This window comes from Temnothorax longispinosus, chromosome 12, assembly GCF_030848805.1.
Source record: "Temnothorax longispinosus isolate EJ_2023e chromosome 12, Tlon_JGU_v1, whole genome shotgun sequence".
Taxonomy (NCBI): Eukaryota; Metazoa; Arthropoda; class Insecta; order Hymenoptera; family Formicidae; genus Temnothorax; species Temnothorax longispinosus.
In genome coordinates this window covers 7,858,353-8,960,809 of record NC_092369.1, presented here as the reverse complement: position 1 = coordinate 8,960,809, position 1,102,457 = coordinate 7,858,353, and the positions used below count along the sequence as shown (strand labels likewise).

The 1,102,457-nt window shown below is 38.2% G+C and overlaps 27 protein-coding genes and 6 long non-coding RNA genes across 73 annotated transcripts; 19 read left to right on the top strand and 14 right to left on the bottom strand.

Moving 5' to 3' along the window:
- The first annotated feature begins 2,466 nt into the window (after nucleotides 1–2,466).
- LOC139823372 (juvenile hormone acid O-methyltransferase-like) lies at nucleotides 2,467–8,917 on the top strand. The gene is made up of 8 exons (XM_071795847.1): nucleotides 2,467–2,743; nucleotides 2,830–3,001; nucleotides 3,861–3,993; nucleotides 4,121–4,268; nucleotides 7,593–7,764; nucleotides 8,149–8,281; nucleotides 8,409–8,556; nucleotides 8,657–8,917. The coding sequence occupies exons 1-8, from the start codon at nucleotides 2,557–2,559 to the stop codon at nucleotides 8,836–8,838; spliced, it is 1,275 nt and encodes a 424-aa protein (XP_071651948.1). The 5' UTR covers nucleotides 2,467–2,556; the 3' UTR covers nucleotides 8,839–8,917.
- Nucleotides 8,918–11,522: 2,605 nt separating this feature from the next.
- Nucleotides 11,523–14,535, top strand: LOC139822726 (trypsin-1-like). The gene is made up of 6 exons (XM_071794679.1): nucleotides 11,523–11,645; nucleotides 12,281–12,395; nucleotides 12,623–12,785; nucleotides 13,014–13,222; nucleotides 13,295–13,546; nucleotides 13,817–14,535. Exons 1-6 carry the CDS (start codon nucleotides 11,523–11,525, stop codon nucleotides 13,936–13,938), a joined length of 984 nt encoding a protein of 327 aa, XP_071650780.1. The 3' UTR covers nucleotides 13,939–14,535.
- Nucleotides 14,536–15,547: 1,012 nt separating this feature from the next.
- Nucleotides 15,548–26,649, top strand: LOC139822725 (transmembrane protease serine 9). Its single transcript, XM_071794678.1, has 14 exons — nucleotides 15,548–16,015; nucleotides 16,544–16,640; nucleotides 16,745–16,907; nucleotides 17,972–18,174; nucleotides 20,182–20,384; nucleotides 20,642–20,814; nucleotides 21,849–21,876; nucleotides 22,061–22,222; nucleotides 22,507–22,588; nucleotides 23,224–23,389; nucleotides 23,499–23,704; nucleotides 23,801–24,003; nucleotides 24,110–24,167; nucleotides 25,266–26,649. The coding sequence occupies exons 1-14, from the start codon at nucleotides 15,953–15,955 to the stop codon at nucleotides 25,385–25,387; spliced, it is 1,929 nt and encodes a 642-aa protein (XP_071650779.1). The 5' UTR covers nucleotides 15,548–15,952; the 3' UTR covers nucleotides 25,388–26,649.
- A 556-nt stretch (nucleotides 26,650–27,205) lies between these two features.
- On the top strand, nucleotides 27,206–30,887 carry LOC139823369 (trypsin-1-like). The gene is made up of 7 exons (XM_071795844.1): nucleotides 27,206–27,259; nucleotides 27,368–27,416; nucleotides 27,827–27,992; nucleotides 28,404–28,612; nucleotides 28,807–29,000; nucleotides 29,373–29,430; nucleotides 29,578–30,887. Exons 1-7 carry the CDS (start codon nucleotides 27,206–27,208, stop codon nucleotides 29,700–29,702), a joined length of 855 nt encoding a protein of 284 aa, XP_071651945.1. The 3' UTR covers nucleotides 29,703–30,887.
- Nucleotides 30,888–32,878: 1,991 nt separating this feature from the next.
- Nucleotides 32,879–35,464, bottom strand: LOC139823368 (uncharacterized). Its single transcript, XM_071795843.1, has 4 exons — nucleotides 34,003–35,464; nucleotides 33,570–33,602; nucleotides 33,313–33,482; nucleotides 32,879–33,221 (listed from the first exon to the last, which is right to left on the bottom strand). The coding sequence occupies exons 1-4, from the start codon at nucleotides 35,171–35,173 to the stop codon at nucleotides 33,072–33,074; spliced, it is 1,524 nt and encodes a 507-aa protein (XP_071651944.1). The 5' UTR covers nucleotides 35,174–35,464; the 3' UTR covers nucleotides 32,879–33,071.
- Nucleotides 35,465–35,521: 57 nt separating this feature from the next.
- On the top strand, nucleotides 35,522–39,732 carry LOC139823371 (glycerate kinase). The gene is given in 5 exon segments (XM_071795846.1): nucleotides 35,522–36,640; nucleotides 37,005–37,566; nucleotides 38,214–39,082; nucleotides 39,332–39,553; nucleotides 39,556–39,732. Coding segments are annotated over 5 exon segments (2,058 nt in total). The 5' UTR covers nucleotides 35,522–36,412.
- Nucleotides 39,733–41,372: 1,640 nt separating this feature from the next.
- LOC139822943 (uncharacterized) lies at nucleotides 41,373–42,207 on the top strand. The gene is made up of 3 exons (XR_011734649.1): nucleotides 41,373–41,534; nucleotides 41,794–41,884; nucleotides 42,011–42,207. It is a non-coding gene; the product is annotated as an uncharacterized lncRNA (long non-coding RNA).
- A 7,608-nt stretch (nucleotides 42,208–49,815) lies between these two features.
- Nucleotides 49,816–122,385, bottom strand: LOC139823375 (uncharacterized). Its single transcript, XR_011734760.1, has 4 exons — nucleotides 122,141–122,385; nucleotides 121,755–121,892; nucleotides 121,386–121,433; nucleotides 49,816–50,064 (listed from the first exon to the last, which is right to left on the bottom strand). It is a non-coding gene; the product is annotated as an uncharacterized lncRNA (long non-coding RNA).
- On the top strand, nucleotides 84,632–88,624 carry LOC139822873 (uncharacterized). Its single transcript, XM_071795030.1, has 5 exons — nucleotides 84,632–84,792; nucleotides 85,676–85,762; nucleotides 85,967–86,233; nucleotides 86,626–86,784; nucleotides 87,400–88,624. The coding sequence occupies exons 1-5, from the start codon at nucleotides 84,723–84,725 to the stop codon at nucleotides 87,546–87,548; spliced, it is 732 nt and encodes a 243-aa protein (XP_071651131.1). The 5' UTR covers nucleotides 84,632–84,722; the 3' UTR covers nucleotides 87,549–88,624.
- Nucleotides 88,274–91,017, top strand: LOC139822872 (uncharacterized). Its single transcript, XM_071795029.1, has 5 exons — nucleotides 88,274–88,416; nucleotides 89,333–89,419; nucleotides 89,677–89,943; nucleotides 90,329–90,487; nucleotides 90,696–91,017. The coding sequence occupies exons 1-5, from the start codon at nucleotides 88,344–88,346 to the stop codon at nucleotides 90,845–90,847; spliced, it is 738 nt and encodes a 245-aa protein (XP_071651130.1). The 5' UTR covers nucleotides 88,274–88,343; the 3' UTR covers nucleotides 90,848–91,017.
- LOC139822803 (uncharacterized) lies at nucleotides 93,753–96,838 on the top strand. Its single transcript, XM_071794834.1, has 5 exons — nucleotides 93,753–94,218; nucleotides 95,142–95,228; nucleotides 95,486–95,752; nucleotides 96,154–96,312; nucleotides 96,520–96,838. The coding sequence occupies exons 1-5, from the start codon at nucleotides 94,146–94,148 to the stop codon at nucleotides 96,669–96,671; spliced, it is 738 nt and encodes a 245-aa protein (XP_071650935.1). The 5' UTR covers nucleotides 93,753–94,145; the 3' UTR covers nucleotides 96,672–96,838.
- On the top strand, nucleotides 97,796–100,384 carry LOC139822806 (circadian clock-controlled protein daywake-like). Of its 2 annotated transcripts, none has more exons than XM_071794842.1 (5): nucleotides 97,796–98,042; nucleotides 98,555–98,641; nucleotides 98,897–99,130; nucleotides 99,381–99,539; nucleotides 99,952–100,384. In XM_071794842.1, exons 1-5 carry the CDS (start codon nucleotides 97,970–97,972, stop codon nucleotides 100,098–100,100), a joined length of 702 nt encoding a protein of 233 aa, XP_071650943.1. In that variant the 5' UTR covers nucleotides 97,796–97,969; the 3' UTR covers nucleotides 100,101–100,384. The 2 variants fall into 2 exon arrangements, with proteins under 2 accessions (XP_071650943.1, XP_071650942.1); XM_071794841.1 differs by having other exon boundaries at nucleotides 97,801–98,042; nucleotides 98,897–99,163.
- Nucleotides 101,046–109,707, top strand: LOC139822804 (uncharacterized). 6 transcript variants are annotated; one of them, XM_071794835.1, is made up of 10 exons: nucleotides 101,046–101,205; nucleotides 102,444–102,530; nucleotides 102,755–103,021; nucleotides 103,228–103,386; nucleotides 103,861–105,212; nucleotides 105,913–106,065; nucleotides 106,672–106,758; nucleotides 106,998–107,264; nucleotides 108,805–108,960; nucleotides 109,463–109,707. In XM_071794835.1, the coding sequence occupies exons 6-10, from the start codon at nucleotides 105,990–105,992 to the stop codon at nucleotides 109,609–109,611; spliced, it is 735 nt and encodes a 244-aa protein (XP_071650936.1). In that variant the 5' UTR covers nucleotides 101,046–101,205; nucleotides 102,444–102,530; nucleotides 102,755–103,021; nucleotides 103,228–103,386; nucleotides 103,861–105,212; nucleotides 105,913–105,989; the 3' UTR covers nucleotides 109,612–109,707. The 6 variants fall into 6 exon arrangements, with proteins under 6 accessions (XP_071650936.1, XP_071650937.1, XP_071650938.1 ...); XM_071794836.1 differs by having other exon boundaries at nucleotides 103,861–105,224; XM_071794837.1 differs by lacking the exon at nucleotides 103,861–105,212.
- A 6,659-nt stretch (nucleotides 122,386–129,044) lies between the features above and the next one.
- Nucleotides 129,045–134,791, top strand: LOC139822724 (uncharacterized). The gene is made up of 3 exons (XM_071794677.1): nucleotides 129,045–129,114; nucleotides 133,077–133,117; nucleotides 133,622–134,791. Exons 1-3 carry the CDS (start codon nucleotides 129,045–129,047, stop codon nucleotides 134,789–134,791), a joined length of 1,281 nt encoding a protein of 426 aa, XP_071650778.1.
- Nucleotides 134,792–142,123: 7,332 nt separating this feature from the next.
- LOC139823356 (uncharacterized) lies at nucleotides 142,124–440,260 on the top strand. 4 transcript variants are annotated; one of them, XM_071795806.1, is made up of 16 exons: nucleotides 142,124–144,560; nucleotides 363,291–363,479; nucleotides 364,824–364,987; nucleotides 373,650–373,696; nucleotides 392,696–392,838; nucleotides 421,295–421,456; nucleotides 421,811–421,867; nucleotides 425,596–425,662; nucleotides 427,329–427,497; nucleotides 427,679–427,907; nucleotides 428,611–428,871; nucleotides 430,739–430,837; nucleotides 432,562–432,900; nucleotides 433,227–433,439; nucleotides 435,214–435,364; nucleotides 435,801–440,260. In XM_071795806.1, the coding sequence occupies exons 1-16, from the start codon at nucleotides 144,060–144,062 to the stop codon at nucleotides 436,547–436,549; spliced, it is 3,540 nt and encodes a 1,179-aa protein (XP_071651907.1). In that variant the 5' UTR covers nucleotides 142,124–144,059; the 3' UTR covers nucleotides 436,550–440,260. The 4 variants fall into 4 exon arrangements, with proteins under 4 accessions (XP_071651907.1, XP_071651909.1, XP_071651908.1 ...); XM_071795809.1 differs by lacking the exon at nucleotides 142,124–144,560 and adding an exon at nucleotides 226,658–226,917; XM_071795807.1 differs by lacking the exon at nucleotides 428,611–428,871 and having other exon boundaries at nucleotides 142,127–144,560.
- Nucleotides 394,304–466,645, bottom strand: LOC139823360 (uncharacterized). Its single transcript, XR_011734754.1, has 10 exons — nucleotides 466,522–466,645; nucleotides 465,922–466,004; nucleotides 465,257–465,352; nucleotides 464,737–464,861; nucleotides 464,437–464,477; nucleotides 459,738–461,236; nucleotides 459,372–459,483; nucleotides 459,045–459,096; nucleotides 395,509–395,552; nucleotides 394,304–395,401 (listed from the first exon to the last, which is right to left on the bottom strand). It is a non-coding gene; the product is annotated as an uncharacterized lncRNA (long non-coding RNA).
- Nucleotides 466,646–467,447: 802 nt separating this feature from the next.
- LOC139822676 (uncharacterized) lies at nucleotides 467,448–468,948 on the top strand. The gene is made up of 4 exons (XR_011734574.1): nucleotides 467,448–467,540; nucleotides 467,960–468,051; nucleotides 468,219–468,330; nucleotides 468,609–468,948. It is a non-coding gene; the product is annotated as an uncharacterized lncRNA (long non-coding RNA).
- Nucleotides 468,949–491,832: 22,884 nt separating this feature from the next.
- Nucleotides 491,833–495,982, bottom strand: LOC139823358 (lipid storage droplets surface-binding protein 2-like). 8 transcript variants are annotated; one of them, XM_071795820.1, is made up of 4 exons: nucleotides 495,582–495,982; nucleotides 494,608–494,982; nucleotides 494,209–494,494; nucleotides 491,833–493,898 (listed from the first exon to the last, which is right to left on the bottom strand). In XM_071795820.1, the coding sequence occupies exons 2-4, from the start codon at nucleotides 494,908–494,910 to the stop codon at nucleotides 493,657–493,659; spliced, it is 831 nt and encodes a 276-aa protein (XP_071651921.1). In that variant the 5' UTR covers nucleotides 494,911–494,982; nucleotides 495,582–495,982; the 3' UTR covers nucleotides 491,833–493,656. The 8 variants fall into 8 exon arrangements, with proteins under 8 accessions (XP_071651921.1, XP_071651919.1, XP_071651918.1 ...); XM_071795818.1 differs by having other exon boundaries at nucleotides 495,586–495,982; XM_071795817.1 differs by having other exon boundaries at nucleotides 495,673–495,982.
- A 582-nt stretch (nucleotides 495,983–496,564) lies between these two features.
- LOC139823357 (lipid storage droplets surface-binding protein 2-like) lies at nucleotides 496,565–500,247 on the bottom strand. Of its 3 annotated transcripts, XM_071795811.1 has the most exons (5): nucleotides 500,127–500,213; nucleotides 499,196–499,233; nucleotides 498,004–498,341; nucleotides 497,439–497,688; nucleotides 496,565–497,345 (listed from the first exon to the last, which is right to left on the bottom strand). In XM_071795811.1, the coding sequence occupies exons 2-5, from the start codon at nucleotides 499,221–499,223 to the stop codon at nucleotides 497,089–497,091; spliced, it is 873 nt and encodes a 290-aa protein (XP_071651912.1). In that variant the 5' UTR covers nucleotides 499,224–499,233; nucleotides 500,127–500,213; the 3' UTR covers nucleotides 496,565–497,088. The 3 variants fall into 3 exon arrangements, with proteins under 3 accessions (XP_071651912.1, XP_071651913.1, XP_071651914.1); XM_071795812.1 differs by lacking the exon at nucleotides 499,196–499,233 and having other exon boundaries at nucleotides 500,127–500,247; XM_071795813.1 differs by lacking the exons at nucleotides 499,196–499,233; nucleotides 500,127–500,213 and adding an exon at nucleotides 498,802–499,178.
- A 1,591-nt stretch (nucleotides 500,248–501,838) lies between these two features.
- Nucleotides 501,839–504,965, bottom strand: LOC139823039 (lipid storage droplets surface-binding protein 2-like). Its single transcript, XM_071795308.1, has 4 exons — nucleotides 504,821–504,965; nucleotides 503,517–503,866; nucleotides 503,157–503,370; nucleotides 501,839–502,704 (listed from the first exon to the last, which is right to left on the bottom strand). The coding sequence occupies exons 2-4, from the start codon at nucleotides 503,826–503,828 to the stop codon at nucleotides 502,442–502,444; spliced, it is 789 nt and encodes a 262-aa protein (XP_071651409.1). The 5' UTR covers nucleotides 503,829–503,866; nucleotides 504,821–504,965; the 3' UTR covers nucleotides 501,839–502,441.
- Nucleotides 504,966–507,777: 2,812 nt separating this feature from the next.
- Lsd-1 (lipid storage droplet-1) lies at nucleotides 507,778–513,245 on the bottom strand. The gene is given in 9 exon segments (XM_071795306.1): nucleotides 507,778–508,309; nucleotides 508,520–508,618; nucleotides 508,985–509,242; nucleotides 510,138–510,307; nucleotides 510,540–510,738; nucleotides 511,033–511,218; nucleotides 511,354–511,496; nucleotides 513,067–513,184; nucleotides 513,186–513,245. Coding segments are annotated over 9 exon segments (1,347 nt in total). The 5' UTR covers nucleotides 513,231–513,245; the 3' UTR covers nucleotides 507,778–508,180.
- A 2,772-nt stretch (nucleotides 513,246–516,017) lies between these two features.
- LOC139823038 (uncharacterized) lies at nucleotides 516,018–519,034 on the top strand. The gene is made up of 2 exons (XM_071795307.1): nucleotides 516,018–517,656; nucleotides 517,848–519,034. The coding sequence occupies exons 1-2, from the start codon at nucleotides 516,806–516,808 to the stop codon at nucleotides 518,254–518,256; spliced, it is 1,260 nt and encodes a 419-aa protein (XP_071651408.1). The 5' UTR covers nucleotides 516,018–516,805; the 3' UTR covers nucleotides 518,257–519,034.
- Nucleotides 519,035–519,323: 289 nt separating this feature from the next.
- Nucleotides 519,324–621,668, bottom strand: Slo (calcium-activated potassium channel slo). Of its 10 annotated transcripts, none has more exons than XM_071795296.1 (28): nucleotides 620,012–621,668; nucleotides 581,998–582,059; nucleotides 581,615–581,711; nucleotides 581,013–581,276; nucleotides 580,411–580,578; nucleotides 572,464–572,555; nucleotides 559,096–559,206; nucleotides 557,055–557,160; nucleotides 554,072–554,224; nucleotides 553,670–553,825; nucleotides 553,064–553,200; nucleotides 545,045–545,200; nucleotides 544,503–544,579; nucleotides 541,675–541,743; nucleotides 538,982–539,032; nucleotides 536,629–536,649; nucleotides 534,274–534,336; nucleotides 531,981–532,013; nucleotides 531,658–531,790; nucleotides 529,824–529,883; nucleotides 527,995–528,391; nucleotides 527,114–527,297; nucleotides 526,930–526,995; nucleotides 526,529–526,665; nucleotides 526,259–526,371; nucleotides 526,017–526,178; nucleotides 525,372–525,465; nucleotides 519,324–525,161 (listed from the first exon to the last, which is right to left on the bottom strand). In XM_071795296.1, exons 1-28 carry the CDS (start codon nucleotides 620,312–620,314, stop codon nucleotides 525,081–525,083), a joined length of 3,546 nt encoding a protein of 1,181 aa, XP_071651397.1. In that variant the 5' UTR covers nucleotides 620,315–621,668; the 3' UTR covers nucleotides 519,324–525,080. The 10 variants fall into 10 exon arrangements, with proteins under 10 accessions (XP_071651397.1, XP_071651403.1, XP_071651396.1 ...); XM_071795302.1 differs by lacking the exons at nucleotides 541,675–541,743; nucleotides 553,064–553,200 and adding exons at nucleotides 543,939–543,974; nucleotides 549,800–549,912; XM_071795295.1 differs by lacking the exon at nucleotides 572,464–572,555 and adding an exon at nucleotides 562,718–562,809.
- Nucleotides 621,669–625,177: 3,509 nt separating this feature from the next.
- LOC139823032 (uncharacterized) lies at nucleotides 625,178–628,643 on the top strand. 4 transcript variants are annotated; one of them, XR_011734675.1, is made up of 6 exons: nucleotides 625,179–625,416; nucleotides 625,935–627,493; nucleotides 627,595–627,697; nucleotides 627,765–627,944; nucleotides 628,252–628,381; nucleotides 628,467–628,643. It is a non-coding gene; the product is annotated as an uncharacterized lncRNA (long non-coding RNA). The 4 variants fall into 4 exon arrangements; XR_011734674.1 differs by having other exon boundaries at nucleotides 627,559–627,697; XR_011734673.1 differs by having other exon boundaries at nucleotides 625,178–625,416; nucleotides 625,935–627,697.
- A 2,129-nt stretch (nucleotides 628,644–630,772) lies between these two features.
- Ca-alpha1t (Ca[2+]-channel protein alpha[[1]] subunit T) lies at nucleotides 630,773–680,641 on the top strand. 5 transcript variants are annotated; one of them, XM_071795503.1, is made up of 35 exons: nucleotides 630,773–632,123; nucleotides 646,865–646,976; nucleotides 647,524–647,657; nucleotides 648,072–648,169; nucleotides 649,215–649,386; nucleotides 651,676–651,714; nucleotides 655,950–656,053; nucleotides 656,305–656,480; nucleotides 656,971–657,063; nucleotides 657,350–657,528; nucleotides 657,665–657,831; nucleotides 658,166–658,509; nucleotides 659,178–659,399; nucleotides 659,479–659,608; nucleotides 659,930–660,231; nucleotides 660,401–660,552; nucleotides 660,853–661,068; nucleotides 669,127–669,283; nucleotides 671,131–671,286; nucleotides 671,534–671,671; nucleotides 672,170–672,454; nucleotides 672,732–672,880; nucleotides 672,963–673,109; nucleotides 673,326–673,494; nucleotides 673,647–673,993; nucleotides 674,238–674,430; nucleotides 674,551–674,700; nucleotides 674,936–675,316; nucleotides 675,577–675,769; nucleotides 675,873–676,134; nucleotides 676,266–676,546; nucleotides 676,639–676,931; nucleotides 677,018–677,279; nucleotides 677,406–677,671; nucleotides 677,969–680,641. In XM_071795503.1, exons 1-35 carry the CDS (start codon nucleotides 631,744–631,746, stop codon nucleotides 679,019–679,021), a joined length of 7,902 nt encoding a protein of 2,633 aa, XP_071651604.1. In that variant the 5' UTR covers nucleotides 630,773–631,743; the 3' UTR covers nucleotides 679,022–680,641. The 5 variants fall into 5 exon arrangements, with proteins under 5 accessions (XP_071651604.1, XP_071651605.1, XP_071651606.1 ...); XM_071795504.1 differs by lacking the exon at nucleotides 669,127–669,283 and adding an exon at nucleotides 664,160–664,280; XM_071795505.1 differs by lacking the exon at nucleotides 651,676–651,714.
- A 1,743-nt stretch (nucleotides 680,642–682,384) lies between these two features.
- Nucleotides 682,385–684,113, bottom strand: LOC139823156 (klaroid protein-like). 2 transcript variants are annotated; one of them, XM_071795516.1, is made up of 5 exons: nucleotides 683,744–684,113; nucleotides 683,252–683,367; nucleotides 683,030–683,197; nucleotides 682,777–682,869; nucleotides 682,385–682,672 (listed from the first exon to the last, which is right to left on the bottom strand). In XM_071795516.1, the coding sequence occupies exons 1-5, from the start codon at nucleotides 683,871–683,873 to the stop codon at nucleotides 682,556–682,558; spliced, it is 624 nt and encodes a 207-aa protein (XP_071651617.1). In that variant the 5' UTR covers nucleotides 683,874–684,113; the 3' UTR covers nucleotides 682,385–682,555. The 2 variants fall into 2 exon arrangements, 1 of the variants encoding a protein (XP_071651617.1); XR_011734716.1 differs by having other exon boundaries at nucleotides 682,385–683,367; nucleotides 683,814–684,113.
- Nucleotides 684,114–685,291: 1,178 nt separating this feature from the next.
- On the bottom strand, nucleotides 685,292–690,579 carry LOC139823152 (tetratricopeptide repeat protein 39C). Of its 3 annotated transcripts, none has more exons than XM_071795508.1 (11): nucleotides 690,446–690,579; nucleotides 689,477–690,324; nucleotides 689,007–689,144; nucleotides 688,482–688,683; nucleotides 688,067–688,268; nucleotides 687,546–687,746; nucleotides 687,053–687,221; nucleotides 686,589–686,787; nucleotides 686,266–686,517; nucleotides 685,890–686,098; nucleotides 685,292–685,818 (listed from the first exon to the last, which is right to left on the bottom strand). In XM_071795508.1, the coding sequence occupies exons 2-11, from the start codon at nucleotides 689,624–689,626 to the stop codon at nucleotides 685,708–685,710; spliced, it is 1,833 nt and encodes a 610-aa protein (XP_071651609.1). In that variant the 5' UTR covers nucleotides 689,627–690,324; nucleotides 690,446–690,579; the 3' UTR covers nucleotides 685,292–685,707. The 3 variants fall into 3 exon arrangements, with proteins under 3 accessions (XP_071651609.1, XP_071651610.1, XP_071651611.1); XM_071795509.1 differs by having other exon boundaries at nucleotides 689,477–690,003; nucleotides 690,103–690,568; XM_071795510.1 differs by lacking the exon at nucleotides 687,546–687,746 and having other exon boundaries at nucleotides 689,477–690,570.
- Nucleotides 690,580–691,151: 572 nt separating this feature from the next.
- Nucleotides 691,152–692,826, bottom strand: LOC139823154 (soluble calcium-activated nucleotidase 1). The gene is made up of 4 exons (XM_071795514.1): nucleotides 692,063–692,826; nucleotides 691,770–691,973; nucleotides 691,549–691,706; nucleotides 691,152–691,469 (listed from the first exon to the last, which is right to left on the bottom strand). The coding sequence occupies exons 1-4, from the start codon at nucleotides 692,685–692,687 to the stop codon at nucleotides 691,257–691,259; spliced, it is 1,200 nt and encodes a 399-aa protein (XP_071651615.1). The 5' UTR covers nucleotides 692,688–692,826; the 3' UTR covers nucleotides 691,152–691,256.
- A 1,137-nt stretch (nucleotides 692,827–693,963) lies between these two features.
- Stet (stem cell tumor) lies at nucleotides 693,964–1,059,037 on the top strand. 2 transcript variants are annotated; one of them, XM_071795513.1, is made up of 10 exons: nucleotides 693,964–694,079; nucleotides 698,566–698,807; nucleotides 699,091–699,114; nucleotides 699,202–699,366; nucleotides 912,505–912,617; nucleotides 954,022–954,139; nucleotides 1,025,413–1,025,555; nucleotides 1,034,625–1,034,737; nucleotides 1,047,032–1,047,187; nucleotides 1,050,661–1,059,037. In XM_071795513.1, the coding sequence occupies exons 2-10, from the start codon at nucleotides 698,628–698,630 to the stop codon at nucleotides 1,050,900–1,050,902; spliced, it is 1,254 nt and encodes a 417-aa protein (XP_071651614.1). In that variant the 5' UTR covers nucleotides 693,964–694,079; nucleotides 698,566–698,627; the 3' UTR covers nucleotides 1,050,903–1,059,037. The 2 variants fall into 2 exon arrangements, with proteins under 2 accessions (XP_071651614.1, XP_071651612.1); XM_071795511.1 differs by lacking the exon at nucleotides 693,964–694,079 and adding an exon at nucleotides 694,409–694,960.
- LOC139823157 (uncharacterized) lies at nucleotides 728,025–764,591 on the bottom strand. Its single transcript, XR_011734717.1, has 5 exons — nucleotides 763,822–764,591; nucleotides 762,348–762,460; nucleotides 734,639–735,009; nucleotides 734,031–734,276; nucleotides 728,025–728,298 (listed from the first exon to the last, which is right to left on the bottom strand). It is a non-coding gene; the product is annotated as an uncharacterized lncRNA (long non-coding RNA).
- Nucleotides 1,059,038–1,061,145: 2,108 nt separating the features above from the next.
- On the bottom strand, nucleotides 1,061,146–1,076,213 carry Slf (C-type lectin domain-containing protein slf). The gene is made up of 4 exons (XM_071795515.1): nucleotides 1,075,945–1,076,213; nucleotides 1,074,512–1,074,647; nucleotides 1,064,264–1,064,443; nucleotides 1,061,146–1,062,269 (listed from the first exon to the last, which is right to left on the bottom strand). The coding sequence occupies exons 2-4, from the start codon at nucleotides 1,074,645–1,074,647 to the stop codon at nucleotides 1,061,887–1,061,889; spliced, it is 699 nt and encodes a 232-aa protein (XP_071651616.1). The 5' UTR covers nucleotides 1,075,945–1,076,213; the 3' UTR covers nucleotides 1,061,146–1,061,886.
- Nucleotides 1,076,214–1,088,296: 12,083 nt separating this feature from the next.
- Stam (signal transducing adaptor molecule) lies at nucleotides 1,088,297–1,093,305 on the bottom strand. 2 transcript variants are annotated; one of them, XM_071794937.1, is made up of 10 exons: nucleotides 1,093,052–1,093,305; nucleotides 1,092,352–1,092,512; nucleotides 1,092,028–1,092,273; nucleotides 1,091,648–1,091,723; nucleotides 1,091,337–1,091,549; nucleotides 1,091,120–1,091,239; nucleotides 1,090,828–1,091,016; nucleotides 1,090,529–1,090,743; nucleotides 1,090,218–1,090,450; nucleotides 1,088,297–1,089,962 (listed from the first exon to the last, which is right to left on the bottom strand). In XM_071794937.1, the coding sequence occupies exons 1-10, from the start codon at nucleotides 1,093,092–1,093,094 to the stop codon at nucleotides 1,089,848–1,089,850; spliced, it is 1,611 nt and encodes a 536-aa protein (XP_071651038.1). In that variant the 5' UTR covers nucleotides 1,093,095–1,093,305; the 3' UTR covers nucleotides 1,088,297–1,089,847. The 2 variants fall into 2 exon arrangements, with proteins under 2 accessions (XP_071651038.1, XP_071651037.1); XM_071794936.1 differs by having other exon boundaries at nucleotides 1,088,297–1,089,965; nucleotides 1,093,052–1,093,304.
- A 266-nt stretch (nucleotides 1,093,306–1,093,571) lies between these two features.
- Nucleotides 1,093,572–1,095,540, top strand: Zuc (Mitochondrial cardiolipin hydrolase zuc). 2 transcript variants are annotated; one of them, XM_071794938.1, is made up of 5 exons: nucleotides 1,093,572–1,093,762; nucleotides 1,093,934–1,094,027; nucleotides 1,094,146–1,094,444; nucleotides 1,094,552–1,094,736; nucleotides 1,094,867–1,095,540. In XM_071794938.1, exons 3-5 carry the CDS (start codon nucleotides 1,094,188–1,094,190, stop codon nucleotides 1,095,103–1,095,105), a joined length of 681 nt encoding a protein of 226 aa, XP_071651039.1. In that variant the 5' UTR covers nucleotides 1,093,572–1,093,762; nucleotides 1,093,934–1,094,027; nucleotides 1,094,146–1,094,187; the 3' UTR covers nucleotides 1,095,106–1,095,540. The 2 variants fall into 2 exon arrangements, with proteins under 2 accessions (XP_071651039.1, XP_071651041.1); XM_071794940.1 differs by lacking the exon at nucleotides 1,093,572–1,093,762 and adding an exon at nucleotides 1,093,849–1,093,873.
- Nucleotides 1,095,541–1,102,457: the final 6,917 nt, after the last annotated feature.

Here is a 1,102,457-nt window from a genome sequence, read left to right as displayed (position 1 = left end):
GCGCTATTGCATCGTTCTATCTTTATCGCTCATCAGGTGTAAAACAAGGATAGAATAAGCAAATAGCGCTAATAGCGCGCTCCCCAAACGCAGCCAAGTAGGTCTAGTCATCATTCGTTTACATCGAAAGAGACCTAAAAATTGACGGGATCGTATTTGGGATCGCCCTGAATTGCAGCGAATCCGAACAAGCAAATAAAGCTTTTCGGACGCGTCGCGCATGATCGCGCGTTACATCGCAAATGATAACGGGCCTATTTCAGGTCGGGTCACTAAAATACGCGGCTTGACCTGAAGCCAGTTCCGGTCGCCTATCAAGTGTTTACAGCAGGCGGGCTAAATAATTTAGGTCAAATTTGAAATATAGGCCGCGGCCTAAATTCAGGGTGTAAACGTAGCCATTGCGTAACAACACCATGTTATATGAATATTATACCAAATATGTATATACTTGTTTATTTATCACTTTATACCTTATATGTTTTCACTTCATATGTTATATAAATATAACATACAATATCTTTAAGGCGGGTCGCATACCAGAGCGACATGCAATACATATCGTGAGACAATTTTTCTGCAGATCAAAGTGTTATTTTATCATTTGTTGTAGTACAGTCGTGATAAATTTTTTAAGTAAATAAAACGTAGTTCCGACTTACTTACGAGATAAAGAAAACGAAAATATTGGGTACATCCCTAGAATTTTCATAATGTGCATCATAGTTCTGCAATGGTGTCAAAAGAGCTTGCAACGGATTTCCACGCAAGGCCCATAATGTCACATTCTTGCTGTACTCTCTTAATATATAAACATGAATTCCATAAACATGGATGTTCTTCAATTGCTTTTATAAATTTAATTAACACTGGGTCTCCCTTCATCCTTGCACTACGGGACATCGCGCGGGACGATTTGTTAAATAAAATCTAATCACATGAGACATGTATATGCTACTTATTTAAGGCGGGCCGCATACCCGAGCGACGTGCAATAAATATCTTATAAAATCTTGAAAGAAACTGTTGTATACTTTAAACATTAGTGCTGATCTACAACCTTGCTTTAAAAGGTATTTAAGCCGTAAAAAATTGACCAATACTTGACTGTGATTTCTTATCCGTGTCCGACAGCGTGAAATTACAGGTACTGTCTGCATATGGTGCACATTAACGCGACGGCAACGGTCGCGTCCTGTTCCATAACCGGGTAGCAAAAGTGGTTGAAGTGGTTGAAGAAGTCGGTCTCCGAGAACAACTTCTCGCAGCTGCAGCAGATCAGATAGCACGAACCCTTGAAGGCGTTGTAGAAATCCTCCACCGAGGAGAACGCCATCTCCAGAACGCTGTACTTCTTCAACCTTAAATGGTACGACAGCCTCTCCGCCTGGCCGAACATGCCCAGGTAAACTTTTCTCGTGATGTTGAAGTTGCACACTGGAATGTGAGGAGAATACTCGACTGTGATTGGTCAATTTCTTACGGCTTAAAGCTTAAAAGGAAAGCAAGATTGTAGATCAGCACTTAAAGAACGAAAAGTGTATATTTTAAACATAAAATAAGGAGCCTGGTAAAATACGGTATAGTACCTATATTCGTAAATCGAAAAGAATAAAAGAACTTTCTTTTCACTTTTTTTGCGGATACACGATCGGTCTCGCTGTTGCATGAACTTGGCGCGAGATAATCGTGTCTCTTGGGTTGCATTCGGGGAGTGCGTTATCAGTGCTATTGCATCATTCTATCTTTATCGCTCATTAGGTGTAAAACAAGGATAGAATAAGCAAATAGCGCTAATAGCGCGCAACCCCGAATTTAGCCTTAATCACAAAGTAAGATAAGAGAAGACAAAGTGCAAAAAAATGCAGCATGAATGGCATAACGGTCTTATTTTATCTTGCGCACTATTAGCGCCATTCGCTTATTCTATCCTTGTTTTACACCTAATAAGCGATAAGGATAGAATGATGCAATAACGCTAATAATGCACTCCCCGAATGTAACCCAAGAAACACGATCACCTCGCGCCAAAAGTTTATGCAACAGCGAGGCTGATCGTGTGTTTCTCTGCAAAAAGAGTGAAAGAATTATTTCTTTCTTTTTGGTTTATACGAATATATTATTTCGTATCTTACTAGGCTTTTCATTTATTTAAAATATACAACTTTTGTTCTTTAATGTATAAAATAAACAACAGTTTTTTCAAAAATTTATTACAGTTTTTATTTATTTATTACATTTATAACAGTTTTTTTGCAAAAAGTTAAATTTAATATATACAATAGCTTCTTCCAGGGATTTAAAGTATACAATAATTTTGCCCAATCATTTTTATGTATGACAGTATTTTTCATATGCAACAATGTTTCTTGATGCCTTTCTTGTATCTTTAAAAAAAATGAGTCATATGATTTCATTTGACGTGAGTTCTTAATTTCCCGGAAAACAAAGTTCTTGGGCATCCCCACTTGATACCGTGAAGTATATAAGCTTGCTCGGATATCACCGCAGCACATTGCACATTAAACCACAGTGGTGAAGTGGGGAAAGTCAGAGATGGGAAGTCCAAAAGACTACATTGCATCTAACAAACTACAAAAGTCTAAAATATTGCCTATAATCGACGAGTTTAGTGAAGATTTAAAGGATGTACGTGGAAAGTGTATGGACATTGGTTGTGGTCCTGGAGATATAACAAAAGATTTTTTGTTGCCAAATCTTGGCTCAGATGCACAAATAATTGGTAAAAGAATAATAAATTATAGAAATGTAATAGCAAATCAACATTATAAATAATTATTTAATTCTCTAATTTCGCATTTCGTGAAGGTACGGATATTTCGGAGAGCATGATCAAATATGCGAATAAAACACTTAGCGATGAAAAACGGCTCCACTTTGAAGTATTGGATATTCAAACTAAAAATCTACCTGAGAAATATATTTCTGAATTTAATCATATATTTTCGTTTCACACTTTGCAATGGTGCAATGACATTCGGTAAGCAAGATATTATATAAAATATAATTAAAACTAAAATGTATTTCAACCCTTGTGTTGATAAAATAAGCCTTATTACTAAACTTTTTAAACAATGTAAATTAATTTTTTCTTGCAAACGTATTGTGCATGTGTGCTTCACTTTTTGAATAAAACAAGTGTTTTAAATTTATGCACAATATTATTTTACATTTTGACGTCTTTGTTGTTCATAATATTTCTTCACACACACATTTCTATAATATATGATAATATAATAGCATAATTTGAAAAACGAGAAATACACATAAAAGTGAAAAATATATGAATATATCACATGTTTTATAGAAAAACGCATTTAAAAAATATACTATTAACAAATCTATATATATAAAATAGAATGTCTGTATGTATGTATGTATGTATGTATGTATGTATGTATGTATGTATATGTATGTTCTTTATACACTCTTAAACTATTCGACCGAATTTTTACCAAAAGTATATAAAATAGGGGTAGAATTTTCCGGGGAGTGTTATAGAGTGTATAGTTTTTCGTTACCGATCTTTTTGAGAACCGGTATCCGAAATTTTTCCAATTTTTCGGGAAATAATTGACCGAATTTTAAAAAATTGTATACAAAATAGGGGTAGAATTTCCCAGGGAGTGCCATAAACTGTATAGTTTTTCGTTACCGATTTTTTTGGGAATTGGTATCCAAACTGATAAAGGAATTTTTTTCGATTAAGGATATTAAAACACAAATAAAGTCGTTTGAAGAAAAACGACTCCCGGGCGAAGCCCGGGTAACCAGCTAGTATTTTAATAAAAGTACGCGTTTTAATAAAATTAATTACATTTATTTGTTTTATTTAACAGACAAGCCTTTAGGAATATATATCAAATGTTACAACCCAATGGAACTATACTTTTGTATATAGTAGCATCTCATGATGTATATGAAGTTCTCAGAATTTTGGAACGGGACATCCGCTTCGCACAATATATACCGGTATACATATTTTCAAATTTTAATTGATATTTGATTTGCTTTCTCATTATTTATTTTTATTACATGTTTTATTACTTTGTAATTTTTGCACTATAAATGGTTAATTATTATTTTTATGTTTATATAGGATATGATGAAAAACATTTCTCCGTTTCAAGATTCAAACGATGCTCGCAAAGACTTAAAAGAATTACTTCAAAGTATCGGATTTACAATTCACCATTGCAGTCTTCGGGAGGCGAGCTATTCTGAAGAAAAATTGAGACAGTTTTTAAGTAAGTCATAGTAAAAATATGCAAGAAGTAATAATTTTAAAACATTATTATAAATTATGTATACGTTAATTTTATAATCATACGTATATTATTTTAACAGACTCGATAATATCCCTCTTAACATTTCTTGAAGACATGCCACAAGATCTGATGGAAGAATACAAGAATACATTTATAAATGAATATGTAAGAAGAAAAATTAAATATAAATCAATATATAATAATCAGGAACTTACATTGGATTTATATAAAGCATTAGTAGTTTACGCACAAAAGATATAATAATCTATAACAATTGCGTAAACATATATATCATATAATAAAAAAACTAGAAGACAGAATTTTTGTAGCACTAGTTCTTGTATCATCAGATACTTGTATTTTGTATTATCAGATACTATGATTAATAAATAATTATTAATTAATAAATAGTTACTAATTTATTCCACATCTTTTATCTAGATTGATATATGCATCTGAAATCAAATTACTTGCAGCAAATAAAATGATTACATACCGTGGGTAATACCAATTCTTAGAAAGGACATTTTGTATTGTCAGTAGTTATGTACAATAGAACTTATATTTATGAATAAAAAATTATAATAACAAATATAAAAATTTATGTAAATTAAAATCGCGTAAAGATACACGGTGTGATCTCGCTGCGCGTATATTTGGCGCGAGACACTATATATCGTGTCTCTTAGAAGATGATCTTATCAGAAAAAAATTGCAAAATTAATTGTAAATTCATACTTTGAAATAATTACTTTAATTATGTAAACATAAATTTTAGTAAAAATATACTTAATCGTATGCGTACATTGTTATATAAGTAAAATAATGTACAAGGATAAAAGCTGTTTAATATTACAATATGTCATTAAACTCGTGAAAATGTCAACAAATTAATAAACGGCTTACATTAGATTTATATAAAAAGTTATTAGTTTATGTACAAAAGATATAGTAGTCTGTAACAATTGCATAAACATATATGCAGTCATATAATAAAAAATCTATAGAAGACATTAAAATTTTTGTAGCACTAATTGTATTAACAGATACTTATGATTAATAAATAATTATTAATTAATAAAATTATCTAATAATTTATTCCACATCTTATATCTAGATTGATAACCTAGATCCTCTTATATCTAGATGCATTTGAAATTAAATTTTAAAATATAAAACTTTTTATACACGATAAGCACAATGTGCATTGTATGTGTGTGAGAATTTCTTACATATTGTTTGACAAAGAACTTTATAATAAGATTTATCCAAATGTAAAATTTAATTTATGTATTATATATATTTCTAAAGTATTGGGTTGATTTATAAATAAGATCTGTGTAACTTATCAAACTGGATTTTTATATTTAAAAAACGTTAAAACAATATAAGTACTGATTCATAAATGATACACGTATAATTACTTATTGCAGTAGATAAAATAATTGCATACCGTGGGTAATACCGGTTTCTCAGAAAGGACATATTTTGTATTCAGTAATTATGTACAACAGAACTTATTTATGAATCAAAAATTATAATAACTAATATAAAAATTGATGTAAATTAAAATTGCGTAAATATAGGGGAGCTTGGGGCACAGTGGCTCAAGGGGCACATTGGATCATTGGTTATAACTACGCTACTATCAGTTCTAGAAACTTGCTTTTTAACCCTTAAATGCCACCCGGGGTCCAGCGGACCCTCTCTACATCGATATATTTTCAAATGTTCCCCCCAAAAATGGAGCTCATGCTCCCATTGATGATAGTTGAGTGATTGACCTACCCGTTTGTACACTTAGCAGTACTCAGTTTACTTAATTTTTTATACTATGTTGAAATTGAAATTTTAACAATATAAGCATTTTATTCTCTTTTCTAAGCCTTGAACAACATTGAAAATAATTTTCATACCTAAATATCGAGTAAGGAGACATTTTTCATGCTGGGGTCTTTTAGACCCCATGTGTCATTTACGAGATTCTTGAGAGGTGTGGCATTTAAGGGTTAAGCACATAGATTATGGTTTGTGTCACTACTTGTCAAACCAGTGACCGATACGCTACCGATGGGTGTATACGTGTGACAGAGGTCCTGTAGTAAAATAAGTAGAAAACTTTTTTTCAATATTGTATTTGTTTTGTACTTTTGTATTATTTTTGTGTAAATTCTAATATGGTTTAGCATTTTTAATGTCTTTACAGATTTGTTTACAAGTGCGTGTACGTGAATTCGCTAGATATTTCATATACAGACGTTACACGTTAGACGTAAGACAATTTTGCTGCACACAGCGATAAGACATTTATCATTTGTCGTAGTACAATTGCAATGAGTTCTGTAAGCGAAAGAAAACGTTATGGCTTAACTGGTTTTTGAGATAAAGAAAGAGAAAAAGAAGATATTGCGTACATCCCTATAGAATTTCCATAATATGCATCATAGTTCTGCAATGGTGTCAAAAGAGCTTGCAATGGATTTCCATCCGGACGTTTCGACACTTTCTTTGTGTCATCTTCAGCGTGTAAACAAAATTAATATACATGAAAATTACAAAATAATGCATTTTTCAGCCTGCGTGTAATAATAATGATCCGTTCACTCGTTATCGAGATCTTAACATCTCGGGTACTCGCAACCCGTCGCGTCGCGTAAAAGAGTCACGGTCGGTCTCGCTCCGCGTATACTTGGCGCGAGACACTACCGTGTCTCTTGATAAACTAACAAGCTTGTAAGTATAGGCTATCCTGATTAAATCAAATAAGGGATAGTGAAAGGCAATCGGAGCCAGGCGTGGTAATTATTGCGCAATCAATAATTAATAATTAATAAGCGTGGCCCCGATTGCCTCTCTCACTATTCCCTATTTGATTTATTCAGAAAAGCCTATACTTATTGTTAGTTTATCATAAAAAGAATTCTTGAGCATGCCTACTTGATACCGTGAAGTATATAAGCTTGCTCAGATATCACCGCAGCACATTGCACATTAAACCACAGTGCTGCACAGAAGTGGGGAAAGTCAAAGATGGGAAGTCCAAGAGACTACAGTACATCCAACAAAGTACAAAAGTGTAAAATATTGCCTATAATCGAAGAGTTTAGTGAAAATTTAAAGGGTATATGTGGAAAGTGTATGGACGTTGGTTGTGGTCCTGGAGATATAACAAAAGATTTTTTGTTACCAAGTCTTGATTCAAATGCACAAATAATTGGTAAGAGAATAATAAATTATAAAAATGTAATAACAAATCAACATTATAAATAATTATTTAATTCCCTGATTTCGCGTTTCGTGAAGGTACGGATATTTCGGAAAGCATGATCAAATATGCGAATAAAACACTTAGCGATGAAAAACGGCTCCACTTTGAAGTATTGGATATTCAAACTAAAAATATACCTAAGAAATATATTTTTGAATTTAATCATATATTTTCGTTTCACACTTTGCAATGGTGCAATGACATTCGGTAAGCAATATATTATATAAAATATAATTAAGGCTAAAATGTATTTCCCTTATTGATAAACAAGCCTTATTAAGGCTTTTTAAACTTTTTAAACTAGTGTAAATTATTTTTTTCTTGCAAACATATTGTACATGTGTGCTTCACTTTTTGAACAGAACAAGTGTTCCGTTCAATTTCTATAATATGACACACATTTTCATAATATAATATAATAGCATAATTTGAAAAACGAGCAATAGACATAAGAATGCAAAATATATAAATATATTATGTGTTTTTATATAATTGCATTAAAAAATATACTGATATATTGAAAAATATTTTAATAAAAGGTGTTTTTAAAAAAATTAATTTAGATATACAATTATTTGTTTTATTCAACAGACAAGCCTTTAGGAATATGTATAAAATGCTACGACCCAATGGAACTATACTTTTATATATAATAGCATCTCATGATCTGTGTGATGTTTACAAAATTTTGGAGCGGAACATCCGCTTTGCGCAATATATACCGGCAAATATATTATTAAACTTTAATTAATATTTGATTTGCTTTCTCATTATTTATTTCTATTACAGGTTTTGTTATTTTATTACTCTTGCACTATAAAATGTTAATTATTATTTTTATGTTTATATAGGATACGATGAAAAACATTTTTCCGTTTCATGGGTCAAATAATGCTCGCAAAGACTTAAAAGAATTACTTCAAAGTGTCGGATTTACAATTCACCATTGCAGTCTTCGGGAGGCGAGCTATTCTGAGGAAAAATTGAGACAGTTTTTAAGTAAATCATAGTAAAAATATGCAAGAAGTAATAATTTTAAAACATTATTATAAATTATGTATACGTTAATTTTATAATCATACGTATATTATTTTAACAGACTCGATAATATCCCTCTTAACATTTCTTGAAGACATGCCACAAGATCTGATGGAAGAATTCAAGAATACACTTACATGTGAATTTCTAAAAAGAAAAATTAACTATAAATCAATATATAATAATCAGGAACTTACATTGGATTTATATGATGTATTAGTAGTTTACGCACAAAAGATATAATAATCTATAACAATTGCGTAAACATATATGCAGTCATATAATAAAAAAACTAGAAAACAGAATTTTTGTAGCACTAGTTTTTGTATCATCAGACACTTGTATTATCAGATACTATGATTAATAAATAATTATTAATTAATAAACAGTTACTAATTTATTCCACATCTTTTATCTAGATTGATATATGCATCTGAAATCAATTTACTTGCAGCAGATAAAATAATTACATACCGTGGGTAATACCAGTTTCTTAGAAAGGACATTTTGTATTGTCAGTAATTATGTACAATAGAACTTATATTTATGAATAAAAAATTATAATAACTAATATAAAAATTTATATAAATTAAAATCGCGTAAAGATACTCGGTACGGTCTCGCTGCGCGTATACTTAACGCGAGACACTATATATCGTGTCTCTTAGAAGATGATCTTATCAGGAAAAAATTGCAAAATTAATTGTAAATTCATACTTTGAAATAATTACTTTAATTATGTAAACATAAATTTTAGTAAAAATATACTTAATCATATGCGTGCATTGTTATATATGTAAAATAATGTACAAGAAAAAGAACGACCAATACTGCGGGCCCAGATGGAATCTTAATCGTTACGTTGCCAAATATTATGATTGACACGAAACTCTTTCTCAATGTATGACGAGTTCTTGCTCACGAATTTCTATATAATACTTACGTAACATTTAGGTATGTGATACTTGGTATACTCTCTAACTTAACTTAAGTCTCATCCCACGAAGATATATTTAGGTAATAGTTTTTTTCGGGATATCTTCTCAACGTCTTTTTGATATGCTTGCTGTGTGAGATGTTTATTATAATATCAGATGTTACACGTTAGACTATCGCAGTTTCCAACGATATCTCAAGAAAACAAGAACTGCCAATGACAGTAACAACGTTTCAATTTATTTAATATAAAAGCTATTTAATATTATAATATGTCATTAGACTCGTGAAAATGTCAACAAATTAATAAACGGCGATGCGCGAGTCAGGCTTGAATTTACGCAGGCTGAAACGTGCGTTTGTAACTATATTATTAACAGGTTATTGCGATAAATATTACCACATGCCATTTTCACGAGTCTAATGACATATTTGAATTGTAAAAATATATTAGATAAAATCATTTAATATTAAAATATTTGCATAAACGTGTAATAAAGTAAAACCAGGTCAGCGGTTTGAGATGTTTTACTTTCATCGATAAATGTGGGTTAGTGAAACCGTTAAACCGTTACCTGCACTACGTGATTCTTCCCAAATTAAAGTACACTAAATATATACTATAAAAAGAAAAACAATTTTATCTACGGACTCAATAATCTCAAAACAGATTAAATTATGTTTATTAATACTGATAAATGTCAAAAGACCACATTATACTTATGCTTTTTCGGTTACCTTATAGTTTATTCTTAATAAACATTATTTGGCCTCTAATCTTTTAGATATAAATTAAAAATAATGTATTTCTATGGTTTATGTTATCTTTATGGTTTATACTGTTACTTCAACGAAAGTCATTACTTATGTTCAGTATAATATAATTGTCCAAATTAGTTTATCCCTCACTATCGTTGATAGCTTATTTGAGGACATTGTCTGCCTTCTTTCCGTGACATTTTTGCCGTTGAAAGAAACAAATAAAATAATAACTATTTAACTTAAGAAACGAAGAAAGCACCAATATTTTACATTAGATAACAACTAAAGTTTTGTTATAAATGTATTATGGACTATTTCAACAGAACTGTAATGAACTGAATGTGTCTTTTTATAATGGTATATATCTAGCTCTGAGTAATCCTTGCATTTTGAAGAAGAAGAGGGTATAGAGAGTTTAAACTAAAAAAATATTATTATATAGAAAACTTTATATCAAATGCATGTTGATTATTTACAAAATTGATTATCCAGTAGAATTAGTTATTAAGATTGTACCATAAAATTTTGAAAGAATGATATAAAAAGCATTAGTTCATGCAAATATGTACATCTTAAAGATATACATACGTACTTGCATAAACGTGTTTTTTCCTCGTTAACTCATGTACAATACATATTATATCATTAGGGCTTAATGGTAATCCAAAATTATTCGAGAAAAACGAGAGAGATTAAGAAAATTGTTAATCACATAAGAAACAATATGAAGTGGCATTGCGTACGGCGAAAGCTTCCATTGACGTACGTGCTTTCCATTCTTACGTGAAAAGGAAGGACATTAATGATTCCAAATTGAGAGAATTCACCACGTTTATGCCACGTGTACTGAATGGGACCGGCGATGGTGGCAGGCGCGAGAGTGAAAGAAAAACTTTCTTCGCAACCATAAAGACCGGCTAGCTCTCGGTCGATCAGTTGGACTTCTTTGTGGAGCTGCGGTGAAAGCGTGCGCGAGCAACGGTGATCTTCGGCGAAACCAGAATCCACAGCTTCTCTGTAAAATTCACGAAGGCGAAAAGAACGGCGGGGAAGCCGCTCCGACAGCGGAGAACGAAATCGTGGCCGAATGTTCGTACGGGCTCAATATAATGCATGTCGGTCGTGGAATCCAGCAAAACACGTGGTGTGCGGTGCTCCATCGATGAAAGGAAGAACGCATCCGTGATTCAGAACGATACTTGTGCATTTCGTGAACAACAAATGGGAAAATGCCTTTACTCGTGTCTCGTAGCAAGCTCTCTATCCTAATCTTGATCACGACACTTATAATATCCATACCAATTGAAGGCTATAGATTTCATCGAAAGATTAAAATGGCTCCAGCTACATCTGTGAGTATACTGTAAGATATAATTAGATCGAGACATCAAAGCAAAGTTAGCTTACAAAGTACAAGAATATTAGGCTTCTCTTTCCTCTAAAATTTCAATTGTTAAATTTATAGCATGATATCTAACAATTATATATTACTAATTTTCATTTGTGCACAACAAATATTTACAAAATGTATAATACAATATATATAATCCTTAAAATAACTTTTATTGTGTAACTAACAACAGTATTACATGTTAATAATATCGTTGATAATAATTTAATAATCATTGTAAATCCTAAACAATAATGCTTTTAATTTCAGAGTTTAACGTGCTTTTATTTAAGATTTTCTGACGTTATTTAGCATACAACGACACTATGTTATACGATCTATTTAATGAGATAAGATGTGTGTTTTAAGTAACGGCTGTAATCAATCAAACATCAGAATTAAAAGATTCATGTAAACATTACGTGCACGCAACACTTACGCACATAAGATATTTAGTCAGTATCGAGGATAATTTAACAGCTTAAGGCCTTGACCCATTATTCTGATCATGGTTACTTTCTCTCATCGTTTATGTCGTATTTGCAGTGGAAAGTGAGCGCACTTGAATGGCACTAGGTAATTACGTATTTCTTTCAGGAATTTTTTTCGAATAGTTCGCAAATTCGTACCGGAAGGTTTTTATTTGATGAAATATTCGGTATCGACGTTATCGATAATAGTGATTCAGACGAAGATAGGCTCTGCACGTGCGGTAAGAATTCCATTCACAAATTAAATTGTTCTTATCCTTTTTTATCGTGATTACTTTATTAATTTTAAGAATAATTGAAATTTTTTAATATATAATGTACATTTAAATTGTTATATTTCAACTTATGTAACATATTTTCTATTATCTTTTTTACTACAGAAGTAATCATTGGTTAAATTTATATTTTTAAACAATAAAAATATTTAAATGTTGATATTGGATTATAGAATGCGGTTTATCTAATCAAGAGAATCGAATAGTGGGTGGACGTCCTACGCTACCGAATAGATACCCCTGGGTCGCAAGGCTGGTGTACGACGGTCATTTCCACTGTGGTGCTAGTCTGCTCAACAACGATTACGTAATCACCGCTGCCCATTGTGTACGGAAGTATGTCTCTACCCAATAAGTTTATAGATAATACAATGGATAAAACTATAATATACAACTATTGAAATTACAAAATTACTATAAATGTGTCATAATTATTATGAATGTTATTAAGTATTTTGCGGAAATTCTGATATAAACTTCAATATTAAAAATATATATGCGCCTTATTCATATTTTGATCTTATCGAATGTGTTATGACGATTTAATCGATATTTTTATTTTAGTTTAAAACGATCGAAAATTCGAGTAATACTTGGTGATTACGATCAATACGTAAATACTGATGGAGTTGCCGTTATGAGAGCAGTGAGTGTTGTGATACGTCATAGGAATTTCGATATGAATTCCTACAATCATGACATAGCCTTATTAAAATTACGCAAGCCCGTAAAATTTTCAAAAAAGGTTCGACCAATCTGTTTACCTCAACCAGGTAATGCTCACTGAATTAATCAATCGTCTTTTCTAAGATATTAAATATTGTATTTTATATATATTAATGCAGGAATCGATCCTGCCGGAAAAGAAGGGACAGTAGTGGGATGGGGTCGTACTTCGGAAGGAGGCATGTTGCCTGGGAAACTGCAAGAAGCGCAAGTCCCAATATATAGCTTGGCGCAATGCCGAAAAATGAAATATCGAGCGAATCGAATTAGCGATAATATGATTTGCGCCGGTCGAGGTGGCAATGACTCTTGTCAAGGAGACAGTGGCGGTCCTCTTCTCGTTCAAGAAGCCGATAGGCTTGAAATAGCAGGTGAGAGAAACATTTATATTTCGTTATAATAATAATATAATTTTTTAAATAATATTTAATTTACCATTACTAATTAATGTTTCTTATTATTTGAATAAGCATATTGTATAAAGTATATCTCCGTATATCTCCGTATATCTCCGTATATCACTTTATATTTACACAAATGTAAAAATTCGCAGAATCCACCTTACTGTACTTATTTCGGAATATTTGTTTTACGTGAAACTTATATGTGTGTGTGGTGTGTGTGTTAAACGTATCTAATAGGTATAGTGTCTTGGGGTGTGGGATGTGGTAGACCAGGTTATCCCGGAGTTTACACGAGAGTTACCCGATATCTCAAATGGATCCACGCGAACATGAGAGAAGGCTGTTCGTGCGCCAATTGAGGACCTGCTTTCACCTCCGCCTTGTGTACATAAAATTTCACATGTTATAATTGTAATTAATCGGTACGACGAGCACGTTTTACGTTAACATTCATAAACGTCTTTTTTGGGAACTGAGTACAATTTTATATTAAATATAGAATTATTAAATATAGTTCCTTGTGAATATATAGAGGCCATTATTATTGCTGTTAATTAGCTATCGGCTATTGCTCATACATGTAATTGTAAGAAATACATCTTTGTAAGAAAATTTAATTTAAGTAAAATTTAGAACACAACTATAATTAGTTTGCTCCACACGTTTCTATCACCTACAACTGTACGAATAGCGGTCAAACGTTTCCGGAATAATTAGCAACCAGTAACGGTTCACTGTCGAACCGGGCTAAAGTTGACGCATGCAAATGCACTCCGCATGCAATAGCATCTTTGTATGCGCAACTAGTAATTTGTACATAATGGAAGATAGTGTAATTTATGGTAACCAATTACTGATACTGTCTGTTACATGTACATAATACGCGTGTATGTGCATTATAAAATAATATGTACAAATCTGCAAAAGATCAAAAATGTGTTAATAAATACAAAATACTTAGAACAATAAATCACTGCACATTCTATTATTATAAATAATACAGTAATTGTAACGTAAAAAATTCTATATACTTGTAAAAATAATTAAAATTACATGGATAAAAAAATCTTATTATGTTACGCTTTATTTGTCTCTGTTTCTAAAATAATCATTATTTAATTGTATTATAATCCAACATTGTATCTGTATGCGTAACACTAAACGCACATATATCTTTGTTACTTTATCTGATATTTGTAAATTTAAGATTAAAATACAATAAGTGTATTATTTTCTATCTCAGCGTAACTGTCTCAGTATGGCAATGTATTTTTACAATAATATTAGCAATAAACAAAAAAAGTTTAAAAAGTGTTACTCTTTCTAAAATTGAATTCCTGTAATCTTCGTAGAAATGTAAATAGATGGTCAATAATAACGATGACGAACTTGCTAAACCTGATCCTTCAATCGAAACTAGTTCTAAGGAATAATACGATATTAGTACGATAGCGATCAACAAAAACTTCATTACAAATTCTGGTCAAAAATGAAAATAACAGGATTTAACGAATATACTAATAGGACTACTTTTTTTCTTCCAAAACTGGTAGACGAGGTGTTCATTTATAACAATTCGTTCGTGAACTGTGTCTACCAAACGGTACCAAATAACACACCAACCAAATGCGTATAATAAAATAAATGTGCATATAATAAATAAAGATGAGCACTTATTCTTATTACAATGAGTACGACGTTCTCTTTCTGTACTCTCTTCTATTTCATTATGCATTCACACGATGAATAAGCTGTATTGCAAAATTGCACAAAGATGCTTCAATTAAATTTAATTAAAATTTTATTTAAAAATCATTGTTTTAAGAACTAACGTTAATATTTGGTTTGTCGTATATCTTTTTTTTACAAAAAGATCCATTTTTATACTAAAAAAAGATATATTGCGTGTGTATGTGCATACTTAAAATAATTAATAAACTTATAGCGTTAATACCAAATAAAAAATATAAAAGTGTTATTTTTGCATTTTTATTGGTGCAAAAATTTATAGAAACGTAGGTGACAATATCGAGACAACTCTCTGGAGTATAATGATTTCTCGTCGCGGCCCTGATGACGGTCAATAACAGTCACCCGTGATTCGACCCTGAACATGAACGTGAACTGGTCAGGTACCGGCCGGCTCTGGCTGTGCCCGCCTTCCCTTCCGGAATAGCAATTACCTCTTCGACCTCTCAGTCCTCCATAGTCGGCGTAGGACGCCGGTGATAGCTGTTCTCAGTCAGGGACATGTCCATGACTCGTTCCTGACGGTGCCCGTGTGGCAACTCTCTCATTCAAATATCCACAAAGACCTTAATTAAAGTAGAAGTGTATAATTATCGGTGCAACAAGTTACCCAAGTCGTAAAACATGAAGACTTTGTGTTACTTAATTTTATTATTCATTCTACTCTCGACAACGAAAAATTGTCAGGTAAGATTTTTCTTTGTGAATATTGTCTATTAGTTTCCTTGCCATGTAATATTGTTACATGTATGTATTTCTTAGAAACTATCGTTAAAAAAATTTCTGAGATGTATGATATTGGAATTTTTTAGTTCCCGTAACATGTTTTTAATTTTAATGTTAGAATGGGAGTAAAGTAAATTATAAGTTAATTTAGAAGCTATCAATAAAACAATTAAAATTGAGGTCTATATGCGACAAAATGCAAACATAAAACTTGAACTGTTTTGACAGTTCACCAAAGTAGAAAAAAAATTGTACATGTGATAAAATTATAAAAATAATTTTTCTCAAAATAATAATGCATCGTAGTAATTTTTCATTTAAATTTTTAATTATTATTGTATATAAGAATAATTAACCTGTGAATATGATATTTATATATCTTATATTTATGCTTCACAAAACAAATAAAATTATTGATCATATTTTCTTGAACATTGTTTAATAATAAAGCACATAATTCGTTAAATAATCTAATTATTTTGATTTTAGGCCGGAGAATTTAACGAGAAAATGAAGAATTTCTTTGGACTTTTTGGTAATAAACCACCTTACTCCACTACTGATTCACCTGCGCCCTGCTACTGTAGTGTGTACTTTAATATGCATTTTTTGTTGAGTTTTATTTTTATTAGACGTAGTGTCATAAAAGGCGTAGAGAAAATGTATTAAACTTCGATCATTGCAATCTAGGTTGTGGGTTGCGGAATGAAGAAAGTCGCATAGTTGGAGGTCAAACGACGAGTATGAATGAATTTCCGTGGATGGCTAGATTATCGTATCTAAACAAGTTTTATTGCGGAGGTACACTTATAAACGATCGTTACGTCCTCACAGCTGCACACTGCGTGAAGGGGTAGGTATAACTAATAAATATCGCACACTTTGTGAAATTGTTAAATTAATATTAAAAACTTAACTCTTTTGTTACATAATTTTCGTCATTAGAAGTTTTATTAATGCTTATACATTTTTTTAATTAAAACGTTCCTAAAACTTTAGCAGATATTACACTAATAATATAACAGAAACACAAAATTTAACCGTAATAATAATAAAAAATAATACTACGTGAATCTTAACAGGAGATAATGTCTAATTAATCTTTTGGCATAAATAAAATTGTTGGAAGTGCGCGCGAAATACTAAAACTATTTTCATGAATTAACTGTGAGTATAAAATCGCTACAATTCGTGCTGTTGGCATCATCTACTCGATATGCAAACAGGTCAAACTTCATATTTGCATCCTTGATTAATGTCATGCTACAAGGAAAACTTTTAGTTACCGTTAGCCCCTCTATACTGAAGTGAAGGAGTGCTAAATTATTTCACTGTTGATGATTGCAATTTTTAGTTATCTGCAAACAACAACGTAAAGAATCTGTCACTTTAAAGCTGTTTGTCCACATATTTATTCTAATTAAGTAAATAGTTAAAGCATAATTTATTGTAAACATAAATATCGTTTAAAAAATTCGTTTACGTGTCGTTAAAAATTCAATATGTTAGTAAATAAGAAAGAAAGCATTCAACACTCAAAAGTAAGAATTTGAAATATCATTTGTAGCATTTATCAGTACATCTTATGTAGCACATTCATCGTGTACATTATCTCATCTATACATATATATCTTTCCTAAATAACATAATTTACAATCTATTTATAATTTTATTTATAATATAACTTTGTTTAATGCAATCATTCAAAATAGTTAAATTTTATATTACTGATGTAGATTTTAGAACATATAATTCAGTCGATATAAAAACAAATAATAATCGAGTAATTACTAAATAAATTAATTCGGGAGATTTTCTCTTACTGTAGGGTTTATTTTTATTCATTTTAACTAAGTTCCCCCATTGCAATCTCATTCGCCAGGCGAATGTGATCAGTTCTTCTAGTCTTATTTTCAGATTCATGTGGTTCATGATCAAGGTTACTTTCGGAGAGCACGATAGATGTATCGAGAAAGGACCGGAAACCAGATATGTGGTACGTATTATGACTGGCGACTTCAGCTTTCTGAATTTCGAGAATGACATTGCGCTGCTTCGCCTTAATGAAAGGGTACCATTAAGCGATACAATACGGCCGATATGTTTACCGTCAATATTGGGTAAGTGCATTTTTTCTTCTTTCTTTATAAGGGTGTGATAAGATAATGATATTAATGTTTGATAGAAACACTTTTAAAAAGATTGGATCACCATCATGTGAATGTACTTATTTTCTCTTTATAAAGACTTTATAAAACTGTAACAAATATTAATAATAATAAAAATTATAACTTTAAACTTATATTTTTTATTAGATTAGAAATTATAACTGATAAAATGTTTTTGTATAAATACATATATTAAAAAGATGAACAATAATAGTAATAATAATGCATATACTACATACTCAAATTTTATTTGGCGTAGGGAAGACCGGGGCTCGTTGGCGCCGTTTTCACAATTTCGGCATTTGAGTTTTTATACAACTAATTATCATGATTAAACATTACTAATATGATAGAGAGAACCTTTCTCTACATTTTCATGCCAGGAACGCTCCTGTATACTGTATAGTTTCTTTGTAATAAATGAAATATGAACATGCTGCATTGTAGCCAACTTGCCCCGATAGTAGGGTAAGTTGGCTATGCGACAAAAGTCCATGTTAAATTAATGAAAACGTAATAGAAACACAAAACGGGTAACAGATACGTACCTCTTGATAAAAATTGTATCTTTTAAAGTTATTTTGTAATGATCGAATAGCAAAATACTGTTGCAGAAAAACAATTGTAAACTATTTTAGATGTAGCTTTCTTCAACATAAAAATATTAATATAAATATACATCTAGCTTCTATCGACATTGTAAATAGCAAATCACATGCTCAAACAGGTCTCACGCGCGCGGCAACAACAAGTCAAGCTAAGCGTGTCTTGATATGAGCCAACATACCCCATCCCTAAATACGTTTTATTTCAGCCATTTATTACAATAAATTACTGTTGTTAGTCAAAATAACATGTCGTATAGTAACAGAAACTTTTCTTTTAACTAATGATACGTCACTTTGATTTACTTCTCAAGCTGCAGAACATTAATACGATATTTTGAAACGCTCGAAAATTTACTGGCCACCTCTTAAATCAGAGTTTTCTCTTTTTCTATTGTAATACTTGTTTCATTAAAAAAACTAAAAAAAAATAAAACTTTGGGAAAAGTACCTATGTCATATAAGAGATATTTTGTGATAAATGAAATTTCCATTGTTTTTTTCGTTATAAATACATAAACGGAACGCATTGCCAACGAGCCCCGGTCTCCCCTACTATAACATGCTTTGTTAATAATTTCTCTTAACAGTTTGACAGAGATAAAGTCATAATAAGATTTACTAAAGACATGCTACCGCTGCAGCCTTAATCTAATATGTCGAATAAATTATCGATATCCATTTCGATATCCATTATATCACATACAATTTCATGCCCTGTCGATATTACAATAATGAATTTGCGATTATTAATTTTGGCCAATATGTTTTGCATAACCGAGCATAATATTGAATAATATTGCGCGATCTGCGACTAGCCATCATGTTTATTATGCGACGATTACGCGATAGCGGAGTCATAAATTAGTCAATATACGGGTACCTACTCTCAGTTATTGTAATGTCGCGACGCACATAACTGCGTAATAATGAAGATTTCTCTGAAATCGGGGACTTCGAATTTGCATTTCGAATGCACGCAATAATCTTTCCTGAATTTGTTAACGCAGCATGACATGATACACTTACATGCCCTGTTTTCTGGTAATATACAGCATATTCGTATTAATAATGTACGCATAGAATAGACTTGTATTCGAAAACTTCTTAACGTTCATCTTTAAGTAGTTTTCAAATCTTTTATTTCTTTAATAAAACATTGATTACTTCTAAGATTTTTTCAATTAGACTTATACCAATATATTATTGCTATTAAATCTATATTTAAATTTACTTAAGAAAAATATTAAAAATAATATTTTGCTAATTATTTCTAAGATTATTGTTGCTGCAATTACCAACTTTTCGTGATTAATTATTTATCATAATATATAGTGGCAGAATTACGTTTTAGATAACGAATATGTGGGATCAAAAGCAATCGTGTCAGGTTGGGGTACGCTAAAAGAGGATGGCAAACCATCTTGTCTTCTCCAGGAAGTCGAAGTTCCAGTCATGAGTCTTCAGGATTGTCGCAATACTAGCTACAGTTCTCGAATGATTTCAGACAATATGCTATGCGCGGGTTATCTTGAAGGGCAAAAAGATTCATGTCAGGTAATAATCACTGCAATATTTGTATGTGATAAATTAAAAATAAAAAATTACAATAATAAATGAAAGAATTATTAAAAAATACACATGAAAAAATGTGTCTTACATTAATGTAATTCGTATTATCTAATAGATATAGCGCATTTAAACATTAAAAACTTTATTATATATGAATATATGAATATTATATATGAATATAAATATGTTATTCAATATTACTGAATCAAATGCGCGAACAATAGGAATCTTTTGCATTACAGGGAGACAGTGGTGGACCCTTGATAGCGGAGCGCGAAGATAAGAAGTACGAACTCATTGGTGTGGTGTCTTGGGGTAACGGGTGCGCAAGACCTGGTTACCCAGGTGTATATACGAGAGTTACACGGTATATGGATTGGATTTTAAAAAATTCAAAAGACGGCTGTTTTTGTGAGCATAATTAATTATGGTTACCCGGTGATTCTTGCTGGGAGATATAATAAAAAAAACAAAGAAGATGATTTTTACGTACTACAGTATGTATAAGCTCTCTGAATTCTCGTGCTAAATATGTTGTTAAATATTTTCGTAACGATTTTTTACGCATAATTTATATATTTAGCAAATTTGAAGTGACGCTGCGCCGGAAAACTGATGAACTTAAATTGCTCAAACAATTTGAATTTTTGTATATTATTTTCACATTTTATCTATATTACATATCTGTATTACATTTATTGTTATATTCTCCTATTTAATGTCTATACAACAGCAATGAATGAATAAGTATAGAGACGGTATTACAAAATTACGAATAGATATGATATTATATGATGTCATCGCAGTATTTTTTTTATATTGTCAAACATTTGCAAAAATAATATTATACCATGCAATATTTATTTATCCAATAATATTTCTTGCTATTGCTGAAATATAGCCATCAAAGGCTATATTTACAATAGGTACTTAATTTTATTGCCAAGGAAATTGACTATAGTGAGATTAAGATTATATATTTAAGCTACCAGTATGTGTCATATCTTTCTACAGAAAATCTTTATTATTATAATACTTTATACAACAATATAATAAATTTGCATAAAGTAGCTCCTTTCCCATATACGTTTTTTAGAATGTAATTTATCATGTTCTGCGATTTTATTTCATATTTTAAGTTTTACATTATTTTATACTTCTGCTAATTTTGAGTCTTATTTAAAAAAATTTTTTAATAGATATATATGTATCTGATATTTCAAATATTTTTATAATTTTTATAACAGTATTTTCGAAAAAAATATCTCTTACGAAACTAAATATGTAGCTAAAAATAAATCACAAATTTTAATAGAAGAAGCATACAGAATTAAACATGGCATAAAAATTACTATAAACAAGTAGATTTGCACTATTGCAATTATACTCAAGAATTTATTCATAAATCTCAAATATCAAAGATATCAAACGAATTTCGTTGATGTTAAGTGATATATTGATTGAGATTCTGAGAAACGTATATATGTATAACGGGACGGGCGAACCGGTTACCGACTTGCTTCTCGTGCCAAAATGAAATATAAAAAAAACGAAACGAACACAACGGTAGAATCAAATGCTTGAACACAAATGTGAAACGTACGGGATATATTCAGAGATATTACATTCTTGAGAGTGTCTCAGGATGCGGGCAATGATAGTCCCGCTATATGACACAAACCAGTTGTTTAAGTGAGACCAGTATCGCCTCGACTACCGACAGAAAAGTCATGAATCTGCAAGACTGTATAAGATTCTTAATTTGTATCTTGGTGGTGAATTTTGGAAGAACTGACTGCAACGAACGTGTCATTGATGCCGCCGTAAGCTTCTGCATATCAATTTTGCCGTGTTAATTTCTACCGCAATGGGCTACTTTGACGATTTTTCATATAGTTTTATCAATTAGTATATTTGACACGTGTAACAAATTTTTCTATTTTAATGTTACTACATTTCCATTTTTCATAACATTGCACTGATATTTGTTATTCTTTCTGTATTTCTATATTTCTAAAAGAAGGTTAGAAAGATTGAAGATTATTACTCGAATTATATTTAAAAACTTGTTAATGTATAAAAATTTGCAAATATATTTGTTGGATAGGTCGATGATCAGATTGAAACAAGACATAAACGCGGCGTTTTAGATCTTCTTTTTGGAAGGTTTCGTACCTGTGGTGCTTGCTGTAAGTAATATTATTAATATATAATGTATGATATTAATATACGTATGTGTAATTATTACAATTAAATAATGAGTACCTATGATATAAGCTATACAGAGAAAATCATAAAAAATAGTATTACAGAAACTAGAAAAACAATTTTGGCAGACTGATTCTTATTATAAATATGATCTTAACTATCATCTTTTAATTACTTTTTTTCTATCATGCAAAAATATCAAATATATTTTAAAACGATAACTACACACACACACACACACACTTTCTCGGAAGTTTTTAGCAGCTCATATTACCTACAATCAGAAACGTTAACGTCCGCCCGCATTTACAAGGAAACTTCATATCATAGCAATTCACCATATTTTCACTCTTTCACAAAATAACATAATGAGTTGTATTAGTTACATTTAATACACATTATGTGAAATATGAAAAAGATATCTTTCTGGAATATCATAGAGAAATTTGATCGCAACAAATATTAATATGTTCCCGATTGTTAAACATTTTGTATATTTTATTAAAAATATTTTTTCTTTATAACTTTAACATAAATATTTTTTTGTTATATATGTTTTTATCTCAATTTTTAAATGTATTTGATATAAAATAATCGATACTTTATACACCTGTAGTATGCGGCCGATCAAATCGTAATGCAGCGCGATTATTGGGTGGCGAATATACAGAATCGCATGAATTTCCCTGGCTTGCGAATATTCACATAAAGTCCAAATTGCTAGTTAGTGGAGCATTGATAAACGATCGTTATGTTATAACAGCGGCTAGTCAACTTGTTGGGTTAGTACAGACTGAAATCTTTAATATTATTATTAAACACAATCAAACCTTAGTAATAGCGAAAAAGACTAATTGTAGAATATTCTGTAATTAATATTGTTCTCGGCAGAGCAACAGCACATGAAATAAAGATATCCTTGGGAGAATACGATCGATGTACTTTAGATGTCTCATCAGTAAACAACAGCGTCGAATCTGTAACTTTGCATCCAGAATTCAATCCGGAGTCGAGTACTCATGATCTAGCTTTAATTCGTTTGAGTCGACCAATCAAATTCGAGAAAAGAATATCGCCAGTATGCTTACCCAATCCAGGTTTGTTTCTTTACGTTAGCATAAATCTAGAATATCTAACAAATATGATAATAAAATGTAGAGCTACACATCCAAATTTTCTTTTCTGAATTTTAGGATCAACTTATCTCGGTCAAGTTGGAACTTTAGTAGGATGGACGAGGCACAAAGACAAAGTTGATGTTGAACTGTGTAGGCCTCGAAAAATAGGACTTCCCATTCTGGGATATAATGAGTGTATTAAATCAGGAATAAATCTAACATTAAATGATGATTACGGATGCATTGGGGTTGTGGGTACAAAATCTTTGGTGTGCAGTGTAAGTGAATTATACATATATATGTCATATTATATATCTTAATTTAAAAAGAATTTAAATTACATATTATACTTAATTATATCGTAATAATGTTGCATATTTACAGAATGACGTCGGAACTTCTGTGCAATATCGATCATACATCGGAATTTACGACCTTATTGGTAAATATGACCATTTGTCAAATTAAAGCTAATTTAATATCCAAAAATAGCTGCATACCAAATTTATATTAGTAAGAAATATAATGATTTGATAATAATGTATTTTTAAAAATGTAGTAAACATTAGGAAACTTAAAGAAAGATATATCTTGTTCGAATTTGAACCTCAATTTATTGAGAGAGATTTTAGCGATTATATATATTTACGATTAGTACACATGTAAATTGTTAATTGCTAAAGCTAAAGAAATATATTACTAACATAATATATGGAGCATTTCATGCCAAATCGACTAGAGTTTGACCCTCGACCTTTCGGATTTGGTCGGCGATTTTTTATGTTGTTGTTCCACCTCTAAGATGCACTCTAAATTTTCTTTTAGATTTTTTTTAAACAATTGATTTAATTATAATTTTTTAAACCGACATATCAATGGCCACAATTTAAAAATCTGAAAAAATTCTCAAAAATTCTGTGTCAAATATCAACATTTTTAAGCTTAGGCCCAAAGTGGGCAGGCGTTTGCTTTTAATTTTTCCGAGCTTTTTTCGCGTTTTTTTCAAAAAAAATATTGAAAAAGATTAGAAGCAGACGTCAGTCCACTGTAGGCTGTTGCTTGAACATTTTTGTATATAACACAGGATTTTTGAGAATTTTTTCAGATTTTGCCGACGCGATTTTTTTTTATTTTGGAAAATTATTTCAAAAAAATTTGAAAAAATTCTCAAAAATCTTGTGTTGTATAAAAATGTTTAAGCAACAGCCTACAGTGGACTAACGTCTGCTTCTAATTTTTTTTTAACTCAAGAAAATAGAAGCAAACGCCCACTTTGAGCCTAGGCTTAAAAATTTCGATATCTGACACAGGAATTTTAAGAATTTTTTCAGATTTATAAATTGTGGCCATCGATATGTCGGTTTAAAAAATTATAACTAAATCAATTGTTTAAAAAAAAAATCTAAAAAAAATTCAGAGTGCATCTTAGAGGTGGAACAATAACATGAAAAATTGACGACCAAATCCGAGAGGTCGAGGGTCAAAACCCTGGTCGATTTGGCATGGAATGCCCCATATGTATATATCATATATATTATAGGAATTATTCCAAGCGTGAATGAATGCGACGACACTCCTAGGCCAACTGTTTTCACGAAAGTAGGACCACGTCTTGACTGGATATTACAACATACTAAGGATGCATGCTACTGTACAAAATAAAATACAGGCAACCTTTCTCTCAGTAATTCTATGAAAATATTATTGCATATATATGATACTGATAATTACATTTATTTCTTCTATTATAATGTTGCATTTTAAAAAATGCATAAAATAATTTTAAATATCAAAATAAACAAAATGTTATTTGCATAAAATGCATATATATATTTTTTTACACTCGTCGCGCGTCCGCTGCACAATCATACGTACAATCACTCACGCGCGACGCGTATTCCGGCACTCGCACAGAAAGAGATAACTCGATATTGTAAAAGAAAGGCGATTCACGATTTCACAGCATCTACCGGGCGACTCGCATGAGCGAACGACACGGGCGCACAGTACGGGTGTAACAATATGTATATATATATATATATATACATTTTCTTATCATTACACAAACATTAAAAATATGAAAATTATAACATATAAATACAAATCATGTATTTCAAAATAAAAACATTTTTATTGCATTATAAAATATAAGTTATATCACAATTCCAAGTTGGCACTGATATAGCTGAAACAATCTTTCAGATCACGTAATCAAATAATCATCATATATTAAAATTTATTGATAAGAGGAGTAAAGAAATAAATAAATTTCACTTTATTTGTCTTACAAATGTACAATATATGACGTCAATATTCTTGCAAATTTACCAATATTTAATTACGAACTTTCTCATGATATATTGAACGTTTATCAATTGTTGTACCACATAAACCTTGTTGTCTATATCTCGTAAACTGCAGCAATACTTATTTGTACTTGATCGTCGGCAAGCGTCCATGATACGGATTGCAGAACCGGACTGATTTATGTGCCAAGGCAACACCAATAAATGGCGATACACCAATAAATGTTCAATGTTCAATATTCAATGAATGTTTAATTCTCTTTAATAGCCATAATATTTACATTAAAACTATTGTCCAGGGCAATAATGCTGTTAAAACTGTAATTTTATTTATCCTGATTTGTATGATGTAATTCTACTATTATTCGTAAAATTACCCTTATCATACCCTATACACGTTTTAGATTTACATGTTACAAAGAGGCTTATTCTCTGATCTCTTTTTTATGAAAACGTAAGTTCTCAAATCATCATCTTCTTCTTCATGCACTGACTTTAGTCACAGACACAATTGCTAGAGGAAATCCTTATAAGAATTTATCGCCCATATACTACCCTAATACCTTTCCTGCCTTTCTAAGAGTAATTTATAACACTTTCAAGGTGAGGAAGAGCAGCGACCCGTAAAATCTGCCGACCCATCTTGAACAGGATAAAGTACATTCTTCACATGGAAGGACAGATAAAATTCAACAATTGAATATGTATATTAATTGATTATAAAAACATATGTAAAATATATATCAACAAATAAAAAATAATTTCATCTAATTTTTGTACAAATTTTTCGTGGTAAAATTTTCTTAAAAAATTTATATAATACAACTTTTTCTATACAACTAGCTCATCTACTTTATGAGGACTTCTGATACTTTAAAATCTATATTTCGATTTTATAATTAATTAATTCGGACCATGGAGATTGCAGCGTATTTTGTGCTACGTGATCATTCGTTAAAACTGTCCAAGTGTTAATGAGAATAGCGATTTATTGGTACACGTTCCTCGAGATATAAAATGCCTACGAGGTGATATGCTCGACAATGATGCAGCATCGAAATTGGTTACCGTTGTTATTCACGGTTCGATATAGAAGAGAGTGTTCTCTGTGCTGCGCTCAGTAGTCGCCTCGTGCTGTTTTCAGAAGGTGAAATCTCAACAAAAGTCGCGCATCATGAAGCCCCACTTAACCCTGACGACCGCAATTGGCATTCTTCTGACCCTAGACGTTCGTTGACAGAGTAATTAAATGAAATTATCACAAGGGCAAGTCGAAATGGAGCGCAAGTAATAAATCACTATTTACCGTTATAAATTGCATTGTGCTCATTTTCAGGCACGCGCGCAGAAGCAGCGTCTACACTTACGAGTAAATCCAAATTGCGGTAAAAATTATATTAAAATTCACATATATGCGCGCGACAAAACTCATTCACATAAAAGCGTATAGGAATCAATATTAGATTTTTTTTATTCTGGAATATCCTGTTAGTAAACATTTATTTTTAATTCGATTAATTTCACTTGTATTAATTGTACTTTATAAGGGTAATAATATGAGCAAAATATATCAAGTCAAATATACAAGACATATGTTACGGAATAAATAAAAATTGACAGAAAAAGATCTTTTTTAATCAAATTTTCTCACTAGATATTAATATCAAATTTTTAAAGAAATCTATGGAAAGGTATCGTACAATACGTATAATATATTTTATTATTTTTCGTTATACTTTATCTCTGCATATATATGAAATTTTACTCAATTTATTAAATCTCTTTCTTGTAACAGAATGTGGGGAAACAGGAGGGATATCGAATCGCATCGTCGGCGGAAAAATAACAATTCCGCATATATTTCCTTGGGTCGTCGCAATACTCAACAAGAGAAGTCTTCATTGCGGAGGCACATTAATTAATAATCAATACGTGTTAACTGCCGGACATTGCGTTAAATGGTATCTTATCTATATCTTTAATAGGAAAGGTTAAAAGTGCACTTAATATGGTATATTTTCTTAGAAAACTCATACGTAATACATTTGCAAGATCAACGACTGTTTAATAACATATAAAATTTATTTAGCAAATCATTAAAACATTTAAGTATATTCAAAAAACATACATAAATAACATTCTAAATCATAATGTTAATTTGCAAACTTTAAGAATATTAAAGTCTTCATACAAATATTTAAAATAATATCATCAACAAAAAGTAATAAATTTTATTAAATATATCTATTATATTGTATATTATTATATATTATTATTATAATTAAGCATTTTGGTGGTAAGAACAAGTATCATTGTACGTTATAAAATATAAAATATTTTATAATTCTCAAATTTTCTTGCGACTTGCATAGGACGAATCATGCCGATCTCTCGATTGGCGTAGGTATGCACGATATCCTAAATCCAAACGAGGGATACATAGCTGCAATCGATGAAGTAATTTTACACGAAAATTTCGAGAGTGATTATCTCCATGACACAAATGATATTGCCTTGATTCGATTACGGCATCCGGTTAAAATCAATGAAAATGTGAGACCTGCTTGCCTTCCACATAAAGGTCAGCCTTTTCATAATATTTAAAATATTCAGTTAAATTTCAATTAAAAATTCGATAAATTAAAAGACACTTGGAATATTAAAGTTTAAAAAAACTAAAGGTATTTATTTGTATCTCTCTTATATTTTTACACACGCATATCAGTATTTTTAAAATATAAAAAAAGAGCAATGTAAATAAGTCTTCAATGATAGGTTCTGATTATACGGGGCAATACGTCAAAGTTACTGGATGGGGACGTGTCCAGGTCGAAGGAGAACCTTCTCAATTTTTGCGTCAAGCAACCTTGAAAGTAATGTCTTTCGCAGTCTGTAAGAATACTTCATTTGGAGATCATCTTACGGAATCGATGATATGTGCTTACAACGATAATACTGATGCATGTCAGGTATTGTGTCATGATCATGATCAATTTAATCTTCCAATATACTTTGGGATCAAAATAATATTAAACATTTGTTTTATTGTGCATACATCAGTAAAGATATTGACTTCCTAAATTTTCTTTTACTATGTATTCGACAGTTTATGTTGCACAAGTAATATAATACAGAATATTTCAGGATGGGTTTTTTGGGACAAAAATTAATTCTCTTGGTAACAGAAATAATTTACCTACCACCCTACCCCATAAAGTTTGTTCCATGGTAACCTGAAATATTTTGTATAAATCAACCAATATAAGATCGAAACACATCTACTTCTCAAATATATACATATATGCTGCATTTGAAGGATATTAATAATATTAAAATTTCAGGGTGACAGTGGCGGACCTCTTCTGTATGAAAGAATGGATGGAAAATATGAAGTAATTGGTAAGAATATCGTCAGTTTTACATATATATTTTTCAATCGTGTTTTTGAAATCGAATATCAATTGTTAATTTAAAAAATTATCAATTATGCTATGAATTTTATAGTTTTGTTTTCAAGTAACATTTTGTCTGTTATCATTTTAATAGGTATAGTTTCCTGGGGTATTGGATGCGCCGATCCTGGGATCCCAGGTGTATATGTAAAAAACACGGATTATTTAAACTGGATAAAATATCACAGTAGAGATGGTATTTATTGCGTGGATAGATAAGCTTCCATGTAACAGATACTAAGAAATAAATGTAAATTTAAGATAAAAAAGTTTAGTTATCTTAATATAAACATTGATTAGATATATATTTTTAGATAAATATTTTGTGAAATAAATATTCAAATTATGAATCTTAAAAATTGTGCTATTTGTTATTAGAACGATTATTTCAAATATCTTATATGTATATAATCGTTTATATTCACAGACTCCCAAATACAATATCTTATCAATGTATAAGCCAGCAGTTCTTTAAAACACGATAAGCTCGATATCATCAGGTCACGTAGGTAATACCACAGCATGAGTATTTCATGGTGGTATGGATATGAATACGATCTAAAACAATCATAATTCTTTCTACGTCGTTAACAAATCACAGTGAGCGTTTTCAATTTTATTTTATCATGGACACAATTACTTTTGTTGTATTAGCGATAACGCTTCGATCGTTTGATGAAACAATCAGAACTGATTATGACCTACGTGTCAACATTATTATAACCGGCAATTCTATAATGCTGTTTTAAAAGAAATATAAATTTATGTAACAGCTTATTTTTTTATGGTTTTTGTTATACTATTATTATTATTATTAATAAGCATATTAATTTTATATATAAATATACTGAAATAATTTGTATATAATTGTCTAAAAAAACATTTTCTTTAATATCTTATGAAATATCTTGTAATTTTTAAATAAGTCATTTTAGCATTTGTCTTGCTACATTCAATAAATTTTAAATTGGCATTGTGGCCAAAAATACCATGAATTGATATGCTACCTAAAATGGGATAAATGCAATTAAGAGTAAATAAAATCATGACAGGTAATTAGATCCATTCTTTTATGTCCAGGCATTTACAATTTTCGAACTATATATTTGCAAAATTAGAAACAGACTAAATTTGTCCATAATATAATTAAAAAGATAATTATTATACTGTATCATAAACTATTTCTAAACAAGATAAATGTATAAGTAAATATATGTGATAACTAGATTATATAAAATTCGTCGTATGTATTAGATAAAATTAATATAAAAAAATATATTCTAATGTATTTTTAATTAAGTTAACATATTCATAACATTTATATGTTATTTTAAATACCATAAACGATACAGAGATAATTACATATCATTATATTATATATATAGAATCATACATGTATATATACACATATACATACATATGTAAATTATTTTTTTGTGGTAATAATAATAATAAAGTACATTAAAGTTAAAATTACGTGCTCCTGGAAAAATATAGTAATTGGGTACTAGAGAATATAGTATAGATGCATCTTTTAATTAAAAATCTAATTTGCCCTCTGGTACTATTTAAATTTTATATATTATTATATATCATGTATATTAAATTCATTACAAATAGCATATAAAGATTTACAAGATTAGCAGTAAATTTTAATTGAATATAATTGGACGGTTCTTTTTTGCTAGAGAATATAGCATTAATTAAAGAATATTAATACTATAGCTTCTTAGTCAAGTAATCCTTTTAGCAAAATTTCAAGATTTAAAATTGTGCATTGATATAGTAAATTATGCGTACTTAAAATCGTATAACAACATTTTATTCTTGTAAAAAAAAAGAAGATATAAAAAAAGTGTGTAATAATATAACTCTTGCCGCTTTAGCCGCATACAAACGTTACAAAACTGATCAAATGTCTCACAATCAGTTGAACGTGCGATTAAGTTTTAAAATAGACATTCAATAAATTAAAAAAAAAATGCGTAAAGAAATAAAATATATATGTGTCATAAGAACAGCATAAGAACTCACATTTTATCTGTAAGTCAGAACGCTGTCAAAAATAAAGAGAACCACCGTATTATACATTTTTAAATTTCATGGAAGACAAAGTAACATGCCAATAAGTTTATCGGCGCCACGCATGCAATTCTTTTTACACCCGTGACTATCTTATGTCTATTTCTATCAATGCAGATTAACTTTAATCTCGGTTTAATTTACTTTTTATTTTTGTTCTAATTCGTAGAACTAAAATGGTTGGGAAAAACGGACATTCGGGTATCAACGATATTTTGTTTTAACTATCTGTGTCGTCAGGATGACTAGATTCGTTTTTAAGTACCTCAAATTGATCCAAATTTATCATAAAACTTCGTGAAATTTCACTTTTTAGAAATAAATTAAAAAACGTTGATGATAATAATATAAGTAACATACAACGGTTAGATTAATTTATAATTATTTAAGTGATATAGCGTGTCACATAGACTAATTAAAAATAAGATATTCATTATTCATTACTCTTACTCATATTCAATACTCATATCCATTAAAAATAAAATGTAAATGGATAAGAAATTGTGTGCTACGTCAAATGATCAACTATCATATGTGTCATTAAATTAATAATTATAATTAATTAACAATTAATTATAATCGATAGATTGTCCAATATTGATTTGTGTTAATAATTAATTAGTCATGTTTAGTGTGTCATATTTTGTCATAATTAATATATCGTATCTTTTTTTCTGTAAATTGTTAAACTCCAAATATGTATTATATATATATATGTTGTTTTATATTATATGCAATGTAAATCTCCATGATAACATCCTTATTAAAACGCTAAGAAATGTAATATATTAAACAAAAATTATTAATCATTTTCTATTTACTTGCTGATTATAATTTCTAAATACAAATAAAAATTAAAAAATTGTGTGGATTCTTTATCAATGCATACAACCAAGTCTGTCAAAAAGAGACTCTGCAAAATGTTGTTTCAAATTTTGTCGACAGAAATATTACAGATTTAATACAATTCGATCACGATTGCCACTTCTCTGGTTTTCGACCAAAACTCCAAGTTTCGAACAAATTTCGATAAACATTTTTTTCTGCCAATCTGCTATCAGGTTAAGTCAGTAGGCTTTATCGACAAAACATGAGTTTCATATAAACACAATTAATGCCAATTTGCCAACGATTTTTAATCAAATTTGTTACTAGCATTACAATATACTAGATAATTTGTTTACTGGAGATTAACTATAATATAATGAAAGCTTTATAAATTGTGAAACATATATTGAACTCGATAATAAAATATCAATTAATTATAACATAAATTGTAATATAAATTGAAAATATAATTAGATTCTCTGATATCATATTAAACATTATATCATGTATTATTCATAAATTTTGTTACTATAATATGACAGATCGCTTCAATGCTAAAATATAAAACTTTTTAGAAAATTAAATAATATTATACTGAAAATATGCTTAAATACAAAATATATTACACTTGTAATACTATAATACAGGCATTATAAAATTTATGATACTCTACTCGCATTAATATATGACATGAGTAACGTTAGCATTACATTGCGATGTAACAGCTTCTTCAAGTGTACAATCCAGCTTACGATAGCTGGCTGTGCTCGGTCGTCGTCTTCCACGATTATTCCTTGATCTTCGACCCTCTAATACAATAGCAAATATCTGAAATATAAAACAAATTATTTTACATATGACAAAGTCATTGAGAATAATCATAAATGTCTGCAAATAAAAATGCATAAGTTAAACTAACCTTCTGTTTATTGTGATAACCTATGTATCCAGCAAGACAAGCCAAAGTGATCACAGTAAAATAAGTGAAGAAATGGGAATCGTCTTCCGTTCTCATATTAGAATATTCCGTTAGTCGAACATTATTGTTCTTCTGTTCAAAAGCTTCTTGCACATTTCCATTTTGATTTCCTTTCAAACAATGCACATGTTATAAATATATAGTTATTAGTTATATGACAGAATTAATACGAAACAACTTTTATCAAGCATTCTTACCTGTATCTGGGTGTTGAAGTGTATCGCCTACATCTGAAAATTATGAACATATAACATTTATTTATATATATGTATGTGTATAAGGCTAAATAAATTATATAAAAAATATAGAATACATTACAATAACATAATTTGTATATATCTGTATATATTATTTTCTTTCTTCTTATATTTCTTTATAAAAATGCATCTATAAAAATATTTTATAACATGAACATAATTTATATATTTTATTCTTTTGTGCCAAAAAATACGACAGAATGTAAAATTTCGGAAAAATATGCAATAAAGTTCATATTTGTTTTTATTACTTTTATTCAAGTTCATATATTTTTTGAAAAACAAATTAGACATATACACATACAGACAAATACACATTAAGAAACATTAACTACAATATACATTATAAATGCATATTTATAAGTATTAATACCATCTATATCATTTTCCATATTTTCTTCTGGATTTTCAGCATCATAATGATCTTGCGTATTTTCTGATATTGTACTGGGTTTTATATCATCAATATCTTGTTCTTTATTAGGTTTCTCTGCGTTTCCTTCATTTACAACGTTTTTTATAGCTTTATTTATTGATGGAGCTTGTAAATCACTGTTTGGAGGAATATCCTTTATAGATTCTGCAACTTCAACATCAGTACCAATATTCTCTTTATTTTCTTTAATTATCGAAGGTGCTGGCTTGTGAGCTTGTGTCTCGAAGGTATTATTAATTTTCTTCTGAATGTTGTTTGTTTTTTCAGTATCAGATTTTTTTTCTTCGTCAAATTTTACATCTGCAGGTGGCGCATTGGCAGGCATATTTAAGTTACCTTCTTTAACATTATTACTATTGTTAGAATCTGTTGTAACTTTCTGCTTTCTGTTCTGTTCTTTGGGGTCTTTTGTTTCTATCTTTTTAGATTCAACTGATGTAATTTTATAACCCATTGTTCCATCCTTTGACTGACTTACATATGGTTTATCAGTTGCAACAAGATCATGTTTTGTTTCCACCTTCTTTGCACTTTTCATCGTATCTTCAATGCTCTTGATCCAAGCAAATACTGCGCATAGTGGATGAAACTTATCTTCGAAATCGAAGCATATCCTTACGCATTTGTGAGGTGTATTAAGACTTTCGACCAGTTGTTCCCAAAGTGAATCTATTTTCTTGTATAGTGGTGTAAATCCTTGTAGACTGTTACAAAAATCTTCCTGGGCATTATTTTTATTAGGAACATATTTCTCCAGATATGAATTAAATAATGCTGTACTATTGAGAGGAATTTGTAACTGACTAGAATATTGACAGATCTTGTATGCTGTGTCATAAACTCCTAAACACAGATAATCATTTAATGTCTCTAAATTATAGTTCCAAGGAACAGTTGGATATGCCATAGACGCACAAGGTTTTGTATATTCTGAATCATATAAAACATTGGATGTCAAGCATAGTTTCGAATCATTCTTCATAATGTCTATGATACTTGGCCTCACTGGTGCGCTTGTCACTATCGTCACTCCCGTGAAGGAAAGAAATAGGACAAAACAGTTTAGCATAAAGATGACGCGAAATAAATTGGTGTAATGGTTTTCCATTATTTTTCTTTTTAGAAATGATCTTTCAGCCTCTATCGTGCAGACTAGTAAATCCACTGTCGCTCTATCGGTTGACGAACATAATTTTATTTTGATAACTTCAATTCTTCTCCGACATCGATCATTTTCTAAAAAGTCTTAGAAAGTTCTCACTCGCACAATTCGTGTCGTTTTAGAAACGCAATATCTCAAATAAGTTACTTTTATCCAGCATAACCTCTCCAATTCAATTCTCCTACATTCGCTAGACAGTAGAATACTCAATATGTGTTCACGTATGTCGTGTTCAACTCCGTCGTCGACATACGATAATCGCGCCACCTGAAATGTTCTTATTTTAGCAGATAAAATTACCAACAGTAAATAAGTATCCATCATGCAATAATAGCGACTACTGAAGTATTATTATCGCTTCAACATAAAATTGTCATTAATAAACAAATTTTAATTTAGTAATTACTCTTTATGCAATAATTTCACCATTTGAAATATGTTAGCATCGTCATCTTAATATAAAATTACCAATAACAAATATCTATTAAATATTAAATCATAATTTTTAAAATTAAATTAGTCAAAAACCTTACTATAATTGTAATTGCTCTCGACTAATTTAAATTGTGTAGATATTCATGATTAATTTGCAATGTAATATTAAAACTTCTCAATTCATGCATGCTCAATCTTTAACACCGACGAACGGTCATATCAGTGTTCCTCGAATATTCCTGATTTCCTCCGTTCATTTGCTGGCAACGAAGTAAATTAACTTGCGATTGTCGATATTTTAACAATGTTTCGTCAATGATTAAGCATCTATATACATATTATTATCAACAAAACTAAAAGAAATCCCGTTAATAAAATTATCTTTGCGCATTATCACAGAATTAAAACTATAATATATACGAACAATTTCTAACAATGATCGCTGTCGCGCATCAACCCATTTCTTAATATTTCTTTAATTAAAAATTTTAATTTAATGTAATTTTTGTAATGGTACATTAAAAAACTTTAACAATCATATAAAATTTAACAGATTTTAGACAAATATTAATACTTTAAAAATTAATATTAAAAAATTAATTTAGTTCCCACGTGATTAAAACAAAATAACTCAAAGTAACTTGAAATTATATTCAACTTAGTAACCTAAAATATAACATCCAATCACATCACAATATCCAACTAGTTTTGGTAATTTATTTTATAAAATCGTGAAAGTATTGTTAAATCATGCGACACGAGGAGATACAGAATGCGATTGATTCATTGAAACAAGAAGAAATCGCGACGATAAAAGCAAAGAAACAGGAAGTCATAAACGACGTAAAACTTTCTTTAAAGCAAAGACAATTTGATAAAATAGCGATAGAAAATGTGCATTCCGATATAGAAATAAGCATTCGACAGAAGAAAATTAAGGATACCAAAAAATTACAAGGAGAAAAAGCCATGTTGCAGGTTAACATAACATTAAAGATATCTAAACTATTTTATGTTATGTGAAGAAAACTGTGTTTTATTTGACTAGCATTATTTTACTTTATCGGCACTCTTTCATATTAATTCTCAAGGAAGAGGTTTTGTTTTGCAATTTTATACGCGATTATGTTTGAGTTGTACTTGAGATTGTGCGTACAGGACGATAAATCAGTTTTGGGATAAGCAATATTCATATATCATTTTTGTATTAGTATTCTCATTAATATATACATACAAATGTATATATAGAAATTGTATAATATCCCGAAACTAAAATCCCCTTTAATATATAAACTTTAAGTAATTTTCTTAATTTTTAAACCAAGGTCTTTAATAAACGCAGGTCCGTCAAGATCTCAGTGCTATCATCGAAGCCGGTATAAAATGCATTTACCCGTCAGCAATTATTCCTAAGAAGATCAAGTATGACGGTCGTACAACGCTAATAATTAATGATGTCAAATATAAAATAAATAATAACTTGCATATCATTGGCTGGGGCAAGGAAGTAGTTATGATGAGCTCGGCATTCGAAAGAATGGTTGGCAAACAATTGAAAAAGGGATTTATTGTAGTACCTCGCAAATCGATCTCCATAATGTGGAGATTCCCGAACGCTCTTCCAAAGTTAGATAGTTGTATAACTTTCGTTGAAGTCGGGACAGAGGGACAACCGGACGAAAAGGCAATTGAGATTACACGAAAAATCGCGAATTACTGTAAGCGATTGAAAAAACGCGATCTATTGATAGTTATGCTATCCCGAGATCTAGACAATCTTCTGTGCTATCCGCATGATACAATTACATTGAAAGCTAAGTTAAAGGTTCTCAACAGGTTAAAAGCTGCTAATGCGACTCTGGAAGAGATCAATATCGTGAGAAATAAACTTTCTGCGATAAGAGGTAAATGGTTTAGGTGCAAGAAAATTTTATTAACTACTGCTTCTCTGAAACTTATATATATATATCTCGTCACTCGTCTATCTTTTTGGAAATCTATACACAAACACAATCCTGTTAGATAAATAAATGTAATATAAAACTAATTTTGTCACTTTCACGACTAAATCGCATTGCATTTGATCCTACAATTAAAACTAATTTGTATCTATCAGTAAAAATCTTATTTTACAATTAGATTAACATCGAGACATTAACGCTTCACATTAATGTCTTGAAAGGAAAAGCATAAGTCTGTAATAGATAAAGATAATATGTAATAGATAAAATTCTATAATATTCTGGCTATCATTACAGTTTTCTTATAATGTTTTTGCAAGAAAATATAACTCAAACGATGTGTGTGTAAATTTAAATGGATTTAATTTTATTTAATTCTTTCTTTCTTTTGCTAGTAATATTATATTACTAGAGAAAATCTCAAATTGATATAATATACAGAATTAATATAATAGAGCCTATACAAAAATACTTAACTCTTCATATTTATACAAAAAAGTGTAAATTGTCTGAAGCTTTTTTGCAAGCACAATCTTTTTAATAATAAATAAAAATTACATATATAAACAAAAGGTATAAAAAAATTTTAGGTGGTGATTTGGCGCGTCTGACATATCCGGCCAAAATCATCACTCTCTTTACGTCTGACGTGTCAGAACCGTCAACACAATTGGGCGGTGATCCATGCATTTATGATCCGAAGGATCAAAGGGCCTTAACTATTCTGACAAAATACAGACTTATTGACAAAATATCGCAAAATGTACGCGAGCTGTTAAAAGAACCCAATCCTCGGACAACAGCGGCGGACGCCCAATTAGACGAAAAGAAAAGGTACAAGTTCGTGCAGCAATACGTGATCGCATGCAATGCCGACGCTGTAGAATGTATGGCGGCGAATGCTCTTAAACTGGGACTGTCCCCTTTGAAATTAAACTTCACCTGTGGCGGAACCGTCGAGGAATTCGCGCAGGAGTATGTGAAGATCGCGTCGCTAATGATCCTGGCAGTTGAGAACAAAATTACTAAGTTGGAGATGTACGAGCAAATGAAGGAGAGTCCGGTATGCCCTCTGACCGACCGGGAGGTATGGGAGATGTTTCCCACAAAGGACAAATGGGGTCTGGGACTGTGCCTTCTGCTGGGTGGTCGACCGACCGTTCATCTCGGCGAGCATCCCGGGAAGGGTGGGCCCAATCAGGAGCTCGCCCTTTACTTCTCCTTATATTGGTACATGCGAACGAAGCAATATCCAATTTTGCAAGGATACACCGTCTGGTTCCTCGGCGGTAGCTCTTACGGGAGAGACGGTAATACCAACGCAGCTGGCGCATTCGGATACAAGAGCCTCGCTACTGACGTTTACCCGGAATACGAAAAAGCGAGGAGCGTGCATGAGGCTGCCTTCCTGAAATGGCGAAAGCTCGCTGAGGATAAACAGAACGAATCGGAGATCGCGGTAAGAACGCGGCAGTGATAGCCCACTTTATTTTTTATTGCGCGCATACAACCAAATAAAGTCGGAGCGGTGAAATATTGAAACATCACTGTGGAAAGTCGATGATGTTACTGGTCAGGCGCGGGTAGAGAAGGAAAGAAAGGTCTTTCGATGCAAAGTATTTTGTAATAGTTTGATGCATGCAACTTTTGACCTGTATCATTGCGGCTGAGATCCGTAGCGCGATCATTCGTGCAAATCTTTTTACAGGAAGCTCGCCAAGCGGTGGAAGACGCGGAGGAAACAATGAAAAGATACGCCGCTATTCTACCCGAACGAGTTCTAAAGGAAAACAACACGAATTTGTTTTTCTCGAGTATCAACGATGGCGACGAGTTATTGCAACTGAGGAGCAAAAATTATTACGCGCTCGTGGACGTCGGGGATCTTCACGTTATACGAATCGCGCGCTTTCAGTGCAACTGCACCACGGCACCTGTCACGGAGACGTAGATAGGATATATGCCGATAGAGACTGACCTGTCAATCGCACGTTATCGGCAACGGTAGTCCCGGTGTTACAATATTGTTGTCGGATCGAAGAGCCGTTGATTATTTACGACCCTGTTGTGTGCCGGATTTTGCGATGGATTTCACTCCCTTCGTTCTAAATTTATACGCAACCCGCACAAATTGATTTCTTGTTTTAATACATAGTTTAATACATCTCATTTTCCATTCGATATTATATTAAATATTCATATGCTGTTTAAAAAACAGATTTGTATTAATAACATTTAATTAAACACAAGAAGTATAGCTATCAACCGCAGTAAAAATTTAAAAAAATTCAATAAAAGCAATAGCGTAAAGTAAATTTTTATTACGACTTGAAGCTACAGTCATCGCAGTGAATATTTCTAAATTTTGACACTTTTTCTGATTCGCGTTTGAATATTTCATCACTTACAATAATAAATTGAGCATTTTGAAAGTAGATGCAACTTTACGTTGAGTGTGCATACCATTATTTTTAAAAACCTAAAATTTATAATGATACAAATGTATAAATTAGAATTCCACTGTAATTCAAATAATTGTTTAGGCTAAATAAAACACACCAAACTTATATTTTGGAGAAATTACTTGCGGTGAAATATATCACGAGAAATATATATCAGTCTATTCTGAAGAAAAACTGTTACAAAGTGTAAACGCTTGAACTCTAGTATATCTTATCATTCCATATACAGTTGTCTTCACTATTGATAACTTATTGATTCTTATGTGACCTCTTATGTAATACATTTGGCGTCGTTAGTTTATACAATTGGTACCATTCCGTGCCAAGTGTCTAATTACTAATGTTATACCTTTTATGAAATTAATTATGCTCAAAACAATCGTTAAATTTATTTTGCAAATCAAGATTCATGGTTAAAAACGAAATAAATCCTACTGAATGATCGGCTCATCGGACGAATGAAACGAAAGTCCCAAGAAGCTCATTCCGCCTTTCCTTGACATAATAGAGATCTTGTAGCTCGGTGTGTCCCTTGGGCTCGGTACCAATCCCGTTCAACAAAGCCTTGGGAATAGACTCAGCTACCTCAACGACATATCCGCGGTACAACACAGTTCTGAGTGCGTTCTCTCTTACATTTCTTCGTGACCAAGTCCAAAATGCCCCTTGAGAATACCACTTACAGAATGCGTGCGCGAACTTCCTTTATTTAATATTACCCAGCTTAATCTGATCGAGTTTGTCTGATGTAAAGAAAATTATAAAGAACATATTAGTTTCATTAGTAACAATAATTCAAATTATCAGGTAAGGGCAAAAAGATGAATTTAGAAAAAAAAAAACGCAATTAACTCGAATTAAATCAATTTTTAATTCTAAACTTTATAATTGGTAGCTTTTAATTTTAGAAAAATTTAATTTTAATAATACGCGTACAAAAATTAACTAAAATTAGCGAAATTGCAGATATGTATCAAATTATTTTTAAAAATAATATTAAAAATTGTTCATATTAACAATTTAACAGATAACATAAAACTTCGATAATTTTGATATATTCTAACATGATAAAATACATTTCTTATATAATGCATGAATTATTTTTCTAAATTATTATTACTTTTTATTTAATTTTTGAATTGCATAAGTTAGCTTAGTATATGTATATATACATATATGGAAAATCCCGAGCAAGATTATAAAAAATTATATCATATGATAAGGCAATACCAATACGTAAGACACAAACTATTTTACAGTCTTATCTTCATTCCTGACTTTGCATTTCTGATGTGAGATACTCTATAAATTTAGTTCGATATTAGAATCCTTCATAATAGTTTATTGAATCTCTCTCGTGAAGCAACATATATTACATAATGAGACGTTTTGCGTTGTTTTGCATTATTCTACTATTTGTGGATTATTCAGTGCAAGTTCCGCAATATGGTACGTAATTTCCTCTCTCTCTCTCTCTCTCTTTCTTCCTCGATATATAATAAAATAATTTAAATAAATTTGCGGAGAAATTATCTTGTGTTCTTATGTATTTATTATTAACCTAAATTTATTCTTTAGTTATTTGGAATAAACAGAATGTATTATATAAACATACACAAACACACACACACATATACAAAAGAATATATACATTTTCTTTTTTATTTTATAATATACCTACATCAGCTTATCACAAAAATTATTATAGAGAACTGTCTTAGCGAGGTGCTTCCTGAAGGAGATCGGCAAAGATGTGTAAAAGTAACATGCACATCGCAGAATAAGTTTAAAGTAGAAGAGTAAGTTCAATAAATTATATAATAAAACGTAATACTTTTACATTATAACTAAAAACTTGCATATGCATTGATGAATTGTTCGATTGTTGACACAAAATTAATGTACACCATAATTATTTATTTTAGGTGTAATTGTGATAAGAATGCAGGACAACATCTTGGAGACCGTAATTCTGAATATCCTGTTTGCTGTCCGCGGTGTAGCAGAAGTAATACGAGACATTAGAAATATAATATAAATTTCTATATTATGAATATATGTGTAAAAATTATTATCAGTTATATAATATAACTGATTATAAATAAAGTATCATATGCATAAATATCTAATAAAGTTACATACCTATATCATATTTTCTTCCTAATAAAAATAAAACTTTAAAAGGTCGATGACATAATCATAATTCAATAATAGTAATATCTTCTAATTGATTTTATGGTAATTTTATCTTAACAAACATTAGACTTTTAATAATAAGAAAAATAGGAAAAATTTTTTATATTAATAATTTAACATTTGCGTGAATGTGTGTTAAACATAATTTCCGTAAGATTTATATACGTATATGCGTATATTTTATATACGTACACACGAAATATTATAAATATTGTGTTTCATAAAATTACAAAAATTTTTGGTATGGGAGCGTACATAGGTATATCTAAATATCGCCACTGATTTTTTTTCAAAACAAAGCGATATACAATTCACATTAATAACACTATCAACATATCAAAATTTAATGAAGAATACAATTTATAAGTGTTTTGCTTACTATTCTATTATTATAACTCAGCAGAATATAAAGAAACAGATTTTTAATATCCTTTATTTTGCGTTAGCTTCGCACTGATGCATATTATTTTGTATAAACGTATGTAGAGACGCAATAAATGATAACAGAAGTAAATAATTAAATTTTATAAAAATACTAAAATCAATGTAAACATAACTATCTATTATGTAAATCTTGCGCAATTGATTGCAAATGTTGGCTGATTATACTGTTACAAATACTCTTAAGTGTCCGAGTTCTTTACGGTTGGTACTTTTACCTTAATGTATGCGTTTTACTGATAAGATTCGTAATATTTTAAAATTTAAAAATAAAGAACTAGAATCATAATCATAAAACAGTAACTATAAAACTGTAAATTTTACAGTATAATTATCCAATACTGACTAATATTGACGTTAACTAATGTTAATCATGTGCTGTATTCAATAAACATTTGCTGTCTTAAATTAATATGTGCATATATAAATGCTCAATATATCTGCAAAGACTTTATTTTAAAAAAATCTGCATGTATACTTTCTCGTTATCTAATCTTTTTAGAAAGACCAAAGTTCAAAAGACATATGCCAAGAATGTATATATTGAGAATTGTTCCCGCATCTCGAAACTGTGTCTCGAAACTCATCTCATTCAACGTAAACCAGCAAGATGAAACACTTCGGAGCATTGTGCATACTTCTCATCTTGTTTCATTTCAGCACACAAACTCCAAAATATGGTACGTATTCACATTATATATTACATTATGCATTTTATATTTATTTCCATTACTTAATCTAATGTGGTAGTGAATAAAATAGGATTGTTCAAAAGAAATTATTTGATTTCAATGTGAAATCATGCATTATAACATATAATTCCATCAATCGGACACTAATTTACATGTTTTTCTTTAAGATAGTATACTTTTGATAATTAATTTGTAATAAATTGAAAACTTTATACTAAATGAAAATCAAGCTCGTATTTACAAAGCAATGTGGAAAGGTCGTAGGTCAATAATGAGCGATAAGAGGATGTTATTTCATAAAATATAACATAATTTCTTCTCTTCTAATAAAAAATTACTAGAATATTTTTTAGTGTACTAGCCATAAAATAAATAAATTAATAATAATTACGGAAATAAATAATTAAATTACACAAAATAAATAAACAAGTAAATATTATATATAGATAAATTGACATGTCATAATTAAATAAAAAATAGAATATAAACAAAGTACTATACAAAAATTACAACGGGTCTGAAAGAATTTACATCGAAGTTAAAAGCGATTATAACAATAAAAGATTTAAAATATAATTAATAAATAGAGTCATTAAAACATCTACATAAAATCAAAATATTTTTATTTAATAAGGGATGGAATATATTTTATGTAGATATTCTTCAATTGAGAAATACAACACCACTACGACATTTTTCATTTGACGCAATCTGCACGTTCTAAATTATACGCAATTTAATATAATTATGTTTTTATATTTACAGAGAATTGTCCCGAACATATTGTAAACGCACAACCGGCTCAATGTGATTGCTGTAAAGTGACATGTTATTCAGATTCAGAATTGAGTATGTTAGGGTAAGTTAAGCAATAAGCGAAGGTTAGTGCTATATAGATCAGATGTTAATTTTCTATAAATTTTAGATGCCCTGCATTTCAATGTCCCCTAGGGATAGAATATCACGAAGAGAATAACAATAAACAGTATCCAGACTGTTGCGGGCATATGTCTTGCAAACAATAAAAAAATACATGTTGTACACATATTATTGCAAGAATAAAAGATTTTACATGTAGGTAGTATTGCATAAGTGTATAAGTAATTACAACTCCCTAATAATCTGATTTTTATTTATTTATTCTTTTAAGTTAATATTATTTTATATTTCATGGTTAGTACAAAGAAATAAATGTTTTCTCGAAAATTTGATGAAGACAATAATATTTATATTAATAATAACAATAATTTATTCATAAATAAAAATAAGAAAACAATTTTTTTTAATATAGTGAAACTAAAAAAACATAATATGCAAATTTAAAATCTTAGATGGCTCTTTAGCTTTCTGCAAAAACAGACACTCGATTTTTCTTATAATAATCATTGATATGTTCAACGATCTATATTATTTTAAGAATAAATACTATATAATTTACAAAATAATTAAATAAAAAGTAATAATATAATAATAAGCCATATGTAATTCGAATCAACGAAAAAATTGGTATGGGTATGTACAATACATACAATATATTTAAATATTGTAGAAACAGTAAAAAATCAAAGTAAAAAATTTATGGAAAAATATTATACTCTCTTTACACATCGCAGATTTGTCAAAATGCAAAACTTTATGAAGAATGGTTCTCCCGAGTATAATGGCCGGCGAAATCTTGATTAAGCATGAAGCGGAGTATATTTCACGTGGTATAGAGGCAACCAACCGAGAGGAGCCATCGCTGTACATTTGCATGTCTCTGCAGAGAAGCCGCGGCTAAATATGCACCGCTCGTTACTTAACCAACCACCAAGCAGCGTCGGCAAAGCTCTGCTTCTGCAGCTATAGATCCACCGCGAAATTCTACTATTCTTACATGCGCTATGCCGTTTTGCGCGATTTCGCTCGTTGAAGCAACTTAATTTAAAACAGTTTGATTAATTACTGCTTGACATTTATCGCGCACGTAAAACAATAGATGTTCTTATTAGATTTCGTTTTAGTCTGTTTTAATAAATTGCAAAAATTGATCTACAAAGATTCGACAAATTTGAAGCTATCTACAATTAATGTTGAAATGTTAATGAAAAACCGATATATTATATATAACAAACCATGAATGACGTTGCATTATCTAACTAAAGTTCTGTCTAAAAAATCTCGATATGCTTTTTCCGGTTAAATCTGCAATGCAAATCGAATGGCGGATAAAAATGCTCGCGAACCGAGCTTGAAAAGACGACATATGCTGTATAGATACATTTTTTCAACCCAGAGATCTCCAACTAAATACATGAAATATAAGAGGAACGGCAAATTTCCATATAAATCTCAGCATTGTTCTTTTGCACCGGAAGAACTGACAGACTGTGGAATAAGCGTTAGCAATGATATATCGCCCTAAAACAGATTAAACTAGTTAGTCTGATACCGGGTTATGATGCTATCTAAAGGATATGCGACGTGAGATTTTTCTTCATTAAAATTGCAATATCAGTATGCTAAACAAACGTTTGAACGAAATTTATTCTACTAGAATAAAAAGCTTCTTCCGCAAACGTTTTAAAATCGTAAAAGAAACTGCCTTCCACGTAAGATTCTTAAAAATTTGCTAACTTTATAGTAAATTTATATTTATAAAATAGGATAATGTAATTTTTACGCAGCATATCTTAAAAAAGCAATAATTAATAAAAACGACTTAACATAACTATCGCAAAAAATATATTAAATTTTTGTATAAAAGACTAGTAATCTTAATTTATCAAGCATGAACGAGATTACCGATGTAATTAAATTATGTTTATGATCTGTAATGAACGCGCACAGTACGGATCAGACAGCGTCTGCCCTATTGGTTGACTGATTACGGAATAATTGGATTGGCAGACAGTAGCAATTCTGGTCGATGTCAATGCAACGTCATACATTCTGGTGAGTTTCATGAGTGCGTGGAATTAACGCAAAAAAATAAAATTGCGGAAACTTATGAAACTACATATATAACGTACAGACTTTATCGCGTCTGAATGAATCACGTGTCTTATCGATGCTCGATGTCAATAATCTAAACATGACAAAGTAATGCATGAATACGAGTAATAATTCCTATGAAAATGCTCTCAGGAGAAAAGAACAGGCTGGGGAAAAATGTAAATTGCGTGGATGGAAAGTATCTTGCGCATAGTTCCGCAAATATGCCACGCTAGGTGGATCTAATTGCGAGCCGCATTTCATCCCCAGCTGGAAAAATCTCCAGAGACACGCGACAAAGGTACGTACATTCACGATATACGCAAGTATTCACCGCGGCATTTCGTAGTGAGACGGCTTGAGAAATGATGTAAGAGATTATCAACCCTGAATTAATGGCCGCGAAGGACGCACTAGTACAGGAGGAAATCTCCTGTTTATGAAAAAGTGAGTCATTAATTCACAGCACGCTGGAAACTGTAAGCAACTGTATAAATTAAAAAAAAGAAACGATACATTGAATTACGTAAAAATTGCAGCCTGTTCTTTTTGCCGCGTGGAATTTAGTTCAAAGTATCCTATCTAAGACAACAACATTATTTATAAAAAATAAAAAGACTTGAATGTAGGAATTTAAATTGAACGTCACATATAATGGCATATCTTAAAATATATGAATAATAATAATAATGTAAAAATTGCACTGTAACATTATATATAAATTATAGCTTATAGTATACTATGGTAAATAAAATTTTATTTTAATTTTGTCTAGGTTAATTAAATTTTCTTTTTATATACAGTTCAATCACCATCAATTTGTGTTTTCAAACTTCTATTGACAATTGTACGGCCGACCGCTCTGGGTTAAGAAGAATAGGATTATAGCTTAGGTCAGCGATTCTGACTTCTCCAGATTGCTTAAATTCTTGAGAAAACAAACTGTGGACCCCATCTCCATCCTTTACGTTTCGGTTCCGAGAGACACGAGTTCGATCTTTCTGATTACACACATATTTACTTGCTCGTTTATTAAAATTGAATAAATGGCGCTTTTGTTATCAAAAACCTTTGTTATAAAATATATGTATTGCATAGCTATACACAATGCGAGTTTAAGATAAATATTAATCTATAAAATTGCTTTTATTATATAAAAATATATTCGGTCATGTAAAAAATGAAAAAGATATTAAATGTATGCAGCTATTAAAAGTTTTTTACATGTTTTAGATACATGTGATAATAAAGATACGAAACACGTTTCATTATACAATGTAAAATAACCGCGCAATTATTATATCATCAAACAGGTAATTAAAAAATATTTTGAAAGTATAAGTAATAATATATAACAGCTTCATCGAAATACAACTCATATAAAGAAGATGTAAAGCTGTATAATTAACAACATATAATTTTTCGTGAAATTTTGGATAATGGCATACAGAGAATGCATACATTGTATGTATTATTATCTTGTTTATTATTAGAACAAATGTTTATGTTACATAATTATGTAATAATGTAATAATTAATGCTGAGGTCACACTATTTCTCTTTATAGATCTTAGTATTCATGTTAAATTTTTCTCTTCTTAAAAAAATACCTGAAATGTATCTTCCATTTGATATATTTTATTAGTAATAAATTATTTATTTCTTTATTTAATATATTATTTGTAAAAGTTATTGCATGACCCTTCTATCTCTATTTTACAATTTTTCAACGTCATTTCTAAAAAAAAAACGATTTTCCAGTTTATACAAAGGATACGAATCAGCTCTATATCCTCTGGAGATTCTTATATCTATATTCCGTTTCATTTTTCATACGTGAATTTAACATCGTATTTCTTTCTCTCTAACCTTCTTATTCTGTCTTCTTTTTTCTCTTTCTTTCCCTCTCTTTCTCTATTCTTTTATTGAATTATGCACCGAATTCCGACCTATGTTGACACACCTTCGTTATAATATCTTGTTGTATCTCTGGTGGCGTTTGATTTCCTTAGGGCCGAGAATTTAAAAATTTCTCGAGAATCATGTTATGCCCCTTCAATTCACATATCGTAGTTTAAATTTGCTTAACAAATATCGTTGCAGTAAAATGATTTAATAACATCGTATTTGTATAAATATTGACGAATGGATTTATTTGAATATTAAAATGCGGCTCAGTGTAACCCACAAGGTAGAAGCGCAGCTAGAAATACAAGAGACGTTTGTCAATAAACGTAAAGTCACTCGATTCGAGCTGGTATGTTTCAGAATCAAGAGTGACACTTTTTTATATTTGCTCGAGTCTAGAGCTTCGAATTTTATGTTTAATAATCGGACAATTTATCAGTTACCATACGGCATGCTCGCGAGTTTGAAGGTTTACATGTAGGCAACGCTATAGTAAATATCCCGGATAGTCTATCGCTGCGCGGCTATTCAATATTGACACACCGTAGTAAAACAATGGAAATATGTTGCCCGGCCACAGTGTCGAGGAGAAGCGTAAATATCGAGTAAATTAGCATTAATCTGTTGGCGTTCGCATCGGCGCTGTTCGACGGCCGGCTGTTAACGGTTTGAAAATCACGGTAACCGAGTGTCACGTGTAGCCGCGTGTTTGTCGTCCGCTTGAAAGCCCTCTAACAGGCACGCGAATCATTTTTGAAGTCGGCCTCTGAACCTGAAACAAACCGATCCGATCGCATGCCCGCCACTTTTTGCCCGCGCGCGCGGGAGAGACGGGATGGTATCTCTTTGCTCGACGAACCGATAACGCAAATATTTCGACATGTGCACGAATGTGAATTTGACGACAAAAACGTGAAAACGCTCAAGTCAGTATTTATCTCACGTTACTCATAATATGTTCAATGATTAGTATCCGGTTGTAATCCTCATTGATTATATTACCACGCCAAATATTTTTATTAATGTTATTTTATCGAAAGTATCTAATAGTATTTCTTTCGAATAGGCTACTATAGTGATTAAAGAAATATCATTGAAATCAAAAACCTCTTAAATTAAATTAAACAATAGTAAAACACATTTTTAATCAAACAAGTCACCTTTCAGCCACAGGTGATAAAGACATCAATTACATCTCGATTGTTATCAGGATCAATATAACTCTTTAATTATAAAATATTGACAATTAAATAACTTCGTCGAACTAAATTCCAATAATATAAATAAATTACAAAATGTTAGCCGTCGCTCTAAACGAATAAAATACTTTTAATAAGAAACCGTTAAGTTTATGCAACTTTTTAAAGTTCTGACCGAGTAACAAAAACACAAGACATAAAAGCATTTATTGGCGACAAAAAGCTCGTAAAATAAGTACAACTTTGACAATTCCGTGACCCAGATAACAGTAAATAAGCTAGTCTTTCGGGAATCTCATAATTCGTTGAAACGTCCGTGATTCGACGGCGGATACAGCCATACAGCCGAAAATTCGAATTCCGGCGACGAAACCTGTGGGCTGAAACATGATTGACATCTTACCCAAGTTGGGAAGGTAGATCGCGCATAGATGGGGCGCGCAGCGCGAATGACGTAAACTGTCAAACGTGACGGCAGAGGAGAACAGATTGGCCTTAGTGCGCGGTACGTGATCAGCGTGGGTAGCGTCTTCTGATTTCTCCGTGGCCACAGAACGTGAAAGAGACATTCTAGAAAGGAGAATAACGTTTAATGCGCCGGGCGGGCAGGCGGGGATAGAGCGCCGAGAGAAAGATGGAAAGATCGCGAGAGAGATCGGACGTGACGCCATTTCCATTCCCTAAAATTTATGGGCCAAGTTTTGCTCGCACGTGGTTCCGCTAATTACGCGAGAAACGCGGCAGGCAGGTTCGGGAATAACGATCGCGCAACGACCACTGGCTGAAATGAAAGGAAGACGTAGAAAGGATACAGTAAGCGGTAAGCGCGTTCCAATGCACGTTCGGATAGAATCGTTTATTAATGAAGTTCGTATATGGATGAGTTTTATATCGTGACTTAAGGAAAAAATAACTGACGCAGATTTATTTCAATATCCGGCCAAACAAAAAATTGATTAATGTAATGCTGATTAGCGAGTAAATAAAATATCTGCATCTTGAAAAATATATACTTCTTTTATTTATTTATCTCTCTTTCTTTCTATTTTACGTTGTGATATTTTGATAAGCATTAATTTAATTAAAGAAATCAATATTAATACAAACTATATTTGTAATTAACCTTTTGCCTCATTTGATACAACTTAATTTATTTTTGATACAAAAATTAATTAAGAATAAAGTAATTAGGAATAATTAAAAATATATAATTATTATAAAGATTGATAGCATCAATGAAACAATTATTTTAGCTTGAATTACTTTAGCTTTAATTTCATGGAATTGAAGCTAAATTGTCATAAAAAAATTTATGATCGCTAAGATTTATTTTTATAATGTAACAAAATGTAACAAAAATGAATAATTTTGTTTTTGTTCATTGCTACACTTATTTTTTACGTAGTGATAAAGATCCTATATGTTAGTGGTGTATATTTTTGTCAATTTTATGTGTATTCTAGATTAAACTGCGCACTGCATCAATATCTAATAATAGCCTCACTAGAACGTACCGTCAAGAGTTTATTCGCAAAAACTTTACCCGAATTTCTGCTAATTACCGTCTTGTTAATTACGCGAGATCAAGAAGCAGGTTCATTCTTTCACATGAGGCAAAGAAAAACAAGCGTGCAATTCCTATAAAAAAGAAATTGAATCATACTGCTCCCTCGTACTGGAGCTTCACTCACTGACCGAAGTGTATAGCAAAGACAAAGTTCTGTTCGATTAAAATCTTATGCCAAAGTGCCGAAGTTTCAGATTATACACGTTCCGTAATGCAGTTTCTCGAATCTCGAATAGTCTACCGTTTTCTCGCCACTAAACACTTGCGATCCGCGAGCAGCCTGCGTAAAATTCGTAGCCGTACATATATAAGTTAATCATACGTAATTTTATTAAAGAATCTCTTGAATACCTCGCAATTAACGCCACCTTTATATCAATATCCACGAGTGTCACAACTAATTAATCGCTAAGTGAAAATTTTCATTTTTGATCCTGCGTGAATTCAATATTTTATGCTTTTCTATACAAAATATTCATTTTTCAACAATAAAATGCGCAAAATATAGATCTCGTCTTTATTTTATGTAAAACATGAAAATAAAGCGATGTATTGTTTTCTCTATTTATAAATCTGCTATTCGTGTGATTATAATTTGGAATTGAAACTGTGATAATTTCTGTATAAATTCAATGTTTAATGCGTTTTTATCGTTACAACTGCATAGAGAACATAGAGAAAGTCATATGTATGTTAAAATGTTATATAATACTGGGTATTTATATACCAATCGATTTTTACTTCGGATGTTGTAAAAATTTCAGTGTATAATATTTTTTATTACGTTCTCAATCTCTGATCGTACATTCTTATTAAGATCCTTCAAAGTGACATTGTACAAACGTGTGTGTGTGTGTGTGTGAATTAGCATGCATATATTCTTCTAACGACATGAAACCGAAATTTCGCGTGCTACATCGTGTTATTCTGACGCTTGTCGTTCGAAGCAATCACCATTATAACTGCCGACGGGAATTGCAGAACTTTATCACACAGTCTAAACAATGCCGGATTTCGCCGTGATGCCAACACATATGATGTCACGTCCAAAGTCAGTTTATCAATGACAACTAATGCAATGGATGTTCATTCTAACGTATCCTCCGTTATCGCGTTGAGCCATGCTATCGTCGTCCTCGACTATACCGATTTCATGTCAAATAAAAGAAAAATACATTTTCCAAAATTTTCGTGAAACATGAAATTTCTCCTATTTGAAGAAATCGATGCATTGCTATCAATGTATCAAATTATTCTCGCCGGAAGAATGCAATTCGATAACAATCTGCAAATCTTCGTAAATATATTATAGGACATTTTATTAAAAACAACGAATATATATATAAAATATATAGTAGATTAAAATAATTTATATTTTCAATTAGACTGAAAGAATTGATTAAACGTTAAAAGTGTTAATTTCGATATTTATATCAATAAGATACGCATAAGAATTCCAAGTTCTATAATATATATTGAAAAAATCATATCGAGGAAGACTAATACAGAAATGTCTATTCATTGCTTAACATTCGAAGCGATATCCGTAATCTATTTCGCGGTCAATCATTCGCGTTTTTATCTGTCACCGACATTCATAAACTAATTGTCAACGCCGGACAGTTTTAACGTGATGGCCACGTCCGGCAAAGCTGTGCCCTGCGCATAAAATCGAATTTCAAAAGATTCGTGGAGGAGTCGCGGGTGCGAATGGTCCTTATCTATCGATCAATCTGATTGACAATCGTTTTGCCCGAAGGGTACATGAACATTTTCGATTATCGTGACTCAATACCAACCAGCCGAATTCCCTGTTGATCTGATTGACGCATCTGCGTGCCAGTGGAGCGTAAACGCGGTCCCCGCGCCGCGTACCATCTCGTAATGGAATCTCGCAGAGCACTCGGGGAAATTCGTGGGTACCTCCTAGATCGGTGCCTCCTTTGAGATCTCGTTTAGCAAGCTGATATTGAAACGGGTAAACGGCGTTTTCACGATAAAGAGAAGGGCGTTCGCCGGGTTGTGCGTGCGGAGATTACTGCCGTTTTGTTTATTCGCGCACCATGCACACGTTACGGGAATACGTTCTCCCAGAACGTACGAGCGAAACGAGCAGAAAAAGACGAGGCAGAGGGAAACTGCGGAAGAGATAGAGAGAAGGTAGCAATGGAAAGCGGAAAGAATAAGGAGGGTGGCGAGATGGGAAAATAGACTCGCCGCCGTCGAGGGACATATCTTTCTCACATCTCAATTTGTATAAGTATCTCGCCAGTTATCCTAGAGTCCCGATACCGAACACGTGCCATCGCACACGCGTGGGCGGCCTGACGCAACCACAATGACACGATACAACGATACATGTATATTTCGTTGCCGGTGGGAGAACGTATATCTGCTGTATATGAATTGTACGTACGCTCGGCGAGGTGCGCACATTCTCGCCTCAACACCACGATTGTATACGCTAATAAGTTTCTGTGGGAATACCACGGCAGAGCGACAGATACTTTATTCCGTTTCACGTCGCGACCGCACAGGATTACAGCCGAGGCGGTGGAGAAATAATTCCCCGGGAGGTCGTGCAACACGATCGTGCGAGAGGATGGGTCCTGATTGTCCTCCGAGCAACGCGGATAACTGGCAGGCGGATGTCAAGTTGGTGAATATTTGATGTCTCCACATTTACCTGAATATAGTGTAGATGCAAAAAGCGAAAACTACACGCACATTTAACGGAGACACGAAAGGTTTCGTGTCTTCCATTCACAAGCACTACTCTCTCGCAGCGCATTTAAAGATGAAATAAAGATGCATAGACCAGACATAAAAGTTGTCAGAACTTATATATAACTTAACTATAACTTTATATATAACTTACATATATATGTAAAATATATTACACAAGTAGTTGAGAGAAAAATAGATAAGATGTGTAGCGTACATTAAACATTATATAAAACATTTAAAAAGCGTTAGAATCTGAAAGGCTTGGATCTTTTTATCAATAGCAGATATTATATATTTTAATATAGTATATATTTTTATCTAATGCTTTACTTTTGTGCCTCTAATCTTCATTTTATATATAAATTAGAAAAAAAGTGGGGCTTAATGGAGTGGCGCGAGAAGAATACTTTTCCGGACATAGAACACACATATGACCGAAAGAACTCAAGGAGTTGCGCTGGAAAAACACGATTGAAACTTTCGCTTCTGCGGTCACGATCAAAATTCTGCAAACTCGTAATACTGCCGCGAGTTTGCCGGATCATTGCCGAGCTTATAGCATAGGACATTCTTGGTTTTTCAAGCGGACGAACGGGGCCATCCAGACGCGGGGCTATCCTCACTCACTACGCTAACAGCTTGCAGTCTGAATAGGAAACTTTTACGTAGGAAATACGTAGGAAATACGTAGGAAATCCCACGATTGACTTTCGGCGAGCGCCTATTTTTTTGGAAAGACACGGTGACGGTGGGTAGATGGAATTGACGTGCTTCATAAAGTTTTTATGGGCTATTCGAGGGAAGTTGCTTCCTCGCATGCTGTTTACGTGTACGTGAGTTTTTACGAAAATTGTTTTGGCAAGAGAACCCTCGTGTTTGAAATGTAAACGTTGTAAATTTATTTTCTAACATTCTCGATTGTCGATCGTATAATATTTCAAGATTGCTTTTTAATAAGATATTATAGAATTGCATGTTATTAATTAAAAGACTTCACAAAGTTGTATATTAAAGAGAAAAAAATATCAATTTTATTAATTTGTTATTGAAATAAGGCTATACTGACTTTATCTTACTAATAAAATAGAAAATATAACACTAGATATTATTTGTATATGATGTATTTAAAAAAATTGTCTTTATTCAAATAAAATTGAAATTATTATTAAAATATTTATTAAACACATATTCACATTGTTGAATTAAATTCGAAGCAGATTGTCTAAATATGGAATTACAGGCACGCTTGCTCCAGACATTTTGCTAATCGATACGCTCGATCTAATTCATCTATTTGGACTGCCCGCAAAAAAAAGAGGATAAAAAGAATCGTTAACCCGTAACAAAATTAAACATCTGATTGTATCTATCAGAGTTCCTAAATCCCCTATATTTATTTCTTGCTGACACATAAGTCGCGAGGTCGCGAAAAACCAATCAAATATTGCGAAAGCAAAATAAAATAAAACAATCTAAATATACGCTATTTTTCGCTTATTTTTCAAAATATGAAGCATACACATACCTATATAAATACATATAATACATAAAGTCAAATTTTGAGATATTGCAAAAGCAAAAATACATATCCTACACATTGTAGTCTCGTATTGAACATCTTCAGCAATTAAAATCTACTCGTTCAATGTTTGCAACAAATAATTTACAACAAACAAACGATTCCAATAGATGGAATTATATTTCCATCGATGTTTACTATTAGATACTTTACATGGATTATATTCTCCATCGGATTGTATTTACTTAATTTTCAACGTGAAATTCAATATTCAGCATTCAGAGTCGGATAAATTATAAATAAATTTTTTGAGATAAATGTTATATAACCATAATTTTATATCTATTTGATTTGCAGTCTTTTTCAGATATATTAGTTGTGATACAATTAATAAAAATTATACTTCTATCAGATCATTATGATTAGTATCCCAGCAGTTTGTCAACATCATAATTATTAAAAAAAATTTTGATTGTCTTACCAAGATCTTATTAATTATTGCTATTTGAAATAAAATTTAATGGCAATTTTCTTTTAATGAAAAGAAACTTTAATAAGCACTCGTAACTTCTATAAGAAATGGAATTCATTTAATTTTAATTATTACTTTTGTTACATTATTCATTCAGTTTTATGGCAAAATTGTAAAGTCCATAAATTTCTGTAGAAATATTACTATGATTTTAATAAACTTTACATAATTACTATATACGACGAATTGATTTCTCTTATTTATTGATGACGTTGAACAGTTATTTTTACAATAATCTATAATTAATCTTTCTTATTCAATAAATATTATTAATTCAATTATATAAGCACATTATAATAAAAATTCAATAATGATAATAACGTTCTGATTCCATAAATTAACATCTTTTTAATAAAGTTGACGTACATAACATGTGCTTATTGTTATGAGTATTTTCCCCTACGGTTGTAATTTGATTTAAAAGTAACGATTTGCACATGTTTGCCTAATTATCGGACCAAAGTGCGTGCCACTGCGTATTATTATTAAATCAATCGCGCGCAATGCTATTGTCACGCGCATTGAAATAAATGTGCGAAATATTTCGTTGTTCGTAATTTGCTCAACATTTCATCTGAAATTTCATTAATACAGACATAGTCATAAATATACAGTTCTACTGTGAAAAGTGGATGTGACAAGTGTTTTTAAAACAAATGATTGAAATCATAAAATGATAATCGAGAGACACGTCAATGATAGCAAATTTAATGAATATATTCATTTGAGTCGTGATAATAAGGGCGAACTCGAAGTATAACAGTTTCAAGAGATAGCAAAATGCGTTTCTAGATGCAGAGTTGATATACAGTATGTATCTACGCTCCTCGTTGTCACTGTATATACGTTGGCTGCAGACTTCTTTACAGAAAGGAGGACAGGAACCAGGCCAATAGGGTTGCCACAGAGTCGCCTTATCAGCGGTTTATGTGGTACGACGTAGCATGGACTACCTCGAGGCGATTTCTATGTGAACAGTCCTTGTATGAGCATATACGTGGCATCTACTGTCTATATATCGTATACATAGATAGTTATGTAATCTCCAACCATTTAATTCCCAATATACATATAGGTACTGGTATCGTCGAATAAACCAATGGTCCGATAAAGTGTAAATCGAACAACATGCTTTTTCAAGTAACATACATCGAATGCTGCATTATTTATTTAACTATGAAATTTACAAATTTAACTTCTGTGTATGTTGTAATATGTCTCAGAAAGGATAATTTTAATTAACACAACTATTGTCATTCTACGATCTGCGTTTAAGAAAAACAGCATATTTACATATCTAAGGCCTGCTTTTATTTTTAAGCCTTATTTAAGTTAAATTAATAAAAACACTTGAAAGTTGTGGAAATATAGTAATCCATCAAATATTTGTGCAAAACAAAATTATATATAATAATTAAGAAATTTCTAGTTGAGAGATTATGTTTCTGTAACATTCTATGTATAACTATATATAAAGTATAGATATTTAGTATGTACTATATACTTATTTCATACAAACTGTTTTAGATGGTACCTGATTCAAATTTTATTTAAATCTGATTTTATTTAAGTCTGAATTAAAATAAATGTAGGGCATCCTTTAATATGTAAGAGTCTGTAATAACGTCTGCAATAACGTTTGTTATTTTTATTCCACCTTCAAATTGTAAATCACTGATAGAGTACAGATATTTTTATGTATATGCATATTTCGTACATTGCTTCAGATGCTATCTGCTTCAAATTTTATTTAAACATATCATGTGTCTGGTCTGATTTAAAATAACTGTAGGGCATCCTTTAATATATAAGCAATGACATCTTATTTTTATTCTATCTTCGTATAAACGATCGATTTTTAATATAAAACATTTATGATTGGAACTATATAATAGACTGGAACATCCATATTTGTTATTTTAATTAAACACAATCAATTGCTTAAGTAAGCAATGAATATTATATTAATTAAGTACATTTGCTTATAAATACGCAATTATATAATGATAATAAATGTATCTTTTTTATTTATAACATTAATAATATCAATATAATTATTATGCTAATAATAATAATATATAATTATTAATAAATTATATATATACGTTTATTTATAAAGTATTCTTGGTTTAATATAACTTGTTTACTTTTTTCAGGAACATTAAATCGTCACATTATGAGCATTAAAAGATACATTTTGCACAGTTAATCATGAATTAATATCATTTATGAGCGCTAATTGATCACTAGTGATTATTGGACCTCTGGTTTTTCAATGGCAAATTATACGTAGACACTTATCAGCGGATAGTTTACCCTCTCGTTCACCGTATCACCGATACAAATGGATCTCCGTAATTCCCGACTCATCACGGCGTCATAACGTCACCGCAACCGTGCGTTCAATTTGTCTGCCGATGGTCAGACGCACATGGGATATAATATCGCCGATCGTCGGCTCTCTACGCTACCGATTTCATCGTATGTCCATTTCATCGTATTACCATTTCCAATGTTCCATGCTATTGCTCTCTCGCGACCGTTATTATCTTTGCTTAACGAGGTGCCAACATTATTTCAAACCCTTCCCCGAACCAGGTCTTGTCGATCGAGTCGAGTCGCGTGTCGCTCCTACCACTGTATTTTCGCACAAAGGGTTAAACGTCGATGAATACGTTTTCGCTCGTCGTTGGACCATTAGGGACCAACGATGGAGACCGATGTACCTCATCGATGCATCGAATGGGCAGTGTATTATTAACGGCTCGAATGGTTCCGCAACGACGACCTCGAGGGGAATTGGCGCTCGGATGAGAAAGCAATCGAATCGCTGGCAGCGTCCAACGGCGTCGCGATATTCTCCTACGTCGGGGGAAGTAGGCCGTAAATTTCGCGACCTTATTCAGGACGGGGAAAAGGTGGAACGACGCGACCGGTAGAACATGAAATGGCAGGACGATCCGCGATTCTTTCATGAGACGCTGACTTCCTTAGCTTCTCCGTACCGTGAGGCATCGGCGAGCGCTGATGTGAAAAGAAACACGGGAAATGGTGGACCAGTCAGTCTCCGGAATAACGATTTATTGCAACGCGATACGTTAAAAATTCGAATTTCTGCAACTTGGAAATTGCTAAGGTTTTTTTATTAAGATTTAGTATAAAGAAAGCGATAAGTGCTACAATTAAGAATTAAGTAATAATGTAAATATAATTTAATTTATACAGATTATGTCATATGTGTCATGACAGAAGTACCACGTATGGTTAAAGATGAATTTAAAAATTTCTATTATATTATCTTATAATTATATATATCTTAGTATGCAAAAATGTATATATATGTATATATCTTTTTTTTTTCTTTTTTTCTGTTACTGTTGAATATTATTACAAATATCTTAGTTTTTCAAGACCCATTGCTTAACCACTTGTTTCGCGAAAAACAGTGTTCCGAAAGAGTGGTTGCACAACCGCGATTCAATCTAATCGAAATTATTTTCAACGACACGCGCTGCCGGAATCGAAGTGCGGAGTAGGATTTAATCGCGCGAGTATCTTAATCGGCGCAGTCGGCAAGCAGACAAATAGTGGCCACAGGCTATTGGCTGGCGGGCTTGTAGCAAAGCTCTGATATAACTCAAGCCACCTGATAGTTTCATTACTACAGTAAATTTGCCGGCCATGGTGAGCCCCTTATACGTTCTGCATCGTGTATGTGCGAGTATGTGTTAAACGGCCAGAAGGCGAGAGGCGTGTAGAGGGCGAGAAAAAGGAGAGGAATAGGAACAGGTGGAAAGAAAAGTGGCAAGGGATAGTTTGCGCTGTTCGAGTCACAGTAGTGGTGGTGGTTGAGATGTATCAGGATCGGCTACGATCAGTAGAAAGTTTGGTCGGGAGAACCATTCCATTTGTTCTGGCAAAGGAAAACACACGAGGAACGCGTTCCGCGGCTAACGACGCGTTTCGAAAGGTGCCCATTAGATGAAAATCTTGTGAACTTATGACATCTTTCGTCATGGAAAATATATCCATGGATGTATATATGAACCAATACATACTGCAAAATGATTTGTTTACTTATCAAGTAAATTATCGATGAATCTATAGTAATGACACTAATGGCAGAATAAGAACTGTTGTTTAAAAATTTATTAATTTAAACTCACACGAAAAACATTATTTTCAAAAGTTGATATTTACATACTTTTACATCTTAACGTAATAGAACGAAAACGTCTACTTTAGCTCATCTTTCGCGCGGTGAGCACTTTTCAAAGGTGGCAAAAACGCACGACCGCATCGCGAATTACGGCGACGTGCCTCTCAAAAACGTAGAAAGTGTTAATTCGCAGAGTAGTCGGTGCGCGTTTGACGTGCCCTTTTGAAGCGCTTTTGCGCGTAAAGCCACTCATTCTCCAATTTATACCCGGAGATCTCCAATGCGCGCTTCTCACACGCACTTCTCGCCCCGTGATGTAATCACGGCATATAGATATAATGCTCGTTAGACAGTTCGTTTGATGTGGCTCAGCCCGGCTTCTCCGCCGGCACTCCACGTCGCTGGAAAATGCTGAAAAACTTTGCCCGCGCTCGAGATAGCGTATCACAGGGACGGCATGCGAATAAGCGCAGACGCTTTTAACGCGCCTATCCGTCCGGACGCGCGGATAGACCGCGCGCGGAAAGTTTATGAAAATACGAATGCCCTGGGTTTATTTTTATTAGAGAGTCCCTCTTTTATGCGGGGGCCGCGCGCACACGGGGGTTCCCCTTGCTGGTCCCCTTTGCGAGCGGGGGCGGGCGCACTTTTCCATCAGAAAATATTCCGCCTTTTGATGTTCGAAGCCACTTCGCCCCAACGAATGACATTACGGAAATGGGAGGGTAATACGCCGCATACCGACCGGCATTTCAACGTTCTCATTCACCACCTTCAAGCCCATGCACTGGAGCACCTCGGATACGCGGTATACTCTTCGTACGTGGCTGGTGCACCCTCTTCTTGAAAACTTGCTCGAATGACTGTCGACATTCGCAAGCAAACGCGTCCTCGCATCGCGACACTCTCAATTTTACGTTTTCCCGGTGACCTATATAGCCGATTAAGTAACGATATTTTTTTGAAACTAGCTTTCACAAGTATATCCCAAATATTGGACCAAAATATCTACTTTTATATCTCGTGCTACGAAAATACTACCGCGATACTTTCTCTTTCCTTGGTCTAGCAAATTTCATTTTGTCTGTATAGTTTAAAATGTTTAATATAATGTATCGCACATTTATTTTTTTTTCATCGACGTTAAAATTAATATAAAATAACTTTCATAAAACATTTAGAGTTATATACATGTAATAAAATTATACTTGTATAATTTTAACAATGGAGAGATTTGAGTTAGATCAAACTGCATATTAGATTATTATTATACTGAAAAATATAATATATATCGTAAGAAGAAGAAGAATTTATTAAAACTTTAAATATATATATTTATGGCATTCAAGCATTGCGCTTTGCATTTGTACTCAAAGTATCACTCTTCAATGAGTAATTTTACAGACAGTATAAGCAACATATGTTCCTGGATTTATTGATTGCTTCATGAGAAGAGTCGGTCAAACTGACAATGAGTAACGTTCTCTATTAAAATCGTGATATATGTATTTTATAAAGATTTTAATGAAAGCACGTTATAAATGCCTATAAAATGCTTCAGCGACGCGTGATAAGATTTATTTTATGGTTCTATTTTTCGACAACGGCGCTAAATTCATTATCACAAACACTTGATACCAGCGCACGGCCGCGATCAATCGCCAGGATTATTAGCGAAATTTTATGTAATACACGAGACCGAAAACCGACTTTACAATTAATTGATTCGCCATGCACGCACACGACGATTGACGTATTGTTCGTAGAAATGTTATTATTATATTATTGTATTAATATGTGTGACATTAATCTATTAATGTTACCATGCATGATATACCCAATATGGTTTAAAATGAGACAATACTGCGGATTGAATTAACGATCGCTTCATTGCGTAGTCGCACGTTATTGAAGTACAGTTTAGTGATCTTGCCATTTTTAACAGCGGTTCAACAATTAACGGTCCAAAATCACGTATAAGTAAATGTGGACAAGTTGTAATGTAAATCTTGCCTATATCAGGGATCTTGATACTAATCGAAACTAACTATGTAGCTTAATCAAAGTTCAGATAAACTTATATGACAACTGCGACTGTTGTGCATAGGTAATCCTGTCCAAAGTTACACAACCTCGACACGAGAGATACAAGTTGGAATCATCTTTGCGGCAGAGTAAGACAAGATAAAATGAAGCAGGTTGCAAGACAATTACAGAACACAAATTCAAAGAAAAATAAAAAGCGTATCTAACGAGACATCATAGGTACACTAATTTCTAAGCTTGTAATTACAAATTGTATAACAAGGAATTAATATTAAATAAATTGATTTTACATACACATGCATAAAGTTACATCATGTGTCTTTATATAGATTTATATCTAACACCAATTATACCAGTAACTAATAAAATATTAAAACACATTTGCAATTTCGACATTCATACTTACTGTTATCGATAATCTGATGTGTCTACGAAATTTGCAGTTTTTTTTTCTCTCAATTGTCTTTGTTGGCAAATTAACGAAAATTGTGAAGACTCAATATACCGCGTGAAAAGAACAATTCGCGAAAGAACTTCTAATACGTTGAGTCACTCATGCTTTGCTAGTTCGCGAACTTTTTACTTAGAGTTTCACGAAGACGACGTAAAAGCGAGTCGTAAAAAGTCGTGCAATCATGTTTATACGACGTACGTGAATGCAAATTTAAGTTTGCCTCAGGAAGTATATTGTGCAAGCATGTGATAAAATGGTTTACAATTAGACAATGACTTAGAACAATTTAACATGAAAAATAATAGATGCCATTATTTTTATCGCTCTCTTGATTTATCTACACAAAAAGTAAATAAATTAAATGTAAATACTAAAAATTAAAGAGCGCAAATTTAATACACGCGAATAAGAATTATTCAATTATTTATTAATATCGTACTCTCAGTCTTGAGAAAATTCACACAACATTATATATTTTAAATATCAAACAGAAAATTGGTTTTTAGAATCGTTATGTCCAAATTAAAGTATTGTAATAATATTGTAATCTAATGAAAAATCGAGATGACATAATATACTATAAAATAAATAAAAATTTCTAGTTAAAGTATTATCAATATCATCAATGTTGTTACATAATTATAAAATATTTCTCAATTTTACATATTGTAGCTATGTTCCTCTTAAAATTTTCTTTTGTTGTGCAAAAATAAATTATAGAAACCAAATAACCAGTCACGCTTCGTGTGTTTCCTTATTTTTCAAATCGCAACGTTTAAACCTTTCTTAGCACTTCCTTCGTTTCAGCAAATATAATACTGTGCGACCGACTAATGCAACGAGCTCATCAGTTTCTGTAGACGCTCAAGCCGTTCTACTGCTGTTTTAGAGAATAGTCGAAATGAAAAGAATCCGCGTCGTCTACGGGGAAGACATTCAGCCTCCCTTAATGGCGCCCGCGCAAAGGGTGCTCTTTTAGTCGAGCAATGTAACCGGTCTGTGAAGCGTCAAAGGAAATTTTACAACTTCGCGATATATTCGCGTCTTTCATAAATATACATGAAATCCTGTAGTGTTTGTCATCGCGCGTTGATCCACTGCAAAATAAGAATGTTCCCGTGCTTTTCTTCCCTTTTCACATTCACATCCACGTTACTCATTCTCCCTATTGAATTTCAACGAAGCGTCAACCTTTGAGAAGTAATAGAGCACTGTCGATTTGACGATAAGGTATGTTAATAAGCTAAGCAATTTTAATTTAAGCAAATATTGTTCCAAATTATGCCACATATATGTTGCGACTGTTATCGAATAACATACCACTTGCACGAACTCCATGGAGATAACCGTAAAATATTCACATACACGAGAACATTGCGCATATATTATTTATAATACCACGTTCTGTTTCTGTTTCTATTAGACGTGTGTCATATTGTGTAATATGTAGAATGTCATTATACGCATGACATACATACAAAATGTAACAGCCATTATATATATATATACAGCTAACATGTTGTTATTACAATGCAACGAGAAACGCAAAGTAAGAATAATCTTCTTGCAAATTAATAGCATGTATAACAAAATTAAATATTCATATATTGAATTATTCATCGAACAAGAAATAATACACAAATATATCAATTTAATAAACGACACAAATTTTGTTTCTTTATATCAATACGTTATTAATTTTTACAAGAATATAATTAAGTTGAAAATCAAAAGAGGACAAGAGTTTTTACACATTACCCATAAAAGTAACAAAGTGGATATGTATCAAACTTTCAATATTTGTTTTCTAATGCTACTATCATAATCAATGAAAGAACTGGCCTAGGTCCTAAAAAAAATTACTCTTTGATAACACCAAAATCAGAAAAGTGAACATGTCACATTGTATCATTGTGCTATTTCTACGTCATAACAAAAGGTGCATGAGAAAAGCATGTTTCCATTGCAAACTTCGTTGCTCGATCGAGGAATCTGGACTTTGCAAAGGTCCAAGGACTTTTTCCTGTCGCCGTGACCTTGCATGCACAACCGTCGAGCTCTCTTCTATACCTTCGTATCCTTCGTCCCTTACGCGCGGCACTACGCCTCCTTACCTACATACGAGTTTACTCACGTACTTCGGTAGTCCTATTACCCCGATTTCTTTGCTTTCCGACGCGATACATCATCGAAGTGGCTTTTCACCCCGTCCACCCCATCCAACCTATCTTGGCACGTACGTGCTTCTTCTATGCCGCCACTCGTCTCACCCTTGCCCATTATGAGCGTTCCACCTTCATTCGCTTTCTTCAGACGCAACCACATATTTTTGATCCACACACAAATGTACAACGTATACATGCAATACAATTATCGATACTTATAAATGTCTATTAAATATCAATTGCAAAATTATCTACATATTTAAAGACATATATAAAATCGTATAAATGAAATCACATAAATAATAATTATAAATTTTCCGTTATAAGACAATGAATGAAATAACTGGTATTGTTAACATTACATCAGCTTTTGACCAATTTATCATATATTATTTTATCAACCATTAATTTTATTTTATCACTGGAAATATGTCGGGAATAAACTTTGGAATTCTGATGATCGAAACATTTATAATACTAAAATTATACATGTGGCATAATTTAAGTTCAATTTATATCTATATCTCTCATTTGTACGTGAATGTACATGCGTAACGTGTTCTGCTGATAAGTAGTTTGTAAGCAAAATATTCCAACATTGACATACATTTTTCTTTGCAATATATTTCTCAGTCGGCATAAATCATATTTTGAATCTACGTGAAATTTTCACGTACCTAGTACCTTGTGATAGATTCCCCAGAGATCGTGGTTCAGTTCACAGATGGAGCAGGGAGTTGTGGCTATATCTCTCTGCGGAGTTGGACTACCATTACAGGAACATCGTAGTTCGACGTTATTAGTATGCATATTGAGTTTTTCTATCGGTCCGCCAATAGTCTCGTGACTTTTTGATGCAACGGATTACAACCGCACCCCTTGGTGCAGTCATCGTTAATTTAATATAACGCCCGACCTTTATAGTTTCAAAGCAAAACCGATTATAGATCCATCGCGTTGGAACTTCTAAATTGCAACTATCTATAGTGTAAGATTGCCCAGAATTTCGGCAACATGAAATAGATGCACTATATGTGTGTGTGCATGTACGAGTAATATTACTATCTAAACTTTTATTGATAAGAAAAATTTTACCGAAAGCAATTTATATATATATATTTATTATTTAGAACACGATTAATTATTTTACTCTTTATGTGAAATAATGTTTACGGATAACAGATAATAAGATAATAATTAGTTTTTTCATTATTTTGTAGTAATTGTGTAATAATGCGCTCTATATTCATATACACGGCATATAATAGTAACATTTAATAAAAATAATAATATAAACTGCAATTATTTTTTAATTCGAAATTGTAAATAACTCGTGCAAATTCTAAAAGGAGAATTAGGAAATAGATAGAACATTCATTAAATTTAACCGCGTCGCGTAATAAAATCCTTTACCACGTAAAGTGACTTCAAACATCTATGAAGATTACAATCGATCGAATGTTAACAGTATAAACTGCGACGAAAACCAAAATTAACGATTATCCTGATAGCTGGAAAATTGGCTTGTCTAACGAAAAGTTACCGCGCGGCACATGAAAGGCTGGGAATGTTCGGCAGTAACCTTTGATCCGTGAACTATGCGGCTATGTCATACCGCTTCAGCGGTTACGCAGAAAGTAATTTAGTTAAACCATCCCATATGCGCAATAAAACGACTCTCTTGTGCATGTACAGTATGCGTCATATCACAGGGGTGTAAGGTCCTAAAATTCTATAAGCATGCAACGATGCGTAGCAGCAATTTCTACTGAACTACATAAACTCGCGTGGAATTTTAACATATTTTACCCTATTTACATATATATTATTGAAAGCAATCTAAATATGATAACCTAAATTGTACAATATATCGATGGAATATATATCCGCGATATATAATTATTTAAACAAGAAAGTAAGATAAAATCTCCAATTTTGAAAGAACATTATTCTAAATCTTTTAGCCAACTGTTAGGTGCTAAAAGCAAAATTAAAAATAATAATGGTTCACTTAAATTAACAAAACTAGTTTCTGTAAATAATTCAATACAAAACCATTTTTAATTTTTGAGAAATATATATAATTATTGGAATATCATATTGTTAATTCTTAACTTATATTACATTATAACATTAAATATTTTTGAAAAAAAATCTGATTGTTAATTTGCTGAAGCGTCTCATCATATATGTGTAATACTTTTTAATAAAACGAAATACTGAACTACAAAATTGCATTAAAGCTGACGTTCCAAAAAAAAAATTGAAAAAACATTGTCCTTCGATGCATTTGGCATGCTGTGAGTATTAAAGCTTCGTAAGTGCATAATTCATTGCACACAACATTGACAGGTTTCAAGCTTCCAATATACACAAAATTTATGCGCGCATTTGTTAGACACTTTGAAAACACGCGTCGGAATCGAAGGATACTAAAGCGAAGGGTGCTGTTACGTGACACGCTGCGGAAAATTGGTCGTAGTCTCTTCCGCGTCCCTTTCTCCCCGTATAAAAGTTTCTTTATGCAAATATCGCAGGTCGCCTCAAGATTGACAACAACTTATACCGCTTCAGCGAAACTTCCCGCTGTTCTTGTTGAAGGGACAAAGGCACACGATATCACGAAGGCAGGCATTTCACCGCCACGTGGAACTTAAGCTATTCGAGTTATTTATCCTAAAGATTGCAAAGTATGCTTAAGTACGCAACGCATCATGTACTAATCAATACGACAAACTCGAAATATAACATAATGATATATTTCTTTATAAAGCAATACTATAATATTAAATAGTATCGATCATTTTATGTGATTTTCTTATACACATCTAGTGGATAATAAATTTCGTTTATTCGCAATTTATTTTTCTTAGCAATTTTCAGACAAAAGCATAATACTCATTTTTATTTTTACAGAATTTTTAATTTATCGATTTATTGAAACTAAGTTTTCTATTTGTTAAAATAAATAAACGCAAAATAATATTTAAATGAGATAAAACACGGATTTTGTTTCAATTTTATAAAATAAAAGAAAGAGAAAAAAGAAAAATAAATTTAATAAATATTTCAAAATATAATACGGACTGATATACGGTAGCTAACTTAAGCTTTTTGTATTTTTATTATTTTTTCTGCAACAACCATTTGTAAAAAATAAAAAATTATTACTATTATATTAGAAAATTTATATAATCTCTAAAAATATGTATGTTTGAATTGTATAACAGATATTATTCAATATTACGTTATTATGTAATTATATCACGTTTTAATATTTATTTACTTGAAATATCTTCTCATTGTAGAGAATTTCAATAAAACATAAAATATTGTCGTCGTTTTACGAGTTTGCCTGCGTATTTTCTCAAATTTTCTTCCAGCTGAACGGATATTACATATAAGCGAAATGCAGCTATCGTTTGCGTTTAAGTGCGCAATTGTAATTTTTCGATTTCATTTACGAAGAAATACCTTAGTGGATAAGGCGGACAATGGCAACAGTGGGTATGGCAATTTTCACCCCTGTCCTCTCCACCTCGCCCCGTGCGAACGTAAAGAAGTGTTAGCCCCGCAACCAATGTTGTTCACGGTCCAATACATCTTATCGACTTTACTTCGTATCCTATCTACGTGGGAAAACTCTCATTCTTTCCCTCTGCCGCACCTTCTGTCCTTCTTTCGTCCGTCTTCCTGCCATAGTTTGCCTCACCCTGGCCCCCGTGCCGCCACTTTACCATCAGCTTTCCTTCTTCCTCTTTCTCGAGATTATTTTTGTCTACGGCTTTAAATCTTCTCTCGGTACTTTCAAATAAAGTTTACGGTAGCGCCGGAGTTGATTTATATCGTGAGAAAAAAGGAGAAACGCGCGGGAGAGAAGTAACTGTGTCCGCGCAGCTATATATGTGAACGCGAGCGCAATAGTCGCGGCATTCCGCGCCTCTGAATTGCAGCTACACCCCGCAGCCTAACTCCCCCGATGCCCGTGTATTCTACGGACAACGCTTTACGCGATATTAGCCCGCCACGACGTTTACACTCGTTTCCAGGTTGCGATTCTCCGTAAAGTCACATTGCCACCGGCGAGCACGACGCTCAATGCTCTCCTCGGGAGAACCGCGCATTTATCTCGTTTAGATCGCGAGCATGTCGGGAAAACGATCGACAATTCACATTTGTCCCGCATTTAGTGATTTCTATACTACGCCACGTGTGATGAGATAAACAGATGCCGCATGCCGGTTGAAGAGTAAATAAAATTTTTCTTAATTTTATTCTGCGTTTCAGAAATGTGCAATAAAAGATAAATATTACGTCTACACAAGTGTCTTATAGCAACATATTTTCTTTTTCTAAGAAACAGTGCATTATCGGCGTATGTCATGTATGCAAAAATAATGTGTAAAATTAAGTTTTATTTTTTATTACAATTAATTTTATTTTCGGAACGTTCTTATTAACTAATTTTTGTTCTATATTAATTTATTTTTGTTCACAACCTACAATTTATGATCATCTTTACAAATCAAAATATTTAAACAATTATACACGTACCTATCCCAGAGAAGAGAGGCTTCTGAAAAAATGTCTTGTTCTTTTTAAATGGCAAACAATAAATTGCAACCAATACCTAACTGCAATGCTCTTGCCAGTTAAATTAGCTTGCGTTAAGTGCGTCTCTCTTGGCCTGCAATTCCAAAGTAAACCGTGAATCTGGCTCTGCGCGTTGCAGAGACCCGGCTGCGAAGTCTTATCGTAAGCTATACACTTCACGGAACAAGAGGGAAATACAACGACTAGTCTATCTATAAACTATTACGCGGGGACTGCACCCTCGTTACTGCCTCTGCGGTTCTGTAGATAGAGGAAGAACTTGATTTATCGATACTCCGTTTAATTTCTGTTTCCTTCTCATTGCGCGCGAGGTTGATTTCATTTTACGCGTGAAGAAGAATTAATTGCTCATGAAACTTATGTATTACCATAAAAAACAAGATTTTATAATTACGTTTAAAAAATGACAATATTACACATGTACCATTGTAAATAACATAACATTCTTAATACAACTAATGTGTCAATTGTTATTTAGAACACGATTAAAAATCTGGTTAATTGTTAAGACTTTAAACAATACTATAATTTTTTAATCAAGTAAAAAAGTTTATTAAATATTATCGACATAAAATAAATTAACAATTTCTTGTTTAAAATTATAACTTCAAACTGAAATAAACATAATAGTCAATAATGTATTCGTGTTGCATTGCACCCAAATTGATACAATAAATTGTTACTGTAATATTAGTTAATATTTTATTTAAAGCTTCAAAGTTTTGTTTTTTAGGTATAGGCGTTACAGTTTATTCTTTATGATTTATACGCTGCGGTTAAAAATATCGACACGACGGATGCAGCGGCTCAAACAGCCGCGAGTGTGACAACATTATTGGATAACCAATGTTACACTAGTCATACGTCTCACTAATACTACTAAATCTCTGTAATGTGGGATTTTACAGCCTGTATCCAGGTGTGAGGCAACGAGGTGCACATCTGGCGGCAAACCACGTGTTCACCTACACACGCTTAATGCTCAAATAGCGTGTCTGCCAAACTGGAAGAAAACAGCGAAATCTGACATGGGTGAAAACGTACATGCCAGCTATATTACACACATGGATCATACATAATTTCGATGAGCACCAAGCGCACGCGCAATTCACGTAATTGGAAGGGCCGCGTCGGTCCTCCCCAAGAGACAAGAAAATTAATCTTCTCGTATGATATGCGTGCAACACAAAATTAACTTGGAATACATATTTACAGCGTATGCGCTGGAATCTATTCGGAGTACAAAATTGCACTTTCTGTTAGGAACAATAAAAGAGAACGAGTCAGATTTGACCGATTTAAAATTCGTCTAATATTTGGAAAATCCATTGAAACTCAATTTACGTGCGTTAAGATATTACCTTTCTAACATTTTTTTACAAGATTTCCGCAAATAAGTATCATGAGGCTGCTATTGGGTACGGTCGGTCGTGCGAAATCTTACGAAAAATGTAAAAAAGACATTCCGTGATTATCAGCGCGCGCGCGAACGAAATTCGTTGGCGGAATGCTAAAAGGTCCCGCCCTTTACAGAAACTGTGTAACGCGACTGAATTCCGAAATCTTCAACGTGAAGGATCGTTTCGTATTCCGAGTGGCGAAGATGTAAATTTCCTCGCGGCGCGGCGCCTTCGCGCGTCGAAAGACCGGCAGAAAGACAAGCGATGTCTGTCCGTAACGTTCCATATCCCCTTGCCCCGTCCGCAACTTCCTTAAGGTATTTCGCTCGTGTTTTCAATACGTAGGCACTGCAGTATTTTCGTAGGTTACGGACAAACTTTTCACTTAAGTTCCTTCATTTAGTCGGCCGCAGCAGTATATTGGTTCGGTAAGTTGTACAGGTCGAACTTCCGGGGCTTCGCTGCGCCAGCTTCCCCCGCGCCTGTCCGCGCAGTTTGTTTGTATTTACTTACGCGCAAGCGGAGAATGTTTTACCTCCCGGTGGCATGAACACTTAGAAAATTTACGTCTCTTGCGTTTCTTGCCACGTTGCGTGCAATTGAAGAAATTACCGGTGCACGCGGATCTACCTGAAACTCCGCGGCAGTTCGAGCTGTGCAATTCTTTGTGCCATCATAGTTATCCTAGGAGCGAGCTCGTTTCAAATTAATTGCAAAACTTTCATAATTATAAGTTATAATTTATATTATCTGTGCAAAAGGCTTTGACTTGAAACACGCGGTTACATGATTGCATTATACGTACGTCTTATTTTAGATCCGTAAGAAAGTTCTATCTCTTGTAATATACAAATATAATACATTTTAGCATCGTCCATGTCCGCTTGTCCTACTTCGGTCAATCGATATTGGCAATTTAATTGAATCTCTTAAATATTTATCAAATGTATTTTATATCTTATATCGGAGAAAGAGAATTGCCGATATTTGTAAATACGATTAATCAGAAAGTTATGTTTCGTGAACCACCCCTTTGTAACAAATTTAATGTAGCATTGTAGTCATTAAGGGTAACCTTGTACAATGTGAGATTCATAGGAAGGAAAGTAATGATAAATGCAACGTGAAAATCTTTGTTAATTATGCGTATACCACAAACGAGAGAAGTCTTTGATACAAATTTCAAATAGATTGCGCGCGTTTGTCGAGAGACAACCCATTTTTCCACGCACTCTTTGACTTAGCCGTGTAATACACGCTTCTCGTAATGCGTGGCGCATTGGCATTTACATGAATATGACCTGCATATGAATATGCATTTTAGTCCATGTTACCCATCCATGATATCAGATGCACATCACATGCCAGGCGCGCACGTTGCTGTACCGCTATATGTTCGGACATATAGAACCAAGAAACGCTTATAACGGATGTTACCACGAATAGTGGTGTAGAAGCGATAGAACAATTCTTTTTTGCTACGTTGAAAACAACAGCAATATTTCTTACATTATGCGTACCTTGGCATTTGTCAAAGGCGTATACTTCAATCGTACCCTTTTGGGAGCGCGAAAGAAGGCAATATCTACGCTTGCATAATTCTATGTTAAACCACTGTAACTTCCATTTCGTTCATTTTCCGCAAATTAAATTGCGCGGTCGGCTAGTTGGAAATAATGTTACATTTTGCAAATATTTAATTTAACATTTACTAAGCTCGCTTTTGCAGCCGTCCAATTCTTCTTTTCAGATCTTTAACATTCTGATAATGAATACAATAGTTCTAAGAGAGTATCTTATAGAACAATGAAATAAATTATGGAAATATGAAATGAACTATAGAGCCCGTGATAAAAGTTACTTATTCAAGAAGATAATAGAACTGATAGATTGATTGGATATTTTACCGCGTGTCTCTATACTTTCTTTCTTTACCTCTTACTTATATTTCGCGCGAGTTATCGAGTTTCCCTTCGAGCCACTTCTGAATATATCTCGCCGTTTATACGAGAAACGCGTGAAAGTCCAGCGGCAGCAACAATCACCGGTGTGCCTTCAACATTGCGGAATCATGGCGAAAGGGCGAGTAAAAGTAGACATCACGCGCGATTCATGAAAACGATGCACCACGCTGCGATGCCGCGCGGTCGAACGAGCGCGGCGCGTGCACCCGCTGGTGCATGAAGGTCCGCGTTATTCCGTACAAGTATGCGCCCATAAACGCGGCAACTTTCGTTATTTATGGCTGGGCGAGCGGCGTAACTTAGCCGCAGCTACTTTTCGCCGATGTATTTATTTGTTATTCCCGCAACGCAGCTAAAACTGGGACGGTCGCACATGTACGTATACGCCGGCGCGCGCGGCTCGAAGACCGTTATTTACCGTGGCCCACGAGCCACGACACGGGCCCGGTAGCGGCTGTTTCGCAAGCTGGCAATAAATATGCATAATGATATGAAACGGGACATTTCCCTACTGGTCATGCGAGAAAAGAGCGCGGTGTCTTACCCCCCGGCAATGTCGCAACGTAACGAAGCTCGACGTTCTTTTTCTCTACGTCGACTTTACATGCAACCGCAATCGCGGTTGCGACATAAATGCAGAATGCAAAATTCGAATCTACCTTGGTCTTAATACCCGGCACAAGTTTATCGAGCGGTAAGAAAAAGAAATATTCAAAGCTCAACAATGTTAACGATAAAGAAGAAGAATACAAGCACTCTGATGCTATCCAGCTTTATACAGTTAAATGAAAAGTAAATAAAAGAATTAAGTAATTTTTAGATTTTGCGATTTTGTAATTACAATGAAGAAATATGTGTTTTAAAAATATTTGTAAAATTTCTCTTTCTGAGATATCGGAAATCGATGCTAAATGGTAATTAGTTTGTAAAAGAGAGAGCATTGCAGATATGCATTTTCGTTATTTATAAAGAACGTTCAATATTTTAGTGATTCAAGTTGGATCTTAAGAAGAAACCTTAATGATTTTTGCTGGCCTTAATTATACCATAAATTTGCAATATGGAGCATAAACACGGGTAATGGAGTCCTGTCCGCCATTAAATAAGCATTTGAGAATATTGCATGCGATACTCCGGTATAAGAGAGAAAAGATTGCCCATATTTTAGCACATCGACACATTTGTACTTAAACTGTATTTAAAATAAATATCTTTTGAAAATAGAAATTTTAACCGCACAAGCTATTACAAGTTTATCAGTACATTAGTTGAGTACACAAAGTAAATAGCGTAATGACTAATTTACCGGAACTTATTATAGCATTTATACAAATGTAATCATTAGGTATATATTATTTCCACACAAATCGATATTGAATAATGAAACATTTACCTATTTAAATTAATTATAACATTATAATCAAATTGTTCATGATATATTATAAATGTTCTTATGCCTTTGTAAACACGCAGAATTGTGTAAAACGAAAAACGTAAATAGATGGAAAGAAAGAAAATAGCATAATTATTCTATTTTATTCAAGGAATAGAAAATTTGTATTTGTTAAAAACGCACGCTATTAAATAAATACTGAATAACAAGCCCTATCCATTGCTTAGATTTTTTCAGGAAATTTTTATAAATTATTAATATTTTTTCGTTTTGACACAGCATTTATATCATAGAAAAATTGATTTTCTTAAAATATTTTTTAAGTCCTAGAAAAATTCTGTCTCTTTCTAAAATTCAAGACATTGAAATATCCAAACTTTGTGTCATTTTTCTTAATACAGTTATCATTTATATATCTAACCGATGTTAATTAAAATATAATATTAATATAAAGATTTAGTTATGTTTTATACATACATAAGCTGCTTGCAGAGAGAAATAATAAGTTGTATAAATTTTCATAAGAACCGCATTTTCTTAGAAAAGCAATGAATATTCTATTATCTCCCTATGGAAATCTTGGAGTATAATCCTGCGCTTTCGCGTAGATGCTTGATTCCAATTTGATGAATTATTCGTATGAATGACTAAGGCTCACCGTGGAAATCCTATTCGATGAATAATATCGGTAATACGGATGGTCGGCGCGGAAAGTGGATCGTCAGGCGCCTAAGCACCGCCGCTTATCGCCATTAAACTTCGCGGCGCGAATTCTTGAGTACGAGAAAGGCGAGAAGTTAAGGGTGTAATCGCTGTTTAGTCAGCTCACCGTGGAAGATTATCCGCTCGTTATCGCGTTATCCGCAACGCCGTCACACCGTCACGTTTCTATAGCGATTTCCACGAACGAGATCAGTCGAAAGGAAAACCGGCGGCGTTTACCGCGACGAACCTTTCCCAGGAGATAACATTGTGCTTGTTTTATGCTACAGCGGACAAGAAAAAAGCCACTCTTGTCATCATTTATTACCCCATCCATACCGAAAATGTTTTCGTTATATCGATATAACAGCTTATAGGCTGTTACATTCTTCATAATTATTTTTTAACTTATCCATTAATGTTCAGTTGAGCGTATAACCCTTTCAGTATTTTAAATAATCAAAGGCATGATAACAAAAGAAAAAGAATACGATCAACAAAATATATTATTTTAAATAAAAATATCCCCTATTGGATATTTATAGAAATCACAACTTTGTATTAATTAAATATTATTGTTACTTAAAGTATTAAATAGTAGAGAATTGTTCTTATGTAAAAATGGATACATATTTTTATAAGAAAGAGGATTCTTTCCAAATACGAATGTTACCGTGATGCTATTTCTTGTTGTTTAAACAAACTTGAGTTAAAGCAACGTTAGAATATTCGAAGATATTAAATATAAAAAAGTACGGTGTATGCATATTATAATGATCCAGGATTATCTCCAAGACGGGGACAAATAATGGATAACTGTACTCCGATTGAAAATGTTCTGTGCAAAGGGTGCAAAGTATAATGCACGCTGAAAATTGAATCGCAGTAGAATAAAAAAGAAAAACGGTTATCGCCGGCGCGCGGCGCAGATTAATAAAATCGTATCGTCTACGATCGATTCGTTGATGATTTCAGATTGACACGGCAGCCACATTAGCATAGCAGCTTTACGGTGCCAGCTTACGGTGCCAAAACGTCATCCACAGAGAGGTTGACGCCGTCAATTTGCGCAAATATGCGAACGCGTAGTCTCTCGCGCTTCTCCGCGCACGCCACATATCCGTTCTTCCAATAATAACATGTTTATCGAACGATGATGCGACTATTAAGCTAAACGTAGGGTTTGGGTAATTATGCGGCGGCCTATCAGGAGGGAAGCATGGCTCAGTTAACGTCATTGATATCGATGAAGCGTGCCCTATCCGTACTTCCTATATCCCTTTCCCCCTTACCCCTCCTGTACGTGGTTGTATACCGCGGATCTGGGCCACCCAATTACACGCTCATCTATGATCCGGGATCTAGGAGACGTACAAATTGATCTGTCTAGGTCGTCTAGGAAGTATCGCGGTATTCCAGTCGGGGGGATATGGTTATGGGCGGTATCGGGACGGATTGGACGGAGCTCTCTGCGCTGTACGGCGCATCGACCTCCTAAAGGCGGAAATTACGGGTACTGCGGATATCCCCCAATTTAACAGCCATCGTATAATACGATATGTCTTCCCAGTGATTGCCGAGATATACTGCGAAACAGTAGATAATTGATCATTGCTTTCCTGAAGCTTCAATCGCGCGACGCGCTCCTGTTTTCTTCTCTATATAACAATAAGAACCTTTATTCTTTTCTCAAGAATAAGGATCGTTACGTTTCCGTTCAATACGAAAAAAAAAACATATTTTAAACCACACGATTATTTGATATATAAGAAATATATGTAGAAACTTTATATAAATTAATTTGTACACACAATTGTAAGAGAATAAATGTTAAGCATTGAGCTTTTTTTGACAACAAAATTATTATGTTTTCTATATTTGTTATTCCATTTTTTATCATTTTTTATCATCGTATCTCTATAATTCCTCGTTCTCTCTTTAGCTCCGATTACACGATGTTTGTCGCACGTCAGCTACAACACGTCCTCAGACATGAACGAGTTAAGACAATCGCGATTTCGACGCTTATTTACGATCACGACGGAGGTGTTCGTCATTTGGTACTAATGGAAATTGTCGTTTGTTTACGGTCGCAGTATCGACATCGAGCAAATCATGGCTAACTATGGTACTGTGTTTGTATTTTGGCAGAGATACATTGCTTGCCATGTATGCGTACAGTGATTAACTTACATGGTCTTATGCTTCGTTTGTGATTTTGGACTATTATTAACAACGTCATCCTCTCTGTTCTCAGATCCAAAATGATTGCTTGGTCATCGGTTCAGAAACAACTTTTATATTTTGACTTTACGTTCCTGACTACGTTTCATATAAATTGAATTGAGCGAGATATTACACAACTTTTCTTCGTAGTTGCTAATTTATTTACACAACAAAGTAGTTTTTTCTTCATTAATAGTATGTGTTATTTCGTCATACTGGTGAGAAAAGTTTATATCGTGTACCGAAAGCTTCTATATGTTATTCCCATCATCGTTTTTAATTCGCTTTTCAAATCATAAATAAAGCCAGTTAATAACAATTAAACAAATATAGTTGTTCACATTCAACTAGCAGTTAGTCAAAACAATTAAAAGATTTTTCAGAGGAGTGGTAAATATTAAAGTCGTACTTTTCTCCGAAATTAATGCGTAAACTATAGACTTGGGATAAAACTCAGAGAACCTTCTCAAAATAGCATCTAATTTGCATATCAATCAAACCGATAGAAATTATTTTTAAGTGCTTAATGGAAGTTTGAAATGCGACATTATTGAATTGAGAAAAGGACTCGCCGATATTTTGCATATCAAAGGAACACTTTGCTCGTAACATAAGAATTATATTGTATTCATTATAAAAAATACTCTGAGAAATTTCATTAATTTCCGTTTCATGTAAGACATTATTAATGTATCGTTCTCAATTACATCATGCACAAAAAGAATCGATCGATTAATTAACAAACAGCTATTTTTAAATGTCCGTAGAAATTGTATGTGAAGATAAATTTTTCTATTTTTCTTCAACATATACATAATGATGTAAGTATAATAATGCATTATCTTTTGAATAAGTTAATAATTTTTAATAATTATTTATCAATATACTGTTTGTATTACTTGTTCTACTCTTTGGTCTACTTTTTAATCTAAAAGATTAAAGATAATTGTAACTAATCATTTTAATTATTACATTACAGTTTAATTTATAAAATAAACCAATTAATTTGTAAGCCATAAAATACAATTCTCTTTAAACAAAAAGAAATAGAGAGTCGGTTTTTGACATTTCTCAGATCAAAGATAATTATTAAGATATTTATTTATAATACATTATGGATGTGTATATATTATGGAATCAACATCAGCATATTTGCAACTGTTTTCAGCGTACGTCTGCAGTAATATTTCCTTCCAATTTTATTCGAGTTATTTAATTGGAAAAGTGTCGCCAATTAAATTTTGTGAACAAAGCTTTATATGTAGCATCAATTATATTTTCAGATCGCGATTTACAATCAAGCGAGCACGGATATTTAGAGAACATAGTATCACTCGCCTCCTTGACTTAGTATTAATAAGAAGTGAGAAACTAATGAATTAATAAAGTCTCAAGTTTACCGGAAGCGGAGTCAAGTCTCTTTCCCAGCACCTACTGTGCAAGCGCACACGTACGCTCCGAACGACGGCTTGGTGTACCTAGCATATATACCGCCGGAAACACGACCGCAGTATGACATGCAACTCCGTGCTTGCGCGAAGAGTCTGGTGCAAGCGCAAGGTGGAAAGCGCACCTTCCGCGTGCGAAACGACGAGACTTGGCTGCTGCTGTAGCAGAGGTCTCGGGGAAGTTTCCCATTATAGTCTCCCTTAACTGGTGCTAGCTCTCCTCTCCCCACCGATATCCCACCTCTCCTCGGTCTCCTCTCTACAGCTCCACGCCCGGCGCCTCGTCCTCATCTCTCCAACCTCTTGCCTAAAGTACCGTACACCTTCGGTGGTAAGCTATGGGCTCGAACTATTCCATCGTTACCGCTATAGTTTAGTTAAACGTGCCCTTTCGCCCTGGTCCCCCGGCTCGCTTCTTGCTCCCCTCTCCGACCCTTGTCACATAATCTTCCATCTCATTCTCCCTCTCTCTCTTTCTTTATCTTTCTCTCTTTCTCCTGCTCTCTATCTCTCTATGCATCTCTCGGACCTAAGTCCACAACATGCAAATTTGACCCCTGCCAAATTTGCTCGAACCAGCCAATCTTCGTTGTTCGGCAAACTGCGGCAATGGGCCGAGCGACACGGAGAGTCGGAGAGACTACTGTCTTCGTTGCAGCCGGCTTCGTCAGGATCGACTTGGAATTTCGAGGACGCGTCGCCGAATTAGGCGAATTCGATTAAATCGGATTCGTGTAAACAGCCACACCGCACGGTGGAAAGTTTGGCGCGGGTTTGCTGTAGCTGCACGCGACGCGCGTAGAACTATCGGGGGTGGTTTCTCACGGGGAACTTCGAGGGTGCATGTGACTTCAACGACGTTTCCGGTTAGACCTCGCCTTAACGTGAGCTTAATTAAGGTTTTGACGCGTAAATAAATATTGTCCAAATGTGACTGATGGTAATTAACAATCTTTGTGTACCATTTGTAATAGATAATTAGTCTAATTAAAGTTCGCTGTAAAGCAAAGTGCATTGAAGAAACAAAAAATAATATTTTTATTTTACTTGCACCATAGTATATAGTATATCACATTCCAATAATAATATTTATTTAGCAATTTCTGTACATTAATTTAAAATAAAGTTAACACAGTTAACTTAAAGCTAATAAAGAAAATGCTAAAATTAATATTATTAAAATTTTGACACTATCATTATTATAGTGTAAAATTATCATTCTATCAAAAAAGCTGAACTAAATCTCTTCTGCATTAATGCAGAATGGAAGTAAATTAAATTATTAATATCTATTTTGCAGATTATTTAAAATAGTCTTAATAATTTAATTAAATTTAGTAATAAATAAAGCTTGTCTTGAGAGAGAATTATTAAATCAAGATGTTATATTAAGACGGAAATTAATACCTTAAGTTAATTTCTTTAAAAAAAAAGAAAAAAAATCGAGTAATTTATGCTCAACTATATATATAACTACGTAAAAATATGGAGATGAGATAACAGTAGACTAAAAAATAGATTTCGAATAAGTAGAAGATAAGACAGGATTAAATATTACTCCGTACAGCCTTCTAAAAAAATGGCAGGGTGTAACGAATGCACACAGCCGTTTCGAAGAAAGACGTAATTCATCAGCACGATGTGTAATGGGGAGCGCGAGATACAATCTTCCCGTTATCTTCTTAATTAGTTTCATTTGGTAATCTCCGCGAACTCCTACAACGTTTGACAAATGACATAAGGGGTTCTTACTGGAGGGATCTTACATCTTATCTACCTGATCATAATAGATAACATTTTTAATTAAGCAACGTTTCTCGGCGGATATGCTAGTAGAAGAATATTTAACGATAAGATTTTACCGAAAAATGTCCTTTGTCGAGTGCAGCAGACAAATTAATTCTTTAGGCATGACAAGAATGATCTTGTGAGAACCAATAAAGAAAAATATTTTTATATAATTAAATTGGTATCTTTTGAAATGTTAAAGCAAAATATATTCATGTAAATAATAATCATTTATAAAAATGTGATATGCTTTATATACAAATTTAATGATTCGCAATAAATCCTTAAACTTATCAGTTTATGAAAGTCTTAAATCAGGTAACAGAAGAATGCGTTATTCATACTAATATATGGAGGGATAAAAACCATAGTGGTGCAAATCAAATTTTTAAAAATATTTTCTCGTGTACATAGATGCAATTTATATATTGTACAGATTGCATCTATGCACACGAGAAAATATTTTTAAAAATTTGACTTACACCACTGTGGTTTTTACCCCTCCATATATACTCTTTAAATCTGAATCAGTGAATATATAGTCACTGATTCACAGTACTATTTACTGATTCAGATTTAGAGAGTAATATCTACACATTACATAAAAATGTAATACCATATTAGAATTCTAAATATTTTCACTTTTAGCAAAAAGATATAAAGTTCCCAAAATATTGATCCGATTTAAATAAGTCATATTATTATATAATTGTGTCCTTTAAGACATATGTAAATTTAGACCTCATCCAGATCAACATACTCAAAGTACATAAACTAACGTACAAACTGTGCATCTTGTTCCACAAAATTTATACTCATCATAACGTAGACCGATCAAAATCTTGGGCAGACTGACGGCAAGTCGAATAGCTGTAAATAGGTCGGGAGAGTTCTGTCCGCTTTGCGAGCAACATGCACTGCCGAGCGCCGAGTAACGCCGCAGGTCCTCAAATATACATGGATAGACTTCGTATCGGATTTCCCTAGCGGGCAAGAAAATCGGCTCCGTCGACGGCACTTCTCCTCGCGCGAATAAGAAGTTCCTTTGGCGACGCGTCCCGTACACATCCCGTTTGTCCCCGAAGTTGTGACGTAAGCTTGGCAAAAGACAGACACCAAGGCTTCGCTACCTAGCACAGGTCTCCGGCGAATCCGCGCGCGAATATAAAAATCTTCTGAATTGCAAATTACATATGAATCGCCGCGAGAAAAGCGGAACTCCCAAACGAGATACTTTCACATAAGAGTGGCGAGTGTCGCGATTGAATGATTCAATCCCTTCGACACGCTCAATTCCGCATACGGAAAGTAGTCTAAATTATGAGACCGTACTCTCGCTATAGTCGTGTGTTTTCCGTTTCCCGGTAGGAAAATCCGACAAATAAATCGTATCTTAAGGGAATTTTTTGCATTTAGTTTCTCGTGAAATTCCGTAACTTCATTTACTATGCGGTCGTCGGAATTACGAAGAAAATTATCAATATATTTTAAACAAAAAAGAAAAAATTAAGTAACACAATATAGTAAGAAACATATGTTGCTATACTGATATTTTACTTAAAAAATTTAGTTTTACGAAAAGTTTTATGACACGGATTCTAACTTTGTAATGCAAATTCATTTTGTATATAATTATCATCAAATTAATATTATATCGAGCAATACTAAGCAAAATTAAGTAAGATTTGAGGTAGTTTATTTGATTGCTGTGTAGGTATTGCGTGGAGTACAAAATAATCTACTAAGTGGTCAGCTCTTAAAGCTCTTGTATTATTTCTGAAATAATATTCCTGAGTATGTTTTTACTCTGCATCTCAGCAAAGAAAATGTAATCTTTCCCCTACTAGTTGCTAATTATATTAGCAACTTTTGTGTAATTTGGCATCTTTACAAATTATTTTTTACTAATATAAATTATATTCACTAATGCAATAATACATATACAAGCATTTATTTTCAACTATTTCTAATAATTCTATGCACACGACGAAAGTTCACATATTATTTGTCTTCACATAAATGATAAAACGCGCCTCTCTTTTTTCAGCCGCTAAGAAACTCATCGTTTATGCATTTATCACTTCTCTCCAATCCCAGAAAAATGAATCCTGTCGACACGGGAGACGGTTTTAAATCATTAACTTTGCAGGACTCTACAGGGATAAAGCGTGGCGTTTAGCGGTCGTCGATAATACCGTTGTGGAGACATCGTGTATCCCCTAGCCCTTATAGAAACGGTTTGCCATCTCCTCGTTGGTCTTTTCTCTTTGCAATCCCGTGACTCTATCCCTCTCTCCTGATTTCTTTCTCTTCCTCGCCCCGTCTCTGTTCGGTTACCAAGTTCCTATGGGATTCCGGAAACCTTGCCGTTCGCAAATCCCTTTCCTTGCCTCGACGGAGCAAGAAATGCAACTCTCCTTGGGGAATTAATTGCGCCGTAAAACGTAGATTCAAATCCGCGCTTCAAAGAAGAGAAGAGACGAGGTACGAGAGAAAAAGATAGCGGTACCGTTTTCCTTCTCTTCCGTCGTCCGAAAGATTTTCCCAAGATGGTTCTCTCATCTCGGCTGCAATCAGTGTCGTAAATTGCTTGCAATCGGTCCTGCAATTAATTCCGGCTCATCCTCAAGGATTTATTATTCTCAATAATATCATATTCTTAGGTGACCAGACAGTCCCTCCCCCCTCCCCAGTTTTCGCTGCGACATTTTCTTTCAGCTCTGACAAAGGCAGTCTTTCATACGATTTTACGTATGGCGCATTATGCATTTTTTATTCTACAAAATTTAAAAACCAAATTATTTAAAAATTAAATTTAAATACACTCTAAATATCTACGCTCAATGTGTTCAACAACTATTAAACCTACATTTATTATTGTGATAATGGAAGCTTAATAGAGTGGGCGGGATATGTATCTCTCCTGTGGATAAACTGATAAACTTCATTTTAAACTTTGCTTCCGTGTCTCTGCGTACGCAAAATAAATAAATATATCATTTAAATTATATTAATTTCAGTATCTTCTCTTACTTGCTTTATTCTTAGATATGCAATTATCTAAGAATAAAACAATCGAACAAAGATCTAAAAATAAAAAGCTAGAAAGCGCTGAAAAGACTTCTCGTTATTATGTTACATCAATTTCTTTCGTTGTTACCTAAAGATCGACTTGCAGCAAAAACTTAGAGCATCTAAGGTCAATATTAACATCTCATTTTCATGTACTTTACATATTATGTAAGAAGAACAAAGTGGTCAATCCTCTTGATCTCTTTTTTGTTCCTCTTATGCATTTTGCTAGCATTTTCATTGACGTCGTTTAAACAAACTGTAATGATTATTTATATGTAACGATTATTTATTTTTCATGTTAAACAATTAATAGCAAATTTCTTTCTTTGTTCGATTGGCATACATATTTATATAGAACAAGAAATGTATGTATTGCGCAGTCATTTTATAAAGGATTATGGAAATAAAATGTGAATCATATGACATCATTAAAATAGTGAATAATAACTTAACTGCTGAGATACTGACTTTTTTGCGTCTTATATGAGGCATACTGACTTTTTATTCTATTGACGACAGTGTTTACAATTCCTCGAGGCATTTGTAAAATTACATTAGAAGATGATATAGTACCTACTTATTACATTCAGCGTTGCGATTTTTGCATTATGCGCAGCGGAAGAACAAACGCTTCAAGAACATTTTTTATATATTTAAATAATATTATGTCATGTACTAAATTTTGTGTCAATGAATATATTCTTAAAAAGAATTTATTGTACAAAATCGATATAAAACTGCATGAAGATGAAATCAAACAGAAGTTATTTATAAATAAATAAATGACAGAAGAAAAAATGTATCACAGTCTCTGGAATGTGCGAGTATCTTGATCGATTATTTGAGATTTTTTCCGTTTTTTGAAATTTGAGACTTTTCTTCTATAAAATAATAATAATTTGTAGATAATTATATAGAGAGAATTATATAGAAAACTTTATTCTATTTTTTTATAACAGCAAAATCAATTAGCAAATATTCTCATGTATAATATTTGCCGTGTAAAACAGGCAAAGTTAGTCATTGAAAGATTATTTTTCTCTATATGCTAATGATATACTCATATCTACATATTTACATAAGCATCTTAAGATTCTTCACGCAAATATTATTATGTAAACTACACTGTGTTCGATCTCTCTCAAGAAGTATAATAGCACATTTGTTCAGAATCAATTTCTAAATAAGTTTCTAAATAAGTTACATATACGTATCCAATAATATGATGTATATGTATACAAGTGATATATGCATTCTTTTAGAAAAGCTATAAAAACATTATTTAATAGTAGAAGTAATATACATTTAATTCTCTTTGACTTTAGCTACTTTATCGTTCATATATCTATGCTAATTAGCATTCAATTTTATTACGCGGCTTAGGAAAGTTATATAAGGTTCCGCATTCATAGTCAATCGGACTATTCGCTAGAAAACTAAACAAAGAACATGTTACTCTACGCTCTTAGTATATTCAGTGTCACGACATTTGGATTCTCAGCTGCAGAATCTATGCTTCGTAAGTCCTTTAAGAATTTTTTGTTATATTTTTTTTAATGATTTATTGTGTATTTTTATTGCGTATCCGCGCCTGACAGGTATTATTTAATCACATAAAGAATTTATTATACTCACAAAATCAATATGGAACTGACATAAAGACAATTTCAAATAAAAAACATATAATATTTTTTTAGGCAATGCATATACAAGTGAAGGGATATTCTAACATTGAATTGTTGTACGTCGTGATCAGTTTCGCTGAAATACTTGAAGACTTTTATAATAATTGCTTTTCTATATTCATAAATCATTTCATTCTAAAGAGAATTATTTTTTCGTATTAAAAATTTATTTCGCTTTTCTACATGTTTTCTTAAACAAATAATATTTTTATTTATACTTGCAAGTAATAGTTCCTATTTTTGAATATCATGAATTATGTGCGTAATATTAAGCCCGAACTACATCTATCATAATGTTTACCGTAAACGATTGTAACAACTATCGTAAGCTCATCGTATGAGTTGATTTAACTTGAACTCTTACTTATACGACGCTTGTCTGGCATTACATAACCTAATCTGTCAGCCTTCTCGACGTGCGAAGAAAAGTGTGTTTATAGATATATTGGCATAGGTTTACGACAACTTTTTTGCTTACGACCACGATTAAAGCGTTACGATAGATGTAGATCTGGTTTTATTTGCCGTAGAAAAAAAAAGAAATACAAAAATCTTCTTATCATGTTTATATAAATATTTGATAATATACACGTATTTGGCATAAAAATAATCATCTCCTGTGTATTATATTTTACACTATATGTTATTATTTAAATAACTGCCATATTTTTATATTTTTACTACAACTCCATTAATTTTATTTTTAATCCTATTTAGCTGTAACCACCTGCAAACGGGATTCAGCTGATTTTTCCGCGTGTTTAAAACACTCTATAGAGGAAGCATGGCCACGAATTGTTAAAGGTATTTCCAAAATTTTCAAGTTTTTATTATGTATACTATACAGAATTACTGCAATGTTAGGAATGTTCATATATAATTAATCAATAAACTTCCTTAAATTCATAAATTATTTAAAATTGCACTAAGAGTAAAAAATTTAAAGTTTTTTTTAAATCAAATTACTTTAAAAGATGGATATTAATATTAGCTTGTTCATATTCGTAGGACTTCCAGAATTTGACTTTCCGACTTTGGATCCATTAATTATCGAACATGCTACAGCTGTAATTAATTTAGGCGAGATACGTGGGGAATTAACTGTATCAAATCTCACTACTATTGGTTTATCGAAAATTCGTTTTCTTGACGTGAGAACGCATTTTCTTGATGACGTCTTTCGTTTGGAAATTGACACGGAAGTACCGTGGTTGTTCACAGATGGTTTCGTGGAAGTAAATGGCACTATAAATATGTTCAAAATTACTAGTAAAGGTAGGATAATAAATTCTATTCAGCTCGCAAGAGCAAAGATAAGTCATATATTTTATCCAATATACTCATTTACTATAATCAAAGATTAATTATATTTGTATATATCAAACTGTAAATTCCCTCTACTAAAATCTGTTTTGTTACAATCACATTATTAGTCAATTAAAATAATTATAATAGATTCGAAAATTTAGTGCATACATATAAAAAATATATACACATATATAGCACATAAATCTAATTTTAATATAATATTAATTATTTCTGCTTTATAAGTCGGCCATTATTAAAGAAATAGTTATGTTTTTTAAATTATTTCAATTTGATGAAAAATATTCCATAATTAACAAACTTTAAATATATATAACTGTATAACATAATTTATGTAACAGGTTATTATAATGAAACTCTAAATGATATCAAAGGAACATGGGATTTAACAGGACATGTAGTGAATGACACGTGGATTGTAGAACATTTTCGTGTGGCTCCGTCAATTGGAAAGTTTAAAATGTATTTCGACAGTATGTTAGAACAAGGCAAAGAGTTTAGTAAGTATTAAATTAATTTGAATATAATTTTATTCTATTGCTACTTTTTCTAGTACACGTCGAATTTACTGACAGAGATGCATAATTTATTATTTAAACATATATGATATAAACCTAGTCATTTCAATAAAGTTTGCCTAGAATAATTAATTACAAATTAGTAAATAATCTGTAATTCGTATACAATAAGATATTCATACAAAGTTAAAAATAATTATTAGAATTATTGTGATACACAATATTAAATTGAAATATCTGCAGTATAATTAATTGTTGAATTTACCATTTTGAAATGTTACACTTTTAAAAGAATTTCGGGATACCTTGATATTATATTACAAATAATAATAACGAGATAAAGTCAATCATAGTTTTAAAAAAGAGGATAGTTAAAAGCATAAGATTACTTTATACTTTATAAGTTGTAATCATATTTTATTCTAGTTTATCTTAATATATTTAACATTTTTTGCCTATTTTTGCAAATATAAGATCACAAAACAAAAGTAATTATTTATGTAACTATAATTAATATATTCATATTGCTTTCTTTTATGTTGATTTATTTCTTCCTACAACAATTCTTATAATATGTATGTCAATTTTTATTTTCAGATGACTTTGTCGTAAATTTTGTAAACGAATACTGGCCAACTTTATATCGAATATCATTACCAATAATGACTGATATATATGACGCTTGGCTGATTGACTTTCCCAATAAGATATTCTCAAAAGTCCCATTCTCAGAAATATTTCCATAAAATTTATATATATATATATATATATATATATATATATATATATATATATTATATATATAATTATATATATCAGTAAAAAGTCAAATTCTTTAAAAGAATGAAAACATATATTCAGCTTTATAAACGTAGATATGTCAAATATGTTTCTAAAATTGTGTAGTTTAGTCTTTATATTTTAACTATTGTTTGTAAGCAAAATAAAAAAAATTACTTAAAGTATTAATTTCAACGCAAGATTATTTTTCTTCTATTTTCTTGTATTCTTCTAAATACCGTAAGTAAGAAAATTATGTTCAATTATTTTAATCTACATTTTATTAAATGTTCAACAGCATTATTACGGACGATCAGTACAGTTGACTACAGTTTACTACAGTTATCAAATACTATCATTTTTTTAATACTGCGGTGACGAAATAAAAACAAAATGCAACTTTCTTTTCTGCCACAGTAAAATATCATTTGCGAGCTGGTATAAACACATTATTATTGGTAATGTCATATTTTTTTAAATAATTTTTTTGGATGATGTTTTATATGATCACGCTTTTGATATCATCCATTTGCGTGCCGTGACAAGTAGTATATAAGTAGTATATAAGCAGTATATAAAGTGATACAGCGTTGTGTCAACTGTAGCCAAAGTGTTAACTTTTTTCTATTAATGTATATATATATATACATTAACGTCGTTCAATTTTATTATGTTGCTTAAAAGGCCTCGAGAACAGAAATGATATAAGACTAAGCGTTCATAATCAATCGAACTATTCGCAAGAACATTAAACTAAGAACATGTTATTCTACGCAGTTAGTGTATTCAGCGTTGTAGCATTTGGATTTTCGGCAACTGCAGAATTTACGCTTCGTAAGTCTTCTTTAAAACTTCTTTGTTATCTTCTTTTTAATAATATTATTTGGGTCTAATGTTAGTGTATCGATCGTTTAAATTATATAAATAAAGAATTTACTCTACAAAATTAATGTTAAGTTCTGACATAAAAATGATTTTAAGAGGTATATGATATATTTTTAAGATAACAAATATGCAAATAAAAAGATATATATTAATAATATTTTAATTAGTATTAGCATATTCTACAGAACAAATCATTGTGACCAATTTCACTGAAAAATATAAAGACTCCTAAAACAAATAACTCTTCTGTATTCGTTTAATCTATTGTAAAGAGTTGCTATACCCCTTATTAGACGCTTATATTTCATGTATTTCTTTCTAAATATCTACACAAAAAAAAGAAGTGTCAAATCAACATTGTTTATACTCATATATACGCAAGAATATATAATCTTGAAATAAGATTATACTGCAATAAACGAAGAAAACTTGCTCGAATGAACTCATTCATTATATAGTTCAACCAAAAAAAAATGTTTAAATAAAAAGTTAAAATAAAATGTTAAAATTCTTATAAGAAGATTATCATAATCTTGCGTATATACGAAACAATCTACATCTTTTTATAAGAATTCCAACTTTTTATTTCAACATTTTTTTCTTGGTTGAACTATATGACTTCATTCAAAAAAATTTTCTTCGTTTAACGCAATATAATCTCATTTCAACTAAAGATATTTTTCAAATAAAAAATATTCCTTTTTTTCTGTGTACTAATTACATATTTGCGAATGGTGGTTTTTATGTGCACATGAGTCGAGAGCATTGTAAATCATATTTTCAATTATGTTTTATTATTAAAACACATGCTCTCTTTTTATATATTTTTACTACTATTTCATTTTATTTTACTTTTAATTCTCAGCTGTAACTACTTGCAAGCGGAATTCAGCTGATTATTCTGCCTGTTTAAAACGCGCTTTAGAGGAAGCATGGCCACGATTTATTCAAGGTACATTCTAAAAATTTGTAAATTTTTATTATTATAATTTATTTATTTTGTAAATAAATTATATGCATCATTATACAATTATATTACTGTAATGTTAAGAAATAGTAAACATTAAGAATAAATTAATTTACTTATTGTTAGCTTTATCAAATATTTAAATTTTATTTAAATTAAAGGAACAAGTAAAAAGAGTAAAAATTTCTTTAATCAAATTATTTTAAAATATGGATAATAATAGCTTATGTTTATCTTAATAGGACTTCCAGAATATGATTTTCCATCTTTGGATCCAGTATTGATCAAACATGGAAAACTTTTATTAACTGCAAACGAGCTACATGGAGAAGTAACTGGATCAAATATCACTGCTATCGGTTTAGCAAAGACTCGTTTTTTTGATGTAAGAACGCATTTTCTTGATGATGTCTTTCGTTTAGAACTTGATACGCAAGTACCAAAGGTGTTTGGAAAAGGTGCTGTGAAAATGGATGGTGCTGTGAATGTATTCAGAATTCTTGGCAATGGTACGATATTAAATTTCACATAATCTGCACAAGCAAAGAAATATTATTTATTTTGTTGAGTGTATCTCTATTTATAAAGATCAAAGATTAATCATATATGCGTATCAAACCATGCGCGTTTCTCTTTATGACAGATCAACAAAATCTGTTTTGTTACGATCTCATTATTAGCTATTTATTATAAATAATAGTTTCGTTAATTAAAAAATATACAAAAATATACCATACAAATGTATATGTATAAATCTATCCTTAGCATAAAATTAATAATTATTGTTTAATGTAGCCATTTTCATAAAACAAGCCAAAATTTTTATAAATCATTATTAGTTTGTCGAAAAATATTGCATACTTTTATCATCATAGTAATTTACTTTTGTAACAGGTCATTTTAACGTAACCGCGGCAGATATTAGAGGAACGTGGACTTTCATAGGACATGTAGTAAACGATACATGGATTGTAGAACATTTTCTTTTCCTTCCAACGGTTGGAAGCTTGAAAATATATTTTGACCTTTTGGCAGAACAAAGTAAAGAACTTAGTAAGTATTACATTAATTTAGTTATTTTTAAGCTCAAGTCGTATTTTATTATCTTTTATGAAATATTTTTATTAATTTTATGTCTATTTTTACAAATATAAATCAGAAAATAAGAGTAATTATATATGTAACATTACGTTTATATTATAATCTTATATTAATGTCTTTTTTCTGTAATATAATACTATATGTTCATTTTTATTTTCAGATGATCTTGTCGTAAGTTTCGTAAACGAGTACTGGCCGCCGTTATATCGAATCATATTACCAATAATGGCCGATTTTTGGGACCCATGGTTGGTTAATAACATTGCCAATAAATTCTTCTCCAAAGTTTCCTTCTCAGAATTATTCCCATAAAACTCATATTTATTATACTAATTGTAAGTGCAAATTCCTTATAAAATTAAAAAAAAAATTTATTTTAAAAGTAATATATATGTGAGCTATTTCTCTGAGATTCTATAACTTAATTTTTGTTTTCTAACTACTCCTTGTGAGCAAAATTAATAAACAACCTGAAATATTAATTTCAATTTATTATTTTTTCCCGTTTCTTTAATTCCTAGGTACCATAGGTAACCAATAAGAATAATCAACATTATATCTTTAGGATACATTTAACAAAAAATAGTAAAAATATATATAGGAAAGTTTATCATCATTTTTTATAAATCATCAAATAAGGATTATTTACACATATTCACTAACAATATAGATATAGCATCAAAAACATATTTATACACACGTTTTAAGATTCTTCATATTAATATCATTTTGTAAATTAAGCTTCGAGTTTTTCCTTGGTATAGTAAAATATTTATTAAAAACTATTTTCTAAATAGTTTACCTGTGACAAAAAAATGACATATACGTGTAAATTATATCATACTAGATTTTTTGCCCGCGCTTTGCGCGGGTTCAAAATCTATTTTCCTCTCCCCAAACTCACCCATTAATTAAGAGCAGCAATAAAACCCCATGAAACCTCCCATTTTTAACCCCATAGTAACCATTCCCATAAAAATTAGTAATCTTTTGATACCAGTTTCATCAAAATCATCAACAAAAAATTAGAAAAATTTTAGTACCGGTTTCAAGAAAATCGATCCATTAATAAAAAATTATTCATTAATAAAAAATTAAACTTATCCTCTAAAAATTAAAAAAATTTTGGCACTGGTTTCAAGAAAATCGGTCAATTAATACTCATTATTTCTCGAAATTTGAATAATTTCCAAACTGGTTTCCAAAAAATCGGTAATGAAAAATTATCCATAAAAATTATCCATAAAAAAATTCAGTTTGATATCTCAAAGTTTGCTGAAATTGGAGCAATCACGTATATTTTTTTTTTTTAACAGAAATCGGAAACCCCTTTACTATTAGCAATTTTTCTAATTCTATTACATTTTTTAGTTCTTTATACCCATATCTATATATATAAGTATCTGACGTCTGTATGTCTGTTTGACCGCGAACTACTTGTTATTTCCCAAGAAATTAGAAAAATTTCGTAACCGGTATCCAAAAAGACCGGTAACGAAAAATTATAAACTTTATCTCAGGAAATTATAAACAATCCCTGAGAAATTCTACTCCAACTTCATATACAATTCTTTGAGATTCAGTGGCAAAGAGTTTAGTAAGTATTAAATTAATTTGAATATAATTTTATTCTATTGCTACTTTTTGTAGTACATGTCGAATTGTAAGACAGAGATGCATAATTTATTATTTAAACATATATGATATAAATCTAGTAATTTCAATAAAGTTTGCCTAGAATAATTAATTACAAATTAGTAGATAATCTATAATTCGTGTACAATAAGATATTCATACAGAGTTAAAATTATTATTAGAATTATTGTGATACACAATATTAAATTGAAATATCTGCAGTATAATTAATTGTAGAATTTACCATTTTAAAATGTTACACTTTTAAGAGAATTTCGAGATACCTTGATATTATATTACAAATAATAATAACGGGATAAAGTCAATCATAGTTTTAAAAAAAGAGGATAGTTAAAAGTATAAGATTATACTTTATATAAGTTGTAATCATATTTTATTTTATTTTATCTTAATATATTTAACATTTTTTGCCTATTTTTGCAAATATAAGATCACAAAACAAAAGTAATTATTTATGTAACTATAATTAATATATTCATATTGCTTTCTCTTATGTTGATTTATTTCTTCCTACAACAATTCTTATAATATGTATGTCAATTTTTATTTTCAGATGATTTTGTCGTAAATTTTGTAAACGAATAATACTAGGCCAACTTTATATCGAATATCATTACCAATAATGACTGATATATATGACGCTTGGCTGATTGACTTTCCCAATAAGATATTCTCAAAAGTCCCATTCTCAGAAATATTTCCATAAAATTTATATATATATATATATATATATATATATATGTATATACTCTATCTATATCTATACTATTATATAAAATCCTTACGGGTGGTGTATGTTTGAACGTTAATAACTTGAAAACTATTGGACCGAATTTTTACCACAAGTACATGAAATAGGGCTAGAATTTTCCGGGGAGTGCTATAGAGGGTGTAGTTTTTCGTTACCAATTTTCTGGAAACCGATTTTTTTAATTTCTCTAATTCTTACAGGTAAAAGAATTAAAAAAATCGGTTTTCAGAAAATAGATAACGAAAAACTATACACTCTATAGCACTCCTCGGAAAATTCTACCCCTATTTTATATGGTTTTAATACAAATTCGAGGGAGAGAGAGAGGGAGAAGGAGAGGGAAAAGGAGAAAGAGAGGAAGAGGGAGAGGGAGAGAGAGAGAGAGAAACTATTGAGTGAGATTATTTGCGTGTATTATTACACATGTCCTCCGGGGCAAAGCCCGGGTAACCAGTTAGTTATATATATAATTATATATATCAGTAAAAAGCCAAATTCTTCAAAAGAATGAAAACATATATTCAGCTTTATAAACGTAGATATGTCAGATATGTTTCTGAAATTGTGTAGTTTAGTCTTTATATTTTAACTATTTTTTGTACGCAAAATAAAAAAATAACTTAAAGTATTAATTTCAACGCAAGATTATTTCTTTTCTGTTTTCTTGTTCTTCTAAATACCGTAAGTAAGAAAATTATCTTCAATTATTTTAATCTACATTTTATTAAACAGCATTATTACGGACGATCAGTACAGTTGACTATAGTTTACTACAGTTACCAAATACTATCATTTTTTAAATACTGCGGTGACGAAATAAAAACAAAATGCAACTTTTTTTTCTGCAACAGTAAATTATCATTTGCGAGCTGGTATAAACACATTATTATTGGTAATGTCATATTTTTTTAAATAATTTTTTTTAGATAATGTTTTATATGATCACGCTTTTGATATCATCTATTTGCGTGCTGTGACAAGTAGTATATGAGTAGTATATAAGCAGTATATAAAGTGATACAGCGTTGTGTCAACTGTAGCCAAAGTGTTAACTTTTTTTCTATTAATGTATATATATATATATATATACATTAACGTCGTTCAATTTTATTATGTTGCTTAAAAGGCCTCGAGAACAGAAATGATATAAGACTAAACGTTCATAATCAATCGAACTATTCGCAAGAACATTAAACTAAGAACATGTTATTCTACGCAGTTAGTGTATTCAGCGTTGCAGCATTTGGATTTTCAGCAACTGCAGAATTTACGCTTCGTAAGTCTTCTTTAAAACTTCTTTGTTATCTTCTTTTTAATAATATTATTCGGGTCTAATGTTAGTGTATCGATCGTTTAAATTATATAAATAAAAAATTTACTCTACAAAATTAATGTTAAGTTCTGACATAAAAATGATTTTAAGAGATATATGATATATTTTTAATATAACAAATATGCAAATAAAAATATATATATTAGTAATATTAATTATAGTATTAGCATATTTTACAGAACAGATCATCGTGACCAATTTCACTGAAAAATATAAAGACTCCTAAAACAAATAACTCTTCTGTATTCGTTTAATCTATTGTAAAGAGTTGCTACCCCTTATTAGACGCTTATATTTCATATTTTTTCTAAGTATTCTTCTAAATATCTACACAGAAAAAAAGAAGTGTCAAATCAACATTGTTTATACTCATATATACACAAGAATATATAATCTTGAAATTGCGTTAAACGAAGAAAACTTGCTTGAATGAACTCATTCATTACATAGTTCAACCAAGAAAAAAAATGTTTAAATAAAAAGTCAAAATAAAATGTAGAAATTCTTATAAGAAGATTGTAGTAATCTTGCGTATATATGAAACAATCTACATCTTTTTATAAAAATTTCAACTTTTTATTTCAACATTTTTTTCTTGGTTGAACTATATATTGACTTCATTCAAGAAAATTTTCTTTGTTTAACGCAATATAATCTCATTTCAACTAAAGATATTTTCAAATCAAGAATATTCCTTTTTTTCTGTGTACTAATTATATATTTGCGAATGGTGGTTTTTTTACGTGTACATGAGTCGAGAGCATTGTAAATCATATTTTCAATTATGTTTTATTATTAATTAAACAATTGCTGCCTTTTTATATATTTTTACTACTATTTCATTTTATTTTACTTTTAATTCTCAGCTGTAACTACTTGCAAGCGGAATTCAGCTGATTATTCTGCATGTTTAAAACGTGCTTTAGAAGAAGCATGGCCACGATTTATTCAAGGTACATTCTAAAAATTTGTAAATTTTTATTATTTTAATTTATTTATTTTGTAAATAAATTATATGCACCATTATACAATTATATTACTGTAATGTTAAGAAATAGTCAACATTAAGAATAAACTAATTTACTTATTGTTAGATTTATCGAATATTTAAATTTTATTTAAATTAAAGGAACAAGTAAATAAAGTAAGAATTTCTTTAATCAAATTATTTTAAAATATGGATAATAATAGCTTATGTTTATCTTAATAGGACTTCCAGAATATGATTTTCCATCTTTGGATCCAGTATTTTACGAACATGGAAAACTTTCATTGACTGCAAACGAGCTACATGGAGAATTAACTGCATCAAATATCACTGCTATCGGTTTAACAAAGACTCGTTTTTTTGATATAAGAACGTATTTCCTTGATGATGTCTTTCGTTTAGAACTCGATACGCAAGTACCAAAGGTGTTTGCAAAAGGTGCTGCAAAAATGGATGGTGCTGTAAATGTATTCAGAGTTCTTGGAAATGGTGCGATATTAAATTTCACATAATTTGCATAAGCAAAGAAACATTATTTATTTTGTTAGGTGAATCTCCATTTATAAGGTTCAAAGATTAATCATATACGTGTATCAAACCATGCGCGTTTCTCTATATGACAGATCAACAAAATCTGTCTTGTTACGATCTCATTATTAGCTACTTATCATAAATAATAGTTTCGTAAATTAAAAAATATACAAAAATATACATTACAAATATATATGTATATTACACATATGTATAAATCTATCCTTAGCATAAAATTAATAGTTATTGTTTAAAGTAACCATTTTTAATAAAATAAGCCAAAATTTTTATAAATTATTATTAGTTTGTCGAAAAATATTGCATACTTTTATCATGATAGTAATTTACTTTTGTAATAGGTTACTTTAACATAACCATGGCAGATATCAGAGGAACGTGGATTTTCATAGGACATGTAGTAAACGATACATGGATTGTAGAACATTTTCGTTACCTTCCGACGGTTGGAAGCTTCAAAATATATTTTGACGTTTTGGCAGAACAAAGTAAAGAAATTAGTAAGTATTAAATTAATTTAGTTATTTTGTAAGCTCAAGTTGTATTTTATTATCTTTTATGAAATATTTTTATTAATTTTATGTCTATTTTTACAAATATAAATCAGAAAATAAGAATAATTATATATGTAACATTATGTTTATATTATAATCTTACATTGATGTCTTTTTTCTGTAATATAATACTATGTTTATTTTTATTTTCAGATGATCTTGCCGTAAATCTCGTAAACGAGTACTGGCCGCCGATGTATCGAATCTTATTACCAGTAATGGCCGATATATGGGACCCATGGTTGGTTAAAACCATTGCCAATAAATTCTTCTCCAAAGTTTCCTTCTCAGAATTATTCCCATAAAACTCATATTTATTACACTAAGTGCAAATTCCTTATAAAATTAAAAACACATTTATTTTAAACGTAATATATATGTAAACTATTTCTCTGAGATTCTATACCTAACTTAATTTTTGTTTTCTAACTACTCCTTGTGAGCAAAATTAATAAACAACCTAAAATATTAATTTCAATTTATTATTTTTTCCTGTTTTTTTAATTCCTAGGTACCATAAGTAACCAATAAGAATAATCAACATTATATCTTTAGGATACATTTAAAAAAGAATAGTAAAAATATATATTATAAAAAAGTTTATCATCATTTTTTATAAATCATCAAATAAGGATTACTTACACGTATTCACTAACAATATAGATATAGCATCGAAAACATATTTATCCACACTTTTTAAGATTCTTCATGTTAATATCATTCTGCATACTAAGTTTCAAGTTTTTCCTTGCTATAGTAGAATATTTATTAAAAACTATTTTCTAAATAGTTTACTTGTGACGAAAAAAAATGACGTATACATGTAAATTATATCATATATGCACACACTTCTAAAAGCATTATAAGAAAATACTATATGTTCTTTGATTATAAAAACAATAAAAGATTATAAAAACAATAAAGATGTCTTCAAGAAGATCTTTTTTATTTCTCATATGTCTATACTCTATTCTACGAGAGAACATTAATTCTCCGCGCATAGACGCGTGGGGAGAGCGACAAAGTAGGGAGAGCATGGCGCACTTGTCAGTGCCGTAGGTATACGTAAATATGACACACTCGGTCCTGGGACTATTGTGCTAGTCTACATCGATTGTTTGACACGCGTATCAAATAGTGTATTTAAGCTGATCTAAACTAGTTATATTTACTATTTAATATGCGTATCAAACAAAAGACACTTTAAACTTTAAAACTACAGCCTTTGATATACTACAAGCAAATTAATAATTTTTATTCATTATCATTAACCAGGCCTTGTCTGTTTTCTTTAAAAAAGACGACATTTTAATATTTAATTTCTGGTGATGTTTTGGGAAGGAGCTTAGTATCACTTGCTCGCGCTGGCACTGGTAAGCTATACATCTCAAGCAATACGGCAGTGTGGAAAAGGAAGTTTTCTGGGCGTGACCTGCGCGGACCAGACGAGTTTTCGTCCGATCCGACTAATGTTCTCTCGTGGAATAGAGTATACATGTGTTTGCGTCATTCGATCTTAACAAAAGACCTTAAGTGCTAAAATTATATAAAACTCAGCCTCTATATTCCATCGAGTTATTCGCAGGCATACTAAACAGAGAATATGTTGTTCTATGTGCTTAGTGTTTTGAGCATTGCGGTATATGGATTATCCTCAGATACAGGATTTAAGCTTCGTAAGATTTTTTAAAAGAATTTTTTGAATCATATTCTCTTTACCAAATCTCAATATATAATATTAATTGTATTATATGCATAAATAGTTTACTATGCAAAATCTGTATTAAATTGACATAAAGCTAATTTCAAATAAAAAATTATAAGATATTTTTAATAAATATACAACAAATGAAATGATAGTTTAATATAGAACAGTACAATCATTCTGATTATTTTCGCTGAATTACCTAAAGATTTCTGTAATAATTGTTTTTCTGTGTTCGTTCATTCTATTATAAAGAGTTGCTTCCTCTTCATTTATTTCGTGTTTTTCTAAGCAAGTAACCCTCTCATTTATATTTATAAGTGATTTATATTTTTATGAATCGCTGAAATCAACGCATCGTATGAAGCATATATAAATAACATTATTTATTATATTAGAAAAATGTCCTTGTTAATATAATAATTTATATATTTCTATATTTTTACCACTACTTTATTTCATTCTATTTCTATTTCTACTCAGCTGTAACCACATGCAAGCGGAATTCAAATGACTACTCTGCCTGTTTAAAACGCGTTTTAGAGAAAGCATGGCCACAATTTGTTGCAGGTATTCTTTTTAAAAAATTATAAATTTTCATTACTCTGATTTATATATCTTTCAAATAAAATATATGCATTTATTACTTACATTATAATGAAGTTATAAATGAATTTATAAAATTATATATAATCAACGTTAACAATAAACAATAATAAATCCAGAAATTGTCTAAAAAAGGAAGATTCTACTTTATTAATTAAAATATTCATTCAAAATACTTTAATATGGACATTAATATTAATTTATTAACGTTGATCCCAGGATTGCCAGAGTTTGATTTCCCACCTTTAGATCCATTATTTTACAAATACGGTAAAATTATATTTAATTCTAACGATATACATGCTGAAGTAATTAGTTCAAATCTCTCTGGCATTGGTTTATCGAAGACTCGTTTTTCTGATGTAAGAACGCATTTTCTTGATGACATATTTGGTTTGGAAATCGACGCACAAGTACCAAGAATAATCTTAGAAGCTGCCGTGAAAATAAATGGTACTCTAAATGTATTCAGAATTGTTAATGAAGGTAATAGATTCTATACAAGCTGAGCGAAGATGCGTCATTTATATGTATATGTATACATTGCATGCATTATAAATCTATCTATAATATAAAATTAATAATTATTGTTTTATAATTGGGCAATTTTTAAAGCAATATGTATAATTGCAATTTTTTTAATTACTATTATTTTATCCAAAAATATTCCGTATTTATATCATTGTTATAATTTATATACCAGGTAACTTAAGTGTAACTGCAAATGATATGAGAGGAACATGCAATTTAACAGGGCACGTAGTAAACGATACATGGATTGTTGAACATTTTCGTATCGGTCCGTCGATTGGAAAGTTTAAAGTATCTTTTGATAATTTATTCGAAGACAACAAAGAACTTAGTAAGTATTAAACTAATTTAGATATAATTCCATTTTTTGCTATTTTTCCAGCATTAAATTACCTTAATGAAAACTCATATCTACTGCCCAAATATATATAAATCCCATCATTTTGATAAAAGCATTCAAAAACTTTTTTGCGATGTCTTTGTATTACGTTACGAATCATAAGAACGAGATAGAAACAATAATTATTGATTTAAAAGAAGAGGAAAGTTAGAAGTATATTACTTTGCAAGTTAAAAATATATTTTGTTATCTTAATAATTTTATTTATTTATTGCGTCAATTTCTACAAATAAAACATTATAAAACAAAAGTAATTATCTATGTAACTATATAATTAAATTAAATAGTAATCTTTCAATGATTTATGTTTTACTGAAACACATTGTTAAATATCAATTTTCAGGTAATCTTGTCATAACTTTTGTAAACGAATACTGGCCGATAATATATCGAGAAGTATTGCCATTCTTGTCTGACGTGGCGGATCCATGGTTGGTTGAATTTACCAATAAGTTTTTCTCAAAATTTCCCTTCTCAAAAATATTTCCATAAAATCCATATATTTATTATATGTCAGTGAAATGCTAAATTTTTCATGAAATTAAAAACACATTCAGTTGCATTTAAATATAAAAGGTATATGGGCTGTTTTTCTGGAAGTCACAGCTCAAACTTTGTGCTTTAACTATTCTAAACAAAATAAATAAATAACTTAAAATATTAATTTTAATACAAAATTATTTTTCTCCTGTTTGTTTATATTTATAGAAACTGTAAATTAGTTCATAAGAATAATCAATATTATATCTCCAAGAAATTTTCTATAATTTTTTTTTTAATAAAAAAAAAGAAACACATTAAAAATTATAAGGATACAATAGCGCGTGCAAGGGGAAAAGGAGCGTGTGCGTGCAGAAGAAGAGTAGAGTTAAGATGGCAATGTAACGTACACGAAGTTTTGTAAGCGATACAGCGTGCTGTAATTAATCGCAATAGACGCATTCACATCTGTATATAAATCGTCTCATGAATCATCGATTAAAGATTACTACCACGTGCAATAAAAATTTAATGAAGTTAATTATCATTTTTCCCCCATTTACTGCATCAACATATATACATACTGAATTAATATCATCTTCTTCTATTAAAAAAAAATTAAAATTAAATAGAGTTAAACTCTTTAAAATAAAGTATTAAATAGTAAAGAATTAGACCAACAGACATGTGAAAAATTTCAATTTTTTTCTTTTTCTTGTGCATCATCATCCTTGATGATATTTCAAGTTTAAGCAATTATAAGACCTATGATTTGTAACTACAAAAAGTTCTCATTAATTAGTATATAACTAGTATATGGTTTATATAAGCAAATTACATGTGCACATACACACACTTTTAAAAGCATTACAACAACATAATAGAATGGTTATTATCGAAATAGTAAGAATTATATCTGCGATGTTAAGCTATTTATCAGCTTTACTTGGAGGTCTTAATAAAAGACCCTGAAAATTGCAGTTATATAAAACTCAGTTTTCATGATCAATCGCACTATTCGCAAGTATATATCAAACAGGAAACATGTCTATCTACGCGCTTAGTATATTCAGCATTGCGATATTTCGGTTATCCTTGGCTGCAGAATCTGAGCTTCGTAAGTCTTTTTATTTTAATTATTTGATATATTCTTTCAGAGATATTATTGTGCCTAATCTTAATAATATATATAAATTATGTTATATGCGTAAAGAGTTTATTGTGCAACATCAATATAAAGTTCATATAAAGATAACTTCAAAACAAGAGATAATATAATTTTAACAAGAAACACATAACGTAACGATGAATGAATAATCCAATATAGTATAATAGTACTTAATTATTTTTGCTATAATACCTGAAATTTTCTACAATATCACAAGTTATAGCCAAAAATTATTTTAAATTAGACAAAATGTTATTTATAGACTTTTGGATGCTAAAAATAATACCGCAAGTCAAATTTCATCACTATCTATGTCAGATTTCCGAAACAATTAAGGTTTAATGCATTAAAAATGACTTCCGCAATATTTCAAATTTTCTTATACGAAAAGTTAACGTTATCTTGAAATTTTGATCTTTTACTGTTTTTCGCATAACGTAAGTATTTATGAAATTTGGCTTGCGGCATCTATTTCAGCATAAAAAATCTATTTAAAAACGCCTTGTCTAATTCAAAATAATAAAAACAATTTTTTATAAAGTTGTATAAATGTTCTTCTGTATTCGTTAGTCACTTTATTATAAAGAGATATTTCCTGTTATTAGAAAACGTTTATTCCCTATTTCTTTAGACAAGTAATACTGTTATTTATATTTGCAAGTGATAGCTTTTATTTTTGCGAATTGCGAGTATTGTGAATTATGGAAATACAATTAAAAGAAAATAATTAGAGAAAATGCCATTTTCGATTGGACCGGATCTTGATAGCACAATATAATAATATTTCTGTATTACTTCATTATTTAAGTAAGTGGATTTATTATTCCAATAAGAAACTGTGTTTTAAGATTAATAAATAAGTAAAAGGCGCGCAGTTCACCAAAAATGAGTTTAAGAAAAAATACGAAATTTACTAGGCCTCCAACCCGACCGAGAATAGCATTTTTTTCTAATTAATTGTAAGATCTCATATCGGTTTAGTATCACTCAACATTGCATTAAAAAAGTAAATTAAAGAAGAATCCGCTTTTCGTGTTCGTAACATAAACATCAGATAATATGCACAAAATTAAAAAAGTAGTTAAATGTTAAATTATATATCAAAATTATATATTCTTAAAACAATTTATGTATTTCTCTATTCTTTTAATACTACTAAATGTTATTCAATTTCTACTTCTATTCAGCTATAACCACCTGCAAGCGAAATTTGGTTGATTATTCCGCCTGTTTAAAACACGCATTAGAGGAAGCATGGCCACAATTTGTTAAGGGTACCTATTTCAAAAATTTATAAATATATCCATTATTCTAACTTACATATTTCTAAATAAAATATATGTATTACTACCTACAATTATCAACAATAAAAAAATTAATCCACAGATTCATACATTGTACAACTTTTATTTAAAATAAATGAAAAAATGGATTAAACTTTAATTAATCAAATTATTTTAAAATATGGATATTAACATTAGCTTATTCGTGTTAATAGGACTTCCAGAATTTGATTTTCCATCTTTGGATCCATTATTTTTCAAATACGGTAGAATTCCACTTAATACTAATGAAATACGTGGAGAAGTAATTGTGTCAAATGCCACTGGTATCGGTTTAGCAAACACTCGTTTTTTTGATGTAAGAACACATTATGTTAATAAGGTTTTCCGTTTGGAAATTGACGCACAAATACCGAGCATATTTCTAAAAGGTTCCTTGAAAATAAATGGTACTCTAAATGCATTCAGACTTGCTGGCGAAGGTATGATAATAAATTCTCTCTCAAATTATGATTTAAAAAAGTGTGTGTGTGTGTGTGTGTGTGTGTGTGTGTGTGTGTGTGTGTGTGTGTGTGTGTGTGTTGCACACATCTATATGAGTACCTAGACCGACCTAGACCTAAATTAATAATTACTATTTTATTATTTGACAATTCTGAAAGAATTAACGCCGTAATTTATATAACAGGTCCATTCAATGTAACCGTAGATGATATTAGAGGAACGTGGGGTTTTACAGGAAATGTAGTAAACGATACATGGAATGTAAAACATTTCCGTTTCGCCCCGTCACTTAAAAATCTTAAAATTTATGGCGATAATTTTTTCGAGAGCAATAAAGGGCTTAGTAAGTATTAAACTAATTTAGATATAACTTATATTTTTGTTATTTTTCTCAGTATGCATTAAATTACCAGAATGAATACATATCTAATTTACTGATAAAAAAAATATACGTAAATCTTAACATTTTGATAAAAATATAACTAGAATAATTAAATAAATACTGATAAACAATAATTTATAAATATGTACAAAAATTATATTGTATACTGTAAAATATCAATATAATTGAGAAAATGGACTACTTGAAAGAAAAGAGAAATTAAAAGTTCATTATTTTACAAGTTAAAATTTTTTTATATTTTATCTTTTATCTTAACAATTTTCTATTAAGATTTTCCATTCACCATTTTATCTATTCTTTATAAACATATATAAAATCACAAAACAAAAATAGTTACTTATATAAATATAATTATATATTTATACACAACATTTACATTAATTTGTTTTTTACTAAATCAATTTTTATTTTCAGATAATCTTATTCTAATTTTTGTAAACGAATATTGGCCGGCGATATATCGACCGTTGTTACCAGTTATATCTGACTTCTTAGATACATTGCTGGTTGAATTTCCTAATAAGATCTTCTCGAAAGTTTTCTTTTCAAAAGTGTTTCCATAAAATTCTTATGTTTAATTGCTCGTCACATAGGAGTGCTAGGTTCTTCATAACATATTGAAAAAATATTTAGCTTTGCAAAATATATGTTAGAAATATCTTTGATTCTATAGTTTAATTTTTTCGCTCTTTAAATATTATTTGTTAGCAAAATAAATAATTAAATTAAAATATAAAAATTTCAGCATAAAATCATTTTTCTCCTGTTTTTTGTGAAGTTTTAAAAGACAACCGAACGGCTCTCTAGGTCACCGAGTCTATATATAGCCCACACATACCAGTCGATAACTCCATCCCGCATTACACCATCACCTGATTCAAGAACAATCAGTCCTCGGTTCATTAATATATACAATCTGTGACAAAGACAGTATTCAAAGCGAATTTAAAAAGCTAAGAAAACTCCAACAAAACGCTACACAACATCACAGATAAACAAAATAATGAAAAATCACCAAACCAGAGCAACCTCAAATACATCTTCAAGAACAAACAAAAAAAAAAAATATTCATCACCTTCCTTCCATACTTACAGGGAGTCACAAACAAAATCGGCAGAATCCTGAACGAACTCAACATTAAAAATATCTATAATAAGCCACCAACAAAAATAGAACAGTTCCTCGACAATCCAAATGACAAAATACCGTCACTAAACACGTCAGAAATATACAAAATGTTTATGCTCTTGTTCCTTGTAATTTTGTTCCTGCGGCAAAGTCTACATAGAAGAAACCAGGATAATGATAAGCATTCGCATAGAAGATAACATCAAAACGCAGTTAGATTAAAACATACGACACAATCAGCAGAACACAACTTAGAAAGTGGACATAAAATCTTGTTTGACAAAACTTCGGTACTAGCCAAGACTAATACTTACATTTTTAGAAAATTTAGGGAATTAATGGAAATACACAAGCATCCTAACAATTTCAACAGAGACAACAGACAGAAGATCAGTATAATTTGGTAAACCATCCTCCTTGACTTTTAAAAAACTGGTTAACCAACCAAAGTTCCCCTTTCCTCTCAATCACTAAGTATATAAAGGGACGCTTGGCAAGGAGCAACTCAGTGACAGGTGCTTCTCCTTGACGAAGTGAACTTGAAATGTTCGCGAAACGTTCAGACGCGTCGGAATCAAATAGAAAGTAGACAATTCACGTGGCTTCAACTCGGAAACCAAACTCAATAATATACGTAGTAATTACTGTAGTTAGTCTTTAAGCTATTTATTCGTATCTCTTATACTTATTAATCTTTATTTTTAGTTTTAAATCAGATTTTAATAAAATGTAAACAAGACTTTAATTATATTTAAATTTAACTAAAATTGATCATTTATGTGTTGCTTCGAGGTTTTCGAGATTTGCACTTACCCTTCATAAAAATAATAATAAATTTAAAAAAATTATTAAAGATTTTTATATATGGATTTTTTCGCTCCTTTTTATATTAACATAATGGCACATAAAAATTAATTAACGAAATTCCATCCTACAATATGTGTCGTAGACATAAACAAAATAACCAGTAAAAAATTGTTCACTTTGTTATGCTATATAACGATATATAAATAGCACACACAAAATATTTATGTAAACTCTTGAGACTATCCATACTAATTTTATTCATACATAAGTTTGATTTTATTTCATATAATAAACATTTTCAAATAATAATCTTAAACTGTTGGCCTATAATGTATATAGGTACACATAAATACAATGTGTATATACTAATAATACAATCACACCATGTTTAAAAGACTATAAGAGCACAATTCATTCTTTAATCTTTAGAAATAGCGAACAGTTTAATTCTCTTTAACTTTTCTAGGTACGTCTTATATGTCTATATATAGAACGTTGCTCAGTAATTATATTTTCTTATGTTGCTTAAGAAGCCTTGAAAGCTGACATCATATAAGTCTCGTCTATAATCCAATCGAATTATTCATTGAAGTACTACACGATCAACATGTTAATCTACGCACTTGTTAGTGCATTCAGCCTTGCAGCATTTGGATTATTCACAACTGGAGAATCTACACTTCGTAAGTCTTCTTCAAAAATTATTTGTTATATTCTTCTTAATGAGTTTACTACATATCCGCTTCTAACAGCAATCCATCCATTGTTTTAATCAATGAAGATTTTATTATACAAAATCAATATACAGTTAACATAAAGATGATTTCAAACAAGAGACATATAATATATTTTTTAAGTAATAGAAGTAAAGAGAAATAAATATTCTGACGCAGATCCGTATGATTTTCGCGATCAGTTTGCTGAAATATTTACATATCTAAATATTGTAATATTTATTATTCTGTATATGTTAATCGTTCTGTTATAAAGAGTTACTTTCTCTTATTAGACGTGTATTTTTTCTAAACAATTACAGCTACTATTCTCATTTATATTAGTTTTTATGTGTGCGTAAGTCAAGAATACTGTGAATTATAGACGCAATTTTAACGTTACAGAAAAAGAAGTGGAAAAAACATTTTTTGCAATCACAATGTAAACATCTGATAACGCACTTGACGAAAATATAGTTTTAAATTGTGTTTTAAATTATATCGTATAGTAAAAACAATTATTACATTTTTAGTTTTATTATCTCTCCGTTTTATTTCATTTTTATTTCTATTCAGCCATAACTACTTGCAAGCGTGATTCAGTCGATTATTCCGCCTGTTTAAAACACTTTTTAGAAGAAACATGGCCACGATTTATTATAGGTAATCTTATTAGAAATTTATAAGTTTGTATTATTTTAATTTATATACCTTTCAAATAAAATATATATTATTCTATACACACAACAAAATATTACTGCAATATTAAACATTAATAATAAATAAATTTTCATAAATTTATAAATTGTTTAAATTTTATTTAAAACAAGTATAAAAGATTAAAATTTTTTAATCAAATCGCTTAAAATGTGGATATTAATATTGGCTTATTCATTTGACAGGACTGCCAGAATTTGACTTTCCATCTTTAGATCCATTATTTTATAAGTACGGTATAGCTGTATTTAATTCAGGCTTGATACATGCAGAAGTTATTTTATCAAATACTACTACTACCGGTTTGTCAAAAACTCGTTTTTATGATGTGAGAACGCATTTTCTTGATGACGAATTCCGTTTGGAAATCGACGTACAAGTGCCAAGACTATTCATAGAAGGTGCCGTGAAAATGGATGGTACTCTAGGCCTATTCAGAATTGTTGGTGATGGTACGTCAGTAAATTCTACACAGCAAAGATACGCCATGTATTACATATATCATCATTTACGATAATGAAACATTAGTCATATGTATATACAATACGTTTACGAGGATGAGTCGTCAATAATTATATTATCCGCATTATTTCTAAATTTTATTAGAACAACAGTAGACAATATATATTTACATCATTTTTTAAACATAGTCCCCTTGCTATTTAATGCACTTGTTCCAGCGTTCCACAAGCTTGCATACACCCTAAAAAAAATGTTTTTTGTTTATTTTTCTACTATGTATGTATCACTTTTTGCATATGTTGGTTATACCGTTGCATAACAATAAATGTCCAAATACTGCTGTCCAAATAAATACACTGTTCAAACGCTATACATAATATCTGTTTTTTATAGCTGAACTAATGTACACTCGCTGCATTTAAAGTGAGATAGGTATATATTTGAAATTTGGCGGAAGCAAGAAGGGAAGTTTTAGTGCAGTCCAGTGTAGCAAAAAACCTACATGTATAGTCCAGATCTAGCTCCCTCGGATTACCATTTATTCGGTCTACGGTCTACTTAAGGAGAGAGCCTCATGTAACCGATAAAAAAAATCGAAAAAATTTTTATTGCATAAATCATTAGTATAATATCTCTGTAATATGTTTCCAAAGTTCCAGAGCGAAATTCGAACTTGAAATAGGCGTTTTTATACCTGAGCATTATGCAAGTAAAGCGTGCGCTTCGAAAACTTGAAACTTTAAACGCGTTTTTCTCAAAATCATGTTTTTCAAATTGGCGTGCAAGATTACTCATAAACTATTCGACCAATCGACTTGTCCTTTGGCATGCATGTAGATAACTAAATACCATTGTATGTAAACCTACTTGTTTAGTCATTTTATCAAATTAATAACTTTTATTGCATAATTAAAGCCAAAATTTTTTCCGTAAAAATCGAATTTTTTTTTAAGTCCTGTTATTTTTTCAATTTTGCATTTTTTACTGAACAAATAGGTTTACCGACAATGGTAACTTATAATAAAAGTAAAAAAAATTTGTATTTTTTATTCAGTGATTATATACATATAATTGCAGGCGCAATGCTGCACGCCAATTGTGAAATCTGGCGCCGCGGCCTTTGAGAGTAGGCTTTGTTGCTACTTATAAATAAAGAATTTTGCAATAAACAAATATTTTTTTACATCTACAAATGTTGCTAAAACCATTACCCAAGTTTCAATAAGTTTCATTTTAATGTCTCTTTAAAAAAAATTCCAGAAAATTGCCTTGTTTTCAGCATTTTACTATGGGACTATGTTGAAAAATGATGTAATTAAACGTTCTCTGCTGTTGTTCTAATAAATTTTCGAAATAGTGTGGATAATTGTTGACTCACCTTTGTATATATCCAACTGTAAGTTCTCTCGGTAAAGAATTACTAAAATATGTTTTGCTATATACAATCTTATTATTAGTCAATTATGATAATTATAATAGGTTTTTAATTAATCGATATGTATATGTGCATCACTATAATTTATGTAACAGGTTATATGAATACAACCGTTGATGATGTCAGAGGAACATGGGATTTAACAGGGCGTGTAATAAACGACACATGGATTGTAGAACATTTTCGTACCGCGCCTTCAATTGGAAAGTTGAAAGTATATTTTGACAATTTATTAGACAACAAAGAGCTTAGTAAGTAATAAACTAATTCAGATATAATTCTATTTTTTTACTGTTTTATCCAACATGCATCGAATTATTCGAGTGTAATTAAATACGTGTAATTTATTGTTTAAATATATGTAAGTCTTGTCATTTTAATAGAAGTTTGTCTAGACTAATTTAGAAGAACTAATAATCTGTAATTTATATATGTATGCGATTAAGAACAGTTATATGTTACTCTTATGTCATAAATTAAAATATATATAATTAAATAATTAATTGACTTAAAACCTAGTAGGATAGAAATAATATACTTTATAAGTTAAAATCATATTTTATCATCTTTTATCTTAATGTTTCTATTCACTTTGCTATTTTTTTTTTAAACAAAAGATATTAGATATTACCGAAAAAAAATTATTTATTAATTACGTATTTAAATATAAATATATTTATAATTACACTTTTATGGTAAGTTTATATTAATCTGTTACTTATTACATTGCTACGTGTCAATTTTTATTTTTAGATGATCTTGCCGTAATTTTTGTAAACGAATTCTGGCCGCCGTTATACCGAGTGATGTTGCCAGTAACATCCAATGTATGGGACCCATGGTTAATTAGCATCGTCAATAATATCTCCTCGAAAGTTCCCTTTTCAAAAATTTTTCCATGAAATTCATACATTTATAACACATTAAGATTAAGAAATATATCAACGATATGGATCACAGAAAAATTATATCATGTAATAAAAAGCAAGCTCAATTTATATTATATAGAAACTTTTTTTTAAGTTTCCTATATTATAAACTTTATAAGGTGACACGGGAGAGAAAAGTTATATTAATTAATGCGGAATATTAATTTTCTAAAATTGATTTCTCTTATATATAAGCTTTTAGTTTTCCTTTACGTCTTAATTACATAAATTTTTTGCCAATTCTTTCATTTAATATCACGAAATAAACTCTTCTGGAAAATACAAATTAAGAATATGAAACAAATTATAAGTGTTAATTTCTGCAAAGAATGATCAATCCAATGATAATCATATGTCTCACGCTATTTTTTTCTTCTCGATTAATTGGTTACAAACGGAAAGATCACGCAAAACTTTGCTTGGTCAATTTACACTTAGACTCCGATATACATATACAGACGTAAAGAATCGTGCAATTTTCAATCGCAATAGGGAATCAAGATCTTTAGATATAACTCCATATTCCGAACGCGTTAATATTTATGTCACTGTATCTCCAGAAAAGATTCGGAAGAATGAAGCATATGTATATGTGTACGAAGAGAATAGAATATACGACAAATCTGAAGGGAAATAGAGAGGCGCCGAATTTGTTGCGGACGGATGTCAGGAAGAGAAAGTTAAAATACGCGTCAAGAACGCGAGAAGTTGTCAAACTTTCGCATCAGAGAATTCTTTCCGGGTTTCCCGGAATATCCGTAATAAAGTTATAAACTTTTAGGAATAGCCACGCCACACCTTCGTTGTATAACTGCTTACTTCTAGTTTCTCGTAGCGCTCAACGACCGAGCTAAATTTCGCTTTTTTCGAGCACCGATAACTGAATCTAAGATTCAATGGACAAATTTCTGCAACTTTTTTATGAGCTGATGAACCGATTTAATTACGTAATGAATTTGTTAGTACCTAAAAGATAACCAATTCACCAAATGTTGCATGCATACGAGACTGGAAACAGATAAATTAACATACGATTTATTTATAGCACACAGTAATTTTATGTCTGTCATTTGCCTAAATCCAATAATATTCACATACTATTTTAATAAATAAGACGCTATATTTAGTACGGTTAATTATAATATAGATTCTTAATATAACATTGTTGAATTTCAAGAAAATGGACTATTGGATTATCATATAAAGCCGTTTTTCCAAAATTGAGCAATGAACTATTCTAAAAAATGGAAAATGGAAAAGTCTTCTATCACAGAGAAAATAAATAAACTTGAAGCTAGATTATTAGGTTAGTAAAAATCGTAATTAAAAAATTAAGGAATGTTTACTTTAACAGAAGAAGTTTCTCTAATATTCTTTTTATCTTGAAAAAATTAATTTTTGTAGAACTTTCAACCTTTTTATGTTTTATTATTGCTCTTTACATTATTTTTTATTTTATTATAAAACAATAAATAAAAATAACAAAAATATGTTAAATTATAATACACAAGTTTGATTTCATTTCATATAGTAGACATTTTCAATTAATGATCTCAAACTGTTAACCGGCGATGTGTGTATTGTATACACATAAATACATATAATGTATATTCAAATAATACATGGACTCTCTGTTTGAAAGACTATAAGATCATAATTTATACTTTATACTTTATATTAATTTATACTTTAATCATATAGAAGTAGAGAACAGCTTAATCCTCTGACATTATCTGTCTCATGTCTTAGAAGTCTATGCATGTTAATGTTCATAAAATTTAATTTTATTACGTTGCTTGAAAAAGTCTAAACTTTTTGGTTTATTTTGACCTAGAAAATATTTCCCTAAAATAGTGCCGTGCAATTCTGAAACACCCTATATATTCACATATATAATAATAAGATTAATCATATATCACATCGTACATTATTTCTTCAAAGATTTTTAATCTATTCTGTTGCAATCTCATTATTAAGCTAATTAAAATAATTAAGAAAATCAATTGAAACGTAAATTTAACATATATACCTACATATATTGTGTACGTGTGTGTAATACATAATTCATATATACAAATAATACATCCACACCATGTTTGAAAGATTATATAAACATAATTTATTCTTATCGTGAGAAATAGCGAACAATATAATTCTTCGATTTTAACTTTTTCAAGTCTAACGTTTATGCATGTAGCGTCATTAGACTCTTTTTGCGTTGCTTAAGAAACCTTGAAATCTGACATTATGTAAGGCTCCATGTCCATCAAATCGAACAATTTATTGGAATACTAGACGATAAACATATTATTCTACGCACTTCGTGCATTCAGTCTTGCAACATTTGGATTATTCACAACTGGAGAATCTACGCTTCGTAAGTCTTCTTTAAAAATTATTTATTTGTTATATTCTTCTTAATAAGTTTACTGCATACCCGCTTCTAACAGCAATAATCCATTGTTTAAATCACATAAAGAGTTTACTATACAAAATCAATATAAAATTAACATAAAGATGATTTCAAACAAGAGACACATATAATATACATATATATTGTTTGAAGTAATAAAAGTAAAGAGATATTCTAACACAGATCCGTATGATTTTCGTGATAAGTTTGCTAAAATATCTAAATATTATAATAATTCTGTATAATTGTTCTATTATGTGTATAACAATACATATTTAAAAGAAACTTGGTGTAGAGATATAAAACGGAAAGTTATCAAGTCTTTTTAAAATCTACTTACGCATGCACACGCATGCTCGTCAAAAGTTATAAATTTTTGGTTGGAAGTTTGCGCGTTACCATAAATTTTTACGTTCAATCTCGTGACTTCGAACTTTATAGACTTGAAATGCTTGAAGAGAGCGCCAGCTTTAGTAGAAATCATATAACGCCTCCGGTTCATGTACAGAAACCGGTATATACACGCACGAAGTTACAAATTTCAGCGCGAATGGCAACCCACGGCCATCAATCTTCACGGGCGTCTGAGCGACTTCAAATTTTAAGGTTCTCAAAGCGACTTGCCGTCAGCAAAAACTCGTGCAATTCGATTCGTCGCGTCGGTCTGAAACTGTACAGCTCCACGAAATTACAAATCCCGATATGGATACTATCCCATCGTTACTATCGATTTTCGTCATGCATCGCGATATTTTTAGGCTTTTATGGTGCGAAACTAATTCGATGACAAATCTATCGATTGTATAAGTTTAACTAATCCTTATAAAAATGGATATATAAATAAAGTACCTTTTTATATACAAAATTTTATATATCAAAATAACTATATAAATTAGGTATTTATTTCTAGAAAAATAGAATAAAAATTGTAAAAAAATTAAATGTTTGTACAATAAGTATTGTGCAAATATCTTCATCGTGCAAATTCAATGACACGACAACACTTGGGTCCTATTACATCACTTTCGACAAGCGGAGCTCAGATTAACAAAACCGATATTCCGCCGTGATGGAAACCGTCAAGTTCCGCCACGCAACTGAATAAATCACAAATACACGACTACCTGTGGAGACCTGCGTTAATGCCCGCTACGCGTGACGAGGTGCAATTAATCCGTGATAAGTGCAATTAATTTAGAGTGATTTTCTTTGTACGGTAACCGCATCGAATTAAATCTGGCGCGATTCATCACACTGACAGGAAAAAGAAATAAAAAGACAAAAATATGAAGAGAGGTCAAGAGAAAGGGAGAGAAGACTCCGCGCGTATTTCCCTTCATCGGGCGAGGCAAACCAAAATGCAGAGGTGCGCACGTGGACGGAAACATCGATCGTGTGTCGGCCGGCAAAGTCGGTAGACGCGTGAATCTCAATTTGCCGCCTGGTCCCCGTGGACACGTGCCTCCACGTGTATTCGGCGAACATTTACATAAGATACGCGGTAACGCCGATGCGCTCCCTCCTGCGACGAGAGAGACGCAGTATCCCATCCCATCCACTTTTCGAGAGATTAACTCTATAGCTCAAAACAAAACACAGTTTATGCTTAGATTTATGCCTAGATTTATGCTCAATCTTCAACTAATGACGCAGAATTTTAGCACTAATAAGTTCTAATTAAATATTTGACTTTTATTAAAGAAATATTTATTACTATTATTTTATAAAATTTGAAATGAGGAAGAAATATAATTCGCATATGTTACATAAACGTCCCTTTTTTTTGTAAGTTGCTAAATGACATCAGTTAATTTATTCTTCTGAGACAACCCAACTGGAGCGAACGCTCAGCTTCTTTCGCAGAGTGTTATCTTTAATCACTTAGTCTCTTCTCTCCCTTCAAGTTTTTGTTTGTAAAATAGTAGTTAAAGAATTATAGGGAGAGATGCCGACGTTGCAGCAATATTCGATTGGTCGGGGTAACGTCACGAAAACTTCGGCACGGCATCGCGGCATGGCTAATTAATCAAGCTTTTATAGTCGTCGTTCAGTTGAGCTCTCGACCGCCGTCCAGTTTACCGGTATTCTATCTCTCTCTCTCTCTCTCTCTCTCTCTCTCTCTCTCTCTCTCTCTCTCTCTCTCTCTTGCTTTTTTGTTGATCCATCTCACTCCCGGATTCATGCTTGACCTTTCACGGACCATCGACGGAAGAAAGACAGAGAACACGCCATTTGCTTTTGTACCATTTGCCGAGTTGCTCGTGCGATCTTGCAACCGCATAAATTATTCATGTCGCGATTAATGCGGTTAAATATTTAGGTACTCCGTTATTCTTTCACTTTAGCACGTCGCACCTCCGTGGGTGCGAAGCACGGGGATTACCACGGACTGCCGCGCCTCGCGCAAACAAATTTCCGCGAGAAGTCGTCCCGACGCACAGCCGGCGACGTTCTTAATTGGTGCTAATTAGACGGTTATACGTTAAACGCGCGGGCGTCGCGAACGCGCTTTCTCCCCGCGCGTAAAGAGAGTACACCGATGGCGTTGCTACATTTTCAATGAATAATATATACCTACGGTATAAAAATTTCTTCTAATTCTCTAACGCATTATTCTTTATTCCTTCAAATAATTATTTCTTTATGAGAAGCAACGAATAGCATCACGCGTAATCTTGCTATATAAATTCCTTCGATAACCAGATATATATTATGTGCAATTTTAAATTTAACATGTAAAATTATTATATGGTGTATATTCTATAACAGTTGCTCGTTTCCTGAGATTAAGTATCATTCATCTGAGCACGTTGTTGTTAGTTAATAAAGAATGGCCTGCTTCATATCGCGCGTACACATATCAATCCTTCGCTATTACAAATCATCGTATAGCCTCGATGTTCCGCAGGTATCTTGGAAGACTTGGATGATATACATAAGCGCAAACAGCTATGTGAACACGGAATAGATGGGCTGCATGTTGTGGCAGGGATATTCTCAGGAAATTCACCATTTTTAAGCTTATCCATGGTACTTATTTCTCGGAAGATACGGGAGGCCCAGGGCTTCACCCTGCCAGCGGGCGGAAGGATACAAAACGAGCACAAGCTCGCCAGGCGTAAAGGATGAACGTGTTTTCTAGCCGTAGGAACGAGATACGTTCTCGGAAAATCGGTGACCACTTTAGTACGGGGCAAACACGATTATCGGTATTACCCTTTCGCTTTGTTATAATAGAATTTTGTGTAACTCGATCGCAGTTACTCGTTTACCAAATTTACCACTATTTAATGTCTTTAATGTCTGCCTTATACATATCTATGTGCTATTGTTAAAAAAATATCATTTAATTAGTCCTTCCACTTCTTTGCAATGTTGTCTTAAACATAATATCCTAACTATTTACAAAACACGCGAAATTTAAAAAATGTATGATAAATGCAAATTTTCATCTTTAGATTCTTTCCGTTATAAAGATTTATAAAGATAATTCTTATGTCGAATAGATATTATGCATATACATGTAGCAAGGAGGTATCTCATAACTTCTTTTTGTTTTACTACAATCCGTCTATAAATTAGTCAAGGGTGAAGGAGTGCTACTTAACCAGCGACAATAATTCTTCGCTGCGGGAGCTCGGTTGAACAGGCGATATGCGCCCCTATGAAGGATGACAACGCAATTTTCTAACAAAGAAGATTTTGATGATTTGTTTCGGGATAATCTTAATCCTTGGACATTTTAACAAAGTCTAAACATTCATATATGTATACGAATATGACAACAGAAATTTCCTATTACCTCTAATAGAACAATAGCATAATTTTATATATTAAATTATTTTATAAAATTTACATAGTTAGTACTTATCTGTTAACATGGTTTTATCGCAAAGCATCTTATATATGTGTAGAAAACTTTGTTAGTTTTATTTTAAGAGAGAGAGAGAAAGAGAACGCGATAGAAAATTGAAATTATTTTTCTGTGAATTGATTAAATTTTATTTATTTTTATTTTATTCGTAATTTATCTTAGTATACGATAATATTTGGTATATAGCATATAAATCAACTTGACTTCAAACCATTTTTATCTGGTCTCCACCCTTCATAATAGCCACACACACGTATTTCACCAAAAAATAAAACTTTGTTCAGCAGTTTGTCTTTGCCTTTTTTTATTCTCTTTCTTCACACCCTGACCTCCCTGTGCGGATAACCTTTACGATACTTTTCCGACTTGCTGTGCACGTGTTCGATACTGTGGTACTCTGACAAACTTATATGGAGCCAATTCATTTTCACGAATAAATTCGCTATGTCGTACTATTTTCCATTTACATTTTTCCACACGGGGAATATAATGACATTATCCGTCTACAGCGACTAAGAAACAAATTTTGAGGCAACTGGGAATGGTTTCAGCTTTTGATTAAATAAAAATCAATTTTAATCTGAAATTATAATTTATTATTTCCGAGATTTCACGTAAATATTATTTGTGCCGTTTAAACGGCGGACGAACTTTTCTGATACTGCAGATGTTGATCGCCTTGAACTAGGAATTCGAAATACTATCGAAATCCGTGTGTGTAATCTTGGGCAACCCGTGAATCGTAAAAATCTGACGTAAAAATTAAGATTGCCCTTAGGCCGTAGTGCGAAAGAGTTGGTAAGTTTATGTGTGTTTCGGAATCCCAAGGTTGTAAAAGATTCACGGTTTCGAAAAGTAGATGTTAAATCCTTCGGGAATAGAACATGTTCGATAAGTTAAACATCAAGGATTCGCGATGACTCCCTCCCAATTACTGATTTATTAATTCTGATTTATTGATTTAAAATCGTTGTTGTCTAGCGAACAGTTGTAAAAATTAATTTGCAAATGCGAAATAAGAAAAAAAATTGTGTAATTAATTAAATACACTGTTTTCAAAACAACAAGCTGTACGTGTGCGCTATGTTATTAAAACTGTAGAGAAGAATATAAGGACTACAACAGTAGCAATTAGTATAATAAATAAGAAAGCACCGTCGATGCGTAGAGAAACGTAGTTTTTTCTTGGTACTTTCATGTTTGATATGTCTGTTTATTATACGCAAACGACGCCTAGATTAAATTTCTCGCGCATTGACGTTGTAACAAAGCGGTGTGTACCATTGTATAACATATAGCGTTACTGACGAGAATCGCAAAGAACATCTCGCAAGAGACATCTGAATATTCACATATCATTCTCTCCTTGCTATTGTAGCTTTTATTTGCGCACTCTACATTTTCCTTTATCCCGTTACGAGCAGTTCCGGGAAGAATAGAGTACTAAATCATAGAACAACGAAACTGATGAAACGCATTTCGAAATGTGACCCTGGGGAAAAGCGAGACGACATTACTCCGTCCGAATCGATATCCTCAATGTAATGCATTTAAGCAAGGAATTACTTAATATTCATATAAAAATCTTCCGTTCGTATAGACACATTATTACAATATCGATTTCTTTTCTTTTCTTATTACATTAATATCAAACTGTACTATTGTAGTCGTAATCGATACTGCACTTATAAATCTTTATATTAGTCTTGTAGTATCACATCAGGTTCAATTTAATTATATAATCTATAATTACATTTAATATTACTTTTAGATTTTAAGTATCTTTAGTATAAGCAAAACAACCTAACTGTGTTGTTTTATTATTTTAATAAAATGTTTCTAAGACAGAAAATCGTATTGCAAATTACAGCATAGTAAATGTACTTAATAATTAAAGCTAATTAAGATCTATATTGAGATTTCAACTAAAATTTAGCTTACAAGCTGAGTAAAGACAATTTTAAATTAAAAAAAGAAAGTAAGTGAAAATAAGATTAAAAGCGCGCACAACAGAGAAGCTGTAAGATAGTCTGTAAGAATAACTACTTTTTAATAGCCAGTTAGTAATGTAAGCTTGAACAAATGCAAATGTGATAAGGAGCGAGTTTTTAATTCGGAATCCAATTAATCACCCGATCTCATTAACCCAACGTTACTGTTTGCTTTGAGAGAAGAAACTGCAAGTTACGTCGCAGTAAATCGCGGATCAGCAATAAATTAGAATTACCGTAATATGAACAACCGCTAATCAATTAGCCTCTAATCTCATTTACTTGCTTCTGAATGATTTGATCCTTACAGATTTGGACGCACAAACGAACCTCGACAACAAGCGCATGAAGAAACATTTTGCAGGTACCATCGTCGTCATAAATGTAATAAAGATTTCAAACATCCGCGCGTCTTACAACCGTTTTACGTTCTCTATCGATTCGCCGGAACAAACGCATTAACCGCGAACCGCGAACCGCCTAGTCTCAAAGGAGCAATGTGGCTACTGCACTCTACTAATGCAAAGCCCTCCACTGTCCCGGCCTCTCCCAGTCTATCCTACGTACGTACGCGTACTCCCCATTCCCTCTTTCCGGGCCCTTTCTCCCCACCGCACGGTCCCTTGCACTTCATCGAGGGCTCACGGCTCCTAAATTTCCTACCCTTTAGTAATAATATATTTGTCCCTTGGGCGTCGCTGAGGAGTCCACCTCTTCCTACCCAAGACCCCACGTGCGACTATTATCTTATATATATAACCAAGCCCGAATCCCCGAGTTTCCTACCGAACAATCCACGAGGTCCAATCCCGTGGCGTATCTTTGGGCATTGCGAATGTATCTTTAAGATTGCACATCCCTGAAAAGGAACTCGTGCTAGCGCGTCTTCATGCCCACCGTGCGACTACGATGATTACCTTTGAAGGAACCGAATAATGCGTAAAAAGAAAGGGGACACATCACAAAAATAAAGAAACGGTAAAGAAGATATTAATGAAAATTACAAGGAATGAGTTAACAATGAAAAAGCAAGGACATTTTTAAATTAATCGAATATCTTCGGATAGAACAATAGGGTCCGGCGTTTGATTTTACACAGAACATTTTAGCTTTATTATAGCTGTTTTGTTTTTATTGAATAAAGCATGATATTTTTCAAGCTATAAATTAACGCTGGATTCTCAGTAGCTTGATATATTATATACATATAAGAAATCAAGCTAAGAATTCAGAGTGTTAAATATTTTAAATTTCAATTACTTTAAAAATATATTTAAAAAGAACAAAAAACACTATTCAATCTTTATACTAATCTAAAAGGCTGTAAACGACCAGAGATTATTATTATTAATTGAGCATTATATATATATATATATATATATATATATATACATATTTTTTTTAAGATTATTGCTATAAAATATTTATAAGAATATTCGATCTTTTTCTCTTTAAGAAATCGATTATTTCAACTATAACAAAACATGAACACTTTAAAGAAATTTTTATTTCAACGATCTTGGTAAATATTTCTTTGTACCCGGAAAATAGCATTCCACCATGAATAACATTGTTATACCAATTTAATATTCTGTCAGTAAATGTACGAAAGAAACTGTTATGCGCGTGTTTAAAAGTAGCATATTTTCTCAGAAATTACCGCTGGCCATTTGTATGTTAAATACGTTGACAAAAGTAATAACTATGACAATTCATACGCTGAGTAAGAACATCCGCGAGACTCTTATGTTTTGTTACAGTGTGAGTATCTCCTGGGAAGCAGCATTAAAAGATATTTTTGAATTTATCTCTGACATGTCAAGTCGAGAACATGAAAGTTAAGTGAAAAATGTAACGAATTTGCGGAATATGCAATAGAAAGAAACTCTTTCTCGCGTCCTGAAAAATCCGTAATGTGACAGAACATACTAAAGTCTTAAACATTTAATGCGTATGTCCTTCTCTCTCTTGCCAATCTTCTCCTTTTAAAAATTATTATTGTTAGTATAGTTAAATAGTGAATTTCATTGAACATTTCTTAAAAATTCGGAGAATAAAGAAATAGGCCAGTATTCATAGTCGGTTCTTATATTTAAGACCGTCTTAAGTACAATCTTAAGATGTCATGAACCAATCACAGAGCCGTATTAGCATCTTAATACAACACTTAAGACGGTTTTAAAATAAAAACCGACTATGAATACCGTCCATAGATTTATCAAATAAGCAACTCTTAGTAATCTAACGACACATTATTCTGCCATTTAATACCTTATTAATTTGAATTAAGTTAATTTAAAGAATGTTGTGATTTATAAAAACCCGAGGAAAAAACCGCATGTAATTTCCATTCACCAGGTGCAACTGCATGATTTTAAAACAAGGGTTCTATATTTTTGCTTTCTGCTTGTAATGACTTTTAATTACACAAGAAACTTCAGCGCCAGCCAATTTTTGTTAAGGAACTTAATAACATACGTCTCTAGAAAAAGCTAAGTACGTAAAAAGCTAAGTAAGTAAGTGGTAAGCTTCGCTGAGCTCAAAGTACATTCATACTTTTTCTGAGTTACTGCGTTATTCCTCGAAAGATAAAGTCTTCACTGCTAATATTACTACAACCTTCGTAATTAATATGCTAATATTAAAAGTCGTAGTAATATTAGAAACAATGACTTTGTTTAACGCATTCGCGGTTTTATCTCCTATAAATTAAATTAAAATACTTCAGAGTCGGCATTTTCTTTTTTTTTAAGGCCGAAGCTTTCCGTGAACACTTGCGCTTGTTATCACAAAATTAAATAACTCCCTGCGCCACTGTTACGATAAAACATAAAACCAAGAAAAGTATTTTTATCACAGTAGTAAAAACTTAGTGAATACTGCGTAAATAGTCGCAGGTTTAGAATAAATTTTTCGAAAGCATTTTTTGTACTTTAAATGCCATAATATTTACAAATTGTGCACAGAATTAATTATTAATTAAAACATATATAACTACTATTACTCAGATTAATAATCATATATGGATTATATAAGGATTAATAATTGTGTCTGAATTAATATGTGATTATAACAATATTAAAATAAAATGTAAAACTCAACCTGGGACTCAACCATAAATAAAAAATTTTTCTTATTTTTATAATTACGTCCCACGACAAATAAAATTGTGTAATTGTCATAATCAAAAATTTGTCAAATTTTAATAAATCATGAAAATAAAATTTAATTATATATTAATTAAATCTTGTACATATTAATTATTAATTAAAACTGTACAAAATTTTGCATGGCACTCTTAATATTAATAGCTCATTTTATATTAAATTTTTTATTTATCCAATTTTATTGTAATTTGATACTTTATATGTGTTGAGATATATATAATGTAGATATATTTATACATATATAGAGACAAAATAATTGTCATAAACCCATTACCTAAATAAAAAAGTTTCTAATTACTCACCTACTGCTGCGCAGCAGCGGAGTTATCTGCTACGTTGACTGCGTTGATCTGTAACATATCAATGTAATATTCAAATTATAAAATAGTGCAATGTAACATTCAAATTGTAATAGCGCAAAATAATTAATATTTTAATAAATAATTATTACGAATTACGAGTATCAGATTTTTTATTCTTCTTTCAAATAAATATTTATTAAAATAATTACATAGTTTCAGAAAAAGAAACTTCATAAAAATGATTTTTTTAATTAAAAAAATTTTTTTCTGTTATTATTTTTATACCATCAAGATAGCTGATAGATCAATCGGAAGGAACGAGAAAGAACGATTAATTTTTAAATAAGAAATAATTCAAATAATACTCACCGCAAGGTTGCTCCGCCGGCGCCTGATGTCCTTCCCAGACCTCCTCCTCCTCTCAGATTGTCTTCAGGCACTTGCACAACACTCGCGACACTCCAATCATTAGAATACGATAATTGCCTGACACTTTGCACGGTATTCCTGAAACACAATGCGCATTTTATTAAATTGTGGACAAAAAGAAGGATCGGAGACCGGAGTACAGTCCGTTCAATACTTGCGACATTTCATAAATTAACGAAGTTTGAATAACGAATTTCGAACGAACAAAACGTTTTAATTAAACTATCGATGTATGTACAAGTGCCGAATTTATGCGGTTGACAAGTACGAAATACAGATTTAATTACAGCTACATTCATCGCCGCCGCGTAGCGGTTACGACATACCTACTATTCGATACAAAGCTCTCGCCAACAGGCTTGAATCATAGGAGAAATTTGATCACGTAGCGGATTATCAGCAAAGAATCGTGTTCGGCGTCTCCCCTACTTGTTACAACGATTGCATCTCGAAGATTAATGCGACACACAGACAGGCGTCTACATGCAATACCAGACCGCCGACATCTGTGGACGCACAGCCGAAATGCGTGACGGGAGACGGGAGGCGCGGCCATATTGAAGTGGGTCACTATCGGGTGTCGCTATCGAAATTTTCCTATTTCTCGTGAATGCTGTACCAGTATGAATAAACTCTTTCTTTCAGAATCTGTATATGTATATCTTGCCCTACCGCAATATGATGACAGGATTTACCCGTGCATCACAGATCACGGCCGAGACGCCTGTTAGCGCGGTCTAATAATGTATAAAAGTCTGTGACGTGTGCGACAATATACGGAGGCATTCGCGAAGTCGCCACGCAGATTGCCGCGCGAATAAACACTTGCAACAACGCTATACGTAAAACACTCACCGAACGATTCGTTACCGCCGTGAACTGTTTAACATACCGTTAAATAAAGATACGCAGAATATTCTGCTCCTTGAAAATTATATTAGTTATATTAATGAATATAACTAAATAAACGCGGAATTCTCCGTCTTACTCAATCTATATACATATCGTTTTATGTATTACCCTAGATGTAAAAATAAACCGACCATAATACGAAAAATCGATGAAAGATTCGAAACGCGATACGGAGATAGTCAAATTCGAGCATTGTTAGAGAAATAATTAAAAGTAATAACTTATAATTCCCGTCTCATACGCTTCAATTCCTAATTCGAATGACCAATTACGAGCTTACGAGTCGTTAAATGAGGGAATTAATTACTCTTACGGACTGATAACTTTCAGTTGTTCGTAAAGACATGCGTTTGGTATCCCACGGTACTTGTCGCGATCGCATCTCGAAAAGTAATATGGTAATACACGGAGAGCGACTCGTACCATTATACCTATCCGTTCAACGGCTCGGACACGAATGACGACGCCCGCGCCCCGCGCGCCCCGCGTCCGCAACCGCGCCGCGCGACCTTGTTTTTGTTTACATGGCTAGCGCGGCTGTACGCCGGAAAAACAAGGACCAAGGCCGCAGCCGAGTTGTGCGTATCGCGTCCAGATATAATTTTATAAGATACATTGACATCGAGTATTTTTGGACGTGCTAAATATACTCTACGCTTCGCAATAAAAATCCGAGCGCCGAGCTCCACCGTGCGCTCATCAATTCGTCACCTACGACATATTTTATTATATTGCAAAATCGATACTGAATATTCCGCGCTTCTTGCAATTCAAATTAATCTCGGCGTATAAATATTCTCCCACATTAAATTTGACATTTAATTGAAGAATAAAATTTGTCGCAATTTAATCAAAGAAGTATTAAAAATTACTATGTAATTTCTTTAGACACATTAATATTTTATCTCTCTTTAATATATTTAGAATGCGCTATTTAAAATATTGTACGTGGTCGTACAGAATTTTATTGCGTTTATAATTTTTATTTAATTAATGACGCACGAAAAGTTAATTAGATATGCCAATTATCCTGTCATGTCCAAATCGTTCAATATCAATATCACGCTTGAATTTTATTATTATATATATTAACGTACATGATAAAGCATATATCGATAATTATATAGAATAAAGATGATTTACCTAATCCTATTAATTATATGTTCGAGGTTGGTTTCTATAGAAGCTATTATTATGTGACCAAATATGCAGTGTAATACGCGCGGTCGATCCTGCTGTAGACTACGAAACTATGTGACTGTCGGTAGGTTCTGCAAATTATGGAGATTACTTTCACAAATTATGTGGAATTCGTAAAGTTCCGCATTTCGGAGATCGATCACACATAGATATCTGCTTGCACTTTCGATCATTCGCTCTTTCGAAACGAGTTTTATGCGCCTTATCCTTTTCCTTCCTGTTCTTTCAACATTGTCGCACTAGAATTCTATGATAAAAAAATTGTTAAATAATTTCCAATCATTAAGAATATCTAGTTTGACAATAATTTTTAAAAAGAAATACCGCTTATCTTTTCAAGTGTAAGTCAAAGATGACTAATCGACGTTTTATAAGCACAAAATAAAAGATTGATAACTAACAAGTCGTATTCTTTTTTAAATTGTAATTTCTTGTCCACAAAATTTTATCTATTCTATGCACTCACGCAATGTTGCCCGTATCTTCACCGCGACACGAAGTAAAAGTTGTCTCGATTTATCAAGACCCATTACTATGGATCATTTAATATTCCTGTGAATATTTATTAGCCCCATCTTTCGTGCACGTTTTCTAGAGCTCGCAGAAGAAAATTAATAAATTAGCTACGAGACCTAATATAAAACGAGCTCGAAGCTCGTTCGTGATTTCGACAATCTCAATCTTCCCGATAAATATAAATATCATGTCGCGTTTTACATTTAATTAAAACTTTTTAATAAATATAATCTACATAATTAATTTTGCGTTGCCATCGTATTTAAATAAGATCGGAATTCGTATTTCGTATTGTAAACAGGTGCTTGATAAATGTTGAAACGCTCTTCCGGCGTATTAATGATTGAGAGTTAGCTCTGAGCACCTTAACGATCGACAAATGGTGGAAGCAATTCTCGTGATTTAGTTGTTATAGTGCGAACGGCATTATTCCCGACAGTTAATGCAAGAGTAAATTCATGTACGTAGTAAGGCAAACCAGTCTGTTCCTGCCTGGTAATTGTACGCCATAGAACGCGTAATAGATCGATGAGAAAAGGAAGCGAGGCAGAATGGAATCATCTGGAGTGTTAAATGGAATTCAAGTTAGTGTTGTCTGTGCGAGACTACGGTGAAGCATGGTATATAGCATTCCATGTAATCTTATGTATTTCGTCTCTTGTACCTGCGTTCAAAGAGAAAGAGAGGGAAAGAGAAAGAGAGATCTCGACGCTCCTGTTAGAAACAAAATAGTTGAATCGTTTAATTGTGATTTCCGCAAGTCGCGCTACAAACGTACCCAGAGTGACGCGATTACGATTTTCGATTAAATCTATAACTGTGAATTTAATTATTTAAGAAGATGCCTACTTTCTTTTAGAAAATATAAATTTTGCATAACGCGCCAGTGACTTCGTCTGACGATTTCATTCGAGACGTCGAGTTAGGAGCACATAGAAAATTGGGACCGAGCGACTTGTGCATTTTCGTTGACTAATTGCAAGAACACGCGCTGCTACGTTCGCGCGAGAATACTTACGAGTTATTTGACACCACTAGACGGTGGAGGAAAAAAAAAGAACATCGGCAAAAAGTTTGGCAAGATCCCAATTTTCTTTTGACCGAGCGGTATAACGTTCCTGAGGGCATCGCGCAGCAATTAGCGGGAAACGTAATTACAGGCATTTAATTAAAACGAGTCGTCGTCGCGTGACGCACTTCCCCTATTTCTTTAGACCCCACAAATCCGTAAAGTTTACAGCCTAAATTTCTGTATTTTTTCTTCTTTTTGTTGCATTTCTTTTTCGTCTCTTTTTGATAAGGGATACTTTTAGCTTTTTAATTATGCTTCCGCGAATTATTTTTCTTGCTCTTATTTAAATGGTTAAGAGTACGCTAAGGATTGCACTGAAATATAAAAAGCACAAATGCTTACATCATAATTCGAATTTATGTTGGTACTATGCGTATGAAAAATGCAATCGTTATTTTTGTATAACGAAGGTAATTCTTTAATATAAAAAAAAACAAGAGATATATAAGCTTGTTACGTTTGCTCTTTACAGTGTTTTTATATAACCGTAAAAGCAAATTTATTTTATGCTTTGTTTGAAAGCAATCATGTTAAATCTTGTCGAATTATATTTCATCTTCGTACTCATTTATATTTAACAATTAGCACACCTGTATATATAATATAATTTTACAAGATAGATATTCTCGGATTTATTTAAAATTATATTAAACTTTAAATTTGTATAACGCGTTTAATATACATAACATATTTATATATATAATATATGTGTAATTTTTATATACATATATAAGGAAAGATGAGAATATTGTTAAAATTGATATCTGCTTAATATGAAAAAATTGCATATCTATAGCGGTATTCATAGTCGGTTCTTATATTTAAGACCGTCTTAAAAGTACAATCTTAAGACGTCATGAACCAATCACAGAGCCGTATTAGCATCTTAAGACATTACTTAAGACAGTCTTGAAATAAGAACCAAATATAAATACCGGTCATATAATGTTAAAAATTATTTTGAAATAAGCGATTTTAACTTTCTCTTCTTATACATAAAATAATTATATAGATACTACTTATATAAGTTCTTTTGACAATGTGATTAAAGATACCAATATATTTCGAATTTTATGCAACAATAAATTATCATATAACAAGCAATATTATGAATAGTTTTAAAAATGCTTTTAAATGATAGAATATTTCATAATTTCAAGAATTACTTTAAACAATAAACTTTATTTATTGTACTGTATATCAAGAGTTCACTTTGTTCTAAAAGTAATAGAAATAGCATTAATCATTTGGAAATGCTATTATAAACGTTTAATTCATTATTTAGTAATAACTACGTTTGAATTCATAATAATTACAGTTGTATTAAAACAAGCGCGGAATTTGCAACGAATTGTGTTGTGTTACATGCAACATGTAAACTAAAAGAACAAGTAACTGTTTATACATCTCAATAATTATTAAAATTTATGTAAAAATTACAATATAATTAAGCGGAATTATTTATATATTGCTAACACCAATCTTCTAGCATCAGAAATATCAAAACGAGATATAATGCATTGCAAACATTACTTCATCATGTTTTAAGATTTCAACGACTCTTGGTACGTCCGTGCTCTAGATAATGAGTCGAGCGTCGCAAGGTAGAAGTTAAACGTTTATACAATTAATTTCCCCCGTCCATCTTTCCCAAATTCAGTAGGTAGCAACACCTCGTCGAATTTGTGACAAGTTTGGAGACGGGCGTTGGCTCGTACTTGCAACAACGAGAGAGAGAGAGAGAGAGAGAGAGAGAGAGAGAGAAGAGAGAGAAACGAGGAACGGCTGAGAGAAAACGGAGTATGTAACACTCCAATTAAGCTGAGGCATCAGTCCACGATGTCTAGGGTGCAGAGCTTGACAATGAAGCTCTCATGATGCTGGATACCGTAACAAGTTGTAACGGTATAATGTCGGAGAGAGCAAATGCGGGCTCGCCAAAAGTTTCTCAAATTTTCCCACGAGCTTCTTCTTGCTCGTCGCAACGGGGAAGAAGTTAACATATATTAATGTAGAATGTAGTACACACAACCAATTATGGAAGACCAACAATATCGTAAAGATTTTGTAATGTATAATTTATGAGCACAAATAACATATCCTCTCTCTCCCTCCCTAACTTCCTCCCTCCCTCCATATCTTTAAATGTGCCGCTTTTATGATATTAAATTTAATCGAGCAAGTTGAATGTATCGGAGATCGGTCTTTTTATCTTATTAAACGTACGTATTGCTAAGAAAGATATTACAGAAATATTATTTCACAAGAAATGCTTCTCTTTGGCCCCGGTTTAGACGATTAAGGAATCAATATCCGTCTTTATGTACTTCTTTTTATCGAGTATCGGCGGAGTCTCGTTTGTAAAAGAATATTGAGGGCTCTGTGCTACGTAAAATAAACTGTTTTTTAGCGATTCGTTTCGAGGATTAACGCTCCGTTAGTCACGACGGATAAAACGACAAGCGCCTCCGCCACGACGAAATTTCTGAAAGAAGTCCTCAGGGCGAACTCAAAGCGAGCGACTCTGTCGCTCTTCGTCGAGGCTCTCTCCTCCATTATTTTCTCCCCTCTGTCTCCCCCGCCATCCCTCTTTTACCGCCTATTCCTCTCTCACTCCCCGACCTCTTTACGCGTTACCTCGCTCACGAAAGTTTCGATCTTGGGTGCTTCACCCCTTTTAATACGATTACCAGCCGATGCGAATTCGCGTCGCGCTCTACATCGTTGTTGCAAAGCCTGCAGCATCCTCCCCAATGGCGACGACGCTCTAGAATTCATTTTGGTTATGGGGCAATTTCACAAGTCGTTGGTAATTTACGAAAACTTCCCAGAACGGGGCCGACCGATCTACGATGTAGACCTGATAAAAAGCGGAATGGAAGTATTTACGTGCACTTCCTACAAATTGCTCGCCATATTTACCTATACAGATATTATACTGATGTACATATGTATTCCCGCACGTAAGGATAATTCCGAGATTTTTAATTGCCTTGAGATAATTATATACAGCTACAACGATATTCTCTCGAATCAGTCTGTCTATCGAAAGAAAATCAGCATTGTATTTAATGTTTAATGTTGAAACATAAAAAGAAATATCTTCTTTATAAATTGTAGATACTGCTTTCAAATAAATTTATAACAATTAAAAAGAAAAATGGAATATTATACAATAATAGCAGACGCACATATGTAATAGTCAAATTTAGAGGAGATACAGACAATATAAATGTAAATCATCTCGTATATTCGCAATCTAGACACCAATAACTTTTGTTTACACTTCCGCGAAACATCATTTTATTACGCTTCAACACACACACACAGTCCGGTTTTACTATCGCCTGCGATTTTTACAACCGCGAAAAACCACGTTCGATTCGGGAATCAAATTTATACGCTAACATTTCGGGAACAAGTAATCGCGGTATAAACTACTTTTAGATTTCGTCGATCCGAACGCGAGTTTTCTCACCATCGTCCTTAGAAATTCGTCGCAAAAATCATTTCGCCGAGGACCCCTCATCATGAAAACGGGAACGTCGAAACGGCACAAGATTGCGGGATCCCTCGCCGTTTACGGTGTTTCGCGCGACGGTAAGTTTGATTGTCGACGGTTGCAATTTGCGCGGAACTGTCAAGATCGCGAGGACTGTCGCGCGAAAATACGCTTGAGATTTGTGCGCGGCGCGAAAAGCCAGGCGAGAGAAAAGTTTTTATTTCGGCATTTGCGAAATCGAGTTCTTCCCGTCGACTTTCTCTCCTCGTGCTCTCGCGCCATCAGCACCGTCGTTCTGCGTCTCGTCGTCTTTGCCATTCTGAGATGCCGTAAAACAATGTCGACGTATGAATCCGCGAAAGAGGTTTACGAACTTCTGAGCGTGCCCGAAAGTGCGTTGTTCATGACGAATGGAAACGTGTCAAGGCACACGCAGACGTATTATGCAACAATATTTTGTCGCGTAATCTCATTGAATTATAAGACGCATCTTTATTTGAAAGTTTACAAGCATTTTAATTTACCGGCGAATCAATTTATTCACACGTTGTGATTAAAAGTAAAATTTCTACAAGCCAACATTTGTTATTATCTCGATACTCAATCTGTTATTCATAATTTTGGACGCTAGTATAGCAATTCAAAATGGACTATATTTTTTAATGATTACAGCTTGAGAAACATAAAATATTGTTTCCAAAAATTCTAGTTTAATTTACTTTCTACTAAATTCTGAATATCACCAAAATTCGTGTGTGTGTGTGAGAGAGGTTATATAACTCTTCCTAATTCTACACATGTATGCTGATTTTACGATTTGTACATCTAAATATGAAAACATCGGATAGTTTTACAAGCGAAATCGCACTTAAATTACGGCTGCATGCGAATTTCACGAATGACAACGCAGTTTGTTCACTGTTTTAATTAGCAAGATCTATTAATTATTCATATATTATGGCGAAGTCGGCCTTATTGGGAGAAAAGAACAAGTTTGCAGGTGCATATTTTCGATTTCCTCGGGGACTGGTTTAGTGAAAGTAGAGAAACACGAAAGTTTACGATATGTCTGCCGGATTTTTCGATCTGAATAGAATAGATCCAAAATATCGTTCAATGACCAGAATTTCCGTTTGTTTTAATTTAAAATAACAGATTCACAGACGTGCTACAACGATATCTTTTATTGCATTTAAAGATAGCTAGAAAATCTAATTAGGTATATTTCTCGAATGTTTAATACTATAAATATATTAATAAAAGGTCACACAAATTAAATTTATTGTCGATTACAGTAAATTGCAGATGAAATAAACACGGTTTTATTTTGTGTTTATATGCCTTTAATTTGTATGAGAGAATCTTTTAATTTCAAATATTTAATATCTACAATTATGCTATAGACAATTTTAGCACAGGAAGAATTGTCTGAATATTAAAACGAGATCATACAGTGAGCAGAGAAAAGGACAAGATTTTTTCCGCGTTATATTGTTACTAGTGCATAGCACATATACTAGCTTCTGGATAGTAACGGTAAATGCAAAAGGGAACTTGATCACGAGGAAAATAAGAACCGCGGAACCGCAAAATTTTCCATAAAGCTGTCGGCACGCATTCTTTCCGCGGTCGCTTCCGAAGCTCGCGCTCGTGGGAGCGGTCGTGAGAAGAAGAAAAAGGCAACAAAGACGCAGTATTTATAAAGAATCCTAACGACTCCGTAATTAGTGTAATTACGGAGCCGTGTCTTGCGCGGTCTTAATGCTCACGTCACTCGAAACGCGTTCTCTCTTCGTAATTCCTTCTAATGTATCTGCCGGCGAAAAAGGGCGGCTAGGATCCAGCCCCAGGACCGGAGGAGGAAGGAGACCTCCGGCGCTGCGACAGTACGACTGCAGTATCTAGATCGAAGCTGTGCTCCGGTTGCGAACGAGAAGGATCCTCCTCGACGATTGCCAGCCGAGAACGGATTACCTCTAATCTCTGACATTAGCTCCCGCTCTGCATCGACCGTGCTTCGCGCGCTCCTACAGGAATATGTCTCCATTTACTTTCTGTTCTTTTTCTCGGCACCTCGCTCGTGAATACCCGAATAAAAAGGATGACGCGGATAAATCTTGGCGGCGCCTGCTAGCGGACTCTCAGTGGAAATCCTTTGGAAACTGCTAATTATGAGAGGGCGCCTGGCCAGCAGCTAAATACGCGCTTTACCCCGCTTTCAAAAGCGATAGCCCGTTTGAATCGCGTAGCTTTAAGAGAAAGCTCGTTTCTCTGTCTGTGTCCATGCTGTTTCTCTGAGTATAATTAACACTTGTAGTAATGATATTGCTATTCTTGAAGCGCGTAATATTCGACAATCTTGTTTTTAAGAATGCAAGTAATTCGAATTTAATTTTCTTATTTCTTCGCGTTAATTAATCATGCATATATTTAAATCATTCTTTATTACTCATCATATATTTAAAGTATGTACTTACTTTCTGTCATATTTAATAAATTTTATTGAAAGATATTAATGCAACATAGCATTATCTGTTTGGAATTTTAAGCTTAATTTATTAAGATTTTTTATTACAACCGCAAATGTTTTAAAGAATCGAATATTTTAACAGCTTTAGTAAACTTATTTGCATTGCTATTAAATTTTACTGTCACTATTTTTATTACGAACGATACACAAAAATAGACTACGAGCAATGCGTCATCAACTCTACAATTATGCTATTTAAGCAAGAAATCACGCATACTTCGCAAGAATCGTTGTACGATGAGTCCAATTAATTCTCAAGTAAGGAAATTAGGACTGTGAAACGGCGCGCAGTTCTCACAACGCGCTCAACGAGACGTTGCTAATTGTCGCCGTATGGTTACCGATTTATTGCCCCAGACTAGCGTACTACTCCGATGTCTAAACTGTAAGTAAAAGGGCAATTAACGGTTGACCGCGACAAATAAAGCAACTAGAAAGGTATTAACGCAGGTGTCTGTTATAGTGTTAGGTAATGCGTCTCCTGTGCCAGTCACCGGCAGATTTATATGCATGCGTCGTCGCTAAAGAAATTTGTGACAACTTCCTTGTTACTTTCTTTTCATGAAATAATAAAGAAGTAAGACGCAATGAAAAACGTTACTTTTTGATCTTTTATAGATGTATAAAGAACTTTATATCGTATAACAGTATATGATTTTTTAATTATATCGCGTCTTGCGTGTAATAATTTAAAAACAATATATAGCTTAAATATAAATTTGTCTCTATTAATATTCTATTATTTACCTGGATATATATGTACATTTCGCTAATTTTCGCTAATCTAAATAAAAAAAATTCTAACAATTTGCATTATATTCTCTTCTCTATTAAAAGTACATTAGTCGATAAGATTGTATAATCTGGAGCATGATTGTGAAGCATATTTGCCTTCTACAGATATATGCATGGACTGTTATATCTCGGACGTTGAAAACAATTGTGTGATATGGAAATGACATTTCCAGATACTAGAAAAAATATCGTTGGTGATAGCGACTCTACAAGTGCAGTTCAATTAAAAAAAAAAACTTTCTATGACGGCCAACAATGGAAACAATAAATCTTTTCACTTGCATCATGTTAACAAACGTACAGACAAGAGCGTTATTTTAACTTTAGCTTACACAACATTTTGATTCTATTTTTCGAGATTCGTTTATTCTTGATTTCTGTATGTATTATAGAAAATTGTGTAAATCATATTTTGCATAGCAATTATTTTTATAAATATATTAAAAATTCCAAAGAAGTTTGTTTATTAAATAAATCTTATATATACCATGAGAGAATAACTTAGACTGTCAGAAGATAACTTATGAATATTCTTCTGCGCTGATCTACTTAGCGAATTGCCTCTCGAATCTTCCTTGCATGATCAATTGCATCATTGAGGAAGTTTGGGAGTTTTAGAATGTGATGGGTCCAGATCAGAGGGCGTGTTGCAGCGAATATCTAGTGAAAGTAGTTGTGTCGTCTGGCGTCGCCGTATAAAAACCGATGAATCTCGATGATATGAAGCACATTCAGACTCATCTCCTCACAGCACGTTCACCATGAGGGCATTCTTAGTAAGTAGTAAAATTTTTCGTCAAACTTCTTTTCTCCGGATATCTTAATAGCCGCGAGTGTACCATAAGAAAATAAAGTTTTACTGTTTGTCATAAGTATATTAAGTAAAGAGGTATAGTTTTTCAACTTCCACAATTTTTTTTATCATTAGCGGATATAAATTTTTTTTCTTGTGTTGTAACATGATTGTGTCTGACTATATTTATTAGAACATTAAGAACAAAGTATAATTTTGTTTAATATTATGTCTTGTCTAGATATTGAATTTTTAGTTAATCACTTGCCATTCTCAAATCTATATCTTAATCATGCAAATACATGTCTGTGAATATAATCCCTACTTTCCACAAATTACAATATGATGCGTCGCCATTTATTATATTAATAGAATCGAAAAAATTAATGTTACTGATTTCTATAATAAAATAGGCACCTCGTTACCAAAAAATACAATCTTTTTTCTTAATAACAGACACAAATAAATGACAAATCATTGCTTACAGATTTCGTTACTGTTCGCCGCCGCCCTCGCCGGTGATGCGTCAGAGAAGAAACATGACAAACGTGGCCTTCTACACGGAGGATCACCGATATATGGACATGGCGGTTACAACTCCCACGGTGATGCTGTGTTGAATGGAAACAGATATGGAAATGGAAATGGATATGGATATGGATATGGAAACGGATATGGAAACGGATATGGAAATGGATATGGGAACGGACATGGACACGGATCCGGACACGGATCCGGACACGGACCCAATTACGGACCTAATTACGGACCCAATTATGGATCCAATTACGGACATGGACCCGGTTACGGACACGGACCCGGTTACGGATATGGGCCCGGTTACGGATATAGGCCCGGAGGAATTGGTAATGGAATCGAATTCATAGGAGGAGTGCCGAACGGTCACGGAATATATGCACCAAGTTTCGGCATCGGTGCGGGACCCGGTTACGGACACGGACCAGGTTACGGATACGGACCAGGTTACGGATACGGACCAAGTTACGGATACGGACCAGGTTACGGACACGGACCTGTACACATTCACAAAACGATCGTGAATCGCCTGGTTCCAGTTCCCGTTCCTGTACCTCAGGCCGTTCCCGTCACTCGCAAGGTCCCTGTGCCGGTCCCGCATCCTGTACCCTTCGAAGTAAAGCGTCCCGTCCCCGTTCCAGTGCCCCAACCAGTTCCAGTTATTGTCACCAAGGCCTATCCCGTTAACGTACCTCGCCCGGTTCCAGTGCCAGTACCTCATCCCGTGCACGTAGCGCACCCGGTCCCAGTTCCAATCGGTCCGGTCCCAGTAGCAATTCACGCACCAGGCTCATTTTCAATCTCTCAATCCATATCTGATCCATATCACATTTCGGGGGTATCCGCTCAACCAATCGGTCCCATCCAATCAATCGGTCCTCAACCCATACAATCGATCGGTTCTCAACCCATACAATCAATCGGTCCTCTCGGGATTGAAGGAGCCAATGGAGGAGCCGGCGCATTATTGGAAGGTGGACAGAGTACTGGATTTAGCATTTCCGGTGGCATCATAAACGGTGGTGATGACTTGGGCTCCATAGGCTCGGGACTCCAATTGAGCGTGGACTCCGACAGCGAGGGATATTCTTACCCGGTACCGGAGAAGAAATTCTTTTAAGCGAAACATTCAAAAGAATCTGTTACAGGCGACATCTCTGATTTGCACGCCGACGCGATACATCTGCCGTTTTCGAGACCTCGGATGTACGGTACGCGGCTGGCCCGAGTCACGCCACACCCATTAATTTCGCGTTTCACTTGATATTTATGGATTCGCACACTGCGGAAGGTCCGCGCGCGAGGTCGTGACCTCGATTAAAATTCCGCCTAAAACCGTAAAACGAAAAGGATCGAGGTGCATAAATATATTGGCGTTTACTTTCGTGTTTTCGACTAGGGAAGGAGAAAGTGTTGCATTTTGAAGACGTGAAAGTAACACGATGCGAAATCCGAAGAGATGAATAATCATGCGAGCGCGCGATAGATAAGAAATACGACGATCTGTTTGATATTTCCTGTTATGGTAATCCTACGTAGGCAGGAGAAGATTGCTAACAATTCTTTCAAGATGTATCGTTCGCACGTTTACAGTTGGATCGTATTCTAAGCATGACGCAACCAAACATTTGTAACTATTTATTCGTCTATCTTATATCTATGAGGATATACAAAAAGTATATCTCCATTGTATATCATGGAATACATTCAGGCAATTATAAATAAATTCAAATAATTATAGATATAACTACAAACTGTTTTATATGTCTGTGAAAAGAATATACTTTGAATTACTCGACTTGTTAATTTAACTAGCACTGATTGTTTCCTTCTTGATACGATACCCTTATACCAGAATCCTCTCGTAAAGCAGCAACTACACGCGATATGGATCCTGCGGGTTCGAGATACGCGAGTAGATTTACCCCGATTCGAAAGTGATTAAAGTTGCTACCTCCTTACCCGCATCGCATCTCAAATTGCCGAAACTTTGACCTTGTGCTTTAGCAGACTCGACAACCACATAACCGTTTCGTACAGCCTCCGGCTGTGATCTCAGCTCCGTAGGTATTCGGGTGCCCAATTCGCCATGTTTAACTTACGCGTGTACGAGTATCACAAGAAAAATATAAAGCGAGAAAGTAGTTTGCATAGAATACTGATGATGTTTTAGCAACGTTAATAAATTAGAGCAAATTTGCTCTTACTCTAACTATCTTATTCTTTCTCATTATCGACGTCGATTATTATATAAATTAAAACTTTTAATTTGAATTACCGTAAATTCGCTTGCATATGTGTAAAAGATATATTAACATTCTATCGGTAGGACCTTCGTGTTTAGCAAACCTTTCCTTCGTCTCGCATTGAAAAACTTGGATGTGCTGTATATACTTTTTCAGTTGCCTACCGTCATCTTCGTAATGGTATCTGTAGTCGTAGAAGACGTACGTGCCTCGCTCACAGCAGAATCCTACCCTCCGAATTCAAGGTAAGCTACTAGTCCTTATGTATATAAGGCGTCTCAAAATAACCATATTTTAATAGGGCTTAAAAATTTGACGATAACTTCAATATAAAAAAATAAATAATTTTTTAGTCCAGTGAAGATTAAAAGAGATATTTTAGCGAATTAAGATTCTAAAATTTTAAACAAAGTTTTGCTCTTTTTGAAATATATTTCAGTAAAATTTTGACGCATAAAATTTTATTTATTAAGATATTTAATAATTTAAAATTAGATTTAGACGAAAATCATGATCTGCTACATTTTATTTAAAGTCTTCAAATAAGCCAAAGAAAGATAATATGATCAAGATACGTGATTTTCTCTTTGAGACATCCTGTACAGAAGGGCAAGTACAGATATACACGCAGGTTCCCTTAAAAAGCTCCACCTGCTTCGCAAACACATCCACTTGTAGTTACGTACGTATGTGCTTCCTCCTCCTTTCCCTGCTGGAAAACCGGCAGTCACGCACTATTTTACGACTTTCGCCAGGCCTCTGAATTAACCCGAGCTTTTCCGGGTACACGGATGGTCCTTTATGCACCCTCCGTCCAGAAATGAAGTGCATTCCTTCTATCTGCGGTGAGGGTTACGGTGTCGTTAAACCACCGTCACTGATATCACTCTGAAATATCTCTCTTACTGTCCCCAGTAAAGTAATGCAGTACAGAGAAATCTTATATTACGATACTACAAACTTACATGCAAGAGTCTGCATATTAATGTTAAAGCTTAATATGTAAATAGTCACTTTAACTCTTCTTATATTTAAAGAATTAGAATACAGGCGAGAATACATAGAGAGAAAGTTTTAATAATGACGAAACGAACGTTTCTGTTAATTTTATCGTTTCTTCGCATCCCGTGATAAAAGTTATTTTTGTTCGAACAATGTACAAAAGACAGAGACTATTGTATTAGATTAGTATTAGAAGATTATCAAATGACCTAATTTATGTAGAGCTTGTTAATTACCACAGATTTATTAATAGCACGCGCGTGCATGTTTGTGATCATTTAGGTAATAATAATTAATGCATACAAGTAAATCGCAGACAATAAACGGACACCTACTCTCGCGTGCAATTATAACAGCTGCAATATTATTTAATTACCAAAAACGGCACAGCCTTCGCGAATTCGAAATGCGCTGAGGGCACAGCAGGAGCGGAGCTAATTGTGAGCATTTATCTAATGTGAAGGATTTACAGACGATGTAAATTTATTCGCGAGACCCCTCGCTTAATTACGCAGATTCCAAGGCATCTCTCGCAGCACCCCCTCGCGCTACGTAAGGCGCGTACCGAGGAAAAACAGAAATTAGTCTCGTATTACCGCCGAGATGTTTGCAGCAAATAACGTTCTCGCAGAAATGGTCCCGCTATCATTATCATTTACGGTATGTTCTTTACGATCCATCATTAAATGTATCCTATAGCGCGGAAATTCTTTTCATGGGCCCGCGCTTTATAGTACGCTCTTATTGTTTGATACATATACGCGCTTTTAGATATACACGAAACAGAGCTCCGCGTTCGCTTTGTTTACGAGCGCGCAGCCTTGAACGATAAACGTCACGAAATTATTCGTGGAAAGGCGATGAGAGAGACCGTCGGGATCCGCCGGACTCGCGGGCGCCACACCGCGCTTTTTTTTTTTTTTTTTTAATGAAATATCGGTGAGACGATAAATAGCGTACCATTCAGGTTTCGCAGCGCGAGTCGCGTAATGTAGCAGAACGGAGCCGAAAAATTGTTGCCGCGATGCCGCGACCGGGGCAATTCGAGCCGGCAAGTCGTGCACCGTAATGTGTTAATGACACGGGATGAAAACGACTCGTCTAGCGGCGATGAATCATTCTGAAATACGAGGAGCTTCGTCTATTTAATTACGATATCGCAATTTACCCGCGTAGCAGAGCGTCCAACAGAGCGTCGCGCGAGAAAGGGAGAGAAGCTCGCTCAAAATCTTTTTCCTTGAATTTTATATCGGTAGTTAACGCGGCTGATATATGCACATAACGCTTATAAAGCCATGCGATCTGCTGCTTTTTTTCTTGTTTTTTTTTTCTAAAAACGGTTGTCTGCCTTAAGCTCGCCCGGGCTCGTTCGGAGTTTTATGTCGGGGCGCGAACCCGCTATTTACGATCGCCATTTCGCAAGCATCGGACGCAGCGTTTTTCTCCACCGGACTCACAGTCAAACGAATCGGCAGTTAATGTCGATATTTTTGAGCATCTTGGCTCCAGCTGACTTTTTATCGCGACGTCGACCTCGGACACCGAGACGATAGCCGCGCGCGACTGCAACGATGGCGCGAAGCCGCAGTTCTGGTTGCAGCGTCGTAGGCTGCTCTCGGCCGTCGATATGGCACATAGCGACGAGAAGCGAACGAGAAGTGCCGTTTTATTGGTTGTTTTGAAACGGTAAAACACACCGTAAACACGCCGTCGCTGGACTCGTAAACAATGAAACGGCATACGTATGAAAGTTACAGGATTAAACGCCAGCCGGATTATCGATTAGAATTTATACGGATCGTTATACGGCCATAGAATATCGTGTGTCGCTGACAAGATGATACACTGCTTCTCGTTTTGTAAAAACAATGAACAAGAATCCTGAGAACGGATTGGAACGCTTCGCCGATTTTTCTCTTTGCAATTCTATAGCAAGAAATTGACGTTAATATTTTAACCTCGATCAGTTGCTAGTTCCCTAACTCGAGAATTTATTTAAATTATATTTGCGATCCTTTATCGTTATATAATATATGCATACATCAGCAAATTGCAAATTCTTGCTAGCGTCATGTCTTGTCGACGCACCGATTAAAGATAAACCAAGTACCTAACCAGAATCCGACAGGACCCTACATTTATCCTGCTCTGTATGCGGTAACCATCCTGGGAGGGCATGCTTTATCATATATTCAGCAGACAATCGTCGGAATGCTAATCTTCCGTATCCCCTTATTCGTAAAATTAATGACCTGTTAATGACTAATGTAATGATTTGATTTATATGTCATTTGGATATGAATTTAATTTTGATTCAATTTTGATTTAGCAAATTAAAAAAGTAAAATTTAGCAAACATGTATAAAATAACGTTATTCTCAAGCTCTCTCTCTCTCTCTCTCTCTCTCTCTCTCTCTCTCTCTCTTTCTCTTTTTTCTTTGACACGTCGTACTGGCTGTCACAATGTTTTAATTTTCTTTAAAAATATTCTTGATTACACCATCTGAAAAGTTATTAAAATATCTATGTATTATGATAATGTATCGGAGTTTACACACACACACACGCACACACATCGCAGCCGCGCAAAATTTCGCTGACGTATGGAAGGTTTTAATGCAGTCTATCGTAACGTTTGACATTAATAACGAACTCAAAGAGACCTCGATAATATCATTTATTCCGTATAATCAGGAATATCCCGATACCACATTGAAATTTGTTGTACGTTTATAAATATTTGGCACATCTGAAACAGTCCGTGAACGATGGAAGCTTTATATCGCCGTTTCATAATAATTCGCAGCATTGCGGAAACGAGTTAATATATTGACAGGTGACCCGTCTTCCAATCTCATCCCTCTGCTTCGAAAGCAAATTACTCGACCAAAGCGAGGAAATAGCGAGGGTTGCATTGAAAGGGTCCTTCCTGTCCACGACACGCAATGTCATATCACGTTATTGAGAGCTACTTGTCACTCCCTGCTTTGCCGTCATAGCAGGACGGGTACGTCCATGCCGATCATTCAATTAATTCGGACCTCACGCATATATCGGCGATCATCGGTCGCAAGCTCCGCACGACTAGCATTGTCATTTAATAGAGATTTCCCAAGAGTAGTGCTTGCCATCGGTTTCGCGCTCGTATTTCTCGAAAAGCAAATGCGGCAGGTGTTTTACGGCGAATAATTAAAATAAATAATGCTGCACATCTTTGCTAAAACGAATATAGATGATTAACGAATATAGAAATCTTGTTATCTAAATATCACATTGCAACAAGGAGCTAAGAATGTATTTTATGCATTACATTTTGTACATAATAATAAATAATATTAAAATTATTTTGCAAAACAGTATTAATTTGCAGTATGAACTGCAATAATTATTTCGATGTGTGAATAATAATGATCAAAACATTAAATTATTAATGAATATTTTTACTTTTTACTTTCCATCCAAAAATTTCGTGTGGATATCTAATAAAATTTTGTCGCTTATTGCGATAAAATAATATACTGAAACTTTTCTCGAAACTTATCTTTTTAATTCTAAGAGATTAAGCAAAATCTTTTAATAAATAATCTCATTGAGGAACAATTATTTTACGCATTTTTATTATCCAATATATAATTGTATTTATGATTATCTTACGTAGTTTTTTCATTATTTTCGAGAGGAGCTGTTCCTTAAGGGATACTCAATTTCTCAATTCCTGCTGGAAAAAGGGAGGAAGTGGCCATCGACGTGACCCTCGAACTATTGTCGTTCCTATCGCATTCACCGCTCGATGCAGTCTAGTTTCATACGAGCGTGATATAATAGCACATAGAGAGCTGAACGTGCCGGCCGTTTGACTGGCAGCAGTGCAGATTATTGGCCTCGTGGGTCACAGGCCTTGTACCATTGCCGTTAGGCGTTCATTTATAAATGTCGCCGTTCTGACAAAGAAATTGATTACGATTGTCGTAGATAATCATCGATACTAACTCTCGTCCAGTGACCACAGTGTTTTCTGAACGATCACGCAACGCGGACGTTATGGAAAGAGAAACGAGAGTGTACCTAGTTTTTTCCGCTTCTTTCTTCCACGCTTTTCGTGTGAATTCAAGAAACCGTTGTCATTTTAATACAAAAACCGATAGCGATAAGCGGATTTCGTCGCTGTCTATATTAAAATCTATTTTTTAATTTGATCCTCTCTGCGCGAAAGTCGAAGTTGAAATCTACATAATAAAATGCGATACTCGGAATTTTAATCAAATTCTGGAGCAATGTTCTCGTTTAATTTATTAACGTACTTCAAAGTAGAAAATGTCAATATTGTGTAACAATGTGCAATAGAAATTCTGTAACTTACATACCATAAAGAATACCATAAAGACTTATTGTTATATATATAGAAGCAGAATATTATAAAAATATTCTCATATTAGGTGATCGGTATTAAAAAACATTTTCTTTCGTTAAAATATCTATGTCAAATATTAACAAAGTCCATTTTAAACAATTTTTAATTTGTGGCAGAATTTATAATAAAATTCTATCTATGCGTATATAATTTTATGTGTCGTGTAACAGGAAAATTATTTAAAACACATGAATATTCTCTCCCAAACCACATATTTAAATACATATATTCAAATAAATTGAATACCTATAAAATAATAAATGGAATTCTATCTTGAAATCCGACACGCAGATTTATGGATCGTCTAAAGTGGGCTTAGAACAGAATCCCAGAAAAGTGAGATAGAATCTTTAGAAGTCCGGAGCGCGCACATTCGGGGTTTAAGGGGGGAAAAGTCGCTGAAGTTTTCAGCGAAATTCTGAAATTTTCGACGGGTAGAGGTTCGGGTCGAACAGCCGAGTTTACCCCGTCAGGGTTCCGCATCCGCTGTCGCAAGACCGAGAGACCGATCCACCCCGACGGCTGGTGTTGCATCTTGCATCCTGACCGTAGTCGACGGCCTATTCTCGCTCTCGCCGGAGTCGCCGGTTGAAATTGCACGTTCCGTTCCGTAGTGCGTACGCGATGCGCGAGACGATGGGGGGAAGGGGGGGGTGATCGAGAAGTCCCGCTGGTGGGGAGAGGACAAGGCACGCAGCGGCAGCGCCGGCGACGCCGGACGCCGGCAGTCGGCACGGGCGTGGAGAGGGGAGAGGCAGTTCGTGAAGAGTAGTGGGGGGGACTCCCTCTGGTGAGTGTCTCGTATCAGTCGAGCCGTGTGCCGCGTCGCGGTAGTGTCGTACTGTGGTGCATCGTCTCGCGCGTTCCGTCGAATCACGACGATGACGTCTTCCTCGGTTTGACTGTGTGTGACGCGCGTTCATCGCGAAGATCACCGGCCACGTTTATCCCGTATCCCGTCGTCGTCGTCGTCGTTCTCGTCGCCGTCGATCGTCTCGATTCGCACGCGGGCCGGTCGGGCAAGCCGCGCGTCAGGGATACCAACGGACCCTCGCCGTTCGTTGCCGCCGCCGTCGTCGTCGCCGTCGCGTTTTTTTCGGCCCCCTTCGAAATCTCTCGATCGCGTTCTCGACCGGACGACCGTTTTCCAGTGCGCGTCGCAGTCCCGCTCGTGTGTCTGTGCGCGAAGGGGGAAACTTCAACGCGTGGAATAGCCGGCCGTGACCGTCGCGAGTGACTGCACGAGGTTTCTGCGAGGGAGAAGCCGTGGTTTTCGAAGAAATTGTCGGGGCGAGCGATCGCGCGCGTCGTAACGTCGGCCGGCGGACGCGTTCGAATTTTTGTCTTCGTCGTGCGTTTGGTGCGTGTGCGTGACATTCATCGGTGGCGAGTAACCGACGCGGACTCGTCTCTACCTGTCGCGTGAACGAGATTCCAAGTGACTGTGGCGCGAGTTTCAAAGTCGCGTCGGTCTGAAGCGAGCGACGAGTCGCTCTCTCCGCGCCGACTTCGCCCGGTGGCCAGCCAGTGCTCTCAACGGAAGGATCCGTCCACGTCGTTCGTCTTCGGTGATCTCGACGTCGATCTCGCCGTGATCCCACGGTCGTCTTCCAGCCGAAGAGGACTCGCTCGCGGACTTTTCGCGGATCGCCCAGATTCATCGCCGTCGGAACGAGAGACTCGCCGGTTTCTCTCACTTCGTCGCGACAAGTGTGGTGTGAAGATAAGCGCGTTCCGTTCCCGCATCGATTGACGATCGCGCGACTTTGGCGAATCAGGTGATAATCTCTCGCGAGTGCGCGATGTAATTCCAACGACTTTTATTTGAATTAGAGGTACATCCATCGCGCGCGCGCGCGCTCGCTCGCTCGCGCGGCGCGTAAATAACGAAAAAAGTCGCGTCACCGAGCAGCGGCGTGCCGGATTAGATTTCGTCGGTGACGGGCGAAAGCAAGAGGCACAGAGCGCAAAGAAAAGCGAAAGGTGCGGGACGCGACGGGATTTATCGAGATAACCTCGGGGCTGCTGTCGTATGTGCGCCGGGAAGGACTGACACTCTCGTGTGTGTGTATATGTGTGTGTGCGCGTGTGATCTCTCGAAAATTTCCCCAAATCTTTCCGCGCCTGTGTTTCTCGCGTCGAAAACGAGATTCTACCGTCGGCCTTTCGCCCTCCGGCTTTTGCGTCTTGTCGGAAACGCGGACGGGAGACGCGCGTAAGCTCTCGGACACGTCGGCGAGACGACAAAGAGAGAAGGGAGAGCGACAGCGATCTCGAGTCTGTCACCCGTGTATCTCGCGATGAGCCGAGGAGCGGTACATGTCGAGCGGCGAGCGTGACCGCCGCAAACTACCTTTCTCCCCCCGTCGACGCCCCGCGTGTTTCAGGGTCGCCGGCGAGACGACCCTCGTTAATACCGCAGCCGATCGTGGGAGGAGAATGTCGCGCTAGAAGAAGACGGCAGACGGGGCCTCCGATTTACTCGCTAAATCGACCGAGTGATTACATTGGACGATCCTCGCGCGCGCCTCGATGGACGTTACATCGTCGTCTGGGAGGCGGCCTCGCGGGATGGTAGTAGCCGCCGACGACGACGAGTGCAGCGGATAATAAAGCCGAGCTCGTCGCGACGAGGAGCGGGCGCAGGAGGATAGGACGGTTTTGAAGAGAGGCGAACGAGAGCGGGGGCGTAGTCGGAACCCACGCGTGAACAACGTGAGAGCATCAAGATGACCATGGCAAGTAACATCGTGGTCGAGTGGCTGCGATCGCTTCATCTCGGCCAGTACTCGGAGTCGTTTATCGACAACGGCTACGACGACCTTGAGATCTGCAAGCAAATCGGCGATCCGGATCTCGATGCGATCGGCGTGTTTAATCAGAAGCACCGCGCGCGCCTGTTGCAATCGGTCAAGACCCTGCGCGAGGAAGGCGCCGCGAGCGTGTACTTCACGCTGGAGGAGACGACTAACGACAACAGCTGCGACAATATCAGCTCCAAGTCGTCGAGGACGTCGTCCGACAGGCCACCCAGCGACAAGGAGGCGCAGCGTGCGTCGCCCACGGCCAGCTCCTCCAGCGGCGGTCAGGAGCTGACCAAGTTCGCGGACGAGTACGAGGAGGGCAAGGCCGAGCTGGTGAGAATTCCCAGGATGCAGCTGAGAATGTTGCTGCAGGAGAAGCTGAGACACGACGGCATCAGGCTGGCCTGCCAACCGTACACCACACCGGTAAGTCAATTTACTTTGTCAATTTACCTTGTGGAGCCAGACGAAAATATCAGTTCGGTTTCGGTTTCGGTTTCGGTTTCGGTTTTCTAGTTAACAAAAGTACCACTATTTTGCAAATTATAGTTTTTTCCGGTTCCGGTTTATTAAAATTTTCTTATTAAAATTTTTATTGAATTAAATTATTTACATGCATACTGCGTTTGTGGATATGTGTGTACTTATAAGTTTTAATTCCTTCCTGAAATTTTTGAAACATGATTTTCTTATATACTTATACTCAAACGCCACAAATGATTCTCGTGCCATATTTGACGCTTGACAATGATTTATACATGAGATTACAAATATCAAAATTTCTATTGATTTACATTTTGCCATCCGTTTTCTTTTCCTCGGACACTGTCCTCTTTTGCAGAGGGTCCGGGGAAATTTTTCAAACATATCCGGCATAATTATTAATGTCCGGGATTGATCCGAGGTTTAAGGAAATTCCCAAGGCCTTAAGTAATAAATCTAATAATTTCAATAAGAAAATTTAAACCAAAACCTATTATACTTTTCATTGAGTTCCGGTTTACCAATATGCCTAAACAAGTTTAGCATTACATTCGTGACGTTTACAGACTGACGTTAATAACATCTCTCGTCTCTCTCAAACCGATCTTATTTCCTAGGTTTATTGCTTTTGTTTTAATTATTTGCGCGATAAAAGCCACACGCCCTTCCGAATATCAAGCGACTGTCTTTTCATCGTCTCGCAGTACGGTTAATTAACAAACGTGGATATACGTGAGGAGGCATTACCGCGCGTGTTCTCTGACTCATTAGCAACAAAGCGGAGCTTTAAACTTGTTTCCAGAACGATAAAGCTCCGCGGCTTTGTAACTCTGATAACGAGCGTATGACTAATCATTCTCGAAATTGTCACTCGACGCGTTTACTTTTATTCCCGATGGCCAATTAATCGTGCCCGTATTTTATGCTGTGTCAAATAATGAAGTCAGGGACCCGGACCGGACGAAAATATCGGTTCGGTTTCGGTTTCGGTTCATTAAAAAGTCCATTACTTAATAAAGGTTTCGGTTTCGGTTTTCTAGCTAACAAAATAAGTACCGGTATTTTGTAAACTACAGTTTTTTTTTCGGTTCCGGTTTATTAAAAATTTTTTATTGAAATTTTCATTGAATTAAATTATTTATATGCATACTACGTTTGTGTGAATATATACTTCAACAAAACACTCGTCACGGAGTTATACCTAACACCACTTGTCGGAAAAAAAAATTGTAATTGTATTTTGATATTAAAGAGCTAATGTTTTTACATCGCGTGTGTATTCGTTGTCATTATTTTGTTGAAATATTTTATAAAATAATTTTGTTTACTGAAATTTTTCATAGTGACTGCAAATCGCTGCGTAACTGAAGCCCGCAATTGGAATGCATTGCGAATTTTGCGAGTATGCGCGGCGGTTTTTATTTTTACACATCGTCGATGTTTATTTAAATTAGTTTGCAAACTTTAATTTATTCCTCTCGCGGAACGCATGATTTCGCAGAAACACTGCTCTGTAAACGAACCATTGAACAACGGAGATTATGGCAGGACAAGCGTTTCGCTTGACAATGACTTATATATGAGATTACAAATATCAAAATTTCTATTGATTTACATTTTGCCATCCATTTTCTTTTCCTCGGACACTGTCCTCTTTTGCAGAGGGTCCGGGGAAATTTTTCAAACATATCCACGGCATAATTATTAATGTCCGTGATTGATTTGAGGTTTAAGGAAATTCCCAAGGCTCTAAGTATCTTAATTTAAGATTTATAACAGGGACCCGGACCGGACGCAAATATCGGTTTGGTTTCGGTTTCGGCCCATTAAAAAGTTCATTACTTAATAAAGGTTTCGGTTTCGGTTTTCTAGCTAACAAAATAAGTACCGGTATTTTGTAAACTACAGTTTTTTTTGGTTCCGGTTTATTAAAAATTTTTTATTGAAATTTTTATTGAATTAAAATATTTATATGCATACTGCGTTTGTGGATATGTATACTTATAAGCAGGGACCCGGACCGGACGAAAATCTCGATTCGGTTTCGGCCCATTAAAATACTTAATAAAGGTTTCGGTTTCGATTTCGGTTTTCTAGCTAACAAAGGTACCGGTATTTTGTAAATTACAGTATTTTTTCGGTTCCGGTTCATTAAAATCATCTTGAAATTTTCATTGAATTAAATTACTTATATGCATACTGCGTTTGTGGATATGTACTTATAAGTTATAAATCTTAATTTTTGATACATGTTTTTATTTTTTAATTTAATTTATACGGATTGTATGAAATACATAATAATTAATATAATAATTAATAATATATTATAATGAATGATGATATTTCGACGTAGATGTCATTTCTTCATTGTTTTCAATATTTTTATTTTCTGATCTTAATTTTTTTGAAGATACAATGACTTTAATTAATATAAAATCTATTAATTAAGTAGAGAAACTATATTGCAACTTCTGTCGAGACAATAATGTTTGTGTTAAAATAGTTTTTCTTCATATATCGCTATCCTTTTGATAAAAAAATAAAATAAAATTTGCATTAATGCAATTTGTATATAAATCATCATACATAATCTTTGCGTTGAAAAATATAAAGATCAAAATTATCGCATTTTCTGCTATAAATTATATGATAATATCCGAGCAAATATAATTCTTAGCGGATAATTTTTTTATCCGATCCAATGTTTATTACAATTTCTTTCCGATAATGTACAACATTCAATATTTTTTCTATGATTAAACTTCAATATTAAATTTCTATAAAATTAAATCTCTCTGCACAGGAATATTTTTCAATACATTTTCCTGCAACGTTACGTATCTTCTATTTTTAAAGTGTCGAAACCAAAAGTGCTACGATTGTTCCCGATACGTAACAACAAGCGCAAAATTGTGGTAATTAAGCTGTCAGTAGTTTAGATAATCCTTGTATGTTTTTCTGTGTAAACTTCAAGCGAATTTCTGAAATTAATTCATTAAAGATCGAACAGCTATAAAAATTGCAAATTATAGTGCAGAAAAGTTTCTGCGAGTTGCATGGAGGGTCATCGAGTGCGATTACTCATGCGCGCCGATTCATTTATGAACTTTTGAGTGGACCGAATGATACTCGCTTTCATTTACGTTCCCATGTACCAATAAGCGCGAGTGCACTTTCCGTGTGCACTGTTTATGAAATTTTAATGCGGCTGGTTCAGCGGTACAGACCAAATGATAAATTTTCTATCTACAACTTTGCTTTTCAATATACAACTCGCACCTCTAATACGATTCTTTTACATTTTACAAGAATCAAACAGGTTTAGCTGATTTTTTACTTTTTTTTTAAGGATTTGAGATTTTTCCTCTTGATAAATATAATTTCTTCTTTTTGGTATAAGATATTGATAATTTAAATTCAATAATTTAAGAATATACGAATTTGTTGAAAATCGGATATTTCATTATCCATGTAATATCTTTCTATCTCAATGCAAAAGATAATGAAACCCGCAATAACTTCAACACTTTTTATTTTTAAATTTAAATATTCTCGACGTAAAATATCCCCTGAATTGCGTCATGCAAATTATCAGTGTGTCATCATAACTTCATTCGACAGAAAACAGCGACAGCTGAACTGAATCGTGACGAAGTTTTTATATATTCTATCTGACGTTTCGTAAATTCCCTAATTTTCGACCACGTGTGACTCGCAAATGTTCAAAAGCGATTTATAACTAGCAGGGAATAAAAATTTTACAAAATTTACATATAATCGTTGCAAATCAAAACCACGTTCGTGTTGCGCTTTTGTGTTACGCGGATAACGATAACAGAGTAACCGATATCGACGCGTGGTCTGTGATTCGTGATCGAGACAATCATGTGTCATCACTGTTGTCTCTTGGCTTTGGTGAACAACGTTATGAATAACGCGACTATACGGCTGGCCGTCTTCACGGTGGACTCATTCGGTATTTTATACGCCCATATGTTACCTCCTTTTTCGCAGGGAGCACGCATACACGCGAGCAAATGACCGCGAACGCGAAGGGAATAAAAAATCCTGTTTCTCTCAGAGCACGGTGGTCTGGTCGTCACCTGCGTCTTTCGCCTCTCGGCGCTACGAAATATCTTTTTTTTTTTTCGTTCTCCCATGCGTGCACGCGCGACTACTGACCTGACTGTTGTCAAAGTGATACTTTCCATTTCGAAACCATGCGTGTGCGCTCCTCTCATCGTGCGCACAATCGTGCACACGTAGAAGATACGATTTGTCCGCGTCGTCTCGACTAGCGCATACTTCGCTAATCAACATTCCAACCGTAGGGACCTATGTACAATTACGGTACTCGCGATACAATCGCCGCCAATACGCGCCTATTTATCCGTAAGATCGTTGGAGCGTAGCCCACGACGCGGACGGTGCAACACCTCGTGAAAATTGCACCGTGAGCCGCGCACGTTCACCGAGTTGCGGAAAACACATCGCTCGAAAATTTCACGATACATTCTCACGATCGGCAATTTATCGTAACTGTTTTCCTCTTTCTTTTTTTTTGTTTTGTTTAGTTTAGTTTACCGCTCATTACTCGCCACACCTTTTCGTAATTGTTGGTTGGAACAGCTGGCTGCTTGCGATAGCTCCAAGTTTTTGAAGATGTAATCTACGTTAAGCGAACCCCTTATGAAAAGCGACCTTGCTACGATCCTATTAAATTAATCAGATAAGTGCGACAGATACCTTGTGGTTAAGAGAAACATTTAACTGATAAATGTAGTGAGACAATAGGCCTGTTCGTTTTCGCTGCACTTCTGAACTGGTGCAATAAATTGGAATAAAACAAATATATTTTCTTTTATTTTAACTTATTACACTAATTCAGAAGTGCAGCAAAAACGAACAGGCTTAATTGTGCATATACATATTTATCGGACGCGCAATCGCGATATAACAACGAAATATCTAACCTAGTATTCATTTATCGAATACGATTTCGTGCACTGTCACTTCCGTTTCTCGATTTCGATTTCGCTTTGTCGTACATCGTGCTTGTCGGTCTGTCGATTGACTTCGGTGTTTGTCTCGTTTTGATTCAATTTGTACTTACGTCTCCTCTACTACTCACATGCTATTGCGAGTACGCCAATCGGATTAAGCAACCAAACTGATTCAATATTCGACACTACGGAATAGTTCAAAATTTGTGCTTACGTTTATGATTCTACAACCGAGATCAATTAAATCAATAGAGTACTGTTATTGTCTTTGTCTTACGTGTAGCAATATTGTTACATTATTTAACAACATTCTTGAGAAAAAACTTTTATACCTGCATTAACATTTTTAATATCGGTTATGTACTTGACGAAAATTTAAATAATATCTTCACAGAGTTATATCTGTTTTAGAATTTTGTGAAGCGTGATTTTCTTATAATTAATCATTCGTATGATAATTTATTATCAACAAAAAATTTCAGATATAACTCATTTCAAAGTTTTAATAATAACATCGGCACGTACGGAGATCGAACCTTTAAGATTGGCCGACGCACGTTCTACCATGTCGCAAGCGAATAAATCATACTTTCGATCACGCCAAAAAATGCGCTTCGAAAATCACTTTTTCGTAGACTGTCATTACGTGCACGCATTGGTGGTTCTCTTAATTTTCCAGACGACTGGTTTCATCGATAACAGTCGCTATTAATTAGTTTACTGCACTCTCACGCGGCGTAATTTGCAGCAATCGAACGCTACGCACTTTGTATCTCGGCGCACGTATCCCGCTGACATTAATAACGGCGCGGTTCATTCGAGAAGGCCATTAGTCGCTGTCTTAGAGGACTAAGCCACTGCGCCAAAGGGGGTAGAAGGGATAGTTGGCTGCGGAGTCTGTCCCAAAGTCGCGAGAGCCCGCTTCGTTACGAGCGGATACACGCGGGATAGGATTTTCCTTTCTCAAGGATTTCACAGGCTCCTCTTTTCCCTTCTTTTCCCTCTCGCTGTCTTGTTCACCTCGTTTCCCTCCCACGCTTCCCTTCTTCCTTGTGTACTCCCTCGACTTCGTACAAGCCGCATCGGAGCTACTGCTTCCGAACTTTTCGAAGACGAGGGTTCGAGTCTCGATTAAGGGTGACTGTAGGTATAGTTGTTAGGCTCGGCGTCTCTCTGAGCAGTAAGTAAACCCCACCCTTCCTGCCTGGGATTTCGAGAATAGAGGAAATGCCCCATGACGCTGCATTGACCTTTTACGCTTTCTGCGAGAATGCCATTCCCAATGCGAGAGAATCATGATACATTTGGCTCCAAAAAAAGTTACAGAGGATAATAAATGAACTACATGCAACTTTGAACATTAATTGCGAACTTGAGCAAAATTTAATTATCTTATAATGCTCTTTGAAGGCGTCTGTGAAGTTGGCACGACATTCTTTGAATTTCAAAAAAATACTAACATAAGAGTTCCAGTAGCACTTTTCATAGTTCTACAGTTCCTGATAAAAATTAAACAGAGTTCAGCATTCCTTATATTAAAAAATCGAAATTGAAAAAATGTGCTAACTTCGCGAATCTAGCATGACACCCTCTCCTCTAAAGTACCAAAATGCGTTGAATATTATCAATTTTGACAAGAGTTCCCGAAAGTTCTGTTTGAGTTACACACATATATACAATTTCAGATCGATATTTCACCAATTCCACCAATTCCAATTTTTAATAATTTTTTATATCCGAGCCCAGCACACTTAGTGAAAATGTGTTGTGCTGATGATTTTCCGAAGTTCTAACGATTGTTTTCGATAGTTTAACAAGAGTTCTATGGTTTAGAATTAGTTTTAAAAAGAGTTCCGGTAATTAACTATTTTTTAAACAATTTTTAACAGATACGTCCAGCACGACACTTAGTGAAAATGTGTCGTGCTGAAGATTTTCGGCAGTTTTCGGTTGTTTTCGACAGTTCTATAAGAGTTCTAACCTTTAGGATCAATTTTACAAATAGTTCCGACCATTTATAATTTTTTAAACAATTTTTAACACTTACGTCTAGCACGACACTTGAAAATCATGAGCACGACACATTTTCACAAAGTGTCGTGCTGGACGTAACTGTCGAAAATAGTCGCTAGAACTGCGGAAAATTATCAGCACGACACATTTTTACTAAGTGTGCTGGGCGCGGATATAAAAAATTGTTAATTGGTGGAATATTGATCTGAAATTGTATATATGTGTGTAACTCGAACAGAACTTTCGGAAACTCTTGTCAAAACTGATAATATTCAACGCATTTTGGTAGTTTAAAGAAGAGGGTGTCTGTCGTGCTAGATTCGCGAAGTTAGCACAGTTTTTCAATTTCGATTTTTTACTATAAGGAATGCGGAATTCTGTTTAATTTTTATCAGGAACTGTAGAACTATGAAAAGTGCTACTGAAACTTTTAGTATTTTTTTGAAATTCAAAGAATGTCGTGCCAACTTCACAGACGCTAAATTATGGGCCCCTGACCTTATCTGTTCGAGTTTTTTTTTATTAGGCATGCATAACGCGTGAATATAGGTTGGATCTAATCTCTGATGGTGTTTGATATTTTGAGACGGACACACTGTACGACGACCGACCGACCGACCGACGTATCCTATAATATAACTATAGTGCATCGATGGTAATAGCTTTTAAATATTTGAACGAATGTTCAATCGATATACCTATCCCTTGGCCAAGCGCGGTCGTGGCTCTTTCCTGAGTCTTCCATTCCCTGTTCTCCAGTCTGTTCTAACCCATTTCTTTCCACCTAGCAGTCGGCCTTCCGAGCACGTTTTCATGAAATATCGAACACATGAAATGAGATTCTCTTATTCCGTAAGGGGGAATGGCGACCGTGGAGAAAGAGCGCGGCCAAGTAGAGTCGGTGTTACAGCCCGGAGGGAGCAAGAGAGCACGGATCGAAATGGCAGTTATTACGCGTCGCTCGCGACGACGCGACCGTATGATTGATGCAAGACAGTTACGGGTCGTGTGTGGCGCGTGTAGCTAACGCTGTCTCTGTATGCGCATGTGGCGTGTGATTATTATTCAAATTTTCACGATAGCGAGCGCCCGTCGGGCTTCCAGCGGGCAGTGCCGATTGCCTACCGAGATTGCCCCTGGTGAATATTTATTAAGCGCGCCTCTATTTGTTAATTGTTGTCTCGCGCCACCACTCGCGCGCATCGCGAGACCGGATACGCGCCACTTCGGCGGCTTATCATCGCGCATTTTTCTCGTTTCTGTTCTCTTCACGCCGCGTCGGTTCTATCCTCATCGTTCCTCGTAAACGGCACGTCAGGTTTGAGGATGTAATCAAGGAAGGAGAGTCTGGAAACGTCATGAGGACGCATCGAGTGCATGAACACGGAATTTATGGTTCTCGCGGCAACCATCATTAATAATCCCACCTTTGTCTCTCTTGTCTTCAGCTTCCTTTTCCTCCGAAGGATCCGTCTTACGCGATCCTTCCATCTTTCTCTTTCTATTTCTCTTTTCCTCTTCCTCTTTCCGCGCCTTGACAAGACGCCAAGATTCCGTCTCTCAACATTAGCGTGTTCGTACGTTTCCTAGCTTCCTCTGACCGTTTCGCTTCGAAACTCAACGAAAACGATACGCCGCGCTATCATACCTGCAGAGAAGTGAGTTTGGAGTGGCATTAATGAAGAGACATCGTCGCGAGTCGTTGTGATAAAACGAGGAGCCGTTACCGTCGCTTTTAATTAAGCTACCGCTTTTAACGCGCCAATTATGAGAGCGAAGAATTTATACGCGTTTAACCTGAAAGTACCAAGTAGCTATGACATCGATTACGCTACGGTGCATCTATGCAAACTAGCCTTCTCTCGGATAAAGTTCTCTCGTGCCCTTCGTACTCGCAGCGAAAGAGAAAATTATGCTCTTCGCGCGTTAAACTATGCGCGTATATACTTCGATCATTCGTCTTTAAATTATTCATCTTATGCAGCAAATTGTATTAGACGAATCTAGGTTTATATTTTCAAAATTAGAACTTGTATAAGGTCAAAAACCCCGAACATTTTGCTTGTAACCCCGGACGCATACAAAAATGCGAATAGGTTAGCAAATTGGTTATAATGATAAATGAACAATTATTTTACATCTCGTTTTTATTAATAATACTTAGAGTAAAATGAATAAAAGAATTTAAAAGTTGGTCAACTGCATTGATTGGTTATCGGATTCAAATCCGTGACAAATGAATGATGGCATATTGTAGAATCATTATTGAAATATCCAACCATAAAAATTGATATTATCTACTCTTCACTCGCTCGCTTTACAACACACACGCACATCACGTTTTACGCATAAAAATAAAAAAAAATGGATTGATAATGGTGGTATTAAAGTAGTTGTAGGTATATGATATAGTTAATTAAATCGAAAATGCAAAATATTTAGGAATTTCCTTAAACCTCTCAATCCCGGACATTCATAATAATTACCCCGGACAAAACAATATTCTAGTTTTTAAAGACTTGTGCCAAGATATTTGAAAACTATTAGTAAGACAATATTTTATTTGTTGTAAGAAAACTTACTTAAAAGAAATAAAATAAAATAAGTAAGTGTTTTCTTTGGCTGTAGAATGATTATTTTTGTCTGTAGCGACGCCTCAATATACATTGATTAATTAGAAATTTGTCTAGGCTTGATATGAGAAACACGGAGATACAGAGATACGAATATAAAGCAGAACTATTGGATAGAAATTATCGTTGAAGGAATCAATAATTCTATTAGCTCCAAAATCCCGCAATCGACTTCATTATCTTTCAACCACAAATTTAACTAATTTTAAGTTAAAATTGTTTCTTTTACTATTAGTAATTGCTAGTAAATGTATTATTGCCATCGTTTTAATATAAGTGAGTTTATATTAATGAATCTCTCTCTGATATCTTCAAATTGAAACTTCTTATTTTGTTACTTAATATTTTTAAAAGGAAAGAAAACAAGTTGCCATCGGTTTATTTCTTTATATGGAGGGGTAAAAACCACAGTGGTGTAAGTCAAATTTCTAAAAATATTTTCTCGTGTGCATAGATGCAATCTGTACAATATATAAATTGCATCTCTATGCACACGAGAAAATATTTTAAAAAATTTGACTTGCACCACTATGGTTTTTACCCCTCCATATGTATAGTATATTATCTATGTACATTTTTAATTGTCTATATATTATAATATATTTATATATTATATATGAATCTTTTTCCGTTTAATATGTCGTGAATTAATTCAATACTAAATATGCTGTTTTAGTCGAAAGATATTTCACGAAGTTCGTATCATATTCTGTCTCAGTAATCAAGTAGGACAAGTACGTACGTCTCTAATCGATATGAAGCATCGCGCTTAAAGATATCTGCGTAGATATATTTTTCATTGCTTGCCACTCGATATAGACGACTGCGCGAGACCCTTTGACCCAAGCATTCAATAACGAGTTGTTCAATTTTTTCCTCTGGAATTGATGCGAAGCGGAGAGAGGTGATACACATTCAAGGCAAACAAGTTAGATAAAAATAAAGCGTCGAAAACTTTCGCGCGTATAAGACGAAAGAGAGCGTCGGAAATACTATATGATCAAATCGCGCCAGATAGATATTCTATGATGAGATAATGTGTCCGCGAGAATGCGAGACGGTATTAAATATCCGACGATTATGTGGCGTGCTGCTCACACGTTTCCACCTCGACTTGCAACGGGAGATAGGAAGAGTTCCATGAGCCCTATAAAGCGATCGAACAAGCACCTCTTCATCCTCAAGGCGTCTCTAACTCGTCTGGCGAATTTCCATTTTTTTTATTCAGTTTACATTTCCTTCGTATTCCATAATATTATTTTCACGATTTTAATCATTATCGTGGTTCAAGGAGCGTTATAAAATAATTAAATTTTGCTCAAGTTCGCAATTATATAATGTTCAAAGTTGCATGTAGTTTATTTATTAGCCTCTGTAACTTTTTTTTTGGAGCTAAATGTGTGTATGTGAAGCTGGCGTCTCATTTTGCGGAAACTCACAAACTATTGAGAGTTCTGGTTTCCTTTTCAATAGTTCTAGAGTTCCTGATAGTTTAAACAAATAGTTCTGGCTATTAAAACCAAAAAACTCAGTCAGTGCAAACTGAGACGTCATTAATACATATAAATACATTATATGTCTATCACACATTGCAGATTTATGTTTGATTAATTTATATATCGGTATTTAAACTAGGTCGATGTACCGGAGTCGGCCAGTTTCTTCGAAAGCTTTTCTCATTATCCCGTTTTATTCCGGAAAATATATTATACGTGCGAACAATCTTCGTAAAATAGGCCAATTGTTTAGAATTATATTTATATACAGGAATCCACATGAACTCTGCTTTGTTTTTTGCGAGAACAATGAAACAGGAAAGCGAGAAAAAGAGAGGGAGAGAGAGAGAGGGAGGGGGGGAGGGAGAGAGAGAGGGAGAGAGAGAGAGAGAGGGAGGGAGAGAGGAGAGAGAGGGAGAGAGAGAGAGAGGGAGAGGGAGAGAGAGGGAGAGAGAGAGAGAGGGGTTAGGAAGGAAGTTGCCATCGATGAAATTTATTTACCGGTCTGGTACTGCTCTGGTATTTCGCCGGTATGTATGTACTTAAGATGCATTATGTTACTTTTCCATATCGAAGTAGAGAAAGGCCTCGAAATAATCAAACTGTAAACTTCGTGCTATTTTGTTTTTTAAATAAATTGAAACACTCGTGGTGCTCAGGATTCTATATATGCGATCAGCGTACACGTACAAACATGTACGCACTCGCATGAGTATTTATGCACGCGCAGGTAGAGTACAGTTAAGTAAACGCATAAGTAGACGCATTAGACCGCGCTCGTGGTATCCCCTCGTTCTAGGTCTTCAGTCGGGTTGGCACGCAATGCACGCCGCGCGCTATCTAGCCGACATTAAGGACTCGCGAGCTGTATTACCCGTTTGCCGGGTAATAAACATGTTTAATTGCAACGCTAATGTCAGGGTGGGGGTTCTGTGCTTCACGGGAACAACCCTTTCTGCGCGGCAACATCAACCGAGTTCCGAAACCATTCGCAGCGCTTTTGTGCCTTCGCACTGCACAATACCGCCGTTATCGTGACGTGAGACGTGAAACGAATTGATGCGATGCTTGCCCGAAAGGAGCCCGATAATCGATTACATTGATGATTGGCCAGGATGGAAAATGCAAACCGATCGATTTACGCGCCTAAGAGCCACGGCCGTTCTGCATTCCGCCCGGCTTCTGTTATCGACGTTTATTACTCACCGGAGGCGCCTGCTGATACGGTATTATGGACCAGCTGGCCGGTTGACTGGCTGGCAGGCGATCCACGGTATTTTGCGTATCCGCGATAGATCGTGCGTCTTCCCTCTTGTCTTTCAGTTTCACCAAATTAATTACGCGCTTGTCTATCGCGAACACAATTGCGACTCATCGATCGATTAGCGCATGGCACTTTGGATATCCTGCTTGTAGCTTCTCCGCGATGAAATCGATAGTTATCCCTATGCCAAATATTGTAACAAGCGACAGTTAAGTTTTCGAAAACATTCGTGCTTTGACTTCGTTATTAGTTAAATATATTATAGCCTTCTTTGTAATAAGCTTGATGGATCTACTTCATAGTTTATATTAAATTAAATTATTTTTTACTTTAATGTTAGTAAAAAAAAGTTTCTGGAATTTATTTCCATTTTTATCAGAAAGATATTTACATACATGTTTTCTTTTCTTATGCGATATTGATCTTTGTGGATAATTCGAGCAAAAACGGAAAATTCGATTAACTCGCTGTCACATGACATTGATATATGGCACAAAGTGGACGCGATAATTTCTGTCATGTTACGAATATCACGGCATCTACTCGCGCCATCGACGCATTATGCGACGCATTTTGATTAGCGGCGATAACGGGTCTCAAGCCACGCTACAACAAACTCGTCTTTCTTTTGAAAGTTAAAAGAAATGCGACTTCAAGTGATTCCGCGTTATAACGCTATCACGTCCGGTATATCGGTGGCGTTGTACACCCCAAAACGATAAAATCGTCGGCAGGTCTGTCAGTCTTATCAGCCCTAACCGATCGATTGTTCGAGGGTAGCGTGTGGGTCACTGCTACTAGTGTCAGAGTACGGTATGAAACAAAGGCGCAGTCTCTTGTTACCGGGGATTAAGCAACGCCGTCGAAGGCAAAAAGCTTCGAGGGCTAATACCGGCCGGTCTGAATTCTTTGGGGTAGTGAAACATCATGGAGTTACGGTGCGGGTTAGGACCCCGTCGAGGACTTTTTGGCTCATAAGTGTTCGGTCTGTGAAGTAGTTGTGCATGGAAGTAAAATTATTTTTCCATTGTTAAAAGTACGATGTATTTTTTATAATTTCGTCGTTTATAATTGTACGTTGGGAAACGGCAAGTAGCTCGTGTGCGACCAATACGATTTTTGGTAACATATATTTAGCCATCGGTTGAAGAGCAGTGAGAGCCTCGCCAACAGTTTGCTACCCTCTTTAATCGCACATACACTCAAAGGCCCGCCCTCTTGAAATAGGTCCTCAAATGAATTTTCAAATATCAGAGTGGCCAATTAATCGAGTAGTGTCGACCGAAAATCTGAATATCGCATATTCAACCCTAGCGATAATCCAGCAGTTGGTCCGTATATATTCGGACTAACGATGTGTTCACATCGAGAATTCGCTTATTCTATCTCTGTATGGATCTGACAAAATTAGACAATGTACATGTCAAGCGTGGATCTGAAACGTAATAACCTGTAATGACGTAGTTTAACTGCGCGTGCTAACGTTTGAACTGATTTGGAATCGTATTGTGCAAATTATAACTAATAATAGCAAGTAAAATTATGGACTATTCGGTTACTTGAGAATCTATTTGTTTGTTATTGAGTCACAGTATTTCGATTTACTAATCTGTTTTGTTCTATAATAGGAGAATTTAATGCGAAAGTTCATATAATTACGAAGCCTATTTTATAGTAAAAAGTATAATAAAAAGTATTTATGTATATGAAGAGTGGACCTTAAAAATTACGCGAACTTATTGAATAAATTATTAATTATTTTATTAAAATCTTATATACTCGATCGTATTACATTATAATAAGAAGCAATGAAGCTATCAAAAATGTATTTAGCACGAAATCGATAGATAATCTATCTTCCGTATGTTCAAGTTAATAATAGAATCGTTGATATCAGCACGTAACGTAATCTTGATCTATGTTTTACGCAATCTGGACGAAACAAACAGTCTACAGTTAGGTAGACACGAGACATATTGTGACTCGAGTACCGGTATAAATAGTCATTTCCAATGGCACGCTATATCGCATCGCGAAAGGCGTAACGTATTATACGCAGCTCGGGTTGGCAGGTGGCAGCGTATAAGGACCGCCGTAAGTCAGGAATCTTTAATGCTGTCCCGTTAGCCGCACGACCGGCATGACTTATTACCGTTTCCGGGTAACCGGGCGCGAGGCGTGCGATATATCAACCGTCTTTAACTCCGCTTTGTCACGACGCGGGGGAAAGAGTCGCCGAAAAAGTCGCCCGTTCTCTCACGCCGGCGGCACCAATCCCAACCAATCCTCGGGAACGGGCACCGTCACAACCTGCCTGCGTCTGGATATACCCGGACGCAGGACCCAGATCCCATCCGATTTGCGAACGAGGCAGATTTACTTTCGGCCGCCGGCTTTGGAAAAATGGCGCGGCTTTGCCGCGGAGATCGTTGCCGGTAACCGTGCCGCCGTCGCCGTCGCCGTCGCCGCCGCCGCCGCCGCCACTTTTATCGCCCGCGACAACGAATTCTGAGAGACGAAGCGAGGCTATTACTCGACTTCCGGCGCGCAAGAGCCTCAAGGTGTCTGATTACTTCCGAGAGTCCCTCGTTCTCCGTTAAATCTCCGTTGTCGCGCCAGTTCTCTTTCGCGCGACATTTATCGTCGTGTCTTTCTTTCCCTTTTCTTTTTTTCTGATTATTGAAACGAGGCGAATATGTCGGCGAGAGCATTAGGAAACGGTATTACTTCGTGATAGTAGTAGCGAGTGGCGTACCGCGTTATACTTCGTAATAATACCGGCAGTGCCCATAAGATCTCGTTTCGATCGATTCTGTAATGTACGGAATGCCGCGGCTTCCCTTCTCCGCAAAGGCAACCGGTGGCTCGATTATATTCAGCGCTCGCTATCGCGCGCTACTCTCCACGCTCTCTTTTTATTCTCGTGAACGATCGACAAAAAATGGTCGATCCGTTTTGCAGGCGTGCCACGCTGGCGAACACTATGTATTTCGCGAGAGGAATAACGTACCGTAAACATCGCATACCTATTGTGACATAAAAAGAGGCTTTTATGAAATAAATCGTGTCACGTTGTATTAATTATTTATCGACAAAGAAATTTAATAATTGTATTCCCGTAATAACAATTGCGGTATCTCTAAAAGTTTTCAGGCAATCCGAGAGAATTTATAACACATGTTTTATGCTTAAAAGCTTGTCATCCTTTATAATAGTTTAATTATTTAGCAACAATATACACATAAAAAGATACTTCACAGTACGCTGTAGACGAGCTTTTTATGCTGTTGTTAAATAATAAAATAATTATTAAAAATAACTACCTTTTAAATATAAAACAGTGTTACAAATTTTAAATTCTATTTGTTTACAATGACGCATTTATTTTGATTTATGGACTGTCGTGTGTCATCTTTATGAGTTCTTTTACGAATATATGTTTAATTTATTAATTACGTAACTTTTATAATCGAGCATGCAAGACTTGCAAACGTACTGCACGCTTGTTACAATAGCATAAACATTATATAAATTACGTAATATAAAATCTATGAGATCATTGTTAAGTGATTCATTTTTGGTCTCGAAAGAGTTTTCCTGGTACAATATGAAATTTAAATGATGTGGTGGATGGTATAATGGCGAAGTGGAGCATTAAATTTCTTTAGCGTCCAGTCGAGATCATATATTTCTTTGAAGCAACATCAGTACTGCGGAATCATGTAATGCAGCATGCTGAGCAGAATGACTGCGATGGTGCTCGTGACATGTCGTTATATTACAAGACTCGGTTGATGTTTATTGTGCATGTAATGGAGATGCATGATTTATTCGAATACAGAGTTCGCACATGCAAAGAATTAAAAATTATTTGGAAAGTATATCTTCCGATCGGACATATATATCTTCCGATACTTTTTGTTGCATAATGTAATGATATAGTAGCATTTTAAATCATGGACATTACTTTTAATGTAATATGCAAAAATATTTTAAAAATTATGCAGCTATTGTAAGTTAATTCTTTTTTTTTATCCTTTTGCCTATTAACATTATTAATGTTAATAATAATCTAATTTTAAAATCTAACATTTAAAAAATCCTAATTTATTTTAATTTACAAGTTTTTATAATGTACTTACAGTCATAACAAAATCAGTAAAAGTCCGTGATTTTTTTTTAGATAACAGAATGCAATGCAATACAAGAAATTCAGATATACAACACAAAGTATCGGTAAATCGTCAGAACGAGTTTTCGATTGTATCTTTCTCGCAAAGTATTATTCTCGCAGGTTTTCCCAACAGCATCTGTCGATCCCTCTATAGTGATTCCGAAAAATCCTAACCTGGATTTACGCCGGAAAGTTTCCCAGGCTACAAAGCTGTCGGGGGCGGACGGTTATTTTGCGCGCGCCCTATTCTTTGCCGTACGAATGCGCGCTAGTAGGTATACCTAAAGGCACAATTATTTCTTGTGGAACGCTTTCACATTTTCTGGAACGAATTGGCACCCTCAGCACAAGCAATATGACATAACAAGAATAACCAATTAATGACGAGAGTCGATAGGTTATTCTGTGAAAACGAGGAAAGAATGATAACATTGATAACCAAACGCTTGCTATGTCAAACGGAATACTTTTGCCGTTTTTCCACTTACAAAAATGATATACATCTTAAGCATATATTAATTACAAATTACTAGCAAATTAATAATTTATTATACATTTTATTATTTTATGAAACTTATAATAAATAAATAAAAAATTATTAATTTACGAACTTGCTCTTTTTAATATTTAAAATTAAATGACACAACGGCAAATCTTAAGCTCGACATTTCTTTATTATTTTCTTTTATTAAACAATCGAATAATTAAGCTGTAAATTATCGTTCGAAATAAAAAAGAGAATAATGTTTTATTACATCTTAATCGGCTTTTGGTTTTTATTCTTGAATCGGTAATTCAGAATCTATTAATGCCTCATAATTCGAACAAACGGTATTCTTCTTAGTCCGATTTGCTATCTGTACTTGAGAGAAAGTGCGCATGGTCCTCGGGGCTCTCTCTACACGTATGCAGGTAGAACGCATCCGTTCCACGGCAGGTGTTGATTGCGCTTACGGCAACAGAAGGGAGAAACCCAGAGGCCGGTTTCGCGCAGGTATTGTGCCCGCGAGAAGGCGGTAATGGCCCTTTAACCTATAACCCCAAGTAATTACGGAGTTAACCGATGCAAATTACAATAATTTGCGCCAAGGAAGTGGCCGCCTTTACCGCCCTCATCGCCTTAACCCCATCCCGACTTCGCTTTCCAACCCCGCGCCAGTCATTCGTTTCGGCGCTATAAGCGAGTTGCTTCCATGCGCCTCCGTTATCTGCATTTTTTATGCTTCTTAAAGTTCTCGTTCGTCGTTCGCGCGTGGATGAACGCGCACGTCCCGAATACTCTTCTCATATTTTTAGCGCATATCACAGCTGTAGAGACTCACGCGCCATTAAGGCTTGACGTTTCTGTGTCGGCGCGCAAGTGATGTCGATGAGCGAAACATTTATTGACTGTCGACACTTTTTTCGTCAGACCATTTATTCCTTGATTTACCCAGTCTACGTATAAGAGATGAGACATCTTATTTAAGGATACGCGAAATTTATCTTTAGAGCAGTTACGACAGAACTTTTAACGGCTCTTTGCGCACTCATTTGAAAAGCTGTCACTCAGCAAGCTTCGTGATAGGATAGCGAGAGAGCTCGCTGGATTTATCTCCATCTAGTACTTGAATAGAGACATAAAGTGGACATTCTAATAATACTTCAGTATACCATTCTTCAGTGCGTATAGCATGGCAATGTAATAATTACATACATGCGAGCCGAGTTGAGATATCCCGATCGATTTATCGCGCAAAAAGTAACTGGAATAACACGGACGTTAATCATAAAATAGTACGGTATGACCGTATACTAAGCATAGAGAAAACACACGTAGAAATAATCTATTAGACGATAAGGATATATTTAATATAGCCGATCACGGCGTGTCAGCGTGTGGAGCAAACATACCTACCATATTTCTGTATATCTTATAGAAATTTAATATCGCGTGCGTTTCGTGCTTGCTATACTCGACCACAATTGATATCGTTTATATTTTACGCCCAATTATTTCCATCTTTAACAGTCCGCCGTTCCATTGCGTCACGCACGCTCGATAACCCGTATAGAGGGGACGTTATCTCGATAATGCGTCTTTAAAGGCGATAATTCGCGAGCCTGTCTTTCGTGAATGGCGCATTCACGTGGATGCAATACGTGTCTCGGAAACAATGGTCTAATACATTTCATCCCGTTTGTACTAATACTTTTCTACATTCTCTGATACTTGGTATACGCGATACCACGCTCTCGCTTATATTATCGTATCGATAAATCGCGTTTTATAGCCGACACGTATACAGCGCGCGATAGCTTCCAGCGACGCGCCGATATGCGAAAAATGTTTGCTAAATAGTTTGTTAGATCGATCGTAATGCTGGTGGGCGCGAAATAGCCAGGCTGCACGAGTATGGGGGAAAATTTATATATTTCTATTCGGATTCCGTTATATCGCCTGACGTTGTTATATGGCATTGATAATTCCACAATAGCCGCGATCATCGAAACCATCTTTTTCAATTCTCTCATTTCTGCTTCTGCTGAATAGTCAGTGTTAAAAATAGGATAATTTATATAAAATTTCTCTACTGTTTCTATAAAATAAATTTAATTCATTTAAAGATAAATTTATGTTGTTGAATTTTCTAATTATCTTTGAAATATTAGAAATATGAAAATATAAAAGAAATACATATATAATATTAGAAAAAAAATTAAATAATAATTATTTTTTACAACTTGTGACTAAAAGGCTAAAACTAAAACGTTTATTCAAATATAAATTTATTAAAATAATAAAATAAAATAATTTATAGCTATTTGTCGAAAGATTTGAAGCATTTTTTATAGAGTAGGCTTTTGTAGTTTTGTACGGTAAAAGGATCCTTTTATACAGTAACGCTTGAAATTACATCGCGTGCTATCTCCTGGAAATAAAAGCGTGGAACTATTTGATTGCGCGCAACCCTACCGACGATCGATCCTCGAAGGCACAAAGTCACGTCAAAGCCGCAATTTGAGTGAGACCGTCGATCGCTTTCGCCCTTCTGAAACCTACGTCAATTCCTTTTGTACGCATTTCGACCTCGGCGAGGAACGCGCGATGTGAAATGACATCACGTTTGATATGCGCCACGTAGCGTGTGGCGACGCGACTGCGACGCAACGCGCGTCTGCTGGAAGCAAAGTTTTCCGATGGCATGTGTCGAGAGGCAGGTCCCGATGGTTATGCAAAGGGATCATCGTGGGCGAAGGGAAGGATCCCGGGCGCGCTATGACAAATGACAAACCCGTCAAGAATAGGGCGGGAAACGACGACGAGAGGTGAAATAGCGGCAGTTGGAGCGGAAGGGTGGTGACAGAACCGGTTCTTGCAGAATACGCCGAACGCATCCGATGTTGTTTAAACTTTGCGGTTTACCTGTCCGTTGAACTTTACACTTACTGCAAGTGTAATAGTTTGCCGGATCGCTGGAAGCTATCGCGCACCGGGCGGCGCGGCGGTAAACCAGGGGAAGAGAAGGGTACGCGCCGGGTCAACGGAGGTAATTAGCGTATATACGCTGGAATATAAATCATGCCGGAAGGGAGCCGCGAGCGGCACCGTAGACCGTTTATTAATTTGTAATTGCGAGCCCTCGATGTGTAGCTTTTCGAAAATTGCAGGTCTTGCTACCGCGACTCATTGCTACCACGGAGATTTAGCACTAACTAGATATTTTCTTTCGGTCATCTGCGCGATTGTCTTGTGTTCATGTATATGTAATATTGAGGCAAATGTCGGTCTCCTATGTTAGAGCTTTCGCACGGTTCCGTAGGGATCTTTGTGGTTACCCGTCGATCTCGTTCCCATGTCGTGAGCGCGCCAGCGCTTACATCGACGAGCGTTTAACCGAGCCGTTCAGACGTGACGACTTTCATGCTTCCTGATTGTTACATTCGACATGCTGGTACCCAATGATGGAACGAAGGGAAAGATTGCGGTTGAGATTGGCAGGTTATAATCCTTTTTTCGTTAATCGTATAGTTAAAAAACATTAATTAATAATCAAAGATATTAATTATATTAAATATACTTTTGGATGGATAACTAATAAAATACATTGCTTTCTATTTTAAGTAGAAACAGCGTAAAGAGCTAGCAATGCGTGTATAATGACATAAATGTTAACGCGAACATCACCATAAGCGTATGTACATAGAGCTACAGCTCTAAACGTGCAGCTCGATAACTCCAAGCAGTTGCTAATATAATTAATTGCTTCGTCGTACAGTACGTAAGTATCTAAAATAGGTTTCATAGACAGCGAAGAGACATCGAAAAGGATAGATATTAATTTTCATACGATTGAATAGTAGAAACGAATTTCGCGAAAGCGCAGAGACCTTATCGTTCCCTTATCGTACCTCGCCATTCGAGCAAACGAGGGTCCGCGATGAGTTTTGGAAACGAGGTCATGCCAGAAGAACGCTATTAGCCCATCTGTCTTCCTTGCTAATGATTGCGCGGCCACGTGACGCTGCGCAGTTTCGACACCGGGCAACCTTGCACCGACCTACTCATCGTTTATTTCCGGAATCGGCGGCAGACTCTTTTTGGGATGTCGATCCATCTGATAGAATTAATAGACATCGAAATCGGGAAAACTTTGCCACTTACCGGCTCGACGGTTCCTCGTGTTTCTTCCGCGGCTTCTTCACCCGTTATATAATCTATCAGCTTTCCACACGACGGCTCTGACCTGCCTTAAGTCTCCTATGAGGAAGCTTCACCTCCTCGCCAGACCTACCATAATTTATCGGTCCACGTGATGGAGCCTAGACGGGGAGGTTTCCATCTATCATTATCGTGAAGCGAAGCCATCTCTTTCGCGTCTTCAATCTCCTTTCTCGTCTTGCCTCCTTCATCGACGTGCAAGAAAACACTCTTGTCAGTGTCTCAGCATCGATCTTGCTCTGCTTTCGATGCTCTCGCGCAAGAAGCTGTTGTCGACTGTATGTGGAATTATTCTTTGAAAGAGTACTTCTTGTTTGTCCGCGGTTACTGTTTCAGTAGAGCGTGTAAAGCAAAAACTTTTGCAAGCGCTAGCGAAATAGTTTCTGTTTGCCTTCCAGGACGAGCACTATAATGGAGATTTGATGACACAAATAAACAAGCATGTAAAAGTAAACATACATTCACAAATGGAAATTGAAATTTCCTTCATTCTGCTCACGCAAGGAAGCTTGTGCCTGAAATAGTATGATAGAGATTGTAGATTTTTAATTAACTTTGAAGCTATCGCAACGCATATAAGAGATATAAAATACATTGCAAAAATCCAAGAGTTTAAAAATTTTGATTTGCTATCTCAATTTTTTAAACACATTTATTAAAGTAACAGAGTTTATAATTCAATCTTTATTGCTGATTTATTGAGAGAATATAGATACGATATCGATATCAAACTTTTCTACTATCTATTTTTTCAATATTTTATCTTTAAGATAACCAAGTTCTTACGTTATTGTTATGTGCAATTTCGTTGCTATATGTATATTGTTCCGCTAACTTAATTTTTCTTTAGCGAAACAGCATTTTTTTAAGAAAGCTTACAGAGCAACAAATTTTTTTCTTTGGCAACTTTTTAGCAACAAATGAGCAACAAATAAAAATATTAGTTAGAATTGGTTCTGCTCACTTTGTTCCGCTAACTTATAAGACGTACCTAAACAATATTGCAAAACAATCATAAACTGTCAACTCTGTAAATTTATGAAAAGAAGATTATTATTTTACGAATGTATTTGTACATTATGATATATTAATACTAACATTGTTATCAACCTAACAAGCATGTTGCATTGTTAATAGTGTGTCGATATACAGGTGTGTGAATATCACCGTGACGTTATTACCGCGGCAGAATACATCTCTATCAATTCTCTATTGAGAAATTCAGATACACGCGGGTCAGTGGATGACCGAAATCAGCGAAGCGTGGTGTATAGGAACGGTGTGTATGTGCACGTGTATGAAAGACCCTTCCATGCGCGTCTGTACACCGTAATTATCGAGGGTTCACGCTAAGGCGGTAAGCGATGTCGATTGCCATGGGCCTTGACCAACGTTTATGTCGATAACGACAGTTTGAGCGTCGTTTCGTCGCCCGCCGAGACTGCGCCGCGCCGCGCCGTACGATAACGCAATGGCATCGAGAAATTTAATTAAGGACTGGCGTAATTTCTCGCCGACTCTTACCGTTAACGACCTCCTCGCGACGCCCTTTTATTATTTGTCGGCGTATCACCGCGAACGACTCGACGAAAGTGTCGCCAACAGCAGCACTGTAGCCGACGTCTTCCACTTCGCCCGGACTTCATCGCCGCATTTACCCGGCTTAAAACGCCCGCGCCCTTAATTTTGTTACTAGCGCTCTCGTCACGTTATGCCGCGATAACCGCGGGTCATCTGGGTTAACGACTCGTTGTGAGAAGATGCCAGCTATCGTTAAAGCGTCGTCGTTTCATGATATCCGTTCGCCATTCCTTTCTCCTCAGCGTACTTCTCATCGGGGGGAGTCTTCCCGAGGGCAACCGATATCATTTCTGCTGATCGTTGTTCTCGGTAACGATAGCAGGAGCTGTCGTTTCGATCTTGCGCCGGACTGACGGACTGGATACACTCTTTAACAGCGATGCTTTACTTATCTTTGTGTGTCGTGGAAGTGCAAGGCATGCAAGGTTGATACGTAAGAAAGGATTGTAGTCTCGGTGCATGACATACGAAAGTGCAACGTACCGCGAATACGTCGGTTATGAATCGTAACGATGGAGATTCCGCGCAGACAATGTCGACATTTGTTCCAATATGACGCAGACAATTTAAGACATGTTACTATTGTTATCTGTACGACAACTGGCTGGAAAATATCTCGTTTATTTAGATATATCGTTTATCTCAATCCTCGGCTTATCATATGTTAAATAGCCACTTCCATCGCTGAAGGTACTTTGCATCCAAATGCACTTCTCTCATTTCTTCGTTTAGTATCACTTAGCATTCATGCTTCGTGTATGACTCATCGTCAAGCTCTTAACATACGTATTACCTCTCTTCACTCTACTTTTTGTACTTTCCTCTGAATCTTTATCAAGTTTTACTTTTATATAGATATACTAATCATTGTTGCCATTATATTTTATATACGTTGGTAATAAGCTCTTATATAATTTAGATAGCATAGTAATTGTCAGTGGAAAGCAACAGACCTCAATTTAACGTGTAGTGAAACGGCATCTACACATGATATATATACATCAACTTCTATTGCAATTTCTCGCTAATGTACCTACCTGGCTCGTAATCGCTGACGCATTGATATTTCGCGTTATCATAGCACTCATTCGGATTTCTCGAAGCACTCAGATCACTCGACTGAGATAACTCTATCGATTAGGTGCCTAACTATTTTACCACACTTTGCTTCAATGTCTACGGAATGACGTGACTGATAGATAGCGTTTGTCTTAGCATTATGGTAAATTGTGAAATCGATTGCTGTTTTACAACGTGACGTGATGTGCTATTTTATTGACATAATTTTTTAGTAACCGTAGAAAATGGCACAAGAGAAAACATCATAAATTAAAGTAGAATTTTAAACAGAATTGAATTAATCTGTTTCTATCAAACTGTTTCTATTTTTTTATGTTTAAAATTATTTTAGATTACTTTTTTTATATTATTTATCTTCTATAGTGGAAAAATAAAAGACTACTTTTTTAAACATTTAACTCGTGATTTATTAAACTCAGAAGTTATATTTTCTTACGCGTTTAATGTTAGTAACTTCAACAACCATGTTGAAGGGCTTTACGTTTCTGATAGCTCATCGAAATTAATGCCAGCTTTCCATTATGTTCCTCGAGATTAGGCTCACCAATTCAATTTGCCCGTGACGCAAGCACGGGCAATGAATTACGAAAGGTTATTCGCGGTTAAGCCTTGCTTATCAACGGAGAAGAGGGATGCGCAGGCGTTGATTTACGATCACGCGTGCGACTTTTCAGGCATGGCTTGGACAAGAAAAAAAATTACATTCTCTATCAAGCAGCTAGGGGTCGTACAGTAACGCAGGTGCAGGGTAACAGCTTGCTTGCTTGCTTCTTAGGTATACTGGACAGATGCTACAGGTATGCAGCCGGCTACCTCATCAAAGACCACCACTCGCATTATGACTACATCATAGCCGGGAATTACTTCCCGAAACTTGCGGCAGTTGTTCATCCTTTTGTCTACCGACGACAGACTTTATGGACACTGCCACTGTCATTGACAGTGAACGATGAATTTTTGAGAATATCAAAAACATATATACTTACATTTTTTCTTAACACATTTTTATAATATAATAGCATTAAATATTGTTTTTTAATGTTTATAAAAATTTTCAAATTTTTCAATGTTGCGAGATATGTTATTGAAGAGGAATACTTGACATACATATTATTCCGGTCGATTCATTGAGCGAACGAAACGAATGATCTACTTTTCTTTGTGATTTGCATATTGGTTTTGAGTGATATTTGACTTGTTCGTATAGCATAGCGGTCGATAGATTTTTCTTTGAGGCGCGTGCATGTCGAGACCTCGTTTCCAAAGTGCGTTGCTCTTCTATGGAGTCGTTCAAGGCTGCGTGAAAAGAGAGTCCCGAAACGAGATCGTGTCGCCCACCAAGGCTGCGCCAAGGTGGTACAAATGGTCGGTCGTCCTTTCAATATCCGAGTCACTTAATCGGAACAGATCGACAAAGTGCAATCAGCCGTTTGACACTCGTGACCAATGATGTCCTTTCTTACCATAAGTTACGGAGTTTTCATACGGAAGAAAAAACACCTAACGCTTGTTTGTAAATGTAGTGTCGCATCTGCGCTGACGCGAGTCATTTATCATTGTCATTATTCTGCGTGTATTACTTTGCAAAATCATAAATCCATTAATATATAGATAAATCAAAAGCATAGAAGTATTATCAATAAAAAGCAATCGCTCGCTATTGTTATCATACATTTTTAAATTTTTATAATTAATAAAGAAGTTACGAACAGTATTTACAGAAAGTAAAGTTAAAATTTAATTTTTTTTTGTTAGACACGACTTCGTAAACTAAATATTTTTATATGGAATACTCTTTCTTTAATAATTTAAATTCGTAAATTTTAATATGATTTTAATGTTTGATGAAAGTTTGAGTAAGAATTTTATTTTTTATTTAACATCTATATCAAGTTTACTGAAAATTTTATTTGTAAATCATTAAAATGCGCATGAATCTTTTAAAATTAATAATTAAAATTAAAATTAATTATATAAAGATAAAATGTGAGATTCAATTTATATGGACCATATGGGAAGCAATTCTATTCTTCAAATTACGCTTAATGGCGCATATTCCATCTCTCTGGAGAACGGTAGTCTTTCCAGAAGATAATCTTTAGATGTCTTTAGAAATATTCATAGTACCAAATGTTATGTCATCTTTTATTACACGTATCAAGTATTACACGTTCTATATATTTTTGTAATTAAATCTAGTTTTAGCAAAAAAATCGCAAATTTGTTTATTTATTTTTTCCATACAAAACATATAGATGAAACCTAAAGCTAAAATAAAAAACAAAAACTACTTGGTAAATAAAATAACCATAAAGCATTTTTACAATCCCTGTATCACTCGCGCACATATTGAGTTATGTTTATTTAGTCTAGCTATATCTATTATATCTAACTTGTCTATTTTTAAATCATTTTTAACAGATATAACATCCGCGATTTTTTGCAAGCACTTTAAAATGTTTTAAAGTTAAAGCGTACAATGAGCAATTTATCAAATCTAATAATTTAATTTTTATTAAATAAAATCATTAGATTAGATAAATTGATAATAAAATGTTACGTGATATTTAACGTGAAGTTGAAACGTTACATTTAATAGACTGCATTGTTCTTGTTGTAATCCCGTTAATAGCCGTCACGCGTATCGAATGAGAAAAACGTCGTAAAAGTGTTATATCGAACAGGTGAGAAGGAAACACCGGAAGATCCTTTCGAGCGACCGCACGTGCGTATAAGTGCTTGGGATGAACGGCGTCTCATTGCGGTTCTCCTGAAAACACCTGAGTCGTGAAACCGTCAGTTAGGTGCATTAGTCATGTCTAAAAGGAATGCCACAAGCATGGCCGTGTAATCTCAGATCTGCCTTTGTCCCGACATGGTCTTTGTTCGGAGCAAACTGATGTAGTCGTTGCCAGTCAACAGTGACAATGTTAATCTTCTAGCACGCAATTCGTAGAGCGAAGCTATGACAATAACACGATTTGTTTAGAACCTATCGATACTGACAACGCTTGGTGTTACGCAAATATTAATTTCTGTTTGTTTTGTACGTAAAATTTTGGATTAGGAAGATAGAATGTTAAATCATATCTAAAGTTGTTTTTATGATATTGAGGAACAAAACAATTAAGTACAAATTGTCCGTTTTTTTTTCTTGATTAGTATTGTAATTTGAATTTTGCGTCGGAAAGCTCTAAGCAAATATTTCGTCACAATTATATAAAAAAATTTACTCTACAACTGCATTCTGTTCACACATTTTGCGAGCTTATACGCGGAAAGAACAATTGCGAGAAATGCATGAGAGAGCACATTAGTTTATAACGTGGCACAACGATTTGCAACCTTTCACGAACAAAATTCTTTCCCTCGAAGGCGGCAAACGACGTGCAACACGGTAAAACTTGGGCGCAATTGTAAACGTTGGAAAGAATTGTCCTGGGCGAGAAAATTTCAGTTGCGAAATACTACTTCTCTAACGAGGTATTTGCGAATCGACCCCTCACTTCCATGTACAGACTGACCCGTTTTCCTTCGGCTGAAAACTTCACTGCCGGGCGATGCAAAGTTTCCTCTTAAAATAGCACGTTGCTCGTCGGCATTTGAATAAAGACCAGAATTAAAGTCCGACCTTAATTTTGAACTGCAGCTGGACGAAGTCGCGGAGGACGGAGGCCGGCGCACGTTCGCCACAAAAGAAGCCTCAACGTGCGGGCGTTTCGCTGCGCTTCAAGGCTTGTACGGGGCTCGCACGAGCCGCGCGCGTAATATACAATTAAAATTCGCGGATCATACTTATTAAAATTAATGCCGGCGCATTACAATAAAGTATACAATCTCGTTTGCGCTCTCTGTGTTACTTCACGTTACTTCACGACTCCGGGCGTACCGTATAATTTTTCTGTTCCGTTTCTTTTTACTCGCGATCGTCGTTGATGCAAAGGAGGATTGCGTGCCGCGAAGATAGTTAGAGGGTTATGGGGGGCTTTACCTCGCCGGAGGAGGCGAATGAGGGTGCAAGAGCCAGAGACACGTGTATGTAAGGAATATGTTGCGAGTGTAGGAGAGACCTCTTGTGCGAGAGCCTCGCCCTCGGGGACCAGACCGGATCACACTAATTAAATCATACTCAGAGCCACCGTACTGCTAAGCTATCACGTAGCATGTGCTTTTGCACGCTCTTTGATACATTCCAATCCGTCCCGTATTTTATCGACTTACGAATTTGTAAACATGTCTTGCCGTGAGATAGAGGTGAGTTACGTTCCGTTGAAAATTGTTCGGCTATCATTACCAGCCGCAGTAAGCCAAGCAAGTTTATTGAACAGCCTTCGAAAGCCTGAAATTACCATCGTCATCGACGAGAAGCGCATACCGCGGTCAGAAGGTGGGAGGGGTATACTTTATTCGCTGCGTCCACGCGTTCGTCGTTCTGACTTTTTTAATTAAAACGTCGCTGCAGGTAGCGGTTGAACGACCTATGCATCCGCTCTCATCCGTATCCCCCAGTCCGTCTTTTTCCCGGGCGTTACAGTTGACTAAAATCGAGTAACCCAAATTAATTAGTTTTAATAATTCATGAATCACGTTTGACTTGCGAGCGCGAGGCAGTTTGCTTCGTTTCTACGAGTAAATAACGCGCGGACGGTGGTACCGGAACATTTTTCTCTTGATTAAGCATTCATATCGCAAAGCGAGTGATGCTCACCTTTTGCTGTGTCTCATGCCCCCCCCCCTCTCTCACCCTTTCTGCATCTGTTTCATGCTCCCGTTTTGCGCCATCTCGCTTGCTCCAGAAATGCGTTTAACATTGGTACTTTTCTGGCGTCGAGTTTTAATGGGATCGCAGTCGCGGGATGACCTCGACGAGCAAGGTAACATGGGAAAAACTAATCCCTTGAAAATCCTACTGCTGTGTAGTGCGAGAATTACGTGGTCAACGAAGCGTGCCGAACGCACTCCACTCGTATTTCCATTCAACGACAGAGCACCAGTTCCAATTACGGGCGCAATTGCACGCGCCAATTCGTGTTAAAGGGACATTCTCGTCTCTCGCCAAATCGACGATGTAATCAAGATGTATCCGTTCCTGGACACTTCTCTTCGAGAATTTTTAAGATACGTATATCGATGCACGTACCAATGCGTTTTATAATAGTGAGAAAACATTTTGTCGGACATGGATTTCTATATTTAATAAAAAATCTCATCAATTTATGATGCATATTAACTATATTAATGATTACTTGTAATTTTTATACAGAATATCCAGATCTAGATAAGCAGATGAGTTTGAAATATTATTTGATTTCGGAGAGATCTATTTTTTGGATGGAAAAATATCGTAATATCTCTCTCTCTTGATATTTGCACATATAGACGAGTAATATTTTTCATGAATACACATCCGATATAAAAAGCTACGTGAGTCCACACTTCCCCTCCTCTGACCTTATTCTCAAATATTACGAGACGGAATTGGACACATTTGCGCGTGTTGATACTAAAGCTTAAGACAGTCGCAATATATCGTTTAACACGCACAGCGATCTGTGACTTACATGTATAAGTTTGTATATGAAGGCATGACGGCATGCGCACCGGGAATTCGGTGACCTGGCGAAATGTCTATCGTCAACGACGGACGTGCACGAGGAACGCGCAAGAAAACGTGCGGCGGATTGCGAGCGCAGAAAGCTGAAGATATAGAAGACGGCACGGAGAGACTGTAATACGATAAAGGGGGAACGATAGAGAGCAAGAAATAAATGGACTGATTGAAGGGAGAAGGTGGTATAAATTTGAGACGTGGAGAGAAATGGTGATATAGGAATTGTACACAGGACATACGCCAAGGTTACGGAGGAATTTTTAAATCATGAATTTCTTATGTAATTTGAAGTTAGATGGATGCAGCTTTCTGCTCTCAATAATCCTTATATTAATTTTGGTGTTATTTATGCGCGACGATAGAACTATGTGGCCAATTTTTCGTATTTTGCAACGTATTTTGTAAAACTGATTATAACGAAGTCATACTTTCATGCAATATTGTCGAAAGGCGATCGATTTTGTCACAGTGTCTCGTCTAGATGCTTCCCAAGCTCGCCTCCCTGGAATGCCCCGTGCGGGAATGTCTAAGGCGCAATATTGTTTCTTTCGACGTTTTAATTGCCTTCCAGATACCAGCAGCCAATCTGCGGTGGAATCCATGGCCCGTCCACCGTCGTGCCATCGGCGGTAACATCCCGCCACGGTATCTGGGCGCGCCGAATTCCACCTGCAAACTCATCTCTCCCCTCGACTCCCGATACACGTGGCCCGAGAGCGAGTCGCGTTCGTGTTATCCCCTAAGCGGCTCTTTAATTGGTCCAGATACTCCTTTGTAATCCGGCGCGTGGAACTCGCCGGTCGTTTCGATGCGGGCGTTCTCCTCGCTCCGGTTTCCTTCATCACAACTCCCTTTCGATACCGCGCGACTCTCCTCCGCGATTTGCACGGAACGGGAGACCGCGCGTGAGAAAGAGCGGATCCCGTGATGCGTAGTGGCGCAAACTTTGCGTACGGTATCGTGTACCATGGCTCTTATTACGGCTGATGTGGCATTCCGTTATATTTCTTAACCCTTTCGCCCGAGGAAAAGGAAATAGTTTGGGAAGTTGTTTGCTGGCGTTGGTCGGCGGTTGTGCCCGTTGAAAACTAGTTAGGAAAGATAATTAGCGTATAATTTGAATTAAAGTATCTTAAACATTCTGTTGATATTTATGATAAAGTTAAAGATGCAATCACAGATTAATAGGAAGTGTGAGTAAATATGCATATCGCAATACATCAAATAAAAAACATCAGATTTTTCTGTTGAGTTTTCTTATTTTATTGCGAGCAGGGCGGCAAATTATTTGTCGGATTTATTTCGCAGAAATCGGTGTCGATATGTGCACATCGATATATTTCACGAAAACGATGGCTACACTGTCGTATTGCCAGGTATCACGATAATTTTTCGCGTGTTCTTGGTTCTCGATCCTCTTCTCCTCCTAAGGATGGATCGTTTTCATCATCACCGTCGTTGTCGCCGTTGCCACCGCGATTCCTTCTCACGTTCGGCCTCGTCGGGAACACGATGCGCCGAAGCTTCGGTCCCCCTGGTCGTTGCACACGGCGCTCGACTTCGTTTCAAATAAATCACGAGGCCTAAGGAATCTCGCTTACGATCTTGCCTTAATGCAAACCGTCTCTCGTTCCTCTGGCCCTCCCGTTTTCTCCTCTCTCTTTCTCTTTCTCTCTTTCTCTCGCACCATCGTCTACCACCGTCTTCTCTTCTCCGCCAGATCCTCCATCTCCTTTTCTCTGCTTTCTCGCCTCTCGCGACGCCCGGACGCACCGTCTATATTTCACCAGTCGGCTGGGAAAGAAAGATAAGGTGCTAATGTCAGATACTATTTCAATATAACTGCGTATTCGCAATCGTGGAAGCGACGAGGAGCCGACGAGAGAGCGGTGAGGAAAAAACGAGATTCGCAGAAAGCTCTATATCGGGGTCCAAGTTACCACCGCGGACGCGCGCATTTCTTCGCGTACCGTAAATGGGGGACGTCGTGCCGAGGTGGGCGAAGTATAGACGACGACGATGACGACGATGATATCAGGTTTTGCGCGGGTATACGCATTGCCATCGTCTCCATCGTCCGCCTCCCTCCGTCTTTCTCTCTTGTCCCCGTCCTCCACCGCTTCCTTCTTCTTTTTCCTCGTTCGCTGCCCCCTCGAGAGTATTCCCCTCGACTCGTTTCTCACGCTCGCCATGGGTAGGTCGATCGCAACATCGGCCGATTCGGCCCTCCTTCGTTCGTATACCTACTCGTATTCTCGATCTACTTCGCCGTGCAAAACTGAGCGGGGGAAAGGGGGAGCCGGACTTAAGCCCGTTAAATGGAATTAATAAGCTTTACTATGCATGCACCAGCCCGTGAAATACGATACCGGCTGGCGGGCTCGTTAGGACAACGGGGGAAGGCTTTGTACCTTCAAGGCTAACCCCTCTCTCCCCAATCGGTCGCTCCCTTCTCGTCTCTTCTATCCTCACGTATGCCTACCTTTCTCAATGCGGATGACCGTAATTTCACCTGCATCGCCTATTATCGTTGATGATTACGTTTCTTATCCGCGTTATTAAAATACTTCCTTATGCGTGAAATGGTCATGAATGAACAAAACTTATGATTATCAAATAGCATGAAATGTTTCCGGACAAACGATAACACTTAATCGGCACTCGAACATGAAAATAATTCGTAAGATGCTTAACGAGTTAAGTTGTTTGAGGAAAGGCCTTGTGCCTACAAGGCTAAGCTTTCTACTTTCGTCAGAGTCCTTTTCTCTCTCATCCCCATGCATATTATCCTCTTTCAATCATAATTTCACTTGTATTGCTTATTAAAGATAATGACTACTTTTCTCAATTTCGTTCGTTGAATTTGAGTGGTTGTGAGAGATGAAATTTATGTTAATTAGCTTTACTGTAGCGTGGTAAATGAAATATTTTCAGCAGACGATAATAATCACCCAGCACGCGAAAGTGAAATAATTCGTTGCGTACGCAACTTAGATTTGTGGAAAGGCTTTGTGCCTCCAAGAGACTACCTTCTTTAACTTTGTCGGTGTTACCCTCTTCTTCTCTTCCATCCTTGCCTATATCCTTCCCTTCTCAATGGGTACAGATGGCCATAATTTCACCTGCATATAGCCTATTAACGTTGATAACTATTCTCTTACCTACATTAATTACTTTTCTTATTCTCGTGCAGTCGCGGGAAATGAAATTTACGTTGTCTACTTTTATGTGACGTAGAAAATGGAATATTTTACGACGGCACGACGATAACAATCAATCACCGCATGAGCGTCAAATAATATATGAAATATTTGGCAAGTTATAACAGTATTGAAACTTCGTTAAAAAAAAAAGAAAAACTGTGTGTGCGATTTTGGAGTTCCGTTATTTTCCGAAATTCATCTTTTTTACAACAGCGTATATTTCAACCCCTTTGTAACTGCACTCGATAATTTTTTTTTGGCAACTTTAATTGGCCGTCTGCTGTGACACGATCTCGCGTCGACAATTAAAAGCCAACACAACAGTGAACTGCGTTTTCGTAGCGCTCGATTTATTTATCGTGAAATTTTGCCGAGCAACTGGGAGACTCTTGTCCCGTTAAGCCGAAATACCCTTAATAAAATCGCATTGATTTCGGGAGAAGATAGATCCGAAAGTGCAAGTCAAATAGCGAGGCACGCCGGCGATTCGCATTACCGCAAGATTACGGTCCGAACAAATGTCTTTTGAGTCTAAACCAGCTTAGAAAGTTTTCTCATTCCATAGCACGGCGCGGTGCGGCGTACCGCGGCGAACTTTCTCGGGCTTCCCGACCCGTCCGAGTTTCATTCGCTATGCAGTCGGCGTATTTCAGTTATCCGCGTGACTTCGTCGGTACCACCCGTCAGGCTCGCCGTCGATTGGTGGTGAGAGGCCTCGCGGATTTTCGTGCTATACCTTTGGAAAAGCCTGGGGTCGACCGAACTTCACCTGAATTTACGCAATCCCGCCGCCGCTCCGGGAGCGCCGGGCGGCCTCGAAAGTTCGCTCGCGCCTGCGATTCGAAGTCACGTCGCGATCCCATCTCGTCGAGAGACGAATCGTTTTCTGAGCTTTTTGCGCGGCGGCCTGCCTCGCTTTAGCCTCCCTTCCCTTTCGTACCCCTCGCTTTTTATCGTTTTCCTGCGCATTTCTGCGCTCTCCGCTGTTCTCCCGATTGCCCCTCCCCTCCCCCTGTGACCCCTCCGTCCCCGTCCAGCCCGTAGACTCCGCAAAGTTTTTCTCTGCCCCCCCCCCCCCCCCGGTTGCTCGCGTTGCGATTCGTGCCGCGATTTGGCGCACTACGCAAAGAAATAAAAAGAAATAGGCGTATGAAAATATACCGGGCGAAAATAAGGTGATTTTTTGGCGAATTCGAAGTGAGTCGTCGGAGAAAGACAGGTCGATAAACTTGAAGCATTAACAATTTCGCGAACCACACGTGCGTGTTGCGACTTTCGGCTTTTTTGCTCAAAATCGTTACATTCGCAGAGAAATGCACGAGCGACGGATTCGACGTAACGCTGCAACATATGGTTAGAGTCCTCTTGACGTGTTTTTGTTGTATTGGACCACAAGGGAGCGTGCGTCGTTTTTGGAACAAGCACTTGCTTTGCTTTTTGTTCCGATTCAATAGACGACTTTTTACTTTTTTTTTCCACGATGCGCGTATCTTTAGTTTCGCAGCGCGAATGAGAATGTATTATATAGGAATAATTCCGTTTTTCTGGACATTGAATATCACGATATTGCTTTTCAAATAATGTTCAGAGGGAATCATGGCAAAAACTTATTCCTTTCGTCAGTTTCTTTATTGCATTTTTTATGTAATTCCATAGATCGCCAATACCTTTACTTTGATAATAATAGCATATGAAGTTGCAATTCACAGTCGTATGAAATCGTAGGAAATTGTGCATTATCTCTTAAACATTATAAAACTATATTTATACATTAGTCAACAATTGTCTGCGTTAGCCGTGATTGAAACGAAGAAAATCGGAATCTACGATTTCCTTGTGTAAACTCTACAAATTTTCGAATGGATTCGTAATACATGAATATACTCGTCATTTATGTATAGCACACGTATGTACGTAAGAATTTTACTTGTTTTCAACAAGAAAGATATTTAATCTGATAAATTACAAGCATCTTTTATGTAAAAATACGAAGCATGGAACAAGTATGCGATAAAGATATGGGAAAGGATGGTAACATGGCAAAAATACTGCTGTACTGATTCCCGCTTGCCACCGCCTTGCTCGATACTATCGGCTTCACCCTCGCGCGATTGTATCATTTGCATTTCTAGTACCGAGCTGTATCTTGAGACGCAGCCATGCTATTATTTTCAATATATCCGAATATATCGATCAAATAGTATTACTATATACTTAGTAATATACTAACAATAAGTGACGAAAAATTGTAGTTTTTTTTTAATTTTGATAAAAATCAACAACTACGAAATATAAGATAAATGATAAATTATGGTATATTTTATTATATTATTTTTATAGGTAATTATATATATGTATATAATACATTCTTTTTAAATTCAGTTTTATCACCATCAATTAATTTTATCAATTAATTGTATCTTGACTTATAATTTTTTGAATTTAACATTACTTATAAAAAGAAATTAAGATGACATAACATAACGACATTACGAACAATTACATTAAGAATTAAAATTTATTTGCGGCAACAGCATTGCATGTTAATCACTTTGATTTAATTCCAACTTGTAAGAGATACGGCTTTGCATGTAATCAGATCTCTCGTGCATCTTGTGTTTCTATCACAAGGAGAGAAGTATATCGTGACGATGGACCGTTTGCTGAACCCGATAACCCTTTCAGCGAATCGAAAGACTTAATCAGTTGTCCGATGCAGGTGTGGATGAGGTATGGGTGCTTTCCTTTCGGTATACCGAGTACGACTTAAAACTCGTCGCCTTTTAATGCGAGACAATGCGATGTGCGCGGACTGAGTCGCGTGTTCGAAGCAAGCCGAGAAGGAAAGGAACGCGCCGCTACATGCTCACCAATAACAATAACTCGGATTCCGGTTATTTTGCATACTCGAATAATCGGATGCCATTCCTGGCCTCCCTCCCCTTCCAGGTTTTATCGTCGGGGTGCTGAGCTTGAAGCCAGAGCTCGCACGCTCCGCCCTGAAGCTGACGCATCTCGCTTCGCTTGGCAAGTTACCAGAAATTTATTTGCTTGCCAACGAACTCATCTAAGTCCATTGATTCCACCTCCAAAGCTCCTTCGAGGCTCGAAGAGATTTACCTACCCGCCGTTTACTTGAAGTTGCTTTTGATGTTACTACTATCGACCGGCTTCGCAATCAGATGACCTCCCAAAGCGAATAGCGCTAGTAATCTTATCTTTATCACACATATCAATAGCTTCAATAGTTTGATACTAAACATCTAATGTTGAGGATTGCTTGTCTGGATTGTGTAAGGAAAGAGGAAAGTTAGCTGTAGAGCCTTTTTAGTTTTTTCTTTCGAACAAAGATAGAATTTTCTTAGCTTAAATTCTGATTACACGAATCATCATTTTAAAAAAGAACTATTATTATTTATTTATTATTTTAGTTTTGTCTTTGGATGGATGATGTTCATAATATTCGATAATTTAATTAACAAACGGCTGAACGAGGAAGCTCGACTTTATGCTCTTTTAACGCTTAATAAGGCGTTTGAACTAAAAGGGTTTATGACATTTACGCGAATGAGATAACCTTTTATCTCTTATAATTTGAGAATTCTTTTCAAGCGTGATAGTCTGAAATTTCTGCGGTATCGATCGACGTCATGAATCTGAGATGAACCTTTTTTTGTAAGTGCCATGAGTAACGAAGCGAATTATAATTGAACGAAGATATAATAACGATGTCATAAAGTTATTAGCTGTCGCGTGACGAGAGATCTTTGCACGAACTTTGAGATGAAATTATTTTAATTCAGCAGTGTGTTTCCTATTCTCCGAATATCCTCGAATATTATTTTCAACATAAAAGCACTCGTATTTATAAGATTCTTTTTAATTACGAAATAATTAATTGTTTCTCGTTCTGATCGACAAATTAGGATTAATGGCAGCAAATAGACACTGTGAAGTTCTATGCAGAAAATTATTGCTGTTAATCCACCTTAAATTTCGAATAATGACGAATTGTTCTTAAACAAACATCCCATGTCGCGCTTGGCTTCGTCAAATAAAATAAAATGTTCGGCTATACCGCGCATCCTCACGTATAAATACGTGCTGGTGAACGCAAGCATGCCGCGCCGCACGACATCCTCATTCCCACGCGATCGCTCGTGCGCGCGACTGAACGCCTGCCGCTAATTACTCTGACAACACTCGCACGAATCGTAATTAAAATTTCGTTTTGAAGCGAGGCGACGCGTAATAGCCGCAGATCCGGTATCGCGGCGTTTTTTAACCCGTCGAATCGCCGCGCGCGCTGCCGCGGCAGCTGCCGACGCGAACTAATTAAGCTCTCGTTTAGCCGCAAACACGGTCGGCGTTTTAAGCGATTACTTGCCGGTCTGACATTTCGTATCGCGGCATTTCTCGTATTATCGAGCTTGGAATCTCTCGATTTCTCGCGCGGCCAAGCTCCGTCGCGTTCGCAAATGCGACGATCGCGAAGTAGAATCTCGAAAGCGTTACGCTTACTCCACCTGGTATTTCGATAATATTGAACAAATATTGAGTTTACGGATTGTCGTAATGTGTTTATAATATGCGCGCCTCGGGAGAGTTGCTCGATCGAGCGATATTTAACCGCCGTTACATTACGGAACAGGATAAATGGGGATGCGCAGTGGCCGCGTTAATGATCTATTACGATAAACCGCTTATTACGGCTCCCCGAAATGGGAATCGATATCCTTCTTTGTCGAGCTTGCAAACTCTCTCGATCCTAAATGCGCTGCTTCGCGTTTTCCGTAGAAATTGCTGAGGCGGAAGGAAGAGATTCTTCACAGTAGATACGTTTACGGTTTTGGTATATGTGTTTCGTATGTCGATATATTGATACGATTGCGAACGTGAACGATGTCTCGCCAATGATACTTTATAACACAAACAAGCAAACAATTATATAACAAACAAAGAACGTTTTTCTTGTTTTTTTAAATATTAGCCGACTGTACATACCAACGGCATGTTTTATCAAATAAAGCTATAAAATTAATCTTTGTTTTTAGAGAGAATACGAGTGATACATTGTTGTATCACTGAAATACACGATATTTGGGGAGATGCTATTGCAATGCGAAAATGAATGTCACACAGTTTGACGCAAAATCCCCTCTTAGCGCGAACGTGCTTATACTCCGAACTTTCGAAAGGGGGTTTATATCGTCGTCGGCTTATTATAACGCCGTACCATTCTTAAAGTGTCAAAACACAAACTGCAGAGTCCCAATAGAGCGACGAGTCGTAATGAGATTAACGTTTCCGCACACGACGAGGAATGGCTCCGGGTTTCCGGGGCAAAGGGGAGATCTCTGCGGGTTGGGATACGGGATTCGCGCGGGTCCCCGGACTTTTTGACAACGATAAATAATCGGATCAGAAGCGCGATCGGGGACTTTGTGAGTCATTCCCGTCGGCCGCGTCGGGGACAATCAGACCGTCGGGGTCATTGTGTGCCGAGTCGTTCCTCCTTCGCTGCATTCTCGCCCCGTTTGATCCTGCCTCTCCTGCGCGCGGGGAAATAATAATGAAGCCGCACGTGTCCCGATCTATCTGTGACTTCAGTCGGTGAATGACGCGTTGTCGAAGGGTGCGCTTTCGATTGAAATGACAGACGGCGGTTAGTCTAATTGCACGCGCGTCTATTTATCGCAGGCCAATTTGACGCTCTGTCGGAATCATTCTCTTTTTTTTCCTAATCCTAAATCTGCAGACGTTTAAAAAAAATGCTTTTGGAAGCGATTATATCGATGATAATCTTTCAAATGACGAGCACTTTAATTTTTACCTGTTTTTAAATATAATAAGATGGAAAAATTAACAACGATGGAAAGAAATGTAATATAAATATAAAATTATATTGACATGCAATATAGGTAATAGTTGACAGTCGATAGTTTGTAAGTTGTGCAGAATGGTTCAAAATAGATCATTAAGAACGGAAAAAAAAATTTCTTATATATACCTTTATATTTTCCAAATTATGCTTCAAATCTCTAGTAGTCTCTCTCATCTCTATCAAGGGAATTCTGTTGAATACAACGCAAATAATTGCAAGGAAATATTAATGGAGCAAAGTGAATTAAGTAGCGTAGACGTTGTACTATTAATTGTTACGATCTGATTGTGCGTAATTAATTGCTGCGAGATACTATCTACGGAGGCGTGCATTATAATCATATACGTGGTTTTATGCAGAATGTCTCGGAACTGTCGCTGCATTATAAAGGTTTTTCTCAGAGAAATACAAACGACGGAGTAAGATTTTCATTAAAGATGTATAAGAACTTCCTTTGTTCTCTTTTCCTTAATATTTGTCGACTGCAAAACAATTGAGAATAAAATCGATTTAACAAGTTAAATAACTATAATGGTGTAATTATATAAATAGATGTTTCTTTTTTATTCGTTTTTTAATTTAAGGAAACTTTCTATTAACATAAATTTAATTTGACGTTTACGCCCAGTATATAATATTAGACAAAAATTAGAAAATTAGCGTATATTCTAATAAATTCTTGTCTGCTAAGAAAAATTGATGACAACTCCATTAAAAAGTCAATGATGAAAGAGTTATGCACACGATACCATCTTGTATAATTACAGATAAATGAGGGAGAGAGAGAGAGGAGAATCCCACGAATAAAGATCTTATCTTAAGGAATAAATCGCGCATTAAAATTGAATGAACGTTTACATTAATGCATTTGTTATTTCGTTTACGGACGCAGTTACCGCGATCGGTCCTAATTAAACGATGTAATCGCGTATCGCTTATCCATTATTATAGCCATTTATTATAGCGGCGCTCTTATACACTTGGGCAAAGTGCGCTTGATGCTCATGTCGGATTGTTAGGTCTCGTAGACAATAGGCATAGGTCGAGTACGAATTATCTATCTGGAGCATTGCCGGTGACATTTGTGCGACGGCCGATGCTGTGCTTTCAACCGGATATCGGTGATGCTCGCTGCGTGGATTTTGTTAAATATATGTATAAAAACCACTTTGTTTTAACCGACAGACTGATATGCACGCCGTGAGAACATTTGTATAAAACGATTGAATTGATAATTAATATGAATAAAAATTCATTTTACTGCTTGGAAAATTCGCCCATTGAATGGAATTTGCCTCAACTGGAACCAATAACCGATACAATTTTTTTACACAAATATTTCTTTGACATGCGCTATGAATCAAAACTAAAGCACTTTCTTTAGAGTTAGAAACGGTATTATTTTGTTTTAGATTGTATATGTAATATTGATTATATATAATATTATATGTCGTATAAATTTAAATTTTATCACTTCAGATTTTTTACGTATACAGTTTGCAAAATTTTTTATTCCTTCGAGTTTCGTGAAACTTTATTGCAAATGGTATAAGAGTACGTATGTAAAGGAAAGAGAGAAGAATATAATATTTATAGAATTATGTATATGTATGTCTATAAAATTGTAATCTCGGTCGATCGTATGCCGTATAAACGAGGGAGGAATTCTTTCTTTTTATTTCTCCATCTACTTTTGTGTCTTTTTATTTTTCGTCTTTTTTTCTAATTTCTTTATTTTCTTTTTTGTGATGCCTCGAGATTCTCGCGAATCTCTGCAGTGCTATTAGTTACGTCGCTACCAATTATTTTATACTAACAATAAGCTTTATTTTTCAATGAAAATATCAGATTTCCTTATTGTATAATAGTATAATGCACGGTATTAAAAAAGGAATCTTAAATTATTTATCGATTACTTCGTGAATGAGAGTAATTCTAATGGAATCGGCAAATAGTGGAGAAATTGTGCTAGTGCACGTGTCGTCATCATCCCGTCATCTTTATTAAGTCGCAGCCATCGACAGAACGATTTATCTTCACCTACCGTGCCGCTACTCACGCATCGCACGTGTCACGTGCTACATAAATGTCACCGGTGTAACGGCATCGTCGTCGAATCTCTACCGATATCTCGTAAAATGTGCCGTGCGGCTTTCGGCCGTGTTTCAAAAAGCTATACGTCCGTCCGTATCGTGCAGAATAGCCGCGGCCTGCGGGATCCGCTATCGCGATCACCGCGTGCTTGACGCGGCTCGTGGTGCAGCGGGAGAATTCGCGGGAGGCAGAGGTAGGAAACCGGTTGTGCCAAGGGGGCGATGAGGGAGGAAGCGGGGCAGCACGATGCGAGGTTATATGGGGTGTCGTCGAATCGTCGCGTCAGTGCTGCGTGTTTTAATTTGACGTCACTCAGCGCGTCAGTTCCATCTGGTGTTGCGAGGATTCTCCTCGTCTCGTCCAGGACACGCCAGTCACCAGGATTTAATATCAAACCACCCCGATCGTTCTCGCGAGCGTGAGCGCTCTTTCTGTTTCCCCTCCCCTTGCTGCACGCCAGGGTATCCCTTCGAAGATGGATTTTCCACTCGTGCGAACTGATGACGCGTTAGTCACTATCGCCCGGTAAATCGAAGCGCATAATCGCTTATCCGTAATGGAGTGATAAGATATAATCGCCTATGATAAGGTGCGATAATGCCTTTCAACTATATTGACCCGCTGTTTTAGTGTCATCGTGATCTCTATTTATGAACGTGAGAACGACGCAAAATGACATACTCGTAAAGCTCCTAAATGTTAAGGGAAGGAAAGTTTAATTAGAAAGTACTGCTCATTAATTAAGATTGTATCAAGTAATTTTAGTGGAGGCACAAAACCTTATCAATGAAATTATAACTATTGTGTTCTTATAATTAGTTTTTCGCATCAAAATTCAGTATTTTTAAAGAAATTTCGAAAAAAATGACATTTATATGATTTCTTTTCGTAATATATCTAGAGAAAGATTTTTATCCAATGGGATATAAAGAATTTTGATTAATTTTACAAGTTTAACGATACTACCGTTTGTTGCATCAGTCACAATATCGAGATAAAACGTTTGTTAAATTATATGCAAAAATAAACTATCTCTCCTATAATGCTATTATAGAGATAAAAAACGGTTTAGATTCTTTTCTCGGCGGTAGAAGGATGAAGTATTGATAAACTTCCGTGAGGCAAACGATAGTTCGAATTTTGAAAAAGGAAGCTGACGCCGGACACGCGGGTGGCGTGTCAGTTGCACGTTTCAATCCAATCACAATCTCTCGTACGTGCTGTACGGTCCCTTTGCACTCGCGTCTACGGTCGAATTGGCCTAAATGCTCGCATCTCGGTTCTCTCGCGTGAAAGAACACGCGCAAATCGAACGCGGCGACGTACGCAGTATCGTGACCCGAGTTGACGCGCCATCGTTTGCCATCGTGCCTTTTTTTATTTACTGGCATGTTCTATTTTCGACTACGTGGCATTTTTCGCTCTGCCCGTCACCGGACGTCCAGAAATGTCTCGTGTCGCAGTAATCCGTTGGGGTTACTTTTTTATTATTAGAAAAATAAAGTTTATCTTTGTTTTGTTCGAAAAAACTATATAAAACACTTAAATGTATTTTATTTTGCATTTCTTCAGAGCACAGTGCTCTGAATGTTAACGTGAAGAAATTCAAACAAGCGCGGGTAAATGGCGGGAGTAACTATGACTCTCTTAAGAATTTTCTCGCTGAAGGAGCTAGAGAGAAGATCGAGAGGTACAAAGACATCATCAATTAAATTAAAAACGAACTTTAATGTCCGCGATGCGAGAGTAGTGCCTATATTGTAATAGATTCCAGAAGAGCACTACCCAAGAGTGCTGGAATTTAAAGGAACTTGACATTAGAAAATCGGATTGGCTCACGATGTCGATGATAGCTCTACGGAGCTCGATTTGCGAACTCATTCATGGACAGATAACTGTCTCACGAATCTTACATGTTGGCGCTGAATGACTTCCACTAAGGGTCCCAAGCCCGTTAAGGCAGGGGACAATCATTGTCTCTATACCTTAGCCGGGGATTCGAAGTTGGCCGGCCTTGCAACGTGGGAGAAGCGGACGTGATTCCCGCCACCGCTGCGAGTCGAGCCCCGGCGCCGGGCATGCTTAAGCCTGTGCATTCGTTGACACGGATGGATATCCATCCACGAGATAAATTATTCTTATTTATTCTATTTATTCTATTTTAATTCTATAATTTAATTTGACATGGCTACTGGAGGCCTACTCCGGGAAGTCCGCCCGATCATGGGCGCAGGATTAGCCAAATGCCTCGTCATCTAATTAGTGACGTGCATAAATGGATTAACGAGATTCGCACTGTCCCTATCTACTATTTAGCGAAACCACTGCCAAGGGATCGAGTTTGGAAAAATTAGCGGGGAAAGAAGACCCTGTTTTGAGCTTGACTCTAGTCTGGCACTGTAGCAAATACTTCAACGCATTAAAATTGGATCTTGAATCAGATTTTGCAGTAATCACCTCAAGTTCTCAGAAAAATGTTATAAGATTAAAAAATTACAATATCAAATAAAACATAATAAAAATTAAAAATATCATTAACTTTCAAGATCTGCACATTAAACCATATTATATCTTAAGATTTTAGTCAATATATAGATGTCTTTGTACTTCTTTAATATATACGATTATACAGGTGTAAGATATTATGCACGATTTTCTGCTTCTGAAACTATAGTAGTAGCAATTCTTAAACAGAATTTTAAGAAAAGCAATTCTAAAGTACAATCTCATGAATGAACTCCGCCTTTTGCCCGCAGCAGTCATCATACGAGTTACATATAGCCCGCTATCCTTCCTATCGAAATCGAGCGTGTCGAATGACGTCGTATAATAGATTTCGCTCGATTGACTTTATGCAAACGGCCACTTTCCTGCACTTTCGCCGACATCACGGAAACATAAAGTCCTCTGAAATTTTATACGTATGATCTATTTTATACGTATGCATCTATTTATTTCGAAAACTCGCAATGTTAAAATAAATGCAAATTATATATTTAGATTTACATTATATTCCTATAATATATAATAAACGCTGCATTTTTTTCTTTATAAAAATTGAAAAAATTCTTTACGTGTCATAAATTCAATCTCAATATCGCTGCAAAATATCGAAGATTCATACTTTGAAATGTATATTTACGCTCCAAAGAAGCGTACGAATTTTTATAGATTCCTGTATCGGAATATTTAGTGAATACTTCAAATTATGCGACCAAGTGAATGTTCTCTTTTACTGCTGTACTTTTTCGTTTAGGTTTCTTTCTCTTGTACATGCAACGGAAACTCTTTGATCCGCGATGTGCGCTCGCACTCCGAATTACATCAATATAAGTCTCAAAACCTCAGGACAGTATGGGATTTTCCATGTAAATGCTTTTCTGAAGGAAATGGTGGATATTCAATCAAAGCGCGGATATTTTGGTAAATTATCACTGCCCCCAAAAAATCAATATCGCGAGATGAAAAATTGAGAAATCTTATAATTTTTAGAACAAAATTTTTGATACTTTTTGAAAACATTTTTATAAAAAGTATAATCGTCATAAATTCATGTAATATTTAATAATATTGCTGCACGATGAAACTATATCTTTTCATATTTACGAAACAAACACTTTCGAGATGTTTCGTGCATATCATTGTATAGCTTATATCATAAGCTATTATAAAATTCGAGAATTTCGTAAACATATACGAAGGTAATTCCCCTTGCAAAATACTGCTAAGCGATCTACGGGATACAATGTAGACTAGAATTAGCATTCAACGTAATAAAGAGAAAGATGCGGTAGTATATTCAAATATTAAAAATTTACGTCTTGTTATAGACTATTGTATGAAAAAATTCTTTAATCATCAATGCCTCATATTCAATAATAAGTAAAATATAATATATATACCAACGATCCAGTACTTAGTGGATAGATTTAATATTAAATAACATCAAAACTAATTAATTAATTAATAATTAAAATTAAGACAAACTATAGCTAATTGACAAGTGAGAAATTAAAATATGTATATACATTTTTAAGAAATAGATATAAAACAGAAAGGTTAAATAAATCCTAAGTTGTTTCATACTTATATCAGCAGTAGCATTCAAATATAATTTATAAATTTATTTAGTATATGTATAATCGCATATTATTACATTCAAACTATTTACTGCGATTATCAACTATTAACCTTGTTTCGCTATTAACAGTATGATACTATTATTCTCCTTTTTTTTAACATAAAGGTATTTTTATTTATTAGGAGCTAATTATTTGGCAGTACACGGTAATGAGTTTTGTCACGATCTCGTTGCTACTCACGCGAGATGCATAATTCACGCAAGATGATAATCCGCGCAGTTATCCATACAGATGTTTGACATCTTTGTAATAAAACCACGTCTGGCTGTACAGACTGCCTTCAATCAAATATACATTAAGTGTAATGTCCTTTGCAAGTGAGTCATGAATATTAATTATGCCTTACGAGATTGATCTGTAGCCGATAAGGCTTCGATCATTAGAGAGACAGAATGACGACAGGTTCATGCGCACATATGCTGACAAACCGTAAAATATGAAATTGTCTATTGCGATTGACTTTTATTTCACGTTCACGGTTATTTCCTTGAAAAACGGCAGCTATAAAATCCATCTTATGCTCCGAGGAAACAAAGAGACAGAAAAAAGAGAGGGAGAAGGAGAGGGAGAGAGAGAGAGTGAGAGTGAGGAAAGCGACAATTAGACCGAAACTTGATAAACCAGACACGCACTTGCAATTTTGTAGATATCGAGCACGGTTCTTGTTTTCTCATGCAAATCTATTCTTTCTCACTATCTTCATCTATTCCTGCAACAACTTTATGTAACTTTTGATTAAGATTGCACAAAAGAGGCTGTAATCCATACGTCGACAATAGGAAAAAAATATTTATTTTCCTTTCCATTTAATTTTATTCATATATTTTTCCCACTATAAGGTATACCTATACATACATAACATACATTTATACACATATCAATTAGGATACAGATAACAATATTTCCATTTTGAAACGCTCTCTCAATTGAATGGAATTAATCGTTATTTTAGACGATGCTAATTAATCCATAAAACAAAGCGCATATGTGCAGAAACAGCAAAACAAAGCACTTTATGTACAACAACTCATTTATTAAAACGTAAGAAATAAAAAATATTTCGTGTTGTATTTTATAAAACATTTAAAATATTTCGAGATAATTCCATTGAAGGCACGGCCTTGGTATTCATTATTGCGGCATAATGTACGGTGCGTTGTATTCATGCAAGGTCGCCGAGCTATCATTCGCTCAGTGATAGAGTTCCTTTAATCAGAGTCTTGCTATACATCAGTAGCAACTTTTGATTGGTTCGCCATTTCTTGGCTTGTCTAAAGCAAGAGAACAGAAAGAGAAATAGATATAAGAGAGAAAGAAAAAGCGATATGAATGTATATCGCTTTCTTTTTCTCTCTTATGTCCTTCTCTCTCGCAGAATTTTGCCAGAACTGCAAGTTGGCCAGACTCTGATTAGAGGGACTCTACTCACAATCAGTCAGTGAGATTCAAGCTAGCAGATCGTGGCGCGAGCCACTCCGTGTGTCGTCGTACATTGTACTTCGAAATACGGTCGCGACAAGTAGAAGATAGTATCTTCTAGATATTAAACGTCATCAAAGTTAAGTTAGAATGGGTTATTGTTCGTCTCCGTAATTAATTTATAATTGAATTGAGATGACAATTGCTTGTCACGAAGCAGATGTTTCGCGCGATTTATTTCATTCGGAACAGAAAATCGGAACAACGGAGAATGGGAATTATAAATTATTATTTCACGATACTTATGGACGATAATTAATTACGTACCGCTGCGGACTTAGCGAGGCTTGGATTCGAATGTATTTCATATATCACGTTTTAAACTTTCGTTTAATATAATTTGAGCGTTTAAATGTAATTTGCCTACCATTTTGATAACGCGGAATAATACATGGAATCGCTGGATCAATTAAGTAACGAGAAGCCGTGTATTATCGTATCCTAATCGATCATATATTAACAACTAGTTTGAAATGGAAGAAACAGAATATTCGGTGGAATTATTTTATAATACGTTAAATATTTCGTATCGGTGAGACTGGGTTCGTGTACGGCCTTGGTATTTGTTTAATACACAAGGTCTCGTGTTATTCGCGCGACGAGACTCGAGTCGGCAGCACATCCATATGTCGCGTCGCATCTTACTTATCGAAACATCGATCGTGTCGAGTGCTAGAAAATATCAAACGCGATTATCATTTATGAATAATTAGCTATTATCAACGCACATGATCAATGAACTCTCGCGATCAGTGATTGTAAATGCATTGACTATTTATCAAAGCAACTATTTCGCACGATTTACAGATTCTGTTTTACAGAATCGAAATAATAGAGGGTGGGAATTATACCAATTATTATCTGCGTTTGTATATCTGTACAACCACTAATAATTTCTTTATCGATTAGATCTTGCAATGTACTTAAAATTTTTTGCTGGTTGGAACGTAATTTACTCATTACTTTTGGATTGAAAGCGTGGAATAATATACTAATCACTGGATTGAGTAATTTAAATAACGGAAATTGATATATCTCATTGCATTTATACGAAATTATATTACGACTTTATTAATCGCACCGTATTAATGCTGCTGGAGCGACGCGGCGTCGGGATACGTTTAATTAATAAAGTATTATTGTAATTAGGTTCTCATTATAATATTTATTAACACGCACAGCATAAATTGACGTGATTGTAAATACATATCGTGATTTGTTAAAACTCACAACTGTTTGACATTTTATTCGTGCTAATTTCGTAAGATTCGCGGGTGTCAAACTGCATAATAGAGTTTAATATTTTTTGATGTTTTGATGTTTTGATGAGATGATCGATGAGATTCCGTTGAGATATACAGGGTGTAACAAAAAAATGAGGGTAGACTTTGTGTGCTTGTAGGGGAGGTTTGATATAAGTAATTTGAGTATAGAAATGCATGTCCACTGAAACCTCGTTTCCGTGTTACACGGCAGTGAAATTGCCTTTTCTTGTGTAGGTAAAATGCCTTTTTCGGTAAAAGATAGCGAAAAATTTTATTTGAGAATGCTGTTAGGAATTAAAAATCAGATCCGTATATCAAAAATCAATCGGCCTACTTTGGTGTTTTTGCTACCGTGTCTCTTGATATTGCTTCCTCATAGATAGAGGAAGCTTTGTTTTCGTATATGGATCTTTGATCGCGTATAAAGCTAGGTCTAATCAACCTTTTAAAGAATTATATATGAAATAGGGGTAGAAAAGACTACAGAATTTAATAGAATTAGAAATAACCCGATATCTTCAATTTGCGGAAGTTAGAGCTAACACAGATATTTCTCAAAACATTATAGACCTTTGATCGCGTATAAACCTGAGTCTAATGAACCAAAATCTTAAAAATTTATACATGAAATAGGGATATAGAAAAGACTGAAGAATATAAGAGAATTAGAAATAGTCCGATATCTCAAAATTGGCGAAAGTTAGAGCAACCACAGACATTTCTCAAAAAATTCTAAATTTTCTAAAGAAAGAACCCCTTTACTCATCACCTAAATTATATTCATCGTTTCGATGGGCAATAGGGAAACTCGCTTCTCGTTATGCGCACCTTTTCATTCGCGCAAGATAAATTCTATCCGATATCAGAGGAATAATAATAGCGGGCGGTGCAACGATAACAACTGATGTTTTCTCAGCAACGATCGCCTAGCTCTCTTTGGTTGTTCGCGCAATAGCAATTGTCGCATGTGGAGGTAGACAACCTCATTACCTCGAACCTTTGACTATCTCCAATCCAACCCGGCGAATGAATTTGTTTTCGCATACGTGTTTATCGATAAGACGCCGTCGTAAACGCGCTTTGCCTCCGGGTGTTTCTCCATTCAAGAGGATTACCGTTCGAGCTTTCGTCGCGTGGTAGCGTGTTCGAGTGGAGCGTCACGAAAAGCCCGGAATAGCGGTATCATCGATAGTATATCGCGACGTGGCGATCGGCCACTTACTTCGTTCCCGAGGTATCGTGATCGATATCACCCGGCGAAATCGCGACGCTTGAGATTCCGACCTGTCGTCGAGGCTTTATGGAGGGTTTACAGAGTCAAGACGCCGGTAAAAAAGCCATGTGGCGAAAGAGAGGGGAAAGGTAAAGCAGCCAGGGATGGAAAGGCGAAGAAGACGAAGAGGCCGACGCAAGACGGCGCGCCGAAGATAAGGTTGGCGGAATAAAAAGAGCTCGACCAAGTGTATGGACTATGGACGTATACGAGAGCCAGATATTACGACGTGCAGGCGCGTGCATGATGTTCCTTTTTACGGGCGCACCCACTCGCGAGTGTGTCTCCCATCCCTCTGCCCGTACCCCCATCGGAATCGCCTTAGCGTGCCTTATACACTCTCGTTCGCCGCACTCGTTCTTCCGCTTCTCTCGGACGGTCCGTCGCGTCGTCTCGGTTACTTGAACGTTATGTGAGACTGCTTCTATAAAACCGCATTTTTACAGCGGCACACTTCATTCGTTACGGCCGTCCGGTTTCCCTTGGCCTTCCCCCTCGGCCTGTCCGTTGCTCGTTTGCCACCCACATTTTATGGACCCGCCTGCGCCATCGCGTAAGGGCGCATCCTGCGGTGTCCCGTTGCATCCATTGCGGGTTCGACTTCGAACACGCGGGCTCGATATATTGGTTCGCGTGTACATATATAACGCCAGAAAGGTACGCACTCGTCGAAAAGGTAAGCACGATCCGCATTTGAAGCATCCGACTCGGAGGAGATTTTTACGGGCTCGATTTTATGCGCGTGCTCGCTACGACCACGGCGAAATTGTCACGCCCGTAGTTGCAGTAAACGGCGCGGTAGCATTATTTCGCGCAGTAATTACGACGATACGATAAATGAGGTAGCTCGTTTCCACGCGAATTAAGCCCATCTATGTGTGAAATCCAATTGCGAGTTTTATCGCTTTTGAAGGTAACGAGGATGCAGCTTAATTTAAAACGAAATGTTGCAATCATTTTTCAATTGAGGATATATCTCTTCTTTGATATAAATAATTATTAATTTTTTGAATCATCAACGATATGCGTTTGTCCTAAAATTTAATCCGGTCTCCAATATAAATCTCTCAAAAGTACACGGAACAAAATGATACATATATATTAACAGCATTAGCTAACAGCAGTTTAATTGAAAATAATCTTATTAATTTAATAACGGTATTATAACAACCAATAACGTTTTATTAGAACAAAAGCATGACGTATTTGGTTCATTAATATTGAATTAACAAAATTATTTTCAATAAACTGCTGTGTTAATCGTGCTGTTAGTATATTAACCATTTTTTTCAGATGTGTATTATAGATACAAAATTTATTTCATAGACTTCATGTTTGCGAATAATTGCAGACCATCAGAAAGATGCCTTTCATATTATCGCGTATAATAATAACGCAGCCAAGATTACATCGTCGGAGACAATATATTTAGTGAACACATACGGCGCTTCACGATTTTAAACAGCGATTTAGCAAGCTGACAAGACGACGGGAGTGCATTTCTTTAGCGCTATACGGTGACGCACACGCGCGCACGTCTTTTGCGAAAAGACACTCGGGACCCTACCAGCCGCTTGCGGATACACCGCAGCACATCTTTATTCCTCCAGAGAGGAGCGAAAGTCGCTCTCGCGCGACTACTGACTTTACATTCTCGGAAGCCTCGCACTACGCATCTTCTTCTAGCAGAGGTAAGAGAACGACGTTGCAACTGGAAGGAAAGACGACGACAACGGATGCGTTGCAACGACTTTAGACATCATGGGATTAGTTGCCTTGAGACGAGAGTTTAGAGACCGGTGAATTCGGCTTGACTACGATATAAATAATAATTCCTCCCCCTTCCGCTCGTCTCGTATCTTTCTCTTTCTTTCCCTCTTTCGCATTCTACGTCTTTTTTTTTACGAGGGGAAAAATCCGCACGGATACCCCCTCCCCCGGGCGGGGAGGGCGGTTATGTGGGACTACAACCTACTAAAAACCCCCCGGTTGTCCCTCTCGGCACGTTTTACCTGACGGTGCCTAGATAGACGGTGCCTAGACAATGTCTAATATGTATACTATATTGCAATTTTGCAATAGATTTGAGAAATATAAAATGTCTCAATGATGATTTAATTGTTTTATATTCGTGACAATAGTGTGACAATAGAGATTTCCTTGTCTTGTTGAGATTCGTTTTATTAAGATTTTTCTATTTTTTTCTTTGTTCTGTAAGTTAAAAGACACGAACAAACATTGCAGTTACGAACACGCCTTACATTAATTAACAACTCAAACACTTTCTGTAAAATAGTTTGTTAAAAATTAACAAACTTGATATAATCTGCAAAAGAATGCCAGATATACTTCATGTTAGCGTCAGCTTTGTGAAAACGATTAATTTAGAAGTTGTATCAGATAAGCCGTTTAGAAGTAAATAGCATTACAGAATATTTTAAAACGTATGAAATTTACAGACATTTTGTCTACGTTTTTCTTACAGAAAAATGTATCGTGTTCTCTTTTCTCACTTATATCTATCTAATTTAAACATATTGTTTTAAAATGAAATAAAAAGCTATACTTTGAAAGTTATATAATATTATGAATACTTATCTTTACTGATTATAATACTATTCAAGGCAAAAAGAAAACAAGAAAGAGAAAAAAAAAGAAAAAGGAAGGTATATATTAAAAATTGCAATGCATTATAAAAAAAATCTATTAAAAACACATATAGATGCTCTTCTATAACTACTTATTTTTATATACAGTCGGATCGTCTTATTTTTATATACAAAAATTTGAAATACAAACTAAATTTATTCCGCACTATATTTATTTTTCTTTTATTTACACGGAGCTCAATATATTTTCGGCATCTCCCATACATCCCTTTCCGAACAGTTGCACTGCTCCACTCGTGTCTTGTTCAGCAATTGACACCGTCAGGACGACGTTATCGACATGCGAGCTTGCGTCGCTGCTTCAGGATAGACAAACCCTGTGAATAATTCAACCAGCTCCGTGAAGGGATTTCGTCGCGGTTTCGGATTTCGTCTATAGATCCTTGTGCGCGGACCATTTTAGAATTGCATCAGCCGTTGTTGCGGCTGCGATGCCTGCATTTGCACTGTGCGAATAATTATGGCAGTACCGCGATTATTCAGATACATAAATGTGAATCAATTTTATAATTATCATAATATAGTTTTAAAAATTATTAAATTATGGTTTTTAATAATATTAATGTATTTAATTATTATTTAATCGTAAAATAAGTTTGTAAGTTTTATAATATTGTCTTTTAATCTCAAAATATATGAAATTTTTTTTTAATCTCCCAGTGTATTTACAATCTGTCAAAGACATTAAATAAATCGAGTAAAGTACATACAAGACCATGTAGGTACATTCCCAGTGGAATGTGCCCCTTACATTCACAATATTGTGTTTCTGTCTACTGGTTTCATGTGAGAAAATTTAAATTTAAATAAATCTGTTAACAGAGTCTAATGGTTTGTGACGTTTTAATCTTCTTTCCGATAACAGCCTTGTTGCTAGTTGGTTTGGATGAGAGTCCAGTCTCAGAACGTACTTCCCAGTATGAGCTGCTATTGTTTCCTTTACTGTTTTGATATTTAGATCTCTTCGTATTATTTCATTAGTTACATACCATGGTGCATTTACTATTTGGACTATTTCACTTGACTTTTCGTAACTATTGCTGATACTAATTGACTTATTTAGCCAATAATCTTTGATGTTTAGTTGTCTTTTATTGGTTGTGATCGTATCTGGGCTGCCTTTCGCCCTTTTTTTATTTCCTGCTGTTTGCTACTTAGATTCTTGAGCGGGCATAGCTTCTTGTTGACTTCCTTGTGGATGTTGGTTTTGCATACTATTAATTGCTGTGTTTGATCAGTTCATAAATGCCTCCCAAGTCAGACACGCGCTACTTTCCAAGTGCGCCTGCGCGCGCTCTGCTACCCGAGGCCGAGGCGACTATGTTTGATGTGTCCACTATTTAGGTTAGTTTGGCGAGCAGCTTATCGTGTTAACAGATTTTGGAGAAAGTAATGAAGAAGAGGCCTCCCCAACAATGTGGAGAAAGGCCCTTAGATAGCCAGGCCAAAGTATCTGTGTATAAGAAGTAGCCCATGGGGGGCCAGGGAAGGCAAGAATCAGCTCTTAATAAAAGAATTATACTACACGTGTAGCGCTCTTACTCACCGAACCGGAAGTCCATATATGAAATAAAACTCAATTATTTTATAATGTTTTATAAAAATTTGTAGTATTAGAGATCGAAAAGCAACATTTAGAAATTTTTAAAATTATTTTATGTAGGATGTACATATACATATACATATACATTAATGGATATTTGGGAAATAAATAAACTTTTAATAATATTAATAAAAAGTATGCGTTATAATAAAACCAGAATAAGGAATATGCTATATGGTGTTTTGAATAATAACTAACGCCAACGTGACTAATTTTCCTTAACATGCGAGGCGCTATCAAACATCGCGTATAATTTCTACTACTATTATAATTTTGGTGTGAATTTCGTGGCAAGCGCGTATGCCGTGTGATTTAATGTATGCTTCCTCGTGCTTTCGCACATATATCGCTAATAATACAGAATTTATCTGTATTTCAATGCTGCATGGTTTCTGAAATGGGCGACTTGTTGCTATGAATAACGTTAGTTGAAGTTGATATATGAATATACATTTACATTAGTGGATATATTTCAATATAGTTGAATTTGAATATGGTTATATATATATATTTGTTAATAAAAATGCATTTTAATATAAATATGCAACAAAATACAACTTTGTACTTTTATTCGATGATAATCAGATCAGAGCGAGCACGTTCAATTTTACTGAATTATTAAATGATTACTTCAGGAAACATATTAAATTTTAATATCCCAGTATATTTCATTACGCTCAAATAATTGCTATAAATTATAGCTATCATAACATTATTCATACATAAGCATTTAGTAACAAGATTGTTTGTATCTGTATTTAGTATTTATCAAAGGATCATGCAGTTCAACTTCCGGGCGTTTCCTTTGACCTGCAATATTGGATGTTAGATGCCCGCCTGTATTGACATAATCGCAAATCGATTGCAACTGATCGCGCGAGTAACTGAGAGGAACGGACGAGCACTTTGCGTGAGACACGTTTGTTGCGACACGTGTTACTTGCAGCTCGTAGACGTTGGTCGTACGTTAGTAACTGTTCGTGCAGCAAACATGCGTATAATTACGCGTTCAGGGAGAATTTGAATAACCTGCATGCTCTCGCCCGGCCACACACAGCCACGAATTTCTACGTGAGAGACGTGTGGCGCGTCTACAGAGTAGACACAGAATAGCGTCATGCAATTAATCGCAATACGTAGGCTGCGTTCGGAAACATCACCCGAGTGCACACGAGTATACTTCCTTCTCTTTCTATTTCAGCGAGTTAACGCAAATTAACTCAAATTTGCTGTATATATCGATGTACTCATTTGAGGATATTAGGGTTTTCTTTGTCGGCTTATATCAGATTGACGATATTATGTAAGTATCATTGCAAAATATAAATAGAATAACATGATTTATGAATCGGTGCATACTGAAATTTTCTATTTGAATATTAAGAAGAAAAAAACAATTTTAAACGTAGACGATATTATGAAACGTTAATTTTTTATGTTATATTCTTTTATAAATGTTAAACATTATTAGATATGATATAATCACGACTATTAAATGTGAGAATAATGATGTAAAGATCTAGAAACTTTGAAGATTAGTATGTTAGTCGTCAGCCCGTTATATGGTGCTTAGATGGCACTAGTTTTCAAGTAACATTGTCATCGCAAGAAAACAAATTGCCGAAGTTAGAAGTTGTTTGGTAAATAAATTATCAACTTTGGCAAATGTAGGAAAGTTAGCGTGTTTGTGGCATATGCTACATATTATATATACTCTTGGTACAATGAACTTAGAAGTTCTCGATGTAACTGTATCTATTTTCATTGGAAATATTTCATATTTAACCTTTAAATGAAGGAATCTTGTTACATGTTGCACATTTCAAAAATGCACGTGCATTTTTATTATTTACCAATTTTTTATCTTGTGTATTTTTTGTGTATTTTTATATAGATTTTGTAATTTTTAATATTTAGATGAGTTTTGTGTAAGTTGTGCTTTTATTACACTTTTTTATTTTCTTGATGACATTAAAGTTACAATTTTTTCCAAGATTTGTGGTACAATTTTTTTATTGTAGCAAAATTGACGGATCAATTCTCTGCAAAATATAAATGGTCACGTACAAGGTTATTATAAGTCCGTGATTTTATCGACGTGAAACGGTTTCAATCATCTAATTGTTTGTTTCGAAAGCCTCGAAAGATGTCAATATGTCGTTCCGTGAAAAGATTTTAAAAATGTTATACAGATAATGATATGTACTGATCAATTATAGAGTGTTCAGTTCTAATGTTCGCGGAAGAAAGTTGATCTAGTGCGAATTATTGATTACATTCATTAGATATACACGTACGTTATAGCAACAATTGGTATTTTGATTTACGTGATGTAACTTGATGCTATAGTCTATGCAAGGATTCATCAAGAGAATTACCACAGTTGTTGTCTTACTGTTATTTTTACTCAATAAAACGAGTACCTATCGATCACATATTGTTCGAGTAGAATTTATAGTAGAAATCTTAGAAATCTTGCATCTTAATCGCGAAAGCTACCGAGATATTTGGTTTATAGATATTTTCCTTTCTATTCAATTTTATCCATATATTTTTTTACTATTATATATAGTAAATTAATGTGATAGATCTGTGAGAAAATTTTGTTAGTATATAATACAAATATATTACATATATCATGGTACAAAATTAAAAATACAAGAATATGAATAAATTTAATACTTTATAAAATTCTATTACCTTGAATTGGTTATAAAAGATTAGTACCAATATTTAATCTTGTTAGATATAATGTACTTGGCGCGAGACACTACCGTGTCTCTTGATTAATGTTGAGCATATATACAAATTCTCAAGCACAAGTAAAATTTCCGGGAAACAACTGAAATCTGAAGATATAATATCGCTGCTCGTGTCGCGGGCGCTTGCACACTATCGTGTCTCTTGATATTAATAATCTTGAATGGTTAAAAATTTTCTATTTAAAATTTTTGTGTTAAATCAATTACCAGCATTATCTGTGTATAAAAAAAAAATGATCTGTAAATATGAACTTATCACTAATAGGACACAGAGACTGCGAAGTAAAATTTTAAATTTAACTCGATATTCGTACAGTTGAAAAATTAACCGAGCAATCCTCGCTGCGAAATAATATAAATTTTTCGCTCAACTGAGGCGTTAAACCAGTTTTCACGCCTGAAACGAGCTTTAATTAAAGAGCGCCCGCCGTAAATGCAGCTACATCATATTTTTTTGAATGCGCCTTTGGGTATCACGTATTACGTAACTTGCAATCCAGTTTATTTCGTTCCCGAGAACTGCCGGCCGGTGTGTACTGCTCTATTTGCACGATCTCGCGCGAGGAGAAACGGGAGTGGCAGTCCGTCGAGAGGGCTTATCGCGCGAGGGCGAATCTAGCCGCCCGCGCCGCAGCTCTTAGGGTTCTCGAAAAACGATGAGCTATCGAAAAAGCGTGACCGGTTCGTTACGCGGATTATTGCGCCGCTGCATCTCTTCCACTTGAACGCGTCGGGCTCCTCAGTCTCGCTTTATTGTCGGCAACAGTCTTTTCACTCGGTGCGCACGTTGCGCGGTCTCTTCGCTGCCGCTCGTTGTCTTTTAATTTTTACGTCATGCATCAACGTCAGATACTCGGCCATCCGCCTCAGCTGCCGCTTGATTCTGCCGTTGTTGCTTCTTCTGCCGCTCGGCCCGTTCGCTTACTCGTGCGTCTCTTCACGCCGGATGGACCGGCCCGGTCTGCCCGCATGCCATCCTAATAACGGGACTCGCCGAGAACTAACGACACGATTCTGGATTCATTGCCGGCCATATCGCGAATCGATCCGCAGCGGCGTTGACTGAAAAACTGCAATTTTTGACATTTGTCAATTAACGCTACACTCGTGAGAGACATTGTTATCCGAACATGCACTCCAAAACAGTGCATGAAAGATTTCCTTTATATTTTCGGTATGTCGTTCGAATATTACGCTGTACGCTCTTCTCGTTTATCTTGTTCATTCTATGATCTATTTATTTTGTAATCCGAGTTATTTTGAAAAGATACTCAGTTTGAAATCTTCCTTTTCGCTAACGATATGTAAAATAGATAAGCCGTGGGAGATTAATTACATTAGTAGACAGGAATAATCAAAGGCATGAGACATATGTAGGAATTATTCAATCGGTGGTACGGTACAAACCAGTGTGCTAGCTCTAATTAGCTCTGCTTCTAATCGGACCAGTCTATTCCAATTCGCGTTATTACACGTCAGTATAGTGTGAATAGGTTGTTGTTACGACCGCGTAACAAGTGAATTGCAGAACGTGTAATCAGTCAAAGTTTATACGGTTTATGAAAGGGTCGAGAGACCATGAAGGAAAGACATTCCGCTCTCATAGGAATAGGATGACACACGAGGACTGCACATAGAATATAAATGTCAGAAAGAGAAGAGCATGAAGTGAGAGAGAAAATACATCTTTTTATATTAGCAATGTCATTGTATTAAAAAAAAAAAAAACATCGTGTTTGTTTGAAAAGATTTTAACAAACGAGATATTATTTTTAAAATCCTGAATTTTTTTTACTTTATAAAGAGAATTGAACATTCCGCTTCTATATTTCCTGCTCCAGAGAAATTTTTTATTTGACGAGATTAATATATAGAAAGTAGAAAAAGTCGTATATACAGTCGCGTAATGTGTAGAATTATATTAATGAAAGATTTGGTGATATCAGAATGAATATATATTTACTGGTGCGATTATACATATTTGCTTAGCTAATCCTTGATGTTGGTTTAACGGCTAAATTATCGTTCGGTTGAGGAGAGGCGGACAGAGAAAAGAGCTGGCGAAGGAAATTTCAAGCAATTTCTGGCGAGAAACGAGGTAATCGCGTTATTGGCCGTTGAAAGGGACGTCGGGAGCGACAACGAAAACGACGGTGTCGACGACTCGACGAACCGCCGAGAAACTCATTAGACGCATCATGCTTCGTGGACGCCGGGAATAATGCGATGGCACCGCGACTGGTTTTTGTTAACCTGCCTTGGCACTTAAATAATGGGAAATAAAACGACAATGTGGCCTGAGAGAACCCATAAAATACGCCGTACTCTTCTGGAGTTTGAAGAGAGTCCTTCATCCCGTCCTCTTTCATTCATCTCTCTATCTCCTCTTCTGCTGTTTCTATCTCACTTTCTGTCATAGCCGCTCTGTCCACATCTCTACTCGCTTCCTCTCACACTGTCCGAAGAAGCCTACTCTACTCGCTGACCGGCTACGCGGGTGGCACTGCGGTCTCCCAATGGCCCTCGACCGCAAACCGATACGGAATCGACGGTCGCTTTCGTTTTCGTAAGATTATATCGACGTCGAAGAGCGCAGCACGAAATGCATCAAACTGACATAGAAACTTGGTCAATTCGGTGTATCTTGAGAACGCATAGCTGGTGACAATTTACTTCACTATTTGTCAATTTAAAAAGATTAGTATGAGATATATATTGTTCAGGTAAAACAGATTGTATTCGATTCTTCTATGCTATTTTATTCGTATACATTTTGTTACGTTACATTAATCTTTATAAATATTTGCAATTTATATCAGTTGATCGAATATACGTAATGACGAAATAGGGTTAATCTAATCGAACGACGTTATATATTATCCATTATTTCTTATTATTATCTTCCAATGATATTTTGTTCAGTTCATCGAATTTGAACGTGGACGAAATTGGATATACCGTCGCATATTGCATCAAGTTCTTGCCAGTGTGAAATTTAGCTTCGACGACACAATGGTCCATGATCTTTAGTACCTTCCATTTTTATACGATATAGAATATCCGTTCCCCCTCTGCTTCTCTCTCTCTCTCTCTCTCTCTCTCTCTCTCTCCCCCCCCACAATAGTAGCCCATCTACGGATTCGCCGCTGCGTGAAATGCGAACGTAAATGACCGTTATGTGAGCCTGTGAGTTTTGTCGTTTTCTGAATTTCCGGATGTCCTCCGATCCTCTTTTCTCCAGCCATCCATCTTTCTAGTATCATCAAGATATTTGATTGGTTCGTTTTCCACTAGGCTTAAACCTTTTCTCGTTTATACCTATCTTTTTCTCTATTAACTCTCTATTAAAAATTATTATTCACGATTTTATTAGGGTATTTTTATATGACATTGCTCCATATTTATACGCGTTTTACTTTTTATATATTACAGATTCTATTTTTATATTAATCTAAACGTCGATCAAATATAAATACCAATAATTTTATTGTTTTATTGTGTATAAAGTAAAAATTTTAAAAAGAGACCATTTTTTTCGTAAAAGTAAATTTTACACAGGACGAAAAAAATGGTAAAATAAATGATAAAGTGACATTTTCGGGAACAGAACGAAGATAATTGGATGGCTGGATGAACCATATGCTATGTATGTTGTTAGAGATGGCCTTGTCACATAAAACGTGCGACACAAATTGATTCTGTGTTGAATGGTGACAGAAAATCGAATTCTCGAAAAAGTGGAAATATGGCCCTTTTGACATAACTGAATTAATTCTTTCACTATGTTAGAGTTAAATTTGAAACTAGTGGAAATATAAAATTGGTATAGAAAGAGAGCTCGTTTATTGATTGTGAAATAGTAAAATATGTGGATAAAATATGTGGATTACACACAAATCTTATAATCCTATAATCCTTGACATTATAATTCAATACATAATACAATATTGGTTTTTATCTTTTACATCTTACTTTTACTTCTGTTTAGAATGGGTTGCAAAAGATACGTTCCTATTGCTAATAATGCTAATATATATAGTTTTTATAATAAATTTTAGTAATATAGAAATCCTCAAGCAAATGATGGAGTGTGCACATTGGAATTCTAGAGACGACTACCTTGATGAATAACGTACGTGTTTCTTAAACCCCCTGGGATCTTGCTGGATCCCTAATTCTGAGAGTATACACACATACGACTCTCCAGAGATCTCGTGCTTTATTCGACCAAAAAATTTATGAAGTAACGCCCGATTTTATCTTTTATATCAGTTAATCCCTGCCTTTTTACTTTTAATCATTTACTTAACAATTTCGCTGTTTGGATGTTAATTTTTATAATTATGAATTAGTAAGAGTTTAATTCGAGAAGCATAGGTAAGTTTCTTATAGAATGTATTTATTGAATTATATATGAAATCACGTTATTGAGATTTTTTTTCTATATAGACATAGGATGTTAAGTGAACATATTGAATTTTGCTCCGTTATATTCTTAGAGAAACATTAAATAGACTGGACGATATTAAATATTTTTCTGCCCATGTTCGGTTTGCTGTTTGGATTGCGGAAGCAATCCAGCTAGTTAATCGCGCAGCAATATTTGCGCTTGCGGATTAAACATGGGATTTTGCGTACATCTAAAAATAAACGTGCGGCTTTCACACCGCCGCGCCGCTCTGTAATATTTGCATGGAGCACATCCGATATATCTATCGCGTTGTACCTATGCAGTCGCGTAGGTATATGTAGCGCGGTTACCACGAGCCGCAATTACGACGCAACGGTGTGTAATTCGTGCATGGCCATTCTTGTCTCTTCTCTCTCTCTCTCTCTCTCTCTCTCTCTTTCTCTTCCTCTCTTTCTATTTCGCGCGCGTCTTGTTCCACCCAGTTTTTTTTCTTGTATGCGTAATAGCCTTTACACTCCTATATAATTGCGCTGGCAAGCCGATAGAGTTGAGGTACCCATAATCACAATGGCGCTGTCGCAAAGAGCTAGAGACCAGACGAAGAACCTTTCATTAAGGTACAAGCAGGTCTTCTCTTTGACCTGGCCGTACCGACCATACAAGAAGAGTCCCGTGGCTCTATTCTCCTCTTTTTCTACAAAAGAAGTTAAGGAGTTTATCCTGAGGACGACTGCAGAAGAGAGGTCAGTCACGCTGCGACAATACACTCAGGAACTGAAAACCAGAAGCATGACCGGCAATGAAAAGAACAATCGCGATCATTATATCTGATTGACAAAAAAAAAAGAGAAGAATAATTCTAATTTTTCAGTATAGATACTTCTTTTGTTGTCGAGATACAATAACTGAATAGTCGAATATATCTATCGTAGAGATTATATTAGGGATTAAATTAGGAAAGTAGATCAAATAATTTTATTATTTTATTATTGTATATAATGGTTATTTTTGTTTCATCTGACTTTTTAACAAACTTTCTCCCATCGCTTAATATTTAATAAGGTAATAATAACATATTTCTTATGGAAAACTTTCAAACGTTTCATGTTCCTGTCATGTTACGTTGGTGTTTCAAGTTAAGTTAAACTTAAGTGTAGGTAATGTGTATTTAATTCTTGTGCGTATATTACCCTAATGCGCTTCGATATTCCATTCTTGAAGCTATAGTGACATATTTTAGATGACTTTTACGAAACTCATGGAATATTGATTTCTCGAGAACCAGCTACGTCACGAATATTCCCGTAGGAACTTCAGGTACACCTCTAAAATACGCATAGTTTCCACCCACAGCATAGTGTCACATAGTGACACTCCCGTTTCGAAACGCGAGTATTACCTCGAGAATAAGTTACGACATATTTCACGTGCTTTCAAAAATAGAGAAACGTATATCTGAAGGAATGGAATGGTACACTTTCTTGGTTGATGGAGTAAGGAATTGAATACAAAGTTAAACATTGAATCAGTAATTTTTATTAATAAATTATTTATTAAAAGACCTTTATACTGCTTAAAAAAACAGCTAGAAGAAACTGGTTTGTTATAAAGCACATTAAGCATATAGTTAACGTTAATTCGCACTCGTTAAAGTAGGTTTTTAAAAATTCGTTTAAAAGCATAATTCTGCACGCGAGCGTTAAATTGAAGTAAAAGAGTATCACGGGTACATTTGGATGCAGATATCTGTGCAAGATGTCTCCACGATGATTAATTTGTATCGGTCAATTCAGATTCCATTATTTTTCAAATCGTAAGGGTCGTATAATTAAATTAGATTAAATTTAATTAATGAATTTTAATTCAACTAAACTGGATTACAACAGTCAAATCGATTATTTTTTCCTTATATATTAAATACTGCTGTCACGTATCATTCTGTAACGTACAGAGAATTTGACTAATGCCTCTGTACGTTTAATCTAGCTCGATAAACTCGTTTCATAACTACATGAAATATAAAAGCATTCGCTCTCGTTCTGCTGCAAAATGTGGAATGATGGCTCACGATTCTGTTGGGAAAAAATAAAATAAAAATAGGAACGAAAGAACATTAAAAGGTCCTTTCACATACAGATTCTTTTGATGAACTAAAATATCACAAATGGATTAAAATCCGTAGAATTATCCAAGCGATATTGACTGATGCGAATCCTACAGGAAAATAAAGTTTATGTCTGTGAGCTTTCGCTTGATCCGAGTTTTTATTTAAAGCGGAATTTTACGAGCAATCCATAATGGCGAGTTCCGCTCGTTTATCTAAATCCTCTCACGATGGATAGACGGTTCCCGACCCTCACGGGCGACCGCCACGAATGACCACCACAAATGACCGCTGTGACTGGGTCGTGTGGATCAAGCTGGGATGGATAGCCATGGGTGGCGAGGATATACCAAGTTCACCATTTCCCTTAAAGGCACGAGATCTTCCTCTCCAAATGGTTCTCTGTATACAGGGGGCACACCGGCTATCCCTTACTTACGGTATATGATTGCCTATGTACGCTCTCGCCCGTATATAACGATGTCACAAATGTGTATGTGCATGTTACACATTCACGTAGTGACGCATCGGCACGCTATGCCGGTATGCGGACAACCGATTTCGAATCTGCGTTAATCCCCTCGCATAAAAACACATCGTTACACAAAAGGGCTCGGACATAAGCCTTTTGCAGTAAGCGTGCGTCAATTCTCCATAGGTAAACGTTTCATTACACAAATATATACATACGTATATGCGCGCGATGTCTATTCGTTTGTACACGAGTGAAGTCGCCAGCGTCTGTTTTACCCTCTAACAGAGGGGCGCGTCGCCGTAAACTCAGCGTACACGTAAATTTATAAACGAGCACATATGCACGCGACGTGCACGTGCGTGTGTGTGCAAGCTGCGGTTTGTACGCGTTGCTTTCTCCATCTTATACACGCCGTGGGGGTCACCTGCCTCCAGAGGCCAAGAGTCGTTTCGGGAGGGCCTGACTCTCTATTATGTATAATAGGGATACTTCAGCTCCTCGGTGAGACTGTTTTGTTTGCCGTCTACCTGTCTGGTGTTTCGACCCGCGGAATGCCGCCGTTTATGTCCACCCGGGCGCGGTATGTTGCGTTTAGGTTGCCGGGCACGAATACGCCAACCGACCGTTTTATTGTGCACGCCGCTTGCTCCCTTGCCATTCATGCCGTCACTGTCGGTGGACCGAGATGGTTGCACGTCACCCACCTACTAAGACGTGATCGAGGAGAGAGAGCTTACTCTCCGCCTTTTAACGCGAAAGCCTTTCCTTTACCACTTCTTCCGCTCAACTCGACGCGATCCGATTCATTTTTTAGCGGGACAACCCGTAAAGACGCCGGAGCTTTTAGTACGCCTTTCCTCTTCTTTCGTCAGACATTATCGTATTATTATAATTTTTAAGACTCATCGCGAAACTTTTGGCCCACTCTTTGCACGTGGTGTAAAACGAGCTGAAGGGCGAAAATGTTTGCGTGCTTTCTAGTTAATTGACAAGTGTGGAAACGCAAATTAAGCTAAGAGGTTTATATAATTTTGTAAAGTAACATGCATGTGTACGGCTATCCAGGTTACCGCTTTCCTTAAATAAAAAGAATAGCATCAGCTCGCCCAGTTGATGTTTTGAGAAATTTATAGTAAAATCTATTTTTATTAAAATTTAATAGAATATCAATTTTTCTAATACTTGATATTCAGTAACGGAGAGTAACGTATCCGACAAATAAAATTTCTTAGAAAATCTATTTAAAATTGGTTTAAAAATTCACTTGCCAGTTAATTATTTTGATCACTAAAGTTTAACCGTTACAATTTTTTAATTAAATGACTAAGCTTTTATCAAATGTTTAAAATAGTACGTCCCTTAAACAGTAACATTCGTAAATTCTGTAAATTATATTAGTTAAAGTTTACGTACAGTAATATTTATCTATAATCGCAATAAAATATTACATTTTTTTTATATTTATCATTAGGACCATCCTTGGTTCATCCATTATCGGCGATATTCACTGCAGCATCGTATCGGGAATGTTAATAGTCCAACGTTCCATTTATTAGAAGAGCAATTTTCCGGTCGATCAACTTTTCCCGCCACTACCGACGCATTCACCGCCTCGATAAAAGACACATCGCCGCTTTTTCACGCGTATCACAATTATGGCGACACGGTTATCAAATCAATAGATCGGAGCGCGTGACTCCTTTGTCCGAAACAGCTGATTCGTTTAGAACAAATTATTTCTTCTGGAATTCCAATCGTGCTCCCGCGAGCGTTTTATCCGGACTTAGCAATGACGCACGATGGTGGTAGCTTCTTTCCACCCAATGACGCGTCTCCCCTTCGAAATAGAATGATTCGCACCAGTGGAGAAGGCCCGACAGACGTTTCGCAGAAATCAATAGTTCCGCGAAGGACGACAAACATGAGGGTTCGGCCCTTTTTGCCTTCGCATCTCTCCAGGTACTAGCAAAAGTTAGCTGAACAATTGCGACGTGTGAATAGCGCTAAAATGTGGGAGACATTTGGTTTCCCCGATGGATGGAGGATATTGAGCGAGAACGGTATCGGACGCGTTGACAAATTTACAATCGTACGTGGAATCTCGAATTCCGGCATCCCATCGACTTTCGCTCGCCCACGTATAAATACGTACGTATGTTTCGTATAAAAGAAAATATCCACGTGAAAAAAAGCTTTGTGGTCACGATGGAATGCGAGACGCATGCAACATAAAAGTGAAAGCTCTAAAACTCGATAATTAAAAGCGATGGCTTCCTCGTTCGGTCGTTTACGAATTCTAATGAAAAATTAACGTTGGGAAATATATTAAATTCCCCGAGGATCAAGTATTCTCGTGGTGATATACATTGCTCGTTTTAAGAGTAATTTTAAATACGTTGTTTTTTTATTAGGGAGATGATAAGCTTCTCTCTTAGTATAAAAATTCAATTTGTCTTTCTAAGTGTGTCAGCAAGTGTTTTGTGAATGATTTTGTACTATTGTTAAAAAATGTGAAATTGATATATGTAGATATTTTTTATATGTGTAACAATTTACAATATAAAATTGTTATATTGTAGAGATGTTCTTTATCAGGTTTGTTTTTGTAGTTTCAATAGTTCCTCAGGAGAACTTTGCATTTACTTCATTAAGAGATTAGTTTAGTTTTTCGTCTTCACTTTTTGAACCCTTTTAGTAAGATACAGTTAATGATGTTTAAACTTTTCTAATTGCCATCCGAACTTTATATTGGGGAAAAACGGAGAGAGTCTTTAATTAAACTTTCTAAAAGAAGACGAAATACCTTAAGTTAAGATTAGCGCATGAAAACTCGGTCAAGTAATTAACTATTCAGAAAAATCTGTGTCAGAGAATTAGTATTCCTAATTTGAATTCTACATTTTTCATCCATTATATGAATTATCAATAGAAATTGCACAGAGATCTTATCTGCATATTTTAATTTATATGTTTCCGCTGCAGCTTTATAGAATTGAACTCGACTGATCGATTTTTGTATTAAAAATTCATCATCACTGCTGTGTTACGTTTAATAATAATTATCGTTATATTGAGAGGGTGCAACGCGTTAGGAGTTTAAAATGTCTTTCTCACATTTATAAAATTGTTCTTTTCGATTAATTTTTCTAAGCGCATGGTGCTCACTAATGAATGCATCAGCCGGCCGAATTTATGCACTCGTCCGTACGTCGCACGGTAGTATAGCGTCCTGTCAGACAGCTTTCAGAAAGCGACATCACAATGGCGAAGGCGTAGGCACGGACGTGTTCGCGTATCGTCGCTGCAGGACCACCCCGCCTGCCCTATTCTCGTTTCTTTCTGAACCCGACAGAAGGAGCCCATGGATACGGAACATGTGTTTCTCTCGGGTCGCCGGACATCTGAATACAATGACGACGGGACATAAATTTTTTACCATAAATTAAAAGGCAGGCAAGGGAAACGCGCCCACCTCTCTCAGTCGCCCCATCCTTCTCGCCGTGCCCCGATGTGTACTCAAGAAATAATTGTCATCCGAGAAGACCCACCTATCCTTCTTTCTTTGTCCACATCACCTGTACCTTATTCGCACCTTCTTTTTAATGTGGAATGAACGGTGTAAGTATTGCAGAGAGCGTCCCTTTACTTTCATCCATTACTTTGCTTTTCCTCTCTTCTACACTACCCTTCGACCCTTTGTCTTCTCTTTTATCATCATTGGTGTAGCAGTCGAGTATTCTTTGACCAATGGTCTTCAAGGTGCGACTCCGCTTTAATTTATGCCGCTTAGGCGCCACTAATTAATACGACCAGCTTCGAGCCGCTCCTCGAGTAAGTAGATACGTTTGTTCGAGGGTGTCGTGCAGACACAGTTGCGTCATTATTTTTTAGCGTGTTATTTTTTGCTTCTTAGACTGAATTTCAGTCTGTACAGTAGTTTATGCGGTCTACGAATGGTATTAAAAATAAATTAATATGAAATTTATTTAAATTTATTTTTTGCAAATTAAACTTTTAAGAAGCTTAAATAGATAATACAGACTTATTCTTCAATTTATTTCTAATTTTAAATAAATTCATTTTAATAAAGTTCACATATCTATATTTATATAATTTAGGAATAAACATATCTAATTCTGGATTGAGGACAAAAGTGGGAAAGCAATAATGCCGCGTGTTTTTAATGTGAACATCTGGTATTTGCACCTGTTGCCATAATGCGATTCAAACCTAATCACTCTGTTAAACACGATCATTACATTAAAGTTGAAACATTGAACTGTCCTAATCGTGTCACTTATTTTTCGTCGTACAGCATTTCTTAAAAGTGTGTGAGCCTCTTTCTATACAACGTGTTTATTGAAATTTGGCAAATTGTATAATCACAGGCTGAATTCCTAAGTAAATACGAATTAAGCTGCGTGTCGGAACAAATGTGTTTATCGATAAATATATAGGCTTGACCAGCCAGACAACATACAAGCAGAATTTCGATGCGTTTTGCGCATCCGTCGAATAAAATATACTCTTTTCGGTACAATCTGCATTTCGCGGATCGCGACATAAACACACGAAGCGTGAAGTGCGCGAATCCACTATTTCCCATCGTTTTTCGACACATCGCTGAAATTCGTGCCGAAAAAATCGGATTTTTTCCCTCAGCCCTCTCCGCTTCTGTTATTTGATTTACATCGCGCGATGTGGTCGTTTTCGGCGGTAGAGAAGACGGCGAGGCTAAATTCGAGCGCGCACCATGCTTTATTACAATAACTTCCTCTGAAAACGGATATATATGGAGACTGGCAGGCGAGCTAAATCCACGAGGAAAAATTCTACGCACCGTCGTTTCCCCCCTCTTGGGAAATGTGTATGTGCGGCGCCAGTGTTATGCGAGTCGAGTCGAGATAGCAAAACAGAATTTTTCTCCGTCCGCGGCAGAAGATTTTATGATACGTCTTAAGGCAAATAGTTCGGCGTACAAGCTTGTGCGTGGATGTAACGAGGATGAAAGTTGTACCTGAGACCATTGTTAGGTTTCGCTATTTACCATCATTGTGTTTCCTTCACTTACATGTACATAATAATAATTCTTAAAGTTTTCTTGACTCGAAATTAAAATAAGACACGAAAAAGTGCCTGCTCTTGGCATGTTTTACAGACTAATTTTGCGTGTAAAGGGGGAGATGTGTGTGTATTTATAATATATAAGAAAATAATTGATTTCTAAGTTATACAGTATACTGAAGTAGTTTTTTTGTAATAATTCTTAGATTGTAAGAATTTTTAGAAAGTTTACTCTTTGATTATTTTGTCAAAAATCATGTTATTTCATAATTATTCTTTGATTTTTATTTTATTGAGAGAAATAAAACAATTGTTATCAATAACAGAATAAATAACTCAGTTTACATCGCGCGGAATGGTCTATTGCAAAAAAATTTGAATTAGTAATCAGTAGCAGTAGAATATTAGTAGCAAAATGTGAAGGTACACACAATTTGGCAAATCCACGTAACATGCTTGTTTTTTCGTTTATTCGGAAGTCGGGCAAATAGCTATTCCACGCGAATGGTTTCCGGTTTCTCGTACCGGAGCATCGTCGAATCTCTGGCAAAAATCTTTTAGCTGCTCATCGGGCATTTCGGTGTTATTCCTTGCAAGAAAAACAACGAGAACGCGGATCTCGGCCGATCGCGAGGGGCGACCGTTTTTCGCGACGGTAAGTCGCGCGTACGTATATGTTTTGCGAATGCAGGGCCCGTCATCCGTGGGATTTCAATAACCGTTCCATAAATAGCTCGCGGGATTTCGCGGTCCCTCCGCTCGAAAACTCTACGTTCTCCACGTCCCGCCTTCGTCTTTCTCGTGTCCCTTCCCGTCGGGTCTTCATCTCCCCTCGACGTCCCATTCTGGCAGGGCGCCCATGTAAATGAAAACAAATACTTTCCCTGTGCGCGCCGCTTTTATTGCCTCCTTGATGCATGCCTTTATAAGCGAAACGAATGGTTATTACTCGGCCAACTAGGTCTATACATACACAGTGCGCATTTATACGGCGAATTCGTATACCGCGACGGCTTCATCATGATGAGTTCGTGAATTTCGTTGCCTCGTGTCAAAACGTATCGCAAGTGAATTGTTATATATTTTATCACGATGCTTTCCACCAGATATCTTCTAAAAGCATACTAATAACTGAAATAGTGTTATTAACAGCGCAATATGAACATTAACTAATATTATACATTTATATAAATTAGATATATATTTCTTATAAAAATGAAAAATTTTATTATAAGTGTTACACTTTTAAGTAATAGCAATTTCGTCATATTTAAATATGGTATAAACTTCTCACAAGTCAAACTAATTAATTCGATGAAATAAAAAGTAGAAAAAATTATAAATTAATTAATCAAGAAGATTAAGAAATTTACAAAGAATGTAGTTGACCAATGTAGCTTCTGAAAGACTCATATAAAGGTGTATGTTCTCAATATTGACATCGACAAATATTAATAATAACCCGAATGAAAACGTATAGTAATCTTTCGAACTGACACCAGAAAGAGGCGAGTTAAATTAATACCGGATAAAATTTTATTGGAAAGTGCGCGAAGCAGCATGAGATATGAGCTATGGGTCCATGGATGCCCTCCGCAGACTTTCTTCCAATTTTTCTGTAATTTTATGTACTTCCTGATGGTACATTAGACTTAATGGCTTTTCTCAATCGAAATTTTCGAGTTATAAATGGAACTTTTGGGGTAGTAGGCGCGGTATGAAATCTCGTCGCGAAACGGTGCCTCTCTTCCTGCAATTATTTCCGTGGCGTAGATTATACCACTTTGTTTATTATTTGCTTTATCGAACAGCAATCATGCCGGACTGACCTCAAATATCAAACCCTTTAACCGTAAACAATCTAGTTGCCGCAGGGATTGATGTTTGATGTAGCTAACAGTGAGCTGATTCGATATATGCACTTTGAGAATCCTAAATCTAAATTCCAATTAAACATACAAAGTAGAAAGCAAGATTAAATAATGCATTAGCTTTTACGTTACAAGAATCTTTAAATTAACGTTAATTTTTTTTAAGTGATATTTAAACAATTAACTTGACAAGGTGATTTGTTCTTAGCGAAATCTTGATTGGGTTTTTGCTTCATAATTTTTATTTTTGAATATTTTGATAATCAACTATTGTATTAAAGAATACTGTAAAAATTTTAATAATTATTGGTACTCCCACATATTTGCGAAATTTTCATATTTGTTCAAAAATACGTAGGCAAGAAAACGTGTATAAAGCTAGGAGGACGTTACATCGCAGTTTTTTTCTTCACATAGGCAACAATAATGGTGAGAGAACAGACAAGTACTTTTTCAAGTATATTTCTTCTGTCCTGAAACAGATCTAGGCTAGCGTCTCTCGTTTTGAATCGTTCGAGCCAAACTGTTTACCCGAGTATTCGCATAAACAAAGAATGCCTGGAAGAACTAAAGCGCAGGAGAAACACGTCCGACATTTGTATGCCACGGCTGGCGAGCATATTTAGTGCATTGTCCCATTTCGTAAAGCCTCCTCTCTCGTAAAGTAATGTAATACGGACGCTTGTCGAGAGGCATGCGGCCCAGGTTGAATAAGGTTGGGAAGGGGGTGAATTACGGCCGTGTACATTATATCTTCGATGGTTGCGAGCAGGTTTGAAGACACCTTGGGGCACCTTAGGCCGTAGAAGAGCACTATCGCTAATATCTTTGCCACTTCGTTGTCGCGTTTAAGAAATAAGGCAGAGCTAACGTTAAGTTTGGCTATTTAATCGCGTCATGTATGAGTATCACGAAGATATAGAACGTATATCAACTATCTGATATTTCAGAACCCAAGATGTGAATTTTTACATTTTGATTTTTGTATTATATATAATATATATGTACATAATTTTGAAACTATTAAATTATTAAAAACTCGCTTTACTTTGCATTTATCGGGTTTAATTATACAAAAAATGCAGAAGACAAACGAGACACTTACGGAACATGTAAAGATACCTATGATTATAAGATAGCGTATATGTTCATTATCTGATCGGAAACATAAAAAATATAGGAAAAATACATAAATATATGAAAAATAATAGAACATAAATGTCCTACTATTTTTCATAGATATTCCATGATAATAGCTTAATATGCATATAAGAAAGAAAACCACAATTTGTTGGAATTTTTTTGGTAAATTTCTGTCAGGCGTTTCTCTTTTGTTTCACACCGTTTATAGTCACAGGCTTTTGTTTTATGGATCAACCGCAGATGTTTCTGCTCTAAAAACCGAATAAAAATGGTGACGTTTAATGCTTTTGTCTTTGATAAATTTTTATTTGACAGAGTGCGGATAACTGCATACACCAAGAGTGTCGAATTGTTTTTCTTTATATATTGAAGAAAACTTATTCGACACCTTTTATTTTTATTTTGATACCGACATGATATTTAATTAACAATAATAAAAAAATATTTGTCAATTAAATAATAATCTATATTTTCTCTCGTGTTTATTAATATTATTATTTGCCTTGATATCAACGTGATACTTTTACTCTCTAAATTCTCGGAGATAAAAAATTAATATTATGAAGCTGTATATATACTTTATATTTATTTTTTGTTGGTATAAATGATTGGAACAGAGGTATCTGTTAAATCTGACATTTTTATCGCTGTATGTAACACTGAGCAACTAGCTACTTTGTTAATTCTATATTTTTATGGAAGTACCTGGAGGCAAAAAATTGAGTAAATATGCAAATAAAAATGAGACAGTTATACATTTCAACATAAATATTTTAAAAAGGGGTATTTGAATGATTTTATTAAAATTTACTTTGAAAATTTTCTTGCAAAGATGAAATATTAAAGGAAAAATTTTCTGTAACAATATGGAAAGAGTAAATATTTCCCACGATTTGTTATTTTTGCATAATTTAGATATTAAATTTGCGTTACGTTCCACGCGTCAATTCGATTTTCCCTGCCAATTAAACGAATCGGTGTGTGGGTGTGTTCCGCTGATTTTTTCTTGATCTCACTTTAAAACCTTCGTCGTTGCTATACATCTCGTTCTGTGTGTGGACGTACGAATTAATCGATTAAATAAACCATAGGAAATAGGGAAAATTCAATTTGACCTACGCACTATCGGTGCCCTGATGTGTTCTCTCTTCCCTGCATCTTGTTCTTTCTCTTTTTTTTTTCCATTTTCCTCAAACCCGTTTTTAATATTGCTTCACCCTGAGTTCGTTTATACATATGTATGAAGAGATTTTAATGTTCTTCCGACGTGCGGGCTGCCGACGCGGCACACCAACATTATTGCACCTAACGCTCTTCGGTCTGATGCACGTGGTGCACGGTTGTTCCTCTCTCTCTCTCTCTCTCTCTCTCTTGAAAGTCCCACAAGTACTCCTATATATTCCCCCATACTTGACTACCGGTCCCCTCGATCTTATTATGCTGTAGTAGCATAGATTGAAAACTGATCTCCTGACGGAATTGACGACGAAACGCTGCTACTTTTTGAATATAATTAAAGGTTCTTTGTATTATGTAGTATCCAAACCAAAGAAGTGTTAGGACATACAATAAATTTAAAATATAGCAAGAGAGACAATTAGAAGTAACTGTATTTCGATAGATATGAACATAATATATTTTTTTATATTATAAATTTGTATTATATTATACACACTAACCACGTTATATAATATTTAATAATATGGTTGCACAGAGAGTTTTTAGTTTTTAAATTTATACATTCCGAATATTTTACAACAGAAACTTTTGAATAATGTAATTATTGATTTGACTAATATAAAAATTTAATTTATGACAAATTAAATGACTTTACTCACTCTTTTGCTTTTAATAATTTCTTCTGTATTACTTCCGTTATTCTTGATACTATAATAATAGCGATAATAGAGACTAACAAGATGAAGATAGTATATTATGTCTTTACTGTATTGTCAGTCTTAATGCAACGGCAACCATAACTATGTCTTAATTTAATTTATCCTATTGTGCATCGGCTCTTTAAAGTATAATCTGTGGCGAAGGTTATACGCGCGAGACAGAGAAGTAGGAAAATGCATTCCCCAGACGAAGTTTCGATTGTGGGAAACTGCGGCCTAGCTACGCGCATAAGCTAACGGTGGCGAATAGGCGCGCAGTAAAGGTACGGATTTATAGGACGGTTAAGCGATGTCACGCGCCGCGTGATTTATGCAGCGGCGTAAGTCGTTGGGTATTATGTAATTAGCGGTAAATCTGGTAATGCTCGGCGCGGCAGCAGCCGAGTGCCGCGGTCGCTCCAATTCCTGAGCCGCGAACCAATCGCGTTAATGCCGTATGCGGTACTGCCGTGCGCTGCATCCGCGCTACACTTCCGTACCGTACAGTTCGCCCACTGAAGATATTTAAGTGGTAAACCGAACCTAACTGGTCCGATTTCAAGCCACTCGCGTGCATGCTGCCGATTTCGATTAACCGCCGACAGATTGACGGTCCCGAGCCATTCTTGCGCATTATATCTGATTTGTTGATACTTTATCCCTTCGCTTCTAGTCACGATAAAGAATCGCGAGTTCGTGCCACAATCTTCTCTACCGATGGCTCATCGCCGTCTCGCGCACGTTGCTCCTCCTGTTCTCTCTTGCTCTTCATCCTGGCAGGTGCTAACAGTCTCTCTCTTTTCTCCTTTTTACGATCGTACGTCGGCAACCCCTTGTTCCGTTCAGGTTTCTCGCGCGTAGACGATTTATTGGATTCTCATTGGCCGAGCATGCCTCCACGAGAGCCCCGTCTAATTCGAATCGTTTCCGACGCACGAACGGACGCCAGGATTAATCGCTTTCATGAACAGGTGGATGCGGTTGCTGTCGAAGCTACCTCAAACTCGACCGCGCCCGTCTCGCTTTCTCTTTTCTTTCGACGCGAATGCCGCGCGTCGCGTCGCTTTCTCGGCTCGTTTCGATAGGATTGTCGACACGTTTATTGGTCGCGACAGCCAGGATTGTATCGGGGAAAAAACCGATCATCCTGATGCGCCGGAAAAACGCATCTGCAGCAAAACTGCGCGTTATACAATTGAAAAGCAACGGGTGATTTGTTGCGCTCGATAGTACGATGGCTATGGAATATCTTTTTCCTGACAAATGGATAATCTTCTTTTACTGTAATATTCGCCAATATTTGCCGTGGAATCTTTTTACATACGGTATAAACAAATATCTCCATGTTTTCTATGTATATATATATTTTTTATTTTTATTTTTAACATATTTTTAATCGGCAATATCTAGATTTTCATTTATTTAGGAGGAAGGGAAGAAAAGAAGAGGAGAGAGTGAGGGAGAGAAAGAGATAGAGGAACCATATATTATACATATATTTAAGTTAGATGTCAATATCTGTCAATATTCGGTTAACGAGCGACGAAATATTTTGGCAATTTCCTTGGCATTGTAATCTGTACAAATTATTGTGCAGATTACGTCTCACACATTAGTCGTTGTTCAGTTTCTATCAAATGTGTTTAGTGCTACACTTATTGTTAGCATCCCTCGCTATTATAGCTTTTACCCTCAGTAACTCGGTTTATTATAGTTCCCATTACTCTGTTTCCGTATGTGTTAACGCGATGTGCCGCACAATGGATGCTCTTCTTGAGCGCCGCTAGTGCTTCGTGCACAAAGGATCTTTCAACTCTTTTCCTCTTCTGAGCTCACTATGTTCTTACGTAGCACCAGAAATTATAAAGGATAGCTGATGAACTGGAAAGGTTGTCTCACTGCCGTCTCCTCCTTCAGAGACGAGAAGACGCTTTCTCTTCGCGTAGTAGAAATGGTAACGCACAGGCGTGCATCACCCTTATCTCTTCTTAATGACATAGAACTTAATTGGTGCAGCACTCAACACTCTCGAATTTATAGAGATCCCTGTTGGTGTCGTCATTAATATGATGCATTACCCGCTCCGTCCCGCCTCAGACTTCTCCACTTCAACTCGGCGCAACTCCACTTCATTCTACTTCACGTCACTCCGTATATATGGGGTGTCCCAAGATTACCGTTCTTTTATCTTTAATTCTCGAATTATTTTATCGATATGTTTTTCGAAAATTATTTTTCTATTTTTTAAACAAAATTTTATAGTGCTCAACATAAATCTTAGCGTTTAAAAATGATCGAGTTATTTAAAATAAAGTGGTTTTAATTAAATTTGTATGAATAGTCAAAGTCTGTACTTTAATTAAATTCATTTTAAGTTTCAAGTTTAATTGTATTAAAATTTTGATAATAAAACTGAAAAGATTAAGATTTATAATCCTATGTATAAAATTATATATATGAATGAGAGAATTTATATGTAATCAAATTTTTTCTCTCTCATTTAGAACTCAATTCTAAAATTGTTTAAGGAATTAATAAAATGTGAATCGTCACAAAGTTTGATAATTTTGGAACACCAAGTACATTTGTTAGTTCCTACTTGACCCTCGTTTACAGTGAGAACACGATCTCTCCTGAAGGTTGTCTCACTGTAAATCGTTATCACCTTGTCCACGAATCATTCCTTGTCAAAGGACTTATTCTTTGAGATTGACAAGTACAATGAATATAGTGATGGTCAATTTAAATCACGTCTGGTCATCCAATAAGATATAGAGGCATTAATACCATGTTCTACTGATAAGAATATTCTAAAATTATCTATGTCCCTGCACATAGCGTAAAAAAATGTGTAACGACGGAAGTACTTGACATAATATTACACATCATTTTGTCTTAATAGCAAAATTTCTTTTACGAAGTGTCTATAAAATAAAGAAGAACGAAAAGTCGGTTGAGATAAGTCGTAAGGAAATGAGATCGGTGTGTGAATTAAGTTTTTCGACTCTCTTGTCGTAATTCCTAAACTTTTAAATCTACGCCTCGATAAATTCCCAGAACTTTAGTAAGGATGTACTGTCGCGAGAACGGTGCTGGAAAAAGTCGAAACTTTCGTGCGCTTGGGAATTATGAGAAATTAAGAATTTAGACCTAAGAATTTAGGTGCTAACCTACTTATGTGCAATTCAAGATTTCAAGAGAAAACGTTTAAAATGCGATAAGCAAGCAAACTCGCGAGTTTCTGCATTCTAATGCGATAATCGCATTTAATGAATATGATAATTGCATTATATAATTATTTACTGAAATTTTCTTATATTGTGTTATTAATTTACATTATTCCTCCTGCCAGAATATTTGATGAACATTTCGTATCTTCGAAATTCCTGTTTGGGATAAATAGGTCGTTTAATAGCAATTCGCTTTTGTCGATAATGCGCATTAATATGTCGACCGTTATTTGAGCTGATTCATACTCGTAATTGCATCATCGTTTAAATCCGTTCTCTATCGATTTGGCAAAAGCCGTCCAGATATGAACCGTAGCCAGATTTGCGGTTTACCACGAAGACCGCAGTCCCATCACAATTTTTACGGTGACAATGGCCACACTTCGCGGTGTTTAATTATCCTTTAAAGCAAACCGCCGCAATATGCGAATATACGGCTGTTATTTGACATGCAAAATACATATGTTCCTTGTATCCTATTTTATCGTAATTTACTACAGATAACAACATATATGATTTTGACATATTTTACCATTAATTTCCTTGGTTTATCTACAATTTCGGATTTTGATGAAGACTGTTATCGATAAACGATTTTCTATGATTTTGCTCCACATTCGTTCGTTATAGAGTTGGCCACTCTTCTGACGTCAATAAACCCCGTTCTTGTCAGGAAGAACTTACCGTTGGTATGTGAGATAAATTTATACGATGAGTGTCTATTCGACGTTGTTCTTTTCTATTCTCTATTTCTCTCTCTCTCTCTCTTTCTCTCTCTCTCTCTCTCTCTCTTTCTCTCTCTCTCTCTTTCCTGTTTCTACTCCTTGGTAACTTGAAGGATCGACCCGTCTTACGGAATTTCTCCTTCACCCCGACAGCAATGCTTGTTTGTCTGCTTGTCACGAGAAATGGACAGACCATGTCGGTAGCTACTCGACGCGACTATGGAATTCGTACTGATGCTTAATTTTAGACGATGGCGCGGCTTTACACAGTGGACTCTCCTTCTAGCGCATTTGGTCGCGCTCGAAAGCGGCCGCAAGCTTTACAAAATGTAGATGCGTGCGAGTCACGTGCGACGGATGTTGCTTTATGATATACATTATTCTGCGAGGAGTGAATTAAACAACGTATATAGTACAAGACACTTTCTACTCCCCAAACGAGTCGCTCGGCAAATTGTCTCGACTTTTTAAATGCACTGGATATCCCGTAAAATTGTTGTGACACACGTGTTTATGACAGGAAGATTATAAACAAAATTTAATTCGGTTGTATTTTAGCTTTGTATAAACTATACATACACATATAAGCAAAATAAATTAATTTTATTTCTTACTCCTACTCTTACTCTTACACTTACGCTCGGCCAATCAAGACTCAACAGACTGTAACGCTTAATCTTGTCTACTCTTACTCCTTACTCCAGGCTTACTCCACGTATTGTAGACCGGCCTTAAGTACTCGGCACTCGGACCGTATTAATTTATTTGAAAATCATACAATATTACTTGTGCCGGGCTCTTTAGAAAATGCTTATGTATGCTCAGAACTATACGAAAAATATTTTATATAAGCCGGAACTTTGAGATTTCAACTGGCGTCTCAACTCGGTATGATTATTAAATTGTAATTTTGTCTTTATTACTTTATAATAATTTTTTTTGCTTTTATATGGCAGAACTGTTTATTCTTATAGATCTCACAAAATCTGACAAGATACAATGAGAGCTAGCTTCACACACACCAAATTCGCTCATTGTAACGCGAAAGTCCGTCTCATGGTTGCGCTCAACTGATTTCTGCGAGTCACTGTCGTCCCAATGAGGATCCGCGAATTGCACGTGTAAGTGTTTCTGTCGGTCATGAAGAGTAGTTTCGGAGTTCGAAGACGCCGCGCCGCGCCGGCGACGCGACGGCAATGAGTCTTGAATAGTTTTACGACTCCTGCTTCTCGCAATGTTATACTTGGCTCTCTCTCTCTCTCTCTCGCTCTATCTCTTCCCCTCCGTTGTTCGCCATTCTTCTTCGCATTCTTTGCCACGATCGTTTTCCTTCTTTCTCGACTTGTTAACCGTTCAAAGAGACGTTAAACGAAAGTGTGAATGACCCATCATTGCGAGCCACATTGTGATGGATATAATAATGTACGTTTTAATTACATATGTCAGTTTTTTGGCTTATTAATATTATGCATTTTTATCAAAATTGTATATATTAAAAGCAATAGCATAAAAGATCAATATAAAGACAGGCCTGTTATAATGTTAAAATCTATTGTATCATTGTGTACTGTATTGTACATTACCATATAGTTACAAAAAGATCATATCTCTTTAAATTGGCAATATTCTATCGCAAACCGGACGAAAAGAGAATAGTGACGAAGAAATGGATAAAGCTGGGTGAAACGTGTGTCACCTCGTTGCACAAATCCGCGATAACGAAACCCGCTCTCACTATCTCACGGCAAGTTCCCTTCCTAGTAATAAACTCGCCTAATTCTCTCGACCGCAATGTCGAGTCGAGCGACTTGGCACGGTCATTTCTTACTTCGTTGATTCTCGCTCCGTTATCTCCCGGAGAGATCCTGGCTGCAGACCTGTCAACGTGCGTCCGCGGGATAATTTGTTCTCCTTGCACTGCATCGGAGACAGCGCGATCGTCGCGAGAAAACTTTTCGCGCCAAGTTATGTCCGTACTTTCTTCAACTGTGTCATCAAGTCTCGAGAAACTAAAAAGAATGTTAATCTGTGTGCTGTTATCGTTGGACGGTGAGAAACGCGGTTTTTCTTAATAAAAATAGAAATGTCACAGAGGGGGAAAGATTGGAAACGGAAAGCAAACAAAGTGCAGATCTTTCGCAAAGTTTTACACTGAAAGAAGATTACGTCATGTGCAAACTTAATTTATGTTCCGTACATAACAAAAACCGAATGCTTTTGTGCAGTTACAGCAAAGCTCGTAGGAGAGAAGAAATTTCACGTTGCAAAAAAAAAAAAACATTAATGTTACGTTTCAGTTAACGCTCTATTTAGAATACAAAATATTAAGAAATGTTGATTAAGTCGTAACAAAACTACCGCTTTCAACTTTCAACAACTTACGTATAAAAACAGATTTGTTGACCGTGATTCTAATCTAGTCAATCGAGACATAATCATTATTCAGTGAAGTGACGATTCATCATAATTAAATTTTACAACGTCTCATAGCGTTAGAATATCACTTTCGCATTCAGCGCTCATTGACCTATAAATCCAGCGTTAATGCCGGGCATTTCCAAGGATCGCTTTCGGGGAAAATCCTGTTTAAACGGGCCGCGACGCGGATTGGAACGCATAATAGAAGGCATATCGCGGAGAGCTTGATTGCCCTTAGAGTTCGCCTCTGGGAGCTTCCCCTAATCGTCTACGGCCGACTCGCTTGATCGAGCAACCGTGTCGAATTTTCCGCTCGAGGTAGCCGGTGCTCCGTAACCCCGCCTCCGAAATCTCCTAGGATTTCGCAGGCAGGCGCTACGCCGAAAATTCTCGCGGAAAATAGGAGAGACACGAACTTTCGATCTGATATCCAACCGAGCGTGCACACGTTGGTTCTGGAGCACGCGTAACTCTCTCCGCCGAAAAGGGTGTCGTGTACTACGTTCACGTTCGAGTCTCATTTAAACGCGTTCGAAAACTTTCTTTCCCGGATTCTATCTGCGAAACAGTTCTATCACGCGAGAATAGAGCGTCTCACTCTATTCTCTCGAAATTGATTTATATACTTTATTATAAAGATTGATTACGATTTTAGAAACAATGTGTTCGATTCTTCTTTTTTAAAAGACAGTTGTGCAAAGAGTTGTGCTCCGCGATTTCACGTCGTTTTCTATTCTTCGAATTCTTTCAGTTCTTCGAAATATATTGCGTTTGTCATATTGCTAATTCGAAAATGATTCCTCGAGCATCGCATGTGTTTTGTCTACGTCGCAGTAATCTCTTTCTTTTTTTTCGGAAGGCACGCGTCGCCGCACTCGCCGATGGCGAGCCTTCCTATTACCTACGTTTAGAAATTCGGTAAGTGATTTAGTTGTATCGCGGTGACAGCGAAACTAGACGAGATAATTTATTGCCCCGCGATCCGGCGTTTTTTACATTCAGCTACATGGAACCGTCGCGCTCGGCGTACCGCGCTTGTCTTTTGCAGCGTTCGTCGCTTGTCCAAAGCAATTTTTTGTTTTTTTTTGTTTTATCTTTATAATAAAGATTAGAATCTCTCAAAAGCCGTACTCGAGTCACACCCGTGTTTCGGCTACGTCGCGGCTATTTTTTTTTTTTTTTTTTAGACAGCGGCAGCGAGCCATGTGTTTCCAATTTTCCGAATTCGGTAAAGTAATTTAGTTATATCGCGGTGACACAGCGAAATTATAGATGAAATAATTTATTGCCTCGCGATTCGGCGTCTTTAAACATTCAGTTCTTCGAAATTCGTCGGCGACGTCGGCGTTCGGCTTGTCTTTTGCAGCGTTCGTCGCTTGTCCGAAGCAATTTGTTTTTCTCGGTTTTATTCTTATAATAAAGATTAGAATCTCGAAAGCCGTGCTCGAGTCGCGCCCGTGTTTCGGCTACGTCGCGGCTACTTTCTTTTTTTTTTTTTTTTTTTTTAAGACACCGCACATCGCGGCGTCGGCGGCGAGCCATGTGTTTCCAATTTTTTAAATTCGGTCAAGTAATTTAGTTTTATCGCGGTGACAGCGAAATTAGATGAAATAATTTATTGCACCGCGATCCGGCGTCTTTTACATTCAGTTCTTCGAAATTCGTCGGTGACGTTGACGTTCGGCATGTCGCGCTTGTTTTTTGCAGAAGCGATTAGGTTTTTTTTTTTCGTTTGGATCTCGAAAGCCGTGCTCGAGTCTCGCACACGTGTTTCGCACACGTGTTTCGGTTACTTTTTTCTCGAGATAGGCACTAGACGCTCGTTTCGAAATCTCCCCACCATTTCCCCTTCCTCCAATTTTTCTCCTTCTATTATTTCCGCATTGCATTTCAGTTCTATCGCGGAGACACGGGCGCGAGGATGTATTTTCTCTCCGCGATCGCGCGTCTTTTCTGTGAAAGTGAATATCGCGTATATCGAGTGTCAGGATTGTCGAATCGAACGGTGACCGTCTATTACTTTCTACCGTGTTTTTGATAAATGACTACGAGAGAAACATCAGATGTAAAGTAGGTCGCATTTCGGCATACGGCGATTTAATTCGTTAGTGATAACAAAATAGCGATGCGGCTCGGTCGAAACGAGATGGGGGGGCGGGGGGAGGCTCGCTCAAAAGAAGAGCATTCGTGTGCACACAGTGCCCCGCGCTAATTGGCTGCTCACTCGTACGAGTATCCCCTCATTCCCCTCCGTGGCCGCGTACTACCCGGCATCGCTGAGTTTCCCTCGTCGCGCGACGATCTTAACCCGCGCGTCCCGAAAGTTTCTTCCGTGCGGTTATCATTATTCATTTACATGTCTTTCGTAAACTTGCGTCTAATGAACGTTAGCGTTAACCGTGTGTGCGAAGGCAGGACGCGAGATCAGATGGAAGGTTCGCGATCTCCGCGTTTCGTGGCGTCCTGTTCGAATCTTTCGTTCAGAGTGTGTCGTGCAAATGGCGTCGTCGGATCGCGGTACGCGATCTGCGTTTTTTTTTACGCGATGCGTGTGACGTGTGTTCGAAGAACTGGAGTGACAATGAGAGTAACGGCGTCAGGACAGAAAGCGACGGACCGAAGATCGAGGAGTGATCTTTCGTGAACTTGCGTCCAACAAACGTTGATAGTAACCGTGCGTGCGAGGCAGCGTTCGCGATCTCCGCGTTTCATGGCGTTCTATCTGAATCTGTTATTCTGTTGTTCCGAGTGCGCAAAAGGGAACCATTGGATCGCGATCTCCGCGTTTCATGACGTTCTATCCGAATCTTTCGTTCTGAGTGTGTCGGATCGCGCTACGCGTTCTCGCGATCGGTCGTGTGGTGTGTGTGCGAAGAAACAGAGTGAAACGGAGTCAAGACGGGAAGCGACGGACCGACAGCCGAGCATCGAGAGCTGCACGAAATGGCGGGTGATTATCGCGTCGCATTATTTCGATTCGCATCCGGGGAGAGAATGAACGTCCGAAACAATAGAGCAGTCGGCGACGTGACAATGACGGCGCGTCGACCGGTGAGTGAAATCATTTCTTACATTCGGGGAAAGCGATGCGCACATATCGGAAACTTATGTCATCGACTTTATCATGTTTTTCTATCAAGAGATGGAACATGATTTTATCAAGTCTATTTTATAACCAAGTTTACAGAGATCATTTAATGATTCATCTTTGCAAAATAATCGTTCTGATTGCTCCCCAATATGCAAATAATATTTAAATAGTTTGATTTGAAATTTTGGAGCTCCGACGTTCTTATGAATTAAAACAGTACGCCAAATATAGGGTAATCAAAATTTTTTCCACGTATTCCTACATACGTTATATACTGTTAATCTTTAACATGTGATAACATTAATCTTGAAGCTGAAGAATATATATATATATATATATATTATTATACACAAAAAATACAAGATACAGTTGTCAATATAAATTTAATTTTAAAACATATACATATAGCTGTTCCATTAGCTGTGAGAAAATTTAATCTCGTTTTCTCGAATCGTGAATCGCGTAAATTCTGTTATTTAATTTTATAGTCTTTATAAAATTCCTGGAATATTGAAACATTCTCTATGAAATTATGAGCTTCAAGATTAATATATATATATATATATATATATATATATATATATATAATATATATATATATATGTTTGATATAATATGTCATAATGAGCCTCGTTTATGAGTGCCGTTATACTGACTCATTTTTTGTTCTCTATATTGACATATAAATACGTGTGTAACTAAGAATAACATTTCTTGATGTTTGATGACTCGGTTCAAGTACATAGACCAAATGATATTTCTCTATCTCTCTCCCGCCCCTTCTTCACTCTCGATTTTTATTTTTGCCTCTCTCATTTTCGATTTTCGTGTGCCAAAGCCAAATATGATGCCGGTCGGTCATCATTGGAGCTAGGTTTCGTGAAATCGAAGGGTATATTAAACTCCATTCCGTGCGGATTGTAAAGCATCGGGAAGTTCGTCGCGCAATGGAGAAAGCGAGCGAATGGAAGTGGCAAGGCGGGGAAACGAGAGGTGGGAAGATCCTTTGATAATTTAGGCCACGCTACGAGGAGGAGCGGGACCGACGGTATTATTACGGTAATGTTATTAAAACTTCGCTTCTTCGACCCCGATGCCGCGCCGCCCCGCGCCGCCGTCACGCTTTCGTCCTTAATTAACGAGTTAAGGACGAAAAGTTAGGGCCTGTAAACCTTGAGGAACAACGACGGGGTGCCCGCGGGACGCAACGAATGACGAAATTAACGACTCGTCCTTCCCACTCCAGCGAGTCCCGTTTCCACGCGAGGCGAGAACTTTCGGTTAACTTTCCGGCTGATGCCTCTTCCCCACTCGATCGATTCTATGGACCGAAAAAATAGGGGGTATTCGCTCTTTTTGCCTTTTCACCCTTTCATATTTCCTTTTAACGTAGACGTCTAACATAGGGATTCACGGGTCCTCTCGAACTGAATCGGGACTTCGCGATTAATGTTTCATCAAACCCGTTCTCGCTTGCAACGATTAAGGTGGAAGAGCAGTTTCGTTCAAAGCAACCCGAAAATTGATATACGTATTGTATATGTACATTTTACGTATAGATTAAACGTTTATTTCACATGCAATTGTATAATTATTGCATGACTAAAATTTGGAACAAAAATGAATTAAAATATTATTTAAATAATAGTGAGAATAAACGAAAACATGATTTAAAAATGTATTCCAAGATCGATGAAGAGCAGTACATAGTTTCAGCATTTAATTTTTCAGCGATATTTGTGCAACAAAATTTTGAGGTTTTTGTTGGTGAAAATAATTTATTTTTAAAATTTTTATTTATATCTTGCCTTTTAGTTATATCCACCTAAATTATTTTCTTCATTATCGATGTTACAACCACAAGCTTTTAGTATATACTTTATAGCCCTATTACAACCGTATTTTAGGACGCGAAGTAGAATAATATTGACTTAACTTTGCATTTAACGAAGTATTAATGTGACAAATAATGGAGCAGCGAGAATGAAACTATTTTTCTTTTAATAATATAGATCTGAAGTACGATTTTTAAATAGAAATAATGAATTGCAATAGCTATTACTGCTCAGTCTTGTTAGACGTAAGATATATATGAGGTAATAAACTATTTACAAATCATGTGCATGCAGGTAATGTTAGTAGACAACTAATTAAAACAACAATACGTTTACAGTAATTATATCTTAAGTCACGTCAATATGCCCAAGTTAATTGCGTCACATGCTACGAAGGGTAAAAAATAGCCTAATTGAAACAAATGTAGTGTCTCCGAGTTTTGAAGCACTTTATCCACCGTATTTGTGTGTAAATACCGACGGGCATTAATCTCGACGAGCTCGGTAGTTCCACGCTCGCTCGCATAAAGTCAATATCAAACCGTGTTTTTGGCGCGATGGAATAAGAGTCGAGCCCGGGAATATAATCTCATTGGCCGATTCCTATCCGGCGCGGCGCTGACAAATGACTCCTCGGCTTGATTACTGTTGGGATTTTAACGCGAGCTTAATTAGACGGTGTAGCTCCTCGTGACTGATCGACCGAGCCACGAAATGATCCTCTTTCTCTCCCTTCGCGCTGGTGTCGATGTATCAACATTAGTTCGTAACGAGCGAGCACCTCTCGGAAGGATCACCCAAGGAGCGGTTCCTCTTTGCCGATTTAAATCACCAGCTATCGCAAGCCCGTGCTAATTAGAGGTATGCCGTTACTCTTCGCCAGCGGATCTCATCCTTTTACTTTTTCTTCCATTCTACCCGTGTACAACCGATGCTAATATTTTTATATGTTGAAAGTAAATTTAGTCGGTAATCAGTTTTTCAAAGCTTTATAATACATTTATAGGTAAAACTATTTTGTAACTTTAAATACATTTTATAACATGCAACAATTTGTACAATTCGATATTGATAATACATTTAAATTTTTGAAAAGAGAATTTGAATTTTCTACGACGGTTTTTGTTGATAATCGTTCCGACCACGCGATCGTAGTTTGCAGCGCGTATCACGCTATTTACGTAATAAATAAAAATCCTCTGCGAAACGCATTTGCAAGCGTACTAAATTCCCGTTCATTTGAACACCGATTATCCGAAACGATAATCATACGAGGCGGCAATTAATACATGCGCGAATTAATCGCAGTATTTAGCAAGGTACACACGCGGTATTTCTGCAGTCGTAAATAAATAACGCGAAAATTGTATTCCCACATTAAATGGATAACCGGTGAAATTACAACCTTTTCCAAAATTGCACCGTGAAATGAAAATTAGGCGACGAAACAGGACGATTGAAGTTCATCTTTAATTAAAAATTAACGGCGGCGCAGCCTCTAATAATCTTACTAGTCACTTCGAAAGTAAATTCCTATTAATTATCATGGGGTAATTAAAAGTTTAATTGGACGTTTAAAGAACTTTTAAAATTATTATCGACGCGTTCTTTGGCTAGGAAACGGTTCCAAAGTTTCGTTCGGAAATTAGCAGTTACTGTTATCGCATTTCCATAAGGTTTCCCCGACTCGCTACGCCAATTTTTTACTGCGTTGGGAACCGTCAACTGTTACGTGAAAATCTGCCAACGCTCGCTCGCGATATGTATATATGTGTAACAGGTGTTCCGACACGTATTATATATTTAGATTTAATTCGACAAATTGTACATTCAGATTTGAGGAGGCCCTGATGTACGAGAGCTCGATAGTCCCTGTCTCCCTCTCACTCGACGCGCTCCTGCGAGTTAATTACGATCCTTGAAATTAATCAAGGGAGCCGCGTTATAAAAGAGATACTTCACCCCCAACTGTAATACGACCTTTCCTCCACGGCTGGTTATTTGTTCTTGTCTCGCAAGAGCGCTCTCCCCGGATAGATACGTTCGGCCAAACAAGAATCTTCATTATTCTCTCGAAAGTTTTTAAACAAGTTTCATTTACCCGTAAGAAAGTTAATTTGCGCTACGCCAGTGGCACGAATGATTTAATTACTTAATAAACTGTGACGCTTTACGAGTCCGGAGTACCGCGGAGTACCGCGAAGACGAGAAAGAAAGCGGCGGGCGAAATAGCTTTTTCATTTTGTTGCAAGTTTGCAACAACAGATTTCGACTGTAACGTGGTAACAGTTTGAGAGAGTAAATCGGAAATCTTAGGGCCCGGCTACATCTATCGTAACGCTTTGATCGTGGTCGTAAGCAATGAAGTCGTCGTAAACCGTATATCTATGCCAATTTATCTATAAACACATTTTTCTTCGCACGTCGAAAAAGCTGACAGGTTAGATTATGTTGTAACGCCAGACAAGCGTCGTAATTGTAAAGAGTTCAAGCTGAATCAACTCATACGATGAGCTTACGATAGCGATTACGACGAGCGTTACGACCGTTACGACAAGCTTACGGTGAACATTACGATAGATGTAGCCGGGCCCTTAGATACAGGTGCGACGCGTTTTTTCCGTCGTATATCATGATAATAGTAATTGTAAGTTGACAGAGAGAGAGTAAGATATAATTCGCACATTTTTTTAAAACACGAATGTTATTATTTGATGGTATTATTACAATAATTTGTATAGAATCTTGAAGATAAATTTTACATTGCGACACACTCATTGACGGTCACGGCTGAATATTTTGATTACCAGCAAATACAAATTATAAATATATCGCGTCGTTCTTAAATACAGCATTCCGGAGCTCAATATGATCCGTATTGCAGAACTCCACACTCTGGCAAATCATCATCCTCGACGACTGACGATCGCGCAAACATTTGCGCCCGAAACTTTCGTTCCGCAGTAACCTGGAAAATTTCGAGGCGATAGCGCCAAGTCTCGAGCGCGGGCTGATGATAATTACGACGGAGATTAGCTCTCGCGGTAATGAATATTCCGGCAGATTGGCACCGCGAGACCGGAGAGACCGCTGTGCTCCCGCAGGCGGCGTAATTCGTGATCGATAATAATTATGCCAGGCACCGTCGCCTCGCGTCACCTCGCGCAATGCCTATCTGCACACGGCAATGCTTTCTCTCTCTCTCGTTCACTCTCTCCGTCTCTCTCACTTCCTCCCTAGTTTCGACCGTTATTTCGAAGCCGGGTGTACATACCTGTCGGCGTATAACGATTCGAGGGGAAAGGGGTCGGCCGGAAAAGCGAATTTCCACTGCGCGCGTCCCCGTTTTGCTCCCTCCTGCCCCGGGAATAAAGTGGGTTAACTTTGCGCGCACGGCCCAATCTCGTCATCGGGGGTTGCACGAGTAAAAGTAATTGGAACATCGGAAACACGCTGCCGTTTCGTTTTCACGATTTCTGTCTGTCTCTTCCTGCCCTTTTCCGCGTCCTCCACGTGTACACTAGCTAATTTACCTCACCGTTCCTTTTTGTATCTCTTTCCTCTCTCGAGCTGTTTTTCGTACTTGGATCAACGTAATTCATTAAACATAGGGTAATTAAATTGGAGTCAGGGAATGTTGAAGAATCGAAACATTATAATTAAACAGAGAATATTCGATTAAAAATCTGATCTTAGTAGGTTTTTTAAAATGATACTTGCACAATTATCTTTTTTAATTGAGAACTCTAAATTTTACAGAATTTTACTAGCAGCTTCACTCTTAATTTATTTTGTGAATAAATGAGTTTTCTGCCAGCTAGAAAACGGTTTTAGCGATTCGAGACAAATTTGATATACTGCAATAGGACTAAATGAAAGTTATTAATCAATACTTCGAGCACATTCAATTTTGCAGTGTAGAGTGTTAAATTATTATCAGTGCTATTTTAAAAGCACTGAATATAAACTTTTTAATGTAGTTTATAGTGGCCAGTTATTGCTTGTATTTAATTAATATAATAATTTTCATTATTATGATGCTCTATTTTATTAGCTACATGAGAGCATATTTTAATAATAATTATCTATAGGTACACATATCTTTCGATGAGATGAGTTTTTTTTACATCTTATTGATACCTTTTATGTTAATACATATACATATATGAAATATGTAAACTCTATTTTTTAACAAATGGCATAATATTAAGTTGTTAGTCAAATTCAGAAATTTAAAAATTCGAAATTATATCCACAGACTTCTTTTTTCCTTTGTACTATTTTGATTTAAAAAGAATATACGTTGCATCTGTATTATACACTTCTATATCGTCACGTTAATCTAATGCATGCAATGGTGACCCATATCATCTGGCATTGCGATTTGCAGTTTGCCTTAAAATTTCGCGCACGAAAAACTCGGCGACATGTCGACAGCAAACATAACTAAGGGAATGTGCTCGAGCCACATGGGAAATATGTGTCCGACGCATACGCGTGCGAATGCATCGAGGGTCACACGAACGTGCGCTGTCCAGTACAGTTTGTCTATCTCTCGATCATCATCCACCGAACCCCTCGGCACTGACCCCAGTCTCGAGGAAGTACGCGAGGGTCGCGCACATTCATCCTCGACGTCGGACCTTGCCAATTAACGCGCAACACTCCGCTCTCGGGAGGGTTGAAAGATATTTGTACTTGGTACAATTTCGTTACTAATGGCATGTCGTCGGAGCGAACGCTAGTTCCAGTTGAATCCATTATGAATGTAAAAAAGAATTGTTCCGTATATATTTAATAGCCATGCGGAAACTTGACTACGAATTAAGCGGAATTGCGCGCTTCTGCCGTGGATACGTACCGTCGCAACTATTTCGCTTGAATTTTCAATGTAACGATCGTTACCCCGTTATTGATTTAAGCAGTCGTCAAGTTTCCAGTTTGAGAATGCGTAGTTTGGCCCTCGAGGCTTTGCAAGGATTCACTTTCTGCCCGTACGTTCACGGGTGATGATTAAAGTCCGACAATCTCTCGGTTTACTTCGGCGCGAGATATTTCCACGGGAATTAAAGACATTTCTACTTATCTGAAACACAAAATTATACAAATTATATTATTAATCAATAATAAACTATAAAATCAATAAAACTGTTAAGAAAAACTTAGGCCGGTATTCATAGTCTTCAAGATCGTCTTAAGTAATGTCTTTAAACGCTAATACGGCTCTGTGATTGGTTCATGACATCTTAAGATTGAACTTAAGACAATGTTAAATAACTATGAATACCGGCCTTATTTTCTATAATATGTATACACTCATTTTCAGCATTTTTATGCTATTTATTATACATATGTATTATACATTGCACGCATTACATATGAATCTCATTACATATGACACGAACATAGCGGGTTTGTCGCAGCGTTCCACTTGTAAGAGAAAATGAAATCGATATATAAAAGAGAATTAAGAATATAATTATTCGCGAAGGCGATTGTCATATCGATTCAAGTGTTAGAAGATTCACTCGAATAGATTTCGTAACATAGGATATTGATAAAATCTAAAATCACGGATAATACTTGATGAACTCTCATTCTAAAGATTGAATTTGAACTAAAAGAAAAATATCTTAATGGAATAATTGGAAGAGAGCATAACATTTTAAAAAGCATTAGCAATAATCGTAAGGTAAATGACATCCCCCCCCCCCTCTCTCTCTTTCTCTCTCGCATTATCAAAACTACTTAAACCGATTCATATTTCACTTTCTCTTATTACATCTCAATTACTTTTACAAGGTTTTAAAATTTATTGCACTCGGATGTTACAATGTAATATATAAAGGTGCCTACACACTTGCAACAGAATATGAAAGAAGAATCGAGAAAGAGAAAGAAAGACAACTACAAATAACGGCAGGTACAGCATAGTTGCGTACGTGTCACGTGAAATAGAGTTAAAGAAGACGAAGCGAAGGTAAAATGAGATAAAGCAAGAGAGACGCAGACCGGATGGCAATAGGGGTGCGAACCTGGAAAAAATAGAGACGAGAAGAGAGTGCACGAGAACCGTTTTTATTAAGGACTCGCCGAGGAAGACTGACGGCGCGTAACCTGTTGATAGCGAGAGCGACGGTCCCGTAACCATTGCTAATTGCGAAAGTGGGACAATAAGACTGAAATTACGAGAGCGGCCCCGGGACGGTATCACCTGGATTGCCGGATGCAGGCTGCAGCTGCGAGAAGTTCAAGCGCGCGCGTTACAGCTGCGAAACGGCAATCTCGGAATGGCGTTTACGATTATTACGACGCTTCTCGGAGCGCTGGCGAATGACATCCCCGTAGAATTCTCCGCGACGTAAAAAGCGTTCCTACCCCTTCCTGTCCTCTCGGTCGATCCGTTTCTCCCCTGGTTCCGCGGAAGGTGATGATCAAAGTTCGACAATCTCTCGATTCTCTCGATTTACTCAGCGCGAGATATTTCCACGGGAATTGAAGACATTTCTACTTACCTGAAACACAAAATTATACAAATCATTAATCAATAATAAACTATAGAATCAATCCGATGTGGCGTTCTCCCGCCAGTCAGCAAAAGTGCCGAATCCACCTCCCTTTTTATCGGTTCTTTTGTAGGTTCGAATCTCGAGGGGTTCCTAGCAGAAACTCAATGATGTTCTGCGAGAACTTCGCGTTCGATGGAATTCGCACAATTGCGTGATAATGTCGGGGTGCCATCCCATTCGATCGGGTAATATCTCTCCGAGCGCGCAAAACGAAACGACACTCTTCGCCCCATTTCGTTTTTTTCCTTTCATGTAATGTAAAAAATATATAGCTTGTATAAATGCTATATAATAATACTATCATTCATATTATCTTTTTCAAGAAAACCAAACGGTGTCAGTAAAATGTAATATTCTGATATCTATAAAATTATATTTCCAATATTTTCGCGAATAGATATCTCATATTTCGCGAATAGTTATCGCAATAAATATGTTAAAACCGAAATTCATTTATATCTCGGCGAAGAGGTGCAATATATGTTAAAGTTTCCGTTTTTTGAGCTGTCGATTGTTTCGTCCCTTCTTCAACGTCGTTTCAAAGATATAATACGCGATATAATTGCATTCCGGCGGAAAGAGTACAATTGGGAGAAGCGTGACTGATAACCGATGTTCGCTTGCAATACGATTGATATACTGGCTTGACTTTGTACACTCTGAAATTCATTGTATCGTCCCCTTTCGGCTCTCGCTCCGGAAACGGTATTAATTACCGCACGCGTTTCTGAACTTTCCGTATCTCGTGGCTTCCCCGTCTCGCTTGCTTTTGCTATCGATACCGTTTGCATTTGATATTTTATGCGCCATTCGAGAGGACGGCCGAGATGTGGTGCATTGTACGGTCATAACATTTCGCGTGTGTATATCTCGGAAGGATACGCGCGCCCGCCCGCGCGCTGAGCGTTTTGATCAGTGAAAAGCAGTTATGCTCGTATCACAGTAGCGATTGGCGATTGCGTTTACGTCTTTTGACCAATCAGAACGGAAATCGCGAATCGCAATCGCCAGCAGTTATTTTTCTGATTGGTCAAGAGACGTAAACGCAAAGGTTATAGACGCAATCGCCAATCGCTAGTGGGATACGGGCATTATGCTCTTTCGCGTGGATAAATGGCAATCGCCGACGTAGCCGTCACGGACAGATTTCGCTCGTAGCCGTTGTAGCTTAATACGCGGAAGTCACGTGCGGCATCGCGTACCGTGTTCCCTTTGAACGACGCAACCTGTATTCACCACATTGGAACGTATACTTCTAGCGCGCGTCTCTGTTCAACCATGCTCTTTACGCTCTTTACGATCAAGCTAAAATTGAAAAAGGTTGGTTATTATTTAATCGCTTTTGACATTCGGCGAGAAACCTTGTCGAGGAAAAACATTGCCACGTCTGTCTGCTGATAAATTTATTTTTATTTTTATTGAAGGTCCGATTTTATCTTTTCGGTATGTTTGAACGAACGTGAATCTGGCATGACTATACTCTCTCACAAAGATCGCGCAATTTCTCTCACTACTGTTTGTGAACGTCAGTGACTTAAATATCTTGTGATTTATTTCTGTTTCACACGTTAAAATGGCAAATGCGAAAGGTGCATCGCCGTCGAAAAACACAATTTTTCATTTTCTATTTTTCTTTTGTTTTGTCGGAAATGGAATGAAAATATTCGATTTTTTCTCCTAAGGGCGATATCTGTGAAACTCGGCGTAACATCTCGCGCTTTAGATGAGACGTCTTTTAAAAGATTTACGATATTTTCATATAATTTCAATGATTAATTATAAAAATTATTTTTTTTTGTATTACTTCTCGAGCTCTGGGAGGATTTCTTGAGACTTGCACGACGTTTTCAAGGCGTACGGGTGTCTCAAGACGGATACCTGGAGGCGCTCGTTTTACGACAGAGTCGAAATTGAATTCAAATTCGCGAGGCCCGACTTGTGTTTGCAGAGCAAACATTACGTCACGGTGTAATAGACGCACAGCGTCGAATCGCAATCCACGCGTGCGTGTTTTCCCCTCTTGACTTTCTCCCCGCAATCCTCTTGACAATCATCGCCGAAGCTACGAGCTGCATGCATCTTCTGCCGAGTACATCGAAGACGTGCCTATAGGCGGTTTAAGTAATAAAGACAAACAAGATCGCGCTAATGCTCCGCGAGCGCCGACGTGGGTGAGGAGGTTGGCGAAGGGGTTCACAAACTAAGAGGAGATGGGGTCTCTCCTGTCGGGATGGCCTGATGAGAAAGATGATACTAAATGTGAATGCGATGGAAAACTGCGCGAGATTGAAATAAAAAAACGATAAACTGGAGAAAAGCGAGGAAGAACGAGTATCACGAGAGCAGGCGAGTACAGAGAGAAGGACAGATGACGAGGAAGACTCCTGGGACCATCACGATCGTTTTATCGCCTTGCTCCAATCGGGGATATCGACTTCGTCGCTCGATAGCGTTCGCCGCTTTACGAGACACTTCACCGTTACACCCTTTCGCACGACTCGTTTGGTCTCGATGAACTCTACCGGACCAACTTGTTATCCGCTCGACCGGTGTCTAATTGCCGAATTATTAGCCGGGATTTATCTCGTCGCCGGATGCGTTGTCTTTCATCGTCGTCCGCGCAGTTCAGCCATTCGTGTTTAAGGGCCGTTAAAAAGCGGGTTACGTTGTATAGAGACATTTCTCGCGTCAACGGCGAGCTCACTCGACCGAAGCGTGATTTTATTTATCGGCAAATTCGCCCCACAATGAATAAACTGCATTTATACCGCGTGTAAATATTTATAGAAATACACGGAGGTGGCAAATTTCCGATTGCACATGCGGCATCACGTATCGTAAAAGATATGTAGTTCTGCGGCGTTCCATGAATGTAGGAAATTCATGATATTCAGGAAATATTTAAATTCTCTCTCTGTGTTAATTCTTTTATCTTCGGAATTCGTCAAAATTTGAAAGCTATAATTTATAATTGGATATTTAAATTATTAATTACATTGAGATTATTAATTAGAAACTATTTGCGATAAAGATAAGTATTTATTATTAATTTTAAATAGGATATAATGTAAATAGTTATCTGATTTAACATTTTATAATGTAATTGCACTTCGTGAAAATATAATTATCGCACGTAAAAAATTCAAGCAAGTTTGAATGTTTTTAAAACAATACAAATTACGGGTCACATTAATCAATAGCTATTTTATATTTATGCTCGCACATGTATAGCGACTACTTATTGATAACATTCATCTCAGATATGCAAAATTCCATAATATGTTCTTTAAATCTGAAAAATAGAACAGCATACAGAGAAAATAGATTATTCTGAAATGTCATTGTGTCAGATATCATATATCTTGAAATAACAGAAAGTATGGATATACCTAAAATCAGAGTATCGGAAAGCGAGTTTGACATCGTTCTCAATTTCCGTATATTTTATAAAAGAGTCACCATTTAAAATTGATGTATGGTTATTTTCAATATGGATCCAGATTATTCACATATTATTGCATTTCCTGTTTATCCATTTTTACTTATTTTTTTTTATTAAGATTTATCTTTTAATAGATTTTTCTACAAGCATCAGTACGTTTGATCCTTATTGATAATTAATAACAGTATTTTTATAATAATAATGTGCTCTTGAATCGGGGTATACAATACTAGAACATCGTTTGTTATTATTTTTACTTAGATTTAAAAATAATTATTATGGGAAAAGAATATAGGTACAATAGAAATTATATGTTTAGAAAATGTTTATTTAAAATGTAAATCAAGTATTTTTTTTAAGTACATTATGAATTTTAATACAATATTCAAGTATAAATATTTAAAAAAAATATTGAATTAAGAGAAATAATCGAAAATATGTATAGATTTTGTCTCTTATTTTAGCAAATTTTTGTTGTCTATAATATTTTAAAAATAATCAATTTTTATTAGCAAAATAATTCTTTGAAATATTATTCTTAGTTTAAGTATTTTGGATATATGTTCCCCATTTCCAATTAATTTTTCCGGAGGTTACGTATCCGCCATAAGTCTTGAATTCACGTCTATTCTTGGCGATGACCGCGACGCAAGCTGACTTTTGACGTGATTTATCACGAAAAGCGATGGTGTAGAATGCGTGGACGGAAGGAAGCGTCAGTTTGGTTTATCTTTGCTGATAAAATTGATTAACACCGACGCAACGTTAAATTTAACTCGATACACGGTTTACCATTATTAGTGATAAATTACCCGGCAGGTCCCGTTTACGAGGGGGGCGTCGACTTCCTAAGTGGCGATGGTGTTGGCGCGGAGAACCTAAACGCGCAACGCCGAGCGCCGCTTCTGCCTCGGTGTTCATTTGCGTTTCTCGCTTTTCTCGACGAGAGCAACGCGTACCGTGTCCTCGCCTTTTTTTTTTGCCATTGGTTCTCGAAGGAAGAATAAATGAGGCGGCGCTTGCGACAAGACAAGGCGCATGCCGCTTTGAAGTTATAAAACACTTTGCCGTACGTTAACACCTAACCCTTGCGCCATTAATTGTCTTCTCAGCGGTATTCGCTTATGTAAAAGCTTCTCGTTCTGCTTTGCGATATATAATAGCAAACATATATATATATTTTTTTTTGTTAAAATTTAATTGCAAAATGAATCAAAAATTATCTTTAAAATATAATTTTATTCAATTTTATATGATATTTCTGTTCTTAAAACAGAAATTTGGTTATAATAATCTTACGGAGACTGAACATTATCATGAAATAGTTTGCAGGACACTTCTTGTTCTCGTTATAGATCAGCTTTTCATTACGCAGGCGCAGCGAAAACGAATTTCTTGAGAACTTCGAACGAGATATTTAAATGTAAAATATTATTAAAATCCGCACAAAGAAAACCAGTCGCTTGAGGCTATATTGCAAATGAACCATCTGATGAACCGTGACTTCCAGGCATATACACAAATATCAAATATAAGTTATTATTTTTTAATATCTCTACAAGATTTATAATAACACTGAAAGTATTCTGATTCGATTTATCTGAAATATTTGCTCAATGAAAAGTTTAAATAGACTTTTATTACATATGTAGAAATTTTATATACAAGAGAATCTCTCTCTCTCTCTTTCTCTCTCTCTCTCTTTCTCTCTCTCTCTGCCCAGGTTTATCTGATTACGTTTACAGATATAAAGTTTGATACAATAATATCTATATTTGTCATACATTTCTTGAAATTTATTATAGGATACTTTCTTTTTCGAATTTATACGTTACCATAGAATTATTATAATACATATATAATGTTTTATATTAAGATTTATATATTAGCACTCTTCAATGCATATAACCAATGTTAACCATAGTTTGTGTTTCCTTTCTTAAAGCCTTCTTGCCCAGTTTGTATCGCACAATGCCACGTTTCTGATATTTATTGTATTTGAACATATGAAGGCGAGCGCGAAAGAGCGACCAAAACAAATCCGAGACATTCCTTGTGAAACGAGCGATAAACGATTTCTATCACGACGTGATGCATTTGGCACTCGATTGAAAATTTACGAGGCCACCTTCGGCAACGTTCTGGGAAAGGGTCTTCCTGCCGATGACCGACAGGAATGGCGCCTTTTATGGGAATTATCATATTCTAATTTTATGGTAGCCTTTTTCCTTTACGATGAATTTGCCTTCACACGTTTAAGTGCCAAAAGTAAGCTTTTATTTTCCATAAACGTTAGGCTCCCGCGCAAAATAGATGCTGGATCGTAAAAGAGTAGTGGGTATATTGAAGCATTAAACTTCTTCTCTTCGTGCATGTGCCGATAACATCCTACCTATAAGTTCAAAGTAAATTCTTACGTGAGGTGTTTTCTCTCGTGGGAACATTTTTATATATAGCTTGATAAGTATTCTTGGAACACGCAGAAAATAATGAACTTTGATGTTTTTATTGTTTCATATTTTTGAATATTTTTTTTTCCATTAGCAAGAATAATTTTATGAACTGGACGTGTTTTTTTCATATACTTTTAAATTAGTTGGATAGAAATGTGTCAATGGAGCAAGAGTTTTATTACATTTTCTTCGAATTTCAGTTAAATTCTATCGACTTAAATTGAATTATATATTCCGAAAGAGATGACAAGTTATTATTTTCGTATTTTTATATTACATAAAACTTGTCGACGAACGAGTGATTCCGCTACAGAAATTGTCAATATGATTTCTTCATCTTTTTATCGAGAATAAAATGAACATCTTCAATTTCAGAATAAATTATAAGTACAAAGTAACAATCAAATAGAAGTATCTCTTTATATAAACTTCATAAACTTTAAATCTTTAATTTAATATCTACTTTGTTAGTAACGTAAATGTGTATGCGTGCCCCATACATCATGACTGAAAAAATAATCGAGAGGAGATCTTAAACGCAAGATGCGTTTGTTCGCAGGCTTTCGTCGCGCGTAAAAGAGAATAGGGTATGGACGTGCGTGCAGGACGGATTATTGGCTGGCATGGAAGAGCGAGGCTTACGGCCTCGCAATACGGCCGATTATGCGCATAAATTAGCGACCGCTCTTACGATAGGGTGGCGCGAACGGGACGGGTTATCGGGCGGAGACGTGCGGTGGTAATCCGGCATCGGAAACGCATTAACAAATGTCAAGTCGCGCAGCACAGAGGGGGACGCGAGAACGGGGGTGGCTCGCTTCCCGTAATCCACGTAGTAGCCGGATGCTACAAATCAAGTTTCAGGTCTCCTATCGTGCCAAACTTCAGCTTGATTTCTCCCTTCTGCGATTTTACGTTTCTTCCATCCGCCGCGCCGTGTCTTTAGTTTCGCTGTCGCCGCAACCGCGGCAGAGCCGTCTGTTTCCGCGCAGCATTCGACGCACTTCACAAAAGTGCGTGTACACGGTTGCTTTAAGAGCCGAGAGATGCATTCAGTCTGCATTTTTTTTTTTTTTTTTTTTTAAGAGATGTGATACAATATATATATATATATATATCTACGACGACTGTCGACGCCCAGCGGTTCTCAATCTCGTTTGCGAATAATTTCGTTCGCGAAGCAATCTCCGTCTCTGTGAACGCTACCTTTTTGTCTTATTCAATAATTACGTGCTGCTGCAAAGAGCGCGGATTTTTTCTATGACGAAATATTTTATAGTATTATTTCATTTACATGAAGTATAATCATATTTTAATTACATAAAAAAAGAAGAGCAGGATATTTTTGCCTTCTAATGTAACATCTTCTTTTGTTATATTTGCCATTTTTAATAGAAAATTATACATCAGCAACTTTTGTATACTATAAAATATAACTATAAATTAGTTATATTGAGAAATATGACATTTACATTGGTTACTTTCTGTGTATGATATAATTAGTCGTATGCACATCTGAAATATGTACGAAGTACATATACGATTAGTGTATGACAAATATTCATTTGTTGATGGTATGTTCGTGCATATCTAAAAAAGAGAGGATGATTTATCATTTTAACAATATTAATATGCAAGTCTAACGGTAAAAAACTCGCATTGTTTCATACGGTTCTTCTAAAAAGTGAACAAAATAGGTTTTATGAACTGTGATGCATATACTATACCTATATTATTTGCATGTTATTTTTGGAGCTTATTCGTCAAAGAACTGGAAATTGAAGTTTAATGCAAAGTTTAAGAACATACAGTTACTTTTCATATACAAAATAATGTAGAGCGTATAATATTTTACATTATGACGCTAATGAGATATAGCGACGTAGGCCGTTTTAATTATCACACGTTTCTACTTAGAACGATTGCGCTGATTATTGCGTTTAAAACTTTAATTCAACCGCATCTCAATGTCTGGATCAAATTAAATTATATATCGATTGCACATTTTCCGGTGCTGATTACGTATTTCACGCTCAGGCATTTCTCACTTGGTTTTGCGTGGAAAGATCGATCGCGCCTACGACAGCAATTTTATTTCAAATTTAATAGTAAAGCTTAACTTATAGCTCGTAACAGACTGTAACGACGTATCGCCGTTGTAATATTCATGGAGTATGCGTGCGTGAATGGAGGTGAGGACTCACGAACGCTTGTTGCCACAGTTTCATCGGGGTATCTGAAAGTCGCATTAATAATGCATCGATTAATTATCCGCTCACGCGAAAATATATACACGCTCATGCGAAAAGCACGTGAGCCTGATCGATTTCGTTTATTTTGCAATAAGTTAATGTCTTATAAGTTACCGGAACAAAGTGAACAGAATTCTAAATAATATTTTTATTTGTTGCTAAAAAGTTGTCAAAGAAAACAACGTGTTGCTCTGTAAGCTTTCTTAAAAAATGATGTTTCGCTAAAGAATTAAGTTAGCGGGACAATATAACATAATAGCAACGAAATTGCACATAATAACGTAAGAATTTGTTGTTAATTTGTTGCTTACAAAATATGCTAGTCCCGATTTGTTGAATTATCAGTCGCGTCGTATCCAACGCGTGCCGCACGTAGAGGCCGCAACGCTCTTTCCGTAATCCACACATATGGCTGAACGGGATCACGAAGCAATACCCCCTCGCTTCATGGATCACCGTAATAATTGGTAATTACCACAGAACCTCGGGCTCGTTCGCTTTCTCTTCCCGATTCTGTTCCCGTTTGTGTTCGCCTCCTTTGAGCTCCGCTGCGAAATTGTAGAATATGAGGTTGCGCTATAAGGCAAACGCTATCCGTTTCCGCAATGGCCCAGGACAGCCCTTTCTTGCCTACGCTTGCGGTGAGATGCTGACAGTTATGTACCGTTATTTGCTCAAGTGTCCACTTAAATCAATCGCGTCCGGATGCGAGAGCATTTTGCCATTTTGTATACGTGAGCATTTCGTACGCGCGTGTATATTTATATACGCGCTAACGGTGTGGTCCGCAAGTTTCCATTAACTCGTGACGTTTCGGGCATGCCGTTGCACGTGGTTCACGGTGTTTCGTGAGATTATAGCCAGTCGTGATTATTCGAGATGACGTTAGAGGTTTAATGGTACATCCGTTTTACATGCATTTTCGCTTGTCAAGTAACCATCGCTAATAAAGCACGAATATGCAGAATACTTGTTCTTGTATTAATATAACTGTTAATCCATTCGTCATTTTAGAAATAGTTATTTTAGAAATGCTTTAACATTTAACCCAATATGAAATAAGCAAATAAAATAATTCTCTATTTTCAATCTACGTTTAATCGATTTTTTTTGCTTTCTATTGAAAACTAATATTATTTAACAAAGTTTAGATGTATTATTAAAAATTTGTTAGCTCTGTAGAAGTAACGTCTGCGATATTGAACGTTCCATAATGTCATTTAATATTACAGTATCAAATGGCCTTATGAATTAATTACATAAAACTGGTAAGCTCAAGATTTGAGCGAAACAAAGCGAATGACTCGATTTCTCATTTACTCGTATAAATGGAATTAAAGTAAATTACATTTATAAGCGCGCGACGCAGAGAGAAGCTGCATAAGAACATTCTACATTGATATATTACAGAGAACAAGCATTCTTTTGCCATTTCTATCCAGTTTGATACGTTATCTAACATTCGAACCTGGTGTATCGTACCATTGAAGTTCGCTTTAATTCTTCCGTGTGATTGTGCATTCGACAAATGCACCGCAATGCTAATCCGAGTGTCTGCAATAAAAATCATACGGTAGACGAAGTCGAAATCCGGTTAAGCCCCCCCCCCCCTCCTTTCAGCTAACCCCTTGCTCCGGCTTGCGGTATTTCTCACGAGGCTCTCCGCGCACTCGATACTTCATACATACATACAGCGTCCCGATCTTCCCCCCCCCCCCATCTCGTTACTCTCCCTCACCACCTCGAATCTTGATCTGTCGGATGAGATCAAGGTCGTCTTACGTATTCCTCGATCAATTTGAAGAGTCTCACGCGCAGCTCGGAGAAAGAGCCGCGCGAGAACGAATCTGTGAGAGCGGAGACAAGAAGGCGGCAGCGCTCCTCTTTGTCTCGCATCTCCGGCGAGAATTCGTGCGCGCGCGCGCGGACTATAATGGAAACAAATCGTCCCTGGGTCGCGGGAGGACGATGGTTCCTCCCTTCTCGCACTCGCCGCCGTTCTCTTACGTCGTATTTGATCTCGGTTGAATTGACGATACAAGGGATGCGGGCGGTCGGCGGCACCATCAGGAGACGAGGAGACGAAACGCGGTCTTAACGAGCGGAGAGTGAGAACATAAGAGACACGAGAGAGAGAGAGAGAGAGAGAGAGAGAGAGAAAGAAGAAGGCGAGAGGAAGTGGATACGACGTGCTACGGAAAGCAGGGGAAAGAAAGGGAGAGCTTGCGAAAGCCCCGAAGGGATTCATCGTTGCTTCACGATGTCGAAGTTCACGAGGGGCTGTCGCCTATCGAAGGATGGACTTTTCGTTACCGAGCGTAGAAAATTGCCGACGCGCTGATCTTCGCGAGTATTTCCTTCGGTTGTAAATGTGCGTCTTATGAACTTTCATTTTTAAACGGACACAGGTACATGAGTTTATGTTCAGAGACGGATATTATCCTATTATCAAGTTTCATGGACACTTTGTGCTTGAAGTTTATCAATTTTTTGAGTCGGATATTATCCGGATGCTACATATATATGCATCGTGTATTCTTAATTCCATGATTTATTAAAATCATTCTCTTTCTCTGAGTAATAAATATCAGGAAATTTGTCTTTCATTTTTTTTTAGTCGAAAAGTTATTCGTGACAAAGATACGAATGGATCACATCTAAGCTTCCACAGAGGAATCGCCGACGGATAAATAAATAGAGTCGAGACGTTTGCAAAACGAGCGTGAAACGAGCTTTCTATCCCTCGGCTTTCAGGAGCGTCGAAGCCCGCTAAATTAAAAGGGGTGGCTGCTTGATCCGGCTAAATCCTTTTGAGCAAAACACTCGAAACTTTGCTTGCCACGCTCAAAGTTGGCGCATACCTTCGTGCTAACATTCACAAAAAGGTTTTATCTATTGAATCACCGGATGGATCAATAAAAGGGGAAATACAGGCTTCCGATAGAAACAAATATTAGAAAAAATTATTGCACGTTACATCACATTATGTTCTTTAAATGCGATTGCGCGTAATGAAACTTTAAAATATTTTCTCGCAATTAAAATATTTATTGTTTACGTTTCAAGAGATATAAATTACAAGATAGAAACGCGATTGCTGTAATTAAAGCAGCGATTTACCGTGAAATATGTAAAACAAAGATATTTCGTTGCTGGCTTTTTAACGTTGCATCAAATTTTGCATTAAATTTCCCAGAAGTATAATGCCATTTTTATTTAAGTACAATGAACGTATTTTTGTGCTAATTGTTGTTCCTGATCCTCTAGAGCCCGCGGCTAGATATTCCTCTCGCTCCTTTTGTCGATGCGCGTCTGGCTTGTAATAGCTAAAAGCTTTTCGCGAAGCAGCATGCAGAATATTCCCTGATAAACGATTGGTATATTCGCGATATCCATTTAGCTGCTTCAAAAGAAAACCGGATATATCACGCTACAAGAGAGAAAAAAAATTCCATAAAAGTTAAATGATCGTTTACGTATAGCATTGCCGCGAACCGAAGAGCAGCATACATGTAAGTTAGCTTCATTTTGGACACCTGTCATAAATAACAGTAACAAAAGTAGAAAAGTAAATGAAAAAATTACCATTTTAACTCAATTTAGTTAAAAACCATTCATAAAAAAAAAACTACTTTGTTTGCGCCAAATCTGTTTGCATTTATATAAAAACGATCGTAGTACGAATTTCAATTTAAACCGCAAAAATCGAAATTTCTATTATACCGGTATATGCGTAGACCAGTATAGACCAGCTCAATTGATTTCGTTGTTGTGCTGAAATGCGATAGTTCATCAAATTCATCACATGTTCCACGCACGAAGTATAAGCGCACCATCGCCGCGTGATAAACCTAAACCGTCACATTATCATGGGAAATGTATTCCTCGCATAAGAGGCGTAATAAAGTCCCACGGGAGAACGGCGGGACGCGTATTTCCCTATATTACAATAGTCTGAAGATGATTCTTCCGCGCCATTGAGTTATTGTATACCTTCGTATGTTCGTTTCAAAAACTATTCTCCCTTTACGCATCTTGCTGTCTTAAGTTTCAAAATATTTACTACCCTTGCTGCCCTCTCTCCTCTTTTCTCGTCGTTATAAACGTGACAACTTTATTGGAAAATATGTTTCGAACACTCTTGTTATCATAGAGACCAGTGCTGCGGTATATTTTAATTTACTGTAAGACGGTGTAAAACGCGCGCAATAAATTTATTAAGTTTTTCTCGAACAAGAGTGTTATGTGTGAGTGATACTATGGTCCATTCACGATCACGTGGTTACGTATGTTGGATGTGTTAAACCCTACGATGTACATTTAGAGTGACAAAAATAATTCGCACCTTAATCTTTCAAATAATACACGTTCTTCTCTCTTTTTCTCTTTATTCTTATTTTTAATTCACTTATTTCAAATGCGGATTTCAAATGCTTTAACAAAACACAATGTTGCATTAGAAATATTAACATATTGCATACATGGTAAGCATTTCTCATATTTTCGCTATTAAACGAAAGAGATGAGCTTGACAGATCATTGCGTGCCGGAAATGTGTTGCACAGTCCGTATAGCGTCGAAATACGCACCATCTTAGATTTCTCGACGGTCTTGGCGGCAGTTTTGGACGAGTTTAGATTAGTTTAGTTCGCAACGAGTTTCGCTCGGCAATGCCGCCGCCGACACCGCCGCGATTAATTCGCCGCACTTGGATTTATGGTTTGGTCTAGCTGGTCATTTCTCTTCGTCAGGTACGCACCAACGCCGAGCACGTATCCACTTCCGGCTGCGTGCAAACTGTGCGAATTCGCAATATCGGACCCCCTTCTTCGGCGAACAGCGCAAACTCTTGACCATTCTGATTTGCGATGGAAATTACGACAGCAGTATCTATTGTTTCTACAGATAACACTGGTTATTTGATAAACAGAAGTACGTATAGACTTCAAAGGAGACATTTTTCGAAGACAATGATATAAAAATCTAGCTCAATAAAATTTTCTGTTAAATAAAAATATAAAGGTTACTGTTTCTTCTTATTACTCACAAGTGTTGAATTATATAAATATTTTTTAAATCTCAGTTTAACATCACGCTGTGTATAATCCGATTTACGTAATAATAAGCGATTAATTTTATCGCATCGTTAAATATTAATTTTATTTCTATGGTTCAACATTCAAATATAGATATAAAATAAATAATTGTTTTTCCTACAATGGAGAGACGAGTTCCTTTCGACAAACATTTTCCCAAACTCCTTCCGCAGTAAAACTCGGTCGAAGTCGGCGAACTTTGGTCGTCGCAAGCCGGAGAACGTTATCGAGAACTTCTGGTGTCTCTTATCGACGCGACTTTACTAGATAGCTTCAGGTGCAGAGTGCAAATTGAAAGACTTTGTCGTCTTAATAAAGAACAAGAAGACCGGTATATACGTATATATAATACGATCCACCTTGTCGTGGTACAAATTAACTTCGTTACTTTGTCGAGAACGATAGTGCGACGGTGACGCGACGGTGCTAAATTAATGAAACATTTTCCACCTAGCCAGCGTATAATAGGTACGAATCGTCGGAAATAGCTGATAAATTCTTCGCCTTACTTCGAGCGAGATATCCGCAACAAAACGCGTCGAACACGGATTACAGGCGGAAATCGATGAAACCTCCTCAGGGATTCGTTAAGACGGAATTCGTAAGAAGGTCTGACGCGGCCGAGGATAAGATCGAGAAAACGAGACGGAAAAACCGCGAGGGGTTGCAAAATAGTGAGGAGAGAGGGAGCGGAGAAAGAGGGGAAGAGAGAGAGCTTGCCTAACGACTCGGATAGAGGACACTTGATAAACGGCGATCATCAGGGTAGGCTGTTAGATACTCGATGGAATGCCGTGGATGTCGAAAAGGCCGGGGTTCCCCGGGGAGTGGTACACGGGCGGGTTAAGTTTCCATAAATAGCCGGCCAGAATGCCCCAGCGAAATCCTGGGATTGACGTTTCCGTCCTTGCCCGTGCAACGCGCGACCCCCGGGAGGGATCCTCCCCGACATGCGTCAGGAACGCGCGTACATTTCTCTTCGTACATTCAGAGCCCGATTGCACATTGCGCATTCGAGGCGCTAACACAATGCGCATTGTGCGCCTGTTGGAATCGCGCGGCACCAGCGCGCAAATTCTGCAGCACGGTTTTAACGGTAATTGGAAACTGCATCGCGCGACACGTATATCTGAATAACTATTCGGTTATTTCGCCGGTTCTTTGCCGTTTCTACTGTATTTCATCAACATGTTTTCTTCACGCAAAATGTAATCAACATGCAGTTTCATCTGAATACACGGAAAATATTTGTATTCTTGATATTAATCGTGCCCGCTTCATGAACGCAAGTTACATTTCAAAATATTCTATACTTCTATTATATCTATGTTTTTCGTTAATAATTCCTTCTTGGTATATATAGATTTGTAAATGTTATGTGGTACCTGGTCAAGAGATGTGATAATAACATTAATTTTACACAAATATTTTTTTCAAAAAAATACAATTTTATATAGCGATTATCTTGCGTTCAGGACTTGTCAATTACTTTTAATTTGTTTAAACGTGTAGATATCACATTTATTAACATATAGTAAAATTTTCAAATTTTTCTTATGAATTGCGATTTACGGACTAACTACCTTAAATTTCTCTAAAATTTTTCGGGAAAGTAGCTTTAATCAATCGCCTTGTGTCGTCAATATTTTAACTTTAGTAGTTTGTATTTTTCGATTTGCGACATTTTGCAACAATATACATGCTTCTAAACGCATTTAATCGAGTGAATTTATTCATGAACGTTTTCAAAAATCGTTCAATTTGAATTGAAATTTTGGCATTAACTTATCACTGATACTGCAACGTAAGATACCCAATGAATAATCGTTGCTTCGTAAGCGAGAAAGATCTCACGTTTACTCCTCGATTCATCTCGAGCTTTCCGTTTGAATTGCGAGGGTATCAACGGAATGACACTGAAGAACTGTTTCATTCTCAAGTGCTCTCCCCGCCTGACACGCAGCTCAACGATCGCCCCGGAAAATTACCTACAAGCTTTCTTTCTTTCCACTCCCCTCACTTGCACGATCCTCACTTCCTCGCTCGCGTTCTTTCTACGTAAACCCCAGAAGAAGTCGCTGCGCTTCGACTATAGGGAGGATTCATGCGCGTAACGTAATCGTGGAATCAAGGACAAGCGCTGATGCGATCGCTCGGTAGTGTAAGTTATAGGGTGTATCTTGCAGTCCCCAAACGGCACGAACGGCGACGGCTCCGGCTGCTTCCTATAAAGCCGGAGCGTACGTTGGCCATACGGGCGATTCGAGTCTCTGATTGCAAAATCCGATCGATTCCCTTCGATTGGCCCCATTCGTTGTAACGTCCGATGGAAATCGCTTCTGCCGCGCCAGAATCGCAGCTTGCCAATCTTCGTCGTTCCGCGGGCGATGCCGGGAGAACGAGATATAGGGATTCGATGCGCTCGCGCTGACAAATGGGCTCTCCGGCCTTTGGGAAATGAGTGGTGACTCCGTTGCATGATCGCAATTATGCTCACAAGCTTATCTACGATGCTCGCGTTTACTTAATCAGTCCTTCGGGATACAAATTATTTTTGCTGCTTCCATATACCCAGCCGATTTACGTTTAACTTGATGAAATTTGCGGATTGTGACATTCGATTTTATCTATTCAGATGTCATTTTTCAATTATTATATCCGAATGTAATAATATACACTTTTATCTCTTTCAAAATTAATGCAAAATTTTGAAAAATTTAATGCTTTTAGCTTAAAACATGATATTATATAGAAGACTAGCGTGCGATAAGATAATCCGTAGCATATTCTTGTTTTTCATATTTTATTATACATTTCATATCTTATTACAAATTTTAAGGTAGCCATACTTGTTTATTCACAAAGTTGTACGTAGCTTTGATGATTTACCTTTTTTAATCGTACCAGCCAGATGTGACATCGACTTATCTCACTTTACATGAACAATAAATGTGATTCCCTACCGTGCGCGAGGACGGGATTTGGTAAAGCACTGAGAGGGAAAATACGAATAAATTCCGTCTTGGAACCTTAGAAATATGCCGGGTTACGTTTAGAGAGATGTTATATCAGGAACAGTAGGACAAACTGGATCGACCCCGATCTCCTTCGCCACCTGCTACTCATGTGCCCCGTTTTCGTATCTACGATTCTTCGTCGAGCCATGCAATTCACACGCGACACATTCTGTTATTTCTCGTCGTTCGATACGGCGGAATAATAGAACGCTCCTGGATTCAACAGGATTTCTGTATGCTATATATGATCGTAAGAATAACACATGCATCGATTGCGCCGACTGAGACATGTTCGCGTAAAATTCAAAATGTAACATTTGTAGCTAAATTTTGGTTTATTCACATACATATGTATATATCATTGCATTTTTTTGCGCTAGAAGAGCAACTTAATTAAATCAGGCGTCTTGCGTAGTTTCTGGGGTAGTTTTATTTTTTATTTATTACATGACGGGAATTATATAAAAAAAATAACTATAATGGCAATGGATTTTACTATCGATAAAAAGCTTTGTTGTAACGCGACAATCTGCAGCAATATCAATCATTTCATGATATGTATTCAGTATTATTATGAAAAGAGATGACTGCGCTTTTTTCAGGGTAAATTTTAAGAGAAAATTCTCTCCGTGTCGATTCAACTTTCCGTTTCTGTATTAAGTCTCATTATTCATAATATAATTGATCGAGCTGTAAACGCGACGGTAACAGTATGTACGTCGCACTTATGTATGCAGCCGTTCGTTGGGCGACATAATTAAAGAATAACACAAAAGATCGGGAGGATGTTATCATAGTGAGATCTGACGGGACGAATAAAACCACTAAGGATGCAAAACGTGCATCCTTACCATAACGTTGGCAAATCCTTAATTCATCGGTGATGCCTTGACAAGGGGTTCCAAAGGGAGCCACTTTACACTAGTCTTGCGCGTACACGAGCGTGCTGCGATAAATCACGTCGCGGTGTCTTGATAACGAGAGAAAGAAGAGTCAAAACCTAGAAGAAGAGGCAAAGAGAAAAAGAAAGAGAGAGATAGCCTTTTTTTGTCTGGAAAGTTTCTCTTAAAGCTAATAGTATGGAGTCTATGTGAATAGAGTAAACATTTGAAATCTATTTTAAACATCAAGCTGAAGTCGTGAAGTGAAAATGTAAATTGTTGGCGCGATAAATTAATTAAATTAGATCATTAGTGATTACGATTCACCATCTTTTTTCTTTGCAGTATGTTAGATTAAAGAAAACAGACGTGTTTGGAAAATTTACTTAGTAAATCAATTTTAATTAGAAAAAACGAACGAAAAAAAAGAAAGGAAGGAGAAAATAGAAGAGAAGAGAAAGTCGGATAGTATTTGATTTATTCGAAAAACAACTGTACGATTTCTTCTTGTGAGGATTGTTCTTGCTCTTCACCTTCACTTCACGGAATCACGACAAGCAAGAAAACGAAAGGAGTATCAGTCGAGCAAATTGGACGATTATTTATATTCCTATCTCTACCTGTGTCGTATTCGAAGTACTCGTTTCCGCTCATGTTCTTCCCCTCAAGCCCTCCCTTATCGTGATTCCTGATAAATCGATAGGAAACTTCTAATGGCAACGATTTCACGAAATGGCATAATAAAACGTATTTCATTGTATCCGTCGAACTCGTTTCGTACTCGACTGTCGCGCCGAACTGAAAATGTCATCCGATTATTTCGGATCGCTGCACATCACGGGATTAAAGATACAGTTTCCGATACTCATCGACCAAAATTTTTTCGGGCTTCATGCAAGATGTGAAACTTGCAATAATGATAATAGAGAAGATCTGGGACAATCCGTGCTTAAAATCAGAATGGCTCGTTTATTGATTTCTTCTCGTAATTGTTTTTTATTTTTTTCAGAGACGTACAATCGATAAATACCCCTTTCTTACGAAATTTTATTCACGTATGCTCAGCGCTACGACCATATATTAAGGTAGATTGCCAGCTAACCGGTTAAGCGCGTGAAAAAACCCGGCGAGAGAAGGTGACAATGTGTTTTGTTGGTTGTGTCGCAACAAATTTCTATCTCTCGGTCGTATGTCGAGTGCAGCGTATCGAGAAGCAATTAACGTGCGTAGAGTTGTATACGGAGCGATGCACTCTAGCTTCCGGAACGAATAAAAAGCTCCGACGATTGACGCGATCAATAAGCGCGCCTTTAACACGGCACGTTCTCTCTTTTCCCTCTCTTTTTAGTATCAGCGAATATACGACTTTTTAAAATAGTGTTTTTTGAAATTTGCGGGGAAAATTGTGACCCCTTAGTCATGAATACTGAGAATAGCGGAAAGGAGGGCTGAAGGGGGAAAAGTAGGCCGTGGATATTGCATGTCTTGAGCCACCTAAACGTAAATCTGACATTCAAGAACCGCCGTTAAATCCACGATAATCAAATGCCTGTTATCAGCTAAGAAAAATTAAAAACGGAACAAATTAATTAATTAGATTCTTGACGTGGTTCTTAAAAAATAATTTTGATTTAGCTTTATTTTTGCTTTATAACCGTTAAAGATAGAAAAACCAGTTATAAAAATATAGGTTTATTTCACAGTGTAAAAAATTTTTTAATGGTAATATTTCTAAAAAGAATAAAACGAGTTTGTTTTTCAAAAGATACTTTTTTAATTATATTTCTGAAAGCTTTACAAATTTTCAAATATTTTTTTTTGTATTTGATTTGACCAAGTTTATGTAAAGAATCGTAATCGATTGCGAATAAAATTAAAATTTTTCTTTCAAGTGAAAAATTTTATTTTTTCACACATTGCGATTTTTTACGACTTACGCTAATGCAGTTCTTTTATTACACTGTCGATTTTCACATTTGCTTGCACGAATTTCAAATCACATGAACCATAAAAATATCGTAAAGGTAAAGAGATATAGTAATATTCCGCAAAAGAGATGGGACAATGTCGAGGTAGGAAAAAAGCTTTCAAGAATCCTTTTCAAAAGAAGGATTTTATTACCGTTATATGATGCCCAACGAATTTTAAACGACGAGAGTCTGCAGAAAATGTCGCAGTGAATTTTAACTTGTCATCGAGAGGTGCTAAAATTCATCGACTAGGCGATTTAAAGACAATTATCGACGTTTTATTTTTGTCGTCTCAAAACGAAGTACATAATTTCGTAGGTTAAAATGCCTCATAGTCTACGATGAGGGCTATAATCCTCTCGCTATTTTTGCTGCTCTGATAAAGTGAAGTGACATTGTCTGCCACCATTACAATTGATATGTTATAAAGCAATCTATCCTTTTAGAAATAGTTCAATATCTTTTTTCATATTGCCGTAAGTCAAATTGACGTGGTTCGATTTCAAATATATAAAGTAATTAATTATTCTATATGTATATTCTGCACAATATTTTTCGTGCGCGTTCGATAATTTAACACGGTCTATTTTACTTTGCCCACTCATCATTTATTTGATATGAATAAAAGTAATGGTGACATCGATTTGACCGTAAAAAGTTTATCTTATCTTTTGCAAAACTTTGCGTGGCAAACTCTTCTCACAAAGTTATCTACGTACGAATACTTATTTTTTATGTTAATTAATGTTTTATTCGCTCACTTGTGAATCTTTTACGGAGGATAGTTGGTGTAGCGTTGAAAGGTTCGTAATTGCGAGTTCATAATCGCGCTTTTCAGAACGGCGGGGTCAATTTCTTGTCTAAGTTTCTTGCGGTGTCGTCAAACGGCTACAGTTATCTACGCCACTGTCGTTGGGGGTGGCGAGATCGAATAGCCAGTGAAAATGGCTCGGTTGAGCTTCCGTGCGGGGTAAACGGGAACCTGGCCGCTAACTTTATTCCCAACACGTGAGATTAACTCGACTCCGGAGCCGGTGCCTTGCACTTACGCTTCTCTATGCCCCATCCGCCTCTTAACCTTATTAAGCTCCTGAATCGGGTGAGTATCCTTTCGAGACCGTTCGAGAAATTGGGACGGCGGTGAGCCCGCTTCCGGAAGTTCGTTAAGCCAAAACCACCTATGAGCGTCCACGAAATATAATCTCACCTTTCCTTCTTTCAGTTTCTTCTCCGTCGCTATTCTGTCTGTCTATAATCATCCATATCGCTTATATTTTCAACATATTGATATTTTTGTATATTATGCAGCGTACATGCTGATGCGAATATCCGGAATATAAACGAATACTTTTTGTACTAACAAAAGTATATGATGTGTGACAAGACGGTCGGGATTAACGGGGGGAGGGGGGGGGCGATGGGATATGTGCGTGTATGCAGTTTTTTTTTCAAGTACTTCCGCATAATGCATATAAAAGGTCGTTGTAAAACGCGATGTTTTATGTTGACTTTTATGTTACTTTTTACGTCAAGCTCGACTTTGAACTACACGAAAAGTTAAGAAAGAAACTCGAAAGTAAAAGGAGGGAGATTTTTCTGATACGAAACGTACATAAAATTATCCATATGATCAATTCATGAATGTGTCTAATAACGATTTATGCGTTAGGAAATCTAATACTAGATCCGATTCAGATTAGAAGTAAGAATAGCACTTGAAAATAAGAAGACAGGTTATAGCACTATGCGTTATATAACAGTACAGGTATTCCCAATTTTAATAATATATATATCTTCTACATATATATTGTACATGTAAAGAAAAAAGTTGAAAGTAGGATAAGAAAAATGTATAAAGTTTTTATGTACACGACGGCGGCCTACTACTGGTGAAAAGCCAAGCGTTATGAAAGAAACATGACCACACATCGCGGTGGTTATACCTCAAAGTTTGATCTGCGGACGGACTGCCAATTTGCCGGTGCGGTCGATGCAGCCGATATCCAATGTCCGATCGTTACGATTAAAGATTCGCGATAACGCAATTAAGTGCCTGGCCAAAGACGCCTTTCTACCCTCGTACTTGGGATTTAAATAAAATCAATTTGCGCGAGCGTAGGCAAATGTTGACTCAAGGCATTTCAATGTGGCTGACTGCACGAGAGAGGGCGAGTGCTTTCCTGCCGCAAAACGGAGGGAAATTGTAGGTAGGAACGGTTCTGCCTGGCGTTTCGAACCATTTGCAAACCAAATTGCCATTATTGATGGTAATAACCATACAGTCGAGACCATCTCTCTCCCGTATCTCCGCCTCGTCCCCCTCGTCTCCGATTTTGTCCCTTTCTTCTCCGGTCTGATCCTAGGCAATCCGCGGCGTACTTGACTCATCGGCGATGTATCGACGGCTGAAATGTTAACTATAATCTTTTATGTCAATACAATCCCCGTCGAGCGTGGCTTTAACCCTTCTTCTATTTTTTTTTGCGTTCGTTCAGCTTTCATTCCCGTTTTTGTTGGACCGGTCTCTATCCGTCTCTTCGTTTGTACAGCAGATTTTCGATTTTCTACTTTCGCATGAACGAACTGCATGTTCGGCCCGCTCGAAAATCCGTATGATTGCATTAATTAACGTACTAATCGTCACGACGCGGCAACGCGACCAATATTCAACGTTATCACACGTTTCCATAAAACAGTTATCCCTTGGAAAGCCCGACGGGCATGGATTGTTAGTGATTAATGTATTATTAACGGTCCATGAAGAGAATTTTTTGTTATATTTTACCCTTAAATTCATTACATACTTGGGACAACTTGGCAGCCAAGGAATTTTTAAAATATAAAAGATTTTTATAAACAACGTGATAAAAATTACCAAGCAGATTGGTAAATTTTGAAAAATTATAGAAATGTCCTAGATATATTTTAGTAAAATTAATCAAACATAATTTATATTAATATTTTTTATTATGGTGGATATTAATCAGAATAACTTGCATAAAATTCTTGGTGGTACATGTTGTCCCACAACTACGTTTATATATAGGAAGTGAATGTAATAAAGTTTTTGTTTCAAGTGTAAAGGTATGGCTCAGGTGCGATCAGCAAGCTATTAAATTGCAATCTAAGTAGTCGCGCTATACCAACCGCGATAGTCAATGCGCTATCGACCCGACGTAATGCGGCCATTGACGAAATAACAGCAAAACTTGGTGACAATCGGATACTCGCGAGAGAGAGGACTCGCCCAATCTACCCGCTTACGCTCGCTGCTGCTTGTTCCGTGCGCCATTATCGTATATTCCGCACGGTATCGAACTTCCCCTGCAACCGACCGCACATGACAGTCACCGATATCTACGGTGGATGATACTAACGAAGCAGTATCGCACTCATAAAATGTTCCCCTCATGGCGGTTCTTTTTAACTGCGGAAATACGCGCGTTGTCGTATCAGTCCGATACCGACGAAACTCCAAAAAAAAAAAAAAAAGGTAGAAAATGATCGCCGAATAGCCGAGCGCGCACGGAGTTACCTATTATTCCTGATTTTTTGTTGCGAGTGAAACGACATAAATGAGATAAATACGAATCGAATTTCATTTATGCATGCACGCACGCACACGCGTACCGCGATATTCCGACGTTGAAACTGCGGCAGCCTTTCTGCTCGTGATAAATGGGGCGCAAAATTTGCAGTGATGTAATAAATGTTAAGCGTCCGTGACGTTTGCACTTGTCTGGTATGTGTATGAGACATGATTTATATTCTATTTATTTCTCTTGAACTTTTTACTATATGAATTGCCGCAACGGCACGATAATACGCGAAAGTGTTTAAGCGCTGTCGAGAAAGTTTTTGATTTTTTAGATTTATTTATTACGAAGGGGGATATATAGTGAAAATACAATCGTAAGAGTGAATAAGTAATCTTCCACGCGTTTTTCGTTTGACGGCATACACTGAGTTTAGAGCTTTAATGCGCACATTCTTTGTTCTTAAACATTATATCTCTGCTTACATAACAAATTCACGAGATAAATTCTTTGATGTTATTGTAAGACTTGTGTGATAAGTCGGAATAATTCTTTCACGTGTAATTTATTACTGACGGAATCTCGCTACCCATTTTTATGGCCGGCTTCAGGTGGTTAGCGGAAATATCGAAGGAGGTCGGAAAACCCAGGAAACTTTTCATTCCGATTTCTACTGGAACACGGTACGCGTACCGCTTTCCGGCCTCATAAATCCTGCCAACTTTTGCTTCGCAACATCGCCAGTGTTACACAGTGGTGAAATACCTACTCTCAAACCATAGAAATCGTCGACGTATATACACGCGCGTGCAACCCCATTTACTCGAGTACCTTGATTCAGGTGCTTTTCAAATTAACACCTTTTTTCTGTTAATATTGTTGAGCTTATATACCCGACATTTTCTATATATGTATATTGTCATTTGTTGATTTTTGGAATATTCTCGTAAAATTTTCATAAATTGTAAGCGATGAGAATAAAGAACTTTAATTAGCACTTCAATGCTAATTAGAGCTCTCTTTTCATTCGCATCAATTTTTTTAAACAGTTTCTTCGTAATTTTTTTCCAAGTTACAAATATACTTTTATTCGCGGACGTTGTCACCAAGAAATTTCTGTTTACATCAATTGCGGGGCCTTTAGATGCCGCTGCACTTGGGTGTAACGTTCCTTGACGCGTTCATTCGTTCAGAGGAAATCTTTATTCAGTGAAGTTTCCCGAATCCTGTAGCTGCAACGTAGCAGCGTGGCAGTCTTTTCACCGGACGAGCACTATTGTGCACTATTCCGACACGTATCCTCATTCGTACGAGTGCGCTTTTGAGACGCGTTACAGAAGGAGAGGCCACAGAGAGGATGTATCTCTGAACGACGTCGATACTGATCCTCTGACGCGGGGGAGCCTTAAACGGCTGGCGAATAGAATCTGACGAAGCGAAGAAGAAACGACGTGCTGAAACAGAAGTCTATACGTTCGACGTCGCGGGATCAGTCGTTTGTAAGTGTATACGTATGTGCGTCCGTGTAGCAGCCGACGTAACGTATCTTACCTATGGTCTGGTGTTATCGTGGTTGCGCAGCTTTCTCTATTCCACGGCTACGAATACCTAGTATCTGGTATGCAAATTTATCGCGAGAGCCGCATAAGTTTAGCATACATTTCTTGTTTTCGGGTGAGCTATAGAGAATCACGAGTATAGAAAGAGAGAGAGAAAAAGAGAATGCTAGGTAAACATGGAGAGAAAGCAGAAAGGAAAGAGAACAGATACAAGCAACGGGACGGTGGAGTAGTAAAGAGCAAACGATAGGGACAGAACCACGTTACTTGAAGTGGTACGAACTCCTGTGCTCCTTTTTTTTCGTTTCCAGTCTCCGCTTTACAACGACTCGTACCCGAACTGGCGACTGGGAGAAAGATACATGACAGGAGGAGGACGAGGCCGAGAGTCGTGTATATCGTTCCTAGTTTTGTTTATAGTCTCTGCGCGAGGGTGGCTCATAGCGGCCAACGATGCGTTGAAACGGGTGGTCCGGACCGTGCCGGACTTTGCAAATGGGGATGCAAACTGGCTTCCCTCCTCTTGTTCGTGAATCTTTGTGCGCGGATAACCCCGCCACAGGCCAGCGGTCATTTAAAGGGGGCGGTCATTTCAAGGTACCATTGTTATTGCCCTTTCTGTCGTGTCTCTCGACATAACTCCTTCTTCCGTAAGTCACGCTAATACAAGTTCGTATAACCGAAAGGACGAGTTAGCCGCATTAATTCGATTGTTCTGAGAATGCGTTCCGATATGTAATTCAATTAAATTACAGTAGATTTATACTATTACATGAAGATATTGAAGATATTGAATAAAGAATTTATGATAGTTTATGCTAAACGGAAAATGAGTTGCAGATAGTGCAGTATATGTTAAAGTATATTACATATCTCGAAATATTTTTCTAAAGACTGGAATTGCGGTATTCAAACCAGGAAGATCGAGAAATCGCAAGCCACGATTTGTTATTAGATAATCCTCTTGACTCTGTCTTGCTTCTTTTTCTTCGGAAGATTAAGAGAACGGCACCGTTCGTTGTAAACCTCATTGAAAAATGAAGCGCCGCGGGGTATACTCACACGAGACACGCGCGCTCTTGTTCGATCGCCTCGCATGATCGCGGGCCGTAAATCAGGCTAGTGATTAAGGCACGCTTGTACATACACACCTACTGACAATCCAGCGATCAAGTGTGCATGGATGGAATTTTCGCTTGGATGAAGAAAGAGCTAGCGCCGCCGTCGTCGCGGCTGGGGATAGTTTACTTCCGATACTGACTACTTTCGGGGTTCGATACCTTATTCTTCATGTTAGTTACTTATCGATACTCATATGTCGAAAATATTACATGGAATTTTTAGCCTTAGAAATACCTACACAATAGACTATACAACGTTCGATTACTTCTATTATATCCTTATTTTTCTTCTTAAGAAAGATGTCCAGATTTTCGCAAAGATTATAATAAATTCAATGAAAATTTAGAAACGTCTTGAGGAAATTAATATTGCACATTTTAAGGTATTTATGTTAGACTGCAGATGAATATTTAGATTACTGCTTTTTGCTAATTTTTATATTACTTCAGAGACATCCAGTGTTAAAGCCCCTTGCACAATAGGCGATAGCGATAGCGAAAGCTATACCTCTGTCAGCAACTTTGTCGCTATCGCTATCGCCTATTGTGCAAGGGGCTTTACACATTATTTATCAAACATCTCATAAGTGTTAAGTATCTGTAATAGAGTATTGGTTTTTCGACGTAAATCCTTTTCAAGTTTACAACGTTTGACTTTAAATTTGCGCTTCATTATTTCGCTAATTATCAACTTACCCGATTGTGCCAAAGAACGCGTTACCCACATTCTACTAGACAGCGACGCCGTTTTACATGCTATGAAAAGACTCGCGCGATGCTCGAGGAGAAAAGGAGAAGTCGATTCGTTGAGCGACTTACACTCGCTGCTTTTACCGCATTTACACATGCATACGCGACTTCATTACTCGACTTTTCCCGCGCGACACTCGCGTCTAGCATTTGTTCCTTGATTAAACGAGAGCTTCGTCTTTTCCTTCGCTTTTTGCAGGATGTTGCATCGTGCGCATTCTTGGTCCCATGCTCCTTTTCTCTCCTCTTCACATTATCTTCACCTGAATAAATCGGTATTTCCGTGCGGTATTTACGCGCTTGCGTTCACGTACCTACGCGCGCGGTTTTAATTAAGTGTAGATTAATTGCTGCATTTTTTAAGGAACGAGAAACGAAGATGATGAAAAGTCTCGATGTAAATGGAGAGTGTTTATTACGTCATGGCCCCTATTACGAACTTTGCACCGTTGCACTTATATGTATCTTCGGAGTAATTTAATTGACGGGTGTGATATTTAATTTGCCTGGCTGATTAAGACACGAATTTGTTCGTAAAAATCAATGAAATACATGGTATATATACGTTGACGTAGTTAAACTTAAATAATATAAATTACTATAAAAATGTTATTCTAAAGTATAGGTATGACTAATAAATATCTCATAAATTATTCACAAATAGTGCATCAGTTATGTCTCTTTCCTTATAATTTTTGCCGTATTTTCATATATAAAACAGCACACTATCGAATAAGTTTTTGACCGAAGGATTGTAGCCTAGAGCATAGGATATCAAGTGCCTTGTCCTGTTATTAAGAGGACAAGCGACCGTCTCGCATGTCGATCGACCATCGCGGCACAGCTGTCTGCGTCGCGGCGATACGGCCGGTTCTCGTGATATCGTATTCCTTCCTCGACACGAATTGCGCAACAAAATTACCACTCGAAATTGGAATTATCCTAGAATTACCATCGCCCCTGGGGTGATCGCGGGATTGTCTGTGTATCGATGTGTACGGAAGCGAAAGCAGTGCCTCCACTAACGGCCCTGCGGCACGCACAGGTTTTCGCGGACTTTCTCGTTCGTCGACGGTCCGGGTCCGCCGAGTAAACGCCAAACGTTTTGTATTCAACGCGCCGCAACGGTCGTGTTCGCGTTTAGCCACAGAAAGAAGCGAACAAGAAAACGTGTCGCACACACCGCAATGCAATTTTCGACAACGGGTGGAAGAGACCACCTGAGAAAATACGCGAATTAATGGACGAGGTAATTGTTATGAAATGTTACTGCTCATTTGTGGGACAATGCAACCGCGGGGACGATTATTCTTCATGTATCAAATTTTATTTATAAAATTGTTTATATATTTTAAAAATGTTATAAATATGTAAAATATATAAACATATTTTAAATTATATAATAAAATATATTATAAACTGGTCTTTAGGAATGACCGATATTATAGAGTTCTTTTCAAGATTTAATTTCTTGTCAACAATAAAATGTTACCGAGACTGAACATCGTTATCCAATGATACATTTGCACGCATTTCACCTTTGCAAATTGTCAATAACATTACCTGAATTTTGTTTACTATTAAATTACGTGCAATCGATTTTGATCATCGCTCTCTTTCAGCTTAATTTGTACGAATAAATTCATCGGAGTGTTCGAGCCACAACGCCCTCTCAATAGATATTTGATCGTAAAAAATTCGTATTGGAATTGTGTAACAGAATAGCCGCTTAATGAATCTCCAATATCAGCATTTTGATTTCCATCGATTTCACAAAATTTCAATGAACGCCACTAATAGTTATTAGTGATGTCATAATTATCCTCAATTGTAAAAGCACAAACGATTTTCTTTCTTCCTTTAGGTGTAATTAAACTTTCTTCACATTTAGATTCATAATGCAAAATTTATTTTGCATTACGAATCTAAATATATCGAAATATATGTGCATATAGATCCACGTATTGGCAATTCGTTCAAATAACAGAGCCTGTCACAATATATCGCTCGTTTAAATATTGGTAACGACTATTCCCAAATCAATTTCGATTACAATATATGAAACATCGGAAAATGAATGAGATCTCGTTCCCTGACCTTACCGGTACATCGATATCTTAGTTTACCATTCGTAGAATCCTCTATAGAAATCATCAGTGTGCGAAAGTAGAGAATTCTTCTTGAGAAAATTGCTCGACGCGCGATGACAATTTATATACGTAGCACCGAATCTGGTAACCGTGATGTTGAATTTGAATACAATACGAGTTTATTCGATATAATTTGACGTTCAACATGCGAAAAAGAGAGTATTGACATGGCTGCAAAATAGGAGATAAATAATTTATCAAGCGTAATCCTATTAAACCTATAATAAAGATCACTAATACCTTCTAGAGCCGTATTATAATTTTACACGCGATAAACAATTTAATATTATATAAATTTACTTCATGCAGCGATATTTTTGAATATTTCAATATTATAAAATTTGATAACAATAACGTCTATAATTACAATAAATATTAGTTTACAAAAATTTAACTCAATCTTTTTTTTTTCTTTTAAAGTTGCACAGAAACTATAGCTTCAGATAGCTTCAAATATCAATTCTCGTAAAGTTTAATTCGTACTTCTAACAGTTTTATAGAGAAAAACTTGTAATATGGTGTTAATAAACAAAGCTTTGCAAATGTTACAAAATGACATTTTTCAATTTTAAATGTAGACAGGAGTACGAATTCGAAAATAGGAATTGAAAAATGCGAGAATATTAATTTTTCTACTTTGTATTTTGTACAATATTATTTCGTAGTGGCCTCAAATTTGCAAATATGTTTTTAACACGTTTGCGAAAGAGAAAGAAAGATTAAATAAAATAGACAACGAGAAAAACTAATAACGGTGGATATTAATTTGAGTATATTTAAAAGTACAATTTTTATTAACAATTTCGCACTCTATTCTTTAATAATAAATTCTCTGATATGTATCATACGTGGTAAGCTCAATATACGTATAACAACTTCGTTTTAATGTCTATTTAATATATTATTTTCGAAAGTAAAGAAAAAAGGAAAAATAGCAATACATTTATTACTCTAGAATCGAAAAATTTTGTAACATTGTTAACTTAGCATTACTGAAATGAAAATGTGTGCACTATAATATACTAAAGTGAAATTTATTAATCCCTGCAGCTGCTTTAAGAGTTTAACATAATATTTTTAAAATATTTTAAACTAAGTTTGGTCTTTAGAGCTAGAGTACATCAATAAAATTTATTTAAAATTATTTAAAATTTTTTTATTTCAATGACAGAGTAATTGTGCAAATAACGATATGTTTATAATCTGTACATCTGGGATAATTTTTCTCTTAGTAACGTCGGGTTGTTATATGTTATTACAGCAGAAAGAGTAATGGAATATCGAATTGCAAACGCAGTGAAAATACAAGTACTCTGATTGCTAATAAAGCAGAAACTCTTAAAATAAAAATAACATACAGTCCAAAGTGAACTAACTGTATATAACTGAGAATTATTCTGTGTATAATGGAGTTTGATAAAAATCACATATGAAAGTAGATTTGAAGAAAACTGTTATGTTTAAAAGTAGACGTCAGGCGATGAAGAAGAGATTAGACCAGTGGACAAATTATAATACATACGATCTCTTACTATTTTAAAAAGAAATTTTCGTATATCGAAAAAGAAAGTAATATTAATTTATCTTCTAATTTGTTTTCTTTCTGATCTATACATATATAATCAGCAATATTTTTATTTTATTTGAGTGAAATATAAAGTATATAAATCCGTTTCTCGTCTTAATTGTGTATATACAATTCCGCACTTTGTTTGAAAGAAACAGATAAAATGTTCACATGGAAGTGAAAGGTCGAATGCAACGAGGAACAGGAGAAAGAGAAGAAGATGCAACTAATATAATTTTCCACGTTTTTTGTAAATGTCATTATCTGTGGTCATTATGCTGTGGGACACAGACTGCATATTTTAACCGTATTTATAATCGATCGCAATTGACGTTAATTAACATTAATGGTGATGAGGTCTCGACCTCGTTTTCCCCTCTCGTCAACAGTTTATCTTCCTCACTCTTCTTCTTTTCTACTCCGATTTTACCTATGTGCCAGTCTTTCTTGCTAATTGCATTAGGCCGCTTCCCTTCCTTTTAATTCGATTTAATGGCTGATCTCACGATTACTTTGTCAAACTTCGAGGGTAGTGTCGTTTAAACTAATTTCAAAATTTCATTGCAACACCGACTGATCGATTCGCACTTTCGTTACTTTCGTATATTCATATAACTTGATGTCCTATATAATTACAATACATACTTGGATAATAAATTGGTTTTCAATAAAATTTTAAAGTAAATATGCCGGCTAATGATTACGAATATCGCGTTTCCTCGCATTCGTCACTACGTGATAAAATACATTGGTATGACAGCGTGTGAAAAGAGAGACTCATTGTGCACGCCGTACGGCTATTGGCTTTACTAACTAATTAGCACATTCCTGTTAATTAAAATTGTACACCCGCAATGACGTACGCACGTCCTCGCTGACAGGCGGATAATGCTACCGGAACAAAGTTATCTACATAGCCTCGCGCGTTTAATGGCTCACTGTTTAAGCCGACGATGTTGCCAGTTTCACTTTAAATTTTCAGTGTGCATTTTTAAGCGAGATACACCGTGTGCTGTAACGCGAGCGATCGTCTTTTGTAACACACGCTCGCGTCACTTTGTTAGATCATGTTATCTATCAAAAGAAAGCACCTAGGAATCGCAATTTGCTGTAATGCGCCTCTCTTATCTCTCGCGACAAATCACGATAGAAACTGTTCCTAAAAATGTAATTAGCTTGTTGATACGCAAGGTTCTGTTATCTAAAGCCTAAATAACAAACTTGCTGAAATACCGCTTTGCAACGATTACTCCCATTAAATCCAGGAACGTCAGGCGTCCCGAAAGACTGCTTTCCAGTTTTTAATTACAATAGACGTATATTTCACAGTAATTTTACTTCAACACACATCTATTTCTGGCGTCATTGAAAAGCGTGAATATCGTTTTTCGCAAATACATTCGGCTCTCACGGCCGATACCCTCGGCATTTAATGGCATTTCGAGAGGACGAGTAAGTGAAGTACCTTTGGCGCGATTGCCTTTAACTGGAATTACTTTATTGGTGGTTTCAGCCGCGAGCTACAATTGAGAACGGACGAACGTACGAACGCGAGAGCTAACCTGTCCCCTCCCCTCCCCACCCCCATGGAATTCCCTCGTAGACGTCAATTCAGACCATCCCTTTTTCCTGAAAATTCAATTAAAATAGACCGTTTGGCCGTAGAGATTGGCCGAGTAGGGGTGAATCGAATGAGAATAGACGATATATCTGCTGGTTTAGGCGCCCACCTTCTCCGTTTAGATGAAACACCTATATAGTAGAAGTCTGAATTTCCTCGTGACATTATAATCGTATCCATAACATCAATCGATTAAAAGCAACAATTGATAGTTGGACATATTAGAACAAATTAATTTTAGTTTCTCTCATGATATTGATACTTTAAATATTTGGTAAGAGTCTATATACTCTCCAAACTGCATTGACTTTCGGTAAAAATACGAAAATTTATTTGATAGAGATCCAAAAGGGTTCAAGATGCAAACCTTGTAGAAACTTTTAGAACACGAAACGAAAATTGCGCGGCGGCTGAAACGTCTACGGCGCGCAGGCTGAAAGCTCTCCCCGAGATAACTCAACCCGCTTCGCCTTGCCTTTCGTCCGCCTGTCCTTAACCATCCTTTACGCCTGATCGAACTCACCGCTTGCTCTCGAACTCCGAGAATGAGTCCGCGAACTCTCGGAATCAGATATTTCGTTGCGTTACGCACTTGACTGACGGCCTTCCTCTCGCAGCCTCGCGAGAACACCTTTTTCCTTTTTCCCCCGCTCTCTCAGTGCTCTCCGTTCATGCGATTATCCACTTTGTGAGTCCTCCCGGGCAGAGAAAACCCACCATTCCAGTGCCGTCGGTGCGAAAAGTTAGCTGGGAATTATTTCGTCGGTTGTATTTTCGACGGAAGTTCTCGTCTCGCGAACAAGTCTCGGCGAGGGACGGACGTGAATTTCCGGACGCGGATAAATGTGTTCGTTCGCGAGGAGATATAGCAGGTACGAATTAACGGGAATAATGACGTGCGCTAATTCGCAGTTAGTTTAATGCCCTCGCGTGACATATGAATATTGATACTACGATCGTATCATGTTTGCGGATGACAACGACATGAGGCGCGTGTAATTAATAAATATATTAATTATCTCATGTTATTATCGTAACAAAGCAATACATTGCGCTTAAGATCAATTTGTATCTTTTTTTTTTTTTAAATAACAATAACGTTGAAGCAAAAACGCATATCGCAAAATCAATTCCCGAAGCTCGTTTATTTCGTTTATGAAATTTTTCCAAAACGACCGTTTGTTCTAACGTACAGAGAGAGCCATGGATATATATTCGATTTAAAAGTAATGAAATACTTGTAAATTTGGAGATAGTCTTTTCGATAGCGATAGTGTTAAATATTATTTAACAGCTTCGTATTTTAGCGTGACAATATAATAAACCGATTGACTGATTTTTTCGCACCGCGCTCTTTGATTATAAAAATTGAAAGCCCGTCGACAAGCGACTTGCTTTCCTAAGGCATCTTATAGTCATCCGCCGCGACAAGGCGCTTGATAAGAAGAGAATCGTGAGGAAGTTGCCATTACCTCTTTCCGAAAGTGTTGTTCCAAGCGTGTGATATCGCATCGGCCAGTGTCTCCGCGAGCGAGATAAATGAGCCAATTTTCCAAGGCTTAAGTTAGAGACAATATTGCAGGGCAGGCCGTACGCTTTGCCGCCTCCACGCTTTAAATCCGACAAGACAAGATAGGATAGGACAGGGGCTGAACTTTTCGTCTTCTTGGACGCGCAGTAACGTTTAACGTGCCTCTTCTAATGCGGCCGGTATATCTCTTTATCCACGGGATGCGCATACCGCGTTGCGGCAGCGTGCATCGTACGTTTCACCGGGTACACTCTCGTCTTGTGCGGATGAAGCGTAGAGCCGCCTCGAGGGAATGGGGATGAAGAGCGTGGGATAATATTATGGTTTCATTGGTGCACCTGAGTCGCGTTACGTTCGCGCGCACGTCTCTCTTTCTCTCTCTCTCTCTCTCTCTCTCTCTCTCTCTCTCTCTCTCTCTCTCTGCTCTACTCCGCCAATTTGTCTAGTTTGCACTCTCGAGGATCTTTATTTCAGATTTATTCGCCACTTGAGACCTATACGCTGGGGCAACGTTCTACGAGATGTTGCACGACAATGACGTTCGCTTCCGTTGACCGAAAGTAAACGCGATGGTAACGTTATCGATTCATGTGCATACGATGCAATGAAATTCTCTATGAAATTCAACGCACACACTTGATTTAAATGACAGATAATAAATAAATATCTGTGAAAACAGTATTTGAGAAAGAGATTTGTGTAAGTAATTGATAGCTCGATACTCTAACAAGGAAAATGTTGAAGTTGGAGGCAATGACAGCTGGCTTTCATCGACGCATAATTATTACCGCTGCGCTTTCAAGATCGTAGAAGTGCGCTGTGTATCCAGATCCGTGTATCTAGAGCTCGCATTTATCAAAGATGTGACGTTTCAACTGTACAGATTAAATGGGGCTAGATGTTACATCTTTGATAAATGTGTGTTCGGAATACGAGCCACTGTCACAGGTTGACCAGATTGCATCCCGGAGGATTTATTCGCGATCATATAGCATTGGCACAAAATCGCTGACGATATAAAGGAAAACAAGATAACTGCGACATTCGACGAACTTGCTCCGTGATAGTTTACCAATATGATAAATTCGAGTTTGAGGCGACACATCTTAAATTACAACGAATAAAATCGCATAGAGATTGAGAGAGAAATCTCACTTTTATCTCTATAAAGATACAATAAAAAAGTTCGCATTATATAAATATAAAGAAATAAAATAAAATAAAAGTTACACAAAAAGTTACGTAACTTAAATAACTTATGGTATTTTTCAAGTGTTTACTTGTATAAATAAACTGATAAAATTTCCATGACTTAATGTCATTTCCATCATTATTTCAACTGAATAGAATAATTCAATTACGCACATATTTTGAAATACAAATTACATGAAACCGAGAACAGTCATTTTCCAGTGCTTAATAACGATTTAGCGGAGCAAATTAATTGCGGGCTTATATCCATCGTACTTTAACTGAATTATACTATTAATGGTTCTATCATAGTAACACGCATAGTATAGTAGCAGTATATAACAAATCCTATCAAATAAAAAACGCAAGCGGCCCGATTATTGTTTTCTCTTTTTAATATTTGAATATTACATATAAAACAAAATCATATCTTCATGCGCGAAACGCGAAGTATCCAAAGTGAAATGTGCACGGACGATTTTGCCATTTGCCCTCTCGGTTTCATCGCGCATATTCATGATTCGCACAAATGACATGACGTATGGCGGGCACGAGACGTATGCCATATATATTTTTAACGGAATTAAATGGCGCGCCCGGCGATTTATCGGCGATAAATGATCGGAGTGCGCCAGTTGAGGATTTACGCGTAATCCGTTTCGTTTCCGCGAAGCGGACATCTCCCCTAACGGCCGCCGGACCTTCCTCCTGTCCGGCGATTGCCGAAACGCTTTCTCTTTCAGCGATCCGATTTCGCCGGCTATTCCGGAAACGTCTCTTTCCACTTCGTCCTTACGTGATTGCGCAGGGATGAACGAGATGAAGAGCGTCGGATAATATTATGGTTTCATCGCGAGGCACCCGAGTAGTCACGTTACCCATCAAGGTGTTTCTCAGTCCGCAGGTGCGCCGCGTTTTGTTCCGCCACTCGGTCAGATTGCACCTTCAAGGATTTATCCGGGATCCGATTCCAACTCCTTCGCGAGGATATATTCCATCTCCATGGTTATTTCGCTTCGACTTTAGCCGCACGTCTCGGCGTGTTCGCTCGCGTGATGCTCGCAAATCTCTTCTTTTAAAAATACGAGTGGTCTTTCGTGCGGCTAAACACAAAAAATGTAGAGAGAGAAAGAGAAAGAGAAAAACAGCAATGGCAATCGAAGAAAGAACTTTATCGATGTTTGCGAATCTCTGTAGGTATTATAGCCAAGGCTCGACGTATCGCTTTGGCATTGAGAGTACTTCCGATATCGGATCGGTGCAAGATCTTTGCGCTGTCTTACGCTTCTGATGTTCTCATATCTCATCGTGTACACGGTGAGTACACAACACATAGTATGCACATATTATCAAACGCCCCTCTTCCTCCCTTCTATACTGCAGACGCACAGACGAGGAGTTAGCGGTAAGGTAGTGTTATGGTTTCGCTGAATCACTCGAGTCACGTTACCAGCTGCTTCCGGAATCGCGGGGAGCTTTGTTTCACGGCTTCGTAGGATTGCGCCCTCAAGGGCTTATCTCGTTGATCCACTTCTTCCTTTTGCCGCCTAGAGATATTCTCTTCTTATTCCTTCGATAATTCTTTTCGCTTTTTTTTTTTATATCTTCGCGTTCCCGCTTTCCATCTCTCCGTATCTTATATAACACCGTTCGACTTTATTCGCGCCGCGAATGACTCCGCGGTATCCGTCGCGAGTTAGACTCTCGGCTCGTTTATATTACACTTTACAGCGAATGCTGATTCGCGCTGGCTCAAGATGCGGTTCATTTTTCATACCTCGAAAACGTGACTGGTGTGTTCGCCAATGCAGATTCATTAGAGAAAAAGATGTAAGTCGATGAGTCGTAAAATTAATGTGCCGTTACAAAAATTCACAATAGCTCAGATTTAAACGCAATAGGTATAGTCAAATGTGGTAAAACAAAAGCAGAAAATCTTCTACTTTTCTAAAATGTCAAACTAGCGACTTTATAAATATAATATGGTATAAACATTAAACATACATTAAAGGTCTATTAAAAGATATAATAGTAAATTTTTGTAAATAGTACCTATAATTGTGTGAGTTATTAGCTGTCACATATAATTTCGATATTATCAGATAAAATAATAATAATATATGTGGCTTTGATTTATAATTGCTTCTTTCTTTATGAGGGAATATTGTAGATTGATCGGTAAAATAATAATTAACCGTTTACGACTTGCTATTACCTCGTCAGTCATTAGGAATCTTAAAGCGTATGCCCGATACCTCGTAACGATAACACGTGTCACGATAGCATGCGGGAACGCCAGGAATTTCTGAATATGTACATAATGAGCACTTCTTCTCCCGAGCGCGCGCGTCTTCTTAACATTCCACAAGTCTGTTTTACGAGCCGCGGTTACCGGCGGAGTTTTTTCAGAATTGTCAAGTCCGTTCACGTAGAACTCGATTTATTTCTCCCGTGTAATCGAGTCGCGGCTGCTACGCGCATGTAAAAGACGAACGCGCGGGGGCCCGCTGGTGGAGGAAGCGTTCCGCTGAGGTAACGGGAGAGCGCGCGCAGGAGCGCCAAGGTAGACCGAGATTGGACGTATGTCTATGCGTACGTGTTCGTTCCTCTTTATGAAAGGCAAGTAGCTAAACCGCTTTCGATTTGTAATCCGGACAGAGACGCATTCGCGTCTAGATTTACAGACGGCGTACGTTCCAGGCAGCGTACGAGGAAAGGAGAGGAAGAAAGAGAAAAAGGTATTCCCTCTCGCTCTCTGATAAAGGACGAAAGGAACAACTAGAGAGAGAAAGAGGAGGAGAGAACGCGGGAAAGGGGAAGAGGGATGAGAACGAATCGCCGCGGTATTCCGATTCAAAGGAGCAATAACGGGCGAATCCGATCTGCTTTTCAGCTTCCCCTTTGGTCGGTGGTGTTTCCGACCACCCTCTTTGCCACCGTCAACCACGTCGCTATCCTGCATGCTTATCGGGTGAAATATCGGCCGGGGTGTATATGTACCAGACGTACGGATAACAAATTCCGCGCCTACACACCTTGTTACGCGGAGCGTTTCTCTGCGTATCCGACTGTAATCCGTCGCGCGTAACGCAGCATCGTTACTCCGTCCCTTTCGCCGCCGCTCTCATCGTCGTTTCGCGCGGTTGCGTCGACGTTTGTTTAACGCACACGTTTGCCGGCTTCTGCTTGTAGGTACGCAAATTAAAATTTCGAAATCTCTCGTTGCGATCCCGCGAACCGCGTCGAGAGATGCATAGACGCAAAGTGACGCTCGCGACGCGAGTGAGAACCGATGACGTGATGCCACAACAGCCTTTCAATTTTCGACAGAACGTATCGTAAGATGTAGATATCAATGATCAAATTGTATTCATTTATTTGACAAAATCTTATCATCCTTTAGCATTAAGTATTATACAATAATCAAATGTCAAATCAAGTTTCTACGATTTTGAGAAATAAATTTTCAATATTATTTATATTTAATAATATTCTTAAATTTATTTTTTATTTAAAATTTTTAACGTTAAATAGCTTCATAATTATATATCATATATTTATAGGAAAAGAATTCGTGTCCCGTGAGATTAATATTTCGACCTAATGAGGTTATTAATAAGGCATATATATTACTGATACACACTTTCCCGAAATTTATCGAATATATAAATATTAATATTCATGAATATGAAATACGATAATAATAAATAATGATTATTTATTCAACTCAGGTTTTATCACGCGTTGCCTGAAATTCGATTATTCTTAATTTCAGAATTCAGTACGTTTCAATCGTTATTGAACTGTTTCTCTGTATATTCGTAAATTCGAATATACGTGAAATCTTTTTCCAAAGCATTCTCGCTCTTCGATTAGCGCTGGAACATTTTTTAACTCGCCTTTTTTAACTCTGTAAAATTGCGTTTTTATCTAGTGATAAAAATAACAAATGTGAAATTCTGAATAATCCAGAATGAAACAAGCATGGTTCTTGTATGTCGTATTTCGTATCGAAATTTAACGCAATTTACTGGTTTAGCAATAAATGGTAATAAATGCAATCATCGGCTTCCAATATATCCGCTCCCAATTTTGTTCGAGTCGATTCATTATATTATGCTTTCAGTAATTATCGAAATGTTCTTGCTCCTGACAAAAAAATTGTCATTCTATTTGGCCGATCAATTCATTGTCTTAAAATGTCACAAAAGTTTATATTTATTATGTCTCAATTTTAAAACTCAATTAAATTCAATTTAAGAATTTTGTGAGAATTTAGACAGCAAGTAGACATTAAAAAATACAATTTATTGTTCTTGAAATTTGACAAAATTACCTAACAATTGCAAGCCGACAGATGTACTGTTCGCGCAGAGCAAATTGGGGTTCAACAGTTTCCTGTCCAACGGGAAGAGACCTGTTTCCTATTCTGAGATATCGTGGCAGTTTTATAGTCGGTACTTCCCACGTACGAAATAACGTTTTGTACGAAGAACGTGCCGGAACTCAGCATTGCGATATCAAACGGCACAATTCAGTGTCGGACAGAACATCGGTGCTCTCCTACGATTGTAACCTATTTCAACTGGGCAACGTAGATCCACCGACCCTCTATATCACGACTCGATCCGAACACGTAATCGTTTGCGATTTGTAGCAGCTGCGCTGTAAATGACTTCTCTTTTGTCACGTACAGAATTGTATGTAAAAGACGGGCATTTTTAAAGGTTGTTTTTACTAGATTGTCCATACAATGCGCGTATCACTGCGTATGATGGTTTTTTCCTCTAAAGGAAGAGAAAAGAAAACACAAATTTATTTGTTTATTTTTCTATTGTTATTCTGTAGTTTTATGCATTGATATTTATATTATCGTTTCTTCTCAGAGCTACAGCAAATTGAAATTCAAAAAACAAAAAGAATTGTAGGAAAAAGTTGAAAAATTAACAGATCAATCAGAAGATAAAAGCCATTAAAAAATTGTCTTTTTATAAAGTTTTATTCAGATATTTAAATACATTTGATAAATAGAAAAATTTAAGTGGAGTACATCAATTCTTTCAAAAGCATTATTAAATTAATTGTTCAAAATTTTTAAAAATGCATTAATTGTTATAAATATTATAAATACAATTATTTTATTAACAATTATATGTTAAATTATACATGATTTATAAATAATAACGATTATAAACACGCAAAAATTGTTTCCGCGCGACAATGCTGAAATTAAATGCACATTACGATCATTGATTTGTGTTTAAATTTAAATGCAACAATGATTTCATGCTCGTATTATTGAAACGCGTGCAATTTTTCGTGTATTATGCATAAACTTAGTGAGCTTTTGCGCAAAGCTGCGTACTCCATTCATGAATTACGAAATAGCATACGCAACGCTACCAATCGTCGATACGACCATGTCTACCGGAGAATATATCCAGCATCCCTCGATGCCGGCCTCGATATTAGGCCATATTTCGTCAATGCAGGTAGTGGTTGGCCCGAGTCAATTTAATCGAGGTGCTACGTGTAGGTATATGTACTAACGGTCTATCTCCTGAGTAAACCCGCATGCAATAGATACGCTTGTTTTCTATTTTCTATGGCGAATGCGTTGAAATTGAAAATCGCGCTACCATGAAGCCGTCGATTTGCCGATGACTCTTTCAGAAAAACTTTATTGTTTTTTGGTGTTTGATAACATATATATTTTTTAATATTCGCCGCGTTGCATCGCTATTTAACATATTAAATTATGATACAAGGTCAATCGTCCTGGCATAGAAATTATTCTTGTTTTATTTTATAAATTAAAATATCTTCCCTTTTTTTCATTATATGTATATACCATCTCTCTTTGACATATATTTATATGTTAATTTTTTTAAATTTATTTTTAACAAGATAGTACTTTTATTGAATTAAAAATCGCCATGTTTTTTTAAAAGTATATATGTCACGAAATTATTATTTTTACTTTGTGTTTTATGGGAGTACATAACGTGATATTATATTTGAATATCAACTAAAATTTTCTTATTTAAAAAAACAGTTACGTAAGATATGGCCGGAAAAAATCGATCGTTAATTGAACGTTAATCATGCAGAACGATTTTTGGCGGAAAGGGTTTGGGACGAGTTTAAGCGATTCGTGATTGTCGTTTGTTACCTTCGATCTTTTTACGCCATCTGACAGAGGAAAAGCTCGCGATGAAGAAAGATCGTTCTGGACTTTGGCAACTCCTTCGAAGACTTTCTTAATTACGAGCGGGACGCGATAAGATTGGGACGGGAAAAAGAGGTTGGACGCAAGACTTTCATCTAAACGAGGAAAGTATCGATTCCTTATACTTCCACGAAAGGGAATCTGAAAACTTTTATCTTAATTGTCATAGCTCCGTTAAAGTCTATTGTTCTATCGTTTCCGTCTCTACTCTCTCGTTTGACTCACCATTGCTCGATTAATCCACGATTCTTCTTTAAGATTTTTCGAATGGATGCAACCCGTTAAAATGTTTATCATTTTTCGCATGATAATTTTTATTTACTTAGAGTAGTTCAAAAATAAATCTACAAATTAGTTACCAATTTAAGATTACTTTAGCTAATATACCGTAGAACACACAGTATTTAATTAAATTCAAAATTATGATATTCAAAGTTTAGTGTAACTAAATGCGTTATCTTTAACATATCAAAAAAATTTGCATCTTAATGATTAATTGCCTGTTAACTTTAAGAATATCACATTTCTTGTAATTGCATAAAATATCGAGCCTTGTTATTGAAGAAAATATTTCTTACCCGCAGCTATTACAAATGATAAATATACAATAAATAAATTGTAACGGAAAAAATATTGTAAAAGATTTTATTAATACTTTACGTATATAAAATAAATATTATGGAATATGCGTAGTATATCATGCTATGTGGTACGAACATATTCGCATATTACATCCATTTAGAAATTCGCATCTCCGAATCAGTTTGACAACTCCGCGCGGTTAATATATTTACGTCTATTAGCTTATTTGGTTAACAAGCAGTCGCTGCGGTGACGGAAACTCGCGGCGTGCGCGTCAAACAACTGGCACACTTGCTGAGCACGAGTTAGATTCGGCGGCGTGCAACCGCTTTAAACGCGGGGAAACCTTGGAACCGTGCGTTTACGCCCGTCGTGCGGAAGTACTCGGTGGCAATTTTGCCGCGGCGTCAAATCTGGCGAATCTGCTCGCCGCTTATCACGCTAATGCATTATAATCCGGGACGTAGATGGAAGTCGAGGAATCGCGCGCGACGGGTGTTAACCGAGCAACCGTGCGCGTGGATGTAAAGCCTCGAGAGCGTCATTCCTTACCCCGTCTTTCATCGCCGTGGAGCGATCCACGGAACAACGACGTGAGATATCTCTCATCTCCGAAAGTGAGTCGCAATTAGCGACAACGCTAGTCGACCAGCGCGAGTCGGTTAATCACAATGACGACGACGTCTTGTATATAAAAATATTTGCCGGTGTAATAAAGTATTTCTGAGAATATATATTTTCCATTCAACTTTCTTTCGGAATTATTGAAGCGCGTTAAACTATGGGTGCTTCCGAAGAGGCGCTCGGGGTTAGGTTTTGGTATAGTGCACGTAACAATGCTATATACCAAAATCTAACCCCGAGCCGGGCCCGAGCGCTTCTTCGGAAGCACCCTTATGTTTCGTGGACAAGAAAGATGAAAATAATTTTAGCTATGACAAAAACTTTTGATTATTCTTTTTCTTTTTATTAAAAATGAGACATCGTTGCATGTGATTCAAGATACGACATAATACATTTCATACAAAGCATTTATATTTTAATTATCTTTTCTTGAGAGAAACATCATTTTCGTAGAACAGAGGTGAGTCAATGTATCACAGATAGTGTCGGCTGCGATGCATTGCTTGTCCGTGGTAGATAATTGCGGCTCATTAAGCCGAGTATTGGCTCATTAAGCAATAAACCTAGCCTAGCCGACTAATTGACGAACAGCTTCCTCGCTTCCACCTTCTCCTTTTCTTCTTCCGGTTAAACCTAAGCGATGATCGGAGAATTCCTCTCTGCTGTCGGGGGCCAATCTCCGAACCGTATCACCCGCCACGAAATAGGCCCCTCATTAACTTCTTCTTTGCGTCTCGTTTTTCTTTCTCTTCTTTAAATCTCTTTCTTTTTTTTCGGCGACCCTCCACCGCGCCACGCATATGGCAGAGGATGCTAGCGTTGAACGGAGCGGATATGACTTCCTCGAAGCGTACCCGAAGGATGCAAATTAGACAGGCTGTCGGACTGGGCACGGACGCTTATCTAGGCCGCCATTGGTAATCCTTTGTTCACGTGGCTGGTTACAAGGGATTTGGTTTCATCCGATATCCCTCTCGGTGTACGTGCCGCGACCACCATCGTAAAGCGACGTCGCTTAAACTCGCCTCGAGTCGAGCCGCGGCGCATCTTTTTACGCGATCCGATACGGTGCTTATTAGGTCCTGCTCTTTTGCGGGAAGTTTGCGAGCTTTGAGGCAGCAAACGACGTGCGTGATTAAATTGCTAGTCTCGAAACTTTTGTTGGACCGGTATGTACGGAAAATCAAGATTAGGAATAGAAAAAGACTCGTGGTCCATTCATTGTAACCGAAGCTCACCATAACAAAGCACTTTGCTTTACCTGGGAAGAAGTCTAATAAGAAAGAAATATAACATTACCGGTTGGCGGGTGGCGAGTGCACGTGACATCGTGCTGAAAAGTTAAAGCTAAAGGGATAAATTTCCATTTCCGTGCCGCAACGCACGTAGGGCGGATCTATTTTACAAGGAATTTCTATTTGCCATAGTTTGTGTGCCATTTGTGTTTATTTCCACTTTTCGCTCACTGACTTCGGAAGGAGCCGACTCGAGTGGAAAATGGAAAGTCAAACAGCCAAGCTTGAAGAACACGATTCCCGTACATGTCTAAGGGTAGGCAAACTTCCCGACCCCTTTCGTTTTCGGGCGCGTTAAACGTTCTCGCGCAATCTGGCATATAATTTGGATTATTTAGAATGCCGTTATCTGCGTCGCGAGCCTGCGCGGAATGTCTTTCGGTAATATTTAGACGGAGAATCGCCGGAAAAGGAAAACGAATGCAGAGAAAGGTCGATTTTTGCTCGAAACTTAGGCAGATGCGCCGTGTGCGTCCTCAGGTGTAAGTTAAATACATCTTTTTGTCAAGTATCAAGGACACGATAAAAAGCGTTTTTCGATTATATATTGCCGCCGGCGCGGCGCGGCGATACAATGGTATGCGCGGCAATTACTTAAGAAGGTTGTTGTACGGTGTTCGACTTTCGTTGCACATCGCGCGAGAATGGACTTCCACGAAAAACTTGCGTGCACCTAGTTCGGTTGCAGGTGTACGCCGCACTGCAGCTGTCTCTCTGGTGCGCGCCACATTGTCTTTTATTTATATATCTTCCGCGATGCACTGCACCTTCGTCCTCCTTTCTTTCTCTCCGAAAGTTGCTCCCGTAGTGAAGATACATTATTTTTGTCATGATTACGATAAATAATTCATGACAATCAGGTATGCGTATGCTGTATAAAAAAAACATTAAAAATGTATAAATTCATCTGTTCAATACTAGTAAAGAAACTCGATAAAACGCAAAATGGGAATGAATCTAAATAGGAATAAAGTAATACAAAAAAGATATAAAATAGTTTCTAATTGCACAATCGCTATATTGAAATAATATAACGATTTAATAAAAGTCGAACGAACACATATTATTGTCAGTAACGAAACTTAAATTTTTTTCTTTTATTCTTCTCGGCCATTTCTTCTCGGCACTCTTCATGAAACAACTCGGTGGGCAATGTTTTATCAGAAAAGATTATATGGTAACGGCTATATGTATTACGATAAGATACTCGTACTAGGAACCTTGAGAGAACAAAAGTCGCATTAGTCTCGATCGTTCGCTACCATTCAATTCGCGCCCCAAGAGATTCGCGCGCAAGCAAACTGGAGATGCGCGATAAGGCACGTTGTCGGCATTGCGCGAATCGCTTTGTCATCGAAAACGAGTGTACGTACCGTCGCGGATGCGAAATTCACGAAATTCAGTTCACGTCAATTATGGGAAACGCGAGATGCGTACGTGCGTACGTGCCGAAAGGAAACTCCTGTCGAATTCTCGCGCAGCTACCTATACTCGCTGAACTACGGAACGCCGTTAAAACACGCGGAGTGCGAGCCGGATGTAAAAAGTGGATTAACTAGCCCGGCAAGCCGCCACCTTGTTTCTTTCGTCGCTTACCGAGCGGGACCCTCGTCTCGTCCCTTGTCGGCTCTTCTTACTCTTCCGCTCGCATGCTCGATGGTTGTTTTTTTTTTGTGTCTACCTGCAAGTTCCGCTCTCACGAATCATCAAGGATGGTTTCATGCTTTCGAGAAAAAGAGGACATTTACGTAAAGCTAGCCTTTAACCTTTAACTATTTGTATAAAACAAGCTCAAGAGTGCTCATTTTACTTAAACTATATATTTTTCGCGAATGAAAGAGTTTTAAAGAAAAGATTGCTAATTTGTCAGACGTGATAGTTTAATAAAGAAATATTGCACAACTTGTGAAAATAGTATAATGCTAATGGCTAATATATATTAATATCTGTTGCACAAAAATTTGTTATACGAATAATTTTGTATTTTAATATTGCATATAATCCGTAGAATATTTTTAAAACAATATTTTGCTCATGCTTAGTATTATATCTTATGCTTATTTGTATTATCATTAATCTGTTTTTTTATCAACGATACAATGTAAATGCAGACTCGGTTTTGAAAATATTTTAAATTGCTTCTGACGCATCAATTAACATCATCCTTATTTTACGTTACGTTGCAAAATTATTGTTGCCCGAAACGGTGGCTAGATGCTTCATTAAACCTTGCCTCTAATCAAATGCGCGATTTAGCGTGCAAACGAAAACTCGGCACGTCTGGAACGCACTGCAGTCGTAACACGTAGCTTCACTAGGGAATGTTAAACAATTCGCTTATTACTTAACTTGAACCAGCGTAATTTGCTTCAAGCGATGTACTTTCGAGATGCATCGTAAATCTCAAATCGAGGAGACGACTTATAAAACTAGTTTCATTTCACAGGATCAATTGTAAGTTTCTGAAACATCTTTGGAAGGTGAGAGGTTGCATCTTTTTACTCTTGCAAAGAGTTCATTTCTCTTCAGAAATTTCGATTTAATTTCTTTTCGAAACAGATAACTCGGCGTTTCTCGTCAGAGAAACAAAAATGCACTTTACTTAATCCTAGCGGTGCGAGGAACGATGGAACTGGAAGGTTTGTCGACTCTCTTCTTTGAATTGCATATGCATGCCATGGCTTAGCGAGGTATAAAAATACTTCTGCGCGAACGACCGACGTCTCGTTGATGATGCTGGGAGCAGAATCTTTATGAAGTCGAGACTGGGATATTTTTCTTCACTCGTTACGGTTATTACTACCGTTCCTGTTTGTCGCCTGAAAGAACGACAAACGTATACATATTCACTCGAGCGTCTGAAAGTTTTATTGCCCGCGTGCGCGACAAACGATCGAGAGAGGAGAGATTCTGGGAGGACCGCGGGCATAGTCAGCCGCGATAGTGTACAAGTGAATATTGTATCTTCCATTCGCTCTCGGGAAAAGCAGACGTGTGTGCCCTATTCCCGTTTCGGGAAATAGACCTTTGTCATTTGCCGCGGCGTGGAATATAAGCGGGTCGATTTCTACAGAGATGACGGCGGGACGACGAACTTTGATCTTTAGCGGAATATGAAATACACAAGCTCTCTGGCGTAGTTACGCGAGCAAGTTTAGCATTTTGGATATCAAGTAACTAATCTAGAGCAAGGTTATTTCATCGCGCTGGTCAGGCTGAGAGTACATGCGAAAACGCCGGACTCGTTACCTCTCGTGAATGAGAAATTATGGATGAGACGGAGAGACGGATATATCTAACTAAAAGCACACCGTGTTACATATGATCGCCGTGAATACGAAAATGACCAGAGACACCATTCTGCTCTGGGCATTATCCGTGACATAGATATTTCATATGATATAATCGAAGTCCAGTGATTAGATATAAATATACATACACGTATAAATCTTCTCGATGTAGTCTCCGTGAGAAGCCCGAATCATCACCATGCCAAGATGCACTAAATCCTACACTGATATAAATTCTCTCTTACATTTATTAGGTTACATATACTGTCGCAAGAATGTGAATCAAATGCAACGATAATTAATGAATTCGAGTATTTTAATTATAAAGAATGTTGTAATTTAGAAACATTTTCATCAATTGCGAGTACACATCATAGATAAAACTGTATATTTTCTTGTTTTTTTTTTTTGTAAATTTTTGTATACGAACATTGCATAATAGTCAGTCAAATTTCTAAGATAAAAACGCGAATGTACTCTATTTTTGTACAACTACCTACATATTAATCAACTGCGATCTTGTGTATACCTATACATATGCAGCGAGTTAGGGAAGTGGAACTTTCGAACAGATCTGTGAAACCAATTACGTTTATAACTATCGTGTCTCGTAGTCCCTTTTGTTCTATTCTATCTGTTAACAGCGTAACATTGACGACCCCGCACCCGAAACGGTACCTTCAGCCAACGATTGCTTTGGCTAGGAGCTCGATTGAAACCGCTAATTAAGCGCATTCTCTGTCACGATCAGACGCGACCGGTGTGTTATGAATCAAACATCCGCGGGACAACGACGGTGTCCACGTTCTGGAATTCATTCGACGATGCGCTCGCTTGCTCCCTTCGTTTAACGACTGACCGCCGCCACCGGTAATGGTCGACGAGCGCGTGTAGAATTAAATTTTACTACGCAAAAAGGGGGTGGAAGAACTGACAACGAGCCGACGACGGGCAGCGGGGCATCGTTCGATACGCACCGCGTACGAGCGAACGAGCGAGCGAGCCCGTCGAACAAAATGCTCGAATAGCGCTTTCACTGTTTAATTAAGAGTTTCGGCCGATAATTTAGGGAAAGCGACGATGCGCGCTCGATGAAAATAAACCGCATTTACAGGGCCGCGCTCGCCCGCCGCCGGGATCGCGATGATTATCGTTATCGATTATTTATGGATGTAAAGAGCTGTAATTCGCGGACTACCCGACCCGAATGCGAACAGGCCGATCGTGCCGCTACATTTTCATCAGCGCTGATCGCTAATTATCATGTGCCTCATTAAGTCATTACTTAAACTCATTTAACGAGATAAATTTTAATTCGCGGAGGAAGTTAATTCACATTTTAATATCTCCTTGATTGTCCCCTGCAATTTACTTATATAGAAGCTGTTATTTTGTATAAAATATAATAAAAGATATGTATGTTTTTGATCGGATTTTAAAAATAAAAAATAAAAAACGTAAATATGACTAGTGCAACATCGATTAGCAAGGCGCGCGCCTACAAAGCTGATTGCAAAAATCATTTTTTTTTACACGTGGATTTGATGGGGAAACAGGTGAAAGGAAACATTGTGGGACGGGATTTGCGTTTATATCGTTATGCATATAGTATGGAGGGATTAACAAGAGTTTTAATGGGAATTGCGTGTAACTATTTTTCAGTATTATATATATCTTTCCATCATATGTGTCATCTGGAATTCTATGCATTTAGTGCGCTTTAGCTGCACGAGACCCAATTTATCAAATTTCAGTGGTTTCATTCCGGCGACATATATTATTCTTAGTTTGAACATATGCGTTAGCAAATCGTGCTTTTAATATTCGCATTACAAGATTATTGATAGACATATGTTCAAGAACAGAATAAGATTTCAATTATAAGCCATCAATAACAACGTTTAACAGACTCAACAGTCCATCACAATTTTATTGGCATGTATCGATAAAATTAATCAAATTTAATTGATAAGATTCCGATGCCCGAATCGATCTTGTGCGTTTAATTTAGATTGACAGGGAATATCTTTCTTTCAATTAAACTTTGAAAAGGCGTGGAAGGAAGAGAAGAGAGGCGAAAAGGGGGAAGAATAATTATTATGGACTGAATGTGGTAGATTGTTCAAAGGGAAGACGCAATGAGGGGTTTGCACAAAGAACACCGTAATTCGACCAGAATAGAATATCTGAAATCCGTCGGCGCGTCATCCAGCTGAACAATTTACACGTTAATATTTTTCAGCGAGACACTCCGTCCACGACGGCGACGGTTCAATCGGCCTTATCGGCTGGATTAGAAAAAAAAAAGACCGCGCGTATATGCGCAGCAGCCCAATCGCGGTTTATTCCTCGGCCGAGTGATTTGCAAGTGCGCGCCGGTGACCACTTGCCGACGGACGTCCCCTTGTTTTTCATTTTCGGTCGCCGCGGTATGGCGCACTCTCCCTCCCGCGCATCCGTGGACTGCGTGAAATTCCATCAATTTTTAGCCTATCGCAATTTTCCGCCCCGACAGGCGGTTTACATAAATCCTCTTGCAGTCGACGCGCATTTTCGGTGCAGCGCGACGTGGCGGCGGGGTGAACCGAGGAAGCGGCGCGGCGGCTGCTGGGAGGAGGTCGCGTACTACGGCGAGGAAAAAAAGTGTCTCGCCCGATACCTCCGCAATTTTCTCGTAACGTCATGAATATTCCCCGCGATTTAACAGGGCGTTAAACAAACCTCGACGCGCGTGCTCGTAAATTAATAACAAACTATGCGCCCGGCGCGGCGCGCGACGTCGGACACCCTGGGCGTCGCACCCTCGGCAGTCTGATCGTTGCTGCGGCCACTGTCAACCCTTCTCGTTATGTGCAAACTCGGCCGGAATCAAATAGCTATAGGCGTGCGAAAGCGGCACACGTTTCCTCCACACGCATCGCTATCTAATCAGCACCTATAATCGTGTCGTGAATTGTAGATTCCTCGATTATTGAATTTGATCACAGTTCATGAATAGAGCGTATTCTTTTTTCACTTCTCAATTTCACAAAATGAGACACAATTTTTATTCAACGACACATATCAAGAATGGATATTGTGATGAAGGAGTTTGTAGCTCATATTTTCCTACAATACCGGCAAAATGTAATGCATTGGTGAAGTTACACAAACAAGTCAGTCCAATAACGTGACATTTATCTTTCACCATATGTTCCTGCAGTTCACCTCTTTCCTCCGAGTTTCCTTTAAACATGAAGCATGGACAACAATACGCGTCGCATTTAAGATACATCAAAGCGATACGGCTGACAAAGGGAGCATCGCGAAATAGAACCGAGTGGTAATACTGGAAATAAAGCGAACGCCGCGGACAGGTTAAACAGGAATTTTGAGCTCTTTCTTTGTGCGACAAACGCCGCGAAGTGCAAACACTACTGATTTATAGGTCAATCGAACGCAAAGAGGGATGCAGACAAACAAAGTGAGTACGGGGGTGTGGAAAATGAAGTCAGAGAAAGAGAAGGGACTGATTATAATCGCTATGACCGAGCTGAAAAATACACGGGTGTTCTCTTAATCGTTACAGCCTCTCTCCGTTCGCTTTCTCACGTTATTTTAGATATATATTCACAAATGTCTCGATTTTTTTGTTCACCTGTAATATCGTATACATATATGTGCACGTTATAAATATATTTGGCAGTAAATAAAACGCGAAGATTGCTGACTAAAACGAAATTTTATGTCTTATGAGAGATGAATTATTAACTTTTTGTCAATTTTACTGCACGGAGAAAAATTATTTTTTTTAATGCTTTTTATAAAGATTTTAATTTAAGAAATCTCGCTATCAGTAATTTTATATTATTATATACATATATAATTTTGATTAAATCATTTATTTGTGTGTTCTCAAAAATATCTTAGAATTGAAATTGATCTTTCAACTAGCTTGTATAAATATAGAACAGATTGACAGATTTTTATTTTTAGTTTTTTATTTATAATAGTCTGGTTTTTTCTGCAATGGTAATAGCATTTGCATAAATTACGATTCTCCATTTCAACGCTTAAATATTGTTTTTCCAATATAAAAGCGCATTATAAATTTTGCGTGAATATCCCGCAAGTAATGGCAATTAATTTGTGCGTTGATATGCGATTGTATTAAATTACTCATGCAAATAACTTTCCTTTCACGAAAAATACGCGAAGCTGTAGAGACGAGTTTATCTGCACTTCATTATATTCACAGTCGATTCGCGCTCTTTCCATGCACACTTCGTATTCAGAATTTACTTTTAGGATAGTAAAACGCAGGCCGGGATGTAATATGAAAACTACTGGAGGTGTTAATACAGCATAATGTTTATTCAACGGTGTTATAAAGCGGCGTCGATCGTGTTCAAGACGCGCGAGCGCGCGTAACTTGGAATAACGATCGGTCGTCCCTGCAGCCCGTAATATCGGCGCTTCGTTACTTTGATTACCGCGGTGCTGCGGAACAGGGGATCCGGTAACGTGATAATTACATGAGAGACGAGAAATAGGAAGTCGAGCCGATAACCGGGCGCGGCGCGGCGCGGACTTCCTTTATATAGTAGGACTCGAGCGGACTCGAGACACGACGAAAGCGGGCATCTCGCATGCATCAGGCCTCCAAAGTTGTTGGCGCTATCGCGTGAGGCTCATTTGCATTGCACCCCGGCCCGTATCTATCATCTGAAATTAACACTGTCAGCTACGCTTTCCCAGATCGGGCCGCTTTCGTGCGCACATATGGGGGCCACGATTAAGTCGCCACCGCCACTGATGTACACATCTGCCCGCCTTAAGTATGTACAAAGTACCGTAAGCACTCTCGCGTGGAAAGGAAGGACCCATGCGAGCGTGCTTCTTTATTGCCGTTGTAATTAAGATTAACAAAGTAGTTCGGGTATTAGGTCGATAATATCGCTTGCGCCGCTTGATCCCGTATTACGCCGCGTATCTGATCTTGGAGGACCTCATTGTGCTGAGGTTGCTTAACCGAGCTAACAGCGCGGATGCGGCGCTCGCGTCGTGCTGTGAATGAGTCTTTTCGAAACTTATAAATATTAAAGGGGCTAGAGCTTTCCTTCTCTCTCTGCCTTCGGATAATTACTTTCGCATGTAGGTCCCCATGACCTTAACCGTAGGTTATAACTGACTCGTGAACGACGGTTTTGCGATCTTGAATCATTCATTATAAACAGCTTTCAATTCGCTTGATGGTACATGCTTGTTATACATATGCGAATAATATTTGGATTGTGCTTTTGAAACATCTTGAATATATTTTAATAATTAAAATAACGTATATAATTATGTGAGCTTGTAACAAGTCATCAATGAATAATTAATTTAATTTGTCAGAACAACAAATTGATTTAATTCTCTCTCTCTTTCTCTCTCTCTCTCTCTCAATTTAATTTAATATTTTTAATTTAATCTTGTTACAAAAATTTATCACTTATTTTATATGTTATATCGGCAATTTTTTATATTATTATATTGGATAGCAGAATTAATAGATTATTAGTTTTACATAATACTATAATATTACAATATTGGATTAAAGAAAAAAGAATGGAAGTTTGGTGCTAATATATAATATGTTCACTTGCATACGCATTAATAAATATAGTATTCAGTTCAAATGTGAAGAAAAACTTTTACATAATTCAACATTCTCTAAATTATTCTGAAATACTTATAGAGAGAAATCTGCTAATGAAATCAATATTTCTATTATTATCTTTTTATATTCCGCGTGTAATATATAAATGAAGCATCGATTTTCTGCGAAAATGGAATGGCGCGGCTGGAATTTTCCATAAGAACCGCGATTGCTTAAAGCTAAATAATCGAGGTTGACATATACACACGATGCATCGTGGAAAATAAGATTTTCTCGCATTTTCGCGCGCAATCGTAAGCGAACTATTCGGTCTCGAAGATCGGTCTCTCTCTCTCTCTTATCGTCTCTTTCTTGCTCTCTCTCTCTCATCTTCGCGTCTTGACTTCCCAACCCTTCACAAAATGAACCCGTAACGAGTTACCTCTGTTACCGCTTCACCGCCCAGTATTAACATGGGGCACGTACCTCGCGGGGATTTGATTCCGCGAAGGTAATAACCTTGGCAAAGCACGTTTACCCCGCGAAAGCTCACGACTTACTTCTCGCGCCTTCATATAAGACCCAAGATACGTACATGTGGCACACGGTACACGTGGCCACATACGTATAAGTATCCACCTACGCTCCACGTCAACTCAGAGCGACGATGTTGCTACGGCGATCGTAAACCGAGTTAACGTCACTAGGCTGGCATCCTAAGTGAATGAAGGGGTTTTAGCGTCTCAAAGGCCAAACTAACACCATCGTAAACTTTCCGCATTCCTTTTTATATTAATCTGCGAGACATGGTTGGCCAACGACGTGTCAAGGATTCATAATCCATTACGCCATCATGTACAGTAATGTTCGATCATTAATTATTAACATTAAACTCTTAAAGTGTACACCTCCGATAACCGTAAGATATCCCGCTTGTTTCTCGAAAAATAATTAGTATGCTGCGACCATAATATTAATAATAATGGGTATTTTTCTATATAATAATTAAATTGTGTCACAGAAAATTTTACTATTCGCGTAATTGTAAGTTCGCACCGTTGCTATTGGCGCCGCACTGTTCGGAGATCGATATACTTTTCCAGCGCCATAATCGCGCCGGACAATTCCCACTGCGAGATATTTGTTCAGGAAATTGGTGCCAGCTTTTTTGCCGCTTTCCGTAGTCGCCATTAAAGGTCCTACCACGTCCACGAAAATTGGTCCAAGTAGTTTCACGCGCGGTAGTCTAGTGCAAAATCCCGAGCGGATGTTTATACCAATGGAAGGACCGTCAACGCGATTTCCATTTAGAATCGGATGCGAGAAAGCGGTTTACCTTAATCACCATGAACTCATTTTAATCATTTCGTTAATACTTTTCTGGTCTTTTTATTTTTATAGTATAATCAAGATGATATAATATGGCTTTCTGTCTTAGTTTGCTTATTGTTAGATTATTAAAATATAAAATGAGAAATATCTTTGTCAATATAATTTTAATATACGAGAGTATTTTACAAATAAAGATGAGTATTAATTATTTACATATTTTTGTTTTATTACTGACATACTAAATAAATTTCAATTATTGAAGTATTATAGAATTTTGCTAAGTGTTCTTAAGATACGCCAATATTATGTATGTGTGTTAACTTAAAACGAGTACCATGTGTGATGTTAGTTTTGTCGCAGATGTATGAGTAAACAGTTTGTTAATTAAATGCATCGGCATATGAATGGGACAAAATGCGAATTCAGGAAATTAAGAACAACACAGTATTAACACCGGTTAAGTAAATATCGCTGAATAGATAACGCTTCATACGTTATAACTAAAGTTTCAGCAGCGGGTATTCCCATCCAATTATGGCGCCGTGGAATCTCAGTAATTGTATTTGCTTTAACGAACGAAATTCCGTGTAATGCGGCGCTGCAAATTGTTCAACTGCGACATTAAATTACGCCATAAAGCCTATAATCCGGCGCAGTAAAATGCGCTGCAGCTGTGTTTCATACCAATGACTTTCGACAATAACTCATTTTGGTTTTTCGAAAATTTCCGTGCATTTTAATCGCCAAAATGATCTTCGACGAGCGCACGAATTTAACGACAAGCGAAGTGTCCGTCCGTTAAACCATTCTGCTGACTGCAAACAGCATAGTATTGTCTCGCTAAAGTCCACGTTAACTTTTCATGTGATTAACGTATTACAGATATGATCAGCATTCAATTTCGATCATCGAATATAATGAGGAGGAATTAGGAGACTCCAATGCATGATTATTATTCTGTTATCTCACGCACTCGTCACAATACGTGTTGCTATACTATAGAAAACTTTAATTAATCCTCTAATTAGAATACTATAGAGAATTCTCCTATAATTAGAATAACAGATATTCTTAAATTATGGAAATATTTAAGAAATTCTAGCGAGACATTTATTACTCTCTGTACTATCCACTAATATACGGAGAATCTGTTTATCATAAGATTATTTATAAACATTTTTTATAAATTATAATATAGTGATACGAATAGATTGTATTCACTTTAATATATCTTATTTAAAAAAAAAATAGATTAATACATTTTTTATTAAACGAAATACATTAATGTAAACTGCATAAAAACAAATTATATTCTATCTACAGCTTTTATTGTTTGACATGTTGCCTTCTTAATTTCCACGTTCCTTTAATAAACGAGGAAAAGTTCTCGTAAATACCGAAGGCGGAAAAATCTGGCTGTCCTCCCCTCCGGATCTTTAAGAAGCTTTTGAGACTCTCGAGGGATTCTGCCGCACGATCGTTTTATCGGATATCGAGACTCGAGATTTCAACCAAAGTACACAGCCCGTTAGGAAACTCGTGTACTCAACGCAAACCGATCTTCCTGATCGCAGTTCGATACTCGTAAACTTCATGTCTGAAACGCGTACCGTTTATCTAACCGACATGACGAAGATAAAGTTTGGCTTTTGAGGCTCGCTCGCGGCACCGTGCATTTAATAGAGTATCGTGTCGAATCGGTCCGCCGAGATATCTTTTTATCCCGATTTGTCCCAGTCGAGTATTTCGCTTTAGCGGATGTAAGCACTATATATATAAGACAGAGCGCATCTAATACCGTACGCTGATCGAAGTATCCTGAAGATCTATAGATACATCGCGATCAGAGAAACTCGGTTTCGAGGCAGAAGACGTTGTGTGCCCGTAGATTGGAACCTAAGCTCGTAATCGTATCAATTTTACGGATATTTGCTCGTATCCGACTCCGAAATCTCAAAGCGGAAACGACAAGTATTTATGGTTCCAAATACTTCGGCTTTCAACAGAACTGGACGAAGGTCAAAAAGATGACGTATTGAAATATTTCTCAATTTACAAGACTTTGAGAGAGGAAATGCATTATGAAAAAGACCGATTTAGAAAAACGCTGACTGTGTAATATTTCACGAAAAATGTGAGAATATAAAAAAGCATTCGGAAAACACGATGAAATAGTACAAGTTGAGTGTAATTTGCCAAAATTCCTCATGTCATGGTATATACGCGAATGTTGGTCAAATTTTTACGAAACAATAATCTAAATTAAAAAAAAAATTCTTGGTAAATTCGCGAGATGCATTTTAGTAGGTGCAATAGGTTTTTTTTAAATATTTGATTATTATTACCAATTATAATAATAATAACAAAACATTTTGTAATAATTATAAACATTTTAAAAAAGCAAATTTTGCGTTTAGTTGAGCCATCTAAATTATGTAGTATTTATTATCAAACTTATTATCAAAGTTTCGTGAAAATTACTCTAGTAATAATTAACAAACAGTTTGATAATCAATACTAAAATTGTCTTAAAAGGCCTTATCTGATTGGCTTGCTGTCACAGTTACTCAAATATTTAGTAAGCAATTTGATTACATTTATCATTACTTGGTAAAAATTATCAAACTTTGCCAATATTAACCAAATCATTTCAGGTTTTGCTAGAATTATTTGTTAACAATAACCAAATTATTTCGTCGCAATCACCTATACGTTTAGTTGAAACTATTTCACCAAGGTTCTTGGTAACATTAACCAAGCCTGAATTATTACAACTAAGCCTTTTTTCGGTGTAATTACTCTATCTGTGTAGTATATTAATAGAATATTTGTTGTTGGAAAGTGTGTATATAATTGCAACGATTCCATAAATACCTTCGTAAGCTGAATGTCTTGGAAGACATTCTCTTGCTGGAATGGAGATAGTTAAGCCTAGACCGGGCAATCGATCTCCGTCAGTCTGTCTGTGCCGTACAGTCACTCAACAGTTTACCTCAAACCGTTTTACCAAATATATAAAAGCGCTGCGGGCTTCTCTCTTTTGGGATCGATGAAAGCAAAACATTCTTGAATGTGGGCAATTTTTCTCTTTTGCAAATTCCTATCGACATTAAAAAAAACCGACTCTAATGTATCACTAAAAAAATTTACAAATATTACCGTTTTACGAATAAAAAATATGAAATGTTTCTGTTTAATGCAGCAGTGATAAAAAAAGAATTAGCAATTATGCTTGACCAAATATATGCACTTAGCATCGTGGGATTTATGATTATCTCGAAAAGTTTGCGAAAATCTTTGATCTGACATATATTCGCGCGTTTATAGACATTTTTACGTGAATAATTACATATCTAAAAATGCGTAAACAAGTGCCACCCAAGATATTCAATACATTCGAGATTCAGGGAATCGCACATATATTATCGTTATTAATCTCCGACGCAAAACGAGGGAGCTTGCCGTCGTTGGGGCCTTACCTGATGAATCGCACCGGCCGATTTACACGATTCTGCACTTTGACTGCAACTTTGCTCGTTGGCGGAAACCGGCTGCGCTGCACAGGCATACTTACGAAAGCGCGAAGAACCGTGCGTGACCCTTGAAACTGCTCTCGTTGCACTGCACTTTATCGGTAGTCCGCCATTATCATCCATCGTAATCAGTGCCACGTTTCTTCTCGAAGCTTTCTACGTATCTTAAGAAACGCTGTCGAGAAGAAGGACGATAAAACATAATTTTCTCGCCCATACGTGAGCCCCAAGATGGATCTTCAGTGGCATGGAGACTCGAGTCGCGGCTCCAATATTTGCCAGGCTATACTATTTCCAAACGAATATTTTTAAAATTTGTCAAACAACTCAAATATTTTCTATTTTATCGCGATTGATGTTGTTTTGAGAATATTATCATTTAGAAAATATTACTGAAATAAAACCTATGATCCCTTTACCCATACGATTATCATATTAATCATATTAATATGATGATCGTATTAATCATATTAATCATATTAATTCTCTCTTTCCCAAAATGTACCTACAGAGAGCAATTTTATCTAGAAATACTGTTTAAATCTTAAAAAAAAAAAAAAAAAATATCACGATTATGTAATTTTATACAATCTTAATTAACTTTTTCAATTTTAATTTGTTTTTTAATATTGTAAAAAAAACATTGTTACAATAAATTTTCAAGTAACTATAAATAGATTGCAAGGTAACTTGAAAAAGGAAAATAGCGATAAGTACGAGATAAGATGTATCGCAAAATGTTCTCGTTTCTTTTTCCTTAGAACTACAGATGCGCGAAAAGATATAGCATTACGGAAAGCCGAGCTCATCTCCTTACCAGAGTTTTCTCGATAATGAAAGAGCAAGGAAATCAGAAATGACGAGAGAAGAGGACAGAGATGTGGCAATCAATAACAGAACACGATGATTACTTATGTCAAACGGAAGAAATGAATAATACCGATACACCGCAGATGGTACACGTGGTTAAGCACGTAGATTGCGGTTTAGAGAAATCACCATAATTAGAAGGCAGTTTGAATAGCTCGCGTTACTACTTTGCCGGGCGCACGTACGCATTGCGATATCTCGACATCGTTGCAACATATCTTGCCAATATGAAATGCAACAAATGTTGCCAATAAACGTGCCACATCCGACACAACTGACATGCAAGTGTTCGAGAAGTACAGTATTTTATCCTGTAAGGATAGTCTCTTGGCTGTTTACTGTATTTTAGATTATTGTTAAGACTGTTGTTTATAGAATTATTGTTCCTCTTGCGCGAGAATTTGCAAGAGAGGTTTTCAACTTAAGATATCTAAAAAGCCGGTGCCTAATTTCTTTTCTATCAACCATTAGATAATAGATACGCCTTTTCTACAGACCAATTTCTTTCAATCAAATATATTTGTTCCTTTATACTCTAAGAAATCCAGAGCAATAAATTCAAACAGCAATCGCCATATGTTACACATGATGTTGCGTGAATCTTCGCGGGATTACAGACAAAACGGCCCAACCGACCGCCGCGGCCGGTCACTACGGCTTATGAAAATATTACAAGTTTGTGCATTATGATTGCATAAAGTTTACTCGAGCGGGGCGAATCTGTAAGCATAATTTCCGGCTATAATAATTGATGAGGCTCGCGCAGGGCGAGCTTCTCTACACGTGGCCGTGGAAGGAAAGGTTTATCAGGCGAATCCCCGGGCTATTGCAGAGCTTTCTCGATTCCGTCGCTCTTGCCAATTTCCGCGGCTACTCCCTTCTAATTAGAAGATTAATTATAACAGAAACGTCAGAGACGAGGATGTTTAATATCGGTTGCCCTAAGCACGATTCCATTTGTTCTCTTCTCTCGGCTATCGTTTCCTGCTCGATCCCACTCGGTCGTATTACGGAAAAACAAGTCCCCCATTATTTGAACGAAACGAAGAGAGATCCGCTAATTACATTCTCCTCGTCGATAAGCGTTCGAGAACGCGTTATTGTCGCAAGAAACGTCAACGCTGCACGTCGAGCGATATTTATTATTCCGAGCCAATTTCCGGAGGGTTATGCTCGGGGTCTTATTGAAACTCTCAACGCTCACCGAGAGAGATTCCAGCGACATTATCGGAACATACTGCATGTACAGACCGGTAGTAGTTATTCGAAGGATCGAGGAGAGCCGTCGACACGAAGGCGACGTCATCGTCATTTGCCCAGACAGCCCACTCGATCACGTTTTGCTTTCCCTAACTGCACTCGCACGTACGGCACTTTGAATACTCGCATCAGCCGTCGCTGGATCGCATTTATACTTCTGCGAATAAAATACGAGCGTATACACGTACATACGACTGCTCCAACGATCCATAGTGAAGCCTGACTTTTCAACGAGAAGTATCGATTTAATAATGTAAATTCCTATGAGAAACTATCTCGCATATGGTTTTCATTTCTAGCGAAGCACGTTGCATTTCTAGAGCGAACGGAAAGTGGATTAAAATTTATACTTGTATATGATGAAATTAAAAGTACCTAATGCACGAAATTAGGCATCTAAATTCTCAACGTTATGTAGATAAGACTCGTTGATGAGAAAAATGAATAAAATTAATAAGAGTACCATGTACGAAATTAGGCATTTAAATTCTCAACGTTATGTAGATAAGACCCGTTGATGAGAAAAATAATGACAATAATTAAAACACGTCTTCAAACTCGGATGTTTGTCATTCACATTTTTGAGACGTTAAAATATAGGTATACAAAATTAGTAAATACGACGTCGCAAGTTGCACGCCCTTTATGTTTTTACTAACGGGCACACGACCAGCTTTTCCCAGCGCATCGTTTCCCGGTCGTGCTTAATTTGCAAGAGGGTCGTCGGTTTGCCTGATGCAATCGTACCTGTTATTTGTTCCGCGCGTGGAAGTGCGCGAGTCTTCGCAGGGGTAGGATTTACGGTGTGTGCATAGCTCGGGCAAAACAAATGCCCGTCGACATTTTCATTCCCTCGCTGCAAAACGTCAGCTTTACCTCCGTTTTTGGGGTGTCATGGCGAGCTTTGCACGCTTCCTCGTAGCAAGGAAAAATAACGGACTATCGACAAATTATTTGGCCGGACCATTCTCGACGTGTCGCGCGTTTAAATCTCATTTTTATTATGGAAAAAATCACATACGTGAATAATCAAAGATATTTCGAGCAATACACGTTACAATTCTTAATGCTTTATTAAGAAATATTCAATTTTATAGCGTTAATATATTATTTGCTAGCGTTTCTATCTGTTTGAAAATTTAAATCATTAAACATTATACATAAGAATAGATCATAATACGTTAATGCTAATGACAAGAGAAATCAGAAAATGATTGCGGGGGGTCCATCTGTTAATAATCACCGAGATTTTCCGGACAGTCGACAGTCAAATTGTCATTAAAGTGTACATTGTTTGCAGATTTGTATCAGATTGTCGCGCAACCACTTTAACCACTTGTCGAGCTGGTTCCAATTCCACACGCACCAGCGACGACCGTTCATTTCGCGCACACGATAAATTCTCTACTTCCGACAGGCGTCTCCAAACAAAAAAAATCGCTAGAAACTTACTCGGTACGCTAATTCGCGTTAGTGTCGATTCCGTGCTGCCTATCGGCAGCCGGCGAGCCAGCCCGACATATACACGGCATTTCAATCCACAAGCGCCGAAAGCAGTTTATCGCTATTTTCTTTTTTTTTTTTCACTCCTATTTTCAATAGCAGCTAACCACGACGCGTGTACAACGCGAGTTCCGCGCGGATACGCCTGATAAAACGGTTATTCCCAGGTGAGCACGTGGCGCTGATGGTGATGTAGAGCGGGAAGAGAGCCGGTTAGCCAGACTCGAACGGATGCGGAGCAGATTGGTGGGATGGGGCGATGATGGGCTCGACAGTTTTTTTTCTTTTTTTTTTTAGAACGGAAAATCGGGAAGAAGCTTTCGTCGCCAATGCAATGACGAATCCTGTCTGTGGCCATTAATAGTGTCAACGTGATCAATTGTTCCTTGTTCTCTCGCTCGCTTGCTCGTCGGTCTCCCTCTCTTTCCCCTCCGCTCTCTCTCTTTCTCTCTTTCTCTTTCATTCCCGCGATATATTGTGCGGTCAATTTTCTGGTTTTTCCCACGGGTCGAAAATAACTGGCAATAAGCCGCCTGTAGTACGCGCGTGAGCCTTTCCACATATTGAACCCGAGACTCGCCGAAATTTTCGGCCGACGCGCGTTGAAAGGGTGCCGAGCAATACCTGAGCGAGACGGACAAGAATCGCCATCGGAAACGTTGTTTCGATTTTAGTCGATTGGCGTGAAATATGAATTTAACTGTCTTCTGTTTGTAATGGAAGTGGTCGTTTCGCTTCAACAGTTGGTGAGTGATATAGAAAACATTTAAAGTGTTACTAACAGTTGATTATACAGGCGATTTTTGGCTTGGTTTCCAGATAAAGGGATATTTGACGAAAAGTAATGTCAAATTTTTTAGTTCTTTTGGTCTCCGTAGGTACGAAAAAGTGACTAGAGGACGAAATTTGGGCCTCTATCTTACATAAATATTGAATTTCAATATTGAATGTAAAATATTGGTCTAAAACTTTTTGGAAAAACTGTAGAATTTAGTATCATAGAATAAGCTCCAGTGACTTTTTAACACTCAAAGCTATTTATCGACAATATGTTATTGATGATCTCGCAGATAAATCAGTACAAACAATAATGATTAGAGAATGTAGAGGAATTAATTATCGAGATATGCAAACATGAAAATCATATACACGTGTGATTTCATATCGAGTAACCATTACACATAATTTTCTTGCATTTAATAACATATTTAGCACATCGGGATTATACACTCGTGAAACTACGATAAAGTAATATCATCATCATCATTGTAATGATGATAATAACCTGTTTATCGCATTAATTACGTTATGCAAATAATGTCATAGTACGAAAATTTTCATTCGATTACAAATTACTTTTTATAAATACTTATATACGAATAATATTCGTAAAAATAGTATTTAATTTTATTTAAAATTTAATACGAGGCAACTCGGTTTTCGAACAAAATCAAAAGACACGGCAGTGTCTCGCGCCAAGTACGCGCGGAGCGAGACGCACCGTGACTCATTTACGCGAACGCACAAGTTGCGAGTATACTCATTCACTTTACGATTTTAAATCCAAAAAAATCAAAAAATAAAAGAAAATTTAGAAAATTCAGGAGTCTATTAACTAAATTTTATGTGCGTGTATGCATATTTTTATCTATAGCTTTTTTGTTAAAATTTTATTCCAGTTTTTTGTCGGTTAAAAGAAATAGGAAATATATGTATATATACTGATTTGAGGAAATACGAAGGTAGATTTCGCTTTATGGGCATCGAAATTCGGAGGTCGGATCCATTGCTGATCTTCTAAATTATTAAATGCAGGTAGGAGCCCCCAATATGCATGTATATACATCAGTCTGGGCTATCTGTCTCAAGCAGCCACTCCGCCTCTTTCTCTTTTCTCGAAGGCGGCAGCAACACAGCAGCGAGACGGCGCGGCGTCGGCGGCATCTCTCGAGGAAGAGCATTGTTTTATTCCGACCGCGTAGCAGACGCTCCTCATCCACCTTCCCTGATGCCTTCCCGACTGCCACTCTCGACAATTTAGCTCCATCTTTGCCCCTCCCTTACCGTCCTTCGCGCCGGTTTTCCATTCATCCCCTCTTGCACCTTCTGATAACGCCGCGGCTTAATGACTCGTGGCTGCCTCAATATTACATTGTCCGAACGTATTCCCAAAACGTATTGCCGATCATAGTATTCTACAATAACTCATATATTTGTGACAATATCTTAGCCATTGTTTGCTTCGAAAAATGCCGCTCTCAGCTTTCTCGCGTTTTTCGCGATACGTTCGATGTGATGACGGTAGTGCTGAGACTGCCCCACCTCTCAACTTCACCCAGGACGGTGTGTGCACTCAGTTCAGGTGATGGACTGAAATGAGGCTCATTCGAAAGCTCGGCGGACAGTTAAGAGAGTACACAGTACGCCGGTGGTCGTTGCTTTCCAAGGTTTCTTCATCTCTCCGTCGCGTCTACGACTTTTCTAACGTATCCTGATTTAGCCAGCTCGTGTCTATACATCGTCTCGCCATCACGACCACCCCCGCCGACGTTACCTTACAATCGCCGGCAACGGCACCGTTACTCGCGTCGTTGCTTCTAGTGACGACGTTTAGTCGACCGCAGCGAGAAAGAGATGCGTGCGTTGAAGAACGGAGGTAGGAGTTGACGCGCGTAGAGAGAAGACCGCGAGGTAGAAAAAGTGGAAACGACGGACGCTGTATTCTTTATTCGTTGCGACGTGGTATCCGGGGAGCAGCTGCCACAACCGGCGCCGAGCGCATAGCGCAAAGTTAGCTTGGCTTTCGCTATTTTTCCATGCCATTAACGACCGACTCGAACGACCTCTATCAATGGCTTTATGGCGGTTAGCTTTTATTCCCTCTTTCACAACGGTATCCTCTTACTCCTCACCGCGCGAAACCCCGCATCTTTCCATTATAGCCCACGACCTGCCGACGTTGCGGTGTATAAGGTTCAATGGCAGCTCCTCTCTCTTCCTTCCCGGTGTTCTTTGCCTCGTCCTTCTGTCTAGATTGCACGTTTGTCTCCTATTGTTCGCCGCGCCACGCACAATACGCGTAACAATACTCGCGGGTCGAATCAGCGGATGAAAACGTTGATTTGATGAGATTCTACGTTAGATCTGAGAACGCGGCTAATGAAAATGTACTTGTGACAAAAGCAGGGAAGAGAAAGACGGGAAATTGTCGGAGAAAGTTTGGAAAATTTTCAACGAAAAAAGCTATATTCTCAGACCATTTAATCAACAGTTGGATATGATGAAAAGAATAATCAAATGGAAACGTTCTGCTCTTTTTTTCGCGAGTCAATGCTTTTACTTCTTATCTTTCTCTTCTGTTTATTAAATTACTTCTTTTTCCTAAATGTTTGATAAGCTTGCATTATCTATTAACTTTTAAACGCAAACATTTGTTAAAGCAGTTCAAAGTTCAAGTAGTATTTCATGAATGAATCGGCCAGCTTGTAAAGTGCTCCGCAAAATCACGAGAATACAGGGACGTCATTTATATCCGAACGATTCGTCGAATATGTCTGACAATGAGGCGTGTTTATCGGGAATAAAGAAAGCCGACTATTTTTTCTTTATGACGGTGTACGAATCGTCTATCTAGTAAAAGTTATTAATAATAATGACAATTCAACGCGTCTATATTTCACGTAACAAACTGGAACGAATGGACATCTCGAAGACAAATTAGAATAAACTGAAAACTCGGTTACGACTTTACTTCAACTTCACTTCCATTCGCTGCAACTTCTTTCGTTAACTTTCCTAGTTTCCGGAAAACAATTTCTATTACGCCGTAGGATGTAATATATGTGATGTGTACAAACGAGATACAAACAAGACGTTTTTTAAAAGTTTCAGCAAGGAAATCAGTGCGATATGTGCGGTATGTAATAGGCGACTTAAGGTTGCTGAAACGTTAAGTTTGTTCGAATCTCTCGCGGTAATGGTGCTTGATGTGAAAGACCTAATTTAGGCTTCTGACATTTGCACATCATTGACTAAGAATGAAAGCGGCGTATTCTGCCTACCGCTTGCTCAGTGTAAAAACGAAAGTCATGGAGGGTAAATAACGGGGGAGTACAACGTGCATTCTTTTAAGTACCACCCTTCTTCGGATTTACGGTCGTGCGTGTTTTAGCGATGACAGCCCCGTATTATTCACGTACGGCTTTTGTAGCGGGGTAAACTCATCGCGTTGCACGAATTGCGGAAATTATTTTCGCAATAGGTCGCGAGAACAAAAATGTTAATCTTATGTCATTAAGACTAATTTTTAACATCGTAAATAATATCGGAATAGGAAAACCAGCCTTGTCTTGGCGCAGATTAAAGGTGTAATGTAAAGAGATCGGAAGGGACAAAAATTACCGCGAAACTCGTTATAAAATACATTGTCGGAAAGTCGACCGTTACTAGCAGAGAAGGACGGTGGTATTAATGTAACTACTTACTTGGGAGTTTTTATGGATTCAAAGACGGTTGTAAGATTCAGTATCCGGGGAGAGAAGGAACCAGAGGAGAGAATAATTGGTCTTCTTTAAACGCATTAAAAAAGCTTACGCCATTTAACGGCGCAAGAGAATATAACTGAGATAGAGACACATGTTCGGATAGATTCATTCATTTGGAACTTAAGTGGTGTTAATCTTGCCTATCATGTCCTTTATCAAGGAAGCGATCAATCTTGATTCGCTTTGCCGACCCATCGCCTAGCTTTACGTAATAATCGCTGCTCATGCGTGGAGATCTTCCACCTGTAATATCGGCTTCATTAGCGGCACGAACATATTGGATCGGCGGTATTGTATCCATTACATGTTGCAGAGAACTATTGCACACACCTCACGGCGATATTTGCGAGATACCTATTGAATTTCTCCGACTGTAATCCGAACCGTTCCTCGTCGTCTTACGAGCTATAAAGCCGCGCGCGATTGCCGTGGTCCCTATATTTGCACGTCGTTGCACGAAGAAAGGAATGTATATATAACCGCGCGCATTTTACTTTCACGGCAAAGGACGACGGCGTTATATCGTAGGGACGGGCGTGAGGAAATGAGTTACCGTTCAGCTATTTAACTACAGTTCTTCCACCCGATTTACGAGCGTACGTGTTTCAGTCACGACACCTGCGTACGCCGCGAGCGGAACGAATCGAAAAGGAGGAAAGACTCAAGAGAGAGAGTGAGAGGAAGAGAGGGAGAAAAACGGAATGAGATGAAAGAGAGCGAGATGGCCGACGGGGAATGAGGAAAAACCGCGAGATGTAGCTCGCGGCACGAGTCATAACGATTATTCCCGCGGTGAAGTTTTTCAGGCCGCGAAACGATCGTGTCGTGCCGCCGGCATGATCGCGTTGCGGCCGGCCAACGGATCGACCGCAGCTGCCGTGTGTGCGTTACGTATCGAAAGCCGCCACCACTGCTCGAGAGAGGTGGTTCCGTACTTTTGCTTTTCTCCCCTATATATGTAGCGGTACGAAACACGGGTATGAAACAACGAGCCGGCGCGGCGCGGCGCGATGGCGCGAGCGCGGTAGCGAGAAATTGCACGCACGTCCCGCTCGCTGTTACACCGCTCGGAGCAGCGCGCGATAAAATGCATATAATTTGTGGTCGAACGCGCGGCGGTGCTGAATTACCGGAAACCATTCAGGCGGCTGTATCGGTATCGATGACCGCGGGGAAAGCCGCGGATCAGCCCTCGTTAATGTCGGGGCGCGAGTAGAGCACTGATTATGGGTTAACCGTGCAAAGTTCACTTTGATTCTCGAGTTACGCGCTGCGAGCCTCTCCGCGGAATCTGTGAATGATCGAATTGAATGTGCGACAAAGGGTTCAGACACTGTAGGGTGATATCAACGATGATCGATAGCGATGTTGACAAGAGCATGCGGAATGATTACTAAAGACATTGAATTAATCGAGAATATTTATCAAAAAAACTTTATATTGATGTTGAGATAGGGTATATAGATAATAGGACGCTTATAGTGTTTTTTTTTTATGTATTGTTTTTATTCCTGCTCAAATTGTTCACAATCTTACATATCTCTTACATATCTTTGGTAAATATTTGAACATATATAATTATACCTATTTAATAGAGATATAAAAATATGTATAATTATAACGATTAGAAAGTTGCATTGAATATTAGCATAATAACAAATGATATCTATACATATATCTTTTATATTCTTATAGCGTGTGATATACAATTATATTTTACATGTCAATGCGATGAATATTATTGTAATGTTCAACATATACATATAGTGCAAGAAGGACTTTATTAAAGGTCTGTTTTATATCAGTTATACTGGGCAGCTATGGCAGTTTTGTTAAATAGCTCAACTATGGAGTCGACCAGTTTGTGGTATAACGGAAATTCCATTCTATACAGTTTCAATGTTACAGTTTCTACTTGTGCAATGCGATCATAAATCCACAACGAGACAGCTCACGGTCCGGAGTAGCTCGCAAAAATGCAAAGTATCGCGCTAACATTAATTCGTAAAGACTCGGACATAATTATGGTAACGGTACCGCGTTGAATTTTACGAACGCTACTCCCTTCTTGTATTAATTCAAACACCGTGCGTAATCCCGAAGAGGAAGATTAATTAAAATGGAATTACCCGCGTAGAAGATTAATTACGTTGCTACGCCTGCCGCAACGGGATAGTTCTAACACCTATTTTTAAAGTAACGCGTTTCCTGAGGTGTACACTATCGTTTATCATGGCAACGTGATTTATTTGCAACTATATTTTTGGAAGCGGTTAAAGTGTTTACGAATGAGCAGTGCCGAACTAACTCGTCAAGCAGGCCGGTCAATATAGTATCGATAGATGAGCAGGTAAGCCGCAGATGGCTGCTCGATGATTTTGTGTCAACAAGAGAGAAATAATCCAATAGCTTGGTCAACCGTAGGGACAGCTACGTTACGGCCGACGAAATTCTACAGGGTTTGCACCTGCGTTCTCCTGAGCTGCGACTACCGCAAATCTAGTCGGGAATACGTGAAAACGGGGGGAGGGGGGATCATCCTCGCAAACGAATCATGCTGGTTTACATAAATTATTCTGATCCCAGTGAAAGCGGTAACGCGCATCGGAAAAAGGTTGCGCCGGCATTTCACTCTCAGACAAACGTGCAAAAACATAGTCTTTTTGACTTTTTCAGCGAAGCTTTTCTTTGTAAAAAAAAACATTGTAAACGGTTGTGCTAATTGATTGTTTTTATTTGTATTATATTCACGAATATGGTGGTTAATATCATTTCGTATTTTGATACTACAAGCGATATGTCCAATATGTGTCTGCTGCTTTAGCTGAAGTGCACAATAGCAGTGATTGATCCATCAACTCCGAGCTACAGAACAACAATAGTGTAACTAACTTTGTACTATTGACTGGCAATAGTTCCATATCGAATAGTTAGAACGTGAACACATATCGCGCAAAACCTGAAAATACAGAACAAACGATTACTGTGTGTATAGCCTAAATAATGTACAATGTTTTCGAAAATTGTACTGTGTATCTTCGCATACGATGCTTCGGCGTGATCAAGATGATTCTTCAATGGGTGTCTGTCTCACGATTGTCGCCTTTTGAAAGGTCGAGATTTCTAATCCCAACCGGACCAGGTAAAACTGTATGCGTAATGTCTACGCGCGAGTGCGGCAAAACTCGTTGGTCCCGATCGTAGATTACCTTTACAATTCCCTCCGCGATGAGACACCTCTCAGCTTTTCCTAGAGACGGGTTGTCGAGTCCCTCTTCGTTACACACTTTCCCTTTTTCTCTCTCTCTCTCTTTTCTCTCTTTTCCTCTCTCTCTTTCTCCCTCTTCTCTCTTTTACTTACTCACACATTTTGTCTTTCTCTCGCTCTCGTATTCTCGCGAATTCCAGCGAGCGCTGCCTCGACAAGTCGTTCCTGGATCCTAATCCCACCTGGTCGTCGAATCACACGACCGTCGGCTTACGACTTCATCCGCGGCGGGTAACTGGCTCTCCTATTCACCGTCTGATCACGAACACAGCGCGTGGAGGATGAAGGTTTGGGGGCTTATGGCACGGCGCGCAATAATGTGATGGCTAAAGGTGTAAACGCGAGGCAAAATATTGATAAAACGGATCACCCGGATCAGTCGGACGAGACACCGTAAGGCGGTATAGCCCCGTGTAAATCAACATATTCACTAAGCGTATAATAGTCCAGTCCTTGTCTTCGCGGACATCTAATTTGAAAGTCTGAAGTAAAAGTTAACGGTAGAAGACACACGTGCCTTTATATAATAAGTGTGAATAGATAAAATATGATTTCTAAAAGTAGAAGTACATAAATAAATGTTTTTTTTTTCTTTAACGGAATAATGAAAGTATACAAAGGTTGATGACATTGAAATAAGAAAAAAATTATTAGCTTGTGGAGTAAAAGAAATATTTCATTCAATTTTTATCTTTGTGCAGTATACGTAAGTACCATTAATTCCTGTCTCTATTTTAAATTTATTATTTTTTAATAGTAGCAACCAGACTTGTAAAATTCTTTCAGCGAAGATTTATTTTTCACGATAAAAACTACAAATAGGAAGAAGTTGGAATCCTAATGCGATTGGTAGTTCGATTCGCGTACTTCTTATCGATGACAAGGACTATAATCATCTCTCGAGGAAAATATGACACAAGTAACTTTCAAATAAAAGATGAAAAAGATCGATGCATCGCAGAACCGAAAGCATGTTTCTACGATGCCCAATTGAGCGTGCAATAATAGCTTTATGGGAACGGTATAACCGTTTTACCTCTAATTTAGAAGCGTATGGATACCCGAGTCGATATCTATAATTCCATGTTATTGAGTTCAGGAAAGAATATGTGACGTTTTGCAGAATAATTTGCAAGGCACATTGACGAACTATTTTCTTCTCGCTCCGCATTTCCTCGTTTTCCAATCGCGTGCAATCCCCGATCGATGCAAATCCAGCAGCCATCGAGAAGAATGTCGAGAACAGCTGCTAAATCATCACGGATCTCTCCGGCGCGATCGATACCGTACGTATATCGAGATAGCTCCACTTGGAGTAGTAGAGAACCCAGGATTACATTCTTGGTGGCCCATAAATCATATTATCGCCGTTTTATATCACGCAATATCGCCGATGATTATTATCTTCGTATGAAGGGGGGAATCGACGGGCGGCGTGAAATCCCGTCGCTCGGTCTAATAGCTCCTCGCGTCGCCGCCGTCGTCGCGCGCTGACGAACCAATTTCTCCCTTCCCTCTATTCCGGCTTTCCCGGCGCCGTTCTCCGACGATCGAGAGGCATGTTCGCCTCGATGATCACGGGGATATCTCCCGGGGGCGTGCGTATATGCGGCGCGGCGCATCGCGAACGCGGTAACAGATGTAGTAATTCAGCGAGCTGTACGCGTTTACCGTCGCCGCCACCGCCACCGCCGCTACCGCCGCCGTCGCATGCCACGACTCGTTAAAGGGGAACTCGCGTAAACGAGCGCGCCGTCGCGACTTGCTTTCACCGGCCACCCTTCCTGCCGTTGCCTCGTCCTGGCTCCGTCTAAGCCAAGCCACTATCTTGCATTATCCGGAGATGTAATGCGGTTTGATTTATTTCGAGCTTTTTTTGCGTCAGTGTCGGACAGCAACATTTTTAGACGGCTTCCCATTGGGGTGGGTCGCGCGTCTTTTCCTTCGCCCTCTCCGTTTTCGCCTTCTCCCGCGTCGTCTCGTACTGTCCTTTCCTCTTTTTTTTTTTTTTTCATCGTCAGCCCGTTGCCCGTGCCCGGCAATATTTCACAATTACGCGGCTTTATGGGCCACCATAAAGATACGCGGTGCGTGTCGGTCGCATGATGGCCGACCCGCGTGAATTTTTATTACGGTCGCGAGCGGTTGATTCGAGCGCGCGCGACGCGAGAGACTTATCCCTCGTTGAGGGCCACGCTCTCTTCTCAGGGTGGTCGCGCGTACGCGACGAAGTGAGCGGGAGCGTCGCCGGGTTACACATCTCCCCGACATGAGAAATTTAGATTACCGGGCCGGCCGTCCCACTCCATTACCTTCATTCAGAGGCGGCCGCAAGCTTAACGAACTGACTCTACACCCGGTAGACCTACCGGCTACCAGAAGGGACTACTCTCCCTTTTGCCGTCAAAGGACCACGCGCCACCGCGCTACCACGGTTCCATCGAAAAATTCGGGATGGAGTGTTCTGCCGAGACTGAATTTACGTCGTACACGTAATGCTGCCCTCGCGTTATAATTTAACACCATATACGGGAGTGCCACGGGAATTAAATACGCGAATGCTCTTTTCACTCTAATTAAATCCGGTTTTTAAAGTGTTGATTATTACAGTAGTTTAATATGATTAGGCTTGCGATATTCATAGAGTTTTATGTAATGCAATTATAAAAATTTTACACGTGCACAAGTGCTTGTATTGTTTTTTCATAATTGGATCTTGATGATTGATATCATTTATTTAATGGTAAAAAATTTAATAGACAGATATTTTTATTTTACTTTTTCTAACATATTACTGTGCAATTACTTGGGTCGATTTATTCTCACTGGCAACAGCAGATGAACATAATCGTGCAGCATTACTGTCTTATCAATCAACGTAGTTGACGTACACAATGCTGTAGTCGATCTTACTCCCTGATTATAATGGGAATCCGATATATTACGTGCATGGTCGTACGGTTAACATTGATCCTTTAGCAGATGATATTAGCAAGCAATCGACGGCAGACAATAGTTTCACACGCGATGTATCGTCGCTCACAGAACGTTATGCATGCTAACTACTTCAAGCCAATCGTTAGTTAAGCAACAGTTAGGCTCATGTCATAATTTAAAGGAAAAGTGATTTCCGTTGGAAAGCTTATTTAATAAAAGATTCTTGTCGATAGGAATAAAAAAATTTCTATTTTATTCTTACGAAATTTTTAGGAAGCGTAAACGATCTCGTTTGCTCGAAAAAATAACTTTTTAATATTTGTATATTATACAAGTATACAAAAATGTTGTTGAATATTACTGTAATTTTTAATGAAATTTTATCACAGTTGTAATATTTATATTAAATATTGTATTGAAATGACATGACTAGTTCATACGATACTTTAGGTTAATTGAAGATATCGAATAATCAAGGAAATTAAATATGATAAAAGTTATGTAACATTAGTTATGGGCGCTAAAACTCCATTGCCGTTTTATGTAAAAAATTTCAGACACATGTGATATGAATTTTTTACGAAACTGATCTAATTAAGTAGAACCGACAAAGTATCCGGTTCTCGTTTGTATCAGCTCTTTACGCGTATACCTATATCAAAGCATCTAGTTATCCAGATAAAGGTTAAACAACGATGTACTTAAAAGACGATCCCCTTATGAGATAATAAGCGATCTAGACATCGCGTACCTTACACGAGGAACTTGAAACAGGTGTGTGTTTCGACGATACCGTGGCATCGTATTTCCTGATCATTATTGCACGCCGTCGCCTCGCTTCTCCCGTGTTTATCGCTTAAATATTACTCTCGCGATAGCGGCCACCGGTAGAAAACGCGGCAGCCGGTATTCACGCCTTGAATTGCAGCGCACTCGCAGTTTTGTATTTATAAAGCCATACCCGTTAAAAATACACCGGCTTGTAAAGAGAGAGCCGTAGTAGCGCGGCGGGCTTCCTAATAAAATATGAGAAACACTTCCAACTCTGTTTGGTTACTGTCGATTCTACTTGCCTGCAAGCCCAAGCATTTTAATGTTTAAATCACTCGAAAAGAATATTGCGTCTTTGTTTCTTTCTTATCTTTTGCCGCGCGTTTCATTAAATCTTTATCACAAGATACGTTTCAAGGAGCATTTCCGTTTTTACTTTGTTTCTACCACGACTGTCGCGTTTGTAACGCAAAGCATACCTAGACGTTCGAAATCGAGCAGCAAATATGAAAGCATCTCATAATTTTTTTTATATATCCTTTTACTTATACTTAGATCTATGTTCGATGCTTCATTCAAATTGTGTTAATATAACAGTAAAGAAAAAGAACAATTTATAAACGATTGATGAGTACGTTCAACGAATATCCAATTGGGAAAACTATTGCCAGAAGAATCAATGTGCATTCTTGATCACATATTTGCGTGAAAATAGTGCAAGAAAAATCGATATTATTCGTGTAGCTGTATCATTATCAGTTTAAGATATAACTTTTAGTTCGTCGCGCTAACTACTATACTGATTCGAAAACATGACTTCTTTTTAGTAATGCCTGCGCTAATGCACGCGAGCCCGACGTTGTCGCTTTCAGGATTAATTGAGTTTACAGTTAATTTTCAACGAACCTTCCACTTTAATCCTCGCGTGTTCACTTTGCGCACATAGGTGTATACCCATATACTTGCTGAGCTCGCACTCGGCGCCGCGCTGCACCCCTTTATCGTATCTCTTCCCCCGTCTTTCGCCTGTCAGGACATCCACCCGTTGCATTTGCGTAATGTGATACGCGCGTTGCTGCATTATGCTTTAATTGCGTCATTATAAAACGAAAATTTCCTCACGCCTTCGCCGAGGCTGGGCGCCATTGTACGCAAATATACGCAGGCAATTTAATTCGCGACCGCGAGCGCGTTACTTTGATGAAATTATTCTGTGTCGGAATATTTGTCTGGTGTCTATACATTTCGCGAAATGTAACGCAATCCTGTGACCTTTGAAGTAGTGAAGTGACACTTGAAAGACAAGCGATTTTTAAACGTATAAAAATAACAGTATTTTATTGTTTTAAGAAATATTTTTTATTGCATGGTCTCTCTTTTATATTTTAAAGAATATTATACGTGTTCCTAATTATTACATTAACGTACACTCTATTAGTTTCTATTTATCTACTAGATCTATGTACATTAATATGAACTATACAACAGCGACGTGTATCGACTAAAGTTTGTAATCAATGCAGTAGTAAAGTCAATTCGTATTAAACAGCGCTTTAGATCAGAAAATAGCCGCAAATCCTGCGCTATAATATGCGCTGCTCTCATAATACGCAGGATTATACGAACTCGAAGCAACCCCGTTTGCCGATGGTATTTCCCACGCACGAAACTCATTGTCGTAATATCAATAATGTACAGCAACGCATTATCAGGATTATTCGTATTCACGGCTTAATTTATTACACTATTGCATAAAGATAAGAATACTGGCCGCTAACAAACAGCGGCCCAGACCTCATTAATAATCGATCCGCGTAGCGGCTTCATCAACTTTATAAGGGATAAAATAAAGAGATGGAATAAAAAATTTATTCACTTTCTAAACGCAGATGTTTATTAAAGAGCTCGTTTAATTACTGATGCATCGTTAGTACTTTTATCAAAATTAAGGCTCACAAAAAAATTTGTTTATGTAAAAAAAGTCTTTGCAATTAAAGTGGTTTGAAATTTGCCGGTACAGAGAGAGAGAGAGAGAGAGAGAGAGAGAGAGAGAGAGAGATTCTTTCTGTAGGAAAACGTCACTTTTTCAGATTATTGAAATTGTTTAAAAAGTGCAGAGCCGCTACTCTACGCCACGTTCTTGAAATAGTTTCAGCAATACCGAAAAGTATGATTTCGCTCTCTCCGGCTGGGGCGTACTTGCCCTAGGTTATACCGTCTGCCTTGCGCCCGCTTCCGTCTTTATCAGAAATTCCATTTAGAAATTTTCCCGAATTCCTTCACTTATCGTCGAGCTTATCGTCAGGCCTGGTATTTCCCTGTTCCTTCCGCTTTGTCGTCCCGTGAAATCAACTAACGAGACAATGGAACAGGGGGTTGAGAGCAAAAAGAGGAGGGGAAGGAAGATCGTGTAATTGAATTTCCACAATCTCCAAATGATACAACCGGGCGCGTATGTTCCGTCGCTTGACTTTTAAGCAACGCGAGGACCATCGAGGCGCGAAAGGTGGTGGTGCCGCGATATACGAAATCAATTCGGGTCATCTGTTCTGCGCCACCGTTGGGGCCGCCTGCTCTATTTCTCCAAACTGCGCGTCTATCTCGCGCGCGAGATCGTCGGTAGCAGACCTAACGGAAGAGAATATTTATTGCGCTGTCTTATCGTCACATGGGAAAAGCGAGCAGCGGGAGAGAATTCTTCACTGCGCCGCGCCGGACGTTCTCTCCCCAATGGAATTCCTCTCTTTTTCGACTTCCTTGAGCGTTACCCCTCTCCTTTCTTTTCTTGCTCCCTTTTTCCTACTTACTGTATTTTCCGTGACCCGACTTGCACTTGTCTGCCATCCTACGGAACGACTCGGACAGCATGCGGATACTCGTTATACGGTTCGGTAAGAACGTCGAGACCGGAAAGACTGCATGCATCCCGAAGAACACGCGGTCAGTTGGACTCTCGTCCGATAATCGAATTGTAGCTCGAAAAGCTCACGAGGGTGATCTTCGCGGAGATCTGGCGCAAAGAGATTAGAAAGAAGGTCGCTGAGAAACAGACGAGGTTTAAGCTGATAGCGTAATAAAAAATCTCTGCGAAGCAATTTCGCATTCTGCCGGCTGAATTATACACTTCGCAAGATTGCGCGAGCTCATTCTTTCCGTGTAAACTCTGCCCGTTGCGCGGCGATTCTCGTCCCTGTCCCTTTCCTCACCGATGCCCGCCGCCCCTCGCGTTCGTGTCGCGCGGCGAACGGAAGTCGTATTCCGACGCGGACGTCCGTCCTCGCCGTCGACCGTGGCCCGAAACGGCGTGAATTATAACCGCGAGCTAACTTCGTGGCTTTCAGAAAATTCACGGGAACGTAGGAGAGAGCGGATGGATAGACGGTGGACAACCCCGCTGGGGGTTGAAATCGGTGATCCATGGCGACACCGTCCACCATCGCGTCTCTCTCCATCTCTTTCTCTTCCTCCTTTCTTTCGGACGTGAAAAATTCTCTTCGCAGACTTATTCGAGGAAATCATGATATGTGGAGGTCGCGAATCGTCAACGGATTACAGGGAATATTTATGAGAGACGATATAAACTTCAATGGCGGTTTGAATTTGCTCGGATTAAAAAGAAATTTTTAATCTTGGCTGCTCTCGCTGCGCTTCCGCATGTGAAACATTGCCACTTTTGATGAAAGCTATACGTATTATATAATCGTGTAAATGTATGTTAGCAGTACGCATTATTTATCTAATTGTAGTTTGTGTATTTAGTGTATTTACTGTATGCCAGATCGTCGATTCATTTAGATTTAGAATATAGAAATTAGGGGATGTGAAACGAGGGAGTTCATCAGCACTTTATACAATATTCACGAAGCTGTGTGGTCCTCGCGGGCTGCGATCAAACCTCGCGATTGGTCATTCGATTGGCCGGTCGATGGATCGACGCGTATGGAAGTTGCATATTGCATGAATCCTATTTATCTCGTGCGCTAATATACGTGAGGTAATACTACTGCCGATTGTGGAATAAAATTGCGCGCGCGAAAACACTGAAAATGCAATTTCGGTCCCCTTTTATTACGACGCGGCGCACCTGAGAGGTGTTTTGTCAGCGGCGGCGGGTAATACCACTGTGTTGTCGTGATACGGCACGCGCTTTATTCTTCACCATATCACGCAATCTCGCAGACTTCTAAAAACCCGCCGGCGTAACCCCTCGCCGAGCCGCGCGACGAAATCGGGAAGAGAGTTTGTGAATCTGATGTATCGGCAAATCCGCGAAGGAATCGTAAAAATCGCACGGGGCGTTTCGCGCGTAGCGTCGCGCACGATAAGGAAGGGTGAACTTGAGGTGAGGAGACCCCGCAGGAGAGAGATGCTTCCCCGAAGCACCGCCGGGAGCTTTACGTCTCCGGAGCTTCGAATCGACGTCAATGGAGGAAAGTAAGGCAAGAGAGAAATCCTTCAATGGCTTATCCGCTTGGCCAACCGCTAGATTCCCTCTCCACGCATTCTTTCTTCTGTATCTCGTTTCTATCCCGCTCGTCCTATTCGCCCTTTTTGTGTTCGTTTCCTCCCCTACTCCTCTCCCGTTACCGCCGTATATATCCTTTCCCTCTGTCGACGCGGCGCACATCGTTGTCTCTCTTTCGCCATCCGTCTCTCGATGGACGCGCTTGCAAGGCCAGCCACTCGTAAACCTAATAATCTCGGCCACTCCTGACAAACGACGCCGTCAAAATGTAATTCCGGCGCGTTCTCGCTCGCCCTTCCTCGTCTCGAATTCCAAGTGGTACACCCGATGGTTGATGCGATTTTGCACATCCCACCACATCGTTTGCCGGCCTCTTTCTTTCTCCCGCGTCGTCCCTCAATTTTATTCTGATTTTCTTTTCGTTCGCAGTTTTCGTACATCGTCGACCTTTCGCAGACACCCCTCAATCGAGCCGCTTACGACGGTAAGATTTGACGAGCAGACGTGACTCGCCGGTAGCCCTCTCGCATACATCCGGCACCGTGTGCGCCTGCGACAAAATCAATGGCAATTTTCTCGTCCGTCACACTCGCTTCGCGGAGGGACATTGCGATCTTTATCCCCGGACGACAGCAAACTTTGGCTATCGGATTGGCGGATGGACGGATATTCGTGAAAATATCGTGGGCGATGGTCGGATTTCGCGTCGATTCGGAATTCGAAATTCGACGTGCAATGCGCGCGTGTGTCTGAATTGGTAAGTGTATCCACTGCTTGAATGTAGTCGGCTCCGGACGATACGTGTCCGCTCGTCAAATATTCGTTGAATCGACGAAAAAACGTACCGCGAATTTTACTGCATTGTCACGTGCAATTATAGGACTAAAAATTGTTGGAAGCTTTCCGATGTCGGTGTTCTTTGATATTCAAAGAACGTCACTGTGAAATGTGTGAATTATAAATTGCAACTATTTTAAGTAATAGTTTATTACAGACGAATTTTATCTCGAAACAATCAAATTAAATTACGAACAACTAAATTATAATTATAAAAGAAACATTGTTTTATTTAAAGTGTCTCCTCTTGTCACGCGCTGTTATTTTCGCATAACTCAAACTGCGCAAAATTATTTAAGTTTATTACCCAAAGGCCGAAATGTACAATTGTGGAATTACAATATTGCCAAGCGGACGTATATTAACTCACACATATACGATAATAAATTATATCAGCCTGGGGGCCAATATTTATAAACAAGACAAATGAGTTGTACGCACATATGAACGGACGCATGCCGGAAGAAATGCGAGGTAGCCAGAGTCTGACAGAGAACACGTAACTGTTTAATAGCCATTAATTATCGCGACTTAATTTCTTTACGATAATCATTGTAATAATGCGCGCTGAGAAATACAATTTTGCGTGAATGCAGCCAAAGCGATGAATATAATTCGTACTGCGGCTACGATCATAAGGCCTCGGAATACGGGTAATTTGTAACTGTTGGCGCAAAGCCGCGCTTAAAGCGATATTTGCATTTGAATCCGCACCATCTCCAAACATGTTAAACGCCGTTATTTGTACACAAATTTATCTCGTCCGTGCACGTCGTGCACGGTGCGGTTTCGCAGTATTGGGACGCTCGAATAATCCACCCAAGACGACCGATATTACGCGCCACGCTTAGCGCACCGTGCCGATCGATCGAGGCTGAAAGTCATATCCCGTCGTAACGGGGAAAAAGAATACGGGAAGTCATGCAGTGTATTATGTTGAAAGAACATATCGACAGCACACGAATATCAAGGATCTTCCGAAATTATAATGATCTCCCTCTTTATTCGTTCTTCCAGCTTGATACCCAAGTCACCCTGAATAATGCAGAGTCGTGCTCTTTATGAATTTTTATGCGTACCACGGAATGGAATACATTTCAGTTTGTTTCAATTCATGTAGATCCGACGGATACTCTCTCGCAATCGCCCCTGCGATGGCTGTATCTGCTTTCATACTTTACTTTTCGTTCGTCCGCATTTATCGGCCATAAATCGGGAATATCCAATCGATGGGTCAACGTCAGAAGATTTTTATGCTTAACTGAACAAGTTAGCCATAACTTGTCCGCAGTATGAAATCTGTTTCACAAACCTTTGCATAAATTTTTTACAATAAACACTTTACTAAACCATAAAAGATTTGAAAAGAGTATTAAAATTTCGTTAAGTATACTTTATGGTATCCTTATTTTAACGCGAGGCGTACATTTAAAAATAAATGTAGAAAATTATATTGTAATTTGTGGAAAAAAACTGGTTTTTAATTAACGCGAACATTAAATAAGGTTGTTTTTAATGGTTAATTATGTTAATTTAGCTCTTCTTTCGTTATTTGTCTCAAAGAGTAAGTACGGATACATAAAACACGTTGTGCAATGGCGCATGCAGCGTCTCCACGTTAATTACAAGTGCATTTCTCAGAGCTCGCACGATTAATGTCATGGCTTAAAAACCGTAAGTCTTAAACCTTTGTGTAATTATCTTTTTGTGATGAAAGTTACGTTATTATAGAACGTTATTATAGGAAAGAAAAAAAACGACATAGTCTGCAGTGAAACGTGACATTCCTGTGTTAATAGACTCGAAATGGATTGTTTTCCGACATGTGTATAACTTTCTTGGCCCTGTTATCTTTCTTATAGATACATTCATAGAAAACATCAGTGCACTCTGTGCCATTTGTGCGCTGTAGTATATTTGAAAACTAAACATTTTTGCAAAAATTCGTACGTCTTTTTTTTTAACAGCTGTGTACACAGTAGCCCTTTCAATTTGAAACCGGGGTCGGCGGAGCTTTCGGCGCGGAAGATGTGCGAATAATGTTAATTGAAATGGTCACTCGTCTGGCCAAACTGCAAATAGTTGCTCTCCCAACACCCGGTAATCCCATCGAACGCCAAAGGTCGCCGGCATTGCCGCAGAATTGCATTTGCGCGAAATTGCATTCGCGGAAAAGTATTCGCCTTTTATTTGTAGAAAATATACTCGCCCGATGAAATGTGGGGAAAACATGTTACTGGCTATTACCGCGGTATACACTTTATTTAATCGCAGGCATGTAGTCAATTAGCTTGTTCGCTATTTGCGTGTTGCATCACGTGAACGTGTTCGGTGGAATCCGATTTTCGTGGCAAGCTAACATTTTTGTTGCTGACGAACGTACATATCAGAAATTTGTATACGAAAATGTCATCCATAGTTAATTATACTTTAGACATTTCAATTGATGTTGACGTATCGTGCTTTTCTATAAAGTCGCATGTTGTGCTTAAGTACTCCTAAAACGATGGCGACACAGGTGATTGCTTACATGCATAAAACCGCAATTCATATTTCTTTCTGTGTATGATTATTCATTTTATTGCGATAATAAATTAAAATATTATTTAAGGAAACTTCTTAAGATACAAGAATGAAATTTTTCAATCCTAGAAATTTTTATTTTAAAGTTTCGAGAATACGAATAATCCGATATATATTTTTTCTATTTAATTTCAAATAAATTTTATCCAACGGAGTTTTCTCTTCTCTTTTCTAGCAGAAAATTGAATATACAAAAATTGCAACTGACCAAAACAAATTTTCCCCAGGGAAAAGTCAATTTTAAATTGGTCCCCGAATCTATGGATGAAAAACGGGAATGCGAGACATTGAATGCGCTCCACGTGTATACTGACAATACACCGCGTCGCAATTCACATTATCTCTCTCGATATCACGTCGCACGTTTCTGACCGCATACGAACAAGTCCTCACATGAATTTCAAGACCTAAACGTGACTGTTAAGCGAGCGCGTTAGGATCGCGAGCGTTCGCGTTTCGAGATCTCGCCACGACACACGTTTCGCCTGTCGTGCCACGTCTTACGGGGCGCGAATCTTTTCGCAGAACCGTGGCCCCGGCTGTCCTGCTGTACTATTGCCGTAGCCAATAAAGTTTAACTGCACCCTTTACACGGAGTTTGCGATAGCGCCGCCGTAGTTCTCATGGTAGGCGGGACGACTTGGAAAAGCTCGACAGCGAGTCCTTATCTGACCCATCCCTGCTCCCTATCACCTGCCTTTCCCCCAACTCTGCCGCCGTCGCTCCTTTTCTTTATTCCTTTCTCCTTTCATCTCCTTCCTTCTGCTCTCGTTTTGCAGCTATTGTGATAACCATTTACATAAGGAATCCCGGAACTACGGGCGGCAGTTACCACAGACGGTATACCCGGATCTCTCTCACTACCGCGGGGTTTGAGACGAGCGGGGTTCAGTAAGAGGACTATGCCTGAAGCCGGAGCTATTTATGCGCTATTGCGCGCTCATATTAGAGTAAGCAGTGGGATCTGTGATACCGAAATCATCCGCAGAAAGCCGCGTAGACAATGAAAATAGATGTACGTGGATATGAACATAACTACCATATAGCCTCTGTATTTCTAGAACGTCGTAATTATTAGGTTTCTCTGTGTAAGTAAAGATCTTCGTAACGGTTAATATAATTGAAGGATCATAAGGAGGCATAACAGAAAAATGAAATGATAGTTCGAGAAGAGATTTATATATTTTTAAATAGACATTTATTGTTTTAACATTGAAATTAGAAATAAATTTTTCAAGTTTCTTAAATTATATTTGCTCTTGTAAGTTCTTCGTAGCGTTGATTATCTCGGAAAGCGTATCGTGCCAGGCGCAGCTTATTGTACGTGAAGCTTACTCTGTTCAATGATTCAGTAAGACGCTACTGCATTATCTATCTTTGACCCTTCGTTCTTTCCACCTTTTCTCTGGAAAACAGCTGGGAGAGGATGGTTAGGGAACGTGAGATGTCTTCGTCGAATTCAATACCAACGATTTTACAGTGCTTGAATCTGGCTGCCGCAGGTCAGTGTAGCGATTGTACTCACCGCTACCTGGCGTTTTCGGGCTTTCGTATCAACCTACTTTATGGGGAAATCCTCTTAGCCCCGATCTTTAATGAGGCCACTCGTGGTCGCTACCGGGATTTTAAGCTAATTGAATAATTTCAGTTTTGAGCCCGGTCGGGGTTGCCGGGCGTGTTTTGTGTCCCAAATAAGTTCAGCGGCACCACCTCGCAGCCACCGGGACGACGCGGATGCAAATGTAATGACCGTCGGAACGATAAGAGCTTCGTGCACAGAAGCGACGACTTACTCAGAGTCACCCGAAGCTTCGCCGTAAGAATTAATCCGGAGAAATTCAAGAAATCTCTGGCCAGGTGAGGTGGGAACGCTGGCTCTCATTCCGTTCTCGTTTTAATAATAACATCGTTGCGTTCCTGCGCTGTGACCCGTACGGCCCTCGATGTGGAACGGCTTGTAATTGTATTTAAACGACCGCGTCATGCCGATCGGCAATGTGCAACAGCGTCGCCTCGTACACTCGCAAACCTCTCGCGAACGACTAAATCGAATGTGTTCATTACATGGAGCATGGGTTACATTTGCGATCGGATTCATTTGGCTAATCGTGACGATATATTCCGAGCTTAAACGCGTCCGACATAATTGTATCGGCTACGAAAACTTCGCTAAAATTTGGTGCAAACCGTTTACTTTTAAACACACCAGATTTTCCAATTTCTATAGGGCGCTTATAAAAGTTTACGAGAATGCCGTCTGAAAAAAATGTAAAAAGTAGATTTTTTATTGATTTTCAATTCAAACACAAAAAAGATCATCTTCACATTAAAATTTTACTATATGTTTATTATTTTCGTGTTATCGGCTTACATTAATTATTTATTTTAATTTAGATTAAATTTATTAGATAATAAAAAATTGTTATAAATATGTAGCAGAAACTATATTTTAATTTTTTATTGTCTTAAATTACCGATGATACATAGAATTTAAAAATTGCAATTAAAAATTAATAATATAAGCGCAATTTTTTTGAAGGTTATACGATTAAGAATAATAAAATAATTATTACTGCTTCTATATTTATACTTATTAATAATTCAGTGGAAAGCCAATATACCAACGGTCTCGTTATAAATTTTATTATTCTAATATTCATTATACAATAAACTATCTAAAATTCTGAAGGAGAAACGATCGGATAATAATTTCCTGGGTTGGAAAACGTATATTTGTATTGTGATCTATTGGTAGTACAGACCGCAGTCCTGATTGGGCGCCGGATAAACTTTCTTCCTTCGGACCGAATCTCGCCGCTGTGATTGCGCTCGCTCCACCTCTACACTTCTTCGCCTCCTTCTCCGAACCTGTCAGCTCAGTCAATGTTTATTTAGCCTCCCCTGTTTGCGGGTCGAGGGGTACAAATTAGAAGCAACGCCGCTGATGATTCAGAAGGGTTCCCCCGCTACGTTCGATTATCCTCGACGGGCCGCGCATTCGCTATTTGCCGTCTTCCTCTCTTCGTGTTGTTTCCCTTCCGCTATCTACACGAGCTTCGCTACTTTGATTCGTGACATTCCAATTGCTTCGCACTACCGATCGTACAGCAAACTCGAGAAAACTTGCACGTGTCTTCGACGTATTGGAAAATCCTTGTTAGTTGAAATCATTTACTTTATTGAACTGTTTCCGTTTCTCATAAATGCTAAGTGCGAAAATATGAATATAAACGATTTAGACTCTTCGTCAATTTTTTAATGCAGTTATTGAGTACAAATTATGGTTTAATAAACAAATGCATGATTCAATAAAAAAGTTAAAATATAATTTTTGCTATAGGTATACAATGTCCTGTCATAATTTTCTACTACTTGATGAATTTGATTTAAGCTAGATCAAAAATTTAATGCAAATCACTCGTGCAAGCTTGTTAATATTGCTGTGTATAATTTTCACTTTTCGATTCCATCTATCTCTTGTATAGATTGAGCGAACTATGATCATAATCGGCATGGATTTGATGCATGGCGATAGCAGAATGTCAGCGATGATTCGAAATCCACATTGTTCAAATGTCATCTATGGAGTGTAAATTGTACGAGAATAAGCTTGTCGACTGCGTGTAGATCCGGTTGGGTTGTTTCCCCCAGTAGCTTTGAACAATCGCTACTTATTAATGAAGCGTATATCCGTGTGTTACAGAGATCTCTATCGTTCTGTTGTTGGCTGAAAGGTATGCTTGGTGATAGCTATTGCTGTTTCCTTGCACGAAAATGCGAAAATATAATAATGGCATGAAAAAAAGGTCTTTTCTCATAATACTATTTAAACAATTTAATTTTTCTAGGACGGCTTATTTAGTTAATGTTTTTAAACCACAAGCTAATTCCACTTAATAATTTATATGTAACAAGTTGATACAGTTTTCTATAGTTCTTCTTTACATAGTAAATTCATTAACACAAATGATCTATTTATTAATTTCCTCATTTTCTTATCGCAGAAATATAGAGATGTAGAATTATCTATCGTGCCAAATGTGTGCTAAACAGAAATCAGATTTAACTCGCCTTTTCAGAACAAAAATACGACATGCACATTAAATTAATTATGTTTTCACGATGCTTCGATTTTCAGCTGGTCGATGACGCGCGCAATAACGAAATCGCTCGCATGGCCGTAATTTCGATAGCGTGGGCGCGGTGTCGGGTTTCGTATGACTGACGACACACCACGTTGCGCCCATAATTCGTGCGACGGAGTGTCGTATCCGTTTGCTTCGGCTGCGCTTGGTGGTGTTAGCACGCACGACGGTGGTCTCGGTAGCGTGTGTGGGTGGTCCACGGTGGTACGATGAAGTTTCCGCTTTCTGTATAAACAGGCTGCGGTACGTCCTGGCGCCGTGATGGCTCCGGGCCTTGAGACACGGACACGGCGCAGGCGCAGGCGTTAAAGCGGTATCAGTAATTACCACCGTGTCGGCAAACAGGGAGTCTGGCCAGTGTGCCAGGGTTCAAGTGCTACCGAGCCTCTTCTCTTGCCGCTTGGCAGAACGCGTGGCGCGAGATATTCAATAGACAACGCCGCGAGCGACAACACTGTTCGTCGCTGTCCGTCGAGATTCAACGCGAGATAATATTCCAATTTTATTCCATTACCCAAATAGAGAATAATCTCGAATACAAATTTGTGCATTCGTTACTCCAGCCGCTGTTTTCACTTATTGTTAGATAAAGCGAAAGTGGCCGCTCCTTCCAATGAGATACGATCACGTAATCTCGTCACGGGAAATCGCGGGAACCCGTGACGGAAAGTAAGAACGCTACTTTAGAAATTAACCCGTTAATCGACTTATAATCTCGCAACTTATCCGTCGCAAGAAACTACCGGGATACCGCGGCGCTATGATTTAAAGATACGTCGATCATATGGAACGGAAGCAACGGCTTTCCTCGGAGTGAAAAACGAGAAGCCCGTTATCGCGCTTTCGACGACGGGGCCGTCGGGGCGATTCACGTCAAACGCATCTATCACGTACTCGTAAGCGAAGGATTTCAGGGGAACAGGAGGGAGAACGTCCGTTTCTCCGTTCGACGGAAACACATGACATTCAAGTGCGAGCGAGCGCCGTCAACAAATTTAACGGTGCTGCACACCTAGAATTCTTTTTTATCACTTTAGTATTTCCAGGACCGGAGAAAGGTATCTTTGAAACGGTTTCAAAGGCTGCTTTCAGAGACGATACCGATGCTGTTGCAAGGAGCTCTTCGTTGAACCTTTCTCGAACGGAGAATGACCAATGTTGACGATAAGTGTGCTATTTCTCTCGAGTTGGATGCTTTTTTTTTCTTTTACGTTGAAAGCGTTTCCGTTCTTTTACAATGTCCAATTTACTGTGAGTGTTACGAGATTTTATTGTTCGCAATAAGTATTCATTAACCTTCTGCTAATAAATTAATCGACTAATCTTTCTGAATTAATATTTCATTTTTTATTTTAAATAATAGTAATTATTAATACTTGTTATTTTCATATCTTCATATGTTATTTTTAAGATATTGATAAAACGGTAAATTTTTATTATCGTGAAAATGATATTTAGATTGCTAATGTATGTGAAGTATAAACAGTAAAGCATAAAACCAATTAGATCATAGATGATATATACTCGATATATTTTTGGTTGTCGTAAATTGTACAGAAATCGTGAGACTATTTGACGCAAAATCACTTCGCTCTGTTATCCATTTGGGAACATTCTGGCGAGAGAGAAACCGCAGAAGGATTACGCGGCATTAAAAATTGTCTCGTATTGGACTTTTCATCAGCATTGGTCCATACACGTAACCGTAACCGAATGAGCGAATATGTACGGCGATAAAAGGAACGCGGATAAAAAGTGGCGATTCCGCCGATCGAGTTGGTTGTTTCGATCGTATCGAGTTCATTGGCTCGAAATCGAATCCGCTTATCCATTAATACGCGGACAAAGTCGTCAACGCAACGATCGCGACTATGACGAAGACGACGGACGGGGAAGAATGAAACGGGAGGAACAGAGAGAGAGAGACAAGTGGAAACGGTAGGCACGTTGCCAGCCCACCAGCAGACCCAATCTTTTTTAAACGGCCCGCTCATTCATCGCGGCCAGACAGTCTCACGATTATAAAGCGCAAATCCTTTTATTTCACCGTTTCGCCCCGCCTTCGCTCTTATTTTTTGCCACTCGTTTCCATCTTCTCTTTTTCTTCCTTTCTTTTTCTTACGCTTTTACACTTCCATGTACGTCTTCTCTCTTTCTCTCACTTTTCTATCTATCAGTGTTATCGCGCTTTGATATTATTTTATTATCCTGCTATTCTCTTTTTTCATTTGTTTTACAAAAGACGCCATTACTGACGAAGAATATCGGGAGAAAGAATGGAATAATTGCTTAATTAGCAATCCACCTACAAAGTCTACCTCCGTCGTTCTTCGGCTTTTGTCACGAGTGAGAGGCAAAGCGGAAAAGCGAGAAGAGGCGACAGATACAGCAAGTTTAAACGAAACGCTGGTCGAAGAAAACGCGAAAGGAAAATAGCGCAACATCGCGTTTACGTCGCATTGGCGGCTTTTCCGCGTCTACGTGAAGTCAGCTGCCGTCGCTAATCCGTAGAGTCGAGCTGCAGAGATCGCCCTTTTAATACGTTTCTTCCGGCCTGCATACGCGAATTACATTGCACATAAGCGCATTTACATAAGCGCAAAGAAAAGTACACAGAGAGAGAGAGAGACAGTTGGGATTAACTTACCAGAATAATTTAGATGCTCACGTTTAGATATTTAGTCATAAGACAACGCTGTAACTTGACTAATTGGCTAAAACGTTAATGTTCATTATTGCGAAAGAAAATGTTAAATTTTTTAATATAATATATGTATAACGAAAAATCACATGGGTTTATACTTTTTATTTTTCGGGATTTTAATGTGGTATAATAGTTAATATAATGAAAAATCAGTTAGACCGCCAATATGTTGGAAAAAGTTAATATATTCTTCTTATACAAATTATTTGTCTGATTAAAAACGCGTGGTATATGCTTCTCATTTTCATATTTTTAATATGAATTTTACGTATCATATGCTAAAATTAATTCATATAACTGTTCTTTAGTATAATATAAATTGAATCTTTATATATAAATTATATATACATATCGCAATACATACAATTTATTCTGGAAAAAAATCGTTTCGGCAATCGCGTTCTAATCATCATTCTTTCCGTACGTACGTAAAATGTAGGTAGGTGTAGCCTTGGGGGGTGTGCTTAAGCACACGAAGGGGGAGAAATACATATTAAACGGAACGCGGAGAGAAGCTTCGACCACAGCCGCGCGTAAAGCACGTGAACTGCCAAGTCCCTGATAATATTTACATATAACGAAATGCATTTGGGTTCTCTAATTATACATTATTAAAGTAAGTAGCCCGCCGCTCGTAATTCTCAGGCTACGTCTGTAGCTCGGGAGAATAATCTATCGCGTGAATGCCGCGTACGCCGCCGCCCCCGCGATAATTTAGTTTCCTCTTACGAGTTTCCGTGGCGAACGCACATATTATATTTACTACGGATATATATGTATATGTATAGACGCGCGCGCTCGCGCACTGACGTCACGAAGCTCGGTGGATGAGATTTCACACCCGACGTTTACTTTTTACGACCAGAGGGTTGAAAGGAGTAGCTTACCGCGCGGCAACATGTTGTTCTTTATCTTTTATTTCCCCCTACCCTCACGCGCGAGTAGAGCAGAGGCGGAAGGATCCAGGCGGAAAGCATGGTTTCTATATACATATACGCGGAGGTTCAGCATATTTCGTCTATCCATTATTCATTGTGGGCAGCCTTCCCTTGTTCTTTTGTTATGTGCTTCCTGCACCGGGGCTGCTCGCGACGCACCGACTACCTTTCCCTACTTCCCTTTTCGTTTTTCCTTTTTTTCTTCCCGTTTTTTCGCCCGTCGCCGAAGCCTACGTAATATGTATACATATGTATATTCGCCGCGGAAGCCGAATGCCTATCGTTTATCGAATTACGATCGTATATAGGTTTACGCGCGAGATCGTTGGAAATTCATCGAACAATTTTACGGTCGTAACATCGCAGCGCTATGGAAACGCTTCCACCTCGCGCGCTCGAGACGACGTCGTCGTCGTCGTGATGGCCCGCGAAAGCACGGCACGGAAAGAGGAAGGATAAAGCGAACGATTGACCGTCCTTTTTCCCGATTGTCACATGGCTATCTAGGAAGTGCGTTTGAATTATTCATGCCCCGGCGAGCTTTCTCTCGACGGAGAGATATTTTTACCTCCATGTGTACTTCCATCGAGTCCGCGAACCTTGTAAAGGCACGATGATGGAGACGAAATTGTTATGCTGATCTCTGCTTACTAAGACGGCGGATAAGGTCATGTTATTTGTCTGCAATCCTTTAACAGAAGCTATGTGCGCTGTCGCGTTGTGCATTATTAACTTTCACGAACACACTAACGTAACTTTTTTATTGTCTCTCGAGACACGAGAGGAAGTTTCGTCATCTCCGGCTTATAACGTATGAGCATTTTAAAATGACAATTTTCTGACGTTTCGTCGATTTCTGAATAGAAATGACAATCCTTTTTTCTTTAACTATATAATAAGATAAAAGATATATATATATCCAGTAATCGAATTACGATTCTTGTTTGAATTTTATTTCACATTAAATTGAAATGTGTCGATATCCCATTTTCCTGTGATATCTTCCTCGAGAGGATTTTCTAAGTTTAGCTCTGATTGTTGCCGTATGTATGTATGCCGACAGCTCAGTATGGAATTACAGAAATCCGATATGATCGCATATAGGCACATCCGCGCATAAACCGATAGCACATGCTGAAATAGTCTCGAGAGCGAATTACAGAATGTGTTCTATTAAGTTACACGTGTGCGTGCGAACGTAATAATAACTCGACGGGAAACGCCGAGAATGTAGCGCGCAACCCGCATGAATCGTCGTACGAGTTTCGTCCGTCCAACGTACGTAAAAAGGAATTGTTTAAAAGGAAATAGGCGGAGAGATGCCTCTTCGTGGACGGGTTCAGCGACGGGAATTTCTGTCGCTCAGAGGTACTGCTCTCGGATTTCTTGTTTCACATTCTCGTTGCTGTCGTCGTATTAGATGCAAAACTGCGCGCACCCTATAGATCTTGAAATATATAAAGAGCCGACTCTCTCGTGCGCGCACGCCGACGACCTTCCCTTCCGCGGCGGGCGGTGCTTCGCAGATTGCATCGAAAATTTAAAGTCGCGGCACTCAAAGGGGATTCGAGGACTATTTTCCTCTATCATTGAAATTGGCTTGAATCAGATTCGGCCCCGGAATCGGCCCGAATCGGGCATAGAGATACGTGGCTGTGCGCACCGCCGCATCGCTCGCGATGACGGGCGAAGGGAATAAAACGGGTTTCCAGCACGCGAGAAGATTTTCGCTCGCCCCCCGTTTGGTTAGCTACGTCCTCGGAGCTCTCTTACGGGTCACCATAGTTCACATCGATCAAACTTTAACGAGAACCGTTTGCCATAGCTATATTCAGAATATGAGCATGTTAGTGGACTTAGGAATAAGTTCTTGGCGTAGCAATAAAAATACGAGTATTTTTGGCAGTTTTTAATTTTATTTATTTGCTTAAGAGTCGTTCACAGAATCAAGATGTTGATTACGGATGTTGATTTGTGTGCATGGAAGAAACTTATTTTATTAATGATATAGATATGTGAAAATACAGGGTTCTCTTCCATTAGATTGATTCTGATGCATTTCAGTATAAAATCGTTTAACAGTGTATTGTTCATTTTTATCTAGCGTACCTAAAATATTAATTGTACCATAAGCTAAATTAGCTAATAATAGTTTTAATAGTATGCTTTTACTCATGTTTTTATGCGCGCTTTTATACATTAGCGATATGTCGACGTTAATATAAAAATATATCTTTAAAGCAACAACTGTTTGAAAAATCCATTACGAGAAAATTTTTATTACAAACAGAATATCATAATATCTGGAATAATTGGAAAAAAATACGAAAAGCTCGAAAAAAATACAAATATTCAGATTAATCGAAGAATAACGTTGCACAGTTTGATTATCACTGGTATTTCATTTATCTCGTATAAACATTACATTTATTGTCATTTTAACATATTTGGTTCGAGATTGAAGATTCTCTTCGCGCGATCGCTATATATATAATTGCAGAAAATTAAGTATTCAAAAATTTTTTTAACCCATGCAGTAAACGCAAAGAGGGGGAAATTCCGCTTCTGTATCGCATGTAAGCTCGCCGATTCGTATCTACTGTTGCGCGCATTCGCGTATTGTTGGTACGAGAGAGCAAGGTTTCCGCCTTCCCCGGAATTCCCCGAAGTCCAGGTGTGCAAGAGCGCGTTCTTCCGTCGCGGATCAAATGGCGCCACACCAACACGGTTCGCTCAACGGCATTATCGCGCTTCCGCGACCGCTACCCCGCTCGTTGCTCATGGATCATGGTCCCCGCTCATTACGCGGTGGACGTGGCCCATTTGTTATTTACTGCGAGTGCGGATTCGCACGCTACGCAACGGCGGCGCTACGCCGTAGAACTGGGGTTGCATCGGCCCGATGAACAATAGGAATTGCCTCGAGATTGCGAGCAGAAACAATTGCCGAATGCCCGTATAATCGCAGTCGCGTTTCTCTCAATCATGCACAAGAGGAAGAAGGCGTGGGGAGGTCGCGTTTAGAATCTACAAATCATTTTTACGTGGTCGTTCGGACGCTATATTACTCCGCAATTATTGTTGCTATTACCTCGCGACTCGACCACGGCGTTCCTTGGAAAACGATTCTTACTTCATTCGGCGTTGCATGGGAAATAATAGGGACGGGAAAAAACACGGTGGATTAGTTTCCCAACGAAATTGGCTTTCTTTTTCGAGGAATAATGCAACAATCACGGAGCTAACTGTTGCCGACGAAATGCACGCACGATTTCAAATGTAAGGACGCATATCGAACGAAAAACGAATGGCAAAGAGATATGAAAGAATTGTAATTCAACAATGATAGAATTAATTTTTTAATGACATTTATTTATTTTGTAATAATACAGGCTTGTCGAAAAAATTTATTTGAAAAAACGAATTATTTTTTCCAACCAATGTATTAATTTTTTCTATTGGTACCTAATTTGGCGAGACGTACAGTCCTCGTACCAAACTTTCATCTCACTTCCATTCTGATGAAGATATTGCACACTACCGGCGCGCGGGGGACTACTAGACTAATACGGATCCGCAAAAGTAGTCGTGTGGCGGCAACCATAAATCCAGAGGACCAATATAACAAAGAGAAATCCGTGGCGCACGCGAAACGCGGCAGAGATGGCGCGAAGGGCGTTAAGATTACCACTCGGCTCATCGAGTATTAATTACATCGGGTCAACGCGCAACCCCGCAACGCGATCCCTCCGTCCCCGAAAATCGCGCTACAGTCGAACGCGCTATTTGTACGCGACCCTTTCTTCAACGAAGGGCGCCGAAAAGGGTAGGGGAATGTAAGGGAGTCGGGGAGCCGAAAAGGAGAAGGCGCGAGAGGAGGTAAGTCTCAGCGCCTGCGGTGGTTGCAGCGTTAATGACTGTCTGGCTCAAAGAGAATTCGTGGATAAATTCCGACAAGCGTAACGAGAGAGTCTCGTAAACGACGACGACGACGATAGTATGCCGTTATGTATATTAATGTATCTGTCTCAGCGAGTTTTTTTCGTGCCGCGCCACACAGTTCGCACACGATTCCGACTTCTTTCCCTCTCTTTCGATGTAGACGTTATTCGAATTTCGACATCCTTTCGACTTGGGAACTCGTGGGAGCTGAATCGATTACACACGTCACGTTACGGCGGTGGACTTTCGGCTTTTCTCCGAACCAGCGAATTACGGTAACGAACCTGTATCGAGGTGCACGGAAATCGGAAGCCGCCACTTCGCTACTCGGAGGTCGTAACGACCCGAAGATAACCACTTCGAGCGGATAATGACAGAAAACGAGCGGCTCGTTTTGTCGGAAGCTACCGATCGGAAGTGTTGGTCCAAGTCTAAGAGGAAACGCGTTCGTTGAAGTATCTTCTTTGCTCAGAATGAGAAAGAGAATGGGAGGATTCTTTTGTCGGGCGCGCTCTTTTAGAATTAAAGAGTATTGTCTATAAACTTGCTATATCTTTGCATTGTAAATTGTGAAAATATCGCGTGTTCCTTGAACATCTCTTCGCATAAAGGCGTTTATACAGGGAAGATTACATCTCATTTGAAAATCATACATAAAATATTGGAATAAAATGGTACTTATATTGGTATTAAAGTTGATGCATTATCGTAAAAAGTTATACCGGACATCTCCGCAACCGCTGTACTATCGCTTTAATAACGTATATACGGAATATTTAAATGATCTCTTAAGACTAAGTAAAAATATAATAAACAGTAGATACGGCGCGTTTTATTTTCCGTCTACTTAAATTGGTAGTATAAAAAATGACAGTTCAGACGTTCCACCAGTAGAAACGCCACCGTAGTAGCCCGACGCTACATGCACCGAATGCACGTCCGCATTTTCCGCACCATCGCATCTCTCGCCGGCTCGATGGTTTACGGCGGTAATGTAGGCAATAAAAATGTGGCCGATAAAAATGTCGGGCGGGCGTGGTGGAACGCCGCGGCGCCGCGACAGGAACGCGCGCCGAAATGGCCCGAAGATGGTGGAGAAAATAAAAAGCCCCGTTAATTGTCGCGGCAATGACGATACTTCTCGGCGCGGTCGTGACGAAAGCGCGATAAGTACTAAAACCTATATAACCTCCTAATAAAACGCACTATACGTACCGGCGAAGAGATCGTTAACACGCTCGAACATTTTATTAGCACTTTGTGTCGGACACTCGCATCAAATCCATTGATGGCCCGGTCGTCGATTCGGTGCGTCCCGGACCGGCGATCAACCGGAACCGATCGACAAGTCGAGTGTTAAACTCCAGCCGATTGAGCGAGCACGAAATAATTATTTCGCGCCAAACGACGTCGTCGAAATTCGACTACGGAAAAACATCCGTATGCTCCGACCGCTTTTACGACCTCGCCGTGCATTCGTCAGAGTTTAAAGTTTGACATGCGATTTCCTGCGCAAGTACGCAATACTATCCTACACAGGTTTGTGAATAAGTGAAAAGAGCGAAAGAGATTTCGAAACTTAAATTTAAACCGATCGCGCATACATATACAGATTCACGTGAAAATACATTACGTCCTAAAATAAACGTGTCGATCGATAAAACGGTTGATGTAACTTTTTTCATGTAATATGGTAAATTGTATTGGATGTTCTGTTGATCGACTGACGCTTGTGGGCGTCATAAACATCATTTTTGCGAGGAATCATACTCAGTGAGCTTCATGCACAATTGAGCGATAAATTCACGTTGGCTGAAAATAAAGCCACCAAATTTCTACGTTTGACAAGAGAAAAGAACTCCACAGTAATCTTTTTTTAACAGGCTTATTCAGCAACACTCTAATAATGCAGCTCAGTAGTTATGCTTTGATTATGATTGACATAAATTGAATGTAAAAACAACTTAACTTGATTATTTGTCGATTGCGGTTATTAATTTATACACTTAATTTGTTCAGATTTCTTGACTTGTGACGAATAGTAGCAGAAATAAGAACTGCTTAATTTTATTTGTCATTTTTATAAAAACTTAAAACTCAATAACTTTTGTTTATATCTGGACGTAATAATTTGTTACAGTTTTGGCGCATGAGTTTTTTCTGTTATCAAAGCAGAAAATGGCTGAAAAATGTCTTGTTTTCAGACACGATAGCCTGAATGATGCACCATCCTGCCTGAAAACTTGTGCTTTGGTTATATAAGTTTTCCATATCGTAACCGTCGGAATACGGATGATTAATCTTTACTGCACGGGCACGAGTTTCTAAAACGTCATCTAGTTAGACAAGATTAATCGTATACGGCCGGGGTAACAACTTGTAAATTTATTATTAAGCCGTAAAAACCATTATGTGCTATTCGCGAGATGCTCCGCGACACGAAGATGGATGCGCAATATCAGGGGGGCCATAGAATTTAACGAACTTTATTCACTTTTCAGTCAGCGAGATTTTAAGACATATCGCAGTTGCAAAATTAGTTTGACATGATTAATAACTATTAAATTGAGTTAATATAATTAATATAAAGACTCGATGAATATTTTTATCTTTACCACGGTAGCCGCTACATTAATCGCTCATAGAAGACACGTTTAAAAGCAGCCATCGTATTCATATACGAATAATGACCTTATTTTTCTTTTATTTTATATAATCTACGTATAAATAATGAATATGAATAAAACAGAGAGTGAAGTCTCCTTTCGCATAAAAGTTTTACGCTATTAATGGAAATGTAGACGTCACACCTGCGTACGAAGAACACGAGGGTCGACGTGTTCATAAGTTTTAATGAATGAGGTTTCAATTAACTCGATTTGATTCGCATATAGATTCGCAATTAGATCCGGAATTAGTCAAATGTAAATGCGCGCAAATTACCACCGCGCGTGCACGTCACGAGAGATTAGGGAGCAAGAAAGTGACGAGGGTGTCGCGCATACAAGTGAGTATCAATTTAATTTACAGCACATTCGGAACGGACTTGATATCGCAACGCAACGCCAGCCCTCTCCGTAGGGCTTCGAACATAACATTAACAAGTGACCGCCATTCGGTGCCCTCGTCGTTCATCGTTGCTTAAACCCCTGAATCTCTCTCTGTCTCCCTCTTGCCGTCTGTCGTTCTCCTCGCCGTCCTTGGCCACCCCGTGCGGCCGCCAACATCGTGCACCAGCAGCCGCACCCCTCGCATTAAACTGTCTCGGAATCGCAGGAGCCAGCCTGGTTGGCCGTGTAATGGGCCTGCGAGAGTTCCCTGGCGTGGCGGTATTTTCGGTCTGGCGACCGTAAGTAACTCGGGTTATTTACGAGCGTGCGTAAGCACAATACGCCTGATGATTCCTAACGCTTTATCAGCGCGCGACAGTCCGCCCCGGAGACACGTCCTTCCCCGAAATTTCGGGCACCCACCCTCTGCGACGCCGACGCTCTTTCTGCGAAAGATTTAATGTTGCCATCCGCGCGCTACGGCCGCGCCATTCTAAATGGAGACGAGGTCGTCTTCGCTCAATTAGAGCGCCAAGCTTACATCAAGCAGTCATTCTACAAACTAGAAACAGTTACATGCGGATTCTACGTATTTAATGTAAGACACTGAGATACATTGAATACATTTTAACAATATTGTATTTTGGCGCATTATCGTAATTGATTGATTATTAGCGCAGATTATCTGAGGAACTAAACAGCATTATTTCTATATTGTATTTGTGTGGGCTATCGTTCGAAATAATATTAGATAATACGTGTAATAAGGACTGCCAACAATAGATCCGGGTGAGATTGTCAAATCTACACACAGGAGTAGATTTGTACTGTACTGTACCGTACTGAAATCACGTGAATAAAGATAACCCGGGGACTAAGTTCGTACGGCTACCTACCTAAGCCCGTGGTCCACAACTCTACATTAAGATAATCAAATGAATTAAGAGGCGCGGGTCGCACCGTCGACTCTCTTGGCTGCTATTCATACAGCTACACGTTATACCAAATCCGGCATAAGAATAGACATAATAGCGGTTGTACAGAATAATCGACTCGACAATTTAATCACAATTTATTTCATTCTTCATTCAATTGATTATTTTCTTAATGATCATAAATATGGAATCGTGATATTTTATTATTTTCATTGTTATATTTCATTTTATTATATTTTCACACAATTCAGCTTTAAATTACAATTCTATAATTAAAAATTCCGTGTACTTTGAAAATATCAGAGTTGAATGAAAGGAGAAACATTATATCTCGTTATTTTTGCACTTGTTGCTTAATTTGCATTAAAATATTTCGTAATTATTGGTATAAGGTTAAAAAATTAATATTAAAAAATATTAAAGATTTATCGATGAATCTGTAAATAAGAGGCGATGACACTGTTACGTTGTATATACTTTCGCATTCAGCGGTCATACGTAGAAAATCAATATCTCCCTGCGCTTTCCTTGACAAGCACCGCAAACAACTTTTTTATCTCGAGAATGACGAAAGGTTTTTACAACAATGTGCTTTTTCGCTTCTCCATACGCCACACGTGTATTCGAGACACTGCGAGAGTGACAAAAACGAACCGATCCATTCTCGCGTTACACTTGCGTCATGCCTGATTATGCACCCCTTTCAGAATGCGCACACTACGTTACATTGACGTATTGTACCCCTTTGTGTTCAACATATCGTTCTCGATACAAACCAGTTTTGGGCAATTAGTGTTATCATTACAAAGTATCCAGAGCGCATACCGAGTTTGTTTTATTATAAAATCTACATATAAAAAAAATTCCGTAAATCTATTTAGATCGATTATTATGATATTGATTTTTTAAATTAAAGAACGAATAAAGTCCGTTATTCATCAATTTTTGTTATTTTTTTCAATTTCAACGAGGCTTTACTTTAATGAAAGTTCAATTTAGTGAATTAGTTATTGGAATATTTAATGGTAAAAATACATTAAGAGATATGGTATATATACAATTCTGTTTTCCTATAAAAAATTGATGAAAAAATATGTGAAGTTTTTTACTAAATACTTTTATGTTGCGAGATTATAAGTAAAGGGATTAATTTGATGAACAATCATCGTGCCTTAAAATTCTGATTTTTGTTTACAACGAAACAAGGCGGCTAGGAAATTAACGTGACAACGCGTGCCACAAATGAATGCAAACGTGGTTGGCTCGTTTTGAGAGAAGACGTGCTATTCCAAGAGCGCGTTCGACGGACACGAATTGAATAATAAAAATTACGAGAGGAAAGCTTTGCGCGCCGGAGCTAAAGCTGCGAAATTGCAATGACGAGGCAGCCAGAGAATAATTGAAGATAAACTCAGCTGCATTATTAAAATCGCTGCAATTTGCACCGACGAACGATAATGGCCTAGCAATTATTTCGGTGAATCATTTAAAGAATAATGCGGCTCTAAAAGCTCGCTTTTCGCGGGGAGATCAATTTGGCATCTCGTCGATCGGCCGCGAATTCGCGCGAGAAAGCGCCCCGATCATCATTGATTCGTCACATTTTCCGTGACGGCTGCGTGCGAAGGCGCCGTTCATCATTCGAGATTAATCGGCCTGACGTACCGCGCGCAGTTTGCTCCGCAAACAAGAGCCCCGCGTGCCGCGGTGTAAACGGGGTACCCGAACGAACATTATTCATTGTTCATTGAGCGCGTCGCTACGTTACCCCGCATCTGACCGTAAATGCGCCGCAAACTTCCTTGCGAGACGGCGGAAGTTTTGCACCTGCATTAGACGCGATACGCTATTTAAAGTAAGCTGGCCGTCCACCGATGACGTGCTACAACGTAATTATCCTGCGCGCCATTGTATTGGCCGCTGAATGTAAGGGAAAAATTTTCCGAAATTAGCGATTGTCTCTTTCATCATTGTCCTAATTCATTCTACCGCGATCGTCGCTAATTTCGCGTATAAAAGTGCTAGAAGTATTTCGCTTTTATCAAGGGATGAGACAAAATTTCTGCGCAATGGAAATTCTGCCAAACTCTTGCGATAAAAGGGAAATAATAATAATAATAATGATAATGATAATACTGCAAGAGTATAAAAGAATATTTCGCGCTCGCTTATTTAAGGTAACGAGCCGAGTTAAATAGAGTTCTTACCGTGTACTCTATAGTGAGTATAAAGAAACGCGCACAATCCGACACTCGCTTATTTATATGGCAATCAGGACGTACGAATAGTCGGATAGGCAACCTCAACTGCAACTTGATACTCCGAAATGTGTGGTTCATGGGCTCGAGTGATATACGATTATTCGACAGGAAACACAGCCGGTTGAGTTCGTATGTCTAATGGAGATATCATGGCATCTGAACCCGGCGCTGCGTTGATCGAGAATGGAAAATTTCTGCTCGGCTCGCGGCACCCGCCGTCGGGCGCGCGGAGCCGCGGAATTTAATGTTACCGACTCGCGACTGGATGGAACGTGGAAACGTAGAAACCGTTAACCCAGATTCCACGCTGCATGCCCGGTCACGTTGTGTGCGCCGTCGTTCGGTGTCATGATTCCGCCATTAACGCCCGGTCCAAGAACCGCCACGGCCAAACCGCTTCCATTCCTCTTTTCTTCTGACCCGCGCCAGAATGCACCGCAATTGTGTGCGGTGCGATTTCAATTGGCCGCCGCCGCCGCCGCTTACTTATACATCGTAGATTCCTCTGTCCCATCTTTTATTCGTCACTAACAGCCTTCGTTGCCAAGTTGATAAAACGTAGAGCACATTTCCTTCGTGCTCTCAAGTGCCTTTTTCAGATCTACAATTGAATTAATCAATTTGAAAACGCGATTAGAATTGATGTTGTCCAGAAAATGGAGAACGATATATAAGAAATATATAAAATACGGATACATTATGCTAAAAATTGTTATTAAACTGTATATTTTTATATAGTGGTTTGTCGATTTGTTTTTATTATAAAACATTGTTTTTACGTATGTTTATATTAGAAAATTATGGATTTAATTACGAACTATTCGGTTCAGTTACAAAACTTGTAATAGCAATATACTAAATTGCATGAATTAATATGATATAAAATATTTCGATACGAAAATAACTCAAAAAGATCGAATTAATTGAAATACATTTATGTAATATAATTCAGCGATATAGCCGCATTTGAATTACCATGTATTTTATATTACCCGCGCAGAAAGCTTTCTCGAACACACTATAGGAATAACATCGCTGCTTCCGAATCTCTGTGCGATTCTAACCGGAGCAATAAATTTCTGCTGTTTTCGACAACTTCGGAGTAACTTCTAGACGCGAAAGAAAAACTTGTCACGAAATGATCAGTAGTACGTACACACACCTTCCTCTTTCCTACATTGGTAAAAATCCAGGAACTTTTTCGAGATAATGTAAATAGCACACCGCGAGAGTAAACTTACAACGTCCGTTGGTTTACAACTTTCCGTTCGGGTTAGTCGTGAAGCGCGTTATCCATTTTTCACGTATACGCGCAGAAATTCGTTGAGTCGAAGATACATAATGTATCTATCCTCGGTACGAACCGTAATACGGCCACCTACTGTACTTCCACGGGATCTAAAATTTTACTCGCTTGTAATAATCGTAAAATATACCATATTGGCTGCTCTCCGCATCGGTTTTGCGACCAGTTTGATGGCGTTATCGGGAACTAAGGGCGCTATTTAAATCATCGTGAACAGTGGCAGTGCCTTTAACAACTCGCTATATTTTTAATGCAAATATCCTTTCCGCGTTGAAAGAGTTAAGACACACGAGAGTGCATTAGCCACAGGAAAGCTTCAATGCGTTACAATTTACATCATCCGGCGGCGGCCATGCGGAAGAGAAATTTGCCCCGGACCGGGCGAGTAGGGCCGTTGCCGAATTACTATAGAGTTATTTTTGCCGAGGTGACGAGGCGATTTGCATTTAAACAAGCCGGGCGTATCCCCCGGGAGCGACGGCGGTGATGGTCCGTCTGTCGTCACCTCGAAACGAAAGGCAGGATCAATTTGCCAGGTATCGAGCTTACTGCGGTTTTATTATCCTGTTTACCGTCCTCATCCCTCTCGCTTCTACCTCCCCTCTGCCTTCTCCTCTATCTACTTTTCCCGACCGACTATTTTATACTCGCCGACCTCTTAATCTATATACGTGTATTCGCGCAGACGACAAAAACGAAACCGACTTCTTATGCATTTTTATTGAGCCATTTATTCTCCGTAATCTGAATCCATCGATGGAGCCGCGGCGTGGCGCGGCGCGGCGCGGCGCTAGACACTACGACGGATATATAACGGATAAAGCAGACGTCGTTTCCACGCGAAAGCATGAAATAAAAAGACGCGACGATGGGCAGGGAACGGCAGAGCGGTTGTGTAATGTAACGCCGCGGAAAGATCGATATGCAATGATCGAGAACGCGTCGAGCGTAGCGCAAATTTAATATTAACGTCTCGATCTTCTTGCCTTTCTTTTTAAACCGGGAAACGAGAAACTTCGGAAATATCGCGATGACGCGGCGCGCGTTGAATATTACATATATATTACGTAGAAAAGGAAATAGATAGGTGGTGAGGCGTAATTCGATTACGGCAAGCGTATCCTGAAATTGCGCATCACCGCAAGTGCGCGGAAGGGAAAAAAAAAAGTAAATCACGGCTGGTGCGTAATTAAACGCCGAGGCAAGCGACCAGTCGCGCACGTCGTAAAGCCGGAAACGTCGCGTCATGACGCGTCGCGACGCTACTTGGGTGGCGCGCGGTATACTAACGTGTGTAGGTACGTATTATCCGCGGAAATGCAACTGTGGAATAACGCGTCGCAGACGGCTTTTATTCCTCGTTTTACACGCGCCCTCGCCTCTCTCTCTCTCCTCTGCTCTGATGTATCCCTCGGTTATTTCTTTATTCACCGCTCGTGACAAATAGTGAGCGCAAAGTCGTTATACTCGACACGACGTCGTGCATGCATCTATTAAAGCACTGTGGTAGAAGTACCAAATTTTTTTTTTGCAGTAAGAATTTTAAACAATATGTCATTGTGTGTGATAAGCTGTTGTGAAAGGTAGAAGACAAGGAGCGGATCTTTTTTGCGAAAAGTGAAATCGTGCAGAGTGGTTTGACGATAAAAAGTGCTTTTTGGGCCGAGTAATTCTTGTCTCAAGATATGTAACTGGACAGAAGAATAAAAACGTTATATGAATCGTTTCTTAATTTATCGTAGAAATTCTCGTGAACGCATGTGTTGCGCCTGACGATACAAAACGTTTTGATACTCGCCACGTTTCGCGCAATTATACATTCTGGACTGTGAAACACAGTGTTGTATGATTAACGATAATCCGTAATGCCGGAAACGAATGCGGCGGACAGTGCTGGTACTTAAAATACCCATTTTGCAAATTAATAGACAGCCAGGGGAATTAGTATTGGTCGTGACCGTCTCTACCGCTTTAATGCATGCATCTGTAATTTCTGAGGTGGTTATGCAAATCCGGATGGAGAAGTTTCCGGGCATAAAGCTGGGGAGTCGCCTCGGAGCGCGAGCGGCAAGCACATCTCCCCCTTGCTCTCCAGTTAATTATTATAACGACACGTCGTATACAATTTGTGTCCACAATACGTTGCCGGAATAAACTGACGGACCCGTTAAATGTCGCCGTACTCGTCAGCGCATCTCTGATCCACGCCAGGTCTTTCCGCGCTTTCCGCTTTCATTATTAATCTACTCCTTTAATAATGGAATTATTAAGCGGTTGAAGGTCTTATACGAAATACGCGCAAGAGAGTAATTAAGAGGGATTAAGACTAGAATATCAAATTATTCGCAAAAAGCTTAAATATGAGTTATTGCCATTATTATCGCCGTAGACATATTCATATGTCGGCGGTAACAATAGCAGCGAAAATGAAATTGTGCCGTCATATATATCGTTATAACGTATTGCTTTTAGTGGAATTGTGTGACACGTTTCTTTAAATGAGCTCAATACAGACGGAGTGTATAGGAGAATATTTGTGAACTCTTATTTCTAGAAAGCACCGTCTCGTTCGGCGAGACGAATAAGAAAGCGTTTTACTCGAGATAAAACTTGGGCAAACTATTTTAAAGCTATGATTGTAACATACTTCACATATGAACACTGTAATTCTCAATTTCAGCAACGCGATTGTCCGTGGGATATCTAATTTGGCTGCGACAGTCGGGGCGAACAAAGTGGTAACGCGCAAGGCGCGACAATTCTCGGCGACTGTGCATGTAAATATTTTATTTACTTGTGCGCACACGTATGTATTTCCGGCAGCGGCGGAGGACGACGCCCGCGTAAATTCTTGGCTATTCTTCCCGCGCGAATTAGTAATTAAGAGCTTTATTACCGACCGCTTGCCCATTAAACTCTGGCCACCGCTGGCTGAATATATAACGGACGCTTTAATGAATAATCTAACGACTCGACGTAGTGTGCGCGTAGCTCCGAGAGACCGGGAGAGGCTATCCTGCCTCGGCCACCGGCCGAGTGGTCGCCTAGATAATCTGTTTTGCATATTTTGTCCTGCGCGCGTACGGCGCGATGTAAATGCGTCGTGCGGTGCTCCGCCAAACGTTACACAGGCCCACCCGAAATACGTCGTGCCTCGGCCACTAATTAAGTCGAAATATTTCTCCGTCTTGATGCACCGTCTACGCTGTCGGTCAACTTAACGACGGCGTCCCGCGTAAATGCATCTCCATCGCACGCCGTGGACGCCGCGATATCGTCGCAAAACACGCGTACACAAATTACCTTTGGCAAAGTGACCGAGCAAGTTAGCGGGCTACCATCCATCGTCTGTTTGGCGCACCCAAAACTTATGCGGGTAATATAAATTAGGACATTTACGGTTTAGAACGAACCACGGCATAAATGCGGGCGTAATGTTTGAGGCGTTTAAGGCGTTAATAAGTTACGCGACGTGAACTTTACTCAGTAAGACCAATGCGAAAATGTAAGTCATAACGGTCTAATTTTATGCACTTGAACTTTTTGATTAGTATATTACGAAATAATATTTTTCTTCGTCAATTGAAGTAAATTAAAGACTAATGTATCACTAATACAGTATATGTACAAACTATTGATTTGGCTTTTATACAGAAAGAATAGTTTTGCCGAAATGTATAAAAACTAAATACAAAGTTTATAATTAAATATACGTTAAAACATGCCAGCACTTTTTCGCAAGTATATTTGTCTAGCCACGAGACAAATATAAACTTAATGGTAGATAAAAATTTGAGGAATGCTAGTGGCGAGATCGATCGTCGGTCGGATGAGGATAGCTGAATATGATGGGACGAGTCGAGCAGCGCTTTTAGTCGCGACCACGACCCCCATGTACTCGACGTCGTCGCCCGCGGCCTTCGTGGCTTTCATCCCTGCCGGATATATACGAAAGTCAAGATCCACGAACTACTTAGTAAGTAGCAGCCACCTCAAAGGATGGGATAAATTGCCCCGTCCGACAAGGGAATTTGCATCTTGATAGTGAATTAAAAAGTTTCGACTCACCACGCGCGAGCGCGTCTATTTAATGTTCGTCCGCCCGAGGTGAAGGGTGCGGCCATTCCGGAAGAAAATCTCCCTCGTCCCTACCCGACATCGCATTCATCAGCGGGACCCAACTGGAGCGGAATGTCGTAGGGCCGTTAAGGCAGAAGATGCATGTGTGTGACATCGTTTTTTTTTTCTTTTTTTTTTTTTTTTTTCTTAAAAAACTTCGAGTTAATTGTCACATATTTATGCTTTCGTTTCTGTCAGGATCTGTTGAATGAACAAACGGTCTAACTTGATCATTTTGTGTCTTCCATTGTTTATCTAACAATAAACAGAACTTTTCATCTGAGCAAAAGAAAAGTTAATTTCTAAAACTTTCTAACTTGATCATTTTGTGTCTTCCATTGTTTATCTAACAATAAACAGAACTTTTCATCTGAGCAAAAGAAAAGTTAATTTAATCTTGTAATTGAGTAAACTGATAAATTTATGTCTGTCTATATTCTATTATACATTTCTAAAACTATTTTTTTAGAGTAATATAAATCAGAATGTTTTTTAAAAATGCATGATACATTTAGAAAAACAAGTTTTAGGAAAATGTCTGCTTCATAATTTTTTACATATATAAACATGAAATGTGGAAAGACAAATAGATTTCTGTTTGCATCACACGATCTTGCCAATCTAACTTCGGCAGTATCGAATCTCGTAATAAGAACGTCACGAAAACGTAACGCGACCGTCCATAAACCGTCGGAGCCTCCATTACAACCCCATTACGTCGGGGCGATATCGTCGTCGCGCGTTATCGTGCGAAAAACCCCCAGACGTGGAAAAGTATCGCAAAGAAACATTTCAGCACGATGAAAGATACAGCTATTATTCCACACAGCCGATCTCCCTTTGATCGTAATTTCCCCTCGTAACATCGCGCACCTTTCGGCTGAATATCGGATTTCCCTTTTTACGCCGCCGGGAAAGGAAGTTTCGTTCTTGTACTACCATCGATGAAACGGCTGTTTCCACTTCTTTTGGATGGATTTCGTTGAAAAGTATCGATGACGAGGTTACCGTTCCTTTGTGAACGTGTCTTTTCTCAGCGGAAAGGTGAAGACTAGTAGGGTGAGAGAGGAACACCGTTTGCGCGAATTTTGCAAAGGCGAAATCGTATGCGATGCGTATCGCTCAGTTCTACGTGTCGTGCGAATATGGAATGGCCTCGCGCTCGTTTAATAAATAATTATAGATATATTATTGAAAATCTGAAATACGTCTGCCAACAATGGCGAAACAGCCAATCGATATAGCGATATAATCGTATAGCGAAAAATCAATGTCACATTCCCCGGAGGCTTCCCCAGGGTTAACTGCAACAAACACGAAAACTTCTTGATACATCCGATCCCTTTCACATGAAACACACGTTTTACTTCTTAGTAGGATAGGAAGCTTGCGCTCGATTTCGCCTTTTTAGCCGCAAGCGGATTCGCGTAGAGAAATTATTGGGTGTCTCGGGAGGCTCGTGTGTTCAGGTTTCTTCCTGGCACGGCTTCGATCGCCCTTAAAGTAAACGCTTTTTCTATGTTTAGTCGACCGGATACAGTTTCCTGATCTTTTACCGCTATTAGTCGTTCATATATAAGTACAGTTATATTACTATATCTTATCTTTCGTAATATTGACTCTGTTTATGTATATAAAAATTTATATATCTCAGATTTAATTAATTCGAAATCAATTACATTAATGGTTCGATTATTATACCTCTATTAATTACATTAATGTAGGACCGCATATATATTTTCGTCTTATCGATTAGTCGAGACTCTGTTTACGATCTTGGAATTTCTCATAACGCAAGAGGCGCCTTCTTCCTCCGCCGTCAGTCGCGGAAGCAGATTTTATTTCAACCGAATCACTGGGACTGACACTTCGGCAACGTCCCGGGGGAGAATCGGCATAGTTACATACAACTACGTCCGCGCAATTCACCAGGGAAATTCAGGCGTCTATTCGAGCAGTGTCGGACGCGTAAACTTTCGCGAAGGATCCCCATTCGCCGATCCGAGGGAAGCAAAAGAGGATGGCAGGGTGGGTAACTCGGGGGCGCCGCGCCGTGGGGTTGAACGGGATACATACCGATGGCCGATAGGAGTTGAAAAACCCAGCGGAGAGCTGGATTTGCAGCCGACAAATATATTTCGAGCGCGTCTGCTCACGCGAATTTACTGTGCGAACAATAGACGGCTGCAGACTTTTATCGAGCCATCGATCTGCTACCGCGTTCCCCTGCTTGTGACAAAATGACATCCATCCGTGACAATTTAATAGGAATTAACGGGAACAAAGAATTAATCTATGTTCTGGAATCTTGTCATGGTAATGCTTTATTAAGTGTAATACAAATTTTATCTCCTTTAACCCCGTCAATCCGCTAAAACATATTCATGAAATTAAATATCACCGATTATACATATAAAGGATATTCGTGGATTCCTTGAGTCTATTTGCATGAAATGAAATAGAATATCAAATTTATTCTGAGATCTCGCGTTATGTGTTATGAATGACAATAATTTATACATGGATTTATACATGGATTAGAATAATACGTAGCTTATTTTCGCACATGTAATTATTACATACTTATGTAAAGTTGACTTACTGAACGAAGTATTCGTACCAAGTATTGCAAAGTAAGTTTTTGTTCGTAACACGGCTCTTTTTCACTCTCTCCCATTTTGTTCTAGATAGTTTGCTTTTTTCTTTCGCCTACATTCTTTGACTGTATTACATTCCTGGCGTACAATACCGCTTATGCCGAAACTGCTTTTCGCAGTCTGCAACGCTGCATAATATTAGCATACGCTTCTGCTTATCCATATACTTTTCGCCAGCTGATGTCTTTTTTTTACGGGCGGACATTTCATTTCTCGCGCGTCACAAGGCTCCCTTGAATCCTATCCTGTTTATAATTTTTATGCGATGTGTAAAACTGAACGGAAATATTCTTCAAACAATCCTCATCCAAATTTATTTGATATGCTTTGTGTCAGTATATGCTTATTTAAATTATCCGTAGTTTAATTTTTATTAAGAGAAAGAGATGATTATGATAAACGAGCAAGAAGATAATATTGCCTATTGCTCGAAGAATAGGTTCCAAAATATATTCTTGATATTCGATATCAAATAATCTTGATATTGATATTCGATTTCAGGTATTGTGTTTAAACAGTTATGATATAATACTCATTAGGGAAATATGTGCATTTTAAGCGTGATAACGGTTTACATTTCTCAACATAGTATTATAGTATGGTTAGTATAACATCGAACCTGAAAAGTAACGTGACTAATTGTAAGAAATATAATCAATCATAAACTTTATGAAATATTCCAGTCACGGGAGCTAGTTTGATGCACATTTTATATTAATATTATTTATATTTAACAACAGGAAATAAAATTGGAAGATGAATAGTTAAAAAATGTACTTTCAAATTGATGTATGTGCTTTAGAACACTCCGTATGTTTCTCTCGAAAGCCACAATTGATCGCTATAACCTAGGTTGAGATTTATCGCACTTTCGGGTAGCGGTGTATGTCACAGCTATCCGATCCGCGCGTTATACGTCGACGTGCCGTAGAAGGATCACATCTGGATTGATGGTCCTGATACCGTGACGACCGCACACGTTATGAGACTGATCCGCGCGCGAACCGCAAAGACGTCGGACCTCGTAGAGATATCGCGACGCTTGCGAAGTGATTTCGGATATGAAACGAACGTATCCTCACGAACGTATATTTACCCGAGCAAACTCCCTGTGTGGTGCTTGACGCGACCGTTCCACCGGAATTCCTGCCATGAAGTGTGTATCCACACGAAATCCACTTTCCTTCCTCTGCGAGAAGAGCGACTTGTCTTTATCCGTTGAGGGGAGTCTTCATTCTTCTCCGCCATTCGGTGACGAAACCCTTGTTTGAAATATTCTCTTTCGTCGCTTGCACGACGACGGATCAGACGTCGCTCATCAATACGACGCGAAAGTTAAACTTCCTTCGGCGTCCTCTCCCTTCGCAATTTCGGATTCCGCACTTCCACCATAATCTCGTTAATTCCATGAATGATATTCAGAAAGTACATTCATGGACTCTGCAAGTTTGTTGTATGAAAGCAAGAGATTAAGAAAGAAAGAGAGTATGAGAGAGAAAAACAGAGAGAATGATTGTTGATTATATTACTTCGTACAACTTGGACCGTAACGAGGTAACATAATTGAAACAAAGTAGAATTAAAGTTTCGTTTATTTAATGCATATTATAAAAGAATTAATATATTTAAACAGATTGCAAGAATTTGCTATTGTTAAAAAAATTTCAGTAGCAGAAGTATTAGAAATATAACGACGCAAAAATTCGCCTTTCTTCTTTCTCTCTTCCTGAAAAATCCCGTGAAATATAAGAGAAATTACAATTAATGTGATAGCGTGGAATGCTCGTTTTTCGCGTTACACGGAAGCTGCGCGGTTTAGTAAAGCGGCGCACTTGAAAAAATCGCACGACTATTCGATCGTTAGTAACACCGGTGCCGGAACGATAAATATCGATAAAGAAGGTTGGTAGCTAGAAGTGCAGCGCTTTTCGTTATTGCGGATTCTTGTTAGCGGGAGTCAGGATTACGAAAGAAAAAACGAGGAAACTTCTTTGTCGCCAAGAAAGCGGCTCCGTTCGAGAGCTATTAATCGACCCGAACGGTCTTCAAGGCGCTTTAAAGTCATCAAAACTTCTTCGCAGTCTCAGCGTCGAGTATCGTCGGACGGACTTCCGTTAATCGTTCATCGTTCTTAATTACTTCCGAAGAAAAACGTACTCGGGCATCGTTAGGCCTATTTCATTGGAACGGCAAATTCCCATTGGATGAAAACTAGTCGAAAATACATCGCGATGGAAAAAGTAGAAAGTAGACGAAAAACAGAAAGAGACAACAAGAAAGAATTGCCAGGACTTAAGGCGACTACGATTTTTTTGTGTGCACTGCAGAAAAAAACTAGGACTTCGTAATTTGGGAAACAAGAGTGAAAATGGGACATATATAATTTTTTGTGTACGATAAATATACATCAATATATAAGTAACGAAACTAAAAACAAAACAAATATTATAAATTTTGTGACAAGACATCTTAATTTTAAATGATTTTACATGATTTACAATGAAATCTCGAATAAAATTGAATTATCCTTCACAGACAATGTTTGGTTTGTACATCGTGATTTTATTACGACAAACTAATAAACGAATTGAAATGTTTAAATCTTAACGCGAGTATATTCAACCGGGACAAATTTATAAGAGTAGATATTGTCTTTTCGAGGATACCTAAAGACAAAGACGTATTTTCGAAAACGGACGTCAGGGTCACCCCGTCTAGGTGAAGACTAAAGCGACAAAGAGAGAAAATCTAGAGAGTGTGAGAAACGCGAGCTTATTGGGGATGATTAAATACCGCGATAACTCATGCCGCGCTATACCCGCGGGGTGATATTTTAAGATTGTTGCCTCCAGTGGCTCAACCGCCCTGGGCTCCGCAGGACCGATGAAAGAAACCATGGCACGAAACGGTAGATACCGCCGCCACATCGTCGTCGCGATAGGAAGCGGGGAAAACGCGGGGGCGGTGGCGCGAGATAGAAGACGGCGAGAGAGAAACGGATGACGCCGGTCGGGGGGAGGAAAAAAAGAGGTGAGATAGGGTGCGCGGTGGCGCGCGGCGGCACCAACCTCTTACTCGGCAAGCCAAATCTCCGAGGAGCTCAAAATGCCGAGGCTATTCTACGCACGTATCATCGCTCCCGCCTACGACCGCCCTCGCCATCGCCCTCGCTCTCTCATCCACCACCCCGGCCTTTCAACCCCTTCCACAGAAGGGCGAGGAGACGGATGGAAGGACCGGGGAAGGTCCTTCCTCGCATCTTTCTCTATATATACTTCGCCTCACCTATCAGTATTCTCGTTGCTCTCTCATTCCTCTCGTCCCTCTCGGACACGCTCTTTTCCACCAAAAGGTTTTCTTCGTCTCCTTCGTGTCTCAGACATGAAAACGGTCGATCAACGCACCACGGAATGACTGGCGGCCTTTTAAAAAATGCACTCGCACCTTCCGCCAAACCTTCTGCGTCTCTCTCTCTCTTTCTCACCGCCATCCGTTGCTCGCGCGCAACTCTCCGGGGAAAGTGTTTCAGACCTTGAAAATGCACGATATCCCGACTGCGCTTCGGGGCGAGGCTCGCCGAATCGATATCCACGCATATAGAGCGTGCAGCATCCGTATGTGCGTGTATATATGTACGTCACGTCGCTGTTGCACGTATTGGGTCGGTGAGCGATGGGAATTTCTCTATGAAAGACGTGCAGATAAAAGCAACAAGGAACAAAGACGAACTATCGTTGTTGCTATTTTTTAATTAAATATTTTGGTTGTCCGGCGTTTGGCGATTTTTAATTGATATCGATTTACAACCGTCAGTTGTGATTAACGAAAATTAATTCGATTGGTCAAAAACGAAGTCATTATTTTATCGAAATGTGTGATAAACCTGATATAAACCTGATATTATCCTGTACGGATAATTTTAAGTATGTAAAATTTCTCGTTTTATGAGATTCATGCATATAGAACTTATTTTATTTAGAATATTGAAGTTAGGACCAAAGCACATATGACAGTCATAGTCGTGGACGTAAGTAACGCACAAGCTTTGGCGTATCCTGATCTGTCAGACCGTCGCATATCGCTACGCCATGTTATGTGCTTTGGCCCTTACACGGTTGTTTCAAATTAATAAATTGTTTAATAAAACGAAACACGAGATTTATGACAATGAAGAAACGGGTTTGTAATATGTAATGAAAATACATGCTGCAACATTAACAAAATCTTCTCAGGCAAACTCGTGTAAAAAGATTTTCTCGCTCACGCAGCACTGTATATCACGTTTATAGCTCGGAGTATATATTGTTAAAATTGTGGATAGAATGCACGGGCACATACATATAACCGGAATGACGTGTCTGTGCGCGTGTTGCGTGTCAGGTGAGTGAGCGATGAGAATTTCACTATGAGAAATATGCAGATAAAGGCCATGGGAGATAAATGAAAGGAATAGGACGGGCTTGATCATCGAAATTTGAATTTGGTTTTCAGGAAGACGGAATTATGAAAAAAATAAAAGTTTTGACATAAAAAATATTTTTTAAAAACATAAATGTAAAATCATGTGATAATACAATGATTGATTACAATGTGCGTTAAGCGAGTCGCGTTGACATTTTCATGAAAGCTAGAAAAATGAAACGGGGTAACGAAAATTGCGAACGTATTGAGTGCTTTGAAATTTTTATCTCTCATAAATTAATATCATAGTTTGGATAAAATATATAGATAAAAGCGAGTGGATAAAATTTTTACTAAAAAGTATTAACGTATATTTAGAGAATTATGATTTTTTGTTGAAATTATCGCGAGCGATACGACTGTACTGTTGTATGTAAATGCTTGAAAAAAAGAGGGAAGAATTACGTATAATTCATGCTGGTTTGTGATACTCGACGTTTTTATCGACTTTCGGACGAACAGGATTACTTTGGACGAATTGTGATTTGGTTTACGATACATGCCGCTCTTTTTTACGACAGCTACGTGCTTCATTCGCTCCAGCGAATATCAAACTTTAAAGCCTCGATAGCCGTAACTGCGTCTGGGTTGATACTTGAATTCACAAATATCTTTTCTGTTAGTAGCGTGCAAATACTTATTTAACTAAATATATTTATTCTAAGAAATCTTGCTATCAATTCTAATTACATTGTTAAAGTTTAGACTTTTTTTGTATAAATCAATAGCTGAAAAAGTAGAATCTGTAATTCTGATAATGCATCTATGATATGAATAGAAAAAATGTATTCAAATATCTTCCATTCGCGATATTTAATCAGCTTAATTAATGTTAATTAATCTTAGATCTCTATATTGACGAAAGTGTAGGTTAATCTGAATCTGATAAATCAGATTCGTATATTTAAGGTTGTTGAAAATGTATCGTTTCCCGTTCTTCGATAGACTCGTGTTGATTCCGTCGTCGTAAATAAAGACAAATGGCGCAGCCGGCGAGAATGTCTTGGCAAAACATTATTCGAGGACGACACCTCAACTGGGTTAATTTGTAATTATCTATCTCGTCGGTATATCGTGTAGATAAGTTCTTATGCGGCGGTGCAGCAAAGAGCAGTGCAATTAAGGAGATAATTGTATAAGTGGGATAGATCTTACCTCGGGAATACGAGGAGAAAAACGCGACGCTGTTAATTCGACCGGCTGCATTTTCCTTCGACTCCATTCGCTCTCGGGGACTGTGAATTTAAAGGCGTTCTTTCGCGAGTTCCTTAGAAGGGAGAAGGCTTTTTTCGTCGTCGCTCTCCAAGGCGTCCAACTCTAGATTACAGAAGACGTTTGATTAATTCGAGCGAGGACGGCGCTTGCTCCCTTTAATCGAGTAAAACGCGTATAAACTGAATTACTTTATTTTCTCCAGCTTATATGACATTGACCGTTGTTACACTTCGCCTTAGGTTAACTTGAGTCAATTTGACATGCTTATCTTTCCGTAACAATTTAACGTATAAATTGAGCGTATTAATTGAGAGAATATAATACAAAATATTGAAATTATAATTGTTTCATAATATATTTAACAAAATAACCCTATCTCATATTATTGATAAGGATAGATATATTAAAATGACCGGATTTGAGATTATCAATTTGGAAACTTATTTTTTTTTAAATAAACGATATAAATTGTACTGTTGATTACTAGATAATTACTTTGAAATCTAATTATATAAAGTGCTATTATTTTTTTTGTTTTTATGCATGAATTACTGTACCAAGAAAAGTGCCAAGAAAATCGCTAAACGACAAAAAACGCCGGGAGCGTTTAAGTCAGTAGATAAAATGAAAAAGAAATCGGCCGAACAATGGCTAATTGCCGGAACTTTCGGAAATCTTTGTATTTCGCAGCGAAAAGGCGCGTTTGCCCGCAGAAACTACGGAAATAGTCGTAGAAGTTCGAGGATTCGAACAAGGGGTAGGATCCGCGACAGAACGGGAGTGGCTTCGGGGCGACTCCCGCGGACAAGTTGGGGCAGAAGTTGGAACGGCCGTGGCGCCTTGTGCGGGCGAACGAAGTTGGGTAAAAATTAGCGTCGCGTGATTAACTCCGCAGAATAAATTTGCGGTAAAGCGACTGGTACCGAGCGAAACGGTCGCGGCGGCGGCGCGGCGTCGCGACGCCGCGGGCCACTTTGCGGCGCTCGGTGGATAGGTGGATAAGCGAGCAAAAATTGTGCGACCGTGAAAAATAAACTAATTCGAGGATGTCCCGCTGCGTAACGAATGTACCTTCAGATACACGCTCGTCCCCCTCGTTTCCCCCCGAGAGAAAATAGCGCGAAGTGCTTCTCTCTTCCGCGCCGCACGCATTTTCGCTGCCAACCTGCACTTCATTTCCTGCGTTTCCTCCCGTTCGATGGACGAATCATGGCGGGGTAAGCGAGGTGCGCGTTCGTTTCACGAAACGAAATTACTGAACAGCTTCCATACTGAATGGCGCCTATGTTCATTCGCGCACTGTTGCGTATATCTGCACTCGCCGACACGGTGAAATATCACGCGGTGTTGTCATACACTCGTATTGCTCAGCTGGGAAATTCCCCTCGAACGAATAAAGAGAGAATGGCAGAATTAATGCTCCAGTAATTCGTGCTGCTAATGCCATCTCCGCCTCGCATCAAACGCGAACGTATTTAGCAATACCGTGACAGGAGTCTAGAATGGTATTAGAGAAACATACATGAGAACACAATGCAACGTATAATCGATATTATTTAAGGTACAAATGTGTTATATGCTTCACGTATGCTTTGCTTCGCGTACGCAGTTTCGGAGCGAATTGCTCATTCATATTACGGGAAACGAATAATTACACGGAGAGAATTTTTTGTTATATATTTTATCCTTAAATTCACTACAAACTTGGGACAACTTGGCAACTAAGGAATTTTTTAAATATACAAAAGACATTACAAACAACGTGATAAAAATTACCAAGCAGATTGGCAAATTTTGAAAAATTATTGAAATTTCCTAGATATATTTTAGTAAAATCAAACATATTTTATATTTTAATGTAATAGATATTAATATTTTTTATTATGGTAGATATAAATCAGAATAGCTCGCATATCAAATTCTTGGTGGTACATGTTGTCCCACAACTGCCATGATTTCAGGGTAAATTTTAAGAGAAAATTTTCTCCGTGTACTTATTGTTAGTGATATATAATATTAGTTTCTTTTTCTCCCTAAAATTAATTAAAATTGTATAGACAGCCGAAGGTCTGAAGACTTACCGTGATCGATCTCGCATTCGCACACGTGCTCTCGTAGCAGGGCGTGTATGCGTAACACGTGACTAGTCCATTCAGTTATTCCACGTCGTTTTCTCCTCCTCTCTTTTCTGTCCGGCTTTCCTCTTTCTTGCTCGCTCACTTGGCTCGTCAAACAAGCGTTGAATTGCATTTGCCACGTCGGCATCCTGCAACGTTCCGACCAAGTGTGGAGCTAATTCACATGCCTGTGTCTTCCCGGCCACGCGCCACGTAGTTCGTCACGTTCCGCTATCGTGCCACTCGTTTAGTGTATCTCAGACAAGTTTTACTGGAAAAGGTGTCGTAAAGATAAAGACAACTTTACGGTTGACATCGACTAAATACCGCGTCGTATAAAGAAAGATCGTATAACAGCTTCCGGATATAATGGTATTTAATTATTGTTATATTGTAGTTTAATTGCTATAAGTTTACTTAATATTCTATAATAATTTATAATCAAGGCTGTGTTTAGTTCGCAAAAGTGGCACAGTTAAAGTTGGAAAGATTTTTTTATGAAATACGTATTTTCTTCTGTGTGTAATTAACTAAAAAAATTTTATTTTATTCTATTCCCAAAATTATTCATTAAATTAACAACTCGAATAAAAAAAGACATATGGAAATATTTCTGATTATTACATCAATTCTAATTAAATCATAATTATGGTAATATATGATGAGCGTGAGATATCTATAATAACATTTCCAATTACATAATCTTTAATTTGTATTTGTGAGGGGCGGGATTAGAGTATTAATATATAATGTCACACACACACACACACACATCAACGTAATTAGTTGTTATTGAGTCATCGAATGGAAATGACATTTATGGCTTGGCGCGATAAATCGCGACATCAAGCGCACCTGTGAAAATGTTATCGATCACGTTTTGCGGAACACGTGTCGTACATCACGTAAGAAGGTAACTCTCCAAGAGCATAAGAACCTTAACAGGTGATATACCACGTTGATCACGATTAACTATCGTTTCCTCGTCGCTAACAGCAAGGATGGAACATTGCCCTCGTTGTCGTTGTCGCCGTCGTCTTCGCCGTCATCGTTGTCGTCGTTCTCATCGTCGTCGCCGTTGTCGTCAACGGCGTCCCGCCCTCTTGAACGGGGGGCAGAAATCCACACGTGAGTGTAAATACAACCGCTGTCTCGAACCGTCTCGCTACAAGACGAGGAAGAGAATTCTACCCAAAGGTGGCGACCATGGTAATGGTATTAAGGTGCACAATCAACGGGACCGACCTGCAAATTGAATAACGGTGCGCTGTTGGTTGATATGTATCGCATTCTCAGCCGAACCCGATTGCACTCTCGTCCACGGTTGCAACACAACTCCCGCGTCTGTCTCTCTTTCTCTCATCGCTGTGCGCGCACGCACACACGTGTGTATACATGTACGTACAACACATACATTCACGCGCGCAGCTCTTTTTCTCCCTATCGGTTCACACCAACTAAAGATACTTTCCTTTACAATCCAGTCGCTCGCGCCTTATTCTCCTTGTACGGAGACGTGGTACGGAATACCTACGTGACACCGAAACTGATTCGCTACAACTTTACTGGCCGCCTCCGCTCCTCCAGCTACCTCTCCTCTCCTCCTTCATCGCCGAGCTGTCGGATTGCCGGTTGGGCTCTCCGTCTTACCGCTGCCTCGACTGCCAACCAGTCAGCGCGGCGCTACCCTGCTCCCGTAATCGGATTCCCAAGATTTTCCCAACTTTTCCTTAAATCGCGCACCACCCTCTTTTTCCCGGTTCTTGCTCCTCTTTCTCTCGACCGCGCGCGTCGCGCGCGCGTGTTGCCTCGAGGAAAGCAGGCTCCCGCTCGAGGAACAATCGGCCGGCGAATGAGAGACGGCTCCTCCGCCGTTGATTCTTTCTCCTCAGACGTTCCTCCGATCGCGTTATTTCGTTGCGAAGGATCGCTCGAGAGACTTAAGAAGCTCAATTGCGCTTTTATCGTAGACTATCTAGGATCGTGCTTGAACGTGAGTCGGAAACAGCCGGCCCGGCTTTTAAAGTACTCGGTTACATTGACTACCATACACCTATAAGATCTCTTCGAGTAATGCGATATAATTGAACGAAGTAAGTTTCGAGGAAGCTCTTTATTCAATGAAAGTTCTAACAAATTTGTAAATCACGCTATTTTAGACGCAACAAAAGTCTGTATAACACTCCAGATATTTGCATTTTCCTTTTTTTTTTTAATATTCTCTCTTACCATATATATTATATTTTCTTTTAACTTCTTTTGTCAACTTTACTACTTAAATTTCTAGAAGCATTATAATTTATATTGTATTTTACTTATTCATACCATTCATTAGCATTTGCATTATATAATGTCTTCAATTTCTTGTTAACTATAGACGCTAATTAACAATAAATAATTCTCCGTAATATATAAAATGTTTTTGTTAGCGCATTTTCATTACGCGTACTTTTATTGACACAAACAATATTAATAACAATTATAAACTTGATTCTACTGATAATCGTATATGATAAAATAACTTCAATCGCGTGTAATAGTCAAATTACGAAATTGATATTATACGTATATTTGGACAAATTGCTATTAATTAGGCTGTTGACAAAATGGCTGGTGAAATCTTTTAAGCGATAAAATATTTCGGTATGTATTCGTAAATCAGTCGTTAATCATCACATCTTTCTTAAATTACCACGTAATCTGTTTTCATTATTAATCGAACTGCAAACTGCAAGCTCAATTTAGATTGGTTAATAATTGGGTACTTTGCTTATTACAGCGTGCTGGATTACTCGAGAATTAATAATACTCAACACGCGCGCTGGTCAAAGCGTGCTCACGATTATGGAAGCTTTTCCTTTCATCATTTTAGGACTAAATTTGCTTTGTTTTACGCCAAGAACGTTTATGTAGCTAGAAACAAGCACCTTTTCTCGCTTCCTATAAACGTTGTTATTATTTCATAAACTCTACTAACTGTTATTCTATTGTTGTGTAATAAATAAAAAAATATTAAATAGAGGTATAAAGATCTAAGCGAAATTATTATTTCGTAATTTAAAGTTTATAAAATAATTTATTTTAACGTGCATAGAATTGAAAAGTTTTTGAATGTCTAAAAAGCTGAAAAACGACGGCTCCTTTGAAGAGATACAAATATATTTATAAGTAGTTGAAATTTTTTGCAAGCATAAAGTTGCAAAGTGCTATCAAAGCGTAAGGCAAAAAACCGCGATCGAGAGCGAGGGTCCTGCGATCCTGCGGCCGCATTAATTGAAACGTTCGAGGCTTTTGAGCACCCGACTCTCATTGCCACGCCGCGCCGGCGAACATGGCGAGCGAGGGCGCGAAAGAAAAAGGGCAAGAACGAGAAAACGCCGTCGCAAAAAAAGGAAGTATGACCGTTATACGCGGTACGCGCGGAATTGGATTTTTTACTAATTAAAATTTCAAACTTGACACCTGAATGTGCCGTCTTTAATGAGACGGCGTCTGGGGTGGGTTTTTCTCATTATTCTCACGGGTGCCGGAGTTACAAAGCAAGATTATATACACTACGAGGGGGGGGGGGGAAATTAGAAAAAATAGAAGAGTCTGATATGTAGGGTGGATACGTAAAAGCGAGCACACGTGGCAAGAAGCTAACTGTAAACTCCATCTCATTTTCGCGAAATTTCTTTAAATTTTATTACGGGAAGATATTTGAGTGAGAAAATAAAAAGTCGACAAATTACGTCGACCTTCGACGGGGTTAGTTCTCGTGGTCCACACGTACCTACCCGTCGTGTGGTTATTATCGAACGCGGACGACGTACACGTGTGCCGTTACTCGTTCGCCGAACGTAATATGCGCGTACGCGTATCTCTCGTCCTCCTTTTGCTAACATTGTGTATGTTAATTAATGTTTGCATTACGCGGCGTCTACAGGTAATTAACTACTCGGCGCTCGTCGTTAGATTTTCCGTCTTATTAGCTCCGATACCGAACGGCACCGGGCTCGTCTCTGCCTCCGCGACTCGTCGTCTCTCATCTTTCGCGTCTCTCACTCGCGAATGTCCCCTAATGACTCCCTATCTCTTTTACGACGTAGTTAAGCTCGCGTAGCTCGAGCGCGAGCGCATCGTTACGCGATGCCGCGGAACAGCCGCTGTGCGCTAATGGTTATTGAACTTTTCCCTCGTCGCGATACGAGAGACAAGATCGGGCCGCGGAGATCGTAACGCGGTTTACCATGTGTGATATAATCGACGTTCGTTCTCCGCGCGCTCTTAATGAATTTGTAAGGTAATGGAAATTTGCGGTGTAAACTTAAACATGATTTTTCACGAAGCAAGTGGAAGATTTATTGACATTGTTTCCGATCTCTTTTTTTTTCTGAACGTGCCACGGTTTTTTTTCCGAACTATATTAAAAGACTATTTATAATGAAATATTATTGTGACGCGAAACCATTTGATTAAAGATACAATATAATTCTATTTTTGGAAGTTACATTTTCGTACATGTAGTACAAATAATAGCATTCTATATCGCACGAAAAACAACGATTTGCTAATACGAATAATTCGTTAAAAAATATTTTGGACATTTGATTAAAGATTTTACTATTTTGCGGCTTTCTCGCACCAGTCCGTTTTATTCTTTCGACAGAAGCGTTTGTTTTATTTTTATTCTTTTAATTAACATGTCAGCTCGAATAGAACGAGTTAAATGATTGACGTATCGGCATGACTGAATTACAACTCAACGCTTAACAGAACTGAATGAACAGTATGTAACAAATGCACAATAGGGGAGCACGCGTGTCGCCCATTGCCTGTCGGCGCTTTGTGTCGTAGTTTGATGATACTGGTGTCACACTGATCATCGCGAATTGCCTTTGTTGATGCGATACCTGTACCTACTCACCCCGTGCCATTAATTCGCGCTTTACAATAGAAATGACCGTTTTAAAATACTTCGTCTCCGCCGTTTCCAGTACACTAGAATGTACTAATCAACGCCTGTGTAAAAGCTATACGGGTAAATATAGGTGACAGTATGAGAAAAATAAAACGTTATTTACACATTAAAGGAGAAATTTCATGTCAAGGTGGTTAAATTATTGAATTCGGTATTAAAAGCATTCGTGCATTATCGTGCTCTGCTTTTTTAAGATACGGAGCACTGTATATCAGCAAGGAAGACTCGGTATCCTGAATTATGCGTGTCTTCTTCCCTCTGTATAAAAATTTGTAGGAGGATCGCGGTTTATCGGCCAGAAAAGGCATTTTAGCAATTCAAATCTTGTCCCTTTGCTCTTTGCGCCGCCTCTGTGCCACTCGTAATTCAACCATATACCGACAGTCGAGTGAAAACCAACCGTAGCGGATGAGACGATTCAGTAGCCGCAAGCCACAGAGATTGCTCAAAGGGTCGGCCTTTGAAAATAAATGAAATATACCCACTTCCAGATGTGACGAGGGTCTAGCGTTACTTCAGTGATTACGGCCGGAAATGAGCGGACTTGTACGCCTAATACTCGGTATGCCTCGAGGCTTATTTCCGCAACAACTCGCGCCACAACAACGAAAAGGCTCCGTGCTCGCCACTCAATCAGATTTCTGAGGCCCAAACCTAAATTAAAATTGTCTTTTATTTTTTTCGTCCACTTCCCTCGAGGCCTACGAAATTGCATAGTTTAGATAACTACGTGATTCAGTTTGTGAACACTGAAATACGGTAATGAGATATCAAGAAGAAATATATTTAAAAAATTCTTAGCGTTTTTTTTTTTTAAGCAATAGAAAGTCAAAAATATCAGGAAGAACAAAAGTATAAAAAATACTGAAGATATAAATTAAATTATGTAGGTTAAAATTAATAAATCGTTCATACATTTCCAATTAGAAAAATTTCTCAATTGTTCAAAATTAGCAGCACTGTTTTTGTAGTGTCTTTCATGAGTATTTACTAGCGCATCAAAAAACATCGTATAATCTCAGTTTGCTTTTGTGTTAAACGCGATAACAAAACCAGTTTTTACATTTCATGTGAGAGAATTGAAATAAAGAATAGAAAGAATAGAAAAGAATAGAACAAAGAATAGAAAAATGGAAACAGAAGGGGCGTAAATTATATATTTCCAAGCACTGCGTTTTGTTGTGCATGGTATATCGACAACAATATAAAAATTGTCCCGAGCGTTCAATGACGATATTAACAATCACGTATTAAGCATTATGTATATGTATTATAGACATCATAAATTTCACGAAAGCAAAAAATTAAAAGTTTTCGAAAAGCGAGTATAACATTTAATGCAAACAGGTAGCAATAATTTTATTTTTATTACTATGTTAAGAATGATGTTATTGCTAGTTTTTTATAAACTCACGTGATGCACAGGACAGTTGAAAGAAATACGTTTTCCGTCTTTTTCAAAAACAGAAAGGTATATTAACAGCATAAAGATGCATCATGTTTCTATATTTGAGACGTAGCTTTTATCTCATATTAATATCACAGTACAAGCGGTCGTACGATGTCGGAAATGTCGTCGACAAGGAGCTTTTAATGTTGGAAGTCTCGTATGTTGGCAAAACGCGTATCGGATAGGAAGGGGAGGCGGACCCAGGGGTGTCTCACGAAGATCGAAAAGAGGACGACGGAATTTTTCGGAAGTCCGTGGCGCGAACAGCGAGAAACGACGCCGTGCGTTAAAGTGACAATAGCGGTATTTTTTTTTTCAGGGCCGCTTTCGTGCATTTAACAATGCTACAATTCATTCGTGCACGCATACACCGTTCTCCGTCCTCCTCGTTTCTCGCCGTCGCTGCCGCCGTTCTTTCTGTCCACCGTCAACCCCTTCTATTGGCGTTTCTTTTTTCGCTTTCGTCAGGTCTCCGTTCCTCTCGATCCTTCCACTGCCTTCCAGTCGTTTCCACTCGAACGTCGAGGCACCTTTTCGCACCCTTTTTACCTCTCTCCGCAACATATCCATCCACCGACAACAAGCGTCGTCGTCTACCCCCGTCGTACGTCCTCGGAGCCACCGACAGTCGGCACAATGCAATGCATTTTTGTGATTAAAATTTAGTAGACGCCGGGCTGTGTTTCGAAGTGTGCGTACGTGTGTATTTGCTCGGGCATGGGCGGAGAATTCCCGCAGGATATCAGGGCGTCGAGACCTTCGGCGAAACTCTTCTGGATAAATTCGTCTGCCGCGTCCCCGCGAGAGATTTGAGGATAATTTTTACAAATGAAATTGCGTACCTTCCATCAGTGGTTTTATAACAAATTTGATTTTTTTTAATGGAAATTCTAATTATTATTAACTGTGAATGAAAATCATGAGGATTTATTTTTATTTGGTAGCGTATACATATATATAGTATTACGCTTTGCAAATTACTCTCTACAATTTTATGAGATATTGCGAACGTCAATAAATATTATACGTAAAATGTCGTCAAGATATCTTAATATTTTCGAGAAAGGCAGACACGATTGTAAACAGCCGGCGAAAAAAGCGTCCCCTCGCAATCCGTGCTTGCGGGAACGAGCATTTCGAGCGACGCACACGCATCACTTCTCACACAATCTCCATTTAGAAGAACTCTCGCCGCCTCCAATGGCACCAGCCTTTGCTCTTAGCCGCCGTTAACTTCCGGGTTCCGTAAACATTCCATGGTCCTTCTACGGTCAAAATAAAAGTTGAGAGAGGAGAGGAAAGGCACATGGAGCTTTACCGCGAGACGTGCTTCGCCGTGGCGGAAGACGGGGCCCGATGTTGACGGCGACGACCACCGGTAAGGAGGATGAAAGTCCGAAAAGGAGTGAGACGCAGAGAAAAGACGACGGGAGGGATTGTGGAGTGTAGAAGGCTGGTTGGGCAAGCGGAGATTAAGGCGGCAGCTCTTAAGCCTGACGCCGAAATCCTGACGTCGAGGCTTTCGTCGAGTCTTGAAAAGGGACGAAATACCAACCATCCACTACGCCATACTACTCGTGGACTAGTCTGCTGCGCATTACTCGCCGACCTCTTGCCTCTTAGCACTCTATCCTCTCCGTTATTCCGTTTTCCTCTTTGCTCTCGCCTCACTGCGGTACCGAAAACTACGTGGAATGCTTGCCTTATCGAATCTAACACAGCCTCATCCTAAGAAAAACTCCCACACATTTGCATTAAGATTTATTTATATTATTTTGTATACCGTTCATTTCGAAACGAGAAAACTTTGTTTATATGATCTCTCTTTACGATTTTCTCACTTGATATACTTTTCATCTATATTTACAATTGCAATTGCGAGCAATATGCTGTGAAGTATTATCGGAATTCTTGATTTTATTATATAGTATTAACTAATTTTTTACATATAATTATAATTGCTCAATAATTACAGTCACATTTAATCGAACGAATCGAGTGGTTGCCGATTTGATGAAATGTTATTTTCCGTAGTGCCATTAGCGCATTTATAAATTGCTATATACATATATGTATACATTGAGAAGCCATATTTGCATATGCATTTGTGAGCCGTTTTATATTATATTTTATTATTATATATTATATATATTTTTATATTATATATATATATATAATATAAAACGGCTCACAAATGCATATGCAATTAAATATGGCTTCTCAATGTATACATATATGTATATAGCAATTTATAAATGCGCTAATGGCACTACGGAAAATAACATTTCATCAAATCGGCAACTACTCGATTCGTTCGATTAAGTGTGACTGTAATTATTGATCAATTATAATTATATGTAAAAAATTAGTTAATACACATATAAACACACACACACACACACACACACAATATAAACTACATCTATCATTAGAAATAAGCAGAAAAATATGAAAAGAAGGAATATGAGAGGAACGTGCATTAATAGTGTACGAGGTAATAGTCTCTCAGGATTGACAAGCGACACGTTTTTAACGAGGAAGTCTATCTCACCCGACGCGTTGCTTTTAAACCATACCCGATCGAGAACAATGAGTACGTGATTTCGCTCTTCGCTATCAACCGAGGCTCTCGATCGAGCGTGAGTCCGGAGAATGTCTGGCGCGAGAAGATCGTGATTGCCGCCCCACCCGGCTTTTCGCGGATTACATTTCGTCGATGGTGGGCCGACGCGCGTCGGTGGGACGCGAAAGCGAGTAAATGAAGTATATGTAAATAATGAGGGTGAGGAAACGAATACCGCCGGGTGCTGCTCGGCCTCCGCTAATGGCAGGTGCAATGCCCGTTGGAGGGGCCACCCGAAAATAATTCCGTCCTCTATCGCGCCGGGAGAAGGCAGTGGAGTGCTCCACGGGCCGCCCAATTATCGTAAAACCGCCGTCTACTTCGCGCCTCGGAGTTTCAAGCGGGCGAGAAGCGTCGTTCGTATATGCGAAATCGATATGCGCCTCTACGAGAGATGGTTCATTTCCGGCGAATGCTCACGGATGCCGCATTCTGCCACCAGAAAACAGCGCAATGGAATGACCATCACGCTGCATGATGGGGGCGTTTTATTTACATGAGGGCTTTTATTTATCGAATACCTTGCGCTCGAAAATCTTTGACGAACGTTAAAAGCGCGGTACACTTCCGAGTATAATTTTTATCAGGAAATATACTATTATACGATCATTGTTACACGACATTTCGTCTGCAATCACATTAGTAACCGTTGATGAGAATTTTTTCGAATCAGTGAGCGAAAAGCGTGCTTGTGACATGATAAAAAAATGAGATGTAAAAGAGCACAAAGAGACAGAATACCGCGAAAGAAAAAAGAAGACGGTGAATCATCGAGAAATGGAGAGGAGTATATAGAGAAAGAGAAAGAAAACTGGAGGTATAGGTGGATAAATAGACCGATATAAAAGGAAGGAGAAGTAAAGAGAGTAAAGCTCGTCTTGCAGTACGCGGTTAAACTCGAGCACGTCGATAGGACGAGGGGGGAGCTTCTTGACTTTTCAATTTTCTTCCGCTCTTCTATCTCATCTCGACCGCTTCCTCCCTCCCTCTACTTCCTTCTCCTCCTCTCCTCTTCACTACCCTCGCTCCTTCTCATCCCGTAACCTCGTCGAAGCGATCGCGGGCGAGTCAATAGGGATTGCCTTCGCCCGGAGTAAAATAATTTTCCGGAAAGTTGTGCCGCGCGCTCGGCAATGTTAACACTCTGAAAGTGGGTTTGCCTACTTCAAAGGAAATATGAGAACTGACGGACGCGCTTGATTTTTCGATCCGTTCCCTCTCACATCTTAATGACTAACGGTTTTCGCGGGCTTTATCCTCTTGAACGAAAGCGGATCACGCGCGCATCGCTGACCACTTTGAATTCCGACGGTGCAGGCGAGGAAAGAAAGAAAGAAAGAAAGAAGGGACGCGCCGATACAAAAGTTAACCGAAGGAATCGCCAACTCCGCCGCGAGCGGAAGCGAACGATAGATAAATAGGGCACAAGTATATTTTATTCTCCCGAGTTCGCTTTCGATCCCCTTTTCGGAGCGCGATTCCGATTTTCCGTGATCCATCCGCAAAACGGAGTCTCGGAAAAGTGCAACGAAGAATTCAAAACGTTATCGACCGTCAAACTTTGAGCAGTTTACTCGTCAATTCAACGTAATCCTTTCTGCAAGTGAGATAATATTTCACGCGGAAAAGTCCGTTTCTGCGTTGCTGATCGCGCTACAAAAGCGCAGCAGTCATTCCCACCCGTAATACAGAAACCGCGCGCGTACGATATTCCGCGGAAAATTTTAGCACGGAAATATGCGATAGCAGTCACGATGCTTTACGGGGTGCATTGCGTAAATGTTCGTCCGGGACGCATTAGCATTTTTTTTTCTTTTTTTTTTTTTTTCTCCACGATCTTTTTCATTCCCGCTTTACCCGGCGGTTAATGAAGATCCATTTTAACAAAAACTTGACGGACGATAAGGTATACGTACCGCATGTATGTCGTAATAATGTAACGGCGTCGTTTGTCATGCCGAAACTGTCTTTATTATCCGTAAAATTCTCTCGGTCAAAGGTAACGGCAATTTCTCAAATAGCAATGTGTGTCGTGTAGTCTCACGGAAAATCTATGACGGGGGAGGAGACGAAACATAATTACAGTGCGCGCCTTGTTATCGAGCTGCTGAGGGGGCGGTTGTCGTTGGGCTGTTAGGATGTCCGTCCAAAGCGTCGACTCGAACCAGGTAGCTAATGTTGTATACCGCTATCTCGTTAGAATGAAATGGTTTCTGCCGGATAGAACGGGTGGCGCGCGCGATAGAATGGTAGCGCAGAAAATTAACTTTTACCTTGGTGCGGGTACTTAGCTCGCGCGCAGAAAAACCTGGTGCGCCAACTGTTTTTGCTATTTACAGAAGAAATCTTATTGTCCCTTGTAAAACCCGGCTAATCGCTGAAACCCGGCGTGCTCGTTAAAAATAGCGCGCGACACCAGTGCAATTATGTTTCCCGCGGTAATTCTCTATTATGCAATTATATACAAGACACCGGAAATACATCTTTTCTAAAGAATTGAGAAATTCGGATGCGCGCGTTGAAAGATCACAGAGTAGTCAAAAGGAATGCTCTCGTTGCGTGTTTTATATTTTGCTAAACACTCGTTCGGCTTGTCTTTTTTTTTTACATTGAAAGTGGATTGCACGACGCCGAAACTTTGTAATCATATATTTAATATATTTTTATTTGATATTTATTATGGATTTTTATGACAAATATGGACTATTTCTTAACCGTTTGCGATAAAAAAAGATTTGTCGTAATAAGAAACGAGTTTCAAGCTTCAGGCTGTTTTAAATTATTTTTCGAGCACAAATAACATAAACGATCGCGAAGGTTTTTGATGAAACATCAAAACAGAGCGAGATAGGAGTCTTGCCGACCGCGAGGACATTCCTGCAGCATTTCGCCAAGCAGCTTGGCAAAATGAACGCTTTAATCACTCCTCAATTATCCGTTCATGGATGAAATTTTAATTTACGACACGATGAAGTTCCAAAGAGTCGTGCCCGCGCGTGCAAAATTCGTTCGCTTTATGCGCCCTCAATTTGAAAGTTTCAGTTTGACCGTTAAGCTCGGTGGGAAATAACGGGGGGGGGGGCAAACGGCAGAAAAGAAGGAAGAGGAGGTGGAAGGAAGAGGTTGGAACTGCGGAGGAAAGTGTTGGAAACGGCGGGGGGGGAGCACATCGTATTAAATCGGAAGATTGGAATTCTAATTAATACTCGCGGATTATCGATAAAGGGGCGAAGGAAACGGGCACACGAAGGGGGCGGGAAGAGGGACGGGTGCCGGAACGATGACTCGTTCCGTTCGTTTCATTCTTCGCGCGTCTTCGACACTCGCCTTAATGTCTTCTCTAACTCGTCCCGAGGTAGGACCCCTCCGTCGGAATAGATTATATCGTAATGAAAATCTTGACGTTTGACGTTCTGCAATTGATGACTCCATTCTCCCATCGATTCATTGAATATCTGTGGCGTTACCGATGCGTATTACGTGTCACGTGTGTGTTTACTACAGATTTGATCGGAGTAAAATGGGTTTTAAGCTGATTGATTATTTGCGAGAGCATTGAAGAAAATACCGGAAATGATTCGTATGTTTATAGCTACACAAATTCAACTTCTTTTATATGATCGATTTATTAGATAGATATTTTGTAATAAAAATGTACTAGAGATTTTCTTTAATAATTTATTATGTTATTGCCAACGAACGTAATTGTTTGGTGTACAACACATCTTATATTCCATTACATTGCACGCAGAAAAGATCCTCTTTATTTCGCCATGTCACCGTCGGGGAATTAAACGCATCCCGCACTTTGTCGCGAAGCTGCGTAAAGCCTGTCAGCGCCTTTCGCGAAATTGGAGCGGGCGCGCGCGCGGAAGATGAACTGCTTTTTCGCGTCAGGCATAATTCCCACGTAATTCACTCACAGCCGCGAAGGGAATATTTACAAATGGGATTTAAATCCGGGGGAGACGACCGCGCTGGTAGCCGCGGAATATCGTTTGCCGGCACCTAGCGGAGAGACGACAGCGCGCGGCGACGGCAGCAGCGGAGGCAGACGATAGATGGAGGCCGCTTAAAGTGTAAATAGGAGGCGATTCGTGCCAGACAAAGCGTTCCCGTTTCACGATCCTCCTCCTGCACCCACTATCCCCTCCGCTTCCTTCTCGCGGCCATAAAAGGGAAGGACGTACACGTCCTCTCACGGTTACTACGAGCCGAGAGAGTCGAATCGGAAAGCGACGGAAGTGGAATCCTGAAATATTAATGTGACACCAACCTTCGTCGTACGCCGATCCTTATCCTCGGCTTTCTCTTACTTCCCGTTGTCCGCTTCTCCTTTTCTTCTGGACCGTACGTCCTCTCCTAGACGTTTGACTTTCTTTTCCCTTTACATCCGCCCGTGCGCTTACCTTGTTGAATCATACACCATTGCGCCGGCTTGGCTCGATTCGGGAAAACAGGCTGTATGTGTGTACACACATTTTTTATGCGCGAGAAAACATCTCGAGAATATCAGTTTGCTTGATAAGAAATGCTATCGATTTTTAATGCAATATTATCAACATTGACATAAAAATATGTTATTTTCAGAGTCTTTCCTTACAGTACTTTATAAATTTTCGTCATTTTAAGTTGCGCATATGTTACGCAAAATATGCAAGTAATATCTGCCAAAAGAGAGCATATATGTGTCTAATTAATCTAATATACTTATAATATTAAATGAAATTATTTAATAATAAATAAAATTTTAGTATAGTAAATAAAATTATAATTAAAAAATCAGTAATAAGAACAAAATCGGTTTGAACATATTACGATTGCGATAATGTAGATCCAAGTGTATTGAAAAACTATACGTGCAACGTGATTATCCCATTTACTCAGATAACATATTTATCATTCGTTATTATTTGCAACATGTGGGAAAATCCCATATGCTTTTGTCAGCCTTCATTAATAAAGGACTCAATAATTAATCTAATTCGTTCCATATTTCCAACGTGAATTGATCTTATGACGGTTGCGTTCAAAATTGTATGTACAGTCATTTATTAATTTATCAACTAATGGGAAAATTTTAACGCATTTTATACAAATTTACTTAATCACACGCAAGTGATTTTTGACACTGCAATATAACAAGAAAAATGTATTTATTATTCAGCGATTTGATTTTCGATATAATGATCTTTTAATTAAACAGTACGAGACCGATAATTTTTTACAACTATCGTTGCGGCATCTTTTTTACGTTACACGTAAAATAATGGACATGTTTATGTGCACAAATTTTACATATATTGCGTTTATTATATTATTTGCGGCAACTTCTAATCATTTCGATTCGTTGCATGTTACAGGAGGGTGAGAGGGGGTATTTGGAAGGGCTCGCTTCAAGATATGCAGATCTCTTCAGGACACATTACGGGGATGTCCTTGAGCCGCTCGAGGAGCTACGCCGGCGAGAAACAAACTCTTCCGCCCGAATCCCCAACACTCAGCTCACCACCAGTCATTCACAGCCCATTTACGTGCCCGGAAAATACTCGGTGAGCAAATCCCTCATATTCGCTTTTATTTGCCCCTTCCCGGGCGTCGATTCTCTCCTTTTATTGCTTCCGCGAGCGGCATAATGCGGTTATAGGGTGACATATAGTAGCTTGTCTATCGCCGCGATTTCTTCTTATTACTCTACTCCCCTGACACTTCGCCAAATTGCTTTCGAAGGGACAGAACTCGCGAGAAGAACGCGTCCAGTTGATTCAATACGAGCATTTGTCTCTCTGTTCGACGGACGGAGACAATTTTGTCACAGAGAAAATAGGCAATCGCGTATATATCGAGCAATCAATGAAATAAACGTATTCATAAGGTTAAAATTACCGTTTCAACAATATTCGCGACGAGATATATAAGTATGTGTCTGACAAGAGTAATTCGATCGGTAATAAGTAATTGGTAATAAATAAAAATCCTCGTATTGAGATAGAAAGTTTATTATTATACGAATTGTAATTGCGTAGGTTTAATATATTTTTTTAAATATGCTGATTATAATATCTCTTTAATTAATATCTCTATGTTTTATATACATGAACGAATATGTTTAGCAAAAGAGAAATTTAATGAGAGATTCTTCATTGAAGTTTCAACACTTTGCGTTTGTGGATTCGTGGCTTCTCCATGAGTAACTTCCTAAAGTGCTTTAAGGCGATTAACCATGTAGACTCTATCGATTCCAGTTTAAATCGGTTATTGTTCGTTACTCAGTCTTTCTCCTCGCGGCTAATCGAGTTTTCAAACGTGAGCAATTGATTGACTATTAAGGTCAGCCTGCTTCGAAGATCGATGATATGTCGATTTGGAAAACTTAATATAAAAATCACTCTCTCCGGAGTATTTTGATTAAACGCGAAAACGATTGCTCGATTCTTTCACTTAAACAGTCGAGTCTCGTTTAATAATTTTCTTTCTCGATTTCTATGCGTTATGCCTTATGTTATTAAAATTTTGTGTTTCCTTAATTATATACAACAGAACAATAATCTCGCGAATATTTAAAATAGAAAAAGTTAACCTTGTTTGCAAAAATGAATACATTGTCAATTTTTAACTTGTATAATCGCAGTTCTATAAAAAAAAGAGGAAAATATTTTCAGAGAATTTATTTGTTGTTTTTAATAACACGATTATATTGATCTTCACGTCCAATTAAGCCATCTCTTTTTTCACAAAATTCACAACAAGTTTTATGTAACGAGTCCTTAATACCGTGCCCGTGTCTCCTCCCATTTATAACGTAAGTGGTAGCCAGTACTGCTTCGCAAGCAAAACCTATACCGTCCCGTATAGATAGAGCAGGAAAAGAGCGAACGATCTCCATTTTTGCGCAGCCCTCGAGCTGCCTCAGCGACAAGGAGGAGGACGAAATCTATGGCTTCGGATACGGGGTCTTCAGCAGGCAGATGCTCCAACATCGACAGCAGAAGCTCGCGCTCGCCACACAAAACACGACCACCGCCGTGACACCGGGTGGACCTCAGGCAACCTACCAAAGGTAAGAAGTCTGTGTAGTGTGTGTGTTGTGTGTATGTGTTTTATATACATATTTCAACGACTTGTTTGTAAATATGGTCTGGTTCTCAAGTAAACGGTAATATGCATTTTATGTTAAAACTGAAAACCTGTACCTGCACATTAAGGTGTAGAATGTAAACTGTAGACCAAACATGAATAAACACAATTGCAGGAACAATAACGCAATGATTAGAAGCGTGTCTCAGTATAATAAATTAAAGTTAATTATAGAATAAACTAACATTCTAAATTTCTAAAAAAATATGAAAATTGTATATTTGATTCATTATTTAAATGATTCTACTTATTCTAATATTATATTATTGCATATTAATTATTTATTCTACATATATTATTTAGTTTCTAAATATTACACAGTGTTTTATATTTAGTTTTAATTAAATTGTAAATAAATGAGAGATGTACGACTACTGCAAAACTGCAAAACTGCAATTGCTGCTACTTTACTTGAACGCTAGACTTGTTACGGTAAGAGAAAACCAGCGCGGCGCAATCGATCACTCGCTCAAATCGCGATCAGTAACGTCCGACATCGAACACATTCGTCGAATACAGCAAATCCGAGAAAGCTCGAAACAAGACGATTTTCACATTTAACTGGATTCAATCTGGACAGTCAGATAACGAGCGCGCGCGCGCGCGTGTGTGTGTGCAGTACTAGGGAATAATCAAATATTGATGTTAATGGTTTATCCAGTTCGATATTTTGAGCGTGCCGATTAAATTAATCTATTTTGAAATGAATGCAAAATGATTATCGCGAATGTATCCTCGAATTTCCATGTTCATGAAGCGCTGGTATTTTTGCGGTGCGCTCGATATTCGTTTTGTAGGAAGAAATATGACATATACGAATATATCAGATTCAAACCACGGTCGATTTGAAATTGGGCTGTCAACGCAAAATAAATATTTCGCTCTTGAGTTGCTATTCTCTTAATTCTGCGCGTTTTTAATTTTAAATCTTCCATTGTTAAGAGTTTTAACCTTAAACCTTTTTGTATCAATTTACCATTATTTTAATTTTTGGCAGAGATCTAAAGAGAAAACTTTAATTTTCCGACAATATCGAAAATTATACTTCATGGTATTTTGATTTTTATGCATCTCTGCACCGTACAAACGCTATACTCGGCTTCCCGGACCATTCGTACAACACGCCACGCGCGCCGTTCGCTGCCGCAGTCGCGCAGTCTGTTTATTATCCGTAATTGCCCATTGCTAACTGCTCTAACTGATCCGAAATACCATCTGCGTGCAGTCTCGTGCCGGCTGCTTGATATTTAATGGCTAATTAACCGGCGAACCGAGCCACTGCCACTGAGCGCGCTTGGCCCGACATGCCCGTGCACTTGCTCAACGCCGTGCCGTGCCGCATCGTTGCGAGGAGGAGAAACTGAAAGACGATGAGGGCGAAAAGGAGAGAAGGGCACCGAAACAAAAGAGAGAAATAGAGAGAGAGAACGCATATCGCATTATTAAATTCCATTATCGCGCCGTGGCCATCGACTGTTTTCGTGCACGCGCGAATAACCACGGCACCGAACTCATGAAATTGCTCTCTCCTCTCACTGCCGCGATAAGCACGCTCGTTTTTGCGAATGAGTACACCTCCACGGGCCGTATCCGCGTACTCCGGTACTGTGACTCGGTTCCATAATGACACAGCGCGAACTAATTCCACTGAACTCTCATGAGACAACCGCAAGTTGCTGCAAATCAAGCGGATCATGATAATGATATTTACGAAGCTGTTAAAAATAATTCTCGAGTTTATGTAGAAAAAAGGGCAGATGGTTCTTTTTACCAAGTTACAGTTTCTACTAATTTTTCAAATGCTAATTAAACGAAAGTCTTTTACACATAAAGTTTAAACATTTTGTGAAATTTAAATACCATACTGTATAGATATTGACACGCCAATTCATTATCGTCCAATCTAAAAGTAGTACTAATTTGCGGCGACCATAAAATTAATTGCTTGGAAATAACGATCGATTGGACGAAGTTTTTTGTGGATTTAATTGGTGTTCTGTCGCTGTAAATAACGGGAATCGAAAATAGCGTTCTTCAAGCGGCTCTTGTCTATTACTCTCTTAAATTAAAAGAATCGAAAGATACGAGCGTATAATAGTTATCATAATATAAAAAATAATGAAACCACAAAATAATCCCGGCTATAGAAATAAATCAAATTGATCGTAAAACGATTAAATTTGAAATCAGTAAAGAAAACTCGAGAAGTGCTTATTTAATATAATTATGTCTCTGTGTTATCGGTGTACGAGCAATTAAATCAACTGTCCAATTTTATATAGTACAATTTTATATAGTCAGTTAATTGCTTTCTTTATCACGTGACATTTTACAACATAGTTATCAAGGTAGTCATTGGCGTCAATGGGATGGAAATAACAATAATTGAACAACGATAATCAGCGAGAAGATAAACATATCAGAGAGAGTATAACATTATGTCTTTATTGCGTATCATTGAGAACTTATCTGCCTACACAAAAATTTCCGCTTCCCAAAGGACATTAGGCGGGAATTTTTAATGGGGTCATAAATTTCATCGCAACACTCGGCAAGTTAGTACAGTGAGCCCGCGAGCGCAGTTCTCTCTCCGTTACTCACATACGCAAAAATAATTACCGACTTCACGGTAATTTATCGCGGTGCTATAAAGCATGTACTACGTGGTATCGTAACAAGACAGGCTTGCAAAAACACTGAAACAGCCGACGGGGTACGCGTTGCCTTTCATGCTTAATGTTTCAACCGAGGACTTTCACGCGATAGACGTAACAATTTCTAATAAACTCACCGCGATAATGATATTCTCACCGTAATGGCGAATCGCACAATCAAACGAGTTGTCTATCTACGAATAAACTTACTGCATCTAGGACGTATTAATAAAATAAACATTTTTTTAAGTAATAAATTTCTGCAAAGTACTTAAAATAAATATACGATTAGTATCTATTGAAAAAAAAAATGAATATTGAGATAAAATATAATCTGATTGTTAGAAAAATTCCGAGGCAGAGAAGTATACTCTGCAACCGATCCTGCACGCAACCGCTTTTATCCGGTCTCTCGTGCGAGAGAATCCCGTCGTGACTGCTGTCGAAACGCGCGTCGAAGCGGCTAGACGATGATCGCGGAATTCATTAGCAACGCGTAGATGGATATCGCGTCCGATTGACGAATGGATCGCTTGCATTAATTATACGCGGTTGCGCACATGGCCGACGAACCGCCGGCCGTTTGTCACACGGTCGATGATGCGTTTAACGATCACTCGCCGATGATGCAACCGACTGGCCTGGCCGGCCAGTCACGTCTTTCCACCCGAGGTATTTGCCCGCGCGAATGCAACATCATTATCATAATGCAGTAGAAGACCAGTCAAGTTCTTTTTCGGACATGCGCGTCTTATTTCGTTTCCTGCGGGATTTATCTGCCAATTCGTGCGCATGAACCGTACGTCGTGATGATAGATATATTAAACCCTTTTTACTCAGGTCTTATTCTGATCGCATATTTATTCAAATCTTTTTTCACGAGACTGCTATATTTCTGTATGATTTATATGGCTCTTGATTTTTCTTTTACACTTGGTTCTCGGCTGAGAATTTTTATTATCTTTATCAAGCTGAACGCAGTGCTTTATGAAGCACAGATCGCTGTGTATATGTCGCTATATCACTTTAATGATAAGGCCCTCGAAATAATTTATATAATAGAATTCATTGGCTGCTTGACGACAGGCCAAACGGCTCAATCGCGTGTGCCCGGTCGTCGGAACATTCGCGTTATAAACAATCGCATGGGTCGTGGTCATAAATTAATAAACGGACAATAACGCGGTGAAGTAAAGCCTGACTGACGTGCTGACAGCCACGGCCGATGGTCGGTTTTGTCGTGTCGACGGCCAGGTAATCCTATCGACTCGTCGGCGTATACGTCGCGCCGCGTCGCATCGCGTTGCATCGCGTCGCGTCGCGTCGCCGGAATGCGCGTGCTCGATTATCCGCGCCGCGAAACTCTCGACCTCGCGCCCGTTATCCCGCGTGTAATCGCAGTTTTAGTCCTTTGCCATATTTCGGCGCTCTCGCATCCGGCTCGCCTGCGATTGTGTCGGGCCGCGTTCAGGCCGATCGATTTCCCCGCAGGACAAAACAGATTTTTTGATCCCCCGCGCGCTCCTCCACCCTCCTCAATCTGCCGGATGAAACTCCCGGGAATCGCCGGAACCGTCGTTGTCTCTCGCACGTATGACCCTCGCGTGCAGATGTATTTACACGCGGCGCCGGACGCAGAACGATTCCAAATGTAGCAGGATTTGAATTGTACGCTTAGCCTGATTATTCGAAAGGATGCTTCATTATTTCCTTTGCGAAGCTGTTTGTTATTGATAATATATCGAGTGGACGATCATTAAAAAATTATTTCTATTATTACTGTCGCTGCTATGATTATCGTTAACAATTATGTGGCTTATTTGAAAAATGTTTCACTTAATAAAAGAACATTTTTTTTGTTACGTATAACAATAAATGTATTGTGAACACATTAGACAATAGAATTAATAATTAAAAAAAAACTTGTTTTAAATTTTATATAATTTTGCTGCTATTATTTTATATACTTATTAAAATACTAAAATATACTAATACATATAATTATAATTTATATATAAATTGCAACAGCAAGATTACATAAATTTTGTATTCTAGTAAAATCCCAGGGCCATTGTTTAACGCGGTTATGCTTTCGACTCGAAAATTTATATTTTAATTACATTCATATTTTAGTATCAAAATTAAAACCATATTTGCAATTATTTCACCTCGCCGTATATGTTTGAATCTTGTTTCTGTGTCAAAATTGTGAAACGCTGCATCAGCACTATATGTGACCGTGAAGCGCTGATGATTAGAGATTTCATTAAATTTAAGGCCATTGCACATACCAATGTTTTAGTTGTAATCGTAAGGCCGTAAGAAAATAGACCAATCACAGTCGATTATTCTTCTCGCGCTTGAAGAATAATCGAGTGTGCGTGGTCTATTTTCTAACGGCCTTACGATTAAAACTAAAACTTTGTTACGTGCAATGGCCTTTAGATATTTATTACTTTTCGTGCGTGAAAGAAATCCGATTGTTAAAAGCGTAATCCAATATCGTGACGCTAAATGTGGGTTTCGCGGTAATATGCATTTTATATGAAACGCGAGATTATTTTTGTCAGACAAAAACAGCAGACTTTGTTGAAATTTCAACGAGAATCGCGCTTATGAATAACGACGAGAACTGCTGTTCTCTCGTAAATTCATTCATTATTACAAATGTATCGCGCGTGATTATACTGGAATCACGTTAATGCAGCAAACCGGATACGTGCCGTTTCTATGCCCTTCTCGCCAACTGCGCGCTACGTATTCGACATCAACCGCAAGCATGTCTTCACCCATAAAAAATGCTGAATCTAGTTTGCAATTTAGCTAGTTGCCATGTTTCATGCCACGTAAAATAAACCTTCCCGTATATCTTTTTTTTTTCCAAAAACATGAAATTATACAATATGCGTTTTTGCTATGGATGCAAAAGATACGAGACCATTTTTACTGCCTCACATCAGTTTCAAATAGTTCATGAGGAGAGATATGAGAATCATAAGTCATTACGACAGTAACGATAAAAAGTGTCTTTTTAAGTATAGGTACATTAAAATATCAGAGAGTTTATCTTAATAAATCTTCCTAATTACTTTAGTTACTGATTTTCTGAATATCAGTTCGTGAACTAAGAAGCTTTAAAAAAGAATACGATAATATTTCCAAAAGAAATGTAAGATGCATAAATAAGTTTGATAAGACTCCAGGAACATTTCGGGGGAAAAACGTTATATATAAGTGAATATAAAATCCATCTCCTGGAGAAACTGCGTGCAAGAAGTGAGAAATAACACGAAAAATGCAACGGTCGAGAAATGCTTGCGCTGGCTGCATCGGAAGAATTTACATATCCGAGTGTTCTCGCGAGTCTCGACACCGAACAGGTCCAGAAGCGAGTGGAGCTTCCTGCAGTTTTCAATCGCATACACGAAACATTCACGATATTGGCCGTCTTGCATATTTTATATTAGCTTCCGTTTACTCTCATTTCCGCGGCTTCATCAGGATTCTCCGCGCGGACGGCGGAAACGTTTTACCATCCATTTGTGTCGTTCAACTCGGAAGTACGGGCGTCCTTCCGACGACCACTCTCGCCGTGGTAATCATGACTCTTAACAGCCCTAAATCGATTGCTACTTGGCACATAGCGACGTTCGCCGTTATCTAAGAAAGAAGCAATCGTTCCTTCTAAGTCTGGAATGCTATAAGCTTAACAAGGAAGGAAGCCCAATACAGTTGTATACGTTCGAATCGACGTGACAAATCGGCGGCGATCGATTTTGCTACTCTCGAGTAAATAACTCTCGGGTTTCAATAATGCGTAACTTAATAACTTTTCGAAGATTTAATCGCGTGGAAAGCGAAAAATTCTCTACGTTTTGCTTCTTTCATACAAGTTCATTAAACTGCCAGCAAAAATTTTGTTATCTCTCGTGAAATCGACGTTACGAATAATAGCTAAGCTATATACCTATTGCGAATTCCGAGCGCGGTGCCGATCTTTGAGAGGGATATTCTTCGTTTGTACTGTGTTGTCGGCGGAATCTATTACGAATCCATTGAGGAGAAGAGGCCACTCTAGGCAATCGATTCCGGATGGACCGTAGATGGAGACAGAGGAAGAGAAGGCTGGCCGCGCCGCGCCGCGCCGGCGAGAAGGCCGGGAGTGGCCCGACCGGAATTGCAGCGCGGTTTACCCGCTGAGAGATGTTAGCTTTTCGTCAAAGGATCCTATTAGTATGCGGTTAGTATTACGGCGCGTTGTATCAGGATACATTGAGGCAAGATACGACGCGCTATTACCGATTCTCTGGCACGTGAACTACCGACCTCTCTTCGCCGTTCTCCCTCTCTCCATCCCTCGGGCTATCGTCCTTCCCGCGTCGTCGTACCGTCGTACGCAATGTGTTTGTACCCTTCGCGACACTTCTCGACTTCCTACCGTTGGCGTTGGATCGCTTTGTGCAGGACGTTCGATAGAAACCGGGAACGTTGGATCAGCCAATAAGACGATTAGTGCGCGCTCGACCCTTAACATTGGAAACGCCGGAAATCGCCGCGCGCGCACATTCCGGCGTGATCTACCGTAAGAGATCGACTGCGCTCGGGGAGAGATACTTGGGATACTTCGGCAAATACCGCCATTTACGGCGACACGATGCTTCACGTGTCCCGAGACGTACATTGGAATTTACGCGTACCCTTCCGTACGGTTAAATGGAAAAGGATCACCTGTGTCATCACGTTGGTTATATTTCAATTACTCGTTTGTCAATTACTCATATGCAGTCAGAATTCTAGAAAAAGAATGACAACTCTAAATTTTGTTACATATAATAGAAGCAAAAAATAGTCATGTTTTTCCTATTATTTATTTAGAATAGCCTCTTTTTTCAATTTGCAATTAAATAATCTGGTTGGTTAATCTTGTAAATCAATTAATATCATTAGCTCGCAAAGCCACACATAGGTACTATTTTTCTCTCTTTATTTGTTTTTTCATATTTTTTTTACACGACTTTAAACATGAACAACATTTGCGGAAGCAAGATTTCTTTAATTGGAATTGTTAAAAAAAAGCGATCATAATTATTACTAAATCTACTGTTGCATGATGATTTTGGTATCTCGTTTCATTCATCATAGTCATACATAGAGGCACATAATAAAAAAAAAATACGAAAGATTACTGCATAAAGAGGACAATTTTTCCATTTACCGTTATTATATAATGCAATATTATTTAAGAAATATAAATATCGAATCTTTTCACCCTTGATGTAAATTGAACTTATCAACTTCAACACAATTTGTATTATTAGTCAAAGTAAAAATTACTTTGGATTACAGAATATATATAAGCATTAAACAATTTACGCAAAATATTGTCAAATAATTATCTTAACTTTCTACTTTTTTCCTTTCTATGTTTCGTAGAAGATAGTCATCGTAGGAAAATATGTTTCGCGAATAATTCTCACTACTATTTCACGCATTACGCAAATGACTGCGTTAAACTCGAGAAGCCAAATCGCGCCGCTATAATACGTATTAAATTGAAATAATACGTATTAACTAAATTGAAATTAACCCTGTAAACACTGGTGAATTTATTATCGGCTTGTAATAGCATCGAAATGCGCGCGCTGGTCGATCCATTTCGCGTATCAAAGGAAGTATTAAATCCCGACGACCAATCACTCTATTACGCTTAACATCGATACCCGCGTCACTTCGATGCGACCGGTATATTGACCGTGTTTGTTCGGTAAGCGACGGTAACCACGGCGAAATATCGCTGCGGGTGAAAACGAATGGGAAACGGAGCGGAAAAGCGCATAGACGCCCGGGCGGTTTGCCAAGCGGCGCGGACGCCGCGCCGCGTCGTTCCTTTAATTGTTAGCATATTTTAACCGTAATTTTCCTCTGTTACAGTTGTCTGAGCCCGAGATCTGCGTTCTTCTACGAGTTCCCTCCTAACGGTAAGTCGCGCCTAGACTTCGCAGCTTCATTTGTCTCTGCTTAAGATTTAAGAGGCGCAAAGGAGAAAACTTGAGCCTCTCCGCCTGCGCCTCGTCGGTCGCTTCGTCGCTTTGTCCTTTCATTTGCGAAGCGAAACTGGAAACAGGAAACTGGAACGCGTGTACACGAGTTTACAAGTATTGTACCCGCGAGTGCGGCCGACATATAGCCATCTGGGTACTAATGCGCGGGTTATTAACGTAACGTTGTTTTTTATTCGGCGATAAATTCAGATATCAAGATATCAAGCGACATAGATACATTTTATATCGCCATTAACACACGAATAGGTCGTTTGAACTATAAATAACTCCATTGATCGTGAATTACCCTACTAACCGTAATTAGCCTATGCGCTTTAATTACTGAATAGTAAAGCAAGGTACTGAATAGTAAAGCGTTGCAATTAAGGACGTCTATAATAAACGTACGTATATTTTGTCATTACTCTATTACTGTTATCATTAGGATCGAAAAAATATTATTTTTGGTAGCTTATTTTTTATGTCTCGTGCTATTAAGAATGTACTTTGCATAAAAATGTTATCCTCATGACTGATTTAATCGCAATAGCATTAATAATATTGCGTCTACAGTGTCAGAAAACCAATTATTTCGTTTATTACTTCCATACTTTCAACTTTCCATGACAGTGCAACATAAATTACGCCGGTTAATAGAGGAGCATTTTGAACACGGAGTCCTCAATTACGTTCTTTCGCTTGATTTATTTGACGTATTCGCGGTGTAGAAATCATTTTACGGGAACGCAGTAATTCCGTAATGGATTGAGAAAACTATACACCAAGGTACGCGAGGCTTACGAAAGGAGCCAGGCTACATCAGATTTGAATGCGGGAGCTTATTTAATGCATCGATTGCATGCTTTGCACGATTCCCGCGGCGAATGCATGCATACGATTCCCGCGGTACGATTTCTAAAGGGCCAAGGCACATCGTCTCTACCCACATCGCATTCGTGCACGTCTCTACCAATGAAACATATCTAAATGGTCTAACAATGGAGCAATCGCGAACTGACATTGCTTGCCTTCCTCGCTGTTGCGATACGCAGCGAATGCTGCGTCGTTATATAGAAATATCTCGCGCCACGCGTCTTGGCAATTGATAGTCGATCGCCACTATTTTTTTTTTTTCCAAGCTGGTATCGTCACAGTACTTATACTGTGATATCGTGTTGTACGCATCGGATAACGCCGTTGTTCTGCACCTCGTTTATTATGTAAAACGCGGATAATATCGATCGAGGAACATATACCTGTAATCCCATATTCAAACCGGGAGAAGTCCGTCGATGGCTTAACTTGCGGTTGCCCATAGCTTCTTAAGCTTCTTAACATCGTCAAGAATGATAATGTTATTATTCGTGAATCTACTTATAGCAACGAAAACTTAAGAGATTATTTCCATGCAATTTTGATTTACACAAAGTAATAGGATTTTATTGAACTTGAACGTAATTTGAATTTGATGCGTAAAGACGAAGATAATACACAGAATCTTTAGTTCTCGTGATATTATATAATATTTACTCTATCGCTTTCAGCTGAAGAACTTAGGAGAAATAAGTCTTGAAACATTTGTCTTGAAGTTACTTGTTGAGTTATATTCGCAATCACAATTCGATTGAGAAGATGAACTTTGTTTTAAGACACTGTCCGAGTTTTATTTCTTTCAGTTCAACAATTGATGATTTTAAAGAAATTATATGTGTATGTTAATATTGTTTAAATCTTGTAACATTTTTTAGAGATGAGAAGAGAGTTTGAGAAAAGAATGATTGAAAGTAAAAAAAACTTGATTTGAAGTCTAAGAATGTTTTTAAAGAAAAAAAAACAGAATATTTGGCGTAGTTATTTCATAAAATACGTTAAAAAATATTTCGTGTCGATAAGGCTGGCTTATGTTCGGCCTTGATATTTATTTTGATACGCAAAGCCGCGCCGTGTGTGTCGCGCGACGGGATTCGAGTCGACGAGCGCGTACTGTTTCGCATTTACCCATCGAAACGCAATCGTGTCGAAAGCCAGAAGAGGCCTCATGCGATTATTTCGAACAATTAGCTACTGCCAACGCGCGTGATCGATTAACTCCCACGATTAACGATTGTAAATGTATTGACTGTTTATTAGACCAAGTATTTCGCGCGATTATAAATTATACACGATAAAATATACTATTTTATCGTGTTATTTACGGGCAATAATAATTTCTTTGAGACTTGTTGTTAGATTTCATTGTACCTCGCATCGCGTTTTTGTTAATTTAAATGTAATTTGTTCAGTACTTTTGGATTAGCGTGGAGCAATACGCGAATCATCGGATTAAGTAATTAATGTAATGGAAACCCGTAGAGATATTGGTTATTTGTTAATAATACATAGATTTTTACATTTAAAATATACTGCGCTTGCAATTCTATTCTAAATTTCACGGGAGAGAAATCGCGCGCGTATTACTGTTCACATTTAGTTGAGTACAATCTCAATTAATCTTTAATTAAAATGTGACCATTGAACTGTCTGTATCTTTGAAACTTTATTCTGAGTATCTCATCTGATATGCTTTTCGATACGAAATTCGCGTAATTTAGATATCGATTATAAATACAAGCCTTATTCACTAAGGCAATATAATATTTTCGCATCTACTTGTACGCGATTGCATTATAAAGATGACAATAAGGCATTTTTGAATGAATATTTACTGCCATCTGATATCATTCATATATCGTATCGCATGTAAGAAATATTCGACGTTACGATTGTATTTTCCTCCGGGCGCGACGGCGCGGCGCACGGGTCCACCACGATTTTCACCGGTGAGATACACGCTCGAGAAGGTACTTATATTACTAGAGCGCATGCAATCGGCCTCGCGCCTGGGAGAGAAGAAATAAAACCAAGACGAGGAATGCGCGCCGTGGCGCGGCGGAATTTTTCGTGATATCGAAAAACACTTTAGATCCCGTATTGGAAAGGCGGCTGAGAGAAAACCGTAGGACCGACGGGGGACCTAGCGTTGATATTTCATTTCTATTGACTTCTACCGCCACTCTCGTGCGTTATATTTTTTCCAACTATGAATACATAATTGAGATGGAGTTTTTTCTCTCTCTCTCTCTCTTTTCCTCTCCTCCCTCCCTCTCTTCCCTCCTTTCCTATCTCCCTTTTTCCTTGCTTCTTGATGATATTCTTATCTTAAACACTAACGTGTTTTCTACTTTTGTCTCCTTTCCATTAAAAAGTTCAAGTTCTTGATTATTTATTTAGTTGAACATGATTAGTATATTTGCTAAACAGATCTCGCTTTAATTGAATGTTTTATATTTTGCTTCTACAAATTTTAATCTTAATTTTTTCTGCAGGGGAGAGTGTGAGCTCGATTTTACAAAAGCATTATTTTGATCATATTTTTCATATTTATTCGATCAGCATATATGTTGCCAATTCAATTTAATTGATTTATTGGAAACATATATTTTCCATTTAATTTTCTGAAACAAAAGATGTATTGTCCTCGTGTGCACTCCTTAAATATATATATTTGTAAAAAAATATTTACTATTGTTGCCACTATGAAATGTTCTAAGCCATAAAAATGCTTTGCATTCATACGGAATCAAATATGGAGGGAGGAATCTACATCGTAGCGGAATAAATGCTACTGTGAATGATTCCCGTAACTCTTGCTTAAATTTCAAAATTCCTCGAGTCGACGTGCCCGACGTTCAATGGCGAAGTCGTTGACACCCCTCGACTCGTCTTCCGGCGTTCCTGACCAGCGACGAGCTGATTCTCAGGCGCCCTCGTGAAATTCTCGATCCTGCCCCTCACGGTACCGCACGGCACGGCACGGCACGGCACGGTAGAGATACTCCGTTGAATCGTAGGGACTAATCAGTTTAGGGCGGAAACGCGCGAAGCGGCGCGCGCTTAACAGTAATTCCGTGTAAGAGACGTCGATGCCAGGATTGCTTGCCAGCACTTAGCAGTTGTCGCGTAGTACACAACGGCGGGGAGACCAACCGAACCGGAGCCGAGAGAGCCAGAACCGAGCCTGAATCTCGGTGGGGGTTGCCGGGATACGCAAATACCCTCGCGCGAGTTGTGCTTGCTTGGCGAAACGCGCGGACTGTGAGAGAGCAAGCCTGTTTGTCTGGACTGGAATCCAAGTAAGAGGTGGGCGGCTAAGCAGAGGCGCGGCGATGAGAGACAGAGACAGAGAAAGAGAGAGGGAGAGAGAAGTTGGGGAAGTGCGCTTATCCTTGCATAGCGTGTATATTCTACCCTCCTCGGATAGTAATGCGCACGCTATACTAGTGCCGGTATCCGCACCGGGATGAGTGGTAATGAATGTATCGTACGTTTGCGCGTCGTACATCAAATTCGAGATATCACGTGCGTGTCTTCGCTTTCCGAATAGGAACAGCCGACTAACAGTTTATAACTCTTATTATAAATATCTGTATAATTGAAGATAAATGATTTATATAAAAAAAAGGTTAATTGCTGATATTGTTTTTCGAAATTTTGTTAAAAGTTGTCACATCTTAGGAAGATTTTTTCCGTCAATAATCGTTCAAATAATTGATAGTTGCTTCATGATAATGGAGTTTATTGTGATTTTAACGTAATTATACTTTTTTGCGCGCTAAGAAAGGAAAAATAAATCACTGCGCATTGCCATACACATCGATCTCGAACAATGTTTGCGGGATTATTGTAGCAAAAACATTGAACGTTCTTTGGTGTCGAAACTCATCGCTCATACGGAATGGAAACCAGCTAGAATGACGCGTTTATCCTTCATGCAAGTGCATTTCGCCAACGTCACGTTCCGCTTACTGTGACGGTCGTGCCGGAGCCGACGATAGTGTATATCGTCCTCCTCGCGTCTTGAAGCCGCTATGAAATTCCGTATGCGACATGCAAGCACCTGTTCAAATAAAAAATACCAATGCGCGTATCTTCGTGAAACACAATTTTTTTTCGTAAATATGTAACTGGTACTAGAATTTTATCTCAAAATGGTTATCTTAAAATCTCCCGAAGCGGCACTAAATGACGTGGGAAATTTGCAACTAATATCAACAAAAATTTTATGTTATCCCACGTTGTATATTGGCACTGTTATATATAAAAAAATTAATTTTTATTTAAAAAAAAGTTATAAAGACACGTAATGCATTGTACAGTGCGTAAATTGATAGTCGTTTGCAAATTCAATTGCTGGAATGCTTACTCGGTGGATTGATTCCTTGGCCATTGATTGCTAAATACGCATCTGCGGGAAAGCAGATCTGGTCCGTCTGGATCGGAATCCCGATAGGGAAAGCCGCATTTGTGTACCTCGCCGCACATTGAATTGCACCAACATACCGAGCTTTCATCTAAAATCCAAACGGCGGCGATTCCGTTTGTATTCCGTGACACGCGGTTAGATTTGTCGCGTCGTATATAAAGTTTCATACATACGTACGGTGACGCACAGAGAATCAAGAATCAGTAACTTTTGAACGTAAATGAAGGGAAAGATATAATAGAAAAGATACGATTTGAATGAAAGATATGAAAAGGAAACCAATCTAGTTTCAAAGAACTTTTCTACGTTTTTCCGTACAACAATGCAACGAAATGACGGTTCAGACAAACTGGTAGGTATCAGATCTGTTGTGGAGTTTAACAAAATTTAGCTTTTTTTCACGTCAATCTCTTGAAAGTGACTCGAACAGAAATATATTTTTCTCGTTAATGCGATCAGACTCCTTTTCAATTATTTTCCCCTCCTCTTTTGTCGTTTGCTATGTGAAAGATGTGTGATCGACCCTCAGGCGTCTGGATAACAACGCGGCGAATTGCAACTCCATTGGCCGTTTTTTGCAGTCTAACTAAAGGGTTCGATCGAAAATACATTCGGTAAGAGGAAAGGGGAAAAAAGGAGGTAACGGAACGCGTTTTCTCGAACGACAAATCCAACGGCAAGGCTTTTTAACGCGATTGCTCTCTGACGGCGCGCGTCCCGGCTGTGTTTCCGTACGAGCAATTGAATCACTGCCGGCAATCAACAGGAACTTTCGCGCAAAGAGGAAAAAGCGAGTCGCATGGGCGCTCTGCAATGATTGCCGTAACGCGATTTGTCCGTCGCGATTCGCGGCCCAGTTATTGTGCTTTTAGCGACATTGCTTTGGCCGATTGGCTTTTCATCTCGGACGATATAGCGCGGGAAGGGTGGGAGGGTATAATAATCTGAAAATGTAGCGGAAAATAAATATTATTTTTGAGTCCCGTTTCGTTCTCATAGAATAAAGTAATTATAATGCTTATTACTGACTCGACAAAAGTGACCAGAAAAATCTTATATCACAGTTTTATTACTCCATAATGTCAACGCTTCGATTGGCGATACTTTATGGCCATTACGCAGCGTCGCGAAAGAAGCTATTCTTAGAGGTGCTTTCACGGCGGAGAGGAATTAAGCTCGATATATTAAAGCCGAGTCGAGTCTCTTAGCGCGATGTAGGTGATAAAGCGGCATAAGCTTAACTTTCTTAGTGGTACATCAATTGAATGATGAAGGTAATAAAAAGATACGAGTATATGCTTTCAACGCCATCATACTGCTTTACGACTTATAGCGCTCCACCTTTGCGCAAAGCTCGTAAAACAAAGCACCGCAAATAAGGAAACTTGGGTAAATAGAGCAGTTCGCGCGCGATTCTTCAGCACATCTCATCCTTCTGTATTTCGCGAACGTATGGTTTATCTCCAGAGTTATCGTATTGAGAGATTTTTTTTGAAATTTGGAAGAATCTGGGAAAAATTTTGCGCGAAAGTAACGGGGAAAACGTTGATGGAATTTGATGAAACGTTGGAAAATTTTGAGGCGTGAATGATTGATAAGCGAAAAATTTCAAAAATATAAAAGTATTGAAATTTATTTGTTTTGCTATTATTGTTATCAAAGTTGCATGATAAACATGTGTATTTTAACATCGCTGAGATCTTTTTGTGGATATAATTCTAATGAATTTTTATGAAATTTATTAATTTGGAAAGTTTATTGAAAGTGAGACTTCTACTTATTTAAATAGCGATAAAATATAACTGAGATATTAATCTTTACAGCAACGTTGTCGGAAATACCGATGTCGGTACCGCTTATTGTATAGTAAACGCGAAGATTCTCGTTATATCGATATTTATTCGTCGGAATATATGTCTGGCTATCCGATCAATCGCGCAATGACCAAGCGATTTGCGTACCTGCGGTGCTTCACGGAGCTGGAAATATTTTATTCAAGCTCGCGCAACTTTCCCCGTGTCCTTCGCGAAGTCACGGAGCGACCGACGTGCTGGCGAAGGGATGCGCTCGTTAACGAAACGGACGGTGACGTGGACGTGATGGGAGGACGGTATAACGTAGTAGCGCGCGGACGGAAATTAATAACTTCGATACGTTCGTAATAGCCGCGTTTCCTCTAACAGCTACTCGAGGCCGTTGCTTTTCACGACGCCGTGTCGCAACGGAACTCCGTCCTTCCCTCCGCGGACGTTTGCCATTGAAACATCTCCATTTCAAATGCCGCCAGGGGGAAATATAACATCGTAAATCATCGCCCCGAACGCTTGCGGAACGAGCGCGCGCGCACGCCAGTAGGGAATGCGTTAATCTAAGAAAGATTGACGTCCTGCTTTCCTACAAGCAGGATATAAAGCACGACGCCTCGTTTCGCGTCGCGTTCGCGATCATTTCTCCGTTGTGCGCTTCGCGCACGTTAATCTTTTCCGCGGTTCCGCGATTAACGATAGGATACTGTCTTCCGTAAATGATTGATAATGATAATGATAACACATCTCTTTCCCGTGCCGCGTTTTATCTTAAAGGTAAAAATAAATCAAAGGACCACCATCGCAGAAGAATAGACTCCGACGTAGGTATTAAAAAAACACATTGATAGATATTAAAATGCATCGACGTCTCACGGGACGAGAATGTTCGTCACAATCGGGCTGTTATTTCTTATCGCAAGTGTTTACCCTGCGTGGCTACAATTTGCGGCTAATTGACACCGGTTGCAATGCCGATAACTGCTTTGCCGTTGAACATTGACCGCCGCGGCCGTCCGGCGTACAGGCAACGGAATGCAATCGAATTATCGTGAGCTCATCACTGGGCATTTCTCTCTCACTCCCTCTCAGCCGGCGCATCCTGTCCCTTGTCTCTCGCCTACACGCAGTCGTTCTCTCCCATTAAACAATACCTTTATGCAAATCATTCCTGGCTTAATTGCGACTGCTTTGCATGCGTGGGTTATCCGCGTGACAATCACGGTATCGCGATCGCCAATAGTATCGTTCGCGGGCCGCGGGGACCTACCCACGTCGTTTCCCGTATGCGCTACCGTACGTGGAATACAATGGCGTTTTATACGAGGCACGAAGAATCCCCGACGATTGCATCCGCGGCGGCGTTGCTACAAAACATTCTCATTATCCCCTTATCCGCATTCCTGGCTTCCTCAGAAACGCGCTCCGCCGGTATTATTATTGTCATTATGCGTCTTCAGAAATTAGGCACGCGTATTGTTCGGCGCGCAACGATTTAATTTTTGCGTGAGAAGAGGGGTCCGGGCAGGTGGAACTTATTCTTTGCGGCATTTACCGGAACGCGTAGCAATTTAGAATGAAAAAGAGTAATAACTTCCTCCGTAAAGCGTATACAATTAAGATACGCGATCGAGGATCGTAATCTCTCTGACAGAGTCACGCATCGACAATACTTGTATGGGAAGCGCTCAGAAATAATGGGATTCCGTAACAGAATTGGCTAGATAAGAATAAGGTGATACATGATAATGCGAGTGATTGAATGATTATTATTCGCTATTGTAGATTAGCTTTTGCTGTAATGAGGTACTAAATTGTCAGACATAATGCTTTATCTTATTAAATGTTCCATCAAATCCTGCCTTATCTTTTAATAATTATAAAACACGAACGACTTAGTACTTACGATATTTCCTCGAGATTCCCAAGGCATCATCGTATTCTGTGAACGTTCCTTGTTGAAATAAAAAGCGTTTCGCTCCCAATTAAAACAGTAGACAGACATGAATTGCAGAAAAGAACGCAGCAATGAAAAGTAATCGTTTTGGCGACGTGAACTCGCGTATACGTATCGCTGTAACCCCTTTGCAAAGAGCACAAGTGTACCTCGAACCTCACGTCACCCCGTTGGCGGACACGTCGCGTCGCGTCGCCGCAAAAAAAAAGAACGGGCAAGGTCTGATACTTTTGTGTACATACATACGCACCACCTTCGCCGACGCGAATGGTAGTCATGACAACGACACAAACAGAGAACAGAGCTCCGACCGGGCGGCGCGAAGCGACGCGGTAAAAGCGTGACGAAATAGGGAAGAATAGACAATGACGACGCAACCGCACCCGGACGGGGGAAAGGGAGTAGTCTCTCGACGTGATTCTCGACGTGACGCCGCGAGAACCGCAAGCCCGTGCACGTGACACCACTTGCCCGCATGCCTTGGAGCACATCCAGTTTTCGCACCCTCCGCCCTCCGCCCACCGCTCTCTCCGTTTTCCCATCTGTTTTCGTGTCTCATCCGGATTCCGCTCGTCCATAAAGGGCTCGAAGTGTTCGTCGAACTCCTGATATACATACTCCTTGGACGCTCTGCGTCGCGTACCTCACTCTTGCACGTTTTGCTGTCACTTCCGGGCCGGTATAAATACATTGCAAAGAGATGAATTAATATGTAGCGATAGTTGTTTGGTTAATTCAAGAGTGATAATGTAGGCAAAAATTGAATGAAACTCTCTTTTAACTGCTTATTCGTATATTTGCACACAATCTTTATTACGCCGAAGAATACTTCACATTTTGTGGTATATCAAAAAATAAAATCCTAGAAGAGAAACTTATAGAATGGAATACTAGGTTCTAATAAGTGATTTATAGCCATCTTATCTTGCTCGCGTATAAAAATTTCTGACTGAGATAAAAGCTTTAAAAAAAAGTCTACAACATGTTGATGCATTATATCTGAAATGATGCACCCCAATGATCTGCAAAAATAAAAAATCTGGAAATTATTACTCACGATTTGCAAATAAATTTGTAAGTTATTCTTAAAAAAAATTACGTAATTATTATTACGTATATCAATTAAATAGTTGAAGTTAATTAGTTGGTTGAAATTAAAAGCTGCAGGAATTCTAGTTTTTTAAATTGTTTTTTCAGGTAATTTGTCTTGTAATAATATTTAGGAACTGCACTCTCGTACGTTTATGTAACCGTGTGAATAAATCTCGATAGAACATTTAACCCTCCCGTCAGCGTGAGGCGGTTCACGTTGGGACACCGTTCGCTCGCATGCCTTGGAGCGCATCCAGCTTTCGTAACCTTCGTTACCTCTCTCCACTTCGTATCTATACCAATCGTATTTCATTGGGGGTACTCTCACTGGATAATTTCACTTAGCATTGATTCCTCCAGCATCGGTTAACACTAATCTCACAATTAATTTCCTTGCTTTTACTTGCTAAATCTACGTTATAACTCTCATAAAAAAAGACATCCAGCGAATCATAAATTCGGCGTTAATCGATGCAGCGCACGTGATGGGAAAGAAAAATACTCTCGACTTTTTCTCGTTGAAATATAACATTGACTCAACGTGTGTTATTCGTCGAATCGTTAAAAGAAATAATAGGATACAAACCTTTTAGATATACAGTTGTTAATTGGACATCCATGCAATTACTGCTTATTCCCGACACATCAAGCTTTATACGCTCACATAATTGCTCGTTAGAACACAGTGAATCTGCTTTTAGCGTGGGACGCGTGTTATTTTATTATTGCATACATCGGACGGTGCAATATTGCCAGCGGAGAATTTTAGATTTAAATCGGGCTCCGTTCAGCTTAACGATATTGATCAAATATTTTTACTGATTACAACCGTATAATTAATTATTCACTTCTCGGAGGCCGGCCACGTTCCGACACGAACAATATCGTTCGAGTGAAAAATGGATCGCCCGATAATATCGGCATACTCTCGTCATTTATCTCGGCCCTGGTCCATTTATTTGACGCCGTAAAAAAAAATAGCGAACTTTAAACCGATATTGACCCAACTTTGCCGCCGCGGGGGCCGTGGAGAGGCTGCGTCGCGAAAAGGACACGCCATAAACCGCGAAGATTACTCCTTCAATATTCATGTACTTCCGTCATTACCATAGAACTACCTCTAAAACCGGTCGCCCGACTCCCCCGGGAAGGGGGTAGGCTTCAAATAATTTATTTCGGCATCGCTACCCGCGCAGATAAATCGCCCGCCGACGACAGGTATAAAGCTGCTGATACCCGTTGTCAAATAGTGGGATCCAGATCCTTGTATAAAAATCAATAAAATTTAAACTTTTTTCTCTGCTCTCTAAATTCCTCATTGTCAAATGAGTGCCACAAGACAATTGTATAAATCGAAAATGTTTATCAATTTTCAGTGTCGCATATTTTACAATCTAATAGGCGTAGAAAATACTTTTGTTGCTTTTTTCTTTTTATTCTGTTTTTTAAAGAGATATTTTTAGAATTGTTAGTATTAATACCCAAAACGTGACTATTTATTCCTGGCTATTTCTGATGTCCAAGTAATTCCGTTCAGCGATAATCGACCAATTGCTTCTTTGGGCTATCGTAGATCTCGTTCCGTGCACCGAAAGATCTCGCGCTGAATCGCATTTATCGAATAACCGACGCGGTGAAAACAGGAAGAACAGCCGCGGGCTTAGATAGAGAAGCGCTCCGAAGTAAATTGTTGAGGAGGAAGAAGAGAAAGGAGAAGAGGAATGCCATTACTCCGCCCGCGAAGCCGAACCTCAGCGCCTACCTGGGGCAGGCAGGAAGGAGGGAGAGGCGTTGGATGGGACAGGTGCAGGAGGGAGAGGGGGAGAAGAAAGTGGATTTTAATACCGCTTATTTTATTCATGCTTATAACCCGGCTTTCGCCCGCTAAGGATTTTCATAATAACGGACTTGTCCTCCCTCTGCGAGGGTCCGCAGGCGTTATAGGCGAGAAAGGTAGTCGATGTCGAGCTGACGAAAATTCTCCCTGAAAGCAGAATTACGCCTGTGGCTCTCGCAAATGCAATATTTCCGCATATTTTCTTTTCTAAGATGCGGAGAAGGGATTTGATAATGTGAGAAACGTAATGCGCGCGATGTTACGAATCGAATTTAAAAGAAATACATGAAAAAGTTCGACAATTATCTGGAAAATAATAGGAAAAAATGTTACAATACAAGTTTATGTTTGAAGGAAATGTTACAAACGGCAAGGAACTTAGCGAGTATCGCGATGATTACAAATTCTCCATCGAAATGTTAAACGTTATCGTTATCTGGCGAACTTTACGTCATCATCAAGATCACCGCGGAAGGACCATTTACGAGGTGTCTGGCAGCATCACGTACATCTTATAGAATCCCGCTACTCCAAAGTAGTTCGTGTTTGCGAGGTTTTACGACCGTCCCCCCCGAGGGCCCCCTCGAGGAACATTGTCTTTCCACTATGTAAGTATGCTCTAGCCGGATTGCCAGCTCCCGTCCCCGTCTGAAAATCAAATTTGGCACGCTGGTGGCACTTCTTCCTCGACATTTCACTTCCGGGGTACCGACAAACGTTTCCCCAAGTTGCATCTTCGCGACTTTATTATGCGCGTCACACGCGAGGCACTCGGCGGCAGCCACTTTCTGGCCGCGAACTTCCGATTTTTCTGGCCATAACTCGGGCGTGTAAACCTGAGCTTGCAGAATACGTAAGACGCTTCTTGACCCCGACATCTCCTTTTTACGCGGTCGTGCCAGAGGGAAGAATGTTAACTTCTCCCCTTCTCTCCGTGAAAAGTTTTTCCATCCCCGCCCCCTCTGTTGTCCTTCTATCCTTCGCTCTCCTCTTCATTCACTCGCGTCGACTTCTTCTTCTTCTTCTTCAGGTTGCTCTAAAACAATTCAACGAAGGAGCCAACGAGAAAGTTTTGCCCGGACGCGCATACCAGACAGCGAGAGCGAGAAAGGGGCAAGGAGCGAGAGAGAATATGAGGAAAGATGGGGTAGAAAATCGCAGACTTTAATAACGCATTTCCGCCGGCACGTGAAATTCTTCTCGCGTTGAGGTACAATGCGGAAAATCGAGAACATCCCGCCGCGGAAAAGGGCGCACGAAACTCTCCTCGTAATTTACGGGGGAACGTGCCGGGAGTCGAAAACCGGGCAAATATCATTGCCCGCTTCTTTTTCCCCAGTGGTCCAGTTATAATCAAGGGGTACCCTCACAAGGAACCAATTGAATTTGTCGGCAACCTTCCGCACTATTCCCACTACCCCTCGCAAAGAACTAATTATTAGACCGCGGAGTTTCAGTTACACGTGCGGCGCTCTATCTGAACTTTTATTATCGAGCAACGAAAAGCTAATTGAAATGGGCCAAAAACAACCGGGCACTTCCTGTTTATTATGTGTTTTATTCCCCGCGCAATAAAATTACGATGGTTTTCGAACTTCTCGTAAGTTCTTTAAATCTAGAAAAGATAGAGATACCTATTCGAACGTACTCCGGCATTCGAATATTTATGTAGTAATATCTTAATGCTGATTCAAAATGTATATATCATCAACGTAATAAGTCGTCACCAACTGTGATATATCCATTTCGCGTGCATTGAAATAATATTAATACATCAATAAAAATTTTTAAGAGATATTTATCTTGTCTTGCGTGCTCTTTTCTTGGTAAGCTCGTATAATCGCATCGAAGCATGTTATTAAAACGAACAAAGAGATAAATTATATTTAAAAAAAGAAAAGGAGAACAAATAAATTATCCCCGTTGACGTTTAAATCCACGCTTGAGGGAAAATTCGCTACCGGCGCGCGAAGCCAAGACGAAACGCGTTCTAAGGCAGAATCTCGGGGATTGGATAATTTTTCGTGTCCACCTTCGCGCAAGCTCGAGGGGTACGTACTTACAATTTAGAGTACGTGTCGGGAGGACAGAGATGGAGGATCGGCGGCCTCTATAAAACGGAAGAGGAATAAGAGAGGCGAGATCCAGAGCCAGGCGTAGAGAGTGTCGCGCGCGGATGCAGCCAGCTGTAACGTAACCGACTCTGGCGCCGTATTTGTCTTTCGGTGCAGCTATTCTCCCTGTGTCTCACTTTACTCTCACTTCTGCATTTACCGCTTCTTTTGTTTCTCTCTATCTCTCAACATCGCCGCCGGAACGGCGCGGCGACGTATGGAGACGTTTATGTCCTTGCACGAAGGAAAGCAATTTCTGGAATGTTATCACTAATCGTTAATGTTAATCATTAATCATTGCTGGAGAAACTTCAATATATGATAACAGAAAGAATTGCGAGATTATTTAATGCACAGTCTTTTAGCTGAGAATATTAAATATTTTTTTTATAACTATTCTTGGCTTTTCATATATCAATAAGATGTGCTAAGTTGAAGTTAATCAACGCTCGCGAATATTAAATTTGTTTGTTCTAAGTTATATTAATTTTAAATAAGAAATTTATTTATTAATAAGGCATTTTTGCTGAAAAATTTGTTGAAAAATTAACTAAATTAATCGCTTAATAATTGCTAAGCACCAAATTTTATTCTATTTGGTGCTTATAAATATAATTTTTGTGGAACGACAAAAAAGACAATCTAATTACAAAACGTGCTGCAGTAATTGAAAGTATTATTTAAAATTGACGGCAACATTTGCAATCAAAATTTTGTGGAGCAGTGGAAACTTGGTATTTTCTTCCTTTTCTGGGATCTCCTTCCCGTTTCCTTCTCGTCTCAATTTCCCGCACAGCCCGCGTCAGCTGTTACCCTCGTCGAACTTGCTTCACGGTGGGAATGCTCGCATCTCGACGTCGGCAAGATGGATGCGCGCAAACATATCGATCGACATTGATCGCTTAAGCAGGAAACGTCGCGAACGATTATTACGACATTCCGCGAAATTTCATGAGAACGCAAGCGAGAGTAGAAGGCGTCACTTTCTCATTGGCGTTTAATTCAAGAGCGCGGGAATTTTATCACGAGATAAAGTATTATATTAGGCACTTTTTATCACGTGTTCCTCTCTTTCATGCGCTAAGTGCCTACCGCTCGAACGCTTCGTTTCGACTCGGAGCGGGCGTCGACGACAACGACAACGACGACGACGATGAAGAGGGTGGAACTCGGCTCGGCCGTTTTATCGCGGCTCGCCGCTGAGCAAGCAGGGACTCCATCTCTCACGCAACTTCAGGATTTGATGCATGTGCCGCCGGAACATTTGTTCGATCCCCTCTCGAGTTCCCCCGCGCCTCTCACGCTCGTTCCCTCTTCTCGGCTGTCGGGCTCTTGGGCCGCCTATACCCTCCGGGAAGCGGCGGGTCTTCTCTCTCTCCTCTCGGTGTCTTTCTCTTCCTCGAATTTCTTCCTCCACCGCGTTTTCCGCCCTGTTCACCCGCGCGTAACCCGCGCCACGGCCTTCGCCGCGCCGCGCCAGTGAGGGTATTGGACCTTCGCCGTCTCCACGGTGTAGGCAGGTTTATTTTTATTCCATACGATTCATTCGATTGAACATGACTTGTGGTTACAACCCGGGCGATATATTTCCGATATTACGGGACGACATTCCAACTCCCGTTGGTCCCGCGAGTCTCTTGTATTCTTTGCCCATATCGCTCGCGCGCTGCCGCCACCCGCCGACCGCTGGTAAAATACGTACGATCCTCTCTAGAATAATAGTGGCTTCCGGGGGATTCATGGATGTATACCCCGCCCGCTTTCTCGCGGCGCGGGTGAGGGAAATGGGCGCACCACGGTCGTTGCAGCTGGTTCGATTTCGGAAATTAGCCCCCGGTATTTCCTGCAGCTCTTGGAAATCCTTTGTCAAGTAAGGATCGTTCGGATGCTCTCTTTGCCGCGTGGTGGTAATCCGTTAACCCGCGTACAGAGATGCACTCGAGTGCAGCAGGAGATCCTTGTAACTCGTCTTAATTGCGGCCCCGAATAATTGCGGTCGGAGCGAATCAATTTTCGTGATAGCAATAGGCGATTGGTTTCCCAATCCGTTAAAAGTAACGCTATCTATATAAAAATTATTTGGATATTATTACTCATTATCAGTTATCTATCTCGTAGCCTGATTATGTTTAATATTAATAGCAAATGTTACCAAAATATATTACCATATGAATCTATTGCAATCAAGTGTCAGTCTTAACATCGTGGAAGCGTAATAATGCAATAAATACAGTACGCAACCACTCGATTATTTCGCTATTCCATTGATCTTACGCCGATAAGAGCTTATCATCGACTTATTGGCTTAAACACGATGCGATCAATTCGTCCAGTACGTGCTTCGCAAAGATACTGATGAACACTATTAGTATTAGTCCAATCTACATTTTACAGCCGATTATTCGATTGAAGACACTTTCAAGTTAGACAAAACTATCTAGATGTTCATTGATAATCTCGTTATATCACGGCGCAGATGAGTAGTAGTTTCCGTTCCGTAGCCGGCATAGCGCGCCGCGGCGACGCGAATGCCATTATTGCGGAAACAGCGGACGCGCTCGCTGCAAAATGCGGGCCGTAATAATTGCGCGGCAACGTTAATTCGTTTCCCTCCTCGCGCGAATAATTTTCTACGTAAATACGTGCATGCATAATGGCGCGCCTCTCCTACCCCCACCGCAGCCTCCTAATTAACACGTTACGCTGTCCTAACGCGTCGCTTCGCGCTCGAAATCGATACAGCGCGGCATTAATTATTGCTTTACGATAGTCCTTGATTAAATCACGATATCGCTGGTTATGTCGACTCGGATGTCGTAACCAATAGTAACCATCCGGTAAACACTTTGTCGCCTGGTCGGGGAAAATTTAGTTCGCCGCCCGCGCATTAACTCCATTTTGCAATACTATCGCTATCGGAATATTGTACGGTTAACGATACTGTTGTAATTATGCGCGTGCCACTACATAACTAGTGCGATCTCAACGACATTAATACCTTTATTGGTTTCCCCGCGACATGTTTTTCGCAAATATGCGTGCAATTTACCTTTTAATTTCAATGAGAGCTTTGTCCGAATAACACGAACATGAAATTTATATTAAATATATTGTGTTTTTAAATCGGAGAATTGAAAAAAGGAAGAATAGCGCGACGCGAAGTCAGAAGACTTCTATGTAATGATAAAAGTAATCTGAAGTCATTGTCCTTTAGGTCAAACGAGGTTCCTCTCGTTTTGAACGAAAACAGTTATACTGAGTGATAAAAATAAAATAGATTATTTCATCGCGATTTATTTTAAAGTATAGCATATTTTAACGAACATAGATAATTAAGCGTGTGTCGCTCAAACAGTTTTCTCGAATATCGAAAATGCCCAGCAAAAATAGTTAATTTTCGTTAATATCTGTTCGGTTTATAACGTATAATAGTTAATTTTCGAAAGCCTAGAGATACTTTGATGATAACCGTTCGGTCGAAAGCTCGATAATTCGTTTCAGCTACCGTCCGCGTCGTAAAGGTTGCTAATTAGGCGGCGCTATGACAGTGCTAATAAACGGATGCGCTGACACTAACACAATATATCGGTGTTGTGAGGGGGCGACCGGATAACTAGCGGCACATCTGAATTATCCGTTAATGAATAGCGATGTTGTGGGCAACCCAGATTTATTCGATTATTTGCGAGATTAGTCGTAGTTCGTGGCTACTCAAATTGGGAATTTCGGAAAAATCTTCACGAATCGGTCATTACGTGTCAATTAAAGCTCGCTCTTGTCCGATATTATCCGCGAATGCTGGCCGTTAAAGAATGGTAAAAACAAACATGGCTATAAACCGCAACAATCGTTTAAAAAATTCAATATATAGATATATAAGCGTGTATTTATAGAAATTTATCCATATCGATTTAACAGCCGTCTCTCATCGCTTATCAATAAACGGACGAGTCTATTCAGAGAACGGCGGAAATATAATTTATGAGAGCGAATTATGTTCACGATATGCTTCGCTGTCTGATATAGGAAATTTAATCAGAGCATATATTCGTATTTGGGACTTTCTGATTCTGAAGCATTTATAATAGAACAATTGATATACCGAAAATAGAATTACGATAACAGAAATTAACAGATTTTATAATCTGTCTGCAGAGAAGATTGAAAGTAATAACGCATGGGCAAGTAACTTAATTTCGTAAATTAATTCCCATAAATTAATTTTGTTACTCCGAATTGGTAAGAAAGTCTTTTTTCTAATTTATTTCGAATTACTCAAACCTTTATTGATTTCGTACGTCTTTTGTAATATAAAGTAATTCACAAAATAAAAACTTTTGCAAACATCAAAAGTAATTAAAAATTGTATTCTGACAAATAGACCTCTGATACTTTGATATTGTAATATTCAACTAAATATTTTTTTATCCTCACTACGGCGCTAAATGTAATATCGTCGATTCTGTTTGTTCAAGAATTGGAATGCATAATAATCGAAATATAAATTTTTATTTGCGCGTACGATTCTTGATCAATCGCACTCTATAGAATTTTGATCAAATGAATAATATGGTTTTAAAACGGTATCGGTGAAATCGATTGATTTATATTGCAAAAGGATAATTCTTCATTTTAATATACGGGAAATCAAACGAGAGGCTGAAATAAATAAATAAATAAATAGAAATCGATGAATAATTATTGTGCGTGATAATCGAGAAAATATTTGCTTGCCTCTGCCAGTAGATATCCTATTAAATCCACATAATATTCCATTATTGTTTTAAAATTTATTCTTTAATAATTTATTCCGTTCCACGTTGTTACAGAGCAAGGACAAAACACGAGCAAAAAGAAGACAACGTTTTCGAGATTACTACGAGGATTGAAGACGCACAGAAAAGAGAAACAAGGCCAGCAAGCACAAGGCTCTCCTAGGCATGGTCGCGCAAGGATGGGCGTTCCACAAAGAGTAAGTGTTATACATTCACACAATATTAAAAATTATTTATGAAAATATAACGACGGTGTCTCATTAGACTGATTCGTGCTAAATTCAATTTAGCATGAATTTAACATAAATCCGAAATTATAAAATATTTTGCTCAACGCGGGATCAGATTAATGCGCGGATTGCACGACTTTCAAAATTTCCCAGAACTCTCCTTTTATTATAGCGCTTTCGTTATACCAGATGTACGGCAGACGAGGTAAAATTGCTCTCCATTGCGCTCGGCTTGATCATCGTGCGCGTACCATTTCAAAGGATCAGGTTTCATCGCGTAAGAATAACTTTTTTTTAGAAGCAAACTCACGCGGCACTGTTTAATCCTACTTCGCGGCTCCGCGGTCGTAAACGCGTGCGCGTAAATCAATGTCACCGTAATTGCGTGACCGCACGACATTATCACGTACGTGAAGCTCCTGCGTGAGAGATTTCGCCGACTAAAAATTAAACCCCGCGCGTACTTCTCGGCAAGATTATGCACAAGTTAATTTCCATCATCATTTGCTGCCGCTCGTGCTTTCATTAAGCACCTCTGGTTCAACTGACAGCGAACTGCCGACACACAAATGACAGAACTCAAAAGAGTTCAGACTCTTGTCCATCTAGTAAGTATGCACGGCTGATTTTTGGTACGCTGAACGCATTTTACGCATTTCTTGTCATTCCGAAAAGTCCAACGCGGTATCACTCGTTTTTCGAGTTTTCAAATTATGCCGTTCGACCAAATGCAAACTCAGCTTTAATATATGCATTACGGCGATTCGTTTGTTTGATATTAAGCTATCCCGTGAATTACTGCACACCGTATGCATCAAATGAAATAACTTTCATCTGACAATGAGTCAGGAACATCTCTATACTGTTTAATAATAATGCTTAGAATTTAAAAATTACTCTCGAGTTTTGGAATAATTTTTAATATTCTTAAGAATTTAAAAATTACTTCTGAGTCTTGAATGCCATACTTATTGAAAGAAAGAAAAATTGCAAGGTTAAAATGTACTTTGACTGCTTCTGGAGTTTTGCTTTAGTTTCTTCAACTGTGGAACGATGGGAGAACAGGAAAGTTGTAAAAATATCGATCTTGATACCGTAGACTTATTGATGGCACAAACTGATTTCTATTTCTATTCTATTCTATTCTATATTCTATATTGATATTCTATTCCATTCTATATAGATTAACTGTATCACATTTGAAGATCTAATGACTTAAGTTATTGACATAAAATTTATATTCTATTTGCAATTGTATTTTCATGCAAAATATAAGTTAATATTAGATTAAATGCATAATATATTAGGAAAAATATTATAGATAAATTATATTATGTTCAAAATGATTCTAATATTGATTAAAATAAATTCACAAGAATCTTACAAAATTCAACGTGCTAATTTAGAAGTCATAACACAACTTTACCTCTATATACTAATTATCTAATTCATGAATTTAGCGAACATTATATCTTATTTTTATTTGCCAAGAAATTTATTCTCTACATTGATCCCAACAATAAAGATCGCGACAGCTGTAACATTTATTTCTATGGCCGACTGGTGTTTTATTCAACGAAATGTTTTCTATCGTATTCCACGAAAATATATTCAATTAAAAAAAAATTGCTGTTAATCGTTTTGCGGCGCATGATGCACGCGCGGCACGCGTAATCCTATACGGTTTAACGATTTGATTTATCGCGTTCATGATACTAGGGCAACCCCTCCATTTTCTCTTTCTCATCCATTCATTCAATCTCGATAACAGCGCAATGCTACAAATCGCGATTTATAAAAAACATTGATGAAAATCAATCGTATAAATTTCGGCGAACAGTCACTCAACCAGAGAAGAATAGCTCTCTACGCGGTTTCAGAAATTCCATGTTTCTAGAATTCTTTTTTTTTATGTGAATGTGTTACACGAGACTTGTTTATAGGAAATTGTTGTAATAAACTGCAATTGTTATCATAAGGGGCCCATTTTGCGGATTGTAGTGAATTATTCAAATGATCAATGTCGAATATAACATCAATTACTACATACATCATTGCAATATCGTTATCTTTAATAATCTATTTCACAACTCGTATTATGTGTGTGTGTGTGTGTGTGTATGTGCGTGCGTGCCCATACTACATATAAATCTTTCATTCCTCCAGTGCATCAAGACATTATTTAATGGCAATTATACGCACATACCGCACGTGGAAGCATTTAAATTTTGAATTGATTGCGAGAACCTAGAGAATGGAAATAACGTGCCGCGGCACGTGGGAAATTCTATACATTTCCGACGCGAAAAGAAAGAGTCCCATGCATCCGTAAGTACTGCTGAAGAAGTAAAGACACCTAAGATTTCCCATGTGTCGCCAATTTGTTAACCTCCGTCGACGGCTTCGCATCCCACGTGGCCCGCCCGCCGTCGCGGGCGCATCTAATTTTATCCGTAGATTAGTCGCCCGACATATATATATATTCCGAGATATCGTGAAATAAGCTCGGGGACTGCAGTTCGTATCGTACCTATAATGAAATTTTAGTCCGGCCATCATTTACGCCGGCTTAGGTATTACTTTTAATGCGGCTTGCCGCACACCGCGACACGATTAGTGTAATTAAATTATAGTCACCCTTATCGATCCTGAAACTCACGAGCCATCTCGATAGCGGAAACCTGAAACAACGGAAGTGGATATTTTAGGTTTCAATTCGCGGATGCAATTTCGATTAAAAATTTTAAATGCAGCTGCAGACAAAATGTCGCGAAGCGATTATTTCTGTAATAATTTCATACGGCTTTTATGGAACAGTTATTATTATCGGCATTATCTGCTTCCCGATATGATCGGAACCAGAAATTTGAGAAAAAAAAGGTAGCTGAATATTTTATATTGGTAGTGTTGCAAATAGTCGAAAGTAGAGATTTGTCGATAAATCACAATCGTTGCGTAGTTTTTTTATATTGGTTTTTTTTCCCCAAAAATTTCGGCAAATTTCGATGTAATATTTCGTATCATACACGTGTACGTACGTATTTCCTGAAACGCGTGATTTCTGTAAATTCTCGAAGGTAAACAAAGCTTAAAATTATAAACCAGCAACGAGTATCGGATGAAAAGTTTCCTGTAAATGAACATTTCCCGGAGGCACGCATACTGATACACGTCCGGTAGCGTCGCTTTCGTGTATTAACGGCAAACAAGCCGAGGTTGAGTTGCTCTTGATCTCTGTATGCGTATTCCGTCCGCATGCACGCGGCCTGTATCAATGTGTGTGCACGCGCTTGCACCCGTGCATAATGCGGGCAGCCGGCGAGCCTGCAAGTGCCAGCAATGAAATTCCCACGCTTGGTTTAAAATATATACACGTGTGTATGCGTGTCTGTGTTTGTACGTGTGCGTTTTGTATTTGTGTGTGTGTATATGTGTTCACTATCGTGGCAGTATTGCAGTATCCGAATTTAGAGCGTAAATGCATCTTCGAACAGGGAACGTTAACTCGTTGACCCGCGCAGGTAAATTTATGCGTATGCAATTCAGAAAAATGTGTTTGCGTTACGCTCGTCGGCGATAAAGTGAACGGCGTATTTTTCAGCGCCGCTACGTACCCGTATGGATACATGAACCAAGGAGGAAATGGATTTTATCTTCTTCGCCAGTGCGGAAAGAAAAGAAACGTGGCGAGAAATTTGCGAAGTTTTCACAATATACGTACGAAAGCGCTTCTGTTTATTATGCAAACACCAAAGTTGCCGAAACAAATAATAGTGAAATTTAATTAAATTTTCCTGTCTTTTTTTCAAATTTTTTATCGCAATTCTTTCAATTATAATAAACGGGTTGAATGCATAAGCGATTTCGAAATTAAATCTCAGAGAAATTGCATAACGGAGCCAGTTTTCTATCCGCAACTTTCTGCAACTTCCCATTTCTAAGAAAGATTTTTGTGAGTTGGCATTTTCTTAGCCAAGTCTAAATACAGATGGACGTTTAACATGTGAATGCTTTCGTACTTCTTTAGTTGACCGCGTGCATTATTTTAGATTAAATGCGGCCAGCTTCAATAAAATAACTTATTTATATAAATGTCAAATGAAATGAATAAAGTCGTACGTAATCAAATATAAATAAATCTGGAAAAATTTAAACAAAATTTAAAAAAACTGAGATTTTTATGAATTTGTATATATATGTATAAATTTATAAAAATTTAGTTATTTATACATGAAGATGTAAATATTTAATTACGGTTTGATAGTTTGCTCACAGCTGACACTAAAAAAATTTCACGTTCAGTATTTAACTGATTTATCATTGAATTTCTCATTGAACAAAAGATACATTCTACCTTTTCTTATTTTTCTAAGTGAACTTACTTTTGTAACATTTTTATTGTCTTACCCTGTCATACATTTATTTTCGCATTCTCTAAATATTCCCGGCACGAAATCGACGACCGTAAAAGTTACGCGAGCCGGGCAATGGAGTTTCGATATGGCCTTGTACGTACATGGGACGATTTCAAGAACAAAGGCAGAATTTATAAAAGTCGATAGGTCTTTATTCATGTTACAAAGTTCAAGAGTACCAATTCCGCCGTCGCTCTCTTTTATCCGCAGCCGGAGTACAACAGGTATGTCGCACAGACGGATGTATGCAACGTGCGCGTCTGCAGAAACTCGCCTCTGAAAAAGCTAGAACGTCGATAGTACTTAGAATGAAATTTTCTCTCGAGAGTCCTCGGCTGTAGCCCCAGCCGCTGACCCGCTCGCTCGCTCGCTCTCAAGGAGCAACGATCTCCTCTCGGAGTCACGTCGTTTCTCTTCACGGCCGGGCTAGGCCGCAGGACTAGACCGCGCGCCGCGAGTCGATGCACTCGGAGACGAAAAGAACGACGAACGGCGGCGAGACGAACTGCCGGCATCCACCGTGACGAAAATTGAATTATGCCGGAGGGCACGAAGCGCGGCCGATACATGTCGTACACGGGGGGGGGGGGGTTCGTCGCAGCCGCAGCGAGACTGCGGTTTCCACGCCGCCGCAGCGATTTCAGAGGTGACGGAGGAGGTGGCGAAGGAGAAAGAGCGAACGAGGAAAGAGAAAATGAGATGAGGGAGGAGCGAGAGAGACAGACCGCGAGTGAGATTCGCCAGGAAGCGAGAGGTTGCTCAGCGGTAGCGGGGGATCATCTGAGTTGGTCAGCCATCGCTGCAACGGAGAGGTCGGACTCTCCATTTGACATGCGGACGGGGCTTTGATCATCTCTCTTGCCGCGGCCCTCTCTTCTTCGGCCTCTATTCTCTCTCTCTCTCTCTCTTCGCCTCTTCCTCTTGACGTGGACCACCGTGTCTGGTGGTTCCACTAGCCACAGCGGCTGACGAGAGTGAGCGAGTGAGTGAATGAGAGAGAGAAAGAGGAAAGCAAGAGAGAGAGAGAGAGAGAGAGAGAGAGATAGAGTGATCCATTGCTCCGCCGCGTATCGCTACCAGCAACGATCGCTGCCCGCGACTATGATGGGTCAGCTAGCCACGTCCGACGAGTTCTCCGAGGATGCGATTCCGCCAGATGGAATATCGCGGCCTGTCAGCGACCGTATGAGCCGCGCTTCTCCCGTATCCGCCGACCCGCGTATCCTACGTGCCTCCGTCCCGTCGCGACTGCAACGTCGACGCGACGCGACCGACCGCACCGCGTCATTCGTCTTGTTTGGGCCTGACTGCTGTCAGTATAGTAGTAGTGCGCGCCCAGATGGGAATCTAATGGCGTACTCACCGCGAACGCGCGCTCGCTTGCTCGCCGAGAGCGATTCGCGTGACCGCAACTGCAACGCCGAGAGCGCGCCGCCGTGTTGCAGCTGTCGGGGGGTTGATAGGTCGTTCCGGCGACCGATGACGTTCGGATACTTTGAGTACTCGTCGCGCGATGTTCGTTCAGGGTCGCAACAAAATTTTTTTATTTTTTCTCAATCAAGAGATTCTCTCGCTGATTAAAATTCGTATGGCCCCTATCTAGTTACGAAAATAACTGCTTCACACAAAACATAAAACTTTTTTTTTAATTGTTATCACTTTTTTAACTTTCTTTAAACTTTCTTTTAACTGTGTTGTATCTAAGCATTGATTACTTTATCATTAAACGTCATAGTATCACACTGTTCTGCAAACTAAGGAGAAGACTATCCTCCCAGGATTAAAGATCCAATATATTTTATCGCGTTTGGTATTGGGATTGTCATAAAATGTTTAATGGGACGTCATAAATGCAACACGATTGAGGTGTAGTCTTGATTCTACCTTCGAAGGAAACGTTTATGAAAGTATTAGAAGTAACATTTTGACAGCGCAAAAAAAAGTCTTCGCAAAGGCTACGTCAAGACTTTCCGAAACCGTTATTAAAGACTCAGTCGTGCTTGCTTGTCAGAAGGGGAAATTCGATGTTGGATCTGGCAAGAATTAATATGCGTTTCGTGATTGACGTGAACATAAATCTAACCTGGTAGTCTGGTCACGTTTCAGGAGATTGCGTTTCAAGCTTAACACGTAAGTTACTACATTCTACTCAAATCGGGATAATATTCTACAAAGGAAAGTATGAGGGCGAGCGGGGTAACGCAGATAACAATACGTATTTTCTATATTTTCTTTAATCGTTGTGTTCTCAATGCCACGATAAGCATATAAACGTATAAATAATTGTCTATCAGAGCGAAAGGAATTAACCAAGCGGAACTACATTTATCTCCCTCGTTGTCTTGTTCTCTTATTCCGTAACGAGCACTTGCGATGCAGCTTGCGAGAGGACATAAGAAATCGCGATCTTTACGAACTACCGAAGCGATTATGCTTTTCTTTTTTTCAACACTTGAAGAATTCGCGTCGAGTATTCCTAAAATTGATCCTATCCACGCGACTGTATTCTCCCCGCGTTGATCCAACGGCATGCCCATTGCGAATGTACGTATTATCGCATCGCTGATTCGCGTTTCCGCGCCTCTCGTTATTAACCCAGTTGCGATGTCATCGTGTCCGCGGTGCTGAAAATTGCATCGTCGAAATGCGCTACGAGCCATTATAGCAGGGGGAACGGGCGCATTAACGAAAATACGCGCGAGGATACATCAGGAGTCTGTAAAGTAGGCATGGCACTCAAAGCTCGTTCGCCTCTTTCTTGAACGCTTTCCATGGATGTCGAATATTATCGTGAGATTTGCCGCGCGTTTCTCAGCCAAAAGGAAAAAGACAACAACGAGCGATGCGCTTTTTATTATAATGGATAGCGTGCTCTCGATGAGTAAGCACGCGATGTACAAAGGCCGCCGGCAAAGATATGTAAATTTAAAGTGGTTTAGAGCGAATCGAGAGTAGCTCGTAGCTACTTCAACCTACTTCCAGTGTAGGAAGAGAATAGCGTGTTCCCTTTTTTTTTAATAGAAGCTTCATATACAGAGTGATTGGGTCGAAAAACATCGAAACATGCAGTTACGTGTAACTATATACATATATACATATAATAAAAATCCATACTTAAAAAAGTTTGTGAATCTTATGTTAAAAGCAAAGTATTCAACAGTGTTTTTTGATCGTTCCTAGCTATGCCTCATCCATAATTTCGTGCTCTCAAAATTATTATGATAAAAATAGTATAATATAGCGGCTAAATGGACCCGCGCTTAACACGTACGAGTGCTTTAGAACTTCTTTTTAAGAATAACAGCGGCGATCAAAGAGAGTAGATTCTTAAACGGGGTAATTATTCGCGGCCTGTAAACATTCGACGGAAGAAGGTTCCCAAACGTAAATAAGACGAATCACCTCGCTTTATATGCTAATCTAAGATCGGTAGGGGCGTGAAATACAGTCAGCTGTTAACCTCGTGACCCTAGCTATTGCATTAAGAAAGTATTTCCTTCGCGACAATAGCCCCGTTCAAATAAAATAGGATTAAACTGGATATCTTAAAGGAAAATCACACTTCTTTAATGTTCTTTTTGTTAATAAAATATATTAAATACGTGAAATATATGAAAACACATACACACAAATTAATATTAAGAATATTTACTAGAAATAAACGAAAGAGACAGACTGCAGTAAAAGTAATATCAGTACTCAGATAAGACGAGATTTATTATATCCATTATTTCAAAATACTTCTTTATTTATTTTTGCAATTATATTTTTTCCTAGTACATCACATACCTAGTAATATATATTGTTTAATGTATATTGATATTAATATTATATGTACATTATTATTATTCACATAATGTACTGGTATCAATAATATGAGCCACTTTATATTATTCGCTACATAATAAAATACTCACGATTCCCGTAAATCACGACTAATGTTCGCTCTAATTCAATGATGATGCATTTTCATTTTCTTCTAATGAAGAGCACTGCAACCGAGGTAATCGAAGTACATCAGCCGTAATACGATTCATGTCGATAAACTTAGCAGACTCCGCCACGCACGGGAAATATATCCCTATGCTCGCCTGCAGTGAACCAATCCACTCTCACCGACTCGCACGACGGCGGCGGCGGCGGCGGCGGCAGCCAGACATCCTAATTTAATTTCGGGCGTACATCATGGCTTACGGCGATGGCTCGAAAAGTCGCGTCACGTGGCGCAACACGCTTGCGGCTTCGTTCCCGCAATGAATCCCTCGTTGAATCCTCTTAAAAGTGGATCGTCGTCGTGGCCCACGATGATTCTCTTATTTTCTTTTTTTATTTTGCGAACCTCATTCGCCCGCGAATGACGAGAGAAGTCTTCAGAGTCTCTCGCTTGTTATTATCGTAATCGTGAAGCGAGAGAAATACATTCGCGCCGGCGAACGGCGAAGCCATGCCATTGCATGCTGAGCGTAGAACTGTGTAATGCCATTAAGATAAAAAATATACCCGGACCTCTTCCTCTCCCTTGAGCTTTCCTAACGCTTTAACAATAATTCAGTTCCCTTTCGACTCTGTCCCTTTTTCCCGTCCGCCCTCATTCTCTCGGTAAGGGCTACTTTACCTGGGATAGCGCGTATATTACTTACTAACGGCATCGTCAACCGTGTCTTTCTCTCTCTCTCTCTCTCTCTCTCTCTCTCTCTCTGTTGGCTGAGTGCATTACGGCATCATTTACATCGTCGGTACGGTGCCGGGACATCGCGCCTGCCGGCACTCGCAACTGCCGCTGGTTATACGGCGCCCGAACGGGGCTACGCTACGACGGGAATTATATCAGCCGGCCGGAATGTCGTTAAGGCTGATTTTTCGCGAATATAAAGTGTCCGGCGAGAAAGAGAGAATGCGAAGTGAGGATCAAATCGCTTTCGTTGAAACGAAAAGTTAGCGCTCTTTCTTTCTTTTTCTATTTTTCTCTCTCTCTTTTTTTTTTAATTCTCTTAATTACGTATTACGGAAATGCGACGAACAGAGCACGCAATTAAGCCGATTTTCTCGCAGCATTTTTGATCCAAACTTTTTGCGCATACCGATATCTAGAGCGATATAGCCGACCGTTTTTTTGCTTCTGGAACGTTTCGATACCTGCGTACGTAGGAAGCTTCGTATCGACTGAAAGTCGAACTGCTTTACACAGCGGGCACATAGCAATGCCGCGCGGCCGAGGCAACGAGGTAGTTCGAAAAACTTACGGGCGCAGTTAAGTAGATCTACGACAGCCCAGGGTTAACCGGTAATGCATCTCGAGGCACCACACCCCCGTTTGAATTTGCCTCGGGATAAAAGAGGGTCGGAAAGAGCGAATGGGGGCACGATCGACCTGCGGCCTACGCGTTTCCATAAGCAAATCCTCGGGAAATTTGAAAGTCCGAGGTAGCGATGGAGAGAGTTTGAATAACCCCGGCGTATGGTTAAGAGAAGAATAACAGCTTCGCCTAAAAATAGTTGCGTAAAGAATTAAACTGTGAATCAAATGTGAATGAAATTTTATATTTTATCTCTTAATTAATTTTATATTCGGCAAATAGATTAAAGTTATCCCGTTTTATTTCCTTGTCTATCTATACGACTTCTCTGTGCAGATTTTATGGAAAAGTGTAAAAAGATAATAGAAGATTTATCAAATTTATAATTAAATTTTCTGCACCAAAATAACTTCATGAACTATTATTGGTTCCGATTTATTAACTCTCTACGTTAAGAAATCGAAAAATCTTATTAATTTATTAAAAAATTGAAATCTTTTAATACGCTTATTTTAGCTTTATCTCTTTTATCATTACATATACTGTATTAATTATCTATGTAAATATTAGTATTAACGAAACAAAAATAATTTAGAGCTCGTTGCGTGATGTGCCTAATCATAAACTTTTGATTTCCTTTTCTCGCAGATATTTAATATTATATTGTACATATAATTGCTGTATGTCGTTAAAATTTCTCATTTCTGTGTTTCCCGACAGATTAGCGCTATCGACAAGATTCACGATTCACAATCGCCCGATTTATTTCGTTTGCCAGCGCGCGCGCGCGCACGCGCGCGACACGTCTGGCTAGGGGCACGTTCCTCGTTTCAGGAATCGATCGCTCTTCCCCTCAAGGCGACGTTTTTCGATCGTAAAGCGAAATTGTTTAACCGGCAGGTACGTGCCGCTGTAGCCGGCAGCCGTTCACCGTCCGCCCATCACGAACCAACGCTTCGTCCCAGCATCCGACCGCCCTGGGGAGCGCGTCGCCATCGCGCGGACGATAGAGCTTTATGCGGATACACCAGCGAGATGCGCGACTTTATGGTCGTAATGCAATCTTGCGTTATCGGTGGCCCGCAACCGGCCAATAAAGCCGACAAACGCGCGAACGCCGCGTCGATCTTATCGCCGGAACGTCGGAGCGCCAGGCGTTCACATACGCGTCCCATTTCGAGGGCGATCGTATTCCTGGGATAGGTGCCGCGAGCGCCTATCCCATACGGCCCGACAGTGCCCGTCGACGACCTGCAGCAATGCATTTCAATGCACCAGCCTCCAATGCTTCCCCTCCCTCTCTCTCTCTCTCTTTCTCACTGTCTCCCTCTATCTCTCTCTCTCTCTCTCTCTCTCTCTCTCTCTCTCTCTCTCTCTGGTCTGGCACTCTGTGTGCACCTAAGTGATTCCGGATTGGCGCGCTAATGACTGTTTCATATTCATTGGCCGCGGTAGTGTGCGACCCGGGGCACCTCTGTTACATCGTCTAATTCACTTCCCCGCGCCACCACGTTATGGTTTCTTCATCTCCGCACGATCGCTTCGCTTTCTGCCTGACACAAGCGACCAGTTAAGCGATTCACTATTTACAGATGGTTAAGTATTGATCAGTGAACAGTTAGGTAATTATTCTCTCGTATCAAAAATGTTCTTCCTTGCAATCAGTTCATATTTCGATATCAATTTGGCATTTTCTACATCTGAATATTGTTTACATAATAGTTTGCATTACTGATTCTAAAACTACATATTTTTTAAATTATTTTAAATTATTATCTTTTTCTTTATTTAGACAAAAAGCTTTGAATTTATTATAGTTTCTATTTGTACGTAACTATGCAATCACTTTTGGAACTATCCTGCACATTTTTTGATGAACTTTATATAATAATTATTGTTTGGCATCGCATATCGTGGTATATAGCATACGATGTACATTGTAATTACCGTGAAAGCCGTAATACAAGTCCGAGAAAAGAACCCATTACGAAGGATCCCTTCAAGCAGGATCAACAAGAAACTGACTTCACGAGAAATTAATTAAACTCGATGGGGCTTTTTAGCCGGCGTTAAAGTTGCCGTGTAACTTATTCATTCAGTAATTCCCGGGACAATTGGATGTCGCCGGGTTCTGGTGTAAAGACGCGTATAGGAGCGCGTAAGCGCGGAACACGCGCTTACGCAAACGCGTCGTGACGCACGTGTGAGGGGCGCACGTGTACTGTGCGCGGCCGACGGGTACGAAGGGCGTTAAAAAAGGATACCTGCGACGCGCCGAGGGCCGATGACGAGGGTGAGCGAGAAGAGGGAGACAGGAGCCCCGAAGGGTTACGTGGAAAAGAAAAGGGAAATGAGCAGACCGCGAAAGGTGGATGTTTCAGGTGCGATCGATGTAGCGCGACACCCTCGTGTCGCCACCCTTGAACTTTTGCTCGCTCACCACCCTTTCGAACATTACCCTCGCGCGCAGAAAAGCCCCTCTTCATCTCACTTTCGCCTTCCCAGTCGCAGTGTCTCGCGCCGATGAAAGCCTCAATGTCACGGCTTCTGCAATTTTCTTGTCTGAGTACTGACGCGCGCACCGAGAGAAGACCCGCCGACGATTCTTAGGTCGTTTCAATTAACGAATGTATATCCATGTCAGCCCGCGAAATAATAATTACGGAGAGCGTATAGGAATATATATCTCTCTGTCTGTCCCTGAATCAGCACCGTAACATCTTCAAACGCTTGCCAAGTTTTTTTTTCACTGATATGCATTGTATGAATAAGAACCAACGATTCGTTGAAATAACGCCAGAATGCACACGCGATCTCATTCACGCGACGTCGCGTTCACGACGGGATTTTTTCTGAAGTGCAATCGAGATTCGTCTCAACTTATCTATGTTTATATGTGTTCATGTCACCCTTTTCGTTTGCAATAATTAGCCTCAGAAATTGTCGTTTGCGACGCCGCGTTAACTTATTAAGCGCCATGAAAATGGCATTTTAAGCGAAGCGAGTGTATTCCGCTACATAAATCATAAGAACGATTTTAGACGCGTTAAATCAAAATTTCTCTAATGCAATAATAAACAAATGAATAAATAAGCACGTAATTCTATTTTTACATTCTGATTTTACATATGAACCAAATTCGAATAAAATTTAAAGTAAGAATGAATTATATATGCTATTAAAATATTTGTATCCAATATTGTGCTATTATTTCTAACGTGTTAACATTTCTAGTTGCTTATTGTTAAAATACCAGTGATAAAATAAATAACGACAAAAGCAGCAACCGATATACATGACGTGACATGCGCAAACAGATATGTATCTCTGCGTTCACCTGCTGAAAGTCATTATATTTCTGCCATCGTTCTTCCTACATTTCGGACGAAGATCGACTGTTCCCCCTCGTTCTTCTCCGCGACCATTCGTGGGTTCGAATCGTTAGTGTCCGCGCCTTTCGTTAACTGTGCGGACCCTGGGCGCCCTGCCGTTGCCGCAGCAGCCACGGCAAACAGCATGCGGCCAGTGGCGGCACGTAATTAGAACGAAACACGTCGCCCCGCTTCTCCCCGACGATGCTTTTTTTGTGCTTTATTTTTGGTCCTCGTTCCGCTCGCACGTACCCACACTGGTACGTGTCTGTGCTCCCCTTTTCGATCTGTCTCTTTCTTTCTCTCTTTCTCTCGCGCGCGCAATCTCTGAGGTGACACGATACACATAAAATCAGTATATATACACACGTACACGCGGGACCCACGGTGTTTGTTAGCGCGAAGTCGAAGGACCACGAAGCAGGAATAGGAGGAGGAAGAAGAGAAGAAAGGGAGGAGAGTGAAGCGAGTGAATCTCCTCTCCACTCACCGGTGGACCGGTGGCGAGTAACGGCCGCTGCAGGCTTTGAAGCCTCACAATGGGTCGGCTTCTTACCACGACAAGACGCCGCGCGCTTTGGAGTTCGCTTAATTAAACAAGATATCAGTGCACGCGCACCCCGGGATCCCTGACCGGAGTCCTTTTCAGTCCTTCCCTCCCTCCACCACCGTTCTCCACCGGCTATCCTGTCGCCGCACTATTTTCGCCGAATTCCTCAGCGATCCTGAATACTTAGACGGACTTTTCATGTACATGATGCTTTCTTAACATCTTTTTTCGCTTTTTCTTTCTTTTTTTCTTTCTATCTCTCTTCCAATTTGTCCAGCTCTTTTTTCTTTTTTATTTTGTTATGCTTTCTTTCGATTACGCGTATCGCGACGTTGAAATCTTTTTCTTTTTGTGTCGACGTTCTTTAATAACGCCAGCTTAGAATTGACGTTATCTTAACTTAGCGATCCTCTTAGCTTTAAGTTTCTTCCTCACAAGAGGAGAGAGAATTCTATAGTTGACCGTCCGTGTTGGAGAAGGCCCCGAGATATCTCGATATCGCCCGATACATTCGGGCGATAAGTATTGCGTGCTTTGTGATTATGATGTCTCCGGAGTTAACTTTGTTCAGAAGTTACTACAGCGTTACGTCGGCGTACATGCGCTTCCGTAGCGCGAAATGTATATAAAAGTTTCCTCGTTAAAAATGGGCGGGTTGTTCAATCAAACGTAGTATAATATCATGTTGATATCTCGGCAAGTACGGGGTGTTTGAAACGAAAATAATGGTAAAGTATTGGTATAGCACACAATTAATAACAGAACGACTCAGTTTTTAGTTAATTTTAAATAAGGCTTATTATATCGGAGAAATCTGACGCGTTAATCGCTAGGACGCTGAAAATCGCGCATAATTCTCTTTTTGTCCCATACTTTTTTAAAAAAATATCGAATTAAAGTTTTTCAAGAATTTTATCGATTTTATCACTTCTATTTAAAATGGTATAAAACAATATTTTCCGAAATTAGAATAGTCATGTATCGGCTTTGGTGTATCTATCGATTTTATCTGCATGCCATTTTATTTCGAGAGAAGATATGGAAAATTAAACGGATACAGAAACTCTCGTGGAGTATTAATGTGTTCATTCGAAAAAGAGAGTTAACAATATTCCAATTCTATTTTAGTGCTTTAATCTCTTTATAAATTTTTAAATTTTCCATTACAAATCACCTCGAAAAATATTTCACATATCACTCATTCTGTAAGTAATACTTTTTTATTTATTTAAACACTTTTAGTATAAGTTAATATAAATTTCTTTCTAATATAATAATTAAAGTTATATCTTTACAAATCCGTGTATATACTATAGTACAGAGTGTTATTAACATCCAAAATGCGATATTGTGCAGCATAATATCTTTATTGTCTTTTCGATAAGTTTAAGAAACTTAGTTATTTAGCACTCGTTTCTCCTGAACTATAGCATGCAATGCCGACAGTAAATAACGACAGACACGCACTATGCCGCAAATGTTCCTGCCATGCATTGGTTTTATCGTCGCAGAGGGCTTTATCTCGCAGTTCGTATTATATCGCATAAACTTTCTCGAAGTTGTACCATCTTGCAGCACTAATTGAAGGCAAGAAACATCGACGTTTGGCTTCCGAGATGGCAGAGAATTCTCGTTATATCTTGAAACGAAGTTTTGTCCCCGCATTATGTATCGTCTCGAACTTGAATCTTTAACGCTTTCTGATTTGTGCGATATCTCTCTGCCGCACTCTCTATTACTAGATTAACTAGTTTCCTTTTATGAATGCGAAAGCATTGTCGCGATAGAATACAAGCATTACATTTGACATTGTTCGTGTTTGTATTATTGTAATGTGAAACAAATAGCAAATTAATTTTATAAAGAATATCACGCGAATCTGGATATTATTCTTTCTAACAATAAGTAAGATATTGAAGCGTGTAATATGAAAGATTGCGGATTGCTCTAATATAGAAAAGTTAATGGCTTTATAAAAGATTTTATAAAAATTACAATATCGTGTAACTTACCAATGTAAAAATCATGACTATATCTATCAAATATTTATAGAAATATCTATTAAATATTTTTATAAATCAAAGAAAATGTTGGCTGAGAAGGAACTATTTATCTTTCATATTTTCATAGAAAACATTTTTACAATAAATTTTCATTGCATATATGTAATATATATTATATACACAGAAGGTGTGAAATTCAATCTAATGCGCCGTGAGCTATATTTTAATTGGAAAGCACCAGCTGCTTCTCTTTTATACGCAATTGAATTTTTAATTTTTCGGAAGTTACAGAGCGGAAGCTAAGCTATAAGCGCGGCACACGGTTGAAAAGAGTTTCGCTCGAGATTACTCCACCTTTTATGCGATACAATTTCGAAACGGATATTTACGTCACAAGAGATGATTACTGATAGCTTTTCAGACTTGTCAAGTCGTAAAAGATAGCGCGAATTCATGTCGGGGCGCATATACCGCGTATCAATTGTACGCCGTCATTCGACCGCGTAGACACGACTTTTATGGACTTGTGCATGGGGCATTATTCCGAAACAACGACCCAATTCAGGCAGGACGTAAACGCTCCTTTTTATTGCCACTAACGAAATTTCATATTACGTTTCCTGCGCGCACGATCGCGCTGTGCACCGCGTCACGCCGCACCGGCGCGGTGCCCGGCGACGCGGCACGAACATTTTCGCCACACGCGAGGATTAAACCTAATCGCATATACGATCCGCATAAATACCGGCACGATGTCCGGCCGGCTTTAGAAATTGCGCCGGAATCACGAGAGAGAGCCGCACTCTCGTATCGTCGGAATACCTGCCTCCGCGCGAAAGGCCATCGCCTCGTTCTCTTCGAGTCGTCCGAATTATTGCCAACCGGAGGAGGATGGAGATCGTCGCCACGGCACCGTGGGAATTATTTCGACGGCGCTCAATGCGATGATAATTTATTATCGAATTGCGTGCAGTCGGAACGCCTCCGTGTCGATCGCGTGCACGCATAGACCAAGTACGGCGATATCGATTTGCCAGGCGACCGCGAACCAGCTGCGCCGCGTTGGTTACGTGCGTACGCAAACGAGGGTGGCGATGCAAAAAGATATTTCGAGAAAGCCGCTTATCGAAGGTCCTTGCTCGGATTAAAGCTGTTTGCCCGCAATTCATAAACATAGCTGAGCTCGAAGAACGACTTAGCGCGCGCGCGCGACCATCACCGGTTATCTCTTAAACTCACATTGGATTTGCATTTTTTTTTCTTTCTCGAAATAAACTTAATTCTCGTTTAATGCGGTGAAAAATGTTGCACCGATACCGCAGCCCCTGGATATTATACTGATAAACATTTGTTTTAAATATGGTGTATGCCCAGTAATTTATTTAATCTTTATTTCTTTCTCTTTTCGTATAATTTCCGTAGCGGGAAAATTCATTTTTAGTATATGACTATGTGACTATGAAAATCGCTTTTTATATCAATATTATAGAGATTATTGATATGATTAATTATCGCAATTAAGTCAATACATAATTATAGCTAGAATGATTTGCATTTCATTTTTTTTTGTATGATATACCTATCGCCAGGTCCGAGATAGAAAAAAGTTATGCTTATGACTTTTTTTTTTATTATTATTATTTAATTGAGATTAAAACAATTAAGCATTATTCTGCAATTATATCGCACGAGAATAACACTCAAAAATCATTAAATTATATTTATCAATGCAAACAAAAAAAAAATATTCCTACTCTGGATAAATCACCGTATTCGATGGAGCAAAAATTTGTGAAACAAAAGCGTGCCAATTTAAATGGTCGAAATTTAATTAAACTAACGCATATCATTATCCACGCGAAACGAGGATGAACTCGTGACGTCGGAGAGATTTTACTGTGTGTGGCATATGAGATGGAAAAAGTCAGGACAACGGACGTTGGCACGCTACAGGAGGAAGAATGGCCACATTTCGCACGCAATGAAATCCGAATAAACCACGGGCGGTTCTCTCTCATTATCATTAAATTAGATCGCGCTCGGCGAAAAGGGATGGGCGGGCAAAGACCGGTGGGGCGAATACAACGGTGGAAATTGCGTTTTCTCTTACGTGGCGAGAAAATTTTACGTGTTTCGCGCGTTGATGGCAGAAGAAATAACCCTCGTAATTAGCCGGGCGAGCCACGAAGTTTCCGCACTCGCGGAAAAGTCCCTGCGCGAAGCGAATGACGGTGGATGGTGTACCTTGACTGCTCCCCGAAGCTACTTGCCGCGAGGGTAAATTTGCATGAAATATGATTGGCATGCGGCACACATCTATGACGTACACCTTCTGCGCCGCGTAAAACATTTTGACGAGGGCCATGGCTCTTTTCACGACTTCGCCGTTTCATTTGCATCGAACGATGCACCTCCTCCACCCTTTCCCGTGCGTCCTTTTCTTGCCCTTGTCTTAAGGAAGAAGCATTTCCTTTTACGGTGGACATGTCGCGAGAAATGTGAGGCATAATTTGGAACATCTTTGGGGAACCCCATAAGTTATACAGAATATTCTGAGGCGTATATGAGCTTAAATTACGCGGTGACAATTTTAATAGAATGATTCGTTTATAAAATGAAGGTATTTATTTATAAAATAATCTGACAAAAATAGTGACAACCTTGTATGACAAAATTTATATCTACTACAATTTATTACCATGTTATATATATATATATATATATATATATATACACTGAGAAAATTTTATAGTAAATATTACTATGGTGTCGCACTAGCTGCGGGCCATCAAGACGCACAAGTTTAAATGCTATAGTCTTATAGTAAAATTACTTAATGCTATAATTATAGCATTAAATGCTATGAACATAGTAATTTTACTATAAGACTATAGCATTTAAACTTGTGCGTCTTGAAGTCTTGATGGTCCGCAGTTGGTGCGACAGCATATAATAAAATTTAATATAAAATTTTCTCCGTGTATATATATATATATATATATGTATTATACATATATTATATACATGTATTATACATATATATAACATGTATAATTACCATTAAAGTAATAAAAGGCTTAAGATAGTAATACAAGCGAGGATTATCAGCTGATATTTATTCAATGCACAAAATAGTTTATATGCACGATAAATATCTCGTCTGCTAAAAGAAACGCAGCACATTCTGTATAATGAGTGACAAGAAGTTTGTCTTGCAAATTATTCCGCCCGTATCTACAGACAGTACAGTTTGTAGGAGCGAGTAAGGACGTGGATTCACATTCATAAGTACTGCTGTTAAAATTCAAATGTCCTACGCAGACGGACTCGGATAACCTTCAAAGATCTCGCTGTATCAGCGACGCTCAAAACGATGATAAGAAATACATTCTCGCAGATATTCCGATTATTTTCGATCGTAGCCCGCAGACAATTTTGACAAATATTATGCGAGTCGTGGTGTTATATAGTGATGCAAACAAAAAGTTACGCGTCTGGCGTGATAATAATTTGGTAATAGTCTGGAATTAAAGCGGAGATCGGGCAACCACTGGTACAAGCGACATACGACGATTAGCGTACGCGTATTTTCCAGCTTGCACTGCTGGTGTCCATTTACTTTCGTTCGCATATACTTGTCCCCGACTTCCACCGCAGGTGTCGTCGTTTCAACACATAGCACTCGAGACATAACCACAGGACTCGTTTTCTCTGTCGTTAGATGCCAGCGGCGTAACGGCCCATCTCGTTAGCTAAATTTTAAACGAAGTGCAGTCGGCTTGATACGCAAGCCGTCTCTTCTTGTTTCACCAGCGCCAGCGCTATCTCCCTCACGGTTAATGACAGTCAGCCGGCGACGTTTCAGAAGCGAGTGCACTGCTTTCGGAAAAATCTTTGTCGCGGGCCGTGTCTTTTTCCTTCTCCATTTTACACCTTATTTCCGTCTATGCCATTCTAGTGTTTAAATTAAAGACCACAGTACAATATCTGGATGGAAAGTGCAAATAACTTTCCTAAGAAAAGGAGAAACTTGAGGGAACTTTTCGAGAAATTGGATAAGGAAAATATTTGCATGTCACATTTTCTATTCAATTCTTATAATTCAACAAGTACGTTCGGTGCTTTTTTACTTTGTTCAAACGAGGAGTATGTGTTTTACGGCAGAGATATTTTCGTTAATCTATATACTTTTCATAACTCTGTATCTTCTACAATTTTACATGCATACATGTAATTCTTTTCGTGTAATAACGTCATGATACATTTTTTTGTACACGTATCGTCGTAATGTGCTTCACGCTGCGCATATATACGCAACTTTTTCTATTTTAACAATTTATTATAATATTTGTGCCGTCGAGAATTCAACTTCCATCATTATTATTTACACCGCAGCGCCTGCATTCGCGAATATAGTACTTTACGTCGTTATTATGTATGTATATGCTATGCAGCCGAGTTTGCCGGCGCGCCTCCTGCCATGTTCCCTCCCAGCTGCCACGAATACTTTGTCAGGGCAAATGGTCGCGCATTCTCTCGCAAATATCAGCATTAAGATTCAAATGACCGAATAATCGGGCGAATCTCGCAGGACCCGTTTCTGCGCTTAAACAAGCACATGCACAGATGAGGCGCGCGAGAGCTTCGACGAATCGTTTCTCTGTACCCGTGTCTGCTATATAGGTATGCCTTTATTATGCCTAAACGTGCAATCCGAAACTGTACGCATATCATATTTACTACTAATGTCTGCTGCGAGATGCCTTTACGACGTCGCCGTTACCCCTATTTTCGTTTTTCCGATAAATTCTTTTGTAAATTATAGATCGTATGAAGCTGCTTTATGAGTCAAAGGAGCTCCAAATTGTTAGGTACTGATATAAGTTAATAGTACAGAACTGTATACCTGGTTAATTGCACTGATTTCATATAATTTTTTGAAGAAATAATTTTTTAACATTTTTTAAAAGAACTTGAAAGAGATATTTTAATAAAATTACATTTCTTTATAGAACGTAAATCCTATATTAGCAAATTATTTTTTAACAATCTGAGAACATATTTTTTTAAGTACATTTACTTCGATTGATTTTTTTTTCTTTGTTAAAATTGTATTTTAACTGCTAGATATTTTGTTTAATTTTTTGTTGCATACAATTTCGAGCATTATCTACTTTTCTTTATATGCTTGTTTCGCTTTTCGTGAAATATTTGACGCAAACGTATCGGAAGTCCAACTTTCGTTTGTTCAGTTAATTAACGCGCGATTCTATTTATTACAGTTACGTTTGATTCAGCAATTCAGAATTAACGATCTTTAACTAAATAATTTTTTTCGACGAATCTGAGATTAATTCTAATAAATTTTTACTGATAATTTCAACAGAATAATTGATAAAGATTTGCTTGTTTAGGAGTTACGTGTATACAGGTCTTGAAACTTGGAACTTCCATTTTAGAGCGAAATGGATGGCATGTGTCCAAGTATATGATGTTAATCCTTTCACTTCTGAGACACAGATATGTCTCACGCGTTACAAAGCCTACTTTGGGAAAACTTCCCGCATGAAACTAATATTGTAAAGTGCTCGTAAAAGATATCGCCCTTCCAAATGATAACCGAGTCTGTGTCATCGTGTTAAGTTCACGTTGGAGAATAATAGTACAGGTGAATATTTGAGCGAAGTGTCCACGACAAGACATCTTTTCAATTTCATCGTTCGTTCGATGTTACTCTCACGAAGCAGAAATCCTTTCCTTATCGATCCGTAATTGTTAACGTTATCAAAAATCTTTCCACCTGCATCATCATAACCATTCATATTGCGAGTTTACCGAGTTTCGTGCCGCACAACCGAAGTTTCTGCGCTGACTAGCTCATAAATAGCAACTTCCGCAGCACTCTCGAGCCATGTAGTTACTTGCAAGCTCCGCTTACCTCCTTTCCTATGTGCACAATGATATTATTGCAGCCGACGCTACTTTTCGAGATAACCGCAGCTTTCCATCCTTCTAACATAGTTTTCGCTAAGTATCATGATTATGCTTGTGAACGAAACTACTCGCTCAAAGTAATTCTATATCGTGTAATATAAGATAAGCATGCTGTTCTAATTCACATACAGAGGGATCAATATTTTATCAAGAAACTTATACGTGTATATACATGAGTGTGTGTGATCGACATTTTATGAATGAATAAGTATGCATATATGTATGTACGTACGTATATATGTTCGCTGCTGTCAGCGCGATATATTTGTCGCGTGAGATGTGCCTCGGGATTGAATTTTATTGAATAGTTCCAAATTTATATAATGCACCGTAGATTTTGCGATGCGCCAGATAATCTCGTGCCGCTGCTCCGTTCGTAAACCTTGCCCAAGATTCACTGCCGTGCAGTTCCCGCAAGCTCCATTTATCTTCTGGCACGTGATATGTGCGATATTGTACGCAGTTTCCAATACTTGTCGGAGCAACCAATCCCGTTTTGGAATATCTCATCCGAAACAAATAACCGGAATATTATGTATAGTTGAGCGACGTTTATAAGTTAATTAACACAAATCGATTTCTAATGATGCGAGCGTATTATAATCTTTATTAAAGAAAGAGTAACAAGCATAATAAGATAAATCGATTTTAAATGAAAATTTATCATGGTAGTTACTTGGTTAATTATGTTTGAAATTGGAGCGTACGAATGACTGATAAAAAAGAACCTAACTCACCTGAAAATAGTGTTAAGATCCGCTTTTTATATATGTAGAGCCACGTGAGACTACTTTTCTTTGCCGAGAAGCATGGAAAAGATAAACACGTCCCACTCTTACTTTTTCTCAGTTACTTTTATACGTCGACAACCTTTCCGTAGTGCCAATTTTCGCAGCGGACAGAAGGCAATCTCATTTCGTTTAACTGGCACCATCATTTCCGTGACCCGAATGTACCATTTGATTGTCAACGAGTTCGACTACGAGGTCAGAGAGAATTAAGTTCTACGCGTGCCATTCGATATATATATATTTATTCGAAAGTTCACAACTTCCCGGGTCACGCTGATAATACAAGGTCATCCTCGGTCTAGACATTCGATCAGTGTCAAATCCGACGACGCGTGTGCGGTCGGTCGCGAGGAAAGCGTCTGCGACCGCGGCACGTTTTACGTTTCAATTACTTCGATAATAGCCGCCCGTCTATGCGGTGGTGCACGCCGCGGTTTCGACGTGTTCGAAGTCGCTTCGTCCCATCGATAAACAGCGACCATTGGCGGCCACCGCAACGTACCCGCAACGGAGGTTCCTCCGGCTCCTCGCTTGCGTATGTATGTATGTGCACATTGATTCCGCGCCAGAGACCGTTACGTTTCTCTCTTTCTCTCTTCGCGGCCACCGCGCGGCGACCTCGTCCGCTGGGTGTTCGCTTTTACCTAAGTACCGTGATTACGCCCGTGACCGGAATCGAAAACTGGGTCCACCGTCACGTCGTATTGCAGTACGGAGTATGGAGAGTTGGGACTATCGCCAGCCTTACTTGGACGGAATTCCAAACAAGATCGGATCTCTTTCGCGGCACCATGTCTGTTTATCGAGACGGTCGTCGCTATTAGAATCGACGCAAGCTGAGAACTATCATGGATATCAAAATATAAGAAATAAAAAGCGTTCAAATTGTCGGAGATAGTCGCTATTGATGGCGTTTTCACGTTAAGAATAAATTATAAATATTTGCGAAGTGGTCGGTATTGATCTGCGATATCGATTAGCGAATGTCTTTCAGGAAAAGAAGATAATTTAAACTGCTAAAATTATCAATTTTTAAAAAATTATATTATTACATATGTATATTAACCAGAGTTGCAGATTTTGCAGAAGAATTAAAGGAGACAACCGTAGCCATAGCAACTCTCGTAATGTTCGATCTCGCGCCGAATAAATTTTACATATAGTAAACTCTTATCAGAATTGGATTGATATTAATATGTAATACGGGAGAGAGAAAGAGAGAGCGATAAATTAATATTAATTCATTAAATTACCTTTAAAAGCTGGACGCGATCCTGCATATTAATATACTTTCATAATCAAGTTATTTTAGTGATCCATAGCTATTTTAATCGAGCGCGCATGCATGTTCATTACACGTAACTTCGAAAACGATATTCTACACGCAGCTCCGTAGTTCAATCCGGTAGTAACCTTATTCGCGGGTTCTATGCCCTCCGGCGATCCGAGAGGATCCCACAAGCAGACGGATGAGCAAATTGCATATTATCCTATCCACGAAATCGCAAGCTGTATAATCGCGTTTTGCGTGTTATAACTTATAATTACTATATTAATAAATCTTCGACGTGCCTATTGACCGTGAACTTTCAGTGAGAAATTTAATTTTCTTCGACGGTCTTTTTAAAATAAAGTTGCGAAATTACAAAAGTCGTTTTATTAAGTTACATTGCACACAAAAGCTTACACAAGTTTTATTAAGTTACATTACACAAAAGCTTATAGTTAACGGCGCATTTTTCGAGAAGGTAAATTCAATCGCGCGCCGGTCTTACAGTACGTATACCTGTCTTTAATGTGATTTGAGAAGAATCGATAATTTGCATTCTCATTCACGTAAACCGCCGTAGGTTCCCGGGCTGTCCGCTTCTCTAACGCCTGAAACGCGATTATCGTGTTTCTCCGCGGAACGCGGCGTTATTACCGGGAAACAAATCGCAGCAGTTTAACGTCAGTGCCGTTACTCGACCGACCCGTGTTCGTAAATCAGGTTCGAATCCTGATAAGGGTCGCACGGCGATCCGGCAGAGGCGATCCCGGATGAGTCCCGCCAGCCCGCTCCGACGGGGAACCGACCACTGTCGTTGGGGCCGGCCGGCCGGCGAACGAAGGTCTCGAAGGTGCATTCCGTGCAACAGCCAGCGGGCCTGTTACGGCGATCCCGTGCCGCGGGGCGTTCCCCGGTAGGAGTCTACAGAGTTGGCTAGATGACCAGATTACAGGTTTCTCTCGGTACAGGAAGTCGTGAGATGCTTAATTGCGTTTGTCACGACGCTACGTGGCGGCACATCTGTCTCTCGGGTCTCGAGCGAGGTGCGGCGGCTCTCCTTTTCTTTTTTTCTCTCTTTTTCTCTCTCTCCGAGGCCACGTTGGGGCAATAACAATGCTGGGATAAATTAACCGGTAGGCGGCACGGCGCGGCTGACTGAGAGCGGCTATAAACCGATCCTGTAAGGAGAGTCCGCCCCAGGTGGCCAGTTAACTGCTTAGCCTTAAAAATATACACGCTGCTCTGACCCTTCTCCACCCTCGCGTCACCTCCTCCGCCTTTTCTCTTCTCGTGGCCTCCCTAACTGCTCATCGCGTTCGATCGCGCGCGAGCGGTCCATCCCCTCGAACACCATCTTTCGCTCGAACGAGCTAACACAGATCTTCCCGGCACGCACGCCGTACCGTTCCGCCATTTATCCCGAACTGTACGGACTGCGACGGGTTTATTGTGATTTACGTAACGGCGAAGGAGAACGATCGCTTAATCTTTCGCGCCCTACGCCGCGCCGCGCGCCGCTCCGCGTCGTCCTCCCGGAAGGGCCGGGAGAGTCGCGCAGGTCGGACGCTAACTGATGGAAATCAGCTGCGTACCAAGACGCGCGTTCGCGTACTCGCAATCGCAACATTTATTTCCAGACGAGATGTATTACCGTGTCGATCTCGCTGCGGTAGATGAATGGGCAAAATTGTTTCTCGGAGCGACTGCTATTTGTATCTGTACTACGTCGCGCGCGCTCCTTAGCTCGCGACGAGGCTTGGATGTAGGCGCAATGGGGATCTCCTCGTTATTATATGGAGTATTCGTTGCGTGTGATGATTAGCGTGGGAATCTGTCAGGCAGTTTAATATCTGTTCAATCGAGAACTCGTGCAAATTTTTGCGACGTTAAGCATCATTTTAAATTGTCTTGAAATATTTAAATTTTAGATTATAAATGCATAAATGAATATATTATGTTAAGGTAAATGTATCTATGTCTGGACATTTTTATCATTTTAGTCCTTAAATAAGTTATAACGTGAATTAAAATCAAAGAATTAAAGATAAAAATATTTTTCTTGTATTAAATTTTTATCTTTGATTTTAATTCGAGTTATACTTATTTAAAAACTAAAATGATAACAGTGTCCAGACATAGGTCTTAAGTGTTCCGGCATTGGTACATTTACCTCACTATCGAGTAATTAGAAGGAAAATAATAGCGTAGAAGAAAAGAGATATCGTAGTAAGAAAATGATCACGATAAATTACGAAACGCGGATGGTAGCGCAATGATATCAAATTACGGCACAATTCTAAGATAACTTTGTAAGACAAAGAGACATCGCGATATTTACTCATCTCTTCCATAGCATACCTATCATAAGAGACAATAATCCGCGATAACATCGTCGTATCATAAGATTACATATAGACTACCGTGAGAGATTCGCGGATAAAAGATGCGTTTTAAAAACGCATCTTCAGGGTTTTGGGATTTTCTTTAGTTATTCCGCCTCTTCGCCGTCCGCCTCCAGAAGAAAAAGTCAACATCACGCCGGTAAACAAGGGAACGACGTAAATTCTCAGCCTTGTCTCTAGGTATTATTCAAGCTTAGTGGATGCTACAGCCACGACCGTGGAGGAAGCTCAGTCTGCGAGCGCAAACAAACGGTTCTAATCCGTTTAACATAAATACCACGTGGTTTAATTAAATCGCGCACCGCAAGGTAATCGTCCCGGCGTTGTGTCTGCGGAACACGGCTTTTTCCTTCTTAGGCATCGAGATTACCGCGCGATGAGTCGATATTTGTTCGTATAACGGGACACTTCATCCGATGAAGGATATAAACTTGGAACTACGAAAAGAGATAGAGCTTAGAGAGGGAAAAAGGATAACTTTTTATGTTGACTTCTTACAGTGAAAAAAGAAACCAAGAGAATATGTAATTTTTCCAATTATAATAGATGTATAACCGATCAAATAACCGCTTTTTAAATAATAGAATATGGAATAGAGAGTACACTGCTTAGTAGAATTATTGGATTAACTCACAATCAGTTTTGTTTGCAAGTTAAGCAAGGTCTATATCTTTCTTTTAGCGCCTTCATTATCCGTATTCACGATATTCTAATCACGACTCTATTAACCACCTATAAAAATCGATAACTCATTAATTTCTAACGAGATACGTGAAGCGCACTAGTTTATACGAGTTCGTCTATATTAGCATATTAATACTTTTTTATGTGACTTATTCACAAATTCGTAATTTTAAAGTTTTATATTTAATTGATGAATTTTATGAGAATTCTACATATACGTAAATCTTTTAAAAAGGAATTACAAGAAACATAATAAAAAAGAATAGGTACAAGAAGCTGAGCCTTGTTAAAAAAAAAATAATTTTGTGTGTAAATAAATTAATAATGTTCACAATGCTTTACAATTTTAACTTTTAACGCACATTTTTAATAAGAAATATTCAATAATATAGAATTGTAGTGCAATCGATATTACAAACAAATCTTCTCGGTTATCTCTGTACCACTTCAGTATATAACAATGTCTTGAAGACACTGTGTGAAATAATTTCTAGGCCGCATTTACAAAGTGTCAACGCGATAATTTTCATCTTTAACCATTCCTCTACAGCGATGGTTCGTTGTAAGACGATGTTACAGCAATAACGAAAACGACGACGACGACGACGGTGAAGACGCGCTTAAAATAGTAAGGAAAGGGAGATGAATTTCCCTACTCAGGCTAATCTCGTAGAAGAGGTGGTCCTTTGTAAATACTTTGAGGGCTTTGTCTTCAAGTTACCGCGGGAACGAAACTCTCAGGCTTCTACTTAATCATTCGACTAACGCAGCGCTCGTAATATCGCCCGTTTCGCCCGCACGATTAGAATCTCGCGTTACGTTTTTCCAAAATACACGACGTCGTGTATTTCCTCTTTTTCCCTCCCTCTCTTCTTCTTTCACTCTCATCCCGCGGGGACTGAAGAACGAGAAATTGACGATCTCCATGGCGACTCTCGCCGCGTCCTGAATATCTTATGCACGAGCCCCATTAGCGACAGGAACGTCGCGAGAATAAATGGCAGCCGCTTTTAAGGAGCTCGACATTCTATAGAATAGGAGATGCTCTATGAAAGGGAATGCTACATCTCTCTACGAAAATGTATCCGCACGGAAGGAGGATTTGCGCGACGATCGCAGTGAACTATTGCGTGAATCTCTACAAACGATCATTTGTAATCAATGTGCTGACTGCGATTATGACTCTCATCATTTTACAACGTTCGCATAAATTTAATTCTCCGCGTAAATTTGCGTATGATTACATTGTAGAGGAGGAGATGAATATACAGATAATAGATAAAAGATAAAAAGGGGCAAAAATTTGAGAGAAAAAGAAAGTCACTGAGATGTGACTTTAATTTTTTCCAGATTAATATAAAAATTTTTAATACGCAATATCTTTTTATGTAAAGTTTTATTTATAATACCGGTTTATATATTTTATTTGCTTTAAAACCTATTAAGCAAAAAAACAACTTGTGTGTTTTATATGTTTCTATCTTCTCTGTCTTATATATAAGATAAAACAGGAAAAAATTGAATCAGATAATTGGGAAATATTATACTCTTTGACAATATTCAGTTAATTAATGATAATCACGTTACAGTAATAATAATCACGTTTGCCTCAATAATTTCAATTGTGCTTTATTTTCTTTTTACAGGTAGACACACCTGACAGTGTTCTGCAAAGCGGTTTGGGTCTCGGCCCCGACATGGGACACACGATTCTTCGTTCGATGGTGGATCCTCGAGATTACGATCGACTAAGGTACCTACAGATGAACGGCGGTCAACCAAATAGTTTCGAAGAAACCATTCACAGGGTAAATCATATTTTATTTCATTTTATTTATATTTTGCAAGATATGTCGTTTAAAACCATTAAATATATATGTATTTATTTAAGTAATAAGATTTAAAGCATTTTTCTCGCCTGTTATTTTCTTCAGTACCCCAGATAACTCTTAAATATTTTTTATTAAAAAGTAAAGATGGATAATACATAATAAGTTTCCGTTCGAATTCTTGAGCGAAAGCTATGCTTGCTCTTATACAATCGTGATTCTTGATTTTACTTGGAATGCTTGGAAGTCACTCTCGCGAGAAAGTCGCTTTACCGTCGATAAAACCTTTTTAAACGAAACTTAAGAACGCTTCCATCCCCTTGCATTTTTCAGCTGAAAGTTCAAGAGGCGCTGCGAAAGAAAGAGCGGTTTCACAAAGAGCACGAAGAGGTAAGTGCACATCTTGAATCCATCTCTATCGCCCAATTCCATAATGAAATTTTTGTCTTTGGTTTTCGCTAACAAACTTATTTGTAATTCGCGGGAGTGGGAGGACACTAATGCCAAAAATTGCCAACGTTTGCAAATGGGGAGAGTTTTGTTCTCGTTTCCGTTCCTTTTAAATTGCCAAATGGCGCTTCCATGAAGGATATATCTCACCGCATTTCGCGCGAGCACTCACGTCCCGCGTTTCGCGCGCGCGAGCGACAATTTTCGTTATCGTACGTAGCCGATCGCGATAAGGACGCGGCGCGGTGTCTTATCGCGATTAAACCAACCCGTGCGCGCGCGCCACGGCACGTTTATTTTCTTCCCGCAATTCCCCCCCTGTACGTTGCCTGGATCATCGGCAACCCTCTTCTTGTCGTTCGACTGATATTGGCCCTGGGAGCCAGTGGCCTTATCCGATACAATCCTGCCTCCCGCATCGGAATTCTCGCAGGACGAAATTTGCATGTATGTGCTATCACCAAGACCTCGACTCTCGCCCTACGTATCGTCGTCGACCCCCACCGTTTCACATACGCGCGAGCTCGTCCTCCCCCCCCCCCCTCACGTCGTATCCTTCGCTATACTAACCCCCTTCTTCGGACTGTCTTTCGCCAACTCGATACCTCTTATTATGCAAAGTAGCCAGATCAACGTGATATCATCATAATCGTCAATGCGTACCGTGCACGTTGCGTCGTGAATTCCTTATGCACGATCTCTCGCGATATACGCGTACGGGTTTTTCGTGCTTTTCTTATTTTCCGCCGCGTGGTTTCGCATCGTTATGCCTGTCCAACATGAAAATTTCTGCGTCATTTCTTGCTTTGTGTGTGCAATCGCCGATTTCGTCGTGTTTATAATGTAGTTTACGCTATTTATCACTGATAATATTTGGTTTATAGTTGCTTAATTAAAATAAAGCAAAGAGTAGTTAATTAATGCGCGGAATATTAAACGATGAAATTTGATGAACGCTGGACTTGAAGATTTCAGTAAAACGTAGAAAGCTGCGAGAATGATTAAGATAGAATAACTTCTCGCGATAAAATCGATTAGCTAACTTTCAACGAAGGGTCTATGAAAATTTTAATAAACAACTCTTTTCATTATTCTTTTCACGATCTGATCTCTTCTAAGATTAACTTTGATCAATAATACCCTTTCCTTGTCGATTTTTAATAATAATCCTCGGAGAAGTATTTATCATCGTTAATTTATCTGCGGTATAGAAATATACATAAAGGAGACAGGACAGACTAAATTAACTACTTGAAAGGGACACTCCGGGGTAATGTCGCGCGCGCGCGGCTTTATTAAAAAATTAACTCCGTTAAAAAGTTAGCCGCACGTGTCGTATAAAAATTGAAGTCTTCTCTCCTCAGTTTCTCTTATCTTCACAGTTCATCTTATCTACGATGCTATTATTTGCTGGTCATGTTCTGGTCATCGCAATTTTTGATAAGAGAATTGAATTTTTGACAGCTACGCAGGGATATAAAAAATTTTTATTGCTATTTATAAGGTGTATATAAATGCAAGGGTATATCTTGAACATATAGAACTTTTCTCTAAAATTAAGTTTTATGTCGGTAAATAACATTCTTTTATTCTTTTCCGAATTTGAAATAAAATTCATTTTAATTTTAATTTTTCATTAGTATCAAGATATTTAATGTTGTGTTTAGTCAAATTTTTACTAAAATAAAATAGACTTGAAATTGACCGAAAAAATTTTCTCTACGTAGAAAATAACACGTACAACAGACACGGAATATATCCTGCAAATTCCAAAGATAAAAAATTCTCCAAATTCCCAGTAATGAGGGAAAAGTGGCGGTTTCAACGTAAACGGGACCGTTTCGATGCAATCATGTGTATTATACGCGCGGCTCATGCATAAGCGGGCACACGCGTTGCTTCACGCAAGAGAATACTCGAGCATTACACACGCCCCGCACGTAACAACATCGAGAGTAACGCCGCAGCGTCGCAGCGCAGCTTGCAGCTCGTTACGTGTGTCGCGTATCCTCGAAAATCTCTCTCCCCATATGAAAGGATACTCTCTCTCTCCTTTACCATCGCAGCTTGTCAAAAACTGCCCATTACAGGGAAGGTCGCGCGCGTAAAAGTGGACGGCGACGGCGCGAACGTCGTAACTAGGCGCACGAGCCGGGAGTTTTAATTACGCGAACGTAAGCTTCGCGGAATTCTGCGAAAGTTTTAAGAAGAGGGGACGCGAGAAAGGATTGCTTGAAATTGCCAAAAACCGGCGGCGTCACGGACCGCGCAGCGGATCGGGGTGAGAATGAGAAAAGGGCGGAGATATCGGAGGAGAACCGTTGGAAGAAATAAAGCGGCCATCTTCCTTTGAGGCTGCGAGCAATATGGAAATAAAGGTCGCTATCCGTGTAAAAGTTTTAGTGCCACCTCTACCTTCGCGGGGGTTTATTGCTCTCTAGAGAATCTCTTTCTTTCTCTTCCTGGCCCTCTCCTCCTTCCTGTTCTTCTCCCTCGCTTTGGCCTCTACACTTCGGTTCGGTAAGGACCGACACAGCCGCGGGCGACCACCTCGACAACCTCCTCCTCTTCCTCATCTTCTTCCGCCCCGACTGCTATTCCGGTCTTTTTTCTCGCCCAGGAAACAACCTTCGACCGGGCTGTCCCCTCATCAGGACATTACGTCTGCAACATCCTGACCGATAATCGCTTTTCGTTTTATTCCACCGATTATCGAGGACTCGCGGTCGTCGACCGTAGAAAAACGACGCGCGATATATGTACACAGTAGTTCTCTTCGCTTTATCCTTTCTTTCATCTCTTCCCCTCTCGCCGTACGGCCGCGCAGATCTCAAAAACATCGATGGTGGTCCAACACGAGCCGGATAACGGCGATTATCCACCGTGAAAGAACCCGCGCATGTAAGTTCCCGGTAATACCATTTAGATTACACGTGATTACGCTACCGGTGTGGCAGGGCATCTCCCGGTATGAAATTCAGTTCCTTAGGCGCGCCATTACTTCAATTAGTTACTTACGTAGAAACGCAATTTGCGTGGAAGCGATACTTGAACGTACTACAAAGTTTAATGAAAGATTCTGACTGTATTTGAATATAACATTTTATAGACTTCATAGTAATATGCACGTCGGAGACTTCAGGGATTAAATTTAATCATTGCACTTAAACTTTACAAACTTAATATAACAAGAAGACGTAAAAATCAACTTGCAAGTATTTTTGCGTGATGAGAGAAATCTCAGGTAATGAGATCCTTCTGTATCGATTATATATCGGACCATTATTTTCGTTTAATCATACGAACCATCATATACCTTCATATAATATAATCTTCAAGAATATCTAAGAGCGTGCCTTTAATGGCAACTCGAAAATTAATAGCTTCCGTTCATTTCTCATTAGATAACTAATGAGAAGAACACATTTTCCAATAATATAAAATTATTTTGTCCTAGCACGATTTTTAAATCGGCGATTTAGCGATGTGTATATTCTGCGATCAATTTTTCAAGCGCCTCTATAACCGTCGATACTCGCGAGACCACGCTGAAATCGACGAAAGCAATTCCGCGGTATGCAAACACCAAAGCGAACGCGGCTAATAGCAGTTTTAATCACAATGCCGGATAAACGTTTACTCACGACGTCGACATTGTACTGTTTCAGATACTGAGGGATATCCGGCAGGGTTTAATGCAGCTAGGACGAGACGGACGGGGTCAGCTCCCTGGGGGTAAGTACATCAAGGACTAACCTCCAGCTAGTTGTCGCCTCGTCTCCCCGCGACCTGTAACCCGGCCCTTTCTTACACCCTATATATCCGTATAGGTCTCGCGCGTACATATACCTGCGCGCGGCAATGTGCGACCGTGTGCGTGAACGTTGAACAAAACGCGCACGTGCCAGCTGGTATGAGAATCGACTCCCAAATGCCTGACACCTCGTATGTGTAGCTGCTCCACTCTCTCGCGAGACTCATTTTGAGCATTCGTTTCCTGATGGCTCCCCTCGTAGTCTTTTTCACGAAATCTCGCTCCCCGTAGCCTCAGCAGCTTTTTACGATAAAACGGAGGCGCACCGGAATGATACCCACGCCTCCCAAAAAGGCGCTTGCTCGGGAAAAGAAGAAAAAGCTTTTTTGCTACACGGTTTGTTGAATTAACATTGAATGTTGAAAAAAGAATAGAATAAAATATAAACAATAATGCGTGTTGAAATGCAATAAGAAACATTAGATATCTAAGAGGCTAGATTGCATGTAAGAAAATTACATGATTTATGTTATTACTAAAGAAAATTTATTAAAATGTAAAATGAAAAATTATTCGATTGTATTTAACTATTATGTTTATTAAATACACAGAGGATAATTACAATTAATTCATTATTATTTTTTTTAAACGATAATATTTGTTAACGTTAACCGTATGTTTATGTTACATTAGTTTATATCCTTATTAGTTTTTAGCCTTATTAGTTATATTATTATAACGAAATATATGCTCGCGGCAAAAGGAAATAAATAATGTAATTGTAGTAAAAGCTTGTTTCATAACACAATATTGATATTTATTTATATTGTATTAAAAATATCGGGGAAATTCTCAAACGTTTAAAATTGAACAATGAAACAAAGAAGTACTTATGAAACTAATAACGTATGAATTTATACAATAGAGAATAATTAAGGATAGAGGGTAATTACAATAAGCCGCTAATGTAATATTTCACATATTCCAGCATGAATAGAAAATGCTCTATGCTCTTTATTGTCGATTTATCATCACTGCGGTTTTATTTCCTATATTTACAAAGCTGCTATGGTACGATCGCGTCGCGAAACCCCTCGCATACGCGAGCTAATCTCGTTATTGTTAGTACCCGCCATCTTCATTTTCCCTCTCTTTGCTACCTCTGTCTCTCTTCCTTCACATAATCGCATGCACGCTTGTCATTCTCAAGTTTCTATACCAAAAGAGGATCTAAATTCTTCAGTCTGCTATCCTTAAACGTAATTTAACTCAGCATTCATGATTAATATTTAATATCCGATCCTATAATCGCCAGTATATTTCCGAAGATTTTGTTAAGACGTAATACACAAACATTCATTTATCCATAAAAAATTGTTTAAATCTTGCAATATTTATTTTTTTACGATATTCTTCTAATATCTTCGATTTAAAATGTTTTCTTCTTTATATATATATATATAATGCTGTCTTTTAACATTATTAAATTCAGAATTATCAAAATTATTCTATCGCTGAGTTTTTGCAAAATTTAATGAATACCATACGTACAAAAATTAATGATGTTTTCCGTTATTTCAATTTTTAATCGAAAATTGAAAATGTCAATTTCAATGTTCGCAAGTCAGAGGACAATACAATTCACAGATGATACGTACATGTATGACGAAGACGCGCGATGCGGAGGTGCAGGTGGTTTAGGTCCCGGACCAGGCGGTCATTGGTATGACGAACCACCTTATGAATCGGATCCCGAAGACTTTCTTATGGGGGCTAGTGGCGGTCCGGTACCTACCGCGACCATCCAGAATGGAAGGTAACGTTTTCGTAATTTAAAATAAAAAAAATGACGTGAAATCTTGGCATTATTACCGTGGATACAAATTTGAGCCTGATATCGTTTGACAGCTTATTGTCAGACCTAAGCATAGTAATTGTGAATCATGAAAAATATATAGATTTTTCCATTACGATTAAATAATACGATCGAACATCAGGGTGTGTTTCACGCTGAATATGAGGCCGGAAAATCGAGGCGAGGGTGTAATCTCTCTTCGAACAGCCGGCGATATCAGTTTGCCACGCGATCGTTCGAGGAAAGGTGCGACGTCGACGATGCGGGGTCTCATCGTTCCTCAGGGTCACAATAATCCGCCGACGATTATACCCTTAACGCATTCAAGGGCTTCTCGTGAGAGCGGAGATTACGCGAGTAGCGACGTGCAGGTAAGTCCACCGTCATCGAGCAACAATCCGGGCAACTATCGCGCGCATCACTTTGTAAACCTTTGCAACTGCAAACATTGTCGTGTTGATGCGGAAATTCCTTTGCTGCTTGCACAGTCAAGTTATATACCGTCTTACGTGCTTTAATATCTTAGTACAGGCGACGGAAAGTTTTAGTAAATAACCAGCCAGCCAATGCCTTAGAGATAAAGCTCGGTGATATGTTTTGTGATGCGTTTTTGTAACTTCTTATTCACGTAGTCTTGACAAAGTGAACAAAATAACATATGCTACCCCGCCTCACGATTCTGTCGCTCGAAATTACCGAATCACCGTGCCCCAAAGTAAGTCACGAACCTCGTTAAGTCGCGGGTAATATTATTGCGACGAGGCCGTAATATCGAAGGACCGAATCCAGTCTGGATAAATCCCGTTAGATCGTAGCCGTCACTCCATAACGGAATTACATTAAGTCACTGCGTTGCGATAAGCGCACCACGCAAGAGGACGCGCGGGTATTGTCGGGTTCTCTTAGTCCCTTCGCCCAAGTTCGATCTCCCCCGTGAGAAGCGCAGATCCGACGCCGCTCGGATCTCCCCATGGGCGTACATCCCGGGGGGGTTGGAGGGGAACGGTCGGGGCGCCTATACCTTCTCTCGCGGGCGTACGTCACGGCGTGATTTATTTAATTTTGGGGCTGCAGAGTGTGAGCTCGAGACTGTCGACTGTGTCGGTGGACACGAGTAGGAGCGACCAGCCTCCGGTGGGCGGTCGCCACCCCGATCGGCCGGAGCATCACCACGAGCACCGTCACAACCATCGCCATCATCACGAACATCACCACTCGGTCTCACCCCGACCCAATCAGCGTCACCCCGCCGCCACTAGCACGACCGTTACCAACACCGTCACCGACGCAACGTCACCGCAAAGCAACGCGCAACGCCGCCCGGTTCCCAGATATGTTCGTATCTGCCGAATCTATGGATGACGTAGCTCTCTCCCTATCACCTCTCCCGCAGGCACCACCCAGGCGTTTCCATAACTACTAACCCACCTGTGTGTACGCTTGTCCGGCGCGTGACGTACGCGCTCGGTTCGTATTACATTTATGCCGGGCATCTTCGGAAACGGGAGACGGGAGAGTATTCCGGTTGATTAGATGCGGCGAATGTGAGGGTACTCGTATTCGTGAATATAGATTTTTCGTTCGGTTTTCTTACGCGCGTCAGATAGCGGGATTTCCTCACGCAGGAATCGCGTCGTGATGGCCGATCACTATACGTAACGGCTGCTACACGTTTGAGAGAGATGTTGCTGTTCTCCGGTCAGTTTCCGGTGTGTTGCCTCGGTGAATCCAGGCACCGAGAGCCACTCGATCCATACGGATCCGTCGGACGGGCGGACAATGAGAATCCGCGAGATTTACGGATTGTTTGCGAGGAATCGAGTGCGACGGCTCGACGATGCAGCGGCTGCGTTGAAATCACGTCGAATCTACCAGTTTCCTCGTCCGCCGAGCAAACGTTATTCTTCGTCGACTTCGCAAACTTGATAACGATCGGATACCACTTTCGCGGTAGAGCCTCGGCATTTACCAGCATCTTGTTTGAACTGCCGGGATATGTGCTTTTTTAATAATTCTTTCTCGTTCTTTTTCGTCGATCGATGTTTATACGTATCATGATAAAGATAAAATATCGCAGCTTATTATTGTAAAAATATATGAAATATATAAGAAATAGAAATTTTAAAATAAAGTTTGTGGTACAGAGATCAATCGTTAAGATATTAAAAATTAGAAATTACATGAGATTGTATTTGAAAATATTTAATTTTTTTAAATTTATAACAAAAGGATTCTTGTCACACAGATCTCGAGTTCTAATAATATTATAAAAAATAATTGAACGATGAAAGTACGATTCTGATAAAGATGACACCTTTAAAAATTTTGTCGAAGCATGTTTGCGCTTTACACACGTCTATATATATCATTTGTATCTTTACTGTAGTTCAATCGTGATAGTTGAGCGTGCAACATTATAATAATCGTGCTTGACGTTTAAGCAAAAACTGGAGAACCTCATAATCTGATCAGAGGCACCAGAATAAGGTGCCTCATTTCCTGCTCTGACGCCTACACAGCACTGACAGCCTCTATGTGTATAAATAATACTCACACACTGACACGCCAATATTAAGTATATCACTAACCCATCTAAACCGGCGTAGCCTGCATACGCTATTTATTTTCTCATGTAACACGCAACCCCCCGCTCTATTGATATATCGAGTGTATAACGTCGTTAACACGTCGTGTGTTATACTTATATACTTAACTGACTCATGTATATCTGCTGCTACTATTTAGTTTATCGCGAAAGTTGCCTCGAAAAAAATATTAAACACAAAATAAACTATGTGCATTTTTTTATATTTTACAGATAGCCTAACGTTAATATTTTGAAAATTATTTTATCTTGAAATTGTTCATATATGAAGTTGTGATATTGTTTGCATCTAGTTATCTCTACATCTAAACACCAATCGCACATTATATAAAAACACTTTCGAGGCGGCTCTCGCGCTTGCACGTACGATATAATATTTTTTACATTGGATACTGCGTATCTTCATACCTCTGTGCCTCTCACACCTGCTCTACCACCGGTGACAGTCTCGTGTCCGATATTACCTAGCGATATTGCCCGTAACCGTGTTGCCCTGTTTAACAGCATCCGCGCGCTATTAGATCCATCATAGTATGTCCGCTTTTCCCTTTCGTATTTGGTCATTAGAACTGTTTCTGCGAGGTGTCAATATTTTAGAGTCGGAGTAGCGGCGAGGAGGGACTATCGCCGAGCCAGAGTAGCGACTATGAGGATCAAGAAGAACTCGAGAGTCAACACTCGGCCGCCGTGCATACAGTACGTAACGTATGAGAGTAGTCCTTTGAGAAAACGTGCAGATTCTATTTCCACTTTTTTTCCCCGTCCGCACCATTTCCCCTTCTTCGCCAGTTCTACGCGTATACTCAGATGCATGGCACTCCTCAGTCACTATTATACGAGTAGATACAGGCGGCGCGTCCAAACAGTACGATAACCAAGAAAAACATGCCTGTGCACACAACTGTCACTGACGGGCAATTAGTAAAATTACGAAGTATTGCTTTGTCCTTCCGTTCTTTGTTCCGTCATAGAAAGATATTTTTCTGCGCCCCGAGTACTTGCACAAAATAAAATAAAAGTATTGAGAAATATTTTCTGCCTTGAATTTCGAGAAACAAATGAATAATAGATTTTGAGAAAAAGCATCCTTTAAAATGCAAATATAATAAATTTCTCTGCCGTTATTAATGAACAAGTAATTTAACGAAATAATTTTTACAAGGATGATAAAATCGATTGGGAAATCTATTATGTATGAAAATGTTTATATTCAATAGAGAGATGTTTATTGTGAAATCTTATCATATTTGATTCAATCGCGGATACTTATAAACGTTTAATAAACTTCAATACTAAATATTTAACATCGATAACGCAAAATCGAGTTCATCGATCTTATCCGACGACTAATTTACATTTACATTAAAGCCGCAGTTACATCGTTAATTGTCTGTCATAAGTGCCGGCTTTGGTACGCCTCATAATGAGTATGTCTATCACTTGATAAACGCGTCGTTTATAACAACGACGCGTAATATACAATCTGCCGTTGATAACGGGGATAACGGGATAACGGCATAGCATTACCGTGATGTCATTTTATTGCAATTATGTAAGTCAGTGGGAAATACACGGATGTATATACATATAGATAGAGGATCACGTCGTTCTAACAGATTGGATTGCATGGCAATTTACGCAAACGAAATTGGCGTACTCCGTCTTCATTCTTATTTCGAACGCACATTGATTTCCTCTGAGAATTTCACGCTCGCACCATTTACCTATTCCGCTTCATTAATGCAGCATGCTTTCGAGTAGTGTCTCAGAATTGCGAAAAATACCCGAGCGCCACATTGCACCCTCCCAACAAATTATGCAACCGCAACACGTTGATCTATTCCACTGACAACTGACGTCAACTGACGTGTAGATACGGAGACGAGAATAATTCGCTTCTATCAAACTACCTCATGATCGTTTCCCATGCATACGTTGAACCCAACAAAAAAATTATGTCTCAAGTTGTCGGTCTTTGAAAAGTTAAGGAGTTACGTGGCAATATATTTTAAAAAAAGGACAAGCAATTAATTGTAATAGAGATAAATGTTCATATGCAAGAAAGGTTAGCGATTAATGGATGATAGTAATTGCAACGTTTATTTCTTGACGATGTGCAATGATTTATGATTATTTAATGTAAATAAATCGTCTCTCCCCAAGATGTGATCAAGATGATATACTTTTCACGTCAGGCATCGCCCTGCGCGCAACTCTCTATCGTGTCACATTCCAGAGCGCCATAAATGCATTATTGAAAACGGCTCGGCCAATGGAGATCCCTATTTCACATAGCTCCTCGATTTAATTAACGCGCCACCGGCGCGTCGCCGGTCGCTTTTCCCGGTGCATTCGATGAAGCACGTATTCCGGGCACGGTGCGACCCCGATGTTCTCCAAAACTCAATTAAAATTTCCAGTCGGAGGCGAGCGCGCTGCTCGAGGGCGACGCCAGAGCGGGTATCGCAGGCCGCGCGAGGAATTTGAGGCACGACGTGCAGCGAAAGATCTCGAGGCTGCGCCAGGATCGCGCGTCCTCGGAGGCGTTCCCGTGCAGCGCGAGCAGCGTCGAGAGCCTGCCGAGCGGTAGCGGCTCGAGCACGCAGGCTCTGGTACGCGCGGGCAGCAATCACAGCTCGATATCCTGCGAGGACAGAGATGCGGTCAGCCCGACGTCCATCGGCCCCGTCCTGTGTCGAGCGAGGGCACTCGTGGACTACACGCCCAGTCCTTACGACAAGGACGCGTTAAAGTTCAAGGTCTGTCTTCGTGATAATCGATCTACGACCAAAATTCCACGCGAAACTCTGTAACCGTTAACGACGCGACAAATTCGTCGTAATTACCCGCAAGCACGACTTGTATAATTGACGATGTACCTATGTTCGTTACTACTCGCCATTTTTTAATTTGTTTTAGTGGAAATTACATTGGAATCCGGGGTGTCTTTCTTTTTCACGCTTTTTATCGGCTTCTGTTTTTCAAGCTATCTAAAGAGGAAATTTAACGCGCGATTCGATCGAACGTATCGAACGTGACAAAATGGTTTCCCTTTACTAATGCTCGCGTGGCAACGTTGTTTCAGAAGGGGGACGTAATCGACGTGGTACAGATGAACAAGAGCGGGCTGTGGAAGGGCGTCGTGCACAACAGGATAGGCCACTTCAAGTTCATAAACGTCGAGATACTGAACGACAGGGTGCCCAGACGGGGGGAACCAGAACGGGGCAAGTGGGGTCAGAGATACAGGCAGAAGCCGGGTTCCGTTCAAGAGCTCTTGCAGAGAATGAATCTTCAGGTAGAGAGAAGGAGAGAGAGAGAGAGCGAGAGCGAGAGTAATATCTCGCTGCAGCGCTCGAACAAACTGATTCGCATTTGCATGGCGTCGAATGCAAAGTAGAGAACTTGCTTTTATATATTTCTTTATTCGTTGTCCCTATCGCACTCTCGTTCCCCGTTCCCTGTTCCCCGTCATCCCTTCTCTCGCGTCCTCCCGCACCATCGCTTTCCAGCTTATACTTTATACAACTTGCAGGTCCCGCAGACCGTGACGAGTCCTTTTTGTTCAATTTCCTCCTTCCTATTCGTCTCCTTTTCGCTCTCCGTCTCTCGCTCCTTGTCTCCGCCTTGCTCATTTTTATCCTCACCTGCTATATACGTCCCGATATTTTCTTTACCTCCTTTTGGTTGTTCCATTTTCCTTCTGATTTATCTCCGACATTTTTTATGTACGGAATCTCCCGAAAATGCATTGAATGTTCTTCAAATTGCAAACAAAAAATGAAAATGAAAAAATTGGCGATTTTTTTACATCAAATTATCAGTGAATCACGATCACTGTGTTGTGAGATTAATAAATCTCAAGAATCTAAATGGATAACGAAATCTTATTTTTAGTTCATTTTTATTTTAAAACTATTTTTATCTTAACAGAAACTTTACGCGTATAAGACTTAATTATATTAATTATATTAATCTTAATTTATTATATATTTAAAATTCAACAATACTAATTATATTGACGTCAATTTTATATTGCATGTTAGAAAAATTTGTAATTAGTGCTCGCGGTTCTTTTTAGAAGAAAAAAAGAATTGACTTTAAATTTGTCACAAAATATACGACTGAAAGCACATCCGGTAATTCACTCGAATATTATGTATAGTCTCGCGATTTGACGACAGATTAGACTTGATCGTGATTCACTGTCAAGAGGCGTGCCTCGCAGAGTCTCTAGAGTCGAAGGTACGGAAGCGACAGGAAGGGATGGGACGAAATGATAGGGCGAGGAGTCGCTGTACCGGAAACGTCGTTTCCGATTCAGGAAGCCGTGCCACTTAATTAAGCCGCTATGATCGATCGCTTAATGAGCGTCGCAGATTCGTGTGCGCCTTTTCAGCGTCCCGGTATACACTTAATTGAAGCCCGGAATGGCCCTCTGTGCGAATTATATCAGCGGATGGAGATCCAAAGTATCTTCTTCCCGGCTGATTGCTCGAGACCGTCATTAAATCTCGCATAACTGTACAGTCCGTCTGAGATGTTTGATTATGGAACATCTAAGAGATCACGCGGTACTTTAGATTCTTTTGAAGCGAACCTCGTCATAATTATGATGCCCTTCCGTACTAAATTGAACTCACTGAGATCTCTCGTCCTATTATTTGGACATAGTTTCATCGTATTGAGACATGCATTTTGCAAAGAACGCTTTTTTCACATATGTATTACAAAGGCTAAATAAAAAAATTACATTACGGAATATAAAAAAAAAAACACTTTCGGTTTCTCTCTGAAATTTATCTTTTATCGAGATTATATCATTTTCACGATGCGTTATCCATTTTCAAATCATGAAGATATAACGTTTGGTTCGATCCTTTCCAATCAAAGTGTGAGAAATGTTGCTGAGAAAGGAATTCCGTAATCTTCTTAAGGATAATTTTATAAGAATTCCATAAGCTTCTTCCAAGTGTATTAAACCGCGAGCGCGTTTCATTGTACAAGTGAGCTACTCAAAGCTCCGTTAGGATGGGAGTAGCGTCTCAAAGATGAATGTTTCGCTCGCGCAGGAACATATTCCAGTTTTTGTGCTGAACGGATACGAGGATCTGGAGCTCTTCAGGGAGTTAGAGGCCGCGGATCTGGACTATTTGCGTATACATCAACCCGAGCATCGTGCCAAGATACTCACCGCCGTGCAACTCCTACACGATCTTCAGTGTGAGTATACCGAACGTAGCGGCTACATATGTATTATTCACGTCTCCCCAAAGCCCCTTTCATCATCGTTGCTATTTGTCTTGCTGCATACATCATGTTACAATTAATACAAGTTATACATCTTTTAAATCACGTTGTAATTTCATGTAAATGGGATATCTCTTTTATTATTTAATTTATTTAATACAAAAGAGATTAAAAGTGCGATAACTTCAAACTACTAAAACCGCAGATACACTCCTCGCTCTCGGAAAGTGATATAAAAATAAGAAATTTTGAAATTTTATTCAATTTTATATATCTTTAATTAACTTTATTTATTTAATTTTTTTATTTGTTTTTATTTGCTTTCCAAAAATAGAAATATTTAAAGAGAGATCGAATCGGTCATAAAATCTCACGCACGCACACGCTCTTTTCCCGCCTGTCCTTACAGCGGGCAGCGAGGGTGACCTGGCCTCGAGTTCAGAGGGCGACGAGGTCAGTCGTCTGGTCTTAACCTCCGGCCAGACGTCTGGCCACTGTTCCCCGTTTAACCGACGCCAGTTCCCACGGGACTCCGGCTGCTACGACGCGCACAAGAATACCACCAGTCGACGGACCATCAGCCCGGAAACAACTACGACGTCGACGAAGCTGTCGAGGGAGAACAATCTAGACGGCGCAACGGCCGCCACGAAGAACACCAACAGTACTGTCGCTACGGATGGCGGTCTACCTGATCCGAAGGACGACTTTCATCCCAATATACCGATTTCCGGCTCGGTGGCGAGCCAGAAAGAAGGCCAGTTTGAGAAGTCGCCGTTACTGCGAGGTGGCAACGTGCGGTACATCGCGAAGAGGGGCAATTTTGGCGACACGGTGGTGATCGAGGACGCCTGCGAGAGCAGTCAGAAACTAGGCGGCATGGTCAAGTACATGGTCGGTGGTACCAGCGATCTGGGCCTTGAAGGCACCGGCAATGTCACTGGGCTCAGCCAGCGCGGTTGCCTCAGCGAGAAGTCCAGCGACTCCGGTGTCAGCTCGTCTAGCATTAGCTCGGCACCTCCGCCCAGGGACAAGGTACTCGCTACCGCCAGCGCCGCGTCGGATTCGCCGACCAAGAACTTCGGTAGCTTTAGCAGAGCGTCGCCGACTTCCCAGGGCGGTAATAAGAGTCAGAACAACGACGGAAGTTACCAATGAAAAGAGCGGCAATAAATCGGTAGGCCGGCAAGACGCGGCGCGACTTTAGCTCGAAGATAAGAGGTACAAAAATAAGGGGATCGCGCAATTTTTACCGACAATGGAGCGGCCTTAGTTCGGATTTAGAGGGTTACGCGATCACAATCGTCTTCAGGCTACGGTGCCTACGATTCATCCACGAGATACTTGGGCAATATCGGGATCATGAATATCTCGTACATTTTATATCCAACGAGAAATATCGTTCCCGAATAAGCGATCCTGACGAGCGTAATACTTGGTAATAAGATATTTCTTCCATTTCGGATGACTCGCGGAGTTAAAGCAATTCTAACGAAATTGCTAATAGATAATAATTGACAGTTGCCGCTGTGTCCGCTCGTTGCGACGATTAACGTGCGCTCAATCGCATCTCGACTTGAAATATATCTCGCAAAACAGTATCTCATTTTCCTTTTATTGTTGTTGGCAAAGTACCCCGAGGGTCTGTCTAACTTTATTTGATAATTTTTGTCATGAGCGCGAATGGATCTCTCCGATATTAATGTCGGGGGGAACATTTTGTTACTCCGTGTCTTTGGACGCGCGATGGGAAGAATTTCGCGAAACGAGCGAAATTCTAGCAGTTGTAACAAGGGCTCCCCGGAGCATCGGCGAAGTTTCTTCGCGTCTACGTCCGCTTTCGGTCCAAGCGAGATGCATTTCGAATAGCTCTCGGCATCTTGAAACCGCCAAGTCACGCATCGCGCCTACATATAGCCGTGTAATTAACAATAAGTGAATACTATGTGATACAATAGCAATATAACGATCGATTAAATTCGAATAGGTAGAAAAGAAAAGGGAGACACAACGGCCGGTGACCATCCATTGCGTTGCGCGAATCGTCGTCACGATCCCATTACGTACAATAAAGGAAGAGGAAGAAAAAGAAAACACGAACGAAGATTCGATATAACGTTATGCGTCCGTTAGTTTTGATTTCGCGTGCGATATTATCTGTCGGTTTCATCTTCGTCTGGGACGACCTCGCGATTAATCACTACAAATACTATATAGCTCGCCCGACGAGCGTTCGTCAAAAACTGCCAGCGTTATCGAGTTCTCGTCTCTCGTTGAATGGCGATCTCTTATCGTATATTTTGGACTCGCTCTTTGTACGTTTGTTCGATCTCGTCGCGTAGAAGACGCGCGCGAACGAAATAGTTACGAGTCATCCCGAGACAATTTTTCGCTTTTACACGGCGCGCAAACTCGTGAGGATCCATCTTATGCGGTAATAGAGAAATAACGAATTCGATTATCACAGGATGCCTTACGAGCGTTTTTTACTTAGTTTATTTACGCGACTTTTCAATAAAACCCCGGTACTCGAACTTGCGAGGAGATATCCTCCCACTTACTTTCCACTGTTCGCATATATAATTTTATACGGAATAGTGCGAGAACCTGAAGTCTCCATGGAATGCGGCGCCGATTACGCCGCATTCGTCACTCGGACTTTGCGTGCTATTAACGACGGACAATCCCCCATCGTCGATGCGACTCGTCAGTTTCTTCGATACGATGGTAAACCATGTACATGTGTGTATATTGACCACGCCACGGGAGGAAAAACGTTGAAAGTTACAGAGATTTTGTATGTACATAGATAAATATTACGCGTAGGACTTAACGATGTTTTGTATTGACCTTGCCCGTTTGCCAAAACTTAAGACTATAGACTATATACATATACGCGATATACACATTATATCGTACCGTTGGATCTTATGTACATCTCTTGTATAGTGTAAAATCATAGATGAATTTTATGAGACGCGGGAGCGCAATCAGAGAATCAGGGCTGCGAGAAACAGGTACGGGAGAGGCCAAGAAGCCCGATGGGATAATAATAAATCTTAAGTAATAATTTAAGCTGTTACGAGACGCAGCGACGACTCGACGAAGCGCATTATTAATTAAAATAGGAGAAAAAAAAGTTTAAGTACACGAGAGAGGAACGCGCGCCCGCCGCGAACGTACGATCGAAACAATATCGGCGCGGATAGCTTGCGGAAGCGATCAGTGCTATTAAAGAGTTATCGCGATATCGTATTACGATAAACGCTACAGTCACATATTGACAAATTAATTGAAAAAGTATCTGAAAGAACAATTGGTGTTCACGATTTCAATTATCTTATATGATCAAGAGATAACAATCGGCAAGTGTTAAGCAAGTGTATGTATAGCTTCAGAAGAACACGAATGAATAAACTAGATGGCATTAATTAACATGTACTGGAAGTGAGCCAAGCACGGCGATATTTCCATATAAATTAAAGTGATCGATAATTCGAGATTAGGAAGCTGCCGCCGTGACTTCGATGTTTATCGTATCTAAAGTATTATCGCGATAACGAGCTATTGAAACTGAAAGTGTTTCGCACGACACACGTACACTTTTTACACAAATATCTCGCCATCCACGTAACGTAGAGCGTGCTTCTTCTGCAATGTCATCGCGCTGTCGATCGCGATCCACAAGGAGCGAATCCGAAGGAGGGACAATGAAATACCCAATCGGCCCGGAAATCGGCTGTGATTAGACCGAACGAGTAGAGTCGCAAGTTGCTTCCATCAACGTCGAGATTGATTAATGCGATTAACGCTCGATCGCGGCCGCAGCGTACGATTTTCGTGCCGAGACCGAAGTTTCGCAATATCGAGATTTACGTCGCGTCCCGCCCGCGCATAAGCTCCATCAGCGGGCACTTTTTTTATCGAGTTTGTGCGATGATCCGACGATCCGAAAGAGAGGGAGGGAGGAGGACGTATCCGATAAACGGTACGTCGATTTCGGTGATGTCTGCTAGTTTATCCGTTCCATCGAGAGTACCAACATGTGTAGAGAATGAGTGAAGTGGTTGTTATTAAAGGAAGGGCTGAAACAGGAGGGATGAGAGGGTTGATTGAAAATTGAGTATGCGCGTATGTGTGTGTGCGTGTAATGAAGGGTATGTGTGTGTATGAAAGAGAAAGAAAGGGGGAGAAAAGGTAAAAGCGAGAGGGACGACGCGATGTTAAATTTAGTAACGAGTTTATGAGAGTACGAATAGACACGATAGTGATTTTATTTAGCTCGGGAGAAAAAAAAATACGCAGCATTTGATGTAAAGTAAAATTCATTCTAATCGTAGACCCAAGGCGCAGTAATCGAAAAAAATAGATAATTTAAGCGTACCTTAAGAGGAGAAGCGAGTCGTTGAACGAAAGAAGGCCTATGGCGTCGCCTCGCACGACCCTCCGAGACGGCGAAGCGCGATCGCTTAGATAAATTTATTCGTCGATCGAGAACGCCACGAAGCGCGGCGCTTAGGGTCGAATGAGAAATTAAGCGTTTACGTAGCGGTCTAGTCCATTCTTCTCGCGTGATTAACGAATATAATGTACATAAAGTAATAAAAACAAAAATGATGAAGAACACAACAGATTCTAGAGAACGGCGAGACGCGGGCGCGAATTAGCGCGCATCGCCGTTACCTTTTTATAAGCTGATTTTGTATTTATTGATTAATTGCGGGGTTTATAGAGATGGTCACACACAAATCACACGTAATTCTCATCGTCCCTCGGTTCTCGTAATGATTTCTAACGATAAGTGTTAATTTATTGACTGTGAATAGAAATAAACGATGGAAGAGATTCAAATGAGAATCATCTCTCGTATACCTGCGCGTATTTCATTTCGCGAAAATCACGCCTGGCAAACTTCCGAATCCATAATCCGGCTTATTATCCCTCCAAGAGACAAAGGAGCAGCTACGCCAGTAAACGGTAAGTGCTTCATTAAGATAACATGTATAGCGTATTCTCAAAATCCTAGCGCACTAAGCAACGCTTAATTGAGTGCAAAGATTTTAAAACCAAGCCGAAGAAAGGCATTAATAGCGTAATATGTGATTAATGCGTAAGTCGTTAACAAAATTATAAATATTTTATATCGTTATTTCACACGAACAAGCACTCGTTCTCTGTTTCTTTATAGTTTCTCGTAACGATTTATATTAGACTGGTGTTAAAAGTTTCTTTTTCTATCAAGCTTTGTATTAAATAAAATTAGAAAATCGAATTCTTCAAAAAGGGGATTGAGAAATTTCTTTCTGGAAGGTAATTTTCTTTTAATTTCACTGAATTTTTTTTAACTTCATAGGGCAAATATAACAAACTTTTTGCACTAAAATCTAATAATGGTATGGTAACTTAACGGATTTTACAACTGCGCTCTTTATGTGACGATTTCGCACATATACTGAATTAATCGGCGAAGGGCAATCGTGCCGTTTGGTTTTAAACAATGCAAAGCGAATCGTGGAAGATTCACGGCGGCGCGGCGGCAACGCTCCTTTTTGCGGCCGCAATTTCGGGAAATACCCTCCGCTCAAACGGAATAATTAGACGGTTTCTTACTCGATTAACGAGCTTCGCTGACATTAAGCGTCGCGATGTCGTTTCATAAAGTACGCGACACCAACTCCCGCTTTAACGCTGCCACGCGGTGCCATTAGCGGGAAGAAGTTCCGGATGACGGACGACTCCGCGTCCGCCGCTGGTAACTCCGCGCTCTCGCAAACTTCGCGCTTTGGTTATCTGCCATTACTTGGAAAGATCCTCTTATTTAACTATCCGCCTGCGCTCGCTTGCTCGCCGTTGCTCGTAATGGTGGAAACTCCGGGAGAGAGCAGAGAGAGACGCAGCCGTCTCTCGCAGGCACTGGAATGGTCCGGACCTAGGGATCGTTATTCCTCATCGCTTCTCATGGATTAAATTAAATTATAAATGTACATTTTACGCATCGGTCCGCAAAGAGCTTGCCCGCTGTCTCTACGTGCAATTAAATATCATCGTCGCCCCATGCCTCCGTACTGCTAATTGGAGGTAATTAATGGCAGAATCTCGCAATCTCATTAATTCTCGCATGCATTAATTGACGTACAAAATTGTTTCCGTTTAATGTCACCGACACGTTCTCTGGGGCAGATCGTGCCGGAAATACGTCACCGGCATTCGAAGTTGTTCGCGTCCAACGTCGGCGTCGGTCGTGTCGTAACGAGACGATCGCACGAGAGACAGATAGGCAATCTTTCCGAAGAAAGTACGATAAAAAGCATTTAGTAATGTATGTAAATGCACCCTCCGAGAATCATTCCGAGTGTTACGGCGTGTACGTGTTCATTCGTAAGCTTTATTTCGTACCTCGAGGGACAGCGGGGGAACTTTTAGTGCGCTAGATTATGGCGGTAATAACTCGACGAGTTTCTTTGCCCGCGACTCCGCGGTCCACGTGAGCAAATTCTTCATCCCCCGGGGGTGAGATCTAATTTAACTTTTAGGGTCGCGCGTCGCGTAATCACGACGGTTTCTGGGTAATTCAGCCCGGCCGCCGTGAATTCAGTTACGTATCTTGTATTACCCGCTTCGTTACATCCCGTTTCACGCGAAAAAAAAAGAAATCTTTTATTTCGTGATACATTGCTCGACAATTTATTTACGACGTTAGATGCTGCGCTGTTGTTACAAATATGTTCGCGATATCACATATTAGTTACTCGTACAAAAATCAACAGATGTGAAAGCGATGCTGCAAATTTCTAATCGATTAAGTCGTTACGGAGAGACGTTTATCTCAATCTCATCCGTTATCTCAATCGCGTGGAATTGACACGCGATTCATTGCCTTAATTTTAATAATATAATCGAGTCCCGCCGACTTCGCTGTATTTTCTTCAGCGAGATTTATCGCGTGAAGGATACGCGCGCCGGAGTATTGCGCGTATATATTGTGGCGTGCCATAAATCGCGATCGGACATCCACCTCCGTCCGTCCACTCCAACCGATCCCGGCGTTATCAGTTGCGCGATCGGGCAAAACGATCGGTTATACTTCGCACGGGGACTTTTGTGCTTCTTGCCCGCCCATAACAACCTTAATTACTGTCCACGCTAATGAATCAAGCAAGGAGATATCGCTATCGGCACCGCGCATAGCTGAGAGCCGGATGAAGGCTCCGTTGCGAGAGATTACTTTACACCCGAGGCGAGATAAAACCAGAGCGTCCATTTTTTTCTTCTCTCGCTGTCTCTTCCCTTTCCTCCCTTACTCCCCTTCCCCCTTTTCACGACCTGCGGGGCGTTATGTCGAGAAAGCTGCGATCAGTTCATCTATTTCTATATTAGAGCCGTCGAGATGGCTCGTAAATCACGTCTCTGCGTAAGCCTGCCGTACGTGCCACCCTAAATAACTATATTCTCTGTGGCATTAATGAAAGCATTCCGATCGCCACAGATTGCCAATGGAGGTAGCTAATATCCAGTAATTGCAGATCGCCTTCTGTAACGACGATAGCCTCCGGGCATGCAATATGATTTCGCGATGCGATGGCCGTAGATCGTAGTTATAAGTTACAGACGATGCGATTAAGTGACAGGAAGACAGCGTTAAAGCATGGCTCGTGTGATAGCAGCTATTTCTTCATAACACTTGCAGATATATTTTGCCTTTGGATCAACGCACATTTCTATATTTAAATGATATGTGTAAAATAATATCCTATAATAAAACATATTAAAATTAAAAGAGGAAATAAATTTAAAGTTAAAAAATTGTTGCAAACGAGATAGTGCGTCTCTATTGTAAGACGCGCAAGCTGTTTAAATTGCAAATTAATAAAATAATACATTTATCTAGAAAAATTGCCGTAAAAATTATTTTCTTTATCCTGATACACTTTTATGCATGTCTGGTCTTCTTGCTACAAGTACATATATTTTAAAAATTTGCAAATCGTAACATTAGGTGGCCTCGGGCATTTCTCGGACAATACCACGCGTATTATTATATATATATGTGTACCTGCAAATATTTGCTTGTTTAGTGTCTAATTCGTTATTATCGGACTTGGAACTATCCACAATAAGTAAGTACCTGAAATTTGCATAGCTTGCCGACTAATTGGACCCTCAAAGGCGGAATCCTGGTAAACTTTGATAACTAGCCGCACCTTGTTGAGCAACTATTGTTCTGCTCAGTTTGCGAGCAACAAGTTGGGCACTGATAATTAGACAAGTTAAGACAACTATGACCGTCCACAATCGTTAGCCGATAATAGGATTAAACGTACTTACAGGAAGTGCCAATATAGGCGACAAACTATTCTCCACATCTCCTTCCTATATATTATAAATAATGATTTTAACCTTCCACCCCGGCTACTTCGGAGATATCATTCAAATGCATAACATAGAAATAAATGATTGGGGTCAGGACATGCGCCTAGAAAATCTTTAGTCTTACTTAAAATATTAATGATTGATAATGTTAACTCAGAAACGTTAAAGCGAAGTTTTGCAGACACAATAACTCATTTTCGTTCTTTTGTACTTCTTGAAAAAATTTAGCTCTTTTTATTTAAACATGTTTTCTATTGAAATTTGTTAAAAATACAATTGTTAATTTTGTTTTGACAATAAAGCGACGTGGAACATCCATATTCCTATAATAATATTGATTTTGTTCCACGTCGCTTTATTGTCAAAATAAAAGGCTTTTATTGTAGTAAATACAAAGCTCTAAGCACACGACAACAGAGGACGTGTAAACGTATGTAGCAAACTTGACACTTGAAATATCAATCATATGTACGCCGCGGCTCATCATACATCCGGGATGTCTCTTGGCGCATCCAAAACGAAATTCCACATGCGTTGAATCATGAGCGAGGATTATATTTACTTACGGCGTTCTGTCTCATAGTTTCTCGTTTCTGACAGAAACAACATCCCATTAATATCGTGATAGAAACGTAAGGTCGTCGCGCTACGACGGATAACGGGGAAATTCGGTGCTTCGTATCATATGTACACCGCGTTATCACCGCGATACGCAAACCACGGTTGTACAGATCTAAATTAATAGAACGCTAGATAATACTACGCTATACGTCGGTCTCTACGAAAGTTGGTATATGCACGCTCTCGGCGCATAGCGCTAAACTCATATAAGAAGTTAACGCGAGACTTGTATCTTCTTTAGGAGAGCTTGAAGTTTCGCGAGTTTCAGAAAATACTCTTCTCTCCACAATCCGATCCTCTAAGTATGAAACGCCCCGCATAGTTTATTCTTATTTCCCTTTCTCATATCCAGCACTGTATACGTTTATAGAGTATATGGTAACTCCTTGCGTCGCTACTTCCTGCGGCGAAACCTAGCGCAGCGGGATGTCTACGCGATACACTGCATTTTATTCTATTTTATTCGTCCTATCAGATTTTTCCCGATGTGCGTCACGTGACGAGACTGCTGCTGAGATACGAATGTAAAGTAATGATATCCGGGTTTCGCGGAAACGGAATATTTGATATCGCAGAGAGAGAGACTTACGCGTGTATACGTTTTTTATCCGATCCCGTGCCGACGATTTGACATTTCTATCTTCTAGCTATTTTTTTCTGGATTTTTTTCTGGAATTACTATTTTATATCAGACTCGCCCGGCGTTTTCACGTGTACCGCGTGTACGCGTCTGCAACGTCGAATGTAAGACAATCAGGAGCGCACGGATACGAAATCAGCGTATGCATAGGGTTGCGAGTGGTTGATTTCCAACGCGCTATTATCGCGAAACACTCGAGACGCGGAACGCCAAGAATGATACTTGACTTCTCTCAGCATTGTTAATTACATCCGATCTACGTTAATTAGTACGCCGCGGGTTTTAATTCCGGCCGGAGTGCCGATATCTACCGTGTCTGGCACACGTGAGTATTGTTCACGATTGAGAATTCGCGACTCTAATTAGGACGTCTGAGCTGCTGTTTTATTCCAGACGACTCGCGCTGATGTTGTATTTAACGGCAAAAATCGCGATTATTAACGGCAGGTATTTTTGATATACACAACTTTAAATTAATAATATCATAGGGAAAAAATCTTGATGTCTAATTAACTTTATTGTCTAAATTATTTATTTTAAAAGTATGAAAATATATATATATAGAACAAGTTTTCAAAATTCTTCTTAAAAATTTGTTTATTAAAATCGATCTATTTTGCTGCTTGTCGAATTTTAGGTTGAATTTACCGACATTCAATGGTGATGAAAGTGTTATAAAACGGCAAGTATGCAAGGAACTCTTTCAACATCTTTCTACTACGTTGCTGAAAGGATTCCTTCAAAAGAAAATTATTAACGTTAAAAAAATCATCGCAACGCGATAGGTCATGCGTTCTAGTTTCGCGTCGAAGCTTCCAACGAAATCAATGGTCGGTCAATAATAATTTCATCTTCTATCGATACGGTCGTACTATAAAGAGTACGCCGCGCGTTAAAAACAAACTAGTCATTAATAACGTAGAACGTGGCACCTTTAAGGATCGCGACCATAAATTCCGCGGCCGCGACAGGAATGGCAGTTTATCCGCGGCACTCGAAATCTAATTTATTTCACGATGCGAGCATATAACGCAGTTAATAGTGCGCTCCTGGGTAGCATGTGCGTACGAGAAACAAGAAGATACAATATTTATTGAGCGCGTTCAGTCTCGCATCGAGATGAAATCGCACACCTTGCATCCGCCCTTGAATCTTCTCTCGCAAAACTTGTCGGTCACGTTAATAAAGCAGGCGCGTTTTCCGCCTAGATTTTCAATCTACGCTCGCACTTGAAAGCGCGGCGGCGAATCGCGCAGTAACTTTCGCTAAGCACGAAGAGCACGATGTTCCATCAACATGAATAATTATCCTCGCGCGCAGATATAATAACGTTCCATGAAACTTGCCGATGCGGTATATCAACTGCAGTTTCGCTACACCGATAGATCCCCGCATGGCGCGTGCTTGGTTTGCTAATTAATTATTACGTTTTAAGGACGGCACTCTGACATTTCCGGAATACAGTCAGCTCTCGCGCGCGCATACGTCCGACCAGTCACGCTGGTGCGACTAGCACGACAAGCACGTACATCAATCTGCGCATTGTAATAATACAATGTGATATCCAATATGCAAAGCTCGTCGAATACTATACGAGCGTGCCATTATAGTGCCATTACATCGACGAGACGGTAAACTGACAGCGAAATAGAAATCTTTAATGGTATACGTTCTGTATCGCGGGATGGAGAACGGACACTCCGTCTGTACCCCTTCTGACAATTTTCGTTTATTCCCCGAACCGAGGCGGATACCCGCATGTGCTTGGGGAACATCAAAGGGATTGCTACGATACGAAGCAGATGCGAAGGGTGCAGTCGCTGGAAAGGATGCCGAAGTATGTTCCTTATGTCATTTCGCGGGACAAAATCGTTCGGGGAGAAGGAAACGATTTAGGAAAAAGAGCACTCTAAAACGCGCTGTATATGCGTTTTCCATTTTTCGAGTGAGAACTAATTTTCGCTTATAGACACTCGCCTCCGGTAGAAACGATTGAGAGAGAAAATCCGGTAAACGAAGATTGAATTCGAGAGTTATCTATTATTATAAAGCTTTGCTCGTTTTAAAATCGAATGAGACACGCAAACTAGAGATATATTTTAAATCAGAGTGTTAAATGGAAATATAAATGGATTAGAGCGTACAGATATAAATAAATACTTACAATTTCTGAAATTATATTAATGATGAACATGGAGATAATTTAGAATAATATGATATGATTTAATATGATATGAATAATGTGATATGAGTAATTTGGATTTATTTTATCTTTATCAGTCAATGAAAACTAATTTTATTATTTTTACAAAGTACATATATTATCTACTGCAATTAAATTACTCAACGTTTAATATATTTTTCAATTACACTTATCTATCAAGAATCATTCTTCTTTTTACAGCTAATTAATTTATTTAAATTTTTCAGTATCTATCACGCTTAAAATAACAGCTTGAAATTACTTTTTAAATTAATTAAATTTAATTTTTTCTGTAGAAAACTTTTTTTCCAATAAACTTTGTACTCTATGAAAATTAACGGGATGGTGTCAATATCAAAGCTAGTTTTAGTATAAACAGCAAATTAGCCGAATTATCGATCTCGTGATGACGGCTCCCGGATGCGAGCACACATAAGCATTAATTAGTAGGAGCGAGAGTTACCGGAAGTGCGGATGAGCCTGTCAATGAACAAGCAGTCTAATTCGGTCATGCTAGCGCTTTCGGCTACATACGTGCGACACACTCGTGCGAATTTCCCATGTGAGCGTAGACACAGAGCACAAGTGTACACAGAGCACGTAAATGATACACAGCGTGAAAACGGACGCATTCGCGAAAGGACAAATTTGTAGTACAAACTTCCAGTTTCGTGTATCGTAAAAGGGGAATTGCAACTGTAACTACCTCGCGTGGGTACAGAGGAAAAACAGCGAATATTCTCAACAAATTGTAATAAAAATGCAGATTAATTCAATTCAAATGATTCCGTTTTACAATAATTCAATTTGATACCGTTGATAATATAAAATTTTATTTGATGCATAATTCAACTAATTTATCTAATTTGCGATAATACAATATTTACCTGGAAACTGACTTTTCCATCGGTACTGTTGAATTAGCGATTTGCGTTACTATTTGAGATGTTCAAAAATTAGACTGGATCGATATTGAATTAAAGTGATGAGAAAATATGACTGAAAGGACATCTACAAAGATAGTGTATCGCGTGTAATGACAGTAAAATCTATTATCCTTATATCATGCATAAAATAAATAACCCCATAAAGCTTATGTTAACTTGTCTTATAAATCACTTCGATGTAGCGATTATGGTATATTCATCGACCGAAGGTGGTGCAAGAAAATATCGATATGCCTTCGAAGCAAGCGATTTATATATCTTAGGATAAGGTAAAGACGATTTTTTCATCTATAGGAAATCCACGGCTGGCGTCGATAACCACTTATCTCTCAGAGGAGTTTGGCTTCAAGGTGATCCGGGATAGCCAGGTCCCTTGTGATACGCGCGCATCTAAAACTACCAATATTGAGGCAGGCTAAGTCCTTGGAAAATTGCTTTAGTTATCGCGTAACATCACACCTATTATATGCTATCATCAATCGGATAACTCGGCGTTTAAAGTAACGAGACTTATATTATAATTTAAACGCAAAAGCTATAATTTTATCAATTAATTAGTTTCTAATCATAGGTTAATTTAAATCTTTTCTAGAATGCTAGCACTATTTGCAATATAGATGAAAGAATATTTAATTTACAACAATTAATTGACATTGATGAAACGCTTAATTGCAAACGATATATAATATACCATTTAAATCATAATTTATTCGCATGCGTAATTCTTAATTAGAAATTAATTAGAAAAATATTAAAAAGCGGATTGCATATCCTTCAGAATGAATTGTATCACATGTCGAAGTAAAATAAAGTTCTCACGAGAAATCGTGGGAATGATATTCGCTTCTTTGTAAGTAACGTTAGATTACTTTGTTCATTTCCGTTCTTGACAAATATCCCGTATCTTTCCGGCGACTTTTTATTAACTAAACCCAGAGTCTCAGTGGACGAGAGTACGACAAAGCGATCCCGTAATATCGTCAATTGAATCCTCGTGGATAGAGTGCAGCGATTTGTAACGGGATTTTGAAGCGGCTGTCTTGCTCGGGCCGGATAATGGCGTACGGATTTTTCAGACTGACTGAAATCAGGCAGTACTGAAAGGAGATTTTGAAAAGGGATCGCTGGAAACGTGAACGAAATTGCGGGGATTGTGAAGACGGCGATAAAGGAGATGAACCATAGTATCCTGTAGGCGAATGTTTTATCTAACAAGCCAATCCATATAGATGTTTCTAATATCTTTTTGATAGTAAGCTTGAATTGTAATTAATAATACATGTCTTGTCGAAAATTTGAACAAATGATTGACAGGTAATTTTAGTTTTTAATAATCATTATTTAACAAATAATGACTCTCATTGCAAGAAACAAAAAATATATAAATTGTTAAACTCGCGTATAATATGTATGTATATGTTTCCAGATAGATTTATCATAATAGATTTATCTGAATAAGGAAATAACGAATTTTGTAAAACCCTCTTCAATAATTTTAATGAAGAAAACATAATAATAAACGACAAAAATAATGATGATAATAATAATAATAACAACGTCATCTCCAAACTGATTAGTAGACAAGACACACCTGAGAAGAGCACTCGTGGTGACTTTGTGACTCAAAATTACAGCTGTAAGAGACCCGGCGGAGGACGATCGACAAGGATTCTAACAACCACGCAGAGTACCCTTCGTAACCACGAGAGCTTTTTAATTAAAGCGCAATTCTACCGGCCTCGAACCTCCACGAATTTCAGCTTACGTGACTGGCGAGAGAGGAACGAATGGAAAACAAGGTATTTTCACGAGAAGTTATCATAGTCGATGTATTGAGGAAAGCATCCTTATGCGGGAGAGCGCCTCGAAGCATGTCTGAGGATCTCGAAACCGCTGTGTCATTCAACCTAACTACATTACGCCTTTTCGTTATACTCACAACAGAACTTTCTCCTTGGCTCGTTCTTTTTTGTTCGGAGAAGTTTGATCAACGACAAAACCGATATAAACTCCCCTCTAAAGACGAGGTTTCTTAGCCAACGTTTGATTAATTTTTTGTCGTATTACAAGCGAAGACATGAAACTGTAGGATACCCAGACTACACGCGTATCTAAAAGATATGTCAAAGACGCCTTTTTTTAGGATGTCTTTAAGATTAGATTGAAAGATATCTTCAAGATTTTCTAAAAAATTGAGAAATTATTTTTTGCGCGTAAAACATTTCTGCAGCATGTATAGATTTTATATTATCGAGTGCAACATTTATTGATATAAAAGAACATATGATGGCATTTAAAAACGTAATAAAATCTGCATTAATGAAACACTTGTGTGTCTTGTAAATAAGAAAGTTTCTCCACAACTATTTCTATATATATGCTAAATTCTCGTATATTAAAATATAGATACTAAATACTCATATATTAAAATCCCATGAACTAAATTAAGAAAATTTTAAGAATTGCAATTCAAACATAGAGATTTTATTATCTAAAACTCTATAAGCATTTTATTTTCTTAGAATTTCCTACATTTCCAAGACTTTTTTAAATTCTTTCAACAATACAATTTCGAGAATTTGAAATTTTAAATTGTAAAAATTAAAAGAATATCTACAATCGACAAAATTATATAGATTTTGGTTAATTAGAAAATATATTGACTAAAACAATATAAATTGAAATATTCAATATAATATAAAAAAAGTAATAGTGTTAGGTACGATTATATAATTTTACTTGTAAGGAAGCCATAAATAAACTTATATTATAACACATTTGTTTAATTTTTATAAATGGTAAGAGCTAATTAGAAGAGAGCGATGGCATCTCATCCTACAGTGTCAGTGCCATATGCGCATAAATCACCGTGTGCTCGCTCGTCGCTGTTTTCCAACAGTTTTCTGTGACGAATAAAAACGTATTTTACGTCAAGAACTGTACTGCTTGTTTGTACGTGACAACTAGTACGATTCCGGTTGTTGCATGATCATAGCGCGTCACCATGGCGTACATGCGACATTTTAGCAGTTTATACGACGCTCTTGCTCTGCCTCAAAACCGAAACCTAGTCAGGTCGCGTGACCTGTAGTCACTAGTCTCTCAACTCCTTCAATGTTGCCTTTCGAACAATGCTCGTTAATCACTTATAACTTTCTTAAGTAGTTGCAAATTGTTACTGCATTAAGGGTAATTTATACGTCGCGTGTAAATTAACTCCTTGCGTTAAAATTTCACGGGAATTTCACAATGTTTATTTAATACTATTAGGATAAGAGCAGAAACGTCTCAATTCCAAAGTGCTATTTTAAAAATATATTACATCACATAATTTTTAAGAAATAGACAAAATAAAAAGATCTCTTTGCGTTTAAAATTGATTCACGTCATTTTAAATAATAAAGTTAATATACATAAAGTTGAATATACGTATGATTCTAATATACGTGACATATTTATACATACATATGTTATTTATAACTTAAAAATAATAAAATGCATCTTAAAGTTATAACAGCTATAAAAACGTTACATAAAATGGTTGAGAATTAAGATATTATTTCAAGCATAATAACTTATCGCCGATAGAGTTTTTCGTGTAGCGTACAAATGCCCAAATAAAATGCTAATCGGCTCGTTACAAACGCGACATGGCTGTCAGCGGTAATTTTATGCGGAGTCCAAATTATGCAGCTTTTTCTATCGTGAAGCTGCCAGGGAATATTAATTATCTCACGGCTTCTGGGCAGTTTTGAAGCTGCTTAAACGTCGTCGCGGCTCTAACGCAAGTTGTTATGAATTTCTCGCCGTTTACAGCGGAAAGAGAGAACCGAGGTTTATAGGCAGGGAAAACTAGAGAGAAAGAACAAATCAAAGAAGAAGCTTGTAAGAAAGCGACCGTGCTCCTAGTCATCAAAGAAGTAATTAATACAACCCGATGACCCGGTTATTCAAAGTTAGTTTATTCAAGATTTAACCGGTGGTTGAGCCCATTAACAGGTTTCCGCACGTAAAACAAAGTTGTCAGTCGCGAGAGTCCTGAGCGCGAAAGACCAATGCACGAGATCGCGATAACCTTCGACCTCGCCCTTCTACCCACCTCCGTATATTTAACTCGAGAATCTCTCGGATAGTCAACTACCGAAATTCCAAGCGGTGCGCACCCCGAAATTATCAGGTTAATTGCCCGCGAGGACGCCGAGGACAATGCCGGTGCGAAATAGTTAAGGAACACGTACGATTAAGGAGAATATTTATTTTGATGATTATTATATATTGTCTATTATAATATAAAAAAGCGATATTTTGTGATAATATATAACGATCTTGAGAGAGAGAAATTGAAAGAATTTCGAAGAAAACGCTGTTTTGTAGATTGCAATTTTATATTTAAAAATTGTATTGTGAATATAATAACTGCATTAAACATAATATTTTACTATATATCAGTTTTATGTGTCTTTTACATATCTTTTATATTTAGATAAAGAGGAGTTTTTTAATTATCTTTTTAATTTTCTTTTGCGACATAAAAACATTATTACGCTATATTTTAAAATCAACCATATGTCGATGTTTGAAGTTGTAATTTCAATCTTCCCGTCATTGTAAGAATTTTAATTTATTACTTCGAAAGGGTTTAATTAAAAAGCCACTATATCATTGAGTTTGTAAGAAAAGTCCGTTGGAAACGGTAAAATCAGAGCGAGCTATTTCTGGATTAAGAGAATAATTACTGAGAGAGGAAGTGAGATCAGCATACGATCTTTCCAATGTAACTTCTACAAACAGCCGATCCACGATATTAAGGAGAAAAGATTGAGTGCTTGCTGCAACTCTCACTCTCTTCGAGGCTTCCTTCTACCCGTCTCGTCCTAAACTACGCCGAAGGGAAAGGAGTGCTTTACAGACAACGCGAAGCGAGGAAAGCGGACCGAAGGAAGATAGGAGAGAAATGAACCGAGAAGAGGAAGATCGTGCGGGGAGAAAGAATCAGCAGTAGAACGGAGAAATCTATTCAAGGAGTCGACTCAGTCTCGAGGCTGCGGGTTTCTCAGCAATTGCCTTTGATTCTTCCGGTTAATACGAGGAATCTGAATTCCGTGGGTTCTGGCCAAGGGAAAGAACAATAAGGGAAAAGTCTCGTCTGCGATTGAAGGAGTACTCATGTGTTTTCAACGAAACACTGGTTACTTCGCCCTCCTTTTTCACTCCCTCGCTGTTTCTCGTCCCGCTTGTCTTATGCGCTGAGCTAAGTGATAAAAAGGCCAATCGAGAATTTAGTATAGCGTCGACCAAGGATGTCGCGGAACGACGACGACGGCGACGGGACATTTACGAAGCGGAGAGATTCAGCAACGTCCATGGAAATATCTCACCGATCGCGTTTGAGAAAATGTTTATTGCAACGTCTTCGGTAAAACGTATTTCTTCCCGTCGGCGAGCAATTTTTTTGTCAACGTGCGCGAAGTCGCGTCCGGCGTTCTTTGTAATTTCGGAAAGTGGGTGAGCTAAATGGATTGCGAGGACGTCTTGCGGACCTGCGGGCCTCCTAAAATGAATGAATCTGTCAGATGGATTTATGTGATCCTTTGAAACTCGTTGCCCCTGAAGATTTGTGTCGCCGTGCAATAAGAAGCTCTTACCGGCACATAATTTCAGGAACGCCCGGGCGCTCCCGTAATCGTTAAGGATTATCCCGTTCGACGTGTTCGCACGCGGATCGATAATCGAATAGCTCGATCACGTTTGACCGAGCAACGTTGAGCTGGCTGGTGTAATTGTATAACTGTGGCGAAGAACTAGCTTCTAAATCTATCTAGAAAGTCCGCAACTAAGGAAATAATCGACAAAGTAGAAATGAAACACTCGTGGACATTGAAGCTGATAAACTGTTTTCCTGTACGTTTAACGCTCTTCAAGTTCTCTTTGCTATGCAAAGTTGTGTTAACGTGCTTTTATCCGATTTTATGCTACTTGGGGATTATTCAGTGACAGGGAAAATTCCTGAAATCGTCCGACCTATATTGAAAGTAGAAAACAATGCCGACAATTACGAATAATTTAACTGCTTCTAAATGCTTTCGGGACGCATTGCATTTTCGCTGAAAAGCTCGCTTCAAGCGGATAATTAGCGCAAATTCGTTCTGACGTTAGCACGTGCTCTCTCTACGGGACAGCTGCAGAAAAATTGAACTTGACATTTTGTCACTGTTTCGCACGGTTTCTAGTGACAACATAATTCGCGCGATAATCCGAGCGTCAAAAAAGGAAACTCATCGTTCAATCTACGTCCGGGCGGATAATCGTCATTTTAACGGTCCGTGCTGTTAACAAATGGAGCAACGAAGAAAGAAGGCGCGCTAAGTTCCCTTTTGCCGGGCGAACAACTTCCGTCGAATTAGTACGTGCGATACGTCTTTCGGGATGATGGAAGAGCTAGAGAACGATTTTCGGTTCTACTTACAGCCTTCGACCAATTTGCGCCAAAGTTACACGTCTATTCCGGAGTTCTTTAACGTGTGCGTATCTCCGGCGATTTATGAGATTCTCCGGAATGAAGAAAAATGTGGCACACGTATTATAATCAGTACTACCGTCATTGTTTTAAACAGATGTTTAAAAGATCGATGATACATCGTCTACGTGATAACGTTTCCTGCTCCTTTGCCGAATAAATTGCGCGCACATGCGCCTTTTGTTAAGAATTTTCTCACGTAGAAATTATTTCGAACTTTTATACAGCTAGAAATATATAGCATTACTGTCTGCAACACACAAGTGCCTGGAGATGCACGAAGATGTTCAAAAATATCGAATTTCCGATAACTTACTATTAATGTTAATTGTTTTTTAGTGCAATGCAATTTATCTTTTAATATTTAATAAATATTGAAAGGCAACAAGTATAAAAATATATAGATTAAATATTATTGTATATATAATATTAAATAAAGACAATACTCTGTATGTACAATAATTCTATGCCTTAAACATTGTAAAATTATTATTGTAGAAAATTGTATCTATGGTTATTATAAGAAGCGATATTGCAAGATATCGATATTCTTAGCAAAAATATCCGTGCACGTTGCATATCAATATTTTTTATACATATATACAGTATATGGTATATGACTTATGGTATTGCGAATCAAGAAGATTATCGATTTTCTATTAAAACATAAGCGTCTCTAACACAGACACGCACCCATACATGTGTATGTATGTGTTTGTACATACATGTTGAGCCGAAACCGATATGAAAGGCGCATATGCGCAGCCCGTGAATTCCATGGGGGAATTAAGAGAAACCCCTTTCTTTCCGGATACAGCCTCCCCCTTTTCCGCCAGGCTGTGTGACCTTATAGTCTCGGTAGATGAAAAATTGCCAGCGGTCGCACCGCGCGAAATTAGCGACAGCAGAATGGAGGTGGCGAATGTGATTAATGGTACCGTAAATTAGCAGAAGCCATCAGCTGGCTGTTTCTTTTTCCGAGTTTCTGCAACGCGTCCCACAAGGGCTGCGAAATGAGGGTGAACTGCCAAAAGCAGCTTGCGGAAATGCGAATCCTCGCGAGATAAGAACGTGCGCAGATCAATAATCCCGGACTGTCTCCTCTCTTAATTTCCGAATGTTTTTTCCTCTCGCGATACAACAGAAATCTATCGATACATCGTAAAGCTCCTAAGTTTACTGAAAGAACGTTTTAAAAATAAGCATTTAATAATTGAAACCAAACGTGCATTCATAACACTTAAATCATGTTGTTTTACCATTTTCCTATATATTTAATAAATAAATACTTTATTACTGTGATTTTGAGCTGCGATTTAAGATCGCAGGCACGATTTTATGGTCGTTCTGCATTAGTCGTAGTCGTAAGAGTCGTAAGAAATTGACCAATCACAGTCTATTATTCTTCGATTGCAAGCAGACTAATAGACTGTAATTGGTCAATTTCTTACGACCCTTACGATTGCGACTAATGTAGAATGACCATTACATCACATGCGATTTTGCGATTGAAAATCCAATTGCATATATCTGGGCTTATCGCATTGCGATTCAACAAAAGCATTCAACAAAAGGACGAGCATACAGTAACAAATACTGTATGGTCGTCTTTAGCATGATTATTATTTTACATTCTAGCGAATAGGGTATTGATATTTTTGGCTACGTTCGAAAACTTTACTCGGGTGCACATTTATGGATGCACGACGAAGAAAAACTTTAAATCTTTTATATAAAGTAATAAAAATTAAGATTTATCCAATAAAATGTCTCCGTTTGCGCATGTATTTCATTATAGACATATATCTAAACTATTTAAATGCTTAAAACTTAATATCTATGTTTTGAATCAGCTGACTCCCACGTATCTAGAAATGGTCTTTAAAAAAAGATCAAAAATTAAAGAAAAAAATATACACGTTTATAAGAACTATTCGAACAAGATATATCGACAAGAACGTGTAAACTGATTCTTGATTTGCATTTATTCTCTTAATGGTCTATCGTTAAATCCATGCATATTTTACTATTAATGAGTGTCATCATTGTAAAAATAATATTAATATTACTATTAACGGGAAAACATTTAATGAGAGAAAAGTAAAATCTTCTCTTAGAATATAATAATTAATTTCATGATTATGAAACATGGTAGTCGTCATTGACTTATTGCAAAAACTATACGACTTCAGAAAACCGTCAGGAAAACGCGGGATTAAAATTATAAAAGGAATTAATTTTCTTTCATTGTAAAATTACACCCCCCCCCACCATTTCTGCCTACCCGTATGCTTACTTATTCGTTCCTTACCTGAATTTTTAAAATTATAATTAATTAAATGTTCTTCTATTGTCGAAAATCACATACCTATATCCCTATACCTACCCGTACTTTTACTTATTTGTTTTCCTACCTACCCAACTTTTATCTAATTTTTACCCATATTCCTATCTACCCGTACCTTTATCCAGTATACCTATGATACGACCGCGATTACCCGAAATCAGAAAAGCGTGCGTATACTTAGTTTTAAATCGGAACCGTTTACAAGTTATATTGGGAGTTAAATTTAATTTACGCGAGATAGAGATTTCTAATTCGAGACGGCATCTTTTCCGTCTTTGATTATGTGCAGTATACAAGATAACCTTACATACGGAAAAAAAGGAGTCGCAAAATGTGGACAACTAATATTTTTTTAGCTGCAAGAGCTATATTTTTAGCAATAGTCCAATAGTAGCAAAACTTGTTACTATTGCTAAAAATATAGCTCTCGCAGCAAAAAAATGTTAGTTGTGCATATTTTACGACTAGATTTGCTACGGCAGCTAATTTTTTTCCGTGCAGGTTTATCTTTACCTGTTTTCTTTTTAACTTTTATTGGTGTAACACACCAACCTACCTTGATCCTCTTCGTTTTCTTTCTTCTGGCCGTATTCTGGCTTCATATAACCAGAGACTGGCAGCAAGGAGAAATACTCCTGCTGCCGGCTAAGCATCGCTATATAGCAATAAGCGATAAGATTTTACGCTTTTGCTTGATGCGCGAAACACGAACGCGTCGCGAAGAGGCCATCACATTAATTAAATTAATTAAATACAAAATTAACAACAAACAATAACAATAATAATTCCATCAATACGCGAATTAATTGCGCATTTATTCTTTACACGCGTTTATTCTCTCTCGTAGCAAATAAAATATATTTCCAGTAATTAAAATACATAATCGAATTGGAAACAAACCGAATTTGAAATAAATCTCTATGCCAACTTGTGTTTTGATTCGAAGAGATTTGATCACGGTTATGAAATTTATTATTATATGTAAACTTTATAATGTATAGGTACAATAAAACTTTAACTTGAAAATAAGTAAAAATTGCTAGACGCGTTATCCAATAAAATCTAGAAGGCCTATATATGCGTATCGATTCGAACGGTTTGTTGCTGAAGCTCATCTCAAAAGCATGCAGAGATGAGACATTCAGATGAATGACGTAAGATCCGAGAGAGATAATAAATTTCACACACAATTAGAATTGATAAAAATCTCTCTTTGTAAATACAAATTATTAAAATTGTTTTTCATACAATATATCAATTCAAAATTATTTTTAAATAATGTTCGAAATTGATTGATTCTAAAATAATTACTACAAAAAAATCATCTATTTTATAACAAAATATATATTGGATCTTACGTCATATTACTACTTTAACTGGGATAAAATCCAGTTATCAATTACTCTACGCATGAATAAGCTATAACAGTTTAGACTAAAGTCAATGCGTTAAAATAAATAATATTAATTAATAATTGTAAGCTTGTTTTTATGAAAAAAATCTATAAATTATATAAAATATGAAATACATACATGTTACCTAATACTAAAATATTTTTTATCATTTTATTATTATAATATGTATGTATTATAATATATATATATATATATATATATATATAATCGTGATGCAAATATAAAACATGATGCAAATTGAAAGAATGTCTTACAATTAGAAAACAACATATATTATATATATTATTTTTTTGCACCGACTTATATAAAGTTTAATCCTGGATACATTCTCGTTTGACTGAGTATATTCTCGTATGCACATTAAATTAATCAATAAATACACATTAAATATATTAAAGAGACGTCCAGGATTAAATTTATCCTAATCTGTTCTAACTGATCCATTTTAAAGCAACGGATGTATAGAATGCTACTTATGTGTAGACCTTTGTATTGTTATCAAATTGAATACATTTATCTAGATATGTGGTATGTATATTTGATAAGTTGCCACACATCCGTTACCTCAATAAATATGTTAATTCATCACTCACCGACCCTGATTCGCAACAGCGGAATTATATCTGCCACGTAGCTACGTTGAATCTGTAACATACAAATATAAAATTCATATTAACAGTGTTTAAAAAAACCTAATGTTTTAAAATATAATTCCTACGTGCATCGAACTTTTTATTATTCAATTAGATATTTATTTAAGTAATTATACATTTTTCGATAAAGATTTTTACAAAAAACAATTTTTATAAAAGATTGAATTACTCCTTTTCTTCTAACAATTATTTTTAAATCATGGTAAAATAAAAAAGCTTAAATAATAAACAAAAAAATTACTCTTACACAAAATAAAAAATATTTACCGCAAAGTTGTTCCGCTGGCGCCCGATGCCTCTTCCAGGCCTTCTCCTCCACTCAGGCTGTCCTCTCGGGTGGTCAGCTCCCACGATGCGACACTTTCCGCGTCGTTATCTCCTGAAACATATAAATAAATGATTTGATATTAAATAATTCTTATGCGCATCAAACTTCTTATTTATCGTTCAATTAGACATTTTTATTTTAATAATTATACATTTTCCGAAAAAGATCTTTAGAAAAATAAACTCTTATAAAATTTTAAATTATTTCTTTTTAATTATTATTTCTAAATCATTGTAAGGGAAATAAAACAACTCAAGAATAAAAACAAAAGAACTACTTTTACACAAAATAAAAAATATATTTACTGTAAAGTTGGTACGTTGGCGCCCGATGCCTCTCCCAGGCCTCCTCCTCCTCTCAGGCTGTCCTCTCGGGTTGTTAGCTCCCTCGATGCTCGACACAACTCCACCGGCATCACACGTATACGCGGATAACTATAATCGCGCAATATTTAATACGTCACTCCCGAAAACGTTACGTAACGACCGAGTTTGTTCTTGGAAAAATTGCCCGCGATAACCGCGTTATCTCAACGCGTTCAGAGCCGGACAACTGACTCGATTTGCCCGATTAAGGACTTAGCCCCGCGTGGCCAGTTGAATAGTGTTCGACAGAGAGAAGAGAAATCCTCGAAAAGTAGAAAGCGAGCTCTCTACAATGAGGATCATCTCCCCTCGCCACCGACACGTCATGGTAGCACCCTTCCACGCGCAGTGAAGTCAAATGATCTGGGCAGTTCTTGTTATGCGATCCTGGCACCTTTCCGCACAGGACCACGCACGAGACAGCCGTCACGTCTGAGAACGTGGAAATTGACGCAGTTATATGCTAATTATTAAAAACCGATATTTTACGCGACGATCCCGAAACGCGAATTAACGCCCGATTATTTCCGCGATAACCGCGTTATCTCGACGCGTTCAGAGCCGGACAACTGACTCGATTTGCCCGATTAAGGACTTAACCCCGCGTGGCCAGTTGAATAGTGTTCGACAGAGAGAAGAGAGATCCTCGAAAAGTAGAAAGCAAGCTCTCTACAATGAGGATCATCTCCCCTCGCCACCGACACGTCATGGTAGCACCCTTCCACGCACAGCGAAGTCAATGATCTGGGCAGTTCTTGTTATGCGATCCTGGCACCTTTCCGCACAGGACCACGCACGAGACAGCCGTCACGTCTGAGAACGTGGAAATTGACGCAGTTATATGCTAATTATTAAAAACCGATATTTTACGCGACAATCCCGAAACGCGAATTAACGCCCGATTATTTCCGCGATAACCGCGTTATCTCGACGCGTTCAGAGCCGGACAACTGACTCGATTTGCCCGATTAAGGACTTAACCCCGCGTGGCCAGTTGAATAGTGTTCGACAGAGAGAAGAGAGATCCTCGAAAAGTAGAAAGCGAGCCCTCTACAATGAGGATCATCTCCCCTCGCCACCGACACGTCATGGTAGCACCCTTCCACGCACAGTGAAGTCAAATGATCTGGGCAGTTCTTGTTATGCGGTCCCGGCACCTTTCCGCTCAAGGACCACGCACGAGACAGCCATCACGTCTGAGAACGTGGAAATTGACGCAGTTATATGCTAATTATTAAAAAAGAACGATATTTTACGCGACGATCCCGAAACGCGAATTAATGTTCGATTATTTCCGGCGAACTCGGACGGCAGAGAAACGACGGAATTCCGAATAATCCGACGACTTCGAACGACACTCGCGAAAGTAAAACGCAACGAACCGTTGTTTATACAATCGGCGATGATTGAATTTAGTTTCCCCGTTGTTCGGTAAAAGCCTGTAAAAGATAAGATTACGCGTACGTTTAGGTCGGTGCACTTGGTTGAGATATATAGGAATACAAGTACGCGAGAATAGAAAATATACGAGAATAATATATATATAATTAAAAGGAATGTATATAGAAATATGGGAATAATTTTCTTTAGTATGTGTGCCGTAAAATTATTTTTAAAAAACAAATTGAAAAAACAAATCAGAGTAGAATATTACATGTTTTGTTTACATAATTTTAAGTGATTATTAACAAATTTTAGTTCGAAACTATTCCTAAAGAAACTATTTTTTTCAGGAGCTCATATTAGTGAGTACGGGAGTTAGTCTTTTCGAGATACCTAAGCCAATGTCTAAAAATTAAATATTCTCTCATATCACACTGATTAATTTTATAACTCGATTTTTGAATCGAAGAAATAGCATGGGCGTTGTCGCCAACTAATGCCGAAATAATTGCTTTCAGAAATCCGAGTTTAATACATTAATTCTGGTTCTGCAATAGGGACCATTAATTTTTAAAGAGGCGGTAAGAATTACCCATGTACGTACAAAGATCGTTACGATTCATCGCCCAGCTATCGCTTCCAAAAACGGAAATAACATGGTATTTATTAAATATTGCACAAAAAAATTCAGCATTTAACAAATATCTAATAACATAGACGCAGAGAAAATTAGCGCAGGTTAGAAAATTATCCTTTAAATAATTTACTACCGTCGAACCAATTTATCAATGTGTATTTAAGTGTAAGCGTATGTTTTCTTACTTATACTTTCAGCCAACGTATTCTAATGGGCTGGAAATATAGATAAGTAAAGATAAATAGTTTCATAGATATCAGAAAAAATTATGGAAACAGTTAATTCTTGGTTACATTGCTGAAATGATGAAGAAGGTATAAGAAAAATTAAAATTGTATTAAAAACAAAATATTGGCACTTGAAAAATATAAAGTTTTTCTACAGATTTCACAAAAAAAAAACTAATACAGGATATTTATACATATATGCAAAATAGAAATAAAGAATTGTTTTAGATAGGGAATAAGTTATTGAATAAATTAGGCATGTGTTTCCTTTAATCCTTTCTCCAAATATTCGTTCGAGATTAGATATTTTATACATTAGTGCAATCAAGCTACATGTATATCTATATGTATATAAAATAGAAGTATTGTAATACTTCTATTTTATATACACATATTTAAAAATATATTTATATATATACGTGTAGCTTGATAGAACTAATTTACAAAATATTTAATCTCGGACAAATATATTTGAGGAAGGGATTAAAGGAAACACATGCCGAACTTATTTAATAACTTATTCCCTATCTAAAGACGATTCTTTATTTCTATTTTGCATGTATAAATATCCTGTATTAGTTTTTTCCAAGAAATCTGTAAAAAAGCTTTATATTTTTAAAATGCCATTATTTTGTTCTCATTACGATTTTACTTTTTCTTATACCTTCTTTACCATTTTAGCAATGTAACCAAGAATTAACTGTTTCTATAATTTTTTCTGATGTCTATGCGGAACTATTTATCTTTAGTAAGATACAACTCTACATATAGATATAAATATTTCATTTTTGTTGTCTGAATTCTATTGTCCAGGAAAAAAAACTTTACATTCTTTTAAGTTAAAACATTTAATATATTATTTTTAATAATATTTAAAATAAGTATAGTTTAATAACTTTAAAACGGGTCTTTATTTTAATTCTATTAATAAAAATATTAATAGAATTAGATTATCAGAAAAAATTATGGAAACAGTTAATTCTTGATTACATTGCTGAAATGATGAAAAAGGTATAAAAAAATTAAAATCGTATTGAGAACAAAATATTAATCAAATATGTCATTAGACTCGTAAAAATGTCAACAAATTAATAAACGACGATACGAGTCAGGCGCGGTACGTGGTGCGTAAGTAAAGAAATTAATAGTTACAGAAATAACGAATTACAATGTATATAATATAATACATATATATTCCAACTTAATAAACTGCGCGCCGATTATTTGTCGGACTTGAAACACAGCTATTGTAACATTAGGCTAACTGTTAGGTAAATCGCGCAGTTTATTAAGTTGGAATATATATGTATATTATGTACATTGTAATTCGTTACTCCTGTAACTATTAATTTCTTTACTTACGTACCACGTACCGCGCCTGACTCGCGTATCGTCGTTTATTAATTTGTTGACATTTTTACGGTAGCATATACATAAAATAAATCAGATGCAATATACTGCGTTACTGAAATATGTATTTCTTGTTTTCATAAGAAAGATAATGCTTCTATTTATATACACATGTTCGAAAAGTATTTATAAACATATACTGCTTGCATCAATTTATAAGATATTTATCTCGAACGAATATTTGGGGAAGGGATTGAATAAAATACATGTCTAACTCATTTAATAACTTTTCTTTTTAAGACAATTCTTTATTTTTATTTTACACATACAACATGCTGTACTAACTCTTTTTGTAAAAAAAAAGTGTAGAAAAGCTTAATATTTTTTTAATGCCAACATTTTATTTTTAATACAACTTTATTTCTTTCTTATTCTTTTTTCATTTATTTTTTTTTCTTTTTTTTTTTTTTTTTTTTTTATTTATTTCATTTATCAGCAACTTCAATGTAACCAAGACCTATTTATTTCCATAATCTTTTTCTGATATCTATATAACTATTTATCTTTATGAATTGTAAGATACAACTCTAGATATTAGTATCTTTTCCTTATTTCTATTGTATGAGTTTTATTGTCTAGGAAAAAAAAATTTTACTTTTACATTCTTTTAAGTCAACAGATTCAATTATTATCTTTAATGTATTTGAAACGAGTATAGTTTAATAATTTTTAAACGTATTTGGTCCTCATTTCGATTCTATTTTTATAGTTAAATAAATAATCATTACTCTCTATTTATTCTTTTTTGTATACCTGGGCGAGTGCAGTCTCAAGCACATCAGAACACCAAATTAATAAGTAACGCAAAACGAGTCCGAGATAAAATATCTGTCATAAACATTTATAGTTTATCCATTTTAAGATAATGGATCCATGAAATTCTATATTTATTTTTAGTGTGCAATTATAATTATACGTAAATATAATCTCATACAATTTTCACAGATCCATTACCTCATTAATAATGTTTTTTGTCACTCACCGATTGACAGTGGAGTTGTCAGCCACGTAGTTACGATGATTCTGTAATACAAACATGATTCAAATTAAAACGGCGCTAAATAATCAATGATTCAAAAAATAATTGTTACATGCATAGAATTTTGTTACGGCTTTTTAATTAAATATCTATCGAAATATAATTATAAACTTTTCAAAGGGATCTGTGTAAGAATAAATTTTTATACAGATTATTTTTTTTTCTCTTTATTATCTTTAAATTATTATCTTTAAATCTTTACAAAATAAAACTAATTTTACGCAAGTAAGCGATAATGCTTACCGCAAAGGTTGCTCCGCCGGCACATCGATTGTTCTCATAGGCCTTCTCATCCTCCTCTCGAGTTCTATCATCTAGACCTTTTTTTACTTGCATTACACAATAGACGAGTTATATACAAGACTGATCTGTAACATACAAAAAAATTCAACTAAAAATAATGTCTAAAAAAATATATGGAAGAATAACTTTACACTCAAGTATTACTTTATTCGTAATTTAAATAAATATTTAATAAAAGAATAAGGTCTTAATGAAAATGTTTTTTAGATATCAATTACTTGTTTCTTTTTAGATATAATTTAAACTATTATAAATTTGAATTATTTAGAAATATTTTATATATTAACAATTAATATTTTATACATATTTATTAATATTAATTTTGTCCATAAGTAATTTATTAAACATACAATACACTATTATATTATACAGTAATCTGAAAACAATAGATACTGCGCAAATAAATATTTATTTCTATCAGTAACAATTAATAGAAGATTATAGATTATGAAATGCTCACCTCTCTCGCTATTTGTTACATCTGGTCCTCGCTTTCTCGGCTCCGGCTCTCCCCTTCTTTCCGCATTGTTATTTCTCCGGCACTCACATCTGTTTCCTGAAACAAGCAAAGTATTTATTGCAATTAAACGCGATTAAAGTAATCACTAGAATACAATCATCGCGCAGGGCTTTGCCACACTTTGTGCGATACTCTCGACATTAATCAGACGCGACGCGTACTTAATTATATTGCGACAGCGGAGAAAAATAAAAGTAGAAGATGGCACTTTCGACATCAGCGATATTTATTCAAATAAAAATGCAACGAAATGTATTTAAGATGGCGGTAATGCGGTAAATGGTTTCTCGTGCGATCGAATTCGCACACCAAGGCTACGTTCGGAAATGTCATCCGGGTACACACGGGAGTGTATACTCCCTTCTCCTTCTAACTCGCTAAGATAGAAAGAGAAGGGAGTATACTCGTGTGCGCTCGGGTGACGTTTCCGAACGCAACCCAAAAAGCGACGGCGGCGTCGCTAGATTGATCTGCGCGATGGATCTTCGACCGAATAACAAGGCTCTCGAAATACGCGTTCGAACGGATTATCAATATCCGAGCGTCGAATCTATACTTGACGATAGATATTACAATGAATACAAAGTTTATGATGTTATACTTACCAATTAAATGAGTCGCGACGCCACTCGTCACGGAGTCTCGTTCCGGAGCCGATCCGTCTCGTGCATTCTGTCCGTCGCGCGTTCTGTAAATGGGAAGGGGAGGGGACGTAATACGTCATCAACATGGCGGAGGCGCGGCGCTTCGTTTCTCGCGCGGGCAACTTCTCACGCCAAGAGCGTCACGGCGCCGCGGCGTCACGCGTCGCTACGCGTCCCGCTCTGAACTTCACGATTTACGCATTTTCCATACTTCGAGTAACAAATACTGTATGCTCGTCCTTAGCATGATTATCATTTTACATTGATATTCTTGGCTGCGTTCGAAAACTTTACTCGGGTGCACACCGCGCCGTTCTATCTTTTTGTTATTCACTAAAAGTTGAACAAGGACAGAACGACGCTGGGTGCATCCGAGTAAAGTTTTCGAAAGCAGCCCTTGACACAGGGATATCCGCAATTGTCCGCGCGATGCATTTTCGACCGAGCAACTACCGCGAAATACGTATTTTCAAGAATCATTGATACCCGAGCGTTAAATCTGTATTACGCGATAACTGCAGTATATAACAAGCGTGCAAGGTTAATATATGTTATTATTACCAGTTAAATGAGTCGCGACGCCACTCGGTCCGCACCCGACCCGTCATCACAGAACATGTTATCCGTCCTGTGTCCGCCGCGCTCTGGAGACGATCGAAGGGAGATCGTACGTAATCAATATAGCAGAGGTGCTTCGTGATTCGTCCAGTGATGCCAACTTCGAAATGCTGCCTGACGTGTACTGGGGGGGAGCGCGCACATCTCTAGCTGCACGGCGTGCGCGCTCTCCCCCTGCACACGCCAGGCAGCATTTCGAAGTTGGCATCACTGGACGAATCACGAAGCGCCTCTGCCATATTGATTACGTACGATCTCCCTTCGATCGTCTCCAGAGCGCGGCGGACACAGGACGAATGACATGTTCTGTGATGACGGGTCGGCTGCGGAACATGTGGCGTCGCGACTCATTTAACTGGTAATAATAACATATATTAACCTTGCACGCTTGTTATATACTGCAGTTATCGCGTAATACAGATTTAACGCTCGGGTATCAATGATTCTTGAAAATACGTATTTCGCGGTAGTTGCTCGGTCGAAAATGCATCGCGCGGACAATTGCGGATATCCCTGTGTCAAGGGCTGCTTTCGAAAACTTTACTCGGATGCACACCCAGCGTCGTTCTGTCCTTGTTCAACTTTTAGTGAATAACAAAGATAGAACGACGCGGTGTGCACCCGAGTAAAGTTTTCGAACGCAGCCAAGAATATCAATACCCTATTCGCTAGAATGTAAAATGATAATCATGCTAAGGACGAGCATACAGTATTTGTTACTCGAAGTATGCGTAATCGTGAAGTTCAGAGCGGGACGCGTAGCGACGCGTGACGCCGCGGCGCCGTGACGCTCTTGGCGCGAGAAGTTGCCCGCGCGAGAAACGCCGCGCCTTCGCCATGTTGATGACGTATTACGTCCCCTCCCCTTCCCATTTACAGAACGCGCGACGGACAGAATGCACGAGACGGATCGGCTCCGGAACGAGACTCCGTGACGAGTGGCGTCGCGACTCATTTAATTGGTAAGTATAACATGCATAAACTTTGTATTCATTGTAGTATCTATCGTGAAGTATAGATTTGACGCTCGGATATTGATAATTCGTTCGAACGCGTATTTCAAGAGCCTTATTCGGCCGACGATCAATCGCGCAAATCAATCTAGCGACGTCGCGTCGCTCTTGGCGTGCAAAGTCGATCGCGCGAGAAACCTTTTGCCAACATCTTAAATATATTTCGTTGCACTTTTATTTGTGAAATATTGCTGACATCGAAAATGCCATCTTCCACTTTCATTTTCTCCGTTGTCGCAATATATTAAGTACGCGTCCCGTCTGATTAAATTCGAGAGTATCGCACAAAGTTTGGCAAAGCCCTGCGCGATGATTGTATTCTAGTGATTACTTTAATCGCGTTGCAATAAATACTTTGTTTGTTTCAGGAAACAGATGTGAGTGCCGAAGAAATAACAATGCGGAAAGAAGGGAAGAGCCGGAGCCGAGAAAGCGAGGACCAGATGTAACAAATAGCGAGGTGAGCATTTCATAATCTATAATCTTCTATTAATTGTTATATATATATATTATCTTTTTCGGAAAATGTATAATTATTGAAATAAAAATGTCTAATTGAACGATAAATAAGAAGTTTGATGCGCGTAAGAATTATTTAATATCAAATCATTTATTTATATGTTTCAGGAGATAACGACGCGGAAAGTGTCGTATCGTGGGAGCTGACCACCCGAGAAGACAGCCTGAGTGGAGGAGAAGGCCTGGAAGAGGCATCGGGCGCCAGCGGAACAACTTTGCGGTAAATATTATTTTTTATTTTGTGTAAGAGTAATTTTTTTGTTTATTATTTAAGCTTTTTTATTTTACCATGATTTAAAAATAATTGTTAGAAGAAAAGGAGTAATTCAATCTTTTATAAAAATTGTTTTTTGTAAAAATCTTTATCGAAAAATGTATAATTACTTAAATAAATATCTAATTGAATAATAAAAAGTTCGATGCACGTAGGAATTATATTTTAAAACATTAGGTTTTTTTAAACACTGTTAATATGAATTTTATATTTGTATGTTACAGATTCAACGTAGCTACGTGGCAGATATAATTCCGCTGTTGCGAATCAGGGTCGGTGAGTGATGAATTAACATATTTATTGAGGTAACGGATGTGTGGCAACTTATCAAATATACATACCACATATCTAGATAAATGTATTCAATTTGATAACAATACAAAGGTCTACACATAAGTAGCATTCTATACATCCGTTGCTTTAAAATGGATCAGTTAGAACAGATTAGGATAAATTTAATCCTGGACGTCTCTTTAATATATTTAATGTGTATTTATTGATTAATTTAATGTGCATACGAGAATATACTCAGTCAAACGAGAATGTATCCAGGATTAAACTTTATATAAGTCGGTGCAAAAAAATAATATATATAATATATGTTGTTTTCTAATTGTAAGACATTCAATTTGCATCATGTTTTATATTTGCATCACGATTATATATATACATTCATATTATAATAATAAAATGATAAAATAAGAAATATTTTAGTATTACGTAACATGCGTATGTATTTCATATTTTATATAATTTATAGATCTTTTTCATAAAAACAAGCTTACAATTATTAATTATTATTATTTATTTTAACGCATTGACTTTAGTCTAAACTGTTATAGCTTATTCATGCGTATATAGAGTAATTGATAACTGGATTTTATCCCAGTTAAAGTAGTAATATGACGTAAGATCCAATATATATTTTGTTATAAAATAGATGATTTTTTTGTAGTAATATTTTAGAATTAATCAATTTTACATTATTTAAAAATAATTTTGAAGTTATATATTGTATAAAAAACAATTTTAATAATTTGCAAACAAAGAGAGATTTTTATCAATTCTAATTGTGTGTGAAATTTATTATCTCTCTCGGATCTTACGTCATTCATCTGAATGTCTCATCTCTGCATGCTTTTGAAATGAGCTTCAGCAACAAATAACCGTTCGAATCGATACGCATATAGGCCTTCTAGATTTTATTGGATAACGCGTCTAGCAATTTTCACTTATTTTCAAATTAAAGTTTTATTGTACCTATATATTATAAAGTTTATATATAATAATAAATTTTATAACCGTGATCAAATCTTTTTGAATCAAAACACAAGTTGACATAGAGATTTCTTTTAAATTCGGTTTGTTTCCAATTCGATTATGTATTTTAATTACTGGAAATATATTTTATTTGCTACAAGAGAGAATAAACGCGTGTAAAGAATAAATGCGCAATTAATTCGCGTACTGATGGAATTATTATTGTTATTGTTTGTTGTTAATTTTGTATTTAATTAATTTAATTAATGTGATGGCCTCTTCGCGACGCGTTCGTGTTTCGCGCATCAAGCAAAAGCGTAAAATCTTATCGCTTATTGCTATATAGCGATGCTTAGCCGGCAGCAGGAGTATTTTTCCTTGCTGCCAGTCTCTGGTTATATGAAGCCAGAATACGGCCAGAAGAAAGAAGACGAAGAGGATCAAGGTAGGTTGGTGTGTTACACCAATAAAAGTTAAAAAAAAAAACAGGTAAAGATAAACCTGCACGGAAAAAAATTAGCTGCCGTAGCAAATCTAGTCGTAAAATATGCACAACTAACATTTTTTTGCTGCGAGAGCTATATTTTTAGCAATAGTAACAAGTTTTGCTACTATTGGACTATTGCTAAAAATATAGCTCTTGCAGCTAAAAAAATATTAGTTGTATACATTTTACGACTCTTTTTTTTCCGTATGTAAGGTTATCTTGTATACTGCACATAATCAGAGACGGAAAAGATGCCGTCTCGAATTAGAAATCTCTATCTCGCGTAAATTAAATTTAACTCCCAATATAACTTGTAAACGGTTCCGATTTAAAACTAAGTATACGCACGCTTTTCTGATTTCGGGTAATCGCGGTCGTATCATAGGTATACTGGATAAAGATACGGGTAGATAGGAATACGGGTAAAAATTAGATAAAAGTCGGGTAGGTAGGAAAACAAATAAGTAAAAGTACGGGTAGGTAGGGATATAGTAATAAACAATGTGCGGATACTTAAAACATTCGATACAAGTCGAATGGGTACCCTGATATTCGATTAGTCTAGACTCTAGATGATGAAGTCTAGATAAGTTGAATTTAAATGTTATAAAGAAATTGATAATTGATAAGATATATATTATAAAATATTCATATATAAAATTTTCAGAATCTATTATCGGGTTCGACTTGTCTCGAATTGAATTGGTACCACCAGAAATAAAATTATTTATATTTGCGCGTATTAAATTTAAGATAAAGGCGCATGTATTTCATTATTCTTCCATGTACTCGTTTGTAATCACTTTTCCGTGAAAACTGTTCTATTCATGTATTTTTTTTACAGGAAGTGAGATATATAAATCTCGTAATAATGGGAGAACATTTTCTCGCACAAATTTTTATTTCGCATATTATATAGAATGATAAATATCAATTAAAATAGATTCGGGAATTGTATTGTTAAAAAACGGTAAATGTCATTGACATAGTGCGCTATATCTCCCCATACGCCTGGCAGAGAGCAGCGTTTCAAAATTGACATTACTACTCTGGATCATGTGTGCGTGTCATGAATGGTGTTCTCCGGCGAATAAAACGACATACAAACAAGACGAACGTAGACGAACGCGTAGCGCCGTTTACGGGGCACGATGCGCTCTGATTGGATTATGTACAATGCAGAAGCGCATGTTCTGATGCACCGAGTCAATTTATTACCGTGTTACTCAGCTCGGCCTCGCCCGGGTTATATATAGAGTGCTCTATTATGCGCATAATATTTAGATCGGGACCGAACCGCCCCGCGCGGGAAAGGCAAATTCATTTATGTCCGCCGAAACGCTATAAAAATGGTGATGCAGCCCTGCTGCGCGTGCAAGACTCCGCGTCGCGCGCAAAACCCGATCGACGTTTTCTTCCTCGTCTCCTCGATGAATCGGTCGATGTGTTGTCTACGCGAAGCGAACGCACGCGTAATCCTATCACGAAATAATGAATAATTTGTGATCTGGCAAATGGAAAATCTTAAATTAAGCAGAGAAATGGGGAGATGGCAATGCGTGGAATATTTGTATTGTATAAATTTTATGAGCCATTAATAATTCTCGCACGAGCAACGGATTAAATATTCTGCAATTCATTAGAAACATAAACTGATACAGCATTCGATAATTGAATTATTCTGTAATTATATAGAATAATATTATGTCGCAGACAATACCTTTCTGTGTATAGTATAGGAAATAACGCATTAAAATGGAGCAACAGTTTCAATCGCGTTCATAATGATAATTTATTAACCGCTTTAATAATTAATAAATGAAATGCGATAAGTGATTATTCTTTTCAATATGGTTAGCTATCTCGAAAATATTCTATATGTATCATGAATATAATTTTCAAATATACATGGGGGATATAATAATCGGACGCTTATTAATCATTAATCGTACGTACTTCATTGTAAATCTGTTAGTACCACACAAATATAATACGCGAAATGTATAATGTGCACAAATACGTAATATGACAATAGAATAGAAAATAATGTTTTCATGTATATATATAATAACAAGAGGGATGTCCTGTATAAATTGTGACGTATGTACAATTTTTTTGCTAAATAACGTTTTAAAATAGAACTTGTGTAACAATGAGAGACAATGAAGAACTAATGAAACAATTCGAGATAAATGCTGGGTGATTATACATATATCATTTTCTGCACTATAATCGCGCGCAAGTAGCGATGAATTATTCATGCTATGTAACTGTATTTACGCCCAAGTTATAAGGCTGCCTTATTTGTCGTCGCGTAATTAACTTCTCAATCGCTGCTGTGCTGGGTGCCGTACGCTCGCAAACAAGAACATAATTACTTGTCGAGCTTATGAGAATTACTAATTTGATGAACTAGAAGATAAAATAGCCAAAGTGGGCTGCATTTAGGAGAATTTCAAAGAAACTAATAATAGTCCGGCTTATATCATCGCGTTTCTAAAGAACTTATCGATATTTAAAAAATTTCAGATTAACAAACAGAATAATATTTTGTGCCAATTGCCTAAAAAATAATATAAAACTTTAAATTTACAATAGTCCAAATATATATATATGTATATATATATCTTTAATTTAAGATTTAAATTTGCATAAATGATTATAACAAAGATAATTCGATGCAAAAGATAAACATTTCCACTTTAGTATATAAAACAAAAAATTAGATAAACCAATAAAATTACAACAAACTCGATTTAGAACATTGATAGCAACTCCGCACTTATTATTATGAAAATCGATATGTAATGTTTGAAGACCGCGCGTGTATTTACGTGTATACGCCTGCGAGATCGAATTACGCATACATCCATCCATCCATCGTCGTTCATTTAAAATTCATCGCAATTCTCAAAAAAATCGCGAGATTTCAAATGCGCTCAAATTTCCTACGCGTCGTACGTTCACGCATATCCTCGCATCGTTTCTTTCTAACTTGACAGAACGCCACTTGGTGCATTATGGAATAATGGGAAGATCCTAAACTAACGCTTGATCCAAGCGAATATCCGGGAGGAAATTAAATATCGGCTGAAAACTAAAACAACGAGTCATCATCCCGTGACGCCCTAGAGCTGAAACAAGATTAATAATAAAGAATTCGGTTTTTTATCGGAGAAAATTATATATTGACGAAACGCAATAAAGAATATAATAATGTAATAATAAATGTATTGCAAAATTTCAAATTCTACTTTGCATTATACAATACAACGTATATAAAAATCATATATTATGCTACTTAATATTTGTATATTTTGCACAATTATTTAATATTGACACTATTATTTTTTTACGCTAATAGATTTGTGTTTTAGAAAAATTTTTGCTCAGACTTTTAGCCGGTATTTTTCACATATCGTTATCTATTATCGATTCTCGTAATATCTTTTATAGTATAACACTCCCACATCTCATATAAAGAGTATTGACGAACTTGGTTCGAGGATATCGAAGCGTAAGGGGACGAGGAGTACGAATCCATCAATCTTCAATAATCCTCTCTCATCGTGACGTTTAAATGCAGGCAAAATCCTGCTAATTAAGCTGCACGTTGATTTTCAAGGTTTTTTTTATCTCAATCCTCCTCTTTTATCAATTCACCCTCACATCTCATGATCATGTATGCATGAATTGTTCTACCGCCCTCCGCAGCCCCCTTGACGGAAATATTTTCTTTTCTCCTGCGCATCTGACTGATGTTTTCCCTGGGGCATCGGGAATCGAGAATTTTGCGCGAATACCGAGGAGGAGAACTACCATAAAATTTGGTATTGAAATATTGCCAAGGAATATTGAGAATAATCAAATTTCTTCAAACGCCAAGCAGTAATAATGTACCTTAAATTTTAAACTGCATGATACATGATATATATCTGATATTCTTAAGCGATAGGGAAATAAATTACTCAACTTGTCTAATATATATATATATAGAGAGAGAGAGAGAGGGAGAGAGAGAGAGAGAGAGAGAGAGAGAGAGAAGATAATGACATTTATAAATTGTAAATTGTAGATAAATTGCAGATGTTGATAAAGTGATTTAGTTTGTAATAATACGACTATGTCATATGCGACTAAAATTATCTGATAAAATCATATTGTGCATAATTGATAGTCTACTGTATTTCATTTCCATTTTATATTAAAGATATTGAATATTAATTACAGCGCTTAATCCGTCATTGCAGTCGTAGATTTCCATGCCAGAAGAGAGAAATGATATATAATTAATTTCACGCAGTATAAATAAATTAATTGTTTTGCGTGTATAGTTCACAGTAAAATATGACATTTTCCTTTACAGCGTGAATTGGTCAATACATGTAGCTATAATTTTTAATCAACCGTGTAAGATAAAATGCGATATTTAACAGGCGTGTAAAATAAAATGCGTAAAATAAAAAGATATTTTCAATCGATGAATCGATGAATACATAACTATGATTTTTAATCAACCTCATAAAATAATAATTTATTTTCGGTGAGAAACATCTGCAAATAAAGTTACGCTAAATTAAATTATACTTTGTATATGTGTGTGTAATTCGTAGAGGTTTCTAGTTTATTAAATTTATCAGATTTGCACAGCCTAGATATATTATTCTAAAGATTACTTAATTTTCTGTATAAACACTTATCCTAAAAAATGAAAAATTTCGTTTACATTATGTTTCTTATCGATGATGTTACATTTAACTGAACGTCAAACAACAACGTGCCGATATAGATTCAAAGACACATCCTAATTATCGAATATACTTATCACACATGATATCCACAAGTTGCCGAAGCGTCGCTTTGGTTCAAAGTCCGAAACTGAAAGGAAGTAGCTAGTGTCTCGCGACAGTTATTCTAGACTGGGGACGACGGGAACAAACGGAATGCTGACACAAGCGCTCCGACGCTCACGGCAAGAATGGCCCTTCGTCCCGGCGCGTTTCCACGATCCATCCCCGCGCCATTCACCAACACCAAGTCCAAGCACCGATGTGCTCGGCGGGCTGGCGCATATACCCGCCAAGATGCTCGCGCGAGTTTGCCAAGGCGCGCGTATATACGTGCCTACGTATGCACCGCCGGCGCGCCGCAGCCCTGGCTCAGCCACTTCTCAGACACCTCGAAATTAACGCGGTGATTTCGAGTACCCGGGGGAATTCTTCGGCCCGGTGCTCTCCACCGTGTTCTCCTTTAGCGGTAACGGCCGCACTAAAGGTTTATCGCCCTGTTGTTGCTTGTGCACCACTCGCGGATCGAAAGCGAATCGGGAATCGCGGTCTTCATGCGACCACCATCTCGAACTCGCACTGTCATGCGTTACGTTTATTGTTTACAAAAAGGAAAATTTATTTACAAGCTGTGCAATATTTATCAGCAATTGCCTACATGCTCTTGCACTTCATGGCTGGATTAATTCAGATTCCTCACAAAATTTAACTTCATATATAAATGCATATTAAATAAATATTTAAAAAGAATCAAGTATAAGTTTATTGATTCGATTGTTCATATTTATATGAAGTAATCAATGTAAAATTGAGAGTTTACTCAAGTGAAATGTTGCAGCGGCATATCGCGCAGCGTTGTACAATATTCATGATGAAATATTATCGCGATGCCATCAAACTTCAACACTTACGCATACAGCATATGCGCATGCATGTCCGAATGTGCGCGAGAGTATGAATTGAAAATGGTCAATTACAGAAGCTACAGGACATTAAGCGGGAGCCACGTATGATTATTTCATTGTGCATGAGCCACGCGAATATGTAAAATTTATGAAAGGAGATTTTACAGCAAGAAACGTCGAGAAAAATGACGGCAGATTTTCGGTGCCTGTAGAACGGCGCTTGCTATGAATAATGTAAAATACTACGGAAATGGCCTGTTTATAAAATCTACTTTGGACGTCGTTCTGTTACAATTGGCAAACGCGCTAAATAGCATATTTATCCAGTATATAGATATAGATAGCGCGACCCATGAGGCTATAATTAACAATGAAGTTATTAAGTTTTTCGTTGCCTGTCGTCACCTCGGACCGTAATGCTGCCATTTATACACATTATCGTACGTCGATCAACAAGTCATATTTCATGAATCCGCATTATTATTGCATAACATTATTACACGATTTATATGCAAATTAGGCGAATACCGGCGCAATTCGTGCTGTATGCTAAACTCACAGCGGTAACTGCAAACACGTTAATCCCACGCATCCACACACACGTACATCATGAAATATAATTTCCTACATTTACATTGCGCATACCCCGCTTGCGGCTTCCGTATTAAATTCAGGAGACGTATGTAGAAAATTTCCTCCCGCGCCGTTTTCATGGGTTAACGTAGGCGAAATGTTAATTGGAACTCCATAAAATTATGCGGGAATGCACGATATTACCCTACATGAAATTAACGTCGCGCGGATTTATTTTTAACTAATTAACTTTCTACACGGCGACGTGCATAACAAAAAATGACTCGAGATATACGTTTTATCCTTTATTCTTGAGAAATTATAACCAGCCGACTTGCGCTCCGTTCATCTATCTTTATTAATTTCTTTCATATTTGAGTACAAAATGTACTAAGTTATTTTTTGTCATAATTTAAGATAAATAAGTGACCGCGTTGAATTGAATGACTTGCATCCTTTTCTATCGACGTTTAATTCGCAATGCTTTACGAGAAGCGCGATGTTGGTTTGTTTTGCGCGAGCACAAAGACTCAAATCCCAGACATATGCTGCGCGGAAGAAAGGGACATGGCGAGTACAGGTGCACGTTAACGTCAACTTGTGTACCGTAAAGGAACATAATCTCCAGGATTTTTATACGTCAGCCTGTGGCTCTTTATACATCAACGCGCGGCAGTATTTTTAATAAATATCCGAGAACGTCATCGCTTTAAAACAAGCTCGGATAAACCCGGGGGCTCTCGCCGTTCGTGAAAGACGCATCGCGTCGCGATGTCTCCGGGGCGTTAAAGCCCGGAGTAGAGATGCGAATATTCACGGAAGGATGGAACGAGGTCACGATAGACAGGGGAAACGAGATCGAACGTGGTATCTAAGATAACGATCAGGACGACGATAACGAGCCGGATATTGGATAGGCTCCAATAACGTTGCAATCATCCGACGCGTTCTCCAAGATCGGGCAAGGTACGCGCTATCGTCCTTCGCCTAGAACGCAAGCAGCCACGGTGTCCCAATTTGAAGCACAAGTAACGCGCTAATGCACGGAAGTTACCGGTGTAAAGTGGAAAGTGATGGAATTACGTGCGATATATTGGGAAATGGTAGTAGTACGAACGGTGATGGGAGTAAATCTAATTTACGCGATGAGTTATATACACCGTATTCAGTGAACTAATTTTGTGTGAAATACATTGTGCATACAATATTATGTCGTGTCAACTTTTTCAGATTAAAACGTATATCTCAATGTCAATATCGCCAATTAAAGTAAGAAACGAGATCCATGATGGATATATATCATTTAATTTGAGAAGCTTACACATAATAAAAAAAGTTTTCAACTGCTTTTTTTTAAATTGAAGAGCTACTTTTGTTTAATTTTATATAACATAACTGATGATTAACTCTATCCGGCATACATTGCATTATAATTAATATTTATTTATTTTAATATTTTTATGTAGCGCAATTAATTCATATTCTAATAATTTTGCTCAATAACCCTGTTTTCTTCGTAAACGATTTTATCTAGCTCGTCAGTCGTTAGAAAATTTATAAAATCTTAAATTTGCTCTACAATGTATACAGCTCCTACCGTTTTATCAGTCGGGACCAGGGATGGCCAAATATACGCTGACCGCGTCTTTTACTCCGGATTGACCCACTTTGAAACAGCGCGACCAATTCCCCTGCTTCGCCGTTATCGCTACCACGAAGAGGGATTTGTTTGCCGGGCAGTAACTTTTACAGACGAGACCCCATTTGGACCGCAACTAACTTTCCAATCGGTGTTTACCTTGATACGTGCACTCGTCCCCCCTTTAGTACCCGACGAGCCCGCCGCACCAGCCAACTTTCGAATTTCCTGCGGACGCAGGAAGTTCTTCGCAATTTTGAAGTTGTCGCTGACAATTGAGAGAGCGATTTCTATGGTGGATAAGTCGCGGGAACACGCCGGTGTTCGACCCAGCGCAAACTACGCGGGGTGAATCGAGAATATAAAGCGTGTCCAAGAATGGATAATGGAAACGGCGCTGCATAAGTGAAACGCGAAGGAACACTCTGCACCGCTTCACGCTGCTTTTATTAAGTAATAGCGTGCGATACGAGACTCAATTTACGACATTATCATGGAAAATCAAAGTAACTTTTATAATATGTATTACTATAATTTTATCAATGTTTTATGATTTTATTTATTCACATTAGTTAATCTCTAAAGTCCTAGAGCAGGTGATGCACAACGAGTTTTATACACACAATATTAAAATTTTACTTTCGTGTTTAATATGCTGGAATATATCTTGATATAAATTATTTATATGTACAATACAAAATTTGTGTACAATATTGATCAATGCTGATCAATTAATGAAAAGTATTATATGAAACATACATATGTCGTTTATTGATGTTTACCGCTTAAAAAGAATGACTAATTGGTTGAACAATATTGGAATTATAATCTCCCGATTCTATCTTTTTTCTTTTTATTTATTAATTAATTAAATAAAATTAGGACTAAGTAATATGCATTTATCACGGTTGTATAATTTACATAATGGTAAATATAAAGAGTACAACTAATTTGTAAATATTTATTGGTTAATTATGCGTTAACTCTCTAGTTACTTCGCAACTTTCTGTCCAAACAACGGGTTTCAACAAAATTTCCAGTTAATTAAAACTTCGGGCTACATAATGGACTGTCAATTAAAGCGTGACGTTAATCCATTCGTCGTTGTATGTTTTTTTAGTAATCAGCGAGAGTTTTCCTTCGCAAAATAGAAAAGCCTCAGAAACATAAATTACTTCGCGAATGTGTACTTGTAACTAATACTACCGTCTGTATATACCGGTCATCAAGGATTAATTACAGTAAACTTATAATTATGAACGTGTTGACTTAAGGCAAGATAGACATGCCAGCGAATCGCTGAAACAGTCTTAGTTTATTCAAGCTTGATGCGCAATTGCTCGATGTATCTGACTGAGTATGAGATGAAAATTGCTAGTGCTGCATATTAACACGATTAAACGAATCCTGTAATTTTTCGGGACGAGACGTTCAGCAGTCGTGCTTTAAGTTCGCTCAATCCGCACGGAACTCAAACTCATCCACCGTTCGTAGCGCAGCGTTAATCCATTCACGGGCTGCCATATACGAACGGGAAACGACACGCAGGCTCAATATTGCAAAGCGCACCGGTGGATAACGCTCGAAGCGATATTGACCGGTCCTCCAGCGACGATACGTGGCGAAACGACTGTTCGGCAACGGCCGGCATGAAAATTTCAGAAGCGGATGCGCACAGCGACATAATAGGGACACCAAGGCACACGAAGAAGAAAAAGGAAGAGAGAACGATTCGCCGGTGTATGTGCTCGCGGGCCAGCGATATCTACAAAAAAGAGATAGAAAGGGTGTCGGGAAAATAGGAACAGAATATGCGAGACAGGAAGCGAGACCGACGAAAAGAGGCAGCCAGCCGTGCACCATTCGTGAAATCCGCCGCAAACGTCTGGCTCGCATTTTTCGGCATCGAGCGTTGCTCTCTAATAAAATAACGCCGCCGACAATTTCAAAATTGACATGCAAGAGTTCGCAAGAATTAATAATGAAGCATGTAATCTATAACCAATTTTATCGTCTACCAATATTCACAATTACATTGATCCTTGAGAGCATTGCATTCTGCTGCAAGATTGTGCGTTACTTATTTTTTAAATTTGAAACAAATGTCTATTTGTTCAAATAAATAGAGAAACAATAACAGTTTTAAGTTTAACACTTTTTACGTCGTGGATTAAAAATCAGCAATATGTTTAAACGCTGCAAAATAATAAAATACGACTAAATTCGTTTGGTATATCGATGATTCCACGCGAGATGCATTACTTTTCGTTTCTTGTGAGCGCAAACAAACTGTCCGCGTGTTATTCGCGTCGGGAAATTCATGGTGCATCGAATGGAGCGCGAGACGACTTGCTTGACGAAGCTTGGTTGCAGTTTAAAGTTTAATGAATAATAAGCGAGTGTGAGATACAAGCTGTCGAGAGATCCTATCGGTGCCACTGTCAACATCCAACTAATATCACGTACAACGTGGCGGGTTAATTGGAACGGGCTCTGGGCTCTAAGGAGTATTTTGTGGCATCTAAATCGCGTTCTCACAGTAGCCAGTAACTTCCGGCACCGCGGCGCGTCTGCTCAACAGCAGGGACCTGGGAGCCTTCCGTTTTCCCTCTCGCTTTACGGGGGCGCATGGTAACCGACGGTATCCAAAAGAAGAAAGAACGCGCCGCATGACTTGAGGGAATAGAACGGCGGTATTTAGATTTTGTTTTCGTCGTGTGATTTATGCTGCTCGCGTGCGACTTCTTACGCGCGCGGTATGTATATATCGGTTTTCCTCCCGTTGCGACGATGCATCATCGCTATATATCGTTGAACCGTAAGTAGACATTTGGCAGAAAGCGAGATCTTGTTTATCCGAGACAGTCATTGTTATTTCAACATGCAGACATATCGATCGCGCATTGCGATGCATGATATCGCATTTTGTTATATGTTCGGGATATTCTTGCATGTTTAATAAATTATGAAACCTTGGATTGTCGTACGGCAAAGTGTACGTAAAGTGATGTTATTAAATAAGTAATCTCCCGCAGCATTTAATATTAAAGCAGAAAAATTATTAAAGCCGATAAAATTAAGTCGATTATTGAAAAGAGATAGAACGCGAACATATAAATAGTGTATATCTCGGTTGTTATCAGCTGAATTGTCCATGTTCTGATCGTGGGTAGTAAATATTAAGGCGCGGTCTGAGCCTAGTAAATTGACGGTTCCCAAATTGATAGATTATGATTAATCGCGTATCGATCCGAAACTAACTAGCGACGGATTTTTCAAGGTATTCGTCGCGTCAACGCGCTAGACGCGAAGTAAAGCAAGAAGGAAAGCGTTATTGAAAATGATGAACGATGTTTGCCATGAGAGAAGGGTGGTTTTTGCGGTCGCCATAGATCCAAAGCACACGGGGAATCATTATATAGCCACGTGGACTATATGGATTAATGCGTCTGATATAATCATCGTCTTGTTCTACTTGGTTGCTTCTCAAACGTCAAGAATAAACGTAAACGGAAGCGTAACGTATAAATTTTCTTAAGATTGCAAATGACTATTTCTAACTTCTATAGAAGCGCCGTGACATTAATTGTAATTACATTCCGTAGCGCAATGTATTTCTCACACGTATTTATCAACTCTCGACGGAGTATTTAGCGCACAAGCACGTACTTCCATTGCCATTCGTTCTAAAAATTTTAACACACGTGGAAAGATGTGTCGCGAGAGTAAAATAATGGATACATTTTGTGTCTTTTGTCGCGGATATGTATCAGAATGCGGCAAGAAAGTAGGAATCCGTGTTTCAGTTACGCGCGCGTTACAGGCACGACTATTCTTCCGAGATTAAGTACTAATAAAAACGAAGATGAGACGGTGAGCTGGTGTAATAATCAAGCGAGATTAAAACTTTTATATACCTTGCGGCGAATAATTATAAAAGATGAAATGCGCTTTTGTATGTACGCGGAGATTACCGAGCGATAGAAACGTTTATTTGTTTAATCCACTTTAAGACATTGGTTTACCTAAATCCTACTTTGTTCTTTAACAAACCGCTAGTGTTCGGTACGGAGCAATTGCGTAATGTCGACGCGTGCTTCGAAGCGTTAAATTTTCTTCGCGGCTGATTCGCAAACGCCGCGAATAAATGCTCGCAAGATATATCGTTCAAACTCTTTCGCGGTGCTAATGGCTTTAACGCAATCTATGTAAATCATAATATAAACTGGTTACGTTTTATTACGCGTCGTAACTTTCTTCATCGTAGATACCTGAATGAAGAAATGTAATTTATTACGTGGGATCGTAAATGTTAATGCGCGTTTCTTTTTCACGGGCTTTTGATATCAGCGACGGTGTGGAATAAATATTACATTTTGGAGCGTGTAATTACAAATTATATATAATAATATTACATACGTATCACGTAATTAATAAGCTATCATAATTTTTACTTTTATGAAATACTACTTATTAATTCTTATAATTTCAAAATCTTTCAAAATGATATATAGAGTGAAAAACGGGAAGAGGGAAGAATAAGGCTTACAAAACTTTAACTACTTTAATAAAATTACAATTTAACACTTCTTATTCATATTCTTATATATATTTTTTAATATATATAATTGTAACAATATTATTTATTTAATTCTAATCTACGTAAAATAATGTGATGTATTAAACAATATTTTGTTTAATACAGCAATTCTAAAAGTTTGATGTGCCTTCTGAAAATTTATATCTATTTATAAAATACTGGTTTTTCGACAATGAAAATCATCCCGCCTTAAATTTTCCGTGCGCGTACAATTTCTAATTTCGTGAAAATATTGGAGAAGAGCCATTGGATCATTAAGTAAGTACCAATCGTGCACTGGCAAGTGATTGGACGCCTGGCAAAAATAGAAAACGGCGAGATTCGCTCTGTTCCCTATCGATCGGCCAGGTACACTAGCTAATGGCGAGAAAGTGGAAATCGTCGAATGCCTTTGCCGTCTCCCGGGCTCTTCGGACTTAATTTCGTAATGCAGACTGGTGCGCGGAGAGCACCCCGGTATATAAGAATCAAGAATAGCGTGGAAACAGCGGGAGGATGAAGCAACGCGGTAACGAGACGCCGGCCGCGCCGCGAGAATATTTCATCGGATCGTTGTTTCTCGCCGAACGTACCTCGGCTTGCTACGTGCTTAACGACCGTGCGTCAAAGAGCCTCCATCACGAAGTACATTGCGAAGTATATACCAGGAACTATATATCGTGCTTCGCACGAAACTTGGTAGTTCGACAAGAGGAATCAGAGGAAATGTTCGCTCGCGCAATCGCGACGTAGCGCGTAAAATCGAATTTATACGGTTCTCCCTGGTGATGGATCATCTTAAGACAGATAATTCGTTTGAAACCTTTTCACAGAGCTATTGCAGTTTTAGCGGATGGAAAAAGATGATTTTGCGAAAATTGAAAATTTATCGTTTTTTTTTACGTCAAGTACTACCGGATCCAATTCAGTCGAATCGCGCGGGAGTTACCCGCTCAGCAATAACAGTTTTGCATCGGCGGGATTATAGGAGCACCTGGAAGAAGTGGTGTCTAATCCTGGGCGAGATGCTGGCTCGCGCAATCAAGCGTGCTGTCTTAAATAATGTAGCCGGATGCGTATTTCCTTGGGTAATACGATTAAGAAGTTTACGCGCCATTCTTGCGGGGACTTCTGGTCTCGCTGTAACATTACTTTTTAACTTTTCCCCGCGTAATTGCTCTCTCGCGCCGCGGATGAAATTTTAATGCCGGCCGTGGATCCCGAGATTGGAAGTGACGGGCGAGAATGCGGCGCGCGTACTTGAGTTTTGCGTCGATAAATAAAGCTAGCGCGCCCGCGCGCGATCCGCGTAAATAAAATTACAGTCCGTTATTGCGGCGCGTTGAGTCGTTAGAAACCGTGATGTTGTAATCGTATCCGTGTATTGCGAACTGAGCGGAATTGTACCTTTTGAAAAATTACTCTTGAAGCAGACAATTCCACAATACGAATGAAATAAAGCAAGTTCTTTGCATCTGTTTGTCGAAGTAAATATTCCAAACAGATGTGACAATAATGTAGCTTTTCTCAATAATAATATTATAAATTATTGGACGTTCTTCCCTCCCAAAAAGAAAAATTTGATAAACAAATTATCAATTTATTTAAGGAATAAAGCAGCAACATTAATTGTTTTATTAATAAAATGTTTCAACTAAATATAATAAAACTAATTAAATAAAAAAATTGTATGTATGATTAACACTACAAATTATTTAATTAAAACAATATTATAAATAATATGACAACCGCGTCAATAATATTTATTGCACTGACACTATTTAAGAATTAAATATTAATAAGATCAAACCCAGATTTTGTTCATCTCAAAAAGCTTTTCTAATATAGTATAAACCAGAGTAAAATCAATCGGATAAAATCTCGTTCGATGCTGAAAGGGATGAAGGTCGAAACATATAACCGAAGCTATACGCGCCTTTGATATCCGTCGAAGTTATACCACGGTTTCTCCGTTGTAGTTCGAGTTCGGTGGTTAGGGGGTGAACGACGAAAGCCGTCAAGGGTAGCTTTAGTTTCCCAGGCTTACGGTTTGCCTTTTATTCCTCCTCGTAGGTCGTCGGTCGTTGCGCGCCGCGCGGTGTCGAACGGATGCCGGACATAGTCCCGTTGTTCCAGCAGGACGCTTTCGACGATGTTATTTCTCACATGGTCCCGGGGAAAAAGTTTGATCGTTCCGACCGGCCAAATAAATTGTCTGCGGAAATGCTCGCGGCCATCGTCCGAACTTCTTCCGCCGACCCCGCCGCGGTAGCTTCCATCCGCCCCGTCCCCCTTTCGTTTTTTCTTCTTCTCCTAAAAGCTCTTTCCGCCGCGGTCATGGGAACAAATTAATACAGGCGTCACTACTAACAGACCCCGAAGGCCCGTTAAAGGTTTCCGATAACGACGATGACGCGATACCGCTTCCATGGAAACGCTTCCGAATAGGAGAGGCGGCAAAAGAAAGTTTCTCCTTCCTCGTCGGTTTCGCCGTTGCGACTTTACGCGAGTCGTCGATCGTGAGTTTTTACGCGCGGAAGTTCGCGCCCGACTAAGTGATAGCAGCCCTAATAACGTTTTTAACGTTGCCCCGAAGTTGCGAAGTTGAACGCGGAAAAGCATCATGCGATACTCCCGTTCAATGCGATACCCCGGGAAACTATTAATCCCATAATGTCGGAATTTTATTTCCTTAGATACAGAGAGCCAAGTTGTAAATCAATTCCCGATTGTTAAAGGAATTATAAGAGAGACGAGTTGTTAGAAACGAATAGAGTTCGAAAACTTTCTGACGTTTCCCCGGTTTTCTCGGCCGGTAAACACTTTTTGCACGCCTGATACGAAGTTAAACGTAATTACAAAGTTTATAGAGAAGCGGCAAATTCTAAGCAAACAGAAGACAACATTTCAAATAAGATATTGGAAGAGAAGAGAAGAGAAGTGGCGGTGAAACGATCTTCAAACCGACGATTGCTACGCTTTTTATACATTTTTGCGCCCCGCGAACATGTTGCGTCGCGCATTAATCGCAAAATGAAAGCGGATGGAAAGCGTCGACGTGACCATAAGCCCAAGTCCATGGAAAAAAATGTAAAATTCCGTCGACGCGGCGAATGTCACGGCGGCACAGAGTATCGCAGTCGACGTCGACGTTGCGCACACGTGGAAACGGGCCACGACGAATATTTGAATAAATAAATATTAAATAGCAGAGGGGGGGCGTAGGGGAGCGGAGGGTTGCATACAGAGGGTTGAGAGACGTCTATCGATCCTCACAATTTGTCGCGGTGAAAGTACGCGTATAGCGTCGTCAGAACGCAGACATGAGATATGTGTATGAAAAACGGGAAGTACTTTCGCAGAAGACTAAAAGTACATACATTCTCTAGACTCCATTCTCTAGATCTAGATAATGCGTGAAACGTGGAATTGAGTGCTACTATATAGAAAAATCAGACTCTCACATTGGCATTAATCATGATGTACAATCAGAAATTAATTAACGATGACAGCTATATGCATCTTTTGTATACTTATTACAGATTGCACTTTTCGCAATCGACAAACAAACCACCAAACGCAAAGTTTTTAATCATCGCTGTTATTCAGTATACGTCCAACGGGTGTTTTCCTTCCTTTTTGTTATCGTAAACTTTAACGATGTTTATCTCCTAGATCCCGGACGCGCGCTCGTATTCCTTTCGAATTCAAATTGGAACAGCTGCTATTTCATTTCCAGTGCATTAACTGCGCGCTGTTCGGAGACGAGCTGACGGCGACGGCTTTTATGCTGGACATTTTGCATGATTTTACGTGTCGGCGGATTCCCCACGTAATAACCGCAAGCTCGCGCAAATTTTAATTACACATTCACAGCGGGATTAAACTACCCCCCTCAAAAAAGATCGCGGAGAAAGCGGGTGAATCTCTCGCAGATGAATAGATTCTTACCTTAGCATGATGTTCTTGCATCTCACAGAGACATATATATAGCAGATTGAACGTTACATATTTGCAGGCTAATGCATTGATTGTTTATGTAATTAATTACTTGTCAAATGTTTATAACGTTTGAAATTTTGTACCGCATTGAATCACTTTTCAGTCATTCGATAGAATTCGAGAAATATTACGATTAATTGCTGGTAATTAAGGCATATGTGCAACAAAACAGGAAACGTAATTACATTAATTAATAACGTGGAAGCTATGTCACGTGCGGCAGAAATAGGCAAATTAGATTTTTTTGTATCAAAGCGAAACCAAAATTAAATCTGTCTGCGTAAACAACAAAACGTGCCATATTTATTAGTAAAAAAAACCGTAATTGCATTCAATCTTTAAATTGAATTTATTCCTCTTTTAATTCAAAAAATGTTTCTTTACTTTTTTTCGTTACGCGCATGCGTTTCAAGGAAAATTATTTAACATTAGTTATATTTAAGATGCAAATTTGTTCAATTTCACAATTTTCATAAAGTTTCGTTATTACAGCATGCTATTTCTACAGTTTAAATAGTGCAGGTTCCAACAAAATGATTGATAATGTTACAATGCAAAAGCGCGCACTCACGCAGACATATGTAACCGGTGCCGGTTTTCTTCGACGTTATCGAATTCGCATTACTGCGTTTGCGAAAAACACGTCGGAGATATTACCGGATCTGCGGTAAAAGCACGATAGGATATCGATTCTAACTCCGCGAGTGACTTGGTCGTTGCATTCAGTATTGATCACACGGGAATAAACATAGTATGCGCGTCGGCACTGGAAAATAGCATATTCATAAGTATGGCACTACACAACCGGCGTCTTTGAGCGTATCGAGAGATGGAAAAATATGGTAGGCAGAATATGGAGTATAATTGCCGACAATAACTCTGTCGTGCAATATATTACAATTTTATTCAATATATATTCACGTGTATAAAAATGCGAGTGTAAAAGAAATATTCTTTGCGTTATACGGAAACGTATACGGCACATAAATCAATGCTGCAGAAAAGTAAAAGAAAGTATTCTATAATATTCGCGAGATAAAAAAATATCTAAAACTTAAAAATGTTTATTTATTTTTCCGATCACATAAGAGCTTTTAAATTATTAACGTGAAAAAAAATTAATATACCTACGCAACAATGTGCAACTAAAATTTCTGAATAAGACGGACCAATCCGGGACTGCAGAACGCCAAGAGTTGCAGGAACACGCGTAATCACGATAAAGTACTTTGTGCACGTTCTCACGGAATACGGATTGTCGATGTCCGTTGAAGATATATACGGGCATTCTTACTTTCCGGAAGCAAGCGTCGACAGGCTTTGCGGTTCATTAAAAGTTCGGGCGATGCGAAAAATTCTCATCTATTAAAATTTTACCGGGCGCTTCCAAGCGGGCCGGCAGCTAAAAGGACAGTTTGTGGAAGCCGGCAATCCCGCCCCGGCGGCGTTGCACGGGCGTCCGTTCGTTTATCGCCGCCCGGCTTTTTCTTTAAATACGACTATTTACCGCGAGCTTCGCGGTTTCGCGCTACGCGCTGGGGAACCAATTTCTCCGTCCGTCCCTCCGTTGGACCCTGTCCAAGAACTGTACCCGGCACTTTTTGAGCCGGTCGTCGTCGGTCGCGCCATGGCGCAAAAAGGAGGCTGCCGGAGCGAGAGCCTCGATGAAATACCCGCGTTACGTGCTTACGGTAAGGTCGACGGTCGGATAAAGAACGCCACAGGTTGGAAATTGCAAAAACTTTTTTTATTTCATCGCGCGGCACGTGCGATAAATGACACTGGTGCCGCAGGCGCCAGCGTATAGTCGCGGCAATGGGGAAAGAATGGCATGGCGAACTGAAAGAATCCAGTGGAAGATTAGCTATCTTACTCTCTTCTTTGTTGGAAGTGAAGTGACTACGGATCGCGCGCGAAAGGAGTGACTTATTTCTTCATCCGATATCCCAGATACGGCTCTAAGAATTATTCAAAGCGTATCACGTGAAATCTTTCCGAAAGACATATTTCTAAATTGATATCTGCGGCGCAACTAAATATACGTGTGCGAGAGACGTGATCCACGAACGATAAATATCACTTTCGTATATAAAAATCAATTTCAACTCGCTCAAGAAGATCCATCAGCGTACTTGTTTATCCGACGTACACGCGCATCCGTATATCGGGGTATAAATAGCTGTATACGCAACGTAGTATATCTCGTGACGTATACACCGTACGTATAAGCGCGCGATACGACCCCGACTACCGGGGGTATACGGCGGAAGAAGGCATCGACCTGCGGCTTTTATGAAGATAACATCTCTGCTTATGAAGCATAGCTTATCTGCCTCCCCGCCATAGATCTTTCAGCGGGTACGGAAGCCCTCCTTGCCGCCTGTATAACCAAACCACCAGTCGGGCCAGAGACCACCTTCCATAATCCATTATAGTTTCTAAAACGGCCCGCAACCACCGAGAGAACGCGCGTACCCGGCGTATCCTCGGCAAGAAACTGTTTACGAGGCCGCGACGCGACCAGCGAAAATTCGCGAACACGTGCGTTCGCAATCCGCGCGTATATCTTTGCCGGGGATATACTGATGATTTACTCACGCGCGAAAACCGCTACTTGTTCTCGATGTTTTTTAGTACCGATGTTCGTTCATTGAACCGTGGACCATGTACGCTGAGTGTCTGCGACGAATAATTAGATTGTTTTGTGCTTTCCTGCCTTTACTTCGCGACATCATATATCTTAAAGTGCACTAGAATAGAGAAGAAACGTTAAAATATTTCTCTCGTCTCTATTTATATTTTACAATATAAATCAATGTTTTTAAAACGTTAAAATCGTAATCATGTTGTTTTCATCGTTAATTTTAATTCTGTACAAGTTGTTGAAATTTAATTGTACTACCCAGCTTAAATAATAAATTAGACAATCCGGATGATATTAATATTTATAAGCAGTACATGAAAGAATTCTTATCGCATCGCACATACATCGAAAATACCTTGAGAGTTTTGTAGAATTGTTTGAAGTCTTGCGGATATTGATCCCTAAGGAGAAATTAAGAAAGAAATTCTTAACAAGTAACACACTTTGAAATTTCTGTAAAGTATCGATGGCGCAAGTTTCGACACATCTTGAAAGTCTTCAAACTTTATGAAGGTCTAAGAATTTATGGCTACATGAGCGCAGTAGCGCGCATTCGGAAGTTCTCGCGTGAACAAAAGGGCTTCAAAATCAATAATTTTAAAACTATCGGAAATATTGAAGGCAAAAGGAAAGATCTAAGAAAAAGTCTTGAGACCACTTCTGCAATTGTTACTTTTAAACTCCAACAAAATATTATTTTATTTAGAAACTAGTCATTTTGTTGGTACTATAAAATTTTTTTATGTTGCCCTTATATACACATTTATAGCTATTCTTTGTTTATTTTTTATAACAATTAAAACTTTATTTATATATACATATTAATTTTAATAACTTTTTAACATTTAATAATATTTACTCATACACTAAAATATTTATTCGCATTTTAGAAAGTAATCTACTAATTTTACTATTGTTTTATCTTCATTTTTACAAGGAAAATTATATTTGCTTTGAAGCTAACATAATATAAAACTTAAAAGAAACATTTAAGATTTATGTTCATTTTTATATAATGGTTGTGTTTGAATTTTATTTGCATTCGATATTCAATTATCACTTTATTGAGAGAACCTTGAATTAAAGGAGATAAAATTTTTATGTCTGTACTTACTTAAATTCTGTGATAAATTTGTATTTAAAACGATTGGCGATTTTTTAAGTATTAACCAAGCTGGATCGGAAAATTTGAGAGCCTCTGGCTTTATGGTTCAAGTCCTTATTTCCAATTTTTTGAAGTAACCTTCGCATACATTACAACTCAGTGTAACGCGTACATAAGCATCAGAGGCTTCAACATTAAATGGTCATTTCTTTCTCTTTTCGCAACGCTACACCCATCAAACCGCATTCCTCGAGAAAGTTGCGGCGCGCATCGCATGCATCCAAGCAGTAGTAGTACGTCAGGATTATCTGCGAGCACGTTAATGAAAAGACGTCCGTCCGTTCGCAAATGCACACGCTGTGATGAGGCCGGCAGGAAGGATGACGTTTTAAGAGGCATAGAGAAACGCGCGTTGACTCCCGATGATTAATGTGACGTTATATTGTCCGTTATGCCTAAATCACGGACATGCCAGTAACGCGTTTTACACGACGTAATAAAGAATAAACTTAAATGAGTAAATGATGAGCAAGCGGATGCATCTGGCATAAATACCTGTCAGATGTATTGTATTTTATATGGATGTTACCTCTTAGATAAATGCTATCTCTGGTGAGAAGAATAGAAAGTATTTGTATTTTTAACAGGTTTAGACGTTTGACGAGTAAAACCTTTGAGTTGGCGAATATTTTGTTTTGGAATCATTTATCTATCAGCAAATAATAGATCAATAATCTCTTAAGTATAGAGCTTGATTATTATAATACTTGAAAGTCTATTGTTACGTAACACAGAAAAAGAGAGAAGAGGAGTACACAAAGAAAACTGAGGAGTACATTAATTTCGCTCAAATAAGACAGACTTATATAATTAAAAAATTCTTTATGGCTCCCATTGCTTTTCTGCCGAGATATGAAGTAATCTTTTATTTGATGAAAAATGTTCGTGGCAGCTCCGCGCTAATCTCGACTTGATCATATTCTTCCGAGGCTTGTAACAAAATTAAACGTGAAACGGGTACGAAGAAAACCATGATGAAGACGGCAAAAGCCCCGCCATCGTATCGCTAGCGACTACATGGGCGCGTATCTTCTCTCTCGCTGCGAGTTTGCTGAATACTCACGTATACGATGCCATCGCCATCACTTCATCCCGGTTTTCCGCGGGACGGGACGTGATAAATGCTCCGGCACTGACATCAGAAAAATATACTCTCGTTTCTTCAACGCTCGGTGCTCCGGCGCCGCGGCGTGCCCCTTATCTCGCGGCTCGAGACCGACTCTCTGAGAAATGGGTTGTTTTAAAAAAAAGCGGCCACGGTCGGATTTTTATATCGACTGTTTACATCTATTTCGCCTTAACAATCTTAACGTTGACCGCATGTGGATGTTAAACGCGAGCGTCGGCAACAGGACTACGTGATAAGCGCGAACACGGGGTAAATAAGTGTATTTCAATGCCAGTGTCTTTAATATACACATTTTTATATGCAATTATTTATACAAATGCGTTAGTAAGTACAGAAAATAAAAACAATTACAGGTTCGTGTATCGTTAATGTGAGTACAATTATATGCAGTCTGCCCGCTTTATAAGTCACTTGTCGCTTAGTTATCCGTAGAGTACGGAAGTTTGTGAAGTTTTACGAGGAGTTATTTTAAGCTAAAGTGCATTATGGGTGGTTATTTTTACGTTTGCCATTTATTAAACTAAACAGAATCTCTTCTACTTTTTTATTATTAGCGTCATTATCATTATACAAGAAAGAGGCAATTATTTAATTTTAAACAACATATAGACATTTATAAAGTAAAACTTCACAAATTTTTGCACTCTAAAACTCTACAAACCATTTCGCTCTTCAATGTTAACATATATATATTTTTGTTATACAACTTTCTTTTAATATATTACCAATTGTGCAAAATCTTATATTTATAATGCTTAATTTATTCACATTTATCTTATCCAAGTCAGAATAACACATGATACGATATGAAATGGGAATAAATTAGAGTCATTCTTTTCATCACAGTCGTCACAGTTAAAATCTCGATTTTCAACTTGTTTTAACATTCGTAATTATTCCTAGATACGTATTTTATTATACACTCTAACATCTAGAGTAAGTATACGTAAAATGCTATTATCTATTCGGGATCGATTTTGCTCAAGGGTATAACAATATTTTAAATAATCTTTTTACGTAAAAAAACAAACCTTATATACAAATCTAAATAAAAAAAAAATGGTAAAAATAAGATATTATTAAGCGTTCATGTAATGTGCGAGCACCACGCTTTTCGAGTACGTATGCCTGTCACATGATAACAGGGTCCGAAAAGCGAAGTCATCTATGAACACGGACAAATCTTTCCACGAAAAATATCGTACTACATTCTCAAAATAAGAACAACGATAACATCACTTTGATGATTCGTCCTCGCGAATATACAGTCTAATAATCCGACCAGCATTACAAACATTATTAACTAGATTAAAAATTTGTGGGTGTAACACATAGTGGTTAAGTATATATAAAGATAAATGCTCAAACGGAGATATTTTTTTCTTATTTTTAGTCTACTTTGGATTTAAAACACAATAAAATAAAAATAAATATACAGGATGTTACGTATGTAATGTATATACTATTACAATTATTTCCCTTTTGATATTAAATATTTTGGTAACTAAGTTTAAATTAAAATGCTATTTCACTAATTAATTTATTATAAATTTTTGATATTTATTTGTTTAATGTACAAAAATTAATTATTAAATTTTAAATTTTAAAATTTTAATTATTTAATTTTTAATTGTTAATAATTCAGAACTTTAATTCTTTAAGCTGAATAGAAATTATTTAAGCTTTAGTTAAATTTACGAAACAGAGAAAGCGCGTTGGAACATCCTGTATATTTATCGTCTCTATAAAAAATCAGTTTTTATTTGGGGATTTACTTTCTTCTTAAAAATAATTGGATAACTTTTTTTAACAAACGGCAGTTGGAAGATTATTTAAAAGGTCGGAAATGTGCAAATGCGAAATATCATGAGAAACGTTGCCGTATATCATGGCTGAGAGCACAGTTTCTTTTTAATCTATTTTGGACCGTGAAATTATTCCGCGAATAGTCACACGTTTCACGATGTCCGCATTAAGTAAAATTCGCCGTTTGCAAGTAAAATATACTCGTGTCGGGCATAATTTTTGTGTAAAAATGGCAAAAATAGTCTGATTTTTTAAGTGCTATCGCATACGCGATTAAAACGGACTAGAGCGTGTTTCTAAGACGAGAAGAGGCAGTCGCTGAATAATTTAAAAATGAAACTCACTACCGATTCCAAGAAATTGATAGCCTGGATAACCACAAGCGCATGTAACACCAAAATAAGTATTTCTATCTTATACATATGCTGCAACCTCTCCATTAACGCGTAGTAAATACGTCTGTATGCTCGAGTACTGAATTCGCTCAGTCTTTCCATCGTATGATGCAGCTTAACGTGTTCGCTACATAAATACCGCTCTGTAAACATAAATTAATTAAATTAATTAGAGAAAACATATTTTCTGATTAATTGATTGTGATAAAGTTGTCGTATAATTTTATGTACATGTGTTATGTAAAATTGATTGCAGATCGCAGGAGCTTACATTTATGACATTTTAGAAAGAGCATGCCTTTTTCAATTATCACATATTTTGTATGTGCGACAACTTTTTCTTTAAGTTACACTTAAAGTTACACTTTTCTTATGTATTCCACTTTAAATAAGAAACAAATTTTACTAGATAGATTTATTTTTAAATCCGTAAAAACAAAATGTGCACATTACCTGTATCAGTGTGAATTTCCTCTTCCGGAGGAGGTAGATACTTGTCCAACATAACTTCAGCAAAATCAGTCGTATTGTCAACAGTCTTTAAAATATTGATACCAGTTTCAGTTGACATGACCTTGTCGGCTTGTTGCCAGCTATAGATACGTAAGTAATGAACCTTGTAATAAGTAAGTAACGTCATAACCCTTACTCTCTGCTTGGTTTCCTGCTTTAAATCGGTAAAAGTTTTAACTGCAGGACGGAGACGTTCAGATACCATAGACTTGGTGCGATCTAATATCTAGAAAAGGAAGAATATAAAAAAGTGAACATATTTTAATATAAGTCTGAAATCAAATAAAGTAAATAAAAATCCATATTATGGATAGAAATATATGTTTGTGTATGTATCACCTGTTTGGGTTCTTCTTTGATTATCGGTAGATTTACTTCGACGAAATCGATGCCTTGACACAGTGTTTTATCCAGCGTATAAATTGGTTTCTCCATCAATCGAGCAACTGGCAGGGACTTCTCTATCATCGTATTCACCACACTCTCAACAGTGTCAAAGGCCCAATTCACAAATGTGTTTGTGCCTTTTACACGTTCGTATACCTCTGTAGATTTATCCCATAAGTAGTTCACGCTGGGTATTTTACGTGCGCGATCGACAGCTTGAATTCGATAAGACTGATCCGAGAATTCCGTATCCATGGCTGTAATTGAATAGAGATCTCCTTTTCATGGATAAAACGAATAACCTCTCGGTTCTGGTGACTGCACAGTCTGTGAAAAGATATTAAAGTTATTCTAACAGCAATTAAATTCTTAGTAAAACAATTTTAATAAAACCAGCGAGATGAAATTTCGTGAGAAACTGACTATAAATTGAATTGAATATTTTTCAACAAACTCCTTTACTTCAGGAAATACATGAGGAGACGGAGAACGACGCAAGTGCGCGTTAAAAGTATAAATTGTGTACATAAATTATTGACGTAGAATGCAAATGAACAAAAGGATAAATAATTTACGAACGTAGAAGCAATTGTCCTTTACTCCGATACTTAACACTCAATGAGACATTCTTTACCATCGGCATTACATCATAAGAGTCATTATTACATTAGGCACCCCATGACTTAATAATAAATATTCAGATTCCATTAGCGCATTCCCCTTATACATGAATTGCAATTTAAACAGGACATACACGGCGTTCGCGAAGCAAAAGTACGTTTAAACACACTGAGCGAGAACTAATAAATGATTGGAGCACAAAGCATCAGCGAGCGCCGTAGGAATGCGCGCGGCTTACTACGTCTCATTGTTCGCTCCGATCGATGGAAACGTGCGAGCGAGTATAGTTATAGACATGTACGTACGTACGCGTCTCAAGATCAATGCCACGGCCGTGAATTGACAAGGTGGTCCGACCGATACGTGATATGATAAAGCGAAACCGTTGACACTTACTCGACGCGATCGTCGCGACTGGACGCCAGCAGGCCTGCTGCCCTATGGCAGCTATGGCTTTGTATTCCTCCTTCTTTGTTACTCTTTCTTTCTTTTATTCTCTTCTCTCACTGTCCCTCTCCACATGCATCGGAGCCTTTGTACCTTGATCCCTGACTCATTTCACTACGAAATTTGTTTATGCGGACGATTGCGAGTTCAATTATTTATACACTCTTACGTAGTAGCAAATAAGTTGCTCCGTTTGCTGTCATTTTTCATCACCCGGTATTGAGCGGAAATATGGTTGTCACGAGATGCCACGAGATTACGCCGCTACTGTCAAGTTCTCGATAGTAGTCTCATTTCGGAGCGTGCGTCGGTAAAGACTGAGACAGTCTATAAATATTGATCGAAATAAATTTCTAAATAAAAATTTTTTTAAATTTTGTTAAATTTCATGAAATTCGCTAAAATCTTATTTTTAAAATTTAATAATTTTTACATTTAATTAAAATTTAAAATAATTATTTAACTTTTCATTATTTGCATAAATATTATTTGAATCCAATAAACTAATGTCCAAAAAAAATATAAAAGTAAATGAAAAACAAATGACGCATAAAAAGTTATTGTACTAATTTTGGTCTTTTTCTTAATATTTTTATTAGAAAATATAAGATATATCAGTTTTATCGCCTTTGTGAAATTATATGAAAAATAAAGAAATGTAAAGGGAAGAGGGTGGTAACTACGTACGATATAGATCTTCCTTTTTATCATATTAGATGAAATAATCTTTAGGAAATGATCGTTATAGTTCATTCTTTAACTTTGTTTTAAAAAAATTAAATTTTCTAATGTCAATTTTTTCTTTTTAGATCAATCAGGATGATTAATAATACAAGAAACATTTTCTCCAAAATTATATTTTAGCATGCATCTGCATAATACTTTATAAAATATATATTTAACATTTATTTCTCATAGTAGTTTGTAGTTCATCGTAAGCGTAGGAAATGTACCAATACCTGGACACGTACCTGTGTCAGTTTACTTCAATTCATCAATTTACTTTTTATATGTTTACTTTTTATACTTTTTTACTTTGTAAAAATTATCTGATAAACTAGGTTTAAAATAAGTTACCTAATGTTTAATAAAAACGAAATATTCACATTTATTTATAGTTGCTCGAATTAAAAACATTACTTCTTTGTATCGACATATTTTTCATTTTTAACAAAGTGCTTTCGTTAAAAAAAATTATTAAAAAGTCTTACCAAAAATTTTTATACAATATTTTCAACTTTGATACAAATACAAAATTTTTTTTTATACATTTTTCTTCATAGTGCGTAACAAATTAATTAAATTATGCTCGATTTAAACGCGTATGAACTCATCGAACAAATAAAGCGTCTTTAAACTTTCGGTTTATTTTTTCTCCTCGTCCTTGTTCTCTGTCGGGCTGTTGGTTTCCTTCTCATCCGTCTGTTTCTGCCCAAGGTTCAAATATTGCGTAAGATGGAGAATTTCCACTACTCTGGATATGTACGTTGCTACGTCTTCCTTCCTTACTGTCTTCAATTGCGCGGAAACCGAATGGTAAACACGATTAGCGGTTTTCGATGACAGCTGACCAATCGTTTGTACCGCGTGAAGCACTTTGTTCTCATCCGCGGAGACGGGACCTGTAATAACATCATCATCATCATCATCATTAAAACGATGCCAGTCAGTTAATCAATATAATACGAAAGCTAATGAAATTTCCGAGAACGTACTTGGCGCATTCTTTTCTCCTTCGACCGGTGGGAAGTAATGGTCCAATAAACGATTGACGAGCACGCTGGTATTGTCAACGCCTTGTACAGCCATGTTTCCGTATTGCGTGCTTAAGAGCTCGTTCGCTTTAGTTATACTGATCTCTTTCAGCGTAGATGCCTGTTGCGTGGCTGATTCCTTTGCCGTGTTAAGTTTCTCGATGGTAGGCTGTAGGGAGCTGTTCATAACCGCTTTGGCGGCGTCGTATATCTGTCAAATGCCAGGAAACCATTAATTTCTTCTCATCAACTTCACAATTAATTAAACAAGTGGTACATAACTCAGATTATTTCAAATTGTTTATCTTTACTATTTATTTAATTTGTATATTATATTAATTGTATTTTGTTAACATTAAAAAAAAATTTAGAAGCGTAATAAAATTAAATTTTAATAGCCAGGGAAATTAATTTGTAAATAAATTTGGAAAAAAAGAAATTTTTCTAAGTTTAAATACACTCAGATTTTGCGTAGTTATCCCACTGTTCGGGGACTGAAAGAAGGCAGGTTTCCTTTAGCGTTTACCTGCTGAGGTGGTTTCTTCACGATCGGAACTTTTTGTTCGACTATGTCCAATCCTTCGCATAGCTTCTGATCGACGGCATTGATCTGTCCTTCGAATTTCTTGGCCAAGGGTGCAGCAAGCGGTACGGCGGTAGCGGTCGCATAATCCAGCCCTGCCTCGGCATAGCTCAGAGCCCAATTTACCAGATGATGAGAATCCTTAACGTAAGAATATGTAGATCCCGTCTTCTCAATCGCCGAATGGACCACCGGAATGTTTTTCACTCGATCTAGCACCTCGAGGCGAGGAGCATCGGTGGCGGAGTTTGCTGTTGCCTTATTTACGTCGGCCATTCTCTCTATACCAAACAAAATAAAATTTAAAATTGACATTCATAACGCTTGTTTCGAAAATGGCATATATCAAACTTGGCATTCTTTGTCAATAAAAATACATTGTATTAAAATATATTCATATCTAATATGTGCGATTTAAATATATGTGCTTTTTCAAATTTATAATTCAAATTTCACGATTTATGCCATTTTTATGAATACATAGATTGATAAAACAGTGCGATATAAATAAAAACTATAATAAGCTGCGATCTCACGTTAACAGTGCGTGATGATATTATGCGGATTTAAATTAGATTCGTGGCAACGCTGAGTTATTTGTGCTACACTTTTTACAATTTTACGTAAGTGGCTGTATGACGATAATTATGTGTATCGCTCGATTATGCACGTATACTCGTATATTTTAAAGATAAATGCGTACGATGTGGCAAGCAAATATTTTTCCAGAGATCTTTGTACCTTAAATTCAGTAGCCGGTGAATAAAACTCGTTATTTATCTCGTTATCTAATTATGTGTCAAGCCAGACGCGTACTTTGATACCGTTGTATATATATATATATAGCTCAAAGATCAAACTTCCTCCATTTTTTCCTAGTAAATCTACATATGTGCGATTGGCGAATTAAAAAAAAACAAAAGAAGAAGACAAAAGAAAATATACCGGTAAATAAAATCATTGTGATACATGTAGATTGTAGTATGTATGGTATACGTATGTACTATAAATGTTCAGTTTGGTGTTTCATACATTTATCTACGGCATGTGTAAAACAATGCCGAAAAAAGGAAACGTAAAATATAAAGCAAAATCAAATATTTAGATTTTCATTACACGAACTAATATACTCAACTGATCATTAGATTATGAGTGTAATACATGACTCATCCGCTGGAACAGACGAGGAAATAGTAAACTATTCTTCATTGCTATTGAGTCGCTATTGTATGAAATGCACACAGTACGTTTGGAAATAATGCTCTCTTTGTATTTCACATCCTTTTTAAAATATCGCTTTTAATGAAAGAGACTTGATTTTATACCTTCCTTGTAATAATTCAATTTTATTAATTTAATTAAATTAATTAATGTAGTCTAATAATTTCTTTATAATCTTTTAACAATCTGATTTAAAATATCGTTTTTAAATTATAAAATTAATTATTTCAGATTATCTTTAACAATGAATTATTACTACGCAGTTTCTTTCTAATATATCGCGAGAATAAAAGTGCTAATATTCTATGTACGGGGATCATCCATAACACAAACTTTCTCTTGTTCGAGAAGACTATTGATGTTTCTTATGAAATATTTACTTTAGCTAGGTCAAGTTATAACGTACAACTCTGTGTTTACCCGACGTGAAACCGTACCTAACATTCCAAATACAGATCAACACAATATTATAGTAAATTATTATTACATGAGTATAAATTATTGTATATAATGCATATGTAACCTCACATTAGTTGTTCAATAAGTATTTAAAATGCCAAAAATTATTTGTTAATACAATTATAATTACTAATATTTATTAAACTTAATTAATATAAAATGCCAGTTCATTCACAGTGGTGGTCATGTTAAAAGATGTAATTTTAACATAGAGGATAACACAGTAGTACTAGTTATACTTTCTTGCAATATGAATTATACTAAATATAAATACTTATTTGTATTATTTCAGCAAAATGTATTATTTTACATAATATAAATTTAAAAATTGATATCTTATCAATCTTAATGTTTTCTTATTTCACTTTATTTTAATATATACTTACATTTGTATATAACTTGCTGAGGAGAATTACTTGATAGGCAGATGCGTACAACTGATTTATACGAGACGCCGGGTAAGACTGTCGTTATATCTGTGTTAAAACCGGTAACCTACGGGGGAACGTCATTAAGTGGGGAGACCGGCACAGTACCGTCAGTTAGACGGGCGTCAGATACCCTCCTTTAAAAGAAGGTAGAAATAGAAATAATTTTACACTCGTTTTGTTTGCAAAGAGAAATTTTATTCTAATCACAAGAAATTGAAACAATGAGAGATAGATATTATTTTATACTTTTATAATTAGTGGAATAAAATTATTCAATTTTATTATAAAAATCTTAGGAAAGCAATTGATGATAAGATTTCTTTGATTTATGTTATGTACATCTTTTTTTTATACCTGATATGCTCGATTTAAATATAATTTGGAAAATCACCTAATTTTTTATATATTATTCTTTATTTTAATTATTTGTTATTTAGTCATTCAATATTTCAAAGTAACAAAAGCAATCTCTTAATTTATGTCTAAATTTTAAACAATGTTTCTTGAATGAAGAGACTCGTTTTTGAAAGATTATTTTAATGTCTCATTTAAAATAATTCTTGTAATTTTTATTACACGTTGTTACATCGAATTATAGTTCGATTTCATCACACGATAGTTTATCTGATGTGTCTTTACTTTGGGTTCCACGTAACACGAGTACGTCTGTGGTCCCATTTATGCTTCTGCGCAGTGAGGAAAGAGAAGGTCTCGTAACATCCGTGACGTGGCGGTCATACACTTCTTTTCTACGCACTTCTATAAATATACGTGGAGAGCGAATGAACAGTCCACGAAGTTGACCCTACGGCGAAAAATGATAATTGGAAATAATGTTGATGCCGTTTAATGAATCATGAATCTGACGCAACTTTTTAACGTTCCGAGATATTTGTCTGTCATGCTCACCCTATCCCTGTGGCTTCATTGTTCATTAGCTTCATTAGTTCAAGAAATTTTATCATACGCGATAGTATATGACCGAGAAATGTGAAGAATTATGATCATTTATTGCAATAAGGAATAATCGCAATGAGTATATATATATATATATATGATTATTTCGATAAGTTCCTATTGTTCATTCATATTGTTCTAGGTAACATGATAAGAGCAGAAATAAATTGTTTCTTCAATAAATATTACAGACTTAAGAAAAATAATAAAAGTAGTGAAGTATTTTCTATTAAATGTCGAATTTATCATTTCCAAGCTTAAATTTCGTCAAATTTTAATAAATAAATGTTTATAAAATTATAAAATAGTATAATTTAGATAGTAATAATAAAACACTATTGCATTTTTACCTACACACATTTATTAGATTGGTATATTAATTAAACGTACGAAATAAAAATTTTCATTGCAATTATATTTGTTATATATTTGTTACATTTATTTAGTGTACAAAATACATATCAACATTTAGTTTTAAAATGGGAAAAAATATCCTTTTTTTTGTCAATAATAATATGTGAAAATTTCGTATGTAATGATTAAAAGAAGATTACACAGTTCGAAGGATCTCAGTATAAGGCTTTGAATCGTTAAACGGAGCATTTCTATTTATATACGTATAACATATATACACATATATATTATATATATAAATATAAAATTGTATAACATATGGAATTATATTTATACATGGTACTGAGATCCAATAATTATCTGAAACCTCACATTTTTCGATTTTATTCAAATTTATGCACAACTGAATTATATAAAAAATATACATATATTTTTAATATATATCAATATATATTATATATAACAATTATAGTGTTTGTAGGCCATTATTTTATTTCATTTTGGCTAATATTTATGGTGGAAATTTCTGAAGTTTATTGCGTTCATACCTTTCCTTGTCTTATTCATCTACTTTCGCACATTCATGGTAATACAAAATATATAAATAAAACTTGTCTGTACACAATTCTATATCTCATTTTTACAATTGCATTTTTTTTTATATTTTGTATTTAGAGAGTAACATAAAGGAATATTAGCGCTCCGTTGATGCAGAATATTTTCGCATGTCGATTGCTTTTTCGGTTGCGAGGAATTAGCACATGCGATCACGATATTTCAATTCTTAACGATATTCACAAAACATATTCACCGCAAATAACAATTATATGCGCATAATTATTAATTAAAAATAAATATAAACGTTATTTCCAGTGATAATTACAAATGATATTTTTCAATGGTTATTAAATAACCATACGTGGAGATATTTCGAGAAAAACGGGATGGAAGCAGTGCTTTTATTCGCTCTTTTCCTTTTCATCCTGTGGCTCTTCTTTTATTTCACCATTAGCTTGTGGCTTTTCGTTGACAGTGTGAAGATATTTCGTGAGTCGAAGGAACTCGACTAAACTGTTGACATAAGCCTTCAATAAACCATCCTTCTTGATCGTGCTCAGGTGGTTTATTATGTTTAGATACACACGTCGAGCAGCTTTATTCGACAGGTGACCGACTGTTTGTAGAGTATGTAACAGCTTGTCCTCCTCAGCTGTGTTTATGTCTGTAATCAAATGTTTATTATTAAAATAATATATTTTAAAAAGTATTTTTGTATATTTAGGGATAAATCTGGACAGTTATTTGATCTAAATTTTATTACTACATTTTAATAATAAAAGACATTTTTATTATTAAAAAAGAAATTAGAATTAAATTTTAATAATAATGAAAGAGAACGGTAATTTGGTGGCTATTATAATTACGACGATAAACTCTTATTGTCATGTCAGTTACTTTCACTAACTTTCTCGTTGACTCGTAACTCGCCGACTTTCATTACGTTCTAGTATTACTTTGCTTAGAATATTCTGGTATACACTTGGCTTAGAATATTTTAATATTTTAAAAAATAAAGAACTTAATTTATACATACTTTTTATAGTTCCTAGTTATTCAGTAATTTAGATAAACCATTTTAATAAGTTGTCAAAAAATAAAAAATATACACTTTACCTATCGGTTTTTCTTCTTCTTGTGCAGGGAAGTATCTGTCAATGAGCTTATCAACGGCAACGGCCGTGTTATCTATACCTCTCACGGCCACACTGCCATAGCGTGTATCAAGTATTTGATTGGCCGTATTCCAGCTGATGTCTCGCAAATTCGTCGCTTGTAGCAAAATCATATCGTTTACATGCGAAATTCTTGATACTGCTTTCTCATAAATCTAAAGAAATATATCCAATATATTAATGTACTTATTTTATCAGTTTCAACTTTTAATTTATCAAAAGACATACGGATGCGAATACAAATCGATAAGCTAATATTCATTAATTACAATTATACAGTAGAGAGAGATCTGTCACAAACCTGTGCGGGTTTCTCCTTCACCAGCGGCACTTTTTCTTCGATTTTATCGAGACCGAAGCATAACGTGTGATCGACGAAATTTATGGGGCTCTGAAGTTTTTTCGCGATGGGCACGGCGATGGGTATTGCTTGTCTCGTCGCAATGTTTATGGATGATTCGGCGGTACTCAGAGCCCAATTCATCAACTGATGCGAACCCTTCACTCTAGAATACGTCTCTGCAGATTTGATGACCGCCAACTCAACGATGGGTAATTCCATCACGCGATCAAAGACCTTTAGATGGGGAAGTTGCGCCACTTCTGTCGCCATGTTTCCGGATAAGTTTGTCACGCGTACGTCGAAAATATCTGTTTAAATAAAAACACATTTTTGCAAAGATGATTTATAAATTTATCAAAGTGACGATTGTGAACTTATTAAAGACATTTCGAAGAAAGTATATTGCAAAATATATTTAAACGTATGTATAGAGAGATATGGCAGATCATGTTAGAGCAAACTATATATATTCGATGAAAAGATTAGATATATTTAAATAAACTTACTGAAGAGAACTATTCGTATTATTATATATTTAATAATAAATAAATAATGAGATTTTATATAAAACTTTCTAAAACTTCTCAGCAAAAATATTTTTCGCATGTATTCTTTTGCATTTTATATAATATTAAATTAAATAACAATTTAAACAATTGATTTGTCGAGGCACTTTACTAAAGCGCTGAAAGAGCAACTCCGGAAATCGTCTTTTATGACGATAAATGAAGAGACGTAAATATCAATATCTTTGAATACGAGTAACATAATATTTTCGAGTTCGGCAATGTCCTTGAGATGTCGATAGAATCTAGACATATTCACGATTGCGTCGAATTACTTAATTATTTTTATTTACCGTTAAATAATCGTAACATTACTTAAACAATTTTAATGCACAGGTTATCGTAGTAAAAATTAAAACTTCATAAGAGAATGAGATGCGAGATAAATTTCGCGGCTCCAAATTGAACAAACAATTTACCTAAACAACTTAATGATAACTTTGTTGTGTAATGTGCTATATAACAATATAACTTTTTATAAGACACACAAGAATTCTCGACGATCCACACGTACATGCAACAGCAGTAAAATGTTGCGAAAGAACTACTGTCGTAACTTTCAACTTGAAATTTTCGTAAATCTAACAGTTTACTGTAAAATAGAACTTCTGTCTTGTATCAGTCAAACGTACGGAGATAAAATTTCGATAAACAAGAATTTGAAACATCACTATCTTGTCACAAAATAATACTCACGGTCTCGGATTAACAGTCGATCAGCAGGTAGTTGTTCGCCGGTGTGACTCTCGAACGCGTCTGGTGCCTCGACACGAATGCTGACTCCAGTCACGCACGTTGAACACTTATAACGTGGAGAATCGCCTGCGCAGTGAACGCAGTTTGAATAAGCCAATACTGACCGACGTACGACATGTGTTAATGGTTACCAGATACGAAAACGTCCTCACGGTCAGATTCTTAGGTACCTGCTGTTCATCCCTTGATCTCGTGAGAGCAAAATCGTTTTTAACTAAGAATTCAGGAGGATTCAGGAAAGAATAGAGAATATATATACATATATGTACGTGCTTGTCAAATCTATATATAAGCATTAGTTCTTATTTTATTCTTTCTTTAACTGTAAAATTATTTTTTCTTTATTATACACAAACATTAACTTTTCTATTCTTTAACTATTCTTCACAAAATTATTGAAATTTTATCGCGCAGATGCGATATTTTAAATAAAATATAATATAACTGTTTCTCTCTAATATGTAGAATTGTAGACATTCCTTTGGAGCTTCCAAATAAAATTTTTTTTAATTATTCGTTATACGTACAACATTCACTTTCGGGACCAACTTTTAATGCATTTTACGCAATTATATCGTCCAACCGTGGCTAGATAATACATTATTCCTTTCAAAGGAAGCAGAATGCATAACACACGCAAAGGTCAATCCCATAGAATAATGTAATGAGCTAAAAGTGAGAACGTATAAATGTTTTGCCTTCCTGTTTTTTGTACATTAGTACATAATATACAATATTTTTAGTTAACTTAAATGAACCAAAAAATAAAATATTTTTGTCTATTTTTCTAATATAGGTATGTATAATCATGGAAAAAATATATTTTAATTACAATTTATACATAAACCGCAAATTATTAAACAATATGTGAAATAATTTGTACCCCTCTAAGTCTAAGCAAAATAATAGTTTTAGGAAAACATTATTAATTTTCTTTTACTGCTTTCCCATGCTCCCTAATTATTATGCAGAATAGATATTTCTCATACAACATATATTTGTAGTATAGTGCTGTGAAATGAAAAGGGGACATAGTTCCTCACTGTCCTTTTCCATAATCATGTCTTCTCTGTACAAAGTCCATTCCGTCTACATCGTCAAATAGATAATTTAGCTGTTATCATCGCTGATGTGATTGTCGTATAAGCGGATAGAGACGGCTTAAAAATTATCGAAAGAATCCAGACACGTCCGGCTTCCGTAAAAAATATTTTGACTTCAAAATTCTATTATTTAAAAGATTTCTTAAACGGCAAATCTTTGAAATTAGCTGTTTACTTAGGAAGTTATAATCTTTTTCATCATTGATATAGCATTAATAAATTATGCAATATATGAAATTCTATTATTGTTAATTACTACAATTATGTTTCCTTTAAAATATTTCCGCTAAATAATTATTTGATTAGCATCACTAACTGACCTATTCATGACAGTTTATAATCAAAATTTACTATAGAAATTGAAAATTTAAAAATTAATGAAGCAAGAATTTATATTATTTTTAAATTATTATTTCTTGTTCTCAGTTTTATAATAATAATACATGATTAATTTAATACAAGTTTTACGATTTGCACAGATAATTGATAACAATTTGTTAATATGCTTTGATTTTCTTAAATTATTCCATTTTTTTATAGGAAAATAATCAGACAATTAAAAATTATAAACTTTGATATTATAAACTATGAACAAAATTTATCTGATGGCCAGTTTAAGGTTAAACTATATAATTATCATAAGAATCTCATAATAAGAAGCAATTTAAAGTTGTTCCTATATATTTACTTGATTAAATTCCAAAGTCCACAGACATATAAATACATACACATGCAAATACTTTCAGCTAGACGGTGCGATTTATAGATAAACTTTTATCACGCGGCGCATGAAGTACTGCGTGAACTTCAAATAAATGTGATACGTCTTGTTCATCTGACCTCAATCGTTTGAGTAATTCTTTCAAGAATTTCTTGATTTCTGAATTGTGATCATAGTTCAACAAATTAATACGTAAATGTGTGTTAAATTATTTAAAAGTGATTTAGAAATATATTATTAGCAATTACGAGGCACTTTTTAAGATCTAATATACTTTATACTAAAAAAATCTTAAAACACATTATAGTTAGATGTGTTTATATAAAAATCTGTATAAAGATCTTTGATATATATTATAATAAAAGAGATTATTATAATATTACATATAATTCTGCATTAGCATTTTGTTAATATTAGTATAAAACTATTAATTTGGAATTATCGATAATATTTAATAACAACAAATATATATTTAATAATGAGAAATATTACTTTTTAAACATAATGTACATATATTATTTTTAATGTCAGTATTTAATTGAAAAACTCACCATTTTATCTGCCGTTATTATACGTTGAAAATGTGCATTGTGATTTGCTTGAGGAACACAGGAAGATAGATTAATCCTGGAAGTAACGAATTTCTCCACTTTCACTGTGGAAAGAAATCTGAAGAGAACGTCACGTTAACGGTATGTTAGTGTGTGACGTCTCACGATCTTTTCATCTGGGTGTCAAAGTCCAGGATTCAATATTTTAAACGCTGCGCAATAAGTATTCGACTTATCTGACTTATAATATGCACATTCAATAATATAATATATACTCTCTTTAATATATATTTGCGATATACTTTCTCCGAGTGTGATTGCACTAAATTGAGAAATAAAGAATATTTACAACGATAAATAAAAATGCAAAAAATATATATTAAATTTAAAAAAAAATTATTATTATAAAAATCTAAAAACTAGGACATTTAATTAAGTTTTTATCTATTAAATACATGTGTTATCGTCGTTGCTTTAAATTTTTTTTAAAAGGATAACGTAAGGGATAGAAATAAACTCAAATTTTTGCGTGATGTCACAATTAAGACGGCCCTTTATTTTTTTACTTACATTTAATTATCGTAGGAACAATAGTTTTGACTATATAATAGACTATAATAGACTATATAATAGATTAATGACTAACTTGAGAAGCACAAAATGAGTATGGCACGGGTACACTGTGCCACTGATAAAATATATTCGATTGTTACATTATTGTATTGTCGTATTGTTGTATTACGTGTCACGAATACAAATTCATAAAAAATAATGATGTAGTCGCGGTCGATGAAATGTTATGCTAATCAATGAGCGGCGACTCGGCGTGATTTCTATCCTCGTGTCTTTGACCTTGTAATTGAAAACCATACCAGAAGGGGAAAGAAACCCGCACGTAGCAGTTTTCAGGCGAGTAACTCGCTCGTTACTCGATACCATTTATTGGAGGATTAGAAGTCGCCGACATGTGGTTGTTGTGGTTCTGCTCGTGGTTTCGCATGCGTGGTGCCTTTTGAGAGCTGGGACGACCAGCCAAGAATGTAGCGAATTTTTCCTGCAATTTTTATCATTGTATATATTTGTCGTGAACAGATATCTGTTTAATTTAAAAATATTTTGCGCTAACTGATTCATTAATTTAAGATGGTAAATATAACTTGGATATATATAACAATAGAAGTAGTATTTTCATAAGCCTGTTTTATTTCTCTGCAAATAATACATTGATAATTTCAAATAATTATACTATAAGGAGCGTGCTTACCAATAGTAGATTCATAGTCGAACTCAACCTTTCAATACCAGAGCGTATGACAGACACTTGTTCTTTTGCTGCACTGCTCTTACCTATAAATGGCGTCATCTGCAAAATAATATAAAACGGTATAAAACTATTATTAAAATAAATGCAATGTAAAAACTTTGACTTACAATTAGACACGTTAAACTGTCTACTTCAATTAATGCTTGTTTTTTTTTAAATAAGCATTAATTAAAGTAATATAAAAATAATATTTTATTATTCCTATATCTCGTTCCTTAATTACACAAGGCGAAAACTTTAAGATGAGTAAACATCACTCTTCTTAAGTTTTCATCAACCTATGCGGTTGAGGAGAAAGTGCTTTTCTATAATTTCTACTGTGTGCATCGAAAATGTCGCTCTCTTAATATTGATTGAATTATATAAATACGTCAATTCAAGCCGAATCAGTGAAATTGATGTAACCTGCAATGAGGCGTCCGCGATGGCAAGTAATTGATGAGAAAGCCTGACAAGTAGATGACCTAAACGCCGCGGAGTTTTAGCCGCCAATGCCGCGGCGCCGTTCACCAGGTGCACTATACGCCGTGCAGATTCGCGCGTCAAAAGCACGAGAAGCTGTTCGAGTGTATCTGGGCGCGCCTGATTTTCGGGTTCATTCAGACTCAACGTGGCCCACAGCTCCTTTGTCTTTTCCATCGCCAATTTTGGGTCCGTGACTATCTGCGCATACATTACAAATCGATACTTACATATATGTTCTTTAATATACATATTTCATATGTCTCTCAATCAATTAAAAGAATACAGTAGTGTTTCGCGCCAAGTAGATATACGCGAAGCGAGATTACATAGACACTACGTGATCATACCGAGATCACGATAAGATTCAGTGATCATCGCGTAGTAAATATTTGTATCGGGATTTAACTCGAGTTTCTCTTCACCTGTATTTGTAAATATTTATCACGCTAAGATCACTGAACGTCCTCGTGATCCCGATCACGCATCTATCTGCGAACTTATTGAAGCTTTCTTGTCGAATACGCGGATTTAAGAAAAAAATTCTGAATTTTAAGATACGGGAAGATATGAATGATACAGTTAAAATATCCTGTCTGTTCTCACTTTGTTAAAGCATAAATGTTTATATTCCATGGTATAATCGTGGTTTATATTGAAATGAGTTTTCTAGAATTCCAAAAAGATTTCATATAAAGGTCGTAGAAAGATATGTCTACACGATATGTGCAACCGTTGCTTTCTAGGAAGAATATCTGACATAAATATTTATAATTATTATTTTTCCGGGGATAGAGTATGTGAAAGATAAGTTATTCAGCGTTTCATGGCATATTCCTTTGTCAGCGACTATTTCGCACAAACATCTTCCTAATCAGTTGTAGCAGATATGTAAACCCTTAAAATAACTGTTAAAAAATAAAAATGTATCTACATGATATGCGTGTGTATGTACAATATAATGCATGAAAAGCTGAATAATTTTGCGCAATGTACATTTTGTGCGCCGCAATATACAAATTTTTGACATAATTTAACCGTGCATGAGCATGTTGACAACTGATAAATGATAAATCGTAGAAATATCGAACCTTACCAATTCCACGACATATAGAAGAACGTGAATGCACTCCGTTCCTTGTTCCTTGAGTGCGCGGGCCTCGACCAAAGTGCGTCGTGTCAATCTTTTTTGTAGTTTCCGCGAGAACCTTGCACCATGTTTAATCGTTCGTGACGTTTTGCTCATTTTTTCAGTAGGGTTGGCTTCTAAATCACAGATTGCCAAATATTTGATATTTATTAATGTTGTTAATGTCACACGCAACGTTGTATATATATATAAAACGTATTATATATATTTACATATATGTATTAATACTCTACTATCGTTGGGCATTGTTTAATTCTATGCAACGAGATCAAAAAACATAAAATAACGCAATATACGTATTATTACATACGTGGAATTTTATAGAATTTTGAAAATTTGATATATTACCGCATTTATTATCTACTTGGTCGGCTGGATCTGCTGGCAAGTAACGATCCACATACTTGTCTGCAATCGTTAATGCACCATCCAGTCTATCAGCGGCGACGTCGGCAGCTTGACTACCGATGTGCGTGACACTTCCGGCACGCATTAAAACCGGCTTCACGATCTTCTTATTTACATAGTCTCGCGTGTTCAAATATATCTAGAGCGTGAAACAGGAAATAAGTATTAATTTTCATATGATGATTTAATCAAGATTAATCTGTTTACGCGCGAGACAGCTAATTGTTTCAATTGATTTTCGCGTGATCCATTTTTCCGTCCAAGTTTTATTTATGGTAATAATAATAAATAAATGTTGCTACAAGCACATATATGTAACGATACATATGTAATGTTGATGTAACAATCCTCTTCCTTACGAATACATCTGTGAGGATAAGTATATCTTCACATAAATTTCGCATTGTCCTGCAGAAAATATTAGTAAACTTACAAGATGAGGGGGAAGATGCACTGCTGGCACTCTCTGCTCAACAATGTCGATACCTTTGCACAGCAGCTGATCGATTGTCGTAATTGGTCCATTGAATGCAAAAATTGCTGGTCTTGCCGTCGCCGTTGCGATTGCCAATGACTGCTCTGCCGTATCCAAACTCCAGTTCATTAAAGAATTCGAACGCTAAAGAAAGAAACGGTTTATTGAAAAGACCTTATATCTTTTCGTTGTATCTCATTTGAATCTTTGAAAGCAAAACTAGTTTTCCAATATGATGACATTTTATATCATCATGTATAACATTGTTTGTAACAATACCTTTATTTTTCTATACACATTACCAGCGATGTGTATACCGCTTTCCACGATGGGAAGACTCGAAATCCTAGCCACAGATTCAAAATGCGGCAAATCCGAGTGCCGCCTCCTCACATTTGCTCGCGCCATATGGGGAATAGTCGCTGCAATTGACAGTTATCATTAATGCTAAATTGGGCAAAAAAATTATCAATGCAACAACAATCTACACTTTAACCTGTATGTGTATTTTAATATTGTAAACAATTTCCACATTTTTACGATCGCTAAATATTCATAAAAATGTTTTTCTACAAAAACTAAATTTTTCTCATTTTGCCTACCTATCTTCGGATTATGCGTCTATATTCTCGAAAGAAAAATGCTTTAAATAATATTTATCAATTGTATATACTGGAAAATAGTTAGAAAACGTCGCTTACAATTCACGTTAAATCAACATATATATTCAGCTTTTTCTTATAGAAAAGTATATTCCCATTTTATGCAATGTGTTTTATATATCATGCTATATATGACTTGATACTAGAATGCAAGCAATTGCATCATATTAACCGGTTAATATATTTAATATATCGCTCTCTATGTATCATATGTTCGGTTCGAAATAATCCCTGCGTTCGTTTCGATTCGGTAAAATAATTTCTCTCCCTCTTTCTCCCTTTCAATTCGAAAAATTAAAATCTTATCTACGGACAAATTCCCCTCTCTCCAATTGCGGCCAATAAAGAATATTATAGATTATCGCTAATACACCAGTTCGTAGAAAAAAAAACACGTGTTATCTTTGGTAAATGTAAACGGCGCCATATGTCACTCAAAAGGAACGACTTGCTCAGCATCCGCTCGATGAACCGATAAGGGAGGTCATATCGGGAGGGGACGGTAAAGATTTTGCTTCGTGGTTAATGTCGAGGCTATATACATGCTCTCTTTTGCGAACATCAAGTAATCCTCTCTCAACCGGATGATATGCTAGATTGATCGCGATCGATTAAATTCGCCGATGGCGATAACACGAGACAGGGACATTCATTAAACTCATCGACGCTTCAGTCGAAACTATCGGTGAGACTTTCACCCGAAGGAGTTCACTACGATGCATGAGAATGACAATCGAGCTGAGGTGGAAGCTCCCTCCGGTGAAATCTCTCTGTGAGCGATTACGCTGATGGACGGCTACTTTCTCGTAGAGGTCAAACTTTCTTTATGTGCACAACACATGCATCGCAGGGTCCGTCGTCCGCGAGATTCTATCCGCAAATTCTTGCTCTCGTATCGATGTATTTATTACGTTTTACTCAAAATTACACCTGCAGATATTTCTATGATATTTTAATGATTCGGTGTTCTCTTCGCTTTTATCTTATTTCTTGAGATACTTTATGCCACTATTGCGTCTTTGATTAAATTCTAATCTGATCTGTCGCGTAATTACCAAATTACCGATTATATATGTTATGCACTAAAGTGATGTTTAGGCAAACTCAACGCGAAAAATTTCTGCTGATTTCGCACAGGGATCGCGCGTTACTCCTTTCTTCTTTTTACTTTGCTCTCGGTTCGACTGTACAATCAGCTATACACATGCCCGTGCAAATATAAATATGCATGCATGCACAAATACACACGTATATATGAGTCACGAATCGGATTAGATCCAAATCTGTGGAGACCGTAGATTAGTATCATAGTTACGTCGGGGACTCTTACCTGAGAGCAAAGGCGAGCTGCCTGCGGATTCTCTGCGAGATACCGTGTAACCGGGCCAATCGCGTTCGAATCCGGCGGCCGGATGAGACGACAGAAAACTCGGCGTTTCGACCGAAGAACCGCGCCGTTGACTGCACGATGGAGACTGCAAATGGGTATCTCATCGGTTTGACCTATGACACATCGATTATATACGGACGCGGCGGACGTAATGACGCACGAATAAAAATCTTTTCCTAACTTCTCTGCCATCTCTCCGTGCATAGAAATCGGAAAGAAACGTAGATATTGAGTGCGTTCCGTTTTGCACATTTCTTGTTGCTTAACATTCGGTGACAACAAAGATAAATGATGCATTATGCGCATCATGCGTAAAACGGAATGCACCCAACTTGCTGAGCCAACTTTGCGTACGACAATGGGTTGCTTTCACAGATAAGGCAGGTTATTGTCGAAGTTTTGATTCTATATGTTAAAATTTTTTGAAAGAAAATGTTCTTAACTGCTAGGCATTCATGCTTCGAACATCTCTCTTTTCTTCAAAAGTCCTTCATTGAAAATTATAAGTGTAATAATTACAAAACTACGAAAACATTTATTTCATTTTTATCAGTTGTGACACTTTTATTGGTCCTCCAAGTTCTTCCCCGAGCTATATTTAAATTATTATTGTATCCACCTTATCAAACAAACGTTGCGGCATACATTACATGACAACGATATTTAAGATATCAATTAACATACCTTTAATCCAATTTTTAAACAATTTTTCAATTTTTTATTGTTTAGAAAACAAATTTAGAAAATATATTTGTAAATATATAAGTGCAGTTTAATAAATAATCGCGTTTGTCTCGTTCTACAGGATTATCACGTCAAGCTTTATGCGTCGAATGAACATAATTGCAGATTATTACTCCGAGACGCTAGACATCACGTGAAAAGGTAAAGGAGCAAAAAGAAACAATATGAAAAACTCGAAATTATCTCTGGCAGACGCTCTTAATTACCATGCAAAGTCCACTTCGCAATTCTATCTCTACAAAGCTGGAATATCCCATGGTTGTGTTTCAATGTAGACTTATTTTTCGCCAATTTGTACTTATCTTGCCCTGTCTACTGGCCCTGATTTTACTTATCTTCTTGTTAGAAAAATTTGTTCTTGTCTAATCTAATTCTACTTCTCATTAAATAAATTATTCGTTTAAGTATAATATATGATTAAATGGAATGTTCCGAAAGAGAAAGTAATAAATCGATACACTTTCCTTGTCTGCATTTATTTGTTTATAAATATGAAGCGCAAGTTTTCTTGTAATAATCTTTTAAAATGTGCTTTTAAAGAGACTAGAATTTTCATAGACTTAGATATTTTAAATAATCAAGACACCGTAAAAGCTGAGTTAACAAAAATTTAAAAATTTATATAAATTAAAATTTTACTTTTAACACATTACATTTTTTGAAAATCTAAAATACAAGTTAAAATCTCGCAAAATAAGTAAATATCGTGTATATCGTTATAAGTTTAATTTACGTAAGTACGTTGATAATATATTATGCACGGATATCTTTTCCGATACTTTTAGCCATCATCTTTTCAATGAAAAGCTGTCAACGTACGCGTCGTAAAAATATGAAAGGGCTGAAGCTCTTCTCATTCATGATGGCGCCATATAACGTTAGATATAACGCAGTCAAGATGATATTAAGTACAGTATTTATTAGTTAACAAAATATAATGCGCAGAAAATATAATAAATATAATTTTTTAATATTTCTAAAAAGTGAAATTAATTGTATTATGTATAGATCTTAATTAATCAAGCAATTAATTAATTTTTTGCAAAGTTATGATTATATATATCTAATCAATTGTAAATATAAAATATATGTGTCCATTTTAATTAAATAATTAATTTGTTGTTTAAATAATTAATCTGTTACTAAATCTTTGTCTATATTTTCTCAAGTAACAATGATAAAATTTATAAATTTTCTTGTAACATCAATAACAATTTATTCCACATTGTAATAAATGAATATTATATATATGTATAGTATTATTGTAATTATATAGACATAGAATAAGCAAGAAACTAAATAGTTAGAAATATTATGCAATTTGTAAGAATTTAAAAGGTCAAATTGATAGATCAACTATTTCATTGCTTGTTGAGAATAAAGTGTCGCTAAATTCAACTAACACTAGTTCAATCAGAAAATTGTCGATATTCATCGTCAGAAAAGATGGCTTTTCAATGAGTGAAAATTGCACATAATTTTTATAGTAAATTAGTAACTGTATGAATAAAAATGATTGAGCTTTAGTAATTAATTTGTTTTAAATATATATATATATATTTATCTACACATTTATGAATTTTTACATGCAATCTCTTGAGAGAGAGAGAATAACAGAATTCTACTAGACAATTATTTAGCGTACGTTAATAACTTTTGAGTAGACTATCAAAGAAAAATACGGTAGGATAACATACAAAAAGATAATATCATGTAACATTTGAGTTGCTAAAAATAGCAATCTGCCCTATTTGATTGAGAACTCATCACAATTAATATCGCAGTACTTAATTTCAATATGATATACAAAAGATTGCTGAAGCATGTAAGAGAGGTTGTTGGTTTAACACGTGTAACACGTGAGTCTTTTCTTGCTCAATGGACTGAAAACACTTTTAATGGACTGAAAACACACAGCATCCAACACCTCTTCACCCATGAGCGTACGCAAGAGTATCTCTTACATAATTTTTTTACGCCAAAACCGCAACATAAATTCCACAAAATTGTTATTTGAAAAATGTTCATATAAATCACAGGTTTTATTACAATTTTTTAACATTTGTTTTTATTATTTATGTTATCTTTAACATGATGCTTGATTTTTATTCTAATTAATCTGGAAATAAAAAGATATCAAATCCTTTTCAATGTTTTTGTTATTTCAACATTTAATTATTCTTACTCTTATGCAATATAATACTTTTTATTCCAAATGTTAACCATTTTATTATTAATAATAATTAAAAAATGTAATATTTATATACAAATATGTACGTGACTTTAACAGTAAAAAATGGATAAGGAACAAGCTCTTTCTCTTCTTTCTTGGGCTGTACAGACGCCCTTGTGCACCAATGACACTTCACCATGTGTATACACACATGGTGATTATCGATCCACACTAAGAATATCAATAAGAAGTCATTCGTTCCATTTGCACCGTTATGCAGAACGTGTCACGTGCAACGTATCTAATATTAGCTTCAATCAGTGGCAATAAAGAAGAAAATAACGTCACGAATACACGTGCGATACTTCATCTTGCACATGTGACGATTCTCTTCGCGAATATATAAAGGTACCTTAATCCCAAACGATGGGACTCGTCTACTCGCGCGAACGCGTCGTCGTCAGCTCACGAAATCTGTTGCAGTTCGCCGAGAGTATCGTAAAACTGTAACGCATGACATTGGCCAATACACGCAGTAAGACATTAATTCACTTTAACATTTTTTACGACGACACTATTATGCATTTCTGGTTAGAAGCGCACATTCTTTCGCGATAAATAGCATCGCAATACCAATCGGTTTTGCGATCGGAATGAGGCAACGCTCGGAGTGCGAACCACGTATTTGAAGGCAGAATAAATCGATATTTCGAAAAAGGCGAAATTATTTCTGTTCTCCAAATATTCGCTCGTGTGCCGACAATGCGCGAGATCGAGACTCAGAAGGTTCTCCAGGACGAGCAGTGCTTCGAAATAATTCGCAAGAAGCTGCGACAGGACGCGATGGATAGCTTCTCGCTGGTCAACTTCGAGATCGTGCCGATAGACGAAGTGAATGGTTTCTTAGGCCAATACTTTACTCTAAGAGCCACCGTGGCCTGTCCGAAATCACCGCTGGAGACGAGGAACATCAACTTTTTCACAAAGGTGCCGCCGCCGATCAGCAGCCCGCTTTATGATTTAACTCAGGCGTACGGTACGTTTAAGAAGGAAGTGGCTCTCTACACCACGGTATTCCCGGAAATGCTGGGCGGTCTTGACAAGGGATGCATCCCGGAATGTTTTCTCGGGATCGAGAACGACGTGATCGTCCTCGAGGATATGGCTCATAGCGGCTATACGATGGCCGACAAGACCACGCCTTTCGACTTTGAGCATTGCGAGATTCTGATAAAGATGCTCGCCAAGTTTCACGCGAAATCCTTCATCTTTGAGCAGCAGTATAAGAAAACTTTGCACGACGAATTTTCTCATTGCATGCACGAGACTCTCTGGCCGCGCGCGGACGACAAAGCTAAGGCGATGGTCGACGCCGCCGTAAAAGGCATCGTCTCGATGATTGACTTACTACCTGAATTAAATGATGATCGGCGCAGTGATTTTAAAGAGAAAATCGTGAAATTATGTGCAGATCACACGGACAGACTATCACCGTCGGTGAAACACAAGAACGTGCTATGCCACGGTGATTTATGGGCAAACAATATATTGTTTAAGTACGATACCGATAAGAGACCTGTTGAATGCTGCCTCATTGATTTCCAACTGGCAAGGTAACTATGTGTACTTCTTGAAATATAAAAAAAAAGAAATAAGTTTTGTACTTGCGTAAAAAGTTTTAGATATAAATCTAATTTTTCGATTAGCCATAATTTTGTAAATTATCATTTTGGTAATCATAAGAGTATATAAGAGTAAAGCAAAGATGATTATAATTCTTATTAATTTTTTACATCGATGCAAGGTACAATCCACCAGCGCACGACATATTGTGTTTCCTCCAATTCACAACTACGCGGAAGCTACGAGAGGGACATAGCGAGACGCTTTTTAGACTCTACCACGATTCTATGGCGATAGTCATGAAAGAAGCTGGTCTCAATATATCAGAGATTTTCTCTTGGGACGAATTTGCTGAATCCATTCGAGATTTACATATAATGTGCCTAATTCACGGTATACTAAATACACCGATCATGCTGCTGGAACCTAGCACGGCCAGTAAATACTTTGCCGAAAAACCGGAGCTCCTTGAGAGTGTTCTGTACGTTGACAGAACGCCACTCATTTGCGAGCAATTCAAGGAAGCACCGAAATATCGTGCCCGTATGACAGACAGCTTATTAGAATTGTACGATTATGTAACTGATTAACTACCACACGACCATAATCGAGCTGTAAAAGGATAACAAAAAGTAGTCAAACTTCCTCACTAAAGTATTATCAGACGTAAAGCTCAAGAAAAATGTATTTTAGATTTAAGACAAATAAACAGAAGGTCTTGATATTAATAGATATTCTTCAACAATAATAAGATAGACATCTTGACATTAATATTTTTCAATAAAGTATAATAAATGTAATGTTATACATGTGCAACATAAATAAAGCGTAATCATCGTGCTTGACTTCCAAATATAAAACATTTTTTTTTAGATTTATAAAATTTTGAAAACATTTATAAATAGAGAATAATGATGATATTCTAGAATAACGAATTTTATTATTGCGTTAACATGATTCTGTATAGTGCGAGTACTTACTTTTTACGTGTAAGGTTTCAAGCAATTATTAATAGCAGTTATATCAGTAATTTGTTCCACATGTAGTGATAACTTTGCGACATTGCAAACTAACTCTGGATATTTGTTAAAATATTCTATTAACAAATTTTGAAATATTTTCAATAGTGACGTGCTATCTTTTCTTATTTTTAAGAAATTTTGATTATTTTAATGTCGTAATTATTGATCATGAGCGTGTAAACATTTACGTATACTTTCTTAAATGTAGATTGCATGTGATATTATTAATAACTGTGATATCTGATAAAGCATATTATTATATGGTTATCGTATAGAATAAAACTAAATCGATGTTCTTGTTGACAATAAAAATGAAAAACATATATAAAATTTATTTTATACTTACCTCTTAAATTTTATCATTGCTTTCAAATGTAAAGAGTTGATACATTAGCTTCTTAATAAAATTTATATTTTAACGCATTTAATAGATGCATTTAATAAATTAAAATAAGAGTCAAAAAGAATGTAGAATGTCCAATCAACAAATAAATCTGCTGAGTTAATGCAGTATCTAGCTGCATTAGAGTAAAGAAGTTATAAAATTTAACTTTTTCATACAAATTATTAAAGATTTTTGTAAATCAAATGCATCTATATAATCTTAATTTTTCAGGAAAAAGACTTTCCATAAATAATAATATAGAATATATATTTAGGTACTTTTACTTTGATCTATCAACCGTTAGAAATATTTAATACAACATGCTAATAAGCAACATGCAATTCGCCAATAATAAAATAATTATATATTGCAATTCCTGGTGGTAACTTAAAAATAATCCTCTTTTTAAAATTGCAACACTTCTTCACTGAACTATCAAATTCTATATATATATACATAGCTATATAATCTACGTGACAAATACAAATCGTGAGCTCACGGATAATCCTGCCGGCATATCAAACAGACAATCCGAAAAGAAACAATGCTATCGGATTGTAGTGGAGGCACTTTAACGACATTTTTACGGCACGAACGTACGATGAAACGATTGTTATGCCGACAGTTTCATCCTGCTCAACACAGGTTTGTAAAGTACTTGTCCTTTTATTACAAAGTGACGTGGATCCGCATATCGAAACGCGAGGCATAGGGGGACTCTCTGGGGGATTTACTCTTTTATGTATATAATTATTTATATCATCAATTATAATGAATATATAGTTATGTACAATATTGAATCTCATTCTTTAACAATAACATCAACAACATGATTAAACAACGTTCCTCATTGGTACACAAATTGTAAATGTACAGATAAAAAAGCATTAGATGAGGTCAATGAGGTGGCGTACGCTCAGCGCGCCATTAATTTCCTCTTCTTTTTTTTACATTTTTTTAAATCCCCATATATATATACTTATATCTTGAACCACTTTGAGTTCTTTGTTCGATTTTTCATGGGCTTATATATATATATATGTATATACTTCAAAGTATATACTTCGTTTAGACACACACGTTCCACATACACACAAATGCGTCAGATTTGCTCCGCGCGACGCAACGAGAACATGATGACGGTTGATGATATCGATTGAATCGGTGCGTGATTTAATCCATAAAGAGAGTGCATGAGTGATTCGCGACGCGCGATTGGCCAGCCATAAATCTCTCGCACAATTTGCAAATTTGCCGAATAATATAACTAATTTATTTTAAAATAATATCGCGAGGATTATCGTAATTACGAGGAAATCGCTTTTCCGGGTCAATTTATAATCTTCCGTATGTCAAAGAGATATAGTAAATTATGGAAACGTTGGCAGGAGTAAATCAACAAGTGTCTTTTAAATTTTGTCATCTTTTTTAACTCGGCTCGCCCCGCGCGACGCAAATCTCGACCAATCATCTAAAACTCTACACAAGGCTCCAACGAGTTTTCTTTTTTTTTGTCGCTTGATAAACGACTTCCACAAAATCTAACGCACGAATTTGTATTATTTTCGTATAGAATCGCATCAAGGCGAGACAGAGCTGCCGAAACTCTCTCGTAGCTCACTCCGGCGCTCAAAACGCGAAGGACTCGCTCATATTCTCATAGTTCACCGACAAATGTTCCTTCGTCGAAAACTTAAGAAAAAAAAAGAGAAAACATCGGACTTTCTTGAAAATAAAAACGATATGCATGAATCTGATACGTGTTTATCAATCGAGATTTTTGTCTTACAGCTTTCTCCTAGCCAATTTTTCTGTCATTTATTTTGGTGCATCGATCGTGGTCTATTTAACGAAAAGAAAAAACAATTTGCGAATTTGCAAGAATAAAAATTTCTAGCATTCGTTCTCGCAATTTCTTCGAGACAGTTGTCACATTTTCAAAAAATTTCTCAAAAATTTAACAATGGAAAACGCGAAATTTGTCTACACAAAGTGCACTTGAAAGCTTGAAAGATAACTTTTTGCAATAAATTTGTAAATAATTTCTCCTTAGTAAAACTTTGAAAAGAAATTATTATTCCGCTCTAAATAGCAAAATTTTAATTATGAAATAAATGTTTATATTTCCAATAATTTTTTATTTATCACAATAAAAAATATCTAAAGCAATTTAAAATTTAAACTCTTACAATTTAAATGTTCAAAATACTTGAACTTTGCGACACTAAACTTAAGACCATTTACGAAAATTGAAGAATATTTCTCTCCTAATTTCCATTTTTTAGATACATTGTGTACTTGGCATTCGATAATCATCAAAGCTTTCTTATGAAATTTATAAAAAAAATTCCTTTTACTTATTTTTAAAATTTTCTTGATGCAAATAAAAAACAAATTTATATATTAACGAGTTTTTCATTCTGTTCTTTCCTATCGCAATCTCTTTCTTACTCTTCCGCCTCCTGTTACTATGATTGAACGTTTTAATCTCATTGTCTCAAATCTCGATTTGAGATAGGCAGCTGGAAGAAAGAGGAAAGACGAAAATATAATGTCTATTTATGTGAGTACAATTCCTCTTAAGCTAAATCAGTTCAGAAACGTAATTCTGCAACCGTCGTTCGATGTCACAATATTTTAAAACGAATCTCAAATTCCATTATTTTAAACTTAAAATATTTTGAACATTGTGAGAGAAATTCTGTACTACGAATGTATGTATATGATATATTTCATATCATTTTTTTTTACAAAAATATTTGCTTTATATAGATAAAACATCTCATGAAAGAGAAAATCCGAAACATCTAATTGCAAGCCGAACTGAATTAACAAATGGAATTATAATCGTCATATAAGGATCTAACAATGAATTTACATCTTCCTCTGACATATACCTTATGAATATACAGAATTCTATATTCTTTGAATAAAATAAATTTTATCCCATATTGACACATCAAAACTTCGAAATTTTGTAACTGACTAATGTATTCCAGCGGTTCGTTCCGCGGTTATAAAAAGTATTATAGAATATCAACTTTGCAATTCAAAGAAACATCTCGTTCGACGAAAACACACACGCTTCAAAAAGAGTTTTGCACCATTCAAATTTCTAAATTTCTAAACTGTACATGTAACCATCCTCTGAATTGCACGATCGAAAAGATAATCCATCAGGTGAATTAATTAATAGCAAAAAATATCAATTCTTCTGTCTCATTGTCAGTACATGAATATGGCGTAACAGGTGGTGCAAAACTATATTTGGTTTGTGCTGACAACGAAGTATTTTCACAATACAGCTTCGCGTAATCCGGCGACAAAAGTCAAATATTCCAACGACAAGATACCTTTCTCGCGCGAACCGCGAGATTTTAAGACCCTGCGTGAGCAACAACCATCGGACTAGTTGCACCGACATCGTCCAGCGCTGAATACAATTAAGTTATTTAATTTTCCTTATCATTACACAAGCGTTTCGCGACTTTTACTATTCAAGTTGTTAAGCTATTCATCTCCGTTCGCGTTATCAATGCCTGCCTCTACAGAGGAACGATAAACTCGTCGACCGGAAATTAGCCCGTTCGGACTGTCAGTGCAGCTCAGCCCTGTGCGACCGGCGCTATGTGTCCTTTTGTACTTGACAGGGTGCGTGTCCACTCGCGCGCCTCGCCTTGCTTATCCTTTTTTCTTTTTTTTTCTCTTTTTTGACGCACTCGAGCTATACATAGAAAGTTATGTACAACGATATTAACATGAACTGCAGTGGCAGTGAACAGTGCACGTGGATATTGCAAACAGCAGCAGTAGCAGCAGCAGCAGCAACAGCAGCAGTAGCGGCAGCAGCGGCGGCGGCGGCGACGCCGATGATGACGACGACGACGACGACGAGGACGACGACGACGACGACACGACGACGATGATGACAATTATACAAGGTGTATGCGTAATACGAAACACGGCAGCGACTACCACAGCTAGTTTCTTAATCTGTCTGCTTCGCAATTCCCCTTTTCTCTCTCTCTCTCTTCCTCTCTCTCCCTTCTACTGCTTGCATCTTCAGTTTGCGGGCATCCGGTCTGCGATCCTGTGGTGATCAAAGCGCGGAAGATCGCTGTCTTGCGGCGGCCGACACGTAGCCTGTGTCGTTTATCGTCGTCTCGAATTTTTCGCTTCATTTTTCGTTTATCGCTTTTTCCGTCTCTATGTTGCCACTTTTCTTCCGAAGAACAGTCCCACGCATATGCTGTGCAATCTCCGATTTAATTCTCAACTTTGCATGTATGTGCATGTATATATACATATAGAAAGAGAGAGAGAAAGAGAAAAAGGTAGAGGGAGAGACAGAGATGTTTGATGTGTATAAGTAAGTACATGTATGTAGGTCGAATTGTGGATTCATGTGATTGCGCGTACGCGATGATGTACATGTCTGTTCTCGTACGTGTTCGATTACATGTGCGTGTTTCTTTTCAAGTATGAGCGATAGGATCCGCGTTGTACGCGCGCACACGTATGTACGTGTAGCAAGAGAAAGAAAGATAGAGAGAGAATGTATGAAAGTCAGCGAGAAGAATGTACGTGTGTGTGTCTGTGTATGAAAGGAGAGATATAGAGTATTTATGTATAGGTGTGTATCCGTGTAGTTCTTTTACATGTATATTTTTCTTCCTTCTTTATATATATATATGTACGTCCGTATATATACACACACGTGAGTTTCACAAAAATATATAAAAGAGAGAATGTCTATGTGTGTATACATATATATATATATATATATATATATATATATATATATATATATATGTGCATATATACCTATAATGTATATATACCGATATATAGACGATTTATACTTAAAGTTGTGTGGAAAAGGGTATTTTATCGTAGTTTTAACTATATGTATATATGTATACGTATATATACATACATATTTATATATATATATATATGGAGCCTGTAGAAAGTGCTTGATTGAGATTTTTTTCCTTTCGGTTTTAGTCGTAAAACAAGACACACGAGGTAAAGATTGCGCGTAGTAGTCCGGCACCGTCCACGAGAGTCCGACGCGAGATCGGGACGAGAGGAGACTCTTCGATGAGGGACATCGACGAAATCGTGTCTAGTTCGCTGCACTCCTCCCCCTCCTTCCGTCGTCTCGTCGCCCTCTCACAGCACGTTGAACGACGGTGTTCTCAGGGTTACGTATTATATACATTAACACGTGCCGGAAAAAAAAGAAACCGGAGACTTTTACTGTGACGGCGATTGTTTTTCCGTTTTCCACCGCGCAGGATACCGCAATTCCACAGCGCTCGTCGAGGCTAAGCCACGTGCTAAAACTTTAAGCTATATGTTCCTTTCTCCCGTCCACTATCCTCTTTCCCAGCCGCAAAAGATCGATAGGGGGCTTAATAACACAGTGTTACGCTTTGCGAAATGTCTGATTCAGTCCTTATAGAATCATCTTCGAACGAAGATGATTATCTCGAATAAAGAAAGAGAGATGTGTAGCTACCCTCGGACCGCATAGCATCATGCCGTTTTCCGTTGCCCCTTCCATTGTCCTCCTTTTCTCGCACATCCTTCTTCATCCTTCTCCTCGTTTCTTCGCTTCTTTGATAACTTGTTCATTAGGCTTCTTTTTCCCGAGTCCTCGTTCCGGCGATTGAGCATCACTCTCGAGATATTCAATGACTCGGTGAAAACGATTTCCATGCGGGGCGAACGAGGTAAAACTTCTTAGGAGTGATCGAATCGGCGAATAAGCGTTGTTATGCACTGTCGCTGTATGTATCGGTCGATCGAGGAAATGGATATGATTGCAATCCGCCTTGTGAACGATAACTCGCGATAACTCGTTGATAATGCGCGACATCAGACAGTGGTGTTCGTCGACGAAGACAGGACAGTTGTAGGGACGACGGACTGCACGATGGTTTCTAATGCATGATTAGATGTAAGAATATGGTCCATCGGTGAGGGCGCTACACAGCAACAATCAGGAGGAGTCGTCCTTCCCTCGGGCACCTCTGCTCGGCCTGTATTCAAGACCCGGGTCGAATTGCATCAACACGAAAACCTGGCAAATTAAAAATAACGAATCGGTAAAGTAATTCGAATTGCTTCTTATAGATTAATTTTGAAATTGTATACGATATTAAGTTACAGAGCTAGTAGTTACTATTATAAATTGTTGGATTTCTATATTTTCGCTGTTATTAAATATTATATTAATAAATTCATTATAAATCTTAAAAAATACGTAATGAGATTATCTAAAACGTGATACCTGATCTGTGGGTAATAATGTGAAGTCATCGGGTGGATTTGTGATCACGTATCGTTTGGAAGAGGCGTCGCACGACGAGCTAGTGTCTCGAAACCTAGAAGATTCGAGTTAATGTCAGCGAATAAGAAAAGAGATAGCAGTGAAACACAAGCTGAACTATAGACACCAAGTGTAACTAATAAACTAATCAAAATTGAGCTAAGTTAAGCTAAACTAAAATAACTAAGCTAAACTTAATTAAACGTATGTGGACCGTATGACGAACAACTAAATGCTAAATAAACAACAAGATGATAAAGACAGAGAAAGAGAAAGAGAGAGAAAGAGAGAGAAAGAGAAAAAGTAGTAAAATGATAGGTATTTTTTGGATGAGGGCAACTTACAACTCGTTGCTTTTCATTACTTTCTTTTTTCATGATGCTTTTCATGATGCAAAAACGCAAAATGTAAAAGGTGTGCGGCAGAAAATCATAAGTTATATAATAAGTACGTGAATAGTAAAAGGTAATAAACGGCGGTACAATAATGGCAGCAATCGGAGTGGTCGCTGTTTTCGAACGGCGGTAATATGTACAAATGTATAGAAATATATGTGCGTAGGGTAATCCAATAAATACCATCGAGATAGGGAAAAAAGTCCAATACCTGTACCTGTACAGACCAATGCACAGCATTCCGTACGACTTTAATGCTGCGACAAAGAGGTCACCGTACTTGCCTCCCTCGCCATATTGAGCCAATGGCCCGTCGTACAACGCGATCTGACCAACACGACACCGATCCCTATTAGACAGGCTATCTGCCGTACTGCGAATCAGACAAAATATCGCGTTTAAATATCGTTGAAAAATTCTCCACATTTGGATATTATCATTCCAAGATCTTACCTATACCCTCCCCTTAAGCCTGCCCCTTCAGCCAGGATCAATTCCAACTCAGGCGTAGCTCCACCGGTGATCAGTGACCGAATCAGAGTCAATGCATTTTGGTTGAAGTATGTCTGCAGAAATACGTAAAACTTTCGTTATGGCTAGTAACATCTCGAGGAACGAGAACGTCAAAAAACTATTAATGCGAATAAATAAGCCTTGTGAAGTATATTATTGACCGATACATACATGTATACACACGGTCCCCGAAGCATTTTTAATACTGACCGTTGACATAAGGGAATCCAATACGCTGACTGCAAAGGCAGTACCGCAGGCAAAAGGTTGAGTGAGGTAGAGTTCCGTGTCCGGGTCATCGTCGTCGTCCTGGTCAAGGAACTGCACGTTGCTATCATTCACAAGTTCTGGAATAGCGACAAAAGAACCATGAACAAAAATAAGTACAGCTATGTTTGGCATTCAACACGAAGATATTCGTGACTCTATTCAAGACTCTAATCAAGAAATACAAAATAACGACGATTTTTTAATAAAAAATAATTTTCTTTAATACTGTAATTAAAATGTCTAATTATGATAGCATTTAGCAGTCTTCGTTTTTATTAGAACGATACTGAACACGTAGAAATGTGATCCTGAAGGTGGTTTGATAGGATCTCTCCCGTTACCTGTGATCATTGGCACATTCGCTCCATAAACGGATCCCCGTCGCTGCAAGACGATCGGGCTGCCAACTGCGGTCAAATTATCTTATTCATTATCTGCTTTAATTTGCACTTTCAATTTAACAGCGCGGTTTTAACGGAGAAACTAGAGCTCCGCTTCCCACGAAGGACAACCATAATATCGTACCTTGGCTAAGCACGCCGATTGTATCGTCAAAAGTCATGGCCTTGATATTGAGGGATGCGAGGATGGCCTCCTTGTCGGCGAGGGTGGGGTCATCATTGCTAGGCACTTTAGCCGACAGGATGCAACACATGTCGCACAGATTCACGTTAACGGCACGCAAATCGGCTCTACTCAATGGTGAACCCTGCGAAACGTTATTCAAGCGAAATAAAAGCTGCAGAAAAAGAATTCCCATTGCGAAATTATTGCTCATTATGTTGATTTCGCGTTAGCAATCAATTCATACCGTAAGCGATTTTCGTGACTTTCATAAATGCTTCCATGTTCGAATTTAATAACATTGAATACGCAAATCTTGTTTAATACGCATTTGAATGATAATATACGGTAATATTATGTATAATATAAAGTATACATAATGTCCCAGATTTATCATGCACCTTTCTAAATAAATTAAATACAAGAAATATAACTACATAATAAATACATTAGCTGTGCAATTTCGTCTTATCTCAAGCCATTAATAAAAAAAACTGTAAAATTATCTTATTTATATCAGAATAAATTAAGATCAGAATAACTTGTCAAATTGAATTTTTCAATATGTAATATTTAAGTAATTATTCTTATATGATCTTTTTAATTTGCGACTCAATTATTTAAATATATAATAAATTAAGAAATTGTTACAAATAATGATCTTCAATTACATTTCCTTAAAAAGATTTACTTCTAAGTTCATTAAGAAATCTAGAGCAGGAAAAAAACAAATATTTTATTTGTAAATCTGTAACGTCCTGTATTATACGACAATAAAAAAAGTCTACGTTATCACGCGGGATAACGCTGCGATTTAAACGAAACGAGAGCAGCCTCCTCACATTTAGAACCGATATCTTCGGTAGATTCTGCAGCATTTTCCATTCGCGGCGTATGTAGTCCACCGATCCAACTATCACTACGTGTTTAAGCTCGTGATAATGAAAATTGGAAGCTCGTAATGGCATGACAAGGTTCCTCAGTCCGATGAGGGGCGAGTCGGGATCGGCGAACAGGCAGACAACGACGTGCCCGTTAAGAACTGTCATCGCCGCCTGATTACGATCCAGTATGCAGTCTTCGAGATTACGGGAGGGGCTCCAATGAAACATCCCCGTCGAATCGTACTTCATCTCGGTCTTCTCGAAATCGAAATCTTTCGCTTGATCGTCAGCGATCCCGACCTGAAGACCGCCGTTGTTGTTAACGTTCGTGCCACCCGAGGCTCTGCTCGTTGGCCTGAAAAAAAAAACCGTATTACGATTATATGAACAAAGTTACAAATATGACACATCTTTGTAAATGGTAACAATAATAATCTTACATTTATCGGTAGAGAAAGGTAAATTGGTAGAAAATTGGTAAAAAAAAATATTAATGAAAAGAATCACACTCGAGATTTATCTTCAAGCTCTTGTAAAATTGATCAAGACCGTGAAGCCACACTTTCGCATGCATATCGTACGCATCGCATCATTTTCTGTCATCTAGCACTACTAGTGTTGTTACTTTATATCTCAGGACGAGTGTAAATTGGATAACAAGTAACTTGGAATGCAGCAAGTATATCAAAGAAGAAAGATATAGAAGAAATGTTCGGAGATTAAGCCCTCGTACTGCATGCTTGTAAATACATTGTTTGTATGATAAAGGTTTAAGTAGAATTGTTTGTTCCGATTATAAAATTTGCAATTTTTATTTAGAAATTTGTTAAAACATTACGAAGTCGACGTTTATTGCGTTCACGCGCGCATCTATTTAAATCTATTTTTAATCTATTGCGATTTCACACTTCTTCCGTAATTAATTCAACTTCATGATTAATTCGAATTATCTAGAGCAAGAAAAATGTCAACGTAATACTTTTCCTTGAACGCAATACGCGATTTTTCACGCATTCAGGTCGAGACGTAAACGGCCATCAAAACTCGCGTTTCCCACATGTGACACCCACGTATTTTTACGAGCGTCATTAATGCCAGTGTGGCGCATGTTTTCTGAGATTAAGTATCTTCGTAAAACTCTTATGGACTTCCATACTTTTCTTTTTGCAGTCGCGCTACGTGACATGTAATTGCAATGCAGTACGCAACTTCGAAGACGTAAAGATAATGTAGTATGCAAAATTTAACACGGAAAAAACTGCCCGCGCTTGTGGTATTTATGCCCGGCTGTCGTTACTAATTTATTTTCTCGTGAGACTAGAAATACAAAGATTGACTATGTTGTACATCTAGTAGGTAGATTAATAATTGGATAGTTTTATTAGATAAATTATCCAATTTTAATCCTTCTGACAAATAATAACGAAGTAACATTTAATTTGACAAAAATAGTAGAGCTGATAAAATGTGAAAAACATTAAAAATTGATTTTGTAAAAAAAAATTAAACACATCGAAACGTATAACTGTTACTACTGACATCAGAATTGATTACATCGTGGTGATTAAAACCTAAATATTAAATAGAGTATACGTAACGTTCTTAGCACGTCCTTTTTCGTAAAAACGAGATGCGTATTGGTTTAAGTAAACATTCTATTGTAGATTATATATCGAGAGCATCACTTGACATGCAGGGAGCATGTTCATTATTATTACACAACCGTGGGATAAAGCAGTCGCATAATCACGTCACAGTACAAGGTAGCGTTAACAACAGAAGCGTACATGAGCTTTTTGACTTCGTAGGCGAGATGGTAGCCAGCGTATGCGGACTCCTCTTGCGATCTGGAATCAGAAGGTTTGCGTAACGTTGGATCTGTTCTCAGATGGCTCTCTCTCTCTCTCTCTCTCTCTCTCTCTCTCTCTCTCTCACTCTCTCTCTCTCGCTCGCTCTCTCTCTCTCTTTCTGATATAGTCCAGTTGATGAAGGACATAATGATGACAGTGATGAGTGATTATTCGGCAATTAAATCAAGATGATTGTCCAATTAAAATTATTTAAAGTGTGAAAGGAAATATTGCGACTTAACACGTCACGCGATCTTGTATCACTTAAAACGATCTGGCTGTAAAGGTCCAAGTTACGTGGCAAAAGGCATCAAATCTTGGAATAATAACAAAGAGAAATTGCAGAAACTAATCTAGCGGACGTGTAACAGGTTCATCGGAAAATGTCAACGACCACCTGTAGCCTGTAGTTACTCGCACCATCCGGCAGCGTAGTAGTACAAGTGGCTGTCGTCCTCGCGCGATTTCTCTCGTGATATATGCGAGCCGTTTGTCGTTCAAGTTTGCGGCGCCCTTTGTCAACAATTGAACGAAACGCTAGAAAGCATCTATCTCTTTTGTTTCCGACTGATATACTCTGATTCTGCATCTCATATCATTTCATTACACGACGTTAGCACGTTAGAAACTATACATATCCGATCAGGCTTATATGTCCTTTCACAAGAAAAAAAAATTACACTTTTAGAAACGTAAGAAATCAAATAAACGATCAGGAGTCAGCTAATCGATTTACATGTCAAATCGCAATCTTCGCTAATATATAAATATTGAAATTATTCTCTCGATCGTAGATTGGATGATTCTGGATCGCATCGAAGATCTCTACCGAGAATCGGCACGTTAAACCTTGGCGGGTTGTATGGCTTGTATGTTCGACAGTTTTAGGAACATGCTAGAAAAATGCTAATGCGGAGGTCGTTGATACATTAATGTGCAGATCATCCTAGTGCACTCGATCAAAGTGGGACGTTGTCTTATTAATGGATTAATATTATTTAGCTGAAAAATACACGCATTTACAAAAAAAAAGAACATTACAGAAAGCGCATATTTAAAACTGTACATTTTACTTTGCAATATGTATAATTAGGTTATTCAAAATACGTTGCCGATTCGTCAATTAGAGAATATTGCAACATATTATAAATACAGGAAAGTTCTCACGCAAGACAACTTGGTAAAATTCTGTCTTGCTTAGGTACCGTCCAATTCGAATTTCGTTACAATTTGAATAACCTTTGCACAATACGCGTGAAAAAGTCGGTGTAATTCTAATCGTGCAGCTATATAGAATACATGTAAGCTTGTAATTGAAGTAAAATCATAAAATGTAAATTAATAACGTATATACGACAGGGCAAAGAAAGATTAAAGCGTACTTTAGGAAGATATTTACGTTCAAGCGACTCTCAGAGAAGAAAGCAATTCTCACTGTTTAGAAAATACGTGTCGGTATCAAATGTCGAGTGCACTGTAAGTCTCACCATAAAGTGATAAAAAAAAAACTATTAAAAAGCCCGGGCATTGTTGTGGGAAGATCGCTTCTCGCCTTCTTATTGTTAATTCTCAGTAGCGAAATTCGCATATATTGCTTTGGTTGGGTGCAAAACAGAGGCGTATCATTGAGTACTCTGGTCAGCAATGATCATGGATGAAGGTATGCCTTCTTACATATAATGGCGATGTGCGATGTAAGTGATCACATGTTTTTGAATGCGTATATGTCAGGTGATGATGAAATTGTAATGCGCTACGGATAATTAGGTACCTCTGATTATACTGCTGATTCGGGCTGGACAGACTGTCGTTCGTCGCTCGATTCACGTTCGGCTTCACCTTGTTGACCTGCTTCGTCGAATTTATCAAGGTCATCCCAACGGAGTTCCGATGATTTCTCATGACTGCAATGTAAAAAGATTATTTATTAATGATTTTATTGCTGCAATAATATTAATGATACAAATTTCAAATAACTTGCAATTCAATTGCAATTAATTAACAATTAATTGTTGTAATTAATTAGCAATTAATTAATTAACAAATTAGTAAATTTAAATAATTAACATTATACATCTCGCAACTGAAACTTACCATTCGGATCGTCTCGTTCGCGGCTAATTTCACCTAAAATGGATAGAACAGTGTTAATTCCAAATCTGAGCATCCTATTTACCGTCGATGGGCAAAGCAACAATGATTAAGACAATTAGAGTGTCACACTGATCGTGACCTAATTTCCCCCATGACAGCGCATATTATTTTCGTGATGATGAGCCTACAGCCCCATGCTTACAGGCGCGCATACTTCACCCAACACATGTATTTTGCATATGTCAAAAAATTAATAATTAATAACGACGATCAAGTCAGAAGTCCCTTAATTGCGAAGTTTCCAAATTGTTATAAATACATTAACTTTCTTTTATAAAAGAATATCATGAATTTATGCAAATAACTATCTTAGGAAATCGACTCTTTCTGCTCTTATTAAAATTTAATCACAATTTTAAACATAATGTAAAGTACTCTTTATAAAATAATGATTCCAAAATTTTTTGTTATAAAATGTGGCTATAAATTTATTATAAATTTGCATGTATAAGAAAAAAAGATATAAATTCGTTTGTTATAAATTTTATTATAAAGTAAATGTTGAGTAATTGTTTCCAAAAATATATTACCTTCTTTAAAGTATAAAATTAAAGACAAAAAGAAAATTTTATTCAGAGATTTACATTATGTATGTAATAAAAGCAATATTTGCTTCAGAAATAATTGCAAGTTATTGCGGCGCTATGAGTGAGAATTAACGAGGGACAACATATGGCGCCTGTCGCGGTAGTTTCTTGAACAACCATTTTCTGCAATGATGAAACGAAATTATAAAGTGGATGATGTACACACATATTCGCCAACAAACACAGATGTTACCAAACTAAAACTTCCATATATTAGAAACCATTAATCTACCGTGCTGTGTATACAACTATAAATCCATCTTCACAAAGTTGAAAGCAACAAGATACTACCGATTTGAAAAGCGCGTTTCAACAAAGTCAACGACTCAATGGAATAGACATTCTAAATGTATGAGAGAAAAATTTCTATTTACGATACACAAAATTTAAGGGGAGAAATTAATTTAGCAAAAATTACTTGAGCTAAAGTAACGTTTCTCAGACTTGTGTTGTCAAAAAGTAATTCGGCTCGATAAAGTAGTATCTAATTTATATGATCATATGAATATTACGTTAGAATAGGTATTTATTAGAATGGAAGAGAGAAGAGGATTTCGGCATGAGTTTGCATTTTACAACACATTTGTACGTACATTTAGTTCATAAATTGACGTGAAAGTATGAGAAACATTTATGTGATCAAAAACAATTTACTACTTACGCAGACGAGCACCAATAGATATTCCGAACATTTTAATTACGCGATTTTAATTTTTCAATAACTTTGGCATTATTACTTTATATTCAAAAAGATTCTTTAATATCGCACCTTCGAAAATTTTTGCGACTTTATGAAAAAATTAATTTACTGCAAAATATATTCTACAATAATCGTTAGTTGAAGAAAACAATTGTGGATATTACGTTTGGGAAAATTGCCTGTTCATTCGCTTTTTCGTAAAAACGATGATATTTATGAATACATGATAAAGCAAAATGAATAAATAATATTAAAAACAAGTTTTGTAGGACTACCGAATGCTATTGCAACTATACTAAATTGTGTTTTGTGCAAACTAGTTCAGTGAATTTCAGAAGATTTGAAAATATAAAACCAAATAATTATCTGACTTCTTATAAATCATAAAAGATAGGACATAATTTTATGTAATAAAGACAATAGTCATTAAAGTAACGTGACATAAATTTATAACTTTAAATATACACTACACTAGAAATAAAATGACGGAAAAGTATGAACAGGTATCGAATCTATTAAACAACTTCATGCAATGCTGTCAATAATGGAGAAAGTAGTACACACGAGAGCAGTGCATTAACATACACAATCATAATTAGAACAAAAGGCTGACATTTCATTACTTATCAGGTTTTTTTTTCACTTTCTCCAATGTTTCAGCAACACAAAATTAGCGCGTTAAACTTCAATAAAAGAAAAAAAAATCTTAATCGAACACGACGTATCAAGAACCTATCGCTCAAGCGAGTTTTGACGAAGCGTATCAAGTGCGGAAGATCAAATTTCCGATGTCAATCGAGAGCAGTAATTTCTTTTTAGGATCGTCGTATCTACTAATTGTCAAACACCTTCTCGTTAGTGTATATTCGTGTCGTATTGCCAATCGAAATTAGAAAGGGCAGCTTGCGAGACTGTAGCATGGTTTTTGATTGAGGTGTAACTGTACCTCTTACGTGAACCATCTTGGGCAGTTCTGGCGGAGTGAATGTGGGGGGAGGATGGTGGTCGTCTGTAACAAACCACTACACATGTTAGCTACCCTAACTAATTACCTAAGGCCTAGTCGCTACTCTATCGCGTTGGACAGTACTAAATCTGCGTTAATAACTAGAAGCGAAGTTCCGTTTCAGCGTCGCACGACAATACTGATAATTCGGAAATCGCGTCAGAGAGATTTTATTATATTTACTAAACAAAAATTGTAAGAAGAGTCTTTCCTTACCTTGCGCTAAAATCTAGGAGAATAACGAGATATAAAAACATCAAAATTTGATCATTATATACATATGGAGGGGTAAAAACCACAGTGGTGTAAGTCAAATTTTTAAAAATATTTTCTTGTGTGAATAGATGCACTTTATATATTGTACAGATATTGCATCTATGCACACGAAAAAATATTTTAAAAATTTTGACTTACACCACTATAGTTTTTACCCCTCCATATATGTATGTAAGCCATTGACTAAAAATTTATTTATATAGATGTTAATATATATTAAATCGATATATATAATAATTAAATGTAAGATATGACGTTTACGATATCAAGCTGAAACGGCCTTTCAGTATTGCGCTAAGAACAAAAAAATAATCGTAAAGAAAATAACCACTAAAATTGTATAAAGACAAATGTGTAATTTTCAAATTCTAACAGCTAAAAGTACGGTTCGTGGACAACATGGACGAATTAATGATTGAGGTCAAACAGTTTTTATGAGAATTTTAATATTAAAACAGACTTCGTCCATATTGCGGGAACGTTATACAAGACAGGTACTAAAATCGATCCTACGATCATAAACGTGCGGTGTGCCCAAAACATTCCTAATTCATGCCGAAGATGACGCAAACAGAGAAGACGCGATCGATATCGAGCAAACTTGCGTACGTGGCGAGTTTTGCTTATTTCCAATCAGCGTACGTGAATAAAAACGATCCGTCGTCTCCGCTCACGTCAATAATATTATATCTCGTCCTAAGCATGCAATAATGTAGCCTTACGGAGTGAATATTTACTCGGCATTGTCAGTGCGCGCTTTGCATCCTCCGGGAAAGAGAATTCACGTGCAAAACGACAAAGACTTTGCGAAAGCTCAGGAGGAATTGAAAGAGTGCATAAAAGATCATAGAGCTTGTCTACTGAAAGCGCAAGGAGAATTCTCTTTTTGGATTCCGACGTGAATTTCGCCGTCTGCGGGACGGGACGAAAATGCGCCGACGATTGCGACCCTGCGTTTCTGTTTGTTACAATTGACATTATCTCGAGGCCGACGGTGTGACACGAGCGAGAATAGATTGCGATTCATGCGAAATTCCCCCTTTACGCACTTACTCGAGGCCTCGCTGAGCGAAATAACGCCACGCTAATTAGAAACTGTACACGTAGCGACTAGCGACTGTTCGTCTTTACTCGGAGAATCAAAGTATGTCCCCTTTGACACGTTCCTTCCAAGGTAGCGTTCTCAGAAATTGCGCAAAGTGTAATTCCCTGTTTTCCTTTAATTATACCCGAGATTGCAGAACTCCCCGGCTTTCTTGGAAAGATGATGTAAACGGGGACTAATAAGCAAATAATTAAAGTCGCCAAATCGAGTTGATGAGTGAGATATATTGCGCTTGAAAATAGCGTCAGAAAATTATATTCTCGCAGTCAAATCTTTAGATGCAAAATACAATAAAAAATATCACAAAATTTTCACTGCTAAATATTGTAGACAGAGCTGGCCTGAACTTGACACGCTATCTTTCCCCATTTAATTCAACCCATTCTTATTTGACCTGAAATTGACGTGATATCTATCGCAATGTTTTTTTATTTGAAATCATTATTCTTCAAATTTTGTTTGATTCCTGCACGACGCTCTGTGTTTGAGAACATACATAGAGCATATTTCGACCATGTTCGATGAGATACAATAAGTTTCATCTCGTAACTCAACCTGTCGATCTGACTCGTTTGCTTGTCAGATCAGGCCGGTTGGAAAATGAGGGACAGTTCCAAGGCGGGATGTTCGAGTAAATGTGCAAAAGGTAAGTACGCTTCATCGGCGATAGCGCCTGCGGTTGTACAGCATCGCTGCGTAAACCCCGATGAATCTCCGCGTTTTATTAGCCCCTACGCATATCTATAAGAACGCGTGGCAACGCGTTGTGCGTGCGTATCGCGAACTAAATTACGCCTTCTCGTGAACGCGACCGCGGCCGGGGGAGATTGTACGTGAAATTAAATAATATGTACAGGAAGAGAAATGCATATATATAAATTTTAATATACATCCGCGTTTTTCGCTGGACTTACTTGCGTACAAGAGGTCTTCACCTATGCGGAGTGGTGGAGGAGACGAGGAGAGAAGATAGATTCGGACAGATAGACACATATAGAGAGTTAGTTAAAGAGTCTTTGCTTGCGGATCTCGTGTTCTGTCGTGAGCCCGTGCGCGCGCGCGCGTGTGTGTGTGTTTGTTATTTCTCGCGTGTAAATTACGTATGCGTGTATGTGTGATTATGTAAGTGCCTATACGCGTGTGTGTGTGTGCGTGTGCGTGAATGTGAGTGTGTGTATTTTGACATTTAATGCGATTGCTGATGCGCGCGTGTTTCGTCGTGTATAATATGCACGAGTCGTAAGATGAGTGTGTATAATGCGCGGCTCTCGAATGAGCGATGAGAGGTGCCAGTGTGTGTGGTATATCTTGCGTTAATTAATTGACGTCTGTCGCGCTTCTCTTACGCGCGCATCGCTCACGTGTACACGTCTATCTAAACATCGTGAAGATGTGATGCTCAGCCGGCAAACACCGATCTGCTTCCGAAAGAGAGGGAGAGGAAAAAAAATAGTATGGCAATCGGAGTAACGAACAGAGGTTTGCACCAACGTTTTCATTGATCATCTCCGCGCTGTTGGCGAAATCAAATTGTCCGCGAGGTCGCTCCGATGGCCAATAATTTTTTTCATGGGACAGAACACTCGTTGATGTCGTGCGCGACAGTGCGTTTATTGCCGTCAATCCAAGAGCGACGTTCATCTGACCGTTAATAAAGTGAATGGCTATCGGTGGTGCGCTAGCAATATCAAGCGTGACGTTGACGCTGAGAGACTCAAAGAGTGTTCTGCGAAACTTTCAAAACACACAGGTACTCCATATCCAGCGGTAAAACACTCATGTGTCGATCACGAAACATTTATGACGTCGAAAATATTTTAAAGAATATATACCGAAGCAAATATCAAGTTACAACGACGTTAGTTTCTTTGCGGTATTCAACGATCGTTGCCCCTGCCACAGGACGAGTAAAAATCCACGAGTATAATAAAGGGCTAATTCTAAAGTATCTCTAATTACACGTCGAGTTATTAAATATCGAACACCGATGCAAGGTTGATTGGAGGTAGTTTAATACTTTCAAGGCAATCACATCACCGCCGGTTCTCGATTACGATTAATTTCATAATTCACTCACAACAATAACCATTGAGTAAACACTGACAAACTTTTAGGAAAACTACATTCAAAAACGACACTGATAGTAGTGTAATATCAGTTGCAAAATAGTTAAGAACACCACACCAATAGGGACTCAAACACTAACGATGTTCTACGCTGGAGCCATTTATCAATCCGAACGAACTTTGGGAGATTAGCACAACGACATTAATTTTGTTATGAAAACTTATCGCGAAATTATGTAGACCAAGCAAGGATAGAGTGAATATTTCGTATTAGGCGTACGAAAATTCTGTGACACGTTTCGCACGTTGTGCTAGTCTTTTTAAACATGTAAATGGTAATTTTCTTTTGTGTTCGGTAATCTTTCGTTTATATAAACCGCGTGAAATTTATCGATAAAATAGGTCTTGACGAGCAATTTATTGGGTAGAAAAGAATTTATTTGATAAAAAAAAATTAATAACACATTTAATTAAAGTTTATCATTAATTCGTCGTATAATATAAATTTTATAAACTATTGTAAATACAGAAGTTATGAATACATATATTAAGTCTTCATAATCGTCAAGACCTCGAATCGAGGTACAGTGACTAACTTTTCCAGATTAGAAAATTTTGCCTTTTGCATAATATACTCGTCAAGCAATATAATTATATAACAAGCGATATAATTATATAAAATCGCATATGAGACCATTTATTTATTTACCATTATTTATTTAAACATGACCTTTGAATCGATCTTATTTGACGTGAAAGATAATAATCCGATAATATTAAAACACAATTAAAAATAAAGTCCTCAATTGATATGCCAAGACATTATTATATGTAAAATTGTATTGCAGATTTATTTAGATGTTTTTAATAAGTATCACAAATTCATTACTTTCATTGCTTTGAAATAATTACAATATCACATCACATACCCTTTGTGCATCGTATAAAACGAAGAAAGTTTCTTTTTATTTATATATATATCATATATAATTAATTAAAATTATTACTTTGTCATCATATAAACGTTGATGTTTTCTCGAGTCAAAGGCCATGCTGCTCTGTCCGGAATATTATGGCTTTCTTTTTCTATTTTTCACAATCACACTTCGTTCGATGAATTTACTTAAAAAATCTCCGTATTTCCGGGATTAAGATAAAAGAATGACGTTTGATACACAGTCTACACACGGGGGATACGTACTTGCTCTTCCAACCATCTGAACAGCTCGCACGCCTTTCCGGAATGTGGCCACTGCCCGAAGGGAGGAGAACCAGAGCTGTTAGTTGTCACAACCAAAACAATGTCAACCTAGATGCGGGGGTCTCAACGGGTATGGGATCTAAATCCGTGGTCCCGATCGATATGTCACGTTTAGTGCGATTTATCAAGATTAGGATATCACAGAAATTTCCGTATTTTCTCTCTGTTTTTCGATTTAACTCTCTTCTTCTCGATTAAATTCAACTTCAAAACGATATAAAATGTTTTATAAATTACATTCGAGACTAGTTTTAATCAATCATACGTGTATGATTTTAACTCGTGTGGAAATCGTTCAAAAGATAAAAGATTGGATTTCGAAACAAAGATCTAGTCAAATGTCACTAAATTGATATTTAAATCGCAAATATATATTCCAGCTTTGGCGAAAACGTCGTGCAGCTTACTGTAACGTGACCTTCGATGGAGAGAGTCATTATTAACACTGGTGTTACAATGCACAGTTTACTTCGGCCTACTGTGAGGGTCGCAACATATAGAGATTATAATTATATATCTGCGCTGTGCGGTTATATTATAATATAAACCTTGTTATATATTCAGGGAATACGTATTGAAAAAGGAACTAAATATTTCTTCAGAAGTCAATGTCGGTTGCAAAGTGTCGGCGTTATTGTTGTGATGTTAGTGAGTGGTGTCAAATATGCTCGATATGTGAGAGGGAAATGAGGTATTTTTAGCCGATGTATTCGATAAACCCTGGGCATCGATTATCATCGTCCCTGTAAGCTGTTTAAGCTCATGGTTAAGCTTATACGTCTTGGTGCTCTTTCTGGTTGCGTGCCGAATTCAATTAATCAACCCGCACTTAGCGACATTGAAAGTTTATCACGGAAACGGAATTCCACGTGCACTAGCAAATCAATATCATACTTAATAACGCACTGCTGCAGCTTTTCTTAGCTATTAAAACATTTTTGGAGTTAAAAATAAGAAAAAGAGAGACCATATCATATGTATTATACTTGAATTACTTCTTAAATAATATTGCTAAAAATTTGACATAAAATATATGTATGGAGTTCTAAATGTACCTTTAATTAAATGCAAAAATAATTATAAATGCATATATTTGAACAATCGCACAACATTCTCGAGACGAGCATCTGTAACCATACTTTTAATTTCGTAATCATTATTTCAATTAGCATAATAAATTTAGACCAAAATTAGCACAAAAATTGCTGCAATAAAATTTGATTTCATAACGATTAATTATTTCTTATGTAAGTATGGGGCAATAAGAAAACGTTTTTCGCGAAAGTCAATACTGGAGAGAATGTTATATTTACTAATATTGATACTTATTCATTAATTTCTAAATTTATAAGTGCATAGCTGTATGATTTTTAGGACCACAACTTTCACGAAAAGCGTTTTGTGCAGAAACAATGCAAACTTTTACATGTTAAACATATATATATATAAGGTGACCCAAATTAATAATGTTACTTATGTTCAATTATACATGTAGACGAAACCTAATATTTTATATACGTTTAACATTGGGTAACCTTATACATAAAAAGAAATTCCAGTTCCAAATCGTCACGCTTATTGTCGCAACAATCGAAATGCGTTCTTTCAAGAAAATAAATCGGCCATCGTATGCGCGTTACACGAACGAGATGCGTGACAATATCTGGAACTGGTGAAACATATGAATTACCAATAAAAGTCCACGTAAGCACACTGAAACAACAGTTAAGAAACGATAATCGTTAGCAAGCCTGAAATACGGTATGAGCAAACTCGTCGACTGGTGTTAGGTGGCAGCCATTTAACGTGAAGACACAAAATATATATACGACTCGGCAACGTGCAAGAATGCGTTTCTGCGCGAAAGCGGCCATTGTATCGCACTTGTGACGAATGAAGCTAAACACAATACGCAATAATTAATCGATTTTTGTGCGACGTATGACCATCCGACGTATGTCCAACCGGAGTGCTTGTTACTGTCGGCCCCCGGCCTATGTGTCGAAGTAGGAGAAGAAGCGGCGAACAATGTTAGTGCTACGTAACGTAACTGTATGCTACTATTAGAGGGCGATGCTCGATAACTCGCTCAATGCCATCAGCTCTAGCGAAAGCCCAACGATAAACAGTATCGGATCGTACGGATCCGAGTGGCAGAGTATCGTATACGGGGTACTGTGGAGTAAGTGCACGTGGTAAGTGAGACGATTAAGTCCGTCGGTTTGGCTGTTGTACGTTCAGTATCACTTACGCCATCTTACCTCATTACACAATCAAGGCCAACCTGATTCTGCCGGACGCCGAAAGAAGCATTTTCTTAATTTCGCAAACGAAACGATACGCGAATATTTGCTGCGACCGCGCGATTTCCCAATACGTGAATATAAAATTACATGCCGCGCGCGTCCGGCAGAATGCATTTTGTCAGGATAATGAACGTGGATCGAATATGCTGACTATTCAAGCGTCGACTTTAAGGAATCGTCTCTTTTAAAAATAAAAACTCAATATTGTTAATTGAAACCAATCGATCTGCCTGCTTTATGCTGACAAATTCTCGCAGAAGCTGCGACAGGTGGATATGCGTATATGGATACAAAATGGATGGAGGAGGAAACCGGCAACAGGCATACCGTCGAGGTAACTGCTGTAGGCAGTGTTTCCCTTCACCATGCCGGTCTGCATCATCATCATCCCCACATCTGCAAAAATCCAGCGATCGACCCGGACACGGGTTTGTAAGTTACAAATAAAATGAACAGACACATCATATATACATGGGAGAAAAACGTGAACGGCTTCACGATGCACTTTGTTTCTTCTCTCTCTTTTTTATTTTTTAGTAATGTATAGCTTTTGCGGAATTCGTATGTGCACGTACGCGCGAGCAGAATGAATCGTGCGTGTGTGTCGTATAACGTATGCAAATACTGTAATCCAGATACTAATCACACGAAATTTAGGCAGAAATTTGACGAGTAAAATTATATATATAATTTCGTTTGTAACATTGCAACGTAATCATCATATATGAGCTAATGAAATAATATAGTGACGAGAGGATTATCGCGATTCCGCGTTGGTTCACGTACGAATTCAAACACGGTATTAGTCACAATATTTACGTTCAATCACAAATGAGAATACACTCGGTACATCCAAGGTATGCAACACTGGAAAAAAATAGAAAATAAGCTCGCTCATCGGGCAAGTTACCTTTCCTCGTCCCCCACCGAAATTCTTTGTAAACCTAAAAATTAACGTTGATCGACATTGCGGATCGCCCGGTGCTCGAGCGGGGCACGAGCACCGGGAACGTTGATTGCCCAGGGTTTAGGGTAAGTTTACCGTTCCTGTATATGGACAAGACTGATCGTGCGATCAGTTAAGCGTAAGTCACTACTCGGGGGAGACTCGTGTGGATATGGTCGTGTACGTGGTCGTGTACGAGTGTACGCCTGATGCGGTATGTCGCGTGTGACATGGACGGAATTGTCGGACAGAGGTGACGCGTGGCCTTCCCCCCGATATGCCTTGAGCGGCATCACCCGGCACGGGGATGTCTCGACGTTTGTGGAGAATGGATGGGGTATGCTCCTGCCATTGGCGCACCACCGGTCGGCGATCCAATTTCACCGGTGATTCAAGAACGAGAAACGTTCGGCGAACGTGAGAACGCGCGTGAATGCGGTGGAAGACGCGCGGCTCGATCGGGCCGATCGATCGACCATGAGGTCTCATCGATAATACAGCTAACACGTTGAGAGAGAAAGAAAGGGAGAGCGAGAGAAAGGGGGAGAGAGAGAGAGAGAGCTGGCAGACGATCGAAGAAGATAGTTTTGGAATGGAGACAGCGCGAGATAGAGAGAGAGAGAGAGAAAGAAAAGAAAGAGAGAGGGTGAAGACAGACAGTGTTCGAGAAAGAAGCTGTCATTACCATTATGGCGAAAACAGGTCCAAATCCGGGAACTATTCATGCATGCAAGGCGAGCGAGAGGGTCACACACTAGTAGTGCAGGCTATAGTTTTCGTTCTCGGTCAGGTGGACATGCGCCAACTGACTGGACTTTCGGAAATTACTGTGTTGAACTCGGTACTTCATTTATTTTTCACGTCATTTCTCGCGACTGGAGCGAGCATAAAGGTTTCCGTGAAATGAAATTAATTGATCATGCTCGTCGCATGGCGTGGCACATAAAATCACGACGTTTGACCTATTCGTGCGTAGGCGCGCAATGAATTTTCTATGTAATTTGTTGTAAAATATGTTCCGCTCTCGCGGTAGCTTTTACTGTTGGTCGCAATTCCAAAAATCGTCGCGCATCGGTAAATCTTTTCTAAAAAAAAACAACGAGAGACGTGACGGTGAAAAACGAACAAGTACCCGATTATATAGCATCGCCTTGGGGATTGTGTCTTGCAATGAAGATTAAAAATGCAATCATCGTTGTGCTGATAATCATCGTTATTATGATAATTATTCTCATAATCATCATCTTGGCTTGCAAGAGATCGATTAATGTCGGAGGCAATATATGTATCGATAAGACACAAAGAGAGAGAGAGACAGACGGAAAAATACAGACAAAGAGAAAAAGTGATAGAGAAAGACAAAAAGAGATAGAAAAATAGAACAGGAGAGAGGCAAGGGAGCAATGAAGAATGAGAGTAACTTAATAGAAAGACAAAATATCGCAAGGCGCGGAACAGAGTTTTAGTACAGAGGCAGAAACAGTAGACATGTACAATCAAGTTGATGTTTGGCGAATGGAAGGATTGGATCAAGAGCTAGATCGTATACAAAAGGGCAAGAAGATTAAAAAATAAGTGATTAAGAGATAGTCACAGAGATGACAGTAAAGTATCAGACTTAACGAACGAGTGTGAGAGACGTTACCTAAATCCCGGCCCCAGGAGCGCTGCTGCTGCCCCACTAGATCATATATCACAATAGGATGGTATCACAACCATGTCACTTCGTTAATAATCGCATTTATTACTGTTATCGCGCTCTCAAGGGCAAAGGGCAAAGAGGGTGAGCCGGCAGAAACCGGGGTGAGTGTGGAAGAGGGAGAGGGAGAGATAAAGAGAGCTTCCTATGTCATCCGTTTGCATTTATACGTTACTTTACGTCGAGACGTTATAATTTTGCGAGTCACATCAAAGGCACGCTCCATCAATATCGATTGACAGAGAGAGCAAAGAATGAAAGGTAAATAGATAGATAGAGATAGAAAAAGAACGGGGAGAGAAACCTCGTGTGAGACTCGCAATCTCTATCGATAGATCGAGCGCGTTCTATGTACAAAATACATCTGTGTACAGTTTATATGTTAGATATATAGACATATGTATATATATATATAATTGGCAGAGAGAAGACCGGATGTCATTTAGCAGAAAATTTGGCAAAAATCGAGAGAAAGGCTGTTTAAAGGATCACTGGGCCAGAAAGACTTACAATTTTTGCACTTGCACTTCTTGATCAGAGTCTCGTCTTTAATCTCGTCGTGGCATGCTTTGCAATAGAACCACGCCCTGGAAATGAAAGCATAAGAGAGACACACAATTATTATTCATATAAATTATAAAAGATTATTTAGATATTTTTTTAATTAGGGAAAAAAATCAAACAATAAATCGGAAAGTACAGAATTACAGATTAGTTACAGGAGGTGATTGTATACAGTCTAATTAATAAAATATTATAAAATAATGGAAAAAAGGCAATAAACGTATTATGTCGTAAAGAAATTTTGCAATACATTGCAAAAAATTGCAAACCTTTGTTCTAAGCTATATTACATAAATTATTGTTGCATTTTGACATTAAATATGTAGTCTTAACTAGTTCGAACCTCTTTAGCTTGCGTTGAATATCGCCTTATTTAAATAATTAGCAATCCTTAACAGAGTTAAGCAAGAATGTGGGTTACCATATTTAAATAAGCTCTTCCGCTAAAATCCTTTTAGCAATATTCCGAAATATTCGAGGATTCTTACCGCTTTACTTCGTCAGCAGATTGAGCAATGAAGAATCCCTGAGTATTTGCAGCGATCTTGGCACCACGTGGGTTAATCGAAATTTTACTGTCGGAGCCTCCTTCGCCCTTTATCTCGATAGCCAGCAGCAAGAGCTTCAGTTTCGTGAAGCACAACCTACGACGAAGTCCATACGTAATATTCAATGTCTCGATGCAATTAAGTATTAAAATAACAAAAAGCTTAAATATATTTTGCTGTGTTTCAATGCGATACACTTATGAATGTGGCAACATTGTATGCAAAAAAGTGGCCAACAATAAGCGACTAGAAATACTGCAAAGATATCATCATGATAATGAGTTGTGTTTCAACAAATATATTAATATGCAATAATATCTGAATAACGTTGCTTATAATATAAAAATTTTTACAGCAATAATGTCAGTATAATAATTACAAAACATCTTTAACCAAATAGAACATTAGAAACAGATAGTTGAGAACAACTCAATATCGTTCGTGTAAATAATAAAACTTGAATTCGTAAGAAGAACTTCTATTGCTCATGTGAAACTATTTTCGTTTTAGTTTTATTATAAAAGAAACATTATATAAAAATTAACGGTATAATTCTATAATTACTCTAATAATTCTGTAGTGTAACTACTATACAAATGTTTGCATACGAATGCAAGCTTTATTCTTTGCACGGTAAGATTTATTCAATGTGAATGCAGCATAAAGTATTGTCAGATTGTATTTGTGTATATTTAAAATGCATAATATAGAACAAGATAAAACTACTATATTTATTTAAGATTTACATTTTTTCATTTAAAATATTACAGCCTAAAGAAAATAATATATAGAAATGAAACTTTATTTAGTGTTCATTATTTTATTTAATGTAGGTATATATCTAATACAATAATTTAATAATATATAAATGTTTAGTTATTTTTCATACTTTATGCGCTTGGTTTAGCGAAAAATACACAGCGAAAAATGTTAGTAAGATATGTGTATATACACCCACAGAGTAACGGGATACTGATCGTGCAGAGGCAAAGTCTTATTTCAAATATCAAAGCATTTAAATTTACAGCGTTTATTTATTTTAAAAAAATTAAGCCTTGTTTATACCTGCATGTATCATCGTCCCGTTATACCACCTCGGCGATAACTGAACATTAAACAATCATGCAGACGATGCAACATGTATCGATGAATTAATCCAGGCGATCATGCAGGAAAGTCTTACGATTATTACTTATCTAATTATATGAGCCGAGAAACATGCCAAGATAAATCGAGAGTCTCTAGACTCCACCCTTTATAGACTATCTATTACGTTCTAAGTTCCTAATCTACTTCAAAGTTCCAGGAGGCATTCGGGAGGTCCAGTCTCATCCGTGTAAGGATCGAACGGATTAGCTAATGTTCGGGAAGCATTACATGTATATAATATACGATTGTATACAATATACGGCATAGAAAAAGATGATAAAGATAATTAATATTCATAGATAATAAATATTCATAACGTATTTCAATGTGAAGACCGCTTCTTGCAGGAATAGATCTCTCACACACACAAACCAAATGATGACGATAATCCAAGAGTGCGCATAAACCAAAAGAGAAAACTCCGAAGAATTGTAGCTCTCAGTCGCGCGAATAACGATGCAATTCACTGATTTCTGTAGAATATTGCTATGCCAGCAATAGGAAACTTCTATGGATTTCCTTAATATCATCTTTTTTGAGAAAGTATGCAGTAGTAGCGAAAGTATGACTAATGAAGACATCATATAATATGCAGAACGTTTAAAATTTTTCTCAATCCTTTTATTTATAGATACTTCGACCAATACGAGACCATTTTTCTTTTTCAATTATTCAATTGCCTGCCATTTGTTGTTACAATTTCTTAACATAAGAGCCTTAGATATTTCTTTCATTAATCATCAAGTATAAAGTCTATTGAATTAAAATCTATCCAAAATTAAAGAAAGAATAAAGGAATAAAAATATTTACATTTTTAAAGCTAAAAACTATCGCTACTGATATTTTTGCAGATAAAAGTGTTGACAATCTGTCAGGATTAAATGTTATCTTAAAAATAGAAAAATAAAAAAATCACAGAAATCAGATGATGCAATCTTACTAGGCAAATATGTAACGGTGCAATTCAGACGGCTGAGAAAGGGTATTAAACGACGCGTTTATTTCGTCCTCAGATATTTCGTGATTTTTTCTCGATTATTTATTAAAACTATTTATCGAATCGAATTATTTATCGATATTTATTACGGCGCGATATATATAATAATATTTATTTAATTAACGCAAGGCAATATATTAATATATTTTTACTGTGCTATATACATTCTTTACGAACTCGTAGCGACACAAAAAGAAGACGTGTTCTTGTTTTGATAAATACATATAGTTCTTGGTTAAATTTATTTCCATAGTTATTTGCAATAAAAAAATATAAAATGATGTAAGAATTACGATGTACATTTCTGATATATTTTCTATGTTAGTTCTGTGATATATATCTATATTAGTTCGATTTTTATAATTAATGCATGTATTTTATCACAATTTTCACTTTTGTGGAATAAAATTCAAGTATGCTGGCGAAAAAAATATAAACTGCCTTTTGTGCAAAGTATATGCACACATTCCATGTATCTTATATCACGTCGTGATTATAAGATCATCATGTGACTAATTCCGATTGCAAGTGACTATATATATTTAACACTTTAATCAATTTTTACTGTGTACGTGTCATAGTAGCAACAAACCGATATCTGTACAATAAAATTAATGTTTGTAGGAAGAGCGGTATCTCCCCTAAATTGCTCCGAAAATTTTCGCAAGAACAGAATTGCGAGCTCGATTAAAGTCCGTTAACGAACAGGGAGTGTACTAATACATATTTATGTCTAATCGGCAGCCACGATCGATATCCTTACACTCCTCCAATAACCTGTGTCAATGTGTTACGAGAATAAGTTTCACATACTTTTATGTGGTAAAGAGCAGCAGGCATGCGTGTACAAAGAACGCGCTTTTGTTAAAATAAGATTAGAACGCTACATTTAAGAACACACACCATGACAAGGATACGGACATATTACCGACATATTACCGACAAAAAAAAGACAAAAATCTCGCCCGTTACGTTATATCCAAAAGTGTTCGTATAAAACCCCAAAAACGATTTCTGTGTCGGGATTCCTTTTTCCTTAAATAAAAACAGAATTACGCCGTTTCGCCATTTCGGAAAGAGGTCATAGGACACGCGCGCGCGCTTCTTTCTCATTTCGTCTCACGTTGCGCCGCAAAAAAAAACTGTGATATTGCCGAAGCGGGATGCACGATTTACCGGGACGAATGCGGATCTTGTGAGCGATTCTTGCAACGCGCGTCTGATTGCAACTAGTTAAGATTTATTAAGAATGACCGCTGGTCACGTTATCCCGCGACACGATATTGTGCGCGCCGATTTAAGAATAACAACATTCAAGGCCGACAATCAAGTAATTTTCATGATAATTAATGTCACGAAAATGAACGTTTTATTTACTTCGTTTTATAAGTCTTTTAATAATTTTCGCAACGGTTTCTACGCAATGATGGAGTAATCTCAAAACAGACAACTTAACTGATTTAATATAAAAAAGAAGAGAAAAAAGAGAGAAATTTTTGAGAGTGAGAAACGCAAGAAAAGAATAGTGCGTCGAGTAAACGAATCGAGTTGCAAAGAGAATTAAGCAATACGCAGTTTTCAATCTCGATATCAATTGTTCCGCGAAATAGTGTTGGAGTACGAGAATTCCATTGCGTCTGACGGTCTCGACACGATCGTAATGCTCGACAGGAAACATTTTTAGAATCGCGACCAATTGTACGCGAATCGCCTGGGCGCCCGGTGTTTCCACGAATTTCCGAATCCGAGTGCGGGTTTGAAACACTTTCGTTTCCACACGGGAAATATTGCCGATTCCCCTGTTGCCAATCGAGCATCCCAATTATACCGAGCACGACCGACCGGAGGCAATCGCCGGCAAGCAAAGTCCGCATTTGTCCCCGGTACGTCTCTCTACTCTTCATTTCTACGCAATTCACAAAGAAATCTGTGCAGAATTTCGAGCAGCTCGAAAACGAAAATCAAAACTGAATCGGAAGAATAAGAGGGAGACACGGCCGAACGGAGGCAAAAAGACAAAAAGAGGAAAGGGGAAAAAAAGGAGAGAATAGACTCGTACAGCTCAAAACTGGACTACTCTACGCAAAATCCAAACAAAAGTATATAGACAAAAAGACGAATATAGTAGAGTCTAGTAAAGAATCGTTCAAAGGCTAAGAGACCGAGGTGAGGGGCGATATATGTATATATAAATATATATATGTATATATGTTCTCAAGTATATAGATATATGTGGTACATGTATGTCTCGGTATTAGGATAGATAGTTCAGTGTGTTTATTCGTGAAACGAAGATGAGACAAAGAGATAAATAGAGAGAAAGAGAAAGAGCTAGAAAAGAAAGAAATTCGTAACCGAGTGTACGGTGTGTGAATAGAGTATTTCTGTATTTGTATTCCTCTTCTTTCTTTTCGTATATGAATGTTGTATGACGGTCCGTATGATTGTCAATTCTGTATATACGTGTTGTGTCGCGTGACTCGTGTTGTAAGAGTATCTGTTTATGATACGTTTACGTGTGTGACAGCCGTTAGCAGCGAGGACTTACTCGCTGGCTTGGGGAAATGTCATCCCGGTAAAGGACGGGGAGAGGGTTTCCGTGTACATCTCGCAGCCCGTGCCCTGCAGGTAATCATTCTGCCACGCCTGTGTGTCCGGCGACTGAAACACCAACCAACCAGGCCCCACGTCATCAAACTTTCATGATCAACGTCGCGTGTGGACGCGCGGGCGGAAGAGCATCAGCTACGTGCGAGCTGCTACCCTTCCCGGAGGGAGACAACTGGAATGGGAACATTTCGTACATCGTTTTGCAAACAAGGGTTTGCCCGCGAGTCGTCCGACCGATGCGTCCGTCTGAAAAAATTTACCTATAGGACGCAGCGTCTAATGGTCTAATCTTTACTCCTTGAACGTGCGAGCTCTGTAAAAAAAGTCTGGTTACGGTCTGGTTTTTTACGAGGCTCGGAAGTCTCTTAAGCCTTTTTCCCTGGACAACACGAAAGTGTAAAAGACATCCGAGAAACGGATTCTTCGTCTGTGACCGATAGCGGCGACATCTTTCCAGACGTTTTTATGATTAATTGATTTTCTTTTATACGTTTGTGTTGCCGGAGGAAACCGTTTTTGGCCGGAGACAGAATGTAGGCCAGGACACGCTCGGGATGCCGATCCCGAGCGACGCGGCCCGCGTCGCGTCGTGTCGACCGCGACGCACGGCGATCATGCACGATGATGCATTTCGCAATTATGGCGACCGACCGGGGTGAGAGTTATTATCACCGTCAGCGAAACGAACGAGCGCCGTTAACGATCAAATTCCAGAGGCCGTAATTCCGGGGGCGAGCACGCGCACACACTCACACTCACTCAGACACACCTATGTACACATTTCGGGGGCACATAGAGCGCTTGATCTCTTCCAAATTCTCTGTCCCACCCCACCCTATCAATCTCGGCAATTCGTCGATCGATCGAAACCTGACCATTTCTCACATTTTCCTTCCCCTGGCTACACTTGCACGTAGCTCTTGCACGCGCAAGCTCTTCAATTACGTTGATCTCTTCGTATAGTGTGTATATATAGTATATATAGTACAAGTCTAAAGTCTGCAAAGAGTGCTCTTTCATTGATACGAACGACGACGAGGACACATCTTCGATTTACTTCTCGAGCTAACATTTTTCTAGATGATAGGAGAAGATGGTTTTCAGAGTTCTAGATTCGTACAATATTTTGACTGTCATGTTTATTCTTCTGGAAATCAATTTACCATCAGTAGTTTTGCAAAAATAACACGGTGAGCACTGTTGCTGAAGAAATTGATTGCTTTTAAAAGATATTTGGTTCTCTATTTGACTTTTATTTCGAGAAGCATTTCGAAAAGAGATTTCACACTTTCACATCTCTCTATCTTTCCAAAATAGCTATGCAACCGAAAATCCTGGATTATATGCCCGTATGTTTGTCTTCGTTGGGTAACCAGCACAACGGTAAACACGTTGTTGCAGCACTGGCACCAAAACTTGGATCAAAGGATTGCTTTATGAATCTAGCAACTCCACCGCTGACGAGATAGAGATTTGACCGTCGTATTTACCCACCCGCCGCTATAGTAATTTTATAGAAAGTCTGCAGAGTTTAGTCTGGTTTAGAAACTCTCTAGCGAAAATCGGATCAAAGGCTGTGAATGCTCTACGATTCCAATGACTCTAATCGAGGCCGAGACTGTGTCGTCGTCAGTCGTTCCTTCTTCTTTTTCTTACTCTGTTAATTAATGTTATTGTTACAAGTCCTTCAAAGTTATATATATATATTTATATCAATTGCAGAGAGGGGTGAAAATAACAGGTACGTTACTGAAGCGATGAAGGGGTGGTTTACATCGATTAGGTGTAGCACAGATATGGTTTTGTACAATATAATAGACACGTTCATGTATTATGTTGTAATATACACACATATGTATATATTGCACAGAGGCTCGCGCGCTCCGTTGTACATGTGTATATTTACGTATATATGTATATATATATATACGTTTACGTTTATAGCGGAGTGGAGCGTAGTGAGAGACATAGGCGAGGCGAAGCTTCATCCCTTTCTTTTTTTCCTTCCGATTCAAGAGACCGCGGACCTTCCTCGAGCGACTTTGTCGTCGTTAACATGATCGCGAAACGGGCCTGCAAAATATATGGATGGCGGCGATTTTCACAAGTAAATCTCACTACTCAAAGGAATTCTTCGCTCGAGTATCCCTCGAGATTCCATCTGGATGAGCTATGCGCGGTGAAACCCCGAAGAGTTTCATTCGTGTCTCACAGCAACGAGTAGAAGAGCCATCCATTTTCCATGAACTTTTTACATGACCGCAGAGAAACTTAAGTCGACGATAAGTGGAATTATTTTAACTTAGTAATTGAAACTCATAAGTTTGACGTTTATTTACTCTGTAATTACATGGCTTTTAAAATAACGTATTTGCTCCCAAGAATTTCGTTAGATTTTATTTAGTAGATTCAACGGCTTGACCAGCGTTTATGTCCGAATATATCCGTTCAAGTTCCGAATATATTATATAAAGTTATTTATCGTGTAAGTACACTATTTAAGTTTATAACATTTATTCTAATGTAAGTAAAAATTGTATTATTCTCTAAATTTATCTCTATTTCTTTCAACTTACACGATTGTTTGAAAAGAGATATTGATTACTGTTTCGATATCGATAATCAGGCTTTCCTTTCATAATTTAATCACTACTGGAGATACGACGTAACAAAATCTAATATAGAATGATAAGAGGAGTTTAGCTTGCGAAACTATCTTATCTAAGCTTCTAATTTTGAATCCCTCTGCGGCATAAAAACGCAATACACAACGTAAAAAGTTCATAAAAATAGCGAGAAAGATCAGGTCTCCTGCTTTTCCTCGTTAGACGACAAAATCGATCGCTACGCCACGTGTTTGCTGCGTCACTGATTGAAGAAGCATGAATTAAAAATAATCACACGCGCGCCACAACACCATTATTGATATGGAATTAGCGGTTTGTATCGACGTTTCCGTACGTTTCCCGCGGGCGGCTTATCACGCAGCCGCGCAACGAGAACGAAACGGACATCACTGTGATGAAGCAAGGGAGCACAGGGGTAAACGGACACAGCGTAGACACGAGATCAAACACGGTGGGCAATCAGCGATGGCGATCGAACGAGAGATCGCTCCCGATTGAATCGCGGTCCCGTCTCTTGAATCAGACGTATATGCGCGTATCTGCTGGATGTTGGATTGGTCCATAGACCGACTTACTCAGTGGCTTTCGCAAAGGGCATTCCAATGAAGGTAGGGCTCAGTGTCTCGGTGTACATCTCCATTCCGGTTCCACGCAGGTAGTCATTCTGCCAAGCCTGCATATCGGGCGACTGGTACCAATCAACCAACCATTTCTAAATCACACACGCTCCTATGCATGTACGGATTGTGCGCGTATGTCCACAGTGAGGTGCTCGTGCCCGATTACTTCCGGTTAGGTGACGCGACGTGACGTGATGCGAATCTCAACTTCGCTTCCCGCGATTCACGTGACGTTGTAACAGCGCGCGCGAATGAATAACGATTTGCACAATTTGCGAACCCACGTAGGTAGGAGTCGTCGGGAATAATCTTTTGAAATGACGATGTTCGAACATCTGCCATTTCGTAGCTAAGGAGCGCTGTGCGCTCGAACGTAAGTGATCGCACGATTGATAATCGATTTCGCGAAAAGGAAAATAACGGCTGATGGTGTAAGATCTGTTTTACATACGCGATCACTGTGAACAGTCCCGTAACAAAGACCTATACGAGGAATTGCGTATTCAGACATGCATAGACGAGACGGCAGGGTGCACTGCCGGAGAACGACGTTTTACTGACCGTCTTAAAGGAACGCATCGCGAAGAGATTAGCCATCATTGTGCTGAATCCAGGCGCGAGGCAGGACTGCGCGATAAAGCCTAGTTTCAACTCGGCCAGGCATATGACGTCGTCACCCTGCTTCCAGTCCCACGATGGAATGTTTAGTAAGTAGGCCTGGAACACAATATGGTCAACAGGATAAGAAACAATCGTCAATAGAAGCATATTATCTCGCAACGGAAAGAAAAAAGTATATCTAATTCTTGGCAGACACAAATATAATCAGACACCATATGAATCGCAGATACAAATCTCGATAAATGAAAATTTTGGAAAAACTTAACGTCATTTTGTACCCTCACTTTCATTCCGTTTGAAGTTAGATTTATCGCCGAGCTTCGTTTGCTCGACGATAGTTACCTTGTTGTGATACTGCATTAATTGTATGATAACGCGAATGTCATCCGAATAGTTCTTGATGGAGATGACGCGCATGATGTTCGCCGCGTCTTCCGCGTCCGGGTCCTGGCAGTACTTGTTCGCCAGTACCAAGCACGCGTCCGCGTCGTGTACCTAAAAAGCATTGAGATAATCCGTTTTGTGCCATCCGTTGTTCCGTTCTGTAATCGATTAATAGGCGGGAAAAATGTATATTAGGCAGGACGTTGGTCTCAAAGCGATAGCAAAATAGAATGGAAATTGTTCCACGAGTGTATACTCGAAACCAGTGTAATAAGTAATTTCGGATAGACAATGTTATTACACCTATTTGTAATTAGTATGTCTATTCTCTTAGAGGGAAATACACATAAAAGCATCGTGACATGCATTTTCAAAAAAAAAGATTATCAAAAGTGCTTGAGTTTTGTGGATTTGATGTTAATATTAAAATGTAGTAAAATAAGATATATTTTCAGTACCCGATATTTTTCATTACCGGAAAAAAATACAACAAAAATTTGGATGAATTGACGCTTAATTTTAACAAAGTGCTCAACTCTAAATTTGATTCCTTAGAAAACTGTAAAAATCACCTCAAACAATAATTGTTAAAAACATCTGAAATTACTTATTACATAATTTAATAGAATGGAGCGAAAAGATAAAACTATCGATCGATCAATCAATAAAATCGCTGTAATCAATAAAATTGTTTCCACTTAACAGCAAAGAGAAAAGCGACTGTTTGGAAACGCGTCGCGATCGTCGAAATCAGTACGTTGTGTGTAAGCTGCTAAATCTACGGATCGTCGATCTACAATTGTACTTGGAAAATAACGACTTCTTCTCATATTTGTACAAATTTCTTTTTTTTTTCCAAATTGGAAAAATTTTATATCATGGATACAAAGAGCATCGTCGAAAATACAACATATGAAATAGAAGACTCTTCGATATAAAGGGAATATGCATCTACAATATAAAAGTCATATAAAAGCATTCAATGAGACAACAATGGCTACTTAATATCGAAGATTCGCACGGCCAGTAGAGTTGATCGCTTCACAAAATAGATAAAAGAAGTCAAGTTAATTGAATTCATGAAAATTTAGCATCAAATCTGAATTTCATTATTTGCTTCGTTCACGTGATTTAATTGCCAATTATTATGCAAGTAGCATGTCTACTAATGTTTTTAATTTTTAACGATTTACCACTGTCATCAAGTTCACGCGTGATAAATTTTATCTGAAAGTTTATAATTCTTAAATTACATGTAAGATTAATTACATGTAAAATTAATTAAACATATTAGAATTGAGAATATCTTTGACAGTGGGAAAATTTGCTCTGATATGAAATGAAATTTGCAAAAGCAGCGAAACGTAGAAATGTCTCTGAAATCTTCTTCGTGCGCACCTTCGACGCAGTCGCACGATTCGAACAATAATCAAAAATATGAAAGCGAGCCTCTACGGCACATTCCTTGGATATGCAAACATCATCGATCACTGGGGGTGGATCGGTCAGTCGGTTCGTCTAGGGGTTCTATACATCTGGATAATGGAGAAGCGCCTCTATCTACATGCTAAATCTATCGGCTAACAAGATGTTGGCATTAACCTCGGTTGTGTAAAAAGAAACTACACAAACAGAGAACGTACCGTCCCGTCTTCGTCAGTGCAGGATCGATACACTTAACAGATACCACGATCGACTCTATTCCACCAGATACTAAGTCTCTAACAGAAACTACCGTCTGGAAAATAATCGGCTGGTAAACCAGTCTCTCCGCGAGAAATACACGGGCACTTACCCACTCGGGTCGACAGCAGGCATGGGTCTATCCAGTGGAGGATGCAATACACAACCTTAAAGGGACTTTTCTCACGTGGGTATGCATAAAAGTGTCTCCGTGTGCGTGTGCGTGTACGTGTCTATGTGTAGGGGAAAATTTGACGTTGCTTTCCTCTCGGATTTGCTGCCGGGTATGTATAGAGAGAGGGGGATGAAATAGACGGAAAGATAGATAGAGATTGATAGACAGACAGATAGACTTTTAGATCGGGACGACGTTACTCAGGCGAAATAGGTGGGGTCGAATCGGGTTTTTTTTTATCGTGGGCGTTCTCTCAGGTCCGCATCCCCGATTGCTTCGTATAAAACCTCGCAGATAATTGATCGAATCCGAGACCAGCCATCGCAAATTCACGAGACACGAAAGCGGACGGCAGTATATACGAAGACGCGCCGGTATAGGGATATCGTGGTGTAACATCGTCAATGTGTACGAGCATAAAGGGAAACATACAGGCAACAAACATCCTGGAACAATAGCGTTTGTTATCCGCACAACGTCATTTCCCGAACGTCTACCGATCGCCCACGGTAGCAGCTGTAACATCTCGCTACTTTCGCGGCATCGATTTTTCCAGCAGACTATACGAACACTCGCGGTCTATATCACGGTCTGCAAATGTCGCGTTCAAGCTTTCGCGAATTTATACAATATATATATAAAACGGAGGCGACATATGTGACACGTATAAATATTTATTTCAAAACGTGTATAGAAGTACTCGGAATTTCAACTAAACGCTTTTCTCTCGTTGGAATATGTATTACAAGATAAACTCGGAGATACAGAAAATTCTCTCGTATAACGTAAAACAAAGAACGACGATAGACCTAGATTAATACAATGAGTTTCAGAACAACATTCTGAATTGATTAAAGTGTTAATTACGCGGCAATAAAGCGCTGGTACCGTGCGCGCCAAGATATCCGATGGGTCACAGGACGTCAAACATAGAGAAGGAAAGTAGAAATATAGTAAGAGTAAAGTGGGGACCGTTATATGTAACAGGATAGAGCTGTTTATAAAGTATATATATATATATACATATATGTATATATACTTTCTTGTAGGACGTAGATTGTTCGATCGTGGTAACAAACTCACCTTAACCCGCTGTAGGTCAATCGGGTTCATGATGGTCCCCTGAAAGAACTCCACGGTGGTGAAGTGCCGCTTGAACAGTCCTTCCAGTTCGAGATCAGGCGGTTTCCTGAACGGATCCGACAAAATGATATGACTCCTTTTATAAATAACATTCACCTCAGCTGTCGACGGTCGCGTCCTTTTTTGCGAGAATATCGTCGAGCAGTAGCCCGACAGAGGAGTCGGTGAAGATTTCGTTAGAACGTAAATGAATAATACAAATTCGTCGTACGTGCTCGCGACTTTTGAGAGAAAGCCATATATCGCACTGTCTTTGATTCGTTTAAATTCGTTTCAATAATTTTCATTCTAATCGAGCCAAATGCACGATAAATTGATTAAATTGTACGAGCTTATCCTCAAAAGAAACGAGTACGCTGATATATAATAATAATAAATATCTAAGTAAAGTCTCTACTGCAGCTGAGTCGGCTCCATAGCTCAATACAGCATACCATGCAGTCGCAGGCGGTTGCTTTCTACGTAAATATATATATATATATATATATATGTATGTATATATAGATACGTATGTATATCTTTCACCGTCCGGTGCCGCATCGTTTTTGTATTCACAAGGTAAACTTGAAAACGTCATTTTATGTGAGCATATTGCGAACTCCAGTACAGCAAACTTGAACAATCGAAATCCTGCAGCGGAAAACCGCGGGAAAACATGTGGCCGACGAAACAAACTGTTCTCGTTCTCAAATCATGCCGCACCGAACGTTTCGACAGTTCGTGAAAGAAGAGAAGAGAGAGAAAGAGAGCGAAAATCGAGAGAGAAAGAGAGTAAATCTAAAACGTAGCGAGCATTCGGTGTGATCCGCGGGCGTATGCGTACGCACGAATCACCAGATACGAGAAATTCTATAAGAAGTAACGGTAGCGATATTATATTAACATGAGACTGCATGACGTGTGACATAAATATATATGTATGTAAATATAGATAATCTATATATATATGCATTAGAATAAGTAAATATATATATGTATATATATATATATAATATATATATATATATATATATATATGTATATATATTGATCGACCATCACGGCGTGTTATATCCAGGCGAATAACCGTGTAATAACCTAAAGAACTGCAAGAAAACAAGAAGCACGAGCGGCCACGTGGAGGGCATTGATGGAGGGTTGGTTGGTTGATGGAGGTTTTCGTGTGGTAGTTGTTCTAGGGTTCAGGGTACCTTGACGCGCTCCAGGTCCACGGCATTCATCATGGTGCCCTGAAAAAACTCCACGGTCGTGTAATGCCTCTTCAGGAGACCCTCCAATTCGAGATCCGGCTCTTTCCTGAAAAAAAGCAAACCAATCCTTGCAACTATATAGCGATCAGACTACACGGGCGACCGTGGAATGCAGCCTTCTCACTTATCCTCCACGTTACTGGATAATCCGATCTCTTGATGGAAAATCTTTGTTTTGTAATTTGAAACCTTGCTGGAGGATAACGAAATTTTTACGGTCGATAAAACGCCGAGCTAATGGAGTCTGATCGCTTTAAGTCGCTTGGCGACGGGAAATCTCTCGAAGGGCGACATACTTACCACGGAGTCGCCAACACAAAAAATAAAACATTATTTAGTATATGAGAAAAACGATGAAGAAATAAGCTAAAAATGAGAAACTGAAATCAAGTTGTTGTGATAATTAACAAATAACAGTTTTGTTTGTGTACGAATGAACAGTTGCATGTTTTATTAGAGTAAAATGTATAAAGTTTCTATTTCCTGTAAAAATATAAATAGAGTATATGCTTCAACTAATGATACAAAAAAACTGATTAATGACGTAAGATGATCAGATATGCAAGATGAAAATTTCATAAAATATATTCACACCGGGAAATAACCCTTTCGAGACTATCCACGATATCAATCACGAGATACACGAGACACACATTCTGATAGCGTCGAAAGGGTTAAATACCGTACTTGATGCGAGCTGGCAAAAAGTTTTACAAAAGCAGCGGTCATACCTATGCAAGAAGACAACTTCTACGTCGACGTCCTCGCGATCCTCGTGTAGGAAATCCTTGAGGAAGTGCGAGACCGATTCGTAGGTGATGTGGCCGCACACGACAATATGTCTGCCAACACAACGAGCAGATTAGATGACATTCTTAAAGAGACGATATTGGTGAATAGGAAAAGAAAGGGAAACTCTCTCAAGCACAACTACCATGTACACGCTCTAACAATAAGTAGTATATGTATGTCAACTACGGACCCATATTATTTAAGTTCTAATTATATAAGTTCTTCTCTCTCACGCCATATACAACCTTTATTCACTTTAATATGTTCTTTCCGTTGAATAAGCTTTTTCGAAACAAACGCACATTTAAGTGTTTAGCAAGAATAGCGAAACAACGTGAGAGAGAAGATAGAGGAACCTTAATGCTGATGGAAAATTATTTTTTTCTTTTTTCTCTTCGTGCCATTTTAGTCTGCTGCCACAATAAGATTAGACCTGCTCTTTGTTAAAAGTTAATCTATTTAAGATTAATTATATTTATCAATTCGGTATAGCTTGAAAATAAAAAAAATAAAACATATAAATTGGTATTCTTTAAAAAATATAATATTTATGATCCATCGTGAAATCGATAAAGAACTCATTTCAAGAAACTTATATGGTCATAAAATAATAAAAAAGATAACAATTATTCGGCACTAGAGTAATGCGCGTTCTATTCGAAAGAGTAACGCAAATATCTATTTGATAATAAATAATAAATCAGTAAATCATCATGGGCTGAACTTACCAAGATTGCGCTAGGAATTGGAATAATTTATTTTAACCAATTGACTATACACATACCTATGTGATAAGTTAGTAGCACTAGATATACAATGTACATACACAGGTCAATGCTGATAAGTGTTAGATATCAAATACGTACGAGTATACAAGCTCATTCACGTGTTAGTCGTCACCATGTGTATGTCAAGAACAAAACTCTCTTCTACGTGTGTAATTTCTACGTGCTGTGTGTACATATATTAATAGTGAGAAACGTATTCCTATTCCTAAGTGTCACATGACAGATAAGACTAATTGTAAGTGATGCCCAATAATTAACGGACTCACAAAGGACAGATAGCGGAGTTCGACCATGATCATTCCATGCTTAATGTTATCTACTCGGTGATGTCTGACTTTCGGCTCCATCATGAACTCAGTAGCCTTCCCGTGTCGCGCGATTTCCTTTATCACTTGCACCTACGCGGGTGTGTCTCTTTCACACGTGGGCCGCGCGACAGGCGCTACTGGATTCAATGCGAGCCAGATAATATCCAGGATTACTGGTTACTTTTACTCTAAACGTAAAGGGGGCCGACGTCGTGTGCGTGTCGAAATGTGAGCGTGTGTCATGGGTATAATGAGCTGTTGCAAGTCGTTTTCGTGTGACAACCGTTGCCGGATCGGAAACCAGGCGTGAGTAACGCGGATCTGCCGAAAATTGGACGCGCTCGTCGTATCTCGACCTCCGACTGTCCGCGCGAGAAAAATTGGATGCTCGTACGCGTTCATGCAATGAGAGCCCGGATTCTCGTATCTTTTATTGCATGACGTAAGATTATTCACGTTCGTTCCGGTATCGGAGCATGCCTCTATGTACTCGGAATGTTTAATTTATTAAGCCCGCTTGCAATGCCATTAGGCAAGTGAAGTTGATTCATTAGTTAGTATCTGATGACCAGTATCAATGGGTCGATGAGAAACGGCGCGCAGCACGGATGATACACGCCGTGAAAGACGGCTAAAAATGACAACGGTAATTTCCGCGAAGCATTTATCATCATGACAAAGCTCTTCTGGGTTATTACTATCGTGTGCGCGCGGATATACGCGTATATATCGTTCATCGATCGTAGGGCACACGTATTCATCACGTATTTGGATAAGGTGCTCGGAATGATGATGCGATCAGCAGCGTGTTATTGTCGTGTAGCTCCTTCTTACGAAAGATCACAGCCACACTTGCGCTAATTGTGAATGACAACTGAATAGCTGAATCGGAAAGAAGCACTGAGTTATCCCGGATCTACGTTGTTCATTTCGGCCCACCGAGGATGTCCTCAACCAGAATCCCTGAGCTACGTATGAGACCAGCGATCTCAATAATATACACATATTTATTTAGGCAGTATATCCTTCAATTTCCCCTCTTTAAAGTTTACGCAAAAACGATCATTAATACTGTCTAAAACATCAAGATTATTACACTGAAGTGGTACAACATTAGATTATATGGAGGGGTAAAAACCACAGTGGTGTAAGTCAAATTTTTAAAAATATTTTCTTGTGTGCATAAATGCAATCTGTACAATATATAAATTGTATCTATACACACGAGAAAATATTTTTAAAAATTTGACTTACACCACTATGGTTTTTATCCCTCCATATATATATAGATATATATGTATGTATATTATAATATATGCATTCAATTGTTCGGATAATGCAGGGTGCATGCTGGACGTTAACCCCTTGCACTCGGAGAGAAATACAGCTCGACATATCAAAACGCGCGGTTCGTTTAATGATGATAATGAGATCATTCGACCGCGCGATGCTTCAACGTACATCGAATAATTAACTCAAGATTCGTTATGCAAGTTTCTGCGGCTTGTTAGTGCGACGCATAATTGTGCCCGCTTTTAGCGCGAAGTTGTCACATCCGTTTACAGCAGATTACATAGCTTTATCTCTGTCGTCTCAATTTGGATTCCCCTCGAGAACGCGGTTCACGGCCGGCGCAATGATTGTGATTAATTAAGCAGAAGCACTAAACGAACAAGTTGATCTGGACACGACACATCTTGTTAAAGTTCACTTAAGATCTGCGCGATTTATTTGCGAAACGAGAAACGTAGAACATTTGATGCAAAAATTGCAATTAATTTTTGACGAAATAAATATCTCGAGATTTTTCAACAAAAGAACTTGCTAATTTTCTCGTGAATTTTCGTTTGTTCCACGTTCTATATTTTATGCGTTATTTTATGCGTAATCAAACCGTAACGAGCCGTATTTGTCCCAAATGCGAACGGTGTGAACAAACAAGCTAACACCAGTTGCTGAGTGTGGTGAGTATAGGTCTGTGATGGCAGACGGGCTGGCTGGTCTATTGAGGGAAAGAGGTTTTATAGGAGCAGGCTGGAGTTGAGGAATGTTTTTGGGGTGACGGCTGCACTAAGGCCGACTGACAACTAGTGCAATGAGCTGGTACGGAACTGCGGTTTTGCGATGCTAACACTGACCTCTAAATATATATAGATTTATAAGAGAGGGATTTATCGGAATCGGGATTTTTGTGACGAGGATCGACGTTTATACGTGCTTCTATCAGGAGATTGCATTCACGGGAGCGGGACCACGGAAGGAATCAGGAGAGAAACCGGAATGTCGTTGTGTGCGCCCGTGTACGTGTGTCGAGAAGTAGTGTAACAGAGGTGTAACAGATAGATGCTGTGAGATATGATGGAAATTACATAGCCTTTCGTGTATAGGAGGACATCGTGGGCATGGTGGCAGTCGGGACTGGGGACTCAAATTGGGAAAGCTAATTGGTTGGTTGTGTCTCTCACCTGCGACCTCGCTCGTTCTTCAAAGTGCCGCCGTACTTGTTTCGCGTCCCGATCAGGTCAATTATCTCAGGGATACAACTGGCGAATATGGCCTACACCACGTAATAGAACAGAACATAACACTCGCATCAATACACTTGTGTGATAGGGCTGGCAATAGTTTGCTTTTGCTTTTTGTTTTGCTCTTTTTACATGTATTTCGTTCGGTTGGTCGGTCGGTAGGTCGGTCGGTCGATTTTAAATTTTCCGACGTCGTATCGCGATGTCGGAGTGACTAGTAATCGTTATACGCTGGTTGCACAGTACGTCTTTTCCATTAATCGATGGGAAGGCGAGGGAACGAGGATATTTGCATTTATGAACGAAATCAGATTTTAGCTCGATTAGCGCGGCTGCTGATAGAGACACGATTATCAGTGCTGTACCGCTAAGTCTTCGATAATTAGTGATGTGTTGGAAACAAAAACACGTTCTCCAGATAAAAGGGCGGGGCACAGATAGACTACCTATACTTATAAGTCCTACACACCTATACACCTAAGCCTAACGATACTACACGTGCCGACACGTCTGCCTAATCCACTGATAGATCTGTTCATGTCCACGTTCTTTCATAATGTAATTTCGTGCGCTCAATGTATTATAATCGCACTATCCTTCTTGAGGATTTTTGTATCTGACTTTTTCCGTTTCTTAAATGTACTTATTGTACAATAAAAACACATATGTACATTCATTAGTATATTTTCTTGAAAGAAATCAAGGGTTACTTATTGCGATTATTAATCAAACAGATATCATTTATAACAATTTAGTTGAAAAATTAATCCCGGTATGACAATTTTGTAAAAAGCAAATTTTTGGATATTCATCTGAAATATAAATAAATAGATATTAACATAAAATTAATAAATAACGAAAAATCTATGAGCATTTAGCAAATCTGGTTTTTTCCAAATAAATCCTTTAAATATAAAAATTAAGAAATTGTCAAAATAAATATTATAAAAATTTTTACTTTACAATGTTTAATTATAGAGAATAATATTGAAAGCTTTATATTTGTACGATTATATAAAATCTATATATTTTAATAATATCAAACAAAAAAGTGTGACTGGTATTCAAAATCAAAATCGCTTTGATTATGAATTATTTTAATTATTTAGACACGTCTTGTGTCAACCTAAATAAATCAATTGTATAATTATATTCAGTCATAAATAATTAAATTAAAACCACCGCTGCAAATGTGTATCTTCCGACTATCTTCCGAGTACCTCCTTCGCAACGGAATAAAGTGCCGAACTCTTATTAAAAATTTAGTTAGCGAGCGGTGTTAGCGTCTGGTTAATGTTAATCACTCATTCACACTAACTCACGATACAATCGACACAAGACATAATAAACGCAAGATTATTACATGTATATATATATTTTCAAAATCTCGAATAAAATATATGTACATCGTTTAATCACGTTTAATCACGATTAATGATGGATCAATGAAGCTATGCTACAGCACACAAATCAATGTCGATCTCTTTCTTCCTCCTCTCAAAATGAACATATGCGACACTCGCTGTTCGCGTAAATATATCGGATATGTAAAGCTGTCCCTTTTGAGCGTACCCTGGAATACTGAAAATCTATAGAGTGACGTCTATCATCGATAGACTATCCAAAATTAAACATAACATGTCACGCTATATATGCGCCAAATCTTTTTTCATTTTATTACCTTCTAAACTCGCATTACTGTCAAATGGTAACAGTAATGGCAATACTGTTGTTAGAAGTAAAAGCCAATCGACAATCTGCCGAACGATGGAAATCTAATCGCGAGAAGCGGTGCGTCTGCGGCAACGAAATCTGTGAGCGCGTAATTGCGTTACAATCATCATTGCGAATTTACAAACTAGAAACGGCTAAGCGGTTCTTGCCGAGAAGATGCGATCTCGCGGCGGTGTTCCTCGAGGCAGTGTCAACCTATATGTGTGTATATGTGTATATTGTGCTACTCTCATCTCGCAATTTGTGGCGACACACGTAGCCACGTAGCGCGTTAGAAGGCTAATTTGCGACTGAGGCTGACCGAGAAATGATAGGCGGGTGCATATCCCTTTCGTCGATCGCCGCGCATCAACGTACATCGTAATGCGTGTATAACACGCAGAACGTTCATGATCGCGCGTACGTATCTCCACCCCTCTCCCCCCCCCCCCGGCTGTCTCGGTATGCGCCTGCACATGTCGCGAATATGTTACCCGCGTGTCACATGGAATGATGTGAGGTATGCCCGATGTTACCCCAAGCTAGACTACCTGTATGTCTGCAACAGTAGGATCGTGAGTCGGCGCTTCACGGCGAACGACGGAGAAGACGAGACCGTATAGATCCGATCAATTTTTTATTCGCGTCTCTCGGTCAAAAGGTCATAGACGCGCCATTCCACTGCACGTCGGCTCGATATTTTTACCTGTGCCGGCGACATAATAAAATCCGTTAACTCGGACAAGGTGGCATAATTGAGTCCACACGTACGTACGCTATCGTATCACTCATATATCGTATCGCTCTTGTAAGTGAGTCGAACCGAATTGAAAGATACTGAATTTACGAAGTTAGTTACATTACAGGAACAGGAATTGGTACTTGGAACACATTTTCAAATTCTTTCATATTTTCTATTATTGTTAACATATTAACGTTATAGAGCGATATAATCAAATGTTGTGATAAAAATTGTTCGGATTTCGTAGGATTATCTATTTTAATTCGATTTTTGAGAAGATACATGATCAAATATTTCAATTAATTTTAAGTAGTATTTTATCAGATTATAAGTGTACAAATCATCTTCGCCGGGTTACGTCGCTCTGCGCCGCAAGTGAATACAGCGTCGTATGTCGCAGTTTATAGACGTGCACAATTTCTACTGACAGAACCCCTAAAAAGAGCGGCCGTATGTGCCTACGTCTGCACCTGCTACTGCGCTATTTTAAAGGCCAAAAACCGTGTATATATTCGTGTATGTCAAGCCAAGAGGGAATCTCGCGACTGAACCGGAGACGACCGCTCTCCTCGCTCGCGCATCGAACGAGAGAGGGTTGTTCTCCCTCTCTAAAGGCCATTCCGTACTGAGGGGGCGGTCGATCGCCTTTCGACAATCTACAGACTAGTATCAGAACGCTATCGCATGCCACCAAGAAACTCAATGTGGAAGAGAAAGTGGAATAGATAGATGTATTAGATATGTATATATAGATGGGTAAATAGATAGACAGATAGGCAGAGAGAAGAAGAACGAGAGAGAAAGTAACAGAAGGAGAAAGAAGAGAAAAGAGAGGCCACGATTTGCTGGCACTCCCTTCTGGAAAAAGAATTTAGCCGTGATTGAATTTCCTTCGCTCACATAGAAAAAGTAATATTGCTTCGTCTTGACGTAATGTCGCGCTGACGATTCGTTTTGAAGATATCAAATATAATCTTAAGGGTATGTCGAGGAACATATCAGCATCCTCCGCAACTCGCTGCTTCACGGCTGCTTCTATATTTTAATCATTCGGCATTTGTGATAAATTGTTGGGAGATCTGTGACATATATTCAATGATACGTGACGCTGCATAAAAACCGTTCGTTATATCCCTTGAGGGATGACTCGCCCTAGATAGCGTAAACGAATGTTTTGCTCGTTTATCAAGCAAATGCTATTCTGTGCAACTAACAGAAGAGCATGTTTTGTTGAAAGACGTCAATATAAATTTTACTGGATAAAAATCAAAAGGCAGCAGTATATATAATCGCGTCGCTACGCGAATTAAAATAAAATATCTTGAGATATTCACTGCGTAAATTTTTATAAATGGAAAAACAACTATTTAAACGAAAGGTTGTCTTTTGTTCCGCGATTTAACTACTAATACAACGCATACAGAACATTAAACAAAGGATATGGGTTTCGATTACCTCTTAATGATGCACGTACGTACAATATACTAATACTAATTGCTTGACAGACAAGAACCTACATTAACATGTAACTCGAGCATCTTACGATCGGCTAGTTCTCATATATCGATAAAATCAACATCACCCACGCGTGCAGGAAACGATGACGTTATATTTGACGTTCAGCATCGATATTGCTCGCATAATGCAGTATACGTGTAATGGGGAAATAAATAAAATGGCGCGACCGTGTTGACGTGCGTTCGCTAGCTAATCTCTACACGGTAACTAGATTACCGAAGTACATTATACATTATACGCGATGTAAGTCAACTCTCCATACTTAGGCAACCACTCCAACCTACCTCTAATCTCGTTGTGACGGAAAGCAAACCCGATGCGAAAAATATGTACATATCGTTAAGCGCCACAGTGGGGAAGTAAAAGATACATAATGTCAGTCAAAACAAAGATAACTACTTTAGTAAATGTATACCCACGAGAATCTCATATCTGTTCCTGATACCCAGGACGTATTTGACGAATTAACAAAAATGATATTTAAGAAGAACTACTTTTCGTGACCGTGCGATAAGGCAATATATATTACAATGTATATAGATATGTGTATATAAATAGAGAAAGAGAGAAGGAAAGAGAGATGCAACAATTAATATATTTGTCTCATCTACTAACGTGTGTGGTGTATGTATAATAATAAAAACTCGTGTGTTTCTTTTTTCACAAAAAAGTCCAAGCATATACCAGTACGTGTTACCAAAATATCTGCTAACTGGTAAAAAATGGATAAGAAAAGCGGTGAGAATAGGGCGTGTTAAAGAAACAGTGAGACAAGAGGTGATTAAAAAGAGGAGAAGATTGTGGCACGAGAAATCCGGAATTTTTCTCTAACAGTCACGGATCCACGATAATAATGTGGGCCGAGAGGATTGGGGAGAGGAGAAGGGACATATTTACTAATTGGAGAGTAAGTTCGTCGCAGATAGCGAGAGTGGTCCCGTTTGCTTGAATGTATATTATACAAACCCGGGCAAACAATACAAAATTTCTTTTAGTTTCTCGAGAAAAAATCAAGCCACGCGCGTAACGTTCGACCTTACCTCTCTTTCTTCACGCGAGAAAAACAATATTACAATCGGAGAACTGGGTCGTGCGCACCAACGATAGCGCAATCATTAAGATATACGGATTTCGTTACGCCATACCATGTTTATCCAGCTTCTCTCATCCGTCTTTTCTTGTTGCGCCGAACTTTACCGCTGATACGACGATAAAACAGGCGAAAACACGCGGAGAACGCGTTGACCGTTCGTGATAGAGATTTGTCTTGCGATTCGTCCAGCCCCCGTCCTCTCTCCTAATTAAAGTGCCTCTCTAATTGCGAGTCGCAGCGATGCTATGATTACAGTGATGCCGAAAGCACGGGGAAAATCATGATGAACGCCGGCGCCGGCATGACGAGACCACCCGCTATCCAAGGGCGATTTCGCTACATCTCGTATCTATATATGACTACTGTGAGGGGGCGACAACACGAGGGCTAAATTTCAAAGGGATTGTTTCATGGCTGGCTTCCACGTAGGTGGATTTCTGGGGTACCTGCGTCCACGCTCGCGGCTGTACTGGCCACCGTACTTGCTGCGATTCGCGGCGAGCTCCGTGATCTCTGGGATCCAGCTGGCGAACACCGCCTACACACCCACAATCATCCGTTGCCGTCAGAACAGACCCCTAACCTGAATCTTTTTGTATTTGTATTTTTTTTTGTTTTCTTTCTTTCTCTGTTTGCTCGTGTTCCAGTTTCGCTAAGTCCTGATCGTTTATTGTCAAGCGGTAGAGTGTAATAAATCGCAAGAGTAAAAATGATAGATACGATCAACCGATTGAAATACGTTTAGAATCATAGTACGATGCTCTTTTAAAGTTGACATATATTTTGCGTGATTGAATTGAATTGTGTAGACTATTTTAATAGCGATAGTACAAATAGTTACACAAAATCAATTAATTATTCTTTGACTCTATTTTAGCGTAAAAGTAAAAGTAAAAGTGTATCTAAAAGAAATGTATTAAATACTTTTTTTCACGTTAATCACTGAATTCGTTTTTAAAAAAAATATACAATTATATTTTTATGCATACAACATTTTTATGCATACAATATTTTATACTAAAATTCTTCAGTTTGTAAAATGTTAAGATAACAGTATATTCTAGTCGAATTGCAAATTCTAAAAATAGGAAATTATAACGCGAAGCAGTTCAAACTTTGGAAACAAAAAATATAGAAACTTTTGAAAAGGTAGATCTTCACTCTGTTTTCAGTTGTCTCTAAATAATCCAAAACGCTTTCCAGCAATTGTCAACTGACAAAATGCGTTCTGGACTTTTTGAAACAAACCCTTATTTGTAGTTAACTTCTATATCGCTGCACTATATTAAAAAAACATACGAGATTTTTTACTGTATACAACAATATACAATAATCACTTCTTCAATCGAATTTTTAATGGATGAGATTGATATTCGATTTTACCGAACACAAAATACGGAATATATTTCAAAATCTTTCACCTATTATGATAATACGTCGAAAATATGATGAACAACGATACGGAGCATATATATAACAATAAAATAAATTTATTCTAATTTACATATCCTCCCGTTTTCCGATATGCATTACAACTTGCTCAAATTTCCTTAGTCTTCAACTGTTGCTGCATTCAAAGCTGCTCATTCAAGCGAATAGGATAAAAATTCGAATTATTTATAAACTAACTGAGCCTAAATTACTTATGCGAAAAATTGATAAATAGCATCGAATATAATCGTGCCAATGTGCTAACACGCCCATGAGACTTCGTTAGATCATATTAACTGATGAAACTACATGTTAGCACGACGTAAATTGTGCGCATTATTAGATTAGCGATGCGCAGCCATCGTAGAGAATTCAAGTATCTCGTAGCGCGAAGAATAACAATTCGTTTCTGTAATCTTACGAATTGATGCGAGTCAAGTCAATCGTTCCATGAAACACAGTGCCGTTAGTTCCCCGTTTTAGAAACATGCATCATGATTCTTGAATTAGCCACTCATCAAGTGGTTAAGTAATGTTAATTAACTTCGGTCATTCCGCGTATCTCCTATTACGAGGAGCAGAAAAACAAATGCCGTCATCTTGTGCAAAGTGTAAAAATAAATTTAACAGCATGCAAACACTATTGTAGCATATGATGCCGGCAATTTCGACCAATCAGCACCATTTCGAACACGGTGTCACCTATACTTTTGAAATGGGTGCCAAAGAACACTGCTTTGGAAACTAAAAAAACTCTACTAATTTTCCTCTAATTTCCTTGTTCTTTAGGAGAATCGGGAAGATAAATAAAAATTGGGATTTCTAAAGTGTATTTCGCGATTGGTTACGTTTTGTAATAATATAATCAAGTGTATATATGTATCTTTCGTGTAAAACAGATAATCAAATCATGCAAGACAATTTACGCATAATTAAAACCAATAAAATTATATCTTCAATATTTTTTGAACAATATTACCAAATATTACCGAATCTGTTGCGATCATTTTACATGATTTGATTTCAAGAATTATGTATTCAGTAATAACTCGAATATTAGATGTATCAAGAGTTGCACTGATATTTCGTCCTAATGAATGTGGTGCAATATAATAAGTAACATTGTATTCCTGTATATGTTTATATAAAGGTAGCAGACTAAAGTGGCAAATCATGTAATTTGTTAAAAAAGTGTGCTTTTGATAAACAATAGTTAATGTAACGGCGAAGAAACTTGATGGAGTTAGAAAAAAAATTTAGAAAGTGCTACTATTCAGTTAAAATAATCAGATATGAAAAAATATGAGATTTTTCAAATTATTTGTTTGACATTGATTATTTTAAAGACGTTCACAAATTTTATCACTCTTGAGATTAAATTCCACAAACACGATACGGAATCCATCAAGTCATTTTCGCTCGCATTATTTTGTGAGCCATATGATATAATATCATCTTGTATATTATATGTACCTATATTAATATTATAAAAAACACGGATGCTTGTTGCTTCGTGCCATAGAAATAGAACGATAATCGATATATAATGAAAAACACCACTTCTTTGATAGTACAAAGTACATGCATACGACAAACTTACTAAGCATAGCTGCTTCTCTCGTCATTTTGGGCTTACACGCAGTCTTCACTCTCATAGTCATTTTTTCTTTTTTTTTTAATTGACTTGGCATCACACGGTGAAAGGTCATTGCACTCGTTAGAACGTCAAATCATCATTAATAAAAATTAATTATTTAAATAATTTTAACGTCTAAAGATTCGTCAATTTGTTTCAAAAACTAGTATAAAAAATAATTAGTAACTTGAATGGAAAATAAAATGTGTACAATTATATCCTACTACTATACCTCTTGTATAAACATGTATATTATTTAAATTTAAAACTATCGAAAATTAAAATGCTGTGTGATACAGAGCAAAAATTAGATCATTGAAATATTCCTTAATAAATATACTCTATGCGAATTGAATTTCAAAAATATATAAAACAGGAGAATGTGACTCAAGGTAATGACGGTACTTTTGTTAGTGCTTATGCGCATACCAATTTAAGTCACAGCTGTGCTTTATCGGCTTTAATTCGAGGAGCTACTTGGACTGATACCAAAAAATGAAATCTACTTTTGGTCGTCGCAGATGGCTCAACATTTACCTGGTCACGGGTGACCTCCATTCAATGTTACGGTAATAATAAAATCGATTTACACTCTTACGACGATCACGTAGCTAGTACTTACTTCGAATATCTAAACTGATTCTGCAACAGCTTTGACATATTTCTTCGATATAGCATCAATAATTCCAAGATATTTAATTCAATTAGTATAAATATTTCATACAATTTTAAATTAGAAAATATATAGTATTCTCAAGAATGTAGAAAAAATAACTGCACAGTTTATCGTATTTACATAAATATTAAGCTTCTGATTTTTTAATATCAACAGTTTTAAAATCACGCCACTCAAATATACGTTATCACCATCCGTTATTTTTTACTCTGTAAAAAATGATAAAAAATAAATTAAAAATGCACATTTATAAATCGCAAATCATACATTTTAATTACGCTTTTCACAACGCAAAAATATACCCCGCTGATTCAGTGCTCGTTATACACGAGCAAATATGCAGTAGCCGCGCGAATATCGAGATTTTTTATTCCAAACGCTTCCACCGCTTATCGGTGAAACACCGCTCGCCCATGTCGATCGTGAAATTCTTTCCTCCTCGTTTTATTCGACCTTTCACCGTGGACGGAGAGCCGTTTGATTCATTGGGAAACGAAAGGGAACGCCAATGACGCTTATACGCGCGCGGTCGTCAACTCTATACTTCCAACTGCTGTAAATTTTCATGCATTCATCATGGGATCCTGAGTTCTTGACGTTCTGCATTAATGTAGAACGATGACGGAACGATGATGAACGTTATCACGATGGCAAACGTGTATGCGAGTGCATCGCGTGCAAATTGCGCATCGTGTGTGTGTGTGTGTGTGTGTGAGTGTGGGTCTGCGTGGGTGATTTATGTATTTTGCGCGTGTACGTTCGTTAATTCTTACGAGTATAAGTATAAGTATATACATAGACATACTGGAAAAGGAAAAATAAAATTAATAGAACAAGAGACAGAGGGTTTTGTAGAACGTAAATTTGATAGTAATACCTCTTTCCATGCTCCCGCTTGAACTCGCCGCTGTACTTGGACCTACTGCCTACGAGCTCTATTATCTCGGGTATGCTACTAGCAAAAATTGCCTGCAAATAGAAATCATAACTGGAAAACACTATGCGACTACGGATCGTTGAGAAAACAAACTGGGTCAACTGATGTACGGTTGCGTCTAGCAGCAGTGCTTTCGCGCCGTATTATGGCGTAAGTTAAGTGCGTGTTTCGCGTCGGGATGATGGAAAAAAAAAGCGGAAACAGAGTAGAAATGCGACTGACGAGGCAACAATTTATGTTCTTACGTTTCGTGTTCGAAAAATGTGCTTGAAAAACGTGTGCTTAAAAAATTGACGAAAATTGCGATGCTTTTAAGTATATCAATATCATGGAACGTGTCGATGCATGAATAATAAAGCGTACAATGTGAAAAGTACCTCGTTGGTAATTATGTTAGCAAAATTTCTCACTCAAGTTTCAGTTTCTATCAGAAATAAATTAATTCTGCTTTTTTTTTCTTTTCTTTTCTTACAATACCGTATCCGCGAAATATTAAATAAAAATGTTAGAACATATCTTTTTATACGTAAGCAATTGCGCATAAAATATATATTCTGCAAAACCGTTAATTCTACACAAAAGCATCAATTTAAATTATAATTCAGATAATAATTATGATGTACAATGGAACACAGATTCGTATAAAAATCATTTGTAATTTTTAATATGATTTGGTATTATATTCTGATGTTAATGATTTAAGTTTAATCCAGTTATTATAAACAAGTAACACGTATTAAATCAATATCGATAGATAATTATTTTATGCTGCTATTCAACGCATAAAAATAGCATAAAATAGATCAAAATCGATTTTAAAAATCCAATAATTTTAGTGAAATATTTTCTATCACAATTCTATTTTGTGCCAAAAAAGAGATTTTATTACAATTATATCATGTATCGGTATACTTACATCACGAAGATTTTGTTGCAACCGCGTATAGAATTATCCATTGTGTATGTTTCAGTTCTTATTTGTAGATATATGTGCGTGTCTACAGTATAGTATAGTAATATTTAAGCGTGTGAACAGTATGAGTAAAAACAGTATAGTAAGAAAAAGATAATAAAGACAGAAAACAGCAGAAGTCTATTCGTAAACATTAAGATCAGTATTTTTATTTGTAATAAATAAATAAATTTTCTAATTTTTACATTCAATAAGTTAATAACAAAATTGTGTGACTAGTACTCTGTGTTATTTGATTTATTGTTAGATTATCTGATAAGGTAATGATATTTAATACCAATCTTGTAATTCAGCTGTTTACGGATAGAATAAAAATTGTATAAGATAGTAATATAACTTATAACAATTAAAAATTAAAAAGCAGAAGTGTGTGAAAGATGCAAACAGTTTTAATGAACGGAAGCAGAAAGGAAATTTAACAAATCGATCTTGCTTCGTGCGCGTGTAAAATGAAGGAAGCGCTATTATGTAAATCATCTATAATGCCGGGTGCTATGAGAAAGATATGATCCATCATAAAACGATCAATAAAGTCGTGCCGTGTCGTGTCACGCCACGTAATTTGCCATTTAATATAGGCGTTGGAAGAGATCCGCGATTGTTTGCGTCGCGAGCTTTATAGATACCAGGCAACTAAAGACACTGCGATCAACGAAATCATCGTAAGAGACAGAACAGCGAGAGAGAAGTGTGTCGACACTTTGCGCTCGACATGATGTACGCTCTCAAGAAACAGCCAGGGATAAATATCCTGTAAAGTAGCATGGCGAAGCAGCGAATTGTACGACCGACGATCACTTCGCCGTACGTCAAGTATACGCGGCGAAGTGACGAGAAGTCGCGTACCCGGAGCTCAGAACTTCAGTGATAGGTACTTAGCGAAAATATCACATATTCTGAAATTTAGCAAACAGTATATTAACGCACAATCCCACGAATTGTAATAAATAATGTCCGCGAATAGTTGTAGATCAGTATTTCAATAATAGATTATTCTGAAAGAGAAAGACAGAGATTATTGTACTTGAAAATAAAAATTTAACTCTCACTTGCACGAGCCTTGCAAATAAGAATTTATTTGCAAAAGGGTTTGTAACCGAACGGCTGTTATAAACGGATATTTGTAATAACACTATAACGCAAACCGTGTGAATAAATTAATTTGATGACCCAGCATTTATGAGCAAAATTCTGTATGGATGCATTTGAATGCGTCGCTCATTTGATACATCATTCTAGTATAAAATTATGTTGGATTGACCGTAAATTAGAATATGCATGTATACCATTTGCGATAATTCTCTATCATATGAAAACCACATTTATAAATTTTAAAACAAGGATACTCAATACGATTATATAGTTCAAATAACCGTATCACATAATTGTTCTCATCAAAAGGTGCTTTTTATGCTGATAAATGGATCAGCAATACACAATATGAATATATTAGCAATACACAATACATAAAAAATATTATTTGAATATATATATAAAAACTTTAAGTTATTTTAAGGCTAACATTAAACGTGTGTATATGTATGACTATAAAATCTAGTTCTTTTCCTTTGTAATCCTAAAAAGTATAGTCTTTTCTTTTCATCCCTTTATGCAATCGGAGACAATGCGCAACTTCATTTCTGTGTTACTTTTAGGTACTCGCGACCGGGCCCGAACTCGCAATGAACCGGGAGTCTATCGATCTTTTAAGCTTGCCTGAGTTGGTTTAATTTACGACCGCGCGTTGTCTAATTTCGGATTTATTACCGCTCGTGTCTCTCGGAATATTATACCGAGTTCGGTTAAAAGAGTTCCTCGCCCGTCGCGGGACACAGAGACAAGGTATCACACTTTCAAATGAGTGCCAAAGCGTTTTGAAAGCGTTCCAAAAGAACCTTCCCCTTTAAATGTGTTACAAGGACATGATTTTTCACTCCCAGCTGACTAATCAACAGACCAACGATTCGGTTACAAACCTCTCGGTGCAATACACGAAAATATAATGGACAGGACATACCACATATTCTCCAACACACTCGATATATTTCAAATAATAGATAATAAATGTACAAAATATTAATTTTTATATCCAGATATAAAATGCGTAGTAAACAGAAACTTATATAAATGTAATATAGATTAATGATTTATTGAGGAATTTAATGAAATAAATTGGAATAAAAAATGTAAGTAAATTCGATTGTATCTGAAATAATAATGACGCATAACTTCATTCAAAGTTACATAATTAATAAATACAAGCTACAATATTTAAGTGTTTTATAAAATTACTTTGTAAATTAATAATAAAGTATAATCTTTAATTTAATTTATTTTAAATTTTTATAAATAAAATGTATAAGTTTGTCGGATTGAGAATTAAGCCTTACATTAATTATTTATTCGTATAAATAATTTAAGATATTTGATGGGAAAAGGACATAAATTTTGTTCCGTTTGTATTCTGTAAAGACGATTCAACTCAATTTTTTCATTATCACTAATATGCCAATTCGAGGGAAAGTTTTGAAGTAAATCGTGCGGATACTCCATCTCGAGAAGTTCCATCTCTGTTCTCTAACAAAGTTTACAACGCGCCATTTAAAATCGATAGAAAGACAAAGTGGCATCTCCTGTCCTATAATACAATAAAACTATATTACTTGTGTGTGCAGCTATCGCTCTTTATCGATTGTGGGAGCGAAAACGAAGTGAACGTTCCAGTAATATCGAAACGGATAAACATTGCTTTGATTAAGTCTCGCGTTCACCCTTGATATCTCATCGTAATTGGAATTTACTACTGAGAGTACCATACGGCCGACAATTCCAAAAAAATAAAATAAAGTTCAAGCGGTCAGAATAATATCTTCCGTCGTAATATGAGCAGCGTATCAGCGTCGCAGAAAATACACATACAGACAGAATGTGGACAGTTAAAGATCAAGCGCGTACAGACACCAATACTTTGTCGAAGCCACTGGGCCTCGTGCTCTTCGAGAGAGATACGATAAGGTTGATATAAAAAGATTTATATAATAGTAATGAGTACCTCGAATCTTTGACCGTGGAGCAAGAACAAGTTAATCGTGTTTCTTGTGTTACTTCTGTGAATTTTTTTTTGTTATCTTAAACTTTTCATTCTTTTCAAATCAGATACTCATCTAACCAAACATTGTCATAAAAAATGAATTAATCTCAAAATTTTTACTCTATTCCTTTTTTAATGAGTAAAAGTAACTTTTTTAAGTCTCAATTATAAAATAATTAGTATAATTACGAAACTGGGTTTATTCAATTTTTACATTACACACAAACATAAAAAATTATTAAGCATTAAAATATTTATGTGGCTTTTCAGTAACTTTTCTCTTGTAATAAGAGCTCTTGTAAATTGTTCGTGAGTTTTATCCGTGCACTTCAATAGTATAAAACGGGATTTCCGATAGAATTCCATAGTTTCAAGTTTCGAGGCTTCTCATGTAATAAAAGTACTTTCAATACTCGCTAACATTGTGAAAAAATAAGTTCGTAGCATTATACCGCAGCATTCGCATGACAAGCCGAATCGATCGTACCCGAGTAATCGATTCGCCGCATTATTAGCTACAAATGACTTTTAGATCGAAGAGAAAAGATATAGACAGTGGCTGTAGCAAAACTCGTAGAACCAATTTAAGCCGTAAGGTAGAGAGAAAGATAGATAGAGATAGAGAGAAAGAAGAAAAGAAAGAGAGAGAAAGAGAGAGAGAGAGAGAGAGAGAGAGAGAGAGAGAGAGAGAATAAGTAGTATATGCTTTCAATAACTACGATGTGTCGTACAAATACGCATGGCCGCAATTATTTCTTTCATCATCTCACGTAACACCGGAATCGGGAGGCTCGAGCGTTCGCAAATATAGCAAATTAACCTGATGCGAAACACGATTCGATGTAAGCGAAATGTTTTGACTAAATGCTAAATGCCTCAGCTGCGTTTTTGGAAATTGTGTCTATTTATTAATCGTTTATCTTGATTAAAATATTGTTAAACGTGGTAACAAAAATTGAAATTTTTGCGTCAAAAACTCGAATAATATATTGGAAGAAATTATTGCTCTAATCTAAAGGAATGAATAATCTATCTTATATCGGCTATTAAGTCTTTTGTAGTCGTCAAGTCGTTAAAATAGATCGTGTTCATAAAATCGCTCGATTATAACGTGTAGATAGAAATGTTTTAAATAATTCTACATATACAAAATTTTATCATTTGAAAACGCTCTCTATGCATTCTGATAATCTATTATTATTATTACTATTTTATTAGAAGCCTTATCTTTTAATTATAAAATATAAATGTGTAAAAATCTCACACACTTGCTAACGAAATCCATCGTGATTTTCATATATTGAGGTTCCGCTCTTAATAATTCTATGCTCATTAATAATACAGAGTGCTTCGAAAAGTTTTTCCTCAAGAAAATTTAAATCAGATTACAGAAGCACAAATGGATATATATTTAATGTTGGAGATAAAAGATTTTTCTATGGTGCTTTAAACCCTGATTGTGTGCAAGTTGCCAGAAAAAAAGGTATTGACCGTTAAATGTAATCTTTTTGTTTTGATAGAAATAATGTATCCTAACACATTTTGGAAGTTCCAATAAAAATGTGATATAATGGATATTGAGGCATAAGGCTGAGGTACCCGATATCTTTGTCTTCTCGTCTCTACTGTCATAGCTAACATTTCAAATCAAACTTGTCCAAGTTATCACAAACTTCATATAATAATAGGAATTTTTTCTGCGTTTTCAATGTACATACATATATAAGTTACAGGAAATAGGGAACACGTTTTAAACAAATTTTGAGCGATATTCAAGAAAAGGAGTGAAACTCTTGAGTTAAATTAGTCTCTTTACGTTCGTCGTCATACCGCTATAAAGGCTTAATTCGCAACAGTTGCTTTAACTTTAATTTTTCAATCTCTGATATATTGATGAAGTGTGTCTAATTGAATAACCGCCAATTGCAAACTAAGGAGCAAAATATATTGTATAATTACATATCATATTTTCTTCACTCGAAAACAAATAAAGTAATTAAAATGCAATTACTCATTTAGGACATATCACATTAGCGAATTGTTTTGTAAAAAGTAAAAGGAACTCATTCCACGTGAAACGACTTAAGCCCTTATGCGCGAGCAAATCAATTCTGTATCAGAATTTCATGTATGTCAAACAACCGTACTTTCAGGATATACTCTTTAACTCGATAATCAATTAATATTATCTATTAATATTCTACGGTGAGCTGCGGACAACAAACATTAGCTTGGATTTTCGATGGACGTTTGAACGGCGATGCTCGCGTTTTAGAGGAAAAAAAATGCGATGTGCGTCTTCAAAGAATTTCAAGAACAGGTTGTTATTCCCAACCAAGTCGACCCTGTATGTGCGCAAAGTTCACATGAATCGATAAGCCGCACACAAACATACGCATAATAAGTACGCATGAAAGGCATGCTCGCGGCAATGCGCGCATCGACGTTCAAACGAATCGATCGATTCGGTATAACGAGCGGCACCGTTCTCCACCGTTGATTTCTGCCCCAAAAAGCCATTTTCGCGTGACATCGACGGAAATTTTATTTCAATAGTGCTACAACCACGTTTCCCTTTGTCTCGAGTTGCGAAGCCAGAAAGTTCAAGAAGTTGGGTAAATTCGCGATAAAAGTTCCAAATATGTATGTCTATTCAGAAAACATACTTATCGTTCAAGCTTTATCTCTTTGGATACGCATGAACCAGCAAAGTTACATTAATGTTTACTGGTAAAACAAAGTCTGCATATAGACCGTCGACAAGGAAAATACTTTCAAAATGTTTTCAAGGCATAAAAATTTGGCTAATCTAAAAACGTCACGATTGTATCAACGATCGAAAGCAAAGGAGTTTTCATCTGGAGAGCTCACGTATCTTTTATATTTTTAATAACTTTCAATGCCGAACCTAAGATATCGCAAGATACGAAATTTAAGTGTCGTAATGAAAAATTTCGCAACACATTATAAACAATTTCCTACTGAATACCACCGTGAATTGTTTCCCGGTGCTAGCGCGATGCAGGAGGATCAACGGCCGGAGAACACCGTACACTCGAAAGTATTCACCGTCTCGCGACTCGGGGGACACGTAAATTTGAGGCCGCTCGTCTCGCCGATCGTTCCGCTCTGATATACGAGCCTTGGCAAAACTAACGGAGCTCCAGACGAAACGAGCTATGCGAAACGCCAAGTAGCAAGCGGAATGCTCTGCGGCGATACTTCGAGATTTCTCGGGATAAGAGATGAAGATATGCGCGATCGCAGCGAAGACTTGGCGGAAAGACAAGTCAAGCGAAAAAGCTCTTCGGATGCACACGAAATCGATAAGAAAGAAAAAAAAAGAATATCCCGGACCGATATAACAAAAGAGTTTCGTACGTAGTTTTACAAGTTTTCGACTTTTCTTCGCGCTGTATATTTACTGTATATTTAAAGGGATCAATTTTCGATGAAGAAGAAAAGACATTTCGCAAAGCTCGCATGTTTATTTATCATAAAAAAAAGAAATCCATAAAAAACGCAGTAAACATTTTTACGAGAACAAAGATTCATTTATTTACACACTTTATGTAAAATTATACTACATTCTGCATTTCTTAAATTATAACCACTGTGGCAGAGAGTTTAATCATGCATATATCCACGAAGTGGTTTCGTTCTGCCATAAAAATGCAACTGCGATTATCTATGGAAACGCGTTTTTTAGAATCATGCCACTCGAGGGGCATGTTATACGCGGTATAGAAGGCTCTTTAACGGACGTACGTAAACGTTAATGTGACTCGATTTTGTTTGAGAAGAATACACAGGAATAACTTACCAAACCGACGAGTAGAAAAAATACTAGGAATGTGCGGCCGAGGACCGTCTGGCAGTAAACGTCGCCATATCCTACCGTGGACATCGTCACGATCAGAAAGTACACACAGGTCCAGTATGAAAGCTGTTGTGGGTTCGTGAACTCGAAAGGATCCCCTGAGTTTTCAAGCTGCGGGCACAATGTTATTACGTTTAGGATCGTCCTCGCGTGGTGTCAAGAGTGAAATTGCGGTTTATATTTGGTAGGGTTATAACCATAAGCTTTTACTACTGCGCAATGATATAAACGCGGAATGTTCAAGAAACGAAGCTCTCGGATTTCTGGGCATATGGCGTCCTGGGAAATGTGAGGGAGAGTTGTGAGAAATACATATTATCGAGTAGTAATGTAAGATTATATTCTTCTTATTGAGAATATTCAAATCATAGAAATTATAAGAGACAAGATGTTAAATATTAAGATAATAGCCTCATTGTTATTTTATTATAATTTTTATTATAATTATTATATATATATATTTATATATATTATCAAACCCAAGATAACCGGTTCAATATTTGTAGTAAAACACTTTTTAAATACAAAAAGAGGATAAGACTCACCAAATGAATGATGCCAGCAGCGGTTAACCATACCGAAATGAAGATGGATACGAGTTGGGCGAGACGAATAGAGCTCGATGTCTTTAGAATGTTAAGGTACTGGAGGATGTCAGGGACCGTCATCAGTCGTAGGGCTCGGAGGAACCTCAGTCCGATCCACGTCCGATCGAGATATATCGACACGAAGGACGGTGGTATCGTAAAGTAGTCCACGAACGAATACATCTCCAACATGAACCACAGCTTGTCACTGGCGGCGATAAACTGCGGGAATCGCATAAAAAACAAAAACGTATATTTAAATAAAAAATCAGTCGAATATTATATTTCACGAAAAAAAATTCCCAAAAAATTTCTGTAAAACGCAAGTCAAAATGCCTCGTAAAAAGCGTATTTATTCATAACTTTAAAATATTTCATAAATATTATAAATTTTGGTGAGATTCTTGTATAAATTTTCCTTTTAAAGAAATTTATCGAAATAAAAAACAACGTCTATATTTTTATGTGACAGAATTTTGTAGCAAACTTGCATTCTATTTAATGGTCTTAATGCCAGCCAGAAAGTTCATTGACAGACAGAACGGATGATCTTTACTTACGCGTATAAAAAAGTAGACCATAAAAAATATATTGAAAGCTAAGTCTATCTGCTGAGTAATGTTGTTGCTCCACTTCTGGCAACGCTCCACCACTTCGCTGTAACATAAAAGCACGGGATTGCGGATGTTAGGTCAGCATCTCTTATGAACTCACGCGAAGGTCTCGGTCTTAAAAAAAGCAACGCTGAAAGGGCGACTAAAATAGCAGCGATTAAACTAGCAGCGATTATCGCCGCGCCCTTAATTAAACCGCAAGAAAAAGCTACAAAGTGCTGTTATAATATTACCAATACTGCGCAAGAATAAAAACAATATGCATGAATGTTTGTGATAAACTTAAAAGCCACGCATTATAACACCGCCATCGAAGTCTTGTTACTCACCTGGAGGCATCGATGAAGTATATTATAAGCGATGCTATACTGAGAATGAAAACTAACACCACCTGAAACAGACAATAAGTCGCATCATCAGAAATCTTTCCCGTCAAACATTCTTTTTAAATACATGATGTATCATTAAACGTATAAATAAAAATAAATGCTTTATAGTTTTTTATCGCGCATTGCAGGTTTTTTAATGTTTTCCGAATAATGTAATTTTCACCATTTCAAATAATCTCTTCAAAAAATATGCCATGTCTTATTTCTCGATTAGTTCGCTAATTTGATGTAAAGATATTGTGATCGCCGTAGCAAAACCTAATCAAAGTTACACTGTCAGAATAACATTCGCAAGAGCTCGCAATTTGAATGTCTCATATATTGTCATCCTCGCGATCTTTTATCATTAAATCGTAGTATCACTTTATTTTCGATATGACACGCGCCAGTGTCGTGTAACGCAAAGTCTAACCGATAACTGTCAGCAAATGTGAAGTAACGTTTACGACAAGCGCCAAAACACCCCATACTCGACACCGTGTCAAAGCATACTGGTAGTTACCAGTGAATATTATTAACGATCGCTATAACGTCAAATTACCACTATGTAACGACTTTAAAGTTGCGCAAAATTTTCGCGCGAATAAACGCGCTAATGACCTGATTAAACCCCTCGTTAGACGACTAGTACTGATCACCATCGTCACCGAAGACAAGCGGTTAATTAAATGACCGAAGTAATTTGCGCAGTCATCAATTGTGGTGGCAATTCAATAACCCATCCACTGTTTGAGCAAAAATATTCGCGGTACCGCAAATGATGACTTATGTTATATAAAACGTATAGCACATGACGTGTATCGGAAAATAATATTGCACCGAGCAATCGAAATCCGGTAAACGGTCTGCCGGCGCATAGGAAACGCACATACACGCGTCATCCAGGTCCGGTTGTATCTCAACCATTCGAGAGTCTATTTCTCGTACACGAAGTATATTTAGGTATGCATTGCACAGACACAAAATTGCGAACTGCGCAGCCACGCCTGTACATAATTATTGTAAACAATGGCTACGGCCAGCTCAATGATCGTATGCATGTAAGTACGCGATGCATGCGTCAAACACAAGATCGATGAGCGTCCGTAGTCCGTATACAGGATTGAATGTGCTGCGAATCCATTAACATATCGGCGATCCTTATTATCCCTGCGTTAAGAAGATACCTAAAACGACAGCTCTCGATGTTTGATACCTAATTCTGTTAAATTATTGAGACAAATTAAATAATCGGATAAAGAACGCGATATTTTGCGAAGGATTGATTAACAAATCGATCAAATAAAATATTAATTAATTTACTTATATATATACTTTGAAATATTATATTTTGGGAATTTTTCTAATATTACACAAGAAAATTTGTCGGTACTCGTGGTTCATCTTAAATGGAGAAATAGCATATAATTTCGATATTATATGAGAGATGATAATACCTTTCTTACGTACGATTATCGGTACCTACATTTTATATGACAGCATATTTCATCCTTCTTATATCTCTCTTATATTATAGATTCTTCGCTTTTCCCGAGAGAATAAAACGTTCTTATTGCCAGAAATATAAAACTTATAAAGAAGATGAAATAGTAAAAGTAAATTTCCAGATTATAAAAAACGCATTCAAATTTAATATTAAAATAAAAATGACATCTCAGTTAAAATTATTTGCAAAAGTTAATGTTAAAGTTATCTACGTTAAAAATTAATAATTTATAACACTCGTTACAATATCAAGAGCTATATAAAAGAAAGATATTAGTTTTTCAGAGAATATTTTACTTTGCACACTCTATTAGATCAACTTATCATATAGGGCATCTTTTCAGAAGTTACTTTAAGAAAGACGATCTTCCAACGGCGTGTCAGAGTTTAGCACGTGTAATTTCCCTATCAGTCTACTTCGCAACTATTTTATAGCATCCACGTAACGCTCTTCTTGTGAATCTTCCTTTACAAATCTGTTTAAAGGTAGAGACAGGAAGAGATACGCGTCGGCGTAAACTAAGTAAACAAAGAGAAAAAGGAACACAAGGGAGAGACGACAAAACAAGAGAGAGAGACAGAAAGATAAAGCGAGAAGTAGGACCTAACCAGCATACCGCGTGATATTCCTGACGCGTCTCGGTCTCATGAGAGCGAAACTCTATACATAGACACCGCTCGAAAATAGACAGTAGGTGCGGTCCTCGACGGAATGATATAGAGAAGAAACAAGAGAAGTGGTCACGGAAGAAGAACGAAGCAGTGACAGCGGGACGAAGAGCGATCGGTTATAATGGCGAAGAGATAATCTAATAACAGCAGCCAAACAAAAGCGGCGAAAGAGAAAAGAGGAAGGAGCGAAGCATCCGAGACAGACGAAAGGACGACGACCCCGCGGAGTCGATCTCATGAATTCGCATGAGACGATACTCGAAGTCGCGAGCTCCCCCGGATGCATTTCTTTTTTAACGTCGAAATTATTTTTAACCCGGCCCGTTTTCGCCGCGTCGCTCGCGGAAACCACGTGGAGAACAGGCCGGGAGGCCGAGGCTCGCGTTTCTGTGCTAGCTGGCAGGCGAGCATTAAAGTTCAGGGTTATCGCGCCTAAAGACCGTAATAAGAACCCCGTACCCGCCTCTCTCCCTGGGAGCCAACGAACTCCCACCTCGTCATCGATTTAAGCCCTTATCAAACCTGTCGTGCTCCTAACGACCATTACAGCAAATTGACTTGATAAACGGCTGCACCACGCGAAATTACTAGACGGCGGCGGTGCTTCCTGGAGCAACGCGTACCCGCCCTCGCCGCGAACTGAACAATTCCCTGGATGCCGCGCTAATAACTCGTTTGATATTCTACAGGGTAATGGCTAGTATCATTATTATGATAAGAATATTTCATGTAGAGATCGTTTTCTCTCCCTCCCCGAGAGACCATTTTCTGCGGGATTTTCGATATGCAGGACATCCATACACAATTTTGCGTTCTTTTTTTCACGAATAACAGAGTCCACGTTTAATAAAACGTCGATTCGAAGCGTGCGTGACTGAAAAACATAAATTGCTGACAAGTTTTGCATTGCAAGAGTCCAAATAAATAACAGAGCGTTGAATTCAACAGTTCTTTTAGAGACAAGTTCCATAGTTTCTTTTAATTGACATAGTTACATATTTAAAATAAGTTACTCTCTTCTTTGTCGACTAAGGAGATAATATGCGTAATATTTCTTTGTTTAATTAATTAAAAAGCGAAATTTTTATTAATAATTCCAAGGCGTTCAAAGCAAATTACTGTGCACTTATTTTGCTATTGAAATATGAATTGTGTTCATTTTCAAATTAACAAAATATAATTCGAGAATTAATTGTCACTAATAAGAACTATAAATATCGCGATAAAAGATGGCATATTCAGCTTTTTCTAGAAACATTCATATAATGTGCAGAGCTATATATTCTACCTATAATACTTCTATTCACAATATAAGTATTCTGTCATATATTTTAATTTATATTTCATGTTTTATATGTGTATTATAAAAGTTTGTAACAATTTTACGCTGGTTATGAAGTAACTTAACGTGTTCCAAAAAGAACTAAACTAAAGTAGGACGAACGATTAATGGCTTTTATACTTCATCAATACTGCTGTACAACCTATTGGTACAAGAAACAAATATTTCCGCGCGCTGTATACATAAATACATAATATTCATCACTAAAGTATTATGGCACAGTTAATAAATTAAGTAAGTTACAAGAAATTAAGAGTTTTATCATGCACCCGAAATTACAATGAGCAAACCAATACTTGCAAAAGAAATCAATAAACCATTAACACATATCGTTTTATAATATAAAAAGTAAGAAAGTATTTAAATTCTTTATATAGAAAATAATTCTGTGCTCTTTTGATTTTGAATAATAGAAATATAAATGAATTTAATAGATATGAAAATTGTTTACTACAAGATTTAGTTTTAAACGTTGTATATACTTTTAATAACTTCTATTCAATTTTTCCTAATACAAAATAACCGCTATATTATTTACTAGTTTGATATACCCGTGCTTTACTACAATTTGCGAAAAATTCTATAATTCACCCCTGAATCTAGATTTGTCCCTTTAAAGGTTGATTAAGGCAAAATCCTGAATTATGTTTTTTGTATGGGTAACCGTTGTAAGCAAAGGCCAAGTCGATATCTCATCGAGTCTAAGAAATATTAAGGAGAGAATCCGTGAAAACACATTCTACCCCTTTTCATCCCGTTAGGGGTCGAATTTCTAAAAATCCCTTTTTACTGGATGCTTACATCATGGAAGGAATACACTCCTCGAATTTCATGTTTTTAGGTTTAGGGGTTTGGACTGGACGTTGATAAGTCAGTCAATCAGTCAGGACAATTGTTTTTATATAATAGATAAAATATAAATTTTTACTTTTCAATTAATATCTAGTTCTATTTTACATGAACGAAACAATTCTAGATTAAATTAACAAGATACAGAAGTAAAATTGGAAGATAGCGATTCAGACGGCCTTCTATGAAATTTCCGTTAAGCAGAAATCGATTCCGAATTTATTAAAGGCTTTGACTCGATACGATATCTCAGATACTCCGTGCAGGGAAACCAAGTTTACGGATTTACGATCTCAAACTTGACGAGCTCGTATAAACGGACACCGTATCGAACTCTCGGACACCGGATTTATGAGAAACTTTTATTATGTTTGAGTTTTGAGAGAGAGAGAGAGAGAGAGAGAGAGAGAGAAAATATCCCGCTGGCGGAAGATCCGTGGATGGGCGATGGCGCCAAGAATGCACCGGTGTAAAAATAAAGACTGTTACAGAAAAAAAGAGGAAGAGTGAGAAAGAGGCATCTCTCGTTTTCTCCCGCATTGCCGAACAGTAAAGAACGTAGAAAAATTCGATTGTGAAAGGCGATTGTGACGCGAAGTCGATGTGCCACCAACCAAGTGGTCGCACGTAAAATGCCGCAACTTGTTGGCCGGGGACCCCCCGTGCAAGAGGGCGCGAGTATGTGGTACACGTACACGTAGCATAAATAAATAAAAAGGCGTAGCTTATGTGCCCTGCCGGCCGATCGATTTCGCCGGTTGGCTTCGTTCCAGATATTCCCTCGTTAGATTTTCGAACAATTTCACTGTGCGTCGCGCGAAACTACCCGCCTGCCCATTGCGCTTAAAACGAACGCGGGGTCATCCTCCATTAACAAAAAGCGGGGCTAACTCTCCGTTAACCGAGAGAAAAGTTTGACCCGACGCCGCGACGAGTCAAGACTCTGGACTTGTGTGTAAAAATCGTCACAAAAATCACTTTTCAGATCCGTCACGGAAATTTGTTTTCGTACGTTAGTGTCTCTTCACTCTGTTGCCCTCAATAGTATTAACGTCATTCGGACTTATGAAACACTAGTCGCTCGTTTTTATATATGCTGCTATTTTTATCATTTCGTGATACTTGATAATGAGCACATTTTAACAAAATATTAACTGGATTCGATTATATTTGACGTAAAAATAATCGGACATTTTCGGATAATTTCCAGATCATGTTACATTACAAAACTTAGTTTTAAATGCGATGAGATTCATGTGTAAATTTTTTATATTTCGTTTTATAAGTAATATTTTGTAATATTCCATGGTACGTTTGTTCTGCTAAAAATTAGCTTCAAATTTATACACTGTATAATATATTTTCTTCCTTAAACATCAATTAATTACTTCATGTACAAAACTCGATCAAAACTCGACATTTAATGTTAGCAGTTATTTGAAATAATTAAAATTTGTAGTAATATTTCTATGATCAACGTTTTATAAAAATTCGTGTTCCAAAACATTATTAATTCCTTTCTATAGTAAACTGATTTTTAAAATCAATTTAATGTAGCCACTAAAAGATGTATCAGCCAGACGCCTATTGTTCTCTCGTCAGGGACATGGTGACCCAAAAAGAATTGAATTATTCTAGTACATAATTTCTCAAATTCTCATACAATAATAAAGTGCACGCTTTACTCTCCTCTATCGAAGGAGCGCGAGATATTCTAACGGAATAATTCAGTGTGCTCCGAATGTTGCGCTACAACTCCCCCCGAAATTCGAAGGATGTCCTACCGGAAATTCATTCGACATCCGGCAGAATATGTTCTCCGCGCGGTAAGAAAGTGAAGCTCGCCGGCGGGCGCCGTGTCCAATTTCGCGAACGCCACGTCTTGCGTGCACGTACGTATGTTCCACACGTGTGTTCCAAACGTCCGCAGATGCGCACGTACACGCTACAGAAGTACACGGCCCGGGGTCTCCGGATGCATCGTTCCAGCATGCGGTACTACGGCCGGCGTGCCGCTGCTGCACTATGGAAGATCTGGGTCATTCGAAAACGGTCGCAGGGGCCGTGCCGAGGGAATTTCCCGTTTCGTTTACTCGGAAAAATCATGCGGGCGGGACGAGAGATACGGACCGTCTTCGCGGAACGTCTTTCGCAAAATTCAACGAATTTGCGAATCGGCACAAAGGAAATTCGAACGGACGAATCGTCTAATACTCCGAAAAATTCGCTGGCGGGTAAAGTGGGTCGCGCGCGAAGTAAAAATTATTACGCTGTCCGGAAAATAATAAAGTGCAGCGTATAAACGGATATAGCGAATATATCCTCTACATTAAATTGTCACGAGTGTTAAATGGTTTTACCAGTGTCTCCTCGCTAATTCTTATCGCGCTGACTTTGTAAAATTTCAAATATATTTAAAAGAGGAAATATATTACTTGAAATTTTATTTCTTCTTTTATAAGAATATTTATCGATGACAATAGCCACTTATTACTGTATGAGTTGTATATCAAAATCATTTATTTTATGAAAATAACATCTACACTTTTTTTAATAAGAACTAAATAAATAAACTTTAATTTTCGGTACAAATTACATCTCGAGATAAACGATTTATTTCTCTCTGTGTAATTTTTATATCTTAATTTAATAAGAGGACATTGGAAAAAAAGATAAAATTGTGTACAATATGCGCGCAGCAATTATTATTTCGGACATGTAAATTGGCTGTTGCAGTTAATTAGTGTTAATTAGGCTAATACTTGTAGATACGTATTGCCATGATAAAGACGAAGAAATTGTAGTAAGTGACTGTCAGCTACATAAACAACTTACTACGTACTGGTGACGGATACTATAAACAGTCCTATCGCATTTTACTCATTCTATGCAGCCGATTAAATATGGATCCCTAGGATAATATGTCGAGAATATTGTGATTCCATTACGACTGTAACAGACGCGAGGATGGATACCTTCCGAGTATCAGTGCCCGAGAAACTGTTCCGAGTGTTCTCGAGTCTCGGGTCAAATCATAAATATTCAATCGTCGTCTCGTGAGACATCAATGGCAAATAATATTTTCTGAATGTTAAAAAGATGGTTTTTATTGTTACAAGCGCCTGGCTTGGTTAATTTTTTCCCATATGAGAATAAGATTCCTTCGTTCCGGCCGCCACCGACCGCAATAGGCGACGCTGAAAATAGTGCACTACTTCATAACGCAGTGAGTCACGCGTTGATATATGTATATTCAGATCAGAAATTCGCGATACACTTCTTGGTGCCTTCGCGCGACGAACCGTGTAAATTCTCGGGGAAATTGCCCACGTATCGCTCCGATTTTTCTTCTTTTTTCTCTTTTCTTTTATTCACATCAGGTTCTCAAAAATTCCACATGCTTGACAGCGCTGTGGGAAATTACTCGTATTGTGAAACATTTTTTATTTGAAGTCCAGACATGACGACATTTCCGGCTGAAAGAACGTCATGACGCGTCATAAGTACGTATAAAGACACTACTCTTATCACGTATCTATAGCGTCACCCTCGTTCGTCTGGGCGAGTAAAGCCAGGACGCGTGCTTTTAGCGCAACCCTAATCAAACGAGCGGCTTACCTCGCCATCCCCGGGGTGGCGGTTCATTTAATTAAACGCCCCGTTCCACGCAACTTTCTATAGCGTCGGAAGGAAGTTTATTTCGCTAAAGCTACATCCCGCAGCTTCGTGCTAATCAATGTAAGGTTGACACGACATAATTAACGGTTCTGGACAACACTGGATTGAATAGGTACACGAATATTTTCCGCTTCATTACAATATGCAGATCTAAAGAGATAGTTTTATCTTACTTTGGCGCAGATCGTTTACATTCTAATGAAAATATACGGATTCTTCGTAGCGAAAGGTAATTAAGCTTCATAAATATTTTCAGAAATGCGAATTCCCTCGCACAATGATATATAAAATCACGACGGCCATGTAATCCTCGGCGGATTAGCGTGCTTAAATGATATATCTCCGCTCGCGTTTAACAGTTTTCTTAGAATTTCTTGGTAATTCCGCTCCCTGCCTTGATGCAAGCAACCCAGATCCAACATCGGCAAGTTCAGTGACGATGAGCTAAGTGAGCGCAACACAATTCTCATTAATCACGATGTAAACTGCAACGTACAGGTGCTACAACGCACCCCGCTCCGCGCTCCTTCCCGATTTTCTTCTCCAGCGTCGTTCGCGCGGCTGAGCCTTGCGCACTCCGCGAGGGGAGTCTGAGTCGAGGCTTGCGTAACATGGCGCATAGTTTCGCGAACGAAGCCCGCGTCGACCTGGTCTTACCTCGATGGGCTTGCCCTCGTTACGGCGGTAAGGGCCAGGTGATAATAGTCGTACGCACCGCCGCGCCGGAGGGGGCAGTTATCATCGCGTGACCGGTATCGATTCTAATCCCCCCCGGCCCCCCCGATCCCCCTTCTGCGACTGGCCGTACCGACGGTGCGAACGTCACCGGGTTAACGGGGTGCAGCTGTACCTGTGACGACGACGAAAGCGGGGAGAGAGAGAGAGAGGGGGGGGGGAGAGAGGGAGGGAGAGAGAGAGAGAGAGAGAAAGAGAGCGAGGAGGAGGAAGAGGAGGAGCACGGAGAGGGCGAGCTTGCGTTTGAACTTGCGTTTGAACCGGCCACGACGAGTTCTCCATCCCCCTTTTCGGAAAAACGGTCGAGCGTTCGGCTATCCACCACCGTCACCAGCTCGCTCCCACCATCGACTCGTTTCCGCGCGGGAATGTGGGTTACTGGGTTATCATCGCCGGCGGTGGCTCGTCCTTCTCCGTTGCCGGAAACTTTTCCAACCAATTGCTCCTGCGAAAGGACAACGACGAAAACCAAGGAGGACCCAGAACCACCCGAGAGTGTAATTCTTCTTCGGCAAGCGTAGACGTCTCGGTGAAGATTGCCGATACGAGGATATCGAGCCTTCCACAGAATTGGCTACATCGATTTTTCAGGATGTCCAGGAGAACCGTATATCATGCGTCTCCGTTGTTTGTCATTCGGGATGAATTTGTCATGATTATATATGTGTGAAATAATAAATTATTCCCGCTTCTCAAAGCGTGAATATTTTTAAATTAACCTTCTCTAATTATTCCTTTCTATGTCATGACAGGTAGACGGTACAACCACTATTTTTAATGCGAAACAAGTAGAGCAACAAAGTCCAAAATAAATTAATAAGATAATAAATTAGTAACAAAGAAGCATTAAATTTCTATTTTTATTTGAGTAGATTGTGTTAAAGCCATATCAGATTAACAGACGTCATAAAAGAATTATTTTTACTAAATCAATTTCCGAATGGATTATTTTAAGGATTACATTTTCTTAAGATAAAATAAACTGTTTAAACTTTATTTCTCCTTTCTTCCATTGGTTTGTTCTATGTAAATCTTTATATCGTTTTTTTTTCTTGGTCGCATCGTATTATGTTCTTATAACTAAATCGTAACTAATCTCTTTTCAATTTCCAATTAAGTATGGAATATGATTATTCGTGTCCGTAGCTTACGTCGCGATGCTTATGATCATGTCAAAACGGAGTTAATATTACATGCAGGATACACGATTCTAACAGCATCGAGTTATTAAGCACCGATATTACTACACGTACTCACTTTTTACACCTGCAAACCCGAACGGTTGCAAGTGGGCATCCCCGGCAGATCCTTATAATCTGCTTTACGAGAGCAATTTGAATCTACTCATTAAAGACGTATCGCGCGATTCTATCCCGGATTAATGTGTCAGGTGACACGTAATTCATATGACGTTCGTAATTCAGATCACGAACATATGCTAATTAGTCTGTTCGACACGAGTTGATGCTAGACTGTTCATGTAATTGCACATACCCTTGGACAGTGCGTATTATATCTTATGAGTTATGCTCCTTTTCATTCCATCGATCTTCCGGGACACAAAGCGTTCCTTGATAGACTAAGAGAAAGGATAGAATGCAATATATATGTATATCAAAACAGAATTGATTACGGAAAAAAAAAATTATCTTTACTAATCCCTTTATATTCTGCGAAAAAGATTTGCTTTATTTATTTGTATTATCAAGTACTAAATATTCTTATTAAAAGTTTCTTATATAACACAGAAAATTTCTTAGAAACGTGTTAGTAGAAATTTAAAGATTCAATGTATATAAGTACCGTTAATTTATATATTATAAAATTGTAAGAAAAACGTCAGTGATAAAAGCATACAATAAAAAATTATTTTTAATGTATTTAAATAAAGCGGATTTGTTTTTCCTTTTATTAGATAAGTTAACGTAAAATAAATTTAGACGCGCATAAATGAGAAATAAAGAGTTTTTGTATATTACACCATATCGTGAAAAATGCATCATAATGCATTGTATGCATCGGGGAGCCATCTGATTTGCCCTGAAGGCGGCAATCTGACCTATCGTACTTCACTATAAATAAAGATTGCTGTTCTTATTTTAGCGTGCGAATTAGCGTGGGTCTCGGGCAGACTCGTCACGAGTTGCCCTCGCTATTTTCGTATCGCGAGATATGTAGCCGAAGTGTCTAGCGAAAGCATGAACAATTTTCGATCGAAACACTCTATTCATTATCTGTTTAAAGAGCAAATCTGGTAAAAAATATTTAGTCGCTTGTAAAACAGATTAGACGAAACGTACGTTCGTCCAAGACAAATGTGATAATTAATATTGTTATTCGATTTGAGAAGTATACTACGGTGATTAGAAAGATATCTGATTTATTTCAATGTCCAAGGCCAAAAACACATAAATATGCATTATCGTCTGGATGTCCAATACTAATTACTGAAACGTATAAAACAACTCACGACGAGTCGTGCCATGCAATTTTATATCTCGAGATGGCATACTCCCAAGTTTTCGCCGTTTCGCGCCAACGGCAGATTCGGCCGAGTTTTTCTCGCTATGCTATTTATACGGAGGAAATAAGCCCCGGAAATCTATCGGCCGCAAAACGAGATCGTTCGTTGCGGAAAAAGGGGGCCAACCGGAGGCACGAATTATCATATCGCTAACGTTATCGTGTACCGCACATCTTTAATTGCCCGGCGGCTGCCAAATACGATGTTAACTGTAAGTAGAAAAGTCAAGCGATTTCAGTAACGACGTCGATAATTTTGACAGTCAATTTATACGAAAGGAAACTCTCGGCTGCGGAACAACATTAATAAGCGATAAAAGGACTGGCAGTACTTTTTTATTTAATTACATCTGCAAAACATAGAGCATTAGATGATTAATATCAAACTGTAAAGGCTTTTTAGCAATATCGGAATTTATTTCTCTTTAGAAAATAATTTTATAAGTAATTTAATTATAACATAAAGACACAATCTTATAGATTTTGCTTTTCAATCTGTCCTAGAAGAGAGGATGAGATAAATCAGATTCTTTTAAATAGAATTCTTGTTTTTACTATAAACAATTAGATTCTCGCGTTTTCTCGATTACGTTTGCCAATGTAATTGGACTACACATTCTATAAACAAAGCTAATCGCGTTTTCATGAGTATAGTGGATAACAGCTCGCGGGTGTCATTTCACCTTCTTCGGTCATTTCTTATTTTGATATTTTTATTTTCTTTTGAAAGCAATCCGATGCAACCGTTCTTTTCTTCATGTCAAGTATTTTAATGCGCAGAGAAAAGAAGAATAATACATGGACTTGAATCGTGTTCAATGAACGACTTTTTTCAGAAATGTAATACTATTATCTCAATGCGTCTATAGTAAATGAAGAGGATTATAATCAACTCCATTATGCTTTCATAATTTTTAACCTTGCGGCGATAAATCTGTTTTGCAATCGCATTATAGTAGGCGAGGTAAAAATATCACGAAGAAGCACATCCTCTCTCTCTCTTTCCTTCTTTTTCTGTCTCTCTTGGCTGGTTAGCGGACTTTGAATAGCACAAACACCTGTTATTTCTTCTCTCTCGCGGAATGGCTGAACCAAAAAATAAACTTGATCGAAAATGCAGTACGCGTGAAATAATATATATTCGTAATATAATGTGAAATTTTAATCATGTGCAAAACAAATGAAAACGCTTTATATGAATTCTGTTTACCATATTCAAAACACGAAAACATACTACATATAAATATTTGCTTGCAATTGCTGTCCTTCTTAATTATTCGCGTTATACTCATGTTATATTTGTAGTATAGCCACATTATATTTCAAAATAACCATGCTCCTCATTTACACATACTAAAAAAAATTAAAAAATGATAATAATTGTTTTTATGTCAAAACATCAACATTTTGTTCAATTTATTGGAAATTAAGAATTTGGTAAATTAAGCTTTAAAATTAATAAGTCTTATAATATTTTTACAATACATGTATATTGTTTTCTCTGACCAATATTCCAATATATTATATAGATTTTTTTACAAAAGAAAAGTTTAATTTCTGAAGTGTGTTTAATAAAATAAAATAGATGCATGAAATATATAAAGTTTTATAACTTAACTTCAATATTGACCCTTATTTATTAAACTCTTATAAACCTCATATAAATCTTTCTTTCTGGCGCTCGCAACACTTACCCTAAAAAAAACTTCTCGATCGAGTGTACTACAAATATTTATACAAGCTCTTGTATTAACACACTCCAAAAACGAAACAACATACCCGAGAAAAAAAGTGGTTATAATATGGTTAGATGAAAAATACATTATTAGATATAAAAAGATCTAAAAAACATGTAATTTTATACGATTATATATAATCAGATCCGAAATTTTGCGCGATATGATCGTATAAAATTACATGTTATTTAGATTTTCTTTTCATATCTAATAATGTATTTTTACATCTGACCATATTATATCCACTTTTTTTCTCAGCATGCTAACAAGTTTTAACTGTTCCAGCAATTTGCCGAGATAAGTCCACATAAATACTGGAAAAACTTTTAATAATTTATTTTGAAACAATAAGGAATAAAATAAAGAGTGCATGCACGTTTTGTCTTGTTGGTACAATCCGTTTTCAATTATACGTTATTTGATAACAAAATGCAGTGGACGCAATTTTGCGCAACCCTTACGCAATATAATCTTACAAATGGTATTTACGTTTACGGCCATCCAGATTGTGGTCGGATATGTAACGAGCATAAATTATCGGTTAGTTACAGGAAACTGCAGTCCGCTTACATTGTGGATCAGGTTTATTTGTTATCCCAAGCTTTGACGTTGTTGAGTTACGCTTGTCATTCATATAAACCATAAACGAACCGCGTTCCCCATCGTGAGGTACTATATGAAGAACCCGGAAATCTTATGAAAACAGAATTAATAATGACATAAATAATCTCTTAGAAACGTATTATGCCTTGTTGCATTCTAATAATATCTGCACACGTCAATATAAGCATTATACTGCTATAATATAAAATTGGAGAAACAAATATTAACTTGTTTCTTTCTTTTTCCTACAATTATCTTATAAATTATAATTGTTCAAAAAAGATTTTAAAAAATTGTTTTCTACAATCTATCAAAGATTAATTTTTTTGTTATCTTGATCCAACATTTTTATCATTTTTAAAATATAATACAGATCTCTCGTTGCCTACAAAAATTTTCTGACAATACATCAATTCGTAATTATTATATAGAATTTTTATGGCATCGTCGCCTGCACTTTTAGAAAAAAGATGCACGATAATTCTTTAATATAAAAAATTTTTTTACAAAAAAATTAATTAAGATATAGAGACAATATTTTTTTGCAATTTGCACTAAATACTCTGATTAATATGTTGAAAGTTTTCCTTGTCAGTTAATTTTTATGCAAAATTAACTAACATTTAATTTAAGATATAATTATCAAAATATTTAATAGTAAACTGTATAAAAACATGCATTCAACGCTTATTGAATAATTATAGCAATTTTAATCATCTCGTGACACGTACTTTATTATCGGTGTAAATCATCGTCACGTAAACCTGTAGCCTATCACGTTCCATAACCAAACTATCGGTTTTCTAATGAGCATCTATTGCACGATTATTGTGGAAACACGTTCTACCAGCATAAATGAGGATAAGGGTATAGATTAATAACCACAATCGAAACATACGTGTTATATCTCCGTTGCATTATCCTATTTGTGGTGCTAACGGACTGCAAAATTAAATTTCAGCTTCAAATATATTATAATATTCAAATAACAAAAAAGATAATACGTAAATATTAATAAGAAGAATATATTTAGTTGTTGATTATTTTTAAATAAAAGTGACCATTTTGAAATACCATCTATGAAAACTATAATAAAATGCCTGATTTTAATATATTCACACATTTAGTAATACACGTAATAAATTAAAAATAATATGCGAGAATCTTTAACAAATTCAGAATACATTTTCTTTAATAAAAATGTTAAAAGAAGCCATTATTTCGTACAACTTTTTAACTAAATAAATAAATAAATAAATAAATTTTTTGCTATGTACGACCCGAATTAAATTTCTGTTGATAAAATGTCGACTTGAAATTGACTGAAGAATAAAGTTTTATTATCTATTTACATGTTTGATATTTAAGTCGTAAAAAATCCTCTATATTTTCAGTGCAAAATATCATATATTGATTTTTCAAAAAGTTCTCGGTAAAGAAAAATTAATTTCAAATTTGTAAAAAAAATTTTTCGTTAAAATATTTTTCGGGTAAATGTAGAGAATACATCTTCTAATTAAAATAAAAATTAATAAAAATGCAAAAGTGCAATATTTCATAATGTTAAAAGTTCGACATATTTTTTTCTAATTTTGTAATTAATAATAAGTAATAATTAACGCATAATCAGGAAACACACAAAACAGTAATTCGAGTTATAATGTACTTATAAAAATTCAATCCAATTTAATTCTTTTTCTATGAAATTTATATGAAAAATCTTAAAAGCCTTTCGAAGCTTGGCGAGAAGTCGAATCGCGTTCCTTCATTATAATATCATATTCTGGCACACGTATTTCGAATGATTGATGAGCGTACCAAATATTCGAACAAATCTCTTAAGAGGCACGTGAAGCTCACTATATACCTTTAAAAAGATGGCGTCCTACCTGCGAAATAGGCACATAAAGCATAAGTCGATTTTTAACGGACAGAGTGGATTATCGATAATAGGCCTTGGCATACTGAAATTCGTGTCATCCACAGTCGAGAAGCAAGGAAAACGACTCTAAGGGTGCTGTATTTACTTCGAATAGATCGAATGGATGTACAAGCGATTATCTTCCCCACCTCCGGCGTCGTGACAAATCTGTTACATTCTTGGAAACGGATACTGGCCAGCTGCCAGCCGCTGCTATAACGACTTTTCTTCCAAATATGATCGATACCCCCGATCCGCCCGCATGCGAGAAAGGATCATGAATTTGCACGAATAGATGTGCCCTCTTAATTCTTTAAGACTTTCGGGAAATGGGCGTTGGCAGATCTCTATTTTGTAATAAATAAAAATCTACAGAGTTTCCTATCAATATCTCGAGAAATCAACGATCTCTCTCGATCCGTGATTTGGAGACGGTCTTATAAACCAGTGTATTGCCTAAAATTTCCATTAGGTAAATTTATCTTGTTAGAGAGAAAAGCTATGAGCTCTGCGTAAACAAGCGTTATAATAAAACTGGTCCAAACGTAATGATCCGTTAATGCAGAAGACCGGAAAACATTCCCAGCCGCTGGCCGCGATATACCATGAATCCATAAATTATTGGCGCTTGCTGGTAAACACGGCGAAAGTGTCAGCTTCGGTTTCCACCAATTGGAAATGACCGAATTATGGTACCAGTTCGATTCGGCGCCTCCGCCAGCAGCAAAGAGGGAGAGGAAGAGGAAGAGGAGGAAGAGGAGGAAGAGGATGCGCACCCGTGGAAACTGGAACATCGAGTGCGCCGTAAAGGGGCTAAGTTCTAACATCCGAAGAGTTGCTCTTTGATCGGTGACCCCGTACGCGTACGTGACAGAGAGAAAGAGAGAGAAAGGGGAGGGGAGGGTTTACCTCTGGTGTACGTGATCTTCACGCTCATCTGGTACATTTCAACAAATCATCGTTGACAGCAGCGATATGTCTCATTGGTCCCGACACTGGACGATATTAAACCACTAAGTTAGGTCGAGGTTCTCGCGTTCTCCCTTTCTATCACGTACAAAGTTGGCGCGAGTTACTGATATTAACTTATCATACAAATCGTGTAATATACTTATTACGAAATGTATAAAAAAATCTGTGTGTGCTAATCTTTCTATTTTTATAAATAATCTCTCGAAGTTTCTCTAAATATTTACTCTCTTATCTTTCTACTCTACGTTCCTTATTTAAAAATCGTTGATAAAATATCAAAACATTGAAGCAGTATAATATAAAAATCAGAAAAATTTTTTATAAAATCCTCCTTTATATCTCTCGACATTACGAGACTTCTTAAAAATAGACATTGATATAATGTAAGAGCAAAAAAGCCATAAACATGAAACACTAAACGTTATACAAGACAAACAAGGAACGATAATACATTTGCCTGAAATAATTATAAACACTGCATGATTATTTTCATTTATGATAATAAATATATTAAATTAGTAGACAATCGAATTAAAAAAGATTATTTCTTTTGTAACAAATCTACTGATTAAAAGTATCTACATTATATTGAGGCAATTTGTAAGTAGGCAATTCTAACTTATTCAAATTTTATATTACGATATTAAACAGTTTATTTAAAAAAATCATTTTCATTGCCAATAAAAGGTATATATAAAAAATTGTATATCAAGTAGAGAAATGTGTATAAATATACTAATATATATATTGCTCCTATATATATAAATTCTATAAGGTGTATCTAAATTACACTTTTTACTAGATTCTCAAGATAAATACGCAAGTTGCCGTTTATAAAAAATTTTTGTTTTATTCACAATCGATGGAAGAACCAGAATTCAATTAAATATTATCGGAAAAATATGGCCGAAATCGATATACAATAATCCGAAGAAATACAAGATGATGGACCGAAGAAAGAAGCTGATTTCGTTATGTAGGTCGACTACAGGGTTACTTACGTTCTCTCTCCTCCCCCCCTCTCTCTCTCTCTCTCTTTCTTTCTCTCTCTTGGATGTCGGCTAAAGGTTAAATTCCAATTATAGCATGCGGATAAATAGGCGACTATCATCCTGTATGAAACGATCTCTCAGTCGCCAACGAGACGACGAGTAGATACTCCGCAAGAAGATACAACGACTGTCAGCAAAACAAATTACAAGCTGGATGTAGATAGATCTTTTCGTGAATTATCGGTAAATAAATTGTTGTAATCATTCCAATTTCATTGGCAACGTACATCTTCTCTCCATTGAGTTTAATTTTTTAGTATTTTAATGAAGCACCATTTTCATTATAAGCACTTAAAGCATCGTGTTATGAAAGAAGGTGAAATAAGAAGTTTAAAAAATTTTTTTAATAACTTGCTACTTCACAAAGACTGTATTAGTTTCGATGGTTATTGCTAACAATTAAATTTTGAAAACTGTTGAAATTAAATTATATTATGTAACATTATTAATATTTATACTAATAATTTCTCAAAATATGTAACAAAAATATGTATCTAAAATAATTTATATTCTATTAAACAAAAATCTAAAAGTTTTATTTATATAACGGAGCAAAATATGCGACTTGATACGTAAACGTAAACATGCGAATAAAGGATTAATAAAGGATTAATAAAACCGAATATTAACAAAATTAGTTATTATTTTAAAATTATTATATTCTATAGTTATTACCATAAAGATCTATATAAAGTAAAAATGTCACGTTCTTTTTAAGTAAACGTCGCTGCATGAAAATTAAATCCAATCTTCGATTAACTCCTATTTAAAATTCTGCTCTGTGAATCTTATTTAAGTAAGAAAAGTTACGGCAAATCTACATGAGTACAAAAATCGCACGGTAATAGTACTTTCCCCGGATATAATCGTGCCGAAAGCGTCGCTTTTCGAATTAACAGTTAAGAAGCGCCTGAAGATGCAAATATAATTCAATTCTGGAGCGCGCTAGGATTTGTATAAATCTTCTAATGAAATTCAAGCGCGAGGTATCTCAAGAAGAATAACGTCGTTGGGAAAAAGGAGATAAAGAGAATCTCTATAATTTCGAAGGCGTTAATCAGGTTCAATCACGAGCCAATTGCTCGAGTAACCTTTGCGCGGTAATTTCCTCGATTGAACGTTCAAAAATAGTAATTGCTATTCTCAACTATGATTCGTCACTTGAAACACGCAGACATTTTATATATTCTCAAGGTCTATATATAATGATTTATATGCGCACGTTTGGCAAATTGTTTAAAGGTCAAATGCCGATCGTGACAGCCTGCTAATTACAGCTTGCGTCTTGTCTACCGCAGACTATATTTAATGACGTTGTCAATGACTGCTATTGATGTTCCTAAGTCCTATGCAAACACGACGAAATTCAAGATTGCACGCATATACATTTCTGCGACATACAAAAGTAATGACGTTAACAATTATAACGAGAGCAGTAATATTTATATCATAATATAAAATCTGGACATGCTCAGTAACTATTGCTATTAATTTTCCAGAAAACAGGTCATACTTTAACTGCACTCATCATTTTGCCATTTTTAATTAAAAAATATTAAATATCTTAAAAATTAATATCGAGTTAAAATTTGTCAAAGACAAGGTTTACTAACTTAAACCATTATTCATCGAAATGTTGTTACATAATTCTGCGTTTAAGACTGCTTTATTAATACTTTCAATTTAACGCCAATATAACCGAAAGGACTGCTGGTGTAAATAATATAGAAAGGAAAAGAAAATGGAATTCCATATCAACACAGATCTCAAGGAATTATACGAACCCATTGTGCGAACGCGGTCGATTCAAGTGCCACTGAATAATTCATTTTAATCGTCGCCCCAAAATTTATCTCGCGTTTCTTGTAGCGGAAAATGCGGTGGAACACGGAATGTACATTAAGATCTCATTATAATCACTTCTCATTCGCATTATTACACGCTATTTACGCGAAGCTCGTAGTTATACGTGCGAATTAAAAAAGCTGCGAATTGCATACGTATATATAGACGTATATATAATAGTATGAATTCAAATAATTTTTCTGTAATAAATGTTTCTATTATGATGAGACGTAAAATATGTTTCTTCGCGATGTAAGTAAAAACAACAAAAACTCATACATGTATTCTCCTAATTAGAATTAAAATACAATATCTAAAATATAATTTTAATTTAATCCATTCTCACACACATCGAAAAATGTGGCAACATATATTATATATGTCTAGCATGTCTTTCGATGACAAATACAACAACATTATATATAGATAAAATAAATTGTCAAAAGTGTAACAAAATATTAAGCTTTTTATAAAAGAAAGCCTACACTTTGGCAATCGCTGCGAAAAAGCAATTAGTGTCGTAAACAGCTTTTTAGCTTTCAATATAAAATGTATCGACCATCGCGTAAGCCTCGACGTAAAAATGCAGCTTATGAGAGATTAAATATACTGCGCGAGGCATGCATTTTCGATCGGCCATAGTGCAACGTGCTCGACCCACTTCCGTTAAAATTAGAGGCTCTTCCGAGAGCGTTGGGGGACCATAAGCTCCCGGTCATACCCTCGGTCACGCTGCGGGCGCCCTTCTGTCTCCGGTGTGGCCAGGCAACAACTCGAGTGCGAATAAACTGCAGGTTGACACCCACACGCCGGCACAGCGGCATTCATGCACTTTCCCGAGTGCGGGTGGCGACACGCGCACATTTGTATATGTATGTATATAGCCCGGCGCATTATATGCACGCTCTCGTTTTGTTTCCGCGATACCATTATGATGCCGTTTCCATTTGCGGCGATGCTACTGGGATACAGACCGATCGAGCTGGTCGCTATCCGCGCCCTCGGGAACGAGTCCCGAGAAAGGAGACGTCGATGCGCGGTTAAATACATTAACGTTCCGAGAAAGCCGTGGGTTTCCACCGGGAAAAGCTGTTTGGTATACGAGCTGTGGCTTCTTGGTACTTGGCCTGCACTTAGACGCTTTGACTTTTGCTTTTCGTACTCGCCGAACTCGCTATCTATACAACATTTTCACAGCAAGAAGTACATTTCGTAATGGAGAGAAATGTACATTGTTCTTGGTAAAAGCTTACGACTATTAGTCTACTAAAAATACATCAAGTATATAATTCAAAGAGAAAAAGAGGGCAAGAGAGAATGATATTTACGAAAGAATTCCGCAAGAACGAGGTTTCATCGTAAAATGATGAGAATCGATAAGAAATTCCAATTCGAAGATGGCACGCTAAAAATTGCGGGTGGATGATAAACGATCACAAATCACGTATCAAGATGTAACAACGGAAGGTGACGCATTGTAATTCACGTGAAGCTCGAGCATCGAGCACGCAAAAGCGTGTCATGGAGCTACATATGTTGTGTGCGCGCGCGTTCGCTCTCGGTACCGTGACAATATCGTATTATTGGCCGATAAGAAAGCAACGTTTTCATACCAATGTTACTATTCGTGTCAGCGCGACAGTACGTTCCGCGGGGTTAAAATAGGTCTAAGCACGGCGAAGGACGTTAACGCACGAGACAGACAACAAACGGGGACACGGAGGCCGAAGGGAACACAATATTATATATGATACTTCCTATTCTATACCTGTCTCGGCATCCTTCGGAGTTTCCTCCTTTTGTTCGCTTCTACGTACACGGCGCCTTGACAACGGTGTGCCTTGTCGACATAATCAAAATCCAGCACGAAATTCGGTACCAGGTGAATACGTGTGTCGCATGAAAACTGCAGGAGATGGATAGAAACGGAAAATTGACCAAATTGGAACATACGCACATAAAGCGATTCGCGTTGCATCATGTGGTTGATTAATGCTTGTTAATTGGATCTTTAAATGACTCTTTTTGCTTCCACGTGGGTGTGCGCGTGGGAGATCTGTATTTATTTTCAATCACCTGCCCGCAATTTTCCTATACGGGATCAGAAACAAAAGCTCTATAGACTAAACCAAAAGAGTAAATAATGTTAGATATAAATAAATTGTTATACTCGTTAAAGTCCCTTGCTTAAAATAATAGATAATACTGAATTAATCAATAATAATATTAAAAACAATTAATAATAATAATACTATCCTGATACAAATCCATCGATATATCTATATTAAGATCTCGTGCGCATGGTAATTAAAAGAAGGTATCCGAGTATACGTAGAACCACCTGAGACATAAGTATATACGTAAGCAAAATACGTATTTACGTTTGCAATCCCTTTATCCTGCCCGTTGGCGTACATAATCCTATAGCCTTTGTTCGTGTCATGGCCGCGTGTTTTGCCACCTACAATATAATTAAGTTTCTCTTAACTGAAATCCGCCACACGCTTGTACTTGCTTCGTAAAGCCGTATAAAAGGAGTCTTCTCGCGCGCTTTAAAAGGAAACTAACAATAAGCTTATCGTTACTCGATAATTGCTCCTATTAAATTACAATTGTAAAAACATGATGTACATATTGTACATCAACATATATAAAAAATTTCATACGCTAAAATAATATACGTATTATACTTTACCCATCGCTATTGTATGGAATCGGCATTAAGAAAACCGTTTATTTATCGAATATTCGACAAAACCAATCGCACTTATAGCACATTTATGTGCATAACTAATTCAATTGCGTTATCACATGTATTAACAACATTGCACGTATAATGTGCGTCGCACATTATAGAATTACAATATTATTCTTTCGACATATGTTATTCCATTTGCAGAACGCGACACTAGTCTCATATCGACAAATATATGATGTACTGAGAAATATGTATTAATATTATAAAATAAATATCATTAATATTAATATTAATTTGTAATATTAATATTAATACTTAATATTAATATTATATATGTTGTTACTGCAATATATATGAATTTGTCAAGAAATAAATTTCAGTTAAAATTTTATGATAAATATAACACATATATTATATATATTTTTTTTATTAAAGTGTAATTGAAGGTAAAGAAAATATAAATGAGTGTGAGATAAATCTTATTATGTTTACCTCTTAAAAGCGCATCTTGACTGGCGCGACACTAAAATACATACAATTGCCCGCCAGTGTTTCATTGTCTGGGTTATATTTAATATCTTATACACTGAGCCAAAAGTCACACAGCCAGAGAGTACATCCGGACAAAACAAAGATAATTAGGCATTATTTATTCAGAAAGATTAAGGAATTGTTGAAAGCTGTCGCACTTTAATGCACATAACGCAAATTTGCGTTTTAGCGTGCACTACAAGATATCTACATAGGTATAATACGTTTCCAGTATCATTTCCAGTATTATTTGCCTCGATAAAATAATATAGCAAAATTTTTATCGACTTTGAGTCACCCTAAATTTTAGATATTTTATTAATAACAAATACTTTCAATATTGTTCTATTATGTTTTAATTACTTTAAGAGCAAAACAAAAAAACTTCACAAGAATAGGAAGCTAATGGCAAATAGTCGGAGACTTATTTTTCTCATCAATGTTTTTGATCATTTTTAACTATTAGCATTTTGATCGAAACGCTGTATGCAATATGTAAAATAATGTTCAAAAAATTCGGTGGAGGATCGATGGAGTCGACGCAAAGTGGTTGATATTTCACAATTTATTGACTACAAGTTTTTAACTCTATTGGACATCTCAATTTGACATATGGGACTAACATATTCGCGCCTTCAAACGACGAATAATGCTATCGTTTCGATTCATCGACTCAATATATTTGCGACACTTCAATTCGCACTTTAATTCAATGTTTTTAAAACACTATTGTAAATAAGCTAGATTTTATTTCAAACCAACATTATTTTGCCCGTATTTTAGCCTGATTAACCTTCTTGCATAGTTTTTAGTTCTTAGCTTGTAAGCGTTGACTTCTGTATTAATCAAATTTACCTTTATTTATTCTTATATTCTTTGTTGTGCAATAGATTCTGAAATCATATAATCCCAAAAACGAGTAAATAAGAATTAGCATAAACATGCTAGATTAAGTAATTAAACCATAAATATTTCAGAAATAAAATAAAGAAGATTTAATAACGTTACTATATTAAAAACTATTATTACATATAATAACCGGAGCCAAGGTAATTTGACCTACAAAAGCTTCACTTTAATGTTATCATATTTCTATGTAATATAATAAATCTCTGCGGTTCTTCGCAGGACAACCGACCGCTTCTCGGAGACAAGGAAAAAACGCAGCGGAACCTATTCCTCATTGTCTCATCACGAATAATTAAAAAGGTTTATGATACCACCCAATTAGAGGATCTAGTGATATCGGCGTTCAACTACCCCGTTGTTAGCCGACATATCGTGCCGTTGATTACTTAAAGCAATATCGGTCCCAGCCGGTTCATTGCGTCGTCATTTGTGTTTACGGGAACGCTCCAGCGGGAAATCGCGCATCAAACACGGCTCGCCCGTCTTGCCCAAAACGAGTCATAATCGACTCGCCACGGCGACTTGGTTTACGCCGAAAACCCTGAACGCTATTTTCGCTTACGCGCATAACATTGGCAACGAGCGGGAACGAATCATCGATGATGGCGCAGCGGCGGGCACGCGACGCGACGCGACGCGACGCTCGCGATGAAATTAGCGTACCGAGAGGCATGCGGAACATTGCCGTCGCTGTCGCCGTGTCGCCGTCGTCATCGTCGTCGTTGTAGTCATCTTCGTAATCGCGCGTCCGCATACAGAGCGAGACTTTGGGCATCTATATACAACGCTCAAAGGCACCTTAGATAGCTGCGTTGCAACAGCCATTAGCACCGACAGACGTGCTATTAGTGTTATTATGCGGCTTCGTTCGACGTGCTCCGCGCGCAGCTGACCGACCGCGTACAGCTTCCTGTTTTGCGAAAAATCCCCAAAGGTTCATTATTGCCGCGAAAGCTTTCGTCGATGACGTAACATTGAGAAATATTCACCATATTCCGGATACATGCGAGCCATTTCGAGTAAAACGACAGTATACGTCAAACTTTTTCTTATTATTGATCAAATAACTTGATAGAGACTCGTATGTGTATATGAAATCCGACAAATTTAAATTTATAAAAGGCAAATGAGCAGAAAGTATAAAGTAAATTTAAAAAAAGTTGCTTGCAAATGTATGTAATTAATTAGTCAGCTACAGCCGTGATATTTGCTCCGCTTCGCGTGCAAGCTCACGTTTGAGCATATTCTTCCGCAACCACTTCATTATTTCATCGATATTATAGCGTGTTCTTTTTATAAAGTGCTCGCCTCTGCGTGCGTCGTCGTACAGTCGTGTGTGTTGCGGACTACACGTATAAATTAAATTTATCGTACTATATATATAACGCAGCGAGCTTTTCAACACGAACGTATTACATTCACACTGCATTAAATTCAATTTCGTTTCGCGTACATCATTAATCAATCCTATCCACCGAACCGTTAAATTCATTTGCAACCTAAAGAAAGACTCGAGCGAAACGTCGATTATCCAGATTTATCCTAACGTGCTTTTCGTCGATTAAATCGTGCTTATCAATGACAATCGATAGATGCAAGGGAGAACGTGTATCGTAATTTTATAAAAACTGACGCACAAATTATGTGCAAATTATTTACCTATATACGCTTTAGTTGTACCTTTACTTTTTATTTATTATCGAAAGTTGTTTATGTAGTAAATTGATATGCAACGCTGAACATAACATATTATTTATATGCCACGTTTTACATGCTAAGTTACAGTACACGCGCTGCACGTGTGGGGTGCAAGCCGCCGAAACTTACATGCATCCTGAAACACATTGCAAAAAGGATGTTGCAAGGTTTTTGCGACTGTGCAATATTGGCTTGCAGATACCGTGACGATCAATTGAACGAAGGGAGCGGAGCGGAGGAAAATGGACACACGTTGTTCCACCCTGGTGGCTCTCTGGCTATGAAAGAAAAAAAAGGAAAGAAAAAGTGGAACATACACGGAGCGTACAGTGCAAGAATATGAGCCGTTCCGTTCGTGAACGACTAACGATGTATTAAATCATGGGAGCAAGAGTTCGATTCGATTTCGCGTACTCTAATTTTACCGTTTTTTTGCAACGCGGCGTACAGCTGTGAATGACATGATGGGGATGGGGAAGAGCGGAGAGGTGAATGCAATCAGGCAGGATAGCTGAGCGGTAAATTAAAAGTGGGTTTATGCACGAGTATCGATTAAAGCATTCTGCGCTCGCGTCTGTTGAAAAGGGATGGCGCGCCGAAAGTAATAATTTATCACGAAAAATTACTGGATTTTAAAATGCCAGTTAATACTCGGCGTATCTTTACGCCTGATATTTGCGTTCGACACGCGCACCTTTTAAACAACGATCAAATAAATCTACAAAATTACACTAATTGATAAATTCAATGCATTTTAAAAATACGTCGTCTAAAAAAGGTAATAATTCCATACATACATATAATATATATGTAACAACGGTAGAATAAATAATTTATGTTTATCAATCCACTTTCTCTTTGTAAACGAACGTGCAACAATATTGCGAATGTTTAACGCCCGCAAACATCTTCACCTTTAATAGGTGCCTTTTCACGTTGACGCTCGACGCTCATTTTCGGCAAGAAAAAATCTTCTGAAATAATATCTTTTATTTATATACACATATCCATAAGATATTATTACTTGAAGATATTACTTGAAAATAATTAATATTTTACGTATTTCGAAGTCTATGTTTGATTGTACTGGGACGATTAACGACGATTCAGCGACGACGCTAAATATTAAACAAATTCGACTTCATTTCTTTGACTCTAGCGTCAAAGCGAAACCACCACGTTCACCTTGTTGACGCTCATTTTCAGCGTCTCATGAATTGGTACCTTTAATTCCGGCCAGACCATTGAAATAAATCGTCAAACTCCTCGTGATGTAAAAAAATTATAAAACAATAGCGCTCTTTTGTATCGTTCGTTCATTTTATTCAATCCCGTAATCGATCACCGTCCGGGTAGCAATAAATGTGGTGCAAAGCATCGGCGCGCTAATCCAATTCTTACGACGCCGTGACCCCCCGCGACAATAGTTTAAATTGCAGAAAAGCGCATGAAAACCTAATTTCGCGAAGCGCCAGATATCACGTACAACTAGGCTGTAACCCAGTTCCGACGGACGGACGGAAATGCGTCTCGCTGTGCGCAATGCGATGTGAATGAAGACTAGTGTGTCACGATCTTCCCTCTTGCCTCAACGTTCCTCCCTTCAGTCTTCTCAGTTATTTTATCGCGCTATTTCTCTCTTTGACCGATCGTCCCAAGTAGTCTAGCCTCTTCCCTTGACTCTTAAGTAATTTCAGTGGATACGTCAGTTCCAGGCGAGTCGAGAAGAGCTGTAGAAATCTCATTTCTCGTCCTGCACCGTGTACTTTGCCGATATACTCGCGTCGTGTAAAGGAAAAAACTTATTTGCTACTTATAGATGACGTTTCTTAGACGATAAAATTAATGCACTACATTTGTTTAACTGAACTATGTTTTTTCTATAGCAAGAAAAACAAGAAAGCATTTACCATCTTCGACAAAAAGGTACGAGTATCTTTTTCGAAAGTGGCTTTTATAAACAATCAGTTGAAATTTATTATATAAATAAATAAACTTATTCGAAATTCACTTAACTGGGTACCTCATTCATTTGACGTAATAAAAATCATTAAATTTTTCAAGATACAAATAAAGTATAGAATAAAGATAATTTATATTATAAAAAGACTGCGACAAAATGGGGCAACCGTATTTAAGGTTTTAAAATTGAATCGGAAAGAGGGATATTTCTAAAGATATCAGAATTCTTAAATATTTTATGATTCTAATATTTCCTAGAAATTCGATCAAGCTTAGCTGTTATTCCTTGACATAATTCGCATTGTTCATGTTTGTTAGATTAGTTCTACTTGCACAATGAAGAAGTAAACTAACTGGCGAGTTTGTACATTACCATCAGTTCCACGGACGATCAACTCCTGAAGTGATAAGCGAGTAGCGTAATGCTTATTTGAAGATCGATACGGTTGTTTACTCAACTTACTGTGCATGAATATTACTGCACGGCAGTGCACACACATATGTCCAACTTTCCATATTATATTTCTATATGATCACGTCCTCTATCCTGCTAAAATCGATTATCGCGCTACGCTACGTTGAAATAATATCCGCAGTATTATCACAGCGGGTGATCAATTTTTCTCGATCGACATAGTCACGAAATATTACAAATATTTTCCTTCTTTATAGAAAAAAAGAAGAAAAACAATCGAATAAAATCTGTTGTAACCAGATTTTCTATTTTGCTTTTTATTGTAAGCAAAGAAACAAAGAGTAAAGAAATTTATTTGTTTCTTTGTTAAAAAGTATTAAAGGCTTCCAATTTCTTTTTTTCGGTCTCTTCAATCGTAAAGATTTTCACTCTCATGCACCATTGAGCTTTTCCTCACTTGATATTTCTTGCCCTAATTCGAAACTCTCGATTCATTATAAATTAGCAATATTTTCGTTCGCAAATCGTCGAACATTTTATTGCGTATCACGAATCCAGATCTGAATCTAATCTACGTATTCGGCGAAGTGGCTATCCAGCGGATGCCAAAATCCGAAAGTACGAACGAGCTGAAAGCCGAGCGCGTCACTTGACAGCTGCATAAAGCAAGGCTACGCGATCATGTCACGTGGATTATGATCTGCCTGCATATTTGCAGGTCGGTTTAATTTTACACGCGTCGAAACTCGCGACGTCGCGCCATCCCGGTATAGCAAGGCGCTCCTCGAAAATTTGGAGGGCATCGTCTTCCAGAAGTTTAGCGATATCGTCGGATATCGCTAAACGAGATTAGATCCGCTGTTGCGCGCACGTCTTATCAATAATTACCCATTTCCCACGGATATGAGAGCCGCCCGGAAATATCCGAATGATAACGACTCTGATACCACTAACACACGATCGCGGACCGATCCGTGTATAATGTAGTTGTAGTTTGAGAGTTAAATCTGGGTTGAGATTCCAACCGGTTGACTAACCGGTTGGCCAACTAATTACAAGGATTTTGTAATTAATCCTGCTTCAACTTCCAACTCACGTCGGAGGAATCGACGTCGAGCAGCGCACGATAGCTTAAAACACCCCCCGGAAACGGACGGATTTAATACGCCACCTGAACCTCGGATGTAAAACCGCAGTATAGCTATTTCTGATGAGACTAGACGGGACGTAATGTACCGATGAGATGTGAGCGTGTTCGCACTCTGGTGGAATCCAAATTCCGAATTGTGCCAGATTCCGTAGACGATCTCTTTTTAATATACAGCACTACGTTCATTATTTCGTAAATGTGCTAGCACAGAGAAGAATTTTCCTTATTTTCCTTAAATCGAAACAAAGAATCTGCGATTTATATTTTAGTGCCTAATATATCAAGTGCAACATGATTTCTTCAAGAATTAAAATCATAAACATTCGCGCTTTCATAACGACAGAAAAAAAAGCATTCTTGCAATTGCACACGTTCTTTTATGTATCGTAACTGAACTTCGTCCTTGGTTTGATAGAAATGGATGAATGTTCTTCGAAGCCGTTTCGTTCCTTTTCAGTTTCAGTTATTCTTTCAATATCTTCCTCAAATTCTTTTCGCGTCGCCGCAACGGCAGAAACTCCTCATTCAGTCTAAAAAACTGCTCGGTCTGGCGGTTTCGTTTGCGACACCCTGGCGTATCGATCGCGCCAGGTAGGTTGGTCATACTGAATTAATTATACTTCAGTAGATACTCTATGAAACGGCCGCGACGGATATTCTGCAACTCGATAAGCTCTAATGCGAGAAATAAGACTTGCTTCGTCGGCTTAAAGACGTCACGATTGTGGCTTCACACTTCTTATCAGATTATAATGCAAAATGTATGAACGTGTGTTATGTTACATTACAACTTCTTGGTTCCATTAAATTTTCAATTTTTGTTTTATATTATATTAATATGAATATTTAGATAATGCGCGTATTAAAATTATTAATATATAATACTAGAGAATATTTAAAAATAGTTTTTATTAAAATTAAATACCTTTTTTATATATAAAATCTTTTATAAAATTAAAAAAAAATTAATATAAAAATACTGTTCGTTTCATTGAAAAAATTAATAAGATAAAAAAGCTAAAAAATAAATAAGTAGAAAAATCTTCAATATAAATTCCAATTCAATATCCAATAGGTATATCACATGCACATACACACATTCTCCTCCTGTGTTATTATTAAAATAACATATTCTGTTGTAATATATATTTAATCATATCGAATATATAACAATGCTTATATATATGTAATACTACAACAAAACTATATTAAAACAATTCCTATATCCATTATTATTAATCAATATATCGTCGCATAACGTTTCTTTCTGTCTCGTTTCATTTATTTATTTATCCCATTTTCAGTACAAAGATAATACGCTGTATTCTCCACATTCGTTCCTTCTATTTTGTTTCCGGAGAGAAACCATATCTTTTATCAAATTAAAAAAACGAATTGTCTCAAGGTTTCCTTTTTTGTGTCCTTGACCATTCTAAGTTAAGAACGGATATATAAAAGAGACAATGGATCCCTGTGACTCAATATATATCATGCAAAAAGTCACGCGAAACGAAGTTCAGGGACATACTTCAACAGCTCGGAGATGGACAGTCAGAAAATCAATTTTTCCTTTTTTTTATCAGAAAGACAATTTTTCTGATACGTATCGTCATAAATGCAATAAAAAATAGCGTCACTATTATTATTTGACATCATAAAAGTAATTCGATTACCATGCGTAATAATATATCATAAAACCGCGACAGTTTCATCGTACGTACGTACATTTCTTTTAAAATAAATAATTTATGACATGAATATGTTTCATTTATCTTGAATGTGCAAAACGTAATAATGCCTCCTCTGCCTTGTGCTTCTTCTTAATATCAACAATCAATATCCATTGTTTCATAATCGTGTCCAAAGAATTCTGAACGTCTAAGATCTTTTCTAGAAAATAACGAGGGAAAAACTCTGCGCCATGAAATTCTTCGATATCGACGTTGCATTCTGGGACTCTGTATTAACTTGCGTGATAACCATTTCGTCCTTCCTAAGAAAAAATTCCACGGAACCGGACGCTTTCAACTTTAAAAATAACGACATTCTTTCCAACGCTTAACGCGAGAAAAAAGAATGTACTCGTGGCACTCCGTAACTTCAGCAGTGGCGGAAGTTTTATTTTATACATAGTTACATATATACGGAATGTCCTAGGCCCGTATTCATAGTCGGATCTTATATTTCAAGATTGTCTTAAGTAATGTCTTAAGATGCTATTACGGCTCTGTGATTGGTTCATAACATCTTAAGATCGTACTTAAGACGATCTTAAATATAAGATCCGACTATGAATACCTGCTCTATAGTCTCAAATATATTCAACTTCATCTACAAATATCTCTATTCGATTTGGAATCGATCTTGCTTGACTAATATTTAATTGCATGTAGTTCGTTTCAACAATACTTTTCCTCAATCTAATATGTTTGCAAATCGTCTCTAATTCTTAAATTAAAATTTCATTGAACGCAGTATTAGACGAATATATTAAGATTCGGAATTTCCTGATTGATTGACTGAAATCTATAAATTAACATCTTCTAGTTCTAGACTTATAACTTGGAAACTATCGATGTCTGGATATTTTTATAAAGAATTGACGTCGAATTGGTCCGATAAACCATGTACCAAATGAAGCACAAGGCACTCCTGATGTGAGAGGGGTGGAAGGGAAGAGATATTCCGTATACGTATACGCGTCTGGCGTATCGATCGACGTATCTTTGTCGTGCTGAATTAAACATAGCCGAGTCCGGGTAAGACGACATCAGTTGTCCTATAACTCGATGAGCTTTAACACGAGAAATAAGACGCAAGACACGGACTTGAAAACCAATACAGTCGTCCGTGGAAATGGCAACAACAACCACCAACGCTCGATGATTCGTCCGCGCTACATCACGTCCACGCTGGAGTAACTTGTATCGCGGGTAATGTTATCTTCGTCGCTGGTTGCCGCGAAGGTAAATGTCAACGACGTTATTGACGGATAAAGTGCCCGATGTGACGCGGACGATCGCGCTGCAACTCATCTCGTCACGTCGATACCGGCGATACCGCGCCGAGTATATAAGACATTTTCAGAGATGAAACGGCGAGTGCTCGGTCATCGGAAACGATTGTCTCGCGATTCTCCGAAATATTGAACGTTTAACGAATAAATTCCAATAGTATTATTATTCTTCTACTCTATAGATTTTTTGTCTTTTTCTGCTTCAAATACATTATTCGCGATGACGTAATTCCGTGATAGCGATGCTCCGACTTCCCGACAATTCCACTTCGTTAACCATTTTCGTCGATGAAAGTAAACGTGTGGAATTGATAGGCCAGAAACCGATTTTACAAGGTTGGTTTAGGTTGGTTTATTCAAATTGTGTTTAAAGAATGAATCTTATGACTAAGCGATTTTAAGTGCGCAATCAACTTTAATTTAACTATTAACCAACGTTAACGGAATTATCTCTGATCACTGCATAATAAGTCTATCGGCATATTATACAAGTATAATATAATGACTATTATTGTTAATATTTCAAATATTAATTATTGATCATAACAATCAATTGCAAAATCTGTATAATAATGATAATTTAATAATAATTGTTAATTTTTAACATAAAAAATAAAGAATATTATTTGCAAATGTTTATAAAAACATTTATTGAATATGTGTATACAGCTGTCTTTAAAGCTAAGAAATCCACTTCAAAAGCAGCAGGTATATAGAAAATGCCTAAATAAAATTCTTCTATCCCAATCTACAAAATGACATTAGTTGTTCCACCTCCCGAAATATTGATGTTATCGTGACCTGCTATCCTATTTCCTTTGCAGAATACTGCGCATGCATTTTAACAAGAGACAGTATTTTAACGAGCAATGAATATCTTTACCATAACATCCGATAACTTATCTGTATTATTCGTCTATATAGCAGCGTTTATGCGCGCACGTAAATTGAAATGTATGCGCGGCAGATGTAATATGTAGTATGTAGATGTAATATGTAGTATCTACGTATATAATGTATAATATATTACCCCATTGTGCAGAAATTCCTGAATTTTTATTGACTTTCTTTTCTACTCGATTCTCTCGGATTTATTTGCAATTATCGCAAGCTCTCAAGATTACAATTTTTATTTCTTTAATATTCTTTTATTTTAAAAAAATATACAATTTTTATTTCTTTAATATTCTTTTATTTAAAAAAAATAAAAAATTTATTTACTGAATTATATTATATTGATAGGAAGATATAAATTCTTATGACAGATATATGACTTAATTGTCTTATTATATTTCGCGTATGTCGCAGTACGCGTTGTGTCCACTCTAACAATACAAATTCTATACCTAATTTTGGTAGTTCCTACCAGTATATTCTTGCGTATATATTATTATTTACGGTGTACGTAAACACCGAAAGAACTATCGGGGAAAGTCCGGTTAAAAGTTTCTCGCTTGTGATGTATCAAACGATGCATAGCGCACAGCTAAAGATAAAAAGTTGGCGATCGAGGGACAGTTTAAACATTCGAGAAGTTCTTGGCTCCGAAACGGGCGAATGCGCGTTTTACTATTCCCGTGACAGCCAGAAAAACCGGAGTTGATACGTCAAAGAGGATTAGAGCTCGACGTTTCGCATCGCCCGTCAAGTATAATGAGTTTTCGCGCAAGAAAAGAAAATTCGATATAATCATGCAAAAATTAACGAATATGGAACGTGACATAGATAAATATCGTTAACGAGAAATTGGTATGAGCAGCTTGCCAAATTCTGCTTCTTCTGGGTTGTTCTTATCAGGCACTTGGTGAGTAAAGTTGTTGGAAAGAAATTTAATTAATTGACTATCAAAATTAATTAATTAACATATAGACAATTTTATTACGTTACACTATTTATTTAAAAACTTTGTTAAATATTTATTGTATTATTAACAGAAGATAGAGGTATAACCTTGCATCATAATGTATAACTGGTTCACTTGTGTCAAACTTTACACTTACATTTAAATTTTAAACTTAATAAAATATTAAAAAAGTTAGAGTAGGTACGACAAGATTTTATATTAAAATATGTTACATCTTTACTTCGTATTCATTTCGAAGACGTAATTAAAAGCGTCGTTATTTCTTATTATTACTTCCATCTCACAGTTACTATATAAATGACTGTGTTGTGATATAAAATGTTCTGCGTGTTAAATATCTCTCGAAATGAAATTATTCAATTTACTTGCGAATGTCACATAACTAAATTCACAAGGAATAAAATCTTATCGTTTTAACTAAAAAAAAATAGAAGAATAACATTTGGACAGCTAGACCAATTCGATTTATCTGTGAAAGAAGCGTCTAGACAGCGCAATATTTCATGAATTATACTTTGCATCTCTGAAATTTCTTGCTGCTAGAATAAAGTCGAGAACTGCTGCATGCTCCTAGTCCCGGTGCGACCCGAGGTCACGAAGGTCGATACAAGTTTAGTTTCAATGGCGCTAGCGCGTGTTGGGATCAACTCCCAAAAATCATGCCAAAAGTGGATTACATCGTCTAGCAAACTTGCTCAAATATATGTAAATGTATATACCACTCGAAATTTAGATTGCTCAATTAACATACAAATCGTATCTCGATAGCCACAATGGTACTTGAGCATAAATACCAAGAATTACGTCACGAAAGTCCATTGTCGGTATTTAAAAAAAAAACGCATGAATCTTGTCAACGTCACCTCACTTACATTTAACTACCTGTCAACGTAAGAATATACAATCTCTCCAAAAATAATAACGATGTTTTAAAGCATTTTTTATTCAATATTCACTATTTAATCCTCAAAAAAGCGAGATGACACTTTAATCCGTCCGATATTTTTACATAAAAATTGAAAATTTAATCTACTGATGTATCGTTCTGTAAAGAAACATTTTATTTTTCAATACTTTCAATGTGTAAACCGTTTGACCTGAATCCTATTTCATGAAACAACTTTGTAGCTTTTTAATCTTTTTTCTGCTTTGTACTTTTTCTCGGCGTAATAACTGTTTTGCATCTTGACTTGTAAATGAAAATTAGAAAGTGTAAACTGGAAAAGTGAAAATAATCAACATTAACTTAGCCAACAAAATTTTTATCGCAATTTCTATTAAAATGGAAATATGTTATTTTCTTTACAATGACTACAAATTCCTTTTCATTAATAAATTAAAAAATTGTTCAGATGACGTTATTGTTATGGCATAATGTAAATCCTTTCATCAGAGTGAATAATGTAAAATATTACAGGCTCGCTGACCCAGCAAGAAACTTATGCACAATATTCGACCACATTAATTTTATGGCGGAGTAGTAACGGTCAGAACATTGTCAGACAGAAACCAATCGTTAATTAATCATCGAACACATCTTAATTATCATTATTAAGCAATTTCTGGAAATTTTTTTTACTTAATAGTCTAATGTCAACAGATAAATAGAACTTTACGTAGACATCTAAGTTCAAAAATTAAAAACAATCTCTTTAAATATAAAAAATGTGTATTATTTAAAATTTGTTTATTAATATACTATTAAGTTAAAGTTTTTAGAAGTATAGAAGTTTAGAAATTTTTCCTGTTTAGCGATGCAAAGGAACTGACATAATAATCACAATCATTTCATTATCTTTTAATCACTTTTCAGAGATATATGTATAATATTGGTGATATATTATTCTCGTAAATAAATATTTTAATTTATCTAATCTGTAGCACTCCGGCGATAATAGACAATTAAAGATTCATAATCGACTTCCGCGCATTAGTGATTATTGCAATATGCCCCGTGTAATTTCGCATTGTTATAATCTGGTCAGTGGTCACTAGATAAGCAACGCCCACGACCTTATTTATCACAGAGAATATTAAAATCGGTTCACCGATATCGTTGTCATCAATAAACCGTACTATCAATACAGCTTGCTGTCGGGCCGGGATTGAAATCCGAGATCGGCGATATAGTAAAGTTCCTATTATTCACAGTCGGAATTGTAATTGCAATCTGAACTTCGTCGACTCGATCTCGCATGGTCGACTGCAATCTGTCGTCATGCTCGGCCTCCACGAGTAGGCTAAGTTTCCGCAAGGGCACGACACCAATAGCTCTGCGTCATCGCACAAAATGCGGAACAAGTGCACGATCTAATTTTTTTTCACCAGTGAGTGAGAGAGCCACGAGAGCCGCTCTTCTTCATCGCAGTCCCCGAAATTATTCCAACGTAATATCGCGACTGTAAATTATGACTCATTCTCCCGATTTATGCCTCTGATAGAACGGGAGCTTTCTCTTACCGACTGACTATAAAATTTGAATAAAGCCATTCGTAAATTGCGCCCAGCCTTCCCATTCGACTTAACGCATTCAACCAGAACCAGGGGCGAGGGTGTAAGAAGAAGAATAACCAACCAAGAGGGCGGCTATCCGTGTAGTTCAAGGAGCAAATGTATTCGCGAACATTGAGCGCTTCGAGAAGATTCAATATCGATAGGGCCAAAGAAAAGACTCTAGGATCGGATAGTGACGGAAACGCACTTCCAGGGTGGAACACGCACTGCGTAGAAGCCACCCCTCTACCTCGGGACCGTTGCCGTGTCTGGTTCCACGAACGAAAACTAGGTCACCGGTCACGTACACTCGTACTCTCGTACGAGCTCGAGGCTAGGAGTCTCGTGTGCGCGCACGCGCGCCTACACGTGTAAGTGGCCGCGAATCTACGTGTATACACGTCTCGCCACCAGTTCTCACCCTGTAGCACGTCCGGGATGCGCGACGTCAATCCTCGTGCGTCCGGGTAGGGCACCGCGGCGCGTGGTACGAACGGGGGCGGGTGAGTCCTCAATATCGAAATTCCTGCCGCGATATCGTCCAATGGAATCAGGATCGAGATCGAGATCGAGAGAGAGAGAGAAAGAGAGAACTTTCGAAGCTGAATTAGATTTAAACGACAGTTTAATGCCGACCCGAATTTTCGGTAATGGCGTCTCGTGACTGGCACGAATCTACATGGAACAGTTTTAATCAGTATATCCCTCTGTTTCGCATCGCCTCCCTCCTTCCTCTCAATCGACACTCTTATCGGATTTTCTTTGAAATCGGTTCTGTACTTTCTCCAGAGTATGACCTATTTAGCAGAGAATTGTATTTCAATTTCTGGAAATCCGATTACAAACATAATTTAAGAGTATTGCAGCGGAAGAATTTTATCGAGTCTGATAAATGTAGCTTTGCTGTGAGCAAACTTCGAATCGAGAAATTATTGCATGGATCAGAATTTTTTACTGTTATACTGTATTAACTAGCAATGAAGGATAAATTATAAACGTTATATACGTTTCTATATCTAGAAGAATAATTTAAAAAATGTTTTATATTTAATAAATATTATTCAAACAACTTGAGATAGTTGAGAAAATATAATGTGTGTATAAATAATTCTAAAATTAAGATTCTACAATATATTTGTCAACACGAAAAACTCATACTTGGTGTGTTTAATATTGCTATTTATCTTTGAGTATTAGTAATAGATGTACAAGCAAGTAATGCTAACGTATTCGTTATATTTTAAATTCTTCATATTTCAGAATTAGTACAAATTTATTATTCTCTTAATACTTCTCTATTCTTTTATGCATATAAATCTTGTTTAATACTTTCTAACAATTGGATGTTAAAGATAATTAATTTAATTCTATATTGCAACAAAATAGAAATAGAAAATTAATAGCAGAAATCCAGAATGTATTTATTTAACATTATTGAAATATACTGTTCTTCTTTAATATAAATTAAAGTAAACAGGCAAATCTCGAAATTAAAATACATGATACAGATAGTAAAATAATAATAAGAAATAGAGAAAATAACTGTAGAAGATAAATTAAATTTAAAAAATCAAGTTATTTCTCTTTTGGTAAATTATTAATTTAATTTTTAATTGTTTCACAAACGTATTCAATATCGCAATAGTGTTTAATAATAAAATTGATTGATGGATTAAGAGTGCACGAAGAGTTAAATATAAATCATGTACATACAAATTATTGTATAAATATATTATTGACGGCATATATTATATGTGCCTAATAGTCCTGACCCTCGAAAACACAATTTGAAAAAAAAAACTCACCAAGATACGTCCAGTGGTGGTCTGTCCGGAAATCAGCTCGCCGGCCCAATCCTTGGCCTCGGTCATAAAAGTCCCCTCGAACTCCTTGTTCTGGCGGGCCGTTTTCTGCTCCTTCTGCTTCGGGTCATTTGGGGAGAGCTCGGGCTCCTTGCGACAGCAGAGGATAGCGAACGCACGCCAGAGGAGTACGATCAGCAGCCCGGCGAGGAAGGTGAAGATGCTCGACAGGAGGAAGCACCACCATTTCCGCTCCTTGAGGCAGCCTTCTACCGGGGGCTGCACGGTCGTCCCTTCGGTCGTCATCCCGGCGGATCTCTGCTGCCCCCGGGTCACACATTCACCGGCGACTATCACAATCACAAGCGGCAGCTGCGGCGGCCAGTAGGACGCACTTTATGCGCTTCATAATTTCGCGCCGCCTCCGGGGGATGCGCGACACGCGCTAGGAAAGATCTGTGCACGGCCCGCTTCCGCGTCCTCGCGGTATGCAGCTGCCCCACGAGCTTCTTCTTTTTCTTTTCTTCTTTTGCAAGCGTGCGCTCTCTTCGAGAAGGAAAATCACCGAATCTCTTTTTCCTTTCTATTCTCCTGCCACGCACACTCGCTGGCACCCGGAGCCCGTCTTCCACTCTCACCTTCTCAACCCCCTTCTTCTCCCTATCTCTCTCTCTTTCTCTCTCTCTTTCACCACCTCTCGTATTCTTCCTTTCTCACCCTCTCTCTCTCTCTCTCTCCGTCTCTCTCGCTCTCTCTCTCTCTCTCTCACTCTCTATCACATACACACACACACACACACACACACACACACACGCACTCTCTCTCGCTCTCTCTTTCTCTCTCTCCTCTACTTTTCTCTTCCTATCACTCTTTTACGATTGTTCCTCCAATTCTGCCTAATAATGTCTGTATCTGTTTGCCCCAAAAATGCCTTCTTCCTTGTTCGCAAGCTCCTTTTATTCAAAGATCACTTGAATGAAACGACTGCCATCGTTCTGGTCGACTCACTACTGTCCGACTGAGGATCGTATCCCCGTCACAAGTCTATCCCGAGGCGGATGTACACGTCGATATCTCCGCTGGACACACGAGAAGCACCGAGTCCCGAACACGGCGTCCTTGGCGAAGGCGCTCCGCTTTCTCGTTCGCACAGCTATCGCGATACGCGCAGTAACCAGCCACGGATGCTCGATCCTGATGGCTCTGAGGGTCTTGCGCCGTTCTCGTTCTGTTGACTCGTTTCTCACCACCCTCGGCGGCAGCCGCTGCCGCCGCCGCCGCTGTGATGCCGCAGGTGTGTATCGCTTCCAGTCGAAGTCCGTGATCGTAAGGGATTGCCGGAGCAATAGAGAACAGGCAGGGGTCACGACTCACTGAACACTGACTACCGCGTGTCACATACGCGCGCTCGTACGAATACACAAGTACGCGAGACGAGTTCTTCCCGTTTGCTTCGCTTGTATTTATATATGCTTTTTCTCTCTCTCTTTCTCCCTCGTTCTCTCTTTCTTTTGTGTTTCTATTTGTGTATATATGTATGATTATACTCTTTTTATTTTTTTTTACAGTTAAGTGCGTGCGTGTATGGTGCAGATGTAGCAAGCGCGGGTCGTAATCGCGTACGCAAGCAAAACGCGAGCGAACGTTGCGCGACGACGACGCGAACAACCGAGTTTTATTTTTCCTCTTTTTCTCCTCTCTTCTTTCTCTCTTTCTTCTATCTGCAACCGCGCGCGCCCGTTCCTCTTAACCTAATCGGCTGAGCACCACCGACGGCGACGACGACGACGACGACGAGAACGACCGAGTGTCCCGACGACCATACCACTGCTCCACAGCAATCAATACGCAACAATGGACCAGGACCAATAAGCTCGGAGCTTTTCCTGACGTAGACGCACGCTCTCTCGCTCTCAGCCTATCCCCTACCACCCCACGCGGCCAAATTAGTACGGGCGCGATACTAGTGGAGGCGCCGCACGCGGCTGCGCTAAAACGAGCATAACTACTTACGGGTAGTAGTACGAGCAATGGGGGTTGCTTGCGTGGAGCTCAACGGGGGTGTACGCGACGAGCGCGCGGTTATTTAACCAAAGGCTCGCGGTCTGTATTTTTGTAAAGAAGAGAATTCTCTAGTCAATCCCTGAAATCCTTTCCGTTTATCAGACATTACTGCGCTGATGCAAAAAATAAATATGTTTACAAAGATGGAATAATAAATATGTTTCAAAATGGATAAATATTGAATAGATTGTACTTAAATTAATTTATGTATTTAAATTAAAATAAAACGATTTTAATGCAAGAATAAATTTTTTATTAATTTTGCCTTTTTTGATTAATTTTGGAATATTGTGTGACTATAAACTAGTTGTACTACTCATGGCACATTCTCTGCTATTAAAACCTTAATTTCAGTGTATATATGCATGTGTGTGTGTATAGCATTTATTAAAATTATAAAATAAAGTACATCTTTTGCTATATATTATAGACATTGTCATTATTTTCACATTAAACAGATTTGACATTTTAAAAGAAATTTCTTCATAATTTTCTATTTTAAATTTTTGTAAGTGCTTATTGATATATTTATATCAAATGCGTATATGTATAATTTAATACATAAAATAATAAAAAAATAACATAATTCTAAACAATTAAATAAAAGTTATAATTTACTTTTTGTTTCTCCTGAAAATTGATTTCAAACTGGGACAAATAAATTTTGGTCAAACATTTAGCAGTGGCGTTATCTGTCTCAAACAGACCAGTAATAGAGTGAAGTTCCGATAACAACGGCAACTGTATTATTTCAGATGGTAAAATTGATGCTAAAACTGAAATATGTAACATTGCAAAACTTGTCAAATTACGTGCATATTTTGAGAAAACTTACAAACAGCAGTGTTTTTTGATGTAGCAAAGTATTTATTTAAAAAATGGAGGTAACATCGCTAATAAATATAATTAGATATAAGAATTTAGAAATATTATTTGTTTAAACAAGTGATTACTATAAAAAAATGCAGTCTTGCAACAATATATAATATATTATTACGTCGTAAAAATTTTTTTTATTTATAAAGCATATATAATAATAAATTATTAATTTAATACAGCATTACAAATTAATTGTTCAGATATCAGCAGTGGGGAATTGTATATTAATAATTGATAATATTAGTATTTTTATTTCTTCGGGCAGAGAGAAGAATGAGACGCACAATGACAGCGATTTTCTTGGGACGCTTTGGCTAGGCCGTACAGTAGCACCACACATCCACTTTCAGGAATTGGAACTACGAGTCACATCCACTTTTCGATACTGTCGATGAATTTGGTTCATGTCCGTGTTATGTATACATCCATTTTTTGATATTGTCGGTCTTTGGTGATTCGTGTCCGAAAGTCCGAACTACCCAGCTGGAGGGGATATGGCCGCGGCGGCACGCGCCGGCTATGCCACAATGCCACGCATTTCGGGTATCGTGTCTCATGCCTCGCCTGCCAAGACTGGGACACTGAGAATTGAGAATTGAGAATTGAGAATTGAGGGAATTTGGAATTGGGAATTGGGAATTGAGAATTGAGAATTGGGAATTGAGAATTGGAAATTGGGAATTGGGAATTGGGAATTGGGAATCTCAATTCCCAATTCCCAATTCCCAATTCCCAATTCCCATTCCCAATTCCCAATTCCCAATTCCCAATTCCCAATTCTCAATTCTCAATTCTCAATTCTCAATTCTCAATTCTCAGTGTCCCAGTCTTGGCAAGCGAGGCACGAGACACGATACCCGAAATGCGTGGCATCGTGGCATAGCCGGCGCGTGCCGCCGCGGCCATATCCCCTCCAGCTGGGTAGTTCGGACTTTCGGACACGAACCACCAAAGACCGACAATATCGAAAAGTGGATGTATACATAGCACGGACATGAACCAAATTCATCGACAGTATCGAAAAGTGGATGTGACTCGTAGTTCCAATTCCTGAAAGTGAATGTGTGGCGCTACTGTACGGCCTAGCAAAAGCGTCCCAAGAAAATCGCCGTCATTGCGCCTCTCATTCTTCTCTCTGCTTCGGGTTTCCGGAGTCTCTTATAGGTAATCACGACAGAGAGAAGCCTGAGAGTGAACATGCCCGCGTTTTAAGTGAAATTTGTCTAGCGCCTCTATGTACACAAAACGTGTACATTGAACTACGTAAACATATCAACGAATATTTTCAACGGATAACATGCTATGTCCACGTTCTTCAAGTATCTCACAGTGCTTCGAAATGGTCAGAATTTCTTATGAAAAATCAAAAATTAAAGAACAAAGTATAGTCATTATGGAACACTTGAACTGTCTCGAAATATTTAGTGTTTTATAAAATAATTTTTATAGACGTTTACATCATCTAAGAAAACAATTTACGTCCAATGCCTTTTCTCTCTCTTATGTTTTTTCGAACGTATTTTATATCAATCGCACATATAATTAACCGAATACCGAAACCGTTTGTACTTACAAACATCAATAATAATAATGTTGGTCTATGTGTCATAGAACTTGGTTTTTATTGAAATCTGATTCTTATTTGTTAAAATAAAGACGAGTTTCCGCTTTTTTAAGATTTCTTTGCCGATTCAATGTTGATTTTTAACATTTTCTAAGCATATACACGTGTAGGTAAGTATATCCATAAAAGAACATATTGCCAACGAATGGTGAAACTGCACAGCACAGGAAGCAGTTGGGAAATCAAGGGGTAAATCCACAGACTCTATATCTGTGGGTAAATCATTCAAGAACGGAGTGATATGCGCGTGCGTAACATACATCATCGACCACGTGGCTAATCTCGATAAGACCCTAAGTGCTTTGAGGTAACCCAGCATATTTTGTGAGATCATATAAATTATTTATTTTCTCTTGCTGTTATTTATATACTAAATATTATATTAAATATAAATATACGGTAAACATTTAATAATAAACAATTAATTTATACATATAGTAAACAAATATGTGTAGCTAATAATATTTGTCAATTTTATATGTATAATTTAGTATATGAATTTTTATTTATAATAAATTATCCACAATACTTATTAAATTAATACTTACTGCAAATGCAACAGATTAACAGATTTAATTTTTTTCTATATATTCATAAATTGTGATGTTTGTATAAAAATATTCTTACTATTTAAGAATAGGCTTTAACAGTATTCCTTGTTACCATAAGATACGTACGCAACTGAAATTTTATAACACCTGCTAATGCTTGCTTTACTGCGCATGTGAAAACATCCCCTTGCAACCCCCAACCCTGGGCAAGACAGAACAGGTTATACATCGTTATTGATCATAGACATAATATTGTTGGCAGTGTTAAAAAATTACCACAAAAATATGTAGTAAGTATATGATTGTGTGAAAACTAGCCAGTATATTTTTTCATATGTGAGTACCTATTACTATTAAAGTAATTTATTAATGAAACAGTGTAATTGCATTCAAAACACATCAACTTTGAAATCAAATATAACCTGTATTCCTTAATTCTATAAGTTGTTAAACATTATTTCACGTTTAATTATATAATTTATAATCAGATTTGAAATTATAGCAAATTAATGTCCTTATGTTAAAAATCTCATATATTTAATAACGATATTAATTAACATTATTGAAATAAGTACAAAAATATATGAAAAAATAGAGTACTTTGTGTATCTATTAAAATAATATAAAGAAACAAATATTTTAATACATTATTTCTGTTCCAAAAATTTCTAAGAGAATTATAAAAAAACTATTTGTCTTTTAATATAATCTTCCGTATATATTTGTACAAAATAAGAATATTAACACATTGTGTTTAAAAACCTTTAAGTTTTATATTATAACTTTATAATTTTCTTTTTCTTTTCAGACTCTACTAATTCAGATAAATGTGCAAGAACGTGCTTACATATATAGTAACCGATAATATAGAATCGAGAGGATGACATGTAATGGAATCAGAGAAAGATTTATAGCAAAATTTTATAAAAACGAACCTACAAGCAAAGCAAATTTGTAAAGTTCCTCAGAGATTTAAAAACTGGATCTGTGTACAAATATTTGAATAGGAAGTTGAAAAAACTCTCGTGGGAGCAACCAAGCGTATGCAAAGTGTCGACAATTATCGATTTGAAATACATTTTATATAGATTAGATATTCTAAAAACGGTTTAAGATTTCTATAGATATCAATAGCATATGTAGAAATAAAGTTATAATAATAAATAAAGTTCTAAACTATATTTGTTCAGTATTTATATTTTGTATAATTATAGATATATAATAAAAAAACATTTTTATTTAAATTACCCTCATTTCATAAAATAAATGATGATTTTTGAGACATCCTGTATACGGGATATAACTAAAAAATCTGTCCAAACTTTGAGAATGAATTCTATGCAGTAAAACAATAAGAAAAAAGCTATATAAATACAAATTCTGAAAAGTTTTGTTACATGGATAGCCATTAAAAAATGAGAAATTTCATAATTCTATTATTATTAATGTAAACACTAACTGCTTTAAATCTGGAAAAAATGTTTAAAATATTCTTTTTTGAGAATCTACATAAGCTTTTGCACAATTACACATGGATTTACGCAACCGTCAAAAATTCGTTGTCCTAAATTATCTACATTAACGAGAGTTGAATGAACTAGCTATTTTAAATAACCCTAAACATAAGAACCTAATGGATTTAAACCTGGTGAACGTGAAAGCCATTCAACTGGCTTCACTCAGTGGTCTTGTAATTTAAACACTATATCTTTTTAACGAAACCTTTTAAAACCCTTTCATATAACCTTTCTTTATTATTTTAGTGTACGATCTGTATATCTTTCGATATAATTTCTCACATATATGAGGCTGTATTGCTAATTATATTGGTTTCTTTATTTATATTCATATATCTATATGGATTTTTACTTGTGCATACTGTTTCCACAATTGCTTGATAATCCTATCATTTCACTTACAAGTTCATAAGCCCTTAATAATTAAAAAAATTGATTAATTAAAATTAAGTGGCTATTATTCTTATTATTTAATTTTTAAGCCATTTATTTAATGGAATTTTAATTTACTTATTTGAACTTACGTAACATAATTTTTACAATTTCATTAAAGATTAATTGCATTTATCTAATCTTATTTTTATATTACTTTTTTTTTAATATTAAAAAATTTTTACATTAAAATTTCTATTCACCTGTTTCGGCAAGCTTTGATCTAAGCGATATTATTTCTGGTTTTATGACGAGCTCATAAACAATTCATCACGCGCAGAAGAACATAAGTTACCGTTAATTTCGACATCAGAATTGAAGATCTACAAAAAATACATTAAGGAAGATGTCGGAAGATGTTTGAATAAAGAATAAATAAAAAAATCGCGACTTTACTGGGACGTCACGGCATAGAATGGTAATGAATCGTGATAAATAATATCATCATTAATTGTCGTGACAGATTTCGTGATCTATTTATAGATCATACGATAAGTGACTTCGCGTATGTTGGAACAGCTATGAAAAATGAGAAGTAACGAATTAACGACGGACGCTAGATCGATATTGTTTGACAGATATAAAGACGTGCTATTTCAACTGTGGAGAGGACAATAACATTGTACGAACGTAAATATTATCTTATCTCTGTCAATATCTTGATACGAAATGTATGATATAATTTATAGAAGCATCCCAGTATACGTGCATTCCTCCTGAAGATTGCTGGACTTGTACGAAGCCAACTTTAATCGCATCAGATCAGATGAATAAACTGCAAGATATTCAGTTCACCGATTGTTCTGAGATTTGGAGACTAGCAGTTACTTCATGGTTGAGGATTATCCGATGATCACGGATGAAAAACAGTACGTTCGACTGCTCTTGTGGTAATTTTAGAGTTTGACCATTAAACACCAGGTACTTTAATGCGCATAGTCACGGCAGTTAGGTCAAGTAAACGAAACCAAGCAAAGCCGCATTCTGCCGTAAAGATCATCATATCCAAATATTTACAGCGCGTCTGTTGAATGTCTCATTACACTCGATCGTTATATCGACATACAGGTCTTCAATATAATCTAGGTATTATGGTCAAAGGCTAAAGGAGCACTAACATTTCTAATTAATAAGATATAAAAAGTATCAAATATCTAATGTCTTTTATTGTTATAGCTCACGGCGCGGAGTTATTCAACAATTTAATCGACATTGTTGGATTGTTAGATTGCAGCGACTTCGGAAATAAAGCTGAACGAATTCTATACAAATCTATGAAACGATTGTTTCCATAAATGACGATGAGGTGCGTGCCTTCTTTTCTACTACTAACAAAAATTTTCACGAAAATTTAGGTAACTCTCATCACATTTCTGGATTTTTCTTTTCAGATTACATTTATATTTTATATAGCAAAAAATTTAAGGAAACGATTGAAATGCTGAACATCCGCGAGTGTCTGATAGCAGAATGGAGTGCTCGTAATAATCGGTTAGCAATAAGTATTGTTCCATAATAATTTAATTATTACTATTATTAGCAAAATAAATAGAAGAACTGGACGATGATACCTTTACGTCATCATCATATTCTCTCCATTTCCGAATTAGATAAGAAAGGGTTTTCCTATAATACTTATAAGTAGCAAGACTGCACAGTAAGATTTATATTGTGATGCGCGTCAAAGAACAACGCAACAGGAGAAGACGTCGCCGAAATATTCGATAATATATCCCGGCGCATCCATGACACACTTTTATCTGTGTAAAACATGTTAAATAATGCAATGTTAATTTATAAATTAGTATATTTAGTCACTATAAATCAGCTGCTGTTATATTTGTACGCGAACAGATTGATAACGTGATGCTAAATAAATAGATGTACGGAGATACAATAGCAACACCGCGATAACTCGTTTCTGCTGTATTTCATTGTAAGAGTTCTTCATTCTGGATAAAACGTTGCAAATGTACAAAAAAGAGAAGCATCTCTCTCCCTTTCCTCTATCTTTTTTTCTTTTATTATGACCATCGAGAAGCGTGTTTCGCGAAACATCAAATGCCGCAAATTATGCCAGCCACTTGAAATGACCGAACGGCGAACGAGAAACGCGCGTGGTTGGGTTTCTATTTTCGGCTGCGCACGCGGAGTCGATTAAGGCCGACGACGGCGCGTTTGTAATCTCCAACGAGTTTGATCGTTTCCGGACACAGCGCTGACTTTAATCGCGTATCCAGTATCCGGCGGTTGATTATCGCCACTACCTTGTCGTTCACTCGTTCGATAAATCGTGTAACGGCACGATGCACATGCGGCCCGCTTCTTCTGTTTTCCGGCTTCCGAGCAAAAATAGACGAAGCGCATACAGAGTTAGCAGCGATCATTACGACGTTTCTTCGACTTCCGTACTAACTATTGAAGTCTTGCTAGAAAACTGTAGCATTAGAAAAGGAAAAATCGCTCTCTTTCGTTAATTGTGCAGAAATTAACGCATAATATTTATATTTATTGTATTACTGTATTCAATTTATTGCATTGCAATAATTATCGTAGCTGAAGTACTTCTTGCTCCTTTCAAAGCTCATGATATTTAAATGTATATCTTTGAATGTCTTGAAGAAATAATTTTGACGAAAGTTAAAACAAAAATATGCTAGTTTTTAAATATATTATACTATTATTATATTAGAATAATTAATATATATGTGATATCAATTATTAATAATATCAACAACGATATTTCAGAATTCAGCATTGTAAACGTCGAGATGTAATGTACACTTATCTTTTCGGAATAGAAAAGTTAACTGTCATTTCTATTTTTGTGGAACATTTCTATTTTTGATACATTATTTCCGATAAATTTCTTTCAGCACACAAGCACGGAAAATACTTGGAAAATATTTCCTAAAAATTGCTGTCCCCGGGAAAAAATGAATACTAAATTTTAACAGCGTAGAAAAAAATCGTCGCGATTTCTTACCGCTCTTTTATCGAGCGAAGTTCAACCCTTCGATAATACGTCATCGAATAGTCATCCATCAAATACACCCCCGCAGTGTTATCGATGCTCTCCTTCTCACTACTCCTCCTCCCTTACTCAAACGTAACCCGAAAGAAGAAACTTCTCTTTCTGAACTAATCTTTCGCTTGATTACTTTTCGAGCCCTGCGCCGAGAAATCGCCGATGCCGATCACGCGATGACCCGCGGATCATCAATTAGTCGAACATTGATACGGACGCGGAGTTCGAAGTGAGATAGCACCTTTCGAACAAATAGTGAGAAAAAGACACAAGTGTCACTTGGTGCCGAAAGTGAAAGCAAGGATCTCAAGGACTTCGCCGGATCTTCTCCAGTCGCCTCTCCATCCCTCTATCTCTCTCTCTCTCTCTTTTCCCTCCGTTTTGCCCGCCTCGAGTACCAGCCGTGAAGATACTCCTCGGTCGACCAAGGGGTGAAAGAGAAGGACGAGGAAGAGCGGAAGAAAGAGGTGGAGAAAGAGGAAGAGAAGAATGGTGCGCCAGGCCGAGAAGAGGTGGAAAAGAGTAGGAAGATCTCCGGATTTTCTCTGGGGGAGGATGTGTGTTGGAGGTCGCGAGACGCGGAGGCGAGGGACACGCACACACCGGAGGTCGCGCATGCGTCCGCCATCCTCGGCTAGAGGATGTTCGACGTTTTTTTCAGTCACCGGTCGACGCTGCGCCGGGCACCGTCGTCGTCGTGAACACGGCCGCGATCGCGCGGCGTTCAGCTGCTGGCTACCATCACCACCGCACACGTTCGCGCTTGACGCTCGCCTCGCGGACAACAGCCTGCGCTGGTGCCCGCGTGTCCGCGCGACCAACGTCGCGGTCGATAAGCACCTGACGAGAGAGGAGGATACAGCCAGGTGGAGGATACCCGGAAGAAGAGAACGAGGAAGAGGAAGAGGTGGTGGTGGTGGTGGTGCAGGTGCAGTGAATCAGTTCTCGGCCACGCGCTTCACGTGCTCTTCTTCCGAGACTTCGTGCCGTCGAAAGGTCTTCTCTTTCTCGAGAAGGATCTCGCGTGTTCCCCCGCACTGATTGACCTCGTGGCGAGGATCGCAGTGCGACCACATCCTCCGGGGACATCGCGATATCGGGGCAAGGTTACTGTGCGCTCGTCACGTCCCCAGGTGAGAAACGCAGGTGAGAAGAATCACCGGGCAGGCGCATCGAGAGGTGCAACTCTGCACCTGAATTCGCTATCTCCCCGGCTCCGGAGTAAGATGCGATCGGCGGGCACTCGCTTCGTACGTCGATCGCGACAGTGTGGAACAGCCCGCATCGAGCATCGGGATTAAAACGTCGGGTGTATTGAAAAAGGAAATCACTTGTCGTCGTATTCGCGACGGAAGAGTTGGTGCAACGTATCGAGAGCACGGAACATCCCCGATGACGCCAGCGAGAACGAACGATCGTTGGCGCGATTAGTCAAAAGCGAGTCGCGCGCGTGCGGGAAGGCAGACCGGACGTGCAGCAAGATCGGGCGATGAGAATCTCCCCCCGAACGGTCGAGGAGTCCCGGAACCGTCGCCTCACGCAGCCCCGGACGCCGAGGAGGCCGCGACGTCGTTAAAGGCCTCCGTAGTCGCCGGAGAAACGCCGCGCTCGCGAGAAAGAGGCACTCGACGTACTCGAGGATGTCGCTGCACTATCCTCAGGGATACCGGTACCGATCCGCGTCGAAGGCGGTCAGTGGGACCGGGGTCGGCGAGCAGGGCTCCGACAGCGACGTGGCGGAGCTCAGCGACCTCGAGGACGACGAGGACGAGGACGGGGCTCGCGAATCTGTCAACAAGCGAGCGATCGGGGAAGAAGACGAGGACGAGGATGACGATGGGGAGAACGATATGGACGACGAGGACGATGACGACGACGACGACGACGAAGATGACGACGACGAGGACGAGGAAGAGGAAGGCGAGGGTCTACCCTATCCAGGCTTCATTCCGATCGTTCTCAGATATCTCGACCAGACCACACGACCGCGCAACTGGTGTCTTGCGCTGATTACTAATCCATATCCTTTTGTTACTTCACGACTCGGTATGATAAACTCTGCTTTATAGCACATACGTCGACCTACATACACATTTTTGTGCACTGCGCTCCAATCAACATAAAAATCGAAAACATTTATATAAATAATTTATAGAAATTCTGAAAGAGAATTAGTATTACTTTTTGCATATGTTTTGAGCATTTAAAGACAATCTAAGAGATTAGAATCCGCCTCTCAAATTTCTGAAGATGAAATATCTGTGTCTTTAATGATATTAAAAGGACACCTGATAAACCAGAACATTTTTTACACTTTTTTACGAAATCTCTCAATAATTAACAGGTATTTTAAGATGGTTTTTTGACATTTATATTGTCTAGATATATTTTACAATCCCGATAAATATCTTTCTCCAAAACAGAATTAGAAGCGATTATTGGATATCGAATTTCTACGGTAGCTTTTGTGAGGGGAACATCTTTGTGTACATTTTACGAATACAGATTCGCTTTTCATGGTCGTGGTAAGCTGATGCGAACTGTTCCGGTCGATCTTCATTAGGAATTTATTTCATCTCTCTGACTACACAAGGTTGCGCGTGCGTCAGCATTCGTTGTAGCTATCAGAATTTGTTGATTTTCCTAAGTCGCTGAGCAGCGTATCATTGAATAAGATTAGATGGAACGCGATATCGAGGTATACGCGCATTTATTCAATTAAACAAATTAACGACGGGAACGGGATTTTTACATATTCGCACTTATGCAGAATGTGCGATGAGTTCAACTCGATCTCAATAAATCAGCCACGTTATAATGTACATTAATAGATTGACAGCTAAAGTTAATACTATTTCGCGTTGGGATCTTTATAGATCTAAAGAATAAAATCGTAAAAACATATGAATTAAAATAAAAACCAATTATGCGCTGTTTCCAACATTCGAATAACCGTTGCGATACTGTTAAATTTAACGTGTCACAATAATCAAAGAATTAACATTTAATTGTAGATAAATTAGATTTTATTTCGGAATCAAATTAGCGTAAAAGAAAAGATAAATTTTACGGAAAAAATTGGGACGAGAAAAATTTCGTCTTTTCTGAAAGATCGTTTCTCGGGACGTAATTCTGATACCTAGCGAATAAAAATTCGAAGGTTCGATCGATACTCTCTGAAGGCGATTAAATGCCTTCTTTACGTAACGCTTCCAACGGCGGAAACTCTTCAAGGATACGCTTGCTCGCTCTGTTTTCGTACTTTTTTAACTTATGGAACTTCTCACGCCCTACGAATGGCGCAGCACTTCCGCCTCATTTGTTGAATGTAGGATTCCTGCTACCAGACGAGTATTTGTTGCCGCGAGTAGCCCCGATCGAGTCTGGCGAACGAGGTATAGCGGGTGCCGAGGGAGATCGGTCTGAAGACACCTTAAATAGGTCATTGATTGACCTATCCCCAGGCGAATCCTACTGCGCGCGTAGCCGCTTTCCACAGTGGCACAGTTCTCTCCTATCTCGCTCCTCTCAACGCGACGGTGGCGGTGAGAGTTCTCCTTTTTCTCCTCTGCACAGTGGCGTTCCCGTTCTCCTTCTCATCGCGCATTTTCCTCACCCTCTCACGGCACTCAATCCCTCCTCCGGTTTCCCGGCGCGTACACGGCCAGAGCGCCTATATCCATTTGTGCGGGAAATTACTGGGGGGGAGGGTATGCGGCGGGACGTGCACTGCACGTGGTGAGGCAGCGGCAGCGGCAGCGACGACGGCGGCGGCGACGTCCGGGCAAAGTTTAGTCAGCCGACCATCGGAGCAACAAGCGCCGAGGAAAGCACGCCGCGCGTCAGAAAGATCTCCATTGTGCGCGCGAGGACAATGGGCGCGGGTTGGAGCACGTCGTAGAACCGAATATGAATGCGGACCTCGCGCGCCTGTTTCACATTACCGCTGCAAAACCGTCGCTCGCCGCTCCTCACGCCGCTCTTGTACCACTGCAATCGTATTTCGTCGTTGAAACTGGAGTCCCAGATACCGCGATCCGAAATTCCCGGGTCCCTCTAGTAGGGGAAACCCTCGGGTATATATACTCCCTCAATTTAATCCCATAAAGAATTTAATAAATTTTTATGTACTGCGCAGTACGCGCGGGACCGAATAGCGAGGATGCTTATTTCGGAACGAAAACACGCGTTCAATAACAAAAACAATGGTGGAACAACACGCTATTACATGCTGGTGCGTTTAAATTGCGATATTCGCGCAGCTAATTCATGTTGCGTAGAGAACCGCGATTGGGTGGTTTCAATTTTGGAAGTTTTGAGGTACATTTCACACAAGAATATATATGTGCATCAAAACGGCGGAGGCCTTGACCCATCGATGTTTAATCCTAGCGGAACCAAGGGCGGGCCAGAGAATGTCAAATGCTGCATTTTTCCTTGAACTACTTGCTACAATTGTGGTTTATAACATTTACATATTTAGTTCTCTTAGCAAATTTAATTGTAATGCATAAATAAATGCAGTTGCCTTTGATCTAATATTAATTTTAATATTAATAAAATTATAGCGATGAATTTTATTCAAAATGTACGATCATTCAGAACACGTTTCGATCTCAATAAATCAGTTGTTATAATGTACATTGATACCTAATATTTTTTATTGATGTCGTAAATTTAAAGAAAATCACGTATAAAATTGCAAAAAGATGATCTAAAGTAAAAACTAATTATGCACTCCTTCTAATATTCTGCTGTTCAATTAAATGTGTTTTCTTTAACTCGCTATAATAATCAAGAACTAGATCCAAACTAAACAGACTGGGCTTTATATCTCCAGAATCGGACGAAAGAAAAATATTCTTATTTTACGAAAAAAAATGGAAATAAAAAACTTTTTGTCTTTTCAGGATATAATTATGATACCTAAGAAAAATTATAAGTTTTTTAATCGTTGATCGATTTTCTAAGAAACATTTCAATTTCATGCGTAAATAATAATTGATCCACTTTTATAACCCGTTGCACATACACACACGCATACACACACTCAATCACACAGGTCAGGAAGTTTATGTTACGTGACTTATATAAGTTCGGGGTTATAAGCGGTTAACGCAACTCGGATCAATAAAAAAACGTCGCAATTCTTTAAATTCGCTGAAACCTATAACTCACGGGAATACTTTGCTTTTCTGTTTAGAAACTCAATGCGAGATTATGTGACAGATTGCATGAAATGATTGCCATTAACAGAATAAACGGCCATCTTCCTGCTCCAGTTTAATAATTTACTTCATTATCTTAAGTATCATAAAACGGTCGAGCAGTTATTTAAGATTTAATATGATTACAGGTATCCTCCGCATTTAATTAATTCATATAATACTTATTTATGTAGATAGATTGTTTTATGCCAAGTCTTATAGTTAATTAGTTTTAAGTCTGAGAGTTACACACAGAAGAAGATGATACATTGAACTATATTTTGTTTCCGAGAATATTATACGATTAAATAACTTCTTTGTTTTTTAATTCCTCACTCTTTATTACGTCTCATTCCTTAGTTTCAAGGTTTTCATAAAGCGCGGCTCTAAAAGTAGCGAAGTATTCCGTATACGTTATAAAAAAAAGCAGCTCCTCCGGATGGGCTGGCGTTTACGAACTTTGACTACTTGTCGCTCTTGTCCGACGCATGATTACACTACTCTACTGTGTTGAATTGCACTCGAACTACTGATTGTCGCAAACAATCGGCTATCTCTACTGCAGTTATATTATTTTTTGTTTTTATTTCATTTCCATTACAGCGACAAGCGGATCAAGCAATGCAATTATTTCCAAAAATTCGAACAAACAGCAAATATACTATTTTTATGTGGATTTGATTGCGTTGCCATATATATACATGTATGTTCCAATAAATGTATATACATATATATATATATATATATTTATAGATTTACATAATTGGAACATTTTTTGCGTTATACAGACGTAAATATATTTCGCTTTTATCTTGACTTGGCGAATATTTATTGTTTAAATTGCGAAAATGCGTGGAATCATCGAATCCACAACGGAGGACTTTAATAAGTATTTAAAATATTTATAGAAAGATACTATCTCTTCCTGAAGTGCGCGTCAAAAAAAGATATTGGATATTAGAAATGTATTGAATTTGTCGCTCCAAAGATGAAACTTGGAAAATGTAACGGGAAAACTTATACGTAATATCGCGCAATATTTGCGGTGCGTTTTTTGCTATACGGTGGCGAACGTAATATTAAAGTAAGTAGGTGTCAACTTCACGTGGCACGACAGCCGTGGTTTTGCGGTTGAACAATGCGATATTGCGACTATAATTAAAAGCAGTGGATCGAACGTTTCGGCCTCAAGAGCAGTTTCCTGTCGATCTCCCCACATTTTCGCGCGTTCCTCCAGCTTCTTTCGCTGGATCCTCTCGATGATGTCTTATCGATCGACGACGAATACGGGTACGAGGTCAGGACGTTTGTAGGACCGGGGAAAAATAATCGAGTGACTAAAGCGAGGCAATCATCCGCGACCTCGGACGTCGCCGGAAGCGGCAGTCGATCGAAACAATTTGCTCGGCCGCCTCGGCCGCTTGATTGTCTATTAAGCGCCGCGTAAATGAGCACCGATGAGAGCGAGAGGCGTCGATGAGAAACAGGTTGACGGGTCATCACCGACCGATCGACACATAACAGGCGCGTGCATAAAAATCAATCGCCTATCACAGAAGGCTGATCGGCGCTTTGTGTGTGTGTGTGTGTGTGTGTTTTGTGTTGTGTATGTGTGTTGCAACATTGCAGTGCAACTGATATCGTAGTTGATATCCTACAGGTAGCGTCTGCATAAGAAATTAATATTAATTTATATCTTTGGAGCTATACGCGCGATGCAATATGACTCATTTTAATTAAAAGTAATTAATTAATGAAAGTATCCATAATTATTCTAAAAGCCTTAAAACGTTGTTTATAATGTCTCACTAATGACGTCTGTCATGACGTCGGTCACGACATTTGAAAATACATTCATTGTATGAGAATTTTTCATCGAATTTTATTAAACTAGTGATGTTTCTTTAATCGATATTACTGACATAACATTTCTATTAAAAATTACAAAAAAATGTTAGTGTAATAAGACACCTTTTTTTACCAAAAAGTCTGTTTCTGAATATTTTTCATATTAAATATAAAATATAATACAATAAAAAGTTATCTTTCATAATAAAACTTCAACACAAAGCAATTAATATAAGTTCACATTAAACATGACATCTTTTCTGTCCTTCTCTTTGTTCGATTCTCTTTTCTTCTGACTAAAGAAACGATTTTTCATCGGAAAAATGTACGAGCTGTGCAATGCAGATATCAAAGAATAACTTAAGCTGTGTGAAAACTGTCTGCATTAATGTATATAATTATTGTATGTGTACATAATTAATGTGTAATTAAATTTCTGCGAAAGCGCCTGCACATTCCGATCGGTCAGTGTCTTCAATGGCTATTGCATTCTAAATCTCGCGTGCTTCCGCATCGTTCATAACACTCGACGGTAGTGCGAGATTTATGTAAACGGTCGCGTATTGTCGCAACGAGCCAAGAGAATACTGCAGCGTGCTGCAACGACATTAATCCTTACACGAACAATACTTAACGCGGTCATAGGCACGTCGACCAGGACGGCCGAGACGGCACGGGTACAGATCACACTTATTTACATAAAATAAATTAAAAAAAACAACTCACCGGCCGATGCGCAACAGCGGAGTCGTAACCCTGCGTTGATCTGTAACATAAAAATATTTATACAATTAAAGCAGCGTCCAAGAAATAATTGATACTTTAAGTAAATAATTATTTACGCGTACGTTAAATTTTTAAAATTTTATTTTTACGTCATTTTAACAGATGTCTGATTTCAAAAATGCTAGTGCGAGAAACAATCGCGGCCGCCGGCGTCGCAAGCGGCTGCACATTTCCGTGTTAACTCATTCGCATAATTAATCCGCGAAAAATCAAGTAATATTGCGACCGTGCGAATAAGAGAGACGCGACGTTCTCTCCTCACGTATGCCGGAGATCGAACTCCGAAATTGCGAAATTGAGAACGTCGCGTCTCTCTTATTCGCACGGTCGCAATATGGCAATATTACTTGCATGAATTTTCGCGGATTAATTATCCGAATGAGTTAACACGAAAATATGCAGCCGCTTGCGACGCCTTGAAAGTGGCGGAACCCGCAGGACTGACAGAACAGCCAAATAATAAACGAATAACAAGAAAAATTACTCACCTCACGATCGCTCCGCCGTCGCCCGATGCCTCCCAGGCCCCCTGCTCCTCTCCTCGATCCTGCTCCGTTGATCCGTTGCATCTCCGTCGACGCACTCACTCACGACGCTGCAACGTTCACCGCGTTCACGTACGAAAATATCGTCGTTTGTGATCGCGCGACACTTTGCACGGCACTCCCGGCATTATAATCTCGCGACGCGGCGTGTACTTGATTGCACGGCGACGGAAAAATTACGTCGGAGATGCTACGAACAAAGCTATATACGATCCGCTCGACGCCCGGCGGCCCGTCATGTCCCGCAGGTAGACGCTAACATGGCGGAGAGAATTTCGTAAATCTCGCGACCAACTTCACTCGAATCGCCCAACAGCAACCGTCGAGCGAGGACGCTACACTTGCTGCTTGTCAGACGATTTTGATTAACCGCAATTAAATCATCGATTTATGAACGTTCTCATTCGCGTCTATCCCCGACGATCGGCAAATGTCAAAACACGAAATAAGGTTAACGTACGACGTTATTTATCCGTGTTCCGAAAGACGGCAATTTCATTCTGGAGCGGCGCGGCGCGACGCGACGCGAGACGCGATTCAAGTTGACGGTTGAGAAAAGCGAGACCGATCATTCGAAAGAATGCAATCGAAAGTCAATATTCACCGAATGCGACACATATCTCGGCATCCGTATAAATTCCGCGAAACACATTCGATATCACATATATCACAGGTTTTCGTAATCTCAACTGTCGGATTCGGCGACACGCCGACACGCGCGGAGCCGCGGCGCCTGCCGGAGGCCGGAGGTGGGGTTGAAGTGAAGGTAGGGTGACGGTGAACTAGCACGGAGCACGGAGCGCGTTTGTTGTGTCTAGTTACTTTACCCCCACTCCAACCCTACCACCGGCAGAGGCGCTGCGGCGCGGGCGCCGCGCGATCGCGAGTGTGTTCGAACTTCACTTGGGTGCACATTCTATCTTTTGTTACTTACTAAAAATTGAACAAGGACAGAACGACGCTGGTGTGCCCGAGTGAAGTTTTCGAACGCAGCCTTTATTACTATACTCGCTGTACTCATTATTGTTTTCGAATCGTATTGCATGTCGCCGGATCCGACGATTCCGTGATATCGAATGTTCATTTAATATTTAATACATGTGCTTCGCGGAATTTATAGGATACAGATTGCCGAGGTTAATTGACATTTCGATTACATTCTTTCGGACGATCGGCCTCGCTTTTCGCAACCGTCAACTTGACTCGCGTCTCGCGTCGTGTCGCACGACTCCAGTGAATTGTTGCCATCGTTTTTCGAAACACGGATAAAGAATACGAGCGCATCCTGAATCAATTGACGCCGCGTGTTTAATTAGCGAGCGCAGTCTATTAGGGCCCGGACACACACTTTTTCGTAACAGTAACAGTAGGATTTCGACCAATCGTGTTACTTGATTCGGGAACGTACGGCCGTACGTTTTCGAATCGAGCAACGCGATTGGTCGAAATCCTACTGTTACTGTTACGAAAAAGTGTGTGTGACCAGCTTTAACGTCGTACGTCGTACGTTAACCCTATTTAATCGTGTTGTGATATATTTGGCGATCGTGGGGGGAGGGGGTAGGCGCAAATGTGAATATTCATAAATCGATGATTTAATTGCAGTTAATCAAAATCTCCTGATAAGCAGCAAGTGTATCGTCCTCGCGACGGTTCAGACGGTTGCCCCTGACGAATGGCGAGTAAACTTGATCGCGAGATTAACAAAATTCTCTCCGCCACATACTTATGTTAGCGTCTACGGGACATGACGGGCCGACGGGCGTCGAGCGGATCGTAGTATAGTTTTTTTCATAGCTTCTCCGACGTAATTCTTTCGTCGCCGTGCAATGTAGTACGCGCCGCGTCGCGAGATTAATATCGGGAATGCCATGCAGTGTCGCGTGATCATAAACAACGATATTTTTGCATGTAAACGTGAGTGAGTGCGCCGACGGAGATGTGACAACGGACCAACGGAGGAGGACCTGGAGGATCGAGGAGAGGAGGAGGAGTCCTGAAAGGCATCGGGCGACGGCGAAGAGATCGTGGGATGAGTAATTTAATTATATATTCATTTATTATTTTACTGTTCTGTCAGTCCTGAGGCGAATTCCGCCACTTTTGAGGTTTAACTCCAGCGCAATTTCGCAACTTCGGGGCTCGATCTCGGCATATGCGAGAAAAGACAATCATAATTTTCATAATTTATGTAAAGAAAAGTGGGGTATGTTGACTAGGCACGGTGTGCTCCGGCACTCCATCCCCATTATTTATGTTGCCGAGAAGTCGCGGCCTCAGTCTGGTAGAGATTACATAGCACGATAAACGGTTATCTAGGGCTCCGGGTCTTGCAACACCTACGGCTCACGTGCGGAGCAATCGAATTGATTATTTTCCGCTGGCGCTGCCATGCTTATCTCCGAGCGCGTTAAAACGGGGCGGGATTTATTTTTAGCAGCACACGTATCCACGTGGATCTACGAGATAGAAGGCATTTGTCCTTTCGCAAAATGCTCGCGTTTATTCTTGTAACGATTTAATTACTCATTCCGGAAATGAGGAATGCCCGTTTCGTTTCTTGTTCCTGGAATATCCGAGCGTGAAAATAGTTCCGTCATGGCCGAATTCAACGCGGCCGTATGAAACACAGTCTGTTACCCAAGAGATTCTCCTGAGTAATTCTCTCATTTTCTGAAAGATACATTTAGAGACAAAAATAGAAATAGGGATTTAAAACATCTTTTCACTCCTTAAAAGAAACTCAATGACTTGCACAATACAATTACTTATTTAAAACAAAAAATTAATAAATAAAATTGAAAGATCTTAAAAATCCTCTCCATTAATTTTATAATTAATTAAAAGTCTCTTCATTAATTCTATAATTTTAAATCTAAATTCTTAGAATTATTATTTTCTTATAATTATTAATTAATAACTTGGATAACTTTAATTAAGTTATACATTGAAATAATTTTAAAGAAATCGAGCACGCGCATTCTTGCGTAGCTATTTCTGCGTAGAGACTTGTTTCTCGTGAGATTTGCGATTCGCGAGCGAGTTGCGCGAAAATCAGCGAAACCGAGTCGTCAGCAGGCACGATCGATGTAGTAATTCGAGCGTGAAACGCGGATGCTTTCGATTTTCCGCAGACAGAACGACGCGCGCTTTATCTGAAAGTCTTATTATGATTTCCGTCCGGAATCGCAATAATGCAGAAAAAGAGAAAAAACTCTGACAAATTGCATGTATATTCTGCCTTCCGGTTTTTGTCATTACAAACGACCGCGACAAATTGCAGCGAACCTTCTTCAGTAGCAGCTGTCGAAACGGTTTTTGAGATGAGACCATCTAAATTGAAATAAGTAGGAGAAACGTTCCTTGACGGAGGATTTTCAGGCTGATTTAGGTCTTTCCAGGCAACGTCGACTTCGTTGAATCGATCGTGGCGTGAACGACGAATCCGGAAAGGAGTTCGGTCGCAGATCAACTTCCCTGTCACTCTACCGCGGCTTTTTTCCTTCATATCAGACATCCTGTTGACTGAGCACCGATTGCGTGTCCTGAGTACCACCGTATGCCGTTTCAACCGTAGATGGAGAACATTCCATAAAAAAGAGCAATTACTTTAATGCAGAAACATCGGCAGTATTACAGAGTAGAGTGTTATAAAGCGAAAATTAAATTTCAACAAATTAAGCATGTAATAAGCAAAATATAAATAGATAATCTTCTCTCTTATTCTGCTTTTTTTTCTTTCTAATTTTAACCGAATTTTATATTTTATTTCAAGAAGCCTGAAGTTTCAAGCATCATATACTCGTCAAAATATCGAAAATTGAAAAATTTTGACATTAAATACATTTCAAAGAACTCTCTTTCTCTTTTTTTCTTTACAAAAAAAGATCCTATAAAAAAGATCCTATATGTCTCATTTTGTAGAAAAAAATGTGTTCTGGGAAAATATATGATGTTTCTGGGACACGTTGTATGCAACAGGGAATGCAATTTATATAATTCTGCCTTTTCCCACCTCGTCATTTCCACTTCTTTGTCGTTATTGTTATTTGCTTTGTCATTTATGTTTTCAACAAAATATACGATGCTTTTCAATATACATTCTTTTTCTTGTTACATCGTTTTCTGCAAATGAGGAGAAATTGAGTCAATGGATAATGAAAGAATGCTTAACATATGTATAGAAATGAAATTTTTTCTTTCTTTCTTTCTCTATCTATCTCTATCTATCTATCTTATTACATTGCTCTCTCATTAATCTCTCTTAATACATTATTTTTCTATGTTACATTTTAATATTTTAATTCTATAATTGATGTTCTCTATAATTCTAAAGGTTTCACAGGGAATTAAGATTACCTAAACATGATAGGATTATATATTAAGATTAAAGACTAAATATTACTAAAAGATTTATACAGCATGATTTCGCGAAAGTGTAAAACAATCGTAATATTCTCTTACATACATACGGAATGAACATATAATACCTAATGAAGATTAATTCTTATTATCTAATCACCTACATTAAAGACTAATGATATACATATTTAATCAAAGAGATAAATTGTCTCTGAAAGCACTGTGATTCAGTTACATCTTGAATTATTTAATATACGATGATGTCTAATTGAGATAAAATGAGTGAATAAATCTGTTTGATAAATATGATAATTGATAATAATAATCATCCAATGATAAAAGAAACAATTATATATACTTGCTATGCTTTACTCATTAAAAACTCTCAGTATTAGTATACTGCGAATTTAACAGTTGAGGAATGCAGTCATTTGTCCTTCATGTAACTGTTAGAAATGAATAACCTACTAGGGAAGGCTTGGTAACAAGAGCGGTGCATGCCTGGTAAGGGGATGAAAGTTAACAGCAACAACAACACGATCCATTAGGTTCAGCGCGCAAAGCCTCTCGTACATTCAGCCGTTTTCTACTTGAGCGGATACACCTGTCGGGCGATGTGCTACCCGTACACACCAATGCGGAATTCATTGTGTGTGAATTGGAGCATTTGCTGAAAGAATAACAGAGCAATCATTTCGATATACGTAAACATCGTGCCTGTGCCGTTAATTATACGACTTTAATAATTACATCGATATTTTTCATGTGTCTGCGTTAATTATTCGCCTATATTATGTTGAATGTCATGATGTCATCGGTGATATAATACCAACGTGTCACGTTACGTGCATACAAAGTGCAATTAATACGCATACACAAGTCTGTATTTTAAAAAAATTACATTTATACCGCTAATACAGCAAAATGATTAAACAAAATGCCTTGCAATTAGAGCGTTAATAATTGTGTCACACTTCCTATAATTATTTGACGCCGATACTTAGAGTTAACAATCAAAACTGGCAATAAACATTTTCGGATAAAATTCCATTTTATTACCTTCGCTATTTCAGACTAAAGTAAAGAATAGTAGGAACTTATTCTTCTTTTAATATAATACATATTATTATTTTGAAATATTAATGTTCGGGTTTATTTCTAGTATGTTATTTGAGTTTCTGGGGAATGTAAATCTTCGGTCCTAACAAAGGGCACCTGTCAACGTGAGGAATGCATGAATGTCTATCATCAATCGCCTCCTTTGCATTAACGGGCGGCGACGCTCACCAAGATGTGAGGGTTGCATACTGGAGAGGAAGAGAGAGAGAGAGAGAGAGAGAGAGAGAGAGAGAGAGAGCTCGGTGGAGGCCAACCTAGTTTATTGATCGAACACACTCCGAGCACATTTGTGAGAGCAGATAACGCAGAAGGTTCCTCGCGATTCGCTTGTCAAAATCACCGACATGCTGCTTTTTAATGCGAGTCTTCCTTCGAGGCTCCCTCACCCACTCGTCGTTGCTCCCGTTCTTCGCCGGAGATGAGACGTTACAGGTGCTCGCGGCCGTTTGTGTAAGCACATGGGGAGGCTAAGAGTCGCTCGTACAAACGCTCGTCGATATCGGCGCTTGGCACGCGAGATCGTGTCGGCGTGATAGATCGCTATTATGATACCACCATTGCTTCGCGGGCTTTTGCGATCATACGGCAATCTATCATGCATCCGTGAACTGCGTAGATTGTACGATTTTATGTTTAATTCGAATCGAGAAGCGAGCGCTTTTGAAATATTGATCTATACAACACAAGAGTTATAAAACCGTCTAACTCGCATTTGAAAAATAAAGACGTCTTTTATAATATTAATATGTCAAATTGCGGACGTTTTAATAAACTCTTTTAGATGTCTTCGCGTTGCCTAAAGAAACGTTTTATCTATCGTGAAAGTGTCGTATGAAATGACAAATCCGATATTTCAATCGTTGGATATGCATGAACAGAGATTGTTACGATTTAAATTAAATTTTTGTTAGAGAATCCATTTTTAATTAACTAAATGAGATTTATTATTTTATTCGCCGAGAGCTTTCTGTGAATCTCCCTCTTTCCGTAATACACATACCTCGAACTCTATATCCATAATGAAATTTCTGCTGAGATTAGATGGAAATGTTTTAGGGAGCCTAATGGCAGATTGATTTGCGGGCAGACGAATCGTCGTGTGTCAATTTTGTCCTTTCATTAGGCTAATTACTCCCCAATCTCTGACTATATGAATATATCCTGAAGAGCCGTCCCATCTAACATCGAGATGTACCATTCCGTTCGTGTGATAAGCGGTGATCGATTTATTTTTAGTTTACCAATTTCCTGCGCGCCCGGTCGGACCATTTATCGTCCGGGTATCATAAAAAGTAACAAAGGTCATTTATGAAGATAGACGGGTTCAAGTTCAGATGTCATACCATATATATGGCCCACTTATTTTCGGGCAGTTCTCTCGGCGACTACATATGTCGATCGATTCGGTGTAATTCGGAGACGCGGCTCGTTTCCATTGCCAATAATTAATTGAGTGCAACAAGTAGCGCTAAAAAGAATTTCAATTGAGATAAGAGATTGCGGCAATCCTTATCTTAACAGTGCTTCTTACTCTTAATCTTTCGAGAAGGGCGTCGGCCTCGCGTGTAAGTCGATGTCAGTAGCCAGCTAGCTAACACGTGAATAGCCGCTTGCACGCGACGTTGATGAATATCGCGACATATCGTCTAACACACCGTCGCGCAAACCAAGGGTGGAATACGAATCGCGGCTGCTAGGAAATCGATGTCTCGGTTTCTTACTCTCGTGCGTCACGCACTTCGATTTATCTTCGCATTAAAAGGATATCATGATAAAATGTTACGTTCTGTCATAAGTATTGCACAGATGGAAAAGATAATTAAAAATACCTTACTTAGATATAAATAGAACAATCATATATGTTCAAATTAAACAGATTTATCTTTAACAAATAAAATCAAGAACTTCTAAAAAGATTAATTGATATTATTAAAAGTTAAGATTCATACTATAAATGTCCTTACACGAAATTTATGTTACATGTAAGATAAAATTTATGTTTAACATATAATAATTGTTTAGCATTTAAAGGATTTGAAAATGATACTTGCATGTAATTAATAATCACATTCGATACTGAGATATCACAACCCTATTAAAACTCTATTAAACTACCGAAAACTGATAGCTGCTAATTATACGAGCGGAAACTCGCTGCATCGGATCACTTGTACAAACATCTTGATTCTCGATTTCAATTTGACCTTATATCAAATTTCAATATGTTAGCACTTGTATATCGTGATGTAAAAGAAAAATTGGATGTTTAAACAAATCGTGAATGTAATAATGATTGAACAGTACAATTGAATATTTTATTCAATATTGTGTATTCGTCTGCGGCATTTTTTTCCATACGCGGAGATTAGAGACACGTGATTAGATGTAATCACACAACTTGTCTGTTTAAATTGGCATGTTCAGAAACGCGCTGCGAGAAACGCGCGATATTTAGATGATAATCACTTGGCAACGACAATCAGTTCGCTGTTTACGGTGATCTGGCTTTCATCGATCGACGTCAGGAAAAAATTGTGCATTGCCATAATGAGATTACATGTGCAATTATTAATACCGATTGTATTCAATCAAGACAAATGGTTATTTAATAAATACGAAAAAATGTCTCTATTTTAACCGCTCGTAGCAACATTTCGATGCTCAGTATATAATTTTCATGCAAATAATGGCGATGAGAATCATATTCATATATTACAGAAATTGAGAAATATTTATTTACAACATAAATGGTTAGAAAGGAGTTAATGCATAATTGAGTGCGAGATATTTCTAATAGGTTTCTCATATACTTTTATAGCCCGCTCGCAATCTGTTACCTTTAATCAGCAAAAACTGAAAAATGCCTAGCTATCTTTTCCTTAACAAAGACTCACGTGGTTCGAAAGGGTGAGCATGATGGTGATCCTCCTGAACTGCATCACGCTCGGGATGTACCAGCCGTGCGTGGACGACCAGTGTGTAACGAATCGATGTAAGATACTGCAGGTACGTATACTCATATCTCGCGACAGCTGGTTGGAAAAAGAGGAAAATGAATGAAGGAGAGGAACCGGCGTAATCCGCGTTATCGCATTCGGATTTAAGAAAGCGAAGTGTAGCGTATCGGATTTATTTAAGTAAGAGCCATTTCCATAAGAACGGCTACCTTCGCGATCCCGAGTATCGCATTTGCATATTCGCGTGCCAGGGAGAAAAGTCCGATATCGGAATAAGAATATTTAAAATTCCATTAAGTCAACTTATGGAGAATTTTCGCGTGAAGGCAGCGATTATACGACGCGCTGTTAAGCGAGTTAATCGATTATGCATCTTGACACGGTTTCCGGCCGGCTCGCAATTAGTCTAGCGGAAAAGGTGGCGGAAAAGAAGGATGAGGAGGAGGATGAGGATGGGATGGGATGGGAAAGAGATGAGAAAATTACTGACATGGTACAGCCGTTAATCGAAACCTCTAATAGAGTGCGCTAAATCAATCATGGTGAATTACGCCGATCATACTCGGTTTTAATTAAGTCCTGTCTATTTCTTTCAGATGTTTGATGATATCATTTTTGCCTTCTTTTCCTTGGAAATGACCATAAAGATGGTGGCGATGGGGATTTACGGTAAAGGAACTTATCTCGCGGATTCCTGGAATAGATTAGATTTCTTTATAGTGGTGGCTGGGTAAGTATTTCATTCGAATTCATTAAGTTTCCTAATTTTCCGAGAACTTGTCGTGTTTCAAAAAGTTTTTGTATAAAATCTGCGAAAATCTGCATGAAATGCATTTACGATAGATAACAATATGGAATAAAAATACATAACTTCCTAGCAACAATTGTGATAATGTTACAATAATTATAATAATCAATTGAAATTATTTTACGTTTATAATATTTTATATATTTTCTGTTCAGATTATGTGAAAAATATATTATTATATTTTTTTAAACTCACAATTTAATTTCTCTTAAAATTTAATTTCAAAATTCTTCCTAACTAATTACAAAAAAATTACAAAAAGATTTTACTGTGATAAATTATAAAATAAATTGTAAAATAAATGTTAAAAAAGATTAAAAAGTGACTTGGTTGTAGCGCTTTCGAATACTGCCTAAACGTGGAAAATATGAATCTGTCAGCCATCCGAACGATAAGAGTATTAAGGCCATTACGAGCGATCAATCGAATACCAAGTAAGTAATGAGATCTTTGCGATATGTCAGAAATTTTGACAGTTAACTCCAGTTTGCTTCCGTCTTCGATTTCACGGTGCATTGCCAGGTGCATAACCATCTCATACAAATCGTAACGCATTCACAGTTGATTTCATATTGGAATTGAAACGTGGCGAGGGTAGAGGAGTACATATAATTATATTAAACAAGAACGAGTAAAGTTGCCAAGAAGAGGCATTTATGTAGCTACAAACGTTAAGATCGAAATTCAAGGATGAATTTCGCGTAAGCGCGAAATATGTACACGCGTCGCGGAACTCGCGACCTTAATTTTAATAGCAGATCCTTCAATGATCAATGTGTACATATATATTATGTCCTGATTATTTTACCTCCATACTATCAAGGCATTTAAATCGTTTTTTAGAAAAATTTTATACAAGCTATTTTTAAGGCAAAATTGAATAATATAAAATTTTATTGTGGCTTTAAATTTCTTTCTCTGAATTTAAACGTCAGTGATTGAGATATTTAACGTTGGAGCTAACCAATTTTTATGAATAATGATTTCACCAAAAACTATTCTTTTTTTTTTTAATAAATAGCATAGATATTTGTCAATATGCTTATTATTAAAATTAAAATTAAAAATTTGAATCATTCCGTGTAGAATATATTTTCAATTTATCGCGTGTATTTGTAACAAAAATAAACAATCAAGATAACATTAAACTATTCTTACCTCGGATATTAAAATAGGCCGGTATTCATAGTCGGTTCTTATTTCAAAGACCGTCTCAAGTAATGTCTTAAGATGCTAATACGGCTCTGTGATTGGTTCATAACATCTTAAGATTGTACTTAAGACGCGGTCTTGAAATAAGAACCGACTATGAATACCGGCTTATTTCAGTATCCGAGGTAAGAATATCCGCGAGCAGAATCGATGTTGCATTTGTTCAATAATTCGATAACGAATTATGATGATAATTACACATGGCATTATACATTTGCGTGTTATTAATCGATTACGAAGTGTTATTTTCACGAACACCTCCGATAGGTATGCGGATACTGGTGATGTTGCTGCTCGACACCCTTCCCATGCTGGGCAACGTCTTGTTATTGTGCTTCTTCGTTTTCTTCATATTCGGCATTGTCGGCGTGCAGCTGTGGGAAGGCATACTGCGTCAACGCTGCTTCCTCAAGGCTCTGCCCAATGTCAAGTATCCCGAGTAAGTCGGCGAGAATCTTAAGTTCCGCGGACTATTTGTTGACTAATTTTTTTGTTTATTATTATAAATGTCCGACTCCGATTCTTCACGTTATTGCGCCTCACGCTGCATTGCATTTTTTCTCCTCTGTCTGTCTTTCGATTGCTATGCAGTTTGAAGCGCTCCGTCGCCGATTGTCGCATTTCCGCGAGACGGCGAAACATAATAGAACTCAATAACTCACATCCGGCAATTCGGCATTAACTAGGAATTTTTTTGCGACATCGTATATTCTGTACATACATCGTAAAGCATCGCGTTCAGCGCAAAATAGTCTCTCAATTTTAGCAATTTCTATCTAAGGCTTATCGTAAAAATGGTGGATTTTCAAGATTAGCATTTCGAAGCACTTTCGCTTTTGTGTAAAAACTTTGGTCTGGGAGCTTTTGCAATAACATACGACGGAATACAGTAAACGCTATGGCCCCACGTGCGAAACGATCAAGAGGAGTGATTTTCATTTTACATGAGGCATATTTGCGTTTACCGTGTTCAAAGCATGCTATTGCATATAAAAAAGTCTATTACTCTGCGTACGCAATTTTTTGCTCGACAATTTTTTGCTTAGATAGAATATTTCTATTTGACACGCTTGTAATTTGTTTACGTCGCCTGAGACGAAACGGGTTTCCTCGGGATTTTAGTTATGGGACTTGCGTCTGCGAATGGGATAATCAAAGGTTCGAGAGCGCGGCGAACCAGCCGCATACGTGGACGCGATTCGGCATCGAATTAATGACTTGGTCGTGCGTTTTCATTGGCGCGGAACCCAATTGTAATCTAATATATCCAGATTGCATGGCGAGTAGCTTCAATTGTCGCAAAGCATCGCTTGCCGAGTTTTTCTTGCTGTAAATTTAACGCTCTATTCTTCCTTCGCTCTCTGTCTTTCGCCAGTTCTTCTCTGCGCCAGTACTTTGCGCTCGATCCGCTTCCAGACGATCGATATTTGCTCAGAATACAGTGCAAATTTCGTAATTCATGCTCACTCCGCTCGGCTTATCACGAAACTACCCATAAAATGTAATCTCAAACTTGAGATGGCCGCAACTTAACGAAAGTGGATAATTAAACACTCTTAAGCGTCGTCTACAATGGCAGCAGGAGTATACAGTAAGACGTAAGCAGTAAGTTATTGACTAATGGGATTTTTACAATCCAAAAATAATCGACTGTGGTTGGTCAATAACTTACTGCTTACGTCTTACTGCATACTCTTGCTGCCATCGTAGACGACGCTTTATGGCTCGGCTACAATAGCCATAAGAGTATGCAGTAAGACGTAAGCAGTAAGCTATTGGACCAACCACAGATCGATTATTCTTGGATTGTAAAAATCCCATTAGCCAATAGCTTACTGCTTACGTTTTACTGCATACTCTTACGGCTATTGTAGACGAGAATTTTAGACCTTACTTATATGTAATATTGCGTTTATCGTAAATAACAGAAAATATATCATGAATAATTTATTCTACATTTTTTTTCTTATATTTCTTAAATATTATTCTTTCTTTGCGGGATATTTATTACGTTTTTATGTCCTATATATGCGATATCTAAACATAAAAAACAAGAACAATTAATTTCTTTTAACAGTATTTTTTCATTGTTGGTAACTTGTTTGAAAACTTACGCGACTAGTTGTTGACACAAGACAAGTCTTGACATAAAGGAAGATCTGTAACTATCGAATATAAAAATTTCTAGCTATTTTTCTAAATAATAGTTGTAGCAGTTATTTTTCTAATCTATTTTTCTAAATAACATTTATACAGAACGTAGGCACTTTTTTTTGTCACATGAATAATTTAGTATGTGGCAATAATCGACCTTATTCTATCGATCCTAACATATAAAACCTAACATGTAAAACCTTTTTCAAAGTAAATATAATTTTAAAAGCATATGACACTTACAGCGACCTTTCTGTCAAATGTTCGGATATCGATTTGAGATTGTTGGCGCGTTCTAGATGAGAAAGATATTATCGGTGGCGAAAGGGACCATGAGAAGTTCGTGAAAAGCCCTGGATGGATCAGTATGTTCTACTTCCTGAACTTTTGCTTTACAGGAGTATATCACGTTAGGCGATCCGAGACATTCTTCTTACTCTCCTCCCTCTTTCTCTTTCTTTCTCTCTCCTTTTTTCTTTCTTCCTCCTTCTGCTCCTCGTGACTAAAAAATACCTAGACATGTAAGTACATGACCCCAGGGAGGCAGTGACAGGCTATTGTTTCGCTGTTGCAGGTTACTCTCGGACGAGTACTCGGTTCGATCACGCATTTAGTAAGCTCTAGTAGAGAACAATGTGCTGTACATACATATATATCTTTCTCTATCTCTATCTCTCTCTCTCTCTCTCCCTCTCAATAACACATACCTATATAAATCACAGAGTATACATACACAGCATCCATATGTACATATATGTATATAAATGCAACCATACGTGATGTGCATATGTATATATTATCTCTCTCTTTCTCTCCCTCTCTTTCTCTTTCTCTTTCTCGCTCTCACTCTCCTTTCTATCTCTCCCTCTTTGTCTCTTCCTCTCTTATCTCTTCTCTCTTAACCACTGTAACAGTGTGCGATTGTACCGTAGTATGTACTCACATAGAGCATGTCGACTCGACCGACAACGAATGAAACACTATTTCGTATACTGGCTGCCGATCGAGAAGACGATGAGTCCGAGATCCCCGAGAGCGAGAGAAGAGATCAACCCTCCTAAACTTTGAGATAATATTTTAGTGTCGGGGCTACTTCACCATCTCCTGCACACTTAATCGTTCTAGCACCGAGGCTCTCTCCTCAATACACACGTTGTACATAAATCGCGTGGTACGCGATTCGGAAAGCGGGGATGGAGGAGAGATCTGTAATATGTGGGCGACCCGGAAACTCCACATTTTTCTACGAGATTACTCCAACACTTCGGGATCTCTTCGGCTACTTTGATGCACGAGTCGGTGTTCTTCCTCTTCTTTGCTCTGGGCATACCTTTTTTTGATTCGCGCGCCTCACTCTCACTCTCACTGTCTCCTTCACACTCTCTGCCTCTCTATTTTATCCTTCCTCAGCGTGTGTCTAGTCGGTAAGCGTTAACGATGCTTTCTGCATATGTGAACTATCGATGTGTGTGTGGCATCGGTGATCTCTGTGGTTTCACAACATCGCACCGCTTTCACGATAGCATATCCTTCCGTTATATACAGAGCGTCCCGAACGATCCATGCACCCACATAACGAGATTTATGGTCCATAGATTTGAAGTTGATATTTACTTGAAATGGAAAATTTCTCTAATTCTTTATAAATCAAGAGAGATCAAAGCTTCAACATTTTAAGGAAGGATGGACATTATTTTTTCCCCAAGGATCTCATTACAGTGAGACATGGACGCGGTATCACGGACACTCTTGGTATCAATGACGTTGCTGTCAATGATTATGGAACGAGCCGAACTCTAGATTTTCACGTCCGCACGTCTCTGTTCCCGTTCGGACCGTACAATTACCATACGTTTAAAGAACAGGAAGCTTCGTCGCACATTTCAAGATCCTAGATTCATACTTGCGCACCCGGGTGCCCCGGAGTCATTTTAATTCCAAACTTACATGGCGCGATAGCGCAGCAAGAGAAGTAGGCTCCATAAAGCTCCAAGCCCAAGCCCAGAGAGAGCTAATTAAACGCGCGGTGCTCGCGCGGTCTATTCCGGTATACGTAGCAGCTATTTTCGAACGTTTATCGACTTCTGCACTGGCGTTGCGGCCGTTCTCGCGTTCTGGTAGCGCAGCGCTGGAGCCGCGCGGATAGCGATGGCCCTGGAAAGCGATCAATTCGTAATTTTTTAAGTATGCAAGCCAAAAGTATTCTTGAGAAGGCACCAACGTCTATCTTGCGATTACGATATCGGAATTCGAGCAAGTGTCAAAAGCAATATCGCAATGTATTTAACTTTACGTGCAAGAATGTTCGAAGTAATACACATTTGTAGTTTGTAAAATTTGTAGAATTGAAAAATTTATCTTAAAAACTATTATGTATCTGTTGGCTTTTTCGAGAATATCGAGATGCCATCGCTACTCGTACAGAGCTCGCTGCCAAATACGCTCACAGATGTACAAAGCGATCAGATTTTTATAATTATGATCCCATAATCTGTAGTCATTTTTGCTCTGGGAAATAAACATTATGATGATAATAGACTAAGTGGTGTACTCTAAATATAAAAATTAAGATTGATCGTTTGATTGAATTTAATTACAATTATTTCCATGTTTTTTGTGCAGCTCTTTTATAAAGCTTTAGACATCTTTTTGGAATTATTTTACGATTATTTCCAAGTTAAATTAATTTCGCATCAAAATACAAGCACGAAAGTTTATTGCAACAAAATCGTGACAAAGTAATACATTATGGGGATTAATATATTGTTTAAAAGTAGGACATCCGGTCACCTTATAAATATATAACATATGAGAGGATCTAGAACGATGGGCACGATCAGCACAGCGAGCACAAACGTGAAGCACACGCCTATGCCGCGTTAAAGGCACGCAAATTAAGGAGAGCACAGGCGATCACGTGCACACCGCTAATTAAGCATACATAGCGTGTGTTTGAATAACGTAAAATTATGTCGCATTATTTTAGCAAGTGTAACGCTCCATAATGCACTATTTCTCTATCGCTCCATATTTTTCTGTTCGCGATCAATGAACTTTATTATATAATACTATATATTTTAAATGAATTATATCAAGAAATGTGATATGTCAGCATGACGCTGTTAGAAAATTTAAGAATTTCAACGCAAAGCTGGATAAAGTGCGAAGTGAAATCAATCATCCGATTTTAACGGGATTATCAATCATGACAACGTCTCAGAATCCAGAATAAAAGACGCCATATTGCGATAGAGGAGTGGTACAATCGAGCTTAGAGAAAGATGGCACAGTACCGTTTAATCCTAAAGGGCATAGCATAAAATTATGAATTGTCCGTGAAACTTGAAACGTCACGTATATTTACCCATATTTCACATTAATATATTCAGGATTATATGAACCTATTAACCCGCAAATGAAAGAGAGAACGTTATCAATTTTATTTTCTGATTCTTTATACATTTCAATATCTAATAAAAATATCAAATAATTACTTGTCTAATAATAATATTATTAAGTAATTACTTATTACTTTGCCATTTATATTAAATGATATCTGATTCGCGACCGTCTCTCCGGACATCGAAGCTCAAATATCCTTCGGGGACTTTTTTTTAAAAGCAAAAGGTTTCGTTTACGTGGCTCGACAACGGCGTAACTTGCAATCTTCGAAGCTAGGAACGACCGTTCATTTTCGGCATCCATGGTATTGCCGATGCGATAGTTCGACGCGAGGAACGCGTTAATTGTGTTTCTTTTCGCACCAGCCGACTATTTTCGGCGCGATACCAGCCGCGTGCACGCAAACTCGTGTCGGTATCCGTACATCTGCATTTGCCTATATATTTCTCTCAACCGTTGCGCACGTACGTTGTACATCAGCATCTATATATACGTGTACGTATATTCTATACTATACGAGGTGTCCGAGAATCATCGGACGAGCTGTCGGACCAGTGATATAAACAGAGTCGAAAGTGTAAGCATGACAAGGCCGATGTGGGAAACGCGCGCCCGATTTCCCGAACAACACGCGCTTTATTCGAAGCAATCTCGGTACGAATACTGTGCGTTAAACGTGTATCGATCAGTTTTGCGAATCAATGCCACAGCCACGTCACGCTGACAATGATTTGCGCGTTGTAGGTCGTTTACGATTAGTCTTTATTCGTATATATGCATATACATCCTTCAGATCCTATAGCCCGGGAAACTCCGATCGATCGCATTTACATATTTTCGGTTAGGTTCCCGTATACCCATTTACACAAAAAGCCGCACTGGAAGCTCCTCCGGTAATTCCATGACCCTCTGAATATTATATATTATGAATATATGAATATATATATAGAATGAATTACTAAAAACCATCACGAAATAACTTCTTATTATATCTCACAATTTGGTTATACAATTTCTTTTTTTGGAAAAATTGTGTATCTTCTTAAAATTATTTAAATCGTACATATCATTCAACTTGTTTTTTTTTATTTTCGACAAAATCGCCGCAATATTTTTAAATATTACGAGATTTACCAAAGATAAAACTTGCTTGATGCATTATTTTGTTTCAAATATTTGTTTAAGTTAGTGCATATAAGAAGTTATTTTAAACGACAGTTCCTAGTGACTCGTCCTGTATACATTTACTATATACTATTTATACTATATATTATATCAAACACGTTCTGCATACCTACATACAATGTACGCATAAAGCGAAGCATGCGAAGAGTGCATCCGTGCATAATAAGGCATATGTACGCAAGTCTTTAAACTTAAGAATCTATCTATTTCGTGGACATCAGTGTGCGTAAATTTTTAATCGTCGCTCTGTTGATTTTCCAGCGATCTGGAGAAGTATTTCGAGTATGGGGGTCAGGATTACATTTGTTCGCGTCCCGACGACAGTGGGATGCACCTTTGCAGTAATCTGCCGCCTCTCAAACTCGGTGAGTACGTCAAAAAATTTCGGATAAACTTGCAAAATAGCATTTAATAAAATAAATGCGCAGTTTCATAAATTTAACTAACTCTCTAACAATCCACGTAGAGTTAAATAAAAAATGCTTTATACAAGATACTCCAGAATTTTTCTTTATTCCGAGCTCCCCAATATTTTGAATCCATCACGTTATCGCACATTCGGATAATTGATTGTTTTATCACCGTAATCGAATGCAACGGCGTTTTTCGCATTCAGGGAACGTGGTGTGCAACAGTACCGCTGTGCCAAACAGTAACGTCACGTTCATCAACAATGATACCTGCGTTAATTGGAACTACTACTACACCGAGTGCAAGGGCCAGGGCAACAATCCATTCCAAGGAACAATTTCGTTCGATAACATCGGTCTCGCCTGGGTCGCCATATTTCTTGTGAGCGCTTTAGTTACTCGTCCTACATTCGTTCAGAATAATTTACGTATGCATGTATACGTGTACTCGAACACGTACATGCGGCACGGAATATTTCTCCCATCTATAAGTAAAATACTTTTGCGGCGCCCGAAAGTCGATGGATACGGATCGCGCACATTAGTGCCAGGAGAAAAATTACGCTATCGACTATATTACGGACGAATTGGTTTTCATTCGATAAGACGTTATCGCGAATGAGTAATGTGCTAGCTGGAAGGCTTCGTATTTCTATATGGTGAAAATGTATAAGACTTCATTCACAATGTATTTCCTCTTAACGCGTTTGTAGCATGTTTTTCCTAAATTAGCTTTCTTCAATTTTTAACGAAAATTCAGCCGTAACGTTTTTAATATCTTTAGTTCGTAATTTATTAATAGATTAAGTTTATCGCCTCATTCGTCGCTATTTCGCCGAAACGCTGAGTAGCGTAATCGTGTCGATTTGTAGGTAATCAGTCTGGAAGGTTGGACGGACATAATGTATTACGTGCAAGACGCCCACTCATTCTGGGACTGGATATACTTCGTTCTCCTGATAGTCGTGAGTACTCCATTTCCTACCCCAATTGCACGGCTAGCGCAATATGTGAAACATAATATGTGCTGAGTAATATGCCTCTTTAAAATAAATTCTTTTTACAATACAAATAATGATAACAACCATCGTATGATTATATTCACGCCTTTAATGATCAAGTAGAGCGAAATTGTAATCTGATTTACGAGGAAATAATGAACACAATATATAAATATAAATATAGAACAAACGCGGAGAATATTATGAAAGAATTAAGGGCCTGTGAATTAAAAAAGGCCTGCGTTTGCAGATCGGCTCCTTCTTCATGATCAACCTCTGCTTGGTCGTAATCGCCACGCAATTCTCAGAGACGAAGAAGCGGGAAATGGAGAGGATGCGGCTGGAGCGCGCGCGTTACCATTCGACCTCGACGCTCGCCTCGTCCACGAATACTTCGGAGCCTGCTACTTGTTACGCCGAAATCGTCAAGTGGGTATTTGTCATCGTTGCACATCCTCCGAGGACGCTGTTCACGCGAACCGGATTGTTCCTCGTCCCTCATTCACCCGCGAAAACTAGCGCTCGTGCTTTACGATGGATGACGATTTGATGTCTTTTTTTCCAGATACATCGGCCACCTCTGGCGACGGGGCAAACGAAGACTGATGAAGAGATATCGCTTGTGGGTGTACAAGAGGCAGCAGAAGCGGGAGCAGAATCTACTTAAGGAACCGCAGAGTCAAGTACCTCGTTCGAATACTGCTGCTGTTGGACCGAATCGCGTACCGGGCGGTAAATAAATTTAAATAAAAAAATTGAATTAATTCGTAAGTGCTCACGTGCGAATTAAACTAATCCAGACGCATTTTAATGCTTAAAAATTATTTTGTTTAAAACATGTCTTAATTTATAATTAGATATAAATAATAATTAAATATAAATATAAAACATTTTGTTTACACATAAAATATATCTAAATAAACTAAAATTTGGATTAAATTAATCTCCATACGAACACTTAGGGATTAAAAAAAGGGGAAATTAAATATAAAACTTGAAATGAAAGGCTTAAAATTCCTACGACGCTAATATCGACCTCGAACTTTCGAAATTGTTACATGTTCAGATAGAAGACTACATCATGGGAGGTGTCCGCGACTCCTCGCCGCGCTAGAATATGCGGAGCAACAGCAGCAACAGCAGCAACAGGCTACCAGTGGCAACGGCGGATCTGTCATCGATTTCGCCACGATCACATCCCCGACGCAATCAGCGGTGGCAATCGCCGCCCCCGTGACCGTCGGCAATAGCGTTGGTGGTAGCGGAAACCTGGGCTCCGCGCCTCGAGCCAGCCCCGAGGTTTCCGAGGCCGAGGCTTCCGCGAACATGTACCACAGATTGAGCGTCCATCGTGCCTCCTCCGTATCCTATAACGGAAGCGACAACGCCGTTGTGGGAAACGTGGCCGAGGCAAGTATACATATTATAGATATGAGCATGGATATGAGAACACATCACGAAATTTTTCACATATTAAAGACGAGCGGCGCAATTGAAAGTTCAAATAAAATATCGGAAAATAGTTTTCCAATAATGTATAATGGTTAAATAATTTATTTATTTATTTAACTAAAGTAAGATAAATAACGAAACGGTAAGTTTTGATTTTAGTATTGGAGGATTATTCATAACGTTATTTCGTTTCTCCAGTGGGCTCAATTACGCCGCTTGAGCTTTCGCTCTCTAAAAATATTACACTCGACTTTGATCTTAGTAAGCAACTGTAGGCAAGCAAAAACATTTTTGAATGACTCGTTTAGCGCTCTTCCCGTTAAGCTATTCTCTTTGCTGATATTTATCTTCTGCTTTATATCGATAGTAGTGTATTTCATAGTAATTATACATGCTTTGCGTGTAGAAGAACATTAGCATTTTACGTTTCGTCGAGTTCTCTTCGACGGTAATAGAAAGTACGTTTGCACAAAAAGAACGGTGATTTTGAGCTTTAGGTACGGCAAGATATCGTGCATAAAGTTTCTTCCCTTAATGCTACAAGTTTGGGCCGAGAACGGTTACGAGAGAGAGCGCCTGTCGTAGTGTACAATATGCGTAACGTATGCTTGATTATCGCCTTTTAGACGAACAGCACGTTGTTGAGTCCACCATGTACGCATTATCGGAGAAGAAGCAGCGTAATGTTTAGCGACGTGGTACTGCTCCATGGCAGCAATAATGTCGGGAATGCGTTGCAGCCGGGGTTGACGGTGACACCGGGTGAACGTAACGTCTGCTCGAGCGAGAAGATGACACAGACGGGCGATGGTAACGTTTGGTCCAGTTCGCTGCCGGACCACGCACAGGTAATTTTCAACTGCCGTGATTGCTCCATAATTTAAAATGGAAGTCTCTTCCTTTCTTAAATAAGGCGTACTGTCGCAGATGCAAGCTGAGCTGGGTGGCAACGAGGCTATGACGTGTCAGGAATTGTTGGCTCTCAGCGGTGCTCTCAGCGCTGCTCTGCCCACCGGCCAGCTAGCACTCGATTCGTTTCTAAATTCTCTCACGAAAGGCAAGTTCTGTTTTATGTATAACGAACATGATTTATCATAAAACTGAAATTGATGAATTATTACGGATTCTTATCTAAAAATGTTTCAAAGATTTTTTTAGACTTTAAGTTATTCTTACATTCAATTTTCAGAAAGATTATAAAATGGAAATATCAAAACGATAAAAAATTAGTTTATAAAAATATTACATTTTTAAGATATTATAAATTTTGATAAATGTGAATGCTTTCGAACTATGATTCTTATTCCCTTACTAAATTTAGAAAATAATTGCAAACAGCTAAATAAATTTTGAAAATGAATTAATATGCGTTTTATAGGTATAACAGATCGTCACATCACGTTGGAAGATCGCACGCAATGGTTGACGTCTGACGTTGACAATTGTTCCTGTTGTTGCGAGCTGCAGGGAGGTGATCAGTGGCCGGACGACGGTGAGAAGTTGCAAAAGTCCTCGCGGCCTAGACGGTTTCTGAGACGCGCCGGTAGCTGCTGTATCTGCACCTTACGCTGCATGAGACGGTGGATCAAGAAACTTGTCGAGCACAAATACTTTCAACAGGGTATTCTACTAGCCATCCTCATCAACACTTTGAGCATGGGAATCGAGTATCATAATCAGGTGATGCCTCGAACCTGACTAAACATTACTTCGATGCCGCTTCGGATTTTTTTGGCGTAGCGTCAAGTTTTTGATAGGAAAAACTACTGTGTAATATTATCGCAACTAAAATAAAGATAATACTTCGCAAAATGTGATTACTAATTAGGATTATGTTATGTGTACGCAGCCGGAACAATTAACGGTGGCCGTTGAGATAAGCAATATCGTATTTTCGGCAATCTTCGCAGTGGAAATGTTGCTTAAGGTAATAGCGGAAGGTCCGTTCGGTTATATCAGCAACGGCTTCAACGTTTTCGACGGCATCGTCGTCATCCTGAGGTAGGGTAATTTTTTTCATAAATTTTTATATATCATATATTATCATATAAAGAAATAACAGCACTCGTACGTAAACGATAATATTAAATAAACATCATGTACGTAGTACTGATGTCTTGTAAAATACATACACACACACACAAAACTGTCAGCGCAATTCCCTCAATCTTATTTCGATTTTACGAGAAAGCCATAATGGATGACGACGGATTGTTGTGGCTGTCTCGTAAAATCTTTCACGAACTGATCGTCTACATCGAGCTAACAAACAATATTGCACTTCTTGCAACGTATTTACAGCGTCGTCGAGCTCTGCCAGTCAGTCATAGAGGGCCGCGGTGGTCTTGGCGGTGGTAGTTCCGGTCTGAGTGTCCTACGTACCTTCCGCCTTCTCAGGATCCTGAAGCTGGTGCGATTTCTGCCCAATCTACGACGACAGCTCTTCGTGATGCTGCGCACCATGGATAATGTTGCCGTATTCTTTTCTCTTTTAGTACTTTTCATCTTTATATTCAGGTAAGTCGCCGTCTTATCTTCGTCCGCGTCAGCGATACTGCCGGAATACCGGGCCTCGGGCCCGCGTCGCCGGATCTTCTCTCCGTTTCCGACTCTCTGTTTCTTTTCTCTTTTTTTTTCTTGCGTGTGTGACCGCTCTCCCACTTCGCGAACCAGTATCATCGCCGATGAGATTAATTCGATGAGTCCAACCACGAGGAAACCGTTCGACCGAACCTACGCGTCGCGGATACAGGGCGCTATCGCGTCTTCCTGTTCTAATTATCATCTCATCAGCCTAGTAACGTTTGCATGTCTGGCAAGGCGGATTGAAGTTACGAAACTGCCGATAGGTATTGTCAAACCAAACAAATTGGGCAAGAACTTTGAAATATGAAGCGTCGATGACGATAATAGCCATTGATTCTAAAACAATATAAAATATCTGGCTGGAAAAGTTACGAAAGAGCTCAATGGACTTTGTGTGTTCCATAATAATATTTATATGGCTTTTGGTGATAATAACGATAGAAGCTATGTTTAATAGTTAAATTTTATCCATGCTACTCGGTTGTTTTATAAATATAAAAATATGATATCAACATTCTTATAATCCTCTTTAAAAAATAAGAATTTAAGATGGATATTGAAATCCTAAATATTAAAAAATTCTCATATTTAATTTTTTTTATTTAAATACTATATATGTTTGAAAAAACACGTAAATTCTCTCTGAATTAAAAATTTCTATCTTTGTTTCTTTGCGTTTTCCTTTATTAATAATTCATTGAGCATTACGTTAAATTTAATTATGTGCTTTGGACCATGCGACAATTTCGTCGACGCTCGATATTTCAAAAACGGCTTCTTGCTCGCTTCTACGAGCTTTCGAGCTTCAGGAACAAATCGCGCGCCGCTGCTCTTCGAGCCGAGGCCTACATTAGGTGACTGTCTTCCGTTCACATATCTTTCTCTTCTACTTTATTCGCTTTTACTTTATTTCCGCGCGGTGTATGAGCCGCCATCAGTTAATGCATATCACATATCTATATATATATATAGAAGTTTTCAAGTTTTACCAGCAATTGTCCCGTGTTCTCGCGTCTCCTAGCGTTTCTTTGAGCGGCATATTTTCTGACGTTGTTGGTAATGACGATGGTATTTGTTGGCACGATCTATTATTACGAGGGGGGAGCCGGTCTGCTGCCGGCCCCTTCTTTATGGCTTGAGGCATCGAACGTACTTTCGACGTTTATCTAGAAGATATATATCTATATATAAATATATATATACGTATATGGAATATATATTTACATGTGTGTGCATGTGATGCTTTTCTGCTGGACGTCTTAGCGACGAGTATGAAAGGCTATATGTATATATATATATATTTACTATCATCATATTTTTGATTTATATATTCATACACGTGAATCTCTCCCGCTGTGTCATTCTCTCTCTTGCTACTCTGAGCGCCTATATTAAGTGCGTGCGCCTCGGTGTGGCCCTCGATATTAGAACAGCTTGCGAATGTTCGACATATATTCCCCCCTCTCTGCAGAATTACATATATATACATATATATATCTCGTCATGCTGCGTAGGATTTCCCGCTATATACATCCGTGCGTTTACGACACGTTTTACGACCGTTCGATAGCCGATCTGCCGTCCACCGCAGCCGCAGCCCTCGCTATTGCGATCTCGATACTGCAACTGATTACCCGATATCTGCCGCAGACACGTAGACGCAAACATTGAAAATTTCGCCGTACTTGGATCAGCTTAAATAATTAAACGTTTAAAAGTAAAAAAATAAAGATTTTATTATTACTGAACGAGTTAAATCAGGAATCTTATTAAACACTTAAAATTTGTTTGGATTTTTTTTAACAGTCGTGATAGCAGAAGTATTTTTAAGCATTTCTCGGATTAAGATAGAATCGAAAATTGTTTTTGTCACGTATAATTTATACACGGATTTTTCGAAGAATCGTGAAGAAAAATGCAAGAAGGAACATTCGCTAACGTCGCGCATCTCACTGACGCAAATCCGGATGATCCTTTCCCGTTCAAAACTCTCTTCAAGATAAAGTGAACCTTCGGAAGTGAATACAAAGTCGAAACTATGCAAATGCTCGCGAGTACGTTTCTGCGCGCCGATCCGTAGACATCTTCTTCGACGGCCATCTCTAGGTGTTTGCATCTTTCTTTAAGCCGCGAATGAAGCCCCCCGACAGATCCGCTTTAGAGGAATTTTTCCTTTCTCGATCGGCCGGCGCTAAATAACGAAGTACTCACTATGTACTTGCATTAGGATCGCAAGCAAGATCCCGACTTACTCGGCCAAGGTTTCAGATTACGATGAACGACGAAAGTTCACGTCAAAACCGACTCAAGCTTTCTCGAGCGCTTTTAAAAATCGGTATCATCACTCTACAAGTTTTTTTTTACAAAATACGCCATGTAGGCACGAACATTGTACGACGTAAAAATCGCAAAAAGATGTCGATCGATTTTGCACTTTCGTCGTATCACGAAACACACGATATATATAAATTGTCGTAAAATTATCGGATGTTCATTCAACCACAGATAAATTCAACATTGAATATTATTTTTAGCGGGCCTTCTGCGAATTAGTTGATCTTATTAAGTAAACTTTCCTGAAATAGATTTCTAATTTAGTATTCCTTCCTTCCTTCCTTCCTCCCTCTCCCTCTCTTTCTTTCTTTCCAAGATAATTAATGTTTAAAGTTAAAAGCTTGTGACATTCTCCTAGAAAGTTTTCTCTAAAGAAAATTCCATCTACTTTTATCATCGAATTCATAGTTGAAAGGACATCCGATGGGAGTTTTAGAACATTTAAATATATACCTAAGCATATATCACGTATTTGTCGTATATGCATTTTGAATTGATCAGTTACTTGGCCGAGTCATGCTTTATAAATCGCGATTCCGTCTTAATTGAGCTTTATCCCCCTCCTATCTCTATTTACTCTCTCTCTCTTTTTTTATCATTCTTTGTCATTTTTTATCTCAGTCTACGTATATATATATACATATATATATGGATAAGGAAGTACATTGCACGTTTCGTTGTGTTGTAGTATTCTCGGGATGAACCTGTTTGGTTGCAAATTCTGTGAAACGATGAAAGGCAGCTCTGACGTCGAGTGTGATAGGAAAAACTTTGACTCGTTACTCTGGGCTATTGTGACGGTGTTTCAGGTACCTACCAAAAAAAAGAAAAGAGAAAGAAAAAGGATACTTTTTCACGTATCTTCTCGAGGGCATTTTTGACTTCTCTATTATAGTGTATATTATATATTACTTATTTATTCGTGCATATATATTAACGTTGTACTACACCGCATCTACATATATATATATACGCTAAGTATACATACGTACTGTCACGTTTTTTGGTTTTCCGACAAGTTAAAGTCATGCGATCTCTCGTGCGTCCGCCTACACTTTATATGATTTCTGAGGCCTCAGGTAACGTATAACTGGGAGATAAGCGCTTTCCAGCATGTCGTCGTCATTTTTTCGACGGGACGGGAAGGGGGGAAAGGCAGGAGGAGGCTACCGGTACCGACTTTAGAAGTAATAGAGACATTAAACGAGGTATTATATAAATGTTTTCTTTTTTTTCTCTGAGGGAGATTATTCTTCAAATCGTCTTCAGTATCTTTTACTTTGTGTGAATACATTGAGGAAGGGGATGGGAAGAAAAAGCTTGACTAGAGCCGGTGCTGGAGGCTCACACGTTGCACGCGGATTATCCGGTGTGCAGGGTTATCAAACGTTGCATACGATTGCCGGCGATGATCCCGGTGCTTCTTCATTTCGGGTTTATCTGTCGCTTCGCAAGCACAACGCGCGCGTGTTAATACGCTGCCTCCTGCCGCGTTTTCTGCGAAGTCGAGCTGGCCCCTTTTGGCATACTTTCGCATGCATCTGTTCTCTCAGTGTGTCACAATGATAAGTGAAATTACCTGCATCTAACAAGTATTTCAAAGAGTAATTATCAAAATTTTCGGGCATATAATGAAAGAAGACAGAAGGAAGAATGATATGATTTGTAATGATTCCGCGCGTAATATTGAATTCATTGATGTATAATATTAATATAATATAATAACGTGTTTCTAGAAACTCGAGATTTTTGTGAGAATGCAGGAATTTTCGCTCAGGCATCGAGAAAACTTTGCTTAGACGCTTCGCATACTCACTCGCTTATCCCTGTGTGTCGACGGTTGACATTACTTTTATATCGATGTTATATTGATGTTATCAGAGTAGATGGTTTAGTTTGGTTTAGTTATAATGTTCGTTGCGCCATCGGAATTCTTAGCAAAGTAGGAAACATCGAAAGTCGGTGTATAAAGATTCTGCCGATAGAGTCTCAAAACGATTTTGAATAATGGAAACGACAAGATCAAACTTCATCTAACAAAATCCTAATACACATACACGAAAAATCCGATCAATTATTTTCGTACGCGTTTATCACACATCATCGGACAATAAATATCCGTTACGCGTGTTCAAACAAGGAGCAAAAACGCAAATAATAGAAACGTCTAAATTATGACAATGCGATTCACAAGAAAGTTGAAAAGATACGGTAAAATCCAAAAACAAGTCGGCGTTTTCTGGGCGCGCTTGGAATATTTGTGTTGTTTGACAACCACCCTAGGATCGCCCGGACACGCCATATCCTGCCTAAATGACACGGTAAATGGCTGTTCTAAGATTACACGGCGATCCTAGAATTGGCTTTTTGTCCTGGCTAATATATCAACGGAAATGAGACTCTTGCCCGGTTCATATCGGTGCGCGCGTTGCGCAAATTGCTTTGCATGCGATGTATCTTCTTAGGCATTTGTCGTCGCCATGTGTCGTCGTTGCTGTTGCCGTCGTCTTTTTTTGTACCGCGCGTATATATATCACACCTTGCTGCACATCACGTCTTCTCACGAAGATCGACATTCATGTACCTCACTACAGATATTTCTAGCCAGTTACACTGCTAAAAAGGAGCGTCGCTATCAGCGGCGACCGATCTCTTTGTACGTCGGTTTTCGTGACATCGCGGCGAGAGACGCCAACAGGTAGTCGCGAGAATCGCGTTCTCTGATTCTCTGCAGAAGCGAGATCATGCCGAGCCAGAGCAGCATTGTGTGCCTCGGCGTCCGTGCTTCTTCACACACTTTACCTATACGATAATTATCCACTCGAAATATACAATGAAATGATGCCTCGATATCACGTCACACATTTTTAACAGTGTAGCACAATAAACTGTTTTCTGTTACACGCTTACTTTTCTCTGTGTCTCCCACCTGTACTTCACTATACTTCACTATACTTCACTGTACTTCACTATACTTCACCTCACCACTTACGACATTACACTTCTCTTCGTACTATCCTATACCTCTCTCTTTCTCTTCTTCTTCTTTTCTTACTCGTTCTATCCGTAACTTTTCTGTCACTTTCTCTCTTAAACGCCCACGACGACTCGAGCGCAAAAAGAACTTCGTTCCGGGTTGTACAATGCGTGCGTGTGAAATATCGACTCGACCCGACAGGAGTATCGCCGCGTCAGCAAGTCCCTCATAATTGAACACTCGAAGACCCGAGATGAGACCTCGTGTCCATCGCACACGAATAACACAGAGCGTATTTTTACCTTCGATATAAACCAATACGGGTTAAATAAGGTACAACACGTAGATTTCAGAGAAAGCCGAATAACTAAACAGCTTTTACTCTCGTTTACCATTATGTTACCGCACGTATCTGCATCTATTTGAAAGTAAATACCTATTTGAAATTGTTTTATTATATATTTTCTTACTAATATGTACATATTTCGAAAGAGAATGCTTTATAGAAGTTGGATCAGATTTGATTCAGCTCTGGTAGCCTAAGTTATCAGATTATTATGACAGTCCCCGAGGGACTGCCAATTTAGTATATTTTTTAGTCGTAGTGGAAAGAGAGACACAATTTCTTTTTACATATAATCTTATAGAGATACGAGCCAGGTAGATCGCGCAAGGCACGTAATATCGTATTAACATATCAGCAGTCTCGGTAGATTTGTGCGTACCTTTTGTAAATACTCGCTGAGACAGATTCGCCGTAATACATATTATACCGTATTTGCGTATTAGAAGATTATATATTTACGCTTGTGATACAATTATTCCCTTTTCCTCTCTCTCTCTCTCTCTCGCAAACGTTCGCCGTGACATTCTGCAACGGCAGGTGCCTGGTTTCCTCCACTATTCTCTTCTGTTCGCGGCCGCGTTCCCGGAACTCTCTTTCCGCCCCGTTTATTTTCACGCCAGTTTACATCCGTAAAGTGTGTGTGGATATCTGTCGACCCGCGGGGCATTGATTTAAAGCTCTCGTCATATTTGCCCGCGCCCCCGACTTTGCTTCTACGTCAACGAAACGAAATTCGCAAGACAAATCAACCGACAGTAATGCAACTGACAGGCTTGACAGATAATTCTTTTGCGGACGCGCCCGGATAACTGTTTGTTATGACTTCCGCGGATCAAACGTCACGTCGCGTTAAAGTCAATTATTGTTCCGACGCGCGTCCTAAAATTAGCTTTATTGATTGCCCCCATGAAACATTAAACAATTAATACGCTCGTATGACGCATTACGTCGAGAGATTATGTGCATATGAAATGTCTGATTTATATTGACGCTTCTTCGAGTAATTTCAGGGAGAATTAAATATACTTTAATGAAGGAATTCTGTGATTATTCTTTAAGGGAAAAAAATAATCAATTTTTTTTTTTTTTGAAATTTTGGTTCTTGTTCCTTGCTCCGTCCCGCCGTATAAAGCTCGTTACAACCGCACACAGTCGATACGATCCGTCCACAATCCATAAATGTATACCTACTTTACACGCATTCGCCTGTATTGTTGCAAATATACAAGATACATATATTTATATATACTGACACGCCGAACTTGCAGAATGTGACTGTACGAGCTTCGAGTGACAGTCGTTTTCGCTGTTTTGTCCAACACAGTTGCTTAATCCCTTACCGATATGCAGTGCCTCCGTTCTCCATAAACCGAATCTGTTAAAACGAATTCTATAAATCAGTTCAGAAATCTCTTGATGCAAGATATAAAAGGTTTGAGAAATATTAAAACTCAAAAATTACAAATTGTATGCTCTTAGGTAGTAGCTGAAAAATGTATAATTTGAAAAAAAAAAACGCGTTTTTGTGATACATTTAATTCTTTGGATATTAATTGCGTATAGGTGTGTAACAATATTTTATTTCATATTACTTAAAAATTTGTATGCTATATAGTATGGTTTAGCACGAGATATAAAAGTGTTAAAGTCGGATATTTATATCTGTAATATACATATATCTATTGGCGATGAATGGAAAAATCGAAAGAGTCTCGTATCGCATACACATATACAATAAGAGTTAAAAATAGACATTTCTCTTTGTGAAAGTATTTTTAAAATATGAGCTTTAAACCCCTAGATCGTTACTTTGAGCATTTAAGCACAAAAATAACGAACTGTAGGCTGAAACGAGGAAAAGCAATTTACTTAATAAACATTTTTATCGTGCATTCTAACAATCCAAAGGGTTAGCTAAAAATATATTAAACATATAGAAAACAATGCGCTATTTTATACGAATTCTTAGAAAATAGAAATTTATATTTCTACCCGGGTACACGTTATAGATCACCAACTTCGTCGTGGTCGGCTGTCAGCTGCCAATTGATGCAAAAATGTTAGTGATCGACGTTAATGACGTCAACGTTCGTACAATATTCGCACTCAAATGTCACTGACGTAACAGAGAGGTCGTTACAACCGGATAAAAGTTAATCAATGATACTTCCTGCGTAATTAATTGAATAACGAGATTAGTGCGGTGAGAACGGAGACTCTGAACGGCGATCGTACCAAGTCCCAGTCCTGTCAACCACCGGTCCCACCTTCACCCCCACTGTTGATCTCTATCGCGGGGATACTTTAGGCCAGCGGATTGTCTCGGTTGCAGCATCCTAGGGATGTACCTGTTCGGGGGTAAGTTTTGCATGTGGGCGGACCGGAGTCGGCCCTGCACCTGTGCCGAGGTGGTCTCGCGGCACCCAATGTGCCGCTGTGATCGCAAACATTTCAACGACATCGTCTGGGCACTAGTCACTGTTTTTCAGGTATTACTGTTCCTCCCTCTCTTTAACGCTATTATATATATACATATCATGACGGTTTTTTTACATGTTTAAAGCGACATACACGTATATATGCGTAGCCAATTATTGCGTGTACACGGTCTTTTTTTCTCCTATCTATATATTATTCGTGTCCACGTTCTCTCTGTACAGATCGCCGGATCGTATATATATATGTATATATACATATATTTCTTCGTGTTGAGCAAACGGACCCCCGACTGTTCCCTAAGCCCGCCCACGCTTCGTCCATTCTTCTCTCTTTGTTATCCGTGCCGAGTGACAGAGCCTTTAATGGTTTGCTTTGTATTTACATGCGTGCAATCGGTATATACGTATACATGTCGACGTTCACGTTCATCATTATTCGTTTGCTCGCGCAGATCAAACTGCGCGATGACGACTCTACCCACGAGCGTGTTGTGATCTCGATTCAGCACACGCATCATCCATGTAAAGCAACTAACTAATATGCTGCAGAAACCGTTCGAAAGAGTTTCTGCCTTTCTATCACGTGTTTCTGTTTACATCTCTGTATTCCACGATGCAGTCTGATGGCGTATCGATAACTTTCTAAATTTATCGCTGTGCAATTAATCTGTATTTCTTAAGTAATGTAAATAATCATTGGCACATCTCTGCGTTCATTCGAGATATTTGTACGATGACTTAAAAAAATTAACGTTCATAAATGTTAATGAATATGTCAATAGTTGCATTTTAATTGTATGTATATATAATTTGATCTCATTCTTATGTCATTGTACGCGCAAAAGTTGTTTAAATTCGAATTTGGTGGAATAATACTAACAGAGAGAGCTACTATGATATATATTTTTTGCATGTAAATAACAATCCTACTAACGCAAATCGTTCGGTACGTTGAATTAATTTTCTTTGATGTTAGTGATTTCGTAAATTTTCAAACAGCGTGTAATATTATCAAGCTAGAAGGAGAAGTAGAAGATAGACTGGAGAGTTGATAAAAGATAGATAAACGAAACGTGGGTAGACACGAAAGCTCTCGCAAAGAGAAATTCGTGATAGAAAACATGACGCATGCATCTTTACAAAGTATTAGGACACTGGTTGGCAAAACGTTTTGCGTGTCTCTATCGAGTATTTGAATCGGTGTAACGCCAATTTGTTTTGTCGATCTCTCGCGATCGCATATATCCAAGTGATTTATTTAATAAAATTGATTTCAAGAATATTCTGCAAAAATAAATGGTTTGCCTCCGAATCTAGTTAATGCAAATTAAATCAAGTTATTTAATATGCTTCTGTGTATTTCACCGTTTAATTTCACATAAACGTAAATAACATAAACGTGTCTAACGTAATGTATAATTCAATATCTGAAATACTGTAATTAAAATTATTATTGACACGAACGTATTAATATTAATATTCTAACAACCAAATTGATAGATGTTATAAAATCTTTAAGTGTTAATGAATATACATTTATTGTATAGTATAATAATATCATAATGTTGTTATAATTATTAATTTTATTATCGCAAACTCGTTACATTATTCCATTTGTTTAACGATTCAATTATTTGACCGTGTTCATTATACACACATTCATTGCAAACACACATATACATATATACAGCATACGATTTAAATCTTCGATCAAAGACATATAAATTTTTTTTTATTCTTGAGCATGTTTTACTACATAAATTTTTACACTACATAAATTTTTGGCACGTTTCGAAAGAAAGAACGTCTTGCCGATCACGTGCCTCATTAATTAAGTATAGACATTTATGCTATTTTATATGCAGCGGGAGTCTCTTCCCATTCCTCTTTTTATGTAGATTCTCACGCAGGAAGATTGGAATGTCGTCCTTTTCAACGGCATGCAGAAGACGTCCCATTGGGCTGCACTTTATTTCGTAGCGTTGATGACCTTCGGCAACTACGTCCTCTTTAATCTTCTAGTTGCCATTCTTGTTGAAGGTTTCTCGTCAGAGGTAGGAATTAGAAAATAATACACTATTTTTCTTATTCAATGATATCTGATGTGTAATGTAGAAGAAGACACAAGAATATACAGAAATATGTGACATTTATTTAAGTCTTTCGATTAATATTAAAAATTTAATTTAATGACTATTTTATATTGTAAAGGGAATTGTCTTAAATATATTTATGTTTATGAAAAATTATATATACGCGAGTATATATGAAAAATATGATAACTGATGGTGTATTTTGCAGAGAAATGAGAGGAGAGAACGAGAGCAGAGAGAATTGGCGAAAAGACTCGCTGCAAAAGAGGCTGGAATGGGCAGCGAGGACGGATCGTCGAGAGTATCCGGATCACATTCGATCTCTGACAGCGATACGTATACTCAGGTAGTTGCTCGCGGTTGCTCCAAATAAATAGATCCAGTATTCTACGCTTATTTATTCTCCGTTATCTGTCACGCCGAGAAGATTGATTGCGAAGGTCACTCTGAATATTTTAGAATATTCTTTTCGCTCAACTTTCCCCGAACCTTTTATAGCAAATGATCGACATAATGCTTTATAGAGATTTATAAAATATCTCAAATATACAAGGTATTAATTAAATATGCGAAAAAATATAATTTCCGATTTTTTTATTATTCATTGTATTTACTGCTTATTTTTAGGGTGCGATTCACTTGGCGCTCCAAACGCTCTTGGAAACATTTCAGCCTTGTTGTTTATCAAATGTTAAACAAGGCCAAAATGATGCTCTGAAGCTTTTAAAGCGTTTAGTGAATCGCACCCTTAGAGAAATATAGGTAGAATTGTCACGAGATTATTTATCTAAATTGATTTATCTCAGTTTTATACAGCGTTCATTTTCCTTCACGCTATTTGCAGGATCAAAAGAACTCGTGGCAGAGTGCAGAAGAGCTCAGGAAATACAAGGATAACAGGGAGAAGCAGAACAGCGTATGGAAGCAGCGGATCGATGAACCTAAGTGTAACATCCAGAAAGAGAGCAAGATGATGGGTGTGGCAGGTCAGCCGCCGATAATCACTCATACGGCAGCTACTCCACAAGACTCCCCGAACACCACACTGGACGTCGGTTACAGAGACCTCAATTGTCGAGCAGTTTATCCGGCTGCTGCCCTTTCAATCGAGTCGATCGATCGATCTGGTGTACGTTGTTTCATTTCAATAAGAACTCGTCGTCATTACGCACAGGCGGAAGTTTTCATTGCGTAATTGATATAATAAAACATTCACGTCTGTACTTGAAAATAGAAATTTTTCCGTTTTTCTTTCTTATATCGAATTTTTCATCGGTTAATATCTCGATGAAGTTGTCATACAATTTTAAATTCGAAATGTATTCTGCTGTATCTCATTAGAATCCCAGATTAAGGAGAACGCGTTACAAGAAAATATGATAATGACGAGTGCTTTGTATTTGCAGAGTCAGTGCAGTATACCCTCGGGGTTGTTAAAGCTGCCCGACGTATCCAACAAAATACCGACGAATAACTTAATAGCTGGTCAATTCCCGAGACGCATAAGTCTCGTTACGGCCGTTGTTAATCCCTCGACGAGGGACTCGAGTTCTAGGTATCTGCGTTTTGGTTGCTCGCTCCTCGGTTGCATTAAATGACGTTCTCTTTTTTTCTGATACCGCTTCTTTCCACTTCAGCCCGCCGAGGGTACAAAGAGGATACTCGTGGCGCTTGTCACGGCCATCTTTACGGAGGAAACGATGGTCGCAAAGCGATGACGAACACACTGGCCATACGACTGTACTCAATAATGGGCGCAGTACTCTCGTTGGATCCAATCTAACGTAAGTCGATAAAAGTATTATCACTCGCGGAGAATAATTAAGTAATTAATTATCAACATTTAGAGTTGATTTAACAGGCGAATTTATCCCTATTTTCATGCAAAATTTCTTCTGTTAGTTTTTCACATACATAATATTAAATTAATATGAAAATGATAAAATAAATAGTATGATATAAGTTATTTAATAACAATTAATATATGTGATTTCTTGCAGATTTAATGGCGGTTATTTACACGGTTCGATAAGAAACGATACTCAACGTGACGCGCCCAATAATCGAACTACCGTCCTGACAAGCAATAATCGTAGTTTGAGTCCTAATAATTCGCTCGAAAGTCATGGCCCCTGGTCGATTCGTCGTTACACAGTTACGCCTAATCAGGTGAGTTATGACATAATATTGTTGACATTTACTAGGTTGACATTAATCATTACTTTACGTTAAATTATTACTTTTAAGCTATTGAGAGAGAAGAGTTTTTCGCGAATCCTTATATAATCCTTGTACGATTACTGAAACGTCACGACTTGCAGATGCGATGGATCGGCGAGCTTTCGCGGAGGAATTCCCTGCGCGGATACGAGAATGTCCAGACGTCTACGAGGAAGACGCTGCCATTGGACGAGATGCTCGCACCATCAACCCCACGCACGATCAACAATCTCTCGATGGAGACCGGTCCACTGCCGAGAATTAAGCGACTCCACGAACAAGAAGAGGAACGTCCGAGAACGGGTGGCGAGCAGACGCCGCCGTCGAACGGACATGGTAGCGCGAGCAGCATAGAGAAAATAAAAAAGATATTCATGTTTTTTGAACCTAAGGGCTGCCTGCAGGAGCGCGACAATTATTCCTTGTATTTATTCCCACCAAATAACAGGTAATACTATAAATAAGAGTAATGTTGCTTGATTAACGTTTGAAACTTTAAGACGAACGAGAAGTGTTACAATGGAAATGTAATAATAAAGAATAATAAACATGTAATAGAATTAATTAACCGCCAGAGATAAAGTGCAGATTCTATTATATGACATTATTGTTAAATTAAATTTGAATGAATAATTAGCAGATTTTTAAATATGATTTTTAAATATGAATTTATGGTTTTCTTGGTGTTGCAGATTTCGCATTTTGTGTCAATGGCTTGTGGATCAAAAATGGTTCGATAACGTGGTATTGCTATTTATCGGATTAAATTGCATTACTCTGGCAATGGAACGACCGAATATACCACCGAACAGTCGCGAGAGAGTTTTTCTAGCCTCCGCGAATTACATTTTTACTGGCGTGTTTGCCATCGAGATGTTCATTAAGGTAACGTACCAATATGTTTTGGAGATTTCAGCTGTAACATTCACATAATAGAATATAATGAAAAACAGAAATTATCATAAGTATAAAATCGCGTGTGATTTCAATGTTATTTTTTTTTAGGTTGTCGCTACGAGTATGTTGTATGGTCCAGACGCTTATTTCACATCAGGTTGGAATATTATGGACGGATCTCTCGTTATCATTTCTATAATTGATTTATTGATGTCGTTACTCTCGGCTAGTAGCCCTAGAATATTCGGCATATTAAGGGTAAGACTGTCTTCGCTTGTTAATAAATATTTCTTAATCCTTATTAGAACAGCTATTCTGACTAACGTAAACAGATGGTATTAAAATATTTATCCGGGTATTGTATTCTAATGAAAGTGCTTAATTTTTAACGTTTGATATTATATATTTAATTCAGAATAAAAGAAATTAATTTAAAAATTAATGCTGATGTTACATGTTTTTTCTAACTGATCATTTCTGTGAAAAAATGTAGGTATTCAGACTGCTGAGATCGCTGAGACCTCTGCGAGTCATCAATCGTGCACCTGGTTTAAAACTGGTCGTTCAGACATTGCTGTCTTCATTACGACCCATCGGCAACATTGTTCTCATCTGCTGCACATTTTTCGTGATTTTTGGTATTCTCGGGGTGCAACTGTTCAAGGGTGCGTTCTATTATTGCGAAGGCCCCGATATCAAGGATGTACGCAATAAAACGGATTGCCTGGCTGACAAGCGAAACGTATGGCTAAACAGGAAGTACAATTTCGATGATCTTGGCAAAGCCCTTATGTCGTTATTCGTTTTATCGTCGCGAGACGGATGGGTGAACATCATGTATACTGGTCTAGACGCTGTTGGAGTCGATCAGCAGGTGAGAAAAATAACGATTGAAAATGCATGTCTTTCCTTTTGACAATATTTTTCTGTCAGTTAATCGCAAAGATGTTTTTTTTTCCATAAATTCCGGTTTGGATAAGCAGATATTTTAATTTGCAACATGATAGTCTTTGATGTGTCTTCGAAGCAGTGCCGCTTTCTTTATATGATTTATTACTTATGTCTATAAAAAATATAATTAAATTCCGATACTCACAAAATAATTTCCAACTGATGAAACAATATTAATTACAGCCTATCGAAAATTACTCTGAATGGCGACTATTGTATTTCATCGCGTTCATATTGCTGGTGGGTTTCTTCGTGCTGAACATGTTCGTCGGCGTGGTGGTCGAGAATTTTCATAGGTGCCGTGAAGAACAGGAGAAAGAAGAGCGCGTGCGAAGGGCGGCTAAGCGTGCGTTGCAGATGGAGAAAAAGAGACGAAGTGAGTGACCGCCAGTGGGTCAACTAGGTTAATGCCACTTTTACATCACACACCAGATTAAACCAAAGATATCGATGTATGCAATGTTGATCATGCTTTTCAGAGATGCACGAACCGCCGTATTACACCAGTTACTCTAAATCGCGACTGTTTGTTCACAACGTCGTGACGTCCAAGTACTTCGACTTGGCGATCGCCGCCGTTATCGGTCTCAACGTCGTCACGATGGCGATGGAGTTTTACATGATGCCGAAAGCGCTCACTTACGCGTTGAAAATCTTTAATTATTTCTTCACCGCCGTCTTCATTCTCGAATCCATCATGAAACTTGTCGCCCTCGGCGTGCAGCTTTATCTGAAGGATAAGTAAGCATCTTTTTCCAGTATTTTTATATATGTATATATCTACACCAAGAGTTACACCGTTGGTTGAAGATAAGCGTAACGTTATCTGTAGTCTTATAAGAAAAAAAGTTCTAACAGCGTTCTTCTTTCAGGTGGAACCAATTGGACGTGGGAATAGTGATACTATCAGTGGTCGGCATCGTGCTAGAAGAGGTCGAATCTAAGATTATCCCCATTAATCCCACAATAATTCGCGTAATGCGAGTGTTGCGAATAGCTCGAGTGTTGAAACTTTTGAAAATGGCGAAGGGCATACGTGCCCTCTTGGACACGGTGATGCAGGCATTACCGCAGGTCGGCAATCTGGGGCTGTTATTTTTTTTACTCTTCTTTATATTTGCCGCGCTAGGAGTGGAACTCTTCGGTCGACTAGGTAATTATTACTTCAATAATTTTATTAGCTCTTATATGAGCATGAAAATAGCTGGATAACTGTAATTGAATAATGCTAATTTTTTTTCACAGAATGCAACGATGATATGCCTTGCCAAGGTCTTGGCGAGCACGCGCATTTTAGTAACTTTGGCATGGCCTTTCTGACGCTTTTCCGTGTCGCCACTGGTGACAACTGGAATGGAATCATGAAGGACACGCTGAGGGACGATTGCGACGATGCAGCGGATTGTGTAAAAAATTGTTGCGTGAGCACTATCATCGCGCCGATATTTTTCGTGATTTTCGTTCTGATGGCGCAATTTGTACTGGTGAACGTCGTTGTTGCTGTGCTGATGAAACATCTAGAGGAAAGTCACAAACAGGTGATGTTTCCAGACAATTTTATATAATAGATTTGACTTTACCCACGAATATACGAAGTATAATATTTTAATTTCTTTGAATAAAGATGGAGGACGAGCTCGATATGGAAACGCAATTGGAGAGAGAATTAGCGGCGGAGCAGGAAGAACTTCTTGAGGAGGAAGACGAGGACGACTTAGCGATGAATGGTAGAATAGACGGTGATGAAGATGACGATGATGATGATAAGGAACGCGAGTCAATGGTGGTGAATGAAAAAATACATGTCGCGAGACCAGGATTGGCCAAAGTTCGATCTTTACCTGCAAATTTTATTTACAATCCACCGAGGGAGAGAAACATCGATGGTGAGAGCATTATTAATTATTTATAGCTTTACTATAATATTGCGATATTAATATATTATATCTTTGTCCCTATATAATATTATATTGCGTCTCATTATAAAAATAATTGACTTCTCTATCTTCCAGATGCCTCGATTTCCGTGTCCTTGGACGAGAAACGTCGCAGTTCATATTACCGCAGTTCGAGTTCAAGACCGTCCAAGTTTAAATCGAAACGCCGGCAAACCTTCCATTCGAGCCACCACCAACGAAGGTCACTGCTGCCAATGCACTTTGAGGTCGCCGAAGTCTTTGAGAAACCTGTGAGCAATCTGAGCGTGCCTCGAATTATTTCACATCGCAGCTACGCCACAACTAGTCAAGACAGTCGCGTACAACGTCAAAAGTCGCCGGTGAGAAATCATATTTCGATAACGTAAATTCAGATTTCGTATGCTAAATAAGAAACAAGCAGCACATATCGGTCACACTATAAATTATCATAAAACTGGATAGAAAATATATTGTTTACTCATTTAATTGAGTGAATAAATTTCATATTATTATTTGCCTTCACAGCACGGAAATATAATAAAATCTTTGTTCTCTCTTTTTCTTGCTCTTAGCAAAAATTTTTTTCTAATGTTTACAAAAAAAATATTATCCGGAATTAGTGAAGTGAAATATCATTTGCAACATCAATTTTGTAGGTGACCACCAGTGAACCGCGTGAAAATAAGTCTCTGTTAACCGTGAGCAAGCCGCCGACCAGCCCCTCGCTGATCCCTTCTCCCGGCGCGAGCAGCACCCTAAGCGTCCCGCCGAAATTGACTAGCGATCGTTACCTCATGCCGACCGCCGAGATCTACCCGTCCAAGGCGACAATGCGCCGCCGGACATCGAGCGACACGCAATCACCGTCGCAATCGGATACGAGCGCAGGCCCCGGTACTAGCAGCTCGCGAACGCCTAGCATCGCGAATGGCTATGCCGGCGGCAAGATTCGACTGGAGGAACCAAAGATAAAGACAGACGAAAGAAGACGTCCGACGACGACGACGGCCCCTCCAGAAGACCTCGATGTACAGTCCGTTATCAACGAGAGGAGGCCGTCCAAGTTGAAGACGCACGACGCCACCGGTGCGTCCACCACCACCAGCATCGCCAGCGATCAGTACAGCGCGATGATGCGCGGCGAGGGTTACAGCCATATCTACGTCACCACCGAGGACAGATCCGACGAGGTCCCGTCACCGTGCGGCAATGCAAGCGAGAGCACTGGCACCGGCAGCCTAAGCGTCGCCGGCAGCCTCAGCGCCGTTGCCAGCCTCAGCGTCGCCGTCAGTGCCGGTGCGGCTGGCAGCATCAGCAACGGTAGTGTCAATGATAGCGGCAACGGCAACGGCAACGGCAACGGCAACGGCAACGGCAACGGCAACGGCAACGGCAACGGCAGCGGCAGCCGGAGCGGCAACGGCAACGGCAGCGGCAGCGGTAGCGGTAGCGGTAACGGCGGCGGGGTGCACATCGGCGAGGGCGGCGCTATCGGATCTGACGTGAGAATATACGTGGACGACACGGATTCGGCGAGCAGCAGTAACGGGCAACTGCGCGGCGGCAGATTGCGCGACGACGAAGCCCTGGACGCCTCGAACTCCTCCACTACGACGATGCGAAACGGTAGAGGCAGCGGCGGCACGGACGAGAGCAAGGAGACACCCGAGAGACCGTCCTCCACCGGTGGATCGTTAGATCCCTCTTAATCCAGGGCGAACGAGCCGATGTAGTCTGTAAACATGGGATATTACATGTTATACACATGGTACACATTGCACGGCGGAAACACACCATGACGGAAGATCACGGGGAAGAGGTTTAAGAAAGGGCTCTAAGAAAGACTGTAGTGCATGACAATATAGTCGTTATATTCTAGTCACTTCGCCGCCGTGAACTTGCCAAAATGAACAAGTCGAGCATTTAGAGGGAGGTTGAACTATTTGGGAACAGGAGCGCGAGGGAGAGAGTACGAAAAGAGTATCTCGTGCATCGCGTAAACGAGATACGATCGCGAATGGCATGATGTAATGTAATTAGAAGAATCTACCGATGTATAGCGCAAAATAATTGGCTACGCAAAACGCGCGACGTGCGCGCATCGCGTAACTTGAAAACCTATGACAATCTCTTATTGCCAACGGAACTGATCTCATTGTTCCGTTTCCGAAGCGTCGATGGAAATCGATTCGTAGGAATTGGTAGGAAGAACGACGTAGATCGCGTCGATAAAAATTAGAAAAAAAAGAGAGAGAATTTCAGTAGTTTATAGCTAGATTTTATGTCGAGTCTACGCGACAAAACTGCAATTAATTGGACCACACCTTCTCGCCTTTCCTTATTCTCTAACTCTTGAAAATTGCGCGCGGTTCGCCGATTGGAAATCAAAGATGTCTACAATCGATCGATGTGGATTGCATTCTAGTCATTGGATGGACTAACGGGAATGATAATTAAATTGGACTGATGTAAATTTTTTGCGATTACATATACACGTGCCTGATCTTTTAACTAAAATAATCAGATTTATATAAATTCAAATTTATCTAGTCTAGAACGGATATGATAATTGTTATTCTTACAATTAAGTCAGAATAATATAGAGACTTTGATTTTCACGAATAATTTCTTTTAACCGGAATTAAAGATTCGATCGATCAATTGTGGCGATTGTTGGACAATCGGCGTTCGAGAATCGTGATTTATCTTCGTTTCGTTCACTTCACTCTTTTCACACACTAGAGCGTTCTTCTCGTTGACATCTGTGATATACTTTAATCGTAGCGTATTTCCTAACGGTAACAGCAAATATCAGAACGAAATTGTAACATCCAGCAGCAGCAGCAACAACAACAACAACAACAACAACAACAGCGGCAGCAAGGAACAGCAACAATTTAGGGATGTAGCTGACTTTTTAATAAAACGAAAACCAATGTTTCGGTGGCTTTCGTGGGGCGTAAAAATAGAGAGACAAAACAAAGATAAATAGGAACTCTATACTGTACATACATACATCTACGAATATTCTATACTCTACACTTGGTGTGGTTTATTTTGATACTACCGCGTGCGGTAATATATTTAACGATTGTCGAAGTAAGTCTAACAAAAAAAAAAAAGAAATAAGAATAAACAACTCTATGCCTTTTACGAGCGTTGACGAACCTTCGTGCGGTGGTGGTGCCCGCGTTTTTTTTTTTAGCGAAAGGGCGACCGACGACTCCAACTACCCTTTGTCGGGTCGAAGGTGTAGTCGCTAAAATCATGTTGAGACGCGCCGGGCGCGTCACATCGCTTGAAAAAAAAATTAGTAATCGTCGACCAATCGATCGCTCGATTAATATTGCGTTTCATTTAATAAGTCTAACATAATCTCGAATCGAGCGGCGTTTTTACGTTGAGTTTAAGTGGAATTCCTGGTCCAATGCTGAGCGGAACAATAATTGAATCTTCGGTGAAAATATTCTGGTGAACACATAGTGGTTCCAAGGAGTTGCACTTAACATCAGAATGGCTGAGAATTTGCTAGAAGCTAGAATTTTCTAGAAAAATAGTTTCTTATATAACGTGAATATAACTTGAGAAAAATTATCATATAGAGTATAAGTTCAAAAATATATTGTAACTCCGTTGTGTCTCGTTTCTTGAATATTTTCGATGGTATTTTATCGTGAACTACATTTCCTACATTTCACTTAATTATTTCTAAAGAGACCGACTTTCACAGATCGGGATATTCCAAATAGTGTTTAAATAAAATGTATGATTTACACAGCTTAAAATTTCGTGTTGTTACGCAATGTTACGCAAAAGAGAAAGTAAGACTTGAAACTTTTACAAAATTGCAAGCTTTATAAAATTTAAAAAGAATATGTAATGATAATTGTCTTTGCCGTTCTGGTGGTAATAAATCTCAACTGGAAAACGGCGTAGCGCAAAACAAATACGTATAGCAAGCATAGAAAGAAGCAACCAGCGATTCCGTATTGCTGTCAGATCATGTTAAGTTAAATCCGGACCAAGCAAATGAACACGAACGAACGCGAATGAACAATGGTAGGCACCGTTTGGACTTATTGAAGCAACTTGTTCATTCGTGTTTGTTTGCTTGGTCTAGATCCGGCTTTAGACATTTTAAGGAAAGTAGATAATCTCGTATCCATGTGCTTACGTACTTGCGTTTCTTCGGCACCACGACCGGCTCTCGATAGCTCGATAGCGTTAGACGACTGACCTCCGAATTATAGTTAACTCTAGACACGCGCCGATTACGATCGTGCGCGAGTTCGCCGATCAGCTGCACACTATCGATAGTCCGGCAATTGCGTACTATATTAAAAAAAAAAAAAAATACATAGGAACATCGGTTCAAGAGGATGTCGAGAAAAGTAAAAAAGTGTGTCACTAGAGAATTTTACGATCGTGCGTATGTGTGCACGCGTGATGGAGAAGATCGAGGAATGTCGTATTGAAACTCGCAGCGTGCCTCTCGAGTCTGTTCTTCGCCCGTAGAGAAGGCAGTGCGTAATCGTCGAATTAATGAAAGCGCAAAACTATATAAAAACGAAGAGAAACATAACGGAGAACATAACGGAGAGAGAAGCAGAAACCAAAATCGGGGTCGCGGCCGGCCCCCCGAGATATGTAACATGCTATTTTAATTACGGTAATGGGGGTGAGTAACCGGGGAGCGTCTTTTCCTGTTTGCCTGATGTCCTGCATGTATGCGTTTGATGATTGGTGATGCGAAACTTTGGCCTCGCTCCACCACACGTAACCGGAGAGTATGATCGATAAGAATGTGGGGTACATGTGCGACGGAGAACGTACAAGGAGAGATTCGAGATAGCGGGGAGCTCGAGGGAAAAAACTAAATATGTACAAATGTAATAAATCGAGCGACGATTACGTTAAACTGGCCTATTACTTTTATTGATCGACCATCCACCATCCTGATTTACATTTAGTATCTAATCAATATTGCAACAAACAATATCCTTTGACATTAAGCGGCAGCCTGTTTCGGCATATCCAGTCAATCCGCGAGAATCTGTTAATTATGATGATAATTTATTATTGTTATAAAGTTATCATTATTATAAAATCGTAAATTCAATCAAGTTACATTTTATTGAATGTATCTTTTGTTGAATTTTATTTAGTTAAAACTATAGAATTACACACATAATTTTATGGAAAAAAATATAACTTTTACGTTCACGTTCACCTGGTACGAACATTCATATCTCACTAAGTGTACCGTGCACCCGTATTCTATAGATACATGTATATTCCGGATTACCACTGTTAGAATGGACTCTCAGCTCGATTATCTCGTACGCTTCTTTCGCTCGATTCTGCAGTTAATTTTTTATTTCATGTAATTGAATATAAAAATTGACAATTAAGCGAATGACAAATGTTAATTATATAGAAACATATATCGTATCAAATATTCCACCTGGACTTCAAAATACTGCAATGGCGAACCAGTATTGTCATATATAAAACTGCCGAATAAGAAAGGCTTCTCATCATCGAGACTTGTTAAACCCTAGAATCAATACATGTAACAAGTGACAGACAGCTATTTAAAATAGCAAATATGATACCTACACGTTGCATATAAAATACGTACTAAAATATATTTATTTATGAAATTACAATACAAAAACTTCAATGTTACATATATAATTACATAATAATCAGCTCACCCAAATGGAAAAATCTTTTGGTGCCGTGGCAGTCTCGCCAGTCGGAGATATCAATGAAGAGATGTGTTCCAGGCTAACTCCAGACACGTGCACATGGCCGAGTAATCGAATCACCACGCTGCCGCTATTGCCCTTGAAGGCCCAGCATTCGCCCGGTAAAACGCCGGTCTGGTAAATACTTTGGGATCAGAACGTTAGTAAAATTAGATATAATCAGGTAACCTGTATCACAACTCGGGGCGTATTCTGCTGTTGACAAAGGGGTATGCCGAACAGATTGAGCACAGGTGCACCGGTTGAGTAAGGTTCAGTGTCTCGTGTCGAAAGAATAGCACCGCCTGCGGATAAAAGATTATTTGACAATGAGTCGAAGACGCGTTATTATGTCTTTATAGTATTTTTTTTTACTGAAGAGTAAACTATCGAAGACACGTCTATTTATGGAAGAGAGATAATTTTACTATCGCGAAAAAAATAATTTGCATATATCTTTCTCATAATATCTTGAATTGTATGATAGTTTCTGAGAAGAGTTACACAAAGATTAGGTACTGCAAGTTATTTTCAAGCCGACTGAAAAAAAAGAAGTAAAAAGGCCACTACGTATCCTACTTATACGCATGAGATTACTAGCAGGTCGCAGCAGAGCGCCCTTTAATTAATATGTTCTGGATAAAAAAAAAGCGTACGTAAAAATAGATTATTGGATAGAACCTGAGCTTTCAAGAGCGTAATCTGTTCTCCCAGTTTTGTCGGCGTCATACGTCTGTAATTCATTTCTCACCACACTTCTGACGGTCTCCGGTGACAGGGCCTTCAGCAAGTTCTTTGTATGCAGACTCATCTCTGTTGCAACGCGTACCACTTGTGATAAATGTTAGAAACTGGCGAACGACGAAATCGTTTGTCGAATAAAAAGATAAAAATAAAAGGTACGACAAATAATTAGACGCGCATGAATGATACAAAAAGAAAGGCTTTCATTTTGTTTTATGCGCTTGCGATATGGATAAGCTGCTTCAATACGTCGCTCCATTTATTTAGTCGATATATTTGACGTCAGAGAAATGCCACTGCACCGGGCACAGCATCCGGTCAACATTTATACGCCGCACCTTTCTTACCCTCGGACACTTCGTTCCTCAAGTTGAGAATAGCTTCTGACATTTTTGGAATCACGCTGCCCACTTCCTTTAACTTGTTCTTCAGCTCGTTGCGCATCTCTATTATGTTCTTCACCTCTAGCTAATGCAATTTTTGCAGAAACAATAACAAAAGCATCAATTCTATCTTGTAACGGTATTAAGATAAAAAGGATTTACTCTTGAAAAATGTTGAGACAGCAAACAATTACCGAGAGAGTGTCCAAATGAGATCTAAGGTTTCCCAAGTCCGCTTTGATCATTTTAAATGACGCACTTGCGGAATATTTATCGCAGAGGTGGGATACGGACATCGCTAAAAATATCGGAGCTCTTTATAAATTGACTCGCGAGTAGATTTATTTAAATTTCACAAATCGGTCATATAGAGATACCAAGAGAGCCAATTGAAATTTTGTACCGAGTTAATTATTTATCAAACTAAGATCTCGTACCGAGCATCGACGTAATGACACAGAAAGCGAAAGGTTTGACGAGTTTGGTGTACCAAGCGGATCGTTGATTGCAACTGACTACGGTACCCGGACAATTCCCTGCGTTAACGCAACAAAAAGTGTTCCGGGCGCTCATCAGTGTCGTTTCGTCAAGCAATCATGTCCCAAGTAGTCTCAGAAGAAACGCGCTAAGAGTCGACGAAATTAATTTATTGGCGACGCTTCTTGTGAGTGGTACTCGCACGTTTTTTTACTGAACGTATGTGTCAAAATTTGCGTAATCATTGACAATCGTCTGTACATAATCGATATATTGCAAAAAGACGAATCGCGATTCGAAATACTTAAATTGTCGTATACCGGGAGAAGATGACTTGTTTATCATTTTCAAGTAGAGTAATAATATAAAACAGTTCTGGATTAAAAGAAAAGATTTATTCCATTTTGATGAAATATTCAAATATATTTTCTTATTTTATTTTCGTTATATTATATTTGAGGGTGTACAGAGGATATATGTACAGGGTGAATGTAGACAATACTAAAATGTATATACATTATTTTTTAAGCAAACTTTTCCAAATAATTATCCAAAAAGATGCGATCTAATTTCGTTTTCCTATAACATACACATTTTTTTAGACGGGGTAAAAGAACACCCGTAATTCACTTTGTATAAATTGCTACATTTTATTAAGTTTAGTATACTTTTTGTAAATATAATCTGTTGCTCTAAATAAATGTGATACATTGTACGATATAATATACATATAATAATATACATTTGCCTGCTTTAAAACATCTTTCATCTTCGAAATTATATATATGGCATTTGCATTGATGTTTATGTTTAAAGCATAATACTAATAAAATAAAAAGAGAAGATCCATAAAAATATTTCTGGTGCTGATTGCCTTAATCTGATCTTCGTTGATCTTTATTGTTAAACGAGGTAACAACATCTTGGACGATAGTAACAGACATAAAATGTTACTGTTGTATCCAAATGTAAATATGTTTTTTCGATCCTAAAGCTATCTCACATTGTGACGTAATATCGGACGCTTACAAATTAACGTTACTATATATTTTTCAGGGCGGCATGTATACGTAAGTTGAGTCGAGTTTCAAAATCATAATCTTTGTACTGATTTTGCGCCTTCAGTAGGAAATTTTTGCCTTCGTTAGGATTCTAAAATGTGAGACAATAAAATTGCATAAGAAATGACGAAAATATAGACGATATATATATGATATACTTACGTTATTGTTACTAAGGCTACTTCCTAATTCGTACAGCGCAAACGCGCTAATGTGCTGGTCGTACTCGTCCTTGGACGGATACCTATGTTTCAAACAATTTCGGAAACTTTTAATAGCCGCTTCGGTATCCCCCAGATAAAGACACGCTGCGCCTTCGATAAGATCAGTTAAACCCACCATCGGCTCCTCGGAATGATTTTCCTTGCATTCTGATAATAAAGTTACGTAATAGATAAAACATAAAGAATTTTTTTGTGCAAACGATTTAGGAGTCATCAGACAATATTCAAATAGATCTCTTTTTCGAATTGAAATATTATCGGTTACACGTTACAGGATATAAAACGGATGGAACTGAAAATCAATCTATTATTACCATTCGATATTTCTCGCAGCGATTCTTTGGTACAGGACGGAAGGGCGTTCCACACGTACATTGATTCGTATACGAGCAATTTATAATACAGAACTGTGTAAGGATGCCCGGTCTCCTTATCGACGATCTTCGGCATCCTGCGCATGATAAAAACATCGAGTTGCGACTCGCTTTTCGTCTCGTGGAACCAAGGGAGGATCTTGCCGTACAGCGACAGGAGAACGTCAAACTTGCCGTTCGCTCCGCAACAAACTGCAAATGTGGTACAATGAAAAAATCCGAGTCTGCTTCGAGGCGTCGCGTCGAAGCGATGTTGACGTTACCCATAGCTAAGTATGCGTAGAAGCCCTTGGACCATCTCGACTGCTGCTGCAACTGCAATAAGGATCGATATGCCTCGTCGTAGCTCAAGCGTATCACGTGGCACCAAGCCACCTCGTGCAAGCACAGCAATTTGACTTCCCTCTGAGTCGCAACGTCCACTGCTTTGCCGAACGCTTCTAGCGCTGCATCGACATTTGTCTACGAAACGATTGGAGCATGCAACAATGAATAATATTATATTAATGTCAAAATACATAGAATTGAGAATTTAGCAAATCAGGTTGTATACTAGGCGTAAATATCTTTCTACCACAACGCATTTAGATGTTCATAAATAAAAATTGTAATTATAATACTTGTAAGGGTTGAAGGATATAAGTAAAGGTTTTTTTTTAAATAAATTAATAAGAAGCTGTAGAGAAGATGGTGATTATTAATACTCAATTGATTAATCTATTAATACCTCCAAACGTTCCATTCTACCAGCAAAGAAGAGAAAAAGGGCAGAGTTTTGGAATTCGGCATGACATTCAGCTATCAGCTGCTTCGCTGCCGCGACTCCCGCTTTTACATTAGACCCGTCAAGCGCGAAAAACGGACGTACGATCGTGTGATACCAAAGGAGGGATAATCTATGACAAAATAGTAGCATATTGACCAGTCGTTTTGTATAAAAAGTGTCAGAATATAACACGGAGATTGATAAACATAAAGATTGATAAACATGGAGATTGATAAACATGGAGATTGGTAAACATGGAATTGATAAACATGGAGATTGATATACGCTAGCGTATATAATACGTTCAATCAAAGTAAAAAAAGATTTCATATAAAAAAGGGCAGTATATATACTTTAAGATACTAAATTTTTATGCAAATTTTAATTATTCTACACACTAGTTTGTAAAAATACATTTAGAGGAAGGAGCATTCAAAATCCATAATACACTCACGTAGCGAGCGGTGCGCGCATATCTTCGCCAAGTCGTGCATACATAAGGGCAGTAAGACCAGACTGCCTATTGCCTTCAAAACCGAAGAAGTGGATTACTTTCAGCACAGACGGTGGCAAGAGGCTCACGCACAGCTGATATACACCGTAACCGAAGCTTGCGGCCGACATTAAACGTGTCACCTCCGTAGGTTCCACGAAGCTGCGAAATACATTCTGCTTTAATTAAATTTTCAAGCGCGAGCTTGGAACATGCGAGCGAGGAAGGAAGAAAAGCATAGTGATCGAAGCTAGCTACAAAATTCGCTTTCACGAAGCGAGTATTATGAAGCAGTGTGTGAGTTTACTGGCGCAAAATTAGATCGCCAACAGTGATCGGAGATTCGATCGCGCCCTCCGCGAAATATGTCGGTAGGTGCTAACACGCACGAACGGGCAATGCCTTTCTCTTATGAGAGGAGAGGATAATGGGTGAAAGACGAAGGAGACGAAAGATTTTGAGTAAGAAGAAACAACAATTACGGTGTCTGTTGTTCGGACGTGATGCCAGTGAGCGAGAAGAACATTGATAGTGAGCTTCGCAGACCTGATGGCGACGACACGGGTGTCACGTTGTTTGTGTAACCGTTGCAGGATGGTATCGACCATTCCGTAGATTCCGGACTCTGCGGGCTCTGCAGAGAAGATCCATTGCTCGTCGGTGTGATGCAACATGGACTGAATCCTGAATACAAAAACAATAGAAAAATTTTATTGAATTCTTATTAAATAAATATTCTATTATTCTATATTCTTTATTAAATCTTCAGATTTTACTTAATAAAACTATTGTTGTTAAGACTGAACATCTTCTGCAAAGCTGCTACAATCGAAATTGTAATTTTCTGATCTTTTTAAATCTTTTCTAATCTTACAATACATAATTCTAATTACACACCGGTCGGATTTGTACCGAAGGTGCGACGATACAGTTGCGAAATCTGGGTGTACGCGTGCTGATAAACACGCCAAGCTTTGCGAAGCATCCAACAACCGCGAACGTATCCTGTTAGCTCTTGTTGGAGGAACAATGACACGGCTGAGAATACCTGCGTATCTGCTAGAACGATTTGGCGTTCTAACTTATTCACATAGTCCTTCTGAAATTAGTTTCATCACTGTTTCTTTTTTTTTTTTTTCATTAATCAAACCGTCTCGTAAGTTCGTTAACGTAATTATAAGCATTTGACGATGTGTGATATTTCATTATATTAATTTATTATATCGATAATCAAAATTTGGAGCATAATATCGATTTAAGTTCAAGTTTCGATATCATAAGTACAAGAAATATATCTTATATAGATTTTATTTTTTATTGTTATTCAATGATAATCGCAATCATTTCTGCGCGTCCAGATATATATAAAAAAATACGAACTAAACAAAATTATATTAATAAAATCTTGTTAAGGACACTTACATCGGTCTCTTCTGCTCTAAACACTTTACTTTTCACGGACTTCAGCCACCCTATGTCACCTGCACATTCCCGTTCCATGTCTTTAAGCAATAATGTTGCTTGCTGGAACTTGTCCTCTTCGAAAGTCATCAGGGCATTCTGCACGATTCATCAAATTGTATTAAAAATTACTATCGCCAGGCATTAAAACATTCAAGACGCCTTATGCATTTCTCATTAATTGGAGCAAATAACGCGCTCGTCGTCTCACAGTTTTGTTATACCGTAACAAGATTATGAGATTACTTTTACTCGATTCGTCCGTCCTGGGATGATATCAATCGCTATCGATTTTATGTTTTCCGATGCACGCGTGTGCTCGCGGTTTATTATTAAAACCGATTAAGTAACAATAACATTCTTTCGCGGCCTTGAACGTTAAGCGTACCTCGGTGGAATCGATATATGGCTCATCACGGCGTTTTACGTACCATGAAGAGAACAAAGCAACGGCCAGCTTTGACGTGGAAGCTATGAGGATGCTCGGTAAAGAGAGCTTCAGCTTCCTCGGTTTTGTTGTTCAGCAGCAGGGAGATGCCGGTCCTGGCGACTTTCCAGTCCTTCATCGCGTCTTGCGCCATTATCCCCGTGAAAAGGATTTCAGAAAGTTATACGGACGATGAAGAGACTCGGACGTTTTCTCCTCGAGACTGTCGGCTATACGTGTTCGTCAAATGGAAAACATCTTTCCACCGTGCGGGATTGTCAATCGAGAGTTTACGTAAAGGTCACTTGCTCGCGCGAACATGCTGATAATTGTTGATTTATTGCTGTGTCAAGTTCAATGGTCGGAAAAATATATGCGGTACGCAGAATATATCCCGTACGTTTAAATACTTTAAATTACGAGCGTGCCAGCCACGTTGTGGTCACCGCTGTCGTCACTGATCGAAATCAGTGCGATGCATCCTTACGAGCGCCGCGTTTTCTCCTTGCACAAACCGCAAAGCAGGAAGAGCTAGTTTTAACGTATATATTAAAAAATCTAATTTTGCTTTTTCCGGAATTTTGATTTTCCGGCGTAACACAGAAAATTGAGCCACTAGGACGGACCTACCCTTCGCACACGATACAACATGTCTCCTCGTTTAGATATAAGTATTTGATCTGATTAAGCAATCCAAGCCCCTTGTGCAGTTGTTACATAAGTTTCTGTCATCATATATGACTACTCCATTCTCTGTTGACGCATTTGTCTCTTTTATCAATTTTTTTCGAATTTATTTACATACGGAATGATGAACAGTTGGAATTCTTCATTGAGACCGTCCCTCGAGATCTTTGGGGGTAAAAACAAATTTTTTTTGGACATAAAATGCAAATGTGGATTACAAGGAAGACCGTCTAACGATGCAAAATCTTGATGCCGCTTCCGTTCCTTATAAAAGTTGGATAATTACCAGGCACTGACATACTAACGGAATAATATCACTCTTCGAAAGACTATAAACGAGCATTGTATAACAAATGCACGCGAACCACGGTACATACTCGGGCTGCGAACCGTATCCTTGCTGTGCATCGAGTTGACTAAACCCTGTTGAAGAAGCGCAGTGCTGCTGCTACCACCACCACCACTGCGCTGGATATATACTCGTATTATTGATTTTGGCACAGAAGTACATATTGTAACCCTGAGCGCGCGCGGTACGTGTAATGAGGAAAACAAGAGAAAGAAAAAAATTAGTCATATGACGTAAAAAGCTCGAGAGACATGAAGACGAAATATATAAAAGGTCCGAGACATCAGGATCTTTTTATGTCTTTTGCTATGCTGTGTTTCTAATACTTGCTTGAATTCCACACAATTCTCTTTACAATGAACATCAAAGCATCATTTCAACGTAATACAATTAAAGACACAATAATATAGCTAACGAATCTCGTATATTCACGTATTTGTTAAAACAATTGCAAATTTATGTGCGAATCAATAAAAGTGTGGTACCAGTTTTGAATACAGATTCGCGCGTATGTATGTGTATTTACAATTGTGGTTCGAAATACATTTACAGGCATTTAATATCAATGAGAATAAAATTTGTACTCTGGCGCTTCGAATGTAGCAAATAGTGATCATTCAGAGGAACGGTCTCAATTACACTGTTCAACTTTCCAGCAATTTTATCTCGTTGTAGAAACTTAAAACTACGCATTCTGTACATTCATTTACAATTTTTTAATTAAATAATTAACGACTACCCTTAAGTGTCATATAAATTCTAGTCCTTCGAATTTTTTGTCCATTATTTTATTTTCGGGCATTATTATCGTTCCTTCTAGCGTAAAGGCCATAATGTACGTAGCGGTCCGCCCTTGATATTCCTCAGTCTTTAACGCTATTATGATAGAATCTTGCGAACCAGGGAGGAATTTGAAACTGGAAAAACCCCTGATTGGAATTAGCTCTCCGATATGAGCAACCTGTAATAAATTTTATAATTGTTACAATTCACCAAAATATCAAATATACTAACATTTCATGCAATTATTAAAAACACACTTTAATCTCAACGAAATTTTCGTCCGCAGTCAGCATGACATTGCAGCTCATCGTTTCATCCCGCGTTTCATTGTAACGTTCATGGGAACATCGTCTAGGCAAGAAAAACCAGCTCCTGTGTATATCGCTCCAAGCTCCAGATTCATGTATCATGTAACCTACGCAAAGTATATGTAAGATAAATTAATTCGTGCATTCACAAATTATAAGTATCAGCATACCTGGATACTCGATGTTAATCGCTTGCCTTAATCGTTTGTAGTAAGAGATCCAATTGAGGGAATGTGTCTCGCCACGTGGTGACACTACTTTAACCCATAACGGATTATTATGTTCAAATTCGCCAGAAGGGGTAGTCCATTCCTTTCCCATGCTGCCAATGTACAATTGTTCGTCTTTGATAGTCGCCCACTCGGATTTAAATCCTATACAGAATTACAATTTTAATTAGAAAAACATCTTGCAAGTTGCCAGAAGCAACAGTAATAGCAGTTTACTGTTCGCAGATGCTTACCCTTGTGACTTTTGCCATTGCCGTCCATTAAAATAACCCATGGATAAACTTGGTCGCCCTCAATGAAATATATCATTCCTGTACGATCGTCGAAGGACAGCAGGCGACCGTCGAAAGTCACTAACTCCGACAGCTCCATTCCACGTCCCTTCATGGACAACGACGAGGACAATACCACAGTTCTGTCGTCCCAGATGACGGACAGAAAATTGTTGATAGGGTTCCAGTAGAGGCTGCCGGTTTTCATGAGACTGTGCCACGTGTCCCTCTTGTCCGCGAGCTTGGAATCGTGATCGAGGTCGCTCACTATCGCTATTCGGTAGGTAATACCCTTGGAGGTTCTGATGGGCGTCGAGCTAGGGTACGTACGGTTGTACTTGTAGTAGCGACACTGGGCCTGGGTCTGGGCCTGGGCCTGGAGCTGGGTCGGCGACGAGCACACGACGCCGTGCAGCAACGGATACGCGAGGAAGAGGATCGGTACGCTGAGAACCAGGAGGATCAGCGCCACGAACTGGCCCTGGATGCGAAACGTGCTGTTCGCCACCCGGTAGACGTGCGGTGCGCGCAACGCCTGCCGCCAGTCACGTAGATACGACATGGTCTCCTTGCTGCCGTTCCCCATCCGCGCCGCGCGTCGTATCAAAGTCGTGGCACGCGTGGCATGTGTCGGCAGGTCGGCTCGTCGATTTTCGACAACGTCGATCTGTAAACCCTAACCTAGACGCGCCATTTCCGCGAGGCAGTGACAGCAGCACTGCCGTCAGTGCACGTCAGTGCCGTCAATCCTAACCTCACCTGGCCATGTGGGTGGCTGCTTCGACAGAGACAGATCTGGACAGATGATTCGTCCTGGTTGTGCAATGCGCTCTTAGGATGAAGTATGAACAATAGGTAAATGACTTGTAGCATAATTAGCGTAATATAATCCGCACTCAAAAATGATGCATAGAATCGACTTGCATCTACTCCTTCTCTATTAATAATAATGTTAATTGATCATTTCGATGCACGTCGTTCGTTACTTAACTTTTTATCGTGAGCAGCTGTCATCCGCGTATTTTTTGCAATAAATGTTAATAAATATTAAGAATTAATATCCATTCACTGTTTATTACTTCAATTATTTTTATAAAATCTTTCTTCAAAAGATGAAAGAAAAACCCAGAAAAAAATGTTTTTCATCTTATTATACATATAAAATATATCTATATATAAAAATATAATTATAATTTAAGTCATTTAAGAAATATACATTGCAGTTTCAGAATAACATCACAAATATTAATAATAAATTAAAAACATATAAATTTTCATAACATTAATACAATCGTATAAATAAATATATTTAAATCGTTCCGCAGGATCAATTTCTCAACGTGCCGGATCCCCGCAATTATGGCGAAAGCGCATCGTCGGGGGGTTCATTAATTAGCATCGCGCCGGGCGCGCGTTCGAATCGTCGGCACGGTTGGGGGTCGTACGGACGGCTCCGTTGGCGAAATGAATCGAAGGGGGCGTCGGTAGATAGCGGGGGAGACGCCGGGGATGAATCGGCGAGGGTGGCAAGACCTACTCTACTCTATGGTCTACAGTCAGTCGCGTGACGCGTTTTCCGCCGACAGCAGCGTCGGAGGACGACATCGTCGCGGTCGCGCGAGCGAGAAAAAATTCAGGCTCCGATCTCCCGTTTTCGTTTCCAGTTTCCAGAAACGCGCTCGCGTTTTTCGCGCGCCGTCACGGAGTCAGGTGCCGCAAAGTGCCGGCTCCACGGCTCCTTCGTGCGCGCTCGGCCGTGACCGGGCGCGATCGGCGCCGCCGCTCCGCGCGCGCGGCAACCTGTATTATCGATCGCGCGGGCGCGCGTGCCGCAGTCCCGCATGCCGCGTTCAAGCTGACCGCGAGAGGGTGGCGGAGATACGTGGATACGTGCGGTGGATCATGTGCGGACGAGCGTGCGGACAGCTGACGACTTCACTCGCGAGCCCGACGCGAGATTCCGTGCGCCGAGACGTCCGTAAGTCGAACGCGGCCGGACGCCCGCGCCGGTCGGAGCGGATTCGTCGTTCGTTGAGAGATACCGCGCCGCGTGTATACGTGTACATCCCCCGATACGTCCCGACATCCCGACTGCGTCGCCGCGAGTTCCACGCGTGATTTGAACGCGGCATGGAAAGGACGATGCCTCAGCCACGCGATCGCTACTCGCTCGAGGATATGTAGGATGTAGTTTCACGCAAAACAACGACCTAACATGCCTAACGTGGGTGCGATTGGCGAAGCTACTCGAAGTTACGGTTAGTCGCTCGCCAATTTTAGCGGTAGCCAAAATACTTTCCGTCCTGAATGCCTATATTTCAATGTCTGTATATATGCATCGAAAATAAAACGCTGGTACAGTCGGACGTGCACTCGAAGTAACTTCGAGACGTCGGTAGACAGAAATATTTTCGTGTAAAAGCTGGGGTACCGAGAGAAGTGAGCCTAATTTTTGGCCTACATCCATTTCAATTCTTAATGTCACGTGATCACCGGCGGGAGCGTCTTGAACGTTGTCACGTGACCCCCAATCGACGAACCGGCCGGCCGTATTCGAGATTCGAGCCGACGTCTGACGTCCGTTTTTCGCGGTTTTTGGCACGCGTATCGCACCGTCGGCGTCGTCAGATTTCGCGCGATTCCGCATTCGAATGTGTCGCGTCCGTGAACGTATATATAATAGCGGTGAACTTCGCCCGTCGTCCCCGCTCGCGGTCGTGCTCGCGCGCAACTTCAAAATGCTCCGCCAGCGAGGCGTGAGGTTATGACGTTGCGCTCAAGGATGCACCCCGTCGCACCTGTTCGCTTCTGCGTCGTCTCGTCAGCGGCGGACAACGTTCCCTGCCGATCCTGTGAAAGGTAAGAGGCTGGAATGTGTAATCAACTTTGGCGATCGCATTTCCGCGTATGAGCATTTCGAATATTCCGCGAACGGCGTTCGGAATTTTGGCTTCTCTGACATGCGAAAGTGCGTTTGTATGTTATACGTTGTACGTGGGTTTATCGTCCACAAAGGGAGCTTCCCAACAAGCGACACAAGTCGACACAAACGTCGCTGTCTTTCTTTTTTGGCAATAAAGTAACAAAGACAAAACGACACTTGTGTCGATTTATGTCGCTTGCTGGGAAGCTCCCAATGAGAACACAAATGCGTATGTGTGAGGCGCACTTTCCCGTATCGAAACATGAATAATCGAAATTTCATCAATTTTGATGAAGATTATACCAGAAAAAAAATAGAAAGTTTTATTTGAAAAAAGTTTTTGAAAAAAGTTTGAAGAGTAATTACAGCTGGATTAATTGGTAAGATATTAGAGTTCAACCTATTTTGTAAAATTAAATAAGAATTTTAAATGCATTATTTTTAAAGCAGCGTCTTTTTATTTAATCAATAATCACTGTAATCGAATCACTTCAATTATGTATATAATATTGGCACTTTATATGAGATGACAAGTGAGAATCCCTCGACTGAAAATTTATCCCTCTCACTGCATGTGCGATAAAACTTGAATTCCACATACATATCTTTTGGGTCTATACTCGATTTATTGTTGCTTATCACAAGCAAAGTCAAAATGGATTATAAATGAAACAGTTAATGCAAGCTACTCAAATTAAACCTCTTGAAAACTTTACAAGATCAAAGCTGGCAAGTTTACTTAAAAATACTCAATTTCGACGCTGTGTTCTTTAATGTGAATAAAAGCTCGAATGATTTATATTGTTTTGCGGAACATTTCTCGCGATAATAACTGGACAAATAATTAAATAAATTAAATAACTGTAGAAGCAATTATATATATAATTAAGCAAGAAAATATGTTTAATATTTTTAAAACGAACTTCGCGAAACGAATTAACAGAGAAAATAATTTTTCTTGTCTGTGCTTATATTTTCGTATTAGAGTATATAAGTCCCGAATGTATTTTGCCACGTACGGAATACAGACGTGCACTTGTACGGGTTCCACCACATATTGAACCGTACGCGGATCAGTTCGCTTAGTAACATGGCATGACTACTTGCCGTGTCGCGTCTTATATCCGAGGCTGGCTTGACGCGTCGTACAAATCTTACAAGCGGATCAACGTCGGAAATGCAACACCACGATGTAGGGTGCAGGGTCGTAAAGAGATACGTTTGCATCGGCAGGGGAGCGAGTCGAGAGAGTTCCCTGCACCCCGAGTAGAATAATAATCCAGAATTCTAGACGAAACATTTTGGGCAGATTAGAAACTGTTTTGAATCATTGATTTTAGAGATTTTATCATTTACAGATGATTATCCTGTTAATAACATAATTCTCCATGTAATTAAATAATCTGTGGAAGAAAAATCAAGTTTTAAGTCGAAAGTGTTCTATTATATTATACCTTCGAGTTTTCTTTTCGGCTAAAAAAGGCATTCTCATTTATTCCGTAAAGAATAAAATTTCGAAATCGATATTGATATATTATTTCACTCCGTATCACCTTCTTTATCCCGGAACGCAGTGTCGATTTGGAGTTTTTTTTTCCAAGCTGCTGTTTCGTGGAATCAAGGTTGATGACCTTGCGTCTCGGACTAACAGCCCTCGAGTTTTATACGACACGTCCGACATCGTTGCGCGGCACGATACACGAAGAGAGCCAGATAAGGGGAAAAGAGAGCGTGTGTTGGGGATGCGGGTGGTTTTGCGGGGGTCGAGACGACGCCGTGGGGTAACCCGCGCGTTGACGCTCGCCCGAAACGGAGGGTGACTCGCGCGAGCATCGAAACGAAAGAAGAGTGCATGATGGGGTGAAATAGAAAGAGAGGGAGGGAGGGAGGGAGAAAGAGAAAGATAGAAGGAGGGAAACCGATGGGTATGTTTAGACTGCTTGGGATGCACTATAGTTATGGTTTCGCAACGATCGAATGACTCCGTGATGTTTTAAAGATTGATAGATTGTTGTACAGAACATCTGGGAATTTTTTAGTTTTGAACAAGAGATATTATAAAGAAAAATATAAAATATAACAAATATAAAATTATATATAAAGAAAAATGTTCCATAATACAAGTAAATGACTTCCATTACTTGCTCATTATATTATGTTTCAATCTAATCTAATTTTCTGCGTCTTACTTTTAATATGCAAATTAGAGCAGTGTGTAATATATGCAATTTGTAATCTCATGATTTGTAATCTGATCAGTTTATCCTATTTAAATTAACCGCGAAGCAATATATATTTGATAATAACATCAATTCACAAAATTGTTCAGAGATTTGAGGGCTACCACCGTGTCTCGACATTAATAATGCTTTAAGATACAGTGGTAGCCCACAAACCTCTAAATAATTGAAAAAAGCATCTGTGGATGTTTCAAGAGCTATAATAATATTAATTAATTTAAGCAATTTAGTGGAAGTCATCTTCTTGAGTAGTTCCTTCAACTATTCTATCCAATGTTATCATGACTCGAATTCATGATCCTATTAACTAAAATAGAAAATTTATCAATGTTTGTATAATGAGAACGGGAATTTAGCGCTTTATATACCTTCAGCCTTCTCATTTTTGTATTAGATTTGACAGTATTTTTTTGGAATGTACTAGGAACTCTAGAACCCTTAGAAAAAAAGTCAGAACACAATTATACTGAAATTCTAAAAATAAGGCGTTAAGTTGATAAAAACGGGGGCTGTTTTTTGAGAACATTGTTGTTTAACTTAAGATATTTTGAACGAGTGCGATTACGTGTGCAGCGGCATGCGTCCCATGTGCACAGTGCACGCGGGATAGATGGTTTGGCACGTTCCCAGACCCATCGACGCATTGCCATGGAAACGGCACCGCGCACCGCCGCCGCCGCCGCTGTACGAGAACACGCTGTGCCGCACCGTCACGTAGCGCCGCTTTAGAACAGCAGGCTAGTTTCAAGGGCACTGCTCTATCGCGCCTTAAGGAGTGCAAGGACGATCAATATCCCTTTGCACCCTTATTTCCGTCGCACTCATTGGCCAGCTGAATATCTTCGCGCGTCGACGATTGCGCTCGTAAACAATTACGTTACCCTCCCAATTTAATCTGGAAGAACCATTAAACATGCAGAGTGTATCTTCCGTCTGTATATTTTTTAAGAAAAATTATAAATTTTCTCGTCGTTTTTAAATGTCGCGATTGTCCGATTTGTGCATGAGAATTAATGAGTTAATGAGACTAGTCGGCACATGTTCAAAGTAAAAATATTCCATGCCGGGGTGCAATGTAAGGCGATTGTGATTCCTCAAAATGTGATCGTCGGGATTGCGCCGGGAAGTGAGATCGCGTGCGCGACTAAAAGCCAATCGTTATGCCCTGAAAGTAATCGTTCAAACGACACAGCAGTAAGTGTGGGGGTGATATTTTTGCGGCGTCAACACTCGGCAAAAATCGATCGGTTTAAAAGTGGCACGGTTTAGCTAGTTTAACACATAGCCCCCTCGTATTTCAGGAAGCACGCGGAAGAGGGAGGAATGAGGAGATTCACCCGGTGACCTCGTGCCGCGCGCGGTGATGCTACTGGCAAACGGTGCCTCTATACCGACCATCGCTGGCGCTGTCGAGGAGGAGGAGGAGTACGCACGCAGCGAGGCAAACAGCGTGCAGTATGATGGATACGTTACTGATCACACCGACCTGGCCTCGGAGGTCGATATCGACGAGTCCGAGTACAGGCGGGAGTTGCTTAATGACGTGAGTAATTATCTCGAAATCGTTAGACGTCGCTAGACCGACCATCAGAAATATAGACTGTTTAATTATTAAAATTAATTGTCATTTTTCTAACGTATTCGCATCATTTATCATGAGTCTGTAACGTTTTTTATTTTGCTGTTTTTTTTTCGAGACACAAAATAAATAGATTTTGCATTAAGGGATTGAGAGATAATTAATTTTGTTCGTACGCAAGGCATCTTTTTAATATTAATTTTGATGAATGTGATGGTGACTAATATAAATTTCTATTTCATTACAGAAATGGCGAATGCTCTTCGACAAGGTGTGTATAATTACATTGTTTCAAGTTTATTTATCTGTTTTTTTGGTGTACCAGAAATTAGATCTAGATCTCGTTCTCTTGCTCCAGTTTGATCCGGAGGGTTTTGGAGAGATACCGCTGGAGGACTTTCTGGCAGCCTTGAGAAGCCCCGAATGGAAGGCGGAGATACCGACGAACAAACGTGACATACTTCTAACCAGGGCGAAAGAGTCGCGTGTTGAGGCAGTAACTTTCCAGGACTTCGTCAATGTGGTGAGTTTGTAACTCTATTATTGTATGCGCATGGCTCTTTATTTCAGAGGTGCGGTGTGACATAATTTCAAAGTTACACACACGTAAAAACAATATAGACTTACTAGCGCTTATGTAATTTGAAAAATTCGTTGTGTTATCAATTAAACTATCTATCTATATTTTTACAAAGATTAGATCTAGATCCAAGTTTTAAAAAAAATATATAAATAATATACATAAGTACTTAGAGTTGCGGTTCTTTAAATAATTCGGTATATAGGTCAGCGGTATAAAATACATTTATCCTTGTTCTAATATTGAGAGAAAATTAAGCTGAGACAATATCATTATATTGGTCTTAATTTCTATTTGATTACCGCATTTTTTAAATAAAAATTTTGATATTGTCGGATGTCTGATTTGTGCACGGATGGCAAGTTTTCCGGCAAATGTACTTCGTAAAAGCAGATGGTTCTGCAGCACGCTGTCTGCTCGACAGTGAAACGCTCGCTCGATAGGGAAGAACGACATGAAATCGTTCGTTTAAATGTAAAAAGATTTTTTTATACGTTTTCCTAGCCATGTTTCTTTTTTAGTTAGGTTTGGAAACAGAAAAAACAATTTACATTAATATTAATATTAAATGTTGCGATGCAACAGCTTAGTCTCATGCAACAGATATTTCATTTATCTTTCGTCAACTTAACAGAGATCTATTTTGCATTATGCGATAGACAATAACGATTTTAATGTAATTTTTTCATAATTAATTTCTTCAAAAAGAATAATACGTACATACAAGCGATATAAAATAAAATTCTAAAGCAGCAGGAATTTTCCAAACTATAAATAAACGTATCTAATAAATCAGTATTTAATTTACATAAATATATTAATTCTATGAAAATATGTAGAATGAAATAAAATAACTCTATCCATTTCCATTCGTTTTCGAAATTATTGATTGTTGAAGAAAAAATGTTTTAAAATATCTTTACTTTATTTCGAGTAATATCATCTTATGATCAATAAAAATTTCTAGAAACTCCATATAAATTTCTAGACTCCATATAAAACTCTAGATGGAGTCACTTTCAAGATTTGAAAGTAAATTGTGCTTGTACAAATGGAATAACATTATTTTATTAATAAATTCTTTTAATCTTTTCACATATAAAATTAATATAGAGAATATATTTCGCGAGATATTTAATATTTTATATCTTAAATTATTTTAATACAAAATATCTCATCAAGTATTCATCTTTTGATAATTTACATTAATATTTTTGTATGTAAAATAATAATAAGACTTAATTGATGACTTTTTTATTTATTATACAACTCCGTCAATTTATCTGCTTTCTTTAAAAAATAAAGGTAACTTTTAAATCTAGGATGTAATTTTAGCTAACAAAATTATATTTGAATATAATATGCCGCTTCGAAACAGAGTAGTTTTGATTTGGAGCATTTTTTTAATAACCTCTAATTTCGGAAATATCAAGAAATCGATGGAATTATTGTAGTATATTTATTCTTACTTTTATAGGATTTATAAACGTGTGCACTAAAAAAAAATTTATTATTTGCAAGAAAATATATTTCTTTGAATTTAGTTCCCTTAATTCAAAGAAGTATTAGGTATAGATTCGAGTTGCAAATAATAAATTGTTATTCAGTGTAGATATAGATAATAAGATATATTTAACACACACACATGTGTCTCTTTATACAACTTCCCTCTCTGCTTTGTGCATGCTACTTATGTCGCATATGTTTCGCTCGTGAATCGAGATGGGAAATTTGCGACACAATGTAATCTGCTTAAGAGGCCGCGTCGGAATTTACTTTGGAGCACGCTCGATTTTCATCGGTTTCTGCAAAAGCCGGATCGCGACCGTGAAAACGGTCGACGAAGATTTACGGTAGTTAAATAGTGTTATTCTAACCGCCTCGGAATGTCTCATTGTCCGTCTATTTGTCAACCTGAAAAATGTGGGCTTCGGCTCCGGATTTCACTGATCCTACCAAACAACAATGACCGCGGGCAAGGAAACGCGGCTAGAAACTGACAGATAAATATCGGTACAATGATAATCTCAACGTTTAGAGGCACGGCGCACCGGCGGATGCTTTGTTCGCGCTTAAACTCGCTGACAAGTTTTTGGTGGTTTTCTACACGAGCTCCCTTTCGCTCGTGATCCCGAGAAGATAAACGGATCTGACGTTGAGAGGCGGAAAATTGTTCGTGCACATATCGAAACGATTCAAAGCGTGAGTTAAACGACGCGTAAGGAGTCTCGACGAGACTCGACAAAATCAACCGTGAGATTTTTTGTCATTAACTACGCAACGAGAATAATGTCACTGTCCTCTTGTGAATTATATCTGATCCTCGTGTAATTTTGATAAGATTGCTAAACGCAGGGGCACAAGAGGCTCTCGGGTCCATCTCGACCGCCTTAACGAACAAATGTGGCGTAAGCCATTTTTCGGAAATTGGCTCGAGGCTACTCTTCCGTAAAAATTTGTAAGAAAGCAGTATTCTATAGAACTTTCTGCAGGATGGGCAAACGTTCCGTTTGAGATTTTTCTTGTAAATTTATAGAAAACGCCATACAGGGAATTTTGGCAAGCGGTCAATAACGAAGATTAACATCTCAATTTATCGCGAATGTGAATCGAGAAGTTAGTATGATTCTTTGAAAAGAAATTAATAGCTAGGTAGACAGTAGATCTATTATCGTTATCGCGATTTTCGATGTGCTCGATCATTTCGGGAGGGAAGTGCAATCTTCTTTCGTGACTCAGTGATGCTTGATTTATGCGATTTGGACAGGCTATCACAAGTTCTTTATCCATTTTTAGTTTTACAAATCTTTTTGTTTATCATGACATATAAGATAAATGTAGCGATTTGAAGTATTTAATTAATTTATGTGTTATATACATAGATATAAAGATTTTCTGAACTTAATCTTATAAGGCGATTTTGAAACTTTTCCCACGAGAAAGAAATGTTTACATTGTAAACCCTTTTATTTATGCGTTCTCACGCCCATCATTACTATTTATGTATACCACGGAATCGAGAGAGGCCTTTTTCGTCATAGGCTAATCCGATTTATCTGGTTTCTGTGGCGTACCTGCTTTATATTGACAAAATTCATTTGAGGATTATCGACTGATCCTCGCTTTAAAAATACTTTGATCCAAAAAGGAAACCACTAGAATTTTTTTCGCTACGATTTAACCTGGAAATATTCATGACAAATATTAGTATCCGTTCTCTAATTATTTTGCCTGATTGTGAAACATATTTTTAAATACATATATATGTAGGTATAATGAATTAACAATGAACAAAATTTATTCCGCTAAATAAAGAAAATGTAAGAGAAAAATTTTGCGATGACTATTAAGTTGCTTTACGTATAGTTATCTTTGCCAGTACACTAATATAATAAAATAATTATTGCAATGAAATAAGTGAAATTTATTAGGTATTTTAATAAAATAATAGAGTAATAATTCTACAACACTTAATAACTTTATTGCCATATTGTTATCCGCGTCATTTTGATGTCTTTAACGCTGGCTTATACTTTCAAGACTTAAGTCACTATTATCTTTTCGTAATATTTTCAAATTTATTATAAATTTGTAAATTTTTTGAAATTTTGAATTTAAATATATACTATAAAAGCTCGCGTGTTGTCAGCCGCTGAAATCTTTGCTTCATTTTGCCGTGGGATGTAATATACTATAATAGGATTATATCTGCAGGTGGCTGAAGGCAGTAGCAATTATTCAGAAGCGAGGAATCGCAAGTATTCTCGGTACGCTGCTATAATTTATGGTTGGCGTTACCAAATGGCGGCAACTAGGATTTCCTCGCATGCACCGCATATTGCATTGTATAGCTTGCGTATGCTTATTCTGTGAGATCACATGATAATTTCATTTATCATTAGACAAACATGGAAATTAAAATATTTAAGAGTAGCATACTTTTATGCCAATAATTACGTTAAATTTATGACAAGCCGTACCAACATGCAATTTTATCTGTTAAAAAGTTGAAACTTGAATCTCCAAGATATTAAAAATTGATACATAAGTATCCAAAATCAGTTTTGAAAAGAAGTTAGAATATTATATTCTATATTGTATAGTAAAGCATTACACTCTGTGAGGGACAGATCAAAGTATGAATAACTATTAGCAATAAAATATATAATATTTGCTTGAAATTATTAATTTTTGTCATTATTATTGATTATTTTTAATTAATTATTACACTGAGATTTTCGACTGTTTTATTTTTCGATAATCCTTCTTTGGACCATTTTCACAGCATGTTGGCACGGTTTGTCGCAATCTCTCGATTTTTAACGATCCGTACGGTCGATTTCCCAGCGGGCGGCTTGTTCAACACCCGATAAGATCAAATTATCCCGCGGTGCACCCACTGCCCGGTTTCGCCCGTTAAGTGCACAGCCATTTGAACTTTAGCTCGTACTTTAGGTGTGCATACACGAAGGCAGAATTCCCGAGGAGCGAAAGAGAAACATGGTTGATGGGAGGAGGATTCGTGCCGAAGCTGCGATTAGCAATTAGTCCGAACGGTGGTGGTCACTCCGTGTTTGCACAGCGCGGAACCGTTAATTAGCGAGAGAGATGGAGAGAAAGGCATGGTTAGCGAGAAAACGGACTCGAGGCTAGAACGATAGAAGTAAAGGACGCTCTGTGTCGGCGCTTAGGTGGCCTTTGCCAGAGTTTCGGCAAGTCGTTGATTCCCGTACGATCGCGGTGGTCCTTCGTCTCTTTCTTTTCCTTTTCTTCCTTTTTTCCTTCTCGTGTCTTCTCCACCAACCCCCTACTCTGCGAGGCAATTTTTTCCTCGCTCCCCGCGCGCCACCGCCACCGGCTCGCCGCCCTTTTGCTCTTCCCGGATATCAATTATGTCCCCGTGGGCCGCACGTTGCGACGGTGGACCCACCGGTGTGTGTCTCTCACCTCCACGAAGGGGGCCCCGGTGCTCGCCTCGTTATCCCTCGCCGTGGGCGTCGAAATCCCTGTGTAAGGTCTCTCAGGAGCTACAAAGTGCAATTTAAGAAAATCCTCTCCTCTCTCGCCTCTACGGCTCGATCTCGTTACACCCTCTCGTCTCGTTTCTCCCTCGTGTTCCCTCGTGTTCTAACGATAAATCGCGTAACAGTCGGTACCCTTCAACGCCTTCGACGACTTTCGATCCTTTTTTGAAGCGCTCAGCTGTTAACGCAACGAGTAATTGAAAATCTTCGCGCTTGGCAAAGGCAATATTCTCTCACGTGAATATGAGAATATTGCATTTGCGTTTTATATAAAACGAAACGCTGCGCAGGATGTTCATCGCGCGAATTTAATAATATTAATTCTTCGCTGAACATACTTTTCGTTGGTAAGATATTCCATTTTTAGTATCTTCTCGCGTCTACGCTCTACGTAGTGCGAGGACATACTCGCGATATTTTTCGATGGTAGTAGTGAAAGGCAAGACTGTCCTTTCGTTGGTCTCTTTGTTCCGTTTCGCTTCGCTATCGTGCAAAAAGGACGAAGTGTTCCGCGCGAGGCGGACCGACCTACGACCCCATTATACACGGGACCCCAGACGGGGACGCGTGATTCATAATATTAGATTTGAGTCGAGACCGAATAATGTAAACGCCACGTAGAAGAAGGGCCTTATATACATGAGTGTCCTGTTGGAATAAGCGCAAGGGGCGTCACGTTGGCGGCGAATGCAACAACGTTGCGGACGACGGCAACGAAGACGACGACGACGCCATCAGGAACCCCGCAGCCACCCACACCCACGTCGGCCCCTTAAATCTCCATTCTCAGGCGCGCCTCGATCCCTTTGAGCCTCCTCTATGCCCTCTGACAACGACTCCGGGATCCTTCGTCCTGGACGCATGTAAATACGTTCTATCTGAAGGTAATTTAAGCGACGACTATCTACCGTTATTCTTGCATCTGTGTGCACTCTAAATGTATATGAGGATGTCGCATTATTAAACCTTTGAAAAGTATGTCTTTTATTAAAAATGTAATCACGTGCTTTGAATTTCTTTTTCTTTGCGCTGTTCGTAGCTCGCAGATTGTGAAGTTACGCATTACAATACGGGCTCGCTATCATTTTCAATAAGTTCCATTATTACATTATCATATTTTATTTACCGGATCAAAAGATAAATGATAATGTACGTCAAAGAGAGATACGTATAATTATCTTTAAATATATTTTAAATACTCTTTGAATCTTTCATTATTCTCTACACTCACGTGTGAACTCGGTATTCAATTAAACGACAGACTCATTAACTTCACTGCGTATGAAGTCACGGATTGCGTCCAGAACGATATCTCATCGTTGTTACGACTGTAGACGTAGATTTGTCACTCGGCTAATTGTACGGTAGAGACTCATAGTTACTTGGCCGCCGTGTATTGATGGTGCATCAGAGCGGTAACGACAAGGTTCCCCTATTAGGGACAATTGGCTCACACCGTCCCGTTAAAAGCATTCTTAAATATGCGAGCTTATCTATGCGGATCGAAGGTGCATGGTCAACGACTCCGCTCACATACCTTCCCTCCTCTGACATACGAGGACGATCGACGTGGTGTCGTTACAGGCTTCCAGGCGACGGTGTCCCGTTCTCGGAACATTCGTTTCATACGTAGCCGCGGCGTAACATCGTCAAGGATCGGGGAATTAAGAGGAGACGTATCCTCCGCCGTCATTACGTCTCCTCGTTGGCGCGCCTATCGAGTCGCCTGATCTCGCTCGACCACGCTTCATCCCGCTCGACCTAAAAGTCTAAACGGCTTCTAATTAGGGGGACAGTCGAAACAAAACATGTCCAATCTCGGCAACACTTGAGATAAGTTACACGGGTCCGGGGCGAGTCCGCATACCACCTCGTACGAATACGAGCGGGCGTGCTACAATTTTTCGCTTCTCTTTTTGCGGTCTGGCCGATATCGATTTTGTTGTGCCACATCGTTGTCTGATATCCCGCCGATCTCGCGTCGCGTTCTTCGTTCGGCGAAAATATTGCCCTGTCTCGTACTGCGTTTCACGCTACCTTTCGTCTCACAATTTATACGTCGCCGCGCGTATTTATCGTACTCAGAGAAGGAATTCCTTAGCTTTAATTACGCGCTTCGCGCTTGATGGATCGAAGCCAAGTTTCGCTCGTTGGGAATTATTATTCCTCCGTGTGCCTGAGTTCGTCGATATTTCTGCGTGTGCAGAACTCATTGTGCGCGATGGATTAATTAGCGCTTCTCGGAAGAGTATTTTACGACTGACAAGCCAGACGTGCGCCGCTGGCATATTATCTGTCTCTTGATCCCGCAACACGATGCTTCTCGAGAAATAATTTGCAAGGTAGACAAGTCGCTTGCTTAATTATTATCGCATGTATCGGCCACTTGCCTTGTGCGCTGCCAACCAAGATAAATCGAGGGTACTCGCTGCTTCGAGATCTTTTTAACTTTTTTACGAGACACGTTGATAGCAAGAATGTAGATAGAAAGACTTGTTTGCAATCCAGATATCCTCTTGGATAGTGGTAATATTTCGAGCGAATTATTAACATTAACATAGTACAGCTACAGTGTGAAAAAAACGTTGCATTCATTGAGATATATCATTATTAGAATTTAATTTTAAGGTCTATATATTTATAAAATTTCATTTTTTGATATAAGCAATAGTTTCAATCAATTTCTTTCTTGATTGGGAATTAATTTTCATCGTGTACGAAACAGTTTCAGGATATAATTTCTCCCAATAACAGCTTCTGGCTATTATAAGGTATGACATTAATTGTAGTTAATTGTCAAGTTTGCATCTTAATGCGGGTATCAGAAATTTTTATCTAACTCGAAAGATGAATGCCTGGCAGTCATTCTAGGGCGTGCTGCCACCTGTTAGGTGGTTGTAGATGCCTCGGGTTGCACGGTGTCGCCAACTGACGAAGGGTAGAAAAGATCACTCGAGATGTAGGTTCCCTTTTTTTCGCTCAACCCCGATCTTGTGACCTCACCTTCCCGTGTAGGATGCCACAGGTGCTTGACTTACAAACCAGTAAACTTTTTCATACTCCGGAACTCCGGATTACTCATGAGTGCGTTTTGTTTTTTCAATATTTACATTGTCGGAAAAGTAAATAAATTTATAGTTCTCGGATTTATTCAAGATCTCGCGTTTCTTTTGTATTTAAAAATCGATAATTGAACTATTATATGTAACTGTGTTATGTAATTATACTCAAACGACTTGTTAACATTTTTTTTAACAATCTAGTTATCGATTGCATTTTTAAAAGAATTAATCGTATAAATTTTTATCTGTCGCACCTGTTGCATTTTATCGAACATCATCTTTCTATTATGACAATCGTCCGTCACGGCAAGACGGAATAACATAAAAATTATAAAATTATTTATCCAAAAGCGGCCAAATCGCAGATATTATCTTTTAAGATGACAAACTGCTGACGTTCCGCGATTAATGGACGTCGATAAATCGGCATCGCGGTAGATTTCCAGCAATGACTTAACAATGCGTATAGCTAGATATTTCATCATCCCTCGCGTTCACGTCCGAAGGCGTTCTGTCCGAAGGCTTCGGGCTGGGGTGATCAATTATTTTGTTCAGTCGACCGATAATAGCAGGTCGTAATATGGTCCATCGGCAGAACTGAACGTAGCCATCTGTTGTCGGCACGGTCTGCGACAAAACAAACAGCTTGCCAATTACCGAACCAAGCTGATTTCGGTGCCGCTCGACATAATTTGGAGGCCGCCGTGGAGGACAAAGGCGGCCCGTTTCCACCACGCCCACCATCGTTAAGCCCCACGACGAGTAGCTACCACGATCTACCACTACCACCATCACCTACCGTAGTCGCACCTTCGATGCACCCTTCTCGCTTGGTATCTCTATTTATGTTGCACAAGCCGCAGCTTCTCCCGCGCCGGCTGTCCCTTTTGTGCCGCTGGACAACGACGGGGGCTACACTGTCCGAAACAATGTCCGGGTAGTTTCGTTAATGGGAACAAAGTTGACGTTCTCTCACGGTCAAGCTCCAGTTATCTTAATATACGCAAAGAATTTAATTTCCTATTTTTAATTCAAATTCGTTTTAGCATTTTATATACATGTGGAATACCGAAACTTAAAATTATAGCGAAGTAAAGGTTCGTCTTATTTTATTTTGATCGTTAAATTATTCAGTTATGTAATTTCCTTCGTGGATAACCATTTTTGATTTTGATATATTTAAAATTTAGTGCTTACCTATTCATCTTTAATTACTTAACAACCGTAGGGTGGGAAATATGCATGAGACGTTATGTGTGCATACAACAGAGAAAGATTAGAAAACCTAAGTATTATTGTCAAAAGCAAAATGTATCGCGACCCTTTTCGTATTTTTCTATAAACCACATCATCGCCATGCCCGCTCACGTAGTTCGTGTACGATCCAAGTTTTATTCTTGTCGTCACGATTCCAGAGTTCTCTTCTTTCTTTCATGGAAATCTTTCAACCTCACTAAAGTCCGTTAACCTATTAAACCGACACCCATGCAACTATTTCGTTATAAATAATTGTTATTTATTTCTGTCAGTTATCTAATTATGCCTAGCGATGAACTTTATATTTTTCTTTTATTTCGATACACTCCGATCCGTTCCGTTTATTTTTCTAAACTCTAAAGAATAAATTTTCTGTTTGTTCTCGTCGTTCGGGGAAACTTTTGTTATGGATTTAAGAGAAGCTTAAATATTTCGACGCGACAAAGTGTCCTAATCTTCTTTGCTCTTCGACGCTAAGGTGCAAATTTGGTAAACGCATTCTTCGTTCGTGAAATGATTGCACGTTAAATAAGCAAGATTTAGAATCCCTGACAAAGGGATGGTGGGAGCAACAGCTACCACCCGTCGTGCACCTTCAGATGCCGACAGTCATTGTCGCGGTGTTAAAATAGCCATGTAACGCGCTGCCTTACGGCTACGAAATCAGTTTAACTTATTCCGAATCACGAATCTGCCATTGTGGCTCTGTAGGCGAGTCCGACTAACCGGCGGCACGATCGCATTTTTTGCGGGGGTTTATACTGTAAAATTTATGTTTTTATATAACGACGTACCGAATGGCCATCGCGGGCGGTAGAATCGCAGGTATCGAAGACGCTATATACGTGCTTGGAGGATGCCGACCTCTCCTCGCTCGATCTCGTCTCGGGAACGTTTGCGGGTGCCTCTGCAAGTCTGCGGATAAAGCGGCGAGGAGCGTATACAGGCAAGGGAACCACCTTAGCGATGGATCGGAGGGTGAGGCGCGGGATATGCGAAACGACCGCGTAAACCGTGGTTGGCGGCCAGGGGAGGACGGGCGGTGGTTATGTGTAAGCGAAACGGGTGGGTGGTTCGGGTCGACCCGAGTAAGGGCGACGAGGAAGTCGTGAGAATTGCCAGAATGCCGTGCGTGCCCGCCGCACACTCCTGAGGATTACTCGGGATATACAAGCGCCGCGGGGAATCCGCAATCCATATAACCCCGCTCGCCGCTCCGTATTGGTGTGGTGCATCCAGAAGCGCGACCATGTACCTGCTGATGCTCATCAGGACTTGCGTGCCCTTCGCTCGTTTATATTTCACTCAGAGACACCACGCCGGTCTCGACCAGGATTCTTTACGACCTGCACCGGAACGCTTTCTCTCGCGACGCGACTAATTTATGCCTCGACCGGCAACATCTTATCAATTATCGATTGCGACCGTACGGGACCGGAACATTTGTCTGCATGGTTATATATTCTTTCTTGTCGTATTCAGGGTTACTTATTTATGGACTAAAGTTGACAATCGTTTAAACGATACTGGAATTATATAAACGTATATTATATAGTAATTATAATAATTAATTATTAATTACCACAATAATTATTTAATTCACAATAAGTACAAGACAAAAATAAGATCAGATTCTTTGGCACGCTATCATCTGTTTCTTTCGAGAGTTAAATGCTTTTCATTCGTTACTGGAGGCACTTACAGATATATAGAAGGAAGTCGATTCCGGGCAATCACCGTAGCTACCGCGCTCCAATTATCCGCAACTGCAGTTTCGTGCGGACACGTATAGCTGAGTTTTACACACACATACATACACGTCGTTTTTACTTGCGCGAGCGTTACGATCGAAACGACCGAGGCAGATTTTCGCATTTGAAGCGGACTCATCGCGGGTTGTTTCGCGGCACGAATCGATCAGCGACCAATTATCGTTCGGACGAGTGGGCACTTACTGCCGCCTCGTTAACTTGTAATCATCGGCGAGGCGGTAAAAGTTTTCATTGCCATTAAAATCGTCCCTTCTTCTCTGACTTCCGTTAATTCAATTGTACTTCCCTCCCTTCCTCCACAACATTTGACGATTAATTAAATTATTTCATTAATTCCTTCCATGCTTAAATTCTTAAGAGTAGTAACGTTTATTTCAACAATCGAATAATTTATATAATTGCTAAATTTGTAAACTTAATTATGTATCCACTAATGAATAATTTTGAATTAATCTTAAAATGATTCAATGATTATTCCTTTCTCTCGTAAGCTTTCCTTCTATTTTATAAATAAAAATACAGTCAAGCACGCGATGGATTCACGTATTTGCCATACACGGTGTTAAGAATTGTCAGAGATCGTCGTATGCGTGTATCGCCAGGCAAATGTGGTGTCTTCCTGTTTGCCTCGCCTTTGGCAGCCACAAAGCCATTTGTGTCCCCGCGGATAAAGTCGCGCGTGCACACGAAGTGGCCGGAAAATAGTACGAGTGGCTTACAAGCAGCCCTCTCCTCCCCTCGCTCACCCCCTCTACCTTTCGCCTTACCTCCCGCTCCATTCTCTCCGAGGAAATTGGCAGCTAGGTCGAAACCCTTTTGTCGTCGACGCGCTGCATGCACGACGGAGTAAACAGCTGCGAATGCCATTTCAATAACGGCTAAGCGTCTAGATAGGATTTTGGTACTGGCCTGCATTCGAGCGCTTGTCCTTTGATCAGACGGCCGGTCCTCTCGAAAACGTTGCCGAGATAAACTCCATGACGGCTTTTTCTGTACTCTTTCCTCCATTTGCACAAAAATGTTTTCGTCTACCCGTTTCACGATAGTTGTATTGTCAAGCTCACGTTGATCGGAGGATTAAAGAGTCTCCCTGTCGTAATCGCAAATAAATCCGGCCAATTGTCTGAAATCTTTTTTATAACTTCTATACGACGAGATAATTTTCGCGAAACTATTCTAAATAATGCCGGTCGAAAGTCGTTTGAAGTAACGGTCAATTTCGCGCAGTGTTTTAATTGCGCAATGTACAATCTCGAATATCCGCGTGACATGTTACGAAAAGAAACTCAAAAAAATATCGAATGCAAAGCGTTAATGCGAACGCTTTCCTGAATTTAATGAATAATCGGTCTGGCGCGAACCTTTTTCATGCGCGATCGTCGTTTATTGCAGGCGGCTTTATATCGGCGGCTTTCATGCGCGCCTAAACGCGGTGCCGCGCGCGTACGTATCACGCGGATCGGGGAAACCGACGAAAAACGATGAAAGCCTATGAAAGCGGGCATTGTGGGTGGTTTCATGAGGGGTTCAGGATGGGTGAGAGCATGCGGGCAACGTGGCAAGGGAACGGGAATCCCATCTGTCGGCATTTTTGCGCCGACATTGTGCGCCTGTTTATATCGACACCGAACGAGATAGAGAGAAAGAGACAGATAGTTAAAAGGCGGGAAGGCGAAAGAGAGAGGGTGAAAAAGGGAGAGAAAGAGAGCATCCCCGCTTTATTGCCGTATTGGCATATTGCCGCGGATCCGCCAACGCGTGCTTTTTCGGCCTTTTTTTTTATCTTCGCTGCACGCCACGAGAACGGCTGTACAACTCCACGGTGTGTATCGGACACACCGTCGACGGCTGGCAGCGTCTCCTCTCTACACGCCGCGAATTTCGCCCGTTTCCACGCTACGACGGCCAGTCACGACACTACCGTCGTAAATTTCCAACTGACGGACGATATACGCCGGAGCGTATCGGAATATCGACGCGAATTTACTCCTTTTTCTCATGGTCCCGCCGCGTGACTCGATGTCGTCGAGAATCATATCCTGTATTGGACGTTTCTTTTGTCGTTCTCTTGCTTTCGTTCGCGAAAAATGCGAGATTTAACGACAAGCTCCTTTGCTAACGTGAAACGAGTAATTCTATACAATATTCAATAGTAGTACACGACGAATAAAAACGAAAACTCAATTGATTTTAATGTCATTATTACTGTAAGGTAAAAACAAAATGCTACTTTCGCTTCCATTCGTCGAAATCTGTATATTATATACAAATATATTATTTTATATGTATAATATACGTGTGCATTATTATACATATAAAATATATAAGGATATAATATATCGGCCGCGCTATTTCCTCAACAGAGTATTTGTATTTTAAGCTCTTGCTTAATAATAAAATAATAATTAAGAAAATTTGAAATAGACTTATTATAACATTGCTTTTATAATAGAAACACGGGAATAAAAGGATTAATTTTAATCTAGAGATTATTACTGATGTGTTAATTAATATGAATCAATTAATATAATTTAATTAACAAAAAACATCAAGCGTTTCGGTTTGCTTTGTATTTTCTTCAATGACACTAAAATAATAGAAATGTGTAATAGCAAAACGTAAACATATTTTGAAAAGTCAGACAGAATTTTACTATTAGGGTAAACTCGGGTGAGATGGCCATACAGGAAAGATGGCCAACCTATGTTTTTTCAATCTAGCTCGCCATGAAACATCGAATGAACATGGGTTGGCCATCTTTCCTATATGGCCATCTTACCCGAGTTTACCCTAAATCTTATCATAAATAAATAACCATAAAATAACTAAATATATTGAAAATCCTGCCCTGGGCGAGAAAGTAAAAAATGAAATAGAAAATCACGTAGGAAGAAAACGTATTTTGCACATACAGTTAGTCCCACCCATATTTACATACAGTTCGCCCTACCCATAGTATGTAGACGGATCAGATGATCGATTTATTTGCTGTTTGTCTCTGTCTGTGTCGAGTGGCACTGGATGACAGCGGAATGGGCACACTCGATAAAGTTATCTATGTAGAAGCCCGGCCGTTCTCCTCATTGTGAGATACCACGCGAAGATTAATTTCCTTTCAGAACTTTCACCTCACCTGCATCGATAGTTTGACATATAGTTTCGCAACACTGACTATTGACCGAAATTTCAGATATCATTGCAAACTAGTGTACGCAGAATAATAATGATATTAACATATGCGGGTACATTTTTTGTTATCATAACAGTAATAAAATAGAAATCTATTTAACAATAATTCAGGAAATCAAGTTTCTCTGATGCAAGAGTTCATGAGTTCAAGATTTAAATTTAAAAAATTGCTCTATTTAAATTGCGATGAAACTTAAAACCTTATAAAGTTATTCGTGAAATGATAAAATCCACTTATTTCAGAATTTATAAATATTATTTATGAATTACTTCATAAATATAGTTTTTATGAACAAATTAAAACATTTCCTAATATTTCTCTTATTTTATATGCAATATTATTCCGATAAGAATTGTATATTGAATGGAAAGGCGTATCATATTTTTTAGATCTCTTCTGATCAGCTATTGTGGCTGTTGGGGGCGACGCTGGTTTTTATGTAAGTTTTTTGCTCACAGTTGTATGAAGCGATGGCTGCTGCTCGTAACCCTTACGAGTCCAGGTGGGCTCATGCTTGTCGGTAACAAGATACGGGGGTGGTTGAAAGTGTGCAGAGGAAAACGGCGATAGGGTAGCACGGGGAGGTAGGCAGGCGGGAGAAAAATGCAATGGTTAGAGGGAAAGAGTAGATATCGTAGCCCGGCTATACGCAACCTGCTTTCTGTTTGGCACTGATGCCCAGCTGTTCCTCTCGTTTTAGCTCCGGCCAAAGGATAGTGAAGTCTGCACTTAGCATTTACGAGTGGAAAAAGCCTTCCGCAAGGACGTTTGTCCCGAAGGACAGAGAAGAATAGATACCCTTTTCCTTTTCGTGATCTGGCATAATGCGAAAAGTACGTGTTGGTGTACAATTTTATTGATTAAATTGCACAATTCCGTCGAACAAAGTAAATTAATCAATAATATGATCAATTATTAAAGTTATTAAATTATTATTAAAATTATAGTCAAGATTTCCAAAGCACTTTATATCAAATGACAATGAGCGATTACCTATTAATCGATATATTATACGTATAATATGAATATTCTATATACAACATTTAATATATAATGTTTACGGATTATACGCGCAATATCCTGCAAAACTATGCATATACATATAACGATATTGTAGACAAACTTATTTTCATCATTTTCAAATGTTATTCATCTAATATACGCGAATCTCTGAGACATAGCGCGCATCTGCAATTATATTTACTCTGTTTCTATAGGATAATTATAACATTAGTAAATATATCAGTGAATCAAGGAGATACATAGCGTCTGCGTAAATTGCCAGCGTTACTCGCATCCTTGGGATTCCGTTCCGAAGATGCAATAATCATATACTAAAGATTTATCAAATAGACCTTCCGTAGCGAAGTAATCGAGCGAACGCACGCGCGAGAGAGACACGGTGCACGATAAACAAGCTCGGCATATGCCTTTGTCTCTCGTTGAGATGAGAGACGAGATCGCGTCTCGACTCGTCGAGATGGTAGATTGCGCGCTCGTTTTACCCGAGTCACCCCGTAGACGAGCGAAACTCCGGAGCTCGGCTCCATCGAATAAAGCGCCCGAACCCGAACAAATAATGCGGCTCCCCCCGCCTCCCCAGATGCTTCCGGTCTCTTATTTCACCGGATAGCCATCCGAACACGTGCCCCGTTTCCTCCTCCTCCTTTTCGCCTCCTTTTTCCTTTTCTTCTTCCGCAAAGGGGGATGAAGGATCGGTAATAGTGAGAGCTCACCACTTCTCGCTGTTACTACCTCATTGGATTCAATAATTTGATCGCAAATCAACTGTGAGCGAGGGTCGATACGTACGCGGCGTTTTCGCCGAAAGATTTCCGTATGGCTGATCAGACATCCGTTAAATTTAATATTGCAAGCTTTTGTAACGCGTCAATTGCAGCGCGCCTTATTTCGATGATTGATATCCGAGCGAATTTCTCTCCGAGGGTGAGGAATTAGATATCAGCGCGAAATATCGGGGCGATTTCTATTTTAAAAATAACACTTGTATAAAAAATCGTAAAGGTAATCTTACATTATATAGTATTTTACGCATACTATACTGTATTATCATAAATCAGGTTCGCACAAGATTTTGATATGAATAATTATATATAGATAATAATATATAATATATGAATCCCTGCACACAATTTAGAGTTACGATTTATTCAAATTTCAGCCCACCCTGAAATTATTCTTATATTGAACATAATCACGTTATATCCTAATAATGAGTAACAGTAAAATACTAACGCCTTTTGCGTATGGTGCAAATTTCCAAATTTCTGTACAACGAGTTTTATCGCAAGCTGCAACAAGCTCCTCTTTGTGCACGGCGTATCGGTTGCGTCGCGTTGCATCCGTGTTTGCGCGCAGCATCCTGCGTACATACGTCGCGCGTCGTGCGCCTATGCACACCCACGACTTGACGGTCCCACCTGGAGGATGTCGTCGCGTGCCATTAAGGGTCCCGTTGGCAAACGTTTAATGACGATATGCCCCGAGCACGTGTCAGGACGTCCTCCCGGCAATAAAGGCCCTCTTAGACGTCGTCCTCTCTCTCTTTCTCCGCGCCTGAACCATTCGATCCTTCCTCTCCACGTACGGTCGTCGGCAAAGCAACCGTACAGCCTGCGAGCCGCGAGCAGTGTGAGTCTTCGTTCCTCTCTCTTCCTTCCTTTCTCTCTCTCTTTCTCTTTCTCTCCGCCTCTCTCTTGGCTCGCAGGAGCGGTTTGCGTTTCCTGCGCGGCACGCGACTCCGAAGTCCAGCTGCTTCCTGTCTACCACACTTCTCTCTTACTCACCTCCTCTTCCCGTTCCGCCGACCCACGCATTATCGTACCTCGCCGTCTGACTGTCCCCCGTGATCCCGTTCGTTCGTGGCTCCGCGTTTCCAGCGAGCCATTGTATTCGAGGGAGATCGCCTTTCATCGTTCCGTCACGATATTTCGAATTTGCATAGTTGAAAGAAGGGTAAATGACAAACATGATGGAAGGTATGGCAAATTCTTATTATAGAGACCTTATTTAATTTTTATGAGGGTTATTTTATCGCTGATAAAAATTTTTGGGATAATTTAAATTTATAGAGTTTTCGAAATGTTTATTTATACAATAGTCAATTGAACTAATATATTTTAAATAGTAGAACGAAAGAGAAGATAGGATTATTTAAAATAAATGATAAAAAAAGGCAGATGTTGCCATAGAATAGATAAAACATTTCTTTAAAGCTACGAACAGGAGACTGCACGAATCGTCGTTGTGTGCTGGACAAGAGATTGAAGTAATTATTTCATTTGTGTCGCTAATCACACGCGAGCGATGGTCGTTTAAATAGCACCATGTTCTTGCCCGCTCGAATCAAATTAATTAAATGAAATGCAATTTAATTGACTTTGTTTGCGATCCGATCGGATATTCCGGCGGTGTAGAATCGCGCGTTGCGCTGCGCGTGCACGTCGCGAGTGTGTTCCGCACGTATCCGCCGTCCTTCTGTTCTCCGTCCATCTTCCTCTCACCTGTGCCTCGCGACATGTCGCGCAGACAGGCGCAGCACACAGACGCAAGTACAAACGATATCGATTGCTGTAATTAACCGTCCGCAACAGGCACACGGCATGACATTGCGCGAATGCGTGCACGCGTGCGTGCATGCTCGCTCGTTGCGTGCATTCATCGATGACTCGGTACAGTGAAATCGCGTCACGCGCGCTCTCCGATGCAAGTAGAACGATTTTTAACATTATCGCGCCGTGACTTTCATGCATTTCATGAATTTTATTTACTTAAGTTAAAATAAAATTCATAGATAATTAATTCTAATTATCTTTAGGCTTAATATCTTAGGCATTTGCTCTTATCGTTAAAAGATACTTATTTTACTCGCATTTGAAGTATATACTTTCCGCTGTTAAATTTTTCACGTGCTCATCACAGAAGCAGATATATCGATAGGCACGGTGGTCTGCCGCGGAATTAATTTCCGCGCGGATAATTCAGCCTGGAATTTTTTGTGCGTGTGTGGTATTATCGGCATCTCTCGCGCCTCTGGCTTCCATCGTTCTCTCCCATCTTTATCGGATTTCGATCAGATGAGAACGCAAACTCGACGAGGGAAGGTGAGGACGAGGGAAAACAATTTGTTCACCATACGTGCTGGTAAACTATACCCTCTTAGGATCATCCGATAATCGCTTGACTCCTGCGCTTTCGTTTGTGTAAACCGAATCACACATCACACCGTGTACGCTTTTATATTTGGGCCGCGCTTGTTTTCGTGTGCGTATATATGTAGTTCGCGGCCAGCTTTTTTTTTTTTTACACATTCACTCGCCCATGTGGCCCAAGCCGCGAAGAGGTTGAAGCGCGTGCCAGCAGGGCGCGGGAAAACGATTAGTTTTTAATTTGGTCCGGGCCGATTCGATCGCGTGAAATTGCGGCCGGGAGGCTCGTGCGTTCGTTCTCGCTTCGGATTTTTCGGCAGCTCGGGGAGCGTCCTCTCTCTCGACTGTTTCCTCTCCTTTTTTTCTCTCCCGTTTTTTTTTTGCAAGGGCGTTTCGCTGCTGCACGTCCAACGTCTGCCTGGGCGCCGGTACCATTGGGAGCCGGTTGATCAGAATCGGAATTGCTTTTGACCGCAACTCGATCAAGAAATGCCCGACTCCACCCTTTCGTCCTAAATTCCCTGTTTTCAAAGCTATTTTTCTCGGAACACGCGCGTGGCCTCGCGATTGCCCTCCACGAGCTCTCTGTATTTTCCGATAAATTTGTATTTCGCGAAATTCCACGCTTCGATCGATGATAAAAGCGACCAATCCAGCGGAGTGTTTATGGTCACCGCGGATTTGTAGCTCTCGATAATTTGATTTAGAGCCGTTTCCTCGCGGAACCATTTTATTCATGCGGATATCGCGTTATAATATGTACACTGGTTTTGATTTACATATGATACGCGACATATTTTGTTAACTATGTCTCTCAATGGCACGTTCAGTTATTTTCATATACATTTTACCGCAAATATTATACAATGCCTCTTTTAATCTGATTTAATTGGATTATCAAAAAGTTAATCTGTCGGATAAACATATGTATATGTTTGTTTGAAAGAAATATATACTTATATGTTACACAAGGAAAGAAACCTGAAGCCTCTTTCGTAAATATGTTTGTCGACAGCGGCACATGTTACGTTAAATCTCGTTTAGATCTAATAAAAGAATATAATTACTTCAACATGCTCATTTGCGGTTCTTAAAGAAGCTATTCTTAACGGAATTGCACAATTGCATTCCATTCTACAAACATTCGTGGCACTCTCGCACTAGAGAAATTCGAGAACTATTTCGAGAACGTTTGAACTATGTATGTCTTGTCGAATGTGGAATGCGTCGAATTTCCGAATTCGACCGCCACTCTTTCTTGGAAAGAACCTGGTGAGATGTGCGTCTTTTAGGGAAGATCGTCACATGCATACACACACTCTTCTTCATGCACATTCTCTCTTTCTTTTTTCTCTCTTTCTCTATACTTCTTCGGAGCTGAGGAGCGTCTGTGCGAGCCACCAGTTCTCCCTCCGCGCCGTTTGCCTGTCTCTCGAAGCCGGGCCTCACCGCGTGCAACATGTCGCGTGCAGGCACGTGCTCCGTAATGTATAATCTGACCTGTGGCCGGAGGCGTTCTACAGCGCCGATATAAATTCGAAACGGCGGAGATATGCGAAGGGGCGAAGGGGGGTGGGGGTGGGGGACGAACGCAGAAGAAGACGAAGCCAAAACTGGTGGAGGACGTTCCGGTAAAAAGGCCGTGGAAATCGACGAGTATACTTGTCCGGGAGATACGATATATTCCCTCGGCTAGCTAGTAATGCGGGTTCAGCTCGCTCGTGGAAAGCCGATTTTCAACGCTTCCGTCGATGCGGGAAGTTGCGGGTCAGTTCGGAGATATATTATATATGTATATGCGCGTAGTACGCCGGCGTACACAAAAGAATATAGATAGCGACAGAATGGCGGTATGGAGGGGACTTTTAATGCGGCCATATCAGAAAACGTAAGGTCGTTCGGTAGCGCGTATCGCGTTCCAGATCGGATTCACGGATATAAATTTGAGATCTTCATGGCGCCACTAAAGCCGCTCGAATAGAGCACATTGTGGATGAAAGCCTTCTGGTATCTGCGAGCGATATTAAGCGCCGTCCTAATCTAATCCTTAAATCGGTTTCTCATTGCTCATATCGCCATACTGTAATAATAGCAGGTAGGTATCTTGACGTCCATTGAAAATTATTATACTTAATACTAAAAATGATCGATTGCGCGGTTTGTTTCCACAAATATCGTTCAGAAATTTATGCTTTAGGTGGAAAGTAAAATATCTTTTTCTTATAGTACTTATACGATACACTGAGCATTTTTCTTAAACAAAAATTGACCTTGAAATGATCAAAGGCTGCCGTTTTAACGGTCGCGAAGTTCGGAGCTGGTTTGCAACAACTTTGTTGAGACGGTGCGCGACGCGTTCGTGCGATAAAAATGATCGCTCGCGCGGAAGGCACAATCCACCCTGTAATACACTCGGCGGTTTCGCGGAGAGGCGTTAAACCACGTGCGAATGCTTTAGGAACGGAGCGCACGGCGGGTCTGAAACTGTTAACGCCGCAATTTTCTCGGGCAGGCTCTTCGTAGCGAGGCAAATGAGGGCCGCAATACGACTTCGGGGGCCCGTTTAAAACCGCTGATCCTTAGGGATCAAGATACTCGTCGTCCCCACCCGCTCATTTGTAGTCTGCTTGGTTCTACGATACCGCAAAGTCGGATCCCGGCGCGGCGCCTGGTTACGTGCCGCGCGAACTCAGCGGTTTTCAGTTCGACACGCTCGAGCTTCTCCCATATCTCTCTCTTCTCTTTTGCACTCTCATTCTCTCTCTCTGTAATTGTTACGGAAACAAGAGGGAATCTACGTAAACACGAATAGATACTGGTATAAATGGTCCACCTCGAAAGTGGATAAGAATCAGGGGTGACGGAAGGAAACGCGATGGCTAGCGATCGTGGGGCGGTTCGTGAGATGGGCATGCGAAGGGGGCGAAGAGAGTGATGCAAACCTTGCCTCTCTCTCGCCTTTATAAAAATGCAAACGGCCGATCATTTGAATACGTATAGCCGGTAATTCAGATGAAGCGAGCGCTCGCCCGCCCGCGTTCGCGTCACGCGTGCACATTCGTGTTTGCGTCGTGTATACGTGTTGTGTGAACGGTGTTTAAAGAAGAAACGCGCAAGAAAAGGCGACCTCGAGAGAGAATCGATGTGGAGAAGGTGTGTCGCGTACAAAGATGTAAACCGTCTTATCCTCTTCTGCGCGGTGCGAGCCTTTTCTTGCCCATCTTCTCCATCTTCACCTTCTCTCCCCCGTCTCTTATTCTTCTTTCTCCCTATCGTCTTCGTTTTTTATTTCCACTCCGTTCTGTCCCACCTTTTCGATGGTTAGCGTCCAGACCCAAGAGCAACGTGAATCACTCTTAAAATGCAAACTGTTACAGGAGAGATGAGGCGGGATTATGTTTATCTCTCACTTCTCGAAGAAGAAAGTATTTCCAATGGCGTTCCGCAGCTTTTTTATTTGATAACGTTTGCAAATAATGTTTGACAGTTAATTGTGTGTGTCTAAAATAGATGCTTATCAACAAATTAAAAACTTTTGTTAATTTTTAATATTTTAATTAGTCACAATTGTCGTATTTTAATACATAAAAATACATATTCTAATACATAAAAAAGTTCCACCAAATTAATAATGAAACGTACATACGTGCGCCGATTTTTACGATGACTTTAATTGCATTTAATACATTTGACGTAACGTTATCAACAAAATGTTCCGTCTATCTATCTGAATTCATCTGAATATTTCAACATGTCGACGGAGCATAACAATTCCGGGTGCAAAATAGAATGCGAGATGCCGCTTCCAGAATGGGATCATAATTCGTCTAACGGCGGAGAGCAAGTCGTACCGTTGCGTAACGATCGATTCCAAGCTCGAGATAGGCTCGGAAGATCTCTCCGGGGGATAGAGCTGCAGAAACAGAGATGTCTGCGTCCGTATGCACCGTGGCGAGTGCGCTTCCTGGAAGGAGCTTATGAATATTACTCGCTCGAGGCGGACGTTGCCGACGGCTTCTGGACCGGGTGTGTGTATAAGGTGCGAGGTAGCACGTGACGACGGCGCTCTTTTGTCTTTTGCTTTATTTGAAATTCCATGCAAACGTCGGCGCGAGGCTGCGTGACCGCAGCGGCCAAACCCGGACCGGGCCCGGGTTGGTTGGTGTTACCCATAAAACAAGGCATTAGTGCTGATCCTTTTCTCGATAACCGATCTCGGCGATGGTGGCAAATGATGAGAACGATGACGGAGACCTTGCTGCCGGCGCTGCCGCCGCCATCGTCATCGTCGTCGACGTCGCCGTCGTCATCCTGAGGTTCGACCTGCCTCGGGAATCCCGTTTCGTCTCGTTGCACCCGCAACCTGGCATCTCTCATGAATAATATCTTCCGTGCATTTACATGCCGCCACGGACTACATCGCGCGGATCCGAGACCTTCTCCTCCTTCTCCTTCATCTTGCCGTGCCCGGATCTCTCGTTCTCCCCGTTCGGATCGCGAAACGCTTTTCCGTCTCCACGTGTATTCATGGTGTATCCTCTGAGAAAGAGGAGATGTTCTCCCGCCGATAAGAACGGGCTTTTCCTTTCTTACCTATCCTATCCCTCCGTCTTACTTAGCGATCGTCGATTTCTCTATCTCGCTCTCTTCCATCGTGTTATCCTACGTTCGCTTCTTCCACCGCTCAGCTCCCGGGGGACCTTACGAATCGTTTAATTCGATCTACTTCCCAGATTCCCGGTCTTCGTACATCCCGCGCGTCGCGACACGACGCGCTGTCCTTCGAGATCCATTTATTCGGCTCCGAGACCCACCCTGGACCCGATTCCATTTTCCTCCTGCTACGAGATTATCCCGAATACGTACAATTTGGATTGGTGTATATCTACTATCTGTTATCTATCTCGGGAAGCCGGGATAGGTTCGCGTGCGCGCAACGGGCGGCAATTTATGTTTCATAAAATGCTTGTGAGATACAAAGAAGTTATTTCGCCATGATATTTTAGATAGTATTACCAAGGGCGATAGTTTTTTTTTATAATGGAAGTAAGCAAAAGGCAATCGAGAACATAATTTCCTTTAATATGCACGGAACAGAACAATTTGCGAAATGTAGGTACTGTATCCCACAGTTATGTAAAAGAATTATTATAATTATTTTATCATTATATGTATCTTCTCTAGTTATTTCAGACAATCATTTGTAGAACGAGCATGTTAATTTATGCGATTATAATAAAAACTGCGTAAACAGAAAATTCAGCGCGGTTAATATTGCACGATGATAGACATCGTCTGCGGTGAGTTTCAAACAGGGAGAAAGCATTGGTAAGGCGGGGAAGGGTGAGGGATATAGTATAAGTGTCGTGGCAAGATCCGCGAAACCGCTAGGAATTCCGGAAGAAATAGCTCGACGGTATTCGCCCGTTTCTCGGGCGAGCTCCCCCGAGTCGCGACATTCCTGCAGCGTTCGCGGGAAGGGCGGTTTCGTTGTTTCGCTACCCTTTGCTTCGTGCTTCGGAAGACGTCTCGGGGAACATTCTTAACCGTGCTCTCCGGGGCGACGATCCCGACACGGGATGACGTTGTTACGAGACAAGGTATATTCGCCCGCTCGTGGAAACTCGCGGCAACGGCGTCGCGAGACTCGAAATCTCCGGCGAATTCGGAACCGTTTAAACCTCCCCGAAGTTTCCCCGTCGACCTTTACATATGTATATATACATAGGTGTGTAGGATCGACTTGTAGGATGTCAGTTCTCTCCGACGCGGACGATTCTCGGTCCTTGATCCGAGACGGACAAGTTACGGGCGGAATATGGGCGTTCCGATATCGCTTCGTTGTTCCGTTCTCCGGTATTTCGCTGAGCTGTTTCGACAGCATATCGATTGCAATCGTATACGCGCGTGAAATCGAGGTTTTATCCATTATTTTACTATAGAAAATCTTTTTCCAACAAGATTATCGAAGCATTAACGTTATTTCGGACCTATATGTAACAGAGAGAATATAAAAGCTTTTTGATGAATTAAAAGATTAAAATTCAAATTGATAACGAAACTATGTTCTTCAGATTATTTCAAATAAACTATGATTAAATAAAACATTAATTTGGAATTAGAGAGCGGCAATAAATGAGATAATCGCTTTTGATATCTCTTTGTTATGTAAACTTCAATTCTAAACGTCAAAGAATCAGTTATTAATGTAAAGCATGGCATTCGGCATAGCGATGAATTTGAAAGCAGCTATGCAGAGGCGCGTTCCAACGATCATTGAACGATCGACCGTTTTTTGGGAAAACAACAGCGTGCGCGATAGGCAGGTTGAGTGAACGCGAAAACACGCGCAATGCGTCTGTTTACGAGAAGTATCGTGCGGATAATGGTGGACCACCATATGGACGCATGGTTGCACCGTGGAACTGTAATTTGCATATACGCGCACAGCTGATGTCTGGGCCCGGGACTGGGCCCTCTTCTCTAGTTCGGCTCGATTTCGAGGAGGAGACGATAGCGCGCGGCCGCGCCTCCCTGCAAAAAGGAAGAACGGCGAGCGCGCGCGGGGACGAGAGAGCCCGCGCGGACGAAAGAGACGGGCACGAAGAATGAGGCCGGCCGGTAGTCCGGAATCGGCAGCTCGTTGCAACACATGTGCAACACGAGCGCACGCGAGAGAGCCTCGATTCTCCAATTACTGACATTAATGCCGCTTCGCCCCCTGGGCAGGACTCGCGAACAGGTTACGCAGCGGCGACTCGCTCGAATCGTTCGATGCGAAGGCCGTGCGATTTGACGAGCTTATGTACTCGTCGCCAGAATAGCATATGATGATCGTCCCTATTGGGAAATCAGTAATATTCGTCCGTCGCGAATTAATTATAATTTCCGACGATTATATCGGTTACAGATGTTCTCAGATATTCTCTTGCAACAGGAAAATAAGATGATGAAATTTAATTTAAATATTAGCCAAATCTGAGCTATCGGGTTTCTATTCGAATCACAATCGCATTTTTACAATTCGTATCCATCACAAAGTGTTTAATTAATTTGGATTTTTTTTTAGCTGAGATGTATATAAATGCGGACTTATCACTTTTGTAATTTTTAATTTTCGATAATTTGATTTTTTAATTATCTCTACTGCTTACGATCCAAAATATAAAAGACAGATATTTAAAGATGTACAGATAATTATTTAACATATTCATATTAAATTTAGTTTAAAAGATAATGGAAGAGAGAGAGCAGAGTTGGAGAAAGTTTCTTTGTAATATGTGTGATGGATACATATTAAATAATAGAATTAAAACCAGGATGGAAAATTCATACTTCAACGTAAAAATTTGATAAAAGAGAATGGTAATTAATTAATTTAAATAAATATTCTTTCAAATAAAATAGATTTTATTCTTCAAATAGATGTGTATGTCTTCAAATAGAATTTAATATCCAATAAGCGCATGCATCGCACGCCCGCGAAATTAATTTGAAATATAATGAACAGAATATTTGATATGAATTTATATTATAAAGTATTAAATATTTCGACTGGCATATGATATTTGTTTGTGACATAGCTATTATTTACAAAAGTGTTAATATTCGCACGATACTCGAGCAGGCGTTTAGCGTCTCGAGTAATAAAGTATTATTACCTCACAAAACACGATTGTTTTTTGGAAATAATTAATGTTTAACAGTCCGCGCATTTTCTTTAATGATACTTATCTCGCGTTGCATAATTGTGTTGATATTGAATGTCTGCGTATTTTTATTTTTTCTTACTTCGCGTAGAAAGAATATATAAACGCACATTTTGAGGCTAAAACAGCTGGAGAGAAATATGCCATTCCGAAAAATGGCTTTTGCAATATTTTGTTGGTCGTATAATTCATCCGCAAAATATATATTATCAACTGCTTTCGCGTCGCTTGGAGAACGTCGCGTGATCCTCCCTAATGTCAGGTTTCCGAGATATTATTCGGTACCAGACATATGTCTTGAATACTTTTGTGCGTTCCGGTGGCCTCTTCACGTGGACTATCCTCAACGGAATTTAATATCACGAAACCTTGTAGATCTATCGAATTACGTACCATCGTTCATACATAGCGAATTATTTCAATAGTGTATGTTTTTCGCGCGAAATGTAAAGAATTTTTAAGCATGTCACATCTGATGCTTCAATAGCCTCTATATGACACATTATTACATTGCATATTTACAATTTTTTAATATAATACTTCTAAATAAATAGTTTTTAATATAACTGTTAATTAAATAACATTTTGAAAATACTTTATTGCTCTAGTTTGACAAAGAACTGTAAAAAAAATTACGATTTTATTCTCCGAGCAAAATCGCGTACAATTTCTACAAAAACTACTCAAGTTACTAAGCAATCAGTTACACGAGATAAGAAATGAGCTTCTAGTTGGAGCGTCATCTTCTAATCTAGGAAGTGATATATCGGAAGTGAAAATCGCGCGAGACGATCGATTGAGAGAGCAGCAAGACGGTTCGAGTGAGGATCGACTGATTTAGATGTGAGTCACGCGACAGTCAGGTGCTCGAAATGCGTCGATCTCGACGGACGGTGAGGCGCGATATTCCCGGGTGTCCACGTGAGACGATAATCATCTTCGTGTGGGTTCGCTCGTTCTGGATCAACCGGCGGCGCGCCCCGCGGCGCGTCAGGATCGACCGAACGCGCGTCAGGATATTGCCTCCACGTGTCGTTTCGAAAATCGTTACGCTTGACATTAGGCGGAATTCCGTGTGGGCGTGAACGCATCTTTATTTGGTTCATTGTCAGACCTGAGTAGCTTCCTCTCGCCTATATACAATATGCTTTATCTTCGGTATGCGTGGATTAGAACACGCTCGTGACCACCGGTCACGAATCTGTCTCTCGCTTTCATTATTCTTGCACGAAGGAGCGAAGGAGATCCGGGGCATCTCCAGGGATCATGATTACATACGATCGATATGGAGATTGATGGAATTCATACGGGGGAATTTGGCTATTACCGCGCTAATCGCTCGATCAAAAAGTGCACGGGAGTTATTCAGGGAATTATAAATGTCTGACGATATTTTTAAATGCTGTAAAGAGTCATTAACATATGTAACACACTGCGAGTTACTTATAGTTGTTTTTAACGTACAATCTACTTTCCCTTTTAAACTCAGAAATATTGCAATTTCCGTCTGATAATATCGCGCTTAAGTAATATATGGATTTGTTTCCTCTTACGCGCGATATTATCTTTTCTACGAATCCAGTCCCTTGTTTTCAATTAATGAAATTTTTGTCCCCCCGCTTCGCAACATTGAGCGAGGCAACGCGATAATCCAATATTCATATCTATTGTCGGGATTCTAAGGTGACGATCAATAAAAGTACGACGTCTATCATGTGATATCTAAATTGGAAGGTGGTGGCAGCCGGCCAACCGAGTCGCGGCATTAGCGACGCTATTGAATTATTCTGCGAGCCTCGCGATGAGAGAGAAACCGGTCGACCCGCTCACAATGAGCGAAGTAGACACGAAACGAGACCGGGACCGGCGAAATAAGAAGCCGAGAAGAGATCAAGAGGACTAGCTACCTCTAGCTGCGTCGTTCACGCACGAGATGCGGCCGGGCTGCGGCGCTGACGCGAATATAATGAGCCGCGGTAGCAATTTGGCGAAGAGGTATGGCTTCAGTGGATGGACCACCAGGTTGACGATTATTTCTGTAAAGGAGCCACCTGTATCCACTGACAGAAGCGTGAGGTATATATACTGTACGCGGCCACCATTAGAACTTTATTTGTGGTCGCTCTCTGAAAACGAGATGAACGACGTGTGACCAACCATCATTTATAATAGCGCGACTTTTTATTCCACGCCCGAGTGATCTAATCTCCATCGCTCGAATTACTGTATTTAGATTCGCATTTTAGCGTATATCGATTACGAAAATATCAATCTAGAATCGTGAAAAAAACTGTTATTTTCCCCGTTCTTTAATATTTTTGTTGAAACTGTCTAACGAGTATGAAATCTGAATATTTCTGTCAATAGAAATTACATCAACTATATTTATAATTACATTTTTAATCAAACCGTGCCCTCGATAAATATATTTTTATTTAATATGGCAATTAACTTAAATAGCTGCGAGCTTAGTATTAGGCTAAAGTCGGATTTTTTTCCAGAAAAAAATTCTCTATTCATATATTATTTCTCACTTTCGTTCGCGAAGTAGATTCGGATCCTCATGGTGGTCTCGTTTTTGGCTTCTGGTAGCATAGGTGTGGCATCCTGCCCGCCCCTCTGTTCTTTTCGTCCTCTTGAGCAACCCCCTCTGTCAGCCGCCTCCCCCCGGGAGCTCATTTATAACGCTCACCTGGGAAACACAAAAGGACTTCTTTCATCCTTGCGCTTTAATGCTTTCTCCCCCAAGTCGCCGCGTTGTCCTTTTTACACGTTATTTCGTCGCCGCCTTTCTCCCAGCGTTCTTTTTCTCTTTCCTCGTTCATCCCACGTGCTCCCTTTTTTACGCCCGCGATTTCGCGATACTCTTTCACCTTCTATTCGCTCTTCATCGTTTCTTTTTTTGCCGCATTGAATCGCGGCATAGCCCGCAGAATAATACTGATAAGCTAAACCACGCGATTTTCCTATGATTGATAATAGTTTCATGAGCAGAGCATCTAACTTCTTACACTAGTCTCCTCCCGATATGTTGTATTAACTTAACACTGCCGTGGTTTATTATAAATACGATTATAAATACGAAAAATTTTCAACAAATTTTATTTTAAAGGATAGTTTAATGAACGTAATAATGTGGGTTTTATCACGACTTCATTATTTGATTTTTAAATATAAAACATTAACAGGAATTTTTTATCACTTAATGTTTTTATTACAACTTTGCGCATGACAAATAAGTACTAAATTATATCCTTTCTGATAATAAATGTCATAATGAATCTTTTATGATGAATGAAAATGGATTTTTGCCGTAGAAAAAAATTATGTGTATTGAATGATGCATCGCATCGAAACTCGCGTATTTTATTACAAGTCTAGTTATACTTATTTTTGTTAGAATTGCATTTCGTTGGCTTTGCGTGGCAGTCAAAGATGAAAAGTTGTTGCAAGAACTTGGCTTTTCATCTTTTCCCTAGATCACCGCTACCAGCCGAGATAAATTAAAAGGGAAAAAAATGGATCAAGATTTATTTTATATCGTTCTCCGTGGCTTATGAAAAATAGAAAAATACATATCAAATGAAATCATTCTTGAGACAAATGCGCCTGGTGTCTATTAGATTAAATTTTTATCTTTTATTGTTTACAGTTACAGTTTTAATTATATAATAAATATAACAAACCACAACATTTTTTATTTGTATTTTCCTTATGATACATTATACAATATTTATCATATTGTTAAAAAGAAGATATATTTGCAAATGACCTTGCTGAGCTTTATTATACTATAAAATATGCAAGAGTACACATTGTGTATGTACATGTACATGATTATCCTTCTTGAAAATATAATTCTCTTTATTTCATATACACGTAATTCATATTTTAATTTAAAAAAATATAATACAGATATATATTTTGCTTCTTAAATTTTAAAAGTTTTGTAAAAAAGAGAAAGAAGACATTGACACATCATCGTATAAACTCTAAAGATATATTATGGTGTACGGCATCTAGGAGAGACTGGTGTTTAATCTAGGGAATGAGATGTATCTGAAGACGAATTACTTCGTTGTGTAGCTATCCTTGAAAATTAACTAGAGTGATAAAGTCAACAACTTATCAATTAATCAAGTCGCAACGTCTTTAATATAAACGTGATGACATGTGATTTATTTTTAGAGATATTTATATTTTTCATCTTTTATATTATTTTAGAGTTTCATTCGTTTTCCATCTCGTTATTATTTACATTTAATCGTACAACAACACGGCGGACAATTTAAATTTTCGTATAATTCGGTGCGCAACGCTGAATTATCTCGTACTGTTGAGGAATGCATGAAACGTGTGACGAAATTAACTACGATGTTGCGACGTTAGTTCCGTTGGCTATTACGCGGACAGGAAAAGGGCGTAAAAAATGCAATTCGCGGCACGGTAAACGCCCCGTCGCGTCGTCGGGAAATACGGCTCTGAATGCGCACACACGAACGGAGCTACACCGCCAGCCTTTCGATTAAGATGGATCCCTCGTGCTCGTATGCAAAGAGACGCCATAACTCCTCCAGGGGTCCTTCGCTATCCTCCATGGAAATTACGTAAATCGCTTCCCCCGATCCTTCGTCGATCTTCGATCTTTCCTGGATAGGGCGGGTGTCCCCGACCGGCTCTGAATCGCCAAGATCCCCGAGATCGTATCCGAATTTAGAAAGCGTTGGTGAAGATGGTATGAGTGGCGACGAGTTCCTCCACTTCGACGTATCTTCGCCTTCGGACGACGCATTTGACCTCCGTCACTTTTAGCCCTTGGATATACAAATATCGGGCATATCGGGGTCAAATGTTCGATCGACTGTTTAAAATTGCGGAATAGGATGATGGAACTGCGGACTGCTGAATATATTGAATAATTGAATTCCCCCGAAACGTAGATAAATTTAAAATTTTCATAGGAATCCATTTTATAAAAGGTTTATGTGAATGCCTCCTCTTCAATATCGAAAGTCGCGGTTTTAAAATTATTGAACCTTTTTTTTAATTCCTAATACCTACCTCTTCATTTCAAGCCCCACGAAAGGAAATTGAAAATAATCTCTTACTTACGATTAAGTTACATCAACTCACGCTATACTTTACATATTAAATATTGATTTGCACACTCTTTATGGTAGAAACATATGTGAAAAGCCATGACCTCTTCAAAATTGTAAGGACTTCTCATACAAGGAAATACAATGAAATAGTTACTTTATTTGTTAATGCTTTTTAGTTGAAAGTATATAGCAGATGATTAGAATTAAATTTATTTTTATACAGAATTTTCGTAAGTTAAACGCCTAGTTCCGAACAAACTGGATCGCAATTGAATATTAATAAGACCACAATGCAGATTATACGGCGTTAATCATCGCGTTAAGCCGTTTACTCTAAATTATTACGACTGATATGCCTTTCGGAATTTACTAATGCAGACTACGTTGCAAATTCATCCGGCGTATGAATAACGTTCGTAAAACGTTTCATCGCGATCAAAGTGAACGCGTGCCATGCGACCCATTTTCTACACATAATCATAGACTGTCTCCGCCGCGGTTATTAATCGCCGTTTCATTATCGCTACTACCGCAGAGAAGAGGTGGAGGCAGGGGGATATCACGCATCGCGGAGATCCGTACGCATTACGGCCGATTACGCCGATAAAATCGCGCGATGCATTAGCCGCGCGCGTAATCGTTCGTATATATACATACGGTGTTCCAGAATATATGCGTGATATTTTAGGAGCAAATTCTTGGCGAATTTTTATCAAGCAAGGAAACGCGGCTATTTACTTTTATGTATCATGTAATTTTTGAAATTTTGATATTAAAAACTATAATTATGAAACATCAAACGAGAATCTCATTAATTCAAACAATAATGTTCCTTTGCGTCTTCAATACTGCATTTGTGAAAAACTCTTATTTCCAGCTATCAATAAATTATTGACATTGTACGTCAACTTCTACTAAAAAAGAATTGGTTACAATATCATGAAAAAAATTTCTTCCTGATATGGTACGCTCAGGTCGTTCAGGTACACCCGGTGTATATGCGAACGTAGACTATCCCGGAAACACATGCCGTTCAATCCGACGCGGTCGCGCATTAGCGCTACGATTTCCAGCCTTGCGGAAAATATGTGCGTAGAGCGCGGTGCGCTCATTAATTACCGCCGCCGGTGATATTACTGAATTCCGTTGGTCGAATATATCACGGAGGACGAGTCTGCGTTACGCGAGATACAGAAGCGAACCGACAAATTGGCCTCGACATGCTTGCTGCGTTGGTCTCAGATCCGTGATATTCGATAATCGCATTATTAATTGATTATAATATGTGCATACAAAAGTGCTCAAGAAACGATGGGATTGCATTACGCGACGGAGAACATTATTATTTGTCGTCATGTGTGAACGTTGTATGTATTTCCTAAATATTTTGAAAAAACTTGTTGAGTTTTTAACGTAATATATGTGGCCGGATATTTAAGGGAAAAATGGTTTTCTCTCAATAATACTTCGATGCTTGGGTATTCACGATTACGGGTTTAAGAATATTTTACATGTTAACAGACAAATGTTATACAATGTAAGAAATTGGTGGAAATTTCAATTAAATCCAAATTCGTGATTCTCTAGAGGATAATCTAAATATTTCTCCTAAGTGTGTAATAAGAGATTAGAGTAAATGCGTTTAATTAAGATAGTCCACGTGGGTCTCGTCTCGGTACCCATTATGCTTTCAAGAACCATCGACAGTGCATTCAGGGAGTATTAACGTTTTTCAAGATACTATCGCGGATAATAGAGATCGTATACGGAATTCGTCCACGCCGGAACCCAGTGTGCGGAAGATAACAATACTTAGAGATAACGAGAACGTTTCTGAAAGTGCCGTCAGAGATCATACGGCCTGCCTGCCCGTGTAGGTTTACATCGACCGTAGGTTTCTTGTCTCATAATTCGTCTATAAAGACCGATAGAGCCCCTATATGCTTCCCTCATGTTCCGTTATCATTTGGTGTTTTAAGGTCATATGTTCTAAAGAGCGCTATGTTCGACTTTGGTATTGATTTTACGCGACACATAAATGGTGACATATAAACTATTAACTTATATGCTAAGTAGATTTATGGTTAATTCATAAATGCATGAATATTGCTAATTTTAACGACAGAAATTAGAACAATGAATATTAAAAGAATTATGTAATAAAGAAAAAACTAAAATAATTGAAGAAGAGAAATTTAATAATTCCTTTCTTAAAATGTCAGAATGGTAATTGTCACCTCTGTATAATATACTCTATAATTGAGATATTATCATCCAAATGTATAACTGTGCTAATATGCAATGCTTTTATCTCGTTTATTTATTCAGTTAATATTTTCGCGGCACATCGATCAAAATGTCACTGCGTTTACATATTAAAACGCTACGGATCGTACGCCGGCGCGTTATTTAATATATACTTTATGAGTTTTAGTACGCGTACGATCGCGTTACGCGTTTGGTGCGTGAAATGTATGGGCGGCAGTTTTACAGTCGATTGGAGTATCGACGCGCAACAAGTAACGCAAACGGCGGGAGGCGTTTTCCTAGAAGAGATCACGGTTCATTGGCGAAACGTGTGGACCGGATGAGAAGAGGAGGAAGAGTCGGTGCAGCAGAAGCGATTATCTTATATAGAATAATTTGTCCGCTTCATTGGATAATGCCGTCGTGGCGCCAGTCTCTGACCTGCTTATACGCCTCGTCGCGCTCCTACGTTGAACCTTACGACTCACACACGTCGTCTGATTAAAGGCTCGCATTGTTACGTAACCGCGATGAAACTTCATGTTTGTCGACATGAATGTATACATACGCGCGTTACGTTTCGATTCACAACGAGCACGATTTCTTTCTTCTTTTTTTCTATTACAAACACATAAAACTCTTTACGTCGTTTCTCATAATGTGAATCGCGGAATGTTATAATCAACTAAATCTTTAGCCGGCTGGATTTATCACAGTCTAGTTATAGTATTTTTATAATTTAAAAGATAAAGAAACATAATTACGAAGTATGTAAAAATAATTCTTTATAGTTATTAGAAATTAGAGACAAACTCTATGTTTTATTTAAAATGTTGCCCGGGATGAGTTCGATCTAGAAGATTTTCTGAATATTTTTTTACAACTCTCTACTTGACCGAAGTGCTTTGCACAATGTAACTTGTGAAAGTGTCTGATGGTTGCATAGCACCGGATCGGATAGCTTTTTTGTTGTGTAACTGATCCGTTCGATTAAAAGCGTAGTAAGTACTCTACCACGTGAATTATACGAAGTTCTCCAAATTCGGCGGCTACGAAGTACAAAGTGTATACGAACCGAAGTCTCAACTTCACGCTTGACGAAACTGCCTGACTATCCACGCGTTAAACTTCGTCTTCTTGTCAGGGTCGTTGGATGCAAGCACGGTGATCTTGGCCAATCTTCTACAGATCGCTTCGATTACGGCGATAACCCTCCCCCCGTCCACCATTTCTCGTCCTACTTCTTAGCTGACTCATCCGCTCAAAGAAAATAGAATTATGGTAATCAGAGTTCTCAACGATATTGTTACGGCCGACCGACCTGGAACAAATATAATCGCGTTGGAATAAAATAATGCTAGTTATCAGGACTGAAACTCATGTTTTTATTTTTTTAACTAACTTGTATATACATATAGCTACGTATTACAAACATATATACTCGTATAAATTTAATCTTTTATCCTACCATACGTATCAAATCTATGAATAGATTTTCTGCATGTAATAACAAATTCTCATCAAATATCATAACATCATCATTTCAATAATATCAATATTATTAATTATTAAACAGTCAGTGTGACAAGAATAAAAATTGGAAGGCTATTGACTAAATAAAAATTTACACGAGCTGAGTTAGTGTGATTAGTATTAAAGGGGTCTTTCTATATATTTACTTACGTAATGAAAATTGTGTATTCAATAATTGTAATTCATTCATAACGCTGAAGTTCCATTATGTTCGATCATATGGAGCGATAAGGTGTAAATGGCATTGGCCACATGCAACTGTGCCACATACGTTCCCGCAAAGGCAGCTAAGTGACGCAGCCGGTGCATCGACTGCACTTCTGCAGCTACGTGGCGGGCTTCCAGGTGGTGGCACGTGCTCCGGCATCGACAGGTGGTGAACGGTCCAAATTCCCCGTCGTCTCGTAGAAGGACGGATCGCTCTTTCGATTTCTAGAGGCAGATCTAATTTATCCTCGGATCGTTTGATCAGCATGCGCATCCATCTTTATGGGGGGAATAACTGTAAACCGACACGACTCCTGGTTTCAAGAAATTGAAGGGATTAATCGTCACGTCATCATGAATTGTAGAAGAGCAGCGAATATAATATCGAATAATAATATAATATCGCGAAGAATAAAAAATATATTCGTGGAAATAAATATTTTGTTATATTATGGTTAATGAAAAGGAGATAAAGACTTTGATATTAATTATTATCTTTTCATATCTGCGATATAACATTATTATTTTTAATGTTAATAACATGCACGCAAAACAGATGTTGATGACGAACAATGAAAATAATGGTAGAATATGAATAACAGAATAATATAAATAACGTTGTAAATAATCGTAATTATTGGGTATTTATACGGGTGTGTGCTTTACATCGCGGCGTTTCCAATTTAATACTTCTGGGGTGGAATTGGTTTTTGTTCTGTCTCGATATTATCCTCGTTTGCACGTAAACGAATAGGCACGCGAAGGGCTAGCATGCAGTCGGGGTATGGCGCATTATAATGCTCATTATATTCGATCTGCTCTCCCGCAATTCACGGTATTGCATGCCGCGTAACTTCCTTTCTCGCGATCGCCGCATCATTCACGCGAATACGAACGATAAAGCCTCATAATGATTTCTTCGTAAAAAAAAGTGTAAAAATTGTCGGATTATTGCTTACAGATGGTTTTTGCCTACCGCAAAAACCATCAGTGATTTCCGATCGATTAGCGATATAAAAATGATACTGATATTGACGCATTTTCTTAATTTATAACATGATAATCATTTTATTTTGAAAAATTAAGGATATATTCTAGCGAAAGATTTATATCATTTAATAAAACGTAAAATATTGCAACACGCTAGATATTCGCGGATATATGATATTATTGTACAAAATTTAATTTAGTCTATTAATCCAAATTGAGATGGTTTGTATGATTTTATGTGAACTGTACAATTAATTTATGTGCAACTTGTAGATGAATTTATATATAACATACAAGCTCGTATAAAATAATGGGATGCCGGTTTAATTATTATTATTACGCGTGAGCAATAATCTATTAAATTACATCATATTTATAATTACCTACGTTAAAATAGCCGGAATTAATATCTTAATGTAATCTAATATTATGTATACCGCTAAAATTTATTATTTTGTTCTTATTGCATTATTCCTGTACGCTATTTTTGTTCATGATTACTTTGTTCTCGATGTTTTTCGAATAGTTCAATGAGATCGAAAATCCAAGGCGATGTCTCGGCAGGTGGTATAAAAGTTGTGCCGCCAGTGTGGTTAAACAGCAGCCGCCTGTAGAGGTTCAAGGGCCGGATAAAGGAGAGTATAGGATGGAGCTCTCTCGTTAAAAACATCTGCTGCTACCGTAGACCAAACGCGCGCGCGAAAGAGAGCAAGATAGAGACTCCGTGAGAGCGTGATCTTTCGAATTGCGCCCCAAATAGGATTGCTTTGTTTTTCAATGAGTAAACGTTTTCTTCTCGAAATTGTTTTGTTTAACGAAACACCTGCTTTTTTGCAATTATTGACGACTCTAAATTTAATCACGCTTTAAGGTCGATGCAGACACAGCCGTGCCGTATCCGTACCGTGCACGAAACAGAAACATCAGACAAGGATACCTATTGTCTCCATCCTTGTCTAATGTTGTCTCTATCCTTGTCTAATGTTAACGATACGGATACGGTACGGGTACGGCACGGCTGTGTCTGAATCGACCCTTATAGGTGTTATTGCATTGCAATCATTATAATGCTTTCTTGAAATGTTACTGTTATATTTACTTCTTTTTTTCAGTCGCGTTACTATTTTAAATATCTTCGTGAACGCGTAAAGCAGCATGAGAATTTAGTGAAGATTAGTAATGAACAAGTAGTATATGAAATATTCCGTGTGTCGTACAACAAAAAGGGATATATATAAATATGTATGTATATATGTATGTGTATTGTGTATCCCTTCACTTGTATATTTCCCTCCCCATTGAGCGGCCAATCAGAGCAACCGACAAAATCTCTCGTTTGTCGTGTGAAATATTAGCCTGCCGTTGGTTTTGTTCCCTCAGCGAAAAACGCGTTTAGAGCTTTTTGCATAAATCGAAATTGCGCCCTCCGTCCCTTCGGATTTGCGATAGCCCAGAAGAAACGGACCGATTAGCATTTCGACCCGACTACTGTCGCGGATAATGAATAGCGTGCGATTATGCATACCAGAGAAACGGGGAGTTCCGAGCGATTCCATATCGGGTCGTCGGAGATATATATCATCCCCCGGAACGCTCTTCCTGGCAGACACGAGCTCGCGAGGTAATGCAAGCTTCTTGCGCTCGAGTGAATCGCAGGAATTCGACGTTGTTATTCTCCTTTCATGGCTCCGAGATCCCTCGCGGGGGTGTAAGAGAACTGGAGTAGCGGGGGATGCTGGTGGCGCGTCTTACGTCTACCTCCCACGCTCTGTCGCAGGTGCACATCGTCGATTCTCGTATTTTACACCCGCGAAAAAACCCTCATCCCTGCGTATCAGATATACCTTTATCTTACCCCCGATGATTTTTCCGATTTTCGCGTCTCGAGAGGTGTGAAAAGCACCTTTGGCTCTTCAATTTTGTCACTTCTTATCACAGTTATCTGCTTTGTGCGTTTCATCGTATTTCCACTTCATAACATTCTATTTTTAGAATATCGACACGAGACCATAGAATCGTATGGAAATGTAAATTTTATCATAGGATTAATCTGGACGATCAATGGTTTTGTAGGACACTCCATATACTTTTTTGATGCACCTACGCAAGAACTTCTGCTTAATGAGTGTTTCGCGTTATTGATTAATGGGAAGGTAGTGTCCACGGAATTACGTCGATTTGCAACTCTGATAATATATGTTTTTCAGAGGCGTCTATCAAGCGGTCCCTTTTTATTTGCCACCGCTCATTAGTATCGCTACGTGACATCGGGGCCAGATAATACCCTCCGCTTACGTCATTCTTGTTTGTCGGGGTGACCAATTTTAGCTCAACTCCCACGACTGATTAGCATTTAGCACAAATTGCGATTCATACTCTATAATCTTACCGGCATGAAAAGAGAAGCGGCGAGTTTCTCTATTTCTTATACAATAAAAGTTTCCCCGTGTTGCACTCGCTAACTTTTCATGAGTCGCGGTCGCCTTCCTTTTTCCATTTCTCTTTTTCTATTTAAGACGTTTGACATACTAAATATCTCTTAGAAACCGAGAAGCATGAATATCTCATTGATCGTATATGCTATGACTTTCTAATGTAATATCTCGCTCATGAAAGGATGTACTTGACGAAAAGTATACTTTATTCTATTTTTAGCTATCCTAATGGATTGAACATAAATATTTATTTCATCTGATTTACATAATTTTATTCGTGCTTACATTTTTCTTTATTATCTCTAAATGATTACGAGTGTTTCTCGATGCACTGAAATACTTATAAATACTATATTTTACTTTGTATAGTGTACATATATTATTCCAACGACTAACACAAACGAGAAAAATTCATTTCGTTGATTTCGGATTGAGATCGGATTATGATAATGCGGAATTCCGGTATTTGTGATCAATGAGATAAATTATAGGATTTTGCGACAAATTTTCTTACGAATCTTTTCCCCACAGAAGTCTTTACTTCCGAGTTTATCTCTTCGCGCGCGGGGAACTCAATTTTTGAGAAAACGAAGCGGCGAGAAGCGGAAACTTTGGAATGCGTCGCGCATTGTGGCCGCTGCGGCGCCGGTTAGAAGTCTCGATGGAAAAAGGCGACGTCGACGTGTAATCCGATGCTGCGCGGGTTAATGAGCGCCTCTAACCTCGCGACTTTCCCGCAAAAATGAATCCGCAGTTCTCGGTTACACGTTACACGGAGATACTTGCCGGACGTCAAAACTTATCGCAGGAAGAGCCGCGCGGTGTCGACCTGCTCGGCATCGAGTTTCGAGATCGGAAACGAGGAAAGTCGACGAGCCTTAATTTGCTCCTCTAACGGTTTGCCCATTATCGTCTTTATCTACGACGATATTTCCGCCGTGATGCCGCGAGAATCTATACTCTGACATCGGCAATTAGCGCTAAACCAAGATTTTAGATGATCGACATGCCTCTCTGCCCATGTGAACCGTTTACTTCGAAAGTGATACGGAAGAAAAGCTCGGATTTAAAATAATGTTAGTTTTACAATCCGTATAATGATGAAATAATTATTAAAGTATTTACGTACTGATAGTGCGCTGTTTTTAGCAAGAGATTTACGGAAGTGGGCTCATTGACGTCACTTTCAAAGTAAACAATTCGTACAGCGAACCTCGTGGGAGTTACTGCCGGCATTTTCCTAATGTCGTTTAACGACGATGAGATCGAGTTTTACGGTGCAGTATTTACCACTTTCTTCTCTCTCTCTTTCTCTTTTTCTGTTTCTCTCTTAATGCCACCGTCAATACCGTCTATTAGACGGATTGCACGACAAAAAGTGTTGCGAACGGAGCTACCGGCGGGATACCGGGGTGTAGAGATAATTCATACGGCTCATCCGAAGGTATCTTTTACATGGACGCAATCTCATCCTTGTAAAAGGAATCCACCTCTCGGTTCTTACCGATCGCCGTGCCGGCCAGTCGAATGTCTTTCTTAATCCTCTTTCTTTGCGTCTCGCTCGATCGATTTCCGCCATCGCACCGCGGTAAGTGATCCGGCGAGAGGCACAAACGACACAATCATCGATTCGTTTATTCTCGACCGTGAAATTTGCTCTTTGTTTTTTTTTCGCCGTGGGGAAGTTCAATTCCTATTTCACTATGTGATCACGCGGAAAATCGTTTCGGGGGTCCCGTGATAATGACATTACGTTATACTTCTGCTTCTGTAACGTTAATTAGACAACCTTTGTTTGATTGCGGCGACAAGAACAATGTCATTAAAACGATGCGTTAAAAAAATTATGATACAGACAAAAATTCTACACTGAACCGACAATTAATTTCCATATGAACATTATCCTTGCAGTCTTCTGCATATCCAATTTTTACTTGTGAAAAAGCAACTAACAATAAGAGCAATTTAAAACTGTTCCATATAAAACAATGATATGCTGATGAAAAGAACGAGAGAGACGGAACCGTGCTCATCAGAGACGGGACCGTGCTAACATTTATTTATTGACAATAAATTATTTTTTTCAATTTTCGTCGACAGACGGCCATAATTTCTTAATTCTGTAAAACCGCAGACACCTCTCTCTCTCTCGTCTATTCGTTTATTCTTCCGCCAGCAGGTACCGCGTTTTTGTGAGCCGTGCGCAGCAGTAAATTGGGCGAGAATCGTTCTGCCACAAAAATTAGGGTCCCCTCTCGAAAAATCGGCAGACAGTTTTGGGTTTATACGAGCGCGGTTGGCAGACCAGCACGTTCGCGGTTATATGGTCGTGGCGAACGTGCGAACGTGACGTCGTCGCATCGCTCGAAAAACGCCGCTGATTTTTGTCTCTTCCCTCTTCCGGTAATCTCACGCCTCCGATTTTCAATACCGCTCGCTACTGTGAATAGCGTGGAATTAATTTCGAGTCGTCGATCGCGACCGCGTTACCAGTAGATATAACGTTCCCGCACCAAAATGGAATTTGTTCCCTGAAACGTCACGAAATGAAGTCTATTTCTTCATGAATCAAACTATCGATTTTTTTAATTATTGCCGATCCTCGTAATCTCAGAAATCTCACACGTAATCTAGCGATTTTGTAGAATATTCCAAAGAATTTATATACTTTTTTCCGAAATAACGCTAATTAAACACGAGATTGCATTTATCTACGATCAATATACTTGAGAAATTTGCAGAGAAAAATAGATAATAAAGATATATTTCACGAAAACATTTCGTTAATTTCTACACGGTATTTGACTTACGAGCATACCGCGGGGCTCGTTGTTTCACTTTGGAGAAATTCTGCAGCGTCATTCCCGAACCATTTTCCTGTCGAAACCGGTGATGTTTCCGCGCCACCCTCAACGTGGTGTTGCCACGGTAGCTGGTCGTAAAATCATCTTTTTCGAGGGCGGCTCGTGTGGAAGGACCGGGTGGTTGTAAACCTGCCGCACACCCTCAAGATATCACGGAACACAGACGGCCTCTAGGCGTTTGGCTAGCGTTAATTGCCAATTTGTAGGCACGACCGCAACACGCCCGACTAGACTTTGCCGTGTCACCACCTGTGCCTCAACAGTATAATAAAATTTTAGCGAGCAAACGCGAAGACATATTTGATATGGTGTTGGCAATGTGACTACCAATATAAACGCGCCCGCGACTTCCTACAAATCCAAGTGTATTATTTTAACTAAAGCTGTTCGTACCATATTTCTTCCCGTCCTAAATCACGTCATTTAACACGGTTGAACTTATTAACTTTTAATTTAATACGATTAAACGTGTTAATTTGACACGCAAATGTGTCATTTTTACATGTTTATGCGTGTAGAAATAACACATTTGGATTTACAGTGTAATCTTTATTAATTTTAATAGCAAATTCAGATTTTAATTTTGTTTATTTATACGCAGGACTCATATTGTGACAACGTAGACATTTTATTTCACAGCTTGGTTTAAACATCTTTTTTTTCATAAAATTTGTAGTTGTACTGTTTATGGCTAGAGTTGGAATACTCAAGCGGTTTTTGACGCATCACGTATGGCGCATCACGTATGGCGCGTCGCGAGAAAACGGCCGTTGCATTTTGTTCTTGAGCAGAATATTCTGACGAATAACGCGTGGCATGGAGAGGTATGCGTCGCATAAGGGTGTAGAAAGCGTGAAATGAAAGGTAATCGTGCAATTTCATTTTGAGAATGGGAGGAACGAGCGGAGGCGCGATCTTTCGCGGTGAGAGTAACTCCTCCCAACCGATAGATTCGTGACTAGAATTTTTCCGTTCACATTTGGCAGATACCGATAAGGAGTTGATGACGAAGGTGATCCGGGAACTGCCCGTTTCGGATAGCTGTATATTCCGCCATATATATGTGCACGTATAGGCGGCGAATATCGAAAAAAAAAATTGGTTTATATTGCTTGGTTTTCGTTCCTTTAATAAAATGTGAATTTTATTCCACGCTAAACCAGCATATCTTTTGAAATATCGGTATTTATTACACGGTCTGTGCGAGATTTCCCATTTCTCTAATAACTAGATTCATAACATTAAGTCGTATTCATTATACATTAGGAATTACACAAAATATCTTTAAGTAAGTGTAGAAAACTTGAGTTGTCTACTAAAATATTAATTATTTACTTTTAAGATTGCCCATGTTTTCTTACATACATATAATCTATAGAATATAAATAATTTTATATAAATCTTTGAAGCAGAAAGAATATAAAAATCCATATTGAGTATCGTATAATACAACACAGAATATTTTAAAAAGTAATATTTTAATTTTACCTCAAGTTTTGTTTTCTGAGATAAAACATTGCACGCTTTTATGCATATAATTACGCAGAAGACGATAAAAAAAAACACTCGTAATTTCGTGAGAACTCGAAATAATGCTCGCGGGGCATGCAAACCAGTTAAAGCACGAGTCAGCGCTGGCTTATGTGCGGCGTCCGCGATGAAATCGGCTACGGGGGACAATCACGTCGGCATTATTATGCGTAACGCCGGCCATTATCGCGGTCGGCAGGTCCTCGTGAGAAAGTTCACGATCGCCGCCAATGTCGGGTACGTGTGCTTTCGCGCCCAGGAGGTGCGCAGGCAGGCCACGTAGGCACGAGCTGGGGGCTAGGTAACCCGCACACATATACGCACGTGTTTTCACGTTCTATTACCTCCGCCTACCTAGTACCTACGTACCTACCTACCGGCCGAACAATAATAGCTATTGTACGACGGCTTGTTAACGCGATACGTGAGCGAAAGAGGGACGACGGTCCCTTCGCGACCGGCACGCCAATCGGCACGGCGATTTAATCGTGGATTCAGAGATTTGCAACCGGAAATCAGCCATACGGCTGGTAATTCCGGACCCGTCGAATGATGAAACGGACTTTTCGCGACGCGGTTTCATACCGGATCAATGAATTCGGTCGCAAATATATAGAAACTTGTTTGCTTATATTTTTCAACCAATAGTTTCTCAATCATTATATTTATTATAAATAACTGTCCATAAAAATATCATTCAAAATAAGAATTTATGGCGAAATAAGAATTTATGCGTTAAAAGCTGTACCTAGCAACTGCAACAATTCGATGAACATAAATATCTATTTAGATTATACATGGAGATTGCATGAAACATTTCCTATATGGTTTACGATTAATCTTATCCGAAAATCTATGACGACAGCATGTTATGAACCGTTGAGTTTCACGGATAGCCGGAGTAGACTTTCAGTACACGTACAGTTTCATCAGCGAACTATTAATTTCGGTTGTATCGGAAATTTTGCGAGATTGTCGAAGAATGCATGCGCATCTAATCGAGACGCGAGGTTTCAATGATTCATTCCACGAACGGAGGAAATGCGGTGAGAGGCGCGTAGGTGAAGGCGAAAGAATGAATGAACGTGAAGCGGAAGCGAGCGGACTCGCGCGGCGGCACGCCTCGTATATAGGGTGTTTCGCGTGTAACTTATGTGTATGTCCGTGTTCGGCCAGTTGAGCGAATGAAATATAACGGTACGCAAATGTTTAACAGTACGATCTCGTAGATAGTCGAAGAATGGGAAATTCTCGTGAGAAATTGATCGCGCAAATAGTGTTCTTCATCGACACCACGATAGATCGACATTCTTTTCATTTCCATTATCCGTTATCAAACACCCTGTATATGTCTGCCCGTAGCTGCGTGCATGACTACGCTGGGCTACCTTTCCCGATCGACGAGACGCGTTTTCCTGTGCCGACACCGGACGTCCGGCGCGGTCGACGGAATAGTAATACGCAATACGGACGGACATAGACACACAGCAACCCGTATCCCTACGTTCGCTTGAAGGATTCCATTTATATAAATTGATACGATCACGTCTAATGTAATAGAACTATAAAGACGATAGCTGGGGCACGATCGACGATAAAAATGAAGTTGTACGTGGCCTGTGTGCCAATATTTTGTGCAATAACTTCCATTATTTTCTCTAATATCTTTGACATTACTTCTAACGTGTAATTTAATGGATTATCTATCAGAAATATTATATTAGAGAAAATAATGCCTCTTTCTCGATCTTTCTTTGTCTTTTCGTTTTTTTGTTTTTGAATAAACTTCAAGAAATAACTCTTTAACAAGCACTTGTTAAGTTAGAACTATCATTAGACAAATAATTCACTTTTAGATGTTCGAGGAGTTACTACTTTGGTACATTGTAACGGGCATTTTCACTGAAAATTACTGCACTTAATTGAAGATTGAATTAATTGTGAAGTGACGTAGGCAGGCAGGATAGTTACGAGGTTCGAAGTTATAACTCACTTATGATCGTTTGGCATAGGGCGAGGTACGGTTTTTGGCGGAACACCGAGTCCCGCGGCCCTGATAGATACGACGAAATTGTTTAATAACGGATGAAACTTCCGGGCGTCTCGTTTACAGTGGACCGGATGATCCGCTGTCGCGTTTCCGCACCAATGCGACGGAACGAACGAATGCAGGCGATCCGCTCAGCCGGCGACATTGTGCAAAATATCATTGTTCGATACTGCGAGTCACGTAGAGAGGGAGGGAAGGGAAAAAGGGTTACCGGTGACCTATTCGTTTCCGGTGGCGCGGTGGAATGTCGATAATTGAGTCGGTGAAAGAGGAACGATGGAAGTCAGAAAATAAAACACTCGCGAGTGTTTTACCGTGCGGCGTTATCTGCGGTATTTTGACAAAAATTATGTGTCGACAAAATTAAAAATGTAATAATAATTTTATAATCTTGGATATCATTATTTAATATCACTTAGATAATATAAGCGAATTACAATTTATTACGAGAATTATACGGTAAAAAGTCATTTCGTTTGAAAATTAAACCATTTAGTTTGAAAATTAAACATTCTACAATGAGCTATGTAAAATTTAATTCATTTATCTTTCTTAGTGTATACTTGCATTTTACGCGAATAAATTTTAAAGCGAATGTTGGAATCGTATCACTGACGTCGAACGTTCGACGAAGAGAGATTTTTAAAACTAATATTAGTCCAGAGCAAGCAGACAATCGATTAATTAAACATCTATTATTACCGGGATGATCGCTGCCAAATATTCACACAACCTGCGGCCTCGCAGCGCGAAAATAACGAGAAACGAAATCGCAGGGAACATAATTAATAGCATATATGTTCCCTCTCAGTTTTATTGGCAGTTTAACAGTGGCCAGTGTCAATTATTATCAATATTCACACACCGGTCTGCGTCATCGCTCGTGACTTACCATAGTTTCGCCTATTTTAGTTGTTTCTTGAATCTAGGATACGCAATACATTTCCACGCTGCTTTGAATTTGATGTGGTGCGCTCCATAATTTATAAAATTATTTTTACTAACAGAGTAGTCCGATCGAATATGTTTAACCGTCATAAAATTTTTTTGTAGTCACATTTTTATATTATCCTCCCGGTTCGCTTAAACATTGTCGCAATTTGTCACCGTAATCGTGAAGCACAATCGATCTCCGCGTCCAAGAAGCTCCTACACTTGCCACTATATGTGCGTGACATAGAATTTCCTGCAGAGCTAATTATCATTAAGCATGCGCGCGAGTCACGTTACAACGAGACTCGTAAATTAGTTTTATATTCTATATATATTTCTGACATAATCGGGTGCGTTTATGCAAACTTAACTACTCGACATAACCGAGAGTTATGATCAATAATGTCGACGTAAACGACACCATACCATTTTAATTCTGCCTAAATTAAGAAATATATCCAACGACGATTTCCAAATTTCACGCTACATCCACATGCAAAGATTATCAAGATTACAAAATAAACCGAGAAGTTATATATAAGGAAAAAAATTAATTGGTTACGTAATATGATTTTTTTCGCGTTACTATATGAACTTTCATTAATCATCCGTATCAAGTTCTCTCTGCAATAAGTTACGCGTGTGGTATTATTAGAAAGAATTTACCAGAATTCAAAATACATGTTTCGCGTTTGGTTGGATCATTGTTATCGCGAGAATTTTGCTACTATATCCGGAAATTGTAAGAGAAAGATCGCGGAAACGATCGGCAACTCCCCTGGTTCTGAAACGTTAAAGAACGATCTCTCACAGTAATCAGGATATACGGTCGCCTCCGGGGATGGACGGTTAAACGCCGCTGACGGAAAGTACTACGGCGAATGTTCTAATTATTGTCTTCTTTCGGAAGATTTCCCAAGAGAGAGAGAGAGAGAGAGAGAGACAGATCAGAGAGTGATCGGGGCTCCTTTCGCGTCTCGTACGGCGAACTTGCACCGATAACTTCGAAACTGGTGCGAACCAAGCGAGAGAAAGAAAAGAACGGGAATGTGAGAGGACGAGAAAAAGTTCGACAGTTCTCGCCACGGAGACGAGTAGCTTTAAGTGTATAGAAGCTCTTAAGGAGTAAGCGCGAACCGCATTGCGTATTTATGAGATTCCAGTTGTCGCTTTAGTGGCAGCTTACCGTCGGCAAAGTAATTACGACAGGTGAGACGCGAATAATGAATCGCCAATCGAGATAATTTAACTTTGGGGTTTAACTGTGGCGGGATTAAGAAGAGGCAGGACAGAAAACGTTCTTTTCCGATCCACCCACCCACGTGTTTTGCCAAAATTTTATGTGTGCTCTTTACTTAAGGAATCGCTCTTTAACCAAAATCTAAATAACCCGTTAATCTCTATTATATACGAGACATTATATCATAATCAAGACTCAACAATGTTATAGTTAATAATGTATATATATCTTTGAATACGGATTGAACACTACACTGTTCTGCTGTCCCTTCGAAATTTCCAACAATTTATTTCATTGCAATTATATGACATATCTACGCGTCTAGTTATGGAAACTAATATTAGTGGAAACTGTGCTTTATGTATATTGAGTGAAAATTCATCGGCATACTGCACATCTGGTTTAATAATAGTACATATAATATTAATAGGATGAGTGCTATTATCAGCTAGAGAGAGAGAAGGAGGAGAGAGAAAGAGAGAGAGAGAGAAAAGAGAGGGACAGAGAGGGAGAAAGAGGAGGGAGAGGATGTTAAATACTCTCTCTCTCTCTCTCTCTCTCTCTCTCTCTCTCTCTCTCTCTCTCTCTCTCTCTAATTGAATTTATGATTGAAGCAGGAGCATTCTATTCTCAAGTAATGCATAACTAGATCGATGTTATTATCAGCTGTTTGTGTAGAGTAGTATAAATGAGTTTCGATAGTGAATGCATAGGCAATTCCGCGAGGCAAACATTATTATCGTTCAGTCAGCGACCTATTCTGAATCGAGAGTTCTGACCTAAACCGAGAGTTCTGCAACAAGCGAATAGACTTTCTGCTAATTTTAACGAAGCGATACTGTGGTCAGATAATGCTTCATGGAATTCGATACGAAACGCTGCCAATGTACAATATAGGATGAGCGAAACTTTGTTATTGAAAGCCGAAATCCGCAACACGTAACGTTTAACAAAGATCGATAATAAAGTCTCAGATACTTACGATTAGTGTAATGAAAAGAAAAATACAGAGATGCAACAAAAAGCATATTTCCGAAACATTATTTTTTTTTACAGTACAATATATTATATATACAAATTGCGTTCCTCTCTGATATCGATTTTTATACTTTTATTTTAAATAATGAGTAAATTATTAATCAGTATATCGAGAGCACGGTATTATGACGATTGAGAGGAGTATTCGCGAAAAATTACGTTGACGACGTCTCGGTGAAAAACCGAGCGCCTTAATTCAGCTATTAATATATTAGACAGCTTCGCGTCACGCCAGGTCGCGCAATTTTATATTTTATGCGAGGAGACGTTATGAAGAACGACGGTTGATGCGATTACCGCGGATAGGGGGTAACTTTTTATCGGGATATTATAAGCGCCCCGTTTACGGGCCGTGTCATAAAGTAAATGTACTTTATTCATTTCCCGGCAAATATCCGGGGGGACTGCGGATACAGCTATATTTCAGTCTTTCGCCTTTTTAGCGTCGTATCCTACATTATGGCTAAAGAAATAATTTAATTTTGGCGATTTCGCCGCGAATACACCTCGCTGAAGAATCAGCAATATGTTATCTGAATTACGGTCAATTCCGAGCCATTTTACTACCACGCTGTATTATCGCCCTATTACCTTCGTCGTTGCAATCGAAAATGAACGTATACGTTATATCGGTATATTGCGATCTTGTTACACAGAAATGTGCGAATATAAAATCGCATTGAAGGAAAAACTTGTGTATTGTAATCCGCGTAGAGGGCGGTCAGCTGCTAATTAAGCCGTGCTCAGCCGTGGTAATTAGAATTCAGGGATCTGGATGCGTCGAATGCTTACAGGGTGCATCGTTGTGTTTCGCGCAGGGAATGTCGAAGGGTGCAGGTTCCGTTGTTACGCGCGGCTTTGTTGGCTTGCCGGGAATTGAGTTTGAAATGAAACGCTCGTATCTCTGGAATGCAACCTTCTTTCGGATCCGTTGCGCTTTTTACGTCGCTGCGATAAGGCTTGCGATTCACGCTTGAGCGTGGTCTACTGAATATGTTATCGTGTAAAATCAACTTCTATTCACTCTTATCGCTATTTTATTTAACCACGATAGAGTATTCTTTCAATGTTCTTCCATAAGAAAAATACGTGTGTTTATTACGTTTATATTTATCCAATGTTTAGTACCGTCAAATATAATTCCTTCGTGTACAAAGTTCGAAAATAATTCAGCTTAATTGTTGAGAGACTTAAATAATGAGCACGATTTTACGAAATATGTATCGTCACGGTATTTTTACCCATCGAGAGTCTTTCGACCATAACAGAGCATAATATCCGGTGGTCCCGGACATTGACCAATTCCCAGTCGGTCATGCTCTCCGGTATTCCGGTGTGGCTCGCATCGAAATCAACTGTTAGCTTGGCTGCCAGCCAGTCTGATCGCTCAACGATGCAACTTCGTTTGACGCTCCTTTTTGCGCCTCAAAGCGGCGAGAGCATCGCGAGCTTTCCTCGCATCGTGATCCCGGTATATGTCGGTAATTAACGAGTCGTCTGCATGTGATGGAACAAACGTTTATCAAATTGGTAATAAAGTATCTCAGATTGTATTCTTATTTAGCGGTATAATAATAATAATAATATACATGACAAATCAGTGAATTTCGAAATATGTGGAAAAATTAGAGAAAGATGTTTCTTTCGTATACAATGTGAAACAAATTCGCCTGACGTAAAAACAATTTTAATAGTGACGGAGTGATTTTTTTATATTACAGATACAGAATATACGTAATGTGTTTCCTGAGAACTGTGAAAAACATTAAATACTTTAATGTAATTAATGAAATTGAAGTCTATAAAACTCAAGAGACGTAGCGAGGTTTTTTAATTTTCTTCCCGGTACCAGTAATGGATTATTACATGAAAAGTACGCAGTACAATTGAGAAAAATTAATATCAGATACTTTCAACATTATTCCGCAACTAATTTTTTCAATAGTACATCAAATTAAATAACCACATCGGTTTTATCGATTGCAATTAATGTTATTAGTACTTCTCGCTAACTTTGTGTCATTTTGCTCTTTCGCGAGCTCGCCCGGATTTTCCCCGCATTTGCGAAAAATACAAAGGCAAAGGAGGGGGGTGAGGGGTGAGAAGGGACGCGATAAGAGAACGAAGGTAAATGGAGTATTCCGCGAGTTCTCGATCCTATTTATTGTCTCCGTCCGCCCTTTTGTGGCCGCTACATCGCACGGGAAAAAAGCTGGCGCTGATCCTAGAGCGGAGGGGAGGCTGCCGGCTAATTTTTCAAAGGCTCGCGCTACGGCAGTCGCGATAATCCCGAATGAAAAAGTGACGGCCGCATCCCCCCGGAACAGCCATGCAAACCGATCGATGCTGTCCTTTATATTTTACGCCGAGACGTAACCTGTTCTCGCGATAACACGGGACGCATGCCTCGTCAGCATTATCCGCGAGGCTCGTAATTTAGATCGCACCTAGGAGAATCACGGCGAATATTCAATGTCGCAAACGTTCTATATCTGCGTTTGTTTCACTGATATCTAAGGCAAGAAGATGGATGTATATGGAAATTAATGAAACTTAAGTTTAAAACTGCTATGCACCAAGGAATCTTGTAGAACAATTTTACTTAAGCATATTTGAATTATTTTAAAGCCATGCATACAATAGATTTAGATTTAGATAATAATATAGTCAGTAGTAAAATTTTATATTAATAAAGTGCTCTTTTTCTTTTTTGGATATTTCTTTGCTTCTGCTGATCCTAAGAATTATTAGCTTTCGACTCTGAAGAATCATAATTTTCTTCCGGTTTGCGCGTTTTTCGATCTCTTATTCTTTCCAACAAAGTATAGCGATCTTGATGAATGACGTTAAGAAAAAAGAGACAGAACGGCGAGAAAGAGAAGGGGCAGGGAACGCAGAATTCATAAATTCGTGAGATTAAGCTTTTAAAGTATGAAAAATAGCGGTATAAGTATGGGGGAGTTTGCATGGGCAAGTGTGGTTGCGGGAACTCTGCTTTATATCGATTCACGGCAAAAAGAGACTGTAAAAATGTCTACGCACAAACATTCGCACACGTTTATTCCCTTTAATTGGATCTGCTGGTTCAATTAATAACGAATTTATCGTGATGCTTTTATAATGGATAATTAAATTGATAATACAAGTTCCTTTTGTGATACATTTTTTTCCGTATCATTGTTAGATACCGCATATACGAGCAAGTTTTTGATCGCGGAGTTATTTTTTGCCGCGGTGGCGAGAAAAAAATCGTCGAATCAATAGACCACACGAGCGATTATATTAGAGGTCTTTTTAAACTCACCAAGAAAATGCAGTTTACGCGTATATCATAATTCATAATTTTACAATTTTTCCCGCCCGTCTTTTAACATGCTACGTTTGATATTGCGGTGCGCTCAGAGAGGCAGAAAATTTTAGTTAACTTTGGGAGGAGAGCCGTTGGGGGATTACACAGACTTTTCCTTGTTGGTTTTCGGAAAACACTTGTCGTACCGAGACGCGTACCATCCCGTGATGTGCTTTAAAACTTCGTCCATCTGGAAAATCACCGTAGTCCCTTCGAGGATTTGCCCGTTTTAGCTGCAGCGGCCGTTTCGTGACTCCATATAGTAACTGCTTTGCAGTATATTCCGAGTTTAAAAACTCGAAGTTATGGGTTCGGAAAGTCCGTGGACTAAAGATCAATAAAACTACGAAAACCCCGGCACGTCGAGAAATCGGCGTATGTGTATGTTGCGAATTTTTACGTCTGAAATTGATTGAAATTTCGCTTTGATAAATTTAAGTATAATATTAATATATGTATGTAATATTAATAAAATTATTATATGAAACTAAAAAATTAATATCGGACATTAATATGCTAAAATTAAATATTTCTGTGAATAAACTTCAAATTAGTGTGTGAATGAATATATATATATATATATAAAAGAGTGATTTGAAATACTTCTCTGAAATTTATTCTATACTCTGCTCTGCTTTAGATACTCTGAAGCAAATTTATGAAGGTATAAAAAGGCATAAAATCATATTTTAATTTTTTTTAATATTCCACTTGAATTTCTATTATGCAATTTGAGACAATTATTATTAAAAATCAAGATTTCTAAAAAAGCATCATTGCTTATATTTTATAATATCGTTGAGTACTCGTATTTGTTCGTTGTCTGGTTAGAGGCTCACGATAAAGACTTTATAGGTTCCGCGGGAGTTATTTTCGCTATATCTCTAGCTTCCTGAAGGCGCGTATCGTAGAGAACTTTTTCCCGCAAACAGGATGATGCAAACGGGATGATAATGCCGGATGGAGTGCTTCTCACAACGTAAAGCCTGCTGGAGAGATATTTGATTTTCCCCAGCAGCAGCGGAGCTACGGAGATGTTTTCTGGTATCGAGGCGTCTCTCCAACCATGCAAAGATGATAAAGTATTGTGTGAGGATCGTAAGCTAAGTTGTTTCCAACATTTAGGCCTTTAGATAGAGAAACTTGCTATGGAATTGATCGTCTTAACTTCTTAGAGGACTGATCGTCTTAGCTGACTGAGGATGAAGCCGTGTAAGAGAGGTCTGAATGCACCGTCAAATAGGTATTCGTGATGACAGAAATTTGTATGTTGGAAGTAATTTAAGCTTTAGACGCTGTAATGACCACTCGAACAAGATCGCGATAGTTAATAAGTACTTTAATCACTTATTGTTCTGTGCCCTTTGAGTGCTCATCTTAGCTCCGTATTGATGAATTCTTGTCGTGCTTTCTAACGACTTTAGTCTAAAGACAGGTAAAAGCGTGCGCGTGCGATTATGTCTCGTTGTTTGTAGCTTTGCTGTTTAACCTTTGCTAAAAGTTTTGTCTCTTCTCTCAGTATTCTCAAAGAGCTTCAATGCTCTTTGACGCCATTTCGCATGTATGAAACTCTTGGTAACTAAATTAAAAATTCCAAACAGTTATATATAAATGAAATTTCTTACTGTCTCAATTTTCTAGAATTTTTTTGCATTTAATTAATTGTTCTTATTAAATAATCTTCGCTTTTTTGTATTTTAATAGTAATTAAATTTAATTTTACATCAGAATATTAGATTCAACGATATTAGAAAATTATAGTTAGAAATACTTAATATTAATGTTTTCATTATAGCTAACAAGTAACGTGATCGTAATAAAGTTAAAATGATAAATAAGAAATCCGAGAGAAGAGAGGAAATTTTTCGTCCTTATATTGCCGTTTCAATCCTATAGTAATTTGTCGCACGGTAGTTCCATCTTTGCGCGGTAGTGTACAAAAGATATTTTACAGGCCGATACATCTCAGCCGGTGCATTACGCGGTCGTAGGTGTTTCACATGTGTATCTGTAAGCCCTATGATCAGTATCCGCATCTCGGTGATATACGTTCAATACCCGTCTTTCGAGAGAGATCATCCTTACTACCGTGTATATAAGTCAGTGTGCAGCCGGCCGGCATGAAATCGCGCTCGTAATATTTCTTCGGCGCGGCGCTTTTACGGTTCTTGCGGGACACCGAAAGGAATGAAGGAACGGAGGGTAGAGCAGGGGTATAATAAAGCGACGGCCGCCGCGCCGCACCGCGTCGGTGGCCCTCCCTTTCTCGTGTCTCCCGCCCTTTCTTGCTTTCTTTCCCGTGTAGCCTCTGTATAGCGCTCTTTTCGACCCCGAGGTAGATATAGAGGGAGACAACGGTGGTAACGTACCGCTATGGCGGACGCAATGAGACCGAGATAGAAATTGATGACACTCATAATTTACGAGAAATCGCGATTTTTTTTTGAGAACCTAACCTGGATCCGCCGCCGTCTCTACTCTTCGTCCTTTTCTCTGTTCTGACCCCCGCGCCGTCGTTTCCTTCGCGTCGCGAGCGAGGGCGAGCGAGGGCGAGCGATGGAAAGGCGAGAAAGGGAGATGGAAACATCGCGGTGGCGGTGGTGAATAAAATTCCGATAAATTTGCATTACACCATAAATCCGATGCGCGGCCGCCAACACAGTCCGTTTTGGATATTCCCGACGCTATTCCCGCAGGATCGCTATCCCTGCGAACGTGCACCGATCCGGAGAACGGGTAAAGTGCCGCCCCCGATGGAGGCATCGCGGAAATCTCTTTGCCGCCCCCCGAATACGCGCTCGAGAGAGGCGATCACGAGGCGATCGATCGCTTTTCCGTGTCGTCCACCGGATACCTATACGCGAACGGTGTATATATCTCCTCTTGGTATACGAGCAGGGAAATATTCAACGACAGTCCCGCTTATACACTCGGGACACATTTGCTCGTTACGCTAACGTTGCTCTTTTCTTAAATCCCCGAGAATGTGAAACGTGAGAAAATGCGAAATATTATTTGTCACGTTGATTAACTTCTCTGTCAATATTTCACTATTAAAATAGCCGCGATTTTGCTTATTTCCGTTTGAAATATATACCAGTAGAAAAACAGATAGCCGAGACCTTTTGTAAACTCACAAGTCGAGGATTATTCCCATTGATGTCAACGATAAAAAGTATTGTAAGTGCAAAATGTTGTAAGAATTTTAGAACAGTATATAATTTTTCTGATTTCAATTTTCTAGACCTGTACAATAGTTGTTCATTCTCATAAATTTTTCTTGTTTATTGCACGCGCGATTACTATGAAAACAAAGTATTAAATAAATAAATTATTAAATAAATATAATTTATTATAATATCAAATATTATAATATTAAAATTTATTATAATATTATTAAAAAATATATAATTTATTAAATATAAATTATTAAATAAATATAAAACACGTGAACTGCAATTTATACAATCTAATCTATTAATAATCTTTTGAGCTATATTATTAACCAAGAAATAGTTTCGGAATTTGTAACAGGCGCATATATTGATTCTCTGAACTTTAAAGTTTATAATTTTTCCTGCATCCTGGATGTCACGTATCTGCTGAAATAAAAAGAATTAGGGATATCGGATTAGAACAGTTGCAGCGTCAGTAGTTGCAACGTGACGGTGCATTTGCATCATTAAATATCAGCGCAGTGACGGTCGACTTTTGCGCGGGAAATAGGCGACTTCTCTCGCAGTCGAAGCACGCGCGAAGTCGTCGTTGACAATTTAAATGAGCGGGGATCAACAATGGAGAGAGAGAAAGAGAGCGCGCGAGAGAGAAACCAAGAGGCATGCATATCGCATCGCGCAGCCACCACCGTAGTTCTCGTCATCTTCCGCGCCTCGTAATCGTTGCCGCCGTTAATTGTCGTTAATTAAAGAAGTCTCCCCTGGAGATTGCGCTTCGCTGCCGTTTAATTACGAAAAGGATTCATTAGCGAAGAGAGGTAGTCACCTAACGAGGACAAAACAGCGGCGACGGGATCTGACGAGGCAGTCTGGCACTTTCTGGTTGCAACCGTCACGCCGGAGTGCACGAATGTGGTGATAAAGTAGAAAGGGGAAAGCTGTATGTCTCTTTCTCTTTCTCTTTCTTTCTTCCTCAGAGAGGACTATGGTTCAGAAACAAGAAAACTACACCCTCTTCCTTCCTTCCTTCCTTCTTTCTTTCTTTTCCCAGGTTTTTCGATGTCTCAACTGTGTCTTTGTACCCGCTTGGACCACGAGATAGTATTATCGAATACCTAGAAAGAATAAAAGTCTCGATATACTATTGCCGTGCGTGGCGATAATAAAATAAAGCTTCAAAGTCGAGCACAAGTGCAAATATAATATTTAAACCCGTAATATTATTTGAATATTACGTTAATATCCAGAAATTTTCATATTTGATTAATGGTGCTCAAATATTCCAGTATTTCTGTGAGTAATATTAAATATTTGAAAAGTTCCGCCGCTTTCTGATCGAGCGCCTGTAACGAGAGCTAAATGTATTTAGATTAGTCCCCATTCAGTCCGGCGACGTAAACCGTGAAAATACCCAATCGGAATCGGATCCACCCTAAATATGTCTGCACATGCACTCGCGAAAATTCCCGCTCGCCACGCTCTTCGATATTCAATTCCGATTGCGTTTGTCGGCTCTCCAATCCACCCCCATGCGCCCTCGTCACTCAATGCTCTCAACTCTCTTTCCCTACTATTCTCTCCCTCTCTCTCTCTCTCTCTTCTTTTCTCTTCATGTATGCCTCTCTCTTTCTTTTTGTCTCGTCACGCACGTATATTCACATGCACGGCTTTCTGGCCGCGCGTACTCGCTCTGCTGTTCGAAGGTTTATTGCCCGTGCGGACTGAAATCTCCGTGCGAAAATTTTGCTCGCTCGCCGCTTCCGAATCCACCACTAAATTGGACATAAATTTGCCGGACTCTCCCAATGCCATCCTGTGTCCTTCGGTCCCCATTCTATCTCCCTTTTGTCCCTTTTTCTCTCTGGATACGAATCGTCAACTAGTTCCGACAAGAAAGCAAGCGAATGGCTACAGGAACCTAGCCTTGCAAAAGATTGTCAAAAAAGCAAAATAGATTATTTTACGACAAGTCGGCAAACATCTTGTCTTCGAAGTCTTCATATAAATTTTACTTTAAGACGTTCTACAGCGAAAATACTCTAATCGAACACGCACACATGTATGATGTTTATGAAATCTAGATTGTATGGTTAACATAAAACGATCTACTTTAGTAATCTAATTAATTGCCATTTTTACAGACTTTTTTGTTTTCAAAGTCGAATAATAATTTAGCTCCTAATTACAACTTTCTATTAAAATTCTCTTAAAGATTCGGACTATCAATTCGATATACTGCGTTATTTTCAATATCTCTCCAACTATTCTGTCATCTACATGCACATTCTTAACATATAATCACGCGTTTCACACGTGTGCGCGCGCGTGACCGACGCGCGAAACCGAGAAGCAGCGGCGCGTTATCGCGCTTTCACGCTCTATCGGACTGCTTGCGGTTCTTCGTCTTCGTCAGCGATTTTTCGTGAAAAAAGGGCCGCGGGCGAGATACCGCCCCATCGTGGGCCGTGTCACGCGCACACATGCGTGCCCGTCGGAGCACGCCGAACAGCGGCAGCCGAGAGTGAAAAACGGCCGGCTCGGCGAACCGGCGCGCGATGCGGCGAGGCGATTCGGAACGTTCGGCGTTTCGAGTTTCGAGTCGAATCGCGGCAAAATCGGTCCCGGAAAATTAACGACGCCCGCGCATCGGCGTCGGGCAGCGAGCGCGCGATTCCCTACCGCTACCGCCGGCGAACGACAGCCGCGTAATTAATAGAAGCGGCGCGGCGGCGAGAGAGTTTCAGCGTGGAAAAATATCGGATCTCTCGCGTTTGCGACGCCCGATATCCTGTAATAACGAAGTTCCCGACTGGCTTTCCAGCGATGATATGTGCGTAATCGCGAATGGCGTCTAGCCATTCGCGCAAACAAAGTGTGTCGATTATTTATCGATTCTTCTATTATTCTCTTTTATCAATTATTGAAAGTTATCGCGACAAACCCAATTAAGAAACGCACCGCTCAGCGTTTTATTCAACATCGGGAATAACTGCCGCGGTTAGAAATAAACAATTGTATTATAATCGAGCAATTAAGTTCGATGATAGTACGAAATGGAAAAATAACATTCTGCCACACACCAATGCTCTCGTATTTACACAATTTAATTATTTAAAAGTAAAAAATTTTAATTTTCTCTTTTTTTCTTACGAATATTAAAAGAATAAAAGAATATTGTCACAAAATAGCTAATTTTATCTTAAATATCCTCATGGAGCTTTTTCAAAATAAAGAGAATATCACGAGTGCTTCAACAATTCCATTACAAGATATGAGATGTAACGTAAGAACTTGCTTTCGCGGAGATTCTGTGAAATTATCCACTTTAATGACACTATTGTGTAGTAATTTTCTTCCTGCAGTTGATTTCTTCGTTGTCTTCATTCTTCTACGATTTTTCAGTTATCATAACAATGAGGAGTGTAAAATCACAAAAGATATCCACGTCACATACTCGCACGTTCCTCGAACAATCGTTGTCAAATTATTCAATAAAATATCCCTCGTTCGCGTCACTGCTGCCGCTATTCTGCCGTTCCGGATCCTCTTCCGGTCGTGCAGGATCCAGTTCCTGCCCTGCACAGGTCCGTTCCAAAAGGGAGAAGGGGGGCTGAAAGTTCACGTTCCAACGGGAGAACGCCTGTGACTTCCGTGCTGCGCCAGCATTACGTGGCACAAAGTCCCGTTCTCGTATTACGAGCCGTGTGGGGTTCGAGAGGGCGTGGGGATCCTTATAACAGGGTACGCGTGTTCCGTCAGAGCGCCCGTTGCATTGTGTCCCCCTCGTGACTGCCCCTTGGCCTCGCGACGAAAGCGGAGCGATTGCTCGAGACCTATTCGCGAGCATTGGACTGTCTTAAGACATATGGCCTTATCGAATTACGATAGATTGGCATTCAAATCATTCATTTAACATGATTCCCCCATTTTTAAAATCCTAATAAAATATTGGCTTAACGTAACGTGCAAAATAATGCAGCCACGGAAGAAAAAGATTAGCTACTGCAGTGGTAAATTTAGTGACACCTAACTTTTTTGCAGCGAGAGCTATAATTTAGCAATAGTAGGAAAACCTTATGCTGTCGCTGCAAAAAAATGTTAGGTGTCACTAAATTTGCCACTGCAGTAGCTAATCTCTTTTTGCCATGAGTAAATTTAAACGTAATGAGATTATTTTATAATAAGTTTGAGACGATAACGTTTCAGTAAATATTAAAGAGAGTTGATAAATAACGACTAAATACGTGAATCGCAACATTATTTATACGTTCGTTCCATAATACACATGGAAAGCGCTTCTATATTTTCTTATCTATGTAGGACAGTTCAAGAGTGAACTGACACTTTTGTGACAAAGGTAACTGTTACTATTAGCTAGAGAAATGTTTAAAGAGACAGACATATTAAGGACATAAGATACCGTCGCAGTTATAGAATAAAATTCCGTCGAGGTAAATTTCCACACGTCGCTGTACTTCTAAAGATTAGGAATGACGATATGCATAGGTTGTTCATGGAATTATGTTATTACCTGTTATTCTGAGACCTGAATTTAAATACTAACAATGTAAAAAGAAAGCTAAAACTTTTTTACTTATGAATATTTTTGTTAAAATTTTATGTCTGTGTATTCTGGTTACTCTCAGAATTTTAAATTATTAAGATATTCGCTATTTTTACATGGAAAGAACGTTTTGCTGAAGTATTTAAAAATTTAGCTAGATACAGATCTGAAAATAATTTTGTTGGACTATCAAAATAATTATGCAGGACATACAAACTGATTGCTAAAATGTCGAAATTTTTTACAGCATTATCATCATACTTCAGCGATCTACTATAATTATTTGGATGGTGCAACAAAATTATTTTCAGATCTGTATCTAGCTAAATTTTTAGATACTCCAGCAAAACCGTTCTTTCCGTATATAAAATATCATACGTTTCATTGAAATTTTTTATATGACCACATAGAAATTAATAAATAAAACATTTTTATAAGTATAAAAAAATATGTTATATGATACGATTAATTTTAAAATAATACTCAGCATAATGTTGAAAGATCACTGAAATGCTGTTAAAGTATTTCGATTCACGCCAATGACGACGGCACACGGCCAGTCTGGTTTTGAATATATCAGGAAATAATACCGATGACTGTAAATATATTAGCGTTTTGTTTTATTTATATTTGTTATAGAATCAATTTACGTTCCCGACCGCGTCGTAAAATGAAGGTAAAGGGTTTCGGCAGCCGCGGTATGAAATGTATCGCAAACACTGGCCGAAAGTTTATTGCGGACTCGAGAGAAGTACTACGGGTTCGTGTTTCATAAAACCTCGCGTATATTGAAGTTTATTTCATCTCCCAATCGAGGAAGAGCTACGAAAGGAGAAGGTTTGAATATCGCGATGATTCCCTAAAGAATCTGCACACGGAGACGAATATAAATTTTACTTTATATGTGCGAGAGAGAAATATATCTTTCTCCTCCGAGTTTTTTAAATTCACGATTGTAATATATCCGTACTGGAAATGGACCTTGGAATCATAGTTTACATTTCATAGTGTTTGGAAAATTCGTTTTCCTCAACGATACTTTCGGCCAAGTTTCAACAGTCACCGATGTAGTCTACGTTTCACTGTGGGAAGGCTAAAACTTTCGCGATGCTAAAAAAACTTTCGTGGGAGGTCGCGTATATCTGAGATATGCATAAATTGATTATTCGTTATTGATAACTCCGTTTTTATGTTAAAAAAAAAAAATAAAAAAGACGAAGTAAAAACGATTCGACTCAGACTCGTACACATAGTTTGTTTGGAATATCTCCGGAATGGCAACGGTAAAGAAGTTTACTTACAAGCAGGGTTGCGAAACTGGTAATTAAGAAATTAAGAAATCATAAATCAATTTTGATTTGTGAATTAAGCAGTATTTAATTCACAAATCAAATTTGATTTGTGAATTACACAGGCTTTAATTCATAATTCATATTTGATTTGTGAATTACACAATTTTAAATTCGCAAATCAATTTTAATTTGTGAATTACACAGCCTTTAATTCACAAATCAATTTTGATTTGTGAGTTACACAGCCTTTAATTCACAAATCAATTTTGATTTGTGAGTTACACAGGCTTTAATTCATAAATCAATTTTAATTTGTGAATTACACAGGCTTGAATTCATAAATCAATTTTGATTTGTGAATTACACAGGCTTTAATTCACAAATCAATTTTGATTCGTGAATTACGAAAGCTTTAAATCATAAATCAATTTTGATTTATAAATTGCACCGGCTTTAATTCATAATTCAAATTTGATTTGTGAATTACACAGGCTTTAATTCACAAATCAATTGTGATTCGTGAATTACAAAAGCTTTAAATCATAAATCAATTTTGAATTGTGAATTGCACCGGCTTTAATTTATAATTCAAATTTGATTTGTGAATTACACAGGCTTTAAATCACAAATCAATTTTTATTTGTGAATTACGCAGGCTTTAATTTATAATTAAAATTTGATTTCTGAATTACACAGGCTTTAATTCACAAATCACTTTTGATTTGTGAATTGCATCGGTCTTTAATTTATAATTAAAATTTGGTTTGTTAATTACACAGGCTTTAATTCATGATTCGTGTTTTAAAGCTGGTATAATTTACAAATCAATATTGAATTCTGATTTACAGGTCTTTAATTTACAAATTACCTAATATTAACTTGTAAATTAAGACTAAAATAAACCATAATTACATATTAAATTATTGTGTACATATCACCTCTAATTAAAAATTCAGATTTGAATATTATTAATTAAAAGGTTTTACATTTAAAACTTACAATTAAAGTTTTTATATATATACAATTTCTGTAACTTTTAAAGCAAATATCTCAGAAACGGGTCAGACAATCGATCGCAAATTTAACACAGCAAATGTAACATAAAGCCTGTGTAATAAACAAACCAAATTTTAATTATAAATTAAAGCCGATGCAATTCACAAATCAAAAGTGATTTGTGAATTAAAGCCTGTGCAATTCACAAATCAAAATTGAATTATGAATTAAAGCCGGTGCAATTCACAATTCAAAATTGATTTATGATTTAAAGCTTTTGTAATTCCACGAATCAAAACTGATTTGTGAATTAAATCCTGTGTAATTCACAAATCAAAATTGATTTATGATTTAAAGCTTTTGTAATTCCACGAATCAAAACTGATTTGTGAATTAAATCCTGTGTAATTCACAAATCAAAATTTATTTGTGAATTAAAGCCTGTGTAATTTACAAATCAAATTTGAATTATGAATTAAAGCCAGTGCAATTCACAAATCAAAATTGATTTATGATTTAAAGCTTTTGGAATTCACGAATCAAAATTGATTTGTGAATTAAAGCCTGTGTAATTCACAAATCAAAATTGATTTATGATTTAAAGCTTTTGTAATTCACGAATCAAAATTGATTTGTGAATTAAAGCCTGTGTAATTCACAAATCAAATTTGAATTATGAATTAAAGCCGGTGCAATTTATAAATCAAAATTGATTTATGATTTAAAGCTTTCGTAATTCACGAATCAAAATTGATTTGTGAATTAAAGCCTGTGTAATTCATAAATCAAATTTTAATTATGATTTAAAGTTTAGAATAATTAATAATTCAAAATTGACTTATGAATTATTTTTGAATTAAATCAGAAATTGATTTAATTATTTGCAACCCTGCTTACAAGTTGACGTTTCTTATTTCTTTTTTAGAATTTCTCGTTTTAAGAAAAAGTTTTCTATGTATCTGTCAAATTAATCGTGACTTCCTGAGGGTTAATAAGCCTTGACAAAATTGCGGAGTCGTAATCTGTCATACGGGATGATACGGGAGAAATGTGCGTGTACTCGTTTTGCTTCTCGACGGAGTGTCTATTTCGTGTCTTATATCGAAGTTAACGGCTTGATTCCCACTAGTCACGTAGGTTGCGATTAAATGACGCTTACGCGCGTAAGACCAAGGCGTAATTGGATGGTACGTACCGTCTCCGTTCTATACGAAGGACCGTCAGCGTGAGAATTAACCCGTTCGTTACTTTGCTGTCCCAACTTATGGACAGATGATCCAGCAATTTCTTCACGGAACTGTAAAAACCCTGCAACAAAAAAAAGAAGATAAAATTATTTTTGGAAAGACATAAAATGCACGCTTTTCTGATAATGTCAACTAACGTTGAAAATCGCTACAGAGTTGAACTGATCGACTTCTGATCAGTTTTTGATGAATGATCGTACATTTATTATCTTGCATAAGCGATGGGAAACCGTCATCAATCGCGCATACCCGAGCAGAAATTTTGGATAGGCCCTAATGGGGACCTAATAAGCATGCCCTAACGCCTGATTAGGAGCTCATCAGGTAGTCCTTGTTAGGCCCCGATCGTAAATGTAACGTTGAGAATTAAAATTACCTGATCATGTTTTCCTTATCAGGGCCTCGTGACTACCCCTTGTTGCGCCTTACATTTTCTAACAGAATGCTGGTACACCCCAAAAAAAATATTATTACTATTTTTTAACTAAATTTGTTTCTTAAGATGCAGTCTATGATTATAAATATTTTCTCGTATTTGAAAAAAACACTTACCTGGTGGGATTCGAACTCGGGACCTCTGGATCGTGAGCCAACTGCCTTACGTGGTAGACTACTTCATAATTTAATGTAGTAAGTGTTATATAGTCTACATATGTCATAACCAGCGCAAATATATAATTTTTCAAAAATCATCTTAAGAAACAAATTCAGTTTAAAAAGAGTAATAAAATTTTGAATTGGATATATGATATAATATTTCATAATGTCGGGTGAATGTCAGAAACCAGTGTCGGCTCATTACGAAATTTTGTGTTCGTAAATATATTTATGAAAAAGTATATTTATAAAGTTAAAAACATTCGTATCAAATCCTTACACAAAAGCCTCATTAGACAAAAATAAGAAATCTTTCTTATAGCATCCCTAATAAATAATGATCGGGACCTCATCCGGTTAGCCCTAATAATTGTTGATGTACGAACTATGATCGAAATCTTCTCACGCGAATTCGTGTCAAAAAAACGCTCTTTATCACAATTTCTATTCATAATAAACACTAATTAATATTCACTTTATTTACTAGATGTTTAATATACTTTGCCACCACTTCGATAACAGATGATGCAGATTTACGAAATTGTAGGTTAACATATATTCAGGCTAACATTTATCAAACCCTATGAGGGAAATGATGGGGACAAGAAAATCAGGCCCGTATAACAATAACCTGAAAAATGTTTGAAAAGAGCGTCCCCGTTGCGCACCGGATCAGGCCCATGTCGGGAATTTCTTATTAGGGCATACCTTACTGCTTCCCGATCAGGCGCTAACCATACATCGGGCATGCCTAATCTAATTTCTGCTCGGGTAATAACGAGTTTGTCAGACATATGGATATCTAAAATTAGAAACGCGAGTCACCGTGAGCGGATCGGTAACGACGACGAGTGACGGAAGATCCGCTTTGGCACGCTGATAAAACGGTCGTGTCGCCTTCGCGGAAGAAAAAAAAGCGTGAGAATTCGTCCGACGAAATTCCTCCCAAACTGCGGCCGTAATCGAGATGAGCACTCAGACTGGAGGGATGCGCGTCGAGACGAGCGCGAGACCGGCTGTTTCAGGGACACGTACGCGTGGGTCGGACCGGAACTGGCATGATTCACGTCGAGCCAGAGCCGTGAGACCCGCGGAATATTATTCGCCGCGTCTCGTCTCGTCTCGTCTCGTCTCCTTTGCTCTCCTCTCCTCTCTCGCCTCTCGTCACGCGATTCCGGCGCTCACGACCCGTGTACGTAAATCGAGGCCGTGTGGGTGCGACGTATCGCAACATTGACATCGTGTGCTCCGAAACTCTTCTTAAAGGATTTTCGTGTGATCTCATCAAGGGACAGCGAGGTTCGTCATCACGGTTTCTTCTTCGGTCTACAAAGGACAGAACCGCGAGTTTTGTTTGTCCAACGTCGAGTCAGGTGTTAAACGTAATATAACGATACAAATGTAAATACATATATATCGATGAGTAACGTGATGTATATTATAATATAGGTATGAAAAGATATGATATCGTATATGCTGCTCCAATTGGATGATTGTAATTTAGGTGATTATTTTGTATGGATTCAATGACAAAATTTCGCGACAAACACGCGTACATATTAAAAGTTGGTTATCTTCTTATGACTAATGCAAAAAATCACCAATACTAACAGTAAGTATCTTTGCAAATATAATTTACTTCTTTGCTCGCGATACTGTTCTTCGCTGTTAGAGGATAAGTAGAGAGAGAACTTTTTGATTAAAAGTGCAAAGATATCGAAAATGTAGTTTCGAATGTTGGTTGCAAATAATAATTATGTATATTCTGACATAAAAAAGATAACTAAAAATTGGTATAATTTATCACAAGATATTCACGTCGCTACTTAAAGGTCCATTGGATTGGTATCAAGGCAATATCGCGCATCAGAGGAATCCGCACAATACCTCGTACAATGATTCCTGCCATTCTCCGTACCTACGGGATTTATGAGCCACGATCAAGGTTACTACGTAAGGCCAGTCCCGCTACCACGAGCGTTCCGCCGCATCTGCGAACATTGTTTGGCCGATCGGCTTGGGATCGGACTCTCGGCCGCCCATGCCTCGATTTATCATCAATGCGCGCTTTATTTTCTCACGTCCTTCCCCGCTTGTTCCCCCGCGCCGCGCTGCCGATGGGAGTCCTCGCGTCGCGACGTTAGATCTTGATATACCCTTCGCGATCGGCCGTCCTACGTATATCCACGTATATCTGCCTATAATTTCCAGGCGGATTCTTTCTACCGATGAAATGTATCCGCCAGTACGCACGTATACGGCCGGTTCGCTCATCTCCTTTCCTTCTCTAACGCCGACTCTAACTTTTTCTCCTTCTCTCTCTGTCCTTTGCCCTTACGTCACGCGCCGTCTGTCTCCGAAAGGGAAGACAATGGGCGCGTGGGTCGGGCGCAATGTGTCCGAGGCGTAGCCGCGTGGAATACGTAGGTAGTCTCCGCTCGATCGCGTGTGCGCGATCGCCGACTGACGTAACGCCGGACCCGCACGTACTTAACGATCGCTGCCATTGCGCGTTAAAACGATTACTTCCGCTCGGCCTTACTTGCGAGGTGGAGGAGATACATCGCGACGGACCCTGGCGGCGGCGGCGCGGCGGCGAGCCGCGCTCGCCTGGTTTACGTGCCCCGTGTCTATGGGCGTCCTATGCCCACCTTCTTACATCATGGAACGGAAAAATCCCGTGGCGTGTGGCCATTAATGCGAGACAAAGCGCGTTGGGCGCGCGAGCCTCTCGCGTGATCTAATCGTCGCGCGAATATTTTACGTCGCTCGACTTGCGCCGCATCGTTTTGCGCTGGAACGACGATGTAACGGTAATCGGATTTCATGAAGAAAGAAGGTTTTTTTGGCAATTTTTATGATGAAAATTCTTAAATTTCTTGAATAAGATTAAAACGCGACCAAATTAAATAAGTCTATGACGTAAATACGGTTTTGATTCGATCAGTATTATTTTACAACACATACAAGAAATTTTTAACATATTCTCTTATAGGAAGTTTCTCGTAGGGTTTGTGATCATTACGAAATGATAAAACAATTCAACCGTGTCTTTTTCATAATTTCCTAACAACCTGATATAGTGTATGGCTATCTACTTTGCATGCTAAAGGACTATCCGTTGTATCCCTTACGTCGCTTTTATGCTCATATTTCGTATTCTCTACCGGTAATAGCGCGAAGCGAGCTTTTGCGGTCGATCTAATCGCCTCTCGAATAATTCACGTGACCCTCTTTGACCGTACTGTTTGAATCGAGCATTTAAAGCATAGCATATTCTTACGTGAAAGTCGATCGGATACTTCATCCATTTTTATGATCTAACGCTGTAATACTTGAGTTTTATGACAGCGAATTAATAATAATTAAATAAGTGTGAAAGTCATGAAATACCTTTATTATTTTGGACTTAATTTAATTATTATTTAAATTGGACTAAATTTAATTATTTATAAATTAAATATGTATTTAATTAATTATTTGTATACATATTGACATATTGCACAAATACATTCTCTCCTAATAATATTTCAACATCTCAATAACTCAGTAATAGAGGCTATCATGCATTTCTCGTATAAGCCGTCTAATTATTACATGCAGTGAAACGAAGATCGACCTCCATGAGCAATCAACATATGATACGACGTATCATATCGACAGAGAAGTAATTCAATCGCGGCAGGACGGTAATAATTTCCCAACAAACGTCGCAGGATACGCTTCTCGCGTCTCCATAAATTTGTAAACGTTTTCGGAAGCGAATTTAGCGAGTACGCATGCCGGCCGACCTCTCGTAAACTCGAAAAGCGAGACTACCCTACCGAGATTACCCTCTGTCTAAGGACGTGCGGCCAACGACCGCATATAGCTCGCTAGACGCGTAACAACATTTAGAGATTCTACGTTACACAGACAAAATGAACTTTTCAACTGCGAGAGCACATTCTACTTTACTATTTTACATCCCCGAGATAAAACATGCGCTTGCTGAACTTTAAATTTGTTTTATCTGTTTCACAGAAACATGTTTAAAAAAATAATCTCTTGAAGCTGTATTAAAAGCTAACACAAAAGTCTTATTATCATTACGCAAAACCTTTTGGGAAAAATTCAATTTCTACAATTCGGTTGATTTTTGTTCCACAATGAGTATATCGCGCTACAGTATATCGTTTATCGACAAATCTCCCATTGCCTTAATATACGGTATAGCGTGTTGAACCGCCCAACACAGCCGCATCCTCATCCACTTAGCGCACTCCGATTGCCAGAATGCCACTTTAGCCGGATAGAATCTGAACTTCTGCCTAGGAACCGTACCGAAATCGGATGGATCTATCGAAATCGCAAAACGTTTAGACACGAGGTGCATAACTCGCGCATATTGCAACAGGATGAGTGGCACGAACGAAGGTGGCAGTCGGGGTTGTGCAGCGTGTGGCCGTTATGGTATACACGTGTAGCCATTACCGAATGATGAGTGAGTGGCGGCATTCCAGCCGCATTTCGTGGCCTCTCTCATTGAGCCCTAATCTCTCTCTCACACTCACACATACACACACACTCATATCCACACATATGTATATATATATATATTCACATCATTAGCTAATAATGAATATTCTTTCGAAATATAATGAGATGTAATAAGACGAGTTGAATATATGACAATACATGTCATATTTTTCTCATTTCAAAAAAAGGGATTGTAAAAATATTTAATATAAAATTTATCTAACTAACCACTATATTTTTCATTTTATTTGTACTGCATTTATTACATAATTTACACTGAAAACATTCCTAATGGAATATAACTGATTAATTTTGACGCGTTCTCCGCGAATTTTGTGTTACTTGTGAAATCGCACATTTTGAGTCTCTATTCGAAGGTATTACCAGATTCTCATAACGGGCAACCGAGTCGAGCGTTAGCTTTGTTCTCTTGCTTCTTTTTACCACACTTTGATTTCTCAAGCTAGTGCGAATTGCGAGCTCGGGATCTTTATTAAAATGCACAGAGGCTTGAACACTGATAGACTGTTCTTTGTGGCCTCTCCCAAAAGTTACTCTAAATTTCGTCACTGTACGAGGCGACCCAAAATCAAATTCAAATATTATGTACCATATAATTAGTATCTATCATCGCTTCATCGAAGTCATTGAACCGATATCATAGAAACTAATTATATGAGTATAGTTGCAAGAAGGCAAGAAAAGATACTAGAGGTAGTTTCCCGTTGCTTTCCTCTAAGATTTTCTGACGGAAACTTTACTCTCTAGGATAGAACATGGGCGAGATAAACAACGTTCACTGTACTTAAATTGAACTCTAATTTAACGCCGATTTCGAACGCAGACAAAGAAGGGTCGTCATAGCAAGATACTCTCGGTGGATTGTTATTACCTTCCGAAAGGTGGCGATCGAATAAAAACCAACGATTTTGAACTCGTATCTTCGGCTCTTTAGAGAGCAGGGCACTTTTCTCTGGGCCACGATTACTACAGAGTGTAGAGTGGCGAAATCATATAAGGTCTGCATTAAAGGAAATATTACTAAATTTTGAGAAAGATTACAGAGTCTAATTCCTTTTTATGTCAATTCCGAATTTTGATTCCTTTTATGTTTTTTTATCATCAAGAATGTATTATATATTGTCATACTAATATTCTTTGTAATTGTTACGAGAGTTCACTTTCTCTACTCTCTTTTATACTCATTCTTAGAGACGAGATTTACTAATTTTCCATTATATTTGTGAAGTTCCGCGATTATAAGGATGGTTTTCTCCCATTTCTTAAAGCACGTTTGCTTCCGCAATTTTAATTCGATTGATCATTCTTATCTCGGTTTTCTACCTAATTGATTATCACGGATTCCGACTCTACAGGAAATTGAGAGATCTTATAGGCGCGAGTAGTGAGAAAGCATGAAAATTGATATTTCACGAAGCTACATCTTCCCTCGGTCGTATCGAACGTTCACGCCGATGAATACCGGGAACCGCTGCGCGCTGAGATTTAATCCGAGACCAATAGAGCAAAAGTGCCTTTTAAATTGCTTCAAGATACGTTTCGGAGTCGAATAATAGCGACGCTTTTAATTTCTGCTGCATTCTCGCACTCTACATTTTACACAACTTGCGTTTCAACTTTGCTTGATATCTTGGCGCAACTCATAGCCTTTGTATCATCTCATTACCGGTAATTACGTGTCAGCTGCAGGCTCCTTCACGTCGGCTTACGGCGACCCGTGGGAATTCATCGCAGTATGACGTCGCACGTATCTCCATCGATTGCCGTTGCTTTTTCGTGTGCGCATTCATGCCGCGAGACCATCGTACTCGAGCGGAAGAGAATCGATAATTGCGTTTAACGCAAAAATCTCGTCGATTGATTCGTCGCGTGCTCGTCTACGTGCCGGCTACGTGCCGGCAAGTATTTAACGGTTTGTTGAAAACGCTGTGTGGACCTTCCGATAATTCCAATACAGCGATTGTATACAATAAACAATCGCAGACGCGAGAAAAACGGAGAGATTATAGAAAGAGAGAGGAAAAAAGAAGAAATAAAGAGATCGTCAATTTTAATAACGCGATTTGTGATATCCAGAAAATTCCAGCGTCAAATTGCGACTATGTAACACGGATACGTTAGAGGGCGAAAAATTCTGATGATTCCACTTTCTGCGGTTGATCAGAATCTTTCAAGAGCTTCCATGTAAGATCGTGGAAGATACAAATGTTTTAGCAGTCGCGATATGGAAGACACTTTATTCCATTTGTAGCGAGAAACGGGCGATCGCGTTTCCTCACTCGCGCGTGTCTTGAAGGAAAAATTAATATCTTTCCCTGCTGAATATTGTCAATGTTGCGCACGTTTCTGTTTTCGAAATCGACGAGTTTTCTCTCGAGATATATTTATACTACATACAGACTATTTGTCTCGAAAATAGCTCGTGTCAGATTTCAGAAACTAGTAACTTCAAGTAAAATAAAGGTGAGGAGAGATCGCCTCAATTTGTATACGTCTCTCTCACATTAAGTGTGAGAGAGTGAGAGAGACATACACAAATTGATGCGATGTATTTCAATAGAATAGATCTTCGAAACGTATCTTACTCGTAAAAAGCAAATGTTTCTTATTCTTTTTATTTATTTTCTTACGCTTGATATCTTGTTATAAATTATGTTAGCATATTTTTTTCAATATGACGATTACGTTTTTGGCCATGCGGCGCATTTGTGGCACTATTTTTGTTAGAAGTATTTCCCATGCAGGAATTTCGAAGATAAACTTGCTGCGCGTCGATCAGCGCCTACCACGGTCTCCTCTCTCGGTTAGGCCTCGCCTCTCTTATTTCTCTTCCTTTTACGAAACCAACGGGAAGATAAAAAAAGCAAAGAGAATCTGCCTCGGTAAGCAAAGGCGGCGCCTCGATGGACAAGATAGCAGAGGCAAACTCTGAGATCGCGGCCAACGACGTGTTCTCCGGCGAGTTTGTGCACGTGTGGAATTGTGCCCGTAGAATCACCCGCGATCAGAGTTCTTTTTCACTATATTTAAAAGCAAAATCTTTTTTATTTACTCTTCTTATCTCCGCGATAACGTAAGCCCTCTGTGATTGAATATTGCTATGACAATCGGGGAAAAATAATGTGGATAAAATTTCCGAGTCCATAACAATGTTTTTCTCTTCTATATGTATATATTATGCAATTAAAAATTTAGTCCACGTGAACGCAACAGGTGTTTACCGACCGCAGGCGATTTTTAACATCCAACATTATCGAGACTCGGAAACTCTTCGTGCACAAGACCGTGTTGTAATCGGTTAAATCGGTCTAGAATTCCAGTGTTGTCCATGTGTATTATTTCTAAATTTTTTTTTAAATTCTACTACAGTATTTTAATAGAGAGTTATACATTCTCATTTTTGCAATGAGTACATGACGAATACTAAAAATTAAATATTTATGTACATATATATAGAGGAAAATTTTTTAATATCCAATCTCGTGCAGATCTCGTTTAATTGAATTTTTTGTATTTTATGATTTTTATTACAAATTCCTCCATTATGACAAACATTAATATATGTATGTACACGTCGTTTAATTTATAAGACGGATTGTTTTACGTGACATTACCCACGCCAAGTTGATTGATTTGGACACGCATTATTTTAGAATCGGTACTATTACCATAAAGATCCTAAACCAGTTCCGTATGCAAATTGAATACGTAGCCGAGCGTGCACGAAAAGTGCATGACCGCGAAAGTATCTGGGAATACGTCCAATGGCGCGAACCCTTCGGGAAATCGACGCGTATCGAGGAAAATACATCCCAAGGGCATACCGAGAAGCTGACGCACTTCTAGGCGGAACGAACTGAGTTTAGTCTCGAGGGTAGTCGATATGTAAGTACTTTACGGTCGAGTGCTCGTAACTCGATGGAATCGAGGACAACGTCGATGAATCGCGAGCAAAACGATTCGCATGGATGTAAATCTACTTAATCTACAAAGAATCTAGTTTGACGCTATTTAAAACATAGCAAGTGTGGTGTATATAGGTACGATCGAATGTCACTTTTGCGTTACTATTTATAAAAGGCATTAAAGTTTTTAATGTTTAGAACCTCGACTTTTTATGTTTAATATATATATTGCATTCTGTGGAGACGATTTTGAACGCCTGCCTGATTGCATTCTTTTAACTTTAGAATTGAAAAATATACAATATTTTTTCTTTCACCTCTTTTAATTACCTCTTTCTAATTACCTCTTTTCATTACTTTCAAATCTATGTTTTAAATATTTTTCATGTATTAATCACAATCTTAGACACATATAAAAGTCTAGAAAAATTGGAGAAATGCAAATTACAAAACGTTACGTTAGAAAATATACTTATCAAGATTGTTGGTTGTTGAAAAAAGTACGAAGCCGTTTAATCTCGAAACGGACGAGGTCTCTTGTTTCGCATCGTATTTTGGTAAATTTCGCAGCCACAGGCGGTATCACCCCGACGGGCGTTTTCACCAGTTTGGGTAGTTCTCTCGTTATCAAGGTGGCTCGAAAGCGCGGAGCTAGGCAGCCGGGCGATTCCCATGTGGACTATCGTATCCTTATCGAGAGAACCCTTCCCTCCTTCGTCCCTCTCATCCCCACAGTCCTCGATCCCCGGACATCTCCTGTCAGTGGTGCTTTCCCGAACAAGGGCGGATCCATATGGAAACTAATGAAACTTAAGCTATCGGTCCTCAACTGTCAAAGGCTCATATTGTCATAGAGTAATACTGTTCGGAATTATCTGTCAATTCCTTAATGTTGTTAGTCGAGATAACACGGTAAATGGCGTATCGAAATGCCAGGCTTTGGTATTCTCTAACGTTAAACTAATAGACATTACGAGACCGTTAAAGTAATCGTTTTTTTAATAATAATTATGAAATCGTTTGAATAATGATAACTGTTGGTTTTATCTTCGAAAAATATCACGATGCTCTATAGGATCTCCCGTTGATCCTGCATATTACATTGAATAATCATTAACGCTTCTTTTAATATTCTTTTTCTTTGATCATTCTTTTGCCAAGAATAATCAGCTTCGGACTTTCAAAAGCCATCTATCCACTCTTGTTCTCTTTCTCTTCATTTTCCTATCTAATATTTCTCCTGCTTGCGAATTATACGCGCAATCGACTGCAAAAGAACAATCAGCCACGAGCGAGAAATGGCGGTTCTTTGCCACACTTATCGAGAGACGTCGATTACGATTACGAGAATCGCGGTACGTTCGCGGCGGTTCCGCGCGCGGCACGTCGACGGAAAATCGAACACTTGCCATCGCTCTTCCGAATTCGTTTTACAAACGCGCCCATTATCTCTGTAGCGCTAAACTGCCCGAATCAGATTAGTCTTCTCGGGTGTGTCTTTTTGTTTTCCAATTATTCTACGCGAAAATCGACTGATTTCCTTCCGTTTGTGATTAACGAATTGTTTTGATATTAGATTAAATACAACACTTTATTGTTGTATTAAAATTATTTATATATATTTATTAGAAGTAGGATTTATAAGATGACTCTAGCTGAAGACTAGATTCTAAAAAAACTTTAAATATCACTTTTTATATATTTAAACCTAAGAATATTGCGAAATCTCAATAATAGATTCTTCCTGACTATTCCATTCTTTTGATTATTGCAATAATATATGTAGGTGACTTTTTGTGATTCCCTATTATCTCTATTTTACCTATCTCCATTGTACTTGTGTGTGACATTTCGTCACCGATGGCGCGCGTTACATGGTACTCGCGTTTCTCACGGTCGCTCAAATATTTGTTCATCCGTTATTGCATCTCTCTTTCTCTTTTTTCTCGTCACCCTTATCCTCAGTGACATGCGTGTCTCTCTACTGTCTGTGAACCGCTCGCGGATACACAGATACATACAGTACGTACGTGTGTCGCGCGTAGAACTATCTCTCGCGGCCCGGCTTCCTTCTGCGGGGTTCTACGATGTACGCCCAAACGGGATCTCATTTTCGTTCGCGTTGGCAAGTAAGCGGTTTACACGGCGAGTGCAATTGAAGCCACCGTGAAAACGGCACCGAGTTGCGACTCCGCACTCCGCATCGCACCGCGCAGCTTCGCACCGGACAAAGCACTTCCGAGTTTACCGTCGTGTTTATCCTCGCTTCTCGCTGTCGCGTGCTGCCGTTTCATGTCCCCTTTCTGTGAATGCGCAAACAGCACTCGTCGATTGCTCTCGCTCTCCGTATAATCTCGTCTCTCTCTTTCTCTCTCTCTCTCTCTCTCTCTCTCTCTCTCTCTCTCTCTCTTCGCCCTTTGCTTCTCGAATCCGCGCGACTGTTCCCGCGGGCTAGTTTGTTCTCATGTTCGATAAACTTCTCCGGTGGATGTATGTTTAGCTTTGCCCCGCCACATCAAGCAATACACGCGGTTCGGTGTAACGTGCTGTCGATAATGCGAGTGTCGAGACAAAAGCAAAGAGAAAGAGGAAAGGTGTGTGCTGAATAAAACAGATGTATCTGAAACGTAGTGAAAGTTTATTTCACTCTTCAATCTTTACGTATCAAACGATAAGTTTATAGAATATCTGTCGGATTTCTTTTGCTTGCTTTTAAATTTTACGATATTCTTCGAAATGCTTTAGAGAATATAGTCATAGAGATTGCACTGCCTGTCAAAAACTACTACCTATGTAATTTTACAATTTAATGCTATCCCTTTAAGAATTAACTGGAAACTAAAATACCAACGAGAATTATAAATTAATCTTTTACCGAGATTCGTATTTTTTTAAAGAAAATTTTATTTATTTCTCGAAAAATATTTATGACATCTCCGAAGATTTCGATAATCTGATTATAACTTCAAGCGTTAAAAATAATAAAATTATCAATTTAATAATTTCATCAAATTTTCACATGTATGCTTTTAGCATGAGTATCTAATCGTTCGAGATATCCACAAAGAGAGAAAGATAAAATATTCCTTCGGATACCTTTGTTCATATGAAATGCGCATCAATCGCTCGTAAAACGATTGACGTGAGACGAACGTTTCATAGCTTAAATAATAATTACTATTAATATCCAATAAAAATCCCTTCGAGTGTCTTCGGTAATAAAAATATTTAAATATAACTTGAACACATTGTGGCTACAACGTATAACATACAAACAACAATGGCGATGAAACGACGGGGAGGGTTCGCCAAAAATCCATTAAGACTTCCTTCAGCGATCGGATCGTCAAGTAGAGAAAGAACACTGAAGGCGAACAGAGGAAATTGAAAGCTATCTGGCGCGATCATTACTCTCGCGAGGCGTAACGATCATTTGGAATGTTACACGATTACAGCAGCAGCGGGGCAGTCGGCGGTGCGGAGAATCACGTGTATTGTACAATACATACCGGGAGTTGAGTGAACTTATACGATCGCGCTGGCTCCCGCACGTATCCCGCGGAAACGATAAGTCGATTCGTTATGCTGCGCCGCATGTTCCTTTTCTTCTACCCCCGCCGCCCGGAAAACGTCGATCTAACGTTATAATCGTTCGTCGTTCGGTGGGTAATGTATGAAAATCGTTGATGCTTACTGCGCCGGTGCTCGCGATATTACCGTCTCGTGCGGCACGAGAAACAAAGGGTGCATATAGGAAAGGGAAATAGGAAGCGCATGCCGTGCGTACCAAGAGAAGGAAAAGGGAAATGCGAGGGGGAAACACGCGGCATTCTTACGCGCGCGCGGTGAACGATCGTTCGATTTTAATTCCGGTTAATACCGAGAAACGAGGCCTCCGAGGAGATCTTTTCCCTCCACCCGCCCTCCTCCTCGTTCTCTTACTTCCTCATTTCTCTCTTATCTCTCTGCCTCCCTTACCCCATTCGCGCGAACATCTTCCTCGGAGATGCGCGCGCGGTATAATCGGTAGCGTAGAACAAGGTTCCATCGGCATTCGACTTCATCCCCTCTTGTTCCCCTCTCTTTCTCTCCTCTCATCCTCTCTTATCGCCCTTTTATATCCGTTGGCTCATATATGCCGAGAAATATTTACCGTTTTCCAATAATACGGACGGAGGCTCTTGCACCCCCGTCGGAGGCCCGCGGGAGGCGCGCGGGTCCTAATACGCAGAGTAATACTCCACTCAAAATTCATTCGGTTGTCCGTTCCCCGCCTCCGCCCCCCCTCAACACCGGGACCATTTTTCGTTCTCTTTCTTCTCTCGCCGGCAGTGTGCGGCAGCGGAGGTGGTCTGCCTCGGGGGAGTTTGCTCGATAAACATTTTTATTCCCTTTTAGAGAGCCGGCTAACGCATGCTCTCGCCCCCGCGGCCGCCCCGTGCGGATGTTCGCGCCGGTATTTATCTAATGCCCGTTCTCTCATCGACGACGTACGTATACCGCCGCCGCGCCGCGCCGGGATAATGGGTGGGAAAAAACGGGAGTGCTTTTATGACCGGTGAAGAACACGATGAAATATCGCGTGCGTTGTCCTGTGATATTTACGCGTTCGAATATTACCGTCGTGGCTGCGTCTCTTTTGCTAAATAAATGCAAAGTGCATGCCATTCGGTTATAGAACGATAGCGAATAAATGGGATCGAATTAAGTTGCATATTAAAAGTTCCCTTGCTGATCGTGAGCTCTTTCGAATCTTTCTGATGACGGAGAAATTATAAATACGCTTGTTATATTTTCCTCAATATCATAGAAACGTGACTGGAAAATGAAATCTAACCGTAAACAAAAAGCTTGCTCGTCAAATTTGACTTTTTTAAAAATTTGTATTCTGCCTCCAAACTTTTTCTGACTGTTTTCCTGTGAGACACATAATGCACGTTCTATTGTATGTTCTAATAACTGTTATTTTCTCATTTGATCTATTCTACAAACATGTATATATTCAACTGAATGTTCTTGTCGTTTTTCTTTTCGTCGACTCTTTAACCATCGCTTTCTGCCATCAATGCTGCACAATCGCGCAGTTTGTCGTCAAATATTTTCATAGTTTTTTCTGTCACTCACTTCTCTATTGACGATCGTTTGTACATATTTGTATAGCGCACAATTTTGGAGCAAATAAATACGGCTGAATAGTGATCGCCGGGATGACAAGCACTTTTCTGATAAATAGTAAATATATCCGCTAATAAGTTAAACAAACAGAGCAATCTGCTATTATCTCTTATACATATAACGAAAATCCGTACGTACGTGGATAATCAATAGTATATCTCTTTCATACGTTTCCAATATGAAATTGAGCACATACATCTTTTAATACCAATTGTATTAAATATAATCGAGCATTTAATATATTAGTTTTTCATCTTTTATATTAATTATTTTTTAATATACTTTATACTTATAATTAATATGTAGATTAATAAAATAATGGACTTTATTTAATATTAAGATGAAAACAAATATCAATGCTCAAATATACATTTCAAGTCCTACAAAAAGATATAGGTATCAAGTGAATTCAGTAGGAAAGAAACGTACGCTTTATAGGAAAATAATAATATAATGAAAGAGTATTCTCGTGCGGGTATGCGGTGAGCGACGTATTGATAACATGCGATTTCTGATATTGCCGGGATATAAAATTTCTACAAAGTGAATTTTTCGACGAAAATATCGTGTGTCAAATTTGAGCTCGTGCTATATAGGCAGATGTGCGGCGGAAATCGAAGAGTGACGCTGCTATATTTTTATTTGGTCAGAGCCAGTTTTATGTGACTTAGCTTAAAGGGGTGCTTTGAAAGCGCTAGTCTGATTGGCAGATGCAAAGAAAATACGATTTTTCCGCGCGTGAGCACGCCAGGCCGTCGTCGTTGCGATCTAAAATATCTTCTCGCAGGTGCAGCCGACATCGCGTTTCGACGTTCGACTATTTCACTCGCAAATGATCGGAAAATCTGTCGTGTGAATTTCAAAAAGAGTTTCCCTCAGGAACTCATTCCTCCCTGTTCCGCCAATGCAAAATCTTTCGTCAATGGTATACGCGGCATGTCGCGAAAAATTATTTATCACAGATTGTCCAACATTTTTTCGCAATAATAACTCACAATCAGTTATTTTAAACATTAAAGTAATTTTTTAGCTAAACTATTGTCAACTTTATAAATTACGTTAAATCCGAGTTTTGTCTCCAAAAGAGAGAGAAAATTAATTTATTTAAATGAATCATTTTTTACGGTTATTAAAATACGTCTTATAAATTAATACTTATACCGAGATATTGCATCACAATTAATGCAGCGACATGTAGCTTTGACGTAGTGTTACTCATGAAAACACCGTAATTGGCAGGAAGTGAATTTTTCTATTTTTACAACTCGCGTTTGCTCTTTACCCGGCGTCGCGACGTCGCGTTATCGCGTCGCCGTTGTCAGACCGGGGTCTCGTGCCCCGCGTCCAAATATTTATTCTTGGTTGCAGGGAGCTATTTTCCCTTGCTCGATAATCAGACGGCGGCGCGGCCGTACTATCGATTATCCGGACGGACGTTAACGAGCTCGATCGCTCTTTTCGTTAGCGTACACGCTCGCGTTCGTGGATCTCCTTTTACCCCCTTACCGCCACCGTCCTCTCGCCCCGCGCTCGCCCTTTCTTCCTCTCCTGCCGGCGTTGCGTAAATCTTACGGTCCCTGCCCCAAGGACCCGGGAGTAACACCTCTTGCTCGTAGGTCGAAGCGCCGGCCATAAATTTTTGAGAGTTCGAACCGATCCTGCCCACCCGGGACGCGATCGCGCCTCTCTCGAGACTCTCCCCTTCTCTCCAATGTCTCTCTTATCCTCTCCCTCTCTTTTCGTTTCGCCTCGCACTCTGTCTGCGTTTCTCTCTGTATCTCATTCTCTCGTGTTCCTGCATCTCCTGCTCCGAACGCCGAAGGAACGTAGAGACACGCGTCCAGTCTGGACCCACGCCCACGCTCGCATACCGAGGGCCCTTTAACTCGCTCTCTCCCTTTTTCCCTCACGTCCTTTTTCATCCTCCCTGCATTCCGCTTCTTCTCCATTCCACCGTCGGTCCTTCCCCTTCCTCCTGTCCACCGTCCTCGCGCCTCTTCCATTATTTCTCAGTTTTGTTACGATGCGTTTCGCCGTTCTCCAAGTATCTTTTTGAAAATTTGGTACGACCGATAATATCCTGTCGTATGTCTCTAACACGTTGCATTACATTCGAATTCTCTGCTTTTAACTACGCTATCTTATTCTACATTGATATCCTCAAAACCGACGTTCTTCGAATCCCATCTGATATTATCTGCACGTAGGTCTGTAATTAGAAGGTGTAACTTCATTATCAGAGTTGCAATCGATGAGCAAGTCTATCCACAGTAGCAATCATTATCATAATCATCATACTTTTCCTTCTCCGTACTATCATGATTTATCTGAGTCTTCGGAAAGCTGACAGTAAAGTTACAACTGAATTTAAGATACCGAAGCGCTAAAACCAACAAATACACATATATTCTTTCGGCTACACGTAGCATCACGTGAACACGTCTACGACATTATCGTATCCCTAACGAGGCGGCGAGTATTATATTTATCCGCTTTTCCTTTGTTCTCTCCTCTTTAGCCCGTCCCTTTTCGTTCTTTTCTGTCTGTGTCTCACCTCCCTGTTGCTCGTTTTATCTTTAACCGGGAGAGAAACACGCCATCGGAAAGCATCGTCGGGAGAAGACGTGTTTCGTGCGCGCCAGGCACGTAACACCTTCATCTGCCCTGGCCGAGTCCGACGACCAGTCCGAATATTTTACCTGGCAATGGCGGGATCGAGGCGCCAGATCGGTAGGGGGGAACGATCGCGCGAGCCTGGGAAAAACGCCCACCCAGGTCTCTTGGCCCTGCGTACGATCATCGATTCGAGAACGTGACATCAACTTCGTGGACGTGGATTTTGTATGACTCTTAGTCTTTTTGGAAGTGCGAGGCGTGGCAATGTAAAATGTGTAAAAATGTTTTTATTAGTTAAACTTATATAAAAACGATTTAATTTTTTACAAAATGGATGAAATTATATCAGAAATGAAATATATAATTATTAATTAAAAGCAATATGAGATTCTGAAAAGTTCAATTGAAATAAATATGTTATCTGTATTCAGAGATACTTATGATATGATATTGACGGTAGTCTGTATAGTTAAAGAATGGTTTTTTTTTCGTTAGTCAGTATGTTTTTCACTTGACGTATTCATGACGTATAATTCATGTTAATTAGAGCCATCTAATAAGTGTTCGTGTTTTATGATGCGTCAGTCAGTCATAATAATCAAGTCGTGGAACGAGACGCGAATCTAATCGTGACATCTTTCATCAGCGCGAAAAGTTCCGTAATCTGCTTTCTCCATTTTGTGACTTTGCCTACCCGGATATTGAAAATTTCGACGGTCGATTGAGCGATATGTTCTCGTTCCTGAAGGACTATGCTTTATTAAGCACGAATGAGCTGCAAAAAAATTCCATAACGTTTCAGAACTTTTAATAAAGAGACCTGATTAGAGTTTTACGTTAAAACTTTGCACGAAAGCTTTCTCTTGTAGAATGGACCGAAAGATGACACGAACGTGCGCTTGTGCACGTTTTGTCTAGACCCATAAAAGTTAACGGGTTTAAAAAGAGATTTCGAAAGCTAATAACCCCATTTTTTTTAATTACTTGGAAAAATTTCAAATAATTTCTAATTTAAATAATAATAAACTTTGTGCTAATATGGATGTATACATAATGAGATTGTGATGATTAACTCCTATTAAATTCTTTAAATCTTTCTATTAGAAAGAAAAGGAAATTATTTTGTATACAAATACTCCAAATGCAGAGAATATTACCATTAATTTAATATCATAATATTTTGTATTATTATTCCAAATGCTATTTAATATCCGACTATTATCAAATTATTATATCATTATCATTAATTATAGCAGGATATTGCAAAATAATAATTATTAATTATAAGCTAAAACGTTCGGATATGCCTCTCCTCGGGAAAATCCGTGAATTTCAATTTGGCATAAAACGCATACCTATCGCAACCTATATCGTTGCGATTAATGATCGTGTGTGACATAGGCAGCACAGACGGCTGGGTAACTACTGTTTTCCGAGCGATACCGGTATTTCGATGCGAAACCAAAGGTTTCACGCGTCGTCGCGTCGGAATGCCGTCCGCCACGATATTCGACAGATATACGAGCGATAGCGGGATCGTTCGCACGGCCCGCGAAGTCAAGAGCAATCGGCGAATGAAACTTCGCCAAACCGTCCTCGGCAACTTTCTCCGCGCCGCGCCCCGTAATCTCACCGGCTACGTCCCACGGGAAGCGAAGCTTCTTTTTGCCACCTTCCGCCCCTCTTCCTCGCCTTTCTTTTCCTCCCCTGTCGGAGAACGACTGAATTTAATTTAGAAGTTCATTTGCATCACACCGACTTCGTCGTCATGTCGACCTTCCCATCTATTCGTCTCTTTCGACATTCTTTATCATTAAATCAACGCTAGGGATTGCAATGTACAGCCGATTTTTATATGTAGCGTGTTTCAAAACCGTTGAGTGTTTTTTTATGTGATACGATAGTCTCGAAATTGAATATTAAGAAACTTTATGAATTAAGTAGCTTAAGTGAGTTTTCTATCTACACGTTCTTTTTATTTATCAGTTCTGATTTAATTCTACCATCAATATAAACAAACTTTATCTTGTCACACAGCAAAATCACTTCAAAATTCAAGACGTTAACAAGATCAATGTAAAAATGGAGAATTCATGGCAAATGATAGTTTCTCCGATGCTCTTCTTCGATCGATGTTCCAGAAGGTTTTTTGGATTTTCCTCGAGATAACTGTCTTTCCTCGTGAGTCTCGCGCGGTCTGTCAGACGCGAGGCGCTCGCTAGAATCGATTTCTCGTTGCGGACGACAGAACAAATGCACTTGTCCATGACACTTCTATTACTTTGCGTCGCGCATCCGCTGTCTGCTCAATCGGTTCGTTTCGTGACACCTGCCTGCCCCGTATCTCCGTTCTCATTTCGTTAAAGTCGGTGACGCGACGTGCTGGTCAGCGACGCGCGGTAACCAGAATCGCGTCTCTCAAATTAGAAATTGCGGTGCGACATAATTCCGTCTATAATTGAATCGTATTTGTCGGTGCACGGTCTACGCTTGGCGTGTTATATCGGCGCGCTTAACGACGATCGTAAATCGATACCTCTCGCTTTCATTAACCCGAATAAAATCCATTCCAATTTACTTTCCCCCGAGCACTCGGTTCAACTCGACTCGCGGCAAGCGTTGCCGCGGTTAATTTAACGGTGATCTGCAGGATGAAAATGAGACCTGACGAGACGGACGCGAACGTGTATCGAATACCTATATGTAAGTTGCAAAGCAGATGCGCGCTGAAACGGTTTTTATCTATAGATATATACGTCTAGCAATTATGTTGCAAAAATTATATGACGAGCATAAAACGAGATTGATCGTGTAACGAAGTTCTGAGACGCCATAATTGTCGATTATTTGAGGAAATAGTTAAGACAAAAGAATCAATCACCTTTTGGGAATATAAAGCTATTTTTTAGTCTTTTTATATTTTATATAACGAATAAGATTTAGATAATCAAACACGATAATGATTCACTAATTAGTTTTTGATACTTACTCATATTAATTATCACATATTATCACATCGTTGAATAATATTTTCTCAACATGATTGCCCCTAAAATGCAATCTTTGATAACATGGGAAACAATGATGAGGAAGGAACAAGACTGCTCTACCGGAAGATAAAAGAAGAAGACACTTTGTGACGGGTCTCCTCGTAATGGGAATAAGTATAGACTGAACATGTATGGGCTATACATGCGTCACAAAGTATATATACGCGCGTCGAAGTGTGTATGGACACACTTCTCGGACTTGGAAAAGTTTTTCACTTTATACGAGCAGTCAGCCTTGAAATCGCGTCCGATGAAACGGTCCGCGGGGACGAACCTTCCGCGGCCAGATACGTTTCCTTTTTCCAGGATACATTTTCTACGTTCACCCACATACGATCGCCACGTATATATACACACAGAGCCGCCGCGAACGATAATAAAGAAAATAGAGGGCGAAGGTATAGTCTCCTTATACGTCTGGCTAACTGCGGTACCTCGCCTTCGAACCCGAGCGCGATATTGGATCCCATCATTTTTCAAGAGAAGCCGCGTCGCCCTCCGCCTTTCTCTCTTTCTCCACGTCCGTCCGATTTCAGAATCTCTCTCATCCCGCGATCGGCGCTGCCATTATTTCTGCTCGGTCAATGGAACATGGACATATGTGTCGCTATCTGTACGGATAGCTGACGAGCGAGGGTCGCCGGAGGGATTTCCACTCGACGCAAAAGTGAAATACTTTCACTACAATGGCCTTTCGTTTTCCTTTTATCGCGTGGAATCCGCGAAATGGATTTTGCGATGTCGAAAGCGCTTCGATGCCCGGTTTCTCGCGGGGCATCGAGGTCAGTTACACGTGCCCGAATGGCTCCTCTCCACTTCGCGAGAATGTAGCGGAAAAGTTTTTCGATGTACGGAAATATATTTTTCAGAGCGATACGATGGCGCTTTCTATACAAAGAAAAAAAAGACACGATGCGCGAAGATAAACGAAGCCGTAACTCACGAACTTTCGGTTCATCTAACGTGTTGGATTTGGAATTTTCCGAAAAAAAAAAAAAAATTGTAAAGTAAAATGTTTAGTTCTTTGTAGACGGTGGAATATATGATAAATACGACAAAATTACCCCCCAAAATTCTTGGAATTAATAACTAATTAATACTGAAAAGAGAAAAGAAAAAGATGAATTAAAATACTTTCAAATATCACTAATATTTTCGCAGATTGCATTCTGTTAAGATTACAGAGAGATGTTTCTTTCAGACTATGTTCTCAAATTTTCATTCAACTTTTTACGACTTATATAATTTTATAACCGATCTCAAAAAAGTGGCTATAATTTTGCTCACTTCGCGTGTTGAAAAATGTCAATACGATTCACAAAATAGATTCTAATTCAACCTCGCACGATGTAATGCATTCTTCATCGTGCTGACCGCGCGCGTAATAAATCATAATGCCGCGAGGTCAGAAAAATCATCCCGAAGATCGATCCGCGCCTCGCCTTGAGTATGCATCTCTTCTACGGTTAACCTGATGGCCGGGGTCCAAGCTGGTCTGCGAGTGTAACGAAAGGCGTGCGGAGGTCGTGGAAGAGAGAGAGCGAGAAAGAAGCGGTCGGGACGAGAGGAGGGCGAAGAAAAAGGTGGAGGGAGAGATGGCGCACGGCAGGCGCGTGGCTCCCACGGGTCGCCTTGAGCCTCTCGGATCCCGAGAGGGAGGAGACCGAGAACTCGAGAAGAGTCAGTCTCCTCTGTGAAATGAACATTTCCCACCCGAGCGCGCTTTTGAGAAAGCTCTCTATACAATAAAATTCAAATCAGTCATGCATTTGCGAAACTGCATTGGCCATATAAGAAGTTCATTTCGAGAAGAATTGAAAAAAAAAGACGGCTCGAAGAGATGAATTTTCATAATTAATAAAATATACGTTACTGAGGAATATGAATTTGCGTCGCTGTTTTAGAATGTTAAAAAGTTCGATTATAATAGTCCGATTACAATAGTGTGCATTTACTATTTCGAGTTACGAGTTCTCTCTGCTATCGGAGTTTCGAGGAGAGGGTACCGAGGCGGTCGATATATACGATGGCGCGGCTAATTGCCAAATTGGCAGAGAAAGCATCGAAAGAATTCCGCCGGCAGCAGGCCGAGGAAGGCCGGTTGCTGAGGTCGAAGGCTAATTACTTTATCCCGACGTGCAGGCTGCGCCCCGTACAAGAGGTTAATGGTCGTCGATACCGAATCGAATGGACCCCGTCCTTCAAGAGCCCGTTTAGCCGATTCCTTCTTGGATTCGCGCGAGCTACCTTATTAAATACCACACGGTGTTATCGATCGTTAACTTCTTCTTCGTTCTCCATCTTGAAGAAGAATATACGTGATTACGCGAATGAGATAATGTCGAATTGCTTTTCTTACCCATTCGCAAAATCGCGGTGATTCTAATAAAATTTGCGACATTGAATGAGAAACTTAGCTTTTCATTGTCATAATATTAATCATATTCTTAATCTAAATAAATATACAGATAAAGCATATGTATGCGTATAAGTAGCTTATTTAAAGAAAACCTGACGAAATCACGTATTGCGTAACTTAATTTAAAGTAGATTCACTTAAAAGAGATTTGCTGGCTACTGAATAGTTATTATAAAATCAAATTTTATATAAAATAAAACATCTAGAAATAATATAAGTATGCGTGTTATAAAATATTATTTGTTCATAATTATTTTTTATGTAACGTTTGTTTATTCATAGTCATTAATGAATTTCTATCATATGCATCATCCGACTCGGATTCAATTATGCGCCATTGAGAAGAATGAAAAATCCGACGGTTTCATTTGTACGTCGTTATGAGAAAAGGAGAAATACGGAGAGAAAGAGAAGAGGCTGCAAAGGGATCAAACGATATCATTTCGGGACCTGGCTTTTTTTCTTTTAACCTTTCTACCTTCATTCGACTCTCTTTGTCCTCGCTAGTCTCTCTTAAACACGATTGACAGCATCCACTCGGACTATCGATAAGTAAGACAAGATTTACTTAAAGATGATATACTAATTGGAAATGCTCTTTCATTAATAAAATTCATTAATTTATTCGTTGAACATCGAAAAGGCTATTAACTTCTTCACGGTAGAAATAGCCGGTACGAAAATGCGATTTTACTGATTCCTATTGGGAAAACTATGGCTGACCAGGTCGTCCAATAACATGTCTGCGGCGGAAGGAGATGGGATCCTTATGGAATTCCGAAGAAGTTACGACTCTGCAAATGAAATCCGAAACGTTCGCCATCCAATACCAACGATCTGAAATTGTTCGGCGGGCTGAAATATACGAGTAATTCACTGTCCGTGTCTTAACCTTCCTACCGTATCAGATCTTTCCTCATCGATATCTAGCGCACATGATCGTCAATCAGTTTGTCAATAATAAGTCTCTCTCACATAATTTAAATTTTGCTATGCTCAGTCTTGAGTTTACTAAAAACACGATAATAAATTGTGTTGTAAAATTTCCTAATTTAAATGCTCATAAAATTTTGAATTTAATCGATGCTTCGACAGCGATGCATACATGTTCAGTTTCATTAAATTTTCATTACAAAAATTTATAATTGCATTCCGCGTATAAAATAAACACAGAGTCTCTATAAATATATTCCAGAGAATTTCGTCATTGTAAAATGCTAAAATATTAGAAATTAATGGGAATGATTAATATGATATAACGAGAAAGTCTTGTGTGGCTTCCATTACGAAATCATGTCATCGCAAAATATAATCCACGATAATACTTAACAATAATAAGGGTAATACTTAACAATAATAATGAACTATTCTCTACCATAATAACGCATGATTAAATTCGCTCGACATCGGACGCAGATCGACGATATCTGTTTCCCGACGATTCTCTGAATTTCGAGCTCGTCCAGATAGAGACGGGGGCAGAAACGTGAGGAGCTTTAAACCCGCGTGGGTGGTCAATGGACGATTCGCGGGGCTCTCCGTAGATCCTTATGGTTTACGGTCATATCTACCTTCGCGTATAGTAGTGGTATGGTCGACCATAGCGGCCTACGTTCGTATAACTCGACGACAGAGAAAAAGAGAAGGAGAAAGAGAGAGAAAGAGAAAGGAAGAGGCGCGTCGAGGTGGGCAGATATCTCGCGTGGCTCTGTCTGTGTATCGCGCCGTATTCGCAATCACCTTTGACCCCGCCCGATGTCTTTCTCTCTTCCTCTCGTTCGCCACCTCTCCTCTGTCCTCGCAGCCGTTCCCTTCCGTCGTTCATCCTAGCTCGCTTCGGGACCGTGCGCCTTCGTTGCGCCAACGATCGCGCTGCCGATATCAGTAATTACAGCCTGCGAAACTTGCGTGCGCCTTCTTCTTCTCCTCCTCCTCCCGCTCTTTCTCTTTCTCACCGTGGTTTCGTCTCCTATCGTCCTAGCTTGTCCTTCCCACCTCCTTCTTCTTTTCCTCGACGCATTATCTTTCATCCTCGTATTGCGGGACTGACACGAAGAAAAGTGCGTCGAAGAGACAAGAATTGTGAAGCGGCTACTCTTTAATTATCTATTTTAATTACTTAATCCGTAAATATCATTATTTCTGGTGGATAGCGATATTCATAATGAGAAATCATAGATATTAATAGGGTCTAATATATATCAATAGCCTTTGACAGACTAAAGATACCAACAACGAAATTATGCTTATTTACATTTATGATAATGAAGATGATTTTATTATAATCTATTTCCAGCGAGTACAGAAAATGTGCGCGTTTCTGACCAATTAAAGCATACCGAAATCTTAATCACTGTGCGCGATAAAAATTAAAAATTTATCCTCCTCGCGAGAATTAATCATTTCTCAGACATCCTTCCTAGGATAGGCGTATCCCGCATTTACATATGTAATCGTATTCTAATGGAATCACCTTGTATCGGAATATCGCGCAGCATGCACGATACTCAAGGTCCAGGATTATGGCAGATGTTGCGACAAACCTCATACATTCTCTCTATCTCTCTTAATGAAAGAGCCGCGACAACACAACCGTGAATCTTTCTCTCGGCGGCGGCGTAACGTCAGCTCGTGACAGAGGTAATTACAACAACGGCCAAGGTGCGCCGCTCTTATCCGCTAATCGCGCATCCGCGATCGGCCGATCCGACAACGAACGGTCGTCCCGCGGTGCTGCCTCGGTTAATTGCATCTCGTTTGTCGCGCCTAAAGGACACCTTTCTTCCCTCTTTACTTTCGCCGCGCTAATTACGATCGGCGTAACAGCGTCGTTCTCAATTCTATAGAGAAATCCTCGAATCTAATTCTTCAATTAATCGGAAACGCTATTTTGGTTTTCCCTAGAAAAGTATTATAATAGCGAAGGATAAGATAGAGAAGGCTAAAAAGATTCATATCATAAGAAAAAACGCAAACTAATCCGCTTTTCTCGGGTGTTTTTTCTTTTCTTTTTATTATGTGATTTTACTGCTGCAAACGGACGCGAGCTCGTCGTAAGTTTCCGATCTCCATTTCACCCTCAAAATCGCGATAGAGCACCAGGAATGATCGCGATAATTACCCCCGCAATGAATTATTTCTTCGCAAGACTGCACAGTATTCACAGAAACGCCAAAGTAATCTCTCTGCGCGGTGCACCCTGTGTGATAATAACTTCGGTGCTTACGACTAATTACTTTCCACGTCGTTTACCTTTCCCGCTTTATTTCCGCCTTTGTCGTTAATTTAGCCCGTCGACAGCCGCGGGCGCGTAACAATCACAATTTTTGCCGTGCAACTTCGCATGCCACCCTTACGACGCAACGCCACGTAATAAATCCCGTCGGGCGATTTTCAAGTGGCGCATTTCTCCGCGAATTTTAGAGGACCTCATGATTAATATAAAACATTAACTAAAAAGATATTGTTAAAAAGATGTTTTTTTCAACACAAGTGTTATGTGCTTTTATAAAAATGTTGTACTAATTTCAGTTTTGATATGTAATATATTTGTGATTGATTGATATATGTATATTTTGGATATTCCGTCCTTATCGCTATAATATTTATAAGAAAGAATGTTTTTCCTTTTATAATGAGAAAATTGAAGACCATTATACAACCTAAACGTCCTAAACTAATATTAGAACATCATGAAATCAATTTTGCAACTTTCGTTAAAATCAATAACAAGTCTTGGCTTATAGACGCGAACAGCTAACTGAATACTTGTCACGCGGGCGCGTGAGAAACGCTGCCAGTTCCTTCCATCCTTTTCCAAGCTCGGTGCCCCACAGGGCAAATCACATCTTGACATTTACATACTTGATACGTATTGCATAATACAATTGATAGGTACATATCTAACGAATTTTCGCAAAGTTGCCGTTCGCACGTTCGTCGGGAAAGAAGTTTCGGCGGGACGGCCAATCTGCTCCAGCAGTCCAGCCCCGTCCAGGACGAACAGCTGGATGAGCGAACCCCCGTGTGGTCACGGGACACGGACGTCCACCTAACGTGTCGCGACATCCGACACTGAGGTCTGAATGGAAAGGCATTGTCCCGCGACATTGTAACGACCCGATCGAACCAGTATCGTAACGGTCGAACGACTCTCTCGCAGCGGCAGCGGCAGCGGCGGCGGCGACTATCGCGAGAAATTGTTTCGCAAAGTAGTTCGCACAGGTGGTGCCAGGATGATTCCCGATGGTCTTGCTTTGAGACGTTTCCATTCTCGAGGCCCCCGACCCCGTTTCCCCTCGCCGTGTTCCTCGGTGTCCCGCAATCAGCGTCGTTCTCACCATTGTTTAGAACGACGGTTCTCAAACGCGTCTCGACTTTCTTCCTCGACACTGATTGCGAGGATACGAGAGTGATTTGGGACGCGCGAATCGCAGCTCCTCTTATCTCTCTTCTCTTTTTCTCTTTCCTTTTTTCTCTCTCGGTCTCCTCGATCTTTTCGCGGTTTGCAGTCTCCTGGCTCGTCGTCACCGAGAGGATTGCGAAAGCTTGTATTTTTTCTGACGGCCGCCGACTGTTGTGTTGGAAAATCCTTTTCATCGTCGACGTTAAATGACGGGCGGTATAAGCGGAGAACTTGACAGGCGCTCTTTTCCAAACGCATACGAAAGATTGCGAAAGCTATTCTTATTTCTTCCCCGTACACGGAAATATAATAAAGAATAAATGAAATTTAAACTTCATTTAAGTCCTTCCTCTCTCTCTGTCCTTTTACACAAGTTAAAGTTTTTATTGTTCGCGGCATTAAATAATTTGTAATTTTTACGTAGACTATCTGTTACCTTGAAGTTGACGTTTGCAACTGATCAATGTCCGATGCAGTTTAAAATACAGGCTATGTAATCGAAAGAGTGGAATGGGCAGATTCAATAGATTTTATCATGTATATGAAAATGTAAATAAAAAAAATAATCTGCCAACGGATATAGCTGTTATGATAATTTTTTCCGGCATGTAAAAAAAAAAGTTTTATACTTGACGCGACGAATTCATGTTCGGGGTCTGCGTTCGTTGAACCGAATCAATATTTAAATGCAATCGCTTCGCCCGCATCCCAGCTGAAATCAAATTTTATCTGCATTTATACTTTTTCCGCGGGATTCGAACGCAAAAGCTACATTCATATTCGGTAAAATGTAATTTTCCCGTCTTGTGGGCTCGCCGCAGCGCTTTTACGGTTTTCACGTTTAACGATGTCATACACGGCACAGAATCGAGACAATAAAATTCCGCATGTATACACGTCGCGCTTAACAGCTAATAATTTAATTTTCTTTTGTGTTCAGCCGTGAAAAATTACTCTTTTTACCTCAACTTCTGTGTTGCAATCTTCCGTCGCATGTAGTTTCAAATGTGAATAGACTCTTTCAAAGTAATAATCTTTTTAAATATTAATCTATAGATTAAATTCTAAAACTTTAAAAGAGCTCTCAAAATTTATATTAACAATAAAATATTTGAATCATTTTTTTATCACGCATTTTATTCTATTAACTTAACTTACGTTTACTATCCATTTAAAAATTCAATAAATGTCATTTATTAACAAAAATAATACCGTACCACTTAATCTCTCGGTATCTAACATTTTCAAATTGATACATTGATTTTTCTCTCGTCATCTTCTTAGGTGTAATGATCAACGGTGGTTTACGGCTTTATAATGCGCGGTTAGACATTGGCGGTTTCGTGTCTACAGTTCGTTCGGGAAGAACCGCGACCGGGTGGTCGGATCCCGCTCTTTGCTCTTTTCTTCTTTCCTAATTTCTTCTGTCCCTCTCGTCGCCGTTTCGGTTCCCTGCCCTCTACATGATTGCCCTTATTATGAGAGTTTGTACCGTTTCTTGTATAGGTGATTGTCTGTGTATGCGCGTATATATGTATGTGCTCTATGCCGCCGCGTGGACGATGAAATTTCTCGGTTCGAGAAATTTACGAGCGGTCCGAGAGCGAGCCGTCGTTGCCTCTTGTGTTTCTTGCGTCGATCTTTGCCTCGTTTCGGGCTGCTTGATCAGCCGTACCCCAGCTGAGAACTACCTATAATAACTTCATCCACGGTTGCTCATCCTTGACCGTGTAATTCGCAGTGACTTGATATTTTCCAAGGAAAATCAATTTCCCGGCGTGGCGCGGTTAATCTTTACCTCGGTAATTTTCAGTTGTGCGAAATCTGTGAAACAGTTCGTATGTCGAGTGTTTAAATTAGTTGACCGTGACATATTACGTTTATGTCGAAATAATATTTAAAGGATGAATTATTAAATTAAAGCATATTAATGTATAAGGATGAATATGTCGAGTTAGCATTCAAAAGGAGAGAGAGAAAAATGAATTAGATATATTCATTAAATTACATTATTATGCACATAGTATTAAATAAATAATTTACGTGCCTATATACAATGATCACGTCGCTTATAAGTATTTACTCAAGCTCGGTTATAATTTTTTCTTTTTTTTGAAAATATCGTTTCATCTGGCTAATAAACTAAATGCAAGCTATACGTTCTCCTTAACGAAGCTGTGCAGTGCAGCGGCATGGATGCTACGTGGTCGCCACGTGGTTTGGGAAGTAGCTGCGCGCACGTTGCGGTATATGTGCAGCCAAAACTTGGTTGGCAAACGACTTTGTGGCTTGGCTAGAGATATCTCGATCCATCCGCGGTAGATACTCCCCCCTCTCTCATCGTCGAGAGTCGTCCTTTCGTTGCATGCATTCGATCGTTACGATTAGTGTTCGACGAGGAAACTTTCGGTAACTATCGCACGTGAATATCTCCGACTATTCGGCGCCGCATCGAGCGCCGCATAGACGGCGTCCAAGAGACGTTACGCGAGTCTGCAGTCTAGTACTCGTGATTAGTTCCCACGGGTGCCTTGCTCCACCTCTCGCGGCCAACTTCGAATTCGCTCAACACGCTCGTATGCCCGTTTACCGAAAATACTTGAGTGGCCCGTAAGGAAATTTTAGCGATTATCATATGTAAGTTTGATTGTTCGAGAGTTCTATCGCGTGTAGAAAGCGTCGAGATTCTTGAACAGCTCCCAGTAGCTGATTCGTGTATTTGCTCCAATTTAATCTTTAATGAGTTATCTGTAATCTTTAATGTTGAATTATGAAACAAGGAGGATATTTGGTTGACTGTTAAAAGCGCTATTTTTCAACATGCACATTTTTTTCACACTATTTCTTTGTTTATGATGTATTTGGAATCATCTTTAGAATTATAACGAATTAATTTTCGATCAACGCATTAATTCTTTTCTCGTTAATTTACAATACAAATTCAGTCATGGATGTAACGTTATACGGAACGTGACAGCAGCGGGTTGGCCCGGTTCTTTTTAAATGCGGAGATGAAAAACCGCTACATAACGCGGACGCACAACTGCCGCTGTTTTTCGAAGTTTACTTTATGTAATGCGGTATCGCGGCCGGGCATCACGGTAGGTCGTTAAACACGCGGTAGTCCGTTTTTATGGCTGGTTCCGGTGTACGAACACTTTTTGATATTTGAATCTCATACTTTATACTTCCTGCGATCGTGAGTTCCCAAGGCCGCATTTCTTTTATCGCGATTTAATCTTGCCGCAGCGTAGTGGCCTAATTATTCAGTCGAATTCTTGTCACTGATATCTTAAATCTCACAAGTACTGCTCAGTCACGGCGAGAAATAATATCCATAACACGATAAGCACCTCAGTAGAAATTATGTATTAAATGCGATAAAAAAAAGAAGCATTTTCTGCTGCACTTCTTTCTGTCTCATAACGTTTTGAACTTGAATCATACAAAGCTCTTTAAAAAATATTTTAGAAACAAATTCTCTGACGAGATTGGTTTAGAGATTTTTCTTTTTCAGAAATTTTTTAAGATTAAAAACCGATTAAGAAAATATTTTATTTTGATAGTAAAATTTTTATTTTTAATAAAGATTTATTTGGAACAGAACTAATAAAGATGGAAAAATTCATAGCTTGCGTTGCAGCATTTCGGTCTCGATACTGGCCGCGTTCCGAAGAGAGCCGTACCGCGTGTCCCGACGAACGCTTTCAACGCTTAAATGACCGGCATTTAAGGTAGCCCGAAAGGGGGAAGAGCGCATGTACGAAATATATACAACGCGGCCTCACCTCGAGATCCTTATCGTGGAAGGGTTATGCCCCCGCGCGCGGTCGACTCCGCGCGCAGTCAAAGAAGAAAAACGCGATACGATCTCGTTCCGGCCGGCGGGTCGCCCCACGGAGCCCGTTTCTCTCTCGTAATTACGAAATTGCCTCTTTGAAAGATCCGCTCCGCGCGTCCGCGCGGTCGATTCTCTCTATTTTCTTTTCCCTCATCGGCGTCGTTACCCATCGTCGTCCTCCTCTCTCTCCCTCAAGAGAGATCGTTCCGCCGCCTCCCGTCTCTCGCACTCCTTTTTCCCTCGGCGTCATCGCGAAATCGGCAACGCATTATCCCATCCTCCCTCCTGGTTCTCTCTCTCTCTCTCTCTTGCACTGCATCGAACACCCCTCTTCCTACTCTCCTCGCGTTTTTATTCCTGATCGCTTCGTCCTCCTCCCGGTCGCCACGCCGCGAGATCGACCCCGTCTCGCTCAGGTTACCGCGATAGGTAATTTTAACGCCCGGCCGGTCTTGCCGAACGACTTCATCCAGCGGAACGGCTGTCGCGGCGCGGAGTGGCGTTCACGATCGATGCCCAAACTCGGGATCGACACAGCACACTCGTTTACCTTCGCGTCGCCGGCCCGCCTCTTGTCGCCTACGAGCCACCCGGTGCTTTCGTTCGCCGAGACTTTAATCTTCTCACAATTGGAACTGTATTTTTGCAGCTATATTGAATTATACTCTTTAAAATTTATATCTAAAACTTGATTAGTTCGCTCTTTTACTAGCTTTTAGTTGGCGTTATTAAATTATGTATTAAATATGGATATTAATTAATTGAAAAATAAATTTGACTACGTCTTCTCACTGAAGCTTCTGCGAAAACCTTTTTAACATTCAAACATGGCCCAGTTTCGAAGATCTTCTCGATCCTCTTTTAAAGGAGACATTTTCAAAACTTTATAAGCATTTCTGAATTTACTTATCTGAATAGTAGAATAGTAGACGAAATAATTTTAAGCAACCATTTCTTCCTGAACAAAAATAAACTATAGAACGGTCAGAGCACAATTAAAATTAGGTGGAGTCGTTTTAATATTGCAAGAATAATGAATGAACTGAGCACTGAACTGAGTACGAAATGTTATTATTACCATGTAGACGCATTCAATATTACTGTGTTAATTTGAAACTTTTAGGTATTCATTATAGTAACCCAATGAGCAATCAATTATCATCTTAATCGTTTCTGTGTGCTCGCTAAGCGAGAATACTCTTAACGATATCTTAATATAATATTTGAAATTAATTTCTAACTACGCCGCGGCTAATAAAGGAAAAATCGAATTATCTCGCGATAAGTCGCGGTGTGCAGAACCGAGAGAACGAACGGGATACACACAATCGTCTTTTGGTCATAAAGATAAATCATTAACCTCAGTGTGCAGGCTCGCGAGAGCCGAACGGACTCTACACCTGTTTCGAAGGTAGGTACCACTTCGTTCCCGCTGCTACGCGGGTCACGCTTCTTGCACTTCTCGCTCCTCTTCTGTATCTCCCTCCCGCCTATAATTCTTACCGTACTCTTTCCCTCCCCCTCGCTGTTCCCGCTCACCAGTTCGTTCCTTTCCGCACTCTTTTTTTCGTGAACCGTCGTCTCCGTCTGCCTCCGAAGAGAGTTCGAGGCCGTCCCACGTCCGCGGCGGTAATCCGGCTAATTTCGACGAGTTCCCAAGGAATGAGCTGAAAGAAACAGGTGCCGGGGGCAGGGAAAGATGGACGAGATTCGGTCGAATACGTGACGTACGACGCGAGAAAGGATGACGAAGACAACGACGATGGCGTTGGCACCTACCGCACGGGTTTAATCGCGCGAGAAGCAGCGAAATCGTTCGGCTCCGGAGGACTTTGCGAACTTCGGAAGTTTTAACGGCGCCGTCAATTTTTCGCGAAATAATATTTGAGTTTCCGATATTTTATGCGCGAGCGGTTCTGTGAAGCGAAGCGTGCGCGAAAAGAGCGAGCGATCAGATAACGATCGATGCAGTGCGATGAATTCTTTAAAATCAATCTTAAATATTGTATCGCATTTTATGCTGCATTATTCAAATCATCTAACGCAAGAGTAATTCTTATATACATAAACTCTTCATCTATTAATTATAAAATTGATTTTTTATAGTAAAAATGTGGATCTTATCTTAACAGAGTGTTTATTCTCAGGATATGAATTGTCAAAATGCTTAGTCCCGGTCTACAATAGATGTTTTAAGCCCTAAAAGCTTTAAGAAATTGATCAATTACGGTTGAATTTGAGGAGAATAATCGACTGATCGGTCAATTTCTTAGGGCTTAGGGCTTAAAACACCTATTGTAGACCAGGACTTAAGAACGAAAATTATAAAATTTAAAAGTTCATTTTTTATTTTACATTGTCCGCTAAATGTTGTAATAGAAGGAACAATTTGGAGTAATATTAGTTAATTACAGCATCAGATAATTCTGGCTATACTATTGACCATGCTTCCTACAATGTGTTGCTTTCACTTTTCGCGGCTATATAATACCGGAAGGAAATAGCCACGTGGCCGGCTCGCGTAACACGAATATGATACCTGATCGATGCTTCGATTGGATAACGGAGGCTAAGAATGGTGAAGTACGCGTTTCTACGATACTGAGAAGAACCGGTGTGACAAAAGGCTTCTAGTATCAAATATCCAAAGAGGGTTGGTATTAGTTTTCTCGGCGTAGGTTCTGGCCGAACAAACTTGGCGATTTATCCCTCGAGAAATTACTCCCTTTTTTACGCGTTTAAAACTTGATATAAATGATGCTGTAAACGTTATATTATTTTTTGTTGTTTGTCGCAATCTCTTTTATTTGGATAAATATAGCTTATATTTTTAAATACATTTTAATTAATTTCAAATTTTGTATTAATAATGAAGAAAGGAAGAGAGAGAGAGAGAGAGAGAGAGAGGGAGAAAAAGATAAAAATAAAAATTTTATAACTTACAGCACGATATTGCAAAGTTGTCGCGACTATGTTTTCTAACAGATACATGCCCAAAATATAGGATGTTGTAGCTACCTAAGAAGTACGACGCACTTTGGTCTAAGAGAAATACGGAAAGCTGAACCTCGAAAAATATGTAAGAACCTCAAGTGGAGAAATATATTTCCGTAAATTTATCATCGAAAGGCACCGCGTACTTGACTTCATAATAATAATAAATTAAACTCGATGAAAACTACTCCCGCATAATTACATCTGATATAAGTTCAGCCGACCAATAAAAAATGCATAAGAGCTAATATTTAATTTACGTGGAGAAACTTTCGCCGTACTCTTCACTCTTCCTATTACTCGTCAGCGTAGCTCGTTTTTCACTTCTTCAAAAAGTTTCGTACCTCTCGGCCCGTTCTTAAAATTTATATAATCGAAAGTTAAAGAGTAAATATATAAATGAAATAAGTAAATTTTACTATCTGTTTCGCTTGTATTATATTATTTCTTCAATGCAGCGTTTACCTGTCTTTTGTCTGTTCGTCTTAATATTTTTAATCTTAATATTTCTTATCGTGATACACATATTAAAAAGTAACATAGATGATTTAATTTGAGTTAACGAAAGTAACGCGAAGAGATAATTGTTTCACGCAGGACACACACACATACACACACACACACAACATATATGTGTATCGAAAGTACGTACTGTCGCTATAGTAGCGCGCAACGTACATCCTTCATCAAACCACGCATCACCGAAGGGGTTAATTTAATCCGACCTAATGATCCCGTGAGCGTTTTTCGTGGCTCGCTCGAGGCCGGCCGGTACCGCTCGCGCGCTGCGCCGTGATGCAAATAACCGGCGTCGCCGCGTCGGTGTGGTGTCTCGAGGCGTTTCCGCAGCTTCCAGGTGATTAATCGGTCCCGCGTGCAAGTGGACTACCTACACCACCTCGGCCTCGTCGAGGCCGAGGAGGTTTGTATACCGGCGCAATGGGAACAGGACCGTCCGGGACGGACGGGTGATTATTTCGCGAGGATCGCTCCGTCATCGCAGAAGGCGGCACTTCTGATCTGCCTCCGGTACGGGGACCGGGGGCTTCCCATAATCACCTACGATCCTCTCCTCGCGGCGGGAGCGATCTCACCGGCAGCGACGAATCGCTACGGAGAAGACCGAGAGATGGGAGAAATCGGCGACTGGAAGCCGCGGCCTAGTCCGCGGCGCGGCAAGGTCGCAAATTCTTTTGTTCCTCTTCGTCTTTCTCTTCGTCTCTTCTGCTTTTCTCTCTCGCTCTTTCTCTCTTTCCCTCTCTGCATCTTCCGCTTCTCTCGTTCGCCTTCTTCTGCCTCTCCTTCGTAACACATCGGGCATCGCGTTGAAAATCATACGTGTCTCTCGCTAACTTTCAAGTTATTTTCAGTCAGGAATTATAGCGTTCATTAGAAATTTTATGCACAAGCTAATTTGAAGATAGAAATGTATACAATATTAATACTTTGCAATTATTTAACGTTTTAAAGTTAGGAAGAAAAGTATTAATATATTTTATACATTTTCAACTGTGTTAATTTAAAGTAAGATAAAATTATTATTGAATTTTGAATTGCTTAATATTTATAAAAATATTCCATTCATATAAATTACTTTGTAATAATTCGTATAGACTATATTCTTCTAAAAAATATTCCATATAGTTTTGTTAATGACATGTCGGGTGTGCAACATTACGGAATGGCAGATGGCAAATTCCGATGGCGCATTATGCGGGCTTCGTAGATTATTTGAACACTCTTTTAAGTACTTGTCAACGAATTCAAATATATGAACATTCACAAAATAAGTTCCATGTTACAACAATTTTTTCAGAATTGCCAATTTAAATGCACGTTTTTATCTCCATATATTTTCCATTTTAAATTGTATTCGTATATTAATTTAAAACTTAATTACAAAGAGAGAGAGAGAGAGAGAGAGAGAGAGAGAGAGAGAAGTGTTTCAAATTCAATATTAATGAGTTCTAGAGAAAGATATCTAGAGAACATTATAATGTTGTGGTCACCTAAAATTTCGTTAAACATTTTAAAATTTCAAAAATATCTCGTAAAATTATTAGAAAGACATCTACATGACGTTTTTGAGACGTCTTATATTTCCGATTTATGACATCTTTGAAAGACATTTTAAGATGTCTTTAAACCATCTTAGGATCACTTTTAAACATTTCACAGGAAAGTTATGCGGGAAACACGCTAATAAGAAGAAAGACATGAAAGAAGAGCCAAAACTGTACTTGATAAATCTGTATATCAGTAATTTAATATCGCGTCATGTTAAATCTATCACTAGGCAAAGTATCTGAGAACTGTCGATGTCCATCTTTGTTTCCTTTCCCTCTTTCTTTCAAAGAGAGAGAGAGAGAGAGTTGGCCTTTCGTTCGTCATATCGAGCAATAGTTACTTCTGGTCTTCGGCGGTACTCGGCCTTGCCTCTTTCCTTCTCTCTCTCTTCCTTTTTATGCCACCGACTTCATATTATTCCTCCTCCACACCTCGTCCGCGGTCGTCGGCGGCCGCTCTTTTTCATCTTCGATATTCGTCCGCTCTCGGTCCCCTTTAGCTGAAAACCGATGCTATTACCTTCCCGGATAGGAACGGACGCGGGGGGACTGTACGGGCGCGAAGGGAGCACTTTTTTCTTCACGTTTCTTTTATGGACAGTACGATTCGGCCATTAGGAGCAAATCGTTGGCACGCAGAAGTAGAAATGTTACCGACTTAACCTCTCGTTAAATGCTTTTTTGTCTTTTTTAATCGTCCCGTCGTTTTTGGGACCGCTCGCTAAGAGCAAACAGTGCACAGTGCATTGAAGAGTGCCGACGATCACGCGTCCCGTCTATTCGCCGTTCCTACAGTCGTAACAAGACCACGGTACGACGTTTACTAATAATAGATATTTGTAAATTTCAAGTTCTAACGACGTCCTGTCAACAAACTGTTTACGGAGATATATATCAAAGTAAACGCTAAACATCACAGAAGCATTAACATAAATAATAGACAATGAATTAGAAGGCTTACAAATGAATAAATAATATTTTGTTTCTCAGTTAATTTTAAATAGATTTGATTAAAAAACAAGATTAAAAAGTTTCCAGAGAAACGAGTTTCTGACGATATTTACGTTTAAATTAGCCACGGAATCTTACACGATGCGTATGCGCGTATTTATGGCTATACGATGAGAGATCGATAAATTCGATTACACGTGTTGTAATTCCATGCCACGCACGTGCGGCACGGCCCTATTGTTTAAGCATAAAGGGAGCTGCGATTTTCTGCTCGACGAACTTCGTTCTTCGAAAAAAGGAAAAAGACGGATGTGCCGCAAGGTAGACGAGGGAAATAGAATCGCCTGCGAGGAAAGATGCTAGAGGGGGAGGGGGAGGGAAAGTGAGAGATGAAATCGTGGAAGTAGAAGCCGGAAAGGACGGCGGAGCAAGGGAGAAGCAAGGAAACGATTAACAAGGAAGTCTCGTAGAAAGAAAACGGAATGCATTTTCGGCTCCGTGCGAATTCTCGGCCGCCCCCGCGTGGCAATATCAACTTTGATTGCCAATCATTTCTCACAGCGGCCAAGACGGTTATTACCCATCCACTTTGGTGGCGGCGAGGCTCCTTCATCCGAGCTAGTCTAGCGGCGCCTTCGTTTATATCCGCGTGTCGGGGAAAATATGGAGGTTGCTCGTCGAGAAGTTGGCGAAAATATTAGTTTGGCACATCTACTTATCCCTACCTACCTGCAACGCCTATTTCAACACCTGCTCTTCGTGGTGAAGATACTCTAAAACCCCCGCCCCCTCCCCTTATGAACCGTCAAATCGTTTATTCTCTTCGCGCGCCATCGCGTACTAAATCGATCGTAGATCCATTTTCTCGCAGTCGAGGTATGCGGCGGATCGGAACCCATGATAAAGCGTAAGCGTCTGTTTTATCGCAATGGAATCACGATTATCTTAGATGAATGATTATCTCCTTCTCTCCGCAATCTCTTTGAGAGAGAAACTCTCAAAAAACAATTCTTTCCCAAATAGCGTGATAAACAATGTAAGTAATGTAAATTCAACAGAAGCAAAAGTTTAAATAATATAAAAGAGAAATGAGAAAATTGTGGAATATAAAATATATATGAGACAGAAATAAATCTTTGAAAGCAAAGAGATTCTGTCACCTGCGTTTCTATATTATTCATGGATTTCCGTCAAATATACCTGTATTAAGTGAATAATACATTGTATGTATTTTTTTACATTGTCACGTAATATAATCATATACAGTTAATGAGATATTGAAGAATGAAAGTAAACGAGCTCCAACTTTAACTCCGTCTATTCTTGATATTCAATCAGAGTGCGACCGAACGTCTTGCCGTAAATACGAACGAAGTGAGAAATCTCTTACTCCTCCCTCTCTTTCACCTCTTTCGACGTAAACCTATTAAAAACTGAATGGTCCTTCCTATTCTTCGAGATAACGACCTTAATTAAAAAGTTTGCCGCTTGCATTCTTGGAATTTGCAGAATGAGATACCACCGTACAGACACCATCGCGCCCAGAATTGTATATCACTAAATATTGATTCCTAAGTAAAAAAGAGGGAATTGGAGGCTTCGCGGAGAGAAAATACTAGATGTGCTTAATGATGAATCAAGTTACTTATCAAATCTAAAAATTAGAACAGCAGACATAGTGAGAAATCAGAATTGTATGACATTTTTATTTTCCATGTCAATGTTCATCGTGCTCGATCTTTGAGTGAGAAACTAAGTCAACGTGACGTTCGAGAGTAAACTCGTTTGCGGCTTGGAGCATCTTGAACGTCGCACAGTCCATTCAAGTGCCTTATGTAGTGGCGGAGTCCGAAGGGGAACGAGAAGGAGAGCTTTGAAGGCGAGAACAGAGTATGGAGACGGAAAGAGAGAGAGAGAGAGAGAGAGAGAGAGGGGGGAAGGGAGGGGAGAGAGGTGCCAGCGACTCTCGCCGCGGCGTTCTCAGGCGAACCATTAAACCGTGTCGTCTTCGCGGAGGAGTCATGGGATCACCCAAAGTAAACCTCACGGCTTACGATCTTCTCTATCTGCCTCCACCTTCCGCTTCCCGCTCCCGCGACTTCTCCTTGTTCTCCACGCTTCAACGCCCTTCTGCCCGGGCCCCCGCTATTCCCACTCTCTTCCTCGAGGACCTTTACCTCGGCTACTATCTTCTGCTCCGTTCTATCGCGGCGCAGACCGCCGACTGCTGGTAGCTGTCGATACGACTAAACCTTCATTAATCTGCAATCGACTATCACGGTGATATTGTACGTCTCGCGCGATTAACTCTTCCACAAGCGAATTAGACCGGGTATCGATCGTCACCGAGGGACCGCTTCTCAATATAATGAACATTTCATGCGTCGCCTTTCGGCGGACTTACTTTACTGTTTCGGTCAGTTGCATAATTTGCGCCACAGAAATTGTGGTGGAATATTCTGTTTGCGAAGCACCGCGCAAATAAGATCGGGAAACATTTTCTCCACGTTAAACAGATAATTTGACAATAGCCATCGCAAGACAAGCAAAGTGTCGCTTGTACAAGCATGTTTTTTTTTACAGATGTATTATACTTCTTGTTTATATATATATACATATCTTCAATCTTTAATAAAGTTTAACATATCTTGCATTGCTTTTATTGCGATTAATGCAAATATAACTTTAAGCGATATTGTCTACTTATAACTATAAATGCAAAACTGCCGTATTTTTAGTGGTGAACATTCTTGTATATCTCTAGAAGATTGCCATATCAAACGGAGCGAAGACAAAAAGCCACGCTGCGAAACATATCCCGAGAAGATAATACATTCCAATGCATGCACATATGAATTGCAATGTTTATATGAGCAATTTTTGCAGGATCATAAAACGTCAACTGTAAAGCTTTTCCATATGAGGGTTAAAAAGGAATGGAGAATTGCATTTATCTTCTGTGATAGTAAACCAACGTTACACGATATTTCATATGTATCGTTAAAATAATTTCTCATACATATATATCTCACATCATTAATAATGATTGCGCGACGTCAATATTTTGTTTCTCGAATACGCAATTTTTTCCAGTGTAATTATTAGGAATATATCTTTCCGATTATCGATGCTCGTTTTTGATGTTTGTTTCCCGCGTTATTTTGGTCGACGGGGCATCGATGGTCGCTACAAATTCCTCAAGTTTTTACGAACATTTCGGCGGGTCGGGGCGGGTCAGGGATTTTCTTCTATCCTTCTTGGCGCTATCCTGCTCGGAGTGAACGCGGCTGACCAGTGTGATTTTTCATTCCGACACGATGGGTGAGGGAGAAGGGCGCTCCGCGACGAAACGAGAAACGAGACGGGGATCGGAGCCCGTTGAAGAGAAAAAGAGGGAGCGAGACCTCCTGGCTACTCATGAAGAACCCGATTTCGCCTTTGGTGAGCACACCGACGCGACGACGACCTAGCCGAGAGGAACCCGTGATAGGTCGGCGAGTCCGGAGGAGAAGCCTGCCACCCGCGCGCTGATCGCGGGACAAAAAAGGCGAACTATTAAGTCGGCCCCCGGGAGAACGCTCCCGGGACGGGAATCCTGGCGAAGGTTGTTCCCCCGGTGGGAGGTCCCGGCTATCCGTTCCTGCCGCCCGAGCCCACGGATCGTCTTCCTTGAACTTCGACAGCGATATGATAATAGACATCGCGGTGCGATTAACATACTTGCATCGTCGACGAATGTATATACGGACGACGTCTGTCTAGTCATTCGACAATTTCGACACAATCGCTTCTACGGTAACGAAAGATAGACTTGTAATTTGTCTTACATTATTTTGCGTTATTTCTGAGGTATTATATTATTTCATTAAAATTATTTTTCTTTTATGATAAGATTATTAACAGCGGATTTAAGTGCATATGAAACAAGTCGGCCTTCATCTTCATATGTTGCGATATTGTTAACTACGTATTATCAAATTATCGAACAACAATTGACGGCACAATAACATTTTGTCATATACGCATACTTTTATCTTATGAGATAGAAATTTTAATTTTTATTTAATTGACTTCATATCTGGAAAGTGTGCCAGGCACACTTTGAAATTCGGAATAAAAAGTCACAAAAATTCTGTCGCAATTAGAATCTTCCGATAGTACCGGATCCGTTAGGGAAAAGCAAGATCGGTGTGTGTATCCTCCCTATTTGTTCGTGGGAGGATCCGGTCGGGCACTCCTCATTGTGTCACGGAAAGAACGGAAAGAGAGATGCCGATGCGAAAGTCTATGGAGGGATACGACCTATCGCGGAGGTAGGTCGAGATAATCGGTACGTATCGGCGCTCTTTTATGCGGCTTGTTATTTTATCTTGAGCGTCGCGGTCGTTAATTTGCGGTCGCAGCCGCAAACCAGCCCAGTACGACGAGGAGGCAGGTTTTACCACAATTTTATTCGGTGACCCTCGTCGCTAGTGTTTGCTCTCTGTCCGTTCGCTCTCTTTTTCTTTCTTTCCTCCTCTATCCGTCCGCCATAACATTCTCTCCCTTCTGATGAAGAAAATTAACTCACCCTCGGACGAGGGTCCGGATTAAAAGGCCCGACCATAGCGGTCACGCCTCAGTTACATAATGTTTTGTGCGGTGATATCACGGAATGTCTAACACATGAAACAACACGTACTGTATAATGTATGTAATATAACGCAATAAAGAAAGTAGAGTTATGATATAATTGCGGAAAATATGTGAGAGACTTTACCGTTGCTTGGATAACGCGACATTGAACGAATTGAAGATTTAATGTAAGAAAAGCTTTAAGCGTTAAAAAAATTTGCAAAGGAAAGACAGAAAAGAATAAAAACTTTAGAGAAACTTCTTTAAATATAACACATTTCTTTATTTTTTTTACTATATAATATATTACTTTCACGCGAAGGATCAAATAATTTTGACGATATAGTGCCAATAATTTCCTTACTAAACGTTCAATTTACTCGCAGCCATGTTCGTAAGATTCATTAGCCGTAATGTCTTTTTTTCCTACTACTACTAAAGTTATTCTGGCTCGTGTTATGTGAATGAGGAAGCAAGTGCATACATACATAGGGCGAGATGGGCGATGCACTTAAGGGCTGAGTGCCTAGAAACGCGCGTTCACTCAGTTATGTTGGAGTGTCGTATAAAACGCACGACTTTCATATTTAATTAATAACTAATGTTTACGACACGCCGGCGTGTCTCGCGCGATAATTTTATAAACGTGAGATAGTTTCGTCAGTCGACGATTACGAATGAGAGATAGCTGTTTCGCCGGCGTGACGTCAGTTGATAGCTGTATCACGTTGTATTCGATGCCATGATATTTACGAGCTTAGTAGTCCGTGAGTAACAAACCCTTTGTCGATACTTACGTATATATCGCGCTACGGGGGCGCACGTTACGACTACGAAATACGAGGTAAAGTTGCCGGAAGGACGGCGCCGCCTCCTCCCTTAGCAGAATAGACGTTGCATCAGACGGGAAACGGAGGGACCTCTCTGGTTGTCCATCGGAGAGCTGTGATAGGACGACGTTTGATAGTCTACGTCTACAGCATCCGGGGATCGTACGATCTTCACTCGTATCCGTGTCGTTCCGCGTGATACGTGTAACACCGTCGTAACAGCCTTACAGTTACGATCGCGTAAAAGCTCGTCTCGAATGGCACGTCGCCCTCCGGACGGAGGAAGGGTGAGGGAGGGCACGGGAAAAAGAATGAACGGAGGGCATGGCGCCATGCAACGACACTGTGCGTTCCCTGGTTCTCGCCGAGGCGAGAGATGAGGCTCGTAATCCTCGTTTTCCTTTCCCTTTAACGTGCCCCCGTTCCTCTCGCTGGCTGGACCCGAACTCGCCCTCACGGAATGTCCGAAATTGATGCGATGATGGAACGTTAATACAAGACGACTGCTCGTTAATTTCGAGAGACCGAGTTTCTAATTGCGATATCGAATTACTAATATCATCTTCGACGCATCCGTTCGTCGTGTGCAGGAATTTAACGAGATTTATAAAGAGAGAGTTCGCCGAGTCCTGATTTCGCGATAATAAAATTGACTTTCGTGAGAAAATTGAGATCATGAAAGTCACGCGATGCCATACCGCAAGCTTGAAGGGAATCATAACATGAGCTACATAAATGTCGATTATGAAATTTACATAAAGCAATAAAGATAGATATTAAAAGGTTTTATGATAGATAAATATCCTGCAAAATTTCAATTTTGTCTTATAAGACAGAGTAGTATATAATCGCGTATTCCATTTTCATATAATCGATATTCAAGTCGTCTTCTCCGAAAATAGTGTAACAATGAAATTTTCAATCTCACAAAATAGATACGAGAGATGGAGTATTTATCTTCTTACCTCTTATCTCTTACAAGATTTGAGAAATCCGATTCGTGTCAACACTGTCAACCACTTATAAAGTAAACGTAATTAGTTAAATCTGATTGCTCCAAAGATCGTGCAAAGATATGTTAATAACTGCTTTAAATAAGATATACTTTTTGATGTTCTTGCGGAAGCTCGCCTATAATCCGGAAGCGTGATCGGCGAACTGTGGGCGCGCTCCGTTTCGGTCTGCTTTCAAGATTAATTGAAAAAAATGAAAAATAAAAAGAAAAAGATAGGGCTAAGGCAGATAAAGAAAAAAAGGAGAAAAGAGAATAGAATGCGAGGCGGGATACAGTTTAACACGAAAGCTGTAGAATAGAACGGCGGAAGGCAGGGAAGACTAATTACGTTATTTATAAGCGGTGTGGGCCTAACTACGCGTGACTACATTATGAGTAGAAACTAGCACGTATACATTCAGGCACAGAGCTACTTGTACTTAAAAAAGTCTGTTTAGTTGTATCGCCGAATGATAAATTTGCCCCCTATAAGTGATGTACCACAATAATTCAACAACTACATAGGTTTCTTAGTCTCGAAGACTCTATCTTGTAAGAATCATGCGTAATGATTTCTTTAAATTGATACTTAATTCCAAACTCATTCTTTATTTAAGAAACGAAACAGAATTATAATTATTACGCGATTTTATTTACGCGATAACTGGTAATTTAGTAGCATATATAATCGTATATTATTATTGTAGGGAATTATCTAATACCCGGACATTATTAGCGCATAATTTTCTCACCACCGACTCAGATATCTCGCTTGATTTTATCACTACGACTGTTCGTAAATGAGATAAGCTAATTAAGCGGCGTATGTTACGTCACATCGAAGCGGTTACCCGCGTAACGTAATGGTAAAAATTATTTTAGCAAAGTAAAAAACCTGAAGAATAGTGATACTCCTACGTACAACGAGAGGCGTGTCCATGCTTATTGGACCATTAATATCTAAACTCCTTTTGCAGGCTCGTTGCCGCCACCGTCGCCAAGTAATATAGCAGAGCTGTGCGCTCGAAGTAGTAGCGAATTACATAGTAGACATAATCGAACTTAAGTAGGCGAGTAGCGGCAAAAGGCGGCTGGCGCGGCATTGAATATACCGCTTAATGGAGGTCTCGTGGATTATTCTTAAGACGCTGCCGCAACCGCCGCCGCGAGGTGCACGTTCTATCGTCCACCTCCGACCGCGCTCCTTCCACCGTCTCCTTGTCGCTCCTTCTTCTTTTAGAACGCGCGGCAGATTCCGCCGTAACGTACGCGCGCATCTAAATGACGGTAGGTCGGGTAATTGCGTTTATTAAAATGTTACGCGTTCTAGTTCTCGCGTGCGCCCCTATAGAAACTGCGACCACTCTAGCGTGCGACGTCGCATTAAGTCGCTCTCAGAACTCCCTCCTCCCTCTGCATTTGGTGAAATTCCGACGCGTGGGGCCAAATGTGGATTAAAAAACGAACAATAATATACAGCGAAATATTATTATATAGCAGAGACGTAAACCTGTAGTTATATGATGCTAAAGCAACGCGGCACAATGGAGAAAAACCGAAACACAGCTGAGGATAATCGTTATTCCACTAGAATAAAGGCTCTTTAATCATGATGAAATCGTGCAGCGAAGATGACATGGGAAAGAAATGTATGTAATTTTAATCTATTGTAACTTTGTGAATAGATTATACTCTTACTGCATTGCAAATAATTTTATGATTAAAAAGTATTGGTAAAAATTTAGTAACATTGATGGAAGTCGTGATTATAAACGAAGTAAAAGTCAACGTCTTCTTGTTCGCCGATTATTTTAGAAAAACTTATTCGAAACTTTTTAACCGCACCTCCTCGATATGATTAATTCGATAATTATGTGCTTATACAAGCGGAAGGCCATTTCAATGGGTTGGATACGCCAGCCTCTCGTAGCTGCAGGCTCTCTTAATTACATCACGAGCCTTGGTCTCGATTTAATTAACATTAACTTGTGCGCGTGTCTCAAAGTCCAAACTTCTCCTTTCGTCTCCTCTCTGTCATCTCTCCCCCCTTCGTAAAGGGAAAGCCTCCGTTAATTAACAACGTGCAAATTGAAATTTGCAAAATCTTTCGGTGTGCCCTGTCATCAACACCGACTGACAGCTTGAACGCCCTCGCGTTCGGAAATCTAATTTTCTGACGCCCCTGCGTTAAGCAAATTTATTGTCCTCGACGTCTTCAACCAAGATTATATAGGGTGTTTTAACCTTAGCGATTGCACCGGGAAAGAATTTCTTGCTTTATTTTCTGTCAAATTTTTTTTCTTTTTTTGGCCCTTTTTCAATTTTTTTCAATTTACTCAATATATCGGCATTCTCGTTCAAATAAAATCCTCATTTTTTAAGAATGAGAAAGAAGTTCTATCAGCGACCGTAACACCGTGCTCTCGCCCATGCCGGCAAAGCGTGTCGCAACTTTTTACATCACGTGCCTGCACTCGTGTTATGCCGCTATGCTTCGTTGTTCTGCGTGCAAAGGCAAATGTATGCATACATCACATACATGTCCACGAAGAAAGATGAATGCGGTTCTCTATGTGGCTCTATGAAACTCGGGAGATTCCCTTCGCGAATCCATCAAGAGATACTGAAGATCTACGAAATTCCGTATAGGCCTTCATAGAGTAGCAGTTGCTCCATACAGCGTCTCACAAGCTTTAAGCTTAAGCCGTGCGACTATCTGCCGTACGTAATAAGATATTAATATCCACTTATTTTTTTCTCGTTAAAATATTAAAACAAAATTTTTGAAAAAGAATATCGATCCAATAATAGCCAAAGGAATATCTTACGCAAAGGGAAGAAAAATTAAATATATCGAGAATTGTGGCTATGACTACGCGATGTATTACCTTCTGGTCTCTCGTTTTGATTAAGGTAATGAAAACCTCGGAGTACAAGCCCGACATTGTAGCGGCCATATATAATTCCGCGAAGACTCGACAAAAATGTAGAGTAGTTGAACTGCAAAGAACTGCTACGGGATAACAGGCGACGTGAAAAAGAAGCAACGCGAGATACAGGGGAATATCTACTCACGGGGAGGTGCGGCGAACGGGAAAGAGAGAAAGACACAGAAGAAAGGGGTAAGAGAGTATAACAAAAGAGCGACAAAGGTGGGCGACGCGAGAGAGATTGGGCTACGTGTCCTGGCGAAATCCTCGGCCATTATTTCGGCCCGAATACTCCCTCCTGCGTACGTCCGCCAGAAATGAATATGCAAGAACCTAGCGGCGAATATTTACGGCGGGCACCTATACGTGTACGTCGGGTTTCAAAAGATGAAGCCGACCAGAACCGGCACGGCTCTTCCGCTTTTCGTATACGCTCGCGTATATAGCTACAAACCGAATACGCGCGCCCCGGATCAATTTTTATTGGTGCGGCAGTGAGTTATTCGAGAACGAAAATTTAAAATTTTTCAATGAATTGATTCTTGAATATATACACAAATAAGAAAAAAATTCATTATTTAATTTTAATCGCGCTTTATATACGTATGAGAGTTAGTAAGTTTTCAATTTAATTTAATTATTAAGATATTTAATGTGTCGTGTTGTGAAACATCCTACAAAATGATCATTTTGTTCGATTTACCTTTCTCTGCGTTGCATTTCGTTGTTTGTAATATATTAAAGATATCTATTACATTACAATTGAGAAGTCAAATTGAAAATTTGGTATATCAATACTAATTAACGATCTTTACTCATATTACGTTTATTTGCAACATTCTCTATTCAATGCTTTGAAACTTACCCGGATTCGTAGAAAGGAGCTCTGCCGGACGATCAAGTGGTACTAACTTGAGTTTGACGTGAATCAATTAGCAGCGAAGGAGCAGCCGAGCGTTGCACCACGTATAATTCCACACGAACGATTTAATTTCGACGCGCGGCCGCAGTGAGATCAAGATTATGGCCTAATTAGATTACGTACAAGTACCGTGGTCGTAGAGCCACATGAGAAGGATTTGTGTGAGTCCAGAGTGAATGAAAAGAGATAAAGAGAGAGAGGGAGGGAGAGAGCGAGAAAGATCTGACCGAGTTCCTGTTCCTCGGACAACATGATAGATATCAAATACCGCGGAACGACTAATTAACAGATCGCCAAAGCAGAAAGGGAAGAGAAATGAAGAAAGCGAACGAGAGAGAGAGAGAGAGGGCAGTATCCGCGGGCTCATTAAATCATCAGCCTTGTTTCGATAACCGGAACAGCCACTGCCGGCGCGTACTTCGCGTGGCCGCTAATGAGGAAGCGCATATCTGCTTCTCGCCACCGCTCAGGTATAGAGCCGGTCATTTCGAGCGAGTCGGAGAGTGCAACGCACGCGATGCACCGATGACGCCGGACGGCTTCCCGAGAATGACGCAATGCGTACCTTTTCTCATCATTTTCATTGCTGTATCGACAATGTCGATACTCGTAATTAAAGCTAATTTTCGTAATGCGACAGCGATGTCCCTTCTACTTTCCTTAACGATTTATCAAAATGCTAGCAATCTACTCGTGATCATCTCTAATTATTATTTTTACAGGTAATCGACACTTGATAGATAGAAGAATGTGCAAAAAGAACATAAAGATATTTTCACAACAATCTTCCTCTCAGTTTTTTTAAATAACGATTTTTAAAATAATTTTATAACTGATTTCATAATTGAAGTATTAAATCACGACGCTTATTTATGAATCGCTCGTATTTTCGTTGGCCGTAATTTCCAAGAGTCGGCCAGGTTGATGAAAGTGTTTGGTGCCAAGCTACTCAGAGGAGGAGGCTTTTATCAACGATGAGAAAATCTACGGCTGCGTCTTAGCGGTCTCGACTATCGCGGCTGCTCGTTTTCATAAGCTTTTCCGCGCGATCCTCGGAACCGGGTCCGACCATAATCGTTCTGGAACTCCTAATACCGCTTCGCTCGCAAATCCCCATTGCCGCCGCCCTGCTACCTCATGCCTCTTTCGCTACGTCGTGAAAATATACGTCCTAGATAAACGCTGGTAAATGCGTTTTCGGCCCCCAGTTTATTTCCGGCGGAAATCGTTAAAAAAGCCTGCGGCCAGCAGATCGTAATTACGATTAACGATTATTAACGTTTCAACAAATCGCATTCATGCCGGTGCTTGATGCTGATAGCATTCACGAGATGATAATGACGAATACAATAATAAACAGCGAAATTTATTTAATCTCGAAATTAATAACTAAATAATTTGATTACTTGACTCATGTCAAATAATTATTTTCATTATAGAATAAATTTTAATTTATATCAGATTTACATATTAAAAAAAAATAAGTAACTATATAGCATTAAATGTAAAATATATATATCCTTAGAAAAGAATACGTTAAACATGTAAGTTTAAAGCAATTGAACTTATTGCCTCGTATTACTCGTATATCGAATGATAGTATGACATCGTGCTTTAAATTAAATCAAGAATCATAGTTCTTCCGAAGTCAGAAGTTGCAGCTTTCTGAGAAAAAAAATAAAATGATAAAGTAAGAGGGAAAGCTTAGCCAGGCGACCGGAAGCGCACTTATTTCTGTTTCTTACGAAAGCCCGCCGTGGGGAAAGGTCGAGGCTAGGAGTCTTTGACGCTTTTGCTCCAGCCATCTCTTGATCGAAAGACGACCGCAAGCCTTCTAAACATAGTTCTTTGCTCCAACCTCTTCGAGAAGAGGCCACTTCTCTGAGCTTCGGGGAAAGGCGTAAAATAGAGACAAAAGGAGTGTCGGTGGCTCGATCGTTTATTAGTTTTGTTTTCACAAAATAATTTACTTTGTTCCACCGTTGGGTACTGAAAAGTTCTTTCACCGTATTTCAAAGTCTTCCTGAGATTGTCATGCAAGAGATAATTGGAGTCGAGCGTGAAACTTCAAAAGTCAGTATATTTTTAGGTCAATTTATAAAAAGAATATAAACCACGCAGCACCAAAATTCTCATTGAATAATTTTTTTTCTCAGGTAATCTCAAATATTATCAAAATTCTCAAAATTACTCAAATTGATTAAGCTCTTAGAATCGATCCGGTATATTTCTTTGTGTCATCGTCAACAAAATATCTAATATGAATAATTATTCATAATAAATAAATTAGTCGTGATAAATAATTAGTCCGTTTTCGAGAATTCGCGAAATGTTATAAACAGTATAAACAACATCACTGCAAGAACGTTTGTGTCACATTTCGAAATAATGAGCCGTCTTTACGAATGCGCATGGAATAAGCGGAGTGCGGCATAAATAGAGATCGCAGGGCGATAGCTTATCCGGTAACTGTTTAGGTTCCCAGTAAAAAAATTTTTTTTATGACAGGTGTGCGCGCGATTTGCTGCAGCGGTGCAACCTGTGCATCGCTGAAGCGGTTCATGCGTTATTGCATGGTTGACATTCTCACGAGACGCAGCGAGCAAACGTGAGAGACCAACAAGAATATAATTAGCGGTGCGAGTTGTGAATGTATCTATTTATACGACTACTGCAATTTATTCTGGTGCAGTGGGATCGCCCCAGTGGTTTTCAGCCATTCCGATCTTCTAACATAGAACCGGCTCCGTTGATTCTTCGAAAATTTTTACTTGAAGTGAACACACAAAGTATTCCATTAATTACTATTACACACGCACACATACACTCCCTCTTTCTCTTTTAATGAAATTTTTTATTAATCTCAAGATATTTTTTCCTTAGATTTTGTCATAGATACAAATAGTTTTTAAATATCGACATTTGTATGTTATTCGACTTTATATAACTAGGCTTTATGATTTAATTATAAAATTAGCATTAAATGTATTAAAACTGAAAAGAAAGAAGGAGATAAACACAAAAAAATGGAATTATTGGTGCGTTACTGATTCCATCGTATTATAAAATTGTTACTTTTTACCGGTCTTTGATCGAAAAATAAAAAAACCTACAGTTGATAAAAACTATAGTGCTTTTAAGTAAAATTAGATTCTGTTTATGAACTATTCTAGTCAGCGTCCGCACGAGCGCGTCTTTAAAATATATTTACGCACAGCACGCGCGTGTGAACAACTAAAATTACAACGTTGTCTGGACAAGTTGCGATCCCGCCTTATAATAATTTTTCCCTTTTTATCAGTGTATCATCGCAGTTCCCTTTATTATATACTTTCAGCGCGAAAAGTTTGCAGCTCATTTTCGTGCGCGGCTTAATGCACGAGCATGATGTTCGGGCAAGTGCTCAATCGTCGAGAAACGATTTCCATTTTGTAAAGTGATGTCACGCTGTAATTTCAATGGTTCTTCATCGCAGCAGAACTCTCGCGACGAAAAGGGACAACTAGTTAGATACCTCATTAATCGTGAGCTCTATTACACAGATGCTTCGACTAAAGAGCTACTCTCGCGTCCTCGCGAATATTCTAGTACCGCTGTTAAACATCACGTTTCAGTTTCACAACTTGTTTCCATATCACAAATCGATATCGCTGAATCTTATCCCGTCAACGAAGCGAAGACATTTATTATATTAAACGTTTACGTTATAAAAAATTGCGAATACACAAACGACACCGAACGAAGATTATAATAATAAACATATTAACATAAGCATATTATTAACACATAGAATCTATCAATAGCTAAAGTTTTTCTTACATATTATAGTTGCTTTTGTGTTCGCAATAAGCAGATTTCTCTGATACATAAAAATTCACCAAGCATCATTTTTCTTCATAATTTTTAAATTTAAACATCCTGAACTGAAATTAAAAATTATTAAAAATTAAGATTTCATATTTGTAGTCATAATCACTTATTACTTAAAAATGATTGATACTTTAGCAATAAATGTCATTTAATTCCGAAATAAATGTCATTTATTTTAATTTTATGACGCTTAATACATATAAATGGACACTGAATAGGCGAGAATAAATAAAATTGGAAAGATGTATATCACAATATATTACAGCAAAAATTTGAAATATAAATAAGCGCCACATATTCATAATTTTTTTTATTTTATCGATATTAATCACGATGATTTAAGTATCTTTAAAAAAGGAAATAATTATCAGCTCGAAAGCAAAATGAAATAAATTTAATTCGAATATCCGAAGTGGCAGTTCTATCTCATACGGAGAATCTTTTTTTCCCATGACTTTTAACCAGTTTAATATGTGTGTATGTTCCGCGCTACATCGGTTATTTACACATATCGAACTTTTGGAATATCGGAGGTTTTATCGCCGCCGCGGTCCCACGGGATATTCGATGAAGCTCGAGTCATATGATATTCGCCGTATACGATCGTTTCTGTGCATAGTAAGCGGGTACGAATATCCGCATGGGGAATACGCACGGCCGACTCGAAGAAAATTATCGCGGAGTCTTTCATCCATTCCTTCATATCTCCTCAGAGACGAATACTCGACGGTCATTTCCGCGCTTAAGCCAATTGGATTCGATTCTCCATACTCCATTAAATAGGAGTCTCTTATTATACCGAGTATTTGAACGCGTCGTTTAAATGTGGGTAATATTAGAAAGAGCTGCATATATTCTACTTTGTATATAATTCTTTGTACAATTCTTGTATAATTTCCTTTGTACATTACGCGGTAACATAACAATGCTCTCTCGAATTTTACTAGAACGTTATTAAAGTATAATTTACGTAATTAAAATATTATTTAAAATAAAATACAATAAATTAACGAATCTATTGTACTAATAGAGGATTTTATCGCAGTACATTGATCGTTAATGCATAAAAAGTTAGATGCATATATATAACATTCAAATATAACTTTACATCTTTTTTATGTGCAACTTTGATTTTTCCGTATAGTAAATATAACTCGTTCGCTGAAGAAATTTACGTTCCAAAAAGTTACGTTTCCGTAGATTTAAGTATATGCAAGCTACTTTTGATAAGCATATAGCGGTTTCTTGTAACTTCGGAAAAATTGTGTAATATCACGCAAAATGAAATTCCGCCGTCATTTTAAAATACGGAAAAGCAGAAACATGGTAAAAGGAAAATATTTCATGTTATACTTACACGCAGTTATATACACTACAATGTAGTTTTTCGCATATTAACACATCCTTCCTCTATGATTGATGACAATTGCTGTAACTATTGTGTACGTATCAGCATACAATTTATTCCGTCCTTCAAAAAATAACTTTACCCATTCTATAATAATTTCTTAATTACAAATTTTCTTCGACAACATTTCTTCAATTGTATTAACTGTTACGCAAACGTATTATTGTATTAAATGTATTAAGAGTTGATTTTTCAATTGTTCCTCTCAAAGTACAAAAATTATATATTTAATGTAGAAAATAATTTCTTGCAATTAATCCGTATCTATAAAGAATAAATTATAAAAACTCGAAACAGTTTTATATCCACATTACAAAATTTTATTTGTTCAGTATAGCTTCAATTTTTTGCGGGCTTTATTTCCACTCATTATTGTCAACGGAATCGTTCACCCTCGTTGTGTTCTACGTGTCATCATTAAAGGCGATAGCCGCACAGGTGATGTTATGCACGGATAAACGAGCATTACGTATACCCGCATGCACGACCTGGTTTCTATGCAAAGAGTTCCGCGAACGCTAAAGGCCGTGCGTAAACGCACAATATATACACAGGAGAAACAAAGAAGCTGTAGCTTGCACATCTACATAATGTATATTGCGATTGATTGAAGCAGATATCAGAAACGAAAAACCGTGAAAAACTGTAGTTTATATGCTATAATATATATTTTTTATGCGAATATTTTCTGCGTGTACGGAATATTACTTTCAAATTTTTATGTCAATCACAATATAATAATTTAAATAATTTATAAACGTTTATAATTTATTTACATTTTATATTAAAAATCGTTTCCGCGAATATAACACTTCATTATATAAATTGAGATTTCTTATAGTACATCAGTGATTAGCGATAATTCGCTACCGCTTTTTCAAGTGAGATTAAATATTTATCTAAACATAAAATTTATCGAATACGCGATATTTAGTTTGACGGAAAACCCCGTTATCGTTTCTCACGATATCGGCTCATTCGGTAAAGCGGTTGTTGGGAAACGAACCCTGAGTTTAGAATATTGCCAAGTCACGTATTTTCTAGCAATCTAGCAGAAGACTTTTTGCATAACAAGCGCGGCAAAGTATCGAATTTTATCCCGGTTCTTCTGCAGATCCGCGCGGGAATATACCGGGGATATTATCCGCAAGCAGCTTATGCTGGTTGCAGCATGTTAACAATTTATACACGGGTGATCATAAATCTCCTTGTCGCACCTTGAACCAGTTATAGCCGCCTTACACGCCCTACAGTGTCCTGCTTTGGAAATTAATATACGGTAACGCCGTTAGTGTACAATAATAATACCGAAGTTTATCGGCTGGGAGATAAGCTCATGTCGCTTTGAATATTCACAACGATTTTATGTATATCTTGCAATATTCGCGAAAGGACTTGCTAATATATGCGGATAAACTTGAAACAATGGAACTCAAGATAATGCTTATTGTTAGACAACACTTGTAAATGCCTTTCGCTATACACAAAGAAGTTATTTCATATGATATTAAATCTCGTGCGAAAGTATGAAAATACTTTCATCGTTAAACATCAAATATAAAATGTAGTATGCGTAAGGAACCGTCGTCTCTCATGACGTTTCAAGTTCTTCGTGATTATTATTAACAGAAAGAGCGTAATGCTGTTTACGCCGGGACATCGTCTGTAGCAACACGTTGGCCATTTATACCGGCGATCATTAATTTTCCTCGTTGTTCCTTGAATCAGTTACAGTCCCTTTTGCACATCTTACGATCTCTCGTGACGAGAATTAATATGCGGCCGTGTCGCAGCGTACTATGGTAATAACGAAGTTTTCGCTGAAGAAGATAAACCATAGACACCTTAATGTCTCGTGGGAGATCTATCGTAATCGCGCGATGCGACAAGCAAAATCCAGAATCACGCACAAATCGCATTAAAATAAAATTAAATCTGTCGTAAAACGCAAAAATTTATAAATAGAGGAATGTATGTGTCGTACGTCCTTACAAAAAGTGTAGGTAATTAATAAAAATATGAACATACGTGCGAAAAATAAAAAGATGTAATTACGCGAACGCATAATTGCTGTTCTTGCTGTTCATAAAATCGGTGAACGTAGATTACGATCGATGAGAAGGATTTAATACTTCCAGATTATTAGCCGAAACAGAATAGCCGAAACAGATATTAAGGTATTGATCAATAATCGCAATTTTGCCGGTCCGTCACGCGCAAGCCACGAGATATCTCGTTTTCCCCGAGACGGTAAAGCGGAAGAATCAGGTAAAGGGAGACTCGCAGTCGCGAGTTACAAGAAGGCGAGTCGAAGAGTCTCGTATAGTCGTGAAAGCTTCTTTTGCAGTCCTTACCGCTACGTACGCCGTGCCGGGGAGACCTCCCAAGTCTCTCGCAGAAGGCACGTCATATTTACGCATCGTGTTTGCCTCCGCTGATTACTGTTTGACGTGCTCGGTTGCCCTCTCGTGCCTTCCGCGGCTCCGCGTCTGGCCCTGCGCTTCTCGTGTTCCGTCGCGTGTCTTTTGCCTTCCGCGCCGTGTACACATCGCACGTACACACACGCGTACGTGCATAGACGTGCGTGGTGTGTTCCTACGTTTGAACATATACGCGCGTACACGATGCACGATGTCCTTCTGGTGCTCATTCGCGAGGTCATTATCGATTTTGGCGAATGTCCACGATTGGAATCAAACTGAGCAACGACCATCGAATGAGAATTTGGTAAAGTTTTAATTGCGTGATGTTCCGGAAATGCATTCCTCCGATCATCTACTACTAGCAGATACATACCTCGCAATCTGGTTGGAACATTACAAACAATTACACGGTTCGACGAAACTTGTGTCGAACCACGGAGCTCGATTACGAATTGGAACATACATAGAAGTGTAAACAGTCCTACCTGTGGTTAGTCGAATAAATGATTGATTCTATGTGTGTAAATAAGAAGATGGAAATATAGATCAATGTTAGTATATGTAGAGTACCGATCACTTAACTATCTCACGTTTAATGCGCATTTGTAATCAATTATAACATCTGTCCTCGCGTGAAACCTACTTATTCCACATATCTATTACGCTGTTTTTCATGTATTGCCATTTCACGCGAAGTTTACTTAATAAAGTCAATATTAGTTTGAGAATTAAGGTATTGCATGCAAAATGAACGTATAATGAAACGGATAATGCTATATAAGCAGAATTATGTCCTCATTCAAAATTGTGATAAGAATATTTATGATATAACAGATGTATGACATTTTTTCTATGTATGTTAGTTAATAATTATTTTTATAGAAATTATATAAAATTATATTTAAAAATAATGTAAAATAATTTTTTACGATTATTATCATGTTGTTAATTTCTTCGTTATGAGACATACATGCACTCGTATACGTCGTTCTCGCTTCGATGATCTCTTTCGATTGACCATCACCACCACGTTGTAAAAAATAAGCTTTTAACGAAAGAAAACGAGACACGGGATAGAAAGATGGCAAGCGGAAAGCACGTAGAAGGCGCTGGAGCTCGTTGAAGATAGATCCGAATACGATATGCAGACGCAGTGAAAAGACTTTAGAAAGAGAGGAGTTTGTGAAAAGAATTCGTATTCGCATTTGTGTCCGGCAAAGGTCCGAGAAGCACGACAGCGAAGAAAAAGCTCGGTGTCTGTGGGCTTTCGCTGTACTCAAGTACGCGGAATCGCACGCGAAGCTCGAGTTTGCGTGGATTGTGCATCGAAAGGAAGCTCAGCAATAAGCCACTATACTTTGACTCGTTTTTGCGTCCTCCATGTCGTTTCTATGGAGACCGACCGACCGACTCTGCCTACGTAATTGTTTGACCTTTGACGTCTACTAACTTCTTTGAGTAAAAAGAAAACGAAGAAAAGAAAATGACCTCGAATGGTCAAGCGGTAATTAGCAAACCTTTCCACATATTCATCGTCTAATTAACATTGAGAAATACTGAATATGTGGAAAGTTTGCCTTCTAATAGAAATATTAAAATATATTGATGAGTAAGATTAAAATATAAAACTATTAGTAGATTGTACTTAAATATTTCAATCGGATTTTCATATTTTTGGTTGGCTTTCTGTGATAAACCATTTATAATCTTATATATATATATATATATATATATATATATATATCATTACAATTTTAATGAGTATCGAAAACTCTTTTTGTTTCAGGTGAGTGCAGTTCTAATATACATCTTTATCGGTTAATTTCTGGTGAGTGTTTTGTGATAAAAGTATGTTAAGTGATATAATACACGGTTAAAAAGTTGATATTCTACAATAATCTATATATTATACATTCGGTTACGACCACGGAAACCTCAAAACTGCAATGTGACACGATTTCGGAACAAAATAGAATTAAGATTCAGGACGTACCGCGGAGAACGGGATTTTCATGACAATGAAAATCACGGGGAAAATCCGGGGAAAGACGCGTAAAGCCGCCGGGGAGAGATTCGAATTCTGCTCGACGTCGACGCAACGACAGGAAGTCGATCGATCGAATTTTCACGTGGTGTGCGTCGCGCGCTGAATTCCGACGATAAATTTATTTATTCTGTCTTGTTCGTCGCGCATGAGCATTTTTGAAATTCGTGGTACGATCGTGTTTCCATGAACGACAGAAAATGTCAACATAAGCAGTTGTCGATTTGAATTGCGTATATGCAAAGAATTGCTGTCTCGGAACGTCTTCTATATTATTACTTCTTTCTGATTGAGAGGTACGGTCTTTTTCTTCCCTCCCTTTCGAGCATGCATTCTACCGAGTGTAACTCGAGTGAAAAATCAATGCGACACGCCGTTAGGAAAGCAATATCTACCTGTACACGTGCTGCACCGCAGCGCGCAGCGTTGTCTGCGCTTAATATGCATTACTATATACCAATGCCAACTCCTTGACACGCACACCCGTCGCCCACGCCGCCCTCGCGCTTCCCACAACCACCTCACTCGAGGGCCTCAATTCGTTCTCGTAAATATTTACGCGTCGGGCGTTCGATCGCATTTGCATGCGGCTTTTGCCGCGACTTCTGAGCGTAAGTAGGTGAGTAAGCACGAATGCATATGATTGCCTTTGCGGAGGCCGCGCGGCGATAGATTTGCCTGCGGAAGAAGTTGGGCGAGACGCGACTTTGATCTATTAGAGACGGAAGAGAGAGTTTATATAAAATTTAATAAAACATAAATTTCACTCTTGCGCCTGTTAAGCCGTCTCGCATAATAATTGCGAGATAATTGCACAAAATAATCATCAATCTTTTAAAGTTATGCATTTATAGAAAATATACTTCGACCTTTTTTTCCTTATTCTTTAGCTATATATGTTATAAATGCTGTAACCCATTTAACTCTATTACAGATTTTAAATGTATTATATACACAAAATATTTTCCAATAATTATTAGAAGTATCACATTTACGAGATTTATCATTCATACATATTTTTTTAACAATACATGAATAATTGAAGAGATGTCAGAGATAGAATATTGATTTTTCCTTCATACTGCACGGAGAAAATACCATCACAATCGATATTGAATGAAATCCAAATGTTCTTCGAAATCCGACGGGTAATCGTTAATTGCGGCTCGTAAATATTTACGGGCGGGCTGATCGCATTTGCATATCGGTCTCGGGGCAGGACTTTGCAATGCGAGCGTGACAATTGCGCGACCGCAGAATTCATTGATTATGCCGCCGCGAAGCCATTAGAAATTATACACCATCGAAATGCATTGAAAGCGTCGCGTATCCCGAAGCTCCTGCGGGTTCCCTCGTGTGAGATGAACTCGTTCGCTTCAGGTAGTAAATGGAATTAAATACTATTTTACTGATATTCGAAGTAATGGCATGTCTCGTGATCCTTAACGATCGCCGTAAACTTTACGTACAATAAAGCGTTTAGCTGGATATAATGACGATAAATTATCCCGAGCTCCGTAAAGAGCCATGACTTGATATTGAATTTCACAGAGACCCATAGCGCCCATAGCGCCTTGAATTAAGTTAATCATATTAAAAATAGATATGTATATGTACACATATCGTATCCCTGGAGGTCTGTGGATTTAATTTTAAATTAAAGTCTAAAATATACATATATAGAGAGAATGGCAGACTCGTTCTTTATGTATTACATCCATTTACAATTCTGCACGAGTTCGTGGAAATTGCATGTAATTGTTATGACTACTGCTTTATCTACTCTATTGTTAGAAACAATTAAACGAGTAAATGCTGTGAACATCACAGAGAGAAGTTTTGCATTACGTCATGTGTATATAAAGACTACAGAATTTCAAAGCACAACATACGTTCATTTTTATGTAAGAATTTTTTATGCTCTAGCTTTTTTCGCACTAATTAGAATTATTAAACATTTTCGTGTTTTATTAAACGCGAAATTTCTTTTATTTCTCCTCCGTACTCTAATTGAATCCGAGTATTCGACAAAATCGACAAAGTGGCGACGAAGTTGAAGCGGAAACAGCAGTCGTCCAACAGGCAACGTTGCCCGGGTGATTGGTGAAACGTCCTCACTGGCTTGGATGGCCCTCTTAATTAATATGCACGTACTTTCAGATACGTGTGGTAGAACTGCGCGAAAATTGATTTGTCGAAGTGAATGTTATCCGAAGTCTCTGATTTACATTTCACATGAGTGATCGTCTGTCCACGTTTCACTGTCAGGTAAACTCGTTTGGTTTTTTCGCTTTTATTTCTTTTATGCAGACAATATATCATCTGATATTTGATAATCAAACTCGGAATTCACTAAATTCAACAGTATTATTTTCAAGCTTGACATATTAATTAAAGTAATTTAAATCGACTGACTGGCAATATATAACGTCTTTTCGATGTGAACATTGAAAAAACTGTGAGCCAACTTGCTTTGTCGGATTCACACAGCACTTTTTCGGATCAATCATCGAGACATTATTAATTTCGACCAAGGCTTTTGGTCAGATGATGTAATTTCTAAATTAAATAGTTTTAAATTTTTATGACATATTACTTTAACGTTTCTCTGCTGGTGCGTTGTGATTTGTGCACTTTTCTTTATCTAAAATAAAGGAAACCAGAAACTCCCATAAATGTTTATCACTATAATTTATAAAATACCTTTGTTTAAAAAAATTTAAAACATGCTTTAATTAATCCAATCTTTCTCTATCCTTTATGTATCCAATCTTTATCTCTTTCCTTTATATATATTTCATAATTTTTTTCAAAATACGGCATATACGCATACTCGTAGAAGTTTCCGACGGAAGTAGAATCATTCGGAGATACAATCGTATCAACGTTACGCGAAATTACAAAAAGGCTTATAGAAGAAAAAGGATTGAAACTCAGGGAGTAAAAGGCAAAAGTTACGCTTTTTTTTCTGTCAGCGGCGGAGTTGGCACGGGGAATGCAACATTTCCGCTTGCAACAGCACGCGTCAGATACGAAAGAGAAAGAGAACGATGGTGAATGGTAGTCGGTGGTCGGCGGTCGGCAGCGGACGGCATTTGAGGTCGGGGGCCAACTCGCGGAGAGTAACTCGCGATGGTGGCACGGCTGGGCTCACAAGAGTAAGTGGGCATCCGAGTACCGTCGCCCCGAGTACGCCCTCACCACTACCTGCTTACCCGGCTACCTGCCTGCCTGTGCACGGAACAGATTCGCCTTCCTGCGGGCACCGCAGCGGCCGCTGGCTGGCGCGGCAGCCCTTTCGCCTCTTTCTCTCTATACACATACCACGCGGTCGTATTTCACAGGCGTCGCACCCTCTTAAAATTCAGATTTTCACGACTACGACCCACGCTACCTCCGCTTCCTTTACAATTCGCTTCAAAAGCGCCTCTCCCTCTCTCTCCCCTTCGCCCCTCTTTGTCCTTTTATTTTCCTTCATACCGTAATCATAAGGCATTTTCTTTTTGATTTATATATTCCATTTTATAAAGAAAGAAGAGAGAACAAATGTGGATGTACTGATATCGCATGTTAAAGTCTTGATTCTTCTTGACATGATTAACTTTGATCTTGACGAAATAGCTTCTTCAAAATTCTCACGTAGAACGGTTATAAGTAGGGGGGCAAAAAATGTTCCAAAGGATTGCAAATCTTACTTAAAGTCAGAAAGATTGAAAAATTTCCTTAACTCTACCTTCTGATTTTAAGATGCGCGACCTCGAGTTCAAACACTCCGTGCACTCCGCGTTAAAAAGCAGCTCGTGCCCGAACGGTGGTCGGGCAGAGAGTAAAAGAGAGTGGCAGAAAGTGAGTGCACGGGAAGAAGCTCGAGACGTACGTACGCGGAGACGTGATTCCGTCACCTGCGCGCGCGAGTCGCCGCGCTATGTAAATCGCGCGCTCTCGCTCGGAGGCGGCGGCGGCGGTGGCGGCGGCGAAACCGGCGAAAGAAAGGTCGACGAACGGCGGCCCTTGTCAATGGGCGCTCAATGGACGCCGGACATTACTTTCACGGGCGCGAAACGAGAGACGGAGAGAGAGAAGGAGACTTGACGCGACGACCCGGCGCGGCGCGCGCCGGACGTAGGCCGGCGCGCGCCCGTCGCGAGTGGGATAAACGTGCAACCGTACACGCGCGATTCTCATGATAGGTAGGCAAGCGTATGCGCGGGCGTACGCGTGTATGTATGTGCACGGACAAGAGGAGAGCCGGGTCTTATACCTGCCTGCCAGAGTCGAGACGCGCAGCGGAGGTGACTCATCGCCGAGAAACGCGCATAATATCGCATGACCGGGCTCCACGGCCCGTGCCGTTCCTCTGCCGAGTAGCACACGGGGTGTTCGCGAAAAAATAAAAAAAATATTTTTCGACAGCTTGGGAGGATATCAAATTGTTCCTCCCATTAAGCAACCCGTTCGGATGTTCTTATATTTTTTCAGAGATTCTAGAGACCAGGACATTTAATTTTATCCATTACACTTTTAATCCTACACGTATTTCAATGACGTGGAAATGAACTGAATGGATAATAATTAGAAATTTAAATGCAAATTTAGGAACGTCTAGATCTAGATCTCTTTTTGATCGAATTCTTATATCTGAATTATTAGCAGTTTACCGAAGAGTCCGGAGACTTCGGCACCGCCCTGTATGGATACGGTAACTCCACCCACGTGTTTGCAATCTAAACCCTCGTATAGTCTTGGCGTTTAACCGGCCTGTCGCGTCGCCATCGACAAAAATTCAACGTGACTGCAGATCGATAATGCCATTGTGCAATAGAGTATCTATAGCCTACGTATTCGATTACAAAGTGCAACTTGTGTCTTTGATACAATCGATGGATAGCTAGATTGGTTTCCTATATACTCGTTTTTCAGTAACTGTTTTACACCTGGTGCTGTTAAATAGAACCGCTTTGTTGTATTCTGTCGCATTACAAATATACGCATCTCCGCGCACCAAATGTGAAATAGTTACCGTTGGTGTTAATATTTATAATCAATGATAAAAGAACAAGACGTTTCAGCATGATCGCTGCACAGCATCCGTATTATCGGGAGCATAAACGCTCTACGTACAGAAAGCGATACAAAACACATAAAATTAAAGAGGCTCACGTTCCCCAGACAGCGATGTCATAAAGTGGCGCACGGCCGACATAAAACGGGACACGATCGTCGCGTTCCCGTTCGATGCGGCGTTATCCGCTCGTCGTCGTCGCGTGAGACAACACTCGCGATTCGACGACGGCGAGCATAAGTATGCGCGTTACGGCGGTGCTTCGTTTCCGGAGGAGCCGGAGAGACCTCGCCTTCCGCGGGAAGTCGCGTGGGTACGTGGGATACGCGAAACGAAATAAGAAACGAACGTCTCGACACCGACGCCGCCGCCGTTGCCGCCTTCTCGCCGGCCGCTACCACGAGTTATGACTTCATGCTCGGGTGCACCCACGATTTATGAAGCTTGAGATCGAGGAGTCGAAAGTGCCGGGATCCACGAGGCTACGAACGTATGTATCGACGACACGCAACGGTCATAGAACGCTTAGTCGATCCGACGGTCGATGATTCTTCAGCATGTGTCAAAACGACTTGAGAACGACACATGTTTTGAAATTTTGATATATGATATGGAAGATTCAAAATTTTCTTTTCTTCCTTTGCTCGTCTTCTCTAGACGAATTGGTAAAATTAAGAATTGATTCATGTATACTCCTCATGATATAGTATGTATTTAGCATTTTTTTAGTCTGACGTTCTGATAATATTCTAGAAATTTTTTATAATAAATATATTGTCATTAATTAATTGCCATTGCTGCTTGTTAAATTATTCAACCTTGCGTCGGAATTACACGACTGCGGAGCTTAAGTAAATTAACAGGTCTGGAACAATTTATCGAGTTACGGCATGACGTGTGTGCATTAATTCCGCCTTAATAAATTTCGTTGCAATACACACGAAGTCAGAATCGGTGCTTTTTACGCTGCGACTATTTCCTTCGTTTTCGCAAGAATGCGAAACGCGAAAATTACATTTACGAGCGCGAATGGTGATTCTCTCGATCTGTTTCCCAGCTGCGAAGATCGATAAGCAAATAGCGCGAAGTGCAACGATGTATATATGTGTGCACGGCGCAGCCAGTAATAAATAACGATTAGCGTGGCGCTAGACAACCGAAGACCTGCGAAATTGGTCTTTCCACGGCACGAAAGCGAAACCCGATGTATCTTCGTTTGCCGCCAGATTGGTAAGGGGCCGGTAAGGATCAGAGTTGTTTGTCTTCCATCTTCCGAGCAACACGATTACCACGCTTGTTGCGAGCGGGAAACAAAGCAAACGCCATTCGCGAACCGATCGTCACGTTTGCCCGTTTGCAATACCTCGGCTGGTCGAGTGAACGTAAAGAAAACATGCAATTATCCTCCCTCTCCCTCCCCGTGAATCGTCCCGCGATAATTAATTAGTGACGTACGCCGTGATTTCTTATTCTCGTATCGACTCCGCAATTAAGGCGGTACCTCAAAAATGTTTTTAACGATACGTGAATTTTGAAATAAAACGAAAAAGAAACTATGTAACGGATAAAATAAATGGAAAAGATTACTCTTATAATATACCGCATGAAAATGAGACAGATTTATCATGAAACATAGATAATTTCACTAATAATTAAAATCTAAAAAAATTAAGATAGAAACGAACGATTGATTTAGCGTGTATGATTATACAGTGATTTTTCTAGCTTTATCTAAATGCATATTTACGATATAATAAGCTTGTCACAGCGAACAATATTGTCACTGTTGCGCCGGGCATTACTCCGGAATATTATTCTAAATTATCCTTCCGCTTTACGGCTTAATAATAGGACAGAGAAACAGGAAGACGGGCTCTGTGTACGTGGGAGCGAAAGAGAAACGCTGTGGATGGAGAGAGAGAGATAGAGAGAGGAGAGAGAGAAAGGGAGAGAATGAGAGGGAATATGCCTTAGCTCGTGCAACGTGCTTTAATTAAACGGGATACGTTAGACGATGTAACCGCTGTGAACCGCCACGGTATGTACGCTTATTAAGATAAAACAAGCAATTACCGGAGCGCAGAGGTCAATCCCTTTTCTTCTCTCCCTCTCTCCCACCCTCTCTCTCTCTCTCTCTTTTTCTTTCATACCTTGCGCGGGGTGTCTAGGATACTTTCGTCACGTCTCATGGATAAAAGTAAAATTCTCTACCGGTTACTTCATTTAGCTTTATCCGTGAATCGTGGTTTGTTATTAAGTCGTAAATTTAAACAACGCGGCAAATACATTACTGCCGACTTTGCTACATTTTGCATAATCGTTGTATATCTTGACCGTAACACTGCTACTAGATAAATGAACAGATAGATAGATTCATTCTGACCTATATGGAATAAGACTGATGGAAATTATGAGACATTATATACCACGTATCTTAAACGAATCAAGTAATATATCTATGTATACTACTAAGTAATGTATCTCAAACGAACATAACTGTGAATATGATAATTTATATTTCTGCATGATTGGGTATAAGTTCGTCATAAATAATGATAATCATCATATTGATATCATAGACGTATTATGAATTTTACTATGAATAATAAGATTAATTAAGGATTAATCGATAAAATACAAATTACTATAAAATGTTGATGAATCATATAATCATGTCTATATGTAGTACCAAGCAAGTTTTTCACGTGCAGAAAGATTTGGATTTTTTGGCAACTATGTTAATGGACGTAATGATAACACCAGGAAATTGTTAATAGGAGCGGCAAACTCGTTTGAGAGTGTACGCTCAGACCGAGTCATTCAATTACATCCACCGGGTAACCACTTTAACTTCAACGACGGTCGGAAATGCGTAGGTGCGACGAGTTTCTAGGAACGACGAAGTCATTGCGCCTCCCGGATTGGCAGCATCAAACCGCTCGTGCCGACTACAGATAATTTAGTAGGAACGACCTATTATTTATTATATTGAAGCAGTTAAGTGATGGTCTTTGCTCGAGTCGACTATCGATTATCGATTTTATTACCGGGAGATTAGCTTCTATGTATCTTATACTACATTGGAGTTATTTATGATAATCAAGAATATATGAAGTTGATTAAAGTAAATGAACAGAGAATTAAACTCGTGACAGCAATGTTCCTAAAGTAAATTCGTTACAAACAATTAAGTTGATCTTGCAAATTCAGAAATACCTAAAAGTAAATGTTAATAAATATAATAAATAACGAAGGATCCTAGTTCTAAGGAGTTATTCGCTTTAATGCGCCGCGGGAATACGCGCTCGTAGCAATATTGTTTTAATTACACATCGTCGTCTATGAATACGAAACGAGAGCGGACACGAGGCCAGGATAACTTATAACTCGCGCTTGTCGGCTTGATTACAACACACCTACGCGCGGCCGCTAATCCGTATCCGCATTAACAACCTAATTTGCAACTAGCTTACTTTACGCGTCGCACACACGCGAGGGATACGATAGGGAAGGGCCGTTCTCTTGTCGCAGGATATCTCGGACGTGCTCCGCGAATTGGCGAATTTCGAGCATTCTGACGGAACTCTCGTCGAGTGTCCTTCGTGCATTGTTAATACGTGCGCGGCGACAAGGCACAGCACGTGCAACCTGCAAACGACCCAGGTCGCGACGGGGGTTTACGTATTACCTGACGAACATGTGGCCATAACTTCTTCCTCGTCGCGCGATCCTCCCTTTACGCCTTTACTCTCTCTGTCTCTCTCTTCGCCCCTCGATATCGCAAGGAAATTGGCTGCAGTCACGTGTCTCAAATTTCCGCGTCCGGAAATACCGAGCGCATCCTGCCTGGCAGTGCATACTGCCAAAGTAACCACCCATCGGTGCCCGGTATTCATCGCGACCTGCGCACATTGCCGATCAACGCGCAGCTTCTTCCCTCCTTTTTTGGCACGATCGTTTGCTCGCGCCCGCGTGCATATTCGTAAAGCCCGGTCTACATAATTCACAGTTCGTGAAACGCAAGACACACGCACAGTCTACATGTCAATCTAATCTCTCTGTGTATAAAGGTTATTTTGACATGTAGACTGTGTGTGTATCTTGCGTTTCGCGAACTGCGAATTATGTAGACCGGGCTTTATACAGTTTAAACAATAACGCGATTCCTTGGACCGTTATGTCTTTCCCGACGACGGCTATCGGGTTCATTCACCGCGCGAATTATTCAGGACGCGGTAGAAACAAAACCCGAGTTGATTAAACCGTAGATAAGCCAGGCGGGGCTCTTTAATCGAGATGACAATGGTCGCGAGACGCACGTTGTCGATGGGTGTTTCCCGAGCTTTCCGCAAGTTGGATACGACATTTCTCCGCGAATACTATACATCTATCGTCCAATTCGAGCTTCCGGTACACCTTCTGCTCGCGCAACGATTTTAGTTTGAGAACAAGAGAAACGGTTATATAATAGATATCCGGGAGATAATTAAACGAATAGAAACGTCCTCGACAGAGATGAATAAATTTCCAATGATAAAATAAGCAAAACTGTAAGTTGTTGGGATTTAATATATTTATAACGGTTCTTAAACAGATATTCGCCTTTTTCGATATTTTACTAAAATAGCTATCAGTTTTATGTTATATTGAAAGATTTTATTTACATTGATGGCGTCCTAGATTCGCGTCTAATCGTCTTAATGGAAAACGCACCATCGGTATTACATTTGCCCGATACGTGGCTTACAAGGCATATATACGCGGTGCATTACGTCTAATATTGCAGTATACAGACATTGCATAAAGCAACCTCGCGCGGCTTCCGCGCATAACAATTCCGTTTCGCGCTTGCGTTCGTGCATCCCCTTCCTGTTTCTCCGCCTGCATTGCCTACTCTCCCCGTTCCCTCGTCCTGGCTCCATTCATCATGCACGAGCCTCACATTGACGCATGGACGTCTGCACGGACAACGTCGCGGCGAGTCACGACGCGCCACACCATGACGCTCATTCATGGCGCGGCCACGCGTACAATTGCGGCGTATGCACGCGTGCGAGGCGACCGACCGCGAAAAGGAAGAATGGTGGTCGACGGCGCGAAGGAGGAGACGGGGAGAGCCGTCTCGAAGCCGGTCAGAAATAGCGAGAGAGAACAAAGAGGTTGCGCCGAGGCTGTCTCCTGGTCTCCTCTCTCTCTCTCTCTCCCTCTTTCTCTTTAGCGTGTCCGCCTTCGCCCGGCTGTTTCGGCAGTTGCATTCGTGGAGGCCCCCTTTCGCGCCGAATTTCTTTTCTCGCTCAAAGGCGCACCGAAGAAATACACCGTCGTGATCTAGTTTCGTTTCGGAACGCGGAGAGAGAGAGAAAGAGACGCGTAAAAATAAATTACGCACGTTTCATCGCGGCGATGTATTTCGGATGTTTTCACAATGAAAATCGCAACTCGCACGTGTTGCGCGTCGAGAATATCACAAAGATCGCGGAACGGGTCACATCCGCGAACAGATACGGGATTCGGACATTCTGTTACACGTCGCTTCCCATCTATGCAAAAAGAACAACGAAATGTTTCGATTATAATAAAAATATGTTAATTTTAAATATAGGTATATACATATTCCTATAATCAGTTTTACATATCTAATTTATCTTATTTTCTATTAAGGATTAAATATTTATATTTTCTAAAAAAGTTTTTGGTCGCGCATATGTACAATAAGTTTTTATCAAACTGACCGTGCGAACTGATGGTAAATTGGTAAATACGAGCAATAGCATCGATTCTCGCGTATTCTTAAGGTATTCCGTGCACAACCGCACGGAATAAAAGCCTATTGGCTCGTGTTCGTCTGGCATGCTCCGAACATTCGGACATTTACCCCATTTTCAGCATAGCGAGAGAAGACCGCACACCCCGAAGCGATGCGGTACATAAACGAGATAGCTGGGACGCGTGGCGCAGCTTGGGTTACAATTCGAAATGCTGAGACAGAAATTCTTCGGAATTAGTTGGGAATGCAGGTATAACTAGCTGTATAATCCGCGAGTTAATTCTAGCGTTTCTATATCAGCGCTTTTGAATCGCGCTGCGTGAAAAAGAATCTCGTTCTATCATTCTCTCATTCGCTCCTCTTTACCGTCTAGTAAAAATTCCTTTAGACGTCTAATTTTTCCTCACTCGTGAGAGACGTATTTCCGTAAGAAAGATGTAATTCGTAATACGTGAAAGATAAGAGTCGCACGAGAACTGCGCATTCGTGACGGAATAAAGATGAAATGAAAACGGAGGCAAATAGTTCACCTGCGTTGTGCTTTTTTTAAATTCTCTTTTTAATTCTCTTTCGAAGCAGAGATGAACTAAATGCAAGATCCGCTTTAAACACAAAGTCGGTTTTAAAATGAAACTTACGAATTATATACGGTATTATCCTATTTTTAATGTAAAATCCTTTTAGCCTGTGTTGCCCTTAAAAAAATATGTATCCTTATTCAAAGATATTTCTATTTGCTTGAAATAATGGAACGCGTTGGCGTTATATAATTTCGTTAATTGATAACGGTGTCTTATCAGCGGTTTAAAGCGATGATGGACGATATAAACAGAAATATATGTTTCGCTATAGGCCGAACACACATACACATCTCACAAAATCCGCGACGCGGCCTATAAATAAACATCGTACGTCGGTTTGTCGCTTGTGAAGTGCCGCGAAGTAAAAATACATCTACTAGAAGGGTATGCGCGCGTCGCCGCAACCGTGGCGGCCGACGCGATACTCAATGGCACGATAGTAGCATGTATGGCGGCCTTTTTTTTTTACCGTGCTACTCGAGCAAAGTTACGGCCGTCCGAAAATAAACTGCGGAAGGTTTGATTAACTCGTTCGACTTTCCGCCGAACTTTTTCCTCGCCTCTTTCGGAATAACTAACGCGTACAGAAAAAGCAAATCGATTACGTCACTGTGGCATAATTGACTCGGTGATACCGGAGAATATTTTAACATAATCAATATATATACTTATCGCTTTTCTCTCACTATTATTGGAAGCTTTAAATGTCGAGAGAAGCTCTTCCATATTGCAAGACAGTGAAAAAATACATTTTTCCGCACTCCGAGCTATTGTATATTGAAATTTATCATAAGCTCGAATATCAGATTGCTTTTCAAGAACTACAGCATTCGTCCGAAAAATTGTTCGCCGATTGCAATACTCGAGGCTGTATTTTCTGGATATAGTATTCTATTTGCAAATACCATCTCTCGAAAACAATATGCCTATAGTGCATTCTCGGGAGGCGAGCCGCAATGGAATATTGAGTTTGGGCGAGCCAATCGAGAAGTTCCACTCGTGAAACGGGACTGATTCTGTGTGCCCTACTCGAGTAATTCCCAATCGCAGGTCTTCGACCTCTTTTAGGATTGGATTTTGTTCGAGAGGTTCGGGGTCTTTGACCTATCAAAAATGTCTTTAAAAGATAGATAAGCAAACGAAAATGTCACCATTTGTATGCGATTGCCTCGCGATATGACTAAATATAACTGCAATTTTCACAGTTATTCTAATGTAAGCGATATGCATTAAAAGTTTCCAACGTTCATGTAGTTTTCAAGTAGTTTACATAATTGGAAAATATACATCATATTATTAAATATTATTATATACCTACTTTTAAATATTACTATATTATTAAATACATTCATCTATATGCATTTGCATCTCTCGCAAAATGGAAACAGAATTAATATAATTAAAGATATGAAACATAACAATATGTGAGAAGATACACAGTATCTACGAGTAATTTATAAAATGGCCATTTCTGAAAATAAACGAAACGAAAAATATACATATCAATGTTACCGTAAATGAGAAACAGTCTGTTCGAAACGCCGGCGGAAATGCATAAAAAGCATATATGAAAGAGAAAAAAATAACGTTAACGATTTGTCACATTTTTTATAAAATAACGGCGGAAATTATTGACATTAGTTAATTAATAAAGATACCGTTCTTTTTTGTACAAACAATTTTTAAATCAAATACTAACGTCATAAATAAACCATCGCAAAAAGAGAAAAATTTACAAGATATCTACGAGTGCGATACAAGGTGCAGCGAGGTGATGTGGATTAAAATCGTAAAAAAGACACGGAAAAGTAATATATTCTTCAAGACATTTTTTTTCTTTAAGACTTTAAAACGTTACAGGCAGTGATGCGGACGCGGTCCGAAAACTTTACATGACTATCGAATATTTATATTTTTGACTTGCAATTATAATTTTAAAAAATCGTTTAAATTCCATGAAATATATATGATAATTAATTTTCGCTTTCTAACTATTTTATCAATACTACATAACTCTATATAAATACCAAATAACTTTTCAAAAATTCAAAGATATACTTTTGTTTTAAAATTTACGTAAAATTTTTATGTTACGGCTGTAATCTGAATTATATACATGAAAAGGAATAAGTGATATAAACTTAAAAAAATTTGGACATTTTAGAAATTTTAGATAGTGTCATAGAAGATTTAAATTTTTATTATGCTTAGTCTCTGTAAAAGATACGCGCCGTTAAAATACATCGGGGTAATTCTGAAATATGTCATCTATTCGTCATATACGTTGCGAAAGTTTTATACTGGAGGATTCTCATTTCTCAAGTCTTCGCTCCTTTCCGGCAAGCATTGACATATTTTATTTTCGAACAAAACCCCCCTCGCAGTAGATATATATTTACTCTTGCCAAATATATTCATCAGACACCGCGTAAAAAAGCGAGGGCCTTCCAATACATTTCCGTAGCATCCAGAAAATCCGTTCAAGGCAGCGTGAGAAATGGCGCCGGCGTTTCCTTCACGCTATTGCCGTCGCGCTATGAATGTCCTTTGCCGGTGAGTGAATCAAAAGGATCATATCACGCCTCCTACGCCGGTTTTTCAACGACGGCCATCCGGATTATCAGGTGGACGAAAAATGCGTCGCGATGGTGTGAGCTGTTGCTTGAAAAACGAGCCTTCGGACGATGATCCGGTATATTGATCGTTACAAATAGCGCTCGCACAGGGCAAAGGGAAGGAAGAAGAGGGCGCGAAGGATTACCCCTTTTATGTCATGCCATTAATATTACTCTTCATGAATCTTACGAGTTCCGAGCCTTCGCGGAAGGAGTAGACGACCCTTTTGTTTCGGGACGAAGGGCGGATTTCGTGGCGATAAATATGTTGAAACTGCGTAACGGATTGTACCCTCGTCGACTTTATTTTACTACGGCTTATATCTTATTAAACATCGACGGTGAAATCGCATAAAATCTATGTATTTTTCTAAAGTCTGTATATAGGAAATGGAAAAAATATTATTTGTCAACACGCGACATGTTAAAAACGTATGATTTAATTATTATTTAATTGACAGAGTTTTTTTTATTAATTTAATTGATTTATTATTATATTCATATACGACTTTCGAGACGAAAAACCTACTCTATTATCTTAATGTCTTTTTAGTCGGTGCGAAAGGTAATACGGTCAAACAAAATTTTATACGATCCACAAATACCTTGTAAAATTTTTATTTTAGAGTCCCAATATATTTTTTCTCCGCAGTATTCAAATTGTTTCAAGATTTATCCATAAACGTTATTGTTCATTTATATGAAATATCTCGCTACATTTTGTGCAGGGAAAAAGTGTCCGCCAGCTCCGCATTAAGCGAAGGCTGCGTGGATTAACCCTTTTACGTCCCTTCCATCCTACAGCTATTAATATTACTACAAATCCCGAACCATAGCGGCCTCATCTCTTGCTGGTAGCCAGGGTCGATGGCACGTCGAACGAGGATCTTTGCATAGGCTGGGGATGTCGTAACGCTTAATCATCTACTACCGGGTTCTCCCTATCTCTCTTCGCTTCTCTCTCCGTTCCTGAATTCACTTTACCTATTCAATAAGTTCCTTGTTATCGATTGGCAGTCAATACCGTCGCTCGTCCCGAAACGCGTATCACGCTTAGTAAACTCGGTCGACTTATTCTGGTCGGATTAGATTTAGATTAGGTAGATTAGGTTGTTTGAGCTTCTTATATTCTCTTCATATTGAAACTGCTTTTATACATGTATTCTTATTTACTGTCTTAATGTCGCTTTGACGATATGTGTATATCCATATTATTAAGAAAAATTACACATAGGTAACTTGAAAAATACCGAATATCTAACTGCTGAATTGGGCAACGTAAAAAAATGTTGAAAGGAAAACAGCATTCAAAAATAAAAGTCGGATTGCAATTTTTATATCGCTTATGATACCTACTTCTCTCCGCGCAACACTCCGATTAGTGCGACGATACGTCGAAAATCAGCCGTCATCTCTCGCTGCCACCGCGATAGCTTTCAGCCCTCGAGGGATTTCCGCGAGTTTACCGAATGTCACGTGGTCACAGGTCCTCCGCGTTATCCCTCTCTCCGCTCCTCTTTATAATTCCATTAAAAGGAAACTTGGAAATTTCCCCGGAGACTCGTCACTCTCAGGAACTTTCTGTTTCGCGCGCTCTCACACGAGAAACAGTACGTGCGTCCATAGGGGAGACACACGACCTCGAGAGAAAGCCTCTCGTTGTCTGTGCAGAACGCCGGTTGCACCGAATAAATATCGAGCGTAACGCGCACTGCTGACTGTAACTTTCGCGACGAGATGTGTGAGCCGTTCAAAGGTTCGTTCTGGGACCGATCATGAACTTGTATGCATATAAATGGGCACGGCGTTAAATTCGTCACTCGAGCGCCTAGATGTTGTGACGCCTGTGACGAAAATTCTTGTAATTTTTATATTCTCCATAACTGAACGCTGGAAAAATTATCTACAATAACTAATTGTAAGCGAACTAATTCATTACGTTACAATCACATTTGTAATATGTTTTAGATATATTGTACAATATATTACAAGAAAAATTAAATAGAAGCTGTGTGTCTTAATTCTTCAATTAATTGTTGCGTTCATATTACTATTATTATTATTTATGTTAAACAGTGAACAACTTTTATGAAATTGAGTGATATGCCCTGAGATATTTGTACCAAGATAAATTTACATACCTATCCATTTCCTTTCGATAACTTATCTTATACTATCGCAATTAAATCGATATACGGCGAGACGGGCAATTATTCGTGGAGATCGAGAATCTCTTCGGGAACGGTAATTGCAGATTAGAGTGGGGCGCGTGCCGCGCAGGAACGCATAAAACGCGAAGTGGATTTAACGCCCAGACAACTTTGCACTATAAATGCTAATGGGCCGGGCCCGCAGTTAGTTAACCACCCCGAACTCGTAGTTCGACGCGTCTTTGCTTAGGGGCAACGGCGGGGAACGTCGAGGAAGGGCGGAAAGGATCTTCTCGTTCTCCTCGGAAACTGGGCTCGGGTTAGGTAAACTCCGGAATCCGAAGTGTCTGCGCGGAAGCGACGGCGAGTGCCGCGAAAGGATTTGCACGTGTTCTCTCGCGTGTCGCAGATGTAATCGTCCGACCCCGACCGCCTTGAATGCTATCAGGTGCACGAGTGTTATCGGGAGTACCAGTTGTATGCATGAAACTTATATTATGAGAGAAATATGTGGCGGCGTTATCGCGAGTGCCCGATGAAAGAATATTCATTGCACGTTTTTATGAGAAATTTCTTCTGGTCTTTGCGTACAAGCACATTTAAAAAAGCATATTAATCTCAACAATGTGTTTAACGTCCTTCCTCTTCTTCTTTTTTCTCTCTTTATCCTCTTTTTGTTCTTCGACCTCTTCTTCCTCTTTCTCTTTATTAGACTTTGTTGTTCTCCATGGGATACAGTACTATGTTCGCTAGGTTATGTTTTATCTCTTGAATTACCTTTCTTTTTATATAGACATCTATCCATTTGAATTCTCTTGTTGTCTTTTATTTCAACAAACAAATGCCATTGCCCTGTTTGCCATTTCTATTAAGATGTTGCCCGGCCCGCACATGACTTTTGACCTAATTAGTCGGATGTAGGGTTGGACTTTACGGGACATTTACTTAATGGATATATAATCGCAAGATTAATCTTTAGATTTTTAAAAAATTAATCTTGCGAAGTAAACAAAATTTGAGCTCTTTCGTCGGCAGCGACCTCAAACCGTAGTACTGCGACCCCGTTGGTAATCTATTATCAAGCAGAAGAAAAAGAGGAAGAAGAAGAAGGAATCTTAGGAAACAGCGATCTCTAGCGTCTAGCAGGATGCAAGTAGGCTCTGCGAATGAATACGCGTACACTGGCGTATTGCATAAGCAGTAAGCACTTGCTTGCGAAGGGGAAATAGGGTGGGTCGAGTGCACGTTTAATCTTCCGCAGATGCGCAACGAAAGACAATGGCGCATTAACCCAATGGTCGGCGCGGTGTATGCGTGTGTGCATGTCAAGGTGCCTCCAATGGGAGAACGCATCCACTCACGCTCATTGTCAAGTCGGGTGCCGTTACCATTGTGTCGGGCTGCGTCGCGTACTCACGCTCTGTCGCGTTTCGCGTGTCTACGCGCGCGTATGGCGTGCGTCCGTCCCACTGTCCGCCGCGCCGCGTGGCGTCGCCTGACAATTTCGGCGTGTATATCGCGGCTATTATACGCAAGCAGGAGAGTGAATACGCGCTTGTCCTCTATATGTTGGTTTCGGTTCCACCGCGGTATCGTGCCGTCAACATCTACGGAGCATCTACGTTCTAGTAATAAGCACCTGTTTCTCATCTATAATACCGCAGTAAATTATTTAATATCAGCAATTAAAATAACACTAAATTGATCATATAATGGTAAAAAGTGATACGGTAAAGATAGTTAAAAAAAATAATGATACGACATTGTCTTATATTAATGTCTTGTGTATTATAAAAAAATAGCGTGCGAATATATATCGAGGAAGCATTTCTACGTTACTTCCGATAAGCTCTAGAATAAGCTGTTCGTTATAGTTGAGAAACGTAAAGCGTAAAGTTGGCGAGAAGCACCAACGCGAAACTGTCATCCTCAATAGCGAAAGAGTTAAGTGTCATACTTAGCGAACTTGCTGAACAAATACGCCGCTGGTTGCGCACGTCGTGGCGACAAATTTGCCGTTTGTTTATTTGCGGATGTCAAGCCGACGAACCGAAAGTTAAGCGAACGAATTTCGTCCAACTTTCGCTAACAAGAGGAATTCTGCAGATCTTTCTCTCACTCTCTCTCTCTCTCTTATATTTCTGTCAACAACGCAGACTTTCTTACGGAGGTCTAACGATGCAGATTTGAGTGAGTCATATACAAAAAAGTCCGAAATCCCGAGTTCTTCCGTTGGTTCTCTTAATGACGCAGCTCTAAAAACGTCTAATAATAAGACGCCATCTTATTACTTCTTTTCTTGCCCGAGATCTCCCTCTGCCCGTTGCAGAGCTCAGAAATAAAATGTTTCCGACATCGGTCGGAGATATGAACTAAAGTTCCTTTAGAATAATGATCCGGCATTCATTACTTCCGCGTACACCTAATTTTCAATATTAATTTCCTGAACAATATGCCTGGCATTTTTACTCGTTAGAGTGGCTTTTAAAGTATAAGAGCAATATATGCTATTGTAATATAAGTTAGAAACACGACGAAACGCTTTTTTTATCCACATTTTTTACCCGCATATGTCCTCTCATTTTCTCGACTTTCTATCAATTCAGATTTAACTCACCCCTCAAAGAAAAGTACAAGAATACGTCGCAATGCGGCTCGAGTGAGGTCTCGAACGAGTTCGTTCTCGCGGTCAGGTAGAACCTTTCGCGGCTACCTGTCAGAGGGTTAGCTAATGAAAGAGCAACGACGTCTCACGTTAATGGCCAGAACTTATCCCGAGATAATCTCTCGCATACAACGTAGCATTATACGAAGGGACACGCGATTGTTCCTCACGCCTACAGGATACTATTTCGGATTCGTTGATTTATGCGGCAGCAATGCGAATTTTTTTTACAGCTTCACTAAAATTCTGTCCTTAAAAGTGCGCGAAAAAAAATATACAAACATAATTCAGTCTTTTAAACTTAACCTCAAAGAATTATTTTTGCAATTATGTTTTTATTCTACTTCTTTCTTTTTAAGTATGGAGGATTATTTGTTTTAACTACGGAAAAATGCTGCTTTTAAGTTTTTCTTGAGATTTTTACTAGAATATTTTATTTTATATTCTTGTCTAATCGACCTGTTTTCATTGTAATGGTTTTTTATATCCTTTTATATGTAGAAATTTTTATTTTTTTAATTTTTTAATTTTTTTAAAAGACTGAATATGGGTTTCTTTTAAAAAATGCAATTTTCCATTGCACAATAGAATGTATGTACATGTAAATGTAGAATGAAATATTAATGTGATTAATTTTTCTCTCACTAATTCCAGAATAAAAGGATTCACAATATTAATATAGTAAATATAGTAAATATATGATGCAAGATCGTATAATAAAATATTGGAAATGTTATTTTAAATGATCATATCTCGTCGTCGAAGTGTTATTAATGGAAATATTGATAACGTAGGTTAGAACTAGGATCTACGCCGTAATATGTATTATATATTCGGTTAACGGATCGATCGCAGGAATGTCACGTGGCTCCTAATTATCAGTTTCCATCCTCTGGAACTGTATTAATCTGACTTCGATTAGAACTTCGAAGTTAGAGAAAGTTTGCGATCGACGAGGTCGATTATACGTGTGATCGGAGAGAAGCTTGAGGCACAATGTATACCGGTCTATTCTCGTTAAATTGGCTTATAACAAATATATGTGCACCTCTATAACGGTTAATGTCCGTTGTTAACTGCTGGGCCCTCGTATACACCATCCTGCGTCAACCAAGTTCCAAAACACCGTGCAATTTCAGCGTTATTGTCTTGAGGATATTAATCAATTAGGATTATTTTCCAGCAGTATAATATTCAAACAAAAGTCTCTGTACATAAATAATTTGCGAGAAAAATTTAGATTACATTCTGTACATTTTTTATCGTTGCAAAATGTAATTGATAAACTGATATATGTATATGTATATTGTAATATTTTGTGTGTTGAGAGAGAAAGAGAGAAAGAATGATGTTATTATTAATATACTAAAAATAAGCAAATTATATTATTCATTTATAAGCATTTGTATAGTATTTGTACAATACAGAGACGTGAATATAAATCTTCAAAATGACACCTGTTTCGCACCAATTTGCACTTGTGACTCTTTAATCCGCTGTTGGTCGCAATTGGAGCAAAGTTATACAGACATGAAATGTCATCGGTGGCTAGCGAGACAAATCTATGTTAGATCCCACTGGCCACCTGTTTCTCTCTCTCTCTCTCTCTCTCTCTCTCTCTCTCTCTCTCTCTCTCTCTGTCTCTCACGGCAACTAATTCAACCGTATATTTCAACCACCCAACTCGCGCGGCAGCCACCGCTACGGCGCGGGCGGTCGTAGTAGTTTTCTCCATTAAATGCCTGACATTCATAATGCTGAAGATCTGCGTAGTCGGCATGGTAAATGTCGCTGTCTCAAATCTACGCCCGTTTCTCTTTCTCCTCACCGCCAACGGCTTGTTTACCCGCTGTCACCTTCCGTTTCGTTTTAAGCTATTTCTCACACGCTGGATAAACGGATGCTAACCGATTAAGGAGTACCGCGTGCACCGAGAACAATTAGATTTCCGGCGATGAGAAATAGACTTCCGGAAGACTACGGTATCCGTGATTAGCGATGACAGAAAGAGACCACTCATTTATTTCATTTCGAATAAATTATCTGTGACGGATATGTAAAAGTACTACAAGTGATATTTGAAGGAAGGGAAAAGCAGCAAGTTTCACATTTATATAAAAGTAATTTCTATGCGTTAATTATGTAGGAGAAATTTGATTTGTATCGGAAAATATAGAGGATAAAACTGATTTAAAGAGTTTTAATTTATTCGTATAATTGCTGCTTGTTTCCCAGCGATATTTATTTGTGAAAAATTGGAGGAGCATCACGCGCTTTCTCTCGAGCCGCGTGTCGCCGGTGATCAAAATGCACGCACCATCCCCGGACTCTCATTCGACGACCCATTCGCCGCAGGTTGGTCTCCGCGTGGCGCGATAGAAAATACACGAAGTACCCGCGTGCCATATCGCGTCACTCTTTCTCATAATTCAATTACCGCGTTTCGATTTTTGCCGTACTGCTACGCACGATGGTATATAGTACGGTATATCGGTTATCGGTTTTCAATTCTTCCATTTCCATCCGCGCCAGCGCCGTTCTCGTCGCGCTTCCACATCGCACACATTTTCGGTCCGATGCGTTTCCTTTTCGCTACTCGTACTCTCGTATTGACGCATCCTGTATTACCCTAGAAAAATAACGTTTTATTCTAGTAGACGCGGTCTCGGCCGACTCGTTCGCGGATATGTGACGTGAATGGAGACACCGTTTAATTTCATGCGGCGAAATATAGTTCAGAACATTATTATTTCGCCAAGAGGGCCGAGGATCGTGGATGCTCTCGAGAAAGGGATATCTCATCGGGAATATGCAAGAGAGAGCGAGTATTCGTGTTAATGAAGGAGATAATGGATAGTAATACTGATGAGGTTTAACATGAACCGCTCTTTCTCTCTCTCCCTCTCTTCCTCTCCCTCTACCGCTATGGGCATTGTAATTTATCCGGCCGCTGTTTTCTACGGCGCGAGCGAGCGGCGGTACGGCGAATGATTGATGAAACTTTATTCGGTGGCTTTCCTAGCCGCGGAGTTAAAGCAGATATTTATAATGGAGTTAGTGAAACGCGCGCAGTTTCGCCGCCGCCGCGCGGTTTTGATATTAATGTAACGCGGCGCGGTCGTTTGAATTTATGAACCATTCCCGCTTTCATAAAGCGCAATTAGGAACGGCCGGACTTTTCTTCAAACATGTTCGGCTGGAAGGAGATACAAATGCGAAATTGTTTTTGGCTCATTACGAAACATGAATGTACGAATACGAACATATCGTGTCGTTCGGGATATCGGAAAGCGATTAAGTGACTTGTTTTGTTTAACGAACGAATTAAATTTGAATTTTGTTTTCGCTCGTATCGGCAGATAAATATGTTTATCGATATTTGTTATAAATTTTCGATAAATTTCTATTTAGATTTTTAAACAGAGGCCAGAGGCAAAAGAATATTTCTTATTTTTGAAACATTATCAGCGCACGAATAACTTCTTATCTCTTGCTCGGTCTGGCATCTTAAGGCGTTCGCGTTCTTTCATCCTGCAGCTCCTATTTCCTTCAACTTTGACATATTTCTTCGTTGGCTACGTCGGCGAGCGTACATTTCTACACACTCGCTCGACTGATTTCGTTGAACGTGGAAGTAACCATAGAAGCCTCTCCGGGCGCGGCGTGTGCTCGTCGGGCCCTTCGCCAGAATGCTCTTCCCTCTCCGACCGTACGTGCCGTGGGATCCAAATATTTGGACACCGCGTGGGATCATCGGCATTCATCGCGGGCGTCTTAAAGCGCTTCTTACAAGAAGGAGGAAAGAGAGGAAGGTAGGACGGAAGGAAGGAAGGACGGAAGGAAGGAAGGAAGGAAGGAACGAAGTAAGTTCGTTCGTACGAACGACTTCTACTACTATTGACTCATAATACGGCAGTCTACCGGAAAGAACTCTCAGGTTTGAATAATCGAATGGATCCTTCTGCATTTATTTCACCGACGGAATAATAGCCGGCCCGCGGCTAGAATAAAGAAGTAATGGTTTCGCCGATATGTCGCCGCGCCACCGCCAATATTCGCCGTCGAATCGGAGCATCTTGTTCGTCCATTACTAACATTTCATCGTAAATAATCGTGAGAAACGTCGCTTATGTTGAAATACTTGTTCCCGGCTGAAAATAACGCGCGATGCAGAGACGCGAAAGAATTTTTCTTCCTTCTTTTCGTTAACGTCGCCGCCTGGTAGGCCGGTGAAAATTTAACGACTCATCCACGCGATAAAAGCGAGCTCGTCCTGAAATAAGAATGAAACTGCGGGTAGCAAAGCAGCCTCTGTTAAGAATGCACGCATGCGATCTTTTGATGGATTCTCCATTTTTAATCTGCCACTCGGGTCAAGAGAGACGCGTCCGTGAACTATTCATGCGCAAATACGCAATACGAAATGTTGCGAGTATTAAATATTTAAATATTATACTTGGCGAGCGAGCAAGCAGGACTGGCAGAGACGAGTGAGAAACGAAAAGCGAAGCTGGAAATTAAGCGGCGCCTTCAGGTAAACGCGAAATTGCGATACCTATTTCGAAACAAGGGGAAATTAAAAATGTATGTGCGTCTCTCTCTCGACTTTCAATGTCTTCCTACGTTCCTAAATATTTAATATTATCATTTTGTTTTAGTTTTACTTCTTTAAATTTTTATAAAATAATAAATTGAACAAACAACAAATTTTTCTTTCGTTTTATGTTGCAAAAATCGAACAACCCTTTCTAAAAATTAAGACAAATGGCAAATCGGTTCGCCGAGGATTTAACTAGAAGAGATGGAAGCGAGGAACAGTGCACTTTTGCCACACGGTTTCGTACCGAGTCCAGACGCAATAAATAAATAAATAAATAAATGTCTATAGCCCTTTCGCTTCGCGCAAAAAGTATGTATACCCATCGTGAATATAGTGATACACCGGTTTATATTCCAAAGAATGTAATTATTGATCGTTTCTTCTCTGTTTCGATGCAAAGCGATGAGTTGTCTAACGCGATATAGGGAGAAACAGAACGAGGCAGTAAATAGGTATCTGCATATTGTTAACACGATGTATGCGTATTGCACGTCGTTCCGTGCGCGTACGTTTACACTTATCTTGCAACGCCTACAAGTCAAACAAATTTTAACTCGTAACCCGTGCATCTTGCTATGCTGAAATAAATATTTCAAATTATCAAATTAGAAGATACTATTTATCATCGAAACATCGGATGAATGGACCGGAGATATAAGAATTAGACAGTTATCAAAGTGCATGAAGGACTTGCATAAAGCTTTTGCAGTCCTGACGATCATGAAAGCATAAGAATTTTATTTTTGTTATATATCAAATGCATAGGACTATTTATTCGTTTTATTTGCTATTCCTGCAGCAATGTAGAAACAGTCCGGTCTCTCTCTCTCTTTCGCTCTGTCTCTCATCCTCTTTCTCCCATCGTGCAACGATTTCAAAGTCAATTAAAAATATTTGTGCTTGAAAAAACAAATATACATCTCCATTCGTATGCGTAACATCGGTGTCGACGTATATACGATTTGACTTTGTGTTTCACCGAAAACTTCGCGAAGCAAAAATCGTGTCGCTTTTACATTCGCGTACTATCGTTTTATACTCCGCGTGCGGTCGTTGATATTTGTCGCACGTGTCCACGCGAAATGTATCGTGCGCAATTTGCAAAACGCGCCATCCGACGTATCGATCACGATTCTACGGTCGCGGTCGGCCGTGCACCGCGTTGCGGCGCGCGACGGCGCGGCGCGCTGTTAATAGTTACAGAAAATTAATTCAAGATAATTATCACGATGAAACGTTGAAGCATATTAATTGCTGGCGAGTGCCATCGTACACCGCTTTTGTCGCGTTGCACAATACTGCAACGTGTCGCGCACGCGAATTGCTGAATCGCCCTTTCGCGATAAATGCTGCGAATATTTTGTTTCGGCTGTCGCCGCTATTATTACCCCGATGCGTTCGCTTTTAATCTTCCTAATTACTCGAAAAATATGGAATTGTCGAACATATCATGTATAATTAATGAAACTATTAAACCAATCATTGTACCGTTATTCTATCATTTTCATCAGCTCATTGAGTTCTATTACTTTAGTAGTCTATTCTGCCAATTTCTGTCTCTTTGTGATGATAAATTTCGCAATTTCAGTTAATTATTATTACTAATCCATTGTTAATTATTAGGAATTATGTAATAAATTAACGAAATGAATTTTCGTTTTGATTCGTTGTAATTATTATAGCAGCTCGAATGCGTGTGTAGTAAAAATGCGATTTGACTTGCTTAAACTAAAAAATATGTTTACGGATTATACCCCAAGATACACAGCATAGACGTGCAGGATGACGAAGACGAATCGAAGGGCGATGATAGGCTAACACAGCACGAACCTATACGCGTCGAGTTTATGCGTGATCTTGTGGGACTTCATCGGATGGATTATATAACCGGTCGGTTTGCCGTTACCCTTAATTCATTTACGAGTGCCATCACTTTTGATCGGACGATGGTCAGGATTAATGTATCGCCGGAATGACGAAGATTGATGATGAAAATTTGCTGGTACGTTTAATCAATATGTACAAGGTGAATACAAGGCAAACATTTTTTATACTAATGTCACTTGACGATTGTCAAGTGCATTAGTATACGGTAGAAAACAATATTTTTCAGAGAAAGACAATCAAAAACAATTGTTGCACTGTTATTAGAAGGCAATATGTCTTTAGTTTTATCGCTGGAAGACGCGCGTAATCATTCATTTACGTTTCAATAACTTTCTTCGTATTATAATCACATTTTATATGATTTTTCACGCGAGATGTATTATTATAAAGATACATTTGCACAGAGAATGATCGGCGATTTTACAGAAACACGACACTCTGCTCCTGTATCTTCGTTCGTATCTCGCGCAAATAAGATGTCCCTGGTCGTTCATCTGTTTTAACGACACGGTTATATTGTTAAATATGACACGAGTTTTGTCGCTGATAAAGTCGGTATCGTGCGTTACTCGGTGCGCTTTTCCATCTCTTTTTTTCTTTTTTTTTCTCTCTCCACAGCCGTATATCACATCCGCGTGACACGGGACGTGCATCTTTTATTAACCGCGTTACGTTATAAAGCATTTCCATATCCCCCGGCGTGTCCATTAATTATTTTTTAATCCCATTTTTACGCCCGACATGCACGGCCGTTCCGCGCGGTAAATGGAGCAAAGGAAGCAACGTTTTACCCACGAAACACCCTTTATTATCGTGTCCCGCCTACGGACGGATTGACACTCCTCTTGTCCTCGGCGGGGCGAGCCGAGAAGTGTATACGGTAATACGTGTGACGGGGTAATGCGTTTTCGCGTGATGCATTGACAACGAAGACACAGCGCGCGATAACATCGCGGAAATTAGCGGTAACGTTATGCAGAAATGGAGAAGGGGGCGTTCCTTTGAAATGGCGCGCGTTGCAATGTCGAGACGTTATCTCGGCATTGTTATTGCGTGCGCGCGACCTGTTGGATTTGAGTAAAATATAACTGGATAATTGTGCAATTAATTACCGAGCGTACAATTACTTAGCATTGCATTGTTATCGGTGTAACTATTGTCATTCGATAACGGGGAAAATTACACGTTTGCCTACCGAGAACTCTAACTATGTATATGAAGATTAATCGTAAGGTTGAGGGCGACGCACGAAATATCAAGATCGCAACTTCTTTAAGTGTTTCGCATAGCGATTATGAATTTAATACGTGTATTTAACTGAAACACATCAGCGTTACGCAGATAAGAAAAAATTATTTAAAAATTTGTTGATATTTATGCACTTCTATGACATTACCGTCGTCATCATTGTCATGCGTACGGTGACGATCGTATCAGCGGCACGTAAAGCAATCGCGAACTCGAGCACGAACATCACGGGCGTTAGCTTCGGTTATTAAATGCTCCAGGAATATTTTTAACTCAATGGCGAAGTGTCAGTAGGATACACGCGAGCAGGGTGCGAACAATAGATTTGAAAAAGAAGAAAAAACTCACTTTGTTGCCACGTGCTGACGTGATGCATTTTTCTTTCCTTCCCGTTGCCCACCTGCCTTCATTAACTGTGTGAATCGCCACGTGTCTTCGTTAAAATGACGTAATCAGTGGACGAAGAAAAATATAAATAAATCCGATGTAATGGTGGTGTAGACGTGTGCACCTGTACAAACTTGCGAAAATCGCGGGGATCATGTCGGCGCATATATGTCGCCGTTCTACCTTTGGACATATCGTAAATGCTTATACTAATGAAGCGACATAAATACCCGCGGCGTCTACGCATTATTGCATTCGTTATTTATGGGATATAATCGCTTAGTGAGAAATACACGGATTATATTGCTTTTTTAAATTTATTACGTTGCATTATCATTGCATTTTATTCGTTCCCGCGTGGTAACCAATAATTTTCTGACACAATAAAGCAATATTAACGTCAATATTGCATGTGATTTGCGTTTTAAATTGCGTACAAACAAATGGCGATATTTTTCTTGCATCGAATCGCGCTGTTTCGCATTAATTACGTTTTTTAAGAGCCGAGCTATTATCGGAAAGCTGCTTTCCATCCGATAACAGTTATTTTTATCTCGCGACGAATATCAATATGTTATTACAAGCTCGGCGCAATAACCGCGTACAAATAACAGACACGACGCAAACTATTTTCATGTGAATTATTTTCTCCCCCGGGAACGTACGTGATAAAATCACAGTGGATGCTGTTTTCCAACATCAAGAATTTTTAAATTAAATTATTTAACTCATTATCAAATTTTACCTATCTTCTTCACCATGTAAAAATTGAACGATGCGATAACACGAACGTCATTGACAAACATTTCAACGATATTTATCATTTTACAAAATAGTATGGCTTACTGGAAAATCATATTAGGAACGATACATGGAAAATATAGTTGGAATAGTACTTTTTTTCCACGTTAATCAAATAAAATGCGTTTGATTTATACTGTTACAGTAATATTATGTCAAATTAATCTTTTGAGAAAATATATCTAAAGTACTGCATAATTATGGAGTATACAAACTAATGTTAGTTATAGTTATAATCCTGATAAAATAATACACAAAATAAATATGCGCGTATCGAAAAGGCGTCGGAAAGTTTGCAGTGAGATAAAAAAACAAGCGATTTAAATATTACATACGGATTACATCATAGAAATATTTTTTATATCTATAAATCTAAGAATTCACACTCAATAATGCCCTAACTGTTGCAATTACAATCGAGTTTGTAATGTAGGATCAAGAACATCAACAACTTTCACCTCCTTGGGGCGGAAGTGGCCGTGTCAGTGGGATTTTATACAGTGGTAAACGTATTACGTGTCAACTGCCGAAAAGAGGGATGGACTCGCGAGGGGTGCATGAGCGAGGTAGGAGAGAGACATTCATACTATGCAGCTTTAAGAAAGGATTGCCGCGGGAGACTGCCGTTTATCAGAGGCAAGCACGGTGCGGCTGACAAGCTATTACTGCACGTGAGATCGCCTTTGCATCGAGATTGAATAGATCGAGGCTCCCGGAAAATAGGTAAGCGCAGAATGGTACGCAGAGAGGAGGGAATGCGCGGGGAAAGGAAGGACAGAAAGAAGAACGACTGCTGTACCGAGATGATGTTAAACTCGTACTACGTGGATTACCTACAAGCGTGCGAGTTACCCCGCTCAGTACATTCGATATTTTTCGACTCGCTACGAAGAACGATGCGATACTGTCGCGCACACGTCTATAATATGCGAGGTACTTTTAAATATCAGTTCTTCTCTAAGAAGATATATTGAGAGAGAGAAACAGAGAGAGAGATTTTATGTCAATATGTATTACATGTATATGTTAAATATGTGATCTGCTGTACGCTTCGCTGAAGGTATCGTAAAATAAAATTTTTTTACTCGATTAAATGAATCAACATATTAGTCTAATATATCTATATCAATGTCATGTAAAATAGTTAATAATTAATTATATATATATATACAGACACACACACACATCTGATACATAATACTGATTATACGCACAAACGTATATCGCAAATAAGGAGATCTGAAAAAGATCTGAAGGATCAAGTAATTTTCTAAATTTTCTAATTTTCTCGTTAAGAATCAATTAATTATTAATTGTTTAATTATATGCTTAGAAACCGCTGAAACCGGTCCTAAATCTTTCAGTGTCAAATAACCTAGAATTAAAGGTTTGCGAATTAGGGTGAGATGAGCGTTCGATGGGTGATAAACAGCGCATTAAAATATTCGGCGCTTTCGGGCGATAAAGCTGTGCTTCTTCAGAATTACATCACCTTATTTTAGCACGTCGTTTCCCGTAATGTCCCCGTCCGTCTCGTCTGCGACTCGTCATCTTGTCTGTTAGACTCGTTCTGAAAGACGCTGCGCTAAGAGAACCCAACACGTGCCGACGGTTTACGAGCCAAGAGCCGTACGTTGTTTCGTGCTTTTACGGCCGTTAGTTACTCACGCTTCGTTACTCAGCTACCTTCCGCAAACGTGCCTTCATTTCCTGACATCCTACATCCTGCCCGGAGTGGCCTAAAACGTCGCGTGTCACCTTATACGACGCCGTCTTGCAAAATCGTTTCGAGCTGATGATATTCTCATAACTTATACACGAAAAAGAGAAGCTGTTATGGTATTCAATTTTTTATTTATAATAATAATTACGTTATAAAAATGGTAATAAAAATAATCATGTTAAAATCATATGGAATTAACTTACACTATACTTTCTTGCTTAAATTTTTATAAAAATTTTTATAAGTCTTGGTCTCGATCCCAGAATTTTATTTAATATTTGTTTCCATTACATCAATTTGGATTTTTCGATTCTGACTCTTGGAACACGTTCAAATTTTTTTTTCAATATAAAAATTCTTTCGCGAGATAGAATTATTTCGGGAAAGCGTGTGAGCGTGTGTTCGGAGGGTGGCGGTGTTCTCGCGCGTACGCGGCGTCTGCGCGCGAAAAGCACAGAGACGGTGTCTCGTGCTCGACGACGCGTTTCCTCTCGTTGCACATTCCACATGGTTGAACATTCGTTTCCTCTCATGTCGATAGTTTCGTATTTTTCCGTCGGTCTCTCTCGCCTATCCCGCGCGAAATCTCTTCCATGCCTTCGGCGTATTACGTATCCATCTATGTTTTTCCGCACCTGCGTTTTACTCCGCGAGGAATGTATAAATTCGCCGTTTATAACATTTTGCCAATGTTACTGATCTCGAGTTTCACGGTTTTAATTACCCTCACCAAGAGACACACACGACTAAAATACAGGTTAAAAATTAATGACGGGAAATATGTGAAAAGTTTTAATAATTCTTTAAAGCAATCCAAACCGATTTATCAACTCTCGATGTACGATGCCGATCGCCACTATTTTCCCTGATTCGACCTCAACAAGTGGCATGTTATCGAGCACCCATGTATGTGCGCCAACGAAATATATGCAGATTCATACGCTGTAGCAAAACTTCGTTATCGTATTATATTGCATTGTTAGATCGCGGCGACTTGAAAACCAATACATGTTTCGACAGATAAATCTGCATACAAATCATCGTTGCTCTTGGGTTCGTTTAACTTTGTCCACTGATTCTATTTCTTCGTTAAAATATAATTGTCTTATTCCCTGTTAATACAGTTTATATATCAGGTATAATTCAAAGATGAATTATTTTTTTATCCAACATAGAAAGATTATCGTACGGTAAATTTTACGATTAATTTTTATTAGAATCCTTCCAGCAATTATTGCGTAAGTAATCTGCTTTCTACATACGATACATGACGTGCTGCGCTTACGGAAAGCGAGAAAATCATATAAACCTGTAAACCTGAAATACCTAGGGGCGCACATACGGAAGTTAAATCGTGAAATGTACGGCGTGCATGACGAGAGAGCATCGAAAGCTCTGTGGCTTTCCGCGGCGAGCACTCGGCGTATAACCGCGCGAACCTAAATCGCGGTTGTACGAATCCCGGTACCGGAACATTGTCGTCGTAGGAGCGAGCGAGTCAAGACGTAAACCGATGTAATACCCGAAGTCGAACGTAAACTTTACCGCGTTGCAGGCTCAACATCGCCGGAAACGTAAGCGCATTACGTACGCCGCGCCTCCGGTAAGGCCATTCGGGTGCATGTCGCCGCATAATTTCGTACACCGGTGCTTTGACCACGGTGTCATCAACGGGTAACAATTGAATCGAGCAATTAAATCCCCTTAGTGCAGCCGTTCGTGTTTGCGAGCTGATCCGGCGTTTTCCTATGTTGCAACCCGCGCCATGCCAAGTGCATAAACTATCGCGCGGATGAATTTGCGGAATAATGCCCGCGATATGTACGTGTTGAATTAAGCATTAACTAGTGCATGGATTTACTCGTACCAATTGTAAATGTGGATTTCTGAGAAATCCACGACACATTCCGATTACAAATATACCGATTAATGTGTGAATAAATTAGCATAATTTACAATTTATACGCAAGAAGTGGATTTTCATTGTACGCGATATCCTCCCCACGTAAATATTCATATTTTCTGAAACATGTGGAGATTTGGTGGAGTCTTTCTAAATAAAATAACTGAAAAACTGATTCAATTATTACAATATTATAATTTGCATACATACTCTACGTTTTCCTTTAATCGAGTCAGTATAAGTCTGTTAAAATTATTATTATCCATCTGGTATTTTTTGCTAACGGTATATCTAATGCGCATCTACACGATTGATATTTCATAAGAAAACAATACGACGGATAAAATTGCCACTGTCTTTACCGCAGTAAATAATACGATCTGCGATATAACACGAAGCCGCGTCGGACGGATGTTGCAGCGGATTATGCGGCTGTAGATGACACGTACTTTCGTATATGTGCACTTGTGCACAGGTGCACAGTTGGCGCGTGTTTGGTGACAGCGTCTATTTACTAACGCGCCTCTATGCATTTGCGCGAAGATGAAAGGATAAGATAAAGGAGACGGCGCAACTTGGTCGAACAGCTGAAACGCCCTAAGTCATTCGCTTAACTTGATTTACTCGTGTGCGCGCTACATCAGGTTAGTCTATTAAACAGCCAAATACTGAACAACATTTATCAACGATAAATCATCACTTCGACACTTATTGTTAGACTCGTATTTATACCTGTTACATTGATCGTCTTCGATCGTTGAGACGATCTTAATTGACCTGATTATATCAACCGCTGACAGCCGGATGAACCACCTGTTATTTAAAACCATATCCATTTCTTAATTGTATTATTGTCTCGATTTTATCAATCATAATCCACTTGAAAATCATCTCAGTTTCCGATGTCTTTCCCAATATGCTTCAATTTTTTAATCTCACGTTTTCTGGACTTGGTTTGGTGAATGGATTTCACTTCTTTTTGCTGGTTAGTCTTAATTTTCATTTTTAATCCAAATATTTTACAGACTATGTATATCAGCATTACCAGAATTTTTCTGGTAATTCCTTTTAAAAATTACATTTATCTTTGTGCATTTAATTTTTAAATACTCATCTTATGCTCGTCGGAGAGTTTGAGATTATTTAATTTATCTATTACCGAGTCGTTGAAGATGGCTCAAAGTAGAGCCGACACATATGATTTATAATCTTATATTAAATTATTAATTAAATGTTACATAACGTTAATTCACGCACAACTAACCGCTTTTCGTTGTTAGTACATTAATAATTATTTGTTTAAATGTAACCATATAATCCAAATAAAAAGCCAATAATTTAAATGTCTAAAATATTCTACGAATCGTGAAAAGTTAAAGTCAAAGACATAAGAATTCACATACAGCTATAGGTCAAATGTATCGAAAATATAAATTAGGAGCAGACCTTTTTTTATATTTGATAAAGAATTAATATCAATAATGCTAGAGAAATATGCGACTTTGGAAGCAGTTTACGTGTACATAGCTTGCTAAACTTGTCCACGATTCTCGGTCGAACACGGTGCTGTATTGGCCGTGCTCTTACCCCGGTGTCTCTAGAAACGACCTGTGCTTGAGGCTGCTGGTGTTCCTAACGGTGAACAGCCAAAATACTTTATGCTAAACTTAGTTTATGCCGCGAGCGTTATTGAAACTCCGAGTAGGATTACGCGGCCTGAGGTGGAGATACGAGGCGCACCCCTTAAGGTCAGAAGCGAAACACAATATCTGCAGGCTTATTTATCACTCAGCGCACCTTATACCCCCTTCTTCCCACCCTGCCGGCTTCGTTTCCACCCTCGTACAACATCGCCGCCGTCTCTGTTACCAACACGGACTGCTTTTCATTTCGGAACTTAAGGCTCGCATCATTCAAGCGGTCCTGGCAGCTCTCGCCAGGCTGGTTCGCGAAATTTCCTTCGTACTTAATCCGAGGCACAGACATATTAAGCTGCGTAATGAGAAAATACTACAGTTTTACGTCAACGTTTTTCCTCGCTTCATTTCACTCCGGTTTTACGTATTTTTATAGTTATTATTCTTGGTAGATGGATCGTGCGGAATTCAGTATTTTACTTACCATTGTTTTGACATTATATTATCTTTTCAGAATTATTCTGTTTCACGAAAATATCTTCAAAAGAAATTTCACAGTCGCCGATTCTCGGTGAGAATTTTTGATTCACAATTTTCTTTCACAACTTCCTAATTTTTTTTGTTATTATCTTGATAATTAAATTCCAAAATCTTAGAAAAACTCAATCTATCAAAAACTAAATTTTTATCGTTTAACTAATATTTCTTGAAGTTAATTCTGCAAACTTTTTATATTAAACAATTAAGGCACTTGCGTCAAACTGTAATAAAAAAAACTGGAAGAAAAATTTAGACGCAACTTAAGCGAAGAATAAACTCTCAACACATATGCATAAAACATTTCTGCGTTTATTATCGCGGGACTCGCGTACATCGATTAAAATAATCCCGTGGAAGAAAAATGATACTATATGTTAACCAGGTCGCAAAAGCCACGAGATATCGGGCCACGAGTGAAACGCGGGAAAAGTGTATATCGAGAGGCAAAATAAAGTGCGATAAAAAAAGGGGAGCTGAATTGGTTCGATATGGAAAATGTTCCGCAAGAGCTGAAGAGGCGACGCGGACGAGCTTTTACAGAGCGAGATAAAAAGCCGCTTGCTTCCGGCTGCTAGCTATTAAAACCGTACCATTACAGGATCCGTGTATAAGTACGCGGTATATCTGTATGCATATACATGCATTATATCCCTCGGCTCACTCTTTTATTTCATTAGGTCGTTTGCGCAGCTAACGAAATTACCGCAATTTCGCGACTCGCCTAACCTGTCGCAGTGGAACCGCACAACACTTCTCTGCATCCACGTGAGTATTTCGAGAAGACTCGCAAAACCATCACAAAATTTCCTTCGTTGAAACAGTGGTAAAATAATAAAAATTTATTAATCGGTAATACTGTTAACTCGAATTTCTGGAATTTTGCTAAAAAATCACGAGTGCCAAGACGCGTGAGCTTCCTATATGTGATGAAAGTAGATATACGCATAGCGGCGAGAACGCAATATGCATTTATATACGATTATACAATTTGTACACAAAGAACATACGAAGGATTTAATCAACGCGTCCCATGTTCGAGGTTGCATCTCACTCTTTTTCTACGAGATTGTTTCTCCGTCGCTAATTCCGGGCATTGCTACATCGCGATTTCAGCGTAATAATTGCGACTCGTCTGGGTTTCCATCCACCGCGAGAGTGCCGTCTGAAAACGTCGCATTATCTCTCACATAAAAGCATTCTGCGCGCTCGCGACCGCGCCGGGGATGCGATATGCAGCAGGTCGATTCGTGCGACCGTAATTCGTGCGGGTGGCTCGAATATGAAAGAATATAAATTATAGGAACACTATAGAAGAACCCCGGCTTGAAACGAATCGCCGAAAAGGTTTTGCTGACTCGCGCCCGAGCGCGCAAAAGCTCCATAGGATTTTTAATACGACGCCACGGCGCCGTGCATCTACAGAGTCGGCGGGAAATTAATTTTTCCCCATCCGACTGAACCGGCTGCCTTTCCCCGCTCTGACATATTACCCTTCGACCTTTTGTCGCACGCAATCTCCTTTCTTTTTTCAGCCACAAAATACCGTCGCCGGTATCGCCCTTTCTGCCCACGTCCGATCTATTACGCGTAGCCCTATAAAAATTACGGTCCACGTAGACGTTTAAATTGAATCGGCTCGAGCTTCTATATACCCCCAACTCGAATTTTTAAACGACATACTACATGCTCATTCTTTGATGTTAATTGAGAATTCCGTCCCCGTGTCTCATCACTTGCCTCTTAAAATTCACGGTAAAATAGAACAATGAAATGTAATGTTTTTTTAACTAAGTTGGCGCTCACATCAATTATGCCTACCTGTCATATAAGAAACGTATAATTATGGAGGAGAATTATTGTTCTGAGTTTTAATAAGAATCATGTTCTCTATCTTTGTAATTGTATAAATAATATCTATTAATATTATTTTTACACTTTATAAAATATACGGGGCTTAAATTCAGAGCATCTGCTGTAAAATAATTGCAAATTCGATAAACTCGCTGTTATTGCGTATAAAGTTTAGTGCAGTTTATATATATCGTTTAAGGAGGGTGATAGCCATATTGCTCCTGGACGATGGGGCTATCAGCGTCGTTATCCTCTTCTTGTCGTCCTGTCACCTCTACTATCGTCGTTGTTGTCGTCGCTGTCGTAGCCATTGTCGTCATCGCTGTCCTTATAGCCCTTACATTACGTCCCCGTTGTCGTCATCATGATTATCATTGTACCGTGCTCATAATCCCCTCGCTATATCGTCAAGCTTGAAACAAACGGGGAAAAGGCAGTTCCTACGATGCTGAAGTCTCTAATTACTGCCATCCTGATAATCGCAGGTCTTACGAGGGGGTAAATTCGATAAACGGGGAAAGAAGACCTTTCTCTAAAAGAGAAAGTATGACACCAGAGCACTTTCAACATCGTACCTATTTACGAATTGAATGAACTAATGAAATTTGCGACGAGCAAATAAGATTTGCGACGAGCAAGAAATCCTTGTTGCTATTTTTCATACTGTTCTTCTCGCAAAAAACTTATGAAAATAGAAATAAAGTTCTTAAAATGAGTATTATCTATACAAAATTCCATTAAGCTTTATGACGGCCGGAATATAATTATCGTATCTTTAATTGCATTGCACATACTCTCTTTCCCTTTCTCTCGAAATACTTGATCGTATTAAAATAAAATCTCTTTCCCCGGAATAAACAGCTTCTCTCTATTATAAATTATTGACTGCCAAATCTGTTTCTCATATTTTTTTCTTTTTTTGGAAAACGAAACTTCAGTATTTTAATTCGATATTATTCTTGAAGAGATATAGTTTGCTATAATAGCAAAAATACAGTAATATATATATAAAACCAATAACTCTGTTGGAGAATAATAGAATTTTAAGAATAAATATCTTTTTTAAAGAGCGATATGAGAAATATGCTATCAACCTAGAATCAAATAATCAGGCAATGTTTGAAAAATAGCACAATTGCGAAATACACGAAAGGCCCGACCTCAATAGAGGGACATAAATCGTCGGGCGCCCAGGATTAGGCGCGGCTCACTAGGTTGCTCGGAATTGCATCAAGTAGATTGAGACGGGAACTACTTCTGAAGGGACTCGGAAAAAGATATCGGTCGTCGCGACGCTCTACTCGCGAATAAAAACTGTTGAAACTTCGAGTCGAAACGACTCAAGGAATAGCGGGTAATTTCACAAAGTGCACCCGAATCGTGCCGATAAGGAAAAGACGCAAGGACGCATATACTTAATATAACTGACGAGTCATAAATCATTTGACGGCACGACTTGCTCTCTTTCTATATACCATGCCAACGCAGAGTAATACGTCCGAGTCTGTGGGGTATCGTGAAAACGGCACAACTCGTCATGTTTATCTTATCAGGAGGGCGAACGAGACTTGACTGTAAAAAGATTTGCGAAAAAAAAGATGTTCAAAAATATGTGTCTGTTGTATAAAATATTTTAAGTAAAGTAGAAATATACATATACTGAGAGCTCTCTAGCAAGTGACACAAGTCGACACAAGTTTGTCATTTTGTCTTTGTTACTCATTGCCAAAAAAGAAAGATAGAACGACGTTTGTGTCGCTTGCTGGAAAGCTCCCTATAATCTCCCTTAAAACAGAGAGAGAGAACAAATTTCGATTAATCCTTTCAGAAATCGCTTCATAAAAAAATCATTAACTATTATAAAGGAAAATAGTGAGTTTTATATTTGTTTTTTACATTAAATCAGATTTATTTATATAATGTTCAATAGATGTAATATTATTAGAAAAATTTTTAAAAAAATATTTTCAAATCAAAAAGTATTCTTACGGGAAAAATGCATTTTTTTAATTAAAATAAACGCACACACATGCGTGTCGTGCTTGATGAAATTAAAGTGTTGTTAGCTGATGAAACTTTTAAAAGAATGACAGCTACTAGCATGGTTTTCAGTTTTCACTCAAAACATTCGCTAATTGAACTTGTAAAAACAGCGCACGGGATAAAACAGACTTTCTGACGAATATTGTTGCTTATACCGCAAACTTTAGTCTCGTGAGATTATCGCGGCGACAACTTTCCGATAATTTTGGGATGCGGTCTTCACCTCCACCTCCTCTCAGGCTGCTCGAGATGTCCATCGTGTTCCCTCGATGCGAAGCTGATGGTCCTTCCAGCGTGGATATTTTCTGTAACATAAAAATAATCGAATTGATTAAATAATTGTCACGCGCATTGAACATCTTATTCGTTATTTAGATTAATGTTTTCTTAAATTACTTCTCCGAAAAAGGTCTCTACGTTAGAATCAACTTGAATCAAATTTTTCAAATTATTTCTTTTTACTAATTTATATTTCGAAACACGGTTTAATGTAGCAACTAAATAAGGATAAACGAAAAGAGAGATTCTATAATATCTTTAGAAAAAATAAAAAGTAACATTTACCAGAAGTGTTATTGGTACGCCGATGCCCGATGCCTATCCTAGGCCTCCTCCTCCTCTCAGGATGCTCGGAATGTCAGCTACGCAGGATTCCCTCGCTGCTCCGGTGTCACCTTCTGCGTCGTTATTTTCTAAAACATTCAAATGAACGATTCGATTAAGTAAAGACAGAAGAAATAGAAAATTTTTGGACATAAGTGACATAGTACGTGAAAATGAATTACACTCACCATCTTATTTTATGCTGCTCGGGATGTCCCTCGTGTTCCCTCGATGCGAAGCTGATGCTTTTTCCCGCGTGGATATTCTCTGTCACCGATCCCCAATAGGGATTATCGAGGATAATACATGTTAAATATGTATGTAGAAATGATACACGTATATATGAAGCAAGCTTAATGCTTCCGAGGCCATGGTATTCGCTCAAAAATTTTATCGATCCGTGGATATTGCAATATTACAAGTATTGTTCATCTCGAATTTTCCTAGGAGATAGAAGAATATCAAAATTGATTTAACACAGCATTCGGCTCGAACGTTAAGGATTATAAGAGATAAAAATTTTACTCGTTATAGTTCCTTATATATTCTCTCTCTTTCTCTCTCTCTCTCTCTCTCTCTCTCTCTCTCTCTCTCTCTCTCTTCCTATATTTTTTAACTTCTCTTTTTTTAAATGTACAACATATGGAAATCCAGGGAAACGATCTTAATTCTTTATCATACGATAATTGTGACGTATTACGTAATTTAAAACATACATACGTGCGGTAACGACAGCATTGTTTCAACATTAGCGCGGGAAAATATCGCGAACGCGGGGACGCCCTTTCGTGACTATGCAAATCGCAAAATCGAGTAGTGCGGAGTAGCGCACCGTGTTTCCCTTCTCCGAAGTTAAAAAGTTCCGGACATATAATGGCTCATCCGTCTAACGTGACATGTAATTTTTTCCACCGTAACAACAAAGATGCAGGACCAATTTTGTGGAAAATTGCAAAAGCGATGTCTTTAGCATACGCTCGAATCGATATCGTACCGAAAGAAATATCCCAGTGGTTCTATAAGCTCTTTGCGATTTCTTGCTTTGTTTTTACTACATATATAAGTTCGCGTCGTATACTTTTACTGGCGAAAGTTGCATTGTGCGATATATATGTCGCGAGTAAATTTTTATACTAGGACGGAAAAGTAAACACATTTAAATTGAATTCGAAGAAAGTTGCAGATATAGAAGAGCATATTTCATAAATACGAGAATTTAATCTATAATCGCTTCTACGATGTCAGAGAGAATATATAAATTCATAAAGAAGCGACAGTTCCAGAAAGAGAACGTTTAAAACGTTAATGCCGCGATTGTTATTCGAGTAACATGAAGCGATAAAGCGGTTAAAGAATTAAAATTGATGAATGAAGTTACCGTTCGAGAGAACAATTTGCTATTGGAGGTTCTATTGCCAGAACAGTATTGTATACGATTATAGCTGCGCTTAAAATATTGCTGTCGGATAATACGGTATGCAGCACAATAACGAGTGGATCCAAACAGCCGAAATATACATAGCGGCGATCCGCTCGGTGAGTCTATAGTCAGTCCGGCTCAATCAATAGACCTGGTTTCGAGAGGCCGCCGGCGAAATTGCGATCTTTTGAGCGATGTCAAGTCGCACGAAGGAGGATTGCATATGCCGCGCGCGGCTATGCCGTGAGTATATCAATCGTTGAAAGCCCAGTGATCCCAATTTCGATTCACTCAGCTCTCGGGACCGCTCGAGCGCCACATTGTCCCTGGATCTCGAGAGCCCTTTGTATTCGTCGGCCCTCTATCGATGACCGTCGCCGACGTTGTCGTCCCCGTCGTTGTCGTCGCGGTGTAATAACCATCCTAGTTGTCGTATACGCTTGTAATAACAAAGACGAATGGTCGAACACGGTGCAATGGTTGCGAAATATACCGACGACGGAAGATGATTAAGACAGGATGATATTAATTGTCTAGGAATGATGAAATATTAATTCCTCTTAGCGCTCTGTGCGAAAAAGTGACCGTTGACGTGCGAGGATATGATGGAAACTGAGTTTTGCGTTTGTTGATTGCTGAAGGTTCAATTTCGTTAAACTTGAATTTGTTTATTTATTAATGTAAGAATCTTCCGTATATTATTTTTGCAGATATCATGCAGTAAATTTCAAAAAAAATTTACACAAAATTTTAAACTAATTTTAAATCTCTAATCTCTAACCTCTAATTAAGATCTCTGTTTAAACTTGAATAAACAAAAACAAAATAGTCACAACTTTTGTATAATTATTTTGCTTCTCTAATGAAAAGCTTGTTATACGGTTTATCATTTTTGTTTGTAATTTTTGCATTGAATGTGTTCACGATACAAAAATATTCTCGCTAATATCACGATAGATAGAATGCTCGGTGCATCCGTATTTGTATTTTGAGAAGTGTCGGATGTGCGAGATTTAATGGCCGACGATAACTGACGGAAAAGAGCAGAAATTTCAGCGGAGATGGAGATATGGACTCATTCTGACGGGGAAGTGTCTCCGAAAGTACGTGATTTATTGCATGGTCATTTATTAGGGAGTTTCATAAAGGTCTGCGTATTACCGGCTGACGTATGACGTAGGATGGAATACCTGTACTTACACCGACGAAATCGAAATCACATGCAGCGACGTTGCGCGGCGACAGATGCCGCGGTTCTGCACGAATTCGTTAAACTTAATCAATTCTTTTCCGCAATAACGGCGAATTGAATTCGCGTTTTTCCGATAATCGATAGAACCGCCGCGTCCGATTACGTCGCCCACGAGCGTTCAATCGATGTGTCAGCAAACGTTTATATTAATAATTCAGTCACCGTTGCGAATACGCGATCAAGTGAAATTTTATACAATACGGATATAAAATTAAAATTTTTACTCGTCTGCAGCCTACAAATTATTGGAGAGAGAGATATTATCTCTTACTTTTTTGTGAGAATAAAGAAAAATAATTTTTTAAGATTTTGCAGGACATGATATATTAGTAAAAGAATGAGAGAAAAAAAAGATAATATTATTTCATATTTCTACTTAAGGTAACAATATTAGGGGACAGAACATCGAACAAACAAGTCGATATTAGAGGAACTAAAAATCAACACGTTTACTGAGAATGATAAACCGCTTATACCTTCAATACCTAAGCCAAATTTCCAGAAAAACAACTGAAAAACTAATAATCGAAGGCAAGATTAAAGGGAAAAAACCAAGAGGCAGATTACCCACTCGTTGGGCTGACCAAACGGTCTCAGGGACCTTCTAAATACGATACCATTCAACTAGCCTAGGACAGAGCAAGCTGGAGAACCACTGTCGACTCCATGATATTTCTATGGTGCCACCAAGCCTTCTCGAGGGTACATGGGACCAACTATGATGCATTAAAAGCTCTATGTGAAATGTTCACATTACGGATATTAATGCGAACGTCAAAGTTAAGATTAAAAAAAAGAAGAATCGTGTTTACTTAACGATTCGATCTTTCTGTTCCCTAATATCGATAATAGGCGACTTCGTAGATTGGAAATAAATTCGCACAGTCAGACCGTGGAACTCCATCCGCGGAGGTAATCTGGCAGTGACGGCGCGCCGACGAGCTTGCCGGAGGGAGGACTCGCGAAAATCAAAAAATGAGCGATCGTCGAAAGTCCGTTAATCTTTCCCGGGTGGCGGAGGCGGAGGGGGAGGCGCGAAAACGTAACACCGACGAGAAAGAGAGCGAGGAAAGGCGAGAGTGAGGCGCCTCTCGTCATTAATCACTTTCGGCGCCGCTTCTTATCGGGCGCGCGCCGCCGTAACGGATTCAATAAGCGGCGAGCGTAATTTCGCGAGGTTATTAGGGACACCTAAGGGGCAGCAACCCCTTAGAAATCGTTAATCGAACCCCCCGCCGATGGGGTATTGCCGTAGGGCCGAACGCTGTCGACGTCGATCCGTCGATCCGGCTATAACGGAACGCCTTGGTTTCTTCTCTTCTCGCCGATCGAGCTGAAAATTGCTGACAACCGCATATAGCGCTCTCGATCACGTAGATCGTTCTTACGGCGGCGTAGATTGAAAGACGCCCATTGATGCGACGTTCTTTTTTCCCGATTAAGAACGGCGAGCGAATGAATGGCGGATGAATTGCGCGGTATAGTATTTGTTACACACTTTTTACCCTTAACTGTCGTTAGTATAAGTTGATTCAATTGTTAAAATACTTTGTCTTTTTACTATTATCTATGCAAAGAAAAGATTTTGCTCGATGTGTGCGTCGTATTATAATAAGACCAGAGCGAATTTTCTCTATTTAACAATTTGTTATTAAATAACTTTTTAACTGTTATTATTATTTTATTTGTGACGAGAGTATATAAATGTTCACAGCAATAGTATTACTGACTATGGTTATTGCACCAAAATGGAGTCATCTCATTTCATTGGAGTTCCGAGCGCGAAAGGTTAAAATTTATTAGATCGCTCGTATCCATCGGACGATTGGTGACCACGTTTTCTCGAAAGCCGCTTTAAACTTCTCGCCGGTCGGCGAAGAACACTCTGTGATTCCTTCCCATGAGGAAGGAAGTCGGTGTGCGGGGAGCCAATTTGTACTTCAGACACCTCCCCCTTCCTCCCCTCCATCCAGCTTTTTCCACCTCTGGGCATTCTTGGTCGCCTTTTTATTATCGGCGTCTCTTTCTCCGCTTTTCTCGTAAAAACCAATCGAGTCTGAAAGCCGGCTTCCGATGATCCTCCGAGATCGCCGGTGGAGTGCAACTCGTGGCGGATGAAAACTATTTGCGGCTCGATCGGAACTCGCAACTTGGAGAATGAAAATCTGCTTAAACTTCGACGGGAGACGACGATCGCCCCTTTTCTCAGTCGTTTCGATAAGTAATATCGCTGTAATATTTACAATGCGACGCCGGAGTTACCGTGGTGTTATAAATTCGAAGGTGCACTGGCGCGGCAAATGTGCAATAAAATCTGAAAATTCCCACGTAAAACACAGGTTACACATCGCGTTATTCCGCGGAACTCCAATGAGTTTTTATCGATTGCGTGAAATTACGCAACAACATTTGAAACATAATTTTTTTAATGATAGATATTCCATTTAACGTTGCACACGGATTAAATATCATTATGATTATGATCTGAATGATTTTGAACTTCTTAATGTATTATTTAGATACATTTCTAGAAAAAAATATTTCCCCCAAATTTTAGATCTTAAATTCATCAAAAAACTTGTCACTAAAACTAAGATCGATGGGTTTGTAACGCCACGTATAGAGCAATTCAGTCAAAAGTCGCATAAAGTGTACCGCAATAAGAAGAAAGCTCGCGACAAACGAAAGGAGGAAGTAGTGGTCGCGTTTCTCTCTCTCTCTCTCTCTCTCTCTCTCTCTCTCTCTCACTCTTTTTCTTCTCATCACTTAGATCATCATCATCATCGTGGCCGACAGGCTTGGTGCACTGTTTCGGGATGGTTTCCATGGATCTGGAGGGGGCTCACCAGCGAGAAATGCGGTCGACGATCGCACGTCGGTGTTCTATTCCCGTGGAAAATGCGACAGGAAATAGCCGAGACGAAAGCGGCCTTTCTCTTTCTTTCTTTCTCCCCTCTCTCTCTCTCTCTCTCTCTCTCTCTCTCTTTTGCTCTTGATCCAAGCTATGCAAATCGACGAAAATGCACGGCTCACATGTAGAAAGAGTCCGCGAATACAACGCGCCCAGACGAGACACACCGATTGGACCAGACGACGAGGGCCAATGCCAAGTATCTCAGGATTCGCGACGAGACGGTTGACAACCTCGGGAGATATAGTGAATAAGAAAGAGAGCATATATGATGCTCTCACTGATGGAGAATTTATCGCGACGATGCGAGATAACGCGTAACGGTTGAAGAATGAGTCTTATCGGATGTCACTTAGGGTTGTGCGATTTTGCGATATATCGCTAGCACCACAATTGGTTTTCTTGAATCGCAATATGCGATATGCAATTTGATTTTTAATTGCAAAATCGCACGAGATATAAAATCGTGTCTGCGATTTAAAATCGCAAATACAGTTCAAAATCGCTCTTGTATTTATTCATTCAATATTTATATAAGAAAATGCTAAAACAGAATGATTTAAATGTTATAAATTTACATTTGGTTCCGATGAATAAATACGCTTATTTTTAACACTAAACAGAATTTAACCAATCTGTTTAAAATTTTTTCTTTTTTATTAATTCGTAAAAATTTTTATTATAATTTTGTATTATAAACGCAATTTTGAACTACGTGTTATTTTATATCGCAAACACTATTTTAAATTTCTCCCGTTGTATTATATAATTTTAAATTTTACGATTTAAAACAATCAAAATGTATAATAAAATTTTCAAAAGTCAATGATAATAAAAATTGAATAAGTTATTTATGAGTATGAGCAAAAAACTTTAGAACCGTTTGCAGAAAACTGTGGAAAACTATTGGTGCATTTAATAATAAAATGTATAAAAATTTTTCTTCGAGATGTAGTGGAGAAAAGAGAGCAACGAGGAGAAGAGGTTTTATTTATTACAGCTGCATCAGGGCGCGTGTAACTAAGACCCAAGATTATACGGGAATACAAATGTATGATCGCATTATATACATAAATAAAAGTGTATCTCTGGCGTCTGCCTTGAAATAACGAGAATAATAAAAACCGAGACAGAGATTTACGATGTTAAATTTAAAACTAATCTGTACGATATTAATAATTCATCTTTCCCATTTTGTCTTTATAAACTATTCTGTTATAAGTAGATTATATTTTGTTATAAGTAGATTATATTGCGAAATGCAGATATCAAAATTATTACTTATTAGACAAAAATTGAGATCGTGCGAATTTATTTCAAATAAATGCGAATTCCAGACATATGTAAGAACATATCTGTCTTGTCACGATTCCTGAAATACCCGTCGTTGCGAGAAATAAATTCGCAGCTGAGGATAAAATACAAAAATGGCTTCGGAGAACAGGCCCGAGAGAGACGACACGTTGCGGAGTGTATTCCTTTCGTGGTAACGACGGATCAGACGAGGAACAGAGGAGGGACTAGACTAGACGACGAAGGCCAATGCCAAATCCCCGGTACGGTTGACAACCCCGCTCGAAGGGAAAGATGAAGAGAAAAACGAACGGATGTACGGAGAAAGTTTTAAGCCCGGTTCACACCGTGACAGTTCGCGACGACGAACGAGACATCTGCGAGGACGAAGGGAGCAGGAATATGTCGGAGGATGGAGGACCCCGGCGTCGTGGAGAACTTTTCTCGAAAACGTTTCGAGACGCGGCGGCCATCGTCAGGCGAGAGAAACCGGGAAAAGAAACGAGCGCGCGAAGCAAACGCGTCGTCCGGACGAAGCTTCGACCATCTGGGAAATGAAATGCCGGGGAATTGGAAAAGTTTAAATGCGCCCCGTTTGTGAAGACCGTTACGGAAATCGCCGCTGTTCGCCCTCCCCGCGAAGCCGCTTCCGCTTCTCCCTCTCGCTCCTTTCCTCCCTTCAACGACGAATTTCGCGCCTACGTTATCAAGATTCTGAATCGCGTCAATCTACACATCCAACTGCAAAATCAAACATCTCGAATTCATTATAATCTCGGAGAATTGAATACTTAATGTCGCCAGTACGAGGAAACGTAGCTCGCGCGCGCGCGTCAATTGTCACAATAAAATAGAGATCATTTTTGGTGATCTCTGTTCGTTTCTGTGTGATAGCATTGAAATCTAAGCTCAGTGAGAAGTTCACTGCAAATCCAAGTGCGATATTTTAACTAAAGCTCTTCTTACACATTTTTTGCCGTTTTAAATGACGTCATTTAACACGGTTGAACGTATTAATATGATTAAACGTGTTAATTTAACACGCAACAAAACATGTAAAACGAGCTTCAGTCAAATGTGTCATTTTTAAACGTTTATGCGTATAGACGTAATACACATTTGGATTTACAGTGTTATATTCGTGTTTTCATCAATTTACCATCAATTTATATTCCAGCGCACTGATATTACCAAACCTAATATTTGTAATTAAATTCGAAAATTAAATTTTAGGGATTGTAATGATAGCCATGGTATTAATAACGAATGACTGTTTGTCGCATAATAGCAATTCATAATTTTCCAAGAGACTGCCAATAAACACGGGGATCATTTTCATTCGTCAGTATAGCCTCGGGATTGAGATTTGCGAAAATTATGCCGCTTATAGCCGCTTATATTAAATTGCAGCAAACTGAGCAAACAGAGCGAGGATATTTTATTCGCGCTATTCATGGCGTAATAATCGCGCTTATGTTAACTGTTAATTTTGGTTGCGCGCTGTAAACGCAACGCAACGAATCGTAACCGTGATGTTTATTCGAGGAAATTGTGTTACACTAACATCGCCAAATATGATAATAGCAGCGAAGTAGAATTATTAATATTATAAGCTCTTTTGTGTTTGCTGGACTAGCAATCCGCATCGAAATAAACGAGAGCCGTTGCTACTGAATGTTGATCGTCATGCAGTTTCACGTTTACGAGACGACGGTATATAACGCTTTTTATACCTTTCAAATCTAACTTTTCTTATTCATCGTGCAACTGTTATATTTTGTACCACTATATAATATAGCTACGTTGAAATCGAATTGTTACAGTTATAGCATGGATAAACTCTATAGTACATAAACTCAGAAATATATATTTTATATTATACGTTTGCGACATCGAAAGACATATGAGCTGTCTATTTGGATTGCAGTGTTTTTACTTGATTTCAAATCATGTAATTCCTTAATACTGCCCATCGAAATTTTAAATCTACTTCCTTGACATTACTAGATTCGGAGTTAAATATTCTAACAATTTTTCCAACTCTTTGAACGTAGCCTAAGGCATATATGAGAGCATGAAACGAAAGCGCGGAAAGAAAGAAATTTGCCGAGAGCAACCGATGGGCTGGCGAGAGTGCGAGTTCCCAGACGGAATCCTCGCGTCTGACTCAGAGTCCACGACTAAAAGTCGCCGACTATATAAGCGCGGGTTTCTATTCCTGGCGGACCCAGTCGCGGACCCCCATGGACTCTCACTTTGCGCGTTCTCGTTATGCGCGGTGCGTTGATCCAGACTCTTTCGCCGCAGCGATCGGGACTTCTCAAACTTTTTTCGTGAAGTATCTTCTACCTTTCTCTTACAATTAGTTGTTATTCTTGTCCCCTGATTTACAGACATTGATCTTTTCAATCAAATTTGGATAGTAAAGAATTAAATAAAGTTCAAGAGAAACTTCGATTAAAATTAATTAACGTTTTCGCTGGCAACTTCTTCTTGGAACTTTTCTTTTCTTTAAAACTTTTCTTTTCAACTAGTATTCTTAGGAATTACGCATATATATATTTAAATTAAGCTTAGATAAAATTAGGCGACGTACCCAAGACTTTTCTTCGTATACTCCAGAAAGTTTGTTAACAAAGTAGATTTTGCAAAGAAAAAGGAAGTTAACAGAGATACGAAATTCGATTTAAGGCGAACTTCATATCCCGAGCATTTTTTGCTCCTTTTCTGTGATTATGAATGATGCTTCAAACTTAGAGATTCTTCGTATATGAAAATTTCAAGAACTGTCGCTTATTTATATCCTCCTCGTTCGCGGATCATAGGTTTAGAACTGGCAAATGACATATCTAGATGATATTATATTGAAAAATCGATCGAAAATAACTGGAAATTGTTTTACTGTAATTTTCCTATAAAATAAAAAATCAATAAAAATTAGCATTAGAAAAGATAAATACTCTCTTGATACACAGGTACAGCCACTTATTACATTTTGTTAGTTTTGAGTTTTAGATCGATTTTCTAAAATTTATTATAAATCTAGTTTAAGACAGAACGCGGCATCGGCATCATATATGCGACGACGAGCGATAATGTCGAAAATGTTTTCCGTCGTGGAAGAAGATAAATGTCGTTCAGCCACCAATGGAGTTACGCACTCGAGAAGGTTCGACTCGATTGGCAGCCACTTGGCCAAGTTTGATCGATGGCGCCTACTCCAATGAGAGTTATACCGACGGATTCTGCGAATTCCATCGATAGAGTGCAAAAGTAACTGTGCAATTTATCCAAGGAAAAAAATAATAAAGGCTGTACGTTTTAAGTAAATCATTTAAAAGTCAAGCGAAATTCAATCGTGCGTAAATTTTAATCTATATAAATATTATCTTTAATTTTTCTCTTTGATATTAAAGAATCTGTATATCATCACTATGACAGTAATATGACACTATCGTGCAATTTTTCAGAGGTATTATCGACTTTTAAATATAATTAATATCGTAGTATATTAATTATTATATAAAGTATAAAGGATGACAAAATGTTTTATAAATGTTTTCTATATCAATTATAATATTCTTAATAATCTTCCTACAGTTTTGCTTTGCCCTCTGTTGACGTGGTGAATTCACCCCTAATCTCATAACCGTGACTATATAATGTCGGAAAAATGATAAATTATTGTTCTGACAGGATCGACTTCAAGCCAGCTCGGCGCAGCGATTTCTGTACTTATGCTTTTGTTATTTTATTCATCTAGTTTCGACGTCCCGCGGCGTTTCACGTCGGACGTGGAGTTTAGCTGGAGCTTAATCTCTTGCCTCTCGCGTTTATTTTTAACGGGAAGATTCTTTCCTCGACCGAAAGAGGCTACCGATGCTTTCATACGGATACACGCGGCAGTACGAGATTTTCTGATGTTTACACTGATATCAGAAAACGATCATTGCTTCTCGCAGCAAGTACACATTTCTTTGGAATAAGAGATGTTTAAGAGAAAAGATATTCTCTAAAGTGATTTATTTTTGAAAACAATACGATCGAAAACTAAAACTAACGTATAATTATTTATGTATTTAAAGTAGAATTTAGCGAGAAGAATTGTAAACAGACTATTCTATCATATAAATCAACAGAGTATAATAAAATACAATACTAATAGATAATTATTGGTAAATACGCGTGAAAAAATTCCGCACAAATCTACGAAGGATACGTATAATATAGAGGCGTTGCTCTCAGTTCAGAAACTGTTTGAGTAACCTAGTTTTCGAATCAAAAATAGCCCTTCTACTCTCGGTTGTATGTGCATTACAGCATGGGTTTTTCTCATCAATTTGTCCGAGTTTGGTTTTTAATTAACGGAATATCATGTGATCTGATACTTTCGCATTCGTGACTTAGATCTCATTTTTGCGAAAAATTGCAAGATAGCAACCAAACTTTAGCCTTAGTTTCTATTTCATGTCGACGTTGTTACGAAACGCTCAAGCTACAAGAATAAAATCATTAATTTATCAATAGAGAGAGAGAGAGAGAGAACACTTAAAATTTCACGACTTTACGACACATCACAGATCCAAAAAAACTGCTAAATATATGGAGGAGTAAAAACCAGAGTAGTGTAAGTCAATTTTTTTTAAATATTTTTTCGTGTGCATAGATGCAATCTGTACGATATATAAATTGCATCTATGCACACGAGAAAATATTTAAAAAAATTTGACTTACACCACTCTGGTTTTTACCCTTCCATATATGTATAAGTGGCAACGTTTCAAAATATTTTATACTGAAAAATATAAAATCATTCAGTTTTACAGTATTGATAAAAATTTTGGTTGCGTAATATTCGCGGTTAATTGACAAGTTTGGATGAGTGATTAAGTTGCTGGATAGATTGTTCAAAAAATTTTTATTTAAAAAAATTTTTATATAAATCTTATTAACTTAAATATCACCTAATAACTCCAATACATGCGCGTAGACATCATCGCGCGATTTCTCAGCTACATTGCATATGACTGCATTTTGCAACGTCATTACCGCGAGAGAGGTTTCATTTTCGTGATCTTTTTCGTAATTTTTGCGCGTTTCAACTCAGACCGCGGATTATTCATCCCATTCAGTCGGAATTCGTTAGCATGCACGATACGGATACGAACGTGCTCTCACTTTTCGACATCGCGCGTGGCGAGATATAGACATTTTACCGGAGTGAATTATAACTGAAACATCACCGAACCGGGATGTTCCCCTCTCGATTTCGTTCTCGATATATATTTTCCGCTCTCTCGGCTGTTTCGTTTCTGCTCGAGCTAATGTCGCCGCTTTGACGCTCCGGTTTCAAACGTCTCGATTTTCTATCATCGGATTCGCTTCTCGAATGTATACGCGAGTGCGACAGTGATTTAGGATAACTCTTCGTCAAATTTACATATATTTAAGTAAATCAAGTACGAAAACAGTACAAAAAAATATCGCTGTCTGTGTTTTAGAATCTCCGCATTACCACAAATCCGCAAGAATCCTTTAAAAAGACATCAGATATGCACGATAATTCATGTTAGGATTATCTTAAAGAGCACTTAAAATAATAAGACGATGATATTTTTAAAGACCCACTTAAATATTTTCTTTGGTAACATTTAAAATTCCTTCGACGACGGCTAAAACTTGCGGAAAATTAACGCACGATGTATCAAGTACTCATTGTATCGCACAAAAATACCTATATTACCATCACTAACTGCGAGTTGCTATCCGCAGGCTGTTGAGCACACGCACGCATCCTCTCCGCGACTGTCATCGCGGCTATCAGACACCGAGAAAAATAGAAGACCGATAGGGGAAGAGTTAACCGGCGCGCGGCCGAATTGCGTCCGAATAGCCTACGGCGATTCGGACGATTACACGTCAAATCCTCTCGTCGAATTGGCTGTCGCTCCGTTTGCTGGCAAACCAATCGATCGATCTCGATGTACGCGCTCTCTCTCTCTCTTTCTCTCTCTCTTCCTCTCTCTATCAGAGAGAAACCCCTCCGGGCACGAAACGCGATCGAGAGACACGCTCGTTGTCATCGAGACGCATCGACGTGTTACGCCCGAACGCAACGCGAGAGACGAGAATAATGGCTTCGTAGCGCTTTCAAAGCGCCGGAAAAGCTCGTAGCGACATCGAGCGCGACAACGCTTTGCGACAGCATGCTTTTCGCGAGGGTTGCGTTGGCTCGTTTTGTATTTCGATTTTTTTTTCAAATATTCGCGAAATAAAATCTGTACGTGAGACGGTATCAGCGTAATTGCTGCACCACTGTTTTTTTAGGAATGCTTTTAATGGCAAACAGAAAATATGTGCAAGAAATATATTGAATGCTTTCCATTAGTTCAGAATTCATTAAGATAAATATTAACGTTAATTACGTTCGGAAAGATCGCCTTTAAACCGAGGAGACAATTTCTTTGTACTGTGCTTCATGTTTATCATGCGACCGGTACCGTAATCAGCTTTACGGTCGTAAATTTGCGACTGTAATTTATGGCGATAGGATAGCTAGCCATCGGCGAGTACTTATCTGCAAATTCATCCGCGCCAGTGCTCAGTTACAACCGTTGTCGAGAAGCCAAGCGGATTGTACGTGCGCGCGCGCACGCGCGTATACGTATATATGTTTCGTACACAATGTGCATAGGTGGAGACCCTGTGGGGATTTGCACACGGCACAGGTGAACACTTGAGTGCGCGCACTACGTTTGACCGTCTCGTAATGGAGAGGTATACATATCTGTGCCATTTCGCTGGACACAATCGCGACTGACACTTTGTCGCTCGACAATCTCTCTGAAAATCGCGAATTGCCGTACACGAGGGAGGGCACCGTGCAATACGGCGTTATTAAACGTGTATTGTCGCAGACGCTGTCGTGTTTAAAGAAAAATCAGTGTTTTACACCATGATATTATTGAATTGAGAGAACTCTTAACGATTTTATAACGCGGTCGAGTTTCTCTCGCCCAAGAATATTCGTGCGTAGCAATTACCCAGATTCACCCTGCTCGCGATCCGTGAACGCGATCTGGATCGAGATAGATCGATGCACTCTTGCCGACGACTTGATTTACGGCTCCGCTCGTATACGCACGTGTGCTTCCGCCTTCTCACGCACCGTCGAGGTCGGCGTCCTTCCGTATGTATCGGACGGTAGGGACATTTTTCTTCTCTCGGGGCGCCCTCCTCCCTTCCGGGTTTCGACACCGGGGAGTTTTCGAAGGGAGTTCGTGATTCGCGCCCCTTCTGTAGGTACAAAGTGGCGAGTCATCGTTTTAGCCGGCTGAAAAGGTATGAAAAGGGACGATAGTAGCCGTGGCAGCTCGCCGCGAATAGCGAGCTACCGTGTAATGCCCATTGTGCGCTAATGCATGTACCAGGAAGAGGATCGCGGCGTTACACAGAAACCTCTGTAGCACTGACGAGCCGTAAGCCCGTCATAATAAAACGGATATAGAGGCGCCAAACCATCGTGCAACTATCCTCGTTTCGCGAGAGGCTCGAATACAAAGCGCCTATATTCTAATCTGGTCTATTCTAACACCGAATATCACTTCAAAGCATAGATACTGCAGAGCGAATTAAGATTATTGTTTTATCGTGATTATTTTAGTGACTAAATACTGACAATTATTATTTAGCATCGAAAATTAAAGGATTTGTATAGATCTATGCTATATCGTTCAAAAAAAGAGAATTTATAAGAAATTAAGAATATAACATACATTGTAAGCAAGTAACTTCTTCAATGTAAAAATCAGCGAACATTGTATATGTACGATTTATTTATAAATTGCATTTTGAAACACACTAAAAATAATATGTATCACAATTTCTCTCTAAAATGTTACGGTACTTCTGATAAAATTTAAAATAATACACGTGTTTAGCAAATAGAATTTCATTATAAAGTAGCTTATCACTTAGGCTATCACTATAATTTGATAAAATATTCATTAACGAGAAATAACAGGGAAATAGATGCGTGGCGCGATTAAAGCGCGACAGAAGCAAAGGAAGAATGCTGATAACGCGGGGAATCCCCATTCGTGTACGCTATTTCGAGCCTTCTTTAACAACTTCGCCTATCGGCGTGTACAAATGTCAAAACAAAAGTAATTTATTTATACGAGGGCTGCCCAGCTGCTCGATAAGGCTCTTAACCTCAAGAGCTAATGTCTATCATTATTGTATCCCCGCGATGACATCTTTCCTCGACCCTAATTCGGCCAAAGACCCTCAAATGTCTTCCACTATTGCGCTAGAACTTTGCCTCACTGCGACACGGTACTACCTGCAATTATACGCCACTTGGTGTATATTCTTTAGTGTTTGCGGGAGTGTCATTATGCGTGCGGTATCAAGCTCATTGGCTAAATAATTAAGCAAATGGCAATAGAAACGCTACAATGTTTGCGGAGTTTAATTGAAACACATTAGTATTCGACGGTGACACCATTAAGATAGCTCTCTCTCTCTTTCTTTCTCTTTCGCTCTCTCTTCTCTATTATACGGATAAAGTTTTACACGCTACATAAATACAGATGTTCTACGTAATTTCTCTTGGTGTACTAACGACAGGAAATAATGATTTCTGCTATTTGTTCATCGTTATATTTTATATTAAAATTGTACATAATTCTTATTTTAAATTTTAACTATTATAGACGAAATAAAATAAAAGATTGATCAGTTTGATTGATTAATTTGATTAATATCATAGAACGCTTTTACAATTTATATTTGTTGAAATTTATAAAACAAAATTACGAGAAATAATAGTGATGCAAAATATTTTCGTGTTAAAGGCATATCGAAATGTCAAGCTTCAGGTTCCACTAATTGTAAATGTTTAATACTAATTGTAAATGTAAGGGCGAATTTGACTCATTGCGAGTGATCTCGCGAAGGATAAGCGTCGTGTCCGTACACGTCCCAACAAAGTTCGAGCTCTATTATTACGCTAGTTAATAGTAGAGACAACGTAATTTGTAACACGGAATATATATTATGATAACGGTCACGGCCTTCATGAATTTTCATCAACCTTTTACCCGTTTCGTCCTTTGTCGAGCATAGTATCCAGATATTCGCGGTTAACGTTATCTCCTTCATGTCCCCGTGAAATCACGATTATTCGCGTCCTCGGAAGTGCAAGTGAGCATTCGCCGCAACCGGGAAATACATTAAAGTAGCTTCAGCAGACAAAAGGATGCGGCCAAAATTGTCGCCGCGCGTTTGACAAACACGCTCCGTCTTTTTATCCGTTTCTGGCCCGAACGGAATTTTTCTCAGAAACGTAATTTAATTTCTGTAGTCATTTCTCCTTCCCCCATCCCTCCTCGCCTTCTCACGCGAATTCCTTCTGCCACCACTGGAGAACGCGAGTTTTCGATATGTGAGCAGCGAGCGTGAGGGTCGCGAGGTCGGCAAGAGAGAAAAATTTCACGCTGATCTTTAATAACGACGATGAAGGACGTGGGTGGATGGATAAGCGCTAGACGGGGGAACGGGGAATCGTTTAATCCGAATAAATCACGTTGGAGTATCCGTCGAAAGATGAGATTACGCCGAAGGAGCTCGACGTCAGGTCCTTCAAAAGGTAGGGACGCGCTTCAAATTTCACGGGGGATGACTCGCCTCAGAGTGGCTCTAGAGGATAATTCTTGCTACCTTCGGTTCGTATTGGGGGATTGCAAGTTTTCGCACGATCTTATCAATTCTCAAAACCATCGGCAAATATTTAATCGGATCAACGATACGGTGCGGATGTTTGCTCGTCTATTATGCAGTTCTTCAGAGTGACACGTGTTTTTCCCAGTTCCTTATTTTACCCTAACTTTGTGCAAACATTGCAAAAGAGATCTCTGTTGCTTCGAGAAAAAGTAAAATATTCAGAAAAATAATTTCTTTTTTCAAGAATTTTAATTTTTACACTCAATTACGCGACATCATTTTTCTTTTTCAAATCCTCTCAACCGTGATAATTAAAATCGCGACCTATCGAATATATCCGGCTTATCGTAGATGTAATTATCGCGTGCATCGACCCGGAAGATTTGCCCATCTCAGGCCTGCTCTTTCGGGGTGGGAACCCTTCAAGAATCCGATGACTACAAGACCATTTAAGGAGCGTTCTCATTAACGTTTGCTTATCTAAGCGCGACATCGCATCGTCTTATGCTACGAAGGTTCCAACTTGGATCCATCGATTAGGATACGGTATGTCCTGGTCGTTATCGATTTACTTTCAGCGACTTTGTACCGCATTACTTCGAGACACCAAAAATGGAAAATATCAAACGTCAATCTTCATTAATTCATATAATAATGACATCTTAACGATGATGTTCAATGGTGTACGAATGATGTTCATATGGTTATTGCGGATTTTACACTTTTACTTGCATGTAATTTGACAATACATTTTAATAAAATATGGCAGATAAATAATGAAATAAAACATATGGATAAATAGAGGCAAAGATATGAACTTATGAAGCTGAAGTGAGGAAACATTAATTGGCACGCGACAGGTAAATTCCAAATTGTAGTCATAATTCGCGTAAATGAAAATCAATGAGATTCTTATATTTCTTTGCTAAGCTGTGTTATTCATTCTATATAAATAATTAATATAAACATTAAAATCTAATTAATAATTTAAAACTGTTAGCGAATCAATCATGAATTAATAGTGATACAGTATGCATATTAATCTTCATTATTATCTGAAGAAGTACCTATATCAGTTTTAATTAAATTTTTCTTTGACTGTATGATAAATAATTTAAAACTTAATTATCAAGTTATTTAATATCAAAGATTAATAAGCTGTAGAAAAAAGACAACCAATTGAATTTACCTTGAAAAAAATTTCAAATTTAAATTTCAACAATCACATTTGCAAAATTTAGTGCGTTGATCTAATTTCATTTAAAACGTTTGCACAAACGTTTTTATCACAAATAAACGAAAAGTAATGCCTATTACAGCGAACATTTCGTGCCAACAGATTACGCAAAATTCATTAAATTAATCGTCCATGTTCTAAAGGGCGAATTGCGTTTGCCGATAATCTCACAGAGATTAATGGTCTGACGGTGACCGGGAGAGTGCAGTCTCCGGATGATGGGAGAAGAAAGTGGGCGATAAAAGCGAAACGGGCGGAGATCGGGGCGGATCGCCACTAAACGGGCGCACATCACGTCGGCTAGGTTTGCTTTTAATCATGGACAGATCGTGCTAACTGATTTCACAATCTTTATTAAGGCTCGTAATTGAGCCCCGGCAAGGCGCGGGTGCGCACGTTCGTAGGTATAAGCGAGCAAACACGAACACGTACGCACGTTTCGCACGTGCGAGAGAGAGAGAAAGAGACAGAGAGAGAGAGAGAGAGAGAGAGAGAGAGAGAGAGAGAGAGAGAGAGAAGCCACGCGAGCAACGAACAGGAAGTCATGCAGTTACTTCCGAGTGTTTACCGAAGGTTCGTTTGAGCTGGCTGTTAATTAATTCCTCTATCGCTGCCGGCGGTTGTCGACGAGATGCATTAATGTCACCTGGCTAGAGTCGACAGACTTCGGAAGAGCGTGCGACGGTTGTACTTGTTAGCGTTAATGGAATTGAACGAAATACCGCGCGACCACAATATTGCATCGCCGAGAGTAATTACATTGACGCGGCAGGTGATTTAACCTAATTACGGAATTAATACGCTCAGATAGCTCTCGCGGCTCGGTGTTTTTGCCCGGCACGGCTCTTTCTCACTCTCTCTCTCTACTAGCTGTCGCGAGAGAGCAGGGTTACCTGGGTTGTAAATGGGCACGCAGCACTTAAATCTCGGCGCGTAATAGCTCCGAGAGCTTAATGCCTCGTAAGCAAAGTCTCGTAATATTTACGACGTATAACCGAGATCAACAAAGATAATGCCAATTAACGCATGAATGACTTTCACACTACTTACGAAGCACCAGTATGAAATTATATCAAATGCGATTTACATGAGATTAATTTAGAGATTAAATAGGATAATTAAAATCTTTGGATAAATATATACGTATAGGATAGCGTAATAAATTCTCATTACTCAAAGTAATATCACGTGTAATTAATAGTTATCAATTTTAATATTTTATTGCGAAATGTATATATAAAGATATTTTACGATCAATGATGTTTAATTATTATTTATGATGTATTACTATTAATGGTAAACTTCTGAAAAGAGGGACTTCAAGGATAGAAGCCACAAAAAACACGAAAACAAATTTCTATCAGAAAATTAAATTAAGTTTTGTACCTTATATAGCTGCCTTAGCATGTGCGTGTCACCGCACAATAAAATGTTATTGCCGCGATCAATCTTATGTTACTAATAACCCTGAAAGCAAACGTTCGATGTCAAGCCAAGTCGAGTTGTCAACGTCGTGTGGCTCGGCAAGACGTAGAAAATTAGGAAGCGAAAAGGTACTTCGTGGGTATATAAGACGAACTGTCACGAGCAAGAAAAGAGGGTTGGCGACGCGCATCCTTTATCGGTGACGGTGGCAGGCCGGGGGTTGGACGACCCCGGGCAGGCAAGCATTCACCCGACCTTTTCACCCACTCCCCGAGTGCTCCGCATCGGGGTTTTCCCCCTCGATTTGACACCGCGCTCAAAGTCATACTCCCACCGTTGTCCTACTTGCCCGTCGTCGTTCCATCACTGCCAGCCACCGCCGTTCCGGCCGAGAAAGATTCGCTTCCTCCTTCCTTCGAAGGGCTGCTCTCTGATCCTCCACCAATGAGGATAACAGAGCTAATACGTCGTACGCGGTGTATTATCGTGTCTGTCTTGCGCAGCAATGAACGGAGCTCCGAGATTATAAGTTTCTGACGCGTACCGTGAGATGATCAGTTAAAGCCGGTGAAACTATTACAAGACTAGAGATAATTGCCCTCGCAGGTAATAAGGTTAAAAGTAATTACGTCGACTCTCGGAAAGTACGAGAGGTAACTTTTGAGTATCAACGATTCAGAATTTTTTGACCTATTATTTATATATGAGCACTGTCGCACGTCTGGCGACGATTGGATTTTAAAATTGAATGTAACGTAATACAGAGGAACTATTTTTTGACAATTCAACTAAACGGTATGTGGCAGTTGGAGAAATGTAACATAAATTTTCCATGGTATAGATGTATCCTGCCAGGCAGTAATCCATATTTGAAGAGATATTTTTTTAAAATATATCTCGCGTGTAAGCCATTCATTTTGAAAGTGACATATGTTATGTTAGATTATGGAATGCAGTGAATTTAAAGTACGGGAAATTCGCATCAAGTAAATTTTAACGAGACACGGTACATTTTTTTTAACATTTAAGATTTAACTAATGTAAATCACAAACTAAATTATCTACATCTAACGCATCTTGAACTAACGCTCAAATTAAAAAATATCAAATCTCGCAAAACACATCGCACTTTTTCGACTTGCTTCCCACGTTACACCATCCCAACTGTGTCACGAGTACTCCGTATACACATCGAGCTATGCACTTTATATTGCCCGCGAGGCGAGGAATCCAAGTCGCGATGATACTACCGCGTCATGAATTCCCAAAGTGGCCCTACAGCTGAAAGCATTCACAATCGATATCCGACCTATTCCAGATCGGACCCTCCTTGGCATTGCGCCGCTGAAAAGCGTCGTTCTCATATCCATAATTCGTCGTTGTCACGCCGTATTCTTCTATCATGCAATCCAATTTCGCGTGGCATTCGTAATACGAAAGGGAAGAAGATAAATGTGAAGATCTTGATATATTTGCTACAAAAAGCGCGTAAGGAATTATTTCCTTTAAGCCTTTTTTAAATTTTTGTATTTTGTATACGATCGTGAGAGAAACATGATTATTTAATATCATATTAAAGAAAAAAGGAGTTTAGGAAAAAAGGAGTGGACCGAAACAATCGGAGAGATGTTTCTTACTTTATTATACACCTGGAAAAGGGATCGTAAACGCAGATATCCATGACAAGTCTTATCGAGTTGGTATAGGCGCTCGCGATATCTCTTGGTCACGGCTCCCGTGGGAACAAGACCGGAGTCATATAAGGAGTACATTTGTCTCACACACACCAGGTAGAGAGTAGATCTCGTTCGGCCCATATCCCAGTTACCTCCCCAACTGCGCTCCCCGCGAACCGGCAAGTATCGCGTGTGCACGTGCTACGTCCCGTTCACCCCTGACCTATCTAGCCAACCTGTCTACCTATCTCGTTCGTGAATAAATATTCCGTCGTGTGAATAGCGCACCGCGCGACAGGCTCTTAACATGCAGGTGATAAGACAAACGATCGAAACGGATTCCCGATAAACTGTCAGCTGCGAATAGTCGATGGATTAACATTAATAATGGCCCCGTCAAATTATTTCTCTGAGTTCTGAAGCCAATAATCTTCTACGATAAACGAAGAAGTATTAAAAACAGTGCGCGATATATATGACTTTAAAAAACCGATAATAGATTCTTAGGGATTTTTGGGATAATAGATTTTTATGAATGATAAGTAATACGTCTGTACAAAAGACTCTTAAGAAAATAAGCAGACCGCATATACTTTGAAGTTGCATGCTATAAGTATAGACTTAAATCTATAAGTAGACCGCGATACTTCGGAAACTTGAGAAAGATTAATACACGTTGCATGATCCGTTGTCGTGGTGTTCAATAACTTTACAAGAGAATATCAGTGCTATCACTAGTTGACGCTCGGTTGCGTGCACGTCGGCGAGAACACGTTTGTGTTCTTGAAGGGCCGTCAAAGATTTCGCTGGCGCATTTGTTGCATAGCGCTTATCAATTTTTCATGGACCGTCAAGAACTACGTTATCGAAGCCTTGGATAAACTATTCCTGTTGACAGAAGAAGTTGAAAGTAACAGACGATCTTGTAGAAGCCACGAAGAAAGTTTGAAAGACTTTGAAATTATTAATTTTCGATCTACCGAACTTCGCTGACGATATCATGGAAAATTGATGCGACTCATGACACTATTAGCTCGATAGTCGTTCATTGTCGTGGTGAAAGTTTGACGTAATCGGATATCATTTTTATATTTACTTCTCACTTAATGATACAAATACTACACTATTAATATTATTATTACATATAATATTAACACTATTAATATAAATGAATTAATTTGAATTAATTCTCTCGAAACGTTATAAATAACATTACTTATAAATTTTCTGATTATTAATTCTTTCAATGAGATTTATATTGCATAATAAATAATCGAAAGTGAAAAGAATTTCCTTAAAAATAAATAAAAGTTTTCTTTAAAAATAAGAAAAACTTTTATTTATCCTTAAAAAAGTAAATAAAAACTTTTTTTTAAGAAAAAAAAATACATATAAAAATAGCAATTGCATACCGTTCCTCGATATTTTTGTTAAAATTGTGCACTCGAATCTTCAATCAGTGATTCAACATCCGCGTTAGACGTGTCGCGGCCAATCAATCCTTGACCTCTCATTACATTGCAGACGCGCTTTGCTAAGTATAACAGTCGTAGTGCGTTTCTCCAGATTATCTCGATCGTGACGAGCGTCGAGACGCCTCTGCAGACGAGGAACTCGTGCGCCACTCGTACATTTTGCGACATAGCAGACATATAGTCAGACAGTCGGTTCTATTTATAGTAAGGGGACTTTGGTGAGTCCGCAGTAGATACGACAAGAAGGCGAAATAAAAGAACGAGAGGAAAAGCTGTCCTCTCTCTCTCTCTCTTTCTTTCCACGGTGTTAAGCCCGATTCGTCCTACACATTTATTTCGGAAACACATTTCCGTCTGCGTTTGCAATAAAGGATGATTTAAATGTTTCTTATTGAGTGGTCGTATTAAGACAAAATTCTTTCAAGTAATTTACGTAATTATGGAGCAATCGCCATTGTAAGATCTCCAAACTTGCACTCGTGATTCTTGCTTTATTGATTTTCGTTTAACATATTTTAATTAATCTGATATTGATTTTTTTTATCTTGAAACAAACTGTTGCTAGTGATACTCAATCTGTAAATTATTGTAGAAAAATAAAATAAAATTTGTAGATATAACAAAATCTTCTAGTTAATTTCAAATAGAATTTGCTTCAATACTATAATAAACTTAATCGCCAGGATATCTAACTCGGAAAATAAAAAATCTTAAGAAGTAATTTGTCTAAGAAAATGTTTTCTGAGCAAAAATCAGCATCACGTTCAACGTATCCGTCGTTAAAATTAAAGTCATGATGTAGTAGCATCGTTTTACATCGTTTTGTCACGTACATTTCTCACGTACGCACCCTATGCCTATTTTGTATTACTCGCATGCGAACGCGAATAATCAGCTCGTCGAACGCCCGAAGGTAACAGCCGTGCGATCCCTCGTCTTCAGCGATGTGAATCGGCTTTTATGGCACGACCATACCGTAGCAATTGCGGCGCCAAGTGACGGACCCCCGACGTCGCTCGGCGTCGGTGCCGGCGTTGCTGGCGCTAACCCAAATCGTACCCTACTCTCCTTCGTCGCACTCTCTGTCTATCTCGGCCTCTCTCCCTCTCTCCGCTTCTCTCCTTTCTCCGATCCGATGTTCTACCACTCGATCCTTCCTCCCCGGTGTATCTTGGTCCGAACGAATTATAGACCGCCCGCTGGAGATACGTCAAGTTGCCGTCAGTCGGACTTATTTCTCGCCGCCCGCGCCGCGCCGATCATTCGATCGGGCTAGCTCTCGATAAAACGAAATAAACGAGTTTCGATTTGCTGATTGCGTTTGATCGGGTTGATGAGACAAATACTCTTCGAGATAATTGAGTAAACAGTTAGCTAATCAGAATATTTAACTATGTTACACAATTATATGCCGCATATAGAATCTCTCTTCTAATGTTTACAACATGAAATTATTTTTGTTTAACTTTATTTAACTTTGATTGCAAACAAGCGAGGACTGCGGAATGTTGATTGTATAGCTCGTTGTACTTTATACAAGTCGAACGAATAATATTAATATAAACATTTCCTGAAGTCTTACAATGAATGTGTAATAGTTTCGATTTGTGACAAAAGCTGGGAAAAAAATTATTTCGTGTCATAAAGTTGAATAGTTATTTACCTCACGTAACTTCTCTACACTGATTGTTTTTCCTCGAATGCAATTCGAGAAAATAAATTCCACGGTTTTGTGCTTCCGGCGCGCGAAACTAAGCGCTCGTAATCAGACTTCAGTCGTATGTTCCGTGCAAATCTAAGCGGTAAATCCGCCGGGGCGGGGGGTCAACCGGTAATTAAATCTGTCGTCGACCTATTTATCGTTCATGCGATTTATAGGACGCGAGAAAATTTCGGGGCGAAAATTTCGGCACGATGATCGAGCGACCGAATTCCGGGCCGGGGCGAAATTCCGCGAATTCGCGATAAATAAAACCGGGGCGAGGCCGCTTCGCTCGTTTGGGATATGGATTGAATGAGAGTGCGGCATGGCAGAAAGCGCGTACCTCATGATTTTTCGGTTCCCGCCACCGTCGTTTACCAAACAATTCCCAATTGCCTTGTCAAAAAGTTCCGGCCAGGAATGGCCGCTGATTTATAGGCCGCGGATTTATCGTTCGCCCAGCAAAAAAGGAGCAACAAAGGAAGGCCAGAAAGAGACAAGCGATGAACCATCGAGATGAAGAGGAAAAATGGGAAACACGCGTAACAGGAAACGCGTATACGTATAGATACGTGATTGACAAGTGTCGTATAGCACTCGTGCGTTTGAAAGATGCCTAAATTGTTAGTAGAGCGGGAAATGTATTTTCTCTTCCTCTCGTTGACACTTTTCATACAATTATTTATAATTCCTAAGCTCGAGGTAGAGTTAAATGAATTATTTGAGGAAAATGTAAATTTCGGGAACAATAGGGGAACATAGAGAAATTGTTTCTAGCGCAGAATTTTTTTTCCTTTTGTTTCGAAACAACCATCGTCCCTTTATCTAACAGCTAACATAACGTTCCCATGAAACCACCGTGAAAGCCACTTCATTTTTATATAGGTCCATTGCGCCGGCGATGCGTCACTGGAAGGAAAAACGTGTCGCGCGCATGAAACGCCGCTGCGCGCTGCAAGCATCGGATCGCTTCGTTTTCGAGAGTATTTTAAACCCTGGTCGGTCATTAATACACATCCGCTCGGTGTATACGACTAGCCCGGGGTGAGGTCACCCGTTACATAGCGCGCGAGTGTGCATCCACGAATGAATTATCGGCACACGCTCGATGCAACGAGCACGAAATCGTCGCGAAACTCGTTCGTCTAGTCCACTTGCGCGCCTCCACTTGCGTACATCACTTTTGGCCGCGTCCTATGAATATGTAAACGTAACAGCTATGGACGCAATGAAATTCCTGCTGCTCGCCTGATGGAAAGGAGACAATCGACGCGGCAAAGAAGAATGGGCACACAAAGAATTTCCGATTGTAAATGCAAATCGCTTTCATTATTTATACCTTACTGATTTCATTCATTTCTTTTTTATTAGTTTTCGATAAAAATTTGTGTTATATTATCAGAATATTATCAAAAAGAATACCGCGAAAGCGTGATTCGTTAATTACTTGTGCAAGTACCGTTATAATAACAAATTATTTTATTAGAGAATGTATGCATTTTAATTGTTCGTAAAATAAATCATTAGTGAATTAATTGTTCAAGTTTTTTTTTATACCCTACATTCAATGCAAATTGCAGCCCATGAAATGTTTAGTACTTATATATTTAAGTATTGTAATTTCGAAATAATTTAGTTAACTCTGCTAACTCGAATCGTAATACGACGTCGGCAATGCTATTTCTCGTATGCGCGCATTTATGTTTCAACTGCAGGGAAACGAAAGAGCGGAACTGTTGCCGTTAGTTAATTTTCCTGAATCGCGACAAGATTCAAAGTCAAACTTTCTCGATTGCCCGCAGCGGTTGACGTTAATTCCGGTCGTCCCCTCTGGGAACGAAATTTGCACGTCGAGTATACCGGATGATTTCACCTAGAACAGCTTAATATGTTTGCCAGTGGATAGTAATCCCTTTACCAAAAGGGAACTCGTCGCGAGACAGTAAGAATTGCGATTAAATAAATTACAGATGAAACGAGAACGTTGACCCGCTTAATCAATTGTCATGCAGTTAAAACGGAGGTATCGTGATTATTCGCTTTTAATTAAATTATTAGATAAATTAATAAAATAATTAGAGAGAGAATGAAAGGGGAAACTAATATAGAAGGATTGTATTAATAGTTGAAACAGCAAGTTAAATTAATGGAGATATATTGCATTTGTATTATTTTAGAATCCTCAATTTTCAAGTTAATTAATATTGCACATCGTCATTTCTCCAATATTTATGTTATTCAATACCGTACATTTGTATTATTTTTAATTTATCTTATATAAATGCAGATTGATGCAAATTATTTAGTCAACTTAAATTTATTTTATAAGATAATTTAATTTCTTTTACGAATTACTTTTATAATATTGGCATTGTTATCTTAACATTCATACTTATCGCTTAATTATTAATACAATAATACAATAATCATGTAAATCCGAGATAACCGTGCGTGGTGTCGCGACATATGTATGTGTGTAAGTCTGCATTATTATCATCCGAGGCAAATATTATAGTCGACGGTAAATCTGGTAAGAAAGTGAAGACATCGCGAAGTGGGCGATGCGACATGGGTGTCGAAAACGACCGTGAAAACGGCGGGTCATGATGAGAGAAGGTGCGAGAGACAGCGGCAAAAGCAGCACGGCGGACATCTCGAGTAATTCGGAGCGGACAATCTCGAGGGTGTGGATAATTTATGCGCGCAATTAAGTGGCGGCGGGGGCCTGTAAATTAATTGGGAAGATGGTAGTAAAAGTTAATTTGGTAGGTAGCCAGGCAGTCGTTTGGCTCAGGTGGCGCGCGCGCGAAGCGCTCGGCTGATTTGGGAACGGAATTCGTAGAGGAGGCAAGAACCTAAACGGGGGAGAAACACCAAGAAATAGAAGCTCGTTCTCGTGTATGTGTGCTCGCGTGTTTTCTAAATGTGCGGGCGACCCTACTCGAGCGTAAAATACTACCCGTTTTATCATCGGCGAGCAAACTCGAGTTGAATTAACCCTTGATAACGCCCTGCATGTCCATGCGGCAATCTATTTTGTAAAATAAAATAAGGATTCTTTAGATTTTAATCTCATCTAGTTTAATTCGAATACTGATAATTACGCTAGATTTTATTTCACATAAAATTATTATATAAATCGATTGAAATTAACTACAACTTTTCAAGAAAAATCAAGAATTTTTATTTTAAGGCGTGCATCGCACTTTTACTCGAGATAGTTCAGAAAGTAAGATAATGTCTCTAAAATTCTGAACGCTTGCATATCAATAAGGAAAAGGAAACTGAGATAAAGCATGCACGGCATGCTAACGCAAGTGAGCAGAGACGTTCAAGTAATAAGAAGATTACAAAGACGACGGATGATAATGACATGTTGAATGAGCTAAACATGACACCGAACGTTTTATCGCTAATTGAATCTCTGTAAGTGCTCGAGAGCACTAAAGTTATAAATTGCACGGGCATTTGCGTCCTTCTTACGTCACGACATTCATTTGTCATATCCCGCAATATCTTTCCATTTATGAAAATTAAAACGGACATATCGCTAAAACGATTCTTCTTTTCGCATCCTCAAGCTGAAGTAGACGACAATTTTTATGAGACGTTAATTTATTTGGCGTCAACCAAATAAATGAACTTTCATCAGGGACTTGATCTGTGCGAGCTTTCATCCCTGATGTACTACATCCATCTTTCTTTAAGGCATTTTCCGAGATTTGCGAGTTAGCGGACGGAGAGATAGCGCCGGTCGGTCGATAGTGGATACAGCGTTGATCCCTAGCGATGATATATCGACCATATTCGGCCCATCTCGCACGGTCGAATCCTTTCTAAGGGAATAAAGTACGGCGCAGACAAGGTGGCCTGCCTGTGAAACTCCTCGACCTCTCTCCATTTCCTCGTCATCGAATAGACCAAGAATCCATCTCGATCGCGGATATTTTTCCCATATGTATGCAGACATGATGGACACTGAAGCGAGATATCTTGGTTTATCAGAATCAACCTCCGCTGACAAACTTTCTGACTTTCTTATTCTCCTCCCTCACTCCTCCCCCCCCACCCCTTTCTCTCTCTTTCTTTGAAATTATAGTTCTATTATGTTTTGCATAATAATGCACAATAATAAAAAAGCGGTATACACCGCGAACATTAACAATGGAAAAAGTTGTGTAAAACAGCAATAATGGATGTCATTATACGTGCTCGCAAAGGTAATTTGCAGCGATGCACCGGTTGACTTAATTGCTTTAATTTCCGGACAGAAGAGGGAATATTTTCCGGTGAGAGTCCTTTGTAATTCAAACTCTTAACTAGAATAGAAATTAATGCGACGAAAGAGAATAAGATTTCGCGAATTTGGCGGAAGACTGGCATAAAACACGAAGAAAAAAAAGAAAAAATTAAATTTGGATCATCCCTGTCTCGACAATCGAAACAGAAAAGATTATATGAAGTGAAATATATATAAAGAATATTAAGTAGACGCGACGTTCTTAGAGATGGAAGAAATGTATTCCTTTCTCTTAAAGCAACATATATGCATGCAATGTACATGTATAAGAAAATAATGGTATATACTGCAAAATATTATAAGTTAATAAATTTTAAAAATAATAAAGATTGATCTTCAGGAAAAATAGTATATTGTGCACCAAGGGGCGAAAGTAGCGTTTTTCAGAAGAGTGTGAAGTTTGCCGTCCGAGCCGAAGGCGAGGGCGGCAAATCACACGAGTCTGAAAAAGCTTTTGCCCCGAGGTGCACACGATATTTTTCACAATATCTTTACGGAAAGTTCGATTTCCATGCCTAGAGAGAGGCGAGAGTGGCCATTTCACGCCAAGACGGCATAGCGGGCGGAAAGTGGTTACTTTCCGCCCGCAAATGCCGCCCTGGCGTGAAATTGGTCACTTTTTCCCCTCTCTACAGGCATGGAAAGTGGAACTTTCCGTGGAGGTGTTGTGAAAAGACTATTTCGTTAAGCTTTAAAAATAAAAATCGATTTGGTTACTACTAAATAAAGAAATCTAAAAACCGCGAATTCTAACATAATGTCCCATAGTTATTGTCACTATATCCTGACGTTTTATAGTTATACCCCTCCGTCTCCCGTATTGTATAACCTTCCATATTATAAATCGCCATTAATGTCGAGTTTCGGGAACCGCGAGTGACACATAGAAAGAAAAAGGCGAGCGCGGGAGCTGACAAAGTATGCTTCGAAGGTACTGAAGCGCACCACTTCCTTTCGCAGCGTCGTGAACCGAGAACGAATGTAGAAACTTCAGAGCTGGAAACCAGGAATTCTTCGTGAGAAAGGAGGTGGGCGCAGATCGCGCGGGCGCTGACGGAGAAGCGAAGAAAAATTTACGGAGGCTGGGCCGCTTCCATTGAAATCCCGGGCCTGGAAAACCGCGAAATCGTTGAAATAACGTCGCGGCACTGTACCGACGCAAGCCTCGCGGAGATTTGCTCGTCAGAAAGGAAGCGCCAAATGTAACCGAAAATTATCGTCATCAGGCAAGAGAACCGCGCGCTCATTCGTTCTAATTTTAACTGATAAATCGCGTTATAAACTCACGGATTTCTATACTCCTAAATTACCGTTATCTCCAAACTACTCAGCACTTCTCAATGTTCTATTAATAATTCGCGGTATAATTAAAATAAATAATTTTACGTATGTTTTTTTACTTCTACATGATATATACAAATATCCTATTATTATAATTTAGTTTATTAAATTATTCTTTCTTAAAAGAAAATAAAAATTCGTAATATTGTATGTTATTTCATCTTTTTTGCTTTAAAAGAATATTGCAATACGCGCTAATAGGTAGAAATAGTGTGTAATTTTAAAGCAGCGATCTTTTATTAACGTATACGACATTATTATCACATCGCTTATTTAACATTCGCGATTTTATGTTCATCGTATTCTTCACGATTTTCGTCGCTTTTTCCTCGCCATTTCTTTCGTTCTCTCGACGCGAGAGCGCAAACTTTCTCTATTCGTTCTCGGTTCGCGACTCGGGAAGAAGTGGTGCGTTTCGGTAGTTTCGAAAACACGTCAGTTCCGCATGATTCCGCGCGTAACATCTCGTGGGGCACGAAATTCTTCCGCGAGCAAGAGACAATGCCCGTTCGTCCTCGACGCACATATGTGCGCGTTACGTTTCACATTTCGTTCGAAAGTGTAAAGTTTCCGCGGAAATAATTTTATGGTATATTTATAATGTCGTGTCATAGCTCCGCGAACCGTAGCGAGAAAAACGATTGCTAATTTTTGCAGTATGCAACATCGTCGCTTGATGCAAAAGTTACTTCCGTTTTGATTTGACGAACGTGACGACGAGGGAATTAAACGCTTGTTAGAACGCGAAACTTCAGCATTAAGTTTAGCTCAGCTAAATTAGCTGCCGCATTATCCTTCCATAATTATGCGCAAACAATGGTAATTCAGTCTAGATATATCAAACAAAATCGATTTGCAGCTGTACGCGCGCAACGGGAAGACGCATATCTTCCAGGTTTAAAATGCTACGAGCTGCGATCGTTCGCGAACAAACCCGGTAATGGTACTTCCGCTTAAAAAATTAGCTATTTTTTCTTTACAAAACATTTCCTTAATTTCTCTTGTGAAAACAGCTCGTATTTGTTTTCCTTTACTCATTACGAACGAGTGAACGAACGAACGGCGTACGCGCCGTTCCCCGAGGACGAAATTAGTGCGGAGGTTAATTGTATTCCCGCGCGCGAATGTCCAGTTTGTTGTTTCAGCGACGGTCGCCGTTGCTGAATGCGCGCCGCTGATTATGCGCATACAGCGCACATTTATTCTCGCACGAAGCGAGTACGAAGCGCGAACCGTTGTTGTGCACACGAGCATCGTCACCGCGCCGTCGCCGTCGCGTCGTCCCTGCGCCGCGGTGCGCATCTGCATCTGAAATTTACGCGTCTCTATGTGCCTGCCTTGATATCAGGCACGTTCAAACTTGTCCAACTTCCGTCGAGCAACCACCTCGTAGTCCTAAACTTCCACGGTGCGCGGGGTCCGTCTCGCCGAAGTTCGTCTACACTTTGACCGTGGCTTGGCGCGCATTTGGCGCCGACCCTATCACCCCCGGAAAGATATCAGCCGCGATGCAGTTGAACGCACGTAAACCTGACGATTCAGAACAGCGGGATTACACGCCGGCTGTCTCGCTGCTGGCTGTCTCTCCAATGTAGCAATGTATCGAGATAACGCCCGCATATTTGCCACCGTTAATGCCGCATTGTGCTTTCTCCAGAGAGAAACGTATTCTTATACAAAAATATCTTAAATATTTAACCGTTGAAGCAGTTTTAGAAAAGTTTTACTAAAATTATTCAATATAATTGTGGATAAAATCTTATTTAAGATAAGATTTTATTTGCAGTATAATTTTATAGACTCATTAGAATGTATGTTTTTTATGTGCTAATGGTATTCATATTAAACTTGTTGAATAACATCTTTTGTCGAGTTCACAAGATATGTGACTGTACATTAAAAATATATTATTCAGTATAATAATTACAGTAGTAAATTCTCGTGATTCACGCATTACTTTACCTTCTTACCTTCTTTGCGTGCTTTTTTATCTTTCCTTATTTTCGCACCGGCCCAATTAGACTTCAACGCCCTTTACCGGCGTTTACTTCGCATTATAATAGGTCAGTCTAATGTAACATAATTTTATTACCGCTGTACGTATATATACCGCCTATCATCCATTATTTTCGTCCCCGCTCTGCCAATTAGGGCTGCCGCCAATTTGATCTCTTGGACAAAGCTCCGCCGCGTCCGATCCTTCTTATCGAAAATTACTAATATCCGGCTACGTACAAGATAGGGATTACCCCGGTCGGTTACCAATCAATTTGCCATGGCCCAACCCTCTTTTTATTCAGATTGGAATGGGTATGTGCAACATTCGTTCGTGTCGGAGGAGATTCCGACCAAGCGCGCGCCGCACACGTAAGAAGCAATCCACTCTGGAAATGCGACGCGGTGGCCCACTTTTTCTGCGCTTCTACCTTCTTAGTTTCAGCGCGAGTTGCATCCTTCTCATCGCAAGGCGATGAGAAGAATCAACATCGAACTAGGCAAATATAATTCAACCGTCGCGAAATTCAAACAGAAAGAATCGTGTTACCAACAATACGAAAGAAATAAACTTCAGCCCATGTGTTAATATTAATATTTGTATTAAAAAAACATCACCGTTATTTTGCGATCCGTTGTGCTGTGTGCAATAATTTAGTGCGATGTATTTTTGTTACCGGGATTTAACTAGTAATTATCTACTATAATTTATACGCTAAATAAAGTAGATATGTATAATATGTGCACAGTCCCATTTGGAAGAAAATTAAATAATCTAAATAATGTATAAATTACTTATTTATATATTTTGCTCTTAGCTGTAACTTATTTAAATAAATTACACCCTCAATTCGACTACCTTTGGGCATTTTTTCCCTCAGGGAGAAGGGACAGGGAAGAAGGATCCCTGTTGTCCGCGCGAGGAGTTTCTTGCGAAGGTGAATTAAGTCGTAATGAAGTACGCGTAGTGAGAGAGCTTGGCTCCTGTTCCTGGGTAATACCTCTCTTTCCCCGTGGACGGGCTTTGGCGCGAGGGAAGACCGCCAGAACTTTGCTCGGCAAGGCGGTATATGTGTGTGTGTGTGTGTGTGTCGCGTAGCGCAAAGAAATAAAAAAAAGTAGAGAGCGAAGAAGAGAAGAAGGGAAAGTTTGCGCGCAGGTGGAAGTATTTTTTAAGAGACGCTTTACGCGCGATTGATCCGCACGACCGTCTGCGTTCTGGTAATATATTTCTCCTCTTTGCATTTTATTTCTCTTCTCTATACGCATCTCACTTAGATTCCATTAATCGCGAACGTATCGAAAATGCATACTCAACATCGAGCATATTTTATTATTCATCTATTAACTAAAATTGGCACAAATAATTTCGTCAATTCTGCAGTAATTTGAAAAATTAATGATTAATATTGATAATAAATTATCTAATATTTAAACAGTACAAAAATTTGACGACAATTTAATGCATTCATTTTACTAAAATGAATGCATTGCAATACAATCCAAATTTCTCATAATAATATTAAATTTCTAAATTGTAAAATTATAATTTCAAGGCAATACAATATTGCGGTTAAAAATCAAACATTTATTCTCAAATTCATATGAAATGTCAAAGTTCCAGTTAGAACACGAAATATTGCGCACGTACATTCGCGCGAGCATCAGTAATTTTTCGCAGATCTACCCGGTTGAAATAGCGTGGCGTTCCAAGGTAGCCTATAACTCTGTTTAAGCATCCCGCCATTATTAGCAATAATTATTGTTGCGGCCGACCGCAGCGGAAAACGAGAGCTACGAGTTTAACCGGCGACGGTAGGTGAGCAGATGTTCCGGCCTTCTTTCAGCCTTACACCGACCTATATACTTGCCTCGCATCGTTGAACCTTGACGCTATTAGCCGCCGCTATGTGGCGGCGAACGCGATTTTCATTAACCCGACCGCACGGAATACCATCAATTCTTTTTATCTTTTAATCAGTACTTTTTATGCCACGTTGGCCCTTCAGTGGATGTCCTTCTATAATAGGTAGGATTTCTCGTATGCCGCAAACTTTATGGCGTTCACTGTCACATTGCCGGTTATCCACTTGTACCACCCGGACATTTTATTTCTTGGATTAAGTCGGTATTATGGAACGCGTATTGGCATGTAACTTGTCTCATATCCGGTATTTACTTCGTAAATTACGTCATACGTTAAAAAATGGATGATTATGATTTGTCTTTGTGCGTGCTTGTCTTATGCTGTTCTTATTTTTACAACTCGATATGACTGGTAAATGCATAAGAATACTTCTTGTATTTTTGTCGCATTTTGTTAATGATCTATTTAAGTCGCGTTAGAAAAAATAGTATAATACAAAAAGAGTAAAAAAAAAATAAAAATAATAACGCAAAATTTTAGACTTTACATTATAAAGAGCTAACATAATAATAATATAATACAGTACTTTTATGTATAATAGATATTTTCATAAAAATATATTTGTCCTTTTAGGAAAATAATTTATATTAATGTTCTGCGTAACAAACTCTTCGACACACAAAAATCTTTTCTGATATTAACAAAACTCAAATATTTTCTACCAGATTAACTTAGAATGTTATGTCAAACATCATGTCATATCAATTATAACAATATGAGTTGCATCTTGAGCATCAATGCATTCGCAATTAAAAACAGAATTAATATAAGAATATTTCTTGCCTATCGACGTAGTGCAATACGTACGGCCTGTAACTCATTATGACTTATGACGTAGCTAGATAAGCATACAAATGATAATAATTTATGAGCGTAGTTTAAACATGAGTTGACCGCGTATCAGTTTGAAATACACGTGCAAAATGCATTTCGATTACCGCTCGAGAAGCCCTCGCCCAGAAAATCCTATTACTGGACGTAACTTTTTACACAGTCCTAAGTAAATACGGAACTTCTATCGAGAAGCCAATATTTCCCTCTCAAATTATCTTATTTACCCTAGGTAAATGTTATGATAATTTCTTAAATCCGTACTAGAATAAAAATTCAACTAGTATCAAAATCAAAATTTAACTGTTCTGCATATCTTAGAAATTATATTATTCTTTAATCGATTAATGAATAAAAAATGTTTTAAATAACATTTTTATTTCTGCTTTTATTTAAACAAGTATGTAATGTAAATTATTTGTAACATATTGCATTAGGAAATTTGGTTTTGCAATCTCTTATGATTTATTTGATTTTTAAATAATTTAATAACATTTTCTACTTCAATTTTCAAAGAGAGCCATTTACTTTTAATTTCTTGAAACACATATGAAAACGAATATCCTTTCTCGCGCTTTGAGTTTGCGTATAATTCGATTATGTCATGATTTTAGTCAGTCTGTACCGAGGGTCTTCTCGCCACAATCCAATCTTCCGACAACTATGAGTCGCCCAGCTTAAGCCGTTAAGTCCGGCCGCAATTAATAACGAGAATGTCCGCAGCGATGCCTGCAGAAATGTAACGTGGCGCGATAATCATGCTCGCTCGTAACTCACTCTGACTTACGAGTGACGACAATAACGAAAACTGCAATTGTTTTTCTTGCAAATTTCATCATCATGCAATTTCATTCTGCGGGCCGGTCGAAAATACACGGGTGGAGATAGAGTCAATCACGTGAACGCTCGCAAATTTTATTTTCGTCCTTTCCGCTCCGCGCGAGTTTTCAGGCGATAAGCGGGCGAACGACCGGTAATTTCGTCATCGCCCCGTAATATTACCGTGTTCTCGTTACCGTAATCTCGTAAATCGTGGCCGTCAGTGTGTTACCGGCGTGGCAAAAGAGGGAAAGAGAGAGAGAGAGAGAGAGAGGGAGGAAGGATGGAGAGGAAGAGAGTGCTGTAATGCCGTCGTAGTGCCCCACCGGCCTTCTCCAGGATCGGCGAAATTAAATTTTCATCCGACCGCTTTGGCCTCTTCCCTTTTTCGATCCCGCTTGCACCGCCGCTTCCATTCGTGCATCGAGTTTCTCTCTTCTCATCCCACTCTATCCTCTTTTACTTTCCCGTTTCCCCATCTTTTGCACCTTTCCTCTGCCCATGCCGGAAGCAGCGGCAAATACTACTTTCTTCTTTTCTGTATTTCTCCGATAACCGCTTCTCGCTTCGAATTTCTGCGCTCATCGATCGCACTCGATCCATTTTTTTTAATGTGGGTTAAATTATTCGCGTAGCACCGCTAATAATTTCTAAATATAAACAGTACTCGAAATATATTTCTAAATATATACGTTACTCGAACTTATCTTTCTTCGAAATTTTTATCGAAAAATTATTTCAAGGATTCCACTTTAAATACAACAATAACAAAGATCTTACTTCTCACGAACTCACGGTGGAGTAATCCATTATATTCGGAATTGCGCATTGAAGCTCATTACGTTTCTCTTAATTTCTCTCCCTTCTTGGGAGCGGTTCGCTCTCCATGCCCTTTATCAACATTCTCACGAACTAACGTCGCGTTCTGAATTCCATCGCTATCTATCGCGCGATCTTATTTCTGAAATTATGGCTGAATTATTCGCGCGATATATCATCCGTGATAATTCAAGTTACGACGAGAAAGAGAAAACGATTAACGTCCGTTGTAACGTCAGTAATGGTTTTCGTACATACAGAGATAGTTAAAGTGCAACGCGTGCGCAATAATGAAGACTTTATACGCGCCTTGTAGTAATTTATTGTATTCGAAATTGCGCGTTCAGAGGAGTCTATCATTACGTTTCTCCTAATTGTATTCCCCTTCGCTCTCGATTCTCGAGGGCCTTTCGCCGTACGGTCCACGCTCTTTATCAACGTGGTTGATTCTCACGAATCAAACTTGCATTCTGAATTCTTTCGCTGTTGATCGATAAAATCTTGCGGAAAAGAATTGAAAAAAATCGCGGTTCCCTGACTGTGCTTCACAGAAATCGCGGATATATCATACATAGAAGGAAAGCGAAGACTCGTTACAGAAACGTTTCATCAGCACAAAGTTTTGCGAGAGTGACGACCATAAATCGTATCGACTCCTCACAGAGAGTAGGTACACTGATACAATACAATGAAGAGTCGCACGTCTCCAGAAATTAAATAAGATTAAATTAAGCGGACGAATTCTGCGCACTGTAAAGTACTGTAAATAATTTCAATGTGCGCCGATGGCATTTCAGTCTCTCTCTCTTTCTCTTTCTACGCGCGACTATCATGGGGCTGTGTAATTTATTTGTTTGCCCGTTTCTCTCTCTCTCGTAGATTTGCCCGCTCGTGGCAAAAGCAGGTCGTGAGCGGATTTAGTCAGTTAATATATTTACCGTTATTTGCCTGTACTCAGAGAAACGTCTTCACAAGAGAAATGAATGTCTCCCGTCCGAATGACAGCATTAAGAATATTAAGATAAAGGTAGAAGTAAAACATGCAATGCAATAGCTGTATTGCCTCGATTTCCAGACGTCGTGATTCCTACTATACATATACAATTTGGATCAGAAGTAAAACATTCCGCAAAACTTTAAATTATTCTGCCTGCAATGAATTAACGTTTTGTTGAGAATGCAATCGTATACTCGTATTCCTGAATGCGCTCCTTCTCGGTGAGAAAAGCGCATTCTTTTAACGCGCGCACTTAGGCGCGACCAGAACGAAGCCGTCACCGACTGCGAAGGAAGTGCATTGCGCGCTCCACCTCCGCCTTTTTTCCCTCTAATTACATCGGCAATTATGAAAGCACCTTATTATTATCAGTTCGCTCTCTGGCTCGGCGGCTCAAGTAACGAGCGGACGAACGGACGGACATTGCGCTATCATATCCCGCGAATGTTTTTCTTTGTCGGCGGCACGGAGAGACCGGGCAACCGTGCGCTGATCGATCGAGACCGAAGAATAACGTTGACCTGAGTTGTCATTAACGCATGAAATGACTTCTGCGACAATAGAAATACGAGAAAATTAATCAACCTCATAAAGATACTCGAGTACATTATAACGAGTAAAAAGTATTCACATCAGCATTTGTTATTTAATAAGTTGGCGAATTTTTCGAAGAACTTTCATCTCAGGTAGAAAATCTATAATCTTTCATAAAATTAATAATACATGAGTTAAAAGAGAAAAAATATAAAGTAGAGATATAATCGAAATAACAATGAGATAGAATAAAATGTAAAATCGAAAATAGGAATATCACAAAATAAAAAAAATAAATTAATCGTGACATGTGCATGCTAATGCAAATGCGATAACGATAATTTTTTGGATAATCTCCATTCATGATCGCTCTGTTTTTGATTCTCTCTCGTGGCTCGCACGTGGGACCAATATTTTTTTAACTGTATCGCGATAATGTCAATTCGAATTGTGACATTTCGATATAAATTGACAGCGCGTTTTCGTGAATGTCATAAATAATTTGCAACGTCCGTCTGCCTGCTGGCACGTTTCCTTGCAATATATCACTACGCCTTCGCGACTCACACGAATACTGATTTCGAGATTTATCACAAAGCTCTAAAAAGCTTTTTTATTCGATTTTAAACACGCGTAAGCTTTTGTTTAAATTTATTCCTACAATATTTACATATTAGCAATGCAACTTTAGTCTTCCAAAAATGATTTTATTTACTAATAAAATCGTTGAATAATTTTATTTATTATTTTTGTGCCGTATTAAACCATATTACGTTGTAATAAAACGTTCGAATGTCCGGAAATCAGAAATATCTGTTACTGCGATTAATTCACGGTCAATTAATTTCGATGTACTTTAAAACATGGTGTTAATTCCAATTATATATTTTTTCCTCTTATCATATATGAGAGATACATTAAATTTACGTTATTGATATCTCACTGGTCGATATCGCTTCAACGTAAACGCTTAATAAATCGTGATGGTAGAATATCGCGCCAATTAGATGTATTTATCCTGAATAGTTTGTATGGCTATGTGACATATCGACAGACCGAAACGCTTTAAACAGGCGCCCGGGTGCAGCAATGCCATAATCCGCACTAACGAGGTATTAGTACAGTTCCAAATCGTTGCCGCTTGAATATTTGTTGCACAACTTTGATCCCCGACACACACTATTACAGTATATGTATATATATATATATATATATACACACATATATATTTTTATTTAACAACTCTTCTCTCAATATATTATTTAGCAATATTTTTTAATACCTTTTTTGTATCAATAATTTCATATAACAGATCTTTTATTCAATAAATATCATCCCCAAAACAAGTAAAAACTTGTAATCACGCTAATGAAGAATTAATTGCAATTTTCACGGGTGTAACTTTTTGGAATATGCCTCCATACATACGGATAGTTTTTTTACGATATGCCGCTGTGCAAGAACACAAGACACATTTTATTCTTTCTCGATTAGGAAACGATATTAGGAACAATATTACGTGATGAAAATGGGCAGTATCGGCAAATGAAAAGTTTCGACAGCCGTTTGGTATTATCGTGTACCGTGTCGCATCGCACGAACGAAGCAGAGAAGCACGAAGCTCCATGGGCGCGACGTCCCATGGCACTTATAACTCGGAAGCTTATTTTCGCGGCGGTACGTGTTCTCCACGAGCGGGTGAACACCCGTGGAAACGGTTTCTAACGGTGCCATCCTGACCCCGGTCACGCATCGCGGGGGCGAGGGAGCGTCGTTAGAAGATGGGATCTCGTAGTCGCTGCCGTTCGTGAGGCGCAAACGAACCTTCACGTAGGCCCCCTTCTTTTCTTCCGCTCGCGGTGCCGACTCGACTGCCGCCTAATTACCGCGCGTGTTCTCCGTAGCTGAAATTAAATGAGAGCGGCCCGCGAAATTTTGCACGAGCACCACGCGTCGATACGCGAAAATTGAATTGTACCCGGTACTTCGTTCCGGACCCTTATTGTTGAAATAAGAGGATCGATTTCTGAACTCGTTTACCTAGTTACGTGTAGTATAACGCGTGCTTGTGATAATAAAAGTAAGATTAGAGATGTATTACACATCATATAACAAAGTTACGAGTTAATCTATTAAATGTGTTTATCATTATAATTTGAAATTTAAAATATAAATATGCGAAAATAAGTTTTTAAAAAATTATTGCCAATGTTTTATTTTTATGAGAAGTGGAAAGTCATTCTGCATGAGAATTTTAACGAAAACGATTCGAAATTTTTCACGTAGCTTTCCAAACCTCTAATTTTCATTTTAATAACAGATTCCCTGACGAACGCATTTTTAGATAGCGCACGTTAATATCTTCCGTCTCTTACGAAAACATTTTCAGTTGGAAGAAAATCGTTACAGTTAAGTGGTGATAAATTGTCTTTTTGATACTATCATTATAATCTAACGCAAACTTCATTAGCAGGGATATTGCGAAGAAGGTAACAAAGGCGCGCGGCAGAACAATCTGCATATCCTCTCGGTACACTCTGAACCGAATCTCGAAGCGCTGTTCCGCAAGAGCCGTTGTTAAAGTATAGTAACCTCCGGTATAGCAAGCTCCGTTATGCAAATCGGAGCGCGTTACATATGGCGGCGCATGCAGAAACCACTTCCTGCACGTATGCGTGTAAATTCCGCAGCGTTCTTCATCGTCGTCGCGATCTAACTCGTACTTCTTCCTACCCCTCGAACTGATTTCTCCCTCGGTTTTGTTTGACAAGACGTCTATTTGCCCCCTTTACGCCGGACGAGCTTATAAATTTTTGCTCCCACAAAAGAGAAACGTTCGCGAATGATTATCATTGTTTGTGCAAACTTCCATTATCTTTGACCGAGTATGCTCATGATATTTATTTTTCTTTCCGACTTATTTTGTTGCTTGTCGCTGTCAAGTCAACCGCGCGCCAGAGACAAATAGTTTTTCCTTTATAGAGAACAGATCGGAATAATGGAGTACTTGTTTTGAAAATAGGAAAGTAGTTTTATGCCTCGAAGCTCGAAGCTAGGTTGCTCAAATTCCGATATATAAACCAATTTTTATTTTTACGAGTTATGTTGTCGCTTATACGTTTGGAGTTATACCGCACTGGGAATGGGTTTTGCATTCTGCATGAAGTTACGCAGAGCTTATATATATATATAACTTTGCGTCATAAATCTGACGAATTTCGTTCGTTGCTAGTACGATTTATTCAATCATTGACATTGTATTATTCTAAGATGTGTTTTATTTTATTATTTTATATTTTCGTATTATTTAAATAAATAACATTCTCATGTTATTTATTAATTTTAATTTTATTACACTGAATTATTTTTAAGCCCATCTCTCTATCTGTCCGTCTATTTATCGTGGCGACATTTCTAAAGGAAGTGCATTTACAAAACGTTGAAGAAAAGAATCGATAAAGAATTCATGGAGGAGGGACCCTTCTCTGGAAGTATATGTGACCGACATGCAGGCCATTCTGTCATTTTTAAAGCGAGCACGGTGAAATTCCGCAACTTCCGGCCGACAGCAGTGACACCGACGTTTTCTTCGTTATCCACGAACAATTTCCCCTCGATGTCGGAAAACCGAGTCACCTTCAACAAGCTGTCAGACGAAATTGCATTTAACATAGCGGCGCGTTTCCCCTTCATCATAGTCGCCTCGCGAGAAAGAGTCCCTTCGCATTCCTAGCCTCTTCTCCCTTCCCCTGCGATCTCTAAGTCAAATCTCCAAAAATTATGAAATTTAAATATGATATTAATAAGTGTACATTTAAACAAGTGTTTACAATTATTTACAATATTGTCTAATTATTTTGACAAAAATTAGAAAATCAAAAACAATTAAAATATAATTTTGAGTATTCAAAGCTCTCTCTTTCGTACGTAAATAGAAATTCCTGCAAAATAATTGATCAAGAAGTTATCTCTCGATGAAAGTAAATGGAAAATACATTTGTGAGAAAGTAGAAGAATGAATAAAAATCCTCTATCATAATTGATAATTGTATAATAAAACCTCAGCTTGTTTGAATATTTAATATCAATAATGCAAGAGATTTCCTCATGTTAATTTATTAGAAAGAGTCGACTTTCAAGTTATTCATCAGATGCAGTAGTAAAATCTGTTTTAAACGCTACTCTCATTCTCTGAGAAAATCCTAAGATCGTAGGAAGGAACGCACTTTCTCCGCCGCAATAATGCAACCCGGTGACAGCGTGTCGCGCTGTTTCGCAACGTTCACAAGGCGGGCATTAGAATATGTCGCGCGGTGATATTACGCGACGGTGAATGCGAATATAGCGTCATGCGCGAGCGTGACCAGCCAACGGAGGAAAACTGTGAAGCGTCCCTGCACTTGTGGCGAAATTGCTCGTAGATATATCCGCGGCAACGTGCCACTGCACCGCCACCGCGTCCTACTCTTTCTCCTCCACGAAGCGGAAGTTGCGGCGCGTGCAATACGCGTATGCACGCATACACAGCAAGAACCGCAAGAATTGCCAAGAGATGGGCGAAGTAGGAGCAAACGGTTCTCCGGAAGCAAGGATCCGGTAGAATCCGCAGCACTATTGCACGGCGATGTGCATTTGTTTCGCGGACAGTTATTATCCCGGACAAATGTTACAGAACTAAAAATAGCGCTAAAAGTATTCTAACGCATGGATGTATGTAAATCGCTTTCGCTATTTTTTTAAAGTTCAATAAACTAATGGGATTTTGAATATTTCTCGAATATAGTCTCAGAGTAATACTGTTTTATTTGAACTGGTTTTCAACAATTCACCGATATACTTTTCAAAATATATTTTTTGCAGCATCAATCGTTATTAATTCAATTGAGATACTCAATTATTATAGTCCAATTCGCATTTTACTTGCTCATGTAAAATTGCTAACGTATTATTATGTTTTTAATGCAATAATATCTAGTTTCGTAATGTATTTTCCATGTAATTATTCTTCGCGAATTAACTAATTACATAAAATGGTTAGCGAGTCGTAATGGTTGACCTCGAAACTTCATGGATGAATCCCGGCGGCAACGTGCTGCAATTCCTAGTCGAAAGTTTCAAAAGAGAGATTCTAAAGGGAATAAAAATGTCGAACCTTGGTAGAGCAGTCTTGGGGGACAAATTCACGAAACTGCAACAGTTATCTGATTTCCACGATTCCTGCGAATTCACCCAGGCTCACACATACATACGTGCACACAATGTTGCAAGCTCAGTGTGTACATTGTCTAGCGGTAACTGCCCTTTGCGAGAGCTAAGCACGACAATGGGCAATATGACTATAACCATCTTAAGCGGAATAGTAAACGGACGAAGCGTGTATTTCTGATTTCGGTCAAACGGCAGCGGGAATCGTATTCTACACGTCACTATTACCCCCATGCGCAAATAATAGTTAATTCGGCCAAATTGTTATTGGCCGCTTTCATATAGAAATACAAAATGTGAACATAGACAGAATAATATAGTTGTCTTAGTGGACGCCGTTATCACCGTATTGTCTGCATGTATCGCCATTGCCATTACAGCATTATGTTTCTCTGAATATGTTATGCGAGTAGAACTCAAATTGATAGGCATATCGGACAAGGTCGAGTTTCTCAAATGGTCCGATCATCACACAAATAATGTGCGTATATATACATTAATAAATATGTGAAATAAATGTATATATCTATACAAATAAACGAAATCATTTCTATCTAAAAATTTGAAAAATATATTTGGAAAAATACTCCGTTATTTAAATTACCAAATCTATTTGATAATTTATGAAAATTTCTGAAAATATTTTGCTAGGATTTTCTAAAAATTATTTTCCAGAGAGACAGGCGTATATCTAAATTTTGTAATTTTTTTAAATCATCAGATTTGTGTAATTTCACGATTCTTTAATTTACAATTTCTCAAAAATTGATTAATTACCTACATGAATTATAAATACCGCATTTTGGAAGAGAAACTAAGAGTTATCTGATGCCTGTCAAGTTTCGAAGGTGGGGGATATCTTGCGGTGGTTTCTCGCGAAACTTACGGTGACTGTTGTTTGTCTCGCTATTTGCATGAACGTCGCGTACCTTCGCGGAGTACGTACGTACATCATGTCGTTGCCCACGTTGACTACCGTTGACATCCCATCGTGGCGTCCTACTGCGAATGATATGACTTACAAACTAGAGACGAGCTATAAGAGAACTCCCGTTTTGTTAGATGACGGCCATCTTGTATTATAGCTCCGCCGCTACGTTATGTTAGCGACTAAAACCTTCGAAAGTACCGACCACGCATTTCGCGTCTCGAAATTTAAGAGGCTGCAAACGTCTCTCTTGCATTTACGTTCGAGAAGTTTATCATCGCTGCGGTAATCATGCGTATCGCGCCGTGAAAACTTTCCGACGTGGAATAAGAAGACGCAGACTGCGATATCAAAAAACGAATTAACGTGATGATAAAAATACCAGAAATTCATAGAAAATACAGATGATCCAAAAATGAGAAAAAATAGCCAATATTCCAATTTGCGCAGTTGAAATAGTCATATCTTACGGACACGATCTCGTAAAAAATGTTATTTCATTTCTTATTTCTATCATTTTTACTGATGCTATCTAAATGCTATTCCAATAAAATTGTAACGTACCGTTGATTTCTATACATGGCAATTTCACCGTAAATATTTAAGATATACATATATAAAGAATTTTTAGAAAAACTCTCTTGCAAGATTTATGGACATTAGCTAAATAAATTTTTCAACGCGATTCTCGATATTCTTCCAAAATGACTTCACTAAAATATCTTGGAAAATAATTCTGACATCGTCAATGCACATCGATTGATATCAATCCGTAATTGTTAATTAAACAACGGACGACCATTCGCGGGTAAGCTCGCAACCGCAGTTCTCTCTGACGCGACCGCATCGTACATCGTTGGCGGATTCGATCGCTTTAAAATTACAATTAGTGTCTGTAAACGGATCCGCTTTGCTTGCGGGCTTTATACAAACTCTCGTACTTTGACCGAGTCGACAGGAGCTGCCCTGCAGTGGCTCTCCGATTTCGCATCTATCCGTAATCTAACTGTTACCGGAGGCATTCCTCCACCGCCATTTCTGACTCCTACAGTCATCTTAGCGAAATTTCCACCCGACGGAAGAAATTACGTTGCATTTGTATTGAGCACTGTTTCGCATATTTGTTGTACAATGTGCAATCTGTTCGAACAACCTTACGCACGTTGAAGGAATATGTCGCGCGCAACGAATACCTAATCGATTTTTTATACCACCATAGTAAAATATACATCTAAATATCAATTTTAAAATATCATATCCAATGTGAAATATAGAGATTTGAAGTCTACCACATTTTTATGCGATAGACGAATCTGTAGAGTTGTAGAATTCTTGCGTGATAAAAAGTTAATATTTATTAAATATGCAGTGTTATGTAATGGATTATTGTGTGTGTGTGTGTGTGTGCCATAAAATAATGAAATCAATGTATCATACTAATCTATTTCATCCAATTTTATAATCGCGTTATTAGCTTCGACTCAATAAATTTTTAATAAATCGATACATTACGATGATGCATAGCTTCTGTAAACACACAAATAAATCTGAATGAATTTATTTATACACGGAATAATGTCGAAAATTTCATTCGCCATAGTGATATGACATTTTGAAAGCACGAAGTATGAGTGAAAAGCGGAGCGTAATTCGGATCAGGGAGAATTGTTTATAATACGCCACGTACAAATATGAAAAATTAATTTCCTCTAATATATAATACGACACATAAAATATATTAAATTTAATTAAATATCTCCGAATATGTTTCGTACATTAACGAGATACACATAACTAAATACATCTTATATTTTATTAAATATCTAACAAGAAATGAACTTTTATTATCACGTTATAAGCATAATTTTGATTAAAATTAGATTTTATTAATATACTAATTAAAAGTTTTTTTATTTTATATACTTTTAAATTAAATGGAATATTTCTATCTACGAAAAATAAAAATAGCAGCATGGCTCGGATTTCGCCGAACAAACTTTTTATCTACGGGAACCTATATAGGTATTGACGTTGCGAGAGAAAGTTAAATTTTAATCAACTTTCGCGATCTAAATCGAATTTGGATACTTGCGGTAAATTAGTGCAATAAAAAATGTAAGTATATTTAAGTATCTATGAGCGAAAAATGAAATTTCCTAAAAAATATAATATTTGTCGAAAATTTATTTATTTGTTACGAGATGTGCATAATATAAATTTTGCAAAAATCTCAAGATCTCTAAGTAGAATCTAAGAAGTTTAGTAGAAGAATTAACTCTATGTTGAGTTATATAATTTCATTGAGAATTATTGTGTATAATAAAAGTGTCGTCCAATTTACGTATCGAAATATTCCTTGCCATTGTTCCGGCCATCCCTTCGTGCGAAATGAACAACCCCAAAGACTTGCGACACGATTGCAGTGTGTACTATGCGCGCGTAGGGTCTTGAGTGCCCACGTTTTCCATTCGGCGATAACAACCAGGATCGATGAGGAACGCGGAGCTCGCACGTATCACCACGGTCAGAGGATGGTGCGAGTACCGCTACCGTGCACGCGCGGCCATTATCGCGCGAACGTAGCAAATCCAAACCGACGAGTCAGCCCATCGTAAACACAGGCACAACCGGCGAGTTTAATTCGATTAGGACGCGATCATCGGATTGCTCGATCGTCCGGCATCGAATTCCCCCGACGCGCTCGTGCGGCCTCTTCCCTCTTTACCTCTCTTTACCCCGTTTCCCGACTCTCGCGTGCAACCCTCAGCGTTCGCCTCTTACCCTCTCTTGGCCCCTTACGCTCTGTAGCGTAAGCGCGGGCACACACGTTCGTAGATAGAAACGCACACAGAATGCTCCATCCCCTCTTCTCCCCCGCCCTACAGTGCCTCTGTCTATCTACCTGTCTGATTTTATCCTATGAGTCTTGCAAAAGCCGAAATATATACGCGGTGCACGAAAAGTACCGTCTTAAAATTGCTTCAGGTATTTTTAAGAAACTCTTGCGTGTTCGACTAAACTAATTTCTCGGAAGGCATATAGCGAATTTAATCTCATCTCTGTTTTATTTTAAATATTCCGAAATATTTACGACGTCAAGTTTGCGCGAAGTCGTTTACTTGTCACGAGTTAATTAGATATTTCAGATGTATTTAATTAAATATGTCAACATATTTAATTGTACAATTAATCAGTGGAAGAGATTATAACTTCAAAGAGAGAGAGATTCTTTTAAAAGAAAGATGGCATACTTGTGTATTGGGATTTCAATGATACCAAGAAGATAGTCAATAACATCGCTCGTTGTCTCGCAAGCACCGTATAGATGTACGCACGCAGGACTAGAGAGAATTTTGCGGGGCATTGTCGAGGATCCCGATTCTATTCGATTCGATTCGAGTACGTGCGCGCCGAACGAGCCGGAAACCGACGTTTGCGCGAACACGAATTTACCCTACTGTCCGGCCTAATGGCACGGATTTCATTATGCCGGGGTTTGCGCGAATGCAAACTCGAGAAGGGAGGCCGGGATGGAGAAGGGTAGGATGGGCGAAGGGATGGGGCAGAGCGCGTTATACACGCGGCACAGTCGACGGTCAACCGATTTAGATTGCAAAACTGTTGTCCCAGCGAATTTGCGATGCCGCGAATGGCGTACAGCTGGAAATATTATCGCTACACCCATTAGCCTGTCGTACGGCGTGGATAATGCTAATAAATACCGCTAAGTCGACTTTCGACGCGCGATAATTTGCGCGATTCCCGACGAGTTAGATGACCGCATCTATTTCGCGATTGCGAGCATCTATTATTTGATATAATAATCGCAATCGTGTTCGATGATTATTGCGAGCGACAGTTATCGGTTTGATTTCGGTGATTCTATAGCGTGCGTGAAATTACCGGCGTTAATTTTCCGCCGTTGTTTTCTAAATAACTGCCATTTATCCTAATCTACCAGACTCTCTCTGAAAATTCATGCAAGCGTTAAATTGGTCACGTAATGCTGACATTAATATCTTAGCGTTGTCATGATAACGACATGTTTAATTATCATATTAATGTAATATTTGAATACAAATTTGCGTGCAATTATAATCGATATTTAGAAATTTCCTAACAATATATGTCAGTGTTCCGAAACGTAACAATAAAAATTTATATCTCAAGTTTTACAATGTTCTTTCAGGAAATCATTAGTTCTTGTAACTTCAATTTAGTCGAGATCAAAATCTTGAATGACAATCTAGTAGTAATTATTGATATCCTATCACATCTCGGTCACAGATAAAGAAAGTCGTTCTGCTATTCATGCGACGAGAAAAAAAACTTATCTAAAATTAAGGTCCAAACAATCGATAATGGGTGGTTTCCAGCGCACATATATAGAACGATGACCTTCCTCCTTAAATGTACTTTGCGGAGGACGATAAACTTCGGACAAACGATCGAGATTAATAGAACGAGGCTTGGGGCCCCGTCTGTGATACTATCGATCCGCGCCACGGTATGGCGAACGAGATACACGGGCGACTCCCTGCGGGATCGTAAATCCACGTCGAAGATTTACTTACTTACAAAGCGGAGTCGGCCGTCGCCGACGTCGCCACGAACACGACGACGAATCTGCCCTTCTTTATAGACGCACAAACAAGCTTACGCAAACTTGCTTTTTATGCTCATCCGATTATGAGTCTTTAAGTTCTCCTCTTAAAATGATATCGATTTCAGCACAGCTTAACTTTGAATTTTCTACAGACTAGCGCTGAGCATCTGCCAATTCGTTTTCGCTACGAGATATTAACATATTTAATAAGTATACGCGGGACGTTATGTTTCTCGTATTTCACATTAATTCTAATGCATTTTAATGTCGCACATTAAATTCAACATTTATTTAAAAAGTATAATCTACACGCGCACTAATCAGAAGAAAAAATGTAAGGTCCGCATTCGTAATTATTATTTAATTAAACGTATCGATGAGATGAATAACGATGAGAATGACGATTGGCGCTTTTTTTATATATAAAGATGAATACGCGAACACACAGATCAATGAATAATGATGCTCCAGGATTAAATTTTAAGCTTTATCTATTTTAGCCTGTCTATTAAGCAAAGTACATTTAAGGAGGAAGTCGTTCTATATCTGTAAAGTAACGGATCTATGAGATATAATATTAATCTAATTTTACTAATTTAATTGTAATTTGACACATATATACATTCAGATACATTTGATGTACATTTAATGCAATTATCATAGATCCGTTATGATAAAAAAATTTATTTATCACTCACCAACTGATGCGCATCAGCGGAGTTATCTGCCACGTTGCCTACGTTGATCTGTAACATACCAATATAAGATTCAAATTATAGCAGTGCATAAAACAATCAATATTTTAATAAATAATTACTGCACGTATCAAATTTTTTATTCTTTAAATGTAGATATTTATTGAAATAATTACATAATTTCCGAAAAAGATCTACGTAAGAATAAACTTTTATAACACTTTAAAAATATTTTTATTATTATTATTCTTAAATCTTCGAAATAAAATAAACGAGATCAAAATTAATAAGAAAGAACAATTTCATGCAAGTACAAAATAATACTCACCGCAAAGTTGCTCCGCCGGTGCCCGATGCCTCTCCTAGGCCTCCTCCTCCTCTCAGATTTGTCAAGCCTCTTTCTTCCAGGTTATCAGACGTCCTCCTCAGTTTCCACTTGCATAACACTCCCGAGAAACACTCGCGATTAATTATAAACGCGCGCGAGTTAATTATTAATAAAAACTTTTCGCGCGATACTTTACACGGCACTCCCGTTTATAAAGCCTGCGATATATCGATATTTCGGATGAGCCTGCACTTCGAGTTGATAAGTAAGTCGGCAATAAGATCTCATACAGTCGAAAGTGCGACTACCGGCTTAAACTAACAATAAGATATGAATCGAATAAGCCTTAAGAAAAGTATTTTAATCCGTTTACTTGTACGGCACTCCCGAAGTTAACACGCGACGAGATAAATCGCGACTGCAGTCGTTCGTTTGCTCACTGTCAGTAAATCGGAGTATATGATCCGATTTATTGTGTTCCATCGATCTAAAACCAAAAGCAAATTATGTTTTAGTCGACGAATAATTTAAAGCACCTTACAAAATACGTTCAATTCTATAAGTATTTCTCAAAAAATTTTGTCCGTAGATATCATGAAATAACTATTTATAATTCTCACTCTTTATATCCGAAATAGATGCTTTGATTAAAAGGTTGTCGCTTTTCGATACTCGCGAATTGTATAAATTACACGAACTAATAATTTTAATAATCACAAGATATATAACACTGTTTAGGCACGGTGTGCTCGGTGTGCACTGTGCTTAATGCTTAGTCACCCTTACTCCATCCCTACCACTCGTTTCCGAAATTCCGAGAAGTCGCGTGACGCGAGCTTACGTACACAAAAAACTGTAACTGCATTCTGTACTCGGGGAAAACAAACACCAAGGCCGCATGCCAACCGAGTTGTCGCCCCGAAACGCTTACTATTTTATAATATAAATTTATTCCCTTAAATCTTTTGTTCGTTACATTTCGAAATGATTTCTGTTATAAGATATTATCGCGAATTAAACTTAACATTTGAAAACTTATTAAATCTCGCCGTTAAATCTCTGAAACTTTCACGAGTCTAATTATATTATTGATTTGAAAACTTATCTCGATTAAAAGAATTTTTAGTATTAATATATTACTATTCTTTACCGAGTTCTAACTTCAAAAAAAGAAAAAATCGCGTAATTTTAAGCGATTAAGGAAATAAAATTAAACCATTGTAAAAAATATAGCGGCTTATTTCTCTTACTTATTAGAATCACAGTTTCACTTGTTTTAAAATGTAATAGTTAAAAGAATTATATAATCTCCAGAAATCTTTTTTGTTTTTATAAGAAGGAAATAATGAAAGTCTGCATAATTAATAATAAATGATAAATGCGTAATAAGTCGCTCATTTTATGAATGTATACTGTCGTTGCCAGATATTTCCTAGGCCTTTTTCTTTCCCTAGATTCTCTCGTTGCATTCACACAATACTTATTCGTGAAACTATAATTAATTCGCGATCGCGCGCGAGCTAATTGCCATAATACGACAATATATAATATAGTTAATGCAATCGCACGACGCTTTTCACGACACGATGCGTACTTAATTATGTCGCGAAGAATATCAGAATAACTCGAAGGGGCTGCACGAGAGAAATCACGAAATCCGTCCGTAACATCTCATAAATTAGCGTGATTCGAGTAACGATTCTCGGAACGAATCGATAATGATTTCGGAGGCGACAAATCTCCGATATACGAATGCCGAATTTATGGCATCGACAAATATTAAAACACAACGTTTAATTACAACACGGTACATCGTACACGCGGAATCATTAATTCTTTGAGGCATGAATTCCTTGTAGGCCTCGATAAGAGATCATATTCTTGCATTAAGTAACGCATTAACCTAACCTAACCGTGCTTACTGAACAGGTAGCAATCCCGAATATCCACTTCGATAAAAATCGTCGCGTCGATACGCCGACAGTCATTAATCTCGATACACTCGAGAGCTAATTGACCACGGTTGTAATCTCTAATCGCTCGTATGGAATCCCGTTTGGTGCTTTCTTATTGCTACTTGTCGCGGCAAGGTTTGAAAGAGTAATACGATGCGCAACACCACCGACCGACTCGAGCCCTGGCGCTTGAATGATAGCTGATAGCGCGGTAACCTTGTTTACGCGCTTACGTCACGCCATATGGGCGCCGAGCGCTGGTTCTTGGAAATTCTCTCGCTACCTCTATACATATACATATAAAACTTATTTAATATACTATAGATTTATAAACCGAATATGTTCTATTCTTCAAAATTAAATTCTTCTTAACACGATTACATTTATTTCATTTCTTTGTTCAATCAATCAATTTTAATCTTGGCTTCTATTTTTTCTCGCATAAAGTTAATCTGTTAGTGACGAATAATGTGCGTTATTATTTATAAGATCGTGAGACGCTCGATGAAAGAATATTCGAGCGAAACTGCGAGTATAAACTAGAAAAACGAGGTTGGGGAGTAGCGAGTAATGAAATGTTTGCGTGTCATAAATCGGAGACGTAAACGTGCGAGAAACCGGGAACGGCAAATTTGTTTCTCTATGCCACTGTTTTATATTCTTTCTTATTGGAACAATTGATAAAAATTTAAAGAATATTTTACGTCGCCAGATACAATAAGGCGAAGAATTTTCATATTATATCATATTCGCGGAAGACGTTTTACGTTACGACTTTACAGACAGAATTATATATTTTCACTGATAAAAAATGGTAGAGAATTCTTGATGAAAAATGATAGAGAGTTTGTTGTATAAATTCACGTTCGAATTAAGTGGAAAAATAAATACGAATGAAGGAAGAAATGAGAACGTACGTTGTGTATAAAAGATTCATTACGCTTCTGCAAGAGCGTAATGAGACATCTAAAGGAAGAGAAGTACGAGATAAACTAAATATCTTTAAAAATTATAAATATCTTTACCGTTTTTATAAGTGGTTACAAAAATATTACACAAAATACTATATCTTTCTGAAAGGGGATTCTGAAAAGGTATACTTAAAGAAAGTAAGCTAGTTGCAATGGAAGAACATTCGCAAAAACAACTTAACATAGACGGGTTAACGATAAAAAAATTTTTTTTTTTACTAATAATATAGGTCAATTTAAAAGTACTTTATTTGTTTTTAATATAGGTCAATGTTCGTTATCTTTTAATTGTATAATTCTCTATAAATTGTGTAAGAAAGAAAACGAGAGAAATCTCTTTTCCGAGCAAACAACAATGAAATTTTAATTTTTAATTTTTTTACGGGAAGGAAACTTGTTGCGCGATTAAAACTTTTCACGCTTGAAAATATCGGAATAGACAAACTTCCTAATGAAAGATGGTAATTCTCCGCGGTGTATTTTTATGGCTTGCCTCAAAGTCTCATCGTGACGATGAGGACTTCAGTATATAACAATGCTGTCTGCACTTGAATCGCATTTTCTAAAGAGTATCTCCTCGACATAGAAACGCGATCGGAACCACGTCACGTCGTTAATGAAAACGAGCGTTGCAAGAAGAAAACCGCAAAGTGGACGTCGATAAAGTCGCCGTGAAGTGGATGCTCGATAACTGTGTCCCGACGACGAAGAAGTGCGTTGAACGTGGAGCAAATTAAATTTTCTTCATTGACTAGTCCAAATTTTCCCATCGAGCCCTTCATTCCCGGCGCATCCTTCCCTTCTTTCTTTCTTCTAGCTCGTTCGTCACTCAACGACTTCCTTTTTGACAATCAGACGAGCAGGAACCAAGCTTATATCACTATTGTTGTATATTTCTGAACCATGAGATAACCGAAATTTCTGCTTCTTGCATTTTCATTTTGTTTCCTTATAATGTTATAATCGGCATCCGCAAATTGGAAAATTATTTAAACGAAAATCGTGTTCCATGCAAGTATGAATTTCATTTACCAATATACTTGTTTGCATATGCTATTTTGCTAAAAGATGTGTTCGTATTTCTTTCTTTCTTTATATCTCGTTTATATTTCTATTCTTTCAATTATATATAAATAATGCAATACAGTATACGCAAACATATATAGATTTTTAAACGGAAAAAGTAAGAAAGATATATTATAAATAACTCTGATTCTAAAAGATCTTTGAGATATTCGATATCCCGACAAATGTTAAGTGTCAAAAGGTATTGAATCTCGAAATTCTCTGTGGGTGGGCATAAAATATTCGTTTTGTACGTGAGAGAATTCACTTCGATAGATTTTCAACTTCGACCTTTGCCACTGTGCGATTGTCGAGAAAATGAAGGAAAGCATTCAGGATTATTAGCTCGTCAAAGTCGAAAAATAAGGATAATGCGTGTCGCACCTGAAATAACACGCAGAAGAAGGAAGCAGGTAGGTATACAAGCTAGGACACACAATAAGCAGTAAAATTTGCAAAATACTTTCTAAACACCTGTCACTGTCTGTATATGTTTCCGATCTTTTCACTTTAACTTTTAAGTTTCCTAAGCTGACATTTCTAAACTTTCTGAGAAATAATATTTTTAATACATAAAGTATATTTAAGCGGACAAATATAAGAATAAAGAAGGAAGTATTTTATGATGCGGTAAGAAAAATCGATGCAGCTGTTCTTAAACGATGTCTAACGTAAATCAGAGATGAAACGTGCGGAAGAGCAGAAGAAGTGATAAGAAAGTGACTGGATGTAAAATCTCTGAGATGCCATCGGGCTGAAGATATAAGAAAGCCCGGCGGCTTATCCAGTTTGCATGTTCTTTGTAAATAAAGAAAAAGTGTGGAAAACTCGCGTTACATATCGTGCATATTTCTCACGAAAAGCAAATTCATTCGGAATGACACATTGCACGAGAAGATAAATCATGACGCAAGAAAATTAAATTTTATTGTTGTGCAATTTGTGCCAAAGATACACTTGATAAACGATTGTTCATTAAATCCGCGTTCGTAATCATAATTATTCAATTGCACGCACAAATTTTACAGCTAGAATAATTACGTTTTATTAACAATAATTATGTATTAAATGTACAGTTTGTTAATCTCGATTATTAAAGAAAATTCTAAGTAGAGTGACGTGTGCATAAAAAATGCCATAAATTATAAGTTTAACTGTTGGCATTTTGCTTCATTAATAATTTCTAAAATTAAATGTTCTTTGTGTTGCTATTTTATCATCTCTTTAATAATATAGCATGACACAACCACACAACATACATACACACACACGCACACAAACGTCCCTCGTCGAACGACGTTGAGAATTTGACTACGCTTGATACTTGATTAATTTTAACTACACCGCATTAGTCCTTTGGCTATGTCATTGCGTGCACACTTATCCCTGCGCAAACGGGCTACAAATTACAGCGTAAGACGATCTCAAGGTACATATATATGTATACATATATGTGTATGTAAGCGTGTAGAGAGTGAATACAACGGGCATGCAGTGGCCCCTAGCGCAGCATTCACTTTACGTACATATACACAACTTATCTCGAGGAGTTTGCTGGCGTTCTTGCTTGCATTTGCCTAACCGCGTTAACGGATCCCGATCCAAATATCAGCCTCGAGGAACTCTCTATATGGCTTGTGCTTCCTGTGCACCGGGTCGGTGCCAAAACCGGCAACGAGCCTTTGTCCCTACGAATTCCCGCAAGACAAATCTCGAGTTTTGCGATTTACGTAAATGGAACGCAAATATTCCAAAACTTTGTAATCTTTCAATGCTTTTGTAGTAAGTAATATGAGCCAAAGTGGGTTGTTTCACACATTTAAAAATTGCCAAATAACTTTATGATAATTTAAATAAAGTTTATTATACGTTCTAATAAAATTTTGTATTAAAAAAAAATTTGGTACAAGTTTCTTAAATCGTGTCTCTGCAGTCCAGTTCCTCTCCATCTACTTTATTTAGGGTGTAATTTATCTAATTATATTTATGTAATTTATATTATATTTTTGATTGCAGATGAGCGGAAAACGGACCAGAAGTTTTAAGTGCGCCGTGCACCATCGGGACCGTGAGATCTGTTCCGAGAACGATTTTCACCTGCTCGTGCATGAGCCGCCTCTGTTTCGCAGGTACGATTAGTCACGCTTAATATAAGGTTTTCACGGTCGACTGAAATGTGACAGTAGCATTTTGGAGCACGTATTTTTCGCTCCATAAGATTTTAACAAGACATTCTTTTGGAGGAAGCTCTTTCCAACGATTAATCTTAACTAATTCAAAATCTAAACCGTCGAAATTCCAGACGACACATTGACTTACATTATTACTAATTATTATTATCAAAGCCGTAATCAAACATTTGAAGGTAAGTCGAGTAAAAAAAATCATTTGCGAAAAGGCATTCCGTTACTAAAACTTATTTAAGAATATCGTACATTCGAGTTGAGATAGTGTGATAGGTCTTTCGAAAAGGGGAGTAAACCGATTCTCTCATCTTACGACACGTCGGGAGACGAGAAAGACGCGCGAAGACGCAAGGAATGCGGATAAAACGAAAACACGAGACGAAAGAAGTTCTGTATTTTATTATTCCGGCAGAATATCCGACGTGCACGACGACGACGACGACGACGGAGACAGCAACGCGGACGAGGACAACCGTTCTTACAGTATTTCTACCGTGCATTTTATGCTGCGCATCGTTACCCATGCGAGAGAACCCCGAGGAGGTACCGACATACCTCGTACATTGTACGACCTGCGAAACATCAACATCTTTCTGCTTCCTACGACCCGCTCCTACGATCCCACTTCCTTCTTCGTGCCTTTCTCACTTTGCATCTTTTACGCTCCGTGAAATTATAAATGCAACGATGTCGTTATTTACCGATACGCTTCCGCGCTTTTAAACAGCTCTTTATAAGAGCAAATTCTTTTTTTCCACGAAGAGTGACAAGTGCAGCCGCGCCGTGAAAAAAATTTGTGACTTTCCATAGAGGAAGGAAATATAAACCCGCGTATGGATCGTTATTGTAACAGCTACGTTATTAGACACGGATTGCCAGGTGTAATCGATGTAGTAAATATCGTTCGTCGTTAATCATACATTTAACGGGTCCAACGAGTTCGTCGTCGATATAACTTACAGAATAATCGCTAGTACGCGACAAGCTTAATAACGCAATTTATTGACGTCCCCGACACGATGCAGTTTCGAGTGTAATTTGTAAACGTTACGTGACGAAGTATTTGGCGTGCAATTTAAATAAAGGCATTCCTGCTATCTAACGCGTCATTTATAACGATATTGCGAACGCGTCGATGTCGTCTCGCGATCTCGAAGGCGTATTCGTTTCGCTGTGTGATGCGCGTCCGAGGATATTAATTCCTTTTTTCTCGCGGAGCAACTCGATAAGATGAATAGGTTTGGATATGTATCGGGCATCTTTTCTCTCGAGGAGGCGCCGCGCCGCCCGTGCCGGGTCTCTCGAGCGTGGTCGATTCGACTTGTTCCTGGGTGCTATTCATAAATAATTCATCGTATCTCCCGCACGAAAGAAGAGACGGAGAAGATAGTGCTCGACGGAGCGAGTGAGGAAGAACGAGAAAATGAAACGGAGAAGACAGCGACAAAAGATAGGCCGTGCAAGGTAGACTTCGAGGTAGACACATGACTCTATATGAAAACTAATAGAACTGAGTTTCGAACCCTCAGCTGTCAAGGAACTCTGGATTAACATACACAACACACTACAATAGTAATTTTTGGTTTTACAAATATTTGTCCAACTTCTCACAAGCTTTATATGAGATATAACTCATATACATAAGTCCTGACACGTTTGTTCACATCTTTTTATTATTTTTTCTACATTCGAAAATTATTAACTTTGATCAAAGTCATCGTCCACTCCTGGGTAAATTGAGAGAGAAGCAGGGAAGTTTAAAGAGTTATAGAAAGACAAATGAAAAGTAGAGATCTACAGAAGAAGATAGAAAGAAAGAGAGAGAGAGAGAGGAATATGATGAGCGCTGTAAAATCTGGGCACCGCGCCGCGCCGCGACGTGGCGTACAGAGGAGAGAAATTCCTGCGCACACAAGATAAGAAACGGCAACCTGCAGCCAGGGTTCTTTGCAAATAAAATATCGCCTCGTGTCAAGCGGTTGCGTCTAGGCGGGGGTAGTGTGTTGAACGGGGGGGGGGAGAGGGTTGTTCGAGGGTGGGAAAGGATCCGACGCGTTACGACGGAAATATGACGAGACGATATTCCGAGCAGGTAGCGAGCGCATGCTTGGAATTCGGTGTGAGCACGACCCTTAAGTCTGTACGCCATCCCCCGCCCCCCCCCTCCGTGACACCGACATCACTCGTCTCGCTTTTGTCGTTTCCGACCGCTTCCGCGATCGCGTACCGCGTATCTCTTCGTCTCGCTATATCTCTCTTTCTCTCGTCCGCACTCCGTTACATTAACGCGACGAGGAGTATGTAAATTTTACCGCTGACTCGCGAAAAGATGGGACTTCTTCGCTCGTACCCTCGGGAGGTCGCACAGCCGACACATCTGAAAACCCCGAACGCGGCCACGGCGGTTTATGGCGGTCGGTATGTACATCTTGGTGGAGAGCCGTATTGGCCGCGAGGTAATGGTAGTGGTGCAAGAGGGATATTGAAGTCTTTGAGATTCTCCGACATGAATCGCAACGGCAATTCGGGCTGACGTTAATCTTTTATTTAAACTGCGAGGTGTTGGACTGTGCGTGAGGACCGCATTAACGAACGCTTCTGGCAAACTAGCATTTGCGAGTGAAAAACCTCCGCACGATGGGGAGTGGTATGGATGGATAACTCTCTCGTGACTCTCGGCCAGCGCGATCCACCGATTTCCGCTCCGACGATATTTCCGTTCACCATTGTCGCAAAAAGAAGGGATGGAACGCGGAGCGTCGCGTCGCTCCGTGCACGCTTCCGCCTCTATGTCGGGGTATTCGCTCTTGCTTAACAAACTCGAAGAGGACATTTTGCAAGGCGGGCCGGGACGGTATACAAAAAAGAGCCCGGTAACACACATGCGGAAATTCGCTGCGCGCGTACCGTCTCTCACTCGATCTCGGCCCTTTGTCGGCCCTCGCTTGGTCGTCGCGCTTCCATTTTTCGCTTTCGCGAGAGCGTCATCCAGCCGTTATGCGCTCGTTCGCGCTTCTCGTCGACGCGACAATGAGCTTCTGCTCTCGCGGAAAACCACTTCGCTTTCCTTTCCATCCCGTACCGTGCATATATACGTAACCATTATAACGAACCATCAGCAGAGCACAATTATTTCGCGCTTTTAACGCGCTCTTTACGGCGTTCCCGTCAAAGCCTCGTACTTGGACGACGACGCGGAACTCGGTTTCATAAAAGCCTTATCAAAAGCCTGTCGAATAGTTAAAAACATGAGCTGCAAATTGCTTGTAACTCGTGAATTCCGGTTGCCGATTAAATTAAGAAAAGTCTATGCAAATACGATAAATATAATGAGTTCAGAAAATTATTTGCAGAATTTTCCCGACCAAGAATGTACCAAGTAGAGGAAATTCAATCTATTGAATATTAAAAATATTCCAGAGTGAGCTAAGTTATTTGCATCGTAATCTATATTTAAGTATAATCAGACTATTGAAAATAGAACAATTGGATATCACTCACATTTTTAGAACCAGCAAAGTTCGAGAGAAAATATTTAATGTAAAATCTAATCGATATTTTTTTTATTTTTACAAAGTAAAGAATAAAAAATTCCAAGTTTAAAATTATGTCGAAATATTTTTGCATGCAAATATACATCGTTAAGTATATATACGTGTGTCGTGTAGAAAATGATTGTCACATTTTGGTATCGATTATTCATTTAACGACTCAATCATCCCAAAACGGAACCTACCCGTGAAGAAATTCGGTAAGCCGATTTCCGCAATAATTTCACGCATTTAGCTGGTTCTTCGTCTCCAGTATACCCTAGGGCGGTATGTTTTTAGTGACGGTGCGAATAACACCTTTTGGAGGAAAATATTTGTCGTTTTTGAAATATGCCGAAACCCCATTCAACTAAGGCCGCCCGCGTTTCAGAGGAGCTCCAATTTTTTCTTGCTTACTTGCCTACCTACCTACCTACCTACCGCGCTACTAAAAGATGCTCGACGATGGATGCACGTATAGTCGTTGTCGCCGTCGACGAAGTCGACTTTGTCGCTGCACGACCGCATTGTAAAAGCCCCGTCGTTCATTGTTGACCATCAAAGGACCGCGTCTCACGTCGAAAATCGCCCGGAACGGAAAAGAGAAGCCGACAAATTGGAGGTTGGGCTAACGACGTGCTGCTGTTGGCCTTCTGTGTGAGAGCTACGTGGCCATTTTTTCGATATTCGCCGTCCTAGTTGGCCCAGCAGCATGTAATGAAGTGATGCCAGTGCACAAAGGATTTAAGGATCTGGAGCGGTATATTACCGAGCTTATTTCACAAACACAAATAAGATGAAAGATATAGAAAGGGTCCAGTGACCCCAATTAGTATAAGATTTAAATGTCTTTACCCCAGTAAAGACTGGGGTCTTTACAAACTTTACAAATGTCTTAATATGCAGATTCTTCGATTAATTTCAAGAATTATTTATTGATATTATTAGATTGTTAAATACGGAGTATTATATTATGAAAATTTTTATTTTTTATATTGTTCTTGTGAAGTAAACGCATTTATAATGCAATAGCATTTCTTTATTCGCCGCTTAAAAAAACATTAAGTGTTATCATTAAATTTATATTTGTTAATTTCGCGGCAATAGTTTTTCGTGCAAAAAATTGCCGTTTAAAATCATGATCGGCGGTTCCGGGACGCTCTTGTATGTCGCTTCTCAATCCCCCCGTTTAATCACCGTGTAGTTTTTACACGTGATCACTCGTCCATCGGGCAATCCCGTCAAATCCAATTTCGCCGCCGGCGATAGGCCTATACGATAAGATCTGGCGAGACGCGGAGCAGACACACATTATGGAGCGTCGAAGTTAATAGGCGATATAAAGAGGGATCGTGTGTGCGGTAAAAGACGATCTACTGGGTCGTGAAAGACGTATTTGGGAGGGGACAGCGGAGGTCGCGAGGCATCCGGAGGCCTGGAAATCCGCACCTGGTCAGCTCCGACGTGCGTGCGTGTTTCTGAAAAAAAAAATGGGGCGTGCGAGAGAAAAAGAGGAGAGAGAATAAGTGGGAAAGAGAGAGGCCGTGTCCCCTGGCAGGTACACACAGATCTACCGATGCGCTGTCGTCCAGATGCGTCGTTGGGTCCTAACGAAACCTGCAAGAACTTGCATTTGACATTTCACAAGCATTGATTACGGATGTCGGGTTTGTCCTGTAATTTATTTCGCTTCGTGCCGCCGCGTGTCTCGAGTAGTACGACGGATTCCGAATTATTCTTTCAGAGGCTTGTACCTTGTACTCGGCTCGGATGAGCGATCGCGAATTGGTTCTGTAGCATGGACACCGGCATTCTGAGCTAAGCAGAGATCTTTATTGTACTCGAGTTCCGGAAAATTACGGGCAGCCGCGTAATTCGCTCGCTTATTGTATTCATATAATTCTTTGATGTCAGTATTATTACGTAATTCTCTCGGGGTTTTGATGAAATTCTGTTTTTGTACTTTTATCTCTTATTGTAGTGCTCAGAAAATAATTTCGTAAAAAATGTTTTATCTTCATTATTATTAAAAGAGATAAAAAGGGTAAAAAAAAAGTTTAACATTTCTGTCAAAAAAATCTGACTAAAAGAATTACAAAAATGTAGGAAATTCTTTTAAATAATTTTCTATCGTACAATTAGCAAATATGTAAAATTAAATATATTTACTAGCAAAAAGTCAATTTATTTCAGATAGGATTTTTTATAGTAGTTTTTTTCGAGCATCGTGGTTCTTTGATGTAAACCTTGATTGATCATGCTACCATCATTTCTCAATAGGTAGACGCACGAATAATCGCAGGGAAAAACTCTCACGTAGTACGCGAACACGGCCCTGTTATCGATATCCTTTTCCCATTTACATTTCAATCGGCGTTCACAAAGCGACGCGGCCGATCATGCGTCGCAGAGGCGCATAGAAATCGTGGAATTAATATCTCCAGAGATATTTTCGCATACGGGAATCGCAAATATATAGATACATATAAATTGCATGCATGAAAATACCTTTCGAGCTATAGATCAAAACAACCACGAGGCAGCTGGCCTCGCGCGAATATTGCTACTGTCTGCTGTTTTTTTTGTATCGCGAAAATCTGGAGAACGAAACGTCAAAAATTTGAAAAATTTATCGGAAGATCCAAATTGCTATGCCAAGTGCCAATCGTTCGCTACATGTAATCGTTACGTTTCGTAAAACGCATTGTTTGTAACAAATATTTTTTTCAAGAAAAACGAAGATCGAAATTTGTATATTCGTTCAAGTAGAATTTTGTCTCTTCATTCTCACAATTGATCGCAATGGATTGCACGCAACAATTTCTTATATTTGTGTAAATCGATCTCATCGTTTACTGGAACGTTATTTTAAATACAAAAAAACATTTGCAGATAAAAAAAGTTCTCTTTATTCCTTCTCTTATTTTCTTTTTAAATCTCCGTCCCTCGACAATACTATAAATTTTTTATTTCAATGAGAAGTATCCGACTTTTTAACAATATGAGCATTCGTTTAAACCACACGAGAACGTATATCCAACGATTGATGGAACAATAAAAAGTTTTACGGGACGAAGCTCGTAAAACAGTGATCGTAACGACGAAACGTACCGCCGTAGCCGTATGCAAGTAACATTTGAATCGAAAACAGGTAAAATTTCGACGTGAAGAGCACTTTTAACGCGGATGACACGTGTATCTGTCAATCAGCGCGACATCAATCATTTTCACGTGCCGAGAGAACGACAGTTTTTTGCGTACCCAATCGCGATAAATATCGATAAATATTGATAAATATCGATATGACGGTCATAAAAATTTATAGAAAATAACGTTTTGATGAGTCCTCAAATGTACAAAATTTTTTACGAATCACAAGCACTATCGACAAGAGTACAATAAAGTACGAATAAATGAGAGAAAATGTATATTTCCAGAAAAACATTCTGATAGAGAAATAATTTTTAATGCACGACGATATCGACGAAAATAAAAATTCGAGGATTTTGCCCATTACAAGTAGGTAATCAAAAAATTATGCGAGACTAAAGCGCAATGCGAAAACAAAAGATATCTGTACGGATTCAAGTCACTTGCACTACGTCGAACAAAGACGCGTAATTGAGAGGAAGAGTCAATCGATCACATCTATATAAAGCGACACTGGCACTATCGACTCTTCAAGCACATCGGATTACGGAACGTATCGCCGCGAGATACATGATTGATACGGAACATATCGATACGAAATACAACTCGGCATCTCGGAATCGAAATTACTCGTGTGACGATATTCCCAGATCCACCCTTCGCTCGGGCATATACAACCCGACTCCTCGCTGCTCAATTATCGATTCGTATCACACGCGCGCGAATGTCAAAGGGTGAGACTCAAGGAATTCCGAGGAAGGAAGGCTCTCCTTAGTCGCTAAGGACACTCTGAATCTCTATCTTCGTGCATTCGACTCTCCGCGGCACTGAAAGATTCGCGCGCGCGATACGTGGTGATAGGTGATATTCGCTCTTCGAGGAAGGCAGACCGAATCTATCGGGAATGAACGTCGAACGAGACGCGCGGACGGCACGAAACGCACGGCGCGACGGCTCGCGACCAAGTGCCGAGCGTGACTCGCGAAGGGTCGCTCCGGCGGGCGCGGCGCGCTATTGGCTCGCGGCGCCCCCACCACGCGAGCTTGCCCCTGGATCGGGCCAATCGACGTGTCGCCAGCCCCGTCGGTCGGCCGAGACCGCGTGTGCACCCACGCAGGGCGGCTCGTGGCTCCAGGCTCGCGGCAGTCACTCAGTCAATCAGTCACTCAGTAGGCCCGCGGCGCGCCACGAGGTGGGATCTGTGAAGCGTTGTACGTTACACACGGTGTGCGGGAGAGATACGTTATTTACACGCGCTCGCGCGGGGATTATCGTGCGGACGAGAGAGAAGAGGCGCTCGTCGGTCGCGGCCCGTGCGCACATCGCGCTCTTCCTTCCACGGCCACTTTGCCTTCCTTCGAGCGTCGAGCGCATCCAACGTCCGCGTTGATGCTCGCTATCGGCACGGGTGGATTTGCGAGTCCGAGCGGGCGAACACCGTCTCGTGCACCGTCGCGTCGCGTGGGACGTCGCGTTAAAATCGCGTCGTCCTCCTCGACGTTGCCGTCGTCGTCGTCGTCGTCGTCGGCGCCGTTTGTCCGGATGTCCTGGCCGAGCTGAGAGAACGCGTACTCTCCGTCGCGCGGAGTGTCGAGCCTACCAGCTCGCGGTGTTTGTGCTGTCGACGTGGTGATACCAGCGGCCGCGCGCGGAACGATGTGCGTGACAGCCATGCCGTTAAGTGCGACGAAGATACTGAAGGATAGCGCGAGCCGGCAGCCGGCGAGGACTACTATCGCGACTAGTGCACAGGTGCAGGGATTAAGCGGCGGCGGCAATAACCGCAACGGCAACAACCACCATCACCACAATGCCGGCGAGCCGACCAGACCGCAGCACACGTCGATCATGTAAATATATCAAAGTTTAATCCTTCCGTTTTTCTCTTTACCGGCGCGACCCGACCGTTCCGCGTGTCTCTCCGACGATCGTTACGATCCTCCGTCTCCCTTCCCCGCGAGACACGCGGCAAGGACGACGAACTCTCTTTCGCGCGAGATCGATCGTCGCGTTCTATAATCCTTTGAGTGTCAAGGCCGCGACGACAGCGAAAAGTGTCGCGGCGTCGCTCTAACCTAAATCCCCGCGGTCGCGATCCGATTGGATATTACAATTAAATATTGTGACACGTAATACGCGAATATTCCGATGGAAGAGAACTTTGGGAACGAAAAGAGACAGTTGTCCTTGTCGAGATTATTTACAAATGACGGTTACATGCTTTTTGCGTTACCGTGCAATTAGGTTAGTCGCCGTGATACTTTAGACGAATTGTAACAGCCGCGGTATTCGCGATCAAAAGATTAGCTGTATAAGCTGTATTTGGTGTAGGATATACGTTGGGACCGATAACCAAACAAATACCGCCCGATTGAGGATGTCAACAAGAATCGCAAACGACATTGCTCCGTTTATCTAGTCTAGTCGATCGAAAATAGAGAATTATTATGCGCGAATCATGCATCAATTATAGTTTCTGTTTCTTCGCGGAAAAATCGGAGAAAAATCCTGATCGAGAAACGAACGTTGTCCATCCCGCGTAACCTTTTATTTCTGCGAGATAAAATATTCAGCTTTTAATTGCCGCATATTAATATTTATATTGTTCTCCATTATTCTTTCGCAAGTCCGTCGCTAAATTTTCTGCCGCGCGTATCGATTAACGATACATTGCGAAACGTGCACATTCGTTGCCTGTGTGTCCCCTTCAATAATTCACGTCTCACGTAAGCTTATTACTGGGCCGATTCACTGTGGATTCGTAAATCTCTTCGATGGTTGGATCGTTCCGGGGCGCGTGCCACCCGATACCTCTCTGTCCCCCGACTGCAAATTTGCCTCGCGCAGTTTCATAGCGCGAATCGCGCGAAGTGTCTTCGGGAATATTTTATCTCGATGGCGCGAGAAAGACGATCGCCCCGGCGACGGATCTCCGGAATATTATCTGTAGCGGAAACTGGCGAGAAAACGTGTTCGCAATTCTAACGAAATGCGCAGAAAAGTTTTTCTCTCTTTTCCCACTGAATCTACTTGAAAACGCAAGGAGGAAATTTACTGTCGTTCGCGTGAGTTACGCGTGCCTCGTCAGAGGACGAATTAAAACGCGTCGATGGGGAAAATGTGGCAAAGATTTTATATATAAAACGTCGAAAGCATTTTACCCGGCAAGAGAACTGTGTGCAAGGCGCAGGGGTTGACTTTGTACCTCGAAACTCTGCGTCGGAGGTATTAAATTTTTATAATCAGCATTGCAGGGCATTTGGTAATTAAATTTGACGTCGCCGGCAGTAATTCGTTAGTCATAAACGTAGTCAATATTCGCTCGTGTTAACGTTTATTCCATTGCGAAGATCAAATTAGTCGCATTTATTTAATGTTATATAAAAGCTCGGTCCTCGATGAATAATCCTCAACAGTCGCGTCGACAACTGCATAATCTCGTTCCAATCGTGAAATACGCAATCGAATCGATCTCCTCTTCTCCTCCAACGTTTCAGATACGTGTTAGTATTATAGAAAATTGAAAAAAATTACTTCAAAATTCCGTGCATGCACGTTATATTTCGCGTTCAAGCGTAGAAACGTGTCGCTTTCGTGTATAAATGAAAAATGCAAACACGAGAATCAAATTTCTTGGATCACCTATCTGTATCCAATATCGAACGATAGAGTGCGATAAACGAAAAATTCGTCGTCGACGATAATATTCCGTATATAATATGCGCATGCACACGTGTACGAATGATATTTCGTGAACCTACGATAAAATAAATGTTGATCCGCGGCCGTTAATTCTGGTGATTATATCATCGCGACATTAATCGGTATTTTCGTTTTGCTTGAGCAAGCTTCTCGTGCGATCCGACAAGTACACAACCTCAATGGTCACCGTATGTTCTTTAGACGTCCATGTCTGTCTCGACCGATTTGTGGAAGCCATGATCGAAATATTCTGTACATGTGCACCGAGTGATGCTTGTAATTCCATATTTCATCGATTTAACACAGGGATTTGATTTGATGTGGACGATCTGCGAAGTTAAATACCGTTTCTGCAAAAATTGTTGCAGAAACATCCTGTGAATGCCGTATATTTTTATTAATTCGCCGTTTCTCCTAGACGAATCATGTATAATTCGATTTAATTAAGATTGTTTCTGCAAGAGTGGAATATCATAAACACGACGAATGTAGCGGGTCGACAGACGGCGATACTCTAATCGACGATAATTTAATCGGCTGCGGCGGTAAGGGGTGATCGATTGTGCAATGGTAATCGCGTTGTTGAAATTAGTTTTAAAAAACGCGGGGAACGGGAAGGAAAACACACGTGGGAGTCGTCGATCACGCAAGGTATGCGTATTTCGTGCAACTGCGAAACGAGTGGAAAATTGATAAATCGCCGTATTTAACGGCAATATTTCGTAGATAGGCCGGTCGGCGGGGCCACGATAGAGTCGGTGACAGTCATTTGTCACTAATGATCAATTACGCTTTACACACCTCGATTTGTCGGTATTATGCCGCGCGGATCCGTTTTACGCCGGGACGATACGTTATTGCCGGGGCGCGCGACGCGCGAAACACGTCAGAAATTATTGCGGCGACCCACATCCGGCTGACAAACTGTCGATGTTTTGGTCAGCTTGCAATTGAGCGCGTACGTTACAGTTTATCGTCAACAATTAATTACCCACTCGTGCTGGTAATGCATCGGCGCGCGCGAACGTGGCACCTTTTTTGTGTCTACGTGGACAATCGCGTAGTTGGTACTTCCGTTCAAATTGCCAGAAGGATCTAAACTAGACTAGTAAATTCACGGAATAGTCTTTTAAATTCCACAGAGTCACAATACGTCGGAGTAAAATAATCGGAGAAAATTATGCTTTGATGTATCGTTTATTGATATAATTTCGCCATTTATTTTATAGCAGCAGTAACAATAATTTTTCTCGTTTTCTCGACTTGCGCGAGTGAAATCGCGTATGCTCTCTATTAAATTTATCGACTATCTTTGCGAATTTTTTAGTCGACGGTTATCTCTATCCGAGTGCGCAAACATTCCCGTACTTGTGCTTGCGGATTCACAAATTCAATCTAGCCCATTCGCGTGTTTACTTACTGTCTGTCGAGTATTTTACTTGGACGAGACACTGTTATGGGCGGGTTATGTAGCATCGAGAGGAGAAGGCAGGAGACTACATGGAGGAAAACGCGGAACTTTTATCCCAAGTTGTTGCGCGCCAGGATTGAGGCTGTCCCTCGAAAACGCATAAAATGCATGTCTGTCGTGGTGCAATTGTGTGCTCGCGTGTATGTACATAGGTCGAATTTGCATTTATCCAAGGATTTCTTTTCACGGTGGACTCCTTTGCCCCTACATAGAAAATTCACGGACGGCGTACATATATAGTCGCGCAAGTCCCAATAATATATCGGAGCACATATGTACGTAGTGCGTAGTGAATAACGCATATATCATGGATACAATCCTGGATATGTTTAAGAAAGAAAGTTTAAGAATAATAAGAAATTGCGCGTGTTTGAAACTAATAACTCTATAGTACTTGCTCTTCGAATGTTTACAGAAATAAAAATAGGAACGCGAGTGAGTTTTAATTGGATTAATAATAACTATCGCATGATTTCACATATCTTTCGCATAATCAATTGTTTTCCGGATACTTGTTAGATTTGATGGTAGATATAGATTTGTGGATATATTCATCCGTGAAGCAGTTTCCTATCCCGCGGAGGAAATATACAGTTGTACGAAATCGATTTTATAGGGTCCCAATACGCGGAAGTTACAAATATTTCCGAAGACATTAAGTACGTCGTATTTCACCGAAGTCCATCGATGATAAATTTAAAGCTCTGTAAAATGTTTCCGCAGTCGTTTTCGATGATTCTCTTCGAATTTCTTGCAGCAGTTTTTACGGTTTTAGACATCTCGCCGGGTTTACGGGGTTACTTATTTCATCGAGGTTTATACTTTTTTTCCCTCCATCGCTTTTAATCCAACACGGAAAACTACTCGAAATTTTCACGTTGAAGCGAGATAAATGCCGTGATCGGAATCCGTTCAAGTGCGAAAAACAATCGAAAATTATCTCGCGACTTCATTATTGCGGCTCTCGCCCGAGTCGATTCTCATATGAATCTATCTAGCATATGAATCTATCTAGCGATAATTTATGGTGCCGACGATGGTGGGCCGTATTGAATGCGGAATTACACACCGCCCCGGATATATCCCGTCCAACGGGGGCGCGGTGCGCGACCCTAAATATCGAATTACAAAAACGCACTCCATCCACGACATCGCGGTAATTATTATGCGTGCGGTCATCGCGACCCACGCACGAATAATCCCGAATTACGGGTCGAGAGAGGAGATCGAGACAGAGAAAGAGAGAGAATTGGAAACATATGCTTTCCCCGTGTTGTCGCGTCCTTCGTGCGACCGTCGCGGTCGCAAAAATCAGGTAAATTTATCCGGTGGATTTAATGCAATACTAGAGATATATCTAAAATCGAATCCACGCGCTAAATTTATTAAATTTGTCAACGTGAGTTATGTTACACGATATTTATACTACAGCTGAGATTTTTCTGTCGATAAATTTGACCTCAGAAAAATTTAACTAGCGATATTCTCGCAACAGTCATATCACGTAATTGACAGAGCGACGGGTGCAAGACTGACAAATTTACCAACATCGACGTATGTACGTAACGTAGCGTTCTTCTAGCCTGGCCATCACACAACAGCGGTGAGATAAATCGCTTGGATATTCGGGCGCCGTCGCACTTTGTTTGCGATCGCGCTTTCGATCATCGCTCACCGCTCGCGCTAATCGCACCAATAATTCGCCTCGTTACGAGCGTGTCGCATCATCCCTGAAACGTTCATTTCTGTTAAGCTTCCGGGTATTTAATTATCCATCTCGACGCGATGGGTGACGTGTCGATGGTAAAACAGGTAATACCGTGCCGGAGCGTCCGGTGGGATTGCACTTGGAATATGTTTCGTCAATTTTCATGCTGATCAAGCTTTTACACGTGTTGCATACGTCATTTGTACACTGGTATAAGCATCAGTGACATATTCCGGTGCCTTCAAACTGCGAAATCATGTTACGATATTTGATAAATAAATATATTTTGGATAACAAATATGTGTAATAGAGAGGTAAATAATTCATAAAGAATATTTATGATTCATATAATATAACGATATTGTGATTATTTTTAACATGTAATTGAAATACAATCTTTGCTCTTATTCCGCTACGTTGCTGTTGAGACTTTATTATTTTTAGAATTTATTATCGCGATTTCATATGAGTTGCTGTAATATGAGTAAAGTAATTGATCTGCCTGTGTTCTCGTGTAAGTTATGTCAATTACCATATGGAAGAACGGTTTTACTGAAGTATATAAAAATTAAGCCAGACAGATCTGAAAATAATTATGTTGAACTATCTAAATAATTATATTGAATGCTCAAGCTGGTTGCTAGAAAAACTTTTCGCAGCATTATCATGCTTGAGCGTCCTACATAATTATTTTGATAGTCCAATAGAATTATTTTCAGATTTGTATCTGGCCTAATTTTTATACATATATACTTCATCAAAACCGTTCTTTGCGTACAGAATATTGACCCATATATTACCGCGATTACGACGATTGTCGGTGCACCTTTCGATTCTATCCTCTATTTGCACCTTCCTTTTACATTGCTGCGCGCGTTTTCCTTCCGGCGCCGGTTGATTTTCCGCGTGGCGTGTGTTGGCGATACACGGCGCGGCGAACGTGTCGACGAAATCGGGCGCGAAACTGGCCAAATACTGGAATGTTTTACGAGCGCGTGTTCGCATAAGTACCTCGAGCGACAATTTCGCGTTTAAACACGCTACCCCCGTGTGCGGCTGGGATTGCGCGGAGGTCGGAAGAGAGAAACGACAACTAACGAAATACGCTCGCTTGTTCGTCCGCTATCTACTATCCCTTCCTGTGCGAGTTCGCCCAGATTGTAGTGATGGCACATAAAATAGTTAATCTTGTACTTCTAATAACCCATTTCGCGCCAATCTATAATTCATAGCTTTTGCCATACTTTTCCCGACGGGTTTTACAATCTGCTGCTTTCCCCGTCGTTTTCCCTGTCATCGTCATTTATTTATCTCGCATGTTCATCCATTATTTATTCAATTTCTTTGAGGTATATAGGTATGGGCATGTTTGAGAAAAGGTAATACCATGAAATGTAATTACACTATATCTCTATTAATTCTGCTCGATATTCTGTATTTAAGCTGAATTTGCCTTTTTATTTTATCTCCTGTTGCTTTAAAACTTGATCTGGTAATTATGTTCGTCTGGCACTGATATTAGTGGTTTATTAGTTTAGCCGATACAGATCGCCAGTTATTTTTCCACTGATTTTTCGTTATTTTCGTTGTTTTTTTTGGTGAAAGATAAACGCTTCGCGAATTTTCTCCGAGGCACGTTTAACGTTGAAATATATTTATTAAATAAAACCAATGCATTGCCTGATGTTTCGCGCGTTGTTTAATTTGTTATAAATTATTATATTTAATTGAACTATCTCATATAAAAAAGAAAAAAATAGAGGAGAGAGAGAGAGAGAGAGAGAGAATAAAGATATTAAATTTTGAAAGCTAATTGCGACAATGTTTTTCTTTGGAAATCATGAAAAATTGTGAATTTTCGTGAGTTCTCTATACTATTTTATGTCACTAAATAAACGATGTACTTTTAATTGTTCATTATATCAATCATAGTTTTACATTAAAATTGCTTAACGTATTTATTCTTTGTGTAAAAAATCTTCTTCACAAACAATCTCTATTTATTTTGTCCCATGGATTTTAATAGCATAGTCGCGCGACGACAATTATCGTTCGCACGATTGCACGATTGCGCATATGACGAAACAATGCGCGTTGCATTATTTTTTATTTGACATGCTTTTTCCATTAAGGCAATATAAACAGAAAAGCACGCTGAATATATCGATACGATGTAGAATTGCGTTCTATGTTTGCTGAAGGTACGCGGTTACGCATGAGCCCGTGAATATTTATCACTAATTTTTCACGTCGATCATGTGTTCAGGACAAATCGACGCTTTCCGAAAATATATATGTTTATTTTATATAAACTTGTATGTGCCTGATAATCGAATCGAACGAAGCACGTTTTTTGAAAATGTCAGTGTAGGGTAGTTCAACGCGATAATGTAAATAATTTTTTCTCACTTTTATGTAAAAAAACCTACGAGATTTTACAATTTTTATTTTAAACTGTCGATTTTTTCATTATTTTTATGCGCCTCAGTTTGGTGAGTAATAATATCACGCAGTAATATGTATATTGCAAATGTAAAACACATAGCAGGTAATTCGCATATCTTTTAGCTCTGATTTCTTTTTGTCTTCTTTTTCATTCTTTTTTGATCATTTTTTTATGTAGCTCTATATTTTTGTATATATACACATACATTGCAACGCGAACATATGATTATCCCTAAAAACTTTACACGTGTCGCATTTCTTTTATCTCATGCATGAAATAATTTGTTTGAAAAGTATAATTAGGAAATTACATTTCTTTCTCTTCTTTTCTCCTCTTGATCTCTTTCTGGCGTTTGTTACATTCCTGGCATCGCGTATGCACGGCGTAAAAAATAGTAAAAAAGCCCGGAACCCACCTAATTCTACTTCGTACAGATTACGCAATACTACTTTGTCGAGTGGACGAGAATTCTTTTGAAAAATGCTGTTTTCGCTTGTCGTACAGATCGTTACATTGCAGAGCGGCGTAAGCTTCAGGAAATCGCGTTCCACATTCTGTCGGAAATTCATTCCGAAAGACTCTTTGCGATGAAAAATTACGGAATCACGCAATTTTTTCCCCGAGAGTAGAACTTTCTTCTCTGTAAATTTAAATGAACGATCTATTTCAAATATTACTCCTTCAGACTAATATAATACGTTATCTATACTGTTATTTCAATCGCATAGTGGTCGATTTTTTAATTCGCACTTTTAACTGTTATAATCATCTCGATCTATCAAATCTTTTATTCACTAATGCACGATATTCTAATTAATACATGATATTCTCTTTCAATGATTAGACACGAAACTACGTATTATGTTATCATCTCGATGTTAAAGCAGCGCGTCTCTCAAACCACCGCCGAGATTAATTCGCTGTATATCCTATCATCTCGCAGGTGTGGCGCGAGTGCCGAGCATTATTGTCGATCTTGTCGAGTAAGTTCGATCGCGGTAACACTCTCGGTACCCTGCGCATCCCGCTCCTCGTCTTCCACGCACTTCTCGAATGAGTTAACATTCTTTCGACAAACACTTCGGTGACGAGGTGCTCGACGCTAATCGATCGACGTCCTCGAACGAACAAAAGTCGCCGCAAGCGGCGCCCACTTTTCTCGGCCTTGCAATTTTTCGCGCGGCTGTTGCAGCAACAAGCGAGGCTTGCGTATGTGTGGGACGTAGAAGGAGGAGGTAGCAGACGACAGTGGTACGGGTAAATAGAAGAACTCGTCGGTCTCGAACTGGTCTCGAGTTTTCGACAGTGAAGTGCTTTCGAAAAAGCTCTCACACCCGCTTTCGAGAGTCGCTATAGGTCCGTCTGGAGGAGGGGAAAGGGTGGATCGCACAAACCAGAGGCGAAAGAGAGAGAAAGAGAGAGAGAGAAAGGGGGGGGGGGAAATGCACAGAAGAGGGAGATGTAGAGAGGAAGGACGTGGCACCTAACAAGTGACAATTACCGGCGCTAACGAGCAACGGGACGCCCGTAGTGTATAACCAGCCTCATAGCGGGCTCTGTAGGTCCGCTTCCGAAGTCCCGTACGCCCCTTTCCTTTCTCCCTGCTTGCTCTTTCTCCTCTCTCTCACTCTCATCTGGCGGCCTTTCTCGAACGTCCATCCATTGAGAAGCATCCACTGCCGTATGCTGTCAGGTCACCGTCGAAGGCCCGGGCGAACATCGAGTGCTCGGACGTACTCCCGAACAGTTCTCTATCCTACTCTCTATCACTCTTTCTCTATCTAATCCTTTCTCTCTGACTCTCTCCTTTCTCCCGCTTTCGGCGCCGGGGCGACGTTCCAGTTTCGCTGATGCACAACGAAACCTGACACGCTAGCCGCTCACGCTGTGTCGCTTCTCAAACTCGTCAGCGTGCTGTTCCTCCTGTAGTCTTACCCGACGTAATTTGCGGGGTGATAAAAGTCCCAATAAAACAAGCCTTTTCGAATGTAATTGAAGGAAAAAAAATTTCGCTTATGCGGTAAAACGCGACGTGCAGAATCGATAATTTAGGAGTACCAGTATCTATAGTTGTTATGGCCATCTATTATGCTCTTATAAATTTTATATATTACAAGGATATATTTTTACTACAATTTTTAAATTTTTTAAATCCCATTACTCCATTATTCTCAGGAAATTTTTTACAGGACTCGAACAAAAGATAATTTTTATTCAATTTGAAATGAGAACACGAGTTGTTTGTTTAAATTAAAACTGTCTTTAAAAAAATTTTTCTCGCGTTAGTGCTAATATTAACAAAATTTTTTCACATTTTTACTCTTATTTGATTGTAATAAAAATAAAATCAACATGATATCGGAATATGTAGAGTTACTGTCCGTTTTTTAAAGTGTTCTTTGAAATTTCGGCAACGTTTACATTTCCTGGATTTTTATTTAGATTTATCTCTCTCTCCCTCTTCCTCCTTCACAGATATATCGAATAATTAAATATTTAATCAAACCATATAAATGAAGTATAATCCAAGTTCGTTGTGTGCAAGTGAGCTACTTGCATCATATCTACTTGGATCATATCATATTTGATTTATGTGATTTAATCAAGATATCAAGATATCGCCACTCTCTGCGCCATGATATCGCCACTAATATATTACTGGTATGACCAAGTATGACTTGTTGAAAAACACCGATCGGCTGACTATACATAAGTTTCTACTACTGACATACACTGTCAGCTGTGAGTCACAACTAATTGTAAGTTATTCGCGTGCATTCATCATTTCTATAGTACATGTAGGTGAAATAATACAATATACCATAGGCAAGGACAGTACTTTCTTCCATTAATCTTGCAAATAAATTTAGTCTTCAGTCTGACTGGGGCTGCGAATTCTCGACAACATGAGTGGTGGGAATTAGGGGTAGGCTAACTAGGCACATCGAGCACACCGTGTCTGGTCAGCCTATCGCCACTTTTATTTACATAAATTATAAAAACTAGACTCTAGACTCTAGTCTACTCATTCGTGCCTACTCGTTTCGTGGCAATAGATTATAATATGTTAGTTCATTTGTAATATATTTTTATATCTTAAGCTTCAATATTTTAATTCTTTCTGTAATAGCTGCACAAATAAATAATATATTCAGATATTTCATGAGATTAAATAACACAGAACACTTTACCACTACATTAATTATAATTTTAAATAAAAATTTCGATACAGCGTCTAATAATTGTCAGAAAAAGACTATTCGCAACTCTTTTATAATATCTCATTTCTCATACGTACATTTTATTTACGTTTGTAATATAATTTTTACAAATCTATTGCCTCGACATTTAGATTAAAAAAAAATAATAATAATAACTCACCGGCCGATGTGCAGCAGCGGAGTTGTAGATAACACTGCGTTGATCTGTAACATAGAAATATTTTTACATTAAAGTAGCGTCCAAGATAATCCATCTTGAGTATAAAATAATTATTGCGTCCGTTTTTAAAATGTTATTTTAACAGATCTGATTTTAAAATGCAAGAGACTAATGTAAGAAACAACCGCAGCGCCGCAAGCGGCTGCATATTTCCGCATTAACTCGTTCGCGAAAAATCCACGATAATTAATTCGCGAAAAATTTTGCAAGTGATATTACGATCGGAGCGAATAAGGGCCATGCTACAATACGTCGCAATCGCATTATCCATCGCCAGTCGCGAAGGATGGCAATTGCTGGTCAAAAAGTGCTATTTTCGCTTGCCGATTGCCAGTTGCTGCCGCCAGAAAATAAGAAGTTTGCCAACTTTCTTTCGCCAATCACAACTGACAAACGCAACCGGAAATAATACTTTTTAATTATTCACTTGCCATCGTTCGCGACTGGCGACGGAGGACGGTGCATTTGCGACGTATTGCAGAATGCCCCTGAGAGAGAAGCGACTCTCGCGCGACGTAATATCTCCTCTCGCATATTTCTCGCGTATGCCGGAGATCGAACTCCGAAATTGCGAAATTGCGCCGGAGTTGCGCCTCGAAAATCACGGAATCCGCCCACAGGACCGACTAGACGGCAAAATAGTAAAAAAATAGCAACTACTCACCTCACGGTTGCTCCGCCGTCGCCCGATATCTCCCAGGCCCCCTCCTCCTCTCCTCGATCCCCCAGGTCCTCCTCCGTTGTCACATCTTCGTCGGCGCACTCACGCACGACGTGCACATGCGAAAATATCGTCGCTTATGATCGCGCGACACTTTGCACGGCACTCCCGGTATAAATCTTGCGACGCGGCGTACTTGATTGCACGGCGACGGAAAAATTACGTCAGAGAAGCTACGAACAAAGCTACACGATCCGCTCGACGCCCGTCGACCCGTGCTGTCCCGCAGGTAGACGTTAACATGGCGGAGAGAATTTCATAAATCTCGCGGCCAACTTCACTCGCCACTCGTCAGGAGCAACCGTCACGAGGACGATACATTTGCTGCTGGTCAAACGATTTTGATTACCCGCAATTAAATCATCGATTTATGAACATTCACATTCGTTTCTATCCCGCACGATCGCCAAATATCAAGACACGATGTAACATGAGGTTAACAAAGACGTTAATAAAGAATGTGCTCGCTAACACATCGCGGTGTCACTCGATTTGTCGCGGCGTCACACGAGAATGCGCTCCGATTCTTTATCCGTGCTGAAGTCGCGCGATATGACGCGAGTCAAATTGAGAAAAGCGAGACCGATCATTCGAAAGAATGTAATCCGAAAGTCAATATTACCGAATATGCGACACATACGTATCGGCATCCGTATAAATTCCGCGAAGCACATCATCAAATGAACATTCGATATCACATATATCCGAGTTTTTCGCAATCTCAATCGTCGGGCCCGGCGGGCGCGGGCGGCGCGGTGATGCGTGCTACGTGCTACGATCCGAGAGCAGTGTGGCCAACGTTGGCCTAAGGTCGCGCCGCGCGCGGCGCTTGCCGGCAGTGGGGTTGAAGTGGGGATAAAGTAACTAGGCGCGACGAACACACCGCGCTAGTCACCTACCCCCCCTTCACGCCCGCCATTCGTATCGCCGAGTTAGCCGCGGCGGTCGACACGCACGCATCGTTCACGCATTTACTGATTTACTCCATTATTGCTCTCGGATCGCGTCGCAAAGTAACGCGTATCGTCGGGCTCCGACGGTTCAGATTGCGGAAAACTGTGATATATGTGATATCGAATGTTGAATGAATACATGTGCTTCGCGGAATTTACGGACGCCGAGGTATGTGTCGCATTCGGTAATACTGTTTTTCGATCACATTCTCTCGAATGATCGGTCTCGCTTTTCTCTATTTGACTCGCGTCATATCGTGCGGCTTCAGAATGCTTTTCGGAACACGGATAAAGAATACGAGCGCGTCTTCGTGTGACGCCGCGACATATCGTATGACGCCGTACGCCGTGACGTAATTAGCGAGCACAGTCTTCATCAACATCGTACTTTAATCGTGTTTGGTATTTGGCGATCGCGAGGGATAGAAACAAGTGTGAATGTTCGTAAATCGATGATTTAATTGCGGGTAACGAAAGTCGTCTGACAAGCAGCAAGTGTAGTGTCCTCGCGACGTGACGGTTGCTTTTGACGAGTGGCGAGTGAAGTTGGCCGCGAGATTTACGAAATTCTCTCCGCCATGTTAACGTCTACCTGCGGGACAGCACGGGTCGACGGGCGTCGAGCGGATCGTGTAGCTTTGTTCGTAGCTTCTCCGACGTAATTTTTCCGTCGCCGTACGATGAAGTACGCGCCGCGTCGCGAGATTTATACCGGGAGTGCCGTGCAAAGTGTCGCGCGATCATAAGCGACGATATTTTCGCATGTGAACGTCGTGCGTGAGTGCGCCGACGGAGATGTGACAACGGAGAAGGACCTGGGGGATCGAGGAGAGGAGGAGGGGGCCTGGGAGGCATCGGGCGACGGCGGAGCGACCGTGAGGTGAGTAGTTGCTATTCTTTTACTATTTTTCCGTCCTGTCGGTCCTGTGGGCGGATTCCGCCATTTTCGAGGTTTAATTTCGGCGTAATTTCGCAATTTCGATCTCCGGCATACGCGAGAAATATGCGGGAGGAGATATTACGTCGCGCGCGAGAGTCGCTTCTCTCTCAGGGCCATTCTGCAATACGTCGCAAATGCATCGTCCTCCGTCGCCAGTCGCGAAAGATGACAAATGCTAATTGAAAAGTATTATTTCCGGTTGCGCTTGTCAGTTGTGATTGCCAAAAGAGAGTTGGCGAACTTTTAACTTTCTGGCGACAGCAACTGGCAATCGGCAAGCGAAAATAGCACTTTTTGACCAGCAATTGCCGTCTTTCGCGATTGGCGTCGGCGACGATGCGTTTGCGACGTCTTGTAAAATGGTCCTTATTCGCACGGTCGTAATATTACTTGCGATTTTTCGCGAATGAGTGAATGCGGAAATATGCAGCCGCTTGCGGCGCCGCGGTTGTTTCTTACATTAGTCTCTTGCATTTTAAAGTCAGATCTGTTCAAATAACGTTTTAAAAATTTAACGGCGCGATAATAATTTACTCAAGACGGATTATCTTGGACGCTACTTTAATATAAAAATATTTCTACGTTACAGATCATCGCAGTGTTATCTACAGCTCCGCTGTTGCGCATTGGCCGGTAAGTTATTTTTTTTTTATTTTAATGTCGAGGCAATGGATTTGAAATATTATATTACAAACGAAATGTATATACGATATATAAGATATTATAAAAATTGCGTTCTTCTAACAAACGTTAGACTTTGTGTCCAAATTTTTATTTAACATGTTAATTATAATGGTAAAATGTTTTGTATTACTTAATTTTATGAAATATTTGAATATATTATTTATTTTTTTAGTTGTTACAGAAAAAATTAAAACAAAAATATTTTACAAACGAACTGATATGTTGTATTCTATTGCCTTGACATTATTGCTATCGGATATGACTTGTTGAAAAACACCGATCGGCTGACTATCTATAAGTTTCTACTACTGACGTACACTGTCAGTTGTGAGTCACGACTAAGTTATTCGCGTGCATTCATCGTTTCTGTAGTACGTGTAGGTGAAATAATACAATACTACAGGCAAGGACAGTACTCTCTTTCATTAATCTTGCAAATGAATTCAGTCTTTAGTCTTTGCTAAGAGAACCGTTCTACAATTTGCGTTAATAACTATTGACTAACCTAACATTATTGTACATAAGAGATCCTGCTATTTATATTCGTTTCACGTCACTTAGTTTTATATCATCATTCATAGTTAATATATTCCTAATTGCATATTCATTAAGTACAAAAATACAAGAAAAACGCGAAGGATTGGTAAATTAAAAATATGATTGGCGATAACCAATAATTGCAAAGAAGGAATATGAATAGTTATATTGAAAACGATGTAAGTGCATTTCCTTTTTACTCAGTCTTGCTAAAATTGATCCATATTATAGAGCTATATATCTGTCGTTCGATTTATATTGAGATTTCTTAACATCGAGTTCGCGTCGATGGTAAAACGAAAGGAAATAAAATTCTCCGAAGGTAATGGGTAATAGGAAGGTAATAGGAAATTAGTATATATTCACAATCGCAATCATATCTCAAAGTTTATACATTAATATAATATTAAAAGATGCCCTTAACGTATAAACCTCGCATCACCATTTGTCTGTACAGCAGACACATATCCATACGGAGTGAGTATTTGGTAAGGTAATAATGCGAAACTGGATTATAACTTAGCGCGAATGTAATCCACGATTCGATTCCAGGCTATACTGGCAAAGCCAGTAGTGATTACGGCTCTCTAAAATTCACTTCTAACGTTCTCTCAAACAAGCTCTCCTCGGCACTTCGTTATCGCGAATCATGCAAATTTCTACGTGCCACGAGTGAACTCGATCTATGAGTGAATACATAAGTTTCTTCTTACTGGACAGTTGTTAAAAAAAAATGTATAATTGTCATTATCTTACTTAATATTTGGTCACATGTTATCTCGATATACTATGCTCATTGTCAGTAACAAAAGTATTATGTAGGGTGTCTTCCTTACTTTGAAATCATATATTTTCGAACATCTTGAAAGTAAAGAGAAATTGGCATAGGAAAAAAATTTATGAAAGCAAAATATCTTGTATCAATTCTATTTCTTTTTTTTTTCTTTCATGTGATTAAAAAAGAAACTTATGTATGAACATATTTATGTATTAACATATTTACTTCCATGTATAATGCTTTAGATAGTGAGGTAAAGTCGTTATAATTTAGTGTTAGATTAAAATCTGAAGACGGACGTTTGTCTAGTCACCTGCAGCGTCATTCATTGTTAGCGACATTCAGTCCATACGTTCTCACCACTGTTGGATCAGTGATGCCGTTCACCACAAAGTGGGGTTACACCGCGCGATCAAGTCTGACTGGCGCAACACTAGCTGCAGTCACTACTGACATGACTGGCATTGCCCGTTTGTAATTGTCGTGTACATGGATATGCAATTAACTACAAATTGCGATATTCGCAGCATCTACGATTTAGCTTTAGCCTTTTGAGTGCTGAGCGTTTGAGGCTTACTTGTGCGCTAAACATAATTTTCGTGCCATGGTTCTTTGCTTAATTATATAGTAATTATTAGCGTTATTGTTTACAAATGACACATACAACATGTATGTTCATGAACTGATTCGCATCAGTGACTTCGAGGTTATATTCTCACGCATCGTGAATGAAGAAACGTACGCATGATCGAGATCGTGCCAATAAAATGATTGAAGATGCTCACGTTAAAGCATGCAGGGCGCACATACTTTCCGTAGAACGTAACAGTAAGGTTTCGACCAATTGTGTTGTTGTTCGATTCTTCTATGGTTACAGACGGCCGAATCGAGCAACGCGATGGGTGAAACTTTACTGTTACGTTCTACGAAAAGTGTGTGTGCTCTGCTTAAAGCGCATTAGACGCGATCAGAGTTAACACACACATCTAGATTTGCCGGATTAATTAACCATCTCGCGCGTAATTTCGCGCTCGCAGCCCACTTACACGCACGTCTCTCAGGATTCCGTGGGAGAGGGACGGCGGCCTGACCGGGAGTTGCGGGTCCCGAAGGCAAGCAGGAACCATACGGCAGCTCTCCGCTGCCGTGTACCAAGGATATTGGGCGATACGTCATACGTTGCATAACTACGCGAACCCAAACGAGCTATTGTTCTTCAACGACGAAGTACTCTCTCGGTCTGCGCCCTAGCCACCCACACCATGTATCTCGCGACGTGACATGCCGGTAATTTTGGAAATTTCGACGCGTTGGATTAATTGCACTGCGTGTCACATGCTCACAGTTTATAGATATAATTTTACTTGGAATTATTATAACTTTTTTCGTATAACATAGAAAGAGAATCTGTGCATAATTTCTTTCTATTTACATTCGTTATTACGCGAAATTTATACAGTCAAGACAAAATTAAATAACACTCCGATTCGTTGACGAAAATGATAAAATATAAATATAAATGTAACTTTGCGAAAGATAGTTTTAGAATTATAGAGACCAATTGTTTCTTATTTAAAATTATTCGAAGCCTGATTGAAGCTATTCTTATTGAAATATTTTTATTAATTAATTAAAACTTTTTTATTTTCATCTTACTTAGTAAACATTATCAGGTTATATTAAAGTATTATATTTGAGTAAAGTTGAGAATTAAAGCCACTCGCTATTACACTTAAGAAGGGAAATTACGAGAAATTAGAGCGTACGTGCATAAAAGAGATTTCCGATAAAAACGATAAAAGCTCATTGAGAGAGATATAGCCGGCATAATTATATGACTATGTTAAAACAAACTATTGTCCTCTTGATACAGTTCGGTGTTTTTTCTTTAATATCTTATTCCATAGGTATTTGACGAGAGCATGATGATTTTGATATTTCTCCGCCTGTATATACATGGATATGTTTTATACATATTAAGCATTTTTTGCGTGACACGTTTAAAATACTTTCGAATATTTAATTAATTTTTAAATAATAAAATTAAACTTTAACAGTTTTAGATCTGTATGCTATGGAAAAACATTTTAATAATGAATAACAAATCTAATTTTCCCGCAAAGGTGAACTTTATTATATCAGAAAGTAATACAGCATTGGTCTTGATACTTTTCTAGTAAAATATCTTGTTAATTAACGTTCAAGTTACATTTATTATTGAAGTAAAATTCGAATTCAATAATGTTAAAAGTGTGCAGATATTTTCTCTTATATTCGATGGGATAATCGCGAATAACCATAAATTTGTCTTCGGAAATGTCTAAATATTACGAATATTCTTCTTGCCCTTAACGAGACACCACTTTTGGACTCAATGACATTTTTCCTTGGTTTAGTGAAGTGTATTTTATACGACGTTGTAAAATTTACGAGCGCTGCGGATCAAATGTTATTAAATTTTACGGGGTTAAACCTCTCGCCACGGATTATTAAGATTCTCATCCCGATGAGCAACGAGAGAGAGGATGATGCGAGAGGAAGCGATTCTTAGATAGGAAATTGTCGGTTATTAACCTTGTGTATATATTTTCTCTTATATATATCTTCTTATAAACTGATTCCTTAAATCCTATGCTAAAGTTATCGCGCGCGCGCGTTATTACATTTATTATCTAAAAATATTTAAAAATTTACTTTTTAAAAACTTAAAAAGAATTTGACCTACATTTTATTCACATTTGCTGGCTAAAAAAAAACGCGCAGTTTAATTGATCATCTTAATTTATCTAACTTTTAAATAACAAATAAATTCTATTTAATTGACGTACAACATGAAATTGGCATACAAGTAAATCCTGACCTATTTAATTGACTGCGAAACATGCAGTTGACTGCAGCTAATATATCGATTTCTGTCTTGCAGTAACTCGCAAGTATTCTGTAGCTTTCGGTTTTGTGTGTAGAAAGGTAAATTCTATATTTTTCTAAAAACAAACAGCTTCCGAATTTGAAATTGCTAAGTGATCCGAGAAGAAGAGCCTCGACAAGAACAAAAACTACATAGTAATATCCGCGTCCGTGACGTGCACATAAACATGCGCGAATAATTAGGTCGGGCGCGTCGACGTCATGGTGGTTGAAGGTGCGAGGTTTTGGAAGGTGGGCAAGGGATGGAACGCAGGTATACTTAATGCGCGGGTGGTTTACCATAGAGCCGTACATCATCGGTTGGGTTTATGTCCGTCTAACCGCTCCGGTCATGCTGGTTTTCCCCAATCTAGATGATCCAAGTGCCGCGAACGACCGCACAATCGGATTCTCTTCTTCGCGGCTGATCATCACGCTGCCCTCCGTAGTTTCTTGACGTAAAAAAAAACACAATATCGGCGCTTTTCTAAGAAACCTCCCGCCTGAAAAAGAATGACGGCGGTATAAGATACGCGTAACCGCAAAATGATGCGATGATCCCCTTAGACGTTTCGGATGTCTGACAAATATAGATCGTATTCACTTGTCCGATACTCTTAGAAAATGAAAGTTATCCTTGTGACTAACAAAAATGTGATTGCGATAGATTATTCTTTCGGAATTGAATGATTTTAGTTTATTATTACGATTGTCGAGTAATATTATTTGTTGTAATGGTAACAAATAAAACAAGTTATTTCCACATCGTTTAATATCTCAGGGCTTATCTTTCTTTATTTTCATAAAAAAAACTAAAATTCGAAAATATAATCTTCGTACGATTGAAATAATCTCATAGGAAATCCATTCGTCTATGGACGAGTACATAATCGAGTGCGGATCACGGAATTTTTCCAGCACAATTTGTTCATCTGCAATCTTCAGCTGACGTCCTTTATCTCTCCTTTCTTCTCTCTCTCTCTCTCTCTTCGATGCACGGTAAATTTTTATACGTAATAACGAAAAATGATTGGATGAATGAAACTATTGCTCAAAGGCATCCTTTGGGATTTCGTTCTCCTTACAGGAGGCGACCTCCTACACTCGACTGCATTCCATGTCCAGACAGTATTTGAATATCGGGATATTTGGACGGGATGGGAGCAGTGGGGGGGGGGGAAGGGGTGGGATAAGGATGATAAGAGGATGCCGAAGATTGAATAAGAGGGACGTAAGATTGGCAAAGAAACGGAAAGATAGAGGAGATCGACAGTGGGCGTTCTTTGATCTGCTCTTCTTTCGCTATTTACCGGGAAAAGCCGAACCACTCGGAAGCGGCGAAAAACACGGAGAATTTCAACGATCTCTCTCTACGCCCACTCTCTGTTTTGGCTTATTTTCTACAAGAGCGGATGAGCTCTTCCCGATGTATCGCTAGTCGGATGGATCGTACTCGTGTCTTTCGTAACAGGCCATTCGTTCCGAAGTACACATCGGTCCTTTGATTTCATGCACCAAGGAATGATAAGAGATTAAATTTGAAACTAGAAATTGACTTAGCTCGAAGAGAAAACAAGTTAAAGAAATGTAGGATAATAACGTAATGAAATTACCAATTAAATTAATCCAATTTATAATGTATATTTTAAATCTATAAATGAGTTGAAATATCGTGCGTTCTGTTCGATAATTGTCGATATTTCGGCAATATCGGCTCAATTAAGGTAGACTTTAATCTTCTTTGCGATTAATTTTTCACTGCATCCATTAACGAAAATTTCCTAGTTTATGAATAATCCGTGTCTCGATGGCACCGCTATTAAATTCCTACTGATCTTTATACGAATACACATTACCATACAAAAATATCGTAAGTAATCGATGGCAAAATTCCAATCTTTCTGAAATATTGATATAAATATTATAAGTTAACGGGCGCAGTTGTGATGCACTCGTTGTTATGAACGCAATGCAACGAGCCGGTCCTCACTGATACGCGCGCGTGTACTACTGATCCTTGAATTCCTCGGACGCGCGCTTGGTCCTTTGATCTTTGTAGCGGCAAGATAGTTTCGAAAAGTTGCCAGGCAGTTGTTTGGCTCGCCAGGTTCTACGAGTTTAGCGTTACGAGTGAAGTATCGGGCCGAGCGAGCGCTAATTAATTCTCGTTTAACGCTCGGTACCCGCTCCCAGTGTTCGACGCGAAATACTTGCTCACTGGCTGGCCAACAAATGTCTCGGGTATCTCTATTTATTTATCTTCAATTTATTTTCCCCCAAACTCGCGGTAAATAGCCCGATGGAAAAACCAGTGTCTTAACCGCGTAAAAATTGGGTATGTCTACTTTCTGCGAATATCGAGATTCATCAATATCTATAGCAACGAATATCTTTCATCCGCTTCGTTTTACTTTCGGATCACGTATCGAAGATTCAATCGATTGCGAAGAGATATTCTTCGAAATAAAGCAAGCCGCGTTTACATAAGACACGAACATGACAACGTCAACGGAGAAGAAACGAGGTCGGAGCTCAATTCTGACTTTTTTTTTCATTTGAGTGCTATCAATCGATAAAATATTATCTACGTCTAACAATGCATCTCGATACTCTGTGGACATCGCTTCATTATTTCTGCCGCGAATTTAATCCGTCATTTTCAATTTGCGATAATTTAATTTGCAATGAAGTTCACATAAAGCAAATAACGGATAAAACAGTCGAGCAGTACAATAATCTATTCATTTTTTATTGTTTATTTTTCGTTATTCAGAACTTGCAGTCTTTCTGTTCGTTTCGTTCGATTTTCTAATTCGTCGCGTTATTCTCGTTTGTATAAATACGTCGGCGGAAAACCCGATTGCACTCAACTCGTAAAATACTAGTATTTTTCTCGATGTTTATTTTTTTCTGTCTCATCAATTGATGTAGAAAATCTAACAAGTTTTATCTCTCCGCTTATCTCTCTTCGCGGTTCTCTTCGTTTGTCGTTGATTTTTCACGTAAATGTTCGGCAATTATTTCCCGACAATGCGTTAGAACTATATTTATTTCCAATTTTTTCCAATTTTTTGCTTGCTAATTCGTATCGAATTTTAAAAGATATTACCGTTTAATTACCGGCGAAATTGCGACAATTCTTTAGTTCGTATTTAATTGAAAATTAAAATGTTTATTAAGCTGTTGAAGATAAATAACGTACTCGATCATATGTTCCATTTAAATCTTTATCTTTTTGTATAGACATCTACAAATTTATTGAATTAATTAAATAATATGTATTTCTGTTAATTTGCTAATGATTATATACGTTTTACTAATTATAATGTGCAGCATTTTATTTTTTCTTCGCAATTTCAATGATATTCTCAATTTGTTCGTCCATTAATTTTCTCTCGATCGGATAAAATAGATAATGATACTTTGAGATACATATATATGCGATGCTGTCGAAATCTGTTGATCGTATAATAGTCGATTTTCGAAGAACGAGATTATTATTCTCACACTAACAATAAGATCCACTTTCCTAGACAGCTATGTATATGCTTGCTTAGCGATCTACACCACTATTCTTCGAAGTCGTTGCCATATCCATGTCCATATTACCTTATCATTCTATTTATCTATCCATCCACACACGCGTTCTCTCTCCGCTTAACCTCACTCTTGTGCAAGGAAACGATTTCTGTTCGCGACGGGGTTAGAATGGATTCGGCGAGATTAGGCAGGTAGATACCAGCAGGATTTAGTCGGGAGAGTGCTCGCAGGCACGAGGAAGAAGAGGGAGACGGAGGAGGAGCGAAAACGTGACGCCGAGGAGAAAAGGACAGACGGAAAGAGCGGTGTCGTATGTAGTGAGCTTTTTTACGAGCAGCTCCACGAAGCGAAGTACGTTTACGAGCTTATGGCTCGACGTGCGCCGACCATCGGCGGCCGACAGCGACGAGAGCACAGGCGACAATGTTTGTAGTCCGAGCACGCGTCCTTACCTGCCAGAAGTCAATTTCCTCCTCTGAGGAAGGTCCCTTCCCCGCCGATACCCTGGGGAGGGAGCTTGTCTTCGTCCTCGTTGTCCTCTTGTCAAAGACCGTCGCTAGTTCCTTTCTTCTGTCCCTTTTGTAATGTTTCTCGATGACTTCGAACTTTTTCTCTCGTTGAGAATTTCCATCGTTTGTCAGTTTAATAAATTCGGTGATGTAGTTCGGTTTTAGGCGAAAACTGCGGTTTTAGGTGGCTTTTTGCAACAGCAATTTGTACGGATTTCCGGGCGAATACGATAAACACAGCAGAAGGGAGGGTAAAAATATAACTCGATGCACGATATATTAAGCTATTATAAATTCGCAAAATTTTCTTTAATCTTAAAAATTGTTGCTGAATTAAATTGATAAGATATTCATATCATATTGTATAAATATTCATATAAATCATAAAAATTTATGTTTTGGACTTATGTTTAAAACAGGATATTTACAAGAAAGGGCAAAATTTTTGAAGAAGTGATATTTCTTAGCGATTTGTGAAGCGATTATTTTTTTCTTGTTCTAATATAAACGCTTTGCTCTTGGACTCAAAGCTTTTTCTTCTCCATTCATCTTCTCTTGTTTCCTCTCTTAGAAGTAATGCAATTCCTCCAGTATTCTATTACTAATATTTGAAACTAGACCTTATTTCCTCGAATTTATCTCCCAATTAGAACGCTATCGCGCTCCGCGACTTTACAGTTGCTCGGACGAAAATTCCCCGTTGCCCCAGCGGGCATGAAACCGTCGTGGCTCCGCCGTCGCCGCCGTTTGATTTATCGCGAAATTTACCCCGCACTCCCACGGGAGGATACTGGCTCGGGACGACGTCGTCGGCGGATGCTCTCGCGTGGATTCCTAATAATCTAATATGCCGCGACCTGAGTGCAATTTCATGCCTCCTCGGTCACGTGTGGCGTAGCACTCCCTCTCTATCCATGTGTGATCTGAGAGTGTCGTATTCACCCTCCGCTCTTCCTCCGTCTCCTCACATCGTCTTCCCTGTTTGCCACTGACGGACTGGTTACCTGTATGATCATAGTGACCGCTGGTGACTGGAGACCTGGAAATCCGATAACGGATTAAATTCTCCCCGCGGCGACGTAACTAACGTATCTGCTTGTATGGGAAACGCGCATTAATTGAAAATCTAATTGTAATTTGGAGGATGAATCTTTATTGGACGATAATATCATATCATATAACATCTAATTTTATTTTACATTTTATTTGATTTTGTTTCTTTAATTTTGTCGAATCTTTCATCTTGTGCTTCTTTACGAATAAAATTGAAGATTAGATACGTGCGGATTGTATCAGTAATATCGTTTTTTTTTTCTATAAATAAGTAAATAATAATAATAGTAATAAATACGCTCGAAATGAAGATATCCAATTCTTGTTCCGGATCTATCAATTGGGTAAGTGAGTCAAGAATGAAGTCTATCGAGCCACATTTTCGCTCGCAATCACGCGGACTCTTTCCGGATTCGACGCGCGTCGCGAAGCATTAAACGAACATGTATAACGCGGCGGATACGAGCCTCGTACCGCTTCACTCTGATCGGCTTTTATGCGCTTTACATGCACGCCGCGATGGATATCCGCGTGCACGGCTCGCCGCGCGCGTTAGACGCCTTCCATATTCTATTCTATTCTGTCAGTACGAGATACCCAATCTGCAGCTGCACGCGAGCGTGCACGATCGACCGAGAACTCGATTCCCTTCCTCGCTTTTGATCGTTGATCGTTTACATCAATGTCGACAGGATTTTTCTCGAGAGGAACATATGCTCATCGTCAGGATTTTTGCTTATTTTGAGGACAAGCAACCAAATAGATAATTTTTTATGTTATAACAATGTTTTTTATTTGATAACAAGTATTTTATAAATATAGCGTTTATTTGTTGCATAGAAAAAAGTCTTATGCATATTGTTTGTAAAAAATAAAATTTAAATTGATAATTTAATATAGATTTTTTTACACGACATTACTGAGAGGTTTTAATTTAATCTTCTTTTCGTTTATCGAAAAATTATATGATTTTCTGCGAGTTTTCATGACGCTCATGGATTTTTATCTCTGAGAATCTTTCTCTCGCGCTAGAGGACAGCATAGAATAAGCGGAGAATGAGGCTCGTATACGCGTCCGAAAGGATACGCTTGAACGATTTTTACAAAGGAACGAGCTTAACCGAACCCACTTGATCCAATCTTTCCGGATATCAAGTTGTTCCAAGAAATACTTCCTCGTTTTACATCGGATAATAACGTGGAATACGCGCGATATATTGCGCGATGCTATGCGCCAGAAAAGCACGATATGCACCGAAAAGAGGAAGTCACATAGGAAATTATTTATTCGCGCTTTACTCGCATTCGTAATTTTGTTTGTATTGCTGCGCGCGTGCGATAAATAGCATTTTAATCTTGCCGCAGCAATATGCGCGACATAGCAGGTTGATATCACGCCGGGATTATTTACTCGCGCGTTTTACGCGCTCCGAGTTTATTTGTTTTCGCAACACATAGATACTTTTATACGCAGCACGTACGATTTTAATGATCCCTTTATAACATTATCTCCAATAGAAACAAAAATATTCCAAAATCTTGTGTGAGAAAACTTATTATTTTTTACACTAGCACGAAAATTATTATTCGATGGCTTTTATTGCGATTTACCATTACGACCTTCTAAACGATCGATTTTTACAACAAAATTTAACGCAGACGTAACACACAGTTTTGCGTAATTCTGGCTACTCTATAAATTAAAAGATGCTGATATTTCAGATACATGTTCTTTATATATGATATATAGTATCGGCAATGTGATTTTGTTATTGGAGAGGTATGCTTCCGGATTAACTAAAGCGCGCCCAAAGAAACTCGGAAAAAAATTCGGCGAGCGCACGCGAAGTTTTTAAAAGTTTACGTCGACTCATCGCGCGCTCTCAACTTCCGGAGTTGTAATAACTTATGAAATGAACTTCTAAAGAATTCATTTGATTCGACTTCGTGACTTTGCGTGATATTACCCCCGCAGTAAGATTAAAGCGATATTGACACGACAGCAACGCAGCGAGAAGCACGCGATGTCCAGTAGTGGCGATAGATCATCCTTTTGCCAGGCTGCGCCCCTAACTTTCGGTCGGGCTTTAAACTATTTTGACAAGAGTGACAAGACATATTCGCGGAACCCCGCACAGCCTCGTGTAATGCTTTAAATTGGTGTTTCTCAAAGTGGAGCGCGCGGATCTCGAGGGATGTTTCTTGGCTTACGCGCGAATCATCTGTGATGCGTTGCATTAACTGAAAATTTTGTATAATACAATACATGCATGATAAAAGAGAATTAATGTTAATTGTTTAATGCATTTTAACTGTAACTTTTTAAACGATTAGTAATTACAATTAGTTACAACATAATCGATATTTTCCCATAATAAAATTATCCGATAAATATATAATTTTAAAAATTGACAGCACTCGCATGCATGGCGCAAAGAAAGCGCCTGAAGTTTCGCGATCACTTAAAAGAGCAGCGGGATACATCGCTCCTTGTCCGTTTAGTAATTAGAGGCGATAGTTCGGCAAGATAGTTAAGGTCGTTACCTCTTACTTTAGCCGTTCCGATGTGGGTCAATTTCTTACTTCTCCGTCCTGGCGACTTTGCGGAGGCGCCTCACGGAAAACTCGCGAAACCAATTTGATAATATCGTTGCTCGCGCGCCGCTACGCTTCCCCCATGGTCATGGCTGCAGAAACAATAAAATTACACATATATATACACACACACGTACACGACACACACATGCGTGCGGATGTGAGCAAGCGAGCTGCGCTCGCGAAGCTCCTGGGACAGCCTCGCCGTCGTCGTCGTAACCGTTTTCTGCCTTTCGTCTTCGAAGCTGCCAGCGGACAGAGATGCCGCGCTGACGCTGAGAAATGGGAAAAGTCACTTTTCTACGTTCCTCTAGGGCCGCTCAACCGCCACGACACGTGCGACCCGAATAGAGATATTGTTTCCGAGATAAATCTGTAATTTTTAACATAAATCTATCTAGTTATAGCTATAAATAAAAAGATATGCATAGACATGTAATAACAAACGATATGTAAATAAGCGGTTAAGAATTGTAATAATATTATTGAATAAACGGAATTATTTTATTTTTTCATAAGAATAACATGTTTAAAAACAATTTTAGAATTGTCTGGTATTTATGGAAGCATTTTATCGAGTTGATAGACTAAAGAGATGCATTGAATTTTCTGGCAGTGTGTCCTCTCTTTCCCATCACAGAGTAAACGTATTCGAGAAACATTACATTACGAAAGTGGTATACCGGGAAAACTCTTTAAAAGAAGTGACAAATGGATGCGTTACGATCTATGAATATTCATCATGTCAGTATGCGGATAACGCGGATGGCGGAACAATGTTTCATTCTTCAAAAGTACATCGCGTCAACGATGAGATGTGGAACACTATGTTAGAGATATTTTGTTGGATTCGATTCGCGAAACTTGTGTGCCAATCAAACTGCAAATCGCTTATCTATTTTGTTCGTTGAAAGCAATCGAGTAAAATACGATTTTGTTGTGGATTGTTATGATACATACATAACAATAACAGGATATAAATTTAACATCAGACGCATTTTGCGAACAATTAAGAGTTTATTGCGGATTTAAATGTATTTGATGGATATAATTTTGACCACTCTGTAATTCGCTATTTTAATAAAACTAGAAATGATTTTTTGTGCGATAAATAAGAGGGAACACAAAAGGGAGGGAAAGGTTTTTCTCTTTTAATTCTAAAGATGCAGGTTAGGTTACGAAGCTTATGAAGCGTTTGTAGGTTTAATTTTGAGTTTGGAAAATTAAAGTACACCATGTCTCCTCTTTGCTTTATAACTTTATAATAATTTCATAATTAATTTTGTTTCTACTTGTTCTTACACAGTAATTATTGGATCGGGCGGGTAGTAGCTCGTCGAGATCTTTAGGATGCCTTAATCACATTTATTAGACCCTGAAAATTCAAGGAGCGTATAAAATTCATACTGGAACTTGGGCGGCCAACAACTCGACGGAACTTCTTGATAAAGATAGCGCTGCTTCCTCGCTGCAATTTCCATAACTGGCAATTTTTAGCGGGCTTGAACGCGCCGACTTATTCTTAACCGTGCGCACTAATTACTCCGGATAAAATAGATGGGTCTCTTTCTTTGAGCACGAGTAAATTATTCACTTGATCGTGGATTTCCGATTGTTTCTTCGCTTTTTTTGTCGCGATCATCCGTAATTAAAACATCAAAATCGAACACTGGCTCCATATAAACACGTAATAGGTCTTCGTTACACGCGGTCACCGGGTTTTTTCCCCCGAAATACTCGGTTCGCCTCGATACACTTCGGTGCATTCAATCAATTCGACGCAGTTCGTTTGTAATTCTGTAGGCTAACAGACGAGCCTCGATACACCCCGCTAGTGCAATTAATCAGTATCCTTGAAACGGCTTTCTCTCTCTTCCTTTCGAATGTATATTTCGGTTTTTCACTCTCTCTTCCTTTCATTCTTCTACCTCTACGCTTCTTTCTCTTTTTTTTCTCTTTCAACCTACAAGCAGCAGGCGTCGAGCGTGCGCTTAACCACCTGTACTTCGAGTCGATGTTTCATACGCAGACGACCCCTTTCTCGACTCGTTTCCTTGAACCCTGGTATATCAGTCATATCGCTAATTGGAATTCGCTCGTGCGATCTACGTAATGTTTCGCGCGGCATACCAGCAATTAAATATGCGTTTAAGGCGCGAACCGTCAGCTATGCCAGGCTTTTACATTAGAAGAAAAGTTTCCGATTTTTCTTTTTCTCTCTTTTTTATGTTGACGGAAGATGCCACTCGTTGCTTATTTAACATATATATATATATATATATATATATATATATATATATATATATATGTCTCGAAAAATTAAATTTGCGAATTTAATTCCAATAATAGTTTTTTTCAAACATCGGAATAAAATAAATGTTTCTACAAATATGATTATAATATCTCCGCAATGTTATTTACTATCTATTACTTATTCTTTATTTAGAATGAGAAAATCTTTTCTTTTTACATCTTCTTTTGTCGTACTTTAAACTTAACTTTCAGTTTAAAAAGATTTAATTTGCGTGAAGAGTAAAAGAAGTTAGCGCAAGTTTAACGCTTTATCATCACGAATGTCGTTGTCATTGGATTTGCATGGAATTATTATAAAAGGAGATTTGTTCGAACGTATTCTTCTTAAACGCAATTATAAGCAATAAATTACATATCTATGGTTCGATAACATATTTCCATTAGCATAAGAGACTAATGTGTGTGCACCGAGGTATAAAGATATAACTCATTATATACATATATATGTATATATTTTTATATATTACGCACACGCACACGCACACACACACACACACACACACATTTTTCTTCACAAGAGAGGCAGGATGCGATACATATACCTCATGAATCTCATGATGCGCGTGTCACGCAGAATAGGTTTCCGCGCTGATGCTTTTTAATTGGCGCGGATGTCATTGCGATTATATGAAAATAAAATGCTCATTACAAGCACAGATTTCCATTAGTTGGAACTGTTTGCAATGAATGTTTACTAGAGCTTGAATAATATGCTGGTAAACATATGTGTCCGATGTTTTATGTATTTTATGCTTACTTTTTCACAGCGCTGATAATTTATATCCATGACATTTTACAACTGCCGTGGGATATATTAATGTTTTATCAATGTCGCAATAAAATTGATAAGTGGAAATTTGCAAAATAAAACCGATATAACAAGGCGAAGTTTTTCTTCGCTTAAATTACATTACAAATTGAAAGATAAATCTTCTTGAAGAAATAACATAACTGCGGCTTGATATTGAAAAAGAATTGAATGTTACATGTTATGATTATGAAAAAATGAAAAATCTATATTGTAATGTTACATATCACTCATTGTTATAACATTAAAACTTATATGAAAATATCAGATTAAATACAAAATGTAAAAATATCCGTTAATTTTACTTTATAGACACATTCAAGCGCAGACATATATACAATACTTTTGTATTATTAGATAAATTGAATTATATTGTTTATGTAGCTATAATACATTGGAAATTCGTTGGAAATTTATGGCAATTTTATGCTAATAGAGACAAATTGAAACTCGTAAAGCTGTGATTTGTAGTTATATGTTTACATTAACAAATTTAAATTTACGTTGAATGATTTTTTATTCTAACGCGTCCTCTCGCAAAATGTCACGAACGCTCGTGCCTCGGACTAATCCGCTGATCAATCCGATCACGGTACTCCGGCCGTCACGTAAGTGCATGTGCTGTAAGTACTCAACGTGCACAAGTATTCACCATCTGCACGTGCATCTCGAAATCAACCGGGAAACGAACCTGAAACTGTGGTGGTGCGGTCGCGGCGGTGGCGCACGCGCTACCAGATAGCGGGAGACGAGGGATGGTTTATCTCTCCGGCGCCATAAACGTTGCAGATATTATGGATAGTGGACTGAGTTACGGGCCAATATTTCTTCGTAATTATTCTACGCTCCTACGTAACGGGAGAGATAGCATCGCGGAGAGGAACCAGGTATAAGGGCGCTTACGCCGCGCCACCGCCTTCCTCTCGGATCCTCGTCGGGCCATCCTCCCTTTGCGCCACGTCCGAATTTAGATCCTGTTTTTTACTACCACCCTCGTACGTGATATCGGATTTTTTCCACGACCCGCGATCAGCGTAGTCGATTTATCGGTGTCGTTTGTATATGCTTTACCGACGGCCTCGTCTCGTGCATTGTTTTATCCGCTCCGTCGTCGTCGCGATCGGAGAAAAAACGGAAAAAATGAGAAGCGTAAATCTATTTTAAAGAAGTTTGTTTCGATTTTCGAATATTGTGCAACATTGACACTTGTAATTATCACAATTACAGCAATTCGAAAATAATGTTTTGTGATATACATATTATCTATTCATTAAAATCGTGCGATCATTTTGCACAATGATTTATGCAGTTTTTTACATAAGACGTTCTGCGCATATATTAAATCCAAAGTGATTTGATGGCTCTATGAAAAAATATTGAGAATTGGAGCAACTATCGAAGAATAACTAACATTTGTACGCGAAGAGTCTCATCGGCACTTATCGCCATTCTAGAAAGATTTTTCGACGATGTTTCCGCCAAGCGTTCATTTGTAATGAAAGTCGTAAATGAGGGGAAAAGAATACTCCAGGATAATGAAGGCTATAGATAGCAAGGAGTTTGCGCGTAATTGTTCACAAAAGTGTTTTTCTTTTCTTCGCGAATCGACCGGCGAAGGAGGTTCGCCGAAGTTAATTCCTCATTATTTCGCTATCTTTGGCGACGATTAACGAGGCGCCCCGTAGGACTAAAATTGCTACAGAAGGCCGGCGATTAGATTCAAAATACTCCCTGGAAGATCTACGTATTATTCTTCTAACGATAAGTTATATACGGAGTCTTGCGCAACAGTGTTTCTTCAATTTCTGCGCAATCGTCTAAATGATATCTTATCTCCAATCTCGGCTTTGGAATCATACAAATCTGACGGTCGAATTTTATCATTAAAGTTTTTTAAGGGGAAAATTGTGATTTTTAAAAATAAAATTAAAGAAAATTATGGACACACCAACTTATAATTTATAATTAATTATATTATTTATAATTAATATTGCAATATAGTAAGCAATATATTAAATAATATTATTAAATATCCATTCTCACAGAAAATTAATCTTCAGAAGTAAATTGCAAACTACGTAAATTTTCCCTTTAACGTTTGTTTCATCTACATGACTTTTAAACACAATTACATGCTTTTTCTTCGTAATGTTTGTCTGTTTGTACGCGCAATCAAGTTTTCCGCGTTTATACTTTTCACTTGCCCGTTCTAGAAATAGCTTCGTTCAAACCTCTATCCAATTATATTCTCATTAATTAAACTCGATTACGTTATCAATTTTAGTTGATTGCGAATGCCACATCTGATGACGAGTGTTTTAAAAGTCGGGAAAAATTTGTTTTTGTCTGATTATCTGAATGTAGCTCGTTATTGTAACGGAGCGTTTACCACCGATTACGTGCGCATCGAACTCCGAGCTTCTCGTATCTGCAACATGAAATTGTAGCAACAATAACGCTACGAGTTAGCCGGCGTTGTTATCAATGAAAAGACGCTTTCCAAAACAAAACCACAACGTATAACTTTGTTCGTTCCGCACTATTGTATCGGGTTATTACCAATCGATGGAACAATAGAATAATCTGAATTAATGAAAGTATTTCTGAATGTGGATAATTATTTTGTGATCGCAATTTTGAATTTATTTGCCGAACAAATTTTCTCGAGTAAATCGCCTGATTTTTAATTATAGACAATAGAGCGGCCGGATTTTTTCGGATTATATTTCGTGCAGTATGGTAAAATACATGACTACTGCAATCGTTCAATTAAAAAACTTTTTAGAAGAGTAAAAATTATTTAGATAAATGCCGGCCGAGCGTTTTAGGTAAATATATAGATTACTTTGCGAGAATGATCGCGTTTACATTCAATTCATGGATTTGTTATTTTTGTTTTATTTTTTAGTGCCCAACGCACGCAAACGAAGTCGTTTCGCGAAGTTTGGCTCAAAAGATTCGATTGCATGCGGTGCGGGCTATTTTTTCCGTGTTGAGCTTTTCCAAAATGAAATACTATGGCCAAGTTTAATTGGAAATATTCGATCGCGTTTGTATTAGCACACACCGCCACGGAAATATAACATAAAATGCTATTATAAATTTTATCTTGAAAAACACATTTAACTCCTTCGGGATTTCGGCTAAACATTATCTATTTGTTAATACGTAATTACAAGTTTATAGTACGCACGATATTCTTATACCGTATACTGCAATGAGATAATTAAGTGGGAAATTACATATTACATTTGGCGGATGTTTCTCGCGGTAATGTGAATAAAATCGGCACACATTTACACACAAGTATAGCTACCATTCTCTGATACGCGTGTTATTATATTTATATTACTATAATAAATACAAAATTGATCGAAAGTGTTTCAATAATTCGAATTAGAGAACGGCTGATTTATTCTACTAAAAAGATCTTGTTACATATCGAGAGAGAAACACGCATACTAGAATATGCATATTTTTATTTTTACGTTTTACAATTTATTTAATACGTGTAAATATCATTGAACGTTGTGTTCAAATTATATATATTTGTGCTTTCAGGATGGTCCGCATGATCGGCGATGAATTCCTCACGGAGGAGCGGGACCGAAAGTACTACGCCGATCACTACACATGCTGCCCACCACCTCTCTTCATCATCCTCATCACCCTCGTGGAGGTGAGTAGATCGAGTTATCCTACCTCGTAACGAGCACGCGGCATACGCCGGATAATACGCGTGCTTATCTGCTTTTTGCTATTCGATCCTCACGTTCTCGATCGTGATTATAATACAATTTTTTACGAGATTATTTATGCGCACAAATTTAAACGACGACTACTACAATTATTAATTGCTTATTAATCGCGTTTATTAATACGTGACATTTTCTTTTACCTTTAGTCTTTCATTAGTTTTTGGATAATTTGTTGCTGCCACGTCTGTTATAGTTGTTGAGGTTTCAGATATTGAAGTTTATAATTTATAACGAGCTTAGAGATACTTACTTCCCGTTTAGCCTCCAAATTTCTGTATGTTGTACTTACGTCTGCTTTGCAGATATAGCGAGCATTTTAATTAAAAATACGTACGTGACGAGATTTATATAGCATTCACGCGAATCTTTACGTTACTTTCGCAATTTTACGAACCTTCTTTTCTCATTTGTATATTACCTACGCTTTTAATTGCTTGGTGTGCATTAATTGCGACAATCTTCATTTCTCTAACGTTCCATCGTAGATTCTCATTTCTTATGTACGTACGTTTACGATATCGTATTACATGTTCAAAGATTACAGTTTGCCTGGAGGGAGCAGTCTAATATTCTTTGTGGTCAAAGAGTTAACCGCGCCTGTAAAAGAGTCACGCACGCTCGCCGTGCGCGTCGTCGTTCCCCATTATTTTCTACATTTTCGCCTAGATGAATAAGTGAAATAATCGTCTCTCGTCTGTAACGAACGCGCCAGATATTTACGCACATTACCTTTTGATCCCCTGACTAATATCCGTTTTGAGACCGTCTTATCTGTTTCTTGTTTTTTTTTCGTCCCCGCGCGTACTAATGATCATTCTTTCACCCCTCTTTTTCTCTTTTTTTTCCCCTTGTGACACGCGCGGCGTGAAGATCTTCGGGACAGATTTATTCTGCCGACCGACCTCGTTAGGCGGCGATTTTAATCTTCCGTAAAGTAATTCGATACTCGTAAGCCACCCTCGTTAAAAGCGCTCTCCGATACGGGCGAACATCTTGATGCGCAATAATGCTAATTAAAATTGCGACAGGTTATTATGTCATGGCTTGGGCGTCCGATGGTGTGCTGTTATAAATATTGATTTAATAGAGATACGCGGTAGCATCAAAGGACGGCCGGTACGCGCGCACACGTATATCGGGTCATTATAATAAAAGCGCACTCACGTGCGAATCTCTCCTCTAAATTATTTTTGTTAGATTCTGCAGGCCATCAGGAATATAATGAATACACATAATTACTCCACTCTCATATTATGACCTGGCGCACGGTAAAATTTTAATGAAAACTGTATTATAGAAACGTTTATATTGAGCGTTTCGGCAGCATGGGAAATGAAGCGTTTGTATTTTTAAATGAGCTCGATACGCTTCGAAACTCGTTGCGCAATTTTATTACGACGAGCTCGATAACTGTGAGCTTCGAATGTTTAGAGCGTGCACCGATTTATCACTCTTCGACATCCCCTATTCTCGATCTTTTTCTTATCAATGCGTATGATAAAATATGCGATAATTTACGCAAATTACGAATGCAACACTACAGCTTTTTTATGACACGCGATATCACCGTTCCTCCATCGTTTTTTTTGTCTTGTCATCCGTCTTAGCGGAACGAACGGGAAGACAACGTAATTGTCTTCTATAATGAGCGACTAGTGCGGGACTTGCAAAGTCGCATGACAATGTTCCTTTGAGCATCGAGAACGTGCAACCGTGTTTAATAAATTTTTAATGATCACGGTTTGTGCATAATTTACGCGTGGACTGCAGCGCGCGACGTTGACCGCGAACGCACGGACAGCGTTCTCGAAATTCAGATCTGAAGCTCACAATACCATTATTAATATCTCGGGCCGGAATTACGCGCTCTAACTCGCGTATGTTCGTGGTCAGCAATATATTCGTCGTTATAATAATAAAATTAACTCGACCGTAACTAATGCCGAGTTGGACGAGTGAAATGCGAGAGAAAAAAATACAATAAAAAATTTTTTCGTATTGTCTTGTGTAATTTTCACAGGGCATGATTTAGAATTAAAAAAAAAACTCACAAGCTGAATCGTGTATATAATGCTGACGAATGGGTTTTATGACGACTGTCGAGCTAATTTTTTTAATTACGTTATATTATATTATATTAAATTTAAAAAATACAAATTTGAAACTCTATATATCTTTAATCAAAATAAAGAGAAATTGAATGTCTTTTGTAACTAACGAAAATGAAGAGAAGTTTATATATTTATAAATAATTTATGAAAAATATGTTAACTATAAAAGATATTTAATATTGGAAATTGCAAAATTGTAACGAACGACGAGCGCTGCAGTTACTCATGAATTAAAGCTACAGACTAATTAAGTCGGGTTTCAGCCGGCGCGCGGTCCATTTTTCTTAATCGCTCATCGTTTCTTGATACATCGATTGCGCGTGATCGGAGCGCAAGCGTATCTGGTTTGATTGCTCGGTGCGCGAATACTCGCGATCGAAGTGCGCTCGTTAATTAAATCTCCAAGTACCTCCACGGTGTAAACTGCGATCGCGGAAGTGACATGTGCGACCACCGGGATAAGATGCGTCCTGGGGTGTGGTATAAGTGTTCGCGACGTACGACGTGAAAGAGTAAATTGGTATCAGTAAGTCCTCTAAAAGGGTACTTAATTGCTACTGCTCAGTCGTCATATTTTATGATTTAATTTTAATTAAATCGCAAGTATCGCGCTTCTTTTTAGCTCTGTTAAAAGGTTGCGCATTCGTAATTTCATCCGGAGGCTAAAATTGGATTTTAACTCGCAGTAAGCAAAATGCAAATGAATTAGGAACAAAGAGAAAAAGAAGACTTTGCGACATTGCCAATGAGTAAATTGAGTTTGTTTAGATATGGAGATATTTATATAATTTTTAAATATTTTACCTGTTTTTAGGGGCTCTTTTTTTATTAATTTCTTTGAAGTCTCGCTTTTGCGAGCTATCCTGTCATATTGCACGAAGTCAGGGAGGAAAAATCATTCCTTTCGTTCGCTCGCAGTTCGCTATGAACTTTGTGATTCGCCAGTCAAAGCATTTTTCGTTAATTAAATTCCCAGGTATTTTGTGTCGTAAGCATTGATGCTGGTGATATACCCGGATTGCCGCGAACGAGACGCATGCTTTGTCGTTGGAAATTGCAATCAAGGAAAATTCGTAATTTTAGATAACTTAAGATAATTTATTCTCCGCAACTATACACGCATAAAGTAATAGTGAAGTTCAATAATGTTACGGGAATCCACGACGGTATAAATAATGCTAAACATCTCGTCTTTGTCAGGACGAATTAAAGACGTAATAAATATTAATTAGATCGCGACGTAATAATGAAATTCCAATTTATGACACGCGCGATTACAGGATGCGTCTATTAACTTCATTCGAAATTCCTTTATACTTATATCAGATTATTATTATTTCAACGTATAAAATTAAATAAAAAATGCAAATAACATCGAATGACTTTATCTATATGCATGGTACGCGTACATCAGCTGCGACTGTAGTTTATTTGTCAAGGAATTCTGCGTTAATTAAATCTGCAAGTATCGTAAGTGCAGCGTGGAAAGCGATCCCGGAAGCGTCGAACCGCGCACTGCTACCGGATGGTTGCGCCGTATACCGGCACGCGGGATAAAGCGTCCGCCTCGCTATCTCGTCCGCCGCGATGAGTACAGGAGGGGGACGAGAAGCTGTAATTTTAAACGGCTCACGGTTAATACTCATTAGCGACTGGGTTAATACATGAATTACATGATTCACGCACACTAGAGATTGTCACATTCGGTTCGATTCTAATTATAATTTATCGCTCGTACGCGATCTTCCCACCTGACTTCCGCCTCGCTCGTACCCGTAAAAGCTCGCGTCACTCGCGATGGTGCGCACGTACCTATACGTATTGGCCAGCGACGTGAATGTGCGTGGATTTTTGAAACATAATTCGCGATTGTACGTTTTATTTTATATTATTTGATATAGCATTATTACACACATTGGTACTTTACATCTTTTTCATTAGATGCTTTCTACGTTTTCTCTTTACCAGGTGAATTTGAGCGACATATTGAAGATTTGTTGTTTATGGCTCATTTGTACAGTTTCGCCTTTAGTTTATCATGATCCGGAATCTGGTTCTATTAAAATCGAATTTGAAAAAGATCAATTTCATGAATATTCATGATACACGCTAATCTCTGTGCAATATAAAGCTTATGTTTTATTCTTTCTCTTTAAAATTGCGATAATTTTCTAATTTTCTAGCAAATACTATGAAAACTGGTCGGTAGTAATGTACATAGGTGTAACTTGTCAAGCAGTATACGTATATGGTATGCATGCGTTGGTAATACATTCCGGCTTGCGTAGATTATAAGCGGCGATTTAAACACGAGTTATCCCACGTTACAAACGAGCCGAACGATTATTACTTATGCGCGACGTATCATAATTTCCGTGACTATACTATTTTTCACACTACAACATCATCGAAATAAAATCAGCTATTAATTTTCCGCTCGGTCGGTCGCCCAATGATGACTTGCGAGAGATTCCAGAGATAGTAAAAGTGGAAAGTAATATAGATAAAGAGAGAAGCGACGATATTTGTAAATCAAAGAACATCCGCGTTTTTACAAAATCTTGGAAATGTGCTTTTTTTCGAATAAATGCAGGAAGCAAATAACTTCGCGGTTGACTTATCTACTTCGTAAAATTACTTTTCAGTGATTAATCCAGAACGTTAGATTTGCATAAGGGTTACCGGTTACATAACGCAATTTATAGAAAGCTATTGCAATCATAGTTGCATCGAATTATTAACATGTGAATAATTTTTTTATTTCACGCTGTCATCGTCCACGCGGAATGCCATTTCCCTTTACTAATTGGAATCTTCTTTTCAAGAAAGTTTAAGCACAAATCAATAATAGACAGCTACTTCACTAATTAATGCTGATTATATTCTCTCCATTATTAGATATCACTTTTGTATCCCGTGGCAAACTCTTCCTTTCATCATTCGTTTCTCGCTTGTTGTTTGCTTTTGTAGCCCTTTGTAAAACCAATTAATGACTTATTCACGTTTTCATCACACCGCCTATTGTAATCGACAGTGCTTTTATTATTTGTTTACATGCACCTTTAAAAATTGAAACGTGAGAATACAACCTGTGTATAAAGGAAAAAATATAGCTAACAGACTCTAGCAAAAATTCAAGTTTGTTTTGAATTAATAGAAAAATTGTGTATATTGCATTTGGAGATATTTTTACCGATAGAAAGATATTTTCGTTCTTTAATCCACAATATTAAGTCCAAAGACGTATTTTTGTAAAATTACTAGGCATTTATTGATTTACTTTTAATTAGTGTTGCGAATCAAAATCAGATCCTATTTTGACTAGATTCGTTCTTGAAAATGCACTGCAGTTTTACAACTATGCGCACATAGAAAATATATTGTTTACGCGATAACTACCGTTGTTCGTTTCTACTCTGTTCGCTTACCACCATATTTCGCGGCAATGAGCACGGCGCGAACTTTTATCTCGGCCGTCGGTGATGTATGGTCCTGGCGTCGCGACGCTCGCGCGTCGTCTCGTGTAGATCCAAGGTGGTCCATAGCTTCACTTGACGTCTCTTTCCTTGCGCGGGTGAGTCTCTCTCTTTTCTGAAACTTCCTCAGTCGTCTTTCAGAGTCTTCTGCGGCGCTTCTCGCAGATATAGCTTCGAGCAGATTGGAGTAAAATTTATGTATGACATTTCGTTTATACGCTTTACTGTTTTATTTTTTAAAATTATGTTCCCAAATTTATATTTCTAAGTTATCTAGTTCGTTTAATTTTCTCAAGTGTAATATCTGTTTGGCATTTGCATGAGGAATTTGCATTGGTAGACGTTCCCCTTTCAAACCCTTGTTTTGCATATCTTCGGCGATGACCCTGCACATCTTGGTGGTCGCTCCTTCTGAATGCGCATCCACGTCGACGGCGAGTGCAAGGCTAAAGGCGCAAGGCGTTTATGTATTTAGAATGTAAGGGAGAACGTACCTTGTAAGGGGGAAGGTCGATTGTAAGGGAGAAGAACTTCCGTTTTGTCTTATCTTCTTCTGCCTTCTCTTGGCGAGGGGTGGACACCCATCGTTGTTCTGCCTCGCCCCTATCCACCAGACATTCGAGAGTTTCCGCGAATAAATGTGTATTTGTTTTGTCGCGCGGTACCGTGTAGCAAAAGGAAAGTTGTTCCTCGGGTTCCGCGTGAATTTCCGTCCGCTTTTCTTCTTCGCGCGACCCGCGCGCGTTTATTTTCTCGATTGCACGACTGTTACATATATGTACGGGATGTCTCTCTTGTTGCGAGATATACTTCTCAGGAATGGATTCGGAACTTTGTAACAGCGAAGAGGCTCGTACAAAGATGCGCCCAAGTTCTCATTTTGTTTGGATTAGTTCTTTTTTTATGCCGAAAGATTTGATATAAAAACAGTCGTTGATCCAATTATCCCCTCGTCTTTAAGAGCAGCATTCTAAATGACTACCTTGCTCTTGAATATACAGCTGGACACGCCCAATCGTAGATTGCCCAACGCGTTCGCAAATTCCAGACATTCCACGGATTCATTGACTATCATCTTTTATACGGTGAATATTTAAAGCAACTTTGAATTTTTCATTCGATGTAAAATATAGAAAATATTTCGTTATCGAATTATACTCAACATTTTTTTTTATTTCTGTGGATCTACCGACTTATAAATATGTAAAATATTTTTAACGTTTTATGTTATTTATGCCATTATTGGTAGAATTATAGGTTTAGGCGTATTTCACATTAAATGATAAATTATTCTTATATTAATATCGAGTATTATATCCAGTATGTTATAACGAATGTAATATCGACTATTTATATTTATCGAAATCTCGTGCTAAATCTTCTTTCGCGTAACTCTCGTAGGACCGATTTAGCGCGCGCACGTTCTTTCGCGAACGCGAGGAATTATGGACGCGCATACCTATCCGAGTAGAGAGAGAGAGAAAACGAAAAGAAAAACGAAACGGAAAGACTCTACTGCCTCTCCTCTTTCGGAGCAGCTCGGAACAGCAGGGGAACCGGTAATCTTTCGTGCGGAACCGGCCTTTATTTCTAGCTGTCGCATATTTTCGCCTGCGACGCGTTCGAGCAAAGGGGCGTCGACGAGTCTGTGCCTTCTCTCCGCTTCGCGAATCGATAATCTCGATCCTCCGTTCGTTCTATACCGTGGCAGCACCTTTTCTTCTCTTCTCCCCGGTTCCTTGCTCCCGTGATGTCGCGCGGATGCACGGTTATCTAAATAACCATGAGGCTTTATCGACCGATACTTCTCTTTTTCTTATTCTCTCTTTTTCTCTTTCTCTTCCTCTTCCTCTTTATCTCGGCAACGACGAGTTGTACTTTACACCGCCGTGAAATGCCTCTTCACACTCGCACGTGTGATGTCGTCGAGTTCCCGCGGCCTGTACTGATAAAAGCCACACCGCGCGTTAAGCCGCATCGATTTTTATGGACATTACGCGCATTAGCTTGTCGGTCTCGCGACAGGTTGTCCACTGAAACTCGAAGATACGGCATCAAACGAGAGTGATATCGAGCATACAACATTTAGTTCGAAACATGATGAGGCTTGGAGTTTGGTCTGTCAAATATGAAGGCAAACAGAGTTTCATTATATAAAAAAACTATGATAGTACGCGCGTGATAATAATATTCGTTTGACATAAAGACAATTATGACAATACATTTTGACATAAAGCTTCCTTTCTCTCGTGTAATGACAATTAACTATTCCATAAATTCATTTCCATAAGCACTAACTGTAACATTAAAATCGTAATTTAAAATAATTACCTTTTTTTCTAATAGGAGTGAAAGGACAAAAAATTAATAGAATATTAGCTAATAATTTGTGACATGATAGCCTTATGTTTAATTATATATAAGTAACTTATATAAAAGTACAACTTATAAACGAATGAAGCTTTGTCGCGATCCTTTAATGATCGTGTTTCTCCGCATTAACTGACGTAAAACTGTAAAGTTAATAGAATCGATAGGATATAACGTATTGATAGACACATCGCGCGACCTGGAAAACCGACAGAGTAACCGGAAACTGGGCGATCTTGAGATAAGATGCCGGATATTACGAAGACGTCAAAGTAGCAGGTCCGTTTCTCTCTCCTCTCTTTATGTTCAACGAGAAGGAACCTGCAACAAACCTCTAGCCATTGCACTTTGCTGCCGTTGCCTATCTCTACCTTAATAGCAAACACACACCTACTACTATCTTGCTCTTCCGCCCACCCTTTTCCGTGCTTAACTACTCACCGGCTGAACTAACGTCGTTACGCTGAAACGATATTATGAAAGGGAACAGCGATGCTCTAGGAACGGCCCCCGCAAATTGCGGACGTATACAAATATTACGCAATTATTTGAAACATCGGGAAGACGCCGTTGCCGCATCGACGACATTCACGAGAATCGACGACGAAACATTTGTCGCAACGTTCGACGAAAATGTTCGCGAAATGTGACGGCATGCGAAACAGTACGGTGAATAAGCGAAGAAAGCGTAATTTGCGTAGTCGCAAATCCGATCGAGAAATTCGCGACTCAACGATTGGGATGCCGGCGCTGGAAAAATGAAGGAAAAGCAGATATATAAAAGATTTGGAGGGAGAAGAAGTACATACAGCGAGCAATTCAATTATAATCTAATAAGAAATTGCTCTATATAGAATAAATTGATCCAATTATATAAGAAAAGAAACTTGTTCTGGATGATTTTAATTCATGGAATGATGGCCTATAGTTCGGATAAAGCAAATTTTATTTCAAGAATTTATGTAGTGTTTAGAATGTTGAGATGGTAGCGTAATTGATTGCACATAATATTACATACTATTAATCGAATGGTCATTAATTTATACACTGAGAAAAAAAATTGTTAATCTCAAGAAATATTTAGTACGATACGTTCAACTAAACATTTTAGTTAGTTAACTAAATATTAGTTGTTTCAACAATTTATTTCGTTTCTTTAATTAAGAATTAATTGATTCAACTAATGTTTAGTTAACTAACTAAAATGTTTAGTTGAACGTATCGGACTAAATATTTCTTGGAATTGACAAATTTTTTTTTTCTGTGTAGTATAATAATAATTGTATTTTTTAAATCTTAATAGTACAGCAGCGTTTGATTCGTCTTTTGATTTCGATTTTGACGATTCTCAGCACGTGTTACTTGAGAGATGAAGAAAATCTAAGCTCGAGGTATTCAGGCATTATTTGAAACAGCCAGGCGATACATGGCGGATATGAGAAGTGAGAAGAGACGAAATTCGAGACTGTCTGCAGTGTAGCTGAATCTCCTGGACGTCCTCGGAAATCCTGCACAATCCCTCGTGAACACGTATATTCCATCGTTCCCTCCACGACCGATTCGATTGGTTCTCGGTTGAGCTTGCTTGTTGTTAACCATCACTAACACAATTTGAGCAGAAATTGATTACATAATACGATTCTACTTCTCTAATCGTTTCTGTCGGATTTATGATAAATCTGGTGTCATAAAATTAGAAATTTCGACATTATAAAGTGCTTGCTAAAACTGAATTTTATCTTTTCCGAAAATCTATCTATGACGTGTGACTGTAGAGACTTTCCATAACAACACGGTGTGCACAGTTCTTATATATTTAAGCTAATACTCCATCCGTATATCATTTCCTCATCTGCCACTCGCGATCACAGTTCCCTTTAATTTAGCGAAAGTCATTCGCGGATGATGTACTCGCACAGTTTGCTTCACACGTGCGATTTTACTTTCGTGTGCGTGTTTAATATGTATGATCGTAATATACTAGACTATATTAATTTATAATAATACTGCACAGTATTATTGCTTTGAGTGTAAATCAACCTACGTATGCAGATTTCAAGATATGTACTTAATCCTCAAATGCATTACATGGTCAGCTGATAACAGCGTACTAAAATTCGTATGAAATAGTTAGAAATATATTTTATAATCTGTTGGGAATATAAGTTTTGAGAAAAATGGTACGAGAGAGCGTATGATTAAAGATAACTTTTTCATTCTGGGTATAAAGGTTACGTACATCTAATCTTTAAACGCGTATTGCACCAGAAAAATGCTGACGTACATATAAGAATCGATTCGAGAGTCATGAAAGGGTCAATTCCGCATTGACTCCAGCAAGGTTGAGCATCTTCTATAGATTCGCATGACGAGCTCGATCTATTCCGCTTATTCGTTTCGCGGAACTTGATTCGCTCGCGCAAGAGGTTGCGCATGCATCTCCGAGCGCGAAATACGCATTGAACACACGCCGCGCGCCGCGAGAAGTCACCTACGTGCATGCAGATACGAGCCCGCTGCAACTCGTATCTATAGATATATATATATATAGGACCCTTCAAAATTCAATTCCGCGACTTCGCGTACTCTGTTCGGTCCCGCGATACTCGACCGTCCTCTCCGGGGAATTAAATTTCCATCCGCTTTTCGATCGCATTGCCAGAGAGAGGTCAGGCCGAATATCTCGCGCACAAACGTTCGCGCGAGAACGCGGCAGCCGATCGCGGATTATTATTTGGTGGTTGACCGCTCACGAACGAGATCCCTCCATTCCTCCCGAGCGCAATATTGAGATGTAACTAAATCATCTCTTCTATCTCGCCGTGCATCCCATTCGCCCCCGTTTGCCGGTGTGAAAAATATTTAATTCTACATGGATTGAAAGGTTGTTAGATTTCTCGTTATTTATCATCAAATATTTTATGTATTTATTGTGTCACTGATAACGCTCGCATATATACTTTACCTATACATCACATTCAAAAAGTCATTTTTTGATTTTCTAAAAAGATAGTTTATTGAAAAATAATTCAAACTATTATGTCATTCGTTTTTTTCCATATAATTCACGGTCATTACTACATAGACTCACGATTAACATTGCGATGACGATACAGTAAAATATCGTCGGAATTGGCGTTCAAAAATTATGTATACTATATATACAATAACGACTACGTGTGATGTCTTAAATCGTGAAAACATTGACGAAATTACAACGAGCGTATATAGTCGATAAATTTTTACAGCTCCCATTCACATACATACGTATGGCACTTTTCTCACATGCTTGCGGGTATCACCGATGATTTTATCGCTCATTCACAACCGAAAACAAAACGCTTGTATCTACCGTCGTGCAGTTTATGCGGGTATCTTTTTCCCTTTTTTTCGTTTTTTAATAGTTATTCATCGCTCTGCCATGATATAATATCTTCTCCAACGTGCGTACGATTCGATATCTCGCGTTTGGAATGGCTGTATTATTTCTCCTTTTTATCTCTCTTTTCTCCCTCCGAATTGCTACAATCGGAGAGGCGCGGTGGCGTTTTACGCTCGAGCCGTTCGAGCGATTAATCCGCAACTCTCGACGTCCAGGTCTACATACGTACGTGAGAACGGGCGATTTATCCGGTGAGAGCGCGCACTTTCATAACGCGGTATTTCCTTCGACGGCACGCGTATCAATTATTCTATCGCGCATTTATTATTGCCGTGTTGCTCGGTCCAATTATTCCTCGCGACCGCTCAGCGGAATTCGCAATTCTCTCCGCATTCCAAGCATGGAGGAATAAAGCCATGACATGATCGTGCGGTGTGCTGCTTCCTCATCTCTCCGGCCGCATGAAGAGCATATTAGTAGTATTGACATTCGTGCACGTATGTGCTTATATACGTGGAAAATTTATCTCATGTTGCAACTGACAAGATTAGTTTTCGGAATACAAATTTAGCTTTACGTGTCATAAAACTATTAAAAAAAGCTAAACTATTCTATAATTAATTATATCTAAAGAGTGTAATGGATAGAGTATTTAAATAATCTTCTTACATATTTAATGGTATTTCGGAATAAGATTGATAAGCTTTTCCCGTAAGAAAGTCGCTGCATAATTTCAGGAGCGAATACACACTTTTTCTTTTCTGTAAAGGTCCCGGGCTCAGTTGCATAATCACGCGATCGTGATTTTTCAGAAAGATATTCTCGTTCAAGAGTCCCGAGACCCGCGGTCGCGACTTCATAATATTATATTTAACGGCGACGTACGGGTCGTCTATATAAATTTCCGCTGATTACCGCGCGCTCTAATAATTTCGCTCGCTAAGCGGAATTCGTAGCTGCGCGAATTTCACGAAATTCTACTAGACAGTACGACAGAATGTCTCTCGGCTGAAAATGAAGTTGAGTTAAATTTTCATCGCGCCACTGACGATTTTCACCGTATCATGTCGCCAAGCGCCAGAATTTTTGAGGATTCGGATTTCTATTTTAGCGTGTTTTTGTTCCGCGAATTTCTACGTATTTCGTCGCGCGAGAATCTGCGAGCTAAAAATGGTCATATCTTTTTTACTTTTGCTTCATTTGTTTTATCATAGAATAGCATATAAGAAAAGGATATAAAATTTTATATCTATGCAAATTTTATCTCATCGAATTGTAGGATACTTATGCTGGCGAGAAATCAACGAAATTGCTCCGTATAAAATGGTACAGTTTCTTTTAAACGAGAATATAATATGCCAATTTTAAATTATTGCATTATTATTAATGATTTTATGCCTTTTGACATATTTACAATCGAAAAACTTAATCCTTAAAATGCGCTTAAAAGTTACGTAAAAATAGTCTATTCATGGCGTAACTATCATAGGTTTGCATAAATTCTGTATCGGTTTGCATTCTCATCTAGTATAAATTTAATAAATTCGGTTCAAATCACACACATTAAAACACCGCAATATAGCAATAAACGCTTAAATGAGCTGTTTCTACGCATAATGCTCATCGGTTGAATGAGCTCACAGAGCCCAATTATTGCAACTGCAATAATCGCCGTAGTTGATTTGCAACGTAACAACAGTAATATGTAATATGATACTGTAACATACTTGTAATATACTGTAAGTGCACCGCGCATTAATATTCTACGTAAGCCATTGCCATTATTCTATCTTGTCGCGTCATTCTTCCTCAGAGTTTGTAATACACATGTAATATTTTTATCATTAATATCATAAGATGATATTATATTTTGAAGATTACACAGTCGAAGTAATGTTACATATTATAATGTGAAATCGCTTGTATAGATACAGACAACTTTTACGCGTTGCAAAAAATTTAATGAAAAGTTGAGCATCTCAATCCATCGCGGTTGCAGGAAAAAGTCGCGACGCTTTCGGCAAGACGTACGCGCGCGAACGATTTGCGGATCGATCAGTCTCTCTTTTTCTTTTTCGCGAGCGAGTGCCGCACAAAGCCCATCGAATCCAACGAATTGATCAGCTTGACGGCGGTAAACCGGCGCGATAACGCAAAATCGTGGAAAATACGCGAAAAGCCGGGTGAAGCGGCTCGCGCTGAATGCAACCGTGCGATTCCCGCATACATTTGTCGTGCGATAACAGCAATGGTGTACTCCGTTAATGGAACCTATGTACGAGCGATAACAAAACGGGACAACAAAGCACCTACTAGAAAATAACGCATCGCGGAGAAAGAGGAGAGTTCGAGAGGGGAGGATTATTTACGCAGTCGTATGAGCAATTGCAACTGTAGCTACCCATATAGGGTTTTACAGTCGGCCCAATACTGGGCCCGTATAATTAATACTGGCCCAGTATTGGGCCAACTGTAAAACCCTATATGGGTATGTAATAATTGCAACTGCCAATCGTGCAGACGCGGCGCGCACAGGTGTAGGCGCGCGTGCGGTATTTATGCATGCGATTCCGCCGTGGCCGAATATATGCGTGTACGGGATGACACAATATCCAGTGATATCAAATTGATGTTTATTCAAGTGGGCGCAACATAAGCGACAGGCTTAACGGGAGTTGGACCAAGCTGCTATATTGCTACGGATCTTGCCCCGATCCTGTGCGTGCATACGTCTTTCTCGTAGAGAAGGAGAGCCAAACGGGGAGAAGAGGAGAGCTTCTCTCGCAAACACAGTCCGTCTATCCCTCGCCACATGTGCAACATGCCGTTGCCCGTTTAGCTGAATTATGACGTACAAGCTAGATAGATACGTATAGGCGTATAACGCACCCATGTCAGCCGCGTCGTCGCCCCCGGGCGCCCCCTTATAATACATCCAGACGTCAATTTCGCGCGCGGCAACATGAAATGGGTCTTTGGGGAAATAGGCGTATTGTCTGCAAACTTTATGTGCTCTTGCGGGGGGGGGGGGGGCGTCAACCCGCAGCACTGGCGAGCAAAGGCGCATCGCGGATACCAAATATGACCGGCGACATTATTAACCTTTTGACGCGCGCGATATGCATCTATTGTGCGAATTTATTGTGTATGCTATCTGATAAAATGAGAGCGGTGACATCGTTAACCTTTGCCTTTCGACGCGTTATCGATTATGACTATTTATTGCTACGTGAATCGCGTTTCGTCACATTTGAAAAATGTAGGCTACATGCAGTCTCGAGGGATGTAATTGTTATCGACGATTAATGAGATTACATGAAATAAAAATTAACGCAAAATGATTTCGGACTCTCCTGAGCTTGCGTAAAGCAAATCTATATATAGCAGTCATGGAAAACCTTGAAAAATAATCTATCAATTCGTGGAAAGTTGTTTTGTTGTATCGTGTTTTCCGCTCGATATCCGTTAGTCTTGGCTTTATTGAAAAATTAGGTGGATGGATGGATGTTAATTCTGGAACGCTCTGCGAGAACGGGAGGATTAAACGGAATGCGAACAGTTAATCGCGGGATTCACCTGTGTTTTACGGCTGTATCGACGAGTTCCGAGTCGGGGAAAAGCATCAGAGCCAGATGAGGATCAAATGAATATCCGCAAAACGTGCCGATCCGCTAAAAGCGCAAATAAACATTAAAACGCGAAGGATAAATCCGACTGTTTGTAAATGTAACGCACTTTTCGCGCTGGGCTTCCATCGAGATCATGCATCGCGAACTGCGGCATGCGCCCCCCGGCAAATGGATGGGAGCACCGCGGTTATCCTTTTGGCGTCTTTCCAATTTCGATAATCTAATCGCGCAATCATTATTATACTCCATTATTGGCCTCGTTATTTAACGTCTGCTAAATCCCAGGAAACCGCGTCCCGTTTACTCTACTATTTTATCCACTGAAAGGGGAGACTCAAAAAGGGAGGAATTAGAAGAACGCTTTCGAAATGGATAGAACGACGAATTCGTTATTCGGACTATTCGTTTCAGAAAACTTAGCAGAAAATTAATTGCGAGGCATACAATTTGCCAGAATTTATTGAAATAACATACAAACATGGTTATAACGTAAAAAAAACATCCTTCGCTTTTTTTGTTTTATTGATATCAAGTCGAATTGAAATTTTGTGTTACGAAATGTGTGGTGTGTGTTAACACTGTTCGTCACACAGATTGCGCGACAAACATCTTCGGATTAAGCGCACCTTAATCATAGAGATTAGACGCGAGAGAAGCCAATTAAACGCACCCCTCTTGCACAGTGGAGCGAATTGAAGGCGTGAGGAACATACACAATGTCTCGTTTGTCCGCTTCTTCAAGTACGATTTTCTAAGGGCGAAACGAGCGGAACGAGTGGAACGGCGCGGGGGCGTTCTTCAGGGTTTACTTTAGAGTCTCTTCTCTTCGCAGCGAGCTCTTGGGCGAGAAGTAACACGATTTCGGCGCGACGCACGGAGGGCGAAGGTATAAAACGAAGGTTTTCACGAGGGCGTAAGCCCGCTAACGAGCGACAAGCAGCGTCGAGCTACTCGGCGGAAAATGAAAATCTTTTTTAGGCGACGACTAAAACATCGACGTGAGAGACGTTAGATGATGCGCGCGTTATATCACTTTTGCTATAAAAGCTAAGGGCACTATAGATACAAACGGGGGGACGAGTAAGGGAACGAAATTTTAGAGAGCGTTACTCTTATATAGGAGAAGAAAATCGCTTTTCTGGAATGCTACGCGACAGATTTGAAAGCGATGTGATTGTATTTATCTAAAGCGTGTAACTTTTATACGTTAATCGACGAATCCGACTATGTTCAATTGTTAAATAGTAATTTACTTAAGAGGATGTCTATACTCAGACGCGATTCCAGAATCACATTAAAAATAACACTTCGCGAAAAATACGTTATTTTTTTGAGAAACAAACATGAGAAACAAATAAATTATAGAGAATACGGGGACTGTTCTCAGTTGTTTAATATCAGCGTTTTAATCATTGTTTTAAATGGAGTATAAATATATAATTAGAGACTGTGCAGCCGCGTAATAAACAGTAAAAGACAAGAGAGATATTTACGTTTAGTTTAACTGCAATCGTGATCGGAATGCAAGCGAAAAATACGCATTATTCGCTCATGAGCAGTACGCTGAATGACGTAAAATGACTTTTCGACGCTCGCGGCAGGGGCGCGAATTAACTATAAATATTACGTTATAGAAGACAATATTATGAAGTACACGCTTGCATTATCTAACAAAGAACAGTTGTAACGCGTTAAGTTTCAGTCGTTGCTGCAACGTAAATGTAAATGAGACCGTGTATATTGCACGTTTAATATTTTATTTGTTTAGTACATATGAAGATAAATCTGAAAGTCTACAACGTATTAAATAAAATTTTACTCCAAAGTTTTTATTCAGTTTTATTAAAAACGAGAATTTGTTCTAACAATTTTGAAAACATTATCTTATAAGTGCAAACTGTTCTAAGGCAATCAATTAATTGAATGAAATGAATGAGACTTGGAGATATCATAATTTATGCGATCGATCCGAAATGGTATTTTGGTTTCCCTTATAAAATCCAGTGCGCGAAAATGGAAAATAAACACTTTTAACTGCGAAAATCATCTTTTCTGATGCATCGTTTGTGTAAAATAAATAACGTTAACGACAGGAAGAGAGAAAATCAAACGAAAGTAAACAGTCATTTAAGTCTTTTATTCTTATATTTAAACTCTTGCATTTCCCTAGTGCTCTTTGATCTAGCTACGAGAACACCTGTTACGTAAACAATAATGTATATGAAGAAAAACTTTGAAATTATTCTTATTCGCCGTAAATTATGGATATATAATGAATATTATATATAGTAATAACCAATTAAAATAAAATCTCTAAATTACTTCGAGAGAAAATAATTTTTTTGCGTATTTATATCTTAGAATTAATTCTTAACAATACGTAATATTTTTCTAATTCTATAAAATTGACATGATAATAATTTTTTTGGTAATCTGTGGTAATATCGGAAGAAGATTGATTGCAAGACATTTTACGTAGAATGCATGATGTAAATAATTATGAGGTACTCAACCTACGAAATGCGGAGACAAGGATTTCGCATCTGACTAGACGATACGACTACAAGGAGACGCATTCGAGATTTTTCCCCGGGAACGTCGGCTGCTGAAAAATTCACGAGTATTTCGTATTCGATATTTTGTTGGTCGTTTTACAGCCGCTCGTCGTTCATTCGTAAAAGCAAAGTACCGAAGCACGGAATCATATTTACGGTCTTCCCGCGTCGCGAACTTAGTACGACGCGAAGGTTTCTCTTACTTTGCTCGTGCATTTCATGAGCATCACTTAAATTATGTTTACTTATTGATAGTCTGCCAATTTATCAAATCGTTCTCTACGAATCTCCTACGTTTATTATTATTATTTACTGACATAAATCATAGATACACTAAAAAAGTAATATTTTGAGGAAAATTAATTATATTTCATTTACCTTTTACAATTTTTACATTATAGAGCAGCATTTCTACGAAAGTATCAACTGTTAATAATCTTACATGCGTTATTCTTACATTCTCTCTCTCTCTCTCTCTCTCTCTCTCTCTCTCTCTCTCTCTCTCTCTCTCTCTCTCTCTGTCATATTGCTATATATTATTATATATAAAAAAATTCGAAAAATCGCCTAGATGTTATTTTAGTTTCGAGCAATAAACTCCAAGAGTACACATGGCGCCTACGGATGAAGCCCTTAACGCACTCTGGCGCCCTTCATTTCTCTTTAGACATTTATCACCCAGCTTTTCGACTCGTGCGAGTGTATCTGGTTTTCCTCTAGCCAGACAACGTACTTCTAATGTGTTTATATCCGCGTCGACACATTTGTGCAGGTATTAAAGACATCGCCTTTGGATCGTCAAGGATTCGTGACGCGGTAAATTTTCTCGTTGAACTACGTAATAATAGCGCAGGTACGTCACGAACATTAATCGCAATTCTATTAATAAATCATATTACGAAATATGTTCTCTACAAGTAATTTGTACAGAAAAGTACGCGGATTAAACTTGTCGCTGGCACGATAGTTAAAGCGTTACGTCTCGTACGTTAAACGGATCAGAATGGCACGTAATTATTTCCGGACGACAAACTCGCCGGCGGTGTAATCAAACACGGATTAAAAGCGCCGCCCGTCTTCGTTAGCAGCGATGGAAGAATTCGAAAAATTCCGAACTACGTTTTTAAACTTTTAACAATTTTTCATCATCATCATAAAAGCCAATTTAAGTCATCGAAGCTACCGTAACACTCAATCCGAACATTTTCGAAGTTACAAACAAGACACTACCTGATCCCGTCCGATCAACGCGGATGTCGGATTGTCCTGTCAATTATCGGGCGGTGCGTTTAAACGTCCGCCATGTCGAAGAACCGGCAAGACGAAAATTACTATAATTTTCTCCTGCCGCGCGCGCGGAAGCCGCATTTGTCGTGGATATAATCAAGTTTCAATTACGGGCGCCCGTCTTAATCAGCGAGGGAATAAGGATCGACAAAGAGGAATTAACCGCGAAGCGCGTGCGCACTGGTAATTAATTGTGTGGATTTGTTGAGGGAATAAATATGAATTATCTCGCCAACTTTTAATCTTTGAACCGAAATATCAGGTCGAGATTCGATGATATTTTATAGGTTTTTTAATTGTGCGTTAATCTATATGTCATATGATATTAACTTCAATAGGTCAGAAAAGAGAATTGATAAACATTTTGTTTTAGAAATTAATAAAAATTATTGAGTTTCTTTTTTTTAATTACGAGACATTTTTTATTCTTTAAAGGATCTTATTTTATTCTTAAACATGTCTCGTAATTAATTATGTTCAATTATTTAAATAATTCGTTTTAAACGTGTTATTTTTTAATGTTTTTATTTAAATTTTTTTGTTTAAACGTTTTTTATGTTTAAGGTTAAACAATCTTATTTAACGATCCAAAGGATTGAATACGATTAACAATAACTAAATATGGTTCAACTTAAAGATATATTTAACACAAATAAGTGCAATGTGGCCGGTTACTTGTTTTTAAAGCAGTTGATAATCATAGTAATAAATTTTGATTTATATGCATTTTTTGCAGAAATTTATTTATCGTGTACACGGATATAAAATATGCGCCGAAATAGCATAACGCTAAATAAATTCTTTCTCGCTGATGAAAACTTTTTCATCCGCGCTTGGAATATAATTGTGATTAAAATTAGAAGGGTTGAAATTGCAAGCTCGTATAATCAATTAGTTACAAACTAGTTTTTTCTTTAGCACGTGACCGGCAGCGGCAAAAATATTAGATTCGCGGTACAAAGGCAATACAAATATAAATTCTGGTAACAGTGAATATTAGAATAGTGAATATTAGAATATTGCATATATCTTGATGAAGGACTTACGGATTTATTATATAGCACATACGTTACATATATGTGTAACTAATATATTAAGAATATTTCAAAGGATGGACCGCGCCCATCGTCGTTTCCTCCCACGGGAAATGAAGTTCACGTGACAGGACGACGATTACATCCTGTGCAATCAAATACTAGCGACATATCGAACTCATGAAAGTGGAATGTTTATTAAATAACTTAAATCAACAAAGACGTTTTAAATTATAACTATTATAATAACTATACATCAAGTATAATTTGATTAAATAATTTAAATTTCTTAGTAATTATCTGTGCATTTTATAAGATGAGAAAAAAAGAAGAAATGTTATTTTGAATTTATATATAACTTTACTATTATTATCGTGTATATAAATGATTCTAATGTTTCGGATATACGAATCGAACGTAAAAGGGACTCGTAAAGTAGATTTCACCGAAGTTTCCGGTTTTTAGTGTCGCTTTACGCCGAATTTGTTCCCTCTTGTGTCTACTTTTAGTAACGCCGTTTGAGGGACAGCAGATGGTCATCTTTAGTTTCCCTAATTAATGAGGGTCACGTGGAAGTCTTTCACGCGTTTAATGCTGCGTTTAGTTTTTCCATCGGTTAAAATTAAAAGTATTATCGTCTCTAATTTACAGTGTATTTTAACAGGGAGAATTTTTCTTTTTAGATTTTATTTATTTAAAGATTTTCTTAAGCCAGTACCCACATACATATAGACGAGACATAATCTAAAAATTTTATTGAATCTTAATACCGTGAATATCTTCACGTACTTATCAGTAATTTTGTGCAAATTATTAAATTTCTCTCTCTTTCCGCTTTTTTTCTAAATTTACTCATTAGGATAGAATATTATTGTACAATTTTTTATAAAATATTATTTATGATACAGCAATTGTGTGAAAGTTATAGTTATAACGAAAGGTTAAAAAAAGAAAAGAAAACGGCGTGACAGAGTGCCTCCTCCTGCGAAGTATATCCTGTTCCGTCCAGTCAGATCTTCCTTTCCTCTTCAAGTTCCATGGAGCCACAATATGTGCGTGTGTGCGCGTGAACGCACAACGAATATGGAGGGGGCTTCGCAATGCGAGCACGTCGACAGACGATAGAGCGATACATTTGCGTCGTATGACAGAACGCATGGACCGATATACGAGACTGGCTTGCTTTCACATGTGTGTGTCTGCCTTCTCTCTTTTCTTCCAACATGCCTTTCCTTTTTCGTCTGATACTCTCGATCTGTTACTCTCTTTCTCCCGTTTTATCGCACTCGACTATCGGGCATGCTTCACTCGTGAATTTTAAAACACATTCCACGTTTGGATATTTATTCGATGGAAAGTAGCTTCGATTGTACGTGTTTATCGATTAACAATGACAGTATCGAAAATGAAAATGTCTCCATTTTAAATATTCGATGTCGCGGTATAAATTCTCGACACTTTATATTTTATTAGAAGATACAGATGTATATTTATAGTTTCCCAATATTGTTACACACATGTATCTTTTTTTAAATTATTGCTTGCTTATTTATATTTTAACAACAAACTTAAAAATATTATTGTGAATAGCAGAATATTCGAATGAGGAGGGGAAAATATGTCTTTTCCATATGAGCAAATTGAATTCCCTGTTATTACAAAAGTCGGCACCCGATCGAAGCGTGCGTTTGCCTGATACCGGTGATCACGTATTGTACTCGCAACGATCGTTTGTGTCGTAACTCGTGCCACGTTCGTGTATTTGTTCGGCACAAAGCAAACCCGCACATTTATTAGGAACATCGGAAAGCAATCGATTATCCACGCGCACACTTGCGTTTAACTTTTGTGAAGGTACGATGTGCGTTGTGGATCAACGATAAAATTATGGCCTCCAGAATTGTCGAGTTAACAATCGAGAAATTAATCGATCGCACCTGCTCTTTCCCTTTATAAAAGCAAGAGAAGTTCGTTAAAACAAATTTTTAATTGCAATTTAAATACCGTCATGAAAGTTAATCTGCTTATGCATTTTGTCGATCGTTTGCTAATTCTATTCTTTCTTTGTTTTTACAGGTAAGCACAGATTCGGTTTTTCTCCGAAAGATTCTCTTGATGGGATATTCATTGCGAAAAGGAAAGATCCTGAAAGGAACACGTAAGGTCGTTATCATAATTTGGTTATGTAGGATAATGGCTACAAAGTTCCTTTAAATATTCCAAAATGCTCAGATTTTTTCCTTGTCTAATTATGAACTTTACATGTGAAACGTGAAGCTTTGCGAGATTTTCCCCTCTGCGAGTTACTTCTTTAAAGCACCATTTTTTTTTTAAACCGAGTAGATTAGAATTACGAGCGTCTACATTCGTCTAGATTCGTCTATGTTTTAAAGAACAAAGAATCAGCGAGACGAAATTTCTTTTTTTGAACAATTGCCAGATTTCCTAATAAGGTCTCGCATTTGGCCGAAATGTTTCTCTCGTCGATCCACACCAGCTCGCGTGCATGCTAGGCTTACTGTCTGTTGCAGCTGTTCTCGACTATGTTCCCGGTTCCGTGTTCCGCGTTATGAATGTATTCGGCTTGTTCGAGCGAACGAACGACGAGAGTGTCCCGACTGCCTGCGTCCCTCTTTCTCACTCTTTCGTCATTTATTCGGCGATTAATCAATTTCGAAAACGCCGCGACCCACCGCCAAAATAGAACGGCCAGCCTGCGTACGTTAATACCGAGAGGACGCAATTAATCATTCCTTAGCCATAAAGCCGTACGTAATTCTATGTAATTATTTGACATTGTCGCGGGAATTGTGCGCAACCTTGTATCAATCAATTATCGGCAGACGCCGATTAAATCACCGCGCCGCCCCAAATTAAAATCGGCGGCCGAAAAAAACCGCTATCTCTATTTCATTCTTCTTTAAATTCAAATATTTTAGCCCTGCATAACTTTAATTGTCTTATTTTTTTCATTTAGCTCCGATATATTGGATATTAACGATTGCATTCAATTTCCACGATCTTAAATTTACTCGATATAAGACATAACTGCGTAAAGTTCCGCACGATGTCGGTGCGCAATGTTCTCGAGCGTAGAATTTCGAAATCGTCCGCCACGCGGAGCCGATATAAACTATAGATAAGTGAGCTAGCGCGTCGTCGGCATAAAAGATTCAACATCCTGGAACATGCGAGGCGGCAACGCGAGACCCACGACGGCGGCGCCTCCCCGTCGTGTGTACCTTCCTTCCCTTCCTTCCCTTCCTTCCCTTCTTTCTTCTCTTCGCAGAAAACGGCACTATCGTGCGTGAGGCGCCCGATATGCGAGAGGGAAAGGCAAAGGGAGAAGAGAAGGTCTCGTCGCTTACAAGAGGGTGAAATCGATGCCGCTTTTTATCGACCGACTACTTCGCATGACACGACGAGTGCTAGTTTTCTTAACTCCTTTTTTTTCTTTTATTTTGATCGCTCTCTTTCTCTCTTTCTCTGCTTTTCTCCGTTTATCTAATTGAGCCCATAGTTTGACGTTGGCTCTTTCCTCTGTTTTCATCCTCCACTGTGGATTATTCTTATCTTCACTACTCGTCCGCTTTCCCATCGCTATGTACAGACGGCAATACAATGTGGGGGTGCGACAGGAATGAGAGATAAAGGACGAGGATGACCTCTGACGGAGAAACTTTAATGGTATCATTAGGAACACGGTTGATCGGAGCACTCGATGGAATTAGTTCCTCTTGTGCTTTTTACGCTTTCTTTTTTTGCATTGCTCGATACATTTTTGTTCCTTGCTTTGTTGTTATACTGTTGTCATAATTTATTAAAATTGCTTTAAAAAGATGAGAAAAGTCTTAACGAATCGATAATGAGGATCATTGTATCGCTATGCAATAAATAACGATTGGAATGGTTCGACTGTTGGAATTGCAAACCGCTCGGCTAACTAATTACAGATCGAGGACATTTGATTAGAATGCCAATTGCCAGTTTGCGCGTTTTACGACAATCAAATGCACGCTGCAGTCGCTGCTCGTGGCTTTGTTAATTTCCCGACGTATGATGACGTATGATGACGATGATCATTGCTGCAGCACAGGACAAAGTTATTAACGCAGTCACGCATGTTTGTATCGTTTATACGTGAACTTTGATCCTGAGATTACCGGATAGGTGAAGTAATGGATAACAGATGAAAACAAGGGATAAATGTATATTTGCGCGCCTGGTATAATATTGTTATCTATCTCGTTTCGTGCATCTTTTATTAGACACGCACACATGAAAGGGAAGAAAATGAGATATTCTGAATTTATTGTAACCTGGGACACATCTCCCCTACGGCGGTCAGCGAGCAAATTAGGAAATTGTTACTTTAGGGACAAACACAGAGGGACCGTAAGGTACATTTCGAGGAAAACGACTGATGGGCAATTACTTGGACAGAGGGTGTGTTTCTAATCTTGTTGGCGAATACAATTAATATTATTAGTTGTATTCGCTATATTATTAAGTTGTTTTCGTTATTTTTCGGAAATAAAGTACGATCTTGAAATATAAAGCCAACGCAGGAGCTTAAGTCAAGGAAAAACCTATATCGATGTGATAGAAAAATAATAGTATTATATAAGATGCAATTATTTATTTATTTTATTTGGATAAAATTTTGAAGTACAAGTCAGTAATGTTGAGCGGGCGGCGGAGTCTCATATTTAAGTAAACACGTGCATCGAGTCTCACATACATATATACATATACACATAGTTACGCGTTATTCGCTATTTCTTTTATTTTACATTGTGATCAGTTATACACAATTCCGCTAAATTAGTCTTATATTAGCGCATTCTCAAAAATATCCTCATGTTCTTTTGCATATCCCCGATACCGAGATCTAAGCTGCGCTTCGTCGATCGAGCACGAGATGCTCGAGAAGAAGAATTCACCAGAGAATGCTGGTGACATGCATTTGTGCATTGCACGAAGTTTCCTTGACGAAAAATTCCTTTGTGCTATCGAGAAGAGAGTTACGGAGAGGACGGAAATTTTCTTTGCACGAGAGTTTTGCGTGTTATACAGGATACCTTAGGAATACCAGATGCTTTTTTTAAATATGAGTACTAGAGAATGAAGTAAGAAATTGGCAATTTTTTTCAATGGAAGACAATGAGATACTAATAATTTTGCAATTATTACATATCCTGCATGTTTCTCTTCTTCATCTTTCGGATCTCATTTTTGCACTAAATTGTCTCATATCATGAAAATAAATTTTTGTCACATTATTATTACATCTTATTTTTGTACTTTGGCTCTGGAATTAGGTAATTAAACGTCAATTTTCGTATCATCTAAATTTTAAACGAACAAATATAATCTTGCATTTTCCTTCATCTATTTGCTTTTTAGTTTTCAGTCAATCAAGTAAGGTTATTTTAATTCACTGAGAACCGAAATAGGAAACGCATTTGCTTTGCTTTTTGCGATTTGAATTCATGCTGTGTATTCACTATTAGTTTCATGACCTATCAAATTTATATATCTAAGCTATACTGAATAAATCGAATTAATTTGCTTATTTCAAAAGCAATGTAAAGTTAGTTTCGAGATATCATAAGCTTACGCGATTTATTTCAAGAATAAATGGTCTTTGATGAAAATACATATCTTATACACAGGTTCTTAAAACGAAAAATATCTGATTAAAAATTTGAACAGAATATATTCTGTTTTCTTAAATTACGAGTTTGATGTAGGTATTTTATTTAACGTACATGTTATCCGAGAAACTCATCTAATCAGTATCGGATCGAATCGTATTTCGAAATATCTCTAACGGAACGTGATCTCTTCTTGGTTCTCTTTCTCGAAGAAGTGCGCAATCTTTTCGTAACGTAAGATAAACCTTGTCGAAAATGTAGAGGTACATTTTTAAATTTTAGCACAGTCCATCTTTGTAAAAAAATTACATTGCTGCTCTCCCATAATAATAACGTATAAATTTTTTTTCGAAAAATTTTATTTAAGAAAAGCTTAATCTTAATAATCACGATAAGACTTAGTAAAATATTTGTTCAGCAATTTGAATTATAAAACTGAAGTCCAATTATAAAAAATCTGGATTTTTACCGCAAGGATAATGAATCTAACGGTCTCTCAGAGGATCAAAGATAGAAAGAAGATTTAGGCATTCTTTGTCGTTCGATTATCGGACGTTTCAGTGAGCTTCAATAGCTTTCCAAAAATTTTCAGCGAACATCGATATATTCGGTCGCTGATATTGGATCAGAAGCTCCGAAATCCTCGGACGAGACGCAATCTCATCCATAGAGTTTCCCCACTGGAGACGGGAGGGAAGGGCGATCTTGAAAGGTGAGGCGCGCAGACGGTCGGCTAACCCTAACGAAAGGGTCGATCGAATTCCTCTTTTGGAAAGCGTAGGTTTCTCGAATCTAACCAAACGTAGAAGTAGCGTCGCGTGTGTGTTAACGAGGATTCACTGTGAGCTTCCATTTCGGTGTCGGTACATGGGGTTTTCTTCGTTTGACCTCTCTATCGTTGGTACCCTTCTCGCCCTTATCTCGTCCCGTTCATCCCCTACGACAGTTTCGTGAATTTACTGCTGCGCGCTTTCGCCAAACCAGGAAATACAGCGAGGAGGGTTCTGTCTAAGCTCGAGACGCACCGAGGACGTTCCAAGATCTCCCAGCTGGACTTCAGGATATACACAGAGACCCTGACGATCATCCCTGTCCGATAGGGGAAGGTGAAAGGAAATAACTTTTGTCAATGCATGTATGTGTGTTAACATGTAAGAGCTCATTGGATTCGAGCTTTTCTTCTTGTTCACCTATATAGACTCTTTTTATCGGAACAAGAAGGACCACATGGTCCGCGTTTTTTCGAGTTTCTCAGGAAACTCCCTGAGAGCTTCGCTAACTTTCCGTGAGAGACGAACGGGGGGTAACTATTAAACAAAAAAAACTTATAAATGATTCCGCAAGTACAGGATATCTTTCGAGATCCTAATTACCTACAGATTTATTTTTTATGTTTATATTGATTTTTCTTTATGGTTCTTCCAGACACATTTTTCTCACTTTGTAACGGCTTTTATGCTTTATCTGAAAAATTACTAGTAAGTATTTATTAGAGATATTATATTATTCGAATATACAAAATTTCTGATAATTTTTTTTATAATTGATTAAATTCAATTGTTTACTTACAAATTGAATTCCTGTACTTCCTATTGATATTGTTTATAAAGCAAAGCGCTTACGATGATATTGTAATTATCGGTATCAATATTTGTATTTGCGCGAATTTATATTGTGAAACCAAAGGCAAATATTTATTTGCGTATAGCCAGAACTGTCTAAAAAAAAAAAACAAATATTACCACTCTTATATCGAACTAATAAAATTAAATTCATTAATGTTTCGTTACCGTTTCTGCACATTTTGATCCCTTTTTGATAAGGGACCGACTCGAAAAACACGATACGCGAAACTACCTAACAGCTCGACTGATTTGGGGGGAGACTTTTTCGTTTTCTTTGCGTTCTTTTATCTTGTGCGAGGGAGGGACGCCACGGAGTTTCTGTCTTCCTGATTTTCTTACTTTACCAGGATCGCCTTATCCTTTAATCCGATCTTTTTCTTCGTCACACTCTTTCCGTTACTTTTATCATTCCTATGGGAAGTTACGGCGCGGTACAACGCGCCGCGCCGCCTATAGTGGTTTTTACAGCGTGTATATAGAAGAGTTTTATAGGATAAGTAGACTAACTATAACGGATATCATAAGCTAATTTTCGCGCTCCTTCTTTTATCGAAAACAAGCATTACAACGGAACAAGAAATTAGAATTATTAGATGCGAGAGGGAACGAGGTCCGCACTTAGGCCCAGTTTTACAAGTGTCAGTTAACTTTTAACCTTAGATTAACTCATTCTTCGTCTTTTTCTAAGAGGGACGTTAGAAGGAGACGAAGAGTGAGTTAATCTAAGATTAAAAGTTAACCGACACTTGTGAAACTGGCCCTTATAATTGTTTTTTGTTGAAAAACTTTGCTAAGACCTGTTTTGAGGTATGACTTTAATAAATAAATAAATCTTGAGTCAATTTATTATTCGTAACGTAAATTTAAATAAATAGTTTTTCAATTAAAACGAAGATAAAACGAAAATATACAAAGATATTAACGATAAATTTTCTCTTTAAATTATTTAAAATTTTATATTTAGCATTACCTTTGCTACAGAATATATTGTTAGGTACCGCCAAATGATATCTTACTTCGATACCCAAGTGTCGAAGTAAGATAGTACTACATCATGTTGGTTGTAACTTACTATCGCAAGAACATACAAACTGGAAGGAACAAAGCAACATTAATACCTCATTAGTCCGAGACCTCGGCGGCGATCCGTGGCTGTTTAATCAGCATCGTTGAATTCAGCATCGTCATCAACGGTAGTCCGGGAAAAACCGCGAGGAGGAGGCCCACCCAACCCAAACTATCGATAAGTGTCTTGATGCTTCATTAATGAACCGAACGGTCGACTTAATGACCCTGCTTAATTGGCAAAACTTTCGCAGTTCTCTCCCTTGTCCTACCGGTGACGACGCCGCAAGTAACCGAAACCGCCATCCGGTAATAGCGAGAACCACCACCTTAAGCGTGGGTGGCAAAACCTGCCCGCGGTGTTATCCGATATTCTCTCTGCGGTTAGTCCGTGATCTCGAAACTGGTGGTATCGCGGGATCAAACAGAGCTGCTGCGCTGCGCCCCGCCGCGCCGCGCCGCAGAGCCTAGCTACCATCTTCCCGGAAGCTTATTGGACCCATGTGGTTTACGCTATGGGATGCAGAAAGAGAGAGAGAGAGAGAGAGAGGGGGGGAAGGAAGGAAGAGAGAAAGAGAAGGAGAGAGAGATAGACCTTGAGATGCAGCTAAGGGACGTGAGAGTTGTAGTATCGCAACTGCGCGTGTAGATGCAACCGCGATAGCAGAGTTAGTCTCGAGCCGCTATCCTGCATCCCGTTTGGGGGATGCTTACCCAAGTATCGATGCTTGGCCCATATTCTCGACGCATGATGTTAAATGCTAAATATGATCGCGCGTCTTCGTTAATTTGTGATAAATATAAGCAAAGAAGTAACAAAGAAATTTCACGCGTGCTAAAAATCGCAGTAAACCAATGACACGAGTACATGAATCTGATAAAAACCGTTGATAACTGCTGTTAGAAAGAAATGCAAAGCGCGAGGTAGAAGAGCTGTTTTGCCTTGAATCGACGCCACGGCGGAATTAATACAGCGTTATTAGTTATTAGTCGTAAAATATTTTTCTGTTCACACGCTGTATACGGTACTTTCAATACGTTATTCGAACACGCGTGAACACACGTACACGCGATGAAACGATAGTATCTGTTTACTCGCCTTTCCACTCTCGTTCCACTTCGAATTACGAAATGAAATAGAAACGCAAACGCGCGGGTACGTTAACGTTACTACTTTTCTTTATTAACCGCGAACGAGATACGAAGGACGAAGTAATATCTATCCCTTTACTTGCCGGCACATATTCGCTAAATGATATTAAATGTCAAAGTTCGAAACTATTAGTCAGGTTATATGGTGGATAAATAATAAAAGTAATTGAAGCGTCGTTAACTTAATTGGCTCGCAATTTAATTGCGATGATGAACGTTTCCGCTTTTTTCACCTATTTAATCTCTCGCATATATTTCGCGATGCCCTGCCCGACTAATAGAAATAAACATGAAAAAAAAAATGGAAATAGTATAAAAAATATATTCTCAGTTTTATTTTGTAAAACATTGAAAAATATTGTATATTTCCATCATAATCATATTATGTCGCATTTTTAAGAGAACATTATTTGTAATATCGATTTTTGGAAAAATATTAAGCCAATTTTTAAAAGAAAATTTCGTACTAATTATTATATCTATATATTTTTTTATTACTTTTTACTTTTTTTGTCACTCGGAAAGCCGGAGTGACTGCTACAAGGATTGCAACAAAAAGTCGGGGGTTGTTAGCGTGACGCTGTCTATTTTTGCGGCGCTATATCATCTTTCTCTTTAATAGAGCATCGAATAACGTCGCTAACAGAGTACGGGCGGTAAGTGCGCATCCGTTGTGTCGCAACACGATAAAGCGGCCGTTCGCTCCGTGCCCGAGCCGTCGTTACCGGAACCCTGGCGGACTCATAACCGCGTTATCGATTAACCCTTTAAACGCCAGACAATCGTTGGATTTACAACGTGCGTCCACTGACGTTTTTGCGCTTTAACGAGGAGAACGGAGGTGCACGGATTGGCGTAAATTTTCATTGCACCGTCGCTACAAATTTCTTTTTCCCTCTCCCCCTCTTCCTGTCCTGCACTATCCGCGTATAATCGATGGTCGCGCCGAGGATCCTCGCTCTCCTCGATTTAACTACAGGTCCATGAAGAAATATAGCGGTTTCGCGTTCGGCTGCAGTTCGTATAATTCGTCCCAATAGAAACAAAACATCGAACGGCATTATGCGAGCAACTTGGAAATGATGATATAGTGGACATCATATAATAGAAAATCCTATAAAACTTTCAGTTTATACAGATATATGAAACAGCGTACATATCTGTATATTTCCGTATAGTTTTATATTTACAAGTGATAATTGCCTCGTTAAAAGTTTAGTTTTTAGATATTAAATAAATTTAAAAAGCTACATCAGAAATTATATTAATTTTATTGTATTAATTTTCTTCTTGATGTCATGATACTATCATCACGACATATTTGTATATTTTGGGAAAACGTTTATAACTATAACGCTTTGTCACCGCGGACAAATACTCAGAAACAATAGTGCACCGTTCTATGTTCACTTATAGTGCAACATACACATAAGCTGAAATTGCGCGGACGCTGTTTTCCACCGAAATCGCCCAATATATGGGCACAATGGGCTCGGTATTCATCATTTCGAATTGGTGCGTAGCAATGAAATAATAATCGTGTTTTCTTAAACGAGGCGCCCGCCGGATCAAAGCAGCGCTAGTACTTCCGGAGCCGCTGGTTGGATTTACCCGCGTGGTATATTTGATTGTAACGGTAATGAACCACACGCCGCGAAATTGTTTTTCATTACTTTTTTCTGCACACACACATATATATATATATATATATATACATATATATAGACACATTGGGCGAAATGAACGGCGATGGCGCCGGGGAGAGCGTACGATTATTAATAACAAACTGGCGCGCGCAGTGCTAGAATTAAATTCTGTTTGCCGGCGCGCGCGCTGCATTTTTAGAGGGAAGTCGCATTTTTCTGCGGGAATTACAGTTTTATTTTCTGGGAATTTTATTGTCAACCGTTTCGAATGAAATACGCGTTTCCATGAGCGCTCTCCACGGCGCCGAGAGGGATAAAAATCGCCGGATAATACGGGGGATTATTAACACGGGCACAGTCGCATATTCTTTCCTATTCTGTAACCCGCGCGGGATGATATATACACGCAACATACGCGATGCGCGCGGATGTAACGCGCGTCGTATCTCCATTCCGCGCGGATTTGAAAATCTGTGCATCGAGGCATTTGGTTATTTATTAAAATATTTTTATAGACCCGGACGTGGCTGGCTGCACGGCTTATCGTACGTAGGGGCGGAAAGTATTAAAAGGGTGACAAAATCCAAAATGGGTGCGACGCGCAAGGAAGACATTTTATTTTTCATCATTTTAGTCTATTATTTTATTCCAGATGTTTCATAAAACTGTAACAGTTGTGACGAAAATTGCGACGTAAAAATATTACAGAATAATATCTATATACCATCATATAAATTTCGTAATTTTATCGTATTATTCAAATTTTTTAAATTAAATAATTTTTTAATACGTCAATATTTCGAAAATGTGATAATGATCAGAAACACGGCGCGCATATTTAATGTTGTGTTTTTGAAAAACTGCAATTAAAGTTCATGACTATATTTTATAAAATAGGGATAGAACTGATAATTCTGTTAAAAGTTAGAAGTTTCGTAATTTTATAAAACAAGATTCCGAAATCTTCGAAGTTTGTAGATTAAAATCGATGTTTCCCGTTTTTTTAACTCATATAACGAAGCGTATCCAATGCGGCGTGTTTCTTATTTCCTTGATGACATGTTACATGAGCCGTTTAATTTGTCAAAACGTGTTGCTCTCTCGTTTCAGAGTTTTTTAAATATTTTTTTTGTTCCGAAGAACATATGTCGGGAACGGATTGTGTTAGGAGAACAAGGGAGGAAATCTCCTTTGAAGGAAAGAAGTTGAAAAAAATAAAATTGCGTAAAAGGAAAATATTGTCGGGTGGGAAAAGAAGACTGAGTCGACTTGATATCGATTATATGAATTTTTTAGAACGCGTTTAATGTTTTGCCATCTTATAGTACTGGATAAATATAATGTATATGCGTGAGAGTGAAAAATAATAGTAAAGCGAGTAAGAATATTTATTTTATTGCAATGTTGAATATTCCCGAGATAATTAAAGAACATTTATATATATAAAATGTTTTTGCATATTTTATATGTACGAGAATATTAAATGTAGTAAATTATTTGTTATAGCACTTAATACTTTATAACATTATTGCACGTTTTATACACTTGAACATTAATGAGATTAAATTCTCGTAACGCTCAAAAACAGAAGTATACGCATTAAGCGAGATTAAAATGCGATTTTAATCTCCGTTAATATTTGTTATAAATTCAGGCTTTTATTTCAGATTTTCATCGATTAAATAACAAGTAGATTTTGATAAAATAAAAATTTCTATATTTGGTTTTCGGAATTGGTATTAAATTACATGGAAATATTCTCGATGTTAGCATCGATCGTGTCAGCATTGTCTAAATAGAGAAGCTGCAGTTTTTTTTCTATATTTAAGATTTTTAGAATCATGTGTTATCCTGCCGTTCGAGGCAAAGCACTATACTCGCACGAATGAAAACAGCAGCCACGCGCGAAGTCGTGTCGCGTGCGTCGTCTAGACACGGAAATCGTTGTCGCGACGCGACCAAGGGGAGAGCAGCACGAATCCACCCTCGGCCATATGGCGTTTTCCCAATGTTGTGGAAAAGCGACGGGCGCGGGCACGTGGCAATTTCGAAAAAACCCACTGTGCTTTCCCGCAGACATATAGAAGGAAAACCTCGGCCCATCTCCGCTCCCTCCCACCGCTGATTCCCCCTTTGTAGTCTAATTCGGAGCATAAACTCGGCACGCGTGACCAAAAATCGTGGAAGGGAAAACCGCGCCAAGATTTACGACGATACGGGCAGTCTCGGGCTTCCCTCACGCGGGATTCCGCGTCGCTACCTATTTTCCGCCGCGTTACGTGGAATCTCTCCATGCTTCTCCGATTTAGAGACACTTATTATATGAAGCCGACATAGCGCGGTATGAGTACTCTCGTACTCATTTCCCATTTAGATGTTGCATTTTAAAGTTTTTGTTACGATTAGTACGAACGAAAACGACTATTAATTGCGATCATGTGTGTTTTAATCGCGAATTAATAATCATCAATTAAAAATACATTAACGACAAGACGATAGCGAAGAAATAAAGACGAAATATATATTTAATATTTAGCAATCTTGACCAATTTCTTTATTTGCGAAGGCTTTGTTTGCGATCTTTCGACTGTACAAGGGAGAAATGTCTGGATATATGTACATTTCTATATCGATTTTTCTTGCAGTTGGTATTTTATGGTAGGCGAACTCGTAATATAATATTTCATTCTTTACATACATATATCCCTCCGAGGTTCACCCAAAGCTTCTCGAATAACATCGTTCGAGATACTATTTTCGCAAAACAAAACCGTAGAACCAACTGTATTCCGCTTTAACACCGAAGAAGGTTGCGTTATGCGCGAGCTGCAAGATTGCGGAAGTTCGAATTCGTTTCTTTGCGATAGCTCGCGAAGGTATGTTTCAAAAGATGTTAGAATTCTTGTGTAACAAACTCACGCCTTTACTCATCGGAAGCTTATGTTAAGGTCTAGCGCAGTAACAGACGATAGCGTGCTTCTTCGTCACTGTGTTCTTTCTTCATTTGTCACCGCGGTCGCTTATGCCCCGGTACTTCCCTTCCGCGTCGACATCGGACAAATGCACGAGCGAGCGTTTACGATTTATAATGTCGCGCACGTGCGAGATTATGTGTGTGACAGCTGCTTTAATAATACAGTGTCATTAATACTTTAATGCTAATAGATCGCGAGAGATTGCCGTCTGTCATATGCAGATGGTGCACGCAAACGTGCATTTCCATTTGTTAATATTCCTAAATACTACACAAACGTTACGTGTTCAGAACATTGTGTTACTCTTCTTGATAGCTCTCTGGTGTCAAGCGCGAATTTTACTTTGATTTAGATAAATTAATTTGGCCGTACACGTGGATATTATTTAATTAGTTAAATTAGTACATTGATCCACATTTGTGAGTGACAATTATAAATCTTTCCTATCTTCACTGAATTCGTATAATGAATAATGAATCATTATATCTCGCGGTCGTCGAGTTACGAGACTATCATAGGTACTCGGCAGAAAAGTTTTCCAAATTCTAAAGACAACTCGAAGTCGTTTAATAGACGGCGCAAGAAATACGCCATTGCGATGCAATATTCTTGGAGTATTAATTAACGCGCGAGGCAATTATCGCACAGCTCGGACACGATTCTCAGTCTAACAATAAGTTTTGATGGAACACGCGCGACGGGCAGCTGGCGCGGTGGCGGCGACGCGATGGCAGCGCACGGCCGCTATCCCGCATTTTCCGCGGTGAGATTTAGCTTTGATATATTATTCGCGTGGCCATTTGTCGAGTGGCCGCGGTGAGAACGAGGCGGGAATAAATATAAATCTGATCTCGCGTTTAGATTGTACCGCTGCCACCCTCTCTCGGGCGAAACGTGGCGGAACGTCGCGATAAAAAAGAAAAACGCGGGAATCCGGTTGGATTTTTTTTTCTCCCCTTCTCTTTCTCTTTCTTCACTTTTCTCGTTTGTTTCGACGACGTTTTCGGAACGGCTCGCGCTTAATTGGGGAGGAGAGAATGACGACCGAGAGCGGAGAACGTTGCCGCAGCGAGGACTTTTCGGATGGTCCTACGGGGACGTACCGCTCTTTAATTAGGAGAAGTGGATTATCGGCGGTCCGGTAAGGGACGAGCGTAAAAATAAAAATGAATAAGAGTGCGCGGCAGCGCTGCTAAATGAAAGCGTATCCCCGCGGATTTTTCGAGCTCGGGCTCTCTCTCGTTCATGAGAATGATGGGAATGAAAGGAAAATTGCGGCGGAACGCTTGGAAAAATGATATCGATCTCTCGGCGAATTGTTGGATTGAAATTGGAAGAAACGCGCGCGCTCGAAACGACATACCTGCGCTCCTCCAGAAAAACAACTTGTCAAAAATTGAAACATATGAAAAACCCAGCCATATCGTGAAAAATGGATTCCGCGGTTTTTCCGTGTGCTTTTTAGGTGAAAATCAAAACGGTAAAATTAAAAATCAGACGATCGGAAAGAAGAGAATCTTTTAATCTTTCAGTAATTTTTCTGCTATACAACAATGATTTCCCTTTTTTACTGAAAGTAGAAAGAGAAAGTGTAAATATTTTTCTGCATGCATATTTTTCTTCTAAATAAACATTTGTTAAGTTTACTCGCCCGTTCAACATATATCTGTAATATCTGTAATGTCCATTTTTATATATTTAAAACGAGGAGCATTACATAATTTTAAATTAAATTCCCTAATATTGTTCTACAATTGATTATCATATTGTATAGCTATGACTTTTGTTATCTTTATATAAAATGTATTTTATACTCTATTGCTAACAATGCATTGGTACATCTGATGAATATTGAAGCGCGCTTTGATTTTGCTCGACCATCGAAGGATCAAAGAAACCGTCGCGAGGATTCCTTGAGGGCGGTCGTTAATTCCTGAAGAATGCCCGCTTTCAAAAGGAAATAGCAAAACCCGCGAAGTACAGTAAAAGGTAAGAAGGTACGGAAAGATAGGAAAACCTCCTACGGAAAATTTCTTGGTATTCCCCTTTAATTGGGGGCGGGAGCGAGTCGCTGGTTAGAAGTTCGCCGCCCGGCAAGGGTAAGAAAGATGGATAACTTGCAGCGAACGGTGCTTTGCAAACGTTCGCGAAACGAGAAAAACAGGATCGCGCGGAAAACAAAAGGAGAAGCAAAGGATAAAGGGGAGGGAAGGAGAGGGCAAACCGACAACGTGGCTCAATGTCGATTGACTATCCGGTGGATAGAATAGATAGAACAGATCCCGCGGGTGAAACTTAGAAAAAAGCAAGTACACTGAAAGAGGGAATGACGGGAAAGAAGAAAAAAGGAAAGGAGTAGAAAGCGGCGAAAGTTTCCACGCGAAAACTCGGTGGTTTAATTCTCTTCTTTACGGGAACCCGCCATTTGCCGGCGAGGCGGGCAAAAGAACTCGAGGGAGGGTGCCAATCGTCCAAAATCTCGGCCGATCTCATCGCGCCCCGGTCCACGGATGAGAGAATGCCCCGAGCTTCATTCTCTTGAAGAATTAAAACGACGACGGTTCCACGCCATCTACCATCCCTCCGATCCCTTTCGCATCCCCCTGTCCTCCCTTCAACAATCGGAAACATCTCTCTGTACAGAATCAATGAACTCCGTCACGTAACGCGCTAACGTAGCTACGACGAAATGGACGGGCGCAATCACGGCACCGGAGATTTTAAGTCGGATGATAGCATACAGTGTGGATGACATTCGATTGTAGACGACTCTTCTCGACGCGGCTGCTTTTGACGGAATATCGACGCCGATCAGATTTTTCTCGGTGAATTATCATTACACGCTGTCGAAACCTTGCGATAGCGGTAATATACTGTAAAAAAACTTCACAGTGTATCTTTACATTAACATTTAATTTGTACGCACAATTTATAGCTCACAGTCCTTTCCTTCTTTATTAATTTATTTCTTTGTTTTATTCGTTCTCACGTTAACTTTATCTCGCTTATTACAATGCGGATAGATTATCAAGCGCTGGCGTTCCACGACATAATAACTCCCTTTCCACGGCGGATTTTTTTTTCTTTTTCCATCTCGGCTCGTCGACGCCTGACGAAAGTGCTGTCGTGTTCTCACACGGGCGAGTTAGATTTCATATCTGCGAGTCGTCACGGCGCCGATATCCACCGAGATGAACGGAAGTTAGAAGGGTGGATGAGAGATAAGGTTGGCAATAAAAGGAGACGAGCGGTAACTGCGCGCGGTTGATGCCTCCTGAATTATGCAGAATCAACGAGTCAGACCCGTGTCAGCGGGACGAATGTTCGGAACTGCGACGTTTCCACTTCTCGTTGAATCGAAGGATCCGTATGCGCGTCCGCGCTCTTTTGATTTAACCGTGGAATTTGATTATAATGTAATGCCTAGTAATCATAACTTTATTATTATTATTTTATGTAGCGGGTAGTAAATATTACATCGTTTAACGTTAATGATTGAAGCATTTTGATACAATAGTTAATATGTTTAACGATGTTTTTTAATTGTTATCTGTTAATTGTTAATTATTTTACTGTTACTTGATTAAAGTTATATAATATTATTTAACATTATACTTGAAAAAGTAGCAAAACGGCTACTTGGAAATGGATTGCATTATTTTATCGCTTCTAAGAATTTTGACCTGTAATAGTATTAAATTCGCATAAAACTTCGGATCCTCGAAGCGCGATTTCGTAAATTCGCGTGAAACTGAAATCCCAGTTATTAAGATTACACCGTAATATGACCTCTGCCTTTTTCTCTCTGAGCATCATAAATAACAGTTCTTCCGCGAGTCCTTGTGTGCCGAATATTTTATTTAATTGCGAGAGAGATTTTACTCCAAAATCGGGGTGAAAAAAATTGCAACGTATTTGTAATCTTCAAAAGCGACATCTCCACGTTAATTAAAAATTTCATAATTACATAAATAACTGTTGTTATTACTTTTGCATTCATATTTTCTCGTAAACGTAACTTATATTTGCATTGCAATTGTACACATGTATCATCTTTACGCGAAAAATGTGTTTCACAATATGTAATGTTATACAGAAAAGAGAGAAGAGAGAGATAGAGAGAGAGAGAGTAAGAGTGAGAGTGAGAGAGAGAGAGAGAGAAAGAGAGAGAGAGAGAGAGAGAGAGAGAGCTGAATTTCACTTATGATGAAATAAATAACTCTTTAAGATACAGGAAAAAAGCATCTTTAACCTTTCTCTCTTTCTTGAGGTTACGTTTTCTAAGGATTTTTCCGAGCTTTATCCTTCGCGTTCACAATGCGATCTTGCGCCATTGCTTGAAAGAAAACGAGTTAAGAAGAGAACGCGCAGAAATAAGTGCATAAAGAACGAGGTATGAGCTTAGCAAAGCATACTGCGTTCTCGTTACACGTGACAGATGTGTTCTTGAGGACCGTTGAAATCGCATAAATGGAATCCTATTTTCCACGCGTATCCCTCGAACCATGGAACGAGTCTTATCTCCAAATGTTATTTCCGTATATTACAAAGGGAAACTTGATGTTGTTAGCACAAAGCCGAACCTCAAGTATGGAGACCATTCTTACATTTCTGTTTGAGTTTCCTGGTTCGCCGATCGAATAAAAGAAATCAACGTCTCTGCATATAAAATTGATATTACCGTCAAAGTTCTTTTTCTGAAAAGTAAATATAAGTCTTCGCTATTTATAAATATCAGATTCAGATTTGAATAGATGCGAAAGAGATGCTATCCGTGAAAATCTTATCACAAAGAACAGAATTTTATATCAATTTTATTTCGCGCACTTTACATGACATTTAGTGATAGTTACATTCAATGAAAATTGCATAAATATCGCATTATAAATTTTGTTGCGCTAAATGAGACACCATTTCAAACAAATTTCATTGGCTCGAAGAAGTTTGCATCATAAATTTCCATGACGCGATTTTACAATTCTACAAGTAGGAGAATTAACATTCTGGTGAACCTAATCTCTCCTAAGTCCACCAGCATCCATGACGGTTTTCAACACATCTTCCCTACATTGGATAATAACAAGTACGTTACCCTCCAATTCCATTTTCCTGTCCTCCCATTCATCGTTTCCTGCGGAAACAAATGGTCCGAAATAACAATCAGTCGTAACGCGTTACTTTTTTTTTGTTTTTGCTAGCCGTATCCTCTTTTCCATCCTTCTCATCACGTCCCTCTCTCTCTCGTTGCCACCCTCCCGTAACTAAGAGGTCTCGCTTGGACTTGCCGCTTTAAACTCGGGTAAAAGCCCGGAGGACCGAGCGTGAGTAGGTACCTATCTCCTACGGGATGCGATTTCGTAAATTCAAGTAAAACTAAGATCCGTGTAAACCTAATCTTCTTAAACGAAGTCCAAATCGTAAAGTCTCGAGCACCCGCCGCCGGCTGGTACTGCATCGCTGCGGAATAAAAAGGAGCGGCGGGAGCAGTGGGTAATAGAATGAGGGGTGGACTCGGCTATACCCGGGGAGGGTGGAGTACTAAAACGCGATTATATCGCGGCGTGTCGGTTTGGGCTTAAGGACGAGAGAGGAACGCGAGAGGAACGAGAGCCTCGTTCTCGAAGTGCGCGCACCAGCGAGGACGACAATAATTTCGTATTAAAACGGTTCTTGCGGATTACACGTTTCCCGCCTCCGACATTTCCGTCCATCCGTTCCCTCCCATCCTCCTTTTTGCCCACGTCATTTGCAGATAATGCGGATACGATCTCCCCGGCTTTTTCCCCGCCCCTCTCTCTCTCTCACCGTGCTGTTTTCCTTCTCGTCTCTTTTCGGCGAGAACGAGAAAGGTGCTTTCCTCGAAGAAAAGAGACACTTCATCTCTTTTCTCTAATACCTTTCACCTCCTAACGATTATTCTCATTCTCGTTATTTTCCTTGAGCTGCGCGAAAGAGTTTCTTATTGCTTTTTACTTCACATTTGCGAGAAGGGCGACCAGAAGAAAACAGGACGCTTAAGCGACTCTGTATTAAAAAAATATTTTTTCGTTGTATTTACCGCTCTATGAGATATATATTCCACGATATATTCCGCGAATATATTCCACGCTCTTCGCGGGATGATACGAATGCGATCTTTTTCCCCCGCGATGTAGAAACAACTGACATTTTGTCGGATTTCGGGCACGGAGCAAAGAAAATCCTGTCTTCCTCTACTCGTTGAAATTTTCGAGTTGCTTTTCTCAGCTCCCCGGTAAACATGGTGAGTAAAAGTTACCGGCGGCGTTGCATAACATGTTCCAATTTTACATTAAAAGAGTCGTGGTCTGCCGCGAAAATATGATCCCCTTCCTCCCCCGTCTTTGCACTCTCTTCTGCGGTCTTTTTTTCTTCGCATCGCGCTCCTCGTGGATGATACAAATACGATCCTCTTCCGCCGCGGCACACCGCTTTTCCACTGTCTCGCGATGTGCCGCTGTCTTTCTTTTGCTTTACGACGGACTTCCTTCCAGCCGGAAACTTTTTCTTTTTTCGCGGCTTTCTTTTTTCGCCTTTTCCTCTTCTCTTTACCCCTCTTCTTTCTACGCTCTTCGATGTGCGGCACGTCGCGTCTCATTATTCTTATTTTGCGCTTCTACCTCGTTTCCCGAGGAACTTTTCGCGCGAGTTAGTATAGATATGAGTTTCCGCTCTTATCTCGTTCTATATATGCACACAGCAGTGCAAACAGCTGGAAACAAGAAGACCAAAGGAGAAATGGTAACTACGTTGCGAGAATGTTAAAAGCTGCTATCGTGAGATTGCGGCGAGATTATCGTTTGATCGCGCGGATATTGCTAATCCCGCGTTCATAGGAAGTTAATTTTATTTGTTCTCTCTCTCTCTCTCTCTCTCTCTTCAGCCTATTTCCGTTATCTTCTAAATGAATACCTAATATTAATTAATTTTGATTACATTCTATTAATTTAATTACGGTATTATTATGCATAGTAGAAACATGGTCATTGACTCAACTGGAATTTACGTTATTGGTGGGTGAACGATTAATTCCCTTGTTTAATTATAACGTGATACATATGATGCAACACGATTATATATTACAAATGAATTATCAGACACACAGTCATGGAAGCTATATGAAAGCAGCGATGTACTTTTCTTGTTTTTACATATTTTAATTTAGATTTAAAACGAAATGACTTTATTATACCGCTTAGCTATCAAGAAAATGGATTGTTATCCAGTATGCGTCAATAGATCAATGCCTCGCTTTCTTTTTGAGATCAAAACTAGATTGAAATCAGAACATTTACGCAATTAACCGAGTTTTTCGTACACTTCCAGCGTGCAGGGATGATGAAAGTAAAAACGGCTTTTCGTCGGGCGGGAAAGCGTCGCAACTTCCCGCTATAAAACCCGCGTCTTTACAACGCGCGCACGCGAGCGTCTTCAATCTCAATTCTCTCTCTTTCTTTCTCTTCTCAAAAAGCGTTTACATGTAAACGAGAGACGCGTTTCCTTCCGCGAGCAGCTTCATCCAATAATTTCGCAAACTCGTACATATTAGACTATCGCGGTGCTGTTGACACGCGAGAGAAAGAGAGAACGAAAGAAAGAAAGAGAGAGAAGATATCGCTCTTTTTTTATTCGCCGCGTTTCTAGATAATGCAGAAACGATCCTCACTCACTCCTTCAGATCTTTTCTGCCTTTTTTTTTCTCCACGCCGGTATCTTTCTCTTCCGTACCTACCCTCCACCTGCCAACCCCTTTTACGAGGGACTTTTTTACCAAGATAGCGTGGACCTTTCCTCCCGCGGTTCCTTTATTTCTTTGATAGCTGCCGCCTTCTATCGATAGTCTTATTTCTCTCGCTATCATTCCCTTGGACTTCTCTCCACCATCTCTCCCTCGTTCTCTTTCTCTTACCTTCATCTCCGTAAGTATTAATACGGATTCTTCCCATGACCTTATCTCTTTCTCTTTCTCTGTTCTCTCGATTCCGTCTTTTTAGCGGAAACTTTTCGCGTTCTCGCGTTCTTTAAATTTCGGCCGTATGTTTTCACGAGAGCCGGGTGTATGTATAACGGACGCCGCCGTCCTTTCCGTTTCGATCTCTTCCGTTTGGAGAACTGTATGAATGTTCGATTCGAATTAAACACAATGGGAACTATTGTGTGCGATAAAGCAATGGGGTATATACCCCTAGCAATCGAATTTTTTAGTGCGAGTGCGGAGCAACCTAGGCAGCTGAAAATAACGGGACTTTTAAAAGTAAAGATGGGAAACATTACGAAGACATTACGAAAACACGCGATCTCAGGCTAAATGACGTCCGATTCTATCGAGAAAATCGAAGAAAAATTCTCCTTGTTTCTCATTTACCTTCCTGCCAGCGCGAATTTATTTCGTCTTTAAACTTGTTTTATTTTTATTTTAAAGACTATGTTCTATAAAGTGAGCGACTGTAGTCAGTTAAAGTCTACATTTTATTACCTTTGTCTATATATATGTATTGTATATAAATTGTTGGTATTCTTCGCAGGCATCAACCTCTGCAATATTTATTGATTAATTATTGACGCGTTAATGCACTTTCAATAACTGTAATCATTTTGTGACGCAACATAAAAAATTACATTTTTCTTACATGCTCTATCGGATGTATGCTAATTTAAATAGCTGCTAATTTAAATTACATTAGACACTGGGTATCATCGATTATCAAGTACCGGATTGCGCGCAAACGCTAATCTTCTTAAAGGGAACAACATCAGCCGCGAGCTACCATCTTGGTTCCCTTTTTTCTCCTCCCCGGTAATTACAGGAGTTTACCCCCGCCCTTTTCTAGTCGTTGCTTTATCCCCTTGTAAAACACCGTCGTGAAATAAACAGCTCGCTTTCCGTTCGGCGTCGCGTCGTTCCGGAAGTTAAAACCGAGCCGGCCGGTTCCGCCGAGTTTCCGTCGTAAATACGCTCCAAGGCTCGACCGAAATTTAGGACGCGGCCGAGCGCGAGGGAAATTTAAGGTGATCTTCTCTCGGATGGACCCTCTCCCACGATGTTTCACAAATTCGATTTTGTTGAGCGATTATTCAAAGAAAACGAGCGAATCCCTTTTCTTTTTTTTTTTTTTTTTACATATTTTTATTAACTTCTGTTCTTTCTCTCCGTAATACTTATAAAAATAATTGAAATAATTACATAGCGTTAAAGTGTATTTGTCATCACAGTATCTTAATGAAAGAATTAATACATTTTATAATTACCTCAGTAAATGATTATTATTATTGCTTTCAGTGTTTTTATATCTTTCACTTTTTTAATGTTTTGTTTTCATTAATTCTCCTTCTCGTTCAATATTTAATATGCTACATCTATTTTTATATTCTCTGATTACTTTGTCCTTTTTCTCCTCATTTTCTTTACTACCTCTTTACTGTCTCATAACGTTTATAATTTTTTATACCCTTTGCTGCTTTCGCTTAAGCCCTTTTTCTCCGTTTCCACTCGTGCCGCACGTTCTCTCTTTTGTTATCGTATCTATCTCTCTCTTTCTCTTTCGTTCTCGGGGGTGCTTCGAGAGGTATCACAGAAAACGAATGCCGCTCTCGGCGTCGTCCTTCTCACGGTGCTCACCTCGGCTAATTCCAGCCTCCGACCTACGAATCGTACATCCGATTGCCCGCCTTTTTCCACGCGGCTCCCATTGGTATCAAGATCCCGATATCCGAATCACTGGTGTACCTTGGGGTCTCCTTTTACCTTCCCTCCACAGAGGACGCGGGTCAAATGGATGACCTCTCGTAGCTGTAGGATTAGAGGCTCTTTTTTATGTCTCTACCCCGACGTTTTTATTTCTCGCATCGGGGAGCAAGTCGGAAAAGAGAAAGAAAGAGAGAGGGAGAAAGAATAGTTGGCTCATTTAACTGTGTAGATATGTGTATGTGCGTGTTTAAAGTTTGGCATAGTTAGCGAACAATACGCGCAATGAATTAAACGCAATGATGCGAGCATTGTTTTCGGCAATGGTACAGAAACTCGAATAGGCTCCAAGAAGAAAACGTGTTTGCGTTTGTAACTCCGCTTGCTTCGAAGTTTTCATCGAGAAACGCGAACATTCCATAACTTTTTAATGAATGCCTGAAATGGCAAAAATGCTACGAATTCTTGGTATATTTATCGGCAGTAATATTTATTTAGTGCAGAGTTTTCATAGACCCAATTAAGTATCTTGAAAATTAACTTATGATTTCATTTGGCGAGTTTATAATTTTAAAGAATACCTATTTAAATAAGATATTTAAATAAATCTAAAAACGTACACATTACTTTTATAATTTATTAATATCTATTTTATATATTTTTAAACTGTTTTTTATTTAACATTTATTATCTAGGCTCATGTTGTTTGTGGAAGATAGTGGTAATAAAAATTTATCTGAAAATGTTTTTATAATGTTCTTTTTGCGGCGCAAATTTATGCATTTACAGTTCGCGGCATTAGGATAATTCTTGCGATCGTTCCCCTCCCTTAAAATGTCTTTAACATGACGCATTTGTGTATAATACAAGGCGAGATAAGGTCTCGGGGATATTTTCCTTGGCGTAATGCACAGTACTCACGACGAAAAATCATTTTTCCGCGGGAACTGCCACGGTTATCGCCCGAAATAGCGGCGGCGCGCGCGGTCGAAGCACGCTCGAACGAATGTGAATGAGAGAGGGAGAAAGAGAAAGAGAAATTTTCTTTCGACTGAGTGGTCACGATTAAACGCCGCCATTACGTACAGAGCCAGCGAAAAGAATCGGGAGAGTAACGTCGAGATTGCGAATTGACATGCGAAACTTGCTTCACGTCAAGCGCGAGCATAATGTTCGGCGATCGCTATGGCGCGATAATACTTGCAGGAAAACGTTTTCATGTGAGTGCAGCATAGAAATACATTTATTAATAATAATTACATTTAAGTCAAAGATAATTTTATACTGATAGAAAATATAAACAAACGATTGTTTGTTGAATTTAGTAATTTTGCGAAATGTGACGAAAAATACATAACCGCAAAAGAACATTTATTAACTTTTTTATTTATTATGTTCCTTTCTTTAAACCATTGGGAATATTTCACCGGATAATTAATTCGTGCAGTGCCTCTATTTGTGCGTAATAGAAGATTTTACAAATGCATGCATTTTATATATAAATGCGTATTAATACAAATACGTATATGCGTATTTACAAATTTGTAAATGCATCGATGAATTTTAAAACACATTTTTAAAGTATGTTTTTGCCCTTAATGCCCTTAATGTAAAATTTTTTTCAAGTTGTGCACTTAGAATTATGAAAATTTTAACCAAGTTAATTTAAATTGTATTTAAATTCAAACATTCGATATATTCAGTTAGTGAAACATTTGATGCTGAGTATTAAATATGTAAGTAGGATATAAAAATAGTGATCTTTATTGCAATTTATTCAAAAGAAGGATCAATTCTACGGCTCGTCAAAAAATCGTACTGAATGAAGGTTGTTTAAAAATATATGCATATACCAATATGTAAAATATAGGCAATGCTACAAATACCATTTATAAATTTTCTGAAATCGCATACGTATAATACATAACTCTCCATGCTGTAACGGAACTTCTTAGTACGGCGTTATGCGACAACCGTGGCATTCATTTTTCACGCGCCGCAAGTCATCATCGTGACGCGAAATTTTCCGCTGCCGCGTTTCGCGATCTCTCGCGCGCATATGAAAAGAGGGACGCGCGCGGTAATGGAAAAGTACACCGCGGGGACTCAGCCGTTACGTCGTCAGTCGGGTTGTAAAGAGGAAGAAAATCCCTACAGCGCGACATGTGCGGACTCGTTTACAGACGCGACATTTCGTCGCGTCGTCTATCAGGAAAGAAAGTCGCGTCGCGCCCTTTCGCGAATCGCGTCGGAACAAATAATCCTGCCCGATGCATGTCATTCCTCTTCCGCCATCGTTGCAATCCGTCGCCGTCGTCGCCCTTTCTTTTATGACCCCGACGGTCTATCGAGCAGGACTCGTCTTTCGACAGGGATGAAAGCGCGCCGCGTGTAAGGGACGATTTTTCGCCGGCTACCACCCCGTCACCACCTCCCTTTTCAGACGTACGTAATCTTCAGCGCGTATTTTCGACGTTAGCGAACGTATTGCTCTCGTCGATATGAATAGCATTTTTTAATCTGACACGATAAATTCTTACAATTAGCACGCGTAACTTGATATTTGTATTATCGAGGTTGCCGTTTTATTTTTCGCGCGATTTCGTAATTTTGACAGTTGTAATTAACCGTAGGGGAGACTGGGGCTGGTTGTTACACGGGTAGGTTGTTACAGTGCCAACGGTAGCTAAACCGAAAACGCTATAGTAACGTTAGAAAGAGATAAATGATCACGCCAGTGTCGGCCGACATACCGCGCGAGCTAGTGGCCTAGTGGCTAGTGGCTTATAGATTCATTTATAAGAACAACATAATCAAAGAGTTGAGACACTTTATAGAAAAAATGTCACAACCAGCCCCGGTCTCCCCTATATTTTATTTGCTTTTTCTTTTCCTAATATTGTTTGATCGATCAAACATTTTCGTCGCTTGTAAAATGGTATTACAAGTACAATTTAATTTAATGATAGAATATTTTGAATGCATCTAATTCCACGTGACACAACATATGGGAAATCGCCCGCTTTGCTTTTTATACACGAATTTTCCATTACTGCATTTACTAAAATGTATTTATTTTCGAAATTTATCCACGATGACACATCACTCTCTGACGACACGACATTTCTCTTAGTATGTTAAATGACGATTTTAGTTAAACTTGATTTGCGACGATACATTTCTAATGTTCTCTAATTTCGGTACGTATGAAAAATTGGTAATTTTATCTTTGTGTACTTGTAAAGTTCTAATTTCTAATTTTAATATATTCCATTATATTGCGTTTATCGCAATATAAAGAATTCAGAAAACGCATAATGCGTGTTATCGTTTATATCGATAAGACAGTTTTTTTTCTTCAATTCTCACTCACTTTACAACTTATGAATGCCTCGTATGTCGCACGCTGCACGCGGGGAATATATCTGTTTGATATTCCAAAACCGGTGTATTTTTCTAGATTGTATTTGCGATGCATTGATATCCCCACGCACAACCGGCACAACAAATCTCTTCAACGTCTCTATCTAATGCATCGTCACTTTTAATTGGACGCGTTAGTTGTCAGTTCGTGCGCTACCTTTGTTTTCTTCCACCGGCATAGACAGACCGAGGCAGAGAAGAAATTCGACCTCGGCGTTTCGACCGCGGTCTTGTGTTTTTTGCCGTTCGTAATTTTGACGGTGGCCGGCCGCGGCCGTCCGATTCGTATGCCCCATTTTCCATTTGTACGTGCCAGACAGCTTTTGTTCGTAACCGTGGCCGAAACACCCGTATTTTTCCTTTTGCGCACGCGTCCGCTCGCTCGGCGCGTGTACGCACGATGCGCGCTTCCAAGAGAGAAAAAGAGTTTCCGACAAGCGAGCGAATGAGCGAATCACCGCGAGACAGATGAAATAATAGCAGCTCATTTCGCGCTTTCTGTCACTTTACCGCGGAGATTTTTTTTACTCGACTCGGGAGAAGGTTTTTCTCGCTTTGACGGCGCGTGCTTTCCCCTCCGGCATGTTCGAGCGTATAGCGCGCGCACTTTCCGAGACGAGAGACGCGATCCGCGTAGCTTTTTTTCATCTGGCCAAATCTTCCGTCTCTAACGCAATGCACGGTTTCTCTGTCATCTTCTCTCGAGTCCTTACCCTTCTTATCCTGTCGAGATGTATACGAACGCCAGCTTAAATCCTCCGGATTTAACGTCATCCTTTTCTACCTTCGCGCCACGTGATACAGCTACTCCGCTATTTCCGCTTTCATCGCTGCTCTCAAATTGGTACCCCTCCTATCCTTAGCGCGTACTTTACGCCCTATGCAGATTTCTCGTGGCTTCTTCGAAGGGAGATTTCCGTCGATACGGCTGGAAAATGACCGTGATAAAACCTATATGCGACGGTACATCCGCCGGCGAAGGGGAATTTGAAGTTTCGAAAGGAATTTTGCATCGCATCTCATCGGTATATTTTTTTATCTTGCAAATATTTTTCGCGAATTATTTTTTCGATATAATATTATATAAGAAGAGAATACATTATTTTTCCTGAGAGGAAGAGAGGAAAATGTTTATCTTCCTAGAATAAAAATTTAGATTTAATTGTAGCGCTTTGAAACAGCATGAATCTTTTTTAAAATGTAACGTATTATCTTTTTCTATTATGCTTAAAGTTGATACAAATTTTCTCGCTGTCTCTTCCTGCCCTGATGTTTTCTCCCTTACTCTCTCATTTCGGAGAGCTATGAAATTTAATAAAATTGCCTAGTTTTATTTATTACATTAACATATTATATCTTTTTCTTCACTGTACACTCTTCCCCAATTTTTAGAGAGATTACTGTAAGACAATATTAATGTCTCCCTCTTTTTCTTCTTCTTGTTTTTACCTGTCTGACCTCTCTTCCTTCCCTCCCATTTCTCATTCCTTTTTCACGTTCAGTCAAGTTAATAAATGCAGATTTTGAACTCGAACCTCGTGCTTTTTTCCTCAAGCTTTTTCTTTTGTTTATTTTAGCTACCCTTCTCGCTTCTTTCTCCGCATTTTTCCTCCCCTGTGTTCCTCTGTTTATGCAAACGACGGGCTTTGCGGTCTCCCATCATCGCATCTCCCTTGAACTTCCATTCCCGGGTCAACGTAAACATTTGCGAAAATATTGTCACGATAACAGGCGAATCGTAAAACGTAACGTAAATTATCGAACATTTTCCCCTGATTTTCTCTCTTATAATTTGTTTGGTAATTGTGGTTGATTGCCTCACGGAATAAAGTGCAAAATAGCGTACGCTAAATAAATGTAAACAGAAAGAAACGGATGCGTTTTCTTTTCTTTCTTATCACATTTCGCCACGCGACGCAAGTAATTACGTTAGCGAATTGGCAGCAAGTATTCGGCGTTGGTTGAAAATTAGCGTCGCCGGCGGTGTAATCCATTAACGCTATTGTCGGTCGGGGCGCGAATTATCAAATTACGTCGCATTCGGCGCAATAACGTTTATTATTCTCCGCAGATGCACACGCACCCGGCTCGCTATTGTAGCGTAATACGTAATGCCGGGCCCGTCGCGCGCGAATCAGATCGAAATCATCATCGGCCGCGCCGATTAAACGATCGCTTTGTTGCGCCGTTATATATGCATTAATAATAATAGCCCGCCGCCGGAACCCGTGTCGATCGGCACGGCGGATCCCAATATTGCTCGCTTCGATATATAATATCGCCCCCTCTGCTCATTGTGCTCGCGCGAGTGTTCGGCGAAGTGAATATCGATAACGCATGATGGAGGGTATCGCGATAACTTTTTCCCACGCCGTTTATTCCGTATAATTTTGGACAGTAATTTGTACCGTGAGCACATGTATTCGCAGAAATATAATATGTTGCGAGCAGTTTTATGATCGTAATAATATCAAACATCCGGGCTGTATGCGCAAATTGGAAATAACAGAATAAAACGTATGCAATAATATCAAACGGTATTATTATATTTCGAAATAACGCAAATTAATATTATAGTTGTATGTGAAATAAGTACAAATTCTTTGTTGCGTGAATCAAGGAAATTTTGAATTTGATATATTGATTCGATATATCTGTAAATTATAGACTACATTTTTAGTTAAAATAAAAATTTTTGGAAATTAACGAAGAAAATTAAATTTAGTTGTTTATTTACATCGGAAATAATTTATTGGACCCTTTAATTTTCAATGTTGCATGATTGTTATCGTCAAGTGACCCATTAATTAATCGGAAAAAATGAGATAGCTACACATTTCGGCTGCTAACTCGATGTACGCGCGATGTGATAATTGCCGGACAATTAATTCAAAACAGATACAGCGTCAATGAATTCAGATTTTAATGACGTAAACACGCAAAGATGATCTCTATATTTATTCGCGATAATGAGAGAAGGTTTTGTACGCTGTCCCGTATTTTCAACGTTCGAGCAAAATTGAGCTTATCACAATTACGGTGCTTTCTATATCGTCGATTCGAGAAAGATGTATCAAAAGCAGCGCGCCGCGAGGCAGAATGCAAAAGGGGTAAGTCCGTGGGATTGGCGAGACAGGGAGCGGGGCCTCAGGTGCATCGTACGTCGTCCGGTAGAACATCTAAATGGCTTTTCCTCCTCGTCCCAGGATCGCACAAGAGAGTCCTGGCGCCCTCGGCGCTCGCGTGGAAAAGCCATCGGCGTAGTTTGAAGCGCTGCACGAATTTCGGGCAAGAGAGCAGGCAAGGTATAGCAGGAGGGGTTAGCGACGGGGAGGAGGGTGGTCGGGACACGCCGGTGACGCACGGCGACGTAGCGTCGTAAAATTAGCATGGGCCAACGCCGTCGGGGCTTTCCCTACGAAATTTAAAGTTTTGGTCGTGTCCGCCTTAGCTGGCCGCCGGTGATATCCGAGGCGAGTCTTCCTACCGCAGCTGCGGAAGAGCATGCATGTGCACGTAACCACATATTTGTAGCGAGAGCAAGAGAGAGAGAGAGAGAGAGAGAGAGAGGGAGAAAAAGAGAGCGGGCGTACCGAGCAGTTTTTTGCGCGATACTTCAGAGCGCGGTAAGATTTTTGTAAATTTTATTGCGCCGTCATAGCTCGTAGTGCTCGAAGCCCCGGGCGACTTCTGCGTACTTGGCCCGAGTTTACATACGATAATACCAACGGGAAAGGGTATTGATGCTTAAAAATGGGCGAAAGAGCTCAACAAGAGTTTTATAGTAGAAATAGGATGTTATGTCAGAGAGTGATATTCCACTGATTTTCGATATCAGTATGATTGCGAGTATCGCAGAATTTGTTGAGGATTTCATATTCGTATATGAACACTTGGATATTCACTTATAATTGATACGTACTATATATCACGGACTGTCCGATTAAACAAATGTGTTGGGCCACAGGTATCTCCAATGTTGAATATTCGATTGATAAATGGATATTGGATCCCGAATATTCGCGAATGATTATTAGAGAAGCGTAATTTAGTCGACTGGTAACTGGTAATTTAGTCGACAAAAGATGACAAAAGATTAATTGCGAATGGTGTTTACTGAAACGACTTCGCAAGTTTCCTTGCATCTTTAATCATCGATAAATAAACTTATATCTACTTTCTAGAGAGTAAAATTTGCGAAGTGATGAATTTATTAGAGAATGTAACGCAAATGGTCTTCTTCAATGTTTAAGCGAAATATGGATATTAAGAAGTATTTTTTTCATTTTTCTGTTAATAGCTTTTAAATATTTTGCTATATTTCTTTTCCGTATATTCTTTTGCATTTCTCTCGTTGAGTTTATCGTTATATAATTTTACTTCTGTTTACTAAATTATCATTTTTATAAAATGGGGTAAAAAGTTACCTCTTTTTCTGTCGGAAGATTCATTCTTTGTGCGCAATGCGCATACACGCTCTGTATAGTACAATGTTTTTACGATGCTTATACATAAGTTAAAACATGAAGTAATTGAATAAAGCTTTCCGAGGACTATGTGCGTACAGCTCGGCGCGTATATACGTGCGCGCGCATCCATAATACAATGCGATAATATATACACGTGCGTCGACGTGCATTCATAAATGCGTGCGTATGTATTGCGAACGCGCCGAGCGCAAAGGCCCATATACGCACAGATTGCACTTACACGCGTACGTGCTCTCATCACGAGGAAATCGGTATGTACGGACACATGTGTGCGACGTATGCAGGGTGTTCCGGAACCCGCGTACTATCTCTCGAATCTATTTGTAATGCAGAGTAAACTAAGGAGCTAAGATCATTTTCGCCTCTAGATATCGTTTAGTAGCATATAGAACTCTCAAATATTACAAATTAAGGAATTTTAACGAACCGAGGTACATATAGATTACAAATGTAAACAGATAATAGGCTTTATTCGCAACGTAAAGATAATTTATTCAGCAAGGAGCTTAATGCTTGGAAATTAGGTAACAACATCCAGATAATTCATGGGCAGCAGCAAGTACGCGGCTTTTTGGACACCGCGTATATACACACTTATGTGTGCATACCGTGATAAAGACACACGTGCACAGACACTGCTTGTGTGTTGATACGCTCTTGGCTATGTTGACCCAGGGTGGCGGAGGGCGGACAAGGGGGGATGATGGTGGTGGATTGAAGCGGGATGGCGGGCGGTAAGCGGCAAGCGGGACGGAACGAGGAGAAGGATGGAGGGTAGATGGAACTAACGCTCGACCCGGGTACCATATAAACTTGGCCGCATACAAATTTGCACGGGATCGCGTTAAACCGTTGCAAGCTGCAGGACGCGGACGATGCAAGAGGGAGGTAGCAAGGAGGGGAGGGGGCGGGCAGCAGAGGAAGGGTGGTAAGCCACCCCCAAGCTCTCCTCCGTGCCGCCTACTACCCTCTCAGCTACGTGACGGAGTTTTGCGGTCGCCTGCGAACTGCCACGGGGGGGCCCAGCGCATAGCTCGGCGGTCGAGAAATCATGAAATCGAGAAATCGTTTCGTGCGTCCGGCTCGTGACGGGCGGGAGTGAAGGAGAGGGGAGGTGGAAATTTAATTAATGGCGCGGGAATAGTTCCGTGCGTTTGCGTCGGTCGAGGATGGGTAAGGGCTTTGCTCCATCCCGTTCACTATAAGGAGGATGGATTTCTAGTGGATTCACAAGGGGCCGGATCGCGCGCGAACGCGAATCCCAGAATATAGCGAATTATGCGCGATTTAGTTGACGGTTAACTATAGTTAATTTGCAAATGATAGTTGGATAATTATTTCGCGCGTCCTTTTAATAATCTACTTAACAAGTGGACTTGAGGATAATTATATTAGTCGCGACATACGTTACGGTAGGAACTATTATTAACTAGCTCGCCAAAACAGAGTACGTTTCACACGTTTCATACATTTATAAAGTCGTAGAGATATTACCAACTATTTTTTATTAACTGAGTCTTAAATCCGATATATAACTTGTAGTAACTTAATCTATAAGTAATTTACGATCAACGAATTGAAATAAAAACTGCATAAATGTGATACTAACTTTCATTATGCGCGCATTAATAAATTGGCGATTTTACTGAAATCGGAGATTGATGTTCGAAATTTAAAGTAATGTACGCGCTCTTGTATACGGACATGTTTTAAAGTATTGCAAGTATTAAATCAGGACGCACGAAATAATCGTAAATTAAAGGTGGCAGAAGGAAATAACGTCGACTGTATGCCTGGTAATGAATTCCGTTATCTACCGGCGCAGTGGAACTCGTTTGAACGGCCGAGCATGTCTGATTATTGCGTCGACTCTTACTACTACCGCCTTATAAATGAATACCGGAGTTCGCTCGTTGAATACATTAAATCGAAATGCGATATAAAAACGGTACTCTCGATACTGCTTAAGGGGATCGCGCGACAATCCGCCGTAATTCTCTCTTTAATTAACTTAGCTTTTGTTACAGTGGTTTCATCAAATACGTATTATTTATCATGCTGGGACTTCGCTTAAAATGAGACAAGTAATCTTATACGCCAATATATTTTTATTCATCTTTAAAAAGAAAGGGAGAAAGAGATTTACAGATCAAATAAAATTAATAAACTAACTAATGAAATTAATTAGGACAAGAAATTGATTGTGAGAGAGATATTAGCATAATGTTCGCTCGCGATTATTCGATGCAATCGGTTCATCGGAGGTCGCATCAGATGTACAATCTGTATCTCGAGGTTGTTACGGTCCGACCGATGTCGATACCACTGCGCGCTCTGCTCTGTGTAAGCATGTCCGTCTATTGCGTTGATACTGACTACTGAGCCGCGCGCGGCAGCACGGCTGACCACCGGCCGTATACCGATTACTGACCCAGCCTTGCTAGGCAACATGGCTGATCACATGGCGGCAGTAGCTACTTGGAGCGTTGAGCGCGACGTTCCGCCAATAAGTGCCGGTTTTACGCACTCGCCGTACCATAGCTGGCACTAACTACTATTTTCACCGCGTCTGACCATTCACCCCGACAGAGAGTAACCAGCACCGTCGTCATCCGACTGCGGACGCTCCATCAAATTATTAGCTCGGCACTACTACCGCCTTCGCTGCCTGAAGCGATGCGACAATAAAGCTAAGCGATAAAAGTTTATAATGCATTTATGATTATACATATTACATGCGTTTCTCGCGACAGCGCGGTTTTTTGAAATATGACGTAATATTTTATCCTGTCTAGAATCAAGTACGCGAGAAAGTGAAATATTGGACTTAATTTTTTTAATATTTAAAGTAATCTCATTACTTATATATTGTTCCACTTGTTCGTTATCATGTGAGGTAATAGTTGATTTTATTCATATTATCTATTTTTTATGTCATTTTCGCGTGATTTTTACAAAGAGTTTGCAAGTGCATAATCGCATTCGATGAATTTTAGCTGCAAAATGGATTTGTCTATCGTTCGTTTCAGCTTTTCATTACGCGTTTATTGAAAAATAAAATAAACGCGTAACTCTGTAACACAATGAAATTGCACAGGGGTGGACATTATTGATTTCCACTAGGTTAATTGAAAAATTCGGTAAATAGATTTTGGAATATTACTTGATTGTAATGAAATATTGCAGAACATATAATTCTAGAAAATAACTCCCCATTTTTAATTTACAAAATAATTTAAGATACAGAAATAATTAAGGATTATTTAAAATACTCTTTTTATATTGTAACAGCAGATGCATAATTATCTCTTTAAATATTAAGCCTCTTTCAATTATTTATCGGATGATAATACCACGAGAATTTTAATAGAAGCCCCCTTTAATGTTCGTCGTTGTCGTTAAAATACGATGCAGCAAACGAAGAAACTTAAAGCGTGGCTCGACGAATTCTCTGCCTGAACAACGTAAAGATACAAACGCGGCTCTATCGATTTTCGATAAACAACCATATGCCGGAATCGTAATTCTACACGGGGACGACCCGACAAAAATTACTGCATGGAACACGATAATCAATCCACGACGCCGGAGGGGACGTTAATGGCGCACGCGAGCATATACGCTGTATACAATATATCCGTCGGACGGTCTCTGACAGGGATATATCATGCGTAATATCTTCCGCAGCCGCAGACCGAAAAGCCGCAGTTACAGTAAATTGTCGTACTTTCGAAGTATTTTAGAGGCGTAGCGGTCGCACTCGATGGGTATGGGCGCCGAAAAGGGATGAGAGGGAGGCTGGAGGGTGAGGTGGTTTTCCGACAATCCTAGACGGGCGAACGTTCTCTGCAATGTAAATCTCGTGAACGACTATATACGATCAACGAGGACCGAGAGTTGAAATCGGATTTCCTTAACGGGTCGAATTGTTTCGAAAAATCTATTAAATTGATCTACGTCGCTTTAATTGCGACGTAGAATAATAAATATCGATGCGTTGGCTGCTAAATGCTGCAACGAATTTAATTTTAATTAAATTTCTATCAATTAGATATATACGAATGTGAATTTAAAGACGCATTTTCTAATAGCAACGGGAATTGTTTTCGCCAGAGATAACGTCGTTACACTAAAATTTGCATGTTAATGGCTTCGATAAACGTTGCAGTTGGATTACATTCGACAATGGCATTATATCACGGACACTTAACGTCTCTATGCTTCTTACATTCGCCATTACAATTGTAATTGGCAATTACTTCACTTGAGCTACCTTAACGATTCCAGATCTACGAACACGTGTACGAAAATGGTAGGAATCGAATTTTCTGAATCATCAAATTTGTTATGTAATTATTAATTAATTGTTAATTTCGTACTGTCGTAAAAACGTATTACACAGACGTATATGTACCTAGGCGTATTGTTAATCAAAATATCCAGCACAATTCACAGAGAAATTATATTTTAGGTATGTTATACGATCTGTTACATTACACAACATTGCGGGGATAGTTACGGACGTAAACTTCTCGAAGTATTCCTTGAGGGATAGAAATAATTTTCATTTCTTGCTTAAGCAGCATGAGCAGACAATCGCGAGAGATACTGAAGGTGCGGTAATTGAAACCGAACTTTTCTTTCTATGTTTCTTTTCTATTTTTTTTCTTCTTTCTTGCATGGGGATTTCGAAACTGCATTATCCGAACTTTAGAATTTATATGAAATCACGTTCTACGTTGCCACGGTGATTATTTTATGCTAATGATATCGCAAAGTGAAGGTGTCTGAAGAGTGGCCGAGAATACTACTGAGTTACGACTTATGATTTAGAATAATACCGCTGAATACGTAATGACTACTGCTAATATTTGCTATTTTTATTAAACAGATATATACTCTTTAAAATATTTTTATATGAAAATAATATTGTGACTGAGTTTGTAAGAATTGCGAGTTAAGTAATATTTTTAAAATATTAATAAAATAATTTTTTATTGAATAGATGAATGTATATAACGTACGAATGTAAAATTACTTGTATCACTAATAATTGTCGTTTATGACCATTTTTGATATATTGAAAACAAGACGCATCTTTTACTACTATTTTGCATTAACTATATTATCGTATTTAAATAGACATGGAACGCGAAAGCATCAAATTTTACATTTACTCAGAATTAATTATTCAAACTCGTGTTGATTTCGTCTCCATTTTCAACGTGACGAAACTTCGCTCTTTTTCGCCCTTTGTCGCGCTGTCCCCCTCTTTTTTGAGCACGCTGGAAGTTCCGGAAGTTCATCAGAGCTTTTGAATGGTTTAATTTGCATACCTAACAATATTATACCGCGCGCTCGAAGATAGCTCTTCCCACTTCCTTCTACATTCCGCAAAGGCAACGAGCAACGGCGACACGAGTTGCTGAGGAAGTATAAAGAAAAAAGATGGAGTATAGCGGATGAATGTTCACACGTGGGTGATGGAAAAGATGGAGGGAAAGTTGCGCGGTGATATTCTTTTTACGTCTTTTTTTAAATTTTCATACAAAAACGCGGTGACTACGTAAGAATCTTTATATAAGCTCTATATGCCTGCCGATTCTATTTTCACGAAAAGATATTCGTGTTACGGTTTAAAATTTGAACATATATATTTATTCATTAGAAGTTGAAATGTGCATGTGCAGATCAAGTATCGTAATCGTATTTTGCAATTATCGTTATCGTTACCTTGCAATGCAGGCGCATTAAACTATTTCGCATAAAAAACCTTCATTCTTTTCTCTTTTTCCTCGGCCCAAGTTGCCTCGTGAGATATCCAATCGCATCGAAATGCACTTCGAAGCGTGCTCACGTCGAACAATAATAATATTTCTTTGAGCTCGCTCGCGCGCGCCGTATCCGGCGTACTCCGCCGACTCCCCCTACGAATATTCCCCTATTTTTACAGACAAGTATTGCATGAAATATTCATAGGGTCTATTCCCCTCCCCGCTCCTAACAACCGCCGGATTTCGCTTACGATCTTGTCTGCCGATAGCAAATTTTTTCGCGAAATTAATATTACATGAAACGCGCGATTTTATCGGGTAAGAATTATCCTTTGTTTCTTAGACAAATATTGCACGAAATATTCATGGTGCGCGTAGATCCGATCATTTTTGGTCAACGTTTCGGGGATGGTGTAACCCTTTAAAGCATGGTCGTCCCCCTGCTTTTTACACTCACGTGGACTCTTCCCTTCTTCCGGCTTAGCCAACGTCCGGTACCGAGGGGGGGGGTCCTCGGTATCATCGGAGTCCATCCGTTTTCTCGCCGGCTAGCAAAAAGCGCCTAAATCAGGAAAGATGGCAAGTGCTCGCATAGCGTGAAAGAGGCTTTTTGTCAGCAACGACCGGCGCCATCGCCAGCCACCAAAAGCAAAACGACGGATTAAGCATCGATTCGTGCATACGTCGCTAAATCAGAGATCTTTTGTTTCGAGAAGAAAAAGCGAGGCTTTTTTCTATTTGTATGAAGAATTTATTCGTTATTCGTTTATTGTGCTACTTTGTCAATTAAATATAATTTATAATTATTACAGCTGTCTACAATTACAATTGTATTATATTGAATGTAATATTTAATTTACTGTAGTAACATATACAATTTTTGTTTTAAAGAAATATTTGATAGATATCAAACAACATGGAGGTTACACGCATCATTTAGCTTTTTTTTCCATTTTTCTATTCTAATGCATTATCCGATGCATTCTATCGACGATACAATGCGAAAATCGTTTTCTCTGTCTCTATCGCGCTTTTATTACTCCGCTACGTAGCGGCGTCGCGTTCATCGATCAACGAAAGAGGAAGAAGCTCCTCCATTAGCGGCACGAGCACCCTGACGCCCAACAGCGGGAGGAATGGACGCTGTATATTATTTCCATCACTCCTTCCTGCATTAATCAAGCCGGAAACCGTCCGCGCGTACGGCGGCTCCGGTACGCTGACGTGACTGGTCATAAATTGCGGGTTCGAGTGCAAACGCGATTACACGCCAGCGACGATTATCGAGGGAGGAGATCCTCTTCCTCCTTCTCCTTCTCTACCTCCATTTCCTCGTCCCCTGTCGCTTCACCCCCGCACCCTTCCGACGTCATTCTCGGATGCAGTCGCCGTCCGGGGCGTATAAATGCATAAATCCTTTGGGACGCTGACGCAAGTGGAGAAGAAGGGACTCGCAAGCGGATTCGGAGCGGAAAGCAATACGCGAGAAAACTCCGCGGAAATCCCGGGATCGTGTCGCGCACGCCGGTCGGGTCGTCGCTTTTGTCGCGTCGCGCCTCTGTTGCCGCGTCGGCATTCTCTCATTTTTTTCCCCTCCTCCTCGTTTTTCCTTCTTTTTTTCGCACCGTTTAATCTGCTTGCGGTCCGGCACGGAGCCACGGCGCGTCCCGTCCGTCGGATATGAATATTCTCGCTTGTTAATTAAACGACGACGCCACACCGTCGGACAACATGAAACGCTTATAAGGTAAAATGATGTAATTATGTGATACGATACGATACACTGGCGACACATCGGACGACTATCGGCTTCGCTTATTTTTCGGAAAAGAGATTTTCGAACATCATTAAATTGTTACGATCGCACACCTCTAATGTATCAATGCGTTCTCTGATTGGATAACCAGAATAAAAACTGTTAAAGCAAAGACTACTTGGACTTGTATGAAGAATGGAGTCTTATCATCTTAATTTTCTACCTAGAATCTAGAGTCTTTTGTTTGCATTTTTTTTAAATTTAATTGTCAAAAAACTTCTTTTTATATACACATTCTCTGTCAGATTAGAATATAAGAGTAAATACGAAATGTGTCATTTAAAAGCAACACGTCTTTTTTCTGTTTTACACTCTGCAGAGTATATATTATCTTATCGTGTTTTTCATCCTATACTGTTAAAACTTAGAATCTCCCTCTCCCTCTCTCACTCACTCTCAGTCTCGTCTTTTTTCCCGGCTTACCACTTCTGTTTACCACTTCTTTGCGAAGTTTACGCTCTAAATTGTTTTTGCTCCAATTCCGAACGCACATCCAACCTTATTTCGTGTCTAGCGAAAGCTGCGGAACTGAACGTTTTCCAGCTGTAATTAATTAATTCTCCCTTTAATTCCACCACCCTTTCCAACTATTATCTTGAGTCTGCTTTTTTCTTTTTTTTTCTATCTCTGGTTAGATAATTTTACGTCTCTCGAAGCGAGAATGAACTTCGCTCGCCAAGGTATCTGTCATTAAAATTTGATGTGGCAGTAATGGAAGTGTATATAAGTACCTATATGCTCTTCTATATATATTAACTAAAACTAAATGCGGTTTTTATGAAGCTTCAAGACTCCTACTTGTTTCACAGTTTCCAGAGCTTATAGGTATAGCAAGAAATTACAAACTGAAAATCATACTCCCGTATTATTCTGTCATATTATCATATAAATTATATTCCTTTCATTTTCATGTAGGACAAAAGGTTTTGTAAGTGTATTTTATGTAAGATATGTATATATATATATATATATATATATATATATATATATATAGCTACCTTACTGGAAATAGTGGAAATATCTTTTCGTGTTAATTCTATGGAAACAAAAAGTTACAAAGTTTTAACTTGACCATAAGTAATTATGTATGATTATTGTGTTGTGTATATCGTAAAATTATCTTTTTGCTGACTCGGACTATTTTCATTGTAATAAATAATGCATTCTGATATAAATGCACGCATGGATTTACAATTATACGTTAGAGATACTTTACAACCACCATCGTTTAAAGACTCTTGTCGAAATTCAAATTTGATGGAGAGCTCGAAAGGGAAAAGGGATGGATGGGCGCTTCGTGCCGGAAATTTCTCTTCGATTCACGCTATGACGAGAGTTCCACGCCTCGCTCGCTCTTCCGAGGGACTAATTCGGTGGGGCCGGGTTACGAACGTAATTAATTAATCCTGCCTGTAATCCCACCCACTCGGCATTATTACGCCGTTTTTTTTTTCGTTCGTTGATACTGTCTTTACTACGGGCCCTCGTTGTGTCGTTTTGTTTCATCTGGACCCCGGAGGGTCTGTAATAAATTAATTCCGCCTTTACCTTTATCATCTCCGCTATTTTCCTCTCTTTCCCCTAACCTCCATTTCCTTCTATTTCTGGCGCTCCCTCTCTCTGTTACAACACTCGCGTACGTTCGTTTGCCGTAAAATTCTTTTCAGAAGGAATATTTAACCGACACTTCAGACGGCGGGTAAAAGTGGTGAGAGTGCGCTTAATTCCTAGCTATACGGGCACGCAAACCTCGTTAAAACCATGGATGAATTTATGCGACGGGACTCTTGTACTTTTTTAATACCTGAGTAACCGATCGCTAGCTTCGAGTGAACCAACACGCAAGTGTTCAAACATTTATTAATGTAACATTAGTATCGAAGTAAAGTAAATGCAAAGTGGTGGAAATTCAATATTTCCATAAAATTGTCTCTTATTGAGAATTAAATGAATATATTTCTATACTGCAAGCGATAATTTATATTACGCATATCTAAGATCTGATAACATCTCTAATATTGGGAGAAATTTACCAATGAATAATGAAAATATTAAATTAATATTGTAATTAGTATTTTTCGTGAAAAGTGACAAACTTAAGAGTACTCTATGCGAATAATTCTATTTATCAATTTACCGGCAAGCAATTACCGTGAAATATGCGAAAAAAATGGGACATGCGGTGTCTAGGGATGTCGACTCGGTCGAATGAAGAAAATCGCTCGCTTAATTTAGCGCTAGATAAATTCGCATCAAAAATGCTCTGTGCGCGCCTATATGTTTTCTCTGCTATATATGTCTACATGCCACGTAATCGAGATAACAAGCAACGAATCCGTGTCCGGGTGGCGCAATAGACGTGTTAATAATGCTAAAACTTATGGCGAAAAACTGGCGCCGGCGACGCGTAATCAAACGCAAAGAACTTTTTCTCGTTCTCTCTGTCTTTTTATTGAAGCATCGTTAAGTCCAACGTGAAAGAAGAATTCGTTTTGCTTTGACGTTAGTTTTTAACGTCGCTCTCGACTGATGAAAATCGAACGCGAATAACAGGCGGACGAGCAATATCACGAAACGTACTACGTGGCGATATTAAATTAGAAATACCGCCTCGGTCGGAGAAACAAATCTGCAACACGAGGGAAAAGGTCGAGTACAGCGAGACCCGGTTCGCGGGAGAACGCACCTAATGACGCGCGCTTCCGAGCGCATAACGTTATGATGAGAAAACAATAGAGACAATGGCGGCGGCGCGCACCGCTCAGCGAGGAAAGATGTGTCGTTGGACTAAGAGGGTATTAATTAAAACGCGGATACGCGCGCGCGCATGTAGTCGCGCATTACGGCTTGCGAGAACTCGAGAGGGTACCCTTATTAAGCTTCATTAGCCGACACTCGGGTTAATTGCTTCATTTTTCCTCTTTACCCTCGAAGCAACCCGCTGCCGCTGCCGCCGCCGCTGCCGCCCTGGTACCTCGATTTCGTATCTTTCCTGCTGCGCATTCTGCGACGCGGGGCAAACTTGCAGCGTAAGTAATAATTTGCAATTGCATAATGTAGTCTCGAGTGCATTATGCAATTGCAAATTATTCTCGATTAGGGAAGACACGAAGTGCTGAGAATGATTCAGCGTGATGTCTCTCAAGCTTTTTTTTTACGAAAATATTGAACGTGGATTATACTTATCCCCGAGGCTCTACTATGTGAATTACTATAGTAGTATCGATAGGGTAAACTCGGGTAAGATGGCCATATAGAGGAAAGATGGCCAACTTATGTTCTTTCAATCTAGCTCGCCATGAAACATCGAATATTAACTCTCTTAGAGAGAGATATTAGTTGCTTATTTTATACTCAGGTAAGGTATGTCATTTTGTATTTACCTGCTTATTTTGGTGACAAAGCTATCGCATAATAATACAGGTCCATATAGCCTCACTTTTAATGTGAGTTTATTAGATTCATTAAAGCACATGGTCTCGATTGTGAATAAAAACTCAGTTGAATCTCACTTGCCAGCATACAAAAAGAACGTGCATTTAACTGAGTTATGATGTCACAATTGAGAATTATGTGAGTTTTGATGTAAATGGAAAGCAACTATTAGCTCAGTGTTATTGATATCTACTATCGATCTATTGAGCCCTTATATGCATAATGACGTATTTCAGACGATAATTAACTGTATTCGAATGTATCGGTGCTAGACATGAGTCAACTTCGTTTTCATTTAATAAGCACGTTTATATCGTACACGTAATAAAGTAACATCTCATTTGCATCTCATAAGCTTGGCTAAATAATGATCGCTATAAGAGTGGCAATAGCGATATTGCGGATTAAATCTTGCTATAATTCTGAATATGCTTTGCGAAATGAAATTTTTTCGTAATTCCTTTTCAGCGTAGATGAGGGAATGTTATAAAGTTTACGTGAGATTATTTCGCTCCATTGTAGTCTACGATACCCGAGGTAATTCTGAATTACGAATAAAGGGAGTGGGGTGAATTAGTAAGATAATAGGACGAGGGGGCGTTTTTTTTTAAAGTCCCCATTTTTCGCCAATATAAAAGATTTGGATATAATTCACGAGAATATTTAGAATTTTAGAAGATAAAAATCTCGTAATTTTATACGAAACTCTTGAAGATATATTTCTTCCTTCACTTTTCCTATAGCGATGAAATATTATTTAAAAAGGTAGTTTTTCGTGAAATACCTACCTTTTGACATTCATATATTATATCTTATGTTGAGTTTTTAATTATATAAGGCGTCCGAATTTTTAAGGTAATCAGTTGATTTTACATTTTATATTAGGGTGGGATGATTCAAGTGAAATTGGACGCATTTTCAACATACTTGTCTGCGCGTACGTCTATTCATACACGATGTTATTTTCATTAGTGACATACCCGAGCTCGCGAAAGTTAGGAGATAACGAGTCGAAATTTCGCGCCGTACCACGGGCGTCGAAAAAGTCGACGTTCGCGTTTCCGCTTAATCGCCGTCCCAGGATTAGATACGACGTTAATTGCGACACGGGGTATCCGTAAAAGTTGCCGTTAAACGGCCATACGTTACGCAGCCGGGAGCAAAGGGGGCTCGCGGTAATGGAACAATTACCGTACTGTCTGCATAACTCGCGGTGGAATTCGCCGGAATTCTCGGAGAAGAGAGGAGAAGGCCGGCGCGCGCGGCGCGACGCCGAACGGCTAGGGTCGTGGCATCACGACGGTGTGACGAAGAGGTAAACGTTGCTCACCGGGGGGATTAGATATCGTCCACCGAAATTGGAAAACTTTATACCGGAAGTTAAACGCCTCTATTTTCTTCTGAAGATTAATCCGTAATATCTGTCCAATGACACATGGATATCTTGGAAAGGCAGAAGTTTCGATAGTTTCAGATATCAGAGAACGTGCTCATGTTCAGTGATCATAGAATGTATATAGCCCGACATTATAAAATAATATTTAATACTTTTGCTAATTAAAAGAGTTGGTTATACTAATATCACTGTTTTACAAATATACCTTTCATCTTTTTTATGAAAAAGAAAACGTATCTATTTAATTTAATTAATTATTGAAAGCAATTTATTGTAAGTATCTAAAAAATATATGGGTATTACTTTTTTCCATTAATTAGAATAATAAATATTTTGTTCCAGATCAACGAATACGATATTTAAATAATCTGGATAAACAGCCGCTAGGCTGTTGACTATTTTAATAGTGTATGCGATTATTTACTTTACCCGCGACGTAGAAAGCAGTAATATTACTTCCAAAAATACAAAATAATGGGTGTTTTTTTATTTGAACGACAACAAGTGTGTTACTCGGCAGAGAGAAATTTTCTCGCGCTCGCCAAGTTTTCGCTCTTCGCGAGGAAAATACGAACGATAGACGCACTGCTATCAGCGGCGGTCGGGATATTCAACCGTGAAACTCCCTGTAAGCCACGGAAAAGCCGACAACGTTTCTCGGCTTTCTCATTGGTTGCCGCCCATGAATGTGTATCCGAGGAAAGTGCATCCACGCGCCGATCCGCGTTCGCACTCCAAAGAGTTACGGATACAGGTGGCTTTTCAGAAAATAAAGCGTTACCACGTCTGTGAGAGCACGTCTACTATAACATGTGCTCATGGTTGCGTTGACTTAGCTGCATCGTTTTATATTCGATTAAAACGCAGAGTGATTTTTACTTTATAAAACTTTCTAAAAAAATTTATAGGTTTTAATTAAGATAAAATTAATGCACGTTTATATGAAAATTACTTAGCATTCTTTTCGTTGAGCAACTTTAATTTTTACTTTTGATATAATCAAATTTACTCTAATAACTTGTTTTGATATATTTCCGTACGCTGTAATACATAAGAGCAGGCTGAAAAGATTCGTAAAATTCTTTCTTTTCTTTACTTTTTCCCCGGTCGTAAGAAATTTTATTGTGTTTCAATATTATGTCAATTTCTACTCAATCCGTATTGATATTCCTCGAACGCCACAATCTACCTACTATCCACGTGCTTCATCGATAGAATCAATTTCGTGGAAAAATGGGGGGAAAACAGGTCGATACGAAATTATCACGCAAGCCTTACTATCGCGGTCAACATCTCCGTAGCGATACAGCTTCGAGATAAAATTCCCGATGCGGCGGAATGCAGGCGCTGCTTGCCCGCGTGTCGATGCACCCGCGATGCATCGATGCGCGACCGTTCCTTCGCGGAAAACTCGAGCAGTCGACGACGAAGAACCTTATTTTTCGCTTTTTCCCCCCTCTCTCAATTCCCCCGTTTCTTTTACAAGATAAGCTGGAAGGTCCTGGCCTCGGCTTTCACGCAATACTATCCACGGTGCGCGCGGCGCAAATATTTCTTCCTTTGCATATCGAGCCCGACGCGCGGCCATTTGCATTCCTCTGTGTTCTTCCTCTTTACTTTCGCCCTGCCGCTTCCCTTCCACAAAGTAAGGAGGACCTTCCAACGTCCCTCTTATTCCATACCTTCCCATACCCTTCTTTCATCAATTTCTTCTTTCTTTAATCTTCTCCCTTCTGCTTTTTTTCCATTTTCCTTCCTGAGCTTCCAACGTCATTCGACTGAAGACGTTTGCAACCTCGAAACATCTCTCACGTTCTTCAAAACTTCTGCAGGAACGTAGTTAACGTTTAACAAGAATATACAGGATAGGATCAACTTATCTGTTTCTAATGTAAAAAATAGACAAAAACCAGGAATACAGCTAATAAAAGAATTTTAAAAATGATAATCTTGCTGTAATATATACAATTAAATTAATCATTATAGTTACACAAGTTGTACATAATTTTTATTATAGTATATATTTTATTTTATTATCTATAATTTATCATATTTGTATCTAATTGATAACGAATGAATCGGTACGATATCAGCATACAATGCAATTAAAAACGGAATAAGGGCGTCGAACAGATAATGTGCATAAAGGAAATGGTAAAATTTTGGCTACATCACTGGGATGACTTTTCACAAAGCTATTTGCGGATTTCCATTGTCGAGACTATTTCCTGGGGATCTCTCGGTTCCATTAGCGCGACGGGAGTGTATCACTTGCCGACTGCCGTAAAATTAAGCGATGTGGAAAAGGCGCCGTTGTTATTGATGTGACACGATGCCGAGTGCTTCTCGTTGTTTTTATTACGATAAGTGATACCTTGGAGAGTTCGTTTATTCGTAAAAGCCTCATTCTATGGTTGATTATACGCTGTAGAAGATAAAAATCTTTAGATTTTTAATAACGCAAATATCATTTGATTTTCAAAATTGTTAATAAAATGAAAACATTTAAAGATATTATTATTAGAATCAAAGAGAAAAACTGTAAAAAACAATTTTTTAATAACCAAAAATCCACATGGCAAAATTGAACCTAATTATCCTGAATAATACAATACTGAAGCAACACGATAGCTTACAAAGAAATTTTAAAATTGTATTTTTAGAGATAGAAAACTGGAAACGCTACTAGTAGACAATGATTTTAACACATGCCACAACTTGATCTATAATATAAAATATTATGAAAATAAATGTTTTCTTTTAAGTCACAGTCAGTGTACTATAAAGAAAAAAATACGAGAGATATTTGAAACAAATTTTAATTCTGTGAAAACTTTAATTGTGTGTTAAGATAAAATTATTTTTATAACATTTTGTTTGCCATTTTCGTGAATATACGCATGTAATTATTAATGATACCGTAGTTTTTGTTTGTTTTCTGGCAATAATCGTCCTATCGTTTCGGTTTAATCCTTATAACCGTCATATACACAATAGCGGCAATTAATAAACCATCATTAAAACGCACCGCAAATTTGTGCAATTGAAAGAGTAATTATTTACCTGCGTTATTCACCGGATAAAAATCCGCAAAGTGCTCTAATTAAAACGAAATTGTAGCGAATAATTACTTCCTGCCATGCGAGCGTATTTCGATAATTTTCAACGTGCTGTTTATTACCTACCTGCATCAGCGTCGGCGTACAATTGCAGATAAATGTTATTAGTTGGGCGCTTTTATCAATTATGGGACGAATTAGACTTCGACAGCGATGGGATACATTTCACCCCATTTACATCTCGTGTGCGCCGAAGTCCCAAACTAATTTTGGACATAATCCTCGGTGTGACACGCAGCTGGAAAGCAATGAAATATATTATTTATTTCTCTTCTCTTTATTCTAGGCTGAAAAACACTATTATATATTTCGGGTTTATATATTTATTAAATATGATATATATGTAATAATTTTTTTTTTTTGCGAAACTTATTGTGTCGTTCTCAAGATTTCTGCCGAAAAAGAAGTTAACGATACAAAGGCCGAGATAGCGCGAGGCGCGGGAGCGAAAAGACGCGCGAACAAATTCTCGTGCTGGCTAATTAATACCCCGACCACAATGGCGGAAAACGGCGCTGCTCCTCGGCCTTAAAACCAATTTGTTGCCCGCTCTCGGGCTCCTTGCTTCCCTGTCTCGGAACGATGCGACGCGGGCCTGTATTATGCTTAGGGTTCCGCCATTATGTTTCCCCGGTTTTGGCGAAACAATGCAGCGTATAAGCGGCCGTCGCGCCGCCGCGCCGTGTCCCGACGTAATATTACGTCGGCTGATTTATATCGCCCGTTCTCTGCGACCTGCCCTGCAACATTACATTCACTCACTAGAGGCGATCGGAATTATTATGATGTAATAAACGACCGGGACGGACGCCGAAAGAATTCCACGTGCGAAGGAAGTCTCTCTTCCGCGTGCAAAAGATAAGAGATTGTCGACGCGCCGGATCAACACGCGTAAGATCGTACGTACGTGAAAGAATTCAAATATTAGATCAAGGAGAATTTGAAATGGCAGATCAAGCCTTTATTATTTTAATTATGATTATATTTTAAACAATGAAATATTTCATTTATAATACATTATTTTCGCGATTGTGTACCGTGTAAGAATAATTATTTTTCGAATCTTCATCTATGTATCTTGCAGGACTATCGCGGAATCGTGACAACTCGTGTAATCGCGCGCCACATCAGAGCGACATAAAGTTCTTACGCGGGATAGATCACTCGAGCTGCCTTCTTGTTAAACAAAACAAGCATTCGCCGTATACAGAGCAAAGAGCTCTCGGTCGTTCTAATATTTCCGCGCAATATCGCCGTCGTCATTTACGAAACGCCGGATAGTTTGTATAATGCAACGACAGGATGCGTCTGTATATTTGTGCAATATCCCTTTACGAAGTTCTTTTACGGACGACGAGGAAAGTTTCTTTGCGCGGAAAGACGCATCAGGCGGATTCGGTCGGTGCTGTTCCAAATACGATTACCATAATTCATATTTAACGCTTAATTAATACGCTTAGTAGATTAATATTATTAGATTAATAATATTAGATTAATATTAACATGAGAAATATATTAATTAATTCATTAATCGAAATTTTATAAATTTGTGACCGCTCCGAATATGATCCTTCACATAGAATAATACTGTGTTGCTGTAGGATTAACATCGCAATGTCGATGAGATTTACCGAATGTCAAATACGTTGATTATATTTCAACAATTACTGCGTTAAATAATGACAATGAAATGCAATATAACGTAATTAATAGCAAACGAAGAGCGCCTAATTATTATTTTATAGCCTAATTAAAATCTTGTTGAGATTCTTATTAGATAGCAATATTACGAGGTGTTTAATGCCTCATAATTTATATTTAAAAAAGATAAAATAGGATTTTTTGAGAATGAGAACTCGGAATGTCAATATACAGATCTACATTTAACACGAAGTGACATTCAATCGAACACGAGCGTGGGTTGCGTGAAAACGCGTCATAATTTCTTCCCTCTTTCTCTTGAGATCCTTTTAAACATGTCGCCCGTATTTCCAAAGTCAAATCTCAGATAGATTCGTCAACGCTCAACGTACGACATGGGCGATCGTTGCTACGTCGTTGCCGACCTCGCAATTTTGCATGAGGCTAAACGTGAAATTAAATCCGGGCGTGTAAACGACCGTCATGTATACCCTGTCACCAGTTACAAACGCGAGTCACGAATTCGTAGCACGGGGACGCGTCTTTCGCTTTTATTTACGGTTCGCCTGCTCGCACCGCGAAGCCGTCGATTTAATTCCAAAAGTTTCCGGCGTCGCGACGCCGCGACGCCGGGAAAGAGAACCGCCCCAGCCTAACGCGACACGTGTCCGTAATGTCTGCGTAACACGTGAGACTTCTTGAATTTTGGTTGCGTCGATACTATTTCTTTGAACGGCGGTGAAAAGAAAAGAATCTTAAAACGAGTTCAATCAACGCTTGCTGTTCGGTAGTGTGAAGCTTTTTGTGCATTGATTTTTATGAAATTCGTCTTTACAAATTCTTTAATCCATCCTACAATCAAGATATTTATTAACTTCAAGTACGTTAAAAAAATTTCTAATTTGAGATGATTTTATTTCATCACAACGTTTGTTTATTGAAATTAAAACTTTTCCATAAAATCTCAAAAGTTTGATAAATTTTGATAGGCTTAGTAATATTCGATTAAACTTCTACAGATGGCTTCCCATGTAGTGTTTGCAAGTTGATCAAAGAATTCCTACGCGAAAATAGAATGTTTTTATTTATACAGCGCATTTTTTATTCACGAGGGAAATGTTATGTCGCATAAACTATAAACGCGGCTCCTATCAGAACAAAGATATTAATACACTGCACACGCAACGCGGTGCATTCGTGCGTGCTGCGAGCGTGCGCGCGCGCCCGCGATTTTTTTCCATTTATTTCTCCATGTCTTTTCTCTCGCCGGACGTTTTTTACAACCACTTGCGGGTCGACATCTTTATCGCCGCCGTTATACGGGTTCAATGCACCTTTTGGTTACTACCGCCTCGCTGATTAACCCTTTCAACGCCGATGGCATTGCGCGAAGAGTTGCGCAATTTATGCGCATACATTTCACTTGCGCGCCCGATTTCGCCGTTTTCTTAGTCATCCCTTATTCTCCTCGAGGTCAGGCACCGGGGAGGAGACGAATGCAGTAGGGTGTGCTTAGCGTGATTAAGGTAAATGAGTTCTATAGTCGCGTTCCATCATGTAACTTTTGTGTTGCGTGATTTTGAGCAGACACGCGGTAGACATTAACACATAGTTTATGTTTATTATTTATATACATATTACATATATATGTTTGTTATTTGATCCGTTAGCTTGTACGTACATTACCTGGAAATATTATTCAAATGCTTATATAGAACATGTATATAAATGGAATATTTATAAAAGAATGTTTACAATACCAAAATTATCAAATTTCATGAAAACATGTTTAAAATTTGCGACTTGTAATGTCTAACGAGGATTTCTATCTGATGGATTTATCGTCTGCGTTTGAAATAAATCTCAGTCGCTCTATATACAAAAAAATGTTTTTATGGTAGTATCGATGAGAAATAAATACCTAATAATAATAACGTATCTTGTGTCGTATGAAAGAAATTAATTTGCTATTGATAATATTAACCATCGCTCGAGTATTATCAAGATTTGTTAATAAACGCAGTATTTAAATCGCAAGGAAAAAATGATTTCTTTTTTTAACACAGCACAAGGTTGGAATACGTATTTCCATACGAAACACGCATCACTTATGTATTGCGTGACTAATTCATCACACGTACCCTAACACTCCGCGTAGTCCGAGTAATCTTACTTGTTTTAACACACTGTGGTTCACCCTTTCTCTCCCTCTTTAATATTTTCCCGTATTTTTGCTACGACTGCCCGGTCATTTACAATTCTTTTGTGCGTGGAAAAAAAGCCACTCAAAGGAATTGCACGAGAAAACGTTTCGCGACAACAAACTTTAAGCGGGATAATTTGTTAGCGAACTATTATCTTAAAAATAGCAAATAAATTATGGATCAGCTAGAATAAAAAAATTATTGTTGATTTCCATTTTTTTTGTTGCAGCTTGGTTTCTTCACGTATTACACAGTGGCGATGGGTGAGGTAAATCCCTCCGGGCCGGTGCCGATCGACAGTGTCTTCATTTACAGACCGGACAAGCGGCTCGAGCTTTGGAGGTTCGCTTTCTACATGTTCCTGCACGCTGGGTGAGTCTCATGATTTTTTTTTATCAATACTAGATTGGTATTCGCGTCGTAAATACGTTTTGCGCGTATTCTCGTTTCTTTTTTCCATCTCTCATGATTCTGCCGCGTGCGTAATTGCAAGCGCGTCTCTCGTGAATATACGACACGTATTTAACGGATATTTGTGGCGTCAGCTCTCGAATAATAATCCGATCTCTCGATCGGATCTCTCAATGTCGCGGTATCCTCGTGCCCCGCTATCCGACAGAACGCGCCGGCAATTTGATTCTCTCTTTGCTTCGTGACATGCAAGTGCATCGTTAATTTTCTCTACCATCACAGAGAGAAATGTAATTCGTGCACCACGCTTGCTTTTATATCACGTATTGATGCGCCTTTATGTAATATCCCAAACCAACGTTTTTCGCGCTAATGGATACAAAAGCAAATCTGCGTCAGTGCATATTCAAGTTATCGAGGATGTCGCAGGCAAAATTCACGGCTAGAAAAATACGAGAGAGAGAGAGAGAGAGAGAGAGAGAGAGAGAGAGCGCCGAAAGCAAGTCGATAAAACTTTCACGGAACTTTGGAGCGACGTGAAGAACACATTTTTCATATCACCCGAAAATTGCATTCATCGAACAGTCTTGGTTCTCGATTATCTCGAATAAAAAGTTTATCGCGTATAGATACAGGTTCTATTATTTTTTGAACGCGTTATTGCTATTATGTCGGCGATGAATAACAAAACTAAATTTAAGCGTCTCGACAATTCGATCATCATTCGTTTTTGTGATATTGCATCGCGATACTATCATATCACACGTCGCAGTAATGCGATGATATTGAGAGAAAAAAGAGTTTCCGAGACTGCGAAATCGATGGCGTTGCAACGCGACGCGAATTATTACGATTACGGCAGCTCGAAAAAAAGCTCGAGATAAACCACGTCCCCGGCCGTGCTTTTCGCTCCTTTTTTCATCTCTTCTTTCACCGGACTTGCAGAATCAACGTACCGTACACGTTTCGTGCGTGCGCTGCGAATTTAGTTCAGCACAATTTTACTGTTCAAAAAGATATGCAGTATATTTTTTTACGTTTTGTCAACAATAGTGAACATAGGTCGAAATCTGGGTTTAGCAGAATACCTGGGAGAAACAATGTAAGCTCGAAGAAAAATATAAAGAAAAATAAATAGGAAACGAAAAGTATATATTATAAATATATAGTAAAATAATAGATGAAATAAAATATATATTCCCTGAAAGTCTTGAAATAAGAAACTTTTCTCTATATATATTTAAAATATCGGATCGCTATTATGCATGTTGGAGATAAGATCTTTGAAGCGAATAATTAGATGAAGAAAATTTAATATATAAGGAGATTAATTGATAGATTTATCCTGCGTTACCTAAATCCCCTTTTCCCTTTTAGACAAATTTATTTATAATTGCGAGGGACATACCACAGAATTCTCGCACGAGAAAACCTGTCGGAACGAAACAGATGAGACCTTGCGCACCTGCGATCAGCCACCTGCGTCCATCACGGGCGTTAGATATTAAGCTACTCGATTATAGCCAATTAATTATAGCCAATTTCGATCCTTATGACCGCGTATCGTGTTGTCGCACCTTTGCTTGACATCACATCGATTCGATTCGAGCAGCACTACACGCAGGACACAAAATTGTATAAGCTTTCCGGCACGCGTCACTCTCCCGCGGACAAGTGGGAGCGCGGAGAGAAGGTGGCGGTTTTCTTCGTTCACAGTTATTTTTCCATCGTACCTTTCGCTCTCATTTTTTTTCTCTTGCTCCCTTCAGTAGGTTTTGCCTTTCTCTCCCCTCTCTATCCCTCGAATGAATTTTTTGCTTTTTTTTCTCCTATATCCCTGATATTTCTCTGGACGCATCAACATTTCTATGCCCACTCCCTTCTGCCATAAAAAGAAAGGAGATCGAGAAATGAGATCGTACGGCCGACTCTGTGTGCTTCGTCTCTCTCTCTTTCTCTATCGCCGACAGAGTAGAAGTTTTCAGCGCGAAGCTCTCTAAATTATTCATGGAAATGCCAGATAAGACGACCGTTTTCCGTACGTGCGTATGGAAACTGCGATAAAAGTGACCTCATCGCTGTTTTTTTTCCTATAGAAAGCGTGCGTTCGTCCAATTTTCGTCTCCCTTCTTTTTCTCTCATTCTCTATCTTTTTCTATATTTTATTCTCTTTGGTCTTCTTCATTCCATTTCTGATATTAGGCTCTCCTTATCTAACGCATCGTTTTTTTTTTTATTTTTTAATCCTATTTGCTTTTTGCACATTGCTGCAGTTAGAGTTTATCTTCACTTTATCTTTCCTTGTGCTGCTCTCGTTTAACTCTGTGAATCAGTACTATTAACGTTTCTTTTATTAACCTTTTTCTTTTTACTCATTTGATGGTACTAACCTTACTATTTATTATGAATCCTTTCATTATATGTAATTTGCCCGGGCTGCACAGTCTTTTGATGCTGGCTAGTAGTTAATACCTTGCTAGTACTGCACCGTTACATCATTTTTACTGTTACAGTATTGTTCAAGCGGAACTTCAGTCTCGGAGTGTAATATCCTTCGTTTCCACTTCTCCCCTTCTCTTTTCTTTAAACTTTCTTCTACGATGCGCTGCGTCTTTGTCTTTCTTTTTACCGGTTACCGCTTTCGTCGATTCGCGCTCTCGCGGCTGTTGGATTATTAATGCGAGTAACGCCCCGCGCGCGTCCATCAAAAGTCATTTCTCCGTGCATTACGTGATCCCGAAAGAGTTCAAGAGTGGTAAGATACGTGGTAACGCGCGCGGTAAGTCGAAGATAAATTTCGTGGAAACTGATGAATTCATTCGAGGGACGGATCTCCGGGGAAGATGTTCTAGACGCGTATGGGTAGATACGTTTTAAAATTGCATCTCGAGCAATCTTGAGTATATTGCGACAAGGAACAAGGATAATAATAAAGCAATGGTAGTTTTTTTTTTTTATTTATTTGCGTTATCGATACATGTCAGTGACCCTCGGATCGGCTATGTAACGCGAGCATCACGTGTCGGTTACGCTAATTGGTATAAATCGGGGTTATGATAAGCGGTATAATGCATCAGCGGTGACACACGAGCTGCCAGAAGAGACCAAAAGCGCGATCCATAATCGACGCGTAAAAAGCCTGACGCTTTAGTCGGGCGACAGGCGATTAATTATAAAAACAAGATGGCCCGCGCTATCGAGCGCCTTTTTCCGTCTCCGCGTAACGCCCGTTACCTCCGCCAAAGACGTTATCGAGCTTCCTCCGTTATTAATGTGAAAACTGTCTTTGCCGTCATGCTCCGAAGTCGCGTCTCCGTCCTGTTTCTCCGTCTCCTTCTCTCCTTCTCTCTCCATGTTCGCGCGCGGTGCGGCCCGTGAGAAAGCCGGAAGCGCGGAAAAATCGAGACAATCGCCGTAATTGCGGGAAGTCAACGCGCACTGCAGCGTTGTCGGAGCGAACACAATGGTATCGCCGAGTCCGCAAAATACAAGCCACATCGAAAGGATCGCGTCGCTCGAGACAGGACACGCTTCCGTATTTCGTCGCCCGTGGTACCATCAGCGATTCGCGCGAATCAAGCTTGAATTCACGAGGACGCTTTGTTACGTCCGAATCGCCGCCGGACACGCGCGTCCGTATCCAAAAAACGCAAGAATCTAGCGACGAAGCATTTTTATTTTCTACATTCTACAATGAATAGCAGTCGACGCTGTCGTAAACAGATACTATCGATAACATAATTGTATTGATATATGTAAGGCATTAAATTTTAACTCGTGAATACAGCCATATGAGAAAAAGAGCGTTTGTTTTTTAATTAAAAGATTTTAATTAAAAGATAATTTAAATTATATATTATGTCATTTATTTATATACTTATTAAATTTAATTAATTTATAGAATTATGGAAACTTTTCTGTCTCTGTCTCTGTCTCTCTCTCTCTCTCTCTCTCTCTCTCTCTCTCTCTCTCTCTCTCACACACACTTTCTCTTGTTTTTTTCTTGACATTCACAGAGAAAAAAATTGAATAGTATCCACATTTTATTAAAAACATACTAGATTCTTTATATAACAAAATTTACATACTGCTACTTAGCGATAATGAAACACGTAGACGTTAAGATAATGCGCCTTCTTCGTAAGAACGCTCGCGAACGTGGCATCTTTCGAGCTTCGTAAATCATGCCGAAGTTCCTCACCGTGAAGAAGGAGAAAAGAAGAATACGCCCGAATCTCTCGACTCGTAACTCAATTTAAATAACGATGTCCACCATCCCATCGCTTCTATAAGCCCTCGTCACTCGCGCGCTGCCGATGCGGCATTATGCATGCGCGACGAGCGCGGCGACACACCATTATGCTGCGAGTCCTTTTAATGTCGCATAAATGCGCCGGGAGGCTGTGCTCCTTAATATCGCCGAGAGGCGATATTCCCTCTCGCCCCCCGTGCACGCGACGCGCGCCACGTGGATCGAAACTTTCGCCAGCCTGTTTTCCGCGAGAATGAAAATTCTTGTGGAAGATTGCCAAACAAATATTACGCACGCAATTACATTCAATCTCTTTCCCAAGAGCGATCATTATGGAATTGCAATTATACTAGTAATTACATATTACAAAAGTTAATCGGTAATATATGCAGCGAATATTTTGATAATGACGATTGATAATCCCGATAATTAGAATTTTGAAAAGATATCAAGTTTACGAAATATTAAAAAAAAAACGATGATAATAAGGTACTTAATCTCGGAGATTCAATCCGCCAAACTCACTTTACATTCGATCGCTTATATAATTCGAGAACTGTCAGCACCACGACAAGTTAAAGAGAGATTGACGCCGAATTGGTCAAAGAATCTGTCGATAGAATTAAGGTAGAGATTTCCCCGAGACAAACTCACCGACTGCTGAGGCATCACTGTCGACGGGTTCGGGTTCGTCCATGCCTTCGTCTTTCGTAAGTAAGAAGTTTTCGGCGCGTAATTAACTACTAGCAAGTAGTTAGAGGCGCTGACGGAACCACTTGCGCCCGTGGAACATTAGAGTCAACTTGCTTGGGAACTTTATCCCCTCGTTCTCGCTTCATACGAAGTTACCGGCACCGACTGTGTTCGATAATACTTTTGATCCGCTTACATGATCCCGCGGTTTTCCTCGCGAATTATCGCGAATTGTCGAATTAAACACAGCTGTCTGCTAGACATGTCAAAATGCTATCAGTCTTGTTGTTTTATTACTTCAAGTGCATTGTTGTCTTAAATTTTAATTTCTTCCAGAATGATATAATTCTTTTTTCGGTCTTGGCGAATATGAAGTCGATTCTTTCTTTAATGAAAATTTCAAAGAATGTGCTTAATGAGAATTTAAACACTTGGACCTCTCTTACAAGCATTTTTGTAGCAGTCTTATTTTGCTAGAAATTCTTACAATTCAAGTAAAATACATTTGGAATTAAATAACGCTGGTAAAAAGAACTTTAAACTGATTATAGTTTATCCTCAGAGTGACTATTCACTATTTTTGGGATTGGCAATCTAAGATATCGATCGCATTGTGATTCATCGTAAGTACGCAATCGTCGGAATTGGAAGCCCGTCGTCAGTTCTTCTCCCTACCCAGACGACACGACGAAAACGATAAAACGAATAGATATCCGTCGTAGGAGGCCGGTTACCGTCATTCGTATTCGTCGAAATGGAAATTCGGTCCTCGAACGACACTGCCTCTTCCTGTCGTGGACCCGAAACAGATGGCTAAGGAAAAAGCTGGGCGGATAGGGGAATATATTCGCGCGAAAATCGAGAAATTCGTCGTAATTCGTCCGCCATTCGCAATGCCCGAGAATTCATCTAATTGGTATCCAATTAACTGAAATTGGCGCGGTCGGTCTGAGAACCTTATCGTGACTCGAATGTCTTGGGAGCAGATTTTGCTGATTGCGAGAGAGGTACGGGCCATTGTTCAATGGCAGACGCTGTTATATTTTATCGAACACGTCACTTGAGTATGCATATATTGATTCTATTAAAGCATTAATTTACGTTTCTCTGATTATCCATTATGTAATGGACACTTAATGATGGTCTGTGTGTGCGAAGATATATAGCTTATTAATTTTATAAAATTACTGGCAATCGCGTATAAAATTATTAGTTTTACATTGATTATGAGAAATTCATATTTTTCTTACAGTATAATTTTACAAAAGCACCGATTAATCATAAATTTTATCTCGAATTGACAACAAATTGTCAGAAGTTTCTGACTTTTTTGTTTATCGGGCATGCAAAGTGGAAATGAATATTTAGAGCAAACTTACGACAGTCCGTATGAAAAATTGAAAAAGACCATCGTGCAAAGGTCCAGTCGAAGTTCTATTGGCGGATAGCATCGACGGCAAAGCCCGTCGAAAATTTATGAACCGCCCTCCCACATTCGGCGCCACACGACACCTTACGCGCGTGTTCCATTCCGATGATTGCATTCTGAAAACGTATCGGCGTCTATACATCACGTCTGTCCCGCCGCGGCGGCGACCTCCGGTTTTCCGCCCTCGCGATCGGGGCATCGCCCATTTGCATTCGCGCGGCAACGAGGTGGCAAGAAACCCGTTGGAATTCCGAGCGTCGATTTAATTCTGACCTAATCACGATTGCCTCGCTTACGCTCTCCCCCCCCCTCTTTCTCTCCTCTAGATCGACTTCGTTTCTTGGTAATGGCGACGACCGCAGAGGTTCCCAAGATCGTGGCATCCATTTCTGTCGATGAGGTCCGATGGTGACCGGCGACGCGCTCGCGAACGACGCTCGAGCGTTTCAACGATCGCATTCTTTCCGTTTGACCGCATTGCGACAGGGCGCACGACGACTATTAGACTCGTACTCGATGCAAATTGGTCGCTTCCTAGGCGCACGTCGCGGCTACGGGACTACGGTATACGCAGGCTAATTGCGGCCAACAGTGCCCTGGTGCAAAGCGACTTCTACGAAATCGTTTCTTCCTCTCTTTTGAATCAAGTCTCGTTTCATGAAGAAAAATCCAATGAACGCAAGAAATTTACGTCACCGATTTAATGGATACGTGTTTAAATTAAGAAAGTATACCAGGATCTATCACAGATTGAATAAAGTTCCCGCTTTATCAATGTCCAATTTTTTAAATAAGCTTTCTTGTTCCATTTTTTATACGATATATTGAAATATTAAATGATCAAAGACAAAAGAGAAAACAATGAAACGAGAATTTTATATAAGTTAGAAATTAAGAAAGCTAAAATGGTTTTATAAGAATATTTTATAAATTATTTATAAAATATTCTTGTAAACTATGAGTTTATAAGAAATATAACTTATTCTCTTTATATAATTGCATAAGACTAAAAAAAAATGAAATGATTCTTATAGGGGAATGAAATATAGCTCTTAAGAAAAAGTAACGTTCTCCTTTAAACTAGAATCAAGTTCTTTATTATGATGTAATCAAGTACTGTTGTATTACAGTAGAATTATTTGTACTATAATAAGAGATAATAGTGCAGCATTTGTCGCGCGCGCTCTCACGACAACCTAGATCTCGCGTCCGTGTCAACTGAAATCGCTCTCCGAGATTTTCCACGCTCTCGAGCATGCGACACGATAGATAAGAAAACGATCCTTTCTCTGAGCTTAGAAAGTTTCTCCTCTTACTGCGAGATAATATTCATAATTGCTCTACAGTCTCTTTTTTGCGGAGTTTTCTTTCATGCCGATAACCATGGCTGGTCGGTCGAATTCTCCGAGGATCAACGTCTCGATCGTATCATCCTTCTTATCGCTCGCGTTGCTTCTGTTCCAACCGTTTCGCTGCCGAATTCGCCCGAAATCCCTTCGGTTTCGGTTCTAATCTCGATTCAACCGACGCCGAGATACCTCGTGGCGCAAACGTTTATTTCCCTGCGTTTTATTCGCATTTCACGGTATTTTATGAAATTGCGAAACCACACCATTTCCTGCGAGATTTATTGTTGCCTCTTACTGACGTCGCGTCCGCGCTCGCGCGCCTCGGCGAGATGTAATAATTAGTCGGCCGAAGTTTCGCGATAACGGCCAGGCCGGGTATCGGATTTTCGTGCTTCTGCGGCCCAGAAGTCGCTGATAAAACTTTCCTCCGACCGCGGCTGGTATCTCGCAATTATTTCACTCCGTTCTCCGTAACCTTCTCGGCGGCACTCTTGTCGAAACGACGCCGCGAGCGAATAAGAATATTGTTTGGCCGCGATCCACTCCTTCCTTTGCCGCCCGAAGTAGAGAGGCACAATTACCGTAATTCTCTTGGCCGCGCCGATAGTCACGAACCGCCTTCGCGGAATTCATCGCGAATCGCACTTCATCGCATTTTCGACTTTTCCCTTCAGCGCGGCGTCCTGGCCGGTTCCGTCGTCGAGTCTTATATCTACCGCGGCGAGGGAAACATTGCTAACGAGATGTTCCTAATTAAAACTATAGCTAACTGCCCGCGGCGTTATAATTCACGATTAACGACAACCTCTCCTTTCTTGGACTACTGGATCTACATCACGAACTTCCCAGATCTTCAGCAGCTGAAGTTGTATCGACGTGTTAACTCGGGTTCCGCGGTTAAAACTTTGCGACAGTGAAAGAGAGAATTTATATCTAATTTATTCTATAATACAGTAATCGCAATATCGATCGCGACACTTCACTAATATAATAAATAATTATTATTTTTTAAATAATTTTACAATAATTATTATTAAATAATAGGTGGACTTTTATTTTTTTAACGATTTTTATAATAATTATTGCATTAATATTTGAAAGAAAATATTCCAATATTGTATCTACGTAGCATCCACGCAGTTGCTGCGATTGATCCTGCAATAATGGAGTACGCCATAGAGACGTATTTCAGAAGTTGCTTGCATGCAAATTGTGCCGTAATTGAATTAAATTCCTGGTGCATCTTGTGCTCCAACAGAACAATTGACATGCCTTAGTAATTTACCGCGCGGTTACATTTTTTTCAGGTGGCTTCACCTGCTGTTTAACCTGGGGGTACAGGTGGTCGTGGGACTTCCCTTGGAAATGGTTCACGGAAGCCTGAGGATCGCCGCGGTTTACATGGCCGGGGTTCTTGCCGGTGAGTAATGTCGTCTGCAATGTGAATTATGTTATGGTGCATCTACGATTTATGCATCTACATTAATGCTTGTTTAACCTCCGCCGTGCATCAAGTTAGATGAAACAAAATTTTGGCTCGAAACAATTATTAAATTCAAAAACTGTCTACTATTTATTTTAAAAATCTATTTCGAAAAAGTTATGCAAACCTTACAATTTTTTCGTACAAAAATATTTTATTGTTTAAATATTATAATTTTATCTGATTAATTATCGCGTTTTTTAATGAAATAGGTTAAAAAGATTTTATAATAGAACACAATGCGTATTTGGTGTTATATTTGTAATTTCTTAATTATTTAATTTATTTTTATTTTATGTACTACGATGGTTAGTCGGATAACAGTGCAATCTGTTCTCTTTCTCTCTGTTTCCCTCTTGTAGTACTAAATTTTCCTCTACCGGATGTGTTTTTGTGTGCAATTTGAGAATTGCCGGAATTGTAAATCCGGTATACATATAAATACAAGCCAGATGTATATCACGAAACGCAAACACCATAACTGAAATCCAAAACGTCCAAGATATACAGGGTGCTAATTACCCGAACATATGCTCCCTGCTATAACAAGGCGTTTTAATTAAAATGTTAATGTTAATATAAGTACGCTGACAGCTGGACTAATGAAACGGCTTTTCATTCGTAATTTTGTGTATTTTCCAAATAATTGTAAGCTGATGTCTCGAATGTCTTTATCGGTGACAAGCTGAATTTTTTTACAATTTATTGTATTGAGAAGAGAACGAGACAAATTTTTACCTAACATTGCCTTTGTTATATCATGTATTATTTAAGAATTTTAAGCGGTAATACTGCTACTTCTACATTATTGCATTGTTCCCTTTCTAACCAATTTCTGTGCGAAACATTTTTGCATATTTATCGAGACAACAAAGGCGACCGAGTAATTCCGGTAAATTGTTCTATCCCGTGTATATGTATATGTATACATATATATATTATATATACGAAATGTGTATACCAGGAAACACGTGCAGGTAAACGTATCTGTATACATCTGATTGTCATTTGCATAAATTCGATTAGACGCAGATCCCAAGTTATTAGCGGTCATGAAAGTAAAACGTGGCAAAATGGAGCGCATGAATAATTAACTCCACAGCCGGACGGGAGACAAAGAGGATTCAGGAATTAAATAGAAGAACGAAGGTATAGGAATTTCAGAGTAGCGACGATGTTACTATTAGTGAATTTGCAATAATGGACGGTGAATGTTTTTTTTTTTAATACATTTATACATTTATACGTTATTACAGTACACGGTACAAGGTGCTCAGAAAATTGTGCGTTGCAAGTGCAAAGCGATGTAAATGCTATAAAGGTAATCTTGAAAATGAAACTCAAAAGAGAAATATCGCGTAGTAAAAAGGTATATTGCAATCATAAATACAAAAGTGAAAAAAAAAAAGTTAAACGATATACTGAAAGTAGATGTAATAAATTGTTTACGCACTACAAAAAAAAGCACCGAAGACTGCAAAAATGGGGAAGGATGTTCCCTCGTGGTTTTCACGCCGCTACAATTTACGACAGGAGGCATCAAGCTCCTCTGAATGTTATCGACTGCCATCTCCGCCTCTCTGTCGTTTTCATAACTCGTGAAATTTCCCGATTGCGCACTTCCGATTGTCTTTGTCTAACCGTTTTCGCGCGTTCGAGCGGAGCGGCGGCGTATCTCCATCTCTGTTCGTCTAAAGTCACCCGCAAGAATGCGTCGCGGCGACAGCTTGTCTGGGCCCACCGCGACGAGATTACTTCGTATGCATCGCGGTCGCGACGATGTAATGCGATTGCAACGACGCAAGTGCAACGGCACCAACATTCCTCGTCCCTCCTCCCTTTCATTCGCGGCAGCACTCCACCTTTGCGCGCCTTGCATCGCCCGCTCTTCTTCCTTCGACCAGCCGACTCTTTAACATTGATCGAATTGTGGCGACAGACACATACCCAATTAATTTTGGACGGAAAATATTCTTTTTTCTGTAACAGTGTAAAAAGGAATAAGTATATGCATATCTCTCGCAAATGTCGTTATTTTAAATATTTGTTTAAATTAATCAATTATGAAAATGACAAAGAATACATAAGAAATTAATTTGTATTTACATCAATTTTTATTGAAACTTATTGTTAAATAAAAAATAATATTTATGCTCATATTATTTGGAATTCAAGATATTTATTTTTATTTTTATCCAAGAGTAGGTAATATAATCGACCATTCGTTACGTAGATATTGTTACAATTATGTGAGTTACATTTAAATACATTTCATTGTTATAAAATAGCGAAAGTATACGTGCTGTATCACGTACACCAATTAATATTACGCGATATATTGAAGAAAAAAAAGGAAAAAATCGCTGAAATGTAATCATCAAACTAATAAAGCATGTAAATCAACGTTTTAAATTATGCGGTTGGTGTACCACGTGAGAGTAAATTATCCTCAGTGCGGCGTGAAACTAGGGGTAGCTTATAAATGTACTTCTGCGGAGTAGCGCGGATTAATATCGTTTACGACATCGTCGCGCTTATTGCTGGCTGTACTCCCTGTCCTCTCTATTGCTCGACCGTTTCCACTTGGAAATTTGGACGTCGGAGCGAATAGCACTGCGAGGTAGAGATTTGCCGTCGTATGAAATTTATAGAATAAACGATTTATAATAACGACGTATATAAATGAATTGTATTGATAAAAAAACTATATACATATATATTTATGTTATAGATACTTTATTTTATGATGCTGAGAATGAGAATAGATAATCTGAACATTAAAATTGGGCGTTTATAGTATATCTCGAGGTTAAGTATATGAATACTTAAGTATGAAGTACTTAAGTATGAACATTTTTTCTATTTTGATTTCTTAATTATGTGAAATCATATATACATATATATAACTGTTAGATTTATTTATCTCAGTTAAAATTCCTTGAATATATCAAAAGGCCACGTTGTGTATCTGAATAATAATAAATATTTAGCTATGTCGTTAAACAATTAACAAATTACCAACGGCATCTGGAAAGATTAAACTCGCAAAACAATGAACGAACAATATCGTCAATTTACCGAGTAACGCGATTTGTTTATTCTTATTAATTCCGTCTCGTCGATTTCGTGCGACATGCTCGCCGTTCTGTTCGCGAGCTTCTCTTTCTATCATTAACGAACGTTTCCCGATATACAGTTTTTTGCTGGGGAACGGATAGGGCTTCGTGTCAAAGCGCCGTCGTCATCATCGTCGTCATCGTCGTCGTTGTTGTCGCCGTCGCCGTCGCCATCGTCGTAGTCATCCCGGCGCTGTCGAGTCGATTGCGTGACACCAGCAATTATACGACGGTATTTGCATGTCGTACGACGCGCCTCGTCGTTCGTATGCATGACTGCGTGTGCCCAGTCCCTGGTGCATTAACTCGACTCGAAGATAGCCGACGTCGACAACGACGATAGTGCACCCGAGCCTCCGAGAATCAATATTTCAAGTTTTCTTTTTTCTTTTCTTTTCTTTTTTTTCGCGCGCCCTTAACTTTTCTTTCAGCACGAGACCGCGTTGTCCAGACTCATTAGAGTCTCTAGCCACTTATTTCTTTCGATCATCCCGGAAACAAGGGGAGCTTGATGATGGCCGAGAGAAACTTTAAATTGGGCGACGAAACGCTACGCGAACGTCAAGTCTAAGGGAAAAACTTGTCCAGTTATCGTTATTATCGATAATAATTTTATTTGTCTTTTTCTTGTATTATTTTTTTTTATTTTTGTCTTCTTTTGTATCATTGTTAAGCATGCGTGTTTTATATATTTCTGTATATCGTTTATACATATATATCTTTATCGTTTTTGTTTTCAAAATAGACATAACTTTAACAGCCAATTTTGCCGATATCGGCGAATTGTAATTTACCCCATTTCGGGTACGATGTGCGCGATACGTGGTTTCCCGAAGTCTGGCTATGTCGCGCTAAACTCGCGAAAGAGTGCAACGGCCAGTTTCAGCGGAAATAAAAAAAATGAATGGAGGACACGAGGGGGTGATGGCAGTAAAAGCCGTTTACACTACATTTTAATCGCGAGGAATCCGAACGCGCTTTATATACAGCCATTGATGTACGGTTCCGCTCTTCTTGCTTGCCACCTTTTTGTGTATGCGTGCAAATATATCTATATGTGTGTATGCACGCGTATGTCTGCGTATGCATATATATGGGCGCCACTATGTGTTTTTCTCTACCCCTCCGCCCGTTTTAATATTTTCAGCGCAAAAACCCCGGCGGACACAGCCTGCCGCCATTGCGTCAAAGGGATATTAAAACAACGGGACGAAATGCGGGATGTACAAAATGTTGATACTGGGCGAACTCCTCGCTTTCGATCTGAAATTTTGCGTGTCGATGATCGCGCTCAGAATACCGCGCAAAAATGCGCATGTGTGAAAGAGAAAAAGGCAGAGAGGGAGAGAGAGAAACAGAGAGTTGCTGGGTGCGAATAGTGGACGCGCTCTGGAAATTTTAGCATTTTTGAATCACCGCTCTTCACGAGATTGAATGCTCGCAAACGTGAATTTTTTATTTTTGAGTACCGATGCGGCTATCGTGGTGGATATAACTCCATAGAGACGTTAATCGCGTTGGATCCGAAAGAATGATTTCGAGCTGCTGCTATATACATCTACTATATTAAATTGAAAATTATAATCATGTAGGAATAATCCAATATAGAAATGGGAAACTATAAGAACTTTGACACAACAAGAACATTACGAATTGCCATATTTTCAAATTTATTTCGTTGTTAAAAATGGTTCATATATTAAAGCCAGTAATATTATAAAGGGCTGTGATGTAATAACTCTTGTTTAATATTAAAATGCTATTATATTTATATTATACGTATATTTCGCCACGGTTCTGCAATAAACATCGAACCCAGATGATATTCCATTACCGAATAATTCATATAGTTACATACAATATAAAAAAGCGCGAAGCGCGGGCGAAAAACCTAGTAAAATATATTCGACAAAATGATAAAATATTAAAAAAAAATATTTCTAGCTATTACTGTTTTACTATTATATAATTAAAGATTTTAGATTCAAAACGTATAAAACATAAAAATAATTATAAAATCTAATTTTAATACAATCAATCGCGTAATTTTAAATTTGTAATTTACATTTATATTATTATTACATCTAATATAATTTAATCTTATATATATATTACAGTCTTTTCAACGATTGCATAATAAATACCGCGTCCATCCTGGTGACATGTTTCATTTGCGATACAATTATACATTTATTCGCGATATATAGTCGCGTAATCACAACGCTACGCGAGTATCGTATATTTTTTTCATCGGATGAGACGAGCCGAATGTTTAATAATCACTCGAGGAAAAAGAGTCTCGCCGGCGTGAGCGGATCGCTGTAAAAAGGAAAAAGATCACCTCGTCAAAGTCGATCCCTCTCATATTCCGTCGCTATACATGTGCGTCAGAATCCCGCTGCCATAAATATCGCGGCCGTAACCATAAAATTCCGACAGCTTTTCGTCCTTTTTCCCCGTGCCCGGGACGTACTTCACACATTATATTTTATGCATCGGGTTACGTAAAAACGGGCGACGCCCGTGTGCGCTGTGCGTCGCTCGCGTGTATATTCCACACCTTGTTTCCAAGTGAGTATATTCATATGGCGCATCACTCGCGGTGGCTCGATGCACCAGCAAATGGCATCGACGAAGATAACGACAGTATCGATACAAATTAAGATTTAAGTTTTTTTCGGCTTTCTTTCTTATTTACTTATTTATTTCAAGTTTTTTCGATTTATAAGAAAAGGACGGAAAAAATAAATTAATCGAATGATATTAATTAGCTTTGCATAGCTTACTACTCTATTGCATTACTCATATTTTACACGATTGATATAGAGAGCGATATCTGCGAATTTGAGTAAGCTTTTATATTCGCGATAGTATTCACAATTTACACCCGAATGTGTTCATCGATTTGAAGCTACCGATCTCCGAGTCCCTCGGCTCTCGGACGCCCGTCGTACCTCGTTTGCACGGGAACGACGACGCTAGAATTTCGCATCGCGCGCGGCAGGACCGGTGGCGCGGGCGCGTAACGGGAATGGGAAAAGGGAGGAGGCTTCGCATTTTGTCCCTGTCCTCTTTCCGTCGCCTTCCATTCCCGCAGCCTCTCTCGCTCGAAGAGCTCTTTACGAATGCAACGGCGCGCCTGCACTCGCGCGCGCCTAACAGTGTACCCTCGATTTTCCGCCTCCCTCTTTCTCCCACACATCCCCGTCGCATTCTCTCGCACGATAATCGTCTTTGTTCCTGAGGGGATTGCTCGCGAATGTCCTTTCTTCGTTAACAATTGCGGATTAAATTGATGGATATCTAATTGGCGCCTGATTGACGTCGCTAGTACCGTTCCATATTCGCGGTTTACAGCGAAAATCCGCTATTGTTTCGCTCGTAAATGGTGACAAGCAGGCAACGATTGCAAAAGAGAATTGTTAGCCTTTTATAGATAACGAATGTGTATGATTTTAACAACAAATCCGACAGATGTGGGAGATAATTGTATCCACAAGGCGTAAATTTCGCTTGTTTTGTACGATTCACGCTCTTAATTTATTTCTCCAAAATGATGATTATGTAATTCATAAGAGATAATGCACCAGGTATGTTATTTCACTTTTGCGCACACAGAAAACGTTTCTGATTTAGTAATACCTAGCTGACAATTAATAATTTGCATGCAAAATCGCTGAGAATTCGCTCGTAAGAACGTATAACGTTCCAAAACGTTTAGAATAAGTGCGCCCGTATAAAAAGAGAGAAACGTGCAAAAATGCACCGATACAGGGGCGCACACGCTCGTATCCGTGCACGTCGGCGGCGTCTCGCGTAAAGTGGTTAACTACTAATTTTTTAACGCCGCGAGAGAGCGTATCGAGCGGTTCTCTCCGCGCAGCGAAAAAGAACCTCCGCTCGTTGTTTTCCAACCATTTCGTTCCGGCCGTCCCATCCGTTTTTCGCCTCCTAGGGAGAGGGGCTCTTTACGAATGCATCGACGTGCCTAGCACGTGCGCATTCTAAAATGCGCGCTCTATTTTCCCACCTGTCCCCTCCACCCCGCGCGATATATACGGAGCAGAGCATTTTATTTCGCGTCGGGGCCTTGTGCACGCGTTTCCGCGATTTTCCTCCTCCGCTTCGTTTCTCACTCGAATCGCAGGTTAGGTGCAAATGAAACACAATATCGTCTTCATCCATGCTTTCTTACATGTTAATTGTTCGATTTTTTTTTAGTGTTATGGAACTGAAAGAAATTAAGGAAATATACCAGAACAAAATCCCCTTAAAATTAGGGAATGTTCTTAGAGATGGATGCCCTTAATATTGTTAAATCTTATTAACTTTGAATCCAACGGTTTTAATGGCTTACATTATATACTATTACATAACAAAATTATGTCGTTTAAATGCTTTCAATAAATGCTTTAATAATTAAAAGTTCGATTTTTAATTATTTAAAAGTTCTTCTTAATTTAATTCATTCGTCAATCAAATTTACATTTAATTTTGATGTATGCAAAATTTTCTTAGGATTGAAAAACGTCAGGAGTCATATGGAGTGTCTGCATCTCCAACACTTTTCATGTCTTTTTTGCTATTGGACGCTGCCTCCGTGCTGGTTTCGTTGCACCTGTTGCACGTTGCGCCGTTTGGTTCCAACAGACTCGGTTATTGGTGTCAACGAGTCGTTAATCGATGATATTCTGTACGTTGAAAAATATGTGCGGCACCTCTTATCGCGCGTTAAATCTTAACTTTAAATCACGATTGGCCGATGAAAGACCCAGTTACTTTTGAAGTAAATTATTAAGGCTTTTCGACTTAAATTCTCGTGGCGCTGAGAACTTGTCGCAGAAACTGCAAAGAAATTGTGGGATGTCTTATTGAAATTGTAAGATAAAATTCTCGTAAATTCTTTTTCAGAGTGTCAACAGTGATATTCTCCGACATGTTCGTATCTGGCGGAGTTAGCGATATTCATTGTCAGATAGGCTGATTGCAGCAAGTTACGGGAGCGGATAGAGCTGCACGCTGTAATCATAGGAGTAGGTCGCGAAGACATTAACTTTGCGCTAGTGCGTCGCGTTGGCAGACCGCGTCGACCCACTTCCTTTCATGCTTTCTTCCTTAAGGCAAAGCCGAAGGCACTAACGAAGACTCGGATGAATTTCATAACCCACGAGAAGTCCGCGAGGACTATATTACGCTTGGCGACCCTCCTTTTTTCCCCTTTTTCCCCGCTTTCTTTTAGTCATCGCGCTGGTCCTCGCGCTAGGTCGCTAATTTTCGCAACGCGCCTTGCTACCGTGTTTTTACTTTTTCTTTCTCCTTATCTACATGCGGTATATGCACGTACATGTACTCTTATATAGTTGCTAGAAAGCGTACAAAATATCCTCGTTTGATCCTTTTACATACTCACTTTTTTTACACAAATGCCTTGGCGATTGAAACTACGTAATTAATTCCACGAACGTTCTTTGCAATTACGAGACTAATTTACTCGCGAGTATAACGAGTATACCGTTTATTTCGAGAAAACGTAGCATGCGCGAGATTAATGCAGTTAAACGATTTTTAATAGTAATACAGCGATCTGTTAATTATTACCTGCAATCCTAACAACATCGCCAAAATAAAATTTGTTTGCATAAATGGTATTCAAATAAGATCAGATTCAAAGTAACATAATATTTATCAAGGTACGTATGCGTGTGTGAAACTTAACATAGAAACACGATGTAAAGGGAATTTCAATTAGTACTGCTAATTAAATATTTTAATCCTAAGAAAGATGAAAAATTCTTCTAATGATGATAATTGAATGCTAAAATGAGTCAATTTAGTAAAGTATTGATTTGTTAATTTAGCATAGCTGGTCGAATAAGCTATTCGCTATGGCTCGTTTCCTATAGTCTCGGTTAGGTAAATGACGGTAAACCGTAAATACTCGCAGCATCGTCTAAGTTGGACCAAGGAGAGCGGATGAGGGAAATCAGCAACCTCTTGAGCTAGTATCCGTTAACTCGAGTCAATTACTACAACAGGAGAAGCATGGTTCGTCGTGCACTGGGGTAAAGTGGTCTCTCGGCGTGCTTCAACTTTCAATTAACTACGGCACGACGACAAACAGACTGGTGATGACAGTTGGGGGAAGGGGGGAGACCCCTAAATTCTCTCTTTTATATTATCGTATTACCGCTATTGCAGCTACGCGACATTATTGCATTATATTGCATTACAGACATGGCAATAAATCACACGTTTCTTTCTTGGCTAATGTGATCTATAATCGTTGTTATAATAAATATTAGTGGTTTTATCACTTTATCAGTGTCTTTATAATCACATTTCTATGTCGGATTTCTTAGTTACATCGGATGAAGTTTTACCGGAGCTAATTGTCTTTATCTCCACGATATAAATGCAGTTGCATCCTCGTGGTATTGCTTAAATATTGATGGCTGCCGGAGCGCGACGTTAGTTATATTGTGAGCCATCTAATTCCACGCGTCTCGAATAATTGCTTCCTTTCGATTGGATATTCCGATTGGATGTGACTCGATCATTTATTAAGCGGACGTTAATAATTCATTGCGGGTAATTCGGAACATTCGCGAACTCGCACGAATTGATGTTTGCATCCTTAATGCATTTCCACGTCGCTCCGGTGCACACCGGCTTAGACGCGATTTGCGCTTTGCGGAAACTCCGTGTAGGTAGTTTACGAAACAGGGGCGCTTCGCATGGCTCTACCGTGAAGGCTGCTGCTGCAGCTCGATGTAGGTCGCGCGTTAATGACCAGTGCGTAGCGACGAATTCAATTGAATCGTCGGTTTCGCAAGAAATGAGGATGCCACGCGTGCGAAGTTTCGCACAATGCGTATGACACAATTCAACGTGTTATCCCTGAGTCTATATAATTTAAAAAAAAAATTCAAGTTTTATGAAAGAGAGCAGTTCGTCTGAAATTACCTAAAAAATAGGATGTTGTTTACTTGCTCGCTCTCTCTTTTCCTCTCTCCTTCTTCGCAACTTAATTAAAATTAATTGTTCTAGTTTTTCAAGCGTTTTTATAATTCAAGAACTATCGATGCTTCGATATTTTTGATCAGAGAAGAATGTACTACAGTTTACGGAAAGAATTTGTAACTAAAAGAGAATGTGGGAAACAACCCCCACATCTCGTGTATCAACAGCGGCGGGAGTGACCTTAATAAATCGGGGCAACCTCGTCAAAGTGGACGCGACGCGACGCGCGACGTATTGTCCGAACAGCACTCGTAATTTAGGACGGATCAAAGGTGGGTCGGACGGTTAAGGTTCGCGGTGAGCGATCGGTCAGCAGGTTCCCAGGTGTCAGGTGGTGCCCGGCCACTCTAGACGCGGCCGAATCACCAGCACCCGGCCGGTCGCCCACCATTTCCACATAGGAAGCGACTAATGTCCTCGCTCATTTCCCACGATATATAGGCGGGCGCCGCATCGATTCTCGAAGCACCATCCGCCCGTCCGACGCGATATTAATGTTTAACTAGCGCGATCGTGTGTCTGATACATTACCGTTGCTCCCGGGGTTGAAATTGTTGCGCGCTGCGCGCTACACGCCTGTTCCACGGTGCTACATGTTACGTGAGTACGAAACATGCGAATTGCAGAGTTTGTCGAACGCGCTGCTGTTATTGCGATACTATCGTGCGTCGAATTGTCTTCTATTGTTACGTCGACGTGTAATTGGAACGCAGTGTTATTCGATATTTTTAGATAGCTGCGACGTACGGATTCTAGAATTATTACGTGACAAATTTTTTATTTTTAATGCGGAGTTAACAGGATAAAGATTATTTTCATATGTATGATCGTACACGTTGAGAAACATATGTATATGTTATAACGTTGATTAGATTGCCGTAATCTCATACTCGTGATGTTATATCAACTATTCTCGTTATCACGCGTCTTGAACGCGTTGCAGCGAGCACTATAGCCTCTGCATCCGCCGTGGGCAGTCTGTCAAATTACGGGGCAGGTACTTGGAGACAGGCTCCTAATTCCGCTTCTAATAACCGGGGCTAGTTATAAGCGCCCGGAAGCGCTTTGTATTGTCAACGTTACGAATGGTGAGCGCGTTGCAGGTGCATGCGTCCACCATGGACGCAAATATTTGCAAGAATATGAGAATTATATTAATTAAAAGGAGAATAGAGATTTGCTATTTTATATGCGCGTTTTCTAGCATTTAAAATATTGCGAAATTTTAAGATTCTGTTTTTTAATTTATTATTATTATGATTAATTGAAAAAGAAAAGTAGGAAAAAGTTTGCAGAAACCGAACTGTATAGAGCTCTCGTAGACTATATTCCAATTCCTACGGCGCGCACTCGTTTTCCGACGAGCTTTTTTCACATTACATGTGGAGCAACAGATGTTTTCGAACGAACTGGAAGAAGAGTGATGGCAAGGACGAGAGGGAGGAAGAGAAAGAGAGAGTTTTTGGCGTCGTTAAACTGGAGCGCAGAGCCATGCGAACTTTTGAGTTGTCGAGAGCGAATATTATTCTTATTTTATTTGCTGAGGGCGGCGAAAGCGGAAAATTCTATCCGCACTTCGCGGTTGTTCGAGAACGAGCGTTTCCCAATTCGACAGACAATGACCGAAACTCTCGACAGAAAGCTCGCAACTTCATGAGAACGCTCGGTTCTCTCTTCTCGAAAAATTTTGTTAATTACGTAATTCCGTATATTCGCGAATTGAGAGACTAGGTGGAATAATAGTGGCAAAATATAATGTGTAAAAATATAACTTTTATTGCTTCTAGACTCTTCAAATTTAATGCTGAAATACATTTCATTCTATTATACTATAAGTGAAAAGTAATCTAGTTACAGAAACGGAACTTTAATTTACGGTTGTTCGAAATGGAATATTTTCACGTGAACTTTCAGAATTAAATTAAAAATGTAGCGATGAGGTGGTTGTCAGATTTTACAATTAATCATTGTTATTGCTGACGCTCGCTCAGAAAAATGGGAAAACACGCAAAATCGTCGATCCGAGAAAAGAATGAAATGTTTTGGAGCAGTAATTAAGAAGCTATTAAGAAGTTATATTTTGTTGTGGTTTCAGGCTCGTTGGGCACGTCGGTATTCGACACGGACGTGTATCTCGTCGGGGCAAGCGGGGGCGTTTACGCCCTTCTGGCGGCGCATCTAGCCAACGTCCTCCTCAACTACAACAATATGGAGTTCGGGATAGTTCGGCTCATCGGCATCTTCGTCATTGGTAAGTGGACCCTACTTCCCTCGATCGTCGGCCCGCAACCACCGCGCAACCAATCCTATCTACCTTCAACCTGCCAGCTCAATATCTCCGGTCGAACTGCTTTCGAGAGCGGTCACGATTGACCATTGGCGCCGACGATACATTAATCACGTTTTGTTCCTTACTAATTGCAGACAAATTATCAGAAGTTATATTAAGTCACTATATAAAATCAGTCACTATATAAAGTCAGTATATAAAATATTATGTGACAAACATTGTTTCGAGTAATATGATTGCGATAGGAAAGATTTTTAGATGATTATTACGAGTTCGCGATATAGATAAAGGAGAATTAATCCTCTCTATGGAAAATAATTTTTAAAAGATTTTAACGTGCTTGTGATGTAGATAAAGGAGGATTAATCCTCGTTATGAAAAATTGGAGAGAAATATTTAAAAGCTGAGGAGAACAGTTTCTGAACGGTATCTCGTCTTTCCACTAGTCTCTTTACAAAGTAGCAAAGACCTTTGGAGTCGCAAATTTGCAGTCACGTCTTTAAGGATTAAAATAGAGTGCCTCGGACCTCTCCGAGCAAGAATACAATCTCAGAACGCGGCGCCTATGGCGACGTAGCGTAATAATAGCGCGATATTGGCAAAGACGTAGAACTCTAGTATCGGGGGCCTGTATAGCACGTAATCTGACCGCCACTGTACGTGCGCATTATCTGGTTCTAGTGGCCCTAGAGTCGCCTCAAATTCACCTCGACGGAGCCTCTCGAGTCTTCAATAACCTTGTTTAAGGGGTTGATTACCGTCAGCACGGATTCGGATATCCGCCGTTGCTTTCTCCCTCTCTATCTCCTACTACTCGCACCCCGTTCCCAATATATTCGCGTAGCTCCCTGTCCGCGGGTAGTAACAGCCTCTGGGCCCGTTCCGATCTACGCGCTTCGACTTGGATTACATCGTAATCCCAGCGCGCGAGTGTCTGACGAGCGAAGTAGAGCTTGATCGATAAACGCGCTGCTCTCTCACGACATGGAAGCGGGTCATCCGTTCAGCCGCGAATGCAAATGACGCCTCTCGCAGGAGTCTGCGACGTGGCGAGGTATCTCTCTCCCACAACGTCTTAAGACGCGAAGAAAATGCGCCACTATCAACTGCAATCAGACCTCTCTGTGAAGGGATTCAAGAGGGATTTGAATTTCTTCATATCTTAGAAACATTTTCAAATGTCGATGATTGCGTTTAATTAACGAGTTTGAAAATTGGATTAATTATAGGTATATCGTTTATCGAACTTAATAGAATCGTTCACAAATATCGAATTTATTGATTAAGAATATAGACTTATTCTTTAAGGACCTTTACTGAACAGTAACGTTTAATATCTTTTTCGCGATTGCATTCACTTTCGTTCGTTGTCACCTAGTCCGATTTTCTCTATTCACGCTTCGTTCGGTACCTCTCCTGAAATTTCAATTTCCTCGTTTTTTCTCTCCGCCTGCGATAAGAGCTGGAAAGCGCAAGAGAGGAGCCACGAAAGCCGTCGCTATTCTGAAGTTTTAATTAAAAGATAGGTGTGCTCGCGCTGTGATCGCCGTGGAGAATTTTCGCCGACGTTGGGATTGTTTGCCGCCAGAAGAACAGGTGGCTGTTCCGTCAAATTTTCAACCGAGCACGGTGTCGTCACTCGTGTTTATTGAGTCATCAAGATAGCGCCTGAGTAAGCTTGATTGAAAATTAAAGAAGAGATGTGCGATACTCGAAGATTATGGAACAATAAGGGCTCCGGAGTCTATCTCGATGAAAAAAGGAGTTGGAGAAAATTGAAGAAAATGAAATAAATTTTCACGCGATGAGAAAATTTTAATTTTAATTATATAAGTAAATGTAATTTAGATGGAGATGGCGTATAATTAATTATTAAACGAAGTTTATAGAGTAATTATATATTTTGACAATAATCAATTTTAATAATAAAGTGGATGAGGTTTACAAATTACCAAAAGTGCTTCAGATATAATAATGTATAATTCAATATTAACTAGTTAATATTAACTAAGCTTTTATCCAACAATTTCATCAAAATCAGGTTATATATAAGTTGAAACGAAACAGCTAGCATAGAATTGGTGCAAAAATGAAGGATATCGTTATGATGAAAAAGACACAACAATCGAATATTATATAATGGATATAATCATGGATATACTGATTACAGTCGAGAAAATAAAGTTAGGAGAGCGAATAGACGGAAAAGCTTGGAGAGGGCCCAGCTTTTGTTACTTCCAGAGTTGTATAACTCAACCTTGCTATCCAAGTTAAACTGCAACAGCGACATAAAGAGATCGCGTTTGAGAATAGAAAGAAAACAGTATAAAGGATGTACATCAGAATTCGTACACTTCCTCAAAGTTATAATGCCTTGATAAATTTAAAGTTAATATCTCGTTAATGAAAATTTTAAACTCAATTGCAGAATTACTAAACGTCGAAAATGAAATGTGTCTTTGTAAAAAGATGATAAAATCTTTTCTTCTTTGTACTTAAATGATATTAATTTAATTTTAACGAAAATTAATTTGGAGGTCAATTATTTATCAAGTTTTTTGCAGTTTTGGTACAATATATAATTTATGAAAATTTTAAAGAACAATATAATTTTATATTAATTAAAATAGAAATCTTCTAGAAAAATAAAATCTTATGAATTACTCGTAATGTTTAAGAGAACCTCTAAAAGAAATAATAATTTAATAATAATAATAATTTGCATTTATTAAAAAGATCAAAAAAAATTCTTAGAGGATGTTAAAATGCTTAGTAGATTTTGAAAGACGAAGGATGCATGATCCAATTGTGTCCAGGCTGCGCAAAACCCATTTCTACATTAACTAACGAAGAAGCAAATTTCTTACGGGAGCACAACGAACTTACATAATCATCGACGATGGTCGCAGACGTAGAAAAAAGCCGCTGAGGAAGCTGCAGGAAAGCTCTTCTCTCGACGACACTTCGAGAGCTTCTCAAAGCTCGCCGTCGGCTCGGCTCTTCGTGGCATCCTTACTTTTTTCGCTCTACTCTCTTTCACTTTCTTGTTTCTCTTCTTGTTCCTCTTATGCTCTCCTTATCGCCTTACTATGCGCCATTTTTATCGGTACTTTCAAGGCAGACAACCAGAAAGAATCTTAAGAGAGAACGCCACGATAAGAGCATTTTTTCCTTTATTTTTTTACTTTGCTCATTTTAAATTAATTCACCAATCTGTTTGCACCTGTTAATTGTAAAACTAATTTAAAAAATAATAAACGTAGAATCTATAAATTCAATTTAAAATCCAATAAATATGATTATTAAATTGAGCGTTTATGGATAAAGTTTGAATTGAAACACGCGTGGAGAAACGAGAGGCTCGAAATCACGCGTAACAATTCTAAACAGGCAGTAAGAAATTTGTATGGAAATCTTGATATCTCTGATTGCAGCCAGCGCCGACGTGGGCTTCGCGATCTACGACAGGTACGCCGCGGAGCAGATGGGCCCGCCGGTGTCGTACGTCGCCCATCTGACGGGCGCCCTGGCGGGCCTAACGATCGGCCTCTTGGTACTGAAGAACTTCGAGCAGCGGCTACACGAGCAGTTACTCTGGTGGGTTGCCTTGGGCGTCTACGCCGCCTGCACGATCTTCGCGATCATGTACAATCTGATGCACCCCGACTATCCATGACGCGAGATCAGCTTCGCGTACGGCCAGCCGAGGCACACGTAACGCGAAGCTGATCGCCCTTGGAAGAAAAAGAAGAGGAAGAAACGAAGGAAAGGACGGGAGACGCCGTCATCGTCGAGCAACGTCGAGGGAGATTTTCAAGTATCGCGGACTCTCGATGGCACGCTGAACCGTGAACTAAATCGTTCCCGAAGCACCGAAGGTGAAGGATACGTAAGGAACGAGAGTTGCGCGACGGGGTCGTCGGCAGTCGTTCTTCTCAAAGAACGTGACTTCGATCTCCTTCCGCGCGAAAAGGATCGCTAATAGTTTCGTAGTATATATTTTCTTCCAAGCCGGCCTGTTTGCGCGCGACAGTCGAGAGACGCGACAGAGCGCTTGTCGAAAAGAAGCGAGAAACGAGCGAGGGAATGTAATATATTATCGATTAAAAATTCTAATGAAGGAAAGAAATTCGAATGGAAGCGATAGTGATCAGTAAAAGCAAACGCGATGCACTTCCGGAAAAAGAAAGGAGCACTGAGGAAGAAAAAATTTTGCGAACGTTCTCATTAAACGTTTCATCTTTGCTGTTCGATAAAGCAGTCCGCGTTCGTCCCGTCATCCCGCGAAAGGTTCTTAAACGCAACGTCAGGTTTACTTCATCACGGCGGAATGCGGGCGGATTTTGTGAGCGGTTTAATCATAAAAAAAAAACTGTTAGGCCCGCATACTTCTGCCATCAGCGGGACAACGAAACGTTATTGTTGCAAGATGAGCATCCTGAACCACGATAAAATGTCTTCGCGTGTCGTTCTAGAGAACGACGGAGCAGCGTACGGGAAGGTTACGGATAATATTCTTCCTCGTCGGTTTACGGGAAAGAGGAAGTCGCGTGATCGCGAGACTAGTCGTCCAATCCCGTCGTCGCGCATTCTTCCGTATTCTGAAGAAAAACCAAAGAATCAAGCTGGATCACGAGGTCGGTCGGCCACTCGGAAAACGCAAAATCCTTCAGGAAGGAGGCATTTCTATCCGAACCTGAACAAGCTGCAAGAGGAATTCTCTCTTATGGCATTCGTTTATTTCCGCGTAATGCTGGCCGCAGTCGTCCTCGGAAAAACCAAAGAATCATACTCGACTGTGTGGACAAACGCTCACTGTCCTTTGTCGCGTTGTTGAAGACATTTCTTTGCTCGGAGACGAGAAAAAGAAAGAAAAAGAAGAGGAAGATGATGATAGAAAGAGTGAGAGGGAAAGAAATTGGACAACAGCGAAGTAAAGCAACAGAAGAGGTAAAGAGGAAACGGGAGGACTTAATGGATCCTTCGCGGTCGATGAAACATTGTACAAATGACCGCGACGGAGAGGTACGAAGATGATGTGAAACAAAAACCGCGGTCGAGAAAATTGGTAACCATCGACGTTCCTCTCGAAACCTTCTCGAAACATTCGACTCGCGAGACGAATTCGTGGACGTGGACGGAAACGTAGAAGAGCGGAATGCGTCGAGCTTGATGATGAAGAGCTCGTGCCGGTGGGAGATTTTTTCGATCGAGATGAATGATTAGCCGCGAAGAAATTCTACAGAGGAGAGAGCAGATTGCTAATTGATCACTAATTCGACGATAGTGCGTAGAATACCGCTAATCGAATCGCGCAAATAATTGTGAAGTATTCATGGAAAACGATGTGAGTATTGTTTATGAAATATATATAATAATCGTTTTTTTATATACATTATTATATCTGCTGGAAGATCCATTTGTGTAGTGGAGACGCTCCGAGTTGCCACGAAGCTCTCCTAAATTAATTAGAATTTATTTCGTATTTCTCAGACTTTTGTAATCGTTTGGCGTTACTACTGTTTTCTATAGATGCTTCACAAATGTGCACAATTATCGAGTTTATGTATTATTCTTTATAATGTGTGTGATTTCGCGAAGAATCCATGAACCAAAACAAAAATCGCAACAAAAATTCGCTGATATTCGGACATACATTATCGCGCATAGATAGATCGATCATAGGAATGCAGATTCTCCAAGTCATAAAAAATTCATCCAAATAGCCGTTGCATATTTTCCGTGTCATTGTATTACATTACAAAGTCTTGCGCAAAAAATTAAAAAAAGGAAGACACTTTCAACTTCGCGCTCGCGAAAATCAAATCACGCCTCCGAACGCAATATCGTCGAAACGCGTACTGTATCATTGTAAAGAAACACTATTTAATATTGCAGAAAGATAATATTTCGAGATAAGCATTGGGACTATCAATTGTGTACATAAATCAAGCAGCATTTACGCTTCGTATCGTCGCGCATTGCCGTTCGCGCGATTGTGATTTTCGCGAGAGCACTCACGGAGCTTTCTACATGATGGATGTAATAATGCGCAATGCAACGGCGATCAAGCCTATGACAAAACAACACTCGACCGATCCTGTCGGTCGGTTTTCAGTCGCTAGTCCGCGCTTTCGATAACGACCGCTCGTTAACGTTCTCGCAAAATCCCCCTGACGGCGCATCTGCCTACGCGCGCGATCATTAACGCGCATTAATTGTAAACCATTGTAAATACCTGTATATAGCATAGAGATTTTGTGTGTGTTTTTGCGTGTGTATGGAAGCGTTTCACGCAAGTAAAGAGGAGGGAGGCGCGAGACAGAGCGAAGAAGGAAAAAAAATGAGAAGAGGAAGGGAAGAAGAGAGTTCGAGTCGGGTCACAGTCTAGTCGTTTCGCGTCGTTGTCGTAAGTATATACATATACACAAATATACATATTGTATTTAAATCGATGAGAGAAAGAGAGAGAGAGCCGCACATTCTCGGGAGAGCACACGCTTAGTGTACATAGTCACACGCGAGACATATGTTCCTCACCTTTAATTTATCATCGTGTCATCGTGTCTTCGGAATCAGATCGTACGATTGCCGCCCGCGTGACGTGCGACCTAAACGACAACTGTACCGATGATGGCCGGTATTCCGATAATGTTTAGCGTTTATTCGCGGCTACTCGATGAACCGTCTAGACGGGCATTTTCACCGCGCGTTTAACCGCAAATATAATTGTTTAATTTCTACCGAGAGAGGATATTTATTTAGCCTATTATCTTCATTACATTAAACGATTACAAATTAAGTTAATTAACTACAAATTGCTTTCACAATTACACAACCGCATTCGGACCCTTTTGGATTGTATTATGATATAAATTCATAAAAAATACATTTTTTATAATCTATCACACAGGAAGACAAAGATTAATTTATTTATAAAATTATAAGAAAGTGATGTATCAAAGTAACTGAGATTACGGAAGAGCTTTGTTTCCCGCAGAATATGGAAAGTCTAACTTTGCCTGACGGCTCATTTAGCGTTGAATGCGCGGTGACTGATAAAGTCCAAAATCGGAAGCTAAACGCGACGCTGAACAAAGTTCGAATACTGCGAGCCAAAGTATGTACAGTTAGTTTGGATAGTGTCGCGGTATGTGTCTCTCTAAATGTTTAGTTGTATAGGTTGCTCGTTTGTCGAGGTAGCCCGACGCACTGCCTATTTTGTAATACGACTTAGCGCCGTGCGCGCCTTTCGTTTCCTCAAAGTCCGCCGTTTAACGCGATTCGCGTCTTATATAAATCGCGTTAAATGCCCACATTTTTCTGCCTTTCTCGTGGAAATACCGGAAGAGCGAAAAACACGTTTGATTTCACGTATGTGTTCTTGGGTAACAATTAATTAGCGATTATATTATCATATTCCTAGCGACGGCGCGCAAACCTATATTCCGCGAAATCCTATATTTATTTTTCGCAAAAAAAAAAAGGGAACACAGCTGTGTTGTTCACGAATCCCATGTGTACGAAGTATCCAGTTCTTTCCGATATTTTTTGGGTCATTTCCTCGGCTCTGGGAAACCCTACGCGAGTGCCACGAGGTGAAATATGTAAAATCGTCAATTAGTCGACGACTGAAAATTATTTTCCCATACTTACGCGATTTAGGGTAGCGCGTTTAACGTTCAGGAGAGGAAAAAAAGCTGAAAATTCTGCCCGGTAGGTTTCTTCTTGTTTCGACGGGGATCAAACTAATGTATTATTATTTATGTTGCACTGATTGTAGTGTAATAACGATAACGTACGATACCAAATAATACATAAGATTTAGTATGAAACAGTAATATATTATTATATTATTTTTATTAATATTATTGTTAATTGCTATCGCATCTTTCGTGGCACCAAGGATGAAAGTAATTTCTAGTGCTGGTATATGGCACGGCCGGCCTGAGTGGCGTAAGACGGAGAAGTAGTCTTCGAGAAGAGTAGCGGAAGGAGCTCCAAGAGGACGCGAATCGAGCGCGAGCGAGAGATCAAACGAGAGTAATTAACGATGCTAGTCAATTAGTACCCGCGAAGGCAGCTAACGCCAGATCCTAGCTTAAAGTATGACGGCTATGTAACTCGCTTTAAGACGGTGAAAGAAGGTCGAGATACCGATGACGCTGAGAAAGAAGGGTGACATAAAGAAGAGAGAAAGAATAGGAGGAGGTCGAGGGGTCTGAGGAGGTTTAAGGAGAACACTGAGAGAGCGAGAAGAGGACGTTGAAGAGCGCCCAAAAGGTGGTTGCTCAAAGAGTCGAGGAGACGAAGGAGAGCTTCGACGGTTGGCTGGCTATGTCAGTCGACAAGTGTGTACTTGGCGGAAGAATGCAAAAGGGGAGCAAAAATGTCGGTTTCTAACAGCGAGCGGCCGTATCGTGCAGCGGCTCTAGATGCGACAATTATATATGGTCGAAAGTATCCCACGTACGGAACTGCAAGTATTTCCAATCGCCGACGAAAAAATAAACACTCTTTATTATAGTGCAAAACCGAGAGAATCTTTCATCAATTTTACTCGTACATAAAATAACTAATAAAACGGGTTGAAATGAATGATCAATTGGGAATTAAATGCATTAATGCTCGGAGAAATAACTTACCTAATTAACTTATCGAATAAATAACGCGGGGCAAATTAAGATTTTTATCTTCGGTACGCATATTTATCGATAAGTCAATAAACGTTGCTTCTATTGTTACATAAATAAATATAAATTATTAATGCAGAGCAAAGTTATTAAGTTTATATCGATAAATTGAACGTGATTTTCGTTATGCATATACAGTCTTGTTAAATATTTAATTCGATTTGCTTCATAAATGCGGCAATGATTTGAGTTCTTTTGAAGTGGTCTGAACCTTTCATAACGCTCGATCGATTCGAGCTCCCATTAATTACCATCGTTGTTAACGATAATTTATGCATCGATGAAATACGGCCCCCGCCAAAAAGAGCCGCTTTCCCCCAGGAAAATCGAACAGGTGTCGATCCGTTGGCTATTAACATCCAACGGGGAAACATATAATTTAGAGACTTCATACAACATTTATGGCGTATGATTTCCGTTTTATTAATCCACCGTCGGGTTAAATGACGATGCCAAAGAGCACGCGCGACGCATAATTATTTACACACGCTCGTAACTCGAATGTGGGAATAAATAATACGTCGTCGTCCGAAATCCCTCGCGTAAATGAGCCGCATAATGTGTATACCTAAATGCTCTGGCGATGATACTTCGTCGCATTATATGTACATCTAATGGCGTGATTGAAACCGTGAAGGGGAAACGCGTGCGTATGAGTGAGCCTTACTCGGGAATTGCCATTATATCGACGCGCTACAATATCGCGTTGCCTTGCGAAAGAGGATTCGCCTCGAAATTTTTTTCAGCGTCCGAGCAATAATTGAAGCTCGCTCTTTTCATGAACGCTCTCTCATCATGAACGGGCTTCAACAAACAAACGTCAAAGTCGTTTCGGAATCGAATTTTCTTATCAACACACATCTGTCACCCTTCCAAAAGCGTCATCGGATTTCCGAACCGGGTGTCCAGTGAGCCCGAAAGAAATGAGAAAAACAACACCGGGAAACAGCGTCTCGCTCGAAGCTATCTGGACTTTAATTTACGCTCTGCCACTCGATCCGCGTTCGAAAGCTCGAGTTTAGGTCACTGTATCTTCTTTTTTGTTCTTTTTTTTTGTTTTATTTAAAAGAGGGCGACGCGCATCCCGCCTGAGTGCGTGTAACAATTGCGTATGTGTGTGTGTGTGTGCATCCATGCATGTTAATATTTAAAGCAAATGGATATGCGCGAATATTATGTTTGTTCGTAGCGATCGAGGATCGTGAAGTCTACGATGGAGCGCAATGATTAAACTCATTAGCTTAATTTTGTATCGTACATATCGTAATCGTTCCTACTTTAGTTTCTCTATAACTCTGTGATGCGTATTTAAATGAATATATTACCGCAAATTTACGGTATGTCGAGTATATATGTCGAGTATATGTATAATGTTCATCTTTCTCAAACTCATCTAGAGATAGAAAATTTGTAGAGTACATTTCTCTATACTCTATACTTTGGAAATTCGTTTGATACGGAACTGTTCTGTAGGCAAACTTTCTCTTTGCCTGCCGCTTTTTTACGGTATAGTATTCGTTAAAAAAAAAAAGTAAGCCAATGAGTCACAAGTGTGTTGAGTTTATCACGATCCCGGACATCTAAAGCGAAGATGCTCATGAATCTGTTATGTATCGATATATACGTAAATGGAAACGATCGCATAATAATTTAACAATTAATTTATTATTGTATTATATAGAATATATTGTTATTATTTAATTACCGTGAAAGGACGCGTGAGTTTATGTACAAAGTATGACCGAGAGTGCGCCAAGAACCGAAATATTTTGCCGGATTTTATTATTATATTTTTTTTTGCGCCGGTATTGAATAACTGAAGCGATACATAACGGGTCCAGCGGAAAGCGGCGCGTGTTTTATCCCGTACCGTTTTTTTTTTTTAGTCCCCTGACTATGCGATCTTCGATCGAGTGATTAAGCGATCGGCTGGAAAGCGCGATCCGTTAATTTTTATATTGTGCGTGTCACACTGTCATTAAGTAGGTATAATTATTTATTGGTGAAAGTGGAGGACCCCGTACGCGCCCGTTCGCGGAGAAACCTCCCGGTCTGTCTGTTCGTCATTTCGTTTTATTTTTAATTAGCTCGCTTAATACAGCAAAGGCGCGCCGCCGCATCATAGACGCACCTGCGACCCCGGCAACACCTGCGACCGTCGACAATTTTGGCGAGACCGGCGTTCGCTTGGGATATTTTCTGAAATTTCATCATTAACCCGCAACCGTATTAGCACTAAACTTACACTAATTTTGCGAACGCGTGCGAAATATTAGATAAATATCGTACGAATCTTCCTAATTAATCCTACGCAACGTAAAGCAATTATATCACGAACGGAAAAGATAATTAATATCGCGAAGACATTTTACGTTTACGAATAAGTTACCATTGGTTTGTCAATTTCCTGTATGCGTCTTTATGTAATAAATTAAAAACACGATCGCTCTGTAATTAATCGTAAAGTTACCCCGAGTCAAAAACACGAATATGTAAATTTAAATTATTGAATTAATCAAAGCAATCGTTAAAAGCTTGCGTTCGAACGATGATTAAATGTAAAACTGCGAGTATGTTCGAGTAAGTTGTGGTCGCGCGATTTCTGTTCCGCAGCGAGAAACTCCGAGATGCCCGATCACGATAACGATAAGGTCCAAAGACACACAGATGGACTGCATGAATACACAACTGATATAGTAAATAAAATAATAACGTTAATAATTTATATTATATACGAACAGTCACAACTGTACACAAGCCAAAGAGGTGGAACTAGTAAAGGAGAGACAGAGAGACAAACAGAAAAAGAGCGTATGTGTGCGTGCGAGAGATGAAGAGAAAATTTCAGGCATTTAATATTAATTGTCTTCATCGTACGTCATTTGTCATTGTTCATCACAAAGCATCGTCATTGTCATTTTTCACCATTTATCATTGTCGATGAATTAATTATTGTTCTTATAATTATTGTCATCATTATTGTATCATTATATATATAACGTATATATATATTGTACAAAACGTGATAACTACGAATCCTCGCTTAGATAATTCGCATAGTAATTTTCTGTACACACATTCGCCGCGGCAGAAGAAAAATACAATGGTATTTAAAAGATCCAATTGATATTATCTTTTTATACCTATGACCAAGCAGGAAGAATCTCATCGTATAAGTCTAATAAAATGCAGATTATGAAAATTATGCCTACTTCTAGCGATACAAGAGAAGAGGATAAAAATTCGTCAACTCTTTTAAACATCTGCATCTCAACAGTAACGATTGTAAAAGAATATATGTTGATTTGTTACTGTTGAAATAAAGATCTTTAAATATCAGACGACTTTTTAGCATTTCCGACATTTCTATCCCTTTTTTTACTCAATTTCTATTTTTAAATCTCTTTAAGGTGTAAAGAATACTATATTCTACTTTTATATATAGAAATAAAAAATTAATTTATTAATTTTCTATCTTATTTGTTTGTGCATTAATTTTTGTATAATATTGTATAAATAGGAAATGTCATTCCGTTATTTAGATACATTTGAGTAAAACTTGATCAATATTATATATCATTATAACTAAATAAATTATTATTATCATAATTTTCGGCATTAATGATTACGTCATTGTTATTAAACAAGAAACTTGTGTACTATTTGAAAGGAAGAAGATAATTTGAAAGGTAGAAATCTACTTTGCGCACTACGTTATCGCCAGCCGATTCAGTTGTTTCAGTGAGATATATTGTAGAGTACCATAAGTAGAGTTTGTTTATCATCAACTGAGTATTTTTATTTGCTTGCTGAAAACTTTATTGAAAAAATATTACGTTTTAAATCGCGAAAAATCGACAAAAAATTAGAAAAATACACTCAGCACGAAGATTGTATCAGCTAAAATTTCAAAAAAGTTTCAAAATTTTTTCAATTTTTAATTATTACAATTTCAAAAATTTGAGATTTTAAATCGCGAGATTCAAGATCTTAAAAATCGACAAAAAAAAATTAATTGATAAGAAGAGTGTCTAAAATTCCAAGAATGCTTCAAAAATTCCAAGAAAATGTGATCCCAAGAATTCCTAAAATTTTAAATTCAGGATTTTGAACCATAAAGATCCAAATTCTTAAAAATTGACAGAGTATATAATTAAATACAAAGTAAAAACAAATCATGAGGAATTCAAGCATTTCAATTTTAAAAAATTGAAATTTTGTTATTTCTTTCTTTTATTTATACATATTATGAAAAAGACTATGATCACATACGTATAATCATCGACAAGATATTATTAATGTCGTATAGAAATTTGCATTACTCTGCCAAAATTTGGACAATTAATTTACAATATTATATTTATTTTATAATGTATTACTATTATTTTATAATAATATTTATTTTATGATTTATTATTATTGGATATTATGTTTTATAAGTATGTTATATATTTATGGCAGGATAATTCGATTTTATTTAAAGCGTTAATTGATCATACAAAGATTTCTTATCGACGAGACGGAATTTACTTCCAGCGCCAGGTAAAATGAGACTTTATGATCTGCTGTGATGGTACAATCCTCAGGGGCTCACATCTGTGAGTACGGGATTGGCAACCCCGAGGTACCCGAGCTATCTAGTATCTAAGGATATAATTAGGTTACTTTAGTTTGTTGAGAATATAAATAAATAAGGAGACATGCACACTATATCTAAATCACTTATATCTACTTAGAAACATGCAAAATTATTAGTATTAATTATATAGTTAAAACTAAAGATTACTTAAACTGTAAAGATTTCAGGAATTAACTTTTTAAATCAAGTTAAGGTTTTAAATAATTTTTTACTATATTTTATATTTTAATAAAAGAATTGTTTTTAATTAATTATATAATTTCTTATTGTAATATTTTTGTAGGATTATGTACGTAGATTGAATAATATATAGGATTTAATACTAATTAATAATGTATAATTTACGTAAGATTAACGTTTATTCATAAATGTACAGAGACTGCCAGCCAAATTTATATCAATAAATACATGTACACAATTAATTACTCTCTTCAGCGGATACTGTGATTACAAATTAAACAAAGTATAAAATTATTGTTGAGTTTCTTCGATACGATGAGTGCAGAAAGAGCGCAGTGACGAGACACGTTTGTTCAATAATCTAGCAAAATACATTTTTTTCATACTACAAACTTTCGCAAGTACAATTGCAGTAATAAATACGTTTATTTTTATTCAAATGGAGCAATTCATATTAAAGTCACAGTACCGAATAAGTTTAGATTGAATTAGTCGCTATACAATAAAAAATTACTCGCACAATTTATTAATTCTACACTTTCGCTTCTGTTTGACATTTTTAATATCGCGTTTTTAAAATTCATTAAAATTATTAGAATAGGATAAACGAATTAAACGAATTACTGATATTTTATACAAGCGCATTGATATCCGACAAATCGCTTTTTCTAATTTTACTTTTTAGAAAATCCCGTAAATGATTCTCCGATGATCACATCATGGAAATTCATACAAGATGTCGGCAGTGATGTGTGAATTAATAAAAAAAAAAGACTTTAGACAATAAAATTATAATTCTAGCGAGTTTTTATTTCGGATGACACTCGATCGAAAACACTATACACTACATTACAATATTTTATTATACAATATAATTATAAAAAAAGATCGTTATAATATATAAATTATAATTTTACTTTAATTACGAAAGAATCACGCGAAGTTTTTTTTATGTCATATCTAACACGATTGTAAAAGATTCTCCGTGATCATCCAAGAACCAAGAATCGCCACGTGGAAATCGCCGCGTCCCTATTCGGCACGTGTCTCGTCGGCTCCGCGACGGGAAGTATAGAAGGAAAGTGCTGATATGACGCTGATGGACGATCGCATGATCACCACGTAGGTGTCGGCTGACCGCGATCGCTTTAGAGGCGAATACCGCGGTTGGTGCTGGCCACGTAGTTGAGCAACTCCTCAGAGTCCTCGCAGACGAACGGTTTCTCATGGTAACACGCAACGTCGTGCCAGGCGATGCCGTCATTGTAAACGTTGTTCAGGACGGACAGGCAGGACTCGTTGGTGCCGTTGATGTCATACTCGGCATTGTCCGGCTGCCTGACCTTCTTGTGGCCGGTCTGCGACCACGGATTGAAGCCCCAGCCGTTCGGCGCCTGGTTGGTGGGTGCCATCTTCTCGCGATTCGCCGACCAGAACCAGCCGTACAGGGCCTTGGGCTCGAGGTCACGTCGATTCTCGCAGCCCTTGAAGTCGCAGAGACGTCCGGACGTCCAGATGTAAGGAACGTCGTCTGAGAAAAAAAATAGATTTTGTGTTAAATCGATTGCTCGTCCCCCCCCAAAAAAGGCTGAAAATATTTCTGTCACAGGTTTAGCAGCCGTTAAATTAGATATTTTATTTATTCCCGAAAGTATATAATCCGAGAAATTTTGTGTAATCGAAATTAGCTTTAAACGATTTAATAAATGGCTACATGATTATTAAATGTAAAATTCAAACTTAAGTACACACTTTCGCGATAACTTTTACTATACTATATAGGAAACGAAACTGATAAATAACGTCAAGAAAGAAAAGAAGCATTTTTAGGCACAACCAACGGACGCTGACTTATAATTTCTTATCGAATCACGATGATTACAGAGAAATCGCTTTAAACACGGTAGTTCAGTGTGCGGACTGTGGGTATGAAAACTGAAAAGTCCTTCCAGCGTGTAATTAAACGAGAAGACTAGTCACGTAGTATTCCCGAGCGAAATCAATTCGGTACCATCTTATACTTTCGCCGGATTGCAAAAAGATTCATGCACCGCGCGCGCGCGATGCTGTTATATAAAAAGACGAGAGTCTCTATAGCCTCAACCCACTTCAAGACCCCCGCATTACCTTGAAAACTGTCGTTACACTCACCGACTCGCCTCCCACGATTCCTCTTCGTGATGAATATCGCTCGTGATGAACAGGTATCATCACGATTATGATAATTGCGGTTAGAAGCGACAGTGAAAACCGACAAATGTTCCGGCAATTTGTATTAATTCGCGGGTGATCTACTGCTTATTCAATTTCCAATTCATGCGATCATGATTGGCATTGCGGTTTAATTTTCCTGGGTCATCGATGAATTCATTCTTTGATTAATTATTTCGGTTTTAATCATTGAAATAGCAAATTAAATTGCTTGCGTCGTCAGATGAACTTTTAATCGTTTTTTTTTTTCAAATCGAATTATAAAATAAAATAGAAATACATTTTTAACGACCAGCTATATCGGCAATTATTTATCACAACTTGCACAATCATTCAAGTTCAACATAGTTTCTAATGCTAAAGAAAAACGGAAAAGAAGCAAGATACTAACAAAAGTAAAAGCAGCTAAATTGTGAGTAAGATATAATCCGGTTATAATTGCACTTTCGGTTCTTACGCTTAAACGCATCGCGCTGTAGCCCGAAAGGTCGTAATGAAGAGAATGAGAGGGTAAGGGGGAAGCATCGTCGTTAATCATCCGAATCGAACGCGCAGTGATGTTCCACGTCGGGCCGCTTGTTTCGAAATACTGCCGAATGATTATCGCGTGGATGAAAGTTGTCGTGGTAAATCGCTGTGTCGGTGTCGATATTTATGACTCGCTACCAGAGTCACCATTACGGTTGTATGCCGTGTGAAAACTTTCTAAGTATCCATACTGTCAAAGGGACGCGAGTTGGATTTACTCTTCTCGATTCGAACAAACTTGAGAATTCGTACTTCCCTACTCGTGCGTGTCGTGCTGCGATGCACTAATAAATTATAAGTGAAATAAGAGGAACAGAAAGCGATGTTTCGTGTTTGCTAACGATCGAGGGATGTAACTCTACTTAGTAGACGATACTCTACTAGGCGCTCATATATAGGTCAAATTTAAATAATTATGTAATTTCTAAATACGAATGCACATCAAAATATTTAATACGTAAACTATTCTCGATTATAATAGATCCAATCGATCTAATGTGTAAAACAATGTGTATAAGTCTAAGACATTGTTTTATCGCGAGTAAAGATTTTTCTTTCGGCGGGGTTGTGCTTATTAAAATTATTTCAACTACAAATATGACCTCGCGCCGCGTTTTTCTTTTTTCATGAACAGAAATGGAGCCGTTTTGCTATTTTGTCCTTCGATCATGCATTGATCTCTAATTTACAATGTGGAACAGTAAGAATGATTCATAAAGGAGCGACGCGCAAGTACGCGTCGGCACGTTTCATGAGAGCCCGACGGTCGCGAGATAAAGTACTTACTCTGCTGGATGAGCCTAAAGACCATATTGTTTTCTTCTTGGGTTTCTATCGAAATGAGATCCATGCAGTACTCCCTGCAAATGTTTCTAGCGTCTAACCAGTCCACCTTCTGATTGGCATGAGCTGGCACGTGCCCGCTGTAGAAATAGTTGTGCCCTCGGAAGTTAAACTGCTTCGGCCCTGTAAAATATTTTATTATATAAAATCACAAATTAATACTCTATTCCTGTAACTTACACTTTTGTTAAATTACTGTTAATTTAAGCACATTATACATTATTTCTGTTTCCAACAGAAGGCGAGAGATTCGAGAGTTGGATAAGAAACTGAAGTAGCGTTGTATCGTGTCTATAAATGTGAAGAGTATTAGCTTCCCTATTATCATCGCATTATTCATGGAGGTGTCACTCGAGGCTCCGCAGAAAGAATGGTAAATCGACGATTATATCAAACATCGCAATCACGCCTTTCTTTCCTGTTAACAGATCTCTCGATTTAACCGGTGGTTGATAGTTCAGGGGTCAAACAGTGGTTGCGATAGGGTAATCCGTAGATCTATGTGCTTCCCGCGATCAAGAATGTGTCTGGCTAAAGTCGGCCGCCACCACTTGACCGTAAAGAAAAAACAGTCTTGTCCATTTGAAAGGTCGAAAGATCCTTGCAGAAAAACGTTCTTTTCAGTTCCTCATCAACTATCAACGTCCCACTGTACTTAAATAATCTCACCAAGCGCGCATAATAACGTACATATCAAATAATTTTTTCATTATATATCCCGTATTTTAATCCACGTACGTTTATTAGCGTCATCACGTATACAGTGTAAATTACATTTTGTGTAATGAATAAAAAACGAAACTTGTTTGTCTCAACTTTTTTCAGAGAGACCGTAGACATACATTACGCGTATAGGGATGCGTAAATGTTAGAAAGGGATATTAATCAAAACAATAAACAGGGAATATATTTCTCGATCAATATTGGTTTCAGAATATGCGACGCGCATAATAAGAAACGCAATTTATAGGAGAGTGTACTTTTCATAAATTCAGCACAAACTGACAGACGAGATACGGCGTAATGTCTTTTACTTGAGTAATGCTGAAAAAATGTTTACTAATTCAATTAAAAGACTTCCCACGATTTCATGTGTAGCATTTGTCTTATACGTTGCTGTCGCGTCGACGCGGTCCGCTATTTCTCTCTTAACGTTTCGTAATGCTCTCGGGAGAGTTCTCGGCGCGTTTTCCACTAAACGCTACACGCTACCAGGCACGGACACACCGTTTCGCCGAGCGTCTCGGCCGGGACCGCTAAAGTTAAGCACGTTGTTTTATTCCGCGGGCAGGGAATCTGTAATCGGCAGCGGCACAGCGGCAGCGCATCATTATCATCCGCTTTAAATGTCAACAGTCTTACACTTTTTCCCGGTATTTATGCAGGTATGCCTCTCCCCGTCGACGATTTACGACGTGTGTCTCATTATGAGCGCCTAACGCCGCATTACGAAACGTATACGTGCATACGTATCATTGGGCTGCGTTACAAGGAGCATCTCTTTTTTTTCTCTCTCTCTCTCTTTCTCTCTCGTTCACTCGCTATGATATAACGTTTTATATTCCGCTGCACGTGCGATTCCCTCGCCGCGCATTTTCACTGTTTTCTTCATCCTCTTCTTCTCGGCCGATTTTTCGAATTGCTTTTCCATTCGTTGTGACATACGTAACCCATATCTTGCCATTATTACAGGCGCCGACATCGCGCGATTTTACGCGATCTTAAATATCTGAAAGGCATATCTTTTCAAATATGTTTCGAATGACAGAAGGTTCAAACAGAATTCTCGAAAATTTGAAGAGACTAAAAATCTCAATATGCAGTCCATTTCATCAAAAAATATTTTAATAAACGACAGAATACCTAAAAATATATAGATATGTATAATAAAGAAGAATAATTATTTACGAAATCACTATACAAAATTGTATGTTTAGAAAACATTTCAAAATACATATTATAATGGACACATATATTATAATATAAAACGATGTTTCTTCTATGATTCAGAGAAACGAATAATATACGAGTATATGTATATAATTTATATTTAATGCTAATTAAAACGACTGGATTTGCGCGGTATCTTTATTTTTGGCAACTTGGCGGCGCGCGGCGGCAACGGCACTATGTTAATTAAAATTTATTACATGATGTTATATGTGTGTGATGTAAGAGATAGCCATAAAATTTGAATAAAACGAGGAACGACGAGCCGACTGTATCTCCAACTATCTACGCCCTTTTACATTTTACTGCTCGCACGTCCTTGCCCACGTACGTCTTCAGCCAATTGATGATTTCGCCTGGTATTCGTGAGGGATTGAACATGCTAATGTCAAAGGTTGATAATGCCAATGGCAATTTTACAGGCAACTGCTATTTTTTATATCTTTTTTGTACCATTATAATTTAATAAACGGTCGGCCCCGCAATCGTTTTCGAAGCTTCGGTGTCCATTTGTGAATGGAATAGCACTGGACAGAAGAATAAATAGCTCCAGATATCTTGTTTCTTGCGTAGGTAAAACGACTGTGGTTACAGCTGCACTGACGTGGTAATAGTTTAAACAGTCTTGCGAATAAATATCGATTTCTAATAATTACATTTTGAGACGTTTATTGCTGTTGCTGTTTCTGATAAAATAATAAATAAATAAATAAAGGATAACGCGATCACTTTTTGCCGGAAAAGGCAATAGCTTAAGTTTTAATTGGAATGTCTTTGAACAAAGTTTCTCCGCGGACGAGTCGTGTCAGCTATTCAGACGCTCAATTCGAGACTTCGCCGTGCAAAGGCGATTATGTTGCGCGTATCGAGGAAGAAGAAAGACTGTCTGTCAGGATTTACGACATAGGACAAAGTCGTGATTCCCGTTGTCGGTATAAATTTAACGAAGACTTCGCGTCTATGGAAGATAAGGATTTTATATCCCAGTCGCGTCATTCTGTTCGCTCATGGCGTTTGATGCATGGGACTTGAATCGAATCGAATGTTTCGTAATACGAGCGCTCTGATTAGCGATTCCCCCTGTTTCATATGGTGCGTGAATATTGCTTAAAAATACCCAATAGTAATTTAATAGTTCTTTAAATTTAAAAGTTAGAAACATTATGAAATAAAAATGTTAAATGATTTTCATAAGCAAATTTATTTAAATTAGAAATATCTTTCTCTTTTATGACCATAATATCAGTCATGTCGCGTATATCTTCATTTCTGCGACTAATAATAGATAAATCGTTGTATTTCAGTATCGATAATGGAACCCCGGCTGCCGGCACTGAAATATGAACAGCTATCGGTGTCGATGATAGTTTTTTAAGAAAATTGATGACGGGAACGTGATTTCTGCCGCCTCGTGAATATTAAGAGCTCTATTAAATAATCGTAAAATATAACAACATGTCGCGTTACTCTTGATTAATGGATAGATGCTTGACACTTTAAAGACTATCTCACAGGAGTAATATTCGACCAGCCCCAGTAGTAATATATTCATAAATAAAACGAAAAACACTGCGTATAGGTAAGAGTTTATCGCGATGTTGCAGCCGTTGTATTTAGAGAGTAATTTACGCTTCTGTATTGATCGGAGTCACGTGAGGTGAGTTCAATGTGTTAAATGGAGAGGCGAGCCACCACGTGTGGAACTGACACGAGTTATGATCTCGACTGCATTAACCGGAAATCAACACGTAAATATTATAAAACATACTACATGCGTTTGCACTGTCGTGCGTCATTATGTGGCTGCCCTCGTTTAGATCGATAATTTCCATTGAATCTTGTGACGTGTTGCATCAATACGATCGCTTACCTGTGTGTGTCGTCAGTGTAATAAAATATAGATCGATATGCTAATGGTTAAATATTCTATATTATCGTGGAAATAATTAGTTTCATGTTCATAAGAATAAAATTTAAATCTAAAAATAAGTTTTGCGTTATAAGAAGTAAACTCAAAATGAAATTAATTAGTTAGGGTGCCCGGCATAATAGTCTAATATAAGAAATATAATAATATACTTTTTCTTCTTTTGTGCATAATTATAGAAATTTTAGACTCAGGTTTATACAAATGTCACGTGTTTCATTATCATGCGAAAGTTAACGTGTATAATATTAAATGCGTATTATTAAGAGAAACGGTAAGTACACAGAAGATGACTGTGCGTGATTATATCATCATTAAACGTGGCGGATTTCTTTTCCTTTGCTCGCATGCAAAGACAACGGTGCATCCGCGTGCATCGAACGAAAAAAACGTTCGCCTCTTGTCGGACAATCGCAATTTACGATCGTTATGTCAGCATCGATTAAACATTTATGCCCCTGGCGCGTCTCACACGTTTGTGTCAAGGAACTCGCGACAGTAATCGCTTTTAATCGTGCGAGCTGTTGCTCACCAAGGTTCATAATAGCGCAGATTCTAACGCGATACTAATAATAATTAAACAATACATTCATGCATCAGCTTGATAACAAATTAACGAAAATACAAAACTCGAAAGAGTTTAGAATCCAATCTTTTGTTTTTACAGCAACATAACATTGAATTATTTACTTAAACTTTTCTCATACAAAAATTATATAAAAATCTTTTTAAGTCTTTAACATAAATTGTCAATTTATTGAAAACATGCAGAAGAGCAAATATAACGTTTTATTAGAACTTTTGCTACATGCAATAACTGCAACTACAACTGCTTTGAAATATTAAGTTAAGATTTATCGATCACACTATACTGATCCATCGAAGTCACTTAGCATTCAGCAGCGGCGATTTGCAGCTTAAACTGTAAGAGCAAACTATGTTATTTTCTACGACGAAATATATATTTCTTGACCATACACTTCATCCATTTAGGATGGAGAGAAAGCTGATTTAGTAACGTGACATCAGTGCGGCTTCAATGTATTTCGAGGCATTTCGACAGCACGATTCACTTCCGGCATTACCGTCGGAATGTCGTTTTAATCTCGACGAACAAATCGGCTCTTCGGAGAAAAGTATCGGCGTTTAATTGACATTACTTCCCATAACAGAAACAATCTATTAGACGAGTGCGTCGCTTAATGAGCGACATAATAAACGTGTATATTAATGAGCGAGCTTCTCTCGTAAAATGCGGATGTTGCTACAATCGCAGCCGATCTCTGCTAATTGTCACGCAAGCGGATACCAATCGTGTGCGTTTTTTCTCCGCGTGTGAAATCCACAAGTGGCGAGACTCGCAGGCTCTTGGAAATGACGCGTCATCCTCGATGAGGCGCATCACGTCATGATAAAAATAGGTAAACGTTCGAAAGCGCAATTTCTTTGAAGGAAAAAGAATTCTTGCATTTTTTTCTTACTGTTTTTATAAGAATAGTAAAATATGAATATAATGATACATAATGGTATCAAAATTTAAAAGGTTTAATCTGAAGATTGAGTTTTACAAAATGTAGTGCCACGAGATATACATAACGACATGAGGCTATAATAAATTATTGATTTAATACCCGTTATTGAATTAAGGATTTAATTAATATCTATGACTAGGCAACAAAAATTATTATGTCTACGGCCATTCTAAATCCAATTCTAACATTAGTTAATATTAAGCGTAATTAATTCCATTGTTTATTATCGCATTTGTGTTTTAGCGATAAACAAATAATCAATTAATTATAATAACACAATTAAACTGTTCCCTAATTGAATCCTGCTCCACGAGTGAATTTTCGACGGGAGTCAGTTTCTCATTCGCGAACGAGATCAGTGGGTCGACGGCGAGTCGTGAATAAACAACGTTCAAGCACGGAGGCGAAGGAAAAGGAAACTCTCCGTGGCTCTCCGCACGAGCTGCCTGGCGAAGGTGAAACTTTTTCTCTTTGCACGACGGGTCAATGGGTCCCGGCACGGCTTGTCTCGTATGGGGATAACGGTTTTCCCCATGCTCTTCTCTTTCGGTTTATCGCAAAACGATCAATCCTTGATATTCACGAAAAGAAACTGACGATTATTACCCGGTAATATTCTCTCCAGCAATGACAATTAGAAAAGCTTATTTCGCATATGTCAAAACTTACACATTTCACCAAAAAATATGCTTAATGCAAATCCAATATTTTTTCCAGAGACAGTATGGAGACTCAATTAAAATAAAGAAGTAACATCTCTTTTTTACTTTTTTTAAATTATATTGTAGTAAATTATGTTTCATGCGATAGTTATGTAAATTCTTACAACTGTCCCAAAGTATGCGGATAAAATTAACCGAAAACGACTATATTTTTCTGTTCAATAAAAATTATCACATAAAAATTGTTCTGATGTATCATAAAATGCGTGTAGCGATATCATATTATGAAAATACATTTTTATACGAATCGTGCTTGACCGTTACATGTGTAAGCGACACGCGGAGGGACAATCTCTGCGAAGAGCGTTGTTGTCCGATTTCACAAGCAGTTCCTGACATTTTCGTGGCGATGTAGCGCCGGCCTTTTGTAGAGTTGTCAGTCAGTCAACCTCACGACGAGTAAGATTGCAACAGCTGATCGGTCAGCCGCACTGTCGTAAGGCGATTTAACGGCGATTTGTTAGCGACGGTCTTTTATTCGGCGTCAGTCGCGTTGCGCAATTGTGATTAACGGCGGCATAATACGTCGATTAACCCTACACGCGATTGTCTGCCTCAATTTTTTTTCACTCCGAACTTGCGAAATTATCGGATGTCCTTATCACGCTTTTGAGTCCATCGTGAAATCGTCCATAGTTGGGTGAAGTCGTCGTTACAAGTCGAACGTGAAGTTTCTATTTAATTAATTATATTATTTTTATTTTAATAATTATGTATTACAGTTATTATTTATTCAATTACTAATTATGTGTGTATTGATATATCTGATCATTGCATGTAATATTTCGAGGTTAATATTCTACATTTAGCGTGTAAAACAAAAAAGCTATCTTATAAGTGCAAATTGCTATCAAAGATCATACGCGCACTATTACATCGCGTGTTAACAAGAGATCAAGGAATAAGTATAGCTCGCAAGCCTATCTTTACATTTTTTTTCTCTTTATACACAGCAATATATTACAATACTTTACAGACCACACGTATCGGTGATTTGACGCACAAGGCAGATTTTCACTTCGCGCTAGGCTCGACAGGAAAATTTGAAAATTGTATAAAATTACCGCATCCAACAGCCGCGACTGTAATTACAATACGCGCGAGAGTAATGTGGTAAAGCATGCGGACACTTAATCGCGTATCTTCACCGTAATAGCACCGTCGGACGCCGGTTTAATAGGCCGATGGGTATTATATAATATCCACGGCCGATACTTGTTCACATGTATTACTCAACAAGCGTGTCATTACCGCTTGCTTTAAGAGTATAAGACACGCACGCACACATTACGTGTTCGATTGTATATACTATAACGGCTGCACGGTATTCCCGTAAGTTTAGAAAAATTAAATCACAATGCGCTTCGTTAATCCTTTATATTAATTGGAGAGATCCGACGAAAAGATTTGACACATCGAGATCCACATCCGATATAGATGGACATATGAGCCGGAGACCGAGTGAAATAGTGGTGCAAGTCCTACGTGATGATGCGAATGCAGATTAAAATAACTATTGCTCATATATGTTGAATCTTCTGCAGTTTTTTATGCGTACTTTTGACACGGCATAAAATTAATTCTACAGCTCACTTCTCATTGAATCTTTAGAAATATCATCGTAAATTTCATATGCACCACAACATTGCGCGTGTACTTAAGCGTTTTCGCATTCTTTTTTCGCCGCGCGGCGCAAACTAAGGGTTTGTGTCGGTATTGTGTTTCTGCACATTCTTCGACGCGCGTGCACCTGCATTGACACGCTTATTACATACTTTTTCTCGGCGCGAGCGCGCGAGGATCACGCTATACACCTGATTACTATTGACTTAGTCGCGGCAAACTCTATCCTGCCATCCTGCCTGCGATCGGGCATTCCAGGGGAGCGAGCATGCAATCATTAGGTTGTTAGGTGATTGTGGTCGTATCCGAACATCATTACGTTGCACCATTGCGGCAAAGCCGATTCACTCCCACGGCCTACTCGTGCCTCTCACGTTATTAAATACCGTGGAAATGCGACCATTTGGAAATTCCGTATCTCTCCCTGTCCCCGCGCTTTGCACTTTGACTCGCGCGAACGCGTTGCTCTACATATCCCTGCATATTCTACTTGTTTCGTTCTTCTCGGTTGCAAGAGACAATCTTTTAGCGCGTTGGCAATGCAAACAGCCGTTTTCTCTCGATAATCTTCGCTCGCACTGACGTCGTCTCGCGCTAATGAACTAAACTTTCTTTCTTTTTATACGCGTTACAAGAATGGTTATATAATACAGGAAGATACGACAAATTACTGATCGTAGCTATAGTCAATCAAGGTCGTTAGCGTGACTTTTTAGCATCGTCTTTTTTCTACTTATATCGATAGCCAATATGATCTACAAGAGAAATAGAGAATCATGACTGAAATTGATGTTAATCAGTTTTTTGAAACCAGTATTAGCTGCGATGAGCTAACATTTTCTGGCTGTAGACCGATGGTATTAATAACTCGCGAGAGATAGGCGAGAATATTACCATTTGAATAACCATCGATGTCCTTGCTATGACGTCATTAACGAAGATCTTACTGAATTAATCTGACGCGTATAACAATGTTGAGACATCCTTGCGGAAATTGTCTGACCGAAGGCAATGCTAATTCAGTGATGCTTAGTATTGCGTTACACAAACGGTCATTTTGTGAACTATAGGCCGCAAGACTGGATCGGAATACCATTAGTCGAGGAGATTGCTACTTAAACGAGTAGAAAGCAAACGATTGTCGCAATCATTCGGTAGCAGAAACGTAGTAGATATTTATTGCATTGAGAAGACATTAAAGTGATACAATATTACTCAAGGATAGATATTAGAGATACATTGTCCATATCTATTTCTTTTTCCTTTTACAAAACAATGCGACTTAATAATTTTATACTCATTATTTTATTATGATATAAGACTTTACCTTTTTTATTATTAAAATACAAATATATTACACGTTATAAGCTAACGAAATATATTCGTTTTGACAAAGTTCTGGAAATTAAGTCGATTTTTGCAATAAGTGAATCGTTGAGGCACGAACTGGCTATTTGATCAAGTGGCGTCGAGAAAGTGTACATCGGACAAGATAAAGAATCGCCAGGAAAGTTCGCGAGATGCAGTATTATCGGGAACCTGTTGGTGGTAACAAGTGGACGCCGCGCCGCAAGCCGGTACCACCTACTCGCGGCGATCAAAAGTGAATACCCGGAGCGCGTGCTTACACAAGAGTCGAGAGAGGCTCGTCTGCTTTTAAAAGTAAACTCGTAGCTCGTGAAATTGCGCGAGGGGCCTTCCCTTCCCCTGCTGCCTTCTTAGCGTGTATCAGCATTGTAACCTCGATTCCTTTGAGAGACGGCACGACGGTGCCGCGCGCCCGAGACGCACGATTGCCCCTTCTGCGAGCTGAACAACGATGAAAGTCCGCTGCGTTTCTTGTTTTACGGGCGTTTTACGCGCGGGTGATCTAATCGAGGCAGGCTCGGGCCGGTTTCGTGAGCGATGCGCATCACCGTGTCACAATGCCGAGTTTTTCCATCCACCGTGAAAACTCAGTTAGGCAGTGCTTGTACGCGTAATTAGACCGTTTAACGATTCGCTCTTGTATCTATTATCCTACTATTGTAAGATGTCATAAAACGGCCCCTCCCTCCTTATTACGAAACGAGCGACGAGCTAAACTTATTAAATCTTGTCAAATAAATTGCGCAAGTGACAATCTACCAACAGTCTAGACACAAAAGTACTCCACAGATCTTGCGCGTGTATAATAAATTACGTTATGTTATCGCAGATCGTAATAATAATTATCTGGATGGATTATCGATCTATTTGATTGATGTTTCCAGCTTAACTTGCACAATATAATAGGCGATAGGTAAATTTACTAATCCTGTGATGTCTCGAATTCACAGACAGTGCAAAATCGAGTTAAATAAAAATTGGGCTAAATTTTTCCCCTCGCAATGCACTATGCACTACTGCCCGCATGGGGTGAGTGATGATTGAAGCGTTAATACCGGAAGGTACTTACGATTTGCGCACTTTTGCGGTATCGGAAGAGACAAGAATCTTCCAGGTCGGTTACTGTGCGGTCGAGCTTCATTGATCGCCGGCTCGGCGTTGGCGAACGCCGCGAGGAGCACTACGGCCAGCGGCACCAGCATCATCTATCACAGAATAATAGAAAGAATATTATTACAGATAATAAAGCAAGATAAATCACTTAATTTTGCAATTTGAGATAATTTTCGTACATTTTTTTTACAATAAAAATAATAAATGTTTGTTGTATAGCTTTAATTAATGCATATCTCGAATAATGTAATTGATAATATATACCTTTTTCAGATTATATAAAATATTTTTTTTAGAAGTAAAAATTATGTATCATGATTGAAAGATAATACATAGTAACGAGTAAACAGTGAGTATACCTTATGAGTAACATAAAAGATCTGTAGGCAAATCGTCAGGCGATTTTTATATGTTAATGGGGATCTCCAGGATCAAGTTATTAAAATATCGATTCAGATATCGCAATTTCATCGACCACTCTGCGACAGTCGGTGAGAGTTTCGTACGTAATGGGGTTGACATACAGGTACGCGATTTCATTTCACCGACACATACAGTTCCTTTCCATCAGGCAGAAGTTTCTCTTAGGGAGTGTCTCGTCTAACGAAGTCGATTTTTTTATGCATGGACGTCAGTACGTTAATTATTCATTCGTTATGTGATCCGTCAAATCATATCGACATCAATTGAAAATTTCTCCGGCAAGTTGAAAAACAATATATCAAGAAGTATCGAATATCATCAAATTTATATTGGAATAATTTTAGAAGCAAAATAATTTTTGTGGAAGATAGTAGAAAATTTTTTAATGGAAATTTTCTCTACAATTTGTATAATAATTTATCTTGTATACGTAAATTTTTACAAATTGAACAGTAATTAATATTAATTATGCTATATATAATGCACTCTCTCCTTCTTTCTCTGAATGATATTGCTTTCACCGAAATTTTATAAGTCTTTTTACATCACTTGCATATAATCAATTTATTACATTCTAATCCGCTACGGTACATTTATGATGACAAAACAATAGCAATTTCTATTTATGAGAATCTATATTGTATGTACTAATTACAAAAAAGTATAAAAAATATAACATATAAATAAATCCGAAAAAAATAAATAAATCCGAAAGCTGTCCAGTGAGTCTTAATTACGAGCATGATTTTAAAAGTTTTAGGAGTTAAATTTCGCTTAGTTCAATTTTCGATGCTGCAGATAGAGGAAAAAGTATACTTTACCTTAATTGTATATTTATATGTGCATATATCGCGTTTTTGTTATAATAAATGATCATAAAGATTTTTATCTCATTTTGCAGCATCGAAATTTGAAGTCACTGAAATTATATCGTAGATTTCAATTCGTCCGGATTTCAGCACTCACCTTGTATCACTTGTCTCTTGGAAAAATATGGATAAGACTTGGAAGACGGCGGTTAAAGAAACGTGGTCACTGATAGGATATGAAGAGACAGGCACCTTCACCGTCGATTATATAGAAATGGTCCCCACCAGGCCGCAGACTCATCCCACCCTTCGCTACAAGGACCCAGCGAGATGTTCCGTTCGAGACCTTAGTCATAATTAGTTCGGATAATTAAGAGTTAGAGATCCCGTGTATTGATTCTTGAGAAAGAGGCAGTAGTGTGCCCTCGCAAGCGACGAGAGATAGATTTCACATTTTTTTTCTCTTCCTTTTATTGTGAGCCAAATCCGGTCCGCTTACAGGAATTAAAAGGATGGATTTAATGGAAGAGGATGACAGGCGATAATTGATTGACACAGTAAGTAACGAGAATAACTTACGCCATCATTCTGTATAAGACTCGAAGATATTATCTCCGGGATACTTCGTTAATTTTAATTAAGTTATGATTACATATTCGCGATGTGCATAATACAGTTTTTAGAATAATGATCATTATGAGATATAAAGAAAATAATTGTATGTTATTAAATAATTTGATATAGGGCGTACATTTGATTTTGTTTATTGAAAATTTATTGCTGTGTTTATAAAATCCAAGTTTTTATATATAGAAGAAACAAATCTATATTATTATGTGGAAAACCTGAGTGTAATAATAAAAAAATTATTATAAGATATACGCGTGTAAAAAGAAAAACTTATATAAAATATAGACTTTCCTATAACTGTGTAAATTTTGTAAATGCAATTCTATCGAGAGAGAAAGATAAGATTGTTCGACGGTGCATCGATCCGATCGAACTTAAAGCGGTCGAGCGATCGATCAATGTTCACCTATATTTTTTTCTACGCGTTTAATGATAGGATAGGTTGGAGTTAACAGCTAATAACAGTTGGAGTAAACTCTTTGTTCCCACAATCGTACCGGCACGATGTGTTGGTTACACACGATCAGCAATTTATAACTAATTTTTTTCACATGTCACGAAGCTACACGACTAATGTTTTAATATGAGTTCGAGTTTATTGATAAATAAACTTTGAATATAAAATTTCTGTCAAAATTAATCTGAAATTAAAGAAGAAGAGTATATTTTATTAAATGTTTTTATCTTCGGAGCATAATTTCACGATGTCTTTCTAAAATTAACAAATCTAAATCTCCTTAATTAGGCCAGGTTGGAAATTTTCAAAATCTGTCATATTCTTGAAATATCCTTTAGTTATTCTGACACGTTTCGCGCAATTGAACTGGATTCTTGCCGGTTTATCTCAAGTCTATTATATCTATTTATTAGAAGTCTTGTGTTAATTAATGCACGGCCTAGAAAGCGTATTTTGTTCGGACACTCGTGGAAGTGTTTATCGTCATCATGAATTCAGGCACACATTGCGCGTTGATAGTCGCAATAACGGTAGATAAAAAAGACTTTCTATTTCTTTGAGTCTCTCTTAATTCAAATATGACGAATAGTCGGCCGCACGTATCGCTCGTTTCATATGTTAATATAGAGTCTTTTGAGCACGGCGAGACGAAATTCTCTTTCTTTGATGGAACAATGACCGTATGATTATTAAATTCGTTTATTGTTAATGGCATTTACATTACATTTACAATAAAGACGTAACGCACGTCAATAATTAAATACGAATTTATATTGTAAAAATTAACACATGGTATTCTTCATATGATCTTATATACTTTATTTGCCTACATATTGTATATATGTAAGAAATATTGCAATATAATTTTATTGTTACATAATTTTACTTTTTACAATAACAAATTTTATTTTACATAATAATTCAAGAACTACATAGCTCTATTGAATTCTATCTCAGAAACATTGACTGTCGTAATTTGCAACAAAATTAAGAATATTCGAAATTCAATAATTTAAAAAAAGGTTAATATCTTACATTAATTCTTACGCAAATTAAATTTTTATTGACATTATGAAACACAAGTTTAGTGTCTATATATTAATATCTTGGATATTTAATTAATCCAAATTATAAAGTTGTTAGTGCGGATAGTATTCATTTAATATTTTTTACAAGCGTAGTCCAAGCATAAATAACACTTTCTAGAGCACTCTATTAAACGACGATATCTACATTGTGAATTGTACGGTAGTCACCAACCGCGCTAAACACCTTATTAAATTATTATCGACATTGTTTTGCGCGCGAGCTCAAAACCTGTTACTTGCTCGTATCGAGTAATTGAAATAGACAATGGAGCAATTAACATTCCCGGCAATTAAAGCAACACCCGCTTCTTTTCGCACGTCGTATGATATTATCTATACGCGTTTTATCGCGTTCACAGTCGTTTTGACGAAAAGATTGCAGTACTACATTTTGTAATTGGTGGACGTCTTTTAGTGGCACCGAATTTCAGAAAACGTCACTCGCGAGCGGAGACGATTCCCTGGAGGCGATGACCTTGAAGATGCGCTTCGTCAACTTTCACCAAGTGGTAACATAGACGCCGTAGACGGGTAACAGGCTAGTCAATGTCATCCGTGCTGCAACTCGTGGTTAAGGCCCGAGTTTCATTCTCAGAGTTTCCACGGTCCACGCTGGAAAAGTGGAGGAGGTTCCGGTTGTGTCAGACTAACGAAATGCAAGTGTCTTTGCGGAGGAAATTGACATGGGCATGCACAAAATGCAGAGGCGATATAAATCTTAGTTAATCCCCATAAATAAAGAAATGCTCTAATTTATTTATAACGTTTATTAATTTCTATTACAATTATCATTTTTTATACAAATCCATAAATGTCCACTTATGTCCAATAAAAAATATTGCAACAATGATATACATAGTTTTGTGCAGATCGTAACAAAAGCGCCATAGCTGCATTATGGTGTGTTTAATACAATATATATGAGGCCATGAAATGGCCACTTATAAAGTCCACAGTATTTTCCATTTCTCGAGGCTAAACTGTCCGGAGAAGATATTAATTATTATAAAATATTGTCATAATTAATTCTTTAATAACTTTAATTCATGATCCTCTTCACGGTTCTTCCCTGATATAATTATGCTATGACTAAACTTAATGTCAATGCGTAGCTTGATAATCATCATAATAATCGTAGCTCCTCGATATCTTGTTATATATCATTGAACGTTAAAATCACAGATATTTTTATATCATGTGGAATTCGAGGATGAGGACTGTACATATAGTGAATAAATAAAGGCAATATTTCTTAGTATTCATTCGAATATTGCGGCAAATTTGAGCATCCAAAAGATATCAAAGATTGAATTATAGAATGAATTATGTTATCTCCCTCTTTCTTTTTTCTATCGTTTTTACGATATGTTTGGAATAGCATTATATAAAAATTGTATTATATTGTTTCATTATATAACAATTTTATAATGTCATTTCCCACTAGAACACTGGGAAACTGTAAAACAATTATATTTGAATAACTTCATGCTTTCAATTCTTTTTACTTGCACAGTCGAACAACCCTTTGGTTGCGATTCGTGCCATAATAAATCAGGATTCGTAAGAGTGATTTGCGTACATACGCATATCCTATACATACACGCACATACGTACGCATTATATATACAACAATCACGCATCGTCTTCGCGCTGATGTAACACTTTTGCCTGCAGCTCCGGTAACTTCTCGAACACCTGTTAAGCGCGCTCGTAATAGCCGCGACGTCGGTCGACGATGTATACCTTACGCGGAATACTTGAGATTTCTCTCTGTTATAAAATCACGTCGCCCGAATTCGGATGCAGTTGTTTCATTTAACTTAAAAAGTATCAGTTTCAGAGTAAAAAAAATGCAACGATAAATAATAATGAAGAAGAACAGATTCTTTTTTTCTTATGTAACTCTGCTGTTCGATTTATTTCTTTTAATATTATTTTGTTTATTTAGCATATTGGGTTAAATAGAAGCAACTGCATGGTTTAACAAAGCCATTACAATAGAAAACATATTTGGACAATAATTTATTTAAAGCATCTCAAAAAAAAGTTGAAATATTTGAAAAAAATAAAGATTAATATCTCAATATAAAAAACTAAGAATGGGAAGAAACAATATAGAAATTATGGAATAAATAACATTTTCTAATTGTATAATCTTTTAATAATTAATAAAATAATACTATAATAGGACGTAATAATTATCGCAAAAAACCTAAAAGTATATAAAGATAAAATTCGTGATAATTAAAACGAATTTAACATTAAATTAAATAATAATGATATTAAAAATATATTTTATGTAAAGAATGTATTATACAAACATTAATATATAGCTACACTCTTTTGCAGCAATCACGTGCAATGGTGAATCGATGGTTCATCGACATCTCCAACGGATTACAAATTATTGAGGATCATCCTTGAAGTAGAATATAGGAATGAAAGATATACTTTCTCGGACGCTAGGAAATTATGTAAGGCGTGATACAGAGTCAAAATAACAAACGATGGAATGTGTCCATTAGCGATGGTGGGAGCAACGGCGACCTTGGTGCCATCGATGGTTTCGAAGTTTGATTCAAGGATTCGATTTTGATGTTCCTAAAATTAATGTGTCGAACTAAACTATTTAATTGCAAATAAGACGAAATATTCTGAATACGAGGCTGAAGTTTCGAAAAATGAAGCAAACCAAACATGTTTTTGTCGCGTGGAAAGATTACTTAATTTGTCATGTGTGCAAGAAATAAGCAAAGAAAAAATTATTTAACAATAAAAATTGATTTTTAAATTAATACTATCTATATATAAAAAATGAGACTAGCAAGAACATTAAATATTTCAATTTGACTGAGTTTATTATTTTTTTGCGACGTCTCGAGGGCCATATTTTGTATCTTCGCATAAGAAAAAAGTATTATTTATTTTCGTGCCATTCGAAAAATGACAAACAAATGCGAAGATTCGAATTACGAGCCGACACGCATCTCCGACTGTTTATTTCAAGCAAGAAACGCGAGTTGGACTGAAAAGGCCGCGCGGCTTCGCACACACACGTGAAGAAGAAACATCCGTTTTTGTCCTTCATATCGTTAAATGTCGTCGGTACTTCATTTAGATTAAGTACAATACCTATGCCTGCGCCAACCTTTCGACGGTGACGGCCTTGTCCCTCGAAATTTATGCCTTTTAGTATGCAGGCGTGCGCATATAAATAGCATTAACGTTGCCAAATGGCCAAGATGTGATAAATTCAATACAGTTTATCCACGCGTATGACGCACGCTGGAACCAACGTTCCTACGTAGTTAATTGTAATAATTAATGCACGTCATTTGAGTTGCTCGCCGCGTTGGTGCAATAAAAATTGCGAACTGCAATTAAGCCGGTGCCTTCTGATTGCTGATATTTGGACGCTTATTTTCCCGGCCTGAAACAGGCATGTGACAATTTTGCGCAACGCTTTGCGACCGACCGAACAATGCAACGTGCGATCATTGCGAAAGATCGTGCGAATGCGTAGATACGTAGACAGCGTGTGCAAACAAAAAATGCGTGCGGAAACCGGCGCTAAGTTCCGTTTGAGATTTATCGCACTTTTGACGGAAATTTCATCGGTAGGTACATCTGACCTTGACTCCTCCGCCGAAGTGAAAATAGCAGCGCGGATCCAGCTAAGATCATAATTTGCATAAAATTTATCCCACTCGATAAATTTAACGAATTCCGTCCGATGTAAACATCCCACGGTTGAATGGCAAATCAGATTTAAATGCCAACGTTTCTTGAAAGAAGAGAGAGAAAGAGATAAAGAGAGAAAACTAGGGGCTCGATCAGATTTTTGCATTCTTAAATGTATAAAAATAACTTGCAAGTGCAAATTGCGTTCGGTCGTTGACGAGATGTCGAACCAAGATAAAAAGTTTTAATTATTTAAGAATACAGGATTAAAAAATAAGAAAGTTCTACAATATGGTAGTTGTCTTGCAGTATTCAAGCAAAGCTACAGGACAATGTAAAAATGCCTGAAAAAAGATCTTGTCGATCAAAAATAAACAAAAAGATAAAATAATAAAATTATTGATCAAAGTATACATAAATACTGAAAACTACAATTTGTAAAAAGATAATTTATAACGTTTCGATCTCATTTGAACAAAACCGGTCTGGTCAATAATAGTTCTCTTTCGCGCGCGTATTTTGCTCTTCGAAGAGTCAATTTCGCAACGCATGAATCTGTGATCGAATCAGACGAAGATTTTGCCGATAAATCGCCAGATTAATCGCGTATATAACACGCATGTGAATAGATTTCCATACCAAGATTCATTCGTGTATAAGCGTCGCGTCTAGATCCGATCGTAACTAAACGTGCGAATATCGAGGAAAATAAATGGCGCTATTAAAATAATATAATGTGCTGCATGTCTCCATATCACTTTTTCTTCTGCGTCATCGAGTATTTCAACGCCTGGCAAGGTTTTCACAAAGATCGCAGACGTCGCAATCCGCTGTCAATAAAGCATTTAATTTACGTCGATGTCGATTTTAGATGGAGAAGACAATGTTTTTATTCGCTGATAAATCGAGAACGAAAAACACGAAATCTTGTTTAGTCATTACAAAACCCTTGACGAGAAAAGCGATGATTTTTTAATGGAAAAATGCCATGTGAAGTGTGTAAGTTTATAAAATAATTGGAAAAGTTGCTAAAATAAAAAAAACTCGCAAAATATAATCGTTCTCCATTCTTGTTAACTGAATGGAAAAATCGCCTTTTCTTAATAACGGTTGCAATTTTCCACGTCGTATGCTGTCGTAAAAACTGTACCACGATTGTCATATGAATAATGTTTTTCGCTGCTGAACAGTGCTTTAATTATCTTATGGCTACTAATAAAAGTATAATTGTTTCTATAAGAGTTTTCCTTCGTAAAATTAACGGCGTTATTATTTGGACCGTTATCACGCACGTGGCTCTTAAAATCGTGAACCCAGACAATAAACATTGTCCCGAGACAATGGTGTGAATTATCATGTACATCTCGATAACACAGTTCTACCGGTGCATTATTACGAAAGCTTACGTTAAGATTCACCGTTTCATTCTTACAAAATTCCACGCGAATTGCCATCCTGTTGCTCTTCATTAACATAGCGTGCAATCGTTGCATAAAAATAAGAAGTGGCAGATATAAACCGTGATATAAATACATTCTATATTCTATGTAACAACTGAATTCATAATTAATCAAGCCATTAATTTACTTTACCGATAAATACGAAATTTGTCACACACAGATTGACAGAGTTTTATATTCATAATACTTACTATTATTACAAAGTCAATTTGTTTTTGTTTTCGTACATTACCTTGCTTCCAAATTACATTTTTACTATCTTATTTGCCTTGAAATTTACATATACATGTATTTCAATTTCACGAAAATAAAAATTAATTAATTCTCACAGAAGTATTGCCGTCTATTAAATTTATAGCACCTGTATAATTACATTACACTTACAACATGTGCATTTAATTAAAAGAGAATGTGTTATAATTTTTACAAAAATATATTGCAAAAATAAAAAATAGATTGGCTAGTACCCTCATAGACTTTATTAGGCAAAAATAATAATCACACAATTCAAAAAAATACCGCTTAAGTAATAATTAATTAGTTTTTATGTAACAATGTATGATTCATTATATATAAAAAAGATTCATTATATAGTTTTATATTTTCTAAATGTGTAGATTGATAAGAATATTTTTATGATCTTTTTTCTCGTTCTTCTTTCTACGGAATCGACCTGGAAAAGTAGTTTCTACAGAAGTAGCTACACAGAATTATTATATCCAATAGTAATAATCTAGTAGTGGTAGTGGTAGAACTATTATTCTCGCGTTTCCTTTCTGTATCGAGATTGAGATTGGTCATATATGCAACAAGGACGACAGAAATAATTATTACGAAAACCACAACGAAGAAACTGTTGCCTGCTGATATTCCCTCGTGAAGTTTTATATTTTCTAAATGTGTAGATTGATAAGAATATTTTTATGATCTTCTTTCTCGTCATTCTTTCTACGGATTGACCTGAAAAAGTAGTTTCTACAAAGGCAGCTACACAGAATTGTTATATCCAATAGTAATGATCTAGTAGTGGTTGTGCATTATTATTCTCACGTTTCCTTTCTATATTAAGGTTGAGAAATTATTGTAAATTAGCGCAAGATTCATCAAGGATATAGAGATAGGCAATCTATTGATATATTTTATACGTATACGTAAGAATAGCTGCGAGTGAAAAGAAACTCATCTCTTCTCATATTCAATCTTAAATATATAAAAATATCAAAGCCAATTTTTACATCAAAATATGAAAGATTTAGATCACAAATATTTAGACCTTGAGATTATGACTGTCATGAATCATCGATAAAACTTCTTTCTTTTTAATACAAACATCACAAAAATTAAAACAGTAATTTTTTTCAATATTATATACATATATTATATAATGAAAAGGTTGTTTATAATTCTCTTGATATGATTATTCGTAGTGATCATTATTGACATAGATTAGATCGTTGTTTCGTGAATCTTTCAAAGATGCTTATTAATATAATCACATTGTCATCCATTAAATTCGCAGATCATATTCGCATGGTCCCTAAGGTTTAACCCCTGCTAAATATCAAATATACCGCTAGTGAAATGTACAACCTTTTCCATGTGACGTCTCACTACTGTTTAATCTATAGCCCATCTAATGACCGATAGAAACCTGACCTTTCGAAGTGGGCATTTATCTATGATCGCGAAATTTGAGAACTAACGCATACACCCGCAATAATTATTAGCTAATGGCTAAAGTTTGCACGCAATTGTTTTATTAAGGTGCAGGAAGGCTGTTGCGCAATGCGGAATATATTGCTTAACAAGCTAAACTAGAAATAAATTAAAGTTGTTCTTCTCATATATAGATAATGTCACTTGATACTGCTTTTTAAACTGTTTTAATTTTAGCTGTTTTCTTTAATGAATCATTTAGTAAAGAATGCGGAGAAGTTATCGTGAAATTATGTAAGGAGGTAAATAACATCATACTTTATCCGAGGATGGAATAATCAACAGATGGATTTAGGATTTTTATAGCTGATATCATACAAACAAAGTATAAATAATCTTGCTAACGCGACTTCTTATCAATGATGGTGAATCATGCGAAAGATAATAAAGATGTGGTAATAATAATGAACACGCGTCACATGACATTATCAGGATGATTTCAGATTTATCGATTTCGAATTTGTACACATTCAAGTAGCCAGACGTGTCGTGTTTCGTATTTCGATCCAACGGACAGTTTTTTCCGACACATTGCGAGATCTCTTTCCTCACGTTCCATAAATCGTTGCCATTTAGAGTATAATGTGCTATTTTTTAATTGAAAAAATTAATTTCGTCATTATTTAACTGATTCTGATTAAATCCTCTACACCGCATTCTTTATCGTTACTCTTTCATATATCGATATATGACTTGCATATACATATAAATACATATATAAATTCCACCGGTCATTTTAGAAATTAAATTAACAATCTATTAAGATTTTGTTATCAATAATTTTGCTATAATAACTACGTTTTGCGCATAATTTATTTTAACATTCTCTTATTTTGTTAATCTTTAATTTATTATTTATATTTAAATAAAACAATATTATATTATAGTTTTTAACAGGTATTTAAATAGCTGTTCTCGACAGCAGAAAAGTTTTTACAGCATTTAAATTGGTTGCTTAAAAAGTTAACTTTTGCATACCAAAGTTGTAATTTATACATTTTAATTATTCTATAATAGACATTTCAATACTTAAAATATTAATTGATGTAAGAATATTGTGCAGTAGCTGGCAGACCATGGCTGTTAAACTAAATTATGTTTAATACGCTGTGTTTAAATACGTTCATTTCTTATTAGAAATATTATAGCAAAGTCATTTAGTTATTCACGAAAAAAGTCATTATTGTTTCGATCATTGAGATATATTCACGCGAATCTGACTTGAGATGAGCCGATCCTAGACCTAGAAAAACAATTGCACTGGCCTTGAGCTACATACGAGAGCAGTAGAACAAAACATCGCCTTGATAGAGAAATTCCAATTTGAGAATGACGATGTAGAACATAAAGCAAAGCGAAAAAACTAAGATTGCAATTGTCTACCATTCCTACCAACAATGATTTAGAATCAAAAATTTGAAATTTATTCCTTCTTGATGAAAATATCGAGGGAGAGAAGAGGAAATAACCATTTAACATCGTATGTCTTCGTAACCAAGTCTCAAATTAAAATTCTCCATAAAAATCTATTAGTTGTTGTAATTTTTATGATAATACGAGAAATTGGATTTCCTTTTTTCTGCAAGTTAAACAATAATGATTAATAGATTTATAAATGTATACTATATAAAGCTATTAATCATTATAAATATAGCGATTGCTGATAAATGTTGATACTGAATGATTGCTAATATTGATAAAGGAGCGAGAAGAGTAAGTTAGAATTTTTTTTCCTTTTATTGCATGACTAGATATTTTACAGCGGCTCGGCTATCATGATTGATAGTCACGAAGTCTTGTCTGCGACTTGGAAACGAAACCGAGGGATCTAGAATGTTAATGCCAAGGTTGCTTGGTCCATTGTCGATCTAAGAAATGCCATTGCCAAGGAAATCTATTCATTATTCTAACGATTTTATCAGTAAAACAGTTATAAGGAAGTTGCATCAATCCGTTATCGATACACCATCCGATATACGAAATGATACAAACGACTGATAAGAAAAGTGACGCATGCAGTAAAAGTAGCAATTAAGAGCGAGAAAGCGGTACATGAATAACATCAATGAAATCAATTAAGGTATATTAAAGTATATCATTAATTAAGAATATAAAAAACGGATACAATTATGTAAACATTATTTATATAGAAAAATCAGTAATCAATTAAAAAGAGTAACGAATTTAGAAGTCAATATCACAATGAAATAAAGAGCGTTAGTTAGAAGAATTTTTCAAAATTAAAAAGATTTCTTCATTGTTTTCAATGCAATGCGTTAATAATTAATATTAGAATAATTAAACATTTATACATCTTGTATACGCTATAGGCGGTTGCATATAAATTTTCTCACGTTTTAGAATAATTCATTAGATGTTAATACGCTATTATTCGTTCGTCAGGCACGTTAAGTGATGATTATGTTATTCACGCATGAATATTTGCAAAATTGCCTAGGAAAATCTTATACGTAATTGTTTATAAATTAGTTAATATATTATTTGTTTATCAACTTAAATTTATGTGATGTACAATATCAGAAACGTTTAATAAGTTTAATTGATAATAAGAAATGCACAACATAATATGCATATATGCGAGCAATATAACATGCATAGTATAATGCAAAGTAAAATATAAAGTAAAACAAAAATATTTACAATATAATTATACATTGTTTGATTGTTGCGAATCGCTAATAAAACCTACTTGGTATATGAACTAAAATGAGAATCGCACAAGAATAAAAATTAATTAAAATTTATGCACGCGGATGCGTGCCACATGTTGCATAAGAAAAAACAAACGATTAATAACGGGACTTATTTGCGGGATTTTTCAATCATTAATTCATTGTTCCATCAATCGTAAATCTTCCATTACGGGGAATTATATTATTCTCTGTATATCTATATGTATATCCTCAGGCGTAGCCCATTATGCAATTTTAAATAATTCTCGAATATCATTAATGACTATTAAGAAGCGATTGTTACTGTAAAAGTATCAGAAGGTCGTCGTGGTAAGGTGCGGCGAGAAAAAGTGAAAAATTAATATGCAATTTTTAACGTATATACAATGTATGACGGATTTAGAAATCAATATCACAATGAAAAAATATTCATTCTTCATTAACTATAGTCTGCGATCAGCGACAACAGTATGCATTATTAAGTTGTTTAGTTAAAAGTGACAGATGGCGAGATGGCATACCGAGAAGAATCCGTATAAACGTAGCGTATTACGCGTATAAATATGCAGAATATATAATAATTATTGCAACAATATTTTTTAGTACTGGGAGATGCTGGAGGCCGAAATTATGCACACATGATTTTCGCACTTTAGATGATAATTGATATTTATCTGCTAAACCGCTACATGATAATGAATACTTTCCTATCATACTCTTAGCATTTCGTCAAGGTTCTGTCAACGGTTGCGAAGTGGGAATATAATATTAGTAGAGAAGCATGTGTAAGTGAACATTTCGAAAAATGTATTTTCTTGCGGTATTTACATAATATACAGTCGTTTTTTTGTCGCGAGATTTTCTTTCGCAAGGTAAATCCGTATGCATACAAGAAAGAAGAAATTGAAGCGCGATAATTGATTACATAAATAAAGCCATTTTAATGGTAACATAACATACACAGCATAAATAAGCGCCTACTCCCCATAGAACCTGTTATTTGTCTCACTTTTTAATTTCTATCTCATTTCCGTCTTTATTCGCTTAAATGTACGATGTACACAATATTGTTGCTACAAAAACATTAGTACGTTCTGCCCCTAAAATTATGCCCTAAATTATGTTTCCATCTAGAGTTAAGGCATGATTTTCGCCCGCAGTACCGTTGTGTACTTCTTATGTACTTTTTTCTTCTTTTATTATTTTTTACATCAAAAGCCGAATGCTTTGAATGATTATGCCGATATGCATTGTATTGGAGAATAAAACATGTTAACATAATGATAATTTGAATATATCGTAAATGGCCGAACAGCGTTGACCATTATCGTCACATATTTGAGAGAGGACGTTTCATCGTATATGTACAAATATAACTTATTATTTAACAATCGATAAAAAATTTGTCGCAGTCCCACTATTTTTTAAGCAATTAGTAGAAATTAGTCTTATTGTACACAATGGAGAGACTAGACCATACTGAGATATTTTCTTGCAAAAGATGTTTCAATTTCTTGCAAAAAATGTTTTAAATTTCTTGCAAAAGATGTTTGGCAATTAAAAAAGCCTTAACAACATTTCATGATCGTAACACTCCTTTAACAATAATATCACTTCGTTTCCTAGTAATCACGCTGCAATCCCAGTTTTGCACTTGATCGATGGCAGAGTAGAAAACTATAAAATATTTCTTGAGCCTTTCTTTTCATACACAAATTCCAAAATCTCATATTTCATGTATTTTTCCGACACATTGCTGAGACATTATTCAAAATATATATGATATTTTAAAAATGCGAAATTTACAATTTATGACATATGTGACAATGCTTACAACTTAGATGTAAAACAAAGCACGAAGAATTAATCTTTTTGTTTTATATTTATATACATAAAACTATATAATAAGAAAAGTATTATTTAAAATAAAGTCATGTGTAGAAATGTGGGATTTAAAATATTTTTACAGATACATTGAGAGAGATATTTAATAAAATACCTTTTTTTAATAATATGATTCAAACAATAATCAGATAACAGAAATCAAACTAGTTTGAAGGAATGTATAAATTTAAACTGAACAGTCTGAGTCAATAAATACCTAAGAATTACAAAACTAAATGTGTTGTAGACAACATAAGTCACTTTCTGCTTTGCTTTTCTTAATCGGATGTATACTTAAAACAATAGATTTTAGATCCGAACATAAAATTTTTATTAAAAACCCATTATCTTTGGCTACTTTGGGTATGTTTATTTAAATAATTATAATATAGTGTAATATTGTACAACTTGAATTAGAGTACAAGATGAGTCGTAACGCATTAGCTTTCCTTTACATCATGTGTTGCCCATTCGGTGGAGCATATTGCGATTGCTGATTTACAGATGGTCCTGCAGGTCCAGGCGGACCATATGGCCCGGGTGCAGGGCCGCTTTGAGGTGGGTATCTGCTATATAATATATTACATTATCATTTCTCTAACATTAAAAAAAAAAAAAAGAAAAAATTAAATGAAACATAATGCAATTAAGCAATAATATTGTTACATAATACACGAAAAATGTGTATGCACACGCTTGTATGTGTATTGTAATTTATGTGTGAGAAATGTTCCAAAACATGGAAATATTTTTTATTTACAGTTACTCTAATTGTAGCGAATTTTGAGATTAGTGTTACAATAAAAATAAATTAAACATACCCCTGTGGTTGATAAGAAAGGTTTTGATCAGGCGGCGGCAAAGATGACCCTTGTGGATGTCCAGGCGGATGTTGGTGAGGTCCTGATTGAACATGAAAATGCTGGGGTAAAGTAATGTTTGGCATACTGGTAGGACCCATGTACTCGTTGCTCGGCAAATTCGTGTTATACGGCCCCACCGGACCTGAGGCGGCTCCAGTGGGGAACGGAGAAGGCGGCATACCATTAAACATCTGTTGAAGGATGTAGCAATGTCAGAATATCTCGCGCTACTGTAAGAATCGTTACTTAGAGTCTGTCGAGGCACTTACGTGCGTTGGTGGTGGATTGTGGAATGGATAAGGACTTATATGTGGCTGCATTTTAGGCAAAGTGTAGCCAGTCGGCGTTGGAGGTTCTCTCATCAAGGTATGGTACAAATTAAGAGCGTCGACCAAATCGGAACTTAATTGGGTAAGCTGCGCATGCCGCCTATCTACTTTTTCCAAAGCCGCATCAATCAAGGGCCCCATTGCCGTAACTTGGTCTGCAAAATGCAATAGATTGAAATGATCAATATTTGTAAAATTTTTTTTGTAATTGTTTTTATCATGAATTTATTCATAGTTACCTTCTAAATCAAGCATTTCCTGAGGATCGGAGGTATCACATTGTGGATCAGCTTCGTGAAGCAGATGTAATAATCTATCCATTTTCTTTTCATCTATTTCAACTTCCACCACTTCGGGTTCACGTTTCACCATTTTTACTTCCACTTCTTCCGCAAATTGCACTAATTTCTTGTTACTATGTTCCAATTCTGTACATAAATACATTCATATTAATTCAATCACGATCACACATAATAAATAATTCAAGGACGTTTAAACATCGAAAAATTAATTAAGTCGCGTATATCTTACTTGTAAACTCTTCTGGTTCAACAGACAAATCAGCAGTAACAAAATTGGAGGGGAAGAGGCCTTCGCCTCTTTGATTGCTGCCCTTCCACCAATTTGGATGAGAATCGTCCAAAATGTTAACTAAAAAATCAAATTCACAATTAGAAATTCATTTCTAATATCTATCATCTTGTGTGTTGTTTGCGTTTTTGTATTATAATAATTTTTATACACATACTTATTTCTCCTGCTAAGAATGTTAGTTCATTATCCTCTGCAGCTTCAAAATCATACAGAGCACGTACTTTTCTGCCTTCTTGGGAGGTGCTCGAGGCTCCAAGCACAGAATTCATACTAGGATATAAACTAGTACTTTTTTTAGAGGCTGGCGAACTATGCGATGAAGTGCTTTGAGTATGTGTCTTATTTTCTTGCAACGAAAGTTGTATGGCTGTAAAAAATTGTCTATATAATAACTATATAATAATAATATAAAAATAAACTTGAAACATTATTAAATGTATAATGGAAATAATATCAAATTGTTACCTTTTGCAATATCTGATTCTTCTTGCGAATTTGTTACTACATTAGGATCTCTGCTCAGAGTCATAGCACGTTTTGGCTAAAAAACATTGCATTTTATACACGTAAGAAATAGTTTAAAAATTGAATTGAATTAATAATATCACATGCCCAATAAGTTGATTCATTCAAAATGTATTTAATAGTTTATAAAGTAACCATACGATACAATATAAGTTCAGAAGAGAGACATAGTGTCAATAAGTGATAATCTTATCTGACTGATTTAAATAATGCAATCTGGAGTAGTGGTTCAACACTCGACTTCGCAATAGCTATGAACCATTTATATTTCTACAGTTAACAAAGAAGGTGCGATAATAACACAAAGGATAAAGACTCACCGTATCCGAGACAGAAGAAAAGTCATGGCCTTCACTTCTGAGCTTATTGTACAAGCTTGGAATCAGATTCAATTGCGGATCTGCTTTAAAATCACCTTCCACCCATTTTTTCAAAAGCGCTTTGATTTTATCCACTATTTTCGGTTGCGGATGGTTAATAAGCTTTCGCAAATCATTTTCAAAATCTCTGGACGCAATTTCCAAGTGGAAAACCTTTCCGCAATTACTGGCGCAAGCGTCCAACAACTAAATCAAAGATAAATAATCAAAAATTTGGTGGAACAGGTTAAGGCATTTTTACTGTTAAAGGACAATGGTACTAACCGTTATAGCTTGCATGACCACATGAGGGTCCTGATGGTACAATCTCTTATTGATAGAACGCAAACAGTCCTTGGCGTTCTGACTGGAGGTGCCCACTTTGTCGCAGATGTCCATTATCTTTCCCCATTCTTCCGTTACATTGTTCTCGTTAGTTGCCTTTTCTGATGCAACGCAATTAAATAACGATTTAAAGAGTGATTCATCACAGGATTCTCAATGACATGCATAATCAAATAGTAATAAAAAGTTTTTTTTTTATAAAAATACAAAGATTAAGATAACTCAGGCAGATACAACAATAAAATTCGCAGGCATCGTATAGATAAAGACTTCAACAAAGGAACAGACGCTCTCTGCAATTGCGTTGCGACACGCAAGAGAGATATCAAGCGGCGAGCTGTCATCGCTGGCACCGACGGAATCGTCGCCGCCCCGTTTTTTTCCGCGTGGAAAATCGGTCGGATTTGGGGGGCGGAGGAATCAGCGCGATAGAATCGGACGATGCGGTCGGAGGTCAAGTGTCAACAACCGCTTAATGCGTCCGACGTGGAAAAGGAGAGCCGTTCCTCGGGCGAGGGCCCGCGGACGAGCGAGCGGTCGAGGGCCCTCGCGCGCGGCGGGAGGCGGGAGGCGACCGCTGGGCCGCGGCGAGCGTGTCGCCAGGCCAGGCCGACCGCGAGGAAACGAGGGTATTACTCACCGACGTCAGCGTCGAAGGGCGAGGAGGTCGGGAAGAGGCCCATCGTCGCGGCTCTCTCTCGCGCCCACCAGCCGTCGTAGATCGTCCCTACTGTCGTCGCGCTCGCACGTCGCCACGTCGTCGCGGAATCGCGCTGCGCATCCAGCTGATATTTACTCACAAACACGTCCGGCCGAACGACTGACGATACTCCGCTCCGCCGCACCAACGGACATCTTTGCCCCCCGGAATGCCCCGGATCTGCCAGGGACCTATCGATACCTATCGAAGCGCGACTTGATTCGAGAGAACGCTCGCCGGCGACGAGACTCGAACTAGATTATGGATTCATCGTCCTCGGGAGGACGTGATTTTGGAGGCTTCGAAGGCGTATATTATGTATCAAAGAATTTCACGGGAGCTTGGCGAGCGAAAGAAAGCTCGCAACGCGACGATCGATGTATCGAATGACGTGAATGCGACCGCCGTGCGAGCGCGAATCATCGCGTTCTCCGATAACTCGAAATGGAATAACCAAGGTCCAAGATGGCACTGCCAATCGAATTCTCTCTCGTCAGTCTCGTCCACTCAGCTTGGCACATAAACAGAAATATATAAACAAGCTATCTCGTACTTGGTCATTTCTTCCTAAAAAACTTAGGGATATTTAACGTGCCGTCAACCATTGGACCGCTAGATTCGTTTCTTCTTCTGACTCCATCAGGTTTTCAGGTTAGAATTGGAATTAATTAGAGAATATAAATATCAAATTGTTTAGCTTGTAGTTCTCTTCCATATCGGTTTTCCTTTTTCGACGTTTTATAAGTATATTCAACTTAATTTGTAAGTGGCATCATTGAGTAATTCTGTGATTATCATCTGTATTAATTTGATTTGCGTTAGCTACCTGCCACAGTCCAGTATTGGTCGAGAAGGCGCACGACGAGGTCTTCTCTGAGATCTAATATATATTCAATCAGCTGGGATTTATATATTTGTACGTGATGTATTATTTTATTAAATCAGTGAACTGAGAGAGAGCTGAATCCTCTTTCTCGAACACAAGAGATTCTGCATCTTCAAGTTGACTCAAGGATTGATGTTGTTTTTTTCAGAGATCTTCAGAGATTTCCAAGTTGCTTAGCTCAGATTCCAAAATGATGAGAAGTGTTGCCATTGTAATAACTTCTGGTGCCCTGGTGACGGAAGTAATGTGGCAGTTGTACAAGGTGTATAAATGTTCTCGAAGGAAAACGATTAACACTGTCAACGGCTGCGCGACACAGTTTTGCAAAAATACAGAGGCAAAAATCTTCGAAGTCATGTTCTTTTCGAAAGACTCCACTTTATGTCGAACACATTTGGGACTTATGAAACCATGTGGGAGGCTGAATTGTGCAGTAAGACACTTGAGGTAACCTCTCCACAATGTGGTATAAAGTAAAACAATATAAAATTATTTATTTATTTTTCTCATAGCTTATAATGCAACTGTATAGAATATATCTTACATATTTGCAGGCGGATTGTAGATTATTTGGATTCTGCGACCGATACTTTGGACATATGCGTATATTTCTTTACGTTCTCAGATTTAGCAGAGGCAGTTATAAGAGCCAAAAAAAGAAATGTTGTCATAAGGATGATATTGGATGAGTCCATGGCAACAAATGACACAAGCAAATTAAAGATCTTTTACAAAGAAGGTTTGTGACAACTATTTTGAAACAAACATTGTTATATGAAGAATTTAGTAGACATTTTATAATCTGGAATTCCTATTACATAGATAACGCAGCAACTTTGTAATTGACATAATATTCCTTTATTTTGCAGGCATTCAACTAAGATCAAAACAGTTAGATACCTTGATGCACCATAAATTTGTTATTATTGACAATAAGATCTTGATATCAGGCAGTATAAACTGGACTAAATCAGCATTTTTTGGAAATTTTGAGAACGTGCTAGTGACTAATGAGTCAGCGATAGTTAAGCCATTTATAAACGAGTTTGAAAGCATATGGTCAATACTTGGTGCCATAACTACACAAGCTAATTCTATAAAAACTTAAATATACGTTAAGTAGTTTTTTTTAGTCTATATGTTTACTTAAATTAAGTATAAGAAGAGCAAGGGAGAGCACATAGACATTTTTTTTTTTTATACTTTTATTTTTTTATGTGTCAAGACAAAGTTCTTCGTCTTGACATTTGATTCGTGATATATTGACAGATGCTCAAACAACAGACTACTTATAAGAAAATATTGTAGTGACGTTTAATTTTTATTAAGAGTAATTTTTAACTTAAAAGGTTACATATAATTTAATTTTTTCTTAATTTTGCACGTAAAAACTATAAATATATAAAGAGATAAATGCAGTTCCCGTACATGGTAATTTTACACGTTTCTATGAAATCCTAACTTAGGAAGACAAAGATCATTTATCTGCCTACATGTATATACAATATTTAATGTGAAATAAAAGACATTTTTACTTCTGTAATGTCCGTTTCGTTTTATATGTACGTGCGTGTATTTCTTTCTTGAAATGATTGATGCAAATACAAAATGCTAATAGGAGCTAATTCTCTAATGTAATCGGATGAATCTTTGTGCTTTGATGGATTAAATTTGATGAGATAACACGTACACATACAGCGTGGGTGCACCAATAAAGGGAGTTGCCATGACGATTCTGACGTCATGATGATATTACATCTTGGTATATTAAGAATAGCCTTTGTTTTCACACAAATGAAGCTGCGCTCGTGATGCATATTGATTTTCTTTAACTGGGGAAACAGTCATGGGTCTTCACGGCCGCGTATGAATATCTTGGATAGAAAAAAAAAACATTATTTCTGTATACTCTTAGGCTGCAGTCCGTTTGATGCTACAAATCTTCGAAACGTTCTTTGTCTTGTTTTTTTTTCAGTGAAAGAAAAGAAAAGAAGAATGCTTCGAAGCATTTGTAGTGTTTAAGTGGATCGCATCCTTAGTATCGAATGGATGCAGAGTGAATTGTACACATAACCTAAATGTATTTTTAATATTTCTACCAATGTTGGGTGTGCTTTCTATTAACTGACACAATTCGACATAGTGTCGTTCTGTCTTTTATTCATTGATGCCAAGAAAGATAGAACGACTTGTGTCGACTTGTGCCACTAAAAACTTGTGAAAGCACCTGTTATCCTTCTGTCTGATATAACAATTTTTTCAAAATTGTGTTTCTTTATTCCAATTTATTATTTTTTTCTCTTGACAAATTTGATACAAAAGAGATATGTATAAATTTTAAGACTTCATCATAAATATATTTAAAGAAAGTATCTATTTCTTATGGTGATAACATCAACAAGGAAGAATTAGGAATTAGGATAATTCATTTTATAAATAAGGCATAAATAAATTCCTTGATGTAGAAGAGAAGGGAACTTTAAACAAATGAGACGGGTAATACTGATCTGTAAATTTATAAAATAATATAAATCTAAAAACTGATCAGACAATAAAATATATACATAGTTTTTTCTTTTTAGAGAAAGATTTGAAGCATTACGACAATGTATGCATCAAATTGTTGTACATGAATAAAAAAAATGTATCACGTTATTCCGTAAATTCGCTCATTAATTCCTAATCTATTCGTATTAGCGTTATGTCGGATAAAACGTATATATATGTATAATATAATAATAAAAGTATTTTGCTTTTTGTTTTATTCATAAATTTTTACGTGTTTTCTTATATATTCGTTCAAATCTTTATGAAAAATATTGGACAAAACATTGTTAATCGTCGCGATTTGTTAAAAAGCTTGCAGAAAACGTCCCACTTCCAATCGCGACTTTCAAAGATCGCATTTGTCTCAAGTTGTCTCAATATTCGAAATTATTTTGCGCCCTCTCGGGCCGCCATGACACTTTGGCGACACGTCCGGTTCGGCAAGCGGCGCAGAAATAGCTCCGCGGTTTTTCGCATATTTTATCGGTTAATAGTGCGTATCGAGCGTAAGTTTCCGTCGGGAGTGCCGATTAAAGTGACGGGCGATCGTCGGAATGTATTGGTTGCCGCGGATCTTCGCGATCGACGTCGTTTCGTCGATCGCGATCGACGTTGCGCCGCTACTTGCCGTGAAACGGACTCCGGTTCAAAGTCCGGTGAGTACAGATTCCGGTGCCGTAGCTACGCGAAAGTGACCCTTACGTTCGTGTGAGAGACTCGAAGCGCGACTGGTGTACTTCTTACCGGACATAATATATCTCGAACTTAGATCATTCTAACATATCGCGCGTTCTTACGGCGTCTAATGGGATATCCGTCACGGATAAACGACGAGAAATACTAAAAATTGTATACTGTATATCGGTAGAGAGTGAATTCGGCGACAGTTTCGTCAAGTAAATTCCGTGCGATCGTAGCATATCTGCTTAATTCTTTTACCGCGTCGGTAAGTAAGAAATTCTACTGTGCCTCATGTCGAGATTTATATGTATGTCGAATGTTTATTTAATACATGTGCTTCGCGGAATTAGATACGGATGCCGAGGTATATATCGCATTCGATAATAGTGACTTTCGCCGGGGACGTTAAAGCGCGGTCGTGCGCGCCGCGGTAAACACGAGTAGTGGGGGTAGAGGAGCGGTTCGAGGCGTGCTGACGTCACGCATACCGTGCGCGCACCGTGCCTAGACACTTGTAGCCCCCACTTTGTCCCTACCAATCGCGTTGACGAGAAGCCGTTCGCCGCGGCGCGGCGCCCGCGTCCCGCGACTCCCGCGCTCCATGCATCAGTGCAGAGCGCGGCTTCTTCGTCGTAATTAGTCGTAATTTTTCCGTTGCCGTGTAACTAAGTACGTCGCGAGATTAATGCCGGGAGTGTCGTGCAAAGTGTTGGAAAATATCGCGGAGATCGCGCGATCATAAGCGACGCGATCTTATCGTCGATTTTCGTGAAAGTCGCGAGTGAGTAGTGACGCGACGCCATGGTTGCTGTTGGCGAGTCCGCGAGTGAAGTTAACCGTGCGATTTACGAAATTCTCCGCCATATTGTCGTCTCCCTGCGGGACATCGCGGCACGGCGTCGAGCAGATCGTATAGTTTCGTTCGTAGCTGCTCCGCCGTAATTTTTCCGTTGCCGTGTAACCAAGTACGCGCCGCGAGATTAATGCCGGGAGTGTCGTGCAAAGTGTTGGAAAATATCGCGGAGATCCGCGCGATCATAAACGACGCGATCTTATCGTCGATTTTCGTGAAAATCGCGAGTGAGTAGTGACGCAACGCCATGGTTGCTGTTGGCGAGTCCGCGAGTGAAGTTAACCGTGCGATTTACGAAATTCTCTCCGTCATATTGTCGTCTCCCTGCGGGACATCGCGGCACGGCGTCGAGCAGATCGTATAGTTTCGTTCGTAGCTTCTCCGCCGTAATTTTTCCGTTGCCGTGTAATTAAGTACGTCGCGAGATTAATGCCGGGAGTGTCGTGCAAAGTGTCGAAAATATCGCGCGATCATAAGCTACGCGATCTTATCATCGATTTTCGTGAACGTTCGTGAGTGAGTGCGGAGTGCGTCAACCGGCCAACGGAGTACGGATTAACGCTGCAACGGAGGACCTGGCGAATCGTGGAGAGGAGGAGGAGGCCTGGCAAAGGCATCGGGCCCCGACGGAGCAACCTTGGGGTAAGTGTTATTTCTCATTTTTAAAATTAATTGTTTTTTTCTATTTATTCGCGTCGATTTATCTCTGATAAGCAAGAAATAATTTGAGAAACCGAACGTTTATCTAAAATTTTATAAAAGTTTATATTCTCATAAAGGTTTTTCTCAGGAAATAAGTAAATTATATATTAGTAAATCTAATTAAAAGACGACGTAGACGTGACGTTTAAAAATTATTTTTTGAAACATTGATTATTTTGAGCGTCTATTTAATATGAATCTTTCATTTTTGTGTTACAGAATCATCGGAGCTACGAGGCTGAGTAACTCCGTCCGTTGCGCATCGGTCGGTGAGTGACTTTTTTTATAATGATCACTTGATATCTGAGGTGAGATTGGGTGAGATCAAATAATGTTTGCGATTTATTTCGCGGTTCGGTTCGTGGTTCGCGGTTCGCGGTTCGCGATTCGGATTGTACTAATTTTTTTCCAACATTGATTTATTTACCTATTGATTTATTCATCGTTTGATTTTTTAATTTTGATTACATATATATATATATATATATATATGTCTCTTTTTTTCTTTTTTATTTTTTGAATTGATAGCAAAGCAAAGAATACAACGACCATACCTACCGGTCCGACAAAGATCAAGGTCTTGCCGGTCTTACCTCGGAGCTATCGTGAATTTATAGTCGGCGCCGTCTTTAGATTTGTAGAATTCGAACTGGATATCTATTTGTCCCAACATTAGTTATCCGGTCCATTGCTACGATTATTACAGCTTTTTTTATTATTATGTCGCTGCGGCGTCGAATAAAGTCGGGATTAATAATCGCGGACAGCTCTCTCGGTTTAATATACATAACGCCGGTTAATATTCGTCGCGTTTGTAGCTTTGTATAAATTTTACGTCCGACATTGGCCGAACGCGGCCGAAAATATCCGAGATTTTTAGCTATTGCGTCCATTGCGCGTCAAATGCGCTTCATTTCTCGTCATCAACCCCCTATCCCTCCGTTTGATTTTTTAATTTTGGTTGTTTCGTGTACATTATGCTATTTAAATTCAGATATTCGCGATCAAGATATAATCTCGACGATTTCGATTAAAACGCGGTTAATATATTCTTTGCATTCTTTGAGTCGGGACCGGCCGTTTGGTTGCCTTTACCTTTACCTAAACTTAAACGCATAAAAATCTACAAACAAGCGCAGTTCTCGTGCCTCTTGTTTAAGACATTTTCGTTATTTTTTTTTGGAACTTGCAGCTGAAACGTATCAAAGATATATTTTAAAAGAAATATACCTACAGATTTATCTAAACATTTTTACGTAAAATGTTAATATTTAATTATTTAAAGTTTAAAAAACTATTAAATTTAATATATCTATAAATGTGTAAAACTTAAATTAAATGTATATAATTATTATTATAAATAATTTGGAGAAACATAAGTTTGTCAATTATATTTTTAATATTCCTTCGTGTAAAGAACGTTTAAACACATTAATCGGATTTTAAATATTTATTCAACTATAATATATTCAATGTTAATGGTTGTTAAGGATCGAACATAGCACGCTCGATGTAAGCATCGGGCCGCGAGGCTGACCGCTACGTGTAAAACGGCAAATATTCTGTGTGCGTGGTTTCATGCGCGGCATTGCCGCCCAATAAGTTGTTAAACCCCGAGACGTTCTTTAACACGTGCCCCTCCGCTCAACCGGGAGAAGCACGACTTCATACTCCCGAGTCGCCAAGAGCGGTCAACTGCTATCTTCGAGGGTGACCTTTCTGCTCACCAGGTGAGCTCGCCTCCGATCACTATCATCGCGTCGCGTTCGCGATCGTCGTCTGCTTCGTGGACAAGATTTCCGTCGCAAGGGCATCAAGTCGATGCTCTTGCCAGATTTCCGTATCGCTTTTGCGGCAGACAACAGATGAATCAAGATTTTCGATCGATTCGAATTCTGACAGTGTACGTGAAACGGTCGTTCGACATCGAGCCCCGATGCAATTCATTACTGGCCACGGAAGTCGTTCTCTTATTATGTCGAGACTCTGGCATTCGTCGATTCTTAGTATGTGTATACAGATGGTCTATTTTTGACACAAATGAAATACTTTTATCACACGTACGTTTGCCAAGTGACCTCTTAAGCTCCGAATATGAACAGTAGACGGAAAACATTGGCTACAATAGGGGCATTTATAATGTGGTGGTTCAGTTATTTTAGTGAACAAGTTTTGTATGGAGGAATTTTCGTGTAGAGGTATATAATTTTCTATTAGTTTTTTGTTTCCTTCCGCAAATCTCTCGAGGATTTGTAGGTCTTCGGCTGTCAGAGTGCGACCTTTTTTGCAATTATGGGGTGTATAGAGTTCTCTGCAGCATATCTATTAAAGATTTGTAATTCTTCACCCGAAAGAGTCCGACTATATTACTGCTCGATATTTTTATTTTCGAAATACCACTCCTTTAATTTTCAATTTCGTATTTGAAATTTTATATGCAGTGCCTGCATAAAAATTTCGTACACTTTTATATTATTTTTAATACAGATTTTTTTAACAGTGCATATACTATTGGATTTTTAGCACTCGGGTGGGGAATCCGAACGCAGCCCTGAATGATGCTGGCATAAATCGCGCTCCGTTGACATTGCTATGATGTTATGTTGTAAAATTTTACAGTCTTAATTAATATTTAAATACTGTCTAACATTCTTTTTGTAATACGTTAGCTCGAGTTTAAGTGCACAAGCAGATATAGTTTCCTAGAGATATCAAACTGTTAGAAAAAACGTGGTCTAAATTTTTCAGGTAAAGAATTAAAAATTGGTAATATGGAATACACATTGGAAAGACTACTGTGATTCCATTTTACGTAGTTGCTATTCACATATTTCATTCATAACTGTTCTAAGAAAGAATTTTCAATTTAATTAATTTTATTTCTATCTATTAATGATATTTATTTAATTTATTTACTTACGGGAAAATGTCATGTTGTTTTCAAAAAGAAAACAAAAAAAATGATTTAAAGATCCAAATTTTAAAACATCTTTTGGGAGATAAACTAAACAATAAATGTTATACAAAGAATTTCTTCCGTATATATTTATGCAGTAGAAAACAAATGATTCTAACAATTTTTGTGCTTTGCTAATCTTAAGTCGTTCACTTTTGGCTTAATTAAGAGGCTAGCGAATAGCGCAGTGTAATTTATAAATATAAGAGTACTGTAGGTGAAATAAGAACTGCCGAAATTCAGTAGCTTTGAATCATTCGCCTAAACTTCTCGTGCGAACTTTTTTGGACAACTATGTGTAGCTATTGTTAGTAAACGCTCGGAAATATACCTTTTTGTTTATATTTAGTGCTCTTGGTTTAAATTTTTCACCAATCCATGCAGCCAGTAAAATATCGGTTCGGTTCCGGTTTCGGTACATTAAAATATTTAATAAAGGTTTCGGTTTCTCTGTTTCGGTTTTCTAGCTAACAAAAGTATCGGTATTGCGCAAATTATTATAGTTTTTTTCGGTTCCGGTTTATTAAAATTTTTTTATTTGAAATTTGTATTAAATTAAATTATTTACATATTATCAGTTTTTTATTTAATGATTTACTTTTAATACGTAATTAGGATAATAATTGTATCAATAATTATGTGCAAAGCATTAATGGACTTTAATTTAAAATTATAGATCTATTTTTCACATATATGTTTTGTATTTTGACAATTAGTAGTC

Bases quoted from the DNA above. Each gene is read 5' to 3' on its own strand.
- Slf (XM_071795515.1), bottom strand. From the start codon at position 1,074,647: ATGATGCTGGTGCCGCTGGCCGTAGTGCTCCTCGCGGCGTTCGCCAAC. The intron at 1,064,444-1,074,511 runs GTAAGTACCTTC...AATATTTTACAG, and splicing joins ACCGCAAAAGTGCGCAAATC to GGCCGAAGCAGTTTAACTTC. The intron at 1,062,270-1,064,263 runs GTAAGTACTTTA...TTTTTTTCTCAG, and splicing joins CTTTAGGCTCATCCAGCAGA to ACGACGTTCCTTACATCTGG.
- LOC139823152 (XM_071795508.1), bottom strand. From the start codon at position 689,626: ATGGCGCAAGACGCGATGAAGGACTGGAAAGTCGCCAGGACCGGCATC. The intron at 687,747-688,066 runs GTAATTGTTGTT...TGTATTTCGCAG, and splicing joins ACGTCCGAACAACAGACACC to CTTCGTGGAACCTACGGAGG. The intron at 685,819-685,889 runs GTAAGTATATCA...CTCACATTTTAG, and splicing joins GTAGCCTTAGTAACAATAAC to AATCCTAACGAAGGCAAAAA.
- LOC139823356 (XM_071795806.1), top strand. From the start codon at position 144,060: ATGACCATGGCAAGTAACATCGTGGTCGAGTGGCTGCGATCGCTTCAT. The intron at 364,988-373,649 runs GTAAGAAGTCTG...CCTCTGTTACAG, and splicing joins CCTCAGGCAACCTACCAAAG to TTGTCTGAGCCCGAGATCTG. The intron at 435,365-435,800 runs GTGAGTATACCG...CTGTCCTTACAG, and splicing joins ACTCCTACACGATCTTCAGT to CGGGCAGCGAGGGTGACCTG.
- LOC139823154 (XM_071795514.1), bottom strand. From the start codon at position 692,687: ATGGGGAACGGCAGCAAGGAGACCATGTCGTATCTACGTGACTGGCGG. The intron at 691,974-692,062 runs GTAAGCATCTGC...AATTCTGTATAG, and splicing joins CAATGGCAAAAGTCACAAGG to GATTTAAATCCGAGTGGGCG. The intron at 691,470-691,548 runs GTGTGTTTTTAA...AATTTATTACAG, and splicing joins AAAATTTCGTTGAGATTAAA to GTTGCTCATATCGGAGAGCT.
- LOC139822724 (XM_071794677.1), top strand. From the start codon at position 129,045: ATGAAAACGGGAACGTCGAAACGGCACAAGATTGCGGGATCCCTCGCC. The intron at 129,115-133,076 runs GTAAGTTTGATT...AAGCACATTCAG, and splicing joins TTACGGTGTTTCGCGCGACG to ACTCATCTCCTCACAGCACG. The intron at 133,118-133,621 runs GTAAGTAGTAAA...CATTGCTTACAG, and splicing joins TCACCATGAGGGCATTCTTA to ATTTCGTTACTGTTCGCCGC.
- LOC139823358 (XM_071795820.1), bottom strand. From the start codon at position 494,910: ATGGATACGGAATTCTCGGATCAGTCTTATCGAATTCAAGCTGTCGAT. The intron at 494,495-494,607 runs GTGATACATACA...TTCCTTTTCTAG, and splicing joins TCAAAGAAGAACCCAAACAG to ATATTAGATCGCACCAAGTC. The intron at 493,899-494,208 runs GTAATGTGCACA...TTATGTTTACAG, and splicing joins GGAAATTCACACTGATACAG to AGCGGTATTTATGTAGCGAA.
- LOC139822726 (XM_071794679.1), top strand. From the start codon at position 11,523: ATGCCTTTACTCGTGTCTCGTAGCAAGCTCTCTATCCTAATCTTGATC. The intron at 12,396-12,622 runs GTAAGAATTCCA...ATTGGATTATAG, and splicing joins AGATAGGCTCTGCACGTGCG to AATGCGGTTTATCTAATCAA. The intron at 13,223-13,294 runs GTAATGCTCACT...ATATTAATGCAG, and splicing joins AATCTGTTTACCTCAACCAG to GAATCGATCCTGCCGGAAAA.
- Zuc (XM_071794938.1), top strand. From the start codon at position 1,094,188: ATGATGAGAAGTGTTGCCATTGTAATAACTTCTGGTGCCCTGGTGACG. The intron at 1,094,445-1,094,551 runs GTAACCTCTCCA...ACATATTTGCAG, and splicing joins TGTGCAGTAAGACACTTGAG to GCGGATTGTAGATTATTTGG. The intron at 1,094,737-1,094,866 runs GTTTGTGACAAC...TTTATTTTGCAG, and splicing joins AAAGATCTTTTACAAAGAAG to GCATTCAACTAAGATCAAAA.
- LOC139823038 (XM_071795307.1), top strand. From the start codon at position 516,806: ATGCGCGAGATCGAGACTCAGAAGGTTCTCCAGGACGAGCAGTGCTTC. The intron at 517,657-517,847 runs GTAACTATGTGT...CATCGATGCAAG, and splicing joins ATTGATTTCCAACTGGCAAG to GTACAATCCACCAGCGCACG.
- LOC139822803 (XM_071794834.1), top strand. From the start codon at position 94,146: ATGTTATTCTACGCAGTTAGTGTATTCAGCGTTGCAGCATTTGGATTT. The intron at 95,229-95,485 runs GTACATTCTAAA...TTATCTTAATAG, and splicing joins ATGGCCACGATTTATTCAAG to GACTTCCAGAATATGATTTT. The intron at 95,753-96,153 runs GTGCGATATTAA...CTTTTGTAATAG, and splicing joins ATTCAGAGTTCTTGGAAATG to GTTACTTTAACATAACCATG.
- LOC139823039 (XM_071795308.1), bottom strand. From the start codon at position 503,828: ATGGCGACAGAAGTGGCGCAACTTCCCCATCTAAAGGTCTTTGATCGC. The intron at 503,371-503,516 runs GTTTGTGACAGA...ATATTTCTTTAG, and splicing joins TGAAGGAGAAACCCGCACAG to ATTTATGAGAAAGCAGTATC. The intron at 502,705-503,156 runs GTAAAGTGTATA...ATTTGATTACAG, and splicing joins AGAAGAAGAAAAACCGATAG to ACATAAACACAGCTGAGGAG.
- Ca-alpha1t (XM_071795503.1), top strand. From the start codon at position 631,744: ATGTCGCTGCACTATCCTCAGGGATACCGGTACCGATCCGCGTCGAAG. The intron at 647,658-648,071 runs GTAAGTATTTCA...ACTTGGTTGTAG, and splicing joins TTCTTTATAGTGGTGGCTGG to CGCTTTCGAATACTGCCTAA. The intron at 659,400-659,478 runs GTAATTTTCAAC...GTACTGTCGCAG, and splicing joins CGCTGCCGGACCACGCACAG to ATGCAAGCTGAGCTGGGTGG.
- LOC139823357 (XM_071795811.1), bottom strand. From the start codon at position 499,223: ATGTATTACACTCATAATCTAATGATCA. The intron at 498,342-499,195 runs GTTGAGTATATT...TGTTTGGTATAG, and splicing joins CACTCATAATCTAATGATCA to AGAGAATGGCCGACGTAAAT. The intron at 497,689-498,003 runs GTAAACGCTAAA...GGCATTTGACAG, and splicing joins TGAAGAAACCACCTCAGCAG to ATATACGACGCCGCCAAAGC.
- LOC139823369 (XM_071795844.1), top strand. From the start codon at position 27,206: ATGAAGCCCCACTTAACCCTGACGACCGCAATTGGCATTCTTCTGACC. The intron at 27,260-27,367 runs GTTCGTTGACAG...GCTCATTTTCAG, and splicing joins GCATTCTTCTGACCCTAGAC to GCACGCGCGCAGAAGCAGCG. The intron at 28,613-28,806 runs GTCAGCCTTTTC...CTTCAATGATAG, and splicing joins TGCTTGCCTTCCACATAAAG to GTTCTGATTATACGGGGCAA.
- Stam (XM_071794936.1), bottom strand. From the start codon at position 1,093,094: ATGGGCCTCTTCCCGACCTCCTCGCCCTTCGACGCTGACGTCG. The intron at 1,091,550-1,091,647 runs GTAACAATTTGA...AATTTTTTACAG, and splicing joins AGAATCAGATATTGCAAAAG to CCATACAACTTTCGTTGCAA. The intron at 1,091,240-1,091,336 runs GTATGTGTATAA...TTGATTTTTTAG, and splicing joins ATTCTTAGCAGGAGAAATAA to TTAACATTTTGGACGATTCT.
- Slo (XM_071795296.1), bottom strand. From the start codon at position 620,314: ATGACGACCGAAGGGACGACCGTGCAGCCCCCGGTAGAAGGCTGCCTC. The intron at 557,161-559,095 runs GTATGACCGCTG...GGATCCGTTCAG, and splicing joins GAAGTTGTCTTCTTGCATAG to GAAACCGCCTGATCTCGAAC. The intron at 526,372-526,528 runs GTCAGTATTAAA...GTATTTCTGCAG, and splicing joins TGGATTCCCTTATGTCAACG to ACATACTTCAACCAAAATGC.
- LOC139823372 (XM_071795847.1), top strand. From the start codon at position 2,557: ATGGGAAGTCCAAAAGACTACATTGCATCTAACAAACTACAAAAGTCT. The intron at 2,744-2,829 runs GTAAAAGAATAA...CATTTCGTGAAG, and splicing joins CTCAGATGCACAAATAATTG to GTACGGATATTTCGGAGAGC. The intron at 8,557-8,656 runs GTAAATCATAGT...TTATTTTAACAG, and splicing joins AAAATTGAGACAGTTTTTAA to ACTCGATAATATCCCTCTTA.
- Stet (XM_071795513.1), top strand. From the start codon at position 698,628: ATGCTACTGGCAAACGGTGCCTCTATACCGACCATCGCTGGCGCTGTC. The intron at 698,808-699,090 runs GTGAGTAATTAT...ATTTCATTACAG, and splicing joins GGCGGGAGTTGCTTAATGAC to AAATGGCGAATGCTCTTCGA. The intron at 912,618-954,021 runs GTACGATTAGTC...TTGTGCTTTCAG, and splicing joins GAGCCGCCTCTGTTTCGCAG to GATGGTCCGCATGATCGGCG.
- LOC139823156 (XM_071795516.1), bottom strand. From the start codon at position 683,873: ATGAGTCTGCATACAAAGAACTTGCTGAAGGCCCTGTCACCGGAGACC. The intron at 683,368-683,743 runs GTTCTATCCAAT...TTTTATCCGCAG, and splicing joins TTACGCTCTTGAAAGCTCAG to GCGGTGCTATTCTTTCGACA. The intron at 682,673-682,776 runs GTGGAATATTTG...AATTAACTGCAG, and splicing joins TGCAGTATTTTGAAGTCCAG to AATCGAGCGAAAGAAGCGTA.
- LOC139822804 (XM_071794837.1), top strand. From the start codon at position 105,990: ATGTTAATCTACGCACTTGTTAGTGCATTCAGCCTTGCAGCATTTGGA. The intron at 106,066-106,671 runs GTAAGTCTTCTT...ATTTCTATTCAG, and splicing joins AACTGGAGAATCTACACTTC to CCATAACTACTTGCAAGCGT. The intron at 107,265-108,804 runs GTACGTCAGTAA...TTTATGTAACAG, and splicing joins ATTCAGAATTGTTGGTGATG to GTTATATGAATACAACCGTT.
- LOC139822806 (XM_071794841.1), top strand. From the start codon at position 97,970: ATGTTGTTCTATGTGCTTAGTGTTTTGAGCATTGCGGTATATGGATTA. The intron at 99,164-99,380 runs GTAATAGATTCT...TTTATATACCAG, and splicing joins ATTCAGAATTGTTAATGAAG to GTAACTTAAGTGTAACTGCA. The intron at 99,540-99,951 runs GTAAGTATTAAA...ATCAATTTTCAG, and splicing joins CGAAGACAACAAAGAACTTA to GTAATCTTGTCATAACTTTT.
- LOC139822872 (XM_071795029.1), top strand. From the start codon at position 88,344: ATGTTATTCTACGCAGTTAGTGTATTCAGCGTTGTAGCATTTGGATTT. The intron at 89,944-90,328 runs GTACGATATTAA...CTTTTGTAACAG, and splicing joins ATTCAGAATTCTTGGCAATG to GTCATTTTAACGTAACCGCG. The intron at 90,488-90,695 runs GTAAGTATTACA...TTTTATTTTCAG, and splicing joins AGAACAAAGTAAAGAACTTA to ATGATCTTGTCGTAAGTTTC.
- LOC139822873 (XM_071795030.1), top strand. From the start codon at position 84,723: ATGTTACTCTACGCTCTTAGTATATTCAGTGTCACGACATTTGGATTC. The intron at 84,793-85,675 runs GTAAGTCCTTTA...AATCCTATTTAG, and splicing joins AGCTGCAGAATCTATGCTTC to CTGTAACCACCTGCAAACGG. The intron at 86,785-87,399 runs GTAAGTATTAAA...TTTTATTTTCAG, and splicing joins AGAACAAGGCAAAGAGTTTA to ATGACTTTGTCGTAAATTTT.
- LOC139823368 (XM_071795843.1), bottom strand. From the start codon at position 35,173: ATGGAAAACCATTACACCAATTTATTTCGCGTCATCTTTATGCTAAAC. The intron at 33,603-34,002 runs GTATTAATACTT...CATAATTTTCAG, and splicing joins TATGGAAAATGATATAGATG to ATGTAGGCGATACACTTCAA. The intron at 33,483-33,569 runs GTAAGAATGCTT...ATTGTTTGAAAG, and splicing joins ACTTCAACACCCAGATACAG to GAAATCAAAATGGAAATGTG.
- LOC139822725 (XM_071794678.1), top strand. From the start codon at position 15,953: ATGAAGACTTTGTGTTACTTAATTTTATTATTCATTCTACTCTCGACA. The intron at 22,589-23,223 runs GTAAGTAATATT...ATACACCTGTAG, and splicing joins TCGTACCTGTGGTGCTTGCT to TATGCGGCCGATCAAATCGT. The intron at 23,390-23,498 runs GTTAGTACAGAC...TGTTCTCGGCAG, and splicing joins GCGGCTAGTCAACTTGTTGG to AGCAACAGCACATGAAATAA.